Source organism: Oncorhynchus masou, chromosome 31 (assembly GCF_036934945.1).
Source record: "Oncorhynchus masou masou isolate Uvic2021 chromosome 31, UVic_Omas_1.1, whole genome shotgun sequence".
Taxonomy (NCBI): domain Eukaryota; kingdom Metazoa; phylum Chordata; class Actinopteri; order Salmoniformes; family Salmonidae; genus Oncorhynchus; species Oncorhynchus masou.
This window is the reverse complement of record NC_088242.1, coordinates 53,747,141-54,900,573: the sequence shown is the minus strand read 5'-3', so window position 1 is coordinate 54,900,573 and position 1,153,433 is coordinate 53,747,141. Positions and strand designations below refer to the sequence as shown.

The window sequence follows — 1,153,433 nt, the reverse complement described above, 5'->3', positions numbered from 1 at the left end:
TCCCCTCTCAACAACACCTGCCTCCCAATAGGGAACATAGTTCAACAGGAATGGAGACCTTCAGCTGAAAGGCCTAGACTCAATCCCTTATTTATATAATCCCTGTAGCATTACTGCGGCCAGTAAATGTACAAATAATAAGAGCATATCTTCTATGAATAGCCGTGAAAGAGACACCAATTTAAGTGGTGTGTCAGAGATTTTTTAGTTGTATCTCCACGATCTGTTAACTGCCAAAAGTCATCGTTGCCCAACCTCCTCTAATCCAAGGCGGACTACTGGTGCCATCTGCTGGAGTGCTGGCATTTGTCATTGACTCTGGGAGTCTGAGAAAGAGATAAATTGTTTGCATTATATGCCCACCCATCCACCCTGACCAACCACCTTTCGCCTTAAGTAACCTTCAATCTTATGTAACCTTACCAAAAGTAACACATTATACTAATTTCAATGTCCCGGATTTACTTTACTATGTCACGTCTAGTCTATGAGACCAGTCTGGTCAGTCAGTTGATCCCGCTGATTATGAACAGTGTATCGTTATTGCACATGATCAACAAGACACTTGAAGTTCGCAGGCGGGGTCACGAGACCATGACCGACTCACATTTTCCAGCACTCCTTCCTTCTGCCCAGTTTCTCTGTTGTTGCTATGGAAATCAAGCTTATTTTTTACCATCCCTGTATAAACCTACACCTTTCAAACCAAGACATTTTTTCACCAACTTTTGCTTCACGCCAAATTTTTGCCAACTTTACTTTATAAAAACTAAGCAAAAAAAGAAACGTCCTCTCACTGTCAACTGCGTTTATTTTCAGCAAACTTAACGTGTAAATATTTGTATGAACATAAGATTCAACAACTGAGACAAAAACAGAACAAGTTCCACAGACATGTGACTAACAGAAATGGAATAATGTGTCCCTGAACAGAAGGGAGTGGTCAAAATCAAAAGTAAGTCAGTATATGGTGTGGCCACCAGCTGCATTAAGTACTGCAGTGCATCTCCTCTCATGGACTGCACCAGATTTGCCAGTTCTTGCTGTGAGATATTACCCCACTCTTCCACCAAGGCTCCTGCAAGTAGCCCTCACGCTCCGATCCAACAGGTCCCAGACGTGCTCAATGAGATTGAGATCCGGGCTCTTCGCTGGCTATGGCAGAACACTGACATTCCTGTCTTGCAGGAAATCACATACAGAATGAGCAGTTTGGCTGGTGGCATTGTCATGCTGGAGGGTCATGTCAGGATGAGCCTGCAGGAAGGGTACCACATGAGGGAGGAGGATGTCTTCCCTGTAACGCACAGCATTGAGATTGCCTGCAATGACAACAATCTCAGTCCGATGATGCTGTGACACACCACCCCAGACCATGACGGACCCTCCACCTCCAAATCGATCCCGCTCCAGAGTACAGGCCTCTGTGTAACGCTCATTCCTTCGACGATAAAATGCGAATCCAACCATCACCCCTGGTGAGACAAAACCGCGACTCGTCAGAGCTCTTTTTGCCAGTCCTGTCTGGTCCAGCGACGGTGGTTTTGTGCCCATAGGCGATGTTGTTGCAGGTGATGTCTGGTGAGGGCCTGCCTTATAACATGCCTACAAGCCCTCAGTCCAGCCTCTCTCAGCCTATTGCGGACAGTCTGAGCACTGATGGAGAGATTGTGAATTCCTGGTGGGACTCGGGAAGTTGTTGTTGCCATCCTGTACCTGTGTGTTCGGATGTACCGATCATGTGCAGGTGTTGTTACACATGGTCTGCACTGTGAGGACGATCAGCTGTCCGTCCTGTCTCCCTGTAGAGCTGTCTTAGGCATCTCACAGTACGGACATCTCCAGTCCTCATGCCTCCTTGCAGTATGCCTAAGGCACATTCACGCAGATGAGCAGGGACCCTGGGCATCTTTCTTTTGGTCTTTTTCAGAATCAGTAGAAAGGCCTCTTTAGTGTCATAAGTTTTTCATAACTGTGACCTTAATTGCCTACCGTCTGTAAGCTGTTAGTGTCTTAACGACCGTTCCACAGACAAGTCTGGAAACTCGACTTGATATATCAATAATTATGTCCGATTTTTGTTTGCACTGAATCTCCGTTTGGATAGCCGATTGGTTAGGCTACAATTAGGCTGGGAAAAGCTAAGTTGAGCTGTGAGAGCTTCCTGTGATCATCTTGTCTCGTTTGCTCATTTATTAGAACATGCTGCCATGTTATCGTCTACAGCAGGTATTCTCAGGGGCAATGTCAGGGCTATGCCAAATAAAAATGTGATTCATATTTTTTTGAGCGGGGCTATACATTTGGGTGTTTTATTTCTTCCCCGAGTAGCCTCGTTTCAACATCCAATCACATAAACCATTACTCTCTCGCAAGAAACATGAAATGTGGATAATTGCGGGAAACTATGGACCACTCTTGGGAAAATTGTACTTCCGGTATTGATTACGGTTGTCGGATAATACTGAGTATTATTTACTGAAAACTTTAAAGAAAAACAGGAAAGCGATATTAAAGACAAACATAAGTGGTTTTGATTAAGTCTGTCATGGGTTAGGATGACACACATTGGTATGTTTGGATGTAACTTAGTGAAAGCAACTGGTCTTCTGGTAAAAACAAAGTAAATGTTTAGTTTTCACTGTGTAAGGCAACCTCTGACAACACAAATATGTTATATTACACAATACAGCTTCAAATTTGCACAACACTTAATGGTAGTAATTATTGCAAAAAAAAATATTTTCCACCATAATTTGCAAATAAATTCATTAAAAATCCTACAATGTGATTTTCTGGATTTTTTTTTCTAATTTTGTCTGTCATAGTTGAAGTGTACCTATGATGAAAATTACAGGCCTCTCTCATCTTTTTAAGTGGGAGAACTTGCACAATTGGTGGCTGACTAAATACTTTTTTGCCCCACTGTAAATGGGTCTGAAAAGTGACTGGTAACATAAATACTTATGGTAATATATGCTTTCATTTACCAAGTAAGTTGAATGATAACACATTCTCATTTACAGCAATAACCTGGGAAATAGATACAGGGAAGAGGAGGGGTTAATGAGCCAATTGCAAGCTGGGGATGATTAGATGGCCATGATAGTATGAGGGCCAGATTGGCAATTTAGACAGGACACCAGGGTTAACACCCCTACTCTTACAATAAGTGCCATGGGATCTTTAGTGACTACAGAGAGTCAGAACACATGTTTAACATCCCATCTGAAAGACAGCACCCTACACAGGACAATGTCCCCAATCACTGCCCTGTGGAATTGGGATATATATATATATCACACATATATATTTTTAGACCAGAGGAAAGTGCCTCCTACTGGCCCTCCAACACCACTTCCAGCAGTATCTGGTCTCCCATCCAGGGACTGACCCAGATCAATCCTGCTTAGCTTCATAGGCGAGCCAGCAGTGGAATGCAGGGTGGTATGCTGCTTTACATATGACTACTAGAAAGATAGACAGATATGGCAATCAATGAACAGCAGGGTAGTAGTAAATATAATCAATACTAATTTTAGCAGCAGCATAGATGTGAGGGGAGCAGTAGTTGTTTGCCATTTAAGTGTTATGGCCAGGGGATATAAGCTGTTTGGGTGTCTGTTGGTCTGAGCCTTGATGCTACTCTACCGCCTGCCAGATGGGAGCATAGAGAACAGTCCATGTCTCTGGTGGCTGGAGTTTTTGGTAAATGTTCCTGGATGGCTGGGAGTTCAGCCCGTGATGCGCTGGGCCATCCGCACCACCCTCAGTAGGGCCTGAGTCGAGGGTGCTACAGCTGCCATACTAGACGGTGATACAACCAGTCTCTCGATGGTGCACCATGCTCTCGATGACGCAGCTGTAAAAGTTCCTAAGGATCCGAGTGGCCATTCCATATTGTTTTTAGCCTCTTGAAGGAGAAGAGGAACTGTCGTGCCTTCTTCAGGACTGTGCTGGTGAGAGAGGACCATGTTAAGTCTTCAGTGATGTGGACTCCCTCCACTGCAGCCCCATCGATGTGGATGGGAGTGTGAACCCGCCTCTGTTTCCTGTCGTCTGCAATCAGCTCCTTAGTCTTGCGGACGTTCAGGGAGAGGTTTTTGTCCTGGCACCACACTGTCAGGTCTCTGACCACCTCCATGTATGCGGTCTCATCACCGTTGGTGATCAGGCCTACCACCATCATGTTGTCGGCAAACTTCATGGTAAAGTTGGAGTCGTGGGTGGTCACATATTCATGGGCAATGTCCCCTCAAATTTTTGGAGTCACTGACCAAATTGTAGGTCTTGTGAGCAAAGACTTTAACATTGTGAGAATTTTGTGCAACTTCCAGCACGCATTTACAGTGAACACTGTACCCTTACAGTTTTAGACAGTAGTCAATATGCTATTGTAGCTATTTGAGCATAATGTAGGCCTACCAACAAAACCAATGGAGCAAATCCCATAACCTTTTCACATGTAAATAGCTTTTGATTTCTATGATATAGCCTACAGTAGCCTGTATGTGGTGTTCAATGCAGGCCTACATTGCATGAGACTCTTAAAACATGTTTTTACATTATGAAGGACATGACATTTATTCATCTTTTTATTTTTTTATACATGGTCTGTAACACCATGGGCCAAATAGGTGACTGTACATTGCATTGTGTTTTCTTGCATCATACTTTTATTAAATAAATAAATAATTATTACCATACAGAGAATTAGACAATGTTGGCCACCCCCTGCCTATTGGATAATTTGCATATTCAAGCCTGTCTCAAAATACAACACTGCGCCTCAATTAAGACAAGCTTTTTACCTGCTTGGCTTTTCAAAGAGAGCTTGACATCTAGCACACATCTTGTAGGAAGCAGTAACTCCATTACTTATCTATAACTGGGCTAATAACTCGCTAACTAGCAAATAATATCAACAAATATAAAGTTCCAGTGTTCCCTATCATGGCTGTGATCATTGTATAACAGAAGAGAAATACCAGAATTCACTGTCAACGCTCTACATTCTTGAACATTGGTAGGCTGGTCGTGCCCTCCTTACTCTCCTGTTCACTAAGGTATCAATATCCTGTCCCCTTGGCTCTTTGACATGTGTACATCAAGTGTATCCTCAACTCTGAGAAGACCAAACCCTCTGTAATCCTTTTTGATTAAAGTATATTGATATTATGGACAAAATATAAAATCCAATAATCATGAAAAGAAAAAGATTAACATAGTCGTAGTTATTGCTTGTATTCCTCGTATAAGTTGATGAATATCACCCAGGGACATGGTAAAACTCCTACATACACTGAAAAAAAAGTGTTCACTTCAAAATGCATAAAATTCCCCTTTCAATATCCATATTTTCATAGGTAAAGGAATTGAATGTTCATTTCTCTAGCAATAAGCTGTCACCCACTCCAAGCTGTATATTAATGATCTGCCTTCTGTCTGTACTGGGTCTGAAGTTCAAATGTATGCAGCTTATTCAATGATATAGGTGCATGTTAAGAGCACACAACAAGCTGCACAAGAACTCACTAATTTAAAATGGTCCAGGTTACGAAGTGGCTCAATGACTCAGGTTTGCATCTCAATGTGAGAAAAAAGTCTGCATGTTCTTCACAAACAGACTAACTGATGCTATGGAGCCAGATGTCCATGTGTCAGGGGAGAAGCTCCAGGTGGTATAAGATTTTAAGTACCTTTGCGGCATACTTAATGCCAACCTCTTAAAAAGCAGATGAAAAAGCTAAAATAACAATTCAACCCAGCTAATGTCCAATTCATACCACATTGTTTGACTAGAGGTAGCAAAACTGAACTTCAATGCTGTGATACTCCCCCACTCACACTGCTTGAATAGTTGGGCCCAAACTTTCTGCACATTAAAACCAATTCAGTCGGTCTACAAACCAGCTCTCAAATTCTTGGTAGACAGCCCAATAGCCATCACTGTTACATCCTCAGAAAGAATTGCATTCCTGAGTTGGGAAAAGCTTGAGTAATACACCACACACACCTTGTATTCAAGATCCTAAATGGCCTAGATCCTCCTCCACTTAGTACTTTTGTCAAACAGAAAACCCAAATCCATGGCAGCAGATCTGAGAGGTTTCTCAATACAGACCTCTGTCTGCCATGAGAGGTGACTAATAGTTCCCTTAAGGAAAAACACCCTTTAGACAATCTACTATCTGTGAGAGCTTCCCATGTCCGGAACACTGCCACCAGACAAACTACCACCTATCACAAAAAACAAAGATGTAGCTAAAGGACAGAGTTGTGAACATAATCCCTAGCTGTGCATTACGGCTTTCCATGTTATCTGTAGTTTGTGAGGTGTGGTAACACTTGCTTTTATGCATCTTGTTTTGTTGCTTTGTGGTATTACTGTCTGAGTGCTAACGTTACATGTCATAACTCGCTCTGCATGTGCTCACTGCTTGTAGGTATTGTTATTGTAATTGTTTTTAAATAACCTGCCCAGGGACTGCGGTTGAAAATTTGCCAGCTGGCTGAAACTGGCACTTTTACTGTAACGCTGATTCATGTGTACTGTCCCCGTAAAAGCCTTTTTGTATACACATTTTAAACTAAGTGATATTTCCTGGGGAAAGAAAAGGCACCACATTGTAGTAATGACCCAGCTGTCTAGCCAACGTTAGCTGCTGAATGAAAGGAAGTGAGTATTCAGCAGTAGCTAGCTACCTACCAGAGGCTAACCCAGCTAAACATTATGCAGATTATGTTGCAAAATGAAATGGTTCACCCCAAACAGAAGAAGCAAACAAGTTTATATTGAACAAATGCAGGGAAGTCCCTTCCCGTTTGGTTCTTAAACTGTAAACCGTTTCTGTAATGAATACACCCCTGGTAATCACACACAGGCACAGATATGAAAACTTTTATTGTTTGCTTTGAATAAAAACCCCAGTCCACTGAGGCCCACAGAACAGGACGTCATGCTGGGTTTAGAGACAAAACTGTTAGAAAAATGTACCCAAATAAACAAGCTTAAAGTCTGTATATAAATTACATTTGATGCGCAAACAAACTACCCCCAGCACAGACATTTTAGTAAGTTATTGCATTGTATCCTTGCTGTGTCATGATAGTGGCTTGAGCCAGACCCTCATGCAGGCTTCTGTGCAACAATGAGAAATGGAGATACAGGACATCCCTTTGAACTAGGCACTTGATCCTATGGGTGAACCTAAACGTTGTTGCCTTGATTCCTCGTCTCCTCAAAACACATTGGTGCAGAAGAACAGAGGTTCCTCCCCTCTGATCTTCTGCTCCAATATGTTTTGAGAAGACAAGAGGAAGTAAAGAATCAAGACAATACAGTTTAGGTTCACCCCATCCCACTGTACCACCCTTCATCTTAGACAAGATCATTTTAAGGCTACGTTTATACAGTCAGCCAATTCTGTTCTTTTTCAGAGCTGCTCCAAATACCAATTAGTGAACATTATCAAAATGGGGCTGCCTGTATAAAAACACAGCCTAAGACACTTAGCCCCCCCCCAAATCTAACACTTTGACAATCAATATTCTTTCTGTATGTTGGTCTCATTTTAAATTACTGAAAGCTTTCAAAACCTTAATGGGGGCAGAATCCAACACTTTCCACTACAGTGCATCAATGCCAGAAAATAATGATCCTGCAATGGAAATTAACAAGATGCTGGAACTTGGCGTCAACTCCCGTCACTCAACAAAATGTACAGATGTAGACATATCCATACTTCTGAATAAATCTAGTACATTATCAAACAATAACCAAGTTCATCGAACAGCACTGTGCAAAAGAGCTTCAGAGCACACCAAAAGTTCTTAGAATAAATTCCAATTTAAGTAAAATTTAATTTGACTATTCACTCTTATTAGTTCAAATGTAGTATTCTAGTTATTCACTGGCATTAAGGCACAATAAATTATTCTTAACTCCCTGTTCACACGGGGGGGGGGGGCAGGTACCATAACATCGTCGGTATCATCCCAAATAGCACCCTATTCCCTGTAAAGTGAACTACTTTTGACCAGAGCCAAGCGGTGCACTATATAGGGCTGCCATTTGGGACTCACAGGTCGTCCACAGTTAGCAGAACTGGGATATAATCTCAGGATTAACACATTAACAGAGGACACCATTATATAAAACAACTTCATTAGTAAAAAGTGCAACTGTGTGTACGTTTCCTGCAAGATATAAATTCCCAAATCTAGCTAATATTCTCTCCATTTAAATCATGTCTGGCCAAGATAGCATCAGACATTCAGTCAAAGTTCATTACTTCCCATCAACCAACCTTCACCCAATTTGTGCCCAATCATTCAAACCCTCCAAAACATTAGCTTCAATATTGCCATGTAGCTAAAACCAAAGGGGCTCTACAATTAATCAAATATTTTAACCAATTTTTAACTGAGCAATTAGGTTGACATCACTTGTGTAGCTTAGCAAGCCACCAACCGCCATGCAGTGCCATGGGACAGAGTCAGAGGCATCGAATCAAGAGTTCAATCAGGGTATCGTTTCTTGCCGTCATACATCTCAAGTACAGTTGGTGGGTCAAATTCTTTCTGGCATTCTGGTTTCTTTGAGAGGAACGAGGAGGTGGAGTTCAGGATGAGGTTAACAAACTGACTGACAAAGAGGTAAAAGGGAATAACAATTTGGAAAGCTCCTTAGAAATGTTGGAAACTGAAATGTGACCTAAATGTCAGGAAGAAGCATACTTAGACGGCCTGCTTTAGCGAGCTCTTGTAGCAGTTTACATAGATCACGCTAGAGATAACCGTAGCAAACAGCAGCATTGTGCAACTCTAGTTACAAAATACCAGTAGCCTCGAGTACAGGGCAATCTACAGAATTCTTTTTAAAAGAAAGTGAAGTTCTGACCTATAATCCATCTTTCCCTATACCTAGTTATGCAACCAGAGTTAAACTATGTCACCAAACCAGAAGAGTATAGCCAAGTTCATCTAGCACCATCACTAGTGAAGACGTGGAAGTAAATAAAACAGAATATAATTTACAAAAAGTTGATATCTAGCTAAAATCACAAACGCTGCCATTTGGAGGACATGGATAGCTTGGAGAAGTGGGATAGATGGATAGCTAGCAGACTAGGTACAGGTACAGTTTGTGTGGTTGAAAAATACACAGAAAGCTGTGACAGACCCCACTGGCTATTTTGGTACATTACAGGTTACCCCCAAAAAATGAAGCTATGTCAGCGATCCTCAGTCATTCGGCCTTCTACACCTAACAGAATATAATCAAATACCTGTTACAAGGAAGAAAAAAAACTCATTGCTGAAAAGGACATCCCTCAAATATGTTCATACACAATTTAGCCACCTGGAAATTGTTTTGAAGAGAGCGATGGATTGCATCATTTCCATTATTAAAAGATATGGAAAAGTGGCATTCAAGCAGTCTACCCCAGTGATGTTGACAAATATACAATCTTTTAGTCAAAAGTATAAAACAAACTATTTCTAAAGATGAGGCGTCACCCCTCTGGATCTGTCCTCCATGCAGCCACGGGTATCCTTCAGGAAGGAAGGGGAAAAATTAGACAGCTTTTTGATGACTTCACTATGGTAAACACTGTTACGGTTAACAGAGTTATGTAAAAGTGCTTGATCTTCTTTCGCATTTGCTATATTGTGAATTTCATTTGTAAACTCCATAATTAAAAGCATTACGAGGGACAACTTAACTCTAGGATTTTGCAAATGTATTCGTTGATGATACCTTTGGCCACAATGGCATCCATCTATACAATAAGTTTAAAAAAAACATCTACATTACCCTGTACTCAAAGTTCTCTGAAAACTCCCATCCTCCCTGGCTTTTTGGATTGTATCCTCCCCTATAGCCGTGGCCTCTGCGGGGGGGACCGAAGGACCCTCTGCTGGCGGAGCGACCCCTGCGGAAGCCCATACCACCACGCCCGCGGTAGCCCCCAAGGGACTGACCCCCGCGCAGGGGGATGCCGAACGTCTCAGAGTTGATACGCCTCTCCTCAGCCCAAGTCTTCCTCCGCTGCCTGCCAATCACAATTTAGACGCTCAACCGGGGGTTGGAGGACGCCGACAGTACCTGACTGAATCCACTACGGTCTTACATACAGTATACTCCATATATCAATAATGCCACATTGTATAGTGTCAAAACATCAGCATGGGACAGAACAGATCTGAGCGAAAAGAGACTCACAGTGGGAAACCAGAGCTTCCTCCAGGTTTTTCTGCAGCTTTCCTGAAAAACAGAATGGCTCTTTATCACGTATTGCCTAAGGGAAGACAATATTGTATTGTAAATTCTCAAACTAAATCTACAAGATAGAAGGTTACCGCTATAAAAACATTGGGGAGAGAGATGATATGGGCAGTTGTCGCCTACCTGCTGTAATCACAGGAGACTTTGTCGAAGAAAGACTTGGTCTTGTCGTAGTAAACTTTAAGTGTTAGTGCCTCCAACCCTTCATCAGCATTGCCCTTGCTGTTCTGAGTCTCCACACTGGAGTTGCCCTTATCCTCCACGTTCACGGCTACCTTCATCTCATCTTGAGAAGAAATGGACATCAAACACATTCACTCCACAATGGCCAATTACTGTTCTGGACATTTATTTATTTAACTAGACAAGTCAGTTAAGAACACATTCTTATTTACAATGACTGCCTGTCCTGGCCAAACTCAGACGACGCTGGGCCAATTGTGCACAGCCCTATGGGACTCCCAATCACGGCCGGATGCGATACAGCTTGGAATCAAACCAGGTACTGCAGTGACACCTCTTGCACTGAGATGCAGTGTCCTACACCACTGCGCCACTCGAGAGCCACACATGGAGTTCTCAGCCAAATAGATCAAGTATGCATCCAGGCTGCCCTGAACAAACTACATTTGTGGAATTTAGGCATTTGAATATACCGGAGGCCATCAGAAATACACAGCGAAATAATCTCCCAGATTGGAAAGATGTGGTAGTGAGTCTACAATTTAAATGACTAACAATTCATACATTTTCAGTCTAGACTTTTATGATCAAGACTTTCACATACAGGCATTCAAAGGGTCGGGGTTAGTTAGAAATGTCCTCGTTTTTGAAAGAAAAGCTAATTGAATATCTCGTACAATGCTGTATACTACTCCCTTCACCGAACAGCACAAATTGGCTCTAACCAGTGTAGGAGTGAGAGGCCCTGGTGCACAACTGAGCAAGAGGACAAGTACCTTTGTTTCTCAAACTAGACACTAACACCTCACAAGTCCTCAACTGGCAGCTTCATTAAATAGTACCCACAAAACACCAGCTCCGGGATGCTGGCCTTCTAGGCAGAGTTTCTGTCCAGTGTGTTCTTTTTCCCATCTTGATCTTTTATTTTTATTGGCCAGTCTGAGATATGGCGTTATCTTTGGAACTCTGCCAAGGCGGCCAGCATCCCGGAGTCGCCTCTTCACTGTTGACGCTGAGACTGGTGTTTTGCAGGTACTATTGAATGAAGCTGCCAGTTGAGCACTTGTGAGGTGTCAGTTTCTCAAACTAGATACTCTAATGTACTTGTCCTCTTGCTCAGTTGTGCACCGGGGCTTCCCACTCTTTCTATTCTGGTTAGAGACAGTTTGCGCTGTTCTGTGAAGGGAGAAGTACATAGCTTTGTACAAGATCTTCAGTTTCTTAGCAATTTCTCGCATGAAATAGCCTTCATTTCTTAGAACAAGAATAGATTGACGAGTGTCAGAAGTGCTTTGTTTCTGGCCTTTTGAGCCAGTCATCGTACCCACAAATGCTGATGCGCCAGATACTCAACTAGTCTAAAGGAGGCCAGTTGTATTGCTTCTTTAAACAGAACAGTTTTCAGCTGTGCTAACATAACTGTAAAAGGGTTTTCTAATGATCAATTAGCCTTTTAAAATTATAAAACTTGGATTAGCTAACAATGTGCCATTGGAACACAGGAGTGATGGTTGCTGATAATGGGTCTCGGTACGCCCATTTAGATATTCCACAAATCTGCCATTTCCAGCTACAATAGTCATTTACAACATATCTGATAAAATACATTTAAATGGACAAAAGAATAAGGGATTTTCTTTCAAAAACAATGACATTTCTAAGTGACCAAACTCCATAATGACAAAAACAGCAAAAACAGTTTAGCAATTTCTGTAAATGTATTAAAAATAACAAATTACATTTACATAAGTTTCCAGCCACCTTTACTCAGTACTTTGCTTAAGCTCCATTGGAAGCGATTACAGACGCGAGTCTTCTTGGTATGACGCTACAAGCTTGGCACACCTATATTAGGTGAGTTTCTCACATTCTTCACAAGCTCTGTCAGGTTGGATGTGGAGCATTGCTGCACAGATATTTTCAGGTCTCTCCAGAGATGTTCGATAGGGTTCAAGTCCAGACTCTAGCTTGGCCACTCAAGGACATTCAGAGACATGTCCCGAAGCCAAGACAACACAGGCATGGCAGTGTGCTTCAGGTCATTGTCCAGTTGGAAGGTGAACCATCACTCCAGTCTGACGTTCTGGAGCAGGTTTTCAATAAAGGATCGCTCTGTACTTTGCTCCGTTCATCTTTCCCTCAATCCTGACTAGTCTCCCAGTCCCCTTTGGCTGAAAAACATCAACAGCATGATGCCATCATCAAAGGAATGTGCCAACAAGCGTCACGTCTGGAGGAAACCTGGCATGTCAGGCCAAAGAGATCAATCTTGGTTTCATCAGACCAGAGAATCTTGTTTCTCATGGTTTGAGTCTTTAGGTGCCTTTTGTCAAACTGTCATGTGCCTTTTACTGAGGAGCAGCTACTGTCTTGCCACTCTACCATATAGGCCTTATTGGTGGAGTGCTGCAGAGATGGTTGTCCTTCTGGAAGTTTCTCCAATCTCCACAGAGAAACTATAGAGCAACCATCAGGTTCTTGGTCACCGGCCTTTCTCCCCCAATTGCTCAATTTGGCTGGGCGGCCAGCTCTAGGAAGTCTTGGTGGTTCCAAACTTCTTTCATTTGAGAATGATGGAAGGGCACTGTATTCTTGGGGACCTTCAATGCTGCAGATATTTTGGTGCCTTTCCCCAGATCGGTGCCTCGACACAATCCTGTCGGAGCTCTTCGGACAATTCCTTCGACCTCATGGCTTGGTTTTTGCTCTGACATGCACTGTCAACTGTGGGACCATCATATAGACAGGTGTGCCTTTCCAAATCATGTCCAATCAATAGAATTTACCACAAGGACTCCAATCAAGTTGCAGAAACATCTCAAGGATGCTTGACGGAAACAGGATGCACTGGAGCTCAATTTCAAGTCTCATGGCAAAGGGTCTGAGTACTTGTGTAAATCTGGTATCTGATCTTTTACTTGGAATAAATGAGCAAATGTGTCAAAAAACATAAATCCACTTTAAATTCAGGCTGTAAAACAAAAACGTGGGAAAAGTGAAGGGGTTCGAATACTTTCTGAAAGCTGTAAGATCGATTATTCAGTCAGACACGTTTTATAAACTAGTCTAGTTTGCTGTTCGTCAATCAAAGCACAGTAAGTAACCTATGCGCCACCCCTCTGTGGCTGCATATGAAACAAGTGAAAGAAAATAAACGTGCCAGAAAAATAGGCCAAGTTAATTGACAGGAAATGAGCGCATCATGTGCTCTCCCGCCATGTGTAAAAAAAATAGTGACTGCAACGACAGCGCACACACACACGGCATTGTGCTCAGGCTTGCCTCGTGTTAATCTCAGTCCCCTGAACACATGCTTCGGATGCCGGCCATGTTTTGTCTGTCTGAAGAAACCAGCCTTGCATGCATGACCGTCCTCAAAAACACTAGGCTAAATCGAGCTCCTTCACCCATAAGTGTTGGATCAAATGTTATGAGGGCCTGATCTGTACAGTTCTGGTACCTTTTAGTTTGAGCTTGCTCTGGAACTCCCTGCCAATTTCTTCCTTGTCGAACTGGGCGTTGGCACTTTCAAAGTCGAAGTCCTTCTCGACCTTCTTGGGTCCATCTAGGCGCACGTTGAAGCGGCTCCTGCCGCGTTGTCTTCCCCCATGACCACGCCTCTGAGGTGGGGGGCCGCCAACTGGGAAACAGGAAGAATAGACAATATTACCACCAGAAAACGTAGTAAACACCAAACAATACCACAAAATTATTATAATAAGTTAACAAAAGCAGTGCCCCTTGTTCAAAACCGAACCATGAAGAATATGAATAAACAAAATGCAGGAAAAGGTCCACTATAGCATAGATTGGTAGTTTGCTGTGCTTTTATCTACCAATTGACAGAATAAAGCAATGGCCTGTCATCCATCACAATACTTAAAATGTCACTAACAGATTTATACAAATAGATATTCCAGCAGCATATAAAGCATGAATAGCATTACCCATCCATACAATGTTAAAATCGCCAACATATGGCGTAACAGAATTACCATAACACACGAAACAGAGCAGTGATCGCCATCTCAACTTGTCAATCTGCACAGCAATGCAGACAGTTGCAAGCACACAGGAAGGTGGAGTTGTATAAACGAACGTGGGCTTGACAGTTTAAGTAAAAGTCACTAGGGCATGCAGTCTGAAACGGCATGGAGCTGAGCACAGAGGACGGTTAGAGCAGAGGTGCTCAGTTACCCTGCAGGCCGTTGACTGGATCCCTGCCTTCACCTTGCGGCTGTTGCTCAGACACTATGAGTGCTTTCTGGGCCTGGAATGGTACAGTCCATTAGTTTAGAGAGCTCAGCTCAACTTTAATAAAGAGATATAGCCACACCCTATAGAAACAGGCAAAAGTTGTTAAAATGTTGAAACTCCGACAGACTGTTAAGAGTTACAAAAAATGGCAGGGGTCATTTTTGTTTTTAGGGGGTTACAGCACAACAAAACAGGTAAAGCCTCCGATAGGTCTCACCTACGGAGCTAAAGATAGAATTGGTAAGCCCTGCAGTGGTATAGCGTTGGTGAGAAATGGGCGTGTTGCAGGGCGCACCCCAGGCCTGGTTACTGCGGGCCCCGCTGACGGTCTCACCCTGGTGATGGTGCTGCTGCTGGGCATGGCTGGCGGCTGAGCCGAGGGGGTCGTTTGGCCTGGAGCGGGACTCCTACGGCCCAAGCTGGGAGTCAGAGCGTAGGGGGCCGACGGGGCTGCCTGTTCCGTGGGGCTCTTCCTCAGGGGGTCCAGGGAGGGGCTGGTGTGGCCTGGGTGAACAGAGGGTTAGTGTTACACTGGGCTACTCAACACTGCAGAGACACACGAATCAGACTCAACACTGGTTCGTCAAGAGTTACACTTCATGGATATAAAGCTTAAGTGATTAAACGCGTTGAAGGTTGTGTGTTGTGAAAAGCAATCTGCAATTTTATTGAGAAGAGAAAAAAAAAAACTGTGATAAGGGGGGTGAGGGTGGAAATGCCATTTTGAACCACATTCTAGTATTCCAAAGCAGTATTGGGTGATATGCTCTCACAAGACGATACATAGGCCTAACATACAGTACCAGTCAAAAGTTGAGACAGCTACTCATTCAAGGGTTTTTCTTTGACTCTTTTCTACATCAAAACACATTTGGTTACTACATGACTCCATAAGTTTACATTTTGAGATTCTTCAAAGTAGCCACCCTTTGCCTTGATGACAGCTATGCACGCTCTTGGCATTCTCTCAACCAGCTTCATGAGGTAGTCACCAGGAATGCATTTCAATTAACAGGTGTCCTTTGTTAAAAAGTTAATTTGTGTAATTTCTTTCCTTCTTAATGCGTTTGAGCCAATCAGTTGTGTTGTGACAAGGTAGAGGTGGTACACAGAAGACAGCCCTATTTGGTAAAATACCAAGTCTATATTATGGCAAGAACAGCTCAAATAAGCAAAGAGAAACGACAGTCCATTACTTTAAGACATGAAAAAAAATCAAGAACTTTTAAAGTTTCTTCAAGTGGAGTCGCAAGGACCAGAATGCGCTATGATGAAACTGGCTATCATGAGGACCGCTACAGGAAAGGAAGACTGAGTTACCTCTGCTGCAGAGGATAAGTTCATTAGAGAGTTACCAGCCTCCAATTACAGCCCCCAAAAATGCTTCACAGAATTCAAGTAACAGACAAATCTCAACATCAACTGTTCAGAGGACTGTGTGAATCAGGCCTTCATGGTCAAATTTCTGCAAAGAAACCACTAAAGTACACCTATAAAAAGGAAACACAAGCAATGGACATTAGACAGGTGGAAATCTGTCCTTTGGTCTGATGAGTCTAAATGTGAGACTTTTGGTTCCAACCACCGTGTCTTTGTGAGATGCAGAATAGGTGATCAGATGTGTGCTTCCCACCGTGAAGCATGGAGGTGGTGATGGTGTGGGGGTGCTTTCCTGGTGATACTGATTTATTTAAGACACCTCTATTTAACCAGCATGGCTACCACAGCATTCTAAAGTGATACACTATCCCGTCTGGTTTGGGATTAGTGGTACTATCATTTGTTTTTCCAACAGACCTCCAGGCTGTGTAAGGGCTATTTGACAAGGAAGGAGAGTGATGGAGTGCTGCATCAGATGACCTGGCCTCCACAATTACACAACCTCCACCCAATTGAGATGGTTTTGGATGAGTTGGACCGCAGCGTGACAGGAAAGCAGCAAACAAGTGCTCAGCATGTGGGAACTCCTTCAAGACTGTTGGAAAAGCATTCCCAATGAAGCTGGTTGAGAGAATGCCAAGAGTGTGCAAAGCTGTCATCAACTCAAAGGGTGGCTACTTTGAGGAATCCAAAATATTTGTGTTATTTCATAGTTGTGATGTTTACAATGTAGAAAATAGTAAAAATAAAGAAAATCCCTTGAATGAGTAGGTGTGTCCATGTGCCACAAGGAAATAGTCAGGTTAGCCATCCCTTGAAAGAATATGACCGTGTGCTCTACAGATGAGTTTTAGGAAGTGAATGGGTTAGATCTACAGCTAGTTTCAAATGAGTTTGTTTCCCCAAGGTGAGTACGTAGTAGAACAAATCAGTGTTTCTCTTCCTCGTGTTTCCTTTACCTTTAGATACAAGGACAGCAGCGGGACCCAGAGAGTGTGAATCAGTGGGGAGAACAGCACCAATAGCACTGCTCTGGGACTGGGTTGCAGCGGAGCTTGTGTCACTCCCAAAGGAAGAGGGCGGCACTGATCTTCCTGTATGGAGAGGAACAGAAGGTGTAGAGTATTGAGGGCAAGAACTACACAAGTGTGAGGAGTCCTCTGATTCGCTTTCAATTATTATTTTTGATATCTCACGTGCGATTCACCTGAATCTCGAAGAACCAATTACAAATGTCAGTTGGTCAAAAGGTGAATGAGGTGAGCCCCTCCTATTATCTAAGGAGCGAGTCACCTGTCCTATGGTAATTCTCACAAGAGTACTTCTCTAAGCTTTCCTCAGCATGAAAATATATGTTTAACTGTTTCGCAAGTGCCGCGAGGTTACACCACCGAGCGCAGAAATTTCAGCTCTAGTCTTTTGTGTTGAGTAACTTACCGAAAACATGTTGCTTTGTCTCCTGTGTTAGCACGCTATGCTATTAGCCCACTAGGTGAACACGAGCTAGAAAACACAAGCCTTAACGGATAAACATTGACTAGCACACACGTTATCAATACTTAGTCTCTTAGCAAAGGGTATGAATACTTATGTAAATTAGATGTCTATTTTTAATAAAACGTGTTCATTTCTAAAAACCTGTTTTCCATTTGTCATTGTGGGGTAGTGTGTCAATTGATGAGGATTTTTTCAAATGTATTTAATCCATTTTAGAAGGCGGCTGTAACGTAACAATTTGAAAAAAAGGGGTCTGAATACTTTCCAAATGCACTGTATGTTTTTTAAGTGGGGAAAAATACCTCAATATTCTTTAAAAAAACTACAACCAAATAATGTACAAATTAAAAATGGACCTTCAATCATACAGTTTCTTGATTGTGTCCAGCTTGATAATAAATCACAGAAATGACAGCTAGACAGTGAGGTAAGAGTCATTCATCATCTTGATAGCCCCTCGATGGCCAGGCAAACTCTGGTCAGCGGAGATCATTCTCGTGCTGTACGACGAGCCCTGGCAACTCCCGTTATGCGGGGGATCTTCTGACCAAAGCAAACAAAGATTTCCACCCTCACTCAAACACAATGGCCTTCTGGGCTTGGCCCATGAGAGGTCAAATCTGAACGTGACAGGCCTGCCTCAGTCATTGACTATACAGAGTGTCAGGGCCCCTTCTACACACTCACTGTATGCAAACAAATGGTGCATTTGAGAAAATGTGACCAAAAAAGAAAAATTGTGCTTTTTGCAGGTCCTTATTGCTTTCTCCTCAGTTAGTCTTTCTAGACACTATTTTGGCCTGTCATATAGGCTTTGGAAATAACAATTGGTAAAAACTTGTTTCAAGAAGGGGGTGCGTCGTTCACGTCCAGTTTTCCAAGCCCCGCCTTGGGATCCGTCTATTGCACTTGAGGCCATTTCACAGCATCTTTTTGAGCTGCTGGAAAGCATGACAATTAAGTAGCTCGCCTTCAAGATCGCTTCACTGGTCACCCTTAAGTCCACAAAGCAAGTACGTGAGCCGCACGCGCTGTCAGTTCACCATGTGCCTACAGTTTGCCCCAGGCTTTTCCCCGGTTTCAATTGTCTCACTTTGGAGCTTGTGGCTTTCCACCCACCACTTCTACAGAAGAACCTCTCCACCATTTGTGTCCAGTACGCATATTGCGCATTTACTTGGATACACCAAGAGCTTCGCACAAGGGGAGGCCACACTCAACAATTATCACATTGGATTGTGGACGCTATTTTATTGGCCTATAATAACAAGGGATTACAGCCGCCGGACAGCCAATGGGCTCTCTCCAGTAGAAGTATGGCTACCTCTTGGGCACTGTTCAAAGGGCATCTACTTACAGGAGATTTGCGACGCAGCTTGTTGGGAATCCATGCATATATGCCCAGGTTCTACCGGCTAGACATCACTGCAACTTCTTTGGTACATAGTGTCCTCAGTGTCAGGGCCTCTGAGGGTTGATATGTTAAGACTACCTGGCTTTGGAGAGCATGTTTGCAATAATGGAGTTGGCCATATCCCAAGTGCAACATGGGGACAAATAATTGAAAGAGAAATCAAGGTTACTTTCATTACCACGGTTCTCTGATATTATGAGTGAGATATTCCCCTACTTGTAAGAGCGTGACGAAGTTCGGCATGCTCGGGAATCTCCACAGGGTGAGCAAGTAGCTCTTTATTATGAACGGAGGGGTTCACCTCCCTTCGACTGGTCTGTCTAACAGATGTGTATAAATGGTTCCTCAAGATTCAGCTGAATCCCACGTGAGATCTCACTCATAATATCAGGGTTACAAAAGTAACCTGACTGGCCTCATTATTTCCTGATTTGCTTCCTGACCTGTGACCCTTGGCTGAGTACTAGCAGCATCTTCGTAATGGAGCGGAAATGGCGAGTACTAACACTGAATATGCGCCTGTGAAATGCCCTGCTTGATCCAAGAGCCATGTGGCAGCCTGCAACCCTTGGAAAGCATACCTTGGAAAGCATACCTGACAGAGCTTGACAGAGCTTAAAACATATCTACCTGCATTTGACAGGTAGATCGCTTAATGCATAGCATTAGCTTGCATTTGAAGGTATAACGTGACTGACAATATAAGCTTTAGAACACAGTTGACAATAGTAAAGTATGACTGACTAATATCAGACCTTGAACACACTAGTGATTAACCTAGCTAGCGGTCCCTTCCTCACCATATCCAGGCTTTGTGTTGCTGTGGCTCTTAGCGTCACCAACGGTGCCAAACTGCATGGACACCAGGGGGCTGGTGTTACACTGGCTGTACAGGGGCACGGGAGCTCGGTTGAACAGGCCGTTGGAGCCCACCGACTGGAATGGAGCTGAAGTGGCAGCAGGAGCAGGTGGAGGGGCTGAGCACACAGAGGACTGGAGAGGAAGAAAGCGAGATGAAGCCAAATATCACTGCACAGGTGCACTTATATTAGGGATGTGCATCTAGTTTCATGAATGAGTCGATACGCATCTAGATGCACGGGCTTTGATACTTTTTAGATTGTTTCAATCTGGTATGATTTAGTTTGATTAGTGGAACGAATTGATGCACTAACATTTTTAACATAAACACCTTAATTTTCCATTTTAAATTAATATCTGCTGCCTATGGGAGTTCAGAAGCTGGGCCTCTGTGCTGCATCTGTCTGAGATTACTTCTTTAAACTGAGTGACCGTGTGTGTGTGTGTGTGTGTGTGTGTGTGGGCACCTGAGCTGAGCCATTGGGCAGACCACCCCACTATCAGATTAGGAGTGGGAAATGTACATCCCACTCATTTTTATATCTATTCACCACCTGATTAACTTAATCATTTTTGCAGATTGAAAATGTTGAGCTAGTACCATGTCAATATTTTTTTGAAACCATCTTGGCATTTAGACAGTTAATATAATGCAGCTTTGGATTTGACCTGTCTCGAAAGCAAATAGTTTAGAAGTTTACAGAACTTCTCCCGCTCTGACTAATGAATGAGAAATGATAGCAGTTCTTTTGAAATTCTTATTCATGTAAAAAAAAAAAGACCAAATACACTGACAGTTTAAAGCAAAACGTCAAAGCTATTTCTTATGGGGAACCTGAATAATCTAAATTTAAAAAAACAAACAATCGGAACGATTGATAACCCCAATCAGCAGTTGGATGCGAGTTGCGTAGACTTTGGTAGGTCACACAACTCTGGTAAGACACGCATTTGGTAACAATGACCCAGCAAATTACATTGGTTGTCACTAATAATGCCTATGATTTGACATTGCGAAAGCAAATTTTACACGCATCTGATTGCTGAAGGTGCCAAATGTACAAATAACCTATTAGGCCAATCTCTCGTTGGCGCGGGCATCTGCATCTCCCACACCATTGCTCTGTCAGCCATATGCAGTTATATGCATAAAGTTGGATAGGCTACTGAACTGAAGGAGAGGACACATCATTTCAGTCATAACAGATTAGTTATTTCCAGAAGACCATATGGTGACCCGATTCAGGAAACTAGGCGTGTGCCGCAAGTCTGGACAGTTGTGAAGAGGCCACAACAAAACCGATTCTCCTCAGGAGACTGAAAGGATTTGGCACAAGTCCTTAGATCCTCAAAGTTTCTACAGCAGCACCATTGAGAGCATCCGGACTGTTTGCATTCTTATCCGTATTTTTTTAAACTGCATTGTTGGTTAGTAAGTAAGCATTTCACTGTTGTAGTCGGAGCATGTGGCTAATAAAATTTGATTTGAAGTCATGACTTCACAGGAGAGCCGTCTGAACCTAAAAAAAATAATTTATCAAAATGCTTTTGAAGGCAAAAATGCCTTCGAACATGTGAACTTTCATGTGCCTTTAATAACAAACTTATGGCATCTGTAAATACGAATAATGTTGAATTACTAGAGCCTAGTTGATTTAGACAGGAACCTTCCCGCTAGCCATGATTGGCTGAGATAATGAGTGGGCTGTACATGCCGAGAGATCAGTTTCAGATTGGTCTGCATCTTGTCTATAAAATGAGCTGCTCGTTATGCGTAGATAATCCTTTCTACTGCAGTTTGAAAGATGAAATTAGCAATGGAGAACTGCAAATATGTTGCTACTGCTCTCAATAGCATTGCTGCCCTGAATTTCAGGCGCTATCGACAAAGGTCAGTGGGAAAAAGTTGATGAACTTTCTGGAGGACGATCGTGCCATGTCGACTCTCTCTGAAAATGAATCAGATCGATGAGGAAATCCCTGATTTAGGTAAACACATTTACATTGAAGGAGACATTGTCAGAAGACTCCACAGTGATGGGGAAGAAACAGCGGTCAACAGTGTTGTCACGGAAGAAGTTGACACAGGCCAAACAAGTTGTGCAAACTAAACGGAAATGACCAAGGACATCTTATTTAATAAAAAGGAGTTGCAGTCTGCTGTGAAGCTTTCATCCATGTAACAGCGTAAGAATCTAGCTACAGTTTCAGATAAGTTTCTAATTTTGTCAGAAAGTTGATTCATTGCAAGTTAAAGCTTGCTGTTAGCTAGCAAGATGGAGTTTGATGGTTGGCTTGTTAACCAAATAGGTTCCATCTTCAGCTAACTATGACAAATTGGTTTGTATTACTAGTAACGCTACTCTATGGATCAGTTCATTTTTTAGCTATCTAACGTGAAATATCTAAACAAAAGACCAAGTTAAAGTTTGCTGTTAGCGAGCTAGCTAATATTAACTTGTATTAAGTGTGTGTAACATTAGGAATGTTCTCAGAATGCCATTTAACATTGCTAGTTATAGGTTCAATGTTAACTACATATGTCTTTCAGGATCAGTAGAACACACCTGACCTCTCCTCCACCAGTCATACTAGGAGAAAGTTCTAATGCTTCCCATCTACAAGAGAGCTGGCCCAAACAAGCAAAGGCAGCAGAGCAGTCAACGACATGTAGCATTTCATCACTAACTACAGAATTGGGGAAACGCGTGAGGACCTGAATTGTGATAACTGCAGAGGCCAAAACAAGAACAAGATCGTGCGATGGTATTGTGCCTGGCGGACCATGCACAAGCTCCACCATGGTCTTGGACCTTCAGTTCCTGATCACAGGCCACACCAAGTCCGACTGGTGCTTCAGCCTTAAGTAACACTTCAGAAAGACCCAAGTGAACGTCAGAGATGGCTGGTGTTGTGAAGGGCTGCACCGTGACAGGGGTCAACATCCCACAGCTAGTTGGACTGGTGGATGGTACAGTGCTGGTGGAAAGCTATGGCTGGCAACACCTGACTCCGTACTTCAGACCACTGCCACAGATCAAGCAGTACCAGCACTTCAGGGGAAAGTAATTGTCATTGAATTGTATGAGGTTATTATTCTCTAAAAACTTGGGAGGTCAATTGATATTGTGCAGGGTTGTAATGTCTTCTGATTTTTGTTGTTGTGATTGTTCCCCGTTTCACAGCTTCGATGCTCTGGAGCCTGGTGTTGTCGCCAAGGAGCGTTTGGACTGTCAGGACCAGGTTTCAGCTTCTGCGCGACGCTGACATCCTTCCTCCCATAGATAGTCTGCCAGTACAAGGACCACCTGGACTGGACGCAGCTAGACAAACGTATCTTTGAGAAGATCAGGGAGTTGTGACGAAGATGCAATCGACGTCACATGCCCAGCATCAAAGTCAAGGGCATGACAGAAAAGGCTCTCCAAATACAGATTCCCTTGTTCATGCGTGGTTCGGACAGACCAGTCATCAGCACTATCTGCAGTGCCTCTATTGAAATGCCTCTCTCCTAACACTGCTGCTCAGCCACTTTACCCCTGATTGTATGCATATCATCTATCACAGATATCGTTATTGTACATACCGGTACAGCTTTTCTGAAATTGCTACTATGCAAGTAACCATTTGGCTGTGCCGTTTACACCTTTTGTAGAGACCCATTCACTTAGCAAAATATTGATATATAAAATGAATGTGGTCATAACATGATTGTGACATACAACAATATCATGTGAACGTATCAAGTGTCATCCACATAAATATATATACACACGTTTATGTACTGTACATTTGCACCTCAAATCATGTTTCAACTCAGGTTGCATGGCCTTATCACATAGTAATGCATACATAAGTTGTGTAGCAGTATGTCAAGTATGCTAATGTACTGGTGTGAATACATTTTTGGCAGTGGTGTAAAGTACTTCAGTAAAAATACTTTCAAGTACAAAAGTATTTTTTTTTGGGGGGGGGCATCTGTACATTACCATTTATATTTTTGGCAACTTACTTTCCTACATTCCCGAAAGAAAAAAAAAAAGTTGTTTTTACTACATACAGTGGGGAGAACAAGTATTTGATACACTGCTGATTTTGCAGGTTTCACTACTTACAAAGCATGTTGAGGTCTAATTTTTATCATAGGTACACTTCAACTGTGAGACACGGAATCTAAAACAAATCCAGAAAATCACATTGTATGATTTAAGTAATTAATTTGCATTTTAATGCATGACATAAGTATTTGATACATCAGAAAAGCAGAACTTAATATTTAGTACAGAAACCTGTGTTTGCAATTACAGAGATCATACATTTCCTGTAGTTATTGACCAGGTTTGCACACTGCAGCAGGGATTTTGGCCCACTCCTCCATACAGACCTTCTCCAGATCCTTCAGGTTTCGGGGCTGTCGCTGGGCAATATGGACTTTCAGCTCCCTCCAAAGATTTTCTATTGGGTTCAGGTCTGGAGACTGGCTAGGCCACTCCAGGACCTTGAGATGCTTCTTACGGAGCCACTCCTTTGTTGCCCTGGCTGTGTGTTTTGGGTCGTTGTCATGCTGGAAGACCCAGCCACGACCCATCTTCAATGCTCTTACTGAGGGAAGGAGGTTGTTGGCCAAGATCTTGCGATACATGGCCCCATCCATCCTCCCCTCAATACGGTGCAGTCGCCCTGAACCCTTTGCAGAAAAGCATCCAAAGAATTATGCTTCACAGTTGGGATGATACTCTTGGGGTTGTACTCATCCTTCTTCCTCCAAACACGGCGAGTGGAGTTGAGACAAATAGAGCTTTTTGGTCTTATCAGACCACATGACGTTCTCCCATTCCTCCTCTGTATCATCCAGATGGTTATTGGCAAAATTCAGATGGGCCTGGACATGCGCTGGCTTGAGCAGGGGACCTTGCGTGCGCTGCAGGATTTTAATCCATGACGGCGCAGTGTTTTACTAATGGTTCTCTTTGAGACTGTGGTCCCAGCTTTCTTCAGGTCATTGACCAGGTCCTGCCGTGTAGTTCTGGGCTGATCCCTCACCTTCTTCATGATCATTGATGCTCCACGAGGTGAGATCTTGCATGGAACCCCAGACCGAGGGTGATTGACCGTCATCTTGAACTTCTATTTTCTAATAATTGCACCAGTTGTTGCCTTCTCACCAATATGCTTGCCTATTGTCCTGTAGCCCATTCCAGCCTTGTGCAGGTCTACAATTTAACCCTGATGTCCTTACACAGCTCTCTGGTCTTGGCCATTGTGGAGAGGTTGGAGTCTGATTGTGTGTGTGGACAGGTGTCTTTTATACAGGTAACGAGATCAAACAGGTGCAGTTAATACAGGTAATGAGTGGAGAACAGGAGGGCTTCTTAAAGAAAAACTAACAATTCTTACTGGTTGGTAGGTGATCAAACACTTGTCATGCAATAAAATGCAAATGAATTACTTAAAAATCATACAATGTGATTTTCTGGATTTTTGTTTTAGATGCCGTCTCTCACAGTTGAAATGTACCTATGATAAATTCTCTTAACAAGGTCTCTAATTTTATCAATGACTAATTATGTATACATTTCAATCAGGACTGACTAGTCCAAATGCTTATGTACTGTACATGAAGGAATTCTCTCTTGCTCCCAATCGTATATAATAGTCAGGAGTTTAGAACAGTGCCTTGGTACAAATGAATGAACTATCTCCACTGACTGACCTTGGCTTCAGGCGAGGAGGGAAGGCTCGAGAACTATAGGGCCTCTCTACCAGTGTCATGAAGAGAGAACATTTGGAAAACGCTGACGTCATTTTCAGTTTATAACCTGTGGAAAAATGTGTATGTACCAGTACTCTCGAATTAAACGCTGTTACCTGACTTAAGACCGGGGCTCTGTCAATTCTTATAAAATCATAGGGTCTTACAAACCCTTCGAATGCATTGACAGTATTTCATTCTGATTGGGAAATAATACAGAGGAATTTAGAATTCCTTCAACAGACCTCTACATGTTTGTAAGTAGGAAAACCTGCAACATTGGCAGTGTATCAAATACTTGTTCTCCCCACTGTACATTTTCCCTGACTCCCAAAAGTACTCGGCACATTTTGACAGGAAAATTGTCCAATTGACACACTTATCTAGAGAACATCCCTGGTCATCCCTACTGCATCTGATCTGGCAGACTCACTAAACACAAATGTTTAGTTAATTATGTCTGAGTGTTGGTGTGTGTGCCCCTGGCTAACGGTCAAAAATAATAAAACAAATGTTGGATAGGGGTTATAGCATTTCTTTCACATGACCCATCAATTTAGACAAGCGTGTCTGGGTAAGCATCTAATATTTATTTAGCTGGAATTTTTCCCTATTGTAGGCTACTATCAATTTTGGTCTTAATCTTCACTACACTACTCACTGTTTAGCACATGACCTCACATGTGAATACTTAAAGAGATAAGTAGCGCTGGCTTAAGAGGGTGGGAACAATGCTGAATGGGTGTAGACAAAGGAGAGCTCTCCAGTAGGTCCCAAAACATTCAACGGCCCTTCTCAAAAGTTTGCAAGTTTATCAACTTTCAAAGCAGAATTACTTTCCCATCGCTCTTCAAAAATGCAGTGTATTATATAAACCATTTTGTAGCTATGTAAAAAAAACTATTTCAAATTTTGCTACATAAGACAGATTTGAGCCATTCAGTCACATGCCTAAAAAAAAAAAATAAAACTATGAACCTGCACTTTGTAAAATTTGAAACCGGTTTTCTGACTGATGCATGTTTCATTTGTATCGGTTTGGGCTCCCACAGACCACTGCATTCATATCGTAAACATTTGGACCGGGGACCAAGGCAAATCGTATCAGTACATCGCCATGTGTTACGTTCCCCAGCAAGAAAACCAAAATGTAGCTCAAACAGAAAAGGGTACAAACAAAGTCACCGACCAATAACCGAAACAGGTGGGGTTTTAAGATGGGTTCTGAAAGACACTCATGGGGGTGTCCACTGAAAGTTGACGAGTAACAACTGGAACCTAAAAAAAAAATTAAAAAAACACCTACCATGATGGCCCACTAAATTTGCCCAACAAGAGGCAAACAAAAAGGCACAGGTGAAACACCTTCACACCAATGAGATAAACAGCACAGGTGTAACCATACTGACTAACGAGGTGACAATCGGTGCACCCTATGTGCTAACGAGCTAAAGTCCAACCTCAAAACATAAATGGAGAAACCAAAGCCTGTAACATGAATAATGCTTTCTATAATAGAACAATGCAAATTGACACTTAGCTGATTCTTGACTTTTACTACATATGTCTGTTTTACAAGGGTGTACTTAGGATATTGAAGTACTTTGTGGTTGGGAGAAGCTGTACCTGGACGATGGCAGGGTCCTGCGGGAAAGAGCATGTTGGTTTTGGCGGCTCACACACAGTCAGGTCCTTGATGTCACTGCCTCTGAAGATTATGTACTCAAAGATCTCATCTCGGGGCGGGATGGGCCTATCAGTGGGCCGATCCTCAGTGCCAAAAGACAGAACTAAATGGGGAAAGACAAAGCATTCAGTTAGCATAAGCAGTGACATGACATGCAATTTGTAGCCAAAATGTACTTTGAATCAGGTGCACTGTTGGACTGGGGGAAAAAAGGGTGGTCACCCGCTCACAAAATAAATGTACACAAACATGTGACTTAATCATTGCACCCACACTGTTTACGCTCCTCAGCGAGCATCTGCGTGGCCAGGCGCCAAAATAGAAATTGGTTTGATTTGTGACGTGCAACGCACTGCAAGTCTGGCCTCTCCCATCTCCTCATTGGTTTTTAGAGCATATACCCACGTGGGTGATTGAAAATTAACTTTAGGTCCACACTCTGGTCGGTTGTAGTAATGCTGTAAAGCTGGTTTCCAACCGCCATATAAAGGCCAAAGAAAAAGAAGCCTGAAGAAAGGAGGAGAGATGACATTTTTAAAATTTTATCTGTGGATTAATTGTTGGAGTAGAGGACAGGGTGCATTTCAGGTAAAATAATAACTCAATGTTTATATACCAGGACAAATTAGCTAGTTAGGGGACTAAGTAGCAACCACCTAGTAGACCGGGTATGGTAACTGCTGGTGGTGAAGGATACCAGACTACAGAGGTAAAGAGGGAGTTTACCCAAAAGGGCTTTGTAGATGAACACATACAAATATAAAGTGAGGTCCAACCTACCATTTGGTACTATGCGCAATGGCGGGTGAGTGACTTGGCATTTGTAATAAAGCACAAGAATGCATGATAAACAGAGTCCAGTCTAAGACAGAGGATAATCAAATTACAGAGAGAAAAGTAGCCTGAACAAGCTTCTTTCTAGCCATAAGCGGGAAGCAAGCCTTATTACGAAAAACTATTTCAATTTAAGCTTCATCACAAGATTATCCACATTGTCCTTTTTAAAGTTAACTTGACATTCAACTGAATACCTAGGTATTTGTAGGATAACACTTTCGAATCCCTAAGTCACCAGTTCTGACAATGCTAACGTTCTCTGGCAGAGTTCTAGCTTTGGTAAAAGGTCATGAATTTAGTTTTTGTACATTCAAGACCATAAAGGGAGGCCTGCAGTGAATGAAAAGCAGTCTGGAGCTCTTCAACAGCCTGAACCAGAGAAGGATCACATGAATATATAACTAGCATCTGCATATAGATGTAACTTTGCTGGTTGCATCCCATTTCCCAAATCATTAATAAAAATTGAAAACACATAAGCTAAAAATTTAGCAGGCCACAAATGTGCATGTGTCTGCTCAAACGGTCAGAAACAGACTCCATGAGGGTGGTATGAGGGCCCAACACAGTGCAGGACGTTTGGCATTTGCCAGAGAACACCAAGATTGACAAATTCACCACTGGCTCCCTGTGCTCTTCACAGATGAAAGCAGGTTCACACTGAGCACGTGACAGAGTCTGGAGACGCTGTGGAGAACGTTCTGCTGCCTGCAACATCCTCCAGCATGACCGGTTTGGCGGTGGGTCAGTCATGGTGTGGGGTGGCATTTCTTTTTGGGGGGCCGCACAGCCCTCCATGTGCTCGCCAGAGGTAGCCTGACATCCATTAGGTACCCAGATGAGATCCTCAGACCCCTTGAGACCATACGCTGGTGCGGTTGGCCCTGGGTTCCTCCTAATGCAAGACAATGCTAGACCTCATGTGGCTGGAGTGTCAGCAGTTCCTGCAAGAGGAAGGCATTGATGCTATGGTCTGGCCCGCCAGTTCCCCAGACCTGAATCCAATTGAGCACATCTGCAACATCATGTCTCGCTCCATCCACAAACGCCACAGACTGTCCAGGAGCTGGCGGATGCTTTAGTCCAGGTCTGGGAGGAGATCCCTCAGGAGACCATCCGCCACCTCATCAGGAGCATGCCCAGGCGTTGTAGGGAGGTCATACAGGCCACACACACACACTACTGAGCCTCATTTTGACTTGTTTTAAGGACATTACAAAGTTGAATCAGCCTGTAGTGTGGTTTTCCACTTTAAATTTTAAGTGTGACTCCAAATCCAGACCTCCATGGGTTGATAAATTTGATTTCCATTGATAATTTGCGTGATTGTTGTCAGCACAGTCAACTATGTAAAGAAAGTGTTGAAGAATATTTCATTCAGATCTAGGATGTGTTATTTTAGTGTTCCCTTTATTTTTTTGAGCAGTGTATATCACACAGATAAAAAGATTGTTAGCAAAGAAGGTAGCGGCCAAACACTTCGGAAGCAGTAAGAAGGGTAGTTTATCATGAGCGTGTTATGCAGCGATGCTGACTAGCCAGTCATTGATCATGTTATGAAGCGTGCGTACCGCTTAGAACAAACTGATAAAGAGAAAGGAAACCAATTATACATCACCTAAGCCCTTGATGAAAGTGTGCATACAATCATACTTGAAAACATCCATAATAACAACATTCCCTTAAAAGCATTAGATGTGACACTGCCTGTCCAAATCAGTGTTCCATCTTCACTAGAATTCTATACTAGCACTCAATGAGCAAAAAATTGTTTGATGTTGTTTCATTAACCTTCCGACTTGGTCAGACAGGGGGACAGATGAGAGTACCAAAATAAGTTAACTAAACCATTGCCAAAAGATATTTAATCTGGTTGACTGAATAGTTACTTGTGACTTTGTATCCAACTTTTTTGTAACAATAACAATTTGGCAAATATAAAAGATCAAATGTAGTCTACTTCAAAATACACACATTCAAGGTAAATATGAAAGTAGTTTAATTGGGATATAAGCCATATAAATTTGTTTTCATGCTCAGGTTGTTTTAGACTTGTTTTCACTCTCATGACAATTGTTCATAGAGAAACAACGAAATGTGATCCGAGTCCATTTAGGTCTGAAAGAAAATGTATATTTGAGTGTAACGCCAGCATTGTAAATACAAATGTTCTTAACTGACTTACCTAGTTAAATAAAATTTGAATTAAAAAAAATGCCCCTTTAATTGCAAGTGAGTAATGGGCCTTGGGTGTCATCTAGCTATGGTTCTGTACTGCTGCTGCTCATTTCATGGCAAAGTTAATAAATACAAATTATATACACTTCTGCCAGGTAAGCCTACTTCGCAGGTAACATTTAACTAAGAAGGTTGAGGAAAATATTTCTGTCCACCCACAAGGTGGACACAACTGGCTACACGGAGTGTTAGACAAATGCGCACACCACTGACAGCCACTATATTGCTGGAAATGAATTGGCAAATTGGGTTAGGTTTGGCATTTTAAGACAAGTGGCTAACCAGGGGTGGAATTATGTCACTATTGCATTGATTAAATAGTAGATGGGAGCTTGCAGTGTCAGATACTTGAGGTTTGTTTATGACTGCTTGAGAAAGAACACATTGAAAAAGTGCATATACTTCTGGAAATGTTTAGTGAGTTAGTCGTAGGTGGGCTGTGAAAGGGAGATAGATACCGGTTGTCCAACTGAATGTAGTCAACTGAAACGTGTCTTCCACATTTAACACCAACCCCTCTGAATCCGAGCTACCGGTAGCATGCGATTTACCTGTTGGAAACCCCTGAATAGATTCTACAAGTGTCTGGAACTATTGGAGGGATGCAACATCCTTCTTCCACAAAACATTCCATATATTGGTGGAAAACTGTCTCAGGCACCGCTCCAGAATCTGCTATAATTGGGTTGAGATCTGGTGATCTACCTTTACAAGTGACTGAGACAGACACTTTATACCCTCTATGCTCCATTGAAACACCTCTTTCAAATTCACTGACCTCTTATGTCATAGTAGCCAAAATAAATGGGAAACTGGCCATTTTTAGCCTTGACTCCATGATGAGATGTTAAGTTCCTTATAACTAAGTAAGAGAACCTCTACATTTACCAGTTGGCTCACCAATAGAATATTATTTCAGAACCAATATTCTAAAAACTACTAAGTATTTTTATACAATAGATCCCAATTATTCCATGTAATATCTCTGTGGAGAAAAATTAAGCTTATAAATTAAGGACCATGACAAGAAAACCTGGCAATGAAAAGCAGAACATTTCACTGGAACTGTGTCAATATTATAATTGCAAACCAACATGAAGTTAAGGCCACCAAAAGTAGAGAAGACATGAGGAATAAAATTCCACATAGAAGTGGGTTCTTAGGTGTAAAGTCCAGAAAAAAAATTCAGCCCGCCATTCTCATTAGTGTTCATTACAACAGTTTTCCTAATGTCATGGGTACGGTTTCTCCACAGAAAGTTAAAAAGCATCTGGTCTCTCCTTCCTCCCTCTCCCTGCAAGTGTATACTCGTCAGACGTCATCAGAAGTGTCCACTTAATTTGAGGGGATAGGGTGTCCTTAAGTTTGCAGCTTAGATACTAATTTACGGGCACCAGTTTTTCCCCCCATGCAATGTAGAGCGCAACATTTCTTTTTGCCGGCTGGCAAATTCCCGAAATTCAGCATCACTGACGTGGAGTTGCTTGTGAATGTTAGCGATGCAGTTGTCGCGCTGCGTCACCGTTTGTTAACACAATATGGCAGGTTTACATGATACTCGCAGCTTGTACTTGAAATAAACATGTTTAACTAGCTCCATCACCAGGTAACTTCTTAGGTTTAACAAGCCAACACTACTCGCTAGTTAGCAAGTTGGCTGGCTGACTAGTCAATTAGTTAGCTTGCTAACGTTAACACCTTTTTCAGAACAGCATAAAAACAATTAGTCACAGTGTGATTTAATGACGTTTGCTTACAGGCATCTCTGTAACGTTATGTAGTTAAACGTTATTTGGTTGGTGCACAACAGTGCGGACTTCTGCATGAGTTAACGTTCTTTACCTTTTGCAAGTGCGACAGTCGAATTCTCAGTGTCAATAGTGTAGAGAATCCCTTCGTATCGAATCTCGGCCTTAGAAATTAGGCTGATTTTGCTCCCGATATATGGGGTTCCTCCACTCATGATGGCTTCAAAATCCAACTAGATCCCTCACTGAGCGTTTCTTTGAAGCATGTATGTGGCTAGCCCTTTTTGTGCTTTTGCGTGCTATTCTTCGATGAGGTTTAACTGCGGTTGGTATCCAATATGTTGCATTACCGCCACCTACTAGACTGGAGTACAACTCCCTTATACTTTGCTTGAAAAAATAAACAAATAAATACCCTACCATCTAACACTGCACTCACAATTATTGTATATATATTTTAAATAACACCACCCTACTCCACTATTTACATCTATTTAGTCCTACCTCATGCCAACAACCTGAAATGATGAGACATCACAACTTAACACTCCTGAGTGGCTCAGTGATAGAAGGCTACTGTACCTCAGTGCAAGAGGTGTCACTATCTGGCTGTGTTTGGGAGTCCCATAGGGAGGTGCACAATTTGCCCAGCGTTGTCTGGGTTTGGCCGGAGTAGGCCGTCATTGTGAATAAGAATTTGTTTAACTGACACTCCTAGTTAAATAAAGGTTTTTTTTTTAAAAAGAGGAATTGTTTTCAAATTAACACACCCTGTGACTCTTCTGATGTCAAGTCTCGCTCACCCAAATGCCACCACAAACTCAATTTTCTGCGACTTACGTTCCATCCCTGCAGAACAGTTGATAACCATTGCAATAAATGCTAAAAATCCAATCTTACTGAAACATACAGTTGAAGTCAGATGTTTACATACACTTAGGTTGGAGTCATTTAAACTCATTTTCAACCCCTCCACAAATTTATTGTTAACAAACTATAGTTTTGGCAACTCGGTTAGGACATCTATTTTGTGCATGACACAAGTAATTTTTCCAACAATTTTTTACAGGCAGATTATTTCACTTATAATTCACTGTATCACAATTCCAGTGGGTCAGGAGTTTACATACACTAAGTTGACTGTGCCTTTAAACAGCTTGGAAAATTCCCGAAAATTATGGCTTGGCTATAGAAGCTTCTGATAGGCTAATTGACATCATTTCAATCAATTGGAGTACCTGTGGATGTATTTCAAGGCCTACCTTCAAACAGTGCCTCTTTGCTTGACATCATGGGAAAATCAAAAGAAATCAGTCAAGACCTCAGAAAAAAAATCATAGACCTCCACAAGTCTGGTTCTTCCTTGGGAGCAATTTCCAAATGCCGGAAGGTACCATGTTCATCTGTACAAACAATAGTACGCAAGTATAAACACCATGGGACCACACAGCCGTCATATCGCTCAGGAAGAAGACGCATTCCGTCTCCTAGAGATGTACGTACTTTGGTGGGAAAAGTGCAAATCAATCCCAGAACAACAGCAAATGACCTTGTCAACATGTGAACACAACCGGTACAAAAATCGACATAACCTGAAAGGCAGCTCAGCAAGGAAGAAGCCACTGCTCCAAAACCACCATAAAAAAGCCAGACTACGATTTGCAACTGCACATGGGGACAAAGATTGTACTTTTTGGGAGAAATGTCCTCTGGTCTGATGAAACAAAAATAGAACTGTTTGGCCATAATGACCATCGTTATGTTTGGAGGAAAAAGGGGAGGCTTGCAAGCCGAAGAACACCATCCCAACAGTGAAGCATGGGGGTGGAAGCATCATGTTGTGGGGGTGTTTTGCTGCAGGAGGGTCTGGTGCACTTCACAAAATAGATGGCATCATGAGGTAGGAAAATTATGTGGATATCTCAAGACATCAGTCAGGAAGTTAAAGCTTGGTCGCAAATGGGTGTTCCAAATGGACAATGACCCCAAGCATACTTCCAAAGTTGTTGCAAAATGGCTTAAGGACATCAAAGTCAAGGTATTGGAGTGGCCATCACAAAGCCCTGACCTCAATCCTATAGAGAATTTGTGGGCAGAACTGAAAAAGTGTGTGTGAGCAAGGAGACCTACAAACCTGACTCAGTTTCACCAGCTTTGTCAGGAGAAATGTGTCAAAATTCACCCAACTTAAGCCTGTGGAAGGCTACCCGAAACATTTGACCCAAGTTAAACAAAGGCAATGCTACCAAATACTAATTGAGTGTATGTAAACTTCTGACCAACTGGGAATGTGATTAAATTTAAAAAAGTTGAAATAAATCATTCTCTCTACTGTTATTCTGACATTTCACATTCTTAAAATAAAGTGGTGATCCTAACTGACCTAAGACAGGGGATATTTACTAGGATTATATGTCAGGAATTGTAAAAACTGAGTTTAAATGTATTTGGCTAAGGTGTATGTAAACTTCCGACTTCAACTGTACATGTAAAGTAATCAATAAGTTCTATTATAGTAACATTAACAAGTACATTTCAAGCTATAACCCAACACATCTCCGTGGACATGATTCGATGTCACAGGACAAGAATAAGATGAGGAAATCTTTTGGGTTTCAAGGTCCTTTCAAGTCACTGAGTGTAATAAACATGTGACAGGCATGTTTACCTATGAGGTCGAAGGTGATGGATCAGTCTCTTTTCACTCTATTTCTCGTGGGGGAATAGTCTGACGACTTGAATATTTAGTGACAGTTTCTGAAGCAGGGTCTGTATTCTCAACGTGGAATTTTACTGTCTGGTTTGCATGTCTTGTTTAAGAAGAGCAGTGTTCGAGTGAGAATCATCCCAGTCAACAAGCGCCAAACCTGTGTGCCGGGGACGAGAGTAGAATGATCTGTGGTGGCTGCGTTGAATGATGTGCCATCCGTGCTATTTCACTGTCAGATAATAAATCCACCAATGGTGCTACATGCTGGAGTCCTTGTCGATGATTGTTCACAACACAACGCAAAAAGAGTACTGTTGCAAAGGCAATTAGCATACATTATATTGTATTAGGAAAATATATCATATTTGGACAGTACAAATGACCTTAAACTCAAATTATTCATAAACTCCTAGTGAACTCGGGAATGCACCATCAGAAAGAAGAAAAAAAACTCAATAAAGTAAAACCGGTTGCAACCTTTAAAAACCTGTCGTACCCTTTATTACTAGTCAGAGCTCTGAAATGTAAAAAGTCTTACAACAGTGCACAGTTTTGTCCCTCAACGGCTCTAGATGAACAAGAGAAAGCACTGTCCTTGCACTTCTCCGAGTTCTGGGAGTGGAAGTTGCAGGCGAGAACGGCACGCATTCTGTGGACAGGTGGGAAACGGAGGGCTGGCTTTGCTAGTTAGCCAGATTACATTTTGTCTTGAGACTCAGAGGAAACCCTCACATTTCCTGGTATCTAGGGTCACTATATGAGCTCACCCTACACGACTCACAACACAACTGTCTCACTAACTACTCTGAACACACAGTACTTTTTACCCTTATTGTACAAGGTAAATTGACTGAGAACACTTTCTCATTTACAGCAACAACCTGTGGAATAGATACAAGGGATGAATGAGCCAATTGCAAGCTGGGGTTGATTAGGTGGCCATGATAGAATGAGGGTCCGATTGGGAATTTAGACAGGACACCAGGGTTAACACCCCTACTCTTACGATAAGTGCCATGGAATCTTTAGTGACTACAGAGAGTCAGAACACCTGTTTAACGTCCCATCTGAAAGACAGCACCCTACACAGGACAATGTCCCCAATCACTGCCCTAGGGCATTGGGATCTTTTTTTAGCCCAGAGGAAAGAGTGCCCCCTACTGGCCCTCCAACACCACTTCCAGCAGCATCTGGTCTCCCATCCAGGACCAACCCTGCTTAACTTCAGTGGCAAGTCAGCAGTGGGATGCAGGGTGGTATGCTGCTGGCATCATACCACGATACAACTGTCTCTGCTCAACTGTTTCTGCTCACACACAATACAACTGTTTTTGCCACTTACGGGGGGACTTGCTAGGGTAGCTAGCAAGCTTGAGGTGGTCACACCAAACCTTCAGTAGTGCTGAGCAATTTGTGCCTTTTTAGCTCGGTTCGGATTCGGTTCAAATATAAACAAATAATCACGGTTTTAATTATTTGGATTGAAACACAGAATAAAACAATGAATAAACATCCCATGATGATAGTGACTGCCATTACTGCTTATCACTTATTAACTATAATTTATTCCTATTACTTATAAAGTATTTCAGTTGTTGTGTATTTTACATTTTCTTTGATTTGATGACTATTATTTCTTTGATGACTTTATTATTTGTATCCTCATAGACGAGCCAGCTGCTGCCTATGCTGTCTGAAAAAAAATCACAATTGTGTTATTCAAAGTAATGAGGCATACTTTTATTACCGCTGAATACCAACTATCGATCATGAAGATCAGTATTTTCAGGTAGAGATATACCTCATGAAGCAACAGCTGCTCTCTATATCCCTTCACAAATTGTGCATTCTTCTCTCTTCAGTAGCAGGCATGAAAGAAACACAGACCGGACAAGTAGATGCGCATATACTGTATGGTCATTGAAGTTAATTACCAGGTTTTGTCCGCTAAACTATGTAGAATATTAGCCTGTTGGAAACTACAACTCCCTATTACATCGCACAGTTCAAGCTGGATCTGATGTATCTCTAGAGAAACTGCAATGTGCACATTTAGCTCACAGGGAAAAAAACGAACAAAATGGAATTAAAATAATTGAACCAACTTCAGCCAATTAGTTGTTTAAAAACTGAAAAATAACCAGAATTTCAGTTAATCGCTCAACACTAATCTTCAGACTAGACTCAGAAGAAACTCCAGAAACAGACTGAACTCTTGCTCTGCACAATCGAACTTCCCCATTTGTGCCATTTGCCTTGGCATTAACTGGTAGCAGTAAAGGGCCTTGGCTACAGCCTTAGACCCTTGCTATGTCCCCATACCAACTTCGTCAGGGTGTATCGTTGGGAGAAGGTTATGTGGACAGTCATTACTGAGTTGGGTGATGGTATGGGCACACCCATGGTGGGTGACCACAGGTCCAGGATTGTGCAGGATAGTCCCACATTTTCTCCCTTTGTCCCACGTTCCGCAACCAAACAATCATGTCCCACATTTTATCAACAAATTCAAACACCACAAATGTAGAAAAAAAAGTTGATTTGTCCCTTATTTCAGTCATACATTCCAACCTGTCTCTTGCATTCATGTTGTGCATATGAAAATATATACAGTGCCTTCGGAAAGTATTCAGATCCCGTGACTTTTCAAAAGTGGATCAAATAAATAAAAATTCTCAATAATCTACACACAATACCCCATAAAAACAAAGCGAAAACAGGTTTTTAGACATTTTTGTACATTTATTCAAAATAAAAAACAGAAATACCTTATTTACGTAAGTATTCAGACCTTTTGCTATGAGACTCTAAATTGAGCTCAGGTGCATCCTGTTTCCATTGATCATTGGAGTCCACCTGTGGTAAATTCAAGTGACTGGACATGATTTGGAAACGCACACACCTGTCTTTATAAGGTCCCACAGTTGACAGCGCATGTCAGAGCAAAAACCAAGCCATGAGGGTGAAGGAATTGTCTGTTGAGCTCTGAGACAGGATTATGTCGAGGCACAGATCTGGGGAAGGGTATCAAAAAATTGTGCAGCATTGAAGGTCCCCAAAAACAAGGGGTCTGAATACTTTCCGAAGGCACAGGATGTGGCAGTAGTGATGTTAAACACAATGTCATAGGCCTATCATCCATCAATCACATATCTGATATTATTTCAAGCTAAATTCCAGCTAAACTTGGAGATGACAGTTAGGCCTCACTACTTACAAAAGGCATGCTTCTGGTGAAGAGCTACAAAAGTAAGTAAATAGCCGTATTAACCTGAACCTAGACCGCAAAACCTGAACATATATGGGGAGGGTTAGGGTGAGCAACTAGGGGACGTAGCACCCGCTCAGACCGCGGATCTGGCCATGAAGCCGGGCTGGACGCCATGCCTGGACTGGGCACCGGCACAGAGGACTCAGGGCTGGTGACACGCTCTTCAGGGTATGTGCGGGGAGCCGGCACAGGACGTACCGGGCTGGGAAGGCCCCCTGGAGGCCTGGTGCGTGGAGCCAGCACAGGTTTCACCAGACTGATGACATGCTCTTCAGGGCGAGTGCGGGGAGGCGGCACAGGACGTACTGGGCTGAGGAGGCGCACTGGAGGCCTGGTGCGTGGAGCCACAGAATACACCTAACCAACATCTCTCTCCGATCTCCCTCCTCACACTGCTCCATCTACTCCCCGACGGTTACTGGCTCTCTCCTCGGCTCGACCGACCGCCCCTTGTGCCCCCCCCAAAAAACAAATATCTTGGGGTTTCTGTGGCCGCGGATCCCAGCGTCGTCGCTGTCCTCCTATACTCCTTTGCGACTCCCTCCAAGGAAGGGTCTCGCATCCACCCAGTATTTCCTCCCCTGTCCAACTCTCCTTTTCCTCCATGGCACGCTGCTTGGTCCTGTAGTGGTGGGATATTCTGTCACATCTGTTTAAATGAGCGGATCAAGGCGCAGCGTGAGTAGAGTTCCACATTATTTATTGAGGTGAAACTTCAAACAACAAAGAATAAACGAACGTGCAGTTCGTAGCGCACATAGCACTAAATAAAAACAATATCCCACAATGCAGGTGGGAAAAGGACCACACTAAGTATGATCCCCAATTAGAGGCAAAGATCATCAGCTGCCTCCAATTGGGATCCATACTCACACCAATATAGAAACTAAAAACTAGACAACCCCCTAGTCACGGACTGACCTAAAACACCATAGAGAACCCCGAGGGATCTCTATGGTCAGGGCGTGACAACACCAGTACTTCAAGGAGATTCATGTCACCCATGGGGTGTTCCATCAATTGTTGGAATGTGGCCGGTGCTCTAGTTATGCCCTGAGTCATTCTCCCAAATTGGTTGAACCCCAGGGGGCAGATGAAGGCAGTTTTTTTTCTGGTCTTCTGGGCTCATTGCGATCTGATAATAGCCACTTCTCAAGTCTAATACCAGTGAGGCTATTCAGAGCATCATCATTGTGAACTGATCTGGAATTGTGAGTTTGCTCAGTGTTCTATAGTCGACTGACCCATTCTTCTTTCTTGCCACTACTATAGGCTCCTGGAGTCAGGGATCATGCTGGTTGCCAGCAGTTCTTGGAGGTGTCTTCAAACATCCTCCATATCAGTTGGAGGAAGTAGTCTTGAACGCTCTCTAAATGGGCTGGGATCATTTAGACGTCTGGTGTGCTCGACACCCTTGCCCACTCATGGGTTGAGAATACAGCCGATCTCTTCATCTTCTTCCTGAGTCTTTCCTTCCATACCTAATGCCAATGACTTCCCATTATTTTTTGTCCATTTCAGGGGGGAGTTCCCTTACAGTGATTGGGCACAGGGGAGTCACCGAAGTCGAAAGACAGAGAAATGGAAGAGCATTCTGCTTTACTGGTAAGTGTAGAATCAGTGACTGCCTCAGCTCTGAAAACTTTACTGACAGTAGTACCTGAAGGGAGTGTGATATTCAAGGTGAACTCATTTCAAGCAAAGATGGTGATGTGTTCTTTCTCCACAAAGAATGCTGGAATCACTCCTCGATGAACTACATTAACAGCCCACCTTCGGTGATATCCCTATCACCAGTACATCCGTGTTTTGTAGCTTTGAGGCCTTCAAGAAGCAGTTGTGCGGGATATGATATCCTGGGGGAAACTTTGCTGAACCAGGACCTGTCCAGGTCAGATGACCAACCTGTTCGTCATTCCTCTTCACAGGGAGGGCCTGCTTCACACGGAGGGCCGTCTCATAGGCATTCTTGCACAGGGGTTGGATTCTTAGTGATTTCACAAACTCTGGCCCTGCCACTCTATGGCACATCTGGGCTAGCCGCCTAAACAAACTGCCGTTCGTTCCAATGATGATAGAAGGGTGATCTTGTCCAGGGGTTTCAGGGCACACAAGTGCTAGCGCCTTCATCTTTTCTTGAACACCGGCCACTTCTGCTGTGAAACTCCAAGTCAAGAACTACATAACCAAAGTAAGGGTATACGGTGTTGCTGACACCCCAGATAGCAAGCCCAGTCACTGGGTGTATAGGAACGTGGGCTAAGTGTTGTCAATACCAACTTTCAAACAGTGTGATTACTTGTGATCCACTGTCTAATAGAGCATTACATGAAATTCCATTGAGTTTGACAGGGACAGTGGATGATGGTTCTATTAGACCTTGAGGAATGTCTGGACATTGTATGTTCTGTGGCATAGCTTTTAGACATGAGCTAGTTTTCACTGGGGGCTGATGCACCCCCTTTCCTTGGTCCCCTTTCAACATTTTTCTTCTGCTGGAACAGTCTCTTCCCCACTAGCGTGGCATTTTCCTCATTCTTACAATGAGAAGCAATGTGTCCATCGCAGCCACACCTGTAACAGAACCTGGAATCTCGTGCTGGAGCTGATGTGGAGGCTGTAGAAACACTTTCTATTTTTGTGGGCCCTTGTTTGCTGATTCTGGACCATTATTTGACTGCACTGCTAATGAAGCTGCTGTTTGTTGAAGCTCTCTAACCTGGCCCCAGAATGCTGCATCATCACCATCTATAGAGAAGGGGACGTTTCCCATTTGGAGTGACTGCCCAGATAGCTGATTCGTTGGGACAGGCTCTGGGGGCCTGTTGTCTTGAGTCATCAACCAGAACATGCCTTCCTCAAGTGTGCACAGCCTCTATTTCCTTTGCCTGCGGTGATGCTGTTGAGGTCCTCTGCATTATACACACTAGAACTCTCAGTTGCAGTTTCTGTAGTTCTAGCTCCTCTTCCTCTTTAATCTCCAGAAACAGGTCTAGGAAAGTCACATGAGCCCATCGCACTAACTGCTCTAGCCTGACTAGATTAGTTCTGGCCTGGTCCAGGCAACCTTTTCTTACAGCTTTCCGTAAGAGGCCATCTATTTGCCTAAGAAAATCACACATTTGAGGTTCTGAAACATAAATACAGATCTTCCCCTCTCTTACTGCTTCCAAATGTACTCTCAAGGCCTTGGAGGTAGACCGTAGGAGACGCAGTGGGATATCCATCCTGGACAGTTTCTATGATCTTCAAGGCAGGTCCCTTTAAACTCTCTGCGATCCGCTTACGCTTCTCACGTTCCGAGCAGTCAAATTCATTGATCATTATTGTGGTCTGGTCCATCCACTGCTGTCCTCTTCGACTGGGGACAGGAAAACTTCCCGGAAAACACTCGGAGCCTTTTGTAAGAGCTTCCATCTTGTGGAGGTTTTACTACCTTTGATATTACATCCCCCATTGCTCTTGCAATGGCCTCTGTGGGGTAATGAATGGTTTGTACAAAATAGTTTGCTATGTCCCCCAACAACAGTCTAAGAAACCAGATCACCCAAAAAGTTGGGCCTTCTTCTGAGTACTGTTTCACCAGCAGCGCATCTCTCCAGCCCACCCCGGCTTTCGGAGAACCCCGCTTACCTCCTCCGGAGCGCTACGCTGGAGATTCAGGCACCTTTCTCACCCAGTGCTCCCTCATCTTCGAGCTGCAGCCCGCTTATTTTCCCTTGGACCGCTCGAAGATAGCGTACCTTATAACGCTAATGTCCGGTGGGGCTCTAGCCTGGGCTACAGCGGTGTGGGAGCAACAATCCACTGTGTGCTTCAGTCTGGATGAGTTCATGGCGGTTTTTGATTCTCCGTTGTCTGGGAGAGAGGCTGCTCGGAAGCTACTCCTACTACGTCAAGATTCCCGTAGTGTGGCAGACGACGCGGTCGATTTCCGCTGGCTCTTCTTGCCTGGCTCCGTATAACATACAACGGCACGAGAATGAGTTCCAAGATACCCCTAAGGTGATGACCTTCGTGAAGCTAAACCGTTCTACCGAGGTCAGACAAAGCAAATGACTGAATGTTCACCTATTTGGCGATTAGGGTAATGGATAAATGTGTCTAGCACTGCAGACTTGCCTCTCTTTTTAAGATACTGTAAAGCATTTCCAGTGGCATCAGTGGGTGTTGTTACTTTTAGGTAACGGTAGTGAACGTTGCCGGTATCATCAGTTGATGTTGTTGTTATTATGTAACGTAACTGCCTTAGTTCTGGTGAGTCAATTCTAGTTTAATTATATTACCATGAAGCTGCTCATTTCATTTCTGGATGGTACCCGTATCCAGGTTAGAATAAGCACAGTTCTATTATTATGCTATGTCATTTCTTTAAAGACACTAGTGGTACTGCTGTAAGAAATGATTTATAAAATATTTTATACTTTATTTTAAAACAGCCTCGTTTTGTGTTGCAAAAAATTATTTCTTATTTATTTCTTATTTTCAACTTGTTTTAAATCCTTCACTATTTCAGCACTACAAGCACATCTTCACTATTTCAGCACTACAAGCACAGCTTCACTATTTCAGAACTTCAAGCACATCTTCACTATTTCAGAACTTCAAGCACATCTTCACTATTTCAGAACTTCAAGCACATCTTCACTATTTCAGCACTACAAGCACATCTTCACTATTTCAGCACTACAAGCACATCTTCACTATTTCAGCACTACAAGCACATCTTCACTATTTCAGCACTATAAGCACATCTTCACTATTTCAGCACTACAAGCACATCTTCACTATTTCAGCACTACAAGCACATCTTCACTATTTCAGCACTACAAGCACATCTTCACTATTTCAGCACACATCTTCACAAGAACTTCAAGCACATCTTCACTATTTCAGCACTACAAGCACATCTTCCCTATTTCAGCACTACAAGCACATCTTCCCTATTTCAGCACTACAAGCACATCTTCACTATTTCAGCACTATAAGCACACCATCTGTGGATATCTTTGCATGGGGATTAGCAGTTACCTTGTTCAATTACGTGACCAGGGTGGGTTTTCTTTTTCATACCAGACTTCTGAGTATTGTTTGTTTGTTTTTGTTTTTTATTTTTCTTAAACTTTTGTGTTTTTTATTTGCTCTTTTTGGAAAAAAATGTAATGGGCCAGTTGTTATTGTAATCTGGCTGTCACGTTCTGACCTTAGTTCTTTTGTTATGTCTTTGTTTTAGTATGGTCAGGGCGTGAGTTGGGTGGGTTGTCTATGTTCCTTTTTCTATGATTTGGGATTTCTGTGTTTGGCCTGGTATGGTTCTCAATCAGAGGCAGCTGTCATTCGTTGTCCCTGATTGAGAACCATACTTAGGTAGCCTGGTTTCACTTTTGAGTTGTGGGTGATTGTTTCCTGTTGTAATGTTTGTTTCACATTTCAGGACTGTTTCGGTTTTCGTTTGTATCATTCACTTTGTTATTTTGTATTCTTTAGTGTTCAGTTTAATAAACTAAAATGGACACTTACCACGCTGCACATTGGTTCGATCTCTCCTACTCCTCCTCAGAGGAGGAAGAGGAAACCCGTTACAGAATCACCCATCACCAAAGGACCAAGCAGCGTGGTAACGGGCAGGTAACGATCTCCAGACTCCTAGAGATGGGAGGGGATCCTGGATGGCAAGGGACCCTGGGTACAGCTGGGAGAGTATCGCCGCTCCAAGGCAGAGCTGGAGGCAGTGAAAGCCGAGAGGCGGCGGTATGAGGAGGCAGCACGGCAGCGCGGTTGGAAGCCCGAGAGGCAGCCCCTAAAAATGTCTTGGGGAGGAGGCACACGGGGTGTGTGGCTAAGTCAAGTAGGAGACCTGAGCCAACTCCCTGTGCTTACCGTGGAGAGAGGGGGACCGGGCAGGCACCGTGTTATGCCGTAAGGCGCACGGTGTCCCCGGTGCGCAGGCATAGCCCGGTGCGGTACATAGCAGCGCCTCGTATTGGCCGGGCTAGAGTGGGCATCGAGCCAGGTGCCATGAAGCCGGCTCAGCGCACCTGGTCTCCAGTGTGTCTCCTCGGGCCGGGGTACATGGCACCAGCGCTACGCATGGTGTCCCCGGTTCGCCAGCACAGCCCAGTGGGGAGCATCCAGCCAGGTAGGGTTGGGCAGGCTTGGTGCTCGAGACCTCCAGTGCGCCTCCACGGTCCAGTCTTTCCGGTGCCTCCTCCACGCACCAGCCCTCCGGTGGCAGCCCCCGTACCAGGCTGTCTCTCCGTCTCCTCCCTACAGGTGCTCCCATCTGTCCTGCGCCGCCCGTCAGCCAGGAGCTGCCAGAGCCGCCCGTCAGCCAGGAGCTGCCGGAATCGCCTGTCACGCCGGCTCTGCCAGAATCGCCCTTCACTCCGGAGCTGCCGGAGTCTCACGCCTGTCCAGTGCTGCCAGAATCTCCCGTCCGTCCGGTACTGCCGGAATCTCCCATTCATTCGGGACCCGTGGCTAGGGTCCCCAGTCCGAGGTCGGCGGCGAGGGTCGCCGCTCTAAAGAGGCCACGGAGGCGGTTAAAGAGGCAGAGAAAGACTATGATGGAGTGGGGTCCACGTCCTGCGCCAGGGCCGCCACCGTGGACAGACGCCCACCCAGACCCTCCCCTATAGGTTCAGGTTTTGCTGTTTGGGGGGGGGGGGGGTACTGTCACGCCCTGGCCTTAGTTATGTTTGGGTTTTTGTATATTTATTGGGTTTTAGTATGTCTAGGTATATGTAGGTCTATGGTGGCCTGAATTGGTTCCCAATCAGAGGCAGCTGTTTATCGTTGTCTCTGATTGGGGATCCTATTCAAGTTGCCATTTTCCATTTTGGTTTTGTGTGTTATATATGTTTATAGTTGCCTGTTCGCACTAGTCATATTGCTTCACGGTTCGTTTTGTTATTTTGTATAGTTTTGTTCAGTGTTGCATTCGTTTAATTAAATGTACGCTTATCACGCTGCACCTTGGTCTCCTCCTTATGACGAACGTGACACTGGGCGAAAGCAGGAGGAAGCTTTTAATAGCTTTTAATAGCTTCATTTTTGTGGAACCCAGCAGGAAAGTGTCCTGGAAGCATGGAGTCAGGTGAAGACAGAGTGGGAATTGTCTTGGTCTCAGACTTTGGTTTTTATGCACATATAATTATGCATAGCTTATCACATTGTTAATACTGGTATGTTTTGTGTGTCTTTTTGTTGCTTTCCAAGTCTTATGCTATCACTCTCGCAGGAACCAGAAGGAGAGTGTGGAGAAACACAAAAGTGTTCCAGCTGAAATGGAACAAGACAGCAGATTCAGCTGGAATGGCATTTTGTTGTGTGATGAGAGATGGAAATAAAATTGTGTATGATGTGATTATAGAACAGAGGCCATAGGTTTCTGAGTTTGTAAACCTCACTGTGAATGTTTGTTATCATTGTTTTTTTCCATTTGTTAGATTTTAACATTTGTTTTATTATTGTTTGTCCATTTATTAGTATTTACTTTCTCTTCCTTTGGGCAGAATAATTAACACGGTTAAAATGAATGTATTATTAAGTTTTTATACTTATTTCAAAGTATTCCTATCTTTCTGACAAAATCGTTTTTTATTTCCATAGAGAGAAACTGATATCTGCTTTTATCTGTAACAAGAAACACCCTCATACATAAGAGAGTTGTCATGTCTTGTTATGTCTGTTCCTGTCCTTTCTCTTCATTCTCTCTCTCTGCTGGTCTTTTTAGGTTACCTTCTCTGTCTCTCATCCCTCAGCTGTTCTACATTTCCCCTAACTAGCTCATTCTCTCTTCCCCACCTGTTCTCTCTTCCCCCTCTGATTAGGTCTCTATTTCTCTCTCTGTTCCTGCTACTTTCAGTGTCTGATTCTTATTTGTGTTTTTTGATGCCAGAAGCAAGCTGTCGTCTCGTTTGCTTCCACCTTGTCCTGTCCTGTCGGAGTCTGCCTGGCTGGAGCATCCTGCACTATACTAACGTTCTTTTGTTCCGCTGACATCGTTGGAAGAGGATTTATGCCATTCCTGTATTTTCATTAAAGAACTCTGTTTTCTGTTAAAACCGCTTTTGGGTCTTCACTCAAGTTCATAACAGAAGAATCAGACCAAGAATGGACCCAGCGGCTCCGGACCCTTTTCACTCCGCCGTCGAGATCCAGGGAGCGATGCTAGGCAGACACGAGGAGGAATTGTCTGCTGCTCAACATGCCGTTGAGACCCTGGCCATCCAAGTCTCCGACCTCACAAGACGGGTTCACCAACTCCACCTCGATCCACCGCCCACTTCCAGGGTTTCCGAGTCGCCGGAGCCCAGGATCAACAACCCGCCGTGTTACTCTGGGGAGCCCACTGAGTGCCGCTCATTCCTCACTCAGTGTGATGTGGTGTTCTCTCTCCAGCCCAACACTTACTCCAGGAGCGCAGCCCGCATCGCCTACGTCATTTCTCTCCTTACCGGACGGGCGCGTGAGTGGGGCACGGCAGTCTGGGAGGCGAGGGCTGAGTGTATTAACCAGTATCAGGACTTTAAGGAGGAGATGATACGGGTTTTTGACCGTTCTGTTTTTGGCGAGGAGGCTTCCAGGGCCCTGTCTTCCCTATGTCAGGGGAATAGATCCATAACGGATTATTCTATTGAGTTTCGCACTCTCGCTGCCTCTAGTGACTGGAACGAGCCGGCTTTGCTCGCTCGTTTTCTGGAGGGTCTCCACGTCGAGGTTAAGGATGAGATCCTCTCCCGGGAGGTTCCTTCCAGTCTGGACTCCTTAATAGCTCTCGCTATTCGCATAGAGCGACGGTTTGATCTTCGTCGCCGAGCTCGTGGAAAGGAGCTCACGTTCTCCGTTGCTCCCCTCTCCACATCACTGCCACCTGCCGCATCACTGCCACCCTCCTCCGCCGGCTCGGATGCTGAGCCTATGCAGCTGGGGGTATTCGCATCTCGGCCAAGGAGAGGGATCGGAGAATCACCAATCGCCTCTGTCTCTACTGCGGCTCCGCTGGTCATTTTGTCACCTCATGTCCAGTAAAAGGCCAGAGCTCATCAGTAAGAGGAGGGCTACTGGTGAGCGCAACTACTCAGGCCTCTCCTTCTGGATCACGCACTACCTTTCCGGTCCATCTCCGCTGGCCCGGTTCATCTGCTTCCTGCAGTGCCTTGATAGACTCTGGGGCGGAGGGCTGTTTTATGGACGAGACCTGGGCTCGGGAACATGACATTCCTCTCAGACAGTTAGGGGAGCCCAGGGCCTTGTTCGCTTTAGATGGTAGTTCTCTCCCCAAGATTCAGCGTGAGACGCTGCCTTTAACCCTCACTGTCTCTGGTAATCATAGCGAAACCATTTCTTTTTTAATTTTTCGTTCACCTTTTACACCTGTTGTTTTGGGTCATCCCTGGCTAGTGCGCCATAACCCTTCTATTAATTGGTCTAGTAATACTATCCTATCCTGGAATGTTTCTTGTCATGTAACCTGTTTAATGTCTGCTATCCCTCCTGTTTCCTCTGTCTCTTCTTCACAGGAGGAGCCTGGCGATTTGACAGGGGTGCCGGAGGAGTATCACGATCTGCGCACGGTGTTCAGTCGTTCCAAGGCCACTTCTCTCCCTCCACACCGGTCGTATGACTGTAGTATTGATCTCCTTCCGGGAACTACTCCCCCGGGGTAGATTATACTCTCTGTCGGCTCCCGAACGTAAGGCTCTCGAGGATTATTTGTCGGTTTCGCTCGGCCGGTACCATAGTCTCCTCCTCCTCCCCCGCCGGCGCGGGGTTCTTTTTTGTTCAGAAGAAGGACGGGTCCCTGCGCCCATGCGTGGATTATCGAGGGCTGAATGACATAACAGTTAAGAATCGTTATCCGCTTCCTCTTATGTCTTCAGCCTTCGAGATCCTGCAGGGAGCCAGGTTTTTCACCAAATTGGACCTTCGTAACGCCTACCATCTCGTGCGCATCAGGGAGGGGGACGAGTGGAAGACGGCGTTTAACACTCCGTTAGGGCACTTTGAATACCGGGTTCTTCCTTTCGGCCTCGTTAACGCTCCAGCTGTCTTTCAGGCACTAGTTAACGACGTCCTGAGAGACATGCTGAACATTTTTGTTTTCGTTTACATGGATGATATCCTGATTTTTTCACCGTCTCTCTCGATTCATGTTCAGCACGTGCGACGCGTCCTCCAGCGCCTTTTGGAGAACTGTCTTTATGTGAAGGCTGAGAAGTGCACTTTTCATGCCGCCTCTGTCCCTTTTCTCGGTTCCGTTATTTCCGCTGAGGGCATTAAGATGGATCCCGCTAAGGTCCAGGCTGTCATTGATTGGCCCGTTCCTAAGTCACGCGTCGAGCTGCAGCGCTTTCTGGGCTTCGCTAATTTCTACCGTCGTTTCATCCGTAATTTCGGTCAGGTGGCAGCTCCTCTCACAGCCCTTACTTCTGTTAAGACGTGCTTTAAGTGGTCCGTTTCCGCCCAGGGAGCTTTTGATCTTCTTAAGAATCGTTTTACATCCGCACCTATTCTTGTCACACCTGACATCTCTAGACAGTTTGTTGTTGAGGTTGACGCGTCAGAGGTGGGCGTGGGAGCCATTCTTTCTCAGCGCTCTCTCTCTGACGGCAAGGTCCATCCTTGCGCGTTTTTTCTCATCGCTTATCGCCGTCAGAACGTAACTATGATGTTGGTAATCGCGAACTGCTCGCCATCCGCTTAGCCCTAGGCGAATGGCGACAGTGGTTGGAGGGGGCGACCGTTCCTTTTGTCGTTTGGACTGACCATAGGAACCTTGAGTACATCCGTTCAGCCAAACGACTTAATGCGCGTCAGGCTCGTTGGGCTCTGTTTTTCGCTCGTTTCGAGTTTGTTATTTCTTATCGTCCGGGCTCAAAAACACCAAACCTGATGCTTTATCTCGTCTCTTCAGTTCTTCTGAGGTCTCCACCGACCCCGATGGGATTCTCCCTGAGGGGCGTGTTGTCGGGTTGACTGTCTGGGGAATTGAGAGGCAGGTAAAGCAAGCACTCGCTCACACTCCGTCGCCGCGAGCTTGCCCTAGGAACCTTCTGTTCGTTCCCGTTCCTACTCGTCCGGCCGTTCTTCAGTGGGCCCACTCTGCCAAGTTAGCCGGCCACCCCGGCGTTCGGGGTACGCTCGCTTCCATTCGCCAGCGTTTCTGGTGGCCCACTCGGGAACGTGACGCGCGTCGATTTGTCGCCGCTTGTTCGGTCTGCGCGCAGACTAAATCTGGGAACTCTCCTCCTGCCGGCCATCTCAGACCGCTTCCCATTCCCTCTCGACCGTGGTCTCACATCGCTTTAGATTTTATCACCGGACTGCCTTCATCAGCGGGGAAGACAGTTATTCTTACGGTTGTCGATAGATTCTCTAAGGCGGCTCATTTCATTCCTCTCGATAAGCTCCCTTCTGCTAAGGAGACGGCTCAGATCATTATCGAGAATGTTTTCCGAATTCATGGCCTTCCGTCTGACGCGTTTCCGACAGAGGCCCGCAGTTCACGTCTCAATTTTGGAGGGAGTTTTGCCGTTTGATTGGGGCTTCCGTCAGTCTCTCGTCCGGCTTTCATCCCCAGTCTAACGGTCAAGCCGAACGGGCCAATCAGACTGTTGGTCGCATTTTACGCAGTCTTTCTTTTCGTAACCCTGCGTCTTGGTCAGAACAGCTCCCTGGGCAGAGTACGCCCACAACTCGCTTCCCTCGTCTGCTACCGGTCTATCCCCTTTTCAGTGTAGCCTCGGTACCAGCCTCCGCTGTTCTCATCTCAGCTCGCCGAGTCCTGCGTCCCCTCCGCTCAGGCTTTTGTCCAGCGTTGCGAGCGCACCTGGAAGGGGGTCAGGTCGGCACTTTGCCGTAATAGGGCGCAGACTGTGAGGGCCGCTAATAGCGTAGGACCAAGAGTCCTAGATATTGTTGCGGTCAGAGAGTATGGCTCTCCACTCAGAACCTTCCCCTTAAGACAGCTTCTCGCAAGTTGGCCCCGCGGTTCATTGGTCCGTTCCGTATTTCCCAGGTCATTAATCCTGTCGCAGTGCGACTTCTTCTCCAGCGCTATCTTCGTCGCGTTCACCCGGTCTTCCATGTCTCCTGTGTTAAGCCCGTTCTTCGCGCCCCGCTCGTCCCTCCCCCCATCCTTGTCGAGGCGCACCCATCTACAGGGTTCGTAAGATTTTGGACATGCGCCCTCGGGGCCGTGGTCATCAGTACCTAGTGGATTGGGAGGGGGTACGGTCCTGAGGAGAGGAGTTGGGTTCCCTCTCGGAACGTGCTGGACCGTTCGCTGATCGATGATTTCCTCCGTTGCCGCCAGGTTTCCTCCTCGAGTGCGCCAGGAGGCGCTCGGTGAGTGGGGGGGGGGGACTGTCATGTCTTGTTATGTCTGTTCCTGTCCTTTCTCTTCATTCTCTCTCTCTGCTGGTCTTTTTAGGTTACCTTCTCTGTCTCTCATCCCTCAGCTGTTCTACATTTCCCCTAACTAGCTCATTCTCTCTTCCCCACCTGTTCTCTCTTCCCCCTCTGATTAGGTCTCTATTTCTCTCTCTGTTCCTGCTACTTTCAGTGTCTGATTCTTATTTGTGTTTTTTGATGCCAGAAGCAAGCTGTCGTCTCGTTTGCTTCCACCTTGTCCTGTCCTGTCGGAGTCTGCCTGGCTGGAGCATCCTGCACTATACTAACGTTCTTTTGTTCCGCTGACATCGTTGGAAGAGGATTTATGCCATTCCTGTATTTTCATTAAAGAACTCTGTTTTCTGTTAAAACCGCTTTTGGGTCTTCACTCAAGTTCATAACAAGAGTATTGCAGAGATCTCGCCCCCAGTGTGGTCTAACACTTCCAAACTGTCAATATTATGACTGGGCAGCTAATATAATGAATCATTCGAAATTGGATGACAGAAATCCCTGACATTTCAGGCCCGAACTGATTGACCTTGGAGATTTCATGCTGTGGCACCCCCTCCTTAGCTCCTTACTATACTTAAAACGTGCATTACCTGAGACGGTTCCCAAATACACTAAAGACCGTTCACATTCACAAAATATCGGGAAACTGTTCAGGCGATCGTTTGGTCTGTGAATTTTCAATTTCAGCCCTGTTATTAAAGAACCATATATTCTCTCCATCGTTGTTAGACTGTTTCATATCTGGTCTGAAATAGGGATCTCCTCACTGAACGACTTGTGCGTTGATATGGATTTTGCATCTTTTGAACAGGTGGTAGAAAGTTCAATATCCCTAGATCCCATTTCTTTAGATACAAAACTACGCAATTGTAGGTATCTTCATACACTAGTCACTTCCCATCACGCCCACCTACTTCCCTTCTAGATTATATAATTAAAGTGAAGCCTTACATCAAAAGGGGCATAAGCCTGATCTATATGTTAAACTCGCACAATCTGGATTCCCTGAACTCTCTTAAGAACCAATAGCAAGACGATTTAGGTGAACAACTTTCAGATCAAATTTGGCAGAGTATGCTTCAGAGTTTTACATTCTTCATCGATATGTCTAAGGCATGTTGTAATTTGGCATGCTGTAATTCAGCTGCATTGGTCAAAGGCAAAATGAACAAAGATTAGACCAGAAATAGATTGTGACCGATGCAAGCAGTCTCCTGCTACTTGTGTTTTGGATATGCCCGAAATTGACAGACTTTTGGATATCAATTTTTGAGATGTTTTCTAAGATACTGGATACAACTACAGTATAAACCTTGTGTCTTTATTACATTATTTGAAGTGGCACCACAGGAGGCCCCACTAAACATGCTGGCATTTACTACTCTTGTGGCTAAACGTATTATACTATTTAAGTGGAAGGATCGGTTTACGCTTACTTTTAGCCATTGGATAAAGGAAGTTATGCAACATCTCAATCTGGAGAAAATACGCTACACCATTGGGGGATCTGCAATTACATTTCATAATATCTGGCAACCTTTCCTATGCTTTGTAGAAGACTCCATAAACCAACCCAAATTAGAATTTGTATCACTATTATTACACTATTACTATTATTATTACCACTATTATTACTATTTGTTTTATCAGTATGGTATCATGCAAGATAACTAGAATTCAGAAACTCATTGTCAGGACCCGGTTTCGAACCTGGGTCTCCGGAGTGAGAAACAGTCACTTAACCAACTGAGCCACGAATAGTCAGTAGAACCCAGAAGATGAGGCAGACACAGCAGTACTTAAGACGGTGTATTTAATAAAGAAAAATCCTTAAATACAAAAAATGGCAAATCCAAAAGGTGGTAGGAAAAGCACAAAAAGGCCTCAAAAGAAACTCACAAAAAATAAACAAAAACAAAAAACAGAATACCACAAGAGCGTCACCCGGAATCGACAAGAGTACACAGAACACTAGGGCAGGGTGCTAACATACAAACACAGAGCACAGAACTGAGGGAAACTAAGGGTTTAAATACAATTAGAGCGAACGAGGCACAGGTGCAAATAATTAATGGGGATCAAGGGAAAAACATAAGAACAAAAAGCACAATGGGGGCATCTACTGACCAAAACCCGGAACAACCCTGGCCAAATCCTGACAGAATCCCCCTAGGAACGGCTCCTGACGTTCCTACCAGCTCTCTCAGGGTGGAGGACCCTGAACTGACGAATGAGGTCAGGGTCCAGGATGTCTTTGGCAGGAACCCAGGAGCACTCCTCAGGACCGTAGCCTTCCCAGTCCACCAGATACTGCCAGGACCGCTGCACCCGGCGGGAATCCAGTATCCAGTGGACGGTATAAGCCGGCTGGCCTCCAATGACACGAGGCGGAGGGGGAGGTCTGTCTGCCGGGACAAGGGGAGAAAAAACAACAGGTTTTAACAATGAAACATGAAATGTGGGATTAATCTTAAGGGATCTGGGTAAGTGTAGGCGATAAGAAACTGGGTTAACTCTCCTGGCAACCTTGAAGGGACCGATGTATTTTTGGGACAGCTTGCGAGACTCCACCCGTAGAGGTAAGTCTCTTGTGGAGAGCCAGACTCTCTGGCCGGGCGCAGGGTAGGCCCGGGACGGCCACGTCTGTTGGCTTGTTGTTGATACCTCTGTGAGGAACGCATAAGATTAAGACGGGTCTTCCTCCACATAAGCCGACAGCGTCTGACGAACTTCAAGGCTGAAGGCACTCTGACTTCTGCCTCCTGGTCCGGGAACAATGGAGGAGCATAGCCAAACTGACACTCGTGCGGGGACATACCAGTGGAGGAGGAGCGCAAGGTGTTGTGCGCGTATTCGGCCCAAACAATAAAGGATGACCATGTGGACGGGTTGTCACGAGTCATACATCGGAGGGTGGTTTCCAGCTCTTGATTCATCCTCTCAGTTTGGCCGTTGGACTCCGGATGGTACCCTGAAGATAGACTGGCAGAAGCCCCCATGAGTTGGCAGAAGGCCTTCCAAAACCTTGAGGCGAACTGGGACCTCTGTCAGAAACCACATCTTGAGGAATGCCGAAGACTCGGAACACATGATTAATTACCAACTCAGCCGTTTCCTTGGCAGAAGGTAACTTAGTCAGAGGGACGAACCTGGCCGCCTTTGAAAACCTGTCGATTATGACTAGGATAGTAGTATTACCATGGGATGGAGGAAGTCCAGTAATAAAGTCCAATGAGATATGGGACCAGGGTCTGTGGGGAACAGGTAAAGGGTGAAGGAGTCCTTGAGGGCGGAGGTGAGAAGATTTGCCCTGGCAGCACACGGGGCAGGCATTGACGAAAGTGGCAACGTCTTCTCTTATGGTAGGCCACCAGAACTTACGCTGGATGAACTCCAAGGTGCGACCTACGCCCGGATGACAGGTGAGGCGAGAGGAGTGCCCCCACAGAAGGACCTGAGTCCTCACTGCCTTGGGGACAAACAACCGATTGGCAGGGCCTCCTTTAGGGTCCGGTTCGCTAGCTTGAGCACGTCTCACGGTATCCTCAACTTGCCACGAGATCGGAGCCACAATCTTAGCAGCAGGAAGGACAGGCATGTCCGTGTCATCTCGAATGGCAGGAGCGTAGACTCGGGACAGGGCATCCGGTTTGAGATTCTTCGACCCGGGCCGATAGGTGAGGATAAACTGGAATCGATTGAAGAAAAGAGACCATCTAGCTTGTCTAGAGTTCAATCGCTTCGCCTGCTGGATATACTCCAGATTTTTGTGGTCCGTAAGCACTTGAAACGGGTGAGAAGCCCCCTCGAGCCAGTGTCTCCATTCCTTCAATGCCATCTTAACCGCTAGGAGTTCACGATCCCCCACATCGTAGTTCCTCTCAGTCGGGGTAAGCCGGTGTGAGAAGAAAGCGCACGGATGAAGCTTCTTGTCTTCACCCTCTGAGACAGGACAGCTCCAACACCAACCTCTGATGCGTCTACCTCCACCACAAATGGTTCATCCGTAGTCGGTAGTATCAGGATGGGAGCAGAGAGGACGCGCTGCTTGAGTCCTTGGAAGGCCGTCTCAGCTTCTCTTCCCCACAAAAACCTTGCAATGCCACCTTTGGTTAAAGCTGAGAGAGGAGCTGCCACCAAACTGAAGTTCTTGATGAACTTGCGGTAAAAGTTTGTGAAGCCCAGGAAACGCTGAACATCCTTAACGGATTTGGGGTGGGCCAATCCGCTACCGCCCTACCTTCCTAGGGTCCATTTGGACTCGACCGGGTTCCACTACAAATCCCAGGAATTGTACTGGATGAATGGAATTCACATTTTTCCGGCTTAACGTACAGATGGCTGTCTAGGAGGCGTTTGAGTACTTGTCTGACATGCTTAGTGTGTTCTTGAAGGGAGCTCGAAAAGATGAGGATGTCATCCAAGTAAACGAACACAAATATGTTAAGCATATCCCTAAGCACATCGTTTATGAGCGCTTGGAACACCGCTGGGGCGTTGGTCAGGCCGAAGGGCATCACCAAGTATTCATAGTGACCAGTAGGCGTGTTGAAAGCGGTCTTCCACTCGTCACCAGGTCTGATCCGCACAAGATGGTATGCGTTCCGCAGGTCAAGCTTAGTGAAAACAACTGCTTCCTGGAGCAGCTCGAAGGCTGTGGCCATAAGGGTAGCGGGTAACGGTTACGGACGGTTATGGCATTGAGTCCCCGGTAGTCGATGCAAGGACGTAATCCACCGTCTTTCTTGGCCACAAAGAAAAACCCTGCTCCCGCCGGGGAGGTGGATGGACGCATGAGGCCTGCTTCCAGAGCGTCCTTGATGTAGGTATCCATAGCAGCTCGTTCGGGTGGAGATAGGGAAAAGATCCGACCCTGGGGGGCAAGTGCCCGGAAACAGGTCGATGGGGCAATCGTAAGATCTATGGGGTGGTAGCATGGTGGCCCTCTGTTTGCTAAACACCAGTTTGAGGTCATGGTAACACTCGGGAACTCGGGTCAGGTCGATGGATTCTAAAGACTCAGGAGTAGAACTCGGGGAATTCTGGAAAATACAAGTAGCTTGGCACGTAGGACCCCACTGCTTGATAGTGCCCACAGACCAGTCGATGTGAGGGTTATGGCTGTGAAGCCAGGGGAATCCAAGGACGAGAGGGAACTCGGAACAGGAGATCAAATGAAAGTTCATCAATTCCTGGTGTTGTGAAACTGAAAGTCGCAAGGAGGTAGTGACATGAGTGACAAGTCCAGATCCCAAAGGGCTTCCATCCAATGTAGTAACCCTCATGGGGTCACTTAGAGGTTCAGAGGGAACGCCATTCTCCTTCGCCCAGACACCATCCATGAAGTTACCTGCGGCTCCAGAGTCTACCAAGGCTTGAAGGTGAAGCTTGTGGTTGTCCCAGGAGAGGGTGACTGGAATGAGCAGACGGGAGTTGGACGGATGGGAGGAGGTTATGTTTCCCGTTACAGTTCCCCCGGTCTGTACGGGACAGAGCGTTTCCCTGGAGCCCGGACACGTGGAACGGAAATGGCCCGGTTTGCCGCAATATAGACAGCGTCGCTCCCTCATCCGGCGGTCTCTCTCAGCCTGGGAGATGCGTCCAATCTGCATGGGTTCCGGTGGAGCCAGCGATGATAAAGGTGGGGACTCGGAGCTGGGACTGATAGGGGCTAGAGGTCTACGGTTGAGTTCTCTCTCTCTCAGACGCTGGTCAATGCGTGAGGCCAACTTGATCAGGGACTCGAGATTGTCCGGTGGTTCCCGAGTGGCCAGTTCATCTTGGATAGTGTCGGAAAGGCCTTTCAGAAAGCACACCGTGAGCGCCTCGTTGTTCCAGCCACTCGCTGCTGCCACCGTGCGGAACTGGATGGCATAGTCCGTCACGCTGCGCCAACCTTGATGGAGAGTCAGGAGCTGTTTGGCTGAGTCAGAACCACTGCTTGGGCCTTGAAACACTCGTTTGAATTCCTCAGCAAAGGCAGAGTAGCTGGCACAGCAGGAACTATGGGCATCCCACACAGCAGTAGCCCAGGCCAGGGCTTTTTCCGACAGCAGGGTGATGATATATGCGATCTTAGACCGGTCGGTGGGAAACGACGAGGGTTGCAGCTCAAAGGAGAGAGAACATTGAGTGAGAAACCCTTTACAAGCACTTGGATCACCTGAGAACCGTTGGGGAGGTGGAAGACGAGGTTCAGCCAGGGGGTTAACTGCCATGGGTACGTGAACCTGAGGTACTGGGACGGGAACTGTTGCCGGGGTAAGTCGATCAGATATTTGCTTAATGGAAGTCAGCATCTCCGACAGAAGATGAGAATGTCTAGCCATTAAGGCCTCTTGCTGAACCAGGGCGGCTTCATGGCGTTGGACAGTCTCCTGGTGGTGGGACAGCGTGGCAAAAAGGTCCTGGGAACTGGCTGCCTCTGGGTTCATTTTTGGCTCTGTGTTTCTGTCAGGACCCGGTTTCGAACCTGGGTCTCCGGAGTGAGAAACAGTCACTTAACCAACTGAGCCACGAATAGTCAGTAGAACCCAGAAGATGAGGCAGACACAGCAGTACTTAAGACGGTGTATTTAATAAAGAAAAATCCTTAAATACATAAAATGGCAAATCCAAAAGGTGGTAGGAAAAGCACAAAAAGGCCTCAAAAGAAACTCACAAAAAATAAACAAAAACAAAAAACAGAATACCACAAGAGCGTCACCCGGAATCGACAAGAGTACACAGAACACTAGGGCAGGGTGCTAACATACAAACACAGAGCACAGAACTGAGGGAAACTAAGGGTTTAAATACAATTAGAGCGAACGAGGCACAGGTGCAAATAATTAATGGGGATCAAGGGAAAAACATAAGGACAAAAAGCACAATGGGGGCATCTACTGACCACATAGTAAACTCAGTAATTCACCAAAGGAAAAAACACACTTCAATAAAGTAAAACTGGTTGCAACTTTTAAAAACCTAGAGTTCCCTTTATTACTAGTCAACTCTTGCTCGACCCCAAAACACGCTGAAACGGATGCGCACATGGTACACACCACCTCATTATTGCAGAGTCCTAGGAAGACTACATTTGCGTTCTGGAGGACTGACATAAGCACGATGCTGCTCATTTGCTCATCTACTTAAGCCTATAAAATGCCCATTTTGTTTGAATATAGAAAGTAATGTGTAGGGAGTAGAATATGTCAGTGATATTTCTGCTGTGTGCAGCCTTGATGGATCCCATGGGATGATGCAGCACAGTCTATGCCGATAAGCCTATCCTTTGCCTTGTTATATCCTTATTGGACGGGTATTACTAGAGTTGGTTATGTAATTGTTACCCAATGATGTGCGTTACTCCAGACGATTCACACAGGATTAGTTCTTCTAAACTGCCCCGTTAGGGTTGAAGATATTTCAACGTCATGCCGAGATGATAATAGGCTACACTGGTAACTCATGTGTTATATCTAGCTTAGCTGTCAAAGAATGCACATCTGCACAGTTACACATTGCACTTCACTCTCTCGTTTAAAGACATGTGCCACTCATTCTGACAACCCTTTCATCCGTAAAGCAGTACACTGTCATAAACCATAACAACGTACAGTGCGACGAACAGCACGTCGTACCATACATAACATTTCAACCCCCCCCTTTCCAAAACCAGGGAATGGTACCATATATAAAAATGTCCATAGGGCAAGAACCTAGAGTGATACCTGTTAGAAAGAAACATTAACCTTAAACGGAAGAGGTAAATAACGGCCAGTTCAGTCCATTAACCTGGAGGTTGACTAAGACACCTAAGTCTAAGAGTCTAAAAATAAAAAATAAAAATAAATAAGAATGAAAGGAGGTTAAGTAGTCCCCCAGATGACCAAGGCGAGTTCGTGCCCTCATAGGCCGTTCTTCAGCCGCCCCAGCTTGTGGCTCTGACCCTTGGGGAGCCCACAGAGGCTGGGGCTCAGGTGGTAGGCGTCTCTGGCCTGTAAGTCAGTTTTGAAGGAACCTGTGTTGCCTTGAGGAGCTGGGACTTTTTTGAGGCGGCTGGAATGCCAGTGTGATCTGTTGCTCAGCATGAAGGTTGAGGGCTCCAGTTGTCGACTGCCCTGCGAGGGGTCTGACCAGAATGAGGCCATTTGTTGCACCACTGAGGTCATCGGACTCGGACCCAGTCTGACACTTGGATGATTGGCTTCTTCACCCTGTGTACCTTGTCGAAACGTTGTTTCATTGCTCTTTGGTGCCTGGTCACTGCCTGCTTTTCTTTGGTGCACCTCGTCGGCGGTTCTGCTACTCTCTGTGTTCTGAGTATGTCTAGTGGCAGTTCCATCTCACAACCTAGCATGAGAGATGTCGGGATACCTGTGTTGTGTGTTTGCTTGCTCTGTAGTGCATTAGCGTTTGGTTCAAAGCAGTTTGGAACGTGCACCCCTGGACCAGTTGTGCTCTGATGCTGTTCTTCAGCGTTTGGTTGAAGCGTTCCACCCCTCCGTTAGCTTGTGGGTTGTAGTAGGCCGGGCGGATGTGTTTGATTCCCTTGTTGCTGAGATAGGAGGAGAACTCAACAGAGGTTAGCTGGGACCCATCTTCCATGGTGAGGGTGAGGGGTAGGCCCCACCTTGTGAACATGCTGTCTAGGATGTCCACGATGGCCTGTGTTGTGACAGTTCTGACAGGAACCACTTCTGGCCACGTAGAGTGGAGGTCATATGCCACCACAAGGAAGCCCTGATGGTGAGGGACAGCGTGCCCATGGATCTCGCTACAGATGTCCAGCTGGATGTGCTCCCAGGGGTGGGACAACCACGCGAGAGGTTGCAGGGGGGTTGGGCGGATTTTCCTGTTTTCCCACTGAGGAGGCATGCAGCACAATCCCTGACCAGGGCTTCAATGTCTGCCACCACTGTCCCTCCCCGGAGTGAACTTCAGCTGATAGTCATACTGTCTGAGGCGGTCGGCCCATCTGTGCAGCCGAAGGTTCTTGTGGCCAGTTCCTGATGCTGACAGTAGCGTTGTGAGGGACTGGTGGTCGGTTCGGAGCGTGAACAGCTGGCCATATAGGTAGAGGTGTCACCTTTCGCACGCCCAGACACAGGCCAGTGATTCTCGTTTGCCCACAGAGTACTGTTGTTCAGTGGGGCTCAGGGCCCTTGAGGCGAAGGTGACAGGCCTCTCAATGCCATTCTGTGGCTGTGAGAAGACAGCTACTAGTGCTCCAGTTGAGGAGTCACAGGTGACAATGGTGAGGCAGACGGGGTCAAAGTGAGCCAAAACTGGGGCTGTGGTGAGTTGACTCTTCAGTGAGCAGACCATATCTGAGCAGGCTGCCGTCCAGGCCCATGGCTTGTCCTTCTTGAGGAGCTGGCACAGGGGCGCTGTGGTCTGAGTATTGGGGCAGAAACTGGAGGCAGTAGGCTGTCATGCCCAAGAATGAGGCCAACTGAGAGACTGAGGTTGGTTCCGGGATGTGGAGGACAGCTTAAATGTTCGACATGAGTGAGGCAATGCCTTTGGCCGACAGGCAGAAACCCACAAACTTAACGGCTGGAGCTGCAAGGGTGCACTTTCCACCGTTCAGGGTCAGGTTGTTCCGCAGTAGAGCACTGGATACTCTGTGGAGTCGATGGTCATGGATGTGGATGTCAGGGCAGTGGACCACGATGTCATCCAAAAGGCATGCGTGTATATCTGAACACACCAGCATATGTGACAAAAGCTGTGAGGTCTCTACTGGCTAGGTGGAGGGGCACCTGAAGATTACTCTGACGTAGGTCGAGCTTCGTGAAGACCGTGGAGCCATGAAATTGTGCGGTCAGCTCCCCAGCTGTAGGCAAGGAGTACTTATCCGGGACAACAGCCTTGTTCACAGCACAGAGATCCACACAGGTCCAGATTCCACCTGACTTTTTGGTCGTGATACCAAGTTTGAAATCCAGGGGGCAGTGTTGACTGGCTCAATGATGCCTGCCTCCAACTGTGACTGGAGATCTTTTGTGTCGTCATCACGCAGTGTAAAGGGAATGCGCCGCAGGGGCTGCATGATTGCGGTCACGTCCGGATTCACTAGGGGTCTGTGAGTAAAAGCTGTGAGGCAGCCCAGTCCATCAAGCAGAGTTGGCCAGTTATGTTGCCATGTGCCGGTAACTTGGTGGATAGCTGACCCACTGTCATCTCTCAGTGTGAACCCCAAGCCTGTGAAGAGGTTGAGGCCCAGGAGGTCTACCATACCCACACATGGCAGTGGAGGGCTGTTGGAGTGGTAGGTGACTGAAAAACTTGTAGTAAGTTGCAAGGTTGAGCAACGACACAGCAGCGCCAGTATCCAGTAGCAAAGGTAAACCCACCTAGCCCAGCTGCACAGTGCATGTCTTGAATGACACATGGTTACTGGAGACGGTTTGAATTTCAGTGTGTTCATGTTGAAGAGTGAGATGAAAATAAGGGCCTGTTCTGGATGGAGCTAGTAGCTGGGGCAGAATGACACACTTTAGCAAAGTGATTGTATTTTGAACCGTTCTTGCATATTTCCCCATGGGTTGGGTAATTTAAAGCCCTTGAATTGTGAGAAGTAGCCCCACAGTTGCCACAACTACTTCTGTTTGTTTGTCTGTGTGCCTGCTGTTGTGCGTCTGCTCGGGCTGAAGCCACTGTGTGAGAATGACTGAATGTCTGGGGCCAGTGTATGCTGCATAGTAGAGCATTCCAAAGCCGCTTCAACCTGGAGTGCTATTTTAATAGCTCCATCAAGTTGTAAATGATCCGATTCCAAAGTAGTTTCTCCCTTGTCTTTTCACATAATGTCCCCTCTATCAGCTGATCCCTGATGATCTCAACCTGAAGTGTCCTGTAGTTACAAGAGCTAGCCAAATCCATCAGGTTAGCCACGTAGCTTTGAATGGACTCACCCTGGCTTTGGTGTCTTTTCTGTAACCGGAGTCGGAAGGGCCCTCGCTCTTTCCCGGAGAGGCTGACTACAGTGGTGAATGTGGGAGCAGATCCAAGCGCTCTGAAAATCCTTTGTAGTGAGGCAGTGACGGAGCAGTGCTGTCCTCTGCTTGTCGGAGATTGAAAAAAAGTCCATAGCTTCAAGATAAGTGTGAAAACATTCAAGCCAGTTATTCCACGGGGGGGAATGGTGCTGGTGGTGATAAGCTGAATTCAGCCATCTTTGTCGCCAATTTTATATTTAGCTTAGCTGTCAAAGAATGCACATCTGCACAGTTTCACATCACTCTCTTGTTTAATGACATGTGCCACTCATTCTGACAACCGATTCATCCGGAAAGCAGCACACCATCGTAAATCATAACAACGTACAGTACGACGAACAGCACGTCATACCACACATAACATCATGCTTGGCTGTCAAATGTATAGGTGTCCCCATAATATTTACATTGATGAAGTCTGATCATAATCATTATTTAAGTGATCCATGGTCATTCCTAATAACTGTCAGGATGGTGTATTGGAACGGCGATGGCTAGAAAGCCAGCGACGTCGATCGCCGAACGTCGCCGAACAAGGAGAGGGGCTGACTGTGACAGTACCCCCCCCCCTTGACGCGCGGCTCCAGCGGCGCGCCAACACTGGCCTCGAGGACAACCCGGAGGACGAGGCGCAGAGCAATCCGGCCGGCGACGGTGAAACTCACGCAGCAGTTCAGGATCCAAAACAACTGCAACCGGAACCCAGCACCTCTCCACCGACCCGTACCCCTCCCACTCCACGAGGTACTGAAGGCCCTCCCACCAGCCACCACCGGCCTGAGGAGAGACACATGGAACGAGAGGTTAATACGATAATCAGAGGGAAGCTGTAATCTATAACATACCTCGTTCACCTTCCCCAGGACTTCAAATGGCCTCACAAACCGCAGACCCAGCTTCCGGCAGGGCAGGCGGAGGGGCAGGTTACGGGTTGAGAGCCAGACCCGGTCCCCCGGTGCGAACACCAGGGTCTCACTGTGGTGAAGGTCCACACTAGCTTTCTGGCAACGCGCGGCTCGCTTGAGATGGACACGAGTGGCCTCCCATGTCTACTCTGCACGCCTAAAACAGTCATCCACCGTAGGAGCCTCGGTCTGACCCTGATGCCACGGTGCCAGAACCAGCTGGTACCCCAATACGTACTGAAAGAGAGTGGGAGGAGTGGCGAAGAGAGTTTTGTGCCATCTCGGCCCAGGGCACAAACGCTGCCCACTCCCCCGGCCGGTCCTGGCCATAGGACCGCAGAAACCTGCCCACATCCTGGTTGACTCTCTCTACCTGCCCGTTACTCTCGGGGTGAAAACGTGAGGTAAGGCTATTCGAGACCCCAGACGTTCCATGAACGTCTTCCAAACTCTCAACGTAAACTGGGGACCCCGATCAGACACTATATCCTCAGGCACACCATATTTCCGAAAGACATGTGTAAACAAGGCCTCCGCAGTCTGTAGGGCTGTAGGGAGACCAGGCAGAGGGAGGAGACGACAGGACTTAGAAAAACGATCCACAACGACCAGGATTGTGGTGTTACCCTGTGAGGGGGGAAGATCCGTCAGGAAATCCACTGACAGATGTGACCAAGGTCATTGTGGAACGGGTATGGGATGTAACTTACCTCTGGGCAGGTGTCTCGGAGCCTTACATTGGGCACACACCGAGCAGGAAGAGACATAAACTCCCACGTCTTTAGCCAAAGTGGCCACCAGTACTTCCCAGTCAGACAGCGCACCGTCCGACCAATCCCCGGATGACCAGAGGAGGGAGACGTGTGGGCCCAAGAGATCAACTGGTCCCGGACAGCAGACGGAACGTACACACGCCCAACAGGACACTGGAGGGCAGCGGGCTCTGTATGTAACGCCTGCTCAATGTCCGCATCTAGATCCCACACAACCGGCACTACCAGGCAGGAGGCCGGGAGTATGGGAGTTTGATCCATGGGCCGCTCCTCTGTGTCATACAGCCGGGACAGTGTGCCTGCCTTCTTATTCTGGGAACCTGGTCTGTAGGACTGGGTAAACACAAAACGGGTAAAGAACATGACCCACCTTGCCTGACGAGGATTCAGTCTCCTCGCTGCCCGGATATACTCCAGGTTGCGGTGGTCAGTCCAGATGAGAAAAGGGTGTTTAGCCCCCTCAAGCCAATGTCTCCACGCTTTCAACGCTTTAACCACAGCCAACAACTCCCAGTACCCCACATCATAGTTACGTTCCGCTGAGCTGAGCTTCTTCGATAAGAAAGCACAGGGGCGGAGTTTCGGTGGCTTCCCCGAGCGCTGTGAGAGCACGGCTCCTATCCCAGCCTCAGACGCGTCCACCTCCATTATGAATTCCAAAGAGGGATCCGGATGGGCCAGCACTGGGGCCAAAGTAAACAGAGCTCTTAGTTGCGCAACCCTACAGGGCCCCCCGTCAGCAATGAGGTAATGGGCGCAGCAACCTGGCCGAAACCCTGGATAATTATCCGGTAGTAATTGGCAAACCCTAAAAATCACTTCACTTCCTTTACCGTGGTGGGTGTCTGCCAATTACGCAAGGCTACAATGAGGTCACTCTCCATCTCCACCCCTGATGTGGAAATGCGATACCCTAGGAAGGAGACGACCTGCTGAAAGAACAGGAATTTCTCAGCCTTGACGTACAGGTCATGCTCCAACAGTCGTCCAAGTACCTTGCGCACCAAGGACACATGCTTGGCGCGTGTAGCGGAGTAAATCAGAATGTCATCGATATACACCACTACACCCTGCCCGTGCAGGTCCTTGAAAACCTTGTCTACAAAGGATTGGAAAACTGATGGAGCATTCATTAACCCGTACGGCATGACTAGGTGCTCATAATGCCCTGTGGTGGTACTGAACGCTAAAACTCCAAACAGCCTAAAACTCCAAACAGCAAGCAATGCAGGTGTAGAAGCACGGTGGCTCGGAAAAACTCCCTAGAAAGGCCAAAACCTAGGAAGAAACCTAGAGAGGAACCATGCTATGAGGGGTGGCCAGTCCTCTTCTGGCTGTGCCGGGTGGAGATTATAACAGAACATGACCAAGATGTTCAAATGTTCATAAATGACCAGCATGGTCATATAACAATAATCACAGTGGTTGTCAAGGGTGCAGCAAGTCAGCACCTCAGGAGTAAATGTCAGTTGGCTTTTCATAGCCGATCATTAAGAGTATCTCTACCGCTCCTGCTGTCTCTAGAGAGTTGAAAACAGCAGGTCTGGGACAGGTAGCACATCCGGACAGCAAGGAGTCATCATGCCAGGTAGTCCTGAGGCATGGTCCTAGGGCTTAGGTCCTCTGAGAGAGAGAAAGAGAGAGAAAGAGAGAATTAGAGAGAGCATACTTAAATTCACACAGGACACCTGATAAGACAGGAGAAGTACTCCAGATATAACAAACTGACCCTAACCCCCTGACACATAAACTAATGTAGCATAAATACTGGAGGCTGAGACAGGAGCGGTCAGGAGACACTGTTGTCCCATCAAACGATACCCTGGGACAGGGCCAAACAGAAAGGATATAACTCCACCCACTTTGCCAAAGCACAGTAGTCAATGCACGGGCGTAAACCTCCATCCTTCTTCTTCACAAAAAATAAACTTGAGGAGGCGGGTGAAGTAGAGGGCCGAATGTACCCCTGACGCAGGGATTCAGAGACATACTGTGTGTATTCATAGCTGTCTCCGCTTGCGACAGGGGATACCCGTGATGCCTGGGAAGCGCAGCCTCTGCCAGGAGGTTTATAGCACAATCCCCCCGTCGATGAGGTGGGAACTTAGTCGCCTTCTTCTTACAGAAGGCGAGAGCCAAATCGGCATATTCTGGGGGGATGTGCACGGTGAAGCATCAATGGAAACCCTTACACACCACCCCGAGCACTCTCGCGACCACCCCGTGAGAGCCCTCTGTTGCCAGGACATAGTGGGTTTAGTAGAGCCAACCAAGGAAGGTCTAGTACCACAGGAAATGCTGGAGAGTCAATGAGAAAGAGACTGATTCTCTCCTCATGATTCCCCTGCATATCCATGGCCAAGGAGATGGTGCCCTCCTTGATTAGCCCGGACCCTAATGGTCGACTATCTAGAGCGTGTACCGGGAAGGGTCTAACTATGAGGAAAATAGGGATCCCTAACCTAATGGCTAATGCTCTGTCGATAAAATTCCCAGCTGCGCCTGAATCGACGAGCGACTTATGCTGGGAATGTGGGGAAAACTCAGGGAAACAAACAGGGAAACAAACCAGCACAAACAGTTGATCAACAGAGGACTATGGATGAGTGTATTGCAAACTCACCTGAGGTGACGCCAGACTGCCCTGCCGACTCCCAGAGGAACCAACACGGCACCGACCGGCAGTGTGTCCTCTGCGGCCACAGATGGCGCACGTGATGGCTCCTCCTCCAGTCTCCCTATGAGCGGCCCCTCCTAACTCCATGGGCACCAAAGCAAGAGTGCTGGATGATGGAACTGACAGAGCCCCCTCTGGACGTCCGTGGGTAACCAGCAGGTTATCCAACCAGATGGACAAATTCACCAATTGGTCGAAGGAAATTGTGGCATCCCTGCAGGCCAGCTCACGTCGGACGTCCTCTCGTAGGCTGCATTGATAATGGTCGATGAGGGCCCTGTCATTCCAGCCTGCTCCTCGTCCCCTGTCTCAGATGGAAGAGCCTCTCCCCCGTGTGTAATTCTGTCAGGATGGTGTTTTGGAGGCGAAGTCAAGTGCAGGAGAGCAGATACAATGAACAGGCGCACTTTTATTATAGTTCCAAAAACGAGAGCACTACATGAAACAAACGCGATCAAAAAACGGAACATAAAAGTAGAGCGCGTAAACTAACACTACCTAACATTAAAACAATTACACACAAAAACATGATGGGAAACAGAGGGTTAAATACAAGTAGGTTAATTGGGGAAATGTAAACCAGGTGTGTATGGAAACAAGACAAGACAAATGGATATACGAAAAATGGAGCAGCGATGGCTAGAAAGCCGGTGACATCGATCTCCGAACGTGCTGGAAACAAGGAGAGGGGCTGCCTTCGGCAGAAGTCGTGACAATAACAATGGCCCCCATCCTGCTGATTTGAGCTGCTGAACCGTATTAGCACTTGCGATGCATTTATGGATGAGAAAGTGAACTTGCCATTTCCAAAAAGTTCATGGGGATGCCCTGCTTTGCAATCTATTGCCTGCTGGGCTGATTGCCTAGGACAGGACTCTCCAACCCTGTTCGCCAAAAGCTACCAACCTGTAGGTTTTCACTCCAATTGTAATGGGTACTCAGGGAGAAAAAGGTGTAGATTCACGTGCAGAGCACGGCAGATGTTTATTAAGCCTTCGCAGAAGGCAGGAATCGTGGTTACAGGCAGGCAATGGTCAAACACAGGTAGACAGTCAAAAACAAACAATACCTCACAACCATACAAACAGAAGGAACTGAACTAAATAGGGAGCTGATGAGACCAGGTGAGAAACGAACACAGTTGAAATCAATGAACAAAAATGAAAGATAGGGCTACGTTCCAGAACATGAAGAAACAGGGCTACGTTCAAGAGCACAAAGACAAGGAACACAAGGTTGACTAAAAAAAGAAAAGCAGAACCTTACACCAATCATAATCTAATGCATCTGATTCAAAAACTAGCTGGTTGATAAATCAGATTAGTTACAACTGAGGTTGGAGCGAAAAATAACAGGAAAGTAGCTCTCCAGGAACAGGGTTGGAGAGACCTGACCTAGGATATCAACAGCCAGCAAGGGCTTAATTACATAAGATATGGGCACAATTATTTTTATTGCACATTTGGGCCTAATTAAACATGCATTTGGAGATGTTCAACTTCAATTCACTGGCACTATGTGGCACTATGAAGCACATAGAAGCACATTCACTATGAAGAACAGCCATATTCATTGCTAGCCTAATATACTGTATACTTTAATATACTGTTGGTGAATTTACAAGCATTGCAAAACAAGACATTGAGAGCTACAGATTACCAAAATACAGATGACCAAGATATAGCCTATGCGCACGGATCACACTGTCTGTCTGCCCCGATCCTCTTTCTCGATTATTTTGGAGATGACAACCCACCACTTGTATTCAGTGCAGTGGTGGTTCACTGTAAGACTTGTGTAATTTCAACAGTAAACCAATAGAATTCATAATAAAATAACATACAAGTGTTTTACAGCATTATTGCTGTAGATTGTCCTGTATTATGAGTAAAATGCTGAAAAATACACTTAATTGAAAGCCTCCTGTACAAATTACTCTAACATATTGTATTTATTTACAGTAATATATTGTTTACTGTAGGTTCAAATGATCCGTTTCAGATGCCAACCTCATGCTGTCGAGTTAGACACATGAAGCTCAGACTATTTTAGTAAATATCTTCTTGAAGTGGCTGTGAAGTGGAAGAATATTTTCATTAGCTGCTAGCAAGGTACAGTACCTTAACTTTGTTATAAATATCTTTAATGCTAGCCAACATTTAATTACTGCATCTTTTATTAGCTAACCTAGTTAGATAGCTGGCTAATGTTAGATATGACCCAATATATTACTGGCACAACGTTTTGTTTTCTCTCGGATTGACGGGCTGCATTGTACACATACTCTACCGGTAAACCAAGTCGTGGGCCATACTCGTGAGCCACTAAATCCGATGTGAATGGAGAGTGTCGCATCGAGCTGCCTGCTGACCTATGGTGCAGTGTGCAGCTATTGCCTATCACAGTGTCGCCGGCAGTAACTAGTAACATGGCCAATTTTTTTCCCTCCCAAGATTATATTTCAAGTATGATGGCAGCCTACACAATAAATAATTAATATTGATAGTAAACTAGATGTCACTATGATATAGTCTACTAGTCAATGTTAAACCATGAACATCAACAACACCGGGACACAGTGTGTCACGCTTGTTGAAATGAGTGGACCAAGGCGCTTGCACGCCCAGGGATCAGCACCTTGCCTCCGAGTCATCCCGGAAGCTCCCGGCGGTCACGTTGCCAAGAGAACCTGGCTTCCCGACCTGCCACGAGGGCTGCCGAAGACGGCCGAGTCACCGCTTCCTGAGCCTATGCCACTAGGTAGAGCTGGGTTGTCGCCAGCAAACGGCAATACAGGATCGACACGAAGAGTTGTCTGTACTGCGGGATTCTTGGTCATTTTGTGTCCTCTTGTCCTTTAAAAAATCAGGCTCACCGGTAAGAGCGAGTACTCTGGTGGGCCATATGGAGAATGTTCCTGCTTCCCTTGCTTGCACTCCTTTTCATGCCATTCTCTCCGGGTTCTCATTGACTGGGGCCGACAAGAGCTTTTTGGACGCTACCCTAGCGTCCGAGCTGAACATCCCCACTCAGCCCCTCTCCATTACCTTGGACGTTAGAGCGCTGGACGGGCTCTCTATAGGCCAAGTCACCCACAACATCTCTTCCATCAACCTACGTGTGTCAGGGAACCACAGCGAGGCTATCCAGTTCCTGCTCATCAAGCCCGCTCTGCCATGCCCATTGCCTGAAATCAGCACAACCTGCCCCGGGATGTCTTCCTGGGGGCCCGGAAGGTGCCCCGGACCTCTCCGCCATTCCCGCGGAGTACCATGACTTCCGGGAGGTGTTCAGCAAGGTCCGAGCCACTTCACTCCCACCGCACTGACCTTACGACTGCAGGATTGACCTTCTCCCTAGCACGACATAGCCCTGGGGATGACTGTGCTCTTTGTCGGGACCAGAGACCAAGACGACGGAGACCTATATTGGGGACTCCATTGCTGCAGAATTCATCCATCATTCTTCTTCTCCTGCCGGTGCAAGTTTCTTCTTTGTGGAGAAGAAGGACAAGACCCTGCGCTCGTGCATCGACTACCGGTGAAGAACCGCTACCCGCAACCACTCATCTCCTCGGCCTTCGAGCCGCTCCAGGGGGCCACCGTGTTTTCCAAGCTGGATCTACGGAACACCTACCACCTGGTGCGGATACTGGAAGGGGACGAGTGGAAGACCGCCTTCAACATGGCCAGCGGTCACTACGGTTACTTTGTCATGCCATTTGGCCTTACCAACACCCCTGCTGTGTTCCAGGCTCTGGTCAAGGATGTTCTCAGCTACATGTTGAACCGGTTCATCTTTGTCTACCTAGATGACATCCTCATCTTCTCCCGTTCCACCCAAGAACATGTGCTCCACGTCCGACAAGTTCTCCAATGCCTCCTGGAGAACCAGCTGTTTGTAAAAGCAGAGAAGTGTGAGTTCCATCGTTCCATTCACCTTGTCCAAGGTTCCGTTCACGTGGTTTCCAGCTGCTGACCGGGACCTCAAACATCTCTTCACCATAGCTCCGATCTTGGTTCATCCGGACCCTTCCTGTCAGTTCGTAGTAGAGGCCGATTCTTCGGATGTCAGAGTGGGGTCGGTCCTGTCCTAGCGTTCTGCCCTGGAACTCAAGCTATATCCCTGAGCCTTCTTCTCCCACCGCCTCAACACGACAGAAAATAACTACGATGTGGGGAATCGTGAGCTTCTCGCAGTGAAGATGGCATTGGAGGAATGGAGGCACTGGCCGGAGGCGTGGACAATCCATTCATCGTGTGGACCGACCACAAGCACCGCCAAGCATCTCAACTCCAGGCAAGCCAGATGGGCCCTGCTGTTCACACGGTTCAACTTCTCCCTCTCGTACCGGCCAGGACCCAAGAATGTCAAGCCGGATGCACTGTCCCGCCGCTATAGCCCCACTGGTACCACCCCGGAGCCCGAGACCATCCTTCCCACCTCATGCCTGGTGACGGCACTAATCTGGGGTATAGGGAAACAGGTCCAGGAGGCGCAGCGGTCCCAGCTTAACCCTGGGGGAGGGCCCTGATAATCTGATGTTTGTGCCTGACGCTGTTCGCTCTGCGGTCCCGGAGGTGGCCCATTCCTCCAGGCTTGCCTGCCACCTGGGCTCCCATCAGACCCTGGCCCTTGTATGACAACGCTTTTGGTGGCCTACGATTGTTCCGGATGTCGCCACGTTTGTCTCCGCCTGCACAGTCTGTGCTCAGAATAAGACTCCTTGGCAAGCTCCGGCTGGTCTTCTGAAACCACAGCCTGTCCCTCACCATCGCTGGTCCCACATATTCCTGGATTTAGTCACGGGTCTCTCCCTGTCTGAGGGCAACACTACCATCCTGACTGTGGTCGACTGGTTTTCCAAGGCTGCTCTCTTCATTCCTCTCCCGAAACAATACTCGGCCAAGGAAATGGCCCAGCTCATGGTACAGCACGCCGTGGACATGGTCTCCGACCGGGGGCCTCAGTTCTCGCCCCAGTTCTGGAAGGTGTTCTGCACCCTCATTGGGTCGCAAGCCTGTCCTCTGGGTTCCATCAACAGTCCAAGGGCCAGTCGGAGCGAGCCAACCAGGATCTTGAGACTACTCTGCACTGCCTGGTCTCCGCCAACCCCCCGCCTGGAGCCAGCAGATGGTGTGGGTCGAATATACCCGCAACACCCTTCCCTGCACTGCCACAGGCCTATCTCTGTTTGAGTGTTCCTTGCTCTTCCCTGAACAGGAGGAAGAGGTTGGCGTACCTTCTGCCTAGATGTTTGTCCGCCGCTCTCGTCGTTCCTGGAGAGCCCGGTCGGCCCTGCTCAAGACCACCTCCAGGTATCTACGACAAGCAGATCTCTGGTATCAGGAAGAAGGTGTGGCTATCCACCTGGGTTCTGCCCCTCCAGGTGGAATCCCGCAAACTCTACCCCCAGTTTATTGGCCCATTTCCCATCTCCAAGATTATTAGCCCCTCTGCTGCTCGTCTTCTGTTGCCCCGTACCCTTCGTATACATCCCACCTTTCATGTGTCCAGAGTCAAACCTACAGTTGAAGTCGGAAGTTTACATACACTTAGGTTGGAGTCATTAAAACTCGAAATTCCAGAAAATGATGTGATTGCTTTAGCTTTTTGACACATGCTGAATTTTTTATTATTGTTTTTAGAAAAGTGTGGGACTTCTTTTGCAGAAAGTACAGATTGGCTCATCAATTATCGTTTCCCAAAACCAATCTTATAGGATTTTTGAGAGGATTTAAGAGCTATGTTAAAAAGGCAACCACATGCCATTCCTGTGCTATACACCCTCAGGTTTTTGATATTGTGAGGTTGCCGATTGGGCATCTCACAGCCCTCAATGAGCCAATGTTTTGGATGCAATCATCAGCAAAACGCAGCAGCGCTGCATGGGTAAAATCAGTGGGGAAGCCAAGCCAGGGGAAAAAATCTATATTACAACCTGTGTGTTGTGATAATTTTGTTGTTCGCTCTATAACCTGCTAGTTCATATGCCTTGCCACCGTGAATTACAGTGCATTTTGAAAGTATTCAGACCCCTTGACTTTTTCCAAATTCTGTTACGTTACAGCCTTATTCTAAAATATGAATTTGGGGAGTTTCTCCCATTCTTCTCTGCAGATCCTCTCAAACTTTGTCAGGTTGGATGGGGAGCATTGCTGCTATTTCCAGGTATCTTGAGAGATGTTCAATCGTGTTTAAGTCCGGGCTCTGGCTGGGCCACTCAAGGATATTCAGAGACTTGTTCTGAAACTACTCCTGCATTGTCTTGGCTGTGTGCTTAGGGTCGTTGTCCTGTTAGAAGGTGAACCTTTGCCCCAGTCTGAGCGATCTGGAGTAGGTTTTTATCAAGGATCTCTCTGTACTTTGCTCTGTTTATCTTTGCCTCGATCCTGACTAGTCTCCCAGTCCCTGCCGCAGAAAAACATCCCCACAGCATGATGCTGCCACCACCATGCTTCACCGTAGAGGTGATACCAGGTTTCCTCCAGACGTGACGCTTGGTATTCAGGCCAAAGAGTTCAATCTTGGTTTCTTCAGACCAGAGAATCTTGTTTTTGGCAAAGTCCAAGCGGGCTGTCATGTGCCTTTTACTGTGGAGTGGCTTCCGTATGTCCATTCTACTATAAAGGCCTGATTAGTGGAATGCTGCAGAGGTGGTTGTTCTTCTGGAAGGTTCTCCCATCTCCACAGAGGAACTCTGGAGCTCTGTCAGAGTGACCATCGGGTTCTTGGTCACCTCCCTGACCAAGTCCCTTCTCTCCAATTGCTCAGTTTGACTGGGCGGCCAGCACTAGGAAGAGTCTTGGTGGTTCCAAACTTCTTCCATTTAAGAATGATGGAGGCCACTTTGGTATTGGAGACCTTCGATGCTTGAGACATTTTTTGGTACCCTTTGCCTGATCTGTGCCTCGACACAATCTTGTCTCGGCACTCCACGGACAATTCATTCAACCTCATGGCTTGGTTTTTGCTCTGACATGGCACTGTCAACTGTAGGACCTTATATAGACAGGTGTGTGCCTTTCCAAATCATGTCCAGTCAATTAAATTTACCACAGGTGTACTCCAATCAAGTAGTAGAATCATCTCTAGGACGATCAATGGAAAGACAATGCACCGGAGCTCAATTTCGAGTCTCATAGCAAAGGGTCTGAACACATATGTAAATAAGGTATTTCTAAAAACCTGTTTTCACTTTGTCCTTATTGGGTATTGTGTGTAGATTGCTGAGGATTAAACATTTTTAAATCCATTTTAGAATAAAGCTGTAACATAACAAAATGTGAAGTCAAGGTGTCTGAACAGTTTCCAAAGGCACTGTATGTATTATGATTATAAATGAAATATATTCCACATGAGAAATTTGACAGTATTCAGACCTAGCCTAAAAACGTCAATGGAAAAGGTGAACTGTCTGTTGTACCCTTAAACTGTGTTTAGGATTCGATGGCGTAAAACTAAACACTTAGCTTATCTATTTTGTTACATTCTAAAAAGAAAAGGATCCTTCAGGATATTATAAGGTAAAGAAATTAACCTTGAGGTTCATTTAAGCAATAAGACCTGATGGGCTGTGGTATATGGCCAATATACCACAGCCTAAGGCTGTTTTTTTGCGTTGTGCCTGAACACAGCCCTTTGTATATTGGCCATATATCGCAAATCCCCGAGGTGCCTTATTGCTATTATAAACTGTCTGCAAACGTAATAAGAGCAGTAAAAATAAGTGTTTTGTCATACCAATTGTAAACAAACAGACAATCAGCATTCAGGGCTCAGCAATCAGCATTCAGTGCTCAAACCACCCAGTTAATAATTAAGAACCTATACTCTGCCATCAGTTCATTTTGTAACCTTTGTAGACTAAAGGGGTGCTTTGAAGAACTCTTTTCAAAATAGGGATTCGCTTTGGAACCAACAGTGCGCTCGTGACTAAAGGGCACTCGTGCGAATAATTCAAATTGAGAAAGTTAGTCAAAAAGACAACTGGAAGCGGGAAGCACGGGGATGGTTGGATAGACTCGGCCAATAAGAGATGACGTGCAATGGATCGACGTGAAAGGTCGAATAGCTATTCGCTAGCTAAGATAATTAATCAAACTACTATCAAATATCATTGTATTGTTTTTTGTTATCTTAGTTTTCCATCAGCTAGCCAAGCTACATAGCCTGTAGTGCTGGCTGGTAATTGTTGTATAAGTGTTGTGTGGCAGACCAGGGGGTTTGGTCAAGACGTTTACACAGATCAGACGCAGACAGAGTTGGATCAGCTCGGTTTCAAGGGTGTTTATTTAAATAACAAACAAAAAGAAAGTATAGGCCTCCTCCAGGATACCTTCTCCTGGGCTCCTGAGTCTTGCTGCATCCTGGGGGAACCAAACTGAGCTCCCTCCATTATCCCTGGGACTGAGCAAGACTATACAGGAGTCATCTCTCTTCCCTCAGTCCCCTCACCTGTGTGCTTTATGGGACTCGTCCAGCTGGTGAGCAATTAGCCCCAATTAGTCCTGGCAGAAGAGCCCGTCAAGACCTGGCATGTCCAGCAGAGGGAGCCATCGCCTCGTGATGTAGACCCCATTTGGCACCAGGCCTCGACGAGTCTCCTCCTTAGCTCTGTCAGGGAGGGGGCTGTCGTCAGTGCGACGTATGTCACCCTTCTCGATAGGGCATCCCATGCTTCGCCCCTGACCTGTGCACAACAGAAAAAAAGAAGCGTTGAAGGGACAAGAACAACCTGGTGAAACAATCGTTTGTGTACCTTCCCCTGGCCATCCAGACCAGGGGAGCCTGGTCTGTGACCAGGGTGAAGTGGGTACCCAACAGGTAATACTTGAGAGTGTCTAGCGTCCACTTCACCACTAGGCACTCTTTGTTGACAATAGAGTACTTTTTCTCTCTGGGTATCAGCTTTCAACTTATTTACATGATGAGGTGCTCTTCCCCATTGAGTGCCTGGGACAGGACGGCCCCTAGTTCCGTGTTGCATGCGTCCGTCTGGACCAACATCGGCACCCAGAAATCGGGCAATACGAGAATCATATGGGAGCACAGTGCTTCCTTCAGGCGCCTGAACGCTGCTTCGGTCTCCCCCGTCCATTTCACTGTTTTCGGGAGGCGGGCCCTGGTTAGATCACTAAGGGGGGAGGCAATAGACGCAAAGTTGGGGATAAAGTAGCTGTAGTATCCTGCCAGTCCCAGGAAGGACTTGACCTGTGTCTTGATGCGTGGAACAGGCCAGTCACGTACCGCGTGTACCTTCCTCTCCTGGGGCTTGACGTTCCCCTGTCCGATCAAATACCCAAGGTACTCCACCTCCTCGAACACTCGTTTGCATTTCTTGGGGTTCGCTGTCAACCCAGCTTGCCTGAGTGCGTCCAGGTGCGTCAGGAGGCGCGTCAGGAGGTGCGTCAGGTGCTCTTCCCAACCTTGACTGTGGATGATGATATAGGCCGCTGCATTCTGTTGGTGGGGTCGAAGTACTTTGTCCATCAGGCGCTGGAACGTGAATGGGGCTCCGTGGAGACCGAAGGGGAGCACCCGGTACTGATATAATCCATCCGGTGTCGAAAATGCCATCTTCTCCCTGGAGGAGACTGCCAACGGAACCTGCCAATATCCTTTGGTCAGGTCGAGGGTGCTGATGGTACCGGGCAATTCCTGGTACCAATGCTCGTCCACCCTCGACATGGGGGAGGCGTTGAATAAGCTGATGGGGCTGCACCATGTGCTGTGGGACTTTTTGATGACCCCGATCCTCAACAGAGCCTCCACTTCCTGCTTCGCGGCCTTCCTTCGGGCTTTGGGAATCCGATATGGCCTCTTTTGTACCATTTCCCTGGGCCAGGTGAAGACGTGGTGTTCAATGAGGGTCGTGCGGCCCGGCTTCTCCGAGAACACCGCCATGTTTTTCCCGATCTACGAGCTCCCGGAGTGCTTGCTTCTGGGCCGGGTCAAGGTCCTCATTGCATTGTTGGAGTCCTGGGTCCCGACCATAAAACGCCCAAGGCTGTCCTCTCGTGCCACTTCTTCAATAGGTTCACGTGGTAAATCTGTTGGGGTTTCCGTCTCACCGGCTGCCGCACGCTGTAATTGATGGGTCCCAGCTTCTCTATCACCTCATACCATGTATCCAGGAACTTACTTTCTGCTGTGGGGATTAAGGCCAACACCTTGTCTCCCACCTGGAATTCTTTGTCTGGGTTCCCCGATTGTAGACCTGGGCTTGGGCACATTGGGCCTTCTCCATATGTTTCCTTACCACTGGCCATATGGCTATCATCCGCTCCCTCATAGTGTCCATGTGTTCTAGTACGCTGCGTAAGGTGGCCAGTTGGGCTTGCCACACCTCCTTGGCGAGGTCCAATAGGCCGCGTGGAATGGCCTAGTCAAAGCCCAGACCTCAATCCAATTGAGAATCTGTGGTATGATTTAAAGTTTTTTGTACACCAGCGGAACCCATGCAACTTGAACGGGGCAGTTTTGCCTTGAAGAATGGGCAAAAATCCCAGTGGCTAGATGTGCCAAGCGTATAGAGACATAGCCCAAGAGACTTTCAGCTGTAATTGCTCCTCAAGGTTTTTGTCTTATTTCTTGTTTGTTTCACCCAAAAATTATTTTGCATCTTCAATATGGAAGGCATGTTTGTGTAAATCAAATGGTACAAACCCCCAAAACATATATTTTAATTCCAGGTTGTAAGGCAACAAAATAGGAAAAATGCCAAGGGGGGTGAATACTTTCACAAGCCACTATATTCAGACCCGTTGCTATGAGACTCTGAATTGAGCTCAGGTGTATCCTGTATCCATTGATCATCCTTGATGTTTCTACAACTTGACTGGAGTCCACCTGTGGTCAATTCAATTGACTGGACATGATTTGGAAAGGCACACACCTGTCTATAGAAGGTCCCACAGTTGACAGTGTATGTCAGAGCAAAAACCAAGCCATGAGGTCAAATGAATTGTCCGAAGAGCTCCGAAACAAGATTGTGTCGAGGCACAGATCCAGGGAAGAGTACCAAAAAATGTCTGCAGCATTGAAGATCCCCAAGAACACAATGGCCTCCATCATTCTTAAATGGAAGAAGTTTAGAACCACCAAAACTCTTCATAGATCTGGCTGCCTGGCCAAACTGAGCTAGTTTGCCAAAAGGCACCTAAAGGACACTCAGACCATGAGCAACAAGATTCTCTGGTCTGAAACCAAGAATGAACTCTTTGGCCTGAAAGCCAGGTGTCACGTCTGGAGGAAACCTGGCACCATCCCTACGGTGAAGTATGGTGGTGGCAGCATCATGCTTTGGGGATGTTTTTTAGCAGCAAGAACTTGGACTCCAATTGTCAGGGTTGAGGGAAAGATGAACGGAGCAAAGTACAGAGAGATCCTTGATGAAAACCTGCTCCAGAGCGATCAGGACCTTAGACTTGGGTGAAGGTTTACCTTCCAACAGGACAACAACCTTAAGCACACAGCCAAAATAATGCGAGAGTGGCTTCGGGACAAGTCTCTGAATGTCAGAGCCCGGACTTGAACCCTATCAAACATCTCTGGAGATACCTGAAAATAGTTGTGCAGCGACGCTCCCCATCCAACCTGACAGAGCTTGAGAGGATCTGCAGAGAAGAATGGGAGAAACTCCCAAGCTTGTAGCGTCATAACAAAGAAAACTTTAGACTGTAATCATTGCCAAAGGTGCTTCAACAAAGTACTGAGTAAAGGGTTTGAATACTTAATACGTATTATGAATACTTAAATCCTATTTCCTTTAAAAAAAAAATATTTTTTACATTTGCAAAAATGTCTACAAACCTGTTTTTGTTTTGTCATTATGGGGTAGTGTGTAGATTGATGAGGGGGGGAACGATTTAATACATTTTAGAATAAGGCTTTAACAAAATGTAGAATAAGTCAAGGAGTCTGAATACTTTCCGAAGGCACCGTATTAACCATCTGCACAAGGCTACTACTTTTGCCCTCTCGCATTGCAACACTTCAGCCACTAGAACCTGTGCATATGCATGGTCTAAACAAGTTTGTGGGAGTATAAGCACATTCTCAAGTTCAGTTTTATGTTTGCCAACTTTTAAGTGAAATCTGGCGCATGCATGTTTTGGAGCATATTTGTTTTTGTGTGCATACGCAACATTTATAAATGAGGCGGCTGAAACCGACAATTATAGCCTGAATTAAGTGACACATTTTATGAAATTATCTGCAGTGCTTCTCAGAACATTTATTTAAACTGTTATTGTTGATTGTCTCTTGTAATGCATTTTAAACTGTACAGAAAATGCCTTTGCTGACCTTGATAGATAATCATCACAATATAACGTATAAATAATGTTGTCTCTGTTATTCTTTTTAAAAACTAGTTAATATTGGCAGGTAGCCTAGTGGTTAATACTGCTCGTAACTGAAAGGTCGCTGATTTGAATCCCCGAGCCGACTAGGTCAAAAATCTGTTTATGCCATTGAGCAAGGCACTTAACCCTAATTGTTCCTCTACAGTACGTCACTCTGGATAAGAGTGTCTGCTAAATGACTCATATGTAAAAGTACAAGTCCTATACCTTTACTGTGTACTGCTAACCTTGTTAGATTAGCAATAGATATACTGTAGGACTATAATTTGTAAATAATTCTCTCCATTTATTGCCGTTCTGAAAGTGTGAATATACTAAAATACTAAATATACTCATTTAATTTGTGAATATTATTTTATTTTTTTAAATAAAATAAAACGTGCATTTTGTTAGATTTTTGAACACTTCATGTAAATGATATTTGACATTAAGTTTCACATGTGGATATTCACATGTGATCACAACTTTTCACATGTGAAATAATGCTGTCTGGAATACTTCAAATGATGATGTTTCATTTGAAGTGTCACGTGGATATTTTTCACATGACATTTCACAGGCAATGCCCTGCAAACAAAATGTTATCATTAGGATGTCCCACACTGTTTTTAAGTTACATATTTCACTTTTCTATTTATACAGTAAGTAGCATTTGACATGTCCTCACCTGGGATTTGAACACACAACCTATTGGTGCTTGGCATTCTGGGCTTCCTACTACACCACCATGTCTATGTCAATGAATGAGTTCACCTATAGGCTTGTTCCTATGCTTTGCACTACAAAGTAGATCTCAGCTTTGTTAAATATACACAGAAGAAAATAAATGTATCATAGACTAGTGATTCAGGAGTAATATTAAAACAGAATAATATGCACCATTAACATTAGACAACTATACTGAAAAGCCACACTCAAATTGCTGAAATAAGTTAATTAAATCAATGAGAGAATAGTCATATTAATTTATAACTAAAACAGCAATGCAGATGGGGCTCTTTTACTCAGCGCAGAGACATATTTTAGGTTAGGAATGTGTAGTGGACTTTCAAGATTTAACAGATTTGGTGGTGCAACAGAGAGATCATCATATTCCAGATGCAGAGGGCATGAGTTCAAATCCTGTGGGATTTACTGAAAAGTAAGCTCCAAGTGGAGTGTAAACATTAAATAAAGATGTTTACACTCTTTTATCTGAACAGCATTACCGCTTACCTTAAAACCCCCCATACTATTCCGCTACTTCCCTTACAATAATAAAAACTTCAAATGTGTAGTTTCACATGTGGAAATTTAATTTGCACTATCACGTGAAACATTTTCAAATGTTGATACGTGTAGTTTCATGGGATCACATTTTGAAATGTTATTCCTATTTATTTACCATGAGATCATGTTTTCTTAAGTACTCAAACGTTTTCACATGTGTAGTTACTTTATCACGTTTATTTTACATGTTGTCACATGTTATCACATGATGGTGATCACATGTGGCAGTATCAGTGTCAGAGGACGGCCCTAAAATTAGTCAGACTCCAGCCAGCAAAGGCATAGACTGTTGTCTCTGCTACCGCACAGCAAGCGGTACCGATGCACCAAGTCTAGAACCAACAGGACCCTGAACGGATTCTACCCCCAAGACATAAGACTGCTAATAGTTAGTTAAATAGTTAACCAATATCTTGCTACCCGGACTATCTGCATTGACCCTTTTTGTCTCATCACATATACTGCTGCTAATGCTTATTATCTATCCTGTTGCCTCGTCACTTTATCCCTACCTATATGTACATATCTACCTCATACCCATGCACGTCAACTCTGTATTGGTAACCCCTTGTATATTGCCAAGTTATCGTTACTCATTGTGTATTTATTCCTCGTGTTATTATTTATCTCTTTTTTTCTCTGCATTGTTGGGAAGAGCCCCACGTGAGTTGTTCACTGTTAGTCTACACCTGTTTACGAAGCATGTAAAAAATAAAATTTGATTTTAATTGATTTGATCACGTGAAAGGGAACGCTGTATTATTCAGTCCCAGGTTAAATAACACCATATATAGATTCTACAGACCCTACTGAGTACTCCCAATCCGACTTTTACTTCTGCGCAAATAATCGTTATTTAACTATATATTATGCCAATATGAAATTCATATACAGGGATTTGCATTGTGGTCAATGGAATAGGTGGAGTAGGGAGTCACCAGCACTCTGTATTAAACCAGTTGCCCAGCACAAGAGACTCAAGTATTACATATTATATTGCGCAAATCCAATAACATGTATTTTATTAAAAGTGTATTCTTTCATTATAGCCTACACAACAGCTTTCAACATACAATTCCAGTATTTGTTTAAACTTTCAAACCTAATGCTAGTATAAATAATACATTATAATAAAATTACATAAAATCATCAATGTATCTTGTCCAAGGTGGTTGCAATGCTGTGAAAAACAGTTGTACGTGTATCGAGATTCCACAATTGTGCATATCTTTGCATGCGGCTCTTATTTTGAAAAAGAGAATCCGCGATCGTGACGCCAGCATCCTGCTCCATGGAAAATGGTAATATCGTTTTTCTAAATTTGTTGCTGACGGGAAATCAACATCTCGCGCGTTTTCGACATCGTCTGGAACCAATGGTGGAGTTCGTTTTGCATGGTTCGGTGCCCGTATATGAGGAGTTTGGATTTTAGACCATTCGATTGGTGTTTAAGCGAAATCTCCACTTAAACGGGGAACCGGGGCATACAAAACAAACTTCCACACTAACACGTCTGGAATGGGTCTGTTAAATAGCAGCAGTATATAGCTTATAGGTTTACTAAATATAAGCAGTATATAGCTTTGATTTATACATTAGTAGGCCTATTTGTTTCCTTCTTTATTATACTTGTATTGAAGCACTACTGTAGGGTATCTTGTGGAATGAGAAACTTTGAGGTACAACCAGCGCAAATCTGCATTATAATAGAACAGTGGTCCTTTCTTGAAATTATATTTCTACATTCGAAGCCCACGCGCATGCGTACATTCTAAAATACGATTTGCACAACGGTCTATCATCAAAGATGGCGGGAGCCTCCGACCCACTGGAGGACATGCTCTTCAATGAGGTAGACGAAAAAGCAGTAAGTGACTTAGTTGGCTCCTTGGAATCGCAACTTGTCAGCCAAAAGACTTCGCCCGCCACATTTTCCGATATCAAGCGAGAAGGATCTACGGGCACTGTCAGCCAGTTCTCAGGGAAAGTGCGTGATCAAGTGGGGTCTCTGGAGCCGCCACAACAAGGACACCCAAAAGCGGTGTTAAACGCGGAACCCTGCGCGAATCAGGCGATTTCGAATACGAGTATCACCGCTTCTACCTCTTCCATCACTACTGGGAGCATTATAAACGCTGGTACCAATTTACAAACACATGGAGCCGCATCTCGCATCATTTCTCCCGCACCACCAGGATCGGTAACTTTGCCTGCTCAGACGACTAGCTACAACAGAGGGACTGTTTTGGGTCCAGCTGAAACATCGGCGGTGACTGCTCCGAACTCAAACCTCACAACAACAACGGCGATCAGGACTCCTTCACCTGGATTACAGAGTTTTAACGGTAGCCCCGGAGCTGTGAAGTTGGTCAACTCGCCAGCTGCTGCTCCCCAAATCGGGTTAGGCGGCAACACTGTTATAAGTACTGCCAGTGCAGGCAACTCAAATATAATTGTGTCTATGGCTTCACAGCCTCCTTCTCTACCAAACTATCCTGTATCTCAATCTGCTGTGGCATTTGTTACTCCCACTGTTGCATTGCAAAGGCATCCTAACCCCATGGCCAGTGCCTCACAGAATGGAGTAATAGACCCTAAGGTTTCTGCAGTGGTCACACAGGGTGCAGGTTCTCCGGGGGCCACCACCTCTCAGGTCATGAACCGCAATAACACTCTTATTAACACTACAATGGTGGCACCCAACCAGCCAGTCTCTGCTGGCCAATCAATCATTCTTGGAGGGTCTCCCTCTCCTGTTGTTGTGAACTCACCCATAAGCCAGGCACAGAGTGTGGCGAGTCCCACTCTCGCAGCCGGGTTGAAACCAACGGTTAACGGAGTTGGTCAGCCCACGGTGACCATCGTGAGGCCCCCCGGTGCTCCTGTGATGGCTACCTCCGTGCAGCAGCAGAGACCTGGGCTGGTAGCGAGTCCCACGAGGACGGTGGCACCACAGATGGTCGTCAGACCACCACAGCAGACCACCATTCAGTTACCCCCTGGATTTACCATACCTCCCGGTAAGGAACCCTACTGACGTTATCCTGATTCTAAAACCTAGGTTCTGGCTCCCCAAGCTCCATTCTGAACAGAAATGTGCACCTTTCAATGTGTTGACCCATTAGTCAATCAATTAAACATTCATATAGTCAATAACCTAGTCTGTGCTATTCATTAATGCATTTATTAACCCAATGCCTAGGCCCCAAAAAACCCAAACAGTAAACCATTGAAAATGGCAAATAGAGAAAGGTGTGTGACCTGACTGTTTCTCCCCCAGGTATGGTGCTGGTGCGTACAGACACAGGCCAGCTGGTAATGGTTCCTCAGCAGGTTCTAGCCCAGGCTCAGGCTAAGACCCAACAAGGCCAGGCTGCTGTCTCTAACATCTGCCCCCGGCCTGCTACACCTACCGCTGGGACCACCATCAGAGTCAGTACTCCCAGCCAGGTGTGGATGGGGGAATCAGGCTGAAGTTATCTAGAGGGGGACTGAACTGTATTATGTCATATCAAACGTGTTTGTCGATCCGAACGACGTCTGTCTGCCATGTAGTCTCCAATCCTCTTTAGTGGCCCAAGTATAGACCTAGTCCTCCTGACCAAAAATATAATGGTACTGCTAGATCATGTGGATTTTGCATAAGATCGATGCTGCCCAAGTCAGGAATATTATTGGGGATGATGTAGTATATGACTGGTCATGGTCATGGTCAACATCAGTCTCACGAGAACATAGCCATGACCGGACCCGAACGAGAATCTATCTGCTGTGGCTGTAGAGTCCCATTCGTGAGCGGTATACTCTGCCACTGGGCATAACCGAAGGTCTGCCCTTACGTTGTAGGGATGTCTTGCTTTTTCTTCCTCTTCACCCTTTTAATGTCCCTCTCAAGTTGTGCCAGTGTGGGTTTCACTTTCAAGTAAGTCATAAGTTGACCATGTATACCGGTACTAATGTCCAGTGCACCTCTTACCCCTTGCTCCCCCTGTCCTCTGCAGGCCCCTTGTACAACCCAGGCTGTTCGTCTGGCCTCCCCTGTCCAGGCCAGAATGTTGCAGTCCCCCTCTCCCACCAGCTCTGCTATACAGGTGTGTACTTACTGTCTCCATGCAGCCCTCTGTCAGAAAAAACACACACCTAATTATAGTTAGCTACTAGAGCCTCTCAGTAGATTTTAAATGAATTTGTATTAAGCACATTTCACATATTCCAGCCCTGTTTTTATTTTTGTTGTGGTTTTAGTTGTTTGACTTACAGTGCCTTCGGAAAGTATTCAGACCTCTTGACATTGTTCTACATTTTGATACGTTACAGCCTCAATCTAACATTTTTCTCACCAATCTACACACAATACCCCATAATGACAAAGCAAAAATAGGTTTTTAGACATTTTTGCACATTTATTAAAATAAAAAACAGAAATACCTTATTTACGTAAATATTCAGACCTTTTGCTGTGAGACTCGAAATTGAGGTCAGGTGCATTCTTTTTCCAATGATCATCCTTGAGATGTTTCTACAACTTGATTGGAGTCCACCTGTGTTAAATTCAATTGATTGGACATGATTTGAAAAGGCACACACCTGTCTATATAAGGTCCCACATGTGACAGTGCATGTCAGAGCAAAAACCATGCCCTGAGGTCGAATGAATTGTCCGTAGAGGTCCGAGACAGGATTGTGTCGAGGCGCAGATCTGGTGAATGGTACCAAAAAATGTCTGCAGCATTGGTCCCCATGATCACAGTGGCCTCCATCATTCTTAAATGGAAGAAGTTTGGAACCACCAAGACTCTTCCAAGAGCTGGTCTACCAGACACTGATCAATCGGGGGAGAAGGGCTTTGGTCAGAGAGGTGACCAAGAACCCGATGGTCATTCTGACAGAGCTCTATAGTTCCTCTGTGGAGATGGGAGAACCTTCCAGAAGGACAATCATCTCTGCAGCACTCCACCAATCAGGCCTTTATGGGAGAGTGGCCAGACAGAAGCTACTCCTCAGTAAAAGGCACATGACAGCCCGCTTGGGAGTTTGCCAAAAGGCACCTAAAGACTATCAGACCATGAGAAACATGATTCTCTGACAAAACTAAGATTGGCACCATCCCTACAGGGAAGCATGGTGGTGGCAGCAGCATCATGCTGTGGGGGGTGTTTTTCAGCAGTTGGGACTGAGAAACTAGTCAGGATTGAAGCAAAGATGAACGAAGCAAATATGAACGGAGCAAAGTACAGAGAGATCCTTGATGAAAACCTGCTCAGGACCTCAGACTTGGGCAAAGGTTTTACCTTCCAACAGGACAACGACCCTAAGCACACAGCCAAGATAAAGCAGGAGTAGCTTCGGGACACGTCTCTGACTGTCTTTGAGTGGCCCAGCCAGAGCCCGGACTTGAACCTGATCGAACATCTCTGAAGAGACCTGGAAATAACTGTGCAGCGACACTCCCCATCCAACCTGACAGCGCTTGAGAGGGTCTGCAGTAGAGGTCGACCAATTTATGATTTTTCAACGCCGATACCGATTATTGGATGACCAAAAAAAGCCGATACCGATTAATCGGCCGATTTATAAAATATATATATATATATCATTTATTTGTAATAATGACAATTGCAACAATACTGAATGAACACTTATTTTAACTTAATATAGTACATGAATAAAATAAATTTAGCCTCAAATAAATAATGAAACACGTTCAATTTGGTTTAAATAATGCAAAAACAAAGTGTTGGAGATGAAAGTAAAAGTGTAATATGTGCCATGTAAGAAAGCTAACGTTTAAGTTCCTTGCTCAGAACATGAGAACATATGAAAGCTGGTGGTTCCTTTTAACATGAGTCTTCAATATTCCCAGGTAAGAAGTTTTAGGTTGTAGTTATTATAGGAATTAAAGGACTATTTCTCTCTATACCATTTGTATTTCAGTAGCCTTTGACTATTGGATGTTCTTATAGGCACTTTGGTATTGCCAGTATAACAGTATAGCTTCCGTCCCTCGCCTCGCTCCTTCCTGGGCTCGAACCAGGAACACAACGACAACAGCCACCCCCGAAGCAGCGTTACCCATGCAGAGCAAGGAGAACAACCACTCCAAGTCTCAGAGCGAGTGACATTTGAAATGCTATTAGCACGCATCCCGCTAACTAGCTAGCCATTTCACATCGGTTACACCAGCCTAATCTCTGGAGTTGACAGGCTTGAAGTCATAAACAGCGCAATGCTTGACGCACAATGAAGAGCTGTTGGCAAAACGCACGAAAGTGCTGTTTGAATGAATTCTTATGTGCCTGCTGGTGCCTACCACCGCTCAGTCAGACTGCTCTATCAAATCATAGACTTAATTATAACATAATAGCACACAGAAATATGAGCGTTAGGTCATTAATATGGTCCAATCCGGAAACTATAATCTCGAAAACAAGATGTTTATTCTTTCAGTGAAATACGGAACCGTTCCGTATTTCATCTAAGGGGTGGCATCCATTAGTCTAAATATTCTTGTTACATTGCACAACCTTCAATGTTATGTCATAATTACGTAAAATTCGGGCAAATTAGGCTGCCCAAACTGTTACATATACACTGACTCTGCGTGCAATGAACGCAAGAGAGGTGACACAATTTCACCTGGTTAATATTGCCTGCTAACCTGGATTTCTTTTAGCTAAATATGCAGGTTTAAAAATATATATTTCTGTGTATTGATTTTAAGAAAGGCATTGATGTTCATGGTTAGGTACACATTGGAGCAACGATAAGCACTGCATCGATTATATGCAACACAGGACACGCTAGATAAACTAGTAATATCATCAACCATGTGTAGTTAACTAGTGATTATGATCGATTGTTTTTTATAAGATAAGTTTAATGTTAGCTAGCAACTTACCTTGGCTTACTGCATTCACGTAACAGGCAGGCTCCTCGTGGAGTTCAATGAGAGGCAGGTGGTTAGAGCATTGGACGAGTTAACTGTAAGGTTGCAAGATTGAATCCCCGAGCTGACAAGGTGAAAATCTGTCGTTCTGCCCCTGAACGAGGCAGTTAACCCACCGTTTCTAGGCCGTCATTGAAAATAAGAATGTGTTCTTAACTGACTTGCCTAGTTAAATAAAGATTAAATAAAGGTGTAAAAAAACAATCGGTTTCATGAAAACTTGAAATCGGCCCTAATTAATCGACCATTCCGATTAATCGGTCGATCTCTAGTCTGCAGAGAAGAATGGGAGAAACTCCCCAAATACAGGTATGCCAAGCTTGTAGCGTCATACCCATGAAGACTCGAGGCTGTTGTCGCTGCCAAAGGTGCTTCAACAAAGTACTGAGTAAAGGGTCTGAATAATTATGTAAATGTGATATTTCAGTTTTTTATTTAATATAGATTAGTAAACATTTCTAAAAACCTGTTCTTGCTTTGTCATTATGGGGTAGATTGTGTAGACAGTGTGTAGATTTTGAAAAAAAGATCTAATCAAGTTTAGAATAAGGCTGTAACGTAACAAAATGTGGAAAAAGTCAAGGCCTCTGAATCATTTCCGTAGGCAGTGTGTTATGTTGTGGTAAATGATTTGTTTACTCTCTCAGCTGAACTATGTACGCCGTGTTAACCGTTGTTTCCACGACTGTATAAAGTTCTCCTCATATTTATGCCTGTTGCCATTCTCTCCAAAAGGCGATAACCGTGGCTCCTGCAGGTGCGTCTGTGTCGGTGAAGATGACCACCCCTCAGAAAGCCCAGACAGTGATCACAGGGGGCCAAGCCCTGGCCAAGCCTAGTGCTGTACGGCCCTCTATAACCCTTAACACTGCAGCAGCAGCCAGTGCCTCCACAACCCCTACAATGGTAACTGCACCAGTCTCCCAGGTTTGTCAATTGTGTTACTTTACTGACACTTTGCTGGACCCAAACAGTGTGTGGTTTACCATGTGGTGAGTTGATTGACATTTTTTTTTATTGGCCGCTTTCCCACTTGGTGGGGGGGGGGTGTTGTTTACTGTAAAGTGTTTTGCTATTTTAAATGCCCCTTTAAAATAATGTTTTGAGTTGATTTAATAATGTTTTCTAATACCAGAAGTGGTGGTGAAATGAGAAGCAAAGTTTGTGCAAGACTTATCAATCATTTTCATGGAAAGTCTAATCCTACTCAATGACCCATTCTCCTCTCTTGCAGGAAATGCAAGAAAATGTGAAGAAGTGCAAGAACTTCCTGTCCACCCTGATCAAGCTGGCGTCCCACAACTCCCCATCTCCAGACACATCCAAGAACGTCAAGGCCCTGGTGCAGGATCTTCTGGTGAGTCAAGACTCCTCTGGAACACTAGGTTAAGAATACGATGAGTAGATGACGTCGTTTGTCATTAACTCATGCCTTATAAATGATCTACATGTGACAGTTATAAGGAGTGATGGCTTTTCACATTTTGTTATGTGGTTCAATTGTCAGCGGAATTATGGAGCGTGGGAATTATGACATTTCCTTTTATTTTATTTCATTTTTTTGTTGTCTGATTTTCACACTTAATGTCTTCTTTCTTTGATCAGGATGCTAAAATCGAGCCTGAGGAGTTCACCACACGTCTGCAGGCTGAGCTGAAGTCCTCTCCCCAGCCGTACCTCATCCCCTTCCTCAAGGTTTGTTTGTTACCCTTAACCTTCAGCCTGACCTTTTTCTGAGCTCATTGCTATGCAATTACTAAAGTACCATTTAACATGTTACTACAATCTTACTAGTGTAATTAGTGTTACTACCCAGGTATAAGAGCAAATTCATGTAAATTGTTACCCTAACATAGTAAATTGTTACCCTAACATAGTAAATTGTTACCCTAACATAGTAAATTGTTACCCTAACATAGGAAGTTGTTACCCTAACATAGGAAGTTGTTACCCTAACATAGGAAGTTGTTACCCTAACATAGGAAGTTGTTACCCTAACATAGGAAGTTGTTACCCTAACATAGTAAAATGTTGACGACATTACCACGTAACCCGTATTTGTTTCCTTCCGTTCAGAAAAGCCTTCCTGCCCTGCGGCTGTCCCTGCTCAACAACCAGCAGACTCTGCTGGCCTCCACCAACGCTTCTGCCCTGGCCGCTGCCTCCACTACTACCACCAGCGCTATCAGAGCCCGACTCCCCACCACCGTCAGCCCCGCCACAGGCATTGTCAGGACACCCACCTCTTCTCTGGTACGACCTTCCCGAACTTAGACACTGAAGACTGGAAAGATGCGCTGCCGTTTTTAAGGGTTCTTCTTTCCATAGTAGGGCTGGCAGAATTCCTTTTGAGGCTGTTCTAGGTTGTCTCTCTATAATACACACAACCATTCAGTGTTGTGGTCTGTTCTATTCAGTTGGATGTGTTCTGTCTGTTATGCACCACTTGGCTGAAACTATTGTGAGTTCTGTTTTCTGTTCCAGGTTTTGTGTCACATGCACAAGTACAGTGAAATGCTTAACTAGCTAGCTCTACCCAACAGTGCAGTATTCAATATCAAAGTAGTATAACTTATAATAAAAATAATAAAAAATAATTTTTAAAAACACAATAAATAAGGGAGGAAGCTATATACAGGGACAGTGCCAGTACCAAATGTCCAATGTGCAGGGATACTGTTCATGTTCTAATGGGTCCTCTCTTCCAGGGTGTGAGAAGACCAGGGGTTCAGGGGGTCCAGACTCGTATGCCGATGGTCATCCCTCAGACCATACGGCCACAAGGTACTGGCACCGCACAGCGCCCTCTCACTCCATGCAGACAACGGACAACATCAATAGGCAATCCCGGTGCTCTCGACCTGTGCTATTGTTGAAGGGAAGAGGTTATCCCCAGTGGACACTTGTTTTACCCACATCGTTCAATTATTCAAGGCCTGGATGATTATTAAGTGTCTCGGGTGTTAAGTGTTGAGCTATAACAGAAATGGACCAGCAGGGGAGGCCCCAGGACCGGATTTGAAAACCCCTTGTTAAGAGCAATGCACTGAGGCCCATTTTCTCACCATGCTATTGAACAGCTTGTAATGATATGTTTTGTTTCTTTGTCAGGCACAGTTGCAAGAGGACTCACTATTATTGCAGGCAGATCTCCTGTGGGCATTGGTGCCCAGGCCTCTGCCAATCAGAAGAAGCTGAATGAGCCTGGAGGCGGGACGTTCAGGTACAGAATATCCGGGTTGGCAGGGGAAAACTATACTCTCTGTAACCAGGTTTCCATCCAACCTTTTTATGCAGGTAAAGTACATAAAAACGTTTAGTGACAAGCCTGACGGAAACGACGTTTAACAACAAATTTGACAAATGTCGACAAATACAAAATACGCTCGACAAGGTGGGATCTTTGTCTGTAAAATGTTTTATATGAGAAATGTCGGTGGAAATGCACAAATATTGATCTAATAACCGTCATATCGAAGTAAACTTGGAGTCACGCGAGATGACTTGTTGTGTGACCCTCCCACTACGACTCGTTGGGAAAGCATGAAGTTCATTAGGCTACAGATGAAATAAGTTATAATGAACTTCAAAGGGTGATGAAAGTGCAAGGTGAGCTTGATGCTCCTTTCCAATAAATATCCAGGGTCTTATACAGGTTACATTATCATCGCTGCTTGGCTTCCATTTGACAAATACAAATAATCTATCTCGTGTATGTCGGCTATACCCACACTGTATCTGGAAAGGGACAACTGAACGCATTCAACCGAAATGTCTCTTCCGCATTTAACCCTACCCCTCTGAATCGGCAGGGTAGCCTAGTGGTTAGAGCGTTGGACTAGTAACCGAAAGGTTGCAAGTTCGAATCCCCGAGCTGACAAGGTACTGACAAATCTGACAAAGGTACTGAAAAAGGTACTGACAAAACCCCGAGCTGACAAATCTGTCGTTCTGCCCCTGAACAGGCAGTTAACCCACTGTTCCTAGGCCGTCATTGAAAATAAGAATTTGTTCTTAACTAACTTGCCTAGTAAAATAAAGGTAAAAAAATTCTGAGAAGTGTGGGGGGGCTGCCTTAATTGACATCCATGTCTTTGGTGCCCTTGGGGAACAGTGGGTTAACTTGCTTGCTCGGGCAGAATGACCGATTTTTACCATGTCAGCTCGGGGATTTGAACCAACGACCTTTAGGTTTCTGGCCCAACACTCTAGCCACTAGGCCTGTTGGCAATACCAGAGTGGGCATACTCGCTATATAACGCAACATTGTTTGTGGGATTTGAAAATGTGATGGAAACACTTAACTTGTATTTGGTACATGGGGAATTAAACAACCGGGTATTTTTATGTGTAAATGTCATCACTCACAGCCTTTTTTCTGCAACAAGTCAATTTGATGGAAACATCTCTTGTGGGAAAATGTGCATATTGTTTTTATGTAGATTTTTAAATATTCACATAAATCTCTCACCGATTGGATGGAAACCTAGCTACTTTGGGGGGTCTGACCCCATGTAAACCTACAGTGTTTGAGGCTCCTGGCACTGTTTGGCTTAGTTTTACTGTGATAGTTTTCCATGACGCACAGAAACAGATCCACCACAGGATGGCAGCATTTCACACGTTTTGACACAATGGTGGGGTTGAGAAACACACTTAAGAAACACCAACTCCTGTCCTTGATCTGTGTGTAAATTACTTCATGTTCTTTTGAGAAATTGACATGAAATCCACATGGTGTAATTGTCTAGGCAACCACCAAATGTATATTCATGTGTAGCTTTCTTTAATGAACCAGAAAATCAAAACCTAACTGACTGATTAACAAAGTTAGCTGGCCAACTTAATGAACTTGCTTTCTGGAGTGCCCCACTGATCTGTGTATACTGCATCTCTTTAGGGATGATGATGACATCAACGACGTGGCGTCCATGGCGGGGGTGAACCTGAACGAGGAGAACGCCCGCATCATGGCCACCAACTCTGAGCTGGTGGGCACCAAGATCCGCTCCTGTAGGGACGAGGCCTTCCTCCCGCCAGGCCTGCTGCACAGACGCATCATGGAGACCGGTATTGTGCAATAACCTGTCCTTTCTCCTGAACCAGCTATAAAACCCCGAAGTGTGCACTTGTTCACTTACTTATATATTGGATATGAAGGGAAATGTCTAGTGTCAGAAATACGCTTCTGAAAGAAGTGGAGCTGGGCCCTGATGTCTGTCGACCGTCAATAAATGACTGACCGCACCTTGCCATCCTACCACAGATACCGGCACTGATTGGCTGCTAATGCCTTTCTCTCTCTTTCTTCTGCTAAAGCCAAGAAGTTTGGGGTGACAGAGGTCCCAGCTGAGGCAGTGAACTACATCTCCCATGCCACCCAGGCCAGGCTGAGATCCGTGCTAGAGAAAGTGTCAACTATCGCCCAGCACCGCACTGACGGGGGCAAGGTAAGAACAGGAAGAGTCGAGGTTATCATGAACAGAAGCAGGTGAACAGTAAAAGCGCAACAGTACATGAATAACACAAAAATAACACATGACCAACATCATGAACAGTACACAAACTACATCAACAACAGCATGAACAATACTCAAACTACATGAACAGTACATGAACAGTACACAAACTACATGAACAGTACATGAACAGGGGACAAACCAAATAAACAACAACATGAACAGTACACAAACTACATGAACGGTACACAAACTACATGAACAACATCAAGAACAGTACAGTCGTGGACAAAAGTTTTGAATGACACAAATATTAATTTCCACAAAGTTTGCTGTTCCAGTGTCTTTAGATATTTTTGTCAGATGTTAACTATGGAATACTGAAGTATAATTACAAGCATTTCATAAGTGTCAAAGGCTTTTATTGACACTTACATGAAGTTGATGCAGAGTCAATATATGCAGTGTTGACCCTTCTTTTTCAAGACCTCTGCAATCCGCCCTGGCATGCTGTCAATGAACTTCAGGGCCACATCCTGACTGATGGCAGCCCATTCTTGCATAATCAATGCTTGGAGTTTGTCAGAATTTGTGGGTTTTTGTTCTTCCACCCGCCTCTTGAGGATTGACCACAAATTCTGAATAGGATTAAGGACTGGGAGTTTCCTGGCCATGGACCCAAAATATCAATGTTTTGTTCCCCCGAGCCACTTAGTAATCACTTTTGCCTTATGGCAAGGTACTCCATCATGCTAGAAAAGGCATTGTTTGTCACCAAACTGTTCCTGGATGGTTGGGAGAAGTTGCTCTCGGAGGATGTATTGGTACCATTCTTTATTCATGGCTGTGTTTTTAGGCAAAATTGTGAGTGAGCCCACTCCCTTGGCTGAGAAGCAACCCCACACATGAATGGTCTCAGGATGCTTTACTGTTGGCATGACACAGGACTGACTGATGGTAGCGCTCACCTTGTCTTCTCCGGACAAGCTTTTTTCCGGATGCCCCAAACAATCGGAAAGATGATTCATTAGAGAAAATGACTTTACCACAGTCCTCAGCAGTCCAATCCCTGTACCTTTTGCAGAATATCAGTCTGTCCCTGATGTTTTTCCTGGAGAGAAGTGGCTTCTTTGCTGCCCTTCTTGACACCAGGCCATCCTCCAAAAGTCTTTGCCTCACTGTGCGTGCAGATGCACTCACACTTGCCTGTTGCCATTTCTGAGCAAGCTTTGTACTGGTGGTGCTCCGATCCCGCAGCTGAATCAACTTTAGGAGACGGTCCTGGCGTTTGCTGGACTTTCTTGGGTGCCCTGAAGCCTTCTTCACAACAATTGAACCGCTCTCCTTGAAGTTCTTGATGATCCGATAAATGATTGATTTCGGTGCAATCTTACTGACAGCAATATCCTTGCCTGTGAAGCCCTTTTTGTGCAAAGCAATGATGATGGCACATGTTTCCTTGCAGGTAACCATGGTTGACAGAGGAAGAACAATGATTCCAAGCACCACCCTCCTTTTGATGCTTCCAGTCTGTTATTCGAACTCAATCAGCATGACAGAGTGATCTCCAGCCTTGTCCTCGTCAACACTCACACCTGTGTTAACGACAGAATCACTGACATGATGTCAGCTGGTCTTTTTGTGGCAGGGCTGAAATGCAGTGGAAATGTTTTTGGGGGATTCAGTTCATTTGCATGGCAAAGAGGGACTTTGCAATTAATTGCAATTCATCTGATCATTCTTCATAACAAACTGGAGTATATGCAAATTGCCATCATACAAACTGAGGCAACAGACTGAATATGTATATTTGTCATTCTCAACATTTGGCCACGACTGTACATGAACAGTACATGAACAACATCATGAACAGTACATGAACAACATCATGAACAGTACATGAACAATAGCATCCTACGTGTCCCTTTTTTATTTTATTTTTTTCACTCTCCCTTTCTCCTGTCCCTTCCTCTCTATGCAGGATGAGGAGTGGTATGAGCCGTCGACAGACGTCAGGGCCCAGCTCCGCTTCTTTGAGCAGCTGGACAGGATGGAGAAACAGAGGAAGGACGAGCAGGAGAGGGAGGTCCTAATCAAGGCTGCCAAGGTAGAGACACGCACCACCGGACTACATGCCCACCGGGACTGTGCTACTACCACATTACCGCATCACCGGCAATAATTTGTTTAACTCCAGGAGAGGAGTGGCCTGTTAATAGTTGCAGTGTGTTTGTCGGTGCGTGTGCGCACGTGTGTCCACCCCATGGGAACGATGTGACACATGAAAACGGAGGTAATTAGTGGAGTTTGAACAGAAACCACAACTCCCTCTACAGACATCATTAGACCTCCACGGGAGTGTACACACACACACTAATTAACTTAATGTGGGATAGAGATGTCATCCAGGAGATAATTAGCTCTGTGGTGCTGTGTAGATGGGATCTCACCAACCATATTAACACTGTCATGTGGGAGTCGGCCTAGTTACTATGCATTGCCCTGCTTGTAATTTACATTAGACAACACATACACTGGACAAAAATATAAACGCAACCATTTTAAAGATTTTACTGAGTTACAGTTCATACAAGGAAATCAGCCAATTTAAATTAACGAATTAGGTCCTAATCTATGGATTTCACATGACTAGGAATACAGATACCTTAAAGAAATGTGGGGGTGTGGATCAGAAAACCAGTCAGGATCTGGTGTGATGACCATTTGCATCATGCAGCGCGACACATCTCCTATCGCATAGAGTTGACCAGGCTGTTGATTGTGGCCTGTGGACTGTTGTCCCACTCTTGTGGCTGTGGGATATTGTTCGGGAACTGGAGCATGCTGTCGTACACGTCGACCCAGAGCATCCCAAACATGCTCAATGGGTGACGTCTGGTGAGTGGCGCGAGGAGCAGAGCGTGCCCAATTTGACTGGAGTGCGGAGCGAGATTCCCGAAGGCTGGAGCATCAGCTGCCTTCTTGCCCGCTCCAGTAGCGCTCACTTCACGAGTTCAGGGCATGCCAGGCCCAGCACTCATGTGTAGGCTACTCTGTCGATTACTTGTGTGCTGCTATGGCTACTCTCATGGAGTTTGCGAAATATTTTCAAAAAGAAACCGATCAAATGCACAGGTGCCAAATCAAGGTGACTTACAAAGATGAGGACTAAGAGTAGTATAGTGAGTGCAATGATGTAAGGTCCATAACTAAAGAATCATATTGTGGAATCTGAAAAGACGAGTATGCTAGAAGAAAGGAACGAGGTGTGTAGCTAATTGTCATTGTAGCAAAGTATTTATAAACAAAAAATCTGATCACTTAAGTCTCCTTTTATTTTATAATTTCTATTATCTATACAATTGATTTTGGCCCAATAGACCTGGCATATTCCAACTTTCAACGAGCTTTATGTTTTCATTGGGTTATTTTGCTTAAAAACCTTTTATGCTTACAACTCTGCATGCCTGTCAAGAGTGGCCAAAAGGGTTGTTTAGCGTCCCCAGTGGCTCTGCAAGAGCAGAGAGGATATTCTCCGCTGCTGACCTGCTCTCTAGGAACAATCACATGAGCCTGAAGCCACAGACTCTGGCCAAACTCGTCTTTCTAGAAATGAATTCAAAGGCACTGTAGACTGAGCCTAATAAGGCTTTTTTTTGTATTTAATTCTAAGTAAATCACAGCCTATATGTGCAATTTATAGACTAATAATGATTTGATTTCAAATAGATGTTTAAATGCTGAGCGCTTAATGTCTCCGACTTAATGTCTCCTAGTGTGTTGCACTCGCAAATGCTTCACAATGTATATCTTTGTACGCTATAACCTTGAAATAATTGGCTCCCTGTCTAGCCCTTGACCCTATTTAGAGTGTTTATATGCTGTTTTAATACGACATGTAGCCTATTTGAAATGACGAGCACTTCTTACATCTTTTCATGTTTTATTCAAATACTTTTCATTCAAATCATATGGTTTGGTTTCAACGCTTCAAACCAAATGGTAGGTCCAAAAATAGATGGTTGTTGGTGAAATTGTGATTTTGATGAATGGAGTGAATTTGGAGCTGCGTTTTTTTTTTTTTTTTTTTTTTTTTCATGTGAGCAGGTAGCGGTTTTTAGCAGAGCACTTGGAAAGGACGCAGAGCTCCGGAGAGGTGCACAAGCACCACTCCATGAGCGGTGAGCGGGATTTCCGACCGCTCAACTCCACTCACATACTCTGCTGGTGAGTAACGCAGGCCATGGAAGAACTGGGACACTTTCAGCTTCCAGGAATTGTGTACAGATCCTTATGACATGTGGGTCGGGTCGTACATTATCACGCTGAAAACGTGTGATGGCGGCGGATGATTGGCACGACAACGGGCCTCAGGATCTCGCCACGGTATCTCTGCATTCAAATTGCCAGCGGTAAAATGCAATTGTGTTTGTTGTCTGTAGCTTATGCCTGCCCATATCATAACCCCACCCCCAACATGGAGCTTTTTGTTCACAACTTTGACATCAGCAGACCGCTCGCCCACACGACGCCGTACACGCTGCTTGCCATCTGACCGGTACAGTTGAAACCTGGATTCATCCGTTACGAGCACACTTCTCCAAAGTGCAAGTGGCCATCGACAGTGGGAATTTACCTATTAAAGTCAACAACGCCCATCTGCAGTAAGGTCAAGACCCTGGTGAGGACGACGAGCACGCAGATGAGCTTCCCTGGGATGGTTTGTGCAGAAACTATTCGGTTGTGCAAACCCACAGTTTCATCAGCTATCCAGGTAAATGGTCTCAGACGATCCCGCAGGGGAAAATAAAAACGTGGTCTGCGATTGTGAGGCTGTGGTTGGACGTACTGCCAAAATTAATAAAATTGTTGGAGGCGGCTTATAGTAGAGAAATGAACATTCAATTCTCTGCCAACAGCATCTGGTGGACATTCCTGTAGTCAGAATGCCAATTGCACGCTCCCTCAACTTGAGACATTGATCATGCTGTTTAATCAGGTTCTGTGCCACACCTGTAAGGTGGATGGATTATCTTGGAAATGCGCATTAATAGGGATGTAAAGAAATTTGTGCACACAAGTTCAATTTTATTTCAGCAATTGAAACATGGGACCAACGTTGTGTTTTTTATATTTTTGTTCAGTATATAATTGACTAAAAGTGAAAAACCAATACTTCTTTTCCCACACCAGATGCATAATCTTTATCAGTAGTTCAGAACAATAACTGTAAAATACTATAACAGTGTTCTACAGCCCACATTGGTGCTATGATCTGCGGCTGTGACTAATGGAATTTTGGATGACGGTAATTGGCTAGCTAAATGACGCGGTCTCATTAATAACCGTTCAAATAGCAATAGACTTTTGGTATAAAAGCAAAAAATGTGTTTTAATTTAGGAAATCTGTTCCCAAGTATTGCCACACAAAAAAAAAAAAGATGTGATCGCGTCTCAATGTAATCAAGGTATGAAATTATTATTTTCAAATACAATCTCTTTTTGGGCTTAGTTGTGTTCAATTTGCAGAGTACAATTTATTATAATTATTTTGCACCCCCCCCCCCGATTTATTTTCCTGCTGCTGAAGTTGTACATTTCCAAGTTTAGAAGAAGTGACTGCTAAATGCTAACTCCCGATCTTATCAGCCATTTCTGTATGCATAGCTAGCACACAGAAATTGGTGCTTGTAGTCAATCGTTGTTAACTGTTGATTGGCGACTATGGCATGACATCCATACAAGCTTTTTCTACTCCGAACTTTAGAACATAGTGTGAAATGCAAGTCGGAAGTTCACATACACCTTAGCCAAATACATTTAAACTCAGTTTTTCACAATTCCTGACATTTAATCCAAATAAAAATGAATTGCCTTAGGTCAGTTAGGATCACCACTTTATTTTAAGAATGTGAAATGTCAGAATAATAGTAGAGAGAATGATTTATTTCAGCTTTTATTTCTTTCATCACATTCCCAGTGGGTCAGAAGTTTACATCCACTCAATAAGTATTTGAAAGCATTGCCTTTAAATTGTTTAACTTGGGTCAAACGTTTAGGGTACCCTTCCACAAGCTTCCCACAATAAGTTGGGTGAAGTTTGGCCCATTCCTCCTGACAGAGCTGGTGCAACTGATTCAGGTTTGTAGGCCTCCTTGCTCGCACATACTTTTTCAGTTCTGCCCATGTATTTTCTATAGGATTGAGGTCAGGGCTTTGTGATGGCCACTCCAATACCTTGACTTGGTTGTCCTTAAGCCATTTTGCCACAACTTTGGAAGTATGCTTGGGATCATTGTCCATTTGCAAGACCCATTTGCGACCAGGCTTTAACTTCCTGACTGACGTCTTGAGATGTTGCTTCAATATATTCACATAATTTTCGTGCCTCCTGATGCCATCTATTTTGTGAAGTGCACCAGTCCCTCCTGCAGCATAGCACCCGCACAACATGATGCTGCCACCCCTGTGCTTCACGGTTGGGATGGTGTTCTTCGGCTTGCAAGCCTCCCCCTTTTTCCTCCCAACATAACGATGGTCATTCTGGCCAAACAGTTCTATTTTTGTTTCATCAGACCAGAGGATATTTCTCCAAAAAGTATGATCTTTGTCCCCATGTGCAGTTGCAAACTGTAGTCTGGCTTTTTCTATGGCGGTTTTGGAGCAGTGGCTTCTTCCTTGCTGAGCGGCCTTTCAGGTTATGTCGATATTGGCCTGGTTTTACTGTGGATATAGATACTTTTGTACCTGTTTCCTCCAGCATCTTCACAAGGTCCTTCGCGTTTTTATTTCCTGAGCGGTATGACGGCTGCGTGGTCCCATGGCGTTAGTACTTGCGTACTATTGTTTGTACAGATGAATGTGATACCTTCAGGTGTTTGGAAATTGCTCCCATGGATGAACCAGACTTGTGGAGGTCTACAATTTATTATCTGAGGTCTTGTCTGATTTCTTTCTATTTTCCCATTTTGTCAAGCAAAGAGGCACTGAGTTTGAAGGTATGCCTTGAAATACCTCCAATTGACTCAAATGATGTCAATTAGCCTATCAGAAGCTTCTGAAGCCATGACATCATTTTCTGGAATTTTCCAAGCTGTTTAAAGGTTCTTTAAACTTAGTTTATGTAAACTTTTGACCCACTGGAATTGTGATACAGTGAATTATAAGTGAAATAATCTGTCTGTCAACAATTGTTGGAAAAACTACTTGTGTCATGCACAAAGTAGATGTCCTAACCGCCAAAACTATAGTTTGTTAACAAGACATTTGTGGAGTGGTTGAAAACGAGTTTTAATGACTCCAACCTAAGTGTATGTAAACTTCCGACTTCAACTGTATGAACAATAGCCTAAATGTAGGAACATTTTGCTGGGGGGGCAATGATATTCGTGATCTTTCCCCCACGCATTTCCATGTCATTTCCATTGACCTCTTTACCGCATATATTACGAGTGTACCCATGTGTTTACCAGTCCAATTGCCAGGGTTAGAGGTTCCAAGCCCTTTCTATTTCTACGTGTGCTGCTTCTGCATTGTGGGGTGTTGCCTCGGCCAGTGGTTCTCGAACCTCTCCTCGTGGACCCCCCAGACGTTACACAATTGTTTGTTGTTGTTCTGAACTAGCTCACCTGATTCAACTAGTCAAGGGCTTGGTGATTTTAGTTGACAAGTTGAATCAGGTGTGCCGGCTCTGGAATAGATCAAATGTATGGAACGGCTAGGGGTCCCCGAGGAGGGGTTAGAACCACTGGCCGAGAACCGGAGACTCATTTGCTTGTTTCAGCAAGGCGCAACAACGTTTCTTCACACTGTTAATGTTACCGCAGAAACGGACTCAACCGCAAATAATGCCTGTGGCCGTCCTGTCTTAGGTCAGCTGTTGGTTTTTAAAGACAATATTTTATCTTCTTGTCGTTCTTCGTCCATAACCATTGGTTACGCAGTTATATAGTTATTGGGCCCAGCCCTACAAGCTAAAAAAAATAGATTCAAATCTAATCTTATTTGACACATGCGCCGAATACAACAGGTGTAGACTTTACAGTGCAATGCTTTGCTTACGAGCCCTAACCAAAAATGCAGGGTTAAAAAGTAAAACATTTAAAAGTGAGAAAAATGTGCTCGATGATAAAAATAGTAACACAATATAGCAATAACCAAGCTATATACAAGAAGTACTGGGACCGAGTCAATGTGCAGGGGTACGAGGTAATTGAGATATGCACATCTAGGTAGTGGTAAAAGTGACTCGGCAATCAGAATAGATAATATACAGAATAGCAGCACTCTGTGTTTGGCATCAATATGCGTGTGTGTTCTAGTATGTGTGAGTGTGCATAGAGCCGGTGCAAGAGCCAGTGCAAGTTAAAAAGGGGGGTCAATGCAAATAGTCAGAGTAGCAATTTGATTAACTCTTCAGCAGTTTTATGGCTTTGGGGTAAAAGCTGTTCGTTCAGTAGTCTTTTGGTCCCAGACTTGGTGCTCCGGTACCTCTTGCCGTGCGGTACCAGAGAGAACAGTCTCTGACTTGGGTGGCTTGAGTCTTTGACAATTTTCTGCCTTCTTCTGACACCGCCTGGTACAGAGGATTTGGATGGCCGGGAGCTCTGCCCCAGTGAGGTCCTGGGCCGCACATTTGTTTTTCAGGGGGAAGAGGGGTTGTCTTCACAACTGTCTTTGTTGTATTTGGACCATTTTATAGGTCCTTAGTAATGCGGACACCGAGGAACTTGAAGCTCTTCCTCTCATGACAAAGTATCCACCTCCCCTGTCTCTCTCTCTCTCCCTCTGTCTCTCCTTCTAACCCGTGTTTCTCTCAAATATAGAGTCGCGCCAGGCAGGAGGACCCAGAGCAAGCTCGTTTGAAGGCGAAAGCTAAAGAGGTTAGTGCTTCATTTTGTTTCCATCCACATACAAACACATCAAAGCAGTTGACACTCAGTATCATTATCGATGTACAATATCTCAAAATACTCAAATGGTGTATATATAGTCCATTGTCAGACAGCTACAGACTGGTATCCAAGAACTTTCCACCAAAATACAAACATTTTCTATGTAGTCCATATAGACCCCCTCCCACCCCAACCATGCCCATATTTGGGGCTAGCTCTCCCCATATTATGGCTCTGCCTTGGGGCACACTCTGTTTGGACAGTGTTTCGCCACTTCGACCCAGAGGGGGCTCTGTGCCTTGGGGCATTATCCATAAAGATCAGGGAAGGGGAGCCCAAGTCAGGACATGTTGCTGTAGTACTGTAGAAGTCACCTAATCAGCCTTTTGTTTAGCTTGATCATTTTTGTTAGTGATGGGCTTGAACAAAGGCATGGAAAGCCAAGTTGCACCCCAGGAGGAGGAGGGTTGGCCACACCTGGTTTGATGTTTGGTATTTTATTAGGATCCCAATTAGCTGTTGCAAAAGCAGCAGCTACTCTTCCTGGGGTCCACATGAAACATAATACAGAACATCATTAGACAAGAACAGCTCAAAGACAGAACTACCTACATTTATTTGTAAAGGCACACACAGCCTACATATCAATGCATATACACAAACTATCTAGGTCAAATAGGGGAGAGGCGTTGTGTTGCTTTATCTGTTTATTTGAGCAATATGAGATGGAAGGAAGTTCCATGCAGTTAGGAGTCTATATAATACTGTACGCTTTCTTGAATTTGTTCTGGATTTGTGGACTGTGAAAAGACTGCTGGTGGCATGTCTGGTGAGATAAGTGTGTGTGTCAGAGCTGTGTGTAAGTAGACTATGCAAACCATTTGGGATTTTCAACACATTAGTGTTTCTTATAAAAAAGAAGTGACGCCGTCAGTCTCTCCTCAACTCTTAGCCAAAAGAGACTGGCATGCGTAGTATTTACATCAGCCCTCTGATTACAATTAAGAGCAAAACGTGCCGCTCTGTTCTGTGCCAGCTGCAGCTTAACTAGGTCTTTCCTTGCCACACTGGACCACACGGCTGGACAATAATCAAGATTAGACAAAACTAGAGCCTGCAGAACTTGCTTTTTGTAGTGGTGTCAAAAAAGCAGAGCATCTCTTTATTACGGCCAGACCTCTCCCCATCTTTACAACCATTGAATCTATATGATTTGACCATGACAGTTTACAATCTAAAGTAACAGAAAGTAATTTAGTCTACTCAACTTGTTCAACAGCCACACCATTCATTACCAGATTCAGCTGAGGGCTAGCGCTTAGGGAATGATTTGTACCAAATACTATGTTCTTAATTTTAGAGATGTTCAGGACCAGTTTATTACTGGCCACCCATTCCAAAACAGACTGCAACTCTTTGTTAAGGGTTTCAGTGACTTCATTAGCTGTGGTTGCTGATGCGTATATGGTTGAATCATCAGCATACATGGACACACATGCTTTTTTATGCCAGTGGCAGGTTATTGGTAAAAAAATAGAAAAGAGGGCCTAGAGAGCTGCCCTGCGGTACACAACACTTTACATGTTTCCCCATCTTTTTCAACCATACATTTTTTCAATTCCGCATCAATCCATGGAGCCTTAACAGTTCTAACAGTCAGTTTTTTTTATAACTTCTTAGGGCTGCAATCCCATTAACGGGATCGATATGACAACAGCCAGTGAAAGTGCAGGGCGCAAAATTCAAAACAACAGAAATCTCATAATTAAAATTCCTCAAACATACATGTATCTTTTACTGTTTTAAAGGTGATCTTGTTGTTAATCCCACCACAGTGTCCAATTTCAAATAGGCTTTACATCGAAAGCACCACAAACAATTATGCTAGGTCACCACCAACTCACATAAAGATTCTGCCATTTTTCCAGCCAAAGAGAGGAGTCACAAAAAGCACAAAGAGAAAATTAATCACTAACCTTTGATGTTCTTCATCAGATGACACTCATAGGACTTGTTACACAATACATGTATGTTTTGTTTGATAAAGTTCATATTTAAATAAAAAAATCTCAGTATACATTGGCGCGTTACGTTCACTAGTTTCAAAAACATCCGGTGATATTGCAGAGAGATCCTTTTATTGCAGAGAGATCATTTTACAGAAATACTCATTATAAATGTCGATAAATACATTTGTTAGACATGGAAATATAGATATACCTCTCCTTAATGCAACCGCTGTGTCAGATTTCAAAAAGCCTTTACGGAAAAAGCAAACCATGCAATAATCTGAGACGGCGCTCAGAAAAAAATATATATTCCCTTACCTTTGATGATCTTCATCAGAATGCACTCCCAGGAATCCTAGTTCCACAATAAATGTTTGTTTTGTTCGACAATATCCATTATGTCCAAGTAGCTACTTTTGTTAGCGCATTTAGTACACAAATCCAAATGCTTGTGCAGGTCCAGCCGAACGTCGGACGAAAACTTATATTATATTAATTATTATATTAAGTTACATTACAGGTTGAAGAAACTTGTCAAACTAAGTATAGAATCAATCTTTAGGATGTTGTTATCATAAATCTTCAATAACGTTCCAACCGGAGAATTCCTATGTCTGTAGAAAAGCCATGGAACGCAGGTCGCTATCATGTGAAATGCGCGTGACCAGGACCTGGCTCTCTGCCACTTCACAGTAGAAGCCTCATTCAAGTTTCTAAAGACGGTTGACATCTAGTGGAAGCCTTAGGAAGTGCAACATAACCAATATCAATGTATTCAATAGGGGCTGGGTTGAAAATTGACCAACCTCAGATTTCCCACTTCCTGTTTGGATTTCTTCTCAGGTTTTTGCCTGCCATATAAGTTATGTTATACTCACAGACATCATTCAAACAATTTTAGAAACTGCTATCCAATACTAATAATATTATGCATATATTAGCAACTGTGACTGAGGAGCAGGCCGTTTACTCTGGGCACCTTTCATCCAAGCTACTCAATACTGCCCCTGCAGCCATAAGACGTTTAACAGGTGCTTGTTTATTAAGAATTGGAAGAAGCAATTTCATAAATTCATGAAGTGCAGCGTCTGGATGCTCCTTATTAATCACATCAGACCAATAAATATTTTTTAGGAGTCACAGCAAAATCTATTGTACACCTTTTTAGGCCCAGCTGTTGGAACTTTGGCTTTCCTGGATATAGCCACTACTGTATATTGTTTTCACTGCATCCAATGGGTACGAATACAGCTTTAGAACAAAGTTCTACAGTATTAGTAAAAATGTGATCAATACATGTGGATGATCTTGTTCCTGTAGTGTTTGTAAACACTCTGGTAGGTTGATTAATAACCTGAACCAGATAACAGGCACTGGTTACAGTGAGAAGCTTCCTTTTGAGCAGACCACTTGATGAAAACCGGTTCAAGTCCCCAAGAAAATAGACCTCTCTGTTTACATCACGTATGCTATCAAGCATTTCACACACATTATTTAGATTCTGACTGTTAGCACTTGGTGGCCTATAACAACACCCCAAAAGAAAAGGCTTTAGATGTGCAAAGTGAATCTGCAACCACAACACTTCAATAACACTTGACATGTCTTCTCTAAGCATTACAGGGATATGGCTCTGAATATATATATATATATATATATATATATATATATATATATATATATATATATATATATATATATATATATATATATATATATATATATATATATAAATAATATATATATATATATATATATATATACACAGCAACACCTCCCCATAAGCATTTCTGTCTCTTCTCTAGATGTTATATCCTTGTATTGCTACTGCTGTATCATCAAATTAATTATCTAAGTGACACCTAGTTTAACACCTATGTCAAGAATAGAAAACTGGTTTTCATTCTCTCCTAATCAGAGACTGACTCAGACCTGAGACACCAGGTGGCCTCTGTCCAATCAATCTGTGACATACAGTTGAAGTTGGAAGTTTACATACACTTAGATTGGAGTCATTAAAACTCGTTTTTCAACCACTCCACGCATTTCTTGTTAAAAACTATAGTTTTGGCAAGTCGGTTAGGACATCTACTCTATGCATGACACAAGTCATTTTTTCAACAATTGTGGACAGAGATTATTTCACTTATAATTCACTATCACAATTCCAGTGGGTCAAACGTTTACATATACTAAGTTGACTGTGGCTTAAACAGCTTGGAAAATAACAGAAAATGTCATCATGGCTTTAGAAGCTTCTGATAGGCTAATTGATATTTGAGTCAATTGGAGGTGTACCTGTGGATGTATTTCAAGGCCTACCTTCAAACTTAGTGCCTCTTTGCTTGACATAATGGGAACATCAAAAGAAATCAGCCAGGACCTCAGGAATTTTTTTTTAGACATCCACAAGTCTGGTTCATCCTTGGGAGCAATTTCCAAACTCCTGAAGGTACCATGTTCATCTGTACAAACAATAGTATGCATGTATAAACACCATGGGACCACGCAGCCGCCACACCGCTCAGGAAGGATACGCGTTCTGTCCCCTAGAGATGAACATACTTTGGTACGAAAAGTGCAAATCAGCAACAGCAAAAGACCTTGTGAAGATGCTGGAGGAAACGGGTAGAAAAGTATCTATATCCACAGTTAAACAGTCCTATATCGACATAACCTGATAGGCCACTCAGCAAGGAAGAAGCCACTGCTCCAAAACCGCCATTAAAAAAGCCAGACTACGGTTTGCAACTGCACATGGGGACAAAGATTGTACTTTTTGGAGAAATGTTCTCTGGTCTGATTAAACAAAAATAGAAGTGTTTGGCCATAATGACCATTGTTATGTTTGGAGGAAAAAGGGGAAGGCTTGCAAGCTGAAGAACACCATCCCAATCGTGATGCACGGGGGTGGCAGCATCATGTTGTGGGGGTGCTTTGCTGCAGGAGGGACTGGTGCACTTCACACAATAGATGGTATCATGAGGCACGAAAATTATGTGAATATATTGAAGAAACATCTCAAGACATCAGTCAGGAAGTTAAAGCTTGGTCGCAAATGGGTCTTCCAAATGGACAATGACCCCCAGGCATACTTCCAAAGTTGTGGCAAAATGGCTTAAGAACAACAAAGTCAATGTATTGGAGTGGCCATCACAAAGCCCTGACCTCAATCCTATAGAAGATTTGTGGGCAGAACTGAAAAAGCGTGTGCGAGCAAGGAGGCCTACAAACATGACTTAGTTACACCAGCTCTATCAGGAGGAATGGGCCAAAATTCACTCAACTCATTGTGGAAAGCTTGTGAAAGGCTACCCCAAATTTTGACCCAAGTTAAACAATTTAAAGTCAATGCTACCAAATACTAATTGAGTGTATGTACACTTCTGACCTACTGGGAATGTGATGAAAGAAATACAAATAAAGCTGAAATAAATCGTTCTCTCTCTATTCTGACATTTCACATTCTTAAAATAAAGTGGTGAGCCTAACTGACCTAAGAATTTTTTACTAGGATTAAATGTCAGGAATAGTGAAAAACTGAGTTTAGGCAATGTTAAATGTATTTAAACTTCTGACTTCAACTGTAAATAAATAATTACTACTACAAGGTAGAAAATGAAACCAGCACTACTTGGGCCCTCCAGTCCTCTGGCCTATGTGATCAAGACTAGTTTCTAGAATGTGCAGAGAGGCGTAACCTGGTTCTGCCTCTACCAATTTAATTTCTCAGACCGACAGGGACCTGACCAGAGGCAATGTTGGCTTATACAGTGCACCACTCTCTGCCTTGTGCCGTCATAATATCTGAAGATACAATGTCCCCGTCACACACGCGCTCGCCTGCTTCTGGCCGCTGTTCCATCTTAACCTCCAGGGTCAGGTCTCAGCTCACTGTACCACATCACCAGTGTGTGTGTGTGTGTGTGTGTGTGTGTGTGTGTGCAGCACTTCCCTTTCAATTAGCATTTGTAACATTGACATTAATGAGGACGTCAACGTTGCCTTGAATTATATCTTCTGTCGATTCCAGGCTCCCCCTTTGGAGCAGGCGGCTGTTTTAGTTTGTAGCACTAGCCTGCTGCAGAAGGATTTGTTTTCATGGCAGATGATAATAGCTGAATAATATGAAATGGTTGTAGTCAATGAATAGGCCCATTAGAGGCGTTTGTCCCATATGAATTTCTCGGTGCCGTTTCATAAAGCTACTGTACTCCTTCGCTCTGTATCACATCTCTCTGTTGTAGATGACAACTGTCTCCATTCCAGCTATTATGCCACCACTGATAGATCCTTTTCAGGATGTAAATCAGACAGGAGAGGTGTAAATGTCTGTGGCTCTCTCTTTTCCCCTCTTAGATGCAGCAGGCGGAGCAGGCCCAGATCCGGCAGCGTGAAGCCAACCTCACTGCCCTGGCTGCCATCGGTCCCCGCAAGAAACGCAAGATGGACTCGCCAGGGAGTTCCACATCGGGCACAGAGGTAAGGGTCCCTAAAATGTGGCAGTATGAAGGTGCTTATATCCTAAGTTTGATATCCTAATTTTCCAATGACTTTCACCCGCTGACTCTTCATCACATTATGGGGGAGAACAAATGTGAACTCGCCTTTGATGTAATGCCAAAAAAAGAAAGTGTGGATTTATTTGCTCACAGTCATACACCTGTGTCATCAATGCACATCCCCCAGCACTCTCCCTATCCAGCAGAGAGCAGAGTAAATGTGACCAGAGTTGAGTGAAGGGGGTCAGCATGGGCCTCTAGGCTTGTTGTGGGTGTCTGCACCGCTCTACCCCCACCAAGCCCCCTCTCCTCTCACCCCCTGAGAGGAGCCATAGATTTCAGCTCTGCAGAAATGAGCCTGGGGGGGGACGACAGCCTGGGGCGGCTGCAGTATGGGTGCCTCGGTCACACCCATCACCCCCTCCCACATCCAGCTCTGAGTTCTCCCCAAAGCGATCCCAGACAAAGGGCTCTGTGCGGGGTGAGAGCCCGGGATTATGAGAGGGAGGGAATGCAAGCTTTAGAGTGAACATTTTAGGGAGGGGAAGGTGTAATAATGAACTTTGCCATGGTGAAGTCATCTGAACGGCTAGCAAGCTTGTTGGTCAGTTGGTAGGTTAGCCAGTTGGTGAGCTAGCCAGGTACAGTGCCTTGCGAAAGTATTTGGCCCCCTTGAACTTTGTGACCTTTTGCCACATTTCAGGCTTCAAACATAAAGATATAAAACTGTATTTTTTGTGAAGAATCAACAATAAGTGGGACGACATTTATTGGATATTTCAAACTTTTTTAACAAATCAAAAACTAAAAAATTGGGCGTGCAAAATTATTCAGCCCCCTTTACTTTCAGTGCAGCAAACTCTCTCCAGAAGTTCAGTGAGGATCTCTGAATGATCCAATGTTGACCTAAATGACTAATGATGATAAATACAATCCACCTGTGTGTAATCAAGTCTCCGTATAAATGCACCTGCACTGTGATAGTCTCAGAGGTCCGTTAAAAGCGCAGAGAGCATCATGAAGAACAAGGAACACACCAGGCAGGTCCGAGATACTGTTGTGAAGAAGTTTAAAGCCGGATTTGGATACAAAAAGATTTCCCAAGCTTTAAACATCCCAAGCAACACTGTGCAAGCGATAATATTGAAATGGAAGGAGTATCAGACCACTGCAAATCTACCAAGACCTGGCCGTCCCTCTAAACTTTCAGCTCATACAAGGAGAAGACTGATCAGAGATGCAGCCAAGAGGCCCATGATCACTCTGGATGAACTGCAGAGATCTACAGCTGAGGTGGGAGACTCTGTCCATAGGACAACAATCAGTCGTATATTGCACAAATCTGGCCTTTATGGAAGAGTGGCAAGAAGAAAGCCATTTCTTAAAGATATCCATAAAAAGTGTCGTTTTAAGTTTGCCACAAGCCACCTGGGAGACACACCAAACATGTGGAAGAAGGTGCTCTGGTCAGATGAAACCAAAATTGAACTTTTTGGCAACAATGCAAAACATTATGTTTGGCGTAAAAGCAACACAGCTCATCACCCTGACCACACCATCCCCACTGTCAAACATGGTGGTGGCAGCATTATGGTTTGGGCCTGCTTTTCTTCAGCAGGGACAGGGAAGATGGTTAAAATTGATGGGAAGATGGATGGAGCCAAATACAGGACCATTCTGGAAGAAAACCTGATGGAGTCTGCAAAAGACCTGAGACTGGGACGGAGATTTGTCTTCCAACAAGACAATGATCCAAAACATAAAGCAAAATCTACAATGGAATGGTTCAAAAATAAACATATCCAGGTGTTAGAATGGCCAAGTCAAAGTCCAGACCTGAATCCAATCGAGAATCTGTGGAAAGAACTGAAAACTGCTGTTCACAAATGCTCTCCATCCAACCTCACTGAGCTCGAGCTGTTTTGCAAGGAGGAATGGGAAAAAATTTCAGTCTCTCGATGTGCAAAACTGATAGAGACATACCCCAAGCGAATTACTGCTGTAATCGCAGCAAAAGGTGGCGCTACAAAGTATTAACTTAAGGGGGCTGAATAATTTTCCACCACAAAACACTAATGGCCAAAAATAATACATGTCCAATTTCTTCTTTTGGGAAAACAAAATATTTAAATTAGCAAGTTTCACCATATTAAAATGAAAGTTCAGTTCACATAACAGGGTTGACCTTAAAATGAGGGACAGATGTAATTAAATAATCATCTTCATAAATGACTGTCAAAGCAACACAATAACTAGGGCTTTACAATGATGGCGAAAACAGAGGGACATGTCAAAATGGCACTTTAGCAGTTAATTATTCATGTTACATTTTTAAAAATTGAATTCTTCATGTGGTCTATATTAAAGGACACTTCTCTTAATATAACAGGTTTTTAAAATTCAATATTGGTGCACAATTTCTACTTAAAATATCAAAGGGACACAAAAGGCACTCATTTTGTGGAACTACCCAGCTAGTCCCTCATCAGCTACTTTGCTTGCTAGTTTGTAAAATGGATATAAAGTTGCTAGTGGCTGCCTTAAAATGTAGTAAAGAAATTATAGAAAATATTCCTGATTTTAAAATGTGGAGTAGGGAAAAAATACTAATGTTTGATTAAATTTTAAGGCCGCAACATAGTATAGGACTTCGGGCAGTTAGATATACAGGTAACTGCCAAAAATAAAGGAAACGCCAACACAAAGTGTCTTAATAGGGCGTTTGGCCACCACGAGCTGCCAGAACAGCTTCAATGTGCCTTGGCACAGATTATACAAGTGTCTGGAACTCTATTGGAGGGATGCAACACCATTCATCCACAAGAAATTCCCATAATTTGGTGTTTTGTTGATGGTGATGGAAAACGCTGTTTCAGGCACCGCTCCAGAATCTCCCATAAGTGTTTTAATTAGGTTGAGATCTGGTGACACACACACACACACACACACACACACAAACCCTTTTAAACATCCCATGCTCCTTTTTTAAGACATCTCCTTCAAAGTCCCTGAGATGTCTTTTTAGCCAAGGTAGCCAAAATAAGGGGCATCTGGGGATTTCTATACATGGCCCTAAGCATGATGGGATGTTAATTGCTTAATTAACTAAAGGAACCACGCCGGTGTGGAAGCACCTGCTTTCAATATACTTTGTCTCTCATTTACACAAGTGTTTACTTTATTTTGAAAGTCACCTGTATGTTAGTTAGTTAGTTAGTTAGTTAGTTAGTTAGTTAGTTAGTTAGTTAGTTAGTTAGTTGGGTAATTAGCAAGTAAACAAGGTAGTCCCCTATGGGATGTTTATTTTCTACCGTAGGTAATGAGTAGTAATGCACAAAGGTTTCCTGGCTCCTCTGTTAGCATTACCTCATACAGTGTAATTCAGACCCCTTGACTTTTCTCACATTTAAAAAAAAGTGAAAACATGTATTAACAATTAAAAATAAACTGATTTATACGCTATTTATACATAAGTATTCAGACCCTTTGCTCTGAGACTCAATTGAGGTGCACCCTGTTTCCATTGATCATACTTGAGATGCTTCTACAACTGGATTGGAGTCCACCTGTGGTAAATTCAATTGATTGGACATGATTTGGAAAGGCACACACCTGTCTATATAAGGTCCCACAGTTGACAGTGCATGTCAGAGCAAAAACCAAGCCATGAGGTCGAAGGAATTAGCGCTATGGACTAATTAGGAATTAGTCCATAGCGCTCCGAGATAGGATTGTGTTGAGGCACAGATCTGGGGAATACCGAAAAATGTCTGCAGCATTGAAGTTCCCCAATAACACCGTGGCCTCCATCATTCTTAAATGGAAGAAGTTTGGAACCACCAAGACTCTTCCTAGAGCTGGCCGTCCGGCCAAACTGAGCATTCGGGGGAGGACTTTTGTCAGGGAGGTGACCAAGAACCCGAGGGTCACTCTGACAGAGTTCCTCTGTGCAGATAAGAGAACCTTCCAGAAGGACAACGACCTAAAGCACACAGCCAAAACAGCGCAGGAGTCACTTCGGGACAAGTCTCTGAATGTCCTTGAGTAGCCCAGCCAGAGCCTGGACTTGAAGCCGATCTAACATCTCTGGAGAGACTTGAAAATACCTGTGCAGGGACGCTCCCCATCCAGCCTGACAGAGCTTGAGAGGGTCTGCAGAGATCAATGGTAGAAACTCCCTAAATACAGGTGTGCCAAGCTTTAGTGTCATACCTAAAGAAGACTTGAGGCTGTAATCGCTGCCAAGTGCTTCAACAAAGTACTGAGTAAAGGGTCTAAATACTTGTAAATGTGATTTTGTTTTTTATTTTTAATAATGTGCAAAAAAAAAAATCTGTTTTTGCTTTGTCATTGTGTGTAGATTGATGCAGGGGGAAAACGATTTAATCCATTTTAGAATAAGGCTGTAACGTAACAAATTGTGGTCAAGGGGTCTGAATACTTTCCGAACACACGGTACATACCCAAACGTTCTGAGGTGTTCGTGGCAGGCGGATGTGTCTGTCTCACCCTGACCACTCCTGCAGATGGGTGCTAAGGGGCCTGTTGGCAGCTTGGAGACGAGATTTCACGCCGGGATTCAATCCGTTCGCCCCTTGTCAACTATGCACCTTGAAGGCAATTCCTTTATTCACAAAGATTTGCATTTGTCAGCTGTCAGATTTTTTTATTGAGATTTTCAGGAGCTCAATCATGAATATTTGTGTACCTGCTATATAAGGCGGATCTGATCGGAATGAATTTGGCCTTTAAGTCAGAGAACTAAATAACATTTGTAATGCGTTCTTCTCAATAGAGAAAAGTTATTTATCCACGGCCAAATTCCATCATATCTAATGTGAAGTTTCCTGAGTGATCAGACCGGTCAGAGTTCTATCAAAAGAGGATCTTTGACTGATTTGAGTCGGAACGGTGATCTCGTGCAACACATCACGCTTGATTGGAGTGTCTCCACTGGGTGTGTGATGTTGGGCATTCATTGTGCCAGTATGGAGTACACACCCATGTGTGTGTGTGTGTGTGGCGCGTGTGTGCAGGAGGTTACCACACCTGCAGGCTGTTAAGCTGTATAATGCTCTGATTGTGTTCCTGTATGAACCTGGAGCCTTATTCCAATCCTCCAGTGTCAGCTCCCCCCTCAGGCTCTCTGCACATAGAAGTAGAATATGGTACTAAACTCATTTTACATAATAGGAACCACCATTGTTTCACAAAATGGCCATTTCATGAAAGACATTTTCTAGTTCCCAAATGTTTTTCCCCTTGAGCCCCGATAATGAAATGTACCCATTGTCAACACCAGGCCCCAGTTAAGGAACCGCTGACTGGCTTGTAGCCTATCTGTTCCAGGATACATTACTGGGCTATTCAGTTGGGCACAATGTCACGGAGTTCACTAAGACATGTACAATTTTGTCACCCCATCAAACAAGCCTCAGGATATTTCAGTAGTGTGCACCACGCAGCATCAACTCAACCCACACTGTGTGATATCACATTGGTAATTGCTGCTCTTTTGAGTTTGTTGGAGATGTCCCAAAATGGAGAGAGCATGGCATTTAGTGTGCACGGTAAGGGTGGGACCGCTTCCCTCCAGCTGTACACACACCTTGTATGAAATTGTGGCGACGTACGCACAAGCCTGGGCTGTCAAAGCTTAGTGAGTGGGACAGGATAGGTGACAGTGAATTGACATTTCTCTGGTTAGACCACATCGCTTGTTCTCCCCTGCCTGCATTACTATTGCTTGAGCCTCGATGTTGGCACACAGGCTGGATATCGCCAACACATATTTTAAGTCAATCAAAACGACCCTAAATCACTTACTAGCAGATTTAACTTTTGTAATGCCGTCCCTTTTTCTCCTCAGGTTGCTTTGGGTTCAGGGGCTGGCTCTTCCACAGCCGCCTCCTCCCGCCAACAGCTCCGTCAGCGGATCACGCGAGTCAATCTCAGGGACTTTATCTTCTGCCTGGAGCAGGAGAGAGTCACATCCCGGTCCTTACTGCTCTATAAGGCTCTCCTGAAGTAGTGGAGTCCCCCAGGGTTCTGGACTTGACCCAATACAAATTTGTGACAAGTTTCCCCTTTACCCCAACTCATATATACATACACACACACGCATGCACACGTTCCAGTACCACACTATCCTTTATCCCCCTAATCTGATACTAAGCAACCCCACGCCACCCCAACATTGCCCCCTGATCATACAGCCCCTTTGGACAGGTACACTGCTGGCTCTACTCTTTCACTTGGCCACATCATTGTTCTCACATCAAGTCTAGTCTCATTCACTAGCTGTGTGCTTTACAATGCTGAGAGCCTCAAAGCTGGCAGGCGGGAACACACTCATTTTTTACAATGACTCCTGCTATGTACCTGACGAGGTGCCTTTTGTTGCGTAATTCTCAAACAAAACCTACAGTTGTAAGATTTGTGTCAGGATCCTTGCCATTTTAGCCCAATGGCTACATCACACCACAGATAGTTTTGACTGGATTTTCAAGAGGATTGTTTGGTCACGCTGGGTAGGATCTGTGCTCTCCAGATCAAAACCTACAAACACTTGTGTTATCTACATTTTTCCAAACATTGAAAAGAAACCATTTCAAATTGAAAGATAATGTTTGCATTTTATGTACCATACAAGTAAGTACGGCGTTAGAAACTACAGGTTTTAATTCACCACACCATATAGTGAATGTTCTATTGTCAGATAAATGTACAGAGGACTGTGATGCCTCATTTTAAAACAACAAATACATACAGTACTTACTAGTTCCAGACCTGGGTCAAATACTTTCAAATGATTGAGCTGTGCTCGATTTAGTTTGCCTGGTACAGTAGAACCAATGGAATAGTCCCATTAAATGCAAACGCCAAGCTAAATCAAGCGCACCTTAATTTGACCCAGGTTTGGCTGGTATACACGGTGGTTTAGGGTTCATATTACGATATTACTGCGCAGCATGTCTGATAGGTATTATGGCAGAATAGTGAAACATAAGATTATTATATTTTTTGTGTGTGTGTGTGTGTGTGTGTGTGTAAAGAGCCAACTCTGTTTATATATGTTTCATACAAAGACCCATCTCTCCTATTGTAGACCGTGAATCTAGATAAATTACCAGTAGCCATTTTAAGATATTATTATTCAGACTCAAGCTCAGCACAGAACAGGGAGCTGGCTCTCTTATACACTCACTCAGGCTAATAAAATAAAGATGTCAACAAACATTGTTGTCATACTGAGCACCATTCCTATCATTATCTTCAAGACCTTAAAATTCCATCCAGGATTTTATTTAAAAAAATGTTTCCCCGCCTGGAAAGTCAGTCTCTTGCAGCACCGCACAAACAAGATCTATAGTGTGCTTTGCTATGTTAATGCTGATCAACATCAATGATCTGTCGAAGCGATCGAGCAAGTATTTTTCTAATGCTAATTGTATACAACTGCTCATTTTTTGGGGGGACGAAAGTGCTTTTTTCCCCCAGTTTGACTTTGGAATGACTGAAGGTTTTTAATGCTTTAAATGTATTTTTTTACCGTAACAGGCATTTGTTTATATAGTGCATAATTCTAATTGATTAATGAGATACAGCTGTGGTGTTAAGAGTGGGTCTTAGCACCTAGCTACAGTACCATCTGTTGAAGGACACATTTTTGTGACTATTTATATTTCCTACTATCTGTGTATTCAAACCTGACGCATTTCAGGCGATGCAATTTTACTATTGTTTGTACCTTTGCAAAAAAAATGAATAAAGAAAGTGACAAAGTACACAGCCGGATTTCTTTGATGGTACAGTACATTCGGAAAGTATTCAGACCCCTTGACTTTTTCCAGATTGTTACATTAGTCTTCTAAAAATATTTTTTTTTCCTCAATCTTAACAAAATACCCCATAATGACAATGCGAAAACAGGTTAAAAAAATTTTTTTTTACTGCAAATGTATTAAATAAAAACATACATATATTCAGCCCCTTTGCTATGAGACAACCTGTTTTTGTTATGTCATTGTGGGTTATTGTGTGTTGATTGAGGGGGGGTGGATGATTTTATCCATATTAGAATAAGGCTTTAACGTAACAAAGTCCAGAGGTCTGAATACTTTCGAAGGCACTTTGTGCCAGGTTGAGTTTGGCTTACTAGAGTCTTATAAATCTCTGCAACCCAGAACCAACATCTCCCAGCTACTTGGCTGTCCACAAGAGATTAGTAAAAAAAAACTGCCAAAAACAGTTATCAATACAGCTGCACAAACAAAAATGGCAAAGCAAACATACCTTAAATATTAACTGAAATTGCAGTTTAATCTGTGAAATGTGCACCATATTAACACATACAAAATCCCAGTTTTCACATCATGAACATTTGTCAGGAAAGTTTTACATTAGTACCAGTCAAAAGTTAACACCTACTCATTCGAAAGGTTTTTATTTGGACTTTTCTACATTGTACAATAGCGAAGACATCAAAACAATGGAATCATGTAACCAAAAAAGTGTTACACAAATATTTGAGATTCTTCAAAAGTAGTCACCCTTTGACAGTTTTGCATACTCTTGGCATTCTCTCAACCAGCTTCAAGGAGTTCCCACATATGCTGACCACTTGTTGGCTGCTTTTCCTTAACTTTGCGCTCTAAATCATCCCAAGCAATTGGGTTGAGGTCGGGTGATTGGAGGCCAGGTCATCTAATGCAGCACTCCATCACTCTCCTTGGTCAAATAGCCCTTACACAGCCTGAAGGTGTGTCTAATGTCCACTGCGCGTGTTTCTTGGCCCAAACAATTCTCTTCTTATTGGTGTACTTTAGTGGTTTCTTTGCAGCAATTCGACCATGAAGGCCTGATTCACGCAGTCTCTTCTGAACAGCTGATGTTGATGTGTCTGTTACTTGAACTCTGAAGCATTTATTTGGGCTGCAATTTCTGAGGTTGGTAACTAATGAACTTATCGTCTGCAGAGAGGTAACTCTGGGTCTTCCCTTTCCTGCGGTTGTCCTCATGAGAGACAGTTTCTTCAAAGCTCTTGATGGTTTTTGCGACTGCACTTCAAGAAACTTTCCAGATTAAGACATGAAGGTCAGTCAAAGTAATGAAGGATTGTTGTTTGTCTTTGCTTATTTGAGCTGTTCTTGCCATAATATGGACTTGGTCTTTTACCAAATAAGCTGTCATCAAGGCAAAGGCTGGCTACTTTGAAGAATCTCAAATAAAATATTTTGATTTAACACTTTTTTTGGTTACTACATGATTCCATACTTGTTATTTCAAAATGTTGATGTCTTCACTCTTATTCTACAATGTAAAAAAAAAAGTACAAAAAAGAAAAACCCTTGAATGAGTAGGTGTCCAAACTTTTGACTGGTACTGTATATATACAAATTGGAAACCCCATATTGTCCATTTGACATTTAATTGAACAAATACCTACACGTTACAGTCAGATCTTGGGTAGGAAGTTGTCAAGAAATGAGGCAAACACAGACATGTTCTATTCTTCCTGCGGTAGGGCATGGCCAATTTTGGTTGCATTGATACAGTTTACCAATCATTGGACAAAAGATGAGAATTGGGCTGCCTGTGTAAATGCAGCCATAATGGCTCTCAAGCGGAGGTCATCGGTCATACCAGTAGACCCATCCTGAGGCTTGAACAGGAGTCCCCAGTTAAACCTAAGCTGGAATTGAGCACCATATTACTAGAGCTATTTCCTCCTAGTTGTCAACAGCCCAGAAGTCACGGACCGTGTCACTTGGATACTGATAGATACTGTATCTCTGGAAATGGCAGCAGTAAGAGTTCCATACAAACAGAGCTAATGAGCTCACCTCAGACAAACTCATCTCAGAGGATCCCTTTAGTGTCTTTGAGTCTCCATAGAATCACAACGCTCTCATATCTTGCTAGTCCAGTCTACATTGCCACTGGCAAATGATATTCCCAAGCATGAAGAGTCCTTGTGTGTTTTTCCACTGTTAAAGTTGTGTAAATAGGACTCGAAAATCAGCACCGGACGTGTTGATCTCTCACGGGTCCCTCTGTTCCTCCCAACCTAGTCCAGAGGCTCTTGTTTGATGTAGATGGTGGTGTCGGTGGGCTGACCCCTGCGGAGCTCGCGACACAGGACGTACTCGCTGAACTGGGAGGAGTCAACTCCGCCGCCACATGACGCCGTCACGCTGAAGCCCTTCTGGAACAGCCTCTCCAGAACCTGCAGGGAGCACAGGAGAGTCCGACAGGGTTTTTAGACATTTGACATAAGGTATAGTGCCGAGTACCCTCTTCCTTGTACGCTATACAGTAAAAACACAAGAGTATGTGGACACCCCTTCAAATGAGTGAATGCTGCTATTTCAGCCACATCCGTTGCTGACGGATAAAAATTGAGTACACAGCCCTGCAATCTCCATAGACAAACGTTGGCAGTAGAATGGCCTTACTGAAGAGTTCAGTGACTTTCAACATGGCACCGTCATAGGATTCCAACTTTCTAACAAGTAATTGTCAAATTTCTGCCCTGTTAGAGCTGCCTCCATCAACTGTTAAGTGCTGTAATTGTGAAGTGGAAACGTCTAGGTACGGCTCACCCGCGAAGTGGTAGGCCACACAAGCTCAGAACGGGACCGCCGAGTGCGGACTGTCCTCGGTCGCAACACTCACTGAGTTCCAAACTGCCTCTGGAAGCAACATCAGCCCAAGAAATGTTCGTCGGGAGCTTCATGAAATGTGTTTCTATGGTCGAGCAGCCACACACAAGCCAAAGATCACCATGCGCAATGCCAAGCGTCGGCTGAGTGGTGTAACACTAGCCACCATTGGACTCTGGAGCAGTGGAAATGTGATGAATCACAGGTCACCATCTGGCGGTCCGACGGACGAATCCGGGTTTGGCCGATGCCAGGAGAACGCTACCTGACCCAATGCATAGTGCCAACTGAAAATGTGGTAGAGGAGGAATAATGATCAGGCTAGGCGCCTTAGTTCCAGTGAAGGGAAATCTTAACGCTACAGCATTAAGCATACAATGACATTCTAGACAACTCTGTGCTTCCAACTTCGTGGCAACAGTTTGGGGAAGGCCCTTTCCTGCTTCAGAATGACAACGCCCCCATGCACATAGCGAGGTCCATACAGAAATGGTTTGTCGAGATCTATGTGGAAGAACTTGACTGGTCTGCACAGAGACCTGACCTCAACCTCATTGAAAACTGACCTCAACCCCATTGAAAACTGTTTTGGAATGCCGACTGCGAGCCAGGCCTTATCGCCCAACATCCGTGCCAGACCACAGTAAGGCTCTTGTGGCTGAATGGAAGCAAGTCCCCGCAGCAATGTTCCAACATCTAGTGGAAAGCTTTCCCAGGAGTGGCTATTATAGCAGCAAAAGGGGGATGAAGTCCATATTAATGCCCATGATTTTGGAATGAGATGTTCGACGAGCAGGTGACCGAAAGTATGTATAATAGAGTTGACCAGGAGCCATATAAGAACAGAGTTGACCTATAACTACATCACTGCACCCGAACTGAGTTGACCCTATTAAGAACTTAAACATTTTAAACTGGGTTTGCAAAGTAACTGAAGTCAGTCGGCCATGTTACAGAGTTGACTTTTAGTCTTCGGCATTGCTGACCCGATCCGCGGTGTACACAAAACATTAACACTGACCAGGTGAATGCAGGGGAAAGCTATGATCCTTTATTGATGTCCCTTGTAAAATCCACTTCAAAAATCAGTGTAGATCAATTGGAGGAGACCAGTTAAAAGGACTTGTAAGCCTCGACAATTGAGCCATGGATTGTGTACGTGTGCCATTCCGAGGGTGAATAGGCAAGACAAAAAGATGTACAGTGCCTTCGGGAAGTATTCAAACCACTGGACTTTTTCCACATTTTGTTATGGTTACAGCCTTATTCTAAAATCTATTAAATAGTTGTTGTTTTTCTCTTCCATTTAAGAATGAATGGCCACTGTTCTTGGAGACCTTAATCCATTTTAGAATAAGGCTGTAATGTAACAAGATGTGGAGAAAGGTCAAAGGGGCTGAATACTTTCCGAAGGCACTAAGTGAGACGGGGTACTGTAGTAGGTGCCAGGCACACCGGTTTTGTGTCCACAACATTGCTGGGTTTTTCATGCTCAACACTTTCCCGTGTGTATCAAGAATGGTCCACCACCCAAAGGACATCCAGCCAACTTGACACAACTGTGGGAAGCGTGGGCCAGTGGACCATTCTTGGACCCTGTGGAACGCTTTCGACACCTCGTCGAGTCCATGCCCCGGAGAATTGAGGCTGTTCTTTAAGTCAAAAGGGGAGGGTGCAACTCAATATTAGGAAGTTGATCCTAATGTTTGGTACACTCAGCGGCATTTACCTGAATCCACATCAGAGCAGAATTGACCTATAGAACTACAACTATATCACCGTCCGTACCTGAACTGAGTTGAGCCTGCAGTAGCCGTTGAGAGGGAATCGGATTACATGCGTGGGGTCGTGGTTCCAGCCGGCATTCACAGAGTTACACATGACGTCTCCAGTCTCGGGGAAGATCTCTTCGATGAGCACCTTCCCTCCGCTGAGGGCAATCCTCTCCCCCAGGTCAGGGGTCACTCTGACCACCAGGCACTCGCAGGGCGGTCTCTTCTGGCCCTCCTGCTCCGTCTGCCAGCGCTCCAGCTCGCGGACCATGGGTGTCAGTTGGTAGTAGCGAGCCTCCTCGTATAGCTGGGGGAAGTCCTGTCATAGTAGAAACACATAAGCAAGGATACACACCCACAATAAAACATACACAAAACACATGAACACACCAGGGTTTCCATTAGCTGGTCATAGCTGGCTTTTGTCTGATAAATACAATTGGTGCCACCAATTGTCCAGGAGAATAAGAGATATCTATTCATGGAAATACAGTTGACTGGTCATGTTTATCGGTCCATAGGTTAATTAGCATCATTTAGTGGAATTGCGTGTGTACAATATATTAGTTATGTACAGTATCTTATCACACGCGTTCAGTGTACAGATACAGAGCCTGTGAGCGGAAAATCTGTCAGACAGCGCAAGCATTGCTGCTACAGCATCTTGTGCTGCTTTCAAGACGACTGGGAACTCATGACAGTGATCTTCACATCGGGAAGTTGTAGCTCTAGAAATAAATCCTTGTTTCAACAGGATGTTGTATCGATACCTTATGTCATGCCTTTTTGGTTTCATTGACAATATCTGTTTGTGGAAAGGTTGGATGTTGCCACATACATACTTAACAAAATTAAGGAAGTTTCTATTCAAATTATTAATAAATATTATCCTGCCAACAACGATATAAAGTAAAAAAAAAAAAAAAAAACATGCATTCAAATTGTACATTTTGTAATGACCACCCAGAAATGGTGTTGCATCTTTTTTGGCATTGTATTCATGTAAGGAATCTCTGGCAAGACATCAGCAGACTTATAATTGAACACATTTCAGATTGTAGACCATTATGGAGAGATGTACTGCTTGGATTCTTTACCTACAAGTTAAACAAATACATTTACAAACAAAACACGACATTTTCTTACCTTACAATTTTTTTAAATACAATTAAATACTCTACCAACAAAAAAAGCTGTTAGAATTCTAAAGTGTGCGTGTGTCCCTTAAGGTCCTTGTGTAATGTGATATTGTACCCCCTAGCCCAATTGTTCTTTGAACACACACACACACACACACACACACACACACACACACACACAAGTTGAAGTTTACATACACCTCAGCCAAGTACATTTAAACTCAGCTTTTCACAATTCCTGACATTTAATCCTAGTAAAATGTCTGTTTTAGGTCAGTTAGGATCACCACTTTATTTTAAGAATGTGAAATGTCAGAATAATAGTAGAGTGATTTATTTTAGCTTTTATTTCTTTCATCACATTCCCAGTGGGTCAGAATACACTCAATTAGTATTTGAAAGCATTGCCTTTAAATTGTTTAACTTGGGTCAAACGTCTCAGGTAGCCTTCCACAAGCTTCCCACAATAAGTTAGGTGAATTTTGGCCCCTTCCTCCTGACAGAGCTGGTGCAACTGAGTCAGGTTTGTAGGCCTCCTTGCTCGCACATGCTTTTTCAGTTCTGCCCACAAATCTTCTATTTGATTGAGGTCGGGGCTTTGTAATGGCCACTCCTATACCTTGACTGTGTTGTTCTTAAGCCATTTTGCCACAACTTTGGAAGTATGCTTGGGGTCATTGTCCATTTGGAAGACCCATTTGCGACCATGTCTTGAGATGTTGCTTCAATATATCCACATAATTTTTCTCCCTCGTCTATTTTGTGAAGTGCACCAGTCCCTCCGGCAGCAAAGAACCCCCACAACATGATGCTGCCACCGCCGTGATTCACAGTTGGGATGGTATTCTTCAGCTTGCAAGCCTCCCCCTTTTTCCTCCAAACATAACAATGGTCATTATGGCCAAACAGTTCTATTTTTGTTTCATCAGACCAGAGGACATTTCTCCAAAAGGTATGATCTTTGTCCCCATGTGCAGTTGCAAACCGTAGTCTGGCTTTTTTATGGCAGTTTTGGAGCAGTGGCTTCTTCCTTGCTGAGCGGCCTTTTGTACCCGTTTCCTCCAGCATCTTCACAAGGTCCTTTGCAGTTGTTCTGGGATTGATTTGAACTTTTCGCACCAAAGTACGTTCATCTCTAGGATACAGAACGCATCTCCTTCCTGAGCGGTATGACGGCTGCATGGTCCCATGGTGTTTATCCTTGCATACTATTGTTTGTACAGATGAACGTGGTACCTTCAGGCATTTGGAAATTGCTCCCAAGAATGAACCAGACTTGTGGAGGTCTACAAATGATGTCAATTAGCCTATCAAAGGCTTCTGATGCCATGACATAATTTTCTGGAATTTTCCAAGCTGTTTAAAGGTACAGTCAACTTAGTGTATGTAAACTTCTGACCCACTGGAATTGTGATACAGTGAATTATAAGTTAAATAATCTGTCTGTAAACAATTGTTAGAAAAATTACTTGTGTCATGCACAACGTAGATGTCCTAACCGACTAGCCAAAACTATAGTTTGTTAACAAGAAATTTGTGGTGGTTGACTCCAATCTAAGTATGTAAACCTCCGACTTCAACTGTAAGTATTTAATTATTTTGAATGAATGTGATGGATTTATTAATACCAAATGTTTATCAAAGATTGCGGTTTTAAAACTGCTGTAAAAGTGCAGTAACTGCAGTCGACTGGTATTTTGGACTCAGTGATAGCAGAATAACCGCAGTGTACAGCAGTTGAACTGCAGTTACACTGCAAAATTACCGCAGTAAAAATATATATTATATATATATATATATTATTTGGGGTGCAGCAGTATGTGCAACATACTGCACTTTAACTGCAATCTCCTTTTGAAAGGGAAGACATGTCTTTCCATCTCACTCTCCCCTGTATCGTCCCCTTGCATGCCCTATATTATGACAGCACTGCGGCACATAGACATGCACACAACTTCTGCTGAGAATTACTGCATGTGAAACAGAGGGAGCTGCCTCTATCTGCCTTTGCGCCATACTGCTTCTGACAACAGGCGTACACAGAGCTGCTAACCCCGCAGGCTCCTTTCTGTATCAAAGCCTGCCTCCTTAGCTCCCCCTCCCTTCATAGGCTTGAAGCGAGGGATAGATGTGTTTTATAAAAAAAAGAGGGCTCTATCTGCAGGGCACTTTAGTCATCCTGTGCAAAGGACAGAATAACACAGCCACACTAACTACAGAGAAGGACACACACACAGTCACACATGCACACACACACCCTCCTCACACATCAATTTAGCAGAACACACAATGCCCCTACTTCCAGCCATGCAGAACTGGCCCCTGTAGAAGCCCAAGGCATAATGGATAACTGATTAGTGTTCGAATACCTGCAGTTTACACACACAGAGTGCCTATAGTGGTACACTGTGAGAATTAAGCTAACGATGTGTTTCTGGGTACTGCAGGATAATTTGTATGACATTACGGTCATGTTTGCATAACCATCCTGAAATCACTGTGAGAGACACTATTATTTCATACACAGAACAAAATCCCACAAATGTTTACCAAGCCTGCATTTTCATACCAGCTTTTTTTTTGTATATCTGGAATGGGTAGAGAGAAAAAACATGGTGGAAAAAATGAAAAGCCACCTAAAGACCTAGTCATGATTCCTGCATTTTCCCAGACCCTGTAACTATAATACAGGTATTGGGTCTGTGTGATAATGACAAAGTAAAAAACAAAATATATATATATATTTTTTTTTTTTTACAAATGTTTGCTAATTTATGAAAAATATTTACATAAATATTCAGACACTTTTGCTATGAGACTCAAAATTGAGCTCAGGTGCATCCTGTATCCATTGATTGTCCTCGAGATGTCGACCTGTGGTAAATTCAATTGATTGGATATCATTTGGAAAGGCACATACCTATATAAATAAGGTCCTACAGTTGACAGTGCATGTCAGAGCAAAAACCAAAGCCATGAGGTCAAAGGAATTGACCTTCCGGAAGCACAACCATCTCTGCAGCACTCCACCAATCAGGCCTTTATGGTTGAGTGGCCAGACGGAAGCCACTCCTCAGTGAAAGGCACATGACATCCCACCTGGAGTTTACCAAAAGGCACCTAAAGGGCTCTCAGACCATGAGAAACAAGATCCTCTGGTCTGATGAAACTAAGACTGAACTGCCAAGCGTCATGTCTGGAGGAAACTTGGCACCACCCCTACGGTGAAGCATGGTGGTGACAGCATCAAACTGTGGGAATGTTTTTCAGGGGCAGGTACTGGGAGACTAGTCAGAATCGAGGGAAAGATGAATGGAGCAAAGTAGAGGGATCCTTGATGAAAACCTGCTCCAGAGCACTCAGGGTCTCAGACTGGGGTGAAGGTTCACCCTCCAACAGGACAACGACCCTAAGTACACAGCCGAGACAACATGAGAAGCTTCGGGACAAGTCTCTGAATGTCCTTCAGTGGCCCAGCCAGAGCCTGGACTTGAAGTCGATCTAACATCTCTGGAGAGACTTGAAAATAGCTGTGCAGCGAAGCTCCCCATCCAATCTGACAGAGCTTGAGAGGATCTGCATAGAAGAAATTCCTCATACATAAGCGTGCCAAGCCTGTAGCGTCATACTCAAGAAGACTCAATGCTGTAATCGCTGCCAAAGATGCTTCACCAAAATACTGAGTAAAGGGTCTGAATACTTATTTAACTGTCAGGGTTTTTTTTAATATACATTTGCAAAGATGTCAAAATGTATTTTTTTCTTCGTCATTATGGGGTATTGTGTGTAGATTAAAAAGAAAAAAATTCAATCCATTTCAAGATAAGGCTGTAACGTATCAAATTGTGGAAAAAGTCAAGGGGTCTGAATACTTTCCGAATGTACACTGTATTATTAAAAGGGGTATAGCTGCCAATAAGTGGTAAATAGCGAGCTGTTTGAAGGGGGGTCATAAATATTGCCTTGTATTTTTACAGGTAACATACCACATTTGCGGTCTGAAATGGGTATAAATTTGTATGTGTTTGTATGTGGACCAAAAAGTTGGGAAATTAAGTAATACCTGGTTAATAGACTGTGTTAGCCTAGGCATTAGCTCAGAAATGAAACAAGTATTCACGCCTCAGGCAAGTTTATGCATAAGTAACAAAGTTGGTTTGGTTTAACTATACTCGGGTGATAATAAAGTAATGTATTAGGCCCATTTTACTCTTTTGGTGAGATGTGAGCTATTTTGGACAAGTGTTGTCCCCCTGCATTGTGAACTGTACCTTGAAGTCCTCTGGGAGCAGTAGTTTGCAGGTCCTGAGGAAGCTGAGGATATATCTGAATATATCTCCATCCCTGTCGATGAAGTAGTGCTGCTTCAAGCTGTCCAGTACAATGGGCTCTGTTCCATTAAACAGACGACTGATTCTGGAGAGAAATACCATGGTTAAGAGCTCTAGATTAATACTATGAATCAAGTAGTACTTGAAGTATGTTTAGTGAAGCGTAAAACTTGTTTCTAGTGTAGTTGATCATTCCTTGAGAGTGATGTAAGTCATGTAGGCCTACATTTTAGGCAGGAAGTGGGCTACAAAGTTTATTTTAGTACAGAAAATGAATTGGGTCTACTATGACTTCGGGAATCACATACTGTGTTGAATACAACACTCTCTCTCTCTCTCTCTCCCCCCTCTAAATCGATGCCAACTGCACAGTACTCATCTTTCTTCTCCCCTATGCCTGAGGTGGTCCTCTCCTCTTCCAGCAGGAGTCTCACCTCACAGCTCCAGACAGCTCAGCCTTCTCCACTCTCTCTTTGCCTTCCAAAAAGCAATTAAAATCTACTCTTTTCCTTTCTCTCTCTGCCCCCTCTCTGTATTTGCTTACTCTCAGACCAATTATCATGAATACCAAGCTGCTTGCGTTTCAACACGATGCTATGTGGATTTCTAGAAGTAATTGAATAACGTATCAGTCATAATGCACAGTCAATAGACCTATTCATGAACTTGACATTTTATTCCATAGGGGGGGAAAAAGTTAGTATTGAATCAATAATACATTATTTTCCACGAGGAAATTATTCACATTGCCATGGTGGTGGTGCTATGCTTCATGGCCTTATACTCTTACCTAGACTCTGGGTATTTGGTGAGAGTACCCAGGCTGCTGGTGTACATGTGTCCTCCCACGTCGATGTGGACCGGGGCGTTGGCTTTAGTCAGCTGGGCCGGTGATGGGATGCCCTGGGAATTCATTGGAGAAACTGGAGAACGACTCATAGACATCCTGGACATGCTTCTTCCCTCCTACAGGAACACATGGAAATACACTGCTCAAAAAAATAAAGGGAACACTTAAACAACAGAATGTAACTCCAAGTCAATCACACTTCTGTGAAATCAAACTGTCCACTTAGGAAAAAACACTGATTGACAGTAAATTTCACATCCTGTCGTGCAAATGGAATAGACAACAGGTGGAAATTATAGGCAATTAGCAAGACACCCCCAATAAAGGAGTGGTTCTGCAGGTGGGGACCACAGACCAATTCTCAGTTCCTATGCTTCCTGGCTGATGTTTTTGGTCACTTTTGAATGCTGGCGGTGCTTTCACTCTAGTGGTAGCATGAGACGGAGTCTACAACCCACACAAGTGTCTTAGGTAGTGCAGCTCATCCAGGATGGAGCATTAATGCGAGCTGTGGCAAGAAGGTTTGCTGTGTCTGTCAGTGTAGTGTCCAGAGCATGGAGGCGCTACCAGGAGACAGGCCAGTACATCAGGATACGTGGAGGAGGCCGTAGGAGAGCAACAACCCAGCAGCAGGACCGCTACCTCCGCCTTTATGCAAGGAGGAGCACTGTCAGAGCCCTGCAAAATGACCTCCAGCAGGCCACAAATGTGCATGTGTCTGCTCAAACGGTCAGAAACAGACTCCATGAGGGTGGTATTAGGGCCCGACGTCCACAGGTGGGGGTTGTGCTTACAGCCCAACACCGTGCAGGACGTTTTTCATTTGCCAGAGAACACCAAGATTGGCAAATTAGCCACTGGCGCCCTGGGCTCTTCACAGATGAAAGCAGGTTCACACTGAGCACATGTGACAGACATGACAGTCTGGAGACACCATGGAGAACGTTCTGCTGCCTGCAACATCCTCCAGCATGACTGGTTTGGCGGTGGGTCAGTCATGGTGTGGGGTGGCATTTCTTTGGGGGGCCGCACAGCCCTCCATGTGCTCGCCAGAGGTAGCCTGACATCCATTAGGTAACGAGATAAGATCCTCAGACCCCTTGTTAGACCATATGCTGGTGCGGTTGGCCCTGGGTTCCTCCTAATGCAAGACAATGCTAGACCTCATGTGGCTGGAGTGTGTCAGCAGTTCCTGCAAGAGGAAGGCATTGATGCTATGGACTGGCCCGCCCGTTCCCCAGACCTGAATCCAATTGAGCACACCTGGGACATCATGTTTCGCTCCATCCACCAACCCCACATTGCACCACAGACTGTCCAGGAGTTGGCAGATGCTTTAGTCCAGGTCTGGGAGGAGATCCCTCTGGAGACCATCCACCACCTCATCAGAAGTATGTGTTATTTTAGTGTTCCCTTTATTTTTTGAGCAGTGTAGATAGTATTTGTTATAGAAGTGTGTATCTGCCCTGAGCTGAGTAAAAGTGAAAAGTAGAAGTCTACTTTTTATTCAAGTTAGGCTACTGATGTGTAATGACGTGAAGCAATAGCAACTGAGGTGTATGACTGTACAGTGGTTTAGACTCTGGCTCGCAGCCAATCAAATTATTTGAGAGATACATAAACCTCAGCGTTCCCCAATTAACATGAATACAATATTCATAAGCTGCAGACAGTTGTTGAAGTTGCCCACAGTGGGTGAACAGAGGGTGTTCATGACCCCAGGGCACTGGGCAAGTGCAGCTTCTGGATTAATTAAACCATCCATCCCCCACCAAGTCTCTCCATTGTATAGAGGTTCTTTGAACCATAAAAAGGTGAACAGGAGGTGAACTTCATTCAATGTTTTACCAGGGGCAAGATGCCCGGGGCTGCTGAGCAGAGCACACAGAGTTCTCACTATATTTCCTGGGCGTTGTCTCCTCGGCATAGTCAGAAACCAGTATTTTATTAAATCCAATTATTAATGTATTTTTTAAACACATTTCTGGCCATAAAACCAAGTGGGGAAAAAAATATTGCAGAGATTCTACTTAACACTTGCATACTTTCCCCCCATATTTTGAAATTGAACATTCTTTAGCATATTATTTCAGACATTAATTCAAACAAGATGCAGTATAGAGGTCAATGACCAAACAATGGAATTGCCATGAGGGGGGCGAATCTCCTCATTGCCCCCTAGCAAAACTTGCCAAATGTTCATATGTGTATTTCATAATATGTTGAAGTGAAAATCGGAGTAGAATGTTCGTAATATGGATGTCAACCCCAACACATGTTCATGCATTACAGTTAAAGGTGCTACACGTAGGATTTTATAGATTTTTTTTTTGCATTGTAATTTCAGAAAATGTCAGAACAGTTTTCCCAGTTTGACAACTAGGTGCCGCTCCAGCTGGAGAAATCAATAGGCGAATATCACAGCCAATCACAACACTGGCGGGTAAGTAATACTATAAAAGAGTATTATTCCACTATTAGAGGCAGATATATTATGGGCATTTTCTGAAATTAAAATGCACATTTTCATTATATATGTAGCACCTTTAAAAACGAGGACTACATCCACGAATGCTAGCCAGATTATACGAACGGGAGTTAGCATTTAGCTTCTAAACCTGAAAAGGGACTAAATTACATCTAAATGTTATGCAGCGAAAACAGCCAAATATATCCAAATTGGATTTAAGTAACCCCATTGTGGGTCTGTTACAATACATAAATCATGACGGATGACAATTATCCACTTTGCTAGATCCGATCTGTTGAATGTGCACCAATCTGGTCAATGGAACGTCTTGAGTTCCCATCGACCTCTTTACCGCATCTAGAATCGAATAGAAACTACCGTATCTCAATAAATTGAATCCACCGTTTCAAGCATTTTTTAGATCAGATGCGTTCCGGTGATGATTCTATCAAGTCACTGACGCTTCCGTTCCACTAGAATATTACAAATACATTTGACACAATCCAATAGTATCCGAATACTGGCGGCTAGTTTTTCTTGGCTTTGGAGTCCAAATGTTTGAAAACTTTGGGGATAGTCCCTGGAAATCTACACCAACTCAAGGATTTTAGAGCGTCTCGGTCTTTAAGATTCAATTTGTCAGACAGACTAGCCTACCCCCCAAAAACTACAAATAAAACAAGTTGCGTCCTTACCTGGGAGGACACGGATAGAGAAGACATAGTAATCTCTTCTCCCTTCCAATTGTATCGCTGTTTTATGCCAGTTTGGTCGTCGTTTGCTGTATATCTGTCTTTGTCCGGGTCTTTCCTTATCTGATATGATGAAACCGTCGAGTTTTATGAGAAGAAAGCCAGTCGGTCCCGAAATAAGAAGAGGGCTAGAAGAATTCTTGCTCTGGGCTATTCAAACGCCTGCAGGGCAAGGATTATGTTATAATAGAGCAGCCTTTTCCATCTCGCCACATCTCAGTTCAAGATGAAAATGAGATCCACTTTTCTTATTTCACACGTAAATTTGATTTGACCAAAAAACATCGCAGTTTTATTCCAACGGAGAGCAGTCTGGTCTGCTGCATGGGTAGCAGCAGTGTTCGGTTTAATCTTGCTCCCAATTGTCATAACTCACTCATCGGATTTAGGAGTGTGAAAATTGGCTACGTTCGTCCTAAAAAAAACATACATGTAACGTTTTGATAAAATGTCTAATAAAAGGGATACTGTGAATGTCCATAAAACTATTAAATGATAGGCTCTTAAATAAAACTCGCATATTCAGGGCGCCCGCAGATCCTCTCAGTTCTGTAGTGTTCTCGTCTTTCTCCCCAATAGTTTTATATTTAAACATCTCCCTGGCATTAAAGCCAAATTACGTCTATCGTCATGCATTATGCCATTGCAAAAACCGCCTTAGGCAAAATGTGCCATTTCAGTTATTGCGCTCTAGTAGATGGAGATGCTTGCCCCGAGCGCTTGCAGGCAGATACGTTTTACTCCTCAAACACTAGCTCAGTTTGGTAGTCTATTGGTATCAAAATATATGCCTGTTGCAATCCATCAAAATTGGTCACTGCAGTGCATGATCTATCCGTATGATCACCAATTTGCGTTCCATTGCTCAGAAAGATTTTAAAAACTGGTATGTCCATTTTTGCACCAGTGCTCTAGACATTAATTGCCAGGGTTGGGGAGGAACTGATTACATCCGTTACATGTAATCTGATTACAAACGGTCATCTGTTACTTTACCAGCAACACTGTTGTAATCAGATTACAGATACTGTTTGAAAAACTAGATTACTTCTTAGATTACTTTTAAATTCAGATTTTTGGGTAAAAAATACTTTGACACCTTTCTGTTTTCTCAATGACATTCAATTCAGAATTGAAAAAAGGTGCACGTTTTAGTTTTTCTCTTGAGCAAGTCTGACCACAAGTCAGAGACCACTATGATGACACACCAGATGTGTTTTAATGGATCCTTTTTGTCTTATAATACCTCTTAAGGGGAAAGTAATCCAACAGTAACATAGTAAAAAGATGACTTTACTGAGTTTTGGTAATCCAAAAGTTAAATGACTGATTACAATTTTGAATAGGTAACTAGTAACCGTAATGGATTTCATTTAGAAAGTTACCTACCCAACTCTGTCAATTGCCCATATGTTCAGATTGATTGTCAACTAGTCGTACTCAAAGGATCCAAGACAGACCATATTGAGAACACCCAGCAAAATACAGTCCGTTACAAAAATGTACCTTAAAGATATACATAGGCTAGCCTAACTATGGACCATTTCAAGCATTACCCAATGCTTTCCCTCTCGTATGAAGCTACAGTATGGGTGAGGACGATGGGATGGACATAAAAGTCGTTGCTTTGATCATTTCCTTAATTTTTACATGAAAGTCATTCTCTTCATCGGTTGTAGAGCAATACACACAATGTCTGTTTGACACGAAGACTCCAGTGTTAAATCCTCCTCTTTCATTTGTTTTTGCCCCAGGGTGATGCTGTGCATGTGGTTTCCTCTGCTGTAGTGAAAACCAACACAAGGACTTGATTCTGCCTCTGTTACAAATGGCACCCTATTCCCTAGATAGTGGACTACTTTTGACCAGTGCCTATAGGGTCTTAGTCAAAAGTGGTGCACTATAGGAATAGGGTACCATTTGGGACAAATTACTATATTTTTTTCTCATTAAAGCAACCCTGCAGTTAGTTCAATTAGATTAAGTATGGGGAAGATGTTGTGAATTTGTAGATTTAAATAGCTGGCAAAGTCACCTCAGGCAATGGCAGTTCATTTTCTTAATTTATGAATGTTATGCTGAGTGTCTGATGTGGAAAGAGAAGAAGCAGCTCAGTTGTCTTTATGTCCAAAGAGCTCATCTTCAAATAAAGAAAATTAACCGTCTCATTTTTGAAGTCATAAACGCAACATGTAAAGTGTTGGTCCCATGTCCAATTTGTAAGTCGCTCTGGATAAGAGCGTCTGTTAAATGACTTAAATGTAAATGTAATGTTTCATGAGCTGAAATAAAAGATCCCGGAAATGTTCCATTGACACAAGAAGCTTATTTCTCTCAATATTTTGGCAGAAAGTTGTTTACATCCCTGTTAGTGAGCATTTTATCCTTTGTCAAAATAACCCATACACCTGACAGGTGTGGCATATCAATTAGATAATTAAACAGCATGGTCATTACACAGATGCACCTTGTGCTTGGAACAACATTTCTGTCTGTAATAAAGTCCTTTTGTAGGGAAAAACCCATTCTGATTGGCTGGGCCTGGCCCCACAGTGGGTAGGCATGGCTTTCGGGTGGGCGGTCCTATGCACTCCCAGGACCACCCACAAATCAATCAAATTTATTTATAAAGCCCTTTTTACATCAGCCAATGTCACAAAGTGCTGTACAGAAACCCAGCCGAAAACCCCAAACAGCAAGCGATGCAGATGTAGAAGCACGGTGGCTAGGAAAAACTCCCTAGAATGGCCAGAACCTAGGAAGAAACCTAGAGAGGAACCAGGCTCTGAGCGGTGGCCAGTCATCTTCTGGCTGTGCCAGGTGGAGATTATAACAGAACATGGCCAAGATGTTCAAACGTTCATAGATGACCAGCAGAGTCAGATAATCATAATCACAATGGTTGTAGAGGGTGCAACAGGTCAGCACCTCAGGAGTAAATGTTAGTTGGGTTTTCATAGCCGATCATTCAGAGTTAGAAACAGCAGGTGCGTTAGAGAGAGAGTCCAAAACAGCAGGTCCGGGACAAGGTAGCATGCCCAGTGAACGGGTCAGGATTCAATAGCCGTAGGCAGAACAGTTGAAACTGGAGCAGCAGCATGACCAGGTGGACAGGGGACAGCAAGGAGTCATCAGGCCAGGTAGTCCTGAGGCATGGTCCTAGGGCTCAGGTACTTTGAGAGGAGAGGAGAGGAGAGGAGAGGAGAGGAGAGGAGAGGAGAGGAGAGGAGAGAGAGAGAATACTTACATTCACACAGCACACCAGATAAGACATGAGAAATACTCCACATATAACATGTAATAATGACAATTACAACAATACTGAATGAACACTTATTTTAACTTAATATAATACATCAATAAAATCAATTTAGTCTCAAATAAATAATTAAATGTTCAATTTGGTTTAAATAATGCAAAAACAACGTTTTGGAGAAGAAAGTAAAAATGCAATATGTGCCATGTAAAAAAGCTAACCTTTTAGTTCCTTGCTCAGAACATGAGAACATATGAAAGCTGGTGGTTCCTTTTAACATGAGTCTTCAATATTCCTAGGTAAGAAGTTTTAGGTTGTAGTTGTTATAGGACTATTTCTATCTATACCATTTGTATTTCATATACCTTTGACTATTGGATGTTCTAATAGGTACTTTAGTATTGCCAGCCTCATCTTGGGAGTTGATAGGCTTGAAGTCATAAACAGTGCAATGCTTGAAGCACAGCGAAGAGCTGCTGGCAAATGCACAAAAGTGTTGTTTGAGTGAATGCTTACGAGCCTGCTGCTGCCTACCACCACTTAGTCAGACTGCTCTATAAAATCATAGACTTAATTATAATATAATCAGAAATACGAGCCTTAGGTCATTAATATGGTAAAATCCGGAAACTATAATTTTGAAAACAAAACGTTTATTCTTTCAGTGAAATACGGAACCGTTCCGTATTTTACCTAACGGGTGGCATCCATAAGTCTAAATATTCCTGTTACATTGCACAACCTTCAATGACTCTGATTGTAATGAACACAAGAGAAGTGACACAATTTCCCTAGTTTAATATTGCCTGCTAACCTGGATTTGTTTTAACTAAGTATGCAGGTTTAAAAAAATATACTTCTGTGTATTGATTTTAAGAAAGGCATTGATGTTTATGGTCAGGTATATTCATGCTATGATTGTGCTTTTTTCGCAAATATGCTTTTATTAATTCATCCCCCGTTTGGCGAAGTTGGCTGTCTTTGTTAGGAAGAAATAGTCTTCACAGTTTGCAACGGGCCAGGTGGCCCAAACTGATATATATACCCTGACTCTGTTGCACAGAACGCAAGAGAAGTGACACAATTTCCCTAGTTAAAATAAATTAATGTTAGCAGGCAATATTAACTAAATATGCAGGTTTAAAAATACACTGCTCAAAAAAATAAAGGGAACACTAAAATAACACATCCTAGATCTGAATGAATTAAATATTCTTATTAAATACTCTTTTCTTTGCATAGTTGAATGTGCAGACATCAAAATCACACAAAAATTATCAATGGAAATCAAATTTATCAACCCATGGAGGTCTGGATTTGGAGTCACACTCAAAATTAAAGTGGAAAACCACACTACGGGCTGATCCAACTTTGATGTAATGTCCTTAAAACAAGTCAAAATGAGGCTCAGTTGTGTGTGTGGCCTCCACGTGCCTGTATGACCTCCCTACAACGCCTGGGCATGCTCCTGATGAGGTGGCGGATGGTCTCCTGAGGGATCTCCTCCCAGACCTGGACTAAAGCATCCGCCAACTCCTGGACAGTCTATGGTGCAACTGTTGGTGGATGGAGCGAGACATGATGTCCCAGATGTGCTCAATTGGATTCAGGTCTGGGGAACAGGCAGGCCAGTCCATAGCATCAACGCCTTCCTCTTGCAGGAACTGCTGACACACTCCAGCCACATGAGGTCTAGCATTGTCTTGCATTAGGAGGAACCCAGGGCCAACCGCACCAGCATATGGTCTCACAAGGGGTCTGAGGATCTCATCTCGGTACCTAATGGCAGTCAGGCTACCTCTGGCGAACACATGGAGGGCTGTGCAGCCCCCCAAAGAAATGCCACCCCACACCATGACTGACCCACCGCCAAACCAGTCATGATGGAGGATGTTGCAGGCGGCAGAACGTTCTCCACGGCGTCTCCAGTCTGTCACATGTGCTCAGTGTGAACCTGCTTTCTTCTGTGAAGAGCACAGGGCCCCAGTGGCGAATTTGCCAATCTTGGTGTTCTCTGGCAAATGCCAAACATCCTGCACGGTGTTGGGCTGTAAGCACAACCCCCACCTGTGGACGTCGGGCCCTCATACCAGCCTCATGGAGTCTCTTTCTAACCGTTTGAGCATACATATGCATATTTGTGGCCCGCTGGAGGTCATTTTGCAGGGCTCTGGCAGTGCTCCTCTTGCTCCTCCTTGCACAAAGGCGGAGGTAGCGGTCCTGCTGCTGGATTGTTGCCCTCCTACGGCCTCCTCCATGTCTCCTGATGTACTGGCCTGTCTCCTGGTAGCGCCTCCATGCTCTGGACACTACGCTGACAGACACAGCAAACCTTCTTGCCACAGCTCGCATTGGTGTGCTATCCTGGATGAGCTGCACTACCTGAGCCGCTTGTGTGGGTTGTAGACTCCGTCTCATGCTACCACTAGAGAGCACCGCCAGCATTCAAAAGTGACCAAAACATCAGCCAGGAAGCATAGGAACTGAGAAGTGGTCTGGTCACCACCTGCAGAACCACTCCTTTATTGGGGGTGTCTTGCTAATTGCCTATAATTTCTACCTGTTGTCTACTCCATTTGCACAACAGCATGTGACATTTATTGTCAATCAGTGTTGCTTCCTATGTGGACAGTTTGATTTCACAGAAGTGCGATTGACTTGGACTTACATTGTGTTGTTTAAGTATTCCCTTTATTTTTTTGAGCAGTGTATATACTTGTGTATTGATTTTAAGAAAGGCATTGATGTTGATGGTTAGGTGCATTAGTGCAACGACTGTGCTTTTTTTGCAAATGCACTTGTTAAATCACCTGTTTGGCGAAGTAGGCTATGAGTCTATGATAAATTAACAGGCACCGCATCGATTATATGCAACACAGGACAAGCAGAGGCAGAGAATCCCAGATAAACTAGTAATATCATCAACCATGTGTAGTTAACTAGATATTATGTTAAGATTCATTGTTTTTTATAAGATACGTTTAATTCTAGCTCGCACCTTACCTCGGCTCCTTGCTGCACTCGCATAACAGGTAGTCAGTCTGCCACGCAGTCTCCTCATGGAGTGCAATGTAATAGGCCATGATCGGTGTCCATTACTGATTGTTACCGATTGTTATGAAAACTTGAAATCTGCCCTGAATAATCTGCCATTCCGATTAATCGGTCGACCTCTAGTCGGGAGACACTGTGGCCCTGTCCGACAGATTACTACGGACAGGGCCAAATAGCAGGATATAACCCCACCCACTTTGCCAAAGCACAGCCCCCACACCACTAGAGGGAAATCTTCAACCACCAACCTACTCCCCTGAGACAAGGCTGAGTATAGCCCACAAAGATTCCCCCCCCCCCAATCCACTCAAGTGACGCACCCCTCCTAGGGACGGCATGGAAGAGCGCCAGTGACTCAGCCCCCATAATAGGGTTAGAGGCAGAGAATCCCAGTGGAGAGAGGAGAACCGGCCAGGCGGAGACAGCGAGGGCGGTTTGTTGATCCAATGCCTTCCTGTTCACCTTCACACCCCTGGGCCAGACTACACTCAATCATAGGACCTACTGAAGAGATGAGTCATCAATAAAGACTTAAAGGTCGAGACCGAGTCTGTGTCTCTCACATGGATAGGCAGACCATTCCATAAAAACAGAGTTCTATAGCAGAAAGCCTTGCCTCCAGCTGTTTGCTTAGAATTTCTAGGGACAATAAGGAGGCCTGCGTCTTGTGACGTGTAGGTATGTACGGCAGAACCAAATCGTAAAGATAAGTAGGAGCAAGCCCATATAATGCTTTGTAGGTTAGCAGTAAAACCTTGAAAGCAGCCCTTGCCTTAACAGGAAGCCAGTGTAGAGAGGCTAGCACTGAAGTAATATGATCAAATCTTTTGATTCTAGTCAAGATTCTAGCAGTCATGTTTAGCACTAGCTGAAGTTTATTTAGTGCTTTATCCGGGTAACCGGAAAGTAGAGCATTGCAGTAGTCTAACATAGAAGTGACAAAAGCATGGATTAATTTTTCTGCATAATGTTTGGACAGTTTTTGCAATGTTACGTAGATGGAAAAAAGCTGTCCTTGAAACAGTCTTGATATGTTCGTCAAAAGAGAGATCAGGGTCCAGAGTAACTTCGAGGTCCTTCACGGTATTATTTGAGACGACTATACAACCATCAAGATTAATTGTCAGATTTAACAGAAGATCTCTTTGTTTCTTGGGACCTAGAACAAGCATCTCTGTTTGTCCAAGTTTAAAAGTAGAAAATTTGCCGCCATCCACTTCCTTATGTCTGAAACACAGGCTTCCAGGGAGGGCAATTTTGGGGCTTCACCATGTTTCATTGAAATGTACAGCTGTGTGTCATCCACATAGCAATGAAAGTTAACATTATGTTTCCGAATGACATCACCAAGAGGTAAAATATATAGTGAAAACAATAGTGGTCCTAAAACAGAACCTTGAGGAACACCGAAATTGACAGTGGATTTGTCAGAGGACAAACCATCCACAGAGACAAACTGATATCTTTTGACAGATAAGACCTAAACCAGGCCAGAACTTGTTGGTTTAGACCAATTTGGGTTTCCAATCTCTCCAAAAGAATGTGGTGATCGATGGTATCAAAAGCAGCACTAAGGTCTAGGAGCACGAGGACAGATGCAGAGCCTCGGTCTGAAGTCATTAAAAGGTCATTTACCACCTTCACAAGTGCAGTCTCAGTGCTATGATGAGGTCTAAAACCAGACAGAAGCATTTTGTATCCATTGTTTGTCTTCAGGAAGGCAGTGAGTTGCTGTGCAACAGATTTTTCAAAACATTTTGAGAGGAATGGGAGATTCGATAAAGGCAGAGAGTTTTTTTAAATTTTCTTGGTCAAGGTTTGGCTTTGTCAAGAGAGGCTTTATTACTGCCACTTTTAGTGAATTTGGTACACCTCCGGTGGATAGGAAGCCATTTATTATAATCAACATAGGAGGGCCAAGCACAGAAAGCAGCTCTTTCAGTAGTTTAGTTGGAATAGGGTCCGGTATGCAGCTTGAAGGTTTAGAGACCAAGACTATTTTCACCATTGTGTCAAGAGAGTCATGTGAAATCCATAGATTATTGGGGCCTAATTCATTTATTTCAATGGTTCTGATGAGTCCTCTGAGCACCATGTATTTCCATGACGCTGCGCCTGGGGGCCCCGGCCTGATGAGAGACAAAGAAAGAGGGGGAGTGAGGCTAAGAGTGGCCCACAGGCCACGGGAATGAGACACGACACTTTAACTCAGATTAGATAAATAAAGTGTCAAATTTGTAATTTGAAGTGGGGGAAATGTTAACATTTGTCACTTTTCCTAAAACCAGATGTGGAAAAACAATTGATACAAGTTTTTTTTAATGACTTAACATTTATTCATAGTAAAGGATCTTGAAAACCCAAACAAATGAAAATTGGCAGTGTTAAGGCTAGGGGACATGTAGAACAATTGTACATTCTCTTTTACAGTGTAATCATTTGTATTGTAACATTAGGCCCATATACAGTACCAGTCAAAAATGTGGACGCACCTACTCATTCAAGGGTTTTTCTTAATTTTTGTACTATTTTCTACATTGTAGAATAATAGTGAAGACATCAAAACAATGAAATATGGAATCATGTAGTAACCAAAAAGGTGTTAAACAAATCAAAATATATTTTATATTAGAAATTCTTCAAAGTAGCCACCCTTTGCCTTGATGACAGCTATGCACAAGCTTGGCATTCTCTCAACTAGCTTCATGAGGTAGTCACCTGGAATGCATTTCAATTAACAGGTGTGCCTTGTTAAAAGTTCATTTGTGGAATTTATTTTGTTCTTAATGCATTTGAGCCATTCAGTTGTGTTGTGTCAAGGTAGGGGTGGTATACAGAATATAGCCCTATTTGGTAAAAGACCAAGTCCATATTATGGCAAGAACAGCTCAAATAGAAACGACAGTCCATCATTACTTTAAGGTCAGTCAATCCGGATAATTTCAAGAAAGTTTCTTCAAGTGCAGTCACAAAAACCATCAGCGCTATGATGAAACTGGCTCTCATGGGGACCGCCACAGGAAAGGAGGAATCTATAATATATTTGAATGAGTAGGTGTGTCCAAACGTTTGAGGGGGGGGGGGGTAGGCAGTCATTGTAAATAAGAATTGGTTCTCAACTGACTTGCCTAGTTAAATAAAAAAATTAATAAAAGCAAGTGGGGTTTTGAAATCAAATTGAATTATATTCAATTTGATTTCTCATCAGTAAGCAGTAGCTATGAAATCCGTTACAGTATCTGCAAACACTAGCCTTTTCTCTGGGAGAGTATATCTAGCCTCTCTCTTTCCCTTCTTTTCATGAACTTAGGCTGCAGAATAAGAATACACATTATTGAAGAGAACCAAAAAGTATACCTTCACGTGACAAGGCTGAAAAACAATAGCAATAACAGATCACTCATTCTTTACCCAAAGTTCACGTCACTTCATAGAAGTCACTGGTCTGCCAATCAATGCAAATGCATTTGACACACTATACAAAGCTTTATGACAAAAAAGCTGTAGGCCTACAACCTATGTCCCAAGTAATTACATTAAATCATTATTTTAGCCATTTGTAAATAAGACCTGTAAAAATAATATTTGACATGAGTGTGCCTGTAGTGCTTATTCAAGTCCCACAGGATAATAATCTCTTCCGTAGTGTTCATATTAATAACCTCAACCGGGCAATCCAGCCAGTACCTCAGTACAGGTCTTTAAAGGGCTTGGGGTAGTTAAACATCAGATAATCCATGTAATAAAAGTCATAGGCCCTCTGTCTTTCTGTGGAGTTCAATTGTTCAAAGTATCTCTGGGTGATGGAGGAGGAAGTCCTTTCTGCCTTTGGGTTCCTGTCTTTAAAGTCAGGGAAAGTCAGGTTTCTAGGTGCCCCAATGCTCCGTAGCAGGAAGTTGGCCTCCTCCTTCAGGTTCTCGAACTTCCCGATGAAGTCGTTGCGTAGCAGGCAGGGGCTGCAAAGCTGGCTGACCGGCTCCCAGTGGATGTCCATGCCTACGGGCCGCCTCACATCCAACAGGTACTGGACAAACTCTCTGAAGGTGACCCCGGCGCCGGTCCTCAGGGCGGAGCGTGAGGCATTGGCCCGGTACCGGGAGATGATGGGCCGACCGAACACCGGGTGGTAGTACGAGTTGGGGCTCTCGAACTTGTCGCGGAAGGCGGAAACCAGCCTCTCGAAGGGCTCCCGTACGAAGAGGACCTTGGTGTAGGAACGGAGGCGCTCGGCCACGCCCGCCTGGTCGAAGGCGTCCAGTCGGCGGAGCTGGTTGGCGTAGTGGGCGTCGTCGTGGGCGATGATGTGCGTGGAGGTGGCGCTGCCGCCCAGGACCATCAGCACCCGTTTCCAGTTGGAGCAGCCGGCTTTGGGCACCTCACAGTACAGCAGGCCTGACCTATTATTTATTAAACAGTACAACACAAATATATTCATAGTTATCTGGGGCTGTGTCCTGTATGTATCTAGGAATCCTGATTTCGGATCAGTTCTGCCTTTTTAGATCACAATGAATTCAATTATATGGACGGGGGGGTGGGGGGGACCTCAAGATCAGCCGGGAACATGAATTGCAATGAAATACAATTATACATATAAGTTATGTACTGTAAATAATATCTGTAAATAATTCTCAATGAAATTAACCACTAAAGTTACTACACCTATCCTCCACGTAGACGCGGGACACCTGCCGGCGGGACACAGGTCGCTCGGTGACACCCGGCTGGTATTTGGCGCAGACCTCCCTGAGCAGGCGGCGACGGGACGCCTGGGTTTGCGCCAGGCCCTGTAGCCGACTGTCCTCTTCATCAGAGCCGGCACCACTAGGGGTTACAGGCCCGCTCTTTAACAGCAGCTTCCTGTGGCGTTTGGTGACGGGTTGCCCGGTGCTCTCGGCCTGCTGGTCCCCAGAGGTTGGGGTGGCTGGGTGGGGCAGCCACTGGAAGGCTGGAGGTTGTCTGGGGCTAGGAGTAGGGAGGCTGGGGTTAGAGGACATCTCTACCCCTGGTGCTCCATGGAAACCTCCACCCAGGTTGATGTCTATAACGACTGCACTGTCAAAGGACTGCTCCTGTGGCACACAGGAGCACATGGAACAATTGTTAACAGAAGCTCATATAGTGCTTGTTTCTCAAGAATCCACAAGATGGTGCCATTACATTATTTTGAGTGAACTGAGACAACAGTGATCTGATCTAATCCAATAATCGTACCTTTGGAATTGGCCACCTTGGAGCAACCATCAACTTTGCACCTAGAGAGAGACAAGGGGGGTTGAGTTTGAGAGACATTGATAGAATCCAACATTACGTATTACAAAAAGTCCTTTGCTGGTAACAAGTTTCTCCAGCTGAGCTGAAATAGTTATCAAGAGAGAGCCTGGAGGAGAGATGGTGTCTATTACCGATGGTGCTATAGGAGGAGGGTCCATTTTATCACAAGATTAGGTTTTTGATAGAGAGGCAAGACGTGTGTGTGTCTGTGTTTGTGTGTGTGTGCCTTACCAAGTGATATTCTTTAGACTGGGAAAAGTGACTATGCATAATAGGACAGGAATTGTTATAGGACTGGTGAGTAGGGATTCCAAAAACTGCTTTGTCATCAAAATATACAGTGCCTTTCCCGAAAGTATTCAGACCCCTTGACTTTTTCCACATTTTGTTACGTTACAGCCTTATTCTAAAATTGATTAAATGAATAAAAATCTGAAATCTACACACAATAATCCATAATCACAAAGTGAAGAGGTTTTTAGACATTTTTGAAAATGTGTTAAAAATAAAAAAAGATGGCTTATTTACACAAGTATTCAGACCCTTTGCTATGAGACTAGAAATTGAGCTCAGGTGCATCCTGTTTCCATTGATCATCCATGAGATGTTTCTACGCAAAAATGCTCAAAAACCAAGCCATGAGGTTGAAGGAATTGTCCGTAGAGCTCCGAGACAGGATTGTGTCAAAGCACAGATCTTGGGAACTCCATCATTCTTAAATGGAAGAGGTTTGCAACCACCAAGACTCTTCCTAGAGCTGGCTGCCCAGCCAAACTGAGCAATCGGGGAGAAGGGCCTTGGTCAGGGAGGTGACCAAGAACCCGATGGTCACTCTGACAGAGCTCTAGAGTTCCTCTGTGGGGATGGGAGAACCTTACAGAAGGACAACCATTTCTGCAGCACACCACAAATCAGGCCTTGGTGGTAGAGTGGCCAGACAGAAGCCCTCCTCAGTAAAAGGCACATGACAGCCCGCTTGGAGTTTGCCGAAAGTCACATAAAGACACTCAGACAATAAGAAACAAGATTCTCTGGTCTGATGAGACCAAGATTGAACTCTTTGGCCTGAATGCCAAGCGTCACGTCTGGAGGAAACCTGGCACCATGAAGCATGGTGGTGGCAGCATCATGCTGTGGGGGTGTTTTTCAGTCAGGGACTGGGAGACTAGGCAGGGTCGAGGTAAAGATGAATGGAGCAAAGTACAGAGAGATCCTTGATGAAAACCTGTTCCAGAGCGCTCAGAACCTCAGACTGGGGGCGAAGGTTCACCTTCCAACAGGACAACGACCCTAAGCACATAGCCAAGACAATGCAGGAGTGGCTTCAGGACAAGTCTCTGAATGTCCTTGAGTGGCCCAGCCAGAGCCCGGACTTGAACCCTATTGAACATCCCTGGAGAGACCTGAAAATAACTGTGCAGCAAGGCTCCCCATCCAACCTGACAGAGCTTGACAGGATCTGCAGAGAAGAATGGGAGAAACTCCCCAAATACAGGTGTGCCAAGCTTGTAGCGTCACACCCAAGAAGATTCAAGGCTGTAATTGCTGCCAAAGGTGCTTAAACAAAGTACTGAGTAAAGGGTCTGAATACTTATGTGATCAGTTTTTTTAAACAGTTTTTGCTTTGTCATTATGGGGTATTGTGTGTAGATTGATGAAGAAAAACAACTATTTAATCAATTTTAGAATAAGGCTGTAATGTAACCAAATTTGGAAAAAGTCAAGGGGTCTGAATACTTTTAAGGCACTGTATGTCTTTGTTACCCTCATTCATCTGCAATGATAATGCTCAAAATATATCCCTTCATACAGTTGCTTGTTTTTTTGCTTTTCCTTTATCGTGCCAAACTCAGTCAAAACTCTTAGAAGTCAGGGTAAGACGTGGTTGACCTCTTGAGAGGAGGAGAGATTCCTCATGGCTCTTCTGACACTGCAGCCGTCAGAAAGAAGGAACCTTCAGTGTTAAGATGATCCCAGGTCAACTGCTATAAAGCCACCTGGATCCCCCATTACCCTTGGTACAAAGACATTAGCAGGCGCTCTGTGTTTGTGTGTTCTAGTAAAGAGTGGCAAGGTTGTCATTGTTATGTAAAGTATCAGTCACCCCCTTGTGGAGCAGCCCAATAGCCCTGAATTTATTTATTCAGTTTTCTTGCAGCTGCCTGGTGCTATAGAGAAGGAACACAATATTGAGTACTTGTTTTTGAAATAGTTCATGAGAAATTTAGCACAGTGTCGTTATACATTCTAGATGCAACATTATATGTATCATTATATGACTGTATTTAAAAGGTAGCCTGCGCTGTAGTTGCTGTAGTTCTCACCAGCAACATCTCTAATGTCCACGTGATGTCTTGAACATCTGCTATGGTGACTAATGATGTTTTCTGTTGTATTCCTCCATCTCTTGGGTGTCTACTTCCCTCACGAAAAAAACATTATTTTATGATGGATTATCAACACAATGTGAAAGACATTGACTGTTGTCAAAATGTCTAGTGACTCAGTCCCCAGTATTGAATCATGCTTTCTGTTTGACTGGTTTTCAGTTCTGCTCAAATACATACAGTGCCTTCGGGATGTATTCAGACCCCTTGACTTGTTCCGTATTTTGTTAGGTTACAGCCTTATCCTTAAATTGATTGACAATTTGTTTCCCTCATCAATCTACACACAATACCCCATATAGACAAGGCAAAAACTGGAGAAAAACCCCCAGAAATATAACATAAGTATTCAGACCCTTTACTCAGTACTTTGTTTAAGCACCTTTGGCAGCAATTATAGCCTTGAGTCTTCTTGGGTGTGACACTACAAGCTTGGCACACCTGATTTGGGGGGTTTCTCCCATTCTTCTCTGCAGATCCTCTCAATCTCTGTCAGGTTGGATGGGGAGCGTTGCTTCACAGCTATTTTCATGTCTCTCCAGGGATGTTCAATAGGGTTCAAGTCCGGGCTCTGTCTGGACCACTGAAGGTAATTCAGAGACCTGTCCCGAAGCCACTCCTGCATTGTCTTGGCTATGTGCTGAGGGTCATGGCCTGTTAGACTGGGGGCGAAGGTTCACCTTCCGAGGTCCTGAGAGCTCTGGAGCAGGTCAAGGATCTCTCTGTACTTTGCTCCGTTCATCTTTGCCTCGATCCTGACTAGTCTCCTAGTCTCTGCCGCTGAAAAACACCCCCACAGCATGATGCTGCCACCACCATGCTTCACCGTAGGGATGGTGCTAGGTTTCCTCCAGTAGTGACGCTTGGTATTTAGGCCAAATAGTTCAATCTAGGTTTTATCACATCAGAGAATCTTGTTTATCATGGTCTGAGAGTCTTTATGTGCCTTTTGGCAAACTCTAAGCAGGCTGTCATGTGCCTTTTACTGAGGACTGGCTTCCATCTGGCCACTCTACCATAAAAGCCTGATTGGTGGAGTGCTGTGGAGATGGTTGTCCTTTTGGAAGGTTCTCCCATCTCCACAGAGGACCTATAGAGCTCTGTCAGAGTGACCATTGGGTTCTTGATCACCTCCCTGACCAAGGCCTTTCTCCCCTGATTGCTCAGTTTGGCCAGGTGGCCAGCTCTAGGAAGATAGGATGCACCTGAGCTCAATTTCGAGGCTCATCGCAAAATAAGGTATTTCTGTTTTTAATAAATGTTTAAACATTTAAAAAAATTAAACAGATTTGCTGTGTTATTATAGGGTATTTGTTTAGACTGCTGTAGATTTGTATTTATTTAATACATTTTAGAATAAGGCTGTAACTCAACAAAATATGGATAAAGTCAAGGGGTCTGAATACTTTCCAAAGGCACTGTTCATAAATGCTAATTACTGGTTATGTCAATTGCACTTGTGTTGGTTGTCTAAGTAATAGCTCTCAACGCATGTGTTCAGTTTTCCTCTTCACATATCTGGAACACCTACTGGTAGTTAGGGCTATTACTGTAGTGTTTACATTCTGTATCTATTTAGGGAAGATTGTAAAGCATGCACCTGCTGCCTGCCTAAAAACCACCCCCTACCATCACATACCACCACACACAACCATCAGTCACCTTCCTTAATTTCAGGCATGACTCCCATGACTCTCTAGCAATCATAGACTCACAGCCGCAACTGTAAACTTAAACTTCACTTTTCCGTCTGGAGCTTAGTTCCACGTACACACGCACTCTCAAACAGCCAGACAGACAGACAGACAGACAGACACTGACCTACCGACCCTGGTCTGGCTACGATGGAGATTACGAGAGGGGAGCGACCTGACTAGGGTGGAGTATTTTACCAACGTTCCATCTAGAGAATAAATCACGTTTCTCCGGGTAACCAGGTATTTCTCACCAAAACCGTGAGTGTCATTCAAAAACATTACAAAGCATATAAATAGGCCTATGTCCGGAGTTGATTAGAGCTTTGATCGAAAATTCAAGCCTGATGCTACCTGAGCCTGATGAGTCATACATTAAATAGATTTTATGAACCCTACATTAATGACATTTAATGAGCAAAAGCCCCAAAAATACCAAATGATTGTGCCGTTATCCAATACATATATGATACTGGCTACTGCACATTACGCACAACAGATACAGATAAAAGCCCAAAGATGTAACTAGCTATATGCTCTCTTGGGTAAATAAATGAAACTAGCTCCAGTAGGCTAATCTTTTTAGTGTGAACTGTATTACTGTACTTTATTATTATATGGACTGGAATTACGCACATCGTTCAAACCATGATTAAACAGGGAGAGAACATGCGATTCTGGTGCAGCACATGCAGCCTACAAAGTTACAAGTATATGCTAGAAAATTAGATTTTCATTTTGAAATATAATAGGGCTTATTTTATAATTAGTAGGCTGACACATTGATACCTTTCATAATGTTTCCCCTAATATTAGCCAACCTCCTATTTCTATTTGTTGTTGCTTCATTCTTTCCTTGCTTTCAACAGTTAAATTAAATATGTTTTGTTTACCTTCCCTTCACCATTCTAATTACATTCTTTAATAAGATAGGACTAGAATTCAATGATGAAGACGTTCACTTCTCTTGAGGAACTTTGAACGGTTACGGGTCTGAATAAATAACTGCTTTAGCCTACCGCCATCGTGCGTTCGCTCTTCTTTCAAACGACCCGATCTATTGGCTGCTGTATTTAACGTTCAGAAAACAAGAGCTTGCATTCTTTTCGAAGTCTATTGGCATAAGAAATGCGAGGGAAAAAAACATGTCAATCAAGATATTCTAGTCTAGCGTTTCCTGCCTGTGACTCCCAATAGCTAAGGAGCGTTTTTGTTTTTGAAGGAAAGGCCAGCGGAACACAGGTGCGTGCGTATTGCGCAAGACACAGAGCCTATACATTAGAAGCTTATTATGCATAACCCATCATTAATTGGCGAAATATAAGTCTAATACTGCATTGAATTTATTTTGTTAGGTTATAGCCTTATTCTAAAAGTAATTAAATATGAGTTTCCCTCATCAATCTACACACAATACCCTATAATTACAAATCAAAAACATGTTTTTAGAAATGTTTGCTAATTTATAAAAAACAAAAGAAACCGCCATGATCACATTTACATAAGTATTCAGACCCTTTACTTAGTACTTTGTTGAAGCACCTTTGGCAGCGATTACAGCCTCGACTCTTCTTGGGTATGACACTATAAGCTTGGCACACCTGTATTTGTGGAGTTTCTCCCATTCTTCTCTGCAGATCCTCTCAAGCTTTGTCAGGTTGGATGGGGAGCGTTGTGCACAGCTATTTTCATGTCTCTCCAGAAATGCTCGATCAGGTTCAAGTCCGGGCTCTGGCTGAGCAACTCAAGGACATTCCAAGACTTGTCCCGAAGCCACTCCTACGTTGTCTTTGCTGTGTGCTTAAGGTCGTTGTCCTGTTGGAAGGTGAATCTTCGCCCCCAGTCTTGAGGTCCTGAGAGCTCTGGAACAGGTTTTCATTAAGGATCTCTCTGTACTTTGCTCCGTTCATTTTCACCTTGATCCTGACTAGTCTCACAGCCGCTGCCACTTTCTCATGGTCTGAGAGTCCATTATGTGCCTTTTACTGAGGAGTGGCTTCCGTCTGGTTACTCTACCATAAAGGCCAGATTAGTGGAATGCTGCAGAGATGGTTGTCCTTCTGGAAGGTTCTCCCATCTCCACAGAGGAACTCTTGAGCTCTGTCAGATTGACCATCGGGTTCTCGGGTCACCTCCCTGACCAAGACCCTTCCCCCCCGATTTCTCAGTTTGGCCGTGCGGCCAGCTCTAGGAAGAGTCTTGGTGGTTCCAAACTTCTTCCATTTAAGAATGATGGAGGCCACTGTGTTCTTGGGGAGCTTCAATGCTGCAGACATTTTCTGGTTCTCTTCCCCAGATCTGTGCCTCGACACAATCCTGTCTCGGAGCTATACGAACAAGTCCTTTGACCTCATGGCTTGGTTTTTGCTCTGACATGCACTGTCAACTGTAGGAACTTATATAAACAGGTTTGTGTCTTTTCAAATAATTCCAATCAATTGAATTTACCTGTCACGCCCTGACCTTAGAGAGACGTTTTATTTCTCTATTTGGTGAGGTCAGGGTGTGATGTGGGGTGGGCATTCTATGTTTTGTATTTCTTTGGTTTTGGCCGAGTGTGGTTCCCAATCAGAGGCAGCTGTCTATCGTTGTCTCTGATTGGGAATCATACTTAGGTAGCCTGTTTTCCCACCTATGTTGTGGGATGTTGTTTTTTGTGTGCTCTGTGAAGCATTTTGTTGTTTGTGTTTGGTGTTCTGAGTGTTAAAGATCATGAACACTTACCAGGCTGCACCTTGGTCGACTTCTTCAGACGATCGTCACATTACCACAGGTGGACTCAAATCAAATTGTAGAAACATTTCAAGGATGATCAATGGAAACAGGATGCACCTGAGGTCAATTTCGAGTCTCATAGCAAAGGGTCTGAAGGCATCTGTTTTTTTGTTTAATATGTTTTTCTTAAATGTCTAAGAACCTATTTTCACTTTGTCATTATGGGGTATTGTGTGTAGATTGCTGAGGATTTTGACTTATTTAATACATTTTAGAAAAAGTCAAGGGGTCTGAATACGTTTCGAAGTCACTGTATAGGGCTATATATCAATCTAGAGTAGGATGATCTATTTTGGATGCAATTTTAATGGAGTTAATGGAGAGATCGAAAGACTGCAAAAGAGTGCTCGTGCCGTGCCCTGATTTAAAGCGATGATATTCCAGTGATAAGGCTGTTTTTTTTAGAACTTTGCAGCTGGAGTATATAAATACAAATCTTTACAATTACAAAAAATAAGGTGACCCCCAAAAGCCAGATGGAGATGAGTAAATTAGATGCGCATTCAGTCTTTATATTACTGTGGCATAGACTATGCTACAGCAAATGCAGGCTTACCTGTCACAAGAAAAAAGTTACTGTCATGAGATGAAGTATTTGAACTGCGTACCATACTGAGATGAGCTGTCTGTCCCCACCATGAGTGTTGATGATTCATCATGCAGAGGCCGTAGAGAAGACAGATTTAGACATTGCATATAATTTAACAGTTCCATTTCACACCATGCTGTTCATATAAATCATTTACCAGTTTCTTGCAGTTAGTTATCCCGGGAAAAAGAAGTGGTTTTGGGCGGTAAATCCCGGTAAATCTTGGTAACCAGGCCATTCAATCCTAGAACTGACTGACAGCACGTGTCAACAGGGAGGACAGGAAGGTTGTGTCTGCCATCACACTGACCTACACAGGGTCATCACAGGATCGATTATATGCCAGACCTATGGAGGCCTGCTACTGGTGACAGACTGAAAGAGAGGTGTGTGTGTGTGTGTGTGTGTGTGTGTGTGTGTGTGTGTGTGTGTGTGTGTGTGTGTGTGTGTGTGTGTGTGTGTGTGTGTGTGTGTGTGTGTGTGTGTGTGTGTGTGTGTGTGTGTGTGTGTACTCTGGCTCAGTTTGTAGAGCATGGAGCTTGCAACGCCAGGATTGTGGGTTAGATTGGGCCATTAACCACGAAAGGTTGCTAGATCGAATCCCCGAGCTGACAAGGTAAAAAATATTTTGTTCTTCCCCAGTGTTCCTAGGCTGTCATTGTAAATAAGAATTTGTTCTTAACTGACTTACCTAGTTAAATAAACATTCCTGAGGCCACCCATATGTAAAATGTATGCACGCATGTCTGTAAGTCGCTTTGGATAAAAGCATCTGCTAAATGTCATATGTTATATTATATTTACTGTGTGTCGTGGGGAGCTGAGCTGAGCTGAAGGGCCAATTACTTACTTCCTAGGCAAGAACCAGATTTATAACACCTGTCTAAGGTCTCTCCACTGTCAGTCTACAGACAGACTCTATGAGTAACATCCATAACTCTGCACTCTGCTCTTTCTAATCCTCATCATACTAACTACTCTCTCGATTAAAATCTACTGTAAAACAGTGTCATTGTTTCAACTTGAAAAACATCAGTTACCCAGTTTTCCTAACAAATGTAATTCCATAAACTCATTTGTTGAGTTGACTAACTGCATTCACGCTGCATTCATCTTCACTCTCACCCCTGAGCAAGAAAGGACAGCACAACTCCATAGACTCAAACCCTGAGTGTATGGGGGGGGGGTGTCTTTACAAGACTAGTCACTTGTATAGACACACAAAGACACTCGTGCAGATCAGTGGCGGCTGGTGCTGTTTAAGATGAGGGAGGATAATTTTTTATATGAGCATGGCCTTAATTCTATTACAGCATATTGGATGACTCTCATTCATAGTCCATTCACCCAGTTCAATATAACAGCGATAGGTTTAGGCTACTGATACTCAAATGTCCCCTATACCCATCATGACGTTGCTACAACCTCGTCTATGAATGAAAGTTTACAACGCAGGTGCACACAGGTCGGGAGACAAATTTCAGGTGATGGACAGTGACACATTCAATAGCGCCTTGCACACCCTTTCCTGCATCTAGCTGATCTTGGGTGTACTCATTAGTCCAACAGTTGAAAACAAGTTTTTTCATTGGACAAATTCAGGTATGTTTATCCCCGTTTTGTTCTGTTTGTTTCTGTTTAAGAAATGTTTTTCAACAGAATTGGCAGAATGAATGAATACACCCCTGAACATGTGAAAACAGTTAACTTTCATAGCCATATACAAACAGCCTGTTGTAATTCCTTTTCACATCTACACGTGACATTTTGAATATATTTTGTATCATTTGATCTAAAAAGGCCGATGTTATTTTTATATTTCATTTTTTTATGAAATTCACTGAGGATGGTCCTCCTCTTCTTCCTCTGAGGAGCCTCCACTGGTGTACACACACACACACACACAGTGTATACAAACAGATTCTCACAAACATGTATAAAAACGCATGCAATATGCATAAAGGAAGGTACACACACATGCTCAGAAATGCATGCTGTACATTGTAAATGAGTCTGTATATCCTATCAATACACATTACACAGGCCTGTAGACTCTTTACATCACAATCAAACATGTCATGACTTCCACCGAAGTCGGTCCCTCTCCATGTTGGGGCGGTGTTCGGCGGTCGACGTCACCGATCTTCTAGCTAATCACCGATCCATTTGTCATTTTCCATTGGTTTTGTCTTGTCTTCCTTCACACCTGGTACCAATCCCATCAATTAAATGTTGTGTATTTAACCCTCTGTTTCCCCTCATGTCCTTGTCGAAGATTGTTTGTTTGTAGGTTTGTGTATTGGGGCGTGACGGGTTCTTGTCCCCACTTTTATTTATGTTGTATTTTGGTTTTGGAGTTTTTGTTAAGTTTACTAAACGACTCCATTTATACCAAGTTCGATTCTCCTGCGCCTGACTTCCCTGCCACCAACACACACATTATTACACATGTCATCTTCTAGAGGGATTACCAGTAGTTTATCACAGAATTTCTTCACTGGTGTGTGATGTATGACTAGGGCTGGTATTACCACCACACCTGCAGCCATGAGCGCAGTAAAATTCTACGTGACCGCTGAGTCATGGTAATCTCCTTTTATGCACTCTGGACATGCATTTGTAGTACCCAATTTACTAACGATCATCAGGTGTCTAATGGCTTGGTACTCAGGGCTCTATTGTCCCTCGAACCACTCTGTCATCAATGCAAATGCTATGGAAAATCACATCAAACACTTATCATCAAAACAGTATGAGCTTTTAAAGCTCACCTCACTGCGATTGATCAATTTGAAGAAAGAAGTTAAACAATAGGATTAAACTGAGTGAAAAAACTTGGTCATTGTGGATGTTGTTTCAATGCCTAACACAAAGAAAAGGAAAGCACTTTATAGGCCTAAATATAAGCACCCCCCTCAAAATGATTGTGCCGTTATACAAGAAATAGCCTCCGGCCTATTACACATGGCGGAAAAACATTTTAAATAATACTGATTTAAGATATCTTTGGTGTATAATTGGTCTAGCCTAAATTAAACAAATTCAGATTTAGCCTACAATTATAGTGGATTTGTTTTTGATTTTGAATAGCCTAGTAATAGGGCATTTTTAATAATAAATAAAAAATAATAGACTGACACGTTACCTTTTAACTGCAGAATATCTCACCACTGAGTTTAAATCTGCTCCCCTCTCTCGTTCATTCCTTTCGCCACCGTGCAGAGAGGGGCTGTCAACAGTTTAAGAAATATATTTCATTGTGAAAACATTTTACCATTCATATTCCCAAACAGATTTCACTTGTTTTCCCAAATGAAGCACTGGGTAGCTACAGGAACGGTGTTGGAGAGCCTATGGCATATAGAATGGCGCAGGTAAATTACCGCAGTAGCCATGAGTGAAAAACATTCAGGCGGGAAAATAGCCTCCATTCTTTATTCCAGTCCATGTCGATTACATGCATTGTTTTTGTCTTGTCCCTGTTCTTGCCTATTTGATAATGGGCCATTGTAAATCGAAAATAATTTTACATATTAATAAAGACAAGACTCAATTGAGAATAGTCTGATGGGTTAGAATATGATCACGTGATGAGAGAACAGCGGCAAGAAACAGACGCAAGCTTTTTTTGGCGACTTTTCAAATCCTCAATAGCCAATAGTCACATCATGCAGCCCATATATCTTTTGATGTCTAAGGCATTCTAAGGTTTGTATCATTTACAGCTAAAGTTTCCAAATAACTATAAATCTATCATATAGGACCTGTTTCAAAATGTAAACGCTTCTTGTTGCGGCTTTATTTGAGGAGCCTGGAGATGCTAAATGTGTTTGTTATTTGACGGTCAATTACCGTGAGACTGCCAGTTTTTTTGCATGACAATAACCCGCTGACAATTTCATGACTGCCACAGCCCTACGTATGACTCACGGATGCAAAGACAATAGATCTAGAGACAAAATGAAAACCAACAAAACATAAAAAGATGACAAAGGCAGATGATGTTTAATCTCGATGTGACAAGCACACCAACTCACTGCTGTACGAAATATGCATTTGGTGGATATTGTTTATTGTACGAAGGATGTACAGTGCCTTCGGGAAGGATTCAGACCCCTTGACTTTTTCCAATTTTATTAAGTTACAGCCTTATTCTAAAATAGCTTAAATAGTTGTCCCCCCCCCCATCAATCTACACACAATACCCCTTAATGACAAAGCAAAAACAGGTTTTTAGAAAATGTTGCAATTTATAAAAAATTCTAAACAGAAATATCACATTTACATAAGTATTCAGACCCTTTACTCAGTACTACTCAGTACTGCAGAGATGGTTGTCCTTCTGGATGGTTCTCCCATCTCCACAGAGGAACAGAGCTCTGTCAGAGTGACCATCGGGTTCTTGATCACCTCCCTGACCAAGGCCCTTCTCCCCTGATTGCGCAGTTTGGCTGGGCGGCCAGCTCTAGGAAGAGTCTTGGTGGTTCCAAACTTCTTCTATTTAAGAATGTTGGAGTTCCCCAGATTTGTGCTTTGACACAATCCTGTCTCGGAGCTCTACGGACAATTCCTTCGACCTCATGGCTTGGTTTTTGCTCTGACTTGCGCTGTCAACTGTGGGACCTTATATAGACAATTCATGTCCAATCAATTGAATTTACCACAGGTGGACTCCAATCAAGTTGTAGAAACAGCTCAAGGATGATCAATGGAAACAGGATGGACCTGAGCTCAATTTCGAGTCTCATAGCAAAGGGTCTGAATACTTATGTAAATGTGATATTTTAATTTTTAATCAGTAGCAAAAATGTATGTTTTTCCTTTGTCATTATCGGGTATTGTATGTAGATTGAGAATTGTTTTATTTATTTAATCCATTTTAGAATAAGGCTGTAATGTAACAAAATGTGGAAAAAGTTGAGCGGTCTGAATACTTTACGAATGCACTGTATATAGCTACTTTCTGCATGAAAACATGGAGTAATCAAAGAGAATCGACAATATATTAATGCATAATCTTCTATTTTATTAATGCGTCAGCCAGAGCGGAGCAGTGGTCGATTGAATTTAGTACTTTGCATAATTGCTGTCATCCCACATTGGCCCACATAACCTTGATACGACTTAAAGTAGAGCTGCAGCTCCAGCTCACCTGGTCTCAGTCAACTGTTGTGTGCACAGAAGAACAGCCATGTTAATGTCAGTCATGGGTCCATTCATCAGTTAAGAGAACAATGTGTGAACAACAATTTAGGGTACTATACACTACTGGTGTCTTTTTGCTAGTGTGACATAGTGTTCCCATTTTCTCCTCGACAATGGCAAATAACCTGAGAATGTGTATGTATGCATACTGTATCCACTGCATGGATACTGTATGTCAATGTGTTTAAGTGCACTTATACAATGAAACCATTTCCATTTGGTTTCAAAATTCTACCCAGCCAGTCACACCATGTCAGGTAGATATTCTGATCTTCCCAAGCAAAGTGTCCTGCATCACAGAGTAAAGCATGTTAACTTATGGTAACGCGTCAATGTCAAATTACCAGGAAAGCCTTGCAGAGCTGCTTACTCTAATTTCACAGGGATTTATTTACCTGACTCGCTAACGACCTAAACTGAGATCTTTAATGTTCCTAGTATTAATCCCACCAAACATAAATTCTGTACATGCTTGCCAGATCTTTTTAAGATATGAGTTATCCCCATCTCCATTAGACACTGTTACCCTGGCTAATAAGAACTGAGACTAAAATCTACACCAACAAACATTGACTCACTTTTTAATGTGCTCAACTTTGGTCCATTGGGTGCAATATTCCTGAAGTATGCCTTATTGCTCAGATAACTTTGCTTCAACAACAACAAATAGTAAAGAAAACCTAAGGGCATGAGTTGGTCTTTTATTCAGATTTCTCACACAGCACTGCTTGTATTACAGTATCTTCTGACCAGTAGACACTCCTCAGAAGAGGAAGTGGAGGACCATCCTCCTCAGTGAATTTCATAAAAATGTAAAACTTTTAAAAAGTTATCATTTTTAGATAAAACTATACTAAATATGGGCCTATCGAGTGACGCAGTGGTCTAAGGCACTGCATCGCAGTGCTTGAGCCGTCACTACAGACCCGTGATAAGGAGTCCCATAGGGCGGCGCACAATTGGCCCAGCATCATCCGGGTTAGGGGAGGGTTTGGCCGGGGGGGCTTTACTTGGCTCATCGCGCTCTAGCGACTCCTTGTGGTGGGCCAGGCGCTTGCAGGCTGACTTCAGTTGTCAGTTGAGCGGTGTTTCCGCCGACACTGGTGCAGCTGGCTTCCCGGTTCAGTGGGCGGGTGTTAAGAGGCACGGTTTGACGGGTCATATTTCGGAGGACGCATGACTCGACCTTCCACTCTCCCAAGCCTGTTGGGGAGTTGCAGTGCTAAGAAAAGATCGTAATTGGATCGCAATTGAATATCAGGAAATTGGGGAGAAAAAGGGGTTAAAATACAAAACAAAATACAATAAAAATAAAACTATACTAAATATAATCAAATGTCACCAAATAACTGATTAAAACACAATGAACAATAGACCGGAGGAAATCTGTCCTTTGGTCTGATGAGTCCAAATTTGAGATTTTTGGTTCCAACCGCCGTGTCTTTGTGAGACGCAGGTGAATGGATTATCTGCGCATGTGTGGTTCCCATCGTGAAGCATGGAGGAGAAGGTGTGATGGCGTGGGGGTGTTTTTCTGGTGAGACTGTCAGTGATTTATTTAGAATTCAAGGCACACTTAACCAGCATGGCTACCACAGCATTCTGCCGCGATACACCATCCCATCTGGTTTGCGCTTAGTGGGACAATAATATGTTTTTCACCAGGCTGTGTAAGGGCTATTTGACCAAGAAGGAGATTGATGGAGTGCTGCATCAGATGACCTGGCCTCCACAATCACCTGACAACAACCCAATTGAGATGGTTTGGGATGAGTTGGACCACAGAGTGAAGGAAAAACAGCCAACAAATGCTCAGCATATGTGGGAACTCCTTCAAGACTGTTGGAAAAGCATTCCAGGTGAAGCTGGTTGAGAGAATGCCAAGAGTGTGCAAAGCTGTCATCATGGCAAAGGGTGGCTACTTTGAATAATCTAAAATATAATATCATATATTTTGATTTGTTAAAACGTGATTTCATAGTGTTGATGTCGTCACTATTATTCTACAATGTAGAACATTTGTAAAAATAAAGAAAAACCCTTGAATAAGTAGGTATGTCTGAGCTTTTGACTGGTACTGTATACAGTTGGTTTCTGTCCCTAAAAGTGCACATGCTCATATGACTAGTCAGATCCCACTATCCTCTGTCTGTGGACATTAAAGCTTCCATAGATTTCTAGTGATTCTACTTTATGAAAGCTCCTCAGGTGCTCTATTCCAACTCAGTGCCTCAACTCATTACCTCTGCACTGAGCAGGAGATACTGTGACGGAGATGGCTCTTTCAACAAACAGCACACAGTGCTGTGGTCCGGAAGCCTTTCAAGTCACGCTGAAATGTACTCAAATATTTATAACCTTTCCATCAATAAAAGATACCCCTTCAGAGGAGAGGGAGAGAGAGAGAGACCCGAGGAGTTGGAGGTGGAAACTGAGCTGCTCTTCCTAACCTCCTGCTAAATGTATGACCATATTAGAGACACATATTTCCCTCAGATTACACAGACCCACATATCCAATTTTGATAAACTCCCATATCTATTGGGTGAAATACCACAGTGTGCAATCACAGCAGCAAGATTTGTGACCTGTTGCCACAAGAAAAGGGCAACCAGTGAAGTGCGAACACCATTGTAAATACAACTTAATATTTATGTTTATTTATTTTCCCTTTTGTACTTTAACTATTTGCACATCATTACAACACTGTATGTAGACATATGACATTTGAAATGTCTTTATTATTTTGTGAGTGTAATGTTTACTGTACATTTGATTGTTTATTATCTAAACCCCACAGCATGATGCTGCCACCACCATGCTTCACCGTAGGGTTTCCTCCAGATGTGACACTTGGCATTTAGGTCAAAGTGTTCAATCTTTGTTTCATCAGACCAGAGAATCTTGTTTCTCATGGTCTGAAAGTCTTTAGGTGCCTTTTGGCAAACTCCAAGCGGGCTGTCATGTGCCTTTTACTGAGGAGTGGCTTCCGTCTGGCCATAAAGGCCTGATTGGTGGAGTGCTGCAGAGATGGTTGTCCTTCTGGATGGTTCTCCCATCTCCACAGAGGAACTCTGGCGCTATCAGGTTCTGGGTCACTTCCCTGACCAAGGCCCTTCACCCCTGATTGCTCAGCTCTAGGAAGAGTCTTTGTGGTTTCAAACTTCATCAATTTAGCAATGTTGGAGGCTACTGTGTTCTTGGGGACCTTCAATTGTTTTTACCCTTCCCCAAATCTGTGCTTTGGCGCAATCTTGTCCCTGAGCTTTTTGGACAATTCCCTCGACCTCATGGCTTGGTTTTTGCTCTGACATGCACTGTCAACTGTGGGACCTTTTATGTAGACAGGTGTGTGCCTCTCCAAATCATGTCCAATCAATTTCATTTACCACAGGTGGACTCCAATCAAGTTGTAGATACATCTCAAGGATGATCAATGGAGGGCTTTGTGATGGCCACTCAATTTAGAGTCTCATAACAAAGGGTCTGAACACTTAAATAAGGTATTTATGTTTTTCATGTTTAATAAATGTGCAAACATTTCTAAAAACCTGTTTTCGCTTTGTCATTATGGGGTATTGAGTGTAGATTGATGAGGAATTGTTTTTATTTGATCCATTTTAGAATAAGGCTGTAACGTAACAAAATGTGGAAAAAGTCAATGGGTCTGAATACTTTCTGAATGCACTGTATAGTCTAAACTGTCCTTCCAGTGCAGCCATCTGTTCAGACAGAGTGTCTGTGTCACGACACTGTGTGGACAGGTCACAGTGCTGGAGGGTGTCCAGTCTACTGTGTCTCTGCCAGGTCTTTATAGAATTAATCAACACTTTGGACTCTCTTCCACATCGCAACACCCTGCCAAACTTACCCCCTCCATTTCTCATTCCCTCCCTCGCCCCGTCTATCCTCCCCTCTTTCCTTCCCTCCCTCCCATCCTATAAAATGGGACTGGAGTGAGTTTCTGATCGCACAGAGCTGTTGGTGTGTTTAGGACTCAGATGTGTTTTGTGTTTGTCTCACTATCGTAGCTGAAACCCCCACAGCCCTCGCAAGGAGGGAGGGCCCACGAGCTCTGGAGACCCATGCGCCCACCAACATCTCACACTTATGTCTACATTTGATTAATTTCTTTAATAAATATTTTTGATGGTGGACTGATTGGATTATTTGGCATTAAAGGGGAACTGCTTCGAACAAACTGCACTGGTTATGAAAGGCCTATGTGGCATCGATATGAGTCAGAAACATGAATTCTAGTGTCAGAATTGACTACAAAGTGTGAATAGGATAATCCAATTGCCCAGAGCTGCCATGTGTTGTGGACATGTTGTCAAGTCTGGAATGCACACACACTTGCCCAGCATAGGAGTGAACATTTGCTTAAAATAAAGTTGGTGCAAACTTCAAATGGCAAGGAATGGATTATATACATCAAACATACAACATGATGGCTGTGACTGGTGTGTCGTGAGTATAGTTAGCTAATGCAATTTTTTACATCACGCTGTAACATACAATTGACCTGATTTTAGCACCCAAAAAATGTAATACTTCCAGGTCAACTGTAATATGAATACCATTGTAAAGCACAATGTCTCCCCTTTCTAGTAAAATCAATAACGAGACCTTCATGCTGCCCATCTTTGGGGTGACAGGTAGCCTAGTTGGGCCAGTAACCGAAAGGTTGCTGGATCAAATCCCGGAGCTGACAAGGTAAAAATCTGTCGTTCTGCCCCTGAACAAGGCAGATAACCCACTTATCCCCGGTAGGCTGTCATTGTAAATAAGAATTAGTTCTTAACTGACTTGCCTAGTTAAATAAAGGTTGAAAAAATGCAATAAAAATCTCTGCATGATTGAAGAAGCTTTGTTGAGTCTTTTTAAAAATGGTGGGTGGGGAAGCAAAACCTACTGTGTGATGGGGAACTGCTTTTTTCACCGATCTGTCCAACTTATCATCTCTAAAATGTAATTAAAACACTATAAAGAGTTTATATAATGTGTCATTGCATGCTTATTTGAAGATTTGTGTCAAATTTGAATCCGGTTTTTAGGGCGGCTGTTACGTTCCCCAGTTTCTGTGTTGTGGGTTTGTGTGTGTATTTCAGGAAATGGCTTCCTGGATTCTAAGCAGCTGATTGGTCGGCCCCATCGATGATTGGAGCTCTGAACCCTCCCTCTCGTCAAGGGAAACAGCTGTTTTCAATTACCAACTCCTTCTCCAGCTGGATAAAAGCCCGTGTTCCTTTGTCAGGAAGAGAGAGCTTCTTTGATGTCCTGTGTTGGTTGTTGCCTAGTAACAGTTTTGTTGAAAGTCTTTTGTAGCCGCTACTTCTGAGGTATCTGTATGCCAAAACGACTCAGTGTTTTTGATTATTGAAATGGTTGACTTTGTTAGTAATTATTCTGTTTTTGTTCCCAGGGGGGAAAGGGAAGGCACCTTGGGAGTGCTTAGGCAAGAGGCCTGCGGGCATACATAACCCATAGTATTGACTGTCTATGCACACAAGTTAAGACCTGGGCGGACCACCCCCTGTATTTTGGTTAATGCGCTAGGAGGTGCTAAACGGTGGGTAGGCAGGTACAGTGCCTTGTGAAAGTATTCGGCCCCCTTGAACTTTGCGACCTTTTGCCACATTTCAGGCTTCAAACATAAAGATATAAAACTGTATTTTTTTGTGAAGAATCAACAACAAGTGGGACACAATCCTGAAGTGGAATGACATTTATTGGATATTTCAAACTTTTTTAACAAATCAAAAACTGAAAAATTGGGCGTGCAAAATTATTCAACCCCTTTACTTTCAGTGCAGCAAACTCTCTCCAGAAGTTCAGTGAGGATCTCTGAATGATCCAATGTTGACCTAAATGACTAATGATGATAAATACGATCCACCTGTGTGTAATCAAGTCTCCGTATAAATGCACCTGCACTGTGATAGTCTCAGAGGTCCGTTAAAAGCGCAGAGAGCATCATGAAGAACAAGGAACACACCAGGCAGGTCCGAGATACTGTTGTGAAGAAGTTTAAAGCCGGATTTGGATACAAAAAGATTTCCCAAGCTTTAAACATCCCAAGGAGCACTGTGCACGCGATAATATTGAAATGAAAGGAGTATCAGACCACTGCAAATCTACCAAGACCTGGCCGTCCCTCTAAACTTTCAGCTCATACAAGGAGAAGACTGATCAGAGATGCAGCCAAGAGGCCCATGATCACTCTGGATGAACTGCAGAGATCTACAGCTGAGGTGGGAGACTCTGTCCATAGGACAACAATCAGTCGTATATTGCACAAATCTGGCCTTTATGGAAGAGTGGCAAGAAGAAAGCCATTTCTTAAAGATATCCATAAAAAGTCTCGTTTAAAGTTTGCCACAAGCCACCTGGGAGACACACCAAACATGTGGAAGAAGGTACTCTGGTCAGATGAAACCAAAATTGAGCTTTTTGGCAACAATGCAAAACGTTATGTTTGGCGTAAAAGCACCACAGCTCATCACTCTGAACACACCATCCCCACTGTCAAACATGGTGGTGGCAGCATCATGATTTGGGCCTGCTTTTCTTCAGCAGGGACAGGGAAGATGGTTAAAATTGATGGGAAGATGGATTGAGCCAAATACAGGACCATTCTGGAAGAAAACCTGATGGAGTCAGCAAAAGACCTGAGACTGGGACGGAGATTTGTCTTCCAACAAGTCAATGATCCAAAACATAAAGCAAAACCTACAATGGAATGGTTCAAAAATAAACATATCCAGGTGTTAGAATGGCCAAGTCAAAGTCCAGACCTGAATCCAATCGAGATTCTGTGGAAAGAACTGAAAACTGCTGTTCACAAATGCTCTCCATCCAACCTCACTGAGTTCGAGCTGTTTTGCAAGGAGGAATAGGAAAAGATTTCAGTCTCTCGATGTGCAAAACTGATAGAGACATACCCCAAGCGACTTACAGCTGTAATCGCAGCAAAAGGTGGCGCTACAAAGTATTAACTTAAGGGGGCTGAATAATTTTGCACGCCCAATTTTTCAGTTTTTGATTTGTTAAAAAAGTTTGAAATATCCAATAAATGTCGTTCCACTTCATGATTGTGTCCCACTTGTTGTTGATTCTTCACAAAAAAATACAGTTTTATATCTTTATGTTTGAAGCCTGAAATGTGGCAAAAGGTCGCAAAGTTCAAGGGGGCCAAATACTTTCGCAAGGCACTGTAGGAGAGGGGACTCTTAACTTTGACTTTCTTTGGCTTGGTTCCGTCCAGCCCCTTTTCCCCACATTACCGTATTGGGGAAATTAAATTCTCTGTAAATGGTAATATTCTCTGTCATCCTTACCCACACCTACAATCACATAACTGAGGTGAGTTGTAGCAGGGTGTTACGTTCTCTCCAAGAGGCTTGTGTCACAGCTGCGCTAAAGTTGTCTTCAGAAGTAAACAGCAGCTGTCGTGGCTTTTGAGAGGCATGATGGCTTGCAGTGATGACACAAAAAATGAATGCATTCAGTTGTACAATTGACTAGGTATCCCCCCTTACCCTGTCCCTTTCTTGTTTTTAATATGCAAGAGGAGTGCTACACCTGGTGGAAAGAGGCTGTACAACACAGAATGAGTTGCGTTATGCGTGCTGTACGTTATGTCATGACATGTCACAATTTAGCATACAGCGTCAGAGGGGTCTTTTTTTTTCAACTTTCCTCCAATACTATTGGGTCATTACCATGTACAGTTGAAGTCGGAAGTTTACATTCACCTTAGCCAAATACATTTAAACTCAGTTTTTCACAATTCCTGACATTTAATCCTAGTAAAAATCTGTTTTAGGTCAGTTAGGATCTCACCACTTTATTTTAAGAATGTGAAATGTCAGAATAATAGTAGAGTATCATTTCTTTCAGCTTTTATTTCTTTCATCACATTCCCAGTGGGTCAGAAGTTTACATACACTCAATTAGTATTTGGTAGCATTGCCTTTAAATTGTTTAACTTGGTTCAAAATTTTGGGTAGCCTTCCACAAGCTTCCCACAATAAGTAGGGTGAATTTTGGCCCTTTCCTCCTGACAGAGCTGGTGCAACTGAGTCAGGTTTGTAGGCCTCCTTGCTCGCACACGCTTTTTCAGTTCTGCCCACACATTTTCTATAGGATTGAGGTCTACCTTGACTTTGTTGTCCTTAAGCCATTTTGCCACAAATTTGGGTTAACTGTGTCTGGTTTCTGTGTTTTAACCTATAGAAAAGGGTGTGTGAACCTTTATAAAGCAAGCTCATGGTGTGTGTGGCTCTTTTCCACTCAGCCACACCCACACAGTTATCTATACTGTATTAGCCATTGGGCTTTTTGTTATTCGTTTGACTGTGGTTAAGCGGATGTCTATTCAAGGCAACAACAAGCGATATGATTGGACATGCTCTGAGATAAAACACCTTCTGAATAAAACAGCAGGGAGGAGGTAAAATGTTTAGGTAAACGACTGGACGATTGCTGCGAGAAATGCATTACACCGTATTTAAAGCTGGACACTTTACAAGCCTGCAGTTTGTTCCTGAAATGCATTGGCAATAAATATGATTGAAAGGAATAAAGCTGCCATGCTGAACCTTCCTTTATGATTTTAGTACAGTGACAAATCATTGAGTTAATTTCTAAAAATAACTACACCAGAAACATTTGATCATGATCCACAAAGTGAGGAAGAGAGTCAGTATTTTCGTGCAGGCAGTCGAGTTGCTAACTTGTTGACAATGCAGTGCGGATTACTTTCAAGGGGATTCTCTATGGACTATTTGAGAACAAAGGTATTATTTATGGCAGAGGACCCAAACAGGCATTCTGTGTACAATATAAATCCAAAAGCTTGCATAGTGTAGTACTTCTCTACTGTATATCAATCAACTAGCCTGCTGCATAGATACTTTTGGTGATGTAGTGTATGTGGACACCTGCTCGTTGAACATCTCATTCCAAAATCATGGGCATTAATATGGAGTTGGTCCCACCCTTTGCTGCTATAACAGCCTCAACTCTTCTGGGAAGGGTTTCCACTAGATGTTGGAAGATTGCTGCGGGGAATTGCTTCCATTCAGCCACAAGAGCATTAGTGAGGTCGGGCACTGATGTTGTGTGATTAGGCCTGGCTTGCAGTCGGCGTTCCAATTCATCTCAAAGGTGTTCGATGGGATTGAGGTCAGGGCTCTGTGCAGTCCAGTTAAGTTCTTCCACACCAATCTCGACAAACCATTTCTGTATGGACCTCGCTTTGTGCACTGGGGCATTGTCATGCTGAAACAGGGAAAGGCCTTCCCCAAACAGTTGCCACAGAGTTGGAAGCACAGTCATCTAGAATGTCATCGTATGCTGTAGCGTTAAGATTTCCCTTCACTGGACCTATAGGGCCTCGCCCGAACCATGAAAAACAGCCCCAGATGATTATTCCTCCTCCACCAAACGTTACAGTTGGAACTATGCATTTGGGCTGGTAGCGTTCTCCTGGCCTCCGCCAAACCCAGAATTGTCTGCCAGATGGTGAAGCGTGATTCACCACTCCAGAGAACGTGTTTCTACTGCTCCAGAGTCCAATGGTGGTGAGCTTTACACAACTCCAGCTGACGCTTGGAATTGCGCATGGTGATCTTAGGCTTGTGTGCGGCTGCTCGGCCATGGAAACCCATTTCATGATGCTCCCATCAAACAGTTTTTGTGCTAACTTTGCTTCCAGAGGCAGTTTGGAACTCGGTAGTGTGTGTTGTAACCGAGGACAGAGGATTTTTACAGGCTACGTGCTTCAGCACTCGGCAGTCCTGTTAGTTGCGCTTGTGTGGCCCAGCACTTCGCAGCGGTGAGCCCTTGTTGCTCTTAGATGTTTCCACTTCACAATAACAGCACTTACAGCTGACCGGGGCAGTTCTAGCAGCACTGAAATTTGACCAACTGATTTGTTGGAAAGGTGGCATCCTATGACGGTGCCACGTTGAAAGTCACTGAGCTTTTCAGTAAGGCCATTCTACTGCAAATGTTTGTCTATGGAGATTGCGTGGCTGTCAACAACAGGTGTGGTTGAAATAGATTAATCCACTCATTTGAAGCGTGTCCATATACTTTTGTATATATTGTGTAGCACTTCACATCAACCCTGTCAGTCACATCTTCTATTCTAATCATCAGGGCCTCACAACACAAGGGAGTCTATTTATTTAGAGAAATTACACTAAAGACGATTAATATAGCTTGAGTAAACTTCACAGTCAAATACTTCAAAAGAACTGATCTACTGTATGTTGGGTCAATGTTGTAAAAATACAGCTAGATATTAAATTAGAAATACATGTCGTTGTTAGCAGTCATCTATCTACACTCTTAGAAGACAACAAAGGTAATTGTCCCCATAGAGGAACCCTTTTTGGTGCTAGGTAGAACACTAGGTAGAACCCTTGCAAAGTGATGTGTAATTCCTATTATACCATAGCATTGTTGAATACTCCTTTCTGATTTTCTTGAAGGGCATTCTAGAGCGTGCATTACTTACCTATAACGCATGGAATATTTGCAGGTTAGAATTCAATGGCTATAGTTATTTTTTACATGTTTTGTTTGAGCTGCTTTTGAAAGGAAAAGTTGAAAACAGTATTTGTATTGTTGAATTCGATTTTCATAATAGCAAACTAGGACAGATGGTTTGGTTAGCTGTTTGTTTGTTTGATTACCACGGTAACTACTGTAGCTATCTAGTAAACTTGCTAGCTACTTCAGTGGATGTTGAGCACATTTCTTGGTCAAATGTGTTAAATTATAGCCTTGGTATAAAAGGGATAATTAACTCGGACGCAATGCGTTCTCTGGAAAATAATGCAACTACGTGGAAGGTCAGTTCCACTCTGCTAGGCTTCGTGGAACACACCTTTCATGTTGTTCATTATTTTCCAAAGAACGCATAGCCCTCCTTGATTATCCCTTACTTGGAATCCAGACCAAGTGAAAATATCCAACAATTGGAACCCATAATCAACCGCATTCAGAGTGACTGCCAGAGTAGGGAAGATTCATTAATGAGACAACCTAAATAATCTAAACTGGATCAACCATCTCAGTAATGCATGCATTAAGTTTAGAAAAATGTATGTTATTGTAATGAAACGACAAGCCCCCAATGTAATGAAACAGCAGGGAGCAGGTCTCGAACCTTCGACCTTTGAGCCCGAGGTCTGGCGCGCTATCGACCGTGCCGCAAAAACATACACGTGCGGCAGAGTCGATTTGCGCGCTTATAAACACAGGCTCGTTACATTATTTATCTTTGCGTAGCATAAGATTTAATAGACCAATCTATGTGCAGTGCCTTGCGAAAGTATTCGGCCCCCTTGAACTTTGCGACCTTTTGACACATTTCAGGCTTCAAACATAAAGATATAAAACTGTATTTTTTTGTGAAGAATCAACAACAAGTGGGACACAATAATGAAGTGGAACGACATTTATTGGATATTTCAAAAAAATGTAACAAATCAAAAACTGAAAAATTGGGCGTGCAAAATTATTCAGCCCCCTTAAGTTAATACTTTGTAGCGCCACCTTTTGCTGCGACTACAGCTGTAAGTTGCTTGGGGTATGTCTCTATCAGTTTTGCACATCGAGAGACTGACATTTTTTCCCATTCCTCCTTGCAAAACAGCTCGAGCTCAGTGAGGTTGGATGGAGAGCATTTGTGAACAGCAGTTTTCAGTTCTTTCCACAGATTCTCGATTGGATTCAGGTCTGGACTTTGACTTTGCCATTCTAACACCTGGATATGTTTATTTTTTAACCATTCCATTGTAGATTTTGCTTTATGTTTTGGATCATTGTCTTGTTGGAAGACAAATCTCCGTCCCAGTCTCAGGTCTTTTGCAGACTCCATCAGGTTTTCTTCCAGAATGGTCCTGTATTTGGCTCCATCCATCTTCCCATCAATTTTAACCATCTTCCCTGTCCCTGCTGAAGAAAAGCAGGCCCAAACCATGATGCTGCCACCACCATGTTTGACAGTGGGGATGGTGTGGTCAGGGTGATGAGCTGTGTTGCTTTTACGCCAAACATAACGTTTTGCATTGTTGCCAAAAAGTTCAATTTTGTTGTCATCTGCCCAGAGCACCTTCTTCCACATGTTTGGTGTGTCTCCCAGGTGGCTTGTGGCAAACTTTAAACGAGACTTTTTATGGATATCTTTAAGAAATGGCTTTCTTCTTGCCACTCTTCCATAAAGGCCAGATTTGTGCAATATACGACTGATTGTTGTCCTATGGACAGAGTCTCCCACCTCAGCTGTAGATCTCTGCAGTTCATCCAGAGTGATCATGGGCCTCTTGGCTGCATCTCTGATCAGTCTTCTCCTTGTATGAGCTGAAAGTTTAGAGGGACGGCCAGGTCTTGGTAGATTTGCAGTGGTCTGATACTCCTTTCATTTCAATATTATCGCGTGCACAGTGCTCCTTGGGATGTTTAAAGCTTGGGAAATCTTTTTGTATCCAAATCCGGCTTTAAACTTCTTCACAACAGTATCTCAGGCCTGTTCCTTGTTCTTCATGATGCTCTCTGCGCTTTTAACGGACCTCTGAGACTATCACAGTGCATGTGCATTTATACGGAGACTTGATTACACACAGGTGGATTGTATTTATCATCATTAGTCATTTAGGTCAACATTGGATCATTCAGAGATCCTCACTGAACTTCTGGAGAGAGTTTGCTGCACTGAAAGTAAAGGGGCTGAATAATTTTGCACGCCCAATTTTTCAGTTTTTGATTTGTTAAAAAAGTTTGAAATATCCAATAAATGTCGTTCCACTTCATGATTGTGTCATACTTGTTGTTAATTCTTCACAAAAAAATACAGTTTTATATCTTTATGTTTGAAGCCTGAAATGTGGCAAAAGTTCGCAAAGTTCAAGGGGGCCTAATACTTTCGCAAGGCACTGTACATGCAAAAACACAGATATTGAAACAAACCATTCTGAAAATCAACCTACAATCTAACATACTGGGAAATATGATAATCATGGTCAAAATGAACACAATCACACTCAACTCTGGTTGTGAATCCCACTGTATCACTGGCACTTTTTGGACTTCTAACCCCTTTTAAACATTGTGTGCTTGAGATACAGACTGAAACCAACCATTAGTCTGTGATAAACGGGTGCCGAGCTATAGGGGGTTTTGTGAGACAAGGGTGGATCCCGAAGTGTTCCAGGGTCGGGTCTTCTCACAAAAACATCTGTAGAATCCGAATACAAATAATGACTAAACAAAAATATAAATGCAACTTGCAACAATTACAAATATTTTACAGTTACAGTTCATATGTGGAAATTAGTCAATAGAAATACATGAATTAGGCCCTAATCTATAGATTTCACATGACTGGGCAGGGGTGCAGCCATGGGTGGGCCTGGGAGGGCATTGGCCTCCCCACTGGGGAGCCAGGGCCCAGCCAATAAGAATAAGAGTTTTTCCTCACAAAAGGAAAAACAGATGTATACAGACAGTTATAGTCCCATCTATGAAAAGCTGAGACTCACTCAAACACGTACATTTGTAATCTTTTTTTCTCTACGACGGTTGTTTGTCGTATATTAATTTCCCACTTAGGAGGGGGGGGGGTGGCTTGTCTGGCCTTTTTTTAAATTTCATTTCTCAATAAAACTCATGAATGCAACTGTTTGTCTATTTGTTTGTGTGTTAAACTTGTAGCCTTGGTTGTCCTAAAAATAAAATGTTGAACTTCATTGTGATGCTTAATATATGGGTTGGACATATAGATTTGAACCTTTTTATTTAACTTGGCAAGTCAGTTAAGAGCAAATTCTCATTTACAATGACGGCCAAACCCGGACAACACTGGGCCAGTTGTGTGCCGCTCTATGGGACTCCCAATCCTGTCTGGTTGTGATACAGCCTGGATTCGAACCAGGGTGTCTGTAGTGATGCCTCTAGCACTGTGATGCAGGGTGCCCACTCGGGAGCCCTAAATGAAAGTAGTGAGAAAAAACACTGATTTTTGCTGTGGTCCTGGGCCTGTTAAGGTTAAAACCAACAGTGGGGTTCTTGTACACACCTGAGTGTTAAGTTAATTTAAATCCTGAATCAACACTAGAAATGTTACACTGAAAAATCAACACTAGGTAAAACTGGCCAATTTGCTGCGTACCATACAATAAACTGCGGGTTCACTCATACTCACTTCTATTCTTCTACTCTCTGCTCAATAAAATCACTGAAAATACTAATTTGAAAGACAGAATTCATGGCAAAGATATAAACTATGTCAGTATTGTATATGTAAAATGATTAAGGGAATACCAGATATACAGTTACTTCAGAAAGTATTCATAACTCTTGACTCATTACATATTTTGTTGTGTTACAGCCTGAATTCAAAATGTATTAAATCATTTTTTCTCACCCATCTACACACAATACCCCATATTGACAAATTGAAAACATGTTTTTAGAAATGTTTGCAAATGTATAGAAAATTGAAATACAGAAATATCTAATTTACATAAGTATTCACATCCCTGGGTCAATACAATCAACTTTGGCAGCGGTTACAGCTGAGAGTCTTTCTGGGGAAGTCTATAAGAGCTTTGCACACCTGGATTGAAACTTGTTTTATTTATTATTCAAGCTCTGTCAAGTAGGTGGTTTTCAAGTCTTACCATAGATTATGAAGGCGATTTAACTAGGCCATTCACTGTCATCTTGGTAAGCAACTCCAGTGTATATTTGGCCTTGTGTTTTAGGTTATTGTCCTGCTGAAAAATGAATGTCTCCCAGTGTCTGTTGGAAAGCAGTCTGAACCAGGTTTCCCTATAGGATTTTGCCTGTGCTTAGCTTTATTTGGTTTCTTTTTATTCTAATAAACTCCCTAGTCCTTGCTGATGACAAGCATACCCATAACATGATGCAGCCACCACAATGCTTGAAAATATGAAAAGTGGTACTCAGTGATGAGTTGTGTTGGATTGCCCCAAACATAATGCTTTGTGTTCAGGACACAAAGTTCATTTATTTTCCACATTCTTTGCTGTTTTACTTTAGTGTCTTATTGCAAACAGGATGCATGTTTTGGAATATTTGTATTCTGTATAGGCTTCATTTTTTTCACTACAATATTGTTGATCCATCCTATAATAGCTATTACTCTGTAACTGCTTTAAAGTCACCATTGGCCTCATGGTGAAATCCCTGAGTGGTTTCCTTCCTCTCCAACAACTGAATTAGGAAGGACGCCTATAGTGTTGTAGTGACTGGGTGTATTGATATACCATCCAAAGTGTAATTAATAACAACTTCACCATGCTCAAATACAAATTCAATGGCTGTTTTTTTAAGTACCCATCTAGCAATATGTGCACCTCTTTGTGAGGTATTTGAAAACCTCCCTAGCCTTTGTGTTGAATCTGTGTTTGAAATTCACTGCTTGACTGAGGGACCTTACAATGTACTTCCGGCGCCGACAGTGATGGCCGCCTCGCTTCGCGTTCCTAGGAAACTATGCAGTATTTTTTTTTACATGTTATTTCTTACATTGGTACCCCAGGTAATCGTAGGTTTTATTACATACAGTTGGGAGGAACTACTGGAGGAACTACTGGATATAAGAGCAACGTCAACTCACCATCATTACATCCTCCTGTTCACCTGACTTAGAATTCCTCACAATCAAATGTCGACCACATTATCCACCAGGAGAATTATCTTTGATTATAATCACAGCCGCATATACCCCCCCCCCAAGCAGACACATCGATGGCCCTGAACAAACTTTATTTGACTCTGGAAACTGGAAACCACATATCCTGAGGCTGCATTCATTGTAGCTGGGGATTTTAACAAGGCTAATCTGAAAACAAGACTCCCTAAATTCTATCAGCACATCCATGTGCTACCAGGGCTGGTAAAACCCTGTTATTCTAACTTCCGCAACGCGTATGAGGTCCTCCCCCACCCTCCTTTCAGAAAAGCTGACCACGACTCCATTTTGTTGCTCCCTGCCTGTAGACAGAGACTAAAACAGGAAGCTCCCGCGCTCAGGTCTGTTCAAAGCTGGTCCGACCAATCTGACTCCACACTTCAAGATTGCTTTGATCACGTGGACTGAGATATGTTCCACATAGCATCAAACAACAACATTGACGAATACGCTGATTCGGTGAGCGAGTTTATTAGCAAGTGCATCGGTGATGTCGTACCCACAGCAACTATTAAAACCTACCCAAACCAGAAACCGTGGATTGATGGCAGCATTTGCGAGAAACTGAAAGCGCAAACCTGAAAGCGCGAACCACTGCTTTTAATCAGGGAAAGGTGACCGGAAACATGACAGAATACAAACATTGTAGCTATTTCCTCCGCAAGGCAATCAAACAAGCTAAGCGTCAGTAAAGAGACAAAGTAGAGACGCAATTCAACGGCTCAGACACAAGAGGTATGTGGCAGGGTCTACAGTCAATCACGGATTACAAAAAGAAAACCAGCCCAGTCGCGGACCAGGATGTCTTGCTCCCAGACAGACTAAACAACTTCTGTGTTCGCTTTGAGGACAATACAGTGCCACTGACACGGTACCAAAACCTGCGGACTCTCCTTCACTGCAGCCGACGTGAGTAAAACATTTAAACTTGCTAACCCTCGCAACGCTGCAGGACCAGACCAGCCGCGTCCTCAAAGCATGCGCTAGCTGGCTGGTGTGTTTATGGACATATTCAATCAATCCTTATCCCCACTCCAACTTGCTTGCCGCCCCAACAGGTCCACAGATTACGCAATCGCAACCACACTGCACACTGCCCTAACCCATCTGGACAAGAGGAATACCTATGTGAGAATGCTGTTCATCGACGACAGCTCAGCATTTAACACCATAGTACCCTCCAAACATATCATCAAGCTTGAGACCCTGGGTCTTGACCCCGCCCTGTGCAACTGGGTACTGGACTTCCTGACGGGCCGCCCCCAGGTGGTGAGGGTAGGTAACATCTCCACCCCGCTGATCCTCAACACTGGGGCCCCACATGGGTGCGTTCTTTGCCCTCTCCTGTACTCCCTGTTCACCCAAGACTGCATGGCCATGCACGCCTCCAACTCAATCATCAAGTTTTCAGACGACACTACAGTGGTAGGCTTGATTACCAACAACTACGAGACGGCCTACAGGGAGGAGGTGAGGGCCCTCGGAGTGTGGTGTCAGGAAAATAACCTCACACTCAACGTCAACAAAACAAACAAGATGATCGTTGACTTCAGGAAACAGCAGAGGGAGCACCCCCCTATCCACATCGACGGGACAGTAGTGGAGAGGGTAGTAAATTTTAAGTTCCTCGGCGTACACATCACGGACAAACTTAATTGGTCTACCCACACAGACAGCGTGGTGAAGAAGGCGCAGCAGCGCCTCTTCCACCTCAGGAGGCTGAAGAATTTCAGCTTGTCCCCGAAAGCACTCACAAACTTTTACAGCTGCACAATTGAGAGCAACTTGTCGGGCTGTATCACCGCCTGGTACAGCAACTGCTCCGCCCACAACCATATGGCTCTCCAGAGGGTAGTGAGGTCTGCACAACGCATCACCGGTGGCAAACTACCTGCCCTCCAGGACACCTACACCACCCGATGTCACAGGAAGGCCACTTAATATAATGTTTACATACCCTACATTTCTCATCTCATATGTTTATACTGTACTCTATACCATCTGCTGCATCTTGCCATCTTTATGTAATACATGTATCACTAGCCACTTTAAACAATGCCACTTTTATATGTTTACATACCCTACATTACTCATCTCATATGTACAGTATATACTGTACTCGATACCATCTACTGCATCTTGCCTATGCCGTTCTGTACCATCACTCATTCATATATCTTTATGTACATATTCTTCATACCTTTACACTTGTGTGTATAAGGTAGTTGTTGTGAAATTGTTAGGTTAAATTACTCGTTGGTCATTACTGCATTGTCGGAACTAGAAGCACAAGCATTTCGCTACACTCACATTAACATCTGCTAACCATGTGTATGTGACAAATCAAATTTGATTTGATTATCTGTATGTGTGGGGTACAGAGATGAGGTAGTTTTTAAAAAATCATGTAAAACACTGTGATGGAAAATGTTATGTTTGTGCTTTTCTATGAACTAATTTATGTGTTCATGCAAGACTGATTTGAACGAATCCTCACTATCAGTATCTGCAATTTGGCAGTACGCCCAGACCCTTGTTTTGAGAACAAAATATATTTCAAGGTCTCCGCTTAGAGAGAAGAAGCCTCGTGAGGTATTGGTCTGTCACATGCATGACCCAGTATTGGTCGGTCACATGAGTGAAGCAAACGTTAATGATCAATTCATTATGAATAATGAATATGATAAATCATGCAAATATTACTTTCTGTGTAAGCAGTATATAAGATTACTAATGGAACTGCCCTGGTAGAGCTCCTGATTGATATGTGTATTTAGCAGTGGGATGTTGTTCCCTTAGATTATGCACCAAATTGCACACAAGGACCAATTCAAGGCCAGGTCAAGGGGGGTGTCAATAATTTGATAATAATTCAGTGTTTTTTAAATTTAATTACAGATGCATAGCTAATGTTATTTTTTGGTGTACCAACACTTTTTCATATCTATTTTGTACATACACGTGATTGTAAAAGTTTTGTATATTTTGGTTTGGCCCATCGCGGGTTATCGGTATTTCCGTACCCCCTTATTGTTCTCTTTTGCCTGACCTTCGGCTAGCGAGGTATGTTGTGTTTGGCTCCGCAATTGTTCAATATAAAACCGTGGTAATGTTACAATGTGATGTTGTGCAACCATACGTTTTGTTACAATGTGGACAATATAAAGATTTATGTTAACAGGTTTCACTGAGCTCGCTAACTAGGATACATATTGTAACTTGTGAGTACTTGGGACATTGTTTGAGGGAGTTTCCATGCGCTCGCGCAGGTGCCTGAGAGCTGTGACTGCGCCAAGGGCTAAAATATTGTGTGTTGCCTCTTCGTGTTTCGTATGTCTTTTATTTTGTCCGATATGTTATGTTGTATATCATTTGACTTGTTTTGTATGGTGTGCTGTTGTGCACTGAATGTGTGCACGCAGCACCTGTTATTTCTTTTTGGCGCTCTGTTTTGCTTGACCTTGGCTAGCGAGGTGCCTGAGAGCTGTGACTGTGCCAAGGGCTAAAATATTGTGTGTTTCCTCTTCGTGTGCAGGGCAAATAAAAATCATCCAACCAGCAGACCTCCAGTTGTGGCAGTGCCCTAATTAAAAGTACACATCGCAGAACGAACCATGATACGTGTACTTTGTGCGTTGAGTTGGTTGGAACCTCTCCAGCGTGCTTATAATAAACAATGATTAATTTAAGATTGACTTTGTGTCCCTGTTTAGAATTTCCACAACAATTTGGTATCATTGAGCAGGATGATTGATTCTGCCTGCAGAGCTTTCCAGTGGGGGTCTGAGAGGAAAACCAGTGGCGTATTTTATGAAGCGTGAGGGAAATTCCCATCTGACCAAAAGACCACGAGGCCCGCCCATACCAGGCCCTTACGATGACCTGCCTAGAAACAACTGAAGGACGCGGTGACTGAATTTCAGTAAGTCAATTTAAATGAATTTGTAGAAAAATAGAAAAATAATAATAAAACCAATATAACTAAACATAAAAATGGAGGAGGGTACCACTAGTCCTAAGTCAAGTAATAGCACAATGTGGATGGGAGTTGTGTGAGTGTAGTGAATATGGATGTGAGTTGTGTAGTGTGGAAAGTATTAAGCTGAAATAGAGATAATAACAGGATTGAAATTTGGCTATTAAGCTGATTGAAATTTGGTTAAGGCAATATTTGACATTTGGATATTAAGACATGTTAATTAAGTTATTAACATTTGGATAATAAGTACTGAGTGAATGTGTGAAAGTGTGTGTTATTCTATATGTATGCGGCAAGACTATAGAATCTATAGGGACCATAGAATTTATGACTACATAAACTTCTGAGACTATAGACACTGAGAGACTATAGATACGCGAGACTATAGATACTATAATGAGTATAGATACTGTAGAGACTATAGAGGAACCACGGCAGTGAAACATATAACAGAAGAAGGCTATAGTGAGGGCAAGTAACGGTACCATGCCCTGCTGACAGCTGTCTGTATGCATTTATAAGAGAAGTGTCTACATGGTCTGCAACTACTGATAATAGCTCAAGGTGCTATTCTATATGTATAGAAATATACATATAGTGCATAGGAATTAAAGACAGGAGAATCGTTGAAGATGCACCTGGTGTAATAATAGAGATTACCGAGTGTGTTTGGGAATAGTACTAAGTGAATGTGGATATGTGTGAAAGAGGTGTGTATCTGAATGGATACCCCAACCAGTTCTGTGAGCTGAGTTTTTTTGATCTATAGCATTATCTAGGGTTATTATATATGTATAGGAAGTAGCGGCAAGCTAGTCTTAGAGACTGATAGAGTGCGGCCAGAGAGGCACCACTGACAAATGTCTGTAAGCATTTATAAGAGAAGTGTTTACATATGAATCTTAAAAATATATACATTTAATAAGCAGAAAGTGAATATCCAACAGACTGGTAATAAAAAATATATAGTGTAACATTGTTAGGGTTGACTAAAATTAAAACAATGCCTTCCAATATGGAGAAAGGTATTTGTTTTGTTTTAAACCTTGCAATAGGGTGAAAAACAGAAAGATGTTTGAAAGTGATCCGTGTGTATTAGTCAGTGGTGGGCCGTCAGGGCAAGCAAGGCCTTCTCTGCTGGCCTAAACATCATCAGAATATATATATTTTTTAAATATATTGTCCCACAAATATGTATTACATTATTCCCCAGAGTAAGAGTTATACTCTTCATTTCATAGCTTTCCTCTTGGTTGCACTACATCCAGCCCCAGGTTGAGATTTGGAGGGCTGGTCTTTCTGTTAGACCTTTTATCCAATCATATTAGTAGTATCCAAGATGGCATAGCAGTTCAGACGTCTTTTGTTCTCGTCTTGTCGTGTCCCGTATATATATATATATTTACAACTTTTTTCACATACCTTTTTATATATATTTTTTAATTTTCCATAAACTCTTCAAAACACTCTCCTGCAACCCGCCTCGCCAATTTATATTTATAAAAAAGTATTATTTACCTCAAATCTGTAATCCTCCAAGAAGCTAGCCAGGAGCTAGCCAGGAGCTAGCCAGAAGCTAATCCAGAAGCTAATCAGAAGCTAATCAGAAGCTAGTTAGCTTCTTTACTGGCTAATCGTTAGTATTCAGATAACCACGGTTTGTGGTCATCAGCTATCCTTTAGCTCGAAAATCTATCGCCAGTTTTGTACGGCGCGGCTCGGAACGGAACATACCGGACCAATTTTTCTCTCCATGTCCCTGGATTTCAACCGCTAACTCTGGACATTCATACCTGGATCTCACAGCTAGCTAGCTGCTATCAGTGTGACTATCGGCTTTCGTCGATTCCGGAGAAAACATCAATTATTCCGGAGCTAGCCAGCTGAAGAGTTCCATCAATCACTCCTGGGCTACAATCACCTATCCGGACCCATTTTACTACCTACGCGGACCCCCACTGGGCCTTCACAACTGGACTGCCGACGTTATCTACCCAAAGGAGTTATCTGGCTGGCTCCTCCGTCGCGACGTTACCTGAACGCCCATCTGCGGCCCGCTAACCGTTAGCTGTCTTATCGGCTGCTATCTGAATAGACAATCGGGCAATTTTTTTAATTTTATTTTATTATTGTTTATTTTCTTCTTCTTCTTGGGCCTCTATAACTATATCTATTGTTTTTGTTGTTGTTATGTGATTTGGATTAATCCCCTCTACCACACGGAACCCCACTAATCTACTGACGGAACGCAAGAGGTGGCTAATAACAGACCTCCATCCTATGCTAGCTTGCTACCGATGGCCTGGCTAGCTGTCTAAATCGCCATGACCCCCAACCAACCTCTCTACTCACTGGACCCTTTTGATCACTCGACTAAGCATGCCTCTCCTTAATGTCAATATGCCTTGTACATTGCTGTTCTGGTTAGTGTTTATTGGCTTATTTCACTGTAGAGCCTCTAGTCCTGCTCACTATACCTTATCCAACATATTAGTTCCACCACCCACACATGCAATAACATCTCCTGGTTTCAATGATGTTTCTAGAGACAATATCTCTCTCTTCATCACTCAATACCTAGGTTTACCTCCACTGTATTCACATCCTACCATACCTTTGTCTGTACATTATACCGTGATGCTATTTTATCGCCCCCAGAAACCTCCTTTTACTCTCTGTTCCAGACGTTCTAGACGACCAATTCTTATTGCGTTTAGCCGTACCCTTATTTTACTCCTCCTCTGTTCCTTTGGCAATGTAGAGGTGAATCCAGGCCCTGCAGTGCCTAGCTCCACTCCTATTCCCCAGGCGCTCTCTTTTGACGACTTCTGTAACCGTAATAGCCTTTGTTTCATGCATGTTAACATTAGAAGCCTCCTCCCTAAGTTTGTTCTATTCACTGCTTTAGCACACTCTGCCAACTCGGATGTTCTAGCTGTGTCTGAATCCTGGCTTAGGAAGACCACCAAAAATTCTGACATTTTAATCCCAAACTACAACATTTTCAGACAATATAGTCTGCCAAAGGGGGCGGTGTTGCAATCTACTGCAAAGATAGCCTGCAGAGTTCTGTCCTACTATCCAGGTCTGTACCCAAACAATTTGAACTTCTACTTTTAAAAATCCACCTCTCTAAAAACAAGTCTCTCACCGTTGCCGCCTGCTATAGACCACCCTCTGCCCCCAGCTGTGCTCTGGACACCATATGTGAACTGATTGCCCCCCATCTATCTTCTTAGCTCGTGCTGCTAGGTGACCTAAACTGGAACATGCTTAACACCCCAGCCATCCTACAATCTAAACTTGATGCCCTCAATCTCACACAAATTATCAATGAACCTACCAGGTACCTCCCCAAAGCCTTAAACACGGGCACCCTCATAAATATCATCGCAACCAACTTGCCCTCTAAATACACCTCTGCTGTCTTCAACCAAGATCTCAGCGATCACTGCCTCATTGCCTGCATCCGTAATGGGTCAGCGGTCAAATGACCTCCACTCATCACTGTCAAACGCTCCCTGAAACACTTCAGCGAGCAAACCTTTCTAATCGACCTGGCCGGGGTATCCTGGAAGGATATTGATCTCATCCCGTCAGTAGAGGATGGCTGGATATTTTTTTTAAATGCCTTCCTAAACATCTTAAATAAACATGCCCCATTCAAGAAATTTAGAACCAGGATCAGATATAGCCCTTGGTTCTCCCCAGACCTGACTGCCCTTAGCCAACACAAAAACATCCTATGGCGTTCTGCATTAGCATCAAACAGCCCCCGTGATATGCAGCTGTTCAGGGAAGCTAGAAACCATTATACACAGGCAGTTAGAAAAGCTAAATTTGCTTCCTGCAACACTAACTCAAAAAAGTTCTGGGACATTGTAAAGTCCATGGAGAATAAAAACACCTCCTCCCAGCTGCCCACTGCACTGAAGATAGGAAACACTGTCACCACTGATAAATCCACCATAATTGAGAATTTCAATAAGCATTTTTCTACGGCTGGCCATGCTTTCCACCTGGCTACTCCTACCCCGGTCAATAGCACTGCACCCCCCACAGCAACTCGCCCAAGCCTTCCCCATTTCTCCTTCTCCCAAATCTGTTCAGCTGATGTTCTGAAAGAGCTGCAAAATCTGGATCCCTACAAATCAGCCGGGCTAGACAATCTGGACCCTTTCTTTCTAAAATTATCTGCCGAAATTGTTGCCACCCCTATTACTAGCCTGTTCAAACTCTCTTTCGTGTCGTCTGAGATTCCCAAAGATTGGAAAGCAGCTGCGGTCATCTTCCTCTTCAAAGGGGGGACACTCTTGACCCAAACTGCTACAGACCTATATCTATCCTACCATGCCTTTCTAAGGTCTTCGAAAGCCAAGTCAACAAACAGATTACCGACCATTTTGAATCTCACCATACCTTCTCTGCTATGCAATCTGGTTTCAGAGCTGGTCATGGGTGCACCTCAGCCACGCTCAAGGTCCTAAATGATATCTTAACCGCCATCGATAAGAAACATTACTGTGCAGCCGTATTCATTGATCTGGCCAAGGCTTTCGACTTTCGACTTTCGGCTTTTGACTGTCAATCACCACATCCTCATCGGCAGACTCGACAGCCTTGGTTTCTCAAATGATTGCCTCGCCTGGTTCACCAACTACTTCTCTGATAGAGTTCAGTGTGTCAAATCGGAGGGTCTGCTGTCCGGACCTCTGGCAGTCTCTATGGGGGTGCCACAGGGTTAAATTCTTGGACCGACTCTCTTCTCTGTATACATCAATGAGGTCGCTCTTGCTGCTGGTGAGTCTCTGATCCACCTCTACGCAGATAACACCATTCTGTATACTTCTGGCCCTTCTTTGGACACTGTGTTAACAACCCTCCAGGCAAGCTTCAATGCCATACAACTCTCCTTCCGTGGCCTCCAATTGCTCTTAAATACAAGTACAACTAAATGCATGCTCTTCAACTGATCGCTACCTGCACCTGCCCGCCTGTCCAACATCACTACTCTGGATGGCTCTGACTTAGAATACGTGGACAACTACAAATACTTAGGTGTCTGGTTAGACTGTAAACTCTCCTTCCAGACCCATATCAAACATCTCCAATCCAAAGTTAAATCTAGAATTGGCTTCCTATTTCGCAACAAAGCATCCTTCACTCATGCTGCCAAACATACCCTTGTAAAACTGACCATCCTACCAATCCTCGACTTTGGCAATGTCATTTACAAAATAGCCTCCAATACCCTACTCAATAAATTGGATGCAGTCTATCACAGTGCAATCCGTTTTGTCACCAAAGCCCCATATACTACCCACCATTGCAACCTGTACGCTCTCATTGGCTGGCCCTCGCTTCATACTCGTCGCCAAACCCACTGGCTCCATGTCATCTACAAAACCCTGCTAGGTAAAGTCCCCCCTTATCTCAGCTCGCTGGTCACCATAGCATCTCCCACCTGTAGCACACACTCCAGCAGGTATATCTCTGTAGTCACCCCAAAACCAATTCTTTCTTTGGCCGCCTCTCCTTCCAGTTCTCTGCTGCCAATGACTGGAACGAACTACAAAAATCTCTGAAACTGGAAACACTTATCTCCCTCACTAGCTTTAAGCACCAACTGTCAGTGCAGCTCACAGATTACTGCACCTGTACATAGCCCACCATGGCATTTTTTTGCCTTTACCTCCCTTATCTCACCTCATTTGTTTATACTGTATTATTGACTGTATGTTTGTTTTACTCCATGTGTAACTCTGTGTTGTTGTATGTGTCAAACTGCTTTGCTATATCTTGGCCAGGTCGCAATTGTAAATGAGAAATTGTTCTCAACTTGCCTACCTGGTTAAATGAAGGTGAAATGAAAAAAAAAATGGAAAAAAAAAAATCTGCCATCATGTGTTGCCAGGGGTCTAAAATCTGCCTTCAGGCCTTCAGAATCAATAGTGCGGGCACTTGTAGCTTAAAGTGAATGGAAATGAAAATTTAGTGTCAACCAATCAGCTTTAGAGTTGGCTATTGTACGCCTGCTGGCTGGCTCCAGTGTTACACAGGAGCCAGCTAACAGGCGTAGTGCGTGCACGTCTTTTGATTGGATTACCAATATTGAGAGGCAGGTCCTATGGGCAGGTCTATGCAGAACCTCAGAACTAGGAAACTGAATTTGATAAACAAATTAATTTGCATACTACTAAGCTGTTTTTTCAACCCACAATGGCGGAAGGAGAAGAAGATATCGATTTGGTCGAGGATATAATTATAACGCCATTCTCAAGACAAACTTTTCAAGAAAAGTTAGACATTGTAAGGAGAGGTCGCCCGACGCCGACGCTACAAAGCCTGTCACAGGCGGGAAAGGGGTTTGTTCTCCACTTTCAAAGTTCCAACTACGAGCGCTATCAATGGCTCACAGGCTCAGAAAAGCACTGCAAACTGTACTGCTGGGAATGCCTATTATTACAATTGAGCGAGAGAGGCGCCGGTTCAGTCAAATCTACGATGACACAGCGCGCATCTCAAATTCACCCAGCGCACGCAGAGGCCCAGCACAAGGAGACCCTCGCACATACTACCAACAACTTCACAGCAATATTCTGGACAACATTCTTTGCCAGATTCGAAACAGGTTTCAAGACCACAAAAAAATAATGTTTCTCTCCCTCCTGGACCCCCAGCACTTTCAGACCTACCGGAAAAAAATCCCGCAAATAGCCTTCTCCAGCTTAACAGAGAGTCACGGAACACTGTTCGACCTATCCAAGCTAAAAACAGAACTGACTGTAATGTATGCTATGACTTATTTTGAAGGGAAAAGTCCCTCTGATCTCCTTGATTTCCTTAAGCAGAAAAATCTGAATGAGGACATGGGGCAACTTTACACATTGGCATGTGTGACAGTGACCATCCCTGTGTCCACGGCTTCTGTTGAGCGGTCATTCTCGGCCTTAAAGCGAATCAAAACGTATTCCAGAAATGCTACTGGACAGACTCGGCTTTCAGCATTAGCCTCCATGTCGTTAGAAAAGGACTTATTGGTGGAACTAAAACGCACAGATAGACTGTACAACAGAGTCATTGAAGTCTTCTTGAGGAAAGAAAGGAGGATGGATTTTCTGTTCAAATAATCAGTCTTTGGTGAGTAGGCATACAATGCATTAGATTTTTTATTAAATGTGTATGTATGTTTCACATTTTATTTCGTTAATATTAAACGGCCTATATATTAACAAAATAAAATGGCAAATAGCCTTTCTTTTACTTATTTGTTTTCTTTTTGCTTTCTTTTATTTTCAGTGAATAGTTATGTGTCTTTATCATCACGGTGAAACTGAAACTGCAACGCCTGGTTATACTGCGTTTCTGTCTAAATGTATAGTGTCCAGAGCCATGGCATCATAATGATGGTAATAAGAGGTGGATTAATTTGGGTGGGACTGTGTAGGACCTCACTGAAGGCCCAGGCCCCAGAACCACGGCACGCCACTGGTATTAGTAGTAGATTGAGGTCTTCCTATTGGGAAGAAGGGAGGCCTCGTTGAAGGATATAGATATGGAGACTAGTGAAAGTAACAAAGTGAATGGTAATTGGCTTTGAGATAGCACTCTAATAATGGAATATTTTAGTAATTTGAAGAAGTAAATGTTTCAATACAAAGTCACATGACAAACAGATGTTAAAATGATGTTAAGATGTTGAAATGGCAGCAGTTTTATGGGCGCCCAACCAATTGTGTTATTATGTTTTTTTTCACGTTATTTTTAACTTATTTTGTACATAATGTTTCTGCAACCGTATCTTATGGCAAAAAAAATCTTCTGGATATCAGGACAGTGATCACTCACCACGGATTAGACAAAGATTTTTTCTTCAACAAGCAAGATGCACAGGACATTCTCCAAACACCCGACAGGGCCAACATCCCCGTTATTTGCAAGACGCAGGTACAGAGAAGGTACAGAGAACAAAGAGCCAGATGCTTGGTCAGGACCCGGTAAAGGTGAGTGGGAAAGCTGCCGTTACTGTCAATAGTACACGCCAATGTGCAATCATTGGACAATAAACTAGACGAGGTACAATCACGAATATCCTACCAACGGGACATCAAAAACTGTAATATCCTATGTTACACGGAATCGTGGAAGAATGACGACGTGGATATTCAGCTAGTGGGATATACGCTGCACCGGCAAGAGAGAACAGCACACTCCGTTAAGATGAGGGGGGGAGGGGGCAGTCTGTGCATATTTGTAAACAACAGCTGGTGCATGAAATCTAAGGAAGTCTCTAGATTTTGCTCGCCTGAAGTAGAGTATATTGTGATAAATTGCAGGCCACACTACTTGCCTAGAATGTTTTCAGCTATACTTCTCGTGGCTGTCTATTTATCACCACAGACAGATGCTGGCACTAAGACCGCACTCAGTTAGCTGTATAAGGAAATAAGCAATCAGGAAACCACTCACCCAGAGGCGGCACTGCTAGTGGTTGGAGACTTTAATGCAGGGAAACTTAAATCAGTTCTACCTCATTTCTATCAACATGTTAAATGTTTAACCAGAGGAAAAACAATTATAGATCACCTGTACTCCACACACAGAGATGCGTACAAAGCTCTCCCTCGCCCTCCATTTGGTAAAAATCCGACCACAACTCTATCCTCCTGATTCCTGCTTACAAGCAAAAATTAAAGCAGGAAGCACCAGTGCCTCGGTCTATCAAAAAGTGGTTAGATGAAGCAGATGCTAAACTACAGGGCTGTTTTCTATCACAGACTGGAACATGTTCCTGGATTCTTCCGATTGCGAGTACCCCACATCAGTCACTGGCTTTATCAATAAGTGCATAGAAGACGTCGTCCCCAGTGGCTGTACATACCCCAACCAGAAGCCATAGATTACAGGCAACATTCGCACTGAGCTAAAGGGTAGAGCTGCCGCTTTTAAGGTGCAGGACTCTAACCCGGAAGCTTACAAGAAATCCTGCTATGCCCTGCGACGAACCATCAAACAGGCAAAGCGTCAATGCAGGGCATAGATTGAATCATACTACACTGGCTCCGACGCTCGTCGTATGTGGCAGGGCTTGCAAACTATTACAGACTACAAAGGGAAGCAGAGCCGTGAGCTGCCCAGTGACATGATCCTACCAGACGAGCTAAATCACTTCTATGCTCACTTCGAGGCAAGCAACACTGAGGCATGCATGAGAGCATCAGTTGTTCCACAAGACTGTGTGATCACACTCTCCGTAGACAATGTGAGTAAGACCTTTTAAACAGGTCAACATACACAAGGCTGCGGGGCCAGACGGATCACCAGGACATGTGCTCCGGGCATTTTCAACATGTCCCTGATTGAGTCTGTAATACCAACACGTTTCAAGCAGACCACCATAGTCCCTGTGCCCAAGAACACAAAGGCAACCTGCCTGAAAGACTACAGAGCCGTAGCACTCACGTCCGTATCCATGAAGTGCTTTGAAAGGTTGGTAATGGCTCACATCAACACCATTATCCCAGAAACTCTAGACCCACTCCAATTTGCATAACACCCAAACAGATCCACAGATGATGCAATCTCTATTGCACTCCACACTGCTCTTTCCCACCTGGACAAAAATAACACTTATGTGAGAATGCTATTTATTGACTACAGCTCAGCATTCAACACCATAGTACCCTCAGAGCTCATTACTAAGCTAAGAATCCTGGGACTAAACACCTCCCTCTGCAACTAGATCCTGGACTACCTGACGGGCCGCCCCCCAGGTGGTGAGGGTAGGTAGCAACACATCTGCCACGCTGATCTTCAACACTGGAGCTCCCCAGGGGTGCGTGCTCAGTCCCCTCCTGTACTCCCTGTTCACCCATGACTGCATGGCCAGGCACGACTCCAACATCATCATTAAGTTTGCAGACGACACAGTGGTAGGCGACAATGACGAGACAGCCTATAGGGAGGGGGTCACAGACCTGGCCGGGTGGTGCCAGAATAACAACCTATCCCTCAACGTAACCAAGACTAAGGAGATGATTGTGGACTACAGGAAAAGGAGGACCGAGCATGCCCCTATTCTCATCGATGGGGCTGTGTGGAGCAGGTTGAGAGTTCCTTGATGTCCACATCAACAACAAACTAGAATGGTCTAAACACACCAAGACAGTCATGAAGAGGGCATGACAAAGCCTATTCCCCCTCAGGAAACTAAAATGATTTGGCATGGGTCCTGAGATCCTCAAAAAGTTCTACAGCTGCAACATCGAGAGCATCCTGAACTGGTTGCATCACTGCCTGGTACGGCAATTGCTCGGCCTTTGACCGCAAGGCACTACAGAGGATAGTGCGTACGGCCCTGTACATCACTGGGGCTAAGCTGCCTGCCATCCAGGGCCTCTACACCAGGCGGTGTCAGAGGAAGACCCTAAAAATGGTCAAATACCCCAGCTACTCCAGTCATACACTGTTCTCTCTACTACCGCATGGCAAGCGCTACCACTTGTCTCGGACCAAAAGGCTTCTCAACAGTTTTTACCCCCAAGCCATAAGACTCCTGAACAGGTAATCAAATGGCTACCCGGACTATTAGCATTGTGTGCCCCCCCACCCCTATTCTTATGCTGCTGCTACTCTCTGTTTATCATATATGCATAGTCACTTTAACTATACATTCATGTACATACTACCTCAATTGAGCCGACCACCCAGTGCTCCCGCACATTGGCTAACCGGGCTGTCTGCATTGTGTCCCACCACCCGCCAACCCCTGTTTTACGCTACTTCTACTCTCTGTTCATCATATATGCATAGTCACTTTAGCCATATCTACATGTACATACCACCGCAATCAGCCTGACTAACCGGTGTCTGTATGTAGCCTCACTACTTTTGTAGCCTCGCTACTGTATATAACCTGTCTTTTTACTGTTGTTTTATTTCTTTACCTACCTATTGTTCACTTAATATCTCTTTGCACTATTGGTTAGAGCCTGTAAGTAAGCATTTTACTGTAAGGTCCACCTACACCTGTTGTATTCGGCACACGTGACAAATAAACTTTGATTTGATTTATGAGGCCGCCATCTGGTGTAAGCTTCCTGTTGAACAATAGATAGCTACCAGTACATACGGAACTCAAAAATCAGGCTGTGGGAGTAAGGGACACAGTGGGGAAATTTGGGACAGAGGTATGAAAATTATATGTGTTTTTTTTAAACTATTTCTCAATTCTATAGTTTGGGTAGCACTAAAACAATAATCTGTTTCAATTATGTGGAACTGTGTCCAGAATGAAGTAGATCCATGTAAAAGTTTTTAGTCCCGAATATTGAGTTGATAAGCCAGCACCAACTTTATGAAGGTCCTAGCTGATTTGTTAAACAACATGTTTCATATTTTGAATACTTTATGTCCCAGGGACAGCTTGTACAGAACTGTATGTCAATGCAACAGGTCAAAATAAGAATGATTACAAGAGAGGGGCTCTGGGATTGTTTACTTTAGAAGGTGCCTATTCAGCTCGACAGGACACTATCATCTGATGTGTCAGAAGTATAATTTTGTATATTCATGGGTTTATCAAGGCTTCCCGCCGAAGATGCAGAAAACCTGATTAAGACAAATAATTTTTTAGGACTGATCAAGATGTTCATTTTCTTTCTTACAGACCTGATGGAATGTCTGCTCAGTTTTTTTAATATGTTTGCCAATGGTTATTTGTCTTTCCCTTTGAGGGGCTTCCTGAGGCAGGTGCAAACTGTGCAGTGTAAAGGTGCCTGGATCCAGCTGTTGAGGGAGCTCCCAAATGAAGTAAGGCCTGGCCATTTGGTTTGTTTTTACCACACAAACGCCAGCACCCACACACAACCCACCTTGATAAGAAATGTACTGAAACACCCAATGTAAACCTGATACAAAAAATGCTTGAAATATCTTTAAATAATGCCTGAGGTACATGGAAACAAACAGACTTAATGGGGTCTGACCACTGTTCTGACTTCCTGGAAAAGGCCTGATCACCCTCATTTGAAAGACTAGAAACATTGGGTGAGATTTAAATGGGCTATGTAAAAACTAGATAATTAGGAAGAAGTTTATAATTTATCAACAGTCCTATGTATGATTCAGAACAAGAGAAGGAGCAAGAGAGTGCGCTGCCCCTGAACGTTGTTCTTTTTTTGGGACCTATGACTCACGATGTGAGTCATGTGCCCAAAGGGGGAATTACTGGTCCCCTGGGGCCCTTTGGTAAATATGCAAATAGTTTTTCTTCACATTCCTGCCAGTAAAAGGAAAAAATATAAGTTGGTAATGTTTGACAGTTTGAAGTTTTCCCCACCTCTAGTTTATTATAAAAAAGTGTATTGCTGTTGTGTTGTTTGTTTTTTGTCTTTATTTTATTTATTTTTTAGGGGGTAGATCAGCTTTAATATTGCACATAGATTGTAGCTTCCATCAATGTAATTGTCTGCATCACTTCCAATCCCCCATATATTTTTTGGCAAATATATATACATATAAAGTTGAAGTTGGAAGTTTACATAAACTAGTTTTAATAACTCCAACCTAAGTGTTTCAACCACTCCACGCATTTCTTGTTAACAAACTATAGTTTTGGCAAGTCGGTTAGAACATCTACTTTGTGCATGACACAAGTCATTTTTCCAACAATTGTTTACAGACAGATTATTTCACTTAGAATTCACTGTATCACAGTTCCAGTGTGTCAGAAGTTTATATACACTAAGTTGACTGTGCCTTTAAACAGCTTGGAAAATTCCAGAAAATTATATCATGGCTTTAGAAGCTTCTGATAGGCTAATTGATATAATTTGAGTCAATTGGAGGTGTACTTATGGATGTACTTCAAGGTGTACCTTCAAACTTAGTGCCTCTTTGCGTGACATCATGGGAAAATCAAAAGAAAAAAAAAATGTAGACCTCCACAAGTCTGGTTCATACTTGGGAGCAATTTCCAAATGCCAAAAGCTACCACTTTCATCTGTACAAACAATAGTAAGCAAGTATAAACACTATGGGACCACACAGCCGTCATATCGCTCAGCAAGGAAGAAGCCACTGCTCCAAACCCGCCATAAAGCCAGACTACGGTTTGCAACTGCACATGGGGACAAAGATCGTACTTTTTGGAGTAAAAATAGAACTGTTTGGCCATAATGACCATCGTTATGTTTGGAGGAAAAAGGGGGAGGCTTGCAAGCCGAAGAACACCATCCCAACCTTGACGCACGGGGGTGGCAGCATCATGTTGTGGGGGTGCTTTGCTGCAGGAGGGACTGGTGCACTTCACAAAATAGATGGCATTATTAGGCAGGAAAATGATGTGGATATATTGAAGCAACATCTCAAGACATCAGTCAGGAAGTTAAAGCTTGGTCGCAAATGGGTCTTCCAAATGGACAATGACCCCAAGCATACTTCCAAAGTTGTGGCAAAATGGCTTAAGGACAACAAAGTCAAGGTATTGGAGTGCCATCACAAAGCCCTGACGTCAATCCCATCGAAAAGTTGTGGGCAGAACTGAAAAAGCATGTGCGAGCAAACCTGACTCAGTTACACCAGGTCTGTCAGGAGGAATGGGCCAACATTCAACCAACTTATGGTGGGAAGCTTATGGAAGGCTACCCTAAAAGTTTGACCCAAGTTAAACCATTTAAAGGCAATGCTACCAAATACTAATTGAGTGTATGTAAACTTCTGACCCACTGGGAATGTGATGAAAGAAATAAAAGCTGAAATAAATAATTATCTATACTATTATTCTGACATTTAACATTCTTAAAATAAAGTGCTGATCCTAACTGACCTAAGACAGGGAATTTTAACCAGGATTAAATGTTAGGAATTGTGAAAAACTGAGCTTCAATGTATTTGGATAAGGTGTATGTAAACTTCCGACTTCAACTGTACATACATACATACATACATACATACATGCATACATACATACATACATACAACCGTTCAAAAGTTTGGGGTCACTTAGAAATGTCCATGTTGAAAGAAAAGCAAAAAAAATGTAAATTTAAAATAACATACAATTTATCATAAATACAGTGTAGACATAGTTAATGTTGTAAATGACTATTGTAGCTGGAAACGGCAGATTTTTTATGGAATATCTACATAGGTGTACAGAGGCCCATTATCAGCAGTCATCACTCCTGTGTTCCAAATGCACGCTGTGTTAGCTAATCTAAGTTTATCATTTTAAAATCTAGGTACTTAAAACAGTATTATAATCTTCCACCATAATAATAGAGTATTGTATTGCTTGCAGTGTTGATCATGTATTATATGTATTTTCAAAGAAGCGTGGATCATCATTATTTGGTCCGTAAAGGTTCATTAATGAGCGATATCTGTTTATGGTCCAATAACATATTTAAAATGATCCATCTACTTTGTGGATATCTTTTGACAATTTGCACATTCAGATCAAAATTACTGTTAATATCATCACCCTTTTGAGTTTTATGCCCATGGGAGAAGTATATATTTCACCCCCCCCAGACCATTTTCCTCTCACCTTTTCATTCATTGTTGAATGAGTTTCCTGTAAACAATAAGGAATATAATATCTATCTTTGAACCAGGTAAATATTGTTCTTTTTTTCTTTCTTTTCTCTTTTTATGGGTTATTTCTTACATTGTTACCCCATGAAATATTAGGTTTTATTACATACAGTCGGGAGGAACTATTGGATATAAGAGGAACGTCAACTCACCAACATTACGATCAGGAATAAGACTTTCCCGAAGTGGATCCCCTGTTTGGTCCACCACCCAGGACAATGGATCAGATCCCAGCCGGCGACCCAAAACAACGGCGCCGCAGAAGGGCGAAACTGAAAGCTCGAACCACTGCTTTTAATCAGGGCAAGGTGTCCGGAAACATGACAGGATACAAACAGTGTAGCTATTCCCTCCGCAAGGCAATCAAACAAGCTAAGCGTCAGTATAGAGACAAAGTAGAATCGCAATTCACCGGCTCAGACACGAGAGGTATGTAGCAGGGTCTACAGTCAATCACGGACAACAAAAGGAAAACCAGCACCGTCGCGGTCCACAATGTCTTGCTCCCAGACAAACTAAACAACTTCTTTGCTCGCTTTGAGGACAACACAGTGCCACTGACACGGCCCGCTTCCAAAACCTGCAGGCTCTCCTTCACTGCAGCCAACGTGAGTAAAACATTTAAACATGTTAACCCTCGCAAGGCTGCCGGCCCAGACGGCATCCCTAGCCGCGTCCTCAGAGCGCAGACCAGCTGCCTGGTGTGTTTACGGACATATTCAATCAATCCTTATCCCAGTCTGCTGTTCCCACATACTTCAAGAGGGCCACCATTGTTCCTGTTCCCAAGAAAGCGAAGGTAACTGAGCTAAATGACTATCAATGTATAAATGTAGCACTCACTTCCGTCATCATGAAGTGCTTTGAGAGACTAGTCAAGGACCATATCACCTCCATCCGACCTGACACCCTAGACCCACTTCAATTTGCTTACCGCCCCAATAGGTCCACAGATGACGCAATCGCAATCACACTGCCCTAACCCATCTGGACAAGAGGAATACCTATGTAAGAATGCTGTTCATCGACTACAGCTCAGCATTTAACACCATAGTACCCTCCAAACTCATCATTAAGCTCGAGACCCTGGGTCTCGACCCCGCCCTGTGCAACTGGGTACTGGACTTACTGACGGGCCACCCCCAGGTGGTGAGGGTAGGTAACAAAATCTCCACCACGCTGATCCTCAACACTGGGGCGTTCTCAGCCCTCTTCTGTACTCCCTGTTCACCCATGACTGCATGGCCATGCATACCTCCAACTCAATCATCAAGTTTGCAGACGACACTACAGTGGTAGGCTTGATTACCAACAATGATGAGACGGCCTACATTGAGGAAGTGAGGGCCCTCGGAGTGTGGTGTCAGGAAAATAACCTCACACTCAATGTCAACTAAACAAAGAAGATGATTGTGGACTTCAGGAAACAGCAGAGGGAGCAGCCCCCTATCCACATCGACGGGACAGTAGTGGAGAAGGTGGACCGTTTTAAGTTCCTCGGCATACACATCACGGACAAACTGAAATGGTCTACCCACACAGACAGCGTAGTGAAGAAGGCGCAGCAGCGCCTCTTAAACCTCAGGAGGCTGAATAAACAGATGCACAATCGAGAGCATCCTGTCAGGCTGTATCACCACCTGGTACGGCCACAACCGTGTGGCTCTCCAGAGGGTAGTGAGGTCTGCACAACGCATCACAGGGGGCAAACTACCTGCACTCCAAGACACCTACACCACCCAATGTCACAGGAAGGCTAAAAAGATAATCAAGGACAACAACCACGCGAGTCACTGCCTGTTCACCCCGCTATCATCCAGAAGGCAAGGTCGGTACAGGTGCATCAAAGCGGGGACAGAGAGACTGAAAAACAGCTTCTATCTCAAGGCCATCAGACTGTTAAACATTGAGTGGCTGCTGCCAACATACTGACTCATCTCTAGCCACTTTAATAATGAAAAAATGAATGTAATAAATGTATCACGAGCCACTTCAAACAATGCCACTTTATATAATGTTTACATACCCTACATTACTCATCTCATATGTATATACTGTACTCTATACCATCTACTGCATCTTGATATCTTGATGTAATAAATGTATCACTAGCCACTTTAAACAATGCCACTTTATATAATATTTACATATCCTACATTACACATCTCATATGTATATACTGTACTCTATACCATCTACTGCATCTTGTCTATGCCGTTCAGCCATCGCTCATTAATATATTTTTATGTACATATTCTTATTCATTCCTTTACACTTGTGTGTATAAGGTAGTTGTTGTGAAATTGTTTGATTAATTGTTAGATATTACTGCATGGTCGGAACTAGAAGCATAAGCATTTCGCTACACTCTCATTAACATCTGCTAACCATGTTTATGTGACAAATAAAATAGGATTTGATTTGATGATTTATCTGCTAAGCTATTACCATTATAACTGGCTATACTTATCATACTATTTACCATAATGAGATACAAGTTTCAAATCTTTTCATCATAATATATGTTTGTACATTTACCATTTAAAAAGTACCATAGTGATTGAGTGTCCATATAGCTGTACCATGATATTTGCATTGCTACTAAGTAATCCTCCAATTGTTCTCCACTACTCCATCCACCAAAGCCCCTCTCAATTTGGGTTGTCATTCCAGTGACCGGCAGACCACCCCCATATCCCTAGGCCCCCCGAAAGGCCAAGACTCATCCTTCGAAAAGAGCACACAGTGCCACCCACAAAACAGAAGTAGATAAACCGCTAAAAGTTTTTCCAATGCTCTCACCTCAATTTGCTTTATAATATATTGCTATAAAAAAAAATATATATATATATATATATTCAAATATCTTGCGTATCTTAATTTCCATCATGAACAATTAATATGCGTAATAATTTTGGCAGTTTGTGCAGTGGATTGTTACCTATAACCAGGACTGCCATTGCGCTGAATTACATTTTTGTCAAGCAATTATTATTTTAACAAACCATTATTGTTATTCTTCCTTTATTGTCCCTAACATCCATACTCCCTTGCAACAGATGTGGGATGCCCACACACACACACACACACACACACACACACACACACACACACACACACACACACACACACACACACACACACACACACAATCCCTTTATCCAACACTCAACCATGAGCTCAGATGCTCAGCGGTTGTTACTTTCCACGGCCCAATGCATATACAGTTGTGTCATGCACAAAGTAGATGTCCGATCCGACTTCCCAAAACTATAGTTTAACAAGAAATGTGTGGAGTGGTTGAAAAATGAGTTTTAATGACTCCAACCTAAGTGTATGTAAACTTCCGATTTCAACTGTATATCCCTCATCTGCACACAATTGAAAGCGCTCTCTCTCTCTCAACCCCTGCTCACAGATATACATTGATTCTGGGATGTGCAACCATTTCCTTTCTCACTCACTTAACACCAGAATTTTCCAAACACCAAATACACACACCACACCTTCCATTACAATACATCCACACATACCCACATACTGTGCCTTCTATGTCTTCTGTTTGCTGTGTTTTTATCTCCACCATATTGAATTAGTACTTTTGTGTTCCAATTAGTTATATTTGAAGATACTTTTGCAAGTTATCCTTTCTTCTAATGCTATCTTGTCCATTTGTAAAATACTATAACAGGACAATTGAATACTAATTATTCTACAACATTCCCTATCTTGAAAGGTACAGTGTAGTTGTACTTTATTTATTTAAAAATTATTTTATTGCTTTTCTATCATTTTTTTGTATTATTACAAACCCTACCATGGCTAGTATTGGATGTTCCATTATTTGACTCCTCTATGAGAACTTGTAATTTTTAGAATAGCCATGGAGCAGTCTTTGTGTCTCGAAACATTTGGCTGTCAATATACAATTAATCAACTACAAGAGCTACACGCCTCCCTTTTAATCTATTCTCCTTGAAGATCGGATACAGAACTTTGTGCCGTTCTGCAATCTCCCTCGGGAACTGATCATTCATGCCTATTTTCGTGCCAGCGAGTATTTTACTCAGGCTTTTAACCATTACTTTATCTTTGACAAATCCAAATTCACAAGGCGTGAGCACTCGGTCCAGACAAAAAGTCAAAAAAGTTATATTACAGTTCGTAGAAACATGTCAAACGATGTATAGAATCAATCTTTAGGATGTTTTATCATACATCTTCAATAATATTCCAACCGGACAATTCCTTTGTCTTTAGAAATTAAAGGGAACGGAGCTCGCTCTCACAGCCGCACACATGACTTAGCTCAGGGCATTCTGCCAGACCCCTGAGTCAAACAGCTCTTATTCGCTCCCCCTTCATAGTAGAAGCCTGAAACAAGGTTCTAAAGACTGTTGACATCTAATGGAAGTGTATATTGGATAGGCAATCACTTGGAAAAACTACAAACCAAAGATTTCCCACTTCCTGGTTGGATTTTTCTCAGGTTTTCACCTGCCATATCTCAAGATATTCTGTTATACTCACAGACATCATTCAAACAGTTTTATAAACTTCAGAGTGTTTTCTATCCACATCTACTAATAATATGCATATCTTAGCTTCTGGGACTGAGTAGCAGGCAGTTTACAAGCAGCTGAAATGTCATTCCCAGAATCCATAAATGAAATTGTGTAACGAAGCATATGTGTAACTGTATGAAGCAAATGTCTTACTTAAGCCATGGTTTTACAAGAAGGATTGTACAACCCAGAATGAAGTATTTGAAATTAAGTGTCTGGTTTTATGTGTTGTTTTCTCTTACTTTTAATAGAAGTATAGAACCTTTTGATAGAAGCTATAACCTAATGTCTACCTTAAAATGTAACGATAATTATCACAGATTGGGTGATAAGATGAGGGAATGTGATGAAAATGTTATGTTTGTGCTTTTCTATTAACCAATTTCTGTGTTCTATGTCGTTGCTTTTCTAATAAGCAATTTCTGTGTTCATGCAAATAACTGATTGAACGAATCCTCACTATCAGTATCTGCAATTTGGCAGTAAGCCCAGACCCTTGTTTTGAGAACGAAATATATCTGTTTTCAGGTCTCAGCTTAGAGAGAAGAAGCCTAATAAGGTATTGGTATGTCACATGCATGAACCAGTATTGGTCTGTCACATGAATGAAGCAAATGTTAATGATGAATAAGCTAAATCATGCAAATATTACTTTCTGTCTAAGCAGTATATAAGATAACTAATGGGACAGCCCCTGCAGAGCTCCTATTTGTCATGTATACTTTGTGCATTGAGTTGGTTGGAACCTCTTCAGTGCGCTGATAATAAAAACCTTTTTTTATTGACTTCGTAGAATTTCCACCACAACACTATTATTGCACACAGAGTGAGTCCATGCAACTTATTATGTGATTTAAGCAAATGTTTGCTGTAACTAAGGGGTGAAATACTTATTGACTCAAGACATTTCAGTTTTTCATTTTTAATTAATTTGTAAAAATGTCAAAAAATATTATTCCACTTTGACATTATAAGGTATCGTGTGTTAGGCTATTGACACAAAATCTGAATTTTAATATATTTTAAATTCAGGCTATAACACAACAAAAGGTGGAAAAAGTCAAGGGGTGTGAATACTTTCTGAAGGCACTGCAGGTATAGTTTAAAACCTTCTCAAACCTATCTTTTTAAACTTATCAGATTACTCCTGATGTCAAAGTTTAAACTAATGCTCAGGGGGGTTGATGCTGACGAGTATTTTTCTCCACTCATACAGGAGTAATAAAGGCGTAGTTCACAAATTTTGTAGATTTCTTATTTTTTAATAAAAACGTTTAGAACCTTTTTTTAAATGTCGATTTATCAGGTGGTGCTGCAGCACCTCAGTATCCCTACTTCCTAAGGCTATGGCTAGCAGTCACATGAGTGAGTGTTAGCTAGGTACCGACCGGAACATTAAGCTAGCCAAGACCAACAACACAATCAAACAGACTATACAGCTACAAGTATTGAATGGAGTAACAAACAGACTATTCTAAAGAAATTAATGTCTTACCTGTGATGAAATGTTTTCCACACACATAGCTACATGTAGCGCACTTGGACACCTTGTCCCCACATTTCCCACTCTCCCACAACAAAAAGCCTGAAGCCATAGGGCTCTTCTTGCAGGCTCCATTTCCCTACGTGGTAGCATTGTGAAATGTAGGTCAGGATTTTTGACCTGGTTACATGTAAATTGAACAACCCAGTAGCTTTCCAGCATGTTTTGTTTTCTCCCATGTGTGGGCGTGGTCGAGGGGAATTCCTTCTTATGAGGTGAATATCTACTCGGAGTATGTTAAAGGGTCTAGAACCCTTTCCCTTAGAAAGAACCCTCCTCTTCCAAAAGGGTTCTTCAGATGAAAAGGGTTCATGGTAGAACCCTATCCTTCCGCAAATAACCCTTTGGAACAGTTTTTTGTAAGTATAGTCTTTTTAAGCAATGCGGCCAGAGGAGGTGTGGTATATGGCCAATATACCACGGCTAAGGGCTGTTCTTAAGCACGACGCAACGCAGAATGCCTGGACACAGACCTTAGCCGTGGTATATTAGCCATATGCCACAAACCCTGAGGTGCCTTATTGCTATTATAAACTGTCTACCAACATAATTAGGTACAGTAAAAATAAAGGTTTTGTAACGGCTTTCTTCTGTTGAAGGAGGAGCGGACCAAAATGCAGCGTGGTACTTTTGAGACATATATATTGAAGAACGAAAAAACACGAACAATACAAAAACAACAAAAACAGAAACGTGAAAACCTAAACAGTCCTATCTGGTGAAGACACAGAGACAGGAACAATCACCCACGAAAACACTCAAAGAATATGGCTACCTAAATATGGTTCCCAATCAGAGACAACGATAATCACCTGACTCTGATTGAGAACCGCCTCAGGCAGCCATAGACTATGCTATACACCCCACACAACCCCAAGACGAAACACACCACAAATAAACCCATGTCACACCCTGGCCTGACCCAATAAATGAAGATAAACATAATAAATATAGACCAGGGCGTGACAGGTTTTGTCATACCCGTGGTATACGGTCTAATATACCACGGCTGTCAGCCAATCAGCATTCAGTGCTCGAACCACCCAATTTATAATAGTCATTATAGCAGGCCTACAGTCAGCACTCTGATTTAGATCCTCAAATGTCTCAGAAATAATGACTAAATCAAATTGTACACCACTACCAAAATGCAGACGTCTTCACTTCTTCACTCATAAGGAAATGGCCATAAATTGAATTGGAGTCCAGTGTCAGAAAAGTGAAAAAGACAATTAAGACAGCATGGCAGGAAGTCGTTCTATTGAGATTCGCTAACAGCATGATATAATGTGTTGTGGTCCAGACTCAGCTAAAAGCCAGACTAATGCATTTCACCCAATCAATCACTGTGTGACTGTATGATTCTATGAAGACTTCAGACTGCACTCATCAATTTGATTACTGCCTATGCATTCCAAATGGCACCCTATTCCCAAGTTAGTGCAATACTTTTAACCAGGGTCCTAACTTGGGAATAGGGTGCCATTTGGGACGAAACCAATGATGTGTCTAGACGCTAGATTGAAACGAAAATTCCATTCACACTCTTTGTTCATGTTCGTCATTTTGTCCTCTTTGTTCGAAACCATCTTAGTGACTCGACTGCAGGTACGTGAAAAAATCATGTTAATTTGGATTTCGAGGAAACTACGGAAACCCGCAGATGACTTCAGTGATGACTAACCGAAAGATGACTACAGTGCCGAGCACAACAGATACATCTTTATGAGCTGGTGCAATGTGGTCGATTTGGAAAAGAGACGCCATGAATGAAAAAGCACTTAGGGAGGCCCCTGTCATAAAAGTCCTGCTCCAGAGGTGAACTAGATGATGGAGGAAAGGCCAGGTCACACTGGAGATTTGTCCACTTACATAGGACCTTTAGTGGGCTAATGCAGTTTATCCACAATAGTGTGTCATGACATACTTATTTTAGGGGAGGTGTCAAGTCTACACAATCTTATTGAGGAGTCCAGATGACATATAAAAAATATATATATATTTGATGACAACGAGGGAGAGAAATAGATGCTTTAGTCGATGCTAATCGTTTCCTCGCTGATTGTAGTATGGAGTGAAGAACGCCCTGCCTGGACGGGGAAGCAATTCCTTTGATTACACCGCTGCCGTGGCTCAGCAGTCAGACTATGAGGGAAGAACTCTTTATTTGAAGTTTAGTAGAAGGGCACGCTTCGGGGGAGATGAGCGCCCTGACCATCCTAACCTCCTGAATTGTGGCTGAACTTGTCATTTGGAGCTGAGGAGGGCTTGAGAAATTCTCTCTGGAGAGATGGAAATGAGGAGCCTGGCTCTGGCTGGCTTTCCTCCATGACCCTGAACCGATCTAAGCCGATCCAGGTTACCACAGTCCAGGTTACCACAGGTTCCCACAGTCCAATACCCCTCTATTCACACTCTATCCAGTCAGCATGGTCTGTACTCCATTCACTTCCATTTTAATCAAAATTTCCTTTAGTCTCCCATTGGTTATTAGGCCTGTAAGTTCCCTTCAGTTGGTATAGCCTACAATATCACTTCATTTAATTACATTGTTTCGTTTACCTTAATTTGCTTCTTCTGTAAATGCAGTCAGGGCTGTATGGTTGTCGATGAGGATCATCAGTAACAGTTGATCATATATTTTTTTTAATGACATGCAGGCTAATTAAATCGTTATGGAGCGGAGTGCAGACCAAGCCATAACAGTTTGTGGCCGATGCTTAATGCAGGCAAGTGCAGGCAATAGACAAGGGTATACTGATTCATCCTGAAATGTGCCGTATTCAGTTCTTCAACACATGGTAATGTTGGAAGATTAGCATACATACAATTATAATAGGGAGAATAAACATGTGTAAAGGCTCTCCAAACGTCATGTTGTTTCCGAAGCCTAAATCATTTACAAGATCAGAGGATTTTTAAATCTACCAATTGGTGCTGAAACGGAGACAAATATGCATGTATTTATATTGCCCACTGGGCACACACTGGTTGAATCAACATTGTTTCCACGTCATTTCAATGAAATTACACTGAACCAACATGGAATAGATGTTGAATTGATGTCTGTGCCCAGTGGGGGCTTCTTTCATTGATCCCTAATATTCTGAACCTGACTATAGTGAGTCTGTCAACAAAATTGTAACTAAAAGGTACATGTACTGAAAACCCTATTGAATGAAAACGGCACAAGAAAATCTGTTCACCAGCAAGTGGGAGGGTTTTCAGTGGTTTAAATAAATATATTCTGAGCGCGCAAGGTAGCCACATCTGCAGCGCGCAAGGTAGACGAGCAGTGTAGTATTACAATCTCACACACACCTATACAAACTGAGCTAATAATTCTGTAAGTGCAGCATAACAGTTATCGCAAACAATTATCATAGGTTGGTTGAATGGAAATTTTGACTAGGAGGCTAGGAGGCAAATCCAACTGATTTGTTTGCGCTCAGTGTAGTAGAGGTGGTGGGGGCTGCCTAATGTCAGAGCTACCTTCCAGAACTCAGCCAGTGGGCAGGAGGGGCGAGGGGAGTGGAGATGAGAGGAGAGAGAAGGGGAGAGGAGAGGGCAGGGGAGGGGAGACTCTTGTGCTCAGACTGTGTTTGCATGCTGGCATCCTGATGTTCTATTCTCTCTCTGTGGGTGGCTTGTCCCAGACATCGCCGGTAACACTATGTGGCTAATAATAAGTCAGATCAGATGTTATGATCAAACTTGTCTCAAGGAGAGGCAGCATAAAGCATGTAGCCGGTGCATCTTTCTGTAAGCTACATTAAAAATGCTACATTCCTAGTGACAGGGTGAAAGACGACATATTTAGCAATTCCTGCACAGCACTTTGGAAACAATAATTATACTAGACAGGACACTTTTCTACTAGAGCATGTCAACAGAGCCATCAAACTGGCATATTGATGTAACCATGCCAACTATTCCTGTTTGGCCTGGAGATTTTCTGACTGTCTAAATTATGAAATTAAGAACTGAGATATGAAAAATGTTGAAGGAATTTTATAATCTCCCGGAGTGAGTTGGCAACACAACCCTGACCTTGTATCTATTTGAAACTAGTGATTAAAAAAAAAATCTCAAGTTCATGATTACCCATGAGCTATTTTGATAGGACATACATATATATGAGACGTAAGGGAATCACTCTTGTCTCTTGAGGACCAATACCTTGAAGCTTTGACCTTCCTAGAAGTATGCGCTGACTCACTCAATACCCAGGGGTAGGAATATGTGTATGTCTCCTCTATCTGTCTCCTGTCAGCGTATTCAACACAAGTCTAGGTGTGTGAAGTCGTATACCAGTGTATATGTGTACGTGACCTGGGATCTAAAAATAATTGAGATCCATCCTATGGCCTTAAAAGCCCAGCGCAGTCAAAAATGTGATTTTTCTGTGTTTTATATAAATTTCCACATTATGAGGTTGGAATAATACTGTGAAATTGTGAAAATGATGACAATGCCATTTAAGAGCTGTTTGAACAGACCGCCTGAAATGAGTTTGTTTTAGTGGGATGGAGTTTTGGCCTGCCTGTTGACATCACCAGGCAGAAAATGTAACATTTTAGATATGCATTAAACCTTCCGTAGTTTGCGTTGTTTTAATAGTATGTGCCCACAGGTAAGAATGATGGTGCCTGTAAGTGTATGTAGACACAGCCTATTTAAAACTAGTTGTTACTTAGTTTTGTTTAGAATTTGATTCCAATTATTCATTCTCTTTTTAGGCCTTTTCAATAAGTTATTTCATCTTGCTTGCTTGACAACATTTGGCATGTCCATGCTCAGCCATAATGCAATTTACAGTTGGCCTAGTCCCTATATCATAGCCAATGTTATGTATATATTCAATTACATAGAATAATGTGGGCTGCAAACAGGTTCAAGTTAATTTTAGCAAAGACAGGATAGGTCTATAATTTTTGTTATTTTGTTTCTGTAAGCAATATAACTAACTATAACGGACTAACCTTGGAATTGTAGTTGATTCCAAGGCAGTACAGAAAAGCAACCAAATATTTAGAAATGGATGACGTTCTGATTGGCCGGTGGGGGGCAAAACCTCGACACTCCCACAACTTGTTTATTCATCAAAAACCCAGCTCTTTGTTGCCAACCACAGCAACTGCTCCATTAATTGTGCATGTGAAAATAGCTAAAATATTTCTGACACACCCCCCCGAACCTAGCACTACCGCCCAGCCCTTAAATTGACCGCTAGGTTTGTTAAAGTAGAGCCCTAGGGGTGAAATGAATGGTGTTGCATGGTTACTGCCAAGCAACCGTTAGCCTCAGTCTTGAACTGTGTGGATTGAAAAGACTTCCGCCTTTGTGTGGGCTCACAAATCCCTAGATTGAGGTGGGCTGCAGTTCTAAACAACACTGAGTTTATTCTCAATGTATTGTTACAGAGACATTTTCTATCATACTCACCAACACAGGTATTCCCAAACTGGGGTATGGGCAATGCCATCGTGGGTACGCCAAATAAAAATGTTATTTATTTTTAACGGGGGGTTTTTTCTTCACATTTTCAAACAGTCCATTTATATTTTCCAGCGAGGCTATGCATTTGGGTGAGGTTTTTTCTCTCGCCTGAGTAGCCTCGTTTCACTGCCAAAAATAAATGTAAACCATCTAGTGTTCAGAGAAATAACAACACAATGTCAAATACAGGTAGCCTAGAGGAATAGTTAACATCCAATCACATTAATCATTACCCTCTAATGCAAATTCCCCTAACGGTTCGTATGTAGCCAAATGTTGGTGCTGCTCCTGTTGGTATCTGTACTGATGGCGCAAAAGCCATGACAGGGAGACATAGTGGAGTGGTAACGCGTGTGCAAGCAGTTGCTCCCGACGCCATTTAGGTATACTCCAGCATCCACCAAGAGGCTCTTGCTGCCAAGGGAATGCCTGATGGCTTGAAATACGTTTTGGACACTAGAGTGAAAATGGTTAACTTTGTTAAAGCAAGGCCCCTGAACATTTGTGTATTTTCTGCACTATGCAATGATATGGGCAGCGACCATGTAACACTTTTACAACATACAGAAGTGCACTGATTATCAAGGTGGCAAAGTATTGACACATTTTTTTTTAATTGAGAGGCGAGCTTAAAGTTTTCTTTACTGACCATAATTTTCACTTGTCTGATCGCTTGCATGATGATAAGTTTCTCACACAACTGGCCTATCTGGGTGATGTTTTTTCTTGCCTGAATGATCTAAATCTAGAATTACACGGACTCTCTGCAACTATATTCAATGTGCGGGACAGAATTGAGGCTATGATTAAGAAGTTGGAGATCTTTTCTGTCTGCATTAACAAGAACAACATACAGGTCTTTCATCATTGTATGATTGTTTTGTGTGCAAATGAACTCAAGCTTACGGACAATGTCAAATGTGATATAGCGAAGCACCTGAGTGAGTTGGGTGTGCAATCACACAGGTACTTTCCTGAAACGGATGACACAAACAACTGGATTTGTTATCCCTTTCATGCCCTGCCTCCAGTCCACTTACCGATATCTGAACAAGAGAGCCACATCGAAATTGCAACAAGTGGTTCTGTGAAAATTGAATTTAATCAGAAGCCACTGACAGATTTCTGGATTGGGCTGCGCTCAGAGTATCCTGCCTTGGCAAATCGCGCTGTTACAGTTTTTGACAATTGCTTCCACATGATTTCTGAAACTATGGCTCCTTTTCTCTAGACTCTACGCACAAAACCCCAAAACACACACAACATGCAAAATTTCACACCTCTCTTGCAAAAGCAAACACTTCATTATAAACTATTTGAACTCTTCTTGAAATTGTGTTTTTGCATAAAAACTCTACACACAAACCCTCAAATGATGAACTCTTATACACACCAACTCCACACGGATGTGACAAATGTAAAACACTACTATCTTGTGTCTTTTTGCATGTTCAGTGTGCAGTGGAGTCCACGGCAGTTTGTCATAGCACTCACACGTACATGTATGTGCACAAATATATATACAGTATGTATGTATATTTAGTATATATTTACACTATAAACAGAAATTCAAGGGGGAAATAATCAAATGTATTTCTTTCTCAAAACATTGTATTTTCATCCAGATTTCGGGATGAACAGTAACAGACAAAACAAATACAGCAGAAGATAAACAAATAGGCTTGTCCTCGTCCTCCTTGTCCTCTTCCTCCTCCTCGTCGTCCTTGTCCTCATCCCCCTCTTACTCTCACTCCTCTTCCTCTAATACACTCTCCAAAATTGGCCTCCATTGTTGTCCAAACCAAGAAAGCCAACCTGATGCCTATTTCTAGTCTAGAAATGAGCTATAAGTGTTTTCACATGTGAGCACTGGGTGTAGCTAATCGGTAAATGAGTGTGGCATTTGGAATGGCAGCATTTTCCAAACGAAACACAAGACCTGTTAGTTTTGAATGATGTGTCTAATGTAGAGAACTGTGTTTTAATGTTTTGAAAAAAGTGTTTTACAATTGCAAACTGAGTGTGCCTCAAGTACCACTTTTAGTGTGTAAGAGATTGTAAGACACTGTTGCCCTTTGCAACCACGTACCTATGTGAGTGTGGATTCTTGGCCCTCACTAGCATGAAAACAACTAAATACAGGCACAGACTGTGTGTGGAAAATTATTTAAGATGGAGACTTTCTCCAATACAACCCAACATTGCAGAGTTATGTGCATCATTTCAAGCACACCCTTCTCATTAACCTGTGGTGAGTTATTCACCATTTTCGATGAACAAATAAGGTTTTATATGTAAGATGGTTAAATAAAGTGGAAAATTATTGATTATTATTATATTATTATTTGTGCCCTGGTCCTATAAGAGCTCTATGTCACTTCCCACGAGCCGGGTTGTGACAAACTCACACTCAATCTTATGTTTAATTAATGTATCGTATAGTGTGTGTGGCAGGCTTACAATGAAGGCAAAAAAACATCATTTGCAGGTGCGCTGACCCTGGTGCTATAGGGGGTATACAGCTGGAGGTTGAATGTTTGAAGGGGTATGGGACTATAAAAAGTTTGGGAACCACTGCACTAACTGAGAGACAGGCATTGAAGCGTTAACACGTCTTGTCAATGTGAGAGAACGGCATAACAATGACAAAAAATTATAATGGGAATGTCACTAGAGATATTTAAACAGGCTAGAATAAATACGCATTTCAATGTAGTTATTGTGTTGAAGAAGGGTGGCTGCATTGAAATGGCTCAGACAACCCCTGGGTAGGGGGAGGCTGCTGTTGGACCACCCCCGGTGAACATTAATTAAATCTTGCTGTTCAAATTAAGTTTTAGCTTGCTGTGACATGTTTTTGTTTAGACTCAAATAGGACACACTTCACGTCTCACACACCCATAGTCAAACTTAAGGGAGAGGATTCAATCAGTCGCAGAGAAAGAGGAAATATCTAGAGGTAGAGAGAGGTAGAGGTAGGTAGAGGTGTAGAGAGAGAGGCTGGGAAAGCTTTGATGCGATTGAATGTGCTTTACCCGCTACCAAAACCTGCGGACTCTCCTTCACTGCAGCCGACGTGAGTAAAACATTTAAACATGTTAACCCTCGCAAGGCTGCCGGCCCAGACGGCATCCCCAGCCTCGTCCTCAGAGCGCAGACCAGCTGCCTGGAGTGTTTACGGACATATTCAATCAATCCTTATCCCAGTCTGCTGTTCCCACATGCTTCAAGAGGGCCACCATTGTTCCTGTTCCCAAGAAAGCTAAGGTAACTGAGCTAAACGACTACTGCTAAGTAGCACTCACTTCCGTCATCATGAAGTGCTTTGAGAGACTGTAGTGTCGTCTGCAAACTTGATTTGTTTACATACCCTACATTACTCATCTCATATGTATATACTGTACTCGATACCATCTACTGCATCTTGCCTATGCCGTTCTGTACTATCACTCATTCATATATCTTTATGTACATATTCTTTATCCCTTTACACTTGAGTGTATAAGGTATTAGTTGTGGAATTGTTAGGTTAGATTACTCGTTATTACTGCATTGTCGGAACTGGAAGCACAAGCATTTCGCTATACTCGCATTAACATCTGCTAACCATGTGTAGGTGACAAATACAATTTGATTTGATTTGACTTTGTCAGGCTCACCTCAACTGAGTGCAGCAATGCCCCATTGTTTAGAGTCTGTTTGAAAAGCGCCAAGTTCTGAACAAAAGTCTGCCACGGTTTTTGGAGGGCTGTTGTTAGTTACCTGAGGTAGTCTTTCAGAAAGCAGGCAAACAATGAAATATAACAAAAATAAATGAATCTACCTTGAATAATTGCATAGTACAGTACATAAAATGAATTCATAGTATATGGTCTGGATGAGGGCTGTTGATTAATGTGCTGTCAGTGTAAAATGAAGTGATAATTTGGTGGATATTCACTTCAGTAGCATAGTAGATTCCTTTGCACAAGGTGTGTTCTGTGAGTTGCAAAAAATGTGAAATACTGTACTGAGAGAGTAGGCCTCAATTGGGGGGAATAGAGGGAAAAGAAAGTGTGAAAGTGAGAAAAGATAACAGAGTGGCACTTCAAATGCCAGTTAGATTATAAATACTGCACAGTGAAAAGTAGGATCTGTTCTCACAAGAAGCTCGGAAATTACGATTTGCATTGATTCAATTAAAGAGGACAGGGCCGTTTCTGGCTTTTTGGGGTGCCGAAGCCTGATTTGCAGGCAAAACATTTTAGTGGCCCTCTTGGCATCGTAGAGATAATGTCAGGACCCGGTTACGAACCTGGGTCTCCGGAGTGAGAAACAGTCACTTAACCAACTGAGCCACGAATAGTCAGCAGAACCCAGAAGATGAGGCAGACACAGCAGTACTTAAGACGGTGTAATTTAATAAAGTAAAAAGGAGAAGTCCTTCAATACAAAAATAGTAAATCCAAAAGGTGGTAGGAATAGCACAAAAAAGCCTTAAGAGATCCTCAAAAACAAAAACAGAATTCCACAAGAGCATCCACCGGAATCGACAAGAATACACAGAACACTAGGGCTGGGTGCTAACATACAAACACAGAGCACAGAACTGAGGGAAACTAAGGGTTTAAATACAATCAGGGGAAACGAGGCACAGGTGCAAATAATAATGGGGAACAAGGGAAAAACATAAGGTCAAAAAGCACAATGGGGGCATCTAGTGACCAAAACCCGGAACAACCCTGGCCAAATCCTGACAGATAATGTTTCAGATTCAATGCACATTTTCTGCAATTCTACACATTTTTCACGGGGCAGAGATACATGGGTGCAGGTTTTAAACTAATTTCATGTAATTTTACTCATTTTGCAATGGGGCCGAGAGAAAACGATGGATGTTTTAAAGCTAATATCCTGCCATACTAAACATTTTGCCATGGAGTTAAGAGAAATATTTGCAGTATTAAAGCTCATTTCCTGCAGTTAAACACATTTTGCCATGACTTCTGCCATGTTCATATGATATCTGATATGGTTGGGGGCCCCCTGGCGGCGCTTATTCCGCATATGCCTACAAACGGCAATGGAAGAGGAACAATCATTTGAAACGGCATGTGAGTTATTATTACTCTCTGTAATATCATAGTGAACTTTCTTCCCTCCCTGAGAGCAGTGGAATCAATGATCTGCTAATCAATTAGAGCTTTGGGCTAGAGGATATCCAAGCTGGTCCAAGAACTCATCCAAGTATGGTAGATATATTGGATAATTCAACGTGTAATGACACAGTAACACCGTAACAGTCATTGAGAGTAGAATACAACTTTTAGCTCCAAACCATGAAGTTGATATAGATTGAAGAAGGTTAGTGGTAGTTAGACAATTAACTGAATTATTATTGGTTTGACTATGCATTTATAGAGTGATGTTTCCCGCATGCCTGTGTAGAACCACCACACTTGCTGCGCTATTTTAAGAGGGTCAGAGGCTGAGGGAGGGTGGCCGGCTCAGGCTTGAGTCAACCTGCTGAATATTATATTGATCCCCCCTGGACCTTCTAATCACTGTCCCCTCCCCTCAGCCCCCCTCCTCTCCCTCCCTCCCCTCACCTCCCCTCTGCCCTCACCATATGGGCACGGAAGCCAAACAGATGCTCATAAATTTAGATGAGATGTTTTGGGGATGATATTTTGGACAGCCCACACTGAGACAGTTGACTCAGCTATGAGAGAGAGGCCATACTGTACTGCCACTGGACTGGTTACGCTGTCTGATTAATGAGTAGTCACTGGCCTCCTTACCTAGTGCATGAGTCAGACAGCATAGGACTATAGTGGTGAAGGTCTGGGAAGGTCATTGAGGAGTGTTCTAATAAACTCTCTGAAGACAAGTAGCATCGAATAGCAACGAATAGCCCCCACGATATGCAACTTTTAGCCCCCACGATATGCAACGAATAGCCCCCACGATATGCAACTTTTAGCCCCCACGATATGCAAGTTAGGAACCAATATACACAGTCAGTTAGGAAAGCAAAGGCTCGCTTCTTCAAAAAAAATTGCATCCTGTAGCACAAATTCCCCCCAAATTTGGGACAATGTAAAGTCCATGGAGAATAAGAGCATCTCCTCCCAGCTGCCCACTGCACTGAGGCTAGGAAACACTGTCACGACCGATAAATCCACGATAATCGAGAATTTCAATAAGCATTTTTCTACGGCTGGCCATGCATTCCACCTGGCTACTCCTACCCCGGCCAACAGCTCTGCAACCCCCGCAGCAACTTGTCCAAGCGCCCCACCCCCCGCATCTCCTTCACAAAAATCCAGATAGCTGATGTTCTGAAAGAGCTGCAAATCTGGACCCCTACAAATCAGCTGGGCTAGACAATCTTGACCCTCTCTTTCTAAAATTATCCGCCGCAATTGTTGCAACCCCTATTACTAGCCAACCTCCCTTTTGTATTGTCTGAGATCCCTAAAGATTGGAAAGCTGTCGCGGTCATCCCCCTCTCCGAAGGGGGAGACAATCTAAACCCAAACTGTTATAGACCTATATCCATCCTGCCCTGCCTTTCTAAAGTCTTCGAAAGCCAAGTTAACAAACAGATCACCAACCATTTTGAATTCCACCGCACCTTCTCCCTATGCAATCTGGTTTCCGAGCTGGTCTTGGGTGCACCTCAGCCACGCTCAAGGTCCTAAACAAATATCCTAACTGCCATCAATAAAAGGCAGTACTGTGCAGCCGTCTTCATCGACCTGGCCAAGGCTTTCGACTCTGTCAATCACACCATTCTTATCGGCAGACTCAACAGCCTTGGCTTCTCAAATGACTGCCTCGCCTGGTTTACCAACTACTTCTCAGATAGAGTTCAGCGTGTCAAATCAGAGGGCCTGTTGTTCGGACCTCTGGCAATCTCTATGGGGGTACCACAGGGTTCAATTCTCGGGCCGACTCTTTTCTCAGCAAATATCAATGATGTCGCTCTTGCTGCTGGTGATTGCTCTCTGATCCATCTCCACGCAGACTACACCATTCTGTATACTTCTTGCCCTTCTTTGGACACTGTGTTAACAAATCTCCAGACGAGCTTCAATGCCATACAACACTCCTTCCTTGGCCTCCAACTGCTCTTAAATGCTAGTAAAACTAAATGCATGCTTTTCAACCGATCGCTGCCCGCACCCACCCGCCTGTCCAACATCACTACTCTGGACGGTTCTGACTTAGAATATGTGGACAACTAAAAATAACTAGGTGTCTGGTTAGACTGTAAACTCTCCTTCCAGACTCACATTAAGCATCTCCAATTCAAAATTAAATCTAGAATCGGCTTCAGATTTCGCAACAAAGCCTCCTTCACTCCTGCTGCTAAACATACCCTCGTAAAACTGACTATTATGGTGAAAAATTGCAAGACTATGTTATAATACTTTTATTGCATCAAATGGTTGTTTTTATGCAACAGAATAGAGTATTCTTATAACTATTGTGTGTGTGTTCTACTCAGGATGGGCCTCTGGGAGATGACAGGAGATTTACGATGTCTTTTTATGATAAAACCTAAAGAGCAATCCAGAGCATGAGATAATGTTTCTGTTCTATATGGGGCCAGACACTGGTCTCTACACAATGAAAACTGTTGACACAGCAAATACTGTCTGCTATGTATTATAGGTATCTTTCATACAAATCTTAACCTTGTGACCCTTTCTATTTATCTGTTGTTCGTCATGTAGGTTGAAAAGGGTGTATCTTGGCTATAAAATACCTTTGTATTTTTGTCTCGGGGCTCTCAACAAATCATCTGAGCGTGAATCGTTGACCAGCCATCATTATCGTAGAGCACTCAATCGATTCACTTGATATGTGTGCGTGCGTTGTATTGACCTGCTCCCTTATTAATAAGTGAATAAAGATTAAGTTTAAGTATAACTCTGACTTGTGTGATAAGTTTGTCTCTCCTCATTTGATAGTACCACCACACTATCCTACCGATCCTTGACTTCGTCAATGTAATTTACAAAATAGCCTATAACACGCTACTCAGCAAATTAGGTGTAGTCTATCAGAGTGCCATCCATTTTGTCACCATACTACCCACCACTGCGACCTGTATGCTCTCGTTGGCTGGCTCTCGCTTCATATTCATCGCCCACTGGCTCCAGGGCATCTATACGTCTTTGCTAGGTAAAGCCCCGCCTTATCTCAGCTCACTGGTCACCATGGCAACACCCACCCGTAGCTCGTGCTCCAGCAAGTATACTTCACTGGTCAACTCCAAAGCCAACTCCTCCTTTGACCGCCTTTCCATCCAGTTCTCTGCTGCCAATGACTGAAACAAATTGCAAAAATCACTGAAGCTGGAGACTTATATCTCCCTCACTAACTTTAAGCATCAGCTGTCAGAGCAGCTTACCGATCACTGCACCTGTACACAGCCCATCTGTAAATAGCCCACCCAACTACCTCATCCCCATATTATTATTTATTTTTGCTCTTTTGCACCTCAGTATCTCTACTTGCACATCATAATCTATCACTCCAGTGTTAATGCTAAATTGTAATTATTTCACCACTATGGCCTATTTAATTCCTTACCTCCCTAATCTTACTACATTTGCACACACTGTTTTTTTGTTTTTTCTATTGTGTTATTGACTGTACGTTTGTTAATCCCATGTGTAACTCTGTGTTGTTGTTTTTGTTGCACTGCTTTGCTTTGCTTTATCTTGGCCAGGTTGCAGTTGTAAATGAGAACTTGTTCTCAACTGGCCTACCTGGTTAAATAAAGGTGAAATAAAACAAATTAAAAAGTAGTTGTTTAGCTAAATCAAGTAGTGGCATGCTAATCACTTAGTCACAAACAAGTATATTTAGTCTGTCTCCAAGTTTGCTAACGTCTGGGTAATGTCGTGGCAGAATCAGAATTCTTTAGGTAACATTTCTAAACATGTTTTATTCATTTTCATAAGCTTATGTGGAGAAAAGTTACTTGGGCCCAGAAAGGGGAGAGGTCGGGTTAGTCTTATCTGTGAATGTGTCTGTAACTATTCCTAAACCATGTGAAGGGATGGGGTGATTAATGGGGAACCAGTTAGGTTGGCTCCACAATGTCTGTGCGCCAGTCACGTCTCTCTGTAAGCTTGTTCAGGAGGGGGTGTATTTGATATATGCATTGGATGAAGTAATGTTTTTGGATCTAAGTGGTACCTAGAACGAGAGAAGAGCTTTGGTTTAGGAGACCAAACTGAACGATAATTTATAGCTAATGCTATAAATTATGGGATACTCCTTTTTCTGGTAAAAGGTTATTTGTATAATGTTCCTAAGATCTGTTATTCGTCATGTGAGTTTTGATGGGTGTGTCTTGGCTATAAATGATACCAATGACTGTTTTGTAAGCATTTATGACACTGAATTGATCTGAGAGTCACAGGGCTATGGTGAAGCTCATATAATTAAAGATGGACTTTATGATAACTCTGACTTGTGTGTGGTTTGCTCTCTCATGATTTGGTAATACAGGAAATTTCCACAACAGTAATTTGATTCCTTTCTTTAGTATTTCATGAGGCAACAGCAGAAGCATAACAACAATGGTACTGGAATCGCACTGTACTCTCACTTTGACAATTACACCCTCCCTCTATGTCAATTTCCTTACATAGGTTATAGAATTATTGAACGTCTGCATTTGTTTAATCTATTGCGTCCGTGAAGGATTCAAAAGGGGGAAACCATAGCAAATTTCAATAAAGACATCACAAACCAATTTCAGTGTGTTCTGTATTTCCTACTGATGGTTCTCAAATATAGGCCATTTAAACATGGATTCTGATGTGTTTCTTCTTTTATGCCATTATATTGATCTTTGATATGTAATTTACTAACTCGGCCATTTTCCAATTTATTTTTCTTTCACTGATCTGCTTTTCAGCTTTTTCTTGTCAACGAACACAGATATTATTATTCTATTCCACAAACAAGGTGTGCCATCTTAACCGCATGTATTTTGAACATATTTTCTTCATTACTGCACCGAATCCCAACAAATGAAAGGATAACTGCAAAGTCACGTAACTTAACAAGATACCAAAAGCACAACACTGAGCCAGATTCAATCCCAAAGAGAGTTACAGTTGAAGTCGGAAGTTTACATACACCTTAGCCAAATACATTTAAACTCAGTTTTCACAATTCCTAACATAAATCCTAGTAAAAATTCCCTGGCAGTTAGGATCACCACTTTATTTTATGAATGTGAAATGTCAGAATAATAGTAGAGAGAATTATTTATTTCAGCTTTTATTTCTTTCATCACATAACCAGTAGGTCAGAAGTTTAGATACACTCAATTAGTACTTGGTAGCATTGTTTTTAAATTGTTTAACTTGGGTCAAACGATTCGGGTAGCCTTCCACAAGCTTCTCACAATAAGTTGGGTGAATTTTGGCCCATTCCTCCTGACAGAGCTGGTGTAACTGAGTCAGGTTTGTAGGCCTCCTTGCTCGCACACACTTTTTTAGTTCTGCCCACAAATTTTCTATAGGATTGAGGTCACGGCCTTGTGATGGCCACTCCAATACCTTGACGTTGTTGTCCTTAAGCCATTTTGCCACAACTTTGGAAGTATGCTTGGGGTCATTGTCCATTTGGAAGACCCATTTGGGTCCATTTGGAAGACCCAATAATCTGTCTGTAAACAATTGTTGGAAAAATGCACAAAGTAGATGTCCTAACCTACGTGCCAAAACTATAGTTTGTTAACAAGAAATTTGTTGAGTGGTTGAAAAACAAGTTTTAATGACTCCAACCTAAGTGTATGTAAACTTCTGACTTCAACTGTATATCCACTCCGACTCTGTCTGGGTTCTATGTCACCCATCTGTGTCAGACAATAAGTAGAACAAATCAGCCCCAGAAATCTCAGCTGGCTCCCAGTAAGTGGCTGTTATTACTAGAGACGCTTTTGCCACAGAGATCATAGCATCCACTTGTGATTACACAGCAGGGAATAGACATAGTACAGCACAGCAATACAGTAGAGCACAAAACTGATGGAATTTGAAATAGCTTATCTATCATGATTGCTCCGACAACAGTATTCCTATTTTTATTTTACCTTTATTTAACTAGGCAAGTCAGTTAAGAACAAATTCTTATTTTCAACGACAGCGTAGGAACAGTGGGATAACTGCCTGTTCAGGGTCAGAACAACAGATTTGTACCTTGTCAGCTCAGGGGTTTGAACTTGCAACCTTCCAGTTACTAGTCCAACACTCTAACCACTAGGCTACCCTGTGGTTAGAGTGACAATGGTATTGGCCAGAAGCTATCATTTACTGGACATTTATGATACCAAACATGCTTCCCAATGTATTTTCTGTTTCAGTTTGTATGCACACCCATCTTTTTTTCCTGTGTTGATTGTTTGTGACACAAAAAAACAACTAAACTCTAATGGCATGATCTAATCTGAGATCAGTAAAGCTATGTGGAGATACACCGACACCCGCATCACGCACCCTACACCTGTCTATGTCTACTTGTATTTGTCTCTACCATGCTCTCTTTCATTACTGCCTATACCAATAAACAAACTAACAAAAACACGCGCACACACACACATACACACCTTCACCTACATACCCACTCACCCACACAGTTACCTGGGGTCTGCTGTTGGAGCATGTCTGAGAGGTCCTGGAGGTGTACGAGGAGGAGTAAAGACCCGGCCCCCAAGAGCAGGAGGAACCAGAGGGAGCAGTAGAAGGAGCAGGGAAGCTTCATGATCGACACCATCACCCTCCTCCTGCCATACAGAGCCTCCAGTAGCCTACTGGTACATCTACACTCCCCCAAGAGCATACCTGCTCAGCCTCGGCCCTGCCTCGGGAACCTGTGTCGGGGAGAGAGTAATAGTTACATTATTTGCGGCACATAGTTTTTTAAAAAGACATGGCAACAGCAGAAAAGCAAATAGGCTAGTCACAATGAATACGTAATAGGTAACAGCAAATGAATAACGCTGTGTATTCAAATTGCAAACGAGTGCAGTGAATTACACCAGATATGACCAGAGGCAACAGACTGTAAAAAGACCATTGGTTTGTGAAAATAGATCAGGAGTGTAATTTGTAAAAACAAAGCGTACAGTAAGGTTGTGGTCAAATAGACTGGAGATGCCCAATTAAAACACAATCTAGAGAGGCAATTATTTATTTGCGACAAGCAGATTGGCAGTGTGAATACTGTGAGTACTTTCACAGATTGGTGTTGGATGCAGAGAGAGTTGAGTCTGCAGGGAAAAGAGGTGGTTAGAGCCAAGAGTGAATATTGTTAGTAATACAGCACGTGTCCGTGTGGGTGGGTGTGTGTGTTTTACTATCCAGGAACCTTGAAGAACGTCCTGCTGACTGCGGGCTTCTTATTCCCAAGAGGCCAGGTAGAGCACATCTGTCTCTCTGGCGCACACTCAAAGAATACTCAGCAGGTGTGACTAGCTTTACAAATCAGGTATCCACAAACACCCACACACACACAGGCATGCATAGGCACACACATATGGACGTTCAACTAGGTGTGATTAGGATGTCTCCTGAAACGAGACAATTCTGGGTAAAAAAAAAAACATCCCTACACCTATCCCATGCTTCATCAGGTTTTTTTGTATTGGGTGTTGATTGCTTTTCCCTGGAATCCAACCACCCTCTTCTTCTAGTGGTGATTGCTTTTCCCTCTTGTGTAGCCCATAGATTAAAATGGATCAAATGGGCATTCCCATTCAAGTCAATGTTCCCTCCCGGGTGGATGGACAAGGAGACATTTGGTGTTGGATTTGGCAATTATACTAATTAGCTCCATGTGGTTGTGCTTTGTTGATTTAAGCTCTATGGTTTAAGTCACTAGGAACATTTACATTTATACTTAGATAGAATTAGTATTTTGAATATTCGTTCACATGGTTATGGCTTGGCCCACATATTTTATCATTATATTTCATAATTTCCATACAATACATCCAAGCTCTATACCAGTTATTTTGTTCATGCAAGAAATGTGCAGTGTGCACCCACCCTTCACAGTCATCGAGCAGAAGGCTTTGACAATGGAAATCAATCTCATCCTGCTAATTAAGTAGCACCTCTGAACCAACTATTTTATTCTTCTCAGCACAAGATTAAGTTCATTTTCAATAAGCAGGCAGCGCACTGAGCTCATAAAGAGCATATAATAAAATAATATAAATTGTAATTATACTGTCACGTGACTAAGTTGATACATAATACATGTTATTTTGATTGCATTATTTAATAATTATGATGTTGATAATAAACTGTGATTAGAAACATTAGGAGGGGTCAGGGGGTGGGGGGTGGGGGGGTCAGGTGATAAATGTCTAACAGGTAAGCATTACAAGACTGAAAAGACAGTCTGACAATGTAAGAGTAATAACGTTCTCCTGAAAGAGAAATCCTGACAGACAGAGAAACACAATCCAGCCTGCATCTCCACACACACACACACACACACGCACACACACACACACAGAGTATGCTTTAGTCTGCCTGCAGTACCAGATGGGCAGGGTTTGTACATTGTTTTATTGGACTGTTATATTGGTTCCGGTGCACCAGACAAGCTCAATTAAGCCCCGATAAAGTTTTTGAAATGATTTCGAATAGTTTTCGCACCAAAGTCTGGGGTTATCTGATGACATGACCTACAGACAACCACAGCTCAAGGATTACATCCAACCATCCATCACACAGCAGATCCCCGCACCATATATCCCAGAGTTGGATCATCAGCACTCTGAAATAGGAAACGATTGGTCATATTGAACCACTCAGAACACGTTTGCTGTATCAATATTGTGACTCTCACTGTTATGATTTGAAGAACAAAATGGGTGGGTCCGATGAGCGCAGCGTGTGCTGTCTGCTGCTGCAATACTACCAATGAGTTATTGGTTTGGATCCGTGTACAAAGCTCTATTGGAGGAAAAACAAGAGAAAATAAAATAGACAAACCTGTGTGATTCACAATCGTCAATTCATGACAAACTGCTCAACAGTAGTGGTTTGAAGCCTGTTTCTCTGCAAGAAGGCCTAGCCTTTATCACCCAGTGTGGTTGGAGTTCCCTTTAAGAGTTAACCGGTCGTGAAGGGCAAAAATAAAAAGTGATACAATTGCAGTTTAGATGCTTATTCACAGTTCTTACGTTCTGCTGTTCTTGGCCATAATGTAAACTTTACCTCACCTCAGTTCATTTAGAGGTCAACACACATATTGCTAGATAAACATGCACATAGAGGATACAGAGCACAATGTACTGTGCTGTACTATCACTTGCAGCTGGGCTCCACATCATGAAATGTAATATTATATGTTCAGAGAATGAAGATGGATTCATAATTTCCTTAGCTGACATTAGTGTTGTGCAGTTGGCAAACAATTTGTTATTTTTGAACGGCTCTTTTTACTGGCTTGATAGTCATGTTTCTTTTCTCCGAGTGATTTGTTCATTTTAGTAGTTTGTTTGACCTTTGCTGGCCGCAATGAAAAACATGCAACATGTCTATCATACAGTATGCGCCAACTGTCTAACATGCAGTATGCACCAACTGTCTATCATAGAGTATGCACCAACTGTCTATCATACAGTATGCACCAACTGTCTATCATACAGTATGCACCAACTGTCTATCATACAGTCTGCACAAACTGTCTAACATGCAGTATGCACCAACTGTCTATCATAGAGTATGCACCAACTGTCTATCATACAGTATGCGCCAACTGTCTAACATGCAGTATGCACCAACTGTCTAACATGCAGTATGCACCAACTGTCTATCATAGATGCACCAACTATCATAGAGTATGCACCAACTGTCTATCAGTATGCATGTCTATCATAGGGTATGCACCAACTGTCTATCATAGAGTATGCACCAACTGTCTATATGCACCAACTGTCTATCATACAGTATGCACCAACATCACTGCACCAACTCTATCATACAGTATGCACCAACTGTCTATCATACAGTATGCACCAACTGTCTATCATACAGTATGCACCAACTGTCTATCATACAGTATGCACCAACTGTCTATCATACAGTCTGCACAAACAGTCTATCATAGTCTATCATACAGTCTGCATTATCATACAGTATGCACCAACTGTCTATCATACTGTCTATCATACAGTATGCACCAACTGTCTATCATACAGTATGCACCAACTGTCTATCATACAGTATGCACCAACTGTCTATACAGTATGCAAACCAACTCTATCATACAGTATGTACCAACAGTCTATCATACAGTCTATCATATGCATCAACTGTCTATCATACAGTATGCAGTATCATACAGTATGCACCAACTGTCTAACATGCAGTATGCACCAACTATCTATCAATCATAGAGTATGCACCAACTGTCTATCATACAGTATGCACCAACTGTCTATCATACCAACTGTCTATCATAGTATGCACCAACTGTCTATCATATATGCACCAACTGTCTATGCACCAAATCTGTCTATCATAGAGTATGCAACTGTCTATCATACAGTATGCACCAACTGTCTATCATACAGTATGCAGTCTATCATACAGTATGCACCAACTGTCTATAATACAGTATGCATCAACTGTCTATCATACAGTCTGTGCCAACTGTCTATCATACAGTATGTACCAACTGGTCTAACATGCAGTCTAACATGCAGTATGCACCAACTATCTATCATAGAGTATGCACCAACTGTCTATCATAGAGTATGCACCAACTGTCTAACATGCAGTATGCACCAACTGTCTATCATAGGCACCAACTGTATGCACCAACTGTCTATCATAGAGTATGCACCAACTGTCTAACATGCAGTATGCACCAACTGTCTATCATAGAGTATGCACCAACTGTCTATCATAGAGTATGCGCCAACTGTATGCTATCATACAGTATGCACCAACTGTCTATCATAGAGTATGCAACTGTCTAATGCAGTATGTCTATCATAGAGTATGCACAAACTGTCTATCATACAGTCTGCACCAACTGTCTATCATACAGCACCAACTGTATGCATATTATACAGTATGCATCATACAGTATGCACCAACTGTCTATCATACAGTCTGCACCAACTGGTCTATCATAGAGTATGCACCAACTGTCTATCATACAGTATGCACCAACTGTCTATCATAGAGTATGCACCAACTGTCTATCATACAGTCTATCATAGAGTATGCACCAACTGTCTATCATACAGTATGCACCAACTGTCTATCATAGTAGTATGCACCAACTGTCTATCATACAGTATGCACCAACTGTCTATCATACAGTCTGCTCCAACAGTCTATCATACAGTATGCACCAACTGTCTATAATACAGTATGCATCAACTGTCTATCATACAGTCTGTGCCAACTGTCTATCATACAGTATGTACCAACTGTCTATCATAGAGTATGCATGTCAGTATGCACCAACTGTCTATCTATCATAGGGTATGCACCAACTGTCTATCATAGAGTATGCACCAACTGTCTATCATACAGTATGCACCAACTGTCTATCATAGATATGCACCAACTGTATGCACCAACTGTCTATCATAGAGTATGCACCAACTGTCTATCATAGAGTATGCACCAACTGTCTAACATGCAGTATGCACCAACTGTCTATCATAGAGTATGCACCAATACAGTATGCTGTCTATCATAGAGTATGCAGTATGCCCAACTGTCTATCATATCATACAGTATGCACAAATCATACAGTCTAACTCATACAGTCTGTCTATCATACAACAGTCTATCATACAGTATGCACCAACTGTCTATAATACAGTATGCATCAACTGTCTATCATACAGTCTGTGCCAACTGTCTATCATACAGTATGTATGCCAACTGTCTAACATGCAGTATGCACCAACTATCTATCATAGGGTATGCACCAACTGTCTATCATATGCAGTATGCACCAACTGTCTATCATACAGTATGCACCAACTGTCTAACATGCAGTATGCACCAACTGTCTATCATAGGGTATGCACCAACTGTCTATCATAGAGTATGCACCAACTGTCTAACATGCAGTATGCACCAACTGTCTATCATAGAGTATGCACCAACTGTCTATCATAGAGTATGCACCAACTGTCTATCATACAGTATCATAGCACCAACTGTCTATCATACAGTATGCATCAACTGTATGCACCAACTATCATACAGTCTGCTCCAACAGTCTATCATATAGTATGCACCAACTGTCTATAATACAGTATGCATCAACTGTCTATCATACAGTCTGTGCCAACTGTCTATCATACAGTATGTACCAACTGTCTAACATGCAGTATGCACCAACTATCTATCATAGGGTATGCACCAACTGTCTATCATAGAGTATGCACCAACTGTCTATCATACAGTATGCACCAACTGTCTAACATGCAGTATGCACCAACTGTCTATCATAGGGTATGCACCAACTGTCTATCATAGAGTATGCACCAACTGTCTAACATGCAGTATGCACCAACTGTCTATCATAGAGTATGCACCAACTGTCTATCATAGAGTATGCAACTGTCTATCATACAGTATGCACCAACTGTCTATCATAGTATGCACCAACTGTCTATCATACAGTCTGCCAACTGTCTATCATACAGTATGCACCAACTGTCTATCATACAGTATGCACCAACTGTCTATCATACAGTATGCACCAACTGTCTATCATACAGTATGCACCAACTGTCTATCATACAGTATGCACCAACTGTCTATCATAATATGCAGTATGCACCAACTGTCTATCATAGGTATGCACCAACTATCTATCATACAGTATGCACCAACTGTCTATCATACAGTATGCACCAACTGTCTATCATACAGTATGCACCAACTGTCTATCATACAGTATGCACCAACTGTCTATCATACACCAACTGTCTATCATAGAGTATGCACCAACTGTCTATCACCAACTACATCATACAGTATGCACCAACTATCATAGAGTATGCACCAACTGTCTATCATACAGTATGCACTATCACACAGTATGCTATCTATCATAGGCACCAACTGTCTATCATAGAGTATGCACCAACTGTCTATCATACAGTATGCACCAACTGTCAATACAGTATGCTGTCTATCATATGCACCAACTGTCTATCATACAGTATGCACCAACTGTCTATCATAGGGTATGCACCAACTGTCTATCATAGAGTATGCACAACTGTCTATCATACAGTACGTACCAACTGTCTATCATACAGTATGCACCAACTATCTATCATAGGGTATGCACCAACTGTCTATCATACAGTATGCATCAACTGTCTATCATACAGTCTGCGCCAACTGTCTATCATACAGTATGTACCAACTGTCTATCATACAGTATGCACCAACTATCTATCATAGGGTATGCACCAACTGTCTATCATACAGTATGCGCCAACTGTCTATCATACAGTCTGTGCCAACTGTCTAACATACAGTATACACCAACTGTCTATCATACAGTATGCACCAACTGTCTATAATACAGTATGCACCAACTGTCTAACATACAGTCTTTGCCAACTGCCTATCATACAGTATGTACCAACTGTCTATCATAGAGTATGTGCGTGCAGGAAACTAGATCATGCTGCATGCAACATAGAAAAGAAAATCGATATGTTTGGAACTGATAATTGATCACATGGTGTCAGAATGAATGCAATTAATTGATTATTGAATGTTATCGATGGACATTCAGCCTGCCTCTGCTCAACAAACTTGAGTTTGAGAACTAATCGTTGTGGGGCCTTCTTGCAGTTTGCAAACTGCATTGTGCTAATCTCCCTCGCGGCAGTCAAGCGTTCCGCCAAGAGTCGTTCACAGCACTCGCAGCCCCCTGACGGCCAACGATAAACAAACAACTTGAAAGAATCATGATTATACAAGCCTCTCGTTCAACCATAGATCTATAAATGTGTGCTTAAAACAATGTACATTTGTGATTGCTAGGCATAGAAATAAGATTACTTCTTGATCTCTTAAAACAAGGTCTAGTTACAGCCGCAAAAGGACTAGATCTAGATCAAGAATTAACTTTATTTCTATGCCTCGCAATCACAAATGTACGTTGTTTTGAAGCACACTTTTATAAATCACAGTCACAAAAGACAGCTCCAATAAACCCTCTATGGTGAACGAGAAGCTTATAGAATAATTCTTATTTTGAGTTTTTGTTTAGTGTTCGCCGGTAGGCAGGTTTGGGGAGTAACGAATATAATCCGTTACATGTAAGGGATCACACGAAAAACTGTAACTGTAATCCGTTACATTACGAGCAAAAAAAATGTTGCAATCAGATTAGATACTTTTGAAAAACTAGTTCAAGGATTACTTTTACATTCAGAAAGAATGGGAATGTAAAGAAAATAAATGTTTGACACACTGTTTTCTCAATGACATTCAAATCAGCATTGACTAAATTTGCAAGTTTAAATTTGTTCCACCTGAGCGAGTCTGACCACAAGTCATAGACCACTATCACGACACCAAATGTGTTTGATCGATCGTGGGAAAGAGCAGGAATAGGCTTTTGTAGGCTATGTCTTCCAATGGAGCAACTGCTGTCGGGGTCCAAAGATTATCCAATTTGAATAAACGCTTGGAGGTAAGGATGACCGCAGTGGCGTAGCCTATGGCGATATGGATATCACTTATTATTGATATCTACTTAGCGCATTGATGTGAATCACATGCGGATTGTGGTTGTTGTGGGTGGCTGTTCACAAATCTAAATGTGTATTTGAAACCAATAATGGTTTAATATAAGAAGATTAAACTGCCAATCAATCATTGTTTTTGAAACCAGAGGACAGCAAGTGAAAATGCGCTATTGCAACAGCTGCATTGTGCAGATCCCAGCCAATGGATTAAAAGTGGGGGGTTTATTGCTCAATCTAATTCATGCTAATAAAAAATAAAAATCCATAGGCCAAATGGACACATGCTCAAACTCACACCCTTTTGATAGACTTAAAGGGGCAGTCTGTAGTTGACATATATATATATATATATATATATATATATACACTACCGTTCAAAAGTTTGGGTTTTGTTGTCACTAATTGGGCTCATTGATTCGAGTTGAAAAATAAATGGAATGGCATGCTTTGATCACTACTGAAAACTGCTGGAGAAATGTAACCACTCAGATTAATAGACAGAGCTATGGATGCAAGGACTGTACTTCCATGATATCAAAAGTAGTGTTTTAACCATGTTATGAGGCTATACAGCGTTTGTTTACATTTACAATGTTTACTAACATTGGAGAAAAACAAGCTTATATTTTGGGTTCTCATGGAGTGTGACAGTTGAACTAAGCTCATGAGGCATTTATACATTATATTCTTCGAGAATCAATGCACTACCGACACTACCGAGTCTTTGTAAAAAAATATATATATGTGCGTCCTCAATTAAACCCTAATAACTCAAATTATATTTGCTCTAACAACTTGAAACTTGCACATTAGTGTTTTCATTTGTTAGATGTACAGTGCCTTGCGAAAGTATTCGGCCCCCTTGAACTTTGCGACCTTTTGCCACATTTCAGGCTTCAAACATAAAGATATAAAACTGTATTTTTTTGGAAGAATCAACAACAAGTGGGACACAATCATGAAGTGGAACGACATTTATTGGATATTTCAAACTTTTTTAACAAAACAAAAACTGAAAAATTGGGCGTGCAATATTATTCAGCCCCCTTAAGTTAATACTTTGTAGCGCCACCTTTTGCTGCGATTACAGCTGTAAGTCGCTTGGGGTATGTCTCTATAAGTTTTGCACATCGAGAGACTGAAATTTTTTCCTATTCCTCCTTGCAAAACAGCTCGAGCTCAGTGAGGTTGGATGGAGAGCATTTGTGAACAGCAGTTTTCAGTTCTTTCCACAGATTCTCGATTGGATTCAGGACTGGACTTTGACTTGGCCATTCTAACACCTGGATATGTTTATTTTTGAACCATTCCATTGTAGATTTTGTTTTATGTTTTGGATCATTGTCTTGTTGGAAGACAAATCTCCGTCCCAGTCTCAGGTCTTTTGCAGACTCCATCAGGTTTTCTTCCAGAATGGTCCTGTATTTGGCTCCATCCATCTTCCCATCAATTTTAACCATCTTCCCTGTCCCTGCTGAAGAAAAGCAGGCCCAAACCATGATGCTGCCACCACCATGTTTGACAGTGGGTATGGTAGGTTCAGGGTGATGAGCTGTGTTGCTTTTACGCCAAACATAACGTTTTGCATTGTTGCCAAAAAGTTCAATTTTGGTTTCATCTGACCAGAGCACCTTCTTCCACATATTTGGTGTGTCTCCCAGGTGGCTTGTGGCAAACTTTAAATGACACTTTTTATGGATATCTTTAAGAAATGGCTTTCTTCTTGCCACTCTTCCATAAAGGCCAGATTTGTGCAATATACGACTGATTGTTGTCCTATGGACAGAGTCTCCTACCTCAGCTGTAGATCTCTGCAGTTCATCCAGAGTGATCATGGGCCTCTTGGCTGCATCTCTGATCAGTCTTCTCCTTGTATGAGCTAAAAGTTTAGAGGGACGGCCAGGTCTTGGTAGATTTGCAGTGGTCTGATACTCCTTCCATTTCAATATTATTGCTTGCACAGTGTTCCTTGGGATGTTTAAAGCTTGGGAAATCTTTTTGTATCCAAATCCGGCTTTAAACTTCTTCACAACAGTATCTCGGACCTGCCTGGTGTGTTCCTTGTTCTTCATGATGCTCTCTGCGCTTTTAACGGACCTCTGAGACAATCACAGTGCAGGTGCATTTATACGGAGACTTGATTACACACAGGTGGATTGTATTTATCATCATTAGTCATTTAGGTCAACATTGGATCATTCAGAGATACTCACTGAACTTCTGGAGAGAGTTTGCTGCACTGAAAGTAAAGGGGGCTGAATAATTTTGCACGCCCAATTTTTCAGTTTTTGATTTGTTAAAAAAGTTTGAAATATCCAAAAATGTCGTTCCACTTCATGATTGTGTCCCACTTGTTGTTGATTCTTCACAAAAAATACAGTTTTATATCTTTATGTTTGAAGCCTGAAATGTGGCAAAAGGTCGCAAAGTTCAAGGGGGCCAAATACTTTTGCAAGGCACTGTATATGAGGGAGGATGTTCAATGCTTCCATGCAGCTGTCTCTTTCATCTGTAATGGGTGCGTACTGGTGGCAGGGAAGTCAGGCGCAGGAGAATCGAACTTGGTACAAACAGAGTCATTTAATAAGTGCTCACAAACTCCGAAAACCAAAATATACAAAATAATAAAAGTGGGTACAAAACCCGCCGCACTCCAGAACATAACATACAATCAAACAATCACCGACAAGGACATGAGGAGAAACAGGGTTAAATACACAACATGTAATTGATTGAATTGGAACCAGGTGTGAAGGAAGACAAGACCAATGGAAAATGAACAATGGATCAGCGATGGCTAGAAGGTTGGTGACGTCGACCGCTGAACACCGCCCGAACAACGAGAGGGACCGACTTCGTGACCGACTCCCCCCTCCAGCTGCGTGTCGACACCGACCTTAGTGACAACCCAGAGGGCGAAGGGCAGGGTTATCCGGATGGAGACGGTGGAACTGTCGCAGCATGGAAGGATCCAACACGTCCTCCCCCGGAACCCAGCATCTCTCCTCCGGACCATACTCCTCCCAGTCCATAAGGTACTGAAGGCCATCGCCGGATGTCTCGAATCCAGTATGGAACGAAGGGAGTACGCCGGGGCCCCCTCGTACGCCGGGGGCGGCGGAACCTCCCGCACCTCAGACTCCTGGAGCGGGTCAGCCACCACCGGCCTGAGGAGAGACACATGGAACGAGGGGTTAATGAGGTAATCGGGTGGAAGCTGTAACCTGTACAAACCTCGTTCACTCTCCTCGGGACTTTAAATGGCCCCACAAACTGCGGACCCAGCTTCCGGCAGGGCAGGCGGAGTGGCAGGTTTCGGGTCGAGAGCCAGACCCGGTCCCCCGGTGCAAACACAGGGGCCTCACTGCGGTGATGGTCTGCGCCAACTTTCTGGCGCAGCACGGCACGCTGAAGGTGGATATGGGCGGCGTCCCATGTTTCCTCCGTGCGCCGGAACCAGTCGTCCACCGCAGGAGCCTCGGTCTGACTCTGATGCCAAGGAGCCAGAATGGGCTGATACCCCAGTAAACACTGGAAGGGAGATAGATTAGTGGAGGAGTGGCGGAGCGGGTTCTGGGCCATCTCTGCCCAGGGCACGAACGCTGCCCACTCCCCCGGCCGGTCCTGGCAATAAGACCTCAGAAAACTACCCACATCCTGGTTAACTTCTTGGTGACAGGGGGCAGTATTTTCACATCTGGATGAAATGCATGCTCAAATTCAACTGCCTGCTTCTCATCCCCAGAAGATTGCTAAATGACTTAAATGTAAATGTAAATGTAAGATAAGATATGCATATTATTAGTAGATTTGGATAGAAACTCTGAAGTTTCTAAAACTGTTTGAATCATGTCTGTGAGTATAACAGAACTTATTTAGCAGGCGAAACCCTGAGGACAAACCATTTATATGTTTTTTTTAGGTCACTCTCTTTTCAATGTGTTTTCAATTGGGAATCCAGATTTCTAAGGGACCTTCTTGCAGTTCCTATCGTTCCACTGGATGTCAACAGTCTTTAGAAATTGATTGAGGTTTTTCCTTTGTGTAATGAAGAAGTACGGCCATCTTTAACGAGGGTAACTTGAAGTGTACTGTTAGATAGAGGCGCGTGACCAGCAAGCTAGCTACAGTTTGTTTTCCTCCTGTTCTGAACACAGATCATCCCATCTTCAATTTGATCGATTATTTACGTTAAAAAAAATACCTAAAGTGGTATTACAAAAGTAGTTTGAAATGTTTTGGCAAAGTTTACAGGTAACTTTTGAGATATTTTGTAGTCACGTTGCGCAAGTTGGAACCGGTGTTTTTCTGGATCAAACGCGCCAAATAGATGGACATTTTGGATATATATCAATGGAATTAATCAAACAAAAGAACCATTTGTGATGTTTATGGGACATATTGGAGTGCCAACAAAAGAAGCTCGTCAAAGGTAAGTCATGAATAATATTTTTATTTCTGCGTTTTGTGTCGCACCTGCAGGGTCGAAATATGCTTCTCTCTCTTTGTTTACTATGGTGCTATCCTCAGAAAATAGCATCATTTGCTTTCGCCAAAAAAGCATTTTTGAAATCTGACATGTTGGCTGGATTCACAACAAGTGTAGCTTTAATTTGCTATCTTGATGTGTGATGTGTGACACCATGGCCTTTTTTTGCCTTTACCTCCCTTATCTCACCTCATTTGCTCACATCGTATATAGACTTGTTTATACTGTATTATTGACTGTATGTTTGTTTTGCTCCATGTGTAACTCTGTGTCGTTGTATGTGTCGAACTGCTTTGCTTTATCTTGGCCAGGTCGCAATTGTAAATGAGAACTTGTTCTCAACTTGCCTACCTGGTTAAATAAAGGTGAAATAAAAATAAAATAAAATAAATAAATTTATTGAAAGTTTGATTTTTATAGTAATTTCTTTGAATTTGGCGCTCTGCATTTTCACTGGCTTTTGTGAGGTTAACTCTCTCCACCTGCCCGTTACTCTCGGGGTGAAAACCTGAGGTAAGACTGACGAGACCCCCAGACATTCCATGAACGCCATCTAGACCCTCAACGTGAACTGGGGACCCCTATCAGACACTATATACTCAGGCACCCCGTAGCGCCGGAAGACGTGTGTAAACAGGGCCTCCCCAGTCTGTAGGGCCGTAGGGAGACCGGGCAAAGGGAGGACACGACGGGACGATCCACAACGATCAGGATTGTGGTGTTACCCTGTGAAGGAGGAAGATCGGTCAGGAAATCTACCGACAGGTGCGACCACGGCCGTTGTGGAACGGGTAAGGGTTGTAACTTACCTCTGTACAGGTGCCTATGAGCCTTACACTGGGCGCACACCGAGCAGGAGGAAACATAAACCCTCACATCCTTAGCCAAAGTGGGCCACCAGTACTTCCCACTAAGACAGAGCACCGTCCGACCGATCCCAGGATGACCAGAGGAGGGTGACGTGTGGGCCCAATAGATCAGCCGGTCGCGGACAGCAGATGGATGCGTCCAGCTCCCACACTACCGGCACCACCAGGCAAGAGGCGTGGAGTACGGGAGTAGGATCCATGGGCCGCTGCTCTGTGTCATACAGCCGGGACAATGCATCTGCCTTAATGTTCTGGGAGCCTGGTCTGTAGGAAAGGGTAAACACAAAACGGGTGAAAAACATGGCCCACCTTGCCTGGCGAGGGTTCAGTCTCCTCACCGCCCGGATGTACTCCAGATTGCGGTGGTCAGTCCAGATGAGAAAAGGGTGTCTAGCCCCCTCAAGCCAATGTCTCCACGCCTTCAAGGCCTTGAAGACAGCCAACAGCTCCCGGTCCCCCACATCATAGTTTCGCTCCGCCGGGCTGAGCATCTTCGAGAAGAAGGGACAGGGGCGGAGAATCGGTGGCATACCCGAGCGCTGAGAGAGCACAGCTCCTATCCCAGCCTCAGACGCGTCCACCTCTACTCTGAACGCCAAAGCGGGATCCGGATGGGCCAACACGGGAGCCGAGGTAAACAGAGCCCTCTGGTGACTAAAAGCCCTGTCCGCCTCAAATGATCACTGCAAGCGCAGTGAGGTAATGGGAGCCGCTACCTGACCAAGACCCCAGATAAACCTCCGGTAGTAGTTGGCAAACCCTAAGAACCGATGCACCTCCTTTACCGTGGTGGGAGTCGGCCAATTACGCACGGCTGCAATGTGGTCACTCTCCATCTCCACCCCTGTAGTGGAAATGCGATACCCTAGGAAAGAGATGGACTGTTGGAAGAACAGGCATTTCTCAGACTTGACGTACAGGTCATGCTCCAACAGGTGACCAAGCACTCTGCGCACCAGGGACACATGCTCAGCGCATGTAGCGAGTATATCAAAATGTCATCAATATACACCACTACACTTGCAGGTCCCTGAAAATCTTGTCTACAAAGGCTTGGAAGACTGATGGCACATTCATCAACCCGTACGGCATGACAAGGTACTCATAGTGCCCAGAGGTGGTACTGAAAGCCATCTTCCACTCGTCTTCCTCTCGGATACGCACCAGGTTGTAAGCGCTCCTGAGATCTAATTTGGTGAAGAAGCACGCCCTGTGCATTGACTCTATCGCTGTGGCTATGAGCAGTAGCAGATAAGTATACCTCACAGTGATCTGATTCAGACCCCGATAGTCAATACACGGGCGCAAACCTCCCTCCTTCTTCTTCACAGAATGGAAACTCGAGGAAGTAATATAATAATAATAATAATATAATAATAATAATAATAATAATATAATAGGATAAATAAATAAAATAAAATAATAATAGGAAGTGGAGGACCGAATGTACCCCTGACGCAGGGGTACATAATTTGCAAATAAATTCATAAAAAATCCTACAATGTGATTTTCTGGATTTTGTTTCTCATTTTGTCTGTCATAGTTGAAGTGTACCTATGATGAAAATTACAGGCCTCTCTCATCTTTTTAAGTGGGAGAACATGCACAATTGGTGGCTGACTAAATACCTTTTTGCTCCACTGTATATATGGACGAAATTACTCGAACAAAAGGACCAATTGTGATATTTATGGGACATATTGGAGTGCCAACAAAAGAAGCTCGTCAAAGGTAGGGCATGTTTTATATTTTATTTCTGCATTTTGTGTAGCGCCTACAGGGTTGAAATATGCTACTCTCTTTGTTTACTGTTGTGCTATCATCAGATAATAGCTTATTATGCTTTCGCCGAAAAGCCTTTTTAAAATCTGACATGTTGGCTGGATTCACGAGTGTATCTTTAATTTAGTATCTTACATGTGTGATTTAATGAAAGTTTGATTTTTATATCATTTTATTTGAATTTGCCGCGCTGCATTTTCCCGGCTTTTGGCCAAGTGGGACGCAAGCGTCCCCTATACCATAAGAAGTTAATAAGTGCTCACAAAACCTTGTAAACCAAAATATACAAAATAATAAAAGTGGGTGCAAAACCCGTCGCACACCAGAACATAACTTGCACATAACATACAATCAAACAATCACCGACAAGGACATGAGGGGAAACAGATTGTTAAATACACAACATGTAATTGATGGGATTGGAACCAGGTGCGAAGGAAGACAAGACAAAACCAATGGAAAATGAAAAATGGATCAGCGATGGCTAGAAGGTCGGTGATGTTGAGCGCCGAACACCGCCCGAACAAGGGGAGGGGCCGACTTCGGCGGAAGTCGTGACATCAGCTTGCCCATCAGCCAGCACCCCGTTCAATGCTGCTTGCAGCTATATTATTCTTTCTATGAGCTCTCATATCATTTTTGCCATTACATGTGATTTTGAATAACATTTAGCCATGCTACATAAGGTTGGGGAATGAAAAAGGGAAATAAATCACTGTGAATTAGCCTTAGCGGAGTTGCCAACAACTCTAAGTTCCAGTTTTCAGGATGGAAGAGTGCCTGTTTCGAAGGCTACATTCCGTCTTAACTCCTCCTTCACATTTCATGGATTGGCTGAACAGTTCAGAAGAGAACCTCCCCTGACAGTTTTTTTCTCTCTTCTGGTCAAGACCAGAATGTCGGGGATCTAGTTTTAGGCGTTTCTTGTACGCCTGGCTACATTAGGTTAGTGTGAATTAACGTCATGTCATGCTCCCAAGGGAGCGCGGAAATTGAAAGCGGCACAGTTATCAAATTGCTTTGGAAAATACTATTTTAACATCACTTTTTCTTGCACTCAAGTTCCATACATGGTATAGCGTCCTGATCTGAAAGAAGTTGCACTTGAACCCTTGTACCCAGCTTGTACCCTTTCGTGAACTCTGAAAAATTAATCATTTCAACCAAGCTATTTTCCTTTATAAGATATATAGTGTATTCCAGTATGAGTCAATATGATACTTTTCCTGTAGTTTGGGCTTTATTGCTTTGTTGCCACCATATGAAAGCCCTTTATGGAAGAGAGGAGAAGAGAAAGACTGGATGCTGTTTCTTTTTTCACAAAGCACCACAGCTCTTCCTATTCATGGGGATATTGCTATAAATGTGTCAGGGTCAGACAAAGGTCCGTGATTAGAAAACTGCTAATGTCATTTCACAGATTCATCCTCACGTCAAACTATGAGCTACTGAATAGAGTCAAATGATTCTAGCAATGAGGCAATCTTCCATTAACAATAGAGTTGAACGACAGAGTTAGGATTCAGCCTTGAGAAAAATGTAATAATGGTCTTGTATCAACAGAAAAATGTCAGCTCATACTCAGTGGTATTTGTCAGATGGATTCTCAGATGAAAAGCAATTGACGCTGTCAATCAATAAAGTGTGTCCATGCTTGAAATGGAACCCAAGTGATTACACAACACGGCCTCACTATGATATCCCCACCTATGCATATTTACTATCAGTCACATGTATACTGTTCTTACTGAAATTACACAAAGCATAGAACTACACATACAGTGGCTTCAGAAAGTATTCACACCCCTTGACTTTTTCCACATTTTGTTGTGTCACTGGCCTACACACAATATCCCATGATGTCAAAGTGGAATTCTGTTTTAAGAATGTTTACGAATGAATTAAAAAAAAAGGTAAATCTGAAATGTCTTGAATCAATAAGTATGTAACCCCTTTCGTATGGCAAGCCAAAATAAGTTCAGGAGTAAAAATGTGTTTAACAAGTCACATAATAACTTGCATGATTTTTTAATGACTACCTAATTTCTGTACCCCACACATACAATTACACTACATTACCAAAAGTATGTGGACACCTGCTTGTCAAACGTCTCATTCCAAAACCATGGGCATTAATATGAAGTTGGTCCCCCCTTTGCTGCTATAACAGCCTCCACTGTTCTGGGAAGGATTTCTACTAGATGTTGGAACATTGCTGCAGGGACTGGTTTCCATTCAGCCACAAGAGCGTTAGTGAGTTCGGGCACTGATGTTGGGCGATAAGGCCTGGCTCGCAGTTGGTGTTCCAATTCATCCCAAACGTGTCTGAAGGGGTTGAGGTCAGGGCTAGTCAAGTTCTTACACACGGATCGTAACAAACCATTTCTGTATGGACCTTGCTTTGTGCATGGGGGCATTGTCATGCTCAAACAGGAAAGGGCCCTCCCCAAACATAAAGTTGGAAGCACAGAATCATCTTGAATGTCATTGTATGTTGTAGTGTTAAGATTTCCCTTCACTGTAACTAAGGAGCCCTAACCATGAGAAACAACCACAGACCATTATTCCTCCTTCACCAAACCTTACAGTTGGTACTATGCAGTTGGACAGGAAGCTTTCTCCTGGCATCTGCCAAACTATGACAGTGCCACGTTGAAAAGTCACTGAGATTTTCAGTAAGGCCATTCTACTTCCAATGTTTGTCTATGGAGATTGCATGACAGTGTGCTTGATTTTATACACCTGTCAGCGACAGGTGTGGCAGAAATAGCCAAATCCACTCATTTGAAGGGGTGTCCATATACTTTTGTATAAATAAATATAGTTTCTGTAAGGTCCCTCAGTCGAACAGTGAATTTGAAACAGACTCAATCACAAATACCAGGTAGGTTTTCCAAAGCCTCGCAAAGATGGGCACCTGTTGGTAGATGGGTAAAAGAAATTAAAAAGCAGACATTGAATATCCCTTTGAGCATGGTGAAGTTATTACATACACTTTGGATGGTGTATCAATACACCCGGTCACTACAACGATACAAGTGTCCTTCCTAACTTAGTTGCTGGAGAGGAAGAAAACTACTCAAGGATTCCACCATGAGGCCAATGGTGACTTTAAAACAGTCAGAGGTTAATGGCTGTGATAGGAGAAAACTGAGAATGGATAAACAACATTTTAGTTACTCCACAATACTAACCTAACTGACAGAGTGAAAAGAAGAAAGACTGAACAGAATAAAAATGTTCCAAAACATGTATCCTGTTTGAAACAAGGAACTAAAGTAATAGTGCAAAAAATATGGCAAAACAATTAACTTTTTATCTTGAATACAAAATGTTATGTTTGGGGCAAATCCAATACAACACATTACTACCACTGTATACCACTGTGTAACGTGTGCGCTGGGAGTCGGGAAGCAAGTTCAGGGAGTGCATAATTTAATAAACAAAACAAGAAACATGAACAATGCACAGACATTAAACGGAAACAGACGGAAACAGAAACAATTACGCCTGGGGAAGGAACCAAAGGGAGTGACAGATATAGGGCAGGTAATCAAGGAGGTGATGGAGTCCAAGTGAGTCTGATGACGCGCAGGTGCGCGTAACAATGGTGACAGGTGTGCACCATAACGAGCAGCCTGGTAACCTAGAGGCCGGGGAGGGAGCACATGTGACACACTGTTCATATTTTCAAGCATAGTGGTGGCTGCATCATGTTATGGGTATGCTTGTAATCATTAAGGACGTAATAAATGGAATGGAGCTAAGCACAAGCATAATCCTAGAGGAAAACCTGGTTCAATCTGCTTTCCACCAGACACTGGGAGATGAATTCACCTTTCAACAGGACAACAACCTAAAACATAAGGCCAAATATACACTGGAGTTGCTTACCAAGATGAAATGAAATGGGTGGCCTAGTTACAGTTTGTACTTCAATCTGCTTCAAAATCTATGGCAAGGCTTGAAAATGGCTGTCGAGCAATGATCAACAACCAACTTGACAGAGATAGAAGAATTTTTTTAATAATAATGTGAAAATGTTGTACAATCCAGGTGTGTAAAAGCTCTTAGAGACACAGCTGTAATCGCTGCCAAAGGTGATTCCAACATGTATTGACTCAGGGTTGTGAATACTTATGTAAATGAGATATTTCTGTATTTTCTTTTCAAAAATGTGCAAAAAATTCTAAAACCATGTTTTCACTTTGTCCTTATGGTGTCACGAGTCCGACTGAGGGTGGTTTCCCTTCCCGGTCGGGTGGCGCTCGGCGGTTGTCGTCACCGGCCTATTAGCTGCCACTGATTGTCTTTCCTCCCCCTCCTTGTATGTTTATTGGTAGCACCTGTGTGTATGATTAGTTTGTCTTTATTAGACAGCCGGCCCGCCTGGTTGTTGTGCGGGATTATTCTTTGTAACCTTCGGCTCTGTATCAGAGGAACGTGTTAGTTCCTAGTCATGCCTTTTTCAGTCGTCATTTTGTCATTCCATGTGTTTTGGGGCCGTGATTATTGTTAGCACCCTGTGGTGAGTTAGTGCAATTAAAGAGCACAGCATTGTCTCCTGCCTTTGACTCCACACCCACGACACCCGGATTGTTACAGAATCCCGCACCTAAAATTGAATGGAGTCAGCAGGAGCAGCAGCCAACCCTCTCCGATCGATGGAGGAACGGGTTCTCCACCACACCACCGTCCTCCATCGGATCGGATCTGAGATGGATCAAGTAATGGAGAGAATGGACCGATGGGAGAGGAGTGGTCTCCTCTCTCCACCTTCGGCACCCTCGGCTCCGGACTCCCCATCTCCCGACTCCAGCACCCTCCGTCTGACGCTACCAAGTGCTTATGAAGGAGCGGCGGCGGGTTGCCAAGGTTTTTTGCTTCAGCTGGAGCTATACCTGGCCACCGTCAGACCTACTCCCTCGGGAGCGGAGAGGGGAGTGTCCTCATCTCCTGCCTCACGGTCGTGCTCTGGAGTGGGCGAATGCAGTCTGGAATGGCCCAGACTCAGCACGGGAGCACTACCCAGAGTTTTCCCGCTGCTTCCGTGCCGTGTTTGATCACCCTCCAGACGGCCGAGCGGTGGGAGTTCCAGGATTACGCGCTGGAGTTCCGGACCTTGGCAGCAGGATCTGGGTGGAACGACAGGGTCCTTATTGACTACTATAGGTGTAGTCTCCGGGAGGACGTCCGCAGGGAGTTAGCGTGTCGGGACACCGCTCTGTCACTGGATGAACTGATTGACATGTCTATTCGACTGGACAATCTGCTGGCTCTGCCCGCGGGCGTTCGGAGAGGGTCCTGTGCGTTCCACCACCCAGCCCCTCCGCTCCCATTCCGATGGAGTTGGGAGGGGCTGTGCCGAGGGGTACCGGAGGAGGAGGCCTTCCTTGCACCAACTGTGGTCGGAGAGGACACACGTTTGATCGGTGCTGGGGTGGTCCGTCTGGGAGTAGAGATGGCAGGCGGAACGCTTCTCGATCACCCCAGGTGAGTCAGCATCAAACTCACCCAGAACCCCTTGTTGGCCACCTGTTTGTCTTCACTTTTTTCCTTCACATTTTTCCCTCTTCCCAGCATAGGGCGCTAGTCGGTTCAGGCGCAGCTGGGAACTTTATGGATCGCGGACTCGCCCTTAAGTTAGGGGTTCCGCTTGTGCCGATAGATTCTCCCTTTCCCGTGCACTCCCTAGATACCCGGCCATTAGGGTCAGGGGTGGTCAGGGAGACCACGGTCCCACTGGACATGGTGACGCAGGGGAATCATAGGGAGCGCATCAGTCTTTTTATTATTGATTCGCCTGCGTTTCCAGTGGTGCTGGGGATTCCCTGGCTGGCCCGGCACAATCCTAAAGTTTCGTGGAGACGGGGTTCTCCAGGGGTGGTCAGAGGAGTGTTCTGGAAGGTGTTTGGGAGTTTCCATCGGTGCCACGTCGGTGGAGAGTCCAGACCAGGGTTCCACCGTGTGCATTCCCCCCGAGTATGCCGATTTGGCAATCGCTTTCAGTAAAGTGAAAGCGACTAAATTACCACCTTATCGACCGGGAAGGGATTGTACGATAGATCTCCAGGTAAACGCTGTGCTTCCCAAGAGTCACGTGTACCCGTTGTCCCAGGAGGAGACGTTGGCGATGGAGACATATGTCACGGAGTCGCTGGGACAGGGGTACATTCGGCCCTCCATCTCACCCGTCTCCTCGAGTTTCTTTTTTGTGAGGAAAAAGGAGGGAGGCTTGCGTCCATGTATTGATTATAGAGGTCTAAACGCCATCACAGTGGGGTATAGTTACCCTCTACCTCTCATCGCTACGGCGGTGGAATCATTCCACAGAGCGCAGTTCTTCACAAAACTGGATCTCAGGAGCGCATATAGTCTGGTGCGTATTCGGAAGGGAGATGAGTGGAAAGCCGCATTTAGTACCACATCAGGCCACTATGAGTACCTCGTCATGCCGTATGGGTTAAAGAAAGCTCCAGCCGTTTTTCCATCCTTTGTAGACGAGATTCTCAGGGACCTGTGCGGGCAGGGAGTGGTTGTTTATATTGATGACATTCTGATCTACTCGGCCACTTACCCCGCGCATGTGTCTCTGGTACGCAAGGTGCTTGGGAGACTGCTGGAGCATGACCTATATGTGAAGGCTGAGAAATGCGTGTTCTCTAAACGAGCCGTCTCTTTTCTGGGTTATCGCATTTCCACCTCGGGGGTGGTGATGGAGGGCGACCGCATTAGGGCCGTGCGTAATTGGCCGACTCCGACTACGGTAAAGGAGGTGCAGCGGTTTTGGGGTTTTGCCAACTACTACCGGAGGTTTATCCGGGGTTTTGGCCAGATAGCAGCTCCCATTACCTCACTGCTGAAGGGGGGCCCGTGCGGTTGCAGTGGTCAGCAGAGGCGGACGGGGCATTCAACAAGTTGAAGGCGTTGTTCACTGATGCACCCGTGTTGGCACATCCGGACCCCTCTCTAGCATTCATAGTGGAGGTGGACGCGTCCGAGGCTGGGGTGGGTGCCGTGCTATCACAGCGCTCGGGTACGCCACCAAAACTCCGCCCCTGCGCTTTCTTCTCAAGGAAGCTCAGCCCAGCGGAGCGTAACTATGATGTGGGGGACCGGGAGTTGCTAGCGGTGGTTAGAGCTCTGAAGGTGTGGACGGCAGAAGAGGAGTGCTGACCGCCACCGCAGTGAGGCCCCCGTGTTTGTACCGGGGGACAGGGTCTGGCTCTCGACCCGAAACCTACCCCTCCGCTTGCCCTGCCGAAAGCTGGGTCCGCAGTGTGTAGGGCCCTTTAAAGTCCTGAGGAGAATAAACGAGGTGTGTTATCGATTACAACTCCCTTCCTATTATCGCATTAACCCCTCGTTTCATGTGTCTCTCATCAGGCCGGTGGTAGCTGGTCTCCTGCAGGACAGTGAGGTGCCGGAGGTCCCTCCCCCCCCCTCTGGACATCGAGGGGTCCCCGGCGTATACGATCCAGGCCATTCTGGACTCAAGACGTTGGGTGAGGGGCCTGCAGTACCTCGTGGACTGGGAGGGGTACGGTCCGGAGGAGAGGTGCTGGGTACCGGTGGGGGACATCTTGGATCCATCCATGTTGAGGGATTTCCATCGCCTCCATCCGGATCGCCCTGCACCTCGTCCTCCGGGGCGACCTCGAGGCCGGTGTCGGCGCGCTGCAGGAGCCGCGCATCGGGGGGGTATTGTCACGAGTCCGACTGAGGGTGGTTTCCCTTCCCGGTCGGGTGGCGCTCGGCGGTCGTCGTCACCGGCCTATTAGCTGCCACTGATTGTCTTTCCTCCCCCTCCTTGTATGTTTATTGGTAGCACCTGTGTGTGATGACTAGTTTGTCTTTATTAGACAGCCGGCCCGCCTGGTTGTTGTGCGGGATTATTCTTTGTAACCTTCGGCTCTGTATCAGAGGAACGTGTTAGTTCCTGGTCGTGCATTTTTCAGTCGTCATTTTGTCATTCCCTGTGTTTTGGGGCAGTGATTATTGTTAGCACCCTGTGGTGCGTTAGTGCAATTAAAGAGCACAGCATTGTACTCTCTGTCTCCTGCCTTTGACTCCACACCCACGACACCCGGATTGTTACATATGGGGTATTGTGTGTAGATGGGTGAGAATATATATATTTTTTAATCCATTTTGAATTCAGGCTGTAAGACAACAAAATGTGGAATAAGTCGATGGGCATGAATACTTTCTGGAGGCACTGTAAATCAGCTTCTTCCTTAGTCACTAAAATATAAGTCCTTTTGGTTTCCGGTGAGCTTGGAACCCTTCAAAGGAATTCATAGGAACATAGTCAACCAAAACAAACACAGACAACTTGAGAGGAGAGGAGCTGAAGTAACTCCACTTCACATTAAAGCACTAAAAATGACTTGTTCTAAAACATCACAGCTCTCCGAGGACGCTTAGCATCTATTAAGATAGTGCTAAAAAATGCATCAGGGATCCCTGGAGAGTCTTGATTCCTCCAAATGGAAGGAAGCCATTGAACACCTCACATTCCTAACCAAGATTCTGCGTCCTAAATGGCACCTTGTTCCCTATATAGTGCACAACTTTTGACTAGGGTCGATTGCACCACGTTTGACGGGGTGCAACCACAATCTAGTGACAGTAAAGGTCTTTGTGGGTTGACGCTGCTGCTACTCTCTGGGCCAGGTTGTGTTGACTTGGAGAGACAACAAAACAAGCAGGTGCGTCACCTTTCTTTCTGCGTCTGACGTAAGGGGATCTTTTACAATGTATCATTAACGGATCTCAGTTCTATGGGGGGATTATTTCACATCCCAGACGAACAATCAAGTCGTGTCGCTTTCCTCATTAGAGGAAGATGGAAGTATACATTTTCCTCTGTGAGAGGGGGCGTAATACACTAACCTTTTAAAGGTCTTTATGATAACTGAATCCTAATACAGATTTAGTGAACAGCACACTTCAAAGAAAGTGGGTTTGAAATTAAGCTTGGTATTTCCAGCTAATGATGTGGTGCTATAGTTAATGTAATGCCATTTAGGAAGCTATATGCTATCAGTAGTCTCTAAAGTACTTGCCAGTAGATGTTATTAGGATGTTAAGGTACCAGGTAACATTGGCTAATACTGTCATGATATATAACGTTTTCTGTGTAATTGTTAAGATTGGTCATCACTGTACAGACCGGCATAGTTCACTGCTCTTACAGTGTACCAACTGCAGTGTGTGTGTGTGTGTGTGTGTGTGTGTGTGTGTGTGTGTGTGTGTGTGTGTGTGTGTGTGTGTGTGTGTGTGTGTGTGTGTGTGTGTGTGTGTGTGTGTTGTGTGTTGTGTGTGTGTGTGTGTGTGTGTGTGTGTGTTTCTTTGTTTGTTTGTTTGTGTGTGTGTGTGTGTGTGTGTGTGTGTGTGTGTGTGTGTGTGTGTGTGTGTGTGTGTGTGTGTGTGTGTGTGTGTGTGTGTGTGTTTGTTTGTTTGTTTGTTTGTGTTTGTGCAGATTCCACAGATGCACAACCCTGACCGGAGTACACAGATTCCCAGGCCAGGAGCCATGAGGTGCCCACAGCACAGAGAGGATGAGACTATTTATAGCCAGGAGGAGAGAAATAATTCAGTGTGATCAGAGTGCAGGTCATTCACGTCTTCTTTTGACAGAGGAGACAGGAAGAAGTGAAAGGATGTATATCCCCTCTGCTCTCGTTCCCTCTCTACCACTACTCTCCATTCATGACAGGGATGATATCTGTTTGTATCCCCTCTGTCTCCTTTCTCTACCACTACTCTCCATTCAGGACAGGTCATTCAAGTGTACTTTTCACAGAGGAGGCGGGTGAAAGACGACTATCCCCTTTCCTCTCTCTCTCTACCACTCTCTCTCAGTCTTTATTCATGACAGTGGGGATAGGTCCTCTCTCTTTCTCTCTCTCTCTCTCCACCACTACTCTTCATTCATGACAGAGGGGATATGATATGTGTTAGATTCTTTATGGCTCAATCCCCAGTCCCTTCTGTGAGCTGTCAAAGAGAGACACTTTGGAGATATTGATGTCTTCTTCTTCTGAATAGTGCCGCACAGCCAATGCCTGGCAAACAATCATGATATGATTTCTTAATCTAAACCTATGGCAATGAATGAAACTTGACATGGCTGTATATCCTTCAGCTTGCTAGGTTCACATATGAACTGGGTGTTTGTGTGGACTGACTGACTGACTATCAGGAAGTCTTTCAAATAAATTTCAATGAAGGTATTTATTTAACATATCTCCCATATCTCCAGAGAACTTATGCACAATGCCATTCCACAGTGAAATGTCAAATGAAAAATCAGGAACAAATAAAGCAGCCTACAAGTAGTTTTATCCTATAGAAGCCGTTAGACAATGCAGTGTTTGGTATGCATGCAAAACATATAATTTCCTCTTTTGTTGAAATTATTTCGAAATCCAAAACAATACAAAATAAAAGCTCATTCTTTTCTCATTCAGATAAGGTTTTCACATACAGTAGTTACCGAAAAATATACACGGACCATTTCAGCATACATAGGTGATAGCCTATAACATTGTATATAACATAGTAATAACGTGGTAATAAGGTGTTATTTCCCAACTCACCTCGGTTGCAATCACCATCAGGCTTGGACGCTGAGAAGAGCTCGCGCGTGTCTGTAGAGTCAATTTCCTCTCGCTCGAGGTTGTTGGTTTAGCATCACGACTGAAAACTCAGATTTCGCATATGTTTGCAAATACCATTTTCACCAAATGTACCTCATTGCTTCTCGCCATACCTTCCAGTAACTCAGTCACCTTTTTGGTTGTGTCTGCTGAATTCAATTATTAGTGCTAGTGAGGGCTGCAGAGTAGCTCGAGGGTGAGAGAAGTAGACTACAAGGGCATTTTGCCAAATGTGTGAGTGGCGCGCAGCGCTCGCCGCCCGCATCTCCTTGCTGCTATTTTTTGCTCTCTACGTCCCTGGCAGTCCCGTGGGAAAGCTATGCCGCTGATACTGCCGGCACTGCCAAGCAACCGCTACAATAATAGCCCGCACACGCGGCGAATCCACATGATTCGATTTTTTTTCCATCTGATATCTACCTGCTGTCTCATGTAGCAGGCGGTCCATGACGAATGCATCAAGTGTACATTTTATAGGCGCATAATCCTTTCAAATAGGCTATATATATTTTTGAGTCTATCATACAAAATGTATTGTGGAAAGTACAGTAAAATAAGAAACTAGAACATTTCATTGTTGATCTTTCACCTTCACTTTTCTTTGGAATGGCCAAAAAAATAAAACTGTCTTGTGCAAATGAGTGCTGTGTCCTTTGCTTGAGATAAAGCTTTTTTTAAACCTGAAAACCACTGTCTGTCATCCCTTTTATTTACAAGATGAAGAGGGAGATGAACACCTTGCTTAAATAAAATAGCATTTTGTGTCGAAACAGACCACACGGACAACACCTAGTAAATGTCATAGAGCCACTGTGCATGAAGAGGGCACAACAAAACCTATTCCCCCTCAGGAGACTGAAAAGATTTGGCATGGGTCCTCAGATCCTCAAAAGATTCTACAGCTGCACCATCGAGAGCATCCTGGTTGGTTGCATCACTGCCTGGTATGGCAACTGCTCGGCCTCCAACCACAAGGCATTACAGAGGGTAATGCGAACAACCCAATACATCACTGGGGCCAAGCTTAACGCCATCCAGGACCTCTATACCAGGCGGTGTCAAAGGAAGGCCCAAATAATTGTCAAAGACTCCAGCCACCCTAGTCATAGATTGTTCTCTCTGCTACCGCATAGCAAGCAGTACCGGAGCGCCAAGTCTAGGTCCAAGAGGCTTCCGAATAGCTTTAATTTATTTCTGGTTAGTTTATTTCTTATTCTTATCCCGTTTTTTAAAACTGCTTTGTTGGTTAGGGGCTCGTAAGTAAGCATTTCACTGTAAGGTCTTACACCTGTTGTAGTCGGCGCATGTGACTAATAATATTTGATTTGATTTTATTAGTGACAAACACACCGTTACAGAGATTGACACAGACAACATACTGTATTTGATCACCCTCTGCTGGTTTAGTTGGGTACATTTTGAGCCTACAGTACACAAGCCTACACTCACTGACAGTTTTGTCGATAGCCTTTGTCCGTGGAGTTAGAGGTCTGGGCTGGACTGCATTTGATACTGCACCCACTGGCCTTCTGTCCGACCCCCACCCGCTACAGCAAGAACTGGTCCAGTCCCGAACCCAATCACAGTCCAGCAATGTTATTTTAGGCGTATGTGACGCAGCAATTTTGCGCCCTATAGGAAATATCAAAATGCAAAACATAACCTAATAAATGTGTTAAATGACCAGAGTGGCCCATTATATTAGGCTATCGGTATTACTAGTCTTAGTTTAAAGAGAGAAGAGTTAGAGACACTTGCACTTTCTCGATTTTCGGGAACAGGAAACAGAGACACATGGGTGATCAATATGTATTTGTAGGCCACGTAGTAAACTAGCCAAACCATATTTAGGGAGTAAATTTCCTTGGACAGATAAACTGCCCGTTTCTCTTTGCCCATGCAAAGGCTATAGCCTACGCTCTTTAATTGTGAACACAATCGGCACATCTGCATGTAGGTTAAGAAGCCTCTATTAGGGTAAGTAACTACAAAGGAAAATAAATGGCTACAGTTGACAGATTCTTTGTTATTTAATCTAATGTATTTTTTATGAAAGGGGCTTTTTGCACAGCTACCCGGGTAAGAGTTCAATAGTTTATTATTTGGCCTTACTGCTAGTGGCCAATACAAACACATTGAATAACAATTTACGACATGGAAAAACAGATAGTCCCTCAAAAAATCAAAAGTAAGTTTGTTCTGAAATGTCTGTCCTAGATCTGAGGGATACTATATAAGAAAGATCAGGAAACATTATATATATTTTTACATATATTTAATCACTTGTTTTTTGCACTTAACAGTCTCCATATATACACTACCAGTCAAAAGTTTAGACACACCTACTCATTGAAGGGTTTTTTCTTTAGTTTAGCTATTTTTTCTATAGAATAATTGTGGACATTAAAACTATGAAATAACATATATGGAATCATGTAGTAACCAAAATAAATGTTAAACCAATCTAAATATAGATATAGACAGCTTTGTACACTCTTGGCATTCTCTCAACCAGCTTCACCTAGAATGCTTTTCTTGAAGGAGTTCCCACATATGCTGAGCACCTGTTGTCTGTTTTTCCTTCACTGTGGTCCAACTCATCCCAAACCATCTCAATTGGGTTGAGGTCAGGTGATTGTGGTGTCCAGGTCATCTGATGCAGCACTCCATCACTTGGTCAAATAGCCCTTACTATAAGGGCACAAGGTGAGACCCATACGCAGACACAGGAGGTAGATGGTTTGAGTCTCTGATATTTATTATAATCCAAAAGGGTAGGCAAGAGAATGATCGTGGACAGGCAAAATGTCAAAACCAGTTAAGAGTCCAGGAGGTACAGTGTGGCAGGCAGGCAGAATGGTCAGGCAGGTGAGTACAGGGTCCAGAAACAGGCTAGGATAAAAACTGGGAGGACTAGCAAAAAGAGAATAGAAAAAACAGGAGCACGGGAAAACACGCTGGTTGACTTGAAAATACAAGATGAACTGGCACAGAGAGACAGGAATAACAGGGATAAATACACTGGGGAAAATAAGCGACACCTGGAGGGGGTGGAGACAATCACAAGGAACAGGTCATTGGGTCATTGTCCTGTTGGAAAACAAATGATAGTCCCACTAAGCGCAAACCAGATGGGATGGCGTATTGCTGCAGAATGCTGTGGTAGCCATGCTGGTTAAGTGTGCCTTGAATTCTAAACAAATCACAGACAGTGTCAACAGCAAAGCACTCCCACACCATCACACCTCCTCCTCCATGCTTTGCAGTAGGAACCACACATGTAGGGATCATCCGTTCACCTACTCTACGTCTCACAAAGACACGGCGGTTGGAACCACGTGTTTGGAACCCCGGCGGTTGGAACCAAAAATCTCAAATTTGGACTCATCAAAACAAAGGACGGATGTCCACTGGTTTAATGTCCATTGCTCGTGTTTCTAGGTCCAATCAAGTCTCTTCCTCTTATTGGTGTCGTTAAGTAGTAGTTTCTTTGCAGCAATTCAACGATAGCGGCAGGGTTGCCTAGTGGTTAGAGCGTTAGCCTAATAACCAAAAGGTTGCAAGTTCAATTCACTGAGCTGACAAGGTACAAATCTGTCATTCTGCCCCTGAACAGGCTTTTAACTGTTAATTCTTCTACAATGTAGAAAATAGTAAAAATAAAGAAAAACCCTTGAATGAGTAGTACTGGTACTGTATATACATTCATTTTTTCAACTGGTTGCGGAGGACCTTCAGACATGTCTTGTGAAGCCTGTGGGCTTCCTAGTGCAAAACAATGTACGTGTTCCACAGAGGGGTCATATTTGTGTGTAACCCAAACTGTTTTGACGCTACAGACAGAAGTTGGCAGAAGTATGTATTATGCTAATCCGATTTCCGTAGGTGCGTGGACATCAACTCCAGGGGTTAAAACATTTCATAACAATAACAATAACTTAACACAAAGGCATTTTCCCATAACGTTTTATTGACACAGAGGTAGCAAATGAATCCCACGCCAGTTAAACTTGAGCATAGCTCGTGGGCCCAACTCGTATACATCTCGCACAGGGGTCCAGTCCCCACCGGTAAAAGAGAAGAGCTCCTTACAGGACAAGCATTCTTCCTCCCCTCCTTTTAGGGTGTTTGTTGTGGTTTTGGAAACTGGAACAACCTTTTTCAGTGGCGCCACAGCTTTATTCAGTGCCACAGGTTTCTTTCTCCCTTTGTTTATTTCCTTGTCTCTTAGTTTCTGTTTCTTACCAACATTCAGAGCAAGGTCACTGTGGGTGCTGGGAAGGGTGTGGATTGGAGGTAGTGGCGGAGGTAGTGGCAGGCATAGAGGTCATTGTGGGCACAATCGGACGACGCTGGGCCAATTTTGCACCGCCCTATGGGACTCCCAATCACGGCTGTTGGTGATACAGCCTAGATTCAAAACTAGGGTGTCTGTAGTGACGCCTCGCACTGAGATGCAGTGCCTTAGACCAGTGTGCCATACTGATCGATAATTCTGGGTGACGCTTCATAAAGCCTTATAACCAGTCTATGCCATCCAACCACCTTTCTTTATTAAATGTGTTTTGGATTCCCATCCTCCCCGCCAGGTCAAAGGTAAGTTTTCCAACATCTCTTAATTTTTGGGATATGACTCACCAGGTCACATTCGAAAGAGCCAGTGGAAACTGTTAAGCCACCAAAATGGCTGTGGCTGTGCCCCAAACATACCAACCTAACATATTACTACTTTACTCAAAAACAATCGAAAAATGTTATCTCCAAACAAGTGGATAATATATCTTAAGATATGTATATTTTAAAAAACAATTATGGATCTAGCTGCATCGGATTATATCCACAACTTTTTCTAAATGCTAAAAAAATTAGATACATTGACCTCAAAATCATTTTGATGGAGTGACTTCAAAAATGTTGATGAAACAGAGGACATTTGTAGTTGATCAAGACTAGTGGCAGCCAGAAAAAAACTTTCAAAAAGTGACAGTGACAACTTGTGGTGTTTGTGAGAATTACAGGGGGGTGCCTTACCCCAGGGGTGTCTTGCCCCATAGTACCCTATGGCTACTGAACTTGAAGTTAGCAAGAATGATGACAGCAGACACTTGCACTTTCATTGACCTACGTTTTGCTTATAGGATCTAGTCTATCTTTTAGGAGGACGATTTTGGACCTCCCTAAGGCATCGAAATGAACACCCAGGTCTACTCGGTGTGCTCTGTCAGGTACTGAACAGATGAAGCTAAAGAGCAAATTGCAATGAACTTGTAAATGAACTCCAGCCACCCTAGTTACAGACTGTTCGCTCTGCTACCTCATGGCAAGAGGTACTGATGCACCAAGTCTGGGACCAACAGGACCCTGAATATTTTCTAGCCATAAGACTACTAAATAGTTAACCAAATTGCAAACCAAACTCTTTTGACTCATCACATAAGCTGCTGTTACTGTTTATTATCTATCTTGTTGCCTAGTCACTTTACCCCTACCTATATGTACGTAATTACCTCGTACCCCTGCACATCATCTCAGTACTGGAACCCTGTGTATATAGCCAAGTTATCGTTACTCATTGTGTATTTATTCCTCGTGTTCACATTTTTTCTCTCTGCATTGTTGTGAATGGCCCGTAAGTAAGCTTTTCAGTGTCAGTCTACACCTGTTGTTTACAAAGCATGTGACAAATGCATTTGGATTTGATTTGATAGATTGTGTGCAGCTCTGTGGTGGCACATATTGATTGAGCTGTAGGGTCATTTGGCTGTTTTTGGTTTTCATAGTCTACTCTGAGGAAATTACACAAAAGTTCTGTCTGTCTGAATTATGCACTATGGTTTTATAGACTGCTTATTCCTCATTCTTACGTGATTTTAGGATGAGACAGATGCATTTTGTTTGACATGATGCTGTTGTTGAGCTACTGCATTGCACAACACTGGAATTCCGCTATGTCACCCCCATACATTCTAGAACATGCAAGCATTTGAATGTGTTTTTGTTTGTTAATTGAGAAAAAACAAGTGACTGACAATGACACTGTCAAACAGTCGAAGCACTTTTCACAGAAACATATTTCAAATGGATGAGGTAGGAAAATAAACGGTTCTATTTTGATTGGTGTTTTGAAAGCAATTAGTCTCAAATAAGTGTAATTTGCTGCTGTGCATTTGAAACAGTTTTGATTGGTATGGTTTATATTTATATACTGTATTTAAGAAAGAAATGGGGGGGGGGGAATGCTGCAATAAAAGCCACTTACTAGCGTGTTATTGTAGTTAAATGCATTTCTCATTCCAAGTCAAATGGAAGTGATCAGATTATCTATTATCTATCTATTATCTATTGGTATTGAACAGATTTAAATAATGCTTAATTGGCCTACACTTGTAGGCCCAGGCACACAAAAAATTTAAAAAATCCATAATGGTTTATAAAGCCCTATGGATATCATAATCATACTGTATGTCTTATCACCATCTCTTAAACAGAAGCAGTCGCTGAGGTTAAGCCCGGGTTCAAACGGCACCCAGGTCAAAAAAGGCACTGTCATCCAGGCCAGGGGTGAGCAGTCGGGGCTGGGGGCCAGTGTTGGTGCCCAGTCAAGCCTGGCTCTGAATCCAAGCACCAGGAGACCAGAGGAGGCTGGAGACCAGGCTGCCACCCATCCCCAGAAACAGGTAAGCTACACTACACTGCTATAGCTTGGTCTCAGATATTTCCGAGTTGTCTTGTGAAATCCTATGGCCATTGTCATGCCGAAGTTGGCAAGAGAGCACAAAGAGATCTGAGACTAGGCTAGCACTGCTATAAACCCAATCAAAATAAAGGCATTTCATGATGCAAACTACTGTACTAGCCTGGTTCCAACTTTGCAACTGATGGAAATTCTTAGTAAATCTGTTCTAGAGGGATTGCAGTCAACCTTCTTTTGTCCTGACTGACAAACGGAATAGTAATCTGCTCTATTCCACCATCGTCTGTTCATATTCTGTTTGCTTTTCAGTTTGTACAGAAGTGTAAGAAGGAAAGATGCAAACCACGAAAGATGAAAAGAGGGGTTTATTTAATGCCATTAAAGCAGTATAAAGCATATACCCCTGGATCCCAAAGGACATGCAGACCTCTTCTGCTATTCGAAGTGCGTAAAAGGCACAACACTAAGCCAACCAAGCCAACCCTCCCAACCAAGCCAACCATCCGGCCTCTGCTCATCCATGGCCTGAGTGTCAATGAGTACCGGGCCATCTACAACACAGTGGTGGAGCCATTCGCAAGCACTGCTAGTACATTGTCATCAGATAGTCACCCCCAAGGCATAAACTTAAAGGAGAGACTGTGGCTCACACTGGACAGACCAAAGCTTGAGGAGGTGGTCCACAAAGACGGTCGTGTGGAAGTCCTAGAAACGTTTATCTCCGTTTTTTAGCCATAAACATCAAGTCTGAAACAGCAGAGAGCTCAGGTGGGGCCCATACCCAAAGTGACTGTGTGTCTGACTGTCCTCCCAATCCCTTATCCACAAAATGTGTTAAACAAAAACTCTATTTTGAAATATTAAACTGAATTCCCTTCTGTTGTGTGGGCTTTGTAATCATTACAATTCAATCGGATCAGGTAGTAACACTGATGCCCGTGGGAAGATTTGAAGAGCCAGCAACTTGTTCCCACAATAAGAAATTGATTTCCTCTGGGTTAACATCTAATGATGATTCATACAGATAGGCCTATTGTGTGAGATAAAGTTATCTTGGTACAAAATTGTACATGTGGTGTTAACTCTACGGAGGTACTATACAGATAAAAAACACTCTGCTACGGCAGTAGTTATAAGGCAGGCAAATTAGTTCTTTTTTTTCATGAGTTGAGAGTGAAATGGCAGACCCAAATATTTATCTTTCCTAGGATATTTGCATGGTTCAGTTTCACACTGAATGGAAAACGATAAGAATGAGAGCTCCTCGGTGCGTCACAAGAAAAGACTATGCAAACATTTCCATGGTCTGTTACCTCTGTTGACTCTGTGGGGTGAGAGCCAATAGGAAGTGGAGAGAGGGAGGTTGTGAGAGGCAGCAAAACCAAAAGAAAATAAGAAAAAAGAGAGGCAACAAAACCACAATATCTGTTTTCATCATCTCTTTTTAATTAATTGGATGACATCTCTAAATAGAACATTCCATACCATGCGATGTCAAACTTCATATCATTAAACTGACAAATATATTAGCCTGTTCCCAGTTCTGTTTTAGCTATCATGTCAACTCCTCGTCATGTTGGCATGATGAGGTGGGGCATGATAGCACAAACACACTGCCCATGGGCATACCACGTCATTTCAATGTGGATAAATCAGTAATATTTGGTTGGGACGTTGATCAATGAAATTACAACCTATATTCACCCAATCAAAACATTTTGAAATGGGCTATCTCTATGCTTTCAACCATCTAAAAGCACAACCAAATTCCAATGGAAAAGCAACGTCTGGTTTTTGGTTTAGTTATCAACCAAATGTCTATCACTGCGTTTTAAGGCATTTAAAATCACATAAAAGTTTTATATGGAAATACCAAATTACCTGGATTGCAGAACCAAATTACCTCAATTGCAGAACCAAATGACCTGGATTGCAGAACCAAATGACCTGGATTGCAGAACCAAATGACCTGGATTGCAGTTGAGATTCCATTAAATGTACATGATGTACAAAGTACAATGATCAATGACGTTTGAGATTCTGCGCATGTTATTACAGCAATTGTGAAGATCTCCACAGTCCTGCGAAGATGTACTGTATGCATGCTATCTTGAACATTATATGACTACATAAGAATACATTTCTATTTACAGTATCCTCAAAATGTGGCTATGGATGTGCTACTAATTTTAAGGTTAAACGTTGCATTAGTTTGTAGCCTTAACTTTGGGCTATTTACTGTATTACAAAAGTAATATTAAATTGTGTTTGATTGACAAAGTAACCAAATATCAACATTTAAAGGAGATGTATCTACTTGCTTGGATAGTTTCATCTGAGCCACTGGCTTAATCCCATTCTTTAACTTTGATTTTGGGTTGAGATGGAGACATAAATCCAACATAATGTATAATTTGTTAACAAGTTACAAGGCTATTTCTTGTATTTTAAAAGTGATATTGAATTGTGTTTGGTTGTCAATGCATGCAAATATCAACATTTGAAGGAGATGTATCTTCTGCTTGAATAGTTCCATCTGTGCCACTGACTTTAATTCCAGTTTGTCTACAAATGAATAATTGACATGTTGGATTCACGTCTCCATCTCAACCAAAAAGTTAAAGAATAGGACTAAATCAAAACAAATGTACTTTAAATAATGTTTGATTTGATTTTGTCCTATTCTTCCATTTCGATTTTTGGTTGAGATGGAGACGTGAATCCTAAATAGTAATTATCCAGACTAAGTCAGTGGCACAGATGGAGCTATACAAGCAGAAGAACCATCTCCTTCAAATGTTGATATTTGGTTGTCTATTCTGAGTTGAATTTAAACAGTAGTTGTTGATGACTTTGTAAATGTTATATAGGCCTAAATTCTGTAGCATCACTGATGATATATGACTTATGAAGTACGGTCACATTTCATTTACTCTATTAAACCTACACTTTGGAATGACTTCGATAGCAACAGTGAATCTATTTAGTAAGATCTCGCAACTATCATTCTCACAATATCACATTGGTAATAATCAGTGACAAATATCATAGCTGGGCTGTAGATATATACATTCTCCTGTAGGAGTTTTTGCCCACCTTATAGTTTGTTTTCTGATAGTGGATATAACATTGAAGATACAAGATTTTATACAAGATTTTACTTTGTTGAAATGTGGTTACCATGATGACATAACCATGTGGATAACATTTCACCCTCAAAACAACAGTTTACATTGATAATTTTTTTCAAATCCAATGTATTTTCCACGTAGACTCCACATCACAATATATTAACAAATTACGTTGAAAGAATGTTGATTCAACCCGTTTGTGCCTAGTTGGTGTTGCCCAGGCTTGAAAAATATAAATACGACTCAAACATATTTAACTTGGTAACTGTCATAAATATACATTTCATACTGGATGACAGGAAGTTTGAACTATTTCCTGTATATCTAAATACACCTGAAAGATAGCCTATTCTGCCTGCATCTTGGAGTCTGCTAGCACTTTATTATCCCCCTCCCTGCCGCAGGGGAGCAGCTGTCTGAAGCGGGACATGTAGAACAAGGGTCCAATGTACAGGCCGAAGTTGGGGACGGCCAGGAGCAACTGGAGGATGCAGCAGTGTATGCGGTTAGCCACTTGGTCCTCCTTCTCTGGGTGCCACACGGACATGAAGGGCACCAGGGCCACTAGAGGAGTGTAGGCCACCGCAGAGGGCACCAGGATGAGCAAGATGTTCTTCAGAGATCTCCTCAAAAGGTTCATGCTGCCCCCGGACCCCTCCCCAGAGCCCTCCCCAGTCCCACTCTGGCACAACGACCACATGATGCCCATCAGACACAGCAGCATGATCAGGAACAGGATTGAAATGGTGACGGCCAAGTACAGAGCTATGGAGAACACCCCCTGGAAGTAGGCCAGCAGCATCACCACTAGGGTGAGGAGCCAGGCCATGGGCGCACACCCCAGCATGATACTTCCACCTCCCCAGTCGCATGTAGGCCACGGGCCGCGCTGCCACTAGATAGTGCTCCACACACATGCAGGCCAGCAGGAGAGGACAGCCGAAGATGTTGAGGGCCGAGAGGGCTCTGGCCGCTGAGAGCATCTGTTTGGACGTGTCGTGGTGCATGGCAGTGTAGATGTCCACGGGCAGGCAGAGGCAGTACAGGATGTCCAGGATGGACAAGTTGAGGACCAGGACCTCGGAGGCTGATAGGGCCTTCTTGCTGCTCATCAACATCCACAGCAGGCCCAGGTTGGCTGGAAGACCCGTAAGCAGAATGAAGATCTTGATGCTCAACCAGACAGTGGAATTGCCAAGTATGCGACACTGGTGCATCACCTCGTCCATGTTCATGCTGAGGAATGACCAGAAAAACTCGCCAAATGGTAACATGCCCCAACTATTGGTGCCATTGGTGTTTTGGCCCCAGCAAATGGAAGAATTGTTGCATGCTGTACCCCCACCGGAGGACCAAGTGCTATTGTTGACCATGGTGTTTCTTCTGAGGAGAATGATCAGAATACCCTGTAGGGGACAAAGCAAATCCCTATTTACATATGCTGAATATGTATCAGGCAAAGTATCACCAACCATTCAAAGTGAATGGGGGATACGCCTGTACAATGGGTTATCATTGAACTTGCTTCAAAATCACTGAATCTGAAGATATGAATCTGTAAGGTCTACTCATCAATAATTTTGACAAAATAAATACAACCACATATCACAGACAAATATAGAGGATACAAATATTCAATTGCAGCTGAACAATAGATATAAAGTATAGCGTATTTCAACAAACCCATTTTAATACACATCTAAAATCTATGAATAAAAAAATCTTAGAACAGTAATATTTTACACACACAAAGAAGGTACCGTAAGCAATAATTTATTCAAAAAAATGTGAAACATTTGTGGAAATAGAATTTTGGAACTAAACTCTTAACCATCTAATTTCAAGGGCAACCTTCAAGCCATTTACCAATATAATTCCAAGGTTCTTGTCTTCTTGATGTCAAAGTAGTAATCTCTTCTTTGCATCACAATTACAAAATAAGGTCATAGAAACGAGTACTTTATCTATCCCATTTGTTTGCACCAGATAATCCATACAACTTCCTTCCCCCTTTGGGGATTAATAAAGCACGATCTTATCTTGTAATTGAAATGAACAGTATAAAATCAGTATAACTCAGTATAGACAAATGAAAGCTGAAAGTGAACCAACCTGATCAGACAGACAGAGGAAGGTGTGGAGGACGATGATGACTCTGAGATGTAGCTACAGTGTTAGTCTGTTTCTACCCCTCCTCGCCCTATACATTTGTCAGAGGGTGGGGGTGGGGGGGGGGTAGAGAGATAAAGAGCGAGAGAGAGAGAGAGATGGATGGATAATGATAACGAGAGAGAGAGAGATTCATGAGTTTGCATGTACCTGTGATGGTCCAGTGGGAAAAGGGAAGGTGCTATAGACCCAGGATGGGCCAGGGCAGCTATAGGGCTTTCCTTCCCGTCTGTTTTGTGTTCTGAGGCCGACTAAAACTACAACATGCAAATATTCCCGAAAAGCTATACAAACATGCTGTTTGTTGGTCATTTCATACCAAGAAGAGCATTTCTAAACAACTCTCGTTGTTCTTCCTTCGCCTTACTTTATCTGCCTTGTGGCTTCTATCATAATATTCTGTTGTAACTGCAAGGGGACCAGCGTAATACCACAGAATACAAAGGGATGCTGGATATTGTATTGATCAACATCCCTTATGTTTGTCTATGGAAGTGTAGACCATAGACAAACACAAGAGATGGTTTGTTAGCTGATGATGTCCCATTATTACCCATCATACTGTTGGCCTGAACCTTGGTTTTGCTGTAGGCAAGTTGTTTTTCACTATGTTGACATTCATTCACACTTACTAAATTCTGACATGCATGCAGTTTACATGTGAATAGCCCAACCCTACACTGTAACGGAAAACTGTAATTTCAATGGTCATTTTTTGTATTATCGACAGTAACATACTCTGGAACGTTTTACTGCAGCATACTGTAAATGATTGTGCATTGTGTGAAAATGTAATCATGTAGGTTTTCAAAGGTATCTGTAATATGATTTTTTAAAATGGATGCTGTTAACGTAACTGCACCCCACAGATCTACCGTATCTTTGGAGCACCAAAAGTGGTGGGTGCATAGTAAGGTTGTTTCTGGCTCATGAACATATTTTGAGGTGTGCCTTGCACCCGTGGGCGAGAATGGACTCCCTGAAGCAGTCTGAGACAGTGGTTGATGAATGTTTGTAAATTGTTTAGTATGTTAGTGGTGGTTCTCCATGTTTCAGATCCGTACAGAAGAATGGATTTCACATTTGAGTTGAAGATTTTAAGTTTTGTCTTAAGTGAGATGTTATTGATCTTATTTAGGGTGTTGAATGCTATTCTTGCTTTAACAAGTCTCGCTTTGGTATCTTCCTCAGTCCCTCAATCCACAGTTGTCACACTATCTAGTTAGGCCTTCAGAAAGTATTCATACCCCTTGACTTAAAAAAAACATTTTGTGTAGAGTGATTTGGTATTGTTCTGACGTCCCTATACCTGAAACTGGTATTCTTGCAGTGATTCAGTTTATGCTGTCATTAGGGGTGGCAGGTAGCCTAGTGGTTAGAGCTTTGGACTTGTTACCCAAAGTTTGCAAGTTCAAATCCCTGTGCTGACAAGGTGAAAAATCTGTCGTTCTGCCCCTGAGCAAGGCAGAAAACCCACTGTTACCAGGCTGTCATTGAAAATAATAATTTGTTCTTAACTGACTTACCTAGTTAAATAAAGTTTTTTTTTTTATTATTAGGTGGTGGTCTGATCCAGGGTCCTCGTCGGTCTGATCCAGGGTCCTCATCACTCTGGCAGTGAGCGTCTAAACTTTTGGTTAATGCAGATTTGTTGTGTGGTTGGGTGACACCCATGCTGCATTGTGCATGTATTTGTGTGAGAGAACCAATCCTCCTATGATCAAGTTGTAGTCTGTACAGACCACTGCAATAATGACAATCATGACGTTTTTTCTTTTTTGGACTGGAGTATACAATATGTTGTTGGTTGTTTGTAAAACTTGTCCACGGTTTCTTCAGCCCTTGGTGGTGTATAACTTTGTTTTACTTGAAGGTTTATTTCTTTATGAGTGGTATGGAACGTTACTGTTATGATTCTAGAGTTGATGGATTCCCAGCTGATGAGGGCCCTCTGTCCTTCTTTGGATAACATGAAACCTACTCCCTCTATATGTGATGATGTGTCTTCTGGGTGTCCGGAGTACAATATGGACTCTCCACTGGCCAGTTTAGTTTCCCCTGCCTGGAGCCATCTTGTTGCACACGGCCCTGGATCACTGCTGTCTTTCCTCCATGCAAACATGGCTCTGACATTGAATGTCGGTAGATTGCCTAGGGGTAAGAAGATCTGAATGCATAGTCTCCTTGCGCTTTTCCATGTGCATCGTCATTTTCTGTTACAATGATTTATTTTTGCTTTTTATCAATGTTTTTATGGGATGGGGATGCTGGCCTTCTGCCATTTCTAGTTTTTTTAGGGGGGGGGATTGATTTGTTAGTCCCCTCCCCTAGCCTTTTGTACTCCTGGTAATGGATTACAGTCTCATGTCACGTGAGATCAGACAGGCCAATCCCTTGTAATTTACAGTAAAATACTGTGAAATACAAACCCCTCCCCTCAATGAATATCACTAATTCATCCATTAATTCATAACTTTTTCACAGAATAGTATAGTTAATTTTACAATACTGTACCTTGTGTCATTGCACAGTACTTGCTTTGAAACCATATTTCTATAACAATAGGTGTACTGTAATATGAAATAGATCATTTTACTTTCCACTAAGCTGCCTGTAAGTTACTGACAAATTCACAGCAACCCTTTATACAGCATAGGCTAGTCTGTCAGTTTTGAAATGAAACAGTGGATGGAATTGCCTCTATGATGTCATTTTTGGCTATCATGGACTGAATTCTTATTTGGAACTTTGGAAACAAACTACTTGTCCTCATGGGACACCTGACTGCTGACCAAGTCCCCATTCCCATACACTCTTTTCATTTTGATTGGGTATTTATGTGCAAAGGGCGTAAAGGTCGTAGGGCATGGTCTTCAGCCACACTTACTGTAAAATTGATTATTCAATGCCCTGCACAGATAGGTGTTTGATGACATTAAGCTACACAACAATGCTTGATTCAAAAGATGGTTCTGCAGATTTGATGCAAGAGCATGTGGGGGTCTTGCTGCAGGCTGAACTATGAGCTTGATTAAAACACACTTTAGAACTGGTTCTTATCACAGTAATAGCAACCCCTTTTCCTCTCACCAGACAGAAATATCTGCCTGCAAGTCCCGCTTACACCGCTTTCTTTCAACGTCCCACACAAAACTCAACACAACACTAGAAAATGTAGGCCTGTTTCACTATGGCCATTTACTGGTGTACAACCTGCTGACAAACCAGAAGAAGACAGCGGGGTGTCCCTCGCGCCTCCAGCGCCTCCAATGGGTTGCTTTTATTTGGGAGAGGTGCAAGGCTCAGCAGGAGACTATCCACCTGCAGGGATTGTCTCCGACTCCCTCTTACCGGAGTGCGACCGTTTGTCTTCTCTGTACACTCATGATATCACACCCTGATGTGTTTCACTTGTCTTTGTGCTTGTCTCCACCGCCCTCCAGATGTCACCCATCTTCCCCATTATCCCCAGTGTAGTTATACCTGTGTTCTCTGTTTGTCTGTTGCCAGTTCGTCTTGTCAAGCCTACAAGCGTGTCTTTCCGTGCTCCTGTTTTTCCTAGTCTGTTTTCTAGCTATCCCGGTTCTGACCTGTTCTGCCTGCCCTGACCTTGAGCCCGCCTGCCTGACCATTCAGCCTGCCCTGACCTTGAGCCTGCCTGCCCCCCTGTACCTTTCAGACTCTGACCTGGTTAATGAACGTCTGCCTGTCCTCAACCTGCCTATTGCCTGCCCCTTGTATTTTAATAAATATCAGAGACTCCAACCATCTGCCTCCTGTGTCTGCATCTGGGTCTCACCATGTGTCATTATTTATACATGATTTGAGAGGCTGTGATGAGCACTGTCTGTGCAGCGGTTCAGAGGATTTTTTTAAACTTCTGAATCTGAACATCTGAATCTCTGGACTCCTTTCTGTCCCCTTGGAGTCCGAGTTGGGCGTCAGCCATCATGTCCTTGATTCGTGGGTCAGGGTCATCACCAAACCTCCCGAGCTCCACACCTACCAGCAATCATAGAGATGGTAACGAGCAGATATCTGTGGAGTTCAAAGGGAAGCGCTACGTGTGGGTTCTGTCCCGGGTCAAACCTGGGAGGGATGAAGATTTGGAGGCCAGTTGGAGGGGGACCGACTTCCCGAAGCATAGGGAGCCTGTGTTCTCTCTGCGACTTGATTTCATGCAGCACCTGCCACCTGTACCCCGGTGGATGGAGGGCATATCAGAAGAGTACTGTTGATGATGATGGGCTTGACAAGAACTGGGCAGTACATGTCCATTTTTTTCTGATCTGCCTCCAATGTTGGGGAACATCTGACCTAAGGCCTACTGTCAAGTAAACAAACTCCAATTAAACCTACAAATGGTTTTGTTATTTATCAAAGCATTTAATGCAAGTGTCAGCATATAAAAGAATATAATTTAACTTTATTATCCAGCATTAGGCCTAAGGCTGCAATCATTGAATGTCAAGTTGAATTGACAGCCTTTACCTGACTCTTTCCTGTAGGCTACTCATTCCACTTTCTCAGAATAAAACTAAAACCAAAGTTTTAAAATGGCAGTCGATATACCCTAGTTCAGTAAAAACTATCCCCAACATTTTAAAAGCGGCACTCGCCATACCCTAGTTCAAGACCAAAAATATAAAACTAGGCTCCAATCATTTTTTCAACATTCGTTTTTTCACATAGTGAATTTTACAAACAATTTGTGACTTCAGCTATTTTGTGCTTCAGATGACAGACGCCCATAAGGCGTCATTGGCAACACATGCCATATGATAGGCTGCAAAAATGGATTCAAATTGCTGATATACTGAGAGAGAGAAAGACAATCAAACAAAACATATTGGAGAACTTACAACTACACAAAAAGGAAATGCTCATTTGAGAATACAACACAGAAACACAGACCCTGAACCCCCTTCCCCTCTTTATTAAAGGATAATGACACGTAATTAATCAACACTGGCACTAGTTCACTTTGAATAATAGTTTAACAATTAAAACAAGTTTAAACACTTCAAGAATCAACACTTCACCCCTTCAAAATGTACAAATAATATAACTCGTATGTAAAGATTAGATTAGTCTAAACAACAATAGATAATTGAGAAGTGCTCCACTGATCCCTGATCTACTCCAGCCCATCAATAGCACACTCATTAGATTTGATAAATTGAGTCATGCGTGTTATTGCGGGACTGAAACAGAACCCTGCACGTAATCACTCTGTCGTCCCCCAAGGCTATCCCTTTGCTGTCAGCTGGAGCTGCAATTTCATCCTCTTCCATGGCTATTATCTGCGGATTTGGAGACTATGTTTTTCCATTTACAATGATTACGTCAAGATAGCTAGCTAATAGGAAGTTAGCTAGCTAGCTGATTACATTTAATTCGCTAGCTAAACAGTGTGTAAAGTTAGCTCGCTAACTAGCTAGCAGCTCACTTGAGTTAGCCTACAAAGTGGCCTTCTGTCTGTAGCCAGCTAGCTAATAACATATCAGGAAAAATGTATTTACTTACTTACTTGAATAGGTTCTTCCATTAACTCCGTTTTTTAGGTCCTTACAAAAACAAAATAATGGGCAAGATATTTTGTGCTGTAGCAAAGCGCAGCCAGAGGCCGAATGGAGAAAAGTAAAAAAGTGTGTTTGGCACCGGCGCGGTTTAGAACGTGTTGTGACATTTGACTTCACCATTGTAATCCACTTTCAATTTCAATAAATAAAAATCGCAGATTGTCGTTCACACTTAATAACTAGTAATTGAAACTGGCATAGGCAACAACTACCAGGAAGGAAAACAGTGACACTCATAACAGCAACCCTTTTACAGGTGTGTGGGGGGAGGGTTCTTGAAATGTAACATCCCATTAAAATCTTGCCTCTACTTCAATAAGGTTTAATGGGGGTTGTGTCACGCCCTGGTCTTAGTATTTTGTGTTTTCTTTATTATTTTGGTCAGGCCAGGGTGTGACATGGGTTATTTATGTGGTGTGTTTTGTCTAGGGTTTTTTTGTATGTTATGGGATTGTGGTGTAGTACAGTAGTCTAGGAAAGTCTATGGTTGCCTGGAGTGGTTCTCAATCAGAGGCAGGTGTTTATCGTTGTCTCTGATTGGGAACCATATTTAGGCAGCCATATTCTTTGAGTGTTTTGTGGGTGATTGTTCCTGTCTCTGTGTTTGTTGCACCAGTATAGGTTCAGTCACTTTGGTTTTTCTTTTTTCCTTGTTTTGGAAGAGAAGAGAACGAGCGCCATTCTCCTTGCGGAGATGGTGCTAAATACATCAACACGGTCGGTCCCTGGGATTGGGCTGGCCAACACAATTCGGTTTGCTTGGAAGGAAAAGGAGTTGGAGCCTTTAGGACGGGAAACTTTTGGAAGGATAATATTGATGGGGATTCTAAAGCTGACGGTGAAGGACGTGTTTTGTTTCCAAGGCAACTCATTGGAGGGAGCATACGACGTGGCACTATATACAGAGGAGAAACACGATGATATCCTGAGAAGGGCAAGAGCAGTGGGAGGTGAGAGGCTGATGAGCCACTATGAAATAACAAGCCTGGCGAAGAATAACTTTAGGGTTGTAACTGTCAACATTTACAACCCATACGTTAAAGATGAAGAGGTGAGGGCCTTTCTGGGGAGATACATGGATAACGTCTCCTCAGCTAGGCACCTCAAAGACTCCCTTGGGTTTTGGAATGGGAGGAGAGGCTTCCAGGCCCTCCTCAGGGAGGACCCAAAGGGACATGGTGGCTACCTCCATCCTCCTGCTATGTTCTCCCTAGGGGCTGATGGGGACGTTGTTTTATGCACGTCAGCCCCCATTTTGCAGGCGCTGTATGGCCTACGGACACATTTTCGCCTCGTGCAGCATGAGAAAATGCAGATTTTGTGGATCTGAGGATCACGAGGCGAGGGATTGTGACAAGCCTAAGGCGTGCCACGGGTGTGGCTCGTCAGCACACCTGTGGCGATGGTGCCCGGCTCGTCAGAGGTCATATGCGTCTGCGGCTGGGGGGGGGGGGGAGCAGGAGCGGGGGATGGGGGAAGAAGAGGAGGGGAAGGAAGCACGCCTCATGACCAGAGTACAGGTCCAGAGGGGAAGGCCGCAAGGAAGGAGGAGGAGCAAGAAGCGGCGGATGGAAGAGAGAAGGAAACGGAAGGCACGGGAGTAGAAGAAACTGCAAAAGGGGCGGAAGAAGGCAACCGAGTGGAGGAGCATGAGAGAGAAGAAAGCGAGGGAGGAGTGTTGGAGAAGGAGACGGTGGAAGAGCAAGTGGACTGGGGGGAAAGTGCCCTGGTGGAAGAGATGAGGGGTATGGTGGAGGAGCTGGTGGGGGGGGGGGGGGTATCTCTCCACTACCGCCATCACCAAAGAAGAAAATGAAGAGGAGGGTGCGATTGGCCGACAGTGAGAGGGAGGGGATGGCCAAGAGAGTGATGGGGGTGGGAGTGATGGGTTGCTGCTGGTTTCCCCAGGCCCTCAACTTCTGTTGGGTGGGGACACACTTAACAAGACTCAGGACTGGGTACATGAGGAGGTGGGGAGTTTGTTTGGGGACTCAGCCTCCCCGATTTTTTTCCATTCCAGCTGCAGCACTGGGGAGGGGGAGGATTGTGGGCGTAGACCCAGGGTTCAGGGCACCCCGGAGCCAAACAATATTCCTGCATCCTGGGTTGGTGAGATGGAGGAAGGGGGGGTGGATGTTGGGAATACGGATGGTGTTCTCACCGGTAGATATGGAGCAGGGGAGCATCGGGTGAGACTCCTGATTTTGTTTTTTTTCTGTCTGGGTTTAGAATTTGAGTGTATTACATGTTTTTATTTTTTTCATGGGGTCTAATTTTACTTTTGTTAGTTTAAATGTAAGGCGTTTAAGGGATTCTGTTAAGAGGAGGGCGGTTTTTAGTTATTTGGAGGGTGTGGGGTTTGATTTTTGTTTTTTTACAGGAGGTTCACCTGAGGGATGGAGGGGATGTTAGTAGGTTTAAGAGGGAGTGGGACAAGGGGGAGTCGGTTTGGGGTATTGGGGGGTGCACTCATCGGGGGTAGGGATTTTGTGTGGGCACAGGGAGGTAAAAGTGGAGGATTCTTTTGTGGTAATGCAGGGGAGGGTTATAGGGGTGGATGTCACGATAAGGGATTGTAAATTTAGATTAGTGGTGGTGTATGGGCCACAGGTGGTGGCAGACAGGAGGGAGATGGTGGACTGTCTGACGCCCCTGTGTGTCACAAATAGGAAATTAGTGATAGGGGGGGATTTTAATACAGATTTAGGAATAGGGGGGGATAGCAGTGCTGGCGCCATTGCCGGGCTAATGGCTTGCCATGGTCTGGTAGATGGTGGTCTGCACACTACTCCGAAAATGGCCGGTCCTACATGGCGCAACTCCAGGGGGGTTGAGCGGAGACTCGACTATATTTTTGTACCCAGGTCTTTGGGTAAGTTGTCTGGGCGGCTGTTGCCTGTTTTCTTTTCGGATCACGACGGGGTGCTCCTGCAGGTGGGGTCGCCAGTATGCCTCTTTGGTAGGGGGTACTGGAAGTTAGATCGGGATGTGCTGGAGGAGCAGGCTTTTGTTGACGGGTTTTATTTGGGTTTCTTTTGGAGGCTTAAAGGCCTCCGGTCCATGTGCGAGGGGGTGTTAGAGTGGTGGGAATTAGTTAAGGTGAGGATTAGGGCTTTTATAATAGGGTATTGCAAGAGGAAAAAAGGGAGGAGAGGAGGGAGGTGGATTGTATCCAAAGGTTAATTGAACTCGAATACGAGGCTGGCAACCTCGGCGGGTCGTTTGACTGGGAGAGATCCGCAACCCTAAAGGCGCAGCTCAGGGAGTTGCAGGAGCGGAAGGCTCGAGCTTTCCTGGAGCGTGCGCATAGTAGCTTTCTAGAACATAATGAGACTTGTTCTGCTATGTTCTTTAAGTTGGTTAGGGCCAGACAGAGTAGGAAGGTAATGCATGGCGTTAGGGAAGAAAATGGTAGTATAGTTAGAGAACCAGAGGATATGGTCAGGGTGACAACTGATCATTTCCAGGGTTTATTTAAGGAAAGGGAAATAGATGTAGAGCAGGGAAATGTGTTTTTAGAACACTTGTCCAGGCGGTTGCCGGAGGACATTAGAGAAGTGATGGAGGCCCAGATCTCACTAGAAGAGGTTGAGAGCGCTCTTAGGAGGATGGGCAAAGGGAAGGTGCCTGGGATGGATGGGCTGCCGGCTGAGTTTTATCTCAAGTTTTGGGGTATACTTGGACCAGTGGTCCTCGAAGTCTTGAAGGCCATCCTTGAGACGGGTGTCCCGGGGGGATCAATGGCTGTTGGTGTGCTGTCACTTTTATATTAGAAGGGGGAAGTAACAGACCTTGGCAACTGGCGGCCGTTGACCATGCTGTGTGTAGATTACAAGCTACTTGCAAAGGTTTTAGCAGACCGGTTGCACACAGCCCTTCCCTACGTCGTCCATGAGGATCAGACGTGCGGGGTAGAGGGCCGCTCTATTAGATGGAACCTACAGTTAATCAGGGACTCCATCGCTTGGGTTGAAGATAGAGGACTGCCTTTAATGGTAGCAGCGCTAGATCAGGCGAAAGCCTTTGATCGCGTGAATAGATCCTTTTTATTCAGAGTGTTAGGTCGATTAGGATTTGGGGAGAAGTTCATAGGATGGATTCGTACCTCATATGTCGGAGCGGGGTGCCGAGTTAGTGTAAATAGTCACTCGGGTGACGTTTTTGACCTCTCGTCTGGGGTCAGGCAGGGGTGCCCACTCTCGGCTCTCCTCTTCGTTCTGTACATGGAGCCTCTGGGGGCTGCCATTAGGGCAGACACAGGGGTGGAAGGCTTGTTGATCCCTGGAAGTGGTGGGCTGCGTGTTAAGTTGAAGCAGTACGCCGACGACACTTCCTTGCTGCTGTGCAAGGACTCGTGCCTGACAAGGTCCCTTGCCATCTTTGGGGATTTCACCCGAGCGTCGGGAGCAGTAATGAACCATGCAAAGTTTTCCGTTACGTTTTTCGGAAGATGGCGCGGTAGAACGGATGTGCCTGGGGGGTTATCTCTCTGTGAGGGGGCACTGAGGATTCTCGGGGTCCATTTTGAGACCTCCGGCTCAGCAACGCTAAACTGGAACATGCGTATCGCAGTGGTACAGAGGAAGCTAGCAATGTGGAAGGCTAGGTATTTGTCTTTTGTGGGCAAAGTCCTGGTCCTAAAGGTGGATGTGTTGCCGTCTCTTTTGTTATTGGCGTACATCTACCCATTGCCGGCTTGTCTGAGGAGGCCTCTAGTGAGGCTTGTGTTTCAGTTTATGTGGAGTGGCAGGTGCGAGTGGGTCGCCAGGGCACGCATGATCTGTCCCATCGGGGAGGGAGGTAGGGGGGTACCACATTTCCCCCTCAAGCTGGACACAATGTTTGTTTCTTTCTTGTTAACGGAGCTTGCTCATCCAGTGATACACCCGTCCGGTTACCTCCTGCGGGTGTTCTTCTCGTATCAGGCGAGAAGCGTAATGGTGTGGTCTAACACGGGTCCTCAGGCGGAACAGCTGCCGTGGCACTTTGGTCATGCGGCCAAGTGGTTGCGTGCGCACCCTGAGGTTGAAGTTGCCCGAGTAGGTTTAGATCACAGGCACCTGTACGAGGAGGTCAGAAAGGCAGGGAGTCCGGCGCCTGTAGTGGGCATCTCGGAAGTGGTCTGGGAGGGAGTGCAGGTGCGGGGTCTGGACAACAGGCTCAAGGACCTGAATTGGTTGAGCCTCCATAAGTGCTTGCCGGTACGTTACATTTTGTACCGGTATAGTTTGGTACAATCCCCCACCTGTCCAAGATCCTCTTGTGGCAGGGAGGAGACTGTGCACCATGTCTTTTGGGACTGTGCCTTTGCCGGAGTAGTATGGGCTAGGGCACGGGTGTTGTTAGGTTTGGTAAGAGGGGATTTTGTATTGACGTGGGCCAGGTTAGAGAGAGGTGTAGGGAGAGCGAGAGGGACGGATAGGGACAGGTTTCTGCTCTGGCTTCTCATGAGTCTCTTTAAACGGGGGCTGTGGGAAGCCAGGCAGAACATGGTGAAGACAGGGAGAGATTGGGGGGTGGAAGGGATAGTGAGGAGGGTGGAAGGAGATTTGAGGGGGAGGATGAAGAGGGAGGAGAGGAAGTGGGGGCAGCATGCTGCTCGGGAGAGGTGGAAGGGGGGTTTAGGGCTGGGTGTCATTTAGATTTGTAAGGGGATAGATTAGGGACGGGGAGATAGGGATGGTATTTGGTAGGGTGACTGGGAGGGAAGATGCTCCCCTGTGGTTTTGTTTGGGGTTTATGTTTAGTTAAATTATTTTAATTAAAATACCATCTTTTGAGTATGTATGAAAATTATGAGTTGTAAAGAATGAATGGTATTGAAGATAATAAATTATTTTTTATAAAAAAAAAAAAATATGGCTGTTTTTTTTCCGCCACATTACGTTTAGTGTTTTTGTATTGTTCGTTATTATCTTTATTAAAGATGTATCGAGATAACCACGCTGCATTTTGGTCCTCCTCTCCTTTGACGGAAGAAAACCTTAACAGGTTGGCATCCAGTAAATGTTGGATTACAGCCACCAACTAGACTGGAGCATAACTCCCTTATACTTTGCTTGAAAAAAACAAAAATCAACAAATACCCTACCATCTAACTCTACACTCATTAAACCCCTATCTAGTCCTACCTCAGGCCAACAGCCTGAAAAGATGGGACACCACCACTGAACACACCCTGTAACTCTTCTGATGTCAAATCTCATACACCAAAATACTTCTCTGCATCTGCCACCACAATTTTCCGAGCCTTTACATTCCATCCCTGCAGTACAGTTGATAACCATTGCTATGAACGGTAAAAAGCCAATCTTACTAAAGCATAAATGTTTGCTTATCCCTGTACTGATACAGATCAACAACTCACACAGATCCTCTCAGGATCCCTCCCCCCATCTTCCTCAACTTTCTTCACTGCCTCAGCATACAACCGCCTCTGCTCGACTCTAATCCTGGTAAGCTCAACCTGCCTCTCTCGCACCAGACACTTCTGATCCCCAGCCCTACAGGCACCCCTAAAATAAACACATACCACTTCATTCCCCAATGCTACACATTCCTTTGTCTAATGCCCTTCTGCCCACTTCTCACACCTAGGAAAACTCCCTTCTACACACTGCTGCCACATGCCCATAAACTTGACACATTTAACAACGTAATGTGTTTGGCATAGAAGCTCGTACGGGATAACTGAAATATCCTAACACCACTTTGTCGGGCAGAGACTCAACATCAAAACTCAAAAGAACAGACAAAGAATCTTTCCCTTCAGTTGGTCCACGTTCACATTTTCCGCTACCCCAGTAATCACTCCTTTCAATGGTGCCTTTTTCTTGAGCGCAAAACAAGTCACACCTCCTCTGCCAATTCATTTGGCGCGAAGCGCCTGCTCCCTCTGACCGGCAGAAACACAAACCAGTATCACAAGACCACACAAACCAGTATCACAAGACCACTTCGGGTTACCTTCACCGATTCCACAGCACCTAACTCCATTTTCACCCACCATGAAACAAATGGATCAGCCAAAAGGCAGGGGTCCACCTTCTCCAAACATTTTACTCCCACCATCACATCTTTATCCTGACCATCGGTGTAAGCCTCGTGCTCCAAGGATTTCCCCAAACCTGCCACCTCTGATAATTCACCCTCACTCACTTCCGGTTCTCCTCCAAACCTTGATACAGCATGCAATTCGCTCTCTGCTTACACTTTCTACCATTCTTCTTTGACATACCATCTCCCTTTTTTCAACCATTTTTTATTTAACCAGGTAAGTTGACTGAGAACACATTCTCATTTACAGCAACAACCTGGGGAATAGTTATAGTGGAGATGAATGAACACATAGTAAGTTGGGGATGATTAGGTGACTGTGATGGTATGAGGGACAAATTGTGAATTTAGCCAGGACACCGGGGTAAACACCCCTACTCTTACAATAAGTGCCATAGGATCTATGGTGACCACAGAGAGTCAGGACACCCGTTTAACCTCCCATCCGAAAGACGGCGCCCTACACAGGGCAATGTCCCCAATCACTACCCTGGTGCATTGGGATATTTATTTTAAACCAGAGGAAAGGGTGCCTCCTACTAGACCTCCAACACCACTTCCAGCAGCATCTGTGCTCACATCCAGGACCAACCCTGCTTAGCTTCAGAAGAAAGGCAGCAGTGGGATGCAGGGTGGTATGCTGCTTTACACCACTCAAGCTCACCCTCTTCCTCCCTCTCTCTCATTGACCTCCTCTGCCTCTTTTTCCCTCCACCCTCCTCCATATTCCAAGTATGTGTTGTGACAGGCCCTCCCTGCTCTGTCTACTGGGTTTTGCTTTGCTTACTTCCTACATGAGATTGGTGGGCGGAGCTGGGAGGGTCGTCACTGCTGATGGGGCACACCTGTGAAAGCTCAGCTGTGGCCTAAAGCCACTGTTTCCCCATTCAGCAAGATATTCCTCTCTCCATGGTTGTTTTGTTGTGGCTTTGGCAATTGTTTACTTGGCACGTTGTTTACTTTATTTCTGGAATCAATTCATTTTATTATTCCTTTACTTAGTGTGTGGTTTCCCATTGTTTGTTACAATCTTGAGCCAGGTTGTAACAATGTCTCCTTGTGATAATATTCTCCTATCATATATCTCGTTATTGCTCTCTCAAGGGATGCCATTGTACTCCGTCTTGCAAAATCTTGCCTCTGGGAGCCAAAGGACCATTCAAACGGTTTTTGCAATACAAAAATATCTAGACCTTCAAGGCATAACAACGATGTGGTTTAACTTATGGCAATGGGAGAGTACTTTCATGTTGTCGGCATAGGCAGCACATCCAATAGGCATGGGGATCTTCACAACTGGCTACATGATTATTGCAGCTGAATGGATGTAACTTTTGTTGACAATTTCAATACCTTTTTGGAAATACAACATGAGGATGGGATCCACCCAAATCATTTGGGATCCTTTCACTGCATTATAAGGCTGCATTGAAACAATGACATAAACCCAACTCAGTTAATCCCTACCATTGGATCGCTGAGTCATAATGCTTAAACAAATGTACATTATACCAAGGGCATTGGTAGACACAATGTAAGTAACCTAATGTATGTCCCTCTAACTGTCCTGAATGCCTCAGCTGATCCTAAAGCTATTGTATGCAGTCATCATGTGTCTATGAACCAGATGTATTCTGTTAGCACTGAGGTGGTGTGTCCTAGTAGGAAGTCCACTGTGTGCAGGTCACCCTGCACTAACATGAATAACATGAGAATATCTACTTTGGATAAGCTTCCCAGTAAAGCAATGAAAACAAGCAAGCATCCCAGAAAAGTGCACAAAATATCCCACATTAACATATGTAGCATAAGAAACAAAGTTCAGGAAATTAACTTGCTAGTAAGAGATTACATTCATATTCTATCTCTGAAACGCACTTAAACAATACATTTGATACAGTGGTAGCAATAGAAGGTTATAACATTTACAGAAAATACAGAAATGCAAGTGGTTGAGGTGTTGCTGTTTATATTCAGAAACGCATTCCTGTAAAAATTAGAAGATCTCATGTTAAATACTGTTGAAGTAATATCGCTACCGGTTCATCTGCCTCACCTATAGACCATTCTTGTGGGGAGCTGCTATATTGTATTTTTATTTAACCTTTAACTAGGCAAGTCCGTTAAGATCAAATTCTTATTTACAATGACGGCCTACCAAAAGGCAAAAGGCCTCCTGCGGGGATGGGGGCTGAGATTAAAAATAAATCAAATATAGGACAGGCTATAGACCAACAAGTGTTAACAGTCGGTATCTGGATAACATGTGAAATGCTTGATAATGTACAGCACCAGTCAAAAGTGTGGACACACCTACTAAATGTAAAAATTTGAATAAAAGCAAACAAAGTTCATTTGAGTTGCCTCTTCGTTAATTCTCCTGCCCCAACAAAAAATTGTCATGTGAAAAAGTAAATTTTCAGCCTTAATATTCTAAGAGCTGATTTGGGCTGGCCCTGGTTTATGGTTTGCGCAACATTGTCACCGATGTTTGAGTCCAATGTGTGGCTGTGTGCGAAGCATGCCAGTATCTCTAACATAACTAGAATGAGATTCACTTTCTATGATTCTCTTGCTCTCTCTGCTCTGATAGACATGAGCCTGAAACTCTCACCTCTCCAGTGTTGCACTTCATTTATTTCTTTATAGAATCATAGCTGCGCAAAGGGTTCTGGAAGAACTGCAGCACCCCTGATAAATTGAAATACATTTGCCGAAGTCATAGAATTACTGCTGTCTGTTCAGAGATAAATGAAATCATTCAGAATAGCCTACTACACTCATTTAGCCACAAAGGATAAATAGCTTTTTTTTTTAAATAGCCTAGCTTTGGATTGTACCCCAATAACAAGGAATAGCCTACAGTCAGGAACATGTGGTAAATCTGTCAGTGAAAAAACAGTAGGCAGACAAAACGGGCCTTTCGCAATACTTGAAATACAATCAAGAGAAAACACAGGTTGGAAAACAATGGCTCCTGCTATAAAAAGAAGGCTATGCTGTAGGCAACTTAAACATTTGATCAACTTCAAAATTTTGTTTTACAAAAGAGAGAGGCTTTCGGGCAAGAGCGCATGGACAATCACCAGCTTTCCATGCTTTTGTCACTTCTAGGTTAGACTACTGCAATGCTCTACTTTCCGGCTACCCGGATAAAGCACTAAATAAACTTCAGTTAGTGCTAAATACGGCTGCTAGAATCCTGACTAGAACCAAAAAATTTGATCATATTACTCCAGTGCTAGCCTCCATACACTGGCTTCCTGTCAAAGCAAGGGCTGATTTCAAGGTTTTACTGCTAACCTACAAAGCATTACATGGGCTTGCTCCTACCTATCTCTCTGATTTGGTCCTGCCGTACATACCTACACGTACGCTACGGTCACAAGACGCAGGCCTCCTAATTGTCCCTAGAATTTCTAAGCAAACAGCTGGAGGCAGGCCTTTCTCCTATATAGCTCCATTTTTATGGAACGGTCTGCCTACCCATGTCAGAGACGCAAACTCGGTCTCAACCTTTAAGTCTTTACTGAACTCATCTCTTCAGTGGGTCATATGATTGAGTGTAGTCTGGCCCAGGAGTGGGAAGGTGAACGGAAAGGCTCTGGAGCAACGAACCACCCTTGCTGTCTCTGCCTGGCCGGTTCCCCTCTTTCCACTGGGATTCTCTGCCTCTAACCCTATTACAGGGGCGGAGTCACTGGCTTACTGGGGCTCTCTCATGCCGTCCCTGGAAGGGGTGCGTCACCTGAGTGGTTGATTCACTGATGTGGTCATCCTGTCTGGGTTGGCACCCCCCCTTGGGTTGTGCCATGGCGGAGATCTTTGCGGGCTATACTCAGCTTTGTCTCAGGATTGTAAGTTGGTGGTTGAAGATATCCCTCTAGTGGTGTGGGGGCTGTGCTTTGGCAAAGTGGGTGGGGTTATATCCTTCCTGTTTGGCCCTGTCCGGGGGTGTCCTCGGGTGGTGCCACAGTGTCTCCTGACCCCTCCTGTCTCAGCCTCCAGTATTTATGCTGCAGTAGTTTATGTGTCGGGGCTGGGGTCAGTTTGTTATATCTGGAGTACTTCTCCTGTCCAATGTCGGTGTCCTGTGTGAATCTAAGTGTGTGTTCTCTAATTCTCTCCTTCTCTCTCGGAGGACTCCCTAGGATTTCCTTCTCTCTCTCTGGAGGACCTGTTCTGTTAGCCCTAGGACCATGCCCCAGGACTACCTGACACCTGATGACTCCTTGCTGTCCCCAGTCCACCTGGCCGTGCTGCTGCTCCAGTTTCAACTGTTCTGCCTTATTATTATTCGATCATGCTGGTCATTTATGAACATTTGAACATCTTGGCCATGTTCTGTTATAATCTCTACCCGGCACAGCCAGAAGAGGACTGGCCACCCCACATAGCCTGGTTCCTCTCTAGGTTTCGGCCTTTCTAGGGAGTTTTTCCTAACCACCGTGCTTATACACCTGCATTGCTTGCTGTTTGGGGTTTTAGGCTGGGTTTCTGTACAGCACTTTGAGATATCAGCTGATGTACGAAGGGCTATATAAATAAAATTGATTTGATTTGATTTGATCATTGAGTGAGCCAGTGAAATTGGAAAGCATTTTTAGGACTATACTTTCCTCCTCATATTGTAACCTACAATATGTCTCCCCACACACCTAGCTAGGCCTAGGATATTGATGGATTCAAGACAACGTCGTTTTTATCGATTCTAAGTGTCAAAGCAGCCTGCCATTTAAATCATTGGTACTGTATTAAAAATAATTATGCCTATGTCTCCAGTCATCTAAAATCACATAGAATTAAATTAAATGTGTTTATAAAAGGCCAAAATTCCCAGATCCTAGGCTACTAAAAATGTTACCCATGTGTGCAACTTCTGTATGTGGCTCTACTCTACTGCTCTATGCCACCGCAAATGCGATGATATGCATGCAATTTTCTATTTTAAAGGTGTTTTTTTCTCACGCATTCCGGGACCTCAGAAATCTCCAGGTCACCTCCCTCTAGCGCTCACTTTTTGTTTCGGCACCTCCCAATTTACAAATGATGCACTGGGGGGTGGGGCACAAGTTACGCATGAACCTCTCTGGTACCAGTGGGACGGTAGCGTCACACCTCGACAACAGCCAGTGAAATTGCAGGGCGCCAAATTCAAAACAACAGAAATTTCATAATTACACAATTAAAATATTATACACCATTTTAAAGAAACTTCTTGTAAATCCAACCACAGTGTCCGATTTCAAAAAGGCTTTCTACGGCGAAAGCACATCATGCGATTATATTAGGTCAGTGCCTAGTCACAGAAAACCATACAGCCATTTTCCAGCCAAGGAGAGGGCTCACAAAAGTCAGAAATAGCGATTACATTAATCACTCACCTTTGATGATCTTCATCTAGTGGCACTCTCAGGTCTCCATGTTAGAAAATAAATGTTTGTTTTGTTCGATAATGTTCCTTTTTATGTCCAAGAACCTCCGATTTGTTGGTGCGTTTAGTTCAGTAATCCAAAGGCACAAAGCGCGCTCTCAACATCCAGACGAAAAGTCAAAAAAGTACAATAAAAGTTTGTAGAAACATGTCAAACGATGTTTAAAATCAATCCTCAGGTTGTTTTTGTCATAAATAATAAATAATATTTCAACCGGACAAAAGCTTTGTCAATTGAAAATGGGAAACAAGAAATGCGCGCTCCCGATCACACGCTGGACTCATGTCTGGAAATTTCCTCTGTCCACTCATTGAAAGTGCTGTAGCTCCCTCATTTTCAGAGTTAAAGCCTGAAACAATGCCTAAAGACTGGCCACATGTAGAAGAAGCCATAGAGATCGTGAACTGGGTCCTAAGTCTTTGTATGGTGGATAGGCTTTCAATGGAAAAACAGCCTTTCAAAATAATAGTACTTCCTGGATGGATTTTCCTCAGGTTTTCGCCTGCCATATCAGTTCTGTTATACTCACAGACATTATTTTAAATGTTTTGGAAACGTTAGAGTGTTTTCTATCCAACTATATGCACATCCTAGTTTCTGGGTCTGAGTAGCAGGCAGTGTAATTTGGGAGTGATTTTCATCCAAAATTCCAAATGCTGCCCTGTACCCTAGTGAAGTTAATGGCCAATTAGCTGATATAGCTATTGAATCTGAAACAGGGGAGTTACTATCAGAACCCAAATGAATCAAAGATTCTCTCACTTCTATAAACTGCACACCTCTGATTGTAGATCGACACCAATCCAGTTTAAGTCCTTTCTGAAATAATTAAGAACTTCTCTTGTCTCAGCAGAGGAAGCCACCTTGCTGGGAGCCCAAATCTCTCTCAAAGAACTCAAAAGGGCATTGAATAGAATATAGGCAAATCACCTGGATGGGACTGTATTCCTCCTGAGGTCTATTTAAAATGTTGTAATCAATGAGGTTGACTATTGCTCAAAATGATTAATACAGCCATTCACAAAAGGTTCATTTGGGAAAGGTGAATACGGCAGTAATTTTACTTTTATAAAAAAAGGTAAGAATGCCAGCCAATGTTCTCACTATCGCCAACCTTTTTTTAACGCATATTAAACTTTTCTAAAAAACAGACCAAAGCAGATTTGTTAACGTTTATGCTCAGATAACATCCACCTATAAGATATTTTAGATGCTTCATCAGAAATAACAGGTCGTTGGGCTGTATTATCTCTCGATGCAGAAAAAGCTTTTGATAGACTAGAATAGTCATATCTCTGGTCTGTCTGGGAACATATGGGAATTGGCTCCAATTTCATTAATATGATTACAATACTATATGCCAATCCCTCAGCCATTGTCATTAACAGGCAATATCTGCTCTTCTCCATTCCGAAGCAGCAGACAAGGTAATCCATTTTCACCTTTGCTTTTATCCATGTAACCCCTAGCCAAGGGAATTCATCAATCAAATGAAATTTCTAAAAAGTATACTGATCACTTCATCTCATTATACACAGATGATATTTTACTATATCTAGACAATGTATCTCAATCACTCCCAAATACATTGACGATCATAGAAAAATTCCATTTCATCTCAAGCTATAACATTTATCTATATGTATATGGTCCTGGATAAAATTAACACATTTACAAAGAGGGAAGGATGTAGGAGGACTATCAGTACCAAATGTTTTATTGTATTTCCTGGGGTTATCTTTGTATGGATTTATTTTGTACCTGTAACACCCCCTCAAATAAAGAAGACAAAAATAAATAAAAAGTTGGTCACCCAAAAAATAGTATGAATATTTGGTATAGGTAACAGATCTTGATGAGATATACTTTTAAGTGATTGGAGCGCCCTTCGTGGTGCTGAAAGAAAAGTGACAGGATCGCACAATGATTAAGAAGTTGAACCAACCTGTGGTGCTGAAAGATAGCTCTGCAATTCAGCCAGATCAGGAACAAACAAACATTATAACCTAATAGGCCTACGACTATGTGGAATAGCTATTTGTAGGCTGTAGCCTAATGTAAATACAAAAACATTTTGCTTAGTATCATTGCACGGTTCGTGAGGAGACATAGTAGGCATTTCATTGTATTTTGTAGCCTACATCAATAAATACACTTTGATTTAATTAGCTTGAACACATGGTTACAATATACCCTATTACAGAATAAAATAAAACAGAGGTGAACTATCAATTCATATACTTTGTTTGCATAGATTAAACAGGCTATCAAGTAAATTGACCAAGTAGTGAACATAAATCATTACTACTTAGAATTGCAGGAAATTCACTTTAAAACAGCCATAAAAATCAAGCTTTTGGTATGGTGTATTCATGCATCTCAAGAAACTATGACCTAAATGCATTATCACATCCAACTTGGCCCAATTCACATTTCCAATTTCCCAATATAAAATACCAAGCTAGAACGGGCCATGCGTCTCAACCAATAGCCAGTGTAGGCTAAATATACCAAGCAGGGCAACAGCAACTTCCAGAGAGGGTCAGGCTCCTCTGGTTTGGGTTTCCTCGACAGAACTGTGTCGCCGTAACCAAGTGGTACAATATAATTCTGGGTTCCATTGCGCAAGAGGGGGTCCGTGGAGTTGTATGAACATTAAGCCAGACACATGGTAAATTAAAAAAAAAAATTCAACACTGATTGGCCAAAGTGGTCAAGCCTCCGACGGGCCTCTGCAGTGCACACACTTACTGCCTATAGTTCTTCATCATTCTTGCCAATGTCAGAAAGAAGACAGGGAAGAAACCACCATTTACCTTCCTCTAGGCTGCTATACATATTTATTTGGTTTGTCATTCTATTGTTTTTTCATGGAATTTTAGTGGTAATTAAATATAATTTATTTAGAATCTATCACAATACATTTTCCAAAAATAGTTTAACCAGCTCTGTGTTCTCAAATTGAATTAAGTGAGGGAGCGCCGCTCCTCCGCACTCTAGCAGCACAACACCCCTGCTCCTGTTATTGGTAATGGTGAGAGGTTAGCATGTCTTGGGGGTATGATCATTGTTTAGTGTTTAGAAACATGATTTTCTCATTTATAATAAAAGTGACTACAAAATTACACACTACATTATTTACCATTCATTTCTATAGGGCACAAAATAATCTGAAACACAACCAAAACAAACTGCAAATGCATCCAACAAGTTTGGAAAGTCAGAAGCTTGTTGTAGGCATTGCGTACTAGGAATATGGGACCAAATACTGGCATTGACTACTTTATATACAGTTGTAGTCGGAAGTTTACATACACTTAGGATGGAGTCATTAAAACCTGTTTTTCAACCACTCCACAAATTTCTTGTTTAAAAACTATAGTTTTGGCAAGTCGGTTAGGACATCTACTTTGTGCACGACACAAGTCATTTTTCCAACAATTGTTTACAGACAGATTATTTCACTTATAATTCACTGTACCACAATTCCAGTGGGTCAGAAGTTTACATATACTAAGTTGACTGAGCCTTTAAACAGCGTGGAAAATTCCTGAAAATTCTGTCATGGCTTTAGAAGCTTCTGATAGGCTAATTGACATCATTTGAGTCAATTGGAGGTGTACCTGTGGATGTATTTCAAGGCCTACCTTCAAACTCAGTGCCTCTTCCCTTGACATCATGGGAAAATCAAAAGAAATCAGCCAAGACCTCAGAAAAAAATGTGTAGACCTCCACAAGTCTGGTTCATCCTTGGGAGCAATTTCCAAATGCCTGAAGGTACCACGTTCATCTGTACAAACAATAGTATGCAAGTATAAACACAATGGGACCACGCAGCCATCATACCGCTCAGGAAGGAGACGCGTTCTGTCTCCTAGAGATGAACGTACTTTGGTGCGAAAAGTGCAAATCAATCCCAGAATAACAGCAAAGGACCTTGTGAAGATGCTCGAGGAAACCGGTACAAAAGTATCTATATCCAGAGTAAAACGAGTCCTATATCGACATAACCTGAAAGGCCGCTCAGCAAGGAAGAAGCCAATGCTCCGAAACCACCATAAGAAAGCCTGACTACGGTTTGCAAATGCACATGGGGACAAAGATCGTACTTTTTGGAGAAATGTCCTCTGGTCTGATGAAACAAAAATAGAACTGTTTGGCCATTGTTATGTTTGGAGGAAAAAGGGGGAGGCTTGCAAGCCGAAGAACACCATCCCAACCGTGAAGCACGGGAGTGGCTGCATCATGTTGTGCGGGTGCTTTGCTGCAGGAGGGACTGGTGCACTTCACAAAATAGATGGCATCATGAGGAAAACAACAGTCACAAATGGGTCTTCCAAATGGACAATGACCCCAAGCATACTTCCAAAGTTGTTGCAAAATGTAAGGACAACAAAGTCAAGGTATTGGAGTGGCCATCACAAAGCACTGACTTCAATCCTATAGAAAATTTGAAAAAGCATGTGCGATCAAGGAGGAAATATATAATTCTCTCTACTATTATTCTGACACTTCACATTCTTAAAATAAAGTGGTGATCCTAATTGATATAAAACAGGACATTTTAACTAGGAGTAAGTGCCCGGAATTGTGAAATTGAGTTTAAATGTATTTGGCAAAGTTTTATGTAAACTTCTGACTTCAACTGTATAATAATCTTTAGGGATGTCAATAGTTTTGACCCATACCCTTTTGAGAAAAAAATATTACTTGTTTAAAAACTTTTTTTATTTTTTAAATCGCTTCCTCTGAGCAATTGTATTAGTATAAAATAATCTAATTTTCCCATTCTTTTGAGCATACAATATTTAATTATTTATTTTATACAGTCATTATTGCTAATCTTTATGAAGGTTGGCAATAATTTTAGGACCCTACTGTATGTCTATGCAGAGGTGAATGTATAACTGAGAACAAAATAGACTGTTGCTTGTGTTCCGAAAAACTGTCAAACTGAAAGCCTACAACAGAAAGCCTGCTGGGCCGTACCTGTTTCTGCAGACCACTAGCTTTGGGGTCTGTTGAAGGAGAAGGACAGATTGCAATTTACTAGGAGGAGGGGTGGTCCAAAATAGGGGAGGGTTGTGTGGTGTTTAATTGGGCATTGGGTAGTGCGTTTTATCCCTGGTTTACATTTGCTCTTCTGCAGGTTTTACTATATAATTTCTTCCATCCTAGCCACATTTCCTCATCTGCTTGATTGCATCTCCCCAATATAAAGGTGTTTTGCTACTTCCCTTATGCTCTGCACTTTTCCTTGTGCTAACTTTTACTATACCACAAGTCAGTGTAGTCTACCAGTCTAATGGTCTATCCTGCCCTCTATCCACCATTCATAGTGACAGGTGGGTAGGTGAATAATTTGTCCAGATCAGCAGCAGGCTAACTAGCAATCATAACACACAAAAATTCAAAACTGCATACATTTTTTTTATATGAATCAACAAGAACAAATAGGATAGGCAGCGTAGAGGCCATGTGCATCATTGCACATGAAAGAACAGTGAAGACATGAGACACAGCTCAGAAATCTCCCCCATTGATTTTGTTTAAGGACAATGACATTTTCAGACCTAGAGGAGCCTACAACACTACAATGCAATGAGTACTTTCATTATTGTTTTCAAGTGAGTACAACATTCTATCCCAGGCTGCAGCGAAAATGTAATTTGAATGATGGCGCAAAAGCCCTGAGATTTGAATGTTTAACTCGATTTGAATCAGTTGTGGGTCCACTCTCAACAGTTTATAAGGTCCAGAAAGGCACAGTAGCAGGTCAGTCGGGCTGTATTTTTACTTCTGATATTGAATGCACGGTCTGTTGCAGATCATCATTCTCCCAAGTCGTCCTATTATAATGTTGCCACATATGCTCCCGGCAGGCTCAGATGTTCGATCAGGTTCAGGTCCGGGCTCTGGCTGGGCCACTCAAGGACATTGAGACTTGTCCCGAAGCCACTCTTGAGTTCTGTGCTTAGGGTCATTGTCCTGTTGGAAGGGAAACCGTGGCCCCAGTCTGAGGTTCTGAGCGCTCTAGAGCAGGTTTTCATCAATAATCTCTCTGTACTTTGCTCCGTTCATCTTTCCCTCTATCCTGACGAGTCTCCTAGTCCCTTCATCTGAAAAACCTCCACACAGCATGATGCTGCCACCACCATGCTTCACCATAGGGATGGTGCCAGGTTTCCTCCAGACGTGATGGTTGTCATTCAGGCCAAAGAGTTTGATCTTGGTTTCATCAGACCAGATAATCTTGTTTCTCATGGTCGGAGAGTCTTTATGTGCCTTTTGGCTAACTCCAACTGGCTGTCATGTGCCTTTTACTGAGGAGTGGCTTCCATCTGGCCACTCTACGATAAAGGCCTGATTGGTGGAGTGCTGCAGAGATGGTTGTCCTTCTGGAAGGTTCTCCCAGATCTCCAGTCACCTCCCTGACCAAGTTCCTTCTCCGCCGATTTCTCAGTTTGGCCGGGTGGACAGCTCTAGGAAGAGTTTTGGTGGTTCCAAACTTCTTCCATTTAAGGATGATGAGGGCCACTGTGTTCTTGGGGACCTTCAATACTGCGGACATCTATTGGTACCCTTCCCCAGATCTGTGCCTCGACACAATCCTGTCTCGGAGCTCTATGGACAATTCCTTCAACCTCATGGCTTGGTTTTTGCTCTAACATGCACTGTCAACTGTGGGACCTTATATAGACAGGTGTGTGCCTTTCCAAATCATGTCCAATCAATGCAATTGACCACAGGTGGACTCTTATGGACAAGTTGTAGAAACACCTCAAGGATGATCAATGGAAACAGGATGCACATGCGCTCAATTTCGAGTCTCATAGCAAATGGTCTGAACACTTTTGTGTTTCTGTTTTGTACTTTTCATACATTTGCAAAACCTGTTTCCCTTTGTCATTATGGGGTATTTTGTGTAGATTGATTAAAAATATTTAATCCATTTTAGAATAAGGCTGTAACTGGTTGTGGATAAAGTCAAGGGATCTGAATACTTTCCAAATGTACTGTAATTACAGCATCCTCAAAATGGCTTGGAAATAACCAGGTTTCCATCCAGCCTTGAATGTGAGTAAAGTAGCCTCCATGTCTGATGAGAAATGTCACCAAAGCATGCAGTTTATTAGTCTACATATGAAATATGAAATAAGTTATGAGGAACTTCACAGGGCGGTGAAAGTGCAAAGTGATGAGGTTGCAGTGGCGACCCGTCATTCCGGGCATTTTTTTTGTGGGGGGGGGCTTGCCTGTTTTGCATATTATTTTGGCATTAATACGTGTCACATTTGAGTTTGGAAACAATTTAAAAAATATATATATATATATATCATTGCATTAATAAAGCTGCATACAAACATGGCCTCATTATTTGTTTTCTTGAGTAAGGCAGTTTCAAAATGCAGGTGTTTGAGCCTAGCTCGGTGCTTTCTGTGGTAGTGGGGCAAGCCAGCAGAAAATATGGAGTGTTGCGCCGTGATTGGCTCAGTGTTCTGTCACTCATGGGGACACTACGTCACCGCCAATTCTAAGGGAAGACCTCAAAAGTTCTATCCCTTTGTGTGCTGCCATAGAGTTACATTAGAAGTGCCAATCTAAGAAGGCTCAAGGTCATTGGCCACACATAAAATGACGTCAAATCATATGTACAGTAGCTTTGATTGGACTGATCATGTCAACATCATACTTTCAAAATCTTAGATAGCAGTCATCATCGTGAATCAAGTCGACAATCTACTGGCAAATCCTTTTAATCTTTGTCATATGAAGAGAAATAATGAAGAGAAATTATAGATAAAACTTATTGGTGCTCATCGGCCACTGGACATTACAAAACAAGTTGGAAATTCAACAATGAGTGGTTTGGAAGGAGTCAGTGACAGTGAGTGTGTGGTTCCAAATCTGGGATTAAGGGGCTCTTTTACAAGTTTAAAATTATAAACATTCACCATTGGCCATGCTGTCAATGAAGCATGATTTGTGCTGCGTTCAAAATAACTGTACTCGGAACTGCGAAAACTTGACTTCACTGAGTTCAAGACAACTGGGAAGTTTGGAATAAACAAGTTCTGACTAGGAAAATACGTTTTGAATGTTCTTCCAACTGAAAATTGTAAATGCGGCCTCTTTCTAGAGCTACAAGCTGAAGATAAATGAGGTCATCATGATTGAACCTTGTCTTCTTACTGAGTTCCCAGTTGTTTTGAAAGCACCATAAATCAAGAGAATGCCATACTTTGATGACAAAATTTGCCCACGAAGGAACACTGTGCCACCTTCCTGTTCAAGTGAGCACAGCACAAGGTGAGTCCAAAAATGTGTGCTGCTGCATAAATGATGTAATATGCCAGGGAGATATGTATACTGTAGCTAAGAAAGTAATACTAAGTGTATGTTGTGTAGTAAGATGCTAGTAGCCCATGTGCCTCACCCTTCTAATTTAGTCTATTTACCCCTCTTATGTAGCCTATAACCTGTTTTAGAGAAATGTAATCATAAAATATTGTAAGAGCTTTCGTTGTCTGCTTATACGCCCCCTTTATTCATACTACGGTTCTGACTTGGTGTACAGGGAGAACACTAAGACTGTCCCATGTTCTGAATTCTGTCGCTGTACATTTCAAAAGTGCTAAACAAATAGTTATATTGAATACATCCGTCGTTGCTCGCTCATTAATGTCTTAATCGAAATTACGGATTGCCTCTTATCCGCTTGTTGTCCCCTTATGCCATAGTTTGTACATCTCAATTGTCATTAGAAACCACATTTGTTTAAGTAAGTCAGCCGTATCAGCTGTTTTTTTAAAGGCAATAAATAAGGCTGAATGAACTGTTTCGCTGCCAGACAAGGCTCAGCTGAAAGCCAGGTGTAGCAATGTAGCAGTGTTGGGACTGCTGTTCCTTTCAATAAATATTGAGGGTCTTATTCTGGTGACCTGCTGACCGATGTTTGGCTGCCATTTGACAAATAAAAATAATCTTCCACTTTTGTCCATATGAATCTCATCATGTAGTAGGCTATACCTACACTGTATCTGCAAGCTGTTGGCTACAGTGCACGTGCCAGTACCAGAGTAGGCACATTCACTGTAACTACGCAACATTTACTATGACTAAACCATCAGTACGAAAATGTGATGGAAACCCTTTTTAACTTGTATTTATTATTCGGTACATCAGAAGGTATTTTTATGTGCACTACATATTTATGCACAGACCTTTAACTGCAACACCTGGACAAAAGGAACACCTATATGAGAATGCTATTCATTGACTACAGCTCAGCATTCAACACCATAGTGCCCTCAAAGCTCATCAATAAGCTAAGGGCCCTGGGAGTAAACACCTCCCTCTTGTTGGTGTATAATCAGAATTAGTTGGGTAACATAGATAGGATGTTTTATTTTCATGATATGCTTATGAGTTATTTCTCATAAGAATGTATTTTGTTGTACTATAGTGGTGGCCATTGGCAGTTATCTGTTCTCTGTCAGGACTAAGTTGCTTGGGCCGCAGAGAGGGGAGAGGTCAAGGTGTCATCATGTGCAAACATATCTTTTGCTCCACTGTGTCTGTGTGCCAGTCACTCCCTACTTTTCCCATCGGGGAGAGGAGGATGGCAGTGTCTGGAATCATTCTATGCTCCCTCTCTGTTGCCCCTATCTTAACCTATAGCCTCACTCTCCTCTCCATGAGCTTGTCCAGGATTGGTTGTATTTAGAATTGGTTGTATCTAAATGACAATTTGATATACATCATAGGGTGGGGGTAATGTCTTGGTACCATTTTGTACCAAGGACGAAATAAGAGCTTTGTTTAGGAGACCAAACTGAACAATAATTTATAGCCAACTCTGTCTGGCTAGGGTATACTCCTCTCTGAAGTAAAGTCTTTCTTTGTGTAAGTTCCTAAAGACCTGTGGTTTGTCATGTCGTCTAGGGAGGTGGATTTTTACTATTAAAAGGCTCTCAGTTGCAATGTGGAAGGGACTCTCAGAGAATTCCTTGATAGACACTGAATTGATCTGAGAGTCACAGGGTTGTGATAGAGCTCATATAATTAAAGATGGACTTTGATAACTAACTCTGACTTGTGTGTGTGGTTTGCTCCCTCATCATTTGGTAAATAGAGGAAATTTCCACGACATTCTGCAACTGGATCCTGGACTCCCTGACTGTCCACCCCCAGGATGTAAGGGTAGGTAACAACACATCTGCCACGCTGATCCTCAATACAGGGGCCCCTCATGGGTTCGTGCTCAGTCCCCTCCTTTACTCCCTGTTCACTCATGACTGCACAGCCAGGCACGACTCCAATACCATCATTAAGTTTGCCGATGATAGGCCTGATCAACGACAAGCCTTTTGGGAGGTCAGAGACCTGGCCATGTGGTGCTAGGACAACAACCTCTCCCTCAACTTGATCAAGACAAAAGAGATGATTGTGGACTACAGGAAAAGGAGAACCGTGCACACCCCATTCTCTTCGACGGGGCTGTAGTGGAGTAGGTTGAGAGCTTCAAGTTCCTTGGCGTCCACATCACCAACAAACTAACATGGTCCAAGCACACATAGACACAACCTATTCCCCCTCAGGAGACTGAGAAGATTTGGTATGGGTTCCCAGATCCTCCAAAGGTTCTACAGCTGCACCATCAAGAGCATCCTGACTGATTGCATCACTGCCTGGTATGACAACTGCTCGGCCTCCGACCGCATGGCACTACAGAGGGCAGTGCGTACAGCCCAGTACATCACTGGGGCAAGGCTTCCTGCCATTCAGGACCTCGATACCAGGCGGTGTCCGAGGAAGGCCCTAAAAATTGTCAAAGACTCCAGCCACCCTAGTCATAGACTGTTCTCTCTGCTACCGCACGGCATGCGGTACAAGTCTAGGTCCAAGAGGCTTCTAAACAGGCTTCTACCCCCAAGCCACAAGACTCCTGAACATCTAGTAAAATGGCTACCCAGACTATTTGCATTGCCCCCCACCCTCTTTTACACCGCTGCTACTCTGTTATTATCTATGCAGTCACTTTAATAACTCTCCCTACATGTACATATTACATCAACTAACCAGTGCCTCCGCACATTGACTCTGTACCGATACCCCCTGTACATAGTCTCACTATTGTTATTTTACTGCTGCTCTTTAACTACTTGTTACATTTATTTCTTATTCATATTTTTTAAACTGCATTGTTGGTTCGTGGCTTGTAAGTAAGCACTACACTGTAAGGTCTACTACACCTGTTGTAATGGGCAAATGTGACTAATACAATTTTATTTGAACAAATACATTTGATGGAAACACAACTCTGATGGATAATGCCCCAGGGTTTCCCTTAGCTGGTAATTGCCTGCATGTGGCTGATAAAAAAATGAAAAGCCAATAAATAAAATTGCAGCAGCCCAAACTGTCCAGGAGAGGCTGTCTATCATAGCCTGCACCCTGAATTCACGCTTCAGCACCATTCCCTCACGCCTTGTGTGCACGTGCTCCTGCTGCTGAGAGAGCAACAGCGGAACTTTGGCCTAGGCTACTGTTGATTGCTAAGACAGAGGCATTTTTCATGGAAGTAAAACAAAAGTGAAAAGCCAACAAGGGGAATTTAATATAAAGTTTTAACATCGTTAGTGGACTAAGATGAGAAGGATGCAATTTTGGAACTTACATTTATTTATAATCTGTTTCACCATTATTATTATTATTGTACATCATTACTATTGTAAGCCTGTATCTTAATCGAAACCAGTTCTTTAAATATTTAAAACCGGTTTTGTTTCATTTTGTTTTCATTGGCTAAATTAAACTTGATCTTTTTAATTGTGTGCTCCATCTATAGTTTAAGTTAGGTTATAAGTAGATCTGTTGTAAAATGAATAACATTAGCCTTTTTCTGTAACTTATTGGATATGGTAGGCACTTGCCTTTGTTGATAACTGCTGCGATGTAGTCTGTTCAAAACATTTTTTTGAGCGTTTAAACCAGTTTTGTTTGGTCAAATTAAAACTGTAATCCCGTGTTTGCCACAATATAATAGCCTGCTTATATTTTCCCAAAAAAACAATGGTTAAACTTTTTATATTACCCTAATAAAGTTTAGAAACTTTTGTGAAGGCTTGGTGTGGCTATTGTAAAGAATTAGCTACTGAAAGCCTATGCTATGCAGTATAAACCAGCACTCCAACTGACTCCAACAGTTTGGAGTCAGTTGTTCCAGGCCTACCAGAGATTAAGATAAACATAGTAAGGTGCTTACCAGACTATTTCTATACTCGGCCTACTGCCACAATCAGTTTAATATCCTATTAAATCAAATCAAATCAAATTTATTTATATAGCCCTTCGTACATCAGCTGATATCTCAAAGTGCTGTACAGAAACCCAGCCTAAAACCCCAAACAGCAAGCAATGCAGGTGTAGAAGCACGGTGGTTAGGAAAAACTCCCTAGAAAGGCCAAAACCTAGGAAGAAACCTAGAGAGGGACCAGGCTATGTGGGGTGGCCAGTCCTCTTCTGGCTGTGCAGGGTAGAGATTATAACAACATGGGCAAGATGTTCAAATGTTCATAAATGACCAGCATGGTCGAATAATAATAAGGCAGAACAGTTGAAACTGGAGCAGCAGCACGGCCAGGTGGACTGGGGACAGCAAGGAGTCATCATGTCAGGTAGTCCTGGGGCATGGTCCTAGGGCTCAGGTCCTCCGAGAGAGAGAAAGAAAGAGAATTAGAGAGAGCATATGTGGGGTGGCCAGTCCTCTTCCGGCTGTGCCGGGTGGAGATTATAACAGAACATGGCCAAGATGTTCAAATGTTCATAAATGACCAGCATGGTCGAATAATAATAAGGCAGAACAGTTGAAACTGGAGCAGCATTATTAGTGTGCATGTAAACATACTCAGCTAGACAAGAGATGAGCCGTAGGGCTTTGCCCAGGCAGCCCATCAGAGCCGACAGAGCCGTAGGGCTTTGCGCAGGCAGCCCATCTCTTAATTCAGAGAGAAAACAACAGCAGTTGTCCCAGACTCCCTGATCACTTTTTTTTGGTCAGGTTCTCAACACAAACACACACCTTCAGTAGTATACAGATGTCTAGAGGTAAGCCAAATTGACTTTGCTCCACAAGTGATAACACAACCCTTGAGGTCTAAGAAAAGGTTACTCATTTTTCTTGATTTACCATACCATCTTCATCTTCACCTCTTTCCCAAGCCTACATATAAAAAAAAATAAAAAATCCCTACAGGTCTCATCCAATGCCTCAAACAATCAGTTCTACTTCAACTCGCCTTCTTTGCTTTCACATTACCAGAGCGATGAGATCGCTAGCCATTACACCAGATAATAAAATGAGGATTTCCTGGCCCGTTTTGAGTGATGGCTACTAAGATATGGAAGCCTAGAAAACTCTTTAAAGAGATTCTACAGTAATTTTGTATACTTTTTAGCTAGTCGTTCTGAAAGTTGCACTCACAAGCAAAAAATTATTCCTGAAAATTGCATGCTACTTGACATATATGCTGAGTGTACAAAACATTAGAAACACCTTCCTAATATCAAGTTGCACACCCTTTGCCCTCAGAACAGTCTTCATTCATCAGGACATGGACAACAAGGTGTCGAAAGCATTCTCACAGGGATGCAGGCCCATGTTGACTCCAATGCTTCCCACAGTTGTGTCAAATTGGCTGGATGTCCTTTGGATGGTGGACCATTCTTGATACACAAAGGAAACTGTTCTTAGGGATCGGTGTCCCTTCCACAGGACGGTTGAGCTAGCATAGGCTAATGCAATTTGCATGAGGTTGTAAGTGACAAGAACATTTACCAGCAAATAGACATATCTGATATTGGCAGAAAGCTTAAATTCTTGTTAATCTAACTGCACTGTCCAATTTACAGTAACTATTACAGTAAAATAATTCCATGCTATTGTTTGAGGAGAGTGCACAATATTGAACATGAAGTTATTAATACACAAATTAGGCACATTTGGGCAGTCTTGACACAAAATGTTGAACAGAAATGCAATGGGTCATTGGATCAGTCCAAAACTTTGCACATACACTGATGCCATCTAGTGGCCAAAATCTAAATTGCACCTGGGCTGGAATAATACAATATGGCCTTTCTGTTGCATTTCAAAGATGACAAAAAAAAATAACGGTTGTTTTACCAGATGTATTGTGTTATATTCTACTACGTTCCTTTCACATTTCCATGAACGTCAGTGTTTCCTTTCAAATGGGCAGCTAGATTTGGATGTGTCATTTTGTGCGAAAATTTATAAAAAGGGAATAATCCTTAATTAAGCGTGAAAAGCCCAGTAGCATTGCAGTTATTGATAGTGCGCCTGGCACCTACTACCACGGTGGTACTTACATCTATTGTCTTGCCCTTTCACCCTCTGTATTGCACACATACACAATCAATGTCTCAATCGTCTCAAGGCTTAAAAATCATTCTTTAACCTGTCTCCTCCCCATCTACACTGATTGAAGTGGATTTAACAGATGACACAAATAAGGAATTATAGCTTTAAACTAGATATACAGTACCAGTTAAAAGTTTGGACACACCTACTTATTCAAGGGTTTTTCTTTATTTTTTTAAATTGTAGAATAATAGTGAAAACATCAAAACTATGAAATAACACATGGAATCGTATAATAACCCCAAAAATGAATCTAATCAATATATACACTGCTCAAAAAATAAAGGGAACACTAAAATAACACATCCTAGATCTGAATGAATGAAATATTCTTATTAAATATTTTTTTCTTTACATAGTTGAATGTGCTGACAACAAAATCACACAAAAATGATCAATGGAAATCAAATTTATCAACTCATGGAGGTCTGGATTTGGAGTGACACTCAAAATTAAAGTGGAAAACCACACTACAGGCTGATCCAACTTTGATGTAATGTCCTCCTCCGACAAGTCAAAATGAGGCTCAGTAGTGTGTGTGGCCGCCACGTGCCTGTATGACCTCCCTACAATGCCTGGGCATGCTCCTGATGAGGTGGCGGATGGTCTCCTGAGGGATCTCCTCCCAGAACTGGACTTAAGCATCCGCCAACTCCTGGACAGTCTGTGGTGCAACGTGGCGTTGGTGGATGGAGCGAGACATGATGTCCCAGATGTGCTCAATTGGATTCAGTTCTGGGGAATGGGCGGGCCAGTCCATAGCATCAATGCCTTCCTCTTGCAGGAACTGCTGACACACTCCAGCCACATGAGGTCTAGCATTGTCTTGCATTAGGAGGAATCCAGGGCCAACCGCACCAGCATATGGTCTCACAAAGGGTCTGAGGAGCTCATCTCGGTACCTAATGGCAGTCAGGCTACCTTTGGTGAGCACATGGAGAAATGCCACCCAACACCATGACTGACCCACCGCCAAACCGGTCATGCTGGAGGATGTTGCTGGCAGCAGAACGTTCTCCACGGCGTCTCCAGACTCTGTCACGTGCACAGTGTGAACCTGCTTTCATCTGTGAAGAGCACAGGGCGCCAGTGTGCGAAATTGCCAATCTTGGTGTTCTCTGGCAAATGCCAAACGTCCTGCATGGTGTTAGGCTGTAAGCACAACCCCCACCTGTGGACGTCGGGCCCTCATGGAGTCTGTTTCTGACCGTTTGAGCAGACATGCACATTTGTGGCCTGCTGGAGGTAATTTTGCAGGGCTCTGGCAGTGCTCCTCCTGCTCCTACTTGCACAAAGGCGGAGGTAGCGATCCTGCTGCTGGGTTGTTGCCCTCCTACGGCCTCCTCCACGTCTCCTGATGTACTGGCCTGTCTCCTGGTAGTGCCTCCATGCTCTGGACACTACGCTGACAGACACAGCAAACCTTCTTGCCACAGCTCGCATTAATGTGCCATCCTGGATGAGCTGCACTACCTGAGCCACTTGTGTGGGTTGTAGACTCTGTCTCATGCTACCACTAGAGTGAAAGCACCGCCAGCATTCAAAAGTTACCAAAACATCAGCCAGGAAGCATAGGAACTGAGAAGTGGTCTGTGGTTACCACCTGCAGAACCACTCCTTTATTGGGGGTGTCTTGCTAATTGCCTCTAATTTCCACCTGTTGTCTATTCCATTTGCACAACAGCATGTGAAATGTATTGTCAATCAGTGTTGCTTCCTAAGTGGACAGTTTCATTTCACAGAAGTGTGATTGATTTGGAGTTACATTGTGTTGTTTAAGTGTTCCCTTTATTTTTTTGAGCAGTGTATTTTATATTTTTCAAAGTAGCCATCCTTTGCCTTGACAGCTTTGCACACTCTTGGCATTCTCTCTACCAGCTTCACCTGGAATGCTTTTCCAACAGTCTTGAAGGACTTATGCGTATACTGAGCACTTGTTGGCTACTTTTCCTTCACTCTGCGGTCCAACTCATCCCAAACCATCTCATTTGGGTCGAGGTCGGGTGATTGTCCGGGCTAGGTCATTTGACGCAGCACTCCATCACACTCCTTCTTGGTCAAAGAGCCCTGACACAGCCTGGAGGCGTGTTGGGTCATTGTCCTGTTGAAAAACAAATGATAGTCCCACTAAGGTACAAACCAGATGGGATGGCGTATCGCTGCAGAATGCTGTGGTACCATGCTGGTTAAGTGTGCATTGTATTCCAAATAACTCACTGAGTGTCAACAGCAAAGCACCCCCACAACTTCTCCTCCATGCTTCACAGTGGGAACCATAAATGCGGAGATCCATTCACCTAGTCTGCGTCTCTCAAAGACACGGCGGTTGGAACCAAAAATCTAACATTTGGACTCATCAGACCAGGTATTCCTAAACTGCAGTATGCACAATGCCGTCGGGGGTACACAAAAGAAAATGTGCTTCACTTATACACACACACACACACACACAATATATTTTAAACAATATTTTTTTCCTTCTTCACATTTTCAAACAGTCCACTTATTTTTTCCAACAGGGCTATACTTGAGTTCTCTCTCCCCTGATTGGCCTCGTTTCACTGGCAAATAAATTTAAAAAATCAAACATCCTAGTGTTCAGCGAAATAACAATGTCAAATACAGGTAGCCTTGTCAAATAATTAACATCCAATCACATTAATCGTTACTCTCTCGCGGGAATTCCCCTAACAGTCCATATGTAGCTGCTGCTCATGTTGGTATCACCACTGATGGTGCAAAAGCCATGACAGGGAGACATAGTGGAGTGGCAACTCACGTGCAAGCAGATACTCCAGCCACCTCTTGGGTACACTACAGCATCCACCGAGAGGCTCTTGTTGCCAAGGGAATGCCTGATGGAATGCCTGCAGTGTATGTGCAAAGTTTGACAGATAACTTGAAGAATGAGCAAGCCACATGACATTTAGTGTGAAGTCACCCAGGTTCATTTGGGCAAATCGTGAAGGAGACAATTACATGACATTTTTCTGCAAGAAAATCTGTATACTTGGACTTTCAGTCAGCTCTTCCAGTATTCGTAGCCATATTGTAAGTTCAACATTTGCAAAACATCAAGTTTTCATAACTTCATATTCTTGTAATAGCGTTTCAAACTAAGGATTTCATGGCTAATTGAGGTAAGAACAATTCTGATCATAGATTATGCATTTATGAACTACACATTGACACATCCAGCCCAAAGCTGGAGGTTCAAAAATGTGTAGTCGCCAAAGTTATGGAGCATGTCTTTAAGTGTGCATCACTCAGAAAAGACCATAGCAACATAGTCTAAATGGAACATGTAGGTCATGCGGTTATCAAGAGAGCCTCAAAGCTAAATCAACTAATCAATCAATGAACCCATCCATGGATCGCAGATGGCTTGAATTAACCAATCAATCAACCACCCAACCCATCTATTGCAGAGGACAGTAGATCCCATTCCATGCAACCCTTCACTCACCCATAGCTCCGCATTGTTACAACATTTGGGAGGTGTACGGCGATGCAGTACAGAGCTTGATTTTGCCTCCGCAATTGCTTCCAACCCTCCATACGGAGCCTCAAGATCACACTGCCAGAGCAAGCAAAATTGGCTTTAATACTTCACACAGCAGTGAAATAACAAAATGTGTGACATTTCTGGACAACTTAATGATTGGGGGGGGGGGGGGGGGGTGGAGTCATTTGAAGACCAAAGGGTGTTTACCATGTAAACATTGGAGACAAAGACCAATGCAGGTTGTTGACATTATGGAAGAGTGCTTGAAATCCAATAGGTTGAGGTATTCTGGCAACACACCAAGAACACAACAGCCATGTCCCCATGTGAATTAGGACAGGGGACTAATGTCTAAAGTTACATGAAACAGGTCTTGTAAATAGAAAGGGTATAAAAAATTATCAGTGCCTGAACACAACTGGACTTTCTTCCAATTAAACTAGTCATTTCCAGGCAACTGCAAAAGGAAAGATGGTGATGTATTCTTAATCCAAGGTTGAGTGCATTTTCAAACAATGAGATGGGAAGGTGTACCCAAATGAAAAAATTATATGTATTTCAACTGTTGTTTTACACCATAATGAAAACAACAGTATAAATACTGTTGCGAAATGACAACACATGTAACAGTGTAAACCATATACAAGACCGGATGAGTGAAAGAGTTGATTTCCAAAAGTGGCCATTTCACTAAATGGGCCGCAACTCACTGTGTAGTTTCCTTCCTGGGCCAGATAGACCGTGCACAATTCAATATGTTGGAAAGCAAGCAAAATATTGTATCAAATAAAGTCCCCCAAATTGAAATATCATTGATATTTGAGGAAAAATAACATTGACATTTTGTTTTTGCCAAAACGGTGAAAGGAAGTGTTACACGACAGTGCATGAGTATAACTTACACATTTACACTCCAGTACTGAGTACATCATTAAAGGCTTTATTATTATTTTTTTATTCAGGGAGATGTTTGAGCTTTCTTTTTCACATTTTCAATTTGAAAAGGGTATTAATTGTGACAGAGCATTAAGACAAAACATTTTACAGCACTTTTGTAATTTACTACCAAATTGATATCTGGCTTGATCTTGATAAAAGTAATTGTTTGTTTTTAAAACGTAAATCAAACAAACAATTAATACTTGTGTCCGTGATTCAGGAAAAGGTTATAGCTGAAATAAAAACAGCATATTATTACTTTACAAATTAAACTCACCTTGCCAGTCTTTACAAAAAAAACCTTAGCAAGGAGGAATGACTTATTTAAATGAAAGACAATATGGTACAAGAAATTACAAAAATAATAACTTTAAATCCTTTTTACATTATTTTCTCTTCATATAAGGGCTTTGATAAGCTTGCTTCAGTTAACAAATTATCCAATAACTGAATCCAAAATACTCATTCTGGTATGTGGACATTGCAAAGTCTCTGTGTGAATGATATTGTTCACTATGATATGAAAGTGACCTTGCAGCCGTTTTGAAGGGGTTCTCTGTAATGTCCATTGTGACCATTAGAGAAGACCTCCTGTCTCTGTGTGGGTCTGGGGGACTGAGGAGAATCAAGAGTCCCAAACTCCCGCCCTTCTAATCTGGGAAGTTCGCTTTCTGTGTTGAATCCCAGGATCTCAATTATTGAATGAGGCAAATCCTGAAAGGAAAGAAAATAAAGAAATATGTAGATTATATACAACCAAGACATAACCAATATGTAAATCTGGACCTGCATAGTTTATTTCAATTGACTCTTATGGACTTTCAATTGAATGTACAAATTACATCCTTGACCATACCTTACAACTTCTGATCTGCATACAAATAGCCTCTGATTTGTGAAGGATTTCTTCAATGTCCAGTTTCATTGAGAGTTCATTGATGTGCTGGATTAACATACAAAACAATGACATTTAAAAGTAATTCACCTGGAAAACACTACCAACAACCGTACTTGAACATTTTTCAACTGACAAATCAGTCCATCTGCAAATAGCTGCTGTTACCTTGAGTATCTCATTGAAGCCAAAGTTTTCCTCCATGATTTTCCGTTTCTCTGAGTCTAGGATGGCACAACACACCAGCAAATGGAAGTTTTGGCAGGGCAAGCCAGTCCACATGACCTAAGCAGAACCAGGAAGTCTTATTAACAAGACCTATCAGAATACGAAGACAAATCATGAACTCAAAAAGAAAAAGTGATCAAATCATCAACTTGAATCATTCATCAAATCTCATAGGCAAAAGGCTGACATTGATTCCCCCCTAAATGATGAGACACTTACGCGAACAGGTCAATGGTTTATGGAGAGAACAGAACTCACCTCCCACATACGAAGAACATCTGGATAACTGAGCTCCCTCTTGAAGCGGATCAGTAACCACCGGAAACAGAAATACATGTAACCTGAATCCTGCGACTCTGGAGGAACCAAAACACACGAGGAGAATTCAGAGGAAACCAAGGATGAAAGGAACATTGTTGAACTTGAATTTACAGTGCCTTCAGAAAGTATTCACACGCCTTGATTTTTTCACATTTTGTGTTACAGCCTGAATTTAAAATGGAATAAAATGTAGATTTTTTTTGACACAGGCCTAAACAATGTCAAAGTGGAATTATGTTCATCAACATTTTTACAAATTCATTAAAAGTGAAAAGCTGAAATGTTTTGAGTCAATAAGTATTCAACCCCTTTTTTATGGCAAGCCTAAAGTTCAGAAGTAAAAATGTGCTTAACAAGTCACATAAGTTGCATACTCACTGTACAATAATGTTTAACATAATTCTGAATGACTACCTCATCTCTGTACCCCACACAAAATTATCTGTAAGGTCCCTCAGTTGAGCAGTGGATTTCAAACACAGATGAAACCAAAGACCAGGGAGGTTTTCTAATTCCTCGCAAGGAAGGCCACCTATTGGTAGATGGGTACATTTGTAAAAGAAAAGCAGACATAGAATATCCCTTTGAACACCCAGTCACTACAAAGATACAGGTGTCCTTCCTAGCTCAGTTGCCGGTTAGGAAGGAAACATTTACATTTACATTTAAGTCATTTGGCAGACGCTCTTATCCAGAGCGACTTACAAATGATCAACTTAGCTAGCTAAATGTAAACAAAGGCGATTGTCATGGCTGACACAGCTAACCCGATACTAGCAGGCTAACTACCTTTACTTGATGCGTCAGGCTAATAACAGTATAGATGTGCTCGATACGTATGATTATCTTAATCCTCGCCTGCTTGACTTCCGAACTCAACCGCCCGACAGTGCCCGGTTATCCCACCACTCAGAGCGTCTGCCAAATGACTTAAATGTAAATGTAAATTTCACCACGAGGCCAATGGTGACTTTAAAATAGTTACAGAGTTTAATGGCTGTGATAGGAGAAAACTGAGGATGGATCAACAAGAATGTAGTTAACTCCACAATACTAACCTAATTGACAGAGTGAAAAGGAAGCCTGTACAGAATACAAATACTCCAAAACATGCATCCTGTGCAGCACCAAAAATTGACTTTTTGATCCATCAGCCACTGTGGCAGGTAGATTACAAAATCTATCATCCACACAGAATTTTACCAGCCAAAATATTTCTCACTAAAATAAAAAAACAGATCAGCATGCTTTGTATAATGTTTCTAAAACAATACATGTATTACTCGTAAGCAGTAATATATGTTATATTGTTTATTCGATTTTTTTAACCAAAATATCACAGATGACACATTTTCTCCTGCCCCTTTAAGGGTGGGATGTTCCCGTGGTAACATGACTTTAGTCATGTTTGTGCCTGTGAGATTGAGTCGGACTTCTCTTCCATAGCAGTTGAAACTCAAACATTGAAAACAACCGAGCTTGTGAACAAAACAAAATAAATAGCTGAGAAACACAAGGAAAAAGTCTAACTTCAGTAGACTTTAGTTTCAAGTTAATTAGAACCAACTTTTATGCCTGTGTGCAGCACTTCTAACAATGAATCTTTCACTCAGCTCTTCACGTGCGCACGGCCCCCAGCTAGGCAGCACGAGATGGGATAGGCTATATAGGAATTGTAGTTCTTTTGACTTTGTGCAAATATTTTTACAGCTATGAAACCAAAACAGCAGAAATACTTTGAAAACATACACAGCAACATTTATTTGACTATAAAATTTGCTCATACTTGACTATTTCTAGTCACAAATGCGAGTGAAATGCTCACACTGGAGTCCTGACCACCCACCAACATGGCTGGTGAAATAGACATCTTACCCATCAATGCCAAAATCGACCCGCATTTGGCAGGTGATAATTTTAGACCCTGATCCTGTTTGCAACAAAGCAATACTGCAAAAAAATGTGGCAAAGCAATTAATGTTTGGTCCTGAATACAGTGTTATGTTTGGGGTAAATCCAATACAACACATTACTAAGTACCACTCTCCACATTTTCAAGCATAGTGGTGGCTGCATCATGTTATGGGTATGTTTGTAATTGTCAAGTACTGGGGAGTTTTGGATAAAAAGAAAAAGGGAGCTAAGCACAAGCACAATCCTAGAGGAGAACCTGGTTCAGACTGCTATCCATCAGACACTGGGAGATGAATTCAACTTTCAGCAGGACAACCTTTCACAAGGCCAAACCTACATTGAAGTTTCTTAACAAGAAGAGTGTGAATGTTCCTGAGTGGCCGAGTTATATTTTTGACTTAAATCTACTGACTCAGGGGTGTGAATAGTTACGTAAATTAGATTTATATTTAATTAGATATATATCTATATATTTTATTTGCCCCCTTTTTTGTGATTACGATCTTGTCTCATCTCTCCCAACATGCTCGGGAGAGGCGAAGGGCGAGTCATGCATCCTCTGAAACATGACCCGCAAAAGTATGTATCTTATCACCTGCTCGCTTAACCCGGAAGCCAGCCGCACCAATGTGTCCAAGGAAACACCGTTCGTCCTCCTGCTGGTGCCCGGCCCGCCACAAGGAGTCACAAGAGCCAAGTAAAGCCTCCCCAGCCAAACCTTCCACTAACCCGCTGGGCCAATTATGTTCCGCCCTATGGGACTCCCGGACACAGCCTGGGATCGAGCCCAAGGCTGTAGCGATGCCCCAACACTGAGATGCAGTGAATCTATTTTGAATTCAGGCTGTAACAAATTGTGGAAAAAGGGGTATGAATACTTTCTGAAGGCACTGTATACGCAAGACTGCTGTACTGATTGATAATCTGTTCAACATGACATTTCATTTACTTCTCAGGACTTCCTTAATCTTTACAGCTTAGTACGCAAATGATAATGATGGGGGGGGAAAGTATGCTTTTTCGAAGCTGAACATGAAGAGGTGAATGATAGAGGGAAGGCAGGTGGTGTTGCGTACCAAGGTAGTTCCAGAAGGCCAGGTCCAGCAGCCTCAACAGAGTACTGAGCTGGATCAGTTGTGTCTTCATGCCCTGCATCTGCTCCTCAAAGTTCTGGTGCTGCTCACGCGCAAAACACCACAGACAAACGGAGACAGACGCACAAGTTGGGTCATAAAAACAGCACACTCGCACATAAAGTAAACAAGTCAAAACACAAAAACAGCACTAGACAAAACAATGCTACATTTGTTACCATATGATCCATGAAGGAGACAAAACACCAGAAGGCATCCACCTCATTCTCCATCACATAGAGGATCGGGGAGAGGAGGTCACTCATTCCCTGGACATACCCTGGAGACGAGTACAATTCCCATTACATGAATTAAAGGTGAACATTACAAATCCCACTGATATGCAGTTTTCAGCCATGATTGCTGAATTAGCTATGTTACTACGGGTGAACAGCTACAATTTATTAATTATCATCATCAATAAGAAACTTCAATAGAATCTATGCCAATCAGATATAAATGAGGATATCTCCTGTACGACTTGGCAATAATGCTATCACTTACCCAGATCAAAATCATACATGCAATATGTCATCAGGATGTCGTGGAGTAACACCAGGCCTGGGTTGTCTATGCCCTCATAGAACCTGTTGGTTCGGTCTGTTCTGTTCACATCCTTCTCTGAGAAGACAAGCACATTCATAGATGATAAATAAACAACCATTTATAGCCTAGTTCAGAAAGGATACACCATACTAACGGAGGCATTTCAGATGCTTCTTCAAAGGGGAATTCTCAAATCATACTACAGTAAATCCAATGCAGTAAGAGTTAAAACAAACACACGGCAATACATAAATCACCATTATTGTTAAAACAGGATTAACATGTAATCAGGGTTCTAAATGAACTATTTTCATTGGTAGCACATGTGCTCAGATCTTAAAGGATGACCAGAATTTTTTTCTCTCTATCTTTTACTGTAAATGACTGTCCTAGCATTAACTTCATTGGGATAGGGGGCAGCATTTTAACTTTCGGATGAAAAGCGTGCCCAGAGTAAACTGCCTGTTACTCAGTCCCAGATGCTAATATATGCATATTATTAGTACTATTGGATAGAAAACACTCTGAAGTTTCTAAAACTGTTTGAATGATGTCTGAGTATAACAGAACTCATATGGCAGTCAAAGACCTGAGAAAAAAATCCAACCAGGAAGTGGGAAAACTGAGGTTTGTTGTTTTTCAACTCAGCCCCTATTGAAGATAGTGGGACATTGGTCATGTTCCACTTCCTAAGGCTTCCACTAGATGTCAACCATCTTTAGAAACTTGTTTGAGGCTTCTACTGTAAAGGAGGGGCTCATAAGGGTGGTTTGAGTTAGTGGTCTGGCAGAGTGCCACGAGCTCGTGATGCGCGGTTCCATTGTTTTTCTATAGACAAAGGAATTCTCCGATTGGGACATTAGAAGATTTCTGATCAAAAACATCCGAAAGATTGATTCTATACTTCGTTGGTTATGTTTCTACAACCAGTAATATAACTTTTTGGAATTTTCATCCGACCTTTCCGCTGGACTTGCACGCGCATTTGGATTTATTTACCAAACGCCCTAACAAAAGGAGGTATATGGACATAAATGATAAACTTCATCGAACAACTCAAACATTTGTGGAACTGGGATTCCTGGGAGTGCATTCTGATGAAGATCAAAGGTAAGTGAATATTTATAATGCTATTTCTGACTAATGCTGACTACACAATATGGTGGATATCTTTTTGGCTGCTTTGGTCTGAGCGCCGTACTCAGATTATTGCATGATTTGCTTTTTCCTTAAAGTTTTATTGAAATCTGACATAGCGGTTGCATTAAGGAGAGGTTTATCTAAAGTTCCATGTATAATAGTTGTATCTATTATCAATGTTTATTATGTGCATTTCTGTAAATTGATGTGGCTCTCTGCATAATCACCGCATGTTTTGGAACTACTGAACATAACATGCCAATGTAAAATGCGATTTTTGGATATAAATATGCATTTTATCGAACAAAACATACATGTATTGTGTAACATGAAGTCCTATGAGTGTCAACTGATGAAGATCAAAGGTTAGTGACTAATTTTATCTCTATTTGTGCTTTTTGTGACTTTGCTCTTTGGCTGGAAAAATGGCTGAGTTTTTCTGTGACTTGATGGTGATCTAACAATCGTTTCTGGAGCTTTCGCTCTAAAGCCTTTTTGAAATCAGACACTGTGGCTGGATTAATGAGAATTTTATCTTTAAAATGGTGCCTAATACTTGTATGTTTGAGAAATTAGATTTATGAGATTTGTTTGAATTTTGCGCCCTGCAATTTCACTGGCTGTTGGCAAGGGGTTCCGCTATTGTCATCAGTTATCTTGATAATGTAGAATGCATCACTAGAGAGTGGGCAAGACATTAGAATAAAACAACTTTTAAAAATTGTATTCAAAGTGCAACTGCAAACATTTACATACAGTGCATTCGGAAAGTATTCAGACCTCTTCCCTTTTACCACATTTTGTTACGTTACAGTCTTATTCTAAAATCGATACAATTACATTTTTTCATCTCACCAATCTACACAATATCCTATAATGACAAAGCGAAAACAGGTTTAGAAATTTTTGAAAATGTATTAATAAATAAACAGAAATACCTTATTTACATAAGCATTCAGACCGTTTGCTATGAGACTCATAATTGCGCTCAGGTGCATCCCGTTTTCATTGGTCATCCTTGAGATGGTTCTACAAATTGATTGTAATCCACCTGTGGTCAATTCAATTGATTAGACATGATTGGAAAGGCACACACGTCTATATAAGGTCCCACAGTTGACAGTGTATGTCAGAGCAAAAACCAAGCAATGAGGTTCAAGGAATTGTTCTCAGAGCTCTGAGACAGGATTGTGTCAAGGCATTATGCTGTGATGTTTCTCAGCAGCAGGGACTGTGAGAACCGTCAGGATCGAGGGAATGATGAACAGAGCAAAGTACAAAGAGATCCTTTATGAAAACCTGCTCCAGAGCGCTCAGGTCCTCAGACTGGGGTGAAGGTTCACCTTCCAACAGGACAACAACCCTAAGCACACAGCCAAGACAAAGCAGGAGTGGCTTTGGCACAAGTCTCTGAATGTCCTCTGCCCAGCCAGAGCCCAGACTTGAATCCGATCCAACAGCTCTGGAGAGACTTGTAAATAGCTATGTAGCGACGCTCACCATCCAACCAGACAGAGCTTGAGATGATCTGCAGAGAAGAATGGGAGAAAATCCCCAAAACCAGGTGTGCCAAGCTTCTAGTGTCATACCCAAAAAGACTCAAAGCTGTAATTGCTGGCAAAGGTGCTTCAAAAAAGTGCTGAGTAAAGGGTCTGAATACTTGTGTAAATGTGATATTCCGGAATTTGCTAAAATGTCTAAAAACCTGTTTTTGCTTTGTTGTTATGGGGCAGTGTGTAGATTGATGAGGGGGGAAAAAGTTTAATCTATTTTAAAACAATCCTGTAATGTAACAAAATGTGGGGGAGGGTCAAGGTGTCTGAATGCTTTCTGATTGAATTGTAGGTGATTAGTTTTGGACAAACAAATGTAATATACAAAATAGAAAATGTATTGTATTCAAAAATGCAACAGCAAACAAGGGTGATCAACAACCTTCATTGTATTGAAAAGTGCAACTGCAAACTAAACTGTTATCCATTACAGTATTCAGCTAACAGATAGTTTTTTTATTATGTAGGTAATAATGTTTTAACAAGGCAACATGCTGACTATGAACTTATACTTGGATATTTAAAATGTTTAGTCTCCTCTCACAATATCTAGTCAATTTCTTTGCTCTAGAATCTAGCTAATAAAATCAACTTGCTGTTAGGGTTTAGGGTAGGAACTCCGGATAGCTTCTGCAATGGTGCCAATAATGATTGCGCAGGACACTGTTTCCATATGTCAGGTTGATTTGTAATCCATTATTTTTCTGGGTACGAAGCATGAGTCTGGATTTGGTAAAAACATGCTCGTAGACGTAGTGATGTTGCTCCTGCCATGATGCCCTTATCCCGGCATTTGATGTGCTTTTGGCTTGTTTTTTTCAGCAACAACTCGTTTTAGGCTGGTGGATCCAGGAGCAAAAGTCTTCCCAGCTGCTATTACTCCACACTTTCGACAGTACTCAGAACATTTTGCTGCTCGTTCTCCATAAAATCACTTGAAATCGTGAAGACCCCCTCAAACATGAACAAAAAATATAAATGCAACCTGTAACCTGAGTCAAGCCGAGATCCATCTCAGCATATTTTTTTTACTTAACTATACAAAATATAAGCCTACGCAACATTAACTAATTAAAAACCATTTTGTAGCAATGAGGTTTTTGCAGTAGGCTACAGGCCCAAAACATCATCACTGCATATTGGCGTTGCTTATATTGCCGTGCCAATGTAGCTCCTCAGATCATTTTGAAATTATATTTAACATTTAGGTTTCTGATCACACTGGTAACAGATAGTTTGCTGTATTACTTGAGGCACAGCTAAGTGAACATAATAGAAAGTGAGATATTATGAAAAAAAGACAAGCCGCTAATAATAGCCGCTAATAATAACTCAAACTTATCGGAACACTTTGCTATATTCATTCATTGCAGCTGCAGTGCTGGTTGCTAATATGGCTTATGAAGGTGTTGAACAAAGTGTTGACAGTTGTGAATTACCACTTAAACATGAACTTGCACTTAAAAACGGAAGCTTTTTGCTGTAGTCGTTGAGTCGAGTTATGGTTTTAAAAGTTTCACAATCTCACAGTATCAACTTTGCTGTGTGTCCGATGCTTCTTCTTACAGCCTATAGCTCAAGGAAACAGTTCTCCCTTCAGAAACATGAAATTGTTCAAAATGGGAGGGGGGGGGGGGAGAGGAAAAAAAAGCCTTCCCAGCGCTAGTTCTGCTGAAATACGTGTATATCCCACCAACAGCGAAAACATGTATAGGAACAAGGCTTTATCGTTGTGTTGGGAAAAAAATGCCTTTTTTACATACATTTTTTTAGTCAAAAGTTTGGACACTTACTCATTCAATGTTTTTTCTTTATTTTCACAATCTACATCGAATTGCTGCAAAGAAACCACTACTAAAGGACATCAATAATAAGAAGAGACTTGCTTGGGCCAAGAAACACGAGAAGTTGATATTAGACCAGAGGAAATCTGTCCTTTGGTTTGAAGAATCCAAATTTGAGATATTTGGTTCCAACCGGTGTCTTTGTGAGACGCAGATTGGGTGAACGGATGATCTCCGCATGCCTGGTTCCCACCGTGAAGCGAGGTGGTGGTGTGATGGTGCTTAGCTAATGACACTGATTTATTTCAAATTCAAGGCACATTTAACCAGCATGGCTACCACAGCATTCCGCAGCAATATGCCATACCATCTGGTTCTCTGCTTAGTGGGAGTATCATTTCTATTTCAACAGGACAATGACCCAACACACCTCCAGGCTGAGTAAGGGCTATTTGACCAAGAAGGAGTGCAAATATCAGATCTGGCCTCCACAATCATCCGACCCAAACCCAATTGAGATGGTTTGGACAGCAGAGTGAAGGAAAAGCAGCCAACAGGTGCTCAGCAAAAGTGGAAACTCCTTCAAGACGGTTGGAAAATCATTCCAGGTGAAGCTGGTTGAGAGAATGCCAAAGAGTGTGCAAAGCTGTTAAGGCAAAGGTTGACTACTTTGAAGAATATATCTTGAATTGTTTAAACACTTTTTTTGGTTACTACATGATTCCATATGTGTTATTTCAGTGTTGATGTCTACAGTATTATTCTACAATGTAGAAAATATTTAAAAAATCAATAAAAACCCCGAATGAGTTGGTGTATCGAAACCTTTGACTGGTACTGTAAATGTTTGGTGATGGACAAGATTGACCAGTGGATTGGTTGGTGACCACTTACATAAAGCGTTGGTCCAATGTTTCATGAGCTGAAATAAATATACCTAAAAACGCTCTCCCCAATTTTGTGCACAAATTTGTTTACATCACTGTTATTGAGCATTTCTCTTTTTCTAAGACAATCAATCCACCTGACAAGTGTGGCATATGAAAAAGCATGATCATTACACAAGTTCACCTTGTGCTGGGGACAATAAAAGGCCACTAAAATGCGCAGTTGTGTTAAAACACAATGCCACAGATGCACACTCCCTCAACTTGTGACAATTGGCATGCTGACTTCAGGAAAGTCCACCACAGCACAAATTTTATGTTAATTCTCTACCATAAGTCGCTTCGTGTTATTTAATAGAATTTTGCAGTAAGTCCAACCCGGGATCAACTGCAGACCATGTGCAACCACACCAGCCACAGGACCTCCACATCCGGCTTCTTCACCTGCGGGATCGTCTGAGACCAGTCACCCAGACAGCTGATGAAACAAACACACTTTTTTGCACAACCGAAAAGTTATGCACAAACTGTCAGAAATCATCTGTGTGCTCATCGTCCTCACGAGGGTCTTGACCAGACTGCAGTTTGGTGTCACAGCTGACTTCAATGGGCAAATGCTCATCTTTGATTGCCACATGCACACTCTTCACGGATAGCCACTTGTGCTCGTGCGGGCGAGCGGTTTGCTGATGTCGAACAGAGTGCCCCAAGGAGGCGGTGGGGTTTTGGTATGGGCAGGCATAAGCTACGGACAATGAACACAATTGCATTTTATCAATGGCAATTTGAATGCACAGAGATACCGTGGCGAGATCCTGAGGCCCATTATTGTACCATTAATCTGCCGACATCACCTCGTGTTTCTGCATGATAACGCAGAGCCCCGTGTCACAAGGATCTGTACACAATTCCTGGATGCTGAAAATGTCCCAGTTCTTCCATTGCCTGCATACTCATATATATCCAGCATTTTTGCACAGCCATTGAAGAGTGCGACAACATTCCACAGGCCACAATCAATATCCTGATCAACTCCATGCTCAGGAGATTTGTCGCACGGCATGAGGCAAATGGTGGTCACACTAGATAGTAACTGGTTTTCTGATCCACGCCCCTACTTTTTATTTAGTTAAGTTATGTGACCAACAGATTCATATCTGGATTCCCAGTCATGTGAATTCCATAGATTAGGGCCTAATGAATTTATTTAAATTGACTGATTTCCTTACATGAACTGTAACAACTTGAAATGGTTGCATTTAGATTTTTGTTCAGTGTAGATCTTTTTCAGAGGTCGATCGGTAACAGCATCTCCTATAGCATCATCTTTTTCCGGTTGGTAATTTTCATCATTTGTTTTTTTTGTTAGAGAAAGCTTAAAATTCCACTGCGTTTCATTGTTGCAAAGCTTGCTAGCCAATGCCATTATTTAGCTGACAAAAGGGGGCGGCACAGTTCAAGAGGGAAAGTTTGTGTAAAAAAGGATTGGTTGTGCCTGGTTTGTGATTGGTTTAATTAGCTACGTTTTAAGAATTTGTAGCATTATGATTAGTCATGATTTGTAAACAATGTATCAGCCTGTCTTGTTTGAGCGGTGAAGAGAATTGTGGCGAAATATTGTTATGAATTGAGTTTTTTTTTTAATAATTATTTTGTGGCACGGTGCTACCAAAATAAAAGTACTGGTCACACAACAAAAAATGTTTAGTCAAGTGCAACCAATTTGGTAATGTATGTACTGTTGTCTCCAGCTGGAACAGCCTGATAAGACAGCAGGGTGAATGGGATCGACATTTACCTATCAGGCTCCTGAAGTCTCTCAACCTGGAGTTCCTCCTCTCCTGCTCCTCACTCACAGACTTCCACTGGAGCTTCATCCTGAAGTACTCATCCCTTATTCACCAGGGAGAAAACAAAAAGGAAACACCTTGCCTCATATTTTCACTCACATAGCCCATACTGGTTAACAAAGGAAAATGTCAACAAAGGCTGATCATCACTGTAAGACCACATTGGCCACTTTGATTAGTGGTGATAATACATTTGTTATAATAAAACAACAGCTGTTTCAAATATGTCTGTCTGTCTTGGTAAAGCACACATACGTTTTCCTCCTCTGTAGACCTTTCCTCTCCTCGTAGGTGCTGTCCCAGGAGTAATACCCCAGCAGAAACTTCCAGGCCTCTTTCCTCACCGCATGGCACAAGCCCTGCAAGATCGAGACATAATTTAGAAGAATTACTTTTTACATTTTTTACCCAGAATTGATAGTTACCACAAACGAATATACAGAGGGCCAGTTTCCAAGACACAGATGATATGAAGCCTAGTCCAGGACTAAAAAGCATGTCAGCTCAATAGATATTGAAAGGTCATTTTAGTCCAGAACTAGGCTTAATCTCTGTCGGGGAAACCAGCCCAGAGTTTCACTGGAGGTGCTTTAAATCTCCCCATAAATTCAACATACCCCTTTGAATATTATTTTCTTGAGGTGAGGGACATTTTTCATCCTTCCTCCTTTCTCCTGGTGCTCAGCCCAGTCCTCTGCAGACAGTGGCTGCCTCCTCGTCACCTCTGGCCTTGCTCCCAGGTCGATCTGAGACAAACAAATAGCTAAACAATAAGATCATGCACTCTTCTGCACTGTAAGGATGTTCAAAGAAACTCCAGCTGAAGACAGACAGAACCGATACAACTGCCAAAGAATCCATTCATAGGCACTGGACCAGGGTTGGCCAAGCCTCCTCCTGAAGAGTTACTGGGTGTCCAGACTTGATTTAACTCTGCTCTAACTAGGCTGGACAATAGAACGAGTCAAAATTCACCCAAGGCTGAAAAAAATAACATTGGCTGGAGTGACAAACATAGGCTAGAACACTAGCGCAATGCCATAGCAAATTAATTGAAAGTAACTGTCGCCGAGACCCTTCTGACTGGAGTGACAAACATTTGAACCTTTTTATTTTACCACTACAATCTGTTTTTAGGACAAAACTGAAAAATAACAACTCATGTAGGAAGTAAACATCCACTCATCGATAGTGTCAAGTGTGCTTATGTATTTTTCCACATTTTGTTACGCTACCGCCTTATTCCAAAATTGATGATTGAACAAAACTATCTACACACAAAACCCCACAATGACAAAGAAAAAACAGGTTTAGACATTTTTGGTAATTTAATTAGAACTTAATTTAATTAAGCTAAAAATAAAAACATGTAGTCAAATTTAATCACATTTACATAAGTATTCAGACCCTATACTCAGTACTTTGATGAAGCACCTTTGGCAGCGATTACAGCATCGAGTCTCCTTGGGTATAACGCTACAACCTTGGCACATCTGGTTTTGGGGAGTTTATCCCATTCTTATCTGCAGATCCTCTCAATCTCTGTCAGGTTGGATGGGGAGCATTGCTGCACAGTTATTTTCAGGTCTCTCCAGAGATGTTCGATCGAGTTCAAGTCCGGGCCACTCAAGGACATTCAGAGACTTGTGCCAAAGCCACTCCTGCTGTGTGCTTAGGGTTGTTGTCCTGTTAGAAGGTAAACCTTCACCGCAGTCTGGGGTCCTGAGCAGGTTTTCATTAAGGATCTCTGTACTTTGCTCCGTTCAGCTTTCCCTCAATCCTGACAAGTCTCCCAGTCCCTGTCGCTGAAAAATATCCTCACAGCATGATGCTGGCACCACCATGCTTCACCGTAGGCGAGTTGGTGACACCGTGCTAAATAGAACTAATAGGAGCTGGCAGGGTGAAAAATGCCTTAAAATAAAGGACAGTTTATTCACGACAACTTAAAAACTACAGCAAGCAGCTGGGACATATGGCAATATTATAAAACTGGGCTTCATGGCAGATGCAATGAACTAGTTATCAGAAAAAGGGCATTTTGTCCCAGCCTGCTCTAACACACCTCACAACAACAGCCCTACTGTACTACATCTGGAACAAAGCCTGCACACTCAGTAGCTGTCCATGTTGGACGATTGGCCTGTTTCTTCCCTTTCAGACCCCCACAGCATCTTGGCGTGCCAGGGCTCATGGCCAGAGGTGCTGTTATGTCACACTCTCCATCTACTCACCCTGGTGATGACCTCGAAGCCCGGCTCCTCCTGCTGGTTGATCTCCAGGCCAGGGATGACCTCTCCCAGTCCCAGGATGTCCAGGTCAGCCATCTCCTCCGGGGGGCGCTGCTGCTGCTCCAGCTCTGGGCCACGGAACGCATCGAAGATGTAGTTGGTGACCTTGGAGAAGCCCCCCAGGGTCGTCACGTACGGATCATTCTTGAGCTTCTGTAAGGGAAAACATGTCTTATGACAGCAAAAATAAGCTTTTTTTTCTCCTTTGTAGATGTGCTTGTTTCACTTCATGGTAAGCACTGCAGTCTTTCTGGTTAACCAGGCTAGGTAAGTGCCGTATGTTTGACTCCGACAACTATTTGCATGACAATAGTAGCCTCTTACAGTAACAAGGCCGTAGTTGTTGTCATCCAGAAGGTTCTCGAAGGACTGAGACAGAGCTCTGTTGGGAGGGCTGACCAGCAGGCAGGTTTCATCATCCGGGGCCCTGAAAACATACAAGGAAATAATGTATATCCATTCGACATCAAGCTAAAGTTAGAGATCCGGAACCTACGAGTGAGCATGCATTTTAGACAAAGGTGTTCATATGAAGGCTGTATGAGGGGAAGAGACGCAACAAGACAATGCATGATCCTCAGAAACATTAAAGTGTGCTCTATCCTTCATGCAAAGCAGGTAAAGCACCCTGATACCTTCAATATCCAAACTCATTCATATTTTTAAAAAGGTTAACAGTTAATCACAAAAATACAATATTTATTGGAAGACATGGTACAGGGCGAGATATCATTCATTGCCAATTCTCTGTTCTAACCAGATGCCTGGCTGAAAATGGCCGGCCAGCACTTAAAGGTGGGTGTGTACTATGCAGAAATCGCTCTGCCATTTCCTGGTTGCAAAAATTTGAATAATTTGCCTGATTTCAGTTTGTGACAAAACAATGTATAGTGTAGATAATCATTTTACCATCTAAATCTCTGTTTAATATATTTTCCATAAGCAAAAATATTGTATTTTCAGCTGGTGTACAAAATTGAAAGTAAAAGACACAAAAACAGAACTTAAGAATGGAAAGCATAGAAATAGCATATACAGAGCAGATCTACCAACTTGCTTTCAGTCAGGACAGATATATAACTATCATTTCCGTGTGAATTTTATTGGGTTGCCTAAAAAGTTACATATTGCAGCTTTAATTGAAAATAGTCATTTTGAAAGGCCTTGATAAGAATTTCAACAGCTATATGCGCTGACAGAAAGAGGAGCACAGTGCCTCTATAGGGGGAATTATATGTGATATTTGGCTCAAACAGAAAGCCCGGCTCTATCATGGAGGAGAAACTGCCCACTAACCAGTCAAACAGAAGAGGGGACAGGGAGAGGAAAACCAAGCGTTTGCTATAAAATCAAATTTTATTTGTCACATGCACCGAATACAGTAGATGTACGTAGGTTACTTAAAAGCCCTTAACCAACAAAGCAGTTAAGAATATACCGATATATAAAAAAATACAATCAAAATAAAAGTAACAAATAATTAAAAAGCAGCAGTAAAATAACAATAGCGAGGCTATATACAGGGGGCACCGGTACAGAGTCAATGTGTGGTGGCACTGGTTAGTAGACTTTATGCAAATCACTAGCATATTAGATAAGAAACCCCATGAAAAAGCCAAGTGTTTCAGGTGGTGAAAACCCCCTCTATTGAGCCAAAACATAGAATTCCTTAACTACCCATCTTCTATCTACCAATTAATTCCAGAGTGGTATACAACAAAGCATACTAGATCTACTCAAGGCTTTTATAAATCTAGTCAGCTTCAGTTAGCTTCACATTCCAGGTCAGACGTTATCCGTACTATAACAGTGGATATTGCTCAGACAGTATCCGCCTGCTGCTAACTCTAGCAGGCTTGTAACGGTGGGTGCATGTCACACATGGCTAGTCAAACACCAAATTCTTCTGTGAGACCATGCTGAAACATCAAAACAAATTTTATTTGTCACATGCAGTGAATACAACTTACTTACTGTGAAATGCTTACTTACAAGCCCTTAACCAACAATGCAGTTCAAGAAATAGAGTTAAGAAACAAATATTTACTAAATAAAATAACAAGGCTATATACAGGGGAGGGGGTAAGAGTACCGAGTCAATCAGCGGGGGTAAAGGTTAGCAGAGGTCATTTGTCGATGTAGGTAGGGGCTAAAGATAAACAGTGGGTAGCAGCAGTGTAAAAACAAAGTCAGTGTAAATAGTCCGGGGGCGCCATTTGATTAACTGTTCAGCAGTCTTATGGCTTGGAGTAGAAGCTTTTAAGGAGCCTTTTGGACTTGGCACTCCAGTACTGCTTGCTGTGCGGTAGCAGAGAGAAGAGTCTATGACTGGAGTACTTGACAATTTTTTGGGCCTTCCTCTGACACCACCTGGGATAGAGTTCCAGGATGGAAGGAAGCTTAGCTCCAGTGATGCCCTCTTCACAACTGTCTTGGTGTGTTTGGACCATGATAGTTTGTTGGGGATGTGGACACCAAGGAACTTGAAACTCTCGACCCGCTCTGTCAATGTTAAGGGGGGCCTGTTTGACCCCCCTTTTCCTGTAGTCCACGATCAGCTCCTTTGAATTGCTCATATTGAGGGAGGTTGTTGTCCTGGCACCACAATGCCAGGTCCTGACCTCCTCCCTATAAGCTGTCTCATCGTTGTCAGTGATCAGGCCTACCATTTGTATCATCAGCAAACTTGATGGTGTTGGAGTCGTGCTTGGCCACGCAGTCGTGGGTGAAAAGCTAATAAAGGAGGGGACTAAGCACACACCCCTGAGGGGCCCCAGTGTTGAGGATCAGCGTAACAGATTTTTTGTTGCATACCCTTTACCACTTGGGGACAGCCTGTCAGGAAGTCTAGGATCCAGTTGCAGAAGGAGGTGTTCAGTCCCAGGGTCCTTATCTTAGTGATGAGCTTTGTGGGCTCTATGGTGTGGAACACTGAGCTGTTGTCAATGAACAGGAATCTCACATAGGTGTTCCTTTTGTCCAGCTGGGAAAGGGCAGTGTGGAGTGGGTAAGTCAGTGCCACATTTCCATTTGTGACAAAATCAAAATGAGAGAAACTTATCTTGCAAAATTCAGCAGGCTATGGTGGGCTATGGCAGGCTATGGTGGGAAATAGGCTTTTAGAAGTGCAGTCTTTATAACTTATCTTTAATGCCATCTTTGGAGTACTTATCAATGCACAATCACCTTTACGCCCCACTCCTATCGCCCCTTCTATCTGTGGAACAGCTTGTTGCATTGTGGCCATAGACATAATCCATAGAAGGTTTTTGGAACCTCTAAATCTGCCAATTTGATTGTTAAACTCATGGATACAATAGCCATCGCTGCCAGTCTTGACTTGAGTGGGAACTGCCATCTATGGATTATATATTGATGGTTGGTTGCGGCTGTCAGTTTTGTTGCAAATTACAAAATTACACAAACATTCACTAATAAATTATTTAAATCAGTCGTCTTTCTCAAATGAAGGGGATGATAACACCCTCCCTCTCACAAAGATTGTATCTGAATTCATTGGTCCTCATCTCCTGGCTCAGAGACTTCATTCAGGACAGATGGAGTTAGCCTGCCCCGGAGCAGGTTAGTTCAGAAGAATTTGTTGCCATAGAAATTTACCTACCTAAAAAAGGTGAGCCACTTGAACTCAGAGTTGACCAAAGTTGCCTCGCTCGCTCCTCAAACACGGTACGTAGTATACCCCTCTGGTCTAATGGTGGGTATAGCTACAACAGGTAATTTTGGCATTTATCCTACACAAATAGGATTGTATAGCTACTGGGTAACTGCATGTCTGTAAACAAACATATACCAGGGCTTGACATTAGATCAAATTGTCACAAGACCAGAGAGTGAAGGACAGTGCATTTTGCAACCACACATCAACCACCTTGAATCTGAGAGGTGGTGGTCAGCATTTTGAAACTATATAACCAAACTTAATAGTTTAAGACATGGACATTTTATGAAGCATGTCTTACTTTGTTTTAAAGAAGCTTAACCTAGCCAAAATACCACCATAGAAATGTTGAGGGAATTTTAAACACTTCATATTCCATTGAAACCAGCATTTGTCTTATGTTCTATTGGTTTTCAAATCAACATTTTATTGTCCAGTAGCCAAAGGCACAATCGTGGTCATATCAGTAAGCCATGCTAGTTCATGCATCTTTATATTTCCCATAACTAATATTTTAATCTCGGGCACCAATCTCGCATGCGGTGTGCTTTTGAGAATGGTGTTATGCCGTTAAATGCATTATGGAACATCGCGTGTAGCCTAAAGCCATGTGCGCATTGCTAAACTAAAAATATGAAGAAATAAAATCTTTAACATCTTAAGCTAAAAAGTCAAATCTGTTGCATCAGCCTCATTGCCTTTTAAAAATGTTTTGATGTGCAGTGATTTAATGAATTTTGGATCTGTCGTCCCAGACCTGTCTTATGCATCTTTTTTATTTATTTTTATTGTCCCAGAGAGGACAGGAGGCCTTTAATTTTGAGCCCTGGAGGGAAATATTTTATACAGACAAAGTTTTTGGTTGTAATTGTAACGTTTCAATAGATTGTACAGGTTACTAAGGGTGGCCCACCTTCCGCTACAAAAGCCTTAAAAGGAGCTGTGTCTTATTTTGAGAATGGCTTCTTTGCCTATTCAAGCCAAAGGGAAGAGTGCAGCCTACATTTGTGTCTGATTCTCTATGATAAAAAAAGATAGTAATGCATTTTATTTTGTCAGGTGGTTTCTTGCATCATACAGTGATGTAAAAATGGTGTTAAGACCTTTTTATTTTTGGACAAGTGATTTGAGCTTTCGGACAAGTAAACCGTTTTTTTAACTGTACTACTTGTCCGAAAGAATGTCAAGCTGTATACAGACTCAGTGTTTTTAATTTTGAGTCATTGTCCACTGTTGCACCATTCACTGGCCTTTGGAAGAACATACAGTAGTAATCATCAAAATAATCATCCTGTGATTCAAATGGGCTCAGAGGATCCCTCTGCTGGTGATTCACCACACTGTGCTCACTACAGTCACATTACCAGGCCTACATGACATCGTCAGAGGTCGTTTGGCGTCCACGATTGCACTTAGAAACAAAATGTAATCATGCAATAACCATGGTATCGAATGGAATCAGAAAATATTAATGCCTGATCCTGGTTCCTCTAAGTTTTTTACTAGCCACTTTTCCTGAAAACTTCTGCTGGCTCTTTGGTTTCTACTGTAAAGCACTTGACCACTGCAGATGTAAAAAGGGCTTCATAAATCAATTGGATTGATTAATCGTCAAATAACAACTTTTTCCCCAGAACCAGTTGGACAAGTTTAGCAGACCAGAATGCTGAAGCACTCACTCAGTGATCAACGCATATCTCCTCAAGCAGTCCAGGAAGTCTTCACTACCCCCTTGGTGGAAGTGGAGAACTGGCAGGGAGGTGGGGGGCTCCTTCAGTCTGAACATCAGGCGGGACGAGCCCTCCTCCTTCACTGTGATAGACCTCAGGTCCCACACACTGAAGGTGAAGGCCCACTTGCTTTTCTCATGCGTGTGGTTCAATGCACCTGGAAGAAAGCAAAGAAATTAATCCAATTTCATTCTGACCTTTACATACAATTCAAACTACAGTGGGGCAAAAAAGTATTTTGTCAGCCACCAATTGTGCAAGTTTTCCTACTTAAAAAGATGAGGCCTGTAATTGTCATCATAGGTACACTTCAACTATGACAGACAAAATGAAAAAAAAATATCCATAAAATCACATTGTAGGATTTTTATATTATGGTGGAAAATAAGTATTTGGTCAATAACAAAAGTTTCTCAATACTTTTTTATATAGCCTTTGTTGGCAATGACAGAGGTCAAACGTTTTCTCTAAGTCTTCACACACAGTTGCTGGTATTTTGGCCCATTCCTCCATGCAGATCTCCCCTAGAGCAGTGATGTTTTGGGGCTGTTGCTGGGCAACACGGACTTTCAACTCCCTCCAAAGATTTTCTATGGGATTGAGATCTGGAGACTGGCTAGGCCACTCCAGGACCTTGAAATGCTTCTTACGAAGCCACTCCGTTGCCCGGGCGGTGTGTTTGGGATCATTGTCATGCTGAAAGACCCAGCCACGTTTCATCTTCAATGCCCTTGCTGATGGAAGGAGGTTTTCACTCAAAATCTCACGATACATGGCCCCATTCATTCTTTCCTTTACACGGATCAGTCGTCCTGGTCCCTTTGCAGAAAAACAGCCCCAAAGCATGATGTTTCCACCCCCATGCTTCACAGTAGGTATGATGTTCTTTGGATGCATCTCAGTATTCTTTGTCCTCCAAACACGACGAGTTGAGTTTTTACCAAAATGTTATATTTTGGTTTCATAGTGGAGATTTACAAAAGGAAAGCCCAAACCTTGGCAAGAGATTCTCATTTCAAACCCACTTCACACAATTTAGTAAACTTCTGCTGTAAGTGAACTTGTGTGTTAAGGGAACCCATCTGAACAAAGCTCATGTTGGGGGCATTCTTTTGGTATCACCTGGCATCGGGTGAGTTACAACAAATGCACTTAATTATCTACCCACCCTCTCCGTTGGAGCAGGGTTTCCTCTTAGGAAAGGAGACTGCGTTGATCATGTCCCAATCAGTCTCGTAGCTCTGCTGCTGCTCTACCACCGCCTGCTGAGGAGTCGACCTCTCCTCCCCGGGACACTGGGCCCACTCCATCACCGAGCTGGAATCCTGGGAGAATGGAATGGATTCACCTCGTAAATAACATGATGAAATCAGGTCTTTACCCATCATCATCATCATCATTCAAATTTTAAAAGCTTAAAACAGATGTGTGAATGGTGTTGCTAAATATTGGAATTCTTGAATTAGCTGAATCATATAGAATGTTTATGGAATGTTGGTTCACGGAAGAGTTATTGGAAGGCGGCTGTTTGAAGAGACTATCCCGATCTGCCACGGTTAACAATTGACAAATACACACAAATCTTCAGTAAAGTTCTGTCTGATAATATCCTTAGTTAAATGCATTACTGTTTTTCTTTGCAATTTACATAGCGATATTACTGAACAATTGGTTGGCATTTTAGTGAATATAAACATTATAAAAGAAATGTCAAACCTTGCCAGCGCACAACATGTTGGATGGATCAACAGTGTCCTCCAAAGGTTTGTATTCCACGATAGTTTCACCATCCTGGTAATCATTAAAAACACAATAAGCATACAGACATGGTCCTGGAATTCAATAACTGAAATGCAGTCAACAACAACTCATGAACTGATATCAACCTTATCAATGAGCCGTAGGAACCCAGAAACAAGGAGATCTGGCTCTTCGCCATCTTCGTTCGAGTGTATGAAAACACCTTCATGTTCAAATAACACCTGAAGAAAAACACAATACAGCAGGAAAATCAGCTATGGTACCAATGGGTGAATTTATTTTACATTCCACCTGATAATCTCTCTCAATACACTAGCCAACAACAGTATTTAGCTGTATAGTAACGTTAAATCCATGAGTACTGGCCACAAAAAAAGAGAGACCACCAGACAGCTAGCTTGGGAATCCAGAGAATTTAACTAAATGGTCAGCTAGCGGGTGAGCAAGTAAGGTAGCAACTAGACCTGCAACGAGCTAACGTTAGATGCTAACTGAGCAGTCATTTGGCCGATATATGGTTGTTTTTTCAAACTGCCAGAGGAAACTGATAGTATCAGGTAGTTATTTACAACACACACACAGGTTCATGAAACTCAACTACCGAGATGTACTTATATGCGTTCGTGGCATTGTTGTGAGCTGGAAGATAGTTAGCTGGCTCCCTAGCTAGTTTAGCAAGGAAAAACAGCTGATGGACACCACCACAAAGTGGATCAGCTCAAGCGTTTGTATCAATAGAATCTCCTTCCCCACGGTTATATTCACATTTAGTGATAGATGCATCTAATTACAAAAAAAACGGAGAATAAAGGCGCAAAGACGATATTCCAAAAGTTGTGCATTTTCAGTACCTTGGGAGGAGTATCAGCCGCCATATCGCCTGCTTGCACTCAAGACGACGTTGCACAGTGCAGCTCACGTGCCTGACAGCTTCAACAACAGTGACAAGTCATCTTCCGCATTTCCGGGCAGCGCATGCGCAGTTAGCTCAGGCGTTACCACGCAGATGTGTAGCTGCTGATGGTTAATTGCAGCAACTGTGGTCCTGTGAAATTGGCGTTTTTTCACAAGCAGTCTTTTAATGTGCTGGGCTTTGTGGTACAAACACAACTTTTTCACCTCATAAATGTTTTATATGGAATAATGGGGCGATACCAAAACATTGTCCTAGTCAGCCAAGTAGTTTAGTGGGAATATGTTAACACAGAGAGCATTAATTGAAAGAAACAGCGATACCTAGTGGGATAAAATCTTTACTACAGAATAAAGAATTTCTGGAAAATCTCCTACTGTAAGCGATATCCCGGTGAATGGCATAGGTTTACTAGATAAGAAATTCAATAATCGGTTATTAAGGGATATTTTCTACGGGAATTATATTCCTTCTGCTATATTTTGTTGGCCTTCATCGTTTGATGGTAACATGCTTGGCTCACTCAACATAAATTTATGGTGACCATAAATGTAAGATTATCCATAGAGTCTACCTGTGTAATAGCTTGATTTCTAAATACTGTATATACTCGATGTTGCCAGTGAATGCGGTTTTTGTGAACTACAAACTGAATCTGAACACTTATTTTGCAATTGTTTACATAACGAAGTGTTCTGGACTGATGTGAAATGATATTTTGGTAGCAAAAGGAATACAAGTTTGACATATTATTTCACTACACTGATTCCACAATTGAACGTCATTATGTCATAAATCTCTTTATTTAGTAGGAAAACTGTTCATTCACGAATAAAAATGTATGAAGAAAAGGCCCTTAAAAAAAACCCACTGATTTGGACAATTATTTAGAATCATTAAAACGTATGCAAAACAAAATGTCTAAAAAATTCTATTCGCTACATTTCTGTATTTAATTTGATATAATGTGGATTTGTTTTTATTTATTTTTCCTCTTTGTTATTTCTTTTTGGAATCCCTTTGGTTGTTCTGTCTTTTTTTGTTTTGCGTATTATGTGGCGGGAACAGGACCCGGAAGTAGGACAGACGGAGGTTGAGGTGGTGGAAGCAGAAGTGTTGTTTGAACCTGAAAGTGCGTAAAGTACTGACAGGGAGAAATATGAGTGGACAACAGTGAAGTCCAAGAAAGGAACAAAAAGGGCTCAAATTGTTGTGGGAAATTAGCCTGATGAATCACTGCTTGTTGGAGTACGTTTTCTGGATCAGATATTTATTTAGGAAACCCTTTTGATATCACAAGGGTGGTGAAGAAGGCTCTGGGAAAAGCGGATGCAGTCTAAGTAACCAGGAGTGGTATGATGTTGATATCGTGTGTGTCTAAAGAGCAAAAGGAACGTGCATTGTGGCTAACAAAATTAATGATGCATGAAGTGGACAACTTCAGACATCAAATTATTCTACAATGTAGAAAATAGTAAAAATAAAAACCCTTGAATGAGTAGGTGTATCCAAACGTTTGACTGGTACTGTATATTTACGCAAAATATATATGGGGGATGCAGACAATTACATTAATGGAAGCCACAATCTATCTGCAATATTAAAGCTGATCTGCCCCCTAAAATATATATATTTTTTAAACAAATATTTGGAGCAGGGCACCGGTAAAAGGTACTGGCATCCCATTGGACATTGATAATCAATATCTTAGGCAAAAAATTCCAAGAGTAGTTAATACATGTTGCTTGACCGATATGGAGAATGGGATAAAAGGTGCAATGATTTTATTTATGTATTATATTAAGTTAAAATAAGTGTTCATTCAGTATTGTTGTAATTGTCATTATTACAAATAAATAAATAAAATCAGCCGATTAATCGGTATCGGCTTTTTATTGGTCCTCCAATAATCGGTATCGGTGTTGAAAAATCATAATCGGTCGACCTCTAGCTTCTTTGCAGCAATTCGACCATGAAGGCCTGATTCACACAGTCTCCTCTGAACAGTTGATATTGAGATGTGTCTGTTCCTTGAGCTCTATGAAGCATTTATTACAGCTGCAATTTCTGAGGCTGGTAACTCTAATGAACTTATCCCCTGCAGCAGAGGTAACGCAGGGTCCTCCTTTCCTTTGGTGGTCCTCTTGAGAGCCAGTTTCATCATAGCGCTTGATTGTTTTTCGTTTTTTTGATTGTTTTTCTACTATTAAATGGGGATGGCATGACCGTCAACAATACCGGGACACAGTGCTCTTTGCCCCGGCTTGCCAAGCACTACTGTCCCCGGCAACAGCGTGGAAAGTAGCTACCTAGCCAATATCAAGGTGACCATCACAGTAAGCACACGCATACAACGCATGAAGCAACAATACACCCATCATCAATACAAAAAATAGGCAGTTTTATAACTGAAAATGTACAACTATTTGGCTTGAAAACAGAAGTCCAAACGCTTCCGCTACTGTAGTTGTACGGGAAGGGGAAAAAACTGCTAAATTAAAACCGTCTAACCAAAAGCAGAGCGCTATCGACACAACTTTCGGTTACACTCTCACTACTTTTATTTTGACACAACCACTCGCCCATCCTCTGGTTACTATTTGGAGCGGCAGGCAGCCAAATCGTTAAGATTGTTGGCCTAGTAATCGAAAGGTTGCCAGATAGAATCCCCGAGCTGACAAGGTAAACAATCTGTCGTTCTGCCCCTGGACACTGTTCCTAGGCTGTCATTGAAAATAAGAATTTGTTCTTAACTGACTTTCCTAGAAAAATACAAATATTGGGGTGCTTCTCAATTCCTCAAGGAGGGACCATCTGCAAAGTGCATGTTTTTTTCTTGATTTAGGAAGAGAGGCAGGTGCATTCATTGCCTATAGCTAGAGACTATCCATTATATTCACCAGATACTGCTCCTAACAATGAAAATACATGTATTCAAAGATGGAAGGCAGTCGGGAGGAGGCAAGAGAGGGCAAATCAAATATGGGCATGAACAAAAGGAACAACGGTTATCACTAGTTACCACAGCCAAAAAGTCAAAATTGACTAAATCATAAAAATTCACGAAAACAAAAATTAGCTTGAGGGTTTTAATTTATGTTAAGGCATAAGATTAGCACTGTGTTTAAGGTTACGGTTAGGTTTAAAATAAAAAACATTTAAGAAGAAAAATTGTAGAAATAGGCGTGGTTTATGACTTTGTGGCAACTAGTTATGGCTAGGGACAACTCCGATATAAAGTGTTTTTTCTCAAAGTTGTCCACTTACAAAAGTTTGGGGTCATTTAGAAATGTCCATGTTTTCCATGGAAACATATATGAAATCAGTTGCAAAATGAATCGGAAATATAGTAGAGACGTTGACAAGATTATAAATAATGATTTTTAATGAAATAATAATTGTGTCCGTCAAACTTTGCTTTCGTCAAAGAATCCTCAATTTGCAGCAATTACAGCCTTGCAGACCTTTGGCATTCTAGTTGTCAATTTGCCGAGGTAATCTGAAGAGATTATCTAATGATCAATTAGCCTTTTAAAATTATAAACTTGAATTAGCTAACACAATGTGCCATTGGAACACAGGAGTGATGGTTGCTGATAATGGGCCTCTGTACTCCTATGTAGATATTCCATTTTAAAAATCATCTGTTTCCAGCTACAATAGTCATTTACAACATTAACGATGTCTACACTGTATTTCTGATCAATTTGATGTTATTTTAATTGATAAAAAAAAAAAAAGCTTTTCTTTCAAAAACAAGGACATTTCTAAGTGACCAAAACTTTTGAACGGTAATGTATATCAGTACACTCGTAACATCCTAATCATTACCAAACTTCTATTCGATCAAATAAGCCACATGTAGCAAATAAGTCATTTTATTTTTGTTAACCAAATTCAACACTGTCTCATTGACCTCCATACAAAAACTGCTCGCTGGTGAGCGAAAAAAATGAAAAAATGCCACCTGCCATGTTTTCCCTCCCACTTTGCCCCTACCTCTGAATATACCATCTCCATAGTCGTGGCAGGCTTGGATCAATAGCTATTGACAAGAGAAAACTGAATATCCACCAAATATCCAATATGAAAAAAATAAAGGGTTCTAAACTGACATATGGAATTGTTTTAAGATGGTCATACCATGGATAATTTAGCTATTTGATTTAGAATTTGTAGAACTGGTACTGAGTCTATGTGCGAGGGTACACATTCGTCAAGATAATTTGTAGAGTGACATAGATAATAGACAGCGAGTAGTAGCAGTGGAAAAACAAAGGGGGGTCGGGGGGGGGGGTTCAATGTAAATAGTCTGGGTGGCCATTTGATTAATTGTTCAGCAGTCTTATGGCTTGGGGTAGAGGTTGTTAAGGAGCCTTTTGGTCCTAGACTTGACGTTCCTGTACCGCTTGCCGTGCGGTAGCAGAGAGAGCAGTCTATGACTTGTGTGACTGAAGTCTTTGACAATTGTTTAGGCCTTCCTCTGACACGGCCTAGTGTATAGGTCCTGGAAGTCAGGAAGCTTGGCCCCAGTGATGTACTGGGCCGTACGCACTACCCGCTGTAGCGCCTTATGGTCAGATACCGAGCAGTTGCTATAGCAGGCGGTAATGCAACTGGTTAGGATTCTCTCGATGGTGCAGCTGTAGAACTTTTGAGGATATGGGGACCCATGCCAAATCTTTTCAGTCTCCTGAGGGAGTACAGGAAGGGACTAAGCACACATCCCTGAGGGGCCCCAGTGTTGAAGGTCAGCGTGGCAGATGTGCTGATGTGTTGTTGTCCACCCTTACCACCTGGGGGCGGCCCATCAGGAAGTCCAGGATCCAGTTGCAAAGGGAGGTTTTCAGTCTCAGGGTCCTTAGCTTAGTGATGAGTTTTGTGGGCACTACGGAGTTGAACGCTGAGCTGTAGTCAATGAACAGCATTCTCACATAAATGTTCCTTTTGTCCAGGTGGGAAAGGGCAGTGTGGAGTGCGATTGAGATTGTGTCATCTGTGGATCTGTTGGGGCGGTATGCAAATTGGAGTGGGGCTAGGGTTTCTGGCATGATGGTGTTGATGTGAGCCATGACCAACCTTTCAAAGCACTCCATGGCTACCAACATGAGTGCTACGGGCGGTAATAATTTTGGCACGTTACCTTTGCTTTCTTGGGCACAGGGACTATGGTGGTCTGTTTGAAACATGTAGGTATTACAAACTTGTCAAGGGACAGTTTGAAAATGTCAGTGAAGTTACTTGGCAGTTGGTCCACTCATGCTTTGAATACATGTCCTGGTAATCTGTTTGGCCCTGCGGCTTTGTGAATATGACCTGTTGAAAGGTCTTGCTCACATAGGCTACAGAGAGCGTGATCACACAGTCGTCCAGAACAGCTGGTACTCTCATGCATGCTTCAGTGTTGCTTGCCTTAATGCAAGCATATGTCTGCTAGGCTTGCATCACTGGGCAGCTCGCGGCTGAGTTTCCCTATGTAGTCTGTGATAGTTTTCGAGCCCTGCCACATCCGACAAGTGTCAGAGCCGGTGTGGTAGGATTCAATCTTAGTCCTGTATTGATGCTTTGCCTGTTTGATGGTTTGTCTGAGAGCATAGCAGGATTTCTTATTAGTCTTCGGATTAGTGCCCCACTTGAAAGCGGCAGCTCTAGCCTTTAGCTCGGTGCAGATGTTGCCTGTAATCCATGGCTTCTGGTTGGGAAATGTACAGTGGGGAGAACAAGTATTTGATACACTGCCGATTTAGCAGGTTTTCCTACTTACAAAGCATGTAGAGGTGTGTAATTTGTATTATAGGTACACTTCAACTGTGAGAGACGGAATCTAAAACAAAACTACAGAAAATCACATTGCATGACATAAGTATTTGATATATCAGAAAAGCAGAACTTAATATTTGGTACAGAAACCTTTGTTTGCAATTACAGAGATCATACGTTTCCTGTAGTTCTTGACCAGGTTTGCACACACTGCAGCAGGGATTTTGGCCCACTCCTCCATACAGACCTTCTCCAGATCCTTCAGGTTTCGGGGCTGTCGCTGGGCAATATGGACTTTCAGCTCCCTCCAAAGATTTTCTATTGGGTTCAGGTCTGGAGACTGGCTAGGCCACTCCAGGACCTTGAGATGCTTCTTACGGAGCCACTCCTTAATTGCCCTGGCTGTGTGTTTCGGGTCATTGTCATGCTGGAAGACCCAGCCATGACCCATCTTCAATGCTCTTACTGAGGGAAGGAGGTTGTTGGCCAAGATCTCACGATACATGGCCCCATCCATCCTCCCCTCAAGATGTTTCCACCTCCATGCTTCACGGTTGGGATGGTGTTCTTGGGGTTGTACTCATCCTTCTTCTTCCTCCAAACACGGCGAGATGAGTTTAAACCAAAAGGCTCCATTTTTGTCTCGTCAGACCACATGACCTTCTCCCATTCCTCCTCTGGATTATCCAGATGGTCATTTGCAAACTTCAGACGGGCCTGGACATGCGCTGGCTTGAGCAGGGGGACCTTGCGTGCGCTGCAGGATTTTAATCCATGACAGCGTAGTGTGTTACTAATGGTTTTCTTTGAGACTGTGGTCCCAGCTCTCTTCAGGTCATTGACCAGGTCCTGCCATGTAGTTCTGGGCTGATCCCTCACCTTCCTCATGATCATTGATGTCCCACAAGGTGAGATCTTGCATGGAGCCCCAGACCGAGGGTGATTGACCGTCATCTTGAACTTCTTCCATTTTCTAATAATTGCACCAACAGTTGTTGCCTTCTCACCTGTAGCCCATCCCAGCCTTGTGCAGGTCTACAATTTTATCCCTGATGTCCTTACACAGCTCTCTGGTCTTGGCCATTGTGGAGAGGTTAGAGTCTGTTTGATTGAGTGTGTGGACAGGTGTCTTTTATACAGGTAATGAGTTCAAACGGGTGCAGTTAATACAGGTAATGAGTGGAGAACAGGAGGGCTTCTTAAAGAAAAACTAACAGGTCTGTGAGAGCTGGAATTCTTACTGGTTGGTAGGTGATCAAATACTTATGTCATGCAATAAAATGCTAATTAATTACTTAAAAATCATACAATGTGATTTTCTGAATTTTTGTTTTAGATTCCGTCTCTCACAGTTGAAGTGTACCTATAATAAAAATTACAGACCTCTACATGCTCTGTAAGTAGGGAAAACCTGCAAAATCGGCAGTGTATCAAATACTTGTTCTCCCCACTGTACGTAAGGTCACTGTGGGGACGACCTCGTTGATGCACTTATTGTCAGTGACTGTGGTGGTATACTCCTCAATGCCATCGGAACATATTCCAGTCTGTGCTAGCAAAACAGTCCTGTAGCGTAGCATTTGCATCATCTGACCAGTTCTGTATTGAGCAAGTCACTGGTACTTCCTGCTTTAGTTTTTGCGAGTAAGCACAAATCAGGAGGATAGAATTGTGGTCAGATTTGCCAAATGGAGGGCGAGGGAAAGCTTTGTATGCATCTCTGTCTGTGGAGTAAATGTGGTCCAGAGTTGTTTTTCTCTGGTTGCACATTTGACATGCTGGTAGAAATTAGGTAAAATGAATTTAAGCTTGTCTGCATTAAAGTCCCCGGCCACTTGGAGCGCCACTTCTGGATGAGCATTTTCTTGTTTGCTTATGGCCTTATACATCTCGTTGAGTGTGGTCTTAGTGCCAGCATCAGTTTGTGGTGGTAAATAGACGGCTACGAATAATATAGATGTGAATTCTCTCGGTAGATGGTGTGGTATACAGCTTATCATGAGGTATTCTACCTCAGGCGAGCAATACCTCAAGACTTCTTTAATATTAGACATCGCACACCAGCAAATAGGCACACACCCCCGGCCCTCGTCTTACCAGACGTAGCTGCTCTGTCCTGCCGATGCACGGAGAAGCCAGCCAGCTCTATATTATACGTGTCGTTGTTCAGCCAAGTCTCAGTGAAACATAAGATATTGCCTTTTTTAATGTCCCATTGGTAGGATAGTCTAATCATAGACCATACAGTTTGTTTTCCAATGATTGCACTTTGGCCAATAATACCGAGGGTAGTGGTGGTTTACTCACTCGCCGACAAATTCTCACAAGGCACCCAGACCTTTGCCCCCTGTATTTCCGTCATTTCTTCACACAAATGACAAGGATTTGGGGCTGGTCTCCGGAAATGTTTTAATTGTTTTTATTTCAACTTTATTTAACCAGGTAGGCTAGTTGAGAACAACTTCTCATTTGCAACTGCGACCTGGCCAATATAAAGCATAGCAGTGTGAACAGACAACACAGAATTACACATGGAGTAAACAATTAACAAGTCAATAACACAGTAGAAAAAAAAGAGAGTCTATAAACATTGTGTGCAAAAGGCATAAGGAGGTAGGCGAATAATTACAATTTTGCAGATTAACACTGGAGTGATAAATGATCAGATGGTCATGTACAGGTAGAGATATTGGTGTGCAAAAGAGCAGAAAGGTAAATAAATATAAACAGTATGGGGATGAGGTAGGTAAAATTGGGTGGGCTATTTACCGATAGACAATGTACAGCTGCAGCTGCTCAGATAGCAGATGTTTGAAGTTGGTGAGGTAGATAAAAGTCTCCAACTTCAGCGATTTTTGCAATTCGTTCCAGTCACAGGCAGCAGAGAACTGGAACGAAAGGCGGCCAAATGAGGTGTTGGCTTTAGGGATGATCAGTGAGATACACCTGCTGGAGCGCGTGCTACGGGTGGGTGTTGCCATCGTGACCAGTGAACTGAGATAAGGAGGAGCTTTACCTAGCATGGACTTGTAGATGACCTGGAGCCAGTGGGTCTGGTGACGAATATGTAGCGAGGGCCAGTGGTGGGTGGTATAAGGTGCTTTAGTAACAAAATGGATGGCACTGTGATAAACTGCATCCATTTTTCTGAGTAGAGTGTTGGAAGCTATTTTGTAGATGACATCGCCGAAGTTGAGGATCGGTAGGATAGTCAGTTTTACTAGAGTAAGTTTGGCGGCGTGAGTGAAGGAGGCTTTGTTGCGGAATAGAAAGCCGACTCTAGATTTGATTTTAGATTGGAGATGTTTGATATGAGTCTGGAAGGAGAGTTTACAGTCTAGCCAGACACCTAGGAACTTATAGATATATTCTAGGTCGGAACCATCCAGGGTGGTGATGCTAGTCGGGTGTGCGGGTGCAGGCAGCGATCGGTTGAAAAGCATGCATTTGGTTTTACTAGCGTTTAAGAGCAGTTGGAGGCCAGGGAAGGAGTGTTGTATGGCATTGAAGCTCGTTTGGAGGTCAGATAGCACAGTATCCAAAGACGGGCCGGAAGTATACAGAATGGTGTCGTCTGCGTAGAGGTGGATCAAGGAATCGCCCGCAGCAAGAGCAACATCATTGATATATATAGAGAAAAGAGTCGGCCCGAGAATTGAACCCTGTGGCACCCCCATAGAGACTGCCAGAGGACCGGACAGCATGCCCTCCGATTTGACACACTGAACTCTGTCTGCAAAGTAGTTGGTGAACCAGGCAAGGCAGTCATCAGAAAAACCGAGGCTACTGAGTCTGCTGATAAGAATATGGTGATTGACAGAGTCGAAAGCCTTGGCAAGGTCGATGAAGACGGCTGCACAGTACTGTCTTTTATCGATGGCGGTTATGATATCGTTTAGTACCTTGAGCGTGGCTGAGGTGCACCCGTGACCGGCTCGTAAACCAGATTGCACAGCGGAGAAGGTATGGTGGGATTGGAGATGGTCAGTGACGTGTTTGTTAACTTGGCTTTCGAAGACTTTAGATAGGCAGGGCAGGATGGATATAGGTCTGTAACAGTTTGGGTCCAGGGTTTCTCCCCCTTTGAAGAGGGGGATAACTGCGGCAGCTTTCCAATCCTTGGGGATCTCAGACGAAATGAAAGAGAGATTGAACAGGCTGGTAATAGGGGTTGCGACAATGGCGGCAGATAGTTTCAGAAATAGAGGGTCCAGATTGTCAAGCCCAGTTGTGGGAAGCAGTATAACCTTTGCGTCGGACTCATTAAAGAAAAAGTATTTGTCCAGTTCGAGGTGAGTAATAGCTGTTCTGGTGTACAGATGGTCTTTTCGGTCATTAGACCAAAAAGAGACGGAAGCAGCAACATTATGTACAAAATTAGTTACAAAAGAAAATGAAATAAAAAATAGCACAGTTGGTTAGGAGCCCGTAAAACAGCAGCTATCCCCTCCGGCACCATCACCCTAAAGCATATGTACACATTTTATCAACATACTCACATACCCAAGCTGTGTTTGAATAACCATACTAACATACTGTATACTACATACCTGTAACGACCCTGGGTTTATAAGCGCGGAAATCGACTCTGCCGTTCGAGCATGCTTTTGCGGCACAGCGCGCAGGTCCTCGGGCTTGAAGGTCGAGGGTTTGAGACCTGCTCCCTGCTGTTTCATTACAATACTTAATGAGTATATACTACATACTATTAGTTAATTTTAGTATACTGTAAACGAACAGTAACCTTTCAGTTGAGCTTCACCTGTCTACTGGAAGTTGATGTTGTTGCTATGCAGCCTCTGCTAGCTTGTTAGCATAACAAATTACTAGCTAACGTAAACTCGTACATCGCTTTGGTCCGTACAGTTACCCTTATTTTAGCGCTCCAAAACGTAATACTTCCAGATCAACTGTAATGTCAATACCATTGTAAAGCACACTTTCTCCCCTTTCCAACAGAATCAATTACATGACCTAAACGCTGCCCGTTTCTGCGTAATTCAAGCAGGCAATTTGCCCCATCGGGTCTTTTTAAAAATGGCGGGTGGGGAAGCGAAACTAATGCGTGATCGTGAGAAGGAGAGATGTTGTGTGGGAAAATTTCTTTTTTTCAACTCGATCTGTCCAACTTATCACCTTATCGCCTCTAAAATGTAAATAAAACACTATAAAGAGTTTATATAATGTGTCATTACATATCTATTTGAAGGTTTATGTTGAATTTGAATCGGGTTTTTAGGGTGGTGCTAAAGTGATCTTAGAAGTAAATAGCGGCTTTGAGAATGATGATCGCATGCAATGATGACGAAAAAAATGACTAGGTATCCCCCCTTACCCCTGTCACTTTCCATTTCTTGTTTTTAAAGGATGATAGAAGTGCTACACCTGGTGGAGAGAGATTGTAAGACAGAAATAGTTGCTTTATGCGTGCTGTACGTTACGACATGACACGTCAAGATGTAACGGAGGGTCAGTTTTTTCAACTTTTCTCCAATACTATAGAGCCATTACCATGTTGATCAACGCTTGAATAGAAACCTTGTTCACACCCCCGATTTTGACGTCAACCATTAGTTTTCTTTGTAGCCTCGTTTGAATATTGTGGTTGCGCACATTTGTACGGAATGGGGTGAGTTTACAATAGACATCTTATGACTTCGGGTGTGTTCGTAAAGTCAGACTGTTCAGAGAGCACCATGCCTGCTCTGGCTTAGGAGCAGGTTTGATCCGAGTGTTCTGACCACACAACGGCAGTCAAGCACCCAGGCTAACTGGCTAAAGTTGGCTAGCTTGTTCGCTACATCCAGACATAAATGAGTGAACAAGTCACTTGGTTAGGCTTTTTTCATGTTATCCAGAGGGTTGGTGACTAACTGCGCTGCAAGCAACAATTTAATAAATAAAAAATTCTATGGTTACTTTTTACTTACGTCGGCCATATTCAACGGGTGTTGAGCGTTTGTAAATTCAACAATTATTCTGAGCCCTGGCACATACGGTTTGTTATGCTGAGTACATCTACTAATTTTGACTCATTTTGATTTGATCATTTTTGGTTTTCTGTTGATAGAATGCTAACATTGTAATTATTTTATTTTCTACCCACAGGGTAGTTCCTCCTATGCAAATGTACGTGTAGGGTTTACATTTATAGCTTGTTTCCCAATCATAATCAACTGTTTTACCAGTCCACTAATTAAAACAAAAAAGTACAATGTTTTCTAACCTGCCGGAATATTTTCTTACTTCTATCTCAGGATTGTGCCCTGGGATCACATAACTCATAACCATGTCATGTCATCCCATGGCCACTTCTCTGCTTCAACAGAGAACCACAACCACAGCCCCAGTCTCTGACCAGGATACTTCTGCTTCAACAAAAGATCCCAATCGGAGATGTCCCTGCTTCAACAGGGTCACCCTGCTCCAACAGAGTATTTGCCCTAGAATTTCCCCTTTTATTAAAGATATACAGTTAACCTCGGTCTCCCCGGGAACAATCAGTAAGCGGAGTTAGCCATCCCATCCTCATCACCAAATTGTGGTATAAATTCTATAGGAAGAGAGACTGCAGATTCTTTCAAACAACAACTTTATTATAAGATTTGCAAAAATGATGCAGACAACAGTCACTCAAATAGTTCAATGTTGAAAGGCCAACGAACAGAGCTGTCTCTCTCCTTTTATAGGAAGTACATCCTCTAATCTATATGACAGTTATCAGATGTGCAGAACAGGCCCTGTGAACAGTTGTATCGCCACCATTCTCTGTTCCTCCCTGCAATTCCCACATAGCTAAATTCCTGCCGATCGTAAACACAGGAGGTCACATACTGCAGTCGCACCCAAGCGGCTCATAAATCTTTTAACTCAGATTTGACTAAGTCACACAAGACATGTTTGTATCAGTAAAAAATACTAGCATATAACAATGGACAATTATTTAAGTAAAAAACAGTAAAGTATGTCTAATTAAACAGTATATGTAATAAATATTAATTTATTCCACATAGTTCATAAATACTTTGCTTCAATGACACACTTAGTTATCTACCCACCTCGTTTCTGTCTTTTAGCATGTACACATAGTAAGTACACCATCATGCTTTCGGGATACATGTCAGATTCCACATTGATTATTTTAGTTGTGGACAGACACTACATCACTACACTCCCTCTCTTGGTCCTCATCTTTGTAAGTCACCTTGATTTAGCACCTGTGTGTTTTATCAGTTTCTTTATGAAAATATTTAACGAACTCCATGACAGTAGCTAAAGCAAGGGGAAATAAAAGCACACTAGTTGTCACGCATGCTGCCGCTCTCCCTCTCTGGTGCTCCAGGGCGACAGACTGCCTTCATTACGCACACCTGTCACCATGTTACGCGCACCTGCGCTTCATCACCGGTCACGCAGCAGCACATCATTGGACTCACCTGGACTGCTTTAATTTGTTTATTGCCTTCCCTATTTCTGTCTGCTTCCCCGTGTGTTCGCTGTATCAGCATTGTTGTCGTTTCCCTTGTCCAGACGCTGTCCGTATTATGTTTCATGTCCGTTATTCATTAAATATTCACTCCCTGTACCTGCTTCTCATCCCCGGCATCGATCTTTACAGAATGCTGATACCATTAAGGAAGCATCAGGGAGGTTTTTTTTGTTTTTGTTTTGGCCGGTGCCTTTGGGTCCATCGCCGAGGGAACCAGGTTGCCTCAGCCAGCTCGTCAGGCTTCCACGACTTAGCTGGCTCGTGAGGTCTTCTTGCCTCGGTGTGCTCGGCAGGAGCCCACCCCACATCATGCTTCAGCCGGCCATCAGGCCCCCATGCCTCAGCTGGTTCGTCGGGCTCCCACGCCTCAGCAGTATCATCAGGCTGTCATGCCTCAGCCGACTTGCCGGTTTGTCTGGCTTCTACGCCCCAGCCGGCTTGTCCAGCGCCCATGCCTCGGCCGGCCCGTCAGGCTCGCCCAGGTGGGATGCCGGGTGACACCCCTAGAGGGGAGGGGTACTGTCATGCCTGTCTCCCCAGCCGAACAGTTCGTAAATATGTTATGGCGACATTGTGACATTTTTGTTAGTTTTTGCGGCTGTTCGGGCACACCATTTTTTCTCAAGGCCAGCTGAAGTCTATAGCTAAAAGGCGGCAATAGTACTGTTTGTCCATTTTGAGACACAGTAGACAGTATACACCTCCTCAAACTAGGCTGAATTAATCTAAGATACCTCAATAAATATTTTATTAATTTCACATCTAACTACAGTAAGATGTTTGGTTCAGTATTTCTCAATTTAAAAAATGTGCATGAAAATCAGTCGTCTCTCGTTGAATGACAACAAAGACTTTATTGAAGAATCCATACTGTTGACCAATCACAGAAGAAGGGGCGTATTTCGGCTTGCCTCCAGAAAAGATATAGCGTGCTTGAACAGCCAAAGAAACCCTAACGGAAGTCCAAAACGAACAAAAACGTCACAAAATGTTGTCATTAATATATGCACAAACTCGTCCAAACTGTTTCTTCAGGGAAGCATACATATTGCCTGCTGCAGGTCTCTCTCAACACACACACCCCCTCCCAAGGCCAACCACTCCCTCAGCAACAGCCTGCCTCACTGCCTGATAGTAAGCAGCAGCAGTTCACAGTGAAATATATATAAGAGAAATGCCATGTGGCTATGGCATGAGTGGTGGTGTCCCATCCTGAAGTAGGACTAAATAGATTTAAATACTGGAGTATTGTATATATATATTATTACTGATATTGTTATTTTTAAAAAAATGTGAGTGTTTTGCTAGATGGTAGGGTATTTGTTTTATTTATTTACTCTTTCAAGAATAGTATAAGGTAGTTATACTCCAGTCTAGTAGGTGGCGGTAATGCAACATTTATTGGATGCCAACCGCGGTTAAACTTCATCGAAGAAGAAGAAGTCCGCATACGTGCCTTTGGAGCTCCACCCAAGCGAGGCATTTGACGTGTTGCATAGCGTCACAAATTTACATCGCCCCCCCTCAACTTCTGCGGTGGAACTTCCCCAGGCTTCAAGCAGAAGAAGGGAGAGTAATAGCGTCGCTAGCGTTATATTATTTAACGTTGGCGTAACAACACAATAATACATCAAAGTTTGTAATTACAAACATATGTTGTACGTTTAAGTACTAGTCTAACTAAGGTAATACCTCATTACTCTACAAAATGGATTCAAAGTCAAGCAATCGGACGGACGAAGGGGAGCTGGAAGACGGGGAGATCTGCGATGATGACACCGACGAAAAGGTGCTTATACAGCAGGATACAATGAGGCCTAGTAGTACGAACAACAACTCATCACGAAATTCACGGAAATCGAAACCATCGGCGCGAAGTTTACCACCTCTTATGGGTAGCCAGCCTACAGATTTTCGACTCTTAATGCCATACAACCGCGGACCTCATTCGCACAGTCCCTTCCCCCTGAACCACAGACCGCAAAGCGGACCCGATCGGCCGCCGCCACTGGGGCCTCACTGTGACCAGAGCCCACGTTCCAGCTTCTGGGAACGAAGTCACACAGCTCTGGGTCGATTTAGGCACCGGTGGAAACCAGAAGATGACGGTCGCGAGGATTGGGGACGGGGAGGCTGGGGAGACGGATGTGGTGGAGGGAGAGAGACTGGTTGGGTCCCCCCCGGCCGTTATGGGCCCGGAGAGAATCACAGTAACAAGAAAGAATCTCCCTCGAGAAACAAACGTATCCTTTGGCATTCATCTCATGGCATCTGTATGATTGTAAAGTGTGTGATGCCATGTTGCTGAAGGTAAAACCCTAACAAATGTAACCACATATTGTAACATATTTCTCTGTTTATGCTGTTGTACTAGCCTTGATTGTAGTTACCATATCGCCTCAAGCTAACAATATCTGCCATTTTGTAACAGTTGATTTTACACAATATTCTCCTCCCTGCCATCAAAGCTCAATTGATTGGTAGCATTTTGAGTTAGAAACAAAACACTTTGTTGTTAACCTGGAAATGGATTTTGGATTTAAATACATGTTGCTATTAGTCAGTCTTTGTGTGTCATAATCAAACTCATGAGTTGTGCATTTCCATCACTTCATGAATTCAGAGAAGGTAACGATGGGGAGGAATCAGGTAAGAAACAAGCAGATGATGCACCACAACGCTGCCAAAACCGAGAATGGTGTCAACGAGAGCTTTGAGGATCTGCTCACCAAGTACAAACAGATTCAGCTGGAGCTGGAATGTATTAGGAAAGAAGAGAACATGGTTCTGAAGCCCGAAGAAGACCTGCCGGCTCTGAACGAGCCTGAGGTTTCTGCCAGTAATCCCCAGACCGAGCCGTTACCCGACACTAACAGTATTCCCAATGACAGCGCTGCGGAGGAGAAGAAGGTATTTCAGGCGTTCAACCTCAAACCTCTACGACAGAAACTCCTCACTCCGGCAGAAATTGATGCGCTCAAAACGAAAACGGAAAAGAAAGATCCAGAGAGAGAGGACGGTGACACGGAGAGCGAAAGAGGTCCAGTTGAACCAGTTGCTACCCCGATTGCTATTCCCAAAGGTGTGTACCAAAGCCACGCTGCAACACAAGTCTGCAGCGATGGCGACAGTGGTGGTAACAAACTAAGGAAACATTGTGAAGCAGACTTGACCATAATCAATGATGTATTGTTTTTCTCAGCCACAATGTTAAGACCCTGTTTGTCTTGTCTACTGACTATTTAGGAGAAGAGGAGAAAGATGGGTTGAAGAAAGAGGCGAACAAGGCAGGGGAGAAGGACACGACAGCTTGTGTGTGCTGCCGCAGCAAATCTGAGGACCCGGAGGAAGAGGGGGAGACGAAGTATTCGAAAGTCGGTTGTGCGTGCTGCAGCGAATCATCAGAGGACTCCACTCCATCCCCTGTCAAGGTTGGCGTCTGTTAAAATTAGGGCCGTCAAAGTTAAACGTGTCACGCATTATTAACATGCTATCGGCGCACATTTCTACACCTCACATAACCTTTTTAAGCGTGCGTGTTTCCGCACGGGCCTTCTTCTTTTTTTGGCCCGAACACGAAACACAGCTACAGGCGATGCTTGGGCCTTTACGTCGCTGAAGACCATGTGCCTCTAGCCCAAATCACGTAAAGCTATGCCCAGTTTTACCAGAGCTATGTTGTTGTTTTTTTCTGCGGCCTCTGTTTGTTTGCGAATGTCGCAGGCCGTTTTTTTAAACTGCCTGTGAACATTGTTTAGCTAGTTAGTCATGTTACCTAGCTAGCGACCTGATAACTTTGACCACTGGTTAGTCTATGCACGCATTTGGATGGCACAGGAAAAATTGAAAAGGAATAGTCTACTCAAAGAGATTCTTCAAGAGTGGGGTGTGTGGGACTATGTGAGAGAGTGTGTGGGAGGGTGGGAGAGTGTAGGCCTATGTGTGTAAAGTTATCTGAATGCTACAGATGGTTACAGTGTTTTGTTGTTGTTGTTCAAGATTTTAAGCTCTTTGCTCTTTATCTGTAGAGACTTTTTTTTTTCCTATAGTCCCACTCATTTAGTATGCCTGAAGATTTTGTACGTGGTGTTTTGTTAGGATCCCTATTCACTGTTGAAAAGCAGCAGCTGCTCTTCCTGGGGTCCAATACAACAAATTAAGCATGAAATAATACAGAACATTAATAGACAAGAACACCTCAAGGAGAGAGCTACATATCTAGGTCGAACAGGGAAGAGGGGTTTGGCCCTGAGGTGTTGCTTTATGGGGTTTTTAAAAACCCAGGTTTGCTCTTTATTTGAGCAATATGAGATGGAACGGAGTGCCATGCAATAATGTCTCTATGTAATACTGTACGCTTTCTTGAATTTGTTCTGGATTTGGGGATTGTGTGTGTTGTGAGCAAGTGTTAAACTTAAACATTGATAAGAGGGAGTAGGCCTACTTAAACGTTGTGAGCATTAACAGCTAGCTGCATATAACGGTGAGTATTTTGTGTTTATGGTGAAAGTGCTATTCAAACATTCTGATGTAGATCATTTTGTGTTTCCATTCCTTACAATCAAAACACAGTATGTCTAACTCAATATACTGATTCTTAAATGAAAAGATCTTTCTTTAGGGCAAACTTTGATCAAATTCTAAAGTTGTGATTTTTTTGTTGTCAGTAACTCAGTTCACTATTTTAATGGTTTGACAGCCCTAGTCAAAATGTTTTATGTCACGGCATTAGGCTTTATCTAGTTTAAAGTGGTTTAGTCACAAATGTTGACTTGAGATGTGGAAATGTCCATTGACACAATGCACACTTGCGAACAGTGAGTTGTATTGTTGTCTAGTTAGGATCCAGGTCATCTGGCCCTTAGGCCATTCCAATTTAAAATCCCATTATAATTACCTCCCCTGCAGCCTAAAGTGAAGGGGAGCAATGAAGACGAGGAGCTGTCTGAGCTGCAGCTGCGTCTCTTGGCCTTGCAGTCAGCCAGCAGGAAGTGGCACCAGAAAGAACAGCAGGTAATGAATGCGAGCAAGGAGAAGATCACCAACGCCAAGCCTTCCCTTGAGAAGATCCCCAACGCCAAGCCTTCCCAAGAGAAGATCCCCAACGCCAAGCCTTCCAAGGAGAAGATCCCCAACGCCAAGCCTTCCAAGGAGAAGATCCCCAACGCCAAGCCTTCCCAGGAGAAGACATCCAGCTCTACATCCAGTGCATCCAACCCAGCTGAAAGAGGCAGAGTCACCACCAGGTCTGCCTCCTCTGCTGCCTCAGAGAAGGCCAAAGCTCTGGCCAACAAGCCCCAGGAGAAGGCCAAGGCTGGGGCTAAGCCTCCAGCGGAGAAGAGCAAAGCTCCGGTCAAGGGCTATCCAGGGAGGAAGATGGTCAGCCCAGGTGAGGAGGGCCTTTCTGCTTAGTCAGATACAAACTGTCCTCAATGTTGGCACCAAAAGTTCCATGAAACTGACATTCTAGTCTTGGAACATTTGGTACCAACATGGAGTTCATTATATTTCTAAAGCTCAAACTTGAGTTTACAAAACTGCTTATGTATTGCTTAGGCTTTCCCCCCCAAAAATGTCCCCCCTTTTGATTTCTGTACCCCAGGCTCGGTGGCCAAGCAGGCGTTCCGGAAGCAGCAGTTGAGGACCTGGAAGCTCCAACAGCAGAGAGACCAGGACGAGCTGCGGAGACAGGAAGAAGAGGAACGCCGCAGGAGGGAGGAAGAAATCCGCAAGATCCGGGATCTGTCCAATCAGGACGAGCAGTACAACCGCTTCATGAAGCTGGTCGGGGGCTCCAAGCCGCCACTGGCGCGCAATCCGAGCAAGGTAAGAGGGAGAGAGCGAGAGTTCCTGTCCAGAAACCCATCCTAGACCCTATCCCAGGGGCGTCGAACTCACTTTGACCCACGGGCTGCATTCGGTCTTCAACGAGGTCCGGAGGGCCGCACTTAAAGTGTATTATATTTCCTTGCTGTCAAAATGTCAAAATATAAATCCTCTATCCATTGCTTTGAATTGTTTTATGTTTTCTGGCTATCTAGCTTTCGTTTTGATGACTGTTAACAATCAGGACAGAGTAAAGAGACTATAAATGTTGGTTCGTTATCATTTTTACCGTTTTGATTTGGTTTTTAGTCATTTTAATGTTTAAAAAAGTTTATTTTCTTTTTTACTCAAACCACTCGCAGTCCAGAATGCCCTCGCCCCTTCTCCCTAGGCACATCAAGTAGCTTCGAAAGGATTGGATATGAGTATGTAATATGGAGGTTGCTCTACCTTGCCATCTGATATACTTGGTACATTTTTCACCATATTGCTTATAGCTATCCAATCATTACAGATCTACACAAGTGGTTTTGAGGCAGGGGCCAGTGATGGGGGGGGGGGATCTGTGTCAGAAATGTTCACTTTCCCAGATAAGAGAAAGACTGAGAAAATGTTGAAGTTAAAATGTCTATTTGTCCCCCTCAGTCCAGAGACAGCGACCACACTAGGAAGTCTTCTGGTAAACAGGGATTGGACACCTCAGGGAACCTTTACCAGTATGACAACTACGACGAGGTTGCCATGGATACTGACAGTGAGACCAATTCTCCGGGTGAGCAATCAGCTCACCTGCGAATGCACTCACAACACGTTTCAACCTTTCTGAAGGTGTTATATAGAACCCATCCTACATCGTGGATAGATTGTATGTTGGGACATGGTCATCAATCCTTGCTGCTTTTGTGATGTTTGACAGTCTTATTTCTGTCAGAATCTGATTGGCTAAAATTCTGTTCTTGTCTCTTTCCAGCGTCTTCTCCAGTACATGATCCATTCGACGTCCAAGGATGTTTCACTCACATGCCCATGCCTTTCCCCATGGACTCCTCTCAATACAGAATTGTACGTTCCACTCTAAACTCTAAACCAGCTGCTCTTACAAGTGAAACTAAACAGCTTCCTCTTTCTTTCCAGGATTTGGGTCAGCCGCGTTTCCTGTCCGTCATTCCGTCCGCGCCCCCTCCACCCTTACCCCCAATGCCCCCACCCCCGGATGAGCTAGAACCGCCCCCCAAGCCGCCGTTCGCTGACGAGGAAGAGGAGGAGGAGATGCTGCTCAGAGAGACCTGCCTCATGTCCATGGCCAACAAGAAGGTGGTACTTCCTGCGGTACAACACTAGATGGCGCCACATGAGCGTAAAGTGACATGCCCGTGTTATCTGTGTTGTTTTAGTAGGTCATACTTTACAAAGTGAATTCAGCTCAACAGAAGGATGCATATTTTTCACTCTGTTAATTTACAGGTGTTGAACAATGCAAATATTTCTCGTTACCCTGCTATATGAGATGGGCAACTCAATCATTATATTTTCCAATACTACAGCAAATAATTGTCTTTGAACAGTGGGCTTGGTGAGTCTGGCTTTAACAATGTCTTCCTCCCCCTTAGGAGATTACCCTTGACAGCGGCCCCCCCTCTCCCTCCCCCCTGGTCAGTCTGGTTCAGCCGGTGCCCATGAGCAACCGGAGTGTGGTCAGCCTCAACACAGCACCCCAACCACGAAACAAGAAGTTCAGCCGAGGGCATCACCACCCCAGGCTCCCACTGGTGGTGAGGATAATAACACAATGGAGATCATATACTACAGGCTAATACATAGTTGTTAACATGTTCATCTCAACTTTATAGTCATTTTTAGTTCCTGTTGGCTTTCCAACCAAACCTAAACATTTGAAGGAAATCCAGCGTTGGGTCAGTAACCGAAAGGTCGCCGGTTCGACTCCCCGAGGTGACTAGGGGGAAATTTTGTAGATCTGCCTTTGAGCAAGGCACTTAACCCTCATCGCTCCTGTACGTCTCTCTGAATAATAGCGTCTGCTGAATGACTAAAATATACATTTCTTAAAACCCACAATGCCCCGAATAGCGTTCTTTCTTTGACACATTCAACCACAATATTCCGGATGGCATTCATCCTGTTCACCTACATTTATAAACACAGCCATGGAAGTATGTTGAAGCAACAAGTCAGTAGATACGCAAATGAGTTTCTTCTCTGATCATCTTGCACGTGCTGAAAATATTCATATTTGTGTTAATGTGCTATATTTTTGTTCAAGAACTACATATTCTGCTTCTTTTTTTTTGCAGCTAAGTTGTGAAAACAGGACTTTGGAAGCCACAGGTATCTTTGTCCTCAGTAACGCCATGTGATGTTTTCTAAGACTAATGGCTTAAGACTCGCGCTGCTGACTGCTATAGGAAACACTCGTGGGTCCCTTCAGCAGGACATGTGTTCCCAATGACGCCCTGCCTCACTTGTGTTCCCAGAGCCCGTGAACAATAAGTTCTACAATAAGCTGAACAATGAGCTCATCTTCGACTGCATCCCAGGGCTCGTATTCACTGAGCGTCAAGAGTAGGACGGCTGACATAGGATCAGTTTTGCATTTCAGATCGTAATGAATAAGACGTGGGGGATCTGATCGTAAATTGACACTCCCGCTTGGCGATGAATCGATTTGGAGCCGTGAAGTCCGCGCCCCTTCCTCACCATGACCCATTTTTTAAATTCGTACTTGTTATTGTTCCCCCCCAGCTCCCGCGGCACAAGGCGGTGGTAGTCCAGCTCAACGGTTCAGACGACAGTGACTCGGACATGGAGACCTGCGGCAGCTCTACACGGACACAGTTTGTCTTTGGAGGCCTGGAGTTCATGATTAAGGAGGCCCGCAGGTCTGCAGAGGTACGTGTGTGTGGCCCAACAGTTTAGCCTCCCTGACCTCCGCCCAATGTATATGTGAATGGCAGAATTCTAATTTGAAATGCTTGATAAGTGTGCTAATTGTATATGATCTGAGGGGGACGGGAAGTTGATGCTTTTTCTTTTTTTCCTCTCGCTCGCTCTCTGAACGTCTAGGCAGCAAAAGCCAAACCGACGTCAGGGTCTGAGGAGAACGAACCAGTCAGAACTCCGGAGGCTCTATCCGATGCCAAGAAGGCTGAGTATCGTCTGCTGAAAGGAGAAATAGCCAGGTATGGTTTTCCCAGAAGATGGCCTGACATAAGTTTTCAACCCAGGCGCAATGTCACTATCGATGGATACAACCATTCATTAACACGCCTAGCTATATTAAAGGCACCGAGGTGAGGAAGGATATACCTTTAGAATGTGAATGTTGGCACGCTATGGACTACAAATGGTCCTTTCATTGATTATACCCGTGGTCTTGGAATTCCTTCCGAGCCAACCTAAAACACGACCTGGTGTCTCTGGAGGAGTTCAAAGGACAAATAGATAAACAGGTTGTTGCGACGTGTCGTTGCCACTAGATTGCTTTGCCTTACGTAAGGAAGCATGTTTTACTTCACACACATTCCTGCACGCGCGCACAAACACACACACCCACTGTTGTATTTGTGCTGTTGCCAGCGTCTTCTGTCTGTGTTGTCTGTTTTTTTATCTTAGTATGTATTTATTTATTCATCCTGGCCCTCGTCTTCACAGGAGGCCTTTTGCCAGGCCATCATTGTGAATAAGAATTTGTTCTTAATTGACTAGCCTGGTTCAAATCAAGGTTAAAATGAAAAACACTGACAAAAATTGTCTCACTGTTTTATTTGTTTTCTGACTGCAGTAGGGAGAAACAGAAGGTTCTGATGGACCACAGTCCCCGAGCTGTGTCCTCTCCTGCAGGCTCCGATCCCGATGTGGACTTTGCTGCCAAGGCAGCGGCCAAGCTACAGCTGACCGAGGCAGAGACCAACCTGACCAAACACAGGTGAGGCCCCCCAAAACACATTGGTATTTTCAGTAGTTGCCTCACATTAGGAAATTACTCTGACTTATGGTTTCTCCCCTCTCCCTCCTCCCAGAAACCTGCTCCTGAAGGACGACGGCATCCTGAGGCAGCTCTTGCAGCAGGAGCAGAAGAAGAAGGAGGCGTTGAAGGCAGCTGAGGCCAAGGTGGCCAAGCTCAAAGAACAGCTCCTGGCCTCGGAGAAGATCGTCAGCGCCAACAAGACCCTCCTCAACAGGCTCCAGGAACAGGTGTGTCAGTTCGGGAGGAACCCAGGGGAAGTGAAACTGAAAGGGAATGAAGTTTGAAGTAAACTCCTAGCTGAGAGCAATGAGTCGGATGGCTGAAGGTTTTAGTCAGTGGAAGGTGAACAGTGGAGTAGGAATTGTTTCGGGAATGTTGGGAAGATGCCAAGCTACAAAGGAATGTCTCTGAAGGATACGGTGCATTTCATTCAATTTTCCTTTGCGTGTATATAGCAGGTGTGGTCATGCCTTCTCGTTGGCGGGCTACTGGGTGTGCTGTCTTTCACTCTCAACACACCTGATTACGGTTCTGATGCGTTATCATACTGGTTGTGTTATGTTTTAGCTCTCATCTGTCATTTACACAGAGTTGACCAAACATTGGGAACACCTTCCTAATATTGAGTTGCACCCCCCTTTTGCCCTCAGAACAGTCTTAATTCGTCGAGGCGTGGACTCTACAAGGTGCTGGAAGCGTTCCACAGGGATGCTGGCCCATGTTGACTCCAATGCTTCCTACAGTTGTGTCAAGTTTGCTGGATGTCCTTTGGGGGTGGTGGACCATTCTTGATACACTCGGGAAACTGTTGAGTGTGAAAAACCCAGCAGCGTTGCAGTTCTTGACACACTCGAACCGGTGTGTCTCACCTACCGTACCCCGTTCAAAGGCACTTAAATATCTTGCCCATTCACCCTCTGAATGGCACACACACACAATCCGTGTCTCAATTGTGTCAAGGCTTTCAAAATCCTTCTCATCTACACTGATTTGAAGTGGATTTTAACAAGTGACGTCAATAAGGGATGATAGCTTTCACCTGGATTCACCTGGCCAGTCTGTCACGGAAAGAGCAGGTGTTCTTAATGTTTTGTTTCCACCCTTTAACGTCTGTCGCGTATGTTCCCGCCCTATAGGTTCATCGTGTTCAGCTCCGCGTGTCAGTGAAGAAGAGCCACAGCTTGAAGCTGCAGAAAGAGATGGTCCAAGCCCAGGCCGCCGCAGGCAGAGAGCCAGGGGGTCAGAAACGACGCACGGACGTCAGCCACCCCTCGGTGAGCATCACAACGTACCCACCCACACTATACTATTCCGGAGCCCTTACTTGTTGTTTGATAAATCATAGAAATGTGTTCAAGGCCTTGTCCAGTGGGGCACAACATCGTGAATTGCTTTGAAGTGGAAAATGTGTGTTGTTGGACTTGTAACACCATCTTTGTTTCGAAAGTCTTCTCCCATTTTCCTTTCAACTGCACACGACCCATCCATAAGTTTAAGCCCGTGTTCTCTAAACGGTCTCTCTGCCCTGCCTCCATTCTACAGCCTGCGAAGCGTCTGCGGGTGGAAGTCTCTGTCGCCCCCCGCGGGACTGAGCGCCACTTCGCCGACCTCCTGGCCCAGAAGCAGCGTCTGCAGCTGCTCGAGTCGGAGTACGCCCTAAAGATCCAGAAGCTGAAGGAGGCCCAGGCCCTCCACAACCGAGGAGCCGTCGCCGAACCCCCGCCACCCCAGGCCACCTCCACCCCAATCCCCAGGGCTCGCCAGCCCAGTACCCCTCCCACCAGCCCCTTCCCTTTGCCCCAGCCATCCCTACATGACCTCACCCAGGATAAACTCACCCTGGTCAGCAGTGAGGATATCACTGAGACTGAAGACGGCGACATGGAACCCGCCACTGCAGCAGTGCCCTCCGCCTCCACCCAGAGTGTTCGCAGGCGCTCTTTCAGAGAGACGGGCGCCTTCACCAAGCCTAAACTGGAGCCCGGTGGGACTGGACTGGTCAAGGATTGTCCAGCCAAGTCAGCCAAGGTGAAGGCTCCTGGGCCTGGGGAGCTGTTCTTAGGGCTGGAGGTGGAGGCCCTGCAGACGATGGACAAGCAGCAGGCCAACCTAGGAGAGCTGCTGCTCGGGGAACTACGGGCGCTAGGTGGCACTGTGGAGAAACCTCCAGCTGGGAAGGTAAAGCATAATATAACTGGAACCTACTCGCACTGAATTCAAATGACCTTTTGTTGTGTTTTTTAAATGCTACTTAGTTTTTTACTGTACAGTTTCTGGACTTGCATACAACACACACGTCCTGTCTGGAACTGTGTTCCATTCATTCTCCATGGTAAGACTGACATGTTTTAATGTTCAGGTGATAGAGGTGGATGTAGACATAATGGCTGCCCCGTCAAGCCGTGCTGAGTTGAAGCCTGTCCCGTTCGGACAATATCGCAGCCCTCTCCTGGTCTTCAAGTCTTACAGGTAGGTGGCTACTTCACTTCTAGGCCGTCTCCCAATTACACATTTCTAGTGCTAAGAATGACCGCATCCTGCTTTCAATAAGAACCTCTCGCCTTTTCCTCCTCTTGTTTTTTTTTGCCTTCAGGTTCAGTCCGTATTTTCGGACCAAGGAGAAGTTATCACTCAGCTCTGTGTCTTACAGCAATGTTGTTGTGCCCAAAAAGTGTTTCTGCCGCTTCGACCTCACAGGCACATGCAATGACGATGACTGCAAGTGGTAAGTCGGTCTTCTGAGTGTGTGTGCAAACATGCATGTGAGTCTGTATTCATTTATGTTTCATTATAATCACCCCGCCTCATTTGGGTGATCTGATGTTGGGGGTTTTTCTTGGTCTGTTTCTTTCTAGGCAGCATATGAGAAATTGCACTTTCGGTGGAAACCAGCTTTTCCATGATATTCTGTCGTACAACCTGGCCTTGATTGGCTGCTCGGAGAGCAGTACTACTGATGACATCAGTGTTGCCACAGGTAACCAAACCACACTGCATCTGGCAATATTAAAATGCCATTGTGTTTAGAATTTATGGATGATGGCGATTTTTAAATAATGAAAGTTATATAAAAAAAAAAATCTTGAACCTCTTACTCCGTGATAAATACATGTTTGAGGCTTTCACTGACAATGTTAGTTGTGCCAATGTTGCTTGTGTCCCTATTTTCAGAAAAGTATTTAAAAAAGCTCTTTGGGACAAACAAGGATTGCATGGGAATGGACCAGAAGGCCGTCCTACTGTTGAGCAAAGTGAATGAAAGCAAAAGACATGGTGAGTTATCCTTCCTTTTGCTTCATCTCCTCTTCACTCAACAATATCTTGCGAGTTTAAGAAACCTACTCCACCATAGAAGCATTCTGACTCTAGTCTAACTCGTGTTGTGTCTAGTCCCTCCCTTCACCACGTGTAAGGATCTCCGGAGGTGGAGGCCTCAGCCTGCTCGCCAGGCCAGCCCAAGCGCTGGGGACGACAGCGGGGACGAGTGTGCAGACGCCAACCCTGGTCCGGTCAAATACGGTGAGTCTCGGTCTGTAGGTTCATCTCCCAACAACAAACCACCACAGACGAGCAGAATTACAACTGATCTGAAGCGCAGTGTAAATGGTGGAAGTGGCACGAACGCTTCAATTGCGCAGAACACAAACGTTTGAGTTTTTCTCCCGGAGAGTTTAACCTTTATCCTTTTGCTGTTTGTCGTTTTTATTTATTTATTTATTTATTATCCTTGTCATAGACGGTTTTTCCAAGAGGAGTTTGTCTGCTGCCATGGATGTGTGTGTGACCCCAGACGACAAGCGTTACTTCATTAGTGAGACTGACGACATATCTAACCTGGAGACCAGTGTCCTGGAGAGCCCCCGCGACGCACAGCTGTGGATCAAACTGGCCTTCAAATACCTCAGCCAGAAAGAGACGTAAGTGAACCCTCTCGTGTGTCTGTGTATGTATGACCCTCGACTCAAGTCATACTCAAATCTGGATCTGGTGTGTTAAATAGTTGTTGTTTTCTTGGGTGATGAATGTGTATCAGATTGGATATGTATTATACAGTACCAGTCCAAATGTTTGGACACACCTACTCATTCAAGTGTTTTTCTTTATTTTTTACTGTGTTCTACATTGTAGAATAATAGTGAAGATGTAAAAAAAACCGATGAAATAACACGTCATCATGTAGTAACCAAAAAGTGTTAAACTAATGAAAATATATTTTATATTTTAAGATTCTTCAAATTAGCCACCCTTTGCCTTGATGACAGCTTTGCACACGCTTGGCATTCTCTCAACCAGCTTCATGAGGTAGTCACCTGCAATGAATTTCAATTAACAGGTCTGCCTTGTTAAAAGTTCATTTGTGGAATTTCTTTACTTAATGCATTTGAGCCAATAAATTGTGTTGTGACAAGGGAGAGTTGGTATACAGAAAATAACCCTATTTGGTAAAAGATCAAGTCCATATTATGGCAAGAACAGCTCAAATAAGCAAAGAGAAATGGCAGTCCACCATTACTTTAAGACTTGATGGTCAGTCAATCCGGAACATTTCAAGTACTTTGAAAGTTTCTTCAAGTGCAGTTGCAAAAACCATCAAGCACTATGATGAAACTGGCTCATGAGGACCGCCACAGGAAAGGAAGACCCGGAGTCACTTCTGCTGCAGAGGATAAGTTCATTAGTTATCAGCCTCAAATGGCAGCCCAAATAAACAGACACATCTCAAGATCAACTGTTCAGAGGATACTGCATGAACCAGGCCTTCATGGTTAAATTGCTGCACAGAAACCACTACTAAAGGACACTAATAAGAACAGACTTGCTTGGGCCAAGAAACCGAAGCAATGGACATTAGACTGATGGAAATCTGTGCTTTGGTCGGAGTCCAAACTTGAGATTTTTGGTTCCAACCGCTGTCTTTTTGTGAGACACAGAGTAGGTGAATGGACGTTTTCAACATGTGTGGTTCCCACCGTGAAGCATGGAGGAGGTGGGGTGGAGGTGCTTTGCTGGTGACACTGTCAGTGAGTTTATTTGGAAATCAAGGCACACTTAACCAGCATGGCTACCACAACATTCTTCAGCGATACTCCATCCCATCTGGTTTGCGCTTAGTGGGACTATAATTTGTTTTTCAACAGGACAATGACCCAACACAACTTCAAGTTGTGTAAGGGCGATTTGACCAAGAAGGAGAGTGATGGAGTGCTGCATCAGATGACCTGGCCTCCACAGTCACCCGACCTCAACCCAATTGAGATGGTTTTGGATGATTTGGATCCCCCGGTGAAGGAAAAGCAGCCAACAAGTGCTCAGCATATGTGGGAACTCCTTCAAGACTGTTGGAAAAGCATTCCAGGTGAAGCTGGTTGAGAGAATGCCAAGCGTGTGAAAAGCTGTAATCGAGGCAAAGGGTGGCTACTTTTGAAGTATCTCAAATGTAAAATATATTCCATATGTGTCATTTCCTAGTTTTCAGTAAAGAAACCCTTGAAAGAGTAGGTGTGTCCGAACCTTTGGCTGGTATTGTATGTTTTGTAATGTAACGTGATATGATATAAGTATTGTATTATATTGCTTCCCTGTAGCCCCGGGGCGGAGTGCCTGGATGCTGCGTTGAACACGCTGTCTCGTGCCCTGGAGGACAACCGGGACAACCCCGAGATTTGGTGCCACTACCTGTCTCTGTTCTCCCGCCGCGGGAAGAGGGACGAGGTGCAGGAGATGTGTGAGATGGCTGTTGAGCACGCCCCCGACTACCAAGTCTGGTGGAGTGTAAGTCCTCAGTCGATCTTCAGGGCATTCCTAGTCGATCACCAAGCATTTCTGTAGAAAAGCCAACGTTAAAAGCATGAAGGCGGTAGGTGCACTTGATTCAGAAGCTCTGCGCACCGGGTAGGCAAAGTGTTGGCATTTTGAACCATCTAATTTGTCTGAAAAGTCCAACTCCGACTACCCGGCAGACCTGGAGGTCTGTGGCTCAATCGAGTGCGCCTACTGCGCTGGCCAATCAGATGGTTCAAATCGATGCATCTACCTACAGCTTCCACAACCCCGGCCACAGCAAAGTTTAACACTAGTCTACGTGAGATTTCATTACTTTTAGAACCATGACCAGAGACGGTCAAAGGATACAACAAAGGGCTGCTGTTTTAAAAACAAGATGTACCTTTTTCTTTATTTAATTAGGCAAGTCAGTTAAGAACAAGTTCTTATTTTACAATGACGACCTAACCCGGACAGTGCTGGGCCAATTCTGAGCCGCCCTGTGGGACTCCCGATCACGGCCCGGTTGTGATACAGCCTGGGATCAAACCAGGTTCTGTAATGAACCCTCTAGCACTGAGATGCAGCGCTTTAGACCGCTGCACCACTCGGGAGCAATGAGCGAGTTCATGTGTAAATTTTTTCAGTACTGTCAGCACTGTTTTTAGTCAACACTATTACATAACGTGCTTCTAACGACTTCCACTGCAGCTGCAATGAATGAGTAGCCAAGTGTATCGATAGTCCAGCATTAAAAAAAAAAAAATTCTTAGCAGCTCGTCATGTATTTTATTATTGAGGAGTAGACCTATTTCACTTTCTCTGGTCATAGGAACAACATGAATTTGTGCACGAGACAGATGCAGTCAGTGCGACTCGAGTTTCACCATCAGGTGGAAGACGGGTCCCCTCTTTGGTTGGTTTCACCGGAGGAAAGGAAGGTGTTTGCTGTTTTCCCTCCCTCCGCTGAGACTAATGCTGTGTTTAAAACAACTGGGAACTCGGAAAATAATGAGATTCTGACTGGGGAAAAATCGTTTTGAATGGTCATCCAACTCGGGCATGTTTCTAGAGCTCTGACTTTCCAACCTGAAGATCACTGATATCAGGATTTGACCTTGTTTTTTTTTTCCAGAGTTCCCAGTTGTCTTGAAAGCACCATGACCATCATATCCAGTAAAATAAAAAAAGCTAGTTATTTCAATTTACGCTCCGCTGTGCCTCGCAAGTGCTACACCAACTGATCTATTTAGTTATCAAAGCTTGAGTTCTGAAATATAAACTGGTCTGAGAAGAATAATATTGGCAGGCCAGGCATGTAGCCAATATGCTGTTACAGTGTATTAGGCCTAAACTAACCCACCCCTCCACAGTACCTAACCATGGAGAGCTCGTTTGAGGGGAAGGACTATGTGTGTGGTCGTCTGCTGCAGTACCTACTAGACTGTTCTTGGACTAGTGGCTTCTCCGAGAGGCTCTCCTTCCAGTTGCTGGAGTCTCTACTCTACAGGGTCCAACTCAGCGTGTTCACCGGCCGGCTACAGAATGCCCTGGCCATCCTACAGGTAAGCCGCTGCGAAGAAATAACCTGAGAGCGCCAACAATCTAGCTGCACACATCAATTCCAAGTCGTATGGCATCTTTTTTTCTCCACCATCAGGTAAAACCTATTTAATACCTCTTGGATTAGCTACTGCTGCACAAAATGCACAAGATGCTCAAGGGCAAACAATCACCTCTCTGGCGTCCCTGTTCATTCCAGAATGCCTTGAAGTCGGTAACTGAGCAGTGCATTGCTGACCACCTGACCGCGAGTGACCGCTGCCTAGTCTGGCTGTCCTTCATCCACCTGACAGAGTTTGACCGCCTGCCGGACAGCTTGTATGACCCGGCCAACTCCAACCCTTCCCGGGTGGTAAGCACAGAGTCCTTCGCCCTCCCCTGGAGAAAGCCGCTCGACGTCCGCACCGAGCCTGACACGCTTATCGCTGTGTTCGAAGGTGAGCCTTCACCATCGCCATGGTTCAACGACTCGCATGGAAACTGTCCATGCTTTTTACTACAGGTCTCCTACTTAGCTTTTTCACCCAGTCTATAAATGTTCACTTTGTCCACAGTTACTCATGGTAAATGTAGTTTGCTCGCAAGCACAAAAATGTTACGCTTCCAGTTCGACTATTTCCCACTCAGTTACTTATTACATTTTTCTACAATTACTGCCACATTGATGTAAATGTTGTTTACAGCTGAGAGGGGCATTGATTTCATTCTTGTTTTTTCAACGCTAGATGCAGTACGTCAGTGCACAGACCAGACTCTGCCTCCCAGTGAGAGAACTCTGGTCTGTCTGCCTCTATACACAAACCTCATCGCCTGCTACAGCCTGCTGGGAAAGTAAGCTCAACACTAACATTTTGCTAGCTGGGGGGTGGGGGTGGGGGGGGCAATAAAATCTGTCTTGTGTGTAGTGCTGGGCGGTATACCATATTTTACTATGTACAGGTATTGATGCACAGACCGGTTTGGGTTTATACATTACCTTCTATAATGGTATTTTTCAACGAGTTACAGTTCATATAAGGATGTCAGTTAAATCAGTCAATTTAAATAAAGGAACTAGCCCCTAATCTATGGATTCCACATGACTGGGCAGGGATGCAGCGATGGGTGTGTCTGGGAGGGCACAGGCCCACCCACTGGGGAGCCAGGCCCAGCCAATCAGAATGAGTTAATTACAAACAGAAATACTCCTCCGTTTTATCATCTGTTTGGCTCGGTCCTGGGCTGCCTTTATGGTAGCGAAACGAACGTTAAATTGTCTGACAACAGTTTTGGTAGACATTCCTGCCGTCAGCATGCCAATTGCACGCTCCCTCGAAACTTCAGACATCTGTGGCATTGTGACAAAACTGCACATTTTAGAGTGGCCTTTTGTCCCCAGCACAAGGTGCACCTGTGTAATGATTGTGCGGATTAATTGGCTTCTTGATATGCCACACCTGTCAGGTGGATTATCTTGGCAAAGGAGAAATGCTTACTAAAAGGGATTTATGTACATTTGTGCACAAAAGGAGAGGAATAAGCTTTTTGTGCTTATGGAACATTTCTGGGACCTTTTTATTCCAGCTCATGAAACATGGGACCAACACTTCATGTTGCGTTATATTTTTGTTCAGTGTAGTTTATGCGTTTGCTACTTGGGTCGTCTCTCTCCTTCTGCATGCCACTTCCCCGTGTCAGTCAAGAAGAGTAGAATTGCCCGAGCACTTGGTTTAAGTTGAAAAGTAGAAAACAATCAGAATGGAGAGAGCCCCATTTTGAAATCACTTATAATGTACACAAGATGATAAAGTATGTGGACACCTGCTCATCGAACGTCTTATTCCAAGTTCATGGGAATTAATATGGAGTTGCTGCTATAACAACCTCTACTCTTCTGGGAAGGCTTTCCACTAGATGTTGAAACATTGCTGTGGGGACTTAATTCCATTCAGTCACGAGAATTAGCGAGGTCGGGCACTGATGTTAGTCGATTTAAGCCTGACTTTCAGTAGGGTTTTTCTTTTAATTTTACACGCCATCACTCTCCTTGGTCAAATAGCCCTCACACCACCTGGAGGCGTGTTGGATCATTGTCCTGTTGAAACACAAATGATAGTCCCACTAAGCGCAAACCAGCTGCAGAATGCTGTGGTGTGCCTTGAATTCTAAATACATAGGCAACAGTGTCACCAGCAAAGTACCCCCATCACACCATCTCCATGCTTCACGGTGGGAACCACACATCTTTTTTTTTTTTTTTTTTTTTAACCTTTATTTTACTAGGCAAGTCAGTTAAGAACAAATTCTTATTTTCAATGACGGCCTAGGAACAGTGGGTCAACTGCCTGTTCAGGGGCAAAACGACAGATTTTGTACCTTGTCAGCTCAGGGATTTGAACTTGCAACCTTTCGGTTACTAGTCCAATGCTCTAACCACTAGGCTACACTGCCGCCCCATCCACACATGCAGAATAGGTGAACAGATTATTTCTGCGTCTCACAAAGACACGGCGGTTCAATCCAAAAATCCCAAATTTGGACTCAACAGACCAAAAGGACAGATTGCCACCGATCTAATGTCCATTGCTTGTGTTTCTTGGCCTAAGCAAGTCTTTTCTTTTTATTGGTGTCCTTTTAGTAGTGGTTTCTTTGCAGCAATTTGACCATGAAGGCCTGATTTCATGCAGTATACTATGAACAGTTGATGTGTCTAACTCTGAAGCATTTATTTGGGCTGCAATTTCTGAGCCTGGTAACTCTAATGAACTTAACCTCTGCAGCATAGGTCATTCTAGGTCTTCCTTTCCTGTGGTGGTCCTCATGAGAGCCAGTTTCATAGCGCTTGATGGTTTTTGCAACCTGCACTTGAGGAAACTTTCAAAGCTCTTAATTGTCCTGATTGACTGACCTTCATGTCTTAATGTAATGATGGACTGTTGTTTTTCTTTGCTTATTTGAGCTGTTCTTGCCATAATATGAACTTAGTCCTATTTGGTAAAATACCATCTTCTGTATACCACCCCTACCTTGTCACAACAACTGATTGGCTCAAACGCATAAGAGCAAAAAATTCCACAGATTAACTTTTACCAAGGCACACCTGTTTATTTGAAATGCATTCCAGGTGACTACCTCATAAAACTGGTTGAGAGAATGCCAAGAGCGTGCAAAGCTGTCAAGGCAAATGGGTGGCTACTTTGAAGAATCTCAAATATATAAAATATATTTTGATTTATTGAGCACTTCTTTTTGTTTGTTGGTTGCTACATGTTTCCATATGTGTTATTTCATAGTTTTAATGTCTTCACTATTATTCTACAATGTAGAAAATAGTAAAACTAAAGAAAAACACTTGAATGACTAGGTCTCCAAACTTTCAACTGGTACTGTAGATAGTGTTTGCCACCCTAGGTTCATGAACTATTCATAAATATTTAACTTTTATTAAAAAAACATAAAATATTGTCAAAAAAGTTATTAAAATATCATGACATTTTGGTCTTATTGCCCAGCCTTACTTTTGTGTTTGGACAAGAAAGGTCTTAATGTGTGTGCGTGCGTATGTGGTTTGGTGGCTGTGTGTGTGTGTCATTAAACATTCTACTAATATCTACTTGCTAGTCTTAACTTAAAACTGACTTGCACCCCGTAGGTACGATGCGGGCCTGGAGCTGTGTGAGTCGCTGTTGGCGCTGTGCCCGCAGTCCTGTGTCCTGTTAGATGCCCTGTCAGGGCTCTACGTGGGGAAGGGGGACTGTGAGCAGGGTGTCTGCGTGTGGTTACGGGCTCTGTCCCAGTGTCCACACAATGCAGAGGTCTTCTACCACACCTGCAAGTTCTTTATGGCACAGGTCAGTCTGTCTGTTTTGTGGGTTGGGTGGCACTCCTGGTCATTTCAAATGTTATATATCCCTTTAGAGTCAATTAAGAAGGGCATTATCAATTTACATGTAGTGACATCATTTCTGTGTTTTTTTGCACTAAGATTCTTCATGACCTAGCTAACCTACAGTGCCTTCAGAAAGTATTCATACCCCTTGACTTATTCCATATTTTGTTACAGCCTGAATTCAAAATGGTTTAAATATAACACATTCTTACCCATCTATACACAGTAGCCCATATTGACAAAGTGAAAACATGTTTTTAGGAAATCTTGCAAATGTATTTAAATTTCAATACAGAAATATCTCATTTACATACATACATTTTCACACCCCCGAGTCAATACATGTTAGAATCAACTTTGGCAGCAATTACAGAGTCTTTCTGGGTAAGTCTCTAAAAGCTTTTCACACCTGGATTGTACAATATTTCTACATTTTGTTCTTTTTAAAATTCTTCAAGCTCTGTCAAGTTGGTTAGACAGCCAATTTCAAGTCTTGCCATAGATTTTCCAGACAGTTTAAGTCAAAATTAACAAGGCCATTCAGGAACATTCAATTGCGTCTTGGTAAGCAACTCAGGTATATTTTCGGCCTTAGATTATTATTCTGCTGAAAGATGAATTCTTCTCCCTTTGTCTGTTGAAAAGCAGACTGAACCAGGTTTTCCACTAGGACTTGCTTGCGCTTAGCTCTATTCTGTTTCTTTTTATCTCCCCAAAACTCCCTAGTCCTTGCTGATGACTAGCATTCCCATGATGCTGCCACAACCTTGCTTGAAAAGTGGTATTCAGTGATGTTGAATTTGCCCCAAACATAATGCTTTTTATTCAGGACATAATTCAATTCTGTTACGTTTTTTTTTTGCGGTTTTACTTTAGTGCCTTACTGCAAACAGGATGCATGTTTTGACATGTTTTTTCACTTTGTCATTTTAGTGGAGTAACTACAAGGCTGTTGGTCCATCCACATCCATTATATTCTGTAACTGTTTTAAAGTCACCATTGACCTCATGGTGAAATCCCTGATTGGTTTCCTTCCTCTCCAACAACTTAGTTAAAGGATGCCTGTATCTTTGTAGTGACTGGGTGTATTGATTGATACACCATCCAAAGTGTAATTAATAACTTCACCATGCACCAAGGGATATTAGATGTCTTTAAAAATAAAAAAATAAAAACAACAATAGGTGCCCTTTGTAAGGCATTGGAAAACCTCCTTTTGTGGTTAAATCTGTGTTTGAAATTCACTGCTCTACTGAGTGACCTTAAAGATAATTGTATGTGTAGGGTTCAGAGATGAGGTCGTCCTTCAAAAATCATGTTCAACACTATTATTGCACACAGTGAGTCCATGCAACTTATTATGTGGCTGGTTCAGCATTTTTCTCTTCTCCTGAATTTGTTTAGCCTTGTCAATGAAGGGGTTGAATACTTGAATCAAGACATTTCAGCTTTTCATTTTGAATTAATTTGTAAAAATGTCTAAACATAATTCCACTTTGACATTATGGGTATTGTGTGTAGGCTAGTGGCAAAATCTCAATTGAATCCATTTTAAATCCAGGCTGTTACACAATAAAATGTGGGTGTGAAGTCAAGGGTGTGAATACTTTCTGAAGGCACTGTATGTGTCTCTGAACAGGAGAAGTCAAGTTGCATCACTCCTCTGTTCCGGGAGTTTGTCCTGTCTTTCTGTGATGGGGAGAGAAGTGAACAGAAACCTGTGGATGTGCTACGGTAGGACATTTCCTCCCAGAACTTAAGCAGGAATGAGTGTCCTAACTCTCTTAATTAACTTTTAAAAAAACTGACTTTTTGTAAACCAAGTTGCTTCCTTTTTTTGTATAGGGGTATATGGTTAAATGTTCAATGAATTAATGCTGTCTCCATTTCTTTTCAAGGTCCATCCTTGGTATTCCAACAGAGGACATCCTAAGAGGCCCAGTTATCAAAAAGCAACTTCAAGAGCAGCTTAGTCACCAAAAGCCTTACCTGAACCTCGTCCACTGGTAAGTATTGTGCTGTGATAAGCCGGGCTGACCCTGCCCTACACATAAGCCCAGTTCTTAGTCATATATGGCAGTTCAATGCACCATCGTTAACTTTTACCGGTAACAGTTTATAATAAGGTTACCTTTTCATAAAGGTTTTTAAAAATTGGGTTATTCATTCATTCATCAGTACAATAAAACATGACAGTTGGGCTTCCTGATAAGTCATTTCATACAGTCCGAGACGGTGTTTTCTGGTGTCTTGTCTTGCAGTCTGTGGCAGTGGGTGCACGGTAGTGTTGGGGAGGCGATGGATGCTTTCGAGAGAGCCCTGGGAGCCGTAATGCAGCTAAATGTCCTTCAAAAGCTATGGATGGAGTGAGTCAAGTCTTACAATGTCTTACAGCAACTCCTCCCATGGGATGAAGGGGCCACTTCTGATGAGAGTCGAGCCAGATCTAATGCTCCTTTATAGCGATGATAAACAGACCCATACAATAAAAAGGGTTCTCAATTGGGAGCACAGGCTTTCATCGGGATGACTTTGCATCCAATCAGAAGGCCTTACCAACTAACCAACCACAGCGTGGTTGGCGGCTATCCTCCACTCAGCTTCTGACAGGGGCTGCCTTAACATTGGCAAACGTCCAGGTGGGGGTGGGCCCAGAGACCTAACTAACCTTTTTACTGTTCTCTCCAGTTATCTCCTTTTTACCAGCAGTAAGCTAGCTGGGAGCCCCTCCAACGGCAGAGAGCTCCGGATGTTATCAGACCTGGTCCAGCGTTGCCTAGTAACTGTCCCTTCCAGGCTGGAGGTTCCGTTCAGCTCGGCCCAGTACTGGAGCTGCTTCAGATTTCACAACAAGGTAATGGAACCGCGACTGGACTTGTCTTCACTCTGACGAGTGATCAGATGAGCCCCAGTGACAACAAAGAAATCCAGAGCCAGTGTTGATCAGGAAGGGTCTATGAAGTTGAATCCTTTTGTTAGCGTTTGTGGTATTTGAAATGTGCAATTGCAAACTTCTCCACACTCAGGTTATGTTCCACTACCTGCGCTGTCTGCCCCAGTCCCAGCACCCCCATATCCTGGAGAGACTAACGTACACCATGCCCACCAACGCTGAACTGGCCCTGAGGTACCCAAAGCACCCGACACCACCTCACGACACTACCGGCCTAAACCTGTTGTAAAACTAGTCATTTTGACATGGACAGAGGGTGATAGAAGTTGGAATATATTCAAGTTGGAACTGTTTTAGAGCCTTATTGTTGTTTAATCTCTGTTGGTTAGTTACTGGTTGTGGAATCTATTATTATCTAGGTTAGTGTTATAACTGCGGCTCCGGTCTTATTTTGTTGTCTAGGCTGTACTCTCCAGACGATTAGGTTCGATTTTTGTTGCTGTTGTTGTTGTATAGGTTGCTGCATCAAGAGTGGCAGGATGGAAATATAGAACATCTGAAATTCCAGGCCAGAATGTTGAGCAGTAGCATTCCAAACTATCTGGCCAACTGGAAAATGTAAGTCCAAACTTTCTCCTGCACTGTGAATTATTTATTATAAGGTGACTCTCTTTCTAGATGGTTTCTCACTTCTGATGCACTTTTCAAATGCCCTTTTTCACATACAAAATTCTGTCCTGCTTCAATCGCAGCTTTGAAAGCCGCTGCACTTGAATTGCGGGAATAGCTGACAGGCTCTTGTGCTGTGTTTCTTGGCAGAGCGATCGCTGTGGAGAGGGAACTCAAGGAGCGCTCCGAGGTGAGTTAGATGGGGGGTAGGGTTGGGTGGGCGGGGTGCAATGAGCGAAGTGGGTAGGGGCAGTGAAACAAGGAAAATACTAGTTGGGCAAAAATAGAAGCGCAGGACCACAATGTAGGACCACAATGAAAAACGTTTGACGTAACAAGCTGTTTTCTTTGTAGTAATGGTGCAAGCATGATGGTCATGAATCTGCGCTCAGTGTATTCTCCGTGGGCTGCGGTACAGCGAAATAATCATTGCGACAACTGGTGCTCTTCGCACAGCAAAATATCCCAGTAAATACGCGAGCAAAATGGATTCACTGTAGAGCCCTGCTGGTAAGGGAGTGGATGGGTGAAGGTTATAGTTTAGGGAGAGGGATATGACACGGAGGGAGATGAGACAGTAAGTTAGTAGGGGGTGGTGTGGATGTACAGTATATCATGTATGTTGCTCTGTTAACATGTTGATGACTCTGCTGCTGTCCCAACCTGTCAGTGTTTCGCTTTGCATATTTACCTTGACCCAGCTGTCCCATAATCTTCCCTTCATTTTGTTGTAATCTATTTCTTCCCTACAGGCTATTGTCAGTGTTCGCCACAATGTAATGTATGACAGTTAAAAGGCTTACAACTGACGTTGGGGACAAAATGGAATGTTTGGATTTTGTTGCTCGGTAACAGTTTGGTCTATTAGAGACAAACTAAACTAGTTGCTAAAACCACTGACCTCATTCCGCGCCCCTTCTCCTGTTTTGTCCTTGTCCTCCGCTAAACTGACATGTGGATCCCGCGTTTGGTATTTTTTTTTTTTTTTGTAGGTCCGGCTTCTTTATCAGCAAGCCCTGCAAAAGCTTCCACTGTGTGCCACCCTATGGAAAGATGTAATTTCCCTCTGTTACTATCTCTCTGAAACACACACACACACTTCTCAACAAAAAAAAGTTTGTTTTTTGTTCCACCTGGGAGATAATGCACGCATGTTCACCCACCCACCCCCCTTCCCCCTCCTCTCTCCCTTTCCAGCGCCTGCTGTTTGAAGCTGCGGAGGGAGGTAAAACTGATAAACTGAGGAAACTTGTTGACAAATGTCAAGAGGTGGGAGTGAGTCTAAGTGAGCCCCTAAATTTAGGCTGGAGCAAAATGGAGGGAGAGGATCACTGAGGATAACCACCCCCACCCCCTCAAAAAAAAAAAAAAAAAAAAAAAATAATCTAAGTCCAATCAGACCAGACCACTGCCTAGGTTAGCCAGAGAGAGGGGGGCAGACTCTAGAGGCAGACACTCCCGCAGTAGGACTGTCTCCAGCCGGGAGACGTCTGTGGGCAGGACGGTTGCTCGCTCATCACCGAAGCCAATGAATGAACTCCCTCCCTGTCCAAACTCTGGGCCACGCACTCAGGGTTATATCACCTTACATCATGTACGTAAGTATAGACCTGCTAATTAAGTGACACGTCTTTGTTTTTCCCTTTTTAATTTACATGTTCCTTTTTTTTCCTCATGTCACTTAATTTTATTTTTGACCTTTTACCTTTACGTACGGGGTTGAAGACTTTTGACTGACTATGGCATCCTAACTGGGATGTTGATGTGCGTCTGTCTTGAGTGTTTTTAAAGGAGGTTTTCCCCAAATAGTGACGCTCGCTGCTGCCTTCTACAGTATGTAACTTTTTGTTCCAGTGTCTCCCAAGGGAAGAGATCAAATTACCTGTTTATTTCGCTATTTGTTTTAAGAAGTGATTAAAAAAAACATTAACAATCGCATGAAAATTAAAGGGCTGGCCATGGTGACGTCAAAATGGCTGCCTGCAAAAGTATTTATTTGGCCACTCATCATTGTCCCATGTATTTTTGAGACTGCTGAATGCTGTGATATCCTCTCTGCCAGACAGTCGATCAGCGGGGAAGACCCTTTAAACACATCACCAGGCGAGGATAGTCACAAACATCTAGTTTAAATGTTCTCATGTGCAATTTTGTTTTTGTCAGAAATATATTACAATGATTAGACTATTTGAGAGGAGCCAAGGATGAGTGTTTCAACAGTTTTTGTATGTTGAATTTGAATGTTTATATTAAATTATTATCTAATGAAATTATGTCCTGTCTTTATTTACTATGTCAACTTTTATTGGGTTTGGTCAGAGGTAGCTTGTCAGTGGGGTGAAAACATAGTTGAAGTTTACATATACACTTAGGTTGGAGGCATTAAAACTCGTTTTTCAACCACTCCACGAATTTCTTGTTAAGAAACTATAGTTTTGGCAAGTCGGTTAGGACATCTACTCTGTGCATGACACAAGTAATTTTTCCAACAATTGTTTACAGACAGATTATTTCACTTATAATTCACTGTATCACAATTCCAGTGGGTCAGAAGTTTACATGCACTAAGTTGACTGCCTTTAAACAGATTGGAAAATTCCAGAATATGTCGTCATGGCTTTAGAAGCTTCTGTTAGGCTAATTGACTTCATTTGAGTCAATTGGAGGTGTACCTGTGGATGTATTTCAAGGCCGAGAGGCGAAATAAAAGCACAGCTATTTAGGCGAGGTGCTGGCTAGCGGACTGGAACACTTAAAATAAAGGAGAGCTGCACACTCTAGGAGCTCAGATGCAAAAATATTTATGTCCAATGTTTCGACAGAAGCTGTCTTCATCAGGGTACAATGACAAGCACTGTGGGATGACTCATTTATATAGTGAAAAGACAGGTGTCTGTAATCATGTCCTGGTGTGGCCTGATATCATTGGTTAAGTCTCATTAAAATAGCATACAAAAAACAAATGGAGAATGTCGAGCAGGGGGTCATTCTGCACCACGGACAGTACATCCATCCTCTACGACAACTGCCGTCAACAGGAAGACACTGGTCTCAGAAGAAGACAGACAGGAAGTCAAAGACCCTGCAACCTGGTCCACCCTCACACCACGCACCATAATCAGAAAGGTGATCAAAGGTAATGGCGTCCAGTACAGCCTGGGCGGTGCTAGAGAGGCCAGTGAGGTCGACCCATGCCAGGACAGCCAGTAAGTGCTGGGTAGAGGAGTAGTGGGTCGCTGAGGATGGGAGGTCCAATGAGTTACAGGCAAAGGAGAGGATGACTATGATACACACACCTAGTCATACCGGGCGGCTCCAAAAAAGGCTTTGACATGGCCGGAAGGGACCTGAGGACAAACAGAAATGTTGGTCAACAACCAGAGTATTAGATTTAAACCGTGTCAAATGAGTTCTGTATGGGCAAGGCATCTACCTTGGTCCTATAGAGGTACAGAGTTTGCAGGCTTTTGTTCCAGATTATTCAACCAATCAATCTTCCCATTTAATTGTATTTATTTGTTTACCTGTAGCTGGGGAACACGGGACAGAGTGCTGGGGTCTGGCATCTGCCTCACTCTCCACAAGGAAGTTCTCCTGGTCTCTATCGTCCTCTATAAGCAAATGATAAGTAATCATTATTTTCACTTAATACACAAACTCAAACAGAATCATATTTTAGGGATGTTTTTTTCAGGTAATGTTTCCACCTTGGTTGACTACGATGTGTATTTCCTTTCCAGTGACAAGGTCTTTACTGATGTTCTCGGTCTCTCAGATGTTGATGAGTCCTGTACCCCTTAAAACATTCAACCTCCAGCTGTGTGTACCCCCTCTGTCACCAGGGTCAGCGCACAATAGAAAATAGGCCATAGAGGCGAAATAATTACAATTTAGAATTAACACTGGAGTGATAGATGTGCAGATGATGATGTGCAAGTAGAGATACTAGGGTGCAGAAGAGCAAGAGGATAAGTAACAATGTGGGGATGCGGTAGTTGGGTGTTCTGATGCTTAAAGTTAGAGAGGGAGATATAAGTCTCCAGATTCTGTGATTTTTGCAATTCGTTCCAATCATTGTCAGCAGAGAGGCTTTGGGAATGACCAGTGAAATATACCCTCTAGAGCGCGTGCTACGGGTGGGTGTTGCTATGGTGACCAGTGATCTGAGATAAGGCAGGGCTTTATCTAGCAAAGACTTATAGATGACCTGGAGCCAGTGGGTTTGGCGACGAATATGTAGTGAGGGCCAGTCAACGAGAGCAAACAGGTCGCAGTGGTGGGTAGTATATGGGGCTTTGGTGACAAAACAGATGGCACTGTGATAGATTACATCCAGTTTGCTGAGTAGAGTGTTGGAGGCTGTTTTGTAAATGACATCGCCAAAGTCAAGGATCGGTAGGATAGTCAGTTTTACGAGGGTACGTTTGGCAGCATGAGTGATGGATGTTTTGATGCGAAATAGGAAGCCGATTCTATATTTAATTTTGGATTGGAGATGCTTAATGTGAGTCTGGAAGGAGAGTTTACAGTCTAACCAGACACCTAGGTATTTGTAGTTGTTCACATATTCTAAGTCAGAACCGTTCAGAGTAGTGATACTAGTCGGGCGGGAGGGTGTGGGCAGCAATCGGTTGAAGAGCATGCACTTAATTTTACTTACATTTAAGAGCTGTTGGAGGCCACGGAAGGAGTGTTGTATGGCATTGAAGCTCGTTTGGAGGTTTGTTAGCACAGTGTCCAAAGAAGGTCCAGATGTATACAGAATGGTGTCGTCTGCATAGAGGTGGATCACAGAATCACCAGCAGCAAGAGCGGCATCATTCATATATACAGAGAAAAGAGTCGCCCCGAGTATTGAACCCTGTGGCACCCCCATAGAGATTGCCAGAGGTCCAGACAACAGGCCCTCTGATTCGACACACTGAACTCTATCTGAGAAGTACTTGGTGAACCAGGCGAGGCAATCATTTGAGAAGCCAAGGCTATTGAATCTGCCGATAAGAATGCGGTGGTTAAAAGAGTCAAAAGCCTTGGCCAGGTTGATGAAGACTGCTGCACAGTACTCTTTTATCGATGGTGGTTATGATATCGTTTAGGACCTTGAGCGTGGCTGAGGTGCACCCATGACCAGCTCGGAAACCAGATTGCATAGTGGAGAAGGTACGGTGCGATTCGAAATGGTCAGTGATCTGTTTGTTAACTTGGCTTTTGAAGATTTTAGAAAGTCAGGGCAGGATGGATATACTGTAGCTCTATAACAGTTTGGGTCTAGAGTGTCTACCCCTTTGAAGAGGGGGATGACCACGGAAGCTTTCCAAACGTTGGGGGGATCTGAGACGATACGAAAGAGAGGTTGAATAGGCTAGTAATGGGTTTGCACCAATTTCAGCGGATCATTTTAGAAAGAGAGGGTCCAGATTGCTGATTTGTAGGGGTCCAGATTTTGCAGCTCTTTCAGAACATCAGCTTCGGGTGAAGGAGAAGCTTGGGCAAGTTGCTGCAGGGGGTGCTGAGATGTTGGCCGGGGTATGGGTAGCCAGGTGGAATGCATGGCCAGCCTTAGAAAAATGCTTATAGAAGTGATTGTAGATTTATCAGTGGTGACAGTGTTTCCTTTCCTCAGTGCAGTGGGCAGCTGGGAGGAGGTGCTCTTATTCTCCATGGACTTGACAGTGTCCCAAAACTTTTTTTAATTTGTGCTACAGGATGCAAATTTCTGTTTGAAAAAGCTAGCCTTAGCTTTCTTAACTGAATGAGTAAATTGGTTCCTGACTTCCCTGAAAAGTTGCATATCGCGGGGGCTATTCGACGCTAATGCAGAATGCCACAGGATGTTTTTGTGCTGGTCAAGGGCAGTCAAGTCTGGGGTGAACCAAGGGCTATATCTGTGCTTAGTTCAACATTTTTTGAATGACGCATGCTTATTTAAGATGGTGAGGAAATCACTTTTAAAGAGCAACCAGCATCCTCTACTGATGGGATGAGGTCAATACCCTTCCAGGATACCCGGGCCAGGTCAATTAGAAAGGCCTGCTCGCTGAAGTACTTCCGGCGCTGACAGAGATGGCCGCCTCGCTTAGCGTTCCTAGGAAACTATGCAGTTTTTTGTTTTTTTTTACGTGTTATTTCTTACATTAGTACCCCAGGTCATCTTAGGTTTCATTACATACAGTCGAGAAGAACTACTGTATATAAGATCAGCGTCAACTCACCATCAGTACGACCAAGAATATGTTTTTTGCGACGCGGATCCTGTGTTCTGCCTTACAAACAGGACAACGGAATGGATCGCATGCAGCGACCTAAAAACGACTCCGAAAAAGAGGGAAACGAGGCGGTCTTCTGGTCAGACTACGGAGACGGGCACATCGTGCCCCACTTCCTAGCATTCTTCTTGCCAATGTCCAGTCTCTTGACAACAAGGTTGATGAAATCCGAGCAAGGGTAGCATTCCAGAGGGACATCAGAGACTGTAACGTTCTGTGCTTCACGGAAACATGGCTCACTGGAGAGACGCTATCCGAAGCGGTGCAGCCAACGGGTTTCTCCACGCATCGCGCCGACAGAAACAAACACCTTTCTGGTAAGAAGAGGGGTGGGGGTGTATGCCTTATGGCTAACAAGGCATGGTGCGATGAAAGAAACATACAGGAACTCAAAACCTTCTGTTCACCTGATTTAGAATTCCTCACAATCAAATGTAGACCGCATTATCTACCAAGAGAATTCTCTTCGATTATAATCACAGCCGTATATATCCCCCCCCCCAAGCAGACACATCGATGGCTCTGAACGAACTTTATTTAACTCTTTGCAAACTGGAAACCATTTATCCGGAGGCTACATTCATTGTTGCTGGGGATTTTAACAAGGCTAATCTGAAAACAAGACTCCCTAAATTTTATCAGCATATCGATTGCGCAACCAGGGGCGGAAAAACCTTGGATCACTGTTACTCTAACTTCCGCGACGCATATAAGGCCCTGCCCCGCCCCCTTTCGGAAAAGCTGACCACGACTCCATTTTGCTGATACCTGCCTACAGACAAAAACTAAAAAAGAAGCTCCCACGCTGAGGTCTGTCCAACGCTGGTCCGACCAAGCTGACTCCACACTCCAAGACTGCTTCCATCACGTGGACTGGGACATGTTTCGTATTGCGTCAGATAACAACATTGACGAATACGCTGATTCGGTGTGCGAGTTCATTAGAACGTGCGTTGAAGATGTCGTTCCCATAGCAACGATTAAAACATTCCCTAACCAGAAACCGTGGATTGATGGCAGCATTCGCATGAAACTGAAAGCGCGAACCACTGCTTTCAATCAGGGCAAGGTGTCTGGTAACATGACTGAATACAAACAGTGCAGCTATTCCCTCCGCAAGGCTATCAAACAAGCTAAGCGTCAGTACAGAGACAAAGTAGAATCTCAATTCAACGGCTCTGACACAAGAGGCATGTGGCAGGGTCTACAGTCAATCACGGACTACAGGAAGAAATCCAGCCCAGTCACGGACCAGGATGTCTTGCTCCCAGGCAGACTAAATAACTTTTTTGCCCGCTTTGAGGACAATACAGTGCCACTGACACGGCCTGCAACGGAAACATGCGGTCTCTCCTTCACTGCAGCCGAGGTGAGTAAAACATTTAAACGTGTTAACCCTCGCAAGGCTGCAGGCCCAGATGGCATCCCCTGCCGCGCCCTCAGAGCATGCGCAGACCAGCTGGCTGGTGTGTTTACGGACATATTCAATCAATCCCTATACCAGTCTGCTGTTCCCACATGCTTCAAGAGGGCCACCATTGTTCCTGTTCCCAAGAAAGCTAAGGTAACTGAGCTAAATGACTACCGCCCCGTAGCACTCACTTCCGTCATCATGAAGTGCTTTGAGAGACTAGTCAAGGACCATATCACCTCCACCCTACCTGACACCCTAGACCCACTCCAATTTGCTTACCGCCCAAATAGGTCCACAGACGATGCAATCTCAACCACACTGCACACTGCCCTAACCCATCTGGACAAGAGGAATACCTATGTGAGAATGCTGTGCATCGACTACAGCTCGGCATTCAACACCATAGTACCCTCCAAGCTCGTCATCAAGCTCGAGACCCTGGGTCTCGACCCCGCCCTGTGCAACTGGGTACTGGACTTCCTGACGGGCCGCCCCAGGTGGTGAGGGTAGGTAACAACATCTCCTCCCCGCTGATCCTCAACACTGGGGCCCCACAAGGGTGCGTTCTGAGCCCTCTCCTGTACTCCCTGTTCACCCACGACTGCGTGGCCACGCACGCCTCCAACTCAATCATCAAGTTTGCGGACGACACAACAGTGGTAGGCTTGATTACCAACAACGACGAGACGGCCTACAGGGAGGAGGTGAGGGCCCTCGGAGTGTGGTGTCAGGATAATAACCTCACACTCAACGTCAACAAAACTAAGGAGATGATTGTGGACTTCAGGAAACAGCAGAGGGAACACCCCCCTATCCACATCGATGGAACAGTAGTGGAGAGAGTAGCAAGTTTTAAGTTCCTCGGCATACACATCACAGACAAACTGAATTGGTCCACTCACACAGACAGCATCGTGAAGAAGGCGCAGCAGCGCCTTTTCAACCTCAGGAGGCTGAAGAAATTCGGCTTGTCACCAAAAGCACTCACAAACTTCTACAGATGCACAATCGAGAGCATCCTGGCGGGCTGTATCACCGCCTGGTACGGCAACTGCTCCGCCCTCAACCGTAAGGGTAGGGAGGTCTGCACAACGCATCACCGGGGGCAAACTACCTGCCCTCCAGGACACCTACACCACCCGATGTTACAGGAAGGCCATAAAGATCATCAAGGACATCAACCACCCGAGCCACTGCCTGTTCACCCCGCTATCATCCAGAAGGCGAGGTCAGTACAGGTGCATCAAAGCTGGGACCGAGAGACTGAAAAACAGCTTCTATCTCAAGGCCATCAGACTGTTAAACAGCCACCACTAACATTGAGTGGCTGCTGCCAACACACTGACACTGACTCAACTCCAGCCACTTTAATAATGGGAATTGATGGGAAATGATGTAAATACATCACTAGCCACTTTAAACAATGCTACCTTATATAATGTTACTTACCCTACATTATTCATCTCATATGCATACGTCATACGTCATCGACTGCATCCTTATGTAATACATGTATCACTAACCACTTTAACTATGCCACTTTGTTTACATACTCATCTCATATGTATATACTGTACTCGATACCATCTACTGTATCTTGCCTATGCTGCTCTGTACCATCACTCATTCATATATCCTTATGTACATATTCTTTATCCCCTTACACTGTGTATAAGACAGTAGTTTAGGAATTGTTAGTTAGATTACTTGTTGGTTATTACTGCATTGTCGGAACTAGAAGCACAGGCATTTCGCTACACTCGCATTAACATCTGCTAACCATGTGTATGTGTCAAATACATTTGATTTGAAGTGTTTTAGTGAGCGTTTGACAGTGATGAGGTCGTTTTACCGCGGACCCATAAGTATCTTTCATACAAATCTTAACCTTGTGACCCATTCTATACCATCTGTTGTTTGTCATGCAGAATGAAGGGGTTGTATCTTGGCAATAAAAGACCTTTGTACTTTTTGTCTCGGGGCTCTCAACAAATCATCTGAGAGTGAATTGTCGAACAGCCATCATTATCGTAGCGCATCAAATCGATTCACTTTATGTGTGTGTGTTGTATTGAACTGCTCCCTTATTAATAAGTGATTAAAGATTAAGTTTAAGTATAACTCTGACTTGTGTGATATGTTTGTCTCTCCTCATTTGATAGTAAAGAAATGAACCACCACACAGGTTAATGAGAATGGTGGGCTTGAAAGAATGCACATAACTTTGCAATGTTGGGTTGTATTGGAGAGAGTCTCAGTCTTAAATCATTTTCCACACACAGTCTGTGCCTGTGTTTAGTTGTCATGTTAGTAAGGTGTGAGAATCCACTCTCACATACAGTGGCAAGAGAAAGTATGTTAACCCTTTGGAATTATCTGGATTTTTGCATAAATTGCTCATAAAATTAGATTGGATCTTCATTTAAGTCATAACAACAGACAAACAGTCTGCTTAAACTAATAACACACAAACAGTGTGGTTTGATGAAGGCATTGTCTGCATCGTTTTTTTGTCCTTTTCCCCCAGCATTGTCCCAGCCATATCCGCAGTAGCAGGAATAATTAAGTCCTCCACAATAGTATGGGCCTTGCCTCTCCTAGCCACTCGGTAGTTCACCATATACGACACTTCTAGCCCCTTCTTATTAATAGTATCTGTTGCTTTTATACATGTCTCACTACTCGAAAGTTGTCTTAATTCTCGCTCAAACTCCTGTGGCTTATTTTTCAAATTGGGATGTTATGTTTTTTAAATGTCCACGCAAGAGTGGAGGTTTCATTGAGTTGTGAGATAGTACTTTTGCACATATAACACACTGTGGCACTACCGTTCAAAAGTTTGGTGTCACCTAGAAATGTCCTCGTTTTTGAAATAAAAGCACATTTTTGTCCATTTAAAATGACATCAAATTGATCAGAAGTACAGTGTAGACATTGTTAATGTTGTAAATGACTATTGTAGCTGGAAACAGCTGATTTTTAAAAACTTAGGGCTAGGCCCCTTTTTTCTCCACTTCCTGCCTGAATGACGTGCCCAAAGTAAACTGCCTGTTGCTCAGGCCCTGAAGCCAGGATATGCATATAATTGGTACCACAAGAAAACACTTTGAAGTTTGTAGAAATGTTAAAATAATGTAGGAGAATGTAACACAATAGATATGGTAGGAGAAAATCCAAGGATAAACCAACCAGATTTTTTTTAGAGAGACCATGCTCTTACAATGTCAAGTATAAGGGCATACTCATTTATAACTCTCAGAATGCAATTCTTCCACAAGTTGTCAGCAGTCTGTTCAAGCGTTTCAGGCTTGTAACTTCGAATAATAAATATCAGTTTTAGTACCTTTTTCTGCATGTTGAACGAGAGGATTACTCAAATCGATGGCGCCAACTAAACAGACTTTTTGGGATATAAAGAAGGATTAAATCTTAACAAAACGACACTACATGGTATAGCTGGGACCCTTTGGATGACAAATCAGAAATTTTAAAAAAGTGAATATTTAATCGCTATTTATGAATTTATGAAACCTGTGCCGGTGGAAAAATATTTTGATGTGGGGCGCCATCCTCAAACAATTTCATGGTATGCTTTCACTGTAATAGCTATTGTAAATCAGACAGTGCAGTTAGATTAACAAGAATTTAAGCTTTCAACCGTTATAAGACACTTGTGTGTATCTAGATGTTTAATATCCACAATTTTGATGATTATTTATTTGAATTGCGCGCCCTCCAGTTTCACCGGAAGTAGTTCCGCTAGCGGGACGTCTAGCCCCTAATGGAATATCTACATGGGCTTACAGAGGCTCATTATCAACAACCCTCACTCCTGTGTTCCAATAGCACGTTGTGTTAGCTAATCCAAGTTTATCATTTTGAAAGGCTAGTTAGAAACCCTTTTGCAATTATGTTAGCACAGCTGAAAACTGTTGTTCTGAATAAAGAAGCAATAAAACTGTCCTTCTTTAGACTAGTTGAGTATCTGGAGCATCAGCATTTTTGGGTTCAATTACAGGCTCAAAATGGCCAGGAACAAAGACCTTTCTTCTGAAACTCACCAGTCTATTGTTGTTCTGAGAAATGAAGGCTATTCCATGCAAGAAATTGCCAAGAAACTGAAGATCTCGTACAATGCTGTGTACTACTCCCTTCACAGAACAGCGCAAACTGGCCCTAACCAGAAGAGTACTGGTTGTCTTTCATGCCGTCCCTAGGAGGGCCCCTCCTCTCTCAAACTCCAGTATTTATGCTGCAGTAGTTTATGTGTCGGGGGGCTAGGGTCAGTTTGTTATATCTGGAGTACTTCTCCTGTCTTGTCCGGTGTCCTGTGTGAATTTAAGTATGCTCTCTCTAATTCTCTCTTTCTTTCTCTCTCTTGGAGGACCTGAGCCCTAGGACCATGCCTCAGGACTACCTGGCATGATGACTCCTTGCTGTCTCCAGTCCACCTGGCCGTGCTGCTGCTCCAGTTTCAACTGTTCTGCCTGCGGCTATGGAATCCTGACCTGTTCACCGGACGTGCTACCTGTCTCAGACCTATTATTTGACCATGCTGGTCTTTTATGAACATTTGATCATCTTGGCCATGTTCTGTTATAATCTCCACCCGGAACAGACAGAAGAGGACTGGCCACCCCTCATAGCCTGGTTCCTCTCTAGGTTTCTTCCTAGGTTTTGGCCTTTCTAGGGAGTTTTTCCTAGCCAACGTGCATCAACACCTGCATTGCTTGCTGTTTTGGGGTTTTAGGCTGGGTTTCTGTACAGCACTTTGAGATATCAGCTGATGTACGAAGGGGTATATAAATACATTTAATTTGATTTGATTAAGAGTGGGAGGCCTCCGTGCATAACTGAGCAAGAGGACAAGTGAATTAGTGTCTAGTTTGAGAAAGAGACGCCTCACAAGTCCTCAACTGTCAGCTTCATTAAATAGAAGAAACCTAACCGCAAAAGAGTACCCGCAAAACACCAGTCTCAACGTCAACAGTGAAGAGGCGACTCCGGGATGCTAGCCTTCTAGACAGAGTTCCTCTGTCCAGTGTCTGTGTTCTTTTGCCCGTCTTAATCTTTTCTTTTTATAGGCCAGTCTAAGATATGGCTTTTTCTTTGCAACTCTGCCTCATAAACTGAAACCTGAGCCTGTTGTTACTGAATATCAATATCCTTACTCCCTTTTAACAGCTCACACAAAAGGCTACACTGTCTGTTTCAGTGAGGGGAAAGTAAAGAGAAGGGTCTACTTTTAACATGCTTAGTGCTCCCGGCCCATTTTGTTACTTCGTCTATTAAGCCACAATGATCTTTCTGTTTTGTCTCTCCTGGCTTGGAGTTTTCCTTAATATGTATTTTAATGGCTGGCTAATAGTACATGTAGACTTGAGGGGTTTTTGAACAGTCAGCACTGATCAGACACTATCCCTGGGGTTTTTACTTGGGGCTTCATTGCAGACTGTTTATGGACCTCAGTCAAACTGATTGGTAACCACCAGGGTTGGGGTCAATTCGGTATCAAAACGAATGTAAGAGCAACCGCAGGTATAATCAGTCCGTATGACATTTGGGATAGCCCCACACCACAACTGGGCAGGGCCGGATTACCAAACATTTGATTGGATTTGATATGAACATACGGTTGGGGGCCCCCCCCCAGATGGCTTATGACATGCTCATATGGAATGTCAAAATGTGTAGAATTGCATGAAATTAGCTATAAAACTGGAAATGGCATGGCAAAATGTGTAGAATTACAGGAAATTAGCTATAAAACTGAACAGTTATCTCCCTGCGCAATCGCAAAATGTGTAGAATTGCAGGAAGTTTTCCCACACACAAAAATAAGTTTCACACAAAATAATAATAATAATATTTCAGTGTGGGGGGTCGCCCTGGAGGTAGATGACAAAGGCCCTAGATGTGGTAGTACGGCCATGCAACTGGGCTCTTTAGCAGTCCATTCCACACATTGTAAAAGTCATCATACTTCCTGATTTGATACAGTAGGGCTGAAGGGAACATTAGGTGAACATTGGGGTACCACACCATGTGCTAACAACCTAAAACCAGTCTTGATTGAGGATTTGTGATCTGAAATTCAACACTGTTCATGAAATGTGGAATTGATTTTTCTTTTTTTATCCATAGGTTATTGGATAAGCCATGCAGCATTGTGACCTTGCAAGCCCAGATGTGATCCCTGACCTGACAATGTGCACAGTGTCCTCTTTCATAACCTGGTCAATATGTGGTCAAATTCATCTTAATGGTCACTCAGTCATCAGCTAACAGAAGGTCAGGTCATTGTGGCCTACATTTGGCATATTTCAGGAACAAGCACTAAAAACTTCCCTTGGACTCTATGGACTTCACTTAGGAACACTGTCGATACTGCAGAGGAGTGTTCAAGTCAGCAATCTATCAAGAACCAAATGTTCTCCGTTCAATTCAATGGATTATAATGTGTTGTAGTAAAACACCAGTGGGCTTTGGAAGTTACTGTACAGCAGGCCTATACTATCTACAGATTTGTACATGGAGACGAGGGCTGACAGTATCTGTGTAAAAATGTAAGGGGCGATTTGTCCCCCTGTTCTAGATAAAGGATGGATGATGGTGAAAGGGGGGATGAGTTGATCAAAGGCTTTGATTCTGAGTGTAGTCCTTAACATTTCACAGCTAAAAAAAAATGTGGAAGAAGCCCCTCTGACATGAGCAAGGGTGTCATGATGCACGGCATGCTACAACAGTACAACCGTGTCAGCGTTAACTCCTTCCTCCCTGAACAGTTGTGACCTTTCACACTTCTCAAATCTTCAAAAGGGAACTTCAGAACTTCTAAAACTTCCGTTAATCTCCTTTCACGCTGTCTTTCAAATAGTCTCAGGTCTAAAACACATAAACCCAGAACATTCTTTAATTGTAATATCACGCACACAAAAAAAAAGCCAACGCAATGAGCCAGTACAGTACAGGGATACAATCTGACTTAGAGGGAAGGAGCCTGGAGTGCCTCTTGTTTGTACCTCGTTCATTTCCTTTAGATAAAGAATCACTATCTGTGACAGGCTGTCTGCTTAATGCACCGCCATACATGTAAAATTGGAATGTGCGATGTTAGGAGGCCAAACATTGTACGTCATAGGCTATACCAAGAATACAGGTCTGAACTGAAAGAACGTCATTCTTCAATCTTAAACTTCATGGCGTAATGTTTGAGTCAGGTAAACTCCTGTACATCCAAAATGATTTAACGTGAGCTGGAGGAACATCGCATTGGTGCTGCTGAGGGTGTAATGTGAGAAGCAGGCCTTAGGACTGACTGATAAAATCATTCTGCTTGCAGGGTTGTAGTGTTGACAGAGAGGCATGGGGCAGATGATGTCTTTCTTCTCTCTTTCTCCTAGTCCCTCCGGTCCCTAGCAAAGAACCCCTTTGCCTTCAACCTTCAGTTAACCATTCATTTTGCTACATTGTATGCATGTCAGGAATCCATAGCATTTCCTATGAAAATCCCTTAGTTCCTGCCTTTTTCCCCTCCTTTTTTCCCCTTCTGTCCTTTTTCATCTTAGAGATCACTTTAATATGGACAAGTACTTATGCAGCAGCACGTACAAATCAGCGTTTGTCTTTACAAGTAAATGCACACACACACCAACAACCAAAAGTATGTGGTGAATGTTATTGTATTTGGAACAATGTCAAGTATATGACCTGGCTCAGCAAGAGGTTAGTCTGTAGGTCTTTCAACTCAGAGAGCGAGAGAGATTGAAAACGCGTCTTCCACTTTCCCCAACTCACGAGTGGGTAGGGTTAGGGTCGGCTCACACTTACTGGTCTGAGGCCAAACCACACGACTAACAACATTGGACACTTTATGGAACACAGATCCTTCACCATCTCATCCTGGCATATCCAAGGCCTGAGGTAATCTGCATTTGGCCTAAAGAGCAGGAACCTGGACTTCACCAAAGAAATTAGAAATACAGACATTGTCCTCCTACAGAAACATGGTTTAGAGGAGATGGACTCAGGTGTTGCCCTCTAGGTTACAGAGAGTTGGTAGTCCCATCCAACAAACTACCGGGTGTGAAACATGGAAGGGACTCAGGGGGTATGCTAATACGGTATAGAGCAGACCTTAACTCTATTAAATGAATCCAAACAGTAACATTTTACATTGAAAGGAAATGATATCAGCAGAGAAAAATGTCCTCCTGTGTGCTACCCCCCCACTAGAATCCACATACTTTAATGAAGACCGCTTCTCCATCTTAGAGGGGGAGATCAATCATTTCCAGGGACATGTACTATTATGTGGTGACCTAAATGCCAGAACTGGACAAGAACCTGACACCCTCAGCACACAGGGGGACAAACACCTACCTGGAGTTAGCATTCCCTACTTCATATGCCCCCCTAGACACAACTACAACAACATAACCAACAAAAACTGTTCACAACTCCTGCAGCTCCTTCTCTCACTGGGTATGAAGATAGTCAATGGTAGAAATCTAGGGAACTCAATGTTAGGCTTTGGTAGGTACACCTATAGCTCATCTCTTTGCAGTAGGACTTGTAGACTACTTTATTACCAACCTCAACTTAGAGTCTCTCAGAGCATTCACAGTCAGCCCACTGACACCCCAATCAGATCACAGCTAATACACTATCTACTTGAGCAGAGAAATAATCAACAGCATAAAAGCCGAATAAACTGCACACTATTAAGAAATGCTATAGATGGAAGGAGGGTAGTGTAGAAACCTACCAAAAAAACAATTGGCCAACAACAAATCCAATCCCTCCTAGACAACTTCCTGGACAAAATGTTTTCCTGCAATAGTGACGGTGTAAACTTAGCAGTAGGAAGCCTGAACAATATATTTGATCTATCAGCTGACATATCAACCTAGGATTATTAACAAACAATGAGAAGTGGTTTGATGAAGAATGCAAAAACCTAAGAAAGAAATTGAGAATCCTATCCGACCAAAAACACAGAGAGCCAGAAAACCTTAGTTTACATCTTCACTAGCGGGAAACACTAATACAATACAGAAATACACTAAGAAAAAAAGAAGGAACAGCATGACCGAAAACAATTCATTGTGATTGAAGAATCATAGAATCAAATCCCTTCTGGGATAATTGGAACATACTAAACAAACAACAACATGAAGCGCTATCTTTCCAAAATGGAGATTTATGGATAAACCACTTCTCCAACATTTTCGGCCATATAACAAAGAACCAAGGGCAAAAACATATAGATGATAATTTACTAAACTTATAATCAGCTATTAAAGACTACCAGAACAGACTGGATTCTCAAATTACGTTGGATGAGCTACAGGACAAAATACAAATCCTGCAACCCAAAAAGTCCTCTGGTGTTGATGGTGTACAGACCACACATTCAAATAGGCTATTCTTAAACTCTTCAACATTATCATCAGCTCTGGCATTTTCCCTAATATTTGCAACTAAGGTCTAATCACCCCCAATCCACAACAGTGGAGACAAATTTTACCCCAATAATTACAGTGGAATTTGCGTCAGCAGCAATCTCTGAAAAATACTCTGCATTGTCATCAACAGCAGACTCCATAATTTCCTCAGTGAAAACAAAGTCCTGAGCAAATGTCAAACTGCACACAACAAGTGTGCAGTTAAAATTGGCAATAAACAGGGATGCAGCTTGAGCCGCACCCTCTTCAACATACACTACCGGTCAAAAGTTTTAGAATACCTACTCATTCAAGGGTTTTTCTTTATTTTTATTTTCTACATTGTAAAATAATAGTGAAGACATCAACACTTTGAAATAACACATATGGAATCATGTAGTAACCAAAAAAAGTGGTAAACAAATCAAAATATTATTTCTATTTGAGATTGTTCAAATAGCCACCCTTTGCCTTGATCACAGCTTTGCACACTCTTGCATTCTCTCAACCTGCTTCATGAGGTAGTCACCTGGAATGCATTTCTATGAACACGTGTGCCTTCTTAAAAGTTAATTTGTGGAATTTCTTTGCCTTTTAATTCGTTAGAGCCAATCAGTTATGTTGTGACAAGGTAGGGTTGGTATACAGAAGATAGTCCTATTTGGTAAAAGTCCATATTATGGCAAGAACAACTCAAATAAGCAAAGACAAATGACAGTCCATCATTACTTTAAAACATGAAGATCAGTCAATACGGAACATTTCAAGAACTTTGAAAGTTTCTTCAAGTACAGTCGCAAAAACCATCAAGCGCTATGATGAAGCTGGCTCTCATGAGAACTGCGACAGGAAAGAACCAGAGTTACCTCTGCTGCAGAGGATAAGTTCATTAGAGTTTACCAGCCTCAGAAATTGCAGTCCAAATAAATGCTTCAGAGTTCAAGTAACAGACAAATCTCAACATCAACTTTTCAGAGGAGACTGCGTAAAATCAGGCCATCATTGTTAAATTGCTTCAGAGAAACCACTACTAAAGGACACCAATAATAAGAAGAGACTTGCTTGGGCCAAGAAACACGAGTAACGGACATTTAGACCTGTGGAAATTTGTTCTTTGATCTGATGAGTCCAAATTTGCAATTTTTGGTTCCAACCACCATGTCTTTGTGAGACGCGGTGGGGGTGAATGGATGATCTCTGCATTTCCCACAGTAAAGCATGGGGGAGGAGGAGGTATTATGGTCTGGGGCTGCTTTGCTGGTGACACTGTCTGTGATATATTTAGAATTCAAGGCACACTTAACCAGCATGGCTACCACAGCATTGTGCAGCAACACGCCATCCCATCTGGCTTGGGCTTAGTGGGACTATCATTTTTTTTTCAGCAGGACAATGACCCAAAACACACCTCCAGGCTTTGTAAGGGCTATTTTACCAAGAAGGAGAGTGATGGAGTGCTGCATCAGATGACCTGGCCTCCACCATCCCCCGACTTCAACAAAATTGAGTTGGTTTGGGATTAGTTGGACCGCAGAGTGAAGGAAAGGCAACCAACAAGTGCTCAGCATATGTGGGAACTCCTTTAAGTGTTGGAAAAGCGTTCCAGGTGAAGCTGGTTGAGAGAATGCCAAGCGTGTGCAAAGCTGTCATCAAGGCAAAGGCTGGCTATTTGAGGAATCTCAAATACAAAATATATTTAGATTTGTTTAACACTATGGTTACTACATGATTCCATATGTAGTTTTGATGTCTTCACTATTATTTTACAATGTAGGAAATAGTAAAAATAAAGAAAAACTCTTGAATGAGTAGGTGTTCTAAAACTTTTGACCGGTAGTGTACACTATATATACAAAAGTATGTGGACACCCCTTCAAATTAGTGTATTCGGCTATTTCAGCCACACACGTTGCTGATAGTAATATAAAATCGAGCACACAGCCATGCAAACTCCATAGACAAACGAAGAGCTCAGTGACTTTCACCGTCATAGGATGCCACCTTTCCAACAAGTCCCAAACTCCCTCTGGAAGCAATGTCAGCACAAGAACTGTTTGTCAGGAGCTTCATGAAATGGGTTTCCATGGCTGAGCAGCCGCACACAAGCCTAAGATCACCATACGCAATGCCAAGCGTTGGCTGGAGTGGTATAAAGCTCCCTGCCATTGGACTCTAGAGCAGTGGAAATGCATTCTCTGGAGTGATGAATCACGCTTCGCCATCTGGCAGTCCAACGGACGAATATAGGTTTGGCGGATGCTAGGAGAACGCTACCTGCCTGAATGTATGGTGCCAATTGTAAAGTTTGGTGGAAGAGGAATAATGGTCTGGGGCATCAGTGCCCAACCTCACTAATGCTCTTGTGGCTGAATAGAAGCAAGTCCCCACAGCAATGTTCCAACATCTACTGGAAAGCCTTCCCAGAAGAGTGGAGGCTGTTGTGGCAGCAAAGGGGGTACCAACTCCATAATCCCCATGACGTTGGAATGAAATGTTCCACGAACACATGTCCACATACTTTTGGTCATGTAGTGTATACATCAATGAACTGGTGAGGGCCCTAGAACAGTCTGCAGCACACTGCCTCACCCTGTTGGACTCAGAAATCAAATGTCTACTGTTGGCAGATGATCTGGTGCTTCTGTCCCCAACCGGGGAGGGCCTACAGCAGCACCTAGATCTTCTGCACAGATTCTGTCAGATTTGGGCCCTGACAGTGAATCTCAGTAAGACAGAAATAATGGTGTTCCAAAAAAGGTCCAAGAAAACAAATACAAATTCTATCTAGACACTGTTTTCCTCGAGCAAACAGAGAATTATACCTACCTTGGCCTAAACATCAACACCACAGGTAACTTCGACAAGGCTGTGAACGATCAAAGAGACAAGGCAAGAAGGGCCTTCTAAAACTCAACATCCGAAATAGGATTTGGCTAAAAATACTTAAATCAGTTATCGAACCAATTGCCCTCTATGGTTGTGAGGTCTGGGATCTACTCACCAACCAAGAATTCACAACATGGGATTAACACCCAATCGAGACTCTGCATTCAGAATTCTGCAAAAATATGCTTGGTGTACAATGCAAAACCCAAACAATGCATGCAGAGCAGAATTAGGACTATACCTGCTAGTTATCAATATCCCGAAAATATCTGTTAAATTCTCCAACCACCTAAAAGGATGCGATGCCCACACATTCCACCACAAAGCCCTCACCTACAGAAAGATGAACCTAGAGAAGTGTCCCTTCAGCCAGCTGGTTCTGGGGATCTGTTCACAAGCACAAACAGACCCCACACAGCCCCAGGACAGAAACGCATTTCGACCCAACCAAATGATGATAAAGCAAAAGGATAACTATTTGACACACTGGAAAGAATCAACCCAAAAGAACAGAGCACATTGGAATGCTATTTGGCCCTCAACAGAAAGTACACATTGGCAGAATAACTGACCACTGTGACAGGCCCCAAATCCTTGACTATGTAGAGACTCTGAGCATAGCCTTGCTATTGAGAGGTAGACCTGGCTATTGAGAGGCAGGCCTGGCTCTCAAGAAAAGACAGGCAATGTACCCACTGCCCAGAAAATTAGATGGAAACTGAGCTACACTTCCTAACTTGCTGCCAAATGTATGATCACATTAGAGAAACATATTTCCCACATATCACACAGACCCAAAAAGAAATTCAACAAAAAATCTCCCATATCTGCTAGGCAAAATATTGTAGTGAGCAATCACAGTAGCAAGATGTGTGGCCTTTTGCCATGGGAAACGGGAAACCGTTGGAGCACAAACAACATTGTAAATACAACTTATTGAGAGCATCCTGTCAGGCTGTATCACCGCCTGGTACGGCAACTGCACCAGGCAGTGTTTGTGTTTCTTGCTTTGTATTTAGTTGCGCTTATTTATTAAAACACTCACTCCCTGAACTTGCTTCCCGACACTCAGCACACACATTACAGAGATGCATGCCAGCAAAGCCACTACACAACACAACACTAAACAACTCATTAATTGCACTCAAACGGTGCCCACCAACTGTTAGGACCTAGATAAAGATGTCCCAACATCTTACCACTGCTACACCTGACTATCAGCGGAGCCTTGTCTGGCAGTGAATTTACTGCCTTTAAAAAAACAGTTGATAAGGCTGACTTCCTTAATCAAATGTGGTTTCTAATGACAATTGAGATGTACAAACTATGACATAAGGAGACAAGTGGATAAGAGGCAAACTGTAATTTCAATTAAGACATTAATGAGAGAGCTAGGACAGACGCACTTTTGAAATGTACAGCGAAAGAATTCAGAACATGGGCCGTTCGTACAGTGTTCTCCCTGTACACCAAGTCAGAACTGTAGGATAAATAATGGGAGCATATAAGCAGACAACGAAAATTTGATGATTACATTTCTCTAAAACAGGTTATAGGCTATATGTGCACCAATAAGTCAGAACAGTAGGCAAAATTAAGAGGGGTAAATAGACCAAAATATTAGTGTGAGGCACATGGGAGGTTTACTACACAACATACACTTAGTATCACTTTCTTAGCTACAGTATACATATCTCCCTGGCATATTACATCATTTATGCAGCAGCATACAATACAAGCATACAATACAGCAGCATACAATACAATACATTTTTGGACTCACCTTAGTGTGCTGTGCTCACTTGAACAGAAAGGTGGCACGGCGGTCCTTCGTGGGCAAATGTTATCATCAAAGTCTTGCATTCTCTGAATTTATGGTGCTTTCAAGACAATTGGGAACTCTGAAAAAACAAAGTCGAATCATGATAACGTAATTGATCTTCATGTCATAGCTCTAGAAAGAGGCCCGGGTTCACGATTTACAATTCTGAGTCGGATGACCGTCCAAAACGTATTTCCCAGTCAGAGCAATTTTTCCGGAATTCCCAGTTGTCTTGAACTCACTGAAGTCAGGTTTTCGCAGTTCCGAATTAACAGTTGTTTTGAGCGCAGCACAAATCATGCTTCATTGACAGCATGGCCAATGATGAATATTTATCAATTTAAACTTGGAAAAGAGACCCTTCATCCCAGATTTGGGACCACACAGCCACTGCCACTGATTCCTTCCAAACCACTCATTGTTGAATTTGCGATTTCCAACTTGTTGTGAAATGTTTATGTCCAATGGCCGATGAGCACGGATATGTTTTATCTATAATTTCTCTTCATATGACAAGGATTATAAAGGATTTGCCAGTAGATGGTCTACTTGATTCATGATGATGTCTGCTTGCCACAATTTTGAAAGTATGATGTTGATATGATTAATCCAATCAATGCTACTGTACATATAACATGATTTGACGTCATTTTATCTGTGGCCAATGACCTTGAGCCTTCTTGGATGGGCACATCTAATGTAACTCTACAGCAGCACCCAAGGGGCTAGAATTTTCGATGTCTACCCTTATACTTGGCGGTGGGTGACATAGTGTCCCCATGATTGACAGAACACTGAGCCAATAACTGCCAATAACTGCACTATGTGTAATTGTGGGCTACTGTGTCATGCAGATTACTGCCATCTTGTGGTGTATTAAAACCCTCCACTCTTATTGCAGGCCTTGTTTCTCAAAGAAGTGGATGGCGAGAGACATCTCTAATGCTGATAGGGGCGGCGTTACTTGGAGGTGAGATTGCATACTCTTCAGCACCTAGGGTAGTTCTTACCAAGGTCCAGTATATCAACGGGGCAAGTAGTGCACTAGCAAAGCAACACCCTTAATGCACCATGCTCCCATGGCTATACATATCATTCATTCCAGTTGTTGATGCAGTTTCCTCCTTGACTTCACACTATAGAAGGCTGAGTGTCAGGTAAGATGTTTGACAAGAGGCTTTATGTGTGAAGCTCCCTCCAAGCAAGCTCGTGAAACAGCCCTAAGTCAAATCTAAACCTAAGAGCATGGGAAGTAGACTTTAGACGGAAAGAGGAAAAAACGCTGTCTGTGGTCAGTTTTTTGGAACATTAATGAGGACAGAGCAACAGCCTGTTGGTGGCTTCAGAAGTGAGTCTTCGTCTGTTTTATGGTCAAGTGATGTTACAGCAGCTAATGCCACCCGCCACACTTAAGCCTCACAGTTTCTCTGGATGTCCTCTCAAATTGCAATGAACAAATAACGGACACACTTTAATGTACATTGTAAAAATGGGACACCTTGTGGTAATTTCTGTCACTGCAGTTGTATTCCACGAAAGCTGTCGATGGGGTGGTATTGTGTAATACCTGAACGTTGGGAGGAAGGGTTGTTGCCCATTTACTGTAAAGGGAGTTTGCCAATTACATTCCTTCTCTACCTCAGAGGGTGATGAGTTTCCTGAATAGTTGGATGAGTGATGTCCATAAATGGTTGTATGTCCTTGTAACTCTGTGTCCAGTCAGGGATGACTTTTGAGCATCAAACTCCAAAGCTGGGCAGGCCCATTTTCCTGTACGGCCCTAAGCTGGTGTAACGCCTTATAACCTGGTGTAACGCCTTATAACAGGTTATAACATTAGAGATGTTATCAATTTGAGAGTAGAGAGAATATTTACCGAGTTACAGTATAACTATTGTCTTCCTGATTATTGTTGCATGCAAAACATTTCTTTCCAATAAATTGTCTGTGTTTCACTTCTCTGTCTTTGCATGCTAAGAGCCCCTTGAACTGAACCTCAAACTTAGATTTTTGACCCTTATCGCTGAAATGAGAGACCAGGTCCTACGGATATGATGGGCCCATCAATTATTTGAACTGAATTCCTTCCCCTCGTCCCCCTCTTTTCCTTCATCTGCACAAGGTGACGATGTGGAAGCCACTTTGGCCTGTTGGGATGGACCCAGGGATGTCCTGCAGACTAACAAAGATGTTATCAGGACCCCTAGACATGCTAGGGCAACTCTGCCTGATTATAAAAGGCTGGAGGAGAAAGGCTGTGAAAGGAGTTTGTGTCAGCTTGTTTCCTGACCAGGATACCAGGATATAAGGTGTGTTTAAGACTCAGTCAGCACTCTAGATGGTCAGAGGAGCTACGTCACCTCCTCTTTCCTAGTCCCCTCGCTCTTCCTTCTACCACCAGAGAATGCCTGGAATGTTTTATCGACAAGTAATCAAGTTGTATTCCCAGATCTCTACTAATGCTGTACACCTCAACGGCTCCCCAGCAGTGACAACATGTTAAGTACTTCACAATGTACACAAAATATCATTAGAACTAAGGCACAATTTGTTTGGCTCATCCGTCTCTCGCCAACCCTTCTAAGGGGTCGCAGGTCAGGGTGTGGGCATGTGCTCAAGGTCGCCAGGCTCTGATTGAACCAGGAAATGGCAAATTGCAGAGGAACTGGAGACTTCCCGAGCTGCTAGCGTTAGCAGCCAAACCCTGCCTGGACCGGACTGAAAGACTGAAAGTAGGAAATGCTCTATGACTCTCCCATTAAAGCAAGTGTGTGTGTGTGTGTGTGGGGGGGGGGGGGGGTCATGGTAGAAGTCAAGGTTAATGCAAGGTACATGATGAGTTGTCTTTTCCAAAAGTTCGGGAGGACTCGTTGAAATAACATGGAGTGATAAGAGACGGTTTGTCCAACCACAGGGCCCTGTTTGGCCTGAAAAATGTATGTAATTAGGCGGCTGCAGACAGTTTTCTTATTGGACTGCCATAACATTGTGTGTGGATGGTGGTTTCCATTGTTTCCCATCCCAATCCTTAGGGACATCCACTTTGTGTATATCACCAGGTATCACTGGGTGAATAGAACAAAATGATACCAGCACACCTGGTGAAACCTTGTTTAACGAGTCCACTGAGTACCTAACACGTGCAACACATGGGGCACGAGGACCTTGTTGGGAAACTGTAGACACAACTTGAACAGTGTAGTCTGGGTTCTCTGTCGGTCTGGGATCTCTTTTTATCTCTGTGCTTGGGGCTAGAGATCAGGGGGTTCATGTGTCCAGAGACCAGAGTTCTGGGGTCTATGTAGACAGACCAGGGTTACACAGCATGTCTTCCTGTAGAGGGTGGAACTTCCTCTTCACCAATTAGCAGCAGGCTTGTTTTTAGTGGGGTTAAGTATACAAGCTCACTCTCTACACGAAATGGTACTAAATCTTCCCATCCATCCATTTTGTGCAGAGAGTGTGTCGTGAAGGGCACGAGGTAAGACGAGTAGTAGTTTTACTCACGCTTCAATACTGACCAGTATAAAAGCCTAACACCATATTAATCCGAATGATTTTTTAAATATTTTACACCATTCTGGGCACTGGAACGGCATGCTATTGTCCAGCCTTATCTCTAGACCTTGGCACTAGAGGGGCAGGAACAGACTGGCAAGGCTGGGTACAAAAGATAGAGGGAAAGGGGGGTAGGAAAAAGAGAAAGTGAGAGGGAAGGAGAAAGGGGGCTGAGAGAGAGAGAGAAAGAGAGAGAGAGGAGGGGGCATCCAGGGACCTTCCTGGCTAAGCATGGGAGTGCACCAACACCCTCCACCCTCTCCCTCCATTTATCTGGCCCTGTGGGACCGGGTCTGCCACAGTCTCTCTCTGACCTCTCAGCTCCCAGATGGTACACAATGGGTCAACAGGGAGGAGACCTGGAGAGACAGCATATACCTCACCCTAGCCACTGTATCAAGACACACTTCAAAAAGTAGGTATGTTGCTTTGTCTGACTTTTGGAAATCATTTGAAAATATATTTTACAAAGGAATTGAGTCTGTAAGTCTGATTTGTTTCTGGGGGGGGGGTGCTTCTCCCTTTGCAGTATGTTGCACTGATTAAGTGGATAGAGGATCTTACAGACGCATCACCACCGTGAGTTAAGGTTTGCTATCATACAGCATTCTCTCTGTTTCTGTACTGTCATCCGTCTATTGAAACTTGTACTGTAGCCTAAATCACTGTCCATTAACAGTACGTCGTGGTCGACTAAACCTGTTCTGTTGGGGGTACTGGAGGACCAGGGTTGGGAAACACTGGACTAAACTGAGCTGAATACCTGCCAGGGTAGTGTTGTGGTGTCGGTCTGGACAAAGAGATGAGACACATGGATGAGCAAGAAACCATAAGGGGACCTTAGGGACCCAACCAGGATATACTGGAAAGGGGAGGAGAGGACACACATTTACAGTGCATTCACAAAGTATTCAGACCCCTTGATTTTTTCCACATTTTGTTACATTACAGCTTTATTCTAAAATGGATTCAATGTTTTTTTTTCTACACACAATACCAGGTAATGACAAAGCAAAAACTTTTTCTTTTTTTTTACTTTGCAAATGTATAACAAATAAAAAAACAGAAATACCTTATTTACATCGGTATTCAGTCTTGAAATTGAGCTCAGGTGCATCCTGTTTCCATTGATCATCTTTGAGATGTTTCTACACCTTGATTGGAGTCCACCTATGGTAAATTCAATTGATTGGGTATGATTTGGAAAGGCACACACCTGTCTATATAAGGTCCCACAGTTGACAGTGCATGTCAGAGCAAAAACCAAGCCATGAGGTCGAGGTAATTGTCTGTAGAGACAGGATTGTGTCGAGGCACAGGTCTGGGAAAGGGTACTAAAAAATGTCTGCAGCATTGAAGGTCCCCAAGAATACAGTGGCCTCCATCATTCTTAAATGGAAGAAGTTTGGACAATCTAAGCAATCGGTGGAGAAGGGCCTTGGTCAGGGAAGTGACCCGATGGTCACACTGACAGAGCTCCAGAGTTTCCTCCGTGGAGATGGGAGAACCTTCCAGAAGGACAACAATTGCTGCAGCACTACACCTATCAGGCCTTTTTGGTAGAGTGGTCAGACGGAAACCACTCCACAGTAAGAGGCACATGACAGCCTGCTTGGTGTTTGCCAAAAGAAGACACCTAAAGACTCAGACCATGAGAAACAAGATTCTCTGGTCTGATGAAACAAAGATTGAACTCTTTGTTCTGAATGCCAGACGTCACATCTGGAGGAAACCTGGCACCATCCTTATGCTGTGGGGATGTTTTTCAGCGGCAGGAATTGGGAAACTATTCAGGATCGAGGGAAAGATGAACGGAGCGAAGTACAAAGAGATCCTTGATGAAAACCTGCTGCAGAGGGCTCAGGACCTCAAGACAACACATGAGTGGTTTCAGAACAAATCTCTGATTGTTCTTGAGTGGCCCAGCCAGAACCCGGACTTGAACCCGATCGAACATCTCTGGAGAGACCTAAAAATAGCTGTGCAGTAACCACCCCATCCAAACTGACAAAGCTTGAGATGATCTGCAGAGAAGAATGGGAGAAACTACCAAAATACAGGTGTGCCAAGCTTGTAGCGTTATACCCAAGAAGACTCAAGGCTGTAATCGCTGCCAAAGGTGCTTCAACAAAGTACTGAGTAAAGGGTCTGAATACTTATGTAAATGTGATATTTCTATTTTTTTTTTTACATTTCTAAAAACCAGTTTTTGCTTGTCATCATGGTGTATTGTGTTATTATTTAATCCATTATAGAATGAGGCTGTAACGTAACAAAATGTGGAAACAAAATCACAGACAAACAAATAGACGGTCAAATGCAATGCAGGTCCAGAGTGTGAGTGAGATGGTAACGGTAAATATTTTCAGTTTGAAATTATGACCAACCATAGTTCTCTGAAACAATAGAAGCTGTCTTTGTGTACAACAGCCAGAGGGTCTCATTGTATGCTGTTTTTGTTGTGTGGTTGGTTTGTGGAGGTTGTTGTAGTGGAGTGACAGTCTCAGTTTCTTTAAAAGAAAAATGGTGTCAAAAGCAGATGATTTCCGTTTGTAAAGCAGAGGACAGTTAGTCTGGCTAACACCTAATTCTTGAAGTCCCCCTGACTTCAGAGTCTGAAATGGCTCTTTTGATATTGTAGGCACAACACGTTGATAACAAAGGGGGCTGTGCTTTTACTGGTTGGCTCTCCTCTGTGTCTTTCACACTCAACCCACACACAGTCCCTGAGCGCTGACCCTTTCCATTACAATGGTTGGATTTTCAAATCCAAACAATGAGAGGTCTCATTTGAGAGAACCAATCAAACCCGTCTCTCACATTTCTGAGTGAATATTGCATTAACAAACAGCCTCCTTCCCAGAATAGTGTGTCACAGCTCTCCCTGTGCTGTGAGTCACGTGGGTCACGTCAGCCAGGCTAGAAGACAACATCAATGCAGAAGTCACCACCGCGGCACTGGGTATCTGTGGATTGATGCTGCTGTTTAGTTCAGATATTTAAGAGCAGCATCAGTGTTTCCCCTATATTAATTTACTGTAGCAGTGGCAACAAACTCTCACAGACTAACTGTTCACTTATACGTTTTCTTGAAATGATAAACAAAAAACACTCAACAACTGTGGGCCAGGACAGGTCAGTCCTTCATCTGTCAATTACATGTGAAGGTTGAAGGTACGGTGGGTTGAGGCTGACGGGAGGATGTGGAAGAAGGAAGGAAGAGATGTCCTACTCAGAGAGAGAGAGAGCGAGAGCTCTCCCCCTCCTCCTCCTCCCCTCCGCTGTCTCCTAACTAGCAGTGGATCGTGGACCAAAAAGTACATTGTATGCACTGATTCACACCCCTTGACTTGTTCCACATTTTGTTGAGTTACAGATTGAATATCAAATGGATTAAATTAGGTTTTTTTGTCACTGGCCTACACACAATACCCCATAATGTCAAAGTGGAATTATGTTTTTCAACATGTTTGTCCAGGGCAACAACTAAAATGTATAATGTTGGGCGTACTTGTGGACCAGGTTGGGAACACTGGACTAAACTGAGCTGCACACATGCCAGGGGGGTGATGTGGTGTCTGGCTGGACGCAGAGATGAGACACAGGGATGAGCATGAAACCATAAGGGAACTTTAACGACCCAACCAGGACATACCAGAAACGGGAGGAGAGGACACACATTTAGATGACAAAATCAGAGACAGACAGACAGAAAATGCAATGCAGGTCCAGAATGTGAGTGAGATGGTAATGGTAAAGATTTTCAGTTTGAAATTATGGCCGACCATAGTTCTAGAAGCTGTCTTTGTGTACAATACCCAGAGGGTCTCTTTGTATGCTGTTTTTGTTGTGTGGTTGGTTTGTGGAGATTTTTGTAGTGGAGTGACAGCCTTATTTTTATTTTTAAAGAGTGTGAAAGCAGATGAGACACAGCTCACCTTGGCTGTGCTGGGTGTCTGTGGGTTGTTGTTGTTTAGTTCAGATAGAGCAGTGTCAGTGTTTCTCCTATATTCATTTAGCATTGGCAACAAACTAACTGTTCACTTATAAGTTCTCTTCAAATTAGATACAAAAAACTCAACAACTGTGGGCTTTCTAACAACATTTGTTGCTGTGTCAATGAGCGAAGGTCCAGGACAGGTTAGGGCTTTGTGTGTCAACGACATGTGAAGGTTGAAAGTACTGTGGGTGGAGGCTGACAGGAGGATGTGGAAGAAGGGTGGAGGAGATGTCCTGCTCAGAGAGTGAGAGCTCAACCCGCTCCTCATCCTTCTCCTCCTCCCCTCCACTATCCCCAGACTAGCACAGGATGTTAGGGAGGGGGTAGAGTGTTCCACAGGGGGAAGGGACGAGACAGGAGGTCAGGAGAGACAGGGTTCATTTAGGGCCCCTATCCCACGAAGGACCCACTCCTGCTGGAGATAGGGTCCTTCGTGAGATCTGTTGACCCTGGAGTGTTGTAGCCCTTATTCTGAGCTTCTCTCTCTCTCTCTTTCACTCTCTCTACCACTCGCCAATCCATTCTGTCCTCTATTACCTTTTCACCATCAATTATGTCATGACATGCATGTCAACAAAATATGGCAGCATTTGACATACTAACTTATGCCTTCCGATGGCCCTAAAATCATGGGTGCCATCATCTTTATGCAGATTGGTGTTCTCACTCATACAGATACCTTGCCAATGTTGCAACTGCCTTGTATTTTGAGGCTCAAGGCCAATGGTAATATGTGTTTGTGTGGAGGGCTGGCATGATTCAAGTCTGTGAAGCCATGACTCACTGGGCACAAACTGGTTGAATCAACATTGTTTCAATGTCATTTGTCAAATTGGATTGGAATATGTGATTGGAAAATACATTGGATTTGAAAAGGGTCATCAAGTGTTGTTTTGAGGGTGAACGTTCAACCACGGGATTATGTCATGGTAACCAATTTTCAACCTAGTCAAACCTTGTATAAAATATGTTGAATTTGCACCTTTGAAACAACGTGAGATTTTCAATGTTATATCCACTAGCAGAAAAAAACTATAGGTTGGGCAGCACCTCCTACTGGAGAGTTGATCTAGCTACAGCTATCCCTTTCATCTCCCTTCCAGGGTTTAAACCAAGCCCAGCCCTAGTTAGCTTTGACATTTGTCACTGACTACTACCAATGTGTTAACGTGAGAATGATTATTGAGAGATCTCCACTTAATAAGCAAATAGATTCATTGTTGCTATCGAAGTCATTCCAAAGGGTAGGTTTAACAGAGCAAATGAAATGTAAGTCATACAGTATATCATTAATGATACTATTTAGGCTTATATAGCATTTGTGAAGTCATTAACAGGTATTATTTCAATTCAACCCAGGATTTAACTAAAAATATACAACGGGTGGGTTGAATCCTGAATGCTGATTGGTTAACACCGCATTCCAGCCGGTGTCTATTCCACAAGTTACCATCGGTTAAATCTATGACATTAAAAAACTTATTTAATCTGTTCCATCTGACTGAGCAATCTACTGTCTCATCAGCACAGCCAGGCAATTTATAAACTTGATCTCCACTATAAAAAGCATCTAGATTCTAGACATTATCTCACATTTCTTTTAGACTAACATTTCATTTTCAACAGCTGAGATTTGTATCAACCTTATCTGTCTCTCCGACGTTTGCAACATTGTTTCAATATTGAAATTCGATCTCCGGCTGTCCCATAGTAATGAACGTGTTCGAGAGTCGGGACTAGACAGACAGACAGACAGACAGGCAGGATTTCTCAGTGAGTAAAAATCATGAATCAGCTGGCATCATTTTTATGGATACATACAAAAATATATATATTTAAAAAATGTGATGCATTGATGAAACACAGCTAATTTGCAGTCTTTCCAGCTTTAGTTTGAAGTGATTGTGTTACTGTAGCTGTGTTGTTAACTAGATCCTCTGAACAACAGGGTCCTGACGAGTGAGCACATTTTCTATGCCAGGCGAAATCGTGCCTAATTAGCTCATTGAAATGAATGTATCCAAAAAATTCAAATCAAATCAAATTTTCAAATCAAATTTATTTATATAGCCCTTCGTACATCAGCTGATATCTCAAAGTGCTGTACAGAAACCCAGCCTAAAACCCCAAACAGCAAGCAATGCTGGTGTAGAAGCACAGTGGCTAGGAAAAACTCCCTAGAAAGGCCAAAACCTAGGAAGAAACCTAGAGAGGAACCAGGCTATGTGGGGTGGCCAGTCCTCTTCTGGCTGTGCCGGGTGGAGATTATAACAGAACATGGCCAAGATGTTCAAATGTTCATAAATGACCAGCATGGTCCAATAATAATAAGGCAGAACAGTTGAAACTGGAGCAGCAGCACGGCCAGGTGGACTGGGGACAGCAAGGAGTCATCATGTCAGGTAGTCCTGAGGCATGGTCCTAGGGCTCAGGTCCTCCGAGAGAGAGAATTAGAGAGAGCACACTTAAATTCACACAGGACACCGAATAGGATAGGAGAAGTACTCCAGATATAACAAACTGACCCTAGCCCCCCCCGACACAAACTACTGCAGCATAAATACTGGAGGCTGAGACAGGAGGGGTCAGGAGACACTGTGGCCCCATCCGAGGACATCCCCGGACAGGACCAAACAGGAAGGATATAACCCCACCCACTTTGCCAAAGCACAGCCCCCACACCACTAGAGGGATATCTTCAACCACCAACTTACCATCCTGAGACAAGGCTGAGTATAGCCCACAAAGATCTCCGCCATGGCCAACCCAGACAGGATGACCACATCAGTGACTCAACCCACTCAGGTGACGCACCCCTCCCAGGGACGGTATGAGAGAGCCCCAGTAAGCCAGTGACTCAGCCCCTGTAATAGGGTTAGAGGCAGAGAATCCCAGTGGAAAGAGGGGAACCGGCCAGGCAGAGACAACAAGGGCGGTTCGTTGCTCCAGAGCCTTTCCGTTCACCTTCCCACTCCTGGGCCAGACTACACTCAATCATATGACCCACTGAAGAGATGAGTCTTCAGTAAAGACTTAAAGGATGTCACTAGAAAACAGCTTAAACAAATGCAAATGCAGCTACTTTTCTGTTATTCTGGCTGCAATTTTTGACGTGACTGTAAATTAGCCATAGTTGGCTGGCTAGCAAGGGATAAGAACGTAGTCAGCCATTATCGCGATTTAACATTTAGAGCGAACAACTGGGTCGCGTCCATAGATACAGAACAAAAGGACTGAACGACTGGGTCGCATCCATAGATACAGAACAAAAGGACTGAACGACTGGGTCGCATCCATAGATACAGAACAAAAGGACTGAACGACTGGGTCGCATCCATAGATACAGAACAAAAGGACTGAACGACTGGGTCGCATCCATAGATACAGAACAAAAGGACTGAACGACTGGGTCGCGTCCATACATACAGAACAAAAAGACAATGACTTGCGTCTCTAGCAACCTTAGATTTGTGCAAGGATGAAATAGTATGAATATATTAATCTAAATAATGTTTTTAATGAAAATATGTCAATCATTATTTGAATATGTTGGTAACCCTTTGTATAAAAGTGATAATGCCCTCAAAGCCGGTGTTTGGAGAATAAACTCAGAAAAAAAACGTCCCTTTTTCAGGACCCTGTCTTTCAGAGATAATTCATAAAAATCAAAAGAACTTCACAGATCTTCATTGTAAAGGGTTTAAACACTGTTTCTCATGCTTGTTCAATGACCTTTAACAATTAATGAACATGCACCTGTGGAGCGGTCATTAAGGCACTAACAGCTTACAGAAGGTAGGCAATTAAGGTCACAGTTATGAAAACTTAAGACACTAAAGAGGCCTTTCTATTGATTCTGAAAAACTCCAAACGAAAGATGTCCAGGGTCCCTGCTCATCTGCGTGAACGTGCCTTAGGCATGCTGCAAGGAGGCATTAGGACTGCAGATGTGGCCAGGGCAATAAATTGCAATAAATGTCCGTACTGCGAGATGCCTAAGACAGTGCTACAAGGAGACAGGACGGACAGCTGATTGTCCTCGCTGTGGCAGACTACATGTAACAACACCTGCACAGGATCGGTACATCCGAACATCACACCTGCAGGACAGGTACAGGATGGCAGCAATAGCTGCCCGAGTTACACCAGGAATGCACAATCCCTCCATCAGTGCTCAGACTGTCCGCAATAGGCTGAGAGAGGCTGGCCTGAGGGCTTGTAGGCCTGTTGTAAGGCAGGTCCTCACCAGACATCATCGTCAACAACGTTGCCTATGGGCACAAACCCACCGTCGCTGGACCAGACAGGACTGGCAAAAAGTGCTCTTCTCTGACGAGTCGCGGTTTTGTCTCTCCAGGGGTGATGGTTGGATTCGTGTTTATCGTCGAAGGAATGAGTGTTACACCGAGGCCTGATTTGGAGGTTGAGGGTCCGTCATGGTTTGGGGCAGTGTGTCACTGCATCATTGGACTGAGCTTGTTGTCATTCAGGCAATCTCAAAACTGTGCGTTACAGGGAAGACATCCTCCTCCCTCATGTGGTACCCTTCCTGCAGGCTCATCCTGACGTGACCCTCCAGCATGACAATGCCACCAGCCATATTGCTTGTTCTGTGCGTGATTTCCTGCAAGACAGGAATGTCAGTATTCTGCCATGGCCAGCGAAGAGCCCGGATCTCAATCCCATTGAGCACGTCTGGGACCTGTTGGAGTGGAGGGTGAGGGCTTGGGCCATTCCCCCCAGAAATGTCTGGGAACTTGCAGGTGCCTTGGTGGAAGAGTGGGGTAACATCTCACAGCAAGAACTGGCATATCTGGTGCATTCCATGAGGAGGAGATGCACTGCAGTACTTAATGCAGCTGATGGCCACACCAGATACTGACTGTTTCTTTTGATTTTGACACCCCCTTTGTTCAGGGACACATTATTCAATTTATGTTAGTCACGTGTCTGTGGAACTTGTTCAGTTTATGTCTCAGTTGTTGAATCTTGTTATGTTCATACAAATATTTACATACGTTACGTTTGCTGAAAATAAACACAGTTGACAGTGAGAGGACGTTTCTTTTTTTGCTGAGTTTATACACTGAGTATACCAAACCTTAGGATCACATTCCTAATATTGAGTTGCACCTCCCTTTTTTGACCTCAGAACAGCCTCAATTCGTCAGGGATGCTGGCCTACAATCCTTGGACCATACCCAGCAGCGTTACAGTTCTTGACACAAACCAGTGCGCCTGGCACTTTCTACCATACGCCGTTCAAAGGCATTTAAATGTGGAAAGAGCAGGTGAAATTCATCAGATGTCTGGGTGGCTGGTTTCAGACGATCCCGCAAGTGAAGAAGCCAGCTGTGGAGTGTCAAGTCTGCTCCCGCTCCCCTACTCCGGCGCTCGACGTCGTCGGTCTACTAACCCACATTACACTTGGCAGCCGTCATATGGGCACATCTGCTCCCCATCGTTAAGCACACCTGGACTTCATCACCACCCTGAATACTCTCCCTTCATATATCCCTCAGTAAGCCTCAGTCATCAGGCAGTATTGGTTTTGGTTACGTTAAGTACGCTTCTCCTGTCTTGTATTAACTTCATGATGATGATGATGATGATTATTAAACTCACCTACTGCACCTGTTTCCTGACCCCCTGTCATGACTTCCGCCGAAGTTGGCTCTCCTGCCCATTCGGGCGGTGCTCGGCGGTCGTCGTCACCGTCCTTAGCCACTACCGATCCCTTTTTCGTGTATCTGTTGGTTTTGTCTAATTGGTTTCACCTGTGTGTTGTTTAGTTAATTAGTGTCTGTATTTAATGTAGGTTGTCCCGCCCTTGTTTTGTGCGGGATTGTTTATTTTGTCATTTCGTTTTGTCTGTCAGTTTTTGCTGTTTGTTATTCTCCGGTTAGTCTTTATCCTGTGTTGGATATATTCACCCTGTCTGTATTTGGGTTGACTGTTGTTTGTTTTTGTTCACCGGAGAATAAACTTTATATCGCTATCTGCTCTCTGCGCCTGATTCCATCCACCTTGATTAGACGTGACAGAATCCCGCACCACCCATGGAATCAGCAGGAGCAGCAGCGTCTCCTCTCCCATCGATGGAAGAGAGGGTTCTCCATCATACCAGCGTGCTTCACCGGATTGGTTCTGCTATGGACCAAATGATGGAGAGAATGGATCAATGGGAGAGGAGTGGCCTCCCCACATCATCTCTACCAACCCCTTCTCCAGCACCTCCTGTTTCTGTGACCACATCTGGCTCTGGGGCTCTTCGGCTGACACTCCCACGGGAGTTTGACGGATCGGCGGCTGGGTGCCAGGGTTTCCTCCTTCAGCTGGAACTATACCTGGCTACCGTGCGTCCTGCTCCCTCTGGAGAGGAGAGCGTGTGCGCCCTCGTCTCCTGCTTGACTGGGCGAGCCCTCGAGTGGGCTAACGCAGTATGGAATGGTCCGGACTCGGCTAAGGATAATTACCCAGAGTTCACCCGCCGATTTCGAGCTGTTTTTGACCATCCACCCGAGGGTCGGGCGGCAGGTGAACGGCTGTTCCACCTGCGTCAGGAGACGAGGTGCGTACGGGATTTTGCCCTTGAGTTTAGGACTTTGGCAGCAGGAGCAGGATGGAACGACAGGGCCTTGATTGATCATTTTAGATGTAGTCTCAGGGAGGACGTCCGCAGGGAGCTGGCATGTCGGGACACCACATTCACACTGGATGGACTTATCGATCTGGCTATCCATCTCGACAACCTGCTGGCTGCTCACGGGCGTTCGGATCAGGTCCTGTCGTTTCCAATCCCCAGCCCCCCTGTTCCTATCCCTATGGAATTAGGAGGTACGGCTTTAAGGGGGACCGGAGGAGGAGTGTCCTCCTGCACCAGTTGTGGTCGACGAGGGCACACGTCCGACCGGTGCTGGAGGAACCCGTCGAGGAGTCGGGAGGACAGGTGGAACACTGCTCGATCACCCCAGGTGAGTAAGCACCAAACTCATTCAGAGCTTCCTGTCGGTCATGTGTTTGTATTGATTTCTTTCCCTGGTTTTTCCCCATCTCTACAGCATAAGGCGCTAGTCGATTCAGGCGCAGCTGGGAATTTTATGGATCGTGGGCTTGCGTTAAGGCTAGGGATTCCCCTGGTGTCGTTAGATCGACCTTTCCCCGTGCACTCCTTAGATAGCCGACCATTAGGGTCAGGAGTAATTAGGGAGGCTACGGTGCTGCTGGACATGGTAACGCAGGGTGATCATAAGGAGCAGATTAGCCTGTTCCTTATAGATTCACCTGCGTTTCCAGTGGTGTTGGGGTTCCCTGGTTAGCTCAACACAACCCGGTGATTTTCTGGCGACAGGGGGCTCTTAAGGGGTGGTCAGAGGAGTGTTCAGGTAGGTGCATAGGAGTTGCCGTTGGTGCGACTACGGTGGAGAGTCCAGACCAAGTTTCCACCGTGCGCATTCCCTCTGATTATGCCGATTTGGCTATCGCTTTCAGTAAAGGGAAGGCGACCCAATTACCACCTCATCGTCGAGAGGACAGTGCGATAAACCTTCTGGAAAACGCTGCACTTCCTAGGAGTCACGTGTATCCATTGTCCCAGGAGGAGACAGTTGCGATGGAAACATATGTTTCCGAATCGCTGGGACAGGGGTACATTCAGCCCTCCATATCACCCGTCTCCTCAAGCTTCTTTTTTGTGAAGAAGAAGGATGGAGGTCTGCGTCCGTGTATTGATTATAGAGGTCTAAATTCCATCACAGTGGGGTTTAGTTACCCACTACCTCTCATCGCTACGGCAATAGAATCATTTCACGGGGCGCGATTCTTCACAAAACTGGACCTGAGGAGCGCGTATAATCTGGTACGTATCCGGGAAGGAGATGAGTGGAAAACCGCATTTAGTACTACTTCTGGTCATTATGAGTACTGCGTCATGCCATTCGGGTTGAAGAATGCTCCAGCCGTTTTTCAATCTTTCGTAGATGAGATTCTCCGAGACCTGCTCGGGCAGGGAGTGGTAGTGTACATTGATGACATTTTGATCTATTCTGCCACACGCGCGGAGCATGTGTCTCTGGTGCGTAAGGTACTTGGGCGACTACTGGAGCATGACCTGTATTGCAAGGCGGAGAAATGTGAGTTTTTCAAACAGTCCGTTTCCTTCCTGGGGTATCGTATTTCCACCTCCGGGGTGGTGATGGAGGATGATCGCGTTACAGTCGTGCGTAATTGGCCGACTCCAACCACGGTGAAAGAAGTGCAGCGGTTTTTAGGGTTTGCCAATTACTACCGGAGGTTTATCCGGGGTTTTGGTCAAGTGGCTGCTCCCATCACCTCACTGCTGAAGGGAGGACCGGTGCGCTTGCGCTGGTCAGCAGAGGCGGGCAGAGCTTTCAGCCGTCTGAAGGAGCTGTACACCAATGCGCCCGTGTTGGCGCATCCGGACCCCTCTTTAGCGTTCATAGTGGAGGTGGATGCGTCCGAGGCTGGGGTTGGAGCCGTGCTGTCCCAACGCTCGGGCGTGCCATCCAAACTCCGCCCGTGTGCTTTCTTTTCGAGCAAGCTCAGCCCAGCGGAGCGAAACTATGATGTGGGGGACCGGGAGTTTTTAGCTGTAGTCAAGGCTCTGAAGGTGTGGAGACATTGGCTTGAGGGGGCTAAATACCCTTTTCTCATCTGGACTGACCATCGTAATCTCGAGTACATCCGGGCAGCTAAGAGACTAAATCCACGTCAGGCTAGATCGGCCATGTTTTTTACTAGGTTCCAGTTTACCCTCACATATCGGCCAGGCTCCCAAAACACTAAAGCTGACGCACTGTCTCGCCTCTATGATACCGAGGAACGGTCAGTAGAGCCAACTCCCATCATTCCACCGTCATGTCTCGTGGCACCGGTGATATGGGAGGTGGACGCTGAGATAGAGAGGGCCTCACGGTCAGAGCCGGCTCCTCCTAACTGTCCAGTTGGGACCAAGTACGTGCCGAGGGTGGTCCGGGACAAGCTGATTAGGTGGGCTCATACTCTTCCCTCCTCGGGTCATCCTGGTATCAAGAGGAGAGTGCAGAGTCTGAGAGGGAGATACTGGTGGCCCACACTGGCTAAAGACGTGAGATTTTATGTCTCCTCCTGCTCAGTGTGTGCTCAGAGCAAGGCTCCTTGGCACCTGCCTAGAGGGAAATTACAACCTCTCCCCGTTCCACAACGGCCGTGGACACATTTATCGGTGGATTTTCTTACCGACCTTCCCCGTCCCAGGGAAGTACTACGATCCTGGTCGTTGTGGATCGGTTTTCTAAGTCCTGTCGTCTCATTCCGTTGCCCGGTCTTCCTACGGCCCTGCAGACTGCTGAGGCTTTGTTTACCCATGTCTTCCGGCACTATGGGGTGCCTGAGGATATCGTCTCTGATCGGGGTCCCCAATTCACGTCAAGAGTGTGGAGGGCGTTTATGGAGAGACTGGGGGTCTCGGTTAGCTTAACCTCAGGTTTTCACCCCGAGAGTAATGGGCAGGTGGAGCGCGTTAACCAGGATGTGGGCAGGTTTCTGCGGTCCTATTGTCGGGACCGGCCTGGTGAGTGGGCAAGGTATGTTCCATGGGCCGAACTAGCCCAGAACTCCTTACGCCACTCCTCTACTAACTTGTCTCCTTTTGAGTGTGTGTTAGGTTACCAGCCGGTCCTGGCTCCATGGCATCAGAGTCAGACCGAGGCTCCTGCGGCGGAGGAATGGGTACAGTGCTCCAAGGACACCTGGAAAGCCGTTCAGGACTCATTGCGGTTAACGGGAGAATGGCAGAAGAGGAGCGCTGACCAGCACTGCAGTGAGACCCCCGTGTTTGCACCGGGGGACAGGGTCTGGCTCTCGGCCCGAAACCTGTCTCTCCGCCTTCCCTGTCGGAAGCTGGGGCCGCAGTGTGTAGGGCCGTTCAAAGTCCTGAGGAGAATAAACAAGGTGTGTTATAGGTTACAACTTCCTAGGTATTACCGTATTAACCCCTCGTTTCATGTGTCTCTCCTTAGGCCGGTGGTGGCTGGTCCCCTGCAAGAAGGTGAGGTGCCTGAGGTCCCTCCGCCCCCTCTGGACATCGAGGGGTCCCCGGCGTGTACAGATTCGAGACGCCGGGTGGGGGGCCTACAGTACCTCGTGGACTGGGAGGGGTACGGTCCGGAGGAGAGATGCTGGGTTCCGGTGAGGGATATTTTGGACCCTTCCCTCCTGAGAGATTTCCACCGCCTCCACCCGGATCGCCCAGCACCTCGTCCTCCGGGTCGTCCTCGAGGACGGTGGCGGCGCGCTGCGGGAGCCGCGCGTCAGGGGGGGGTACTGTCACGACTTCCGCCGAAGTTGGCTCTCCTGCCCATTCGGGCGGTGCTCGGCGGTCGTCGTCACCGTCCTATTAGCCACTACCGATCCCTTTTTCGTGTATCTGTTGGTTTTGTCTAATTGGTTTCACCTGTGTGTTGTTTAGTTAATTAGTGTCTGTATTTAATGTAGGTTGTCCCGCCCTTGTTTTGTGCGGGATTGTTTATTTTGTCATTTAGTTTTGTCTGTCGGTGTTTGCTGTTTGTTATTCTCCGGTTAGTCTTTATCCTGTGTTGGATATATTCACCCTGTCTGTATTTGGGTTGACCGTTGTTTGTTTTTGTTCACCGGAGAATAAACTTTATATCGCTATCTGCTCTCTGCGCCTGATTCCACCCACCTTGATTAGACGTGACACCCCCTGCGTATACGTTACATGGAGGTCCTGGGCTGGTGTGGTGTGGTCTGCGGTTGTGATGCCAGTTGGGTGTACTGCCAAATTCTCTAAAATATCAGTGGCGATTTATGATTCAATTCAATTCTCTGGCAGCAGCACTGGTGGACATTCCTACAGTCAGCATGTCAATTGCACACTCCCTCAAAACTTCAGACATCTGTGGCATTGTGTTGTGTGACAAAACTGCACATTTTAGAGTGTTATTTTATTGTCCCTCGCTCAAGGTGCCCCTATGTAATGATCATGCTGTTAAAACAACTTCTTAAAATGCCACACCTATCAGGTGGATGGGTTATCTTGGTAAAGGAGAAATGCTCACTAACAGTGATGTAAACAATTTTGCACACAACATTTTAGAGAAATAAGCTTTTTGTGCATATGGAAGCTTTCTGGGATCTTTAATTTCAGCTCTTGAAACATGGGACCAACACTTTACATGTTGCGTTTATTTTTTTGTTCATTATGTTTATATTCCGGACTCTGATGATTAAACCTTCTTTTTTTCAGAGTTCTCAGTTGTCTTGAAAGCTCCATAAATCCAGAGAATGAAAGATTTGATGACAAAATTTTCCCACAAAGGACTGCCGCGCACAGCACAGCACAACAAGGTGAGTCCAAACATGTCTTGTATGCTGCTGCATATATTATGTAATATGCCAGAGAGATATGTATTGTCACGTATACTCCCTCTCCGGCCTCTAGGTCATCAGGCTGCTGATTGTCCCACACACCTGTCACCATCGTCTTGCGCACCTGCGCCTCATGACACTCACCGGGACTCCATCACCTCCTTGATTATCTTCCCTATATCTGTCACTCCCTTGGTTCTTTCCTCAGGTGTTATTGACTCTGTTTTCACGTCTGTGCGTTGTTTGTGTTACGTGTTTATTGTTTAATTTATTTATTAAAACACTCACTCCCTGAACTTAATTCCTGACTCTCAGTGCACTCGTTACATGTATACTGTACCTAAGAAAGTAATACTAAGTGTATGTTGTGTAGTAAGCTATTAGTAACCCATGTGCTGAACCCTAATAATTTGGTCAATTTACCCCTCCTAATTTCGCCTACTGTTCTGACTTGGTGGTGCACATGTAGCCTATAGTCTGTTTTAGAGAAATGTAATCGTTTAATATTGTAAGAGCTTTCATTATCTGCTTATATGCCCACATTATTTATCCTACAGTTCTGACTTGGTGTACAGGGAGAATACTGTAAGAACGGCCCACGTTCTGAATTCTGTCGCTGTACATTTCAAAAGTACTGAACAAATAGTTATTGACTACATCCATTCTAGCTCGCTCATTACGGTCTTAATCGAAATTATGGTTTGCCTCTTATCCACTCGTCGTCCCCTTATGCCATAGTTTGTACATCTCAAATTGTCATTAGAAACTACATTTGTTAAGCAAGTCGGCCATATCAGCTATGCTTTTTTTAAAGGCAGTACATGAGGCTGAATGAACTGTTCTGCTGCCAGACAAGGCTCCGCTGATAGCCAGGTGTAGCATTAGTCAGGTGTTGGAACTGTTGTTGGGACTCTGCTGTTGGGACAGCGTCATGTAGGCCCGAGCAGTTTGTGGTCACCGTTTGTCACCATTATAGTGCAATTAATGGATTGTTTAGTGTAGTGTTGTGTAGTGGCTTTGCTGACATGCATCCCATTTAATTATGTTTTTAGTTTTCCCCACCAAGATTTACATGCTAAAATTGCCACTGATATTTAGGTATTAATGCACCGTTGGAGCTAAAAACATAAGCAATTTGCTGCACCTGCACACTCCTTGACGTTTTCCACATTTTGTTGTGTTAGACTGAATTTAAAATTGTTTACAGCAACATTTTTTTGTAAATGGTCTATACACAATGTCAAAGTGGAATTATGTTTTTCAAAGTGTCTTAAGTCAATAAGTATTCAACCCCTTTTATGGCAAGCCTAAATAAGTTCAGGAGTAAAAATATGTTGTAGGAACTCACTCTGTGTGCAATAGTGTTTAACATGATTATTGAATTACCACCTCATCTCTGATCTCTTTTAAACACAGACTCAACCACAAAGACCAGGGAAGTTTTCCAATGCCTCACAAGGGCACCTATTGGTAGATGGGTAAAAATAAAGTAAAAAGCAGGCACTGAATATCCCTTTGAGCATGGTGAAGTTATTACACTTTGGATTTAGTCACTACAAAGTGTCACGAATATCACCGACGGTGGCTCCCCTTCCTGTTCGGGTGGCGCTTGGCGGTCGTCGTCGCCGGTCTACTAGCTGCCACCGATCCCTTTTTCCGTTTCTTTTGTTTTGGTCTAATTGTTTTCACCTGTTCCTTATTGGGGTTTAAGTTTGTTTAGCCCGCATGTGTTTGTGCGGGCTTGTTGTCATTGTACGTTGGAGGTGTTTTGTTCATTTTGGGTTTTCGCTGTCTGGTTTATGTAACAGTGGTCTTTTGGTTGTGTTGCAGATGTGTTTTGGCTTCACCCATTTTTGTACCTGTTTCTGTTTACTGTGGACATTAAAGTGTTTTTTTCCCGTGAAACTTCTGCTCTCTGCACCTGACTCCACACCCATCACTCTCCTGACGTTACATAAAGATAGACGTATTTCTTAACTCAGTTGCCGGAGAGGAAGGAAACTGCTCAGGGACTTCACCATGAGGCCAATGGTGACTTTAAAACAGTTACATAGATTAATGGCGGTGATAGGAGAAAACTGAGGATGGATCAACAACATTGTAGTTACTCCACAAAACTAACTGACAGAGTGAAAAGAAGGAAGCCTGTACAAAATAAAAATGTTTCAAATGCAAAGAAATGTACTTTTGGTCCTGAATACAAAGTGTTATGTTGGCAAACCCAATAAAACACATTACTGTACCACTCTCCATATTTTCAAGCATAGTGGTGGTTGCATCATGTTATTATAAGGGCACAGGGCGAGACCCAGATGCAGACATGAGAGGCAGATGGTTTGAGTATCCAAGGGGCAGGCAAGAGAACGGTCGTAGACAGACAAAAGATCATAGCATGGTCAGAGTCCAGGAGGTACAGAGTGGCAGGCAGGCTTGAGGTAAGGGCAGGCAATATGGTCAGGCAGAAGGGTTCAGAGTCAGGGGAGGAAAGGGTCAAAACCGGGAGGACTAGGAAAAGAGAGATAAGAAAAAGCAGGAGCACGGGAAAAAACACACTGATTGACTTGACAAGACGAACTGGCACAGAGAGACAGGAAACACAGGGACAAATACACCAGGGAAAATAAGCGACACCTGGAGGGGGTGGAGACAATCATAAAGACAGGTGAAACAGATCAGGGCGTGACATTTATGGGTATGCTTGTAATCGTTAAAGACTGGGGAGTTTTTCAGGATAGAAATAAACGGGATGGAGCTAAGCTCAGGCAAAATCCTAGCTTTAAACCTGGTTCAGTGCTTTCCACCAAACACTGGGAGATGAATTAACCTTTCAGCAAGACAATAACCTAAAACACAAGGCCAAATCTACATTCAAGTTGCTTACCAAGATGACAGTGAATGTTCCTTAGCGGCCAAGTTACAGTTTTGACTTAAATCTGCTTGAAAGTCTATGGCAAAACCTGAAAATGGTTGTCTAGGAATGATCAACAACCAATTTGACAGAGCTTGAACAATTCTGTATAGTGGGCAAATGTTTCACAATCCAGGTTCGGAAAGCTCTTGCAGACTTGCAGCTGTAATCGCTGCCAAAAGTGATTCTAACATACAGTGGGGAGAACAAGTATTTGATACACTGCCAATTTTGCAGGTTGTCCTACTTACAAAGCATGTAGAGGTCTGTAAGTTTCATCATAGGTACACTTCAACTGTGAGAGATGGAATCTAAAACAAAAATTCAGAAAATCACATTGTATGATTTTTAAGTAATTCATTTGCATGTTATTGCATGACATAAGTATTTGATCACCTACCAACCAGTAAGAATTCCGGCTCTCACAGACCTGTTAGTTTTTCTTTAAGAATCCCTCCTATTCTCCACTCATTACCTGTATTAACTGCACCTGTTTGAACTTGTTACCTGTATAAAAGACACCTGTCCACACAATCAATCAAACAGACTCCAACCTCTCCACAATGGCCAAGACCAGAGAGCTGTGTAAGGACATCAGGGATAAAATTGTAGACCTGCACAAGGCTGGGATGGGCTTCAGGACAATAGGCAAGCAGCTTGGTGAGAAGGCAACAACTGTTGGCGCAATTATTAGAAAATGGAAGAAGTTCAAGATGATGGTCAATCATCCTCGGTCTGGGGCTCCAAGAAAGATCTCACCTTGTGGGGCATCAATGATCATGAGGAAGGTGAGGGATCAGCCCAGTACTACACGGTAGGACCTGGTCAATGACCTGAAGAGAGCTGGGACCACAGTCTCAAAGAAAACCATTAGTAACACACTACGCCGTCATGGATTAAAATCCTGCAGTGCACGCAAGGTCCCCCTGCTCAAGCCAGCGCATGTCCAGGCCCGTCTGAAGTTTGCCAATGACCATCTTGATGATCCAGAGGAGGAAAGGGAGAAGGTCATGTGGTCTGATGAGACAAAAATAGAACTTTCTGGTCTAAACTCCACTTGCCGTGTTTGGAGGAAGAAGAAGGATGAGTACAACCCCAAGAACACCATCCCAACCGGGAAGCATGGAGGTGGAAACATCATTCTCTGGGGATGCTTTCTGCAAAGGGGACAGGACGGCTGCAAAGTATTGAGGGGAGGATGGATGGGGCCATGTATTGCGAAATCTTGGCCAACAACCTCCTTCCCTCAGTAAGAGCATTGAAGATGGGTCGTGGCTATTGCCAAGCGACAGCCCCGAAACCTGAAGGATCTGGAGAAGGTCTGTATGGAGGAGTGGGCCAAAATCCCTACTGCAGTGTGTGCAAACCTGGTCAAGAACTACAGGAAATGTATGATCTCTGTAATTGCAAACAAAGGTTTCTGTAACAAATATTAAGTTCTGCTTTTCTGATTAATCAAATACTTATGTCATGCAATAAAATGCAAATTAATTACTTAAAAATCATAAAATGTGATTTTCTGGATTTTTGTTTTAGATTCCATCTCTCACAGTTGAAGTTTACCTATGATAAAAAAATTTACAGACCTCTACATGCTTTGTAAGTAGGAAAACCTGCTAAATCGGCATTGTATCAAATACTTGTTCTCCCCACTGTATATTGACTCTGGTTTGAATACTTATCTCATCAAGATATATTAGTGTTAATTTTTAATTTTTTTAAATTACAAACATTTGATTTTTTCTTCCCCTTTGACAATGTACAGTATTTTGTGTAGATTGTTGACAAAAAGTGCGAATTAAATCAATTTTAATCCTACTTTGTAACACAACAGAATATGGAAAAAACTCAAGGTGTGTAAATACTTTCTGAAAGCCCTGTATCTCTATGCAACCAATAAAATGTGAATTGATTTGATAAACCGGTGTCCCCTCATTGCGTTTGTTTGCCTTCTATCTGAACACTTGAACATCTGTGATGTTCTTTGGAATTTCCGATAAAACAGCATTTCCCTGTCAATGTCCAGTGCTGACGGTTACTTTACTATGAAACAATTGAATAGAAGGAAACGTAAGTCACTGACTTTTTCCTCCCCAGAAGGACACTTCCCTTTGACGCCTCAGCTCATCTGAATCTACCGGACGAGTCAAACCATTACGAGTTGTAGACTAAAATGGATACTTTGTTTTTCCTTATATTTATACTTTTTCGATGTACTTCGTCAAGTAAGTAGACTAACTTTTAAAGTGTGAAGATGTCGGTTAATTTACTTGCTTATTATTAGAGTAATAACAACTTTATTGTACGTAGGCCTGAAGATATTTAACAACGGAAACTTTAGTTAATCCTTATCTATACAGGGAAGCCAGGCAGTGAAAGAATGTTTGATTGAGGTTATTTCAAATATTATGATCAAAGTAGTCTCTCACTGTAACAATAAATAGTTCATTTTTTGGCAAAGAAAATTCATTCATTTTATATTGACCATCGTATACTATTTTACAGGTAGCCTAATAAAATAAATACAATTTAAATTCACCCTGTAGGTTTGAGATGTGGATAATTAATGAATAATAAATTATGTCAATCACAAATTACTTTCACCTGATTTATTTAGCAACACCTAAAGAAAATTCCGAGCGTAAACATGTAGCCTTTTTTAGGCCGTAGCTATTTAAGAAATGTTTGGATTTATGCATTTAAAAAAACGACATTACTAACCTGCTTTCAAAATAATAATAATAATGTGGTTCTTAATTCGTTTTTGGAACATTAGACCTTCAGTCTTTCAATGATTGTTAGTCTCCACACCATTAATTCACCTTCAATTTGCATCTTCCATTTAGACAGTTTCCTTATTGTGCACACCCCAAAGAAACTGTGCCTGTCTACCCACAAAACGACCGTTATCCTTGGAAAATGCAATGTCGCCAGTCCCTATCAACAATGGGAATGGACGAACGATATGAAGTTGCATCACACGCAGTCGTCGAAGTGTCTCTGGGCCAACACGAGCAGTGCGATACCTCTGCACGCTCGCCTGGCCTCAATCATCAACTGTGACAGCGCACATGCCTGGAAATGTTACGACAAACAGGGGACTTTCGGCTTAGCGGAGGAGCCCATGTACCTGAAGAAACAAGGTACACGCGTTGTGATTAGAGGAGATCCGAAGTATTCCAACTGGACAAAGCACGAAGAAGTCGACTCTGGAGGAGGACAGGTGATGACACATTTATGCTCGCGTAAAGGTGAGTGGTCTATTGAGGAATTACCGGGCTAGGCCCTCTGTGTTTAGCTTACGTTCCACTGATGAAATTAGGTTTACCAGTCATATAGGCCTACACTGTTTAAATATATTTGTGTATATGGCTTTGGGCTATCCCTTCGTTTGCATTCAGCGAATTATTTATGTATTTATTTCGGCTATTTGAAATGTTTATAGCCTCATAGTCACATTTATTTATGTGTATTCAACTACCTTACATACATTAGCAGTAATAGTAGCCTTGAACGTTATGGCTATTTAATGTTTGATAAGAAAACATAATCATGTAAAATGATAAGGCCCGACCACAGAATAGTATCCTATCTCTATGGGCCCAACAAACCCATTATTACTTTAATGACCTAGTTTTTCTTTACAGTAATGTAACCAATGGTCATTTTAAACCAGGGAAAAGAGAATTATCACACAGACCAAATCTGTAGCTAAATTACTCCAAATTACTCCACACCATGTCAATTTTGGACTCGTCTGACATTGGTCTGGTGTGAGTGCATGAGGAAAGGCAGAGGATGACACTCTTGATACTGACTTCCCCTGCACATGGTTGTCCAGTTCTCTCAGCCCACTCAGTCAGGAAGAACGTCAATGTTCTTCCTGTGACAATATGGCCATTTGGGGGAAATATGAGTGTCTCTCAATGTCACATTTGATGAAAAACACATGCCACAATGTAACTGGTATTGTTTAATGTTTATTTAGACAATGTTTATTCAGGCCACCTGTTATTACAACTATGCATGAAACCAATAGGGGAGAGTGGGGTGTAGTATTCTCTCTCACAAAGATATATATATATATATATATATATATATATATATATATATATATATATATATATATATATTATATATTTCAGGATGTTGTGTATGCCTGGAAATAAATCAGAATTTATGTAAATATTACAGTTTTGAAAACATAGCTTGTCCAAAAAAAATTGGTCTCTTGGCACAACTTAGCCTGAGTAATTTTTTTTAACACTTATTTATTAGTTCCAAGTAGGGCTTGGCTGTTTGGCTGTTTTTCAACCATTCCAGGGTTTTTCTTTATTTCAAAATGTTGGGATCACTGGTATTGGGGTAGAGGTAATCTCAGAGCTATAGCGCAGTACTGAGCTCCAAAACCAGGCAATGATACAAGGTGCATGTTACATTTAACAAACACGTCTGTGATATTTTAGGGTCGGTATCAGGTAAGTTGAGCCACGGGACAGGGTAAGTTAAGCCACCTACAAGTGTCTGTACCGAATGAAACATTTTTATTTTATTTAACCTTTATTTAAATAGGCAAGTCAGTTTAAGAACAAATTCTTATTTACAATGACGGCCTACCAAAAGGCAAAAGGCCTCCTGCGGGGACGGGGATTCAAAAATAAATAAATATAGGACATAACACACATCATGACAAGAGAGACAACACAACTCTACATAAAGAGAGACCTAAAACAACAACATAGCATGGCAGCAACACATGACAGCACAACATGGTTGCAATACAACATGACAACAACATGGTAGCAACACAACATGGCAGCAGCACAACATGGTAGCAGCATAAGACAGGGTACTGCTTAGCTGGCCCACAAGAATGGAATGGTCTACCATATCAAATGCTTTGGCCAAGTCAATAAAAATAGCAGCACAACATTGCTTAGACTCAAGGGCAATGGTGACATCATTGAGGACCTTTAAGGTTGCAGTGACACATCTATAACCTGAGCAGAAACCAGATTGCATACCAGAGAGAATACTATAGACATCAAGAAAGCCAGTCAATTGATTTACCAATACCTTTTTAAAATTATGTCTATCTTTATTTCCCAAACACAAGTCAACACAATCACAATCACTTTTTTGTATTTTAATAATTTAAGCATAATTTAACAGTCTTAAAACCTAACAAACACTTTGTACTTTTGTTTTACACTTTTAAAATAGGCCAAGCCCTGTTGTTACCTCATATCCCAGCGATAAACACCTGGGAAGAAAACACTTAAATTTGCTCAACTTTGCCGCAAGGTAAACATTTTGACTATATTAGCTAACACAGCTACAAGGATGCACTTTAATGCTCCACCTCATTTTGAAGCTTATAGAGACCCCAACTAATGTATAGAACAATCTTAAAAGTATCTACTTTGGTTTAGATACAAGCATCATGAAACCTCTAACACAATATATTAATTTGACTTGGTGAAAATCCTTTTTTTTGTTGACTAAATTACCACTTTTTCCATGTGGTTTCTACCTTCACAGACTCCATGAAATGATGACCTGATCCGAAATATTGGTCAAATTATTACTTTTGTGTATGGTTTCCTAGAAACAAGGGTGGCTCAACTTATCACACTCTCTCCTACCCATCTATTTATTTCAAGTACCTTTGTTACGTTAAAAGATGAATAACATGATAATAAACCATCTATTACCACGTTATTTAAAGAGCATTTAGCATTTCACTCAGGAAGCAACACCCACATCAAAGCAAAGAGGTGTCAGGAACTGAGGGGGAAATTCTTTATTTACCCTTTCAAGAACACCTGGGCTGGGTGAGAGTTATTACATATGCAATGCATACAGTATCTTGAATTTATTTCAATGCTATTTTCTGATATTATTACAACCATCTGTGTCTACCTCTAGTCACAATAACCCCTCTTTCTTCTAGGGTCCACCACCATCTTAACCACCAGAATGTATTCATCCACGCACAAACCGGTGGCATACACCAGCACTGTCCACGCCATCCGAACGGCCCCTGTAACAGCCATAAACACTCACTCTTCATCAAACGCTATGAACACCCATAGGAGGACCACTCGTCAGATCTCTACGTTAATAGTTCCCATCACAACGCCCAACAATGCGGTGACCTATGAGTCTATGGTGGCAACGCACACTTATGACCTCGTCAAGACTCAGACGATGGGTTTCATTCCCAGGTCCGTCTCAACGGTCATCACGGCATCTGGGACAGCTCTCAACGACAGCCATGATTTTATCTGGTCCAGTCCTGCTTTGTCCACAACTGACTCTGCCATGGACGAAACGGTGAACGCTGCCACCGAAAATACCCTCCTCGACTCGAGGAACGGAGCCAAGATTCCATCAGTAAACCAAGCAACATCCAGTTCCACACCCCCTAATGTAGATGAGCTGGTGTCAACTGCCTCTACCACTACTGTGGTTTCCTCTACAATTTCCTCAGTGCCCAACTCAAGTGCTATGACTGATTCACCATCCACTTCTGCATCCGTAGTCGTTACCTCTGATGCTAAAGTCCCAACTTCTGTTGCTTTAACTACCCCTACCCCTGATTCCATCTCTAATTCTTCTGCTACCACCACACCTACCGATACCACAACATTGTCCACAACTAGAAAAGTACCCCCCAGAAAGACTGTGGTTCCATCTACAACCAAAACCACAACAATGCAGACTACAACAACCACTGCCCCTCCTACTCCTACTACTTCTACTGTCGGCCAAACCACTATGACTACATCAAATCCCATTATAAAATTAGCCTCACCCACAACCGCCATAGCCTCACCCACAATAACTTCCACTCTGCCCACAACCTCCTCAGCTCCACCAACAACATCTTCAACTTCGCCCATAACATCTTCAACAATAAAGATTACAGCTAAAACCACAAAGAGAATAGCCCCAACCACAACCTCCACAGCCCCACCCACAATAACTTCAACTCTGCCCACAACCTCCTCAGCTCCACCAACAACATCTTCAACTTCGCCCATAATCTCTTCAACTTCACCCACAACCCCTCCAATCACATCTACAAATGCCCCACCCATGACCACTACAATGCCTCCCACAACTACAACAACCCTGCCCACAACTACCAAGACTTTGGCCACAACTACCGTAACCACAACTACTGCAACCACATCCACAACTACCGCAACCACACCCACAACTACCGCAACCACACCCACAACTCCAGCAACCACACCCACAACTACCACACCCACAACTACTACAACCACACCCACAACTACCACACCCACAACTACTACAACCACACCCACAACTACCAAAACCACAACTACCGTAACCACAACTACTGCAACCACACACACAACTACTGCAACCACACCCACAACTACCACACCCACAACTACTACAACCACACTCCCAACTACCACACCCACAACTACTACAACCACACCCCGAACTACCACACCCACAACTACTACAACCACACTCACAACTACCAAAACCACACCCACAACTACCAAAACCACACCCACTTCTACTACAACCACACCTACTTCTATTACAACCACACCTACTACTACCACCACAACCATAGCTCCACTCACAACTACTAGAACCACACCCCCAACTACCAAAACCACACCCACAACTACCACTTCTACCACAACCACACCTTCTACCACAACCACTCCCACTCCCACTACAACCATAGCTCCACTCACAACTACCACAACCACACTCCCAACTACCAAAACCACACCCACAACTACCACAACAACCACACCCACTACTACCACAACCACAACCACACCCCCAACTACCACAACCACACCCACAACTACTACAACCACACCCACAACCACCAAAACCACACCCACTTCTACCACAACCACACCCACAACAACCATAGCTCCACTCACAACTACCACAACCACACCCCCACTCACCACAACCACACCTACCACAGCCACACCCACTTCTACCACAACCACACCCACAACAACCATAGCTCCACTCACAACTACCACAACCACACCCCCACTCACCACAACCACACCTACCACAGCCACACCCACACCCACAACTACCAAAACCACACCCACTTCTACTACAACCACACCTACTACTACCACCACAACCACACCCACCACAACAATAGCACCACTCACAACTACTACAACCACACCCCCAACTACCAAAACCAAAACCACACCCACTTCTACTACAACCACACCTACTACTACCACCACAACCACACCCACCACAACCATAGCTCCACTCACAACTACTACAACCACACCCCCAACTACCAAAACCAAAACCACACCCACAACTACCAAAACCACACCCACAACTACTACCACAACCACTCCCACTACAACCATAGCTCCACTCACAACTACCACAACCACCACACCTACTTCTACCACAACAACAACCACACCCACTACTACCACAACCACACCCCCAACTACCACACCCACAACTACTACAACCACACCCACAACTACCAAAACCACACCCACTTCTACCACAACCACACCCACTACAACCATAGCTCCACTCACAACTACCACAACCACACCCCCACTCACCACAACCACACCCCCAACTACCACAGCCACACCCACAACTACTACAACCACAACTACACCCACAACTACCTCACCCACTTCTACCACAACCACACCCACTACTACCACAACTACCACACCCCCACCCACAACAGCTACAGCTCCAACAACTACTACAGTACTGACTACGACCACAGAGTTGACCACCACCCCACAGGTGAGTGATGATGACAGTCACTTGAAATGAACATTTAAATTGATTTAGCATTTGTGAAATTCCATAAAGAATGTTCAAGATCATATCTGCATACAGATTTGGACGGAGGACATTAAAAGGCTGTGAAGCTTTGCACAAACCTGAAAGAAGGGCTATGGTAATGGATAACAGTAATATAGAATATAGACATATTCAAAAAGTATTTAAAGAGAGAACATTCAACAAACACAAAAGTAGGCTATGAAATACACCCGTGCCATGCCAACTTTTAGCCTGCTGTATCCTATGGGTGTTAGTTTAGGTGGGCCATAAGGTCTTCAGAAAGAGAAAGTCCAAGGCCAGCAGGAAGGAAAGAAGGGTGTGGTGGGGCAAGAGGAGGGGAGACTGCTCAAGGTGCTGTATTCCAGACAAGTGAAAGTTGGGGCTGTGAGAAATACAGTAGGCTATTTGATTAGAACTTAGGCTACGTATGAATGTATAGACAGTTTATAGACAGAGGGCTGAAGTGGATGCTTTGATATGGAATACATTTCCTGAGCACTCTGTCTACCTGACGCCAGTGATGGTGCAACCTGAGCATTGAGGAATGGCGTAGGAAAAGTATTTAGCCTAGAGATTTATTTCATTTATTTAACCTTTATTTAACGAGGTAAGTCAACCTAGAGTCAGCCTCGAGATTGAAAGGGACGAGATGGTAGCATGGGAAGAGACTGCGTCGTCGAAAGTCACGCTTTGTTAGGCGCGTACCACTACTGTAACGCCTCCAACATGCCATTGTGAAATTCTAAATATAATTATACATTGTTATATTATGGACCGATTATGACAACCAATGTTGAAATATATTTTATATTTCTTATATTATTTATTGACCTAACATATCTAAATCAGCGTCCGCAATGTTTAGATGTTCGACTGTTATTTTGATACTTTGTTTACGGTGGAGTTGTGTCAAGGTGAGTCATGGTTAAAGTACATTTAAAATGGTTCATTCGTTTCCACCTGTAGCATACCAGTTGCCTCTTTTTGTTCCTTTCAGGTCGAGACCACTGAGGCAGTAAAGTGTTCATTTAACCTGACTGAAACCAGCGCCAATACGGATTCTATTGCACTGGAATTGATAACAACAGGAGAAGCGTGTAACTTCACCGTGTTTTATGAGACTCGTCGGTCCGAAATAACGGATTGTTATCAACATGGGAAGTACACTAATGTGTATATCTGCGATATAAGGGATTTGGAACCAGGAACATTACATCAATTCGAAGTTATATCGAAGAATGGAGAGAGAGGCAACGTATCAGTGCGTACAGGTAAGCGTTTCAAACCTAAATTAGTTTATATTCTAATCTATTTTAACCTAATCAATAATATTATATTCCAAAGGTATATTAGACTGTTATATTGACTTTAATTCATATCAAACGTGCTACCGATATCTGATGTAAAAATATTTTCCACTATCAGACAATATATGTTTTTCTGCTTATTATATTTATATTTTGAACCATGACATTCGATTGATTATTTTTCGTAAAAAATATCATAACCCCTTCAGAAGAGTAGGTGAATGACTCCTCTGATGGCAAAAACGTGTTATCATTGAATAGATCTAACACGTATGATGTCACATTATGACAGAAAGAGTTCTATCATTTATTGAATATATCTTTGAATCTCTGAGGGCTCATGAAGGCTCTCTCTCTGTTGGCGTTTTATTCCACAAAGGATAAAAACACAAAAGTTGATGCTTAATCTTGTTAAAACATTTGGAATTTTGCATATGTATCATTTTATAATTTTGCAGTAATATTTGACCTATAGGGAAAGGGCTTGAAATAGTATATGTTTATTCAGGATATCATATCCTTTTTCATTATTCGATTTATGGTTACAGTATTGGTTCATTTTTTTGTGGACAGCATGGCACTGATTGTATATAGATTCTGTGCACCACTTTGAAGAACATAGAGAATAGATCACTTTTGTGCCGACACCTCCTGAAGTCCAGTAGGTACACTTTATCCCACTGTACCTTAGTACAATCCTTTGCACATTGTCAAGGCCACAACCTTAGAATGTCCTGTCAAGAACCACTCTGGTCAGTGGTCTCAAAGCTCTAGATTAGAACCCTGTAAATTCTGGAACACAGCTCCAATCATCTAAAGTTGTTGAGGCAGAGGTCAGTAACAACGCAGAGCATCGTGTTTGTTTCTTGACATATCTCCCTCTCCCCAGAGCCACATCCCGTCAAGCATTGTTTCTTTGTACTAACGGATACTGGAGGCCTCCATGTTTTCTTTTCATGGCACAGATAGATTACACTGAGAGTACACTTCACATCTTTGCGTTGAAAGTGTGTCCAAGTTTTTTTCTTTGGTCCTTGTGAGTGGACCACAACGTTTCCATTTTTGACAGTAGCTTACGAAGGATGAAATCCTCAAGAATAACAGTTCAGGAATTGCCAAATCACTTGGACTTGACATTATCCAATATGTTTTGAATACGGTAGAAATCACAGATACAATGTAGTTATTGTGTAATACAGTAGTGGTCTTGCCAGTTTGGTTTTTAGGATTGGACGGACAATGTCCTTAGGGTTCTGCTGATTGGCCAATGTGATTCCTGGGGTTGCTATGAAGAGAGGAAGCCATTATGAAGAAAGGGTCAAAGTTCAGCGTTGAGCTACGGGAGGCACTGGCCTCTCGCCCCATTCTGCTCCTCTCTCTCTCTTTGTTGTTTCCTGTAACGTCTCGCTCTCACTCTAAGACGCATGCAGGTTTCCCAGTGAATCCAACACGACATTCTTTAAAGAACCAAAACAATATTATCTCTCCCCTCCATCGCAGGCAGTCACCACTGGCCTTCAGCTGAAGTACAAAGGCAGGATGCAGAGACTCTTCATGCACTTTTCTCCTAGTTATGTAATATCATAGATGTTTAATTGAGGTGTAGATAATATTGCCAAGGTGCTTCCCCTTGGTTACTGGTTTATGGGATATATTTGTTTTCTATAGCAAAATTGCCAACACATTATCTCCATCTTTCTCGCTCTCCTTCCTCTTTTCTCTCTGTCCTCTCTTTTATTTCACTCTCTCTCTCTCTCAGACCCAGTGGGTCCATCCAGGTTGGACGTACTACCAGACCTGATCCAAGCAACCCAGTATAAGAGTCCTATTCAGGGTCAGGGTGGCTCCCATGGCCTGCACATATCCTGGCCTCGATCTCGTGGGCAGGTTGACTGGTATGAGGTCACACTACAGGACACCAAAACAGGGACGAGCCGCAGTACCCGCATCATGGGAACTGCCGCCACTCAGTCTCGCTTCACAGCCCTCACCCCTGGAACCCTCTATGCCCTCAGCCTGGTGGCAACGGCTGGGAATAAAACAGCCCTGCCAGTGCTGGCCACTGCAGCCACAGGTGAGGGGTCATCTTGCTGCTCTAGTATGGTTTGACTGGTCCTCTGATCACACATGATTTGCCTGGTCTTCCACAACTACTGTGCTGCACACCATCTATTTATGATACTGTAGATAGCATAGAAATCCCTGATCTACCTTGTCTTGTTAGACATCATTACTCACTGACACTGACTACTCTGTCTTGGTTACCCAGCTCCCTCAGCTGTCAGCGGCCTCCAGCTCTCACCCTCCTCCAGCAGCCTGGGTGTTTCCTGGCAGCCCGGTCCAGGCAGGAGAGAGGGTTTCAGGGTGCTACTGAGGGAGCAGCAGGGCGCCCTAGTCAGGAACGTCACCCTTAAGAGTAGTGTCACCTCCCACACCCTTGACGACCTGTTGCCTGGGACCCTGTACACTGTCACCGTGGTGACTGAGGCTGAAGGCCTCCAGAACGCCATCTCCAAACAAGCAGTCACAGGTATGGCGAGTAAAACACCTACGAACCATGGCATGTAACTCTATTTGGGTGGTGACAGTCCTCATTGGTGTAGCAGTGGTGAATCTAAGTTTACATGTTAAAATAGTAAGACTGACATGCAAAACTCAAGTTCAAGTCTTTAACCCTAGCCCTATTCAATGTGTCTGATAAAAAAGTAGTTTGTTGAAGGTTATTTTTGCATTGTCTCTTATTTTTCAAGTCGTCTGCCATCAAATCACTTAGTCCCATTGTTTGCCAACAGAGCAATCTAGGGCTTCAATGTCTCAGTGGCTTCAATACAGGTGCAAGATATGGTGAAATGTCTCTCACATATTTATCTAACTTAGTTTATAGAGCTTTGTTTTACTATCCAACACTGCACCCTACCACCATCACGACCATGCTTTCTCTCTGTCGTTGTTTCCAGGATATTTTAGGCTTCTCGATCCCACCCTTCCCTTCCTCTTTCTGCAGCTGGCTGGCCCATCAAGGCCTCCCAGAGCGCTCCCTTCCCCTCCCAACCCGCCTAGACGTCAATAGAAAAATAGGAAATTACTATGAAATAATAAAATATTTCAGTTCTGTGTATTGCTTAGTTTTTATTTGATTAAATTGATCATCTCATCTCTGCTCAAACAGTAGCAGCAAGCCAGCCAGACAATGTTATCTCTGTGCTCCCCATACTGTGCTGTCTTTAGTCACCCTATTTAGCTATAGGCTAGCCTGCCTAAGTATGCTGCAGTGCTGTCTGACAAAATAATTTGATTAGTTCTTAAAAAGGTTATAGATAAGGCATACTTTCACTAACAGTCTCTATCCCGCTCTCTCATCATTGTGTGTACATTCCTCTCTCATGCATTCTATGCGGTCGGTGTGTATCTAATCTATAGTAGCAAGCATAAAAGTGTATCCATCTCTGTCCGAGCCGGAAAGAATAGGCACAATGAATGATGGTCATTGGAGTTAATTACCTCATTTCTGTGCTGAACTAGGTTGGATATTTTTTTTAAATTAAACTACAACTCCCTTCAGCCCAATGTTTTATTTGTTAGGGTCCATTTCTGGTTTGTTCAGGAATGGAGTCTCCTCTTTTACCTCATTTGCTTCCTCTCTGTCTCAAGGACACTGATGTGTCACGATTGTTGGAATAAATGGACCAAGGCGCGGCGTACATAAAGTTCCACATGTTTAGTTGAAATGAAACTCACAAAAACAATAAAGAGCTAAACGAAACGTGAAGTCATGGAGTGCTCACAGGCCACTATGCACACACAATATCCCACAAAAATCCAGTGGGAAAAGGCTGCCTAAATATGATCCCCAATCAGAGACAACAATAGATGATTGGGAACCATACCAGGCCAACATAGAAATACAAAAACTAGAGTACCCACCCTAGTCACACCCCGACCAAACCAACATAGAGAATAAAAGGCTCTCTATGGTCAGGGCGTGACATGATGATCCTTCCTTATCTTTAGTTATTGTGTTGTTTTTCTTGATCTAAATCCTTCTCCCCACATGTTTAAATCAATACTGATGTTTTCTCCTTCTCACAGTTCCTGTGGCGGTAACAGAGCTCTTCTTGGAGAACCACGGCAGTCTGGACACCCTGAGGGCCTCCTGGGTCAATGCTAGGGGCGGCGTGGATGCATACCTGGTCTCCCTGGCAACCCTAGGCTCAGCCAACCAGGATAGGAAGCTTCCCCCCAACGCCACTGAAGTGGTCTTCAGCGGCCTGACCCCTGGACGGCCCTATCAGGTGACTGTGAGGTCAAAGGTCGGAGAGCAGATAACTGAGGCAGTGGCCACAGGTAGAACAGGTAAGTCATTCTGGAGTGTCAATCAACTAGCCTTTTCACATGATTGAGCAGAGTTAAGCCAAGTTGAGCCGAGCTGTACTGCCTGGTCACGGATCCACCATAGTTGCTGGAACCGTGCTGGAAAGAACAATGTGAATCTCTCACTTTCTCTCTCTCACCATCCCGCAGTGCCAGCCAAGGTGTCTCAGCTGTCCATGGTGGGCGTCATTGATGGCAGCACTCTGAAGAGTACATGGTTGCCCCCAAGAGGGGACTGGGAGAACTATCGTGTCCTGCTACTGAACGGCACGGTGGCTCTAGTCAATGAGACAGTGAGCAGGCTGGTTAGACAGTACTCCTTCTCTGTAGCTTCCTTGGGGCTGGTGCCTGGCAGGCTCTACACAGCTCAGGTCATGGTGGAGAGCGGTCTGTTTGGCAACACCGCTCAATGTCAGGGGAGGCTAGGTACGTTACATTAAACATTTTTACTACACTGTATTTCAAATCAAATCAAAGTTTATTGCTCACATGTGCCGAAAAACAACACATGTAGACTTCACAGTGAAATGCTTACTGATCAGCCCATTAAAAAAAAGAAATAAAAATATTAGCTACATCAATTTTTTATAGTAACACAATAAAAGTAATAACGAGGTGCCAGTAACAAGTCAATGTGCAGGGGTACTGGATGGTACTCACTACCCTTTGTAACGCCTTGTGGTTGGATGTTGAGCAGTTGCCATACCAAGCAGTGATGCAGCCAGTCAAGATTCTCTCAGTGTTGGAGCTGTAGAACTTAGTGAGGATCTGAGGGCCAATCTCAAATCTTTTCAGCCTCCTGAGGGGGAAGACGCATTATTGTGCCCTCTTCCCGACTGTGTTGGTGTGTTTGGACCATGATAGGTCCTTAGTGATGTGAACACTGAGGAACTTGAATCTGTCGACCCTCGTGGCGGATGTGTTGTTGCCTACCCTCACCACCTGGGGGCGGCCTATCAGGAAGTCCAGGATCCAGTTGCAGAGGGAGGTGTTCAGTCCCAGTGTCCTTGGCTTAGTGATGAGCTTGGAGGGCCCTTTGGTGTTGAACTCTGAGCTGTAGACAATGAACAGTATTCTCACGTACGTGTTCCTTTTGTCCAGGTGGGAAAGGGCAGTGGTGCTCTCACGCATGGTTCAGTGTTGCTTCCCTCGAAGCGAGCATGTAAGGCATTTAGCTCGTCTGGTTGGCTCGCGTCACTGGGAAGCTCTTGGCCGGGTTTCCCTTTGAGAGGGAGAGGTTTGTATGCATTCCTGTGTGTGGAGTAAAGGACCGACAGTTTTTCCCCTCTAGTTGCACATTGACATGCTGGTAGAAATGAGGTAAAACAGATGTCAGTTTTCCTGCATTAAAATCACCAGCCACTAAAAGCGTCACCTCTGGATGAGCATTTTCTTGTTTATACAGCTCGTTGAATGCGGTCTTACTGCCAGCATCGGTTTGTGGTGATAAATAGACAGCTATGAAAAATACAGATTTTTGGTAACTAGTATAGTCTACAGCTTATCATGAGGTATTCTAACTCAGGCGAGCAGAACCTCAAGACTTCTTTAACATTAGGGGGCGGCAGGGTAGCCTAGTGGTTAGAGTGTTGGACTAGTAACTGAAAGATTGCAAGTTCGAATCCCCGAGCTGACAAGGTACAAATCTGTCGTTCTGCCCCTGAACAGGCAGTTAACCCACTGTTCCTAGGCCGTCATTGAAAATAAGAATTTGTTGACTTGCCTAGTAAAATAAAGGTAAAAAAAAAAATAGAGATTGAAAAAGAGACACACACACCGCCCCCCGGATCTTACAGGACTCTGCCGTTCTTTCCTGCCGATGCATATAAAAACAGCTAGATGTATGTTATCCATGTCCTTGTTCAGCCATCACCACGAGAAGCATAGATAACAGTTCTTAATGTCCCATTGATAGGATAGTCTTGAACGGAGCTCATCTAGTTTATTCTCCAGTGATTGCACATTCACCAATAGAACAGAGGGTAAAGGCAATTTATTCACTCGCTGCCGTAGTCTCATCAAGGCACCCGCTCGCCGGCCTCTATAGCGTCGTTTTCTCATGTTTCGGGAGTGTCGGGGATTTGGGCCTGTCCGGGATAATCAATGTCTTTCGCCTTTGACTCATTGAAGTAGAAATCTAGTGGATGGCCTTCCGATAAGAGTGGAGGCTGTTATAGCAGCAAAGGTTGGACCAACTCCACATTAATGCTCATGATGTTGGAATGAGTTGTTCGACGAGCAGGTGTCCACATACTTTTGATCATGTAGTGACGCTGTTCTAATGTCCAGAAGCTCTTTTTGGACATAGGAAACGATGGCGGAAAGTTAAGATTAGCACCAAAAAATACACAAAAAGCACAATAAGGAGCCCTTAAACCGTCTGCTTTCCAAAGCAGCGCCAATCTTGCTGGGTCCCCTGCTGGGTGTTTACCCAATGTTGTTATGGGTTGTATGTTGTCAAGAGCATTTAAGATGTCTATTTAAATTGCCATGGCTTCTGAAGTTTTCATTTTTGTTTTGATTACCCCTCCTCCTTTGCCCTCTCTCTCTTTACTCTTTCACATAATGTTCCTCTGCCCCCCCCCCTCTCTCTCTCTCTTTTACTCAATTACTCCTTCTCCCCCTTTCTCTCAGCCCCTCAGCCTGTCCAGCAGCTGATGGTCCGTCACGGTGATGAGACGTCTCTGAGTGTGCTGTGGTCTCGCCCCGCGGGGGTGTGGGACGGGTACACCGTGGTCTTGAGACAGGGGGACACTGTTGTGTCACAGAGAACACTGTCCCGTGACGCCAGGGAGTGCACATTCAACGTCCTCATGCCCGGACGCCAGTACGCCATCGCCGTCACGACCAACAGTGGGGGCCTAAACAGCTCGGCTTCAGTGATTGGACGAACCAGTGAGTCACGGTTCCAAAGGGCGATAGATTTCACCTTTCTTTTCCCAATGTGTTTGTTCTAGACACGACACTAGAACATTGTTCCTTACAGGTTTTGTAGTCATATAACAGAATTGTTGTTGTTGTTATATAATAATGAGCTTCTCTCCATTGGCAGAACTGCTTCTTTATGATTTCAAAGTCTCTCTATGACAGGGTTCAACACCTGGCGGCCTGGTGATTTTATTTGGGCCCCCCAAGTTTTCTGAGAAAAAAGACAAACACCAGCAAATCAGCTCCAAGTGATTTTAATTTTGAAAATCTTTTCCAAAGTATTCCCACGCATAAGAGAGAGATACTGTTAATGTGATTGTACACAAATGTCAGCAAGGTTTGAAATGATGCTGTTTTGGTCAAATATTATATCTGTTTGGGCTTCTTGCGTTCAATTTGCGGTCTACAAATTCTTTGTAATTATGTTAAGTTATTATGTTAAGTGATTGTTTGGGGCGGCAGGGTAGCCTAGTGGGAAGAGCGTTGGACTAGTAACCGAAAGGTTGCAAGTTCAAATCGCCGAGCTGACAAGGTACAAATCTGTCGTTCTGCCCCTGAACAGGCAGTTAACCCACTGTTCCTAGGCCGTCATTGAAAACAAGAATTTGTTATTAACTTACTTTCTTAGTTAAATAAAGGTAAATGTTCTGGCTCCCTGAGCACTGCTCAAGAAAAAAAATTGTCCCACTGCTGAATCAACACTGATCAAAAATATAAATGTAATGTTCCATCTCCTTTAGTGAGCATTTCTCCTTTGCCAAGATAATCCATCCACCTGACAGGTGTGGCATTTCAAGGAGCTGATTAAACGGCATGATCATTACACAGGTACACCTTGTCCTGGGGACAATAAAAGGCCACTCTAAAATCTGCAGTTTTGTCACACAATGCCACAGATGTCTCATGTTTTGAGGGAGCGTGCAAAGAGCTGTTGCCAGATAATTGCATGTTCGTTTTATGACCATAAGCCGCCAACATTGTTTTAGAGAATTAGGCAGTACGTCCAACAAGCCTTACAACTGCAGACCACATGTAGCCATGCCAGGCCAAGACATCCGGCTCCTTCACCTGTGGGATCGTCTGAGACCAGCCACCCGGACAGCTGATGAAACTCTGGGTTTGCACAAACAAAGAATTTCTCCGCAAATTGCCAGATACCGTCTCAGGGAAGCTCACCTACGTGCTTGTCGTCCTCACCAGTTTCTTGACCTGACTGCTGTTCGGTGTCGTAAACGACTTCAGTGGGCAAAGGTTCACCTTTGATGACCACTGGCACGCTGGAGAAGTGTGCTCTTATGAATCCCAGTTTCAACTGTACCGGGCAGATGGCAGACAGCGTGTATGGCATTGTGTAGGCGAGCGGTTTGCTGATGTCAACGTTGAGAACAAAGTGCCCCATGGTGGGGTTATGGTATGGGCAGGCATAAGCTATGGAAAACTAACACAATTGCATTTTATCGGTGGCAATTTGAATGCACAGAGACACCCGGACGAGATCCTCAGGGCCATTGTTGTGCCATTCATCCGCCGCCTTCACCTCATGTTTGGGATGCTCTGGATCGACGGAACAGCATGTTCCAGCTCCTTCAAATATCCAGAAACTTTGCATAGCCATTGAAGAGGAAAGGGACAACATTCGAAAGGCCACAATCAACAGCCTGATCAACTCTATGCAAAGGAGATGTTTCATGCTACATGAGGTAAATGATCACACCAGATACTGACTGGTTTTCTGATCCACGACCCTACCTATGTTTTGTTTTAAGGTATCCGTGACCAACTGATTAGGGCCTAGTGAATGTGCTTCAATTGACTGATTTCCTTATATGACCTGTAACTGTTTATATTTTTGTTCAGTGTAGTTGATGATCTCTGCTCTATGGTCTCAACTATGGTCTACATTTCTCTCTATGGTCTCTGTTAATGTCTCACATCTTTGAAGTTCCTCTCTCTCTGTGTCTCCTCTCAGCTCCGGCGCAGGTGACCAGTCTGCGTGTGACCAACGGTGGCAGCACAGACAGCCTCCAAACCCAGTGGGAGCGGGCGGTCGGCGAGCTGGACTCGTACCGTGTGCTGCTTATCCACGAGAGCAGTGTGATCAAGAACGAGAGCACCCCGGCCCACACCACGGCCTACAGCTTCCTGGCGCTGAAGCCTGGAGCCCTCTACAGGGTGGTGGTCACCACTGTCAGGGCCGGACAAGCCTCCAGACAGAGCGTGGCAGATGGAAGCACAGGTAGACAACACTATGATCACTGAATGATGTAGCCTACTTTTAATATATAATGTTAAAATAGATCAATTAGAAGATAATGTTCAGCTAGCACACATGGATATGAATTTCCGATAAAAGCGCTCACAGTTTTAACTGTCTTTGTGTGACAAACACCTGTACTAGTTTATGCAAAATAATGTCAGATAATGTCTTCTATTCGGGGATTGCCAGGATATTATTCAGAACTTTCTTAGCTCTTATCTGATGCGACAGGAATTTTCCTGGAATTTCCAGGATATCCGACTATGCAACAAACATGTCAAGGATTTCCTTTCAAAGACTTCCCTTCATGGAGGGAAAAGGATTGGGGTCTACAGTATTTTGTATGGTTGAATCCCAGCTATCTTAAATCTGAGAACGTTTTCATTAAAAGATGGCGGGGGAAACAGCCCCACTGGCCGCACCACCACCGTTGTTATTGTTGCTGAGTTGAAGAGCGTATTTATAAATGTATTTATAAAGCCCTTTTTACATCAGCCGATGTTACAAAGTGCTATACAGAAACTCAGCCTAAAACCTCAAACGGCAAGCAATGAGGATGTAGAAGCACGGTGGCTCGGAACAACTCCCTAGAAAGGCAGTAAACTAGGAAGAAACCTAGAGAGGAACCAGGCTCTAAGAGGTGGCCAGTCCTCTTCTGGCCGTGCCGGGTGGAGATTATAACAGAACATGGCCAAGATGTTCAAATGTTCATAGATGACCAGCAGGGTCAAATAATAATAATCACAGTGGTTGGGCAACAGGTCAGCACCTCAGGAGTAAATGTTACTTGCTTTTCATTGCCGATCATTCAGAGTTTGAGACAACGGGTGCGGTAGAGAGAGAGTGTCGAAAACAGCAGGTCCGGGACAAGGCAGCACGTCCGGTGAACAGGTCAGGGTTCCTTAGCCGCAGGCAGAACAGTCTCTGTAGTTCCCTGGGCTGTTGCTGTGGATACAGCTCTTTCTGAACTGCCAGCTACTTGAGATGAACATACGAGCCAGATACAAAGTTATAAAGCTTCTGCAGGAGAGCAAAATTTTTTAACTGCCTCGGGCACTGATTTTACAGCATCGACAAGAACCAAATTCAAACCATGTGCATTACAGTGCACATAAAATGCAAATCTTACACTGTTTTTAATCTGTGCAGACACACCAGAATGCTTTCCGCTCATGAAGGATGCACTGTCATAGCCTTGCCCCACACAATTATTTCTGTAGTCCAGACTATGTTTTTCAAGGCAATCAATTATCATTTTTGTGAGACCTGCTGCATCTAAGCTTTCAGTTGACTGAAAGTGTAAAAAGCTTTCGTGGATGGCCCCATTGTAATAGTACCTCACAACTAAAGACATTTGTTATTTTTTCTTTAAATCTTTGGTTTCATCTGCAATTAAACTAAAAACTTAACTTTCTTTTACTTCTCTCATTATTTCACTTTGTACCATTTCAGCTAAGCTCTCAAGAACGTCATTTTGGATTTGGTGGCTTGTGTACTTACCATTGCCACATGCATTCATCCTTTTCTCTATGAGAGGGTTAAGATTGTCATAATATTACCTTTGTGAGAGTTATCCGACTCTCGATGACCTCTCTGCGCTATATTTTGAGTGGCAGTAAATAGGAGCACATGTGCAATTGTTTTAATGTAAGTACAGTTTTCCTCCACTCTCATTTTTGACATCTAACATTGATGAGTTGCTGTCAATAGCCCTTTGATGCTGATTCCAAGCATCCTTTGAATGGAGGTTCAAACCAGAATCTTTAAACGGCACCATTTTCCAGTTACAAAACCCTGACTGTGATGTGAAGGCAGATTAAGGTGTATTGGGCAGAGAAAAATGCCTACAGGCGAAACAATAAGTCGAATTTTGATTTAGAGAATATTCAAGCCATGAATTGTCCTTATACCAGGAACTGTTCAAAGCCCTTTTCCTAGAACCATGCTGAGTTCTGGGAAATGTTTTCAAACATGGCTGTACAGGACCATCTTCTCTGGATCTTGAAATGTCTGAAATACACATAAAATAATGTGTCATATCTCTATGGAAATGTATAATTAAGTATAATTAAGCTAACTAAAATGTGTAGTAATTAAGCTAACTAAAATGTGTAGTTTAAAGTATTGGCCTGGCCTCCCATTGTGTCCTTTTTGAACAGAAGTCTGATATCTCTCCCTTTCTTTTCATGTTTAATTGACCCTATGCAAAATTAAGACCGTCTATGGTTACATACAAGCATCCAATTACCCACATTTTAGTCCAATCTCAATCTTAATTACAAATCACCATTATCATAACTGTGCCTTAAATCAACTACCAGTCTAAATTACTAGTTAGATTATGGCTACCCCTACTCTGCAGTAAGTAATTTAGCTAGCTATAATTCATTACACCTTTACGATTGCAAACAGGCTATCTGCAAATAGTGGTAATGTTGAGTAACGTTAACAGATTGATAGTAACAATTGTTCGTTTTGAGTTCAAGTACGGTAATCTAACTGAGTTAATGGATTTATTTTGCTGAATGTTAACTTGCTGAACACTGACAGCTGTAGCCTACTAGTTACCCCACATTAGCTAAACATGTGTATACTGTAATTTACGACACTGCACTGTATATGCGTGTATTACTAGCACATATGTAAACATAATGTTAGGCTGAATTGGGAACCGATCTCTCTTGTCTGATTAACTGTCTGTTAATGGAGCCAAATGTCTGACGTTAATTTACACAGTGACTCAACTTTCATAAAAGTTGTTCAGGAAACCTAAACCCGATGCTAAACCTTAAAACTTCCTTCAAATATGATGTTTTCACCAATCGCGAAAATAGCTCGTGGAGCTGCTCTTTATTGTACTATCGCAAACAGACGTGTGTTTCACCATTAAGGATTCCAGCTCTAAATGAAAATAATATACAATGGAATATAAGGCTTATATAAATTCAGCCACAACTTTGTTCCATCACAAAACCTGAGCGCAACCTGTCCGGTCAAGTTCATTAAGAATATTACATGTAACAAACAGTTACATGACCGACAGCATGGACAAGCAAGTTCATGTTTCCTGACATTTTCGGGCTACTAAACAACTATGGATTTATTTACCACAAGTCGCAAAGACAACAGAAACTCCCTCCACTATTCCAACATCATTAAATCACCTATGCTTAGTCTAATACAGTGACAACAATACCAAAAACTATTTAGTCCAATCAAAGTAAGCTAAAAATGATGCGGCTGTTCATGGTTCTGATTTGTGTGTGTGTGCAAGTAGAAAAAAACATTTTGACTCACCATACTTGTAGAGAAACACCAATGCGATCCATCTCTTTCATGTTGACAAAACGGTCTATGACAGTCATACAGTACACACTTTTATTTTAGTTGTTGTCCTAGGCTAAAATACCTGCTCGCTAGCCTAACTTCCTTTCATGGGCAACGTTTGCTAGTTAACATTAGCCTTCTACATCTAGCTACATATTTCACTTCCATCCTCTCAGTCCAGTGGCACAATGTATGAATTTATGGTTGGATCAGAATTGCCATGATAATCATTGGCCAGTACGGCAAAATTAAGTAAAACCACAAGTACAAATCCCTGTCTCCATCCAAGGCTAATTTAAGAAATGGGAAATTGTATCTAGCTAGCTAGCTAGCTAGCCACCGGATGACACAAACAACACGAGATGCAACAATTCAGGTTGTTTCTGTCATCTCTTGATGCGATGTGCCAAATCCACACTGCCTTCCCTTGACACTTTTGTTTTGGTGCGCCAGGACCATTCACAGTTGAGCTCACTCAGTTGAGCTATAATTGGCTATTATTTTATACTTTCTTTTTTATCAAGGGAGGCTAAATGCTCGCTGATTTCCCTTGCATTCAATCGTAAGAGCGGCAACAATGTCATACTCTTTATAACCAGACAGCATCAGATAAATGCCCTACACATACAGAGGTGAGATACATTCAGCCTCTTGCGATTTGAAGTACAATTATGAAAACACAGAGAGATGAAAGACTTTTTATTTTTTTCATTGTTACAATTTTTTTTAAATGGCTTCCCTTGGTAGGCTGCTAGAATATCTGTCTTCTCGATCTTGTATCCCTCGTAGATCTCTTTTAGTGGATCTTATTTGTAGATCTTGAAACTTATTTCAGCTTTACCATATTCCTTTAATTTCTTCTCTCCTTTCCTGATACTCTTGCGTGTCATCTCTAATGTGTTATGTGTTTTCCAAAATATCTGGGTAATTCAGTTCAAATCCTGTTGTGGAGAATTGTAACAAAGTTTAACACTTACAAGAACTTGTGAATTCAATAAAGGCTTTTAATACAAAATATCAGAAGCCGAGCTGGTCCGCGGAACAACTCCCCTCCCTAAGCTCTGGCTCTGTATTTATGCACATACAACATATGAGTCCATCCCACATGCAAATGAAGTTACTTCCCTCAGTCCATCTGCCACCATTATATCCCAATCTGTGCATCCTGCTTGTTTCACGCCCAATAATGCCCATATCTGCTTTCAGTTAAGTTATAATAGTGGCAGGACGTCTTCATGTCCCAAAAATAATACATGCCCATCTTATGCTATGGGCCCCATATGTTTAGCCTGGTGTGTTCTTTGGTATGTCTGTCCTTTTTAGGGCTAGTAAACTATGTGTCTAGTAAACTATGTATCTCTCTCTCTTCTCCTGTGGTCTGATGTACATCTTTGCTTGACAGTATTATGTTTGTTCCTATATGTACTGTTTGCTCCCACAATCCCTGTAACACAAACACAGCAGTTCACTTGAGTTACATTTGAGTAATTTAGCAGATGCTCTAATACAGAGCTACGTACAGTAGTGAGTGCATAAATGTTCATACTGGGCCCCCGTGGGAATCAAACCCACAACCCTGGCGTTGCAAGCGCCATGCGCTACCTACTGAGTCGCACGGGATCAGTTCTAGGACACAATCTAAGCCAATCTAATGCTATGAGCCTGGTTAGTGTGCTATATCATATCTATCAAACCTAAGAGATATTCAACAGATCAGGTTTGTGGTGAAATGACTCCATGAAGCCTGATTCAACACTCACCAATCAGAGACAGACTCATCAATACTCTCTGTATCTGCCCACTCCTCGGAGTCTGAATACTCTGATGTCTGTTGTCTCGCCCTCCTCATTGCCTCAATCTCTCTTATTCTCTTCTCTGTCCGTTTCATTTGCTCTCGCCTCTCTCTTTCTTTCTTCTCTTGCTCCTTTCTCATTTTCTCTTGTTTCTCTTTTTCTTTCCTCTCCTGCTTATTTTTTATATTCTCTTCTTTTTCCTTCAGTTTTAGTTTAAGCTCTCTATTTTTCTCCTCCTGCTTTTGTACCCTTTTCTCAACTTTTTCTTTCTTTTTCTCAGCTTCATCTAACTTTTTCTCCGCTTTTTCGTTATCCTTCTCCTCTTTTTTCAGGCGATTCTTCTCATCTTGTTTTCTTTTTTTCTCAGCTTCAGCTAACCTTTTCTCCGCTTTTTCGTTATCCTTCTCCTCCTTTTTCAGGCGCTTCTTCTCATCTTGTTCTCTTTTTTTCTCAGCTTCAGCTAACCTTTTCTCCGCTTTTTCGTTATCCTTCTCCTCTTTTTTCAGGCGCTTCTTCTCATCTTGTTCTCTTTTTTTCTCAGCTTCAGCTAACCTTTTCTCCGCTTTTTCGTTATCCTTCTCCTCGTTTTTCAGGCGCTTCTTCTCATCTTGTTCTCTTTTTTTCTCAGCTTCAGCTAACTTTTTCTCCGCTTTTTCGTTATCCTTCTCCTCTTTTTTCAGGCGCTTCTTCTCATCTTGTTCTCTTTTTTTCTCAGCTTCAGCTAACCTTTTCTCCGCTTTTTCGTTATCCTTCTCCTCTTTTCTCAGGCGCTTCTTCTCATCTTGTTCTCTTTTTTTCTCAGCTTCAGCCAACCTCTTTTCCCTCTTTTCTTCTTCCTTCTTCTCCATCTCCAGGTTATTTATCCTCTCCTGTTCTTTCTTTTTCTCTTCCTCAAGTCTAGGTTTCTCCAACTTTTCTTTTTCCTTCCTCTCCTTCTCCCAAATTCTTGCCATCTCTTTTTCTTTCTTTTTCTCTGCTTTCAATCTCAGTTTCTCCTCTGTTTCGTTTTCCTTTTTCTCCTTCTTCTGGTTCTTTATTCTCTTCTTTTCTTCCTCAAACCTAAGATTCTCTTCTAGTTCTTGTGCCTTCATCTCATTCGCAAGGATCTTCAGCCTCTCTTTTTCTTTCTGTTTCTCTTCTTCCCATTTAAATTTCTCCTCCTTTTCTTTTTCTTTCATCTCCTTCTCCAGGTTCTTAATCCTCTCTTTCTCTTTCTTTTTTTCTTCCTCCAACCAGAGTTTATCCTCCTTGTCTTTTTCTTTCATCTCCTTCTCCAGGTTCTTAATCCTCTCTTTCTCTTTCTTTTTTTCTTCCTCCAACCAGAGTTTATCCTCCTTGTCTTTTTCCTTCCTCAACTTCTCCAGGGTCTTCATCCTCTCTTTTCCTTTCTTTAGCTCTTCATCAAATGTCTCTGCCAATCTTAAGTCCCTCTTAGCCTTTTCTTTTTTAATTTCATCTAGACATGTCTGGCTCTCTTTCATCTGTCCTAACAGCTTGTTCTCCTCCTGTTCTACCCTCTTTTCCTGATCCCCAATACACTGTTCCTTCTTCGTCAATTGCTCCTCACCGTTACCTGCTTTCTCTTTCTGACCTACATTCTGCATCTTCATCCATTTTCTCTCCATCTCTTTTTCCACAGCTTCAAGTATCTCAATCCGATCCAACTCCCTCTCATTTTCTATTGCCTTCATCATCTCTATCATGTCCTGCTCCGTCTTCTGTATTATATTTGCTGGAGACTTCCTCTGCAACTTCTTCCATTTTCTCTCCATCTCTTTTTCCACCACCACAAGTATCTCCGCCCGATCCTTCTCCCTCTCCTCTTCTATTGTCTTCATCATCTCCTCAATCTCCTTCTCCTGTCTCAAAGCTGGGTCTGAGGATGCGTCTGTGTATAGCCCCTCGAGAATAGCAGGTGGCAACGGCAGAGGGCGTTTGGGAGGAGAGAGATCAGGAAACCAATTTGTTATAGGTATGGGAGGATCAACCAGTGGGGGTAGGACAGGAGAGCGTCCTTGGAGTCTCTGTCCAGCTGGGAGGACACCTGAGCTGCCTGTCAGAGACACACTCTGGTAGTACTGATGCCGTCCTGACGTAGGCTGGCCAACGGGGGGCACTGGAATGGGGAATTCCCAAGAAGGTTTCATGTAGGTTGAGAAGTCACCCACACCATTCATGTTCTGTCGCATAAGAAACAGAGCAATATTAGGTAGTTATAGCATATGCATCTTTGTTAAATGGCATAGAATTAACCGTATACTTGTTCAAGCTACATTACATACATTCAACCGATTAAACAAGACAGGATATATACTGCAGCTATAGTGTCGTGGAATTAAGACAAATATCTGCAGGGCTTTTCTTCCGGCTCCATTGAACTTTCTCAATGTCAAACTTAATTCAGACCCTCATACCAGGCCACTAGGTGCTCAAACGGGGCACTCTTATGTCTGAAGTTATGTCCTCTCACCTCCTCAAGCAGCTCTCCCAGTCTCCTCATCTCTGTCCAGAGTGCCTTGGTCTCCACGTCTACCTTCTCCTCCAGCCTTCTGACGACCACACAGAGTTCCTGGTTGTCCTTAGCCTGCTTCCATTTGCTGTACTGCAGCAGCTCCTCATGCTTCTGCTGTTTCTTCTGGCTCTTTTTCAGCTGAGCCATCATGGCTTCCCGGTCACTCTTCATGACTTTGATGGCCTCCCCAATCAGAGTCACCTTCTCTCTGAGGAGACCCACTTTCTGAGACTCGGGGGGCTGCCTCTGAACAAGATGAATATATGAAAGGAGATGACCATGTTCAAAGATAAAAGACAAAAAACATGTTTTAGTACCAAATATATTAACATAAAATTACATAGCAATGACGAAGTTTGAACTTGTAAAATTGAGAAATAGTAATTAATTGACCATCAAATAAGTTACATGAAAAAGGAAGCTCCTACTTACAGTAAGGAGTTGTACTCTCTTTGGACCAGGCAAACAGAAACAGTCCATGATGACTGTCTTGTATGTGGACAACTTGATGGAACAAAACAAAGCAATCAATGCAATATAGCCTAAATCATTCAGGATATTTTCTTAGCTTAGACTTGACAATTATTAGACATATTAAATTGGTATATATCTTATTCGAGAGATGAAATGGCCAATAATTCACACATTTCACAGTTAATTTTGGATCATCCGTATGCTTCAAGTCCTTTCTTTATGAGTAGCCTTATCGGTTTGCACTCCAACACAAAGGTTAGAACATACGACGAGAATTGGAATGCAATTATGACATCATTTTATTATGATGCTGAATACGGGGTTTGGAAAGCGATAGTTAATGAAAACTCATCCCCCTTAGAATTAGAATGTTCATTATAATTCTATGTACATACCTCATTATGGCATCACAGCAATTAATAGGCAACATCATGCCACAATCAATAAAATGGCACCCAATTTAGACCAATAGTATGTGAGTTTCACATACAATAATATTATAATGGCCAGATTATGCCCTCCTGTACTGTCGGTCCACATAGATGTAGGCTAGGCCTGAACAATGATATAGGCCTACACCTCACAATAATGTAATAATACTTTTTCTTTCCGCTTGTGTTTTGTATTTATATTGATGTGTGTATTTTCTGTAATGTACAGTGCATTCGGAAAGTATTCAGAACCCTGGACTTTTTCCACATTTTGTTACAATACAGCCTAGTTTTAAATTGATTAAATCGTTTCCCCCCTAGTCAATCTACACACAATATCCCATAATGACAAAGCAAAAACAGTTTTATCACATTTACATAAGTATTCAGACCCTTTACTCAGTACTTTGTTGAAGCACCTTTGACAGCGATTACAGCCTTGAGTCTTCTTGGGTATGACGCTACAAGTTTGGAACACCTGTATTTGGGGAGTTTCGGAGGTCCTGAGTGCTCTGGAGCAGGTTTTCATCAAGGATCTCTTTTTACTTTGCTCCGTTCGTCTTTCCCTCGATCCTGACGAGTCTCCCAGTACCTGCCACTGAAAAACATCTTCACAGCGTGATGCTCCTACCACCATGCTTCACCGTAGGGATGGTGCCAGGTTTCCTCCAGACGTGACGCTTGGCATTCAGGCCAAAGAGTTGAATCTTGTTTCTCATGGTCTGAGAGTCTTTAGGTGCCTTTTGGCAAACTCCAAGCGGGCTGTCATGTGCCTTTTACTGAGGAGTGGCTTCAGTCTGGCCATTCTACCATAAAGGCCAGATTGGTGGAGTGCTGCGGAGATGTTGTCCTTCTGGAAGGTTCTGCCATCTCCACAGAGGAACTTTGGATCTCTGTCAGAGTGAACATCGGGTTCTTGGTCACCTCACCTTCTCCCCCGATTGCTCAGTTTGGCCAGGCGGCCAACTCTAGGAAGAGTCTTGGTTCCAAACTTCTTCCATTTAAAAATGATGGAGGCCACTGTGTTCTTGGGGACCTTCAAAGCTGCAGAAATGTTTTGGTACCCTTCCCCTGGTCTATGCCTTGACACAATCCTGTCTCGACCTCATGGCCTGGTTTTTGCTCTGACATGCACTGCCTACTGTGGGACCTTATAAAGACAGGTGTCCAATCAAGTGGATTTAGTACAGGTGGACTCTAATCAAGTTGTAGAAACATCTCAAGGATGATCAATGGAAACAAGATGCACCTGAGCTCAATTTCGATTCTCATAGCAAAGTGTCTGAATACTTATTTAAATAAAGGTATTTCTGTTTAATTATTTTTTACTTGTTTTCACTTTGTCATTATGGGGTATTGTGTGTAGATTGATGAGGCAAAACAAATATTTAATCTATTTTAGAATAAGGTTTGTAACGTGACAAAATGTGTAAAAAATCAAGGGGCCTGAATACTTTCTGTAATTCAGGGATTATCTGTAAAAGAGACCTGGGTCTCAGTATGACTCCCTGATAAAATAATGGTTCAATATTAAAATATATATTTTTAAATTATCTGTAGCCTATTAGTGCAGTCACATTCCATTCAAGACACTCTCTCTTTCTTCGCCATTTATTTATTGAATAACATTTGTATGAATGGCTCATAAATGGCTCAAGCTTGTTGGGGTCAACTATGCATTAACAGTTTTATCTCAATCTCTTCATTCAACGATCAATCATGGACGCTCTTACTGACAGTCGTGGCTGCTTTGCGTGATGTATTGTTGTCTCTACCTTCTTGCCCTTTGTGCTGTTGTCTGTGCCCAATAATGTTTGTACCATGTATTGTGCTACTACCATGTATCAGGTATGAAGGTAAAACCCAGATGCAGACAACGTTGAAATAACAATGGTTTAATAGTCCAACAGGCGCAGGCAATAGACAGGTCAAGGCAGGCAGGGGTCAGTAAACCAGAGGTGGGGCAACGGTACCGGACAGCAGGCAGGCTCAGGGTCAGGGTAGGCAGGGGTCAGTAAACCAGAGGTGGGGCAACAGTACCGGACGGCAGGCAGGCTCAGGGTAGGCAGAGGTCAACAATCCAGAGGTGGGGCAAAGGTATAGGTCGGCAGGCAGGCAGGCAGAGTGGTCAGGCAGGCGGGTTCAGAGACAGGACAGGTAAGGTTCAAAATCAGGAGGGTGAGAAAAAGAGAGACTGAGAAAAGCAAGAGCTGAGACACAAACACGCTGGTTGACTTGACAAGCTGGCAACAAACAAACAGAGATCACAGGTATAAATACACGGGGGATAATGGGGAAGATGGGCGACACCTGTCGGGGGGTGGAGCCAATCACAAAGACAGGTGAAACAGATCAGGGTGTGACACCATGTTGTGTTGCTACCATGTTGTTGTCATGTGTTGCTACCATGCTGTGTTGTCATGTGTTGCTGCCTTGCTATGTTATTGTCTGGTGTCTCTCTTTATGTAGTGTTGTCTCTCTTTTTGTGATGTGTGTTTTGTCCCATATTTATATAATTTACATTTTTTAATTTTTAATCCCAGACCCCGTCCCCGCAGGAGGCCTTTTGGCTTTTGGTAGGCCTTCATTGTAAATAAGAATTTGTTCTCAACTGACTTGCCTAGTTAAATAAAGGTTAAATAAAAAATTGAACACACAACCAAGTTACTGTTTTAATGTTGCTTGTAAGAGATGTTCTTACATATCCCACATTATTATTGAGAAAAAACAAAACAAGAATTCAAATAAAAAATAGTTGTTTTTAAGTCCTTACAATACAAAAAAGTTACAAAACAAGTTTTTATTTTTATTTGTTTAACTATATATTTTGATTCATACAGCCTTCACAGCTGCAAATATGAACAGACAGTGATTCACAGAATGACTGAATCAGTCTCTCTCTCTCCCCATCCCCCCTTCCAGTCCCTGCTGCCGTAGGCGAGGTGACAGTCAGTAACAACGGTCGTATGGACTTCCTCAGTGTGTCGTGGCGACCAGCCCAAGGTGACGTGGATAGTTACCTGGTCACCCTGAAGGACCGCGAGAGGACCGTCCACACCCTGGTCGTGTCCAAGTCCAGCCCTGAGTGTGTGTTCAAGTCCCTGGTGTCTGGACGGCTCTATAACATCTCCATCGTCTCCCGCAGTGGAGTCTACGAAAACCACACCATCGTGCAGGAACGCACACGTAGGTCTACCCCGTCTACCTGTTTGTCTGTCTGAAATACGTCTTGTCTGCTTGCTTTGCTGTTCTATTCAATTCAAGGGTTCTTCAATTCTATTCTATTCTTTTCCTCTTTCCCAGAGCCCTCTAGTGTCCAGAACCCCACAGCGATCCACTCGGCCAGGGATGACTACCTGAAGGTGTACTGGCGCCATGCGGCAGGGGACTTTGACTACTACCAGGTGGTCATCAAGCACAACAACATCTTCCACCAGAACAAGACGATTATGAAGAGCCAGAACGAGTGTGTGTTCAACGGCCTGGTGCCCGGGAGACTCTACACTGTCATCGTCAGCACCTGGAGCGGGAAGTATGAGACCAGCGTGTCCACGGACGGAAGGACCTGTGAGTGATACGAATAGTACAATATGTTCTATCTCTCTTTTTATTTGGAATATATAATATGTGCATAGCATAGTGGTGTTTGTAATAATAATTAAGCTAGTTACACTCACAACTGTCTAATTTTGGTGAAACTCGCCACCCTCTGTCCCTTTGTATGTGTTGTACGTTGAGTTTGTATGCTGCAAAATGCATTGCCTCTGAGAACATCACAGTTGATCTATTTCAATCTCGAATCTGTCTGGGACAGTCCCTGCGGCGGTGAGATCACTAGCTCTGGCTGGGCGGGGCACGGAGGACCTTCATGTCACCTGGCTGGCTGCTCTGGGGGATGTGGATCACTACGAGGTGCAGCTCCTCTTCAACGACATGAAGGTTAGTCCTCCTGGTCCAGTCTACAGAAGTACCTGGTTAGTCTGTCTTCATGTTTAGAGGACTTTTATGACCTTCATTCTGTTGTTATATTTTCTCCCTGCTTTATTTCTATTTATCTTACCGATTTTAATTATGTAAAGTGACTTTGGGCGTTTCTAAAAAAAAAAGTATAGTCATTTAATATAGCAGAATGTATTAATAAGGAATGTTTTATATAATTATTATTATGAAGGTGTTCCCGCCCATCACCCTGGGCAGCAGCGCGGGGGCGTGTGTCCTGTCCTCCCTCACCCCGGGACGCCTCTATAAGATCCATGTTTCCACCTTCAGCGGACCCAACCAGAGGGCCCAGTTCATAGAGGGCAGGACAGGTGAAACCTTTGTTTGTTTTCTTTAAAAATGCTTGTGTTTGATTTGTTAGCACGTTTGGGACTACTCCATTGGTTGAGTTGAGTTAGCAAAATGGGACACAGCAAAATGTCACAGAATCGAAAACAAATCGACCACAAGCAAAAGATAAACTGACAACAGTATTAATTTCCGTTCCATTTCCACCCCCTTTCTCCCTCTCCTTGTTCTTTCTGTCTCCTCCTTTACTTTTCTCCCCCTGCTTGCAGTTCCCAGCAAGGTCAAGAACATCCATGTGAGCAACAATGGGCAGAGCAACAGCCTGCAGATCAGCTGGACCCCGGGGCAGGGTGACGTGGACAGCTACTCTGTGTCGTTGTTACTGGACGGGCCAGAGGGACGCATGCTGGAGACGCGACCCGTACCCAAACACCCAAATCAGCTGGGATTCAATTCCCTGCAGCCTGGGCAGCTGTACAGTGTGACTGTAAGGTCTATCAGTGGTATACTGGTGAACAACAACACGGCCAGCGGACGCACCGGTGAGGAGGCTGCATAAGGACTCATAACACATTATTTACTCGTACACTGCATTCATAAGCAGTGCATTAGCATTTCACACTGTATATTTGGGTGTTTTGGTGGTGGACTGGGAAGGAATAGTGATCTCTCTCACTGGTTCTTGGCTATCTACAATTTGAAATCAGTCCATTTGACTGAACTGATTGGTTCTGCTTCTTTTTTTTTACCCCCTAATCGTCTGTTGATTGGTCAACAGTGATGCCTATGTGCAATTTGTATCCCTTAGGAAATAAGTCATCTGACCTCAATGGGACTACCTGGTTAAATAAAGGTCAAAACAATCAAATCGAAACTGTCCCCTCTCTCCTCAGTCCCCTCTGCAGTGACGGGCCTGCAGGCTGACAACAGACACACAACCTGCAGTATTCAGGTGAGCTGGCAGGAGGCCCGGGGAGTGGCGGACGGCTACATTCTGCAGCTGCTGGACGACAGGGGACACCTGGTCACCAACAAGTATTATTATTTGCGTATTCTATTGTAATTCTTGTATTTATTCTATGAACCACTGTATTGAATTGAGTGGAATGGAATAGAATTGAATTGAATTAAATTGTACAGCTCCCAGGCCTCCTCTGGGTCCACTCCGCTCCAGCACCACTTCGACGGCCTCACCCCGGGGAAGAGGTACCACGTCCTGGTCCACACCACCAGCGGAGGGGTCCGCAGTGAGGGGGTCACCGCTGAAGCACGCACGCGTAAGACTGCATGGATTTATTCACCAAGTCCCTTGAAAACAATGTCCAGTGGTATTATGTGCAGTACAGAAGTGCTCAACCCTAATCCTGGAGAGCCATATGTTATTTTCTAGGAAGTTGTTCCTTCTCGCTGTGCTTCCTTCTCACTTGCTCTTCTTGGTCTAGGTCAGGTTCTGGAAAAGCACATTGTAACAACTGATGATGAGAGAGGGTTTTGATAAATGTGATTTAAATTTGATTGAATAATTCATCCCCAGGTCCGGCGGCGGTTAGCGACCTCTCCATCCAGGCCAACAGCAGCAGCAGCCTGTCCTTCCACTGGTCTCCCCCAGAGGGAGAGTTGGAAGGTTACGACCTCTACCTGTACAATGGAGACGACACCCTGTACGACCGGCGCAGTGGCCAGCCTAACACACTGCAGGTCTCCTTCCAGGGCCTGAGGCCTGGTGCCCCCTACAGGATGGTGGTGTTAACACGCAGCGGAGAGCAGACCAATGACTCAGCTATCTGGGCCAGGACTGGTGAGAGAGCTACAGATGTAGGATCTTAATTTGACCAGCATTGTCGCAGCAAAATAATCCTGCAGCAACAGTATTTGAACATTTAGTCCATTCACACTTTTCCAACAATTTTATGTTGCTTGATTGGTGGTTAGTCTTATTAGCTGGCCAAAATTAGGCTGCATGAAAAGTGGAATCCTGTTAATATAACTGTGTGTTAGTGTGGGTTTTCAGTGAATTTATCTAAATCCTGCAGCGTAGGAAAACTCTCAGCAATGACAGGGTGATCAAATTAAAATCTAACATCTGTGCTCTCTAGTGCTGAGGAGGGGTACTGTCGGTCTAGGGTATGATAAAGACAAATTCTTACTTGAGATAAGATGTGAGTTTCACATCACGTGATGGCACATACATAAGGTGTTTCTTTCACATAAACTATGTGGTAAACAAACAACTAAGTGCTAACTGTATCCGTCACGCTCACTGACATTACATCATGACTTGACATCTGATTTTTTTCCACTCCTCCTCGTCCTCCTCAGTCCCAGCTGCAGTGACGTCTCTGCAGGCCCGAAGTCATCCCCAGGCGGAGGAGCTCCGGGTGTCGTGGGAGCGTGCAGAGGGGGAGCTGAGCGGCTACCTGCTGTCTGTCTACAACCCAGATGGCTCTCAGCAGGCAGAGGAGGCTCTAGGGCCCGACGCCACGGAGTATGCCGTCCCCACGCTGATCCCCGGGCGCCTCTACTATGCTGTCATCCTCACCCGCAGTGGAGAGCTCACAAACAGGGCCACCACTCAGGGCAGGACCGGTGAGTCCTCTCTTACTAGATGATTGTCAATGAGTGTTGACGTGGTGTTGAGGGAGAATTAGTTGAGTCAGTAAAGAGAACATATGGATGTAAAGTAGAAAGAGCAGCTTTCTTGAGGGCTGTCCTGATATGTCTTTATGTTTAACAACACAATTACCACATATCCTACACTAAAATCTGTTTTTATTGTACAGTATTTGCTTGGATATTCATCAAACTGCTTATCTTTGCGTTGTTATCATCTCTTCAGCCCCCAGACCCCCTACCTCTGTGTCATTCGGCGGGGTCACCAACACTTCCCTGGAACTGACCTGGAGTGGTCCTGCAGGCAGCGACTACGATGACTTTGACCTGCAGTGGGAACCGCGGGACCATCTGTCCGTGTTCAACCCCTACCACACCCGGACCTCCGGCAGCCGCATCCTTAAGGGCCTGTACCCCGGACGCTTGTACAACTTCAGCCTGCGTACTGTCAGTGGGGCTGTTGGTGGTGTTGGTGAGGATGGGAGCCCTGCCTACAGCCTGCCCATCCACAAGAGCATCCGAACCAGTAGGTGGCGCTATACTGTACACTGTTTGGTTGCAAGTATTGCAAGACTAAGAAGATGTCGAGTCATTGCTTGGCTAGAACAAACTCCTGTGCACACTACAGACACGGATAAAAGCAGGTGCCAAATGTTTCACCGGATGTATAAGCATCATCAAATATGGGGAGGACAGGAAGCCCAGTGGCCGATAGTGGGAGAATATTGAACGAGATGGAGTTGAGCGGACATTCTGCTAATTTTCTCACAGAAGAAAAGCCCAATCTCAAAACAGTTTTCTGTTCCCAAAACTAGAATCCGTTACGGACAGAGTGCACAATGTTTTGTAGACGCGACCCTTTGTTAAAGTTTTGAACAATTGTGTTGTTTACAAGGAGTGCAAGGGCGAATTGAGTTATTGCACACGCGCACTTTACAGAGAAAGTGTTCCCTAGTGGAAATATAGGATCTCGCTAGCTCATGCTAGCTCATGCTTGGCTCTGCCCACCTCCTTGCTTTTTTTCTGCACACTACGTTTCATTTACTCCCATTGAAAACGGCACAGATTAACTATCTTCAGTTAGTTATAAATATCTTTGACCCATTTGACCTCTGTACTAGAGAGACTATAGTTTTTTGGACCCCTGTTCTTACCTCTGACGCCCTCTACAATTTATCCCCTCCATAGAGCCAGAGCGTGTTCAGTACCTACACTGCCGCCCCCAGAACTCCACCTCCATCTCCTGCTCCTGGGGCCCCCCGGAGGCCGACTGTGACTCCTACACCATTGAGTGCCTCCACCAGGACTCCCGCACCCTGGTGTACTCCCGGCGTACGGGCCGTGACAGCACCCTCTACCACATCACCCAGCTGGAGCCGCACAAACGCTACACCGTCTCCATCAAGGCTATCTCCGACAGCATGACCAGCGAGGCCGCTGAGGATAGCGTGGTCACCATGATCGACCGTGAGTGCCAAAGGGGTTGTGTTTGGCTTGTGGTCACAGTGACTGTGTGATGATGACCACAGGGAGAGATGCGATACGGTCAATTCTGTATGGCTAAATGACAGCCAAAGCCATTGACTTTGAGTATGGTCTCACTGCTGTCTCCTCTAGTTATTTTGTGGTCCTTATAGGTCACTTTAACCAGTTATAAACATGGTTCGAAGGCCACTATGATCCACTGTGGTGTGAAGCTGTTGTGAGCTGATTTTCTGTGAACTAGGATTCTGCTAGTCCATGTATGTTCCCGGCTAACAAGGTACATTCCAGTACAATCCTAGCTGTTCTATTGCTGCGTTTCTCCCTCCAGGCCCTCCCCTCCCTTCCCTCAGCACCCGGGTTAACAACAGGGCTGCTCTCATCACCAAAAACACCATCTTCTTCAAGTTTAACTGCAGCTGGTTCAGTGACATCAACGGAGCAGTAAAGTTCTTCACAGTGGTGGTGACCGAGTCTGAAAGTAAGCGGAATTAAGGTTGAACAATATAGACAAACCTATCTATCTATCTATCTATCTATCTATCTATCTATCTATCTATCTATCTATCTATCTGCCTGCCTGCCTGCCTGCCTGCCTGCCTGCCTGCCTGCCTGCCTGCCTGCCTGCCTGCCTGCCTGCCTGCCTCTGTGTCAGTATGTCTCTCTATCTCTGTGTCAGTATGTCTTTCTATCTCTCTATATCTGCGTCAGTATGTCTCTCTATCTCTCTATCTCTGTGTCAGTATGTCTCTATAATTGCTGAATGTACAGTAGGTTGATTTCTTTGAATTTCTGTAATCATGGATGGATGTGATTGTGAATCCCCCCCTCCAGACAATGAAAACATTCAACCAGAGCAGTACCACCCTCTACCCTCCTATCTGGACTACAAATTGAACAGTTCCGTCAAGGCCTACCAAACCAGCTACTTCCCCAGCCGCTGCACAGAGGGATCAGACAGCGAGACCAAGAGCTTTGCGATCAGCCTGGGTACGGGTATGGACACCCTCGGGGGGGCATGTGACCACCTACAGGCCCAGGACAGGGAGCAGGACCCAGACAAGCACAGAGACCACCCTTTCTGTGATGGCCCACTCAAACCCAAAACTGCATACAGGTATAGTACAGGGTTCTGCCTAAATCAATCCAGTTTCCTCCCGCAGTCTTGGCAGATCTGTCGTTTCTTTGTTGCTGATTTCTGCAAGCAGGAATTTGCCACGCTGTGTACGATGATGTCATATTGCCCGCAGTTTGTTTTTCTTTTATCCGTAGTTGATCAAATTGGGGCCTTAGAGTGTAATTCTGTGACACTTTATTTGGATAGTCCCAAGTAGATAGTTTGTAGATGTTCAATGACTCAACAACATTTCAGCTAGTGTCATACAGTGGGACCATACTGGGTGTCATGGTGGGCTTTCTCTTCTCTCTAGGCTCAGTGTGCGTGCGTTCACCAAGCTTTTTGACGAGGAGCAGAGCAGATACACCCCGCCCCTCTACACAGACACTTACCTGTCCCTCCCCCTGGTCACAGAAGCAGGTGGGATACTATTCACACACAACTCTGATTGGTTGATGGTGTATGATGCCAAGGTGTGATTGGTAGTTAGCGAGAAATGCTTATGAGTGATTGGTCCTCTATGAGAAAGACTGTTGATTGGTTGTATATTCCTCACATAGAGCCCCTGAGCGGTGTGATCGAGGGCATCAGTGCCGGCATGTTCCTCATTGTCATGGTGGTGGGAGTCACTGCACTGCTCATCTGCAGACAGAAGGTTCGCAAAGTGTGAGTTCCTGGCCCTCCCTGCCCCATGTAACCTACCCACACACTTTAACCTACCTATACACTGCATACCAGCTTGATATTGCACTCTACGTACACTCTACATACGACACTTGTGATTACAGTAGTGTGCAGGAGCGGCGGGTGGTCCGACTGAGCATGAGGAGGGAGAGGCCCACATCAGGAGTGCACATGGGCGTCAGGGGGTAAGAGGAGGAGCAGTCTGTGATAAGTTCTAATGCATTTCATTTGTTACATACAGTGCCTTGCGAAAGTATTCGGCCCCCTTGAACTTTGCGACTTTTTGCCACATTTCAGGCTTCAAACATAAAGATATAAAACTGTATTTTTTTGTGAAGAATCAACAACAAGTGGGACACAATCATGAAGTGGAACGACATTTATTGGATATTTCAAACTTTTTTAACAAATCAAAAACTGAAAAATTGGGCGTGCAAAATTATTCAGCCCCTTTACTTTCAGTGCAGCAAACTCTCTCCAGAAGTTCAGTGAGGATCTCTGAATGATCCAATGTTGACCTAAATGACTAATGATAATAAATACAATCCACCTGTGTGTAATCAAGTCTCCGTATAAATGCACCTGCACTGTGATAGTCTCAGAGGTCCGTTAAAAGCGCAGAGAGCATCATGAAGAACAAGGAACACACCAGGCAGGTCCGAGATACTGTTGTGAAGAAGTTTAAAGCCGGATTTGGATACAAAAAGATTTCCCAAGCTTTAAACATCCCAAGGAGCACTGTGCAAGTGATAATATTGAAATGGAAGGAGTATCAGTCCACTGCAAATCTACCAAGACCTGGCCGTCCCTCTAAACTTTCAGCTCATACAAGGAGAAGACTGATCAGAGATGCAGCCAAGAGGTCCATGATCACTCTGGATGAACTGCAGAGATCTACAGCTGAGGTGGGAGACTCTGTCCATAGGACAACAATCAGTCGTATATTGCACAAATCTGGCGTTTAAAAAGTGTTGTTTAAAGTTTGCCACAAGCCACCTGGGAGACACACCAAACATGTGGAAGAAGGTGCTCTGGTCAGATGAAACCAAAATTGAACTTTTTGGCAACAATGCAGAACGTTATGTTTGGCGTAAAAGCAACACAGCTCATCACCCTGACCACACCATCCCCACTGTCAAACATGGTGGTGGCAGCATCATGGTTTGGGCCTGCTTTTCTTCAGCAGGGACAGGGAAGATGGTTAAAATTGATGGGAAGATGGATGGAGCCAAATACAGGACCATTCTGGAATAAAACCTGATGGAGTCTGCAAAAGACCTGAGACTGGGACGGAGATTTGTCTTCCAACAAGACAATGATCCAAAACATAAAGCAAAATCTACAATGGAATGGATCAAAAATAAACATATCCAGGTGTTAGAATGGCCAAGTCAAAGTCCAGACCTGAATCCAATCGAGAATCTGTGGAAAGAACTGAAAACTGCTGTTCACAAATGCTCTCCATCCAACCTCACTGAGCTCGAGCTGTTTTGCAAGGAGGAATGACATTTTTTCCCAGTCTCTCGATGTGCAAAACTGATAGACATACCCCAAGCGACTTACAGCTGTAATCGCAGCAAAAGGTGGCGCTACGAAGTATTAACTTAAGGGGGCTGAATAATTTTGCACGCCCAATTTTTCAGTTTTTGATTTGTTAAAAAAGTTTGAAATATCCAATAAATGTCGTTCCACTTCATGATTGTGTCCCACTTGTTGTTGATTCTTCACAAAAAAATACAGTTTTATATCTTTATGTTTGAAGCCTGAAATGTGGCAAAAGGTCGCAAAGTTCAAGGGGGCCGAATACTTTCGCAAGGCACTGTATATAAAATATAATGTGTTTCCTGGCAGGATAGAAACTCACAAAGAAATGACCATTAATACATTTGAGCCAATAATACCTTTATCTCCCTTTTTTTCCAGTAACCGTCGTATTTCAAGGTATGTTTTAATGCTTTGGTTATTGTTTTCACCTAATTACTGTTAAGTCCACTCTGTTTGGCTCAAACATTTTTTTTTTTTAAATCTGTTGATCCTGCTGCAGCCCCGTCAAGATCATGCACTTTGAGTCCCACTACACCAAACTCCAGGCTGACTCCAATTATCTACTGTCTGAGGAGTACGAAGTAAGACTGGATAACATTCACTGTCAGTTGGGCATTCTCAATCACATATAATAGCATTGGAGTATATTTACAGGAAGTCGGAATAGTCCTATTTACTTTACTTTAATAAAGAAAACAATACAGACGTGTGTAGATGTATTTTCCTGCTCTGACACCTATCTTTTAATTTCAAGTGTTTTAAATAGTAGATTGATTATGACATTTTATTAAATGCATACAGTATTTACAGTGGCAAGAAAAAAATATGTGAACCCTTTGGAAGTACCTGGTGGTCTGCATAAATGTGTCATAAAATATTCCTCTAAGTCACAACAATAGACAAACACAGTCTGCTTAAACTAATAACACACAAACAATGATACGTTTCCATGTCTTTATTGAACACACAGTGTAAACATTCACAGTGCAGGGTGGGAAAAGTATGTGAACCCTTGGATTTAATAACTGGTTGACCCCCCCATTGACAGCAATAACCTCAACGTTTTCTGTAGTTGCGGATCAGACCTGCACAATGGTCAGGATCAATTTTGGGCCATTCCTCTTTACAAAACTGTTTCAGTTCAGCAATATTCTTGGGATGTCTGGTGTGAACTGCTCTCTTGAGGTCATGTCACAGCATCTCAATCGGGTTGAGGTCAGGATCAGACTGGGCCACTCCAGAAGGTCTATTTTCTTCTGTTGAAGCCATTGTTGTTGATTTACTTCTGTGTTTTGGGTTGTCGTCCTGTTGCATCACTCAACCTTTGCTGAGCTTCAATTGGCACACAGATAGCCTAATGTTAAACTTGGGAATTCATTATTCTGTCGATGATAGCAAGCTGTCCAGGCCCTGAGGCAGAAAAGCAGCCCCGAACCATGATGCTCCCTCCACCATACATTACAGTTGGGATGAGGTTTTGATGTTGGTGCGCTGTGCCTTTTTTTCTCCACACATAGTGCTGTGTGTTCCTTCCAAACAACTCAACTTTAGTTTAATCTGTCCACAGAATATTTTGCCAGTAGTGCTGTGGAACATCTAGGTGCACTTTTGCAAACTTCAGACATGCAGGAATGTTTTTGTTGGACAGCAGTGGCTTCTTCCGTGGTGTCCTCCCATGAACACCATTCTTGTTTAGTGTTTTACGAATCTTAGACTCTTCAACAGAGATGTTAGCATGTAATCTCGCAGTCATCTTTGCAGGACGGACCCTCCTAGGGAGAGTAGCAACAGTGCTGAACTTTCTCCATTTATAGGCAATTTGTCTTACCGTGGACTGATCAACATCAAGGCTTTTAGAGATACTTTTGTAACCCTTTCCAGCTTTATGCAAGTCAACAATTCTTCATCTGAAGGTCTTCTGAAATCTCTTTTGTTTGAGGCATGGTTCACATCAGGCGATACTTCTTGTGAATAGCAAACTCACATTTTGTGAGTGTTTTTTTGTAGGGCAAGGCAGCTCTAACCAACATCTCCAATATTGTCTCATTGATTGGACTCCAGGTTAACTGACTCCTGACTCCAATTAGCTTTTGGAGAAGTCATTAGCCTAGGGGTTCACATACTTTTTCCAACCTACACTGTGAATGTTTAAATGATGTATTCGATATAGACAAGAAAAATACAATCATTTGTGTGTTATTAGTTTAAGCACACTGTTTGTCTATTGTTGTGACTTAGATGAAGATCAGATCAAATTTGATGACCAATTTATGCAGAGCTCCAGGTAATTCCAAAGGGTTCACATACTTTTTCTTGCCACTGTATGTTCAGTAGGTATCTTTGGTAAACCTAATGTGTCACTTCCTGTGTAAGGACCTGAAAGATGTAGGAAGGAACCAGCCCCTGGACACAGCCCTACTGCCAGAGAACAGAGGGAAGAACCGATACAACAACATCCTTCCCTGTGAGTCAGATGCACCATGCGATTTCACAGGGTTCAAATACATAGACAAAAAACAAAGGGATTTAGAGATTTCTTTCTTTTCAATATGACAACTAAATTGCCAACTCAATGTCTTTGTGCACGGCCTGTGTTGTGTAGACGACTTGACCCGTGTGAAGCTGTCCTATGTTGATGATGATCCGTGCTCTGACTACATCAACGCCAGCTACATTCCTGTAAGTTATCCAAACAAACGGACAAATCGGAACCAACCCCTCTGTTGTGTGGGGTGGGGGGCTGGAGGTACTTGTGAGGGGTGGGGTAGGGCTGGAGGTACTTGTGAGGGATGGGGTAGGGTTGGAGGTAGTTGTGAGGGGTGGGGTAGGGCTGGAGGTAGTTGTGAGGGGTAGGGTAGGGCTGGAGGTAGTTGTGAGGGGTGGGGTAGGGCTGGAGGTAGTTGTGAGGGGTGGGGTAGGGCTGGAGGTAGTTGTGAGGGCGGTGGGGTAGAGCTGGAGGTAGTTAGGAGGGGTGGGGTAGAGCTGGAGGTAGTTGTGTGGGGTAGTGCTGGAGGTATTTGGGAGGGGTGGGGTAGGGCTGGAGGTAGTTGGAAGGGGTGGGGTAGATCTGGAGGTAGTTGTGAGGGTGGGGGAGGGCTGGAGGTAGTTGTGAGGGTTGGGATAGGGCTGGAGGTGGTTGGGAGGGGTGGGATAGGGCTGGAGGTAGTTGTGAAGGGTGGGGTAGGGCTGGAGGTAGTTGTGAGGGGTGGGGGAGGGCTGGAGGTAGTTGTGAGGGGTGGCGTAGGGCTAGAGGTAGTTGTGAGGGCTGGGGGAGGGCTGGAGGTAGTTGTGAGGGGTGGGGAGGGCTGGAGGTAGTTGTGAGGGGTGGGGTAGGGTTGGAGGTGGTTGGGTGGCCTGCGACACCATTTTTATATAACATTATTTAGTTACCCCACCATGTAAAAATAGTTATGTAATCAATGTTACTTTTTGAATTTGGGCTATGACAGTCTATTACAGTCAGACAGTACTTTTTTTTTTACAGTATTTCAATCTGAAGATGCATCAGAAAGGTATTGGGAAGTTCAATAGATCATCAGGCAATAATGTTGTATGATCTTCTGTGTAGAAAAGAACATAATCATTGAAGATGTTCTTTTTCCCCCAGTCTGATTTAGTGCCTAGGATTGTCCACTCTGTTCTAACGGCTTGAGGGCATAGTAGGCTGCCACAAGCTCATGCCATGCCGGACAATCCTTTGCAGCTCTTTTTGCTGCTTCATTAAACTTAATAATAAGGGTCAGGTGAAAAACGAAATGTCAATTAAATCTCTTCTTGTTTCAGGGAAACAACTTCCGTAGGGAGTACATCGCCACTCAGGGCCCACTTCCTGGAACCAAGGATGACTTCTGGAAGATGGTGTGGGAGCAGAATGTCAATAACATTGTCATGGTGACGCAGTGTGTGGAGAAAGGCAGGGTGGGTAGAAGGAGTTGCCTTTTTGCTTTGTCCGGACCAGTGCTGCTATCATGTTCTATTGAACAACATGTTATTACAATGTTGTTACTAGTGCAATTACAATGTTACTATCTACGCGTCTTTGTGTGGTCCTTCCAGGTGAAGTGTGATCACTACTGGCCCTTTGACCAGGAACCTTTGTATTATGGAGACCTCATAGTCCAGATGCTGTCTGAGTCTGTGCTGCCAGAGTGGACTATCCGGGAATTCAAGATTTGCAGCGTGAGTGTGCAGGACACTGATTCTGGAAACTGATTTTTTTTTAAATACCAGGTTCTTTTCTTCAAAGTGATATATTGTGTGTTGGCCTTAAATTCAGTTTCACATATAGTAGTGATTGTTTTTTTTTTATCATATTGGAATACAGTGGGAGTAGTGAACTATATATGTAGTTAAATTAGTAATTTATCTACATTTTGGAGTAGCTTGTTGGTAGTTCAACTAAATTCAAATCTAGGTAGTGTTTTCGGTAGATAATACCTTTTTTGCCATGTAGTGGCATGGCTAACTACTTTTGCAAAAATATAAGCAAATATGGGTGAATCGGGCAATAATTTCAATATTTTGCAGTGTCAGACCTGCCTAATTCTCACTTGAAATATGTTGTTTTGTGTTTAATAGGCAAAATGTCACATTCTGTTAACATATGACCCAAAAAATTATCTGTTCTTGCAATTTGTAGTCTATGACATTTCAGATTTACTGTATATATGATATATGTTTCACAAAGTAGTTTGGTAGTAGTGAGTAACTTGAGTTAGCTAAGTAAACTTTTTCTGAAGGGTAGCTTTAATGTGGCCTAACATCTTCCAGTGTGAAGTATTTGGCAGCTTGTTAAACCATATTTTCAGAGTAGCTTCTCCAACACTTGAAATATGACCATAATTGGGTGCAGCTAATGCTGTCTTGACGTATCATTATGTGACAGCACATACAGTAGGTAAGTAGCGAGCTGTGTGTAGTCAGCCTCTAGTAAGTCTCTTTCTGACTGTGGCTTAACTCCCATGCAGGAGGACCAGTTGAACTACTCCAGGGTGGTGCGTCAGTTCCACTACACGGTGTGGCCCGACCACGGCGTCCCAGAGACCACCCAGTCACTCATCCAGTTTGTCAGGACCGTCAGGGACTATGTCAACAGGACCCCTGGGTCTGGGGCCACCGTAGCTCACTGCAGGTGGGTCACTGTCCCAATTCCCTAGTCTCCCATTCAAAACAAAAACTCCATAGGACACACTGAGATATAGTGTCTCGTCTTTCCTGAAGAGACAGTATAGTTACAGCCTGCAGTAATGACCAGAGTTGAGGTTAATTCCATTTCAATTCAAAAGAAATTGACTGAAATGATGTTGACAAATTATATTTCCCCTCTCCGTTTAGGTAAGGTAACTAAACTGTATTTGCCCTCCAACCCTTTCTCTCTGTCTGTCTGTCTGTCTGTCTGTCTGTCTGTCTGTCTGTCTGTCTGTCTGTCTGTCTGTCTGTCTGTCTGTCTGTCTGTCTGTCTGTCTGTCTCTTTCTTTCTCTCTCTTGTTCTCTTTCTCTCTCTCTCTCTCTTGTTCTCTCTCCCTCCCTTTGTCTTTCTCTCACTCTCCTCTCTGACACAGTGCTGGTGTGGGCCGTACAGGGACTTTCATATCCCTGGACAGAGTCCTGCAGCAGCTGGACACAAAGGACACAGTAGACATCTACGGAGCTGTCTTCGACCTGCGTCTCCACCGCTCACACATGGTGCAGACTGAGGTGAGACGGTGTGTGTTTGTGTGAGATACAGTTTTACAGTTTTACTCTATATGTTACTCTGTGTGTATGTGCAGTTGTGTGTTAACTCCAGAACCTGTGTTATGTAATAACACATCCTGACATTGATATATCTGGGTATGTTTCTTTTCTTCTTTTCTTTAAAGTGCCAGTATGCGTATCTCCACCAGTGTATGAGAGACGTCCTCCGAGCCAGGAAGCTTCGCAGTGAGCAGGAGAACCCCCTCTACCCCATCTATGAGAATGTCAACCCTGACCCCCAAAGAGGTAAGCCCTCACATTCCTTAGAACTCTCTGTACTGCAGTTCATATCTAGAAGACATCACAAATTATCTATCCTGTCAAATATTAGCCTGGTGCCTGGTCCAGTCTGTTTGTGCTTAGCCAACTCCTGTCTGGGTTAAAGTAAGATAATACAGTATTCATATGCCATTTAGCAGACACTTTTATCCAAAGTGTCTTACAGTCATGCGTGCATGCGTTTTACATATGGGTGGTCCTGGGAATCAAACCCACTACCCTGGAATAGCAAACGCGTCTGACATGGCAACGATAGTAAAGATTACTATAACAATTACAGCTATACGACCAGGCTACTCAAGCAACCCATTTCAAACACAAAACGCAGCTACACACATTTAGGAGGTTGGAGAGCTGGATGACATCACAAATTATATTTTTTGTTTTGTTTTTGGCCTACAGATATGGTGTATGCCAGACGTTAAAGAGTGTCAGGACTACTGAAGGAGAGAACTGTTTGTACTTTCACTAGTATAGCACTGCAGGGACACATGTTCTACTATTTCTGTTGATTGTTCTTTTCTAGATATTATGGAATATAGAACACTTTATAGCTATTAAATGATATGAGAATATATATTAACAGAATTGTATATACTTGCCTTATATCTGTGTGTTTGTATATATGCTTTACATTTGCATCATTGGCTTTCGTACACAGTGTGTTCATTTTGTTTGTTAAGCTGCCATTTATACATTATTACGTGGAACAGACCAAAAACCTGTAAAAAATAATAATCTGATACTGCATAAGTAAAAATGATCTAACAGTATTCACATATCTACAGTAAATGTACAGGCTATTGCATCTTTCACAAGTCACATTTTTGTCAAATGTTAGACAAAAATGCTTTCTGTTTGAAATATCATTTTCATAAGCACTGAAATCATTCAAAAATATCTGAAATATGTATGTAGATAAACCCATTGCACATTTATTTGTAGATATTGTACAGCCCGTGCGATATATCGCTTGAATAGAAAACTAGTCATTCAAAAGGATGACCATATGAGTTATGAAAGCACACCGTTTATGTTGTGTAATCCATATGTGTAGCCTGTAAAATGATAATGATTTTTGTGTATATTTTATGTATTTTAACACATCGTTTGATGTATTTTAAATCATGTCATGGAACTACAAATCACACACATCTACAATGTGCAAATCCACAACTCACACATTGGCAAAGATGATTGTAATCATCTGAGTGATTGATGGATTCTGTGAATCGTTACACAAATTATTGTAGTTACTCTATGCAGTTTCCCATTTTGCAATCTAAGTAGGCCTAGTATCAAGACGAGGGCATTAATATATTATTTGAGTGTTTCAATAAAATACTTAGATAACTAAAAAAATAATTGACAATTAGTTATTCATATGATACATTTGTTATGGAGTCATGATTTGGGAGATGATGACCCAAGAGCCCCCCCCCCCCCCAATCTTCGCGCATGCGCAGTGGGCTGCACATTCACCACATTGAAAATGTTTGCCTGAAACTCTCGGAAGTTTAGCCAAGAAGTTGCTGTGATTTACATAGCTGCAATAAAGACGGTGCCACTAAAATAAACGAGCTTATTTTTTGGGGGGAGTATATATATATAGAAAGAGAGAGACATAAAGGATTATACATGGATTTATATCAATTTTCATTATCTTGCGGTCGAAAACATGAATGGTAGCCACCTTTGGAAGAAGTGATTTATTTATTTTTTTGGCGCTCTACTAGCTAACAACGCAGAGGAAAGATGGTGGAGTTGAGCTAGCTTCGTTTGAGATAGCAGAGCTAGCTAGCTAGGTTGCTATCGTTTGTGTCTGAAAAGTTTGGAAGAACTGCCCCCTTCCGTTTGCCATACTCGTAAGTATTCCAAAAATGTCTTAGTTAAGACAACTTGCATTCTATGTTTTTTTTTAAATTACTAATTCGCTAGCTAACTAGCGTGGCTGCTAGCAATTCACGAGAGCTAGCTACTGTAGTTAGCTAATGTTCACCTACTGGCTACAGTAATGAATGTGCTAACGGTGAAGTTTCGAAGTTAGTCAACCACGTCTGACCAAGGAGATTAAGTTACTAACGTTAACATTATCTAACCATTTGAGGAACTAGCTAGCTATAACGTTAACTATATATGTTCATATCAATAAAGCCAGTTAACCCAAAATCTTGTATTCGGAATATAATGCTTTGGCCCAAGCTACTTCTAGAGTTAGCCAGCGTAATTCGGTAACTTTAGCTAGCTTGTAACGACGTTAACTTTCCTTACTAGCTAACATTGTCTTATTTACATCCTTTGAGGCCAACGCTAACCTTTTAACTTGCCAGACACAATAGCTAGCTAACGAACTCCAGTTGTATAACAAACTAGGTCGTCCAGCTACCTAACTTGGCTGACTGTAAATGATCTGTGTGCAGGCCCACATCTTATGTTGGCATAGCAGATAAAGAAAACATGAGTGCTCGGAAGATGGAACCAGGGATACTGGAGGTTGGATCTAGGTAAAAATATCTTACTTTAGCTACAACTCTTCCTATGGTGAACATTCACTCTTCCTGTGATGTCTTTTCACTCTTTTATATGATGTCCATTCAATCTTATTTAAATGACCTTATGATCCAGACATCAGATGGTGCTCTGAAGAAGCCATGGGTAGCTGTTTAAGCTGTCCAGAGAAGGAGTCAATCCCAGATAATCATCAAACCAAATTTAAGGTGAGTCTCTTGATCCATTACAACAAACATACTTCAACGGTGAATCATTGCTGAGCCCATATTCTACTCCCTAGTTATGATAGATTTTGCGACATGTCAAAATATGGAGACCTCTCATCTGAATGAATGGGAGATATTGGTTGCATAATGAAGACCAGCTTCAATACATTGCAGAGTACACATGTTTGTGTGGACTGACACAGTGACCATTGTGTAACGTTATTGTTCTGTTGCCAGGTGATAAACGTGGATGACGATGGGAACGAGCTGGGCTCGGGCATGATGGAGCTGACAGAGGTAGAGCTCGTCCTCCACACCTATCGCCGTGACGACGTCAAGTGGCCCTACATGTGCCTGCGTCGCTATGGCTACGACTCCAACCTCTTCTCCTTCGAGAGTGGCCGCCGCTGCCAGACGGGACAAGGTAAATTAATAGAGCTTTCCATTCTGCACAATTATTGATTTGACGTATTTCATTCATTGATTTTTGTCATTTTCAAGGGCCGCTCTCAGCGTATGTCGCACCATTGACATTGAGGTAATTTATCAGACGCTCTTATCCAGAGCGATTTAAGGAGCAATTATGGTTAAGTGCCTTGCTCAATGGCACATCGACATATTTTTCACTTAGTTAGCTCTGGGATTCGGACGAGCGTTCTGTCGGTTACTAGCCCAACTTTCTTAACCGCTAGGCTACCTAACTAACTTATGTGGTGCCCCAGCTGCCTGGGCATTATTATACATTTTTACATTTTAGTTATTTGGCAGACGCACTTATCTGTAGCGTTAATCATAAGGGAGCCACATATCAGTCATAGTAAGCAAAACATTTCCTCTATAAAGCAGATATCAGCAAAGTCGGTGCTAGTAAGAAAAGACAAGTGTTAGTGCCAGAGGCAAGGGTGTTAGTATTTGTTTTTTGGGTGGGGGAGGGTTAACCGTGATAAAAACCACATCAGAATACATTGAATCACATCTGCAACTAGGTCATTAGGCCCCAACATCAGCTTTACTGTTATATCGACTTGAACCAGTGAAATATTGATTATGCTGCAATGCTAATGACACAATTGTCTGTGTGGTTATTTTTTGACTCCATCCATGCTTTCAAAGGGATGAATTCTGGGAGGGGGGGGTTGTTCAATGGGTTCTGGGGTTCTGGTAAGTCAGACTTGCTGTGATAATGATGTAATAATGTGATTAGCAGAAATGTTAGTCATAGAAATAGAATCATAATGGCTTCATTGACTTAAATACGGCAATAGAAGCCCACTCTCGTGATTCTATTTCTGTGGTGACAGTATTGATGCCTGTGTCTGACTGTGTGGTGTTGTGCTTGAGGGAGTTGGGAGTTTTCGGGTATGGTCCCGCCTAAGTTGTGTTCTGTTCTCTGTGCAGTGTGACTAGTCTCGGTGATAGGATCCTGTGTAGTTTGTCCCTGATGTGATGCCATACCTATGGTTGTTCCTATGTGTTCCTTCTTGATGTATTACTACGCTTCCTTTTTATCTCTATGGCTCTGTTGCTTTCACCTATCCAGTTCCTTTACATCATTGATTACAAGGCAGGCAAGGACAAGTTGAAAGAGCCCATAGATGTACACAACTTTGTTAAACGTGAATACGTGAGCAGTGCTGGTAATGGTTGTTTCTCAAAAGTCTATATTGCAGTTGTGCTGCCCAATGTGTGGTTCCTGAGTTGAACATCATGATGAGCTCTGCGGCGCAACCGCACTTTTGACTTTTCTTGACTGCGTTTGACTGTGTCTTCAGGGATCTTTGCCTTTAAGTGTGCTCGGGCTGAGGAGATCTTCAACATGCTGCAGGAGGTGATGCACAACCACAGCATCAGTGTGGTGGAGGAGGCCGTACTGGAGACCAACCAGCAGGCCACGCATACTCCTGCCGGTAATCCTATATTCATCCTACAACTAGGGCTTGCACAGGCCCCATAATTAATACTTCTACCAACACTTGCAATGACCTGAGAAATGCCTGTTCCTGTCCCTAGAATGTCCATTGCCTCATATGGCTGTCACACTCTCAAATACCTAACTCTTTCATTACTGAGCCTTCCTTCATTAGATAACTGCTATAAAAAGAAAAGGCTGGAGTCTTGTCTGTCAGTCAACCCTTTCATTGTCCCCACTGACCCCCAGTTCTTCGGTTATGTCTATTCAGCTCTGGGCTACTCTGTTCCCACCGTGCACAATGGTGTCACCCGGATCCCTTCGGTGGGCGATGCCCCCTCGCACCCCTCCACACGCCACCCGTCTGTGGCCAGCACCCGACTGCCCTCAGTGGGAGAGGAGTCTACACACCCCCTCCTAGTGGCTGACGAGGCGGTGAGAGAACAACTCTAACACCAAATGCCTGGCGAATTTCAGGGAATAGAATAAGGCCTGCCCTGCACACTGAAATACTCCCAAAACGTATAGCTTTATTGATAAAACTACACATCTCCATACAAATGTTTGGGTCATGTTCAGTAGAGCACATTTTGAGATATCCTAAAGAAGACACCCACTGTGCTACTTGTGACATCAATGGGAAATAATGAGTTGATGTAGAAGCTGCTGAGTTGGGGTGATAACGATGTTCTATTAACCCTGTCTCCTGATCCGTCCACAGGTCCACACTTATGTGAACACCACAGGCCTGCTGGATGACCAGCCCAGCCCTCTGACTGCTCCAGCCCCTCTGGACAGCCCTGGCTCAGCCCAGTCCCAGTGCCCCCCTACACCACCACCTCCGCGGGTAGCCAGACCAGAGCCCCAGGCCCAGCTCCAGGAAGAACCCCAGGTACTGCTGGAGTCCCAGGGGGTACGCTTCGTGCTGGGGCCCACCCCTGCACAGAAAAAGATGGCCAAGGGGAAGCATCAGACTGAGACTGAGGATGGAGATGAAGAGGAGGCAGGGGAGGACTCAGAGTCCCCGGAGCCTGGAGAGGGAGAGACCAACGGCCACACAGACACGGAGGCCCCAGCCCCACCAGAGGGCCAGCCTCAGCCGTCCTCTACACACTCCAATGGCGCCTCTGTCGGGGCTCCAGCCACAGCCCCTCGCCGCCATCTCTTGCCCCCCGTGACCCCTGACACCCTGCAGAATGTCAACAACTCAGCCCAGCGGCGCACGGCCCTCCTAGACTACGAGAACCTCCCGGCCCTGCCGCCCGTCTGGGAGACCCGCAAGCCCAGCAACGAGGAGGAGGAGAACAACGGTGGACCCCGTGGTGGAGGAGGCCAGGGTGGGCTAAAGATGTCCTCCCTCAACGGCTACAACCACCACCAACACAGCCTCCTCCACCACTCCTACTCCCATCCCCTGTCAGCCCACCCCCCTCTGTCAGCCATGGAGTCCTCCCACAACTATGTGAACACAGAGAATGTGACTGCCCCCCTCAGCGCCCGCTGTGCCCCCGACACGGCACGCCGCCGCAGCGACGGGCCCATCGTGTTCAACTTCGACTTCCGCCGGCCGTTGGGTCAGGAGCATCCCAAGACGCTCAACTACATTGAGGTGGAGATGGAAACTACCGCCTCTTCCTCCGCAGCCTCCAAGGGTGCGTCCTCAGACACCAGCAACCCCCACACGCCCCGCACCCCAACCTCGCCGCCTCTGCCTACCACCCCCACGCGCCGCACCGAGCTCTACGCCTTCATCGACATCGAGCGCACCGCCGCCATGTCCAACCTGCAGAAGGCCCGGCCGCATGACGACGGGTCACTGAGGAAAACGCGGCACAATAGCACAGAGCTTCCCACCAAAAGCACTGTCTGACTATTACCTGATCCGCCTAGCACCTTTTTCTACTATTTACCCCTTTTTAAAATATGAAACAAATGGGAAGGCAGCCTGTACAGGGGCCTTTGTTAGAGACACAGACAGAGAAACACGTGACGGAGACATTGGAAATGCAAAGAGACTCCAGAAAGCGGTCCTAAAATGAGATATAAACAGACTTGATTGGGGTTACCTGTAAGGGAATTCAGGTAGACCAAAGTAGGTACTTACTTGCCATATACCAATTTATTCCTATGGTAATATAATACCTCTTCTCTTTCACCCATTCTACAGTGCATTTGGGTTGTTTATTATGTTAATAAGACTGGACTGCATTCCTCCTCACCCACCGTACAAATCAGTATTACTGAACAAAGCATTCCATTTAGCCTTTTTATGATTCACTACATGCTGCTGTAATTTCAGTATCTGAGGATTACATGGTACACTTCATGTTTGACTATGTACAGTAGATTCTGGCACAATAAATGTCTGTTCTGTTTGTATTTAGCTGATCAATCCTCCCCCCCCCCCCTTAACTTTAATCCTAGATGATCGAGCACTAACTAGATATGAAGGTATGACATGTATTCTATCCAAATTATACAAGGTTTGATATTGTGGGTATGGGCCTCATATAAATGACCCGATGTGGTTTGATATCCCTCAATATTTTAAATCAGATGACATCTAATATACGCTACTGGTCAAAAGTTCTAGAACACCTACTCATTCAGGGGGTTTTCTTAATTTTTACTATTTTCTACTTTGTAGAATAATAGTGAAGACATCAACACTATGAAGTCATGTAGTAACCATAGTGATAAATCAAAATATATGAGAATCTTCAATGTAGCCACCCTTTGCCTTGATTACAGCTTTGCACACTATTGGCATTCTCTCAACCAGCTTCACCTGGAATGCTTTTCTGAAAGTCTTGAAGGAGTTCCCACATATGCTGAGCACTTGTTAGCTGCTTTTCCTTTACTCTGCGGTCCGACTCATCCCAAACCATCTTAATTGGGTGGAGGCCAGGTCATCTGATGCACCACTACATCACTCTCCTTCTTGGTCAAATAGCCCTTGCACAGCCTGGAGGTGTGTTGGGTCATTGTCCTGTTGAGAAACAAATGATAGTCCCACTGAGCGCAAACCGGATAGGATGGCATATCGCTGTGGTAGCTAAGTGTGCCTTGAATTCTAAATAAATTGGACTGTGTCACCAAAAAAGCACCACCTCCATGCTTTATGGTGGGGAGATCATCTGTTCAAAGACACCAAAAATCTCCAATTTGGACTCCAGACCAAAGGACACATTTCCATTGCTTGTGTTTCTTGGCCCAAGCAAGTCTCTTCGTGGTGTCCTTTAGTGGTTTCTTTGCGGCAATTTGACCATAAAGGTTTGATGAGTTACTTGAACATCCTCTGCAGCAGAGGTAACTCGGGGTCTTTTCTGTGGTAGTCATAACGCTTGGTTTTTGCGACTGCACTTGACATTTTCCATATTGACGGTTGTTTCTCTTTGCTTATTTGAATTGTACTTGGTCTTTTACCAAATAGAGCTATCTCCTGTATACACCTACCTTGGCTCAAACGTGTTAAGGCAGACCTGTTAATTGAAATGCATTCCAGGTGACTACCTCATGAATCTGGTTGAGTGCAAAGCAAAGGGTGGCTATTTGAAGAATCTCATATTTTGGTTACATGATTCCATCTGTTATTTCATTCTACAATGTAGAAAATAAAAACCCTTGGATGATGTCCTAAAACTTGAACGGTAGTGTACGTGCAGTTCTGTCTCAGCCTTTATGTTCTACTTGCTAGGAACTTTGGAATGCCTTTAAGCTAGACTCTGCAATATGACAAGTTACCTAATGTAAGCATGCATTGAAGGTTAAGAGCCAAAGGTGCTCTTGTAAGATTTGAATACTTCCCTGCATGCATTGAAGGTTAAGAGCCAGTGGTGCTCTTGTAAGATTTGAATACTTCCCTGCATACATTCAGAGAAGTTGAGACGCAGGGTTCTTGTTGATTTATGAAGGAAGTTGCCCTGCTGTGTTTCATGTCGCTGAGTCTACCTTCAGTGTGTTCAAATACTAATAAAATGGCATTTAGGACAACTTCTTAATACCAAGGAACTTTAATTGTATTACAATTTACAACAAACATGATTGTAAAAGTTCACAGGCAGCAAAGTACAAAAGGACATGTTTCAATATGATTACAATGTAAAAAATACATTGTCTCCAGAGGTGAAAACACCTTGAATTGTTAGTTGGAACTCAGACAATATATACAGTACATTTGAGCAACAAGCAGGTAAGATGCACTCTTTTCCTGAACTCAATCTGGTGAGGTTCATACAAAGTGTTTATTTGAACCTTAATACAAAAATAGGTGTATTTATCTTCTTCCAGAGTCATGACAGTAAGCGCACCATATGGAGGGGCAGTGCTATGGCTCTTTCAATTAGTCTTCCCTTGATTCATCACATTCTTTCCAATACGGGTTAAGGTGAGGAGGAAAGATTGAGATTGAGCCTGTGTTCTGACTGAGGTGTTACTGGGCCTGGAGCCTTCGCCTTGTTGTCTGGTCCACCAGTTTGTGGTAGTCATTCAGCTTGTCCTGCAGTTTGTTGTATATCTGAGAGGACAGTCATAAGAAGCATGATGATTCGTGTTAACAATTAAACTGATGACAAAGTCATTTAAAAACAGTATTTTAAATGGGCTTACACTGGCATTAGTCTGGGTCTCGTTGAGCGCCTGAAGAAGCTGGTCAATGGAAGTGTATGGGAGCCACACCAATGATGCTGTAGCAGAGAGGGGCCTCTGTAACACACACACACACACACACAGACCATTAACATCTCAGAGAAACAAGGACAAACATTTGGCTTTAATCTTACCAATCCCTATTACATTTTAGAGATGAGAATCAAGTTAACTCAAATGGGTAAAACAATTGCAAGTGATTTATGCTGTAATGTGGGGTCCCCCCCAAAAAGTGAAGGAACTCAGTTCGGCTTTCAATTTACCCTTAAATTGTATTAGTACAATGCACAATTACAGAAGTGGGTAGTGCATCAGTTTTCCTCATGTCAGTCATTTCATAAATAGCTCCTAGGTATGCAATGTCCAGGGGATTGCGGGATGTTCCCCAATGCTGGAAGTGGGCCTGAGTGAAACAGTTTGGGAACACCTGCTGTAATGTACCTCAATGCCGAAGTACTGGTGTCCCTTCCCCAGGAGAGCATCTACGTACTCCAACACCAGCTCAGCTGCTTCCTCCAGCAGGTCATAGTTCAGGTAGAGCCGTAACAACGCTGCAGCGTCCACGCCCTGAGCAAACAGGCTTATGTTACAATACAAGGGAGCAAATATATACATTTACAGGATCTAATTATTTTCAGAAAATGGTGTCTCGCATCATCTCAAACGGCACAGCGTCACATTTAGTGCAATAGTAGCACAAATACTGTGCTCTCTCACCTTGTAGGTGTTGACCATCCAGTCCGGCAGCGGTACACCGTGTGACAGCAGCTTGTTGATGACACAGCGATGGTGCTGAGCATTCTGTGTAGGGTGCTTCTCCAGGTAGGAGGCCAGCAGGCGCCAAGCCTCATCTGTCGCACTGGAGGGGAAAGTATAACTATTTATCATTTTTTCACTCGCACGATTTCGCTTAATTGGTCAATTTGATATTTTTATGATGAACTGTTATAATATTCTCAACAGCACCACAGTGGAATGACCAACCAATTTGTACTATGAAGTGGTCAAATTTAAAACAACCAACCTTGACTCTTTGGTTGTGATGATGGTAGACAGCTGATTGGCAGCCAGCCAGTTCCAGGCTTCATTCTGACTCTCCTCTCCACCGTACTGTAACTTTATACACCTTAAAAAAAAAGAAGCTAGCATCACACCAACAGGAATAAAACCCTTGTATGTGCATGTGAGTTCAGACAAGGCACAACTGCTTACTTTGTCGTGATCATTTCAGTCTAAATACAGTGCTTTGGGATAGCATTCAGACCCCTTGACTCTTTCCACATTTTATTACGTTACAGCCTTATTCTAAAATTGATTAAATTACATGTTTCCCCCATCAATCTCCACACAAATACCCCAAAATGACAAAGCAAAAAAGTTATTTTTGCAAATGTATTCATTTAAAAAAAAATATTATTTACATACAGTACACATCAAAAGTTGACACCTAGTCATTCCAAGGTTTGTTTTTATTTATACTACATTGCAGAAAAATAGTGAAGACAAACTATGAAATAACACAGAATCATGTCGTAACCAAAAAAAAAGTATTCATATATTTTATTTGATGAAAGCTTTGCACACTCTTGGCATTCTCTCAACCAGCTTCTTGAGGTAGTCACCTGTAATGCATTTAATGAATTAGGTGTGCCTTGTTAATGGGTTCAGTTGTGCTGTGACATGGTATGGGTGGTATACATAAGATTGTCTTTTACCAAATAGGGCTAAGTCCATATTATGACAAGAACAGCTCAAATAAGCAAAGAGAAACAGTCCATCATTACTTTAAGAGATGCAGGTCAGTCAATCAGGGAAATTTCAAGAACTTTGAAAGTTTAAGTGCAATTGCAAAAAAACATCCACCACCATGACTGGCGCACGTGAGGACCACCACAGGAAAGGAAGACCCAGAGTTAACTCCGCTGCAGAGGATGAATTCATTAGAGTTTACTGCACCTCCAATTGAAGCCCAAATAAATACTTCAGAGTTCAAGTAACAGACACATCGCAACATCAACTGTTCAGAGACTGTGTTGCTACAAAGAAACCACTACTAAAAGAACACCATTTGGGCCAAGAAACGAGACAACATTAGACTCTGGGAAATCTGTCCTTTGGTCTGATGAGCCCAAATGAGATTATTGGTTCTAACCGCTGTGTCTTTGTGAGACGCAGAGTAGGTGAATGGATGATCTCCGCATGTGTGGTTCCCGCTGTGAAGCATGGAGGAAGTAGTGTGATGGTGCTTTGCTGGTGACACAGATTTATTTATAATTCAAGACACACTTAACAAGCATGGCTACCACAGCATTCTGCAGCGACACGCCATTCCATCTGGTTTGCGCTTAGTGAGACTATCATTTGTTTTTCAACAGGACAATGACCCAACAGACCTCTAGGCTGTGTACGGGCTATTTGACCACCAAGAAGGAGAGTGATGAAGTGCTACATCAGATGACCTGGCCTCCACAATTGGGTTGAGGTTGGGTGATTAAGATGGTTTGGGATAAGTTTGATCGCAGAGTCAAGGAAAAGCAGCCGGCAAGTGCTCAGCATATGTGAGGATGCCAAGAGTGTGCAAAGCTGTCATCAAGGTAAAGGGTGGCTCCTTTGAAGAATTTAAAATAAAATATATTTAGATGGTTTGAACATTATTGGTTTCTACATGATTGCATGTGTTTCATAGTTGTGATGTCTTCACTATTATTCTTAAATGTAGAAAATAGTAAAAATAAAGAAAAACCAATGAATGAGTAGGTGTCCAAACTTTTGACTAGTACTGTAATTATTCAGACCCTTTGCTATGAGACTCGAAATTGAGCTCAGGTGCATCCTGTTTCCATTGATCCTCCTTGAGCTGTTTCTACAACTTGGAGTTCACCTGTGGTAAATTCAATTGATTGGACATGATTTGGAAAGGCACACACCTGTCTACATAAAGTTCCCACAGTTGACAGGGCATGTCAGACCAAAAACCAATTATCCGTAGAGCTCCGAGACAGGATTGTGTCGAGGCACATACCTGGGGAAGGGTATCAAAACATGTCTGCAGCTTTGAAGGTCCCCAAGAACATCGTGGCCTCCTTCATTCTTAAATGGAAGAAGTTTGGAACCAACAAGACTCTACCTAGAGCTGGCCACCCGGCCAAACTGAGCGATTGGGGGAGAAGGGCCTGGGTCAGGAAGGTGACCAATAACCTGATGTTCACTGACAAAGCTCCAGAGTGGAGATGGGAGAACCTTCCAGAAGGACAACCATCTCTGCAGCACTCTACCAATCAGACCTTTATGGTAGAGTGGCCAGGTGGAAGCCACTCCTCAGTAAAAAGGCACATGACAGCCAGCTTGGAGTTTGCCAAAAGGCACCTAAAGGACTCGCAGACCATGAGAAATAAGGTTCTCTGGTCTGATGAAACCAAGATTGAACTCTTTGGACTGAAAGCAAAGCGTCACGTCTGGAGGAAAACTGGCACCATCCCTACGGTGAAGCATGGTGGTAGCAGCATCATGCTGTGGGGATGTTTTTCAGTGGCAGGGACTGGGAGACTAGTCAGGATCGAGGCAAAGATGACCAGAGCAAAGTACAGAGAGAACCTTGATGAAAACCTGCTCCAGAGTGCTCAGGACCTCAGACTGGGGCAAAGGTTCACCTTCCCACAGGACAACAACCCTAAGCACACAGGCAAGACAACGCAGAAGTGGTTCCAGGACAATTCTCTGAATGTCCTTGAGAGCCCTAACGTAAACACGATCAAATATCTCTGGAGAGGCCTGAAAATAGCTGTGCAGCGACGCTCCCCATCCAACCTACGAGCTTGAGAGGATCTGCAAAGAAGAATGGGAGAAACTCCCCAAATACAGGTGTGCCATGCTTGTAGTGTCACACCCAAGAAGACACGAGGCTGTAATTTTTGCCAAAGGTGCTTCAACAAAGTACCGAGTAAAGGGTCTGAATACTTATATAAATGTAATGTATTTTTAAATCAATTTACAAAACTTTCTAGAAACCCGTTTTTGCTTTGGCATAATAGGGTATTATGTGTAAATAGTTTTTCCCCATCAATGTAATCAAAGGCAATGATGTAACAAAATGTGGTAAAAGTCAAGGGGTCTGAATACTTTCAGAATGCACTGTACATACATAACTATGGCATTTACGTAAATGATGCAATGTCAACGAGAGATATGCGTATAAATTCAAGTCACTCCGTAGAGTTCAGACTGCCCTAACGAAGCTAGCAACTTACTTGAAGGCGAGCCCCTCGAAGATGGGCGTGAGGGACAGTTTGAAGGTCTGGCATAGTGAGAGGGCACAGTCAAACAGTCCTGTTTGAACCAGCAGGGACACCATCTCTACTGCAGAGGCACTGCCTGCAACACCACACACAGTCCTCTATTAGATTTCTGGCATTAGATTGGGGGAAATTGTGAAGAGATTAGTTGCCCTACAGGAATAAGTGATCATTTAAAAGAAGCGCCAAAGGCTACAGTTAATTGACTATAGCTTACTGACTGACATTTCACCGTGGCATGGTTCCCTTCATACATTTTAAAGAATATTGCGTCAGTGTTGTACCTGCGATGGCAGCGGACGGCGGGTGGTGTTGAGCCAGGTTGAGGCGGCTACGGGCCAGGGTGTACTCCTTCTGAAGGTCCTTCAGCTCCAGGATGTCGATCTGACCACTCACTGCCGACACACAGATCAATCGACTTCAGAACCAACTTCACTGTCATACACATTTCACAACCCAACAAAGAGTAGCACAAAGACGCAAAACAGCTACGGCTGTAGTGTCTAGTCTCACCTGGACCAGTAGCAAACTCTCCGTCGTAGTTCCTCTTCGGTGACGCGCCAGGCCTCTCATACACCGCGCCAGAGGATGGCTGTACGATCCAGGCGTAGTCAGGTCTGATGAGTCGTAGACAGTTGAGGGAGGCCAGGTAACAGTTAACCTGTTTCTGGAGACCTAGCTGGGTCCTCACCTCCCTGCCCAGACGCATGCCGTACTCAAACATCACTGTACCCGCTAGAAGTGAGAACACAGTTATATAGATGCACCATACAGAGAGAGGGGCAAACACACACTGGACAGCGATTCAAAATACCGTCACCCTCCTTTTCGAACCGCTACTCGCATTAATTCCCAACTACCTTTCCTGTAGTTGTGTCTGTTGATGTGGAAGGCGTAGAGCAGCTCGTAGTAGTTGTGAGACATCAGGTCCACTGCTCTAGCCCTGGACTCAATGATGCTGACCACCTGCAGCCAGAGGAGGACACACGGGGAGGGTCAAACACAGATCTAATACAATTATCTAGTGTGTCCATAATGGGCTCTGACCAAATGTAAAGAGAAAGTGTGTGTTTGTGTGTACCTCGTCGTGCAGGTTGACGTAGGAGAACTGGACCAGATCCTGAAGTTGAGAGCGTTCACAAAGAACCACCACCAGCTGACGCAGACAGTCCAATTGCCTGCTGGAGTCAGGGTTCTGTGTGAGGGCTTCGTAGGCTTGGCTGTTGTGTCCCAGGTCCAGGTGGTGCTTGAAGATGCGGGTCCACAGGGCAGCCTGACTCCTGGGGTCGTTGACGGCCTCCGTTATGGCCAGAGTGGCTAGATGGATGACCAGCTCTGGTAGACCAACATCCTCCAGTAACCGCAACACCTAACACACACACACACACAATTAAATCTGCACACATATCCACATTGTGTTTCAAAGAAGGCTTTCCAATCCATAGTTTTCTTGTCACGATACCAGAATTTTGACTTCGATACCGAGGCAAAAAAAAGAAGCCATATCAGCTTTGAAATCAGCATATTATGTTGATTGGAGAGCTCACATGATGCAGCCCAGACTCCCAGTGCAGGCTAAGTGGAGAGCTCACATGATGCAGCCCAGACTCCCAGTGCAGGCTAAGTTGAGAGCTCACATGATGCAGCCCAGACTCCCAGTGCAGGCTAAGTTGAGAGCTCACATGATGCAGCCCAGACTCCCAGTGCAGGCTAAGTGGAGAGCTCACATGATGCAGCCCAGACTCCCAGTGCAGGCTAAGTTGAGAGCTCACATGATGCAGCCCAGACTCCCAGTGCAGGCTAAGTGAAGAGCTCACATGATGCAGCCCAGACTCCCAGTGCAGGCTAAGTGGAGAGCTCACATGATGCAGCCCAGACTCCCAGTGCAGGCTAAGTGGAGAGCTCACATGATGCAGCCCAGACTTCCAGTGCAGGCTAAGTGGGGCAGGCACAATGCGCTCAAGCCATAAGGGGGAAAATCGCTGATACAGACTTGATCCATGACACATTTGACAGAAGTACAAAAAGTACTAGTACCAAGACGTTTTTTTAATGTTCCAGTATCGAAAAAGTACCAAAGTGTCAGTATACCGTGCAACACTAATCCATAGTAACCTTGTTGTAGTACTGTAGTCTTGAGGCGGCTGTGACCTCCTCCTCCTCAGCTCCTGTCAATCTCAGCAGAAACTCCTCTTTCTCCACCTCTGTCGCTGCCTCCTGAAAACACTGCAGTGCCTGGTGAAACAAGATGACAGGACAGGGGGTAAAAAAAAAAAAAAACACAGCTACAAACATGATTGAGATTAGAACACAACAGATACAGTAAGCACTGATGCTACAGGTCGAAATGCAGAGGATAGTGACAGCCACTGCCCTTAGAACCACAGAAACATTTATTTCAGAAAGGTATTCTCAAATACACTAAAAATAAAAGAAAGAAAACACAGAAACACACACCTTCTGTCCCTCTCCATTGGCCAGGTAACACTGGCCCAGCATGAAGCGGCAGGAGCCCACGTTCACCTGACACCAGGGCCCAATGAGACGCACATACTCCTGGAGAGAGAGCGTGAGAATGGATTCTAATTTCAAATGTATTTGTAGGATTTTCATTCAAATCTGCTTTGACAAACAATCAATACACACATATTTATTGTTCCAATTGGGAAATTGGTTATGCAGTCAGGGGAGAAAAAAACGACCTAACATTACACTGAACAAAAATATAACCGCAACATGTAAACGGTTGGTTCCATGTTTCATGAGCTGAAATAAAAGATCCCAGACATTTTTCATACGCACAAAAAGCTTATTTCTCTCAAATGTTGTGCAAAATTGTTTACATCCCTGTTAGTGAGCATTTGTCCTTTGTCAAGATAATCCATCAGCCTGATCAGCAACACCTTCTGTTGGGAACACTAAAAGGCCAACTAAAATGTGCAGTTGTCACGCAACAATGCCACAGATGTCTCAAGTTGAGGGAGCGTGCAATTGGCATTCTGACTGCGGGAATGTGCACCAGAGCTGTTGCCAGATAATTGAATGGTCATTTCTCTACCACAAGCTGCCTCCAACATCGTTTTGAGAATTTGACAGTAAGTCCAACCGGCCTCACAACCACAGACCACATGTAACCACACCAGCCTAGGACCGCCACATCCGGCTTCTTCATCTGTGGGATCGTCGGAAACCAGTCACCCGGACAGCTGATGAAATGTTGGGTTTGCACAACCAAATAATTTCTGCACAAACTTCCAGAAACTGTATAATGGAAGCTCATCTGCGTGCTCGTCGTCCTCAACAGGGTCATGACCGGATTGCAGTTCGGCGTCGTAAATTACTTCAGTGGGCAAATACTCACCGTCGATGGCCACTGGCACGCTTGCTCTTCCCGGATGAATCCCGGTTTAAAATGTACCGGGCAGACGGCGTGCATGGCGTTGTGGGGGGATATTGAAAATGTCACTGTTCTTCCATGGACTGCATACTCACTAGACATGTCACCCACTGAGCATGTTTGGGATGGTGGATCAACGTGTACAACAGAGTGTTCCAGTACCTGCCAATATCTAGCAACTTCGCACAGCTATTGAAGTGGATTGGGACAACATTAGAACAGGCCACAATTAACAGCCTGATCAACTATGTGAAGAGATGTGTCGTACTGCATGAGGCAAATGGTGGTCACAACAGGCGCTCATCTGTATTGCCAGTGAGATCCATTGATTTAATTGACTAATGTCCTTAGATGAACTGTAAAATCTTTGAAATTGTTGTTGCGTTTATATTTTTGTTCAGTATATTATGTGAGGGTCGTTGAGACTGTGGGAAGTTTTTCACCTGCAGTTGTGTGTACTGGCAGTTGCCCATCAGACATTCAGGGAACTGGAAGCCTGGATTGTTAGGCCAACTAGAGTGTGTGTGTTAAGGGACCACTTCTTCATAAATATACAGTACACCTCATTGCAACTCAGAGGTTAATAATCAAAAAACTTGCCTAAAGCATATTAATCTTAGCCTAGCGTACGCTAATGCCTGTGAAATAGAAGAAACACCTAGCATAAAGCACTCCAACTCCAGTCTAGCTGCGTTTGAGGATAAGAATAGCTTTGCCTGAAGCATATATCGACGCTAGGGCTAGCCTAGCGGTGTGTGTGAGGATACAGTTGCTGAGCCAGCAAGGTGACCACGCTGGAGACCATTTGGGGCCAGTGAAGTAGAGCCGTGCTCTGCTGCTGGGAGTAGATCTGGGTGACGATGGCCTTCCGCGCTACACTTTGGTAGAACAGCTCCACCACCGTCTGAGGGCTCAACACTAAAGGGGGGTGGGAAGGGGACAGGGGGTGGAAAGGATTTAGTGCATGTTTGAGATTGACTATGTTGCGGTCAGACTTTCAATAACTACTCATTATGTGATCAAGATGAGTGATTTTGTGCCTCGCTGTGATCCCCTCAAACACACCTGATCTGTTGCTGGCCAGGGCTGGAGAATCAGACAGCTCTAAGACTGAAAGGTGCTGCAGGTTGGCATCTCTGGAGAGGAAAAATCAAGTAACATTTTAGTTTCTCTGAGGAACCCGAAAACTACAATTTGGCCCTCATATAAGCTGACGGTAGTATCTGTATAGCGTGTGTGTGCGTACAGAATGTCGAGGGGCACGGCAGTGGCCAGGCTCTGGCTGATGTGTTTGAGGAGATAGTAGGAGGAGAGCAGGTGAGAGGAGCGGGGTATTAGGTCCTGTTGTAGCTGGAGCAGCTGATCCCCTCCAGCCAGGAACACCTGGAAAACACACACACACACACGTTTTAAGTCAAAGGAGTAGCTTGAGATGTGAATGGCTGAAAGTGGGTATGGTAGGAGTCCAAACGTCAAGAAATATGCGTACATGCTGGAGTATGTACGATTGGGCACAGTGTATGTGTGTACGTACATTGTCTCCGAGGCGTAGGTAGAGCTGCTGCAGTATGAGTAGGTCCCTACAGAACAGGACTCTGGTCATGGCCATCTGGCAGACAGCCTGACAGATAACAGCCACTGCCACACTGCTGCCATACAGTTGAGACAGACTAATACGCACTGACAGGCCTGCTGGGACACACACACGCACATAAAAAACAAAACGCGCACACACACCAATTTACACTTGAACCAGACCGATTATTTTTTAGAAGTCTGACCGCAGTTTGAACACAGACTAAGCTCAAACAGGATTCAGCTTAAGTTTCTACTCAAATAACAATAGGATCAAAAACCCAAGGGCTGATAAAACAGACATCGCATAGCATTATCTAGGGCTAATCTGTGCTGAGATATTAGCGTTGGTAGGTCTAATATTATCTAGGCGTTTACCTGTGGTGAGAGGTCCCTCTCCTCCTGGCTCGGAGTCCGTCTCCAGGTCCATCTCTCTGATCAGTGCAGCCATGGCCGACACCGGGTTACGGATGTCCTGCAGCTTGTTCTGAATGTCCTCGATCACATTCTCACTACGATGGGAATGAAAGATGTGTAACGGTCAGTCACACAACACAGCAATGCCTAAATGTGTAGGACCCACAGGAGGTCAAGAAGGTTTGTTGGTTGAAATTCAATTCATGAGAATCGAAGATAGAAAAATGGCCAATGAGAATTTGTCAATTCATTGACTTTCAAATTTACCTCCATAAACAGTACATAGGCATTTTGGAAAAAAAAGGTAAACTGTTGACGTGTGTGTTTTGTACTGACTTGTCATTGGCCAGTAGGTTCTCCAGCACCATCTCTGCAGCCCTCTCAGGTGACTGTAAATGTTCCAGGGCCTTCTCCATCTCATAGGCCATGTCCCCCGGCACCGCGTCACTCACCAGCCTCAGACACTGCACCAGCTGCATCACGTCACGAGCAACTTCTGGGTCTGGCCATAGGGAAACATGGTAAAAGGGGAAACCGGGGTCAGTGGGGAGCACAGACAAGCCAAAACATAACTAAACGGAAAGGGAAAGGATGAGTCTAGGGAGGTGTTACAGAACTAAAATGTCTACCTTACAAACAAAACCAACTTGGTACTTTGAGCCAAAACGGCTACTTTAAATACAGTTGACAAATATAAACCCAGTGAGTAAAGAGCCCTCTAGATCTGAAATGGCTACTAGGTCTATACATAAAAGAACCAGTAGACAGAGGAATGAGAGAACCAGTCAGTCCCAACACGATAATGCATAATCTGTAAGGGCTTGCAAATTTGACCAATCACTGCACTATTTCTGCACATTAGAGGTCCACCGATTTTTCAACGCCGATACCGATTATTGGAAGCCCCAAAAAAGCAGATACCGATTAAATCAGCATTATATATATATATAAAATGACATTTACAACAATACTGAATGAACACTTATTTTAACTTAATATAATAAATAAATAAAAATCTATTTAGTCTCAAATAAATAATGAAACATGTTCAATTTGGTTTAAATAATGCAAAAACAGTGTTGGAGAAGAAAGTAAAAGTGCAATATGTGCTGTAAGAAAGCTAACATTTCAGTTCCTTGCTCAGAACATGAGAACATATGAAAGCTGGTGGTTCATTTTAACATGAATCTTCAATATTCCCAGGTAAGAAGTTTTAGGTTGTAGTTATAGGAATTATAGGACTCTCTCTCTATACCAGTTGTATTTCATTTACCTTTGACTGTTGGATGTTCTTATAGGCACTATAGAATTGCCAGGCTAATCTCGGGAGTTGATAGGCTTGAAGTCAAACGGCGCTGTGCTTCAAGCATTGCGAAGAGCCGCTGGCAAACGCACGAAAGTGCTGTTTGAATGAATGCTTACGAGCCTGCTGCTGCCTACCACCGCTCAGTCAGACTGCTCTATCAAATCATAGACCTAATTATAATAGAATAAACACACAGAAATACGGGCCTTTGGTCATTAATACGGTCAAATCCGGAAACTATCATTTCGAAAACAAAACGTTTATTCTTTCAGTGAAATACGGAAACCGTTCTGTATTTTATAGAACAGGTGGCATCCCTAAGTCGAAATATTGCTGTTACATTGCACAACCTTCAATGTTACGTCATAATTATGTACAATTCTAGCAAATTAATTACGGACTTTGTTAGGAAGAAATGGTCTTTACACAGTTCGCAACAAGCCAGGCGGCCCAAAATGCAGCATATAACCAGACTCTGCTTGCACTGAACGCAAGAGAAATTTATTTTAACTAAATATGCAGGTCAAAAAAATATACTTCTGTGTACTGATTTTAAGAAAGGCATTTATGGTTAGGTACATTGGTGTGCTTTTTTTGCAAATGTGCTTGTTAAATCACCCGCTTGGCAAAGTAGGCTGTGATTTGAAGATAAAGTAACAGACACCGCATTATTTATTTGCAATGTAGGACAAGCTAGTTAAACTAGTAATATCAACCATGTAGTTAACTAGTGATTATGTTAAGATATTTTTTTATAAGATAAGTTTAATGCTAGCTAGCAACTTACCTTGGCTCCTTGCTGCACTCACATAACAGGAGGTCAGCCTGCCATGCAGTCTCCTCAATTAAATCGGTCGACCTCTACTGCACATAAAACTGACCCATCGCAGTACAAAAAGAGGGTTTGCAATTTCAACCAATCACCGCACATTTGCCGCATAATATTGTTCCATCAAGGCACAGTCAAACCTTTTTACTCAGTCAGCATCATTTTTGCCACAAATTGGACAAAACCAACACAGATTGCCATGCAAAATGTCAGAATTGCCGCAGTCAAATCAAGCTTTTCACCCGCAAATACCACAAACAAATCCCGTGAAATCCTGGAGGGACTGACCAGAAGCAGACAGTAAAGAGAGTTTGGAGAAAGGTCTTTACCGTCACTGACAGGCGTATCCTCCTCTGAGAACAGGTACTCGTCAAAGGACAGGTACATGTGGTCCACAGCAAAGCAGGGCAGCAGGAATGACACAAAGCCCTTGAATAAACAAAGTCATTCACTGATTGACAAAAATTCAGGAAAGTAATCCAGAAATACTTTTAATAGAAACTAGGTCCCCTTAGTCCCTTTTGGGATAGATGGTCCTGAAGAAACTATGTAGAAAACATAAAAGAAACAGACACGTTTCAGAGAGTTGTGTGTATTTGAAGACATGGAGCTGTATGTGTGGGCGCCTCTCCTTCCCGTACCTTCTTGAGCAAACAGACCATGTGTGTGTGTGGGTTGAGCAGTAGGCCGAGCGGAGTGGCCAGAGCCTCCTGGTACTGCAGACAGCAGGCGTAGAATTTAGACCAGAACTCCACTTGCAGCTGCCTGTACTCCTCCTGGCTAAACTCAAACTCTGTCACACTGCTCTGCAGCTACATCGGGGGAGAGGGGAATACATATTGGAAACGCAGCAGAATCCAGTCGATATAAAATAAAAAAAAGTCTGCAGAAGGGAGGAAAAGGGGAGAGCGAGAGAGAATAAGCAAAGAGCTGGTCGAGCTTACCTCGTTCTCCACCGCCACTGTCACTTCTTTCTTGAGGGCCTCCCAGGGGAGGTCAGCGATTCGCTCTGTGCCTCTCCTGTAAATCTGTAAGGCTTTGACTATAGCAGAGGCAGTGAATCTCAGGGGGGAGAACAGCATGTCCAGGTAGGTCTCCTGTCATAACACAAAGACAAATTAGCTTGATTACAAAGTGTAGCGTTATTCTTGTAGCGTTATCCAATGTTGACAATATGGAAAAAGAGGATACTTGTTCGGGAGAGTTGATCAATTGTAGGGACGTGGAGCTCTCCTTTCAAGATGATTCAAATCTAGTAACATGGGCTCCGATGAGATGCGCTTTAGTTTGAAACGATTTGGTTTTTTTAGAGGATCGAATCAATGCAATTCAGTTCGCTGCGAAACAGTGGGTTAACTGCCTCGCTCAGAGGGCTCTCGCGTCGGCCATGCAGTGCGGCTCACATAAGTGATTAGAGCCGTTATGACATCATCAACTTTCCCCTGTACATCTAAAAAAATGGACATAGACTGTTTAAACCTGGAATACACGTCCGTTTGCGATATTACAACAAAGAAGTCATTGCAAACAAACTTTTTCCCCCTCGCACATCATTGCACACGTGATAGAAGAGCACAATACGTACTGTAATGATTGTTTTTTTTTACCATGTTGAGCAACGCTCCTCAACTCTAAGACAAAAACAATAACGGTGGTGTGGTGGCCAGTGGCGCCACTTTCTCCTAAAGCGAAACTATTACTGACGGCGAACCTGAACAATCATAATTAAAATCCTAAAATAAGCACGGATCAGCAGTTATAACTTCATGTGTTGTCTCCAGTAGGTTACTTTTATTCCGGTAAAACAATGCATTTCAGAACAAGAACCCAGCAAATCTGATTGGTTATCACTAAACTCATAAAAGCTAATAACGCGCAAGCCATTTTTCCAAGCAGTTGAATGCTGAAGGTGCCGCGAAGCTGTGCAAGGCGTGCAGCTTGACGTGGCTACTGATATTGCCTGGGGTTGTTCGGCACGCAAAATGACTAGTAGATCAATGACTGTCAACGCAGTTACATGCTTAGTTCCACACTGAAGGAGAGGACGCATCAGCTGTGAAAGGAATCTTCGTAAGATAGAAAGTAACATGAGAATTTTTTTTATTCAACCGGCAGTTCGTAGCGTCTTAAAATCAATTTTCTGACCAATTCATAGTACATTTGGGGTCCCGCAGACAGATGCACTCATCTTAAACATTTGAACCGGGGACCGATGCGTATTGGTGAATCGTTACACCTCTAATCAATTGCAATGATGTATGGATAGAGGGCAAAGTCATACAGCTTTTTTTGTTGTTTAAGTCAATTCTGATTAATCAGTACAAATCACAATTGAAATCAGCGGTGAATGATGTGACGTTGTCTTACCCTGGGGTCCTGGTCTGCTCCGATGTGGACCTCCTCCTCGGGGGCAGGCTGCACAAAAACCTGGTTCCACTGACCTGCCGTGGAACTGAGACATATCATAAAGGAGGTTAGATAAGAAAAAATACAAATAAAATAGGTGTGAAATGACCACACTCCAAATAATATTATTTTGGATATATTAATATACACTTTATTAGGTACACCCATCTAGTACCCAGTCAGACCCCCCTTTGCCTCCAGAACAGCCAGAATTATTTGGGGCATTCTTCAAGGTGTCGGAAACTTTCCATAGGGATGTTTGTCCACGCTGACACAATGGCATCACACAGTTGCTGCAGATTGGACGGCGGTACATTCATGCTGCGAACAGTCCGTTCCATCTCATCTTAAAGATGTTCTATTGGGTTGAGGTCTGGGGGCTGACCAGGCCACTCAAGTAAACTGAACTCGTTGTCATGTTCCAGGTCATGTTTTTCCACTCCTCAATTGTCTAGTGTTGGTGATCTCGTGCCCACTGGAGCACCTTCTTGTTTTTAGCTGATAGGAGTGTAAATCCAGCGTGGTCGTCTGCTGCAATAACCCATCTGTGACAAGGATCGACAAGTTGTGCATTCTGAGATGCCCTTCTACACACTGTTGTACTGCTCCGTCATTTGTCTGTTTGTGACCCGCCTGTTAGCTTGCACGATTCTTGCCATTCTCCTTCGACCTCTCATCAACGAGCTGTTTTCGCCCTCAGGACTGCCGGCTCGCCAGGCACTGACGATCATACCGCATCCAGTCTCTTAGGTCACTCGCTTTGCTTCGTCGAAATGCTGCGATGCCGGTCTGCCTGCATTATATAAACAAGCCACGTGACTCCCAGTCTATAGGTGCGACCCGGGGCGGCAGGTAGCCTAGTGGAAAGAGCATTGGACTAGTAGCCGAAAGGTTGCTAGATCGAATCCCCGAGCTAACAAGGTAAAAATCTGTCGTTCCGCCCCTGAACAAGGCAGTTAACCCACTGTTCCGAGGCCGTCATTGTAAATGAGAATTTGTTCTTAACCGACTTGCCTAGTTAAATAAAAATACATTTTCGTGAACTTAGAAAACTGCCCGTTGAGTGTATAAGCATAAGAGTCCATTACACTATCAAAGGATTTTATTTATTTCACCTTTATTTAACCAGGTAGGCTAGTTGAGAACAAGTTCTCATTTGCAACTGCGACCTGGCCAAGATAAAGCATAGCAATTCGACACATACAACAACACAGAGTTACACATGGAATAAACAAAACATACAGTCAATAATACAGTAGAACAAAATAAAACAAAAAGACTATATACAGTGAGTGCAAATAAGGTAAGGAAATAAATAGGACATGGTGGCGTAGTAATTACAATATAGCAATTAAACACGAATGGTAGATCGGCAGAAGATGAATGTGCAGGTAGAGATACTGGGGTGCAATGGAGCAAAATAAATAAATAAATATCCAAAGGATAATCTAAGTGTAATACTCACTGTTCAAAGTTGATGTATTTCACCACGGTCTGGTTGGTATCGTCAAGCCACAGGCCCCAGATGTCCGTTGAGGTCAGAGCAAAGTCCACCAGTGTCTCCTGAACACAATACAGGAGATCAGTCAGCAGTCAAAACAGTCCATTACGGATGAGATTTTCCTTTAAAATATTATCCTACCTACAAACACATTACAGCCGCATCAGCTAAATAAAATATGTCTCACACCAACAGAGTCAACCCGCCTCCCTCCACATACCTGTGTGGCAAAAAGTGAGGAGATGTGGTCCAGGCTGTAGCGATTGTTGTCCGTGGCCACCAGCTGCAGAACAGTGAACTGTCCCCTGGAAGGTACAGCCAGGTATACGGCCAGACACAGCCCCGTAGAGGGGGAGAAGGCTAGCCGCAGCCGATGGCCCTGCCCTGGGGAACCCTTCACGCCACGGCACGCTGGCATGTACTCCAACATGTCAGTCTCCATCAGACACACCTGGTCCTGTAGGAGGGAGGACATCATGTTTGCAAAATACCTTTTTTTAGGTATCAAAATATTAAAATGAAAAATGAAACTTAACATCCTTCCTCTAAAGGACATTTCTTGGCAAAAAACACAGGTATGCTTCTGAACTGCTGCTAATGCAGACTGACCACAGTATCTCTACGGGACTGACCCTATAGGACCACATGCGTAGTTTATGGTCCTGACACAGAGCGAATATGAAGGTGTCATCCTCCAGCTCCCTTACTGCCAGACTCAGGGCCAAGTCTCCAGGACTCTGCTCACCTCTGGATGGGACACAGGAGCACAGGGAGGGTTACACACACACACACAAACAATAGAACCAGTGTTGCTTTACACAATGGGGCTATTGCACGGACCCACACTCAACCTATTCATGGACAACAACATGATTTCTAACCTGATTGCAGTTGGCATCCAGCCAGCGAGTCTCTGCATTACAGAGCTCCTCTTCAGCTCCAGAATGGTTATGCTACCCTGTGTGTCATGTGGGGGCAGTGTGATGACCAGGATGCCCCCAGCAGGTGATGCCAGGGCATAGTGGGCCTCTCCCTGGTGGCTGAGCCAGGCTGCTGAGGCAGAGGGGCCTGCTGTCTGGCCTACGGGGCTGGGGATCGCTGCGCTGTGGGCTGGGTCCTGAAGACTCAGCTTCCCCACGTCTGTGAAGATAGACTGCATCTGGAGCTCTGTCACCAGCTCCTGTAGAAGAGAGGCGAGGAAGGAGAAAGCATATTTGTATTCAAATCTAAATTTTGTGTTTCACATGCTTCGTGAACAGGTGTAGACTAACTTGGGAAATGCTTACTTACAGGCCCTTTCCACCAATGCAGAGAGGAAAATAGAAAGATCATAACACGAGGAATATAAATACACAATGAGTAGTGACAACTTAGCTATATACACGAGGCACCAGTACCGAATCGATGTGCAGGTGTACGAGGTCATCGGAATAGATATGTAGTATATTTTTGGGCCTTCCCCTGAGACCACCTGGTATAGAGGTGGCAGAGAGCTCAGCCCCAGTGATGTACTCTGTAGCACCTTGCGGTCTGATGCCAAGGAGTTGCCATACCAGGCGGTGATGCAACCTGTCAGGATGCTCTCGATGGTTTAGCTGTAGAACATAGAGTATCCAAGGGCCCATGCCAAACCTTTTCAGCGTCCTGAGGGTGAAGAGGCGTTGTTGTGCCTTCTTTACGACTGTGTTGGTGTGTGAGGACCATGTCAATTCCTTAATGATGTGTACACAGAGGAACTTGAAGCTCTTGACCCACTCCACTACAGCCCTGTTGATGGGGGGGGGGCATGCTTGGCCCTCCATTTCCTGTAGTCCAAGATCATCTCCTTTGCCTTGTGGATGTTGAGGGATAGGTTGTTGTCCTGGGCTGGCACCACACTACAAGGTCACTAACCTCCTCCCTATAAGCCATCACATTGTCTCCGAGGGGCCCCCATGTAGAGGCACAGAGTGGCGGATGTGTTGTTGTTGCCTACACTCACCACCTGGGGGCGCATGTCAGGAAGTCCAAGATCCAGTTGCAGAGGGAGGTTCTCTGTCCCAGGGTCCCGAGCTTAGAGAGCACTGTTGTTCATTGACTACAGCTCAGTGTTCGACACCATTCTCACATAGGTGTTCCTCTTATCCAGGTGGGAAAGGGCAGTGTGGAGTGCAAGAGAGATTGCATCATCACTCCATCAGGTTTTCTTCCAGAATGGTCCTGTATTTGGCTCCATCCATCTTCCCATCAATTTTAACCATCTTCCCTGTCCCTGCTGAAGAAAAGCAGGCCCAAACCATGATGCTGCCACCACCATGTTTGACAGTGGGGATGGTGTGTTCAAGGTGATGAGTTGTGTTGCTTTTACGCCAAACATAACGTTTTGCATTGTTGCCAAATAGTTCAATTTTGGTTTCAACTGACCAGAGCACCTTCTTCCACATGTTTGGTGTGTCTCCCAGGTGGCTTGTGGCAAACTTTAAACAACACTTTTTATGGATATCTTTAAGAAATGGTTTTCTTCTTGCCACTCTTCCATAAAGGCCAGATTTGTGCAATATACGACTGATTGTTGTCCTTTGGACAGAGTCTCCCACCTCAGCTGTAGATCTCTGCAGTTCATCCAGAGTGATCATGGGCCTCTTGGCTGCATCTCTGATCAGTCTTCTCCTTGTATGAGCTGAAAGTTTAGAGGGACGGCCGGTCTTGGTAGATTTGCAGTGGTCTGATACTCCTTCCATTTCAATATTATCGCTTGCACAGTGCTCCTTGGGATGTTTAAAGCTTGGGAAATCTTTTTGTATCCAAATGCGGCTTTAAACTTCTTCACAACAGTATCTCGGACCTGCCTGGTGTGTTCCTTGTTCTTCATGATGCTCTCTGCGCTTTTAACGGACCTCTGAGACTATCACAGTGCAGGTGCATTTATACGGAGACTTGATTACACAGGTGGATTGTATTTATCATCATTAGTCATTTAGGTCAACATTGGATCATTCAGAGATCCTCACTGAACTTATGGAGAGAGTTTGCTGCACTGAAAGTAAAGGGGCTGAATAATATTGCACGCCAATTTTTCAGTTTTTGATTTGTTAAAAAAGTTTGAAATATCCAATAAATGTTGTTCCACTTCATGATTGTCTCCCACTTGTTGTTGATTCTTCACAAAAAAATACAGTTTTATATCTTTATGTTTGAAGCCTGAAATGTGGCAAAAGGTCGCAAAGTTCAAGGGGGCCGAATACTTTCGCAAGGCACTGTATGCACACCATAATGCAAAACATGCTGACTGCCACCAAAACTTTTTTCATTCACTTAAATATCAGTCTCTCTCACCTCTCCCAAAGATGATCTATTACCTCAGCGAACTGACTGAATAGGGCTCCGACGGGCTGCCCCCGTCTTGCTTCGTGATTGACGTTATTACTGGTTAAAGAGACAGCGTGCACTTTTATAAAATAAAGCTACTTCTATGCAAATGTTGTTGCTCAGTACAATGAAGTAAATCCCAAATGGAAGGGTTACAGATGTCAGCCAAAACAAGCTCAGTAACTCAATGCATGCACATGGACTCACCTGTATTGTGATTAGGCCAAGGCTACATCTTGATTTAGCCGTTTTATCAAGCGATATACCACTCAAATTACCATTATGTTATGCAGTTTGGTAAAACGAAGTCAAATGTATTGTATGATTGTACAATGAATGCATACATGGCGGTCTGAAAATGTTTTACATAAAAATATAACGTAATGATATTGAACTCAAAAGATTACCAATGATTAAACAGCGCAGTAGCTGAGTTTATCCGCCTGGACCAAGTGCAATTCTGTGACTTTGGCTAATATGACTTTTTTTTTTTTTACCATGGTATCGTTTTGGTATTGAGTAAAGTGACTGTACTAAGTATTGTGACACTAAACTCAGTATTGAAGTAAAAATGCTGGTATTGTGACAACCTTACACATTTTATTTTAGGAATACCAGACAGGCTCAGGTTGAAAATGTCATGGAAGACGATGATCAGCGTGTGATCTGAGTACATGTCAGGGTACTCAGTCTGGCCCCGAAGCCGTGTGAATGTTAATTTGTTTAAAGGTCTTACTCACAACAGTTACGGAGAGCGAGATCACAGTTGTCTGGAACAACTGGTGCTCTCATGCATGGTTCAGTGTTGCTTGCCCCAAAGCGAGCATAGAAGGCATTTAGCATGTCTGGTTGGCTTGCGTCACTGCGCAGCACGTGGCTGGGTTTTCCTTTGTAATCTATGATAGATTGAAAGCCCTGCCACAGCCAATGAGCGTCAGAGCCAGCATAGTAGGATTTGATCTTAGTCTTGTATTAACGCTTTCCTGTTTAATGGCTGGCCGGAGGTCGCAGAGGGATTTTTTTGAAGCATCTGTATTAATGCCCCTATCCTTGATGGAGGCAGCTCAAGCCATTAGCTCAGAGCGGATGTTGCCTGGAATCCATGGCTTCTGGTTGGGATATGTACATACTGTCATTATGGGAACGACGTCTTTGATGAACTTATTAATGAAGCCGGTGACCGATGTGGTAAACTCCTCAATGTTATTAGATGAATCCCTGAACATATTCCAGTCTGTGCTAACGAAACAGTCCTGTAGCTTAGCATCCGCTTCATCGGACAACTTCCGTATTGAGCACATCACTGGTACTTGGCGTTTTAGTTTTTGCTTGTAAGCAGGAGGATAGAGTTTAGAGGTTGACCGATTAATCGTAATGGCCGATTAATTAGGGCCGATTTCAAGTTTTCATAAAAATCGGATATTGGTATTTTTGGGCACCGATTTGCTGATTTAAAAAAAATCTTATAATATATATGTTTTTATATACCTTTATTTAACTAGGCAAGTCAGTTAAGAACACATTCTTATTTTCAATGACGGCCTGGGAATGGTGGGTTAACTGCCTTGTTCAGGGGCAGAACGACAGATTTTCACCGTGTCAGCTCGGGGGATTCAATCTTGCAACCTTACAGTTAACTAGTCGAATGCAATAATGACCTGCCTCTCTCTCGTTGCACTCCACAAGGAGACTGCCTGTTACGCGAATGCAGTAAGCCAAGGTAAGTTGCTAGCTAGCATTAAACTTCTTATAAAAAACAATCATAATCACTCGTTAACTACACATGGTTGATGATATTACTAGATATTATCTAGCGTGTCCTGCTTTGAATATAATCTGACTGAGCATACAAGTATCTAAGTATCTGACTGAGCGGTGGTAGGCAGAAGCAGGCTCGTAAGCATTCATTCAAACACCACTTTTGTGCGTTTTGCCAGCAGCTCTTCACAATGCTTAAAGCATTGCGCTGTTTATGACTTCAAGCCTATCAACTCCCGAGATGAGACTGGTGTAACGGAAGTGAAATATCTAGCTAGTTAGCGCTCGCTAATAGCGTTTCAAACGCTCTGAGCCTTCTGGTAGTTGCTCCCCTTGCTCTGCATGGGTAACACTGCTTCGATGGTGGCTGTTGTTGTGTTGCTGGTTCGAGCCCAGGGAGGAGCGAGGAGAGGGACGGAAGCTATACTGTTACACTGGCAATACTAAAGTGCCTATAAGAACATCCAACAGTCAAAGGTTAATGAAATACAAATGGTATAGAGGGAAATAGTTCTATAATTCCTATAATAACTACATTTACATACATTTAAGTCATTTAGCAGACGCTCTTATCCAGAGCGACTTACAAATTGGTGAATTCACCTTCTGACATCAGTGGAACAGCCACTTTACAATAGTGCATCTAAATCATTTAAGGGGGGGGGTGAGAAGGATTGCTTTATCCTATCCTAGGTATTCCTTGAAGAGGTGGGGTTTCAGGTGTCTACAACCTAAAACTTCTTACCTGGGAATATTGAAGACACATGTTAAAAGGAACCACCAGCTTTCATATGTTCTCATGTTCTGAGCAAGGAACTGAAACGTTAGCTTTCTTACATGGCACATATTGCACTTTTACTTTCTTCTCCAACACTTTGTTTTTTTTCCATTATTTACTTGAGGCTAAATTTATTTTATTGATATAAAACATTTAAAACATACATACATATACATATATATATATATATATATATAAGAATGACAATTATAACAATACTGAATGAGTACTTATTTTAACATAATATTACTAAAGTTTTTATTTTTAAATTGGCCGATTAATCGGTATCGCCTTTTTTGGTCCTCCAATAATCGGTATTGAAAAATCATAATCGGTCGACCTCTAATAGTTATGATCAGATTTGCCATAAGGCGAGGGAGACCCTTATATGCATTTCTGTGTGTGGAGTGAAGGTGATCAAGAGTTGTCACCTCTAGTTGCACAGGTGACATGCTGGTAAAGATTTGGTAAAACGGATTTCAGTTTCCCCACATTAAAATCACAGGCCACGAGAAGTGGCGCCTCTGGATGTGCATTTTCTTGTTTGCTTACAATGCAGTGGTTTGAGGGAGTGTCTAAGATCGCGCTGCGCTTTCAACCAAATAAAAACATTTCTCAAATTTTCCCAACTCCACCCCTGCTTCGGACATACTTTTCATGCATTTTGGTTTAGAAACATTATAAAAAAGGTTTTTAAGAGAGGGACTTACGCTGCGGTACATGCGTGTGGGGTGTGGCAGCACCAGCCGGTGCACGGTCTGATTGGTGACAATGAGGATGATGACATTGTTGAGGGTCTCCTGGATGTGGACACCTCCAGGCAGCAGGTGGCAGTGTGTGATCTTGAGTTTAACAGCATTGTTCAGTAGGTTGGTGTCCAGAGACTGCTCCACCAGTTGAACTGTGTCCCCAGAGGTGGACCTGGAGAGAGGACATAGATGAGTGTTGCCAATTCCAATTAAGGCCTCAAGAAGCCGTGTGTGTTTTACATGCCAAATTAAAATCGGCATTGACACATGGCTAGCCCGGGTCAGTGCCAGCTGCATCGTGTGGCTTCTCAGTCTGGAAACTGTGTGATAGAACCCGTGTCACATACAGTGGTCTCCAAGATTAGTCGAGGACAGAGTCTGGCAAGAGAACACAGTCTGGCTATAGATTTAAAATCAACGCTGGTATGTTGTCAAAGAACACACAAAAAAAAAAACAGAAGTACACGATAAGAACATTCAGACAGACAAAAAAAAAGACATAAAGTGCCTTAAGGTGTTGAGCTTCCGTGAGCCGCAAGAACAGCTTCAATGCACCGTGGCAAAGATTTTACAAGTGTATGGAATTCTATTGGAGGAATGGCTCAGGCACCGCTCCAGAATCTCCAATAGGTGTTCAATTGGGTTGAGATCTGGAGAGAGACACATGCTTCCTTTAAGCACACTTTACTGCTTTGAGACCCCCTTTTCAGAATCACAGAGATCTCTTCTTCTAGCCATGGCAGCCCAAAAAAAAAAGAGGCATTTTTATACACAACGGGATGTTTACTGCTTAATTAACTCCGGAACCACAGATGTGTGGAAACTTTCAATATACTTTGGATCCCGAATTTCCTCAAATGTTAACTTTATTTTGGCAGTTACCTACAGACATACATACATAGCACAACTCACCAGTGTATGCATCTGTTGCTAGTGATGGACAGGAGTTTTCCACTCTCCTCATAATGAAAGCCTCCTGCGCTGTCCGGGTATTTTACACCGCCAGGAAGAGCATTCAGACCTGTTGAGAAACCATACATGACATCTGGTCAGTTCCAATAGAATGTTGCATCGTGGCTTTGCTTGTTGACAGTCTCAAACTGTTTTGGTCTGACACAGACAGGTGGTTAAACAACTTGCTAGGTTTGTTGGGACTGTGCCGGAGTCCAGACTGACCAACAACTTTGTGTCCAATAACTGCAGTTGCAACGTTAGTGGTCAATGAAAGAGATACCAAAAAAGCAGAAATCTATACATATCCTATACGAATGTGTCAATATAAAACCAATAGTTAAACATTGCCTTTCAGAATCTCGAAGCCATTGCTACAGTATGCTGTAAAACGAGCAGACCGTGGTCAAAAGCGGTTAGCTAGCTTATGTTACGCGCGAGGATACTGATAATTGAAAACCATTTCGGCGTACGGTGTAGATAAGCGAGGTATCTAGCTATACATTGGGGTTGTGGTGCTCGGGTCCAACAAACTACACCTGCAGAGGACAGTTACCTTGCTTGCTAGCTTATTAGCACAGACAACACGCCAGCTCCGTGGATGTCAGTAGCTAACGTTAGCTAGCTAACCATCCCATTGAGCTAGCGCGTAAGCGGCCCTAATGGTGAGTCACTCACGACCTCACTACAGCGTGTGTCACAAAAATCTTTAATATCAGTGAATAGAAAGCGGAACAATATTTTAATATTCATAAAGTTTTACCGAGGTTTACAGTTATCTCTCGGAATCTTGGTAGGGTTTCCCTCTCAAATCCACATATCTCTATAAAACTCCTTTCCAAGACCGCCGCCATCTTCACCGCATTGAGTTCTGGGATTGAATGACCGCCTTCTGGCCTTTCAAAAATTTAAAGCTGTAGCCACAGATAGAAAAGTGAGTGGGTTCGTTAAAAACATTTTTGCTGTAGTTCTCGAAAGACAAGTGAACCTCTCTTGCTTCTCTCTCATCATCAAACATCGCTCTCGTGTTACCTCTGTCATGTTAAAACATCATAGTCACGTTTCAGCATCCCCAGAAAAAAGTTTGGGGTCACTTAGACATGTGCTAGTTGCAAAATGAATAGGAAATATAGTCAAGACGTTGATAAGGTTATAAATAATGATTTTTAATTGAAATAATAATTGTGTCCTTCAAACTTTGCCTTCGTCATAGAATCCTCCATTTACAGCAATTACCGCCTTGCAGACCTTTGACATTGTAGTTGTCAATTTGTTGAGGTAATCTGAAGAGATTTCACCCCATGCTTCCTGAAGTGTCTCCTGCAAGTTGGATTGGCTTGATGGGCACTTCTTACATACCATGTGGTCAAGCTGCTCCCACAACAGCTCAATAGGGTTGAGATCCGGTGACTGTGCTGGCCACTCCATTATAGACAGAATACCATCTGACTGCTTCTTCCCTAAATAGTTCTTGCATAGTTTGGAGCTGTGCTTTGGGTCGTTGTCCTGTTGTAGGAGGAAATTGCTTCCAATTAAGCACCGTCCACAGCGTATGGCATGGCGTTGCAAAATGGAGTGATAGCCTTCCTTCTTCAAGATCCCTTTTACCCTGTAGAAATATCCCACTTTACCAACACCAAAGCATCCCCAGACCATCACATTGCCTCCACCATGCTTGACAGATGGTGTCAAGCCCTCCTCCAGTATCTTTACATTTTTTCAGTGTCTCACAAATGTTTTTCTTTGTGATCCGAACACCTCAAACTTACAATTGAAGTCGGAAGTTTAGATACACCTTAGCCAAATACATTTAAACTCAGTTTTTCACAATCCCTGTCATTTAATCCTAGTAAAATTCAGTCTTAGGTCAGTTAGGATCACCACTTTATTTTAAGAATTTGAAATGTCAGAATAATAGTAGAGAGAATGTTTATTTCAGCTTTAATTTCTTTCATCACATTCTCAGTGGGTTAGAAGTTTACATACACTCAATTGGTATTTGGTAGCATTGCCTTTAAATTGTTTAACCTGGGTCAAACGTTTCAGGTAGCCTTCCACAAGCTTCCCACAATTAGTTGGGTGTATTTTGGCCCACTCAGCCTGACAGAGCTGGTGTAACTGAGTCAGGTTTGTTGGCCTCCTTACTCGCACACGCTTTTTCAGTTCTGCCCACAAAATTTCTATGGAATTGAGGTCAGGGCTTTGTTGTCCTTAAGCCATTTTGCCACAACTTGGGAAGTATGCTTGGGGTCATTGTCCATTTGGAAGACCCATTTGTGACCAAGCTTTAACTTCCTGACTGATGTCTTGAGATGTTGCTTCAATATATCCACATCATTTTACTTCCACATGATGCCATCTATTTTGTGAAGGCACTGTTTGAAGGTAGACCTTGGTAGATAGTTGAAGTGTACCTATGATGAAAATTACAGGCCTCTCTCATCTTTTTAAGTGGGAGAACTTGCACAATTGGTGGCTGACTAAATACTTTTTTGCCCCGCTGTAAGTGTATGTAAACTTCGACTTCAACTGTAGATTGGTCTGTCCATAACATGTTTTTCCAATCTTCCTCTGTCCAGTGTCTGTGTTATTTTGCCCATCTAAATCTTTTATTTTTATTGACCAGTCTGAGATACAGCTTTTTCTTTGCAACTCTGCCTAGAAGGCCAGCATCCCGGAGTCGCCTCTTCACTGTTGACGTTGAGATTGTTGTTTTGCGGGTACTATTTAATAAAGATGCTACTTGAGGACTTGTGAGGCATCTGTTTCTCAAACTAGACACTAATGTACTTGACCTCTTGCTCAGTTGTGCTTCCCACTCCTCTTTCTATTCTGGTTAGAGCCAGTTTACTCTGTTCTGTGAAGGGAGAAGTACACAGCATTGTACAAGATCTTCAGTTTCTTGGCAATTTCTCACATGTAATAGCCTTCATTTCTCAGAACAAGAATAGACTGACAAGTTTCAGAAGAAAGTGCTTTGTTTCTGGACATTTTAAGCCAGTAATCGAACCCACAAATGCTGATGCTCCAGATACTCAACTAGTTTAAAGAAGGCCAGTTTATTGCTTCTTTAATCATAACAACAGTTTTCAGCTGTGCTAACATAATTACAAAAGGGTTTTCTAATGATCAACTAGCCTTTTTATAAACCTAGATTAGCTAACATAACGTGCCATTGGAACACAGGAGTCATGTCATGGTTGCTGATAATGGGCCTTTGTACGCCTATGTAGATACTCCATAACAAATCTGCCATTTCCAGCTAATAGTCTTTTACAACATGAACAATGTCTACACTGTATTTCTGATCAATTTGATGTTATTTTAATGGACAAAAAATGTGTTTTTCTTTCAAAAACAAGGACATTTCTACGTGACCCTAAACCTTTGAACGGTAGTGTATATATTTACTGGCAAGTGCACTGGCAAGTTTAAAAAAATGAAATATGGTAATATCTCATTTATGTAAGTATTCACAGCCCTGAGTCAATACTTTGGAGAAGCACCTTTGGCAGTGATTACATCTGTGAGTCTTTCTGGGTAAGTCTCTAAGAGCTTTCCACACCTGGATTGTGCAACACTTGCCCATTATTCATTTCAAAATTCTTCAAGCCCTGTCAAATTGGTCGTCGATCATTGCTATAACATCCATTTTCAGGTCTTTCCATAGATTTTCAATTTGATTTAAGTCAAAACTCTACCTCGGACATTTTTGTTTGTCCCATATGTGTGCTGCCAGCCTCCGGGACCTGCTGGTCATTGAGCATGGTCTGCAATCCTTCAGCCAGCTTCTCCTGGATCAACTTTGTCAAGCGCACCAACCACAGACACTACCTGTATGTCCCTCAACAGGTACGTACACCATAGAATTAAATATAGAATCATAGGGCCTATAATTATAGGCGGACCTTTATGACGTACACAACCAGGCTGAGTTAGGACAATTCAGTGAGACATGAAACTGTGCAACATGGCATGACATATTTACATATAACAGTGTGTGTTAGTGCATGTATGTGTGTGAGTGTGGTGTGTTTTTTATTGTGTGTGTGTGTGTGTGCATGGGTGCGACAGATACATGTAAAACCAATTGCACTGTTATCACTAACTGTCCAACCAACCCACTCATGGCAGGTGCTACTCCTTGGTTGGTCGTTCTGGCAATGCCCAGACCGTGTCTCTGGCCCTGTCCGGATGTGTGTACTACGGCACCACCCAGCACGAGCTCCTCCGCGCCCTGTGCTTCAACCACAAGCAGACCCACAGCGACCGTGACAACCACGTCAACATTGTGTCCTGGTAGTTCAATTTTTTTAAAGAAATGAAATATGCTTCTCTGCTAAAATATGGGTCAAATATTGAAAGGAATGTGAGTCTTATTCAGTACATTTACTTATTGCTTGCTTTTCTAATGTCTACCAACCTTGCCAGCCAAGATAGCTAGGCACGCTAGCTACACTAACTTGATTGATAGCCTGAAATCGTTTCTTGGTAGCTAGTTATGAGGCTGGGAGATTGGGAACCTATCTGGGTTAGCTAAAGCCAACTTCATAAAATTGCTATCTGGCTAGTGGTACTACAGAGAAACAGAAAAATATATTTTTTTATATATTATTTTAATAATAATAATAATAAATAAGAATTATAAACAGGACAATTCATAGGGGGCAAGTGCCCCTGTGCCCGCTATGGGCATGACGCCTCTGCCCGTCTCAACAGGCTGCCCCAGTGTTAAACACACATCTTGTTGTTTCTGCATTCTCTCATGAGGATGCGTTGGTTCAATAAGCCGACATCTAAACATTTATTGTATGTTTGTTTAATTATTTTAAAAGTCTTAATGTTTTTTGCAGTGTGGATACCATTGGTGGGTTCAAATAGTATTTGAAATAATTTCAATGGAACCAATAATAATAATAGTTTCAAAACTGTAAAACCTGCCCACTTGGTACTGTTGGGAGATTAGAGCAACAGCTCAAAGTATTTGAAACATTTGAAATTGTATGAACCCAGGTCTGACAAATGTCTGTGCCAACCAACATTTTTAACACTGCCTTGCCGCTAGGCTACCGAGGTTCGAACTGCTGTTATTCACAACACCGACCACAAGGGGGCGAGAAATTACCACAGAGCTTTGACAGTGATTCCATTTATGAGTATACCACTCTATCGATTCAATTCAAGAGGCTTTATTGGCATGGGAAACGTATGTTAACATTGCCACAGCAAGTGAGGTAGATAATATACAAAAGTAAAATAAACAATAAAAATGAACAGTATACATTACACTCACAGAAGTTCCAAAATAATAGAGTATTTACAAATGTCATATTATGCATAAATACAGTGTTGTAACAATGTACAAATGGTTCAAGTATAAAAGTATACAATGGTGTTTTTTCTTCACTGGTTGACCTTTTCTTGTGGCAACAGGTCACAAATATTGCTGCTGTGATGGCACAATGTGGTGTTTCACCTCTTATCATCAGACTCCCGAACCCCCACATTGAAATGGGTCTGAATCCAGAATATATTTCAGTGCATCAACATTATAGACACTGTCTACCCAGATATATTTAACAGGACATCACCATACCTGATTTTAAAAGCTCAAACTGTTGAAGTGTTTCAGTTTCACCTTTTAATATATGCACAAGTACAGTGAAATGCCTTTCTTGCAAGCTCTAAGTGTTTGCATGGCACAGAATCTAACCTGCATGACTTAATGTGAGCCCTTAAGTGTTTGCACTTCAATCAGACACCAACAGTAAGTGTTTGGTTGTGATAAAGAGCTGACTAGATGGATCAGTATATCTTCATTACCTTCCAAAGCCAAACAGAGGCTATCACTTGCTGTGAAAGTGTAGGCTATTACCCTAACATAATTACAATTATAAGTTTGAAGGCTGTCTGCATTCTGGCTTGGATCCCAACAGACATTCTTCACAAACACAATTCTTCCATTGTGACCTGATCTACTTGACAACAACAAAATAAGAAGACGCATTCTAGTTCAAAAGGTTTGGTTGTAAATGCTAAATCGAGTCAAACTCAAATCTGATGAGCTTTGTGTTACACGTAATGTATTGAGACTCATTGATCCACACAATACTACTTGCGGGACAACTCCTGAACGAGTTTGTCTGTTTGTGCATGCACGTTTAGGGCCCTGAGTTCTTCCTCATGATCTGACCAGGAAAAATTCCAGGTCCTAACTATGGCTATAAATATGAAGTTGGGCCCAGAGGTGTTCCTGGTCAAGTCACACACAGGGCCTTAAATCTATGATAGTATCTGTGTCACAGTTTTTTTTGTTGTTGCTTTGAAAATAAGTGGTACATTTTCACAACTCTTAGTACAAAACCCCAAACTGGTGACACTTGTTACGCAGCCAGTCTTTCATTCGAAACCTGTCATCATGCATTCATTTGGATTGTAAACGTCTCTTGCCACACAACCATCAAAATGAAAGTTTATTGTGAAATATAATAAGAACATTGGTTTAATCACCAAATCACAACATAATTATCTATTTTCATTTTTGTTGTTTTAACTACCAGTTCCAATGCAAGCAATGCAGGATACAGGTTTCAAATCGCCCTTAGAAGTGCTGAAAGTTAAATACTACAGTCCTGTAAATTACAGTAGATTACACAGTTTTCACATTTGACAACACACCTACATTACCCAACAAAATTGACAGAAAATCTATCATTTCCATAATATCTATCCAATGTGCAATCAAAGGTGTAATCAGTGAAGACATCCTCTACAATCATTCATTTTTCCCCAGATATAATTGCAACATAGGTGTACTGTAATCAAATGTAATAAATGAAATGAAAATAAAACATAACGTTTAGCACGCACTCATTTGCGTCAAGCCTGTCTTGAGCATAATATCATTTACAGTGAAGTCTCATATTTGAATAAACTTTATTGATCCCAGGGAGGAAATTGGGTAAAATAGGCCAATTTTGACTTTACGGCAAATGTGAGGTAGGTATATGGTTCAAACCTTATGCTCTTTTCTTGTTTTACTCTAACTCCTTTAGCAGTTTCCTTGTCTTCCTCTCGGGGAGGGAAAGAGGGGAGGGGGGATGATCTCTCTCATGACTGACACCAATGCGACAATCAACTAAGCAAAGTAACCATCAGAGAGAGAGAGAGACAGAGGGAGAGAGACAGAGAGAGATAGAGGGGCCTCTGTAATGCTACGCTATGCTACATGCCCCCCCTCCCCAGCACTTTGAGGGACTTGGCTCATAGTGACTCGCTCATTGTCGGTACACACAGCGAGCACAATGGCTTCCTGTTGGTGACGAGGGTGGAGGGAGAGCAGGGCGAGCACTGGGCAGCAGAGCAGCCATCACTAGTTCCAGTGTGCTTGTGCGTTGGGTTGTTCCGCAGACAGACCAGGCGGCCCGGAAAAAAATGACTTCGTCCCGGATGAATCTCACGTCCTGGCGAGAGCTTCAAATGGGGAGACACAGAGGGTCCGGATAGTGACTCAACAGAGAGAAAGAGGGAAGGAAGAGGGGATGTGGGGAGGAGAAGAGGAGGGGATGGAGGACAGAACTGGGCCACAACTCTTCCTGATTGGCTGCCAAAGCCTGAAGCAGACCTCGCGCTCTCTGAGCACGCTGAATAAAAGTTGCTGTTGTCCTTTCTTCTCTCTCTTCCCCTTTCTTCCCAATCTCATGCCCTCTCGCTCCCTAAAACGTTGGACCAACATCCTCTGTTTGAGGAGCAGGTGCTACAACCACACAGTAAAACACTACTGCAGAGTGACTCAACACTTTACTGTCTGTCAAGTGTTGACAAACCACAGGAAGTGGAAAGCAGCTAATAGTGGTCATTGTGGTTAGGGTTGGGACTTTCAAAGGTGCTAGTGTGAAGTTTGTTTGCCACCGTATTTCCATGTTTTACTTTTTTTTAAAGTTAACAAATCATTATATCTGTCAATTCCACCTGCCTCATATGTTGCGTTATCATAGCAATTTAACTGGTATGAAATTATACAACAAACCACAAAGCAGGAAAGGAGGAGAATTTGTCAGAGAGACCGAGAGCAAACTTGTGAAGCAGGTGGAAATGATAGAAATACGCAAGGCACTAAGGCAGTCAGGGAGAGAAGACGAGGAGAGAGGAGACTAGGAGAGATATTCAGACTAAGAGGAGAGGCCCCATCTCCATATGGAAGGAGGTGTCGAAAACGCTAAGTCTGCACTATGGCAAGTAAGGACTGGCAAGAAATGAGATGGGTTACCCCACCCCCGCGCCTCCCAACCACCTACCCAGGCTTTTAGAGCGAGTCCTAGCCTAGGGTCGTGACCCTGATACTGGCACCAAGCCTCAGAGAGAAAGACATCCTTGTTCCAAACAGCCCCTGACTTCAGTTCAGATGGATGGCATAAAGATGAAGTCAGACAGAAACTTGATGAGTTCAACACCGGACATGGCTGTCAGCCCAGCCGGGAAGCACAATCTGCCAATGTTACATGTTAGTTATAGACGACACAGTAAACGCATCGTTTGACAACCTTTTTAACGTGCACTACCTGTTTGGTAATGGTAGACTTGGTTTGCATTTACAGTACATGTGATGGATCATGATAACTCTTTTATGACACTTGGCATGGGATAATGTAGCTGTAGAAAATACACCTAACTGTCAACCCCCAAGAGCACAATCTGTCACTTCTGACAAGTTGTAAGTGCTCAGTACTAGTTGTTTTGGTCTGCTTTAACTTTAAATATATGACTGGTTTTTTTTACATTCAGCATTGCGTTTCAATCCAATATCCAATTCAGAGGACCTGTCTGTCAATCCTAGACACAAAGAATGCAGGGGATCCAGTTCTGAGAGGCCCCTCTATCTCTCTCTGATGGTTACTTCCTCTGTGGGCTGTCCCGAGTGTCCTCACATCCCGCAGGGGAAGACACTCCATATACTGTGTGTTAGAAACAGATCTAGGATCAGACTTAACCTCCTTGAATACTTACCTTAGGGTCAATATACCTTGGGTCAATGTGCATGCACGCAGGAGGACTTCTTTGTATCGCTTCATTTAGATAGGATATCAGTTACACAAGGCTTAAAACCTGTGGGGCCTAAGGGCCAGTTTTGGCTTATTGCATAGCATAACTACAACACATTTCCTAAGATGCATTTATCCCCATCATAATATTGTTCTACATAATTTTTTAAAGCATGCCATAATGCCTTATTCTACATTGTTAAAAGCTCGAGTTAATTGCTAAGCCGCTGTGCTGTGGTTCACCTCAGCTTAAGGCTAATTGTTCTGCAGTACATTGCATGAGCATTGTTGTGTGAGCATAATGTGAAACGAGGTTTCATTAGATGCTTCTGCTGCAACACACAGATGTATGCTGGCCCTAATTTAATTTGATCACAGCCTGCTGTGGGCAGGTCTACTGCTCCTAAATGGCACCTTATGCCCTTAATAGTGTACTACTTTTGACTAGGGCACATAGGGTACCCATAGGGTTTTGATCAAAAGTAGTGCACTGTAAAGTGAATAGGGTGCCATTTGGGACGCAGATCAGGTCTACCGTTCCAAAACCCCCCACTATCCAGCCCCAGCCTGTCCAATATCAATAGTTTCTGCTGTGATGCCCTGGGAACGCTGGTTGGCCAATTAGCATAAACATGATTAGCCAGATTTGGCCCAGAGTCAGCGTTCAATTAGGTTGGTTGAGCAGTAACAGTAGCTCCCTTCTGCGGTTTAAAAATAGCAGTGTCTTTGTAGCTAACAGCACCGCTGGTGGTCCACAGTACACACAGTCAGTTACACACAGAGGGTAACTGTCAGTAACAAACGAGACCAAGAGTTCAAACCAAACTCCAACTTTGGTTTTCCTCTGTCTCTCAATTAAACATAAAGACAGCCTGAGGTTGAACTCATGGGAGCGAGGAGGTAAAAGGTTGTAACTGAGGGCGGTTTATTTTGGGCTAAAAGTACTCAATAACATTGCTGCATTCTAATGAGGATGTAACTTATAAAGTCATGTAATAAGTAAGTTTACAGTCATTTTTTTCCTAAAATCAATTTTGGAACTTGACAGCTAAGTCATGCGAGCGGAAGTTTTGTTGACTGCCAGTGGGGGCCCCCCTCATCCAAACAGTCCCCATAATCTCTAACTAATGACAAATTTCCCTTCAGCACCATGATGGAGAGAGGGGATGGAAGAGATTATCTCCGCATAACATCTCCAGCAACATCCAGCAATCTGCAGCAGATTCAGACATGAGTTTGGGGATTTGACAGAACACTCATAGAGTATAGGCTATGTCTGTCTGAGACCCAAGGGCCTGCAGGGCCACCTCGCAAATCAATCAATTTGGGGCGGAACTGGAAGTCCCCTTTAACAGAGCACAGAAGGACTGGCAGCTGTCCACTTTGATTGGGCCCAGGATAAATGTGGTAATTGAGACAACACAATACTTTACTATACATACTTTTATACTATGACAGATGTAGGCGAGAGAGTGTTGAACAAAGAAATGGGACACTGTGCGGTGTGATGTCACCAAGGTATTCTACTGTGCAGGTCATTTCAAAGCAGCAATGGCACCGGCTATTTAAAACAAGGGCAAACACAAGCGAATGTCAGTCATTATCATAGGCCATGAAAATGTGCTGGCAATATCCTGTATTTGACCCAAATAGCGTATCAGTGACCTGGTTCTGTAGGACAACAAGCAGGCTAGGGATCACCCTCAAATCCTTAATGGCACATCTGGACGCCCCAGTAATATTTATATTCATATCCGTGATGATAATCTGTGGACTGGAGAGCCATTGTTGACATGGTGACAGATATCTCTTTGATACATGACCTATCCATGCATGTAGTAATCCATCGGCTAGACATCTCGTTTACAATGACACGTCGATAGGCCTACCTTTAATAATTAAACACATTATAGGCTATAATGTCTGACGGGCAGGAAAATGTAACCTGTAAAATAATAGTGGGTATCCATTTGCTGGATATTTTATGATGCACTAGGGGGCCTATGCTATTGTGTGTAATCCGAATAGGCCTCTCGGCTTTGGCTGTTGGCATGCAACAACAATAAATCCTCAGGTTTATGACTATGTGATTCACAAATCCACAGTCATGGAAAGGGTAAATAGGCGATTTAGGCAGTAGACGCGGTGGGGTTCCTATTCAGAAATAGGACACAGCCTTGGCTACACTCCTACTTCGCTCCCATTTCAATCACTCTTTAACGACCGCGCAGCGCACCTCATTTCAAGTTGCGAACGCACGATTCGCATCTGGAATACGCCTCGGGTCCACGCCTACGGACCAATTCTCCCCTCCACCAACCTGCGTGCCCGAAAAACGCCACGGTCCGGTCTAGGCCAGACTGTCTCGTACGCGGAGGCACATTTCTCTCTCTCGTGTTATAGAAATTTGAGGCTAGAGTCGTGTGTGAGATTTGTATTCAGCAGCGTAATAGTTAAAGCGGTACCGAATGCGTTGTTTTATGTTCTGTGTGGTGCCCTCACTCCAGCAGACCGCTACAGTAGGAAGATGGCGTCGGAGGGAGCGAGCGGGGAGCAGCCTCCTCCGGTACAAACACTGGCAACCACAGTGCTTGGAAGTGTCGAAGCGGTAAGACCTTTTGTTTTATATTATATACAGGTCTATATGTTTACATCGTTGTTTTTCCCCCCGTTTTGGAATAAAGGAAAGGGAGTAAGGAATTAGGAAAGACGGCGCATTTCTCTACGAGCCTGAGTGTTCATCTTGAAGCAACAGCAATATGTTTGGCAATGTAGAGAACAGCAAAACAAGGGTTCTCTGATTTGTGTAGACGCCGACTATACATATGATCAAAGGCTTTTATGGGAATTAAAATCCTATAGAAAGGCAAAGGAATTGGGTTTATCTATCACAAATAGCTTAATGGCTCAAATGTTGGTACGGCCCATATGGGGAAACGTAGTTGGGCTATAAAGCACTGATTTGCGATGGTTTCAATCTGTACTTACAGTTGAAACACAATTTGGGCTATAGGTTTTCGCTCTCACAGACCGGGATGTATGTAGGCTAGTCGTCTGAATAGATAACGAGCTTGCTTTTGACATGGCTGTTCGATGCATAATCGTGCCCCTTTTTCACTCCGTCAGCGCTCCAAGTTGAAACAAAATATGTTGATTGCTGTGTGTCAGTGAGGCTTTTGACGTGAATATGTTGTTATCAGATGTAGCCTAGTTGTGTTTGAACAAACCTGCCTCTACGGTTAAAGAGAGAAAGACACTAAATATCCTATGAGGACCCCAAACCTCTTACAATCTTACATTTTAAGCAGCTCTTGTCTGACCACAAAGCATGGCCTATTTGCTGTCAAGAATAATGTTTCCTATTCTATATAGGCCTACTAATATTTAGATTTGACCTGTGAACCTTAGAACAATATTAGAAATGTTGACTCTCAGTGAAAGTGGTTTTGTTTGTCTGCAAACTCCCCACTAATCGTACTGAGCTGCAATTTTTTTTTAAGCTCATCTATCCGGGACTTCTCACATTGGTCCCTCATCTCGCAGACAGGTTGCAACATGTGTGCCAGGGCACCGGCTTGCTACCCCTCTGTGCAAATTAATCAATCTCTTTCCCCACCGGAGGGGGCCATGCAACCTTTCTCTGGTTGTGGTATGCTTGGATGGTTCCATGTGCTCTGTTCAGTCAGACCATTGCCCACTACCTATTCTGCATGAATTTACTGACTGGCCAAAAGAAAGCCATCTCCCATTTGCCACTTGACTTTATCCTCAACTACATCATATACTACACTCGTTTTTATATGTAATTGAGCATTCCTATTGGACACGGGAAATATAAAGGACTGTTCTGGGTTTGAGGTTCAAAGGCTATTGAGAATATGCACTGTTCTTCACTGGAAGATCCCAAGGGACAGCTGTTGAAATGGGAGGAAAATAAGACATGTGGGTGGGAGGAAAATAAGACATGTGGGTGGGAGAAAAAGGCAAGAATATCAAGGCAAAGTAAAATAGCAATGGAAAGGGGGCAGAGTGAGAGCAGAAAGAAAGCATGAGAGATGGACGGAAGGAAAGCAGTGAGAGAAGCGGGGTGGGGGGGGGGGGTTTATGTACACCAGAGACATGTCTAAATTGGTCTTCATTTCAGTGACTCAGCTGGTATAGCTCAGAGTACTGTATTAGCCGAGCCAGCCCTGATCTACTGAGCGCGTTCAGTGCACACTACGCTCCTTCCTTGCTTTAACGGCCCGTTCTGCTGAACTGGTACCTCGACGACGGCACCGAAGCACAGCAACCAACCCATCCCCTCTGACTCGGCCATACGTCTCTGCCTGTCTCTCTCGCGAACCGTCTTTCCAAACATGCCAGGACAAGCCAGGCCAGCTAGCCTCTCTTTGGGGGGCTTCTGCTTCTATGCCGCCAGTCAAATAAAGCTCTTTGCATACCACTGCAAGACCCTCCTTTTGTTTGCTCTCGGGGGAGGAGTTTCTCTTGTGAAGGGTCCTTGAGGACCAGCTCACTTGGTTTAGAGAGGGGTCAGAGGGTGAAAAATGGTGGTGGTGTGGGGCCACACTCGTCACCTCCCCCAATTCACCCTATAGCATTAGTTCGTACGCCCACATTTTTTTACTACTTGTTCCGTTGTAGAGGGATGTCTAATTTATTTGAATGTCGCCACTAATCCAACCTATTAGGCTATAGGACAGAGCCCATAGTAGTTGGCTCTTCCTTCCCTTCCTTCCCAGAACAGCTATTTTGAAACGCACGCCTCATGGAACACATTAGCATTAGCTTCCCTCACCTGCTCACTGTGCAGAAATGCAGGAGGGTGAAATGCCACCCGAGCACATTGACGAAGACTGGGGGGCCCACATGATAGGCTTTGGTTTGGATAGTGTCGTGCAAGCTTTCCCGAGACTCCCAAATCCGATTCTCCAAATGGCTCACTGGCAGCACAGTGAGGGAGAATGCTGTGTGGGGTTGGTTGGAAATTGATTAGCTTTTTTTTTTTTTTTTTCAAGCTTTCAAATCGATCGCTGGATTCTTTCCTTTTTAACCCCCTGCTGTCTTGATTGGTGCTGTTCAGAATGAAATAGAATGCCGTACTTTCTAAGGGCTTAAATCACACTGTATCCTGGTTCGCTTACTTGCATTACTAGCTATTTGACATATGTATTAGGCTAAAACCTGTCTCATTGTTGGCCTATGATTTACGCAAAAGTTGACGTACCGGTATCTCAAGCCCTATGAGTGTCTTGTCATCAAGACATAGTATTTGAATGCCCAGTATTTAAGGACACTTTGAACTACAACAGTCTGCTAAAAGATCAGACCTGCTGGTTCCATATTCCATATTTTGTCTGTGATTTAAGAGAGGGCTTTGAAGGAGGCTGCTGGGTCAAAGATGAAAAATGGAGAAATCTTGGCAGGGATTGAAACGCATGATAGTAAATCACGCACCTATGGCAGGGTGATCGAATGTCGTGAACGGGTACCAATGAATGTGCCTATGCGCAGATCGACTAGAACCCTTGTGACTTGAGGCAAGGAGGTCGTCTCTTCCTCCCTCCCAGATTATCTTTGGTTTATTATGTTTTATTGAACAAATATCCGTGCAAAAAGGAAAGCTCCTCTGGGATATAAATTAAATTGAAAAATGGAATTGGATGTGTTTCTAGAAGAGAGAGGTTTCTCTGCAGATGTTCTTGCCAAGTAACTTTCTCCCATCCAATCTTACCTCTGTGTATCTCTGCCTGTGAGGTTCTCTCATTTTCATTGTACACTTGTGAATGTAGTTCAGTTAAATTCCTGATATCTTCAAAAGCTGAGGAGGACTAGACAACTTCTTATTCAATCAGGACAACGGGTCTTCAGTCTGTCAGTCAGATCTGCACTGCCGTCTCTGTCGTGGAATGTAGACGAACCAGCCGCCGCTCCAATGTTCTCGCTCCTCACCCTACTAGCTACCATTCGGATAAACCCAGGAACGACGTACATTTGACATTTTTGACATTTTTCTTGTTTTAAGGATGTTTTATTTCCCTTTTCTAAGGGCAACAGTCAGAGAGGATGGGAAAAGCCTTTTAATCGATTGAAACAGCAGTAGAAAGTGGTCCCGTCACTCACAATTATCCTCATTCTTTCTCCCTGTCCGTTCGCCCTGCGGGGTCCGTCGGGCAAAATCAGCGTTTAATAATGTGGCTAAATGTAATTGGACCTTTTTAATAGCCTCAAGGTTCGGCCAGACATTTAGGTTTCGTTAAGGTTACGAAACTATCTTGAGGAATGAGTTCTGTGTGTCATTGTGCGACTTGCAAACCCAACTGTTTTGCAGTAAGTTGGTGCTCTGAAGTTCTATGCATGTCCTTTTTTGCCCCAAAATGTGGGATTTCCCAAGGATTAATAGAAACATGTTCTATAGAACATGGTGTCAAATTATTTCAGGAGACAAAAATGTGTTTTAGTTATATTAAAATGTTTCCTATGTTGCGATTAATACTTATCATTCTGTGTGTGTGCGTTTTTGCAGAAATGTGAGTTTAACATGGATAATCTGAGCAAGCCGGAGCTCCTGACCCTGCTCAGCATCATGGAGGGAGAGCTGGAGGCCCGGGACCTGGTCATAGAAGCCCTGAGGGTGAGTCTGGACCACACACACACCTAAGTTTTCAGTACCCTCGTGAGAAAATGCAATTGGGAATTGAACCGTTGTTACAGATGATGCAAGCTGTAGAAATCTATATGGACTTGCTCAATACATATGCAGACTGTGATACGTAAGTGTTTACTTGTCAGCGATATGGACGAAGGATGTTATTTGTGTAGGCTTGTTGTTGTAAGGGCCACTTTGACCGAAATCTGGAAGTTCTACAGTAGGGAAGAGGTTACTGGATTGAGAAGGTTCTACAATACAGATGTGATGGATGGTGTGGTTCAGTTGGATGCAGACAAGGTGACACGGTGTCCGTTCCTCTCGGTTGTGTGTCCTGGCATTGAGGTGACTATCCATCCTCCTCGGGGGGCTAAGTGGCAAGTTATTTCTGTGAGAAGAACCATTCAGGACACTCTCTCCCTCTCTACCCCCCCTCTCTCTCTGCTGTATTTAGGTCAGAATCACACCACTGAATTTTGCTCGCTGCTCCACTTCGAGCTGTCCTGTCCTCTTAAACTTTTTAATAGGTTTCTTAATGTTGAGTAGTTCTGGGAGCAGGGCTGGAGATGGGATTGAGGCCAATCTCTTTTCTTAGCCTCTGGAAAGTGATATTTGAAATCAGCACGTTGTTCTCTACTGGCGAGAAATGCGGTTTGTACTGTATATTGTAGTTTTTCTTTGATGTAGTGCGTTTTTTTGTTGTTGTCCTTATCAACCTGACTGGCCTTGAACAGTGTTTTCTGGCATCATTTTTTTCTTCCTTGCGCCTAGGCAGTGGCTGTGCTTGGTTTGGATCTATACCGTGCATTCGGAAAGTATCCAGACCCCTTGACCCTTTTGCACATTTTGACATGTTACAGCCTTTTTCTCAAATGGATAACAAACAAAAAAATCCTCATCAATCTACACACAATACCCCATAATGACAGAGATTTTTTTTAAAACGTTTTGCTAATTTATAAAAATGAAAAACAAATACCTTTTATTTACATAAGTATTCAGACCCTTTGCTGTGAGACTTGAAATTCAGCTCAGGTGCATCCTGTTTCCATTGATCATCCTTGAGATGTTTTTACAACTTGATTGGAGTCCACCTGTGTTAAATTCAATTGATTGGACATGATTTGGAAAGGCACACACCTGTCTGTATAAGGTCCCATAGTTGACAGCGCATGTCAGAGCAAAATCAAGCCATGATGTCAAAGGAATTGCCCGTGGAGCTCTGAGACAGGATTGTGTCGAGGCACAGATCTGTGGAAGGGTACCAAAACATTTCTGCAGCATTGAAGGTTCCCATGAACACAGTTACCTCCATCATTCTTAAATGGAAGAAGTTTGGAAGCACCAAGACTCTTCCTAGAGCTGACCGCCCGGCCAAACTGAGCAATTGGGGGAGAAGGGCCTCGGTCGGGGAGGCTCCAGAGTTCCTCTGGGGAGATGGTTGTCCTTCTGGAAGGTTCTCCCAGCTCTACAGCACTCCACCAATCAGGGCTTTATGGTAGAGTGTGTCTTTTACCACTCCACAGTAAAGGACACATGACAACCCGCTTGGAGTTTGCCAAAAGGCACCTAAATGACTATGAGAAACAAGATTCTCTGGTCTGATGAAACCAAGATTGACCTATTTGGCCTGAATGCCAACCATCATGTCTGGGGGGAAACCTGGCACCATCCCAACAGTGAAGCATGGTGGTGGCAGCATGCTTGTGGGGATGTTTTTCAGTGGCAGGCACTGGGATGCTAGTCAGGATCGAGGGAAAGATGAACAAAGCAAAGTACAGAGAGATCCTTGATGAAGACCTGCTCCAGAGCGCTCAGTACCTCGGACTGGGGCGAAGGTTCACCTTCCAACAGGACAATGACCCTATGCACCTAGCCAAGACAACTCAAGAGTGGCTTCAGGACAAGTCTCTGAATGTCCTTTAGTGGCCCGGACTCGAACATCTATGGAGAGACCTGAAAACATCTCTGCAGCGACTAGAGGTCGACCGATTAATCGGAATGGCCGATTAATTAGGGCCGATTTCAAGTTTTCATAACATACGATTTAAAAAAATAATAATAATTAAAAATATATATATTTTCAAATACCTTTTATTTAACTTGGCAAGTCAGTTAAGAACACATTCTTATTTTCAATGACGGCCTGGGAACGGTGGGTTAACTGCATTGTTCAGGGGCAGAACGACAGATTTTCACCTTGTTAGCTCGGGGGATCCAAAACTTGCAACCTTACAGTTAACTAGCCCAACGCTTTAACAACCTGCCTCTCATTGCACTCCACGAGGAGCCTGCCTGTTACTCGAATGCAGTAGAAGCCAAGGTACGTTGTTAGCTAGCATTAAACGTATCTTATAAAAAACAATCAACCAATCATAATCACTAGTTATAACTACACATGGTTGATGATATTACTCGTTTATCTAGCATGTCCTGCGTTGCATATAATTGATGCAACGCTGGGGGATGATTTAACAAAAGCGCATTTGCGAAAAAAGCACAATTGTTGGACGACTGTACCTAACCATAAACACCAATGCCTTTCTTAAAATCAATACACAGAAGTATATATTTTTAAACCTGCATATTTAGCTAAAAGAAATCCAGGTTAGCAGGCAATATTAACCAGGTGAAATTGTCACTTCTCTTGCGTTCATTGCACGCAGAGTCAGGGTATATGCAACAGTTTGGGCAGCCTGGCTCGTTGCGAACTAATTTGCCAGAATTGTACGTAATTATGACATAACATTGAAGGTTGTGCAATGTAACAAGAATATTTAGACTTAGGGATGCCCACCCGTTAGATAAAATACCGAACGGTTCCGTATTTCACTGAAATAATAAACGTTTTGTATTCGAAATGATAGTTTCCGGATTCTACCATATGAATGACCAAAGGCTCGTATTTCTGTGTGTTATGTTATAATTAAGTCTATGATTTGATAGAGCAGTCTGACTGAGCGATGGTAGGCAGCAGCAGGCTCGTAAGCATTCATTCAAACAGCACTTTCGTGCGTTTTGCCAGCAGCTCTTCGCAAGCACAGCGCTGTTTATGACTTCAAGCCTATCGGCCTAATGGCTGGTTTAACCGATGTGAAATGGCTAGCTAGTTAGCTGGGTGTGCGCTAATAATGTTTCAACTGAGACTTGGAGTAGTTATTCCACTTGCTCTGCAAGGCCCGTGGCTTTTGTGGAGCGATGGATAACGCTGCTTCGAGTGTGGCTGTTGTCAATGTGTTCCTGGTTCGAGCCCAGTTGGGCCGAGGAGAGGGACGGAAGCTATATTGTTACACTGGCAATACTATAGTGCCTATAAGAACATCCAATAGTCAAAGGTATATGAAATACAAATGGTATAGAGAGAGTCCTATAAATACTATATTAACTACAACCTAAAACCTCTTACCTTGGAATATTGAAGTCTCATGTTAAAAGGAACCACCAACTTTCACATGTTCTCATGTTCTGAGCAAGGAACTTAAACGTTAGCCTTTTTACATGGCACATATTGCACTTTTACTTCTCCAACACTTTGTTTTTGCATTATTTAAACCAAATTGAACATGTTTAATTATTTATTTGAGGCAAAATTGATTTTTAATCATGTATTATATTAAGTTAAAATAAGTGTTCATTCAGTATTGTTGTAATTGTCATTATTACAAATAAAAATGTTAAAAAATCGTCAGATTTAATTGGTATCGGCTTTTTTGGTCCTCCAATAATCGGTAACGGTATCGGCGTTGAAAAATCATCGGTCGACCTCTAGTAGCGATGCTCCCCATCCATCATGACAGAACTTGAGAGGATCTGCAGAGAAGAATGGGAGTAACTCCCCAAATACAGGTGAACACCAAGCTTGTAGCGTCATACCCAAGAAGACTCAAGGCTGTAGTCGCTGCCAAAGGTGCTTCAACAAAGTACTGTGTAAAGGCACTGAATACTATTTTTAAATGTCATATTTCAGTGTTTTATTTTTGTATGCATTTATAAAAACAGTTTGCTTTTTTTATTTTTTATGATGCATTGGTGTAGAATTTGGCTTTAAAATAACAAAATTTGGAAAAGGTCAAGGGGTCTGAATACTTTCCAAATGTACACCCATCTCTTGTTCCCTCTTTCTCATTCTTTCTGTCTGGCATTCATGCTGGCTTTTAGTGTTCTTCCCGGCTCCCTCCCTGTGGATATCGTATCTCTGCAAAAAATAAATAATGCCCTCTTGACAGTCGTGATGACTGTCCCAAACACAAAGACCCTACTTGTTCTCCCTGAGATAAGCCTGCTCAAAGAGGGAGGAGAGCGATGGATGGATAGAGAGGGGGGGGCCTATACCCTGAGAGAAAGAAAGTGTTTCCCATTTTGTTTGTCTGTTTCACTTGCTTTGGCGCTGTAAGCATGTGTTTCCTATGCCAATAAAGCCCATTGAAGTGAGAGGAAAATAAATGGGAAAGGAACTAAAAAATAGTTGAGGACAGAGATAAGGGGCCCACATCTTGTCGTCTTGAGAAGGGTGGAGAGGCTGACATCCTCTGTGAAAGTGAGATGGACGGTGTGCCAGAGAAGATTTGGCTGACAAAATCCTCTCAAATCGCCAGAACGAATGGAGCCATAAAAAAAAAAGTGTCATCTGGAGACCAGCTGGCTAGAGCTATTGATATCACACAGTTAGACAAGTCCTCTTCTTTTAAACCAACTACTAGTGCTGTGCCATTTAACCAATATTTTGTTTTGTTGTAAACAACTAATTGACCGACGTCTGTTTTAATTATTTGAATTTATTTGAGTTTTTTTTCTTCTTTTCTGTGAGCTCAATGAGCACCACACAGTTTCTCTCTCTAGAGAAACATCAGAGCCAGCCTCAACTGTGCGACGTAATAGGGAGTTGTAGTTTCCAGCAGGCCAATATTCTACATAGTTTAGCGCATACAAACGGGGTAATTAACTCAAATGACCCTTGTCCATTGCGCATCTACTTGTCCGGTCTGCGTTTCTTTTACACGAAGAATCCAGGTGCTGTAGCTCTACTTGAAAGTACATGATCTAAGTGATTTATAGTTGGTATTCAGCAGTTATAAGTGTGCCTTATTTACTTTGAAGAACTACTAAAATAGTGATTTTTGTCAGACAGCATTAGGTAGCAGCTCTGTAGAGATGATGACTTGGAATGAAATAAGTCATCAAATAAAACAAATGTATTACACAACTGAAATATTTTATTAAAGTAAAGTCATTTGAATAAGTGATTACGTGATAAGCAGTAATGAGCATCATGGGACTTGTAGTAATTGTTTTATTTTCCATTACAGCATTCAACCTACATAATGCATTGTAATAAAATCAACAACAAAACATTGACAACCATGATAATTTAGGAATTGAACCTAAACCAAACCGACCTCAAAAAGCACTAATTGCTCAGCATTACCAACCACAGTACGGTACAAAACACCAGACACCCCCCGAGCCACCCACTGTCCCTAATATCATCACATAGACAGACCTCTGAAATGTTGACCGACTAAAGTGTGGTGGGCCGTTTGGATTGGTATTGGTGTTTTTGTGTTTGCGGTGTTTGGGTGTTAAGAGGCTTTTGTGGCGACGACTAATTAGCATGTGGCTAAAACTGGCTGAGCCCCGCGAATCAGTTTCATTTTAGAGAATAGAAGGGCCGTAAACAGATTAGCCAAACGAGCGCAGTCACATGATTAGTGCAGCAGTACAGCAGAGCACTCTCATTCTTCTGGTGGCTGAGCGTGTCTGTCAATGATCAACTGTCAACAACCAGGGTTTAGTAGCAGTTGGTCCGGGCAACCACTTAACCCAAGACTGGGCAATAAAACACAGTTTGTTAAAGGTGCAGAAATCGCTCCATCATTTCCTGGTGACTAAAATTCGAATAGTTTTGTCTAATTTCAGTTTGCGACAAAACAAGAGGTAGTTGTGTGGAGAATCATTGTAACATCTAAGCCGCTGTGAAATCTATTTTTATTTTCAGCTGTTTGAAGCTGGTATACAAAACCGAATGTATAAGGCACTGGATGCATAAGAACGGTGCAATATAGATCAGCTCTACCTACCACTTATTAGACGCTTTCAATGAGAATGGCAGATCTATAACTCACATTTCTATGTTTTGGTCAGGCATCCAAAATGTGACATATTGCAGCTTTACAAGTGAAAGCTCTTTTTTTTTTGGGAGTGCCAAAATCTCCCATGGCGATGTTTGTTCATAATTCATGTAAAAAAATAATAATAAAGCTATGGTGGATCCCCTGATTTGACCTATGCAGTTGTTAGATCGGGGATTATTTTATGTAAGGAAGGAAGCATTTTATAGGCTTAAGTATTCCAAAAGGGCACAGGTCCAGCACACCAGGCGTATATTAATTCCACCCACTACTGACTTTGGTTCATTCTCTCGCATGCTCCCAACAACAGCGCTGCGTGTGATCTCTTGTATGAGTAAAATGCTATGATACCCTTATCCTTGAGGCATTATGTAGCCAACGTTTATGCATAGCAGGATGCCCCAAGCAAGTTTTATTTATTAAAAAAATAAATATATTTATTTATTTATATATTTATATATATTAAGCGTTGAGACATGGATTGTGTGGGGGTGGTGATGATGGTGGTCGCTATTCAAGCAGGGTTGTAACATGACCCAAAAATCTCAATGACTCTATCGCCATGCAGGGGGGGGGGTTTGGTTGCTATGCGGACATCAGAGCCAGGTGGTTGGTTGGATGCTAATTTGCTAGTGTGGTGGAGAGAAGAGGGTTAAACTGAGACTTAACACCAGCCAAGGTAGACCAGCCTCTGTAGCCATCCAGTTATCTATATATACATACACCCGTCACTCTGCCTCTCCAGTGGATTTATGTCTTACATTTTATCTCCATACAGGTTTCTGTTTCCAAAACTAGAATCTGTAGATTTTACCCTTTCGCCAAAGTAATTGTTTAATTTTTAAAATTTTAAATGTGGTGTTTTAAAATGTATTTTGACACTGATAGGGGTGGGGGGATTTGAAGCACTGTCATACTGACACAGGTTAGTCTCTGGAGAGAATGGAGTCTGTGTGGTTGACCAAGTGTCTGTCTTGAAGAGGGTCAGTACACGAGTCGTGTGTTGTTTTACAGGGTCAGCCATAGTAGTACCTTTCGGTTACTGGCCCAACATTAGGCCACCTGCCGCCTTATAACACAGGGGGATTGGAGAAGAGAGAGGTTTAGGAGGTAGGTCTTAGGAAGCTGCTCTCACTGTCTCTCTCTGGTGATTGGTGGGCTACAGGGTGAACTGTCTCCCGGATGATTGGATGACGCAGCACAGGCCTGTTTGATGTGCGTCAGGCTTCACTCTAATGTTGCGCGAATGTGTTTACACAGGGTCGTTCCACCTTGATTGCCAAATGAAATAGGAGAAGGACACCAAAATAGCCCCCCTCTCTTTCTCAATCTCACTTTGCTGTGTGTGTGTGTGTGTGTGTGTGTGTGTGTGTGTGTGTGTGTGTGTGTCTGTCAAGGTTACCGTTGGCCGGTAATTGCTGTTTTTTTTGTATACATTTTTTTTTAAAGCATCCCCCCCCCCCATTCCCCGTCATGCTTATCGGTCTCAAGGTTCATTTACATAATTTGGTGGAATTATATTGACTTGTGTGTTTTCATTAGTCATCATGTATCTTATCACATACGCACAGCATACAGAGCCTATTTTGAGCGGAATATCACCTCCGCTCTAGATCCTCATCTCGTTGCTGCTCGAGTGAAACCTGCTTTTAGAAGCCTAGTCATTGCGCAGCAATTCTAAATGCAGTCGCATGTTAACTGTTTTTGCTGGCCGCTAGGGTTGCAAAGGGTCGGAAATTTTCCGGTAAATTTCCATGGGAAGTTAAGCCCCGGGAATTTTTGCTTAAATTCATCAAAAAAGTTAGCTTATAACAGTGCACATTTTTGGGGGGGAGATACACAAGGCAATTCTAGGTCTTGTGGCATATTTTGGTTAAACTATCCCCAACCCTCTGCATGCACAGTGCATTCTTCCATCACATGTACAGCTGATTCTCAAGATCTTGCACACTAATGAGATGCTATTGAGCCCACACTACTACACTGTCTGAGCCAAGGACTACATGCTTTCTGGAAAGAATGCAACAAAGATGCAGAATCATCTGGCCAAGTGCATAAAGTTCCCTCAGCGCTCACAACAAGCAACCTCTGACAAAAGTCCCTCTACTTCTGTTCGAGATGAAAATGATGAATCAAGACAACCTAGCAATAGCTCATGGTCCTCCTGGAATCAGATTTTTTTTTTTTTGACAATGGAGGAACGTAGTCAGAAATGCTGATGAATGTCTTATGCAACTGGTTCACCTCTGATTCTCACAGGCAATGTGTATCGGGAGAGATTTCTGAGTGTTCTTTGCCCAGCATACACCCCTCCAACCAGACATGCTTTATCTACTAATTTGCTGGATGCAGAGTTCAAGTAAATCATAGAGAAAGCTAACTGTATTGCAATCATCTCTGATGGGTGGTCGAATGTTTGTGGGCAAGGAATAATTACCTACATCACCTCCACCCCTCAACCAGTATTCTATAAGAGCAAAGACACAAGGGACAACAGACACAACGGTCTCTACAGATGAGCTGAAGGCAGTCATCAATGACCTTGGACCACAGAAGGTATTTGCACTGGTGACAGACAATGCTGCGAACATGAAGGATGCTTGGTCTAAAGTCAAGGAGTCCTACCCTCACATCACACCCATTGGCTGTGCTGCTCATGCATTGAATCTGCTCCTCAAGGACATCATGGCACTGAAAATAATGGATACACTCTACACGAGAGTCAAGGAAATGGTTAGGTGGGTCATCAAGTTATAGCAGCAATCTACCTCACCAAGCAAAGTGAGAAGAATAAGAGCACCATATTGAAGCTGCCCAGCAACACCAGTTGGGGTGGTGTTGTCATGATTGACAGTCTGCTGAAAGTGAAGGAGTCTCTCCAAGAAATGGCCATATCACAGTCTGCCAATATGGACAGCCCCATCAAGAGGATCCTCCTGGATTATGTATTTTGGGAAAGAGTGGTAAGCAGCCTGAAACCCCTGAAACATATAGCAGTGGCCATTGCACGGATTGAGAGAGACAATGTCATCCTGTCTGATGTTCAGTCTCTGCTTGCAGATGTAAGAGAAGAAATCCGTACTGCCCTTCCCACTTCACTGTTGCTCCAAGCAGAGGAAACTGCAGTTCTGAAATGCATCAAAGAGCGTGAAGACTTTTGCCTGAAGCCCATACACGCCGCAGCGTGCATGTTGGACCCCAAGTATGCTGGCAAGAGCATCCTGTCTGGTGCAGAGATTAACGAGGCCTATGGTGTCATCACTACCGTGTCTTGCCACCTTGGCCTGGATGAGGGCAAGGTTCTTGGCAGTCTGGCAAAGTACACTTCCAAGCAAGGGCTTTGGGATGGAGATGCAATATGGCAGTCGTGCCAACATATCTCATCAGCCACCTGGTGGAAGGGACTTTGTTAATCTGAGGCTCTTTCCCCTGTTGCCTCCATCATCCTCCAAATCCTACCAACATCAGCCGCCTGAGAGTGCAACTGGTCTTTGTTTGGAAACACACACCCCAAAGCACGCAACAGGCTGACCAATACAAGGGTTGAAAAATTGGTGGCCATCCGGGCAAATTTGATGCTTTTTGAGCCTGACAAAGAGCCATCCTCAACAAGGTTGGAAAGTGACAGTGAAGATGAGGCCTCAGTCGGATGTTCAAGAGGTGGACATTGAGGAGGTCCAGGGAGAAGACATGGAAGTCTGAGAGGAAGACAACCAACGCTTTAGTTTCTAGACTATCATTTCACAGATGTATGTTGAAAACATTTTTGGGAGATGCGATGCGTCATTGGAGATCATTCAGTATTCCCTTTTGTTGTTCTGTGAAATCATCCCATGTGAAGAGTCAATGAATTTAATTAAAATTTGATTCGTAACCTAAATAGTTTTTGAAAATGTATATTGGAAGCATTTAATCATTTGCAATTCTGTCTACTTATGATAAGCGTGCCTCCTATTCGCCATTCAAGTGCGTAGGCAGTGGTAGGCAGGCTATCGGCATGGCACACAGCACGTTGCAATGTGAGCTGGAGGCAGTAGGCCACGCATTATGAAAACATACACATATTTGTTTGAAACCTGGATGTTTTACCACATATTTTAAGGCATGTCTGACCTTCCTTCAAATTATAGGAAAAATCCGTCTGTAGAAACGTGGAGGCAATTATTTTATAAAGACTTCATCATTTGCATTTCTCTCCTGTGTTATTGGTTTTCCTATAGGCATATTGTCATACCTTCATACCGACCTTGTGCCATACCGGGATATTCGGTAATGCCAGCACTGAACACAATGCTAACAAGTACATGTAATCCCATAGAGGGTGCTAATTAAATGCTAACGAACATTGCAAACGGTTTGAGGGAGCGTGCAATTGGAATGTTGACTGCAGGAATGTCCACCAGAGTTGTTGCCAGAGAATTTTCTGTACATTGTTCTACCGTAAGCCACCTCCAACATCGTTTTAGAGAATTTGGCAGTACGTCCAACCGGCCTCACAACCGCAGACAACGTGTATAGCGTTGTGTGGGTGAGCAGTTTGCTGATGTCAACTTTGTGAACAGAGTGCCGCATGGTGGGGGTATGGGCAAGCATAAGCTACAGAAAACAAACACAATTGCGTTTTATCCATGTCAATTTGAATGCACAGAGATACTGTGACCAGATCCCGAGGCCTATTGTCGTGCCATAAATCCGCCGCCATTTCATGTTTCAGCATGATGATGCACGGCCCCATGCTGCAAGGATCTGTACACAATTCCTGGAATCTGAAAATGTCCCAGCTCTACCATGGCCTGCATACTCTCCAGACATGTCCCCCATTGAGCATGTTTGGGATGCTCTGGATCGATATGTACGACAGTGTTTCTGTTCCCTCCAATATTCAGTAAATTCTCACAGCCATTGACGAGGACTGGGACCACATTCCACAGGCCACAATCAACAGCCTGATAAATTCTATGCGAACGAGAGGTAAATGTTGGTCACACCAGATACTGACTGGTTTTCTGATCCATGCCCCTACCTTTTTTTTGTAAGGCATCTGTGACCAACGGATGCATATCTGTATTCCCAGCCATGTGAAATCCATAGATAAGGCCTAATACATTGATTTAAATTGACTGATTGCCTTCTATGAACTGCAACTCAGTAAAATCATTGAAATTGTTGCATTTATATTTTTGTTCCGTATAGTTACTAATTTAGAAAACTGTTGTACATTTGGGTAACTAAATAGTTGGAAGGTATCTAGCTGGCAAACATTTAGTTGTGAATTCAATACTGCAATTAGATCACCTGGCGTGTGCTGCACAATAGGGAGTGACTCACAAGGCTCCGGTCTCACTGTTGTGTGCTTGTAAACAAGCACCATGTGACTGGGGACTACGGTAAAGCTTCGTAATAATGTGATGGGTGAAATGAATTGCACAAGTTGACTGCGGGTATTTACATAAGTAGCGACAAATATTTTAATTCATTAAAAAAACATCAGGAACAGTTTCAACGGTGTTGGAAAACCATCCCATGGCTTTTTCCAAATGCCCTGGTATGTATACTGCCCCCAAGCCTATTTTCATATCAACTTTCTTTCATTGTCCAGAAGCCAAAGGCACAATCCTAGTCATATTAGTAACCCATCCGAGTTGTTGCATCTTCAGATTCTCCCTCTTCCTTTTTTTTTAAAAGAGATCTTTTTTGTTCTCTCCGTCACATATGGGACCGCACACATCAGGTGCGCTGTTTTAGAATGGCGTTTTCCTGCAAATGGAATTTTGGCAAATGTTTGAAAAATGTCATTTTGTATTGGCAGCTTCATCACAGAAGTGATCTAAGTATTATTCCTGTCATTCTGAGCACCGTTGGTGGACCACCTAATGGGTTTACGGCTCAATGCATATGGGTCCGTTAAATTTCCCAACTGGCCGGTAATTTAAAATCTTGTCCAGCGCCACGTTTTCCTAATGGAAACCCTGGTGTGTTTGTGTGTATGCTCTTTTTTTTGGGCTGTGTGTGTTGCCTTTTGTAGGAGTGGTTTTTAGCATGTTAGACCTAATTTTCCACTTTTAGTGTTTAAGCATCATCCAGTCAATTGTTTTGGTAAGTTCCATACCTGAGATTCCTTTGGCTTGAATAGTTGCTTGCATGAGGTCATATAGTGGTAGTGGCCAGACTCTCACAAAAATAATGAAATAATCTGCAAACATCCACAATTGTGCTTTTGAAGAAAATGGAAAAGCAGCTTCAGCCGAAATATGTTGGCAGTAGAGGTCGACCGATTAATCGGAATGGCCGATTTTTAATTAGGGCCAATTTCCAGTTTTCATAACAATCGGCATTTGGACGTTTTTTTGTTTGTTTGTTTTTTGTGTGTTTTTTTACACCTTTATTTAACTAGGCAAGTCCGTTAAGAACACATTCTTATTTTCAATGACTGCCTAGGAACAGTGGGTTAACTGCCTTGTTCAGGGGCAGAATGACATTTTTACCTTGTCAGCTCGGGGATTCAATCTTGCAACCTTACAGTTAACTAGTCCAAAGCTCTAACCACCTGATTACATTGCACTCCATGAGGAGCCTGCCTGTTACGCGAATGCAGTAAGTTTCTAGCTAGCATTAAACTTTTCTTATAAAAAACAATCAATCATAATCACTAGTTAACTACACATGGTTGATGATATTACTAGTTTATCTAGCGTGTCCTGCTTTGCATATAATCGGTGCGTATTCGCGAAAAAGGACTGTCGTTGCTCCAATGTGTACCTAACCATAAACATCAATGTCTTTCTTAAAATCAATACATAGAAGTATATATTTTTAAACCTGCATAGTTAGCTAAAAGAATTCCAGGTTAGCAGGCAATATTAACCAGGTGAAATTGTCACTTGTGTTCATTGCACGCAGAGTCAGTGTATATACAACAGTTTGGGCTGCCTAATTTGCCATAATTTTACATAATTATGACATAACATTGAAGGTTGTGTTATGTGTGTTATGTTATAATTAAGTCTATGATTTGATAGAGCAGTCTGACTGAGCGGTGGTAGGCACCAGCAGGCTTGTAAGCATTCATTCAATCAGCACTTTTGTGCGTTTTGTCAGCAGCTCTTTGCTGTGCTTCAAGCATTGCGCTGTTTATGACTTCAAGCCTATCAACTCCCGAGATTAGGCTGGTGTAACTGATGTGAAATGGCTAGCTAGTTAGCGTGGTGCACGCTAATATCGTTTCAAACATCACTCGCTCTGAGGCTTGGAGTGGTTGTTCCTCTTGCTCTGCATGGGTAACGCTGCTTCGATGGTGGCTGTTGTCGTTGTGTTCCTGGTTCGAGCCCAGGTAGGAGTGTGGAGAGGGACGGAAGCTATACTGTTACACTGGCAATACTAAAGTGCCTATAAGAACATCAAAGGTTTATGAAATACAAATGGTATAGAGAGAAATAGTCCTATATTTCCTATAATAACTACAATCTAAAACTTATTACCTGGGAATATTGAAGACTCATGTTAAAAGGAACCACCAGCTTTCATGTTCTGAGCGAGGAACTTAAACGTTGACTTTCTTACAAAGCACATATTGCACTTTTACTTTCTTCTCCAACACTTTGTTTTTGCATTATTTAAACCAACTTGAACATGTTTCATTATTTATTTGAGGCTAAATTGATTTTATTGATGTATTATATTAAGTTAAAATAAGTGTTCATTCAGTATTGTTGTAATTGTCATTATTACAAATAAAAATGACAAAAGTCCGATTTAATTGGTATCGGCTTTTTTCATCCTCCAATAATCGGTATCGGCGTTGAAAAATCATAATCGGTCGACCTCTAGTTGGCAGTGTTGTTCTGCTCTCCAGAGCAATAAGTCTTGTGCTCAGGAGTAGGCATGTCATCTCTCACTTGTCAACAGAGCACATGGATACACGTACAGGAATATGGATAAGGAAAACAAGCAGCATTTCACTAGCTAGGACTAGCATACGGATAGCCTAGATGTCACTAGCTAGGACAGGGATTAGGATACGGTTAGCCTAGATGACTAGAAGAAGCTATATAGGTTGTTGGATTGCTGAAGCATGGTCTGGGACGGTGTGTCACAGCCTCATTGGACTAAGCTTGTTGTTATTGCAGGCAATCTCAACACTGCATTACAGGGAAGACATCCTCCTCCCTCATGTGGTACCCTTCCTGCAGGCTCATCCTGACATGACCCTCCAGCATGACAATGCCACCAGCCATACTGCTCGTTCTGTGCGTGATTTCCATGGCCATGGCCAGCGAAGAGCCCGGATCTCAATCCCATTGCAGCACGTCTGGGACCTGTTGGATCGGAGGGTGAGGATTGGGCCATTCCCTCCCAGGAATGTCCGGGAACTTGCAGGTGCCTTGGTGGAAGAGTGGGGTAACATCTCACAGCAATAACCTCTTGGCCGGGATTCCCTCCTCATTAGCAGGAATGTTTCTGAAAATCGGGTGTTTGCTCTCAACTTTTCTTAACAACACTGTCATCTCAGATTTTCAAAATATGCTTTTGAACCTTTGACTAATTTGTGGAAGAGTGGGTGTAACATCTAACAAATAAATAAAATCATTTACCTTTGAAGAGCAAATAACTCCCAGCCACATACCAAATGCAAATCTGGTGCAGTCCATGAGGAGGAGATGCACTGTTTGGAATCAATCCTCAAGGTGTTTTTTCACATTCTCTTCAATGCAGTTCTGATGGCCCCATGGAAAAATACTGGCAGGTGACAGATACTGACTGTTACTTTTGATTTTGACACTGCAGACTTAATGCAGCTGATGGCCACACCAGATACTGACTGTTACTTTTGATTTTGACCCCACCCCCCCTTTGTTCAGGGACACATTTTTCCTTTTCTGTTTGTCACATGTCTGTGGAACTTGTCAGTTGTTGAATCTTATGTTCATACAAATATTTACACATGTTAAGTTTGCTGAAAATAAACACAGTTGACAGTGAGGACGTTTCTTTTTGTCTTTTTCTTGCTGAGTTTATTTACATGGTTCTAGCGATAGGCGTGTTGTGCAATACGTTTTGGTGTCATTACGTGTTCAGTCTTTACACGTTCTTGAGAATCAAGTGGTTCAGAAAAGCAGGTGTGACCTTTTCCAAGCTTTCTCCCTTGAGTGCCAATTCCATCGCAATGCGAAACGCGACAAGACTGTATTGACTATGGAACATGGGAAAATATCAATAAGGGATCATTATAGGAAACAGATACACGTTCAAATTGGTATGCATACGTTATTGATCATTTCAACGGTTTACTTACTCTAATGGGCAGCTGCCTGTTTTGCCCCTCTGGCCATGGAAAAACTGTTTCAATTACTCCTGGGATGATGAGGGCTGGGAAAACCTGCATGATCTGTCACACAGACTGTTGCGCTGTTAACGGCATCATCAGTGTCTTCGGTAGTTAAGTGTTGGCATTATCAAGTCCCATCGGAACAGCAAACACACTACATGTCGGTTGGTATTGCCTTGATTTTTCACATTTGCACCACCAGTTCCCTGTCTCTGGGAACTGGTCTGCCGATCTGCCCGTCTCACCTGTTGCCATTTCCCCCTCGTCTTCCATCTGTCGAAGCTCTTCATCAGTATATTCTGGCTCATGTATAAATATGGTTCTCAATATCCTCATAATAGTGGAAATATCCAAGTGCCCACAAAGACATGAGATGGCTGTAGAGTGTCTTGTGAGGACATTTTGAAGCATTTTTTTTGTCTGCCCACTACCACTATAAGGCTCATGCAAGCAACTAAGCCAGCCAAAGAAATCTCAGGAATGGAACTCTGACTAAAACCACTGTCGAGATGATGCTTCAACACATTAAAAAAAAAGTGGAAAATGAAGTCTAACATGCAAAAAATAACTGAAATATCCCTTTAAGAATGTTTTTTTTCCATTTGTCACATCCCCCAGTGCGCAGTATTGTATGTTCCGCAGAGTTCTATGTTATGTGTGCACGTTGCCTGAGTGTTGAGTGGAATGGACCCTCGTTAGCAGTAGGAGGAAATTAACCACCCCACACACACACACACACACACACACACTGTTAATTCACCGTGGGTGTTTTGCGGCGGGGTTTGTTGCTCGTGACAGAAGGAGAGGAGCAGCTGCGAGCAGTTGTTACATCACCAAGCAAGGACTGCTGTCGCCGTCACCATGGATAAGAGGCCTGATGACCAGGGGAGAGCGAGTCCGACAGAGAGAGAAAGAGAAAGAGGAGAGTGACTAAGTGAGACCGAGAGTCAGAAAGCCCAAGAGAATGTTAGAACAGCCAGGGACCTCACGATATTATCATGACACTTAGGTGCCGATACGTAATGTATTGCTGTTCTTTACCGTGGCATTGTTGTAATTTGATGGTCCAAACCCAGGTAACATGCACACCTTTGGCCGACCTATCAAGTTGCATGGGGAATGTGTCGTTTGGAGAGAGCTTGCACACTGGGAACATGTCGGTTCGAGACATCCAGAATAGACATCAGCATGTGGATGTCTGGTCGACGTATAAACGTTGTAAAACTGCAGAGTTTAGAATGTGGGCATTCTACATACATCTGCACGACGTCTTGCCAACGAGTAAACGCTGTCTAAACTTCTTTCTTCCCAATGTATCCTGTATACATCATGCCTACGTTGGGCAGGTGTGTGTGTGTGTGTGTTATCTGGGAACATTGCTCGCTATATGTCTGTTGCAGAGAGCGCATGAGAAACTGATCAGTCATGGAAATGAAAGTGCTGAAAACACGTTGGCTCACTATTTAAAAAGAGGAACGAGCTACAGGATGGAGAATACCAGAGTTTTGGAGCAGGTACAGTCGACTAGCGCAGAAATAACGCTACCTAGCAGCAACAACAACAACAAAAAGATTCACACCCCAATACTTTTTCTTCTCTCACATTTTGTTGTGTTACTGTCTGAATTTAAAATGGATTCAATTGAGATTTTTTTTCTCTCACTGGCCTACACACAATACCCCATAATGTCACAGTTTTTCATAATTTGTTAAAATGAACTGAAAATGAAAGCTGAAATGTATTGAGTCTAACTAAGCCTAAATACCCCCAAGAGTAAAAATGTGCTTAACAAATCGCATAAGCTGCATGGACTTTTGTTTGCAATAATGGTGTTTAACATGATTTCTGAATGGATACCTCATCTCTGTACCCCACACATACAATTTATCTGTAAGGTTGAGCAGTGAATTTCAAACACAGATTCAACCTCAAAGACCAGGGAGGTTTTTCCAATGCCTCGCAAAGAAGGGCACCTATTGGTAGATGGTGTGTCAATACACCCAGTCACTGCAAAGATACAGGTGTCCTTGCTAACTCAGTTGCCGGAGAGGAAGGAAAGCGCTCAGGAATTTCACCATGAGGCCAAGTGTAACTTTAAACCGTTTTAATGGATGTTGTCGGAGAACTGTTGTTCCTCCAAAATAGTAACCTAAATGAGAGTGAAAAGGAAGCATGTATAGAATAAAACTATTTCAAAACATGCACTAAAGTAATGCTGCAAAAAAATGTGTCAAGCAATGAAATTTTGTCCTGAATACAAAAAGTTTTGTTTGGGGCAAAATGAAGATGGGATGAATTCACCATTTCAGCAGGATAATAACCTAAAACACAAGGCCAAATCTACATTGGAGTTGCTTACCAAGAAGACTGTGAATGTTCCTGAGTGGCTGAGTTACAGTTTTAACCTAAATCTGCTTAAAAAACTATTGCAAGACTTGGTTGTCTAGCAATGATCAACAACCAATTTGACAGAGCTTGAAGAATTTACAAAAGTATCTATATCCACAGTAAAATGAGTCCTATATCGATATGTAAACTTCTGTAAACTTCTGACCCACTGGGAATGTGATGAAATAAATAAAAGTTTAAATAATTCTTTCTACTATTATTCTGACATTTTTCACTAGGATTAAATGTCAGAAATTGTGAAAAACTGAGTTTAAATGCATTTGGCTAAGGTGTATGTTTTCTTCTGACTTCAACTGTGTGTGTGTGTGTGTGTGTGATATATTGTCCAAAATAATGTTGCGATATGTAACTATCAATTTATTCCCTCATCACTACTTTCATCCCCATTGTACTTTCATTCTTTCTCTGTCATCATCTCTTATTGAAGAGTGTGGAATAGCTCTGAGCACAGGGCCATGGTTCCCAATCAATGACTAGGCATCTGCGTGAGGAGAAGGGCCTGCCAGTGTGTGTGTTTGTCTGTTCTTCTTGGATATAATTGAATGTCTCCCACAGACTTTAGTAAGAGTAATTATGATGAATAATAGGGTATTAGACTAGAGGAAGGTTAATGACAATGAATAATGACAAAGAATATGATGACTTGTCATTCACCACATTTCAATTTCATCATTCCATTACATTTGAAAGAATGATTAACTAACTAAAAGGTGGTTAAATAATTAATCTTACAACAAAGCAATTCACAAACCGCAATGACAGCAGAGACACTGGCCAGCCCAGACCCCAGACCCCAATGACTACTTAGATAGAACTTCTATCGTCACCGTGTCAGCAGAAATCCGACTGAGGCTAGCCACAATGGAAATAAACCTTCAGGCTCGGTGTTAATCCTCCATAATTGTTACGTTCATGTTAATGTCGCCTCCAGCTGGAGCATCTTTATATGCATTTGAATGATCATATGAATTAAATCAATCAGTCCATGGGAGCCGTGGGGATGTGACTGGAGCTGTTGGAATGGGAAACGCCAAGTGTGTGAGAGAGAGGCTGAGGATTGAGGAAGGGCCGGATGGGAAGAGAGCGGTGTTTTAAGTGCTGCTGTGTCTGTGCTGTATAAGGCCTGGCTGGCTTTCATTTGGACTGGTGCCCTGTGCCCCCCCCCCACAGCAGACAGTAACCCCACTACAGCCCTTTCAATGAGACACTCCGTACTGGACGGTGACACCTGGCCGCTGTCTGCTTTTATTAAAGATATGTAGACATAAATCACCGCCACTACTGGCTTCCCAGGCAGTGGTCAGTAAAGCTATAGAGTTCGCTGCCACAATTCAAGGCAAGGGCTTAGCAATGTTAATGTAAGCCTTTTTAAAAAATATTTAATTGGGAGGACTTGCCCTATCCATCCTGGTAAACTGTTTCCTTGTTTAACTATGTATGTGTGTGTGTTCAGTTTCATATCCACGGAAATTCAGAAACTGTCTGTAATAAAACAACCAAATGAGGTTGTTCTCTTCTTTATCTCTGTCTCAGTACAGTCCCGCCTTGAGGCTGCGGCTAGGGGTCGTCTGGCTTGTGAGGAGAGGAGGTCTCGGTGACTGTCTTGTCGTTATACAGAAACAGCTTTGTCCTATAGGAGAGGATAGCAGAGGAGAGCTGCTCTTCTCAACACTGGCTCTTCTGTTGTCCCGCTCGTGGTTACACTATTGTTAGCACTGCCCTCCTACCTGCTGTCAGGGGACACAGGGCTACCTACCTTTTTTTAGGTCCCCACATTTTGAACCTGGTTAGGTCCCCTTAGTGTGACTGGGGGGGATAGCCGGATAGCTCCGGTCTTTGAGGGGCCATTGGTGTCGCACGTTTGCCCTCTATTCATCTACAGTAAAATGCCAACGCAAGTCAGCGTCATTCACAAGTTTCTTCAATGCCGCAAGGACTTTCCTGGCCTGTCGCAGGCCTCTTCTGTTCCATTCTACTCCCAACATTACTTAACCACCCACCTCATCTCATTCATGGCCACATAGTGTCTTTACAGCCTCCCCTCAATCCCTCCTCCATTTGGTAGGTTTGGGTTGGCGGCAATATTCCCAGGCAGGGGACTTATAATTCAATCTGAATGGAGTTGGTTGTTTTTAAAGGATGCAGAGCGCTTTGGGGTCATTACAGTGTGGGCTTATTTTATTGGAACCCGCGGTATGTACACTGAGCTTCTGGGGAAGAGGAAGGCGAAAGCTGCATGGTTTAGGGAGAGGGCAAGGGTGTATTGTAGGTTTTTGGAAGGGCGTCTCTGAAGCGGGCGGGTGGGTTATGTACCTAGGGAGGTCCGCTGTGTGTGTGCGCGCATATATTGAAGGGGGTCTCTGAAGCGGGTGGGTTATGTACCCAGGGCGGTCTGCTGTGTGTGTATTGAAGCGGGTGGGTTATGTACCCAGGGCGGTCTGCTGTGTGTGTATTGAAGCGGGTGGGTTATGGGTCTGCTGTGTGTGTATGGGTTATGTACCCAGGGCGGTCTGCTGTGTGTGTATTGAAGCGGGTGGGTTATGTACCCAGGGCGGTCTGCTGTGTGTGTATTGAAGCGGGTGGGTTATGTACCCAGGGCGGTCTGCTGTGTGTGTATTGAAACGGGTGGGTTATGTACCCAGGGCGGTCTGCTGTGTGTATTGAAGCGGGTGGGTTATGTACCCAGGGTGGTCTGCTGTGTGTGTATTGAAGCGGGTGGGTTATGTACCCAGGGTGGTCTGCTGTGTGTGTATTGAAGCGGGTGGGTTATGTACCCAGGGCGGTCTGCTGTGTGTGTTTAAAGGAAACCAGGGCTGTCAGTCTGTATTTGGCGTAAATGCATGGTGATGGGCGGAAACATAGCTTCCTTGCGGTTTTTGGGGTTAAGAGACCAGAGGCAAATCAGCCCACTCAGACACACGCACAAACACCCACACATGAAAACACACACTTTTTGAGGAGGTCCGCTTGACCTTCAGCCCTATGCGACCTTCAGTGAGTGAGTTAGTGGTTGTTTGTTTAGTAAGCCAACATGAGTTTGATTGCGTGATGAACAGTGTGTGGTTGACGTGATCTAGGATGCCCCTGTCCAGACTGACCATTAAAGAGGAACAGAACATGTTTTAATAGGTGTGTGACTGGGCAATTCCACAGTAATGGAATAATGCTTTGACTCTGTTTTTTTGTCACTTTAAAATATATGCTAAACAAAAAAAAACATAGATTTCAAAGTTGATGCGCAAGGACTACGTCTAACACTTTCCACAAAATGTACAAAAACAAATTCAGCAGATTAACTTTGCAGGTGTGAACTTTGGTAACGCCAATGCGAGCAGATACCCATAGACTTCCAGTCATTGCACTAACGCTAGTTAGCATTGGCCGGCGAAACTACCTAGAACTTCCTTCATACTGGACACAGACCTGAACATGGTTTCCACTAGTTCATCTGGCTCTGGGGAAGGGAGTATCCCTTTAAAAGATGTCTGCAGAAAGACTGGGGTGTCAGCTATGACATGGCACTGTGAGTTTTATAAAAAAATCTATTTTTGGTTATTCAAGTACAGTAAGTGAAGTGGCTTTACACCCGGTAACGGAATTACGTCATGGGTCCCTGATCTGTACTACACAGAAATGCATAATTATGGATATGAATTCTCCTCGTGTTTCACAAGTTTGGACAGTGCAGCAGATCACAGAAGAGTATAGTGCATAGAGTGTAGAGTTCTGTGCAGAAGAGTATGTTACAGTAGAATATACTGTATTCTTCTCTACTGTGCTATACTCTTTCTTTACTGTAATGTATTTCACTGTACTGTGCTATCCAGAATTGTGAAACACACGTCTGTGATGGATTCCGATTTGGTTCGGTCTGTCTGTGGGTGTTTACATCAAGGTCAAGGTGGGCTGAATAAATGTCAACTGCCCATGGGCGTCCGGTGCTCAGTGGGTGAGGGTGTCGGTTACATTAAATGGAAAGACAAAGGGGCTTATGGGTAGGTGTGCGTGAGCGAGTTTGATTGATCGCTCTTGGTTTTGACCAACAGACAAGGAAAAGCATTATGAGCTGAACATAACAGTATACCACTGTAAGGGAGGACAGTAGCGGGTGACCCAAATATATTTTGTGACTTATGATTTCCCGTGGTAGCGAATTCAGTTTGGTAACAGAATTAGGAGTTTTAATCACTTAATAATTAACAAACAAAATTCATATCAGTAAAATGACGACAACTATTTGATAGGGTCTACCTTTACTTGTTACTTCGGTGAACTTTCGTTATCCTCCCTCATGAGGGAGAGAAATTAGAAAATATCTTAAAGATATGTGGGTTTTTGGTCAGTATTTCTTAAACTTACAGAAGGTAAACCATTTCTCAAATAAAATATACAGTAAGTGTTGATATTAGTTGGCAAGGGTCTTTACGTCAACTTTTGTGTTTTGATGTATTTCTGATACCATTTTAAGACTTTTTCTGGTAGATCGTTTTCTAAGACCCATTTTCCATTTATTTATCGTGAAATCAAAGCCTCTTTATTTATGATTATGCCACATTTTTCAACCATTTTCCATGTTAAAAAAAAGGTATCTGTGCCCAAAATATAGACTCTGAGCTTTCATTTGACACCCAATTGATGTGCTCATGGGCCCTTTTTAGATGGAAATGCCCTGGTGTGGTAATGGACTTGTTGAAGGGTCAACAGCCTCCGTTTCTCTCTCACACACACACACGCGCACACACACACACACACAGACATGGACACAGAGAGAGAGAGGGAGGGAGAGAGAGTTCATTTGATTGAGTGGCCGGCCTCGCACTCAAGCGCTACACACATGTGTTTGTGCACAAGTGAATTGCGTTGTCACCTTGTGCTGTACATTGTCAGTGCCCCGCCACTCTAAAACAAGTGCTAAAAGCACAGCTGCCATTTTATCTCCTGTGTCTGGGACTGAAAGCAGCAGAGTAGTGCTGGTAGAGTGGGGTTCATTAAATGTCTGCTGTGCAAGACTCTAGGCCATGGTATTTGTCATTGGATGGTAGGCCCTGCTAAAGTTCTCACTCTAGTCATATGGTTTATTACTCTGCCAACCTCCAAACAACCCCTTCTCTTTCTCTCTCTTTCTTTCTTGCTTCCCCCCCTTCTCTCTACCTGTCCTTTCTTCCCCAACCACCCCCGTTTCTGTCCCTCTCTCCCTCGATTCCCTCCACTTCTCTCCACCTCCCTTCCCTGGCATGTTTTAAGTAGTATTTCCTCAGGTCTGTGTGTTGGTGCTGCTGCTTCTATTCAATGTGCTTTTCTAACTGCTCCCCTGTGTATTCAGGACAGTCTATTCAGGGGTCTGTCACCATCTCACTTGCTACACTCTCTCTTCCCATAGTCACCATTCCCTATTTTCATTGGCTAGCCATGGGGGAGCAATGACCTTTGCCACCCACTCTTATTGGTCGGTCCTCAGTTACGCTTGGTGTTTGGGTGTAGGGTGACCTGAGTGGCCTGGTATACTTTTTGCCAATTTGTGGTTTTGGAATGCATTCAAAATGGCACCCTATCCCCTACATAATGCACTACTTTTGTCACACTTCAGTTCAGACCCACCCACATATTGTGCTTGAACATAATGGTCCATCTTATTGGTGTTAAGGATGCGCTTCTCTCCCTTTCAAGACAATTTGATACGTATCTAGATACACGTGCTCCGATACAATACAGGAACTATACATTTCAGTTTGAAACAATTCGGTGCGATTCTATTTGATTAGAGGAATGAATCGACGCATTTAGTTCTGATGCGATACGGTTCGACACGCAAACATTTGCTGAGTGTATATATTCATTTTCTTTTCTAAAATTTCAAATCTTGTGAGCTCAGCGTCTCTGAGCTGGATCTATCTAAGCTGACTTGTCTTTGTGTGCGTACAAATGATATGTGTATGTGGGTACCTGAGCTGAGCCATAAGGGAGACTGGGCATCTACCACCCCGCTATCAGATTTGGGGGGGGCAGGCAGGTAGGTAGGCAGGCAATGCATGCTTTGTGAGTTGACATCACCATCACCCACTAATTAACTTGTCATTTTTGCAGATTAGAAGTGTTTGAGCTAGTAGTGTATCGACATTTATCTTAAAAAAATAGCATAACAAAGCAAATGTGCGCATAAACTCCTGTAGCCCAATTTTGCAAGTTCTGATATTGCTCATATTTTTTTATATAAGTAGGCAGTTCTCTGCCCTACATACACAAACATAGATAATTAAGATATCTTAATGCATATTGGAAATATAGACCTGGGAAACATATATTTAGAAAAGGAATACTTTCAGCAAATTACCAAAAAGGATTCTTTAAACTTTACATCACCAAATTATCCCATGAGGTAAACTATTTACAGTATTAAATTGCCTATTGTAGAATAAAGGTAACCTTTCACGTTGAACAGCTTCAGTGCTGTTCTTTGTTTACACCCATTTAGCATCGTTCACACCCGCTAATGCCTTACATGCTGACCAGACCGGACACGCCGCGTGTGCGAGCGTTGCAAAATAAATGTAGAAACCCATGTTATTCAATTATTGCACCCACACTGCTCGCGCACGCCAAAAAGCGTCTGCTTTGCCAAGGGCAAAAATAAAAGTAATTCCTATTTCTAACGCCGATCGCGCTGCAAGTCCTGCCTCTCCCATCTCCTCATTGGTTTATAGAAGCAGGCACCCACGTGCCATCTCCTCATTGGTTATACCCACATGGGTGATTGAAAGACAAACTGTTTTGCCGGTCGCTGTGATAATACTATGAAAGTTTAGATGCTAATCACCATATAAGTTCAAAGATGAAAAACCCTGGAAGGAGGAGAGATGACTAGAAACAATTCGGTTGACCGTTTTATGTGTGGATTAATTGTCATCCCTCTCAACCATACAATTGTTCAATTCCTGTTTGCAGATTTTCATCTCATTTTCTCTGTCATAGTTGAAGTGTACCTATGATGAAAATTATAGGCCTCATCTTTTTAAGTGGGAGAACTTGCACAATTGGTGGTTGACTAAATACTTTTTTTGCCCCTGTATGTATGTGTGTGTGTGTGTGTATATATGTATGTATGTGTGTGTCCAAAAATACAGATTTCCGATTGTTATAAAAACTTGAAATCGGCCCTAATTAATCGGCCATTCCGATTAATCGGTCGACCTCTAGACCAGACCCCAACTTTATGTAAAGAATAGATACAATTTGAGTGTGTATCACATCAATCACAGAAGGTTGGTGGCAACTTAATTGGGGAAGACGGGCTCGTGGTAATGAGTGGAACAAATACATCAAACTCGTGGTTTCCATGTGTTGGATGCCATTCCAGCCATTATTATGAGTCACGTTAGTAGAGTTTAAACACCTGCTCGGTTTAAATATCACAGTGTAATTGTCTTTAGGTCAGCTGTTTTTTGAGTTATGACATTTGTGTTTCTTTACGTAATTGTACTGTATGTGTGTATAGTTTTGTTCAATGTTGAGTTAGTGTACATAAGTTGTTTTGTCTGGAACTTTGTCCCCCCTGCTGCTGTCGGACCAGTTCTCTTGAAAATACATTTTATATCAATGAGAGAAACCTGTATAAATAAAGGTTAAATAAAATGAAAACTGTAATAAATAGAGCCCTCCTCTTCTCAGCCGCCTCCAATAATGTTGGTGCTATACCATAGCCTTATTTATGCATTGACATTTTGGGATTCCCCTTTTGGCACAAGCCTTCTTATAGCCCTAAATGAGCACATTCTATTCAATTCACCCATTAGTCACATGAGTATTCGGTTTACGATTGGTTTTGACAGAGAGAGCACTCATACCTGCTGGGTTGTTCTTGTTAGCCTAGCGCTGTTGGCACCTAGGCCTGTAAATGCCATTGTAGTGGGACCAAATTAGCCACTCGCACGTTCCCTGCCTGCCTGGCCTGCTGCTCAGCTGGTTATATAAGAGTGGCTTGGTTTGTCCCTAGCGGTGGAAGCTCAACACCAGCTAACGGCTAATGTAAATGTAATGTCACTGACTGTTCCTCTGCTGTCACGTCACCCTGAGGCAAGGCACACACATTTCAGTAGGATAGACTCTAAGCAAACATGCTGTGACAGAGAGAGAGAGAGAGAGAGAGCGTGAGCGGGAGGGAGAAACTTAGAGGCATAGAGAGAGACTGAGAAATGAAGAAGAATGGATGGGGTGACATGGATGGAAATGGAGAGAGGGAGAGCTGGAGACAGAACGAGTGAGGAGGGATGGAGAGTAGCTAAGAAACGGGCTATTCCAAAATGGCAATACCATTTAGAATGGCTCCACTGTGGTGCAGCTGTATACTGTAGTAGAATATGACACACAGATAGAAAGTGGGTAGACTGGCCAGTCACTTTGAAGCTTCAAACAGTCAATCTTTTCTCGAAGGCTATCTGTAGGTGCAGTTGGTATGCTCTACTATAGGTTTAAGTGCTGTTGTAGATCCAAGGAGGATGTGCTCAGACATGATGTATTAGTTGTTAGTTGAAAGACTTGATCCAATCCGACGCTACTGTTGCTGACACATTCCTATTGTGCAACACTTAAAACATGAACAGATTCTACTTGTCTACCCATGTGTGAAAATCTCTGTTAAATCAGCCTTCTATTCTCCGCTGTTTCCATTTACAGACCCCTGAGTCACTCCTCAAACAAATCTCCCTTTCCTGTTCTCTCGCTCTTCCTCTCTCCTGCTCTCTTTTCTCTCTCTCTCTGTCAGGCATGTGCTGGTAAATGTTCATGTGTTTATTGATCCCTCCAGCAAAGTGAAATCCCTCACGACTGCCATGTTTGGCCAGTGTTCGTTCGCTCGCTCTCTCTCTCTCTCCTCTTGCTCACTCTCTCGACTCAAAAGGCAGATCTGTTTCTATGTTGCAGTAAGCTACCCAACATACTGGAAATGAGAAGAGATAATCATTTGATTCATGCTGTATGTGTGTGTCCGTGTCTCTCTCTTATCTAGATCATTACATTATTCCCATACTGTTTTTCTAGTTGGCAAATTAGTGGATGACCTGTCTCTCTCTTGTTAGTAGAGCACAGACTGTGATGTGCACATGCAACCCCCTCCATTCACCTTCCCTCTCATTGCCCAACTAATCATCGGTCTTGCTGTACATTTGAATCCATCTCCTATGATCCTTTGGGAAGCCCAGGTCTTTTCATATGGATATTTGTCTCCCACAAGGCATTGCAGCACAGTGAAGGGTACGCTCCACCCCACCCGAGAAGAAAAGGAATAGAGAGACGATCAGGATGAGTCACTCTTCTCTTTCGTTCTCTTTCTCTCCACCCTCTCCCTTCCATGAGGGAGGGATGGTCTCACCATGAAATATAGAACATATGGTAAATGGATCTCTAGTATTGTTCGTGTTACATGGGTTAAAAAGGAAAAGACTGGTATGAGAAGTGCATGTATGGTTGAAAGACCTTTTCATTGAAGCAGGTACACTTCTTTGGTGGTACTTTTTGACAGTTCAGAGGAGTAGGTTTAGGTGTTTTTTGTTTGTTTGTTGACGCGTCATGTCTTATGGTTGTTGATGTGGGGTTCAGGGTCGGCAGGGTAGCCTAGTGGTTAGAGTGTTGGACTAGTAACCGGAAGGTTGCAAGTTCAAACCCTTGAGGTGACAAGGTACAAATCTGTCGTTCTGCTCCTGAACAGGCAGTTAACCCAGTGTTCCTAGGCCGTCATTGAAAATAAGAATTTGTTCTTAACTGACTTGCCTACTTAAATAAAGGTAAAATATATATATAATATTTTTTTTTAATTTAAAAAAATCGGAGCGCCTGGGTGGGTGTGACAGAAGGGAGAGAGAGCTGGGGGACCCCCAGGACCCATACTGCCCCAGGGGGACCCCCACCTCCTGGACACGCACATACTCTGGCCAGTATTCCAGTAAAGCCTCCAATATCCCAGAGCCCTCCGTATCTCTAGAGAACATAAATGTAGATAGCCTATCACGGCAAAGCTTTATCCTCAGCCATAATATATTACGATTTTCGTCACTAAGCTGACCTAGAAACTTAAATGAGGTGTTTTAGTGAATGAGAACAGGGGGAAGCAGTATTGCCAGTCGTGTGTGTGTGTGTGTGTGTGTGTGTGCATGTGAATATCAGAGGCGGGATCTTTAGATGGGCAGCTTTGAGGCAGAACTCTTGCATTCAGACATGATTTTTTGTTAATGACCCAAAAGTGTTTTTTCCCCCTGGTTCTTGCAGAGAACAAGCTAGTGTGTGTGTGAGAAGAGAGGCAAGGGAGAAGGCCCCGTGGAAGTCTTTAAATACCACAAAGAGCTCGCTGTGTCTGATTTAAACGGTCCTACACACACCCACACACAGTCGACAAAAGCCTCTCTCATGGCTGACCTTTCGACCTTGGCCCCTGCCGCATATGATTCCAACCGGCCATTATTCCGGAGTCCTTGATGGCAGAATTTCCCAATATATATAGTAGGCAGAAGTCGACATATTGACCAAGCTGTCATTGCACGGGTGAGGTAGCACATAGAAATGTAACATGTAGAGGTGGTGACGCGATTCTTTATTGCTACGTAACAGAGACGTCTCTGTTCTACATAATGCATTTCTATCTGCCTCTTGGAGTTTTATCTGGGAGAGCAGCAGAGCACCAGACAATAGCTGAGTGTCAATATTAGTAAGGGCCTTCCTTGCCTTTCAAAGTTAAATCATTTTTCTTTGAGTTGTAGAGGAAAATATAACATGTACATTTATTAAATCCTTCTAGATTTAGGTAGCCTTTCCCCTATGCACATATATATACATGTTTTTTTTTACCCTGTAGCTGTTAGAGATATTGATTTATGCATTAAGGCCAGATTGACACTGCCTCTAATGTAAAATTCAGATTGTCATGAATACACAATTAATGGGGCTTTAAATAAAATATGATCCTTTTTCTCCAGACGAGCTTTGAGTGCTCTCTTTTTCTCTCTTTCACTCTCACTTTATTTTATCACACCCGCTTCCTTCCGCTGCCACTCTCTTGCTCTCTCGCTGCCACTCTCTGTCTTACTCTCTCCCCTATCCCTCCCTCCCGCCCTTCCTCCCTCTCTTCCTCCCCCTCTCTCGCCCTCTCTCTCGCCCTCTCTTCCTCCCTTCCTTCCTCTCTCCCTTCCCCTCTCTCTCCCTCCCCTCTCTCTCCCTCCCTCCCTCCCTTCCCCTCTCCCCTCTTCTCCTCTCTCTCTCACCCCTCTCTCTCCTCTCCTCCTCCTGACTGTGCTGTTTCTCTGGCTGTGTTCCCTGAACCCTCTCACCCAGCTATGCATGCCTGTAAAGGTCGATGCTAATAATACTGACTGGGGCCTTAGTATACACACAGCACTGGCAGTAAATATACTCTGATGTTACTGCAGTCTTACTGGTGAATAAAACACTATGAATATTGAAATACTCTGTTAGTAGTAGGGCTACATGAATACACTCTGAAATAGACTGCCTATACTGTTAACTTTCAGTACAGTATTGTGCCACACATACATACATACATGCATGCATGCATGCATGCATACATACATACATACATACATACATACATGCATACATGCATCACATACTAGAGGTCGACCGATTAATTAGGGCCGATTTCAAGTTTTCATAACAATCGGTAATCTGCATTTTTGGACACTGATCATGGCCGATTACATTGCACTCCATGAGGAGACTGCATGGCAGGCTGACTACCTGTTATGCGAGTGCAGCAAGGAGCCAAGGTAAGGTGCTAGCTAGCATGAAACACATCTTATAAAAAACAATCAATCTTAACATAGTCACTAGTTAACTACTCATGGTTGATGATATTACTAGTTTAACTAGCTTGTCCTGCGTTGCATATAAACAATGTGGTGCCTGTTACTTTATCATCGAATCACAGCCTACTTCCCAAACGGGTGATTTAACAAGCGCATTCATAAAAAAAGCACTGTCGTTGCACCAATGTGTACCTAACCATAAACATCCACGCCTTTAAAATCAATACACTAGTATATATTTTTAAACCTGCATATTTAGTTAATATTGCCTGCTAACATTAATTCATTTTAACTAGGGAAATTTTGTCACTTCTCTTGCGTTCTGTGCAAAAGAGTCAGGGTATATGCAGCAGTTTGGGCCGCCTGGCTCGTTGAGAACTGTGTGAAGACTATTTCTTCCTAACATAGACAGCCAACTTTGCCAAACAGGGGATGTTTTAACAAAAGCGCATTTACGAAAAAAGCACATTCGTCTAAGGTGTATGTAAACTTGTACATACATACATGCATACATACATACATACATACATACATCATGGGGAGTGTTAAACACTGGCTCTGCTAGGAAATACCACAGGCATGCAGGAATATCCTCCCGCAGTCAAAACAGCTGATCTTGGACATAATAAAAAACACCTTATCCTTAAGCACACCAGGGAGCAAAACTATTGTCCCCCTGTACAACTTTCCATCAATAAATCTCCCCCGTCTGTCAATTCCACACTAATAATATTTTTTCCTACGCATATTGTTTCCCAGTGTACTATCATTTAACATTTTACATTTAAGTCATTTAGCAGACGCTCTTATCCATGTATTTACAGTATTCTGGGAGGTATTTAAGTATCCATTCTAAATGACACTACAGCCATAACATCACATTTGTTTTCAGCATTTGTCAAAGGACCTTGAGTAGAGGAGCCTCTTCCTGCTCACCCCCGACCTCTTCCTGCTCACCAGGAAATAGATAGCTTTTCCATTTCCTGCAGGACTTATTAGAGCGCAGCGCTCTTATTCCTGATTCACACTATAGGACCGACCCTATGGTGTAGTGTGACACGGTCTTGTTTTGTGCACTGTCCTCTTCCAAGTGTTCCAACCTTGCCCTGTTCCTTAAAAAGTATACTTATTAACCACAGAAAGCATTTATTAAGCGCTTATAAATCATTAATTAACCGTAGAAAGGGTCTGCCTCTGGTTATCTGCAGGTCATGTGACACTTACTAGCCTGTGCTGGTCTGGCCACCCTGAGGTAGCCATGTCCTCTCCAGTGTAAATATTATTGGATGGATACACACCCCCCCCCCTCCCCGGAAATAAACGCTTGTTAAAGATGCCATCTCTCTCACAGGGAGCCACGGGCTGTTTTTATTTGTTGAGGTAAACAGAATTTTCCGCTTGTTAGTTACTTAACGTGCCCTAGAGTTGTCCTCTAAGAGCTCTGTATTCAGTAGAGTGTACTGGCATCAAAACACGGAGTATCGTAGAGTAGAATACCCATGTATTTACCTGCCAACAACTGGCCACATCTATCCTCTTTTATACAAACCAGATGAGTAATCAGAGTAGGGCTGGACGGGATACCATATTTTACGAAATACCTGTATTGATGCACGGACCGCTGTGGTTTTTTTTTAACTCAACTTTTTTTTATACGGGTTTTTGAATGTTTTGTTATTGAATGTGATACGCCGCGTGTAAAGTCCATATTTCTAGTTTACTTTGCTACCTGAGTCATCTCTCTCCGCTCTCTCTTTCTCCATGCCGCTTTCCACACAGACCCAGCCCCGCCCCTTGTCACTCAAGGAGCGCATTTGTAGTTCCTCCACCACGAGACGCTTGCGTTGAGTCTCTGCGTTGTTAATGCAGCACATGTGGTAATGTTGACGACAACGATGGCGTTTTCACTTTGCTTCTTAATAGAAGTCCACGAGCGTTTTTATAATTACACCATTAGTTTGTTTCTTACATCTGGAAACCACTAGTTTGTCTTAGTAGGTTGGGTCTAAATGTTGTTAGACGCTAATTCTAGTCGCTAATGCTAATCGCCAGCTAGCTAATAATTGTATTGAGTCAGAGCGAATGTAACTAATCAAATGTATTTATAAAGCCCTTCTTACATCAGCTGATATCTCAAAGTGCTGTACAGAAACTCAGCCTAAAACCCCAAACAGCAAGAAATGCAGGTGTAGAAGCACGGTGGCTAGGAAAAACTCAATAGAAAGGCCAAAACCTAGAGAGGAACCAGGCTATGTGTGGTGGCCAGTCCTCTTCTGGCTGTGCCGGGTGGAGATTATAACAACATGGCCAAGATGTTCAAATGTTCATAAATGACCAGCATGGTCACATAATAATAATCACAGTGCCATATAGCCTGATAATACCAGTGATGGTGACCTACATCTGCATATTTTTTTGTTTAACAGTATCTTCTAAATCAAAGGAATACGCGAAGCAAGAATATGTTAGCTACATGAAGTAGCTAAGAGAAAACATTCAATGTATATAAAGATTATAGGGTGCCCTTAGGAACAATTGTCAACACTTTGGTTTCTACTCTGTCACAATAACTCCTCCCTGACATTTTCATTTGTAATGTCAAAACACTGCATTTAAAGTACCCAATATTACATTCTAACTATAGAATTAGAATAATCATTCTGTTTCCAACAGTTCACCCAAGCGTTATGCTCTAAATCACAAGTCAAAGTCAAATTGCAATTGCAAGGTTTGGTTCAAAATAAGGCCTAGATTGTTTTGTGCAGCCCTGCGTGGGAATTATCTCAATGAGCGCAGGGAAATGCAGACGTTTATGAAAATGCTGAAAAGTATTTTTGAGATATTTTGTCCATATTGCCCAGCCCTAAGTCAGTCTCCTAATAATCCTATGTTGAGACAGTATAAACTTCTGTCTGTGTGTGTGTGTGAGGCGGGGGTCTGTGTATGGTAGATCCCCTGTAATTAGGGATGATATTTGTTAAAGCCCAGTGGAGAAGACCAGATGTCTGTGACCTCACTGCACCCTCCACATCCATACTGATTTACACATTAGGGAAAAGATCAGATGGGTATCAGATATGCAAAAGATCTGAATCGGGATGCCTTTGTAAATGCAGCCACACACACACACACTTCAATGTCCCACACCCAACTCTCTCTCGCTTGCTCTCCCCTCTTTCTTTCTTATTCCTCTCATCCATACTCTCTCACTCTCTCACTTTCTGTGGTATGTTCACAGTTAACGGTCAGAGTAATGGGAGCTACCTTTGAATGTTTGGGGATTGCCATCAATCTCTACCCTGCTCCTACCCTCTGTGTGTGTGCTCCTGTGCGCATGTGTAGCAAGGTTATGCAGTAGTTTGTTTATGTGTGTTCAAAGTATTCCTATTTAATGCACGTGTGCATTCCGTGAATTTCATCTCCTTCTTTGGCGAAGCATCGGCCACAAGAGTACAGTAGCTAGCCACCCCCCAGGAACACATTCTGTCTGTTCTCTCACTTCTCTTTGTGTCTTTGTCTCTTTCTCTCTCTCTCGCTCTCTCTCACACTCACTCCCCTTCTGCTTGATTTCAAGACCAACTGTCATAAATTATTCCTTTTCCCTTGTGCACACAGAACTCAATGTCCTGAACATTGAACACTGTGAATGTAACACTGTAGAGGTAGCTTCATGTTCAGCCCTAGCCTAGGGGAGATCCCCTTTTCCTCTGAACAATTAAGGAATGTAGGGTTTCAGCTTCTCTCCAGGAATGTACAGTAGTGATTCATCCTTAAAATTGTCCGCGTTTTACTATTTAGTTCCTTAACCAAGGCGTTTGGTTTGAAGTGGTTTATGACCTGTGATCCTTTGGTCACTGGCTCGTGAGCTCAACGATCGTGTGGTCAATTATTACATGGTCAATGGTGTCCACAGTTGCCCGAAGGCCTAGATGATGATAATGGCTACAGTAGCTTAGCGTAGCTGCATTGGCTAACTGACACTTACTCATAGCAGTGCCTCAAATTCACCCACCGGTGCTCTTATGCCCAATAAAGACTCTTGCCTGATACCAAATCATGCCAGTGCATTAAAAGGTACTTAGGTGCCTGGGAATCTATCCCCAGTTATTGTCTTCCCATTGTCTTATCTACAGTGGGGCAAAAAAGTATTTAGTCAGCCACCATGTGCAAGTTCTCCCACTTAAAAAGATAAGAGGCCTGTAATTTTCATCATAGGTACAATTATGACAGACAAAATTATGAGAAAAAAAATCCAGAAAATCACATTGTAGGATTTGTAATGAATTTATTTGCAAATTATGGTGGAAAATAATTATTTGGTCAATAACAAAAGTTTATCCCCTTTGTTGGCAATGACAGAGGTCAAACATTTTCTGTAAGTCATAAGGTTTTCACACACTGTTGCTGGTATTTTGGCCCATTCCTCCATGCAGATCTCCTCTAGAGCAGTGATGTTTTGGGGCTGTTGCTGGGCAACACGGACTTTCAACTCCCTCCAAAGATTTTCTATGGGGTTGAGATCTGGAGACTGGCTAGGCCACTCCAGGACCTTGAAATGCTTCTTACGAAGCCACTCCTTCGTTGCCCGGGCGGTATGTTTGGGATCATTGTCATGCTGAAAGACCCAGCCACGTTTCATCTTCAATGCCTTTGCTGATGGAAGGAGGTTTTCACTCAAAATCTCACGATACATGGCCCCATTCATTCTTTCCTTTACACGGATCAGTCGTCCTGGTCCCTTTGCAGAAGAACAGCCCCAAAGCATGATGTTTCCACCCCCATGCTTCACAGTAGGTATGATGTTCTTTGGATGCATCTCAGCATTCTTTGTCCTCCAAACACGACAAGTTGAGTTTTTACCAAAAAGTTATATTTTGGTTTCATCTGACCATATGACATTCATCCAAATGCTCTCTAGCAAACTTCAGACGGGCCTGGACATGTATTGGCTTAAGCAGTGGGACACGTCTGGCACTGCAGGATTTGAGTCCCTGGCGGCGTAGTGTGTTACTGGTGGTAGGCTTTGTTACTTTGGTCGCAGCTCTCTGCAGGTCATTAACTAGGTCCCCCTGTGTGGTTCTGGGATTTTTGCTCACCGTTCTTGTGATCATTTTGACCCCACGGGGGTGAGATCTTGCGTGGCGCCCCAGATCGAGGGAGATTATCAGTGGTCTTGTATGTCTTCCATTTCCTAATAATTGCTCCCACAGTTGATTTCTTCAAACCAAGCTGCTTACCTATTGCAGATTCAGTGTTCCCAGCCTGGTGCAGGTCTAAAATGTTGTTTCTGGTGTCCTTTGACAGCTCTTTGGTCTTGGCCATAGTGGAGTTTGGAGTGTGACTGAGGTTGTAGACAGGTGTCTTTTATACTGATAACAAGTTCAAACAGGTGCCATTAATACAGGTAACAAGTGGAGGACAGAGGAGCCTCTTAAAAAAGAAGTTACAGGTCTGTGAGAGCTAGAAATCTTGCTTGTTTGTAGGTGACCAAATACTTATTTTCCACCATAATTTGCCATTAAATTAATTAAAAAAATCCTACAATGTGATTGTCTGGATTTTTTTTTCTAATTTTGTCTGTCATAGTTGAAGTGTACCTATGCTGAAACTTACAGGCCTCTCTCATCTTTGTAAGTGGGAGAGCTTGCACAATTGGTGGCTGACTAAATAATTTTTTGCCCCACTGTATCTGCCCGTCTGTGTTACAACATCCCAGAATATTACTAACAGATTAAACACACTATTTCCCCTGCCTCTCAACTCCCAATGTAATCGAACAGACACCATGGCTCCTGTAGCAGTGAGTGGTTGGACAGGAGAGTGGAGCTTAGGAATTGGCCCACACCAGAGAGGGCACAGTGGGCACAGCATGACCGTCTGGACTTGCCTTTCCCACGACCCGCAGGGCTGGGCTGAGCTAAGGCTGGCCAGAGTGCAAGTGAAGGGGCTGAGCTGAGACTGGGTCCCATCAATAACATGTATATGGATCTAGGACAGGGGTGGACAGTTAACTTGAAGAGACCCTGCGTGTGCAGGTAATTAGTAACACTTAGGACCACAGACATGCTAATCAATCCACTCGTATAGTAATCGTCAAACGTGTACCTAGCTAATGCCCTTCGGCTTTTTAAGAATCGATTGGTTGTACAAATCAAATGGTCATAGACAGAGGAATCACAGAATTCCATCAGTCTCTCTCTTTATTTATTTATTCTATCTCTCCGTAGGCGCGGCGGAAGGAGGTGTTCCTGCAGGAGCGTTACGGCCACTTCAGTCTGACCGACCCCTTCCTGGCCCTGCAGAGGGACTTTGACTGTGTCCCCGGGGGGGACAAGGAGCGCCGGCCTGTGGGCTCCAGCCCCATCGCAGTCCTGGAGGCTGTCATGGCCCACTGCAGGAAGATGCAGGAGAGGATGTCAGCTGAGCTGGAAGCTGCCGAGAGCAGACAAAAGAGGGTAGGTTATGGGAGGCTATGTGTAGACAATACTATAATATGATAACTGTGTGTGTGTGTGTGTGATGCATTTGAAGTTGCTTTGCCATATTTGGTTAATTATCAAGTGTGTGAATGTGCGTGCACATGTCGGAGAGCAAGTGTATGTATCTGCTGTACATCTTACTGTCCCTGGACTATGTAGGACTACCTGTCTGATTTAAGTCCACCATGGCCAGATGTGTTCCGTCTCCGTCCTGTTTCCCCTCTCTCTGTGTGCTATTCCAGCAGAGGTAGTGGGTGAGCGTAAGTGTGTGTGTATGGGAGGTTGGCAGGGCGAGTGTGAGGGGAATGGTGTGCGTGGCAGTTTATAATTGTCTATGGTTAGATAGAATGTTGGTGTGTGGAATGGGGCTTGCCTGGGAGGAAGGCGGGGGGTGTATGTGAGAGAACTGTTCTCCTTGCCCTGCTCCTGAACCCTTCCACCAGTCACAGATCCAGCGGAGACCCGAGATTCTCTCCAACCGGGCTTGTGTGGCTGGGGAGACACCTCTGTTAGCCAGCATTGTGCTGTGTGCTCCAGATAAGCATTGAGACGCAGCCAGCCAGCCAGGGGATGATGCGGAGAGAATGGAAGAAGGGGGGAAGGTAGAATAAGAGAGAGGTGATTGAGGAGTATTTAGAGGATCCAGTTCCGTACTAGCTAATTCCATTGCAAAACGTTTTGCTACGGTGTGCCCTACTCGACATGACCCTGCTGTTTGCGTTTAGCCACTGAGACACAATGAAACCTGCAGCCGCTCCATTTTGACTCAATGTCACTACAGCAGCACAGCATGGAGTCCAAAACACTAGAAGCTCTTGGCTCATTTTCCCAATACCCCCTCCCTCCCACTCCTGGAATAAACCATCTCCCCCAACCTTCTGCCTTTGTCACGGTGACAGGCCACACGATTGTCTGGATGAAGCTAGCCGTTTCATCTGCCACAAACCAGAACATGACAACGACGGGAACGCCAAACAAATCGTTAGCGCTGGTCTGTGAAAAATAACATACTGGAACATAAACAAATACATGAGAAACAACCTAAAAAAAAAAAAAAATCCTATCCCATGTTCACGCCGACCCCCATACAAAGTCACGTTTTTCTGAGTCAGCTTCTTGAAATATGAATGGGTTTTAAAAGCCAGCTGAAAGGCCTGGTGCCATTCATCCGTGTGTAACACTCCGCTCACCTGCCTGGCAGAGTGCAAGGCTGTGTGTGTGTGTGTACTGGCATAATGCATTATGAATGAGTCATTAGGAACAGGGCAGGGTCCTCACTGACTTGTGTTGCCAGTGAGGTGTACACGCCAAGTGGACAATACAAGTAAATCAAATGGTCCTTTAGGGAGAATATAGACTCCACCCTAACAAGACCCGCACCCTAAAGAGGAGAAATTAGTGTTTCCTCATGGCAACAGATCTCACCGTAGTACAAACGGCACAGTTGGAAGTGCTTCATTTCAGTCGGCTGTCATTCTGTTGCTATTCCAGCTTCATGCCGTAGGAGCTACTCGGCCTCATAGGAGTGACGTAACAGGGACTCAGTCGATCAGTCCGAGATGTGTGCTCGCTCCTGTGAGGATTACAAGGGGTCGTGTTTGGGGGTGGGTAGCAGGCAGGCGTAGTGGATATCAGCCTCATTGTTTGGGCTCGTTAGAGCAGCGGGGCAGGCAATCGTCCGGAAAGCCCAGTTAAGCCTGTAGCCTCGCTGCCAACGCACAGCTAACAATAGCAGCCACGCTCCAGATATAGTCGCCCGGGGTTGACAAGTCATCGAAATTCAATCAGATGTTTGAAACGTTAGATTCCATCGTCCATTTTTTTTCCCCGTGTGAGCGCCGTTCTTCCAATAACTGCTCCGTCGTGTGTGTGTGTGTGTGCTATTTTGCATATTGACTGTTTCTGTGTAAATTAGGTCTTTTTGCTTTCTGAATTATGATTAAATCAATATTCTAAAATGGAGGACTGTTATTGCTGAATTCAAACGGGTCTGTTTTGTATTCTGTGGTCTTTTAGGGAGAGACCGACAATACTGAGGTCATTTAAACATGACTATTTTCCACTGTTGTGTGAACATGGAGAGGAGGAAATGTTCCTCATTCTTGTTCAGTTAGTTGAGCGCTACTATTCACCTTGTCCTTTTCAACATACAATGTCAGCTTGCAATTATTGCCAAGTGGTGTTTCCTGAAAGGTTTGTAGCTTTTCAAGATCATCGTATTTCCAATGTAGGCGTTGTCGTGTTTTCAAGTCTTTGGTTATCAGACCAGGTAGGTTCAGGAAATAGTTTCAACAAACGCAAGGAGCCTAGAGAGCACCTCCACAGTTCATAAAGTGAGCATATTGATTTCAGTGTGTTGGCGAGCTGAGCTCTCCACTCTGGGCGTGATTTGAGGGAGGTGCTTGTGTGTGTGTGAGTAAGGAGGGAGCAAAGTGAATGTACGTGCGCCCTTGTGTATTGGGTTAAGGTGATGTGTGTGTGTGTGTGTGACGCAGGGCCTACGCGGTATATGTGACGTGCCGCAGATCTACTGTATGTCATGTGGCGGCGTGAGTGTGACATGCTGTACACCGAGCATACAAATCAACACCTACTCGTTCCGTGACACAGACTGACCAGCTTAAAGCTCTATGATCCCTTTATTGATGCCACTTGTTAAAAAGGACTTTTTAAGCCACGTGACGATTGATACATGCGTGTGTGTGCCATTCAGAGGGTGAATGGGCAAGACAAAAGGTTTAAGCGCGGTGTGTGGTAGTAGGTGCCAGGCGCACTTACTTTGTGTCAACAACTGCAACGCTGCAGGGTTTTTCACACAGTTTCCTGTTGTGTATCAAGAATGGTCCACCACCCCAAAGGACATCCAGCCAACTTGACACAACTGTAGGAAGCATTGGAGTCAACATGGGTCAGGATCCCTGTGGAACGCTTTCGACACCTTGTAGAGTCCGCGCCTCGACGAATTAAGACTGTTCTGAGGGCAAAGGGGGGGGGGGGTGCAACTCAATATTAGGAAGGTGTTCCCAATGTTTGCTATACTCCGTGTTTTTTTTGCAAAAGATATACCAGATGTGGGTAGTAGATATGTGTGCTTGATATCTGTGTAGTTTGGTGTAGGTGTGATCTGACCGTGTGTGTATGTTGTTACGCAATTGTGTGAGTGTGTGCAGATAACGTGTGTGTGATTTTGAATTTCCATGTTTGAGATCATTTGTACAGTTTGTGTTTGGGATAGCGGTGTGTTGTTCGGTCTGTGTGTCTGACAATACAGTGCGTGTGTGTGTGTGTTGTTTTTTTTTTCTTTTTCTAACCGACATCTCCCCTGACTGGCTTGTGGTCTCTGTCTCTCAGCTGCAGCTGGAGAAACTGCAACTGCAGAGTCTGGAGCAGGAGCACCGTAAACTAACCGCCCAGCTGAAGGACGAGCGGGAGAAGAACAAGCACATCGTGATGATGCTGGTGCGGGAGTGCAAGCAGCTGGCCACACGCGTGGTGGAGGAGTCGCAGCGCTTCGACGAGATCTCCGCCCGGCTGGATGACGAGGGCCGCTCGGCCGGGCGGCTGCAGGAGGAGCTGACGTCAGAGAGGCAACGCGGACAGCAGCTGGAGGCCAAGATGGAGAAGCAACTGTCAGAGTTGGACACGGAGCGTGAGCAGCTGCGTGCCAGGCTGGGCCGAGAGGAGACTGAGAGCCTGAGCCTGCGCCGGCTGGTAGAGCAGCTCAGGACTGAACGGGACGGTCAAGATGTTGAAGACGGTAAGGATGATAGAAGGGTCTCGGCCCAACTGGGTGCTGCTGCCGTGGATCCCACCGCTGCCACCAACACGCCACCGCCCAAACCTACGGTCTCTGTTGCCGTGGCCACGGACCCCGTCATATCCCGGACGGCCTCCTGCCAAACAGATCTGTCCCCTCCAGAGGCCGAGGGGCAGAAGAAGCCAAGCCCCCTCACCATCCCTGTCAAACCCACTCCCACCAACTACGCGGGCCTCAGCCTGCCCAAGACGCCCAGCGCAGGCCGGGGGCTGGTCCATAGTAGCGCAGGGGGACTTCCTCAAACGGGGGAGAACGGAGCAGAGGGCCAGACGCCCCACGGGGGACTTCACTCCCCAGCCCCCACTCCAGCGCTGCCCACGGGGGTGAGCCCTCGCGTCCAGGCTGCCCGCTACAAGTTCCAGGAGCAGGACCAAAACGGCACAGCCTCCCACAGCAGCCCGCCGTCCCGCGACCTCTCCCCCACCAACCGCGACAATTTTGCCGCCAAGCAGCAGGCACGCCACACCGTCACGCAGGTCCTCTCACGTTTCACCAGCCCCCCAGCAGGGGGCCCCAGCGCCCTCCGTCCCGGCCTGCCCCACTCCACCTCGGAGGGGGGCCCCTTCCCCGGCCGACTGGGCCACCCTATTGGCCTCAAGTCCCCCACCGTGGCCAGGATCGACCGGGGCAACCCGCCCCCCATCCCGCCCAAAAAGCCGGGCCTCTCCCAGACCCCATCCCCTCCTCACCCACCCATCAAAGTGGTGGGGGACGGCAGCCGCTCCCCCGGGGTGGGGTTAAAACCCGCCACGCCCCAGCTGCCGCCCAAACCCGCCCTGGACCTGGTCCCAGCCCTGACAGCGTCTCAGGTGGGTGCCTGCCCCCCCGCGAGGGGGCCGCACCAGGCCGCATGTGCAGAGTGCCCCCCACCAGCGCTGCCATCACTGTCAGTAGCCCCTCCATAAACCCCTCCTCCTCCGCTAGCGCTCCATCCCGTAGCCCCCGTGCCCCAGGCAGCCCCCTGGCAACAGCATCAGGTAAAGGGGCACCACGCTCCCCCTACCGCTCTCCCCCTACTGCCTCTACCTCTCCGCTCCAACTATCTTTCCAATGCTAGGTTAGCCTAGCTTAGCTTAGTGTTCAGGATATAGGGAACCTGCTTTAACCACAGGAGTCCAGAGGAGAACACAACAGAGCAGGGTCAGTCAAGTTCAGCTCTCGTCCATCCCTGGCCCTAAACCATTGCTTGAGACCTGATCTCTCTGTACGCATACTTAATTCTCTTCCCCCTCCTTCAGAAGCCTGTCGTCTCCCTGCTTCTCCATAGACCTATTCTGACACGTTATCCCCTAGCTAGCAGCTGTAAACAGACCAGTGGCAGGCTAATATCATGTGCCTGGATAAAGGGTCAGATGCTAGGCTAGCTTGCTCCGGCTGTAGGAACTAGGAGCGTTACTCCACTGTTTCTTGAGGTTTTGAGGTTAGTTTTCCCTGTTCAAATAGGGTGTGTAGGGTTCCTATGAGTAACCCTCCTCTCTGAAGCTGATGCCAGTGGCTGCTCTCTCCCCTCATCCCCTTCATCGTCCACTAGCATGATACCTGTGACCCTTGACCCTTCTTCCTCTTCATCACTACCCCCTCCCTGCACACTTCCTGTCTGCACATTTCCTGTTTTCCCTTCACTAACCCCTCCCACTGACCATTCCATTTCCCTTCCTGTGTCAACTCCTGCACTCTGTTTTGATGTACCTATTATGTATGTTGACAGTCCTATGAATGTTGCTGCTGTTGTGCTTAAACTACTACTTCTTGTTTATACTGCAACGTGTGTTTATTGTCGCAATTGGTTGAAAAAAGGTTTTCCACAACCATTTTCCAAGCAATCAAGTGGAGAAGTTGCGTGATGCAAGTCCTGTTTTTTTTTTTTTTTGTCTTTTTAGTTTTTAATGTCAATGTGAGAGAAGTGTTTCGCACTACACTGACCGAAACGAACTAGTAATGGTGCTCGTTAGTTCTTAGTACAGATTTTGCCGTTTTCTTTTGACATTTGCAGTATTCTATGCCCCACATTACTTCACGAAGTGATACATTTGCTTTTTAGGTGAATGGTCCTGTTGTCAGAATCCAGTCCCAAAGTTGTTTTGTTTACCCAAGTCAAGTTTGTCTCAATGTTTCAATATGCCGAGGAAATTGTATCATTTCCAAAACGCACTTCTATTAAGACTAGATCACTATACAACGTCTGACTCCACAGCGGTGAGACAGACTTTATTTTCGACTCAGAAGACCAAACTAACCAGCCGATGTAATATCACCAGTAGTGGTGTGGTCTCTGTTACCCGTTGACATGGAAACGGTGACTACTGATTTACTTACCCCCCCCCCCCCTCCCCTCCTCCCTCTCCTTTTCTGTCAATCAGACAGGGGTGTTCCCGGAAAGGTCTTCAGCTCGCTTTGCTCCACCCACTTTTTTGAACCTGTTTGTCCTGAGGAGTGTCCAATAACCCACAGTGTCCCTTTTTTGTAGCGTTGTAGCTAACAACGGCCTTTACCTTCCCTCCCACCCCGTCTACAGAGCAGAGTTTTTAGCATTTTTACAGCACAGTAGATTAGAGCTGAATAATATTAGGCCTATGCTGTTGAGTTGCAAATTAAAAGTAGGCTATTGGCTTTTCTTTCTTTCTTGTCCTTTACTGAATCGTGTTATGGTTTCTTCTTGACATTTTTCTTTGCTCACACACATCCTGCTGAGTAACAGTGTCGTCGACATACTCAACGGTTTGTGCATGGATGGGGTCGGTGTGTTGATTGACCATTAAATACACGCGTGAATGGGGATTGTTGTGGTTGGTTGCGCGGCTGGATGGATGGATGATGGTTGAGATGACAAAAAATGCCCTCATCCTACACCTGGGTTCCATGACTTATTCTATGTCGTTGCTTACGAGGGCATATGTAGCAAAGGGAACAAACTCTTTAAATTCACTCCGTTATCAATAGACTCATGCTTTCTCGTTTGGGCTGTAACTACACTAGTCATTGTGTCGGAACTCCCAGGTGTCGTCCCTCCCCCTCTTCTCCCAGCCCCTCTCTATCAGCTTCCCTGCCATGTTAAACCTTGTGTCCCCTTTAACTCCCATTTAGGCTGGTGTCCCTCCATAGTCCCCTCGCTAACCTGCGGTGGGCCCGTTGCCCTGGACGACGGGCGCCCCCTGCTCCTCCAAGCTGCTTCCCAGGGAAATGTCACTTTATTGTCAATGCTGCTTAACCAAGATCCAACGGATAATATTAGTCACCTTGAAGACCACCCAACCTCTGCCTTGTTTTCTGCTGCTCAGACCGGACACACAGGTACAGTCATCACATTTTGTTGGTCACAAGCGCCGAGTACCACAGGTGTAGACTTTACCGTGAAATGCTTACTTACGAGCCCGTTCCCAACAATGGAGAGTTAAAAATGTAAGACAAGTATTTGCTAAATTTAAAAAAAAAAAAAAAGTTACACTATTAAAATGACAATAACGAGGCTATATACAAGGAGTACCAGTGGCGAGCCGATGTGCAGGGTTACGAGGTAGAGGTAATTACGGTATGTACATGTAAGTGGATGCAACTAGGCAATCAGGATAGGTAATAAAACACAAAGCTGCAGCATATGTGAAAGTGGGTCTGTGTGTGTGACGTCAATATGCATGTTTGTGTGTGTGTCATTGTAGTATGTGTGAGTGTATGGGTAGTCTAGTGAGTGCATAGAGTCAGTGCAAAACATATATGATACACACCTGAAGATGTCCAACTCCGTTGATTCATTTTAGTCAATACAGTTATTATAATTGATATGAAGCACAGAATTACTGCAGATAGACAACATGGGAATTGTGGCCTCGAGGGACAGCGATCTCTGCTCACTCATGTGTGTCAGAAAAAGCTCCTGCTGTTCCACTCTTAGGCGGTAGACACACACACACACACACACACACACACACACACACACACACACACACACACACACACACACACTACCTATTGCAGCCAAGATTTGAAGCCTTTCTTTCATGTTTGATAGTGTTCTGTCATTCAATGGTTGTTGATCCGTAAACCCTGTTTCATTTAAAGGAAAGAACTGAGGAAATGAATGGCTATTTCTCTCTTCCACTCTCTCTCAGACTGTGTTAAGCTGCTGCTGACTTCAGGGGCGTCTGCGATTGTTTCTGATGAAAACGGATTTACGCCTTTACACTTTGCCGCCGCGTTCGGACACCACAGGTTGGTGCACAACGCACACAACCCCTATTCTTTACATCAACCTGTCTCTAAAAACAGTCACTGCTACATACTGCAACCCCTCAATATCTGGTTCCATATAGAGCCACTGCCAGTAACTGTCGGCTCAGTATCTGGCATGCGTACAAACTGACAGATATTGTGTCTCCATATGTATCACACACAGCAAACTGTCAAATCCTGCGCTAAGCGTGTGACATGTCATTGTGTTACTGTAGATGTTAAATATAGTATCCTCTCAAATATAGTGTTGTCCGCGTTTGGATGGACTTGGCGGCTCAGAGTAAAAGTTGCCTTTACCGCACAGATCTAGGATCAGCTTACCTGCCCCGAATCCATGAAGGGAAATGTACGTTTTAACTTCATATTCATCATCTCTAGTACCACCCCAACATCAACATATGTGACAAATGGTGCGTTTCCATGTTTTGTTGTTAAAAAAAAAAAAAAAGATAGAGGAAGATGTCATCATCAACCAATTAGTAGACAAAACCCTACACATATTTGGTAATAATTACACGATGCACACCGATGTCATTCGAAACACTTATCTTCCTTACTGCGAAACATAACGGGCAATTTTCACATATGTTGGGATGCTGCTGGTGGTGAATATGAAGTTGAACAATTTTGAAATGTGCCTTTAACCTCGACGGGATCGGTGTCCCCCCCTGCGGGATGGTTGCGCTAATGTGAATCCCAGGACATAGACATACCTATGGGCAGAAAGCTTATGTTCTTGTTAATCTAACTGCACTGTCCAATTTACAGTAGCCATTACTGTGAATGAATACCACGCTATTGTTTGAGGAGAGCGCACAATTAGGAACTTGATAATGTATTAATAAACCAATTAGGCACATTTGGGCAGTCTTGACACATTTTGAACAGATATGCAATGGTTCATTGCTGCCATCTAGTGGCCAAAATCAAGATTTTGCCTGGGCTGTAATAATACATTATGGCCTTTCGCTTGCATTTCAAAGATGGTGGTAAAAAATATATAAAATAACGTTTTTTTCTTTGTATTATCTTTTACTAGATCTAATGTTATATTCTCCTACATTCATTTCACATTTCCACAAACCTCTAAGTGTTTCCTTTCAGATGGTATCCAGAATATGCATTTCTTTTGCTTCAGGTCCTAAGCTACAGGCAGTTAGTTGGATTTTATGAAAATTGGGAAAAAAGGGTCCGATCCTTTTAACAGGTTTAAATTAGGGGTTTCCCACCCCTGGTCCAGGGGCAGTTGTAATCTTCTCTGGCGCCCCCCTGTGGACACCTGCAGAGTGACGTGAGACAGGAGCAGCTGGGGATGTCCTGTCCTTTATGTGAGCCATGCTGTGCTGGGCACACATCCAGCCCTGCCCTATACCATCCTCTGTTGAGTGTAGAGGCATCCTGAGTAAAGTAGCCCTTAGCCCTGACCTAGGAATGAACAGTGGTGGCTGGTTGGAGGCAGTATAGGAGGACGAGATAATTTTGAATGGCTGGAATGGAATAATTGGAACGATATCAAACATATGGAAGCCACGTTTGACTCCGTTCCATTTATTCCATTTCATCCATTACAATGAGCCCGTCCTCCTATAACTCCTCCTACCAGTCCCCACTGGAAAGCATGTTACCAGTGCTGCAGTAAACGTTTTGAGACAGTGAAACACCACTCTGTGTGAGTGACTGTCAGCATGCCGATCGGCTACCCCCACTATTAATACTACTTTTGTTGCCAATTACAACACTGCACATTCACCAGCTGGCCAGGGCTAATACAAACACGCACACACGTTCGTGAACACACACTGACCTATGTCTGCAATACAGGAAAAGGGTGACCGTTTAAGAGCGTAGAAATGTTACCATAACTTTTAAGTTTGGCAAGAGTTTCACTACCTCTACGGGGCTGTTTCCCGGACAGAGTTGAATATAAATCAGGATGAAGATAATTGTACTTAAATGAATCCGTATATAAAAAAAAAAAAATATGTTCTAGACTAGGGAGTCCCAGACTAAAATAAGGAGGATGCTTCAAAAACCACGAAACCGCCCCTGTGTGTGTAACCTGACCTCTTCTCGTGTGTACATCCAGGTGTGTGGAGGCCCTGGTGTCTGGTGGGGCTGATGTGGATCATGGGGCTGTGGGTGGACAGACTCCTCTGTTCGTGGCCAGCGGAGCTGGCAGGCTGGACTGTACCAGAGCCCTGCTCAACGCCGGCGCAGACCGTTCACGATCCACCACCGTAAGTCCCCAACTGGCGCCAGATGTCCTCAACCGTGCCTCGTTGTCCTCCCCTGTCCTACATTTCTCCTATTTTCAGATGGTCCTTCACTGACCCTTATTGTCACACTCAGGACTGAGATCGTTTGACTTTTTATTCCCCCCCCCAGTCAATGAAGATAACAGAAAGCTAATTGGGTTTTAATCTCTGCTAGACGAGTCGTGCAGTCAGTCCTTAGAACACATACGCTTCAAAACAGCAAGGGAATTAATTCACTTTTCACATTTGCATCACAACACGGCATAGGAGCAGAAAGCAAGAGATCAGAGCCTTTTAGTCATTTTATTTAAGAACAAATTCTTATTTACAATGACGTCCTAGGAACAGTGGGTTAACTGCCTTGTTCAGGGGCGGAAGACAGATTTGAACCTTGTCAGCTCGGGGATTCGATCCAGCAACCTTTCGTTGGCCCGACGCTCTACCTGCCGATCAGTGTTTCACTTATAGATTTCCTGTATCTCTAAAGCAGGGATATTTTTTTAAAATTCTTAAATTTTATCTTTATTTAACCAGGCAAGTCAGTTAAGAACAAATTCTTATTTTCATTGGAAACTGAACAACAGATTTGTACCTTGTCAGCTCGGGGGTTTGAACTTGCAACCTTCCGGTTACTAGTCCAACGCTCTATCCACTAGGCTACCCTGCCGCCCCAAATATCTCATATGACCAATTTACTCACGGTATTGTTGTTGCCAATTATTCATGAATGTGTTTTGCTTAGTTGTGTATTTAGACAGCTATGTCTAAATGTCTTGGTGACGCCCCTCTGCGAATAGCCACCATGTTGTCCCTGGGGCAACGGCGTACAAATGGCTATTTTGGTCAACATCACATTTTGCAGAAGTCATATCAACCAATCTATCACAAAGTATTTCCAATGTTGTGTGCATTTTTAAATTGGAACAGCTTGGAGTGTATGCAGGTGGCTTATGTCTTTGTGTGTGTGATCCACAGGACAGCTGCACGGCTCTCCACGCAGCGGTTAGCTCGGGACATGTGGACACTCTGCGGCTTCTCCTCTGCCACCCTCCCCCTGACCACACACACCATGACCCTGACCACAACCATAGCTCTGACCGTAGCCCTAGTCCTGCCACGGTCCCGATCCTATCCAGCACCTTACTGAACCAGGCAAACTGTGAGGGCTGGACCGCTGCACACATCGCTGCTGCCAGGGGCTTCAAGGTACTGGGACATGACTTGTGTACTGAAAAAGCCCACAGCAATGTAGTATGCACTGTATGTATGCACATAGACACATTGACCATATTTTTCAATTTTGTTAATTGGAGACAAACAAAAATGCACATGCATAACACACATTGTAGCTGTGCAGAATTCCTCCAATTTAAACCGTATATGGCCTATTTGTGTTTTTTAAATTATATTGTTAGAATAATAATGTTTGAAAATATCTCATTTACAAATACATTTGCATGAAATGACCCTCTATCAAACCAGCATCTTTCAAAGGCACCGCCCCCTCACAGAGCTCTGACGTCATGTATATCACAATCTGCCTCCTAAGCTCCTGTATTTTTCACCATGGATTTCATGATTGTTTTTGTAGTCCTCTTGCATATTCAACATTAGTTGGGAGACTATGTTTATAATCTAAACACGGTTCTCTAGAATTGACAAATGCACAAATCATTTACATTTTGTCCAAGATCAAAAGCCCTATTTATGAGATTGGGACGTTGCTTTTCGGGAGCGATTTCCATTGTAGTGAGTTACTTTGTGAACATTTGAATAAAATCTGAACTTTCTTAAACTGTACCAAAAAAAAGGAACACCCACCTGTGCAAAGAACGCTTCCTCCTCGGTCTTGTGGTATAAATATTGTCTTTATGCGTTTAACCCCCGTCCAAGGGTCGGTGTTGTAAACTTATGTCGATCAAAATCCACATTTGACATTTTGAAGGGGACCGACATGTTTGAGCAGTCATAATAGACGTTGGCGAGATTGTAAAATCAGTTGGGGAAATTATCTTTGTACGAGCAAGAATTGGAATATGCATTGGTTCCCTTTTGAAATGTGAATCAATCCAGCAACAATTGTGCCAAGTTAATTTACACCGCACAAAAACCAGGGATTTAACTACTGGGAAAGAAAGGAATCCTGCGGTGGGCGGGGTATGCATGTAGCTTCACACAGACACGTACTGTGCCTTCTGAAAGTATTCAGAATGCTTTTTCCACCCCCCCCCCTCCCCTCAATCTACATAATGACAAAGCAAAAAGTTTTTTTTTTAGAAATGTTTGCTAATTTATATATATTTTTACATAAGTATTCAGACTCAGTACTTTGTTGAAGCAGTTTTAGCAGCGATTACAGCATAGAGTCTTCTTGGGTATGACGCTACAAGCTTGGCACACTTGTCTTGTGCCTTTTTGCTGAGGAGTGGCTTCCGTCTAGCCACTCTCCCATAAAGGCCTGATTGGCAGAGTGCTGCAGAGATGGTTGTCCTTCGGGAAGGGTCTCCCATCTCCACAGAGGAACTCTGGAGCTCTGTCGGGTTCTTGGTCACCTCCCTGACCAAGGCCCTTCTCCACTCATTGCTCAGTTTGGCCATGCGGCCAGCTCTAGGAAGAGTCTTGGTGTTTCCAATTCAAGACCTTATGGCTTGTTTTTTTGCTCTGACATGCACTGTCAACTGTGGGACCTTATATAGACAGGTGTGTGTCTTTCCAAATCATGTCCAATCAATTGACTTGACCACAGGTGGACTCCAATCAAGTTGTAGAAACATCAAGGATGATCAATGGAAACAGGATGCACCTGAGCTCAATTTAGAGTCTCATGGCAAAGGGTCTGAATACTTATGTAAATAGGATATTTCTGATTTATTTGACTTTGTCATCATGGGGCATTGTGTGTAGACTGCTGATTTTTATTTAATCCGTTTTAGAATAAGGTTGTAACGTAACAAAATGTGGAAACATTCGAAAGACTCTAAATTGAGCTCAGCAGTCTGAATACTTTCCCAAGTGTGTGTGTGTGTGTGTGTGTGTACAGTTGAAGTCGGAAGTTTACATACGCTTAGGTCATTCAAATTCGTTTTTCAACCACTCCACAAATTTCTTGTTAAGAAACTATAGTTTTGGCAAGATGGTTAGGACATCTACTTTGTGTATGACACAAGTAATTGTTCCAACAATTGTTTACAGACAGATTATTTTACTTATAACTCACTGTATCACTATTCCAGTGGGTCAGAAGTTTACATACACTAAGTTGACTGTGCCTTTAAACAGAATGGACAATTCCAGAAAATTATGTCATGGCTTTAGAAGCTTCTGATAGGCTAATTGACTCATCCTTGGCTAATTGGTAGGCTAATAGGTTAATTGGTTCATCCTTGGGAGCAATTTCCAAACACCTGAAGGTACCACGTTCATCTGTACAAACAATAGTACGCAAGTATAAACACCATGGGACCACGCAGCCGTCATACCGCTCAGGAAGAAGATGTGTTCTGTATCCTAGAGATGAACGTACTTTGGTGCGAAAAGTGCAAATCAATCCCAGAACAACAGCAAAGGACCTTGTGAAGATGCTGGAGGAAACAGGTACAAAAGTATCTATATCCAGAGTAAAATGAGTCCTATATCAACATAACCTGAAAGGCCACTCAGCAAGGAAGAAGCCACCTCTCCAAAACCACTGTAAAAAAGCCAGACTACGGTTTGCAACTGCACATGGGAACAAAGATCATACTTTTTGGAGAAATGTCCACTGGTCTGATGAAACCAAAATAGAACTGTTTGGCCATAATGACCATAGTTATGTTTGGAGGAAAAAGGGGGAGGCTTGCAAGCCGAAGAACACCATTCCAACCTTGAAGCACGGGGGTGGCAGCATCATGTTGAGGGGGTGCTTTGCTATAGGAGGAACTGGTGCAATTCACAAAATAGATGACATCATGAGGGAGGAAAATGATGTGGATATATTGAAGTAACATCTCACGACATCAGTCAGGAAGTTAAAGATTGGTCGCAAATGGGTCTTCCAAATGGACAATGACCCCAAGCATACTTCCAAAGTCAAGTTATTGGAGTGGCCATCACAAAGCCCTGACCTCAATCCCATAGAAATTTTGTGGGCAGAACTGAAAAGGCGTGTGTGAGCAAGGAGGCCTACAAACCTGACTCAGTTACACCAGCTCTGTCAGGAGGAATGGGCCAAAATTAACCCAACTTGTGGAAGGCTACCTGAAACATTTGAACCAAGTTAAACAATTTAAAGGCAATGCTACCAAATACTAATTGAGTGTATGTAAACTTCTGACCCACTGGGAATGTGATGAAAGAAATCAAAGCTTAAATAAATCATTCTCTCTACTATTATTCTGACATTTCATATTCTTAAAATAATGTGGTGATCCTAACTGACCTAAGACAGGGCATTTTTACTCTGATTAAATGTCAGGAATTGTGAAAAACTGAGTTCAAATGTATTTGGCTAAGGTGTATGTAGACTTCCGACTTCAACTGTGTGTGTAATATATATTATACTGTTTTGTGTGCTGTCAGGACTGCCTGGAGGTGCTGTGTAGCCACAGTGACCAGGACATAGAGAGGAGGGACAAGTGGAATCGCACCATCCATGACGTTGCCACCGACGACTGCAAAGACTTACTAGAGAACCTATGTGAGTACCAGCACCAGGGTGTGTGCACGCTTGTTTTTTTGTTCCAGCCTAGCACCTGATTCAACTGTGGCTCTTCTGTGTTTGAGTGCTCCATCCCCCTTTTCAGTCATGTGGGAATATGTAATTGGCTTCCATTACATGGGATCAAACATTGCAATAATACTGCACCGAATAAAAATAGAAACGCAACATTCGCCCCCTAATCTATGGATTTTACTTGACTGAGAATACAGATATGCATCTGTTGGTCACAGATACCTTAAATAAAAGGTAGGGGCTTTGATCAGAAAACCAGTCCATATCTGTTGTGACCACCTTTTGCCTCATGCAGTGTGGCACATCTCCTTCTCTTAGAGTTGATCAGGTTGTTGTTTGTGGCCTGTGGAATTTTGTCCCACTCCTTTTCAATGGCTGTGCGAAGTTGCTGGATGTTGGCGGAAACTGTAACACACTGTCGTACACGTCGATCCAGAGCATCCCAAACATGCTCAATGGGTGACATGTCCGGTGAGTATGCAGGCCATGGAAGAGCTGGGACATTTTCAGGAATTGTCTACCGATCCTTGCGAAATGGGGCCGTGAAATATCATGCTGAAACATGAGGTGATGGCGGAGGATGAGTGGCACGACAATGGCCCTCAGGATGTCGTCCGGGTATCTCTGTGCATTCAAATTGACATTGATGAAACGCAATGCAATTGTCCATAAATTATGCCTTCCCGTGCCATAACCCCACTGTCCACAACGCTGACATTTGCAAACCACTCGCCCACACTACGCCACCTGCCCAGTACAGTTGAAATCAGGATTCATCCGTGAAGAGCACACTTCTTCAGCATTCCAGTGGCCATCGAAGGTGAGCATTTGCTCACTGAAGTCGATTATGACTGCCGAACTGCAGGTGAAGGCCCCGGTGAGGATGACAAGCACTCAGATGAGATTCCCTGAGATGGTTTCTGGCAGTTTTTAAAAATGTTTTTTTAACCCCTTTTTCTCCCCAATTTCGTAGTATCCAATTGTCTCATCACTGCAACTCTTGTACGGACTCGGGAGAGGCAAAGGTAGAAGAGCTGTGCGTCCTCCGAAACACAACCCATCCAAGCCGCACTGCTTCTTGACACTGCCCACTACTGCCAAATTCTCTAAAACTACGTTGGAGGCGGCTTATGGAGAGAAATTAACATTAGATTCACTGGCAACAGCTCTAGTGGACGTTCCTGCAGTCAGCATGCCAAATGCACGCTCCCTCAACTTAGATATCTGTTGCATTGTGTTGTGACACAACTGCACTTTTACAGTGGCCTTTTATTGTCCCCAGTACAAGGTGCACCTGTGTTAATGATCATGCCATTTAATCAGCTTCTTGATATGCCACACCTGTCAGGTGGATGGATTATCTTGGCAAAGGACAAATGCTCCCTAACAGGGATGTGAACAAATTTGTGCGTGTGGAACATTTCTGCGATCCTTGGTTTCAGCTCACGAAACATGGGACCAACACTTTACATGTTGCATTTTTCTATTTCTGTTCAGTGTAAAAACTAATTATCTCTCTCTGCCTTCCCTCTCTCTTTTTTGTTATTTTATGCACCCATCCCTCCCTCCCTCAGACTCCTACAGGGTGTTAGTGTGTGTCCAGTCCAGTGGCTCAGGAGAGCCCATGTGTCCAGTAGAGGTTTTGAAGGATGGGGTGTGTGTGAGCGTGCTGGGGGGTGTGTGTATTCACCGGGCTACGCGCTGGGCCGAGCTGAACTACGCCCTGGGCCAAGCCTTGACCTCTCACCTCCAGCTGCTCTGTGGCGACACCAACACACACACACACCAACACACAAACCAGCCCACCAGAGATGACACACACCAACACACACACCTGGGACTGACCCCCGCTAGCATGGCCTCCATCCTCATAGGTAAGGAGCTGTAATGGTTGTTGTTCAATTGATTTACTAGTTAGCTTATAATAAATACCGATATGACTTTAACACCTTGACATTGCCTTAGCTAGTGGTATGTTTACCGAAGTGTAGCCTAGCCTGCTGTCTCTAAAGGATATCCCAAACAGAGAGCATACACTTGGTGAGCAGGGCCTTGTCTGTTTTTTTTAAGCAAATCTCCCAACCTGCGCCAAGTTTACAGAGGTGTTGCGGCCTATTTTGTGCGACACTGCAACATGTTCCAAACAGCTGCTACCTCTGAACGCCTCCCGACCACCCCTGGGTTCAAGTTTGAATTTCCCTTAGTCAGCATGAGGGAATGGATGGCACCCAACAGGAGACCAACGACTCCCTGCTGAACTGAATAGCTTATCTGAATATGAATCTCTCTTATTCTCAACAATGAATCGCTATTACAGTAGGAGTTCATTCCAGGGGAATCTCTATGGAAAGTATGGTTCTTAGACAAATGGGTTTTCAAATCAAATTGTATTTGTCACATGCGCCGAATACAACTGGTGTAGGCCTTCCTGTGAAATATTTACTTAAACAACGTTTAAACAAAGTTTAAAGAAAAAAAACAAGTGTTAAAGTATTTACTAAATGACCTGAAGTGAACGCTAAAAAGAAAAATGGGAAAAAAATTACACATAAATAAAGAGCAAGAATAAAATGACAGTTACAAGGCTATATCCAGGGGGTACTGGATAGTTGCGGTAATTGAGGTAATATGTACATGAAAGTAGAGTTAAAGTGACTATGCATAGATAACAGAGAGTAGCAGCAGTGTAAACATGGGGGGGGGGTCTGTTCAGGTTAGCTGCTACCAGACCTTTGACTCAATCAGCTCTCATTTGGCCCCCCTTCACAGTGGAAGCCTGAAACAACATACCAAAGACGGTTGACATCTAGTGGAAGCCTTAGGAAGTGCAAAATTACCCATATCCCACTGTGTATTCGATAGGGGCTGAGTTCAAAAACTACAAACCTCAGATTTCCCACTTCCTGTTTGAATTTATTCTCAGGTTTTTGCCTACCATATGAGTTCTGTTATACTCACAGACATCATTCAAACAGTTTTAGAAACTTCAGTGTTTTCTATCCAATACTAATAATAATATGCATATATTAGCATCTGGGACAGAGTAGGAGGCAGTTCACTCTGGGCACGCTATTCATACAAAAGTGAAAATGCTGTCCCCTATCCCAAAAAGGTTTTAAGCAGGAATTAGGAGTTTAGATTTCTGGTCAGATTTGCCAAATGGAGGGCGAGGCAGAGCTTTTGTACCCGTCTCTGTGTGTTGAGTAAAGGTGGTCTATAATTTGTTTCCCCCTCTGGTTGCTCATGTAACATGCTGATAGAAATTAGGTCAAATGGATGTTAGTTTCCCTGCATTAAAGTCCCCGGCCACTAGGGGCGCCGCCTCTGGATGAGCATTTCATTAGCTGCAGGTGAATCCCCGGCCCTTTTTATATCTCTCAATTTCCACATAATTATATCTTAACTATTTTACCTGGACATTTAGGAGTAAATGGCAAATGAATAGCAGGCCGTAAAATAAAACGTAACAAATAATCATTTTATGAGTAACTGTCAGTAGGGTTTAGTTGTGTTTTATTCACATTCACAGCTTAAAAGCTGGATTTCAGTGAGTGTTGGATGAATCGTTTTGGAATGAATTGACTCCTTCATAGATGATTATTGAAATCGTGGCTCGTTCCAGGCACCTGGCGTTGCAGCTGGTTTAGCAAAGGTTACACTCACACAGACACACGCAAGTAGGCACGCCCACTCTCTCGCTCTCTTTTGTTTCTGTATCACACATCCACCACACATTGCAGCTCTGTTGGATGGCACGCATCCCTGGGTCCTGTCCAAAGTTGTGATCGGGCCAAGCCGGAGAGGGCTGGAACATGAGCCTAATTGAGCTTGGCCCGATCACACCACACCACATTCACACAGAGCCTGCCCAGAATGAACACACACACAAACACACTCCAAGGAGGTAATTTCCCGGTCACATTGTTAGGACAAACTCCCTAACGTGTGTCCTGTCTACTATGAATGACTAATCTCGGCACCGAGAACCAAATCAACTGTTACATTTTTAACATGCTAATGTTAAGTCTGTCACAAGAGACTAACGAATGACTGGCTTGGTACATGGTCTGAACCGACTTAGTGAAGTCTGGCCTAGCCAGGGGAAAGATAATCCAGTCTGTCTGGCTGAGCTCAGACGAAGGAAAGGCGAATGGGTCTGTCCTCTGTTCAACACGTCAAGGTGACACCAGTCAGTGGGATTTTTTATGCCGACGCGACCGCTTTTCCCCAAAAAAACCTCAAGGATGAGAGCGCAAGGGAATCCGCGGTCAAGGGAGGGATGAAAGCGAGAAAGAGAACAGTGGCGACTGGGGATGCATTATGGATGAGGTATGGAAAGATAGAGGAGGAAGGAGAGCGGGGGGAGGGGTTGACATATTCAGGGAAATGTCTGATTTCTGTGTGAAGATCAGCGCCCTCAATGGGTTTTTGGGTTCGTCTTTCTTTCCACCTCTGAGGGAGTGTGTGCGTGGGTGGGTGCAGCACCATGTGTGTGCTTACAGAACCTTTAACGTATTATCAACTGTGTAAATGTGACGTTGACGTAAAGCTGTCTAGACGTGGCTACAGTGTGTCGTATTTAGGTTACGTTTGTATGCTGTATTTGTTGTTGGTATGCAAATGTCTGTGTTTTAGTGTAGCATGTATTGTGTGTATCTTCAGTGCAGTGTGTGGTGCTGTTGTTAACATGTCACGTTGTCTTGTTGTAGGTGACACTGTGTGGTTGCCAGGTCAGGAGCTGCCTGTGTCTCCATGGGACCTGGTCAGGAAGCCACTGAGCCAGCACATCACCATCAGACTCAAAGGTACCAATCTGGCAACCCTGATCATCTTGGAATAGAGCTCTCTCCTCTTTTTATTTTTTTCTTCTCTTCTCTTTTCTCCTCTGCCGTGTGTGTGTGTGTGTCTCTATCGAGCCCCTGTCCACCCACTGCCAGTGTATTGACGCATTGCCAGGGAATCTTTAGCTAGCTTTTTCTCTTTCTGCTGTGTTTATATAGATGGGTTGGTTGTTTAGCAACAAAACGGACGCGTGCGCAACTATGGGGCGAAACAGACAGGGTTGGCTTAGACTGTTGACTGTATTTCATCTCCATCAATACATTTGCACAATGTGCACTTGTTGTCTCAAATACATCATTACGGTTGTTGGTTAGCTAGCTAGAAAATGTTTTGTCGTATTAACATTGACATGACATCAGTCAAAACAAGACAATGTGTCAAGAACAAGATACAACTAGCTGACATGAGCCACCTGCGATTCCCCACATGGCAGATTCTAGTCATTATTCCTAGCCATCTGGCAATCCAGCCTTCTGCCCCTTTGAAGTGCGCAAATCGTTTTTTCGTGACGTTGTCAGCTCTATTGGCAGGCTCATTTTCAGTCTGCTTAGAACCGTGTGTTTTGACAGCGCAGAGAAGATTCCTCCAGTTTTGACACTGAAACAGCGTACCTGAAGCTCAGAGCACAGTTAAAACTCCCAGGAGGATATTCAAGTGTGTGTATATGTGTGTCTGTCTTCCTGCATATATCTATGCGTCTGGGTGTGTGTTATGATTGCTCATTTCCATGTGGGTTTTGCGTTTCTCGACAGGTCTGTCAGAGTCGTGTCTGGATGAGCTGGCCCTGGAATCTCTTATCCCCCTTCAGCTGCTGCAGAACTACGTCCGCCTGGTACACACACACACACACACACACACACACACACACACACACACACACACACACACACACACACACACACACAGAAAAAGGAAACGAGAAGAACATTCATATCATTATATAGATTCCCAAAATAGGTCACTGATTTTGGGTATAGTATTGTTATGCATGTTAGTATGCCCTCTACTGGCCACATCTCCTTTAGCATGAGAATGTAGTGACTGAGTTCCCGTGTCCCCCATTTCTGCCTAAGTGTGTCTTAAACTGCTTGGAGCTTAGTGTGTCACTTTGTTATATTCTCTTCCACTCATCCCTGTTCAGGTGGAACAGTACCGTAACATTATCTTCCACGGGCTGGAGGGGAGCTGTCAGGAGTACCTAGCCAATCAGATCTCCCGCTGCATCAAGACCAAGCAGGAAGTGTTGGGTGTGGCCTGTGACATCATCAGGGTGGAGGTAGACAGGAGTCTGACTAAACAACAGCTGTTGGACACCTTCATAACTTGTGGTAAATGCCTATAAATCACACTCCACCCTTATTGGTTTGTTCTGTGTGTTGTTTAACTTCTTGATGCACCCATCCCGTTCATCCAAACATCAAAATACTGCCCCCTACACTCAAGGGGTTAAGCAGTAAGGCCCGATGGGGTGTGGTATATGGCCAATATACCGCAGCGAAGAGCTGTTCTTAGGCCGGACGCAACCAGCTTAATTAGAGCAGTAAAAATAAATGTTTTGTCATACCTGTGGTATACGGTCTGATATACCACGGCTGTCAGCCAATCAGCATTCAAGGCTCGAACCGGACAGTTTAGAATATAGCAATATAGATATACCTGCCTTTTTTTCTGTTCAGGGAGCTTGGATTGTGTGTTTATAGAATCTACAGCGTGTGATTTTTGCCTCTTTTTTTGTTCTCTCTCTCTCCCCCTCACTGTATTTGATCTGTGTATTTTTGGGATTTACAAGGCTCATTTGAAAAATAGACCTTTGTTTTCAACGTCCCTGTCAAAAATAAAGGTTCAATGAAATTTAAAAATCTAATTGTCTGTGGTTTCCCTGCAGGTTTCCTGGTCCCAGTAGTTGGTGTGTCTCTGTGTAGCAGTACTAGTAGGGTGGGGCAGTGTGTGGTGGTGGTGTTGGAGGGACTAGAGAAGGCCCACTCTCTGACTGAGCTGCTGGGAGACCTGTGTGAAGGCCTGGAGAACCGTGGCACAGCCTACCTACTCCATGGTGAGGCCTACTGGATATAGACTGGCTGACTGAATAAATTAACGAGAGTGTATATGTATGTGTGTGTGTGTGTGTGTGTGTGTGTGTATATATATATATATATACATATATATACATACATACATACATACATACATACATACATACATACATACATACATACATACATACATACATACATACGTATACGTGTATATATACATGTATATATATATATGTGTGTGTGTGTGTGTGTGGGGGGGGTAGCGAACCAGCGAGTGTGTGAGTGAGCGGATGAACTGTGAGGGAGTGAAAGAATGAATGGATTAATTAAGTACCGAATAGATGACAGAATGAACAGGTGTCTAACTACACCCCACTCCAAATCATCATCATCCTCCCAACAGGCCAGATGGGCCCGCACCACTTTCAGGAGGGAGGCTTTCTAATTGGCACGCTGTCCAAGTCCCGCCTCAAGGGCTCAGAGCTCCGCCTCCAACAGCACTTCCGCTGGGTAACGCTGCGCTGGGACTCGGAGCCGCTGCACGGCCTTCTGGGAAGGCACCTCCGCAGGAAGCTGCTTCACAAGGTCAGTCACAGAAACACACTGCTCCCTTAGGAACAGACCTAGATTCATTGTATCTGTACCTCGATCCGCTAGGGCACAAAACACAAAACGGACCTTAGATCATTCGTCTTACTCGCGCAAGTGGGGGCCAGCCATCTTGGTTTTCTCGGATAAGATTGGAAATATAGTGACGTTCTGGAAAGCTGCGCTTTCCCTTGACTCTCTCTCTCTCTCTCCAGACGCAGGGTGGTGGCAGTGGTCAGGCTCCCGAGGGCCTGCTGGAGAGGACGGTGTGCTGGGTGAGCTGTGTGTGGCAGCAGCTGAATGCCTGTCTGTCCCGCCTGGGGACCCACGAGGCCCTGCTAGGACCCCAGCTATTTCTCTCCTGCCCCGTGGTGCCAAACAACACACAGGCCATCGTCAAGTATGCACGTGTGTGTGTGTGGGGGGGGAGGTGCAAACTTGTGTTTCAAGCTTCATTTAAGTTCGACTATGTATGACTGTGTGTTTCTGAAGCAAACTAAGGTGATAGGGGAGCAGCAATATTCTGTGTGTTGTTTCTGTATTTCTTTCCCCGTGTGTTCCTCCAGGTGGCTGGCCCGGCTGTGGAACATGGTGGTGGTCCCTCGCGTGGAGGAATCCATCGTCTCCCGGGTGACGGTAAAGCGCTCCTCTGGCCAGCGGGTGTCGCCTAGCAACCTGCGCCTGAGCTCGGGCCAGCAGGCGGTGGTCAAGGCTGCCCTCAGCATCCTGTTAAACAAGGCCGTCCTGCAGGGATGCCCACTGCCACGTCACGGTGGGTACACACTTCACTATTGCCTGACAACTCATCTGAATTTCATTCCGCCGCACTATGGATCGCTACATGCGTTCAGTCGGAAACTGCCATCCCTGAAGTTGTTTGTGTGACTTCAAAATGAGGGCCATTGTACAAAACAAATTCATCAGTGATTGGATTGCTTCCAACAAATCTAACCAATCAGTGCCTCAAAGTTGATCATGTTGGCCCAAGCCATCGGTTTCTGGGACCAATCAGAACTGTCAGAATGTGTTTGCATTCGCGAAATCGCCAGGGAGGGAAGAAGAAGAGGAAACGTCAGTTGGCCCGAGCGACGCAAAAATGCACATTTATAGGGCCGACCTGAACTGCGCTGGCTCGCTCGCTCGCGTATGTTCTTTTCACGTTGTCATTTCCAGCACGGGCCCAGCAACTACGGTGGATGCGTTACCAGGCCAGCTCAACTTGCTTGGATGGGTTTGTCCCTTTTTTTAAATGTGAATCAGGATTGTATGTGTCTTATCTTTGTTTTGGATGGATGATAGGTAGACTGGTTGGCTCCTTGTTTGCCAGGTTGGGCGGGACGTAGATAAAGAGAATAGTGTAATGCTACCTAATGTTAATGTCTTTCCCTCATCAGAGATTGACAGGCACCTGTTGGAGTTCCAAGGCGGCACCTTCCCCCTCGCAGCCATTGGCTCCTGTAAAGGAAGTGGTGGCAGGAAGGGGCGGGACAGCGGCATGTGGAGACGAGCTAATACCAGCCCACGGAAGAAGGGGAGCCCCACCTCCAACTGGACCTGTGGAGGTTCCCTCAGAGAAGGTCAGGATGAAGCGGTATTTCCCCCCCCCCCCTGCGATTCCTGTTAGAATAGCCATAATGGGTGTTCATGTTGTCCTTCTGTTGCCCGCAGGGTCATTGTCCAACACGGATGTCCGCTTTATCACCAACGGCAACGCTCCAAGGTGAGTGACGTTAACCCAAGCCGTTTATTTGACACTTAGGAAGTGTCCATTTATTCATGGTTTGCAGTAAAATGTGTTAATGTGACACCAGCTCTAGTATGTTGTTTAGATCATGTGATACGCTGTGTTCCAGCCTCTAGGAAACGTGATAGAATAGAGTATTTCTGAGAGCATCCAGCAGGGGTCAGTGTGTAGTTTTATCTGAGTGTGTACTGTTGTACTGTACTGATGTTGTACTGTACTGATGTTGTACTGTGTGGGGTTGTACTGTACTGTGTGATGGGATTGTACTGTGTGATTGTACTGTGTGGGGTTGTACTGCACTGTGTGTGGGGATTGCACTGATGTTGTGCTCTGTGTGTGTGTGTGGGATTGTTCTGATGTTGTACTGTCTGGTGGGATTGTACTGATGTTGTACTGTGTGTGTGTGTGTGTGTGTGTGTGATGGCAGTGTTGTAGATGGGGACCCTGTGAGTCTGTCTCTCTGCTCTGACGATGAGACTGATCTGATCAGGGAGCTGCAGACCATGTGCTCCAGCAAGTCAGAGCCAGACATCAGCAAGGTAACTCTCTCACTCATTCACTCACTCACTCACTCACTCACTCACTCACTCACTCACTCACTCAATGAGGTTGACGTTTTCCGCCGGCTGTATTTTTCTGAGTTGCAGATTGCTCGGTCCAAGGGGGACTTCATTGTCTTCTCTGGCTCTCCAAGTGGACAATCGCCCCGCCGGAAGACCGACATTGAAGCAACCGCTCGCCCACAGACGGTGAGTCAAACCGCGCTGAAAGGCCTAGCACCAACACACCTATTCAGTTCAGCTCATCACGTGCAGGGCTAGAACAAAACTGAACTGTCTGGTGGTCCTCCAGTAGCGAGATGAGCAAGTGTTTCCCAACCATCTGCCTGTCTCCCCCTTTACAGACCGGCAGCCGTCACTCTACTCCCAGCGCCGCCCCAGGCAGCCCCGCCCCTAGCAACGAGAGGCGACCAGCGTCGCGGCCCAAATCTCAGCTCCCCGTCCCCAGCAGCAGGGGGCCGCAGCCACGAGCCAACAGCAGCAGTGCCGCACCACGAACACCCACTATGACCGCTAACCGCAACGCGGCCAGAACTGAACCAAGCAGCAGCAAAACAAGGCAGGCCCCAACCAGACATAACAACCACGTCAACGAGAACAGCCAACAACACGAGGACATTTGGATCCTACACCGAGACCTGCATGAAAACAACAACAATACAAAGTAGTAGATGAACTTCCTCCTCTTCCACCTCCCTTCCTTTCCTCCCACCCCTCCGCTGTTGTATCCCTCCATGTTGTAGTTAGGCTTATGACGGCCTTTTAGTATTTGTACTTGTTATCCGTACTTGTTAAACTGTATAGCAATTGTGTACTTGGGGACCATAGTTTTATGATATTATACAGTATTGAAAGAAGTTTTAAAAAATTAAACATTTCGCAGGGAATTATGTCAAAAGAAAAAAGACAGGATTTACCTTTTGCGGTGAGTGTTTCGGATCAAAGAAAAGCAGGCAGGTTGTTTTTGCAATTAGGTATTTTCTAATATTCAAGTGTTTTATGTTTAAATAGTTGCAAGGTTGGTTTAAATACTGTTGAAATTAATCAGGGTTTTACCAAATATTTGTAAATAAGAATTAGTAACTTTAATGGTATATAGATTGGTGTATGTGGTATTATGCTTGTACAGTAAGAACTCAAACAAAAGCTGAAGAAAAAAACATGTACATATGTTTGTAATGATAATAACATGCGAATTCGGTTCATAACTTTTCACTTGTTTCAAAGTGAATGTAATTGCAAACACAGGACATTTTTTTGCTTTTGACAGTAAGCCATAAATAAATACTTTAAACTACCCACAATTCTGCCCACGAGTCATGGTTCGATTAATCCATACATTAGGTGGAGCCTGATACAAATTTCAAAGCAGCATGGTTTGTTCGCTTTATTTTGTTCGACATGTTTTTTTTAATGAAAAGTGTTATTTTGAATGGCCATTGTTGATAAATGTACAGGAGATATTGTCAACCTTTGGTGTTGAACTGTATGATGTAATGTCCTGCCTCCTTTAAGAACAAAACATTAAAACCGCACTGTTAACCCCAACAGTCCTCCACCTCGTGTCTTCTTACACCAGACTACTGGTCTGGGTTGTGTAGGACCTTCGACTGAGAATCTAAAACAAACAACTTATGAACGCTCTACATAGAGGCTTCACAAATCATTTCTAAGGGAAGGCGGTAACGCGTCAAGTCTGCAGGTGTAATTCTCTACAACGCGGGTCAAGTTAGAGGCATTTTTTCAAATTGAAAACCACCTGCATTACGGGGGGGGGGGGAAGGGGGTCTTCAGGACCGGAGTTGAGAAACGCTGTCTTACCAATGACCTCGTCTTTTCTCAATCTTTTACAGGAAATACAATTGATTGAAATCAAACTATTCTAATGGAAAAACAAAACAATGTTATACATTTTTGGACATGTCTCTTTCCGATGAATACGAAAGAGCTTTTTACACAGGATAAAAATTGTCTGTAGTCAGTTACATTTCAAGGTGTCGGTACCATATTTTATCGTTATAAAAACTGTTCTCCAATATCACCTAAGGAGCAATGTGCCAAATAAAAAGTCCAGAAAGGACAGGCAAATATTTCAAGTTCCAGAAGTACAAGCATTAAAAAAATCAAATGAAATGTATGCATAATTTGATTTTTATTTTCCTTGCTATTACCCTGCCAGGCCACCATGAAAAAGTACCTCTGGTTTCTTTAAAGTGCATATAAATAGAAACACTTGTCCATAGCATCGCCCACCATTCATTCCTGTTCTGTGCCTTTATAGCTTTGAATATAAGTTTCCCTGCGGCACAGTTTTCCTTCCAAGTCCGAACAACCATTGGGAGGGAAACAAAACTGACATCAGATCAGTGTCTGGGCAATTTCATCCTACTCTGTATTTACAGGCAGCTTTTGAGTTTAGGGACTGTGCTTTTTACAATCTTGCTTAAAAAAAAGTATGGCCTTTATATATTCAAACAAAACTGGTATTCCAATGTTCTCAAAGTGAAACAAATCTCACTCTGGAAACACCAGGATGGTGCCTTTTGATTGAACCGAGCCCTGTGTGTACCAATAAGGACCGATCACCTCTCACATTCACACTCATCATCATCTATAGACTCGAGGCACTTGGATGAGTCGGCAGCTCATCTTTCCACGATTCCTTGCAACCTATCTCCTTGCCTCCTCAACCATATCGGAGGAGAAGGTTCAAGGTCCCTCCTCAGGCCTACTTTTTCCCATGTGTTTTGACAAGGAGCCGAGGAGAGAGGATGCAAGGCAATGAGGAGAGTTTTCATCGAGAAAGAGCATTCCAGAAGACAAAATGGCGTCCAGTTAATCCGGGGCTCCTTAAAGATGCGTGTTCTGGACCTCGTCCTCAGCCACCTCCTGCAGGGCGGTGATCTTGGGCTGCTGGGATTGAGGGGGTCGCTTGCTGGAGTTGAGGCGGTGCAGGGGGAAGAGTTTGAGGCGCTCAGCAGCACTCATGGCCTGCTTCAGGTGGCTGGTCTCATTCAACAGCTTCTGAATGGAGTCGTACCTCTTCATAGAACTGCCCTCGATCATCTGGAGGGAGAGAAGAGTTGGTTGGTTCCAATAGCTCAGTGGGTTTCACTCAAACCTATACAAACCACAGTAAAACTGACGATTTGGTACAACGAAGGGTTAAAATGACACCAGGTTGTGTAATGCGGATAGAATGACATGTTTGAAGATGCTCCAGTGTCAAGCACCCAGCATCATGCCACTGTGCCTGCATTGTCACGCTGTCTGCTTGTGTGAACACAAACGCAGGTCACTTATACAGGGAGCGTGTACCAACACACACAGCCGACACCATGCCCTGAGTCATGGGACACCGTAAATCAAATATGTTGTTTACGGCGAGGCTAACAAATGGTGATGCACTGATAGAAGAATTGAATCTAAAATGGAGGATATAATGTTTGTTTAAGCTGGTGGTCGGTGCTCTATTCTCACTTCTTACAGGGAAATACCAAGGGCTCTATCCAGTGTTTCCCAACCCTGGTCCTCCAGTACCCCCAACAGAACACATTTTCATTATCAACGTTTTGTACCTACAATATCAAAAGAGCCATTTCAGACTCTGAAGTCAGGGGGACTTCAAGAATTAGGTGTTAGCCAGACTAACTGTCCTCTGCTTTACAAATGGAAATCTGCTTTTGACACCATTTTTCTTTTAAACAAACAGACTGTCACTCCACTACAACAACCTCCACAAACTAACCACACAACAAAAACAGCATACAATGAGACCCTCTGGCTGTTGTACACAAAGACAGCTTCTATTGTTTCAGAGAACTATGGTTGGTCATAATTTCAAACTGAAAATCTTTACCGTTACCATCTCACTCACACTCTGGACCTGCATTGCATTTGCCCGTCTATTTGTTTGTCTGTGATTTTGTTTCCACATTTTGTTATGTTACAGCCTCATTCTATAATGGATTAAATAATAACACAATACACCATGATGACAAACAAAAACTGGTTTTTAGAAATGTAAAAAAAAATAGAAATATCACATTTACATAAGTATTCAGACCCTTTACTCAGTACTTTGTTGAAGCACCTTTGGCAGCGATTACAGCCTTGAGTCTTCTTGGGTATAACGCTACAAGCTTGGCACACCTGTATTTGGGTAGTTTCTCTCATTCTTCTTTGCAGATCCTCTCAAGCTTTGTCAGTTTGGATGGGGTGGTTACTGCACAGCTATTTTTAGGTCTCTCCAAAGATGTTTGATCGGGTTCAAGTCCGGGTTCTGGCTGGACCACTCAAGGACAATCAGAGATTTGTTCTGAAGCCACTCATGTGTTGTCTTGAGGTCCTGAGCCCTCTGCAGCAGGTTTTCATCAAGGATCTCTTTGTACTTCGCTCCGTTCATCTTTCCCTCGATCCTGAATAGTTTCCCAATTCCTGCCACTGAAAAACATCCCCACAGCATAGGGATGGTGCCAGGTTTCCTCCAGATGTGTCTGGCATTCAGACCAAAGAGTTCAATCTTTGTTTCATCAGACCAAGAGAATCTTGTTTCTCATGGTCTGAGTCTTTAGGAGTCTTCTTTTGGCAAACACCAAGCAGGCTGTCATGTGCCTTTTACTGTGGAGTGGTTTCCGTCTGACCACTCTACCAAAAAAGCCTGATAGGTGTAGTGCTGCAGAGATGGTTGTCCTTCTGGAAGGTTCTCCTATCTCCACGGAGGAACTCTGGAGCTCTGTCAGTGTGACCATCGGGTCACTTCCCTGACCAAGGCCCTTCTCCACCGATTGCTTAGATTGTCCAAACTTCTTCCATTTAAGAATGATGGAGGCCGCTGTATTCTTGGGGACCTTCAATGCTGCAGACATTTTTTAGTACCCTTCCCCAGACCTACAGACAATTACCTCGACCTCATGGCTTGGTTTTTGCTCTGACATGCACTGTCAACTGTGGGACCTTATATATACAGGTGTGTGCCTTTCCAAATCATGCCCAATCAATTGAATTTACCATAGGTGGACTCCAAGGTGTAGAAACATCTCAAAGATGATCAATGGAAACAGGATGCACCTGAGCTCAATTTCAAGACTGAATACTGATGTAAATAAGGTATTTCTGTTTTTTTTATTTGTTATACATTTGCAAAGTTAAAAAAAAAAAGTTTTTGCTTTGTCATTACCTGGTATTGTGTGTAGAAAAAAACATTGAATCTATTTTAGAATAAAGCTGAAATGTAACAAAATGTGGAAAAAGTCAAGGGGTCTGAATACTTTGCAAATGCACTGTAAATGTGTGTCCTCTCCTCCCCTTTCCAGTATGTCCCTGGTTGGGTCCCTAAAGTCCCCTTATGGTTTCTTGCTCATCCCTGTGTCTCATCTCTTTGTCCAGACCGACACCACAACACTACCCTGGCAAGTATTCAGCTCAGTTTAGTCCAGTGTTTCCCAACCCTGGTCCTCCAGTACCCCCAACAGAACACATTTTCATTGTAGCCTTGGACAAACGCACCTCATTCAACCTATTTGAGGGCTTGATGATTAGTTGACAAGTTGAATCAGGTGTGCTTGTCCAGGGATCCAATAAAAATGTGTACCGTTGGGGGTACTCGAGTACCAGGGTTGGGAAACACTGCTCTATTCAATCTGTATCGCTGAAGAATGTAGGTTAAGGTCATTTACTATTGAGCAGACGAAACCGTGAATGCAGTATTTGCTAATAGAGCCGTAAATCATTTTAATAGAAGAGATAGGCAGTTAACAAAGGGTAACCTAATGCTTAAAGGGAGATAGGTGTGTGCGCGTGCGCACTAACCAGGAAGGACTGGCACTCCAGCAGTGGTTCCACTCTGTGTTCTGACAGTATAACTGTACAGTTGGAGAACGACTGTTTCAAGGTCTTCCTCAGGACCTGCAACGTTCTGTGAACCAGAAACAAACCAAAACGCAACCATTAGACAATGTTCTTCAGTCAACCATCAACAAACCAGAGTACGCTCAATTAACCAGAGAGTTTAACAGTAGGCCTGCATACACACATATATAAACACACACACACACGCGCGCCGTCTCTCATTCTCCCTTCATTCTCCCTTTACGTACAAACTCCTTCCACTCTAGCTTCCCCAATGTGCACTTACTGCTGAGATTACTCTGAAGTAGACCAGTGTCATCAACCACCACTAATTCACTCATGACAGGCACCATTTAGCTTAAAGACCTGTGTCTTTACGTGTGGTTACACCCATTCTGTGCAAACACACACACAGTCAAAGACTTACAGTAAGTCCTGGAATTGTCACCATATGCAGCGAGACACTTAGGCTGCGTTTACACAGCCACCATAAGAACCCAATCTGATTTTCTTTCTATATCCAATCTTTTTTTCTGGACGTCCACACTGTTTTACATGTGATCCATATCGGATTTGCACATTCACACGGATGTAGCCTCAGAAGGGAGGTTGTCCTTGTAATGACTGGTCATGGGCAACAACAAAAAAACACTTCAGAGCAAACAAATCTGTTTGAGCGTCCAGACAGAGGTCGCATACGGAAGATCAGGTTTGTATCAGGATTCAGGTCCACATACTGTATGGAGGCGGTATGAATCAGAAGTCAAAGGCTGTGTTTACACAGGCAGCCCAATTATTGGCAAAAGAGCTGACCTGATCGGTCAAAAGCAATTAATGAAAAAGATCAAATTGGGCTGCCTGTGTAAATACAGCCCAAAAAAATCTGATTCCATGTGTTTTTTTGTTGTTGCTGATTACACATTAGCGAAAAGATCAGATAGGTATCAGATATGCAAATAGTTGGCAAAAGATCTGAATTGGGCTGCCTGTGTAAATGCAGCCTCATACAAACACCAGAGGAGGCTGGTGAGGGGGAGACGGCTCGTAATAATTAATGGAATGGAGTCAATGGAATGGTATCAAACACATGCAAACCATGAGTGTTTGAGTGTTGGAGACCATTCTATTCATTCCGTTCCAGCCATTACTCACTTAAAGTGCCACTCGCCACCACTGGCACATACATTTATCTTCCATGTCCAACCCCAAATCCAACACGCACTCTCTCGCTTTCTCTCGCTCACTCTCTCGCTTTCTCTCGCTCACTCTCTCCTCTTACATGGGGTCGAGGAAGGCGCTGGGTTCGTCCAGCAGCAGTATGCGGGCCTTGCTGAGGATGGAGCGGGCCAGACACATGAGCTGCTTGTGTCCGTTACTCAGGACGTAACCCCCGTCCTCCAGCTGGAAGTCCAGCTTGTCTGGGAACTGCTCTATCACGGACTTCAGACCCACCTGGACGACACATAGGACCGGAAACACCGGAGGATCTCAATCAATCAATCAACCAATCAAATGAAATGCACTGACTCAGTGGACTCCAACGGACCTCCGTAGGCAGGGCAAAACAGGTGACATGGAGTCTGATGTGGATTTCAGGTTAGTTCTACACACCGTCATTGTAAGCATGTACCGTGCTTGCGTTAGGTGATCCATTTATAGGAGAGCAACTTCACATGCGCTATGGTCACAGGGTCAAGCCGAAGCAGACTTGCATGTGACTCCTGTTTCCCGCCTGGCTGTGCTTACTATGCAACTACCAGTATGGTGTGGCTATGGTGGCACCGTCACTGCCCTACTGACACACACGAACACAGCAGCGCCTTACCATCAGCATAGCATGTCAGAACGAGGTTACTACGGCATGGCAGGAAAGGGGTCAGCGGGACTCTAGTGTACAGACAGAAGGATGCTCAGACAGACAGGAGAAAGGTGAAGAGAGAGAGGGAGGACAGTGATAGAGGGGACCTGTTGTGATTGAGGCTAGGGTTAGGGTGGAACTGGAATGTAGACATGAAGCTAGGCTTAGGGCTGTGGTTGAGGATTAGGGAAGGGTTAGAGTTGAGGGAAGGGTTAGGGTTGAGGGAAGGGTTAGGGTTGAACAGGGATGTGGACGTGAAGCTAGGGTTAGGGCTGTGGTTGAGGGTTAGGGAAGGGTTAGGGTTGAGGGAAGGATTAGGGTTGAGGGAAGGGTTAGGGTTGAACAGGGATCTGGACGTGAAGCTAGGGTTAGGGCTGTGGTTGAGGGTTAGGGCTGTGGTTGAGGGTTAGGGCTGTGGTTGAGGGTTAGGGCTGTGGTTGAGGGTTAGGGCTGTGGTTGAGGGTTAGGGCTGTGGTAGAGGGTTAGGGTGGAACAGGTATGTGGACTTGAAGCTAGGGTTAGGGTTAGACCGGAGACCAGTGTGACTGATGTGAATGTCGTGTCTCACCTCCTCAGCCACCCGCCACAGTTCCTCGTCACTGTAGCGAGCGTGTGGATCCAGGTTCATACGGAATGTACCAGTCAGGATGAAGATTTTCTGTCCAGAAAATCAGATTAGGGCATATATTCACCATAGCCAAATACCATTGAACATCTGAGCACTAAGTCTAGTTGTGGGGTGGTATTTACCTGTGGCACCACGCCGAAGGCTTTCCTCCAGGTCTGTAGGGTGACCGAGTTCCAGGAGACCCCATCGATGGAGATCTCTCCGTCTGTAGAGGCCAGTCGCAGGAGGGCCGATAGCAGAGTGCTCTTTCCTGAGCCTGTCCTCCCCAACACACCCACCTACACACAAAGCAATGAACATCCACCCGGTTAAAATACAGTTAAAATACAGTGCCGACACAAAGCAACACCGTATTCCGATTATGTCCCTAAAATGTAGAATACAGATCTTGAGCCAGCATTTCTACCATGATAAACCAACACTATGTGGAACGGGAGACTACTGTAGAATTAGTATTGGGGAGTAGTGAACTACATGTAGTTCAACCAGTAATTGAACTTGCAGTAGCGTGGTGGTAGTTCAACTAAACTTAAATCTAGGTAGTGTTTTCAGTAGTTAATTGCTTTTTTTTTGAGGAGCTAACTACTGGAAATACAAAAATAAGAGAAGATATGGGTGAAATAGGCCAGAATTTCCTTTATTTTTCAGCATCAGACCTGCCTAATTCTCACTTGAAACATAGTTGTGTTTAAAAGGATAGACGACACATTCTGTTTACATCTGACTCCAAATCTGTTCTTCTGATTGTTAGCCGATGACGTTTCAGATTTAGATATGCACATTTTCCAGTAAGTAGTTTTGATGGAGTGAACTACTTTTTCAAAGTAACTTTTGTTAAGTCAACTATATTTTTCTTAAGGGTAGATTTAGCGTAGCTTAACTTCTTTCAGTGAGAAGTAATTGGTAACTTGGTAAACTATATTTCCAGAGTAGCTTCCAAAACACTGTGTAGAACCACTCTCCCACAGGCCAGTGTCAGTGAGTTAGACCATTAACGGGAAGCTTGAGCTAATGGCTAGGGCGGTAGGCTAAAGTGCTGACACAAAGATAGTCTCCCTTAGGCCTCGTTACTAGGAACTGTATCCATCCTAATTACCTCTCAAGACATACCACAGGGAGTCTGAGTCTCTCTTGCCTCCTAACAGCCCGAGAGAGATTCATATACTGAATTCCCCGCCTGAGAGCAGGACCATCAGCCCCTCATCAGTCGCACGCAGGCACGCACACACACACACAGAGAGTGACCTACACTCTGTCCTCCTTCCACAGTGAAGGAGAGGTCCTGCAGGACGGAGCGTCCAGCCTCTGTGTATTTGACGGTCAGTCCTTGGACATCCATGTGGCCCTGGTTGGGCCAGCAGTCCTGGGCGTGGGGGTTGTCGATCACCAGGTCTGTTCCTTTACCACCTCCACCGCTGGGTCTGGGCTCCTCTTGAGGCAGGTCGATGAACTTGAAGACCCGGTCTACCGATCGCATCTGGGGGAATAGGGGATGGAGAGATAAGAGCGATTGGAGGGAGTTGTGTGTACGTGCTGTGCACTTGTCATGAGAGAATAACAAACAATCTGTAAATAAGTACATGTGTGTTACCTACTACCCTGCAATGTGTGACGGTATGTTTGAGTAGTGAGCTCCCCTCACCGGTTAACGAGTTCTATTCCCACACAGTAGTGTCAGTCAGTCTGGCAATAACAGTGAGTGTTTCCTCTCACTCTGTGAGCACGAGGAGAACTACATGTCCTGCACTGTGATTAGAAGAAACACGGAGCCTGAACGCAGCTCATTTCAACAGCAACAATACACACACACACACACACACACACACACACTGAATATATTCTTACCGAACAATAAAACAAGTAGAGTATCCTGCACAAGCAAAGCCAAGGAGATTCATATTTCATGGAGCGTGTGATTGTGCTACTGATGACTGACCATGGGTAATGTGGTATGTGAATGCAAATACACCTCTATCTGCCGTGATGCTAGTGATGATTGATCCAAACTGTGTGTGTGTACATACCAGTCCGTCCACAGTGATGCTGGTAATGACAGCCCATTGGAACGTCCCAAGGATGAGCATGGCTAAGGCCACGATGATGCCAATCTCCCCAGGCTTGTCCTCTGTGGAATACACACACACATTATCAATGGGCAGTCAGCAGTCACACACACACACACACAGGTAATAGCACACTTCATTTGCATCCTGACGTTATACACACACAAACGCACAGGTATTAATGAAAGCGAACGCTGTCAAATTACCTCTAAATTCACTCCCAACATAAACACTGTGGTCCATTGAGACATTCTACAGGTGCATGCAAACGTACTGGCATTTATGCAGGTCGAAAGTAAATATGTGTACATGCAATGCAATCAGCATCTCCTGACTATGTTCCAAACGTATTTCTAAGCTGTCAAAATGGTGTGTGTGTGTGTGTGTCTGTCTGTCTGTCTGTGCCACTCACGGTTGGTTCCCACGGCGATGAAGACTGCGGCAGAGAAGAAGAAGACGAAGATGATGTCACAGCGGAAGAGGAACCATCGCAGCGTTGCGAGGTAGTGGAACCAGGTGGCCGTGTGGGTGTTCAGGGCCTTGTGGAACAATGTCTCAAAGTAGGACTGACGACCAAATGCACGTATAGTCCACAGACCCTTCAGAGAGATGATGAGGTGGGAGAATATAGGGCTACGGGCTGAGAGGAGGAGGAATGAGAGAGACAGAGTGAGGAAGAGAGAGATAAAAAAAGAGTTTGTAGAAGAGGAAGAAAAATGTATCAAAGGGGGAGAGAGAGAGAGAGAAAGAGAGGAGGCAAGTAGAGAGATAACGAATGGAGAGATGCAGGAAGGGGGAGAGAAGAGAAACACAGAAGCATTAGTCAATCACTCACAGGAGGTTCGACACAATATCTATGTTCTTCTTCACCAAAACGCATGGTTGATGTGGACTTGTTGACAGAATTTCAATTCACTTCCTGGCCCCAACCCTGACTTACAGTACGCCACATAAGCTACAAAACATCAGTTTGCTTTTCCACAGGGGGCATGTTTATGTAAAGGAGTCCCCAAGAGTCAAGTGTACCAAGCTTCACAGTCTATGTGCCGGGGGTCCTGTGTGAACTTAAGTATGCTCCCTCTAATTCTCTCTCCCTCTCTCCTTTCCCTCCAGGAGGACCTGAGCCCTTGGACCCTCAGGATTACCTGGCCCGATGACTCCTGGCTGTCCCCAGTCCACCTTGACTTGCTGCTGCTCAGTTTCAACTGTTCTACCTGAGGCTATGGAAACTTGACCTGTTCACCAGACATCGTCCCGGACATGCGGTTTTCAACTCGCCCCCTCTACCTGCTGTCTCGACCACGGAATGATCGGCTATGAAAAGCCAACTGACATTTACTCCCGTGGTAGTGACCTGTTGCACCCTCTACAACCACTTGTGATCATTAGTCGACCCTGCTGGTCATCTGTGAACGTTTGAGCATCTTGAGGAACAATATGGTCTTAATGGCCACGTTCTCTTATAGTCTCCATCCAGCACAAGCCAGAAGAGGACTGGCCACCCCTCAGAGCCTGGTTCCTCTCTAGGTTCCCTGCCTTTCTAGGGAGTTTGTCCTAGCCACTGTGCTTCTACATCTGCATTGCTTGCTGTTTTGGAGTTTTAGGCTGGGTTTCTGTATAAGCACTAGGTGACATCTGCTGAAGTAAAAAGGGCTTTATAAATAAATGTGATTGATACGAGACAGTGTCCCAACAATAAAGAGCGTACAGTATTTTCTCATGCCACATTGCATAAAACCAAGGCTCTTGTTACGAGATGAAACCCTGACGTTTCTCCTGTACAGACGTAGGAAACACAGATGAGCTTGGTGATAAATTCACTGAAAACCCCACGGTTACATTGACAGGATTCCACTTTTCACGTTGCCTCATTTTGACCAGCTAACAGCCTAAACGCCAATCAGGCAACATTTTGGACTAAACGTTCAAATTCTGTTGCAGCTGGATAACTTGCTGCGGCAATACAAATTAAGATCCTACACCTGTATCTCTTACAACAGTCCGGCATGGACAGACAGGCAGGAAATGGACTGAAATGGATGGAAGAAATGTGACAGCCTCTCTGCTCTCCAGTAGCTTTGATCACAAACAGGTGAGTGAAAGCCTCTTTTTTGTAGGGGTATTATATGAATCAACGTCGATTCATATGGATCTTTAAGGGCCTCTTTCCGCCAATAAAGGACAAGTGTAGAACAAGGCAATCATACAAGAGAATCTGCGCGTGTGTGTGCTTGTGTGTTTTGTCCAGGAAGGAACAGTTACAGAGAATGTGGGTATCTTGTCCAGTCGTGCATGTTTTGGGAAAGGTTGCCGTTGGGGGTTAACTGTGTGTTTCGTCTAGTTGTGCATTGGGAGACAGGGGGAGAGTTTTGTCCTTTTGGGGACAGTAAGTCTGTGTGTGTGTTCAGTGAGGGACCGTGAGAGAGCGATGCCAGGATGGAGCCAGAGGAAATCCCTGATCACGTTTTCACCCTCCATGGCTGCGGGAAGGCCTTGTTGCCATCGGCGACACACTCGGAATGACAGGATCAGGAGGAGTAATGTCAGAATGTCCCAAGACCCGGCACGAACACACACACACACACACACACACACACTTCTTTCTCACTAAGTAAGTTAGGGGGGAATGTATGAAATGTTTTCAGAGTGTTGGGAATTGTTGTGGTGAGGGAGAATGTAGAACTGTTACTTTGTTCGCCTCCTTGCACAGTACAATGTAACTTCTGTATCTGCCCATCTTTCTCGCCAATCAAGATGAATCACGCACACCTCCAGTACTTGAGAGTTCTCCATCCCCAGCCCCAGGTTAATCTGTCAAGAGCCCCATCCAATCCCCCTCCCTGTCTCACCCTCAGCCTCCAGTTGTTTGAGCTGCTGTCCCGTATGCAGAAAGTACTTCCTCAGAATCACGAATATGACGGCCAATGGGATCGCGGCAATGAAGATGTACGGCCTCATGATGGACACAGTGAATATGGCGCCCAGCACGATCAGAGTTAACTGGAGGGAGACAATAGGAAAGAGTCAGATAGATAGATAGATAGATAGATAGATAGATAGATAGATAGATAGATAGACACTGAGACGGGCAGAGCAGACAGCCACCTACCTGGATGAGGTCAAACAGTGCAAGGGGAAGCATGTCGTCGATGGTGGCCATGTCTTTGGTGAACCTGTTCATGATCCGACCTAAGTGCAGGGCAGAAAAACACATGGAATTGACTGCAGCTGGTGGTCGTACTGACTAACTGAAAGGCTGACAGACTGACTGATTGATGTATAGGCTGTGAGGTTGTAAGGACAACTGACTGATAAGTTAGCCATTAAAGTGTTCAGACACCGGTAGATGCATGTACACTATGTGTCTACAGCTGATGCATAACCCTTGGTTAAGCCAGGGGTTTCAGCAGCTGCGCTCACCAGTCTTCATAGTGTTGAGTACAGCCATGGGGGCCCTGAGCACAGCGGTCAGCATCTGTTCATGCAGCCTCTTGGACACGGTCAGTAAAGTGTGGACCAATGGCAGGCCTCTGAAGAACCCCAGCGCCAGAACGCTCTCCGACGTCGCCACGTAGATGTAGATGATGTAATAGGCGCTGGTCGGCGTGACGATGACTGGCTTTTGGACAGCGGGGGACGAGGCGTTGGCGTGTTGCTGGTCTACGAAATTAGGCGCCGACGGGTTGGCCTCCTCTGTCCAGATCTTACTGGGAGGGAGAGAAGCAGGCACAATGTTTGCAATGGTATCTGAATGGTGGTCTTTTGTCTGAGTACTGTACTTTGTATTGGGCTGTTTATATGTTATCGGGCTGATCTTGGGGTCTTGTGGTGAATACTACTTGTTCACAATTGATCGTAGGCTGATGTTAAACATGTATTGTAAATGTTTATCAGCACAGCATTACGACAGCATCTAAACTGCAGAGGGGGTTCTTGCTGTTCTTTTGTAGGTTTCCTATACTATCCATTATCTTCTGTAGAAAGAATATTACACATAAAATAAACTTACTCTGTGATAAGAAATATCCCCAGGACAGAGCCAGCAACCTACAATAACACGACAAACACAGTTAGACTGAGGGTGGCACCTTGCATTGTAATTCAATTGTCAACAGGCAATATAATTAGGCAATATAATTAGGCAATTATGTTCCAACAGAGACCCTGTAGTAGAAAGAGGAGGAAGGGAAGTGCTACTAAGGTTCACAATAGTACATTTTGGGACACAGAAGGTGCTCTTTGGTAAAAGGGGTGAATTGGCATCAAAAAGAAAGGAGGACCAAGGCACTCTTCATATAATTGATTGAAATGCCTTTATTTGTATGGCATGTTCAATAGAAACAACGTTTTAAAAATCCGCCGCGTTTCGGCTGCATGGCCTGAAACGCGTTGGATTATTTCTTCTTGAGAGACCCTGTAGTCTCGCACTACGTCACTCCGTATTCTCGTTCAAGAATTCCAGAAAGGCTGGAGTTGAGGTTAGGGTTCTCTAATACAGAATTGTTATTAGTTAATATAGAGTATTTTCTCTAATACAGTATTGTTATGGGTTAATATAGAATCTTCCCTCTAATACAGTATTGTTATGGGTTAATATAGAATCTTCCCTCTAATACAGTATTGTTATGGGTTAATATTGAATATTTCCTCTAATACAGTATTGTTATGGGTTAATATGAATATTTCCTCTAATACAGTTAATATTGAATATTTCCTCTAATACAGTATTGTTATGGGTTAATATAGAATATTTCCTCTAATACAGTATTGTTATGGGTTAATATAGAATCTTCCTTCTAATACAGTATTGTTATGGGTTAATATAGAATCTTCCCTTCAAACAGTATTGTTATGGGTTAATATAGAATCTTCCCTCTAATACAGTATTGTTATGGGTTAATATAGAATCTTCCCTCTAATACAGTATTGTTATGGGTTAATATAGAATCTTCCTCTCATACAGTATTGTTATGGGTTAATATAGAATCTTCCTTCTAATATAGTATTGTTATGGGTTAATATAGAATCTTCCCTCTAATGCAGTACTGTTATGGGTTAATATAGAATCTTCCTCTCATACAGTATTGTTATGGGTTAATATAGAATCTTCCTTCTAATACAGTATTGTTATGGGTTAATATAGAATCTTCCCTACAGTATTGTTATGGGTTAATATAGAATAATACACAGTATTGTTATGGGTTAATATAGAATCTTCCTTCTAATACAGTATTGTTATGGGTTAATATAGAATCTTCCCTCTAATACAGTATTGTTATGGGTTAATATAGAATCTTCCCTCTCATACAGTATTGTTATGGGTTAATATAGAATCTTCCCTCTAATACAGTATTGTTATGGGTTAATATAGAATCTTCCTTCTAATACAGTATTGTTATGGGTTAATATAGAATCTTCCCTCTAATACAGTATTGTTATGGGTTAATATAGAATCTTCCTTCTAATACAGTATTGTTATGGGTTAATATAGAATCTTCCCTCTCATACAGTATTGTTATTGTTTAAGGCCAGACACAACTCTTTAATAGGGCAATTTTCTTCCCCTTAATCATATTACAACTTTTACCAGTTGAATGAGGTCACAGAGAATACTTTTTTGCATTAAATTTTTTCAGAAATATTTGATGAAAATAATCAAATTATGTGATTTCTCATTAAATATGCACCTATCTGCATTTCATGCATATCCACATTTTCCAGACACTGGATGAAGTCAGCCTGGTTTAATTTTGTTAAGACATTCCATGACCGAACTTATACATAGAAAGATGAAAAAAGTATTTGTCCACAATCTGCTATCTGTAAAATACTAAAGAAAGGTACGTAAAATATTGGCCATATATCACAAACCCCCGAGGTGCTTTATTGCTATTATAAACTGGTTACCAACGTAATTAGAGCAGTAAAAATACATGTTTTGTCATACCAGTGGTGTACGGTCTGAAACACCACGGCTGTCAGCCAATCAATAATAAAGGGAAATAATGCCCGATCGAGAATGCCCTTCAAGCAAATCAGAAACGAGTATTCAACAATGGCGTAGCATATATATATATATAAGTATATAGTTCCGCTCCATTGCACATCATCCATTGTTTATACATCCGTATCATGCATGTCACGTTCTGACCATCGTTCGTGTGTGTTTTCCTTGTTTTAGTGTTGGTCAGGACGTGAGCTGGGTGTGCATTCTATGTTGTGTGTCTGGTTTGTCCATTTCTATGTTAGGCCTGATATGGTTCTCAATCAGAGGCAGGTGTTAGTCATTGTCTCTGATTGGGAACCATATTTAGGTAGCCTGTTTTGTGTTGGGTTTTGTGGGTGATTGTTCCTGTCTTTGTGTTTGTGGCACCAGATAGGACTGTTTTGGTTTTTTCACGTTTCTTGTTTTTGTAGTACTTTCATCTTTATTAAAGATGCACAAAACTAACCACGCTGCATTTTGGTCCGCCTCTCTTTCCCCACAAGAAAAGGTGATTCTGATTCTAAATTCCTCTAATATAGAACTTTTATTGTTTAGTATAGCATCTCCAAGACAGTGATGATCTAATGCTATCATTTAATACAGTTTCTTTACCTCCACGGCGAAGACGAGGAAGATGAAGATGAGGACGTAGACGAGGTTCCTGTTGGTGAAGATGTAACGCAGGTAGGTGTTCCACGACGTTGTGTCGAACACGTTCCTGCGCTCGTCTGCAAAGCATTGCTGCAAACATACAAAAGATGTGTGTCGAATGAAACACTCGACCCTAGCTGTTCTTAGTGTTTTGTCTTCAAATGTCTCCATTCAAACTTTGTTTTGAAAAAGGTGGTTCAAACACTGGTGCACTTTCGGTGACATCTCCTGGGCTATTCCTTGACCCTAACCCTAAACTTAACCTTTACCCTAACCTCCATGTGCTCATGAAGACCAGCAGTTACAGAGGAAAACATCCAACCTGCCTTGAACCCAACCAGCTCCCTTCACTGAACCTACCTCCATATCCTGCTCGTCCACATCCTCGCTGATGTCATAGACACTATCTTTGGACAGGCGTCGTGCGTAGATGTCCAGCTCAGAGGCCAGCTCGCACTGCGGCGTGATGGACAGCTTCTTCCTGAAGGACGTCTGGAGCTGTTCCCTCCTGCCCTCCCCCCGGGCGTTAGTGATGAACTGCAGCACAGACTGGCGGCGCTGCCCGCTCAGGTGCTGCAGGCCATGATGGTACTGGTTCCCCCGCGGCAGCGACTCTTCAACCTACAATAAATAATAATATAACATATGCCATTTAGCGGATGCTTATTGGCAGACGCACCTCATTTAGCAGATGTACCTGCAATCAAATCAATGGATCAGTCAGATGCACCGGACACAGCATCGTAGTGTACACACAATGAAATGCTTAGTGGAAATGCGAGCTCTCCTCTCAAACAGTAGAAAAACAGCACAAAAAATAATACTTTGAGCAGGCTTCCCAGACTAAGATTAAGCTTAGTCCTGGACTAAAAAGTATTTTTAACAGACATTCTCCATTGAAAGCATTGCTTTGTCCAGGACTAAGCTTAGTCTGTGTGCAAGAAACACCCCCTCAGTCAAAGAAGATAAGTAGAGAAGCAGCCTCACCTGATCGTCCTCGGGCACCACTGAGAACTTCCTCTCTGACAGCTCTCGCACGGCATCCTCAATAGTGGTGGACCCGGGTGGAGGAGCCTGGGCTTTCTGGGACCCCGCACCGATGAAGGAGAATTTACGGGCCGGCGCTAATGGATTAAGGATAATTGACTGTTTACGTTTTTCTGCTGCTGTGAGACCGTCGCCCCCGGCAATGGTGATGGCTTGAGGACAATTGTTTGTACAGATGATCGGTGGCGGGGGCTGACGGAAGGACTGGTGGATGGGTTCGGGGCCACGGAAGACGGCGGATTCATCGATAGAGACGCGTCGGAGGGTCTCCGTGAGGATGGAGCTGCGGCGTTCGGCGTTGATGTTGTCGTAGGCCTCCAGGCCCAGGAGCAGGGAGCTGAAGTCTGGTCTCTTGGCCTGCAGCTCGGAGAAGGAGCCGTAGAAGTAACACACTCCGTTGTGAAGCAGAAGGATCTTGTCCGCTCTCTTCAAGTGCTCCAGCTTACTAGTGACCACGATGCGAGTCTTGGAAGACATCAGTTTACACAGACACCTGGCAGGAGGAAATACATGTATCCTTTGTTTAGTTTATCAAACTTTACTTTAGGCATTTCTGTTCAATCATGTGCTTGCCCTCATTTCTGGGTGGGAAGATGCTGATAACACAAACATCAGAAATTAGACCAAAGGTCATGAATGTCAGACAGGAAGTTACATATCCATGAAAAGCCCTTTGATCGACCAAAATAACATCTCACCAACTAACCCAAGTTGTCACTAGGTCAAACACAACAAGAAAGACACAACCTTGACCTTAACCTTCTCTCCTCTCCTTAACCATTCACCCTGCTCATTCCACCCAGCCCAGACCAACCCTCCCCCATCCTCCAGGCCCCGGCCAATATGAAAGCCTCAGTGTTGAGCCACAGACAGACCTCTCAAAGATCTCTTTCTCAGTCACAATGTCCAGGTGGGTAAAAGGTGAATCCAGTAGGTAGAGGTCGGCGTCTTTATACACAGCTCTGTAATAGCACACACACACAGAGAAACAAACACACGGAAACGTGAATGGAAAAAAGTCATACATAAAATAGGCCTTTAAATGAGGAAGTTAAGTCCCTGTGGGATTCAACTCAGTTTAAATGATACATTTACTATGACAATATAGCCAATCTGACAAATGTGTATTTTGTTAAGTGGGAGCAAATGGGCACCCAATACAATAAAACCAATTAATAATGAATATGTCAGAACATTGGAATATACAGTACCAGTGAAAAGTTTGGACACACCTAATTCAAGGGTTTTTCTTTATTTTCACTATTTTCTACATTCTAGAATAATAGTGAAGATTTCAAAACTATGAAATAACACATATAGTAACTAAAAAAAAAAGTGTTAAACAAATCAAAATATATTTGATATTTGAGATTCCTCAAAGTAGCAAACCTTTGCCTTGACAGCTTTGCACACTCTTGGCATTCTCTCAACCAGTTTGATGGGGTACTCACCTGGAATGCATTTCAATTAAAAGGTGTGCTTTCTTAAAAGTTAACTTGTGGAAGTGGCATCAAGGCAATGGGTGGCTACTTTTCAGAATCTCAAATATAAAATATATTTTGATATTTCACACTTTTTTGGTTACTACATGATTCCATAGGTGTTATTTCATAGTTTTGATGTAATCATCATTATTATTCTACAACATAGAAAATTGCAAAAATAAAGAAAACAGAAATAAAACAAATTAGATCATCAGAACACCACAGTGACAGGAGCTGAACTAACAGTCAAATGAAGAAAAAAATAATAATATTGATTTGGTAGTAATCATCTTTTTCAAGGGCATTATGACCATTAGGATGCACTATCCATGCATACATTGTCCCATAACAGCAGTCTCGTGGGCAAAACACCACAAGATGCATTCTGGCATTCAAGAGTATCAAATTCAAATCCATTTTTTTTAGTCACATGCACCGAATACAACAAGTGTAGACCTTACAGTGAAATGCTTACTTACAAGCCCTTAATCAGCAATGCAGTTAAGAAAAATAAGTGTCAAGTAAAAAATATTGAACAAATAATTAAAGAGTAGCAGTAAAATAACAGTTGTGAGGCTATATACAGGGGTACCGGTACAGAGTCAATCAATATGCGGGGGCACCGGTTAAGGTAATTGAGGTAATATGTACATGTACTGTAGGGGGGTCAATGCAAATAGTCTTGTTAGCTATTTGTTTAGCTGTTCAGGAGTCTTATGGCTTGGGGGTAGAAGCTGTTTAGAAGCCTCTTGGACCTAGACTTGGTGCTCCCACACCGCTTGCCATGCGGTAGCAGAGAGAACAGTCTATGACTAGGGTGGCTGGAGTCTTTGACTATTTTTAGGGCCTTCCTCTGACACCGCCTGGTATAGAGGTCCTGGATGGCAGGAAGCTTGGCCCCAGTTATGAACTACCCTCTGTAGTGCCTTGCGGTCAGAGGCCGAGCAGTTGCCATACCAGGCAGGGATGCAACCGAGGATAGGCCTGGCCAGTACCTGGCCAGGCCTATACTCGCCCTCTGACCTCCACTTAGGGTCACCCCTCCCTCCATAAGGGGTGTCTACACCATGCTCTTGATGGTGTAGAAGTTTTTGAGGATCTGAGGACCCATGTCGAATCTTTTCAGTCTCCTGGGGGGGAATAGGCTTTGTCGTGCCCTCTTCACAACTATCTATGTGTGTTTGGACCATGATAGTTTGTTGGTGATGTGGACACCAAGGATCTAGAAGCTCTCAACCTGCTCCACTACAGCCCTGTCGATGAGAATTGGGTTGTGCTCGGTTCTCCTTTTCCTGTAGTCATGTCACATTCTATTGACATTTCCATTTTAGAAAGTACTGTAAGTATCGGAATATACACGATCCATGTATACACATAGCAGCAGTCTCATGGGCAAAACAACACAAGATGCATTCTTCCTTCAAGAGTATTATGTCACATTCCACTGACATTTCTGTGCTATAGCATTTCAAAGCCATAACACGAGTAATGACTTTAATAAAATCAACCACAGCGGTCTGCCAAGTACCGTATGTTATATATCTTCAGTGTTGAATGAGTGTTTCCACAGGTCGTACATGCTGAGAGACAGGTGTGTGTGTGTGTGTGCACCAGTACGTACCTGGCCAGGCCTATCCTCGCCCTCTGACCTCCACTTAGGGTCACCCCTCCCTCCATAAGGGGCGTCTTGTCTTTCTCCGGCAGCAGGGCCAAATCCTGAGGGGAGAGCAGGGGAGAGTTAGATAAATGTTTGAGACATAGACACACACACACACACACACAAAAAAACAGAAACATGAAAGGTAGGGGAATTGGAATGTCAAAGCAGTAGTAAATGTATCGGGGAAAACAAAGAGAAAAGTTCTGTGTTAGTAGACATAACAGACTGAAATGTCAGCTACAAAAATATAAACAAACAGTTTGTTTATGTCATTTACTCCTAAAAAAGGTGGTTAACAAACTGGGCACTGACTCAGTTCAACATCCCCTAGTTTTTCAGTCAAGTGTTTAAATGTGAAATAAAATAACCTGGGGCCTGGTTAAAAGATGATCTAAAGTACCGTGTGACAGTTATACAAATTAGTTTTGCAAATCCAATTACTTTTTCATATTGGTATACAGCTGCAAAGCAATCAAATCACATGTACTTAAAGCTGCAGTTACGGCTTTTAAGTACAGTAGCTGAAAGACAGAAAGGTGGAATTTCAAAAGTCTAATTTCACCACATCAAACATACCAAACAAGATACACTGAAACATCGAAAGAGTATGAAAAACTTCACAAATGCCCACTAAAAAACAACTTGTCATTTAGAAAACATCGATATGAGTCAGAAACAGGTACCTTTGACTACAAAGGTTAAATAGGAGTTTTTGATAAAATATCGTTTTGTGAGACTTGCGGTCGTGACTGCATCGCAACGTAAGGTTGGGTTTGTTTCAAATCTGCCCACATGCCCACAGCAGGCAACGCACAAGTAATCATCAATTTGGAGTGCAGCTGCAAGCAACCCGATCATAATGCCTGTGGTAAATTTGGATCGACTAAGGGACTAGTTAGGGATGGTCGGTTAATAACACAATGTACATGGGACAATATGTTATAATTTGTTAAAACATGTTAGACATTGTTAAAACAAAATATAAATTCATATACAAATATTGAAAACATTTAAGGAGAAAACTCAAAGGTGTGAACAAAATATTGTCTCATTTATATTGTGTAATAATTTATTGATGGCTCCAAACTAGCCCCGGAGCGAGTCAAACCAACTTTGCCACACCCGCCAGCTGAAGCTAATGGGAAAATCACAACCCGAAACCAACTCAGGTTTGAATTCAGTCATGGCCGCTAGCATTAATTTTCGTAATGAACCAAATCTAAAAACGAGGCCAAATCAGGAAGTGCAGTCGCCCTTTAATAGCTAGATGATTTCAAACACAAATGTCTGAAACATGTAAACCAACATGTGAAAGAATGAATTTAGTCATACATAAAACCTCCTACCTTTATAAACGCTACTTCTGCTATCCAAACGGAAGGCATTGGGAATTAAGTTCAGAGGTTGTTTAACAGGTCGTAAAACACAGCAAGTGGAGAAAAGGCACCATGTCTCACACTGACAAAAAAAGCGTGACTAGCGCTACAAGCTAACTATTCTCTCACCATAAACCTTGGATCTGGGTGCTGAGATTACAAGCTAGCTAACTGTTAACGTGCAAAATGATTGGGGTTTACAAGAAACAGCCCACCCATGATCATTTTCTGGTCCTAGGAGAGGTCGTAAAATAGACTGGAGCATGATCACACAGTCTGATACGTCTGGGAACACAGATGTCTTTCACAGGTGTCTCTTTATCCTCTCTGTCTCAGACCACGTATACCAGATTGCTTTTGTCATATTCTCTTTTGAGAAATGGAATATTCATGACTCCTCTGAAGTCACTCAGTTGTTGAGAGTTTGGATGCAGGTGAACATTACACAGTTACATAAGAGTTGAAAGGTCAGGTCAATAGGTGCTCATTGGGAGCTGTCAAAGGGTTAAAAATAGGTGCATACAGTAGTGTTTGCTTCGAAACAGGCAACGACACACTTAGGCCTAGCACGTGGCACATCATCAGAGCTGTTCCGTAACGTCTTTTGTAACAGCCTTTTTCTACGCAGCGGTTTACTTCGCACTTATTGGGGGGCGGGCTGGCGCAGATTTCAAACAGTGCCTCAAGATGCCTCAGGTAACACACCATCCAATTGATCTGCGCCAAATCATCAATACCCCCAGGGCATGAGCGGTGCCAGTGTGCCACTAATCATTTTCACGCCTTCTCAGTGGTCTAAATGTAAAAAACAATAAATGCTGCTGCATAGTAGCCCTGTTGCACAGAGTTTTCTGGTCAGGTCACGTACACAGAGATAGACAGAAACACAGATTGACAATGAATGCTCTAGTCTAGTCTACATCCATGCTTGTGACTGAGCATGCTGATATTCCGTTCCAATGACATAATGTGGGGTGTCCACGGCAGCGGGAGTGTCAGGGACAGTAATCCAGTGACACACTATGACATCTCAACTCCTCACAAAGGCTCCTGGGTAGACAGCCAGGTGGAACATATGAGTCAAGGGAGGAGGAAAAGAGAACAGGGCTAGGAATGAGAGATGAGCAAGAGAACATGGGGAGGTAGAGAGAGTAGAAGAAAAAAAAAATATCTGTTAAAAAGAGGGGAGAAAAATATTTATTTAAATGAACGTGGACGGAAATAAAGCAAAGACAGAGGAAAGCAGAAGTAGAGAAACATCCACCACGACAACGTCAAAGACCATACCTGAGACCAAAACAATTCTAACCAAGCTAACAGCCGACCCACAATATGACAGAGCGACAGCATATTTCCCTCCATCCGTACCTCCTCCAGCTGACAGGCCTTGATGACAGAGGTGTAGCGGAACTCGTCGTAGGTCAGGCCAAACAGGATGTTGTCACGGATGGTTCCGGGCATGATCCAGGAGGTCTGGGGGGAGAAGGAGATCCGCCCACTGTGTCTGATCTTCCCCTCCGACGGGACCAGCTCCCCCAGGATCATCATCAGCAGGGAACTCTGGGGTGGGGGGGGGGAACAATATCCGAAGTGTCGAGCACAATACATGTGATGGGGTAAAATTGTGTGTTGATTTTTTGGGGAAGTAATTCCCAGTACCATAAAGGAGATAAGCTTGGCGGGGTGTGTTAATCCTGTTGTGAAGGGAAGAAATGTCAGAACACCTCTGAACACTATGGAGTATAAATATGCAGAGAGGGGGGGGGATACTGTATATGTGCATCCCTAATCTATGTACAACATTACGCCCTGGAGAGAGTGGAATAATAATGTATTCTATGATATGCTATCCACTTCAGCTCACCGGGGGAAGGGATGGCGTGTAACTGTAGGTAGGGGGGCAGACACTCATCTCCAAACCTCGGATTGACTGCACTTTAGAGCACCAGTAGAGGTGGAATGGAGGCATAGACACAAAGTGAGATATTTATAATATTAAGTCTTTCACTTTGTCTCAACATGTAATATATCTCAATCACATGAGGCTGGTGGCACCTTAATCGGGGAGGAGAGGCTCCTGGTAATGGCTGGAGCGGAATAGGTGGAATTGTATCCGATACATCAAACACATGGTTTCCATGTGTTGGATGCCTCTCTATTTGCTTGGTTCCAGACATTGGCACCGTCATAGCGTGCCACCTTTCCAACAACTCAGTTCATCGTATTTCTGCCCTGGCTGAGCTGCCCCGGTCAACTATAAGTGCTGTTATTGTGAAGTGGAAATGTCTAAGAGCAACAACGGCTCAGCTACGAAGTGGTAGGCCACAAAAGCTCACAGAATGGGACCTCTGAGTGCTGAAGCGCACAGCGCGTAAATATTGTCTGTCCTGGTTACAACACCCACTACAGAGTCCAAAACTGCCTCTGGAAGCAACTTTAGCACAAGAACTGTTCGTTGGGAGCTTCATGAAATGGGTTTCCATGGTCGAGCAGCCACACACAAGCCTAAGATCACCATGCACACTGCTAATTGCCCGAATGCATAGCGCCAACTGTAAGCTTGGTGGAGGAGGAATAATGGTCTGTGGCTGATTATCATGGTTCGGACTATGCCCCATAGTTCCAGTGAAGAGAAATCTTAACGCTACAGTGTGCTTCAACTTTGAGACAAGACTTTGGGGAAGGCCCTTTCCTGTTTCAGTATGACAATGCCCCCATGCACAAACCAAGGACCATACATAAATGGTTTGTCGAGATCGGTGTGGAAGAACTTGACTGGCCTGCACAGAGCCCTGACCTCAACCCCATGTAACACTTTTGGGATGAATTGGAACGCCGACTGCGAGCCAGGCCTAATCGCCCAACATCCGTGCCCGACCTTACTAAGGCTCTTGTGGCTGAATGGAAGGAAGTTTACACAGCAATGATCCAGGATTTGCTGGAAAGCCTTCCCAGAAGAGTGGAGGCTGTTATTGCAGCAAAGAGGGGACCAACTCTATATTTATGCCCATGTCCTCCTGTGTCTCAATAATATTATTAAGAGACAGTATGACCCATTGAGAAATGAGGAGCCCACACTCCATCCACCCCTGTCATTGTTCCCAGACAGCGAGTGGTCCAATACCTTTCCTGAGCCTGTGGATCCTTAGTAAAGGGAAACATATTGAAACACACTATGACATAGCGAGATATGAGAATCACACTTCAGCTACATTACATCTAAAGTGCACACTCTGTTGTGATGTTCCACCTGCTACACGGAATCCAAAGCATTTTAATTCACAAGATAGAATGGACGTGCGTGCATCAGCACTCAGGAATTGAACCTCTGCGAATCTTGAGCTTGGACGCTGCCATTGGAGGCGACCAACTCAAGCAGTAGCTTTCGCCGACTTAAAAGTAAGCATTCCCTCAATGGCTGATGGCCGATGGCAAAGCCGGACGCCCGATGGCTGTAGCGTAGCAGGGATGTTACAGGGACTGCAGTTGGCACATTTACAGAAATGTTGATTCATGTACATTGTTCCTGCCAATTCAAATAAACAAAGGCCCAGACCTTGTCCGTCCAGCCCAGTGTTCCCAGACAGTGAGTGGTAGTGGTACCTTCCCAGAGCCGGTGGATCCAGCCACGGCCAGCATCTGTCCCTTCTCCAGGTACAGGCTGATGTTCTTGAGGACGGGTGTGACATACAGGTTTGTGAAGAACAACCCTGCGTCACCGTTAGGGTGGCCATTAGCCTTGTTCTCCTGCTTAATTTTCTCAAAGAGTTCCCCGATACCCTGGAGAGGGGGAAGAGAGTAGGGTGTGAAAGAGAGACGGGGGTAGAGTGAGTGAGTGAGTTAGTGAGTGAGTGAGTCAGTGAGTGAGTGAGTGAGATATTACATTGAATTTTCTCTCATACAATATGACTAGACCAACTTGTTTGAAAAAGTGAGCTCACATGCATACATTTCTGGCTGTAATAGGAATACTAATTGGGCATAAAATGGAAAACAGACTGGTGAGAAAATGCTATGATGAAGGCTTTACGCTGAAATGCGTCAGCCATCCAGCCGAGAACATTTTCAATATTCTGGGAATCACTGAGAAATAGGAGACTCTTGCCAGTATATTACTCAAATGTCATTATTGCCCCCTAATCCATCAACAATTCCATTGAAATCAAATCACTGGTGAGAGTGAGACTTCTGTAGGACAGTGGTTCGCAAACTGTGGGGCATGCCCCCCCCCCCTTAGTGCGAAAGTTGCAATAGTAGAATGCACAAGGTGCAATTTCTAAATTGGGTAGTGCATCATCAGTGTTCCTCTTGTCATGTCAGTCATTGCATACCATAGAGAACTTGTCAGAAATGTCCAGATCAACTAGCCCATGTCAGCTAACAACATTAGCTAGGTTTCTTAGAGCGTAGATTTCAGTCACTCAAATATCACATGCATCCACTTTAGACATGGCAAAATTGCAATACAATTAGCTTTAAACCTGCAAAATGTTCTCTCCGCCGAAAAGAGGGGTGTGAATAGTTTGTATCATGAACGGTGCTTGTGCCCATAGAAATAGACTTTCCGCGCGAGGAGGTGAGGCTGAGTGGTTGGTTTGTTTAACCATTAACCTGGGGGACATTTTATGGGGTAGTGATTTTCCCAGCATATAAATGGGTTGGGTTTAGAATAGTTTACCACCGTCTAGCATAGCATTGATGTTGCTTATCTAAATTAGTGCACAGTGTCTGAACACAAATGATTTTCTGCCTACTTGGGATGGTCATAAAATGTATCCATAAAATGAAATACACTGCCTGTGACATTTCAAACTGATAATGTTACTCTGTGGTAATGAATTGCCTTTTTCCTAGATAGTAGTAGGATCATTCTCAGGAAGAATAGAATGCATACATACACCTGCACGCACTCACGCTCGCACGCACACACACGTACTTCATCCCAGGAGGCAGTGACATTCACCAACTCTATCTCAGTGGTGGTCAGGTTGTACTCCAATACTTTGTACTCCTCTTTGCAGAGGTACTCCTACAGGATAGACAATGGATAACAAAACAAGAATGTTATCTTGGCAACAACAAGTCAGGTCAATACACACTCACACACATGCGCACACACACGTGCACACACACACGTACACACACACACACACACACACACACACACACACACACACACACACACACACACACACTTATTATGGGTATAAATATAAACAGTAGTGTAAGACGAACGCAAAGCATGTGTTGTCCGACTGTATTGTCCTGTTCAGTATAAAGACAGAATAAACAGCATGTTCAGGAGACCGAGAGGAATTACTGATAAGATTGATACAACAACTGTACTGTGATGGCCTTTTTGGCTGAGGATGACATGTGTGTCTGTCTCTCTGTCTATTTCTTGATGTGCATGTGTGTGTCTTGGGGTGCAGTCGGAGTGGTCGAGGGGTGGGGGGGGGGGGGGGTGGGGGTTGGATTCCAGATGTTGGACTGAGAAGATGAGTCCAAATAATCATGTACTCAAATACTCATGTATGTGAACCCAGGTCTGGTGTGGGTATGCGGGTGTGTTTGTGTAAGCCAATTCCCGTGTCTTCTTTAGACATGATGTCAACAACATTACAAATATAACGTAACTTACATAACCACCAAATGTAAATAAAAATAGCTCATTAACAAAACCAGAGTTATCATCAACCTATGTTAACAAGCACTCCTCTCCCCTCCACTTCCTCTTGTCAAGTCTGTACATTCCACAGGCAAATGTACACTATATACAGTATCAATAACTATAACAGGTGCTCCTCCAACCCAACTCCATCTAACGTCTTCATTTAGTTTCCCCCCAATCCCAACCATTACAGCCCTCGACCAGACTTCACCCAAGCAAAATGCCCAATTTGACAATGACTCAAAGTTCCAGTGTACTGTACCACATCTAGATGAACCTTCAAATCCCATCCATCCTTCTCACCTCCCCCTGTCCATCCCCCATTTCCCACTCCCTAATTTACTCCCATACCCATGTACACAATTGCGCCTCACCTCTATCTTTGTGACCAGCGCAAGCGTGTCGTACCACATCTGTATGGAGCCGGGCAGCTGTCTGGTGAGGGTCATACGGAGCACCATGCAGTAGGAGGCAGTGGTGAAGATCCGCCTCAGGATAATGCCCTGTAGAGATCATATTGAGATTGGATTTTATTAATCCCCATTGGGAGAATGTCCAGCACAATGTCAGAGTTTAACCTCAATGTCCACCACAATGTCAGAGATTAACCTCAATGTTAAACTCTATTTCTATGTGTTTGGCCGAGTGTGGTTCCCAATCAGAGGCAGCTGTCTTTCATAGTCTCTGATTGGGGAACATACTTAGGCAGCCCTTTTTCCCTCCTTCAGTGTGGGATCTTGTCTTTGTTTGAGTGCATGTAGTTTGCACGACAAAGCTTTTCGTTCGTGGTATTGTTTATTGTTTTTTTTTCTTGGTGGAATATTTAAATAAAATAATGTACGACTACCACGCTGCACCTTGGTCTCATTCCGACGACAAACATTACACCTGTGGTAAATTCAATTGATTGGACATGATTTGGAAAGGCACACCTGTCTATATAAGGTCCCAAAGTTGACAGTGAATGTCAGAGCAAAACCCAAGCCATGAGGTAGAAGGAATTGTCCATAGAGCTCAGAGACAAGACTGTGTCGAGGCACAGATCTGGGGAAGGGTACAAAAAAAATACCTGCAGCATTGAATGTCCCCAAGAACACAGTGGCCTCCATCATTCTTCAATGGAAGAAGTTTGGAACCACCAAGACTCTTCCTAGAGCTGGCCGTCTGGCCAAACTGAGCAATTAGGGGTGAAGGGCCTTGGTCAGGGAGGTGACCAATAACCCAATGGTCACTCTGATAGAGCTCCAGAGTACCTCTGTGGAGATGAGAGAACCTTCGAGAATGAAAACCATCTCTGCAGCAGTCCACCAATCAGGCCTTTATGACAGAGTGGTCAGATGGATGCCACTCCACAGTAGAAGGCACATGACAGCCCGCTTAGAGTTTGCCAAAAGGCACCTAAAGGATTCAGACCATGAGAAACAAGATTCTCTGGTCTGATGAAAACAAAATTGAACTCTTTGGCCTGAATGCCAAGTGTCACGTCTGGAGGAAACCTGGCACCATCCCTTCAGTGAAGCATGGTGGTGGCCGCATTATGCTGTGGGGATGTTTGTTAGCGGCAGGGTCTGGGAGACTAGTCAGGATCGAGGCAAAGAGGAACGGAGCAAAGTACAGAGAGATACTTTTTTAAAATTATTATTTACACCCATTATTATTTTACCCTTTTTCTCCCCAATTGGTAGTTACAACCTTGCCCCATCGCTGCATCTCCCGTACGGACTCAGGAGAGGCGAGAGCCATGCGTCCTGCGAAACACAACCCTGCCAAGCCACTCTGTTTCTTGACATACTGCTCACTTAACCGGAAGCCAGCTGCACCAATGTGTTGGAGGAAACACCATACAACTGGCGACTGTGTCAGCGTGCATGCACCCAGCCCGCCACAGGAGTTGCTAGAGTGTGATGAGACAAGGACATCCCGGGCCGGCCAAACCCTCCCCTAACTCGGATGGCGCTGGGCCAATTGTGCATCGCCTCTTGGGTCTCCCGGTCGCGGCCAGCTATGTGACAGCTCGGGATTGAACCCGGATCTGTCGTGATGCCTCTAGCACTGTGATGCAGTGCTTTAGACCGCTGCGCCACTTGGGAAGCCCTACAGAGGGATCCTTGATGAATACCTGCTCCAGAGCACTCAGGTTAACCTTCCAACAGGACAACGATCCTAAGCACATAGCCAAGACAACGCAGGAGTGGCTTCGGGACAAGTCTCTGAATGTCCTTGAGTGGACGCTCCCCATCCAACCTGACTGAGCTTGAGAGGATCTGCAGAGATGAATGGGAGAAAATCCCCAAATGCAGGTGTGCCAAGCTTGTAGAGTCATACCCAAGAAGACTCAAGGCTGTAATCGATTACAGCTGTAATCGCTGCCAAAGGCGCTTCAACAAAGTACTGAGTTAAAGGGTTTTTTGATTTATATATATTTTTTGCAAAATAAATGTAAAACCAGTTTTTGCTTTGTCGTTATAGGCTATTGTGTGTCGGTTGATAAAACATTTTAATCAATTTTAGAACAAGGCTTTAATCTAACACAATGTGGGAATACTTTCCGAATGCAGTGTATGTGAAAATGGTGCACTTCCTTTATTAATCACCAAGTGGAAATTCATTGGTCATACTTTGTCATAGTAAAAAACAAACAATACAAATACTCACCACATAAAAAACATCCTGAGTAAATTAAAAATGGATATAAATATACAAAGGCCAGTGGAAAAAGTACCTTGCTGAGGGCGTGTGGCACAATGGCTGACACGATGACCAGGATGGCAGAGAAGAAGTAGGAGGCGCTGTAGAAGTAACGCAGAGAACCAATCTTCCGCGTCAATGACATCTCATCCCTGTAAGAGGTTGGTGGGGGATTTATTTTATATAATACTTCCTATTAAGTAACCTCTCTTACATTTGTATTTTAAATCATTTACTAATTCATTGGAATTATTCGGTTTTCTCATTGAAAAAACATAGTTTACGCCAAATTTGGACTAGACAAGGAAGCCAAGGCCACAAGACGCCTTGTCAAAGGTCTTGATGCAGAGGCGTGAATAGGTGGACAGACATCAACAGGGGAATCCAATTATGTATTTAGGCCCAATTCACCCAAATCAGACAGGGATTAAACATTGGCAATTGACTCAAGGATTGACTAGACTACACAATGCAGGAGTGTTTCGGCTGATTGGCTTTGTTTGTGAATGTCGTGTGTCATGATCATAGACGGAAATTAATCCTCCCTTTGAGCTTCGGCTCATATTTAATGGAATTGAAGTGAAAATATCTTGATGGGAATCTTATTTATTAATGAGAGTCACAGGTCATCTATCCCAGCTAACAGTTTTTGATTCCCAGAAGATCTCTGGTGGATGGGATAGTGTTCCTACCATGACCTTTCACCTCAGAGTATTAGAGTTAGAGAAGGGATGGGCAACTCCAGTCCTCAGGTGCCTGACTGGTGTCACACTTTTGCCCCAGCCCCAGTTAACACACATGACTCCAATAATCAATTAAACATGATCTTCAGTTTAGAATGAAATGAGTTTAATCAGCTGTGTTTGCTAGGGATGGTGAAAAGATGTGACACCACTCTGGCACCCGAGGACTGGAGTTGCCCATCCCTGTGTTAGAGTCAAAGCATGACCACTTTCCCCATAGTTCTCGGAATGTTACCAGCAAACAAAATGTGGGCTCAATGCATGCTAAAATATGGGTCCCGAGCCTAGGAACAGTGGGTTAACTGCCTGTTCAAGGGCAGAACGACAGATTTGTACCTTGTCTGCTTGGGGGTTTGAACTTACAACCTTCCGGTTACTAGTCCAACGCTCTAACCACTAGGCTACCCTGCCACCCCATTTTGAATGGACATCCAACTCGGATTTCAAAATCGTAGCCTCTTTCTAGAGCTCTGAAATGAAGATCACTGACATCATAATTCAACCTTGTTTTTTAGTAGTTCCCAGTTGTCTTGAAAACACAATAAATCCAGAGAATGACAGATTTTTAGGACAACGTTTGATGACACAATTTGCCAACGAAGGGCCGCTGCACCACCTTCCTGTTCAAGTGAGCACCACAAAAGGGTGAGTTCAAAAATGTATTGTATGCTGTTGCATAAATTAAGAAATATGCCAGGGAGATATGTATACTGTAGCTAAGAAAGTAATACTAAGTATATGTTGTGTAGTAAGCTGTTAGTAGCCCATTTGCATCACCCTAATCATTTGGTCCCTTTCACCCTCACACCTACTGTTCTGACTTGGTGGTGCACAGGAAGTCTATAGACTGTTTTAGTGAAATGTAATCATAAAATATTGTAAGAGCTTTCATTGTCTGCTTATATGCACCCTTTATTCATCCTATGGTTCTGACTTGGTGTACAGGGAGAATACTGTAAGAACGGCCCATGTTCTGAATTCTGTTAATTTAAAAAGTGCTGAACAAATAGTTACAGTTGAAGTCGGAAGTTTACATACACTTAGGTTGGAGTCATTAAAACTTGTTTTTCAACCACTCCACAAATTTCTTGTCAACAAACTATAGTTTTGGCAAGTCGGTTAGGACATCTACTTTGTGCATGACACAAGTCATTTTTCCAACAATTGTTTGCAGACAGATTATTTCACTTAAAATTCATTGTATCACAATGCAGTGGGTCAGAAGTTTACATACACTAAGTTGACTGTGCCTTTAATGGAAAATTCCAGAAAATGATGTCATGGCTTTAGAAGCTTCTGATAGTCTAATTGAGATCATTTGAGTCATTTGGAGGTGTTCCTGTGGATGTATTTCAAGGCCTACCTTCAAACTCAGTGCCTCTTTGCTTGACATCATGGGAAAATCAAAAGAAATCAGCCAAGACCTCATAAAAAGAATTGTAGACCTCCACAAGTCTGGTTAATCCTTAGGAGCAATTTACAAATACCTTAAGGTACCACGTTCATCTGTACAAACAATAGTACGCAAGTATAAACACCATGGGACCACGCAGCCGTCATACCGCTCAGGAAGGAGACGCATTCTGTCTCCTTGAGATGAACGTACTTTGGTGCAAAAAGTGCAAATCAATCCCAGAACAACAGCAAAGGACCTTGTGAAGCTGCTGGAGGAAACCGGTACAAAAGTATCTATATCCACAGTAAAACGAGGCCTATATTGACATAACCTGAAAGGCCTCTCAGCAATGAAGAAGCCACTGCTCAAAAACCGCCATAAAAAAAGCCAGTCTACGGTTAGCAACTCCACATGGGGACAAAGATTGTACTTTTTGGAGAAATGTCCTCTGGTCTGATGAAACAGAAATATAACCGTTTGGCCATAATGACCATTGTTATGTTTTGAGGAGAAAGGAGGAGACTTGCAAGCTGAAGAACACGATCCCAACCATGAAGCACAGGGGTAGCAGCATCATATTGTGGGGTGCTTTGCTGTAGGAGGGACTGGTGCACTTCACAAAATAGATGGCATCATGAGGATGTGTGGATATATTGAAGCAACATCTCAAGACATCAGTCAGCAAGTTAAAGCTTGGTCGCAAATGGGTCTTCCAAATGGACAATGACCCCAAGCATACTTCCAAAGTTGTGGCAAAATGGCTTAAGGACAACAAAGTCAAGGTATTGGAGTGACAATCACAAAGCCCTGGCCTCAATCCTATAGATAATTTGTGGGCAGAACTGAAAAAGCATGTGCGAGCAAGGAGGCCTAGAAACCTGACTCAGTTACACCACCATAATCAATGCTTGGAGTTTGTCAGAATTTGTGGGTTTTTGTTTGTCCACCCGCCTCTTGAGGATTGACCACAAATTCTGAATGGGATTAAGGTTTGGGGAGTTTCCTGGCCATGGACCCAAAATATCGATGTTTTGTTCCCCGAGCCACATAGTTATCACTTTGCCTTATGGCAAGGTGCTCCATCATGCTGGAAAAGGCATTGTTTGTCACCAAACTGTTCCTGGATGGTTGGGAGAAGTTGCTCTCGGAGGATGTGTTGGTACCATTCTTTATTCATGGCTGTGTTCTAGGCATAATTGTGAGTAGGCCCACTCCCTTGGCTGAGAAGCAACCCCACACATGAATGGTCTCAGGATGCTTTACTGTTGGCATGACACAGGACTGATGGTAGCGCTCACTTGGTCTTCTCTGGACAAGCTTTTTTCCGGATGCCCCAAACAATCGGAAAGGGGATTCATCAGAGATAATGATTTTACCCCAGTCCTCAGCCATCCAATCCATGTACCTTTTGCAAAATAGTAGTCTGTCCCTGATGTTTTTCCTGGAGAGAAATGGCTTATTTGCGGCACTTTTTGACACCAGGCCATCCTCCAAAATTCTTCGCCTGTCACGACTTCCGCTGAAGTCGGTCCCTCTCCTTTTTCGGGAAGCGTTCGGTGGTCGACATCACTGGCCTTCTAACCATCGCCGATCCACTTTTAATTTTCCATTTGTTTTGTCTGTGTCTTACACACCTGGTTTCAATTCCCCAATAACTTGTTCATTATTTGACCCTCTGTTCCCCCATGTGTGTTTGTGAGTAATTGTTTGTTGTATTTACCTTCCGTATTTGTGGGCTAGGTATTATCGACTTGTATTTGTAAGTCGAGTAAAATTACGTGTATTACTCATCTCTGCTATCCTGCGCCTGACTCCTCTGCACCAGCTACACCCAGACCTATTACATCGCCTCACTGTGCGTGCAGATGCACTCACACCTGCCTGCTGCCATTCCTGAGCAAGCTCTGTACTGGTGGTGCCCCGATCCCGCAGCTGAATCAACTTTAGGAGACGGTCCTGGCGCTTGCTGGACTTTCTTGGGCACCCTGAAGCCTTCTTCACAACAATTGAACCGCTCTCCTTGAAGTTCTTGATGATCCGATAAATGGTTGATTTAGGGCAATCTTACTGGCAGCAATATCCTTGCCTGCGAAGCCCTTTTTGTGCAAAGCAATGATGACGTGTTTCCTTGCAGGTAACCATGGTTGACAGAGGAAGAACAATTATTCCAAGCACCACCCTCCTTTTGAAGCTTCCAGTCTGTTATTCGAACTCAACTAGCATGACAGAGTGATCTCCAGCCTTGTCCTCGTCAACACTCACACCTGTGTTAACGAGAGAATCACTGACATGATGTCAGTTGGTCCTTTTATGGCAGGGCTGAAATGCAGTTTAAATGGTTTTCTGGGATTCAGTTAATTTGCATGGCAAATAGGAACTTTGCAATTAATTGCAATTTCTCTGATCACTCTTCATTCTAGAGTATATGCACATTGCTATCATACAAACTGAGGCAGTAGACTGTGAAAATTAATATTTGTGTCATTCTCAAAGGTTTTGGCCATGATTATATGTAAACTTTTGACCCACTGGGAATGTGATGAAAGAAATAAAAGCTGAAATAAATAATTATAGTGGTAGTTTAATAGTTTAATAGTTTGAATGTACTTGGCTAAGGTGTATGTAAACTTCCGACTTCAACTGAATATTGACAAAGTCTGTCTTAGCTTGCTCATTAATGTCTTAATCGAAAGGACGGATCGCCTCTTATTCCGCCCATCGCTCCCTTATGCCATAGTTTGTACATCTCATTAGTAAGTAGAAACCACATTTGTCAAAGCAAGTCAGCCAAATCAGCTATGTTTTTTAACAAGCCAGTAAATGAGGTTGAATGAACTGTTTAACTGCCAGATGAATTATTTCGCTATGCTGATAGCCAGGTTTAATGGTGGTAAGGATTCACTCCATGTTGCTGAAAAGAAAGCTCTGCTGTTGGGACAGCTTTATGTAGGCCCTAACAGTTTCTGGGCACTGTTTTGTCACCGTTATAGTGCAATTCATGTACTGTTTAATATTGTGTTGCGTTTTGTTTTTTAGTGGTTTTACTGGCATGTATTGCACATTTGTTTTACCGTTTGCCCCCCGAGATTTACATTCTAAAATCAACACGGGTTATATAGCGAGTGTGCCCACTTCGGTATTGGCACATGCCCTTTAGTCAACATCTTGCAGATACCGTGCGGGTAGAGCCTGTTTAATGAGATTATTATGGACAAAAGAGCTAGATTATTTTTATTTGTCAAACGGCAGTCAAGCTTCGACCATCCTGTCACCTGGATAAGACCCTCGACATTTATTGTAAAGTGACACAAATGTGAGCCCAATGCACGCTAATACTGTGGCCCCATCTAGGATGCGCAATAGGAATTCATTTAATTACTATTTAGAACACCAAAACTGGAATGACACACTCAGTAATGATTGCGCCTTTAGCTGGGCTTGGTGTGGGCTAGCCCGTGCTCGGCTTGGTGTGGGCTAGCCCATGCTGGGCTTGGTGTGGGCTAGCCTGTGCTCGGCTTGGTGTGGGCTGGCCCATGTTGGGCTGGTGTGGGATTGGTGTGGGCTAGCCTGTGTTGGGCTTGTTGTTGGGTAGCCTGTGTCGGGGTGGTGTAGGCTAGCCAGAGCCCACATTGCCCACTGAATACCAACATGGGGCCAATGGAGTCATGTTTGCTGAATTGCCTTAAAAATTGCTCGTTAGGTCACTTGGCTCTGTTGATGTACAGCACTTGTCAAACTCATTCCACAGAGGGCCACATGTCTGCAAGTTTTCATCAACCCTTGTATTCGATTGATGAATTAACATCACCAACTGGTAAGGAACTCTCCTCACCTGGATGTCTAGGTCTTAATTGAATGGAAAAAACAAAAACCTGCAGACACTCGGCCCGCCGTGGAGTATGACACCCCCAATGTACAGTATTAGGTTGTAGTTAGGTTATGGAGGGTTTTGTGTGTGTGTCTTACTGTCTGATGTTCTTGATGATGGTCTCCATCACCTCCTCCCAGCCGTAGGCCTTCACTGAGTGGATGTTCTCTACTATCTCTGAGGTCAGAGCCAGGCGACGACTGATCATCCCTGCTCTTTTCTGCCTGATTATAGGACCCCCCCCCCACACACACACACAAACACACACACACACACACACACAAACACACACACACACACACACACACACACACACACACACACACACACACACACACACACACACACACACACACACACACACACACACACACACACACACACACACACATACACACACCAGATGATACAATTAATTTCCAAGTTCAGAGAGATGGCTGAGGATAAACATCCAAACTTGATGGGTCTGCATGTTAATTAACCAGATTTATTCCTGGGTAAAAAGGTTTTTGTCCCGAATACACTGTGGTATTATAGGTGTCACGTTTATGGGCATGTCACAGCAGTGTGTAGGAGGGAGATTCCAAGATGTGGGAAGTGTGCAGGAGTACATGGGACAGAGGAAGGTGTAGTTTTGGTGGGAACAGTTGTCAACTGTAGGGGTGCCCATGTTGCTGGGGATCAGAGGTGTCCGGTTCGAGAGAGGCAAGTTGAGGTGGCCAGGGTCAGAGTAGTGCAGAAGATATTGTATGCTGAGGCAGTGAAGAAAGCAGAGGAAGGTGGATCAAGGGTGAGGGATTCTGAGAGGATCCCTGTGAGTAGTAGATCTGTGCCAGAACAGAGGGACAGGCCAATGAGTGATATATGTTTCAGTAAGGTTGGCTTCTTAGCATTCAATAGCCATGGATATCAATTGTACCGCAGAGGTGGAACGCAAGTCACAGGAAATAGATGTTGTGGCGGCAGCTGCAGGGAAGTACTTGGGGGTACGAGATTTGACTTGAGAAGAGTTACAGGGCGTGTTGAGTGGTAGTGTCCGGTCCACACTGGTCTTGGCCTGGGGTAGGGTCAGATCGGGTTAAAGTAGTGGAATAAGGTCGTTTGCCCTTTTCCCATTTTGTATCACAAAGTTGAATGGATGTGTATTGTAGTTCAGTTGGGTGGCGCTAAATGCAATATATTGGATGCCAACCGCCATTAAACTCCACAGAAGAAGAAGACTTTCCAGGCAGTGAGGAAAAAACCTTGTCAGCATTTATCAGTTTCTTTCTGTTATTTGCGTGTCCAATATCAAACGTGAGTAACCCGCCATATTGATTACACGTTTCTTAACTATTTTGTGTCAATTGATGCACATTTAACGATGCAATGTTGCTTACTAGTGGTAGAATGTTAGTCCAGTACCTACCTGTGAGGCCCCATCTTCTGTGAGAGGCAGGCCTGTACGATGCCCAGCAGGGTGAGGGCAGCCAGGGCACAGAAACCATTCACCTCAATCAGTTCCCAGATCAAACCCACACACAGGATACACTGCAGAGGGGTGATCCACACAAAGTGGGCCAGGCCAAGGCTCTGCAACACACATGAATGTATGAAGAGAGATGCAGCAACACAATACTGTTTGTAAAAGCTTTTAAGTGATATCAAACTCAACGGTGACGAAGACATGGATGTCTCACGGTATGGTGGGTTATGCACCATGGGTAAACTTTGGTTAACACCTTAGTCTCCTGAATGTGTTTGGCATTCAGGTCCAAAGAGTCCCTTTCTGAGCATTTCTTCCATGGGTGAACATGTATGGAGAGTTTTGTTTCAATCAAAAGGAATGCTGTCAAAATGGGATTGAATTCAAATGTATTTACCCTGCCATGCCTGTCAGGTGGATGGATTGTCTTGGCAAAGGAGAGATGCTCACTGACAGGGATGTAAACATATTTGTGAGCAACATTTTTTGAGAAATAAGCTTTTTAGTGTGTATAGAACATTTCTGGGACCTTTTATTTCAGCTCATGAAACCTGAGACCAACACTTTACATGTTATGTTTATATTTTTGTTCAGTGTATAAACGCAACATGCAAAGTGTTGGTCCCATGTTTCATGAGCTGAAATAAAAAGATCCCAGAAATGTTCCATACGCACAAAAGGTTTACATCCCTGTTAGTGAACATTTCTCCTTTTCCAAGATAATACGTCCAACTGACAGTTGTGGCATATCAAGAAACTGATTAAACAGCATGATCATTAAACAGGTGCACCTTGTGCTGGGGACAATAATGGCCACTCTAAAATGTGCAGTTTTGGCACATTGCCACAGATGTCTCAAGTTTTGAGGAAGCGTTCAATTGGCATGCTGACTGCAGGAATGTCCACCAGAGCTGTTGCCAGTGAATTTAATGTTAAATTCTCTACCATAAGCCACTTCCAACGTCATTTTAGAGAATTTGGCAATATGTCCAACCAGCGTCACAACCGCAGACCTCTTGTAACCACGCCAGCCCAGGACCTCCACATCTGGCTTCTTCACCTGTGGGATCATCTGAGACCAGCTACACGGACAGCTGATGTCACTTGGCTTTGCACAACCGAAGAATTTCTGCACAAACTGCCAGATACCGTCTCAGGGAAGCTTATCTGCGTGCTCGTCGTATTCACCAGGGTCTTGACCTGACTGAAGTTCAGCGTTGTAATCGACTTCAGTGGGCAAATGCTCACCTTCGATGGCCACTGGCACACTTGAGAAGTGTGCTCTTCACAGATGAATCACAGATTCAACTGTACAGGACAGATGTACAGGGGTGAGCGGTTTGCTGATGTCAACATTGTGAACAGAGTGCCCAATGGTGGTAGTGGGGTTATGGTATGGGCAGGCATAAGCTTTGGACAACAAACTCAATTGCATTTTATCAATGGCAATTTGAATGCACAGACATACCTTGACAAGATCCTGAGGGCCATTGTCGTGTCATTCTTCCGCCGCCATCACCTCATGTTTCAGAATGATAATGCACGGTGTCACGCCCTGGTCAAGTTTATTGTGTTTGTCTTTATTTATTTGGTCAGGCCAGGGTGTGACATGGGTTTATTGTGGTGTGTTTTGTCTTGGGGTTTTGTTAGGTATTGGGTATGTGGCTTAGTGGGGGTTATCTAGCATAGTCTATGGCTGTCTGGAGTGGTTCTCAATCAGAGGCAGGTGTTTATCGTTGTCTCTGATTGGGAACCATATTGAGGCAGCCATATTCTTTGAGTATTTCGTGGGTGATTGTTCCTGTCTCTGTGTTTGTGTTCACCAGATAGGCTGTATAGGTTTTCACGGTCGTTCTTTGTTTTGTTCGTTATTTCATGTCTAGTTCATTTTTATTAAAGAACATGAATAACCACCACGCTGCATTTTGGTCCGCTTCTCCTTCGACAGACGAGAACCGTTACACACGGCCCCATTTCGCAAGGATCTGTACACAATTCCCGGAAGGTAAACATTTCCCAGTTCTACCATGGCCTACCACCAGACATGTCACTCATTGAGCATGTTTGGGATGCTCTGAATCGACGTGTACGACAGCGTGTTCCGGTTCCACCCAATATCCAGTAACTTCGCACATCCATTGAAGAGGAGTGGGTCAACATTCCACAGGATAAAATTAACAGCCTGATCAAATTTACAGAATGAGAAGGAGATGTGTCGTGCTGCATGAGGCAAATGTTGGTCACACCAGATACTGACCAGTTTTCTGATCCCCACCCCTACCTTTATTTTTAAAAGGTATCTGTGACCATCTGTATTCCCAGACATGTGAAATCCATAGATTAGGAATTTATGAATTGATTTAAATGGACTGATTTCCTTTTATGAACTGTAACTCAGTAAAGCCTTTGAAATTGTCACGTTGCGTTTTTATTCTTTTGTTCAGTGTAAGTAAATTATTTGGGTCCTTAATTTTCATCCATATTGTTGAGGTTAGGGTTAGTACAGCAGATGAGTTGGGTGGTTCTTACCTCATCCAGCTTGTTGAGGTGGGCTGACATCAGGCTGACCAGCTGACCTGTGCTGATCTTGTCCAGGACCCGGCTGGACAGCTTCAGAGTCTTGGGGGTTGAAGGTCAGGGGTTAGGACAGACACAAAGGGTTAAAAACGTGACACGAGAGGCTGCTGTGTGACACTAAGAGGATGTAGCAGCAACATAGCTGACCCTCACACCAGAGAGTGGCTACACTGAAGAGGGTGATGTGGATCTGCATGCATGCCTAGGTGGTGGCATGTCAGATGCACACAAACACACACCACTTCCTCCTCACACACACCACTCTCCCCTCCCACACACACCACTTCCTCCCCACACACACCACTTCCTCTCTCCCCCCCCACACACACACACACACACACCACTTCCCCCTCCCACACACATCACTTCCTCCCCACACACACCACTTTCCCCTCCCACACACACCACTTCCCCCTCCCACACACACCACTTACTCCCCACACACACATGACTTCCCCCTCCCACACACATCACTTCCTCCCCACACATACCTTCTTATAGATGAGGCTGAAGAGAGCGATGCGTATCTGCATGCCCAGGTGGTGCAGCCCGAAGATGGCTGGCTGCAGGAGCAGGAAGCGAGTGATGAAGAGAAGACTGAGACCCAGGGCCAGGTAGTAGCCCTGCTCCCTCTCCGGGGCATGAAAGGGGTCGAACGAGGCAATGATACGACCCAGGAGTTGGGGCTGCACTGCCTTCGACGCCTCCTGGAAGAAAAGAGAGAAAAATATATATATCTGTCATGCGATAATGATCCGTGTGTTCCTGAAAATCTGAAGTAGCCTGTATAATGAAAAACGTATCCAGTATGGGGGAGGGGTGCGGGGAAAAAGGTTGCCCTACAAAACTGAATTTGGGGGCACTTTGATATCATGATCTTAATAATATACCTTGATACATCTGCTCTTAATCTCCCATAAACCCTGAACTGATGGGCATTCCTAGCAGGTTCCATGGGGATCACCTCACACCACCAGGTTACGCAAGACCTGCTGCTGACGTCAAACTTCCTCACCGAGCGGAGGAAACTGGGATACTTACACGGCAGTGAAACATGCTTCTTCTCCATACTATGGTCATGCCGCTAATTCACTAGTAAGTACCACATAGGTACAGGACAGAACAGGCTAACAACCAGCCTGGGTTGGGTTGAGGTCAGTTCCATTCCAGTTCAAATTCCCTCCAATTCACAAAGTGAATTTGAACTCAGTTCATGTGTTGAATAAGAAACTAAAACTCCCCATTGACAAATGATCCTTTTTTTAAATTCTAGAATTGGAATGTCCATTCACTTCCTGAATTGAAATGGAATTGACTGCACACACAACCCTATCAATGGTATAACACCTCTGCCTTCACAATATATGATCTGTTCTCATATGAGAGATCCTGTATGAGAGACAGATGCACTCCAAAGGGGCAAAATAACACTAGAATAAGACCCAAATGGCAACCCACATTTTAAATACAAGGTTGTTCATCACCTGGTATCGTAGTAATAAAGTATGCAGGCCTTTATACCAATCGTGGCCGACTCCAGGTTGTGGCAAGCCCACAATGTGTGCAGGCTTTCGCTCTAGCCAAGCTTTACGACACCCGATCAAATAGATCGTTATTCGGTTTTATATAGAGTTTGACTAATGTGGGTTAGTTAAACTAGAGCAACACATTTGGACACCTAGAGCAACCGTTGGACACCTGTGCTTCATGTGGAGAGATAGACTCACCCCAAAGTACAGCAGGATTCCGTAGAACACAAAAGGCCAGAGGAAACAACGGGAGAGAGCCCGCAGAAGCCGAGGCTTCTTCTTGGCCGATGCCACTTCTCGGTCCCATTCTCTACACCAGGAAAACAGAGCGGAGAAGTTAGAATCTATATTTATTTTTAAACACACACACACACACACATTGGCTGACAGTAAAAGTAAAGTAGGGGCACATTGTTCAGGGCCCTGGTGTATAACCTGGGCACTTTGGCTGACTTGATAAACGGAGTGCAGAGACCTTGACGAACGAGGGAGAAAAAGAGGTAAGAGAGAAATGTGAGAATTTGTGAGAAAAAGAGAGCGGAGGGAGGGAAAAAGGGGAGGGGAGAAAAAAGGTGATGAGAGAGAGAGAGACAAGGACAGAGAGAGAGAGAGAGGGACAGAGAGAGAGAGAGAGACAGGGACAGGGACAGAGAGAGGGTAAGAGAATGTGTGATTGCACATGATAGATGGAGGGACCTTACCAACATGTTAATTCATGGTAAAGTTCAAATTCCCATGCAGCTACCAGCAGAATTTTGCAGATATTTTTTTTACACATTTACACACATCACAGAACGGGGACAGAGCAGAAAGGACATACAGTGAAGGGAAAGGGGAGAGACAGAGAAGGTGTGACATTTACACACATCACAGAACGGGGACAGAGCAGAAAGGACGTACAGTGAAGGGAAAGGGGAGAGACAGAGAAGGTGTGACATTTACACACATCACAGAACGGGGACAGAGCAGAAAGGACGTACAGTGAAGGGAAAGGGGAGAGACAGAGAAGGTGTGACATTTACACACATCACAGAACGGGGACAGAGCAGAAAGGACATACAGTGAGGGGAAAGGGGAGAGACAGAGAAGGTGTGACATTTACACACATCACAGAACGGGGACAGAGCAGAAAGTACATACAGTGAAGGAAAAGGGGAGAGACAGAGAAGGTGTGACATTTACACACAGAACGGGGACAGAGCAGAAAGGACATACAGTGAAGGAAAAGGGGAGAGACAGAGAAGGTGTGACATTTACACACATCACAGAACGGGGACAGAGCAGAAAGGACATACAGTGAAGGTAAAGGGGAGAGACAGAGAAGGTGTGACATTTACACACATCACAGAACGGGGACAGAGCAGAAAGGACATACAGTGAGGGGAAAGGGGAGAGACAGAGAAGGTGTGACATTTACACACAGAACGGGGACAGAGCAGAAAGGACATACAGTGAAGGGAAAGGGGAGAGACAGAGAAGGTGTGACATTTACACACAGAACGGGGACAGAGCAGAAAGGACATACAGTGAAGGAAAAGGGGAGAGACAGAGAAGGTGTGACATTTACACACATCACAGAACGGGGACAGAGCAGAAAGGACATACAGTGAAGGTAAAGGGGAGAGACAGAGAAGGTGTGACATTTACACACATCACAGAACGGGGACAGAGCAGAAAGGACATACAGTGAGGGGAAAGGGGAGAGACAGAGAAGGTGTGACATTTACACACATCACAGAACGGGGACAGAGCAGAAAGGACGTACAGTGAGGGGAAAGGGGAGAGACAGAGAAAGTGTGACATTTACACACATCACAGAACGGGGACAGAGCAGAAAGGACGTACAGGGAAGGGAAAGGGGAGAGACAGAGAAGGTGTGACATTTACACACATCACAGAACGGAGACAGAGCAGAAAGGACATACAGTGAGGGGAAAGGGGAGAGACAGAGAAGGTGTGACATTTACACACATCACAGAACGGGGACAGAGCAGAAAGGACATACAGTGAAGGGAAAGGGGAGAGACAGAGAAGGTGTGACATTTACACACATCACAGAACGGGGACAGAGCAGAAAGTACATACAGTGAAGGGAAAGGGGAGAGACAGAGAAGGTGTGACATTTACACACATCACAGAACGGGGACAGAGCAGAAAGGACATACAGTGAGGGGAAAGGGGAGAGACAGAGAAGGTGTGACATTTACACACAGAACGGGGACAGAGCAGAAAGGACATACAGTGAGGGGAAAGGGGAGAGACAGAGAAGGTGTGACATTTACACACATCACAGAACGGGGACAGAGCAGAAAGGACGTACAGTGAGGGGAAAGGGGAGAGACAGAGAAAGGGCCAGAGAGATTGAGAGGAGAAATCAACCGAATTAATTAGAGAGAGAAAGAGAGTGGTGAGAGGAATGAGAGAAAGAGAATGAGATTGAAAAATAGGAAAAGTGCATAGAGATTGAGAGAAGAGAGAGTGAAAGCAGAGAGAGAGAGAGAGGACAGTACAGAGAGGGCCCAACCTGCCCCACCCCGCCTCCGATGTGTTATTTTGGGACATGCCAAAGTTTATGTTTGTCTGCCCCTCTCCAACCAAAGGCCATCCCATATTTTAGGTTAGCATGGGTCATCTAGAATTTCCAGTTCTTTAGCAAATCATTGCGATCATTAGCAGTAAGAAAGGGCAGTAAGATACATCCATTCTCAACTCGCTCAACTCAACAAGACAACAACAAAGAAGGGACCAACAACCCCAACAGGAGTACGGTGATCTATTGTTATGGCCTGGGGCTGATCCTTTGTGACATGTGTTTGTGTTCCATATCATTGAAATGGCTAGAATCAAATTTGGACAGGAGTTAAAATAGTTCATCAAAGCACAGCACGGTGTGTGCAAACGTGTGTGCGTAATGAAGAAAAAAAAGAAAGTCATTTAGAATTGAGTAACTTCCAAGGATGCACAGGTGTGTTCAACATGCCTTGAATGTTCATAAAGGGAGACACTTTGGCTGATTTACAAACCTTTCTAGTCGTTCAGAAAGATTGTCCGCCAGATCAAAGGACGGTGCTTTGTAAACATCGGTCAAATCCAACTTCTTCCTGAAGCCCTTCCTCAACAGTGGAGATGTCCACCTGCAAAACAACAGAATGGATGGGTATGGGAGGTTTGGTTGGTGAAAAAGTATAGAATATAATAGCCTACTTCTGAGGTAAATACCTGTAGACCAATCTCCCCTGAAGTTGAGCACAGATCAGCCTACTCAAGAACTTAATACATTGTATTAACCAAACGCCCACGCAGTCATATAGGGTGGCAAAATCATACAGCATTATCTCAGCAGCATGCATGTAGCATGATAATTAGGCCGAGGTCTACAATTTAGATAGCTGCATAATTTGTAAAAAAAAAAAAAAAATAAAAAATAAATAAAAAAAGCAATCCTAAATCTATTACATAATGAGTTTTGGGATGGCATGGGCTTTTCCCATGACAGGACGCGTGTGGTGAGTGTTGTAGCCTACATGACATTATACATATACACTATACATGCATTTCAAACGACGAGAGATGTTCAATATCATTGACTCATTTCATACAAAGATATCACAATTGAAAGATGGAGCGCAAAGAGCTGCTGGAATTTCATCTCGGAGCAAAACACACAGAAACGGTCCTTGGAGCATATTTGCACTTTCGTTTTTAGCATTTACAAGAATCTACTAAAAGTGAATATTGAAAAATAATACGATTCCTGTGACCCGACTTGCCGGAAAACTGACTCTGTCCCCTTTCACCAATGCGCTCTCCATATCTGGCAACAGCCTCTGGCAAACCATGCAAGTGTTTATTTACGACATATATGAAGAAAACATATCATTCCTTACCAGAATACATATTTGGAGAGGAAGTTTGCATCTTCCACGGGTGACTTCTGCATCCTAAGAGCACCGCCAGTTTTATTTCACTGCACCTGTGTCCTATCGCTTCAGCCTTTCTCGTGGATGACCGCTAGTTCTTTTCTGACTGTCCCGACTGTATAAATGCGCCGAGCAGAGGTGATGTCACTGGTGTGAAATTGTCTCCAAGCCGGAGCTGCGACCACTATCCAAACAACTAACACAAAATGCAGAGCACACAACACACAGACCGCAGCAAATGGGCTGTCTTGTCCTTGCCTCGATCCCGACAATGAGAACACGTTGGTTAGCGAGAGAGAATCCTTTATGGACTCTCCAAACATCCCGGAGTGCGTCATTTCCATACTGACAAGCCTCTTCAAAAACGTACACGGGTTGCATATTGTAGCAACCCAATTTGCGGAGACATAAACTACTACATCTATAATGGCGCACCACTTTTTAGCAGGCAGGTTTCAAAGAAATCACCTCTTCTGCAATTATGTCAATTTATTTGAATCAAAAGGGTATGTGATCTCATTCATTTGTTAGAATGAATATGTCCTTCAGAAAACCCAGTGACATCACCTGGGCTCCAAGCAACGTATCAGAATAAGAATAGATGATGGAGTTAGTCTGGAGAATATTAAAGACTAAGTAAGCTACTGTCCTGACATCTTCTGGTCTGTTCCATGAAATGAGTCCATTTGCGTCCTTTTTTATTTTATGTAGAAATTGTGCATCAATATTGCATTTTAAAAGGCTGTTATATTAAATTATGTGCACTTTAATATAGACCACTTGGAAAATGAAATGAATCAGATTTTTTTTATATGAATAAAGACATTTGTGAATTTCCGCGTTTTGACATGTCCCTCTGGGCACTCCTCTCCAGGCGTTCTCCTCCAAGTTATCACTATCATTGCAAAGCTCTAATTATTTCGTTGCTTTGACAAAGTAATTTCTGACAATTATTATTTATTTCATGCGATTAGTGATTAATAAAAAGGTTAAAAAAACGTTCCCTCATTTTAATGTCAACCCTGTTATGTGACCTGAACTCTCGTTTTAATATGGTGAAACTGTTAATTAAAACAAAGAAAATTCAAAAGAAAAATTGAACCTCTAATAGTCAACTCAGTATGTAAAATAATAACATTGTTGCTTTATTTAGCACTTAATTGGCACTGACTATAGTTTAATTTAATTTTATTTTAATTAACCTATTGAGATGGGAAAACATGTTTTTTATTAAGTTGAACATGTGCTGTTCATGGCAGAATATATACTGAACAAAAATATAAACGCAACATGTAACTATTTCAAAGATTTCATGAGTTACAGTTCATTTGAGTAAATCAGTAAATTGAAATAAATTCAATAGGCCCTAATCTATGGATTTTACATGACTTGGAATACAGATATGCATCTGTTGGTCACAGATACCTTACAAAAAAAGGTTGGGGCTTTGATCAGAAAACCAGACAGTATCTCGTGTGACCAACATTTGCCTCATGCTGTGCAACACATCTCCTCCGCATAGAGTTGACCAGGCTGTTGATTGTGGCCTGTGGAATGTTGTCCCAGTCCTCTTCAATGGCTGTGCGAAGTTTCTGGATATTGGCGGGAGGTGGAACACGCTGTCGTACACATCGATTCAGAGCACCTAAAAAAAATGCTCAATGGGTGACATGTCTGGTCAGTATGTAGGCAATCTAAGAACTGGGACATTTTCAGCTTCCAGGAATTATGTACAGATCCTTGTGACATGGGGTCGTGCTGAAACATGAGGTGATGGGGCGGATGAATGATAGGATCAGGATCTCATCACGGTATCTCTGTGCATTCAAATTACCACCGATAAAATGTAATTGTGTTCATTGTCCGTAGTTTATGCCCGCCCATACCATAACCCCACTGCCACCACGGGGCACTCTGTTCACAACGTTGACATCAGCAAACCGCTCGCCCTCACAACTCCATTCTTACATATACTCCCTCTCCGGCTCTCTAGGTCACCAGGCTGCGCATTATTATGCACACCTGTCACCATCGTTACGCGTACAAGCGCCTCACCAGACTCACCTTCCCTATATCTGTCAGTCGCTTTGGTTCCTTCCCCAGGCGTTATTGTTTCATGTCCTTATGCTGCTCGTGATTCTTGTTTTGTCCATGTTCTTTTATTTATTCATTAAATTATTCACTCCCTGTACTTGCTTCCGGACTCTACAGAATAACTTCTCACCAAATGGATGCATTAGGGAGTGTTTTTTGTTTTGGTACGTGCCATCAGAGTGTCGCTCAGGGCAAGTGAGGATGCCTCAGCCTGCTCTTCAGGTTCACAAGACTCAGTTGTGTTGTGTGACAAAACTGCACATTTTAGAGTGGCCTTTTATTGTCCCCCGCACAAGGTGCATCTGTGTAATGATCATGCTGTTTAATCAGCTTCTTGATGTGCCACTCCTGTGAGGTGGATGAATTATCTTAGCATAGGATAAATGCTCACTAACAGGTATGTAAACATATGTGTGTACAACATTTGAGAGAAATAAGCTTTTTGTGTGTATGGAAAGTGTCCGGGATCTTTTATTTCAGCTCATGAAACCTGGGACCAACACTTTACTTGTTGCGTTTGCATTTTTGTTTAGTTTAAAAATAAGATGATTTAAAAAAAAATTCAACAAGTTACAAAGGGGACTCGTTTTGTGGAATGACCCTTTTAGACTTTGAAATAGCAAGAGAAGCGTCATAGTGTGAGATACATTCAATGGCTTTACAATCAAATAGAGTAAATAGTACACAACCAGTCCTGGCATTCATCATTGCGTGCAACTGGCATTCATCATCCTGCACACCTGGACTCCATCACTTCACTGATTACCACCCCTATATCTGTCACCTCCTCAGGTCCATTCCCCAGGCAGAATTGATGATGTGCTGCATGTCTATACGCTACTTGTGTTTGTTATATTGTTCTGTGGACCATGTTCCGTTTACTATTAAACTCACCACCTGCACTTGCTTTCCGACTTCCAGCATATACGTTGCAGCACCACCAAGGCGAGGCAGAAGCGCGTATAGACTGGAGCAACCCACTGAATGATTTCCATATGTTCAAAGAAAATGTAGCTGACATTTTACTTGATTGAGCCAAAGCTTTCATTGGACTCTTAGGGGGAAGGCCCATCTCTCCTTCCCAACAAGTATTGATCCCCTTGAGGTTTTTGGCATCTGGACCCTTCAGTCGAGAAGCAGGAGATATGTGTGCTGTAAGTGACTGTATGCGGAATAGTCCACCAAGTCTGAAATGCTATATGTGAAGTGAAAGACAAATACATCAAGTTCCCCTGATGCTGCTGCCCAAGTCAACAACAAAGTAGAGTTTTATGAATGTGGGAACTTCCCTAGAGTCATTGGGCTATATAGATATACAGTGGGGCAAAAAAGTATTTAGTCAGCCACCAATTGTGCAAGTTCTCCCACTTCTGGAAGAACTTGCACAAGAGAGAGGCCTGTCATTTTCATCATAGGTACCCTTCAACTATGACAGACAAAATGAGAAAAAAGAATCCAGAAAATCACATTGTAGGATTTTTAATGAATTTATTTGCAAATTATGGTGGAAAATAAGTCACCTACAAACAAGCAAGATTTCTGGCTCTCACAGACCTGTACCTTCTTTTTTAAGAGGCTCCTCTGTCCTCCACTCGTTACCTGTATTAATGGCACCGGTTTGAACTTGTTATCAGTATAAAATACACCTGTCCACAATGTCATATGGTCAGATGAAACCAAAATATAACTTTTTGGTAAAAACTCAACTCGTCGTGTTTGGAGGACGAAGAATGCTGAGTTGCATCTAAAGAACACCATACCTACTGTGAAGCATGGGGGTGGAAACATCATGCTTTGGGGCTGTTTTTCTGCAAAGGGACCAGGACGACTGATCCGTGTAAAGGAAAGAATGAATGGGGCCATGTATCGTGAGATTTTGAGTGAAAACCTCCTTCCATCAGCAAGGGCATTGAAGATGAAACGTGGCTGGGTCTTTCAGCATGACAATGATCCCAAACACAACGCCCGGGCAATGAAGGAGTGGCTTCATAAGAAGCATTTCAAGGTCCTGGAGTTGCCTAGCCAGTCTCCAGATCTCAACCCCATAGAAAATCTTTGGAGGGAGTTGAAAGTCTGTGTTGCCCAGCAACAGCCCCAAAACATCACTGCTCTAGAGGAGATCTGCATGGAGGAATGGGCCAAAATACTAGCAACAGTGTTTTAAAACCTTGTGAAGACTTACAGAAAACGTTTGACCTCAAAGGGGATAAACATTTGTTATTGACCAAATACTTATTTTCCACCATAATTTGCAAATAAATTCATTAAAAATCCTACAATGTGATTTTCTGGATTTTTTCTCTCATTTTGTCTGTCATAGTTGAAGTGTACCTATGATGAAAATTACAGGCCTCTCTCATCTTTTTAAGTGGGAGAACTTGCACAATTGGTGGCTGACTAAATACTTTTTTTGCCCCACTGTAATCCCATCAAGTGTCCCTCTACAGGAATCTCTACAGGAGTACAGGAATCTTAAACTGGTTCTCAAAAAACGTACAAAGTGTAACGTATACTCCCAATTTGCAGTTCTCCAACATTGTTGCACGTTGGAAAGGTGCAACTCATGACTCAAGGATTTTCCAAAACCCCTCTTTGTATGCTCAGGTTAAAGGAGGACAAGATAGTGAAGCCATGCTTGGCGACAGTAGGAATATGCACAGACCAACTTCTCGTTCACCCCCCCATCTTCATGTAATAGGACCTGAGCAACAACAGTACAGCCAAGCTCATATCCACGCCAGAGGTGTATTGGAGCGCATGTTTGGTGTATGGAAGAGTCTTTTCCAGTGTGCTTTCAACCAAGAAGATGCATTGTCATAATTGCAACCCCAGTGCTTCACAATTACCTCAAATAGCATGGCTGCCCAGGTCCTTGCATCGGAGGTGAGGATGACCCAGATGTTCCCATGGTTGAGGCAGACAATGACAGAAATGGACAAGCCTGCAGAGGTGCTTTTACTGTGCAGCACTTCTCACAACAGATAGCTCAAGTGATTGAAGCAAAATAAATAGCCATGGATATTCACAGATGGTAATATCTGGATCCTGAACTGCTGATGGAGAAGAACATTGCTACTGCTGCTACTTCACGTTTCCCTCCTATTTCATAGCCAACTCAGCATGAAGGATGTGCATCTTCATATCATGCTCTTCTTTTAAATACATTCGTTTGGGCTCATTAAATTCCATGGCCAGTTTCACATGCACGCTCAGCCTCTGTCTTTATCCTCCGGCCCGGGCCAGTGACACAATCTTCCTTCCTGGCTGCTGCAGATGAAGCAGGCTGACTTTCATCCTGTTAAGATAAGTTCCCTCCAAGCTATGGTGATTATCTGCCTCTAGAAAATGGTTACGTTGCTGCATTAGAGGACATTATTTCTTCAAGAGTTGAGTTCATTACATGATTTTTATTGCAAGAGATGACTGACAACTTTACATATTCCCTGCAGTCCGGGGATGGCACAGGTTTTTATGAATGTGTCCTACCAAATGAGGATTGGAACGGTCCCCCATCTGAATTGTCTAAATGGGCATCATAGGGGATATCTTCCAGGGGTTACTGTCTATCAATAATTCTGGTCAACAAGTCCCCGAGATCATCTGTCTTTGGTATTACCAGTCTTGAAATGCTCTCTACAAGCAACAGCATCTGTCTTCTTTAAGTAGATTTTAGTTTTTCCACAAGACCTTAGAAAGACAAGACAATATAGAAATTATATTAGTAATTATGCATGATATTGTTTGTTACATTTATTTCACACAAATACATTTCTTCCCCACTGTTGTGTTACACAACAAAACTAACATTTCAAAGTGACTAGAGAAATGGATACTGTAGCTAAGAAAGTCATAATACACATATGTTGTGTAGTAAGCTGTCCGTAGCCCATGTGCCTCACCCTAATAATTTGGTATTTTCCCCCTCATAACTTAGCCTACAGTTCTGACTTGGTGGTGCACATGTAGCCTATAGCCAGTTTTAGAGAAAGGTAATCATAGAATATTGTTAGAGCTTTCATTATCAGCTTATATGCCCTATTTGTTTATCCTATGGTTGTGATCTTGGTGTACAGGGAGAATACTGTAATAATAGTTATATGGACTACATCCGTCCTAGCTCACTCATTAATGTCTTCATCGAAATTACAGATGGCCTCTTATACTCTCGTCGTTCGCTTATGCCATAGATTGTACATCTCAATTGTCAGTAGAAACCACATTTGTTGAAGCAAGTCAGCCAGCCATAGCAGCTATGTTTTTTACCAGGCAGTGAATTAGGCAAAATTAACTGTTTTGCTGCCAAACAAGGCCCCGGCTGATAGCCAGGTGTAGCAGTGGTAAGGATTCACCCCATGGTGAAAGAAGAAAGCTCTGCTGTTGGGACAGTTTTATGTAGGCCATAACAGTTAGGGCCTGCTTGTCACCGTTATAGTTCAATTAATGTATTGTTTAGTGTTGTGTTGTGTAGTGGCTTTGCTGGAATGCATCCCCCAAAAAATATTAGAGTTTGTACCACCAAGATTTACATGCTAAAATCACCACGGGCTAGGATGGAGGGATTATTAGTGCTGAATCTGTCTAAATCCAATTGAATTATCTAGATTCCCTTTACCAAGGGAACCTGTTCAAAAATATCTGATATTTAAATTGAATTACTCACAGTTTAACTAAAACTTTACACTCAAATAGGACTATCTATTTGAGATACAATCACATCCATTCTGTAACGATGTACACTGAGAGTCGGGAAAAAGGTTCAGGGAGTGAATACATGTAATTAATAAATGAACAAAACAAGAAACACAAACAGTACACCGACATGAAACACCAACAATGACGTCTGGGGAAGAAACCAAAGGGAGTGACATTTAAAGGGCAGGTAAATCAAGGAGGTGATGGAGTCCAGGTGAGTGTCATAATGCGGGTAATGCTGGTGAAAGGTGTGCGCCCTGACGAACAGCCTGGTGACCTTTTATTGTTTTTTAAATTTGACCTTTATTTAGCTAGGCAGGCTAGTTGAGAACAAGTTCTCATTTGCAACTGCGACCTGGCCAAGATAAAGCATAGCAATTCAACACATACAACAACACAGAGTTACACATGGAATAAACAAAACATACAGTCAATAATACAGTAGAAAAAAGAAAAAAAACTATATATACAGTGAGTGCAAATGAGGTAAGATAAGGGAGATAAGGCAATAAATAGGCCATGGTGGCAAAGTAATTACAATATAGCAATTAAACACTGGAATGGTAGATGTGCAGAAGATGAATGTGCAAGTAGATATACTGGGGTGCAAAGAAGCAAGATAAATAAATAAATACAGTATGGGGATGAGGTAGATAGATGGGCTGTTTAAAGATGGGCTATGTACAGGTGCAGTGATCTGTGAGCTGCTCTGACAGCTGGTGCTTAAAGCTAGTGAGGGAGATGTGGGTCTCTAACTTCAGTGATTTTTGCAGTTCGTTCCAGTCATTGGCAGCAGAGAACTGGAAGGAAAGGCTACCAAAGGAGGAATTGGTTTTGGGGGGTGAGATATACCTGCTGGAGCACGGGCTACGAGTGGGTGCTGCTATGGTGACCAGTGAGCTGAGATAAGGCGGGGCTTTACCTAGCAGAGACTTATAGATAACCTGTAGCCAGTGGGTTTGGCAACAAGTATGAAGCGAGGGCCAACCCAGGTTGCAGGTCGCAGTGGTGGGTAGTGTATGGGGCTTTGGTGACAAAACGGATGGCACTGTGATAGACTGCATCCAATTTGTTGAGTAGAGTGTTGGAGGCTATTTTATAGATGACATGGTCAGTTTAGGATGGTCAGTTTTACGAGGGTATGTTTGGCAGCTTAAGTGAAGGATACTTTGTTGCTATATAGGAAGCCGATTCTAGATTTAATTTTGGATTGGAGATGCTTAATGTGAGTCTGAAAGGAGAGTTTACAGTCTAACCAGACACCTAGGTATTTTTAGTTGTCCATGTATTCTAAGTCAGAGTAGTGATGCTGGACGGGCGGGCAGGTGCGGGCAGTGATTGATTGAATAGCATGCATTTAGTTTCGCTTGAATTTAAGAGCAGTTGGAGGCCACGGAAGGAGAGTTGGATGGCATTGAAGCTCGTCTGGAGGTTAGTTAACACAGTGTCCAAAGAGGGGCCAGAAGTATACAGAATGGTGTCATCTGCGTAGAGGTGGATCAGAGAATCACCAGCAGCAAGAGCGACATCATTGATGTATACAGAGAAGTGAGTCGGCCTCGAGAATTGAACCCTGTGGCACCCTCTGTCATGACTTCCGCTGAAGTCGGTCCCTCTTCTTGTTCGGGCGGCGTTCGGAGGTCGAAGTCACCGGCCTTCTAGCCATCGCCGATCCACTTTTCATTTTCCATTTGTTTTGTCTTAGTCTTACACACCTGGTTTCAATTCCCCAGTTACTTGTTCATTATTTAACCCTCTGTTCCCCCATGTGTGTTTGTGAGTAATTGTTTGTATGTATACGGCCCGTTATTGTGGGCTAGTGTTATTATATTTAGTCTATTTTGAGTAAATTACGTTTATTTCTCATATCTGCTGTCCTGTGCCTGACTCCTCTACACCATCTACACACAGGCCTGAAAACAGAATTTACTGACCTAGAATGGAGTCAGCAGAAGCAGACATCCTCCCTGTGGCGGTAGAAGAGCGCACAGGATTTCGCTTTGGACTTCCGGACCCTGGCTGCCAGCGCTGGATGGAACAACAGGGCCCTGGTCGATCAATAGTGGTGCAGCCACCATCTGTGGCCGCAGAGGCCACACTGCTGGTCGGTGCTGGGGGGGTTACTCAGGGAGTTGAGGCAGCAGGCAGGGCACTATCGTGTCACCCCAGGTGAGTCGGCACCAGGCTCACCCAGAGATCCCCTGTTGCTCACATGTATGTGTTTATCAAATTTCCTGAGTGTTCCCCGCATTCCCGGCATAAGGCTCTCGTAGATTCATGCGCAGCTAGGAATTTTATTGACCATTCATTTGCCCATAGTTTAGGTCCCCCTTGTTCCTGTGGATATGCACTTCCCTGTGCACGCCCTAGATAGTCGACCATTAGGGTCAGGGCTGAATGGAGAGGCCACCGCTCCACTAAGCATGATTACGCAGGAGGGTCACAAGGAGAGAATCTTCCTTATTGATTCTCCTGCGTTTCCGTGGTGCTGGGCCTACCCTGGTTGGCCTGTCATGACCCCACTATTTCGTGGAAACAGAGGGCTCTCAAGGGGTGGTCACGAGGGTGCTCGGGGAGGTGTGTAGGGGTTTCCATCGTTGCGACTACGGTGGAAAGTCCAGACCAGGTCTCCACCGTGCGCATCCCCTCAGAATATGCCGATTTGTCTCTCGCCTTTTGTAAGAAGAAGGCGACTCAATTACCACCCCATCGACGGGGGATTGTGTGGTAAATCTCCTGGTAGACGCAGCACTTCCCAGGAGTCACGTGTATCCTCTGTCACAGGAGGAGACTGCGGCTATGGAAACATATGTCTCCGAATCCCTGGGGCAGGGATACATTCGGCCCTCCACTTCACCTGCCTCCTCGAGTTTCTTTTTTGTGAAGAAGAAGGATGGAGATCTGCACCCGTGTATTGACTATCGGGGTATCAATCAGATCACAGTGAGGTACAGTTACCCGCTGCCTCTCATCGCATTCTCATGAATGCTCCATCAGTCTTCCAGGCCTTTGTTGACAAGATTTTCTGGGACCTGCACGGGCAGGGTGTAGTGATGTATATCGACGACATTCTGATATACACCGCCACACGCGCGGAGCATGTATCCCTTGTGCGCAGGGTGCTGGGTGGACTGTTGGAGCATGACCTGTACGTCAAGGCTGAGAAATGTCTGTTCTTCCAACAGTCAGTCAATCTCCTTCCTAGGGTACCGCATTTCCACTTCAGGGGTAAAGATGGAGAGTGACCGCATTTCAGCCGTGCATAATTGGCCGACTCCCACCACGGTAAAGGAAGTGCAGCGGTTCCTAGGCTTTGCCAACTACTACCGGAGGTTTATCCTGAGTTTTGGTCAGGTAGCGGCTCCCATTACCTCACTGCTGAAGGGGTGACCGGTGCGACTGCAGTGGTCGGCTGAGGCGGGCAGAGCTTTTGATCACCTGAAGGCTCTGTATACCTCGGCTCCCGTGCTGGCTCATCTGGATCCCTCTTTGGCGTTCATAGTGGAGGTGGACGTGTCCGAGGCTGGGATATGAGCTGTGCTCTCTCAGCGCTTGGGCACGCCACCAAAGCTCAGTCCCTCTGCTTTCTTTTCCGAAGAAGCTCAGCCCGGCGGAGTGAAACTATGATGTTGGGACAGGGAGCTGTTGGCTGTTGTCAAGGCTCTGAAGGCTTGGAGACATTGGCTTGAGGGAGCTAAACACCCTTTTCTCATCTGGACTGACCACCGCAATCTGGAGTACATCCAGGCGGCAAGAAGCCTGAACCCTTGCCAGGCAAGGTGGGCCATGTTCTTTACCCATTGTGTTTTCACTCTGTCCTACAGACCAGGTTCCCAGAACGCTAAGGCAGACATACTGTCCCGGATGTATGACACAGAGGAGCGGTCCATGGGTCACACTCCCATACTTCCGGCCTCTTGCCTGGTGGCAACAGTGGTGTGGGAGCTGGACACGGACATCGAGCGGGCCTTACGCACAGAGCCCACTCCTCCCCAGTGTCCAGCTGGGCGTCTGTACGTTCCGTCTGCTGTTCGTGACCATTTGATCTATTGGGCCCACACGTCACCCTCCTCTGGTCATCCTGGCATCGGTCGAACGGTGCGTTGCCTTAGTGGGAAGTACTGGTGGTCCACCTTGGCCAAGGACGTGAGGGTGTATGTGTCCTCCTTCTCGGTGTGCGGACAGTGCAAGGCTCCCAGGCACCTGCCCAGAGGGGAGTTACAACCCCTACCCGTTTCACAACGGCCGTGGTCGCACCGGTCGGTGGACTTCCTGACGGATCTTCCTCCTTCTCAGGGCAACACCACGATCCTGGTCATTGTGGATCGTTTTCTAAGTCCTGCCGTCTCCTCCCTTTGCCCGGTGTCCTTACGGCCCTACAGACTGCGGAGGCCCTGTTCACTCACGTCTTCCGGCACTACGGGGTCTCTGATCGGGGTCCCCAGTTCACGTCCAGGGTTTGGAGGGCGTTCATGGAACGTCTGGGGGTCTCAGTCAGCCTCACCTCAGGTTTTCACTCCGAGAGTAACAGGCATGTGGTGAGAGTAAACCAGGATGTGGGTGGGTTTCTTGTTTTGCAATCTCCATCTCATGTGCGCTACAGAAACACTGCTGACCATACAACAGTGCTAGGTGCCTGCAAAGTTGATTTAAAGGCTAACCACACACAAAATAAATCTAAATGTATTAGATTTTTCCCAGACCTCAAAAGTGGTTATCTGATGTGGTTTAAGCATTGTTGTAGACTTTGAGAGCGACATTTTTGAGTCAGTTGACGATTTCATTCATCTATTTCAATAGTAGGCCTACTATTAGCCTACTTGCACATTACAGCTTGCAGTACAACTTGGGCTGGCCTGACTGAAATAGCAATATGGGATTTATAATTTTAGGTAATTCAGAGTGCGTTACTGTTTAGGCCATTTGGGAAGATTTTGGCAAAATATGAGTATACCCACTTCTCCAGGCACCACTGCAACACTTTACTACTGTATGTGATCGTAACCCACTGTAATCAAGGTTTGAAATTATTCAATTTTTGTCAAATACTATATCTGTTTGGGAATCTTGTGGTCAATTTGCAGTGTACAAAAGATTTATAACTATGTTCCAACCCCCGACCATCGTTCATGGGAAAGAAAGAAAAATGGCTCCACGGCTGAACTTAATTGGGGAACCCTGAAATTTCCATATGACTTTGTAAGATCTGTTGGAAATTTTGAATTTAAGTTAAACTGAATCTTAGGGATGGTGGAACAAATCGATACAGTTACATATTGCAATATTATTATGGACGAGATTATACTGAACAAAAATATAAATCGCAACTTTCAACAATATCAAAGATTTGACTGAGTGACAGTTCATATAAGGAAATCGGTCAATTGAAATAAATTCAATAGGCCCTAATCTATGGATTTCACATGACTGGGAATACCAATATGCATCTGTTAGTCACAGATACCATAAAAAAAGGTAGGATCGTGGATCAGAAAACCAGTCAGTATCTGGTGTGACCACCATTTTCCTCATGCAGCGCGACACATCTCCTTCGCATGCAGTTAATCAGGCTGTTGATTGTAACCTGTGGAATGTTGTCCCACTGCTCTTCAATGGCTGTACAAATTTGCTGGATATTGGTGGGAACTGGTGTCAGGATTTGGCCAGGGTTGTTCCGGTTTTTGGTCACTAGATGCCCCCATTGTGCTTTTTGACCTTTTGCTTTCCCTTGATCCCCATTATTATTTGCACCTGTGCCTCGTTTCTCCTGATTGTATTTAAACCCTTAGTTTCCCTCAGTTCTTTGCTCTGTGTTTGTATGTTAGCACCCAGCCCTAGTATTCTGTGTACTCTTGTTGATCCCGGTGGACGCTCTTGTGGAATTCTGTTTTTTGTTCTTGTTTATTTATTTTTGAGTATCTTTTGAGGCTTTTTATGCTATACCTACCACCTTGTGGATTTACCTTTTTGTCTTGGAGGATTACCTTGTGGATTACCTTGTTCTTGTGGAATTCCTTTTGAGGTTGTGGAGTTACATGTTTTCCTGAAGGACTTCACTTTTTACTTTATTAAATACACCGTCTCAAGTACTGCTGTGTCTGCCTCATCTTCTGGGTTCTGCTGACTATTCGTGGCTCAGTTGGTTAAGTGACTGTTTCTCACTCCGGAGACCCAGGTTCGTAACCGGGTCCTGACAGAAACACAGAGCCAAAAATGAACCCAGAGGCAGCCAGTTCCCAGGACCTTGTTGCCATGCTGTCCCACCACCAGGAGACTGTCCAACGCCACGAAGCCGCCCTGGTTCAGCAAGAGGCCTTAATGGCTAGACATTCTCATCTTCTGTCGGAGATGCTGACTTCCATAAAGCAGATATCTGATCGACTTACCCCGGCATCAGTTCCCGTCCCAGTACCTCAGATTCACGTACCCATGGCAGTTAACCCCCTGGCTGAACCTCGTCTTCCACCTCCCCAACGGTTCTCAGGTGATCCAAGTGCTTGTAAAGGGTTTCTCACCCAATGTTCTCTCTCCTTCGAGCTGCAACCCTCGTCGTTTCCCACCGACCGGTCTAAGATCGCATATATCATCACCCTGCTATTGGAAAAAGCCCTGGCCTGGGCTACTGCTGTGTGGGATGCCCATAGTTCCTGCTGTGCCAGCTACTCTGCCTTTGCTGAGGAATTCAAACGAGTGTTTCAAGGCCCAAGCAGTGGTCCTGACTCAGCCAAACAGCTCCTGACTCTCCACCAAGGTTGGCGCAGCGTGACGGACTATGCCATCCAGTTCCACATGGTGGCAGCAGCGAGTGGCTGGAACAACGAGGCGCTCACAGTGTGCTTTCTGAAAGGCCTTTCCGACACTATCCAAGATGAACTGGCCACTCGGGAACCACCGGACAATCTCGAGTCCCTGATCAAGTTGGCCTCACGCATTGACCAGCGTCTGAGAGAGAGAGAACTCAACCGTAGACCTCTAGCCCCTATCAGTCCCAGCTCCGAGTCCCCACCTTTATCCTCGCTGGCTCCACCGGAACCCATGCAGATTGGACGCATCTCCCAGGCTGAGAGAGACCGCCGGATGAGGGAGCGAAGCTGTCTATATTGCGGCAAACCGGGCCATTTCCGTTCCACGTGTCCCGGGCTCCAGGGAAACGCTCTGTCCCGTACAGATCGGGGGGAACTGTAACGGGAAACATAACCTCCTCCCATCCGTCCAACTCCCGTCTGCTCATTCCAGTCACCCTTTGCTGGGACAACCACAAGCTTCACCTTCAAGCCTTGGTAGACTCTGGAGCCGTAGGTAACTTCATGGATGGTGTCTGGGCGAAGGAGAATGGCGTTCCCTCTGAACCTCTAAGTGACCCCATGAGGGTTACTACATTGGATGGAAGCCCTTTGGGATCTGGACTTGTCACTACCTCCTTGCGACTTTCAGTTTCACAACACCAGGAATTGATGAACTTTCATTTGATCTCCTGTTCTGAGTTCCCTCTCGTCCTTGGATACCCCTGGCTTCACAGCCATAACCCTCACATCGACTGGTCTGTGGGCACTATCAAGCAGTGGGGTCCTACGTGCCAAGCTACTTGTATTTTCCCGAATTCCCCGAGTTCTACTCCCGAGTCTTTAGAATCCATCGACCTGACCCGAGTTCCCGAGTGTTACCATGACCTCAAACTGGTGTTTAGCAAACAGAGGGCCACCATGCTACCACCCCATAGACCTTATGATTGCCCCATTGACCTGTTTCCGGGCACTTGCCCCCCCAGGGGTCGTATCTTTTCCCTATCTCCACCCGAACGAGCTGCTATGGATACCTACATCAAGGACGCTCTGGAAGCAGGCCTCATGCGTCCATCCACCTCCCCGGCGGGAGCAGGGTTTTTCTTTGTGGCCAAGAAAGACGGTGGATTACGTCCTTGCATCGACTACCGGGGACTCAATGCCATAACCGTCCGTAACCGTTACCCGCTACCCCTTATGGCCACAGCCTTCGAGCTGCTCCAGGAAGCAGTTGTTTTCACTAAGCTTGACCTGCGGAACGCATACCATCTTGTACGGATCAGACCTGGTGACGAGTGGAAGACCGCTTTCAACACGCCTACTGGTCACTATGAATACTTGGTGATGATCTTCGACCTGACCAACGCCCCAGCGGTGTTCCAAGCGCTCATAAACAATGTGCTTAGGGATATGCTTAACATATTTGTTTTCGTTTACTTGGATGACATCCTCATCTTTTCGAGCTCCCTTCAAGAACACACAAAGCATGTCAGACAAGTACTCAAACGCCTCCGAGACAGCCATCTGTACGTCAAGCCGGAAAAATGTGAATTCCATTCATCCCGAGTACAATTCCTGGGATTTGTAGTGGAACCCGGTCGAGTCCAAATGGACCCCAGGAAGGTAGGGGCGGTAGCGGATTGGCCCACTCCCAAATCCGTTAAGGAAGTTCAGCGTTTCCTGGGCTTCACAAACTTTTACCGCAAGTTCATCAAGAACTTCAGCTTGGTGGCAGCCCCTCTCTCAGCTTTAACCAAGGGTGGCAATGCAAGGTTTTTGTGGGGAAGAGAAGCTGAGACGGCCTTCCAAGGACTCAAGCAGCGCGTCCTCTCTGCTCCCATCCTGATACTACCGACTACGGATGAACCGTTTGTGGTGGAGGTAGACGCATCAGAGGTTGGTGTTGGAGCTGTCCTGTCTCAGAGGGGTGAAGACAAGAAGCTTCATCCGTGCGCTTTCTTCTCACACCGGCTTACCCCGGCTGAGAGGAACTACGATGTGGGGGATCGTGAACTCCTAGCGGTTAAGATGGCATTGAAGGAATGGAGACACTGGCTCGAGGGGGCTTCTCACCCTTTTCAAGTGCTTACGGACCACAAAAATCTGGAGTATATCCAGCAGGCGAAGCGGTTGAACTCTAGACAAGCTAGATGGTCTCTTTTCTTCAATTGATTCCAGTTTATCCTCACCTATCGGCCCAGGTCGAAGAATCTCAAACCGGATGCCCTGTCCCGAGTCTACGCTCCTGCCATTCGAGATGACACTGACATGCCTGTCCTTCCTGCTGCTAAGATCGTGGCTCCAATCTCGTGGCAAGTTGAGGATACCGTGAGACGAGCTCAAGCTATCGAACCGGACCCGAAAGGAGGTCCTGCCAATCGGTTGTTTGTCCCCAAGGCAGTGAGGACTCAGGTCCTTCTGTGGGGGCACTCCTCTCGCCTCACCTGTCACCCGGGCGTAGGTCGCACCTTGGAGTTCATCCAGCGTAAGTTCTGGTGGCCTACCATAAGAGAAGACGTTGCCACTTTCGTCAATGCCTGCCCCGTGTGCTGCCAGGGCAAATCTTCTCACCTCCGCCCTCAAGGACTCCTTCACCCTTTACCTGTTCCCCACAGACCCTGGTCCCATATCTCATTGGACTTTATTACTGGCCTTCCTCCATCCCATGGCAATACTACTATCCTAGTCATAATCGACAGGTTTTCAAAGGCGGCCAGGTTCGCCCCTCTGACTAAGTTACCTTCTGCCAAGGAAACGGCTGAGTTGGTAATTAATCATGTGTTTCGAGTCTTCGGCATTCCTCAAGATATGGTTTCTGACAGAGGTCCCCAGTTCGCCTCAAGGTTTTGGAAGGCCTTCTGCCAACTCATGGGAGCTTCTGCCAGTCTATCTTCAGGGTACCATCCGGAGTCCAACGGCCAAACAGAGAGGATGAATCAAGAGCTGGAAACCACCCTCCGATGTATGACTTGTAACAACCCGTCCACATGGTCGTCCTTTATTGTTTGGGCCGAATACGCGCACAACATCTTGCGCTCCTCCTCCACTGGTATGTCCCCGCACGAGTGTCAGTTTGGCTATGCCCCTCCATTGTTCCTAGACCAGGAGGCAGAAGTCAGAGTGCCTTCAGCCTTGAAGTTCGTCAGACGCTGTCGGCTTATGTGGAGGAAGACCCATCTTAATCTTATGCGTTCCTCACAGAGGTACCAACAACAAGCCAACAGACGTTGCCGTCCCGGGCCTACCCTGCGCCCCGGCCAGAGAGTCTGGCTCTCCACAAGAGACTTACCACTACGGGTGGAGTCTCGCAAGCTGTCCCAAAGATACATCGGTCCCTTTAAGGTTGCCAGGAGAGTTAACCCAGTTTCTTATCGCCTACACTTACCCAGATCCCTTAAGATTAATCCTACGTTTCACATTTCCTTATTAAAACCTGTTGTTTTTTCTCCCCTTGTCCCGGCAGACAGACCTCCCCCTCCGCCTCGTGTCATTGGAGGCCAGCCGGCTTATACCGTCCATCGGATACTGGATTCCCGCCGGGTGCAGCGGTCCTGGCAGTATCTGGTGGACTGGGAAGGCTACGGTCCCGAGGAGCGCTCCTGGGTTCCTGCCAAAGACATACTGGACCCTGACCTCATTCGTCAGTTCAGGGCCCTCCACCCCGAGAGAGCTGGTAGGAACGTCAGGAGCCGTTCCTAGGGGGGGGGGGGGGGATTCTGTCAGGATTTGGCCAGGGTTGTTCCGGTTTTTGGTCACTAGATGCCCCCATTGTGCTTTTTGACATTTTGCTTTCCCTTGATCCCCATTATTATTTGCACCTGTGCCTTGTTTTCCCTGATTGTATTTAAACCCTTAGTTTCCCTCAGTTCTTTGCTCTGTGTTTGTATGTTAGCACCCAGCCCTAGTATTCTGTGTACTCTTGTTGATCCCGGTGGACGCTCTTGTAGAATTCTGTTTTTTGTTCTTGTTTATTTATTTTTGAGTATCTTTTGAGGCTTTTTATGCTATACCTACCACCTTGTGGATTTACCTTTTTGTCTTGGAGGATTACCTTGTGGATTACCTTGTTCTTGTGGAATTCCTTTTGAGGTTGTGGAGTTACATGTTTTCCTGAAGGACTTCACTTTTTACTTTATTAAATACACCGTCTCAAGTACTGCTGTGTCTGCCTCATCTTCTGGGTTCTGCTGACTATTCGTGGCTCAGTTGGTTAAGTGACTGTTTCTCACTCCGGAGACCCAGGTTCGTAACTGGGTCCTGACAACTGGAACACGCTGTCGTACACGTCGATCCAGAGCATCCCAAACATGCACAATGGGTGACATATACCGCCCATGGTAGAACTGGGACATTTTCAGCTTACAGGAAATGTGTACAGATCCTTGTGACGTTGGGCTGTGCATTATCATGCTGTAACATCAGGTGATGGCGGCAGATGGTAAGACAATGGGCCTCAGAATCTCATCACGGTATCTCTTTGCATTCAAATGGCTATCGATAAAATGCAATTGTGTTCATTGTCCGTAGGTTACGCCTGCCCATACCATAACCCAACTGCCACCATGGCCACTCTGTTCACAATGTTGACATCAGCATACACATGGCCTGTGGTTGTGAGGCCAGTTAGACGTACTGCCAGATTGTTTAATATGACATTGGAGATGGCTTATGTAGAAAAATGAACATAAAATTTGGCAACAGCTCTGGTGGACATTCCAGCAGTCAGCATGCCAATTGCACGCTCCCTCAAAGGTTGAGACATCTGTGGCATTGTGTTGTGTGACAAAACTGCACATTTTAGAGTGACCTTTTATTGTCCCCAGCACAAGGTGCACCTGTATAATGATCATGCTGTTTCATCAATTTCATGATATACTAAACCTGTCAGGTGGATTGATTATCTTGACAAATGAGAAATGCTCAATAACAGGGACGTAAACAAAGTTGTGCACAAATTGAGAGGAATAAGATCTTTCTGCGTATGGAATACTTCTTAGCTCTTTTATTTCAGCTCATGAAACATGGGACCAACCACTTTACATGTTGCATTTATATTTTTGTTCAGTGTATATCGATACTTTGAGTCCAAGTATCGAATTGTAAAAATGTTTCTCTAGGTAGAGCTAGTTGGCGCATCTCGGCTGTATCTGAGCCAAAACGACAGTATTTTTCATCCTATAGCTTGCTCTTCATTTTCTTTTATAATAGTGAGACAACATGTTTTCAGCACTTTTTTCCCATGACTGATCAAAACAAATGTTCTAATGCTCTGTCTTGTCTCTCTGCAGCATACATATATTGAGCAATATGTTCGGAGCATGAAATTGCAATTATATTGCAGTATTGAATCTTAAAACACATCAAATCGTGACAATCACAATACATATTGTATCAGCACCTCAGTATCGTGATAATATCGTATCGCGAGGTCCCTGGCAAATCCCAGCCCTATTGAGTCTGCCTTGACTGAAAATTGTAACCTTTTGTTTCCGCCCTCTTGTTCAGGCAATGTTCGGTACATGATAGTGTTGTCAACCTTGCTGTTTGGGGTCTTCTTTGAACCCAGTTAAATAATTAAGTGCTGTAACTCTGTATGGCCTGGTTTCACCTTTCTAATTCCTGTGTCAGGCCTGGATGTCGAGGCCTGGATGTCGAGGCCAAGCTGGGCTTTGAGTGGGCACCGCTGATGTGTGCCGTGCACGTGGCTCACTATGATATCGCCAAGTTGCTGCTGGACATAGGAGCCAGCGCTAACTTCAGCAGAGACAAGACCAACTCTTCATATTATCCAGCGCTAACTCCAGCAGAGACAAGACCAACTCTTCATATTATCCAGCGCTAACTTCAGCAGAGACAAGACCAACTCTTCATATTATCCAGCGCTAACTCCAGCAGAGACAAGACCAACACGTCATATTAGCCAGCGCTAACTTCTGCAGAGACAAGACCAACGTATCATATTATGTAGGCTACAGCTTGTATTCAATACCATGCTCCCATCAGCACTCTGTTGACTACATCCTGGTGTTTATTAGGTGTGAAATAATTTTGCATTGTAGTTGAATAAAAGTAGTGCAAGTTATTAGGCGTAAACGTTAAATCATTCCACCAGGCCAATATGTTTTTCAGATGTCATGGTTTTTCAGCGTTTCACAGGGTTTCACAGACAGTGGTGTGACAGAATTTGACCAATTTCTGGTAGAAACTTTCATATCTTCCAGCTTCTGCAAGACTGCTTGTAGAAGTGACTATCTGCTCCATAGAGACACCAATTAAAAGAGAGAACACTGCTGTTGACACAGGCTCAAATGACCTTCCTGTCAGAAGTAGGAAAGATAGCGGGATATTGCAACAACACAGCAATGATGGACAAGGAAAGGAAGGAAGGAATCCTGTGATATAAAATGACCCAAGCTGTGCATGTCCAGACTTAATCCTCCTGTCTCCCAACAGGCCACTTCTGCTTTCCATGAAAAAACTGTATCGCACTTGAATCACACACATGCACACACAGTTAATTACCCCACCTCTCGCACCTTCTCTCAATTTCCACGTGCCCCGGCCAAAGACTGGGGAGCCAATTAGAAGCCTTGGCTCTAGCTTCATCTGCCTTTACTTAAAGTCTATGACGTTAAAGAGGAACCTTCGAAAAACATGCTGCTAATCCGCCGGTGTGTTTTCAGTTTACAGCTCCGACCATATCATTCCTGCCTCTCTCACTCTGGTGGAGAAATTGAATGCATCTTCCGGGATATCGTTGTATCAGGGATCTAGGAAAGGGAGACAAGAGAGTCAAAGTCATGGATAGACAGATGAGTGTTACCCCGATTGGGTGATATGGGAGGGGTGTCAGAGTCTGTGCTTGCGTTTGTGCATTACTCCAGTCAGCACATATGGGATGGATGGTTGTGTGTACATTAGTGATTGGCGGGTCAGCCGTTTGTTCACCCGCACCCAATTGCTAATAACTAGGGGTGTAAAGGTTCACCAAATCCATGGTTCAGTGCGTATTGCAGTATTGGGTTCACGGTTCAGTGGAAAAATGAAATGTACTTCAATGTTCAGCATTCAATGTTCCTTGCATTGTCCGTTGTGACCGGATTGTTGTGTTGGATTTCCACTCTGATGCTGCGTTTGTAACAATATGGAATGTGCGAGTTTACCAGTTGTGAAGTCCTAAATACCAGTTGGTATGCATTCATGTGATTTAAACTCATTGAGAAACGCTGATTGACTAATGGCCAACAAGCTGTGTCAACAATAAACTAAAAGTACAGCTATCATGCTTGTAAACTAATTACGGAGTTTTAAAAAACACTTTAATAGATTGCTTTTTATATTGTTTTGTTGTTGCATTTAACTGCTGAAAATGCTGTTATAGGGGCCATTTCCTTAGTAAGTGACGTCAGAGGTCACCATGTCGGAGTGGTGGGTGCTCAGGATGATAGATGAGTTTCCAACTAGTAAAAACAGTTTGAGGGCCGTTCAAGTGTACTTTTCTCAGTCGTTGGTTTGCTTATAAACAGTGGAGCGGGTAATAACTGTTTGCTGAATGTGTGCAAAAGTGAAGTTCGTAACGCGGCTCAAGCACTTTCACGAGGTGCTGAAACCTAAATAATTTTCCAATCGTTTTGTTCTGAACAGAACAATTATTTTTTAAAGTTGCGTTCCACTGACCTGCAAAATAAAGTACTGGTTTATTTATATCCTTATTTTCTGTTCCTTTTGAAAGCTCTGAAATATATATTTTTTTACATTACCTCGACATTAAACTATTTCACCAGTACGGATAGAGCAGCTCGCTATGGCGCGGGTAAGCTTTATAGTTGGTTACATATGCGATGGACAGACAAGTACAGGCCGCAACTAACATTTTGCTGGTGGGGAGAGTGCGAGAGGGGGTGGAGGAAGGTTGTGCTTGAAGTGCTGGGCATCTTGTTATGACTAGCTTCGACACAACCAAGAGAGTTTTGCTATGTATTATCTGAATTGGGCCCCAGAGTTATACTTACTGAGGAGCAGCTTCATGTTTTAATGTCTTGAGCTTCTGAGACATTGCTTAACGTTGGACTAGAGCTAGCTAACAAGTTTTGTATGTGCAGAGCAGGACCAGGATTAAAAACACATCTTACCTTTTTGTAGTTAATAAATTCAATATTAAATGTAATAACTATAATATCCGGAACTAGCATTGAAAAAAATATAAACATAGCCTACCTATTGCTCTTGTAATTTCTTTGGCCTGGTCAGAATTAGCTACCAAGTGCTGCTTGACTGCAGAGTGCAGACATTGTGTTGTTGTTTCTTTGCATTTCTGTCTCGCTCCGGTATACTGGGCTGATGTCTGTGTAAATGTGTCAATATGTTTGAGGTGTTGGCAGCTGCATAGGCTGTTCTCGTTGAGCGTGGCGACATTAGGGCTGTCCCCGATCCCAAAAAATCTTGGTTGACCGAAAGTCGTCTGTTCTTTCAACCAATCGATTGGTCTACATAGAAAACGTATATTTTTCCATATACACTACCGTTCAAAAGTTTGGGTTCACTTAGAAATGTTCTGTGAATGGAGTAGTACACAGCGTTGTACGAGATTTTCCGTTTCTTGACAATTTCTCGCATGGAATAGTCTTAATTTCTCAGAACAAGAATAGACTGACGAGTCTCAAAAGAAAGTTATTTGTTTCTAGCAATATTGAGCCTTGTAATCGAACCCACACATGCTGACGCTCCAGATACTCAACTAGTCTTAAGAAGGCCAGTTGTATTGCTTCTTTAATCAGGACAACAGTTTTCAGCTGTGCTAAATAATTGCAAAAGGGTTTTCTAATGATCAATTAACCTTTCAAAATTATAAACTTGGTTTAGCTAAGACAATGTGCCATTGGAACATAGGAGTGATAGTTGCTGATAAGGGGCCTCTGTATGCCCATGTAGATATTCCAACATTAACAATGTCTACACTGTATTTTTGATAAATGTCATGTTATTTTAATGGACAATCTTTTTCGCTTTTCTTTCAAAAACAAGGACATTTCTAAGTGTCCTCAAACTTTTGAACTGTAGTATATTTGACTTGTTTCAGGAAGCTAGCCATATGTGCCACTTCATTACTTCACAGGAGAGGCATTTTATATATTTTTTTATCAACATTTGTTATTTTGGTAGAAATGCCTTCTAGAACGTGAACTTTCATGTGCCTTAATAACAAACTTGTATTCCATCTGTAAATACAAATATTTGTTTTTGATTACAAGTTTAGTTGGTTTAGCCACGGAAAAAGATAGGCACCTTCCTACTAGCAATGATTGGCTGAGAATGGTTGGGCTGGACATGCTAGGAGATGAGTTTTGCATGGTCTGCCATGTAGCGTGCTCCTGTATTACATGAGTTGCTCAGTATGAGTTGAATCTTTTCTACTGTGGCGTTTTTGAAAGATATAACGTTTTCCATCGAGAACTACAAAAGTTTTGCTACTTTTCTCAACAACATTGATGCCCTGAATTTAGCAGGCGCTATCGACAGATCAGTTGAAAATGTTGTGATGGGCTACTTTCTCCACACGCCATGGTCAGTGTGAATGAGAGTGACTTGACTCAAAGCTGGCCAAACAAGATGTAGCTACAAACAAAACAGAGTTAAATGGTTCAAGTCTGCTGGTCTAGCAATATTTTCAGATATATGTTTGATATATGATATTATATGTTCACTTTGTCAGAAAGTCATTTTCATTGCAAGTTAAAGTGTACTGTTAGCTAGTGAGCTTTAGCTTACTGGCTTGCTAGCTAATGTTACGTGTATGACCTGTGTAGTTTTATTTTATTTTTATTTCAAGTTCAAGACAACTGTGAACTTGGTACTGGGAAATCTCAGACTTCAGTAAGTTCAAGACAACTGTGAACTTGGTACTGGGAAATCTCACACTTCAGTAAGTTCAAGACAACTGTGAACTTGGTACTGGGAAATCTCAGACTTCAGTAAGTTCAAGACAACTGGGAACTCGTAAAACAACCAGCTCTGACTGGGAAAATGCTTTTTTTTACCTTTATTTAACCAGGCAAGTCAGTTAAGAACAAATTGTTATTTTCAATGACGGCCTAGGAACAGTGGGTTAACTGCCTGTTCAGGGGCAGAACGACAGATTTGTTCCTTGTCAGCTCGGGGGTTTGAACTCACAACTTTCCGGTTACTAGTCCAACGCTCTAACCACTAGGCTACCCTGTAATATTATTCTAATCAGAACTCATTTGCATTGCTAGTTATAGCCTGATTTTGGCTAGCTAACATTGAACCTCGTTGGTGAACTTTAGCTACCTGCAGATTCATACTACAGGTATGACAATGCTTGTATTGGTGGTAGTAGTATGAGTTGCGATTATGCCGGTTTATTGTTTAGCTGGTTAGCTAGATACCCAGCTACATTTCTAATCAAGACTCCACTTGGCCAGATGATTGCACAACCCATCAAGTTAGCCAGGTGTGTCTGGGGGTTGATTACGGCCATCTAATGTATTTCATGAACATGTATACCAGGACATGTCTAGAGAATAGTGACCCATCCACATAGCTAGATGTGAAAGAAATGCTGTAACCACCCCCCTTGCCACATGACCCATCAATTTAGACAAGTGTGTCTGGTTAAGCATCATCTAATAATGATATCTGCACATTTTCTGTTTTTGATATTGTTTATGTAAGTACCCATTTCACAGTGCCATTTACACCTTCTGTATCCTGTGCATGTGACAAATAAACTTAGATTTGATTTTATATAGTGTGTGTTTACCAGAGACGGTAATGAACAGCATGACCTGCACCAAAGTCAGATTAAGATAAGCTAAGGACTAGATAAAGTGTATTTTTACTTTGATGATGCTGAATGGCTGTAGACAGAAGAGCTCTCCAGTGGCTGTACCAAAACATCCAAGGGCCTTTTTTCTCAAAAGTGGCATTACAAGTTTATAATCTTTCAAAGCAGAATTACTTTCCCATCGTCTCTCAACTGCAGTGAATGATATACTATCTTCTAGTTCTGAGTCTATACCATTATTTAATGTAAAAAAAAATTAGTTTTTTAACGTAGGACCGAATCCAGGTGGTGGGTCACATATACACTGGGTAGAACAAGTATTTGATACACTGCCGATTTTGCAGGTTTTCCTACTTACAAAGCATGTAGAGGTCTGTCATTTTTATCATAGGTACACTTCAACTGTGAGAGACTGAATCTAAAACAAAAATCCAGAAAATCACATTATATGATTTTTAAGTAATTAATTAGCATTTTTTTGCATGACATAAGTATTTGATAACCTACCAACAAGTAAGAATTCTGGCTCTCAGAGACCTGTTAGTTTTTCTTTAAGAAGCCCCCCTGTTCTCCACTCATTACCTGTATTAACTGCACCTGTTTGAACTCGTTACCTGTATAAAAGACACCTATCCACACACTCAAACAGACTCCAACCTCTCCACAAAGCCCAAGACCAGAAGGCTGTGTAAGGACATCAGGGATAAAATTGTAGACCTGCACAAGGCTGGAATGGGCTACAGGACAATAGGCAAGCAGCTTGGTGAGAAGGCAACAACTGTTGGCACAATTATTAGAAAATGGTAGAAGTTCAAGATGACGGTCAATCACCCTCGGTCTGGGGCTCCATGCAAGATTTCACCTCGTGAGGCATCAACGATCATGAGGAAGGTGAGGGATCAGCCCAGAACTACACGGCAGGACCTGGTCAATGACCTGAAGAGAGCTGGGACCACAGTCTCAAAGAAAACCATTAGTAACACACTACACCGTCATGGATTAAAATCCTGCAGCGCACGCAAGGTCCCCCTGCTCAAGCCAGCGCATGTCCAGGCCCATCTGAAGTTTGCCAATGACCATCTGGATGATCCAGAGGAGGAATGGGAGAATGTCATGTGGTCTGATGAGACAAACATATAGCCTTTTGGTCTAAACTCCACTCGCCGTGTTTGGAGGAAGAAGAAGGATGAGTACAACCAAGAACACCATCCCAACCGTGAATTATAGAGGTGGAAACATCATTCTTTGGGGATGCTTTTCTGCAAAGGGGACAGGACGACTGCACCGTATTGAGGGGAGGATGGATGGGGCCATGTATCGCAAGATCTTGGCCAACAACCTCCTTCCCTCAGTAAGAGCATTGGAGATGGGTCATGGCTGGGTCTTCCAGCGTGACAACGACCCGAAACACCCAGCCAGGACAACTAAGGAGTGGCTCCGTAAGAAGCATCTCAAGGTCCTGGAGTGGCCTAGCCAGTCTCCAGACCTGAACCCTAAACCCAACCCATCGTTGAAGGGAATGGGCCAAAATCCCTGCTGCAGTGTGTGCAAACCTGGTCAAGAACTACAGGAAACATATGATCTCTGTAATTGCAAACAAAGGTTTCTGTACCAAATATTAAGTTCTGCTTTTCTGATGTATCAAATACTTATGTCATGCAATACAATGCTAATTAATTACTTAAAAATCATACAATGTGATTTTCTGGATTTTTGTTGTAGATTCTGTCTCTCACAGTTGAAGTGTACCTATGATAAAAAATTACAGACCTCTACATACTTTGTAAATAGGAAAACCTGCAAAATCGGCAGTGCATCAAATACTTGTTCTCCCCACTGTAGACACACCCTATGTGTTTTAATAAAAATCAACTATATGTATTGAGCTTGTCTGATGCTTCAAGCACACTGTTTGATTAAATAAAGACACAGATTACTCAAGAGGGAGCCAGAGATCAAGATAACAGGAAGAAAAACCTTAACCTGACCATCCTCCTCTCATTCTGGCTGGCTTTTGCTGATTTTGCCATTACTCTCCTGAAGTTGCCTGTAACAGGCTCCACGAGGACTCGGCAACCTTTCTCATGTGGAATGCCAATTTATGTTACCATTTCCACCCATCAGCGTGCTAGTTATGGTTTTCATATGCACAGTTTCATTTCAATTTATAATAACATCCTTGAATCTCAAAATCAGTGTCATGTGGTTAATCAAAATGCTATCCAAATCTAAATTAAAATGATACAAACGAGAAAGACATAACGAACTTGAAACATTGTATCAACAATCAACTTGGGTCTGGCCATTGTATAAAATATTCTGGGCCCTCAGAGTTGTCAATGTCAGTGAGATCGGGACAAAGCTGTAGGCTATTTGAGCAAGAGATAAAAGGTCATCGGATAGGTCTATTTTATTTAGCTGATTTTGCCATTACTCTCCTGAAGTTGCCTGTAACAGGCTCCACAAGGACTCGGCAACCTTTCTCATGTGGAATGCCAATTTATGTTACCATTTCCACCCATCAGCGTGCTAGTTATGGTTTTCATATGCACAGTTTCATTTCAATTTATAATAACATCCTTGAATCTCAAAATCAGTGTCATGTGGTTAATCAAAATGCTATCCAAATCTAAATTAAAATGATACAAACGAGAAAGACACAACGAACTTGAAACATTGTATCAACAATCAACTTGGGTCTGGCCATTGTATAAAATATTCTGGGCCCTCAGAGTTGTCAATGTCAGTGAGATCGGGACAAAGCTGTAGGCTATTTGAACAAGAGATAAAAGGTCATCGGATAGGTCTATTTTATGACGTTTCCACTGGATCAGAGCATTATATTTATAGAAAGGGAGAGAGCTGGAAAGATTTAATTAACTATTGTCATTCTCAATGGATGCAAAAACAGACTTTGTTTGCTTGCTGTCTGAGATTTAAGAAAGCATCACTTCGAGAAGCCCCACAGCTCATGAGTGGTGGTATTTTAAGCCAATCAGAAATACTATCAGATCCCCAAATGGGCACATTTATATGCCTACATTTGTGCGCAGGCCAGGTAGCCTATAGGCCTACTTCTATGCATAATCAGATGCTTGTCCTTGCTCAACATTGACAAGAGCACTCCAAACAAAAGACACTTACTAAATTGATAAACTCGTAAATGGAAGGAAATAAAGCAAAACCTGTTTCTCACAAGCATAGGTTGTTCACTCTGCAAACAACGTGTCCACTCCGACAATGAGAACGGTAAAAGAATAGAATAATATATCAAATGCATTAACAGAAAAGACCGTAATCAAACAAAGATTGTAGATTAGAAATGAAACGGTAAATGTACAACTGGTGATACACCATACAGTACCAGTCAAAAGTTTGGACACACCTACTCATTGAAAGGTTTTTCTTTATTTTTACTATTTTCTACATTGCAAAATAATAGGGAAGACATCAAAACTATGAAATAACCTATATGGAATCATGTAGTAACAAAAATTGTGTTAAACAATTCAAAATATATTTTAGATTTTTCAAAGTTTGCCTTGATGACAGCTTTGCTCACTCTTGGCATTCTCTCAACCAGCTTCACCTGGAATGCTTTTCCAACAGTCTTGAAGGACTTCCCACATGCTGAGCACTTGTTGGCGGCTTTTCCTTCACTCTGCGGTCCACCTCATCCCAAACCATCTCAATTGGTTTGAGTCGGGTGATTGTGGAGGTCAGGTCATCTGATACAGCACTCCATCACTCTCCTTCTTGGTCAAATAGCCCTTACAAAGCGTGGAGATGTGTTGAGTCATTGTCCTGTTGAAAAACAAATTATAGTCCCACCAGATGGAATGGTGTATTGCTGCAGAATGCTGTGGTAGCCATGCTGGTTAAGTGTGCCTTGAATTCTAAATAAATCACTGACTGTGTCACCACCAAAGCACCCCCACACCATCCCACCTCCTCCTCCATGCTTCACGGTGGGAACCACACATGCAGAGATCATCCGTTCACCTACATTGCGTCTCACAATGTTACGGCGGTTGGAACCAATAATCTCAAATTTGGACTCATCAGAGCAAAGGACAGATTCCACTGGTCTAATGTCCATTGCTCGTGTTTCGTGGCTCAAGCATGTCTCTTCTTATTATTGGTGTTCTTTAGTAGTAGTAGTTTCTTTGTAGCAATTCGACCATGAAGGCATGATTCACTCAGTCTCCTCTGAACAGTTGATGTTGAGATGTGTCTGTTAATTGAACTATGTGAAGCATTTATTTGGGCAGCAATTTCTGAGGCTGGTAACTGTAATGAACTTATCCTCTGCAGCAGAGGAAACTCTGGGTCTTCCTTTCCTGTGGCGATCCTCATGAGAGCCAGTTTCATCATAGCGCTTGATGGTTCTTGTGACTGCACTTGAAGAAACTTTCAAAGGTCTTGAAATTTTCATGGTCGAATTGCTCATGTCTTAAAGTAATGATGGACTGTCATTTCTCTTTGCTTATTAGCGCTGTTCTTGCCACAAGATAGCCCTATTTGGTAAAAGACCAAGTCTATCTTCTGTATGCCACCCTTACCTTGTCACAACACAACTGATTGGCTCAAACGCATTAAGAAGGAAATAAATTCCACAAATTAACTTAAGGCACACCTGTTAATTGAAATGCATTCCAGTTGACTACCTGGTGAAGCTAGTTGAGAGAATGCCAAGAGAGTGCTGTCATCAAGGCAAATGGTTGCTACTTTTTATCATCTCAAATATAAAATGTATTTTGATTTGGTTAACAATGTTTTGGTTACTACATGATTCCATATGTGTTATTTTATAGGTCTGATGTCTTCACTATTATTATACAATGTAGAAAATAGTAAAAAATAAAGAAAAACCCTTGAATGAGTAGGTGTCCAAACTTTTGACAGGTACTGTATATATGAAAGTATGGGAACACCACTTCAAATGTGGATTTGGCTATTGCAGCCAAACCCGATAAATGTACCGTTACACCCCTACTAATAACCTATCCGCAACCGCCCGACAATATGTGATAAACTAAAAATCTGAGGTCCGCACCCAACCCTAATCTGCAAATATTGAAAATGCGCTTTAGGCCTACAGTCAGAGATAACGGAATAATTCTCTCAGCACAGTGGATGTTTCGGGACCGGGGAGAAAATGCAATTTAAAAATATTCCATGAAAAATTTTTCAAATGAGTTTCAGCAGTTTTAAGGAAATTAAAAGCTGTTAAAACAACCCAACATGTTTCTAATAAGATTTCAGTTTGGCTTGGATGTCTATTGTATGTGGTTGAAATACTAAATCAGCTTTCATGATGCTGTTAAAGACGGCACATTTACAGACATTCCCTAACCACTCATTCACTCTCTCAAGATGCTGAAAGAAAGAAATATTTCTCCACTCGTGTTCCTGAATCAAAATGTACATTTGGTGTATAATTTTACTGCAAGTAATGCTTAATTCTGTAGGAGTTAATATTGTATTAAGCTATGTCTGAGGTTTTAGACCTACAGTCAGTGTCCAGATTTCAGTTAGGCTACTATTCCATTTACCCAACTGAACACTACAGTTCCCTTGAGGTGCCATTTTGAATTCCCCTTCTCATGACTGTCGAATTTGTATAGCACCTCACAATCATCACACATACAGTGGCTTGCGAAAATATTCACCACCCTTGGCATTTTTTCCTATTTTGTTGCCTTATAACCTGGAATTAAAATATATTTTGGGGTTTCTATCATTTGATTTACACAACATGCGTACCACTTTTGAAGATTTCTGTGTGTGTGTGAAGCACACAAGAAATAAGACAAAAAAACAGAACTTGAGCATGCAAAACCCCCCCCCACCACCACCACCAAGTCAATATTTTGTAGAGCCACCTTTTGCAGCAATTACAGCTGCAAGTCTCTTGAGGTTTGTCTCTATAAGCTTGCCACATCTCGCCACTGGGATTTTTGCCCATTCTTGAAGGCAAAACTGCTCCAGCTCATTCAATTTGGATAGGTTCCGCTGGTGTATAGCAATCTTTAAGGTCTGGGCTTTGACTAGGCCATTGCAAACCATTTAAAATTTCCCCCTAAACCACTCAAGCGTTGCTTTAGCAGTATGCTTCAGGTCATTGTCCTGCTAGAAGGTGAACCTCCGTCCCAGTCTCAAATCTCTGGAAGACTGAAACAGGTTTCCCTCAAGAATTTCCCTGTATTTATCGCCATCCATCATTCCTTCAATTCTGACCAGTTTCTCAGTCCCTGCCGATGAAAAACATCCCCACAGCATGATGCTGCCGCCACCATGCTTCACCGTGGGGATGGTGTTCTCAGGGTGATGAGAGGTGTTGGGGTTTGTGCCAGACATGGCGTTTTCCTTGATGGCCAACAAGCTCAATGTTTTGTCTCATCTGACCAGAGTACCTTCTTCCATATGTTTCGGGAGTCTCCCACATGCCTTTTGGTGAACACCAAACATGTTTGCTTATTTCTTTCTTGAAGCAATGGCTTTTTTCCTGGCCACTCTTCCATAAAGCCCAGCTCTGTGGAGTGTACGGTTTAAAGTGGTCCTATGGACAGATTCTCCAATATCCGCTGTGGAGCTTTGCAGCTCCTTCAGGGTTATCTTTGGTCTCTTTGTTGCCTCTGGTTAATGCCCTCTTTGCCTGGTCCATGAGTTTGTGGGCAGCTCTCTCTTGGCAGGTTTGTTGTGGTCGCATATTCTTTCCATTTTTTAATAATGGATTTAATGGAGCTCCGTGAGATGTTCAAATTTTCAGATATTTTTTTGTAACCCAAACCTGATCTGTACTTCTCCACAACTTTGTCCCTGACCTGTTTGGAGAGCTCCTTGGTCTTCATGGTGCCGCTTGCTTGGTGGTGCCGCTTGCTTGGTGGTGCCCCTTGCTTAGTGGTCTTGCAGACTCATCGGCCTTTCAGAACAGGTGTGTATATATACTGAGATCATGTGACAAATCATGTGAGACACTTAGGTTGCACACAGGTGGACTTTATTTAACTAATAATGTGACTTCTGAAGGCAATTGGTTGCACCAGATCTTATTTAGGGGCTTCATAGCAAAGGGGGTGAATACATATGCACGTGTCACTTTTTCATTTTATTATTATTATTTTTATTTTTTATTTTTTGAAACAAGCTATTTTTTCATTTCACTTCAACAATTGACTATTTTGTGTATGTCCATTTAAATTAAATTCAAATAAAAATCCATTTAAATTACAGGCTGTAATGCAACAAAATAGGAAAAACTCCAAGGGGGGGTGATTACTTTTGCAAGGCACTGTAACATATCCAGCAATGCTATGATCCTTATTTATCACTTCAACACTTTAATGCATCGTTTTCTCTTTCCACACAATATTTAATTCTCTTTAACCCGCCCCGAGGATATACAGTGCATTCAGAAAGTCTTCAGATCCCTTTCAGATCCACTTTTTCCACATTGTTAGATTACAGCCTTACTCCAAAATGTATTAAATAGTTTTTTCCTCAACACACACACACACACACACACACACACACACACACACACACACACACACACACACACACACACACACACACACACACACACACACACACACACACACACACACACACACACACACACACACACACACACACACACACACACACACACACACAGGTTTTTAGAAACATTTGCAAATGTATTAAAAATACAAAACTGAAATATCAAATGACATTAGTATTCAGACTCTTCACTCAGTACTTTGTTGAAACACATTTAGCAGCGATTACAGCCTCAAGTCTTCGTGGGTATGATGCTACAAGCTTGACATACCTGTATTTGGGGAGTTTCTTGCATTCTTCTCTGCAGATCCTGTCAAGTTCTGTCAGGTTGGATGAGGGGTATTGCTGCACAGCTATTTTCAGGTCTCTCCAGAGATGTTCAATCGGGTTCAAGTCCGGGATCTGGCTGGGTCACTCAAGAACATTCAGAGACTTGTCCCGAAGCCACTCCCATGTTGTCATGGCTGTATGCTTAGGGTTGTTGTCCTGTTGGAAGGTGAACCTTCGCCCCAGTCTGAGGTCCTGAGTGTTCTTGAGCAGGTTTTAAATCAAGGATCTCCCTGTATTTTGCTCTTTTAATCTTTCCCCCAATCCTGACTAGTCTCCCTGTCCCTGCCGCTGAAAAACATCCCCACAGCATGATGCTGCAACCACCAGTCTTCATTGTACGGATGGTATTGGCCAGGTGCTGAGCGGTGCCTAGTTTCCTCCAGACGTGACATTTGGCATTTAGGCCAAAGAGTTCAATCTTGGTTTTATCAGAACAGAGAATCTCGTTTCTAAATGGTCTGCGAGTCATTTATGTGCCTTTTGGCAAATTCCGTCTGGCCACTCTACCATAAAAGACCTGATTGGTGGAGTGCTGCAGAGATGGTTGTCCTTCTGGAAGGTCCTCCCATCGCCACAGAGGAACTCTGGAGCTCTCTCCCTAATTAAGGCCCTTGTCCCAAGAAAGAGTCTTAATGGTTCCAAACTTCTTCCATTTAAGAATGCTGCAGATTTTTTTTGGTACCCTTCCCCAGATCTGTGCCTCAACACAATCCTGTCTCTGAGCTCTACGAACAGTTCCTTCGACCTCATGGCTTGGTTTTTTGAAGTTGTAGAAACATGTCAAGGATGATCAATGGAAACAGGATGCACCTGAGCTCAATTTCTAGTCTCATAGCAAAGGATCTGAATACTTACATAAAGAAGGTATTTGTTAATAAAAATATATAAATTAGCAACATTTTCTGGAAACATGTTTTTGCTTTTTTATTATGGGTTATTGTGTGTAGATTGATTAGGGACATTTAAAAAATATATATTTTAGAATATGGCTGTTATGTAACAACATTTGGAAAAGGTGAAGGGGTCTGAATACTTTCCGAATGCACTATAACCAAGGGTTATGAGTCAACCCACGCATCACTAGTGTTGGTGTGTGTTTCTGTGTGTGTGTGTGTGTGTGTGTGTGTGTGTGTGTGTGTGTGTGTGTGTGTGTGTGTGTGTGTGTGTGTGTGTGTGTGTGTGTGTGTGTGTACACACTGCGGCGGCGAATGATGCTGGAGGCTTTGAAAGGAAACAATTAAATGGGAGAGTGGTGGTCACTTCCTAATTTGTGTTCCGCTAAGAGAGAGAAAAACAAATAGGGTAAGGAATGCAGGAATGATTGATAAAGCTGGTACACAGAGTGTAGCGCTGTCGTCATAGCACCGGGCCAACCCCAGACTTTTATTTATTTCCCCCTGTCAACCGCAGACACAAACCGGTAGTCTGGTTGGTTTCTACACCTGAACAGACCAGCAGCTGCCCTCCCTTGTTTTTCCCCTCTAACACACAAACATACACTTCCCATACAGACACGTACACACACAGTAGGTTTTAATGCAGGAACCATGATACCAAGATTTACTGCCCAAACCCAAATGTAAAAAAAAATCTAGTTTGATTTGTCGCATACACATATTTAGCAGATGTTATTGCGGATGTAGTGAAATGCTTGTGTTCTTAGCTCCAATAGTGCAGTAATATCTAACAAAACACAACAATACATGCTTGTCTATGCTGCAATAGTCGTGTGTTTTAGTCAGGCTGGTCTGACTAAAATACACTCGTCATCTGAGCACAACGTTTGTTGTTGAAAACTGAATGAAAGGTTTATTGTTTTTGTCAAGTTGACAGTGTTTCTTTGGACATTTTGTTTTTTTATTACTTTATTTTATTTTGCGGCTCTGTTGGGCATAGTTGCTGTGAGCGCTGCTGTCTGTCCCGGGATGCTGCCAGATTCCGCATAGGGGAGAGACACGGATGCCCAGCTAGCCGTGCTGGCTCGGCTCTCAAATGGAGATCGCTATTGAAAGTTTCCAGCACTGCAGGAGCGGTATTTACTTTGCTTTGTGTGGAACGTGCTGACTTTCAATGAAGCAACTGCTTGCTTGCGGAGGACAATGGGGCGAAGTGGCTATTCTTAGCAAGCAGGTAGTAAACCTACAAAAGCTACTGGGGAATCCATGCCCGCCTACTTTTAATTTGTCTTCCACCCCAGTAGCAGCACGCCACTTTGGTCTGGTGGAAGTGTCGCCGCCGTGTCGGCTCTCCACAGCCAACTGGTTGGTGCTCAGAAGGGATCCATCCCCGAAGGCGTCACCCCCTTTCCTGGAGAACGGAGCTGTTCTCGACCCAACCAACCAGCCATGGAGATGCGTCAGTCGACGTGGAAGTTGAAGAAAGCATCCTCTGGCGGCGGGGTCTCCTTGGAGATGTTAAGTCCGGACCTGACACAGACCAGAAACGACTTTGCCGCCCTGGATCCAGAGGTTCTGGCGCCTTCTTCCTTAGGGGCTTTCCATTTGAGATCGGATCCAGAGGTACCTGCATCTTCATCCTCTATTCTGTCTCGCTCTCCGGTGGCTTCTACCTCGGGTTCAGATCTTCAGTGCTCCCACCCTCATCAGAACGTAAGGCTGCCTGAGAGACCTGCCCATTCAACATCACCCGCTGTCATCATCGGCAGCTTTATGGTGAGAATCATCTCGGTCACCAATGCAAAAACCCGGTGCTACCCAGGAGCACAAGTACAGGACATCACAAGGCTGCTTCCGATTGTTCTACGGCAGATGCCGGGAGCTGATGCTGTCGTAGTCCATGTGGGGTCAAACAACATCAAGAGGGTTAGCTCTGAACATCTGACAATTGATTTTAAAGAACTGATTTTAGCATTAAAAGACCCCCAAAAAACAGGCAGTCATTTCAGGTCCAGTACCATCTTTGGGCCACAGGTGTGAAAAGATTACTGAGGATAATAGCGGAGGATAATGCCACTCATATTTGCCACATCTTCAATTTAAGCCTACTAGAAAGTGTGTGCTCTCAGGCTTGGAGGGAAGCTAAAGTCATTCCTCTACCCAAGAATAATAAAGCACCCTTTACTGGCTCAAATAGCTGACCAATCAGCCTGTTACCAACCCTTAATATAGTTCTGGAAAAAAATAGTGATTGACCAGAGACAATGCTATTTCACAGTAAACAAATTGACAACTGACTTTCAGCACGCTTATAGGGAAGGACACTCAACAAGCACAACACACAAATGACTGATTATTAGCTGAGAGAAATTGATGATATAATGATTGTGGAGGCTGTCTTGTTAGACTTCAGTGCAGCTTTTGACATTATTGATCATAGTCTGCTGCTGGAAAAAGATACAGTAGATGTTATGGCTTTATACCCCCTGCTATAATGTGGATAAAGAGTTACTTGTCTAACAGAACACAGGTGTTCTTTAATGGAAGCTTCTCAAACATATCCCAGGTAGAATCGGGAATTATCCAGGGTAGCTGTTTAGGCCCCTTACTTTTTTCAATCTTTACTAAAGACATACCACTGGCTTTGTAGGTGACCAAATACTTATTTTCCACCATCATTTGCAAATAATTTCATCAAAAATCCTACAATGTGATTTTCTGATTTTTTTTCTGATTTTGTCTGTCATAGTTGAAGTGTACCTATGATGAAAATTACAGGCCTCTCTCATCTTTTTAAGTGGGAGAACTTGCACAATTGGTGGCTGACTAAATACTTTTTTTGCCCCACTGTATCTCATATGGAGCACAGTTCACAGTGCATGTATTCTCTCATCAGTTTTTTATTTTTTTTTATTGTCAGGTACATTTGCTGCAGCATAGCCTACATTAATATTAGGACTAATATTTCTGAATGCGCTTGTAATTTTCACATTTCCTTTTTGCTTTCGGGGGTCACCTTATTTTTTAATAGTAACGATTATTTTAATTTTAATTGCAGCTGCAAGGTTTTAATAGACTATCACTTGAATATCGTTGCTTTAAATTATTGTGCACACGACACTCTCTTTCTCTCCATCAATTGCATTCAAACTGCATCTAAAATAGATAATCCTTTTCAAGATTGATACAGTGCATTCGGAAAGTATTGACTTTTTCCACATTTTGTGTTACAGCCTTATTCTAAAATGGATGTAATCGTTTCCCCCCCTTATCTACACACAATACCCCATAATGACAAAGCAAAAACAGGTTGTTAGAAATGTTTACAAATGTATAAAAAATGTAAGACATGTACCTTTTACTGAGGAGGGGCTTCCGTCTGGCCACTTTACCACAAATAGCTGATTGGTGGAGTGCTGCAGATATGGTTGTCCTTCTGGAAGGTTCCCCATCTCCACAGAGGAACTTATGTAAATAAGGTATTTCTGTTTTATAGAATGAGAAATCCCCAAATCCAGATGTTAAAAGCTGATACAGAGGCTTGCAAAAGTATTCAACCCCCCCTTGGCATTTTTCCTATTTTGTTGCCTAACAACCTGGAATTAAAATTGATTTTGGGGGGGGGGGTGTATCATTTGATTTACACAACATGCCTACCACTTTGAAGATGCAAAATCATTTTTATTGTGAAACGAACAAGAAATAAGATAAAAAAACAGAACTTGAGCGTGCATAAATATTCACTACCCCCCCCCCCCCAAAAAAATGTTTTTATAATAATTTGTGGAGCCACCTTTTGCAGCAATTACAACTGCAGGTCTCTTGGAGTATGTATCTACAAACTTGACACATCTTCTGCCCATTCTTGAAGGCAAAACTGCTCCAGCTCCTTCAAGTTGGATGGGTTCCGCTGGTGGACAGCAATCTTTAAGTCATACCACAGATTCTCAATTGGATTGAGGTCTGGGCTTTGACTAGACCATTCCAAACCATTTAAATGATGTTTGCCCTTAAACCACTCGAGTATTGCTTTAGCAGTATCCTTAGGGTGATTGTCCTGCTGGAAGGTGAACCTCCGTCCCAGTCTCAAATCTCTGGAAGACTGAAACAGGTTTCACTCAAGAATTTCCCTGCATTTATCACCATCCATCATTCCTTCAATTCTGACCAGTTTCCCAGTCCCTGCCGATGAAAAACATCCCCACAGTGAAGCATGGTGGTGGCAGCATCATGCTGTGGGGATGTTTTTCATCGGCAGGGACTGGGAAACTGGTCAGAGTGGATGGTGTTCTCGGGGTGATGAGAGGTGTTGGGTCTGCGCCAGACATAGCGTTTTCCTTGATGGCCAAAAATCTCAATTTTATTCTCATCTGATCAGAGTACATTCTTCCATATGTTTGGGGAGTCTCTCACATGCCTTTTGGTGAACACCAAATGTGTTTGCTTATTTTTTCCTTAAGTAATTACTTTTTTTCTGGCCACTCCTCCATAAAACCCAGCTCTGCGGAGTGTATGGCTTAAAGTGGTCCTATGGACAGATACTCTAATCTCCGCTGTGGAGCTTTGCAGCTCCTTCAGGGTTATCTTTGGTCTCTTTGTTGGTTAATGCCCTCCTTGCCTGGTCCATGAGTTATGGTGGTCAGCTCTCTCTTGGCAGGTTTGTTGTGGTGCTATATTCTTTCCATTTTTTAAATAATGGATTTAATGGATATTTTTTTGTAACCCAACCCTGATCTGTACTTCTCCACAACTTTGTCCCTGACCTGTTTGGAGAGCTCCTTGGTGTTCATTGTGCCACTTGCTTGGTAGTGCCCCTTGCTTAGTGGTGTTGCAGACTCCTCTGCCTATCAGAACAGGTGTTTAAATACTGAGATTATGTGACAGATCATGTGGCACTTAGATTGCACACAGGTGGACTTTATATAACTAATTATGGTACTTCTGAAGGTAATTGGTTGCACCAGATATTATTTAGGGGCTTCATAGCAAAGGGGGTGAGAACAGTCCACTTTTTATTTTTTTAAACAAGTATTTTTTTTTTCATTTCACTTCAACAATTTGGACTATTTTGTGTATGTCCATTTACATGAAATCCAAATAAAAATAATTTTAAAAATACAGGTTGAAATGCAACAAAATAGGAAAAACGCCAAGGGGGGTGAATACTTTTGCAAGGCACTGTATAACCAAGACGACTCAAAGCTGTCATCGCCGGCAAAGGTGCTGCTACAAATGATTGATTCAGGTGTGTGAATACTTATGTAAATGAGATATTTTTGTATTTCATTTTCAATACAATTTGTTAAAATGTCTAAAAACATTTTTTCACTTTGTCATTATGAGGTATTGTGTGTAAATGGGTGTGATTTAAAAATTGTTATTATTTTTTTTAATTTGACCTTTATTTTACTAGGCAAGTCAGTTAAGAACAAATTCTTATTTTCAATGACGGCCTAGGAACAGTGGGTTAACTGCCTGTTCAGGGGCAGAAGGACAGATTCAAACTTGCAACCTTTCGGTTACTGATCCAACGCTCTAACCACTAGGCTACCCTGTTTGAATTCAGGATGGAACACAAAATGTGGAATATATCAAGGGGTGGAAATGCTTTCTGAAGGAATAGTATATAGATGTCCTAGCCTACCTCTTTCATGTAATAACCTCAATGCAATATTAACCTTATGTTGCTTATGAATACTGGGTTAATCTGCATATGCTTCTAACTTGTAACCTATGTCTCCACTCTTGTGCAGTAAGCACCTGATCTCCTCTGGCCTCTCTCCTTAGCTCTTGTGGAGTCCCAGGAAAAGCTAGACTAGAATAGCTTGTTGATTTTTTTTGGGATCATTTCTTATACTAATAGACAATTTTAAGAGAGATGAAAGCTTGCTCTCGTTTGCTGAATGTTAAATACAGCGGCCAAAATAACTCACAGGGAAAGAAGAGAGAACGTGTGATGGCGATAGGCTACAGCAGTTATTTATTCAGACCCATTACCATTAAAATATTTGTTGCTCTGTGGTGTGTAATGAGGAGCAACCAGACACTGCACTTCATACATTTTTGAAATGACTTATTCCAGTTACTAATAAGCATGGACCCATTACGAAAAGGACTGTAAAAACGGTTAAATCCCTGTGGATTGATGAGGAATTTCAAAATGTAATGGCGGAGAGGGACGATGCAATAGGAATGGCAAATAAGTCTGGCTGCACAATCGATTCACAAACATATTCTAAATTGAGAAATCACAAAATAAAGAATAAACCATACTACAGTATGAAACAAAGATACATGACAAAGAATGATAGTTAAAAGCTTTGGAGCACCTAAAATTCAATTTTGGGCAAAAAGGCAAACTCAGCTCCATCATTCCCCAGGGCAGCTGTCTAGGCCCCTTACTTTTTTCAATCTTTACTAACAACATGCCACTGGCTTTGAGTAAAGCCAGTTTGTCTATGTGTGCAGATGATACCATACACATCAGCTACTACAGCGACTGAAATTACTGCAACACTTAACAAAGAGCTGCAGTTATTTTCAGAATGGGTGGCAAGGAATAAGTTAGTCCTAAATATTTAAAAAACTAAAAGCATTGTATTCGGTACAAATCATTCACTGAACCCTAAACCTCAACTGAATTGTGTAATGAATAATGTCGAAATTGAGCAAATTGAGGTGACTAAACTGCTTGGAGTAACCCTGGATTGTAAAACTGTCATGGTCAAAACATAATGATACAACAGTAGTTAAGATGGGGAGAAGTATGTCCATAATAAACACTATCAACAAGGCAGGTCCTACAGGCTCTAATTTTGTCGCACATGGACTACTGTTCAGTTGTGTGGTCAGGTGCCACAAAGAAGGACCTCGGAATATAACATTTTGGCTCAGAACAGGGCAGCACGACTGGCCCTTAAAAGTACACAGACCGCTGACAACGTTATGCAAGTAAATCACTCATGGCTCAAAGTGGAGGAGAGATTGACTTCACCACTACTAGTTTTTGTAAGAAGTATTGGCTAGTTGAATGCACCGAGGTGTCTGTTGAAACTACTAGCACACAGCTCGGACACCCATGCATACCCCACAAGACATGCCACCAGAGGTCTCTTCACAATCCCCAAGTCAAGAACAGACTATGGGAGGCACACAGTACGACACGGAACTCTATTCCACATCAGGTAACTGATGCAAGCAGTAGAATCGGATTTAAAAAACAGATACAAATACACATTATGGAACAGCGGGGACTGTGAAGAGACACACACACACATGATAAGACACATGTACACATGGATGTTGTATTGTAAAATGTGATAGTGGAGTAGTGGCAACACACTAAATGTATTGGGTAAAATGTTCCCGAAATGTAATGTCATGTTATAACTGCCTTAATGTTGCAGGACCCCAGGAATGGGGATCCTTAATAAATACAAATTCAATCTTCGTGAAGAGAAGTGAAAGCCATCTGTGTCTTAGTCTTATAGTATTCAACCACGTCATTACAATGATGAAGATAAGGCCAAGGAAACGTAGTTCACTTAACTGTTGAGTAAGAAAGGAATGAAGCAACAATAGAGCAAGCAAGAGGAGGTAATACGCATGTCAAATAGGCTCTATTATATTTCAAAATGAAGAATAAATTCGGGATCCTATAATTGTAACTTTGTAGGCCGCATGTCCTGCACCAGCATCTCTTCTTCTCTCCCAGCTTCATAATTTAAAAGAGGTGAGTAATTTTGGTTCATATAACAATATAGTACAGGAATAGAGTCCACACTCAAAAAGATTACTGGAGCTGGTTTCATTTATTTACCCAAGAGTACATACATCTATGGACTTTTCTGTCAGGCGCAATGTGCAGTAGCCTGTAGCCTGTCATATGTCATATGTATTGGATAATCATTTGGTTTTTTGGGCCTGGGCTCATACAATGTATTTAATGTAGGGCTTATACAATGTATTTAATGTAGGGCTTATACAATGTATTTAATGTAGGTAGCAGGTAGCATTTGGCTTGAATTTTCATCCCGATCAACGCTCTAATCAAATCCAGACATACTTACAGTATATGTTTCCGAATTACACTTTTGGCAGGAAATACCGGGTTACCCGGGAGAAAAGTGATTTAATCTCGGGATGGAACATTTGGAAAATACCTGGAACATTTTAAACCCTAACACACAGTCAGTCAGTCAGTGCCAAAGTAGAATGCAGATTTTATATTCCCTGTATTTTACAAATGTTCCATACCAAGAATAAGAGTCCTTATCGTGTTCCGAGTCAGAGGCAAGACAATTCCACTGAAGTCAACCCCATAGAGAACACCACAGTTCCCAGATTAAGATAAAATAATATTGACCACATCAATGTGAATGCTACCAACTTCACAATTCTAACATCCCGTCTCATCCTGCTCTGTTTGGTGTGATGCCTGGCTCTTTATTATTGTCATGACTCATGATTTAATGTGTCATGACTCATGATTTTATTATTGTCATGACTCATGATTTTATTATTGTCATGACTCATGATTTTATCCGTTGACATGTTCTGTTGTTTAGTTGTCATCATTGAATGGAATCACCGGCAATATTTAAATAAGAATATGCAAAATGGGGATAATTGGTTACTGAATATATGTCCCAGTACTAATGCTGTTATGTTTTGTGTGTGTGTGTGTCTGTGTCCTCACACAAGCATAGACCCAGTACACGGTACTGATGGCTGCATGCATGGCTTCTGCCAGCGAGGACAAGATGGTCAAGTGTGTGGAGCTGCTCTTGTCCAGAAACGCTGACCCCAACACATTCAACAAGTGAGGGACTCTGTGTCTGTGTGCGCATGAGAATGAGTGGGTCTGTGCATTTCATAGAGTGAAATTCCATTCAATATCATCACAAGATACACACAGTACATTTTAGACTCCGCAGCACAGGGAATGATATGTGAACATGCAAGCCTCCTATCCCTGGGTGACTATGAATGTGAAACACTAATTTCATTTCAGTTCACTAGACAATAAGGACCACACTGTCATTTTTGAAGTGCAGATTACAAAAGGTCACATGCAGTACAGTTTGAAGTTCCTGTTCATATACATTGTATGGGTGAAGATAATATACAATAGATTACAGAATATGTCATGCTAATTCTTTAATAGTATGTTCTGATTACACTTTATATTCTGATAGCTCTTTAATACATTGTTCAATGTGATGGAACGTACTATGATAGAGGCAGTGTTTCCCATTGCCTCGCAACCATGTCTGGGTTTGATCCTGGCCTTGACTACCTTAAGACTTCTTCCTTTGCTGTCAACACTGTCCCCGTACACCACTGCAACACATGGAGTACGGCATGTGTGTGTGTGTGTGTCAGTGTTGGTTGGTGTGTCTACATTGGTCTTCTGTGTGGAATGTCCTGTTATGGCATCTGCATGCACATGTACCCAGGCCCTCTTCAGACAGACAAAAAACAAACACTCATGGAGCGGGGGGAAAGAGCCCCCCCACACCACCTAAACTCACTGTACTGTACACTGCCTGATGCTGCCCAGACACAAAGAGTGAGGGAGGGAGGGATGGAAAGTGAGGGAGAGAGAGGAGGGAGGGGGATTCTGGAACCACTTACCCGTTGTCATCATCTGTGGACATTTCTCATGGCAAGCGAAGGATGAAGCCCTGAACTTCGCCCTCTCCCTTTCACCTCCACCGCCCTCACAAACTCTCCACCACCCTTGTCTCATGCCCACCGCCCAGAGCCCTCCAACACACACCACCCAGAGCCCTACAACACACACCAGCCAGAGAGTGAACAAGAGCAGGCAGGGTAGGAAATTGATTGTTTCCTCTCCAGCCAAAATATTTGAAGAACGGTAACAAAAGACAGAGAGGATGTGGACAAGTGGAAAGGGGGGGAAAAACTGTGTTTCAGCAAAGGGAGGAGAAGAAAGAAGACCAGGGGTTCTTGTGGGCAGAGAAATATTCCCCGCCCCCCCCATTGGCTTTTACATTCTGAGATTTTGACCAGCAATTCATACCAGCTGCATTTCCTTCCCTCAGTCTCATAAACAAATTAACCCCTAAAGATGCTGTGATTGTTCAGGAGCAAGATGTTGGGTTTTTGCATAGACAATAGGCTACATGATCACATCTCTAGTTTGTCCTCTGCTACCTCCACTGTACCTGTCCTCTGGCTTGTAAACACTTTTGGATACCAGCTGAATGTCAAGCTTTTTCCTGTCGCCTAATGACCCGTCAGCTGGATAAGAGTTGGAAATCAGTTTCAGCTGAAACCTGAGTTTCAGCTGAGTTTTTTGCAAAAAAAAACGTCTTGTATCGATTCTCTGCTCTTGTGTGGGAACTGGTGATCAAAAACACTTAAAGTACAAACACACACACACACACACACACACGACACACCACCCCTTCACTCTTTGGCTGCACCCCCGCGGCGAGCGAACAACCTTGTCACCTGTTTGCCACTGAGACCAACATCTTGGGAAAACAGGTTCTCAGGAAACTAAAACCCTCAGTGACCCTCGGGAGCCTGTCATGTCTCATGTGGTCAAAGAGGAAGTAAAAAGTGAATGCCTGGAATATGTCAAGATGAGGATTAATATGCCCCTGACTCTGGGGCTAGATGTCACCAATACACACACACACACACCCCTCTGGCCCTGGGAAACGTCACATTGTGATGAATGACCATAGGGCGTTCCCACACCTCTGGACTGATGTAGTTTCTTACCCTCTGTTCTGACTGAGTCACGGGTGATAAAGTTGAGTTTTATCAATGGTTATTTACACTTGTCGATTTGTTGCTCAACATACTGAACTTTGGCACAATGGGACGGGTGATCAGTGGCATGGGCTGCCTCACTCTTGCCCAATAACATTGTGTTTTGGGTGCCAAGTCTCATTAACCTAGACCTAGAGCATAGCTTGTTTGGGACAAACAGTGTGGTGAATCACTAAGTAATACTGAACTTACAATAGTTGTTTTACTTATTGTAACTTAAAGTAGTATATGTTTTTATGTTACCCTAAAGCTGTCAAAGCCATGTGCCGCAGTGTATGTTTGAAAACAATTGCTCCCTTACAGTATGTTTCCACAGAGAATGTAAGATGTCCAGGTCTGTTGGAGTTCAGGGTTTCCAAAACTCAGCCCTGCCCCCCCCCCCAGATTCTACCCAAGCACTACAGAGCTGACCCAAATAACCAGCTTGATGGGGAGTTATTTGAATCATCTGTGTAGTGCTAGGGTGGAAACTGAACCGTGCATCCAGGGGGAGGGGGGGGGGGCGATGAGTTTGGAGAACCCTGCTGTAGTTGGTCACTCAAGTTGAGGGCTTGGTGTCTGTTGCCCTCCAGTGGTTTCAAGTGTTCAAAACCAGTCCTACCACTCGTTATTTCTTACCCAGATAGGCAGGAGACAAGTTTAGCTTGGGAAAAGACAAATGTCTGCTTCTCTCAAAAATGTACAGTAAACAATATATTATATTTTATTCTATTCCCAGGTCTCGTATGACCTCCCTGATGCTGGTGTCCCGAGACAACTACAGTCAGGTAATCAACTTGCTGGTGTCTCACGGGGCAGAGGTCAACTCCCAGGATGAAAATTGGTACACAGTAAGGATGGTGCCCACCTCACCTGGCGTGATGCCTGTTGCATAAGAGAACGCTTTGGTTTCATAGCTCAGTGCTCCCTGCATCCCAATAATCCCTTCTTTCTCCCCAAGTGTGGAATTTTTTGTTTCCCTTTGGAGACAGATTTGAAAAAATGACTGTTTTAACATATATGGTGGAAACTCTGTCCAGCCCATGCTTACACCAATCAAATGCTTTTACATTCTTTTCCTTAATTTTGACTGTGATTGATATGAGTAGTGACATGGTGATGATTAACCCATAGCAGTCTAAGTCAGGGATCGTCAACTAGATTCAACCTGCGGGACGATTTTTTGTTTGAGTGGATGGTTCGTAGAATGTGAATTGACCGCACGAAGCCAAAACAGATATCTTTGACTATAACAATCATTTCAAACTTGGCTTGCATTTGTACACGATCACGTGTCTCTCTATTATGCATCGGAATACATGGGAACAGATTCCTTAAATTAAAATCACTTGGAGCTGATTTCCTGCTGTTTTTACAGTCTTTTGTGTCCAACAATGAACATAAAAAAAAGTAAGTTATTTTTGTTTATTTTTTTGTTGCTCGGAAAACCTGGAGGGGGCAAATGGAACCACCTGCGGGCCAAATTCGGCCCGACGGCCGCCAGTTGGGGCACCCTGGTGTAAGCCCCGTGTGACAAAACTGTACTTTTCAGAGTGGCCTTTTATTGTCGCCGGCACAAAGTGCACCTGTATAATGATCATGCTGTTTAATCAGCTTCCTGTCAGGTGGCTGGATTGTCTTGGCATTGGAGAAATTATCACTAAAAGGGATGTAAACAAATTTGTGCACAAAATTTGAGAGAAATGAGCTTTTTGTGTCAATGGAACATTTCCAATGGAACATTTCTATGATATTTTATTTCAGCTCATGAAACATTGAACCAACACTTTACATGTTGCATTTATATTTTTGTTCAGTATATATGGAATTGTTTTAAGAATGTCATATCAAGGACCATTTAGTTATTTGATTTGAAGACCCCTTGAAGTATAAACATTTTCTATAAAACACTTTTTTAAATGTAACACTATTATTTTACTAGGCAAGTCAGTTAAGAACAAACTCTTATTTAAATTGACAACCTAGAAACAGTGGGTTAACTGCCTTGTTCAGAGGCAGAATGACAGACTTTGACCTTGTCAGCTCAGGGATTTGATCTTGCAACCTTTCGGTTACTAATTCAACGTTCTAACCACTTGCCTACCTGCCGCCCCCTTACTGCTATTAGCTCATACAAACACCTTAAATAACAGATTCACTACATGGAACAACAGACAAATCTAAAGGAAGTTTGTTCTGAAGTGTCTGTCCTATATTTAAGAGATAAGAAAGATGAGGAATTATTTGTATTTAACCCCTTATTTTTGGCACTAAAGTCTCCATATATACTCTACATTACTAAAAGTGTGTAGACACCTGCTCGTCAAACATCTCATTCCAAAATCATGGGCATTAATATGGAGTTAGTCCCCCTTTGCTGCTATAAAAGCCTCCACTCTTCTGGGAAGGATTTCCACTAGATGTTGCTGTCGGGACTTGCTTCCATTCAGCCAAAAGAGCATTAGTGAGGTCGGTCATGGATGTTGGGTGATTAAATCGCCCAACTTGACTGCCAGTTCCATTTCATCCTAAAGGTGTTTGATGGGGTTGACATCAGGGCTTTGTGCAGGCCAGTCAAGTTCTTCCTCACCGATCTCAACAAATCTTTTCTGTATGGACCTTTCTTTGTGCACAGGGGCATTGTTATGGTGAAACAGAAAAGGTCCTTCCCCAAACTGTTGCCACAAAATCGACTAGAATGTCATTGTATGCTGTAGCATTAAGATTTCCCTTCACTGGAACTAAGGGGCCTAACCCCGAACCATGAAAAACAGCCCCAGACCATTATTTCTCCTCCACCATATTTTGCATTTGCACTATGCATTTGGGCAGGTAGGGTTCCCCTGGCATCCGCCAAACCCAGATTAGTCCGTTGGACTGCCAGATGTTGAATTGGATTCATCGCTCTAGAGAATGGATTTCCACTGCTCAGGAGTCCAATGGCGGCGAGCTTTACACCACTCCGGTCGACGCTTGTCATTGCTCATGGTGATCTTAGGCTCGTGTGCGGCTGCTCGACCATGGAAACCCATTTCATGAAGCTCCTGACGAACAGTTATTGTGTTGACGTTGCTTCCAGAGGCAGTTTGGAACTCGGTAGTGAGTGTCGCTGAGCTCTTCATTAAGTCTGTTCTACTGCCAATGTTTGTCTATAGAGATTGTATGGCTGTGTGCTCAATGTTATACACCTGTCAGCAATAGGTGTGTGTGTGGCTGAAATAGCAGAATCCACTCATTTGAAAGTGTGTCCACATACTTCTGTATATATAGTGTACTTCCATTCATTTTTTAACCTGGAACTGTGGGACCTTCAGATGAGTCTTGTGAGGCATGTGGGCATCCTAGAGCAAAACAACATGTACGTGTTTGTGAGAATCTCATCTTTCCACAAAGGGGTCATATTAGTGTGTGCCCCAAAATGCTCGGACGCTACAGCCAGAAGTTGGCAGATCGGCTGTACCAACTTCAGACGAGTCCCAAGACTCTTGTAGGGGTCATAGATCAATACTGAGAACACTCATCTTTCCATGGAGGTGTGATAATAGTGTGTAGGCCAAACTGTTCGGATGCTTCAGGCGATTTTGTGAGAAGACCCATTTTTAGGATGTCTCATGGTCTGACAAATCACCGCTCTAGGTTGGTCACCTTTCAGGAAGATGCGGAAGTGTGACATTGACGGATGTGGTGGATTGAGACGCATCCAATGGAAGAAAAAACATCTCTCTACCTTAAAGTGACAGATTTCTATGGGGATTTAAAATTTTTTGTCTAATTAAATTTCTGCAGGTCCAATGCAGTGAGTGGTTTGGAACGCTCTTTCCTATTGGTCTATTAAATACTTTACCACCTGGTGATGTCACCAGGCAGGCCAAAACGCCATCCCACCAATTTCAGGCGGTCTTTTCAAACAGCTCGTAAACTAAGTGGACATTATCATACTTTTCAGAATTTCACAGTACTAGTCCAACCTCAGTGTGGAGGTCAATATAAAACAGAAAATCTATTTTTTGACTGCACTGGGCCTTCAATGATAAGTATATAGGATGGTCCTAGAAGTTGATTGTAGTTGATAACCTGTGAGCTTTGACCCCCAGGTCCCGACTGTGGCGGTGCAGTATGGCAGAGAGGAGCCGGTCCTCAAGCTTCTCTAGCTGGGGACAGACAAGACCAAAGCAGGAAAGATTGGCTGTGTCAGTAGCAAAGTCTTCAAACGACCACAGGTAGAAACAAATCAAACCACTTAGTTTGACCACAACTATGTACACAACTAAATACATAACTCTGGCATTGAAAACGACCACAGGTAAACATCAACCACCACTTTGACCACAGCAAAACTAGGTTTACCACGCAGTTTGAAATGGCAGTCCATTTTCCCTGTCTCTTGTAAAACCCATTTTAAACCAAATGGGGAAGAGTTACAGGACACAAAGGTCATATCTCAACATTATATCATATATATCTGCTCTTCTTCCCCCTCAGATTGCCAAGATCCTGGCGTCCCCAGGCCATGCCCTGGTGACCATCTCCGAGGAGACCTAAGTTCTTCAAGAGGGACCCCGATCCCCCTGCTGCCTCCAAGAAGAGGGGAGAACATGGTTTAACCTCAGTTCGTCTTACTATTCCTCGCATCCCATCTCCTCTTCTCAACCATATTGGAGGAGGCGAGGAATCGAGGAAAGATGAATTGAGAAAAGGCCCCATCACATCTGTCAGTGGAGGCCAGGAGCCATGATTGTGTATTTGTGGCCTTCTAGTGGACATTAAGGGAAATGCCCTATCCCATTAAAACCTTCATACTTGTTTAGTCCTATCTTGGGACTAGCTGCTAAATCTGCAAAATATCCCTTTATCTCATGCCATATGTCTCACTGTTGAAGATTCAGTGTTCTAATCTGGCCTGTTTAAACTGTCAATGTTTATCTTTTCTGAAATATTTTAGGCAGAATTTTTAATGTATTATATATTTATATATATTATATACACACACACACACACACACACACACACACACACACACACACACACACACACACACACACACACACACACACACACACATACATACATACATACATACATATATATACATATATATATATATATATACATACATATATATATACATATATATATATACATACATATATATATATACATACATATATATATATACATATATATATACATACATACATACATACATACATATATATATACATACATATACATATATATATATATATAAATATATATATATACATACATACATACATATATTATATATATACATATACACATTTGAAGTGCTCCAGTCCCTCCTGTAGCAAAGCAGCCCCACAGCATGATGCTGTCACCCCTGTGCTTCACGGTTGGGATGGTGTTCTTCAGCTTGCAATCCTCCCCCAGAGGACATTTCTCCAAAAAGTACTCTTTGTCCCCATTTGCAGTTGCAAACTGTAGTCTGGCTTTTTTAAATGGCAGTTTTGGAGCAGTGGCTTTTTCCTTGCCAAGCAGCCTTTCAGGTTGTGTCGATATAGGACTCGTTTTACTGTGGATATAGATACTTTGTACCCTTTTCCTCCAGCATCGTCACAAGGTCCTTTGCTGTTGTTCTGGGATTGATTTGCATTTTTTGCACCAAAGTACATTCATTTCTAGGAGACAGAACACGTCTGCTTCCTGAATGGTATGACGGCGGCATGGTCCCATGGTGTTTATACCTACGTACTATTGTTTGTACAGATGAATGTGGTAGCTTCAGGAGTTTGGAAATTGCTCGCAAGGATGAACCAGACTTGTGGAGGTCTACAATATTTTTCCTGAGGTATCGCTGATTTCTTTTGATTTTCCCATGATGTCAAGTAAAGAGGCACTGAGTTTGAAGGTAGGCCTTGAAATGCATCCACAGGTACACCTCCAACTGACTCAAATGGTGTCAATTAGCCTACCAGAAGCTTATGACATCATTTTCTGGAAATTTCAAGGCTATTTAAAGGCATAGTCAACTTGGTGTGTATGTAAACTTCTGACCCACTGGAATTGTGATACATTTAATTCTAAGTGATATAATCTGTCTGTAAACAACTGTTGGAAAAATTACTTGTGTCATGCACCGACTTGCCAAAACTATAGTTTGTTAACAAGACATTTGCAGAGTGGTTGAAAAACAAGTTAATGACTCCAACCTAAGTGTATGTAAACTTCCTACTTCAACTGTAAATCTTGGTGGGGCAAACTAAAAAAATATGTTTTAGATTCATGCCAGCAAAGCCACTACACTGCGAAACACTAAACAATACATGAATTGCACTATAACGGTGACAAACTCTGCCCACAAACTACATAAACCTGTCAACAGCAGAGCTTTCTTTTCAGAACCATGGAGTGACTCCTTACCACTGCAACACCTGGCTATCAGCGGAGCCTTGTCTTGCAGCTGTGGTATCCCAGAAGGTCTACCCCGGGGGATGGTAATAGAGGGGAGGTACGTGAGGCGACGTTGGCTCACTCTGCTGGGAATACGGGAGCTGGGCACCCAGACACAGACAGCTCCAAGTGAAGGTAATTAGGGAAAGTGCCAACCAGCCGTGGAGGCCAAATAAAAGGATCACTGTGGCACACCGTGAGGGAGAACGGGGAGAGACTGACACCGAGCAAAAGTAGAGAAGGGCCGAGCCAAACTTAAGTGATTTTCTTTATGTTTATTTTCTGTCATAGTAAAGTTGTTTTTGCGGACTAAAAATCTCAGTCTCTATCTTTGCACGCTCAACCCAACACCCCACGGTTTACCATACAGCGTAACAATTAATTCAGCCTCATTTACTGCCTTTAAAATTTAAAGAAACAAACATAGCTGTTATGGTGGACTTGCCATATGTGGTTTCTACTGACAATTGACATGTACAAACTATGGCATAAGGGACGACGAGCAGATAAGATGCAATCCATAATTTCGATTAAGACATGAGTGAGCTAGGACAGACGTAGTAAATATAACTATTTGTTCAGCACTTTTGAAATGTACAGGGACAGAATTCAGAACATGGGCCATTCTTATAGTATTCTCCCTGTACACCAAGTCAGAACCGTAGGTTAAATAAAGGGGGCGTATAAAGCAGACAATGAAAGCTTTTACAATAGTTGATGATTACATTTCTCTAAAACAGGCTACATGTGCACCACCAAGTCAGAACAGTAAGCTCAGTTGAGGGGGAAAGGGACCAAATTATTAGGCTGAGGCACATGGCACTGGCATTCTCTGGATTTATGGTGCTTTCAAGACACCTGGGAACTCGGATAAAAACAATGTTGAATCATGATGTCAGTGATCTTCAATTCGGAGCTCTAGAAAGAAGACAGTTTTCCCTGCTTGGAATTCCGAGTTGGATGACTGTTCAAAACTTATTTTTCCGGTAGGAGCTCGTTGTTTTTCCAGAGTTCCCAGTTTTCTTGAACTCACTGAAGTCTGAGATGTCCTAGTTCTGAGTTTCCAGTTGTTTTGAACACGTCAGCAATCATGCTGGATTGACAGCATGACATGTATTCAAAGTTCTCTAGCTCATAATGTTGAATGTTCTCTTTTAAGCTTGGAAAAGAGACCCTTACATCCAGACTTGGACCACACACTCACTCCACTGAATAGCAGGCTAGTGATTGCTTTGAAACGCTTGCAGTTAGCCACTGATTCCTTCCTTGAGCCTTCTTGTATCGGCACTTTTAATGTAACTCTATGGCAGCACCCAAGTTGCTTGAATTTTTGCGTTCTCCCTGTAGATTTTGCAGTGACGTAGTGTCCCCATGAGTGACAGAACACCGAGCCAAGATCAGAAAACTAGAGAACATTTTTTTTACCTTTATTTTACTAGGCAAGTCAGTTAAGAACAAATTCTTATTTTCAATGACGGCCTAGGAACAGTGGGTTAACTGCCTGTTCAGGAGCAGAACGACAGATTTGTACCTTGTCACCTCAAGGGTTTGAACTTGCAACCTTTCAGTTACTAGTCCAATGCTCTAACCACTAGGCTACACTGCCGCCATTACCATCCCCTACGCTCCGTATTTTCTGCTGGCTCACCGCACCACCACAGAAAGCATTGAGCTAGGCTGAAACACCTGCATTTTGGAGCTGCCTTACTCAAGAAAGCAAAAAAAAGAGACCATATTCAAATGCAGCTTTATTAACACAATGATTTTTTTAAATCGATAAAAAGAAAATGTTTTATAAGTTTGCAAACAATGTATAACATAATAAAATAACATGCAAAACAGGCGGCCTCTGAATGGCGGGGCGCAACTACATACTGATAGCAGGTAGCTACACAAACACATACTGTAACTGTAATGTACATCTCAGGGTGCAGGCCAGGGTTTGAAGCTGTCATATTATATAGATATTTTTTTATGCAGAGTATTATTTGTTTTCTGGGAATGAAAATGACATCACTTGGAGTTACTTGTTGACCATGGAGAAGGATGACCAGGGAAAAGGATGACCAGGGAGAAGGATGACCAGGGAGAAGGTAAGAAAGGCCTCCATGTCTGTCTGTCTGGTTTGCACCTGTGCCACATTTACACTAGACATTTTCAGAAGAGACACAATTCAAGTATGAGTGCATTGGCTGTAATGTACATCCATAATATTGTAATGACACAATGTAAACCCTGGCTAACTTAGGGTTGATGGTGAGTTTCCCAGGTGTTACTACTGCATTCTTCCTCAGATTGGTATCTCCAACCCAGAGGACCAGCAGAAGGTTCTGAGTGTGGTGAAGGAGATGCATCTGGACCGGGTCGACCTGGACACACTCAGCCAGCTTGAGAATATAAACAGCGGGTACAGTACAAATCTTTTTTTCTTTCTATTAGAGTAATCCCTTCCAAGTTTACACATGCATTATACTTTTAAACACATAAGCCTAAAGACCAGGGTTTCGCAACCCTCTCTTCCCCTCCCAGACACATCACATTTTTGTTTTAACCCTAAACTGCCACACCTGATTCAATTAGTCAAGGGCTTGATGATTACTTGACTAATTGAATCAGGTGTGGCTGTTTAGGGTTAAAACTAAAATGTGAAATGTCTGGGGGGGGTTATGAAACCCTGCTGTGGACATCCTCTCCCCAGGATTCAGACATTACATTCAGGACCCCCTCCCCACCGGCGAGGTCTCAGCATCATCCCCGCATACTGTACACAGTCCATTCTCCAGTGCTGGAAGTCATCCGTCAGACAGACGGATCCCACTGTTATTCTCCCACTGCCTCTTCAAGTCTCTGAGAGCAGAGTCCTAATGGTTTAAGCGGGCCATAATGATTTGTAAGGTGAGAGGAGATGGAATGAAATCACCCCCCCCCTCTCTCTCTCTCTTTCCACCCTCTCTGTGACTGATGACAGGCCAGCTCTCAGGCCAAGCGACCATGTCTGCCTGCAGCCCCTCACGTCATGAATCCTGAGGCCTTATGGCCATGTTCTCCTCTCTACTCTACTTTTCATGTCAGGCATACCGGGCTACTTTTACAGAGACTGTACATCCCCTGGGATAAATCCTCTGATGATGGCCACACTGTAAACATTACACCACTAGATACAGCATAAGGGATGTGGCTATGCTCATCCCAGGAGGTAGTGGCTACACTTGTTCAGAGTTCACCCGGGTTATATTGACGTGGCCCATTTCATGTTCTAGTTGGGCTGGTACATGGCCAAAAGTATGTGGAAACCTGCTCGTCGAACATTTCATTCCAAAATCATGGGCATTGACATGGAGTTGGTCCCTGCTTTGCTGCTAAAACATCCTCCACTCTTCTGGAAGGGCTTTCCACTAGATGTTGGAACATAGCTGCGGGGACTTGCTTCCATTCAGCGCAATGAGTGAGGTTGGGCTCTGATGTTGGGGTATTAGGCCTGGCTCGCAGTTGGCGTTCCAAATCACCCTAAAGGTGCTCCATGGGGTTGAGGTCAGGGTTCTGTGCAGGCCAGTCAAGTTCTTGCACACCGATCGACACACCATTTCTGTATGGACCTCGCTTTGCGCACAGGGTCATTGTCATGCTGAAACAGGAAAGGGTCTTCCCCAAACTGTTGCCACAAAGTTGGAAGCACAGTTTAGAATGTCATTGAATGCTGTAGAGTTAAGACTTCCCTTCGCTGGAACTAAGGGGCCTAGTCAGAACCATGAAAAACAGTCCCAGACCATTAATCCTCCTCCACCAAACTTTACAGTTGGCACTATGCATTTGGGCAGGTTGCATTCTCCTGGCATCCGCCGATCCCAGATTTGTCCGTCACACTGCCAGATGGTGAAGCGTGATTCATCACTCCAGAGAACGTGTTTCCATTGCTCCAGAGTCCAATGGCAGTGAGCTTTACACCACTCTTGGCATTGCGCATGGTGATCTTAGGCTTGGGTGCGGCTGCTCATTCATGGAAATCCATTTTATGAAGCTCCCGACAAAAAGTTATTGTGCTGACGTTGCTTCCAGAGGCAGTTTGGAACTCTGTAGTGAGTGTTGCAATAGAGGACAGATGATTTTTACACGCTACACGCTTCAGCAGTCCCCTTCTGTGAGCTTGTGTGACCTACCACTTTGCAGCGGAGCAGGTATTGATCCTAGATGTTTCCGCTTCACAATAACAGCACTTACAGTTGACTGGGGCAGCTCTAGCAGGGCAGAAATTCGACAAACTGATTTGTTAGAAAGGTGATATCCTATGACGGTTGAAAGTCACTGAGCTCCTCCGTACGGGCCATTCTACTTCCAATATTATCCTATGGGATTGTCACGTTGAAAGTCACTGTGTTGTTGTTGTTGGTCCTGTGTTCGTTGGTTATTTGATTTGAAATGGTACCTTTCCCTGCATGTGTAGCAGCCGTTTTGTGATGCCCACACTCTGTCAGCTTGCCGTGTAAACAGTGTCAGTCAGATTGGAGTTACTATCTCCTCCACGGTGACCTGGGACTTTAGCGCTGTTAGTTTATCTATCACACCAAAGACTGATAGGCTCTCGTTGCTACACTTAGTACAGGGATAGGAGAGCAGAGGGGAAGATGTCTGTCTGCTGCAGGCAGCCTCTCTTTCCCTCCCTCCTGGTTTAGGTGCACTGTACCGTATTGTATAGGGCAGGGTTTCCCAAACTCGGTCCTGGGGCCTCCCCCCATGTGCACATTTTGGTTTTTGCCCGAGCACTACACAGCTGATTCAAATAACCAACTCATCATCAAGCTTTGATCATTTGAAGCAGCTGAGTAGTTCTTGGGCAAAAACAAAAATGTGCACTGCGGAGCTGCCCCAGGACTGAGTTTGGGAGGGACACGGGGGGGACCCCAGGACCGAGGTTGGGAGGGACACGGGTTGTGCTGCTCACCCACACAATTAAGCTCAGACCGTCATACTTAAAACACACTTGGGGTCGAAGTGTGAAGAGACTCATCATCACCGAGTTGGCTGGAAGTGTACCACAACCATGTCCTGTTTGAGGTTTTGGCTCATTGTTGTCTACCGTAAGTGAGAAGCTGTCTAATAATGGTGTCTGCGTCCTTCCCTGTAGGAGTGAGGAGCTGTAGAACTTCCTGATTAGCCTGCGGCAGCAGCGCTGCTGCCTGACCGAGACCGTGCAGGACGTCATCAGCCGATCCCCCTCCCCCCGTCGAGCCTCTGAGGTACGCGTGTTTGTGTGCACCAGGCTAATCAATAAGTGCTATAGTGTCTAACTGAAAGCTCACTATTGAAATCTAGCCATACTGCATACACTTATCCAATTACTTTCAGATCAAAAGAAGTGCCAAGGTATAGTGTAGGGGCTTGTGGTTGTTCTTTGGACTGGACTCTCTCCCTCTCTCCACTCCCCAGCTGGTGTTATCCCTGGATCCTAAGGAGGAAGCCCAGACCATCTGTAATGAGCTGGTGGCCCAGACTGGAGACCTGCAGAAAGAAGTCACCTGTCACAGGAACCTGCTTCACAAGGTAGGTCTTTTTTTCCTCTGACTGCTGTGTGTCTGTGTGTCACCTCAGCCCTGCCACTCAAGAGCCCCCGCTACAATATTTCCGCTCTCCTTACTGGGCCACTCTGACTGAATGAATGAGAGTCCTGTCTCAGTTTCCTCTATCTGTCCCTGCACACCTTTTCACTGCTCTCTCTTCCCATCAGGTCCAATTCCAAACTTCTCACAACCTCGGGTCAATTCCCATTTCGCACCCTCTCTATGTGTAGGGTCCTGTGTGTAAGGGTTCTGACAGGGTGAGTCCTCACAGCCCATAACTCAGACACAGTGTGACAGTGTCCTGTCAATGTGGAGGTTAGGGTTGGGAAGAAGGGGGGGTTGGGAGCCACGGACGCTGGCGGTGTCAGACAGGAATCTGACAACCAACGGAGGCCATTTGGAGAGACTGGCTCAGGGCCCAGGGGGGCAGGCCCTCGCACCAGTTTATCTTATCTGTTGGGGCTCGTCTTGACACCCACCCCCCTAAACACACATACACAGAGTGCCTGGCCAGATGGAAGGATTGTGCTTCTGCCCATCTCCAATCTATGGGGTTGGTAAAATCATAGATCTGTTCCATAAATCTACAGGGCATTCAGATGTGGAAAAAGTATTCAGACCGCTTCCTTATTTTATTACGCTACAACCTTATTCTAAACGTTTTTGAAAAAATCTGTCATTCTGCCCCTGAACAAGGCAGTTGGCCTACTGGGGAACAGTGGGTTGTCATTGTAAATAAGAATTTGTTCTTAACTGACTTGCCTAAAGTCTCGATGGGGGAAAAAAAAAAATCTACAAACAATACCCCATAATGATAAAGCAAAAACAGGTTTAGAATGTTTTGCAAATGTATTAAAAATAAAAAACATACCTTATACATATAAGTATTCAGACCCTTTGCTATGAGACTCGAAATTGAACTCAGTGCATCCTGTTTCCATTGATCATTCTTGAGATTTTTCTACAACTCTAACGGAGTCCACCTGTGATAAATTAAATTGATTGGACATGTGGAAAGAAACACCTGTCTATATAAGGTCCCACAGTTGACAGTGCATGTCAGAGCAAAAACCAAGCCATGAAGTCGAAGGAATTGTCCGTAGAGCTCCGAAACAGCATTGTGTCTAGGCACAGGTCTGGGGAAGGGTACCGAAAAATGTCTGTAATTGAAGGTCTCAGAACACAGTGGCCTCCATCATTCTTAAATGGAAGAAGTTTGGAACCACCAAGACTCTTCCTAGAGCTAGCCTCTCGGCCAAACTGAGCAATCGGGGGAGAAGGGCCTTGGTCAGGGAGGTGACCAAGAACCCGATGGTTCAGAGTGACAGAGCTCCTGAGTTCCTCTATGGAGATGGGAGAATCTTCCAGAAGGACAACCATCTCTGCAGCATTCCACCAATCAGGCCTTAATAGTAGAGTGGCCAGACAGAATCCACCACTCAATAAAAGGCACATGGCAGCCCACTTGGAGTTTGCCAAAAAGGGCTCTCAAGACCATGAGAAACAAGATTCTCTGGTATGATGAAACCAAGATCGATGAACTCTTTGTCTTGAATGCCAAGATTCACATCTGGAGGAAGCCTGGCACCATCCCTATGGGGAAGCATGGTAGTGGTAGCATCATGCTGTGGGGATGTTTCTTTTAGCGGCGGGGACTGGGAGACTAGTCAGGATTGAGGGAAAGATGAATGGAGCAAAGTACAGAGAGATCCTTAATGAAATCCTGCTCCAGAGCGCTCAGGACCTCAGACTACATTTAACATTTACATTACATTACATTTAAGTCATTTAGCAGACGCTCTTATCCAGAGCGACTTACAAATTGGTGAATTCACCTTCTGACATCAGTGGAACAGCCACTTTACAATAGTGCATCTAAATAATTTAAGGGGGGGGGGGGGTGAGAAGGATTGGTTTATCCTATCCTAGGTATTCCTTGAAGAGGTGGGGTTTCAGGTGTCTCCGGAAGGTGGTGATTGACTCCGCTGTCCTGGCGTCATGAGGGAGTTTGTTCCACCATTGGGGGGCCAGAGCAGCGAACAGTTTTGACTGGGCTGAGCGGGAACTGTACTTCCTCAGTGGTAGGGAGGCGAGCAGGCCAGAGGTGGATGAACGCAGTGCCCTTGTTTGGGTGTAGGGCCTGATCAGAGCCTGGAGGTACTGCGGTGCCGTTCCCCACACAGCTCCGTAGGCAAGCACCATGGTCTTGTAGCGGATGCGAGCTTCAACTGGAAGCCAGTGGAGAGAGCGGAGGAGCGGGGTGACGTGAGAGAACTTGGGAAGGTTGAACACCAGACGGGCTGCGGCGTTCTGGATGAGTTGTAGGGGTTTAATGGCACAGGCAGGGAGCCCAGCCAACAGCGAGTTGCAGTAATCCAGACGGGAGATGACAAGTGCCTGGATTAGGACCTGCGCCGCTTCCTGTGTGAGGCAGGGGCGTACTCTGCGGATGTTGTAGAGCATGAACCTACAGGAACGGGCCACCGCCTTGATGTTAGTTGAGAACGACAGGGTGTTGTCCAGGATCACGCCAAGGTTCTTAGCGCTCTGGGAGGAGGAAACAATGGAGTTGTCAACCGTGATGGCGAGATCATGGAACGGGCAGTCCTTCCCCGGGAGGAAGAGCAGCTCCGTCTTGCCGAGGTTCAGCTTGAGGTGGTGATCCGTCATCCACACTGATATGTCTGCCAGACATGCAGAGATGCGATTCGCCACCTGGTCATCAGAAGGGGGAAAGGAGAAGATTAATTGTGTGTCGTCTGCATAGCAATGATAGGAGAGACCATGTGAGGTTATGACAGAGCCAAGTGACTTGGTGTATAGCGAGAATAGGAGAGGGCCTAGAACAGAGCCCTGGGGGACACCAGTGGTGAGAGCGCGTGGCGAGGAGACAGATTCTCGCCACGCCACCTGGTAGGAGCGACCTGTCAGGTAGGACGCAATCCAAGCGTGGGCCGCACCGGAGATGCCCAACTCGGAGAGGGTGGAGAGGAGGATCTGATGGTTCACAGTGTCAAAGGCAGCCGATAGGTCTAGAAGGATGAGAGCAGAGGAGAGAGAGTTAGCTTTAGCAGTGCGGAGCGCCTCCGTGATACAGAGAAGAGCAGTCTCAGTTGAATGACTAGTCTTGAAACCTGACTGATTTGGATCAAGAAGGTCATTCTGAGAGAGATAGCGGGAGAGCTGGCCAAGGACGGCACGTTCAAGAGTTTTGGAGAGAAAAGAAAGAAGGGATACTGGTCTGTAGTTGTTGACATCGGAGGGATCGAGTGTAGGTTTTTTCAGAAGGGGTGCAACTCTCGCTCTCTTGAAGACGGAAGGGACGTAGCCAGCGGTCAGGGATGAGTTGATGATCGAGGTGAGGTAAGGGAGAAGGTCTCCGGAGATGGTCTGGAGAAGAGAGGAGGGGCTAGGGTCAAGCGGGCAGGTTGTTGGGCGGCCGGCCGTCACAAGAAGCGAGATTTCATCTGGAGAGAGAGGGAGAAAGAGGTCAGAGCACAGGGTAGGGCAGTGTGAGCAGAACCAGCGGTGTCGTTTGACTTAGCAAACGAGGATCGGATGTCGTCGACCTTCTTTTCAAAATGGTTGACGAAGTCATCTGCAGAGAGGGAGGAGGGGGGGGGGGAGGATTCAGGAGGGAGGAAAAGGTGGCAAAGAGCTTCCTAGGGTTAGAGGCAGATGCTTGGAATTTAGAGTGGAAGAAAGTGGCTTTAGCAGCAGAGACAGAGGAGGAAAATGTAGAGAGGAGGGAGTGAAAGGATGCCAGGTCCGCAGGGAGGCGAGTTTTCCTCCATTTCCGCTCGGCTGCCCGGAGCACTGTTCGGTGAGCTCGCAATGAGTCGTCGAGCCACGAAGGTTCACCTTCCAACAGGACAACGACCCTAAGCACACAGCCAAGACAATACAGGAGTGGCGTCGGGACAAGTCTCTGAATGTCGTTGAGTGGCCCAGCCAGAGCTCAGACTTAAACCCGATCAAACATCTCTGGAGAGACCTGAAAATAGCTGTGCAGCGAAGCTCTCCATCCAACTGACAGAGCTTGGGTCTGAATACTTATGTAAATGTGATTTCAGTTTTCAATTTTTAATACATTTTCAAACATTTCTAAAAAATGGGTTTCGCTTTGTCATTGTGTGTAGATTGATGAGGGGAAAAAACAATTATCAATTTTAGAGTAATGCCGTAAAAGTCAAGGGGTCTGAATCGTTTCCGAATGCACTGTATATAAATTGGAAGTATCTTTAAACATTACTAATCATTGAAAATGAAAAATGAACCAATGGATCATAATACCTTTCTGGGGAAAAGTGGGGGGGCAAAAACATACATTTGCACCACCATTTTGTAAGTGGGAGTGCAGCTGCGCCGTTTGCTCCATTGCTCAGGCGCCTATGGGAACAGTGTTATACATCTGTACTATAATACAATACAGCATTATGAGTGCTCTTAGAGTCCATTTCGAAGGCATTTATAGAAAGCACAATAACATAGGCTACACCCTCCAACTACTATACATGCCACATATGTATTCAATTTCTTTTTAAACATTTGAATAATTTAGCCGGCACTCTTATCCAGAGGGACTTACAATTTGTGCATTCATTTTAAGATAGCTAGGCGAGACAACCACATAAATCAGTCGTAGTAAGTACATTTTCCTTCAAAGCAGTAGCTTCTAGGAATATTAGACATTCAACAAGTACGGCTACTACATTGTTTTACAATATATTGCAACGACCCTGGGTTTATACGCACCTAAATTGACTGTGCCGCTCGAGCATGCTTTTGCGGCACAGTCGATAGAGTGTCGGACCTCGGGCTCGAAGGTCGAGGGTTCGAGACCTGCTCCCTGCTGTTTCATTACAATATGTAGGCCGTGGTTGGCCATGAGAGAGTGAGCGAGATGGGGCAGTCTTTGGGCCTGGGTGACTCGGGTGGCTGAGCAGTGAGCGGCAGGCCTGTTAGCTCTTGAGCGCTGATCCCTGATACAATCAGACATGCCATCTCCACAGGTAGTAACTAGCTTTCTTTCCACTTTATTCAGCCAATCACCCAGCAGTCATTGAGCCAATGCCCACCCACTCAGGCTGAAATGTCTTAGGCCTGTGAACTGGCGGAAAACTAAGGGCTTGCGTCCTAAATGGCACCCTATTCCCTAGACCGTGCCTTCAGAAAGTATTCACACCCCTTGACTTTTTCACATTTTGCTGTGTTACAGCCTGAATTTAAAATGGATTAAATTAAGATTTTTGTTAATTAATTCAAATGTAAAAGCTGAAATGTCTTGAGTCAATAGGTATTCAACCCCTTTGTTGTCACATAATAAGATGCATTGACTCACTCTGCGTGCAATAATAGTGTGCAGCATCATTTTTGAATGACTACCTCATCTCTGTACCCCACACATACAATTATCTGTAAGGTTCCTCAGTCAAGCAGTGAATTTCAAACACAGATTCAACCACAAGACCAGGGAAGTTTTCCAATATTTCGCAAAGAAGGGCAACTATTGGTAGATGGGTAAAAAAAGCATACATTGAATATCCCTTTGAGCATGGTGAAGTTATTAGTGGTTAGCCTAGTGGTTAGAGCATTGGACTAGTAACCGAAAGGTTGCAAGTTCAAATCCCCGAGCTGACAAGGAACAAAATCTGTCGTTCTGCCCCTGAACAGGCAGTTAACCCACTGTTCCTAGGCAGTCATTGAAAATAAGAATTTGTTCTTAATTAACTGACTAGCCTGGTTAAATAAAAGTAAAAAAAAAAAAAAAAAATTACACTGGATTGTGTATCACTCAGTCACTACAAAGGTACAGGCGTCCTTCCTAACTCAGTTGCCGGAGAGGAGGGAAACCACTCAGGGGTTTCTAAAATAGTTAAGAGTTTAATGACTGTGATAGGAGAAAACTGAGGATGGCTCAACAACATTCTATTTACTACACAATACTAACCTAATTTACAGTGAAAAGGAAGCAAGCCTATACAGAATAAAATATTCCAAAACATGCATCCTGTTTGCAACAAAGCACTAAAGTAATACTGCAAAAAATGTGGCAAAACAATTCATTTTTTGTCCTGAATACAAATGTTTGTTTGGGGCAAATCTAATACAACCCATTACTAAGTACGACTCTTCACATATTCAAGAATACTGTAGTGGTTGCTGCATCATGTTTTGGGTATGTTTGTAATTGTTAAGGACTGGGGAGTTTTCAGGATAAAAAAAGGCAACAGATTAGAGCTAAGCATAGACAAAATCCCAGAGGAAAACCTGTCTCAGTCTGCTTTCCACCGGAGACTGGGCGATGAATTCACCTTTTAGCAGGACAATAACCTAAAACACAAGGCCAAATCTACACAGGAGTTGCTTACCAAGAAGACAGTGAATGTTCCTGAATGGCCAAGTTACATTTTTGAATTAAATATAATCTATGGCAAGACTTGAAAATGGTTGTCTAGCCATGATCACCAACACCTTGACAGAGCTTGAATAATTTTGAAAAGAATAAATGGGCAGATCTTGCACAATCCAGGTGTGGAAAGCTCTTAGTCTTGTGAATTTAAGTATGCTCTCTCTTTCTCGGAGGACCTGAGCCCTAGGACCATGCCTCAGGACTACCTGGCATGATGACTCCTTGCTGTCCCCAGTCCACCTGGCCGTGCTGCTGCTCCAGTTTAAACTGTTCTACCTGCGGCTATGGAACCCTGACTGGACGTGCTACCTGTCCAAGACCTGCTGTTTTCAACTCCCTAGAGACAGCAGGAGCGGTAGAGACACTCAATGATCGGCTATGAAAAGCAAACTGACATTTACTCCTGAGGTGCTAACCTGTTGCACCCTCGACAACTACTGTGATTATTATTATTTGACCATGCTGGTCATTTATGAACATTTGAACATCTTGGCCATGTTCTGTTATGATCTCCACCCAGCACAGTCAGAAGAGGACTGGCAACCCCTTATAGCCTGGTTCCTCTCTAGGTTTCTTCCTAGGTTTTGGCCTTTCTAGGGAGTTTTTCCTAGCCACCGTGCTTCTACACCTGCATTGCTTGCTGTTTGGGGTTTTAGGCTGGGTTTCTGTACAGCACTTTGAGATATCAGCTGATCTAAGAAGGTCTAAATAAATACATTTTATTTAAAAAGACTCACAGATGTAGTGTACTCAAAGCAAAGGCCAAGTAGGGAATAGGGTGCAATTTGGGATGCAACCCTAAAAGGGTCTGGTCAGGATTAGGTGTGTGTGTGTGTCAGAGTACGTGAGCGGAGTTGAGCTGTTGGAAATCCCACTCACCGGTCACGGAGTGGTCTTTGTGCACTGCACTGCTCTGGCGCTCAATGGCCCTTCCCCTGCTCCGCTACAAATTGCTTAGCACTCACAGGAAAATAAACTGTTGCTCCAAATTAGCTCCATTCATTGTTAAAAAAAAAGATTATTTAACACACACACCATCTACTTTTGTGACTATGTACCATTTGGTTTTGAAGTAGACTATCATAAGAAGCTTCAACATTTCAACAACATGTTGTAGGCTATGAACAAGGACCTACATAGGCGACAGGCTACATGGGCACTGTGTTAAAAAAACAAATAGCTTTTTCTCTACTCTATTTATGATCAGATACTTCAGTTGTAACGGGCTCTGTTGTACTCACATTTTACAGTTGATTGACAACTTTAGCACTGTTACAAACTTACTCCTCTTGTTCAACAGTAGCCTATATAGAAACCAAAACGTCTCCGGTGTTGCTGCATGGGCTCTTTGGTTGTCTTGCCATCAATTACACAGGCTGTATGACCTATTTCTTGGTCGACTCATATCAACATCCCTGCGCATTAGTGGTGGGCTATACAAAAGTATAGGCCTAATTAAAAGAATACTGCTGGGCTGAGCATGGCTTTAGCTTGTGGCTTAGCGATACCGGAGCGAAATTGGAGCGGTAGAGAAAGCCCACGCTCCAGCCAAATTACTCAAGCTCAACTCGACTCTAGCTCAATGCACTCCGCTCACATCCTCTGGTGTGTGTGTGTGTGTGTGTATGAGAGAGAGAGAGAGAGAGAGAAACGTTTGTGTCCACCCTACTCTTTCTCACCTATTCCCTTGTGATGATCCTCCTCCTCCTCCTCCTCCTAAAATGGACCCGACCGGAGGTTCCTGCCCGCTTCCTCGACCTGGTTCCCACGGCGACTGGAGGAAACGGGTTCTGAAGATGCTCGCACTGAGCATGCTCGGAGCAGGCCTGCTCTTTTACTAATAGACATCGACTCTGCCCGTAATATCCAATCACTATTCATTTGGATAAATGATGTCATAGGTCAAAGGTTATCAATCAATTTGCTTAATTGTTTTATCTAATTGACATTTCTGTTTGAGGAATTATGCCAACTGAGAATATCTCAAATGCAGACCTTTCAAGAAAAGTTGTAGTATTTTTGATTGACGTTCCTTATTATTTGTATACTTGGATCTTAATAGTTTTTTAAATTTATTTTGTTCTTAATCCTTTGTGGGCTTTTGAAAAGAAAACAACTTTCTTTATCCAGCATTTTACTGCATTAAATTGCTGCACATGTTAGAACACTGTCGGTGAAATACACTTCCCACATATTGTTCAAGATTAAAATCTTTTAGTTGGCTATATGACTAAAACTATTTGAATATGTTCTGATATAAAGGAAATATTGTTTGTTTTATGGAAATATCGTATTTCTTCTTGGAGATACATTTAATATACATTTTCAATTTAAATTTTGTTTACAATTTCTAACAGTTTTTGTTTTGTTTTTTCAAGGGTTGATACATGTAATTGAAAACATACTATGTTAATCTTTTGTCTCTGCTAATGGAGTTTATACTAAGCATTATAACGTTTCTCTAATGGAGGCATGTTGATTTTTATGAATTATCCTGCGTCTTGTTCGTTTCTTCCTCGAAGATCATAAGAGAATCCAATTTCAGCTTTAACCTCATCCCAACAGGAGACCGAGCACCAGACCTCCCAATTACAAAGAAGAGACGGGATTGGGAACATTAAATCGCTTGCATGAAGCGGAGATCAAAGATAAAGGAAATACAATGTGAAAATCGAGCAGATCGCGAAACGAGTTCAAAATAATTTGATAATCTAATTGTAAATGCACCCAAACTTTTGGGCGGCCTTTGATTAATCTGCATTTAACTTCTGCAAATAATATTAGTCATCATGGCCGCATCTCGTCTAATTCTTAACCTGTGTGCATAATATGGCGTCATGGTTGTACGTTTCTGGAATTTTTGGCGACTGTGTGTTATAGGCATAAGCATAACTAAGTACGTTTGCAGCGCACCAGTTCCTTATAAACACGTCAATGTGATTGTTTTTGTTAAAACGCTCAGGGTTTAACACATTACCTCGTACCACATTCTACACCTTGCCGCTTGGAAATCGGCCAAACTTGTGTCTGGTATCAAGCTAGCCTGAACAGATACTTTCAGACATCTAATTTCTTCACCTCATTCCTGAGACAGGACTGCGCCCACCCCTTGTGTAAGCAATTTAAACCTGATAGCAAACGATCATCTGCCTATCTTTACACTGCAAATATCTGTTAACTTTAGATCGACTCAATATCTCATGCGCTTCCAATATATAATGAGCTTCTTTTTACCATTCTCTTTGTCATATAAGCGTTATGGTTTATATGTACAAAGATCCATCCGGGCGGTAAACCTCTTCTGATCGATTTATTTTTTAATGCAAGACAAATTAGAACTTTGATTTGTGCAATCGAGAAGCTGTCGAGACTCCTGTCTGACGCGCGCCTGTGTTGGTTTCTACTCATGGAAATGCTCAGTACAAGTGCCTGAATGTGCACACCGACAAAAACTTTAGTAATATGAATTTATTGCCAAGTGGAAAATGTTTTTATTTATCTGTAGTAATCTGCTGGCTAACGTCAAGGGTCGGCGGATCTTTATGGTGAGTAGACAACAACAAAAAATGGAACATAGCACCAACCATTTAATGCAAGTGTAAAGTTAATTGAACATATATTAAATATTATGCATATATCAAAAATAAGTATAGCCTACACAATGAAGTCTGTACTTTATAATCGTCAAGGACACGTATACTGTAGGCTATGATCTGTCTTTAAATTATTGTTTTAATTAAACTAGTTGAATCAGTCAAATTGATAATATTTGTGTGTAAAATAATATAATGTATCCCTAAATAACGTTAGACATGCATGCATTTCTTTAATTTGGACACATTTTATAGGGCAGTTTATTTGAGTGTTATAGAAGCCTAGTTTTTCCATTCTTTTTTAAATAACCAATCATTGCCACAAGGATATTAAAACATATTCAATTTGCATGGTCCAAGCCAAAACCTCAACTTTCTATGCAGTCAGTGGTGTAAAGTACTTAAGTAAAAATACTTTAAAGTACTACTTAAGTAGCTTTTTTGGGGTATCTGTACTTTACTATTTATATTTTTTACTTTTACTTCACTACATTCCTTAAGAACATAGTGTAATTTTTACTCCATTTTCCTTGACACCCAAAAGTACTTGTTACATTTTGAATGCTTAGCAGGACAGAAAAATAGTGAAATGCACGTACTTATCACCCGAACATCCCTGGTCATCTCTATTGCCTCTGATCTGGCGGACTCGCTAAACACAGATGCTTTGTTTCTAAATTATGTCTGAGTGTGCCCATGGCTTTCCGTAAATTCAAAACATATATAAAAACTGGTGCCTGGTTTGCTTAATATAAGGATTTTGAAATGATTTACACTTTTACTTTTGGTACTTAAGTATATTTTAAACCAAATGCATTGACTTTTACTCAAGTAGAATTGTACTGGGTGACTTTTACTTTTATCTTATCAGAAAATGACTCAAGTATCTCTACTTTTACTCAAGTATGACAGTTGGGTACTTTTTCCACCACTGTATGCAGGTACATGGGAACCCTTGGGTCGCAAGTGATGTGCGACAACATCCCAGGGTTAGTCAACAAACAGCGGCAGCTGTGCCGCCAGCATCCCAACATTATGCAGGCGATTGGAGCCGGGATTAAAGACTGGATCGGGGAGTGCCAACATCAGTTTCAGAACCACCGCTGGAACTGCAATACCATAGAGCGAGACCACAATGTGTTCGGACGACTACTGCTGCGTAGTAAGTATTGAGCGCGAGAGAGAGAGAGGGAGAAAAAACCTCACGTATAAGCCCTACTTTAAAAATATGTATTTAAGCTATTACATGTATCGAGCGCAGACGTAGGTTTATATTTTCTGACTGAAATACAGGTATGAACTGCCCACAAAATCGATTAATTTTTACAATAAATTACTTCTACTTGCCGTTATCATTCACCTGATAAGACATTACTTTTTGACATGGCATATGACGGGTGTCCCTGGGTCGCCGGTTTGCCTAGGCGTGGGTCCCTTTGCAAGAAAAATGTGAAAACCCCTGAAATAGCTGATATGCTGGGTTGTTTCTATTATGTCCTGGGAAAGTGATATAGGCTACTCATCTTTGTCCTCATTTACAAGACACGCACGTCTGCACAATAGGCTTGTAAATGGTGATCTTATCATTCACATCTGCTATAGACTATAGGCTCCTAGATCAATGGCAAAATGGTATGCGCTTTTTCTCCCACCAATTCTTCACAGTGGTGAACCTATAAAGTTCTTCTAGCGTTTATCAAAGTGAAAGAATTCGTGTGAAATACATGTTCTTCCTTAACAGATGTTTTCCCCCGTGCTTGCATTGCATTCCATGCATTGTCTCACTTTACTGTCATACATTTATCAAGTTGACGCGCGTGCTTGCTGCTGCTCTGATCGGTTTCTGATCCAATGCGCGGCGTGTTTATAAAACTGCCAGGCCTGACGAATGTGGGGAGTCTAGAATAAGAAAGTGTCACCTCCCATCTCATCACCTGACCAACTATGGACTAATCAGTCCGCTCAATTTTCGAATCTCTTTTTAATTGGTATAAATCTCAGGATCCACTCGAGACCTTGGGGGGGTCATAGAACTTGAATTGGTAATTGTTTTGAGCATCATGTTCCAGTCCTGCTCTAAATTAATTTGAGGTCGGAACTTTAAGGGCCAGTTTCCTGGACAAAGATTAAGACTCATCCTGGACTAAGAAGCATGTTCAATGGAGATTCATCATTCAAAGTATTTTTTTAGTCCAGGACTAGGTTTAATATGTGTCCGGGAAACTGGCCCTGAGAATTCAGTGTAATCTGGTTATTTAATTGGGCCTGTGGAGTTCAGACATTAGGAAGCTGCTCTGATTGGCAGCATTATCGCTGTGATACAGTGAGAGCTACTTTTTTTGTCAATGTCAGGACGCTAATTTAAAACAATTACTGGGATTTCTTTTTAATTTTATGTTCTCACTGTTTTATTCTCGCTATTAACCGTTTTAAAGACACTCACCCACAGAAGTTGGATGTTTCCTGACTGGACACCAACTCACTCACTCACTCACTCACTCACTCACTCACTCACTCACTCACTCACTCACTCACTCACTCACTCACTCACTCACTCACTCACTCACACACACACCTCTTGTCATCTATAGCCTTTGATCCCACATATCTCTCATCAGTTACAAGAGCAGTCAGGTCATACGGGTCCTTTATCAGACCACTGCTGGTAAATGTTACCCATTTATCCATCTCAGAGTTAGATGAAGCAAAACACTGCCATGCATGAAATAAAAGACTTGAAAGAAAGCAGCAACAGACCGTATTCATGCAGGTACACCAACAGCACCAGCTTCCTCTTTCTGTTTTGTGTTGAAGCTCCAATGAAAATGCTATTTGAACTGTGACACTCCCAAGTGAGATTATGGAAATAACATTTACGTAATGCACGATTTCTGTACACTTTCTATGCATCTTTATGGGATTACTAGATGTTATACAATTTATATCTGCGTATTTGTGTAACTTCTAAGTGTGTACAATGAGCAAATGTATGCTTTTGCATTTGAGCCTTGGCCCGGCCGGTATGCCTAATACACGTGTCCACGTAATTTATCCCATCTGGTGTGCATGCTGTCCCAAGCGTGTGTGTAGTGTGTGTGTTCAACCAGTGTGCTTAGCCGCCCCCTATTCCCCCAGGCAGTAAAAAAACACAACTCTTGTGTGTACGATGTTACCTGTGTTTGTTTGTCCTTCCTGTCACACCACTAATGCTCATCCAGTATCCTTCTCTCCCTTTCTTCCAGGCAGTCGTGAAGCAGCCTTTGTGTACGCCATCTCCTCGGCCGGGGTGGTCCACACCCTGACCCGAGCCTGCAGCCAGGGAGAGCTGCAGTCGTGCTCCTGCGACCCCACCAAGAAGGGCTCGTCCCGGGACGCCAAGGGGGCGTTCGACTGGGGCGGCTGCAGCGACCACGTGGAGCACGCCATGAGGTTCAGCCAGGCCTTTGTAGATGCCAAAGAGCGGAAGGAGCGAGATGCCAGGGCTCTGATGAACCTTCACAACAACCGCGCCGGGAGGAAGGTGGGGTTCAAAGTTCATACACACTAAAGGGGATGGACCAGAACCAACTGGATCTAGATCAGTGTTGAGAGGAATCACCAGCCATTTTTTAATTTTTTATTGTTCCCGAACTATTCACACCTGAATCAAGTAGTCAAACACTGATCTAGAGGAAGTATATTGACTGTTACCCAGTCCTTAACACACACACACACACATACACCCTAACGTCCTACCACCAACTCGACACACACCTAGCTCCCTGACTTGCATCTTCTCCCTCCTCATCTCCCAGGCAGTGAAGCGATTAATGTCTCTGGAGTGTAAGTGTCACGGCGTGAGCGGCTCCTGCAGTGTACGGACCTGCTGGCTGGCACTGGCCGACTTCCGCCGCACGGGCGACCATCTGCGGCGGCGCTACAACGGGGCAGTGCAGGTGGTCATGAACCAGTATGGCACGGGCTTCACCACCGCACAGCGGCATCTCAAACGGCCCAGCAAAAACGACCTGGTCTACTTCGAGGACTCGCCAGACTACTGCATACGAGACCAAGAGTCCGGTGAGTCTGGCGTTTTCAGATTTACTCCACAGCTCTCGCTGTTCAAAGCAGTTATATACACGGACATTGGACAGACAGACAAGCAAGCAATGAGACTGACTAGACTGTGAGTGCTGTCTGTCTATTTGACATCTGACATGACTGTCTGTCTGTAGAGTAGACCACCATACTACTTGTCCATAATATCTTCAGTATGTGGTAATATCTTCAGAAGGTAAGCGCTCAGTCTCTTGTACCCTAGGGTTATTCTTTTTGCTGCACTGGATAACACCAGATGTAGAGTGTGTGAGTAAGTGCAAAAAAAAGGGAATTCGTTTGTGTACGTGCGCGAGAGAAGAAAAGTGTGTGTGTGTGAGATGGTAAGAAAAGAAAGTGGGTGTGACAGAGAGAAAAGGGGAGAAGTGTGTGTGTGTGTGAGATGGTAAGAAAAGAAAGTGGGTGTGACAGAGAGAGAAGGGGAGAAAAGTGTGTGTGATCCGGAGAACCTGGGTGCCTGTCAGGCAGCAGGTGATCCGAGGCGATCGGGTGTCGGACAGTTTAAGGGCCATTACACAGTTCTTTGGGATGAAACCCGACCTGCTGCACACTGCTATAAATTACCCCCTCTGGAGCAAGGCACACACACACACACACACACACACACCTCTGCACGCTTGCCCATCAAAGCCAACCACCCCTAATGTAGACCTGGGGGGCCTTTCTGATGTTGCTTCCTCTCTTTGTCTCCTCTCCTTTATTACACTGACCTAAAGTCACAGGATTTGTGAAGGTAATCTGGAGATCAGGTCTTTCATGTCAGTGCAAGTGAAGGAAAGGATACAAGGAAACAAAGCTGGTTTAGACTATTGAGATACACTCAATCTTACAGTAGGCTACCTTTGCTGTTTTGATGACTGATGTACAGTCGTGGCCAAAAGTTTTGAAAATTAATATTTGTGTCATTCTCAAAGTTTGCTGCCCCAGTTTGTATGATGGCAATTTGCATATACTCCAGAACGTTATGAAGAGTGATCAGATGAATTGCAATTAATTGCCAAGTCCCTCTTTGCAAAGCAAACAAACTGAATCCACTAAAAACAATGTCCACTGCATTTCAGCCCTGCCACAAAAGGACCAGCTGACATCATGTCAGTGATTCTCGTTAACACGGGTGTGAGTGTTGACGAGAACAAGGCTGGAGATCACTCTGTCATGCTGATTGAGTTCGAATAACAGACTGTAAGCTTCAAAAGTAGGGTGGTGCTTGGAATCATTGTTCTTTCTCTGTCAACCATGGTTACCTGCATGGAAACACATGCCGTCATCATTGCTTTGCACAAAAAGGGCTTCACAGGCAAGGATATTGCTGGCAGTAAGATTGCACCATTTATCGGATCATCAAGACCTTCAAGGAGAGCGGTTCAATTGTTGTGAAGAAGGCTTCAGGGTGCCCAAGAAAGTCCAGCAAGTGCCAGGACCGTTCTCCTAAAGTTGATTCAGCTGCGGGATCGGGGCACCACCAGTACAGAGCTTGCTCAGGAATGGCAGCAGGCAAGTGCGAGTGCATCTGCATGCACAGTGAGACGAAGACTTTGAGGATGGCCTGGTGTCAAGAAGGGCAGCAAAGAAGCCACTTCTCTCCAGGAAAAACATCAGGGACAGACTGATATTCTGCAAAAGGTACAGGGATTGGACTGCTGAGTACTGGGGTAAAGTCATTTTCTCTGATGAATCCCCTGTCCGATTGTTTGGGGCATCCGGAAAAAAAGCTTGTCTGGAAAAGTCAAGGTGAGCGCTACCATCAGTCCTGTGTCAGGCCAACAGTAAAGCATCCTGAGACCATTAATGTGTGGGGTTCCTTCTCAGCCAAGGGTGTGGGCTCACTCACAATTTTACCTAAGAACACGGTCATGAATAAAGAATGGTACCAACACATCCTCTGAGAGCGACTTCTCCCAACCATCCAGGAACAGTTTGGTGATGAACATTGCCTTTTCCAGCATGATGGAGCACCTTGCCATAAGGCTCGGGGAACAAAAAAACAGATATTTTGGGTCTATGGCCAGGAAACTCCCCAGAACTTAATCCCATTGAGAACTTGTGGTCAACCCTCAAGAGGCGGGTGGACAAACAAAAACCCACAAACTCCAAGCATTGATTATGCAAGAATGGCCTGCAATCAGTCAGGATGTGGCCCAGAAGTAAATGGACAGCATGCCAGGGCGGATTGCAGAGGTCTTGAAAAAGAAGGGTCAACACTGCAAATAATGAGTCTTTGCATCAATTTTATGTAATTGTCAATAAAAGCCTTTGACACATGAAATGCTTGTAATTTTACTTCAGTATTCCATAGTAACATCTGACAAAAATATCTAAAGACACTGGAACAGCAAACTTTGTGGAAATTAACATTTGTGTCATTCTCAACTTTTGGCCACGACTGTACAGTTCTGTTTTGAAGTGTGTTTTGAAGAGGGCGTGCGTTTGGAAGTGTGTGTTTTGGAAGAGGGTCCTGTTTTGAACACTGATTTGTACAGTACAGTTCCAGTGCACAAAGGCCCTTTTATGGACTGTGTACATGTGAGCATGGGGAGTTCACTGATCAGCGCCCATCTTGTGAGAACCTCTCTCCAGACATTAGCTCCAGTCATCTGGGACTACACACACACACACACACACACACACACACACACACACACAGTGGAGACTGCACCCCCTTGTGCCTCTCCGAAGTGTGAAATCAATTTCCCTCAGCCGCATGGAGGCTCAGGTGCTAAACTCATCTCTCGGCGCCCCCTCATCATAATTCAATAAGCAGACGCCAGGAGAGAAGAGAGGGAGCAAGAGCGAGAGAGAAAGGAGAGGGGAAGAGTGTTTGTGACGTCACCCCTAGCAGAACAGCATACCGGGAACTGAAGGAGGGGTGGACACGTTGTCGGGAGTGGGTGGAGTCTCGCCGTGCCCAGACATGACCTGGCTGCTCTCACTCTCTCTACCTACCTCGCTCCTCCTTCTCAGCAGAGGAACAGGTGGAGTCAAATGGAGAGGGAGAAAGAGCAGCGGGGCATAGAAATAGGCTGCCTAGAACAGACATGGTCTGTTCCCAATCCCAAAACGACCCCTAGCTAGCCCCTTTTAAGACAGGACATTTACCTTCACCTGTCCAGGGGTTTCACCATAATGCAAAGGAAGGAGCTAAGGAAGCTACTTTAGACTATTGAGGTTTGAGTAGAGGCCTCGAGGTGAATATTCACAATTTATTGATCAGTTCATCATGTTATTGTATTATGGGCTGATTTCTGGGAGTGAGTCCATTAAGCCTGTCAGACGCCCTTGCAGCGTCCTCATTCTGAGATGATAGGAGGTGCAAGAGTGTGTGACAGCCAACAGGGTGTGTGTTTGCGCCAGTGAGACTGTGTGCCAGCCAGGGTACACGCAGAATGAAGGCGCCTGGAAAATGAACACCTGATGAAGACCCTGAGCCCCAGCTGATGGCTTCTATCATCAATCTCTCATCTCTCCTCCGCCATCCTGCCTCTTTTCATCCTCTTATCCCTCCCATCCCTTGCTTTCTCCCTCAGTCCGTGTCTACCCAGTTTAGATTGAGTATGCTGTGTTCTATTGGAATGATGTCAATACCTGTAGGGTAGTGGGGCTTAGACCGCTGTTTGCCAAATATCACTCTATTGCAGCTAATCTCTGGATTGCAGCTAGGCTGCAAGGATTTTTGATTAAGTATATTTGGCGAGATATAAGCACATTTGAAAAGGCTTGTATGTGGGTCACAAGGTTAAACAAGCTTTAGGAATGACTGACTCGCATATATTCCGTCTGTACATTGTCTCATTTCTTTCACCCTCTTCAGGTTCGGTGGGGACGGGTGGGCGGGTATGCAACCGGACATCTCGCAGCGTGGACAGCTGCGAGGTGATGTGCTGTGGCCGGGGCTACGACACATCGCACATCAGCCGCAACACCAAGTGTGAGTGCAAGTTCCACTGGTGCTGCGCTGTACACTGCCGGGACTGCAAGCTAGATGTGGATGTGCACACCTGCAAGGCCCAGACGTGACCATTGCGAACCACCAACCAACCGCTTGCACAACGTCTGTCTGAAATGGCAGCCTATTCCCTATTTAGTGCACTACTTTTGACCATGGGCCCCTATGCCACATGTCGGCTACTCCGCCAATAATGCCTTTTCACAGTCCAAAGACACCCAATCTAATTTCGTCCTTCCCTTCCCTTACATTCCATTATATTTATTTACTCCCCCCCCCCCCCCAGTACAAAATAACCTTTATGTAAATAAACTTTATGTAATTTAAAAGAAAGTTCAGTATAAATGGGTTAGCTGACCACGTCAAACTGTGTGTGCACTTCCATGGGGCAGAAGTCAGCGTGGTGTGATTCTGCATGGCCAGATTGCTAGCAAGAATGACAAGAAACTGCCATGTGGGGAATCATAAGTGGCTCGTTTCATGTTATTCTTGATACCAGGTCTTGTTTTGAGGTGTTTTGGCTGTCAATGCTAATATGGCTAAAATTAGCTAGCTAGCTAACCAACAACTGGAACGATGTATTTGAGAGACAAGTGCTCATTGTGCAAATGTATTTCTTTACAATAAACATTGGGGACGTTGTGAACTATCTATGCCAATCCCCGTCTGTTTTGCCACTAAACAACCCAATGTCTATATAGTTTATGGAATCTGTTTGAAATTGATAGCAGACCTGACCACACCCCCCTTTCCTCAACCGGCCAGTTACAAAACACGGTTTAGTCACCTAACCTGCAGCTATGATCCAATATTTATTAAAATGTTGATATGCTTCACAATCAAAATGGCAGGTTAGACATTGCTATACACAAAAAGTCCTTTTATTTTATGTATTTTTCCACTTTTTTAATGATGACAATTGATCACCTTTTTTTGTACAACAAAAAAACGGTTTTACATGAGATTTGAAGACAAAATGAAAACATATCAAATAAAGTCAAAAGCAATTCAGAACTCCATGTTTCCCTTTTCTTCCAATCCATCCTCACTGTCCGTCTAATCCATGATATTGGCACAAAGAGTGTGTCAGTCAAGTCCGGGCGGGGCTGGTCACTGTCAGATGCGTGTGAGCTGATGCCACAGACTGGATGGCAGGATGCTCTCCACTTTCTCCATGATGAAGTTCAGAGGAGCAAACAGGGTGCTAAGAAACTAGAGACAGACAGCGAGAGAGAAGATGTTAGAACACATGACCTCTCACACACACACTACGCCAATTCCTACTGGAACCAACGTGAACCAGATCTTTTTCGGAACATTTCAAGGTACTGTATGTAGACGGCCTCCCAAATGCTAGTTAGAGGCCCATAACATGCCAGTTTAGAATGTAGCCATCTCAACTGAATCTCTGCACATTTCAAGGTAGGTAGTGTGTGTTGTCGATGACCTCAAATGCTACAGGAACATGATAGGAGCACCGTAGCATGCCAGTTGAGGTACTGTGCTCTATGGGGCAGAACCATAACTTTTCTCCCGGGTATGTTGACTACTGGCTGTGTTCTAACACCTGAGAGTGGTGGTTGACTCTCTCGGTCAGCCCCCCGTTCAACTCCCTTCTCTCTGAGGTGTTCTTTCCCTTGCTCCTCTGTGTTTTGGCAACATGCAGTGTGGGGGATAGGGGCTCCCTCAGAGGGATTGCGGGTCATGGAGGCTTGGCTTAGTCAGATGGCAGATAAAAAGGCCATCAGGGAGAGAGAGAGAGGTGAAACGAGCACCTCGTTTACACGCTAAGAGGGAAAGAGGCCCTGTTCCAACCCTTTGAAGATGCACCCTTCCTTGGGAGAAGCCACTGATCTGATAGGTGAAAGCCAAGTCGTGTTTTCATCAATTCAATCATATTCGATCAGTGATTACTTTAAAGTAACTGTCTGGTGAAAATCTCACTTCAAAGTTCATATTGTGTTGACTCATCACATACTCGTATTTGTGGCCAAAGTATAAATTGGAGGGTAAACCACCTTAAACTTGTATTTCAAAACAGACAGTTTCAAAAAACGCTTGCTACCGGTATTTCCTCAGATGGATGAGCTGGCCTGAGGAGGATGAGCTGGCCAATCACCATTCTAATCACAGTTTTTTGTATGACCTGTATCCGCCCACACAAGTCTGTTGTTGGGGTACACCAACACCATTCCAACACAGAAAAACATACTTAAACATTTTTGGAAGGAAAACTATTTCACTCATATTGTAAATAATTAAATGTCATATTTCATAGAAATCTGGAAACACTGGATAATTACTTTAAGGAAGCGAGTAAGGAAGAAGGCACATCTGTTTGAACCCTAGTGTGTAAACCAGGTGCTGATTAGTTTGTCTTAGAGTGCACTTTGAAAGTATTGGAAGTGGGTCAGTGAGCTTGTGTGTATGTGTATACATGTGTCTGACCATTCTTTCTCTCATTCCATATACCAGAATGCTGCTATTGGTGAGGACATTCTCACCTTTATCGCTCAGGCGAGACTGCAGGTTCTACCAACAAAACACAACCTAGCACTCTGGTACCCTGCAAACCATGATCCACTTACATCTCACATGAGTCAAATGTAATGGAGTCTGTCGCACAAGTGAATGGTTGCCGTTCATACAAGGACCTACCTGTACATAGCTAGACATGACCACCTTGTTGATCTAGCTTGTGATGTGAGACAGGTAGTACCACCATCAGTGCATATGCACAAACATTCTCTTGTCAGAGGAGGCTGGTTTGATGTTGACGATGATGTGCTTTCTTGTATACCAAATATAGCCGATATTGTTGTTGTGGGGGGAGGCCGGAGGGAGGTGCTCAGTTTGGAAGAGGGTTGCTCTTTTGTACTCCTACATGGAGCAGAACTTTGCTGCCAAGTAGCTGAAATACCAGCCCTTTGTGTCACGACTGAACAGCCTTGGTTATCATTTGTGGTGCTGATATTTGGGAGTTCTATTTTGGAGTCTCGGCCAAGTACATAGGCTGACAGTACGTGGCCTTCAGGTTGCAGGCCTGCGTAGGGCAAAGGAAAAGCAGATAGCAAGGTACTGCTCTGTTGTCAGCGATCATGGGCAGCATAGCTGTATGGAGAAGGTACTTTCTATATCCATAACTGTCCAGATATCCATGACCTTTGAAATGTTTGAATCCTTTGACTGTAATGTGATTTGTGAATTCAAATAAAGTATTTAAAATGTGTGTGTGTGTCATCAGCTCTTCGCAGGCAGCACCCAACCAGTGTGGGGTCAGAGCAAGCCCCTGCAAAAGAGATAGTAGCTGCTGATTGTGTCACACCAGGAGCAGAGACATGAGCTCACACACATTCCAGGGGAGTGGCATCAGACAGTACAAGCCTACTGAGGAAGAACATTAGGTAGAGGAGAGGACAGAGCCCCCCACTGGCAGATGGGAGAGAGAGTTGTGTTGGTTCTACATGGGTGGATTCAATAGTCTGAGGCTGCGTCCTTTACTCATTTCCTTCCCCGCTTCACCACTGATCTACAAGAACTTACATTGATAGAGGATGTTGCAACTTGTATAGAGCTTGGCTAGTCTCCTGTCATCCAGACTTGACGAAGGCAGATCTATGATTGACAGGACATGAACGCAACCAAATGAATGGCCACCTTACGAAGAATCTGAATGCAAAGAACCTTATTGGGGATTTGACTTACAAAGGCAACTGGATAGTGTGCGAGAGCGGTGCAGGAGACTCACGGCTTTAGCGAAGACTCCCATGAGCTCGGGGAACTGGTGTGTGAGGAGGGCCAGCATGGCGGTGAAGGAGCAGAGACCAGCCGTGAACAAGATGAAGAATGGCAGTTCCTTCTTAGGGTACACCGACACCTCATGAAACACTGCTTCCACATGAGAGAGATACAAAGAGAGCATCAACACACTGTACATACTTTATACATAACGTACAGTACCAGTCAAAAGTTTAGACACCTACTCATTCATGGGTTTCTTTATTTTTTACATTGTAGAATACTGGTGAGGACATTAACTATGACGTAACCAAAAAAGTGTAAAACAAAACATAATTTACATTCTTCAAAGTAGCCACCATTTGCCTTCATGACAGCTTTGCACAGTCTTGGCATTCTCTCAACCGGCTTCACATGGAATGCTTTTCCAACAGTCTTGAAGGAGTTCCCACATATGCTGAGCACGTGTTGGCTGCTTTTCCTTCACTCTGCAGTCCAACTCATCCCAAACCATCTCAATTGGGTTGAGGTCGGGTGATTGTGGAGGCCAGGTCATCTGATGCAGAACTCAATCACTCTCCTTCTTGGTCAAATAGCCCTTACACAGCCTGGAGGTGTAAGGGCTACCGAATAGAACGTCAACAACCCGGTCAACATTCCCCTTCGCTCCACAGGTAGTATCACATTTTCATTTCACTTCATTACAGTACAACGGTTTGATTTGTTTGATCGTAGCTAGCTAGCTACATAGCCGTCTTTGTATCAAAGACAATTGTGTAGTCTAGAACGATTTTCTAGGTTAGCTAGCCAGCTATTGTCGTTCTTTTAATGTAACGTAATCAACACTGCTAGCTAGCCAGCTAGCCCCCGAATAGCAGCACTGTAGAAACTATTACACTCAATGGAACGACTTGATTAGTGTAGTGTCAACAACGCAGCCACTGCCAGCTAGCCTACAAAGTCAACAACGCAGCCACTGCCAGCTAGCCTACTCCAGCAGTACTGTATCATTTCAATCATTTTAGTCAATAAGATTCTTGCTACGTAAGCTTAACTTTCTGAACATTCGAGACGTGTAGTCCACTTGTCATTCCAATCTCCTTTGCATTAGCGTAGCCTCTTCTGTAGCCTGTCAACTATGTGTCTATCTATCCCTGTTCTCTCCTCTCTGCACAGACCATACAAACGCTCCACACCGCGTGGCCGCGGCCACCCTAATCTGGTGGTCCCAGCGCGCACGACCCACGTGGAGTTCCAGGTCTCCGGTAGCCTCTGGAACTGCCGATCTGCGGCCAACAAGGCAGAGTTCATCTCAGCCTATGCCTCCCTCCAGTCCCTCGACTTCTTGGCACTGACGGAAACATGGATCACCACAAATAACACTGCTACTCCTACTGCTCTCTCTTCGTCCGCCCACGTGTTCTCGCACACCCCGAGAGCTTCTGGTCAGCGGGGTGGTGGCACCGGGATCCTCATCTCTCCCAAGTGGTCATTCTCTCTTTCTCCCCTTACCCATCTGTCTATCGCCTCCTTTGAATTCCATGCTGTCACAGTTACCAGCCCTTTCAAGCTTAACATCCTTATCATTTATCGCCCTCCAGGTTCCCTCGGAGAGTTCATCAATGAGCTTGATGCCTTGATAAGCTCCTTTCCTGAGGACGGCTCACCTCTCACAGTCCTGGGCGACTTTAACCTCCCCACGTCTACCTTTGACTCATTCCTCTCTGCCTCCTTCTTTCCACTCCTCTCCTCTTTTGACCTCACCCTCTCACCTTCCCCCCTACTCACAAGGCAGGCAATACGCTCGACCTCATCTTTACTAGATGCTGTTCTTCCACTAACCTCATTGCAACTCCCCTCCAAGTCTCCGACCACTACCTTGTATCCTTTTCCCTCTCGCTCTCATCCAACACTTCCCACACTGCCCCTACTCGGATGGTATCGCGCCGTCCCAACCTTCGCTCTCTCTCCCCCGCTACTCTCTCCTCTTCCATCCTATCATCTCTTCCCTCTGCTCAAACCTTCTCCAACCTATCTCCTGATTCTGCCTCCTCAACCCTCCTCTCTTCCCTTTCTGCATCCTTTGACTCTCTATGTCCCCTATCCTCCAGGCCGGCTCGGTCCTCCCCTCCCGCTCCGTGGCTCGACGACTCATTGCGAGCTCACAGAACAGGGCTTCGGGCAGCCGAGCGGAAATGGAGGAAAACTCGCCTCCCTGCGGACCTGGCATCCTTTCACTCCCTCCTCTCTACATTTTCCTCCTCTGTCTCTGCTGCTAAAGCCACTTTCCACCACTCCAAATTCCAAGCATCTGCCTCTAACCCTAGGAAGCTCTTTGCCACCTTCTCCTCCCTCCTGAATCCTCCTCCCCCTCCCCCCCCTCCTCCCTCTCTGCAGATGACTTCATCAACCATTTTGAAAAGAAGGTCGACGACATCCGATCCTCGTTTGCTAAGTCAAACGACACCGCTGGTTCTGCTCACACTGCCCTACCCTGTGCTCTGACCTCTTTCTCCCCTCTCTCTCCAGATGAAATCTCGCTTCTTGTGACGGCCGGCCGCCCAACAACCTGCCCGCTTGACCCTATCCCCTCCTCTCTTCTCCAGACCATTTCCGGAGACCTTCTCCATTACCTCACCTCGCTCATCAACTCATCCCTGACCGCTGGCTACGTCCCTTCCGTCTTCAAGAGAGCGAGAGTTGCACCCCTTCTGAAAAAACCTACACTCGATCCCTCCGATGTCAACAACTACAGACCAGTATCCCTTCTTTCTTTTCTCTCCAAAACTCTTGAACGTGCCGTCCTTGGCCAGCTCTCCCGCTATCTCTCTCAGAATGACCTTCTTGATCCAAATCAGTCAGGTTTCAAGACTAGTCATTCAACTGAGACTGCTCTTCTCTGTATCACGGAGGCGCTCCGCACTGCTAAAGCTAACTCTCTCTCCTCTGCTCTCATCCTTCTAGACCTATCGGCTGCCTTCGATACTGTGAACCATCAGATCCTCCTCTCCACCCTCTCCGAGTTGGGCATCTCCGGCGCGGCCCACGCTTGGATTGCGTCCTACCTGACAGGTCGCTCCTACCAGGTGGCGTGGCGAGAATCTGTCTCCTCACCACGCGTTCTCACCACTGGTGTCCCCCAGGGCTCTGTTCTAGGCCCTCTCCTATTCTCGCTATAGTCTCTCCTATCATTGCTATGCAGACGACACACAATTAATCTTCTCCTTTCCCCCTTCTGATGACCAGGTGGCGAATCGCATCTCTGCATGTCTGGCAGACATATCAGTGTGGATGACGGATCACCACCTCAAGCTGAACCTCGGCAAGACGGAGCTGCTCTTCCTCCCGGGGAAGGACTGCCCGTTCCATGATCTCGCCATCACGGTTGACAACTCCATTGTGTCCTCCTCCCAGAGCGCTAAGAACCTTGGCGTGATCCTGGACAACACCCTGTCGTTCTCAACTAACATCAAGGCGGTGGCCCGTTCCTGTAGGTTCATGCTCTACAACATCCGCAGAGTACGACCCTGCCTCACACAGGAAGCGGCGCAGGTCCTAATCCAGGCACTTGTCATCTCCCGTCTGGATTACTGCAACTCGCTGTTGGCTGGGCTCCCTGCCTGTGCCATTAAACCCCTACAACTCATCCAGAACGCCGCAGCCCGTCTGGTGTTCAACCTTCCCAAGTTCTCTCACGTCACCCCGCTCCTCCGCTCTCTCCACTGGCTTCCAGTTGAAGCTCGCATCCGCTACAAGACCATGGTGCTTGCCTACGGAGCTGTGAGGGGAACGGCACCGCAGTACCTCCAGGCTCTGATCAGGCCCTACACCCAAACAAGGGCACTGCGTTCATCCACCTCTGGCCTGCTCGCCTCCCTACCACTGAGGAAGTACAGTTCCCGCTCAGCCCAGTCAAAACTGTTCGCTGCTCTGGCCCCCCAATGGTGGAACAAACTCCCTCACGACGCCAGGACAGCGGAGTCAATCACCACCTTCCGGAGACACCTGAAACCCCACCTCTTTAAGGAATACCTAGGATAGGACAAAGTAATCCTTCTCACCCCCCCCCCTTAAATGATTTAGATGCACTATTGTAAAGTGGCTGTTCCACTGGATGTCATAAGGTGAATTCACCAATTTGTAAGTCGCTCTGGATAAGAGCGTCTGCCAAATGACTTAAATGTAAATGTAAATGTGTTTTGGGTCATTGTCCTGTAGAAAAACAAATGATAGTGGAACTAAATGCGAACCAGATGGGATGGTGTATCGCTGCAGAATGCTGTGGTAGCCATGCTGGTTGTGTGCCTTGAATTCTAAATAAATCACCAACAGTGTCACCAGCCAAGCATCACCACACCTCCTCCTCCATGCTTCACGGAGGGAACCACATGCAGAGATCATCCGTTCACCTACTCTGCGTCTCACAAAGACACGGCGGTTGGAACAAAAAATCTCAAATTTGGACTCATCAGACCAAAAGACAGATTTCCACCGATCTAATGTCCCTGCTTGAGTCTCTTGGCCCAAGCAAGTCTCTTCTTATTGGTGTCCTTTAGTAGTGGTTTCTTTGCAGCAATTTGACCATGAAGGCCTGATTCATGCAGAATCCTTTAAACAGTTGATGTTGAGATGTGTGTTACTTGAACTCTGTGAAGCATTTATTTGGGTTGCAATTTCTGAGGCTGGTAACTCCTCATGAGAGCAAGTTTCATCATAGCGCTTGATGGTTCTTGCGACTGTACTTGATGAAACTTTCAAAGTTCTTTACATTTTTCGCATTGCCTGACCTTCATGTCTTAAAGTAATGATGGACTGTTGTTTCTCTTTGCTTATTTGAGCTGTTCTTGCCATAATATGGACTTGGTCTTTTACCAAATCTTCTGTATACCTCCACTACCTTGTCAGAACAGATTGGCTCAAATGCATTAAAAAGGAAAGACATTCCACAAATTAACTTTAAACAAGGCACACCTGTTAATTGAAATGCATTCCAGGTGAAAACCTCATGAAGCTCGTTGAGAGAATGACAAGAGTGTACAAAGCTGTCATCAAGGCAAAGGGAAGCTACTTTGAAGAACCTGTCTGTGATTTATTTGTAATTCAAGGCACACTTAACCAGCATGGCTACCACAGCATTCTGAGATGGTATGGGATGAGTTGGACCGCGGAGTGAAGGAAAAGCAGCAACAAGTGCTCAGCTTATGTGGGAACTCCTTCAAGACTGTTGGAAAAGCATTCCAGGTGACTACCTCCTGAAGCTGGTTGAGAGAATACCAAGAGTGTGCAAAGCTGTCATCAAGGCAAAGGGTGGAAACTTTGAAGAATAAATAATCCATTTTAATTTGTTTTAACACTTTTCTGGTTACTACATGATTCCATCATACGTCTTATTTCATTCATAGTTTTAATGTCTTCAATATTATTATACAATTTACAAAATCGGAAAAATAAAGATAAACCCTGGAATGAGTAGGTGTGTCCAAACTTTTGACTGGTACTGTATACACACACAATGTACACCAACACCTTATGACACACTGCTTCCACAGAGAGATACATTGTCAGGGTCAACACTGTATACACACAAACACACACACACACACACACAGTTCAGAGGGGTTGAAGCTAAAAGAAATCCCATTACTTAAACTTAAGTCAACCTCAGATCGGTGGGAAAACTCTGACTCGAGGGCCACACAGACCTTTTTATGACCGATTTGTTTGTCTACATTTATTTGCGGGCCAGAAAAAGGGCAATTATTTGAAAATATATAGGAATTGACTACACTGGGCCTTTAACCCAAAATAATAATCCCCCCCCAAACCTCATGCGTCATCCATATGACTGAAATCAGTTGCAGTGACAGAGAATTTTAACCCAAGAGTACACCTCACACACAACAACTCAGTCAACACACTGTACACACACATACACTGAGTGTATAAAACATTAGAAACACCTGCTCTTTCCATGACATAGAATGACCAGGTGAAAGCTATGATCCCTTTTTGATGTCACTTGTTAAATCCACTTCAATTCAGTGTCGATGAGGAGACAGGGAAAATAAGAATTTTTAACCCTTGAGACAATTGAGACCTGGATTGCATATGTATGCCATTCAGAAGGGGAATTGGAAAGAAAATATTTATGTGCATTTGAACAGGGTATGGTAATAAGTGCCAGGCGCACCGGTTTGTGTGTGTCAAGAACTGCAACGATGTTGAGCGTGAAAAACCCAGCAGGTTCCTATGTGAATCAAGAATGGTCCACCACCTAAAGGACATCCAGCCAACCTGACAAAACTGCGGGAAGCATTGGAGTCAACATGGGCCAGCATTTTTACACCTTGTAGAGTCCATGCCCCAACGAATTGAGGCTGTTCTGAGGGCAAAAGGGGAGGGGTGCAACTTAATATTCATGTTTTGTACACTCAGTCCATACATACCTACATACATACATACATACCTACATACATACCTACATACACACACAAACTAGAATCCAGAGCGTCTCTTACTTGGTAGCAGCTCTCTGTCTGCGGTCTCGGTGCAGATGGGGTATGGGTAGAAGAGGTGGCCTTTCTCCAGAGGGTAGGGGATCATTCTAAAAGCTGGGGAGGACAGAAGACACAGCATTCAGAATAGGTACAGTCATGTACAAATGTTTGTGTTGAGCCAAGAAGTGGGTGGGGGTGGGGGGGTCTGGTTATGCATCAAAATGGAGTACCATGAGAAAAAACTTTAAAAATGTTTTATTATAATCGCTGCCCTCGAAATGTGTACGTTTGTGTGTGTGTGTATATGTGCATATTACAGAGTAAAGGCAAAATGTGAAACACAACAAGCTGTTATGCCATATAATGTAAAGCTGATGGTGTGTGTGTGTGTTACTCACTGCCCTCCCAGGTACAGTGGAGCAGGTTAAGGGCCCCCTCCACCCTCTTCCAGTGCTGCAGGTGAAAGAAGGCGTAGGCTATGGCCTCACTGTCCCCTCGCTTCAGAATGTGCTCTGGGGGCAGTATTAAACTTTTCATTTCTAACAGGTACTGTGGAGAGAAGGTGAGGGGGGGGCAGAGCGAGAGTCAGCAGGTGCAATAGAAAATGAACAACAACATAAACATACACACTTTTTAATGCAAAGTTATACCAGTTATCTTACAACTGGGAGAACATCAATCAGCATTTCATTTAAGTAGCACCATTAGAAGCACAGTAGTTGTAATAGTAGTAGTACACCAAACAAAAATATAAATGCAAGGAAAAATGGAAATGAATTAATTAGGCCCTAATCTATGGATTTCAAATGGCTGGGTGGGCCTGGGAGGGCATAGGCCCACCCACTTGGGAGCCAGGTCCAGCCAATCAGAATCAGTTTCTCCCAACAAAAAGCCTTTTTCCCCCTTTTTTTTACAGACAGAAATACTCTTCATTTTCATCAGCTGTCCCGGTGGCTGGTCTCAGATGATCCTGCAGGTGAAGAAGCTGGATGTGGAGGTCCTGGGCTGGTGTGGTTACACGTGATCTGCGGCTGGACGTACTACCAAATTCTCTAAAACAACTTTGGAGGTGGCTTATGGTAGAGAAATTAACATTACATTCCCTGGCAACAGCTCTGGTGGACATTCCTGCAGTCAGCATGCCAATTGCGCACTCCCTCAAAACTTGCGACATCTGTGGCATTGTATCTTGTGACAAAACTGCACATTTTAGAGTGGCCTTTTATTGTCCCCAGTCCGACGTGCACCTGTGTAATGATCACGCTGTTTAATCAGCTTCTTGATATGCCACACCTGTCAGGTGGATGGATTATCTTGGCAAAGGAGAAACACTCACTAACAGGGATGCAAACACATTTATGCACAGAATTTGAGAGAAATAAGCTGTGTGAGAGAATGGAACATTTCTGGGATCTTTTATTTCAGCTCATGACACACGGGACCAACACTTTACACGTTGCGTTTATATTTTTGTGTTCAGTGTGTGGAGGTACAGTAGCAATAATGCTACTAGCAGTGTTAAGTGCGTAGCTCCATTGTTGCGCCTTACTTTGGGGACGTGTGGGTTGAACTCCACAGCTCTGTGTATGGCTTCTACAGCATTCATCTCTGCTGTACTCAACCCTCGCCTCGATGCTGCCTCTGGAGAAAACCTGCATGGGGAAGAAAGGACACTCTCAAAGATGGGTGTGTGTGTGTGGGTGGGGGATCAGTGTGTGTGTGTGTGTGTGTGAGAATGTGGATTATTGAGTGTATGAAAGTGTCAACGTGTGCGTGAAGGCAGGCATAAAGGGCTAAGAAAAAAAAGGTGTTTTCACAATACACAACTATTTTAAAATAAAATGACCCCGAACCAATTTCAAAATGCAAATCGCTCATTACCATTCTCTCTGTGTCGCACAAATAGCCCCAGGCTAACTTTTAAATATTAATCCAGGTACTCCGCTTGGTGCCAATTTAAACATTAGTAAAAGGATACTCACTTGTCCGATACCGCCCTGGCTTTGAGCAAAGCTGCTGTGTAGCATATTGTTGCAGATTTGGGTAAACTAATATCTGCGAGGAGACAAAGCAGACATGAACAGTGTTAAGTGGAGGAAAAATAACAATTACACACAATGAAATGACAGTAGACAGGGGAGAATAGGACAGTTGGGATAAGACACAGAAGGGTTTACAAGGTGTCAGGATTTTACTACAATACAGTCTCACTTTACTTCAAGTCATAATGGTTAGAAGTATTCATCTATTATCTAATTATTTGCATTTTATGACTTTCGTTATCTAATGTCTGTCATACAAACTTCCCCTTGCGGCTGGTCGTCTAATCCACAGAAATACAACCACAAGTGACATTGTTAGCGCTGCATAGATGTCTGTAATAGAAGCATTCGAGCGTCACCAATAAGCAACGATTAACGTGGACTCTTTTCACTCACTGTGTGTATGTGTGTGCGCGCGCCAGTGTGTGTGTGTGTGTCCTACCGTCGTACTTGGCTAGTACGGCCTGTACGTCTGCGTAGTTCTGTAGCTCTAGCAGCGACTCCAGCAGGTTCTCATGGATATTGAACATACTGAGGAGAGGGAACTCCTTCATTAACTGGAAAACATACAACTGTTGTTACATGTAATACCGGACAGGCAGTGAAACACAACACAGTCAGCAACATGAGTTTTAGTTCACCCCCGCCCAGTCCCACACAGCCTCAGACCGAGCCTGGTCCCAGATCTGTTTGTGCTGCCTTGTCGTCATCCCCTTTTTACTGTCATGGCAGAATTGGCATGACAATGACAATAGGGGATGGCATGTGACAGCACAAACAGATCTGGGATCAGGCTACCTCAAACCCCCCCATCCACAGGCCCCATCAGGCCTACATGGTCTATCTGAGATGGTAGAATTTATTAGAATTTTTCTTTTTTTACATTTACTGATACATGTCCTTATCAAATACCCCCCAATTGAATAAATGTCAGAGAATATCACCACTGAAAATGTATCGTGACTGAAAACGTGGGCATATAAAAACGGGGCAAATCCTAACTGTCACTCAAGTACAATTTTCACTTAGTTCCCCCCCTTGGACTAACTGAACATTCAAACTAAAGTGGAAACTAGGATTCACCTGTAACACCCTGGCAGCTTGGCGTATACTGTACTTACGTCTCTCATCATTTTGACAGCTTCTCTGGTCCGTCCCAGCTTTCTAGAGCACATGGCCAGTCTCCTCTTAATGTATACCAGAACATTGGTGTCCCTTCCTGAGAGACACAGCAAGGTTATTTTAGCTGGTGTAACAGACACACGGACACATGCTTACAGACACATGCACATTCAGACGAATCAGTCAGTGCGCACCCACGAATGCATTTATTTGCGTATATGTAAGCGTTTGAGTGCGGGTGCGTATGTCCGACTGCGTGTGTGTGTGTACTCTACTCACTGTGCTGTGCCTCATACTGCGCTCCGTGGTGTTGAAGGTGTTGGCTGCGTCTGTAGCAACCTTCTCCTGCCTTCACAGCCTGTTTGAAGAGCTTCTCTGCCTCCACGATGGTGGTAGCCTCCTCCTCTGCCAGCAGGATGTACGCTGTCGCACAGCTGAGAGGAACAGAGAGAGAATTTGGGGGGGGGGGGGAAATGACACAGCAGAAGATGGCATAGCTGGAGGATACAACAGGGGGAGACCAAGTACCTGCACTAAGCAAAAATATAATAAAAGAAGATAGTAATGTGCAAATCTGCTGTTTGCACAAGTCAGAGGTAGGCCAATAACCTACTATATTAGCTACAAACAGTATTTTATGTGTGCATCTTACACTTTTCATTTGGGTTGTATACAGCAGAGATGTGGTTGATTCCACTTCGCTTCAGTCAATTGAGGTGAAATTATATTTACGAATGATTTATTAATGAAGAGTCCTCGTGGAGAACTAATGGGATTATTTACACGCATGAGTGAACTGAGGCCAACCACGTTACACGGCATGATAGCGCTGTAGGTGAAATAAGCACTACTCACTCCTCTAGTTCAAGGGCTTCGTGTGCAGCAGAGATGCGTGCCTGTGGGTTCCTCTCTCTCCACGCTTTCTGCATTACTGAAGACACAAACACGTTAGTTTGTGTTATTGAGGTCAGAGAGGTCATGATGACAACACTTGTGAACATGAATCAAACCTTCCTGGAGATGGGGTGAGATTGACTGTGTGTGTGCGCGCGCGTGTGAATGTGTTTGTGTGAAAGTGTGTGTGTGTGAGTGAATGTGTGTGCGCGCGCGTGTGTGAATGTGTGTGCGTGCGCGAATGTGTGTGTGTGTGTGTGTGTGTGTGTGCGTGTGAGTGAATGTGTGTGCGTGTGAGTGAATGTGTGTGTGTGAATGTGTGTGCGTGTGAGTGAATGTGTGTGCGTGTGAGTGAATGTGTGTGTGTGAGTGAATGTGTGTGTGTGAATGAATGTGTGTGTGTGTGAATGAATGTGTGTGTGTGTGAATGAATGTGTGTGAGTGTGAATGAATGTGTGTGAGTGTGAATGAATGTGTGTGAGTGTGAATGTGTGTGAGTGTGAATGTGTGTTCCTGTGGGTTCCTCTCTCTCCACGCTTTCTGCATTACTGAAGACACAAACACGTTAGTTTGTGTTATTGAGGTCAGAGAGGTCACGATGACAACACTTGTGAACATGAATCAAACCTTCCTGGAGATGGGGTGAGATTGACTGTGTGTGTGCGCGCGCGTGTGAATGTGTTTGTGTGAAAGTGTGTGTGTGTGAGTGTGTGTGTGTGTGTGTGTGTTCCTTACTGGCGTCAGCTGGCCGGAGGTGGTCTGAGTCACATGTGAAGAAGGTCTGGTGGTCTTGTGCCGAGAGATTCATGTCGTAGTACGTGAGTGGCTCTCGGCCCGTCACCCACGTATACCTGGAGGGCGCGCACACACACACACAGTTAAGTTTGTTTTTTTTAAGTCTAGGGGGCATGAGAGAGAAAGAGAGAGGTAAGTTGAAGAGAAGACAGATGAGAAGAGCGAAAGAGAAAAGAGAGGTGGAAAAAGCTGATGAGGAGTCACGAGGCAGCACTGATCTAATTTATGAGTGTGGGCTCCTGGTGAGGCAGGGATTCTCTCAACCTGTTGGCATTAAAGCTGACACCATGGGACAGCATATCAGCCCCAGCCATTGCTACCAATTCTCCAGGGAGAGAGAGCGGGAACACATAGCAGGACAGAGAAACAGAGAGAGAGAGAAACAGAGACAGAGAGACAGAGAGAGAGACAGACAGAGAGACAGAGACAGACAGAGACAGACAGAGACAGACAGAGAGAGACAGAGACAGACAGAGAGAGACAGACAGACAGACAGACAGACAGACAGACAGACAGACAGACAGACAGACAGACAGACAGACAGACAGACAGAGAGACAGAGACAGAGACAGAGAGAGAGAGAGAAAATCAGGAGTTATTGAGGGAGTGAGGAGGATGAGAAGAAAACAAAATGGAGAGTGAGGGAGGAGAGAGCCAGAAAGGGTGAGGGATCATGTGACTCACCGGTTATACTCCGCCCCTCGAAATAAATTCAGTGGATTTCGCCATACTTTACATTCTGGGGGAACAAAAGGAGAAAGACATTGTTTGGGTGTGTCAGACAAAGTAGAGTCCTAAGTATCCCAAATCCACAAATAAAACACCACTAGCCAGTTGTCATCTTAAAATCACTCTCCTTTACCAGACAGGGGGATTACAACAGCAAATAATTAAAAAAGCCATTTCTCCAATCATGCCGTGTTGATTCAACACGGCCCAGATAATCCATTGAACCCAACAAAAAACACACACGCATTGGATTTCCTATTGGTGTCGTAGGCCTACATGCCTCTAATCAAGTGTGTGGGCAAAACAAAGAAGACTTCTATGGTAAATGCTCTATCTGGCACCTCTACTAAGTGAGCTGGGTTGCGTCTCTATACTTCTGGCTGTAGTAAACGCTCGAGCACAGTGGTTCCCAACCCTTTTGTCAGTTACTGTACCACCAACTGAATTCTGCTCTGCCCAGAGTACCCCTGAAGTACCCCCTCGTGTGCATTTTACCAGTAGGCCTATGATCTCATGAGTCTTCCAAGTACCCCTGTGGATGGGCCAGGTACCCTTCAGGGGGTTTAGTAATCCGGGCTGGAAACCACTGCTCTAGCATAAGGGCGAACACTAGATGGAGCATTTACATATATACCTCTTCAGTAAATAATTGTTTATATCTATCGAATGCTCTACCTATCTAGTAAATCTCTGAGTCTTACCGGACACACTCTGTCGGTTGGAGTCTGCGTCGCCGTTACTGCTGTTGGAGTTGGTTGGGGAGCTGTTGTCCACGCCGCCCAGCAGAGGGCGCAGGTGGCTCACTGACACCTGCTCGATGAAGGAAGTACCGTACTTCCTGAAGTACCACCACTCAAATATCTGATGGGACAGACAGGAGGCAGTTCATTCAGGGATGATTCAGCAGGGTTCGAGCCATAAAGAAACAATATGATACTTATATGTATGTGTTCTATTCAGTTTTTATCTCCATCTACATTCAAAAACTCAATCATGGACACACTTACTGACACTTGTGTCTGCGTCGCCTGATCTTTTGTTGTCTCTTCCTTTTTGCCCTTCGTGCTGTTGTCTGTCCCTAACATTGTTTGTACCATGCTTGTGCTGCTACCATGTTGTGCTGCTACAATGTGTTGTCGTCGTGTTGTGTTAGGTCTCTCTTGACGTAGTGTCTCTTGTCCTACATTTTTAATCCCAGCCCCCGTCCCAACGGGATTGCCTTTTGACTCTTGGTAGGCCGCCATTGTAAATGAGAAAGTGTTCTTAATTGACTTGCCTAGTTTATTTATTTATTTAAGGTTAAAAAAATATTTCAATCCGTCTTTAGGGCCGTGTCGATTCAGTCCAATACCATTTGGGCTACTTCATACGACTGAGACGTTGTAATAGTGTCTTATTTTGGTATGCCGCTTTAAGTACAACATAACCCAAACTAACATAGCATAATGTTTGGAAGTTAGAGGTCTAAATACTGAAGTTGAGACAAATTGCACGTCCGATACACATTTATACAGAGGTTGCACACAGGCAATCTACACATCAGATACTTCTGTTTTAGCATGGCCTGATCAAGACAAGATGCCCCCGAAATGCAACTCAGACTCCGTGTCCGCAAACACGCACACACTCCTCGACCTTAATGGTCTTAGTCCATACACACCAACGGTATCGCTTTCGTATCAAGGCTACATCTAGAGCTGGCGATGGAGTAACGTACTGTCCTAAAGTGACCACTCAATTATCTAAACCTCTCCAGTCTCCACTGACTGTAATTCATATAACTGATATGCATCTGTATTGCAACACATCACAGCCGAGCCCAGTACACAGAATTTCTTCTCCGCTGTAATTATTCATAGGACACATTAAGAGGCCTGTGAGACTCGTCGTCGTTGCCAGGCGGCTAAACAAACTGGCCAGTCTACGGAGAGAGGTAGGGGGTTCGCTAGCTTGTAGCTCTTCTCTTTTTCTTCTCCTTGTAAGGAAGACCACTGCAGCACAGTTCAATCACTGTACTAGACAAATGAGGGCTCAACTTGGTGATCCTGTGTGGCTCAGGTGGCAGGAGCACGGCGATAGCAACACCAGTGTTGTGGGATCAATTCCCACTGGCTTCACATAATATTTAAGTGTAGTGTAGGCTACGCACTCCCTGTGCTGTAAGTCAGTTGCTTTGGATAAAATGGTCTGCTAAATAGCATAGATTATCATATAATAAAATGTACGTACGTACGTACATACATAAGTCGCTTTGGATAAACGTGCTAAATGGCATAATATTATCAACTTACCAGTATGAGTCCAGATATCAAGGAGGAGGTCCCCGTCAAAGCCACGTAGAACTTGGGGGTTAGGGTGTTCAGAAACATGCTTACTATAGAGGAGATACAGAAAAATAAAAACACTGTTAGCATTTCTGTAAAAAAAAGAGAGGCAAAAACACATTTCCGATAAGAATTTTAAAAAGCTGTATTGTAGCATAAATCCCTTTTATTACCATTATATTAGGCTATATTCCAGCTAGCTATGATACGGTAGGATCGTTCCATCTGATTTCAATCATTTTCGGACTGTACACCTTTTGATTTGAAAGAAACCTTTCACACATTTGCCCATGGTGGAAGTGGTCAGAAAGCGACCTCTCGGACCTGAATGTCAAAACATTTAGGAAATGTTGGTGCTCAAAGTTGACCCATCTCGCATACCCTGCCCTACAACGAAATGTCCACATCTTAATCCCTGAAAAAGAGAAACAGTTGAGTTTGATTTAATTTGAAAGCTTACAAAACAGGGTTGTCTTGCTATTCAAGGATTTATTGAAAAAATGTTTAAAATATATATTTATTTGTTGTTTAACCGTCAATTATCTAAACGTATGAATTCCGATTTTTCTCATTTTCACAAATGTTGTAGCTTAGACCCTATTTGACATCTGATATATTTGTGTTATTCCCATCATCAGTTGAGACACCGCATAACTCTTGAATACAGGGTGTTTCATTTCAATCATAGAAAGAGAATTCATAGAATGGACCTATCCCTTCAGACCCCTGCAATTTAGCTGGTATACCATTAACATTTAATGAAACTAACTTCCAATTACTACCAGTAAGATGTCCATCGACCCCCCGCCGTCTATTCTATTATCTATATTTCTATGATTTCATTTGATTTCCTATGGAAGATTGACATTTTAACTTATAACAATGGATATTCTCACTCAAGTCACTATTCTCACTCATGTGTGGACCTCCAACCATCTTTGTGGTAACATTTTAAAGTTGATATTGTAGCTTTATTCACATTTTAGTACATTTATCAGTCAAAACACGACACCCACCTTGTATTCAACGGTTTGCTGTGTCTCAACCGATGATGAGCATAAAAACACCTCAGAGGAGGTAAAATAGGGTTTAAGCTTACATACAGTACCAGTCAAAAGTTTAGACACACCTACTCATTCAAGCGTTTTCTTTATTTTGAATATTTTCCACATTGTAGAATAATAGTGAAGACATTAAAACTATGATATAATGTAGTAATCATGGAATCATGTAGTAACCAAAATATTTGAGATTCTTCAAAGTAGCCACCCTTTGCTCACTCTTGGCATTCTCTCAACCAGCTTCATGAGGTAGTCAACTGGAATGCATTTCAATTAACAGGTGTGCTTTCGTAAGTTCATTTGTGGAATTTCTTTCCTTCTTAATGCATTTGAGCCAATCAGTTGATGTGACAAGGTATTGGTGGTATACAGAAGAAGCCTTATTTGGTAAAAGACCAAGTCCATATTATGACAAGAACAGCTCAAATAAGCAAAGAGAAAGACAGTCCATCATTACTTTAAGGTGAGTCAATCCGGAAAATGTCAAGAACTTTGAAAGTTTCTTCAAGTGCAGTCCAAAAACCATAAAGCGCAATGATGAAACTGGTTATCATGAAAGGAAGACTCAGAGTTACCTCTGCCACAGAGGATAGATAAGTTCATTAGAGTTATCAGCCTCAGAAATCGGCAAATAACTGCACCTCAGATGGCAGCCCAAATAAATGATTCAGAGTTCAAGTAACAGACACATCTCAATATCAACTGTTCAGAGGAGTGTGTGAGTCAGGCCTTCATGGTCAAATTGCTGTAAAGAAACCACTACTGAAGGACACCAATAAGAAGATGACATGCTTGGGCCAAGAAACATGAGCAATGGACATTAGACTGGTGGAAATCTGTCCTTTGGTCTGATGAGTCCAAATGTGAGAATTTTGGTTCCAACCGTCTTCGTGAGACGCAGGGTAGGTGATCCGATGATCTTTGCATGTGTGGTTCCCACCGTGAAGCATGGAAGAGTGATGGTGTGGGGGTGCTTTGCTGGTGACGCTGTCTGTAATTTATTTATAATTCAAGGCACACCTAACCACCATGGCAACCACAGCATTCTTCAGCGATACGCCATTCCATCTGGTTTTCCCTTATTGGGACTATCATTTGTTTTTCAACAGGACTAAGACCCAAAACACACCTCCAGGCTGTGTAAAGGCTTTTTGACCAAGAAGGAGAGTGATGGAGTGCTGCATCAGATGACTTGGCCTCCACAATCACCCGATCTCAACCCAATTGAGATTGTATGGGAGGAGTTGGACCGCAGAGTGAAGGAAAAGCAGCCAACAAGTGCTCAGCATATGTGGGAACTCCTTCAAGACGGTTGGAAAAGCATTCCAAGTGACTACCCCATGAAGCTGGCTGAGAGAATACCAAGAGTGTGCAAAGCAGTCATCAAGGCAAAGGGTGGCTACTTTGAAGAAGCTAAAATATATTTTGTTTGTTTCACACTTTTTTGGTTACTACATGATTCCATATGTGTTATTTCATAGTTTTGATGTCTTCACTATTATTCTACAATGTAGAAAATAGTAAAATAAATAAAAACCCTTGAATAAGTAGATGTGTCAAACCTTTTGACTGGTACTGTAAATGAACATTAAGATTATTTTTTATTTTTTTTGGGGGGGACATTTATGTATTTATAGAAAATGTACATTTAATCTTAAAATCATTTTTTATTTATCAATCATAAAACAGTTTGACAACTGTGTTTTTCAGCTTTCAAATTATATCAAACTCAACCATTCATCTTTTTCAGTGATGAAGACATAGAAGGCTCGTGGTAGGGTGGCGCATTCAAAATGCACTCTCTCCTGAATGTTTTGGGATTCTAAAAATGAACTTTCTGACCACTTGTACCCAATGTTCCCTCTAAGATTTTTCGTCACTGAGCAAATTTCAGGTCTGTTGAGCGCAAACTTGAAACTTGTGAAATTTCTGGTTTGCGTTTACTGTGAACACTGAGGCTGTACCCACTTTAATTTACTGTTTTAACAGTGGCCAAGTAGGCTACTGTGGCTAAAAACAATGGAGAAAATGCATCAGATAACATTTTAACATGGAAATAGATGTTCTATCATTCAGCTCACAGTAGCAGCCAATGCAGGCCTACATTCCATGAGACTTTGAAAAAAAACATGCACGGCTTGACATCAACCGATTTATCCATTTGTCTTTCAGACAAGGAGGTGACTGAACATTTTGCTGTGTTGTTTGATGCAAGAAACCACTTGACAAAATAAAATTCATTATTATTCCCACACCATTATTACAGAGAATCAGACAAATGATACTACCCTCTGCCGATTGGCTACTTAGCTTATTCAAGCCGGTCTCAAAATATAACACCGCCCCTTTAAGACAAAAAAAAGCTCTTCACCTGACTCGCTTTTTAAAGATGGCTAGAAATGCACACATTTTGTGCTCTTGTAGGGAGCAATCACTCCCACATTGCTGAATACAAATTAGCTATAACTGGGCTAATAACTCATTAACTAGCAAAGAATATGAACAAATGTGCACACGTGGCTACATGCAGCTCTCGCATTGATCTCAAAACAAAAGCAGAATAATTGCGACCACTCATGCTGTAAAACAGTCTAGTTCGAAGTGAATGGTACAAATCCATATATAGCAATAGCCTATTTGCATATAAGCCTACTGCAGCTCTGATCGGTTATTGCGAACTGGTCTGTGTAGAGTAGGGGCCTGAGTTGTGCCCGTCAATGCAATAGAATCCTACTACGATGCGCGCTGCCTACAACAAAATCTCTTGCCTAGTTCATTGTGTTTCGGTATGTCGCATTTAAAGTGGCTAATATTGCATTGATTCGATCACAATTCCCACAGTAAAGGGAAACGTTGATCGCGTTAACTAACAGGGGAAAACTCTAGAAAGTTGAGTGAAGTTCAATCTCCTGCTTCTTTGCCGGCAGTCCCTGGGGGGCTGCCCGGAGCTTAGAGGGAACATTGCTTCTACCATGGGCAAATACGTATAGAAGGTTTCGTTCAAATCAAAAGGGGTGCAGTCAGAAAGGTATTGAAATCATATGGAATGACCCCGTAATGAGGATCTCATGATAAAGGGTTTTTACACACACTCTTTCATGCAACACGACAGGAGAGATCAGCACAGTGGTGTCAGTGTTACGGCAATGTCACAATGTTCACTGCTAGGTGGGCTAGCCATCATACACATGACTAACATGGGATTCACCACACATGGGATCAGCCTAGGCTAAAGCCCCGCTACGCAGACTGAAGAGGCAAATCCTTAAAACCAGATCATCCCATAATGAGGTGGCCAGTGATGAGTTTTTGGCCTGGATGGTGGAATGTGTATACTGTAGTAGTACGCCAGAATGTACCGTACATCATGTACTGGCAAGAAAAAAAGATGTGGAAACACAATGCTGGTAAGGTGAATGATGTAAACACTGGTTTCAAATTGGTTTTAGGCAGATGGGCAACAGAACTAGGCCAGGCATCTTTATCCATGTCATTTATGGTAGGGGAAACACTGGTGTAGTTGTCAGTGGCGGTAGATAACAGGGTGGTTGGATGCCCGTCTAGACCAGAGGGTAGCTGGGTGTCCCTTCTCAAGGAGCCAGTTGTAGAGAGAGAGGCTGGGACAAAGACACCACTCAGACATGCCTCGCGCTCTTCTATTAACCACACACACACACACACGGCCAGTCCATCCAACTACTACACTGCAGCACCAGCTGTAGCTATTCCACCCTCTGGAGTGGCTTCCTTCTCCTCCTGAGAGGGTAGCATTATGGAGCAGTCAAAGCCTCACCGACCTAAAACAGGCTACACTCTATGGGAGAGGAAGTTACCGGATGGAGAGAGAGTGGCAAACAGTAGGCCTATGTACATGTGTGTGTGGGGGGGTTGCCTTACACTTTGTGTACCGGTGAAGATACAGCTGTCCTCCAGTGTGTACAGCCCCGTGAAAGATTGAATCTGTAGGATGATGTTGTTGCAGAAGCGGATGCAGGTTCAAGTCTGTCTGACCTCATAACACAGAGGAAATGAAACGTCCACGTGTGATGAATAGGACTAGATGCAATGATTCGTTTTGGGTCTTGGCTCAGTTGAGTTGCATTATAATTGACACTGCAACATATTACCAGCTCTTCACTCAAAGTTTCATTATTTCATCAGTAAAAGGGCAATTAAGACCTAGCTGGCCCACCACCGGTTGCACCATGTCTACAGAAAATGTCAACTGGCTTAATAATCAAGACAACAAAATGTCATTGCAGACCAGTAGATGCGACCTCTAGTAATGCTGGGACACCCGGGTGGCCGCTGTTCTGATCAGGATGATCATGGAAGCAGGACACGCTCGCAGAAACGTTGTGTAAATACAAAATATACCACAGAACATGCATGCGCCAGTTCACGCGCAACAGTTGGCCTTTAGGAAAAAGGCAGCAGCTGCAGATCCGACTTTTTCTGAATCTTTAATCGGCCTGACTAAAGAACCTACAGGATCCCTAAACGCATCTGCAGATGACGTTCTGCGCATGTTTATATTCTCTACCTTACGCGTAGAGAAAAGGCTACTCAGGCGAATGGTGATCGCGTAATACATTCAGGTCAAAGCTGAATCAATGTCTGCAAGATCACATAATGATAGTATTCTACATTACAGAACCAAAATATAATAGCATAGTATATTGTTACCGTAAGACAAAAACATCACCGCATTCAATAGTGAATAATATAATTTGAAGTTTTACCAATGAAAACATCCATGCAGCATCTGCATACCAACCATTTCATCACATCATTTAGATCTTGGAGTTATACATTGTTGTTTTGAAGTATCCTACAGTGTGTCGTTTTGAATTATGTACTGAGAGAAAATTCTGAAGTAGACTGTGTTAAAGCATGAAACAACGAGAATCTCACTGCTGATAATCTGAGGTACTCACAGTGGGAGACCATTCCCTCTCGTTCGAACAAAAGCAGTACCTGCTGCGAGCCGAACTGGTAGGAACGAATTTAGCAATTCACCTTGTATAATTGCAATGCTCATCAGTGGCCAACAACTTGACTTTGAAACAATTAGAGCGCACAAACAAACTCCCATGCACTGGTGGACTTACCATTAGACAGAAGAGGCCATTTCCTCAGGCCTCACATCATCAAGGTGCCTCACGAGCTGGCCATTAATATTTACTTTATTTCATTAAATTACAAAAATGATATAGTACCAACTCATTCAAGGACATACAGTATATATACAGTACCTACTCATTCAATTATTATTATTTTTTTATACCTTTAACTACATGGTAGAATAATACTGAAGACATCAAAACTATGAAATACCACATATGGAATCATGTAGTAACCAGAAAAGTATGAAACAAATCAAAATATATTTTATATTTGCGATTCTTCAAAGTAGCCTCGATTTTCCTTGATGACAGCTTTGCACACTATTGGCATTCTCTCAACCAGCTTCACCTGGAATGGTTGAAGGATTTCCCACATATGCTGACCACTTGTTGGCTGCTTTTCCTTCACTCTGTGGTCCAACCCATCCCAAACCAAATCAATTGGGTTGAGGTTGGGTGATTGTGGAGCCCAGGTTATCTGATGCAGCACTCCATCATTCTCTTTCTTGGTCAAATAGCCCTTACACAGCCTGTAGGTTTGTTGGGTCATAGTCCTTTGAAAAATAAATGATAGTGGGACTAAGTGCAAACAAGATGGGAGGGCGTATAGCTGCAGAATGCTGTGGTAACCATGCTGGTTAAGTGTGCCTTGAATTCTAAATAAATCACAGACAGTGTCACCATTAAAGCACCCTCACACCACCTCCTCCATGCTTCACGGTGGGAACCACACATGTGGAGATGATCCGTTCACGAACTGTGTCTCACAAAGACACAGCAGTTGGAACCAAAAATCTCAAAATTTGGGCTCATCAGACCAAAAGGACAGATTTCCACCGGTCTAATATCCATTGCTAATGTTTCTTGGCCCAAGCAAGTCTTCTTCTTATTGCTGTTGTTTAGTAATGGTTTCTTTGCAGCAAATCGACTATAAAAGTTGTTTTTAAGCTGGCGCCGAAGAGGATGGCTGACAATTTACATGCCCGTAACGAATTGTGCTATTTAGTTCATTTTCTTGCGTTGTTTGTAACTTGTCTTTAACTTATTTGGTACATAATGTTGCTGCTACCGTCTGATATGACCAGAAATAACTTCTGGACATCAGAACTGGGATTACTCACCATGGACTGGAAGAGATATACTGCTCCCGGGGAACAGGCCCAGATCACCGTAATTTGCGTTAAGAAAAGACAGAGGAAAAGGGGACGCGGATCGGACTGCCTTTTGAGAATCCGTAGCCGAGCGAGTAAACTCCCACTGCCAACAATTGTACTTGCTAACATGCAAGCATTGGAAAATACTGATGACCTATGATTACAATTATCCTACTTATAGGGAGGAGGTTAGAGAACTGGCAGTGTGGTGCGAGGACAACAACCTCTCCCTCAATGCGAGCAAGACAATGGAGCTGATCGTGGATTACAGGAAAAGGCGGGCCGAACAGGCCCCCATTAACCTCTTGAAACTCTAGGGGCGCAATATAATTTTTGGATAAAAAGACGTGCCCGTTTTAAGCGCAATATTTTGTCACAAAAAGATGCTCGACTATGCATATAATTGGTAGCTTTGGAAAGAAAATACTCTGTCCAGAACTGCAAAGATATTCTCTGTGCGTGCCCTAGAACGTGAGCTACAGGCAAAACCAAGATGAGACGGCATCCAGGAAATGAGCAGGATTTTTGAGGCTCCGTTTTCCATTGTCTCCTTATATGGCTGTGAATGCGAGAGGAATGAGTCTGCCCTTTCTGTCGTTTCCCCAAGGTGTCTGCAGCATTGTGACGTATTTGTAGGCATATCATTGGAAGATTGACCATAAGAGACCACATTTACCAGGTGTCCGCCCGGTGTCCTGCGCCGAAATTGGTGCGCAAAACTCAGCTGCAAGTATTTTTCCATGGAATTCAGAGAAGAAAGCATGCTTCCACGAACGATATACCAATGAAGAGATATGTGAAAAAACACCTTGAGGATTGATTCCAAACAACGTTTGCCATGTTTCGGTCGATATTATGGAGTTAATTCGGAAAAAGTTTGACGTTGTTGGTGACTGCATTTTCGGTTCGTTTCGGTAGCCAAATGTGATGTACAAAACGGAGCGATTTCTCCTACACAAAGATGCTTTCAGGAAAAACTGGACATTTGCTATGTAACTGAGAGTCTCCTCATTGAAAACATCCGAAGCTCTTCAAATGTAAATGATTTTATTTATTTGGTTATCTGGTTTTTGTGAAAATGTTGCGTGCTAAATGCTACTCAAAATGCTAAGCTAGCTTAGCATACTCTTACACAAATTAGTGAATTGCTATGGTTCAAAAGCATATTTTGAAAATCTGAGATGACAGTGTTGTTAAGAAAAGGCTAAGCTTGAGAGTAGGCGCATTATTTTCATTTTATTTGCGATTTTCAGAAATCGTTAATGTTGCGTTATGCTAATGAGCCTGAGGCTTTATTCACGATCCCGGATCCGGGATGGGGAGTTTCAAGAGCATCAACGGGGCTGTAGTGGAGCGGGTCAAGAGTCCCTTGCTGTCCACATCACCAACTATCTTTCATGGTCTAAAAACACCAAGAAAGTCGTGAAGCGGGCACAGCAAAACCTTTTCCCCCTCAGGATACTGAAAAGATTTGGCATGGGTCCCCAGATCTATATATTGTTATATTATTGTGGTACTTTTTAAAAAATTTGGTAAATATTTTCTTAACTCTTCCTTTAACTGCACTGTTTGTTGGTTATGAGCTTGTAAGTAAGCATTTTACAGTAAGGTCTACACTTATGTGACAAGTAAAGTTTGATTTGATAAGATTTGGATTCACACAGTCTCCCCTGGGCAGTTGGTGTTGAGATGTGTCTGTTACTTGAACTCTGTGAAGCATTTATTTGGGCTGCAATTTCTGAGGCTGGTAACTCTGATGAACTTAGCCTCTGCAGCAGAGGTAACTCTTCCTTTCCTGTGGCGGTCCTCAGGAGAGCCAGTTTCATCATAGTGATTGATGGTTTTTGAGACTGCACTTGAAGAAACTTCAAGAAAGTTCTTGAGATTTTCCGCATTGACTGACCTTCATGTCTTAAAGTAATGATGGACTGTCGTTTCTCTTTGCTTATTTGCGCTGTTCTTGCCATTATACGGACTTGGCTTTTACCAAATACGGCTATCTTCTGTGTACCACTCCTACCTTGTCACAACACAACTGATTGGCTCAAATGCATTAAGAAGTAAAGAAATTTCACAAGTTAACTTTTATCAAGGCACACCTGTTAATTGAAATGCATTCCAGGTGACTAACTCATGAAGCTGGATGAGAGAATGCAAAGCTGTGTGCAAAGCTGTCATCAAGGCAAAGGTTGGCTACTTCAAAGAATCTCAAATACAAAAATACATTGATTTGTTTAACACTTTTTGGGTTACTACATGATGACATATGTGTTATTTCATAGTTTGATGTCTTTGCTATTATTCTACAATGTAGAAAAAAGTCAAATAAAAGAAAAACCCTGGACTGAGTAGGTGTGTCCAAACTTTTGACTGGCACTAATTCCATGGTAAAAATGATTAGCTTCCTTATCTCTCTCAAATATAGGACAGTCACTTCAAAACATTCTTCCTTTTGATAAAATGTTTGACTGTTTTTCCATGTATAAATCTGTTATTTCTATGGGACAAATGAAATGTTTCATCCCCAAAAATGTTTTAGAAAATGTTGATACCTACAAGAGCAAAATTATCCTTGAAAACACTTCAAAGTTTCTAAAACTGTTAAAATAATGTCTGTGAGTATAACAGAACTGAAATGGCAGGCGAAAACATGAGAAAAATCCATCCAGGAGTTGGGATTATTTTTCTGTGTTTGTAGTTTTCCATTGACTGCCTTTTCAGATTCCATTGATTTAGGACTCAAATTGCACTTCCTATGTCAGTCTTTAGAAATTGTTTCAGGCTTGTATTCTGAAAAATGAGGGAGTAAGACCACTCTGAATGAGTGGACCAGAGGTTTTTCATGCGCGCGACCGAGAGCGCGCTTTCTTGTTTTCATTTATATTAATGAAGCTTTGTCCAGTTGAAATATTATTGATTATTATAACTAAAAACAACCTGAGGATTGGAGCGAGCGGTCGCATCTACACTTCGGTCCGCAGGTAGTATAACTTTTCATTACATTTCATTACATTTCGTTATAGTACAACGGTTTGATTTGTCTTATCTTAGCAATTTCTTCTTAGCTAGCTACATAGCCGTCTTTGTATCAACGACAATTGCATATTATCGTATTTCGTCGTCCTAACGTATCTGCCCAGCAGCTAGCTAAGCAGCTAGCTAACATCCACTGTCCACTAGCACTGTAGAAACTATTACACTCAACTGAACGACTCGATTAGCGTAGTGTCAGCTAGCTACATAGTTGTCTTCGCTGTCTTCGTATCCAAGATAATTGTGCAGTTTAGAGTGTGTAGACTTAGAGTGATTATCTTAATTTACCGAGGTTAGCTAGCCAGCTATTTGTCGTCCTTAACGTAGGAAATGCTGCTAGCTAGCTAGCCAACAGCTAGCCAACCTCTACCGAATTGAACTCCAACTACCCGGTCAACATTCCGCGTCGCTCCACAGGTAGTATCACATTTTTCATTTCACTTCATTACAGTACAACGGTTTGATTTGTTTGATCGTAGCTAGCCAGCCACATAGCCGTCTTTGTATCTAAGACAATTGTGTAGTCTAGAGCGATTTTCTAGGTTAGCTGGCCAGCTATTGTCGGTCTTTCAACGTAGCTAGCCAGCTAGCCCCGAATAGCAGCACTGTAGTAACTATTACAGTACAACGGTTTGTTTTGTTTGATCGTAGCTAGCTAGCTACATAGCCGTCTTTGTATCTAAGACAATTGTGTAGCCTAGAGCGATTTTCTAGGTTAGCTGGCCAGCTATTGTCGTTCTCTTAACGTAGCTAGCCAGCTAGCCCCGAATAGCAGCACTGTAGTAACTATTACAGTACAACGGTTTGTTTTGTTTGATCGTAGCTAGCTAGCTACATAGCCGTCTTTGTATCTAAGTCAATTGTTTAGCCTAGAGCGATTTTCTAGGTTAGCTACATCGCAGCCACTACCAGCTAGCCTACTCCAGCAGTACTGTATCATTTCAATCATTTTAGTCTATAAGATTCTTGCTACGTAAGCTTAACTTTCTGAACATTCGAGACGTGTAGTCCACTTGTCATTCCAATCTCCTTTGCATTAGCGTAGCCTCTTCTGTACCCTGTCAACTATGTGTCTATCTATCCCTGTTCTCTCCTCTCTGCACAGACCATACAAACGCTCCACACCGCGTGGCCGCGGCCACCCTAATCTGGTGGTCCCAGCGCGCACGACCCACGTGGAGTTCCTGGTCTCCGGTAGCCTCTGGAACTGCCGATCTGCGGCCAACAAGGCAGAGTTCATCTCAGCCTATGCCTCCCTCCAGTCCCTCGACTTCCTGGCACTGACGGAAACATGGATCACCACAGATAACACTGCTACTCCTACTGCTCTCTTCGTCCGCCCACGTGTTCTCGCACACCCCGAGAGCTTCTGGTCAGCGGGTGGTGGCACCGGGATCCTCATCTCTCCCAAGTGGTCATTCTCTCTCTCTCCCCTTACCCATCTATCTATCGCCTCCTTTGAATTCCATGCTGTCACAGTTACCAGCCCTTTCAAGCTTAACATCCTTATCATTTATCGCCCTCCAGGTTCCCTCGGAGAGTTCATCAATGAGCTTGATGCCTTGATAAGCTCCTTTCCTGAGGACGGCTCACCTCTCACAGTCCTGGGCGACTTTAACCTCCCCACGTCTACCTTTGACTCATTCCTCTCTGCCTCCTTCTTTCCACTCCTCTCCTCTTTTGACCTCACCCTCTCACCTTCCCCCTACTCACAAGGCAGGCAATACGCTCGACCTCATCTTTACTAGATGCTGTTCTTCCACTAACCTCATTGCAACTCCCTCCAAGTCTCCGACCACTACCTTGTATCCTTTTCCCTCTCGCTCTCATCCAACACTTCCCACACTGCCCCTACTCGGATGGTATCGCGCCGTCCCAACCTTCGCTCTCTCTCCCCCGCTACTCTCTCCTCTTCCATCCTATCATCTCTTCCCTCTGCTCATACCTTCTCCAACCTTTCTCCTGAGTCTGCCTCCTCAACCCTCCTCTCTTCCCTTTCTGCATCCTTTGACTCTCTATGTCCCCTATCCTCCAGGCCGGCTCGGTCCTCCCCTCCCGCTCCGTGGCTCGATGACTCATTGCGAGCTCACAGAACAGAGCTCCGGGCAGCCGAGCGGAAATGGAGGAAAACTCGCCTCCCTGCGGACCTGGCATCCTTTCACTCCCTCCTCTCTACATTTTCCTCCTCTGTCTCTGCTGCTAAAGCCACTTTCTACCACTCTAAATTCCAAGCATCTGCCTCTAACCCTAGGAAGCTCTTGCCACCTTCTCCTCCCTCCTGAATCCTCCTCCCCCTCCCCCCCCTCCTCCCTCTCTGCAGATGACTTCGTCAACCATTTTGAAAAGAAGGTCGACGACATCCGATCCTCGTTTGCTAAGTCAAACGACACCGCTGGTTCTGCTCACACTGCCCTACCCTGTGCTCTGACCTCTTTCTCCCCTCTCTCTCCAGATGAAATCTCGCTTCTTGTGACGGCCGGCCGCCCAACAACCTGCCCGCTTGACCCTATCCCCTCCTCTCTTCTCCAGACCATTTCCGGGGACCTTCTCCCTTACCTCACCTCGCTCATCAACTCATCCCTGACCGCTGGCTACGTCCCTTCCGTCTTCAAGAGAGCGAGAGTTGCACCCCTTCTGAAAAACCTACACTCGATCCCTCCGATGTCAACAACTACAGACCAGTATCCCTTCTTTCTTTTCTCTCCAAAACTCTTGAACGTGCCGTCCTTGGCCAGCTCTCCCACTATCTCTCTCAGAATGACCTTCTTGATCCAAATCAGTCAGGTTTCAAGACTAGTCATTCAACTGAGACTGCTCTTCTCTGTATCACGGAGGCGCTCCGCACTGCTAAAGCTAACTCTCTCTCCTCTGCTCTCATCCTTCTAGACCTATCGGCTGCCTTCGATACTGTGAACCATCAGATCCTCCTCTCCACCCTCTCCGAGTTGGGCATCTCCGGCGCGGCCCACGCTTGGATTGCGTCCTACCTGACAGGTCACTCCTACCAGGTGGCGTGGCGAGAATCTGTCTCCTCGCCACGCGCTCTCACCACTGGTGTCCCCCAGGGCTCTGTTCTAGGCCCTCTCCTATTCTCGCTATACACCAAGTCACTTGGCTCTGTCATAACCTCACATGGTCTCTCCTATCATTGCTATGCAGACGACACACAATTAATCTTCTCCTTTCCCCTTCTGATGACCAGGTGGCGAAAATCTCTGCATGTCTGGCAGACATATCAGTGTGGATGACGGATCACCACCTCAAGCTGAACCTCGGCAAGACGGAGCTGCTCTTCCTCCCGGGGAAGGACTGCCCGTTCCATGATCTCGCCATCACGGTTGACAACTCCATTGTGTCCTCCTCCCAGAGCGCTAAGAACCTTGGCGTGATCCTGGACAACACCCTGTCGTTCTCAACCAACATCATGGCGGTGGCCCGTTCCTGTAGGTTCATGCTCTACAACATCCGCAGAGTACGACCCTGCCTCACACAGGAAGCGGCGCAGGTCCTAATCCAGGCACTTGTCATCTCCCGTCTGGATTACTGCAACTCGCTGTTGGCTGGGCTCCCTGCCTGTGCCATTAAACCCCTACAACTCATCCAGAACGCCGCAGCCCGTCTGGTGTTCAACCTTCCCAAGTTCTCTCACGTCACCCCGCTCCTCCGCTCTCTCCACTGGCTTCCAGTTGAAGCTCGCATCCGCTACAAGACCATGGTGCTTGCCTACGGAGCTGTGAGGGGAACGGCACCGCAGTACCTCCAGGCTCTGATCAGGCCCTACACCCAAGCAAGGGCACTGCGTTCATCCACCTCTGGCCTGCTCGCCTCCCTACCATTGAGGAAGTACAGTTCCCGCTCAGCCCAGTCAAAACGGTTCGCTGCTCTGGCCCCCCAATGGTGGAACAAACTCCCTCACGACGCCAGGACAGCGGAGTCAATCACCACCTTCCGGAGACACCTGAAACCCCACCTCTTCAAGGAATACCTAGGATAGGATAAGTAATCCTTCTCACCACCCCCCCTTAATGATTTAGATGCACTATTGTAAAGTGGCTGTTCCACTGGATGTCAGAAGGTGAATTCACCAATTTGTAAGTCGCTCTGGATAAGAGCGTCTGCTAAATGACTTAAATGTAAATGTTAAATGATTGATTATAAACATCGTTTGACATGTTTCTACGAGCTTTACTGATACTTTTCGGATTTTTCATCTGCCTGTTGTGACTGCCTTTGAGCCCGTGGATTACTGAACAAAATGCGCAAACAAAAAAGAGGTTTTTGGATATAAACAGGGACTTTATCGAACAAAACGAACATTTATTGAGTAAATGGGAGTGATTAATTTTATCGCTATTTCCGACTTGTGTAACTCCTGACACCGTGGTTGGATAAACAATAAATATATATTTAAACCGATGTATAACACTTGTATGTTTTATACATTTTTGTAATGAGTATTCCTGTTTTTGAATTTGGCGCTCTGCAATTTCACTGGATGTTGGCCAGGCGTTACCGTCCCACACCCCTAGAGATGTTAAACAGCATCATCATTACACAGGTGCAAGTTGTGCTGGGGACAATAAAAGGCGCCACTAAAATGTGCCGTCTTGTCACACAACACAATGCCACCTCCAAAGTCGTTTTAGAGAATTTGTCACTATGTCCAACCGGCCTCACAATCGCAGACTGACTACGTGTAATCACGCCAGCCCAGGACCGCCACATCAGGCTTCTTCTCCTGCAGGATTGTCTGACCAGCCACTCAGACAGCTGATGAAACTGAGGAGTACTTCTGCCTGTAATAAAGCCTTTTTGTGGGGAAAAACAAATCTGGGTGGGCCTATGCTCTCCCAGGCCCAGCCACTGACTACGCCCCTGCCCAGTCATGTGATATCCATAGATTACAGCCTAATGAATATTTAAAGTGACTAATTTCCTTATATGAACTTAATAAAATCGATGGAATTGTTGGATGTTGCGTTTATATCTTTGTTCAGTATAATTCAAATCACATTTATGTGCTAGCTAGCGAATATGCTAACTATAGTTAGTTAGCTAAACATTTTGGCTATGAACTGGCAGTATGGGATTGGAGAGTGAATTAAATTGTTTCTTTGTCATCTTGCTAGGTAGTTATCTAGTGGTGGCTATCTGGCTAGTATCAACAAGGGCTTTCTACACAATAGCAACACTAGCGCAGTTAGATTAAAATCTAGATCATAAGCAAAATGCACAGATATGCTTGGCCAAACAATGCTACTGCCACCTTCTGGTTTGGAGTATTTTAACAAGGCTGATGACTTCCAAGATTTTTGCTGTGTGAACACAAAAGAGATTGAACAGAGTACCGGCAGTCAGAGGTCCTGTCGGCAGGCAAATATTTGAGTACTGTCGGCAGGCAAACATTTGACAATCCTACCGGTGTGTCAGAGCTTTAACAAACCAGCGTAGCCTACATGTGTATTGTGCCTAGTGGCACACTCTGTTGAGTTTTGGCCACATGAGAGAAAAATACGGTGGCGCTGGTGTTTTTCGTCTTACAATAACGTTATACTATGCTATTATATTCGGTTCTGTTATGTAGAATATTGTCATTATGTGATCTTGCAGAAATTGATTCAGCTTTGACATAATTTTATTAAACAAGCACCATTCGCCTGTTCTCTATGTGTGGAGAATATACACATGTGCAGAATGGATTAGCCTTGTGCTTCCCAACAACAATAACCAAGAACAGAATTAGGTCTGCATCACCAATGTCACCCTACTCCCTACAGAACCCCATGGGCCTTGCTTCAAAACAGTGCACTATATGGAGAATAGAGTGCCATTTGGGACACAGACCATGTCTATCTGTCAGGAACACTGATATCCTCATCTAGCTCTATGGCCCCTATGTATACACAGCTATCAGTTAACTCCAATGTTTGAAGAAGGACACATACGCATGCATGCCCAAGAGCAAACAATCACACAAGTACAAATACACTCACAGTACAAGTTCATATGAACAGGCACCGAGGCTCGCCAATATACTGAGCAAATTGTTGAGTTCATGAATAAAAAATTAACAGTACGACTCTGTGTATGTACCAACTGTACAGTACACTATCAAAAAGGCCATTGACCTAGAAGTCTAGCCCAAAAGAGACATCACAGAAAAGATCACCATTTCACCCTACTCAAGCTGTGTAAAGAGAAGCTGACGCACATTATGTAGGCTACAATTCACCTTCCATTTTTCAGTGACATCTGTCTTGATGTCAGTCAGAGAAACACACCACATGCAAACCGTACTCAGTGAGAGTCAAGGCAATAAAACCTTGCCTAAGAGCACACAGCACACAATTTGCTTGAGGGCCCCCTAGCCCTCCTTAGTCCAGTTTCTTTGTACGTGATAGGCATCTGTATTTGAGTGACAGCTGGTCAGGCCAATCTTAATGCAGGACTGCCCTCTCTCCAGGCGCCGAAGACGTGGATGTTGATTAAGGCAGCTCTGATTCAGAGAGGTTGGGTTAAATGCGGAAGACACATTGTACAACTGACTAGGTATCCCCTTTCCCTGTAGTAACATTGTAGAATCAGCAGGGGGTTCTGTAACCAGCCACTCAGTCAATCAGTAGCTCTCATTTAAATGTGGGGGTGGGCTTTTCTTTCACCTCAGCATGAAACAGGTAACCATGACAACCACTCAACAACCTACACGAGAGTGCATGACTAGAAGACGCTAGAAAGACAGTCAAGCTAGTCCATTAATGCCATGTGTCCCAACCGTCTTGGAGATATTAAAGAGTAAAACCATATGCATTCTAATTTATTATTTTTTTAAATATTTTTTAAAGAATACAATTGTTTGTTGCCTTTCCCCAAAAAGAGCCCAAGAAGAAGTGGACAACTGCCAGACAGAGAGCCCAATGAGAACCGGACAACTGCCAGACAGAGAGGACAATGAGAACCGGACAACTGCCAGACAGAGAGGACAATGAGAACCGGACAACTGCCAGACAGAGAGCCCAATAAGAACCAGACAGCTGCCAGACAGAGAGCCCAATGAGAACCGGACAACTGCCAGACAGAGAGCCCAATAAGAACTGGACTACTGCCAGATATTGAGCCCAATAAGAACTGGACAACTGCCAGATAGAGAGCCCAATGAAATTAAATGTATGATGCGGTTACACTAAATCATACAGTGGTACAGTAGCTGCTGGGAACGAACAGAAATATGATGAATGATAATTTTCTAAACAAGATCCCCCTGAACCAATTACCTAAGGGCCCTCTGCTGTGAGCTCGCCTGGACTTCCTTTGAAGATGCCTCTATGGGAGATGCTTGAACAACGCCGATGAATTCTATGCATTTGCATTTCAAACCATAACAGGACATCTAATCCATCTGTGTCCTTAACCCAAACTCCCTCATCATCACCAACCTAGCAGTCAACATGAAGAGGGTTAAGGGTGTTAAGCCAAAAGGCTAAATATCGAGGGTAGGCTATTATTTGAAAGCTGATGTCATGATTGGTGCTTGGCTGTCAATTATCAAATAAAATGATAATCTTGCTCTTCTCCAGATCTCATAACCCCCTGTCCACTTTATCAGCGAACTCGTCTAGGGAGCATGCGCCAAAACCAGATTGGGCATGTTTGCTATTTAAATCGCAACAATGATTTTGATGGCAAAATCATTGGTAGAGTTGAAAATGCGATGCAAACCCAAACATCCACAAACACAAAGATCCACATTTTTCAGCTGAAAGATTCCCAGAGCTTACCCAAGACGTTGCACAACAATTTAAGTCAATATTTTTAGTCACATTACACTATATATACAAAAGTATGTGGACACCCCTTCAAATTAACGGATTCGGCTATTCCAGCCACACACATTGCTGACGTGTGTATAAAATGGCACACAGCCAAGCAATCTCCATAGACAAACATTGGCTTTTAACATGGCACTGGCACAGAATGCCACCTTTCCAACATGTCAGATCAAGAAACTTCTGCCATGCTAGAGCTGCCCCGTCTAGAAGCAAGTGGAAATGGAGCAAAAACATCTCAGCCACGAAGTGGTAGGCCACACAAGCTTATAGAATGGGACCGCTGAGTGCTGAAGAGCCTAGCACATAAAAATTGCATGTTCTATTGCAACACTCACTACAGAATTCCAAACTGCCTGTGGAAGCAATGTCAACACAATAACTGTTTGTCGGGAGCTTCATGAAATGTGTTTCCATGGTCGAGCAGGCGCACACAAGCCAAAGATCACCATGCGCAATGCCAAGCATCGGCTGGAGTGGTGTAAAACTCACTACCATTGGATTCTGGAGCAGTGGAAACACGTTCTTTGGCGTGATGAATCACGCTTCACCATCGGGCAGTCTGACGGTCAAATCTGGATTTGTCGGAGGCCAGGAGAACGCTCCCTGCCCCAATGCATAGTGCCAACTGTAACGTTTGGTGGAGGAGGAATAATAATCTGGGGCTGATTTTCATGGTTCAGGCCCCTTAGTTCCAGTGAAAGGAAATCTTAACACTACAGCATACGATGACATTCTAGACGATGCTGTGCTTCCAACTTTGTGGCAACAGTTTTGGGGATGGCACTTTCCTATTTCAGCATGACAATGCCCCCGTGCACAAAGTGAGGTCCATACAGAAAAGCTACGTTGAGATCGGTGTTGAACTTGACCAGCCTGGGGCCTCCCGGGTGGCAAAGTGGTTAAGGGCGCTGTACTGTAGCGCCAGCTGTGCCACCAGAGACTCTGGGTTCGCGCCCAGGCTCTGTCGTAACCGGCCACGACCGGGAGGTCCGTGGGGCGAAGCACAATTAGCATAGCGTCGTCCAGGTTAGGGAGGGTTTGGCCGGTAGGGATATCCTTGTCTCATCGCACACCAGCGACTCCTGTGGCGGGCCGGGCGCAGTGCGCGCTAACCAAGGTTGCCAGGTGCAAGGTGTTTCCTCCGACACATTGGTGCGGCTGGCTTCCGTGTTGGATGCGCGCTGTGTTAAGAAGCAGTGCGGCTTGGTTGGGTTGTGTATTGGAGGATGCATGACCTTCAACCTTCGTCTCTCCCGAGCCCGTACGGGAGTTGTAGCGATGAGATAAGATAGTAGCTACTAACAATTGGATACCACGAAATTGGGGAGAATAAACATTTTTTTTAAGAACTTGACTGGCCTGAACAGAGCTCTGACCTCAACCCCATCGAGCACCTTTGGGATGAATTGGAACACCGACTGCGAGTCAGGCCTAATCACCCAACATCAGTGCCTGACCTCACGAATGCTCTTGTGGCTGAATGGAAGTAAGTCCTAGCAGAAATGTTCCAACATTTAGTGGAAAGCCTTCCCAGAAGAGTGGAGGCTGTTATAGCAGCAAAGGGGGGACCAACTCCATATTAATGCCTATGATTTTGGAATGAGATGATCGACGAGCAGGTGTCCACATACTTTTCAGTCAAGTAGTGTATGATAAAAGCACCTGCGATAGAAAATTAAAAAAACATATATATTTTGTTGTGCTGTTGTTACATTTGTATCCGTGTTTTTTGTGGTATGCATCATGAGCAAAGTCATTGTAGCCTATCATTTAACTTAGCCTGTGAGAACCCTGAGCATAGGCTGAATTGGCTTTGAATTGAATTGGCACCGCAGCCAAAAAGCCTGCAAGTAGCCTATCAAAGGTTGCACAGTGTCCATTACAATGTAGGAATATGCGTCTCTGTCCCAAACCGTTCAATAGTTCTCTTTCAAATACTTGTGTTGATGTATCACTCGGGGGATTTGCCAGGATCACCAATACTCTCGGATGGAACTATCAAAAGCATCTGTCGGGGGCAGGTAAATAAAGTTGAGAATGAGGTGAGCCCTTCACCTCCTTATAAACAGGAGCCACCCACCCTGCGCCTGGTCATTCTCGCTTTTCCCCCTCTCGAAGAGCATTACTCTTCAACTATCCTCAGCACGACTGGATCCCTGACTTCCTGCTTAACTGCTCAAAAGCGAACCCTGAAGGATATCCCTGCCAAGCGTATGTTTTCAGACCCTGTGGAAAGGTTCAGTATTGACCAAAAGGTTAACAACTGCGTAGAAATTCCTTTCCTACCTCAGTCTCCTTTGGTAGCTAGCTTCACGGCTATCTATTGAGACTCGGTTAGCCAACCTAGTCTCAGAGCATTTCGTATTATTCTTTACATAAATCCGAGACACTCCATTTAGTTTGACATGTTACATTCCGTATGGTATGTATTCATTTGTGTATGCCCATCACCCATTTCGTATATGTTACGAATTAATGTTCAGAATTCGTAAAAAAACTTTCAATATGTTATGAATTTGCTAAACTTATATATTTTACGACTTCTAGGTAGGTGGCTAGCGTTATCTAGCTGGCTAAAATTAGCTAGGCTAAGTTTAGGTTAAGTTTAGGAGTTAGGTTAAAGGGTAAGCTAAAAGGATTAAGGTTAGGGTTAGCTAAGATGCTAAGTAGAGCTGTGCGATATGGCCAAATGATTATATTATGGTGTAAACATTTGACAGTATTTTATGTTTTTGAATGATGAAATTTGTACATTTGCTTTATGAGTAGTGCGTGACACATACATTCTAAGTGATTTCAATTCGTTTTTCTCCATTCTGTTTGTTTTATACTGTTCAATGCCACTTCAAACCAAAATACATTTTCAGAATTTTCATCCATTTCCACACTGCCACGTAGGGCTACACAATATGTTAACATTGCGGTTTGACTTGTGATTTAGAGCATAACACTTGGGTGAACTGTTGGAATCATGGAAATAGAATGATTATTTTAATTCTATAGTTAGAATATAATATAGGGTACTTTAAATGCAGTGTTTTGACATTACAAAAGACAAAGCCAGGGAGGAGTTATTGTGACCGAGTAGAAACCAAAGTGTTGATAAGTGTTCCTAGGGGACCCTATAATCTTCATATACATTGAATGTCCTCTCTTAGCTACTTCATGTAGCTAACATATTCTTGCTTTGTGTATTCCTTTGATTTAGAAGATACTGTTACACATGCAGATTTAGGTCTACACCATCACTGTTATCAGGCTATATGGCTAGTTATGTTTGCTCTGCACATGTTTGCTCAGTACATGTATTAGTTAGCTAGTGATTAGCATTACCGTTTAGCATTAGGAGCTAACAAGATTTAGGCCCAACTTACTAAGACAAACTAGCTGTTTGCAGATGTAAGAAACACAAACTTAGTGTAATTATAGAACGCTAGTGGATTTAAAACAGCATCGTTGTTATCAATATTGTTGCAAAGTAGCTAAAAAGTAGTAAATAGTTGAAAAGTTGATAGTTGATAGTAAATTGTCCATGATGAGATTCGACATTCGTGTATACGCCCACTCATCCACCACTACAAATCACCCTGCTTTCATTTTTGCCTTAATTAACTATCTTTCTTTCTTATGTAACCATACCAAATGTAACAATACTAATTTGAGTGGACAAATGTACCTTTACCATGTTATGTCTAGCCTATGAGACCAGGCTGGGTTAGACCACCTTTATTTAACTAGGCAAGTCAGTTAAGAACAAATTCTTATTTTTAATAACCACAGGATGGTTTTTCAATAGTCAATACTGTTGAAACTATTTCTTTGAAATGTTTAAATATTTGTAACTACTTTTTAAATAAATATATGCAGTCAACCTATGCAATACAATAGGAGACACAGCAGATCACATTCTTAATTTCACCAGTCACATTTTTCGTTATGAATCTTAATGGCAGTCTCCAGTCACATGGTGTTTCTTCACAAGCGAGCTACTAACTGTTGTGCAGCACGCGCCAGCTAATCTAGTTACAGAATGGAATTCGCAACTAAATGTTTGCCAGCTAGATATCTTATAACCATTATGGAAACTGTCTAAAAGTTCTAAAGGCTATAGCATTCTACTGTGCTTATAATTGTTATCTATTGGCCACAAGGCTTCTAACTAGCCATCTTATAAGACGGTTTACACAAGCTACCATTTGCTAGCCATCACAAGACGAGCCAAGCCTAGCACACGCCTCCGAGCCAACAGCGAAGGCGGAGGCTCAGCTCCCCGCAACAGAACCCAGTTGGGGAGAGGTCATGGATAGTCTCCATTCTCTCCCCTCACAGTCTGACGATGTAGTGTCAGGCGGAGGCGAGTTATGGGATGACAAGGATGATGATCGGATATCCTCGAGATAGTTTAGGAGATGGGGGGCAGACAACCACGTTCTCCCGCCTTCAGGTCTGACGGCCCCGAGAGCAGTGAAGGCACGTTGCTTAGACCCAGTCTCTAAGCCTTTAGTTTGTTCTAAAGCAAGTCGTCTATTGTGCTAAAGATCCTTTCAGAGCAGCTACTAGCCGCTGAGAAGCATATTATTCCATCTTTCACTTTACTACTGCCCTTGGCATCCCTAAGTGAGTGTGTGGATTGTGTTCTACCAGCCACTGTCCACGGCCGCAGTCTGCTCATAGGCTTTTCAGGTTCAAGTACCGATCCCCATTCTTTGACCTAGGTCAACATTTTGTCATTGTCGCACCTTGGAGCCTATGGATTTTCACCTGTGTCCATCTCCAGAAGGGCGTCTCCGTCAATGTTCAGTAAGTGCATCTACACTACCGTTCAAAAGTTTGGGGAGACTTCGAAATGTACTTGTTTTCCATGAAAAAACTACATGAAATGAGTTGCAAAATTAATAGGAAATACAGTCAGGACGTTGACAAGGTTATAAATAATGATTTTTAATTGAAATAATAACTGTGTCCATCAAACGTTGCTTTTGTCAAAGAATCCTCCATTTGCAGCAATTACAGCCTTGCAGACCTTTGGCATTCTAGTTGTCAATTTGTTGAGGTAATCTGAAGAGATTTAACCCCATGCTTCCTGAAGCACCTCCCACAAGTTGGATTGGCTTGATGGGCATTTCTTTACATACCATGTGGTCAAGCTGCTCCCACAACAGCTCAATAGGGTTGAGATCCGGTGACTGGGCTGGCCACTCCATTATAGACAGAATACTAGCTGACTGATACTTCCCTAAATAGTTCTTGCATAGTTTGGAGCTGTGCTTTGGGTCATTGTCCTGTTGTAGGAGGAAATTGGCTTCAATTAAGCTTCATCCACAGGGCATGGTGTTGCAAAACGGAGTGCACAAATCTCCCACATTACCACCACCAAAGCACCCCCAGACCATCACATTGCCTCCACCATGCTAGACAGATGGCATCACTCCTCCAGCATCTTTTCATTTTCTCTGCGTCTCACGAATGTTCTTCTTTATGATCCGAACACCTCAAACTTAGATTCATCTGTCCATGACACTTTTATCCAATCTTCTTCTGTCCAGTGTGTGTTCTTTTTCCCCATCTTAATCTTTTATTTTTATTGGCCAATCTGAGATATGGCTTTTTATTTGCAACTCTGCCTAGAAGGCCAGCATCCCTGAGTCGCCTCTTCACTGTTGACATTGAGACTGGTGTTTTGTGGGTACTATTTAATGAAGCTGCCAGTTGAGGACTTGTGAGGTGTCTGTTTCTCAAACTAGACACTGATATACTTGTCCTCTTGCTCAGTTGTGCACAGGGGCCTCCCACTCCTCTATCTATTCTGGTTTGAGCCAGTTTGCGCTGTTCTGTGAAGGGAGTAGTACTAGCATTGTATGAGATCTTCAGTTTTTTGCCAATTTCCCGCATGGAATAGCCTTCATTTCTTAGAATAAGAAGAGACTGACGAGTTTCAGAAGAAAGTTCTTTGTATCTGGCCATTTTGAGCCTGTACTCAAACCCACAAATGCTGATGCTCCATATACTCAACTAGTCTGAAGGCCAGTTGTATTGCTTCTTCAAATCAGAACAACAGTTTTCAGCTGTGCTAACGTAATTGCAAAAGGGTTTTCTAATGATCAATTAGCCTTTTAAAATGATACACTTGGATTGGCTAACACAACGTGACATTGGAACATAGGAATGATGGTTGCTGATAATGGGTCTCTGTATGCCTTTTAGATATTCCATAAAAATCTGCAGTGTATTTCTGATCAATATGATATTTTAAAACAGACATTTTTTTTTTCAAAAACAAGGACATTTCTAAGTGACCCAAAACTTTTGAACTGTAGTGTATATTGTAATGGCCTTCATATGAGCATCATCACACTATGTGAGTATATTGTAGTGGTGTCCATCTTAACTGCTAACCATATGATATCAGCAGTCTTTCATGCCAAAGCTGCATACTGAGGCAGAGATCGATCAATCAATACCACTCGGTCTTTAACTACAGGTCACCTTCACCACAAAAAAATGCAGTGCCTCGCACAATACATACACAAGGACGCCATTATAAGATGAGTTTCATGGTCTATATCTCAGCTGGGCAAGTGATTCAGTCTAATATGATGGCCAAAAGGTAAAATAGACTTATCACAGCAAAAGTAAGGTGGCTTGGACCATTTGGTCAGACTTGTGTGGCTGTAGTCAGCTCATTCTTTACCAAAAAGCCTCCTTTTGGTGCTGTTCTGTATCCAGAACTCTGTACATCCACCATTTCTAGGTGCATTTCCCATAGAAACCGCTACACTCTACAGTGTAGTGTAAAAGGCCATTGAAATTAAACCAGGAAAGAGGAGTAGCAGTCAATACCCAAACCTAACAACGAACCTGTGTATACTGTACGTGTGCCACAAAGGGCCTTATTACAGACAGAAATACACCTCAGCTCCCCCTAACACGATCCTGCAGGTGAAGAAGCCAGATGTGGAGGTTCTGGGCTGGTGTGGTTACACGTGGTATGAGGTTGAGGCCAGTTGGACGTACTGCCAAATTCTCTAAAACTATGTTGGAATTGCACGCTCCCTCAAAATGTGCGACATCTGTGTCATTGTGTTGTGTGACAAAACTGCACATTTTAGAGTGGCCTTTTATTGTCGCCAGCACAAGGTGCACTTGTGTAATGATCATGCGGTAATTTTTTAGAACAATTGTTTTACAGACAGATTATTTCACTTAGAATTCATTGTATCACAATTCCAGTGGGTCAGAAGTTTACATACACTAAATTGACTGCCTTTAAACAGCTTGAAAAATCCAGAAAATTATGTCATGGCGTTAGAAGCTTCTGATAGCAAAGCCTTGACCTCAATCCTATAGAACATGTGTGGGCAGAACTGAAAAAGCGTGTGCGAGCGAGGAGGCCTACAAACCTGACTCAGTTACACCAGCTCTATCTGGAGGAATGGGCCAAAATTCACCCAACTTATTGTGGGAAGCTTGTGGAAGGCTACCAAAAACATTTGACCTAAGTTAAACAATTTAAAGGCAATGCTGCCAAATACTAATTGAGTGTATGTAAACTTCTGACCCACTCGGAATGTGATGAAAGAAATAAAAGCTGAAATAAATCACTCTCTCTACTATTCTGACATTTCACATTCTTAAAATAAAGTGGTGATCCTAACTGACCTAAGACAGGAAATGTTTACTAGAATTAAATGTCAGGAATTGTGAAAAACTGAGTTTAAATGTATTTGGCTAAGGTGTATGCAAACATCCGACATCAACTGTACATTAAAACTCAGTTTTCACAATTTCTGACATTTAATCCTAGTAAAAGTTCCCTGTCTTCCAACTTCAACTGTATTTGCCATTAACGTAACAGATTACAGTTTGTTTTTTTGTAATCCGTTACTCCCCAACCCTGCCTGTTTACAGGCCAAGCACTGTAGTTTGTTGTGACAGTGTGTGGTAAATTGTGTCCGCTATGTAGTTATTTGTGACTGTTCGAGCTAGTATTTGAAGACTGTATGCAATTTAGGTAGTCTGTAGTTCATGTGAGTCTGAGTTTGTAGTAAAAAACATAAAAGTGTCTGATGTGTGTTGCTTCTGATTCAGGTTTAGTAAGATTGAAACTAAAATGACCAACCACTTTGTCAGCCACCACAGACACTGAAAAGTCCAAGCAAAAACCTAGCCATGCGACAATGGAAGAAACCATGCTCAACACCACAAAGCAAATCGCCATAGGAACGTAAATAAGAGAACATGACCGAGTATACCAGCAACAGGTGGATGAATCTGAGCCCCGAAACAAATCAGCAGACAGTGGGCCTCTACTGGAATAATATCTTACCAGCAGTAACATTCACCCATAACACACATTTAAACTGGACATAGTGCTGGCTATTTTAGAGTATGTTGGTTAGCTGACCAACTCACTGACTCTGCTTTGTATCACACCAGGTAGACAAAGCATTGTAGTAATTCATTAATGGAGGGCAGGTAATGACCCTCCACTGATGCACCTTTTGGCTACAGACTTACACTCAGTTCTTCAGGACAACAACAGGTCCGGATGACCTTTAGCGAGACTCCTGCGGAACAGCACTCAACTGTTTGATCAAATCAAATCTTCAGATAGATAACAGATCATCCTTATCCACTTAACCACCATACAATTTCTCAAATGAAAATAGTCAATTCAGATGATATGATAGGAGGAAGCAGCATTTTGATGCATGATGGTAACAGAAAGGGTTGCTTGCTGCTAGACTGTTGCACGCAATCTCTAATCTGACTTTCTGGAGAGAGAAAGAAGTAGTCTAACTTTGGTACTGTGACTGTGTGTGACCACAACAGTTTATATTAGATCACAGCTGTGGATATGACTTGTGGCATTGTGCTGGTAGATTCAGGGGCATCATAGGACTGATCAAAGGGGGGAGGGGGTCACAAATAGATTAGCTGGAACAGCAAACCACCTGCAGATCAGTGTGACAGCTCCTCAAAAGGACTGTGTGTGTGTGTGTGTGTGTGTGTGTGTGTGTGTGTGTGGGGGGGGGGGGACTAGATTCAGGCGAGGGCTGATATTTGTACGAGTGGGTGGTCAGGGGGCCAGAACATAATTACAAGAATTTATACACTGAAAATTCACCACAACTATGCCCAGACAGAGAATATATTTGAAAATAAATAGATATATTTTATTTGTGGTAATACTTTAACGGATTTGCTAAATAATTTTTAACATTTTTTAATCTATAAACACGCATCCAAACACTGGTGATATATCAAACCTAAGACAGCATGTATGCTAGCCAAGGCTCTAAATGCGTCCATATTGGTCGCATTTACAACGCATTCGGAAAGTTTTTGAAAATGTTGTTACCTTACTGCCTTATTCTAAAATGTATAAAATATTTTTTTTTCCCCTCAATCAATCTACGCACAATATCCTACAATGACAATGCAAAAACAGTTTTTTAAAATGTTTGCAAATGTATTTAAAAAACTATTCCACCTCACGCTGCAACACTGCAAGGCTGGGGGCTGTGCGCACATGAAGCGCTGAGTGAAAGGTTCATTTTTAGAATTGCTGCGCAGAGACAAAAAATTGGTCAAGTTTACTTGAAAAGAAAGTTTACCGAAGTTAGCCAAGAAACACAAGTTCAAAGTCTATTTACATTGTTTCGTTCACAAGCTAGGTCTTTTTTCTATGTTTGAGTTTCAACTGCTAGGGAAGAGAAGACAACACTTCTACTAGTCAGACTATATCTCACAGCCACAAACAGGACTCGAGCCGCATTACCACGGTAACCTCCGCCCTTAAAGAGGCAGTTGAACATTTTTGTCTCATCTGTGATATTTTGGTTAAAAGACTGAGGTCACAAAATGTTTAATTTGACAATATACCACATTACTTCTTTCTAGAAATTCATTTATTGTTTTAGAAACATTACAAAGCATGCTTATTGTCGGAGGCTACCCGGAACATGTCCCAGTCCACGTGATTGAAGCAATCTTGAAGAGTGGAATCCGATTGGTCAGACCAGTGTTGGATAGACATGAGCACGGGCGTTTCCTGTTTTACTTTTGGTCTATAGGCTGGACGCAACAAAATGGAGTCTTGGTCAGATTTGCCGAAGGGAGGGCATTGTAGGCATCGCAGAAGTTAGAGTAGCAATGGTCAAGTACGCTACCAGCCTGTGTTGAGCATTCGATATGCTGATAGAATTTAGGAAGTCTTGTTCTCAAATTAGCTTTGTTAAAATCCTCAACTACAATAAATGCAGTTTCAGGATGTATGGTTTCTAGTTTACATAGAGTCCAGAGAAGTTATTTCAGGGCCGTCGAGGTATCTGCTTGGCGGGGATATACACGGCTGTGACTATAATCAAAGAGAATTCTCTTGGTAGATAATGAGGTCAGCATTTGATGTCAGGTGAACAAATGGACTTAAGTTCCTGTATGTTGTTAAGATCACACCATGAGTCGTTAATCACAAGGCATACACCCGCACCCTTTGGATCGGCCTCTGAGATAAGATCCCACGTCCAGGGTGGAGGTCCGAACAAAGCATCCACTTTGGGAAAGTCGTATTCTAGGTCGTGATGTTGGTAAGTTGACGTAGCTTTTATATCCAATTGTTCTTCCCGTCTGTATGTAATAACACTTGAGATTTTCTGGCTAACAATGTAAGTGATAATACATTAAAAAAACTAAATTACTGCATAGTTTCCTAAGGACCTGAAGAGAGGCGACCATCTCTGTCGGGGCCATTATTGGGGACAACATTGATGTATGGGCTGACTCGGTGAGCGAGTTCATTAGCAAGTGCATCGGTGATGTTGTACCCACTGTGACTATTAAAACTTCCCTAACCAGAAACTGTGGATTGATGGCAGCATTCGAGCAAAACTGAAAGTGCGAACCACCGCTTTTAATCATGGCAAGGCGACTGGAAACCTGACCGAATACAAACAGTGTAGCTATTCCCGCCGCATGGCAATCAAACAAGCAATGTATCAGTAGAGAGATAAAGTAGAGTCGCAATTCAAAGGCTCAAACACGAGACGTATGTGGCAGGGTCTACAGTCAATCACGGATTACAAAAAGAAAACAAGCCTCGTTGCGGACATTGACATCTTGCTACCAGACAAATTAAAACAACTTATTTGCTCGCTTTGAGGACAATACAGTGCCACAGCCCACTAACAAAGCATGTGGGCTCTCCTTCACCATGGCTAACGTGAGCAAAACATTTAAACGTGTTAACCCTTGCAAGGCTGCCGGCCCAGACGGCATCCCTAGCCGCGTCCTTAGAGCATGCGCAGACCAGCTGGCTGGTGTGTTAACTTCTTGGTGACAGGGGGCAGTATTTTCACATCCGGATGAAATGCCCAAATTAAACTGCCTGCCACTCATCCCCAGAAGATAAGATATGCATATTATTAGTAGATTTGGATAGAAAACACTGATGTTTCTAAAACTGTTTGAATCATGTCTGTGAGTATAACAGGACTTATTTAGCAGGCGAAACCCCGAGGACAAACCATCCAGATTTGTTTTTATTTTGCGGTCACACTCTTTTCATTGGGTTTTCATTGGGAATCCAGATTTCTAAGAGACCTGCAGTTCCTATCACTTCCACTGATGTCAACAGTCTTTAGAAATTGGTTGAGGTTATTCCTTTGTGTAATGAAGAAGTATGGCCATCTTGAACGAGGGTCACTTGAAGTGTACTGTTAGATAGAGGCGCGTGACCAGAAAGCATGATACAGTTTGTTTTCTTACTGTATTGAACACAGATCATCCCGTCTTCAATTTTATCAATTATTTACATAAATAAATACCTAAAGTTGTATTACAAAAGTAGTTTGAAATGTTTTGGCAAAGTTTACAGGTAACTGATATTTTGTAGTCACGTTGCGCAAGTTGGAACCGGTTTCGCCGAAAAGCCTTTCTGAAATCTGACATGTTGTCTGGATTCACAACAAGTGTAGCTTTAATTTGCTATCTTGCATGTGTGATTTCATGAACGTCTGATTTTTATAGTAATTTATTTGAATTTGGCGCTCTGCATTTTTCCTGGCTTTTGGCCAGGTCCCACATATCCCAGAGAGGTTTAACGGACATATTTTAATCAATCCCTATCCCAGTCTGCTGTGCCCACATGCTTCAAGATGGCCACAATTGTTCCAATTCCCAAGAAAGCGAAGTTAACTGAACTAAATGATTATTTCAGTTTATGCACTTACTTCTGTCATGAAGTGCTTTGAGAATATCACCTCCACCCTACCGGGTACCCTAGACCCACTCCAATTTGCTTACCACCCCAATAGGTCCACAGATGACGCAATCGCCATTGCACTGCACAATCCCACCTGGACAAGAGGAATACCTATGCAAAAATGCTGTTCATTGACTACAGCTCAGCATTTAACACCATAGAACCCTCCAAACTCGTCATTAAGCTCGAGACCCTGGGTTTCGACCTCGCCCTGTGCAACTGGGTCCTGGATTTTCTGACGGGCCACCCCGCTGATCTTCAACACCGGGGCCCCACAAAGGTGCATTCTCAGCCCTCTCCTGTACTCCCTGTTCACCCATGACATGCACACCTCCAACTCAAATCATCAAGTTTGCAGACGACACTACAGTGGTAGGCTTGATTACCAACAACGATGAGATGGCCTACAGGGAGGAGGTGAGGGCCCTTGGAAAATAACCTCTCACTCAACATCAACAAAACAAAGGAGATGATCGTGGACTTCAGGAAACAGCAGAGGGAGCATCCCCCCCATCCACATCGACGGGACAGTAGTGGAGAAGGTAGAAAGTTAAGTTCCTTGGTGTACACATTACAGACAAACTGAAAATGATCCACCCACACAGATAGCGTGATGAAGAAGGCGCAACAGCGCCTCTTCAACCTCAGGAGGTTGAAGAAATTTGGCTTGACACCCAAAACTGAAACTTTTACAGATGCACAATCGAGAGCATCTTGTCGGGCTGTATCACTGCCTGGTACAGCAACTGCTCCGCCCATAACCGCAAGGCTCTCCAGAGGATAGTGCGGTCTACACAACGTATCACCAGGGGCAAACTACCTGCCCTCCAGGACACCTACAGCACCCAATGTCACAGAAAGGATAAAAAGATCAAAGACAACAACCACCCGAGCCACTGCCTGTTCACCCCACTATCATCCAGAAGGCGAGGTCAGTACAGGTGCATCAAAACTGGGACCGAGAGACTGAAAAACAGCTTCTATCTCAAGGCCATCACTAACAGAGTGGCTGCTGCCAACACACAGACTCAAATCTCTTGCCACTTTAATAAATGTAATAAATGGATTTAATAAAAGGTATCACTAGTCACTTGAAATAACGCCACTTTAATAATGTCTACATATCCTACCTTATCCTACTCATCTCAAATGGATATACTGGATTCTCTACCATCTACTGCATCTTGCCTATGCCGCACGGCCATCACTCATCACTATATTTACATGTACATATTCATCCCTTCACATTTGTGTGTACAAGGTAGTCTTTGTGAATCTGTTAGATTACTTGTTAGATATTACTCGGAACTAGAAGCACAAGCATTTCGCTACACTCGCATTAACATTTGCTAACCATGTGTATATGAAAAATACAATTTGATTTGTCCGTTTGTGTTTTGCTGGTGTCATTTTTGCAGGAAAAATATATTTTGTCTGGTAATCTGAGTGGCTGGTAGATTTTTAAATCTACCTCCCACAGTAACTGATGGACCAAAAAGTAAATTTTAGGCCCTGTGACTATCACTCTGATATTAGCTACTAGGTAGCTACTTTCCACGCCGTTGCGGGAAGCGGGAACTAAGGATATTATGTTTCGGTGTTGAAGCCGTTCATCCCCTTGATACATACTTAAACTGTATGTATGTATCAAGGTGACATCTAGATGGTTATTAATATGAGTTATTTCTTGTGTGGCTATCCTGCTTTAATTAAAATCATGGGAAGGAAAAAAAATTGCCATGTTAGCTACCGCCGGCGACACCCTGCTACAGCTGCCCCGACCTCAGGTCGGCAGGCACCTTGATACTGGTGCACTGGTCATCAGCCACGCAAAACATGCACCCCAAATCAGCCACGCAAAACGGTCTTGAGTGACAACAAATCTTCCCAAATTACCCGATTTGCTTTCCACACACCCACTCCTTTTGACATACCTACTCGCCCATACTCAGTCGCCATATTGGGCTGCAGTTACCCCATACTTACTGTGACCTGGATTTTTTTTATTTGGGAGCATCTTGTAATTATTGAAATATAAAGTGAACACATGTTCATTGGCATCACAGCTGTACCATTACTACAGGGAAAATGGCTTGTTTTTAGCCCTAACAGATAAAAAGATATTACCAGCCCAATGTTTATTTCTTCTTATTGCAGGGGGATTGGTGAGCTGCATTTTACATACATAAACCATGTTGCAGGCCGTTCTAAAACTGCTTGTGGGACATTTGTTTACACCTTGTGCAGTCATGTTACCTCCTTAGCTAGCCACCTGGTAACTTTACAAGTAAGCTATATCCGAACATTTGAGGCCACAGAAAGACGGATAATATTCCACAAATGACTTGGTATTTGTGTCAACATTTTGGCTTTTTATAATAAACAAATGTATTTCCATTGTTACATAGTCTCTAGGGCACAACATGTGCTTCAGAAGTAGCTTGAATACATAAAAGGCCCAATACAGGATATATCTCAAAATATTTTCTGGTGCGCCTAACTTTTAAAAGTTGGGAGCACCAGAGCTACAATGAAAGATGTTAATTTAGAGCCCCCGATGCTAGAATCTCCGTTCCTTAGCGTGTGGAAATGCTACTTCACCCCTCTCAATGTCACCTGACCGAGCAGGAGAGAGATGGAGACTGAGAGAACTACCTGCAATGGCAGGAGGGTTCTTAAAGCTCACTGTAGAAAAACATGATCCATTCATCTATCTATCTATCATGTCACGTGGAATGCACGCACACATAACATGCACACAGAGAGTCAGTAATTGTGTCTATTTCAGGATAGCTAGCCAAGCCATTACATTTAGAGAGGTGAGAAGAGAATAAAATGCATCACAGAATAAATCGGATAAATCTGGGATAAACATGGAGGCGTGCAGGAAGACTATTGTGGATTTTAAAAAACGGGAAAAAAGGAGGGGAGGGAAGGAAGGTGTTGGAAGGGATTAAGAGGGAGAGAGATGGATTTTTTTTCCCATCACAACCAGCTATCATAGACCCTTTATGCAAAATGGTAGATCCCAGCTTTCTTGCCGAGCAATCTGTCAACAGGAAACAAGGAAAACAACACGAACGACAGAGAAAGGGGAAAAAGAGAGGGATGGAAAGAGAATGAAGCGAGCAGCCCAGAATGAAGCGAGCAGACACCGTAACACCAGACAACACACAACACACAGAGAGAAAGACAGATGAGGCTGGAGGATGGCGATACGGTACTTACATGAGGACTCTGTGCCAAACATGGCTGGGCCGGGCGCTGCGATGGAGATAGAGGGAGAGAGGGAAGAGGGAGGGAGAGAGAGAGAGAGGGAGGGGGGGGTTGATGAGCAGGCAGCTACACAGCGGGGGTCATCAAAGCACACAATGCAGCCAGCCGGCCTGCCCTGGCTTTCAGATGCTCGGCTCGCTCACAAGCTTCGCACTCCGCTCCTGTAGCCGTTAAACGGCCTTCCTCCACACACACAGCTCCCAAAACACACACGGTCCAGCCGCTGAACAGGGGCCTCAAGAGAGGGAAAAAACCATCCAACAATAGATTTCCTTCTCCACAGAAAACATGCGTGTTTAAATCCAGACAGAGAAGGAGCTGCCTGCCTGCTGCAGCTAGCTCTCCTCCTCTTGCCGTCTCCTACTATCCTCCGTTTCTCTATCTCTCGTTGTATATGTCCATGTAGCCGAGAACGAGAGGCGGGCCGTCCCGGTAAAAAAACTGAAAGCAAATACTGCAATCCTGTAGGCAGCCTGGTGGGTAATTCTATATCGATGCAAACAGTGAGTGATGTCAGGAACCCTGACCGACACTGGTCGCGTTCCCCTGCTCAGACGCTGCATGCATCAACCAATAGTGGCGTGCCACGTCATCAACTGCGTTGTCAGGTACCAGATTGCTATAACCTAACGTAGAAGGCGAAAAAAGACGCCTGAGCAGAGGAATCGGAAGTTAAAAATACGGTATTCCTGAAAACCAACAACATCTGCTTTCTTCCAACGCTGCCAAGGGTGAGATTGCTATGACATATGTTGTAAGCCGATACTTAAAAATACCTATCCAGGCGTTATAAGACCTGGCATGGGTAAGCAATGCCTGGGCAGAGAAATGCGCCCACTGACTGACTGCTGCTGGAGAGAGGGCAAAGGGGGGAGGGAGGGAGGGGGGCATGCAAGTGGTACTGGGAAAAGACCAATCATATGGGGTTGTCTAGTATGGTCCCCCCCCCAAAACAACTGCTGTCAAACACACACATACCCCTCACCGGATGAGCGGTAGGATAAGGGGAATAGAGGCAGGTCCAATGTGGCAGCTGAATGAATAGGAACCACTACTCTGGAGACAGCTGTGTGTATACCTGCCTGTGCAGCGGCTACACTAATGAACACGTACACCAGGTGAATTCACCTACCTACAGTACAGGGAATTATCCAACCACATTCAACCATATAAGGTACCAAAAATATTAGGTCTATATATGCGTGGGTGTGTTGTAATTACATTAACATTCAGCAAAATGCAACGGTCAGCAAACAAAATCAGTCACGCGCCGAACTGCAACATTTTTTAACATTTGAATGATGACACTGATTGAGCATGATACCCACAGTCTGTTAAGAGAGCCCATGATTATTCACTCAGTATTATCTCTAACCTATTGCATGAATCTGCATGTTGTACACATGAATGCATAGTAGTAGATTAGAAGCTAGGAATATCATTATCAGAGTGCATACGTAGGTGATTATGTGAATAGGAGACTACGAGTATGTGTGTATTCTGGGTGGTTATGCTGAGTGTTTATGTAATAACCAAGAGTGTTCATGATGAGTGCGTGTGTCAGGGTTTCCGTTAGCCAGCAATTGCCGGCTTTGGGCGATTAAAAAAAAAACAACCTAAAAGCCGATAAATAAAACAGTTGCCAAAATGACCTGGAGAAAAAAAAAAAAAATCCCATTGCAAAATAATGCTTTTTATTCATTGATTGAAATACCAGTGGATGTAAATTCATTTGACCATCATGGTTATCGGTCTATAGGTTAATGTGCATAATTTAGTGGAATTAAATTGGCCTGTGTGTATTTTCGTTAGTCATCATGATTTTCATTGCGCAACAATTCTAAATGCCATTGCGTGTTAAAAACTGTACACTATTAAAAAGAGCTAATATTTTGTGTGTGCGTGCGTGTGTGTTAGCACTGGGCCTATATGTAAGACTTGCTGTCATGTCAGACAGCCCAAACTGTCATTAGAATAAAGGACTGGAGTGTGATAGTAGCATTAGGATTAAGCCTAGTTCTGTGACTGAGAAAGAAAGGGAGAAGGAGAGAGCGAGAGGGAGAAAGAGGGAGTCTTGACTAAGGCCTCTTCTCCTTTGTCCCTCACACATGGTGGCTCCCGCTCTTCCTTCGCCAAAACCCAACGTCTTTGTCCTTCAAGCGGAGACAGGACCGGCCCACCTTCACCCATGCCTCCCTCCCTCATCCTTCTTCGTCTTCTATCCCGCCATCCCTCCCCCTCTACTAAAGACATCTCCATGTTAATTTACACAAGGGTCTCTGAAACACCGCACCGGGGGAGAGGAGGAGGGGAAGATAAGAGGGGGAAGGGAGGAGGGATGTTCTGTACAAGGATTAGCTTTAATAAAAACAATCCCCATCTGTAATCATGGGCATCCTAATCTGCTCAAATGTCAGCTTTCCCTAATATTTCATCTGACTGGAGCTCCCATAATCTGATCTAGAATCAGTATTTATGAGTGTGTTCATAATTAGGGCTAGGGTAAGCAAGGCATGAACACCACATTACTATCTATAACGTCAGATGTACTATCATCCTCTAAAACACTCAACTGATGTAAGACTACGGCTGTGACGATACTATAGCAATATTTGTTCCATGCCAAAAATGAAAACACGAAGCAGATTAAACTCTTTGGTCTTTTAAAAAACCCGCTGTATGTCAACTATTGCTCTATAACTTATAAAATAAATATATAATGTGACTATGATGACAACACTATGATGTTTGTTTCTAACGATAGGACTGTTTAAAAAAATAAAATAATAATTAGCTTTGTTTCCTTGCCACGATACTAAGGGGTATCGGGATACTGGTATTGTCCCAGCCCTATTTAGGACATGTGCTTAGAGGCAATGCTGTCAATATTCAACAAGGTGAACCAAGAGGAAGAAAAAAAGGCCTTGGGCACTGCTGGCCTAGAACGAGTCCAGGACCTGATTCAATATGAAATCATTAGTTTATACACAAAAGCATTCAACAGAATGGAAACAAGTGCTAAGGGGCATTGTCCTTTTCTATGGCGAGCGTAAGACCTGTGAGAGAATAGCTGCCGCCTTCAGTAAAGCAGAGAGCCCATAAAGTCCTCAATCATCATCGGTTCAGATTCCGAACAGGATAGTTATTTGAGTTGAGCATTGCCAATTGGCACACTCTCTGGCCTCTCGTTGCCTTGACGACCTTCAGGACGCAGGGCCATTGTCATGGCGACCACAAGGGCCAGGTGAGGTGGATGGGGGATGAGGGACTAGTTATAATCGCAGCAAGACAGCCATCAATAAGTGGCCAATAAGTCTGGCTGCACATCTGACTGGCTGACTTACTGTTATTGATGGCTGGCTTACTTACCAAATACTTACTTACTAAATTGAGAAGTGATGTGACTAAACTGAACAAAAATAAAAACTATATTATGAAGATCAATGATATAAAGAATGATGGAAAAAAAACTTGAGTACTTTAAATGAAATGGGCAGAAAGACAAATTCAACTCCATCATTCATTGAATCAGATGGTTTATTTATCACAAAACAATTTGATGTTAATTATTTTAATGATTACTTCATTGGCAAAGTGGGCAAACAGACAGGAAATGCCAACAATGAACAGTGAGCCATCGTATTCATGCATTAAAAAACAAAATGAAAGAAAAGCAAGTTTGAATTTTGTAAAGTTAGTGTGGGAGAGGTGGGAAAACTAGTGTTATCGATCAATAAATGACAAAACTCCTGGCATGGACAACAGACGGAAAGTTACTGAGGATGGTAGCGCACTCCTATCTGTCATATCTTTAATATGAGCCTAGAGGAAAGTCTTTGTCCTCAGGCCTGGAGGGAAGCCAAAGTCATTCCGCTACCCAAGAGTGGCAAAGCGATCTTTACTGGTTCTAACAGCAGACCTATCAGCTTGTTGCCAGCTCTGAGCAAACTATTCTGTTTGCCCAAATTCAACACTATTTCTCTTTAAACAAATTCACAGACTTTCAGCATGCTTATAGTGAAGGGCACTCAACATGTACTGCACTGACACAAATGACTGATGATTGGTTGAAATAAATAGATAATAAGGTGATTGTGGGAGCTGTAGTGTTAGATTTCAGTGCAGGCTTTGATATCGACCATAACCTGTTTTTGAGAAAACATGTTTTGTGGATTTTCAACCTCTGCCATATCTTGGATTCAGAGCAATCTAATTGAACTCCAAATTTCCTTTAATGGAAGCCTCTAATGTTAAACATCTAGGGTGTGCTGTACCGCATGGCAACTCTCTAGGCCCTCTACTCTTTCCTATTTTTACCAATGACCTGCCACTGGCATGAAACAAAGCATGTGTGTCCATGTATGCTGCTGATTCAACCATATATATGTGTCAGCAACCACAGCTAATGAAGTCACTGAAACCCTTAACAAAGAGTTACAGTCTGTTTTGGAATGGGTGGCCAGTAATAAACTGGTTCTGAACATCTCTAAAACTAAGAACATTGTATTTGGTACAAATCATTCCCTAAGCTCTAGCCCTCAGCTGAATCTGGTAATGAATGGTGTGGCTGTTGAACAAGTTGAGGAAACTCAATTACTTGGCGTTACCTTAGATTGTAAACTGTCATGGTCAAAACATCTAGATTCAATGGTTGTCAAGATGGGGAGAGGTCTGTCCATAATAAAGAAAAGCTCAGCTTTTTTGACACCACACTCCAAAAAGCAAGTCCCGAAGGCTCTAGTTTTGTCTTATCTTGATTATTGTAGTCATGTGGTCAAGTGCTGCAAAGAAATACCTAGTTAACCAATAACAATCTAAGCCGAGATATAGGAAACATCAGGAAATATATATTTTGACATGTATTTAAACTTTATTTTGTTACTAAACAGTCTAAGCCGTGGAAGGGGTTTCTACTAAGCTGTATGGAATTGTTTTAAGAAGGTCAAACCAACGACCACTTTGCTATTTGATTGAAGTATATCTTTTGTTGTTGATGAAAATATTTATTTGGCCTTACTCCTATTAGCCCATACAAACGCATAGAATAACATATTCTCTAAATGGAACAACAGTTAGTGTGTCCCCCCCCAAACATTTTTGAAAGAAATTTAGTTTGGAAGTATACAACGGGTGGTTCTAATCCTGAATGCTGATTGGTTAAAACCGCGTTTCAGCCGGTGTCTATTCCACATGTTACCACTGGCTAAATCTAGCGTTAAAATGCCTGTTTAACTCTGTACCATCTGACTGCGCAATCCACTGTCTCATCTGCCCAGCCTGGCACTTTATAAACTTGATCTCCACTATAAAAAGCATCTAGATTCTAGACATTATCTCACATTTCTTTTAGACTAACATTTCATTTTCAACAGCTGAGATTTGTATCAACCTTGCGGTCTGTCTCTGCAACATTGTTTCAATATTCAATTCGATCTCCAGCTGTCCTGTAGTAATGAACGTGTCAGGAGTCGGGATGAGACAGGCAGGTTGCGTTTCTCAGCCAATCGAAATCTTGAATCAGCTGGCATCGTTTTTCTGGACAAAGAAATGTAAATTGACAGAAGGTCAAACGAAACAAAGTGCAGCTAGTTTGCAGTCTTTCCATCTTCAGTGAACAACAGTGTCCTGACGAGTGAGCACATTTTCTATGCCAGGTGAAATTGCACCTCATTGTTATGTATGTAACCAAATAAATGTCACTAGAAAACAGCTTAAACAAATGCAAATATGGCTACTTTGCTGTTATTCTGGTTGCACTTTTTGACATGACTAAGTTAGCCGTAGTTGGCTAGCAAGCAAGGGAAAAGAACGTTGCCAGCCAGTATGGCAATGGAACATTTAGAACGAAAGACTGGGTCGCGTCTCTAGCAACCGAACCGATAGAACGAACAACCAGCCGGCTTGAGTAGCAACCCTAGATTTGTATTGGGACTATATCTTGTGAAAGGATGAAAAAGTATGAACAAATTCACCACAATAATGTTTTTAATGAAAATATGTCAAATCATTATTTGAATATATTTGTAAACCGTTGTATATAAGTGATAATGCCTTCAAAGCCAGTGTTTGGAGGAAATATTGAAACGGGTATTAACAACACCTGCGCCAATATATCCTCCAAACACCGGCTTCGTGGGCATTCTCACTTAAGTGTCTGCCCTATATCTGACAGATAAGAAATATCTGGAAATATTAGTTATTTATTTTGACATGTATTTAACCCCTTTGTTTAGTGACAAAAATGTCTCCATATATACTTCCATAAATATTTTCAACAGGTACTGGGGGACTTCAGATGAGTCTTGTGAGGCCTGTGGGCATCCTAGAGCAAAATAAATGACAAAACAACCAACATTTACACAGGGTCATATTAGCGTGTAGCCCAAACTGTTCGGACGCTATAGACAAACGTTGGCAGATCGGCTGTCCCGACTTCAGACGAGTCGCAAGACGCTTGTGTTGGTCGTAGTGCAAAACGGAGAACACCATCGTGTTAGTGAGAGTCTTATCTTTCTATAATAGTTTGAAGGCAAAACCGTTTGGAGGCGAGATATGATTTTGTGAGAAAACTGTGTCTCATGGTCTGACAAATACCGCTCTAGCTCGGTCACCTTTCTGCGCAGATGCAGAAGTATTACATATGCGGATGTGGTGGATTGAGAAGCATCCAAAACAACATATCTCTAGTTTAAAATGATGGATCTTGATGGGGATTTGTGTATTATGCTAATTGGATTTGTGGGGGCGCGGACATTGACCTTAGAGGATTAAGCTGCGGCTGGCCCAGAACAGAGTAGCACATCTTGCTATTCATTGTAAACAGAGGGCTAATATAAATACTATGCATGCCAGTCTCTCTTGGCTAAGAGTTAATGAGAGTCTGACTGAAAATTCTAAATTGTTTGCATAATAGTCATCTCACACACAGCTTTGACAGACACACTAAACCCAACCAGACATGCCACCAGGGATCTTTTCACAGTCCCCCGGTCCAGAACAAATTCAAGAAAGCGTACAGCATTATTTAGATCCATTATTGCATGGAACTCCCTTCGGTTTATTTGAGCAATATGAGATTGAAAACCTGGTTTCAGAAAACAGACAAAGCAAATCCTCACCACGGCACAATGCCTCTCCCCTATTTTACTTACTTGATATTTTGTGTAAGTATTGATATATAGGCTGTGTGTGCAGTTTTTTAAATGTATGTTGTTCTGTTCTTGAGCTGTTCTTCTCTATTAAAGTTCTGTATTATGTCATGTTTCATGTGGACCCCAGGAAGAGTAGCTGCTGCTTTCGCAACAACTAAAATGGGGATCCTAATAAAATACCAATTGTATTTGAAATCCCATATACCAACTTCGGAAATAGCTATCCCTCTCCGCCTGAATCTCTCTCGCGACCAATCATATTCATGATCAGAACAATGCTGCTATTTTCAGGTCTCTCCAGAGCTGTACAGTCAGGTTCAAGTCCGGGCTTTGGCTGGGCCACGGAAGTTGAACCTTCGCCCCAGTCTGAGGTCCTGAGCAGGTTTTCATCAAGGATCTCTATCATCACTTTGGCCAGTTTTAGTTGTGTAGGCTTGTAATTGTTTGTCCAAACAGCGGTTGGGAATGGGAGCCATCTTGTTGCCCTCCGGTCCTGGGTAAGACCAACACTGACTCTTGACAATTGTAACTTAGCGTCCTTGTTTGGCAGCTTGCGTTTCAACAGTTTGAGTCTGAGGCCACTCTTGCACTACCAGTTGTATAATAGTTCTTAATTCTGTGAATACTTGCATAAAAAGGTTATTTTGAAGTTTGAGCGATGCAAAAACGGACAGCAGCTCCTTTCGGAATCTTAAATGGACTCTAGCACGGTATAATTTTTTGGGATAACCAAGGGGTTGTAGACGGGAAGAAAACAGTGCTTTGAATACCTGTCCCGACTCGTGAGCGTGTAAAGCAGCACAAGCCTCATTGCCCTGTTGACTGAATCTAGTCTACCCTGCACTGTCTGGTGTCGAGCACACAATGCCCCATCAAAAGATGCAAAGACTGTGTCCCAACCTTCTTTTGTGTAACACGAAATCCCTAACAGACAAGGTAGATGAGCTTTACCCTGACTCAGGCTAACGAGACTGAATGGTGGGCGAGTGACCGAGTCCTGGTTAAAGGCAGATGTTCCAGACTCGATAGTCAGGCTTCAAGGCTATAGTTTGCATAGAAAGGCCAGAGTAACCACATGTGGTGGGGGTGTAGCCATGTACATAATGCACAGCATCCATCACAAGCGTTTACTGGACCATGAGGATGACAGCTTTGCGTGTTTGTGGACTTGTCTAAGACCATCTCTACTACCACACGGCTTTAACGGCATTGTGTCTGCTGTCCTCTATCACGTCCTCAAATCTTCTAAAAAAGACCCCATCTGACTCTCAGGCCCTGGAATATCTCAGTACTATTCAAAACAGATATTGTCTTCCAGGTATTGTGATGCCAGCACACTGAAACATGGTCCATTGATTTAATTGGAGAACGGCGCCAGAAGGGATGGCCGACGTTTTACGGGCTCCTAACCAATTGTGCTATTTTGGGTGTTTTTCAAATTGTTTAACTAATTTTGTACATAATGTTGATGCTACCGTCTCTTATGACAGAAAAGAGCTTCCGGATATTAGAAGAGCGATTACTCGCCTCGAACTGGGTGAAGAATTTTTCTTTAAATGAGTCTGACACGAAGGATATAATGTTGCTCACAGACAAGGCTCAAATCTCCGTCATTCACATGAAGAAAATCAGGAAATACAGGGGGCGGAGATCAGGATGCTTTGTGAGAATTCGTCAGCAAACCTGCCTCTGCCATCTGTTCTATTAGCCAACGTGTAATCACTAGAGAATAAACTGGATGAGGTCCGTTCGAGACCATCCTACCAAAGGGACATTAAAAACGGTAATATCTTATGTTTCACCGAGTCATTGCTGAATAACGACATGTATAATATACAGCTGTCTGGGTTCTCTGTGCATCGGCAGGGCAGAACAGCTACGTCCGGTAAGATGAGGGGTGTGTGTCTATTTGTCAATAACAGCTGGTGCGCAATGTCTAATATCAGTCACGAGGTATTGCTCGCCTGAGGTAGAGTAACTCACAATAAGCTGTAGACCACACAATCTATATTTTTCGTAGCCATCTATTTACCACCACAAACCGACACTGGCACTAAGACCACACTTAAAGAGCTGTATAAGGCCAAGAAAGACAAACAAGAAAATACTCATCCAGAAGTGGCGCTCCTAGTGGCCAAGGTCTTTAATGCAGGCAAACTTAAATCCATTTGACCTAATTTCTACCAGCATGTCACATGTGCAACCAGAGAAGAAACTCCACCCCCCCCCCCAAAAAAAATAGCACTAGACTACTTTACTCCACACACAGAGAAGCGTACAAAGCTTCCTCCCCCCCATTTGGCAAATCAGACCATAATTATATGCTCCTGATTCCTGCTTACAAGCAAAAACTAAAACAGGAAGTATCAGTGTCTCGCTCAAAACGGAAGTGGTCAGATGATGTGGGTGCTACACTAGAGGAGGGTTTTGCTAGAACAGACTGGAACATGTTCTGGGATTGATCCAATGGCATTGAGGAGCATACCACTTCAGTCACTGGCCACATCAATAAGTGCTTCGACAACGTAGTTGCCACAGTGACATTACGTACATATCCTAACCCGAAGCCATGGATTACAGGCAACATCCGCACAGAGCTGAAGGCTAGAGCTGCCGCTTTCAAGGAGCGGGACACTAATCTGGACACTTACACAAAATCCCGCTATGCCCTCAGACGAACCATCAAACATACAAAACATAAATACGGGACTAAGATTGAATCCTACTACACTAGCTCTGACACTCGTCAGATGTGGCAGGGCTTGCAAACTATTATGGACTACAAAGGGAAACTCAGCCGTGAGCTACCTAGTGACGCGAGCCTACCAGAAAGGCTTTAAAGATTTTTATGCTCACTTCGAGGCAAGCAACACTGAAGCATGCATGAGAACACCAGCAACTCCGGATGACTGTGTGATCACGCTCCCCGTAGCCGATGTGAGCAACACCTTTAAAATAGGTCAACTTTCACAAGGCCGCAGGGCCAGACGGATTACCAGGACGAGTACTCAGACCATGCGCGGACCAACTGGAAAGTGTCTTCACTGACAATTTCAACCTCTCAACATGTTTCAAGCATACCACCATAGTCCCTGTGCCCAAGAAAGCAAAGGTAAACTGCCTAAATGACTACCGTTCTGTAGCACTCACATCGGTAGCCATGAAGTGCATTGAAAGGCTGGTCATGGCTCACATCAACACAATCATCCCGGAAATCCTAGCCCTACGCCAATTTGCATACCACCCCAACAGATCCACAGATGACACAATCTCAAATCGCACTCCACTCTGCCCTTTCCCACCTGGACAAAAGGAAAACCTGTGAGAAGGCTGTTCATTGATTACAGCTTTGCGTTCAACACCATAGCTTATTGATGAGCTTTGCGGTACTAAGGACCCAGGGACTAAACACCTCCCTCTGCAACTGGATCCTGGACTTCCTGACACCACCTGGGGGCAGCCTAAGGGTAGGCAACAACACATCTGCCACTCTGATCCTCAACACGGGGTCCCCTCAGGGGTGCGTGCTTAGTCCCCTCCTGTATTCCGTTCACCCACGACTGCATAGCCAAGAGTGACTACACCATCATTAAGTTTGATGACAACAACGGTGGTAGGCCTGAACACAGTCAACGATGAAAAAGCCTATAGGGAGGAAGTTAGAGACCTGGCCATGTGGTGCCAGGACAACAACCTCTCCCTTAATGTGAGAAAAAAAAAGAGATGGACTCCAGGAAAAGGAGGGCCAAACACACCTCCATTCACATTGGCGGGGCTGTAGTGGAGCGGGTCGATAGATTCAAGTTCTTTGGTGTCAACATCACTAAACTATCATGGTCAAAACACACCAAGAAAGTCGTAAAGAGGGCACAACAACACCTGTTCCCCTTCAGGAGACTGAAAAGATTTGGCATGGGTCCTCAGATCCTCAAAAAGTTTTCCAGTTGCACCGAGAGCACCCTGACCGGTTGCATCACAGCCTGGCATGGCAACTGCTTGGCATCTGACCGTAAGGTCACTACAGAGGGTAGTGCATATAGTCCAGTACATCACTGGGGCCAAGCTTCCTGCCATCCAGGACCTATATACTAGGCGGTGTCAGAGGAAGGCCCACACCAATCACCCAAGTCATAGACTGTTCTCTCGGGTAAAACGCACAGCAAGAGGTACCGGAGCACCAAGTCTAGGTCCAAAAGGCTCCTGAACAGCTTCTACTCCAAAGCCATAATAAGACTGCTGAACAATTAATCAAATCATAGGCCATCCGGACTATATGCATGAACCCCTTCCCCACCCTTTGGTTTTACACTGCTGCTACTTGCAGTTTATTATCCATGCATAGTCACTTTACCCATACCAACATGTACAAATTACCTCAACTAACTTGTACCCTCGCACATTGACTCGGTATCGGTACCCACTGTATATAGCATCATTATTACGTTATTGTGTTACTTATTTTTTTGTTTCAAATAGTTTTAAGATTTAATAAAAATATTTTTGTAACTATTTCATTAACTGCATTGTTGTTTAAGGGCTTGTAGGTAAGCATTTCAAGGTAAGGTCTACACCTGTTGTATTCGGCACATGTGACAAATAAAATTTGATTTAATTTGTGCACTCAGTTTGGACTAAAACAAGTGGTGTCAAAACCAACTAGAGACTCCAATCAACTTGACTTCATCACTAACATCACAGGCCTGTAGTAATGCTTTGGTTCGGCTGACACCTAGATTAACTCCGCTATGCTATTCGAACAAATGTGCTCACATACTCCCTTAAAAAGACCTAAGCATGCAAAATGAGAAAATGCGGCAATTGTAATGTTTGTCAATCTTGAGATCCCATAGTCAGTATACACTTCCTCAAAAGTCAGAATTAATGTAACTCAAGAAATCTGTCATTACATTTACTTTTTTGAAGAGATCTTAATTGTGCAATTTTACGTTAAAATATATGTTGTTGTTAAGTGAAGAAAAAATTTGCATGAAAACAAGTCGTCTATTATTGAACGACAACACTTAATTAAAGAATCCCTACTGTTGACCATTGGAGAAATGCTGTGTGTTTCAATTTAAGAGTCAATGCCATGCTATGTTGTTGTCTTGGGGCTCTCTTTATGTAGTGTTGTCTCTCTTGTCGTTATGTGTTTTTTGTCCTATATTTTTATTTAATTTATTTTTAATCCCAGCCCCCGTCCTTACAGGAGGCCTTTTGGTAGGCCATCGTTGTAAATAAGAATTTGTTCATAACTAGAGGTCGACCGAGTATGATTTTCAACGCCGATGCCGATTATTGGAGGACCAAAAAAGCCGATACCGATTAAATCGGACGATTTATATATATTTATATATAAATTTGTAATAATGACAATTACAACAATACTGAATGAACACTCATTTTAACTTAATATAATACATCAATAAAATCAATTTAGTCTCAAATAAATAATGAAACATGTTCAATTTGGTTTAAATAATGCAAAATCAAAGTGTTGGTGAAGAAAGTAAAAGTGCAATATGTGCCATGTAAAAAAGCTAACCTTTCAAGTTCCTTGCTCAGAACATGAGAACATATGAAAGCTGGTGGTTCCTTTTAACATGAGTCTTCAATATTCCCAGGTAAGAAGTTTTATGTTGTAGTTATTATAGGACTATTTCTCTCTATACCATTTGTATTTCATATACCATTGACTATTGGATGTTATAATAGGCACTTTAGTATTGCCAGCCTAATCTCGGGTGTTGATAGGCTTGAATTCATAAACAGCGCAATGCATGAAGCACAGCAAAGAGCTGCTGGCAAACGCAGTAAAGTGCTGTTTGAATGAATGCTTACGAGCCTGCTGCTGCCTACCACCGCTCAGTCAGACTGCTCTATAAAATCATAGACTTAATTATAATAACACACAGAAATACGAGCCTTAGTTCATTAATATGGTAAAATCCGGAAACTACCGTTCCGTATTTTATCTAACGGGTGGCATCCAGAAGTCTAAATATTGCTGTTACATTGCACAACCTTCAATGTTATGTCATAATTACGTAAAATTCTGGCAAATTAGTTCGCAACGAGCCAGACGGCCTGAACTGTTGCATATACCCTGACTGTGTGCAGTGAAAGTCTATGAAAGAATGATGAAGGACCTAATACTATAGGAAACGGAGTCTGCAGCATTGTTTCATGAAGAGCAGATCCACTGACAGTCTTGCTGCACATAGTACAAAGCTGACAAAAACGCTGTCGATGCTCACTCCAAATTTAATGTCAACGCCACCTTCATTACCTCCCAGGTAATCAGGGTGCAGCTCTCTTCGGACCTCTCATGGGATGCCCACTTCTGATACATGCTGAAGAGAGCCCAACCAACAATCCATTACCTGAGCGTAGCTGGACAGTTTACTAGATACATCACCCAGTTCACAAAAACTGATTGCTCCTACAGTCAGCGAGTCAGGCATTGGGGCATTCACTTACTGTTCGATTGACTGTTAGAGTGGGCAAAATAAGTGACCTAAGCGACTGAGCGTCATATGATCGTCGGTGCCAGGCGCGCAGATCCAGAATCTCAGAAACAGCCACCTTCCTGGGCTTTTCACACACGACAGTGTCTATAGTTTACAGAGAATGGAAGTGAAACAAAAAACGTCAAGAATCCCACAAGCCGGGCAACAAACAGACAAATAACACCGCAATACAACACTGGTGTGCAGACCGGCATCTTGGAACGCACATCTTGTCAATCCTTGTCAGAGATGTGCTATTGCAGCAGACGACCACACCGGGTTCCACTCCTATGAGCTAAAAACAAGAAGTGGCTCCAGTAGGCATGAGCTCACCAGCACTGGACAATTGAGGTCTGGAAAAACATTACCTGGTCCATTTAATCCCAGGTTCTGTTGAGTCATACTAATGGCAGAGTCAGGATTTGTAGTTCACAACATGAGTCCATGGACCCATCCTGCCTGGTACAGGCTGATGGTGTATGTTTCCCTGGCACACATTAGCTCCCTTGATACCAATTGAGCAGGCTGTTCTGGAGGCAAAGGGGGGTCCGACCGGTACTAGATGGGTGTACCTAATAAACTGAGTCTATATGTGACATTCATCAGGCCTGTCCTGGAATATGCTTCACCTGTTTCCCAGTGGCCGGTCTGGAGCATGAAGTCACACTGGCTGTGAGGCTACTGCGTAGCAACCTAGCGGTGCCAAAAGCCCTGGTCTGCCCTAGAAAGTCTATGTATAGTACAATCGGCAGAAGAACTAGCGGCCGTTTTGGCACTAACATTTGTTCGATCCCCACAGTGAATTATTTAAAAGTTTGCTACAAATCAATATATTTGATTAAATACTGATACAATCTGACTACTACATTTGTCGTCACACATGATCACATTGCCGACAGACCAATCACGGGCCGGCAGGCTATGAGGCAGCTCCGGTTGACGCTCAGGCAGGATGAAAACGACTACATCAACCATGATCCTTTGCTAGTTACAGTCACTTTCCCCATGATCCTTAGCAAATTTGGTGCTATTCAGCATTATGGCAATCTTCAAATTCAAAATACTTGTGGATGACGTCATCACTATCACCATCTACTGGCTTTATTGGCTATGGTTTGGGCAGTTGTCCCAGAAAAACCTGATCAAAGACATGGTAGGACTTCAGAGAAGATGCGGAGATGAGGCGACAACTAATAAGTGACTTCACTCGGCTACTAAAGGAATGGACCCACCCACTTTTCCAGGCTCTGATCACAAAACCAAACCACCATAACCTGTGAAATTGGAAACAATACACATAGCCAATGAGTCACACATAAATAACAAACTGTCCTTTCTACCTAGAGCGTACAGACTGACCCTGTAGTGTACCTGTGGTCATTTCTTAAATTCTTAACTAATGTGCCCAGTGGTCAAATCTGAACATTTATTAATCTTTCTTTTTTTTCCATTCAGGCATGAGCAGAAGAATGAGGCGCCCACAAAGGAAGTTCAGCGACGCTTTGATTACCTACATTGGATCACCATTCAAATGCAGCAAGAGCATTCACATAACTGGGTCAGTACTGCTTAGGCTCTGACACTAGTGACACCTACTGGCCACAGAGAGAATGGCAGCTTAATTTCCTCTGAAGGGAGTCTTATCTGACTTGTTGCAGGTATTTAGTGGAGCTTTTCCACTCTGAGGCTGTGTCTCAACCTTGGTTGTCTCCTCTCCTTCAAGAACCTTGGTAGGTAAGAGGACTTGATAGTTTCCACTAGATTGCATTGTTTTGTTCATCAAGTCCTCGGAGGTTGTGGTCATGAGGGAGAAGTTGATGAGGAAAGGAAGCATAACTATTGAGATAAGGCTTACAAGTTAGAACATCTGAAATGTTTGAGGAACTATCCTCTGAATAAGAAGCCTACATGAAAGCTGGAGACTGGGGCATAAAGTAAATTAATTAATGAGTGAGTCATTTTGAAAGCTGTGCCTTACTAGCTTTATGAGGGAATGAACTTGGGCTCCCGAGTGGCGCAGCGCTCTCAAGCACTGCATCTCAGTGCAAGAGGCATCACTTGCAGTCCCTGGTTTGAATCCAGGTTGCATCACGTCCGGCTGTGATTGGGAGTCCCATAGGGCCGTGCACAACTGGCCAGGGTTTGGCCGGAGTAGGCCGTCATTGTAAAGAAGAATTTGTTCTTAACCGACTTGCCTAGTTAAATAAAAGGTTACAATGAAGTGTGGGACTCAATTCTAGTACAAACAAAATGTTGAGTGACTCGATTTCACCTGTCTGTCAGAACCATTAGTAAGGTAGATACAGACACTCTGCCTGGCACCAAACACTGATTCCATTCCAGACACAGCGAGTGCAAGGGAGACTGCATATAGCCCTGAGGAATGCCAAGCACTCCAACCAGATGGGGGATATAATTATATAAACATGGCTGCATGGAATGCCAAATAGACTCAATGGAACATTGCCTATCACATGTAGGCTTTTGCCTATACAAGGAGAATGAATGCTCAAATATCTCCTGAACAAAACCTATGGATGGGAAAAAATAGCCTACATGTGATAGGCAATGTTCCCTCAAATACATTTTTTGGGGGCACTGGGCAAATATCAGGTCTGCTGGGCCCAGCATAAACATTGTGACATTTCTGTGCAAATTTCAGCGAGAGTTAACTGTGAACACTGAGGCTGTGCATGCTTCAAGTAACAGTGGCCAAATAGGTTATTGTGGCTATTTCATCATAATGTAGGCCTGCGAGGCCTACCATAACAAACAAGGGAGAAAAATGCATCCCGTAACATTTTAACATGGAAATAAAGGTTATATCATTCAGCCTACAGTAGCAGCAAATGTGTGGTGTTAAATGCAGGCCTACATTCCATGAGACTTTTGAAAACAACATGCAGGGCTTGACATTAACCGATTGATCCATTTGTACTTCAGACAAGGAGGTGACTGAAAATGTGTTTGATGCAAGAAATGACTTTATGACATTATTACAGAGAACCAGACAAATTATGCTACCTTCTGCCTATTGGCTACTTAACTTATTCAAGCCAGTCTCAAAATACAACACCGCCCCTTTAAGACAAAGAAAAGCTCTTCACCCGGCTCACTTTTCAAAGATGGCTAGAAATGCACACAGTTTGTGCTCTTGTAGGAAGCAACCACTCCCCCATTGAAGACTAGAAATCAGCTATAAAAGGGCTAATAAACTCATTAACTAGCAAATAATATAAACAAATGTGCAGAGGTGGCTACATGCAGCTCTCGCTTTGATTTCAAAACAAGCGCATCTACTTGTGACGGCTCATGCTGTAAACACAGTCTAGTTCAAAGTGAATGGCACGTCCATATACAGTGCATTCAGAAAGTATTCAGACCCCTAGACTTTTTCCATAATTTGTTACATTACAGCCTTATTCTAAAATGGATTAAATAAATTTAAAAAACGTTAAATATTTTCATCAATCTAAACACAATACCCCATCATGACAAAGTGAAAATATATTTTTAGAAACGTTTGCAAATGTATTAAAAATAAAACACTGAAATATCTTATTTACATAAGTATTTAGATCCTTTTATATGAGACTTGAGGTTGAAGGAATTGTTCGTAGAGCTCCGAGACAGGATTGTGTTGAGGCACAGATCTGGGGAAAGGCACCAAAAAAGGTGTGCACCAAGAACACAGTGGCCTGCATCATTATTAAATGGAAGACATTTGGAACCACCAAGACTCTCCTTAGAGCTGGCCACCCAGACAAACTGAGAAATCAAAGGAGAAGGGCCTTGGTCAGGGAGGTGACCATGAGCCCAACGGTCACTCTTAAAGAGGTTCAGAGTTCCTCTGTGGAGATGGGAGAAACCTTCCAGAAGGACAGCCATATCAGCAGCACTCCAGCACTCCAACCTTCCAGAAGGAAGCCACGCCTCAGTAAAACAGACAGCCCGCTTGGAGCTTGCAAAAACGCACCTTAAAGACTCTCAGACCATGAGAAATAAGATTCTCTGGTCTGAAGAAACCAAGATTGAACTACTTGGCCTGAATGCCAAGCTTCACATCTGGAGGAAACCTGGCACCATCCCTACACTGAAGCATGGTGGTGGCAGCATCATGATGTTGGGATGTTTTTCAGCGGCAGGGACTGGGAGAATAGTCAGGATCGAGGAAAGATGAACAGAGCAAAGTACAGAGATCCTTGATGAAAACCTGCTCCAGAGCGATCAGGACGTCAGACTGGGACAAAGGTTCACCTTCCAACAGGACAATGACCTTAAGCACACAGCCAAGACATTTGCAAAAATGTCTGAAAACCTGTGTTTGCTTTGTCATTATGGGGTATTTTGTGCAGAATTTAGGTAACCAAATGTGGAAAAAGGTCAAGGGGTCTGAATACTTTCGACTGCACTGAATGGCAATGTCTATTTGCATATAGGCCTAGTAGTTCTGATTGGTTATGGCACGGGCCTGAGTCTTGCCTGTCAATGCAATAGAACCTACTCCAATGCACTCTGCCTACAAGAAAATATATTGATCAATTAGTTGTGCATACTAAGTCCTTGCATAGTTTGTTACATTGAAAGAGGCTAATATTGAGTTGATTCGAGCACAGTTCCCACAGTAGAGCGAAACATTGATGATAGTGGTAAACTCTAGAACGTTGAGTGAAGTTCAATCTTGTGCTTCTCTGAGCAGGCTGATATAGAGGGAACAATGGTGATAGGCCTACTTACATAATCACTAGAGGAAGCTTGGTAGCTAGGCTAGGCCTTATTCACCAGCTGTGAATCTGAGTCTACAGGCCTGAAACCCAATGTTTTTCACTCCAGCTTCAGTATGGTTGTAGTATCATATGCGCCAACATCAACATCGTTCATAACTCCCTTTGTACCATTTGCATGAATTCAAACATCAAATACTGAAAATCTAAAACACTATTCAAATCTCCGTCATGGCCAAATACCAAACGGTCCTGCTATGGAAAGTGGGAAACCCGATAATTGAGTGCACCTGGAGTGACAGGGATGTTTAGCAGGCTAGGATCAGATTGCTCATTGAATGAGCAAAGTGGTCATTCCTCCCAAAAGGCTTCTTCTAATCTAACACACTTGATCATGTTATAGTCCTACACTAACCTAATTGTCTTAGTCTTACTTCCTTGGGATTCACAATGCCCTCCCCTAGTACCCTCGGGGATATTTCTGCCATTGAAATTCTTGGGTGGGTCAAACAGTGTAAAAAAATAAAAATAAAAGATTAAATACATTTTCGAGATGGAAAAACGCTTTCAGTGTAAACTTAAACGACTAAAACCAGATTAAGTATGTAGAAAAGATAAATGGGCATATATAATTTTTAAATAATATAATCTTTGAGAACTAACAATGACCAAAATAAAAGCTAAACCGTCAGGGAGAATAGAAAATTCCAAAAACAATGAAATTAGCAGTATTGATTTTGTTATTATGTTTGAGCAAAATAACACAGTTTTAGCCATGGCAAAATGCATAGAATTGCAGGGAATTAGGTTTAAAAATGACAAAATAACTTCCCAGCTTCATGGCAAAATATGTACAATTGCAGGAAATAAGCTTTAAATGGTCAAAATAAATATTAGCTCCATGGATAAATGTGCAGAATTGCAGGAAATTGGCTTTAAAATGCAAAAGTTTCTCTACATCGCCATGATGGGGTGCAGCTGAACTCTCCACCACCTAAGCCCCTTTTGGATCAGGAAAAAACACTGACCCTGACATATTGGCTAGCAGCACCTGTAGAGTGCACTTGTGCTGATTTCTAGCCCGCTCTTGACACTTAGCGTACTTGGCCAGACCCCTCCTTTCCAGGCAGCTCTGGTGACTAGAGGACAGCTCAGTGTTAGGAGTATTGAGGGACAGCTGCCTGGTGAGGTTCTGTAGTGTTTCCCTGGCTTAGACTTTCTCCCAAGACAGGGGGGGCAAGAGTCTCCAAAACAACATCCAAGGTTGACATTTTCAGATTGGTGGCTATTGAAAGCAGAAATGTTGAAGCGAACTAGAGCGATTGGTAGGGCAGCCTGTCAAAGGAATGGCAAACATTTTCTGTGCTCATGTTACTGACTGCACACAAGTTCTAAATTAAGGCCCCCATTCCAGTTAGATCTTGCTACGCTGTGTGTGTGTGTGTATATATGACATCTGAAGGTCAGTTTAGCACAGGTCCCTCTCACAAACACAAGGGACATTGGTATTTCCACCAAGCTGACACTGCAACTGAAGTCGCCAGGCTAGGCGAGCTCATGGAATCTTAGGGTAGGCCTACATAGAGCCAATGCTCTGGGCTATAAGATGCTCGAGAAAAAAAACATGTGTAGGCCTATGAGCAGATTTGAGCATGGACTCTACACCAGTTGTTAGGGTCCATGGCAAGCGGAGTGCTACAATGTTGGCACAAAATTGCCGAAGCAGGGTGCCATTTGGGACACATACTAGAGGCATGACCATTCCATGACCCCCATTACCAACCCATAGGGCTGTTCTCTCACCTCTGTGCAATTCCATGATAAAGGAATTTTCACTGTTACCAAACAAATACCATTGATTTTAAAAGGTTGACAAACCTTACAACCCTATGCACAAGGATTCTTTTTTTTTTTTAAATGTACACTGAACATTTCACAAAAACACATTTACTGGAAGAACTGTGCCAATGCAAAGTTCGCTAATTGAATTTTGGTAAAAATCTCCCTCCGTTTTTTTATGTGACCACGTTTTCCCGAAAACTCTTTAAAGATTCAAATATGTCTGCAGAAAGAAAGGGTGTCAGCTATGACATGAGTTTAAATATATATATATATATATATGTTAATGAACTACATACAGTAAGTGAAGTGGATTTACAGTGCCTTTGGAAAGTATTCAGACCCCTTGACTTTTTACACATTGTTACATTACAGACTTATTCTAAAAATACATTACAATTTATTTATTTTATCATTAATCTACACACAATACCCCATAATGACAAAGCAAAAACTGGTTTGAAGACATGTTTTCTAATTCATTAAAAATAAGAAACTGAAATATTAAATTTACATAAGTATTCAGACCCTTTACTCAGTACTTTGTTGAAGCACCTTTGGCCGCGATTACAGCCTCGAGTCTTCTTGGGTATGACGCTTCAAGCTTGGCACACCTGTATTTGGGGAGTTTCACCCATTCTTCTCTGCAAATCCTCTCAAGCGCTGTCAGGTTGGATGGGGAGCATTGCTGCACAGCTAATTTCAGGTCTCTCCAGAGATGTTCGAACAGGTTCAAGTCCAGGCACTGGTTGGGCCACACAAGGACATTCAGAGACTTGTCCCGATGCCACTCCTGCATTGTCTTGGCTGTGTGCTTAGGGTCGTTGTCCTGTTGGAAGGTGAACCTTTGCCTCAGTCAGGTCCTGAGTGATCTGCAGCAGGTTTTCATTAAGGAGCTCTCTGTACGGGCCTCCCGAGTGGTGCTGTGCCACTAGAGATTCTGGGTTCGAGTCTCGGCTCCCGAGTGACGCAGACAGCCGCGACTGTGAGACCCATGGGGCAGCGCACAATTGGCCCAGCATCATCCGGGTTAGGGGAGGAGTTGGCCGCCAGGGATGTCCTTGCCCCATCGAGCACTAGCAACTCATGCAGTGGACCGGGCGCAGTGCACGCTGACACGGTCGCGAGGTGCACAGTGTTTCCTCCGACACATTGGTGAGGCTGGCTTCCGGGTTAAGTGGGCATTGTGTCAAGAAGCAGTGTGGCTTCGTTGGGTTGTGTTTCGGGGGACGCACGGCTCTCGAACTTCGCCCCTCCCGTACAGGAGTTGCAGCGATGAGACAATTGGATACCACAAAATTGGGGAGAAAACGGGGTAAAAATCACACAAAAAAAATCTCTGTACTTTGCTCCGTTCATCTTTTCCTCGATCCTGACTCGTCTCCCAGTCCGAGCCGCGGTCATGTGTCTTTTACTGAGGAGTGGAATCTTTCTGCTTGGCCCTCCTATGTAAAACATTATAAATGGCTCCCCATCCTCCGGATGTGTACCAAACTCATTAAAAGTGGGAGTAATAAAGGCCTATTTCGAATTTCCCATTCCTCTCAAAAACATTTTAAAAAGTTGTTGCGCAGCAACTCACTGCCTTCCTGAAGACAAACAATGTATACGAAATGCTTCAGTCTGGTTTTAGACCCCATCATAGCACTGAGACTGCACTCGTGAAGGTGATAAATTACCTTTTCATGTCATCAGACCATGGCTCTGCATCTGTCCTAGTGCTCCTAGACCTTAGTGCTGCTTTTGACACCATCAATCACCACATTCTTTTGGAGAGATTAGAAACCCTACTTGGTCTACACTGACAAGTTCTTGCCTGGTTTAGATCTTATCTGTCAGAAAGAAGTCAGTTCGTCTCTGTGGAAGGTTTGTCCTCTGACAAATCAATTGTAAGTTTGTATTCCTCAAGATTCTGTTTTAGGACCCCTATTGTTTTCACGATATATTCTACATCTTGGTGATGTCATTTGGAAACACAATGTACACTTTCACTGCTATGCGGACAACACATTTCCATATAACATTGTGAAGCCCAAAAATTGCCTACTCTGGAAGCTTGTGTTTCAGAAATAAGAAAGTGGATGGCGGCAAATGTTCTTCTTTTAAACTCGGACAAAACAGAGATGCTAGTTCTAGATCCCAAGAAACAAAGATCTGCTGTTGGATCTAACAATTAATCTTGATGGTTGTACAGTCGTCTCAAATAAAACTGATGGACCTCGGTGTTACTCTGGACCCTGATCTCTCTTTTGACGAACATATCAAGAATATTTAAAGGACAGCTTTTTTCCCCATCTTTGTAGCATCGCAAAAATCTGAAAAGTTTTGTCCAAAAACGCAGAGAAGCTAATCCATGCTTTCGACACTTCTAGAGTAGACAACTGCAATAACCTACTCCCCGGCTACCCGGATAAAAAACTAAATAAACTTCAGTTAGTGCTAAACACGGCTGCCAGAATCCTCATTAAAACCAAATATTTGTATCATATTACTCCAGTAATAGCCTCTCTACATTGGCTTCCTGTTAAGGCTAGGGCTGATTTCAAGGTTTTACTGCTAACCTACAAAGACTTACATGGGCTTGCTCCTAACCATCTTTCTGATTTGGTCCTGCCATATATATCTACACGTACTACAGTCTACGGTCATAAGATGCAGGCCCCCTTATTGTCCCTAGAACAGCTAGAGGCAGGGCTTTCTCCTTTTTATGGAATGATCTGCCTAGCCATGTGAGAGACGCGGACTCGGTCTCGACCTTGAGTAGGTCCTTTGACTGAGTGTAGTCTGGCCCAGGGGTGCGAAGGTGAACGGCAACGAACTGGAGCGACGAACTGCCCTTGCTGTCTCTGCCCGGCCAGCTCCCCTCTCTCCTGGGATGCTGGGATTCTCTGCCTCTAACCCTATTACGGGGGCTGAGTCACTGGGATTCTAGTGCTCTTCCATGCGGTCCCTAGAAGGGGTGCGTCACTTGAGTGGGTTGAGTCACAGACGTCATCTTCCTGTCCGGTTTTGCACCCCCTCGGGTGGAGGAGATCTTTATGGGCTATAACTCAGCCTTGTCTCAGGGTAGTAGGTTGGTGGTCTGTAGATATCCCTCTAGTGTGTGGGGGCTGTGCTTTGACAAAGTGGTTGGGGTCATATCCTGTCTGTTTGGCCATGTCCGTAGGTATCGTCGGACGGTGCCACAGTGTCCCCAGAGCCCACCCGTCTCAGCCTCCAGTATCTATGCTGCAATAGTCTATGTGCCGGGGGGCTAGAGTCAGTCTGTTATATATGGTGTAATTCTCCGATCTTATTTGGTGTCCTGTGTGAATTTAAGTATGCTCACTAATTCTCCCTCTCTCTCTCCCCTACCAGAGGACCGGAGCCCTAGGATCATGCCACAGGACTACCTGGCCTGATGACTTCTGGCTGTCCCCAGTCCATCTGGTCGTGCTGCTGCTCCAGTTTCAACTGTTCTGCCTGTGGCTAGGTAACCCTGACCTTGTTACCGGACGTGCTACCTTGTCCCGGACCTGCTGTTTGACTCGCTCTCTCTCTCTTTCTACTGCACCTGCTGTCTCGACGTTTGCACCCTCTACCACCACTGTGATTATTATTTGCCCATGCTGGTCATCTATGAACGTTTGTTCTTCAAGATGTTCAATCTCGCCTTAATGGCCATGTACTCTTATAATCTCCACCTGGCACAGCCAAAAGGACCCCTCAGAGCCTGGTACCGCTCTAGGTTTCTTCCCAGGTTCCTGCCTTTCTAGGGAGCTTTTCGTAGCCACCGTACTTCTACATCTGCATTGCTTGCCGTTTGGTGTTTTAGGCTGGGTTTCTGTATAGCACTTAGTGACATCTGCTGATGTAAAAAGGGCTTCATAAATACATTTGATTGATTGATTGATTAATGTCTGGCCACAATGTCTGGGAACTCTAGAGCTCTGTCAGAGTGATCATCGTGTTCTTGGGCAGCTGTCTGATCAAGGTCCTTCTCCCCCGATTGCTCAGTTTGGCCGGGCAGCCAGCTCTAGGAAAAGTCTTGGTGGTTCCAAACTTCTTCCATTTAAGAATGATGGAGGCCACTGTTCTTGGGGACCTTCAATGCTGCAGACATTTTTTGGTACCCTTCCCCAGATCTGTGCCTCGACACAATCCGGTCTTGGAGCTCCTTTGACCTCATGGCTTGTTTTTTTCTCTGACATGCACGGTCAACTGTGGGAATGTATATATGCCTTTCCAACCAAGATCAATGGAAACAGGATGCAAATGAGTTTTGGATGCAATTGAGTCTCATAGCAAAGGGTCTGAATACAGTTTTATTTTATTTAATACATTTGCAAAAATGTCAAAATAATCTGTTTTTGCTTTGCCATTATGGGGTATTGTGTGTAGATTGATGAGGATTGTTTTTATTTATTTAATCCATTTTAGAAGAAGGCTATAACGACTCAAAATTTGGAAAAAGTCAGGTGGTCTGAATCCTTTCCGAATTCACTGTATACTATATAAAAAAATATTGACTCTTTGACATGTTCATATGAACTTTACACGTTGGTGCTCATGTGTCCTCTCCACAAAGAGGTTCTTTCTTTCTCGCCCATGAGTCACAGTAAGGGAGGGAGGAGGAACTGGTAAAAAAGGGAATCTGGCACTTCTATTACTTTCTTCACAGCCAGTCAGACACAGCACATCATGCATACTCGAGTCAAGTATATTTTCTCATCCACTTTTATGGCTAGAACTGAACTCCCTTTCTACTTTATTGGGCTAATCTTCTGCTATAGTCCACTGCTGCACACCACTGACTTCTAGCTTCCAAGGAAATACCCAGAGCTGTTTTTGCATGAGGGGGAGGGAGGGGGAACTCAGAAATAGAAAACTGTAATGTTATAGTAATACCATAGATCAGGGATTGGCAACAGGCGGCCCCAAAGTTTAGGCAAATCTTTTTTTTTAATAATGTTATCTAGTTGCCTAGATAACATGATTTGAGGAACATACCCACAGCTGAATCTAGTTGCCTACCCCTGCCATAAATGATGTCGAGGAACATACCATAGAAATCCTATTAAATTACTAGAGGGGCTATGTCACAAACCCTTTAAAGTTCCAGAATGCGGTGAAAATGGCAGCCATCTTGGTCAGGGAGAAATCCAAAATCTATCTAATTGGAAGTATAGGCATAGGTGATTCATTTCCTGCTTTTAATTATGCAGGAAAATAAGTAAGGCATGTGATGTATCCGAAATTGTGTAATTGAATTAGTCAACCTAAAATATTGTCACATAATTCTAGTTTATACAGTTTATGGATTTATACAAATGTTCGATATAAATAGCCTCTATAATATATGTAAACAGCCCATAAAATGTCTCATATTTTGGTTGCTATGATATGATTTAATTTTAGAAAATTACAGAATCATTCCTCTAAAACTGGCTGACTAGCTAACGCACAGTGTCGATAAATTCTTCACATTTATTGTTTGATAATATCTTATCACATAACTGGCAAACCATGGTTGTTTTTTAGATGGCGTTGCAGTGGATAGCAGCCACTTTACGGGCTCCTGACCAATTCTGCGATTTTGTGTGTTAAACCACGGTGATCTTAACTTTTTTTGTACATGTCGTAGCCATAAAACAGCATCTGGACATCAGAATAGCGATTACCAAACTTGATTTGCATGATAATTTCTACTTCAACGAGTCGGCAGCTCTGGACAAGACCATAATCCCTGCGACTCGAAAGAGGAAGTGATGGCGCAAGAGATAAATGAGACGGCATGCTGACGAGACTACGTTGGCAAACAAATAAACCACCTCTACCCTCCGTTCTATTGGTGAATGTACAATCACTAGAGAGATAACAAACTGGACGAGCTCACACTATCATATCAACTGGACCTGAAGAACTGCAATATTCTAGGTTTATCAGTGTCGTGGTTGAACAAGGACAATTATACATCAAGCTTGTTTATCCATGCATCGTCGAGATCGAACGGCAGCCTCTGGTAAGACAAAAATAGGAGGAGTGTCTCTCTTTGTAAAAACAGCTGATGCAACCTCTAATGTTAAGGAAGTCTCAAGATTTGGCTCGTCTGAATTAGAACGCCTCAGAATACCTACAGATAATTCTATTTACCAAGATGTATATTTTTCATAACAGTCTATATACTACCACAAGCACTAAACTAGCAATATAGGGTCATAAACAAATAAGAAAAAGCACATTGAGATGGCGCATCTCATGACCAGCGATTTTAATGCCGAAATCCATTTTACCTCATTTTCACCAGCATGTTAACTGTACAAATAGAGGTGACAAAAATCGATGACATTTACTCCACACACAGAAATGCACACAAGCATATCCCTTGCCCTCCCTTTTGCAAATCTGACCATAACACTATCTTCCTGATTCCTGCTTATAAGCAACACCTCAAACAGGAAGTACCACAGACACGCTCAATACGGAAGTGGACGCTAAATTACAGAACTGTTTCGCTAGCACAGACTGGAATGTGTTTCGGGATTCATCTTATAACATTGAGGAGTTTACTACATCAGTCAACGGCATGACCAGGAAAACCGTCAATACAGAACTAAAGATTTAATCCAACAACGCCAGTGCTGACGATTATCGGATGTGGCAGAGCTAGCAAACTATCACGGATTACAGATTACAAAGGGAAACCCAGCAGTGACGCAAGCCTACCAGATGAGCAAAAACACCTAAGCTCGCTTCGAGACAAGCAACACTGAACCATGCATGAGAGCACCAACTGTTCCAGGCGACTGATCTCACTCTTCGATGTAAGAGACTCAGTAAGAGACTTTTAAACAGATTAACATGCACAAAGCCGCAGGGCCAGAAGGATTACCAGGATGCGTGCTCAGAGCACGCACTGACCTGCTGACTAGTGTCTTCACTGACATTTTCAACCTCTCCCTGACCCAGTCTGTAATACCTACATGGTTCAAGCAGACCCCCATAGTTCCTGTGCCCAACAACACCAAGGTAACCTGTCTAAATGAATAACGCCCCGTAGCACCTCCATCTGTAGCCATGAAATGCTTTGAAAGACTGGTCATGGCTCACAACAATATCATCCCAGACACCATGGACCAACTCCAATTGCAATACTGCCCCAATAATCCACAGATGAAGCAATCTCAAATGGACTCCACAATGCCCTCTCCCACCTGGACAAAAGGAAAACCTATGTGAGAATGCTTTTAATTGATTAAAGCTCAGCTTTCAACCCCATAGTGCCCTCAAAGCTCATCACTAAACTCAGGACCCGGGGACTGAACACCTCCCTCTGCAACTGGATCCTGGACCTCGACGGGCCGCCCCTAGGTGGTGAGGGTAGGCAACACCACATCCGCCATGCAGACCATCAACACGCAGGCCCCTCAGGGGTGCGTGCTGAGTTCCCTCCTGCATTTCCTCTCCACCCACGACTGCGTGGCCACGAACGACTCCAACACCATCATTAAGTTTCCTGATGACGTGGTAAGCCTGACCATCACCGACAACATTTAGACCTCTCCCTCAACGTCAGCAAGACAAAGGAGCTGATCGTGGACTTCAGGAAATGGAGGGCTGAGCATGCCTCCATCCACATCAACAGGGCTGTAGTGGAGTGGGTCAAGAGCTTCAAGTTCCTCGGTGTCCACATCAATAAGGAATTAACATGGTCCACACACACCAACAGTCGTGAAGACGGCACGACAATGCCTCTTCCCCCTCAGGAGGCTGAAAAGATTTGGCATGGGCCCTCAGATCCTCAAAAGGTTCTAGATCTGCACCATTGTGACTATCTTGACTAGAGGTTGACCGATGTATGATTTTTCAACGCCGATACCGATTATTGGAGGACCAAAAAAAAACGCTGATACCGATTAAATTGGCCACATTTTTTATGTAATTTAATTTTTTAATAGTGAAAACAGGTTTATACATTTTAACAAATTGATTTAAAAAAAATGTAAATACCTTCTTTAGATAATTTGCTATGAGACTTGAAATTGAGCTCAGGTGCATCCTGTTTCCATTGATCACCCTTGAGATGTTTCGACAACTTCATTGGCATCCACCTGTGGTATATATTCAATTGATTGTACATGATTTATAAAAGGTCCCACACTTGACAGTGTAAGTCAGAGCATAAACCAAGCCATGAGTTTGAAGGAATTGTCCGTAGAGCTCAGAGACAGGATTGTGTCGAGGCACAGATCTGGGGAAGGGTACCAAAACATGTGTGCAGCATTTAAGGTCCCCAAGAACACAGTGGCCTCCATCATTCTTGAATGGAAGAAGTTTGGAACCACCAAGACTCTTCCTAGACCTGGCCGCCCAGCCAAACTGAGCAACTGGGGGAGGTGAGGTGACCAAGGACCTGATGGTCACAGACAGAGCTCTAAAGTTCCTCTATGGAGATGGGAGAACTTTCCAGAAGGACAACCATCTCTGCAGCACTCCATCAATCAGGCCTTTATGGTAGTGGCCAGAAGGAAGCCACTCCTTAGTAAAAGGTACATGAAAGCCCACTTGGAGTTTGCCAAAAGGCACCTAAAGAATCTCAGACCATGAGAAACAAGATTCTCTGGTCTGATGAAACCACGATTGAACTCTTTGGCCTGAATGCCAAGCGTCATGTCTGGAAGAAACCTGGCACCAGCCATACGGTGAAGCATGGTAAGGGAACCATTATGCTGTGGGGGTGTTTTTCAGTGACAGGGACTGAGACAGTAGTCAGGATCGAGGAAAGATGAACGGAGCAAAGTACAGAGAGATCCTTGATGAAAACCTGCTCCAGAGTGCTCCGGAACTCAGACTGGGGGTGAAGTTTCACCTTCCAACCGGACAACAACCCAAAGCACACAGCCAAGACAACGCAGGAGTGTTGCCCTTGAGTGACCCAGCAAGAGCCCCGACTTAAACCCGATCAAACATCTGACCTGATAACCTGAACCTGAGACCTGAAAATAGCTATGCAGCGACGCTCCACGACCAACCTGACTAAGTTTGAGAGGATCTGCAGAGAAGAATGGGAGGAACTCCCAAATACAGGTGAGCCAAGCTTGTGGCGTCATTCCCAAGACTCAAAGCTGTAATCGCTGCCAAAGGTGCTCCAACAAAGTACCGAGTAAAGGGTCTGAATACTTATGTAAATATGATACGTTTATTTTTAATAAATGAGCAGAAAATCCAAAAACCTGTTTTTGCTTTGTCATTATGGGGTATTGTGTATATTTAATACATTTTAGAATAAGGCTGTAACCGAACAAAATGCAAAAAAATTAAATGGTTCTGAATACTTTCCGAAGGCACTGTATATCACCAGAAGTACATTCCCCATGTATTCCTAATCTACATGTTTCTTTGGTTACGGTAGTTTATGTTAATACTTTCAATATTATTATTCCAGTCTTCCCGTTATCATTGTCATAGTGGACACATTGTTTGCAGAGTGAACAACCTATGCTACACTTGTGAGAAACAGTTTTGGTTTATTTTATTCCATTTACTTGTTGTCAAATTTAGTCAGTCTTGTGTTTGGAGCGCTCGTGTCAATGTTGAGTTAGGCCTATAGGATATCTGGCCTGCACGTAAATGTAGGAATATATGTTTTTACATCCACTGAGAATTACAATAGTTCCTCAATGTATTTGAAAAAGCTTTCCAGCTCTCTCCCTTTCTGAAACCACTCAGCGTGAAAGGGAAAAATGTCATGCTCAGATCCAGTGGAAACGTTATAAAATAGGCCTACCTGATTAATTCTTATCAGTGCTTGACTTGGACTGAAATAAGTTCTGGTACTCAATTTTGTGTGCTGATACTGTTCAAATGTAGGTGCAGGAGCTACACAATATTTTTGAGCTAATATTCTATAAGAGGAACAGGAGCTCAAGCAGTAGAAAATGTGAGGTGCCAGTACTCAGCTCCTGCCGAAGTCAAGCACTGCTTCTTATCCCTTGCGCAAATAGCCTACAGCATGTGTCTGTCCAGCACTCACTGGCACGGAAGCTCAGAGCCCAGAATAAGTTTGCTAGTGCAAGCTTTGGGCTTGACCGAAGTTAATAGTAGTACAGTAGCACAACGTTTCAAGTTCATTGCTGACAGGACATGTTTAGCCAATGTGATTTATAGGATATTTAAAATAAGGACATTTTCTACTTGCAGGCTGCAATGTTTTTATTTGTTGGCTTTATGTAGGCTATTTTTTTTATAGTAGGCAATGGCAATAAAAAAAGTAACTTCTAGGGTTTGTATCCTGTTCATTCAGATGTGGACAGAATTGTGATGAACCAAATGACAATGTTTTTGAGATAGGAAGACGTTATTATAAATTAAACACTTTCACTCAAATGTGCACATGAAAACCATAACTGGCACGCAGATCAGTAGAAACATCTGATTTGTTTTCATGTACAGTGCCTTCAGAGAGATTAATTCCACATTCTGTTATGTTACAGCTTGATATAAAAATTAATTAAATATACATGACCGTTCAAAAGTTTAGGGTCACTTAGAAATATCCTTGTTCGTGAAAGAAAATCACTTTTTTTTGTCCATTAAAATAACATTAAATTGATCAGCAATACAGTGTAGACATTGTTAATGTTGTAAATTACTATGGTAGCTAGAAACGGTAGATATTTAATGGAATATCTACGTAGGCGTACAGAGGCCCATTATCAGCAACCATCATTCCTGTGGTTCAATGGTGCGTTGTGTTACCTAATCCAAGTTTATCATTTTAAAAGGCTAATTGATCATTAGAAACCCATTTGCAATTATGTTAGCACAGCTGAAAACTGCAAAAAAAACTGGCCTTCTTCAGACTAGTTAAGTATCTGGGGCATCTGCATTTGTGAGTTTGATTACAAGCTCAAAATGGCCAGAAACAAATAACTTTCTTCTGAAACTCGTCATTCTATTCTGAGAAATGAAGGCTATTCCATGTAAGAATTTGGCAAGAAACTGAAGATCTCGTACAACGATGTGTACTACTCCTGTCACAGAACAGCGCAAACCCCAGAGCACAAATGAGAAAGAGGACAAGAACATTAGATTGTCTTGTTTGAAAAACAGATGCCTCACAAGTCCTCAACTGGCAGCCTCATTAAATAGTACACGCAAAAGACCAGTCTCATCGCCAACAGAGGCAACTGACTCCAGGAGTTGCAAAGTAAAAGCCATATTTCAGACTGGCCAATAATAAAAACAAGATTAAGATGGGCAAAAGAACACAGACACTGGACAGAGGAAGATTGGAAAAAGTGTTATAGACAGACAAATCTAAATTTGAGGTGTTCGGATCACAAAGAAGAACAATAGTGAAACGCAGAAAAAATATGAAGCTGCTGGAGGTGTGCTTGACACCATCTGTCAATCATGGTGGAGGCAATGTGATGGTCTGGGGGTGCTTTGGTGGTGGTAAAGTGGGAGATTTGTACAGGGTAAAAGGGATCTTGAAGGAGGAAGGCTATCACTCCATTTTGCAACGCCATGCCATACCCTGTGGACAGTGCTTAATTGGAGCCAATTTTCTCCTACATCAGGACAATGACCCAAAGCACAGCTCCAAACTATGCAAGAACTATTTAGGGAAGAAGCAGTCAGCTGGTATTCTGTCTATAATGGAGTGGCCAGCACAGTCACCGGATCTAAACACTATTGAGCTGTTGTGGGAGCAGCTTGACCACATGGTATGTAAGAAGTGCCAATCAAGCCAATCCAACTTGTAGGAGTGCTTCAGGAAGCATGGGGTGAAATCTCTTCAGATTACCTCAACAAATTGACAACGAGAATGGGAAGGTCTGCAAGGCTATAATTGCTGCAAATGGAGGAAATTCAAATGTATAACCTTGTCAACATCTTGACTATATTTCCTATTCATTTTGCAACTCATTTCATTTGAGTTTATTAGTATAGTTTTCATGGAAAACAAGGAAATTTCTAAGTGATCCCAAAAATGTTGAACACATAATACCCCATAATGATCAAGTGCAAACATGTTTTTTGACATTTTCTTTTTTTTTACTGAAAATGAAATATAATTTAAATAAGTATTCACACCTAAGTGGATACTTTGTAGAATCACCTTTGAGAAAGGATTGCGTGACGACTAACTTAGCAACCAAGAGACGCAGCGTGACAACGTGAACGCAATGGTCGACAGTCTGCTGGGTGGGGCATTTTACGTTCCTTTATTCATCGGATTCCTATCTCCTTTCTATAATATCTCTGGCAACAGCACCATGTAATGCACCCTGGTCGAAATAGGCAGAAAAATATGAAAAGACATTGCTAGAACCTCCGTTAAATTGCACATTTCTAGAGATAGGAATATCGCAAAAATACACTCAATGGCTCATTCAAGAGAAGACATCTTCCCGAGTTATGACATTGGCCAGTATTGAAATCTGACTTGTATGATCAAATCTAATTTTATTAGTCACATGCGCCGAATACAACAGGTATTCAGGTAGACCTTGAATGCTTACTTACGTGAAATGCTTACTTACGAGCCTCTAACCAACAATGCAGTTAAAAAAATAAAACAATAATAATGAATTAATAGGAATACAAAGTAGATTGCAAAAAATATCTATTAACTTCCAGTGTAGTATGAGCGACTTTATCACAGTGCTACATCATACCGGACAGATTTATGCCTGCTTGAATGCCAACAACTCAGAAACACGTGAAAACATGAAATGCATAAAAAAACAATATAAAACATTCAAAATGGGTGAACCTTTCCTTTAACAGAGTATGAACTTTTAAAAGTAAGGTTTTCACTGTGCAGTTACTTTAAAAGGTGCAATACTTTATGCAGAAATCGCATTTCCTGGTTGCTAAATTTAAAATATATCACCTAATTTCAATTTTATGGGATAAAACAAGAAGTCATTGTGTAGAGAATCATTGTACCATCTAAACCTCTGTGAAATATTTTCCATAACCATATATATAGTTTAAGCGGTTTGAAGCTGGTGTACAAAATCGAAAGTAAAAGATGCAAAAATGAAAAATAACAGAACGTATAGAAATAGCACACACAGAACAGATCTACTGCTTCTTGGACTTGCTTTCAATGAAAGATCTATAACTCATATTTCTATGTTAATTTGGTCAGGTCGCCCAAAAAGTTACATATTGCAGCTTTAAGACATTGTGATGTCATCAGCAAAAATGGGGTTGTGGGTGAGGCTGAGCATTCATGCCTCAGTGAACCCGGCACCTAAGTCAAGTACAGTGACTTTGCATTTCAACATGCATGCCTGGTTTGCTTCTACAGGCCCACTCCACTTCTTACCACCCTGCCCCTACCTCAACCCCCCACGACACACACGTTTGCTCGCCGGCAAACATACACAAACACCAATGACAGTAAAAAATAAAAAACAGAGACAAGAAAACACACTATAGTGCACACTGAACTGGTGATTTTATACCAAATATGTCCCTCAGCTAGTCTGTGTATCTAAACGTTGCCTGGCCCTCCACTCCTCAGCCAGCAAGCTGGCCCACTGAAAGAGCACATTCTTCCATCTGCTCCTCACCACTACTCTGTCACAGAGGACAGAGAGACTAGATGCTGTTCACAAGGAACCACCTAATCAAATGCCAACTTTGACATAACATTTTTTATGAAAATCATATATGACTGACTGACAAGCCAACAATGACTTATTCTGATCCCCCAAGTGCTTGTTGAGCCTCTCCTGAAATCATAAATGGCAAATTGAAAACACATACCATGTGTTTGATAAAATGGTTACAGAAGTAAACACTAAGTATTTCATAATCATATAGCTATTTTACATACTGAACAAAAATATAAAAACCCAACATGTAAAGTGTTGGTCCCATTTTGCATGAGCTGAAATTAAAGATCCCATAAATTTTCCATACGCACAAAAAGCTTATTTCTCTCAAATGTTGTGCACAAATTTGCTTACATCACTATTAGTGAGAATTTCTCCTTTGCCACAATAATCCATCCACCTGACAGGTGTGGCATATCAAGAAGCTGATAAAACAGCATGATGATTACACACGTGCACCTTGTACTGGGGACAATAAAAGGCCACTCTAAAATGTGTGTCACACAACACAATGACACCGACATCTCAAATTGAGGGAGCGCGTAATTGGCATGCTGACTGCAGGAATGTTCAACAGAGGTGTTGCCAGATAAATGAATGTAATTTTTTGACATTCAACATAATTTTAGAGAATTTGGCAGTACATCCAACCAAACTTGCAACCACAGACCACAGACCACGTGTAACCACGCCAGCACAGGACCTCCACATACAGGACCTCCACATACAGGACCTCCACATACAGGACCTCCACATACAGGACCTCCACATACAGGACCTCCACATACAGGACCTCCACATACAGGACCTCCACATACAGGACCTCCACATACAGGACCTCCACATACAGGACCTCCACATACAGGACCTCCACATAGAGCTTCTTCACCTGCAGGATTGTATGGCGGGAGGTGGGTGCCGAGGAGTATTTCTGTCTTTAATAAAGCCTTGTTGTGGGGGGAAACAAATTCTGATTGGCTGGGCATAGATCCCCAGTGGGTGGACCGGACTCAAGTGGGTGGGCCTATGCCCTTCCAGGCCCACCCATGGCTGCGCCGCTGCCCAGTTGTGAAATCCATAAATATGGGCCTAATTTATTTCAATTGACTGATTTCCTTTATGGAACTAACTCAGTAAAATCGTTTATATTTTTGTTCGGTATAGTTAGCTACCCACATCAGACATCTCACATATCTATTTTATACCCCTATCCGAGACCGACTTTAAAAAACATACACACATATATATATATATATATATTAAAATTGATTATTACTACAAACACAGTCACGGTTTCATAGATGAGACATTCCTTACTGTCTAGTCATGTACGTTAGCTAACTAGTAGATTTGCTAGTTGGGTAAAGAAAGATAAAGCAAAAGTGAATTGTACTGCGACGTTAGCGCACAATCTGGCGGCATGCTTGTAATCAGTACGGTTAGCTAAAGTAATCTAAGTGCACTTGGAACATGACTTGGCTAGATAGCTAAGGGGTTGCGGACCAGCTACTGCAGCTAGCAAAGTTAGCAAATAGGGAAACTTTGGAAAAAGTGTGGTTACAGTGTCCACAAACACTCTACACAAAATGCGAACGTGTTGAATTGTCTTACCGAGAAATGAGTTCGGTGAAAGCATGCAATAACAGGCAACGGTTTCATTTTCGTACTAGCTAAAACTAGCTAGGCTATGCTAGCAAAACAAGCGAGGGAAGAACAAGAATTATGTCTGGCTAGAGCGCAAGACTGTATACGTGTCTGTTAGCAAACACGCATTAGCTCGAGCTAGTCCCGATGAACTTTATAGCAAGCAAGTTGCCCACCTCCAACTTTGAAGTCGTTAAAAAAAAAGGATGTTGACATAAGAGACTCACCGGTGGTCAGGTTGTCGCTGTATCTGAATGGCACTCGTAAAATGTAAACCAAAAATAACCATAACAGAGAACCAGGTTGTCAGAAGTATGTCCAAGACCAGGCAATGGAGGACTTGAGTTGCTCTATTAATATGCCTGTCCCATTTTCAGCCATGATACTCTGGGCTCTCAGTGTATTCTGGGACGATGTATGATACTTCAATGACTTTCAAGGATGGAAACATATGGCTTCTTTGATGAAACCTGTCATTTGAGAGTTTATTAGTATAGTGCAACAAAACATATACAAAAACATATTCAAATTATTTATGAAAGATGACTATCTTCCACCTTTCTAAAAATGAGAACAAGGCAACAGTTGTCCCCCAGAGGGCCAATTAGTGACAACAATTCAATCTCAAACAGGACAGGGGATATACTGTACTTGTTCAATTTTTGGAATTTCAGTTGATCACTATAGACTCCCCTTGGGCCTATCAGTGTAATTTTGTAAATGCCAGATCTTTATGGCATCATTCACCCAAAATCAGGCCAGTGTTGGCTGAGATATATTGTGTGTGACTATCATACGAATGGACCGAGACAGATCCATAGTCCCCCTCCGATTTCATTGTGGGGGACAATAACAATGTTTTAGCCCTCCACCGTGAAAATAGAAACAAGAAATAAGCTGAAGATAAAGGACAGAGCCCTCCACACAACCTCTCCAATCAGTCTTGCGAGAAAGAGTGACAGCTTAGTAAATTCTGTCTCGTATGACTGCTCAGTGTATCATTGACCATGATACAAAAAAAAAGCCAACAGTAAACATGTTGTCCCCCACGAATGATGCAGCGCCCCCCTTGGGCCAATCAGTGTCATTTATTAAATGACATCTCTATGGCAAGTCGCATCACATCATTCACCCAAGTTTCATCAACATTGTGCGATTGGTGTCTTAGATATCACGTGTGACTAACGTACATACAGTTAATTACTATAGCGCCCCCCTTGGGCCAATCAGTGTCATTTTGTAAATGCTGGATCTCTATGGCAAGATGCTTCATTCATCCAAGTTTAATCAAAATTGGGCCAGTGGTGTCTGAGAAATCACATGGGTTATCCCTGACAATGTGTGCCAAAATTCAGCATTCTCAGTCAGATCAAGAGATATAAACGTGTGCCCATTATAGCACCACTGTGTGGTTGATATGAATGTTCTTGCATATGTTGATTCTTGACGGTGTTTGCAACATGTACCAAATTGTGCTACGAATATCCTTGACTGATTTATATGCATTTATGTGCAAGGCCACACCCATGTGAATGTTTATGGTTTTAGGTACTATTCTGGAAAATATTGCCCATATTGTCCATAGACACCACATATCAAGTTTCGTTCTAATCGGTCATTCGGTGCCAGAAGAGCAGCGTTTTATGTTTATTTATGTTATTTAAAAATATATATATATTTAACCCCTCCCCCCCACCCCCCTTCATAGGACAAACATCTTATTTTTTACAGCTTTTTTGATGCATATACAGTGGGAAGACCAAGTATTGTCCCCTTTGCAGAAAAGCATCCCCAAAGAATGATGTTTCCACCTCCATGCTTCACGGTTGTGATGGTGCACTTGGGGTTGTACTCATCCTTCTTCTTCCAGCGAGTGGAGTTTCTAATCATATAGTATCCACAGATGGTGAGCTAAAGATGAAAACCTTTCCTATGAGTATTATTATTTTATTTATTGACTGACTATGGCTTTCCAAATTGCCCAACACTGCTTGTTGTAAGGTTAATTTTAATTGCATGTTGTGATTTTTAAAGCATTCCTGACCCTGCGACCAGAAACAAGCTACAAAGGGGCAATATCAGAATAAATGATCTATTGATTCTGTCTCATCGCAACAAAATCTGCAGAGCTGAGGTTGTTGTATGCCCCATATATATAGCATTCTGTTGGTGGCAAGAATGTTATATAATCATTTAAATCAAAAAAGTGTTGAATCAAGTGTAGTTTTTTGTACCAGTTCATAAACCATGTGTTGGTATTGGAATTGTGTTGGAATTGGTACATTGAAAAGCTCCTCCCATTTATTTTACAACATGCATTGCTCAGCTGTCAACATATTTGTCCTCAGATGAAACTGCTATATTTTCCTATTTATGCCAGTTCCTTTCAGCCAATTTGTATCTTTAATATATGGCAGGAGAACAAGTTCACTACCTTCTCCATTTTCCACTTTCCTCTTCCATTTTTTTGGTAGTGCTGCAATCAGTTGGTTGTAAATTTGGATTAAGTAGTTATTCCCATTTTCAATAACTGCATATGTGACATACAGCTGAAGTTGGAAGTTTACATACACAGGTTGGAGTCATTAAAACTAGTTTTTCAACCACTCCACAAATTTCTTGTTAACAAACTACAGTTTTGGCAAGTAGGTTAGGACATCTGCTTTGTGCATGAAACAAGTAATCTTTCCAACAATTGTTTACAGACCGATTATTTCACTTACAACTCACAGTATCACAATTCCAGTGGGTCAGAAGTTTACATACAGTAAGTTGACTGTGCCTTTAAACAGCTTGGAAAATCCCAGAAAATTATGTCATGGCTTTAGAAGCTTCTGATAGGCTAATTGACATCATTTGAGTCAATTGGAGGTGTACCTGTGGATGTATTTCAAGGACTACCTTCAAACTCAGTGCCTCTTTGCTTGACATCTTGGGAAAATCTAAAGAAATCAGCCAAGACCTCAGAAAAATATTTGTAGAACTTCACAAGTCTAATTCATCCTTGGAAGCAATATCCAAATGCCTGAAGGTACCACGTTCATCTGTACCAACAATAGTACGCAAGTATAAACACCATGGGACCACGTAGCCGTCATACTGCTCAGGAAGGAGACGCGTTCTGTCTCCTAGAGATGAATGTACTTTGGTCGAAAACTGCAAATCAATCCCAGAACAACAACAAAGGACCTTGTGAAGATGCTGGAAGAAACGGGTACAAAGTATCTATATCCACAGTAAAACGAGTCCTATATCGACATAACCTGAAAGGCCGCTCTACAAGGAAGAAGCCACTGCTCCAAAACCGACATTAAAACAGCCAGGCTGCGGTTTGCAACTGCACATGGGGACAAAGATTGTACTTTTTGTAGAAATGTCTTATGGTCTGATGAAACAAAAATAGGACCGTTTGGCCATAGTGACCATCGTTATGTTTGGAGGAAAAAGGGGGAGGCTTGCCAGCCGAAGAACACCGTCCCAACTGTGAAGCACAGGGGTGGCAGCATCATGTTTTGGGGGTGCTTTGCTGCAGGAGGGACTGGTGCACTTCACAAAATAGATGGCATCATGAGGCACGAGAATTACATGGATATATTGAAGCAACATCTCAAGACATCAGTCTGGAAGTTAAAGCTTGGTCACAAATGGGTCTTCCAAATGGACAATGACCCCAAGCATACTTCCAAAGTTGTGGAAAAAAATACAACAATGTCCAGGTATTGGAGTGGCCATCACAAAGTCTTGACCTCAATCCCATAGAAAATTTGTTGGCAGAACTGAAAAAGCATGTGCAAGCAAGGAGGCCTACAAAGCTGACTCAGTTACACCAGCTCTGTCAGGAGGAATGGGCCAAAATTCACCCAACTTATTGTGGGAAGCTTGTGGAAGTCTACCCAAAACGTTTGACCCAAGTTAAACAATTTAAAGGTAATGCTACCAAATACTAATTGAGTGTATGTAAACTTCTGACCCACTAGGAATGTGATGAAATAAATACAAGCTGAAATAAATAGTTCTCTCTACTATTCTGACATTTCACATTTCTTAAAATAAAGTGGTGATCCTAACTGACCTAAAACAGGGAATTTTTACTAGGATTAAATGTCAGGAATTGTGAAAAACTGAGTTTAAATGTATTTGGCTAAGGTGTATGTAAACTTCCGACTTCAACTGTAACTCTTCCATTTCTATTCATAATATCTTTATCAAATATAAAACCAATTATTTTTAAATCCATAAAGAATGTTTTTTATTTATCAGTATATATTTAAATATAACCATAACATTTGTTGTAATATTTGTTATCTTTTCTGGCGTATAACAAATTCTAACCAGCTTTGTATGGCTTGTTCAAGAAAGGGCGATACTTTAAACAAAAATTAATTTTCAATTAGTTGGAAATGCGATGTTGTAATCTTTTTTCAAGGCAAAACGGCAATTTTTGAACAAAGGATGAGCCTTAATAATCTACTGGAGAACCATTTCACAAGTATAATTTATGTATGAGTGAAGCTTTTAGTGAGAGGTTTAAAGCTTTAATATTTAATAATTCTAGCCCCCCAAACTCACATTCATTATATAAATAGGCATGTTTAATTTTGTCTGGCTTCGCATTCCAAATAAAATGAAATATTTTGTTGCTCATATGATTTAAGAAATGCGTCATTTGGAGTAGGCAGTGCCATTAGTAAGTAAGTAAACTGTGATAGGACCAAAGAGTTAATCAATGTGATTTTACCATAAATAGACAAGTATGTACCCCTCCATGGTGCAGAATATTATCTTTTTTTTTTTCTATTGAAATTAATTGTGGTAAGTTCATTTATATTTTTTGAGATTTGAATACCAAGTATGTCTACTTCACTATCTGCCCATGTTACTGGTAAACTATAAGGTAGTGTAAACACTGTTTTTTAACAATACGTAATATGGTACATAATTCGATTTTAATCCAAAAAGGCTAGAAAGGTGATCAAGCTCTTCAATGAGACTGCAGTGATCCAGATTGCAGACTTAAGAAAAAACTAGAGTCATCGGCAAACATTGACACTTTTTGTTTTTATCCACAGGATTTCTAACCCCTTAATGTTCTTGTCGGATCAAATTTTTAAAGCTAACATTTCAATGGCCATAATAAATAGATATGGAGAGAACGGACAGCCTTGTTTTACTCCTCTTAAAAGCTCAATACATTCTGAGAAGTAACCATTATTTAGTATTTAACATCTGGGGTTGACTTTAACCCATTGTATAATAGATTCACCAAAATTATAGTAATCCAGGTGGCAGGTAGCCTAGTGGTTAGAGCGTTGGGCCAGTAACCGAAAGGCTACTAAATCGAATCCCCGAGCTGACAAGGTAAAAATCTGTCGTTCTGCCCCTGAACAAGGCAGTTAACCCACTGTTCCTAGGCCGTCATTGTAAATAAGAATTTGTTCTTAACTGACTTGCCTAATTAAATACAAATTCTAGTCGTACTTTATCAACCGCCTTTTCAAAATCTGCTATGAAGACCTGGTATCTTCGATGTTTCATAATGTTAAATTGTTTCAAATAATTGTCGTATATTATCTCCAATATATCGTCCATGTAAAAAATCAGTCTGATCAGGATGAACAATATCTGGTAAAACCTTTTTTATTCCCATGCATTTCACCAGGATTTTCACATTGCAACATTGAAGTGTTAGAGGCCTCCAGTTTTTTAAATGGACTGGATCTTTATACAACCACCTGTTTTAGTAGTAGTGAAATCAGACCTTATTCAGTACCTGAAAGTCTACCATTTGTATGAGAGTAATTAAAACATGCTAATAATGGATATTTGAGTGCATCAAAAAAGGTTGGATATACCTGCCCTGGTATACCGTGTTTTTCGAGACTGAAAATATTTTATTTCCTCAAAGTTCATCTTCTGTAAATTGGCCTTCACACAGGGCTTTCTGTCAATTTGTTCATTTTGGATTATTATTAGGAAAGAAATCCTTACAGTTAACATCATTCAGTGGAAATGGAGGAGACTGAAAAGAAAACATGTGCTTAATATTTTGTTTCCTCTTTCAAAATATAATTTGGTGAATCATGGATAACATATTTACATTTACATTTAAGTCATTTAGCAGACGCTCTTATCCAGAGCGACTTACAAATTGGTGAATTCACCTTCTGACATCCAGTGGAACAGCCACTTTACAATAGTGCATCTAAATCATTTAAGGGGAGGGGGGTGAGAAGGATTACTTTATCCTATCCTAGGTATTCCTTGAAGAGGTGGGGTTTCAGGTGTCTCCGGAAGGTGGTGATTGACTCCGCTGTCCTGGCGTCGTGAGGGAGTTTGTTCCACCATTGGGGGGCCAGAGCAGCGAACAGTTTTGACTGGGCTGAGCGGGAACTGTACTTCCTCAGTGGTAGGGAGGCGAGCAGGCCAGAGGTGGATGAACGCAGTGCCCTTGTTTGGGTGTAGGGCCTGATCAGAGCCTGGAGGTACTGCGGTGCCGTTCCCCTCACAGCTCCGTAGGCAAGCACCATGGTCTTGTAGCGGATGCGAGCTTCAACTGGAAGCCAGTGGAGAGAGCGGAGGAGCGGGGTGACGTGAGAGAACTTGGGAAGGTTGAACACCAGACGGACTGCGGCGTTCTGGATGAGTTGTAGGGGTTTAATGGCACAGGCAGGGAGCCCAGCCAACAGCGAGTTGCAGTAATCCAGACGGGAGATGACAAGTGCCTGGATTAGGACCTGCGCCGCTTCCTGTGTGAGGCAGGGTCGTACTCTGCGGATGTTGTAGAGCATGAACCTACAGGAACGGGCCACCGCCTTGATGTTAGTTGAGAACGACAGGGTGTTGTCCAGGATCACGCCAAGGTTCTTAGCGCTCTGGGAGGAGGACACAATGGAGTTGTCAACCGTGATGGCGAGATCATGGAATGGGCAGTCCTTCCCCTGGAGGAAGAGCAGCTCCGTCTTGCCGAGGTTCAGCTTGAGGTGGTGATCCGTCATCCACACTGATATGTCTGCCAGACATGCAGAGATGCGATTCGCCACCTGGTCATCAGAAGGGGGAAAGGAGGAGATTAATTGTGTGTCGTCTGCATAGCAATGATAGGAGAGACCATGTGAGGTTATGACAGAGCCAAGTGACTTGGTGTATAGCGAGAATAGGAGAGGGCCTAGAACAGAGCCCTGGGGGACACCTGTGGTGAGAGCGCGTGGCGAGGAGACAGATTCTCGCCACGCCACCTGGTAGGAGCGACCTGTCAGGTAGGACGCAATCCAAGCGTGGGCCGCGCCGGAGATGCCCAACTCGGAGAGGGTGGAGAGGAGGATCTGATGGTTCACAGTATCGAAGGCAGCCGATAGGTCTAGAAGGATGAGAGCAGAGGAGAGAGAGTTAGCTTTAGCAGTGCGGAGCGCCTCCGTGATACAGAGAAGAGCAGTCTCAGTTGAATGACTAGTCTTGAAACCTGACTGATTTGGATCAAGAAGGTCATTCTGAGAGAGATAGCGGGAGAGCTGGCCAAGGACGGCACGTTCAAGAGTTTTGGAGAGAAAAGAAAGAAGGGATACTGGTCTGTAGTTGTTGACATCGGAGGGATCGAGTGTAGGTTTTTTCAGAAGGGGTGCAACTCTCGCTCTCTTGAAGACGGAAAGGACGTAGCCAGCGGTCAGGGATGAGTTGATGAGCGAGGTGAGGTAAGGGAGAAGGTCTCCGGAAATGGTCTGGAGAAGAGAGGAGGGGATATGGTCAAGCGGGCAGGTTGTTGGGCGGCCGGCCGTCACAAGAAGCGAGATTTCATCTGGAGAGAGAGGGGAGAAAGAGGTCAGAGCACAGGGTAGGGCAGTGTGAGCAGAACCAGCGGTGTCGTTTGACTTAGCAAACGAGGATCGGATGTCGTCGACCTTCTTTTCAAAATGGTTGACGAAGTCATCTGCAGAGAAGGTGGAGGGGGGAGGGGGAGGAGGATTCAGGAGGGAGGAGAAGGTGGCAAAGAGCTTCCTAGGGTTAGAGGCAGATGCTTGGAATTTAGAGTGGAAGAAAGTGGCTTTAGCAGCAGAGACAGAGGAGGAAAATGTAGAGAGGAGGGAGTGAAAGGATGCCAGGTCCGCAGGGAGGCGAGTTTTCCTCCATTTCCGCTCGGCTGCCCGGAGCACTGTTCTGTGAGCTCGCAATGAGTCGTCGAGCCACGGAGCGGGAGGGGAGGACCGAGCCGGCCTGGAGGATAGGGGACATAGAGAGTCAAAGGATGCAGAAAGGGAAGAGAGGAGGGTTGAGGAGGCAGAATCAGGAGATAGGTTGGAGAAGGTATGAGCAGAGGGAAGAGATGATAGGATGGAAGAGGAGAGAGTAGTGGGGGAGAGAGAGCGAAGGTTGGGACGGCGCGATACCATCCGAGTAGGGGCAGTGTGGGAAGTGTTGGATGAGAGCGAGAGGGAAAAGGATACAAGGTAGTGGTCGGAGACTTGGAGGGGAGTTGCAATGAGGTTAGTGGAAGAACAGCATCTAGTAAAGATGAGGTCGACTCCTGCCTTGTGAGGGGGGAACAAAAGAGGAGAGGAGTGGAAAGAAGGAGGCAGAGAGGAATGAGTCAAAGGTAGACGAGGTTAAATGAGGACTGTGAAGGATGTTAAAAGCTTATCAAGGCATCAAGCTCATTGATGAACTCTCCGAGGGAACCTGGAGGGCGATAAATGATAAGGATGTTAAGCTTGAAAGGGCTGGTAACTGTGACAGCATGGAATTCAAAGGAGGCGATAACTATTTGTTACGAGCTTCTGTGAATTCTTTTTGGTAGAATTTCTATGTTGAAGATAAAAAAAGGTTGTGCATTTTTCACAATTTTCCACCCAATTCGCTTTATTTTTGTAATGCATTACAATTCTTGAATAAGTACCTCCAATTCTTTTTGTTTTTCCTCTAAACTATTTTGTGTTTCTATAGTACAGTTCCCATGACCATCGACCTGCGCTGTTAGTTCTTCTTTTTCCTTTATTAGTCTAATCTCTTTTGACCTAAACAGTTTTTGTTTTAATGATGAGTATTGTATTGAATGGCCTCAAAGTACATTTGAAAGTGTCCCATACAATAAGGGGATCTGCTGTACCTATGTTGTATAAAAAAAGTAAATTCATTATTTTGTCATAGTTCAGAACAAATTGTCATCCAATGGGCTTTGATAAAATGTTCAATATCCCCGTCCACTTGGAAATTCTGTAAGAGTTATATGGAGGCCAAATAGGTCCAATCACATAGATGGTGGTCCGATCGCATTTGATGCCAGCAAGAATGAGACTAGGAAGTATTCAAGACGGCTAGCTTGTTAAGCCTCCTCCATGTATATCTCACTAGTTCAGGGTTTTTCAACCTCCATATATCCACTAGTTCTAATGTATCCATAATCTTTGTGATCTCCTGAAGTGTTTGAGGGTGATAGTTTGTAGTGATTTCCTTTACGGTCCATTGAGATACTTAAAACCGTATTATAATCTCCCACCATAATAATAGATTATTTCATTGCTTGTGATCTCAATTGATTATATATATATTTCCAAAAAAGTGTGGATCATCATTATTTGGCCCATATAGATTAATTAGCCAGAACTGTTTTTGGTCCAATAACATATTTAAAATAATTTCCTTGCAGATCTGTTTGCACAATTGGATCAACATTTGTATTAATTAGTATAATCAGCCCTTTGAGTTTCTTTGCCCATGACACAAAAATATTTCTCCCACCCAGTCCTTTTTCCACCCAACCTCATCTATATTTGTAGAATGAGTTTCCTGTAAACAATAGATATTATATTCTCTCTTTTACCCATATACATTTGATCATTTTTTATGATATGCTAAGCCATTACAATTATAATTTGCTATACTTATTTCCCCACTTATCATAATGATTCTCAAGTTTAAATTCTACTTATCACAACCAATGTTTGTAAACTTACCATTAAAAGGCATCATGATGATTAAGTGTCTATATAAACTCAGCAAAAAAAAGAAAACGTCTCTTTTTGAGGATCCTGTCTTTCAAAGATAATTTGTAAAAATCCAAATAGATGTTCATTGTAAAGGGTTTAAACACTGTTTCTCATGCTTGTTCAATGAACCATAAACAATTAATGAACATACACCTGTGGAACGGTCGTTAACACACTAACAGCTTACAGATGGTAGGCAATTAAGGTCACAGTTATGAAAACTTAGGACACTAAAGAGGCCTTTCTACTGACTCTGAAAAACACCAAAAGAGATATACCCAGGGTCTCTGCTCATCTTCATGAACGTGCCTTAGGCATACTGCAAGGAGGCATGAGGACTGCAGATGTGGCCAGGGCAATAAATTGCAATGTCCGTACTGTGAGAAGCCTAAGACAGCGCTACAGGGAGACATGACGGACAGCTTATCATCCTCGCAGTGGCAGATCAGGCAGGATCAGTACATCGGAACATCACACCAGCGGGACAGGTACTGGATGGCAACAACAACTGCCCAAGTTACACCAGGAATGCACAAGGCCTGTACTCTGGAGTGGGATCGATTTGGACGTGGAGGGTCCGTCATGGTCTGGGGCTGTGTGTCACATCATCATCGGACTGAGCTTGTTGTCATTGCAGGCAATCTCAATGCTGTGCGTTACAGGGAAGACATCCTCCTCCCTTATGTGGTACCCTTCATGCAGGCTCATCCTGATATGACCCTCCAGCATGACAATGCCACCAGCCATATTGCTCGTTCTGTGCGTGATTTCCTGCAAGACAGGAATGTCAGTGTTCTGCCATGGCCAGTGAAGAGCCCGGATCTCAAGCCCATTGAGCACGTCTGGGACCTGTTGGATCGGAGGGTGAGGGCTAGGGCTATTCCCCCCAGAAATGCCCGGGAACTTGCAGGTGCCTTGGTGGAAGAGTGGGGTAACATCTCACAGCAAGAACTGGCAAATCTGGTGCAGTCCATGAGGAGGAGATGCACTGCAGTACTTAACGCTGCTGGGGGCCACACCAGATACTGACTGTTACTTTTGATTTTGGCGCCCCCTTTGTTCAGGGACACATTATTCCATTTCTGTTAGTCACATGTGGAACTTGTTCAGTTTATGTCTCAGTTGTTGATTCTTATATTCATTCAAATATTTACAAGTAAAGTTTGCTGAATATAATCGCAGGTGACAGTGAGAGGGCTTTTTTTTTTGCTGAGTTTAGTTGTACCATAATTTGCACTGTTAAGTATACTGTAGCTGCAACTCTGTAAACCTCCAATTGTCCTAATATTCCACCCACTAAAACCTCTCCCCATATCTAGGTCTGCTGTCACGAAGACCATCTCCCTGATTCATGACGCACCTTTGCGTCCTAAGGCAAACCCTTGGCCCGACAATTGGCATTGGCCAGAGGGAAATATGGGCAGTCCCATGATAACATAAATATCTGAGGATGCTTGAGAATTTGCCAAATAACATGTAAGTCAGAAAAAAAATTGTAATAGGAATATTAATAGAAGTAATAACAGCACAATCTTATAAATGCATACTGATATTAGAAAGTCCTAGCAAGGTTATAAACTTGTCAGCCCAGCCTGCTCGGTTTATTGGATTCAATTGCTCAATTATTTTGTTGAAAAAATATAACCTAAATATATCGCAAGACCAGTATTTCTTTTTTTAAATGTCCATTACATGCAAGACATTTGATTTAGTCCTCATTATATCCTGTTGTATTCTGACAAAAAAAAAGGACCATAGAATCGAACGGCCGCTAATGACTGCAAGTAAAATTAGTCTTAGGCATCACATTATATCCTGATGTATTCCTGTTGCGCAGCGTTTTAAGTGTTTCTCAAAAAATTCTAAATGTTTCATGCCTTTAGGTCAACTGGGGTGATCAGATTGGTAATTCATATCGATAGGTTTCTAACACCATTTCCACATTTGTAGCAATTTGAGACTAATCCGACCTGGATCAGGTTTCTGCAAATGTAGAAGTAGTGTTTAACATTAAACCTATCAAAGGTCAAAATTGAGTGAGACACTAAATAGAAAAATGTGTAATGTAATGCAACAATGTTGTGATTGAATTACAATTAATCTCAAGGAAATAAATCACCAAACCGAAGGACAAGGATGTTTAATACAGGTATATATTACAATGTGCCATGTTATAATACAGTCAGGTCTGTCCAAATTCAAAATAAGATGTTTAATAATTGAGCTTGTTAGGGTATTATAGGAACCATACTTTCACGGTGTCATGAAAGTTCAATTTAGAAATCGATGAGTTAAGCTGCAGTTTAGCTTGGACGGTCACACAAACTAGAGATTTTAACGTACGGTCCGGGGTAAACGGTGTGGGGAGAACCAATAAGGGGACCAAGAAGAACATCGAGTGGTCGAAAATGACAAAGGTGACAAACCGCTCGTATAAAAACTTCATTCTGATGTCATAAAAGTACAAGCCATTGAAAACAATGGAAGGACTCTTACAGTACAGGATTATTTTCCTGCATTAGCCAATAAAGTCATAATCTAAATGTATACACAGACAGATTCTTCAATAATAATTTCATCATTGCAATTGGTATAGTTTTTCTAGGGTCAAAGGTGTGGTCTAACTACCATAATCATAAATATTGACACATCATTGTCACAAAATGTAAATCAGGTTGTCAGGTTTGCATATGAAGGAAGCTCCACCACCCCTCTTCTAGGAAACACATCCTATTTGGCCAATAATATGATTATTTATTTACTTTATCATCTATGTATTATACAGATTATCTTTTTAACTGTGTCTGTATAAAAGCATTAATAAAAGTAGACATCTTAATAAGTGTAATAATGTTTGACATTTTGTCCGTGAGACCAAGCATTTTTCCGTTCCCATTTATCTAATTTGTACAAAGACGATACAATAATCCAGCCATGCAATGCTGGGCTTTTCTGTTTTGTTTGTTTTAAGCGTTCTGCATCTCCTTGCCGATCTTGTAGCTCAGGATCTTGTTCCAGTCGATCTTGGTGCGCGTCACAGGAAGCTGGCGGCGTAAGGCTTTGAAGGTAGTGTCCGACATGGTCTGGTAATTCTCGTTGATGGCGGTCTGACGGGGAAAGAGGAGGGCGGAATTAGGGAGGGCTTTGGGGTGTCACAATAGAGATAGAAATTATTGTACTGAAATGCCTATTAGAATAATATAAAAAAATTAAAAAATGATATCCGGATAAGGAATTGCTCGACCAACCAAAATGATGCAAATGGACATTAAAATAAACATTCTACCACAGCAACCATGTTATTTCTGATAACCTATTTGATTCTGAGTTCGGACAATTATTTCTAAGATGCATACTTTCAGTTTTTCATGCACTCACTTCACTACCAGTGCTAGCACATTTTTATTTACTTGATTTAACCTTTATTTAACCAGGAAGGGCTCATTGAGATTAAAATCTGTTTTTTAAGAGCTACCCTGGCCAAATTACAGACAGACATGAAAACTACAAGTAATCTAGTAAAAACCATTGAATTCACAGGAGTATAAAACAGCCAATTAAAAACATTGACAGGTCAGGGAATCAGACTCAAAATCCTTTCATCAGTGATTTAAAAACACCAAATCGGGACAAGTTCTTCCAGTTTAAAAGTATTTTGTAAGGTGTTCCAAGGCGATGGCGCAGAGTACATAAAAGCCCTTTTACCAAATTCAGTTCGGACACTTGGAACAGTTAGCAGGATAAAGTCCAGCGAACAAAGAGAGTACACACCACATTTCTGAACAATAAAAATACACAACTAAAAAGGTAGTAAACCCAAAATGGCTTTGTAAATAAAAGTATACTGAGCCTATGAGTGACTAGAGAAGGACAGCCAACCCTGGTATACAAAGTGCAGTGGTGCGTAAGGGTTTTGCAGTTTAAAATAAACCTCAAAGTGCCATGGTAAAGAGTTTAAATTGATCTCAAACACTGAGCGGAAGCATTGATATATAAAATATCCCCATATTCTAGTAAAGGCATAAATGTAGCTGATACTAGCCTCCTTCTGGCTTCAAAAGAAAAACGTGCCTTATTCTTAAAATTAAAATTAAATTTCAGCTTCAATTTTTTTGCAAGTTGTTGAATATGCAATTTAAAAGAGGCAGTCATCAATTAAAATTCCAAGATATTTATGAGGTTACAACCTCAATCTCCTTGCCCTGACAGATAGTAATAGGTGAAAGGTTCAGAGGTCTATTTCTTGCATTAGAAAACACCATTAGTTTAGTCAGTATTGAGGATAAGCATCAATTGACACAAGGTATGTTGAACAGTATAAAAAGCAGTTTGCATGTTCTGGGAAGCTTTTGTAAGAGGCGAGGCACAACAGTAAATAACAGTATCATCAGCATAAAAATGAAGTTGTGCATTTTGGACATTTTTGTCTAAATAAGTTATATAAATAGTGAATAAGAGAGGAAAGTACAGAGCCTTGGGGCACACCATTCAAGACAGACAATTTAACAGACCTAAGCCCATCAAATTGAGTGCACTGAGTTCTATCAGACAGATAGTTAGCAAACCATGCAACTGCATATGCTCTGAAAGACCTACACTCGAAAATCTCTGCCTTCGTATAGCATGAACAACTGTATCAAAAGCCTTTAGAGATCAATAAAAAGAGAGACACAGTGCTGTTTTTTGTCAATGGCTTCAGTGATATCATTTAAACCCTTCATGGCTGCTGTAATTGTGCTATGCTTCTTACTGAAGCCCGATTGGTACATTGATAAAATAGAGTTAGTAAATAAAAACTCTTTTAGCTGTTCACTTACAAGGGTTTGAAGTATTTTCAATCAGGGGTGACAGCTTTGAGATTGGCCTATAATTATTTAAAAGAGTTGGATCTCCCCCTTTTAAAAGTGGTAGGACAAATGCCGATTTCCAGATCTTTGGAATTTCATTACAATCCAGGGTTAGATTGAAATGAGATGTAAGTGGTTCAGCTATGAAATCAGCTGCCAGATTTAAAAAGCAGGGATCCAAAAGATCAGGACCTGCAGGCTTTCTCTGATCTAAGGATTTCAGGGCTTTATGTACCACCTGCACTGAGAATGGCAAAAAGCTAAAAGTTAGACCAGCTCTCACTGGTTCATCCACACAGGGTTGTACAGAGACAGAGGACACTGAATCAAACAGCCTACCAGATGATACAAAGTGCTCATTGAAACAATTCAGCATTTCAGTTGTCATATATAGCAACAGAGTCCTTCAAAACACATGACGTTAATTCATTAACATTACTGTTACCAGACATAGACTTAATAGCCTTCCAAAACTTTCTAGGGTCATTCAGGTTATCAGTGGTAACAGACATAAAATATTCAGACTTGGCCTTCCTGAGAAGAAAATAACACTTGTTTCTTAACTGCCTAAAAATAAGCCAATCAGCATCAGAACATGATTTCCTTGCTTTAGCCCAGGCTAGATTACGGTCGTGAATAATACAAGGCAGCTCAGAAGAAAACAATGGATTATCCCGCCCTTTAACCCTGAACATGTGGAATGGGGCATGTTTGTTTACCATTTGGGAAAAACCATCATGAAAGAATTTCCAGGCAGTTTCACATGCGCAGATAACACACACAGCTGGAACTCCGATTAAACTGTTTACATGTCCTAATTATTTAAAAAATTGCTCAGAAAAGCAGGTGTTTTAAATCGGCCTATGCTTACTATGATAACTTATGCCCAATTAAGATAAGCCGAGTGAGGTGTTTACATGACTAATGCGATACTCTGCCTAATGCCATAATCAGTTTGATATCGAATTATTAGTGTGCACGTAAACTTACACAGTGAAAGAGAAGCCTGATTTTCAACACGATAGAACTGATACAAAAAAAGTTATTATTGTGGAGTGTTTTGTATTGACGTGTCCGGTGTTGTGGAAACATTTAGGTGCGCATTCCTGTAACTGCTATTTGAAGTGGGGACAATAGCACACCAACGTCAGGGCAGACTGGAGGGTTAAACGTGCACCGTTATAAAAACTAGACTCAAAAGTTGGTTGTTTTATTAAATGAAAAATGCCAAAATGTCATTGTATATTCTTGCAGTTTACAAAGTCATAAGGATAATTTGTAGACTTTTTTTCATTGTTAAAATAGGCCTAAAAGAAAATTCTCAAAATGAACACTCACTTAAAGTAATCTATTCTGATATTCAATTAATCCCTTAACCAAGCCATCTCTAATAAGAACCACAATTGACAGGAAGTGTCATGTGGCAATGGTTCCCAGATGTTTTGACGTTACACAAGAATATGAACAACACCATGACAGACATGTCATGTGACACTAATGGCAAAATATGACGCTTCATTATTGCATGTACTTGAAGTTACAGCAATTTGTATATGTACAGGTAACAGCCAGATGAATGGAAACACAAGTAAATGAGGGATACAAAGTATATTAAAAGCAATTAACATCCCATAATGCTTAGGGTCACATAAAAGTGCTGGGCAAGCCATTATTTTGGCTACCATGGCTATGTCCCCATAGGATGACAATGCCCTCATCTACAGGAGACGAGTGGTCACTGAATGGTTTGATGAGCATGAAAACAAATGTAAACCATATGCCATGGCCGTCTCAGACACCAGATCTCAACCCGATTGAAAACTTAGGGGAGATTCTGGAGTGGCGCTTGAGACAGCGTTTTCTACCACCATTAACAAAACACCACATTTCTCATGGAAGAATGATGTTGCATCCCTCCAAGAGTTCTAGGCACTTGTAGCTTGTGGTGGTCCAATGCCCTATTAAGACACTTTATGTCAGCTTTTCCTTTATTTTGGCAGTTGTGCTAATATCAAACAATTCCCATTCCTAATCCCACACACACCTGGTAGTCGTTCTCTGCAGCCTCCATGATCTTGATGAACTCCTTTGCAGTTGCAGCTTCGCTCTGGGGGAGGGGAACGGAGTGGAAATCGGGAGGTGAAACAAGAGATGTCCAAGTTATGAGAATAAAAATGACATACCTGATCCAAATACTTTACAGCAGAGGAGTTGAAAACATTCACAGAAATTAATGGGGGTTGTTCCACATGTATTCTATTTAATAAAGCACTCACAGATATGGACATGGATTCCTGGACCTCTTTGTGGCTGACCAGCTGAACGTTGCCGTCTTCATAGTAATGAACCTACAACCAGACAGAGTTAAAAAATAAATATTTAACCTGTATTTAACTAGGCAAGTCAGTTAAGAACAAATTCTTATTTACAATGACGGCCTACCCCGGCCAAACCCTAACGACGCTGGGCCAATTGTGCGCCGATCTATGGGACTCCCAATCACAGCCAGTAATGACACAGGCTGGAATCGAACCAAGGTCTGTAGTGACACCTCTAGCACTGAGATGCAGTGCCTTAGACCGCTGAGCCTCTAGCACAGTGTGATGATCCTAAATGTAACCTTGCCCAAATGTATACACACATACCGTACCTTCAGAAAGTATTCATACCTCTCGACTTAGTCCACATTTTGTGGACTTACAACCAAAAGGGATCAAATAGATTTTCCCCCCTCACCCATCCACACACAATTCCCCATAATGAAAAAGTGAAAACATGTTTAGATTTTTTTGGGCTAATTTATAGAAAATGAAATACATAAATATCGCACTTACATAAATATTCAAACCCCATGTTAGAATCACCCTTGACAGTGATTACAGTCTTTCTGGGTAAGTCTCTAAGAGCTTTGCGCACCTGGACTGTACAATATTTGCACATTCTTAAAAACCAATACTCAAGCTCTGTCAAGTTCATTGTTGATCATTGCTAGACAGACATTTAAGTCTTGCCATAGGTTTCAGGCCAATTTAAGTCAAAACTGTAACTAGGCCAACCAGGAATATTCAATGTCATCTTGGTAAGCAACTTCAGTGTATATTTGGCCTTGTGTTTTAGGCTATTCACCTGTTGAAAGGTGAATGTGTCTCCCTGTCTCTATTGGAAAGCAGACTGACCTAGGTTTTCCTTGGATTTCGGTGTATGATTGTACATCTCCACATTTCTGAAGTCAAAATGCAAATTGTTCGCCTCGCAGCGGAATCGGGGGCTCTGATCTATGCGGAGAAGAGGATCAATATCTACCCAGATCGGAGTGCCGAACTGCTAAAGCAGAGGGCGACCTACAACAAAGTGAAATCCCAGCCAAGCAAGCTCAACCTGAGACGCGGCTTCAACCACCCGGCAAAACTCAACTTTACCTTCCAGAAACACAACACACACGTTTTCCACTGCCAAGGAGGCTCAAGACTTCTTTGATAAACACTTCAAGTACAACACACAAAAAGGACGAGGTGACAGATCTAGTCTAACCACAATTTTGCTGCCTCAATATTCAGGTATGCTATCCACGCAGCCTAGCATATGGCTGTGACGATGCCCGCAGCATAAGACAATGATGAGGAAACCAAATTGGGTAAAAGGAACACCATTATTATTATTGCTGAACATTGGACTTCAGTTTTATCATATTGCCAATGTTCAAGGACATTTAAACATCGATGACTTAGCTATTAAATGGACAATATATTAAAGGTGCCATACAGACTGGGGTTACATCCTTGTGGGCTAAACTGTTTAGGATCTATGTCCAGTCCCCTATGGGCTTCCACTAGGGCTGCCACCAATTAGTCGAATGGTAGATTGATTGGTAGTTAGGCTGTTGGTCGACTGTGATTGTGTGTGGTACTGCTCGAACAACACACACATACACTACCAGTCAAAAGTTTGGACACACCTACTCATTCAAGGGGATTTTCTTTATTTTTAACCAAAATGCGTTTGAGCCAGTCAGTTGTGTTGTGACAAGGTAGGGGTGGTATACAGAAGGCCCTATTTTGTAAAACACCAAGTCCATATTATAGCAAGAACAGCTGAAATAAGCAAAGAAACGACAGCCCATCTTTACTTTGAGACATGAAAGTCAGTTAATGCAGAATATTTCAAGAACTTCGGAAGTTTCTTCAAGTGCAGTCCCAAAAACCATCAAGCGCTATGATGAAACTGGCTGTCATGAGGACCGCCACAGGAAAGGAAGACCCAGAGTTACCTCTGCTGCCGAGGATAAGTTCATTAGTTACCAGCCTCAGAAACTGCAGCCCAACTATATGCTTCAGAGTTCAAGTAACAGACATCTCAATATCAACTGTTCAGAGGAGACTGCAGCAATTTGACTAAAGGCCTGACTCACACAAAGAAACCACTACTAAAGGACATCAATAATAAGAAGAGACTTGCTTGGGCCAAGACACATGAGCAATGGACATTAGACAGGTGGAAATCTGTCCTTTGGTCTGATGAGTCCAAAGTTTTGACTATTCGCTCCAACCGCCATGTCTATGTGAGCCGCAGAGTAGGTGAACGGATGATCTCTGCATGTGTGGTTCCCAAGCATGGAGGAGGTGGTGTGATGGTGTTTTGCTGGTGACACTGTTGGTGATTTATTTAGAATTCAAGGCACACTTAACCAGCATGGTTACCACAGAATTCTGCAGTGATATGCCATCCCACCTGGTTTGGGCTTAGTGGGACTATCATTTAACAACAGAACATTGATTCAAAACAAAACCTTGACGCTGTGCAAGGGCTATTTGACCAAGGAGAGGGATGAGTGCTGCATCAGATGACATGGCCTCCACAATCACCCGACCTCAACCCGATTGGGTGGTTTGGGATGAATTGGACTGCAGAGTGAAGGAAAAGCAGCCAATAAGTGCTCATCATATGTGGGAACTCCCTCAAGACTGTTGGAAAAGCATTCCTCATGAAGCTGGTTGAGTGTGCAAAGGGTGGCTACTTTCATGAATAGTGGCAGAGACTCGGATGACCCCGGAGTCAACTCCAAAGAGACCACATTCAAGTCCTCCATCTCCCACTCATTCAAATTTAGGAACTGGTTCCTCCAGTCTGACACCTGCTGTTGTCTCTGGCTCTGGCTCCACACCCACACCAGGCCAAAATACATAACTGCAGACCTGAATGTGCCTCAGGACCAAAACAGCACAGCAGGGAGGTGTTGTACTCTGTGCCACAATAAATCTCCCATCACCTGCACTACTTGTGCTGTTACCCTCTGCTTCACAGCAGAAAGAGACTGCTATTGGACTTGGCATCAGCAGCACAATCTGGTGTAGAGGACTGTGGGTGTACGGAATACTCTAATTGTAAATAGTTAGTTTTTTTCACTTCGTGCCTGGTTTGTGGAGTGTGCACTTATGTCATTAGATCAGTGTTGGCTGCTAACTTGGCCCTTATCTTAAATAGTTCACTTCTGTGTCAGGAGGCGTTGGATCAGCTTTCTCGTCGCATCTCGTTAGTACCTTTTATGTAGGGAAGCTAATGAGCCATCATGTATTCCTGGGAGTGTGTAATTTTTGTATTATTTTTTATTACCATAGCATTTTTGTATGTTCTCTATAGTTATGTACTTGAAAATGTATCAATTGACTAATTCGGCCACTTGGGTACATTTGGGCAAAGTAGTGAGGGACACTTGGGAGACTCATACTAAATATTATGTAGCTCTCTCATTCTTGAAATGTATCACTCTAAAACTTTGCACACACACTGTTACTCTCTTGTGGACAACACCTAAATTTTCCTCAGCTTCCTCTCTCAATGTATGTCCTTTCTTTTGCATTTCAAAGATGCAACAAAAATACAAAAAAAAATACAATTGTTTTTTTTTTTGTATTATCTTTTACCATATCTATTGTGTTATATTCTCCTACATTAATTTCACATTTCCACAAACTTCAAAGTGTTTCCTTTCGAATAGTATCAAGAATATGCATATCCTTGCTTCAGGTCCTGAGCTACAGGCAGCTAGATTTGAGTGTCATTTTAGGCGGAAATTGAAATGAAGGGTCCTATCCAGAAAAGGTTGAACGGAAGCAAACGGAATGAAAACGGGGATAAAATGACTAGAATGATAGAAACTGTTGAACTAATGATTACACCCTAGATCAGCTAGATGCAGACAACTGTGCAAAGCAGTATTGAACGTGTCACTGTCTGTCATCTTGATTACTCACATTTTTCTCTCAACCTGTGCACCTGCATTGTAAACTTTCATTCGTAGGCTAGGTTGTAGAAACCCTCATGATGGTTATAGGGAAAATGTGTGTATCATGTACTAGCCTAAACCTATCGATTTTACATTGAGATGGGTGGATTTAAATAAGAATGACAGTCATCTAATAAGCTGTAATAGAAAACAAGGCCATGCGCACAAGAAATGGTCTTCCCTCATCTTAAAATGGCACGACCGCCACCGGTGTACGCCAGTGACACAAAATCTCAATTGAATCCATTTTAAAATTCAGGCTGTAACACAACATGTGGAAAAAGTAAAGGGGTGTGAATACTTTGAAGGCTCTGTATAAAATACGCAGACACACACACCTGGATTTTCATTATTCCGGCCACTTGAGTAGTGGAGGATCCGATGGTGAATTTCCACTCTGACCTCCAACGTCCATTCCTTTACAAAGAGAGAGAAAAGACGCAACATTTTTTACATCCACAAGCTCATACAAAGTGAGTCTGTGAATTTAGTGTCGTCTCCCTCTACCTCCACGACACAGCCAAGTCTTTCCTCAGCGGAAATCAGATCTTTACACTCAAGGAGCCTTAAGCCCAGTAAAAGCCCACCCACAAAGAGGATTGCCACAGCCCTTATCCAATTAAATTAACCGGATCAGCGCTGGCTCAACAAGGTAATGGGGGGCCACTGATCTCTAAACCAACAGGCAGCGGTTAGCTATGTACCAAACAAAGCAAGCTTAGTGTTGAAACAGTGTTTAGAGTGTCAATTGATGGTCCACAGGCTAAACATACCTTGATTCTGCCTGGAGAGATTTAGAAACCATTTACAGTACATTTGGGACTTTATCCACATTTTGTTACGTTACAGCCTTACTCTAAAATGTATTAAGCGATTACAGCCTTGAGTCTTCTTGGGTATGACGCTACAAGCTTGGCACACCTGTATTTGGTGAGTTTCTCCCATTCTTCTCTGCAGATCCTCTCAAGCTATGTCAGATTGGATGCGGAGCGTCACAGTTATTTTCAGGTCTCTCAAGAGATGTTTAGAGACTTGTCCCGAAGCCACTCCTGCATCGTCTTGGCTGTGTGCTTAGAGTCATCGTCCTGTTGGAAGGTGAACCTTCGTAGTCGGAGGTCCTGAGCACTCCGCAGCAGGTTTTACTTAAGGATCTCTCTGTACTTTGCTCCGTTCATCTTACCCTCGATCCTGACTAGTCTCCCAGTCCCTGCCACTAAAAAATATCCCCACAGCATGATGCTGCCACCGCCATGCCTCACCATAGGGATGGTGCCAGGTTGCCTCCAAATGTGACACTTGGCTTTCTGGCCAAAGAGTTCAATCTTGGTTTCATCAGACCAGAGAATCTTATTTCTCATGGCCTGAGAGTCCTTTTGGCTAACTCCAAGCAGGCAATCGTGACTTTTACTGAGGAGTGGCTTCCATCTACCATAAATGCCTGATTGGTTGGAGTACTGCAGAGATGGTTGCCCTTCTGAAAGGTTCTCCCATCTCCACAGAGGAACTCTGGAGCTCTGTCAGAGTGACCATCAGGTTCCTGGTCAACTCTCTGACCAAGGCCCTTCTCCCCTGATTGCACAGTTTGGCCAGGCGGCCAGCTCTAGGAAGAGTCTTGGTGGTTCCAAACTTCTTCCATTTAAGAATGGAGGTCACTGTGTTCTTGGGGACCTTCAATACTGCAGACATTTTTTGGTACATTTCCCCAGATCTGTGCCTCAACACAATCCTGTCTCAGAGCTCTACTGACAATTCCTTCAACCTCATGGCTTGGTTTTTGCTCTGACATGCACTGTCAACCATGGGACCTGATATAGACAGGTGTGTACCTTTCCAAATCATGTCCAATCAATTGAATTTACCACAGGTGGACACCAATCAAGTTATAGAAACATCTCAAGGATGATCAATGGAAACAGGATGCACCTGAGCTCAATTTCGAGTCTGTTTTTATTTGTAATAAATGTGTAACAATTCTAAACTTGTTTTCACTTTGCCATTATGGGCTATTGTGTTTGGATTGCTGATTATAACATTTTTCAAAATGCAATCCATTTTAGAATAAGGCTGTAATGTAACAAAATGTAGAAAAAGTCAAAAAGGTCTGAATATTTTCCCAAGGCATTGTAAACGATTAGAAACCTAAACTACAAATGTACTTCATCCCCCCGCATGTTTGATTCCAAAAATCCATACATACCAAAAGTTTTTGGGTTGAAACTGATGACACTCGATACACACAATGATGGTTTGATGTCCATCAATGGTTTTGCCGTAAATCTAAGGGGAGAAGCGACACATATTTTCAGTGAACTCCGTTATCACAGAATATTAGCTACATGATCGAATGTCAAATTCAGCAGTGCAGGACCAGCCAAGAAAAAGGCGTTATGCAGCCCAAACGTACAGTGCAGACTCCGTTGGGGTAGTGCTCCTTGACGTAGGCCCGGACAGCACCGTCCACGGCACTCCTCCAGCCCTCCATTGCTCCGTCCAAATCGTGTGGCTGTGGGTCGCTGGCCTCCTTCCTCAGATGGTCAAACTTAAAGGAGATCTTGTTTTTAGGGTCCAGGACCCTGCCGTTGCCCAGGTCTCCATGCTCTGTGATTAAAACCTGGAGAGGAGGAGGGAGGGAAGTAGGCGGAGGGGTCAAATGATTAGAGAAAATGGTTGTGTGGTTAAGTATAGGAATTACACTGGTACAAAAATATAAAATCGCAACATGTAAAGTCCCAGGTTTCATGAGTTGAAATGAAAGATCCCCAAAATTTTACATGCGCAGAAAATAAATTCTCTCATTTTGTGCACAAATTTGTTTACATCCCTATTAGTGAGCATTTCTCCTTTGCCAAGATAATCCATCCACCTGATGACAGATGTGGCTTATCAAGAAGTCGATTAAACAGCATTATCATTACACAGGCGCACCTTTTTAAAATGTATTTTGACCTTTATTTAACTAGGCAAGTCAGTTAAGAACAAATCCTTATTTTCAATGACGGCCTAGAAACAGTAGGTTAACTGCCTTGTTCAGGGGCAGAACGACAGATTTGTACCTTGTCGGCTCGGGGATTCGATCTTGCAATCGTTCGGTTACTAGTCCAACGCTCTAACCACGAGGCTACGCTGCCACCCTTGTGCTGGGGACACTAACAGGCCACCTAAAATGTGCAGTTCTGTTACACAACAGGGATCAGCCCGGTTAACCGGGATCATTTCACATTTCCCGAAAAAATAAAATGACAAGACCTGGGAAATTACAACATTTTCTAACGCAATTCTACAAAATACAAAACATGCGCAGCAGTAGATTGGCCAAAAATAAAATTGCACATTATCCAAACAGGTTGTCACATGGAAGCCTTTAGCCTAGCATATTTACTTCATACAAAGCACACGCATAATTGACACCGCCAGTCCGAATGCAGATTAAATTTCACATCAGAACTAAAGCCTGAGCCCAGGCCTGGTCCGCCATCACAGAAATTAAAATGAGCCCCAACCCGAAAAAATACAATTTTCAGAAAGACAGCTGAACAATAAATCAAATGGCCACCTGGACCATTTACATTGACCCCCCTTTTGCTACTCGGTGTTTATTATCTATACATAGTCACTTTACAAATTACCTCGACTAACATATACCCGCACACATTGACTCGGTACTGGTACCCCCTGTATATCGTCTCGTTATTGTTGTGTCATTTTCTTTTTTTATTTATTTAGTCAATATTTTCTTAACTCTATTCCTTGAACTGCATTGTTGGTTAAGGGCTTGTAAATAAGCATTTCATGGTAATGTCTACACCTGTTGTATTCAGCGCATGTGACAAATAACATTTGATTTGAAAACAGTTGGTTATATAGATTTTAACTCGTTGAGGACAATGCGGTGGAGTCGGTCGGCAGTGGATTGAGGAGACGAGGAAACAGCTATTGGGCCAAGAAAAAGCACAGAAGAGAGGAAAACTCACCTTAGTTATGATCAACTGAATGATGAAAATATTGGAATAAAGCTAGCTAATGCAATTAAAGGCATGTATCATATTCTTGCTTATACTGATACTCCCAGTCATATGCAACCGTTATACTAATGTAAAGCAATAGTCGCATGTGGTCTCCTGGCAGTTTGTGCCGCCTGGCTAGTTGCGAACTGTGTGAAGACCATTTCTTCCTAACAAAAGACCGTAACTAATTTGCCAGAATTTTACATAATTATGACATAACATTGAAGGCTGTGCAATGTAACAGCAATATTTAGACTTAGGGATGCCACCCGTTCGATAAAATATGTAACGGTTCCATATTTCACTGAAAGAATAAATGTTTTGTTTTCGAAATGATACTTTCCAGATTTGACCATATTAATGAACAAAGGCTCGTATTTCTGTGTGTTATTATGATATAATTAAGTCTATGATTTGATATTTGATAGAACAGTCTGACTGAGCGGTGGTAGGCAGCAGCAGGCTCATAAGCATTCATTCAAACAGCACTTTCCTGCGTTTGCCAGCAGCTCTTCGCAATGCTTCAAGCACAGTGCTGTTTATGACTTCAAGCCTATCAACTCCAGAGATTACGCTGGCAATTCTATAGTGCCTGTAAGAACATCCAATTGTCAAAGGTATATGGAATACATATGGTATAGAGAGAAATAGTCCTATAAATACTATATTAACTACAACCTAAAACCTCTTACCTTGGAATATTTCAGTCTCATGTTAAAAGGAACCACCAGCTTTCATATGTTCTCATGTTCTGAGCAAGGAACTTGAAAGGTTAGCTTTTTTACATGGCACAGATTGCACTTTTACATAATGCAAAAACTGTGTTGCAATAGAAAGTAAACCAAATTGAACAGGTTTAATTTATTTGAGACCAAATTGATTTGATTTACGTATTATATTAAGTGAAAATAAGTGTTCATTCAGTATTATTGTAATTGTCATTTTATATATATATATATATATATATAAATAGGCCAAGTAATCGGTATCGGCTTTTTTTTGGTCCTCCAATAATCTGTATTGGTGTTGGTACGAAAAATCATAAAATCGGTCGACCTCTAGTTAAGATACCTTGATATTTAAACAATTTCCTCTTATCTAACCGCTGTTCTTCAGCTGGATGCGCTGTCATCATTATCTCAATTTTGCCAAATAGAATATATTCAGTCATTCATTGGAGGTTATCTAGCAAGCTAACTGTGGTCATTTGACTTTGGTTTGACTGCCGTTACAAGGTTTGTATGATTCGATAAAGCTAATGGCCTAATAGGGATGCGCACTGTGCTTCCTGAGAGCGCTCTGTGTAGAGATAGCCTAGGCTTACTGGTGAAATGCGCCATATTAATTGAGGAACATGATAAAGCTCTGAATTTTGAACGGCCTGTTTTGCAATTCACAACAATATAATTGGTGCTAAACGTCACTCTCGTTACTAAATATCAGTTTCACTTACTGTGAAATCTTTACATAGTGGCACAGCCAAGATGGCAATATGGCTCACCCACAATCTTATTTTGGGAGAACCCGAGTGACCATATCTTGGTTTTAAATGGTCACTTGCAATTTTTGCGGTATTTCCCAGGACTGTCGTGATAAATAAGAATTATTCCCAGTATTGAAACTTGGTAGATTTTCTGGAAAATATTCATCCCCACCACAAACGTCTCAACTTGAGGGAGCGGGCAATTGGCATGCTGACTGCAGGAAAGTCCACCAGAGCTGTTGCCAGAGAATTTACTGTTCATTTCTCTACCATAAGCCGCCTCCAACCTTGTTTTTGAGAATTTGGCAGTACGTCCAACCGGCTTTACAACCGCAGGCCACGTGTTGGAAAGTGTGCTCGTCACGTATGAATCTCGGTTTCAACAGTACCGGTGTCGTGTGGGCGAGCGGTTTGCTCATGTCAACATTGTGAACAGAGTGCCCCATGGTGGCGGTGGGGTTATGGTATGGGCAAGCATAAGCTAAGGACAATGAACACAGTTGCATTTCATTAATGGCAATTTGAATTCACAGAGACACCGTGATGAGATCCTGAGGCCCATTGTAGTGCCATTCATCCACCGCCATCCACCTTATGTTTCAGCATGATAATGCACGACAGCCCCATTTTGCAAGGATCTGTAAACAATTTCTGGAAGCTGAAAATGTCCCAGTTTTTCCATGGTCTGCATACTCACCAGACATATCACCCATTGAGCCTGTTTTGGGATGCTCTGGATTGACGTGTACAACGGCGTGTTCCAGTTCCTGACAATATCAGCAACTTTGCACAGCCTTTGAGCAGGACTGGGACAACATTCCACAGGCCACAATCAACATCCTGAACAACTCTGAAGAAGAAGTGTTGCGCATGAGGTAAAATGATAGTCACACCAGATACTGACTGGTTTTCTGATCCACAAACCTAGCTTTTTAAAAATAAATTAAAGTTATATCAGTGACCAACAGACGCAGCAGTATTCCCAGTCATGTGAAATCCATAGATTAGGGCCTAATGAATTGATTTCAAATCGACTGATTTCCTTATATGTACTATACCTCAGTAAAATCTTTGAAATGGTTGCGTTTATATTTTTGTTCAGTGTATATGAGTTGTGTGACCCATTCCTTATATTCATGACATTCAGTCTAGTGTGCCAACTAAAACATTTATCAGTGAATCATAGTGTTACCTAGGCAACAGCACAATCATGCTGAACTGGAATAGTACCAACAGAGGAATTCATTGTTTGTATAGCAAACACAGAAACAACACAATCAATTTCAATGTGACAAGGCTAATATTCTTCAGTTCATCCACTTAGACATCCGTAAGGCTGGTCTCATTCATTCATCTAGTCCAAATGACCAGAGCTGTTTATCCCTATAGCGATTTCTGTTTCCAATGACACCAGGTCAATAGTCACTAGCATCATAGGGGATGGTTCTAGAGGGGCTGACTACAGTGTCTTGTTTCTCTGCATTTCCAGAGGACATGGTGAAGACCATTGTATTCTGACAGATGGCTTGACTCCTACGGGACGCTCGTCTCTCAACTGACAGTCGAAAAATTGCAATCTGACTAAAGGACAATGGGTGTAGCCTACCTGGTCTTCATATTGCTCTACTTTCACCGGAGTAAACTGGTCCACGTTGTACTGTGCAAAAGCACTACAGAATCAAAACAGAAACAAGCTTAAATCAGTGCTAGCAGTCAAATATTTCCTGGAGAAACAAATGACTATTTCAGTTGTCAATAGTACATTCACTCCATGTAGTAGATTGTTTGACGTCAACTGACCACAAGTCAAGAGTCACTTTGACAGTAAAGAGTGTCGACTTACTGCGCTGCGCCTTCCCTGAGAAGATTGTCATTGTTGAGCAGCAATCGTACATCTGTGGGGAAGAACAGAACCACATGTCAGAGCACAGAAACCTACAGCAAACACACAGAAGGATTGACACACAAAAAAGTGCACACACCTAGCATGGGGCTAAAAATTACAAATCAGGCGAGAGAGAGAGAGACAGACAGCGCGAGAGAGAGAGACAGACAGCGCGAGAGAGAGAGAGAGACAGACAGCGCGAGAGAGAGAGAGAGACAGACAGCGCGAGAGAGAGAGAGAGACAGACAGCGAGAGAGAGAGAGACACAGCGCGAGAGAGAGAGAGAGACACAGCGCGAGAGAGAGAGAGACACAGCGCGAGAGAGAGAGAGAGACACAGCGCGAGAGAGAGAGAGAGACACAGCGCGAGAGAGAGAGAGAGAGACACAGCGCGAGAGAGAGAGAGAGACACAGCGCGAGAGAGAGAGAGAGACACAGCGAGAGAGAGAGACACAGCGAGAGAGAGACACAGCGCGAGAGAGAGACACAGCGCGAGAGAGAGACACAGCGCGAGAGAGACAGCGCGCGAGAGAGAGAGAGAGAGACAGCGCGAGAGAGAGAGAGAGACAGCGCGAGAGAGAGAGAGAGAGACAGCGCGAGAGAGAGAGAGAGAGACAGCGCGAGAGAGAGAGAGAGAGAGACAGCGCGAGAGAGAGAGAGAGACAGCGCGAGAGAGAGAGAGAGAGACAGACAGACAGCGCGAGAGAGAGAGACAGACAGCGCGAGAGAGAGAGACAGACAGCGAGAGAGAGAGACAGACAGCGCGAGAGAGAGAGACAGACAGCGCGAGAGAGAGAGACAGCGCGAGAGACAGACAGCAGCGCGAGAGAGAGAGAGACAGCGAGAGAGAGAGACAGCGCGAGAGAGACAGCGAGAGAGACGCGAGAGAGACAGCGAGAGAGACAGCGCGAGAGAGACAGCGCGAGAGAGACAGCGCGAGAGAGACAGCGCGAGAGAGACAGCGCGAGAGAGACAGCGCGAGAGAGACAGCGCGAGAGAGACAGCGCGAGAGAGAGAGAGACAGCGCGAGAGAGAGAGACAGCGCGAGAGAGAGAGAGACAGCGCGAGAGAGAGAGAGACAGCGCGAGAGAGAGAGAGACAGCGAGAGAGAGAGAGACAGCGCGAGAGAGAGAGACAGCGCGAGAGAGAGACAGCGCGAGAGAGAGAGACAGCGCGAGAGAGAGAGAGACAGCGCGAGAGAGAGAGACAGCGCGAGAGAGAGAGACAGACAGCGAGAGAGAGAGAGACAGCGCGAGAGAGAGAGAGACAGCGCGAGAGAGAGAGACAGCAGCGAGAGAGAGAGAGAGACAGCGCGAGAGAGAGAGACAGCGCGAGAGAGAGAGACAGCGCGAGAGAGAGAGACAGCGCGAGAGAGAGAGAGACAGCGCGAGAGAGAGAGACAGACAGCGCGAGAGAGAGAGACAGACAGCGCGAGAGAGAGACAGACAGCGCGAGAGAGAGAGACAGACAGCGCGAGAGAGACAGACAGCGAGAGAGAGACAGACAGAGAGAGAGACAGACAGCGCGAGAGAGACAGACAGCGCGAGAGAGACAGACAGCGCGAGAGAGACAGACAGACAGCGCGAGAGAGACAGACAGACAGCGCGAGAGAGACAGACAGACAGCGAGAGAGAGAGACAGACAGCGCGAGAGAGAGAGACACAGACAGCGCGAGAGAGAGAGACAGACAGCGCGAGAGAGAGAGACAGACAGCGCGAGACCATTAGAAACAGAGAGAGAAAGATGAACTTAGAATGATGTTAAAGAAGACATGACAAGCTGACACAAAGAAAAGGGCTGTGAAATCAAAAGAGATGAAAGGAGAAGCGATGGCACATTGGTAGCGGGGAGTATGTGTGTTTGGCTGCGATAAGGAGGCGCAGACAGGCCCCCAGCGCTCCTCAGTGACAAAACTAATCATGATGGGGGCAGGATTATACACACGCACAGCCCTCAGAATCCATCCAATAAATAGATTATCTTTAAACCCTCTCCCCAACGCACACTTATCCTCTCAATTCCTCCCCTCTTTTCACAACCTCATCTCACTGTCAGCTGCTTAAAGGAGGCTCCCCTGTCCTGTGACAGTGTGTCACATTTGTAACTGAGAGGCAGTGTGTTAAAGTTCAGACACATCGGTAGGGATTGTCTAACGTTTGCCGCACACAGTACTTAGTACCTCTGAACACTGTGGGCAGTCGGTCTCGTTTGTGTTCACACAGCAAAGACCTTGAAGTCCTAATGTTCGTGTTGCTTATGGTGTAGATTCCAATGTTAGCTAGGTAGTGTTGGTGTAGGCTCCTTATTGGTGAAATCAGCAATCAGACAATATCTCCAAGTAAATCAAAAACTTTTATTAATGCAATTGCAGACAGAAGTTGACAATGAGAACATAGCATGCATGGTTTAAGTATGCTCTCTCTAATTCTCTCGGAGGACCTGAGCCCTAGGACCATGCCTCAGGACTACCTGGCATGATAACCCCTTGCTGTCCCCAGTCCACCTGGCCGCGCTGCTGCTCCAGTTTCAACTGTTCTGCCTTCGGCTATGGAACCCTGAACTGTTCACCAGATGTGCTACCTGTCCCAGACTTGCTCTTTTCAACTCCCTAGAGACAGCAGGAGCGGTAGAGACACTCAATGATCGGCTATGAAAAGTCAACTGACATTTACTCCCGAGGTGTTGACTTGCTGCACCCTCGACAACTACTGTGATTATTATTATTTGACCATGCCGGTCATTTATGAACATTTGAACATCTTGGCCATGTTCTGTTATAATCTCCACCCGGCACAGCCAGAAGAGGACTAGCCACCCCTCATAGCCTGGTTCCTCTCTAGGTTTCTTCCTAGGTTTTGGCCTTTCCAGGGAATTTTTCCTAGCCACCGTGCTTCTACATCTGCATTGCTTGCTGTTTGGGGTTTTAGGCTGGGTTTCTGTACAGCACTTTGAGAGATCAGCTGATGTACAAAGGGCTATATAAATACATTTGATTTGATGTTTCCGAGTAAGTTCTGCAAAATAGGAAAGGGTCCAAGTTGATTTAATATGCTTGCAGTGATGTAAATGCCTACGTCAACACCTTCTACTCATGAGACCAAGCCCATGCATATACAGTTATACAAACTTGCAGGAGAGACAATAGTTCCAGTGTTTTCTAAGGGCTCAGCAGTAATTGTATGTCTGACTAGTCTCATCTCTTTCACTCCCCTGCAGGATTCTGTGTATGAATCTCTTTTAGTCTTGAGGTGCTTTCTTACAGACACCCTGTTTTGACTGCAATAACTCACATCTCTCAGACCGTTTCGATATAAGAGGCAGAGACGAGAAAAGAACTGTGGAACAATATTAAACCTTATATTTATAGCTAATCTAGTCCAGGACCCTATAAATGTAGTGGGTCTTATAGCCCTTCCCCTTCTATTAACAATATAAGCATAATCAATTATTATAATACATTAATCATTTGGTGCAGCCCCTATCATGACCCCCATCAGTAGCTAGCTGCGCTAAATGTTGCTATTTTGTAGACAAACCCTACCTGCCCTAAGCTCTCTCCTGGCCCCTTACACTTAGTCTGAATTTGTCCTGCTAGGTGACCTAAACTGGGACATGCTTAAACCACCTGACCAAGTCCTAAAGCAATGGGACTCCCTAAATCTTTCTCAGATGAAATCACCAATCCCACAACATATGACTCCAAACACCTAGAAAAGGCTCCTCTCCTCGACGTTATCCTCACAAATAATCCTGATAGGTATCAGTCTGGTGTTTTCTGTAATGACCTTAGTGATCACTGTTTTACAGCCTGTGTTCATAATGGATGCTCAGTGAAACGACTTGTCCTGATTTGTCATAGACGCTTGCTAAAAAACTTACTTCATGAACTGGCCTCTGTAAAATGGTATAGAGTTAGCTTGATCTCCTCTGTTGAATACGCTTGGGCCTTCTTTTTTGATATTTTCAGTGGTATTGTTAACAAACACGTCCCCATAAAGAAAATTTGAATTAAAAAACAGGTTCAGCCCCTGGTTCGACCGTGATCTTGCAGAGTTACTCCTCCTCGATAATTGCATTTGGCGAAAGGCTCGGCACACGCAGGCTGACTGGCTATTGTTCAGGCAAATGAGAAATAAGTGCACTCAGGCTATCCGGAAGTCCAAAGTTAGTTACTTTAAGGAGCAGTTCTCTCTCGGTGGGTCTAACCCCAGGAAGTTCTGGAAAACGGTTAAAGACCTGGAGAATAAACCCTCATCCTCACAGCTACCCATGTCCCTTAATGTTGATGATGTGGTTGTTAATGACAGGAAACACATGGCTAAGCTCCTTAAATCACCACTTCATTAAATCAGGATTCCTATTTGACTCAGCCATGCCTCTTTGCCCATCCAACATTTCCTCATCCCCCACCCCTTCTAATGCGACTATCCCTGATGCTTCACCCTTTTTCCCCCTGCCCCGCTACAAAGTTTCTCTCTGCAGGCAGTCACTGAGTCAGAGGTGCTAAAGGAGCTCCTTAAACTTCACCCCCCAAAAAACATCTGGGTCAGATGGTTTAGACCCTTTCTTCTTTAAGGTTGCTGCCCCTATCATCGCCAAGCCTATCTCAAACCTTTTTAACCAGTCGCTCCTTTCTGGGGAGTTTCCCATTGCTTGGTAGGCAGCCACAGTTCATCCTTTATTTAAAAGGGGGAGATCAAGCTGATCCTAATTGTTACAGGCCTATTTCTATTTTGCCCTGTTAATCAAAAGTGTTGTAAAAACTTGTCAATAATCAACTGACTGGCTTTCTTGATGTCTATAGTATTCTCTCAGGTATGCAATCTGGTTTCCGCTCAGGTTATGAATGTGTCACTGCAACTTTAAAAAGTTCCTCAATGTCACCATTGCCCTTGATTCTAAGCAATATTGTGCTGCTATTTTTATTGACCTGGCCAAAGCTTTTGATATGGTAGACCATTCCAGACCCACTGGTTGATGCTTATTTATAAAACCCTCTTAGGCCTCACTCCCCCCTATCTGCGATATCTACTGCAGCCCTCATTCTCCACATACAACACCCATTCTGCCAGTCACATTCTGTTAAAGGTCCCCAAAGCGCACACATCCCTGGGTCGCTCCACTTTTCAGTTTGCTGCAGCTAGCGACTGGAACAAGCTGCAACAATCACTCAAACTGGACAGTTTCATCTCAATCTCTTCATTCAAAGATTCAATCATGGACACTCTTACTGACAGTTATGGCTGCTTTGTATGATGTATTGTAGAGGTCGACCGATTATGATTTTTCAACGCCGATACCGATAATTGGAGGACCAAAAAAGCCGATACAGATTAAATTGGTCGATTTGTATTTATTTATATGTAAATGACAATTAAAACAATAGTGAATGAACCCGTATTTTAACTTAATAGAATACATAAATAAAAATAAATTTAGACTCAAATAAATAATGAAACCTGTTCAATTTGGTTTAAATAATGCAAAAACAAAGTGTTGGAGAAGTAAAAGTGCAATATGTGCCATGTAAAAAAAGCTAACGTTTGAGGTCCTTGTTCAGAACATATGAAAGTTGGTGGATCCTTTTAACATGAGACTTCAATATTCCAAGGTAAGAGGTTTTCGGTTGTAGTTAATATAGTATTTATAGGACTATTTCTCTCTATACCATCTGTATTTCATATATCTTTGACTATTGGATGTTCTTATAGGCACTATAGTATTGCCAGTGTAGGTAAGAGGTTTTCGGTTGTAGTTAATATAGTATTTATAGGACTATTTCTCTCTATACCATCTGTATTTCATATATCTTTGACTATTGGATGTTCTTATAGGCACTATAGTATTGCCAGTGTAACAGTATAGCTTCCGTCCCTCTTCTTGTCCCTACCTGGGCTCGAACCAGGAACATATCGATAACAGCCACACTCGAAGCAGTGTTACCCATGCAGAGCAAGGGGAACAACTACTCCAAGTCTCAGGGCAAGTGACGTTTGAAACGCTATTAGCGCACACCCAGCTAACTAGCTAGCCATTTCACATCGGTTACACTAGCCATGAGGCTGATAGGATTGAAGTCAAACAGCACTGTGCTTGCGAAGAGCTGCTGGCAAAACGCATGAAAGTGCTGTTTGAATGAATGCTTACGAGCCTGCTGCTGCCTACCATCGCTCAGTCAAACTGCTCTATCAAATCATAGACTTAATTATAACATAATAATAACAGAAATACGAGCCTTTGGTCGTTAATATGGTCGAATTCGGAAACTATCATTTAGAAAACAAAACGTTTATTATTTCAGTGAAATACGGAATCGTTCGGTATTTTCTCTAACGGGTGGCATCCCTAAGTCTAAATATTCTTGTTACATTGCACAACCTTCAATGTTATGTCATAATTACATACAATTCTGGCAAATTAGTTCGCAATGAGCCAGGCTGCCCAAACTGTTGCATATACCCTGACTCTGCATGCAAGAGAAGTGACACAATTTCACCTGGTTAATATTGCCTGCGAACCTGGATTTATTTTAGCTAAATATGCAGGTTTAAAAAATATACACTTCTGTGTATTGATTTTAAGAAAGGCATGGGTGTTTATGGTTAGGTAGTCGTCCAACGATTGTGCATTTTTCGCAAATTCGCTTTCGTTAAATCTTCCCCCAGCGTTGCATCGATTATATGCAACGCAGGACACGCTAGATGAACTAGTAATGTCATCAACCATGTGTAGTTATGACTAGTGATTATGATTGATTGTTTTTTTATAAGATAAGTTTAATGCTAGCTAGCAAATTACATTACCTTGGCTTACTGCATTCGCGTAACAGGCAGGCTCCTCGTGGAGTGCAACAAGAGGCAGGTGGTTATAGCGTTGGATTAGTTAACTGTAAAGGTTGCAAGATTGGATCCCCCGAGCCGACAAGGTGAAAATCTGTCGCTCTGCCCATGAACAAGGCAGTTAAACCCACCGTTCCTAGGCCGTCATTGAAAATAAGAATGTGTTCTTAACCCCTCTGCGCACGGAACCCGCTCGCGGGCTGAAATTCCACAACATACGGTGATCGCTACATAAATAGTCATATTAAACATTCATGAAAAGTGTCTCACATGTATCGAAAGCCTAGAATCTTGCTAATCCAACTGCGTTGTCAGATTTAAAAAAGGATTTACTGCGAAAGAATACGATGTGATTATCTGAGCATAGAGCCCCATAAAAATAAAAATAAATTAACCAGCACAGGCGTAACATAATCACAAACTGCATAAAAGTAAATAGTTTACCTTTGACGATATTCGTCTGTTTGCAATTCCAATCTGATCTTTTGTTTGATAAAATCCGTTTTTAAAGCCTAACACAAAACATTTTGTGAACCGCCTTTGTCGTGAATTCCGTCTCATTCCATTTTCGACGATACATTCCAGGTAAATAACCCACACAGAACGTGACTTTTTCAGTCATGTTTGGTTTCACTGCAATGAACTTGTTTGTTTGTAACACAATCAAACCTGATGGGCCATTTCGCAGGACATATTGACTTAAAGAAACCGATTTGAAGACAAGTCATGACATTATTGTGCACCAATGATTTGCCCGCTGTTTCGTTGATTGACTGTCTTTTAACCCAATGACCACTGATCGTCTTGAAATCTAGCTGGGTAGATAGCCAATGAGCTGAGCTAAACGGAAATGCGCCATGTTTATGTGTTGCAAGACCAACCAATGTAGTAAGCTTCAGCGTAAAGTGAGTCATTCGCTATTGAAGTTTCATACCGGAAGAAGCTACGCATATTTCGCACTGCAGTGTTTGGTGAACGCGCAGATTCAGCTGTTTATATATCAATCATTATGACGACTAAGTCAGGGAAAGCTAAATCTAGATATACAGATGTACACACAATTTTAGAATACATTGATTTGGAAGGTGAGACAGAGATTGTTGTAGGACGCTTCATTTAGTGATTGTGGAGGAATATTTTTTTAACGGGAGAGGACATCGTTTTGGACTGGTAAGTTCTTATCATGCTAATGCCCTTGTTTGAAATTAATAATATAAAATATTATTTGTGTTTTTTTTTAAATTTAGAAGCAATATATAATCATGTAATGTCATGAAATGTGAGATGCGTGTGTCTGCCGCCCCACACCAGCCCACATGAAATAGCCTATTTGAGGAGAGGGCAGGACCACATCAATGGCCAAAGTGAAATGGAGACAGTAGATCTAGCTGAAATGTCATAATATAATAGAGAGTAGATTTAGCAGGTAATAATAATAAATTAAACCTAATATATTCAACCTTCAACTCTCATATATATATATATATATATATATATATATCTGTTTATTATACCTGTTGATACGGGGCTCATATGTGAATCTATTCTAACTGAACATTTTCTTTCACAGTGACACTGACTCCGAATGGGAGTCTTATCCGGTGTCCTGCGTGGATATAAGTATGCTCTCCAATTCTCTCTTTCGGAGGACCTGAGCCCTAGGACCATGCATCAGGACTACCTGGCATGATGACTCCTTGCTGTCCCCAGTCCACCTGGCCTTGCCGCTGTTCCAGTTTCAACTGTTCTGCCTTCGGCTATTGAACCCTAAACTGTTAATTTTTACTCGAGGTGCTGTCCTGTTGCACCCTCTACAACCACTGTAATCTCCACCCGGCACAGCCAGAAGAGGACTGGCCACCCCTCATAGCCTGGTTCCTCTCTAGGTTTTTGCCATTCTAGGGAGTTTTTCCTAGCCACCGTGCTTCTACACCTGCATTGCTTGCCGTTTGGGGTTTTAGGCTGGGGCTATATAAATAGATTTGATTTGATAGAGGACTGAGGGTCTTCCAAATATTGAAAGTGTGTAAATAGTTACCCATGTTATTTTGTAAATGTATATATATTTTTTCCCCCATATATTTTTTAATCAAAAAAAAAAAAAAGAATACCATTTTGAATACCATTTTGGTATTTTGTATATAGTTATTTGTTTCAAAATGTATACCGTCACCAATTTGGCCACTTGGGTACATTTGGGCTACTTGTGTGGGACAGGGACACCTGGGTGACTTCATGATAATTGTCATGTAGCACACTCATTTTGGAAGTTATCATTCTGAAACTTTGCACAAGTACTGTTGCCCTCGACTATTTTTCACTGAAATTGTCCCCATCATCCTATCTGAATGTTTGTTTTATCTTGTTCATTTTAAAGATGACAACATTTTTAATAAAAAAAACGTATGTTTTTTTTCATTGTTTTATCTAAACCAGTGTTATATTCTTCTACATTCAATTCACATTTACACAAACTTCAGAGTGTTCTTTCAAATGGTACCAAGAATATGCATATCCTTGGTTCTGTGCCTGAGCTACAGGTTGTTAGATTTGGGTATGTCTTCAGGCAGAAATTGCACAAAGTAGGGGGGAGCTGTAAGAGGTTACGGACTTGCCTAGTTAAATAAAAAGGTATAAAATAAATATAAAAATCCGCACACCAAAATACCGATTGTTATGAAAACTTGAAATCGGCCCTAATTAAAAATCGGCCATTCCGATTAAATCGGTCGACCTCTAATGTATTGTTGTCTATCTTCTTGACTTTTCCCAATAATGTTTGTACCATGTTTTGTGCTGCTACCATGTTGTGTTGCTACCATGCTTTGTTGTCATGCGTTGCTGCCTTGTTATGTTGTTGTTAGGTCTCTCTTTATGTAGTGTTGTGCCTCTCTTGCCTCCATCCCCGCAGCAGGCCTTTTGCCTTTTGGTAGGCCGTCATTGTAAATAACAATTTGTTCTCAACTGACTTGCCTAGTTAAATAAAAAAATTTAAAACAAGACTCACCTCTCTTTCAGAGCTGATAGTTAAGCTTACATGTGTGGGTGTTAGTTAGATACTAAGAGCGAAGGCTCTGTATGCGTGGGTGTTAGCTAGATGGTAAGAGAGAAGGCTCTGTATGCGTGGGTGTTAGCTAGATGCTAAGAGAGAAGGCTCTGTATGCGTGGGAGTTAGCTAGATGCTAAGAGAGAAGGCTCTGTATGCGTGGGTGTTAGCTAGATGCTAAGAGAGAAGGCTCTGTATGCGTGGGTGTTAGCTAGATGCTAAGAGAGAAGGCTCTGTATGCGTGGGTGTTAGCTAGATGCTAAGAGAGAAGGCTCTGTATGCGTGGGTGTTAGCTAGATGCTAAGAGAGAAGGCTCTGTATGCGTGGGTGTTAGCTAGATGCTAAGAGAGAAGGCTCTGTATGCGTGGGTGTTAGCTAGATGCTAAGAGAGAAGGCTCTGTATGCGTGGGTGTTAGCTAGATGCTAAGAGAGAAGGCTCTGTATGCGTGGGTGTTAGCTAGATGCTAAGAGAGAAGGCTCTGTATGCGTGGGTGTTAGCTAGATGCTAAGAGAGAAGGCTCTGTATGCGTGGGTGTTAGCTAGATGCTAAGAGCGAAGGCTCTGTATGCGTGGGTGTTAGCTAGATGCTAAGAGCGAAGGCTCTGTATGCGTGGGTGTTAGCTAGATGCTAAGAGCGAAGGCTCTGTATGCGTGGGTGTTAGCTAGATGCTAAGAGCGAAGGCTCTGTATGTGTGGGTGTTAGCTAGATGCTAAGAGAGAAGGCTCTATGTGTGAGTGCTCTGCTCTGTAGTATGTGGTTTCAAGGTGCTGAGGAATTGTGTCATAACATCTCTAGTGAGAAATACTCGCTACAGCTTACTACCTAAAGTGCGAGTTGTGATCCCCTGCTCCTGGCTTTGGTCAATACACGCACCCCCCCCCAAAAAAAGAGGCTACACACAAAAGCTCACCGTTGAAAACTTCATTGAACTCTCCTGGTGGGGCGTGGATGACAAAGTTCGCTGCTATGCGTACCTGCAAAAACAAAGAAACACATGTCAGAAATGCAAGGGTAAGCTTAGTACCAACACACATCTCTGAGATCAGTGAGTTACACAGGCAACATTTTCCTGAACGTTTTCCTAAACTTTTAGATCTCAGGTCTGGAGACTGGTGAGGTCAGCAACACAAACATCAGGACCAGCACAGGGAATATCATAGGGAAAACATTGGGTAGATGTGTTTTCATCCATTTATGGTCAACTTTCCTCTCCCTCTGTCTTTTCTGTTATTGAGGCTAAATCATGATGGACAAATACAGTGAGTTTACTACCACAATTATCACTTCTCAGCCACTGTACACGCAGAGAGTTGCCCTCTCTTCATAACGTTGGCGCCTCTAACATCTGTCTGCCCGCCGCTACTCAGTTGCACCACAACACTTCCTGTTTGGAGGCGATATGTGAAACTAACAGCCAGGGGCGGGCAACCCCTCCCTGGAGTGGCTCGTGAACATATAAGGGCATGAAAATGTGCTGAGAAGCCTAGTAGTGAAGTACACCCCTCCTGCTCTCTCTGCCAGTGTAGGGATGTGGCTTCACTGGTTTGGCTAGTCCATCATCCCCACCCCCCTGGACTGACAAGCTGGGAAAGGGAGGTGTGTGCACGCGCTCTCACCCTTGGGCCCTCATCAGTGGTGTGCTGAGCACCAAAACTTCTCATGCACGAGCTGCAGACCGATTCTCATAATGAGTGATGATACGGTGTGAACCAGAGAGGCACTCAGGGACTTGTGTGTGTGTGTGTGTTGCTCTGGAAAGAGAGTATGTGCATTGCTGAAATCCCTATGGAGGAACCATTTGGATCAGGACTCCCTTATTATGCTTCAGAGAGATGTAAACAAACTTTACTTGAAAAACACTGCAGGGCCACTACGGGGCTATCGGTTCTGCTCCACTTACACTCAACTCTGCATTATAGCCTAGCATTGTGAGATGCTGTGCGATTCTATTTAATTTGCTCCCTCTTGGGTCGGGTCGCTTTCGTAAAAGAGAATGTGTCCTCTTAAAAATAAGCGTTATCCTTAAAACAACCCTATCATATCGTTACCCTACCACCTCACTGGGTTTACTTCTATATCGTGACAACAACACGTCTGTTGGGCGTGAATAAAAAGCATGATGCACTTCATTGCGGCTATTGGGGTGATTCTCATGAAACCAATTTGAACCAGTAGTTAGTTACTAAAGCATGGTCCGTGACGCATCCATTTCACCAGCAGACTTCCTAGGTAAAAAAAGGCTCAATATGAATTCAGTGCAATTCACTTGCCCTGTTCCAACCCCATAATAATATCAGTGTTTCCCCTACACTCATCTAAATTATTGCTGGTGCAAAAACAATTATGTAATTCAAAAATATATAGTGCATTCGGAAAGTATTCAGACCTCATGACTTCTTCCACATTCGTTACGTTACAGCGTTCTACTAAAATGGATTCAATTAATTGTTTTCCTCAATCTACACACAATGCCCCATAATGACAGTGAAAATAGGTTTAGAATTTTCTGCAAAAGTATATTTAAAAAAAACTAAAATACATTTACATAACTATTCAGACCCTTTACTTGGTACATTGGTGAAGCACCTTTGGCAGCGATTACAGCCTTGAGATAGGAGAACCTTCCAGAAGGACAACCATCTCTGCAGCAATCCACCAATCAGGCCTTTATGACAGAGTGGCCAGACTGAAGCCACTCCACAGTAAAAGGCACATGACAGCCGGCTTGGAGTTTTCCCAAAAGGCACCTAAAGACTCTCAGACCATGAGAAACAAGATTCTCTGGCCTGAATGCCAAGCGCCATGTCTGGAGGAAACCTGACACCATCCCTACAGTGAAGCATGGTAGGGGCAGCATTATGCTGTGGGAATGTTTTTTTAGCTGTAGGTACTGGGAGACTAGTCAGGATCAAGGGAAAGATGAATGGAGCAAATACAGAGAGAGATCCTTGATGAAAACCTGCTCCAGAGCAGTGGTGTAAAGTGCTTAAGTAAAAATACTTTAAAAGTACTACTTAAGCGTATCTGTACTATTCATATTTTTGCCAAATTTTACTCCACTACATTCCTAAAAGAAAATAATTTACTTTTTATTCTATACATTTTCCCTGACACCCAAAAGTGCTTGTTACATTTTGACAGGAAAATGGTCCAATTCACAAATTATAAGAGAACATCCCTGGTCATCCCTACTGCTTCTGATCTGGCGGACTGGACTCACTTAACAGAAATGCTTCATTTGTAAATTATGTCCGAGTGTTGGAGTGTGCCACCTGGCTATCCGCCTGGTTTGCTTAAAATAAGGAATTCAAAATGATTTATACTTTTGATACTTTAGTATATTTAAAAAACAAATTCTTTGATAGACTTTTACCAAAGTAGTATTTTACTGGGCGACTTCCACTTGAGTAAATGTTCTATGAAGGCATCTTTACGTTTACTCACGTATTACAATAGAGGACTTTTTCCACCACTGCTCCAGAACGCTCAGGACCTCAGACTGGGGTCAAGGTTCATCTTCCAACAGGACAACGACCCTAACCACACAGCCAAGACAACGCAAGAGTGGCTTCGGGACAAGTCTCTAAATGTCCTTGAATGGCCCAGCCAGTGCCCGGACTTGAACCCGATCGAACATCTCTGGGAGACTTGAAAATAGCTGTGCAGCAACGCTCCCCATCCAACCTGACAGAGCTTGAGAGGATGTGCAGAGAAGAAGGGGTGAAACTCCCCAAATACAGGTGTGCCAAGCTTGTAGCGTCATACCCAAGAAGACTCGAGGCTGTAATCGCTGCCAAAGGTGCTTCAACAAAGTACTGAGTAAAGGGTCTGAATACTTATGTAAATGTGATGTTTACCTGTTTTTGCTTTGTCATTATGAGGTATTTTGTGCAGATTGAGGGGAGAAAAATGCAATACATTTTAGAATAAGGCTGTATCATAACAAAATGTGAAAACTTTCAAGGGGTCTGATTACTTTCCGAATGCACTCAAATATGTCTGACAAGACGCGCTTTTAAATGGATAGTTGTTGGAGCAATGACTGGAAGAATATGGGAACACCTAGTATGTCATTGCATCTCACTTGCCACCACAAAACACAATCCCTTGGCTCTCTTTATTCTTTAAACAGTGACACCTCTGTGCAGAGCGTAAATAAAAGACCGAATGGCACTTCATTAACTCTATTGGCCACAGCTGTGAATATTTTATGACGCGAGACAATGCAGCGATTCTTCATCACGTGGAGAGCTTTGGTCTGACAGACGACACACGGACAATTATTGTTCTGCAACTTTATCTGTGCCTCTGACTAACTGGTTGTTTGGCGTGAGAGAGCTTGAGCTGTCGTGTCCGCAGAAGAAACAACTTTTATGGCGCTAGGTCTGAATCACACCCGGGTGGGCGGGCGCACACACACACACACACACACACACACACTTAGGTCATTTCACAGGAACACTGAGAACAGGGATGCTGACAGCGGATCGTGGGACAGACTCAAGAGGAAAATTGTTTTTGACACTTTCCTCAACTCCCAACAAAGGGCGTAATCTTTTTGTTTACATTTTGGGCACAATTTAGACAGCCACTCTACTCAATATAATCTTATAAAGAGCAATTATACCATAACAGAGTGTTTTTCACTTAAAAAATGTATGGCAAACAAAAGGAATGATTGCAAAGTTAAACTATACAACTATGCACAAGGGCAACTTTTACCAATTTCCACAGAATACATTACAAAAACACATTTACTTAAAAAGCAGTGCAGAAGTTTGGTAACTTTGCAATCCAAAGTTTAACATTTTAAAGTGAAAAATCTCAGCATCGCTGTTACTGTGGAATTGACCTAAAACATACTTAGGCCTAGACAATAACACAAAACACATACACTGTACGAACAAAGTCATGCGCACACATACACAACGAACACACAAAGACCCCCTGCGGGAGCCTAGTCTTTGTAAGATCCTGGGCAGACAGTCACCAGCTGGGCTTTCTGTTCTCTCTTGTGTTCTCTGTCCTCCAGTGATAATGTGTTGTTTGTTTCCCCACATTCACACACCCAGTAGCATCTATTATCCCAAGACACACACACACACACACACACACACTCCAGTGGAACTAACCCTTATCCCAGAATCACACCTCTTATCGGGACACTCCAGAACCCTAAACCATGAGAGGGAGGAATGGGAGTATAATCTGACCTGCAGGAATCCTATAGAGGTAGAAGACAGCACCAACTCTACACCAACTCTTTATGAATAGGCACCTTGAGAACAGAACTGGAATAAATAGAAAAACAGTACACATGTAGAGCCTGCATAGGGTCTTCTGTCCCGTCACATCCATTGAGGCGATGGCAAGAATATATTCCCCACCCACTGCCAACCAAGTTTATCTCCACAATGTACCTGCAAGTAACTGGACCAGAACCACTCAAATAAATTGGGCAAAAAGGACAACACCAAAATGTCTAGTACCTTCTGAGCTGTTTATCAGCCACTCAGCTGTCATTCTTACACCGTATCCAAACCGGCCGCACGCGTGCGCCATCGTGCGCAAGTTGACTTTGTCCCCCGTACCAAACGCGATCACGACACACAAGTTAAAATATCAAAAACAAACTCTGAACCAATTATATTAATTTGGGGACAGGTCGAAAAGTATTAAACATTTATAGCAATTTAGCTAGCTGGCTTGCTGTTGCTAGATAATTTGTCCAAGGATATAAAACGCAGCTTTGTTATTTTTACCTGAAATACACAAGGTCCTCTACTCCAACAATTAATTCACACATAAAACGGTCAACCGAATAGTTTAGTCATCTCTCCTCCTTCCAGGCTTTTTCTTCTTTGGCATCGAACTAAGTTTCATTTAACTTTCATAGTTACCATGACGACCGACCGAACTCAGTTCATCTTTCAATCACCGACGTGGGTATAACCAATGAGGAGATGGCACGTGGGTATCTGCTTAAATAAACCAATGAGGAGATAGGAGAGGCAGTACTTGCACCGCACCGCGTTCAGCATCACAAATAGAACTTCTATTTTAGTGCTTGGCAACGCTCGTCGGCGTGCGCGAGCAGGGTAGGTGCAATAATTGTTTAATTGTTTAATGTTTAATTTTGCAACAAGAGTGGTCAGCATGCTACCCAATTTCTCAGCTTTTGGCACAAAATTTGCCCATCTAAACAAATTCAAACTTATGCTAGCTTATTCTTGTTTCAACTGAATGTTATTGGTGTTTGCAGCCTTGAATGTTGCTTTGGACCAGGGGGCTAAAGCACCTTGCTGCCAAGAAAAGACATGCAGAGGAAACACAGCAAACAGATTATTAAAACACTGGATGTATTTTATTCTTCCACCCCAGAGTCCTAATGTAGCAGGCCCAGACTATATGGGTCTTCTGTAAAGAAGGGGTACCAGTGAGGACTTCCTACACTCGGCAGCTTGTTACAGTTAAGTCATTGAAAATAAAATTGGCAAAAAGAATGTAATGCATTACATTAAGAAGGGGGGTCATTGCTATACTTAAAAGTCACATGTTCATTTAAAACCTGTTTAACCCTTTATCATGGTTGGTAAAGGGTTAAGGAAGTAGGAAGTAGGAACTCAAAACACTTAGTTAAATTGCTAACTAATTATGTGTGCTGGCCTACAACATCCTACAAAAACTTTCCAGCTGAATGCTACTTGATGTAGGCCTATTCAATGCAAATAGCAGTCTGCTCTGTGGGCACATCAAAACCATACAACAGACTAATGTAAACTTGTGCTATGAACTTCATATTAACCCATAAGCGTCTACGGCCTGTTTAAGCCAGGAAAGGGTTCCAAGGATTCTTCAGCCATTTGATTTTGAATTTTAAAAGATCCCTTAGAGTATAATTTTTCTTTGAAAAATGATTTGATACAATTATTTATTTTGGGCCTTTCTGCTATTAGCCCACACAAACACATCGAATAACAGATTCACTACATGGAACGGAATGTCCCCCCCCCCCCCTAAAAAAATCTAAAGGAAGTTTGTCCTGAAGTGTCTGTCCTATATCTGAGAGATACAAAAGATCAGGAAACATTTGATTATTACAACAACAAAAAACAGGTTAACAGCTTATTTTTGGCACTAAACAGTGTCCATTTTCAGAAAGTATTCAGACCCCTTGACTGTTACATTTTGTTGCGTTAGTCTTATTCTAAAATGGAAAGAAATACAACCTCAAACTACATACAACACCCCATAATAAAGAAAAAAACTTTTTTTTAGAACATTTTGCAAATGTATGTATTAAAATGAAACAAAAAATATATATTACATTCACATAAGTATTCAGATCCTTTACTCAGTACTTTGTTGAAGCACCTTTGGCAGCGATTACAGCTTCAAGTCTTATTGGGTATGACACTACAAGCTTGGCACACCTGTATGTGAAGGGTTTCTCCCATTCTTCTCTGCAGATCATCTCAAGCTCTGTCAGGTTGGATGGAGAGCATCACTGCACAGCTATTTTCAAGTCTCTCCAGATATGTTCGATTGGCATCAGGTCCGGGCTTTGGCTGGGCCACTCAAGGACATTCAGAGACCTGCGTTGTCTTGGCTGTGTGCTTAGGGTCGTAGTCCTGTTGGAAGGTGAACCTTCGCACCAGTCTGAGGTCCTGAGTGCTCCAGAACATTTTTTTTTTGGTGCCTTTTGGCAAACTCCAAGCGGGCTGTTATGTGCCTTTTACTGAGGAGTGGCTTCCGTATGGTAGAGTGGCCAGAAAGGCCTGATTTATGGAGTGCTGCAGAGATGGTTGTCATTATGAAAGGTGCTCCCATCTCCACAGAGGAACTCTGGAGCTCTGTCAGAGTGACCATTGGGTTCTTGGTCACCTCCTCCCTGACCAAGGCCCTTCTCCCCCGATTGTGCAATTTGACTGGGTGTCCAACTCTAGGAAGAGTTTTGGTGGTTCCAAACTTTTTCCATTTAAGAATGATGGAGGCCACTGTTCTTGGGGACCTTCAATGCTGCAGAAATGTTTTGGTACCCTTCCCCAGATCTGTGATTTGACACGATCCTGTCTCGGATCTCTATGGACAATTCCTTCGACCTCATGGCTTGGTTTTTGCTCAGACATGCACTGTCAACTATTGGACCCTTATATAGACAAGTGTGGACCTTTCCAAATCATGTCCAATCAATTGAATTTTCTACAGGTGTACTCACATCAAGTTGTTGAAACATCAAGGCTGATCAATGGAAAAACAGGATGTGCCTGAGCTCAATTTCAAATCTCATAGCAAAGGGCCTGAATACTTATGTAAAACAAAATATATAATAAATACCACTTTGTCATTATGGGGTATTGTGCGAAGATTTAGTTGTGTGTGTATTTAATCCATTTTAGAATAAGACTGTAATGTAACAAAATGTGGAAAAAGTCAAGGGGTCTGAATACTTTCTGAATGCACTGTACTTTATACTTCACTGTAAATGATGTACAATAATTTTTTTACTGGTACCAGGGGAGTCTCCCCCCCCCCAATATCGTGGTATCCAAATTGGTAGGTACAGTCTTGTCTCATCGCTGCAACTCCTGTATGGATTCGGGAGAGACGAAGGTCGAGAGCCACGCTTCTTTTCCGAAACACAACACAACCCAGCCAAGCTGCACTGCTTCTTGACACAATGCCCGCTTAACCCGGAAGCCAGGCGCACCAATGTGTCGGAGGAAACACCGTACACCTGGTGACCAAGTCAGCGTGCATTAGGCCCCGCCCACCACAGGAGTCGCTAGAGCGCGATGGGACAAGAATATTCCTGCCGGCAAAACCCTGCCGACGCTTGGCCAATTGTGTGCCGCCCCAATAGTCTCCCAATCACGGACGGCTGTGACAGGGACTGGACTCGAACCAGAATCTTAGACCACTGCTCCACTCGGGAGGCTTTCAGACAAGTATTGTGAAACCTGTGGGCGTCCTAGAGAAAGACAACCAACATGTTGGGACACACCTACTCATTCCAGGGTTTCTCTTTATTTATTTATTTTACAAATGTTCTACATAGTAGAATAATAGTGAAGACATCAAAACTATGAAATAACACATATGGAATTATGTAGTAACCAAAACAAAGTGTTAAGACAAATCTAAATATATTTTATATTTGAGAAACTTAAAGTAGCCACCCTTTCGGGGTGGCAGGGTAGCCTAGTGGTTAGAGCGTTTGACTAGTAACCGAAAGGTTGCAAGTTCAAATCCCCGAGCTGACAAGGTAAAAATCTGTCATTCTGCCCTTGAACAGGCAGTTAACCCACTGTTCCTAGGCCATCATTGAAAATAAGAATTTGTTCTTAACTGACTTGCCTAGTAAAATAAAGGTAAAATTAAAAAAAATTAAATTAAATTTCCATTGAAAGCTTTGCCCTCGTGGCATTCTCTCAACCAGCATCACGAGGTAGTCACCTGGAATGCAATTCAAATCAAATTTTATTGGTCACATACAGATGGACAATGCAGTAATATCTAATAAGTAATTAACAAATGCACAACAACTACCTTATACACACAAATGTATGAATAAGAGGTGTGCCTTGCGAAAAGGTGCATTTATGGAATTTCTTTCCTTCCTAATCCATTTGAGCCAATCAGTTGTGTTGTGACATGGTAGGGGTGGTATACAGAAGACAACCCTATTTGGTAAAATACCAAGTCCATGATGGCATAAACAGCTCAAATAAGCAAAGAGAAATTGGTGACGACATGGTAAGTCAAAGCAGTTTCTCCAAGTGCAGTCGGAAAAACCACCAAGCCCAATGTTAAAGCTGGCTCTCATGATGACCGCCACAGAAAACAGAGAGTTACCTCTGCTGCAGAGGATAAGTTCATTTAGAGAGTTACCAGCCTAAGAAATTGCAGCCCAAATAAATGCTTCAGAGTTCAAGTAACAGACACATCAACTGTTCAGAGGAGACTGGGTTAATCAGGCCTTCATGGTCGAATTGCTGCAAAGAAACCACCAGTAACAGACACAAGAAGAACAGACTTGCTTGGGCCAAGGAAAATGAGCAATGGACATTATACCGGTGAAAATCTGTCCTTTTGGTCTGATGAATACAAATGAGATTTTTGGATCCAACTGCCATGTCTTTGTGAGCCGCAGAGTAGGTGAACGGATGATCTCGGCATGTGTGGTTCCCACCATGAAGCATGGAGGATGTTGCCTGATGGTGCTTTGCTGGTGACACCATCGTTGATTAATTTAGAATTCAAAGCACACATTACCAGCAAAGCTACCACAGCATTCTGCAGCATTACGTCATCCAATCTGGATTGTGCTTAATGGGACTATCATTTGGTTTTCAACAGCACAATGATCCAACACACCGCTAGGCTGTGTAAGGGCTATTTGACCATATAGGAGTGTGACGGAGTGCCGCATCAGATGACCTGGCCTCCACAATCACCGACCTCAAACCAACTCGGGATGAGTTGGACCGCAGAGTGAAGGAAAAGCAGCCAACAAGTGCTCATCATATGTGGGAACTTCTTCAAGAATGTTGGAAAAGCATTCCAGGTGACGCTGGTTGAGAGAATGCCAAGAGAGTGCAAAACTGTCATCGAGGGTTGCTACTTTGAAGAATCTAAAATACAGTTGAAGTCGGAAGTTTACATACACTTAGCATGGGGACATTAAAACTCGTTTTTCAACCACTCCACACATTTCTCGTTAACAGAATATAGTTTTTTTTACAGAGATTAATTCCAGTGGGTCAGAAGTCTACATACACCAAGTTGACTGTGCCTTTAAACAGCATGGAGGCCTCCCGGGTGGTGCAGTTGTTAAGGGTGCTGTACTGCAGCGCCAGCTGTGCCATCAGAGACTCTGGGTTCGCGCCCAGGCTCTGTCGTAACCGTCCGCGGGGAGGTCCGTGGCGCGACGCACAATTGGCCTAGCGTCATCCGGGTTAGAGGGCTTGGCCGGTAGGGATGTCCTTGTCTCATCGCACACCAGCGACTCCTGTGGCGGGCCGGGAGCAGTACGCGCTAACCAAGGTTGCACAGTGTTTCCTCCAACACATTGGTGTGGCTGGCTTCCGGGTTAGATGCGCGCTGTGTTAAGAAGCAGTGCGGCTGGTTGGGTTGTGTATTGGAGGACGCATGACTTTCAACCTTCGTCTCTCCCGAGCCCATACGGGACTTGTAGCGATGAGACAAGATAGTAGCTACTACAACAATTGGATACTACGAAATTGGGGAGAAAAAGGGGTAAAATTCACACACACACAAAAAAAAAAAATCCTTGCTCAGAACATATGAAAGCTGGTGGTTCCTTTTAACATGAATCTTCAATATTCCCAGTTAAGAAGTTTTAGGTTGTACAGTGCCTTGCGAAAGTATTCGGCCCCCTTGAACTTTGCGACCTTTTGCCACATTTCAGGCTTCAAACATAAAGATATAAAACTGTATTTTTTTGTGAAGAATCAACAACAAGTGGGACACAATCATGAAGTGGAACGACATTTATTGGATATTTCAAACTTTTTTAACAAATCAAAAACTGAAAAATTGGGCGTGCAAAATTATTCAGCCCCCTTAAGTTAATACTTTGTAGCGCCACCTTTTGCTGCGAGTACAGCTGTAAGTCGCTTGGGGTATGTCTCTATCAGTTTTGCACATCGAGAGACTGAAATTTTTTCCCATTCCTCCTTGCAAAACAGCTCGAGCTCAGTGAGGTTGGATGGAGAGCATTTGTGAACAGCAGTTTTCAGTTCTTTCCACAGATTCTCGATTGGATTCAGGTCTGGACTTTGACTTGGCCATTCTAACACCTGGATATGTTTATTTTTAAACCATTCCATTGTAGATTTTGCTTTATGTTTTGGATCATTGTCTTGTTGGAAGACAAATCTCCGTCCCAGTCTCAGGTCTTTTGCAGACTCCATCAGGTTTTCTTCCAGAATGGTCCTGTATTTGGCTCCATCCATCTTCCAATCAATTTTAACCATCTTCCCTGTCCCTGCTGAAGAAAAGCAGGCCCAAACCATGATGCTGCCACCACCATGTTCGACAGTGGGTATGGTGTGTTCATTGTGATGAGCTGTGTTGCTTTTACACCAAACATAATGTTTTGCATTGTTGCCAAAAAGTTCAATTTTGGTTTCATCTGACCAGAGCACTTTCTTCCACATGTTTGGTGTGTCTCCCAGGTGGCTTGTGGCAAACTTTAAACAACACTTTTTATGGATATCTTTAAGAAATGGCTTTCTTCTTGCCACTCTTCCATAAAGGCCAGATTTGTGCAATATACAACTGATTGTTGTCCTATGGACAGAGTCTCCCACCTCAGCTGTAGATCTCTGCAGTTCATTCAGAGTGATCATGAGTCTCTTGGCTGCATCTCTGATCAGTCTTCTCCTTGTATGAGCTGAAAGTTTAGAGGGACGGCCAGGTCTTGGTAGATTTGCAGTGGTCTGATACTCCTTCCATTTCAATATTAATCGCTTGCACAGTGCTCCTTTGGATGGTTAAAGCTTGGGAAATCTTTTTGTATCCAAATTGGTCTTTAAACTTCTTCACAACAGTATCTCTGACCTGCCTGGTGTGTTCCTTGTTCTTCATGATGCTCTCTGCACTTTTAACGGACCTCTTAGACTATCACAGTGCAGGTGCATTTATACGGAGACTTGATTACACACAGATGGATTGTATTTATCATCCTTAGTCATTTAGGTCAACATTGGATCATTCAGAGATCCTCACTGAACTTCTGGAGAGAGTTTGCTGCACTGAAAGTAAAGGGGCTGAATAATTGTGCACACCCAATTTTTCAGTTTTTGATTTGTTAAAAAAGTTTGAAATATCCAATAAATGCCGTTCCACTTCATGATTATGTCCCACTTGTTGATTCTTCACAAAAAAAATAGAGTTTTATATCTTTATGTTTGAAGCCTAAAATGTGGCAAAAGGTCGCAAAGTTCAAGGGGGCCGAATACTTTCGCAAGGCACTGTAGTTATTATAGGACTATTTCTCTCTATACCATTTGTATTTCTATACCATTTGTATTTCATATAGTATTGCCAGCCTAGAGAGTTGATAGGCTTGAAGTCATAAACAGCGCTGTCCTTCAAGCATTGCGAAGAGCTGCCGATAAAACGCAGGAAAGTGCTGTTTGAATGAATGCTTACGAGCCTGCTGCTGCCCACCACCGCGCAGTCAGACTGTTCTATCAAATCAGACTTAATTATAATAAACACACAGAAATACGAGCCTTAGGTCATTAATATGGTCAAATCCGGAACATATAATTTCGAAAACAAAACATTTATTCTTTCAGTGAAATACGGAACCGTTCCGTATTTTATCGAATGGGTGGCATCCATAAGTGTAAATATTGCAGTTACATTGTACAACATTCAATGTTATGTCATAATCATGTAAAATTCAGGCAAATTAATTATGGTCTTTGTTTGGAAGAAATGGTCTTCACACAGTTCGCAACGAGCCAGGCAGCCCAAACTGCTGCATACATCCCGACTCTGCTTGCACAGAACGCAAGACAAGTGACACAATTTCCCTAGTTAATATTGCCTGGTAGCATGCATTTCTTTTAACTAAATGTGCAAGTTTTAAATAATATACTTGTGTATTGATTTTAAGCTTGGCATTGATGTTTATGGTTAGGTACATTGGTGCAACGACAGTGCTTTTATCGCAAACGCGCTTGTTAAATCACCCGTTTGGTGAAGTAGGCTGTGATTTGATGATACAGGCACAGCATTGATTATTTGCAAAGCAGGACAAGCAAGTTAAATTATTAATATCGTCGACCATGTGTAGTTAACTAGTGATTATGTTAGATTCATTGTTTTTTTATGAGATAGGTTTAATGCTAGCTAGCAACTTACCTTGGATCCTTGCTGCACTCGCGTAACAGGTGGTCAGCCTGCCACGCAGTCTCCTTGTGGAGTGCAATGTAATCGGCGTCCAAAAATGCCAATTAACAATTTTTATGAAAACGTCCCTAATCAAAATCGGCCATGCCGTTCGACCTCTACTACTTGATTCCATGTGTTATTTCATAGTTCTGACCTCTTTACTATTTTTTTTACAATGTAGAAAAAAGTTAAAATAAAGAAAAACCTTGAATGAATAGTTCTCCAAACTTTTGACTGGTACTGTATGCGTTTGTTCGAGTCTCACCTTTTCACTGAGGGTTCATTTGTGACAAATGTTTTTTTTGTTGTTTTTTTTACATTGGGTAAAAATAGAGACTGAGCTAGAAAATGGTATATCATACACTACAGTTGAGGAACAATGGGAAAGTAATTCTGCTTTGAAAGTTGATAAACTTGTAACCCAACTTTGAGAAAATGGCCCTTGAATATTTTTGGTTCACCTACTGGAGAGCTCTTCTTTGTCTATACCCATTCAGCATAGTTCATACCTTCTTAAGCCCCACCCATCTTTTTAAGAATTCACATGTGAGGCCATGTGCTAAACAGACTGAGTAGTGTACTAAACAACCAAACATTTCAAGACTAAAGGTTTATACTATGTCTATCGACATGTCTGTAGACAGTTGTCACAGTGACATCATGAACATTCTATTGTCGTCCGACATTAAACTTCTAGTTATGAAAAAGTAAACACAAAACCGACAGGCTGCATGACATCAACAGCCTGGTGGTCCAAAATAGTATAACTGGTGTATTTAACAAAAATAAACCCATCTGTTTAAAAATGAATTTAGTATATTTAAATTTAGCAAACCAAGCAACGTTTTGGTTCATTTCTAGCTTGTTAGTTCTAACAATGACTATATCATAGCTGACAATGTCTTAACTTCAGCTAATTCGTTTTCATTATTACAGGAAAATAATTAACGGTGAGCTAATTACAGAAAATAGCTGACGATTGTGAGTGTTACGAAATGAAAGCAGGGCGTTCTACTGGAGAATTTTAGAACTTGGACACAGTCTCATTGGCCTAACGTTATATCCTAATTTGACTTTGGTGCAGGTCATGCTGTTCTTCACATTACCTTCTCTGGTAAACACACACTATATAAAATATTATCTAAATGCATTTGTCACATGCACAGGAGACAGAAGGTGTAAACGGTACAGTGAAATGGTTACTTGCATAGTGGAGTCTTTTGTTTACAATGAACCAAAATCACAACTCATAACGTTACTACAATGCATGAACCTGCAGGTAGCTAAAGCTAACCAACTAGGTTCAATGTTAGCTAGCTAACATTAGGCTATAACTAGCAATGCAAACAGCATTTTTTTTGCAGTTTGTGATATTTTTCAAAAAAAGCTGCATTAGAAAGGATTACCTACACATACTGAGCAGCTAATGTCATAGACAGAAGCATGATACATGGCAAACCAATCTGAACTCATCTCTCAGCATGTCCAGCCCATCCATTATCTCAGCCAATCATAGCTAGCAGGAAGGTTCCTGACTTTTTCCATTGCTATTTACAGATGGCATGCAAGTTTGTTATTAACTTCTTGGTGACAGGGGGCAGTATTTTCACATCCGGATGAAATGCATGCCCAAATTCAACTGCCTGCTACTCATCCCCAGAAGATAAGATATGCATATTATTAGTAGATTTGGATAGAAAACACTCTTACGTTCCTAAAACTGTTTGAATCATATCTGAGTATAAGAACTTGTTTAGCACGCGAAACCCTGAGGACAAACCATCAGATGTTTTGTTTTTTTGAGGTCATTCTTTTCAATGAGTTTTCATTGGGAATCCAGATTTCTAAGGGACCTTCTTGCAGTTCTTATCGTTTCCACTGGATGTCAACAGTCTCGAAATTGGTTGAGGTTTTTCCTTTGTGTAATGAAGTACGGCCATCTTGAACGAGGGTAACTTGAAGTGTACTGTTAGATAGAGGTGCGTGACCAGAAAGCTAGCCACAGTTTCTTTTCCTCCTGTATTGAACACAGATCATCCCGTCTTCAATTTTATCGATAATTTATGTAAAAGAAATACCTAAAGTTGTATTACAAAAGTAGTTTATAATGTTTTGGCAAAGTTTACACATAACTTTTGAGATAGTTTGTAGTAACGTTGCGCAAGTTTTTCTGGATCAAACGCGCAAAATAAATGTACATTTTGGATACACACACACTGGGGCAAAAAAGTATTTAGTCAGCCACCAATTGTGCAAGTTCTCCCACTTAAAAAGATGAGGCCTGTAATTTTCATCATAGGCACAATTCAACTATGACAAACAAAATGAGAAAAGAATTCCAGAAAATCACATTGTAGGATTTTTTATTATTTGCAAATTATGGTGTAAAATAAGTATTTGGTCAATAACAAAAGTTTCTCAATACTTTGTTATATACCCTTTGTTGGCAATGACAGAGGTCAAACGTTTTCTGTAAGTCTTCACAAGGTTCACACACTGTTGCTGGTATTTTGGCCCATTCCTCCATGCAGATCTCCTCTAGAGCAGTGATATTTTGGGGCTGTTGCTGGGCAACACAAACTTTCAACTCCCTCCAAGGATTTTCTATGGGGTTGAGATCTGGAGACTGGCTAGGCCACTCCAGGACCATGAAATGCTTCTTATGAAGCCACTCCTTCGTTGCCCGGGTGGTGTGTTTGGGATCATTGTCATGCTGAAAGACCCAGCCATGGTTCATCTTCAATGCCCTTGCTGATGGAAGGAGGTTTTCACTCAAAATCTCACGATACATGGCCCCATTCATTCTTTCCTTTACACGGATCAATCGTCCTGGTCCCTTTGCAGAAAAACAGCCCCAAAGCATGATGTTTACACCCCCATGCTTCACAGTAGGTATGGTGTTCTTTGAATGCAACTCAGCATTCTTTGTCCTCCAAACATGACGAGTTGAGTTTTTACCAAAAAGTTATATTTTGGTTTCATCTAACATTCTCCCAATCTTCTTCTGGATCATCCAAATGCTCTCTAGCAAACTTCAGACAGGCCTGGACATGTACTGGCTTAAGCAGGGGGACACGTCTGGCACTGCAGGATTTGGGTCCCTGGCGGCGTAGTGTGTTACTGATGGTAGGCTTTGTTACTTTGGTCCCAGCTCTCTGCAGGTCATTCACTAGGTCCCCCCGTGTGGTTCTGGGATTTTTGCTCACCGTTCTTGTGATCATTTTGACCCCACGGGGTGAGATCTTGCGTGGAGCCCCAGATCGAGGGAGATTATCTGTGGTCTTGAATGTCTTCCATTTCATAATAATTGCTCCCACAGTTGATTTCTTCAAACCAAGCTGCTTACGTATTGCAGATTTAGTCTTCCCAGCCTGGTGCAGGTCTACAATTTTGTTTCTGGTGTCCTTTGACAGCCTTTGGTCTTGGCCATAGTGGAGTTTGGAGTGTGACTGTTTGAGGTTGTGGACAGGTGTCTTTTATACTGATAACAAGTTCAAACAGGTGCCATTAATACAGGTAACGAGTGGAGGCTCTTCAAGAAGTTACAGGTCTGTGAGAGCCAGAAATCTTGATTGTTTGTAGGTGACCAAATACTTATTTTCCACCATAATTTGCAAATAAATTCATTATAAATCCTACAATGTGATTTTCTGGATTTTTCTTCTCATTTTGTCTGTCATAGTTGAAGTGTACCTATGATGAAAATTACAGGCCTCTCGTCTTTTTAAGGCACATGAAAGTTCACATGTTCCAGAAGGCATTTGACAAAAAAAAAAAACACATTTTGAATATAAAAAATCTAATGTTTATGTTCAAATGCCTCTCCTGTGAAATGACGTGCGACATATGCCTAGTTTCTTGAAACGAGTCACATATTAGTGTGTTGACCAAGCAGTTCGGACCCTACAGACGAAAAAAAACATCATATGGCCTTGCTCCTACCCATTTTTCCAATTTGGTCTTGCCGTACATACCTACACGTAGGCTACGGTCACAAGACACAAGCCTCATTGTCCCTAGAATTTCTAAACAAACAGCCGGTGGCAGGGCTTTCTCCTATAAAGCTCCATTTTTATGGAATAGTCTGCCGATCCATGTGAGAGACGCAGACTCAGTCTCAACCTTTGAGTCTTTACTGAAGACTCACCTCTTCAGAAGGTCCTATGATTGAGTGTAGTCTGGCCCAGGGGTGTGAAGGTGAACGGAAAGGCACTGAAGTGACGAACCGTCCTTGCTGCCTCAGCCTGGCCGGTTCCCCTCTCTCCACTGGGATTCTCTACCTCTAACCCTATTACGGGGGCGGAGTCACTGGCTTACTGGTGCTCTTCCATGCCACCCCTACGAGGGGTGCGTCACTAAACTGGGTTGAGTCACAGACGCAATCTTCCTGTCTGGGTTGGCACGCCCCTCGGGTTTGTGCCGTGTGGGAGATGTCAGTGAGCTATACTCGGCCTCGTCTCAGGGTAATAAGTTGGTGGTTTGAAGATATTCCTCTAGTGGTGTGGGGGCTGTGCTTTGGCAAAGTGGGTGGGGTTATATCCTGCCTGGTTGGCCTTGTCTGGGGGTGTCGCCAGACGGGGCCACAGTGTCTCCCGACCCCTCCTGTCTCAGCCTCCAGCATTTATGCTGTAATAGTTTGTGCCGGGGGGCTAGGGTCAGTCTGTTATATCTGAAGAATTTCTCCTGTCTTATCCGGTGACCTGAGCCCTAGGACCATGCCTGGCCTGATGACTTCTTGTTGTCCCCAGTCCACCTGGTCGTGCTGCTGCTCCAGTTTCAACTGTTCTGCCTGTGGAACCCTGACCTGTTCACCGAACGTGCTACCTTGTCCAGGACGTGCTGTTTCTAACTCTGAATGATCGGCTATGAAAAGCATCGGCTATGAAAAACATTTGAACATCTTGGCCATGTACTGTTATAATCTCCACCCGGCACAGCCAGAAGAGCACTGGCCACCCCTCAGCCTGGTTCCTCTAGATTCTTACTAGGTTCCTGCCTTTCTAGGGAGTTTTTCCTAGCCACCGTCCTTCTACATCCGCATTGCTTTCTGTTTGGGGTTTTAGGCTGGGTTTCTGTCTAGCACTTTGTGACATTGGCTGATGTAAAACGGGCTTAATAGATACACACATTTGATTGATTGAGATGCGAAAGTGCAACATAAGTGGACTGCAGAGCATGTAAGCGGAGCAAGGAGCTGAGCGTGCCCAATTTGACTGGAACGCAGTGTGAGATTCCCAAAGGCTGGAGCGTCAACCTTCTCGCCCGCTCCAATTTCGCTCCAGTAGCGCTCACTTCATGAGCTCAGGGCATGCCCGGCCCAGCATGCACTTGTAGTCTACTTGTGTGCTGCTATCGACACTTGCTTTAGCTACTGTCATGGAGTTTGCTAAATATTTTCATAAAGAAACTGATAAAACACAGGTGCTAAATCAAGGTGACTTAGAGGGAGTGCAGTGATGTCGTGTCCACAACTAAATAGTCATTGTGGAATCTGCAAAGACATATCCCGAAAGCACGATGGTGTACACACTACAAGCACATGCGAAAAGGGATGAGGTGGGTAGATAACTAAGTGTGTCATTTTAGCAAAGTATTTGCAAACAGAAAAATCTGATCTCTTAAACATTGTTCATTTTGGTTTTTATTATGCATTTTATTTTTTATTTTACCTTTATTTAACTAGGCAAGTCAGTTAAGAACAAATTCTTATTTACAATGACGGCCTAGGAACAGTGGGTTAACTGCCTGTTCAGGGGCAGAATGACAGATTTGTACCTTGTCAGCTCGGGAATTTGAACTTGCAACCTTCCGGTTACTAGTCCAACACTCTAACCACTAGGCTACCCTGCCGCCCCAGTGTATACAAATAGGCCATCATTAATTTGGGCCCAATAGGCCTGGAACATTCCCACATTCAAGAAGTTTTACGTTTTGATCGGGGTATTTTTTTAGGCTTATATATATATAATTTTTTTATTATAAAAAAAATAAACTCTGCCCAGCCTGGCAAGAATGGCCAAAAGGGTGTTTAGCCTCCCCAGTGACTCTGCATGTGTGGGGAGCGTATTCTCCGCTGTTGACCTGCTCTCCAGGCACCACTGCATGAACCTGAAGCCACAGAGTGGCTAAAAATAAAAAATAAAGAATACAAAAAGGCACTAAGCCATTTTTTGTTGAATTTTTATTTATTTTAAAATAAGTCACAGCCTATATGCGCAATTTATAGACTATAATGATTTAGTTCAACTAAATGTTGTTTAAATGCTGAGCGCTTTATGTCCCTACCAGCCTATTGTGTCACACACGCAAATGCTTCAATATATTTCTTTGTAGGCTACAGCCTTAAAGGAATATAGCCTAAATAATTCATGTTTATTCCTTCTTCGGCTCCCTGTCTGGCTCATGACCTATTTAGAGTGTTTATATGCTATTTAATATGACATGTAGCCTATTTGAAATATGCGCTTTTTACATTCACCTTTTCATGTTAATTCAAATACTTTTATTCAAATTCACATGTTTTGATTTCAATACTATAAAACCTAAATGGTCGGTCCAGGTAGTCAAACAAAATAGGTGGGTGTTGGTTAAACTGTGATTTTAATGAATGGGGCAGATTTGGAGCAGCAGTTTTTTTCCTGTGAGCACAGAGCGATTTTTAGCGGAGCAGTAGGAAGCGCCACTCCATGAGCAGGATTTTCCAAATGCTCAACTCCGCTCACATGCTCTGGTGGACAGATGAATCCAACGCAAAAAAACAACATCTCTCCAGCTTAAACTGACATTTTTATGCAGACTTTTGTATGATGCTAATTTAATTGGCGTGGATATCGACCTTAAGGGGTTTAAGAAGTGAGAAATACATACAGAAAGCTGTGACTCTTCTCTCTGTAACTAGAACAGCAGTTATCTGCATGTTCTTCCACAATTACAATTGAGCAAGGGTCATATGCTTGTGATTCTCAGAATGCATCTCTCCCTCCTTGTGCACAATGGGAGTGAGAGTGTCTCGGTCACACATCAGCTGACAGTGAAACAGGAACAGACCGATACTTTCATAGCAGGAATCAACATAATGCATAGGCTATCACTGTTGACCATATAATGGTTTTAGAACAATAAACAAGAACGCTGTGTAGCAAAAATCAGTGATTCGCAACACGTGACCACCCTCCTTGACAATGTTCCAATCGGTAGCTTTTTGTATCACTCAATCGATTTGATGGCTCCATGGGCATCATTTCAAGCTAGCTGTGGAGTGAATTTACAGCAACGTTATCAACTCCGTTACATAGGACTCAACCTAACCTAGAGAGATCATGATGAGACTTCAAAATGGGGAAGGCCAATAAAATATTAAGTGTTTTCTGTGTGGCTATTTGTCCAGCCAGTAACTATGGTGCGAATTAGAGAACTTGACAACATTTTTCCAGTAAAGTCTCCGATTACACAGACCACACGACTAACACCCAAACACCGGTTGTTCATAGTTTCAACGTAAGCCATGTTAAATGGCTGAGGCTTAAAACGGCCATTAAAAGTCAGGGTGGAGCAGACAGTGATACAGGAGTAGTCAAGTATGTGTGGGAGGGTAACACCAGACAGACAGCAGTGAGGCTGGGCTGTGGTATTTCAGAGGTTTGTAAATTGATCGCTATGCTGGCTCTGTGAGGCTGCACTTTACTTCCCCTATCAAACCGTCGACAGCCAATCTGCTCTAGCCAATTCAATGAACAAGGCATGCATTGGCCTAGTATATTCAGTAGGCTACACCTGAAAGCCTTCTATGCCATTAGGCTACGCCATATTCTTGCCATCTCTGGGCTCTGAAGGAGGAACCAATGCACCACTCTCTCTTAGGCTTTTCCATGGTACACTTTGGTCAAGTTCAGCCCTCACTTGAGTACATCGGCACAAACTGGCATTTCAAAAGTCGACATGTACGCAACTATGTATCTGGCTGTGTTAAGCTACTGACCTATTTGACCTAGATAGTTCGTATGCATTGATAAGTAGGCTACATGTGCCTTTAAAAAAATGTATGTAGCTCTGTCCTTGAGCTGTTCTTGTCTATGAATGTTCTGTATTATGTCATGTTTTGTGTGGACCCCAGGAAGAGTGGGGATGTGGATCCCAATCAAATACAAAAAAAAGCAGTTAGGGTTCTGTACATTCAGCATCTCTCAAGTGGAGAGTAAACAGCTAGCTAGCAGTATTTCAAGCTTCTCAGTGGAGCAGTGTGGTTAAAGGTAACATTTGGAGTACAGTGGAATACCCCACCCCTGTATTGAGGTATGTTTCCCAACCTATATCTCGTGCCGGCTCCAAGGTGTCTTAATGTAACGCAGGAGATGAACATAGTATGTTGAGGGCGATGAAACAAAGGAAGCCAATTCATTTTCAATGAAGGGAGCAAAGTAGGCATTGGGCAATGCGAGCATGGGTGAGACCAAAGTTGGAATAAACCAAACTTTATTCAAATACTCTATGACGTCTCGTGGTGATTGACCAATTGAAGCTACACCAACATGGGGGCGAAGCAAGCCTAGCTATCAGAACTTATGGGTTAATGGAATCTCTGCCATTACCATGATTGCGTTCCGACCCCAGTGCAGCTCAGTGTAAACAAGCGTAGTGGTAGTGTCGCTATCATCAAGCTAGACAGTTGGACCTATATTTACATCAGAGATTCAACACTAATCATATCGGTCACACACAAATGGCAGTAAATAGCACATTATCAGCAATGATTGTGCTAAGAGCGTTGACAGGAGGTGTAGGTTGCTAGCTTAGCTAACGTTAGCTGCTCATTCGTGAGAAGTTCCAGACATGATCACAAAGCGATAGAGACAAATGAAAGCACAACGTTTGTTACAATGTTTTCGATTAGGAGGGTGCGAGGTTAACTTTGATTAATGTGTTATATGCTGCACGGTTCCTATTTTAGAGCTAGGACCGTACAAGGAGTCTGCATTTGAGATTCGCAAAGGAGCGGATGTTGGGCAAAGCGGCTGCCGAGCTAAAAATAACAGCCAGACTAACGTTAGCCGAGCAATAATCGCGGTTTGTTTATCCAGCTCTTATACACAGTAGCTTAAATCAAAGCATGCACATACAAACCCTAAAGATATCATATATCCTCCAATGTGGATAAAAACGACATCTTACCTTAGCCTCATCAGATAACTGCTCCTCATGATCCGCCATCTTTTCTTCCGGCACCAGCAGCTTGTCGAAGCCGAATCACAACTTCGGCAGCATCATACAGTTGATTTTGATTTGTGTGCACGTATATATGAAATATATCATCACTTCACCAACCAGGGACTAATTATTATCCATAATCACGTCAGTCCTACTTCGTGTGTTTGGTCATACGAAATAACATTGAAATAATATAGTTGTAAATTGTGTTATATGTCATAAGTATAGCGTGCGTGTTAAAAGTACCCAGTTATAATTAATTGCCAGTTGCATCTTGTTTCTGATTTGGGTCGTGGGGGGTGAAATGTATTTACACCATTTGACCACATTTGCAGTAATGTATCAATGCAACAGGGATATGCATGTGGTATACAGTATGTCATTCAGTACCGTGGATGCGCTATTTATTTCCACTAGGTGGTACTGTAATCCTGCATGGTGAACTACTCTGATTAATAACTGTGGTAAAATGTATAAACCCTGAATCGCCATCAGACATGCTTGATTACCAGTGAAGGTGAATACGACAAGTGCACACATTGGAAAGAAGTAAAATCCCAGATAGACAAACTATTACCCTACTCTGTGACAATACACGCTAAAATGTATTATTAAGTGTTTTGTCCAAATAGTGGTCCAGGCTTTATCAGTCTCCATCAGCCTACGCCAATGACGTACACTAGGTAAACGTGGACACAGAAATATTGGATTGCTTGAAATGAGAAAAAGTCATTATCAAGGGATTATTTGAAGGGGAAGAAAAATATGCTACATTTGATTTACTGTATTAACTCCAAATATGAGGTTGAGCTTTGTAGGCCTAGGGTCATCTTATCTTTCTCACTGGTTGGTTGTTTCCAGCAGATTATACTAGGCCATGTATCTCTAGTTAATATAATATCTTTATGGCTGGGACACTTTTTGTTGTTGTCTTTGAACCAAGCGTGAACTCAATATGACCTCAGCATGACCCTAGCTCATGCTTTCCAAGCTGGTAGGAACCTGACCACAACCTGCAGAATCCTGATGTGCAGCACATATGAGTTGGGCTAGTTAACAAATAAGTCTCAAAGAGTAACTCTCATGAAGACCATATGTTTTAGGCTTAGTTGGGATAGCATGTAGCCTAGTGGTTAGAGCATTGAGCCAGTAACCATAAAGGTTGCTGGATCAAATCCCCAAGGTAAAAATCTGTCATTCTGCACTGGGTACTAAAGACATGGACGTCAATTAAAGCAGCTCCCTGCACTTCTCTGATATGGAGAAGTTGGGTTAAATGTGGAAGCCACATTTCAGTTGAAGGAATTCAGTAGTATAACTGACTAGGTCTTTCCCGAGTTAAGCCTGACTCCTACATGTATTTTGACCATGACTCCATTCTGCTTCTCCCCACCTCAAAAAACCAAAGACTCAAGAGGGAAGTTCCGGTGGTCAGGTCTGACCAATCAGAATCCATGCTCCAAGACTGTTTTGATCACATGGACTGGAATAAGTTCTGGGGAACCTCTGGGGATAACATCAATGAATACGCAGTCACCGAATTCATAAAAACATGTGATTCCGATGGTGTTCTTCAAAACTTACCTGAATCAGAAACCGTGGATTGATGGCAGCCTAGTCAGGAAACTGAGAGATGCTGCTTATAAACATGCAAGGTGACAGGGACAATTGTTGGGTATACAGTACAAATACGACCTGTGCAGATCGATCAAGATGGCGATACACAAATATAAGGACAAAGTGGAGGAGCACTTCAAATGGAATGCATACGTGAGAAGGCTGCTCATTGACTCCAGCTCTGACTTTAATAACATAGTGCTTTCTAAGCTCACCACAAAGCTCAAAGCCCTGGGACTGAACTCCTCCCTATGCAACTGGGTCCGTAATAGTTTGCAAGTCCTGCCACATCCGACAGAGGCGGTGTAGTACGATTCAATCTTAGTCCTGAATTGACACTTAGCCTGTTTGATGGTTCGTTGGAGGGCATAGCGTGATTTCTTAAGAGATTCCCGCTCCTTGAAATCGGCAGCTCTACCCTTTAGCTCAGTGCGGATGTTGCTTGTAAACCATGGCTTCTGGTTGGGGTATGTACATCCGGTCACTTTGGGGACGACGTCATCAATGCATTTATTGATGAAGTCAGTGACTGATGTGGTGTACTCCTCAGTGCCATGTGAAGAACCCCAGAACGTATTCCAGTCTGTGCTAGAAAAACTGTCCTGTAGCTTAGCATCTGCGTCATCTGACCACTTCCGTTTTGAGCGAGTCACGGGTACATCTTGCTTTAGTTTTTGCTTGTAAGCTGGAATCAGGAGGTTAGAGTTATGGTCAGATTTGCCAAATGGGAGAGGGAGAGCTTTGTACGCATCTCTGTGTGTGGAGTTTATTTCCTCTGGTTGCACATTTAACATGCTGGTAGAAATGAGGTAAAACGGATTTAAGTTTCCTTGCATTAAAGTCCCCGGCCACTAGGAGCGCTGCCTCTGGATGAGCATTTTCAAATCAAATCAAATCAAATTTTATTTGTCACATACACATGGTTAGCAGATGTTAATGCGAGTGTAGCGAAATGCTTGTGCTTCTAGTTCCGACAATGCAGTAATAACCAACAAGTAAGTCGATGATATAGAGTACAGTATATACATATGCATATGCATATGAGAAGAATAATGTAGGGTAAGTAACATTATATAAGGTAGCATTGTTTAAAGTGGCTAGTGATATATTTACATCATTTCCCATCAATTCCCATTATTAAAGTGGCTGGAGTTGAGACAGTGTCAGTGTGTTGGCAGCAGCCACTCAATGTTAGTGGTGGCTGTTTAACAGTCTGATGGCCTTGAGATAGAAGCTGTTTTTCAGTCTCTCGGTCCCAGCTTTGATGCACCTGTACTGACCTCGCCTTCTGGATGATAGCGGGGTGAACAGGCAGTGGCTCGGGTGGTTGATGTCCTTGATGATCTTTATGGCCTTCCTGTAACATCGGGTGGTGTAGGTGTCCTGGAGGGCAGGTAGTTTGCCCCCGGTGATGCGTTGTGCAGACCTCACTACCCTCTGGAGAGCCTTACGGTTGAGGGCGGAGCAGTTGCCGTACCAGGTGGTGATACAGCCCGCCAGGATGCTCTCGACAAGCCGAATTTCTTCAGCCTCCTGAGGTTGAAGAGGCGCTGCTGCGCCTTCTTCATGATGCTGTCTGTGTGAGTGGACCAATTCAGTTTGTCTGTGATGTGTATGCCGAGGAACTTAAAACTTGCTACTCTCTCCACTACTGTTCCCTCGATGTGGATAGGAGGGTGTTCCCTCTGCTGTTTCCTGAAGTCCACAATCATCTCCTTAGTTTTGTTGACGTTGAGTGTGAGGTTATTTTCCTGACACCACACTCCGAGGGCCCTCACCTCCTCCCTGTAGGCCGTGTCGTCATTGTTGGTAATCAAGCCTACCACTGTTGTGTCGTCCGCAAACTTGATGATTGAGTTGGAGGCGTGCGTGGCCACGCAGTCGTGGGTGAACAGGGAGTACAGGAGAGGGCTCAGACGCACCCTTGTGGGGCCCCAGTGTTGAGGATCAGCGGGGAGGAGATGTTGTTTCCTACCCTCACCACCTGGGGGCGGCCCGTCAGGAAGTCCAGTACCCAGTTGCACAGGGCGGGGTCGAGACCCAGGGTCTCGAGCTTGATGACGAGCTTGGAGGGTACTATGGTGTTGAATGCTGAGCTGTAGTCGATGAACAGCATTCTCTCTTTCTTGTTTGATATGGCCTTATACAGCTCGGTGAGTGCCGTCTTAGTGCCAGCATCGGTTTGTGGTGGTAAATAGACAGCTACGAAAAATATAGATGAAAACTATCTTGGTAAATAGTTTGGTCTACAGCTTATCATGAGATACTTTACCTCAGGTGAGCAAAACCTTGAGGCTTTCTTAAAGTTAGATTCTTGGCACCAGATGTAATTTACAAATAGACACATACCACCACACCTTGTCTTACCCAGTGCTGCGGTTCTATCTTGCCGATGGACCGAAAACCCAGCCAGCTGTATGCTATCCATGTCGTTGGTAGAATAGTCTTAATCGGAGCTCATCCGTTTTGTTATCCAATGATTGCATGTTGGCTAATAGGACTGCATACACTTTTTTTTCATCCTAACCAACGTGCCCTCCAAAATCACCTCTGCTGTTTTCAAACAAGATCTCAGTGATCATTGTCTGCACCCGTAATAGGTCTGCGGTCAAACGACCACCCGTAATCACTGTCAAACGCTCCCTAAAACACTTCAGCAAGCAGGCCATTCTAATCTACCTGGCCCGTGTAACCTGGAAGGATATTGACCTCATCCCGTCAGTAGAGGATGCCTAGTTATTCTTTAAAAGTGCCTTCCTCACCATCTTAAATAAGCATGCCCATTTTAAAAAATGTAGATCAAGGAACAGATATAGCCCTTGGTTCTCTCCAGACCTGACTGCCCTCGACCAGCACAAAAACATCCTGTGGCGTTCTGCATTAGCATCGAATAGCCCCCCGTGATATGCAACTTTTCAGGGAAGTTAGGAACCAATATACACAGGCAGTTAGGAAAGCTAAGGCTATATTTTTCAAGCAGACATTTTCATCCTGTAGCACAAACTCAAAAGAGTTCTGGGACACTGTAATTTCCATGGGGAATAAGAGCACCTCCTCCCAGCTGCCCACTGCACTGAGGCTAGGAAACACTGTCACCACTGATAAATCCACTATAATTGAGAATTTCAATAAGCATTTTTCTACGGCTGGCCATGCTGTCCACCTGGCTTCCCTTACCCCGATCAACAGCCTTGCACCCCCCAGCAACTCGCCCAAGCCTCCCCATTTCTCCTTCACCCAAATCCAGATAGCTGATGTTCTGAAAGAGCTGCAAAATCTTAACCCCTACAAATCAGCCGGACTAGACACTCTGGACCCTCTTTTTCTAAAATGATCTGCCAAAATTGTTTCAACCCCTATTATTAGCCTGTTTCACCTCTCTTTCGTATCGACTGAGATTCCCAAAGATTGGAAAGCTGCCGCGGCCATCCCCCTCTTCAAAGTGGGAGACACTCTCGACCCAAACTGCAACAGACCTATATCTATCCTACCCTGCCTTTCTGAGGTCTTCGAAAACCAAATTAACAAACAGATTACCGACCATTTCGAATCCCACCGTACCTTCTTCACTATGCAATCTGGTTTCAGAGCTGGTCATGGGTGCACCTCAGCTACGCTCAAGGTCCTAAACGATATCATGACCGCCATCGATAAGAGACATTACTGTGCAGCCGTCATCAACAACCTGGCCAAGGCTTTGGACTCTGTCAATCACCGCATTCTTATCGGCAGACTCAATAGCCTTGTTTTCTCAAATGACTGTCTCGCCTGGTTCACCAACTACTTCTCTGACAGAGTTCAGTGTGTCAAATCGGAGGGCCTGTTGTCCTGACCTCTAGCCGTCTCTATGGGGATGCCAAAGGGTTCAATTCTCGGGCCGACTCTCTTCTCTGTATACATCAATGATGTTGCTGTTGCTGCTAGTGATTCTCTGATCCACCTCTATGCAGACGACACCATTTTATATACCTCTGGCCCTTCTTTGGACACTGTGTTAACTAACCTCCAGATGAGATTCAATGCCATACAACTCTCCTTCTGTTGCCTCCAACTGCTCTTAAATGCTAGTAAAACTAAATGCATGCTCTTCAACTGATCGCTGCCCACACCTGCACGTCCAGCATCACTACTCAGGACGGTTCGACTGTAAACTGTCCTTCCAGACTCACATTAAGTAAAACAAATTAAATCTAGAATCAGCTTCCTATTTCGCAAAAAAGCATCCTTCACTCATGCTTCCAAACATACCCTCGTAAAACTGACCATCCTACTGATCCTCGACTTTGCGATGTCATTTACAAAATAGCCTCGAACACTCTACTCAACAAATTGGATGCAGTCTATCACAGTGCCATCTGTTTTGTCACCAAAGCCCCATATACTACCCATCACTGCGACCTGTACGCTCTTGTTGGTTGGCCCTTGCTTCATACTCGCCGACAAAACACTGGCTCCAGATCATCTACAAGTCTCTGTTGGGTAAAGCCCCGCCTTATCTCAGCTCACTGGTCACCATAGCAGTTCTCTGCTGCCAATGACTGGAACGAACTGCAAAAATCGCTGAAGCTGGAGACTCATATCTCCCTCACTAGCTTTAAGCAGCAGCTGTCAGAGCAGCTCACAGATCAATGCACCTGTACATAGCCCATCTGTAAATAGCCCACCCAACTACTTCATCCCCATACTGTATTTATGTATCTTGCTCCTTTGCACCCCAGTATCTCTACTTGCATATTCACCTTCTGCCTATTCTTCCATTCCAGTGTTTAATTGGTATATTGTAATTACTTCGCCACCGTGGCCTATTTACTGCCTTACCTCCCTTATCCTACTTCATTTGCACACCTACTGTATTATTGACTGTATGTTTGTTTATTCCATGTGTAACTCTGTGTTGTTGTATGTGTCAAACTGCTTTGCTTTATCTTGGCCAGGTCACAATTGTAAATGAGAACTTGTTCTCAACTAGCCTACCTGGTTAAATAAAGGTGAAAATAAATAAATGTTTCACAGAATTTGTTTTTGTTGATCATGGATTTTAGAACACTTGATGATCTCTTATGACATAAAAGAGGATGCTGTGCTTCACAATACCAACCAGAATTCTGAATTCCAGAGAATGGTTCAATTCTAAAATCCGAGTGATTACTTTGCTACACTACGACAACCAGGACGCTACAGTCTAGTAGCATTATCATGGCAATGTGATGTAATCATACTGTAATGTTTCCATCATATGAGTTAGGCCTTAAAATAACTGTATCCTTTATTAAACTTGTTTAGGCTACAGAACAAGTGATCAAATGAGATTTTAAAGTACATTTTTCAAAGGACAGCTCCCTAGCAAAAACAACAGTTTGCTCAGTTTGAGAAACCTTGGAATATGGATGTATCAGATGGTCTAAAACACACGCACACACACACACACACACACACACACACACACACACACACACACACACACACACACACACACACACACACACACACACACACACACACACACACACACACACACACACACACACACACACACACTCTCTAGAGGCTTTAGAATGAATACCATGCAAGGAGTACATTACTTCTGACTTGAGTTGTTTTTGTTAACATGTTTTCCCTCATGTAATGTTGTGTCGGTAGAAGCCTTTGAGGTGAATGTTGTCTTCTTCAGTACCATGTTGTCTTCTTCAGTTCCGTGTTGTCTTCTACAGTACCGTGTTGTCTTCTTCAGTACCGCGTTGTTTTCTACAGTACCTTGCTGTCTTCTACATTACCGTGTTGTCTTCTATAGTACCTTGTTGTCTTCTACAGTACCGTGTTGTCTTCTACAGTACCGTGTTGTCTTCTACAGTACCGTGTTGTCTTCTACAGTACCGTGTTGTCTTCTACAGTACCACGTCTTCTATGTATTTCTTCCATTCTTGGTGGGCAACTAGAGGTGATTTTAATAATCCACTCTGTCATTAACTATCAAAGTGGATGGGCTGGGCACACCTTTAGACATTACATTACATTTAGACCTCCTAGCATATCCCCCATTCTCAGTCGCTTATGGCAATCTAAGAGATCCCTCTTTGTGTGAATAATACCCCTAATCACACACCAGTCTACTTTGTATGCTCAGTTGACTGTTACGCCATTTATTTTAAACCAAACAATAATGCCTAAGATTAGTCAGTTACTTCAAACATGCCTTTTTACATCTATGTTGATATGCTGCAAGGACCATATGGTCTACTCTACTGTATACAATAAAACAACATCACTACCTTGAATATGTATAGCCAGAGAGACAAGAGGACAAGTGATCCCAGAGGTTCAAGTCCCAGATGAGGAACACATACTTGAGGATCAAAAGGGCATTTGAGGCCCCTATAATCTCTCCAGATGTTGAGTGCCCTCTGGGCCCTGGTCAAGACTAGTTCACTATATAGGGAATAGGGTGCCATTTAGGACACAAGCCATAGTCTGCTGCCTGTGCCATTGTGTTGACATGCATGGGAGCTATCTGTGAGCTACTCATTACCTCTGTGACCAGAACTCAAAAGGCCTCTCTCTGACTCACCCTCAGTTACCCGCTAGTCACTCCAGATACCCATTACAAACACCTCGCTCAGATAATCCTCAGTAGAAACGCTCAATAAACGTTTAAACAGGGAAGAAATCAAAGAAGTGCAAAGTATCAGGATAGAATTACAAGGAGTGGTTGAACTTTTGGATACAGTATCATTATAATATGCCAATTCTTCACAATTGTGTCCTTTTCTTTTCTCTTTACTCCTCCCTTCTTAGTATCACTGTGAGAAAAGTATTTTTGGCCCGGCATCAAAGTGTACGTAGAGGCAGTGCCATCAGGGTAACTGAGATTATGTCCACACCTCTAGACTTCAGTTCCTGTCAGCCCACTAGATAGCTGTTGTGTTAAAAGCTGTTTGAGGGAGGAGAGCAGTGGCCAGTCTGAATGTGCCTTGTGCTAATATTACAATGGTGGAATAAGTACCCAATTGTCATACTTGAGTAAAAGTAAAGATACCTTAATTAATAGAAAATGACTCAAGTAAAAGTGAAAGTCACCCAGTAAAATAAAATAAAAAGTCTAAATGTATTTGTTTTTAAATATACTTAAGTACCAAAATTAAATGTAATCGCTAAAATATACTTAAGTATCAAAAGTCAAAGTGTAAATCATTTCAAATTCCTTATGTTAAGCAAACCAGATGGCAGCATTTTCTGTTTTTTTTTAATTTATTTATGGATAGCCAGGGGCACGCTCCAACACCCAGACATCATTTACAAACAAAGCATATGTTTAGTCCGCCAGATCAGATGCAGTAGGGATTACCAGGGATGTTCTCCCCTCAGGGGTGTGTATTAAGTCCCCTCCTGTACTCCCTGTTCACCCACAACTGCGTGGCCAAACACAACTCCAACACCATCATTATGTTTGCTGAGCACACAACAGTGTGATCACCTACAATGACAAGACAGCCTATAGGGAGGAGGTCAGAGACCTGGCAGTGTGGTGCCAGGACAACAACCTCTCCCTCAATGTGAGCAAGACAAAGGAGCTGATTGTGGACTCTAGGAAAAGGCGGGTCAAACAGGCCATGTTCTCTTATAATCTCCACCCGGCACAGCTAGACGAGGACTGGCCACCCCTCATAGCCTGGTTCCTCTCTAGGTTTCTTCCTAGGTTTTGGCCTTTCTTTCTTCTTTTTTTCCTAGCCAACGTGCTTCAACACCTGCATTGCTTGCTGTTTGGGGTTTTAGGCTGGGTTTCTGTACAGCACTTTGAGATATCAGCTGATGTACGAAGGGCTATATAAATACATTTGATTTTATTTGATCCTCAAAAAGTTCTTCAGCTGCACCATTGAGAGCATCCTGACCGGTTGCATCACCACCTGGTATGGTAACTGCTCGGCATCTGACCGTAAGGTACTACAGAGGGTAGTACATCACTACATTACGGCTTAGTACATCACTGGGGCCAAGCTTCCTGCCACCAAGGACCTAAATAATAGCCGTTGTCAGAGGAAAGCCCAAAAAATTGTCAGAGACTCCAGTCACCCTAGTCATAGACTGTTTTCTCTGCTACCGCACGGCAAGCGGGACCGGAGCGCCAAGGACCAAAAGGTTCCTTAATTGTTTCTACCCCCAAGCCAATAGACTGCTGAACAATTAAACAAATGGCCACCGGACTATTTACATTGACCCCTACATTGACTGCTGCAACTCGCTGTTTATTATCTATGCATAGTTACTTCATCCCTACCTACATGTACAAATTACCTCGACTAACCTCAAGCATTCCTCATAAAGCTGGTTGAGAGAATGCCAAGAGTGTACAAAGCTGTCATCAAGGCAAAGGGTGGCTACTTTGAAGAATCTCAAATATAAAATATATTTGTATATATTTATATTTATATCATAGTTTTGGTGTCTTCACTATTATTCTACAATGTAGAAAATTATACAAATAAAGAAATATCCTTGAATTAGCAGGTGTGTCCAAACTTTTGACTGGTACTGTATGTCTGGCAGATCGAAGCCTGGGTTATTCCATAAAAAACGGGTGCAAAGAGTGATACATCCACATGTGTACGTACCACTGCAAACCTAAACTCTGGAATATAGTTATACCCAAACCATCTTCTAATTAGTCTTGTTTACTTTATGCCAGGGGCAGTCTGAGTCTGCGCCAAATGGCACCATATTCCCTGTACAGTGCACTGCTTTTGACCAGAGCTCAATGGGGCCCGATCAAGCGTAGTGCACTATATAGGAAATAGGGTGCCATTTGGGACACAGATGCTATTTGGCTCATATCTGGGGTTGAGTTGGATGACCTTGATGCAGAATGGGGCCACCCATATGTAAAAAAGTAGTGGCCCCAGCCGACTTGTAAGTCGCTTTGGACAAAAGCGTCTGCTAAATGGGATATATATATATATATATAGAATGTGTGTGGAGGGAGGAATGTTTGATGCAGGCCAAGATCCAACAGCCTGTAGGTATCATCTGAGATGTGTTCATCTACAGAGTGACAACCAAGTTCTTGAATTATAGATAAAGGTGTTGAAGTTCACCTAATCTCATCCAAATGTAGAACCTAGGAATTGGGAAATATATTGGGAAAATTGCCGGTGCTATAGAAGAGGCGGCAAATGCTTTCTTCTCTTATGAAAATAGTCTTAGACAAAACATGTGTGTGTTAATTAATTTAAACATTGGTTGGGAAATCAGCAGAAAATAATAATGGTTCTTTAGCTGCAAGAGTGGCAGAGTACCAATAGGGGGCATCTATACCCCAAAAACTCACATCTCAAGCGAGTTGTTCTGTACTGATGTATCCAAAAGAAAAACAGCGTAAAGTATTAGAACCATGAGTGATTGGTTGATAATGAATATAAGGAGTTGTTGTGTACCTTTAAATATATCTCCTAAATCGCTCTCTTGCCAATGCTCTTCACATTAGTGGCTTAATGAGTGTGTGTTGACTCAGTAGGTCAGAATGGGTGCTGAGGAGAGGTTGGGATAGGTTCATTATCATTATCAGACGGCATGGGGTTGGGGGGGGGTACTGGTGCAGTGTGTCCAGCATTGCATTCCAAAGGTCCTGAATCATCCTATGACATAACATACTTGAACTGGGCCCATCTAACATACACCTGTTCTTTCTTTGTGTATGTGTATTGAAAAGAGAAAGATAAAGAAATACAAAGGGAGAGAGAGAGAGAGAGAGAGAGAGAGAGAGACAAAGACAGAGAGACAAACGGAGAGAGAGAGAGAGAGAGAGAGACAAAGACAGAGAGACAAACGGAGAGAGAGAGAGAGAGAAAGAGACAAAGACAGAGAGACAAACGGAGAGAGAGAGAGAGAGAGAGAAAGAGAATGAGAGAAACAGGGTGCAGGCTCCAGCCATTACAGAGCAACTGATTAGTACATAACTGAAGAGCACTGGCACTCAGAGGTCCTCTCCTCTATCTATCTCCATATGATGGCCTTTTAACTAAGACCAGGGTGGCATGATTAGGCTATAGGCAAAGACAGATCGTTCTCAAACAAGGTCTTGTTCAGTAAGCACAAATAGGAAGAAAGCATCTTTAAACTGAGTGAAACGAGGAGGCTATATCTGAACTTGACCAATTAGAAACATTAGTTTTTTGTTTTCCGTTGCTACGGTGTGCCGTCGTGAAAACAACCCAGATCCAGGGTCACCAAGCAACTCTGAGAGGATGACCTGTAATGAAAGCTTCGGTCACGGCCAGGCTACACAGAGGGAAACTCCAGGCTCGTCTAGACAGCAATACAAAAGAGGAGAGGGTAAAGAAAGGTGAGGGGTCAGAGGTCACCACTAGCCAATGAGAGCAGAGAAGGCTGAAGGAGTGAGAACAAAGCTAACAGGATAGAGACAAAAGGTACGGGTCGTAAATGTATACTCCTACATGTTATCCAAACAGGAGTTCCAATCAGTCAAACTCAATGTCCACTACCATTCAAATGTTACTTTTTTGAAACACTTTGTTAACACAGGGTCATAAAACCCAGTATTCTGGGCACCTATAATTGCCCCCCCCCCAACTCTCAGCAAGAACCTCCAGGTTTTTCTATATTCCGGTTCTCTCCCTCAGGAGATGTCCTGTTGAAATAAATGAATTTGAAACTGAGGCCACTGGTTAAATAAATGTTAAACTAATTAATTTGAAACTGAAGCCACTTGACTCCTTAGTGGACAGATATTAAGTAATCCACCCATCCACCCTGTGGATACTCTGAAGCTATCGGTAGGTAGATGAGGCAATGAGTAGAACGACTGAAGCAGCATATGTAACATACAGTGCCTTCAGAAAGTATTTACAGCATCGATTGTTCTTGGGTATGACGCTACAAGCTTGGCACACCTGTATTTGGGGAGTTTCTCCCATTCTTCTCTGCAGATCCTCTCAAGCTCTGTCAGGTTGGATGGGGAGAGTTGCCTGTTGGAAGGTGTTGTCTTGTCCTGTTGGAAGGTGAACCTTCACCCCAGTCTGAGGTCCTGAGTAGGTTTTCATCAAGGATCATCACCTTCTAGGATTCATCTTTGCTTCGATCCTGACTAGTCTCCCAGTCCCTGCCGCTGAAGAGCATCCCCACAGCATGATGCTGCCACCACCATGCTTCACCGTAGGGGTGGTGCCAGGTTTCTTCCAGACATAAGGCTTGGCATTCGGACCAATGAGTTCAATCTTGGCTTCATCAGACCAGAGAATCTTGTTTCTCCTGATCTGAGAGTCTTTAGGTTCCTTTTGGCAAACTCCAAGCGGGCTGTCATGTGCCTTTGACTGAGGAGTGGCTTCCATCTGGCCACTCTACCATAAAGGCCTGATTGGTGGTGTGCTGCAGAGATGGTTGTCCTTCTGGAATGTTCTCCCATCCCCACAGAGGAAATCTAGAGCTCTGTCAGAGTGACCATCAGGTTCTTGGTCACCTTCAACTGTGGAACCTTATATAGACAGGTGTGTGCCTTTCCAAATCATGTCCAATCAATTGAATTTACCACAGGTGGACTCCAATCAAGTTGTAAAAACATCTCAAATTCGATCTGAATACTTATATAAATAAGGTATTTCAGTATATTTATAATATATTTGCAAAAATACAAAAAAAATGTTTTTACTTTGTTATTATGGGATATTGTGTGTAGACTGCTGAGGATGTTTTTTAAATGTAATCAAGTTTAGAATAAGTCTGTAATGTGACAAAATGTGAACAAGGTCAAGGGGTCGGTCTGAATATTTTCCGAAGGCACTGTGTGACATCATAAAAATGATCTTTGCCTGGTCAAATAAAGAATGTTGTCACACCCTGACCATAGTTTATTTGTATGTTTCTATGTTTTGGTTGGTCAGGGTGTGATCTGAGTGGGCATTCTATGTTGGATGTCTTGTTTGTCTATTTCTATGTCTGGCCTGATATGGTTCTCAATCAGAGGCAGGTGTTAGTCATTGTCTCTGATTGGGAACCATATTTAGGTAGCCTGGGTTTCACCGTGTGTTTGTGGGTGATTGTTCCTGTCTCTGTGTTTGTTGCACCAGATAGGGCTGTTTCGGTTTTCCACGTTTGTTGTTTTGTGTTGTTCGTGTTTCATCTTCATTAAAGATGTATCTAACTAACCACGCTGCATTTTGGTCCGATCCTTGTTCCACCTCTTCGTCAGAGGAGGAGTTAGAAGAAACTCGTTACAAATGTACAGACAATGATAATAAGATACAGTATTTGACATGTCCACACTGATAATATAGTTTTATTACACTGAGTCAGTCAGATGACATAACATAGTAACAACATATGTACCATCACTATTTTCATAGACGATCCCTAAACAGTGCTTCATATATATGCTCACACTTCACTGACAGTGGGCTCAATGGCATATTAATGGACAAAAGTCATGGATTTACAAGCCATTTAGTTACCAATAGGAACATCTAGAACAGTCTAATAGTTAAGGACGTGAACTTGCTAGCTCCAGTTGTTCAATGACTGTACAGTATCGGTTGTTTGTACTGTGCTGTACCCACAACAATCACCTATCATACAGTATACATACACACACATTTACCACAGTTAAATCCTACATATAGAAGACACATCCACAGAGGTGTTAACCTTTATCATTTTTGTACAGAAGGCAGTGGTTCATTCACTGAAGTTGATTGGTCGTTGTTGTGGCACCACTGCTCAGTTCGGGCGTTATTCTATTGGGCCGACCATTTATTTAGGCTCATTTTCATAATAAAGGGCATTATAAAAAATATAGTACAGTTCTTTAAACATTTATTTGAGCAAACATTCATATCTGTCCATTGCTGGCCTGATCATTTAAAACAGAACAGCAGCCATAGTAACAAAAAGACAAACAATTCACACAGGAGAGGCAAAATGGTCACGTTTTAACTTGAAGTGGTCTTTCAAAATGTCGACATAGCAGTGTGTAACAACGCCGCGATGAAGTCATGATTGACAGTAAAAACACTTGTTCCAACTGACGCAGTACTATGATGCCAAAAAACCATCAAATGTTCCAACGTGTCTCCAGTTTCCCCCCACTTGACTCTCTGAAGTCTAAAACATGATTATGTCAGTTGTTTTCAGGCTGAGCTTGCATGAACTGCTATGACACATGCTATGTAGACATTATGACGGGCCGGTTCAAGTCAAAGTGTTACCAACCGAAAGGCAAAAAACCAAAACACCTTTCAACTGGGAAACATCTGCAGATTCCTAAAAGTCACTCACAGCAATGAAGCAGCAAGATGTTTTGAAAGAAGCACATCAAAAGAGAATCGTCAAAGATAATTACACACATAAAGAAGTATCCAGTGTAGCATACTGCACATGGGCAGCAAAATTGTTCCTCCTGCCAGCCAATCTGCACCGCCACCTCGGTTAGTGAGAACATCCCCTGGAGGCTGGAGCTGGGACTTTCTTCATTCAGTCCTAGTGCTTAGGGATGTATGCGAGGAGGCATGTGAGGAGAGGTGGGAAGAGAGGGGAATTCAGTGGCAGTGCGGATGATGGTGTAAAGAATTTTATGGCGAGGGAAAAAAAAACCTGGAGCCCGGCCCTTCGCCATATCGCCATACACATGCCACCCACAAGCGGAAATGTCTCCAAAAATCATCCGGTCCCTCTTTGGCACGGGAGTTGTTGAAATGTTGGGTGAGTCACTTGTACTTGATACACACAATGTGCTTCTATAGAATTCTATAGGCTTTGTTCATTGAAAAGGTTCTCCCATGTCTCCAAATTGTATGTGGTAGAGAGAGACGAGAAGCCTGACCTCCTGAAGTCAGGCTCCAAGGGCATACCGGGGTAAAAGGTCATGGGAGGGTCTAGAGCAAGTTCTAGGTTAAAGAGCAGAGGGTAGCCAAGATCGACCTAACAGTTCATATAGGCCTCAGGCGTACAGTGATGTTTGTTTGGTTGGTCATTGGTCAGTATACATACATTACACACACGTGAAGTAGGCACGGCACGTGTCAGTGTCCTTAACCTGTCTTTTCTCAGCCAGCGTACACAGAGTTTGTCCAGTGTCTGTCTGTCAGTCACATACAGTTCCCAAGCGACCCAACGGCTTCGCCGCCTCAAGCCCACTCTTTTCTCTCTCTCTTTCTTACTCTGTCAAGCTCATTCTTTTCCTACCCTCCTTTTACCCCCTTGTCTTCAATCTCTCCCCATGCGCTCTCCTTTTCTCCTCAACAATTTTTCTTTCATCTCTCCCTCTCTCTCTCTCTCTCTCTTTCTTTCTCTCCATCACTCCCTCTCTCTCAGGTGCAGCAGTCTCGCTCCAGGGGGTGGCCCTGAGGAGTGGAGGAGGAAGAGGAGGATGAGGAGATGAGAGGGGGGTAGGGGCTCATCTTGTCTATGTTGACATAGGTGGTGTTGAGAAGGATGTAGTGCTCTCCGCTGAAGCTGGAGAAGATGGCGTTGATAAGGGATACCAGCTCTGAGAAGGTGGGCCTCCTCTCCGACTTGGGGTGCCAGCACTCGACCATCACGTTATACCTGGGGTGGGAGATAAGGGAGGGGAGGTGGTTAGGATAACATTTTGATGCATGGATAAGCCGATATGCAGGTGAAATACAATTATGTACATATGTTTTGCTCACTTAGATATTTAGTAGCCACCTTTATACTGAACAGAAGTATAACACAATTTCAACAATTTTACTAGGTTACAGTTCATATAACATTTTGTTACACCTGCAATTACATCTTCTAAATATGTGTATGTGACCAATCAAATTTGATTTGATATAAGGAAATCATTCAATTGAAATAAATAAACGAGGCCCTAATCTTTGGGTTTCAAATGACTGAGCAGGGGCACAGCCATGGGTGGGCCTGGGAGGGCATAAGCCCACCCACTTGAGAGCCAGGCCCGCCGCCCACTAGGGAGCCAAGCCAAGCTGAAACTTGAGACATCTGTGGCATTGTGTTGTGTGACAAAACTGCACATGTTAGAGTGGTCTTTTAATTTCCCTCAGCACAAGGTGCACCTGTGTTATGATCATGCAGTTTCGTCAGCTTCTTGATAAGCCACATCTGTCAGGTGGATGGATTATCTTGGCAAAGGAGAAATGCTCACTAACAGGGAGGTAAACACATTTGTGCACAAAATTTGAGAGAAATACATTTTTTGTGCATGTAGAACATTTCTGGAATTTTTTTATTTCAGCTCATGAAACATGGGACCAACACTTCACATGTTGCGTTTATATTTTTGTTCAGTGTAGTTTTGCCAGTTTTGCCACAGGGCCCCATTCATTCTGGAAATACTGCATGTCAGTGAATGTTCATGAAAAAAGACTCATATGAATGGTTATGGATCATTCCGTTTTGCTCTCCGCTTGGCTGAATCTAGACTAGGATTTACACCTCACCTGAAAACTCCCTCTGACTTACGGAGATGAATAGGGAGATAGTATTTTATTTTCACGAAATAATCATAGTTCGTACTTGGAAACATGTTGTTTTTACAGATTGGGGGAGATTAAGGAGATTATCTCATGTCTGTAGTGACCTGATTGATTCAGTAGTTATATATGCGTTACAGTTTACACAATTCTCTCTCCCCTCCCTCCCTCCCTCCCTCCCTCCCTCCCTCCCTCCCTCCCTCCCTCCCTCCCTCCCTCCCTCCCTCCCTCCCTCCCTCCCTCCCTCCCTCCCTCCCTCCCTCCCTCCCTCTATCTGGCTGTCTGCATCCCTCCCTCCCTCCCTCCGTCCGTCCGTCCCATTCCCTGTCTACATATCTGTCCGTCTCAGTCTTTTTCTTCAAGCAGACCATGCAGTACGTCAGGGTGGTGTTAACAATGGGCCTCTGTTCATCTCAATGTCTCTGTCAAGGACAAGCACTACTGAGACATCCCTATGTGCATTGGTCAAGGTGAAAGACAGGAGTGTGTGTGGGCAAATGTGTGCGTAGGAATATACTTTTATTAATACTGAAAGCATCTGTCTGCACATTATATTTGGGAGTGGTTGGGTATAAGCTTGATGGGTGTAAGTATACATGTCTGTTTGTTTATGAGTGTGGACACACACACACTTTCCACTCACAGTGCCTGTGTGTGTGTGCACTGCCCGTGTGTGTGTGTGCGTGTGTGTGTGTGTGTACAAGCGTGCACGCGTGATGTGTGTGCGTACTGTATATGAATGTGTGTTTGTGTGTGTGTGTGTTCACTCACAGTGGATCAGGGCAGAACTCTGGCTGCAGCAGCCGTCTCCCTTGCAGCAGGAACACAGTGATGTCAAAAGAGTTGACGTCCGAATACGGCGGGGCTCCCCGGGTCATCAGTTCCCATAGCAACACGCCAAACGACCACTGAAACATTGAACACCAGATGGACCAATTACACATCAGATCACATCACAGTACATCACAGGCTGCATCTGAAATGGCACTCTATTCCCTATGGGTCCTGGTCAAAAGAAGTGCACCATATAGGGAATAGGGTGTCATTTCGAACACAGGCCAAGTCAGTCCTAATTAGATCATTTCCCTTCTGGCCTTCAGTGATGAGAGCAGCCAGCCGGGAAGAGTGTTAAAATCCGCTAACCTTAGTGAGATCACAGACAGATACTGTAGCAGAGAGTGACAAGCTAAACCTATATACCTCAACCAGAGATGGAACGGTACAGTGGTGGTTTGTTAAGGCAGAGTGGAGTTCGAGGGGTTGAGAGGATGGAGCTCTGATTAAGTTCCAAAGAATTAAGCTTGCTACTTATTTATCACAGGTTATCATCGTGTGTGTGTGTTAGAATAGACGGGAGAATGATTACGTAATACTGTAAGTGAATGAAGGAGTGAGTAGTAGTGTATATACAGTACCAGTCAAAAGTTTGGACACACCTACTCATTCAAGCATTTTGTTCTTTATTTTTTAATATTTTCTATAAGTGAAGACATCCAAACTATGAAATAACACATATGGAATCATGTACTAACCAAAAAAGTGTTAAACAAATCAAAATATCTTTAAGATTTTAGATTTTTTTATTTTTATGACAGCTTTGCATACTCTTGGCATTCTCTCAACCAGCTTCACCTGGAATGCTTTTCCAACAGTCTTGAAGAAGTTCCCACATATGATGAGCATGTGTTGGCTGCTTTTCCTTCATTCTGCGGTCCAACTCATCCCAAACTGTCTCAATTGGTTTGAGGTCGGGTGATTGTGGAGGCCAGGTCATCTGATGCAGCACTCCATCACTCTCCTTCTTGGTAAAATAGCCCTTATACAGCCTGGAGGTGTGTTGCGTCATTGTCCCATTGAAAAACAAAGTCCCAGACAGTGTCACCAGCAAAGCACCCCCACACCATCACACCTCCTCCTCCATGCTTCACGGTGGGAAACACACATAGGAGATAATCCGTTCACCTACTCTGCGTCTCACAAAGAGGTTGGAACCAAAAATCTCAAATTTGGACTCAAAAGACAGATTTCCACAAGTCTAATGTACATTGCTCATGTTTCTTGGCCCAAGCAAGTCTTTTCTTATTGGTGCCCTTTAGTAATGGTTTCTTTGCAGCAGTTCGACCATGAAGGCCTGATCCATACAGTCTCCTCTGAACAGTTGATGTTGAGATGTGTCTGTTACTTGAACTCTGTGAAGCATTTATTTGGGCTGCAATCTGAGGTGCAGTTAACTCTCATGTATTTATCCTCTGCAGCAGAGGTAATTCTGGGTCTTCCTTTCCTGTGGTGGTCCTCATGAACACCAGTTTCATCATTGCGCTTGATGGTTTTTGCAACTGTTCTTGATGGTTTTTGCAAAAGTTCTTGAAATGTTCTTGATTGACCGACATTCATGTCTTAAATTAATGATGAACTCTCGTTTCTCTTTGCTTATTTGAGCTGTTCTTGCCATAATACGGACATGGCCTTTTACCAAATAGGGCTATATTCTGTATACCACTCCTACCTTGTCACAACACAACTGACTGGCTCAAATACAAAAAGAAGGAAAGAAATTCCACAAATGTACAGAAATGCATTCCAGGTAACTACCTCATTAAGATGGTTGAGAAAATCCAAAGTCTGCAAAGCTGTCATCAAGGCAAAGGGTGACTACTTTGAAGAATCTCAAATATAAAATATATTTAGATTTGTTTTAAAAAAGTGCGTTACTACATGATTTATTGTATGTTATTTCATCATTTTGATGTCTTCACTATTATTCTACAATGAAGAAAATAGTAAAAATAAAGAAAACCCTTGAATGAGTAGGTGTGTCCAAACTTTTGACTGGCACGGTACATTCGTGTGTGCCTGAGTGTGTGTGCATGACTATCGCCTCGTAGCACTCACCTCTGTCATCATGAATTACTTTGAGAGGCTATTTAAGGATCATTTCACCTCTACCTTACCTGACACCCTAGACCCACTTCAATCTGCTTACCGCCCCAATAGCCCCACAGACGATGCAATCGCCATCACACTGCACACTGCCCTATCCCATCTGTACAAGAGGAATACCTATGTAAGAATGCTGTTCATTGACTATAGATCAACCTTCAACACCATAGTACCCTCCAAGCTAATCATCAAGCTCAGGGCCCTGGGTCTGAACCTCATCCTTTGCATATGGGTCTTGGACTTCTTGACGGGCTACCCCCAGGTGGTGAAGGTCGGCAACAACACCTCCACTCCGCTGATCCTCAACACTGGGCCCCACAAGGTTGCGTACTCAGCCCCTTGTTCACCCATGACTGCGTGGCCACACACACACCTCCAACTAAATTGTCAAGTTTGCAGACGACACAACTATAGTAGGCCTGATTACCAACAATGACGAGACAGCCTACAGGTAGGAGGTGAGGGCCCTGGCGGAGTGGTGCCAGGAAAATAACCTCTCCCTCAACGTCAACAAAACGAAGGCGCTGATCGTGGACATTAAAAAGCAGAGGGAGCAACCCCATACCCACATTGACGGGCCGCAGTGGAGAAGATGGAAAGCTTCAAGTTCCTCTGCATACACATCACTGATGATCTGAAATGGTCCACCCACACAGACAGTGGGGTGAAGAAGGTGCAACAGCGCCTTTTCAACCTCAGGAGGCTGAAGAAATTTGGCTTGGCCCCTAAGACCCTCACAAACAGATGCACATTTTTTTACAGATGCACAATTGAGAGCATCCTGTTGGGCTGCATCACCGCCTGGTACGGCAACTGCACCACCCACAACTGCAGGGCTCTCCAGAGGGTGGTGCGACCTGCCCAACGAATCACCAGGGGAAAAACTACCTGCCCTCCAGTACACCTGCAGCACCCGATGCCACAGGAAGGCCAAAAAGATCATCAAGGACATCAACCACCCGAGTCATGGCCTGTTCCTCCCTCTATCATCCAGAAGGCAAGGTCAGTACAGCTGCATCAAAGCTGGGACCGAGAGACTAAAAAACAGCTTCTAGCTCAAGGCCATCAGACTGTTAAATAGCCTTCACTAGCCAGCTACCACCCGGTTACTCAACCCTGCACCTTAGAGGCTGCTGCCCTATATACATAGACATGGAATCATTGGTCACTTTAATAATGGAACACTAGTCACTTTAATAATGTTTACATACTGCTTAACTCATTTCCTATGTATATACTGCAATATATTCTACTGTAATTTAGTCATTGCACGTCTTAATATTTATATATTTCTTAATTCCATTATTTTACTTTTGGATTTGTGTGTATTTCGCCGCACCCGCAATAACATCTGCTAAATATGTGTATGTGACCAATAACATTTGATTTGATGTGTGTGCTTGGGTAGTCTCTCACCACATCTGACTTTGGGGTGAACTTGTGTGTCTGCAGGCTCTCCAGGGCCATCCACTTGACAGGCAGTTTGACTCCACTCTTGTTGTGGATGCTGTAGTACTCCTTATCATACACATCCCTGGCCAGGCCAAAGTCTGCCACCTTCACTGTGTAGCTTTCATCCAGCCTAGGAGAGAGCGAGATGGATTGGGTCAACAACAGCTTTACAGCATACAAACAGCGCTAGGGAAACTGACAGCCATGTTGGATCCAAACATTCTTATATTATCTTGTAATGGTTGGAGCCCAAATGGCGTCTTTTCCAATGCCGGAATCTCAAAGTATGCATGACTGTATGCCTCTCTCACTACAAAGATGGGTACCCGTTCACGCACTGACTGTTTGAGATTGCATTTGACAGTTGGTTCCAGATCTTACATGCAGTTCCTTGCGGCTAGGTCTCTGTGGACAAACTTCTTGCTGGCCAGATACTCCATGCCCCGGGCCACCTGCAGACCAAAGCCCATCAGGTCCTTCACTGTGGGGTTCTAAAGAAACAAGGAAGAGGGTGGAGGTGAGATACACGTCACACATGTATCCACTGGTGCTGGGGGGGGGAATACTTCATATAGGAAGTAAAGCACACAAATACAGAAAGAAAAGCTCACACATGGAAAATGCTGTACTCCTGTACCTACATATACAAATGTTTCAGCTGCATTGGACTTTGTCTGACATTACTTCATGTATGACCAGAGTGTGTGTGTGTGTGTGTGTGTCGTACATGTGTCTCTTCCCGTATGAAGTTCCTGAGGTCTCCGTGCTTCATGTACGGCAGCACCACCAGAGGAGAGCCCTCAGTGGGCAGACAGATCCCTAGTAGAGAGAGCACGTTGGGGTGGCTGAAGTCCTTCATGATGATCCCCTCCTTCAGGAACTGAGACACCTCCTCCAGGTCAGTGATCCCTGACAACCCGGCAAGATATTACAGAATGACTTGTTTACTTATTTCGCCAAGTTACTGAAAAGAGAACACATTCTCTTTTATACAACATCCTGACATTAAAGTCTGTATTATAATCATGCATTGCCACCACCAAAAACGCAAACAAAACAGGCCCTGGAGCCATAAGCCTAAATCTCTTTACCGTGCCATCTAAACCTTAGTAAGCAGCCCATGAGGAGCCAGTCTTCAGGCTGTCTGAGCATTGGGACTGTGACCCTAAACCAAACCTATAGGCAACCGCTACGCAACACTCCCATTACCCAATCGAATCAGTGCTCCTGGTGTCACGCTCTTTCCCCCTCCCCTCTCTTCTAATCTCGTTTAAAACGGAATCTCATTTAGCTAAGATAAAACAGCTGATTGCCCTTTCACTGGAACTACCAGATGACGACACACTCAAACGGAAAAAAGAAGACTTGGCATTTAATGCTGAGTTTTAAAAAAAGAAGACAATATGGCTGTTCAGCTGCAAGAGTTCAAACTACACTTTTCTGTATTGCAGAAACAACATGGTGACATCACCTACAATATTCACCGAAAACACTGTGTCTTTGCCAAGACAGTGACACAGTTCCCCAGAGAACTTCGTTTTCTTTAAAGTTCCCCAGGGAACTTCAGGTCACTGTAAACTCAATGAGAAGGCCAAGGCTCAGAGAACAATGTCTGAACGAAAGGCAGAGGTAACTCTATCGCTATGGGTTACCAGCCGAGTGCCCTCAATCGCTATGGGTTACCACCAGTCCAGCAGGCAGATCTCACCAAAGCCTTATCTAGGACATTAATCTCCCAGGGTAAAGTGACAGGTTACACGATTAGAGACAGGGGGACCCTAATGTCATCCTCGTCGCCAGGAGCCCATTCATCTCAATCATCCTTCCACAGGCCACACCGCTGCGGCTGTGTGTGTCATTGTGTGTGTGTGTGTGTGTTGTGTGTCAAGAGCCCAGCTGGAATGAGATAAGGCCCTCTAATGTTATTGTGGCATTGCATTGTTGCTATGATATCATATCACATCATAGCTATGAGATTTGAATGAATGAATAGGGGGTGACTGAGGTTGGATTCTGCTTATATGGTTGAATTTTGGACATGGTTAGTCAGGTGTGTTTCCAATGGAATCCACGGTCTAGGTACGGTAGCTCCTCTTAGCATTATTATTGTATCTTCGGCCATGTTCCAGACGAAGATCTGGCCTTTCCTGTTTCTGATCATCCCAACCACGTCCAAGTCGGAACCCCTTAGCTTCAAAAGGTTTTCTCTCGTTTTGTGTCTGAACACAACCCTGGTCAAGTGACTTTGTGATGTGGCTCTTTTGGTCATGCTGTGGTCTGTACTCACGGTTGAGGGACTTGATGGCACAGTGCTGTTTCTGACCGTCAGCCTCTAACAAGGTCCCATGGAACACACAGCCAAAGTGACCTGTGAAGAAAAAAAGAGAGAGAAACATAAGAGATGAAGCTCAAATGGGTGTCAAAATAAGCTAGAAACAGAGTACTTGCTGTAAGAGGAATGCTTGATGCTGGAAACCCTTGTTTTTTTTTATAGACATACTTCTTTAGACCAGTAAGTCAATGGAGCAATTAAAAAAATATATGTACTTATTTATTTAATTTTATTTAACTAGGAAAGTCAGTTAAGAACAAATTCTTGTTTACGATGACGGCCTAGGAACAGTGGGTTAACTTCCTTGTTCAGGGGAGTCAGGCAGGCTGAAAAGCGAGATTCCCCTTTGTTGAAGTCTCGATTACTTCTATGAAGCTCTACTTGAGGCGCCCATTCATTCCCTTCAGTTGAGTTCAATAGGGTTCATTAGAGGCTATATCGCCCCATATCTGAGTTACTGTGGCCTTTATTACATGTGGTCTGGGGGGCTCAGTGCAGCTTTGCAAGGGTGTTGGGCTACTCTGAGGTGTTCTCCCATCACGATCCTTGCAGATGCACTGAGGGCTCGGGTTACACCACACGGATAAACAATGGTGCTCGGAATTCTACCCGGGAATAAATCATCCCACGCCACCCCATAATCCTGCTTCAGAATCTCCAGGCTTCCCTGAGGGCCGAGTCAAGGGGGAGGGGGGATTTTTGGGGGGAGCATTGTCCCTGAAAATTGTGCAGATGTTAATAACAGAGAAAGGCCTTTCTCCTTTTTCTGTTTTCATATCTGAATGTCAAACCTGGTGGTTTGATTATGTTGGTCACTAAGCTCTAACATGGTGAATACTGCATTTAGGTGTATCCCCTATGGGGATGGATTCTGATATTACCATGGTTGAGACCTACAGATTCCCTAAAGTCCGAGTCTGAGTATACACTACTTGTATGTGGACACCGGCTTGTCGAACATCTCATTCCAGAATCATGGGCATTCATTTGGAGTTGGTCCACCCTTTGCTGCTATAACAGCCTCCACTCCTCGTCTGGGAAGGCTTTCCATTAGACGTGGGAACATTGCTGCGGGGACTTGCTTCCATTCGGCCACAAGAGCATTAGTGAGATCCGGCACTGATGTTGAGCGATTTTTACACGCTATGATCTTCAGCGTTCGGTAGTCCCGTTCTGTGAGCTTGTGTGGCCTACCACTTCGAGGCTGAGCCGTTATTGTTCCTAGACATTTCCACTTCACAATAACAGCACTTACAGTTGACCTGGGCAGCTTCAGCAAAACAGAAATTTGACAAACTGACTAGTTGGAAAGGTAGCATCCTATGCCGGTGCCACGTTGAAAGTCACTGAGCTCTCCAGTAAGGCCACTCTGCTGCCAATGTTTGTCTATGGAGGTTGCATGGCTCTGTGCTCTATTTTATACACGTGTCAGCAACAGGTGTGGCTAAAATAGCCAAATCCACTCATTTGAAGGGTTGTCCACATACTTTTGTATATCTAGTGTACTTTGACTAAAACTATGACTTATTGAGTTAAATCGTTGGACAACATCATGGGTAAGCTCGGGGGGTCTTTCAGCTGAAAACATTTGAAGTGGTGACCACATACTTTTGGCCATTTGGTGTACGTTAAGGTAATGTGTGTGTAGGTGTGTGTGTTCATGGATGTGGGTGTCTTTTCATGTATCAGAAGTATGTATAGTAGATACAGTTCCGACCCCATCATCAAGTTCGCTGACGACATGACAGTAGTAGGCCTGATTACCAAAAATGATGACACACCTACAGGGAAGAGGTAGGACCCCAGCCATCTGAGCCATGGCCTGTTCTCCCCATTTCCATCACTCAGACGTGGGCAGTATAGGAGAATCATGACAAAAACTGTCAGAATGGCCAATAGCTTCTACCCCCAGACCATCAGGCTGCTGAATAGCCACCACTCGTCAGCTACCTGCTCTCCTTGTCCCCCTCCTGCCTCCTGGACTATCCATCCATCCCTGTACATGTCTATCCTATATATGTCTATCCCACACACATGTATGATCATCCCACTCACCTCTGCCTATGACCTGGTTTAGGTGTAACAGCAGGTGTTCCCTGGCGATGACCACATGTTGAACCTCCTTCAGCAGGTCAGGGTGCAGCTGGGACGTGTCGATGTGGACCGAGGCCGACAGGAGAGGGGACACCAGCTCCCCCTCCACCCCCAGACCTATCCCCATCCCCATGCCACCCAGCCCCAGCCTGGGGGACAGGAGTTCCCCATGGCCCCCGTAGATGGGGGGAGCCCCCCTGCACGACTCTGGCCTCTCCACGCCCTGGTCTGAAACAATATAGCCAAAGGTCAATTACTACAGGGTGTCAGGGTTAGAGGTCAGCGTTAGGTCAGATGATCACAGAGTGATGCCAGAGAGAGTCATGGTTACAGAACGGAAGAGGGAGAACCTGAGCCCTGCCCAGTACATGCAGAGGAAAGTGAGAAAGGTAGTTATGTTGCTTTCTTCCCTTTATGTCAGTGTTGCTCGAATGAGTGGAAACAGTTGGGGTTATATTGAAAGAGGTTCATGCAGGGATGGACCACTCTAGTCCTTAGAAGTTGCAGCACATCTCTGGGTTATGAACTTACGAGTTAGAAGTTTGAAGGGGCCAATCATTGCGACATCCATTTTTTTTTTTTAATGAATCATATGTACCCATTGATTCTTGAAGAATATAATGTGTAAATAGTTCATAAGCTTAGCTCAACTGTCATAACCCACAATATAAACTTGTTTTACTCCAAAGTTTAAAAGCAAAGTAAATGTAAACAAACACTGTACAGCCTCAAAACATGGTTGCATCTGTAGTGTTGATATCATGGATGGTCTGTCAGTGCATCTATAGCTCTGACTATGAATTTGAGAGTCGTTACATTCCTCCAGCCCCATTCCTCAGCTTTTTACCGAAACAATGGCAGTCGAGTACAGTTTGTAAGTGTTTCAAAATAGCCACTTTAAGTTTAGGAAAGGAAAGCAAGCATCGTTAGTACAGGGTTATAAGGTCAGCGTTAGTGTTAGGACAGGGTTAGTGTTAGGATTAGGGCCATGGTGTTGTGTCAGGAAACGTACCCTCCAGCAGGGTGGTTCTATAGTCCACCGACTCGTGGGACACCATTTCGTTAGTAGGGCTGACGCTTCGGGCGTTTGCCAACATGTCCAAGTGCTGAATGTGAGCCCGGCCATCATACCAAACCTTACCCTCAGCCAGATCTAGAGACCAGAGAGATGGAGAGGGGGAGAAGAGGGGGAGTGGGTGGTGGTGGGTGGGTGGGTGTTTTGGCAAGAGAGAGAGAAAGAGGGAGGGAGGTAGGTAGGTAGAGGATTGGATGTAGGGAATGTGATGAGATGTAGGGAAGAGAGGGGTGGCAGAGAGAGGTGAGCGATAGGGAAAGATGGGGTAAAGGTGGAGGGAGATGGTAGGACCAGAGAAAGGGAGAGAGAGAGAGAGAAACACAGTCATTGAAGGAGAAGGACAGAGCGCTCCACCATTTCTCCCATCGTGACCAGCCAGTCAGCACAACATCTCCAGCAACCCCACAGCCATCCCAACACGGCTAGTAGGAGTTGGACATACGTGCAAGCGTACACACGCACACAAAACCCACACAAACAAAAACATAGCAAATCCTGTATATCACATTTCTATAATAACACACGTACCGTCAATGTGCTTGTTCCTCCTTTTCCAGATGAATAGAGCGAGCAGCAGAAGTAGTAACAGGCTGACACACACACAGCCAGCTATCAGCCCTCTGTAGTCCTGTTCATGAGCCAACATCACTCTTCCCAGACTCACTGAAGACGATGCCTGACGCCACTACGCACACACAATACACACGCACAGAAAGGAGAGGAGAACAGTGAGTGAGATGTACAACTAATACTGAAATACTGTAAATCAATTCTAGTTGTTTCAACTGATTATTATTAAGTAACTGGTTCCCCAGCCTTTTTAAGTTGACTCAACTTTTTGATCAAAGTGTTACCTGAACTTAAACGTTTTTAGTTGGCCCAAACTTAGCTCCGACTTGAAACTTTAAATGATGTGTTTGCTCAACTTGTGTCACGGATCCCTCCGGGAACTTTCATCACGCACACCTTTCTCCTATTCCCACTGATTAGTATTTGTATGTATGTGCCCTTTGGTGTCCATGGTCTTGTTGATTACTTGTTGTTACAATGTCCATTGGTGCGTGTGAGTACCTGTGCTGTGTGTTTTGGGCTTTCGTGCCTTTGTGGATTGCGCAGATGATTATGGGTCTCGTCCCGTGTGTTAATCATTGTGGCGTGTGTACAGTAATTAAAACTCATTTTTCAACCACTCCACAAATTTCTTGTTAACAAACTATAGTTTTGGCAAGTCGGTTAGGACATCTACTTTGTGCATGACACAAGTAAGGTGTACTTCTGGATGTCATTTCAAGGCCTACCTTCAAACTCAGTGCCTCTTTGCTTGACATCATGGGAAAATCAAGAAATCAACCAAGACCTCAGGAAATTTTTTTAGACCTCCACAAGTTTGGTTCATCCTTGGGAGCAATTTCCAAACACCTGAAGGTACCATGTTCATCTATACAAACAATAGTACTCAAGTATAAACACCATGGGACCATGCAGCCGTGATACCGCTCAGGAAGGAGATGCGTTCTGTCTCCTAGAGATGAACGTACATTGGTGCGAAAAGTGCAAATAAACCCCAGAACAACAGCAAAGGACCTTGTGAAGATGCTGGAGGAAACAGGTACAAAGTATCTATATCCACAGTAAAACGAGTCCTATATTGACATAACCTGAACGGCCACTCAGCAAGGAAGAAGCAACTTCTTCAAAACCGCCATAAAAACTCAAGACTATGGTTTGCAACTGCACATGGGGACATATATGGTACTTTTTGGAGAAATGTCCTCTGGTCTGATGAAACAAAAACAGAACTGTTTGGCCATAATGACCATCGTTATGTTTGGAGGAAAAAGGGGGAAGCTTGCAAGCCGAAGAACACCATCCCAACCATGAAGCACGGGGGTGGCAGCATCATGTTGTGGGGGTGCTTTGCTGCAGGAGGGTCTGGTGCACTTCAGAAAATAGCTGGCATCATGAGTAAGACATCAGTCAGGAAGCTTGGTTGCGAATGGGTCTTCCAAATGGACAATGACCCCAAGCATACTTCCAAAGTTGTGGCAAAATGGCTTAAGGACAACAAAGTCAAGGTATTGGAGTGGCCATCCCAAAACCCTGACCTCAAACCTATAGAACATTTGTGGGCAGAACTGAAAAGCATGTGCAAGCAAGGAGGCCTACAAACCTGACTCAGTTACACCAGCTCTGTCAGGAGGAACGGGCCAAAATTCACCCAACTTATTGTGGGAAGCTTATGAAAGAATACCCAAAACATTTGACTCAAGTTAAACCATTTAAAGGCAATGTTACCAAATACTAATTGAGTGTATGTAAACTTATGACCCATTGGGAATGTGATGAAAAAAAAAAAAAGCTGAAATAAATAATTCTCTCTACTATTATTCTGACATTTCACATTCTTACAATAAAGTGGTGATCCTAACTGACCTAAGACAGGGAATTATTAGTAGGATTAAATGTCAGGAATTGTGAAAAACAGAGTTTAAATATATTTGGCTAAGATGTATTTAAATGTCCGACTTCAACTGTATTTATTCAAGGTACTCCTCGCTCTTTTGTTTGGGTTTCTACCCCGTGTTTTGTATACGTGTTTGTTTGGTCTTCGTTCCTGTGCCTTTACACGGCACGCCGTAATTTGGGCTGAATAAAACCCCATTACGCATTGCTGCACCTGTCTCCCGAATCATTTATACCAGCGTGACAACTTGTTTTAGACAGTAAGTTCATTCAGCTAGAAATTATTATTTCAGCATCTTACCTAAATAGGGCTCTGCAGCTGGTTACATACAAACAGTGATTTTAACATACAATGTTTCCAAATTATGTATTTAACCTATATGATGTTGACCTATATGACCTATATGATTACATTGTGCATGCTAATTCATATAGTAATTAATATTCATGTCCTCACATGGGATTTTAACATACAACTTTTTGGTTCATGGCATGGTAATAATAGATAAACAATGAGTAACGATAACTTGGCTATATACAAGGGGTACCAGTACCGGGTGGATGTGCAGGGGTACGAGGTAATTAGGTAGATATAACTACAAATATATGTAAATATAACTATGAATAAAGTGACAGATAGTAAACAGTAACAGCAGCGTATGTGATGAGGCAAAAAAGTTAGTGCAAAAAGGGTCAATCCAGGTCGTCCAGGTAGCTATTTGGTTAACTATTTAACTGACTATTTAGCAGTGTTATGGCTTGGGGGTAGAAGCTGTTCAGGGTCCTGGTGGTTCCAGACTTGGTGCATCGGTACCGCTTGAGAACCGTCTATGACTTGGGTGGCTGGAGTATTTAACACCGCCTGGTATAGAGGTCCTGGATGGCAGGGAGTTCGGCCCCAGTGATGAACTGGGCCGTATACACTACCCTCTGTAGCACCTTGCGGTCGGATGACAAGCAGTTGCCAAGTATGTAATACGCTAGTATGGGTTATCGGACACGGCCACCGTCTCCTCTCCAGGGGCCTCATTTATAAGTGTTGCGTAATTTTAACATGAAAGATCTGCACAAAAATATTTAGATGTATAAACTTGGTGAATGCCATACAAGTTTCCCATTATGAAATCAGACCTGTCGTAAAACTGTGAACACGTGAACAACCATTATAACTCGTCCTGAAAAACACCCATTCACCTTTTATGGCGATAATAACACCCTTAAGACAGTATCTAAAGGAAATAGGATTGCCAACTTGATCAAACGTCTTTGGAGGAGTTGGCAGAACGTTTTATTTTGCAGTGACATTAGCGGTATCTGACCGTTTCTGAAAGGCAACAACAATCCTACACACTTCAATGCAAAAGATGAACTGTATGTTATAAACCGCACACCCTGTCCGATGCGTCAAGCAAAAAACGAGAAATGATTAACAGTCCCAATTAAATGAGCGATGCGCACGGTAATTTGGTGCATGGCTTCTACGGGAATATAAACTCATCATGGCCGGAAAAGGTGGAGGAATTGTATTCTGCAATGGTTATTATATACGTATTCTGTTTCTCAATGAAATATTGTCTACGTGAGAAATCGGGCATTATAGTACTCAGATGTGGCCTAAAAACGTCAATGGAAAAGGTGAGCATAGAGCAAAATAGGCTACTTGAAATAGCTCATCTATTTACTAATGTGAAGTGGGTCCAATTCAATGAGAGATGGGACGAATGGTCGATAGTCCAAACTTGTTGTAGGCCTATAGGCTACTTCACGAGTAGCCTATGAAACCATCGCAGTCATAGGTGAGGAATCTATTCTGCAATGATCATGGAAATGGAATACTGTAAATAATAGGAAATAAATGTCTATTTCGAATTATTTTCGAATGCAAAGATAAGAAACCCCCCAACATTTGCTCTTATCACTAACGGCAAATGTTTGCATCTTGTTATTATATTTAACTAGGCTACCTGTTCTCTTTATGAATGATACATGAGTCATATATTACCCATTTGCACAAAGCTACTTCAACCACGAGAAACTGTTAGTGTGTACACAATGTTTACAAATGAGGGCCCAGCTCAGTGTTCCTGTAACGTTTTAAGGGTTAAATCATGTGGAAAGTCAAAAGTTTATGGTTGAACAATCTATTGTTATTACATTCATAAGCATTTTATGTGTCAGATAAATACTATTTGAGTGAGACGACTTTTTGAGAGATATTGGAAGTCTGAGTTGAACAGTCCAGTAAAAGTTGAGAGGTGTTGATGGAATGCCAGGAGGAATGCAGAGATATCCGTGGATTTACCCGCCTAGTGCTAATAAAATGCCAGGCAGCAGAACGATAAAAATGACTGTATGATCTATCAAAGCAGGCATCTATCAAAGCAGGGGCTGTCAATACAAACACTCAGGAAGCACACACGACACACACACATGCTTCAAGCACACACGCTTGCTCGCAAGCACGTGCGCGCGCACACACACACACACACACACACACACACACACACACACACACACACACACACACACACACACACACACACACACACACACACACACACACACACACACACACACACACACACAAATGCACGCACGCACGGACACACCACACACAGAGCCCTCTGTATGGATGCAGAGGCTGCCCAACAAGGCCTTTATGGAGCTGTGGAGTGGGTGCTGCTAGATTGTGGGGAAGGGGGGAGGGGGGGGTCTGAAGAGGTCTCTGTAGACAAGGGGCTGTTTCAAGGGAAGGGCTGAAGTGGAGGGCTCAGAGATCCTAGGGAAGGTAGGGTGGTCTCATTAATGTTTAACTAGGGGTGATGAGGGGACTCAGTAGAAACCAAATGGAGGTAGTTTGGAAATGTTCACTGAGAGTTTAGCTGGAAGGGAGTGTGTTTTTGTCCATGTGTCTGTACTAGGTCTCTCTCTCGCTCTCTCTCTCTGTCTCTCTCTGTCTATGTGTGTGCGTGTGTGTCTGTCCTCACCTCCACCTCCAGTTCATTGGTGGCATCCCGTAACTCCATGGGGACAGTACACTCCAGGGTGTTACCCACCACAGTCACACTCTCACAGGTCCTGTTAGACACCTTCAGCACCTCCCCCTTCATCGCCTCCACATCCACACGACCTGGCACCTGGAGATGGGGGATATGGAGATTTAGAAAGAAGGGGAAAGGGATAAATGGAGTCAGTATAAAAATCCTACGTACTACATCATCCTCAGTGAGTCCTACCATATCCACACAGAGACATGCATGCAGGCTTGCTCGAAAACTGCTTCCAGTGGAAGTGACTGAGGCACTGGTTGTGGTGCCACTACTGTCTCCAGGACAGAGACAACAGCCTCTCTGCGTCTGCATACAAACTAACTAACCCTTTTGTCGATGAGAGCTCTTCAGACGGGAAGAGAGGATTTTTGAAGGAAGGAATCTCACCCTCACTGCCTTGGCTACAGGCTCTGATGCTCCTTCACACACATTTCACTGGGCTCTTGGACTGTAAAATGGTCTGGTTCCTTCAGTCTCTAATGTTACTGTCTCAACCTCAACACTGTCGCCTGACGGTTTATTCTCAAACTGCTTGGTTGACACACACACACACACACACACACACACACACACACACACACACACACACACACACACACACACACACACACACACACACACACACACACACACACACACACACACACACACACACACACACACACACACGTCACTTCTCACTCTGCCTGGTTGTGCTGTATGTGTATAGCAGAAGGCAATAAAAAGAATGATCACATTCCTCGCGTGACAGCCTGGGATTTTCAGATTTGACACAGAGTTGAGGACCGCACCTGTTCCCAAACCTCACGGTGTAACTGTATGCGTCAACTAGTGCAGTACATGTGAACACACACACACACCACACACACACACACACACACACACACACACACACACACACACACACACACACACACACACACACACACACACACACACACACACACACACACACACACACACACACACACACACACACACACACACACGTTCTTTTATCCTCGTGGGCACATTACATTTATTTCCATTCAAAATCCTATTTTCTCTAACTCTTAACCCTAAACTTAACCCTTACTAATACCTTAACCCGTAACCCATAACCAAAACCCTAAACCTAACCCTAACCCCAACCACTAACCCTTACCCTAATCCTAAACTTAAAATAGCCTTTGTCCTCATGGGGATGTGGGAAATGTCCCCACGAGGGAGAAGGTCCTTGTTTCACAATCCCCCCACATACGCACACATGGACACTGAGACAATAACAAACTCTAATATCAACAGTATTTTAACTTATACAAAGAATATTGCATAATATGTACAATCTCTCATCTCAACACGTGTCATCTCATGTCTGTACTCTGAGGTTGTGTGTAACATTTAATGTGTGTTTACGAGTCATTGAAAGCAACATATCCCATAGAGAGAATAACTATACAATTTCTGCCAGGCATTAAACAGTCTATCCAAACAAACAGAGTGTGTGGCGCTAATCTGGGCTAAGATGCTTGTTACCCTCCCATGGAACGATCTGTAGAGATAAGAGCTCTACACCAGCCAAGACTAATAACATTATCAGTAGCCTTTACTGATTGGCGGACATTTTGGGGCAAAGATATCAGATGGCCCCAAATGTACTCTATAACAGTGCAACCCAGGGCCTTGGGTGTCCCTGGGGTAATGGGGGCTCATGGGAGCTCATCTGGGACCAAGATGGGGGTTGGGAGGTTACTGAGAGGGAAAGGAGGGGCAGGGGCTGGATTAAGCCATGGGGCCAAGGTCATGCCTGGGAAAAAAGCCGACCCAGGATCCTGTGAGACCTGTTCCACACAGCTGTCACTAACCATCGGGCTGCCTCAGTAAAAAAAAAGAAAGAAAGCTATAATTGTTTTCATTGTAAAAAAAACCCAACAACAACGTTTTCTACCCAGAAAAATTAGGTTGCACATATGAAACACGCCATTAATATGTCAAGGGCTTTGACCTCAGGAACCTGAGACAATGCAGTGAGATGGAGAGAATACACAGAGGAGAGGGATCGGAGGAGTGAGTGAGGGAAATGTAGGGGGTGAGCGATGGGAAACGGGACTCTTTTTCCTGTTTTCTTTCAGTATACAAACCCCTCGCCCCCAGTATTGTTTCCTTCCCACCTCAGACGGGCGAGGGTGAGTCAGTGGAAGGGTGTCGAGGAGGGCAAAGTACAACAAGCTACAATCAGGGCTCAATTCCATTTCAATTCAGGAGATCAACTGAAACTCTCGTCCAGAAGAGAAACTGTAAGCGCCATTTGTTTTAAAAATTCTCCAATTTTAATTCATTTCCTGAATGGATGCATTGGTAGTTGCACTGACCCCAGCTTTCATCATTATCTTCATGGCAGGGCTTTACAGTGCGACCCTTTCGCTTGCATATCCGCCTTCATATTCTTCTCTGCTTTATTCTCTCAAATAATTCTTCATTTTGTGCTCTCACATGTCTTTGTGTGCTACTACTGTACATTTGTCAACTTAGGCAAACACGTGTTCCTTGTCAAAAAGGTAAGCATAGAGCCCTGCATGGAGAGGTGGTGGTGGGGTAAGGGACGAGGGGGGAATGGGGATGTGGGAGAAAGGACCTCACCTTAATATTGTCAATTCCCCTTAAACTCAGATGATTCAGGAGATCAATAGAAACCCAGCGAGGAAACAAGAAGGTGCCGGTCTGACACGTCTCACCTTAATCTCCAGGATGCTCTTGTTGCCTTTGGATGTGACGGTGGGTCTCTGGAAGTCCTCGAAGCGAGGGTCCTCTACATACAGCAGGTCAAACTGGGGCGCGGTGAAACCATCCAGGACGAACGCCACCTTGGTGACCACAGGAGGCTGCAGGCCCAGGTCCTTCAGGGAGGGAGTGGTACACAGGATGGTCAGCCTGTCCTCACCCTGCGTACAGCTCTGGAGAGAGAGCGCACACGTGGCGTAAGTAGCACACACACACACACAACACGTTGTCCTTTACTGCATTAACAATGGTAGTTACAACGTGCACACACATGTACGTACAGTATGTACACATGCACGCACACACCGCAATTGTTCTTTAAGGAGAAACACTCCTTACAAATTCCTCCAACATTTCCCTTGTTCCCCTGTCCCATAACAAGGACACATATTAATCTGTCAGATGACAGATGTTTTCATCCCAGGGCTAATTACACACTTTCTAATTGTACACCCTATCTATTTATTTCTCCATACAGCTTCAGTGGGGTTTAAGTGCCTTGCTCCGGGCACAACAGCAGTGTGTGTATACCACCCTGGATTCAAACTTAAAAGCCTCCCATCACTAGCGCTTTACCATAAGTGCTATTGAGCTAGACACCGACTTGAGAAACACATAAGAGAAAGCATTATATGAGTCTCTTTTTATTTATTTCAAAAAAATATATATATACATCCAGCACCCGCTCAGAGACAATGAATGTGCACATGCAATCGTTTCCTGAAACATTCCCTTCCATGCAGATGATTAGTTCCAGATTCCAGCAGGTCATAATAAAGCCAAAGTAATGACAGAACATCAAATACTGTATAGAATCCAAACCAGCATCTGCTGCTATACCAGTGCCTGATACTATTATTTAGACTGTTTCAAATGTAAGAGTCTATCCAGTAAGATATACCGGCATGCTGAGTGGAACAAACTATACTTTGATTTTTAAAAGAAAGTCAAAAGCTGGCTGATGACTGAACCATATAACCATTTTCCAAGTCTGAATCTCCACTGAACAAAAATATAAAACGCAACATGAGACAATTTCAATGATTTTACCGAGTTACAATTCATATAAGGAAATTAGTCAATTGAAATAAATAAATTAGGCCCTAATCTAAGGAATTCACATGACTGGTTAGGGGTGCACTCATGGGTGGGCCTGAGAGGGCATAGGTCCACCCACTTGGGAGCCAGGTCCAGCCACTGGGGAGCTAGGCCCAGCCATTCAGAATGAGTTTTCCCCCCACAAAAGAGCTTTAAGGTACACAGAAATAATCCTCAATTTCATCAGCTGTCCGGGTGGCTGGTCTTAGATTATCCCACAAATGAAGAAGCCGGATGTGGAGGACCTGGGCTGGCGTGGTTACATGTGGTCTGCGGTTGTGAGGCCAGTTGGACATACTGACAAATTCTCTAAAACAAATTTGGAGGTGGCATATGGTAGAGAAATTAACATGACATTTTCTGCCAACAGCTCTGGTGGACATTCCTGCAGTCAGCATGCCAATAGCACACTCCATCAAATCTTGAGCATTGTGTTGTGTGACAAAACTGCACATTTTAGAGTGGCCTTTTATTGTCCCCAGCACAAGGTGCACCTGTGTAATGATCATGCTGTTTAATCAGCTTCTTGATATGCCATACCCGTCAGGTGGATGGATTAACTTGGCAAAGGAGAAATATTCACTAATTGGGATGTAAACAAATTTGTGCACAACATTTGAGAGAAATAAGCTTTTTGTGAATATGGAACGTTTCTGGGATCTTTTATTTCAGCTCATAAAACATGGGACCAACACTTTACATTGTTATTGTTCAGTATATAGGTCCCTGGGACTGAACACTTGCCTCTGCAACTGGATCCTGGACTTCTTGACGGGATGCCACCAGGTGGTGAGGGTAGGCAACAACATATCCTCCACGTTGACCTTCAACCCAGGGGCCCCTCAGGGGTGTGTGCTTAGTCCCCTCCTGTACTCCCTGTTCACCCACGACTGCATGGCTGCGCATGTCTCCAACACCATCATTAAGTTTGCAGACGACACAACGGTGGTAGGCCTGATCACCTACGACGATGAGACAGCCTATAGGGAGGAGGTCAGTGACCTGGCAGTGTGGTGGCAGGACAACAACCTCTCCCTCAACGTCAGTAAGACAAAGGAGCTGATCGTTGACTACGGGAAACGGAGGGCCGAGCAGGCCCCCATTCACATCAACAGGGCTGTAGAAGAGTGGGTTGAGAGCTACAAGTTCCTCAGGTGTCCACATTACCAAGGAACAATCATGGTCCAAACACACCAACACAGTTTGTGAAGGGGGCTTGACAACGACACTTCCCCCTCAGGTGGCTGAAAAGATTTGGTACGAGCCCTCAGATCCTCAAAACGTTTTACGGCTGCACCATCAGGAGCATCTTGACTGGCTTGGTACCACTTGGTACTGCTTGGCATCCGACCACAAGGCGCTACAGAGGGTAGTGCGTACGGCATAGCACATCACTGGAGCCAAGCTCCCTGCCATCCAGGACCTCTATTACAGGTGGTGTCAGAGGAAGGCAAAACAATTGTCAAATACTCCAACCCCCCAAGCCAAAGACGATTCTTTTTGCTACTGCATGGCAAGTGGTATCGATGCACTAAATCTGGAACCAACAGGACCCTGAACAGCTTCTACCCCCGAGTCACAAGACCTCTAAACAAGACTGCTAAATATATAATCAAATGGCTCCCTGGCCTACCTGCATTGACCCTTTTTTACACTAACTCTCTTGCATTGACTCTATGCAAACACACAGGACTCTAAACACACACACACACAACCACACAAACACACACACACACACACACACACACAGCCACACACACACACACTGCTGCTACTGTCTATTATCTATCCTGTTGCCTAGTCACTTTACCTATACCTATATGTATAGTACATAGCTACCTCAATGACCTCGTACCCCAGCATATCGACTCGGTACTGGTACTCCCTGTATATAGCCATGTTATTTTCTACTCCCTATATACTGTATATGGCCATGTTCTTTTCTACTACCTAAATACTGTATATAGCCATGTCATTTTCTACTCCCTATATACTGTACAAAGCCTATAGTACATAGCCATTTTATTTGTTATTCACTGTGTATGTATTCCTTGTGTCACTATTTAGATAAGATAAATATATATATAATAATTATGTTTAACTCTTCATTGTTGGAAATTGTAAGCATTTCACTGTTAGTCTACAACTGTTGTCTACGAATCATGTGACAAATAAAATTTGATTTGAAGTCCTTGACTTTATTGTGTTATCCCTGACAAGTGTTTAAAATGTTACAACCTGGAAATAAAATGTATTTTGGGGGGAGGTTGTATCATTTGATTTACACAACATGCCTACCACAATATTTTGTATTGTGAAACAAGAAATAAGACCAAAAAAATGTAAACTTAAGCGTGCATATCTATTCATCTCCCCAAAGTCAATACTTTGTACAGCCACCTTTTGCAGCAATTACAGCTGCAAGTCTCTTGGGGTATTTCTCTATAAACTTGGCACATATAGCTACTGGATTTTTGGGCAAAACTGCTCCAGCTCCTTCAGTTGGATGGGTTCTGCTGGTGTACAGCAATCTTTAAGTCACACCAGAGATTCTCAAGTGGATTGAGGTCTGGGCTTTGACTAGGCCAAACCACTCAAGTGTTGCTTTAGCAGTATGCTTAGTGCCATTGTCCTGCTGGAAGGTGAACCTCCGTCCCAGTCTCAAATCTCTTGAAGACTGAAAAAGGTTTCCCTCAAGAATTTCAGTGTATTAAGCTCCATCCATCATTCCTTCAATTCTGATCAGTTTCCCAGTCCCTGCCAATGAAAAACATCCCCACAGCATGATGCTGCTACCACCATGCTTCACTGGATGATGTTCTCGGGGTGATGAGAGTTGTTGGGTTTGCGCCAGACATAGTGTTTTCCTTGATGGCCAAAAATCTAAATTATAGTCTCATCTGACCAGAGTACCTACTTCCATATGTTTGCGGAGTCTCGCACATGCCTTTTGGTGAACACCAAACATGTTTGCTTATTTTTTTCTTCAAGCAATGGCTTTTTTCCTGGCCACTCTTCCATAAAGCCCAGCTCTGTGGAGTGTACGGCTTAAAGTGGTCCTATGGACAGATACTCCAATCTCCGCTGTGGAGCTTTGCAGCTCCTTCAGGGTTATCTTTGGTCTCTTTGTTGACTCTCTTATTAACGCCCTCCTTGCCTGGTCTGTGAGTTTTGGTGGGTGGCCCTCTCTTGGCAGGTTTGTTGTGGTGCCATATTCGTTCCATTTTTAATAATGGATGTAATGGTGTTCCGAGGATGTTCAAAGTTTCGTATATTTTTTTATAACCCAACCCTGATCTGTACTTCTCCACAACTTTGTCCCTGACCTGTTTGGAGAGCTCCTTGGTCTTCATGGCGCTGCTTGCTTGGTGGTGCCCCTTCGCCTAGTGGTGTTGCAGACTCTGGGGCCTTTCAGAACACGTGTATATATACTGAGATCATGTGACAGTTTATGTGACACTTCGATGGCACACAGGTGGACTTCATTCAACTAATTATGTGACTTTTGAAGGTAATTAGTTGCACCAGATCTTATTTAGGGGCTTCATAGAAAAGGGGGTGAATACATATGCATGCGCCACTTTTCTTTTTTTATATTTGTTAGAATTTTTTGAAACAAGATATTTTTTGCATTTCACTATTATTTTGTGTATGTCCATTACGTGAAATCCTAATAAAAATCTATTTAAATTACAGGTTGTAATGCAACAAAATAGGAAAAATGCCAAGGGGGATGAATACTTTCGCAAGGCACTGTATCCAACCCATTGGGGTACAAAGGGTGGTAGAGTAACAGTTTTACACTATTACATACTGAGAGATTACATTTTTGTCCAGCCTACTAATGATAGTTCAACCAGTCTGTGAAGGCAGGGTCAAATGCAACACCTGTAACTTTTCCCTCTATAATTTCTCCATTTGTTTGTTATACAATATTGTATTTACATTTAAGAAAACTCCACATGTGAAAATCTCATTTAAACATGTCGAATTGCAAGTTTAACATGTGAAAAACAATCACGTGAAAATGAAATTAGCAGTTTAACTGTAAAACATTTTACTTTCACATGTGGAATTTCAGATTCAAATGTGGGGTTGAAATAATGTTAATGGATTATGTTCAAAGGGCGACATACTGTAGTTCTGCTGTATGAAGGCCACTGCCTGTTAAAAAGGTGCAATCCTTAGTTGCTACATCCATTTTTGGACTTGTAAATGAATGATATGTGTTTATTATTGAAGAATGTAATGTATAAATGTCTCATGAACTTAATTCAACTGTCGTACCCCATCAGAACCCCAAATATAATATTGTTTTACCCCAATGTTTGTAAAGAAAGTAAATAGGAACAACCACTAAACACATGGTTAAAACTATCATTTTAATATCATGGATGGTCAGTCCTTGCATCCAGCGTTGTCTATAGATTTGAGAGGGGTTGCATTTCTCCAGCCCCATCCCCATCCCTCAGCTCTTTACTGAAACTGTGGCAGGGAATAATGGTGTAAGAGGGTAATAGTGTTTTATTATGTGTTGTAATCCTCTAATGAGGGAGGTACTTTTGTGCCATAATTATCAAGAAAAACATCTGACGTCGAGAACAAAATTGTTAGTATGGCAAACAAAAAGACTAATAATGATATTGAAAGCCAAACATAACCCCAAAAGTATTGATTGCAAAACCAAATATTGCAAGGAAATAATTTCAAAATGTTTTTTTTTTTGTGAAACATTTCTGATAAATAAAACGCCTCCCTCTTTCCTGCAGTTTTTCCTATCTTCGGTTATGTTCGCCTGGCCTTTGCTTTCGCTGCCTTTTTGGAACATTTATTCAAGCAACATACTGTAGCACCCGGCATCCCACTGCTAGTTTGCCTCTGAAGCCTCTGAAGCTAAGCAGGGATGGGATGGGAGACCAGACGAAGATGAAAAATAAACATGTTAAAAATAAACAGGTCCGAAAACCAGATGTGTTTCTTCTCACATGTTATTTTGTAAGGGTACCACTACCCTAGATACATTCACTTCTTTGCTAATGCATCCTCCATCTTTTCTAGTCTGACATAATGGTAAACAGTGAGAAAAGAAGGGCCTGCGTTCTAGTAGGAGTGAAACAAGGGCCCTAATCCAGAACAGAAGAACAAGGGCCCTAATCCAGAACAGAAGAATAAAGGCAAAGTCCCAAATTACACCCTATTCCCTATCTACTGTAGTGCACTACATTTGACCACGGGCCGTAGTGCACTATATAGGTGTAACAGTTCTGCCTTCCCTCCCTCTCCTCGCCCCTACCTTGGCTCGAACCAGGGACCCTCTGCACACATTGACAACAGTCACGCTCGAAGCACCGTTACCCATTGCTCCACAAAAGCCACGGCCCTTGCAGAGCAACAGAAACAACTACTTCAAGGTCTCAAAGCAAGTGATGTCACCAAACATTATTAGCACACACCCCGCTAAGTAGCTAGCCATTTCACACCGGTTACACTCACCCCCCCCTTTTGACCTAACTGCCTTGTTCAGGGTCAGAACGACAGATTTTTACCTTGTCAGCTCGGTGATTCAATCCAGCAACCTTTTGATTACTGGCCCAACACTCTTAGCCACTTGCCTACCTGCCATCCCTGTATCCTCCGGCATCTCTTCTTTCCTCTCCTCTTTCCCCTCTCGGCATCGACATGGCACTTCGATCCTCCAGCACAACTAGCGTGGAGAAAAACTGGCCCAGATGTCTGGTATGGTTGTCATTTCCGGCTCTTCACGTCTAACTGGAGATTTGGGAAGTGGTGCGGACGAGTTCTAGAAGTGTTTCTTGATGTGATAATGGAGTCACAGGGAGTTTTTGTCAGTCAGTCCCCATGCTTCCTATACATATAGCAATCTGGTGTTCCTTATGGAACTTTTTGTGTGTTTTCAACAAAGGCCTCCTGAAAGTGCACCGGCAGCAGACACTTTGAAGCCTCCTGGTGCACACAGCTGTGGCATGGACAAAAAACAGTTTAACTCTGCCCAGAGTTGACTACCAAGTGTAAATGTCTGTTGCGTGGTTAGGGGCCATTGATATTGTATATGTATCTAGTTGGCCACTAAAGCAAACACGTCCTTGAGTAAAGACATCCTACACAGACAGACATCCCAAAGTACCCATGGCCCCAAAAATGACCCCAAACACATGTTTCTAGTGGCCTTTCTGCACCACAATCACATGTCCTTTCTGCTAAAACATTTCATTAGGTGACATGTTTTTACATATCACGGCAGGAGTGGAATACATATCAATCAATCAATCAATCAAATGTATTCATAAAGCCCATTTTACATCGGCAGTTTCAAGTGGTATTAGTTGTATGTACCAGGGTACACATGGAATACATCGTACAGTTGTCACAACGTGCATTTACAGTAACCTGGTCTTGACCCCGAAGGGCAAGCAGGAGCAGAGGCAGACGCACAGTGGCCAGACTATTTTGCTCCACGCTCAACTTTTCCGGAACATGGAAGTGTTTTAATAAACCTTTCAATGACTCGTTAGTGATTGAACTCCAATTCCCATGAGCATCATTGTTGCTAATCACAGTAGCCATGGGTGAAATAGCAGGGCTGGTTTTAAGTGTTACAGAAGCTTCCTGTTAGCAGTTCAGTTCCCCTGGACAGACTTCCAAACTCTAGTCAGTGTTGAGCAATAACGCAGATGGAGTGCAAACACACACACCCTCTGGCCCTGCAGGCCCTCGTTTACACACACACACACACACACACACACACACACACACACACACACACACACACACACACACACACACACACACACACACACACACACACACACACACACACACACACACACACACACGGCCTTGTTTACACACACACACACTAGCATGCATGTATGCATGCAGTCACGCACACACAGGCACACACATACACACACGGGCCCTGTTCACTCACACACAACCTGCACTTGATGATCGAACAAAAGCAAGCAATCACAATCGAGTCTGGCGAGTGTGTGTGTGTGTGTGTGTGTGTGTGCTCCTCGACAGGGAGCAACTAAAGGGGTCTAGAAGGTAAAATGGTCCCCTGGAGAGTTTAGACAAATATCCTGTGAATTAGGGGAAACCTCAGTCAACCACTACTCATTATATGGCAAAGATTCATTGTTTCATAAATGTCTCCTCTCGCTTGTGTTGGTAGACTGATCTGAATAACTGTGGGTTGGGGGGAGCAACTTGTGAATACAATTACTTGTTAGTTGATATTGTAGCAGCAGACGTGGGGAGTTAGCGCTGATTATCACTGAACTGGCAACCCTATACTCCTAAGATGGAGACAGCAACCATAGTGCAATTGTACAATTGTAAACTCTCTGGAATGTGTTCAGTATCCTGACCAAGGGCTAACAATGCCAAACAAAGCGATCTTATAAGATACTAAGTGTTACCCAGAAGCTAAGGACTCAAGCTGTACATACATAGTTAGTTAAGATCGAAAGATAACCCAATTTGTAAGTCGCTCTGGATAAGAGCGTCTGCTAAATGACTTAAATGTAAATGTAAATAACACCGACAAGTGTAGCCGTATTGGGTCACAAAAATATCTTTAAGCCAGGTGGAAACGGAAGGCCTCATACAAGCCCCTCTCAGGCATCCCCTCAAGCTGGGCTTTGGCCATTCTGCTGAAAGGGTAAGAGATGGGAAAGGCAGACCAGTTCAGTTGACGTGGAGCACCCCCATGAATGAATTCCTCCAACATGTGTCTGGCCGGTTAATGGAACGGTAACACTTTCTAAGAAGCGCACACACACAATGCCGTAGTGTATTTGCAATGATATGATACACGTATAGTGCATTATAACACAGGGGATGGGAAAGGCAGACCTGGGCTGTGTTGACATGGAACGTTATGATTCCTTACCAACCAACCGGTGTCTGGCTAGTCTAGTGGATCCTCTAGTAAAGCGAACCCTGTCCAACCGCAAACGCCACTTCCCCATCAACCTCTCCACACCAACCCTTGGCAATCTCACTCTGCTCCCTGGCCCCCTTTTTCTGGATGTGAATGAGTCCTGGACGTAGTAATGTGAAAATCCACACTAACTCAGATCTATTGCTCCATCCCTCTTTTTTTTTCTCGGCTCCTTTGGCTTTCTGACCATGCCAGCTTTCCCCTGCAGATCGTAAAAGAAGGAAGAAAAAAACATTCCTTTCATGTTTGTGGGAAAGCTGAGATTACTTGAGCCTCGGCTTTACTCCAGATCTGAGAAACAGATATCAAGTCGATGCTTGGACATTTTTTTTTTTTCTTCTCTGTCTCCTTTCTCTCATGCTGTTGTCAGAGGCCCCAAATCTCATTGTTGGTCTATGAAAGAGTTGTTTTTCTTCCCTTCTTGACCTTGTTGGTATGAAATCTATGGAAGGAGGATCACGAGTGTGTGTGTTTGTACTCTACGTGCCTGCAAGTGTGTGGCTGTGCATGTGTGCATGTCAGCATGCGTACTGTATGTGTAGAGTATGCTGCATATGCGGAGTGTATTATGGACTCCTATTTCAACCACAGTCCTACTATATTTCTACGGGCTGACAGTCAGCTAGGGGTCTGTGCAGTCAGGCTACCCAAAGTCAGGAGATGAAATTGTACACGGATCAAAGTTTCGTTTCCCTCTTTCCCTTTTCTCTACTGAACAAACACAGAGCTGCTGTGGCGGTGGATGATGACAGGCCCGCTCAAATTACTGCTCAGGCATTCATATATCCAGGGGTGTTCTCTTTGGAAACAGTGATCCCTCTCTCTCTCTCTCTCTATCTCCCTCTCTTCTCCGGCGACCCCGTGTTGTGGGTCAAAATAATACTGTGTCTCATACCGTCTCTTCCTAGAGAAGGCCTCATCTCATCCTGGTTACTGTAAAGAATTTAAGAGGCAACAGCTGGAGCATTAGGGGACTAGAGCATTATCCCCTATACTAAATCATTAGAAATTATACCCCATGTTGTTAAACACAGTACACGTCCCTGTCTTGTCTTGCCTGGTGCACTGTCATCCAGTCAGTCTTCTCTGGGGGTTTAGGTATTAGATTAGTGGTTGGGAATGGAAAGGAAATAAGATTGTTGGAAAAGGTACAAACTCAGTGCAGGCGTTGAGCCACGCTTATTTGATCCATAGTTGTACCAAGATTGATCCCATTTTTATTCAAGTCTATTGAAAAAATGCGCTGAAATTCTAAGCACAATAAATTCCACTGAACATTTTCAAAGTCTCCCAATCGAAACTTTCAAATCATAAATGTACAACAACAATGTTATTGGTAGTTTAATTGATACTGAAGCATATTATGAGGACACCTTCTACCTGTGTCCTTTTCCTTCCTCATCCCTCCCTCCCTCCTCTCCTGTTGTCTCTTCTGACCCTAGCCCTCCCTGAGGCTCTGTAGAGCACCAACCTCATCACAGGTCACACCAGGAGGGGGTCAGTGAAAGGGAAACTGAAAGGCGAGCTGGTGTGTGTGTGTGTGTGTGCGCGTGCGTGGGCTTGATGTCAGGGGATGGGGGTTGGTTGTAGCTTAGCTGATACAGATACAGTGGTCTGGTATAGAGGGGGTTGAGAGGGATAGAGAGGGATTTTGTTTGGTTGAGATTTGAGATAAAGTGTTAGAGCAGTGTATGTGTGTGTTTTGCTTGAGTGTGCGTTTCTCCTAAGGGAGTCATGACTAAACCTGTGTGCCTTGCTATCAAGGTTGAAAGATAACACCATAACAAAGCACTACCTGTCCACATAACATCAGAGGCCACTTGTGTGTAAAACGTATTTGTTGTGGTTCATAGAGATGGCAAGATGGCGCCGATAAAGATGGAAGCTTCACTTCAAGTCCTTAGGAAACTGTGCAGTATTTTGTTTTTTTTAATGTATTATTTATTACATTGTTAGCCCAGAAAACCTTAAGTGTTCTTACATACAGCCGGGAAGAACTATTGGATATCAGAGAGACATCAACTTACCAGCACAACTTGCCCTACGACCAGGAATACAACTTTCCCAAAGCGGATCCTTTGTCTGCACCTCCCAGGGCATTTGAACTGATTCCAGACGCCGACTCAAAACAACGCCGTTGGAGGAGAGGGTGCCGGAGCGATCTTCTAGGCTTCGGATGCTCGCACACCAACCACCGCTTCTGAGTATATTACTTGTTCATGTCCAGTCCCTAGCTAACAAAGTCAACAAAATTAGGGCCAGAGTTGCTTTCCAAAGAGATATCCGGGAGAGTGTAACATACTCTGTTTCACAGAGACATGACTAGCTGGGAACATGCTGTCGGAATCTGTACAACCAACGGGATTTTCAGTGCATCGCGCAGACAGGAACAAACATGTCTCTGTTAAGAAGATGGGAGGGTGTGTATGTTTCATGATTAACGATTCATGGTGTAATTGTAACAACATACAAGAACTCAAGTCCTTTTGTTCACCTGACCTAGAATTCCTCACAATCAAATGCCGACCGTATTATCTCCCAAGGTGAACTCTCCTCGGTTATTGTCACAGCCGTGTGTATCCCCCCGCAAGCGGATACCAAGACGGCCATCAAGGCTGTCTTGGTATCTTTATGCACACTGGAAACCATATATCCTGAGGCTGTATTTATTGTAGCTAGGGATTTTAACTAAGCTAATCTGAGAACGAGGCTACCTCAATTCTATCAGCATATCGATTTCAGTACACGAGCGAGTAACACACTTGACCACTGCTACTCTAACTTCCACAATGCATACAAGGCCCTCCCCCCACCCTCCTTTTGGCAAATCTGACCATGACTCCATCTTGTTGCTCCCCTCCTATAGGCAGAAACTAAAACAGGAAGCGACGGTGCTTAGGTCTATCCAACGCTGGTCTGACCAATCGGATTCCACGCTTTAAGATTGCTTCGATCAAGTGGACTGGGTTATGTTCCGGGTAGCCTCAGACAATAATATTGACATATACGTGGTGAGCAAGTATATAAGGAAGTGTATAGGAGATGTTGTACCTACTGTGACTATTAAAACCTTCCCTAAACAGAAACCGTGGATTGATGGCAGCATTCACGCAAAACTGAAAGAACGTACCACCGCATTTAATCATGGCAAGGCAACTGGAAACATGACCAAATACAAACAGTGTAGTTATTTCCTCCATAAGGCAATCAAACAAGCAAAGTATCAGTGCAGAGACAAAGTGGAATCGCAAATCAACGGCACAAACACGAGACGTATGTGGCAGGGTCTACAGACAATCACAGATTACAAAAAGAAAACCAGCCCCATCGTGAACATTGACGCCTTGCTCCCAGACAAATTAAACAACTTCTTTGCATGCTTTGGGGACAATAAAGTGCCACCGACACAGCCCGCTACCAAAGACTGTGCGCTCTCCTTCTCCATGGCTGACGTGAGTAAAACATTTAAACGTGTTAACCCTCGCAAGGCTGCCAGCCCAGACGGCATCCCTAGCAGCGTCCTCAGATCATGCGCAGACCAGCTGGCTGGTGTGTTTACAGACATATTCAATCAATTCCTATTCCAGTCTGCTGTCCCCACATGCTTCAAGATGGCCACCATTGTTCCTGTTCCCAGGAAAGCTAAGGTAACTGAACAAAATGACTATCGCCCTGTAGCACTCACTTCTGTCATCATGAAGTGCTTTGAGAGACTAGTCCAGGATCATATCACCTCCACCCTACCTGTTATCCTAGACCCACTTAAATTTGCTTACAGCCCCAATAGGTCCACAGATGATGCAATCGCCATCACACTGCCCTATTCCACCTGGACAAGAGGAATACCTATGTAAGAATGTTGTTCATTGACTACAGCTCAGTATTCAACACAATAGTACCCTCCAAACTCATCATTAAGCTTGAGACCCTGGGTCTTGACCCCACCCTGTGCAACTGGGTCCTGGACTTCCTGACTTGTCACCAAAACCCTCACTAATTTTTACAGGTGCACAATTGAGAGCATCCTGTCGGGTTGTATCACCGCCTGGTACGGCAACTGCACCATCCACAACCGCAGGGCTCTCCAGAGGGTGGTACGGTCTGCACAACGCATCATCGGGGGCAAACTACCTGCCCTCTATATATTTTATACTAATATATTCTCATCCCATTCCTTTACTAGAATGTGTCTGTTTTAGGTTTTGTTGTGGAATTGTTAGATACTGTATTACCTGTTACATTCTGCTGTGCTGTCGGACCTAGAAGCATAAGAATATCTCTACACTTGCAATAACATCTGCTAACCATGTGTATGTGACCAATGAATCTGCTAACCATGTGTATGTGACCAATGACATCTGCTAACCATGTGTATGTGACCAATAACATCTGCTAACCATGTGTATGTGACCAATAACATCTGCTAACCATGTGTATGTGACCAATGAATCTGCTAACCATGTGTATGTGACCAATGACATCTGCTAACCATGTGTATGTGACCAATAACATCTGCTAACCATGTGTATGTGACCAATGAATCTGCTAACCATGTGTATGTGACCAATAACATCTGCTAACCATGTGTATGTGACCAATGACATCTGCTAACCATGTGTATGTGACCAATGACATCTGCTAACCATGTGTATGTGACCAATAACATCTGCTAACCATGTGTATGTGACCAATAACATCTGCTAACCATGTGTACTGGCCCAATAACATCTGCTAGCCATGTGTACTGGCCCAATAACATCTGCTAACCATGTGTACTGGCCCAATAACATCTGCTAACCATGTGTACTGGCCCAATAACATCTGCTAGCCATGTGTATTGGACCAATAACATCTGCTAACCATGTGTATTAGACCAATAACATCTGCTAACCATGTGTATGTGACCAATAACGTTTGATTTGATTTGGGAACAACATGTCACAATGTGGGCCAACTCCAAGTAAGCCAACCACCAACCCCCAACACTAAGGTGTACCAGTTTGTTTCAAGACAGAGGGTAACGTTAAAAAAACAACTGCAATGAAACCTACATTTCTATCTAGTTATCAGGGTTCCTTATGAAAGTGAAACACACAGAGAGTCAGGTCAGGGCTTCTCTCGTGCTGTGGTAACTGAGGTAACCTTGATAGTGGCTGAATACATGTGTATCCGCACCGCAGCGTTCTTAGAATAAGGAGAATCAACACAGATTGAAGAGCTCGAGGCCCACAGCTGTGTCCCAAAGGGCACCCTATTCCCTTTGTAGTGCATAATAAACCATGGTTGTGTCCCGTAGGGTTTTTGTCAAAAGTAGTGCACTATGTAGGGATGATGGTGCTATTTGGGATGCGGCGGGGGGGGGATGGATGATAATCAACCCAGATTGAGCAGATTGAAGCCAGATAATAAACCAAGTCAGCTACTGTAACATTACTGTGTGACTCAGAGGTGATGACGCTATCTCATATGGAGCGTAGATTTTCCATTTCCCCTCCATCCATTCGTACAAATCTATCTAGCACGGTTCCCCTAATATTTCACCTCTTTTCTCCTCTTTTCAGAGGGCTTAATGACAATAACAGCCACGCGGTTTGTTTGAAGGGGGGGGGGCTGGAGGTATTTTGTTTTTTGCACAGGCTGGAAGACGTCCGGTCGGTCGCCTCAACAGACGGACAGACACTCAACGGGAAAGAGGTCTTGCTAAACCTCAATCCTAGTTCAATAGAGGTTAAGACACTCACCACAGTGAAGACCTTGCCGTCCTGGGCTGTGGGGATGAGCACCATCTGAGGCGGGGAAGCCGAGTGAAGGTAGAAGCCCTGGGCCACCACAGTGCTGCCTCCGCTATTGGGGACGCAGAGAGAGTAGCCAGGAATAAAGACACAGTGTGATCTCCATGGAGAAAATGGCTGTTAGTGATTAGTCACTAGCGTGCCCATAAGCCGTTATCAATAAACCGTCAGAATAAGGCGCAGAGTGTTAGATTTGCCTGCTGAAAACATCTAAAACCATTTACGTGCCGTTTTCAAGGGATCGTTCAATAAATGTTAACTGTCCTGCAAAAATCATCACCTCTTGAAGAACATAGTCATAATTACAAATGCATTGTTATTCCATGCAGAACAATTGCGCACATTTAGCTCTATCATCATACAGCAAGTAACAGCATGCTTTCAATGATCATTAAAAATCAATTCATCCTGTAATATTGCCCTCCATGAATTGGATATTTGAGTGATATACAGTCAAATGAAAGTGAACTACTGTATGAGTGATAAGTAGGCAATGAGTGGTTTACGTTCATTTCCCATCCTTTGTGAGATCTGCCTGTCGAGCAGCAGAAGGGCGTATTTGACGATATAAACTGTAAAGGTTGGCTAAACATATACGTAAATAGACCTAATGTACTTTTCTCCCCCAAACAACGTATGCCTTCCTAGCGAAGTTAGCTAACATGATTCCCTTTTCAACGTTGTTTTCAAGAGGGTTTTAATCCACGCTTGCTGCTGACAGACATGATAGGCTCCATTTATTGACGGACCACATCAAATTGGCTAGCTTGCTAATAACAGCTAACAAAGCTAGAAGGCTGTATCCAAATATTGTTTGATTTGCTTGCCATCTATAGAGGTGAAGACAGTAATCCGACTGGCAATGTAACTAAGTCAAAGAAATGCCGATGTCTTGCTCTTTCCAAAAGTCGAATCTCAGAGGAAGCAAGCTAAATGACACGTGTTGTTTGCTTAGCTAGCTACACGGCAAATCGATAGGCTACCCTCACCTATCTGAAAATACATGCTCAATCAATGTTCTCTGATCATAAAAAGCATACAGTTACTTGCTGTACATCTCTGATGATTGATGTGGAATAATCGGAAAAGTGTAGTTCCGACTCCGCTCTTCAAGAGGAGGTGATGATATTCCAATCAAATAGTTGGAACCTTTATTTAACAATCCCTGGAAAACGGCACATAGTTGTCAATGGTTTTAGCGGAGCTGGGGGTCTCCTTGCCACCAGCAGCCAAATAGATTTTTATTTAATGTGTCCCTCTTCACCCACTTATCCTTTATGACCGTCTCTCTCACTTTCTCTTCTCCTCTATATACCACACACTGCTACTCGTTCCCTCTCTCTGTGACTTCTCTGTTTTCATAAACTCCCCCCATACGATCTCTCATTCCGTCTCTGACACATGTATCCTATGGAAGCTCTTCCTATGGATAATAATAGCTATATCTCTTTCCCTGGCTGCCTCTGCCGACACCGGCGTATTACTCCTGTTGTTGCTCTACGGCCTGCCTCCCCTCCTTACCAACGGACGAACTAGCAAACTAATATCAAGTACCTGATGAAGGATCGTGTGGGCTGGATGCTGGAGATGAGAGGGTCTTCGTTGTAGGCGAAGAGTACAGGGGCCTCTCGGACCACAGAGTCCACCCTCACATACACCGCCTGGAGGGATGGGGCCGACTGGGGAGGGGTCTTGCACATCAGCATGGTAACTGACACACTGGAGAAAGAGACAAAATACACGTCGGCATATTAGTGAGAGTACACACACACACACACACAACACAGTTCCTCACATTTGGAGAATAACCCAAACCGGTTGAATACAGTGTATATCGTCCGCATGTACAGACGCAAGCATTTTTACTCGAAGCAGAAACATTATGCACTCACCTCAGGATCTCACAGGTTGCGTTCCCCACAGTGACCTGTCTGGTGTTGCCACTGTCTAAGAAAGAGCCTCTGATGGTGAGCACGGTGCCTCCTGACTTAGGACCGAATGCAGGGAAGATCTCCCTGATTACTGGGTTCTGTATGAGCGAGACAGGAGGGGAGTAGAAGCCACTTCAAACCCAACAACAACCACAATTACAGTTCATATGCAAATCAGTCAGTTACTGTAAGTAATCAATCTGTCCATCCATCTGACATACTGTACCTACAGTGTCTATGACAGTGGGCACCAACTGTAGTCGTGGAGAGCTAGAGAGAGAACCAACGCCTGCATTTTTAGCTCTCCAGGACCAGGGTTAATGACTACTGTCTACTGTGTTCATATTGTGATTGTGAGTGGAGACATCATTCAGTTCTTACCACAAAGGTGAATCCCTGTGTTTGGGACATCTCCTTGCCACTGTGGACCTTCACCACACTACTAGCCAGAGACGAGTTCACAGGAGATGCCGGAACACACACCAGCCTACACACACAGAGACGTGTACACACACACACAATTCAATAAAACATGATTTATCCCGCAAGAGAGGCACAAGAACACCAACAACAAACATTGTGTGCTCACTCTTGTTGGGGTAAGCAAGCAGTTAACCTAATTTGATGATGACTTTACTACGCTGCAGAAAAGCACAAAGAGGACATCTTTTGGGGGGTTCAATCTTCTACACAATGAGTTGACTATAAGAGGGGGGGATGTTTGGTAACTTGGGCTTTTGAGTTAAACGCTGCTGTCTGGCATGGCCTCTTGGATTGGAAAGAGTGAAATTCTGTACGCAGCCATTCTCCCACCAATTTAACACTTAGTGAAGTCATGAGCAGAATGCAATGCAATGTGGGAATGCGCCCCGGCACTTGGAGTCCTCATTCTATGGCGCCGTTTCCTTAACATTCTTCATTCAACTGTTTACCCTCACCCTTATCCCAACGCATGATTAAACAGTACACACACAAACACAACCCCCCCCCCCCCCCCCCACTGACTCATCCACAAGGATGCATGCACTACACCCCCCCCCCACCGCCTACACACACACCAAAATCCCAGTCCGTCCTCCCTCACCTGTTGCTGTTGCTCTCTCGTTTCAGTAGTTTGCAGGGTGCTCCAGCCACGTCCAGGCTGATGAGTGTGTGGTCAAACCTATCCGTCTTGTTGAAGCCAAAGTTCCTCCCACACACCGTCACCTTGGTGCTTCCTCCCAGGGGGCCGTTGGCTGGGGAGATCTACACAAACACACAATAACAACCCAAAGACAACCTTCAAACATCCTTCAAACAACCTCCAAACAATCAGATAACAAAGGAAGCAAAAACCCTGTACTTCTAGTTCCAGGTGCTGGTTTTAGCAGAGACAACTAAGTATCCAAAAACAAGTGTAGAAACCACACACTGGAAATGACAAGCGACCAGACAGACAACCTTTAAACTATCCTTAGACAACCTTTAGACAACAATGGAGGAGTCGCTTCCAAGCTCTCCAGTAAAAACATGACTAGCTTGTTCACAGCTAAATCCCACTGTGTCACTGTGTAGTGTATCCAGGTTACTGGTGGGAGCTTTGTTTCCATACTTGCCAAAGGGATATATGGCATATAGCATACTGAACAATTAGCTACAGTTAACTGCCAAAATAATTTTTACAAATGGAGTAAATGAGGGATACAAAGTATATTGAAAGTAGGTGCTTCCACACAGGTGTGGTTCCTGAGTTAGTTAAGCAAGTAACATCCCATAATGCTTAGGGTCATGTCTAAAAACGCTGCGTAGGCCATTATTTTGGCTACCATGGCTATGCCCCCATAGGATGACAATGCACAGGGTCACTGAATGGTTTGATGAGCATGAAAACGATGTAAACCATATGCCAAGGCTGTCTCAGTCACCAGATCTCAACCAAATTGAACACTTAGAGATTCTGAAGCGGCGCCTCAGACAGCGTTTTCTACTACCATCAACAAAACACCAAATGATGAGTTCCAGACACTTGTAGAGTCTCTGCCAATGTGCATTGAAGCTGTTCTGGCTCGTGGTGGCCCAACGTCCTATTAAGACACTTTATGTTGGTATTTCCTTTATTTTGGCAGTTACCTGTATGGCCTCAGATGACACTAGTCACTAGCAGCTTGTCTTTGTTTATGTAGACACTCTCAGTATGGAGTATTGCAATAAAGATCGAAACAACAACAATAGTCCCAGTGTTTTGGTCAGAGGGAGTGACATAGGGGGTGTTGTGAAATGTTGTGCTTGTGGACAACAAAGCTTTTTTTAAACTTGAACTGGCTAGTTACCGTGGTGATGACGGGAGGGCAGGAGTCCTGGGTCCAGAGGGACGCTGGGCGACACTGGGCTGCCCTGGTGCAGCGGCCGTCACACCAGCCACATCTCATAAAACCTGGCGCCAGCAGGCAGGAACTACACATCCACTGTTGCTCACAGCCAGGACCAATCAGAGGGACCTTGGTGATCTGGGCGTACAAACGACAGCCAATCAGAATACAGACTAAACAAAAACAAGTTTGTTTTGTACATAAGAATGCTGTGGGTTTAATTCCTGCATTGATCACATAACTATATGACACTTTGGATAAAAGCATCTGCTAAGCTAAAATACCATATTTCATTACTATTATAATATTATATAGTTATGCATTACTTCATTGTAAAAACATCATACTGTACAGGAAGTATTCATACCCTTGACTTATTCCACATTTTGTTGTGTTACAGCCTGAATTCAACATTGATTAAGTATTTTTGTTCTCACCTATCTACACACTATACCACAATGACAAAGTGAAAACATGTTTTTTGACAAATGTTGCAAATCAATACATGTTAGAATCACCTTTGTTAGCGATTACAGCTGTGAGTCTTTCTGGATGTCTCTAAGAGCAGTGCATACCTGGATTGTACATTATTTATATCTACTAGGCTAACATATGGAATTGTTTTAAGATGGTCTTACCATGGATCATTTAGCTATTTGATTTTGAATTTTAGGACTCCTTTAGGTATCAATTAATATTATTTTTTATTTGGCCTTTACAACTATAGCCCATAGAAACACATTGAATAACACATTCATAAAATAGTTTAAAAAAGAAACAATAGAGAATAAGGTTATGAAGTGTCTGTCTTATATCTACGAGTTAGAAGAAAGTTCAGGAAATATACATTTTATTTGACAAATATTTAACCTCTTATTTTTGGTGGCACAAAACTACATCCAAAACAGAGAACATCGTGTTTGTGAGAGTCTACCCTTTCCACAGTAGGGTCATACTCGTTTCTAGGCTAAACCATTCGGAAGCTACAGACATTTTCATAAGAATAACTATTTTTGGAATTTCAAGGACTAACAAAAACCGCAGATGTGGAAGGCCCGACATAGGCGGATGTCCATGCTACTTATTATGTGACTTGTTAAGCAATGTTTTAATCCTGAACATATTTAGGCTTGTCATAACAAAGCGGTTGATACGTACTAATTCAAGACATTTCAGCTTTTCATTTTTTTAATTAATTTGTAAAAAAAAGAAGAAAAAAAAAAGAGAGAATTCCACTTTTATATTATGATGTATTGTACTCAGGCCAGTGACAAAAATAATCTAAATTAAATCAATTTTTTAATTTCTCTGATCAATGTGGGCATACGGGGAAAACATTTATTTTCAACTGTTGGCTGAACTTGTCACGTCCTGACCATAAAGACTACTTATTTTCTATGGTAGAGTGGGTCAGGGCGTGACAGGGGGGGTTTATTATTTCTATGTGGGGTTCTAGGTTCATTTTTCTTTGTTGGTGTTTGTGTATGATTCCCAATTAGAGGCTGCTGGTAATCGTTGTCTCTAATTGGGGATCATATTTAAGTAGCTGTTTTTCTCACCTGTGTTTACGGGATATTGTTTTTGAGTTATTGCACGTTAGCATTCTCTGTAGTCGCGGTTCGTTGTTAGTTTATTGTTTATTTGTTTTTGTCTTTGCTAAGTTTCACTTCTTTAATAAATATGTGGAACTCAACGTACGCTGTGCCTTGGTCCGTTTCTACGAACGAACGTGACAGAACTGTTGTAGGACATTGATTCCAACAATCTGTTGGCTCTGGTCAATGTTGAACACTGTGGCTTAGTGCCAGGGGGCTGTTGTTTCCATCAAACCAGCAATGTAAAGAATGTCTGTTATGAATATAAAGTGTGTGTGTGTCGATACAGTGTGCGTGTGTGTGTGTGTGTGTCTTTGAGTGTGTGTGTGTGTTGTCTTTTGATACTCCCTCTCCTGTGTCTACTGACTACCCACCTTATTTCCTGTCACCAACAAGAGTGAGCCGTCCTGGCTGCGCTGGGGGGAGCCGTCGTGGCGCTGGGGGGACAGGAGAGCCACCTCGGGGGACACGGGGCGCGAGTCATCCAGGCGGAAGTCCACGTGTGGCGTGCTGCGTTTGGAACGGGAGACCACCACCTGTGGAAGACAGAGGCCAGGCCAGCTCAGTAAAACACAGAGTTCAACCATTTAATAATCATTTAAAAAACACCCCTGTCTACCGGAGATGCCACACATACCTCAGTTATTAATAAAGCAATGTAATAATGTAGAAAGGCACTCTGGGGTGTTGTACTTTGGCAGGCTGCCTAAGCGTTTCTTCAGGTTGCGTAAGTCCATACAGTGTAGAAATACGGGAGAAGTCCATACAGTGTAGGAATACGGGAGAAGTCCATACAGTGTAGAAATACGGGAGAAGTCCATACAGTGTAGGAATACGGGAGAAGTCCATACAGTGTAGGAATACGGGAGAAGTCCATACAGTGTAGAAATACGGGAGAAGTCCATACAGTGTAGAAATACGGGAGAAGTCCATACAGTGTAGAAATACGGGAGAAGTCCATACAGTGTAAAACTCCATCCTATCAAAACAGGCAGACATTTCAGGTGGTCTTTCACAGTATTATTCCAACCTCATAGTGTGGAAATATATATATTTTTAATCACTGCAAAGTCTAGTTTTTGACTGCACTGGGCCTTTAAATAATATAATCTTTGATAACTAACAGGCACCAAAATAAAAGCTAGACAGTCAGGGAACATTGACAATTACCAAAACAATGAATTTAGCAGTATAGGCTTTGTTAATATGTTTGAGCAAAATAACACAGAATTAGCCATGGCAAAATACTGTAAAGTGGAAAAAATTGATCTCAGCTCCATGGGAGATTAAATAGAATGTGTAGAATTGCAGGAAATTAGCTTTCAAACTGCAAACATTTCTCTCAGCTCCATGGAGAAATGAGTAAAAATGCAGGAAATTGGCTTAAAAATTAAAAAATGTCTACACCACCAAGATAACGGCCTCTAAAATGTCATCTAAAATTCAGCCAGGCCGCAAGGCCGACCGCGCCCTACCACAGACCCTACCACGGCCCCTTCCAAGCCTTTTTGATACAGATTTTTTTTTTGACATGAACTTGGGCATGGTGATTTCGTAGGACCTTTTAGTGCTGAGTCAATCTTCTGCTGTTTCTACTAATCGGGTGCCGTACAAGACTGAAGGTTGCAATAGAATGGAATATGGTAACAAAGAGATAACGCCATGGAATCTGGTGGTGCAGACCAGGTCATCTAGTTGTGAGGGACTATTAACACAGTAACACTGAACGATGTTTCACGTCACATGCAAACTGTGTTTTTTCCCCCATTGGCATTGTAGGGGTCCGGCGAGCCACTCCCACTACTGTGTGGAGGGTAATAATGCTGCTATATTGAGAGTGAGATGACAGATTGGCAGATTAGAGTTTAACCACCATGGAGGTGGAGGGAACTACAGTGAGACTGAGGGACAAAAGACATTGCCCGAAGGCAGAAAGAGCAGCAAGAGAGCATCTTGTACGAGGTCTTTCAGAAGCCTTATTCACACACACACACACACACACACACACACACACACACACACACACACACACACACACACACACACACACACACACACACACACACACACACACACACACACACACACACACACACACACACACACGTCGACGTAGGCACGCATTCATACACATACACACACGCCTGTACACGTACACACACACACACACACACACACACACACACACACACACACACACACACACACATAAACGCATGCACGGACATACACACAGATGCAGTGCAGCGCACACCTGGAGTAACTTGGCATGGAGCTCAGAACCGATTGGGTTGGGGTGAAACATAACAATGGGCTGTAATAGAGTGTGGTTATGTCCTGGTTGACTTTAAATCATCCACTGTATCACCCACCCACCCCTCCTCTCCTTCTATCCCCCTTATCTCTTCATTGACTATGGCCCTCCGCCAGGTCTCTGCAAGGTGTGTACGTGCGTGTCAGCTGTGCTCACTTTAAATTACCATTGCATTTCAGTAAAGAGTATGAGGTGGGCTGCTACCCTCTTAGTCTTAAGTCATGTCAGGTAGTCAGACGTGGACACTAACGCCTGTTTTCAAGGTCCTTTGTTGACAAGGCACCTTGGAGCATTGATACACTGAAGCTGAAAACCAATGTCTTCTTAGTGAGAGACTTCAGCCAGTCAATGAATGTCTCCTTTCTCATAGGGAACACTATTATTTCCTGCTCCACTCTTCAGCTACAACCAAAGACTGAATGGCCTAGTCTCTTTCTCCAGTGGTAATAGTGGTCGGAATTACAGCTTATTGTATTAGACTGGGTTAGCCTATAAACACAGCCACTGTGCTATTTTCACAGTGATATTGAACCATAGGGAGAGATTTCCTGAGCCAGAATGGAGAGACCACGGGGACACAGCACAGCACAACACAGCATATCATTCTCTTTATTTCTCCTACCCTCTCTCTTTTGTTCTCTTCATTGGTGCTAAGAGGATTTTCCCCTGGGAACAAAGGCTAAACAGAAAGAAAGGCAGTTGACAGAGGCCTTTCCTAGGATTCTCATAAGCTAGAAGCAATCGTTCAACCTTACAAGCTCTCTCTTTTTTCTACAATCGGTCCCATATTTCTCTCTCATGCCACAACTCTTCTATTCTACCAATCTCTCCATACCTTCACCTCGTCTCTTAAAGCCCCCCCCACCCACCCACCCCATGAGGTCCACTGTATCCCTCTCTCAGGACAGCTGGTCTCCTGCTCTCTCCTTCCCAAACCCCCATCCCGAGACAATGAGGTTAGAAATTTCACCAACAACAAAAAAAAAGAGTGAGAAAAAAAACCATGCCAACAGCTGCGGGACTCGGTGGAGAGAGAGAGAGAGAGAGAGAGAGAGAGAGAGAGAGAGACAGCGAGAGAGAGAGAGAGAGAGAGAGAGAGAGAGGGAGAGAGAGAGAAATGCTGTGCGAGGGAACGTGTCATCGAAGCTCAGGGCGCTTGCCATTAACGGGCAGTTCGGCTCATGACCCTGCTTCCGCGCAGCTGTCGACGACTTTTTCGCCCCTTTCCCATCGTTCCTCCGTGACTTTTTTTTCAACACAGTATTTCCTGAAAGTACTCATAAAACATCAGAGTTTGAGGCCAAACAGAGCTTCCTTTTACAGGGACATGCAAGACAGAGCAACCACTCCAAAGCTCTTATCCGTCAGCGTTCCCATTTCCACCTGACCTCACTCAACCTAGCCTGGTCCAAGATCGGTTATGCATTATGCATGTAAATGGGCAGGATGTTGGCTGATCTGGGACCAGGCTAGACTGATCTGCTGAGTAAATCCTGCCTCTCTAGGAGACAGTGAGACCGCCGCCGAGGGCCTAGACACACAAATGGGAAGCGGGAAAGTGAAATCCACCATTGGCTGTACTTGTCATTAATAGGCAAAACCAGACGTGGTTTGTTCGCTCAGATGGTACACACGGCGGAACGCCGCAGGAGGGTTTGTGGAAGCATGGTGAGGCAAGGTCAGGGGTCATGTGTTGAGCAAATAGGAAGGAAGCCACCCTCCTCCCAGCTGTGGTGTTTCCTAACCTGGCCCTGTACTGGCTGCCACCTGTGTCTCGGCTCCTTGTGTTCCCAAAATGTCAGGTTTCACTGGTCACGTACCACCGTCCTGCACCATTTACATGCACAATAAGAAAGGGAGACCTTGCTGCCTGGCCACGGCGCCAACAGACAGTTTTGCAGGTTTGAGCCTTCTGTATACACTCAGGAGCTCAATTGACTTTTTGTTTATGAATAATTCAAAGTTAGGTTTGGTTTCTTCCTCATCCTTTTTCTTGGGTAAGCAGGTGACAGCACCAACCCTTTGCTGTTCAAGGAACTTTTTGGACGAAAAGGACTCCTTCATGCTGCCTCCTTTGCATTGAGTGAGTGTGTGATTTTCACACTCTCACTGCTCCCACTCTCGTAAGGCTGTTTAAGTCAAGTGTTACACTTCCCCTCTCGTTGCCAGTGCTCCCTCTTGCCCCCTGTCCCCCTACCTGTATGAGGCGTCCGTCTGCGGTGCCCAGGCTGGCCACGGTCTGCTCCTGTGCAGTTGCCACGGCAATGGAGGTGAGCAGGACGTTACTGAACTGCCCGCTGAAGTAGTCTAGTCTGGCCATGGTACTGGTCACCTCCAGACGGTAGCCCTCCTCATGCTTCCCACAGCCAAACGAGTCGTCTGACGAACTCTACACGGGGAGGAAAACACATGCTACATAAGATATGTGGATCACATACGGTTGCATGAAATACGTCATGTACAGCCAGTGGTTTTTAACTAATTACATTCCGAGTGTCTCAACTGATGAGCCACGGTACTTCCCAAGACCCTCAACCTCCCCCCACGCCCCTGTCAGATGAGGGTAAAAGGGAGGGATGGAGAGCAGGGCTCCCTAAGCCTCCTCATCTGCTCTTTCGTCGGACCCTGCTCGTAATGGAGAGCTGAGTTGTGGCTGGCACGGTGTGCGTGCGCGCGTGTGTGTGTGTATGTGTGTGGCAGGAATTCATGGGAAACACATTGGGAATGCGTGCCGGTGCGGCTGCCATGACATTACACACGCTCACTGCTCTCTCTCTCTCTCTCTCTCTCTCTCTCTCCCCTTTTGCTTTTCTCCCTCCCTATTTGTCTCCCTCTCTCGAGCTCGCCCAACAGGCATGCAAGAGTCTTCTCCATTAGTAATAGAGTAAAAGTCCACCCTGAAAGTGTGTTTGCGCCTGGCCTGTTTTCACTCGGCCCCTCTCCAGAGCCACTGTCTGGCAATTGCAACCCTGTGCAGGTTTTCACTTGGCCACCCTACTCTCTGCTTTGAAAGTAACCTAAGTCGTCATCATTAAACCATTAGAAGAGGTCACCAGTCATTAAAGTGGAAAAAGCTCGGGGGAAGGGTGAGGGGGGCTGGTGTGGTCAAGTTAGACAAGCTCTCAGGTCAAGGACCCCCCCCCCCCAGTCGGTCATCAATAGTTAATGAAATCCGAGGCTGGCAGGCGGGGGCCGTGACTAAACAGGCGGGGCCAGCTACAGAGTTTAGGGTGCTAGCTACAGACTACAGAGGCAGAGGGTTACTGATTAAGAGATCCAGGCTGAGGCCCCTACCACTAACTCCACTTGGCCCGGCCTGGCAGCATCTACTGTTTCACTGTACGCTCCAAAGGGCCCAGACACAACACTCAGTAAGGAACACAACACTGGCCCAAAACCCATATGGGAGGGGGATGGGAGAGAGAGAGAGGGAGAGAGAGAGAGAGAGAGAGAGAGAGAGAGAGAGAGAGAGAGAGAGAGAGAGAGAGAGAGAGAGAGAGAGAGAGAGAGAGAGAGAGAGAGAGGGAGGGAGGGAGGGAGGGAGGGAGGGAGGGAGGGAGGGAGGGAGAGAGAGAGAGAGAGAGAGAGAGTAGTGTATACAATGATGCAGGTCAAGTGGGTCATTTATTTTCAAATGACCTTAAAATCACTCACCACACTGACTGATGGTGCCTGTGAATCAGGGAGGGATAGCCAACTAATGAAGCACCCAAAGAGAGACACTCTGTAAACGAAGTACTACGTGTGAGGACTATGTCAGGGTGACTTGCTTGCAATGTGTAGTAACACTGAAATGTCTCGGGGTAAACCCCAAAGGCGTGCTTTGAAGCTGAGGAGAACAATGGGAGAGTAGTAAATCACGCAAGCAGCTTTTCTCTAGCAGCCATTAACAGAGTAGACCATTACAGGCGAGTTTAGCTCCAAGGTGAAAAGACAGTCCTGGCTGGTAGACAAACAAACAATAAAACAGCCTCAAAGCTACGATATACCTGTATCTATCATAAGCCAAACCAGGTTGGACTGGCTACAACTAGCTCCAAGGCTATAGCAAGGGTAGGATAGATAGAGAGACAACTACAGAGGGAAATCCTCAAGGCTCAGGCTGGCCAACATCTCTGGCTGTACGTAATGCCAAAAGCCACAGCTGTACAGCAGAGGGCCAGCGGTGCTGAACTGTCAGGCCGGAGTTGATTCACTCTACAAGAACCTCATCTTTCTTTCAGAAGAGGAGAATAATATCTGACGTCTGAGAAGGAGAGAGGACTGACTACCTAGAGTGAAAATAGATCAGGTGGATAAGATAGAGTGTGTGTGTGTGTGTGTGTGGGGGGGACAGATGACGGATGGACCGTATTTCATGAGTCTACAGTGTGTGTGTTTACTTTTGCCCGGAATCTCCAGGCCAACAACTTTGATCCATCATAACTCCCGCTGTCCACACCCTCTCACGCAAGTAAACCACATGAGATGCAGTCCATGGGAAGTGGTCCAAAGTCTGGGACCTCTCTCTCTTACTACTCCCCGAGATTGAGATGTCATCAATTCAGGATACCATGGAGATTACCACAGAACCGCTCCAAAAACAGGTCCAGGGGAGATTATTTTGATAGCAAACAAACAGGGTCCTATGGAGTGTTTGTAAAAGCAACGCTGAGCGGTAGGAGGGAGAGACGAAGAAAGAGAAAGGGTTCTGGAGAATTCCATGGAACTCTGTGAAGGTAACGCTGAGGATCAAGGGGACGTAACTGGACAGTGGACGGGTGTTTTGACAAGTCGTGTTTGAAGCCCCATTGCTATTATCCTAGAGACCTAGGGATTTTCTTTGGCACACAGTAAGACAGTCTTGAAGAATGGTCACGCTGTTGTCATGGCAAACGATTTCCTTAGCGAGGTTAACTACGTTCTCTACTCTCTCTCTCTCTCTCTCTCTCAATTTTTTTGGGGCTCCGATTTGAAATTGAAAGTTGAAAGGTTTCGGGTCTCCAAACTTTCCCCAAGTTTTAGGAAGATGTTTTTGTCCAGTAAAACAGAAGCCGAGGGGATACGTGAGACACTGTACACCTTATTCCCCCACACTTAACCACCGGCCATTGTCTGCAACACAAAGCCAGGCGATAGAGTTACTATGGCAGCAGCGGCTCAGTGTTTAGCTGCTCCGCGGGGCCCGCTAGCGACCCATGTGAGTGTGTGTGTGTCTACATGAGTGTGTATGTGTGTGTGAGGCCTGCCAGAGTCAAGAGAGGTGTGTAATCCGCATGCTGGGTACAGACAAGGTGCAGAGCGAGGTCTATTGTCCTTTTCATACTCCTACTCTGACCCTCGGGCCAGGCTCCCTTAGAGTAGACACACCAGTGGCTCTAGCGACACACAAAACCACTGGGCTGGGGCTGTGTTACTATTTATTATTTTATTTATTATTATTTTTTATCCCCTTTTTCGTCATATCCAATTGTTAGTTACAGTCTTGTCCCATCGCTGCAACTCCCGTAGGTACTCTTGGAGAGGCAAAGGTCGAGAGCCGATCGTCTTCTGAAACACAACCCCGCCAAGCCGCACTGCTTCTTGACACAATTGCACACTTAACCCGGAAGCCAGCCACACCAATGTGTCTGTGGAAACACTGTACACCTGTTGACCGTGTCAGCGTGCATGCGCCCGGACGCGATGGGACAAGGACATCCCGGCCGGCCAAACCCTCCCCTAACCCAGAAGACGCTGGGTCAATTGTGCGTCGCCTCATGGGTCTCCCTAACGTGGCCGGCTGCGACATAGCCCGGTATCGAACCAGGATCTGTAGTAATGCAGCAAGTACAGAGACGCAGTGCCTCAGACCGCTGCACCACTCGGGAGGCCCGGGGCTGTGTTACTATTAATAGTAGACATACACCTACACACTCACTTCACTCAGTCATAAAAATACACTGGGGGCTACTGCTTAGAGTAGGTACACACACACACACACACACACACACACACACACACACACACACACACACACACACACACACACACACACACACACACACACACACACACACACACACACACACACACACACACACACACACACACACACACACTTTGTTATTGCTGATTTCTTGAGTGGGCAGCAAAGCTCTCCACAAAGTCAGCTGGCCTTTTACTAGAATAACACAACTCTGCCCCTGACAGCTTGTACTGACTGTTGTTTGTGTGTACTTATTAGGGAGCAAGTGTGGTTGGGGTGAAATGGGGTGTATAATGGGGTGTGTGTACATGTATGTTTTGTAGAGTCTGGAAGGGGTGTGGATGGGTTGTGTGTGAGTAATTACACATGTACGTATATGTGTGTTTGTGTGTGTGTGGAGGCCCCCCACACAATATACATAGCATGTGTGTATGGGTACGTGTGTGTGTGTGTGTTTGAGTCAGGGGAATTAGAGAAGCTGACAATAAGGTTGGATTAGACCCTGGCGCGCCGAGGGCAGCTGGTCTGGGGGCGATGCGTGCCCTCCGGATGCCAGGCAGAGTTAGGGGTTAGTGTGTGAGTGTGTGTGTATGGGTTAGGTATGGTGACCCAGGGTGGCATTGAGCCCGGACAGAGAACAGCTTCGCACATGATATAAACAGACGCCAGAGGAACTCAGTCAGGCTAAATAATATTCATTTTTGTTTTGGAAGTTAAACCCAACCCTCGTTGGGAACGAGCATTTCAGTTCATTGAGGGAGAAAAGTACAGGGTCTAAAAGCCTCTGTTGGTGAGAGGGCCCACTCTAAACTTCTCTCTAACCCTCTCTCCCTTTACCCCGCATTCCCATTGTTTCTTCCTCCCCTCTCGCTCCCTGTTCACTCTCTTCTCCACCTGTCACCCTTCCCTTCTCTCTCTCCTATCATTCCACTCACTCACTCACCATTCTCTCTTTCTTTCTCTCTCTTTCTCTTCCTCAATCTCTCTGTCACTGAGGCACAACTTGGTGTCCGTGGATCATTTGAATAGTCAAATTATCTGTCAACGCAGACCGGGGGGCTGTGGGGGACTTTGTGAATCCTGCTGGGGAACAATGCAGCTACCCTTGGGTACCACACTCTATATAGTCACACACACACACACTGGCTGAATGAATGATGAGTGAATGATGACCCAGCACCTCCCTCTCTCTCTCCCTAAGCTGAAGAATGCAGTTACTAATAATTTGCTCCTTAAGCTTGGTCTCGTATAGCAAGAGGAGTGCAGTGTGGAGCTGTAGAGAGTTTGGGCCAAAGATATTATTTGTGGTCGTACTGTAATGAACTTCTATCCTCAGAGCTCTTCTTCCAGCACGTAGCTACACTCCGTCATCGAAACAATGACTGATATCTGACGATGGGAGGGAAACAGGGAACATCATGGACCTATAGAACATTCTTCACTAGCCCAAGACTTTCTCTTTTCTGTGACCGATAGTCCAGCCAGTCCATACAACATATTTACTGTTGCACGGCAGGCAGCCGCCAGCCTAGCATGTTAATTCAATTAGACCAAACAGACCAACGCAAATTGAGGATAATTTAGTGTTGGGGCAGCGGGACGTGCGGAGTTAGCGCCCATCATTTACCCGCTGTGCATGATTAGCATTAGCGCTTCTCCACTCGTATTCATGACCAACCACCGACAGACAGAAGGGGCTTCGAGTGGGAATACTTTCCACCATGAACCCACCCCACTGTCTCCTACTACATTTCAGTAATGGACTCTGGTGTAATGAAAAGGAACTGCCCAGAGCAGAGTGCACCGGAGAGGAGTTGTCTATGGCCAATGCTCCCTGATGAGTAATAAGGAAACATATCCAACTTGGAATGGGGAACATGCACGATTCCAAAAGAGCGTAACTGCTTTTCAAAGATCCAAGATCCAACCTGACATGCTTTAAAGCCCTTTCCTGCCAAACGAATTGAAACGGAATTCCTGGTTCTCAGTCAGTAGTAGTCTGGACTAATCAATTCCACCCGGGCCAGTGAGCAGCAAAACATTTGGCAAGAGCCTACTTAGTGATGACTTCACGGTGAGTGAAGTTAAACGTCTGAAAACCTGCCCCTTCCTTCAGGCCATCCCGCTACCACTTGCATGGTGTGTTTAGGGCTCTCAGTGTGTGTGTGTGTGTGTGTGTGTGTGTGTGTGTGTGTGTGTGTGTGTGTGTGTGTGTGTCTGTCTGTCTGTCTGGTCTCTCTCGCTCTCTCTTTGTATTTTTTGGAGGGCCAACGCAGAGAAAAGGGAGAAGGATTTTCCACTGAACCATTAAGACCTTAGTTATTGGTATATGGGACATGGGGGAAAGACAGCAGGACCCCAGCACCAGTAGCAGTTCCAACAGTAGGGACTTTAAGATGAACCAGATAACCAAGGGTTGTAAACAGGGTCAGGAAACTATACACTGTATCTTGGCTCTAGGTCTGACAGCGTTGCTTAGCAGTGTACATTGATGCAGGGCCTGGGGAGCACTGTGTGCATGCCTCATTTATTTATCTTAAAGGCCCAGTGGACTCAAAAACATGTTTTCCCACACTATGAGGTTGGAATAATACGTTGAAATTATAAAAAAGTATGATAATGCCCTTTTAGTGTAGGAGCTGTTTGAAAAGAACGCCTGAAATTTCAGGCTGTTTTGGTGGGATGGGGTTTTGGCCTTCCATGGTGACATCACCATGCAATACATTAGCTAATTGACCAATAAGAATGGGTTTGAAACCTCTCTGCTAATAACAGCTAATAAATGTGTTTTTTTCTGCTCCCCACTCAGACCACTCCCAGACAGTCCCAACAAAATTCTTGCTTGAGAAATTGCTCTTAGGTAAGAAGCTATTTTTGTTTCTAATTTTACCATTTGAATTGAAAACAATCACAGTAAGCTACTTAATTGTTACACAGAAATGATTTGATATTGAGATAAAAAACAACAACATCTGCATTGAACATCTGCATTAAGTATGGGATGTGCATAACACCTTTGTTTTCTTAATTGACACAGGATATGAACATAGCTAGTTCTTCCTTTCTTTTGTCCGTCGTACTGCCAGATGGTAAAGCGTGATTCATCACTCCATAGAACACGTTTCCACTGCTCCAGCGTCCAGTTGTGGCGAGATTTGCATCACTCCAGCATACGCTTGGCATTGTGCATGGTGATCTTAGCCTTGTGTGTGGCTGCTTGACCATGGAAACCCATTTCATGAAACTCCAGATGAACAGTTCTTGTGCTGACGTTGCTTCCTGAGGCCGTTTGGAACTCGGCAGTGAGTGTTGCAACCGAGGACAGACGATTTTTACGCGCTACGTGCTTCAGCACTCGGTGGTCCCCTTCTGTTAGCTTGTGTGGCTTATCACTTTGCGGCTGAGCCATTATTGCTCCTAGATGTTTCCACTTCACAATAACACCACTTACAGTTGACTAGGGCAGCTCTAGCAGGGCAGAAATTTGACAAACTGACTTGTTGGAAAGGTGACATCCAATGACAGTGACACTTTGAAAGTCACTGAGCTCTTCAGTAAGACTGGCAATGTTTGTCTATGGAGATTGCATGGTTGTGTGCTCAATTTTATACACCTGTCAGCAACGGGTGTGGCTGAAATAGCCTGAATCCACTCATTTGAAGGGGTGTCCACATACCTTTGTACATATAGCGTACTTGTGTTTTAACGAGAACGCAGGTTTAAAAATCAACACAAACTTGGAGAGAACAAACACAACCTTATCATACGTATGATATTCAGATTTATTTCATGACAACTTGCAGGTGGTGGTGGCTTTTAGTATTTTTTTTGTAACTATTTCTGCACCAGCTGAATACTATAATGTCTGTAAAACAAAAAACACACAACAAAAGGCAAACTAACAATGGGCATTGCCCCAGTCCAGAGAAATGGGCGGCAGTGCAACAATGCATCATTGTACTGCCTTTTCACACTCATAAACTCCTGGAAGTTGGCATCTCCACACACACACACACACACACACACACACACACACACACACACACACACACACACACACACACACACACACACACACACACACACACACACACACACACACACACACACACACACACACACACACACACACACACACACACACACACACACACACACACACACACACACAGAGAGAGATTAGGTGAGAATAATTCATGATGATCTAAATACTGTACATCTGGTTTGTTTCTCCAGGGCACAGATCCAGGAACACGGTTAATGCTGATCTAGGATCAGTTTTGCCTTGAATCATAATGAATAAGGGGGGACGTGATCCTAAATCAGCACTCCTCTGGGACACTTTGTGAATACCGGCCCAGTACTGTTAATGCCAGAGGAGAAATATTCAAACAGGATAGGTTTTTGTATTAGACTGTAAATGTATTATAGCAGCATATAAACAGGAAGTTGTGTGTAATGCATCACCTACCATCTTACTCTTCTTCTGAAACATGACTGAACATTGTCACAGTCTCGGTATGACGACTGCCAAAAAAACCCTCAAGGGTTCATTGTCAGAGACTATTGTAGGATACATCAAACCAGTAAATGTTGGTTGTTTTTATTTTTTATTTAACCTTTATTTAACTAGGCAAGTCTGTTAAGAACAAATTCTTATTTATAACGACGGCCTACCCCGGCCAAACCCTAACCCGGGAGCCCAACTTTAAAAACAAAATCTTTCTCTTTTGACACAATCCCTGATGCACAAAGACTATGTTTTCTTGGCAGTGAATTGGGATAGTCCATTAGATGCATGGCCAAATACTGGGCTTTCTGACTGTAAAATACACCATTCAATTCCAAGAAAAACAGCTCATGCTCACTCAGGTGTGAGCTTGCCCTCCCTTCCTTTTCCTCCTTCAACAGCAATATGATTCAGCCAGAGATCACCAATCCCCAGTGGGGTGGATAACATCAAAGCCTTCTGCCCCAATCTGAATGGTGTCCTGGGGATTTGGCTAGATAGTCTAGGTCTCTGTTTGTTGGTGCATTGTATGGGAGCGCGACAGGGTGATAAAAACCACACAAGCGTTGAGAGGATAGGGATTGAGAGGTTGGAGTAGGAGGGTGGGGGGTGTCTTTCTATTCGATCCCCTCCATACTTGAGTACACATTCAGACACAATCTCTTGGCTCCATTGTGTGTGGCTTTTAGTGTAGCTGAATGGAATGGCTAGGGGTTTAGCATCAGCTGATGCCAGAGTCAGACCATGCCTTGGCCCGGAAGGACTTTAAATCACCTTCCATTTCATCAAGTTATCTTAACCAAGGTTTAGATGTATTCAAGATTTATCTAAACCTAACCCTGAAACATAAAGTCTCTCACATTCTATCAATGTATCATCAGTTCACTGTTGTCCGGACTGGATGTGCATGGAGTCAACCACAAAGACCAGGGAGGTTTTCCAATGCCTAGCAAAGAAGGGCACCTATAGGTAGATGGGTAAAAATGTAAAAAGCAGACATTGAATATCCCTTTGAGTCTAGTTAAGTTATTAATTACCCTTTGGATGGTGTATCAATACACCCAGTTGCCACAAAGATAGAGGTGTCCTTTCTAACTCAGTTGCTGGAGAGGAAGGAAACCATTCAAGGATTTCATCATGAGGCCACTGGTGACTTTAAAATAGTTACAGATCTTCTTTAATGTCTATGATAGGAGAAAACTGAGGATGGATCAACAATATTGTAGTTACTCCACAATACTAACTTGAATGACAGAGTGAAAATAAGGAAGCCTGTACAGAATTTAAAAAAATCCAAAACATGCATCTTGTTTGCAATAAGGCACTAAAGTAAAACTTCAAAGAATGTGGCAAATAAATTAACTTTATGTCCTGAATACAAAGAGTTATAATTGGGGAAAATCCAACACAATACATTACTGAGTACCACTCTTCATATTTTCAAGCATGGTGGTGGCTGCATCATGTTATGGGTATGTTTGCCATCGGCAAGGACTAGGGAGTTTTTTAGGATAAAAATAAACTGAATAGAGCTAAGTACAGGAAAAATCCTAGAAGAAAACCTGGTTCAGTCTACTTTCCAACAGACACTGGGTGTCACGCCCTGGTCGTAATATATTGTGTTTGTCTTCATTTATTTGATCAGGCCAGGGTGTGACATGGGTTTATTGTGGTGTGTTTTGTCTTGGGGTTTTGTGGGGTGTTGGGTGTGTGGCTTAGTGGAGTTCTCTAGCAAAGTCTATGGCTGTCTGGAGTGGTTCTCAATCAGAGGCAGGTGTTTATCGTTGTCTCTGATTGGGAACCATATTTAGGCAGCCATATTCTTTGAGTATTTTGTGGGTGATTGTTCCTGTCTCTGTGTTTATATTCATCAGATAGGCTGTATAGGTTCACGTTCCGTTTGTTGTTTTTGTATTGTTCGTGTTTTTTCATTCGTCATTAAACATGTCTCAAAAATACCACGCTGCATTTTGGTCCGCTTCTCCTTCACCAGACGAGAACCGTTACACTGGGAGACAAATTCAACTTTCAGCAGGACAATAACCTAAAACACAAGTGTCAGCCCTGATTTGTTTCACCTGTCCTTGTGCTTGTCTCCACCCCCTCCAGGTGTCGCCCATCTTCCCCACTTATCCTCTGGGTATTTATATCTGGGTTTTCTGTCTGTCTGTGCCAGTTCGTCTTGTTTGTCAAGCTTACCAGCGTTTGTCCTGTCAGCTCCTGTCTTTTCCCAGCCTCTCTTTTTCTCGTCCTCGTCTTTGACTCTTGCCTGTCCTGACCCTGTACCCGCCCATCTGACCACTCTGCCTGACCACTCTTCCTGACCCTGAGGCTGCCTGCCGTCTTGTACCTTTGCTCCTACTCTGGATTATCAACCTCTGCCTGCCTTGACCTGCCGTTTGCCTGCCCCTGTTGTTACATTAAAACATTGTTACTTCACACAGTCTGCACTTCAGTCTTACCTTGATTCCCGATAAAGGCTAGATCTACACTGGAGTTGCTTACCACAACGACATTGAATGTTCTTTGTGGTAAATGTCTGTCTAGCAATGATCAACAACCAACTTGACAGGGCATGGAGAACAAAACAATTCAAAAAGAGCAAACACTGTGTAAAAGCTTTTAGAGACACCCAGAAAGACACACAGCTGCAATCGCTGCCAAAAGTGATTCTAACACGTATTGACTCAGGGTTGTGAATACTTATGTAAATAAGATATTTAATTTTAAAAAATATTACAAAAATATATATATATATATATATATATTCACTGTCAATATAGGATATTGTGTGTAGATGGATGACACATCTATTTAATTCCATTTTGAATTCAGGCAGTAACACAACAAGTCAAAATTATGAGTACTCTCTTAAGTCACTGTGTACTGATACCTTAACTCTAAGTATAGATTTGGTAGCGCTTTCCTGCAGTCAAATGTTACGTTTTGTATGGTTCCATAAGACAGATGGTTACTTTTTAAGAGCAAAAAAAAGCGAAAGTAGGGTGGTTGGTCGGGGTGGATGGTGGATGGATCGTCTTGGATTTAGGTACAGAATAATACGAAATGTTCTGAGACCAGGTTGCATAACTATGTGTGTGAGGTATATACTTTTGTTTCTAAGTAAATGTATTTAAGACCACCAAGAAACATTCTGTGTGACCCTGATTTAGCCCACTGCAGTAAAAGGTAAAAAAAATATATAGAGAGAGATTTTTTTTGTTGCTAGGCAGCGTTAGCTAGCACTAGTTCGCTGTAACTGCGCCAAAACTCTGGTATTGTTCATCCTATAGCTTGTTCTCCATCTTCTTTTTAAATAGTGAGCCAACATGTCTCTCTGGAGCAGACATATAGTAAGAAGTATTTTTGGAACATGAAATCGCAATAAAAACTGAGTATCGATTCACAATACGTGTATAATCGTGGGAATCGCAATACATATTGTATTGGCTCCTAAGTATTGTGATAATATTGTATCAGGAGGTCCCTGGCAATTCCCAGAACCTAATATATATATATGTCTACCAATGGCATGCCCATCTTTTATCTGTTCACTCAAAACATTTATAAAGTATAAACAGTGCTCACTTTAGACTAGAGACTGCAAAAAGACTTAGTGAATGTTTTTTTTTAAACGTGGGAGTAATTATTAATAAACGGTGAACAAACAATTTAAAAACGCCTTTATAAATGGTTTATCACGGACCCCTAAAATAAAGTGCTAGAGACATATGCAACTGCATGGCAAAGTCCAGAGTTCCATAGGGCTGTAGAGTCCACCATGTTAGTCTGTCTGAGGTCCATGCTGGGATGCTGGCCTGGGCTTCCGGGCCCACAGGGTGGAGTAGACCGGCTGGCCTAACACAGAGGGTTGTTTCTGCTCCACTGCTCCACCCCCTACACTGACCTTGGTGATTAAAACATCCATGAAGCCAGCTCAGACTGGTAGTGAGACAACAAGGGCGGGGGGGGGGGTTGAGGTAAGGACGGGGGTGTTGAGGTAAGGGCACTGGTCAGGAGGGTGCCTCGTGTATGTGCGTGCATGCTGAAATACGAGTGTGTCCACATAGCACCTATTACACCAGGAAGCAGGATATCACTGTGTGGAGGTAGAGGCAGAGAAGTAAACGAGTAGGGGGAAAGGCAAGTGACTGATTAGAAAACAGCTCTGGGCCCTTGACTCATATCTAAGCTCAACTGAGCAAAGCTCCTTTACTCCACATCACACACTAAACAAGTGTATGATGTGGAGCCTTAGGGACTATTGGCAAAGACCTCTGAGAAGCAATAAAGTAGCCAAATGTTTTGCAAAATCCCTGCTTAGATGTGTGGAGGACAAAATGGAAGATATATGTGATTTGAAGAGAATGTATATAATTTGTAACGGCATGTCGAAAAAGAGAAATTGACGAGGACAGGAGCGGTGGACAGCAGAGATCAGTGTCAGGGCTATGGCAATTCCAGTATGTGCTTTCCCTCAGACAGACAGGTTGCAAGCGGAGGGAGACATTTCCACTAGTTACTGCTCTTAGATAAGGTAAGGTGTGCACACAATTCCAACCTCACGAACAGACAAGAAGCACACACCTATACTACGCAATGTTGTTTTTCCCAAACAAGTCACAGAGAACTGGGACTGGAGACCCCTCACTAATGATTAACTTAATGCAAAATATAAACTAACATTTACCACAGAAAACAACCCGATTATTACCAGGAAATACCTGCATATGTGAACTGAGAAAACACACCAGCCCTGGAGAATTTCTAACAAACAGCAATCACAACATCCCTGGCGAATTTTGAACAAACAGCCAGAGGCGCTCGCCCATTAGGGAGTTAAGGGCAGCGCCACACTTATGATTGGCCAAAAAAATACCTTGTAGGGATTATGTTTTAAATGCTCATAAAAGTGCGGTAAATGTGTAATTTGCCTGTTTCAAAAATATATTGTTAAAAACAAGATGTTCAGTTACTTGCCCCACAGTGACTGCCAACATTGTGCGTACATTGCTTGGATTGTGTTGCCAGCTATTTTCTATTAGGGGGAAGAGTCCCAATAAAATAGGAGGATTTCATAGCTCAAATGTGCGTCCGTTCAGTCAGATCTTCTGGGTCTGCTCTAGTCTCCTTCCTCACAAAAGTTATCCTGCGCCAGATAGCTTACTTCCACAAGTGAGACTACAGTAGAACTTCTCTATCAGGTACAGATGGCTCTAAAGCAAAAAGCTAACTGTAATTAACTTGCAAATAAATAATCATAACAGTCACAGAAGCCTGGGACTTGATAAACCGGTCAACTACATCAAACAAGAGTTGAAGGACGGGGGGATTAACTAGCTAGAACCTTCTTATCGCAGATCTGGTAGAACAAAAAAGCGTGGGCAATTTGATTGTTTGCCCCTAATGTTGTTGATCAGATTCTATTGTAGGTGACAGGGCGACATGTTTGTGTGGACTAAAACAGTATAACACCGGGTGTATCACAAAGCATGATCAAATGATAGTAATTTTGAGAAACATTGAGAAATAGATTGGTACATTTTTAGCTAAAACTAACCTGTTATCGACCTTTTGATATAGCTAGCTGGTAGCTTGCTAGCTAGTTATCTCCCACGCCAATTTCAAGTCTTTCTAAGTTCATATCTGACTTACTCGGAAATATGAAGTTAGTTCAGAATGAACGTTTACTAGCTAGCGCATCATACCTTGTCACATTATGTTAGCCAGCTATCCTCAGTTAGATAACGTGTTTTCACTTATTACATGTGTACAATTGTTGCATTCTTCCTGGTCCACTTGTTCGTTCATGAGCTGGCTGCTTATTCTAAATAGTATAATCTGATCCGTTCATAACAGCGGCAGCATGTGCAGCAGTGGTCATGCGGTTTTTGACAGGCAAAAGTGAAAAAGGTGTATTTATGCTGTTGTTGAAATGCACAGATTGCTTTATATATATATTCTCAAAGAAACTACCGGTAGCTTCTGTCATGCTGCTTTGTTGACAACACCAACCATCTTCACCCCCAGGTATTCACCAATCAACAGCCACTGCTGCAAACAGCAAACACACCAGCCTTGGAGAATTTCTAACTCGCAGAAAACATACCCGCCTTGAAGAATGTCTTAAATAAACAGCTTTTTAAACATATCTATTTTCATTAATTGAGAATCAAAGTCCAATTTGATAATGTCATCATCGATTGACCAAAAGGACAATCTTATGTAATCACGACTCGGTCGCAGAATATTGACCCACTGCTCTTCTCTGTATATTGCACAGTTAGTGTTGGTCAATGCAAGTTTATAAACCTACAGCCTGGTAAAGTAAGTATGGTTTTCCATTACTTTCTATGGGCAAGGACTTAATACATCATGTGAAATAGGGAACTGTGCCATTATGACATAGTGTTTATATGACATAGTGTTTATATGATGTAGTGTTTCTATATTGTTTCTATTATTTCCTTCTCTATTTCTATAATATTTATTCCACCCCACAGACAGGTGCTGAAGGCAATCAGTCAGCAGCTGGATGCCAGGTGGCCAGCGTGCCAGTCAGTCAGTCTCTGGTGCCTGGTGGTATCTAGCTGCTGTTGCTCAGCCTTTCCTCAAGCATGGAGCCTGTCTGGGCACGGACAATTCATGACACACTGTACTGGTCTGAGCTCATACTGGGATGGACTCACTGAGCTGAGGGGGTGGAGGTGGAGGTGCCTGAGAGAGTACACAGCTGCAGGGTCTCTCACCCAACTCTTACCACATATTCATTAGGGGATAGGCTGGTGAGTGTGTGCGGTTTTGTGAAACAGATGCAGGTTGAGGAAAACAACCACAAAATCTCAAGCTAAACCTCACACAGTTCTTGACTTATCTGACTTACCTTCCTCAGTTCCTCTTACTATCACGTTTACGTGCACACTCACACATACACCAGGCATACACACCTATCCTACCTTATCAAAGCCCAATATTGTGAGATTATTATGGATCTGAACAGGACAGGGCAGGAACAATCCTGTATTTTCATTATTTTGTTCATTTCACCAGTGAAGTGATGTCTCCCCCCCCCACCAGGTGAACTGTGACCTAAACCACCGGGGCATATTCAGTAGTTCAAATAGAAAACATTTTGCAACAAAAATGTGAGATTTGCAACAAAAATTTGAAATTCTTATTGGACAAATTCAGTTAGTCCCTCAATGTTTTGGTGCGTTTTCTTGTGTTTGGTGTCTGGTGAATACAACCCCTACCACAACATCCTAGTGACAGCAGGCAGGCAGGTCACCAGCATGCTCAGGCATTTGGGACCATTGAGATCCTATTAAATTAAATACAGTTTATACAGGTGTTATATACATTAACTGTATAAATAGCCTATAAAATATATATAAACAGACCATAAATGTCCAAATGTTGGTTTTCTTGGAAAGCTGTGAGTGCTATTATAACCAGGTAAAAAAATTGTGACCTACGAAGAGCCCTAGCTTAATGGCTATTTGGCGTGGGAGAGTGAGAAATTGTGGGGAGCCGGTGTCCAAGTAGGGTACACGTAGCTAGCTACAGTTGAAGTCGGAAGTTTACATACTTATGTTGGAGTCATTAGAACTCGTTTTTCAACCACTCCACAAATGTCTTGTTAACAAACTATAGTTTTGGCAAGTCGGTTAGGACATCTACTTTGTGCATGACACAAGTCATTTTTCCAACAATTGTTTACAGACAGATTATTTCACTTAAAATCCACGATTATCCTTATTAAGCACGTTAATGATAGAATGTTCATGTTTGGATTAGCTGAAGAGACATACAAATTCTTCAAATTCATTATTTTACACAATATCTTATCACAGCACTGGCAAACACAGGTTGACCAACTCCCTGACCAAAATGGCTGACCTTTACGCAATCATAAGAAGGTTAATGTCCATTCTAGCATTCTAATTCCAAATTCTATGTGTGGAAACACAGTGTGTGTATCTCAAACAACAGCAAGCCCCTTACTGGAGATCTTACTCAACTGTTGAATGGACACTTTTTAAAAGTATATAGTGATGTGTTCAATGCTGGATATATAAGGACATATATCCTTGTTGCATTTCATAACCAGAAACTATTATGTATTTTTTGTTCTTAAGGCCACCCTTTATAACCTGTTCATTGAAACAGTACTGCTAATTACAATGACTGTCAATCAAAAGCCTCTTCCATTGGAATTATATTACATACGTACAATCAATCAGGCTTCAGATTCAATTTAAAAGCAATCAGCGTCGGGTGGGTTTTCACAGATCAATGGTAATCTAATAATAATTTTGACTTTAAATGTGGCTGTTTGTTATTTTTAGAGCCCAATTGTCCCCCTTGCCTCTCCCTCTCTCTCCCTCTTTCTCTCCCTCTCTCCCTCTCTCTCTCCCTCTCTCTCCCTCTCTCTCCCTCTCTCTTTCTCCCTCTCCCTCTCTCCCTCTCTCTTTCTCTCCCCCTCTCCCTCTCTCCCTCTCTCCCTCTCTCTTTTTCTCGACTCAACTTATGATAATGGCCACAAAGCCTGTTGGTGACATTCCAAGTCTGAACCATCTCTCTCTCTTCCATTACATAGCAAAATGTGTAGTGTTTCTTTTTGTTGCCAATAACATTGTCAAGCCAAAATCTCCTGTCTAATCCAATCAAGAGGCTCTTTGAACTTTGTGTGTATACAGTAAGTCTATTGACGGGACAAGTTATTAGTCTCTCATAAGTATTCGAGATGATTTGTGTTTCTGGTAACAAACAAACGGCCCCCATGAGACCCACAATAAGCCTGCAGTGAGAGAGGCAATGAGCAGCTACTGAAAAGAGACTGGCTCTAGCCTATAGCACATGAAAAAGACGACAGAGACACCATTGTATCATTTATCATATCTGGCTCCCTACACTACTTGGGCACATCCTAAATGGCACCCTATGCCCTACATAGTCCACTACCTTTGACCAGAGCCCTATGGGCCCATAGCCAGGAGTTAAGAGGCTGGGTGGAATTGACAACCACCATTTACATCATCAAACATGCTCTTGCATCGGCTCACTTCTCCAACCCTCCTTTAAATTCCTATTCCAGGTCAGTTTAGTTGACCAGATGATAAAGCAAATGATGTAAAGTGAGCTAAAGCATGCCTCATACGTTGACAACGTTTTACTGTTTTATGGCCTAGATTATCTGGTTCTCTTACTATGCAATAAGAGAGAGAGCCTACTTGCCATATGCCACCGAATACGACCCATACATTCATTAGACAACAACTGGGAGGTGATCCTTCTTCAGGCTTCAAAACAAAAACAGGGTAAAACATTGTGGACGGTTGGTCAGTTATTGTACGTTCATACTCATTAGTTCTTTACTGCCTTTCCCCTGGATTAAAAAAAATGTGGTGCTTTAAAGTTTAAATTACTTGTTGTTTAGACTTGAAACGGCACAACGGAATATGTTTGAATGACTGTTGAAGTCATACGTAAAAAGAGAAACCCTGTTAGCGTTTACCTGTCGCGTATCGTTAAAAGCTCTTTTGGCTGCAGCAAATCAACACAACATTTGATAATCGACTAGATGGATTTAACTGTATGACATTGTCTGAAGCAGAGAATCACACAAAACCAAAATATTTGAAATAGCAGATTTGAGTGATGAATGTTTGAGAGTGTTCAGAGTCGGTGAAAGAGAGACTGAGAACAAGAGCAGGAGAGACTGTACACCACTAAACCCAAAACAATAATAATGGGGATACTGACACGCAACAGCTGCCAAGAAAGATGATGTAGGCTATAAAAACGTAGCCTACTTAGTTCTGACTGTGGAATTATTAAAAGGTGTTACACATGATTACACTTTCTAAGTGTAGAGAACGCTGCACCTCAAGGCATCTGACGTGGCTCTCTTGTCTGTCAAGTAGTGTAATTAGTCAAGGAAAAATAATCTCTGATAAGATTGTGCACCGCAGTGCGCTTGCTGCGTTACTACAGATCCTGGTTCGATACCGGGCTGTATAGCTGCCGGCTGAGACCGGGAGACCCACAATTGGCTGGGTGAGGGAGGGAGGGGGGGTTTGGCCGGCAAGGTATTCCTTGTCTCATCGCGCTCTAGCGACTCCCGTGGCGGGCCGGACGCATTCGCGCTGACACCGTCTCCAGGTGTACTGTGCTTCCACAGACACATTGGTGTGGCTGGCTTCCGGGTTAAGCGTGCATTGTGTCAAGAAGCAGTGCGGCTTGGCGGGGTTGTGTTTCAGTGTAGAATAGAATAGATCTATAACTTTAGAAGTAGCTTGATGGTCACTATTATTGATTGGCTTAATGCTATATCTAGACTAACCCCGTGTTCTCTTTCCCACAGATGGAATCAGATGTAGGTGGGCATGTAGAGGGAAAGCAGAGAGATAACATTGACCATCAGTAGTCCAGAGTTCTGATTCCCTATTTCAAGACACTTGGGGGTATCACAGAAAAATAGATACAATCCTTGTGATGGAGAGGAAATTTACCCTCGTGCAAAACAATTTTCAGGAGGGAGTGAGAGAGAAAGAGAGAGAGAGAGAGAGATTCTCATTAGATGCCTCTGCTCTGACGGGCATAGGGATGGGATCATCTTCCTCCCAGCAGCTGCCGAGTCCCTGTTATTCTACCACAGATTCATCGGGGCTCCCTACTAAGAGTCAGAAATGCATTCCGTGATTCCATTTGTCCCCTCTGCATTCTTCTCTGCAGCCCCCTCCCCTGCTCTCCTCCCTCTGTATCTCTACTGTAAGTCTACATAATCGTTCAAACCTATTAACATCCTTATTCTGTGGGAGTGCACCCGAGTTATACACTGGCTTAACATTACATGGTGACCAGGCCTATAGGTTATATGGCTGCAGGTTAGGTAATGATTCAATCAGGCCTACCTGGAATCAAATACTACTTGAAATCTTTCAAATATACTGCACATTGAGCGTTTGCTTAAGCAATTGTTTTAAATTGTATTTGAACCCAGGTATCGATGAAGTCAAGGGAGGATTTTTAGTGCTGCTACAGATATTGACAAGACTATTGACAGGACCTCCGGAGAGGTCGTCAGCAGTTAAACTCGTGTCACTATTGATCAGATGATTTAACCGATTGATCCCATCAATGATGAAGTATGGATGGAGAAAGCAGAGAAGAGGAGAGGCATGAGGCCAGTGAGGCCAGACAGTTGACTCCCTCCCATAAGGACTTATCACTGAATTCTTGTGCCTCGCTAGATCTCCTTAATCCATGTTTTATTCAAGTCAACTACATACCGTATGTACTGCAGTGGCTAATTCTCTAACTCTAAAATCCCGAAAATAACCTAATAACCGTAATACACTCGAAGAGTACTCTCACTACATCTACAGTGCAGTCTATTCTATAACAAATAACTGTTATAGTGCATTGCTGTTCAGTTCTTACCCCGTTGTAGCATCGCTTCTCCTCGGAGCCGGTGAAATGGTACGGCTGCTTGGTGTGACACTTCTGGATGAAGTCCTTGAAGAAGTTGTTGACGTCTGCCAGTGAGATGACGCAGACGGCCGAGTTTGCGCTGGGTTCCGGGGAGTCTGGCTTGGACCGGGCAAAGGCAGCGAACAGCACGTCCTCCCCTTCCTTCAGCCCCATCTCCTGCCTCAGCTCGCGGCCCGCCTTGGCCACGTGGGCTGCCTGGAGGACATTAAACACCTCGATGCTGGCTGAGCGCCGCCGCCTCCTCCTCTCCGTCAGGATGCACTCGAATGGCATCTCTACGTAGCGCCGCAGCTCCGGGTCCGTGCCGCACATGCGGACGATGCGGGTGTGGTAAACCTGCGAGCTGTGGCCCTCCCGCTGCACGGTGAGGAAGTAGGCGTGGTAGCCGCTCTGGAAGGAATAGACATACTGGAGGTGGTGGTCGCCGCGGAGGCCCGGGGCCAAATTCATGTAGGACTGGTCGGAGAAGAAGCGGAAACCATCTTGGGTTTCTTTCATCTGACGCACTGAGATGGTGTGGTGTTGTGGCTGCTGGGCCTGGGGGCTGGAGATCATCCGGGATGGGCTTCTGGGGATCTCCGAATTTCCTACGAAGAATCTCACCACGCCTCCGCTCTCCACGTTGAGCACACGGGACCCCAGGGGGCTAGTCACGCAGTCGGGGCAGCCGTGCCGTCCTCCTTGATCTGTCTTGGGTGAATACATGCACTGTACCTCCCTGTCCACCTTCTTTCTCTCCAGCAGGTGGCGACGGCAGACACCGGCATCCGCTGAGCCGCAGCTGAACAGCTCATCGTCATAATAACGCTCCACCAGCAGGGCCATGTTATAATTGTCCACCACAGCGTTGGTCTTACCGCAGGCTCCATCCTGACAACTAGGACCACACCGCCTTCTGACAGCGCCTTCAGACACGGGCCCGGTCTGGTACTCCGACAGCTTGGTCAGGTTCTCTGACAGTGCATAGATTCGGTTCATGGCACCAATGTAGATGGTCCCCTCGAAGGTTACCAGGTTCTGAATGGCGGAGATGGCCTCAAAGGTGGGCAGGTCGTAGGTCACAGACAGGTTGAGCTTGGAGTTCTCAGCTGCCTCATTACACTGACCCATCACCACGGACCCGGAGAAACAAAGAGCCCAGCGGATGATCACAATGTGAGCGATGTCCAACAAGCAGATATTCTTCATCCTGTTCCAAAAAAAAGTTTTAAAATGAGTTAAAAATGAGGAATTACTTATTCAGAACACTTGTGTGTATAAGGTAGTAGTTGTGGAATTGTTAGGTTAGATTACTCGTTGGTTATTACTGCATTGTCGGAACTAGAAGCACAAGCATTTCGATACACTCGCATTAACATCTGCTAACCATGTGTATGTGACAAATACAATTTGATTTGATTTGATTTTGAGAACAGTCACTAACACAAAGAAAACACCATCCATTTTTTAAATGTCTTCCTCGATTGCCCTCACTTGATCAGACAGAGTTACAGTTGAAGTTGGAAGTTTACATACACTTAGGTTTGAGTCATTCAAACTCATATTCACTTATAATTCACTGTATCACAATTCCAGTGGGTCAGAAGTTTACATACACTTAAGTTGACTGTGCCTTTAAACAGCTTGGAAAATTCCAGAAAATGATGTCATGGCTTTACAAGCATCCGATAGGCTAATTTACATAATTTGAGTCAATTGGAGGGGTACCTGTGGATGTATTTCAAGGCCTACCTTCAAACGCAGTACCTCTTTGCTTGACATCATGGGAAAATCAAAAGAAATCAGCCAAGACCTCAGAAAAAATATTGTAGACCTCCACAAGTCTGGTTCATCCTCGGGAGCAATTTCCAAACACCTGAAGGTACCACGTTCATCTGTACAAACAATAGTACGCAAGTATAAACACCATGGGACCATGCAGCCGTCATACCACTCAGGAAGGAGACACGTTCTGTCTCCTAGAGATGATGTGAAAAGTGTGGTGTGAAAAGTGCAAATCAATCCCAGAACAACAGCAAAGGACCTTGTGAAGATGCTGGAGTAAACAGGTAGAAAAGTATCTATATACACAATAAAACGAGTCCTATATCAACATAACCTGAAAGGACGCTCAACAAGGAAGAAGCCACTGCTCCAAAACCGCCATAGAAAAGCCAGACTACGGTTTGCAACTGCACATGGGGACAAAGATCATATTTTTTGGAGAAATGTCCTCTGATCTGATGAAACAAGAATAGAACTGTGGAGGCATGCAAGTCGAAGAACATCATCCCAAACTTGAAGCACGGGGGTGGCAGCATCATGTTGTGGGGGTGCTTTGCTGCAGGAGGGACTGGTGCACTTCACCAAATAGATGGCATCATGAGGATGGAAAAATATGTGGATATATTGAAGCAACATCTCAAGACATCAGTCAGGAAGTTAAAGCTTGGTCGCAAATGGGTCTTCCAAATGGACAATGACCATAAGCATACTTCCAAAGTTGTGGCAAAATGGTTTAAGGACAACAAAGTCCAGGTATTGGAGTGGCTATCACAAAGCCCTGACCTCAATCCTATAGAAGATAGGAAGAACAGAACTGAAAAAGAGTGTGCGAGCAAGGAGGCCTACAAACCTGACTCAGTTACACCAGCTCTGTCTGGAGGGATGGGTCAAAATTCACCCAACTTATTGTGGGAAGTTTGTGGAAGGCTACCCGAAAAGTTTGACCCAAGTTAAACAATTTAGAGACAATGCTACCAAATAATAATTGAGTGTATGTAAACTTCTGACCCACTGGGAATGTGATGAAAGAAATACAAGCTGTGTCAGCGATTGGGTGCAGAGATGTAGCGGAGTCAGGCGCAGGACACAGCTTAGAGCAAAACAACTGAGTTTACTCAATAAAACAAACAGGCAATATTCCAACAAGGCACAGTCAAACTAACACCTACAACAACCACTAAGACACCAACAATCACGGACAGAACAGAAAGATATGCCAGAGGGTTAAATAAGGAACATAATAAGGGAATTGAAACCGGGTGTGTGTAATACAGACAAAACAAAACGAAAATGACACATGGATCGGTGGTGACTAGAAAGCCGGCGACGTCGACCGCCGAACACCACCCGAACAAGGAGAGGGGCCGACTTCGGCGGAAGTCGAGACAAGCTGAAATAAATCATTCTCAGTACTATTATTCTGACATTTCATATTATTAAAATAAAGTGGTCATCCTAACTGACCCAAGACAGGGATGTATGGTGTATGTCAACTTCAGACTTCAACTGTATATGGAGAAAAAGGAGCATTCTCTTGCTACAAATAGAGACCATTAGAAACACAAGAGATAGGGACAATTTGCTTGTCAGCTCGGCACACATATGGATCTGTGTTTTGGGGTTAAAAGCCATGGTTTACTCACTCCACCACAGCATCACCTCAGTAATATCACTGTTGCTGAAAGCCGATATGGGAGCATTAATAGAGCCCTACTTCAATACCAAACACATCAGCACTTCTACTATGACTCGTTATTATTGTGAACAAGCCAATCGCTGACACTCATGAGGGACTGGAGTACTGTTGCTGATGTGCTGACTGAGGGACAATAAAGTCGTAGGCTATTGAAGTAGCGTGCCGCTGTGTTGACCGAGCACCACCAAACACCATTGAGCACCACTTCTGTGGTTCCAAATTCCATCCACAGTGCGACCCAACATGGTGAATCATGGTGGAGTCGTGGACACAGCAGGCCTCCCTCTCTGCAGGGCGATGCAACCAACCACGGCGCTAAGTTTAGAAAATGTCTCCAAGGTAGCGGGAGATGGAACTCAATTAAAACAATGCAGGGGGACTTTGAGTGGTGCTCTGTACAAAATGATATATAGTTGGCGCAGGCCACTTAAATGGCAATCCACTGGGGAATGCTTTTAGGGTCTGTCAGAGTGTCAGAGAAAGAGGGAGTGTGGGAGAGAGAGAGAGAGAGAGAGAGAGAGAGAGAGAGAGAGACAGAGATAAATAGAGAGAGATTTTCGACCCCATGCATGATAGTCATCAGATAATTTGCAAGTATGATCCATATCAGGACGATCTGAGTTGGTGGTTCAGCACATTTTTAACAAGACAACAAAAACTGCAGGAGAGAAAGCCCAACAGAACCCCTCAGAGTTCTTTTTTTAGCTTATATTGTCGATTTTCAGAAAAACCAATAAATGGAACTGGTATAGGAAGTTATGTTATTGATTTTTTCAGACAATTGATCCAACTCATTATCATATAAAATGGTTGCTCCCCAGCCATCATGTAATGGACTATGGAAATGATGATTTCCATTATATAATGAATGATACAGTAGGGACTTAATTACTGCAAACAAGTTATTGATTAACCCTCTGGGATTTCTTTAGGATATTAACTGCCCTAAAACATAGAACCATTACAAGATTGTAAAAAACGAAACAATAAGAATGTTTTATTGTCACATACACCAGATAGGTGCAGTGAAATATGTTGTTTTACAGGGTCCGCCAAAAGTCGTGCAAGTTAACATCGACCAATTAACATGGACCATCACCAGTCCAGAGTCCTGACTACTATACTATTTTCAAGGATGGATGGGAGCCTAAGTGGCAGGTGTGCACACTGGTCAAGTGACTCGTTTGTTTTTTTAAACTTAAAATTATGAGTAAGAGTGAGGAACAAAAACACATTTTCTCGACTCCACATTCTACCACGCACCTGCTCCACTCCCGAAACAATTAATTCCCTATAAGAGGTGTTATTGCAAGGAACAATGACTCTTCCTAAGTAAATACAGCTTTGAGAAACAGAATATTTGAGGATATATTGTGATTTAAAGAGAGGGAAATGACTCATGAGAGAAATTGCTCTGTGAGGGAACACGCGGACATTTCTGTGAGACTATTTCTGGAGATTTTGGTTAGTGTAGGCTATAAATTCGGAGCATATTATAATGCATGTATTGCAAAACTTAGGCTATTTGGACAATCTTATTTTCTTTAATCATTGAAAGAATTCAATAATGGCCATTGTGCGCAATTGTTTTGTTTTTGCATGGAATAATCTGACATTTGTAGGTCTGCCTGTGCTCTTCAAGAGGTGAGGATATTTTAACCAAATAGTATAACATTTATTTATCAATCCTTTGTAAACGGCAATGGTATTAGCGGAGCTGTGGGTCTTGCCCCAAAAAGGTAAATCTAACGCTCTACACCTTATTGGGACGTTGTATTGAAAACGACCTATAAAGCAATGACGAGTGTTTCGTGGATGAGTCACAGGCTACAAAGTCATTCAAAGTAAAGCAAACATGAACAATAGAAAGGCAAAAATAGAACTTACCTGTCAGTTAGGCAACTATCTCAGTTATGTTTTGGTTTCTTCTTTCAAATCATAGTAGCCCACAAAACTCAGGATTCCTCACGCATGCATCAACGTTTTGACCGCTAAAGAACAAATTGATGCGCAGGAGATGTTTGACTTTGTATACTCTATCAGACGTTTTCCCTTTCTTTTCAAAACGATCACAACCGTTTCCCCGTTTCGACTCTTTCTGACTCCGATTCACAAGCTGCGGACCTGTGTGACTCGGGATATAATGTAGATGTGTAGGTCACACACACACACAGGCATTCTAACCCCCTGCGTATTTTTGTCCGCTTTAGCGCGCAGCGCTCCTCCTCTCGACTACTGTACTGCGGGTGGTTGGAAGGCGCGCGATTACACTCAGGTGAGTTTACAGGTTTCATCGATAGCAACGCTAACTTTTCTCAGTATTGTTCAGTCTGTAGCTTAGTTCCCACATTGTATGTTAATTAATAATTCTATGTGCCATAACAAGTAAATAAAATAGCCTATAACTCGTTATAGAAGCACCTTTCCTTCTCACTAGAAAATCTATCCAACATTCCACCTGACTTCCCCAAGAAAGACCACCGACTCAGTCTATTCTTAATTATTGGTTGTCAAGTTAAAAATGCTCCCTTAGCTATCAATAAAGAGGCAAGTTCTGGCAACAGCTCTGGTGGACATTCCTGCAGTCAGCATGCCAATTGCACACTCCTTCAAAACTTGAGACATCTGTAGCATTGTGTTGTGTGACAAAACTGCACATTTTAGAGTGGACTTTTATTGTCCTCAGCACAAGGTGCACCTGTGTAATGATCATGCTGTTTAATCGGCTCCTTGATATGCTACACCTGTCAGGTGGATTAATTATTTTGGCAAAGGAGAAATGCTCACGAACAGCGATGTAAAGAAATTTGTGCACACAATTTGAGAGAAATAAGCTTCTGTGTGTATGGAACATTTCTTGGGATCTTAAATCTCGGCTCATTAAACATGGGACCAACACTTTACATGTTGTGTTTATATTTTTGTTCAGTATATATACACACAGTACAAAGATGTTTGGAAGTGACTGGGATGGCACAATAAAATTGGGGACTTATTACCATTGTGGTCTACATTTCTTTTTTTTACAGACACATTACATAGATAGAGACACATTGCATAGATACAGACACATTACAGAGATGCAGACACATTACAGAGATACAGACACATTACATAGATAGAGACACATTACATAGATAGAGACACATTACATAGATAGAGACACATTACATAGATAGAGACACATTGCATAGATACAGACACATTACAGAGATACAGACAAATTACAGAGATACAGACAAATTACAGAGATACAGACACATTACAGAGATACAGACAAATTACAGAGATACAGACACATTACATAGATAGAGACACATTACATAGATAGAGACACATTGCATAGATACGGACACATTACATAGATAGAGACACATTACATAGATACAGACACATTACATAGATAGAGACACATTACAGAGACACAGACACATTACAGAGATACAGACACATTACAGAGACACAGACACATTACAGAGACACAGACACATTACATAGATACAGACACATTACAGAGCCACAGACACATTACATACATACAGACACATTACAGAGACACAGACACATTACAGAGATACAGACACATTACAGAGACACAGACAAAAAAAGGTTATACTATTCACACATTAGCCAGCTTTTGCCATTCTTTTCTAAAGTGGTTACGGCTGGTATGGCTTTGAATTGCTGTGGTTGTTCGTTCCACTCAACAGCTCTGGGATACACAGTACCAGTCAAAAGGTTGGACACACCTACTCATTCAACGGTTTTTCTTTATTTGTACTATTTTCTACATTGTAGAATAATAGTGAAGACATCAAAACTATGAAATAACAGAAATGGAATCATGTAGTAACCAAAAAAGTTTTAAACAAATATATTTTATATTTGAGATTCTTCAAATAGCCACCCTTTGCCTTGACAACAGTTTTGCACATTCTTGGCATTCTCTCAACCAGCTTCATGAGGAATGCTTTTCCAACTGTCTTGAAGGAGTTCCCACGTATGCTGAGCACTTGTTGGCTGTTTTTTCTTCACTCTGTGGCCCAACTCATCTCAAACCATCTCAACTGGGTTGAGGTTGGGTGATTGTGGAGGCCAGGTCATCTGATGCAGCACTCCATCACTCTCCTTGGTCAAATAGCCCTTCAACAGCCTGGAGGTGGGTTTTGGGTCATTGTCCTGTTGAAAAACAAATGATAGTCCCACTGAGCGCAAACCAGATGGGATGGCATATCACTTTAAAATGCTGTGGTAGCCATGCTGGTTAAGTGTGCCTTTAATTCTAAGCACCCCCACACCTTCACACCTCCTCCTCCATGCTTCACGGTGGGAACCACACGTGCAGAGATCATCCGTTCAACTACTCTGCCTCGCACTAAGACAAGGTGGTTGGAACTTAAAATCTCAAATTTGTCCATTGCTCGTGTTTCTTGTCCCAAGCAAGTCTCCCCTTCTTATTTGTGTCCTTCAGTAGTGGTTTCTTTGCAGCAATTCAACCATGAACGGCTGATTCACACAGTCTCCTCTGAACGTTGATGTTGAGATGTGTCTGTTTCTTGAACTCTGTGAAATATTTGACTTGCAGTTAAATCTAATGAACTTATCCTCTGCAGCAGAGGTAACTCTGGGTCTTTCTTTCCTGTGGCGGTCCAAATGAGAGTCAGTTTCATCATAGCGCTTGATGGTTTTTGCGACTGCACTTGAAGAAAAAAGTTATTGATATGTTCCGTATTGACTGACCTTCATTTCTTCAAGTAATGATGGACAGTTGTTTCTCTTTGCTTGTTTGAGCTGTTCTTGCCATAATATGGACTTTTACCAAATAGGGCTATCTGCTGTATTCCACCACTACCTTGTCACAACACAACTGACTGCCTCAAACGCATTAAGAAGGAAAGAAATTCCACAAATGAACTTTTAACAAGGCACACCTGTTAATTGAAATGCATTCCAGGTGACTACCTCATGAAGCTGGTTGAGAGAATGCCAAGAGTGTGCAATGCTGTCGTCAATGCAAAGGGTGGCTACTTTGAGGAATCTCAAATATAAAATATGTTTAAGTTTGTTCAACACTTTTTTTTACTTACTACATGATTCCATATGTGTTGTTTCATAGTGTTGATGTCTTCACTATTATTCTACAATGTAGAAAAGATTAAAAATAAAGAAAAACCCTGCAATGACTAGGTGTGTCCAAGCTTTTGACAGGTACTGTACAGGTACTGTACAGGTACAGGTACTGTACTTACCAGATAGACTCATATTTAAAACAGTGAATGTTAAGAGTCTCTGGCTGTGGTATTACGCTGGTGGATATCTTAAACAAATGAAAAATGGTTGGATCGGTACCTGGGGGCTGAGTCCGTGCTAATTCTATGGACCAGACTAAGTTGAATTAATATGACTATATTATCCACGGATAGCCAGGCTAGCTGCTTAAAATGCTCGACCTCTAGACGAGTATGCGCGGGGTACAATTGTACAATTCTCATAAGCTGGTCTGAAGCTTATTCTTTTGATGCTTTGGGCTGCTGGTGAACCATGATGTGCAGGCATAATCAAAGTGACACTTGCCAGAGTCCTTAGGGTATCTATAGCTAGGTTTCCATCCAATTGCCAGATTTTCAGGCAAATATAAAAAACTGCATAAAAACAAAATGCTAATTTTCCCGTCAGAGTTGTGATTCCATCAAATGGACTTGTTGCAGATAAAATTCTGTGGGTAAAATACGTAAATACATAGTTAAATGGGTCTCCATTAATTTTCAACTCTTGGCCTACTACTGATAGTTTTGTCACAAGAAACATTTGCTAGGCATAGCGAATTAGTGCACTCTGGTATCGGTACTTGCGCTCTAAGCGGAAAGCTTGCAGGTGCAGTAAAGATATAGCCTACATGATGAGATTATTATGGACAAAAGTGAGAGATTATTTTGATTTGTCAAACGGCAGTCGAAGCATCGATCATCACGCCACCAGAATAAGACCCTCAGAATGTATTGAAAGGAGCATCAAGATCATCACCGTGCACTTTCCCCACCCTGTGAAGTTCATCACAACATATTTCATCTGGCCCAATAAAGTACATGCTTTGCCATGATGTCATGTCATTTTTTCCCCCCCGACATGTACTTTACTCGCTTAAAAAGGTCGGATGGAAACCTGGTTAATGTCAAGCCATTTTGAGGATGCTGGAATGATATTTTCGACAAAACGTGTGAATGCCTACAGGAGACTTTTGAAGTAGCCTAAATCAGATTAAAACCATTGTGACTGGTTGTGGTTATGCCACATACAAAAGGTCATTTTAACGTGAAATTACAAATATTTAGGCTATATCGAAGCTTTCCTTCTCGCTCGGATTGGAGAGGAGGCAGAGCATGTTAAGCTTTCCTGAATAACTGGGCCTGCCGAGAGCGTATGTGGCTACATTATTATAGGACGATTTGGGAGAAGGATAAAATGTAACAGAAAGCGCATCTCAGTATCAGATTTAAAAATACAGCCAGACTGGCCTGCTACTGTGCCTTTCGTGACCTTATAAACTGTTGAGAGTGGACCCACAACTGATCCAAATCGAATGAAACATTCAAATCACAGGGCTTTTGCGCCACTATTCAAATTACACTTTCACTGCAGCCTAGGATAGAATGGTGTACCCACTTGAAAACAATAATGCAATGATTCATTGCATTGTGGTGTTGTAGGCTAGTCTAGGTAGGACACTTGTATTGTCCCTAAACAAGATCAATAGGGGTGCTTTTTAAGCTGAGTGTCTCATGTTTTCACTGTTCTTTCATGAGCAATGATGCACCTGGCTTCTCTGATGCCTATCAGCCCGTCCCATTGGTTCTTGTGGATTCATATCCAAAGTTAATGCTCATTTGAATGGTTTTTATGTGTGGTACGATTCTTAGTTAGCCTATTGCAGATCTGTACAAACGATCCACCTACCGCTATTGTGACTATGAATGGTGGATAGAGGACAGGATAGTCATTTAGACTGGTAGACTGTACTAAATACCTGTGGTATAGTTAGCACATGGAAAAGTGTAGTGCGTAAGGGAAGTAACAAAACACATTTATAATGGGGAGGCACATTCAAGCAGATGAGGAAATGTGGCTCGGATGAAAGAAATTATATAGTAAAACCTGCAAAAGAGCAAATGTAAACCAGGGATAAAACACACTACCCTCCCCCTGTGCCCAATAAAACACCACACAACTCTCCCCTATTTTGGACTCCCTCCCCACCACAGTAAATTTCAAACGGGTCCTAACCCAGCTGAGTGTGTCACCTATGAATCACAGTGGACAGCACAATGATCACTTTGTCCCACTTTCCTGAAACCAGGCTATTGAAGTGAAAGGGAGTTGGGAAATCAAGATAACAGTGTAATGTTGGAGAACATAAAATGAGCAGGCACGCTGGTCAGTAGGAGACTATTCACATTCTACAGTGACTGCAGAAGTGACGGTAACCTTTGACTTCTGAGGGAGGTCCACTTCTTTGAGACTGTTGAGTGTGATGGAACAAGTGACAACAGTAAGCGAGAACAAGTAGCATAAGTGCCCTTCGTATGACTTCATTCTAGTGACTGGTGAACTGGTGAATGTAACATGTGAATCAGGCGCCATGTGTTTGGGCGATGTGCACCCTTACCATAGTCACCCACTGTCACACGAGACATTATCTGGCCTATTTGAGTGTTCTGTTCAAGTGCACATACTTCCTGCTAATGTTTCTGTGAGTCAACGCTCTACCCTTATTCTGTCAACAACAGTTACGTAGTGTGGAGTATCCTCGCCTGCTACTCCTCCTTTGTTGGTTTTATAGTGTGTGTCTCATGTCTGTTTGCTGTGTTTTTGCAGTACCTCAGGGCATGTACAGTATGTCTGAGGCAGTAACCAAGGGGTGTGTCTGCTCTGACAGAACGGTGTGTGTGTGTGTGTGTGTGTGTGTGTGTGTGTGTGTGTGTGTGTGTGTGTGTGTGTGTGTGTGTGTGTGTGTGTGTGTGTGTGTGTGTGTGTGTGTGTGTGTGTGTGTGTGTGTGTGTGCGTGTGCCTGAAGGGCTCCTGTGGTCTCCATTCCAACTGGGGCATTTTTCCTCAACAGCAGCTGAGGAGGAAAGGTTCAGTTGGGTGGATGGTCGGGGTGGTTAACCTTACGTCTTCACGCTGTAGTCACTGCTGTTGTTGGTCTGTGAAAGACTCACCGCACGATCCACCACCACACCACAGTTCTGATAAACAGAGATATTTGTAGTGCCATCCTGTATGTATAGCAAGGATCCGATTTCCACAGATTTCATGGGTACGGCATAAACATATTTACGTTCATTGAACATAACGTGTCCCAAAAGTAACCCGGACCAGCGTAGGCTTGACTGTTCAATGAACGTTCTATAACTGTTGCTGCCATCTAGTGGAGAAGAGTTTGAACAACTAGGCACTGTTTCCTCTTGGAATTTGAAGAGAGATTGTGGCAGTCAGAATAAACAGAGGCTAACGAATGACAGGCAGAAAAGAGAAAGGCAAAACTAAAAAAAATGGGGAGAAATAAACAGAGAGAGGGACTTACTTGACTTAATCCTATGAGCCACCATGACTCTTTTTATTTTTTTATTTTATTTTTTACCTCACAGAGAACCCCACTGTCAAGAGGAAGAGAGTGGAACAGTAATAATCCTCATCTCCTCAATCTTCATTCAGCAGTCCCCAAGTCATCCAGCAGTGGTAAGTCTAGTAGAGATACTGTATTTATCACCTGGCAGGTCAATAGAAACCTGAAGTAACTGCTGACCATAGAGATCTATCCTCCATTCTGTCACTGTAAACTCTGATTGATGCTTGACCCATTAGTGGCCCTGACCCTGCTGTGGCCTGGGCTGGGGGAGGGGAGGGGGATCGCTCCAGAAGTTGATCACTGTAACAGACAGACGGATAGACAGGGATTTAGTGATCCCCTCTCCTCTCAATCAATCAGTCACTAACCACATATCTTGGAGATGGAGATGGAGGCCCGGAGGCCAGTGACCGAGAGTAATGTCCAATAATAAAGCATCTTGGCGATAAAAACACGATGTTTGGTTGGTAAACAACAAGAGAGACATACATGTGTCAATATCACAAGATGGAGGTCAGAGGAAGAGGACATTGTGTCAAGATGAGTGAGGGTCAGGTGGACGTACTCGTCTCAGAGACAGTCTGTTTGTAGCGTCACAAGCGTGGTGGTAATAAAATAGGAAATCAAAAGATCCCAATCTGGGAGTTGTACAATAAGATAACTACATCTGAGAGTGAAAAAGTGTCAATCAATAAGACTCTGGCATCCTCTAATCTCTCCTTGTGTGGCCATTATCGGACAAAATCTCATTGTCATTGTTCATATTTGCGGCACAGCGTATGTAATAAAAGTGATATGAGACAAACTGATGTCATCTGTGGAATATTGGAAACATGAACTGAATCCAAATTCAGAAAGGCATACTATAACATTTAGCTGTGGTAGATAAATCCTCACTTAGTGTTACAATAAAACCTTCTCTTAAACTTTTCTTGAATTTGTTTCAGGGGGAGCAATAGATCCGGATTCCCATTCTCAAAACAACCGTCCCAAAATAAAACATTTACTACAATATGTTGAATTATTTGTATTTTTTAATCTCTCTCAGTCTCTAGTAGAATGCTCTCGGGTCTAGTTAAAATGTTTACGCGGTTTCTTGAAAGAGCTATTAAAAATCCACTCGGCTTGTTTACCCGAGGAAACGGACCCAAAACAAATCACGCTCAAGTGGAGCCAGGTTCTTAAGACTCAGAGCAGCTCTAGTACTATTCTACCGGCTCACTCGCCCATCTGGGAGAAGCCAGGTCATGGGTTCGGATTACAGGGTGGCTAGAGGGGACTGGGCACGACTGTAACAATGCCTGCCATGAGAATTTCATATTTGTAAGGTATGGGACGTCTTCCTCCTTCCTGTCTGGCTTCTCTCCCCAAGCTGTGGATTAACAACATGTATGTTATAGAGAGGCGGACTGTTCTGTTTAATGGATGACAAATCCAGACATACAGTGTGTGCAATTGAACCTGTGGACATCAGTACTTCTCTGAAAAATATATCTTTCCTGACTCATTTTCCACCATGCAGTAAAATTGTGTTGTCAAAAAGACAACAGCAAAGCAGTCAAAACTGGAACGCTTAAAGACAAATAGCTATGTGAGAGGATGACTGGTGGTGTGGAGAAGAGAAACCTGGTGTGCTACAGGAAACATCTGTAAGGGGAGTAGATCTTAGACACTGGGGCTGGAGGAGATGGCTCACCGCCAGTCTTCCTGTGTGATGTCAGTGTCATCCCCATCATCACTATTCATGGTGGGCCAAGATATCTAGACTGGACCATGCCCCCAAAAAGCATGGGTCCAAGACCTGTTCTCATTGCCCCGTTGTAAAGGTGGAGAAGAGAGGAAGAGAAGAGAGAGAGAGAAAGAGAGAGAGAGAGAGAGAGAGAGAGAATAAAATGGAAACAGGTCTGTCACCTTACCTTTTCTTTCCATTGTGTATGATGACGGATCCATCATTGGATGAATCATCCCAGCGAGAGGGAAGGACACCTCCAAGGCACCAAATTATTGTCTTGTTCAATGAAATGAGGATGTAACAAGTCATTTTTTTTCTCCCAGAAGTGGAATATGTCATTGAGTCGAGTGGATTTACTCAGAAACCATTCGTAACCAAGGAGAGATGTGTGTACTCTATGCAGGTTTAATCTGTTATCACCTGATGGCGCCACTGTGCTGTTTCATTGGTAGGCTACATGACCAATCACCTAACAGTCACTCCAACAGAAAAATGTGTTTAATGTCACATTTTCTTAACTTTATCCAAACTCTAGTACGAGATGTCTGATTCTCTATGTATGCCAGAGGGCTATGGCGTGAGGACTGTTGGTCATTGTGGCAAGGTAACACTGATGTCTTTGTGTTCTGTCATCCTCCTGTTATGTCTGCTTTGGGCTCGCTGTGTGAAGCTCTGGATGGAAATTTCCCTCCTGGAGGAGTCTGAGAGGTTTTCTCCCTCACTACTGTAACCTACCTGCGGCTGGGAGTCTGGGACTGACGGAAGCCTTCTCCACCTCTCCACCTCTCTAGTAGTAGTTTTCTGGGTCATGTATTCATTAGGTCACACCGTAGCAAGACGTAATAAAACGTTTTGCAATGGAAATGGAAAATGTGTTATTGGACATGTTCAAGTAGTTCCTCCCTGTTTCATTCAGTTGTCTTCTGTGAAAATGACAGTTGTGCTTAATGGACCATGGTCCAGTAAGGCCTGGCCTGCTGTGTTTATGCTGTGTGTGCTTCAGGGGTTCCACACCCTCTCTGGAAGGTCCAGGGAGGTCCGTTGGTCTGTCCCGGCCATAGAATTAGAATCGCTAGAAGGGACAGACAGAACAGACAATAAGCCTGATGGACAATGTGAAAGATGAAGGTAGCCTTAGTGCAACTTTAAATTCCTTTAAACTGTAATTAGGCTACTGATATTGAGGCAGTGAATCAAGATACTGTTTAAGCAGATACACAACATGACCAAACGTATGTGGACACCTGCTCGTCAAACATCTAATTCCAAAATCATGGGCATTCATATGTAGCTGGTCCCCTCCCACTATGCTACTATAACAGCCTCCACTCTTCTAGGAAGGCTTTCCATTAGATGTTGGAACATTGCTGCGGGGACTTACTTCCATTCAGCCACAAGAGCATTCGTGAGGTCAGACACTGATGTTGGAGAATTAGGCCTGGCTCGCTGTTCCAATTCATCCCAATGGTGTTCGATGGGGTTGAGGTCAGGGCTCTGTGCAGACCAGTCAAGTTCTTCCACACCGATCTCGACAAACCATTTCTGTATGGACCTCTTTTTGTGCACAGGGGAATTGTCATGTTGAAACAGGAAAGGGCCTTCCCTAAACTGTTGCCACGAAGTTGGAAGCACAGAATTGTCTAGAAGGTCATTGTATACTGTAGCATTAAGATTTCCCTTCACTGGAACTAAGGGGCCCGAACCATGAAAAACAACCCCTGACCATTATTCCTCCTCCACAAATGGGTGTCCACATACTTCTGTAAATATAGTGCATATGGAGTTGCTTGTCTCAACCTGTACTTACTGCAAGTTACGTGTTTTTTGTATAAATCAAGACTGAGATAGGTCCTGTTTTCTCAATCATTGTAGTGTATTACTCAACTGTTTGTTTCAATGTTTCTGGTTACCATGGTGATGTTGTGCAACCTACAGGGGGAAAATTAGCAACACTGAAGAGATGGGCATAAGGCCTCATTGATAAATAACCCCTGTTATATAGTATGACTCTGCTTACCACATTCAAGTCAGGGTGGAGACAGATGGCACAGTGGCTAAAATGTTTACTCTCCTCTCTACTCTCGTTAAATTGTAGAATTGTGGAATTTCCTTAGCTTTTCATATTATTTAACCTTTTACTGCAGTGGGCTAAATCAGGGTCACACAGAGTGTTTCTTGGTAGTCTTAAACAAATCTACTTTGTAACAAAAGTATACACCTCACAGTTTCAGCTTGGACACCTTGAATAGGAAGGATTCTAATAATGGCGCCGGAGGAGATGGCTTCCGTTTCACGGTCCCCTAACCAATTGTGCTATTGTGTGTTTTTTTTTCATTATAGATATTAGGACAGAGATTACTCTACAACAGAAGATTTTTTCTTTAACAAGTTGGACGCGAAGGACTTACCCCAGACACCCGACAAGGCCCTCATCCCCGTCATTCGTAGGAGAAATAGACAGAGATATCGGGGATGTAGGTCTGGGTGCCTTGTAAGGATCCTACGGCGAGTGGGTAATCTGCCTTTACCGTCGGTCCTATTAGCCAACGTGCAATCGTTGGATAATAAAATAGACGAACGATGAGCACGTATATCCTACCAACGAACATTCAAAACGGTAATATCTTATGTTTCACCGAGTTGTGGCTGAACGACAACATGAATAACATACTGTACAGCTGGCGGGATTTACACTTTTTCGTAGGATAGAACAGCCGCCACTGGAAAGACAAGGGGTGACGGTCTATGTATATTCGTAAACAATAGCTGGTGCACGAAATCTAACGAAGTCTCAAGGTTATGCTCGCCTGATTCCTAAAGGAATACCTAGGATAGGATACCTAGGATAGGATAAAGTAATCCTTCTCACCCCCCCCCCCCTTAAATGATTTAGATGCACTATTGTAAAGTGGCTGTTCCACTGGATGTCATAAGGTGAATTCACCAATTTGTAAGTCGCTCTGGATAAGAGCGTCTGCCATATGACTTACATGTAAATGTAAAAATGTAGAGTATCTCATGATAAGCTGTAGACCACACTATTTACCAAGAGAGTTTACATCTATATTCTTCATAGATGTCTATTTACCACCACAAACCAATGCTGGCACTAAGACCACACTCAATAAGCTGCATACAACCATAAGCAAACAGGGAGAGGTTCATCCAGAGGCACCGCTCCTAGTGGCCGGAAACGTTAATGCAGGGAAACTAAAATCCTTTTAACATAATTTCTACCAGCGTGTTAAATGTGGAACCAGAGGGAATAAAACTCTCAACAAACTAACTATCATGGTCTAAAAACAGCAAGAGAGTCGTGAAAGGGGCACGACACAGCCTATTCCCCCCCAGGAGACTGAAATGATTTGGCATGAGTTCTCAGATCCTCAAAAAGTTCTACAGCTGCACCATCAAGAGCATCCTGACTGGTTGCATCACTGCCTGGTATGACAACTGATCGGCCTCTGACCGCAAGGCACCACAGAGGGTATTGCGTATGGCTCAGCCCAGTACATCACCAGGGCCAAGCTTCCTGCCACCCAGGACCACTATAACAGGCGGTGTCAGCGGAAGGCCCTAAAAATTCTCAAAGACTCCAGCGACCCTAGTCATAGACTGTTCTCTCTGTTCTCTCCGGGAAGTGGTACCGCCAAGTCTAGGTCCAAAAGACTTCTTAACAGCTTCTACCCCCAAGCCATAAGACTCCTGAACAGCTAATCAAATGGCTACCCAGACTATTTGCATTGTTCCCCTCCCCTCTTTACGCTGCTGCTACTCTCTGTTATTATCTTTGCATAGCCACTTTAACTCTACCTACATCTACATATTACCTCAATGTCCTTGACTAACCGGTGCCCCCACACATTGACTCTGTGTATATAGACCCCATATATATAGCCTCACTATTGTTCTTTTACTGCTGCTCTTTAATTATTTGTTACTTGAATTTTAAATTTTTTACTTATCTATTTTTTCCTTAATACTTATTTTTTCTTAAAACTGCAATGTTGGTTAAGGGTTTGTATGTCAGGTCTGTTGTGTTCAGCGCAGGTGACAAATACAATTCGATTTGATTTGATTGTGTAGAAACTTAGACTAGCTGCGCTACTGTTTTTTTAAACTATTTCTATATTGTAGAATAATAGTGAAGACATCAAAACTATTAAATAACACATATGGAATCATGTACTAACCAAAAAAGTGTTGAACAAAATATATTTTATATTTGAGATTCTTCAAATTGCCACCCTTTGCTTTGATGACAGCTTTGCACACTCTTGGCATTCTCCAGCTTCACCTGGAATGCTTTTCCAACAGTTTTGAAGGAGTTCCCACATATGCTGAGCACTTGTTGGCTGCTTTTCCTTCACTCTGCAGTCCAACTCATCCCAAACCAACTGGTTCTAACCAGAATATAAAGAGCATTGGGAGGCTCTGGTGCAAAACTGAGCAAGAGGACAAGTACATTAGAGTGTCTAGTTTGAGAAACAGTTACCTCGCAAGTCCTCAACTGGCAACTTCATTAAATAGTACCCGCAAAACACCTGCCTCAATGTCAACAGTGATGAGGCAACTCCGGGATGGAGGCCTTCTAGGCAGAGTTGCAAAGAAAAAGCCAAATCTCAGACTGGCCAATAAAAATAAAATATTAAGATGGGCAAAAGAACACAGACACTGGACAGAGGTACTCTGCCTAGAAGGCCAGCATCCCGTAGTCGCCACTTCACTGTTGACGTTGAGACTGGTGTTTTGCGGGTACTATTTAATGAAGCCAGTTGAGGACTTGTGAGGAGTCTGTTTCTCAAACTAGACACTCTAATGTACTTGTCCTCTGCCTCAGTTTTGCACCACACAGAGTTGTACGAGATCTTCAGTTTCTTGGAAATGTATCACATGGAATAGCCTTCATTTCTCAGAACAAGAATAGACTGACGAGTTTCAGAAGAAAGGTTTGTTTCTTGCCATTTTGAGCCTGTTGAACAGACAATTTCTGATGCTCCAGATTCTCAACTAGTCTAAAGAAGGCCAGTTTTATTGCTTCCTTAGTCAGCACAACAGTTTTCAGCTGTGCTAACATAATTACATTAGGGTTTTCTAATGATCAATTAGCCTTATAAAATGATAAACTTGGATTAGCTAACACAACGTGCCATTATAACACAGGAGTGATGGTTGCTGATAACAGGCCTCTGTACGCCTATGTAGATATTCCATAAAAAAATCTGCCGTTTCCAACTACAATAGTCATTTACAACATTAACAATGTCTACACTGTATTTATGATACATTTGATGTTATTTTAATGGACAAAACAATTGCTTTTCTTTCAAAAACAAGGACATTTCTGAGTGACCCCAAACTTTTGAACGGTAGTGTACATCACAGAAGACTGAAATATAGCAAAACCATTTGACAGAAGCACCAGATTTTCTGCAGGTTTTTGGTCATTTCACTGCAGAAAAGGGCAACTGCTTTATTGTAAAGGATTGAAAGGTGGAAATAGATCAGAGAGAAAGAGAGAGATGAGAGAGAGAGAGAGAGAGAGAGAGAGAGAAAGAGAGAGAGAGAGGAAGAATTCTTTGAGTGCATAATGACCCCAGCACATAGCTACTATACTTAAACATCTCTAGGCTCCATACTTTCCTGTCCAATATGGCTGAGTTATATCAGAGAGAAGGTTAGGAACAGTTCAGCATGTATATGTATCTTGTTCAATTAGTCTCTGGCATCCAGTCATTTGAAGTGAACCTCTGTATACATTGTTGTTGACCATTTCTGATTCCTAGTAATGTCTGTGTAGTTCCTGGAACTGTCAGGGTTTACATAGGATGTGAGCACTGAGGCCAGCCCCAATATGAATTGCTTTGCCGTGATTATTATGAATAGATATCTGAAATCATAGTTCTGAAAAGCATGGTATGTCTTTGATTGGAAACTAACTGAAGGAGGACGGTTCATGTTTGGTAAAAAAAATGTATTACAATGATGATGAAAACTAAATATTAGGATTATTTGTGAGTAAAATCTTGTCATGGGGAATGATTTGATGAATTCCTCCCCTGTAATTTCTGCCCGTGTTGAATGTTATGGTTAAAGTTTGACGCCACACTGAGCCGAGGGCACGCTGATAATGTATCTGTGACACCGTGTGATTATGTGACCGACCGAGGATGTTATGTCTTCCTCCCAGCCCCTCGGGCTGGTATTTACTGCTCTGCTCTTTTGTTCACCTGAAAATCCCCTTCACAGTTTGGCAACGAGGATGGGATGCTAAGGTATTCAGCCATGTTCGTTGAGCGAAGCTTCAGAATCATCTCTCTGGACGTGAGGCAAACAAACATGTGTACTCCTCTGTTGTGGAGCCTTCTGTGGTTTCTCTCACTGAGAGGTTGCCTTCCCGTGGTATCTAAAGATTACCACGTATTTTGGTGAAAGGAGCCTCGCTGTATTGTCAATAGATCCATATTGGTTGCATTGTGGTCAACATATTAAAATGGGATACTAGTATATGCCACTCCTGAGGCCGCCCAACAGCCTGGCCTGTGAACACGGTACCTGCGGGGTGGGAAAGGCATGTCTCTCAGGGAGAGTCACGTCAGCTGTGTGTGTGGTCCATATTTTGAGAGGCGCTAACTGTGCATTCGGGTGAGCCTGTCTGTAAGGGATCTGCAGTGTCAGCCACTTGTAAAGCTGTACAGCAGTGTAGTCTGTCGATACGGGGTCTGCAGCGTATCAGGTGCTTGTAAAGCTGCATGACAGCATAGTTGAGGCACGTGTGTACTCCCAGTTAAGACCATATAAAATCAAATAAAAAGCCACACTGAGCCGAGGGCATGCTGATAATGTATCTGTGACACTGTGTTATTCTGTAACCGGACGCTGATGTTGTGTCTTCCTCCCAGCCTCTCGGACTAGTCTTTACAGAACATTAGGTAGTGTCGGATCAGAATATAAAGGGCCCGTCTCCAAGAGGCCTGTTAGACATGTTTCTGTGTGAGAGGTGTCTCCCTGTTTGCAAACTTGTTTTAAACCGAATTGATGTATGACTGACGAACATCCGCTTTGCAGAACATATCTGTCAATGCAAAGGTCAGTAAATGGCCAAATAGAGCAGCTTTTTCAAAGGTATTGTCAACACAAGTGGGGTGATAAGAGTCTAAGTCTGTGTGTATATCTTATTCATAAACACTGCTCAATCTTACAGCACAGGTGAAGAATGATGTTGTAGCCACCAGCACATAGTGATTTGGAGGCCCCAGGCAGAGGCCAGTCTGTGTACTTAGTGTGCAGCCCAGGTCTGAGCTTATTCCCAATTTCACTGGGTTATGGTTTTGGGTCATCATGGCAATGCGGGTGAACGCCTCCCCATCTAGCTGGAAGTACTCCATCCCTCCATCCCTTGTATTATGTACAAAATCATGCCCAGTTCATGAGGCCCCTGATGATGTGAGACCTGAGATGGTAAGTCTGCCACTGGTAGCCTCAACATTACATTATTTTTACCTTAGGGATAGTCTTCTGACCCAGACAAAGCTCTTCTTTGGAACAGTCTGCAAGTTTGAACAGCAAGGAGGCCTACATAAAATGGTTGTCTTTTTAAAAGTACCCGCAAAACACCAGTCTTAACGTCAACAGTGAAGAGGCGACTATGGGATGCTGCAAAGAAAAAGCCATATCTCAGACTGGCCAATAAAAATATAATATTAAGATGGGCAAAAGAACACAGACACTGTACAGAGGAACTCTGCCTCTAGCATCCCAGAGTTGCCTCTTCACTGTTGACATTGAGACTGGTGTTTTCCGGGTACTATTTAATGAAGCTGCCAGTTGAGGACTTGTGAGGCGTCGGTTTCTTAAACTAGACACTAATGTACTTGTCATCTTGCTCAGTTGTGCACCGGGGCCTCCCACTCCTCTTTCTATTCTGGTTCGAGACAGTTTGCACTGTTCTGTGAAGGAAGTAGTACACAGCGTTGTATGAGATCTTCAGTTTCTTGGCAATATCTCACATGGAATAGCCTTCAATACTCTGACGAGTTTCAGAAGAAATGTTTGTTTCTGGCCATTTTGAGCCTGTTATCGAACCCACATGATGCTCCAGATTCTCAACTAGTCTAAAGAAGGACAGTTTTATTGCTTCTTTAATCAGAACAACAGTTTTCATCTTTGCTAACATAATTGCAAAAGGGTTTTCTAGTGATCAATTAGCCTTTTAAAATGATAAACTTGGATTAGCTAACACAACGTGCCATTGGAACAACGGAGTGATGGTTGCTGATAATGGGCCTCTGTACGCCTATGTAGATATTCCATAAAAAATGATCCCTTTCCAGCTACAATAGTCATTTACAACATTAACAAATGTCTACACTGAATTCCTGAGAAATGTTATGTTATTTTAATGGACAAAAGAATGTGCTTTTCTTTCAAAAACAAGAACATTTCTACGTGACACAACTTTTGAACGGTAGTGTAGGTGTATTTGCACAATGTAGTCTAAATATCACATTCTATCTATGGACAAACGAAGGTCAGAGTCATATGACAAAAATTCACCTCTCCTCAATGAGAGACAGATTTACAAACCAAAACAAAACAAAACAAAACAAACCTAACAAGCAAGCATCACTAGCAGATGGGATTATATTACATTTTAATGTGCACAGTGACGTGAGATTGTACAGTAAAAGCAAGGGAAGGAAAATGTCATTTTAATATAAAAATACATATGACCTTTTTCATTCAATCAAGCAACGTGCTAATATTTACCATCCTCACAGAGAGCAGGTATTCCTTATATAATGCACTATATAGGGGGCATTTGGGACGCAGACAAAGTGTGCTTCATGTCAGTATATTAAAAAACATGCCCCCATTCGCTATCAAACAGCAGTGATTTCAGGGTTGGGAGACCTACAGTGCATTCGGAAAGTATTCAGACCACTTGACTTTTTCCACATTTTGTTATTGTTACAGCTTATTATAAGATTTATTAAATAGTTTTTCCCCTCAAAAACATTTTTTTTCTTTAAATGTTTGCTAATTAAAAAAAAAAATGAATTTTCACATTCACATAAGTATTCAGACACCTTACTCAGATCTTTGTTGAAGCACCTTTGGCAGTGATTACAGTGTCGAATTTTCTTGGGTATGCCGCTACAAGCTCGGCACACCTGTATTTGGGGAGATCCTCCCATTCTTCTCTGCAGATCCTCAAGATCTGTCAGGTTGGATGGGGAGCGTCTCTCCAGGGATGTTCGTTTGGGTACTAGAAGCAGCTCTGGCTGGGCCACTCAAGGACATTCAGAGACTTGTCCCAAAGTCACTTCTGCATTGTCTTGAATGTGTGCTTAGGGTCATTCTCCAGTTGGAAGATGAACCTTCGCCCCAGTCTGCGGTCCTGAGCGCTCTGGATCAGGATTTCATCAAGGATCTCTCTGTACGTGGCTCCGTTCATCTTTTCATCAATCCTGACTAGTCTCCCAGTCTCTGTTGCTGAAAAACAGCCCCATAGCATGATGCTACCACAACCATGCTTCACCGTAGGGATGGCGCCAGGTTTCCTCCAGAAATGACGCTTGAGAATCTTGTTTCTCGTGGTCTGAGAGTATTTAGGTGCCTTTTGGCAAACTCCTAGAGGGCAGTCATGTGCCTTTTACTGAGTGGCTTCTGTCTGGCCACTCTACCATAAAGGCATGATAGGTGGAGTGCTGCAAAGTTGTCCTTCTGGAAGGTTCTCCCATCTCCACAGTGGAATTCTGGAGCTCTGTCAGAGTGACGATTGGGTTCTTGCTCACCTTGCTTACCAAGACCCTTCTCCCCCGATTGCTCAGTTTGGTTGGGCGGCCAGCTCTAGGAAGAGTCTTGGTGGTTCCAAACTTCTTCCATTTAAGAATGATGGAGGTCACTGTGTTCTTGGTGACCTTCAATACTGTAGAAATGTTTTGGTACCCTTCCCCAGATCTGTGCCTCGACACAATCCTGTGTCGGAGCTCTAAGGACAATTCCTTCAACCTCGTGGCTTGGTTTTGCTCTGACATGCACTGTCAACTGTGGGACCTTTATATAGACAGGTGTGTGCCTTTCCAAATCATGTCCAATCAATTGAATTTACCACAGATGGACTCCAATTTGTAGAAACATCTCAAGGATGATCAATGGAAACAGGATGCACCTGATCTCAATTTAGAGTCTCATAGCAAAGGGTCTGAATACTTATATAAATAAGGTATTTCAGTTTTTTATTTTTAATACATTTGCAAAAAAATTCAAACAACCTGTTTTCGCTTTGTCCTTATGGGGTATTGTGTGTAGATTGATGAGGACATTCTGATGATTGATGAGTTTAAAAAAATAATTTAATCAATTTTAGAATAATGCTGTAATGTAACAAAATGTGGAAAAAGTGAAGAGGTCTGACCACTTTCTGAGAGCACTGTATTAGCTGATAGTCCTTGGTTGGAGCTGTGGCACAGGTGGCTGGTGGCACTTTAGTTAGGGAGGACGGGCTCATAGTAATGGCTGGAACGGATGAAATGGTATCGAACACATACAGCCATTATGAGCTGTCCTCGCCTCAGCAGCCTCCTGTGGACGACAGTCAATAAGCAGAAGTCTACACCAGACCATACTATTCAATCAGGGAATAAACTCAAAACTCACAGTGGAGTAAAAAAAAAATATATATATTTAAAAGACAATTGGGCAAACAAAGCTCAAAACAAAAAGTTCTTCATAAAGTGTAGATAAAGCATGGTTATTTAGCTACGGCTACAGCAAATGCACATCAACATTGAAAGTTCAACCCTCCCTCTACAGAGAAGAGACCTCACATGATTTTAAAAGAAGATCCCACAGGTGTGAATGTAATGAAACAAACTTCAAGTTATATTTTTTTGAGATTCAAAGGCAAACATGAAAAAACATCCTCGGTCACATAGAAAAATGGTATATACCATGAAGGCTGTTCCGTTCGTAGACTTGGTTGTTGTCATAAAATTTCATCTCTCTTGCTTGGATTGGAGCTGGAACAAAACAAGTGTTGATGGAGAGAGTGATTATGATGTCATCAGGTGGTTGTCTTATACCCGGGTGTCTGCCTGCCTGTCTGTCTGTCAGGACATGCAGACTGACAGCGGCGTGTTGGTTGGCTCGGTGGCTTTGCAGAGGTGGTGGTGCATGCAGAAACAAGGGCAGGTTCAGTGTTTCAGACTCGGAGTCATGGCAGGCATAGCGGGGTGGAGGGTGTGTGAGGGGGTCAGGTGGGGGGGTAGTGGGACTGAGAGAGGGGTGTTGAGAGGGTTTTGGCTCTAGGATTTTGTGCTGTGTCAGGTGGGATTTGTCAACTCTCTCCAAACAACGCAATGGGACAGGCACAGGGATATCCCTTCCCCCGCACTCAAAGCATTACCCTCCCAAAAATAGGAACACAAACCCAGCAGAGAGGACACTAAAATCCATCATATAGGCCTATCAATCAATTAACTAACTAATCAATCAATCAATAATTCAACCAATCATCCCCTTCATTCAACAAGCTGTAATCAGAGAGAGGATCACACAACATTTCGGAATAATGTTAGGAATAATGGAGTGGGGGTGGCTAGCGTGGTGGTGCTCCTGCAATGATAAACAACACTAACAAAAAACAAAATTAAAAATATAAACAAATACCCCAAGGAATGACTTGACATAATCATGTGCCCCTGTTGGTTAAACCAGCACTGGAGAGAGAAACGATAGTCGTCGAGGGAGACCGAGAAAGAGAGGCGGGGCAAGGAACTCTCTGTGTCTCCGCCCCCTCACCGCCAACATCCCGCCCACAGCTCTAGAAATGTCTCACCCTCTTCTTTGATCAAAAAAGGTTGCTCCCTCTCTTTTCTTTCAGTTTCTTCAGGTGTCTTCTCTCCCTTTAAAATCTGTTATGGTTTCCAGCCCTCACCTCATTCCCACCATCCTCCCCACATCCTCCATTAATTCTCCTCTTCTTCCTCCTCTTCTTCTACACCCCCTTGGTGGTGCTGATGCGGACGCTGCTGAAGCACTTGCCCATGGCTTCAAACAGAGGATCGCAGAAGGTGTGGATGCAGATGGAGTAAACACGGCTGACACAGTGGATCTCGATCAGATAGCTCTTGATGCACGGCACCACCGCCCAGATGTGGATGAAGGACAGGATGGCGAAGAAGATGCCCCAGACCAGCGCCAGCGGGATTCCCACCAGGGCGGTAAGGAGACGGTAGCACCAGTACTTGGTCACCGTGAAGGTGGTGAAGCTGGCCTTCCACACGCCGTCGAAGCTGTATGTCCCTGGAGGCTCCGCGATCACATCCTCGAACTCCACCTGATGGGAGAAGAGAATCACTGAATCAATAACGGTTCATTAGACAGCCACTGTCAAAGCAACTAACATAGATAAAGAATATAACCTATTTCTAAAAATGTGCTAAAAAGTATTACAAGAGATTTATGCCTCCTCATAGTGACTGGTACAGAAGGTCAACCAGGTCAACCTCCCCCACACCAACATTTTTGTGATTCCCTCCTTACCCTCTGTAATCTCTCTACCATCCTAAACCATCTTTTCACAATTCCTGACAGACAGAGCTGATACAAAAGACAGAGCCACAGTGCCAGAATTGTCTGAGTCAGAGGGCAAATAAGCTGCACTATACTCCCAAGATGGTGCAACACTAACCAGTTTCTCAAAGCAGGATAATAATAACAGGAAATGTGAATTCTTGTGTGGATTATTTATACATCATGGACATTTTTTTATAGGGGTTGATCATTTTTTTGTTAGGTCAAATCAAATCAAGAAATTTCCTGCAACAAAAGGGTGATCAACTGAAGATCCTACATCTTTACATGAAGACTAGTCAAGAGTAGCCGGATGGGTCCCAGGTAAACAATGAAATGTATTTATTTTCAGTGTAAAAACACTTCTCAGGTGGTCGACGGGTTTGCTACGTGCCTCCCAAGTACCCATGACCACATAGACATTTTAGTGCAGACTGTGAAGTGGAAAAACACACGCATGCTAGCACACTTGCTCTCTCTCGCTACCTCACTACCCCTCTCTCGCTACCTCTCTTTCCCTTTCACTCTCCCATTCGCTACCAGGCCCATGATAGAGCAAATATTTATTTTACAGTTACTTAATTGCGCGTGTGTTTTGTCTGCGAGAGACGTGCTGCTGTCAGAGGGTTTAACAACACCTGTATCTAGTGCAGAGTAAAAGTGCATTTTTGATATGAGATTGAACATTATATTCAGAACACATTACAGCTCTTTCTGTGTACACAAAGGGGTTCCTAAAATGAACATGCTAAACTTATGGCATAAAATAAAAGTTGGTGATACAGCCCTGTAATAATATATCATATTATTATTTTAAGCCACAAGACCCAGCAACGTCCATTTAATTTACCAGAGGCCTTACATCTTGAGTACTGTACTGTATGTACCCTTACAATTGTTTTTTGAAATGTGCAGTTTCACATGTGAAATGGTTGTTTTCAAAAAGGTTACTTAGACTACCCGAGTATAATAATTCAAGTGTGTTTAAAAATAATGATTTATTTATTTACGAGCCATCCACTCCATTATTATGGTGTTGCATTGATATATATGCATACTTAGCGCTACTACTCTGCATTCAGAGTGTTACTGCTGCAGATGCGTGCCTCTCTTCTTTGTATGTAGCTCCGTGACTGTTGAAAGCAGCCCATTGAAAAGAACAGAGACGCGAGCTCTCTGTCTCCTTCATTTTATATATTTTTTTTCCCCAGGTTGTACTCATGGTTACGTTTTAGAGATATCTAGAGATAACAGTTTAACTAAACTGCTTTGTTTTGGGGTTATTTTGATGTATAATTGAATTGTTAACACAAAAAAACAAGTGAGATTTTCCCATGTACATGACTGTATCCAAGCTAAGTATACAAGTCAATGAGAACAAGATGCCGTTTTGGAAGATTGTTTTTATTTCCGTTATAAAGGTTTTGGGTTTTATTTTTGAGTGTATTTACATGTAGATATGAAGCCACTCCTCAGTAAAAGGCACATGGCCGCCCGCTTGGAGTTTTCCAAAAGGCACCAAAAGACAAGATTCTCTGGTCTGATGAAAGAAAGATTGAACTCTTTGGCCTTGAGCGTCACGTCTGGAGGAAACCTGGCACCATCCCTACGGTGAAGCGTGGTGGTGGCAGCATCATGCTGCGGGGATGTTTTTCAGCGGCAGGGACTGGGAGCCTCGTCATGTGACTAGTCTTGTTGGCGTCAATCTGGAGTGGCAACTGTAATGTATTTTTTTGATTTCGTCCCTAGATTGCAGAATGCCTCAGTCCAGTGTTTCCGTTACTATTGTATAGGTGTGGCGGACAACCCCTGCCTCGCTCTGTTTCCTCCCACCTAAAGGGGTTTGATGTGACTTTCATTTATTTAATTGAATTTGTTGCTTAATAAATCATGTTGATTTGGGGCCTTTGTTTGCACCCCGCCTGGACAATCTGAGGGAATCCCTGCCTCAGCTACTCCATTGAGCCTGAACATAATCATTTCCCACTATAATGTGCCTCCCAGGATAGTGGAGCATTTGGCAGGGAGATGTTAGCTAGCGGCTAGTTAGCGAACCGATCACTGCTGTGGTTCCCGTGCGGCGTGGCTGTGGGTGTGTCTACTCTGCCCAGATTAGCCCCATTATGGTTTAACAGAAGGCTGCGTGGCTTTGGGGCCACTGCTAGAGCCACTCCACTCCACTGACTGCACTATATAAAGAACTCAGCTTTACGAGAGGAAAATATATTCCCAAGGCAAACTCTGCATGGATGTTGATTCTTTGATGTGACCAATTGAGTGCAGCTGTTGAAATTCTAACTATAAGATCACTGCTAAAGAAAGTCAACAGTCTACTGGTTCTGCAGAAGGAGAGAGAGTAGTGTACACTGTTTGTGTGTGTTGTGTGTGTTTGTGACTGTATGTCGGTCTGTATTCGGGACTTGTGTGTGTGTGTGTGTGTCCCTTGCAACAACAAAAAAACGTGAAATAGCAGTTTTCACATGTTGAGCTTAACCTTCACACACAAAACCATATTTTCGCATGTATTTAATTTAGAATTAACATGTTAACATCACCTTTTCACGTGAGCAGAATAACATGTTTTCAGTTTCACAAATTTGCGCTTCCACGTGAAAACTTTGAAAATCAATCATGTGACAAATCTAATTTGCAGGTTCACATGTAAGAAACCTCCACGGTTGGAATAATGTTATTCTCCTCACATGATTTGGGTTCCCTGGTAGAATATTTTCCTATGACTGAACCCATTGTAATACAATTCCTCTTCATAAAGGTCTGGCATGACCTTCATACTGAAGTGGGTGCGCGAGGGAATTTCGTAGCATGAGTCCATACTTTACAACAGAGTATGGCCTCATGTCTGCAGCGATAAACATCCCAATACATTTGGTGATGGCTTTAGCCCGGTCTGATTCTGCTGCAAAAGGCTGCTTAAATGCCGCTGTGAGAAGTTGTTGTCTCTTGGCTGAGTTGGCTCCCGTCACTGACACTCCAGGGTGATAACGCTTTAAATGTGTGGCCATGCTCAATGTATTTTCATGATGATACGGATTTCTTGTGGCACAATGTCTACACACGGAAATAGTGTTGTCCACCAGGTTCCAGGATTGATTCAACATGCCACGTTCACGTGAACCTTCAGGCTTCAGAGTAAAACACAGCAAGTATCTGTCTTGTCTTTATCTTTTCACTGCAACAATGCGTAGAAATTTAGGGAATTATTACTTTAGAAGTAACAGTAGCAGTAAAACTGTATTTCACTCTGATGGTTAAACTTTACAAATGATACGCATGTTCACATGCGTGCCAAATGATGGGGGGTGATCTGTACGGATCACGGATCAACTACGGTCCATTACACAACTATTAGCTGTGGTTGCTGATGCATATATAGTTGAATCATGCTTTGTTTAATGCCAGCGGCAGGTCATTGGTAAAAATAGAAAAGAGTAGAGGGCCTAGAGATCTGCCCTACGGTACACCACACTTTACATGTTTGACATTAGAGAAGCTTCCTTTAAATGAAAACCCTCTGAGTTCTATTAGATAGATTGCCATATCATGGATTCAGAGCTGAGGTTGAAAAGCCATAACGCATAAGATCTCAATAACAGGATAGGGTCAATAATATCAAAGGCTGCACTGAAATCCAACAGTACAGTTCCCACCTTCTTATTATCAATTTCTTTCAACCAATCATTAGTCATTTCTGTCAGTGCAGTACAGTACATGTTGAGTTCCCTTCTCTATAAGCATGCTGAAGAGCCCTCAGATCTATAAGATTCCTCACCTATGTGGGTGTTTTCATGTTTTATGAATCAAAGTTCAATACTTCAAATGCCTGACCTCTCCCAGTGGATGGTGACCCTTGAATATGAATAAATAACCCAGCTGGACATCGCGATGGACATAGGCTGTGATTGCATCCAAAATGGCACCTTATTCTCTATTTAGTGCACTACTTTTGACCAGGGCCATTGGGAATAGGGTGCCATTTGGGAAGCAGACTCTGACTTTGTGGCAGCTGCTGTTCTCTTCCCACCACACACGACAGGTGGTTTTCACTAGAGCCGACATCAGCGCTCTTTCAGTCAAGCTTTCTCTCAACAAACTAATCTTTTACATACAGTGCCTTCACAAAGTAGTCATAGCCCTTGACTTACTGCTTGAATTCATAATGGATTAAATAGATTTTTTCTCTCATCCATCTACATATAATACCCCAAAATTACAAAGTGAAAAAAATGTTTTTAGAAATGTTTGGATATTTATTGAAAATTAAATACAGAAATATGTCACTTACATAAGTATTCACACCCCTGAGTCAATACTTGGTAGGAGCACATTTGGCAGCGATTACATCTTCTGGATAAGTCTCTAAGAGCTTTCCACACATGGATCGTAGAACATTTGCCCATTATTCTATAAAAAAATGTTCAAGCACTGTCAAATTGGTTGTGGATCATTGCTAGACAACCATTTTCAGGTCTTGCCATAGATTTTCAAGTAAATTTAAATCAAAACTGTAACTCGGCCACTCAGGAACATTCACGGTCTTCTTGGTAAGCAACTCCAGTGTAGATTTGGCCTTGTGTTATAGGTTATTGTCCTGCTGAAAGGGGAATTAATCTGAGTGTCTGTTGGAAAGCAGACTTAACCAGGTTTTCCTCTAGGATTTTGCCTGTGCTTAGCTCTACTCTGTTTTGTTTTGTTTTTAATCCAGAAAAACACCCCAGCCCTTAACGATTACAATCATACCCATAACATGATGCAGCCACCACTGTGCTTGAAAATATGGAGAGTGGTACTCAGTAATGTGACGTATTGGATTTGCCCAAACGTAACACGTTGTATTCAGGACAAAAATTCCAGTGCTTGGCCAATTTTTTTGCTGTAGTACTTTAGTGCCTTGTTGCAAACAGGATGCATATTTTAGAATATTTTAATCTGTACAGGCTTCCTTCTTTTAACTCTGTCTATTAGGTTAGTATTGTGGAGTAACTACAATGTTGTTTATCCATCCTCAGTTCTCCTATCACAGCCCATAAACTCTGTAACTGTTTTAAAGTCACCATTGGCCTTATGGTGAAATCACTGAGGGGTTTCCTTCCTCTCCGGCAACTGAGTTAGGAAGGACGCCTGTGTCTTTGTAGTGACTGGGTGCTTTGATAAACCATCCAAAGTGCAATTAACAACTTACACATGCTCAAAGGTACATTCAATGTGTGTTTATGTCATTTGTTTTACCCATCTACCAATAGGTTCCCTTTGCGAATCATTTGAAAACCTCCCTGGTCTTTGTGGTTGAATCTGTGTTTGAAATTCACTTGCCTACTGAAGGACCTTACAGATAATTGTGTGTGTGGATACAGAGATTAGATAGTCATTAAAAAATACTGTTAAACACTGTAATTGCAAACATAGTGAGTCCATGCAACGTATTATGTAGCTTGTCAAGCAAATTTGTACTCCTGAACTTATTTAGGCTTGCAAAAACAAATGGGTTGGATACTTATTGACTCAATTACATTTCAGCATTTCATTTTTTATTCATTTGTAAACGTTTTGAAAAATATAATTCCACTTTGATATTGTGGGGTAGTGTATGTAGGCCAGTGACACAAAATCTCAACGTAATATATTAAAAATCATACCGTAACACCAGAAAATGTGGAAAAAGTCCACGGGTGTGAATACTTTCTGAACGCACTGTAAGCACACAAAATGGGCACAGTGTGGTTTGTGTCTACTTTGAAAATAATGATTCTCTTTTAATAACTCACTAATTTAATGACAGATGCTGTATAACTATAAAAACAAGGACTGTGAGAAATGTTTTGTTCCAACAACAGGATATGAGTAATATTTCCTCTGTACCAACACCGGAGCAAGGATGTTCCACTCTGTTCTAATGACAGCAGCCGCAGCAACATGGGCCCTCAGATCCTCAAAAACGTATACAGCTGCACCATTGGGAGCAAGCCACTATAGAGGATGGTGAGTACAGCCCAGTACATCACTGGGGCCGAGCTCCCTGCCACCCAGGACCTCTATACCAAGCAGTGTCAAAAGAATTAAAAAAACCTGTCAAAGACTTCTGCCACCCAATCCATAGAATTTTCTCTCGTAACAGCAAGGTAAGCAGTGCCAGTGCACCATGTCTGGAAACAACAGCACCCTGAACATAATCAACGCCCAAGCCATAAGACTGCTAAGACTGCTAAATAGCTAATCAAAATTTTCCCTGCAAATATTACTTTTTGCACTAACCCTCTTGCATGAACTCGATGAGCACACACTGGACTCTACCCACACCCCAACACACACATACACACCTCCAAACTCACACTTTCTTGCATTGTATTTCTGTCTGCAATAAAGCCCTTTTGTGGGGAAAAACTCATTCTGATTGACTGGGCCTGGCTCCCCAGTGGGTCGGCCTGGCTCCCATGTGGGTGGGCCTTAGCCCTCCCAGGCCCACCAAAGGCGGTGCCCCTGCCCAGTCATGTGAAAGGCCTAATTTATTTACTTCAATTGACTGATTTCCTTATAATGAACTGTAAAACTCAAAGTTGTATATTTTTGTTCAGTAAGCATAGCTACCTCAACTCCCTCATTCCCATGCACATCTACTACACACTGGTGCTCCCTGTATATAGTCATGTTACTTTTACTCTTTATTGTTATTCCATATTCACTGTGTATTTATTCCTCATGTTATATATATATATATATATATATATATATATATATATATATATTAAAAAATTAAGCTTTATCTTTCACTCTGCATTGTTGGTAAATGACCCTTAAGTAAGCATTTCACAGTTGTTTATGAAACATGTGACAAATACATTTGATTTAGAATATGCACTGCTGCTACTTACAACTTTTACGCACGTGTTGAGCCCCTTCACAAACCTATTGTAAAACATAGTCAACTGGGGTCATGAACCCGAAAAAGCTCAAACTGACATATAGTATAGGTTACACGTGAGAATGCTATGCGACTCACCACCCACATCACATATTTTGTTGATAAATGTTTATCCTATTTTTCAATCATTGAGTTTTTTATTTATTATTATTTTATTCAATTAATAAGGCTACGTTTCTATTGTTGTTGCATTTTGTCGAGAAGTGAACCTGCAAGTAAGCATTTTGTTGCATTGTGTCCTCCACGTATATCATCTGCATCTGACTAATATCTGACTAACTTGAACTTGAACACATGCAGTAGGCTACTTTGGGTCACCCTTGACAGTTTACTCTGTACATTTGACTGCTCCTACTCAATCATCGTGCAAGTGACAATTTCCAGTCCTCATGGGTATATTACAATGGTAGCATGCATAATAATACCAAATCCAGTATACGGACTGGTTCGGATTTGGACTCACCTTGACAACGTCGTCGTTTAAGTATTTGGGGTCTCGGTTCACCAGGTCGATCTCTTTCGTGTGGACGTCCTGCATCGTCTTCATCCCGCTCATACTGTCGTTATCCATCTCTCTGTTATTTGGTTTGTATATGTTCCCTTGTTTCCTGATGAACTGAGAGTGCAGAAATCCCTTGTAGTCCGGAGGGAAAGAAGAGAAGCGGGGGATAAATTAGTGGAGAGACGGGTAGAGAGCAGAGGATAGACGGACTGAGCGCACCAGAGTTAGCAGCCTACCCCAGCCTGAGATGGTTTTAAGGGAGAGTACCACACCCCTCTTTAGCAGATATCCGTCTCTCACCGCAAGGGGTCGTCACCAAGAACTCACACAATGCGTGTTAACGATGGTTATTAGGATGGCTGTATGCTCTGTACACTGAGAACCTGTTTCACATAAGGTATCGCAAGCATATTTTCTAATCATATGACTGTCGTCAAGTTTTACTGGAATGTGCATTTTTTGATTTGCTTAGCTAGTCTAATAGAATTAACATTCTAAAAAAAAAACACAACTTTGACTGACTTTGTGCGCATATTTATCTATGTGGATTGAAACATAAATAATGCTCCGAATGTAAGAAATGTAGTTTGTTTATTTATAGGGGACAATGCACATTAATCAACATCAATATTACAATAATGCAACATCCATGTAAATGTGCCTGGGTTACCCAAAAGCTAATTTTCACACAAAGTCGCGGGGTAGCTAAGGTCAATTACACAGCCACCGTACAAATACTCAGTAAAACAATAGAGAATACAAGTGAATAAATAATTGTAAATGTCTCATGTCAGTGCTAATGGATAGAGGGGGCTTGCACATTCGCCCAGTAGGAGTGGGAGTAACGTGCACAACTAGGTGCCAAAAAAGATAACTATTGGCAAATAGGCTTTGGAGTTTAAAAGTTTCCCAATTTTCCAATGGCATTTTCGATAAATGTCAGAATGTGAATGAGACAGATAAACTTTATTGCTCTCAGATGATGAAATATCTTCTAAAAACGTACAAATGTTTACAAATATGGACAGCAGAGTCCAGAAGAGAACCGAGAACCATACCTCGTCAGTTTCACCGTCCTTGAGTCCACCAGTCATGCTGTCCCGCGCCTGAAGTGCGAACAGTCCAGTGTGTCGTTGAAGCGAGACAATACCAGTTTAACAGAGGAAGTAAAGCAATAACAGGAGGCGTGTGGAATATGGTGACGACTTGGAGGGCTCCTCCGGGGATATTACCAAATCCTGTCGCCTTATCTTTACGTTGCGCACATTGGAAGCACAGTTAGTTAAGTAGCTGGAGAGACCAAAGAGTAAATCTCGGCGCGCATCTGCATGGACTGAATGAATGCATTTCACATTCGCAGAGCAGTCACCTGTGTACACTGTAAAACATGTCCTGTTTTTAACTTACCATAAAAAAGGTACAGTATGTTACTGTACCATGTTTTACAGTATCCAATAATGTTACTGTGATCTTTTTTGCTGTTGTTTTTTTATGGTAACTTACATTCAACTGTCTGCCTGTACCTTACACAAAACAACAGTATTGTTGTAAAAACATTAGTAGCATTACTGTACTAATGTTATGGTAATTGTAAAGAATTAACGAATTAATTACATATATTGAGGAAATGGGGTTTGCATTTTACATTATTTTAGCATAATTGCATGGGATTGGTGCAAGCAGGTTGGCCGCTAGGTATTGTGTTTACATATTACAGCAAATCAATGAATACCAGTTTGGAAGCCTTTGTTAAGGCCTCTAGAAGTCCAAGTGATATAAAACACCACACTTAAGTATTTTACAATTGAACTTCTAGAGGCCTTAAAGGTCCCACACATTCATCCTATTTCCCAAGTAAAAATAGCATTTGAATGACCAACACATCACACATTATATCTTTATGCTATTACAATGCTCAGAATTGAATACATTTGACATTTTCTCTCATCTCTAACTACCAGGAAGCTTGAAAGAACCGGCTGAGTGGGCGGGGAGCTTATATTCATCAGCTCACCTTGACTGACAGCTCTTTAAAACACCCTTGTAGTCGTTGCCAGGTAACAAGCTAAACAGTGGGCCACATGTCATTGATGGCATGGTAAACAATAGACTACACATTCTGAGCTTAAATAGTATGCCTCAACCCATTTTCTCTGCAAAAGGCTTTAATGATCAACAGCTGTAAATGGACTGTTGGATGTCAGACAAACAGCATTACAGAATACAGTTACTTCAATAATATACTTCACAAGAACGAGTCAAGTTTGAGTCAATTTAGAAGCTTAGACACAAGGGAATGTATATGAAAACAGCATGCAATAAGTATACTGGACAAGTTATTGGTGTCTCTGCATTAGTATTATAAATTACAGTATGTTCAGATGTGTATTTATTGATCAGACATTTATTTGATCATTTACGATATGCCAGCATAGCCAAAATGTGTATCAACATGAACACTCATAAGAAATAAAAGGTTAGAAATAATGGAGACATCATTTGACATAAACATCAAATAAAATAGAGCCATAAGCCTAATATAGGCACCCGGCCGCCCTACTTTGTGTAGGACCCATTGATTTGTACAATTTGTAACATTAATCTCCTGTCCGAATGCTTGAAAAAAAACAACTATACAATGAAACAAAGTGTGAGATCGTATCACGTAAAAGCGAATGACTTAGGCTTCAGGAAATGCAACCAACTGCAGATATTGATGGGGAGTGGAGCATGAGAGGAGGGGGACCCACGTGTCCCATTTCAATCAAGCAGACCTCAGTCACCCACTTGGCTTCAAGAACCCCCAAGATTGAAGCCGGAAACAAATCCAGCTATGGCCTCCTCCTCGTCAGGCCTGTCACACTGGGCAGACTCCTACAGTGACCTCGTTGAAGAGGAGATCCAGGACCGTGTCTACGTAGCCTGTAGTGTTTTTGAAAAGGTCAATGATTCTTAAATGGGCAGTTCATTTAGTTTCCTTTTATTTACTGTTCTGAGTTATTATGCTATCAATTCATTTACCTAGTGATCTACTCATACAACAATTTGTTTTCCGGTGTTGTTGAAGTACTCAATTTGAAATATGCAGTATTTGGTTGTGCACTCTTTTGTGAAACATTTGAATGTTTGTATTTGGAAATGTTGGTGTGCCTGAAATGCTCAATTGGTGCAGATTTGAAATGAATACCTAAAAACCTTTCTCTTTTGGGGTGTTTCGATAGGCCACCAAGAGCTAACAGTCAGTATCTAAATAATATGTGTGAAATGCTTGATACTGTAAGTGATGTAAACAGAGAGGTCTACTTTCTCGGGGACCTGAATATTGACTGGTTTTCATCAAGCTGTCTGCTCAAGAGGAAGCTTCTCACTGTAACCAGTGCCTGTAATCTGGTTCAGGTTATTAATCAACCTACCAGGGTGTTTACAAACACTAGAGGAACAAGATCATCCACATTTTTACTAATACTGTATAATGTTGTTTTAAATCTGTATCCGTACCCATTGGATGCAGTGATCACAATATAGTGGCTATATCCAGGAAAGCCAAAGTTCCAAAAGCTGGACCTAAAATAGTGTATAAGAGATCATACAAAAAATTTCTCATGTGGATGATGTTAAAACTATTTGTTGGTCTGATGTGATTAATAAGGATCATCTTTCAGACACTGCACTTGATAAACATGCACCTGTTATGAAACTGACTGTTATAACTGTTAAGGCTCCATGGATTGATGAAGAATTGACCATAACCTGTTGTTTAGAATACTTATGTAATGGCTGTGCAACCTTATTGTGGATTCAGAGATATATATCCTATAGAACTCAGAGGCTTCTCTAATGTCAGAAATGTAGTGTGGTGTACTGTACAAAGCATGTGTGTACATCTATAATATTCCACCATATAGGCATCAGCAACCATAGCTATTTAAGTCACTAAAACCCTTAATAAATAGTTGCAGTCTTTTTTGGAATGGGTGGCCAGTATTAAACAACTAAACTAAACTGAACTAAACTCTTGAACACTCTAAAACAAAGAGCATTGTATTTGCTTCAAATCATTCCCTAAATTCTAGACCTCAGCTGAATCTGGTAATGAATGGTGTGGCTGAAAGTTGTGGAGACTAAATTATTTGGTGTTACCTTAGATTGTAAACGGTCATGGTCAAAACATATACATTAAATAATTGTAAAAATGGGGAGAGGTCTGTCCATAATGTTTGTTTGTTTTACTCCATGTGTAACTGTGTTGTTGTATGTGTCGAACTGCTTTGCTTTATCTTGGCCAGGTCGCAGTTGTAAATGAGAACTTGTTCTCAACTTGCCTACCTGGTTAAATAAAGGTGAAATAAAAATAAATACAAATCAAACTCTGATACTTACATTATCGTCAGCGCTTGCAAGATCCACTGTTCAAGACGGTACATCATATGTCTTCAAGATTAGCTTCCTGGCAAGACCCATCGAACGTTCTCCCCGATTGATAAAACAACTTTCCTCAAATGTGCACTGCACATGTGTGACCTGATGGTAATTTTCGGTGCAGCCTGTCCACCCGAAATGAAACGCAGCCACTGCTTTTGGATGTCATCATTCTTTGGAAAGAACTGTAACATAAAATGTACACTGTGCCATCCAGTCACAACACCGTGTGCTTATTCCGGCATGCTGGTAAGTAGCTTCCTAACTAACAGTTGAAGTCCCACCACAGGTGAAAGGTTACCAGTATCTTTGGTCATAATTTCTGCTTGAGCTAGCTTGCGGTTTGTAAACAAAGCCAAAGCAAGGCATAGGCGCACATGTGACAGCAGTTTAAAGGCGGCACATATTTATATTAGTAAAGATGATAAAACGCTACCGTTGGTGTACTACATTTCCGGCTTTATATGATGTTGCATAAAGACTTCATCAAAGTACCAGCTACAGTAATTGTTCATATTTGGGGTCACCTTACTTGGAATTGGTTTCATGTAAATACCATCGAAGTTGATGAAAAATGTGACGTTGACTGTTTGGAACCATTAACAAAGGCTTCCAAACTGGCAGTGACTATAGGGTAGAACAGACCTAAGGACGTACCATGCAACCACTAGTGGTCAAAAGGTTTTTGGCGCTCCAGAAATACAGTACGGTAGTGTATTCTGTGGGGTGGAATTACAGTACCATTCGAAATACAACAATTATTTCCCTGCCCACAACATTTTCCAATAATGCACCACAATTTACAGGATGCTGCAGTATAATGCTTCACAGTATTTTACTGTTGATACATGTACACATTTACAAATCAATCATTGTTTTTCATTACAGTGTAATATTTGTAAATCAAATACAGTGGGGAGAACAAGATGTTGATACACTGCTGATTTTGCAGGTTTTCTTACTTACAAAGCATGTAGAGGTCTGTAATTTTTTTTTATCATAGGTACACTTCAACTGTGAGAGACGGAATCTAAAACAAAAATCCAGAAAATCACATTGTATGATTTTTAAGTCATTAATTTGTATTTTATTGCATGACATAAGTATTTGATCACCTACCAACCAGTAAGAATTCCGCCTCTCACAGACCTGTTAGTTTTTCTTTAAGAAGCCCTCCTGTTTTACACTCATTACCTGTATTAACTGCACCTGTTTGAACTCATTACCTGTATAAAAGACACCTGTCCACACACTCAATCAAACAGACGCCAACCTCTCCACAATGGCCAAGACCAGAGAGCTGTGTAAGGACATCAGGGATAAAATTGTAGACCTGCACAAGGCTGGGATAGGCTACAGGACAATAGGCAAGCAGCTTTGTGAGAAGGCAACAACTGTTGGCACAATTATTAGAAAATGGAAGAAGTTCAAGATAGAGGTCAATCACCCTCGGTCTGGGGCTCCATGCAAGATCTCAACTCGTGGGGCATCAATGATCATAAGGAAGGTGAGGGATCAGCCCAGAACTACACGGCAGGACCTGGTCAATGACCTGAGGAGAGCTGGGACCACAGTCTCAAAGAAAACATTTAGTAACACAATACAGCATCATGTATTAAAATCTTGCAGCACCTTGACTTTTTCCTCCGTTGACTGATAGTTTTTGTTTTCATTCCCCTTTATTCCCATGATAACAATATTATTTTTCATACATCTGCACTTTAGATCAAGTAATTTGGCTTTCATTGTTTTATTATCATACCATAGCCTCTGTGTAGTGTCTTCTAGGGAGTCCACGGTAGTTTTCAATATCTTATTTTCCGCTCGTATTTCTTCCATTTTATTACTGTAATCAATTCCTGTTTTTATGGCCTTAACCTCCCCCAGGAGCCCAGGCAATAGATCCAGCTTTTTTAACAGCTCGCTCATGCTTGTAAGCAATTCTCTATCTTCTGGAGACATAGTTATATAAAAAGTCCCCCTCCAATGTTAGACGGCTCGCGGAGCTCGAGGAAAGGTCTTCTCTTGTTCGCTTCAATGTACCTGCTTCTTTTTAGAAAAATTCTGATCAATAAATAGTTCAAGGCTCTTTATACTATCCAGAATGTTTGTTTCGCAGTTATCAGCTGATCCTCAGTTTTTAGGATTAATTCATGGGACAAACTGTGCCTACCAAGCTGCCACCTGCCACGTCATAACTAGCCTTTGGCGCAAAGCTCTGCAGCATTAGTGAAAATACAATCAATACAAGTGGATGTTTCAGATCCAACACTATTGGTATGACCTCTAGTTGGTTGAGTGATAACCTGGATCATATTACCGGCATTAGTCACAGTTAGAAGTGTAGCTACCCAAGAGTTAGCCTGCCCAGGAGCAGGTTAGTTCTGACGGATTCGTTGCAATAGAAATGCACCTGGCTAAAAGGTCAGCCACTTTCGTATGACTGGTAATCTCAAGTTGAACTCAAGAGTTGCCCAAAGTTGCCTTGCTTACTCCTCAAACTACATTCGCAGTATAGGGCTCTGATCATTCTCGTCTGTCTACATTCCTTTGTCTGATTCTCTGCCCAACAACTCACCTTGGTTAAAAAATGACACCAGCCCCAGAGACACAACAGTCCTGTCCGGGTTGTTTTCAACCTGTTGTATGGGTGTTCATGCATTGCATTCTTTGTTTGATGGGTGGGTCACGACAAATGAATGAAACCAAATGAATTGCATTTTGACGTCTTGATTTTAGTTAGTGAGTGAGTGTGTGTGGTGAGAGAGAAATAATGTATGAATGAGATTGTGTGTGTGTGTGGAGGGGTGGGTGGGGGGTAATTGGTAACCTAGGCTACACATAGCACCATCCAGGTGCCTAGAAGTTGACTGTCGCCATTCTCTAGGGAAGAGAACTGGATGAGTTGGAATCTACTGCAGAGTCAGGTGAGGTGTGTGAGACAATGCAAAATACATGCAAATGAGTCACAATCACAACACTGTCTTTAGTATAGGATATATTTTAATGTCCCTAAGGAAACAGTACTGATGCATACAAAAGAGGGAGACAGGTTGCTTTTTCTTGTCAGTGTTTATATCAGTGACGTTTGTGTGAGATAGATGGTTCTGAAAAATGCATTCTGGCTCCAGATCACACACTGAATACCCAGATGTAGAAGAACCAACCATTCCTCTTGTGCTTGGCATAGAGGAACAGAGTGAAATAAGGGCTTGTAAGGGCATTGTTGGTTAAGAGCTTGTAAGGGCATTGTTGGTTAAGGGCTTGTAAGTAAGCATTTCTTTTTGTATTCGGCGCATGAGACAAATAAAGTTTGATTTGATTTGAAGTAGATAAATAGACTTCACGTTAAACTGAAGACCTGTGACCAGAGGGGTAATTGGTTGATAATCGCAAATCAGACAAAAGAAGCACTGTAAGAATTTGTTAATTGTTTCAACTAATTATTATTAAGTAACTTATTCCACAGACGTTTTTTACTTACTGAACTTTTTGATCAATGTGTTACCGGAACATAAAATGTTAAGTTTGTGTGTGTGTCTCCCCATGGCACCCCCATGTCTCTATGGGGGTGCCACAGGGTTCAATCCTCAGGCCGACTCTCTTCTCTATATACATCAATGATGTTGCTCTTGCTGCTGGTGATTCTCTGGTATACCTCTATGCTGACAACACCATTCTTAAATCAAGAAGTTACAGATCTGTGAGAGCCAGAAATCTTGCTTGTTTGTATGTGACCAAATGCTTATTTTCCACCATAATTTGCAAATAAATTCATTAAAAATCCTACAATGTGATTTTCTGGATTTTTTTTCTAATTTTGTCTGACGTAGTTGAAGTGTACCTATGATGAAAATTAGAGGCCTCTCATCTTTTTAAGTGGGATAACTTGCACAATTGGTGGCTGACTAAATACTTATTTGCCGCAGTGTATATTGTAATTACTTCGCCACCATGGCCTATTTATGGCCTTAACTCCCTTATCTTACCTCATTTGCACTCACTGTATATATACTTTTTGTTTTCTTTTGTTCTACTGTATTTTTGACTATGTTTTGTTTATTCCATGTTGAACTCTGTGTTGTTGTATGTGTCGAATTGCTATGCTTTATCTTGGCCAGGTCGCAGTTGCAAATGGGAACTTGTTTTCAACTGGCCTACCTGGTTAAATAAAGGTGAAATAAAATATTAAAAATTAAAAGTTGGCTCAACTTGTATCATATTTTCGTTCAACTAGAAATTATTATTTGGGCATCTTCAATAAAAAAAAACTTTGGAACTACAGTATACTGAACAAAAATATAAACTTCCACACAGCTTCTTCACCTGCGGGATAATTTGAGACCAGCCACCCGGACAGCGGATGAAACTGTGGGTTTGCACAACCAAAGAATATCGGCACAAACAGTCAGAAACCGTCTCAGGAAAGCTCACCTATATGCTCGTCGTCCTCAACAGGGTCTTGACCTGAGTGCAGTTCGGCAGCGTAACCAACTTCAGTGGGAAAATGCTCACATTCAATGGCCACTGGCATGCTAGAGAAGTGTGCTCTTCATGGATGAATCCCGGTTTCAACTGTACCGGGCAGATGGCGTCAGGTGGGGCGAGCGGTTTGATGATTGCAATGTTGTGAACAGTGCTCCATGGTGGCAGTGGTGTCATGGTATGGACAGGCATAAGCTATGGACAGTGAACACAACTGCAAGGTCCATTCATCCACCGCCATCACCTCATTTTTCAACATGATAATGCACAGCCCCATGTCGCAAGGATCTGTACACAATTGTTTGAAGCTGAACATCTCACAGCTCTTCCATGGCCTGCACACTCACCAGACATGTCAAATCAAATCAAATCACATTCTATTGGTCACATACACCTATTTAGCAGATGTTATTGCAGGTGTAGCGAAGTGCTTGTGTTCCTAGCTCAAACAGTGCAGTAGTATCTAACAATTCACAACAATACACACACGTTTAAAAGTAAAATAATGGAATTAAGAAATACATAAATATTAGTATGAGCAATGACGGAGTGGCATTTACTGAAATACAGTAAAATACAGTATATACAGTGCATTCAGTTTTTTAGACCCCTTGACTTTTTCAAAATGTTGATACGTTACAGCCTTACTCTAAAATTGATTAAATTGTAAAACATACTCATCAATATACACCCCTTACCCCATAATGACAAAGTGAAAACAGGTTTTCAGAAATTTTTAAAAATGTTGAAAAAAATAATAATTCAGAAATACCTTATTTACATAAGTATTCAGACCCTTTGATACGAGACTCAAAATTGAGCTCAGGTACATCCTGTTTCTAGTGATTGTCCTTGAGATGTTTATACAACTTGATTGGAATTAATCTGTGTTAAATTAAATTCATTGGACATGATTTAGAAAGGCACACACCTGTATATATAAAGTGGCACAGTTGAAAGTGCATATCAGAGCAAAAACGTAGAGCTCAGAGATAGGATTGTGTCGAGGCACAGATCTGGAGAAGGGTACCAAAAAATCTCTGCAATATTGAAGGTCCCCAAGAACTCAGTGGCCGCCATCAATCTTAAATAGAAGTTCGGATCCACCAAGACTCTACCTAGAGCTGGCCCCACGCCAAACTGAGCAATCAGGGGAGAAGGGCCTTGGTCAGCGAGGTGACAAAGTACCTGATGGTCACTCTGACAGAGCTCCAGAGTTCCACTGTGGAGATGGGAGAACCTTCCAGAAGTATGACCATCTCTGCAGCACTCCACCTGCAGGCCTTTATGGTAGAGTGACCAGACAGAAGCCACTCCACAGTAAAAGGCGCATAACAGCCCATTTGGAGTTTGCGAAAAGGCACCTAAAGGACTCTCAGACCACAATAAACAACATTCTCTGGTCTGATGAAACCAACTCTTTGGCCTGAAACCAAGTTTCTGGAGGAAACCTGGCAACATTCCTACGGTGAAGCGTGGTGGTGGCAGCATCATGCTGTGGGGATGTTTTTCAGCAGCAGAGAAGGGGAGACTAGTCAAGATCGAGGGAAAGATGAACGGAGCAAAGTACTTAGAGATCCTTGATGAAAACCTGCTCCAGAGCACTCAGAACCTCAGAGTGGGGCGAAGGTTCCCCTTCTAACAGGACAACGACTGTAAGCACACAGCCAAGACAACGCGGGAGTGGCTTCGGAACACGTATCTGAATGTCCTTGACTGGCCCAGCCAGAGCCCAGACTTGAACCCGATCTAACATCTCTGGAGAGACCTGAAAATTGCTGTGCAGTGACTCTCCCCATCCAACCTGACAGAGCTTGAGAGGATCTGCAGAGAAGATTGGGAGAAACTCTGCAGATACAGGTGTGCCAAGCTTGTAGCATCACACCCAAGAAGACTCAAGGCTGTAATCGCTGCCAAAGGTGCTTCAATAAAGTCCTGAGTAAAAGGTCTGAATACTTATGTAAATGTCTTATTTCAGTTTTTTTAATGTTTTAATTAAATTAAATGCTTTTAAATACGTTTTTGCTTTGTCATTATGGGGTATTCTGTGTAGATTGATGAGGGAAAACATTATTTTATCAATTTTAGAACAAGGCTGTAACCTAACAAAATGTGGAAAAAGTCAAGGGGTCTGAATACTTTCTAAATGCACCGTACATGTGAAATGAGTAAAGCCTCCTGAGGTTGGACAAACGTGCGCAGGTAGCCTAGAGGAAACTTTCGAAGTAGCCTAATCAGATTAAAACATTGTAACTGGTTGTGTTTATGCCACACATAAACGGCAGTGCATTTTAAAAGTTAAATAATACATATTTAGGCTATATTGAAGCATTAGGTTCTAGGTGCACAAGGAATAGATCGGAAAGGAGGCAGTGTCCCTAAGCTTTCCTGAATAACGGGGCCTGCTGGGAGCATACAGTGCTTTCAGAAAGTGAAATGGATTAAATAGAGAAAAAATCTCACCCATCTACACTCAATTCCCCATAATGACATAGTGAAAACAGGTTTTTACAAATGTTTGCTGATTTAACGACAATGAAATACAGAAACATTTACATAGGTATTCAAACCCCTGAATCAATGCATGTTATTATCACCTTTGACAGTGATTACAGTTGTGAGTTGTTCTGGATTCTACAACATTTGCCCATTATTATTTTCAGAATTCTTCAAGCTCTGTCAAATTGGTTGTTGACCATTGCTAGATTTTGATGCAGATTCAAGTTAAAACTGTAGCTCAGCCACTCAGGAACATTCACTGACCTCTTGGTAGGCAACTTCAGTACAGATTTGGCCTTGTGTTTTATTGTCCTGCTGAAAGGTGGATTCATCTTCCAGTGCCTGGTGTAAAGCAGATTGAACCAGAGTTTCCGCTAGGATTTTGCCTGTGCTTAGCTCCATTCCATACCCCCCCCCCCCCATAAAACTCCCCAGTCCTTAACAATTACAGTCATACCCATAACATGATGCAGCCACCACTATCCTTGAAAATATGGAGAGTGGTACTCAGTAATGTGACGTATTGGATTTGCTCCAAATATAACACTGTTTTCAGGACAAGGAGTTAATTGCTTTCTCACATTTTTTTGCAGTATTACTTTAGTGCCTTGTTTCAAACAGGATACATGTTTTGGAATATTTGTATTCTGTACAGCCTTCCTTCTTTTCACTCTGTCAATTAGGTTAGTATTGTGGAGTAACTATAATATTGTTGATCCATCCTCAGTTTTCTCTTATCACCACCATTAAACTCTTTAACTGTGTTAAAGTCATTATTGGCCTCATGGTGAAATCCCTGAGCTGTTTACATTCTCTCTGGCAACTGAGTTAGGATGGACGCCTGTGTCTTTGTAGTGACTGGGTGTATTGATACCATCCAAAGTGTGATGAATACTTTCACCATGCTCAAAGGGATATTCATTGTCTGCTTTTCTTATTTTTTACCCATCTACGAATAGGTGCCCTTCTTTGTGAGGCATCCCTGGTCTTTGTGGTTGAATCTGTGTTTGAAATTCTTTGCTCGACTGAGGGACCTTTCATGTAATTGGATGTGTGGGGTACAGAGCTGAGGTAGTCATTCAAAAAAGAATGTTAATAAACACTATTATTGCACACAGAGTCCATGCAACTTATTCTGTGACTTGTAAAGCCATTTTTAACTCCTGAACTTATTTAGGCTTGCCATAACAAAGGGTTTACATACTTACTGACTATAGACATTTCCTCATTTATTATTTATATATTTTTTTAAATGTAGATTAAAAAATATATAGAAAAATCCACTTGGACATTATGTGTGTAGACCAGGCCAGTGACCAAAAATGTAAATTGTATCAATTTTAAACTGTTACACAACAAAATGTGGAAAGAGTCAAGGGGTGTAAATACTTTCTGAAAGCTCTGTATGTGGCCACATTATTATAGGACGACTTGGGAGAACGATGATCCCCAAAAGACATCAGTATCAGAAGTCAAATTACAGCCAGACTGGCCCGCTACTGTGCTTTTCTGGACCTTATAAACTGTCTAGAGTAGACCCACAACTGATCCAAATGGAATCAGACATTCACATCACAGGGATTTTGCACCGTTACTCAAATTACATTTTCACTGCAGTTTACAGCCTAGAGTAGAATTTTGTACTCACTTGAAAACAATAATGCTATTATTCATTGCATTGTGGTGTTGTAGGCTAGTTTATAGGTTGGACATTTTTATTGTCCCTAACCAAGATCAATGGGGGAGCTATTTGAGCTGTGTGTCTCATGTATTCAATGTTCTTTCATGGACAATGATACATGTAACCTCTATGCTGCCTAACAGCTATTCCTCTATGTTCTTGTGGATCTATGTTGAAAATAGTTGCAACCTTTAATTCTTTTATGTGTGGTATGATTGCTAGTCAGCCTATTGCAGATATGGACAAACGATCCACCCACCACTATTTTCACAATGAATTGTAGATAGAGGGCAGATGGATTGTTAGACTGGTAGACTACATTGACCTGTGGTATAGTAAGCGAGCAGAAAAGCGTCATGCATAAGGGAAGTACCAAATCACCTTGATAGAGGAGGCGTGGGCAAGCAGAAGAGTAAATTTGGCTTGAATGGAAGAAATGATCATCATAAAACCTGCAAAAGGGAAAATGTAAACCTGGGGAAATGTGCACTACCTCCACTGTACCCAATAAAAAAAACACACAACCCTCCAAAAGAAAAAAAAGAAAAAAAAGTATGACTCCCCTATTTTGGACCAACCCCCCACCCTGGTAAATTTCAAACTGTAAATATCAGTATGGAATATTCCTTACATTCCACCAGTCAGTAAAATGCTGTATTTATGTAACCCTGTAGGTTATTATCAGTATGGAATATTCTGGTATGGAACATTCTTCCATATTCTACCAAATCAGTATTGTGCTGTGTAAACCTGTAGATTATCAGCAGAGCCCCAGGTCGTGTTGCAATAGACCCACCGGGTCAGGCAGAGGCAGTTCTTCTTCTTTCTGTATAGGAAAGTGTCTTATGCAATCAGACCAGCTCAGTGATTTACAACTTTTCTCTCTCACTTTTCTCTCTGAGACTGAGAAACATATCCCCGCCCTCCTATCACAGTTCTCTTAATTCTCTATGACAGAGAGACACGCAGCAATACTCAGAACATTTTTACAAATAATTATCTTTATTTGATGCAGAATAGGAACACTTTAGGTTCTTTTTTACAAATCAAAGAATAAGTCTCGTTTGTTGAGCTCAATTAGAATCACATCATGCCATTTACCATTTTTGCTCCATAAAAAATAATAATTCCACACCTGTGTGCTCTATTGCACAACCACACCTCCAATTTCCTCTCAGCACTGAAGAGATAACTCAGCCAAGTACAGACATGGTCTATTGGCTGGCAGGCTGTCAACTGCCTAGCTTAGCCAAACGATTAGAAGTTACTGACAGAGTCGCTGCGTTTGGTTGTCCATTAAAACAAAGCACAAGGGTGCCTCTGAAATGACACCCCATACCCTATACAGCCCACTACTTTTTAGGGAAGAGGGTGCCGTTTTGGATAAAGCCAAGGTTTTGTGTGATTATTATACGATAAGTTGTGAAGAACTGCTAGATTCTCTCCACATTTGGGTTCTGACATCAAAGTATAAAGCAAGCTAGTTGCTCTACGGCTTATAGAAAGCTCAGCAGCACCTAGGCCTACGACCAAGTACCTGACTGTATAGAATAAGCCAGAGTAGTAAAACTCATCTTAGATACTTAACATAAAAGTTCTGTCCAGTTTTTTCACGACTCACAGAAACATGGACCGTCAAGAACACATGGATAAATAATTAGTTCGAAAGCCAATACTCCGACAACCCACCCTTTTTGTTTATTATATTAGACACGTAAAAGTCCAGCTTCTGTTCAAAATATATACAACTGTCTTAGGTCTTTACTAGGTAGGTTGTCTTTGTGTAAAAGCAAATGCACAAAATGTATCCAAAGCATTGTGAGATTAACACAGCAGCAGCAAAATAAGGCTGCAGAAGTATAAGCTGCATCTCAGCATCTAGGATCAGTGTACACTCTCTTACAGAAAACAAATTCATTCATTCAAATCCCATCTGAATCCTCTGCTGTATATCCACAACACATAAAAAGCAGAAACTACACAAACGTTACATGTCTGATGCCAGGAATGTTATGATGCCTAACGGGCCAATATACTGTTTGGCCCTAATCTGATCCTTTATTATTAAAACAGTTATTCTTAGCATCACAATAATGGAATGATAATCATTGATTTTGGTCACAACTGAACAATTGTCCTTTTGGCAGAATACATCAAAACTGCTTAGAAATGCAAGGGAAGTTGACCCTAATCACCCTTTATGAGCGCTCGTAACTTATCAGTTGCACTTATATGCTCTACCATAATTCCACCACACGGTGTGTCAATGTTGACTTTATAAACAGCTTATATATTTCAATGCAAACATAGGTCAATGACATCTTCACTTTTTTAAGAGTTACCTCAAATTATTTACTTGTTTTTCCACTTAGACATAGGTAAAAGAAAAAAGTGAAGATGTCCTTTAACTTCTTAACCCCCATAACAGGGAAGGAAAGACTCTATCAGATGTCCATGGCCTTGACGTGGACAGAGGACAGGCACCTGCCCATACTGTGGAAGAGGGGGGTGACAAAAATGTCTGTAAGGCTGCTCCAGACCACCTGGACAGAGGGCAGAGCCATCAGACAGCTCCGCACCACCGGCATCAACACCCTGGAAGGAGGAGGACCACAAAAACAGGTTTCACTTTGCATCGCACACACACGCAGCATTCTTCAAATGCACAGAATGTGTAGGCATAAGTATTACCTGCATACATATTACATTACGGGGAACATTTAGCCTTGCGTTGGGGTGTAATATCAGTTGCATGAGGTGTTCCTAACAAGTTCCGTTTGCTGCAGAGTCCAAAGTACCTTGCAACATGAATTCTAACACAGCCTTCTTGATCATCTTACTTTGTCCATTTTGGATATGCATAAACAGTTAATGCAGACTTTATGAATGCTTGGAGCCTGCAGTATGTATTACGGGCAGAAGGAAGCCTCGTGGTTGGAGCTGTTGGACCAGCAACCGTAAGGTCACGGTTTGAATACCCTTCGCCGGCAAGGTGAAAAATGGGTCCGTGTGTGCTTGTGCAAGGCACTTAACCCTAATTTACTCCAGGGGTGCCATACTACTATTGCTGACCAATGTAAAACAACACATTTCACTGCACCCATCTAGTGATTGTTGTATTTCTATTTGACTATATAAGTCTATGGAATGTGTTTTTATTATAGTGCCTTCTTTAGTGCCACTACATCTTGTGACACTATGTATCAGACACATCCCAGCCACAGGGTCAACTGTTTCTCATAGTTCCCATTCCATCCTCTACTGATCTCTGCTATGTCACCAAAGCCATATTTCAATTGCTTATCCTCCATAAAAGCTGTGACAGACAGTGCAGACAGACTCTTCCTCATCACAAATGGCACCCTATTCCCGATATAAAGCCCTACTTTTCAAATGAAATCCCATTTTATTGGTCGCATACACATATTTAGCAGATGTTATTGTGGGTGTAGCAAAATGCTTGTATTCCTAGCTCCAACAGTGCAGTAGTATCTAACAATACACAACAATACACACAAATCTAAAAAGTAAAAGAATGGAAGAAATCAAAAAACTTTAGAACAAACAAAGTTCAGAGTATAAGAGTGTATTTGGAAAGTATTCAGACCCCTTGACTTTTTCCACATTTTGTTATGTTGTAGCCTTATTCTAAAATGGATTAAATAATATTTCCTTGATGGATTAAATAAAAACATTTCCTCATCAATCTACACACAATACCGTATAATGACAAAGTGAAAACAGGTTTTTAGAATTTTTAGCAAATGTAATTAAAATGTCACGACTTCCGCCAAAGTCGGCTCCCCTCCTTGTTCGGGCGGAGTTCGGCGGTCGACGTCACCGGCCTTCTAGCCATCGCCGCTCCATTTTTCATTGTTCCATTTGTTTTGTCTTGTTCCCTGCACACCTGGTTTACATTCCCTAATCACACCGCATATATATATTCCTCTGTTCCCCCCATGTCTTTGTGTGGAATTGTTTTGTTTTGTGTTTGCTGCATCGCACCAGTCTGGTTTTTCACCCTGGGCATTGCATGTACTCTCTTTGGGGAATTATTGGTGAACCTTATTGTTATTATTGACGGTATTTTGCGCTTGTCACGTTTGCCGCTTGGCTTGAGTTGTAGCTGTTTGCGCCCGTCTGTTTGTTGCTCTTGGCTAATAAAGTCGCCTGATCAATTATTCTCTGCTCTCCTGCACTTGACTCGAATGACCAGCAGTGAAAACCCTGACATAAAAAAACAGACCTTTTTTACATAAGTAGAACTCTGAAACAGGATTGTGTTGAGTCACAGATCTTGGGAAGGGTACCAAAAACATTTCTGCAGCATTGAAGGTCCCCAAGAACACAGTGGCCTCCACCATTCTTAAATGGAAGGAGTTTGGAACCACCAAGACGCTTCCTAGAAGTGTCCTTGCCAGCCAAAATGAGCAATGGGGGAAAAGGGCCTTGGCCAGAGAGGTGCCCAACAACCCGATGGTCACTCTGACAGAGCTCCAGACTTCCTCTGTGGTGATGGTTGTCCTTCTGGGAGGTTCTCCCATCTCTGCAGAACTCCACCTATCAGGCCTTTATGGTAGAGTGGCCAGAAAGAAGCCACTCTTCAGTAAAAGTCACATGACTGCCCGCTTTTTATTTTTTTTATTACCTTTATTTTACTAGGCAAGTCAGTTAAGAACAAATTCTTATTTTCAATGACGGCCTAGGAACAGTGGGTTAACTGCCTGTTCAGGGGCAGAACGACAGATTTGTACCTTGTCAGCTCGGAGATTCAAACTTGCAACCTTTCGGTTACTAGTCCAACACTCTAACCACTAGGCTACCCTGCTTTGAGTTAGCTAAAATGCACCTAAAGGACTCTCAGACCATGAGAAACAACATTCTCTGGTTTGATGATACCAAGATTGAATGCTAAGCATCACATCTGGAGGAAACCTGGCACCATCCGGCGGTGGCAGCATCATGCCGTGGGGATGATTTTCAGAGGCAGGAACTGGGAGACTAGTCAGGATAGAGGGAAAGATTAACGGAGCAACGTACAGAGAAAACCTTGATGAAAACCTGCTCCAGAGTGCTCAGGACCTCAGACGGGGGCAAAGGTTCACCTTCCAATAGGACAACGACCCCAAGCATACAGCCAAGACAATGCAGGAGTGGCTTCTGGACAAGTCTCTGAATGTCCTTGTTCTGGCCCAGCCAGAGCCCGGACTTGAACCTGATCGAACATCTCTGGAAAGACCCGAAAATAGCTGTGCAGACCTGACAGAGCTTGAGAGGATCTGCAGAGAAGAATCGGAAAAACTCCCCAAATACAGGTGTGCCAAGCTTGTAGCGTCATACCCAAGACAACACGAGGCTGTAATCGCTGCCAAATATGCTTCAACAAAGTACTGAGTAAAGGGTCTGAATACAAATGTAAATGTGATATTTCAGTTTTTATTTTTTATCAATTTGTTAACATTTCTAAAAAACTGTCTTTGCTTTGTCATTATGGGGTATTGTGTGAAGATTGATAAGGACATTTTAGAATAAGGCTGTAACCTATCAAATATATATATATGTGTGTGTGTGTGTGTGTGTGTGTGTGTGTGTGTGTGTGTGTGTGTGTGTGTGTGTGTGTGTGTGTGTGTGTGTGTGTGTGTGTGTGTGTGTGTGTGTGATGTATAGAAAATATTGACAGTTTATGGATAGAATAGGTATTATATCTGAAGAATTGTATGGCCTTGACCAGAATACAGTATATACAGTATATACATATGAAATGGGTAAAACAGTATGTCAACATTATTAAAGCCCTATGGGCAGTGGTAAAAAGTAGTGCACTCTGTAGGGAACAGGGTGCCATTTGAGATCCAACCATTGACTTTTGGCAAAATCTATTCTTCGGAGAGACTGAGACATTGAGACATGGGGAAACTAGACCATAATCTGTACTAAAGGTCATATTAGAGTTACTTTGTGACATGCCCACAAAACATGCCCACAAGCAATCTGTAGCCTATCTATTCTAGTGGAATGTCCCACTCTTCTCTAAAAAACAGGCCTACAGTGCTGCAAGGCAGAATAGAATGCCAACTATCTGGCAGGGGTTATGGGTGCTTTTTTCCATTACCAGCTAAACACTGCATTCCTCCCAACTTTCCATAAAGTGCCTCACTTGGGCACAGATCTGGTGTTGTTTTGGCAAGCAGCCCCTTATCTAATTGACTCTTAGGCGGAATTTGTGAATGTCAGGAGTTGCATGGTTTTCCTTCAACCTAACCACTGTGTCCACTGGCATGCATACAGCACATAATGGAACATAGGCCTATGTATGGAAAAGCTATGACTTAATTGCCCAAATAAAGTAAAAACAATGACGACACATTCATAGTTGTACCCTACATATGACATTAATTGTATGAATATATACGTCAGTATGCCTAATGGCCTTTCTGTGCAAACTGTCTACTATGGGTCAAAACAAATAGGCAGCAGAGCAGTTAATGGAAAATGTGGCCCTTGGCCAAGCTCTGAAACAACAAGATAGCATGTGTTGTGTTCCTACCAAATATGAATACAGCTGAGGACCCCGAAGACTATCCCGATGATAAATGCCATGGGAACGGCGAGGATGGTGGTCAGTATTCGGTAGAAAACATATTTGAACAGTTCGAAGACGGCGTGACTTCCTATCCATACTCTGTCGAAGCTGTGGCTGGAACTGGGCTCTGCGATCACATCGTCAAAACCAACCTGAGGAAGGAAACAAGCGCTTGTCAGGAATCAGTCATGGACTCACTCACATAATCATTTGTCCTATTCTGTCCAAACAAACATATTAGCAGGAGTTTACAGCCAATATGGAAACTAAACACACAGGCAATGGCGCATGACATTTGCATTTATTGTGCATTAATTATTTTTTTTTGCTTATGATTAGTTTATTTCATATGGTAAAACGACAATAACCAAAGTATTGATCTACAGTTTATCCGTCCACTGGAGTTAACTTTGTGAAAACCGGAGCGCACGGTGCGCTGATACACTGATACAGTAGTTTACCTTTAAGTGCGCATTTATGTCATTGGGATCTCTGTCTGGGATCGCCGCGTAAACTTTGTCTTTTTTCGACAAAATCGGTTCTATTGATCTGTTGAACTCGTCCTCGTCCATGATAATACTCGTCTCGTAATTCTCCTTTTCGATACCCATTTTCACTTCACAGACGGCGCGGTGGGCAGCGGAGAGCTCTCGTTGGTGGCGCTCTCTGCATGTGTGTCTGTGCCTGCGCGCATTAAACGGACCCACGCCCGGTGCGGAAAGCGGCGCAACGTAGTGTAGACACAACAAGCAAAGTCACGTCCCCATGCTACTTGCACTGTTTGAACAAATATATTTGTTAGATTGATCAAATAATCTGAACGCGGCTATATATGACAAACTAGTAATTGACGTTAGTTAACCATTATGGACATTATGCATTTATATCTTAACATTTGTATAGGCTATACACACTAGTCATCTTTTTATACATTTGAGACATCTAGCAGATGCTCTTATCCAGAGCATTTACAGGTGTAATTTGGGTTAACTTCTTTGCTCAAGGACATGACAGATTTTTAGCTTGGGGATTTGAATCAGGGACTTTTCAGTTACTGGCCCAACACTTTTAACCACTAGGCTACCTGCCACCACAAGACCTGTTCATGCACCACTCACCATTCAGATAATCGTGAGGTGTCTGAGTGCCAAGTCCCAAAAGGCCTTAAATCATCACAATCATGACAGTAGCCTGTTTGATAACATTAGTCCTCTTCCTTCACTTCCTTTCTTTTTCCTCCTCCTCCACTATCACAATCTCAAATTAAAAGGGATGTGGAGGAGAGCCAGGAGGATGAAATTAGAGGGATGTGTATGTGAGTTTGGGAAACGTGTGTGTGCATGTATGTGCGTAAAGGAACATTGAGTGCATTTTGTGCATGTCTTCACGAGGTTCTTGCAGATTTATTGCACGTATTTACTGAATTCAGTGACCTATCCTTCTGCCGATAGCGAACATACTTGGGAGCAATTTTAGAATCGCTCTCAGTCTTCATATTTTTAAAGCCAGGCACAGGAGGCTTCTGAGGGAGAACGGCTCATAATGATGTCAGGAACACACCAAATGGAATGGCATTGAAAACCTCAACTATGTGTTTATTACAAATCCATTCCAGTTATTACCACGAACCGTTCCCCGCAATTAAGGTGCCACCAGCCTTCTTTGAAGCCAGGATATACAGTTGAAGTTGGAAGATTACATACACCTTAGCCACATATATTTAAACTCAGTTTCTCACAATTCCTGACATTTAATCCTAGTAAACATTCCCTGTCTTAGGTCAGTTAGGATCACCACTTTATTTTAAGAATGTGAAATGTCAGAATAATAGTAGAGAGAATGATTTATTTCAGCTATTATTTCTTTCATCGCATTCACCAGTGGGTCAGAAGTTTACATATACTCAATTAGTATTTTGGTAGCAATGCCTTTAAATTGTTTAACTTGGGTCAAATGTCTTGGCTAGCCTTCTACAAGCTTCCCATAATAAGTTTGGTGAATTTTGGCCCATTCCTCCTGACAGAGTTGGTGTAACTTAGTGAGGTTTGTAGGCCTCCTTGCTCGCACACACTTTTTCAGTTCTGCCCACAAATGTTCTATAGGTTTGAGGTCAGGGCTTTGTGATGGACACTCCAATACCTTGACTTTGTTGTCCTTAAGCCATTTTGCCACAACTTTGGAAGTGTGCTTGGGGTCATTGTCCATTTGGAAGACCCATTGCCATCTATTTTGTGAAGTGCACCAGTCCCTCCTGCAGCAAAGCACCCCCACAACATGATGCTGCCACCCCCGTGCTTCACGGTTGGGATGGTGTTCTTCGGCTTGCAAGCCTCCCCCTTTTTCCTCCAAACATAACAATGGTCATTATGGCCAAACAGTTCTATTTTTGTTTCATCAGACCAGAGGAACTTTCTCCGAAAAGTACAATCTTTGTCCCCATGTGCAGTTGCAAACCATAGTCTGTCTTTTTTATGGTGGTTTTGGAGCAGTGGCTTCTTCCTTGCTGAGCGGCCTTTCAGGTTATGTTGATATAGGACTCATTTTACTGTGGATACTTTTGTACCTATTTCCTCCAGCAGCTTCACAAGGTCCTTTGCTTTTGTTCAGGGTTTGATTTGCACTTTTCGCACCAAAGTACTTTCATCTCTAGGAGACAGAATGCATCTCCTTCCTGAGTGGTATGATGGATGCGTGGTCCCATGGTGTTTATACTTGCATACTATTGTTTGTACAGATGAACATGGTACCTTCAGGCGTTTGGAAATTGCTCCAAAGGATAAACCAGACTTGTGGAGGTCTGCAATTTTTTTTCTGAGGTCTTGACTGATTTATTTTGATTTTCTCATGATGTCAAGCAAAGAGGCACTGAGTTTGAAGGTAGTCCTTGAAATACATCCACAGGTACACCTCTAACTTACTAAAAGTATGTCAATTAGCCTATAACAAGCTTCTAAAACAATTACATAATTTTCTGGAATTTTCCAAGCTGTTTAAAGACACAGTCCACTTAGTGTATGTAAACTTCTGACCCACTGGAATTGTGATACAGTGAAATAATGTCTGTAAACAACTGCTGGAAACCTACTTGTGTCATGCACAAAGTAGATGTACTAACCAACTTGCCAAAAGTATAGTTTGTTAACAATAATTTGTGGAAATGTATAAAAATGAGTTTTAATGACTCCAACCTAAGTGTATGTAAACTTCCGACTTCAACTGTACATGCACAGAATATAGATATATTTTTCAATTGTTGGGAGTATTCTCACACTAACCCCCCTTCGGAAAGTTTTCCGATCTCTTGACATTTCCACATTTGTTAGGTTACAGCAATTTTCTAAAATTGATTAAATTGTTTTTTCCCCTCATCAATACCCCATAATGACAAAGCAAAAGCAGGTTATTAGAAAATTGTGCAAGTTCATAAAACACCCCAGCCCCTGGAAATATCACATTTACACAAGCATTCAGACCCTTTACTCAGTACTTTGTTGAAGCACATTTGTCTGTGATTACAGCCTCAAGTATTCTTGGTTATGACACTACAAGCTTGTGTCACACCTGTATTTGGGGAGTTCCTCCCATCTGCAGATCCTCTAAAGTTCTGTCTTGTTGGATGGGGAGAGTCACTGCACAGCTATTTTCAGGTCTCTCCAGAGATGTTTGATTGGGTTCAAGTCCGGGCTCTGGCTGGGCCACTCAAGGATATTCAGAGAAAAGCCACACCCAAAGCCACACCTGTATTGTCTTGGCTGTGTGCTTAGAGTCATTGTCCTGTTGGAAGGTGAACCTTCGCCTCAGTCTGAGGTCCTGAGCACTCTGGAACAGATTTTCATTAAGGATCTCTGTGCACTTTGCTCCGTACATCTTTCCATCGATCCTGACTATTCTCCCAGTCCCTGCTTCTGAAAAACATCCCCACAGCATGATGCTGCCACCGCCAAGCTTCACCGTAGGGATGGTGCCAGGTTTCTTCTAGAAGTGATGCTTGGCATTCAGGCCAAAGAGTTAAATATTGGTTTCATCAGACCAGAGAATCTTGTTTCTCATGGTCTGAGAGTGTTTATGTGCCTTTTGGCAAACTCTAACTGTCTGTTCTGTGTCTTTTACTGAGGAGTGGCTTCTGTCTGGCCACTCTACCATAAATGCCTGATTGGTGCAGTGCTTCTGGAAGGTTCTCCCATCTCCGCAAAGGAACTCTAGAGCTCTGTCAGACTGACCATCGGGTTCTTGGTCACGTCCCCACCAAGGCTTTTCTCCCCCGATTGCTCAGTGGCTGGGCGGCCAGCTCTAGGAAGTGCCTTGGTGGTTCCCAACTTCTTCCATTTAAGAACAATGGAGGCCGCTGTGTTCTTGGGGACCTTTAATTCTGCAGACATTTTTTGGTACCCTTCCCCAGATCTGTGCCTCGACACAATCCTGTCTCGGAGCACTACAGACAATCCCTTCCGTGTAATGGCTTGATTTTTGCTCTGACATACACTGTCAATTGTGAGACCTTACAAAGACAGGTGTGTGCCTTTCCAAATCATGTCCAATTAATTGAATTTACCACAGGTGGACTCCAATCAAGATGTATAAACGTCTCAAGGATGATCAATGGAAACAGGATGCACCTGAGCTCAATTTCGAGTCTCATTGCGTAAATAAGGTATTTTTAAATGTATTTTTATACATTTGCAAACATTTCTAAAAACCTGTTTTCGATTTGTCATTTTGGGTTTTGTGTGTAGATTGCTAATTTTGAACAGTTATTTGATCCATTTTAGAATTAGGCTGTAACGTAACAAAATGTGAAAGAAGTAGGCACTGTATATATACCACACGCACGTGTGTTTGCTTGCCTGCGTGCATGTATGCATATGTGTGTATGTGTTTGTGTGACCATCAACTCTTTTGTCCACCGCTTTGAATCTCATTTGTTGATGAAGTCCAGTTTCTTGTCCATGTCTGTCGAGTGGAAGTAATTTAAACAACAGGAGCATTTCTATCAGGGTTGTGCTCAATTCAGAATTTTGGAATTGACTCCCATTTAACTCATGAGTTCAAATTCAAATTGAATAGGCCAAACTCCACAGGAAACTAGAATTTGAATTTGAGTTTGAGTGACAGGAAGTAGAATTTAATTCAGTGCACTTCAAAGAAATTAGTCATAGAACATGAGAATTATATTGAATCTGACATGTCACACTTCCAGACACTCAAGCAATAAGGCACGTGTGGTATATGGCCAATATACCACGGCTTAGGGCTGTGCTTAGGCACGACGCAATGACACCAGGATACAGCGCTGAGCTGTGGTATATTGGCCATACAAAGAATATATAACTTTTCTCTTTAAACAATGTTCATATACTCTTTTAACCTTAGTGCTTAGAATAGCCAATTATATTCCCACCAACAATTTCATTTGTTTTGGCTTCTTATTGAAGGCTTTAGGGTCAACTTGAGGGTTAAACTAATGCATTCTGGAAACGTTTGACATTTTATGTAGTCTAAAAGATGCATATTTGTCACGAGTCCGACTGAGGGTGGTTTCCCTTCCTGGTAGGGTGGCGCTTGGTGGTCATCGTCACCGGCCTATTAGCTGCCACTGATTGTCTTTTCTCCCCCTCCTTGTATGTTTATTGGTAGCACCTGTGTGTACGATTAGTGTGTCTTTATTAGACAGCCGGCCCGCCTGGTTGTTGTGCGGGATTATTCTTTGTAACGTTCTGCTCTGTATCAGAGGAACGTGTTAGTTCCTAGTCGTGCATTTTTGAATCGTTATTTTGACATTCCCTGTGTTTTGGGGCCGTGATCATTGTTAGCACCCTGTGGTGCATTTAGTGCATTAAAGAGCACAGCATTGTACTCTCTGTCTCCTGCCTTTGACTCCACACCCACGACACCCGGATTGTTACAATATTTATATAGAACATACCTAATATAGAAAAGAAGAGGCATTTTAATTTCAAATTAAAGTATATTTCCTTTAATAAAAAACAATCTAAATTCAATTATGTATCCTGTTTACTATTTCATTTCAAGAATTTAATTGAATTTACAATGCATTCTCAATTCATTTCTGAATTGAGCACAACTCTGCTTTATAGGGCAGTGTGTGTGTTTGTTTTGAGTGTGTTTGTGACAGCAAGGCAGGAATCCAGTCAGCAGGGAGAACAGAGAGGGGTCCTGCCCCCAGAGTGGTGGAACCATACAAACCCACAATCCCCAGGCTTAAACACACAGGGCTTTTCTGACAGCCAAGCATTCAACAAGGGAGGCCGGGCTGGCTGGTTGACTAGGAAATGGTAATGTAGAGTTGGCTGGGGTAGAATGGGGGGTGGCCAGCCAGTGATAATGTGGTGAGGGCTGGTTGCATAACATTGTGTATACTTGTATTAGTCTCGCATTGCCCTACCTCCTGAAAGTGGATTACGCTTGTAAAGTCAAACGTCACAACACGCTCTAAACTGCTCTGGTGACAAACACACTCTGGGCATTGTCTCCATTCATCACAAGGCTATTGGCTGCACTTTGCTAACACTGGAAAAGTCTTGAAGATGGCATAGTATTTTTGTAAGGACCCCAAAAAAGGAGCCAGTGGGAAAACCTATTGAACTAAGTGAATACATTTAGGAAGTGTTTAAAATTATGTAATACAGTACTGGTGAGCCATTTTGTAGGCTAACTCAACTGAGCTGCTAGCGGGTATGGGCGAGGGGATGGTTTAAAAATTATACTGTTACACTAGCTAGCTAAATGTACACACTGTTAAGCTAAGTGAATTACATGTCAACGGCTAGCTAACTTTCTATTAGCTAGCTATCTTGAAATAATAATTGTAAATTAAAAACACTGTCTGCAAATGCATTTGTAGATAACAGCCATGGAAGAGGGTGAAATTGCAGCTCCATCTGCCAGTAAAGGGAGAGTGTAGGCTACTGGATAGCCTAGACAGACATTGTTGCATGGGTGCTAGATCTGCACAATCGGCTGCCTTGGCTAGCTACTGGATAGGACAGGCAATTTTGTTGGAGGACATTATGAAAAGATTCTCCAGTTCCAGTCCCTAGAGGGGAAAACTTTGAGGACAGAGAGATAACAGCAACATAATATTCAGTGCTGCCTAATTTTTGTATAATGAAGCCTGTTTCTTTTTATGTTTTCTGTCCTCAGATATGATAAGCTGTGAAAGACTGTTTGCATCTGAAGAGACAGGTCACAAGAAACTAATAGAGCATTTTCATATAGGATATACCCCAGTGTTTAACCTAAAAGGCTCAGACTCTTCTCTTTCCAACTACGCGGGCCGGCACCTGTGTCTCACTGGGCCATGGCTCCGGTGGACGGGCTCTCATTTGGGATCAAAGCCAGGCCACTGGTACAACTTGAATTTACATAACACTGGCTAAGTGTGAACTTTAACACCTTCTCACAAAGCAACTGTGTATACCAGCGGTATTTTTTGTATACAATGCTAACTGGAACAGCTCAGCCAGTAGATCAGGGGATCAGTGGAGCAAGTTTGGCCACTGCTGATATGGAGTTTTTTTTGTTCACCTGAAATGATGCCTACTAATAGCCTACTTTTACTACTCAATTACCTAATGTTGTTTAGACTAAGATGTCTATTGCTCTTTTACATACGAGTTAGCTTATTTTAACATTTTGTAGAGATGACGTTTTGATTCTTTGAAGTGGTGTTTGAACTTGATTTAATTGATAAACTCTTATTCAAAATTAACTCGTGTCAATGTTGATTAATCACATATAACAATCCTGCAATTAAGAGGGATGGGGTTTTGCTCTGCCTCTAATATTTCTGTGTGTCTGTGTTGTATTCTCAAATTAACATTTCCTTTTTGTCTAGTTATACAATCTCCAATCTGTTTTATTTGATTGTCACTCTGTCTCATTATATCAGCTATCTGAATCAATTTAGCAACTTATCATATGGTATGCATCACCAATGCAGCCATAGGCCTACACTATGATTGTATTACTGGCCTTACGGGGATCTGTCATCTCAAGCAGAGAATAGCTAAGCTCACACATTATTTACAGGTTGATTTATATGTTCTCAAATCAAATTGATACTATTAAACAATGTATCAATGCATATGAAGCGAACCATATACCAGATTTTGTACATGCTTTTTTAAGTGCTGACAAATGCTGCAAATCCAACCCTTGTAATTTAGGTAGAGTATGAAAATGAGGAGATGACAATTAGACCACAGGAGATGAGCGTTACAGAGTGACATATCATGAGGTTCCTTTTATTTGATTCATTTGAGCAATGTTGCTTGCAAAAAGGTTGCAGTTGTTATAGTAGATAGAGGGGTATTCAACTCTTACCCTACAAGGTCCGGAGCCTGCTGGTGTTCTGTTTTCCCCTGATAATTAATTGCATCCACCTGATTTCCAAGGTCTAAATCAGTACCTGGTTAGAGGGGAACAGGGGAACTGGCTTCGAGGTCCAGAGTTGAGATTGATTTTATTTATTTACTTTTATTTATTCAGGGAACCCTTTGAGACAAGGGTTTCATTAACAATGGTGCCCCGGTGACAACAATTCAACAAATGCAAAATGATAAATAAAATAAAATAAATTGGTAAATGACAGAACCAACACTACAGCTTCAAACACCACAAATACAATTTTTTACATTCAATCCAAAACAGTTGCAATTCTCATTAAATTGATTTAACATGAAAGTTTTAAACTGCCCGAGAGGCACCAGAGAGTCAGGATGTAGAGAGTTTTCTGGTCTATTCCAATAATGTTGGGCACTAAAATTGAAGACCTAGATCAGCATGTACGTACTAGTGCAACTTTTCCCAAAATCGGTCCTTGGTACCCCAAAGGGTACACATTCAATCCAAAACAGTTGCAATTCTCATTAAATTGATTTAACATGAAAGTTTTAAACTGCCCTAGAGGCACCAGAGAGTCAGGATGTAGAGAGTTTTCTAGTCTATTCCAATAATGTTGGGCACTAAAATTGAAGACCTATATCAGCATGTACGTACTAGTGCAACGTTTCCCAAAATCGGTCCTTGGTACCCCAAAGGGTACACATTTTGGTTGTCTCTAACACTACACAGCTGATTCAAATGATAAAAGCTTGATAATTAGTTGATTATTTGAATCAGCTGTGTAGTGCTAGGGCAAAAAAACTAAACGTGCACCCCTTGAGGACTGAGTTTGGGAAATCCTCTACTAGTGGAACCTCGAGTTATCCATCATTGTGAACAGATTTGGTGTCTCATCTTTTTGATTTCAACAGTAAAGTCAGGTAGGTTGGAAGTTTGAGTAGTAGAGTTTTGTAAACAAAAATGAAGTGATCTACAGGACTTTAATGAGGACCAGCCAACTTTTTGATACAGGATGCATCAATGCGTATTAACACTGTCACCTGTGATAAAGCGAAGGAAGGGCACTATGGTAGACTGCATCCAAAGGTTTAAAAGTAGCGGCTGCTGCATTCTGATAAATGGTATCCCCCACAGCCAAGAACTGGCAGAAAAGTTGGCTGTACAATCTGCTTCTTGCTGTTTAGGGAAAGGCATGATCTATTTCTATAAAATAAGCCTACTTTAAATCTCAGCTTCTTAACTAGTCACCCGTAAGTTTTTTAAACATCAAATTATTGTCAATCCAAAAGCCCAGATATTTATAGGCGGGAAACTGCTCGATGAATGAACCATCGAATGCATACATGTGTAAGCCATCTGGAATATTTCTACGAGAATTAGAAAACAGTATACATTTAGTTTTTCCCGCATTATGTACCATTTCCAAATCAACAAGGACTTTCTGCAAGGTGACCATATCAGATTGCAGTTCCAACATAGCGTGGGCAGCCGTATGGGGCAATAGCGTACATAACAGAATGTTTCAGGTTTTTGCTTGTAGACCAATATTATTTATATACTGTAAATGGTAAATAGGACACGTCCCATCCCTGCGGGACACCTTTAGTAATGTCAATGTAACTTAAACTTGACACCATCAGAAAGCACACAGTGTCCTGTCTGATAGATAGTTACCAAACCACTTGCAAGACGCCTGGTCGAGGCCCATTTCAGACAACCTTTGAATGAGTAGGGGATGGTCGACAGTGTCAAAGGCCTTGGATCTATAAATATGGTGGCACAGTGATTCCTATAATATAGGCAATTTAATATATAATTTAAGACAAGAGTAGCTGCTGGAAACAGTGCTATGTCCAGGTTTAAAAACAGATTGGTACACATTAAGAATATCATTTGAAGTTAGAAAAGTTTGCAAGTAGTTCTAATATTTTTGCAAGGCAAAATAGTTTAGAATTGTAGTTATCTAGATCAGAAGGATCTCCCCCTTTTTAAAGGAGCAGGACATGCACCGCCTTCCAAATCTTAAGGACGGCACCAGAAGCAATTGCTAAATTAAAAAAATGTGTGTCAAATTTTCTACAATGAGGGGGCATAAAGCTGCACAAAGGGATCAAGCGAATCAGCTCCTTTTTTTGCAAGGCACTTAACACATCACTGACATAAAATGAATGCTTTTCCTTAGGTGCTTTTTAGTTGTTCAGTTTGTGTAATTCCTTTGTTTTTCTTTCATCTGCAATGTGCTGTATAAATAAAGCTTGATTTGATTTGAGTAAGTGCATAATTCCCTGCTGTCTGTTTAGAGGTGAATAAAGGACTCCCTCTAGTGGAACTTCAAGTATTTTCAGAAACCATTCTTTAAAATAGATGGCCAGCTGAGGCAAAATTGTTATTAAAAGCACCACAAATGTTTTTTTTGTCTGTTATGGGACCAGAGGCGATCATAACCTGCTAGGGTAATTGGGGCATTTTTTTTCCAAAGATTTGACCACTTTCCAAGATTTAGCTGGATTTCCACCACTCTCAGATACACAATTCGAGAAATGTGTTGACTTTGCTTTTCTAACCAAAGTCTGAAGGACTGCCAGTCAGAGGTAGAATCAGTCACTCTAGTCTTAGCCCAAGCTAAGTTTTTTTTCATGAAATCTTTCAGACAATTAATGCATGAAACATGGGTTAGATCTGTCCTTTACCCTTAATATCTTATATGGAGCAAACTTATCTGCAACAAAGTTAAACAGAGAGGTAAAACATTAGAGGCCTGATCCGAGATAGTGATAGAGGACACAGCCTCCCAATCATAACCCCAGGTCACACAGGACATGTTGTTCATTGAAAGTTCTAAAATGTTTCTTTGTAATAAGGTGTGGACATAATTTTGGTAGCTTAGTATCGCTAATGCAGGCAATGGAACAATGGTCACTGAGCAAAGCTGTACGCTTATGAGGGGCGTTTGTCAGAATGATATCCGAAGAGTTTTCAGGGTGTTTTAAGTTATTACGGGCTGGTTTAGTTATCAGTTGGGTAAAATTTTGCTTAGCACAAATATCAATCATTCTATCTGATACTGGCAACTAAATCCAGGTTAAGACCACATAGTATTAATAATTCATATTTAGCATAGTTAGCAAGTCAGACAATTTCCCAAGAAGAAAGGAGATAAACTCCCACTAACATTCATTGGGCATTATTACCAAGGCCCAGATTTAGGACAAGACATTCAAATTGCTTGGGGACAGAGCTGGTAATATGCAGAGCAACATTCAAGTTGTTCTTTATGAATATGGCGACACCCTCACCTCTTCCAGCTCTGTCAGATCTATAAAAAATATATCCATTCAGAGACACATCAGTCTGGCACAGTCTGGCACAGACTTTTTCAACCAAGTCTCAGTAATTATCAAAATGTCTGCATTAGTTTGAGAAGCCAGAATTACAATGAGATCCATTTTCGAAATCAAACTTCTGAGATTTACATGAATCATTCCAAGGCCACAGCTGTGGGATTTCAGGTCAGACGGAGTCTCTAACACACACATGCTATGATCAGCAGGTAACCTTGTATATGAAATAGCCATGGGGATGGCTTGAAATGGTATAGATACAAGATTGTTTAGAACAGTGCCAGTTGGTCTATGCCTCGAACGAGGACCTGGATTAATACAAGACTCAATGAGGGTTACCTGTTTCAGGCAAGGACTGATATCCCATCACTTTTTTAGTACCTTTTCAATATTAACACTCAGCATCCCTCCCTGTTCCATATGCACTCAGTCTAGCACTCTGTCCCTCTGCTTGGTGAACATTTCACAGTGGTAGCATTGGACAGTCAATGGTTGGCCATTGATATCCATTGGATAGCCATTGATAGCCATGATATAAAAATCAAAGCAGGCTAGCTACAGCTAGCAGCGCTAGCATGAAGTTTAAAAGTCAAGTAAGGAGGTGTATTCCGTGAAGAGCTAAAATAGTCAAAAAAGGACGTGTGCATGTAAAGGCCGTCGGCCGATACATTCAAGAAAATTAACTATAAAATAGCATACAAATGAGGATAAAATAGCTCACAGACAAGTTTAACTACTTGCTTCATTGACAGTACATGATTGCTCAATGTAGGCCTATCACTGACCCTGGATAAACTAGATACTGGGCTCACGGCTAACCTTATAAGTCAATAATATGATATTTTTATAATCATACTAGACATTGAATTAGCTAGTAGCTAACGGTAGCTAGTTATACCTACAGTTGGTAGTTTACAAGGTTAGCTGAATTTTATGAAAATTAACCTCATTGTTGCTAGCTACTTCTTGTCCCTCATGCTAGCCTGCACAGCAAAATATCACTCTAAAAACGTCACCATTTTAAATATTCATATGGCCAGTATTGTAGACTACTTCCCTCTTGGTGCAGCTTTAGTTAATCTTGAAAACAACAGAGAAATGCTGTGAGAACCAGCACGCTGCAAACTTTCTAAAATGTTTTTAGTCCTCGCTTACTGTTGCTCCTACAGCCCTAATGTGGTTAGCACATTCAGAGTTCTGCCCAAGCCAGGCATTTGATTTGAGCCTGGTCCGGGAAGAGCAGTATATCCTTCGAATCTGACCCATTAAAGAAAAAAATGATTGAAACATCACGTACAAAAAAAAAGTACAAAAACGGCGCAAAAACACCCCTCAAAATATAGCACAATTGGTCAGGAGCCAGTAAAAGCGGCAGCCGTTTTGGCCAATCCCCTGTAACGGCCAATGCAATTTCAGTAAAGCAGCGTGAACACAGTGTCATTATGTAGTTCTCTAAATCTGTAGTAGACAAACCAGTTAACATGTCAAATCTATAGGTTTACCAAACATTTAAGTGATAATCAATTAAGAGCAATCGGATTAAGTAATAGTAAAATATGTTTGAACAAAAGAGAAGGGAATCATATCAAAAGTAATGTGAGCATTGCATTGTGTAAGGAAAGTGCTTTTTATGAAAATGTATTGCAATGTGAAACATGTATTTCAAAATGTATTTTTGATCTGTTTAGAGTTTTGTACTAAGTTGTGAAAATGTACAACATACTTGTAAAAATTGCACCAAAGCGATTAAAACAAACTGTAATTCATTAATTGATTCATTTATTAATTCAGTCATTACAATTTTGTAAAAATATTACAGTAAGAGTGCCAAAAACAGTATTACGGTAACATGCTGTACTTTAAATGTACATAATTATACTGGCAGCCAACTTGCCAGCAAATGACTCTCTTACCGCAAAACTTTGCAGTTTAGCCAATTAGCCACATTGCTCCCCATCTAGGCATAACCCCTGAGATAAACACCTCATCAATACCTGACAGCGCTACTGTAGCATACCTCTCAAGGCCATGGGCCCTTACTATACAGTGTGACATCTACTCCTGGGAGAAATACATGTGTTGGTTCCCTTTGGTGACATACAGTAAGACACCGTATCTTTCAGAGAACAACTGAAACCTGTAAGACTGCATGTTCACATATTTGCATTTTCAAATATGCTCCCTGCATTCTCCATGCACTAGTGTCATCATGATAAAAGTGTTTCGACAAGGTAATCAATATCTCTTGAAGTGAAAAAGCGATTTTGTGCCCAAACTTATATTTGTACGTTTTGGCATGTCCTGTGACCAACCAAATAAACAAACAGGGTCTAACAACAAACCCTGTCCCTGAAGCTATCGTCCTGAGTGACAAGATATGTGGTCATTGTTTTTCATACACCTAAGTGGACATACACAACATCACAACTATTGTTTTCCCATGCATATTATTCCATAGACATATTAGTGACCAACAGATGAATGCCTGGGATGACGATCTCCGTAAGGCTCCACAACAAGCATCATCGCTGACCTTCCTGTGGCTTGCATTATATTTTGGTGCTCCTTTCCGTGAATGCTCAATGAATTTACAAAACCACCACATTCCAGGACTTACAGTGGTCCCTAGAGGACCAGTGTCCTTATGTGGAACGTTTGGAACGGTGTTGAGGGCTTCCTCTGGCTTAATGAGGAACAAATGTGTGTTTGCTTGTTAGGGGACAAGGGGGAATGGGGAACAATGATATCAGAGCACTCACTCTGGATGGGGGACATCCTGTTGGATTGAGACGGAGCCCAGACGAGAGGACCGTATCTCCCATGGTGTGTCTCAAATGGCACCCTATTCCCAGTATAGTGTACAATTTATAGGGCTCTGGTCAAAAATAGTGCACTAAATAGGGAATAGGGTGCCATTTGTGATGCAAACCACATCGTTCCACTCTGTGATGACCTTCACCTGAGTATAGAGCAGAGGGATCCCTAGCGTGATTATGGGAAACGCCTAGGGCTTTTGTCACATACCGCTACTCGTTTCCATTCCATCTATGGAGGAGAGAGTGCATACTAGCATCACTGCACTTGAACTTTGAGTTACAGTTTTTATCTGTCTGAGATGTGTGTGTCTCTCTCGTTCTGTGTGTGCTTGAGCGTGTGTGTGCTCGAGTGTGTGTGTGCTTGATTGTATGTTTGCTTATGTTCATGTACTATTTATGAGTGTGTGTGTATTTAAGGGTATGTTTATTTGTGTTCATTCTGTGTGCAGTACATGTTCATGTACATGTATGTATGCATGTTTACGGATGGTCGTTTACATAGTGGGGTACAGCTACCAGGGTGGCCTCGCTTGTGTATTTTCATGACATGTTGGTGCGGTTGTTTGAGTGTGTGCGTGTGTGTGTGTGTGTTTACATACAGTATGTTAACAGTCTCTGCAGTATTCCAGTAGTTCTCTGCATGGTTGGCAGCAGAGCTGGCCTGGCGAGGTGGGACAGCTCCTAGTTCCTAGTCTGGCACCGTGGCACGCCAAACGACCATTTTATGTTCGCTCTCTAACTTCCTGGGACTGACTCATTAAACATTCTTTCCAGTAATAATGAGCATGGCTTTCTGGCACAGATCGGCTCCCGTTAAAATAAGGCCTTTCGATAGAGAGAAGGAGCTCAACTAAAGCATAACAGGGCCTATGAGTCAGTGTGTTGCCACATTGAAGTGTAGAACAGACATATTCTGTGTAATTATTGGATTGACAAAGATTCTGCTTCAATTCCACTCCATCATTATTATTTTTTTTAAAGATGCATACTGAATTACAATCAACTCTGAGTGAGGCAACAAGCTAACTTGCCTATTGCCTCAACGGGGATATCTCTGGCAGGAGAGAACGTAGTCTGTTTCTCCTGGTCACAGAAAGATGTAAACCTGTCGAGTGGAATCTCTTCATTGAGGCCGTAGATATTACCCTTATAACGCCACTGTTCAAAGCGTTGAAACACACCTGGGCCACTCCTGCCAAGCCATCTCCCACGGATACACACACAGCATCTACAGAGAGATAAATAATTGTGGCCACCCTTACAAACAAACACGTCATATTTGCATTTTCACATGTAAAACAGCTGTTTTTACATGTTAAGCTTACATTTCACATGTAAAATCATATTTTCTCATGTATTAAATGAACAGTTCACATGTTAACACCAACTTTTCACAGGTGAGGAGAATAACATATTTTCAGCTCACAAGTGAATCTCACTTTCACACGTGGAATTGAAAAATCACATATGTGAAAAACTCCCACAAGTGATTGTTTTTCACACTTGAACTTGCAATTCCACATGTGGATGTTTTTCACGTATAAAACTGCAAATGATATGTTTTACATGTGATTGTTTTTCACTTGTGAACTTGCAATTCCACATGTGAACGAGAAAATAATATTATATCACATGCAAGAACACTCCACATGTGAGAATCCAACCTTCACATACAGAAGTTCACAAGTTGGGGTGAAATAATGTTACTCTCCAAACATATGAAAATATGGTGTTAACATGCTGCAGTAGCAATGTTTCCACCGGTGGAATTAGGATGACCACATCCAACAAGTACAAATGTGGGACATTCGTAGGAAACTGTCTAGAATAAACATTTTACGGGCAGGTTAATGGATCACATTGAAATTACTTATACATTAATCATATTTACCCTTTGATTCTTGAACAATATAACACATTTTTCCTCATGAGCGTAGTTCAATTGTTGTACCTTGTTAAAACTATAATTTTGCTATCATGGATATTCAGTCCTTGCATCCATAGCGTAGTCCATGGAAATCAAATTGGCATAATAAAAAAATCCCCATAAAAATCTGTCAGTTTAAGCTAGAGATACACTATATATTCAAAAGTATGTGTACACACCTTCAAATTAGTGGACTCCGCTATTTCAGTCACACCCGTTGCTGACAGGTGTATAAAATTGAGCATACTTAAAATATGCTCAATATATAATTCCACATAGCTTAGATGTACCTCCCTCCCCTGGCTCAAGTATTGTCGCTTTAAACACCTTTAAAGAAGCAGTGTTATTTTATTGTATGGCGCAATCCTCTAGTGAGTGAAATACTTTTGTTCCAGTAGTATCAAGCAACACTTTTGAAGTCGAGAATAAAATTCTTAGTATTGCAAACAAAAAGAATAATATTGAAAACAAAACATAAACAAAAAAAGTAATGATAGAAAAACAAAATATTGTATGGTAATAACTTTGAATTGTGACAAACAATTTAATTGTAAATGGATGCAAAAAAAAAGTTTTCAAATGATTTTTTTTATGATAACAAACATTTATTATGATTAAATAAAATTCATGCCTCTTTCCCCATTTTTGGTTGTTATTTTGTACTTTTATTTTAACTAGGCAAGTCAGTTAAGAACAAATTCTTATTTACAATGATGGCCTTCCCCAGCCAAACCCAGACGACACTGGGCCAATTGCGTGCTGCCCAATGGGACTCCCAATCACAGCCAGAAGTGATTCAGCCTGGATTTGAACCAGTGACTGTAGTGACGCCTCTTGCACTTTGATGCAGAGCGTTCGTCCACTGCGCCACTCTCTGTCTTTTTTCCAGTTGCAAGTTTTGACACATTCATTCCAGCAACAGTGCACCCTGCATCCCACTGCGGGTTTTCCTCTGAAGCTAAGCAGGGTCTGTCCCTGGATGGCAGACCAGATGTAACCGGAAATGGTGAAAATAAATAAAGATGTAGGGAATATATTTTCTCACAGAAGGGAATAACGTGAAAATGTACATGTGAAACCTCACACATCTGAAAGACACATGTCTGACTTTTTCACATGATTTGTTCACACATGTCCAAAAACCATGTGTTTTTTTCAGGTGTATGTTCAACCTGGACTCAGGGGTAGATGTAACATAGTTTATGTAAATTGGGGACACTCCAATTTATATGATATGTTAAGTTCCGTATGGTATGTATTCATTTGTGGCTGTCCATCATCCATTTCGTATAATATGTTACGAATTACAATTCGTATAATATGTTACGAATTGCAATTTGTTGTGGCTAATATTAGCTAATTGGCTAACGCTAACATTAGGAGTTAAGGTTAGGAATTAGGTTAAATGGTTTAGGTTAGGATTAGAGGAAGGGTTAAATAATATGCTAAGTAGTTGCAAAGTAGCTTAAAAGTGGTAAGGAGTTGCAAAATTGTTAATTAGCTAAAGTTATCCATGATTAGATTAGAATGCGCAACTTTTCAGTTGCCTTCCCCGCCTACCCATCCACCCCAATTTCGTTTTTGCCTCAAAAAACCTTCTGTCTTATGTAACCATACCAAATGTAAAATGTAACTAATTTAAGTGTCCCGGATTTAACTTTACTATGTTAAGTCTAATCTATGAGACCAGGCTGTTATTTTTTGATTTTTGTTGTTCTAGTGGTTTTTGTTGTAATGGTGGTAAACACACCTTCTTCCTCTTGATGCCCCCCCCCCCCTTTGCCCTCTGCCCTCTCTCTCTTTCTCTCTCTCCCTGTCAAGTCTTTGGTCTCAAGTGGACGTGACGAAGGGAGGAAGGGATGATGAGAGGGGGGGGGGGCAGGTTAGGAAGAAAGGGGTGTTCAGATAGGCATAGCACACTGCCTGAGCCTTTGATGCGGTCACTTTGTAACACAGGTGGAAAATTCATAAGGAGACTCCTAGTGGTTAGAGCGTTGGACTTGTAACCGAAAGGTTGTAAGATTGAATCCCCGAGCTGACAAGGTCAAAAAATAAATAAAAATCTGTCGTTCTGCCCCTGAACAAGGCAGTTAACCCACTGTTCCTAGGCCGTCATTGAAAATACGAATTTGTTCTTAACTGACTTGCATAGTTAAATAAAGGTAAAATAAAAAACTCAACTCAACAGCCCCTCCAACCATTTTCCAAAATAGCCCCGATCAAGATTGCAACGTAGGGCAACAAGGCTTCAGATCTTTATTTTTTCTTGACTCCGACTCTATATGACCTCCTCTGTTCTCACACATCTCCTTCTGATGTTAAATCAGGGTCAAAGACAGGTTGCCTGTGTGTTGTGTTGGCGTATTGGTGAATGGTTCATGTTATTGCTTTCGAAAACAGACAGATTCAGCAAATTAGGACAGTAAGTTAAAAAAATTATATCCTAGTCTTTCATCTCAGTTCATCTGAGTGCATTGTGAGTATCGTAGAGAGTTTAGCCAATGTAACTAATTTGATGATGTCAATTAATTCCTGTTTACCTGTGTGAACTGTGCAAGTGAGCAACCAATGTCAAAGGACAGCAGCTGTGTTCAGTTCTCTCTCCCATCTGGGAATGTAGGGGACGAGCAGTACATATTCTCTCTTTACCATTCACAGATGATAAGAATGTAAGTAGGGCATATTGAGATTGGTGACATATTTTCCTGGGGTTGTAAGTGGTTACAAAATGGATGCAGGTAGACTCATGCTGCAGACCAAACACAACTCTTTTTCACATAAAATACACGGTGCACCACACTTTGAGAAGTGGTCAACCTCAGACTCTGCATTGTCTGTTTTGTAGGACTTGCATCCTGATATTGTGTATCTGTAGGGTTCTGTATTTCTTTTCTTAAGTCAACCTTGTGTTCTGTTTCGTTGTGTTCTTTAACGTAGCCCTGTTTCTTTGTGTTCTTGAACGTAGCCATGTCTTTCATTTTTGTTCATTGATTTCACCTGTGTTAGTTGCTCACCTGATCTCATTAGCTCCTTATTCAGTTCAGTTCATTCTGTTTGTGCCTTTGTGAGGTATTGTTAGTATTGACTCTACTAAGCCTTTTCCCAGCTCGTTTGTGAGAACCAGTTATGTTCTTCAGTCCTAGTTTTGATTCACCTGCCTGCGACCACGATTCCTGCCTTCTGCAAAGGCGAAATAAACACCTGCCGCACTCTGCGTGTGAATCTACACCTTTTTTCTCCCTGAGTATTCATTACAGTATCATCACACCTCAGCTATATCAGTCCGATAATACACCACTAGTAAAGGCCCAGTGCCCTACTTTTGTGAAGTATACTTTTGTTTTTAATTCATATTTTTTGAAGGGGTTGCTGCAGCCCTCTCAGCAGCACTACTGACATGTACACGTTCATGTTCTTACCTGGAAAATATTACCTCATGGTGGAATAGAATATAATATGTACACTTGCTATGGCTTCTTTTCGTTGCGAAAAAGTAAATACACGTAATGCTACCTGTCTTTGGTTGAGAAGGTTACAGTAGCCTACAGGCCTTTTTTTAACCCTGAAAAAGTCTGGAAAGCCACCAGTGCAGCACGTTTCTCATTGAGAGCTGAAGAGCTGTAGAAGCAAAATAGCGTTAACAATGTTTACATTCCATTCATTTCTTTTGGTAAGTCCTTGTCATGTGAAGAGTAATGGAGATGTCATGCCTGGTAGGAGGAGGGCTGTACTTTCCCCTCACGGATGGAGGAAAAGGAAATAAAGAATACACTCTCTAAGTGATATGTTTGAGTTCAAATCAGGTGGAAGACACAATGGTGTGGTTTTCTTTTTTTGGCTGAGTAAAGTATCAGTGTCTATGTGAAGGAAGGACAGATGGAGGGAGGAATGACAGCATGGGAAGGTATGCACAACAGCAGTCCGGTTGTGCAAAACACACACGAGCTGGTGCTATTTTTTCCTACCATAGTCACTCTCTGGATTGACAGATTGATTGAAGAGTTGGCATCCAGAAATAGTTTCCATTTGAAAGTGAGAATATATTCCAGTGAGAATTTGGAACGGTACCGAGCTTCAGTAAGTCTTCACTGATATGGGTTTACATGAATGTCCTCTATTGTAGCCTCCTTAATGTCATTCAGCAGTTGACTAAAAGGCTATCACTCATCATAACTTGCTATATCTATATGTTTAGCATGACATGTTTGCAGGTTTTATCTTATTTGTAAAGACCTCATATTCCTCGGTCATGCTACTGAGAGATTTGTATCCTACTACCTTGTACCCACACAACCTCCTAACCATATAGTTGATGCATGGTTGTTGGCCTATGCTAAGGGGTAACCCAACCCAACAAACAATGTACCCCTAACATGAGCTTCTGCTCTGGGTGGGCATTATTACCTCAGGGAAATTCTTCCAGAACAGTCACACATACAGGCACGCACACGCAGTGGTGGAAAAAGGTACCCAAATGCAATACTTGAGTAAAAGTAAAGATACCTTAATAGAAAATGACACAAGTAAAAGTGAAAGTCAACCAGTAAAATACTACTTGAGTAAAACTCTAAAAGTATTTGGTTTTAAATATACTTAAGCATCAAAAGTAAATGTAATTACAAAAATGTACTTAAGTATCAAAAGGTAAAGTAAAAGTACGAATTATTTCTAATTACTTATATTAAGCAAACCAGTAGGCACATTAATGGATATCCAGGGACATAATCCAACACTCAGACATCATATACAAACAAAGCATCTCTCTTATTTTGACTATTTTCTACATTGTAGAATAATAGTGAAGACATCAAAACTATGAATTCACACAGTAACCAAAAAAGTGTTTTATAATAAAAATACATTTTACATTACCACTCTGTTCAACCTCTTTTCGTATTGTCCGAGATCCCTAAAGATTGGAAAGCTGCAGCAGTCACCCCCCTTTTTCCAATAGGGGGACACTCTAAACCCAAACTGTTATAGACCTATATCCATCCTGCCCTGCCTTTCTACAGTCTTTGAAAGCTAAGTTAATAAACAGATCACTGACCATTTTGAAACCCACCGTACCTTCTCCGCTGTGCAATCCGGTTTCCAAGCTGGTCCCGGGTGCACCTCAGCCACGCTCTAGGTACTAAACGATATCATAACCGCCATCGATAAAAGACAGTACTGTGCAGCCGTCTTCATCGACCTGGCCAAGGCTTTCGACTCTGTCAATCATCGCATTCTTATCGGTAGACTCAACAGCCTTGGTTTCTCAAATGACTGCCTCGCCTGGTGCGTCAAATCAGAGGGCCTATTGTCCGGACCTCTGGCAGTCTCTATGGGGGTACCACAAGGTTCAATTCTTGGGCTGACTCTTTTCTTTGTATATATCAATGATGTCGCTCTTGCTGTGGGTGATTCCCTGATCCACCTCTATGCAGAATTCACCATTATGTATACATCTGACCCTTTGGACACTGTTTTAACTAATCTCCAAACGAGATTGTCACGGCTGTCGTAAGAACGGGACCAAGGCGCAGTGGATGTTGAGTTCCACATATTTAATTAAAAGAGAAACGTAAACAAAACTAAATATATCAAATAAACAAACAACTAAACGTGACTACGTGGTGCACATGCACAAACACAAAACAATATCCCACAAACACATGTGGGAAAAACAGATAATTAAATATGATGCCCAATTAGAGACAACAATTTCCAGCTGCCTCTAATTGGAAATCATACAAAACACCAACATAGAAAATATAAACTAGAACACAACATATAAATTATAAACTAGAATACCCCCAAGTCATGCCCTGACCTACTACACCATAGAGAAACAAGTGCTCTCTATGGTCAGGGTGTGACAGAGATTCAATGCCATACAACACTCCTTCCGTGGCCTCCAACTGCTCTTAAATGCTAGTAAAACCAAATGCATACTTTTCAACCGTTTGCTGCCCACACTCGCCCGCCCGACCAGCATCACTACTCTGGACGGTTCTGACTTAGAATATGTGGACAACTACAAGGTGTCTGGCTAGACTGTAAACTCTCCTTCCAGACTCATTTTAAACATTTCTAATCCAAAGTTAAATCTAGAATCCACTTCCTATTTCGCTGCAAAGCCTCCTTCACTCATGCCGCCAAACATACCCTCGTAAAACTGACTATCCTACCGATCCTCGACTTCGGCGATGTCATTTACAAAATAGCTTCCAATACTCTACTCAGCAAACTGGATGTAGTCTATCACAGTGCCATCCGTTTTGCCAACAAAGCTCCATATACCACCTACCACTGTGATCTGTATGCTCTAGTCGGCTGGCCCTCGCTACATATTAGTCGCCAGTCGTCTATAAGTCGCTCCATGTCGTCTATAAGTCTATGCTAGGTTAAGCTCTGCCTTATCTACAGCTCACTAGTCATGATAACAACACCCAGCCGTAGCACGCGCTCCAGCAGGTATATCTCACTGGTCATCCCCAAAGCCAACACCCCCTTTGGCCGCCTTTCCTTCCAGTTCTCTGCTGCCAATGACTGGAACGAATGGTGATGCTGATGCTGGCAACTTATATTTCCCTCACTAAATGTAAGCATCAACTATCAGAGCAGCTAACGAATCGCTGCAGCTGTTCATAGCCCATCTGTAAATAGCCCATCCAATCTACCTACCTCATCACCATATTGTTTTTATTTACTTTTCTGCTCTTTTGCACACCGGTATTCCTACTTGCACATCATCATCTGCTCATCTATCACTCCAGTGTTAATTTGCTAAATTGTAATTACTTTGCTATTATGGCCTATTTATTGCTTTACCTCCTCCCGCCATTTGCACACACTGTATTTAGACTTTTTTTTCTTCTATTGTGTTATTGTCTGTACGCTTGTTTATTTAATGTGTAACTCTGTGTTGTTGTTTGTGTCGCACTGCTTTGCTTTAGCTTGGGCAGGTCGCAGTTGTATATGAGAACTTGTTCTCAACTATTTGGTAAAAGACCATGGCAGCTCAAATAAGCAAAGAGAAATGACAGTCCATCATTACTTTGAGACATGAAGGTCAGTCAATCCGGAAAATTTCCCGAACTTCGAAAGATCCTTCAAGTGCAGTCTGGTTCCTACCGAATGTCTGGTTCCCACCGTGAAGCATGGAGGAGGAGGTGTGATGGTGTGGGGGTGCTTTGCTGGTGACACTGTCAGTGATTTATTTAGAATTCAAGGCACACAACCAGCATGGCTACCACAGCATTCTGCAGTGATACGCCATCCCATCTGGTTTGCGCTTAGTGGAACGATCAGTTGTTTTTTCAACAGGACAATGACCCAACACACCTCCAGGCTGTGTAAGGGCTATTTGACCAAGGAATGTGATGGAGTGCTGCATCAGATGACCTAGCCTCCACAGTCACCCAACCTCAACCCAATTGAGATGGTTTGAGATGGAAAAGCATTCCAGGTGAAGCTGGTTGAGAGAATACCAAGAGTGTGCAAAGCTGTCAACTAGGCAAGGGGGGCTACTTTGAAGAATCTAAAATCTAAAATATTTGTAACACTTTTTTGGTTACTACATGATTTAATGTGTGTTATTTCATAGTTTTGATGTCTTCACTATTATTCTACCACATTGAAAATAGTCCAAATAAAGACAATCCCATGAATGAGTGGCTGTGCCCAAACTTTTGACTGGAACTGTATATAAACAAGAACAAACAGGCAGTGTCAAGGGCATACCTGAGTTTTTTGTTACAGTACACAGTACAGTGCGTTCTGATATGCCTAAGGGCTACAGTACACCTGAATTGTAAATCTATAACTCTAACCTAAACAGACGTCCATTGAAAGCAGATTGTGCTCCCAAATATAGCATGCCCCGGATATAGCATAATTACTTGTTCCCCATGACATGAGCATATAATATGTACATACGTAAGCCCAGTAAAGTTAAATCCTAGGCGTTACCTTGGGGAGCTAACACAAGTATTCAGGTTTCAGGCAAGATTATTCTTCACACAAGTTTTGTTCACTATCCGAACCACCTTAGTGATACTTGCATGGTTTCAAGGAGGACAACATCACAGAGGTGATGTTGGTGTTATTCGAGGCCCAGTGTTGCTCCAGTGCAAGGTCAAGTGTCAAAGGTCAGGCAATTGGTGGGGTTTTCACTGTGGGTCAGGTGCTATGAAGGTCACCAAAAACCCTGCAGACATCCAGGCTTTTGTGTTGGAGTTGGGCATTGTTCAGCTAGAGGTCTTATTGTTACACTAATAAGGTCGAGGAACATGGAACACTCCTGGAAAAAGGGAGCGCATAGCTGAAAGCCATAGAGCTGCCAATATCAGACCACACACTTCCTCTGTTTGTAAATGTAACCTGCCATTCTGATTGGTAGGAGGATGGGCTCAGGGAGTTCAAAGGGGACTACTCAGGGAAACCTAGGGACGTGGATAGCTGCTGAAGCAGTGTTGCTGTGATCTGATGGTTTGTCAAAGAGGTGTAATAGGAATCTGAAGACAGATGTGTTTGTGTTTTAAGTAGTGCAATATATAGGGGTGTGGTGTCATTTTCTGACAGAGTCGAGGAGAAAGGTGGATTCTGTCTATAAAGATAACTCTGTGTGTGCATGTTGCATGCGTGTATAAAAGGGAGTAACTGTTGAGGTGAACACTATGCCAAGGAGCCAAGTGTTCCTTTTTAGACTCCGCTGGTCATTACTGAGTAGAACTCTGATATTAAACTTGACAGCTGGTGGAAAAGTTGTGTGTGAGCAAGCATGCCTCAGGTTACATTCCTGTAACAGCTCAAATACACACAATTTACATAGGTATTCAGAGCCTTTGCTATGAGACTTGAAGGACAACCATCTCTGCAGCACCCTACCAATCAGGAGAGAGAGAGAGAGAGAGATGAGCTCCTGCATTTTTCTGCATATTCTTAAGAAAACTGTAGATTTAGAGTTAGATGAACTTAGATTTTTTTTGTCAGGAACACATTCAGGATGCTACCCTCTACAACATATCCTTCACTCCAAATCAAAACTCAAAACCTACAACCTGAATTTGGACGGAATTACGGAATCACCTAGAAGGTTTACAACTACCAAAGATTATCATTCCAACGCTATACAGCAAATGCTCTGGGAAAACAACAGAAACCTGAAAACACCATCCAACCTGGAACCGAGTGAGAAATGTTTAGTTTGAAGCAATATTTTATTTCCAAAATGCCAAGAAGAAAAATACATGACATTATTTTATAAGGACTGAACGCTAAATTAAGACTGACAAGCTTGATACAACATCAATTAGCACTGGCGTGTCAAGTGAAATGTGTCAAAGCCCTTTAGCCCAAAAATGGCAGGAGAGTCGAACAGTCTACTCCAACCAAATGGAGAGGCCTTAGAAGCTGCCTCCCGCTGTTCAGAGGTAATTAAAAATACAGTACCCTGTGTATGTAAAGAATGATAAGGTAAGAAAAGATCACAAAATTAAGCTCCTTATGGAAAATCGAGAAACTTTTTGCTGACTATTATAAAATGGGAACATCAGCAAACTCATCTTCCACACAAACCATCCCCTGGCATGGCACAGTGCTATATTAGCACACTACCCCTTCGTTAAGAGAGGGGGTGTTAACGATGGGTGGAAACTCAGGATACTAGACAACGAGGACTCTGAGTCAGCTAATATAAATCTCTATAAGTCTGGAATAGTAATGGTACAGGGCAATGCCAAACAGTTTCAGCTGGACTTTCACCTAATCAAAGAATTAGTGCAGCAGGAGAAGCAACCCCAAGCGGAAAGTCAACCTCCCAACACAGAGTACTACCTTCTCATTGAAATGAAGGATACATTTACCCAGCTGGAGGTAAGGCAGGTGGAGCTGGAACAGCAGGTTATTACACTCCAGTCAGCACAGACCCAGGCAACAGTCCAGCACAACAACACCCCTTAACCAGACCCGGAGAGCTGGAGGTGGAAAGAGACATATCTGCACTCTGGACTGTGGTGAGATAACTTCAACAATATAAAAAGCAAGAGCAGGAGAAGAACAGAGCACTAGAGGAGAGGATAAGACTGCTGGAGGAGAGGTTGAGGGGAATGGCGTGTGACAGAGAACAACCCACTAGAGAGGTGGCCACCCCCGCAGAGAAGCCAGCAGAACAGTCCACCTCAGCTCCCGACAAAAGTCTCGACACCACAGCAGAACAGTCCACACCAGACCCTGACCATAGCGTCGACATCACTGCAGGACAGACAAATGAAGAACCCCAAGCCCAGGGGCTCTCACCCCCTCTGAGCCACCCTGATAGCCCTCCTGACAACCCCCCACACCCACTGAGGACATACACAAGACACAGATTGTACTTCTTATGGACTCAAATGGGAAATATATACAAGAAAAAAAACTTTTCCCCAAACACAGTGTGTCTAAACTCTGGTGTCCAAACACCCAGCGCGCCCTCGACCTGAGGGCCAACTAGGTTCACCCAGCCACATAATAATCGACACAGGCACAAATGACCTGAGAACACAGCAGGAAAGGGTGGCCACAGCACTGTAGGGAGTGATTGAAAAAGCTTCTTCTACTTTCCCCAATGCACAAGTGGATTTATCTCCACCCTGTTTACCATGAAAAGACTTCCACCCTGCTAGAGCAGGTAAACGCAAGTATTTCCCGTGACTGTGCCTCAAAACCAAATGTTTTCCTGGCCCACCACTCCACCCTGGACTTGAACAGCCTGTATGACCAGGTCCACCTAACAAAGGTAGCAGTGCCCACCTTCGCCCGGACCCTAAAGGACATCGCTCTCAAACGTAGCCACAACACTTCACACAGGAGCAACAGATCAATAGACACCCTGCCCAGACCAGCGAGACACTCTCCCAGACCTGCGGACCTACACATAGAGGACCCACGCCGAGAGGACCTTACTCTGTACAGATTCAGTGAGCATAGCCATGCTATTGCGAAAGGAGGCCGTAGGCAGACATTTATTTATTTATTTATTTAAAATTTCACCTTTATTTAACCAGGTAGGCTAGTTGAGAACAAGTTCTCATTTACAACTGTGATCTGGCCAAGATAAAGCATAGCAGTGTGAACAGACAACAACACAGAGTTACACATGGAGCAAACAATAAACAAGTCAATAACACAGTAGAAAAAAATAAAAAAAGAGTCTCGATACATTGTGTGCAAAAGGCATGAGGAGGTAGGCGAATAATTACAATTTTGCAAATTAACACTGGAGTGATAAATGATCAGATGGTCATGTGCAGGAAGAGATACTGGTGTGCAAATGAGCAGAAAAGTAAATAATTAAAAACAGTATGGGGATGAGGCAGGTAAATTGGGTGGGCTATTTACCAATGGACTATGTACAGCTGCAGCGATCGGTTAGCTGCTCAGATAGCAGATGTTTGAAGTTGGTGAGGGAGATAAAAGTCTCCAACTTCAGCGATTTTTGCAATTTGTTCCAGTCACAGGCAGCAGAGAAATGGAAGGAAGTCGACCAAATGAGGTGTTGGCTTTAGGGATGATCGGTGAGATACACCTGCTGGAGCGTGTGCTACGGGTGGGTGTTGCCATCGTGGCCAGTGAACTGAGATAAGGCGGAGCTTTACCTAGCATGGACTTGTAGATGACCTGGAGCCAGTGGCGGCGAATATGTAGGCAAGGGCCAGCCAACTAGAGCATACAGGTCGCAGTGGTGGGTGGTATAAGTTGCTTTAGTAACAAAATGGATGGCACTGTGATAAACTGCATCCAGTTTGCTGAGCAGAGTATTGGAAGCTATTTTGTAGATGACATCGCCGAAGCCGAGGATCGGTAGGATAGTCAGTTTTACTAGGGTAAGTTTGGCGGCGTGAGTGAAGGAGACTTTGTTGCCGAACAGAAAGTTGACACTAGATTGGAGATGTTTGATATGAGTCTGGATGGAGGGTTTACAATCTAGCAAGACACCTAGGTACTTATAGATGTCCACATATTCTAGGTCGGAACCATCCAGGGTGGTGATGCTAGTCGGGCGTGTGGGTGCAGGATGCGAACGGTTGAAAGCATGCATTTGGTTTTACTAGCGTTTAAGAGCAGTTGGAGGCCACGGAAGGAGTGTTGTATGGCATTGAAGCTCGTTTGGAGGTTAGATAGCACAGTGTCCAAGGAAGGGCCAGAAGTATACAGAATGGTGTCGTCTGCGTAGAAGTGGATCAGGGAATCACCCGCAGCAAGAGCAACATCATTAATATATACAGAGAAAAGAGTCGGACCGAGAATTGAACCCTGCGGCACCCGCATAGAGACTGGAAGAGGACCAGACAACATGCCCTCCGATTTGACACACTGGACTCTATCTGCAAAGTAGTTGGTGAACCAGGCAAGGCAGTCTTTAGAAAAATCGAGGCTACTGAGTCTGCCGATAAGATTATGGTGATTGACAGAGTCGAAAGCCTTGGCCAGGTCGATGAAGACGGCTGCACAGTACTGTCTTGGAGGTTATGATATCGTTTAGTACCAGATTGCACAGCGGAGAAGGGACAGTGGGATTTGAGATGGTCAGTGATCTGTTTGTTGACTTGGCTTTCGAAGACCTTAGAAATAGGTCTGTAACAGTTTGGGTCCAGGGTGTCTCCCCCTTTGAAGAGGGGGATGACTGCGGCAGCTTTCCAATCCTTGGGGATCCTTGGGGATCTCAGACGATATGAAAGAGAGGTTGAACAGGCTGGTAATAGGGGTTGTCACAATGGCGGCGGATAGTTTCAGAAATAGAGTGTCCAGATTGTCAAGCCCAGCTGATTTGTAAGGGTCCAGGTTTTGCAGCTCTTTCAGAACATCTGCTATCTGGATTTGGGTAAGGGAGAAGCTGGGGAGGCTTGGGCGAGTAGCTGCAGGTGTGGGGCGGAGCTGTTGGCCGAGGTTGGAGTAGCCAGGAGGAAGGCATGGCCAGCCGTTGAGAAATGCTTGTTGAAGTTCTCGATTATCATGGATTTATCGGTGGTGACTGTGTTACCTAGCCTCAGTGCAGTGGGCAGCTGGGAGGAGGTGCTCTTGTTCTCCATAGACTTTACAGTGTCCCATAACTTTTTGGAGTTAGAGCTACAGGATGCAAATTTCTGCTTGAAGAAGTTGGCCTTTGCTTTCCTGACTGCGTGTATTGGTTCCTGACTTCCCTGAAGAGTTGCATATCGCGGGGACTATTCGATGCTATTGCAGTCCACCACAGGATGTTTTTCTGCTGGTCGAGGGCCGTCAGGTCTGGAGTGAACCAAGGGCTATATCTGTTCTTAGTTCTGCATTTTTTGAACAGAGCATGCTTATCTAAGATGGTGAGTTACTCACTTCCGTCATCATGACACTCACTTCCGTCATCATGAAGTGCTTAGAGAGACTAGTCAAGGACCATATCGCCTCCACCCTACCTGACACCCTAGACCCACTCCAATTTGCTTACCGCCCAAATAGGTCCACAGACGATGCAATCTCAACCACACTGCACACTGCCCTAACCCATCTGGACAAGAGGAATACCTATGTGAGAATGCTGTTCATCGACTACAGCTCGGCATTTAACACCATAGTACCCTCCAAGCTCGTCATCAAGCTCGAGACCCTGGATCTCGACCCCGCCCTGTGCAACTGGGTACTGGACTTCCTGACGGGCCGCCCCCAGGTGGTGAGGGTAGGCAACAACATCTCCACCCCGATGATCCTCAACATTGAGGCCCCACAAGGGTGCGTTCTGAGCCCTCTCCTGTACTCCCTGTTCACCCATGACTGCGTGGCAACGCACGCCTCCAACTCAATCATCAAGTTTGCGGACGAGACAACAGTGGTAGGCTTGATTACCAACAACGACGAGACGGCCTACAGGGAGGAGGTGAGGGCCCTCAGAGTGTGGTGTCAGGAAAATAACCTCACACTCAACGTCAACAAAACTAAGAAGATGATTGTGGACTTCAGGAAACAGCAGAGGGAACACCCCCCTATCCACATTGATGGAACAGTAGTGGAGAGGGTAGTAAGTTTTAAGATCCTCGGCATACACATCACAGACAAACTGAATTGGTCCACCCACACAGACAGCATCGTGAAGAAGGCGCAGCAGCGCCTCTTCAACCTCAGGAGGCTGAAGAAATTTGGCTTGTCACCAAAAGCACTCACAAACTTCTACAGATGCACAATCGAGAGCATCCTGGCGGGCTGTATCACCGCCTGGTACGGCAACTGCTCCGCCCACAACCGTAAGGCTCTCCAGAGGGTAGTGAGGTCTGCACAACGCATCACCCTGGGCGAACTACCTGCCCTCCAGGACACCTACACCACTCGATGTTACAGGAAGACCATAAAGATCATCAAGGACAACAACCACCCGAGCCACTGCCTGTTCACACCGCTATCATCCAGAAGGCGAGGTCAGTACAGGTGCATCAAAGCTGGGACCGAGAGACTGAAAAACAGCTTCTATCTCAAGGCCATCAGACTGTTAAACAGCAACCACTAACATTGAGTGGCTGCTGCCAACACACTGACTCAACTCCAGCCACTTTAATAATGGGAATTGATGGGAAATTATGTAAAATATATCACTATCCACTTTAAACAATGCTACCTAATATAATGTTTACATACCCTACATTATTAATCTCATATGTATACGTATATACTGTACTCTATATCATCTACTGCATCTTTATGTAATACATGTATCACTAGCCACTTTAACTATGCCACTTTGTTTACATACTCATCTCATATGTATATACTGTACTCGATACCATCTACTGTATCTTGCCTATGCTGCTCTGTACCATCACTCATTCATATATCTTTATGTACATATTCTTTATCCCCTTACACTTGTGTGTATAAGACAGTAGTTTTGGAATTGTTAGTTAGATTACTTGTTGGTTATTACTGCATTGTCGGAACTAGAAGCACAAGCATTTCGCTACACTCGCATTAACATCTGCATGTGACAAATAAAATTTGATTTGAGGAAGCTACTTTTAAAGAATGACCAGGCATCCTCAACTGACGGGATGAGGTCAATATCCTTCCAGGATACCCGGGCCAGGTCGATTAGAAAGGCCTGCTCGCAGAAGTCTTTTAGGGAGCGTTTGACAGTGATGAGGGATGGTCGTTTGACTGTGGACCCGTAGCGGATACAGGCAATGAGGCAGTGATCGCTGAGATCCTGGTTGAAGACAGCGGAGGTGTATTTGGAGGGCCAGTTGGTCAGGATAACATCTATGAGTGTGCCCTTGTTTACAGATTTAGGGTTGTACCTGGTGGGTTCCTTGATGATTTGTGTGAGATTGAAGGCATCTAGCTTAGATTGTAGGACTGTCGGGGTGTTAAGCATATCCCAGTTTAGGTCACCTAACAGAACAAACTCTGAAGCTAGATGGGGGCGATCAATTCACAAATTGTGTCCAGGGCACAGCTGGGAGCTGAGGGGGGTTGGTAGCAGGTGGCAACAGTGAGAGACTTATTTCTGGAGAGAGTAATTTTTAAAATTAGTAGTTCGAACTGTTTGGGTATGGACCTGGAAAGTATGACATTACTTTGCAGGCTATCACTACAGTAGAATGCAACTCTTCCCCCTTTGGCAGTTCTATCTTGACGGAAAATGTTATAGTTGGGTATGGAAATCTCAGAATTTTTGGTGGCCTTCCTAAGCCAGGAATCAGACACGACATGGCTCTCAAGAGAAGGCAGGCTATGTGCACACTGCCCACAAAATGAGGTGGAAACTGAGCTGTACTTCCTAACCTCCTGACAAATGTACCACCACATTAAAGACACACATTTCCCTGAGATTACACAGATCAACAAGGAATTTGAAACGAAACCCAATTGTGATAAACTCCTATATCTACTTGGTGAAATACCACAGTGTCCCATCACAGCAGCAAGATTTGTGACCCTTTGCCACAAGAAAAGGTCAAACAGTGAAGAACAAACACCATTGTAAATACAACCCATATGTATGCTTATTTATTTTCCCTTTTGTACTTCAACTATTTTCACATCATTACAACACTGTATATATACATAATATGACATTTGTAATGTCTTTATTCTTTTGGAACTTCTGCGAGTGTAATGTTTATAGCTATTTTCTATTGTTTATTTCACTTTTGTATATTATCTAACTCACTTGCTTTGGCAATGTTAACATATGTTTCCCATGCCAATAAAGCCCCTTGAATTGAATTGAGGGAGAGAATTAGGGAATAGGAGAATAGGGAATAGGGTGCCATTCGGGATGGCACTCTCTTAGCTGTTTTTCACTGACATTCTTCCAGGCTCTCGTCATACACATGTCAGCTACAGCGGACACATTGCACATTGAGCTTGACATTCTCTTTCAATTTGTGAGAGAGTTTACTTCCAACTCAGGTCTATATTTAGTCAAACGCCTTCTTCTCTTCGCATGGCTTAAATTAAGTTGTATTTCTGTACTCGAAGGGCAAAGGTAAAGACTGTGAACCTCTTTGGAGGAAAACCACAGAACATAATTTTCATGGTCGGCACAGCGTGTCGGTTCACATCAACCTAAATATTGCTTTTTAATGCAAACATACTGCCCTCTGAAACCATTTCATATGTTTCTACGAAGTCCCACCGTGCATCGACATAAGAAGACGACATTCACTAGGGAGTAGACGAGAGGCTTCAGGGCTGGATTCAGATACACTGATTTCTCACTTATTGGAAATATTAATAACTTCTCCCCCTCTTATAACTTGGCAACCAAATATATAAACCTCTGAACCAGCAATTTTTCCCCCGAGGATTGGAGTTGTGTGCCCCGGTTATATAGCTACCAGTTATTCAGATACTTTTAAGAAGCTGTACTGTAGCAACACCAAACGGCACACACTATACACTATACGTGGTGCTGAACATGAAATTAGGGCTTTATCGCAGCCTGGCAGGCTACGTTAGGTGTCTCAGGCCAGGGATGGACCCTGGAGCAGCGTGGCTATATAAAGCTTCAGAGCTAAGCTCTGTTCAGCCCTCCTTGCCTTGGCCACAGTCTTCCCACAGTCCTCGCTGCCAAGGCAACACACAGTTTCCTGGCTTGGTTTCAGGAAAGTGCTGCTCCAAGCCTGAGGATGGAAACTTAGAGCACTGTTTTGCCTGGATACAATAGAACACAAACAAACACAGGGTCTGGTGATTCAGAGAAGGGGGCTAGACACTACCTCCTTTATCATCAGGCTCACCCTTTGGACACCTCTCTTATCAGGCAGGAACCCATATGCCAATTACTGTACATTACTGCCAGACACAAACAGGTCCTTAAAGAACACTGATGAAACAATGATGCGCTGAAGAGGGGAATCTCTCTCTCTCTCTCTCTGAAATTATCTGGGATTTTTTTTTTAAAGCCAGTGAGTCACTCTTTCCTTGGAAAACAGAGTTCCCTTCTCCTGTTCTCCTCCCCCTGTTCTCCTCTCCCTCCCTCTCTTAAAAGGAGGTCTCCAGGCAGTCACGTGGTCTGTGTGTGCCCTGGTGAATATGTTCTAGTGCTGGGTTTCCCAATCCTGCCCCCCCCCTCCCCCCCGGTGCTCTACACAGATTATTAAAATAACCAACTATTCATTTATCTTTGATTATTTGAATCAGCTGTGTAGTGCTAGGGCAAAAAAACTAAAATGTTTACACAGGAGACTGGGAAACCCTGTTCTGGTGTATGCATGCCATAGCACAGAGACAGAACAGAGGGAGAGGCCCACTCATCTAACAGCCAACACCACATACTCAGAGAGAGAGAGAGAGAGAGAGAGAGAGAGAGAGAGAGAGAGAGAGAGAGAGAGAGAGAGAGAGAGAGAGAGAGAGAGAGAGAGAGAGAGAGAGAGAGAGAGAGAGAGAGAGAGAGAGAGAGAGAGAGAGAGAGAGAGAGAGAGAGAGAGAGAGAGAGAGAGAGAGAGAGAGAGAGAGAGAGAGAGAGAGAGAGATAAAATGACAAGGATAACTCATACAGTAGTATTTAGACAGAAAGTAGTAGGCTGCGCACACACACACGCGCACACACACACACGCTGACAGGCCACATAGCTCAATGTACGACGTGTTATCCTGACCCCTCTGTCTCTCTCGGTCTCTCTCCCCTGTCTCCTTCAACATTGGTGTCTTCCTTTTCCCCTTTCCTGCCTTTCATAGACAAATGGAACCTGTTCACACTGGGTTGCCATAACAGTGACAAGGCTGTTATGTAACCAGGGGTGACCGGCTCTTTCCTTCCCGCAATGTGGGCTGCAGGCAGGATGTGTATATTCTGATTGAGCTTTCCTACAGAACCACCATACTCACTATATGACTACAGTGGATACACTCATTTCTGTGCTATGTTTCCACTGGGGCATTGCTCAGGCCAAGGAGTATGACAGTGAATTAAAATATGCAGATAGTGAAATACATCCTCTATACTCTATTGCACAGCACAGAGATCGAACGTTTTACACGGTGGGCTGAGTGTTTGCTGGATTTCAGTCCTCAGTTGTACTTGATGGATCAATTAAGGTCATTAATCAATTAGGTCTTAATTGGCCGCAAACTGAAAGGAAATAACAAAAAACAGAGGACATTCCGCCCTCCGTGGAATGATTTTGACACCCCTGCACCATGATCAATGTTTGGGTCACTGATACACATTTCCCTCATATACACACGGTTCATTATATTTCTTCTTGTTTTGACCAGTTGAGACATTTTGCATGGATATGACTGGGAAGGCATATAAGGTCGAATATGTTATTTTTTTCTTAGAGGGGCGTTCCCTTGCAAGACAAAATGTACTGAGAAATAGGTATGAAAAAGGAAAGTAGAGCCACATTAATGCTGCAATATGTAACTTTTTGGACGACCCGACCAATTTCACAGATAAATGTTGAGTTATAGATCTGTCATTTTCATTGAAAGCAACACTGAAAAGAGGTCGATATGCTCCATGTGCGCTATTTCTATGCTTCCCGTTCTTAAGTTTAGTTTTTGCCTCTTTTACTTTCTGTTTTGTACACCAGCTTTAAACAGAAAACTGAAAATACTATATTTTTTGGTTATGGAAAATATATTTCACAGGGGTTTAGATGGTTCAATGATTCACTACACAATACTTGCTTGTTTTGTCACATAAACTGTAATTAGGCAAACTATTAGAATTTTAGCAACCAAGAAATGGCGTAGCGATTTCTGCATAGTACATCTTTAAGGGAAACACATTGGAACGCAGACGTTATCTGCTGCTAGCGAGGGAATTCTATTGGAAGCCAGAGTGTTTATGGAGGGAAACCCTATCATTCCCTAAACCTCACTCCTCACCAGGCCTCACATACACACTCATGTGCACGTGGAAGCACACGCGCACGCAAACACACACATTTCCATCTGTCTGTCCTAGGATTATCCTTCAAGGAACACATGCGAGATCTGCAAGACAAGAGAGAAGAAGAAAGAAATTCCAAAGCAAAGGCGGAGAGGGACGTCAGCTGCCAAAAACATCCAAGGACACTCCCTTGACCACGTGGGCCGTTCCAGATGAGCTTATGAGGCACATGATGGAATTTACCATCTGAGTCAGGCTACGGATCGGGAGATAGGATTTCCTCTGCTCTGTTGGTGGAAGACGGCCCAGGCTAATGGGGATCTCTAAATGTGTAAATCTCTCTTTGGAGACAGGGAGCATGCAGGCACACACCCAGTGGGTGAGTGTGTTTGTGTGCGTGTGCGTGTTTGTTGCTGTGTGTGTTTGAGACACACACCTTCATCTTCTGGCTCGCATGCATTGTCCTGCTGCTGCAGCCATTGTGTGTTCTCCTCAGTAGCGGGGGGATATGACATCATGTTTCGGAGCTCTGCATGTGAAAATGACACCCCAGAGAGCCTTCTCTTGTTAAGGCTGGTTTACACTTCATCTATTGACGTCAGTGGAGGCTGGTGAGAGGAGCTATAGCAGGACTGTTGGCTGGAATTGTAATAAATGGAATGGTAGCAAACACATCAAACATATGGAAACCATGTACTTGACTCCATTCCATCAATTCCATTACAGCCATTGCAATGAGCATCCTCCTATAGCTCCTCTCACCAGCCTCCACTTATCAACATGTCTATGGACAATTAGAATGCGACAAGAGTTGCTGGTCAAAACCATGTATCATTTATACTCCGGTGGAATGTTTTTAGACCGTCGCTGCGACTGTCGGTTTCTTTGTAGCAGACAATATGAAAAAGGTTAAACTTTGACCCTGTTGCTGCGTCAGCAGTCATGGTTACCTGACTGAGCTAGCAATGAGACATTGCACAAGTTCAACAATTATCCGGTAGAATGCCCTGGCTTTTACTTCGTCACGCTCACAACTGAAAGCTATTTTCTGTAATTAGCTCGCCATGAACATGTAAATAGTTATCTGCTAAGAGTTTATTTTCCTGTAATAATTAATACAATTGTGCTAAAGTTAAGATGTTGTCAGCTATGCTCCAGTCATCATTTGAACTGGCTAGCCTGCTAGCTAAGAAGCTAGAAACTACCCAAAACATTGTTTAGAAAGTTGATTAGCTTGCTAGATTGACATACTAAATATGTTTTTAAACGGATGGGTTTATTGGTGTATCAGTTATGCTTCTTGGACCACCAGGTTGCTGATGTCATTCAACCTGTTGTTTTTGTGTTTATACTTTTCATAACGACAACTACAAGTTTGATGTCGGACGACTATAGAATGTTCATGATGTCAATGCGACAACAGTCGACAGACATGTCGATAGACCAACTATAAACCAGCCTTTGCCCACAAGGTCTGGGCTCACAACGTTGACCATTGTAACAGCAGTGTGGCTTTAAGAGGCTAGAGGCTAGTCTACGCCATGAGGATGTTGTGAACTTTATCAGGAGCCAGGACAGAGAAAAAGATCACGCCAGGGAAAAATCTCCCTGAGGACTGAAGGTTTACGTTTTCCATCTCTTTGAAGTGGAGGAGGAGAGCATGATAGCTTGCCATGATAGAAGGTTGATTGACATACGATCACTCAGGCCTCCCAGGTGGTGCAGTGGTCTAAAGCACTGCATCGCAATGCTAGCTGTGCCACCAGAGATTCTGGGTTCGAGCCCAGGCTCTGTCGCAGCCAGCCGTGACTGGGAGGTCCATGGGGCGACACACAATTGTCCCAGCGTCGTCCGGTTTAGGGAGGGTTTGGCCAGCAGGGATATCATTGTCTCATCGCACACTAGTGACTCCTGTGTCAGGCCGGGAGCAGTGCACGCTGACCAAGTCGCCAGGTGTACGGTGTTTCCTTTGACACATTGTTGCGGCTGGCTTCCAGGTTGGATGTGCGTTGTGTCAAGAAGCAGTGCGGTTGGGTTGTGTTTCGGAGGACACATGGCTCTCGACCTTCGCCTCTCCCAGTCTGTGCGAGAGATGAGACAAGTCTGTAACTACTACCAATTGGATACCACAAAATTGGGGTAAAATAAATGTTTTAAAAAAAGACATACCTAAGTGTTGATGAAAATACTATTTTCTCTTATTATGTTGTGTGTTTTCCTCATTGTCACAATGATGAGATATTTAAAACATCAGACCCTGTTAAAATCATCCCACCATCCCATTCAAATCACAGCTAATGCACTGCATATTATAAATATTATAAATTAAACTACAGGTTTACGTACATTTAAGGGTGTGTAGCCTAGTTGCACAGTATTCAGTATCATTTTGGGGTAGAGTATAGGTCTTAAAGTGTGAAAACCCCGCCCACCCAGGGCATCAGGCGAGGTAAAACGTGTACCCAGTTGTAGGGCAGTCATAGAGAAGTGGCTGCTACTCATTGTGGTCAGCGATGGGTTGGACCAGGGCCCAGATCTCTCTGTTAGGCTCCAGTCAGACTCTAATGAACTCTACTGAATGAATCCAGCTGAACTCTAGTTATGCTCAAAGTGGGGCTGCCTGGCTATCCAGGCAGGCAGCTGAAAATGCTACATTTTTGGTTATGGAAAATATATTTCACAGTGGTTTAGATGGTTCAATGATTCACAACACTATGCTTGCTTGTCTTGTCACATAAACTGAAGTTAGGCAAACTATTAGAATTTTAGCAACCAGGAAATGGTGTAGCAATTTCTGCATAGTACATATTTAAGGGAAACACATTGAACTCTAGTTATGATCAACGTGGGCTGCTTGGCTATCCAACATGGCCTCAGAGCATTTCATATTATTCTGTTAAGTTTAGGAGTTAGTTTAAGGTTAGGGTTAGCTAACATGCTAAGTAGCAAGTAGTTGAAAAGTTGCTAATTAGCAACCTTTGGGTTGCTAGACATTAACTTTATACACCTACCCATCCACCCTGACCAAGCAACCTACTTACATTTTTTTTGCCTTAAATAAACTTCTGTCTTATGTAACCATACCAAACATAACAAATCATACTAATTTGAGTCCATGGGACCAGGCTGGGCTATCCCTGCACACTGTGAGTGCGTGGTGTGTGTGTGTGTGTGTGTGTGTGTGTGTGTGTGTGTGTGTGTGTGTGTGTGTGTGTGTGTGTGTGTGTGTGTGTGTGTGTGTGTGTGTGTGTGTGTGTGTGTGTGTGTGTGTGTGTGTGTGTGTGAGAGAGTGTGCTCCTATGTAACCATAGATGCACTTTATGGGGTCTATTTTAGGGGGTTTCTTGTTAGGGTAATAGGGTAGCTTCCTGCTTCATTGCGCTCCTATAGGCCAGACATGAGATTGGCAGTACCACTAAGCCTCTTTAGCACCACCAATGAACTCTCCTAGACTACTCTGTTGTGGAGTCCTCTCTGTGGAGACTATTCTGTTGTGGAGACCACTTTGATCCTTCTATCTTTATCTTGGCCAGGTCTGCTTTATCTTGGCCAGGTCGCAGTTGTAAATGAGAACTTGTTCTCAGCTTGCCGACCTGGTTAAATAATGATGAAATATTCATGTTGTTGAACTTTCCACATCTCTCTGGTATGTTACTGTATTTAGTTAGGCATTATCTTTTGTGGCTCCTATACATTAATGACTGGGTACTGCAGAGGTTCTGTCAGACAATGTAAACGTTGGATGTTAGACGGGCAAACATGACTCCCAATGTGTAACGTTTTTCGTCCTCTTCTGAGGAGGAGTAGGACGGATCGGACCAATACGCAGCGTGTTAAGTGTTCGTCTTATTTTTAATCAAAACTGAACACTACACAAACTGAAAACGAAACAGTTCTGTGTGGAAAACACAGACACAGAAAACAATCACCCACAACCAAAATGGGGAAAACAGGCTACTTAAGTATGATTCTCAATCAGAGACAACGATCGACAGCTGCCTCTGATTGAGAACCATACCAGGCCAAACACAAAAATACAACATAGAAAAAAGAACATAGACTACCCACCCCAACTCACGCCCTGACCAAACTAACACTAAGACATAATAAAGGAACTAAGGTCAGAACGTGACACACTGGAACGTTTCCTCTGGTGGAATTTGGGGAATGCCCTCAGCCGAGCCAAGATAAATATCTGAATCAATAGAGTAAGAGTGGGGATAATGATTTCCACCAGGAGGCAGATTAGAAGAGTAGGAGTATATTTTACAACTTAGCTCAATCATATTACTTTCATCTGGATGCTGTGGAAATGGTTTTGAGTATTTCTAGCCTATGTGGCTTGGATGGCAGGACACATACTGACTGCACACACACACACACACACACACACACACACACACACACACACACACACACACACACACACACACACACACACACACACACACACACACACACACACACACACACACACACACACACACTTAGTAGCAAAGAGCCCATCTTCTCGCATGGCGACCATGAAGATATACAAGCAGGGAATAGTAATTCCTTCCAAATCTCCATGGTCAACTACATTGTGAAGGCTTACAATTTATTGCAGAGAGAGGGGCCAAATGTATTCTCTCCAAACCCAAACTCTCATACAGAGGAAAGGAACTCTACTATTGACATGTCTCTGTCGAAGAGGGGAAAAAGCCCACAAACAACAACCTCAAAGGCATCGTGAGGGAAAAAAAGTCAAAGAAAAGGGAGAAAACACCTTTTTTTGTGTGTTACAGTAATTAGTGTAAGTTGATTAGATGTTCACTTTTTGGTGTTACCTGAACAAAACAAAAACAATTTACCCAAACTTGGCTCCAGCATGAGAAAACGTAGGCAAAAATTCGGTCAACTTAAAATTATGTGTTTCCTCAAATTGTCTCATATGTTCATTCAAGTACAAATTAGTATTTGGGCATCTTATCAAAAAACTTTTTTTTATTTTTTATTGTGTAACTAATTACACACACAGTGCTTTTAACAAAATGTTTCCAACTTACGTATTTGACATATATGATTACATTGTGCATGTTCATTTGTACAGTAATTAAAACTCACCTGGGATTTGCACTCACAACCTCTTGGTTCACAGCACTCCAGTCTTCCTGCTACACCCCCAGTTCCGTGTCAATGACTGATTTCACCTGGATTGCTACAATTTGCACTAAATCTCAGCTATGTTAAAAGTACAATCAAGAAATATGATTTTATTTATCATAGTGATTAAGGAGTAAAATTAAAATAGAGTAATATGCAACACCAACTTAAGACTACTATACAGAAATCCCTCAAATTGCTGAAATTAGCTAATTAAATCAATGATGAGAGGATAGTCCAATTAACTGATAACTGACACAGGCATGATAGCATAGCAGGAAAATCAGAATGCCATGAATCCAATAGGTTGTGAGTTCAAATCCCAGGCAAGGACATGTTGAATAAAAATTACTATACAAATAAACATGCACAATGTATGTCAAAGAGTGTTAAATATGGAAGTTGAAAATATTGTATGTTAAAAGCGCTGTGTGTGTGTAACTGATTCCAAAGCCTATTTTAGGTAAGATGCCTAAGTAATCATTTCTCATGGAATTGAACATATTAGACAAGTTGAGCAAACACATCATTTTTAATTGACAGAATTTTTTCCTTCGTTGTCTCAAGTTGGAGTAAGTTTAGAGACAGAAGAAGGGATAGGGTGCTTATATTTGAGTTACATTCTTCACACCTAAAGGTAACTCCCTCCATCGCCTCAACCCTAACAAAAGGGGTGTGTGGTGTGTTGGTACCTGTGTTTCTGCATGCGTGTCTGTGTGTGTGTGTGGTAAACTTGGGGGAATGCCTTTCCCTAAAATCAAAGCCGTCATCAAGATGAATTTTTCAGCTGTCCAGTGAACGTGCGTGTGGGCGCGTGTGTGCCTGTGTGTGCATCTGCATCTAAGTGGCTGTGCTTTCATGCCCCATGTGTTTTAGTGCAGGGCTGTGAGCTGTGGGGGAGGGAGACCATAGCTTGCCAGACTTTGACATGGATTAGCAAATTACACTGTGGAAAGCTTGGGGCTGGGGTTGCTCAATGGGGGCCTGTTCACTTTGCAGGGCCTGGCTGTTACTGCCAGGGCTACCCTGAAACTAGGGGGGGGGGGGTGGATTACAGTGGTATACAGGGTCTAGGCTAAGAGCGCAGTCTGTCTAAGAGCAGGAGTCACGTTGGGAAACACCATGAAACACATGACCCAGTCAGCATGCAGAGGTTGCTGTGCAGTGGGAAACATTGCTCAAACGCAGCCAGCCGGTAGGACTGGGCTACAGATCAGATCAGCCTGAAGCCTGGGAAACAAGTTAGCTCATCAGACAGTTAGCTCATCAGTCAGTCAGTTAGCCAGTCAATCAGTCAGTTAGTCAAACACTCATTTAGCTAGTCAGTCAATCAGTCAGTGAGTCAGTCAGTCAGTCAGTTAGCCATATTATAATTCAGCCAGTGGGTCAGGGATGAAGATGAGAAGGACAGTTTGCCAGTCAAACAGGTAGCCAGCTGAACTGTGAATGGACATGGAGCACCAAAAAAAGGGTCAAGGGAAGCCAACTAGGATTTGGCATCACTCCTATTAAATCCCATTGAGAGCATACGTCATTGACAGAAAAACTTGAATTGTTGCATCTTGTTGCGTTGTTGTCCTCCGGTGGCTAGCTAGCTAGCTAAAGCTGTCCCTTTTCTACAGTCGCCATGGATGGAGATAAGGATTTGGACTTGTGTGTTTACTTAATTCTCCGCACTGGCCAATGACTATAACGGCGATTCTGATCCAACCATAAATTCATACATTGTGCCTCCTGGACTGAGAGGATGGAATGAAATATGCACCTAGATGTAGAAGGCTAATGTTAACTAGCTAAAGTTGACAATGAACGTAAGGCTAGCGAGCAACAGTAAATAACATAAAATACAATATATTAAAACTTTCGTCACCATGAAACAGAGGAGGATGGCATTGGCGTTTCACTACAAGTAGTGTTAGTCAACATGTTTTCCTACTTGCACGAATGCGGTTTTATATACGATTTTGTGATAAACAAAGGTGTGGTTGAATTTATTCTGCCACTGTGGCTTCTTACTGTCTCGGCCTTTAGGTACATCTGGTCTAATGGGACTTCTGAAATCTTGTGCATGCTTGATAAGGAGTACATGCATCATGTGTCTTAGTATTCTACAGGACTATTGACGTCATGGAATGTAAAGGCAGACTTAGAGAGAATAGGAATGCTGTTGCTGTTTCTCCCAGAAGCAACTAATAGGAATCTATTTAACTTCCAGACCAGTCACAGTGTTGGTGTTTTAACAAGAAGGCTTTGTGCATTCTGGGATGTGTGTGGGTCCTAACTGATCCAACAAACCAACGCGGTGTGGAGTCACATCCATGGCAGAGCCCTTTGAGGTTGGAGTGGGGGCGTTCGGACACTGCCTGGGCAATGGCAACCTAATGTAGCAAGTGTAAAAGAAACGCATGAAACTAGTTCCCCCGATTCCTATTGGTCTTGACGAAAAGAAAAAAAAACTGTCAGGGGAGGTTCTCTTCTGCACTGTTCAACCAATCCAGTACATTTGGAGGAGGAGTTAAGATGGAGCGTTGCCTTGTTACCATCCAAGAGCAGACGTCGCCTCTTTCCATTTTCCTCATGAGAAGACCATATTGTTCTTGTGAGTCATAAACTCAACTCAAGCAGTCTAAAACATCTTCAATGTCTTTGCAGGTCTTCTTCCTTTCATGACACGACTCTTATGACACTTTGCGGAGAGAATAGGTCAAGTGCAGAGGCCCTGATCACTTAACAGAGTCAATAAATGTATACCAATGGAGGCTGCTGATGGGAGGACGGCTCATGGCTGGAATGGAGTCAATGGAATGGAATCAAACACATCAAAAACATGGTTTCCATGTGGTGGTTACCACTCCATCGACTCCATTCCAGCCGTCATTATGAGCCATTCTCCCCCCAGCAGTCTCCACTAACATACTTGACAATCGGAGTCAAAGTGGAAACAATACGTGTTGCAATAATAACATTCCCAGCTCCACATTCCTTCTGCAAGCATGGACCAGCGCTCCAGGAAACATGGTGTCAGTGAGTCAGTGGTTTGGCGAGAAGATGAAGTGAACGTCGGAAACATGGGAAAGTTGAACTGTGTTGGAACGGGTCTGTTATGTTATTTGTTGAAAAGCATTTCTAAAAGACGATCTTTATTATTGATGTTAATGATCAACTTGTATGTCAGACAGAAATAAGTACAGGGCCTATAGGGACATATAATAATCGCCGGACGATTTTGCATCGAAGGGTTCGATTGTTCATTTATTATCTGTGTCTTATAAGTCGCTAGGCCTTAAACTGACAGTTACTGTAGCAGTGCATTGGTGTAGGAAGAATGATCATACTTTCTGTTTACCTTGCTGACTCTAAGTGTATTATTTCTCATGCTTATCTCCCGAAACAAAAGACATCATTCATAAGACCTCCCTCTCTGACCTGTAGACAAGAGAGTGGATTTTGGCATACGTCAACGATGGAAAGACAAGTGTAAAGGTTGTGAGGTGAGCTGTGGGCCAGTGCTGACACTCACTTCATCATTCCAGATCAGAATTTGTCAGAACATCTGTAACGGAAAGACGTGCCCCTTTCTTTCACTCTCGTTTTCTGTCTTCCTCTCACCACAGTGCAAAAAGTCAAACATCTGATCTGAAGGCGGGAAAACGAAGAGTGTAAAACAAAATGTCCAGAAGGGGTTGGTGGGACTATCAGTGATCAAGAAGGGTGGAATTGTTAAGATTTGTTTTGGAGTGGAGGAACTTGACCCCGTTCCTCCCTTCCCTGTTTCCATAGCCACTGGGAGATGATATTTCACTAGGAGATGTCAGAGCGGGGCTAGGGAGTACCAGTCCGAGAGAGGGGGTCTTTCCACAGAGTCATGGAATCCCCAGACCACATTCCGGTCAGCAACCTGGCCCGTGTACACTAGGCACCTCTGTGTCCTCTGTCTGGACTGTGCTGCTGGAGGGAGGGTTAGGACTGTGGGAGGGTAAGGAGAGGGTTATCCTGTTATGATTAATCCAGGACATTCCTCCAAAATATCACACCTTCCACTCCCTTGCACTGTATACACACAGAGAGGGTGTGGACCGGGACCAAATCCATCGACTCACAGACGTGTGAGTGGGGAGATGGGGCATGAACTGTGTGTGTGTGTGTGTGTTTGTGTTTCATTTCATATTATACCTCCCTCTCCCATACACTGTAATGGAAAACTAATTCATACCGCAATTTTGGGTATTATTAATACTTTGAATCGTTTCACTGCAGCATGCAGGCAGATGGCAGACCGCGTATATGGCGTAGTGTGGGCCAGCAGTTAACATTTGTTTTACATTTAACTAGGCGAGTCAGTTAAGAACAAATTCTTATTTACAGCCTACCAGGGATGAGTGGGTTAACTGCCTTGTTCAGAACAACAGATTTTTACCTTGTCAACTCAGGGATTCAATCCAGCAACCTTTTGGGTACCGGCCCAACACTCTAACCACTAGGCTACCTGCCGCCCCAGGTAACCTAGTTTGCTGATGTCAATGTTGTGAACATGGTGCCCCATGGTGGCAGGCATATGTTACAGACAATGAACACAATTGAATTTTATCAATGGCAATTTGAAAGCACAGAGATACCGCCATAACCTCATGTTTCAGCATGGTAATGCACGGCTCCATGTCGCAAGGATCTGTACACAATTCCTGGAAGCTGAAAATGTGGCCTGCATACACACCAGACATGTCACCCATTGAGTATGTGTGGGTCATCCTGTATGTGGCAAATGGTGGACACACCAGATACTGACTGGTTTTCTGATCCACGCCCCTAGCCTTTTTTGAAAAGTATCTGTGACCAACAGATTCTTTTCTGTATTCCCAGTCATGTGAAATCCATAGATTTGGGCCTAATGAATTTCTTTCAATTGACTGATTTCCTTATATGAACTATAACTCAGTAAAATCTTTGAAATTGTTGCATGTCGTGTATATATTTTTGTTTAGTGTTTAAAAACCAGCCCTCAATTTTTATTACCATACAAGGCAGCCACACATTCCTGCCGAGGACATTTATTGGCTCTTAAATTCTGTTCCTTCGGCTTGCCAAACTCTGGGGAGGAATTCTTGGTTGCGTCCCAAATGGCACCCTATTCCCTACCCAAATGACACCTTATTCCCTATGTAGCCCCGGTAAAAAGTAGTGCACTATATAGGGAATAGGGTGCTATTTGGGATACAACCCTTATCTGCTACATGAGCAGTGTGGAATGGAGACTTGGAAAGAGGGATGAAGGAGGGTGGGGGTTTACGGAATGAAAATGTTAATAGGAACCATTTTGTTTGAACAACATGAGGTGTAATACATGTTATAAAGTGCATTCGGAAAGTATTCAGACCCCTTGACTTTTTCCACATTCTGTTACGTTACAGCCTTATTCGAAACAAAAATATGCAAAAACTATTTTCCTTTTCAGTCTACACACAATAGACCATAATGACAAAGCAAAAGCAGGCTTTAAGAATTTTTGCACATTTATTAGAAATAAAAAACTGTGAGTATTCAGACCCTTTGCTATGAGACTCAGAATTGAGCTCAGGGGCATCCTGTTTCCATTGATCATCCTTGAGATGTTTATGCAACTTGATTGGAGTCCACCTGTAGTAAATGCAATTGATTGGAAAGGCAGACACCTGTCTATATAAGGTTCCACAGTTGAAAGTGCATGTCAGAGCAAAAACCAAGCTATGAGGTCGAAGGGATTTTCCGTAGAGCTCCGAGACAGGATTGTGTCAAGGCACAGATCTGGGGAAGGACACCAAAACATTTTTTGCAGCATTGAAGGTCCTCAAGAACACTGTGGCCTCCATCATTCTTAAATGGAAGAAGTTTAGAACCAAAGATTCTTCCTAGAGCTGACCGCCCAGGCCAAACTGAGCATTCGGGGGAGAAGGGCCTTGGTCAGGGAGGTGACCAAGAACCTGATGGTCACTCTGACAGAGCTTTAGAGGTCCTCTGTGGAAAATGGGAGAACCTTCCAGAAGGACAACCATCTCTGCAGCACTCTATCAATCAGGCCTATATGGTAGAGTGGCCAGACGGAAGCCACTCCTCAGTTAAAGGCACATGACAGCCCACTTGGAAATTACCAAAGGGACCTAAATGACTCAGACTATGAGAAACAAGATTGTCAGGCCTGATGAAAACAATACTGAACTCTTTAGCCTGAATGCCATGTGTCACGTCTGGATGAAACCTGGCACAACCCCTACGGTGAAACATGGTGGTGGCAGCATCATGCTGTGGGGATGTTATTCAGGGGCAAGGACTGGGAGACTAGTCAGGATCGAGGGAAAGATGAATGGAGTGAAATCCTTGATGAAAACCTGCTCCAGAGCGCCCAGGACCTCTGACTGGGGCTCTGAACATCCTTGAGTGGCCTTGCCAGAGCCTGGACTTTAACCAAATTGAACATCTCTGGAGTGACCTGAAAATAGCTGTGCTGCGACTCTCCCCATCCAACCTGACAGAGCTTGAGAGGATCTGCAGAGAAGAATGGGAGAAACACCCAAATACAGGTGTGCTAAGTTAATAGTGTCATGCCCAAGAAGATCAAGGCTCTACTCATTGCCAAAGGTGCTTCAACAAAGTACTGAGTAAAGGGTCTGAGTACTTATGTAAATGTGATAGTTTTTTTTTTCTTTTTCTAATCAATTTGCAAAGATTTCTAAAAACCTGCTTTTCCTTTGTCATTATGGGGTATTGTGTGTAGATTGATGAGTGAAAAACCCCCAATTAAATCCATTTTAAAACAAAGCGAAAAGTAACAAAATGTGTTAAGTCAAGGGTCTGAATAGTTTCCGAATTTACTGAGAAGTGTTCTCAATTCCCGCTGAGATTGGGAAGATCGCTTTAAGTTACTTACCCAATGATGGCTGGGCTGTATATAACAGACAATGTCGTCCTGCAGTTTTATGGATCGGCTAATGCATTGGAGAGGGGCTCTCTCCAGAACATTTACAGAATAATATATACAGCGAGAAAACACACACCAATCAAAACTTCAGAGACTCTTGATCCAATATGACTCACTTGTATTTTTCAGCTGGTGGCATGAATGTGTTTATGTAAAAAGTACAGTACACTCACTGGCCTCAGCATGCCCATGACTCAATTGTTGTGAGTGTGTGGACGAGCAACTCATTGGTTTCTCTTAAATCCATACTGTGTGAGTGTGTGGAGGAGCAGCTCATTGGTTTCTCTTAAATCCATACCGGTGAGTGTGTTGGAGGAGCAGCTCATTGGTTTCTCTTAAATCCATACTGTGTGTGTTGGAGGAGCAGCTCATTGGTTTCTCTTAAATCCATACTGTGTGAGTGTGTTGGAGGAGCAACTTCTTGTTTACATGCGTCTTTAACGAGAGGATTATAGTCTTCCGCCAGGCAGAACGCAACAGTGGAAAAGTTATCCGGTCATTACAGAAGAGGAGGGAGACTGTTGAACAGAAACAATTTATTAGTGGAACGGAACAGTGCTCCAAACCGACCAGTACTGGGGGATCACACTGTCCCTGTGTGTATCTAGCCTCAGTCTTTGAAAAGGCAGGAAAAGAGAGAAAGCGAGAGAGTGTACATGTGTGTTGTATTATACTGTATCTGTATGGTCTCACATGCAATTGAGCCTTGGAAATCTGAATAAACACAACTGCACAATATTAATAGCATTGCCCAAATGCACAATGTACGATGGCAATTTAATGTGCAGAGTTAACTACACTACAACTCCTCATGCCATGGCTAATATGGTGTCATTTGGAATGAGTGAAGCAGCAACGTTGGAGAGGACAGGTGTGTTTTAGAAAAGTGAGGAAGAAGGGGGAACACTTTGTTGATTGTAAGGCTAATAATGGCAGTGATGTAAAGTCCTTAAGTAAAAATACTTTAAAGTACTACTTAAGTATTTTTTGGGGGGTATCTGCACTTTACTATTTACATTTTTTGCAACTTTTACTTGATTACATTCCTAAAGAAAATAATGTACTTTTTACTTCACTGACACCTAAAAGTACTTGTTACATTTTGAACACTTAGCAGGACAGGAAAATGGACCAACTCAAACACTTGTCAAGACAACATGACTGGTCATCCCTACTGCTTCTGATCTGGCGGATTCACTAAACACAAATGCTTCATTTGTAAATGATGTTTGAATGTTGTAGTGTGCCCCGAGCTATCCGTAAATAAATTAAAAAACAAGAAAATTGTGCCACCTGTTTTGCTTAATGTAAGCAATTTTAAAGAATGTATATTTACTTTTGTAGTATATTTTAGCAATTACATTTACTTTTGATACTAAAGTGTATTTAAAACCAAATACTTTGACTTTTACTGAAGTAGTATTTTACTGGGAGACACTTTTACTTGAGTCATTTTCTATTAAGGTATCTTTACTTTTTCTCAAGTATGAAAATCAGGTACTTTTTCCACCACTGGCTAAAGGCCTAACACCTGGCTTTACAGCTAACATACAGACAGAGCTTCTAACACACTCCGTTGTTGTGATGCCACTAGAGCGAGAGATTTACATTAGGATTGACTGACTGCCAGGGGGTTATACTGTACTGGCTCTCATCAACCATTCTCTATAGTGAAGCGTTTTCCCCAATCCTAGTTGTGCTGGGGAGAGGAGACCCACAGCAATCAAAATGGGGGGAAACTTTATTTATCTGTAAACACTTTTCAAGGGTATTTACCTAATAGTCATTTGGAAATAGTTTGCCATTAACAATGGATACTTTCTGAAATGCATGAGTCCATATTCAATGAGCCCATCCTCCACATTTCTACCTCCATCAGCTGCCACTTGTTAGAGAGTTATAGGGTAGTGTTGTCCGTAGAAAGCACTTCTGACACAGTGTTTATTGTGACTGGGGGACATTTCTAAGGCCTATGCTCTTTTAGGTTGAGAGAAGGAGTAATTGGTTGTGTGAATGTGAATGTAGGCTTTTTCCAGCTCTGGAAAGAGGAAGTGCTGCGGTGCACAATGACAGGAAAGGGAAACTTGTATTGAGAATCAGGGTACCGCTGCTAATGTTGCTGGACAGAAGTCCGTGCTACTAACAGGAAAGGATAGAAGTCTGCTCTTATAAACACCTTGGGTTTATTCATTTTTGGGGTGCATAGTCGCAAGTAAAATTAACTGCATTGCAGCTGAGCTAGGTTTAATATGTATCTAAACATTGGGCCTATCACTGGCTCATTATTGAAAGAGCCAGTGATCGAACAAGCCATTGATTGACCAATGCTATTGCCACTGAATCTCTCCCTCTACATCGGTCATAAACAAATGTTGAAATTATAATTCATGATTATCAGATCCCAGTCAAAATTGTGCTACATCCAATTACAGGATAAGTGTTTCTCAGAGCCTTGTCTCTTGGCTGACAACAACAAAAACAACACATGGTGGAACAAACTCCACTGTACTTTGACCACCATAACTAATCAGGACAGTCAGTATTTGAGTCAATCACCACCTTCCGGAGACACCTGAAACCCCACCTTTCTTCAAGGAATACCTAGGATTCATGCCTATACTTAGGATGTTTGCAACAACTTCAAAATGCTATGTTTGAATCCATGGCGGACTTCTCACCACCCCTGTAAATTTGACTAAATATTAGCCTTAATGATTTAGATGCACTAAAGTGGCTGTTCCACTGGATGTCAGAAGGTGAATTCACTTTTCAATTTTAAGTATCTGTACCACTCCTGCTGTCTCTAGCTCTGGATAAGAACAGGTCAGGATTCCATGCTAAATGACTTAAATGTAAATGTAAAATGTAAGTACTCCAGATATAACAAACTGACCCTAGCCCCCCAACACAAACTACTGCAGCATAAATACTGGAGGCTGAGACAGGAGGGGTCAGGAGTCACTGTGGCCCCATCCAATGATACCCACAGACAGGGCCAAACAGGAAGGATATACAACACAAAATAAATCAATGCAATTTAAAAGGACGTGGACGTTGAAGAATTGAAAAAGGAGAACATGTTTCTGAGAGAAGCCTTACTTGAAATACAGTCGAGAACAATGAGAGAAAATATGGTACTTACTGGTATTAAAGAAAATAGGGAATATCCTGAAAGTGTGCTGAAAGAATTCTGCAGTGCCTTGCGAAAGTATTCGGCCCCCTTGAACTTTGCGACCTTTTGCCACATTTCAGGCTCCAAACATAAAGATATAAAACTGTATTTTTTTGTGAAGAATCAACAACAAGTGGGACACAATCATGAAGCGGAACAACATTTATTGGATATTTCAAACTTTTTTAACAAATCAAAAACTGAAAAATTATTGTATGGGACACTTTTAAATGTGCCTTTAGACGTCATGCAATTCAATACTCATCTTTAAAACATAAGCAATTTAGGTCAAATGAGTCCATATTAACAATGGAAAGAGAAGGACTAACAGTACAGATAGATATCAATAGAAAAAAATGTACCATAGAGGCACAGAATAAGTTAAGGGAAAAACTAAAAGAAACGGAGGAACTTATTCAAGAAACATCAAGTGTAATAATGTACATTATAAAAGTAGAGAGGAAAGCAGTAGCAAAGTACTTTAAGCACTTTAAGTTTTCATTTCAGTCTCCTCCATTTCCACAAACCAAAGTTAATTGTATGGATTTATTTCTATTAATAATGTATAAGTAACAGCTGGACAGAAAGACTCATGTGTAGACCAAATTACAGAGAAGGAACATCTTGATACAATTAAAGCCTTTAAGTCTGAGAAAACTCCAGGGCTGGATGGCATACCAGTTGAGGTATACCAAACCATTTTTGATGTACTCAGAGGACCATTAGGGGAAAGGGGGATATCTAATCAGTTGTACAATCGAATGCCTTCAACTGAAGTTTTGGCAAGTCGGTTATGTAACAGTATGATTTGAAACCGTCCCCTCGCCCATACCCGGGCGCGAACCAAGCAAGCAAGCGACGTCACCAATTGAAACGCTATTTAGCGCGCACCGCTAACTAAGCTAGCCGTTTCACATCCGTTACAGTTAGACATCTACTTTGTGCATGACACGAGGAATTTTTCCAATAATTGTTTACAGACAGATTATTTCACTTATAATTCACTGTATCACAATTCCAGTGGGTCAAACGTTTACATACACTAAGTTGACTGTGTCTTTAAACAGCTCGGAAAATTCCAGAAAATTATGTCATGGCTTTAGAAGCTTCCGATAGGCTAATTGACATCATTTGAGTCAATTGGAGGTGTACCTGTGGATGTATTTCAATGAGTACTTACAAACTCAGTGCCTATTTGCTTGACATCAAAATAAAAAATAAAAATAAATCAGCCAAGACCTCCACCAGTCTGGTTGATCCTTGGGAGCAATTTCCAAAAGCCTGAAGGTACCACATTCATCTGTGCAAACAATAGTATGGAAGTATAAACACCATAGGACCACGCAGCCAGCATACTTCTCAGGAAGGACATGCGTTCTGTCTCCTATATATGAACGTACTCTGGTGCAAATCAATCCCAGAACAACAGCAAAGGACCTTGTGAAGATGCTGGCGAAAACAGGTACAAAAGTATCTATATCGACATAACCTGAACGGCCACTCAGCAAGAAAGCCACTGCTCCAAAACCGCCATAAAAAAGCCAGACTACAGTTTGCAACTGCACATGGGGACAAAGATTGTACGTTTTGGAGAAATGTCCTCTGGTCTGAAAGAAAAAAAGAAAGAACTGTTTGGCCATAATGACCATTGTTATGTTTGGAGGAAAAAGGGGAATGCTTGCAAGCCGAAGAACACCATCCCAACCGTGAAGCACGGAGGTGGCAGCATCATGTTGTGGGGATGCTTTGCCGCAGGAGGGACTGGTGCACTTCACAAAATAGATGGCATCATGGAGGAGGAAAATTAATCTGGATATATTGAAGACATCAGTTAGGAAGTTAAAGCTTGGTCTCAAATGGGTTTTCCAAATGGACAATGACCCCAAGCATACTTCCAAAATTGTGGCAAAATGGCTTAAGGACAACAAATCAAGGTATTGGAGTGGCCACCACAAAGCCCTGACCTCAACCCCATAGAAGATTTGTTGGCAGAACTGAAAAGCGTTTGCGAGCAAGGAGGCCTACAAACCTGACTCGGTTACACCAGCTCTGTCAGGAGGAAGGGGCCAAATTTCACTCAACTTATTATGGGAAGCTTGTGGAAGGCTACCTGAAACGTTTGACCCAAGTTAAACAATTTAAAGACAATGCAACCAAATACTAATTGAGTGTATGTAAACTTCTGACCCACTGGGAATGTGATGAAAGATATCACTCTACTATTATTCTGACATTTCACACTCTTAAAATAAAGTGGTGATCCTAACTGACCTAAGACAGGGACCTTTTGCTAGGATTAAATGTCAGGAATTGTGAAAAAGTTTAAATGTTTGGATTTGAACCAGTATCTGTGCGTTAGTGCCTAGAAAGCTCAGATTGAAACTCCCATTCACCAGCTCTGCAATTCTTAGAATGTCAAAATACGAGCAACTATCTTCATTTTCTTCCTTTACGGCAGGTATGTACTTCCCAAAAAGGTCTACATAAAAATGTACAAAGAAAATGCCACTTCGGCACCTTATAAATGCTTGAAGAGCTGATGAATGGGAGTTTGAATCAGTGCTTTCTGGGCGTTAGAGAGATCTCTAATGCACATGTACTGGTTCAGATTGGATTATGGGTTTACTAACGAGTTAGTTCTAGTGGCTATGTTGACTATGACGTTAGCTAATATGGTGACATTGATGTAGGCTGTATGTAATGGTTAACCGTTTTGGTACGAAGGTTTGGCTTGGAGAGTTTTTCACCTGGTCACACAGACAGCTGTTATGTTGTGCACTGAAGTCCACAAGCAAAGGGGTTATGTGAGATGAGGAGAGCAAGTAGATGTGATGATTCTGTTTGTATGGCTGCTATGAAGGGGAACAGTGTGTGCGGGGGATTGGGGGTGTATTCATTCCGCCGATTCTGTTGCAAGACGTTTCTTAAATGGAAGCAAACGAAACGGAACAAAACCGGGATGGACCTACCTAAATTAGTCGAATAGTAACTCTTGTTGTGCAACTCTTTGGACAAGCCTAATGATTACACCCTAGACCAGCTTGATGCAGGCAAGAGTGTGCAAGGCGGTATTGAACGTGTCTGAACGTCTGTCACCTTGATTATTCCGATTTGTCTCTCGACCTGTATGTTATAAACTTTAATGAGTAGGCTAGGTTTTAGCAACCTGATGATGGGTTGCTACAGCCTAAACCTATCAATGTTATATTGAGCTGGGTTAATGGAATATTAATGACAGTCATCCAATATGCTGTAATAAAAAACGTCCATCCTCACGAAACAAAAAGCATCCTCCCTAATCTTAAACGGCACTGACTGCCGCTGACATCATAAACCATAGAGATAGAACCCACAGTTTTATATCTCTATGATATATTAACTGACCCTCCACTGTACCTCAGACAGTTTAACATAAGCAGAGCATGTTGTGTGGAATCCACTGAGGTGATGTGATGTATGGTAGACAGGCAGCTTTTTTACACTTTTACACTGACAGGTGCTGCTGTCAGCAGGGGTAGGATTAGTTAGAGAAGGGATGTTTTCAACGGAGACGCCCCACAGACATGAAGTGCGTGCTTTGTCAGTGTTGTAAAGTACTTAAATAAAAATACTTTAAAAGTACTGCACAAGTAGTTTTTAGGGGTATCTGTACTTCACAAATCATATATTTGACAGCTTTTACATTTACTTCTCCACATTCCTAAATAAAATAATGTACTTTTTAATCCATAATGGTCCAATTCACAAGCTTAAGAGAACATCCCTAGTCATCCCTACAGCCAATGATATGGCAGACTCACTAAACACAAATGCTTCCTTTGTAAATAATTTGAGTGTGACCCTGGACCCCCCCTTCCTTCTCATTTGCAATTTTACAGGATTTATAAAAGTTTACTTTTGCAGTATATTATTTCAATTACATTTACTTTGATACTCAAGTATATTTAAAACCAAATACTTTTAGACTATTTACTCAAGTAGTATTTTACTGAATAACTTTCACTTTTACTTGAGTCATTTTCTATCAAGGTATCTTTACTTTTACTCAAGTATGACAATTGGGTACTTTTTCCACCTCTGTGTTTTGTTACAAAGCCAGCCAGGTCTCAAAAACACAGTGGGAACTGGTATAAGTGAATTTGTCCACAGGATACAGGGCCCCCTACTGGCCTACGATAGAGAATGAGAGAGAGAGTGAGACACTCCCAGATGCAATGGTAAGGTGTGGTCAGCATATCCTAGCCTAGGACTCCTAGGCTTTCTATCTTCTCTATCCTGGATTCTATATAAACCATGTGAGGAATCTGGATGCCATATAATGTGAGAGCCCAGGTCACATACTGAAACTAACTGGCTCCATCTGGACATTGGCCTGAGCCAAACTTCTAAAGATAGGGTGTGAGAAAGAGAGGAAAGAGGGAGGGTAGAAAAAGAGGGAGAGAAAATGAGAAAATAATTGGGAGTAAATATATTAAGTTACTAACGGTCTCAAGTCATAATACTGATGTACACTAACCATCTTGTTATTGTGATGTAAAGTGGGGCGAAATGGGTATTCTTTGGGTGGGGGAACTACTTAAAAACAGTTTATTATGATTATCTTTAAAGACAACCTATTCATCTATCAGTTTTTAAGGGGCTGCCTCACTTCCATACCCCACCTAAGTCCCCCACCCTTAGGTGTACAGGTTGCATTACATAGGATGGTCTGTCACACTATTCCCTATGATTTTGTTTCATTTTTCGTACCCTGATGTTTTTTTACTACCTGCGGCACCCATTTTAGGGGAACACTTTGCCCACATCATGATGACTTGCATTTGAGCACAAAGCCAAAGAGGTCAAAGGCTAGCTTTAAACAGAGTACAGTACAGTAACGTTAAATCATACACTGACAGAGAGTTCACAGATATCCCGACCTCAGCATATGACAACCATTGAAGATATTCACGTACCGTAGATAATCATTCCATGCCTCTTCCTTCCATAAAAACATTCCTAAAAAGTCTCTTCTATCCATCCCTCTCCCCTCCCATCCACTGTCCATCTCGCTCTTTCTCCATCTTTCTCTCGTTCCAGGGTGAAGGAATGCGTGTGGGGAGTGTTATGTGTTCCAGAGATGACTGCTGCTGCTTCTCCTCACGTAGTATCAGTGTTTAGACCTTCACATACCTCTGGCTTTGACTTGGCACAGCTGGACCAGACCCCAATCTACCCTGCATGTTATAGTGCCTACATTGCATCCCTCTCACACAACGGAAGCTGACAAGACAACAAGTGTGGAATAAAATCACAGACCTTGTGTCCCTTAGAATTTAGTGTCATAGCCAAAGCTTGCTAAATATACTTAAAAAGTGAGTGATAATGTACTGTGGCCATACTGGTTAGTTCGAGCTAATGGACCAACACCATAGAATGTGAAAGTGTGCCCTCTGCAGGAACCGAGCCAAACTGTCCTAAAGAACTTCACATGGGATTCACTGGATTGTTTTTATATCGATGACATTGATGCGCCACCAACTGCCAACTTTCCGTCAATAAGTCCTTTTCATACCCAGAAACTACATGTTGACGGTAGTGTGGGGACATGTCACAGCAATGGTATAGCAAAGAATGTGCCTCACTTTCCTATTACAGAGCACATTGAGGTATATCCCATGGTATTTCCAGTTGGTCCTCGGCTGTGGTTTATGCATCCCATAGGCGTATGCTGATGAATAACATAGTGAATAATATCAAAGCTAGTAGAATCGAGATACAATCTCAAAAGAGACTATTATCTGGGTCTGAGCCTCTGATTGGAGCAATGCAAGACGCAGAAACGAAGGCTAGCTTAAGAGGGACATTTTTTTAATTTAATCTCCTTGGTTCTTCATGTGACGTCGACTCATAGCTAGTTTACGCAAGTCATATAGTTTATCCAGTGTGCATGGCTGGCTGTCACATACAGTCATGTACGAGACTATGATCTATGGTGACGAGCCTGCATTCTCAGCACAATCCAGAGACGTCAAAATGGAAATATAAAGTAAATCCAACTAATGATTACATACATGTGAAGGAGGGATCATCCATCTCTCACAAGAGAGCAGTGCAGGCACTGTGCCATGCACCTGGCTCTCATTGTAGAGAGAACCAAAGGCAAATCAACAGATCTCCTCTACATGTCAGAATGCAGGGAAATTAAAAACCTCTCCTCAACCTAGGTCCTAGGAAAATACAGTACAACTGGGGAGGGGTGGGGACATAGGCATGAAAAGCAGTACAGGTAAAAGTGCAATAGGAGCATGACATCAAAGGAAAGGGTATGATTGAAGTATAAGCCTAGTAGAGGTGAGGCTACAGTATGGGGAGGGAAGCCGCTGCGTTGCTTTGGGCCAGCTGCCACTATAGACAATGGGGCCTGAGAGAAAATGGGGCTTCCTTGAATTGTGCACCACTTCCACTGAGTGGGTTAAACACAACAAGGCTACTCTGAGCCCTTTTTTCCCCCAGGAGAGGAGGGTCCGGTTCTGTGGTGGAGCTGCTGTTCCACCCGTGTGAAATAGAGTTTTTCGTCAAATTAGCCTGCTAGCGACACTGGGTGTGCTAGCTATGTTGGCAACTGAATCAAACACACGTGCGCTCACAAGTACACCGGTTACGTTCTAAATGGTATGTCGTTAACACCTGTGGGAGTGTTGACTGGTATGTCCTGTATGCCAGTATGAACCAAACAGGACTAATCATGGCAAAAATCTTTATTAGGTTGTAAGAGCGTGAGGAGAAAATATCATTAAAGTGCTTTTCACTGAGCAAGAAACAAAGGAAAGCAAATGGCAAATTATTGAGAAGACAATATCATAATACAAAAAAAAGACAGCAGGTCACTAGACACCACAGTAGAAAGAAAAGTACTTTCTCATTTCGTTGGTCCTCAAGAGTCGTCGTAATTTGAAGACGTTCTGTCGATCGCATAGATATGACATCACCTGCCTTCACATTTCAGTGATGTTTTCCATAAAAGTGTCACTTGTGAAAACCTGCATTCCCCATGGGTTCTCCAGGACTGTGTTGGAGAGAATCAGTCAGCCACTTGGCATAGTCAGTTACTTATCCGCCTGTAAAACAATGAAGAGCTGCTTGTAGCAGAAAAGAAACACTGCACACAAAGCATCATTTCTTGTAAGGTTATTGCTACTATACTGCTGCTTCGAGTTGTATGTCTATAAATCAGTCGTACATTCTAGAGAGAAAGCAACAGGCCGAATGATATGAGAACAACCCAAGGTAGTTATTTTGGTAGTACAGTCGTGAATCCAAAACTGATTTACACTCGGATGAATAAGTGACTGTAAAAATAAAAATAAAAAAGTGTGCTGAAACAAGACTTCAAAAAAAATGTATCTCAATAAAACTAGAGTAGTTTCATTGAGATACAGTAGAACAAAACAGTTGCATGTCAAGTGAGAAACAGACAATATTGAGGTTATTCCCAACTGTTATTCAGATGATCGGTTGCAGTCTTGAGTGGAAATAAGCAGAGTGAAAACTAAAATTAGCTGAGTTCAGGACTGGGGTTTGGTTATCATCAGGAGTTGATCTGAGCAAGAATCAGTTGCAGACTGAACCACGTTGTTTGAGGTCAAGGGAAATGACCATTGTTCGCATTCTAGACCAGACTTGAATAATTTTGTCATCAGGTTGAGCTGCTCTGGGCCATAGTTTTCTCTAGGTCATGGTCTTCTTCTTGCACTCGACAGAGCAGAAGAGCATGCCCTGTATGGCCATGAAGCGCTCTCCAATGAGACACTTAGCACAGCAGGAGCACTGGAAGCACTGGGGCTCAGCGTGCCAGTAGAACTCCCCGTAGGAGACGCGCTGGGCCTCAGGCTCCACTGGGTTCTGACAGGCTGTACATACCTGTAGAGTGAGGAGATGATGTGTTTAAATCACACACGCATATTCAACGTAGACAAGAGTATGTAGCAGAGAGTTGCATCTCATGTATACAATATACATTGTACACATTTAATACAGGGTATCATATCACACACACACACAATAGCCACAGCACTGCACAACGCCCTATCCCACCTGGAGAAGAGGAATACCTATTTGAGAATCCTGTTCATCGACAACAGCTCGACTTTCAACACCATGGTGAGCCCAAGCTTATTACTAAGTTCAAGGCCCTAGGACTGAACCCCTCCCTGTGCAACTTGGTCCTAGACCCAGAGGGTAGGTGACAACACCTTCACCATGCTGATCCTCAACACAGGGGCCCACAGAGGTGTGCACTTAGCCCCTTCCTGTACTCTGTTTACCCATGACTGTGTGGCTACGCACCAACTCCATCATCAAGTTTGCCTGATCACCAACAACGGTGAGACAGCCTACAGATAGGAGTGGTGCCGGGGAAATAACCGCTCTCAAAGTCAACAAAACAAAGGAGCTGAAATGGGACAACAGGAGACAGCAGAGAGCACAAGCCCATCCACATCGATGGTGCTGCAGTGGAGGGGGTCAAACGCTTCAAGTTCCTTGGTGTTCACATCACCAAGGACCTGAAATAGTCCCACCACACCGACTCCCAAGGTGAAGAAGGGACAGCAGCGCCTCTTCAACATCAGGAGGCTGAAGAAATTCAGCATATCCCCCCAAGACCTTCAAACTTTTACAGATGCACCATTGATAGCATTCTGCTCGGACTGCATCCCCGCCCGGTAAGGCAACTGTACCACCCGCAACTGCATGGCTCTCCAGAGTGTGGCGCGGTCAGCCCAACGCATCACCGGGGGCACACTTCATAGGAAGGCCAAGAAGATGATCAAGGACCACCGAGCCATGGCCTGTTCCCCCTGCTACCATCTAGCAGACAGATATAGTACAGGAGTAACAAAGCTGAGACAGAGACTGAAAAACAGCTTCTATTTCCAGGCTTTCAGACTGTTGGTCAGCCATCACGAGCTGGCCAACGGCTGGTACTCTGCCCAGCACCTTAGACACTGTCCCTAGCCAGCTACCGCCAGGCAGCTTAGAGACGGCTGCCGCATGTATATAGAGACATTGTAAACTGTTAAAGTGACCAGTATTCTGACTATTTACCCTCTTTATATGCACATACTGTATTCTAGGCATGGCTCATCCTATGCAGTATAACTACTGCTGTACACCTTATCTATTCATATACTGTCAATACATATACAGTTGAATTTGGAAGTTTACATACACCTTAGCCAAATACATTTAAACTCAGTTTTTTACAATTCCTGACATTTAATCCAAGTAAACATTCCCTGTCATAGGTCAGTTAGGATCACCACTTTGTTTAAAGACTGTGAAATGTCAGAATAATAGAGAATGATCTATTTCAGCTTTTATTTCTTTCATCACATTCCCAGTGGGTCAAGTAGTATTTGGTAGCACTGCCTTTAAATCGTTTAACTTAACTTACCCAAAATGTTTGACCCATTCCTTTTGACAGAGCTGGTGTAAATAAGTCAGGTTTGCAGGCCTCCTTGCTGGCACACACATTTTCATTGCTGCCCACACATTTTCTATAGGATTGAGGTCAGGGCTTTGTGATGGCCACTCCAATACCCTGACTTTGTTGTCCTTAATCAATTTTGCCACAACTTTGGAAGTATGCTTGGGGTCATTGTCCATTTGGAAGACCCATTTGCGACCAAGCTTTAACTTCCTGACTGATGTCTTGAGATGTTTCAATATATCCAGATAATTTTCCTCCCTCATGATGCCATCCATTTTGTGAAGTGCACCAGGCCCTCTTGCAGCAAAGAACCCCCACAACATTATGCTGCCACCCCCATCCATCACGGTTGGGATGGTGTTCTTTGGCTTGCATGCATCCCCCTGTTTCCTCCAAACACATCGATGGTCTTTATGGCCATTTTTGTTTCATCAGACCAGAGAACATTTCTCCAAAAAGTACAATCTTTGTCCCAATTTGCAGTTGCAAACCATAGTCTGGCTTTTTTATGGTGGTTTTGGAGCAGTGGCTTCTTCCTTGCTGTCGATATAGGACTTGTTTTACTGTGAATAGAGATACCTTTGCACACGTTTCCTCCAGCATCTTCACATAGTCCTTTGCTGTTGTTCTGGGATTGACTTGCTCGTCTCCTTCATGAGCGGTATGACAGCTGCATGGTCCCATGGTGTTGATACTTGCGTACTATTGTTTGTACAAGTGAACATGGTACCTTCAAGCATTTGGAACTTGCTGCCAAGGATCAACCAGACTTGTGGAGGTCTACAATATTGGCTGATTTCTTTTGATTTTCCCATGATATCAAACAAAAAGGTACTGAGTTTGAAGGTAGGCCTTGAAATATATCCACAGGTACATCTCCAATTGACTCAACTGATGTAAATTAGCTTATCAGAAGCTTCTACAGCCATTACATCATTTTCTGGAATTTTCTGAGCTGTTTAAGGGCACAATCAACTTAGTGTATGTAAACTTCTGACCCACTGAAATTGTGATACAGTGAATTATAGGTGAAATAATCTGTCTGTAAACAATTGTTGGAAAAATGAATTGTGTCATGCACAAAGGAGATGTCCTAACCAACTTGCAAAAACTATAGATTGTTAACAAGATTACAACAATTTTTGGAGTGGTTGAAAAACGAGTTTTAATGACTCCAGCCTAAGTGCACTCCTTCCATCGCCTCCAACTGCTCTTAAACGCTAGTAAAACCTAATGCATGCTTTTCAACAATTCGCTGCCTGCACCCGCACGTCCGACTAGCATCACCACTCTGTTCCGACCTAGAATATGTGGACATCTATAAGTACCTAGTTGTCTGGCTAAACTCTCCTTCCAGACTCATATCAAACATCTCCAATCTAGAGTCAGCTTTCTATTCCTCAACAAAGCCTCCTTCACTCACGCCGCCAAACTTACCCTAGTAAAACGGACTATCCTACCGATCCTCGACTTCAGCGATGTCATCTACAAAATAGCTTCCAACACTCTACTCAACAAACTGGATGCAGTTTATCACAGTGCCATCCATTTTGTTACTAAAGCACCTTATACCACCCACCACTGCGACCTGTATGCTCTAGTCGGCTGGCCCTCGCTACATATTCGTTGCCAGACCCACTGGCTCCAGGTCATCTACAAGTCCATGCTAGGTAAAGCTCCGCCTTGTCTCAGTTCACTGGTCACGATGGCAACACCCACCCGTAGCACACGCTCCAGCAGGTGTATCTCACTGATCATCCCTAAAGCCAACACCTCATTTGGCCGCCTTTCCTTCCAGTTCTCTGCTGCCTGTGACTGGAACGAATTGCAAAAATCGCTGAAGTTGGAGACTTTTATCTCCCTCACCAACTTCAAACATCTGCTATCTGAGCAGCTAACCGATCACTGCAGCTGTACATAGTCCATTGGTAAATAGCCCACCCAATTTTACCTACCTCATCCCCATACTGTTTATATTTATTTACTTTTCTGCTCTTTTGCACACCAATATCTCTAACTGTACATGACCATCTGATCATTTATCACTCGTGTTAATCTGCTAAATTGTAATTATTTGCCTACCTCCTCATGCTTTTTGCACACAATGTATATAGACTCTTTTTTCTACTGTGTTATTGACTTGTTAATTGTTTACTCCATGTGTAACTGTGCTGTCTGTTCACACTGCTATGCTTTATCTTGGCCAGGTCGCAGTTGCAAATGAGAACTTGTTCTCAACTAGCCTACCTGGTTAAATAAAGCTGAAATAAAAAAATAAAAATGTAAACATCCAATTTCAACTGTATATCCGCCTGTAACACACACACACACAGCAAAAAAAGAAAAGGTCCCTTTTTCAGGACCCTGTCTTCCAAAGATAAATCATAAAAATCCAAATAACTTCACAGATCTTCATTGTAAAGGGTTTAAACACTGTTTCCCATGCTTGTCATGAACAAACAACTGTGGAACGGTTGTTAAGACACTAACAGCTTTGGTCTGGGATGGTGTGTCACAGCATCTTCGGACTGAGCTTGTTGTCATTGCAGGCAATCTCAACACTGTGCGTTACAGGGGAGACATCCTCCTCCCTCATGTGGTACCCTTCCTGCAGGCTCATCCTGACATAACCCTCCAGCATGATAATGCCACGAGCCATACTGCTCGTTCTGTGCATGATTTCCTGCAAGACAGGCATGTAAGTGTTCTGCCATGGCCAGCGAAGAGCCCGGATCTCAATCCCATTAAGCACGTCTGGGACCTGCTGGATCGGAAGGTGAGGGCAGGGGCCATTCCCCCCAGAAATGTCCGGGAACTTGCAGGTGCCTTGGTGGAAGAGTGTGGTAACATCTCACAGCAAGAACTGACAAATCTGGTGCAGTCCATGAGGAAGAGATACACTGCAGTACTTAATGCAGCTGGTGGCCACACCAGATACTGACTGTTACTTTTGATTTTGACCCCCCTTTGTTCAGGGGCACATTATTCCATTATTCCATTTCTGTTGGTCACATGCCTGTGGAAGTTGTTCAGTTTATGTCTCAGTTGTTGAATCTTGTTATGTTCATACAAATATTTACACATGTTAAGTTTGCTGAAAATAAATGCAGTTGACTGTGAGGACGTTTCTTTTTTTGCTCAGACAGACAGACAACCAGTCAACATTTTCCTTTTGGACACACCTACTCATTCAAAGGTTTTTCTTTATTCTTACTATTTTCCACATTGTAGAATAATAGTGAAGACATCAAAACTATGAAATTACACATATTTTTGTTAGACGCAGAGTAGGTGAATGGATGATCTGCATGTGTGGTTCTCACCATGAAGCATGGAGGATAAGGTGTGATGGTTTGGGGGTGCTTTGCTGGTGATACTGTCAGTTATTTATTTAGAATTCAAGACACACTTAACCAGCATGGCTACCACAGCATTCTGCAGCGATACGCCATCCCATCTGGTTTGCAGTTAGTGGGACTATCATTTGTTTTTCAACAGGACAATGACCCAAAACACACCTCCAGGCTGTGTAAGGGCTATTTGACCAAGAAAAAGAGTGATGGATTGCTACATCAGATGACCTGGCCTCCACAATCACCCGACCTCAACCCAATTGAGATGGTTTGGGACGAGTTGGACCGCACAGTGAAGGACAAGCAGCCAACAAGTGCTCAGCATTTGTTGGAACTCCTTCAAGACTGTTGGAAAAGCATTCCTCATGAAGCTGGTTGAGGGAATGCCAAGAGTGTGCAAAGCTGTCATCAAGGCAAAGGGTGGCTACTTTGAAGAATCTCAAATATAAAATATATTTTGATTTGGTTAACACTTGGTTATGACATGATTCCATATGTGCTATATCATAGTTTTGATGTCTTCTACAATGCAGAAAATAGTAAAAATAAAGAAAAACCCAGGAATAAGTAGGTGTGTCCAAACTTTTGACTGGTACTGTATATATTTCACATATCCTGAGTATAGCAACCATTAGGAACACCTTCCAGGCTTATCTCAAGGATTAAAAATCCTTCTTTAACCTTATCCCCTCCCATTCATCTGCACTGATTGAAGTGTATTTAACAATTTACACCAATAAGGGATCATAACCCTCACCCTGATTCACCTGGTTAGTCTATGTCATGGAAAGAGCATGTCTTCTTAATGTTTTGTATACTCTGTGTATATATTTATACTCTGGATTCTGACATTGCTCGTTCTGATATTTTTCTCCTCTTTGGATTATGTGTGTATTGCTAGATATTACTACACTGTTGGGGCTAGAAACATAAGGTCTTCGCTGCATCTGCGATATTGTCTGCAAATCTGTGTGCATGATCAATAAACTTTCATTTGATTTGACTTGACACACTCTCCCTCTCTGTCCTTACTACTGCGTGGCTCTTCATGTAGCAGGGCTTGCAGACCGGCTTGTTGTTCTCCATAACATAGGTCTCTCCAGCCAGAACACAGTCACAGTCGAAGCAGCAGAAGTGTTTCAGGTGCCAGTTCTGGTCCTCGGCCTGTGTGTACTCATTACTGAAGATCAGCTGTAGAGACACACACATCATGATACAGTTAATTCAACACATCGAAGAGCAATAAAGAAAACCAGAGTAATAGATTAGGGGAGAGCAAAGCAGATTGAGACATTTCTTTACATTCAGCATCACTCCGTGAATGGAAATATAGTATTCTTTCAAACAAATATATCTACATATATTTCAGGATGTTGTGTATCCCTGGAAATAAATCAGAATTCATGTAAACATTAAAAGTTTTGAAAACATAGCTTTTCCAAAAAATTGGGTATGGGTTAGCTTAAGCCGCCTGCACATCTGTACGGAATTAAATATTACCACTGCCTTTTTAAAACCATGTCAATCTTTATTTCCCAAACACAATTCAACAGAATTAAAACGGTTTGTCTTTTAATCATTTGAAGTATCTTTTATCACAGGCTTAACCCCTAACAAATACTTTTCACTTTAAAAAAAAAACCCACTTAAAATAGACCAGGCCCTGTTTTTACATCATATCCCAGCGATAATGCCTTGCATTACACCTGTGAAGAAAACACTTCAATTTGCTCAACATGGTATTGGCTCAACATACCCCATGGCCATTGGCCCAACTTACCCAAAGGTAAACGTTTTGACTATATTAGCCCATACAGCTACAAGGATGCACATTCACACTAGGTTTAGAACCACATACTGAAGTTTATAGAGACGCTAATTGATGTATAATACAATCTTAAAATGATCTACATTGGTTTAGATACAAGGATCATGCAACCTCAAACAATACATTCATTTGACTTGGTGAAAATTTGTTTTCATGTTTTTTTTTTACCTAACTTGCTTACCATTTGTCCATGTGGTTTCTAACTTCACAGACTCCATCAAACGATGACCTCTTCCTAAATATGTGGTCAAATTATGCATTTTGTGTATGGTTTCCTAGAAACAAGGGTGGCTCAACTTACCACTTTGGTTCAATTACCCCACTCTTCCCTACAGTACATCTATTTTTGTTAGCGTTGCAATTTTTTCCTCTACACACCTGAATCTACATAAAGTGTGTGAATAACAATCTCACTCTCCTGTTGACCCCTCTTCCTTTAACACCCCCATCTTCCCCATCCCTCCTCGCCTTGTCACACCTTCCCCCTTCTCACCGTCTCCGCAGTGACATCCGAGTGCAGCTGTCCCTTCGTCCCTCACCCCTCTTCTCCCTGCGCCCCCCCCACCTCTCTCCTCCCTGCCTCCCCATCAAATCCCTCACCTCGTCACAGCCTCCACAGCGGGGCTTCTCGCTGTCCCCGTAGTGGCGTCCGCAGTAGAGCTGTCCCTTCTTCCAGAAGTAGATCATGTCCACCAGGAGCTCTGAGCAGGTGCAGCACACGAAGCAGGCCGGGTGCCACAGCTTGTCGTAGCCAGCACGCTCTGCGTACACCGCAGGCTCGCCCTGACGCATGGGCAGTTGGCACTGGTGGCACGACTGGAGGACGGGCAGGCGGGGGGGTAAGAGGAACAGAGGGGAGGAAGGAGAGAAGGAAGGAGGAAGGAAGGAGGAGATAAAAAAGGAGGAAGGAGGGGAGGTGACTTTCATTAGCAATGCCCTCACAAAAACAATGGCTCTGTAGCATAGACCCATCCTATTATTTCATGCCATTATACACTTAAATCATAGTCATTGGTATCATTATGCCGTTTAAGACACTGCCTGACAACGCCCATAAATCAAAATGTTCATTCAGTTTGAATAACTAATTGCATATGGGGAGAGACGGGTAAAGACAAAAACAGGGGTTTGCATGAGCCAAATCTCTGGTAGATGGAAAAATGGTACATTTAAACCACGATAAACAAATCACCATGCAAAAGTGTACAAAACTTTCCGGTACAAAGTGATTGATATTTTTACTCCTGGCTCCATCTTGTGGCCTGTTGAATTTACATTCTATATCTAAAATACCAGATACGATTCTCTGCTGGGAATTAAGCCTGTCGCCTTCTTCCCAGTAGAAACGGTTAGCGTATATATATTATGACGGGATTCTTCCATGAAGTGTTTATTGTGATTCAATGGGAGACGACTATTTTTCATGCACATTTTTTCACTTGAGAAATACTTCACCAAACATAGATATAAAATTGCGTAACTAAGACCTCCTTGGCAGAAATGTAAAAAATAATGACAGATTTCTTGATTGATCTTAGATTCATTTGGACTATTTTGTGGAAGTGCATACCGGCTCTTTGATTTAGTCCACTCTATGTACACTCCCTCATTCCACCATCATAGATTTAAAAGCATTGGATGGGGGGAAAACAATCGTAGAAATTACCCCTCATTTATCAAATGGCTCGGGGGAGGGCTGGGAGGTCTGGCCAAAATATCATATGACCATAGTGTTTACATTTTTGACGGTATGACAGTATTTGACTTTTTGAATTATAAAAGTTCTAAAAGCTTTATGTAGTTCATTTCCCTAAGGTGACTACACAGAGTACCAGTCAAAAGTTGACACACCTACTCATTCAAGAGGTCCTCTTTATTTTTTTTACATTGTAGAATAAGTGTAGACATCAAAACTATGAAATAACACATATGGAATCACGTCATAACCAAAAAAAGTGTTTGACAAATAAAAACAAACATGTAACATTTTAGATTATTTAAATAAGCCACCCTTTGCCTTGATGACAACTTTGCACACTCTTGGCATTCTCTCAACCAGCTTCACCTGGAATCCGCATTGACTGACCTTCATGTCTTAAAGTAAGGATGGACTGTCATTTCTCTTTGCTTATTTGAGCTGTTCTTGCCATAATATGGACTTGGTCTTTTAGCAAATAGGGTTATCTTCTGTATACCACCCTTACCTTGTCACAACACATCTCAAACACATGAAGAAAGAAATTCCACAAATTAACTTTTAAGAAGAGAAGGCATACCTGTTAAGTGAAATGCATTTCAGGTGACTACCTCATGAAGCTGGTTGAGAGAATGCCAAGAGTGTGCAAAGCTGTCATTAAGGCAAAGGGTGGCTACTTTGAAGAATTTGATTTGTTTAACACTTTTCTGGTTACAACATTTTAGATTTATTTATCCGTTATTTTACCAGGTAAGTTGACTGAGAACACGTCCTCATTTGCAGCAACAACCTGGGGAATAGTTACAGGGGAGAGGAGGGGGATTAATGAGCCAATTGTAAAATGTGTTATTTCATAGTTTTGATGACTTGAAAAAAAATACAAAAAAAACATACAAGTTTAGAGACACCTACTCATTCGTCTGGTACTGTACATTAATAATGATTTACTAACAACATGCTGATTTAGGACTACCCATATGGAAATGTTATATATTGCAATATATACTACAAAAGTATGCGGAGACCTGCTTGTCGGACGTCTCATTCCCAAAAATGGAGTTGGTCCCTTTTGTTGATCTAACAGCCTACAGTCTTCTGGGAAGGCTTTCCACTAAATGTTGGAACACTGCTGCGAGGACTTGCTACCAATCAGCCACAAGAGTATTAGAGAGGTCAGGCAAGGATGTTGGACGATTAGGCCTGGCTCGCAGTCAGCGTTCCAATTCATCCCAAAGGAGTTTGATGGGGTTGAGGTCAGTGCTCTGTGCAGGCCAGTCAAGTTCTTCCACACTGATTTCGACAACAAATGTTGTATGGACCTCGCTTTGTGCACAGGGCCATTGTTATGCTGAAACATGAAAGGGCCTTCCCAAATCTAGAATGCCATTGTATGCTGCAGCGTTAAGATTTCCCTCCACTGGAACTAAGGGGCATAGCCCGAACCATGAAAAACAACCCCAGACAATTATTCCTCCTCCACCAAACTTTACAGTTGGCAATATGCATTCGTGCAGGTAGCGTTCTCTTGGCATCTGTCAAACCCAGAATTGACTGCCCCATCGTGAAGCGTGATTCATCGCTCCAGAGAACGCGTTTCCGCTGCTCCAAAGTCCAATGGCGGCAGGCTTTACACCACTCCAGCTGAAGCTTGGCATTGTGATCTTAGACTTGCGTACGGTTGCTTGGCCACGGAAACCCATTTCATGAAGCTCCCGACGAGCAGTTCTTGTGCTGACATTGCTTCCAGAGGCAGTTAGGAACTCAGTAGTGAGTGGTGCATCCAAGGTCAGACCATTTTTACTCACTTCAGCACTCGGCGATCCCATTCTGTGAGCTTGTGGCCTACTACTTTGCAGCTGAGCCGTTGTTGCTCTTAGATGTTTCCACTTCTTTTTGGTTCTTGCCCTAGCACTACACAGCTGATTCAAATAATCAAAGCTCAATGATGAGTTAGTTATTTGAATCAGCTGTGTAGTGCTAACTCATCATCAAGCTTTGACTATTTGAATCAGCTGTGTAGTGCTTTGACAAAAAGTTTGGGGAAACCCGGATCTAAACCACACAAAATTGCCATTGTAGTGGAACTGTTGGCCTAGTTGCATGGCTGCCCTCCAGACGTTTTTAGGACTGTAACGTTTGAGCCAAAACATGAATCTGCAAAACATGAATAATTCAGTCAAATGTTGTAAAAGACTAAGACGTATTGTAACATAATATATCCTCTGTATTTAAAAGTCATACTAGCTAATGCATTGACTTGTATTTAAAAATATACCTTCTTAGTATTTATCTTAATCTCATGTACTATGTTTCAATAAAAATGCCTTTAAATAGCTACATGAACCTTAAACCAGTAGTCATCTCAATACTGAGCCAGCTAACAGTAGCCGCTAAGCTAATGTCGTATAGGCTTGACAGGATAGCGTTAGTGTATAGAGTTAAAACAAAAAAAATACAACTCTGTAATATATAACACTTGGATGGGGAAATGTCAGGGCCTAGACCATACAAACGAGTAGAAATCAAACTACAGTATTACCTCAGAGGAGCTAAAGCTAAAATCAATAAATTCAAAACAGAATATTATCTGCTGCTATTCTATGGGCTCGCAACCACAAACAGTCATCTCTATGTCAAGATCGCTAACAGTTTTCCCTCAATCAATTTACAGATTTAAACTTTACAATTTCAACATAAAGGTAACTCTCACTCAGATAACCATTTTGACTAACATTTTCAGTAGACAATGTGCTTGTGTACACTACATACCTGTTTAAGAGAACAAATTTAAAAAAAAAAGAGTAGGAGAAACAGTAAAAGTTGTCACAGGCGTCTTCTTCAAGTGTTGTCGAGGGGAGCGGAGACGCAAACTGCTATGCTCCCTCACCCCCTGCTGGTGGCAACAGGCAAAACAATTCCCAATGGAAATCCTTGGGAGGACTCAGCCCCAAAAAATAGTGGATTACAACAATATACAGTCATTGATTACAACAATACCTAAACCACGTGTTATGAACACAATGTCATTCCATAACCTTATGGGCAGCCACAACTATAGTGAATGAAAATAAACATTCATTCTTATAGGTTTGTGCGTTTTCAAAACTTGTACATCAGAAACTATAAACCTACAATAGCCTACACCGTCTCAAACTAATCTCAAAATGAGATGGCAACATTTACAGTAGATACAAAGATACGACATATTAGTCACAAGGTTGCATAACACTACAGTCATTCACAATTCTCTCTCACACTTACGTATTGTCCACAGGGCCCAGCCAGGTGAGATCCAGCTGCTCCCGGAGTGCCCATTGACCCAGCGGTAGTGGTGGCAGCAGTGCCCATGTCTTCTGGTGCACCCTTTCCAGCCCCAGGGTAACCCCCAGCCCCCATCCCAGGCTGAACTGGTCCTGCTGGCCCAAGTGCACCCCCAGCCCCGGGTCTAGTCCGGAGACCAGGACCTGCAGGCCCAAAGGCTCCCCCAGCTGTTGCCATCCCTGGGTGTTCTGCCATGCCTGGTGCTCCCATGCCTGGTGCTCCCATGCCTGGTGCTCCCATGCCTGGTGCTCCCATGCCTGGTGCTCCCATGCCTGGTGCTCTCTCCTGACCCAGACCCATCATCTCCTCGGGCAGCTTAATGTCTCCCACTCCCAGGGCCTCGTCCTTGTACTTGCGGACAAACTGCTGCATCTGTTTCACCTCTGCGGGGGTAAGCTCGTGGCACTTGGCCGGGTCCTGGTCATGCTCCGGTAGCTGCACTGCCATCTGTTGCCGGCGGTAGGCTGCACCCTCCGTGCCCGCTATGGGACGCCTCTCTGGGGGCAGGAGCTCAATGTAGCGGACAGCCTGATGAGGGCAAAGTGGAGAGGAGAGAGAGGATATCAGGACTTTGTAAAGGAGAAGGGAGGAGAAGAGAGAGGGAGGGGAAGACAGGAGAAGAGAGGGAGAGAGACAGGAGAAGAGACAATGAGAGGAGTGGCAGAAAGGACATAAAGGAGGAAGGAAGAGTCATAGGCACAAATAGAGAGAGAGTGAAAACAAAAATGATAGAGATACAGAGAAAGAGGCAGAAAGGAACAGACTAAAATTAAACCGTGTTAATGAGCTGATGTAGTTAAGGGAGAATTGGGGAGAGGCAGCAAGCTATTAGAGGACAACTTACAACCTCTCCCTAAAGAACACTTATTTGCTTGTTGAGGGATACAAAGAGATCATGAGCACTGGTGGCACAGAACTTCAAGTCAGTGACCTCTAGTGGACAATATCTTCCATTACAACACACCAATGCCTTGTTTAGTGAACTGAACCAGACCAACTACAGACCCATAAGTCTATTGCGACCTCAAGATTTTAATCATATTTCATTGTACAGCACATTATGATGACTTTTCTTCTGGAATGAATAGCATCATGCCAAGGGAACAGCACCAGATTCTTTTAGATTCAGACCTGTGTTCAATACTCTTGGGATTCCTAGGTATTTTAAATCCTATGATACAGTAGTTATACCCTTACCATATACTGTTTGACCCCTGGTGGTGCCCACTCGTAGGTGACAGACTTCACAGCATCCTTCCTGACTGGCACGACATTGACTGACACAGCATTAGGTCTGATTGCCCCTGGTTTGGACATGGTAGCGGGCCCAGCACTGGCCCCATAACCGGCACCATTCCTAGCACCAGACCCAGGTACGGCCCCCGCCCCAACCCCACCCTCAGCACCATAGCCAGCATTGGCTGGCACAGTGTGGGGACTGTATGGTACAGAGGTGGTTGACATGGGGCTGGGGGAGATGGAGAAGGTGACCTGGTTGCCCTTGTATGTGGGGGCGCCGTCTGTCTTGAGCTTGGCGACGAGACCCGTGTACTTGGTGTCCTCAAACAGCTTGCCAACCTTCCTGTCATCCTCAGAGTTCATCTGAACATCGTGGTCCATCAGGCCACACTTACAGTTCCGGCAGATTTTTCTGTGGAGGGGAAAGTCAATAAGGAAAGGGAATGGGTTAGGTTAGAATAGATTCTTGGTTGTGCCTAAGCACTCTCAAATGTATAGGTTTCCTTTATGATCATCAGACCAGGAAAAACAGTAGGCCCTTTAGGAGCGTTTTCCAAACTCGGTCCTCGGGACAATGACAATCCCTCCCAAAAGCTTTGAAGATCATAGACAAATTCAGCTCCATCTCAAGTTATAAAATAAATCTGACCAAATCTGCCCTACTGCTTCTCAAGACCCTGATAGAGGACTCCATCTCTAATTATGGAATCCCAATCGTTTCCCATTTTATAAATATTGGAATAGATATCCTTCCTGAGACAAAACTATTGCCAGAAACTTTAACAGAATGCTCAAATCAATTCAACACAACCTCAGTAGATGGGACTAATATCCCAGTTGCTTTATCTGACAGAATATTTGTCGTCAAAAGGAATATTGCCACGGCTGAATTTCTGCTTCCTTTGTCTCCCCCTTCTGGCTACAGGGAAATAATCCATAGTGCGGTTTCAAAAAGTATATGGCAAGGTAACGTGAGACCGGATAAAATTAACAAACTTGCAAAGGGAAAGACATAGGACTCTCCGTACCAAACTTTAAATTATATGACCAGGCACTAGCATTTCATCCCATCGTTTAGACATGATACCATTAAACAATACTCAGCCCCCTGGCTGAGTAGAGAGAGAAATATGGTGTCTCCCATTTCCCTGGAAGAGGTGGTCTTCACTGATGTATCCCTTAAACAACGAAAATTAAACTTTGGTCCTATTATTGCTCACACTATTTCTATTTGGCATAAAATTGAAAAACAATGTAAATGGGAATAAAAATGGCATGCCCATATTCCATAATAACACATTTCGATCTGGAGGGCTGGCTGCCTTTTAGATAGAGACATGTTGGCAGGGTGGGAGGCCCACTTCTTTTTTTTCTAACTTAGATTTTTGGTTGAGTTGGAGACGTTAATAATTAGTATGTTTGATTCACTTGAAGATTATATTTGAAATCAACCAAAGTTTGTATTCTCAATTTTTTGTTGAACCCTGGGTGGATTTGAAACAATAGCTGTTGATGACATCGCAAATGCTATGTAGACCTAAATATCATCATTGATGATATATGACTTATAAAGTATGGTCACATTTCATTTGCTGTGTTAAACATATAATTTGGAATGACTTCAATAGCAACTGTAAATCTATTTACTTATTAAGAAATATCTCAATCATTCTCATGATAGCACATTGGTAGGTAGTCAGTGACAAATATCAAAGCTAAGCTGGGCTTGGTTAAAACCCTGGATGGGAGACCAAATGAATAGCTGTAGATAGTTGAACTTTCCAGTAGGAGGTGCTAGCCAGCCTATGCATTTTTTATGATAGTAGATATAATGTTGAAGATCTGACTTTGTTTCAAACGGGTTATAATGATGACATAATCCTGTGTTGAAATCTAACCCTCAAAACAACTGTTTTTGCAAATTCTATGTATTTTTCACGTAGATTTCACGTCACAATACGTTGATAAATTAAATTGAAACAATGTTGATTCAACCAGTTTGTGCCCAGTGGTCTGTGTGGCGGTTAGGTATTGCCATAGCGACCAGCCACTGCAGTAGGCATGAGGGCACCTGTTGTGATGTCTTCAGGAAAGCTAGCCGGGTGTGGATAATTGTCTGGGTAAACGGGAAACAAGAATGCTGGCTTAATTGGCGAGAGGGGACAGTGGGGGACACAACTATTTTAATGAGTCATTGGTCCAGATAATGACTGCATCGTGAGGTTGGAATCAGACAGGAAGTCAAAGGAATGTAGGCCACTTCAGTTCTACAGTAATCCAGACATAAAAGAGAACGGGAAGCTGTACTAAACAACAAGGATCGGTGTTACATGCTTTGGGGGGCCTGTGGCTTTCCCTGTTGTGTAACAAAGAGAAAGTAAGCGTTGTTTTTTGACAAATTGGGTCTGGATCATATTGAATTTAATATATTGAAAAGTTTAAAAAATAATTTTTGCATGTGCACCGAATAGATATTTTTTTTGCATGTGCACCAAAAAACATGCAAAAAATTTTTTTTTTACTTACTTTCCTCCTGTGTTGACCATGCTGGGTCAACAGAATAGAGAGCAGTACAAACCTCCAGAAGTGTAGCTCGAACCCCTCGCATTTGTCCTTGCATTTCAGGCACGCGGCTCCGGCACCAATCTCGTGGCCCAGGGTCATCTGCCAACAGACATAGCACATCAATGAGATTAACATACTTATACTGTATTGGGAAATGATTTCATACAGTAGAACGTTTCAGGCCAGGGTTTGATACACAAAAGTATGTGGACACCCCTTCAAATTAGTGGATTCCGATATTTCAGCCACACCCGTTGTGGACAGATGTATAAAATCGAGCACGCAGCCATGAAATCCCCATAGACAAACATTGGCAGCAGAATGTACATACTGAAGAGTTCAGTGACTTTCAACGTGGCACCGTCATAGGATGCCATCTTCCCAACAAGTAAGTTTACAAAAGTTGCCCTGCTAGAGCTGCCCCAGTCAACTGTAAGTGCTGTTATTGTGGAGTGGAAATGTCTAGGAGCAACAACGGCTCAGCTGCGAAGTGGTAGGCCACACAAGCTCACAGAACGGGACGTTCGAGTGCTAAGATCGTATATCCTCGGTTGCAACACTCACTACAGAGTTCCAAATAACGGTTTATCAGGAGCTTCATGAAATGGGTTCCCATGGCCGATCTGCCTCAAAACAGCCTAAGTTCATCATGCGCAATGCCAAGCGTTGGCTGGAGTGGTGTAAAGTTTGGCACCATTGGACTCTGGAAAAGGGTTCTCTGGAGTGATGAATCACACCATCTTTACAATCTGGCAGTCCGATGGACTAATCTGGGTTGGCGGATGCCAGGACAACGCTACCTGCCCCAATGCATAGTGCCAACTGTAAAGTTTGGTAGAGGAGGAGGAATAATGTGCTGTTTTTCATGGTTCGGTCTAGGCCCCTTTGTTCCAGTGAAGGGAAATCTTAACACTACATCATACAATGACATTCTAGACTATTCTGTGCTTATAATTTTGCGGCAACAGTTTGGGAAGGCACTTCCCTGTTTCAGCATGACAATGCCACTGTGCACAAAGCGAGGTCCATACAGAAATGATTTGTCGAGATCGGTGTGGAAGAACCTTAATGGCCTGCACAGAGCCCTGACCTTAACCCCATTGAACACCTTTGGGATGAAATGGAATGCCGACCGTGAGCCAGACCTACAGTGGTTGCTCCACTAAAAGTTTTGCGATTATGCTGTGGGACGGTAATTTGTGGTTTAGTACAGTACCCTGCGTCACTACTTCATTGCTCCAGCACAGAGCAACACTAAGGGGCATTGCACTAATACTGGCGCTGACTAGGGAAAGGTTCCCGCTGTTCTTAGTGCCAGTCTGCACGTTCAAACTCAAACATTGTAACTAATAATGGCGTGAAAAATGCCCCTTAGGTGTAGTGCTTTAATATTTAATCTCTCACTAAAGGCGTCAAAAGTTATTCTTTAACAAAAATGACATGAAAAGCACACATTTGTAAATCCCAAACTCTAAAAGTAATTGGAAAGGTAGATACACTTTGTGACATTGTGTTTACAATAAAAGAATGTAAACAAGATGTAAATAAGATGCTGTTTTATTTACAGTAGTGATGGACAGCTGGTGGCATTTTGAAAACAGGTTTTCAAACAATTGTAGGACAATCGGCAATATACTTATGGCCTATTGTAAGTTGAAAGTCACTCCTTTCCAGTACTCCCCACCCCGCCCCAAACTTTACCCTTAACACAGTTACCATTCAAAAACGAGCTATTTATCTAAAAAAAAAATATGATATGGCTTCTTTCTATAGTGCTACCATTCCAGAGTTAGGACCATAACCACGAGAGGACTTGAAAATGAGCCAGAGCGGAATGAGCCGAAACTAAAAAGGCATTTTGGTTTCAGTGCATTTTCTTTAAAAAAAAATGTATATAGCCTATCAATGTGTAAGCATACTGTTTAATAAAATCCATACTTAAAAGGTTAAATAAAACAAATACAAATAATTGTGTACTAAAAACACAAATGTATATTTGCAGAGCATACAACCATGCCAACAACCATATGTGGAGATCGGTGGACAAAGGGCTGGACAACAGTCCGCACAGAAAAAAGCATGGTTGGGGGCTCAGGTACCATTCTGATCATCTGATGAATGTGCACATGGATCAGATTCAAACGTTGAAGACCGACATAGAGTCACTGAAGGCAGATCAGCAGAAAGAGAAACATCATCTGAGGGCAGAGATACGGGTGACAGCTGATGCATTGGTCCAGAGCCAGGCGGCATTGGCAGAGAATGACACGTTGAAGAGGGCCAGGCACACCTGTGAGCTCTGGAACGCCACCTCTGACAGGCAGAGTCAACATACCTGGCGGGTTCATCAGGTCGGCGGTTCACCCTGACATTTCCATTCCTCTTCTGACAACAGAACTTGACCAACTGCTCAACAGGCACAGCTAGGGCCATCCGGACCGTTATGTTCTTCTGCTATTCCAAGGATGTGTAACCGAAGCGAGATACCACGAGTGGGCACAGAATACCAACTGAGATGGGTTACCATTAATATTGTGTCTCAGAAGTGTCTGTCCATGACTGATACAACCCGGAAAAAGCCTTAAAAAGACAGAGTTAATGAATACTTGAGGTCACAGAGAAAGTCTGGACATGGCCTGCTCTCCCTTACGTAAGGAATTAGGCACTTTCCCATGTTTACCTGTCAGACTGCACAGTAGCCTAACAAACAAATGCAAATGGCTTATATCTTCAAAATGCTTTGAATGCTTTATTATCCAAATGTAAAAGCATATACTGTACAGTACTGTATTTCTTCATCAGCATCTTTATGCCTTTGTTAATAAAATACTGTTAAAATACTCTTTCAAAATGCAGATGTTTATTTAGTTATGGATCCATAATGAATTACTATGGGAATAAATATCACTGAATTACAGAAATATTGGAACAAAGTTGTCTAATGAAGGTAAACAAATTGTTGCTTACTGGAAAATACTCTTTCAAACACACACGATCACATTGTACAGCGCCATAATGGCTATTAGCTGGACAATATAATTGCCTAAGAGGGTAGGGGGAGAATTCTACCCTCAAATGTATTTCTTAGTTAGTTTGGCTGTATCACAACCGGCCGTGATTGGTTGTAATTTCAGTTTAATCCACCAGAAAAGACTAAACAAATAATAGGACAAAAATTGATATTTTTATAATTATTATGTATCACACCCGACCGTGATTGGGATTCCCATAGGGTGGCTCACAACTGGCCCAGCGTTTCTCTCCCTCTAACAACAGAAATAAATGTTTTGGCCTTTACAATATCTATATTGACCTTTATTCATATTACAAATCGCTCACTTTTGTTTTTTTGAAAACGAAATAACCTCCAAAATATCGTTATATATTATCAAGTTGATGGCACGGTCATATAGCCCGGCACCTACATAAAGCTGAGTGATTCATTTATTCATGGATTTAGATCAAAACAAATAAGTACCAACATTCTTTCTGATAGTATTTAATAAAAAAAATGTTTTTGATATCCTGACCTTGACACCATGTACAGTATTATAATAGCCCATTATGGGCTGTTAGCAGGACAATATACCTTTACCAACACCTCACTGTATTTTGATACTTTGTGGATGGGGCCTCCCGATTGGCAAAACAGTCTAAGACACTGCATCACAGTGCAAAATGCATTGCTACAGATTTAGGTTCGATACCAATGCCAGCCGCCACCAGGAGACCCATATGTAATCATTGGGGAAAAATTAGCTGATATACTGTAGGCCTACCGTAGGTGACATGAGTCTCACTAATGTTGAGTAATGTTCAGTTAAAAGTGGTGTAGATCTTATTTATTTAAAGAGCATTTTAGCAACTTTTCGCGCTGCTCTGAGACAAGCATGGGGACTGGTCTTGATAAATCAATGAGATTTTTATTTTCACAGAATCGTCATTTGGGTATTGTCTAGACTACAATTATACAATTAGGGTGTGGAAATGTTATGCTATTAGTACTGTAGACTACTCCCGACCGTCACGTTGTACCACTCCATATTTCCATTCCATCCTAACGGAAACCCTGAGGGTTTTTCATTTTTCTTGGAATAGAAACATAATATTAATCAAATTAATTAAGCCACTATTGAAGGTTATCAAATGCTTCTCAAAGATTCCCTCTGGTGGTCAAACTAGCACTAACTGGCTTTAATGGTTACAATGGCTGACACTTAAATAACGTGCCATAGAATTCTGCGGCACCATGCAAGCTGTACTGCAGTACGCTGCAACTTTTGAAGGACGAACCACTGTAATCGCCCAACATCAGTGTCTGACCTCACTAATGCTCTTGTGGCTGAAACTAAGAAAGTCCCTGCAGCAATGTTTGAACATCTAGTGGAAAGCCTTCCCAGAAGAGTGGAGGCTGTTATAGCATTAAAGGAGGGACCAACTCCATATTAATGCCCATGAGTTTGGAATGAGATGTTCAACGAGGTGTCCACATACTTTTGGTCATGTAGTGTATTTACTGTAGTTCATATGGTGGAGTCAGTACTTACTTAGGTCTAGTTGTTTTGGAGTGGCCTCTTCAAATACCCTAGTTAGCCAAATCTATAATGTTTTGTTAAGCCGGGTGTACACTACACAATTTTGGCCCCAATTTAGCTGTTCCAGACAGTTTTTGTTTCAGATCAGAGACAAAATCCCCATGTCATTTCCTCAGGGCGTGTGGCCGTCACCAACATTTGTTAAATGTGAGCGGGTCAGAGATGCAATCTACCGATCCCGTCTTTGAGCAGTCCCAGATGTCCCAATATTTTCAAACATGTTTTATTTTATTGGCACAAAATCTGCAATGATCTTGTAGTTTGAGATGTGCAATGAAACTTTGAGAAAGGTGATCAACAGAAGCCAATGAGAGCTCACCAGAGAAGAAGCCTGTGAGATGATGACGTGGTTTCGCATCACCTGGAATGTGTAGACGATCGAGCAGGAGCAATGACTACTACTAGTATGCGTTTGTACTTGCCAAAGTGTCAAATCATTACAACTTTGAATTTCACAAGCAATGTTATTCAACACAAAATGTTGGCTAGATATTTCAACTCTTTATGGCAGGTGTGAATGTCTTCATGAAAACGTCTATGAGGCTGCTTTTTTCTAGCTACGTTAATCTAATCCCATCATTGTTTTCGCGAGACAGCGTGGTGGTATGGAGAATCCTAGTAGCGGGTGACACACCGTCTCTGCCACATTATTTAGTGTGCATACCACTATGTTGGCAAGACAAACAACTACAGGAAAGATGGTTGTTTAATGCGAGAGGCTCAGAGATGTTAGGATTTTGAAAGTCATGTCGTGTACAACCGGCATTACAGTACAGCTTGACATTTGCGTATAAACATGCCTAACAGAGACGTGAGGGAAAACAACATCTTACTAAATTCAAATACAGATTCTGATGTCCCATTAATCCCTAATGATATATTCCAGATTGTATGATTCAAGCCACATATATAGCCTACTTTTCTCAACCATCTGCATGCATTCTCTTCTTCGGATTCCTTTACTTCAGTGCCTATTTTGGTCAAATATAAAAGCAGCTCTAAAAGTTCTGTCTTGCCACCTTTTCGAATCAAACCAGACTCACTATACTAGGTCTAGATCTCAAATGGCACCATACTCCCTATATAGTGTACAACTTTTGACCAGGGCCCACAGGGAATAGAGTGCCATTTGGGATGCACACTGAGGCTAATTCCAGAGTTTGTAGTCACAGCCCATACTGTGGCACTCTTTCCTCCCTCCCATTCGCATCATTCAGTCCTGCCTCACGTCTCAGACGTACTTCAAACACCAGTGTTGTCCGTCTTGCCCTGTCAAGGCTGTCCGCGCCCTTATATGGTCAAGTATTCCACGATGCTGAGAGCCCCTCAGGACTCCAGCACACACTGCTGTTTGGAGAAGCTGTTTTTTTGGCTTAGGAGGAGCACTCAGGGAATGTGCAGCCGGCCTGTACACGGAGGAACGCAAAACTAAAGCCAGACTAGAGCATGACTCAGTAAATAATATTTACGTTAACTATCAACTCATTCTTCTCCACTTACCAACATTAGACGTGTTTCCAACTATATCTGTCTAGGTTTATAACAAATGGGGAGAATAGCCAGAGATGGTTTACAATGTAACGGCTTTGGTCTAGATATTGGTCTGAGCCAGCCATGAGTCTCTCCAAAGTGTCCAGCTCATGGTTTCTTTATTCCACAGAAAATCCAGCTGACGGTTCATCACTTCTGAAAATATAAATATTTGTGAATTGTTTCCTTAAAACACTTGGGAACACCATAGAATCCTTGCCATTTTGGGGTGGGTTGAGTCAGTGGCCATTTGTTTTGCAAACTCCATCTCATGAGCACTTCAGAAATACTGCTGACCAAACAACAGTGCTAAGTGCATGCTCAGTTGAATTAAAGGGTAACTAAATTTTTTCACTGGTGTGGTTTAACACATTTGGTTATTTTTCTATTTGAGACTTTGAGAGCGAAAACCTGTGAATTTATTACTCAGCTGTCAATCTCATTTATCAATTTCAATAGTAGGCCTACTATTAGTCTACTTGCACAGTACAACTTGCAGTACAGCTTGGGCTGATCTGCAGGTGAAAGACCAATTTGAGATGGATCATTTTAGGTCATTCAAAGTGTATGTCACTCTTCTTCCATATACTTTTTCACACAGGGCAACTCTCCTTCGCCGGGGGGGCCATTTGGGAAATGTTGGGCAAGATTTGAGTATGCCCACTTCTCCAGGCACCCAATTGAAGTTAAGGTTATGTTTAAGATTAGGTTTAAAGGTTAAGGTTAGGGACATGCCAAGGAACCTGGATTGCACTAACTGAGGCGCAATCCCTTTGTGCAAGAGCTTGAACCTTGATGACAGCTGACAGACAGGGACTGTCTGGAATCATAAAGCCCCTCTACACTCTCCCCCCCACCAGACTTGACAGCAGAAATGAATCCCCTTGAGTGGAGAAGAGCTCTATGTCTTAAGGACAGTTATCATAGTCGTGTTATTTAAATGATGATGCATGTGAGTGACTCAGTGTGTGGATGATGGTTTCTTTCGTGTAAAAAATATGCTGCATTGTTCTCTGCTGCAGCAGGCAGCTAATGGAGATTGTGGTATCGCTGCTGAGTGAAAGCGAGTGGAAGACAGTAATTGGCATTCCGAGTATTTTCGGTGAACCGGTTTATTTGGCTCCGTTAACTTAAGAGTCGGCTCATTTGGTTCCCAAACTGCTCTTCGTTCAAAATGTTTAAAAATCGACCTATAACCATGATTTTCTTTTATAACAACCTAGAACCAATTTCCAATGTAAAGACAAAAAGTAAGCTACCATTATGTCAGATCATGAAACACGTGTTCAAATAAATGTTTACCTGGTCAAATTATTGGCTCACCTGCAAAAAAATGTATTTTATTTTTAAGCATAGAATGTACGGGCTCTCCCCACTAAGTATTGTTTCAAAAAGCAGTAGTAGCAGTATGCAAATCAGGCAGCCAAATGAACGGCTCTTTCACCGATACAAAAGATCCGTTCAAAAAGAGCCGTTCGTCCGCGAACGACCCATCACTAGTGTGAGACAGGCCGGAGGTGAGTCTGTCCTCCTTCAAACATGAAAATATTGTGAAAAAGGTACTCTACCAACGAAGCGAATAATGTCAATGCATATTAAGACAACCCAGGGTTTGATATTTTTGTATTTCATAACTAAAACAAAAGAAAGATGTGAAAGGTTATATAGCTCATACTAATCTATTTTTTAAAGTATCAAAAGCAGTCTGTTGCTGGCTACACATTGACAGGACTAGACAGGCACCTTCCTTGCTGACTTTACTACCTGGTAGGATACACCTTTTAGGGCGTTGCCATGTCTTATCTGGAACTATACAAGCATGAAGACTTACCTTCTTTATTTCCTTTTCTACCTCCATTTTCAATTCCCCTCCGTATGTTGTTTGAGTCCCGCCGTAACTTGCAAATAAACACCAAAAACTTGGATTGACTTTACGTTGACACAAATCTTTAGAAATAAAACCGAGAGTTGATCGATTTTACTCGCTCATCACTTCTTCAAGCACCGCTGTCCCGTTCATTGCATTGGGAAAGATTCGTATAATCTGGCCCGGGTAGGCGTTTTTGCACCGGGTGAAAATTGATCACGTTCCTTTTGGAACAGGGCTGCAGTTGCAACCTGGTCTCATATCATTTCGTATTATTCTGTACATACCTCCGAATCACCCCATTTAGTATGATATGTTACGTTTGGTATGGTTAAATAAGGCTCATTAGGAAGGTATTCAGACCACTTCTCTTTCCCACATTTTGTTACGTTACAGCCTTATTCAAAAATGTATTAAATAACAATACTCATCAATCTACACACAATACCCTATACTGAGTTACATAAGTATTCAAACCCTTATCTATGAGACTCAGAATTGAGCTCAGGTTCATCCTGTTTCCGTTGATCATGCTTGAGAAGTTTCTACAACTTGATTGGAGTCCAGCTGTGGTAAATTCAATTGATTGGACATGATTCAGGACACACCTGTCAATATAAAGGTCCCACAGTTGACAGTGCATGTCAGAGAAAAAAAAACAAGCCATGAGGTTGAAGGAAGGATTATGTCGATGCACAGATATGGGGAAGGGTACCAAAAAAAATGTCTGCAGAATTGAAGGTCACCAAGAACACAGTGGCCTCCATCATTCTTAAGTGGAATAAGTTTGGAACCACCAAGACTCTTCCTAGAGCTGGCCGCCTGGCCAAACTGAGCAATCGGGGGAGAAGGGCCTTGGTCAGGGAGATGACCAAGAACCCGATGGTCACTCTGACAGCACTTCCTCTGGAGATGGGAGAACATTCCAGAAGGACAACCATCTCTGCAGCACTCCACCTATCAGTCCTTTGTTGTAGAATGGCCAGATGGAAGCCACTCGCCTGCTTGGAGTATGCGAAAAGGCACCTAAAGGACTCTCAGACCATGAGAAACAAGATTCTCTGGTCTGATAAACAAGATTTAACTCTTTGGCCTGAATGCCAAGCGTCACATCTGGAGGAAACCTGGCACCATGTTTTTCAGTGGCATGGATTGAGAGTCAGGATCGAGGGAAAGAAGAACTGCGCAAAGTACCGAGAGATCCTTGATGAAAACCTGTTCCAGAGCGCTTAGGACCCCAGACTGGGGTGAAGGTTCACCTTCCGGCAGAATAATGACCCGACGCACACAGCCAATGCAAGAATTGAATGTCCTTGATTGGCGACGGCAGAGCCCATTCTTGAACTCTATCAAACATCTCTGGAGAGACCTGAAAATAGCTATGCAGTGACGCTCCATATCCAACCTGACAGCGTTTGAGGATCTGCAGAGAAGAATAGAAGAAACTCCCCAAATACAGGTGTGCCAAGCTTTTTGTGTACGACCCAAGAACAATCGAGGCTGTAAATGCTGCCAAAGGTGCTATAACAAAGTACTGAGTAAAGGGTCTGAATACTTATGTAACTGTGATATTTCCATTTGAAGTTTAATACATTTGCAAACATTTCTGAACTTGTTTTTTGCTTTGTCATTATGGGGTATTGTGTGTAGATTGAGGGGGGGGGGGATGATTTAATACATTTTAGAATAAGACTAATGTAACTAAATGTGGAAATTCAATGGGTTTGAGTACTTCCCGACTGCACTGTAAGACCGATGGTTACTTGGCAAAAAAAAGATGGTGGTTTGTCAGGGTGGGTAGCTGGATGGGCATAACGCAAACATCTAAAAACCCAAAGGTTGTGAGTTTGAATGTCGTCATGGGCAGCTATCATTTTACCTAATTAGCAACAATGTGCTACTTTGCAACTATTTAGCATGTTAGCTAACCCTTCCTCTAACTTTAACCTAACTCTTTACCCTAGCCTAGCTAACGTTAGAGAGCTAGATAACATTAGTCACCGAGCTAGAATGTGGCACATCATAAACATTTAGCAAATTCTTAACTTATTGTACGTTTTGAAAAATCTTAAAATATAATACAATTTGTAACATATCATATGAAAAGAGTGGACATCCACAAATTAATACATACCATATGAAATGTAACATAATACTATTTGGAGTGTCTTGGATTTCAGTACAAAATAATACTAAATGCTCTGAGACCAGGTTGGCCTCCCAGGTGTGAGCCAGGTTCCCAGTTCAAATCCCACTGCAAAATCGGTTTAAAACAAGTGACACAATTACAGTGGTGGAAAAAGTACCTAATTGTGATACTTGAGTAAAAGTTAAGATTATTTTAATAGAAAATGACTCAAGTGAAAGTCGCCCAGTAAAATACTTGAGTAAAAGTCTAAAACTATTTGGTTTGAAATATACTTGTGACATTCGTTGTCTAAATAATTTGACCAAGGCGCAGCGTGAGTAGAGTTCCACATTTTAATGATATTAGAACTTCCAAAAACAAGGATATAACGGTCATGACACACGTTAGCACTCAAACGAAGCAATATCCCACATCGCAGGTGGGAAAAAGGACAAACTTAGTATGATTCCCAATTAGAGGCAATGATTATCAGCTGCCTCCAATTGGGAACCATACCCAGACACCAACATAGAAACACAATATCTAGAACCCCCCCCCCCCTAGTCAAGCCCTGACCAAAAACACCATAGAGAACTCCGAGGGCTCTCTATGGTCAGGTCGTGACAGGACTTAAGTATCAAAAGTAAATGGAATTGATCAAATGTACTTAACTAACAAAAGTATAAATAATTTCTAATTCCTTATATTAAGCAAACCAGACATCACCATTTTCTTGTTTTTTAAATTTACGGATAGGCAGGGGCACACTCCAACACTCAGACATAATTTACAAATGAAGCATTTGTGTTTAGTAATTCTGCCAGATCAAAGGCAGTAGGATGACCAGGGATGTTGTCTTGATAAGTACATGAATTGGGCCATTTTTCTGTCCTGCGAAGCATTCAAAATGTAACAAGTACTTTTAGGTGTCAGGGAAAATATATGGAGTATATAGCACATTATTTTCTTTAGGAATGTAGTGAAGTAAAAGTAGTCAAAAATAAAAATAGTAAAGTACAGATGCCAAACAAAACTACTTAAGTAGTACTTGAAAGTATTTTTACTTAAGTCCTTTACACAACTGGACAATTAAGCATGTGGAGTAATGAGTAGGATTCTGTTTTCACATGCAAAAGTGATTACTTTTGATAAAAATGCTTAATCTGCCTTCCCAATGAAAACTAGTTTGAAAATTAAAATGGTTTTTTTTTTATGGAAACAAAATGTATGTTTCTGGACGATGCACCATGCTGCCTTGTTGACAAAATGACTGAGCGGTTCAGATTAGCCAACTATTCGATTTGAGAAGTGCATTTCTCCATCACCACTCATAGACCAGTGCAACACGGTTCAGCGTAATAAAATCTGGCCACTATTACTATGAAATTCTTATTTACTACGACAGCCTACCCCATCTAAACCCTAACCCGGATGACGCTTGGCCAATTGTGCCACCCTATGGGACTCCCAATCATGGCTGGTTGTGATATAGCCTTGAATCAAACTAGGGTATGTAGTGATGCCTCTAGCACGGAGGTGCCACTCAGGAGTCTACAGTTCCCCAACTCTGGATCAATAGAAATTGAGTGAGCAACCAATAAAGTACCGTACAGCCAATCACCATTTAGCGAAGGGGGCCTCCTCAACAATGAAAATAAAATGAATGAACCTGTAAATTACTGTACACCGTTTAACATTGAGAACATGTAAATCTTTTTTGTTGGCTGTGGCTGCATTATATATGAGTTTCTGGTGTGGTGAATCAAATATTATAGGCAGTTTGTTTGTGTTTACAGTCAATTTACATATGTTGAATCAAATGTCCTTTTATAGGTTTATATAAAAAGACAAAGATTAGACAATAAATATTGACGATAATATTTATATTTTGTATGGGATATCATCATATGCCAGACAGAGGAGCAGCAACTTCTTGGTATATCAAATTGATTAAATGTATCTGTCATGTGCAGCACATTTCACGTTTGTTATGGAGATGAACTATATGTCTGCCACACAGCTGATTCATAGAGCCTCTTGGTCTGATTGGGTGAGTCTTGATGCAGTCATGTACAGCTGTATTTACTATATGTCCTCCGTTCCCTATCTAAAGCCCACACATACTGCAACTTGTTTTCATAATCATGCAGATGCAGGAAGCGTGTCGTAATAATGTGGTTCAAGACTTCCTGCCTGTGCTTCGCTGTCCTTTTCAAGGGAAGCATTGGGTGTTTCACAAAACTTGTGACCTTGTGTGACTGTGTTACAGACAAACAGCAAGCGGGTAACTGTATCAAAAAACAGTTAACAGTAATCACCATTTGAGGATTTTTAAGCTTATGACTTTGGTGACCTGAGTGAATTCAGTGATACATGTAGAATGTTGCAAATAGAGCAAACACAACATAGTAAAGTTTTGTGTTCTGTGCTCTGTGCTGTAGATATGTGGTAGTAGAGTAGGGGCCTGAGGGCACCTTTTGCTGGACTCCAGGAAGAGTAGCTGCTTGGGGAGCCATACTAAATACAAATACAACATAGAGTTGCAAATTCACTTTTCTATTCTTCAAGACAGACTGTATATACTTTTATATCTGGAAAAAAAACATTTTTCTTTACTCTGTCATTGCTGTTATCAGCTTGATTGCATAAGACAAACTGCAGTCACCCTTTTTTATAACATGCACCATGTAGACTGGAAGTACATACCAATTTAATTTCAAGTTACCTGGGGCCTCATTTATAACTGTTGCGTAAATGTTCTCATTGCTCTCTCTCTCTGTGTGTGCATGTGATTGTGTGAGTGGAGACAGGTGTGCTGGAGGCAGAGCAGATCCCCACCAGCTGCAACCTGTTCCACAATCAAGCCCTCTACAAATATTCAGCACTGCCACTTCCACGCTGCCAGTTCGTAGCCTCTGCTCATTCCGTCCGCACTGATTCTGGTCCCTGTCTCCAGTCCCTTGTCTCGTCAGTCCTGCTTCCCTGCCCTGGACCCCGCTCTACTGCTTCCTTGGATTCTGCTCCAGGCCTGCTTACCCTGCCGCTACACTTTTGTTTCAGTTCCTGGTTCCCTGCTACACGCCCAAGCTTCCTCTGGCCTGCACCACATTCCCCTCCCACACACTTTTCAATAAATACCCTAGTTTCCTCGTCTGGGTCTGCACTTGGGGTCACCTGCTCAGCCCAGCGTAACAGTATGAACTGGCCATAGATATGAACACAGCAGACTTAGATCCTCTCCACCAAACCCTCGTAGGCCAAGGCGCCCTGCTCGAGCAACATGACCAAGCCCTGAAAATCCTTCTGGAGCACGTCAAGGAGTTTCATGGAGACTTTCTAACCTGCAGGGCCGAACCTTCGCCCAGAGCTTTCAACCAGCCCCTAGTGCTTGTCCTCAGCCCCGTGAGCCGTTTGTTCCGGCTCCCGACCGTTATGATAGTAACCTCGGAGCTTGCAGAGCTTTTATAGTACAATGTTCACTAGTATTCAAGTAACAGCCCTACTCTTATGCTAGCGAACGAGCCAAGATTTCCTTCCTGATTGCAGCGCTTTCCTGGGGCAGTATTATGGGAGAAACAGTCCCCCATCTGCTTCTCCTACTCCATCTTCACAGAGGAGATGAAGAGAGTCTTCGACCACCCTGTCCGTGGTAAGTATGCCCAAAATGACTCCTGTCCCTCCATCATGACTTCCATAGTGTCGCTGAAATTGCGATCGAGTTTCGCAACCTCGTCGCTGAGAGCGACTGGAATGAGGAGGCTCTTCAGGGAGCATTCCAAAACGCTTTCACTGAGACCATCTAAGATTAGTTGATGTGCAGGGATGAGCCTGATGGACTCGATGAGTTCATCTCTCTCGCCATCCTCATCGACAACCGTCTCCGTGAGCGTTGGAGGGAGAGGGCAGGTAAGGTTGCATGCCCCATAACATCTGCTTCCTTGCCTTGTTTTCCTTCCCCAACTGCCTCCCTTCTCAAGTCTCTTCCTGAACCTGAACCCATACAGCTCGACCGGGCCCATCTCTCTCCAGAGGAAAGTCAACGGTGAATCAGCACTAGGAGCTGTGGCCATGTTGGTCATTTTGTCTCCACTTGTTCCCTGCGTCCAGCAAAAGAGGTGGCTCAGCAGCAGTGGTGGATATACTGTGGATCCAAATCGCCTGCCCATCTCCCTCCAGACTCCTGCTTGATGGCAACCTCGTGTGGCAGAGCTAGGCTTTTCCTCTGCCTGCTCTCATCAAGCTCCACCCATGTGCATTATTTTCTCGTAAGCTCTCACCTGCAGAGAAAAATGTTGACATCGGAAACCGGAAACTCCTGGCAGTTAAGTTGGCTCTTGAGGAATGGTTTAACTGGCTGGGAGGTTTTGCAGAAATTTAGCTCAAACACAGGCCAAATCAAAACTGTGCCTACTATGTAAGATGTTTGTTATTTAGTGAAAACAATGTATAAAATTAACTTCTCCCTTTCCCCTGGTTCTTGGCCATCCATAGTTAATAGCTGCAACAACCCACACATCCTTGTCACTGGACTGCAGTCATAGAACAAATAACACATCCTTGTCATCTGTGGAGTTTTCCCTTTCACAACATATCAACGTTGTTCAAGATTCATATAGTTCCTCACTTCTCCACACTAACGGACAATGAGTTGCAGCCATCTTGAAATGGGCTTGTGGGAGTTACCTGCCCCTTTTATGGCCGCATGCCCAGCTCATTTAATCCCTACCATTGTGTCGCTGAGTTGTCATAATGCTTTAGCAAATGTACACTTCTGGGATCTTTTATATCAGCTCATGAAACATCAGACCAACATTTTTTAGCCCTGCATATCTCCTTTAAAGACAATGTCAGATTATTTGCAATTTCTCTAACAATGCTAACTAATTCAAAAAACATGATGGGTACATTAAACCAGGTGAAATGATCCAATGGTTTTATCACACCCATTATCACAGTAAACCACATGTCCCAGGGTAACCATTCAACCTCGTTCTGACATTTTGCCCAAACCTATGGTGACAGAGTTCACCAAAACTGACCTCCGGAAGCCTACATCACCCCTGACATATTTGAGAGGGGACCATGCTTTAGAAGTCCATGGATTTCCCACACCCACAGGGGACTTCTTTTCATTTGAATGACATTTGGTCAACATGTTTTTTGGTTTTCTGTTACTAAAGTCCTTTATTTTTGACACCTAGTTCAAATATGTTTTTTCATATGCAATTTGTACGCTCTCCACGTTTTTACTGTTTGGATGACATTACAACCTTTTTCTCTGCTTCATTTTGACATCACCTAAAGAGCTTGGCAAAGCTTTAAAAATGAAACAGACAACATCAGGTATAAAGCTGACATTTATTGATCTTTTCTGGCCTGTCTTTCCATGGTAGACTTAATGGTACCTATTTCCTATATATGTACAACAGTACAATGACACAGTGTCCTGTAGGTTGTCGTGGTGACCCATCTAGTTGGTGTTGTCCTTGATATGCTCCATGTTTTTTTCAGAGCAGATGTTTCATTGGCAGTAGGAAGGATCTGATTACCTCTCAAACCTCCACTCTGTGTCCACTGGACCCCGAAGGTGAGGAGTATTCCTGGAACTCAAGTGCCGCTTCACTTCCGGTCCACACTCAGCCTGATCTGGAACTGACCAGTTCTCCGGAAAATTGCCTGGTCAAGGCTCTCCAGTGGTGATTATCATGTCTCACACCTGGAGATTTCCCCTCTCCAACAGATCCTTCAGAAGCATTATTTTCTGGACCTCTCACCTGCAGTGAAAAAGTTGACCTGGTCCCTACAAAGACAGGAGAACCACTCTTGAGCTTTTAACAACTATGCTTGGAGTTGAGATAGAGAGAGAAAAAGTGACCCAACAAAGACTGTGGCTAAATGCCTGCTTTTGTTACTTGAAGTTTTTGCCAACATTAACCATAAGGTTTGCTTTCTTTAAAGTTGCTTCCTCTTTAAATCATTGAAGATATTATCTGTCCTTTCATCCATGAGTAGTCATTTCAATGATTCAGTTGAAGTGAGGATTCATAAGTTCCTCACTTCTCCAGTCTAAAGAAGCAACTCATGTCTCCAGAATCAAATCAAATCAAAAGTATTATATAGTTACCTTCCATCCTTATCTCAAAGTGCTGTACAGAAACCCAGCTCAAAACCCCAAACAGCAAGCAATGCAGGTGTAGAAGCACGGTGGCTAGGAAAACTCCTAGAAAGGCCAAACCTAGGAAGAAACCTAGAGAGGAACCAGCCTATGAGATGTGGCCAGGTTCTCTTCTTCTGTATGCCAGGTGGAGATTATAACAGAACATGGCCAAGATGTTCAAATGTTCATAAATGACCAGCATGGTCAAATAATAATAATCACAGACAGTGTGCTCTAGGTGCAGCAAGTCAGCGCAGGGTAAATGTCAGTTGGCCCTTCATACCAATCATTAAGAGTATGTCTACCACTCCTGCTGTCTCTAGAAAGCAATAAAAACAATCAGGTCATGGGACAGAAAAGTGCTAAAAAAACAGGTCATGTTCCACATATGTAGCTTAAGAAACAATCATGAAATCAATAATGAAGTATGGCATTACATACCTATTCCTATGGTTCTGAAACTCACTTAGATTATACCTTTGATGATACAATGGTAACAATACATTGGTTACAGTTTTACAAACAATTTGTGGAGGCATTGGTGTGTCCAGAACCACATTCCCCTAAAAATCTCCTTTACGAAAATCTCATGTTAATACTGCTGAAGTAAAATGAGCAGCCCCTTCATCGTGTAGACCACCAACTGGGGCCAAAGTCAGTAAATGGATAACGTGTGAAATGCTTGATAATGTATGCGATATCAACAGAGAGGTATATTTTCTGGGTGATTTAAATATTGACTGGCTTTCATCATGCTGCCACTCAAGATGAAGCTTCAAACTGTAACTCGTGCCTGCAACCTGGTTCAGGTTATCAATCAATCTACCAGGATAGTCCAAGAGGTAAAGAGTTGCAGACAGGCTCGATGTCATGGCAGGCAGAAGGGTCAGGCAGGTGGGTACGGAGTCAAAAACAGGAAGAATAAAAACCAGGAGCACAGTAAAAACCACGCTGGTTGACTTGAAAACATACAAGATGAACTGGCACAGGGATAAATACACTGGGGAAAATAAGCGACACCTGGAGGTGGTGGAGACCATCACAAGAACACGTGAAACAGATCAGAGTGTGACGCCTGTCTGGTGGATGGGTTATCTTGGCAAAAGAGAAATGCTCACTAACAGGGATATAAACTAATTTGTGCACAACATCTGAGAGAAATATGTTTTTTTTGTGCATATAGAACACTTCTGGGATCTTTTATATCAGCTCATGAAACATCAGACCAACATTTTTTAGCCCTGCCTATCTCCTTTAAAGACAATGTCAGATTATTTGCAGTTTCTCTAACAATCTAACTAATTCAAACCAACATACGTGTACATTAAACCAGGTGAAATGATCCAATTGGTTTATCACACCCATTACCCTTCTAAACCACATGCCCAGGATAACCTTGCTGAACCTCTTTCGACATGTGTTAGGCCACAAACCTTGAAGACAGAGAAACACCAAAACTGCTTTAGAAGCCACATCACTCCCTAGACATATTTGTCAGGTCCATATTTCCCACACCCACAGGGGACTTCTTTTCATTTTAATGACATTTTAAAACAACATGTTTTTGCGTTTTCTTATGTTACTAAAGTCCTTTATTTTTGACACACAAGTTCAAATATGTTTTTTCAATGCAGTTTGTATCTCCACGAGTTTTTTACATTTCTCTCTGCTTCATTTTGACAATTTGGCAAAGTGTTAAAAATGAAATAGACAACATCAGGTATAACAGGTATAAAGAACGAGATTCCCACTCTCAACCCCGCTCCTCCGCTCTCTCCACTGGCTTCCAGTTGAAGCTCGCATCCGCTACAAGACCATGGTGCTCCTCGGAGCTGTGAGGGCTTCATTTTGACATCCACCTAACTGAGGAGCTTCCCGCTCAGCCCAGTCAAAACTGTGTTAAAACAAACTCCCTCACGAAGGACAGACAATCATTCCGGAGACACCTGGGAATACCTAGGATATAACCTTCTCAGATTTAGATGCACTATTGTAAAGTGGCTGACTGGATGTCTCTTTCTGGATAAGAGCCTGGAAATGAAATGTAATGTAACCATTTATTGATCTCTTTCTGGCCTGGAAAGAACCATGTAGACTTAATGGTACCTATTTTTCCTATATATGTACAACAGTACAATGACACAGTGTCCTGTAGGTTGTCGTGGTGACCCATCTAGTTGGTGTTGTCCTTGATATGCTCCATGTTGGCCATCAGAGCCAGCCAAGTCTCCTTGGCAGTAGGAAGGATCTGATTAGCTGGCGGGATGAAACCATAGCGACCGGTGTCTCTTAGCTCAAAGGTGTAGGAGTACTTGACGCCCTGGTTGTAGGTCCAATCAATGGTACCACCACTAGCCTGATCTGGAATTGACCAGAAAAAAGGAAAATGGCCTGGTCAAGGCTCTCCAGTGGTGATTATCATGTCACACACCTGGAGATATTCCATCTCCAACAGATCCTTCAGAAGAGTGAGCTGGACCTCATCCCTCGCAGTGATACGAAGTACCTGGTCCCTACAAAGACAGGAGAACCACTCAGCTTTCAACAACTATGCTTGGAGTTGAGAAAGAGAGAGAAAAAAGTGACCCAACAAAGACTGTGGCTAAATGCCTGCTTACAGCATCACTTGAAGTTTTTGCCAACATTAACCATAAGCTTTGCTTCCTCTTTAAAGTTGCTTCCTCTTTAAATCATTGAAGATATTATCTGTCCTTTCGCCCCATGAGTAGTCATTTCTAATGATTCAGTTGAAGTGAGGATTGAGAAGTAATAAACCCTGACTGTCGTTCAGTCTAAAGAAGCAACTCATGTGTCCAGAATCAAATCAAATCAAATGTATTTATATAGCCCTTCGTACATCGGCTGATATCTCAAAGTGCTGTACAGAAACCCAGCCTAAAACCCCAAACAGCAAGCAATGCAGGTGTAGAAGCACGGTGGCTAGGAAAAACTCCCGAGAAAGGGCCAAAACCTAGGAAGAAACCTAGAGAGGAACCAGCCTATGAGAGGTGGCCAGGTTCTCTTCTGGCTGTACCAGGTGGAGATTATAACAGAACATGGCCAAGATGTTCAAATGTTCATAAATGACCAGCATGGTCAAATAATAATAATCACAGTAGTTGTCGAGGGTGCAGCAAGTCAGCGCCTCAGGAGTAAATGTCAGTTGGCTTTTCATAGCCAATCATTAAGAGTATCTCTACCACTCCTGCTGTCTCTAGAGAGTTGAAAACAGCAGGTCTGGGACAGGTAGCACGTCAGGTGAACAGATCAAGATTCCATAGCCGCTGGCAGAACAATCACGGGGGCAAGCATGACCTATGGCATTATTACCCTTCCTATGGTTCCTCAATCTTTACATAGCAACTACTGGTGATATATCAAACATGACACCAAATAGAATTGGGCAGTTTTACAAACAATTTGTGCCATTGGTGTGTCCACTCACCCCTCAAAAGTCTCCTTGACGAAAACGGCCACAAACAGCGCAGTCAAAATGAGCAGCCCCTTCATCGTGTAGGCCACCAACTGCTAACAGTCAGTATCTGGATAACGTGTGAAATGCTTGATAATGTATGCGATATCAACAATTAATTTATCTTCTGGGTGATTTAAATATTGACTGACTTTCATCATGCTGCCCACTCAAGAGGAAGCTTCAAACTGTAACTAGTGCCTGCAACCTGGTTCAGGTTATCAATCAACCTACCAGGGTAGCTACAAACAGCACAGAAATGAAATCATCAACATGTATTGATCACATCTTTAGTAATATTGATCACATCTTTACTAATGCTGCAGACAGGAGCTTGAAAGCAGTATCCAAATCCAGTAGATGTGATGACAATATAGTAGTCATATCTAGGAAAACCAAAGATCCAAAGGCTGGGCCTAATTAAACAACAGGTGCAGACTAACAGTGAAATGCTTACTTCTGGGTCAAAGCATCAAAGCAGAGTTAAAGATGAGGTAAAAACAAAAAGAAATAGTAACTCTAGGAATAAATACACAGTGAATAACTAATAAAAATACACATTTAAAATAATATGGCTATATACAGGGAGTACCAGTAACGAGTCGATGTGCAGGGGTACGAAGTACAGTTGAAGTCGGAAGTTTACATACACCTTAGTCAAATACATATTATCTCAGTTTTTCACAATTCCTGACATTTATTCCTAGTACACATTCCCTGTTTTAAGTCAGTTAGGATCACCACTTTATTGTAAGAATGTGAAATGTCAGAATAATAGTAGAGAGAATGATTTATTTCAGCTTTTATTTATTTCATCACATTTCCAGTGGGTCAGAAGTTTACATTCACTCAATTAGTATTTGGTAGCATTGCCTTTAAATTGTTTAACTTGGGTCAAAAGTTTTGGGTAGCCTTCCACAAGCTTCCCACAATAAGTTGGGTGAATTTTGGCCTACTCCTCCTGACAGAGCTGGTGTAACCGAGTTAGGTTTGTAGGCCTCCTTGCTCGCACACGCTGTTTCAGTTCTGCCCACATATTTTCTATAGGATTGAGGTCAGGGTTTTGTGATGGCCACTCCAATACCTTGACTTTGTTGTCCTTAACCATTTTGCCACAACATTGGAAGTATGTTTGGGGTCAATGTCCATTTGGAAGACCCATTTGCTACCAAGCTTTAACTTCCTGACTGATGTCTTGAAATGTTACTTCAAAATATCCACATATTTTTTCTGACCTAATGATGCCATCTATTTTGTGATGTGCACCAGTCCCTCCTGCAGCAAAGCACACCCACAACATGATGCTGCCACCCCCGTGCTTCACGGTTGCGATGGTGTTCTTCGGCTTGCAAGCCTCCTCCTTTTTCCTCTGAACATAAAGATGGTCATTATGTCCCCATGTGCAGTTGCAAACCGTAGTCTCGCTTTTTTATGGCCTTTTAGTAGCAGTGGGTTCTTCCTTGCTGAGCGGCCTTTCCGCTTATGTCGATATAGGACACGTTTTACTGTGGATATAAATACTTTTGTACCTGTTTCCTTCATCATCTTCACAAGGTCCTTTGCTGTTGTTCTGGGATTGATTTGTACTTTTCGCACCAAAGTACGTTCATCTCTAGGAGACCGAACGCGTCTCCTTCCTGAGCGGTATGAGGACTGCGTGGTCGCATGGTGTTTATACTTGCGTTTGTACAGATGAACGTGGTACCTTCAGGCCTTTGGAAATTACTCCCAAGGATAAACCAGACTTGTGGAGGTCTACAATTGTTTTTCTGAGGTCTTGGCTGATTTCTTTTGATTTTCCCATGATTTCAAACGAGACACTGAGTTTGAAGGTGGGTCTTGAAATACATCCACAGGTACACCTCCAATTGACTCAAATTATGTCAATTAGCCTATCAGAAGCTTCTAAAGCCATGACATCATTTTCTGGAATTTTCCAAGCTGTTTAAAGGCACAGTCAATTTAGTGTATGTAAACTTCTGACCCACTGGAATTGTGATACAGTGAATTTTAAGTGAAATGATCTGTCTGTAAACAATAGTTGGAAAAATTCATTGTGTCATGCACAAAGTAGATGTCCTAACCTTCTTGCCAAAACTATTGTTAGTTTAAAAAGACATTTGTGGAGTGGTTGAAAAATGTGTTTTAATGACTCCAACCTAAGTGTATGTAAACTTCCGACTTCAACTGTAGGTATGTACAACACATATAGGTAAGGGTAAAGTGACTAGGCAACAGGCTAGATAATAGTTGCAACTGTGTGTGTGTGTGTGTGTGTGTGTGTATATCCAGCTGGCATAGAAGAGAGGACCATGCAGATCAACTCAAAGAAAAACAAGGGAAAAAGAAAACGGAGAGAACATTTATTATGAGACGAGGAATAAGTGAACTCAATGACTTACATCGAATTGCATTTACATATTCTTTATCCCTTTACACTTGTGTGTATAAGGTCGTAGTTGTGGAATTGTTAAGTTAGATTACTCATTGGTTATTACTGCATTGTCGGAACTAGAAGCACAAGCATTTCGCTACACTCACATTAACATCTGCTAACCATGTGTATGTGACAAATAAAATTTGATTTGATTTGTTTTGTTTTAGTTGATTGTGTTTATATACTGAACAAAAATATAAATGCAACATGCAACAATTTTCAAGATTTTACTGAGTTACAGTTCATATAAGTTAATCAGTCAATTTAAATAAATTAGGCCCAAATCTATGGATTTCACATGACTGGAAAGGCACAGCCTTGGAGGGCATAGGCCCACCCACTTGGGATCCAGCCAATCAGAATGAGTTTTTCCCAATAAAAGGGCTTTATTCCAGACAGAAATACTCTTGTTTCATCAGCTGTCCGGGTGGCTGGTGTCAGATGATCCTGCAGATGAAGAAGCCGGAAGAGGAAGTCCTTGGCTGTTGTGGTTACATTGTGGTCTGTGGTTGTGAGGGCAGTTGGACATACTGCAAAATTCTCTAAAACGACATTGGAGGTGGCTTATGGTAGAGAAATTAACATTAAATTATCTGCCAACAGCTTTGGTGGTTATTAGTCTAGTCAGCATATACATTTGAAACTCCCTCAAAACTTGAGATATCAGTGGCATTGTGCTGTGTTACCTTTTATTGTCCCCGGCACAAGGTGCACCTGATCTGGCTGTTTAATCATCTTCTTGATATGCCACCCCTATAAGGGCACAAGGTTAGACTCAGATGCAGACACAGGAGGCAGTTGGTTAGAGTCTTTGTTTATTAATATCCAAAAGGAGTATGAAAGAGAAAGGTCGTGGACAGGCAAAAGGTCAAGACCAGATTCTTGGTCCAAGAGGTAAAGAGTGGCAGACAGGCTCGATGTCATGGTAGGCAGAAGGGTCAGGCAGGCGGGTACGGAGCCCAGAAAAACGGGCAAGGGTCAAAACCAGGAAGACTAGAAAACAGGAGCATGGTAAAAACCACGCTGGTTGACTTGGGGAAAATAAGTGACACCTGGAGGGGGTGGAGACAATCAAAATAACAGGTGAAACAGATCAGAGCGTGACACCTGTAACGACGTTCTTCGTTTGTCGAAAGAGAGTTGGACCGAAATGCAGCGTGTTTGTTACTCATGTTTATTAGTGAAAACAAATAATGAAACTATACATGAAATAATGAATAAATACAAAACAACAAAACGGAACGTGAAACCTATTACAGCCTGACCGGTGAAACTAACACAGAGACAGGAACAATCACCCACGAAATACAAAGTGAAAACCAGGCTACCTAAATACGGTTCCCAATCAGAGACAACGAGAATCACCTGACTCTGATTGAGAACCGCCTCAGGCAGCCAAACCTATACAACACCCCTACTCAGCCGCAATCCCAAATACTACAAACCCCAATACGAAAATACAATACATAAACCCATGTCACACCCTGGCCTAACCAAATATATAACGAAAACACAAAATACAATGACCAAGGCATGACAGAACCCCCCCCCCCCTAAGGTGCGGACTCCCGAACGCACCTCAAAACCATAGGGAGGGTCCGGGTGGGCGTCTGTCCATGGTGGCGGTTCCGGCTCGGGACGTGGACCCCACTTCATAAATGTCATTGTTCCTCCCCTTCGCGTCCTGAGATGATTCACCCTCGCCGCCGACCATGGCCGAATAGTCCTCACCCAGAACCCCACTAAACTGAGGAGCAGCTCGTGACTGAGGGGCAGCTCGGGACTGAGGCAGCTCGGGACTAAGGGGCAGCTCGGGACTGAAAGGCAGCTCGGGACTGAGGGGCAGCTCGGGACTGAGGGGCAGCTTGGGACTGAGGGGCAGCTCGGGACTGAGAGGCAGCCCAGTACTGAGAAGAAGCCCAGTACTGAGAAAAAGCCCAGTACCGAGATGAAGCCCAGCCAGACAGTTGAATCCGGCAGATCCTGGTTGACTGGCGGATCCTGGCTGACTATCAGATCTGGCAGATCCTGGCTGACTGGCGGATCCTGGCTGACCGGCGGATCCTGGCTGACTGGCTGATCCTGGCTGACTGGCGGATCCTGGCTGACTGGCAGATCCTGGCCGACTGGCGGATCCTGGCTGACTAGCAGATCTGGCAGATCCTGGCTGACTGGCGGATCCTGGCTGACTGGCAGATCCTGGCCGACTGGCGGATCTGGCAGATCCTGGCTGACTGGCGGATCCTGGCTGACTGGCAGATCCTGGCCGACTGGCGGATCCTGGCTGACTAGCAGATCTGGCAGATCCTGGCTGACTGGCGGATCTGGAAGAGTCTGGTTGACTGGCAGATCTGGAAGAGTCTGGTTGACTGGCAGATCTGGAAGAGTCTGGTTGACTGGCAGATCTGGAAGAGTCTGGTTGACTGGCAGATCTGGAAGAGTCTGGCTGACTGGCAGATCTGGAAGAGTCTGGTTGACTGGCAGATCTGGAAGAGTCTGGTTGACTGGCAGATCTGGAAGAGTCTGGCTGACTGGCAGATCTGGAAGAGTCTGGTTGACTGGCAGATCTGGAAGAGTCTGGCTGACTGGCAGATCTGGAAGAGTCTGGCTGACTGGCAGATCTGGAAGAGTCTGGCTGACTGGTAGATCTGGAAGAGTCTGGCTGACTGGCAGATCTGGAAGAGTCTGGCTGACTGGCAGATCTGGAAGAGTCTGGCTGACTGGCAGATCTGGAAGAGTCTGGCTGACTGGCAGATCTGGAAGAGTCTGGCTGTCTGGCAGATCTGGAAGGTATCTGGCTGTCTGGCAGATCTGGAAGAGTCTGGCTGACTGGCAGATCTGGAAAGATCTGGCTCTGGCAGATCTGGAAGAGTCTGGCTGACTGATCTGGAAGAGTCTGGCTGTCTGGCGGATCTGGAAGAGTCTGGCTGACTGGCAGATCTGGAAGAGTCTGGCTGACTGGCAGATCCTGGCAGACTGACGGCTCTGGCTGCTTCATGCTGACTGACGGCTCTGGCTGCTCCATGCTGACTGGCGTCTCTGGCTGCTCCATGCAGACTGGCAGCTCTGGCTGCTCCATGCAGACTGGCAGCTCCTTGCAGACTGGCAGCTCTAGCTGCTCCATGTAGACTGGCAGCTCCTTGCAGACTGGCAGCTCTAGCTACTCCAGGCAGACTGGCAGCTCTGGCTGCTCCATGCAGACTGGTAGCTCCTTGCAGACTGGCAGCTCTAGCTGCTCCATGCAGACTGGCAGCTCTGGCTGCTTCATGCAGACTGGCAGCTCCTTGCAGACTGGCAGCTCTAGCTGCTCCATGCAGACTGGCAGCTCCTTGCAGATTGGCAGCTCCTTGCAGACTGGCAGCTCTAGCTGCTCCATGCAGACTGGCAGCTCCTTGCAGACTGGCAACTCCATGCAGACTGGCAACTCCATGCAGACTGGCAACTCTGGCTGCTCCAAGCAGACTGACAGCTCTGGCTGCCCCATGCAGACTGGCAGCTCTAGCTGCTCCATGCAGGCTGGCAACACTGGATGCTCCATGTAGACTGGCAGCTCTAGCTGCTCCATGCAGACTGACATCTCTGGCTGCTCTAAGCAGACTGACAGCTCTGGCTGCCCCATGCAGACTGCCAGCTCTGGCTGCTCTATGCAGACTGACAGCTCTGGCTGCTCCATGCAAACTGGCATCTCTAGCTGCTCCATGTAGACTGACAGCTCTGGCTGCTCTAAGCAGACTGACAGCTCTGGCTGCCCCATGCAGACTGGCAGCTCTGGCTGCTCTATGCAGACTGACAGCTCTGGCTGCTCCATGCAAACTGGCAGCTCTAGCTGCTCCATACTGGCAGCGCTGTAGAGGAGGAAGGCTCTAGAACCGCTGAACAGGCGGGAGACTCCGACAGCGCAGGAGAGGGAGAAAGCGCTGGCTGCGCTGATCAGACGAGGCGCACTGAAGGCCTGATGCGTGGTGCTGGCACTGGTGGTATTTGGCCGAGGACACGCACAGGAAGCCTAGTGCGGGGAACTGCTACCGGAGGGCTGGGGTGTGGAGGTGGTACTGGATAGAGGACAGGCACAGGAAGCCTGGTGCGGGGAGCTACCATCGGAGGACTAGTGTGTGAAGGTGGCACAGGATGGACTGGACCGTGAAGGTGTACTGGAGAGCCTGAGAGCAGGACTGGCACAGGACGTGCAAGGCTAGGTAGGTACACAGGAGGCTTAGTGCGTGAGGCTGGCACATTTTTCACCAGCCGACTAACACGCACCTCAGGACTAGTATGGAGCGCTGACCCAGGTGCCATTAAATCCCCGACACGCTCCGTCGGACGAATATTGTACCTAAAGCACCAAACTAGCAACTCCCTCATTAATTTCTCCTCCAATTTCCCCATTAACTCCTTCACAGTCTCTGCTTCGCTCACCTCCAACACCGATTCTGGTCTCCTCCTTGGCTCTTCACGATAAACAGGGAGAGTTGGCTCAGGTCTGTCTCCTGACTCAGCCACTCCCCCTCTGAGCCCCCCCCCCCCAAGAAATTTTTGGGGCTTCGCTCTGCGCCGCCGTGTCTTTCTTTTCGACTCCATTCTCCTATAGCCCTCTTCGCACTGCTCCAGCGAATCCCAGGCGGGCTCCGGCACTCTCTCTGGGTCGGCCGCCCACCTGTCTATTTCTTCCCACGTCTTAATATCCATACTGTACTCCATTCTGGGCTGCTCCTGTTTCCATCCACGTCGCCGTGCTGCCTCCTCATACCAGCGCCTCTCCGCTTCAGCCGCTTCTAGTTCCTCCTTAGGGCGGCGATATTCACCAGGCTGAGCCCAGGGTCCTTTTCCTTCCAGCTCCTGTTTCCTCTTCGCCTGCTGCACCTTTGGGCGGCTACACTCCCCTGGTTTAGCCCAGGGTCCTCTCCCGTCAAGGATTTCCTCCCATGTCCAGAAATCCATAATACGCGGCTCCTCTTTGGGCTGCTCCTCTTTGGGCTGCTCCTGCCTGTTGACACGCTGCTCGGTCCGTGTGTGGTTGGGTGATTCTGTAACGACGTTCTTCGTTTGTCGAAAGAGAGTCGGACCGAAATGCAGCGTGTTTGTTACTCATGTTTATTAGTGAAAACAAATAACGAAACTATACATGAAATAACAAATAAATACAAAACAACAAAACGGAACGTGAAACCTATTACAGCCTGACCGGTGAAACTAACACAGAGACAGGAACAATCACCCACGAAATACAAAGTGAAAACCAGGCTACCTAAATACGGTTCCCAATCAGAGACAACGAGAATCACCTGACTCTGATTGAGAACCGCCTCAGGCAGCCAGACCTATACAACACCCCTACTCAGCCGCAATCCCAAATACTACAAACCCCAATACGAAAATACAATACATGTCACACCCTGGCCTAACCAAATATATAACGAAAACACAAAATACAATGACCAAGGCGTGACAACACCTGTTTGGTTGATGTGTTATCTTGGCAAAAGAGAAATGCTCACTAACAGGGATGTAAACTAATTTGTGCACAACATTTGAGAGAAATATTTTTTATTTTTTGTGCATATAGAACACTTCTGGGATCTTTTATATCAGCTCATGAAACATCGGACAAACACTTTAGATGCCTTGCATATCTCCTTTAAAGACATTCATGTCAGAGATTATTTGCAGTTTCTCTAACAATCTAACTAATTCAAACCAACATACGTGTACATTAAACCAAGTGAAATGATCCAATGGGTTTATCACACCCATTACCCTTCTAAACCACATGCCCAGGGTAACCTTGCTGAACCTCTTTCGACATGTGTTAGGCCACAAACCTTGAAGACAGAGAAACACCAAAACTGCTTTAGAAGCCACATCACTCCCTAGACATATTTGTCAGGTCCATATTTCCCACACCCACAGGGGACTTCTTTTCATTTGAATGACATTTTAAAACAACATGTTTTTGCGTTTTCTTATGTTACTAAAGTCCTTTATTTTTGACACACAAGTTCAAATATGTTTTTTCATATGCAGTTTGTACCTCTCCACGAGAGATTACTTCAACCATTACAACCTTTCTCTCTGCTTCATTTTGACATCACCTAAAGAGCTTGGCAAAGTGTTAAAAATGAAATAGACAACATCAGGTATAACAGTTGACATTTATTGATCTCTGTCTGGCCTGGAAAGAACCATGGTAGACTTAATGGTACCTATAGGCTTTTCCTATATATGTACAACAGTACAATGACACAGTGTCCTGTAGGTTGTCGTGGTGACCCATCTAGTTGGTGTTGTCCTTGATATGCTCCATGTTGGCCATCAGAGCCAGCCAAGTCTCCTTGGCAGTAGGAAGGATCTGATTAGCTGGCGGGATGAAACCATAGCGACCGGTGTCTCTTAGCTCAAAGGTGTAGGAGTACTTGACGCCCTGGTTGTAGGTCGAATCAATGGTACCACCACTAGCCTGATCTGGAATTGACCAGAAAAAAGGAAAATTGCCTGGTCAAGGCTCTCCAGTGGTGATTATCATGTCACACACCTGGAGATATTCCATCTCCAACAGATCCTTCAGAAGAGTGAGCTGGACCTCATCCCTCGCAGTGATACGAAGTACCTGGTCCCTACAAAGACAGGAGAACCACTCAGCTTTCAACAACTATGCTTGGAGTTGAGATAGAGAGAGAAAAAAGTGACCCAACAAAGACTGTGGCTAAATGCCTGCTTACAGCATCACTTGAAGTTTTTGCCAACATTAACCATAAGGTTTGCTTCCTCTTTAAAGTTGCTTCCTCTTTAAATCATTGAAGATATTATCTGTCCTTTCGCCCCATGAGTAGTCATTTCTAATGATTCAGTTGAAGTGAGGATTGAGAAGTAATAAACCCTGACTGTCGTTCAGTCTAAAGAAGCAACTCATGTCTCCAGAATCAAATCAAATCAAATGTATTTATATAGCCCTTCGTACATCGGCTGATATCTCAAAGTGCTGTACAGAAACCCAGCCTAAAACCCCAAACAGCAAGCAATGCAGGTGTAGAAGCACGGTGGCTAGGAAAAACTCCCGAGAAAGGCCAAAACCTAGGAAGAAACCTAGAGAGGAACCAGCCTATGAGAGGTGGCCAGGTTCTCTTCTGGCTGTACCAGGTGGAGATTATAACAGAACATGGCCAAGATGTTCAAATGTTCATAAATGACCAGCATGGTCAAATAATAATAATCACAGTAGTTGTCGAGGGTGCAGCAAGTCAGCGCCTCAGGAGTAAATGTCAGTTGGCTTTTCATAGCCAATCATTAAGAGTATCTCTACCACTCCTGCTGTCTCTAGAGAGTTGAAAACAGCAGGTCTGGGACAGGTAGCACGTCAGGTGAACAGGTCAAGATTCCATAGCCGCTGGCAGAACAATCACGGGGGCAAGCATGACCTATGGCATTATTACCCTTCCTATGGTTCCTCAATCTTTACATAGCAACTACTGGTGATATATCAAACATGACACCAAATAGAATTGGGCAGTTTTACAAACAATTTGTGCCATTGGTGTGTCCACTCACCCCTCAAAAATCTCCTTTACGAAAACGGCCACAAACAGCGCAGTCAAAATGAGCAGCCCCTTCATCGTGTAGGCCACCAACTGCCAACAGTCAGTATCTGGATAACATGTGAAATGCTTGATAATGTATGTGATATCAACAATATATTTATCTTCTGGGTGATTTAAATATTGACTGACTTTCATCATGCTGCCCACTCAAGAGGAAGCTTCAAACTGTAACTAGTGCCTGCAACCTGGTTCAGGTTATCAATCAACCTACCAGGGTAGCTACAAACAGCACAGAAATGAAATCATCAACATGTATTGATCACATCTTTAGTAATATTGATCACATCTTTACTAATGCTGCAGACAGGAGCTTGAAAGCAGTATCCAAATCCAGTAGATGTGATGACAATATAGTAGTCATATCTAGGAAAACCAAAGATCCAAAGGCTGGGCCTAATTAAACAACAGGTGCAGACTAACAGTGAAATGCTTACTTCTGGGTCAAAGCATCAAAGCAGAGTTAAAGATGAGGTAAAAACAAAAAGAAATAGTAACTCTAGGAATAAATACACAGTGAATAACTAATAAAAATACACATTTAAAATAATATGGCTATATACAGGGAGTACCAGTAACGAGTCGATGTGCAGGGGTACGAAGTACAGTTGAAGTCGGAAGTTTACATACACCTTAGTCAAATACATATTATCTCAGTTTTTCACAATTCCTGACATTTATTCCTAGTACACATTCCCTGTTTTAAGTCAGTTAGGATCACCACTTTATTGTAAGAATGTGAAATGTCAGAATAATAGTAGAGAGAATGATTTATTTCAGCTTTTATTTATTTCATCACATTTCCAGTGGGTCAGAAGTTTACATTCACTCAATTAGTATTTGGTAGCATTGCCTTTAAATTGTTTAACTTGGGTCAAAAGTTTTGGGTAGCCTTCCACAAGCTTCCCACAATAAGTTGGGTGAATTTTGGCCTACTCCTCCTGACAGAGCTGGTGTAACCGAGTTAGGTTTGTAGGCCTCCTTGCTCGCACACGCTGTTTCAGTTCTGCCCACATATTTTCTATAGGATTGAGGTCAGGGTTTTGTGATGGCCACTCCAATACCTTGACTTTGTTGTCCTTAACCATTTTGCCACAACATTGGAAGTATGTTTGGGGTCAATGTCCATTTGGAAGACCCATTTGCTACCAAGCTTTAACTTCCTGACTGATGTCTTGAAATGTTACTTCAAAATATCCACATATTTTTTCTGACCTAATGATGCCATCTATTTTGTGATGTGCACCAGTCCCTCCTGCAGCAAAGCACACCCACAACATGATGCTGCCACCCCCGTGCTTCACGGTTGCGATGGTGTTCTTCGGCTTGCAAGCCTCCTCCTTTTTCCTCTGAACATAAAGATGGTCATTATGTCCCCATGTGCAGTTGCAAACCGTAGTCTCGCTTTTTTATGGCCTTTTAGTAGCAGTGGGTTCTTCCTTGCTGAGCGGCCTTTCCGCTTATGTCGATATAGGACACGTTTTACTGTGGATATAAATACTTTTGTACCTGTTTCCTTCATCATCTTCACAAGGTCCTTTGCTGTTGTTCTGGGATTGATTTGTACTTTTCGCACCAAAGTACGTTCATCTCTAGGAGACCGAACGCGTCTCCTTCCTGAGCGGTATGAGGACTGCGTGGTCGCATGGTGTTTATACTTGCGTTTGTACAGATGAACGTGGTACCTTCAGGGCTTTGGAAATTACTCCCAAGGATGAACCAGACTTGTGGAGGTCTACAATTGTTTTTCTGAGGTCTTGGCTGATTTCTTTTGATTTTCCCATGATGTCAAGCAACGATACACTGAGTTTGAAGGTTGGTCTTGAAATACATCCTCAGGTACACCTCCAATTGACTCGAATGATGTCAATTAGCCTATCATAAGCTTCTAAAGCCATGACATAATTTTCTGGAATTTTCCAAGCTGTTTAAAGGCACAGTCAATTTAGTGTATGTAAACTTCTGACCCACTGGAATTGTGATACAGTGAATTTTAAGTGAAATGATCTGTCTGTAAACAATATTTGGAAAAATTCATTGTGTCATGCACAAAGTAGATGTCCTAACCTTCTTGCCAAAACTATTGTTAGTTTAAAAAGACATTTGTGGAGTGGTTGAAAAATGTGTTTTAATGACTCCAACCTAAGTGTATGTAAACTTCCGACTTCAACTGTAGGTATGTACAACACATATAGGTAAGGGTAAAGTGACTAGGCAACAGGCTAGATAATAGTTTCAGCTGTGTGTGTGTGTGTGTGTGTGTGTGTGTGTGTGTGTGTGTGTGTGTGTGTGTGTGTGTGTGTGTGTGTGTGTGTGTGTGTGTGTGTGTGTGTGTGTGTGTGTGTGTGTGAGAGTGTGTGTGTGTGTGTGTGTGTGTGTGTGTGTGTGTGTGTGTGTGTGTGTGTGTGTGTGTGTGTGTGTGTGTGTGTGTGTGTGTGTGTGTGTGTATATCCAGCTGGCATAGAAGAGAGGGCCATGCAGATCAACTCAAAGAAAAACAAGGGAAAAAGAATACGGAGAGAACATTTATTATGAGACGAGGAATAAGTGAACTCAATGACTTACATCGAATTGCATTTACATATTCTTTATCCCTTTACACTTGTGTGTATAAGGTCGTAGTTGTGGAATTGTTAAGTTAGATTACTCATTGGTTATTACTGCATTGTCGGAACTAGAAGCACAAGCATTTCGCTACACTCACATTAACATCTGCTAACCATGTGTATGTGACAAATAAAATTTGATTTGATTTGTTTTGTTTTAGTTGATTGTGTTTATATACTGAACAAAAATATAAATGCAACATGCAACAATTTTCAAGATTTTACTGAGTTACAGTTCATATAAGTTAATCAGTCAATTTAAATAAATTAGGCCCAAATCTATGGATTTCACATGACTGGAAAGGCACAGCCTTGGAGGGCATAGGCCCACCCACTTGGGATCCAGCCAATCAGAATGAGTTTTTCCCAATAAAAGGGCTTTATTACAGACATATATACTCTTGTTTCATCAGCTGTCCGGGTGGCTGGTGTCAGATGATCCTGCAAATGAAGAAGCCGGAAGAGGAAGTCCTTGGCTGTTGTGGTTACATTGTGGTCTGTGGTTGTGAGGGCAGTTGGACATACTGCAAAATTCTCTAAAACGACATTGGAGGTGGCTTATGGTAGAGAAATTAACATTAAATTATCTGCCAACAGCTTTGGTGGTCATTAGTCTAGTCAGCATATTCATTTGAAACTCCCTCAAAACTTGAGATATCAGTGGCATTGTGCTGTGTTACCTTTTATTGTCCCCGGCACAAGGTGCACCTGATCTGGCTGTTTAATCATCTTCTTGATATGCCACCCCTATAAGGGCACAAGGTTAGACTCAGATGCAGACACAGGAGGCAGATGGTTAGAGTCTTTGTTTATTAATATCCAAAAGGAGTATGAAAGAGAAAGGTCGTGGACAGGCAAAAGGTCAAGACCAGATTCTTGGTCCAAGAGGTAAAGAGTGGCAGACAGGCTCGATGTCATGGTAGGCAGAAGGGTCAGGCAGGCGGGTACGGAGCCCAGAAAAACGGGCAAGGGTCAAAACCAGGAAGACTAGAAAAAGAGAATAGAAAACAGGAGCATGGTAAAAACCACGCTGGTTGACTTGAAAACATACAAGATGAACTGGCACAGAGAGACCGGAAACACTGGGATAAATACACTGGGGAAAATAAGCGACACCTGGAGGGGGTGGAGACAATGAAAATAACAGGTGAAACAGATCAGAGCGTGACACCTGTCTGGTTGATGTGTTATCGTGGCAAAAGAGAAATGCTCACTAACAGGGATGTAAACTAATTTGTGCACAACATTTGAGAGAAATATATATATTTTTTGTGCATATAGAACACTTCTGGGATCTTTTATATCAGCTCATGAAACATCGGACCAACACTTTAGATGCCTTGCATATCTCATTTAAAGACATTCATGTCAGAGATTATTTGCAGTTTCTCTAACAATCTAACTAATTCAAACCAACATACGTGTACATTAAACCAGGTGAAATGATCCAATGGGTTTATCACACCCATTACCCTTCTAAACCACATGCCCAGGGTAACCTTGCTGAACCTCTTTCGACATGTGTTAGGCCACAAACCTTGAAGACAGAGAAACACCAAAACTGCTTTAGAAGCCACATCACTCCCTAGACATATTTGTCAGGTCCATATTTCCCACACCCACAGGGGACTTCTTTTCATTTTGAAGACATTTTAAAACAACATGTTTTTGCGTTTTCTTATGTTACTAAAGTCCTTTATTTTTGACACACAAGTTCAAATATGTTTTTTCATATGCAGTTTGTACCTCTCCACGAGAGATTACTTCAACCATTACAACCTTTCTCTCTGCTTCATTTTGACATCACCTAAAGAGCTTGGCAAAGTGTTAAAAATGAAATAGACAAAATCAGGTATAACAGTTGACATTTATTGATCTCTTTCTGGCCTGGAAAGAACCATGGTAGACTTAATGGTACATCTAGGCTTTTCCTATATATGTACAACAGTATAATGACACAGTGTCCTGTAGGTTGTCGTGGTGACCCATCTAGTTGGTGTTGTCCTTGGTATGCTCCATGATGGCCATCAGAGCCAGCCAAGTCTCCTTGGCAGTAGGAAGGATCTGATTAGCTGGCAGGATGAAACCATAGCGACCGGTGTCTCTCAGCTCAAAGGTGTAGGAGTACTTGATGCCCTGGTTGTAGGTCCAATCAATGGTACCACCACTAGCCTGATCTGGAATTGACAAGAAAAAAGGGAATTGACAATAGTTTCTGTCTTAATGTCACAGGGTATATAACAGCATTGTTTATATTACTCAGATGGAGTGTGCTCATGTTGATAGACCGTAGTGGACTAGAGTGGACTGGAATGGCATGCGATGGGATCCATTTAAAGCAATGAATAGGTTAAGCCGGTGTTTGACACTTACAAATGGTGTTGATTATGCTGCCGTATCTGTAGGAGGTTCCGTACAGGGAAGCCAGATCAGTGATAGCCTTCCTGGCCAGGCTGTGCTGTGGGCAGATAATAAAAGTAACCTAATGTTAAAGTACCCTGTTGGAGCCTCCCTTCCCCTGGTGAGGCCACATGTAGTGAAGAGAATGCAGGCAGCTGATGCCACAAGTTGTTACCAAACATGTCAAAGACAACTAGTTGATGAATGCTGAACTCACCAGTTCGCTCTCGTCCTTGCAGGGGGTCCTGGTGTAACCATAGGGGTAGAGGAGCATCTGGGAATAGGAATGGATGGACACGAAAGCCTGCAGGTTGCCATGAGACTTGACAAAGTCCACGATGGACTTGACCTCAGACTCAGAGTGAGCCTTGGGTCCACGGTAAGTCTCAGAGCAGGGGCTGTCACTGGCACCGGGACCTACCAAAGATAACAGAGGAGATAGACAAAATGATAAAAGAGATTAGTGCAACACTAAAAAATAACAATGCACATTTTCCACAGTAAAATACTGTCTCGCCAGGTGCAAGGAGATACCACATTTGGTCTCTTATTGAGTTTGTGACATCTGAATCTTTCGTATTTGAGTGAACATTTAAGTGAACTGGAAAATATACCTCCAAAACCAGCATCCCAGTTTCTGTTGGGGTCAGTTCCAATGCAGGAAGAGCCAGGGTTGGGCTTCCTGGTCTTACGCCACATACGGTTCTGTGGAACATGAAAGTTTGATGAAGTCAGAGAGAAGTCAAATGACAAAACAGGATACAACACTGAGATTTGTGAAAGTTAGATTCGATAGTTGATATTCGGTACAGATGTTAATTTGATCACCCTGTAGCAGGAGAACTTTCCTGCAACCCAGGAAATTTAAAATGTGCAGAGTATTTGAGGTTTGAAAAGACTTCTTAAGTTTCTAATTTCCACTTTGACATTTTAGATTTGATTTCCGATTGCAAAAAATGTATCAACCCTTACAAAATTGTCCATTAATTATAATCCACATAATAATTCAAATGTCCTGTTGCTGCAGGATTATTTTCATGCTGTACCAAACTGACTCAAATTAAGATCTCACATATGTACAAGAGATTCAGATCACGCCCACGTGTAACGTGGAGTTAATAATCAAAGAGGTGGAGCGATATAACGTGATGTAAATGCAATGTAACATTTAGTAATCATAGCGATCAAGTACGGAACATTAACCTAAAATGTACCGTAAATGACACATTTTCTGTTGTGAGCGACTCACGCTAGTGTGGGTGTAGTAGTAGCCGTCAGGGTTGGTCACAATCTCCAGGAAGATGTCCATCTTGTCCAGGATGGCTGTGAGGGCGGCGTCACGTCCGTAGTCGGTCACAATCTGGACATGGAAACAGAAAGATGATATCATAAAACTTACATGATGACTACCCATACATACATAGTGAGTAATAGTGGGAGTGATACAGTGGTTTGGTGAACAGACGCATAGATGAAGAGAGGGGAAAGGTTTAAAGACTGTCAGGGAGTTAGCGCTGATGCACCTTCTTGGCGAACCAGGTGCCGCTAGCCTGTGTCACCCATTCCCTGGAGTGGATTCCAGTGTCGAGCCAGATACCAGGTTTGTTGGTTCCACCAGTGCTAAACTAGAAAATAGAGAGGGGCGGGGGGGGGGGGGGTGTAATGAACATCTACCGTAATCCTCAAATACTGTAAACTTGAGACATTTAACATACAACCAAGCACTTAATTAACATGTACCAAAAAATGGTGTATCATCCAGGATCAGGCAAAAACTAGGCTTGTATGTCTCTATTAGATGTATATTTCACGTGTAAAGAGTACTCGTTAGTTATATGACAAGGCCCACTGTGGTCAGGAACTTACCTTGAGCACATTCAGGGGGCGTCCCTGGTAGCTCTGGCCAATCACGATCTTGCTAACCAGGTTGGGATTCTCAGCCACCAGCATGTCCTGGAAAGCGTAGATCTGGAGAGAGAGAAAGAGAGATGTTACTCAACTCAAACAATACTCTAGGTGTCATGTCAGACCATGTCACTGTCATGTCACTCTTATGTGGATCTTATGATAACAGTCTTAATAGTGTCTGCCTGAATGTGTGCTGCTCTGAGTGGTCATGTGAAATGGGCTGTCCCATTTCTCCTTGCCGCTTGCGTTTCGGGATACAGAACTTACGTCGGCTATGGTGTGGTAGTTGGAGTAGTCGTAGTCATCACTGGTTCTGGGGGCAGTGGCGCGGGCAGAACTCAACATCTGCTCCTTCTCCTCATCCAGCATAACCTGTGGGCAAAAGGGAGGTCAAAAGTCACGACAAGGCTTATTCAACCATCGTATTTATTTACTGTAAGTCATGACATGGATTTACACATTTCAAGATCAGCCAAGACAAAGTAAGACGGAAATAATCATCCTGACCTCAGTCACTTTCTCCCTGACACAGAAAGCAGTCCTACCTGCAGGTCCTTGATCATGATGAAATACTCAATGTCCTCGGTCTCCAGGAAGGCCTTGACGGTCTGCAGGCTGGTGAAGGGAACTCTGATGTCAACAGAAGTGGGGAGGTCAGTGGTCTCCATCCACACATCCAACTGGGACAGAGGAGAGGAATGGCGCGTTAGGTCAACAAACCAACACAATGGGCCGGTCTCCCAGACACAGATTAAGCCTAGTCCTGGACTAAAATGTTTGCCGATATAAGTGTTTTGAGCAGCTATAGTGAAAGGGAAATGGCCTGGTCAAGGCTCTACAGTGGTGATTATCATGTCACATACCTGCAGATATTCCATCTCAGACAGATCCTTCAGAAGAGTGAGCTGGACCTCATCCCTCGCAGTGATACGAAGTACCTGATCCCTACAAAGACAGGAGAACCATTCAGCTTTCAACAACTATGCTTGGAGTTGAGAAAGGGAGAGAAAAAAGTTACCCAACAAAGACTGTGGCTAAATGCCTGCTTACAGCATCACTTACAGTTTTTGTCACAATTAACCATAAGCTTTGCTTCCTCTATACATTTATCATTGAAGATATTATCTTTCAGTTCCCTCCCATGAGTTGTCATTTCTAACGATTCAGTCGAAGTGAAGATTGAACAGTAATAAAGCCTGACTGTCATTCAGTCTAAAGAAGCAACTCATGTCTCCAGAATCACAGGGGCAAGCATGACATATGGCATTATTACCCTTCCTATGGTTCCTCAATCTTTACATAGCAACTACTGGTGATTTATCAAACATGACATCAAATAGAATTGGACAGTTTTGCAAAAATTTGTACCATTGGTGTGTCCACTCACCCCTCAAAAGTCTCCTTGCCGAAAACGGCCACAAACAGCGCAGTCAAAACGAGCAGCCCCTTCATCGTTACCTATGGAGTAGAGCCACAGACAGTAGCCTCCACCTTTTATGCTACGCGCCAGATCACATGACCAAACCACGACCTTGCTTAAGGGTACTTACGTGTTATGCCTGCTGCTTTGCTTCCCACGCTACCTCAGAGATATTTGGAAGTACCAGACGGCTGGTTTCTGCACCTTTTGCATCAGTTCTGCCAGCAGTTTTATGCATTTATACATGTCTTTATGAATAAATCTAAAACAAACATACATAATGTAGTTTCAGGGCCGGTTCCAGACATAAGCAACATAAGCGATCACTTAGGGCCCCTGACCCCCCCCCCCCAAATGTATATATACAGTGAGCTCCAAAAGTACTGGGAGAGTGACTGTTTTATTTATTTTGGCTCTGTACTCCAGATACAATGACAATGTGGTTTAAAGTGCACTGTCAGCTTTCATTTTAAGGTATTTTCATCCATATCATGTGAACAGTTTAGATATTGCAGCACTTTTTATACATAGTCTCCACATTTTAGGGGAGCAAAAGTGTTGGGACAAATTTCCTTCTACTTAAGTTTTTTACTAGACAAGTCAGTCACAAATTCTTATTTACATTGACGGCCTACCCCAGCGACACTGAGCCAATTGCGTGCCACCCTATAGGACTCCCAATCACAGCCAGTTGTAATGCAGCCTGGATTTGAACCAGGGACTGATGTGACCTCTCTTACACTGAGATGCAGTGCCTTAGGTCGCTGCTCCACTCGGGGGCCAAACTGTGTACCGTATGTGTATTTATGTGTAGTAAAAAGTAAAGTATGTGGGCCCATATTCATAGCACACAATGACCACAACAAGCTTGTGACTCGACAAACTTGTTGGATGCATTTTCTGTTTGTTTTGGTTGTGTTTCAGATTATGTTGTGCCCAATACAAATGTATGATAAATAATGTATTGTGTCATTTTGAAGTCACTTTTATTGTAAATAAGAATAGAATATGTTTCTGAACACTTCTTCATTAATGTGGATGCTAACATGATTCCGGATAATCCTGAATGAATTGTGAATAATGAGTGAGAAAGTTAGACACAGAAATATCATAACCCCCCAGGACAATGCTAACCTTCCCTTTTATTTTTTTGTAATGGTGAACTTTAGCAAGTCTTCGATGCATGATATTTGTGTGTCTGTAATGAGAAGGGCAGGCTATAAATTGATACTGCTGCTCTGATTGACACTGTTTCCGTCCACTAGCTTCATATTTCACCCGATCACTTCTGAGCTCATGTTTCGGTCTGATCATATAAAATAACTCACCAACAGTAACTTTTGAACCCTTCAAGCTAGAGACACCAAACCAACTTTAACATGTTAAGGCTATACTAACTATACTATTTTTTAGCAATTGTAAGTATACAAATACATTTGCAAACATTTGCATAAAATAACTCAACAACAATTACTCTTGAACCGTTCAAGCTCGATACATCAAGCCAACTTAGGTTGGCTCCAATGCTTCCCATAGTTGTGTCATGTTGGCTGGATGTCCTTTGGGTGGTGAACCATTCTTGATACACACGGGAAACTGTTGAGTGTGAAAACCCTAGCAGCTTTGCAGTTCTTAACACACTCAACCAGGTATGCTTGGGACCTACCACCATACCCCATTCAAAGGCACTTAAATATTTTGTCTTGCCCATTCACCCACTGAATGGCACATATAAACAATCCATGTCTTAATTGTCTTAATTGAGGTTTGTTAAATCCACTTCAAAAGTTACAGCTGTTTAAGTAACAAAACGTTCTCTAACTTTATAAACAACTGACATTTGGACCACTTCCCAACAAGTCAGACAAAAAGTGAGATTGTATGACATCTTCATCTACTTCTCTATTATTCAAATCTGAAGTTGGAAAAAAAAACATGTCCTACCGATCAAACGTTACAGCTGTTTTATTAACTTCTTATGGCTGCAGGGGCAGTATTGAGTAGCTTGGATGAAAGGTGCCCAGAGTAAACAGCCTGCTCCTCAGTCCCAGTTGCTAATATATGCATATTATTATTAGTATTGGATAGAAAACACACTGACGTTTCTAAAACTGTTTGAATGAGGTCTGTGAGTATAACAGAACTCATATGGCAGGCAAAAACTTGAGAAGAAATCCAAACAGGAAGTGGGAAATCTGAAGTTGGTCGATTTTCAACCCAGCCGCTATTGAATACACAGTGGGATATTGGTTATGTTGCACTTCCTAAGGCTTCCACTAGATGTCAACCGTCTTTAGAAACTTGTTTGAGGATTCTACTATGAAGTGGGAGCTCATAAGGGCTGTTTGAGCCAGGTGTCTAGCAGATTGCCACAGGCTCTGAGGTGCGGTCACTAGAGAGTTAGCTCTCGTTCCATTACTTTTCTACAGACATAGGAATTCTCTGGTTGGAACATTATTGACATTTTATGTTAATAACATCCTAAAGATTGATTCCATACATCGTTTGACATGTTTCTACGGACAGTAACGGAACCTTTTGACATTTTGTCTGCAACTAGGGAACGCACTTCATGACTTTGGATTTGTTTACCAAACGTAGCTCTTTGGACATAAATGATGGACATTATCGAACTAAATCAAACATTTAATGTGGAACTGGGATTCCTGGGAGTGCATTCTGATGAAGATCATCAAATGTAAGTGAATATTTATAATGATAGTTTCTGACTTCTGTTGACTCCACAACATGGCGGGTATCTGTATGGCTTGTTTTGGCGCTGTACTCAGTTTATTGCATGGTGTGCTTTTTACGTAAAGCTTTTTTGATATCTGATACAGCAATTGCATTAAGGAGAAGTATATCTTTAATTCCATGTATAACACGTGTATTTTCATCAACATTTATAATGAGTATTTCTGTAAATTGATGTGGCTCTCTGCAAAATCACCCAATGTTTTGGAAGCAAAACATTACTGAACATAATGCGCCAATGTAAACTGAGATTTTTGGATATAAGTATGAACTTTATCGAACAAAACATACATTTATTGTGTAACATGAAGTCCTATGAGTGTCATCTGATGAAGATCATCAAAGGTTAGTGATTCATTTTATCTCTATTTCTGCTTTTTGTGGCTCCTCTCTTTGGCTGAAAAAATGGCTGTTTTTCTGTGATTAGGTGCTGACCTAACATAATCGCATGGTATGCTTACGTTGTAAAGCCTTTTCGAAATCGGACACTGTGGTGGGATTAACAACACGTTTATCTTTAAAATGATGTATAATACTTGTATGTTTGAGGAATTTTAATTATGAGATATCTGTTGTTTGAATTTGGCGCCCTGCACTTTCACTGGCTGTTGTCAAATCGATCCCGTTAATGGGATTTCAGCCGTAAGTAGTTTTAAGATATTAATACATTAACATGTGTGACATGATGTAAAGGCGTTCTTCGTTTGTCGAAAGAGAGTCGGACCGAAATGCAGCGTGTTGGTTACTCATCTTTTTGATTGAAACCGTAGAACAAATGAACACCCCTACTCAGAAAATCCCAAATACTTAAAAACCCACAAAATACAACAACATTAACCCATGTCACACCCTGGCCTGACCAACTAATTAAAAAACACAAAATACTAAGACCAAGGCGTGACAGAACCTATCTGGTGAACACTAAACAGGGACAGGAACAATCATGGTGGCGGTTCCAGCTCGAACCCCACTACATAAATGTCAAGTTCCTCCCCTTCGCGTCCTGGGATGATCCACCCTACCGGACCATGGCCAATCACCCAGAACCCCACTGAACTGAGGAGCAGCTCGTGACTGACAGCTCGGGACTGAGGAAGCTTGAGGGGAAGCCGAGACTGAGGGGCAGCTCGGGACTGAGGGGCAGCTCGGGACTGAGGGGCAGCTCGGGACTGAGGGGCAGCCCAGTACTGAAGGAAGCCCAGTACTGAGAGGAAGCCCAGTACTGAGATGAAGCCCAGCCAGGCAAATCCGGCAGATCCTGGCTGACTGGCAATCTGGAAGAGTCTGGTTGACTGGCAGATCTGAAATCTGGCTGACTGGCAGATCTGGAACATCTGGCTGACTGGCAGATCTGGAAGAGTCTGGCTGACTGGCAGATCTGGAAGAGTCTGGCTGACTGGCAGATCTGGAAGAGTCTGGTTGACTGGCAGATCTGGAAGAGTCTGGCTGACTGGCAGATCTGGAAGAGTCTGGCTGACTGGCAGATCTGGAAGAGTCTGGCTGACTGGCAGATCTGGAAGAGTCTGGCTGACTGGCAGATCTGGAAGAGTCTGGCTGACTGGCAGATCCTGGCAGACTGACAGGCTGGTTCATGCTGACTGACGGCTCTGGCTGCTCCATGCTGACTGGCGGCTCTGGCTACTCCAAGACTGGCAGCTCTGGCTGCTCCATAACATATTTCAGACTGGCAGCTCTAGCTGCTAATGCAGACTGGCAGCTCTGGCTGCTCCATGCAACTGGCAGCTTAGACTGGCTTTAGACTGGCAGCTCCTTGCAGACTGGCAGCTCCATGCAGACTGGCAGCTCCTTTACTGGCAGCTCCTTGCAGACTGGCAGCTCTGGATCCAAGCAGACTGACAGCTCTGGCTGGTCCATGCAGACTGGCAGCTCTAGCTGCTCCATGCTGACTGGCAGCTCTGGCTGCTCCATGCAGACTGGCAGCTCTAGCTGCTCCATGCAGACTGGCATCACTAGCTGCTCCATGCAGACTGGCAGCTCTAGCTGCTCCATGCAGACTGGCAGCTCTGGCTGCTCCATGCAGACTGGAGGCCCGGCAGCTGAGAGGTAACCTGGCTGCGCTGAACCAAGGCGCACTGAAGGCCTGGTGCGTGGTACTGGAACTGTGGTACTGGATCTGGTGCGGGGACTGAGGACCGTTCAAGTGTGATTCAAGACTGGCAGCTCCATGCAGACTGGCAGCTCCTTGCTGGTCGTGGCAGCTCTGGCTGGAACTGGTGGTATTCAATTCGATTTTAATTAGAGAAGAATGGATTAACCTATTCAATGCTCGTTAAGGATACTATAGTTATCACGCTTCACGTTACATTTATTAACCCCATTAACAAGTCTCTGCTTCGCTCACCTCCAACACCGGTTCTGGTCTCCTCCTTGGCTCCTCGATAAACAGGGAGAGTTGGCTCAGGTTTCTCCTAACTTCTTCTGAGCCCCCCCCCCAAGACATTTTTGGGGCTGATTTTCGTTTCGCCTGCGCCTCCGTGTCTTTCTTTTCGACATTCTCCTATCACCCTCTTCGCACTGCTCCAGCGAATCCCAGGGGGCTCCGGCATTAGGGTACCTGTCTATTTCTTCCCACGTATACTCCAAATAACGTGCTGCTGCTCCAGCTGCCTGTTACACCTGCTCGGTCCGTGTGTCAAATTTCTTCGTTTGTCGAAAGTCGGACCGAAATTGTTGGTTACTCATGTTTTTTAATAGAACAAATGACAACCGTTAACTTATAAATACAAAAACAACAAACGGAACGTAAAACCTATTACAGCCTATCTGGTGAACACTACACAGAGACAGGAACAATTTTAATTCTGGTGCCGCACAGCATACACAAGCTGATTAGCTATATATATATACAAAAGTATGTGGACACCCCTTCAAATTAGTGGATTGGATAGTTTAGCTGCAACCGTTGCATAAAATCGAGCACACAGCCATGCAATCTCCATAGACAAAAACATTGGTAGTAGAATGGCCACCTAGGATTCCACCTTTGCAACAAGTCAGTTTGTCAAATTTCTTCCCTGCTAGAGCTGCCCCGGTCAAATGTAAGCGCAGTTATTGTGAAGTGGAAATGTCTAGGAGCAACAATGGCTCAGCCACAAAGTGGTAAGCCACACAAGATCACTGAAGTCCGATGGACAAATCTAGGTTAGTCAAATGCCAGGAGAACGCCATCTGCCCAAATGCATAGTGCCAACTGTAAAGTTTGGTGGAAATTGACTAATGGTCTGAGGCTGTTTTTCATGGTTCGGGCCCTTAGTTACAGTGAAGGGAAATCTTAACACTACAGCACACAATGACATTCTAGACGATTCTTGCTTCCAACTTTGTGGCAATAGTTTGGTGAAGGCCTTTTCCTGTTTCAGCATGAAAATGGCCCCGTGCACAGCGAGGTCCATACAGAAAGGGTTTGTCGAGATCCGTGTGGAAGAATTTGACTGGTCTGCACAGAGTTCTGACCTCAACCCCATTGAAAATCTCTGGGATGAATTGGAACGCCAACTGCGAGCCAGGCCTAATTGCCCAACATTAGTGCTTGACCTCACTAATGCTCTTGTGGCTGAATGGAAGCAAGTCCCTGCAGAAATGTTCCAACATCTAGTGGAAAGCCTTCCTAGAAGAGTGCAGGCTGTTATAGCTGCAAAGGGGGGACCAACTCTATATTAATGCCCATGATTTTGGAATGAGATATTTGACGAACAGGTGTCCATATACTTTTGGTCATGTAGTGAATTTTAAATTGTATGTCAAAGCTAAAGGACTTTAGTAACATCACAAAATGCAAAAACATGTTGTTTTAAAATGTCTTCCAAATGAAAAGAAGTGCCCTGTGGTTGTGGGAAATATTAACATGGCAAATATTTCTAGGGAGTGATATGGCTTCTAAAGCAATTTTGGTGTCTCTCTGTCTCCAAGGCTTTTCGCTTGACCTGGTTGAATGCACAGGTATGGTGATTTGAATGAGTGAGATTGTTAGATAAACTGCAAATAATCTCTGACAGATGAACGTCTTTAATGGAGACATATAGGACATGTTGGGCATGTAAAAATATAAACACAATAAAACACAACCATTCTTAAACAATACATAACAAAATTATGTTTGATGTAAGTCATTGATTTCACTTATTCCTTGTGTCTAATTTTTCAAATGTGAGTACCGTAATAGTCAAAAGGACTCTGAGGCAGTCCTCAAAAAGGGTTGCGACAACCCTTGGGGGCATATCTTTTACAGTACAGAATACAAACACAGGCAAACTAAGCAAATGGAACAGTAAGGGAAAAAACAGAAAATCTGGTCCATTCTCATTGTCCTTCTCGGTATCTGCTCCAGAAATACTCACCATTAGAGTTACATCAGAGTTGGTGTGGGAAACAGAACAGCAGGAGAAAACACCTGAAGAAGAAAACATCAACTTACTTTAACTAACCAAGGTCAAAGGTGCTGGACAAGGAGTGTTGCTACACTCTTATTAATTACGATGAAAGGGAGTGTTCATCTTGACTATGCTGTTTGTGGCCGTTATCGGCAAGGAGACATTTGAGGGGTGAGTGATCATCATCAAGTATGGAAAATAAAGCACTTTGTGACAACTGAGGATGTAAGAAGGGCTTTACAAATACATTTTGATTGATTGATTGAAATTATTATCACTTGTTTGCTACAGCAGTGGTAGCTGAGAAAGGGGTAATGACATATGGTGTTGATTGTCACCCTTTCTCTTTTTAGGTTTCCCCCATCTCTTTATTACAATTATTAGGGATGATGACATCATTGTTGTAATATCTGTACAGGCACCAGGTGCTTCAGATCAATTTGAAGGATGAGCTCCAGCACTCTCTCCTGATGGACCTGGCTGAGATTAAAGATCTCCAGGTGGGGCATAATAACAGCGATCATAATGTGATTATTATTCTTCTTCTACAGATGTCGGATCTTAATTTGACCTGTATTGTCGCAGCAAAATAATCCTGCAGCAACAGAATTTCAATGTTTAGTCCATTTGTCACGCCTTGGTCTTAGTATTTTGTGTTTTAGTTAATTAGTTGGTCAGGCCAGGGTGTGACATGGGTTTATTGTTTGTTGTATTCTTAGTGGGGTTTTTTAGTTATTGGGATTGTAGCTGATTAGGGGTGTGTGTTACATAGGTTTGGCTGCCTGAGGCGGTTCTCAATCAGAGTCAGGTGATTCTCTGTCTCTGATTGGGAACCGTATTTAGGTAGCCTGGGTTTCGCTTTGTATTTCGTGGGTGATTGTTCCTGTCTCTGTGTTAGTGTTCACCAGTCAGGCTGTAATAGGTTTCACGTTCCGTTTTGTTGTTTTGTATTTATTAGTTATTTCATGTATAGTTTCTTTATTTGTTTCACTAATAAACATGAGTAACCAACACGCTGCATTTCGGTCCGACTTTCTTGCGACAAACGAAGAACTTCGTTACACCATTATGTTGCTTGATCGGTGGCTAGGTTGTTAGCTGGTCAAAACGAAGCTGCATGAAAAGTGGAATGCTGTTAATATATATCTGTATGTTCGTGCATGATTTCAGTGAATTTCTGTAAATCACTTAGCTCATCTGCGGCACATGAAAATGATCAGCAACAAAAAAGTGATCAAATGAAGATCTGTAAATAGGAATTTTAGAGAAAAACAATCAGAACAGAAGTATCAGAGCAGATCCCTTCTCATACTGTATCATGTATGATCAGTCCATTTGATCTTTTCCCATCTGTTGATTTGTGAGTTCATCTACATGTTCCTCTCCTCTCTTCTTTCCCAGCCGGATGTGTTTGGATGGATCCCACTGACCTCTCTACTCCTGTGTACATCAGAGTTTCCCGTCACCCGCCTGCAGACCTACAAGACCTTCCTGAAGACCAACGACATTTCTTACTCTGTCACAGTAAAGATGGACAACTTTCTGAGCTGGGGAGGAAAGAGAGCTCATCTGCCTTTCTTAAGCCATTCTTAAGTCATTGTTATTCTTCAAAAAGTAATAACTGAACAGACTATGACGCCACCAAAGTTATCCCCCTGACAATCTAATTATTCTTCAAAGAACCAAGGAGAGCGATCAGAGATATGAAACCTTTTGCCCCTTTTATCTTAGGTTATGTTGGATGAGGAGTGGAGCAGATGCTGAGTGCTCATGCCGCTGAGCCTCAGCATCTATTATAACATCAATCATAACATTGTCATAAGATTGCAAAATAAAACTGTCATAGGACTGCATAATAACTTTGCAGAAACTATCTCTCTTGCACTGACTCTATGCACACACACTGGACTCTACCCACACACACATACTTACATTGACACCCCAACATACACACACACACACACACACTTTCACACTCACCACTTACGCTGCTGCAACTATTATCTATCCTGTTGCCTAGTCACTTTACCCGTACTTATATGTACAGTACATAGCTACCTCAATGACCTCGTACCCCTGCACATTGACTCGATACTGGTACTCCCTGTATATAGCCATCTTATTTTCTATTCCCTGTATACAGCCATGTTATTTTTAATTGCTATTTTTATTTGTTATTCACTGTGTATTTACTCCTAGTGCCACTATTTCTATTTTTTATGATTTATATTATTTTATCTTTAACTCTGCATTGTTGGAAAATGACCAGTAAATAAGCATTTCACTGTTAGTCTACACATGTTGTCTACGAAGCATGTGACAAACAGCATTTAATTTGATTTGATAACTCTGTCATAAGACTGCATAATAACACTGTCATAAGATGGAATACCAACACTGTCATAACAATGTTATTAGGCTCTTTGATTCTAATTTGAGATTATCTTACTAGCTCTATCGCAATAGATCTACAGTTTCCAGGACATGATGGCTAAGAACCCCAACCTGGTGAGCAAGATCATGATTGGCCAGAGCTTTGAGGGCCGCCCTCTGAATGTACTCATGTTCTAAAATACTTTTTTTGGGTGTTTGAAGATTACCAGGATTTTATTTGCACCTTTATTAATGTAAATACTCCACTTCTGTCTCGCATAGCACTGAAGGTACCAACTTTCCAGGCATATTGATCATAACAGGAATCCACTCCAAAGAATGGGTCACTCAGGTTAGCAGCACCTGGTTCGCCAAGAGGTGATTAACTTCTAGTCTCTTTCCTACCAGTCAGAGCCCCTGTTTTGAATTTCTCCACATGCTCATGAGTCACAATGCAAACTCCAGTTTGCTGCTAGGAATATAAAAAATGGTATAATGAAGGCAGTAAGGTCATTACAGTCTATTTGCTATGATAACATAGTATTAATGTTATTGTTATTAAGGGAGTTAAGTCTCTTTGTAGTAAGGCAATTCCAGTTCTGAATACCCACAGGGACTTCCGACACCCACAGATTGCCGCATTGATGTAAAAAGTGAGATGGCGCCCTCGTGAGGCCAGGTTCTCTCTATTCAGTATGATAATGTGCATACATCTTTCTGTTCAATGACCACCAGATTGTGACAGACTTCATGCGTTTATTAGCCTACAAAATTACGTTTGTGATAGGCCTTCAATTGAAAGGTTTCACTTGTTGTAGCTTACAGTTCACAATAAAAGGAAAAAATACATTTAATCACTGAAATAAAATTGGAAGATAGTGAACTTTCAGGATGACACTTCGTTTAATCTTCGAAGTGTTGGCTAATGGTTTACTGAAACATAAGGAAGCGATCCAATTTTCACGACCAATTCTTTTGATAAGGCAAAGCAAAACATATTGATTTAAAAGCATCCTGGAGAAGGAGCGCTTGAGAGGGAGAACCATGCGTAATGGATGGATTTGGCGGATGGGTAGCAAAATAAATAATCGCATTGTGGTGATCAACTTGCTGTGGCAGTGTTCTAGCCTCATGCAGTAGGATCCGTAACAATAATAAACTACCTTAATATTCTGCGCAGGTTGATGCAGACCGATTAGGCTACTTCAAACACTTCAAGCTACCAGGAGTCAAAAGCCACCTGGGCAAACAATGGCTGAGGTGCACACAGATTATTTGGACAATAATATTGTGTGAAATCATTTTTATTAGGTTGGATGAAGTTTAACTAATGTCTAATTGTGTGATCTTTGGTAGACAAAAGTGTCACAATACACAGCTGCATATTATTCAATTAGGGCATTTGAAGCCGAGCAGAGATCTTCACGCCTTGTTCAAACCTGGCCTGATATTGCAAAGAAGATTTGTCTGGCCCCTTTGGAGATTTAGATAATTAAACAGTATTTTAGGGACTGCAGATTACCGGCGTGTAGCTGTTTTTACACATCAGTAATCTGTGTTCTCTTTTGGTGAATTCACCATTGTGCATGCCCTCCTCACAAATTACAGCCAAAAGCTGTTTTATTAAGGGGTTTGTAGTGGGTCTCAGCCTCCTGGCAGAGGCAACAAGGTCTTTGGCTAAAATGTCCTGGTACATGGTTAAGTTCATGATTAGGGCTGTGGCACATTAAATGGTTTTTCAAACGGTGATTTTCAAGCAAATAACTGCAGGTCTCACAGTAATTGACGGTTAATTAACATAAACACGTAGCAACTCCCGGCTTCCAGCCATAGCCTACCAGCCACTGATGTAGACCTTGGAACATCTACATTTTAAGTCTAAAAATCCATGCAAAATAGCCGACACCATCACAATAAATCCATTATTTATTTTAGACAGGTCTAAAGAAACATGATACGAAGAAAATATAATCTATTTCAGAAGAACAGAATAGCATACTCTGAGTTTTCATTATGTTAGGCTCTGATCTGGCTATGCCGTATGGCTGTAGGCTACACTAGTTCATTTAGCAGACAAGATTTGCTTATATTTATGTGGGTCTAATCCTGAATGATGATTGGTTAAAACCGCATTCCAGCTGGTGTCTAACTCTGGGACGTTAAAATGCCTATTTACTGTGTTCCATCTGACTGTGCAATCCACTGTCTCATCAGCCCAGCCAGGCAATTTATAAATTCCACTATAAAAAGCATGTAGACATTCTCACATTTATTTTAGACTAACATTTTGTTTTCAACAGCAGAGATTTGTATAAACCTCTCTGCTGTTTCTGCGACATTTGTAACATTGTTTCAATATTCAAATTCAATCTCCAGCTGTCCCATAGTAATGACTGTGTCGGGAGTTGGGACGAGACAGACAGGCAGCGTTTCTCAGCCAGTCTAAATCATGAATCAGCTGGCATAATTTTTATGCTTCAGTCTTTTTGTTCTGTATCTATGGACACAACGCAGTCGTTTGTTCTAAATGTTCCATTGCCATACTGGCTGGCAACGTTCTTATCCCTTGCTTGCTAGGTAGCCAACTACCGCTAATTTACAGTCACGTCAAACAGTGCAGCCAGAATAACAACAAAGTTGCTGCATTTGCATTTGTTTAAGCAGTTTTCTTATTTGGATACATCCATAACAATGAGCTAATGATGCATGAAAAAACTGAGCTCTCTCTCGATAGCTAGCCAACAACACAGCTAACACAATCACTTCAAACTGAAGCTGCAAAAAATACTTCAAACGAGCTGCACTTTGTTTAATTTGACCTGTTTTCTATTGATAGTTCTTTGTATATACCCATAAAAATAAAGCTGAATCATGATTTCGACTGGCTGTCTCGTCCCGACTCCCGACACGTTCATTACTATGGGACAGCTGGAGATCGAATTTGAATATTGAAACAATGTCAGAGGGACAGGCCGCAAGGTTTATCCAAATCTCCACTGTTGAAAAATACATTTTAGTCTAAAAGAAATGTGAAACAATGTCTAGTGGATACCAAGTTAATAAATTGCCTGGCTGGGCTGATGAGACAGTGGATTGCTCAGTCAAATGGAACAGAGTAAATAGGCCTTTTAAAGTCATAGATTTAGCCAGTGGCAACTTGTGGAATAGACACCGGCTGGAATGTGGTTTTAACCAATCAGCATTCAGGATTTGACCCACCTATTGTATAATAGCAGGAAAACAACATTCTCAAAAGTGACCACAAATGTGAATATGCATGTAATGCTTTTATTATAAAAGGTGAATTTTTATGATGAAAATGATCTTCCCTAAACTTGAAACTCACGTGCTGTGTATGTATGTCAGTTAGGCTCTACACCCATTGTAAAGCGAATTTAAACTTCTTCGGGATGGGTGTCACTTCCATGGGACCGTTGAGCTAACGTAGGCTAATGCGATTAGCATGAGGTTGTAAGTAACAAGATCATTTCCCAGGACATAGACGTATCTGAAATTGGCAGAAAGATTAAATTCTTGTTCATCTAACTGCACTGTCCAATTTACAGTAGCTGTTACAGTGAAATAATACCATGCTATTGTTTGAGGATTAGTGCACAATTCTGAACGTGACTGTGATTGGAAAAAGTTTTTAAAAAAGGCATGCACTGTTTTTTGCCTTAAACTGGGCATTATTCACAAGTGATGATATATAATTCAAAAGTGATAGATTAATATTGTCACCCATCAATCAAATTGAATCAAATTGATTTATAAGTCCCTTCTTCCGTCAGCTGATGTCGCAAAGTGCTGTACAGAAACCCAGCCTAAAGCCACAAACAGCAAGCAATGCAGATGTAGAAGCACGGTGGCTAGGAAAAACTCCCTAGAAAGGCCAGAACCTAGGAAGAAACCTAGAGAGGAACCAGGCTATGAGGAGTGGCCAGTCCTCTTCTGGCTGTACCGGGTGGAGATTATACCAGAACATGGCCAAGATGTTCAAATGTTCATAGATGATCAGCAGGGTCAAATAATAATAATCAGACTATTCTTGAATTGAATCGTGTCTTTACATATACTAAATAATATATGTGTGAAACGTATTTTGATTCAGAATGGACCATTATCATATACCTGTCTTCAAACAGGGGCAGGGGAAACAATTGCATGTCATCTATGCACTTATAAGGCTAGGCGTCCCACTTCCCACTCGTTCAACATGCAGACAAAGGAGTCCAAAAAGCTATCGCTAAACATTGTTTAAACAAGACAAGCTACGTTTCTATTTCATCAGGTATCCTAAAATGTAAATAAACTATAATATTTAATACGGAAAGAAGTATGTTCAATAGAAATGTGAAATTAGCAGGCGCCCCTCCTCTTCGTTGCACGCCAACAGACTGATTTTGAACTGGGACTCTGTACAAAAACTCAAAATTCTTTGTCGTTTTTGAAGAAACAAGCCTGGAACAATGAACAAAGACTGTTGAGATCTGGTGGAAGCCATAGGAATTGCAATCTTGGAGCTGGAATTACATGGAACCTTGGAGCTAACATTCCGGTTGGTTTTTCTTTGAATTGTTGCCTGCCATATCAATTGTGTTATAGTCTCATACATTATTTTAACATTTCTACAAACCTCAAAGTATTTTCTATCCAATGCTACCAATTATATGCATATCCTGGCTTCTGGGCCTGTGTAACAGGCAATTTACTTTGGGCACGTCAGTCAGGCAGTAATTCAGGAAAATAGACCCTAGCCCTAAGAATTAAACACTTTTCCCGAGGTAATTATCATGCCAGCCAGGTAGGCTATACTCATGTTGTTAAGAAAAGCAATGTGCTTAATTGTAGGAAAGTTAATTAAGAAAAAAATATATTAGGCCTAGAAAACGGATGGGATCCTTCTCTTTTTAATAGTGGCCATCACTCTGTTTTCTCACGCAATTGCATAGCCTTTTGAAATGTTGCGCAACATGAGCTCATGGGCTCTCATTAAGTGTTTGATTCGATTTTGGATGACATTTGCATTGATGTCAGAGTGTTTAGAGAGACAATAGAGTGCTGAGTACCAGGCAATTAGCAAGTTTGGTAGGCTACTAATGACCATCAGAGGCATCAGAGCTTGGAGAAGCCTAGTTACCGTGACCCTTGGAACTTGACTGCTGATGTGGTGGTAATATGGTCACCATAACAGCCCTGTTCATGATGCCTTTGTCCTTAACAAGAGCCCCAGGACCAGTGGAAGCAAAATAGGCCCACAACATCAAAGATCCACCACCATTTTTTACCGTAGGTATGAGTTACTTTTTTGTATATGCTTCTGTTTTTCAACACCAAACCCACCACTGGTGTACGTGGCCAAAGAGCTCTATTTTCATGTAATTTGACCATAGCACTCGTTCCAATCCAAGTGCAAATGCCGTTTATCATACTCCAGGAGGTCCTATGGTCAGATGACATGAAAATACAGCTCTTTGGCCGTAAGATGCCGTATGGAGGAATGGTCTAAGATCCCTCCCAATGTGTTCTCCAATCTCATACAACATTTTAGAAAAAGGCTGCGTCGTTATCCTTGCAAAGGGTAGGGTGCTGGAGTACTGAAAATAGGGGTATCAATAATTTTTAACCTTATCTTTTTACTTTTTTTGATTTCTTGTTAACCAAATCTCTTTCTATGAAAAACCATTTTTGAGCATGCAATATAGCTCAGTATTTGTATTATTGAATTTATATGTTTGTTTTTTTTGCTCAACTTTTATCAAGGGTGCCAATACTTATGGACCTGACTGTACCTCTATGATACTGTCATGTGAATGTCTGCTAAACAAAGTTGTACTGTATGTCTGTCTGTCAAAGATATGCAGTATCTAGCTCAAACAAGTGATGATACCTACGTACAAGTCGACAAGAGTTCACTAAACATCACCTCTGTGAAAATGACCAATAGAAATGAGACCTAATTCGGTCATTTGTTGTGTAGTTCAATTAACTTTTTCAAGCACTGACATTAAAAAGGCTCAACAAAATCACCAGTTCGCATCAGAATATACATTGTGCGTTTTTTTTTACATTCAATTTCCACAAACTAATTGAGATCAGCCAGTTTAATCGATGTAGAATACTGACAAAGTTAATCTATTCATGGTCAGGAGCTTTGAGTTGAAATTACAGAATTCTTGTTTATGGTTCCAGCACTTCACACACATGCCAGACGTCAGCCTCAGAAAGGTTTTGCACCCATCAAAAGCCCACATTTTACGTTAAATTAACTTTTTAAATATATTATCTTCATCTCAAGAACAGCCACCAATGATACCTTTAGACAACATTCTTCAAACGTGTAGGTCACACACTTCGTCATAAAGCACAAATATTACTTCACATTTTCACATGTATCGGACATACCAAGGTGCTCCTTTCTGAGTACCATGACTACCATTTCAGAATGCCCTCCTAAACCCCCATGATGATGCTTCATATTTCACCACTTGTACAGACCATCACAGTCGTGATAGCCAACACACCCAAACATGCAATGCATTTGAGACACCTCATATAACACTACAATATCCTAAACAAGAAAAGGCAGTTCCCTTAGACAGAGAACCATATACATCTGTAGTTATATCATATAAAAATGTGCATATTATTTTACAAGTTAAAATGATGTGCTTCGTGCCAATCTATTTAGATAATTTCAATATATATATATGTGTGTACAATTATTCAATGTGTATAATACATTTTCCCATATTGTCACGCCTGCTCCCGCTCTTCCCCCCTTGCGCTCGAGGGCGCCGGGCTCCCCAGCATTATGCACACCTGCTTCCTTCGTTATGCGTATCAGCGATCATTTGGACTTACCTGGATTCAATCACCTGTGTTATTTCCATCCCTCTATCTGTCTGTCCCATAGCTCTGTTCCCTGCTTCCGCATTAATGCTCGTATGATGTTTTGTTACCCATGTGATGATGCTGTTCCTGCCTTGTTCCTTGTCTGTTCCTCATTAAAAGTTTCACTCCCCATACCTGCTTATCGACTCCAGCGTCGGTCCTTACACAAATAGTATTCAAATAATATTTTCAAATAATATTTAAGTCATCATTTCTGGTTATTTTGAAGAGCATATCAGACTAACCGTAGGACCCTGGTATCAAGTGAGGAAGCTACATAAAAGTAAATAATGGCTAGAATGGCTGATCTCTAAAAACAAATGACAGGCATCACATGCAGAGAGTGAACTAGCCACAAGTCATTTTAAGAAAGCAGCAAATACGAGTTAATACTAATTCAGTGCAAACTGCAAAGCAAATCAATCAATTCCTACTTCACGTTCCCACATGACATCTTCATCTGGTTAATTATCAGGTATCCTATTGAAATATTGAGTGCTATAGTCTAAGCCTAGGGTCTACACCAGAAGTTAATGGCTACCTGTAGGAGGAATGTATGGTGGAGACAATTAAGCTCGGAATGTAATGAGTAAAGTAAGGGTAATCACATGTGGCAGGCCCTGATAAGGATGGAGAGATGTGGTTTAGTAAGGAAGGGGGTCGAGGTCAGGTCATATTAAGGGAGAAGGAACATTTTATCGCCAGTGCCACTTAACTTCCTGCCTAGCAATAAAGATGTAATGTTTAGAGAGAAAGAGACTCCACCCAAATTGAGATATGTATACAGTTGAAGTCGGAAGTTTACATACACTTAGGTTGGAGTCATTAAAACTCGATTTTCAACCACTAAGTCGGTTAGGACATCTACTTTGTGCATGACACAAGTAATTTTTCCCACAATTGTTTACAGACAGATTATTTCATTTATAATTCACTGTATCACAATGCCAGTGGGTCAGACGTTTACATACACTGAGTTGACTGTGACTTTAAACAGCTTGGAAAATTCCAGAAAATGATGTCATGGCTTTAGAAGCTTCTGTTAGGCTAATTGACATAGTTTGAGTCAATTGGAGGTGTACCTGTGGATGTATTTCAAGGCCTACCTTCAAACTCAATGCCTTTTTGCATGACATCATGGGAAAATCAAAAGAAATCAGGCAAGACCTCAGAAAATAAATTGTAGACTTTGTAGACCACCAGTCTGGTTGATCCTTGTGAGCAATTTCCAAATACTTGATGGTACCACGTTCATCTGTACAAACAATAGTACGCAAGTATAAACATCATGGGACGCATCCATCATACCGCTCAGGAAGCAGACACATTCTGTCTCCTAGAGATGAACGTACTTTGGTTGGAAAAGTGCAAATCAATCCCAAAATAACAGCAAAGGACCATGTGAAGATGCTGGAGGAAACAGGTACAGGTATCTATATCCACAGTAAAATGAGTCCTATATCGACATAACCTGAAAGGCCGCTAAGCAAGGAAGAAGCCACTGCTCCAAAACAGCCATAAAATAGCCAGACTGCAGTTTGCAACTGCACATGGGGGACAAGATCGTACTTTTAGGAGAAATGTCCTCTGGTCTGATGAAACAAAAATAGAACTGTTTGGCCCTAATGATCATCGTTATGTTTGGAGGAAAAAGGGGGGGCTTGCAAGCCAAAGAACACCATCGGAACCGTGAAGCACGGGGTGGCAGCATTATGTTGTGGGGGTGCTTTGCTGAAGGAGGGACTGGTGCACTTCACAAAATAGATGGCATCATGAGGTAGGACAATTATGTGGATATATTGAAGCAACATCTCAAGACATCAGTCAAGAAGATTAAGCTTGGTCGCAAATGGGTCTTCCAAATGTACAATGACCCCAAGCATGCTTCCAAAGTTGTGTCAAAATGGCTTAAGGACAACAAAGTCAAGTTATTGGAGTGGCCATCACAAAGCCCTGGCCTCAATTATATAGAACATTTGTGGGCAGAACTGAAAAAGCATGTGCCAGCAAGGAGGCCTACAAACCTGACTCAGTTACACCAGCTCTGTCAGGAGGAATGGGCCAAAATTCACCCAACTTATTGTGGGAAGCTTGTGGAAGGCTACCTGAAACATTTGACCCAAGTTAAACAATTTAAAGGCAATGCTACCAAATACTAATTGAGTGTATGTAAACTTCTGACCTGCTGGGAATGTGATGAAAGATATAAAAGCTGAAATAAATCATTCTCTCTACTATTATTCTGACATTTCACGTTCTTATAATAAAGTGGTAATCCTAACTGACCTAAAACAGGGAATTCTTACTTGGATTAAATGTCAGGAATTGTGGAAAAACTGAGTTTAAATGTATTTGGCTAAGGTGTATGTAAACTTCTGACTTCAACTGTATACTACCACTTGTGAAAATGTGTTTGTCTGTTCAACTCTTCGATCCTTTGGGTGAATAAGCTTGGTTGGAGCTTTCATAGTGTCAGCGACAAAGTCAAATCAACTAAAAAAACAACTCCGTCCCTGGGGGGACGAACTAGACCTGGGAGACTAGGTATGTGCACTGGGTTACTAAGGGCATTGTGTTGACGATCAATCAATCAATCAATGAGCAGGATTTGGGCCCTTGAAGACAGGAGTTGAGTATCCCTGGCATTAAGGGGTAGGTGGTTCCCCCTTTCACAAAGCGGTACAGGGGCCGTGGTAATGAAATAGGTCGACTTTAATGGAGTTGGTGGGTGAATAAGACTGAGGGTTATCTCCATGGTTGGCTGCTCTGGGATTTGTCACTTTTAGAGCTGGCCAGGGATGATTCCTGTCGACTCGTCCGAGCTCTGGATGCTTTGGAGTGGGCACTGCTGGTGGACATGCGGCTGCTGAATCGGCCTGGGAAAGAAAGAAACACAATCTCACATCAATGATAAGTAACATGCAGGATCCCTGCTCTGTTTGTTCTACATGTTATTGCCATCTACTGGTAAGATGTTAGTTACTACACAATGCAACAGAAGGGCTAATTCTCCCCAGTTTGATCAACTTTTCTATATCCATCTACTCTCATCCTCATCATACACAATGATGTTCTTACCCGAGCCATTTTTCTGCACACGATTAGGGTTAAGGGATCCCATTAATTACATTACAGTGAGGCAAAAAAAATGATGATCAAACATGTCTGTGGATATTTTACTAGGGTATAGAATTCAGAGTTGATGTGAGTCAGGAAATAATACTAGGATGTTAGTTGTTTCAGTGGAAGGATACAAAATCCACGTTGCCAGTGAAAAATACTGTCCGCTGCAACTGTGATAAAGCCGGTGTGTGTACAAGTGTATATTTTGCAGTTGTGAAGTTATTTTGATGCGATATGAAAGTAAATTGCTTTATGTTTATTCAATCGCATCACAATTGAGAATCTATGGAGTATTTGGATGTTTTGCCTGCCAGAGCCAGTTTACCTCTAAAAAATAACATAAGGCCCTTGGACATAGCCAGCTATAGCTAACTGGTGCAACATCAACAGCCAGCAAGAACGAAATCCCTGGCATAGTTAACGTTACACACTCAGCAGAGGGTTTTTTACTAACGTTAGTGCTCAACAGAAACACGACTGACTTGGCAATGTGACATCCAGCCTTGCCACCTGGGCTGTTAGGTAATTATATGTTATACCTGAGCTGTTTAGATAGCTACATTTAAAACTCGATACTTTGAAGTAGCTAATCATGTTATATTTGCCTCCATGTTGCCGATACTCTTGGTCGACATGTTTTCAAGCAGAAGTTTAACCAACTTGGCGATATTGATCCAAGGGCAACCATTGCCCAATCAATGAAGCTGTTTAACGATGTCGGTTTGAAAGTTTGATGAAGTTGCTTAGCAGCAGACAACGATTCACGCTAGATATCCCTCGAGTGGCGTGGGGGCTGTGCTTTGGCAAAGTGGGTGGGGTTATATCCTTCCTGTTTGGCCCTGTCCGTTGGTATCATCGGATGGGGCCACAGTGTCTCCACATTCAAAATTAAAGTGGAAAACCACACTACAGGCTGATCCAACTTTGATGTAATGTCCTTAAAACAAGTGAGGCTCAGTAGTGTGTGTGGCCTCCACGTGCCTGTATGACCTCCCTACAACACCTGGGCATGCTCCTGTGGTGGATGGAGCGAGACATGATGTCCCAGATGTGCTCAATTGGATTCAGGTCTGGGGAATGGGCGGGTCAGTCCATAGCATCAATGCCTTCCTCTTGCAGGAACTGCTGACACACTCCAGCCACATGAGGTCTAGCATTGTCTTGCATTAGGAGGAACCCACGGCCAACCGCACCAGCATATGGTCTCACAAGTGGTCTGAGGATCCCATCTCGGTACCTAATGGCAGTCAGGCTACCTCTGGCGAGGGCTGTGCGGCCCCCGCAAAGAAATGCCACCCCACACCATGACTGACCCACCGCCAAACCGGTCATGCTTGAGGATGTTGCAGGCAGCAGAACGTTCTCCACGGCGTCTCCAGACTCTGTCACGTCTGTCACATGTGCTCAGTGTGAACCTGATTTAATCTGTGAAGAGCACAAGGAGCCAGTGGCGAATTTGCCAATCTTGGTGTTCTCTGGCAAATGCCAAACGTCCTGCACGGTGTTGGGCTTTAAGCACAACCCCCACCTGTGGACATCGGGCCCTCATACCACCCTCATGGAGTCTGTTTCTGACCATTTGAGCAGACACATGCACATTTGTGGCCTGCTGGAGGTCATTTTGCAGGGCTCTGGCAGTGCTCCTCCTGCTCCTCCTTGAACAAAAGCGGAGGTAGCGATCCTGCTGCTGGGTTTTTGCCCTCCTACGGCCTTAATTCTGCAGGGTCAAGCCACAGATACCACAGGAGCCAACCCCTCTCCAGAGACTGCAGACGACAGGGGTTCTCCTCCAGAAAATAAGTCTGTCATGGCTGAACGTTTTGGGGAGTTGTTCACGACCCAGGAAAAGGGAACCAAGTCAAAGGTCAAGGTCATAGAGGAGTAGGTGACCTCATACAGGGAAGTGGACCGTATTCCCCTGGATGCTGATCCACTTACATGGTGGAAGACCAAAGCGTTAATAAACCTTCATGTTGCCATGTTAGCAAAGCGATACCTGGCTGTGCCTGGGACCTCTGTCCCTAGCGAGAGGGTATTCTCCACAGAGACTGACATTGTCACAGCAAGCCGATCTGTGCTCACTGCAGATAATGTGGATAGACTAATCTTCTTAAAGAAAACCTTGAAAATCTGATAGAAATGTTTAGTGGTCCTATTTTGCTTAAGGCATTGCTATGCGACTTAATTTTGATATATGCTTCAGGACTCTGCGCTCTTGTTTTAGTTCTGTTTTAAATTACTATTTTATTTAATGTTGTAAGGATGGCACTGCTAGTTTTTGATGCCCCTTTGTTTCCATATGCTCCTGGGAATTCAAGCTACCCATGTTTACTATTATAATAAATGGAAAATCTAAATACAAATTACATATTTCTCAGGCATTTATTTTGTTGATGTATCGAAACCGTACCGAACCGTGATACCACTGTACCGTATCATACCGAACCATGAGTTTTGTGAACCGCTTCACCCCTATGCGTTGGTAATAAGGCATTATTTGATTGACCGAATGGGGAAACGTCTGTGTGAGCATTTGAAATAAGATCAAGATGAAACAAGCAGGATCAAAAATGTTTGCAAATATCAATGACCAGTAGAAACTGCAGTCAATTTCAATATTCTTAGCAATGATTTAGGAATCCATGTGTGTAAATATTAGCTAGGTAGCCACTTGTTCTCCAATTCATATCGAACTTCAGTTCATGAAAATAACGAGCGAGCCAAGTGCTTAACCCTTTGCCCAAAGCTAAAGTTATAAGCAGCCAGCTAGTTTCATCTGACTTGTGAGGCTTGACCAGACTGAGTTATGTGTTGTGAAGCTAACCACATTACAGATTAGCCACGGTAGTGGAATTTGTGGTTTGCATTCAAAATAAAAGTCCCTCTTTGAAAGTGAAGCATAAGGCCATATTTAGAGTATATAATTCATGTCAGACAAGGTTGGAGTGTTGGAATGTGGAGCAACGAAATGGGGTATCAGTCTACTCGGTGACACCCACAGAATACAACTGTGAAGTGTTGTGTTCTAACACATCCACATTGTGATTTCAACAGATTTTTGTTAAATGAACAAATTATTGTATGTGGTTTATTTTATATAACAACATTCCAACCTCGTTTAGAATAATCTATTCCATTATGGCATGATTCCACTATTTGTATTAATTTGTATCACTTTCATTGAGATACTTTTATTTTGAAAGCAAACAGCAAATTCCACTATTGGGGCTAATCCTTATTGTGGCAGGCTTCACATAGGTTGGTCCGACCATCAATAATCAAATAAAAACCGTCATATAAATAAGGGGTATTTTAGATGATGACACCTAGCTAGATAACTATAACTGCTAAAACATACTGTATGTTGTTTTGCAAGCTTCTTTTTTTACTAGCACTGTCCCAGAGTTTGGGGAAGTGTGTCTGTGCTCATCTGGCAGCGGCAGGTACGAGAGACAAAACTGTACCAGCATCATAGCATACATATCGGTGAATCACTGCAACGTGAAATACAAGTGATAGTCTAATGAATCGATGTGTAATAACTATGTAAACATTTTATGAACGCGTTTCATTATTATGTGGCGTGAATTCATATTCAGGTCCTGATTGGTCAACAAACTTATTTGATGTGTCAAATAGTGTTATTTGACGTATCTTCTTTGACACCTAAAGAACCAAAAGGCCTTCTAAAGACGTGTTTTCTATTTTGGGACACCACAGCGTTGCCAACTTAGCGAATTTGTCACTATATTTAGCGAGTATTAAGACCCTAGCGACACATTTTTAAAATATTGACTAGCGACAAATCTAGCGACTTTCTCTAGTGTTATTGGAGACTCTGAGGTGAAAGCACATCTAGCTCTTACTCTTCTCAACGAGCAGCGGGTGTTGCCGTGGGCCCCACCCCTGTTCCAAAGCACTCACAGTGGGCCCAGTCCTCGTGCAGAAGTCCCTCCCAGCTGCAGTCAGAGCAGTAGATGCTCACCCCTCCCTGTCCAGACTGCAAAGGAATCGCGCATGCGGGAGTCCGCCGCTGGCTGATCCCACCTTGGTTTACAATCAGGGCGGGATGTAAATGTAAAATATTCTTTGTCTAAAATAAATCACTGCACAAAAATAAATCACTGCATTTGACTCACACAGCCTCAGTAACTTACTCACGTTGTCCACTATGTGTGTTCCTATCTGTGACATAAGCTAAACATCTAGCTGGCGAGCTCATCATGTCTCAGTCTAAACTGTACACACAAAAATACAGAAAGGAATGGGAATCAAACCCTGAATTCAAAGGCTGGTTGAAGCAGTTTATTGGAGATGATACACGGGCAAACGGCTTGTATTGTAAGGCTGATTTCTACGCCAAACTTAGTGATGTAAAAAAATACATGACAACTCAAAAACATACTCAAAGGGCAAAAGCCTTATAACAGTTCCACCCAAAACAAGCTGCCATTTATGGTTAAAAAAATGTTCTCTGCAAAAAAAGGCTGAGGCCACCATGGCATTAGCTATCTCTGAACACTGTGTTCCATGCTGGCATGTGATCACATTGGAGAAGCATGTAGAGCTGCTTTCTCAGACTCCACTGCTGCTACCCACTTCAAAATGCACAGGACAAAGTGCACATGAATGATTAATGGTGTTCTAGCCCCATACTTTCTAGAAAAGTTGGTTGCAGATGTGGGTGACCAGCGTCTCAGCCTCCTCCTTGATGAGTCCACAGATGTAAGTGTTTCTAAGTACCTGGGGCTTGTGATAAGGTACTTTAGGTACTTTACACCAAACGGACAATTGTATCAACATTTCTGGGGCTTGTTGAGTTGGAGGGAGGAGATGTCAAATCTATAGCCCCGTGCTGTTGTGGCTTTCCCCGAGAAGTGTTGTCTTAAAAAAGAGAAACTCCTGGGGATAGGGACTGACAATGCCTCTGTTATGCCGGGGATTAACAATGGGTCCATAAAGTGCTGAAGGAGGAGTATGGCCTCAAATATCTGGTTATTATTCGCTGTGTAAGTCATGCTTCCAATGACACCATCCCCCGTAGTGTGGAGTACTTGGTACTAGACACTTATAACTGGTTTTCAGTGTCTCCAAAGCGCAGGGAGACCTACAAGGCCATATATGAGACCATCAACTGGGGGGAGAAACCTTTACAGATAACCAAGGTGTGTGAAACACGTGGTTTCACACATTTTGGACCAGTGGAGGAGCTTAGGCTGCATTTCTCAGTCACCAAGTCCAGTGAACACTGCTACATGGCTGAGGTTTTATACTCCATGTACAGTGATCCTCAAAACATATTGTATCTGACTTTTTTGAAGTCAGTGCTGGGTGAGGTACAGTTGGCCATCAAGGCTTTTGAGGGAGAGCAAGTAGATCCTCTTAAAACTTCTTATGGCTGCAGGGGCAGTATTGAGTAGCTTGGATGAAAGGTGCACAGAGTAAACGACCTGCTCCTCAGTCTCAGTTGCTAATATATGCATATTATTATTAGTATTGGATAGAAAACACTCTGAAGTTTCTAAAACTGTTTGAATGATGTCTGTGAGTATAACAGAACTCATATGGCAGGCAAAAACCTGAGAAGAAATCCAAACAGGAAGTGAGAAATCTGAGGTTGGTCGATTTTCAACTCAGGCCCTATTGAATTCACATTGGGATATGAATGAAGTTGCCCTTCCTAGGGCTTCCACTATATGTCAACTGTCTTTTGAAACTTGAATGAGGCTTCTACTGTGTTGTGGGACTGAATAAGAGCTGAATGAGTCAGGTTACTGGCAGAGAGCCATTTCCTGGTCACGCGCATTCCACATCATATCGACTTGCGTTCCGTTGCTCCTGTAGACACAAAGGAATTCTCCGGTTGTAACTTTATTGAAGATTTAGGATAAAAACATCCTAATGATTGATTCTATACTTAGTTTGAAATGTTTCTTCGACCTGTAATATAACTTTTTGAATTTTCTGTCCGAAGTAAATCATGTGCGTTTGGATATGTGTACCTAACACTAACAAAATACCATGTGTATAACTTGTATTATCATTTACATTTATGGTGGAAAATTTCTGTTGAATCGATGTGGCTCTGCAAAACTACTATATGTTTTTGGAACTTGTAAATGTGACCTGCCAATGTAAACTCAGATTTTTTTATATAAATATGAACTTTATCAAACAAGACATGCATGGATTGTGTAACATGAAGTCCTATGAGTGTCATCTGATGAAGATCATCAAAGGTTAGTGATTAATTTTATCTCTATTTGTGCTTTTTGTGACTCCTCTCTTTGGCTGGAAAAATGGCAGTGTTTTTCTGTGGCTTGGTGGTGACCTAACGTAATCGTTTGTGGTGCTTTCCCTGTAAAGCATATTTGAAATCGGACACTGTGCTGGGATTAACAACAAGATTACCTTTAAAATGGTATAATATACATGTATGTTTGAGGAATTTTAATTATGAGATTTCTGTTGTTTTGTATTTGGCGCCCTGCACTTTCACTGGCTGTTGTCATATCATTCCGTTAACGGGATTGCAGCCCTAAAGAAGTTTTAAGCTACTTGACAGCTTGGTTAGCCTGATCAAGTCTGTGAGCAGCAGGGTGCTGAATCCACTGGCAAATGTTGATGTACTCAAAGGGCCAATAGATGGATACATCAGTCCCAAACCGTACCTTGGTTACCTTTTTGAGTCAAATGCAGCTGAGCTCCACCTTGCGCCTGAGGATGAAAACAATGTCCGAAAGCAGTGTGTAGCCTTCACCATCTCCCTCACTGATGAGTTGAGGGTGAGACTGCCTGACAACATCAAAGCATTGCAGTACATGTCAGTTTTCAATGTGGAGGAAACTCTAAAGCACAATAAGCCCTGGAGAAATAGAAAAAATGCAGAGATAGACAAGATTGTCCAGCAATTGCGTGCCATCCATCTTAGTAAATGGAATGAGACAAAAAACACACTGGGCTTCTGGAGTGAGATTTTGAAATTCAGGGATGCAGCTGATTCAAGAACTTGCCATGGCTGCTGTTTCCTTGCCACACTCGAATGCTGAAGTCGTGAGAGTATTCAGCAAGATGTGTGTGGTAAAAAGCAAACTCCATCCTGTACATTCGATATGGACTGAAGATGTCTGGTGAGGCTTGCTATGAGCACCAGCTGCTTGATAATGTGTTGCAGCTTTTTGGCACATCAGCTACCTACTCATTTAAGTCAGCTCCCTCAGTTGCTGAAGCTGCCATAGAGAGCCTTGACCAACATGACGATGACTCTTTCTGTGAGCCTCTTTCTGTGTGTGTGTGGAGGGGGTTATGGAAAAAACTAACAATTAACTTGCGGGCCAGACTAGTTACCATAATTTTCTCACATTGCCATTGACAGTTTTTTCTATTCTCTCTTTTTTGGTCCATTTAGATTGTTAATGTAGATTGTATATGTCACGTTCTGACCTTAGTTCTTTTGTTATGTCTTTGTTTTAGTATGGTCAGGGCGTGAGTTGGGTGGGTTGTCTATGTTAGTTTTTCTATGATTTGGTATTTCTGTGTTTAGCCTCGTATGGTTCTCAATCAGAGGCAGCTGTCAATCGTTGTCCCTGATTGAGAACCATACTTAGGTAGCCTGTTTTTCACCCTTGAGTTGTGGGTGATTGTTTTCTGTTTTTTGTCTACACCAGACAGGACTGTTTCATTTAGTTCATTCTCCTTTGTTATTTTGTTTAGTGTTCTCGTGATAATAAATTATCAATATGGACACTTAACACGCTTTGCATTGGTCCTCACCTTCTTCCACCAACAACGGCCGTTACAGAATCAACCACCACCAAAGGACCAAGCAGCGCAGTAACGGGCAGCAGCAGCAGCTATCTTCAGACTGCTGGACATGGGAGGAGATCTTGGATGGCAAGGGACCCTGGGCACAGCCGAGAGATTATCGCCGCCCCAAGGCAGAGCTGGAGGAAGCGAAAGCCGAGAGACGGTGGTATAGGGAGGCAGCACGGCAGCGTGGTTGGAAGCCCAAGAGGGGGAGGGGAGACATGGAGAGTGTGGCTAAGTCAGGTAGGAGACCTGAGCCAACTCTCTGTGCTTACCGTGGAGAGGGGGGGGGGGGCACTGTGTTATGCCGTGAGGTGCACAGTGTCACCGGTGCGCAGGCATAGCCCGGTGCGGTACATAGCAGCGCCTCGTATCGGCCGGGCTAGAGTGGGCATTGAGCCAGGTGCCATGAAGCCAGCTCAGTGCATCTGGTCTCCAGTGCGTCTCCTCGTGCCGGGGTACATGGCACCAGCCCTACGCATGGTGTCCCCGGTTCACCAGCACAGCCCAGTGCGGCCTATTCCACCTCGCCGCACTGGCCTGGCTATGGGGAGCATTCAGCCAGGTAGGGTTGGGCAGGCTCGGTGCTCGAGACCTCCAGTGCGCCTTCATGGTGGCAGCCCTCCGCACCAGGCTATCTCTCCGTCTCCTCCCTACAGGTGCTCCCGCCTGCTCAGCGCTGCCAGAGTCTCCCGTCTGTCCTGAGCTACCAGAGTCTCCCGTCTGTCCTGAGCTGCCAGAGTCTCCTGTCTGTCCTGAGCTGCCAGAGTCTCCCGTCTGTCCTGAGCTGCCTTGAGTCTCCCGTCTGTCCTGAGCCGCCTTGAGTCTCCCGTCTGTCCTGAGCCGCCTTGAGTCTCCCGTCTGTCCTGAGCCGCCTTGAGTCTCCCATCTGTCCTGAGCCGCCTTGAGTCTCCCGTCTGTCCTGAGCCGCCTTGAGTCTCCCGTCTGTCCTGAGCCGCCTTGAGTCTCCCGTCTGTCCTGAGCCGCCTTGAGTCTCCCGTCTGTCCTGAGCCGCCTTGAGTCTCCCGTCTGTCCTGAGCTGCCGGAGTCTCCCGTCTGTCCTGAGCTGCCGGAATCACCCTTCACTCCGGAGCTGCCGGAGTCTTCCGCCTGTCCGGTGCTGCCGGAATCTCCCGTCCGTCCGGTGCTACCAGAATCTCCCGTCCATTCGGGACCCATTGCTAGGGTCCCCAGTCAGAGGTCGGAGGCGACGGTCACCTCTCTAAAGGGGCCATGGAGGCGGGTTAAAAGGTGGACAAAGACCATGGTGAAGTGGGGTCCACGTCCCGCGCCAGGGTTTGAATTTCCCTCAAACGGATGGCATTATTGGCAATCCCCATATTCACCAGGGCAGTCTCATGCTCAGCTGTGAGAAGTCTCCGCCTACCTCCAATAGATGGCCGCCTCTCAGTTCTGCAAAAATGAAATTTGACCATTACTGACCTATGGTCATTCATTACTGTGGTAAAACTACACTGAGAACAAAGTGAAGAATCAGTCTATAAGCACTACAACTTACATGTATCACAGTAACAACAAGGCAAATTACCTGTTTTCCCTTCTGAAAGTACAGACAATGGATGCAACCATGTAATGGCTTAGGTTGGGTTGCACTAGCTGTCCAGCTTCTCTCATAGTCCTCCCATGTATGAGCACATGATGAACTAGGGTGGCACGGATTTCATCTGAGATTACTTTACTTGTCTTTGTTGTTGTTGTCGTCCTCGTCCTTGTCCTCATCCTCATCCTCTCTGTTGTCTTGCAACTTCGGCATTGTTAGAATCCATTGTTCCAAAGCACATGGACATGCCTCCAAGCCCTATTTATTGATCCTGTGCTCTTTGAGGTTAGGTTGTGATGACTTGAATTAATTATATTGAGAGCATGTGTTTGCTGAATTCATATATCGTGCAATTAATTGTTTATTTGGCCACTTTTGTGTAAGCTTTTGCAGAAAGACTTTTGAATATTGAAACATGTGTGGAAATGGGAAATGGTTATGGTTATGGAAAATGTGTGTGTGTTTTTGGGAATGGCGTAAGGGTATGGATTTTTGTGCTACAGGAACCAGTTTTTGTGTTTAAGCAAATGAGAAAAACTGTAATATGTTCATGTCGGTAGAGATAAAGTGACTATGCATAGATAATAAACAGAGAGTTGCCGCATTGTAAAAATGCGTGAGGGGGGTAAATTCAAATTGTCCGGATAGCCATATGAGTAGCTGTTCAGGAGTCTCATGGCTTTGGGGTAGAAGCTCTTAAGAAGCCTTTTGGACCTAGACGTGGCGCTACTATACCGCTTGCCGTGCTGTATCAGAGAGAACAGTCTATGACTAGGGTGGCTGGAGTCTTTGGCCATTTTTATGTCTTTCCCTGGCCTATTGCGGTCCTGGATGGCAGGAAGCTTGGCCCTAGTTATGTATTGGGCTATACGCACTACCCTCTGTGGTGCCTTGCGGTCGGAGGCAGAGCAGTTGCCATTCCAGGAGTTGATGCGACCAGTGCATGCTCTCGATGGTGGAGCTGTAGAACTTTGAGGATCTGAGGAACCATGCCAAATCTTTTCAGTCTCTGGAGGGGGAATAGGCGTTGTCGTGCCCTCTTCACGACTGCCTTGGTGTGCTTGGACCATGACAGTTAGTTGGTGATGTGGACACCAAGGAACTTGAAGCTCTCATCCTGCTCCACTACAGCCCCATCGATGAGAATGGGGGCTTGCTCGACCATTCTTTTCATGTAGTCCACGATCATCTCCTTTGTCTTGATCACGTTGAGGGAGCACTTGTTATCCTGACATTACACGACTAGGACTCTGACCTCCTCCCTATGGCTGTCTCATCATTATCGGTGATCAGGCCTACCACTTTTGTGTCGTCTGTAAACTTAATGATGGTGATGGAGTCGTGCTTGGCCATGCAGCCATGGGTGAACAGGGAGTACAGGAGGGGACTGAGTACGCACCCTTGACGGGCCCCCGTGTTGAGGTTCAACGTCTCAGATGTGTTGTACCTACCCTTACCACCTGGGGGCGGCCCGTCAGGAAATCCAGGATCCAGTTCCAGAGGGATGTGTTTGGTCCCAGTGTCCTTAGCTTAGTGCTGAGCTTTGAGGGCACTATGGTGTTGAATGCTGAGCTGTAGTCTTCTTTCGTCTAGGTGGGAAAGGGCAGTGGAGTGCAATAGAGATCACGTCATTTGTGGATCTAGTGGACCTAGGGTTTCTGGGATAATGGTGATAATGTGAGCCATAACCAGCCTTTCAAAGCACTTCATGACTACAGACGTGAGTGCTACGGGTCGGTAGTCATTTAGGCAGGTTATCTTGGTGTTCTTGGTTACAGGGACTATGGTGGTCTGCTTGAAACATGTTGGTATTACAGACTCGGTCAGGGACAGGTTGAAAATATCAGTGAAGACACTTGCCAGTTGGTCATCGTATGCTCAGAGTACACATCTTGGTAATCTGTCTGGCCCTGCGGCCTTGTGAATGTTGACCTGTTTAAAGGTCTTACTCACATCGGCTACGGATAGCGTGATGACACAGTCGTCCAGAACAGCTGGTGCTCTCATGCATGCTTCAGTGTTGCTTGCTTTAAAGCATGCATAGAAGTAATTTAGCTCATCTGGTAGGCTTGTGTCACTGGGCAGCTCACAGCTGTGCTTCCCTTTGTAGTCTGTAATTGTTTGAAAGCCCTGCCACATCCAAGAAGCGTCGTAGCCGATGTAGTAGGATTCAATCTTAGTCCTGTATTAACGCTTTGCCTGTTTGATGGTTCGTCGGAGGGCATAGCAGGATTTCTTGTAAGTCTCCGGGTTAGAGTCCCGCTCCCTGAAAGCGGCAGCTCTACCCTTTAGATTAGTGCGGCTGTTGTCTGTAATCCATGGCTTCTGGTTGGGGTATGTACGTACGGTCACTGTGGTGATGACATCATCGATGCACATAATGATGAAGCCAGTGACTGATGTGGTGTACTCCTCAATGCCATTGGAAGAATCCCGGAACATATCCCAATCTTTGCCAGCAAAACAGTCCTGTAGCTTAGCATCTGCGTCATCTGACCACTTCCGTATTGAGCGGGTCACTGGTACTTCCTGCTTTAGTTGTTGCTTGTAAGCAGGAATCAGGAGTATAGCATTATGATTTGTCAAATGGAGGGCGAGGGAGAGCTTTGTACGCATCTCTGTGTGTGGAGTTATGGTGGTCACCTCTGGATTATCATTTTATTTTTTGCTGATGGCCTTATACAGTTCGTTGAGTACTGTCGGTAACAGCATCGATTTGTGGTGGTAAATAGACAGCTTCAAAAAATATAGATGAAAAATGTATTGGTAAATAGTGTAGTATACACCTTATCATGAGATACTCTACCTCAGGTGAGCAAAACCTCAAGTCTTCATTAATATTAGATTTCGTGCACCAGCTGTTATTGACAGGCCACCACTCATTGTCTTACCGGAGGCAGCTGTTCTTGCCGTTTCACGGAAAATCCAGCCAGCTCTATGTTATTCATGTTGTTGTTCAGCCACGACTTGGTGAAACATAAGATATTACAGTCCCGTTGGTAGGATAGTCTTGATCGGAGCTCATCCAGTTTATTATCCAATGATTGAACATTGGCAAATAGGACTGATGGTAGAGGCGGGTTACCAACTCGCCGTCGGATTCCTACGACCCCTATAACTCCATCTCTTCTTCATGCGAATGACAGGGATTTGGGCCTTGTCCGTTGTCTGAAGTAAATCCTTCGCGTCCAACTCTTTAAATAAAAAATCTTTGTCCAGTACGAGGGGAGTAATTGCTGTTCTGATATCCAAAAGCTATTTTCGGTCATAAGAGACGGTGGCAGAAACATAATGTACAAAATAAGTTACAAAAAATGTGAAAAAACACACACAATAGCAAAATTGGTTTGGAGCCTGTTAAACGGCAGCTATCTCCTCCGACGCCATTATAGGATGTCATGTGCCTTTTACTGAAGAGTGGCTTCCATCTGGCCACACTACCATAAAGGCCTGCTTGGTGGAGTGCTGCAGAGATGGTTGTCCTTCTGGAAGGTTCTCCCATCTCCACAGAGGAACTCTCCCTGACAAAGGCGCTTCTCTCCCGATTGCACAGTTTGGCCACGCGGCCAGCTCTCAGAAGAGTCTTGATGGTTCCAAACTTCTTTCTTTAAAGAATGATGGAGCCCACTGTTCTACAATGCTGCAGGAATGTTTTGGTACCCTTCCCTAAACAAAATCCTGTCTCAGAGCTCTACGGACAATTCCTCTGACCTAATTGTTTGGTTTTTGCTCTGACATGCACTGTCAACTGTGGGACCTTATATAGACAGGTGTGCTTTCCAAATCATGTCCAATCTGCCGTTTCCAGCTATAATAGTAATTTACAACATTAACAATGTCTACACTGTATTTCTGATCAATTTGATGTTATTTTAATGAGCAAAAAAAGTCATTTTCTTTCAAAAACAAGGATATTTCTAAGTGACCCCACACTTTTGAACTATAGTGTATGTAAGACTTGTAATAAGCAAACAACATCATGGCTCCTATTGTCAAGGTAAAAAGCCTTTGCCTGTAAATGCATACACAATGCATTACACTCAGTTGGCTATTGTATTCATAATGCTTTATACCTTTGTGTGACCCTTGCTCTTCTCCCTCCCCACAGAGCCAGACCTTCTACACAGCCAGGGTATGACCATCTCTACCCATCAGCACTCACAGCCAATTAACATATTAATTTATCTGCTACATCAGAGCTTGGTCGTGTTAGGTAGGCATAAAATTATAGAAAGCGGTCCGAAACTTGGATGTGCTACATTTTGCTACTTTGTGCCCTAATGAATATGTCCCTGGATTTACCCCTGAGCCCATTGACCACAGTATAGTCCATGTAATGATGTGCTGTTTGAGATTCACTGGAAGATTTCCAAGTGGCGCAGCGGTCTAAGGCACTTCATCTCAGTGCTGGAGGTGTCCCTACAGACCCTTGTTTGATTCCAGGCTGTATCACAACCGGCCGTGATTGGGAGTCCCATATGGCGGCACACAATTGGCCCAGCGCCGTCCGGGTTAGGGTTTGGCCGGGGTAGGCCATCATTGTAAATAAGAATTTGTTTTTAACTGACTTGTCAAGTTAAATAAAGGTTAAATAAATGATGGGCAACAGGGCAAACATTCATATGTAACATGTAAAGTCCACCAGGTGGCGACACAGGCCTGTGTTTAAATGTATTATTGTGGCTTCAGCGTTGTAAAGACACTGGGAAAATCTCAATTGCACACTCCTAGTGTCCTCTCTCCTCATCTCCTTCTCAAAACCCATTGGAGGAGAAGGTCAGAGGGGAGGGACCTCTGGCTTTCTCATCCATTCGGTTTTGAGAAGGAGATGAGGAGAGAGGACACTAGGAGTGTGCAATTGAGATCTTCCCTGTGTGTTTTTTTCATGTCGGTGCAAAGACCCACATGCACTCAATGGAGGTCACAATGACAGGGAGGTATTCTCCACTGACAAACAGCAACACTGTACTGTTTACAGTTTTGCCCCCATCCCCCTTGAGATTGATGGCTCAGCTGAATCATTCAAATTCCTGGGGACCATCTTCTCCCTCAAACTCAAGTGGGAAGAAGACAATGCAACACACACACACACACACACACACACACACACACACACACACACACACACACACACACACACACACACACACACACACACACACACACACACACACACACACACACACACACACACACACATTCTGTTAGCTAAATGAGGCTTGCATTGAATGAGTCTACTAGGGTGGTTCAGCCCAGTCCAGGATGCCCCTGGTCCTGCCCTGTCAGATCCCATTACCGGGGAGGCCAACAAGAACAAGATATCCCGGAGGTTTGCTCATCCCTTTATCACCAACTCCACACAGTACTTCCCTTCCTGCCTTGGGTTAGTGCTTCCTCATAGTGCTTCGTTACCAAACGTAGGAAGGAGGGATAGAGGGAGAGAGAGACAGGAGGGGGCTGCATTTTGACTGAAGGGGGTCTTTTTCCACTGACAGTTGCTGACATTATCCCCTCTGATTGTGTCATTATTTCAGGGCAATTCTCTCTGTGTCTGTGTGGTTGTGTGAGTGTATTATTTCATATGTTATAGGCTGTTCGTGCATATGCATGTGTTAGTGTATGTTGGAGACTTTTATGTAGGAGTGTGTGTGCATGCATGTGTGCATATGTATGTGTTAGTGTATGTTGGAGACTTTTATGTAGGAGTGTGTGTGCATGCATGTGTGCATATGTATGTGTTAGTGTATGTTGGGGACTTTTATGTAGGAGTGTGTGTGCATGCATGTGTGCATATGTATGCTTTTATAAATGTGTGACGGGGTATAGTAAAACAATGAGGCTACATGCCGATATCATATGTTTGCGTGTGTCAATTGGTGCGTTAATGGATTGTGTGCAAGCATGTATGTCATTTTCCTGTTTACATTAACCGTAACACATGCAAGCCTTTTGACGTGTTGCCATTGAGTGAGAATACAGTGATGCACTTTGTCAGTATTTTCCACAAGTACGTAGAGTAGCCAGCCAAATAGAAAAAGTAGCTGCACACACAGACAAGGGGCATTCTTGTTGCCTCTTCAGAAAGTTGCAGGGAATACAAATCACTGATGCATTCTGTAAATGTCTTATGATAAACCAGGGCAAATGAATACATTTAGTTGTTTCCCTACTAAGGCGAATACATTTTTTATATTTTTGAATTCCGTTTTAATGTTTCCATGAGGGCCCTAAATATCATATTTGGACCAGAATGAGACTCTCCGCTACCTATTATTCATGCAGTGATTGCTCACCATTTTCTATCACATGATTTCATAATTTACCTGCAGGTAACCGCCAAAAAGCCTAGGCCTACCAGTAGCTTATGCAAATTAGGGAGCCAAATGAACAGCACTCGCAAAAATACAATTCAGTTGACTACCCTCACTAGGCAAAAAATTGTTGTGACATGTGTAATGGAAATGGTAGATATAGGAGATATTTCTTAAGATCAACAACATTTTTGTCTGTTCGACAGATGGAATTTTCTTTTGTTGAATTTTCATTATTGTGACAAATGATGGTGTTGGTGTTTTTCAAATAAATTATGGTGTTTTTCAAATAAATTATGATTGCTAAGTACTTTTAAAGGAATGCGGGGCTCGTGATTTAGCCTAATCACGTAATTATAAGTGCAACTTCACATTTAATTCTAAATGCTAAAGAAGTAGTTCTTGCAAAATCTTTTTTTTTGAACAACAAGTTCTGTTTCTTTACAGGGCTATAATTGTCCTGACTTTTAAGAATAGGCAGGCGACAAGCTTAGGTCCAAAGTAAGCCCATAGAAATGCATTGGGCATATTTTTAAACAATTTTGGAGAGAGGGAAACCTCTTGCTTTACCTCTTCCTCTCTGCTGTCATCTGCTGTCATCCTGTCATCGCTCGCTTTGTGACTGACAGGTACCTATCCTATCAATAGATTTCTAGAAGATAAATTGTTAATTCTAGCAGAAGAGGGCTTGACAGACTAACGAATTGAAACGTTTAAATGAAAAGTAACCTAGTTAATATGTAGTGGAAAATGGAGCCGGCTGAAAATGTGTGTCTTGCGCTCCCTCGCTCTCACATTATCCATTGTGCACAGCGGTGTGCTAGCAGCATTAGCAGGGCTCAGTGGTTCTGAATAGGGAGTTAGCAGCAGAGGCTATGTCATCACTCCACTGGAGCCTGCCTGCCTGCCTGCCTGCCTGAGCTAGATGGAGGGGGGATGCCCACAGCCTTCATACATTTTGTCTTACCCATTCACCCTCTGAATGGCACACACACAATCCATGCCTCAATTATCTCAAGGCCTAAAAATGATTTAACCTGTCTCCTCCCCTTCATCTACACTGATTGACAAGTGACATCAATAAGAGATCCTACCTTTCACCTGGATAGTCTGTCATGTTCCTAATGTTTTGTACACTGTTTCTGCATACAGTTGAACAGAAACACACAATGGTTTAAACACTTGTCCAAAGTGTACACTAGATAAGGAGGAGAACTGTAGCCTAAATACTAACAAGGGTAGGAGTGTATTATACTCCCACTATTCACCTCTGTAGATTTGTGCTGACAGGGAAAGGGGATACCGAGTCAGTTGCACAACTGACTGCATTCAACTGAAATGTGTCTTCCACAGTTAATCAGAGGGGTGCAGGGGCCTTAATCGACTGGGCCCAGTTGTTGTTGGGGGTAACTGCCTTGCTCAAGGGTAGAGCGACATGTTTTCCCACCTCGCCGGCTCGGGGATTCAAACCAGTGACATTTCAGTTATTGGCCCAATGCTCTTAACAGCTAGGCTACCTGCCACTAGGCTACTTGCAGAGACAGGATAGACGGCGACGGCGACAGAAGCGACGGGAGACAGCACGCAGGCAGGGTTAGAATGTCAAGGCTGCGTGTCTATGTATAGCTGCTGTGACGGGTCTATTACAGGTATTGGGGACAGCTCAAAGGCAAACGGGGCATTCATGTTTTCCCACTGCTCTGCTGTATCCCTGCCTGACTGTCTGTCATCTCACTCTGCCTGCCCCTCCTCTCTCGAGTGGAGTGGCTGAGAGACATGAAAGGGAATGTACATCCGTGAGTGTCAAACCAAGTACACTGAATTGAAATCACATCACATGAAAACTACATGAAGTAGGCTGAAATTAGTCCAGATCAAATAGCAATGTGGTGTGTTGACCAGACTAGACCAGTTCAAACCTATCCACATGCATTCGTCTCATCCTACACTGTGTGTGTGTGTGTGTGTGTGTGTAGAAGAACCTGCCAGTGCCAGAGCTTCCTTCCTTTGCTGTAGGAAAAAGGAAAGTACAGGATATTGGATGGCCCGGAGGTGTGGATACCAGATTTAAGTGCTGGGGAAAGAAGGACACGAGTTACAAAAAAATGACGGAAGTGGCTAAAGATAGACACACACATACACAGCCCCCAGGGGATCAAGGTTCACTTACCACCAGGAGAGAGGAGAGTTCTTAGACATGTCCTCCTAACTGTGTAAGAGTGAACACTACACACAAAGAAATGGCACCCTATTCCCTATATAGTGCACTACTATAGACCCTGGTCAAAAGAATTGTGCATTAAATAGTGAATAGGGTGACACACTAGAGCTGTCAGAGATTTCCTCCTAACCGCCTGGGAGTGAACACAACGCTTAAAAAAAAGACAATGTATTTCCCATGCAATTTGAAAGCTATTACGCCATGACTGCCTTGAAAATGTATTTATCTCAGTTGATTATCTACCTAGATATTCATTCATTGATCATACCTCCTTTTGAGTACATAAAGGCCTGCAAAGGGTCCTTTATGCTTTTATGTGATGGACTGTTTGTGGAGGTGGTGTTCCTGTAACGGAGATGCTTACGCAACATTTCCGTCTGGCGACAGAGGAGACGAAATGTAAAACGTCGCAAGACACTGTATACGTCCCCTGATCCTCTCTTTATCGTCCCTCGTTCTCCCAGCAGCAGCCCTCGCTGCAGTCGCCACAGCGTTGGCATCATGTGGGTGGCCAAACATGATCTCACTCATCAAAGATATACGAGGGGGCAAGCCTTATCACTAATTTGGTAGGGTTCTCTCAGTCTCTCCTCCCCTCCCTCCGCCTCTTCCTCTCTCAGTTCAACTCAATTCATGGGGCTTTATTGGCATGGGAAACATATGCTTACATTGCCAAAGCAAGTGAGATGGGATAAACAAAAGTGAAATAAACAATAAGGAGTGAACAGTAAATATTACACTCACACAAGTTCCAAAAGAATTGAAACATTTCAAATGTCATTATGTCTATATACGGGTGTTGTAATGATGTGCAAATAGTTAAAGTACAAAAGAGAAAATAAATAAATGTAAATATGGGTTGTATTTACAATGGTGTTTGATCTTTACTGGTTGACCTTTTCTTGTGGCAACAGGTCACAAATCTTACTGCTGTGATTGTACAGTGTGGTATTTCATCCAATAGAAAATGAAAATGGAGTTAATCAAAATGATCAAAATTTGATTTGTTTTTCAGATTCTTTGTGGGTCTGTGTAATCTGAGGGAAATGTGTGTCTCTATGGTCATACATTTGGCAGGAGGTTAGGAAGTGCAACTGTTTCCACCTCATTTTGTGGGCAGTGTTTTGTGGGCAGTGTGCCTAAGGCAACCTTTCTCAATAGCAAGGCTATGCTCACTGAGTGTACATAGCTTTCCTTAATTTTGGGTCAGTCACAGTGGTCAGGTATTTTGTCACTGTGTACACTTTGTCACTCTGTTTAGGGCCAAATAGCATTCTAGTTTGTTGTTTTTTTGTTAATTATTTCTGATGTGACAAGTAATTATCTTTTTGTTTTCTCCTGATTTGGTTTAGTCTAATTGTGTTGCTGTCCAGAGGCTCTGTGGGGTGTGTTTGTGAACATAGGCCCCAGATCAACTTGCTTAGTGCACTCTTTTCCAGCTTCATCCCTCTGTAGGTAATGGCTTTGTTATGGAAGGTTTGGGAATCGCTTCCTTTTAGGTGGTTGTAGAATTTAATGTCTCTTTTCTGGATTTTGATCAGCCTCATTCTGCTCGACATGCATTATTTGGTGTTTTACGTTGTTCACAGGATATTTTTGCAGAATTCTGCATGCAGAGTCTCAATTTTGTGTTTGTCCCATTTTGTGAATTCTTAGTTTGTGAGCGGACCCCAAACCTCACAACCATAAAGGGCAATGGGTTCTATAACTGTATTTTTCAACAGATCCTAATGGATATGTCAAATTTTACATTCCCTTTGATGCCATAGAATACCCTTCTTGCCTTGTCTCTCAGATCATTCACAGCTTTGTTAAAGTTACCTGTGGCGCTGATTTTAGGCTGAGGTACACTACCGTTCAAAAGTTTGGGGTCATTTACAAATGTCCTTGTTTTTGAAAGAAACTATTTTTGGTCCATTAAAATAACATCAAATTGATCGGAAATACAGTGTAGACATTGTTAATGTTGTAAATGACTATTGTAGCTGGAAATGGCAGATTTGTTTATGGAATATCTACATAGGCGTACAGAGGCCCATTATCAGCAACCATCACTCCTGTGCTCCAATGGCATGCTGTGTTAGCTAACCCAAGTGTATAATTTTAAAAGGCAAATTTTTCATTAGAAAACCCTTTTACAATTATGTTAGCACAGCTGAAAACCGTTGTTCTGATTAAAGAAGCAATAAAACTGGCCTTCTTTAGACTAGTTGAGTATCTCGAGCATCATCATTTGTGGTTTGATTACAGGCTCAAAATGGCCAGAAACAAATACCTTTCTTCTGAAACGTATCAGTCTATTCTTGTTCTGAGAAATGAAGGCTATTCCATGTTAGAAATTGCCAATAAACTGAAGATCTGGTACAATGCTGTGTCCTACTCCCTTCACAGAACAGCGCAAACTGGCTCTAACCAGAAAAGAAAGAGGAGTGGGAGAAACAATTGAGCAAGAGGACAAGTACATTAGAGTGTCTAGTTTGAGAAACAGATGCATCAAGTCCTCAACTGGCAGCCTCAGGTGGATCAGGACAATATTCAGCCCCCTGAACAGCTTTCACAAGCGCTGCAGAGCCTGCTGTGCAGGGGAGGTGCTCCCTTCTTTGAATGTGTGGGGTTACAAGTGCCTGTCCCAGCTGTTTCAGGAACAACCTCCTCTTGTTCCACTTATCAGGCATCCAGGTAAGGTTGATCTTGTTTCATATCACTAAGGCATTGTATGAGGACACATCAACGATGTTATGGAAGATGACCAGGGGCCAGGATGCAGTCATCCTCCTGGAACTGTAAGTTCCAATCACCTTGTCCAGGTTGTCCTCACCTCCTTTGTTGAGGTTGTAGTCCAGGATGATGGCTGGCTTCCTGTCCTCTCGAGCACTGATCGCAGCGTTTTTGTGCAGTGTGCTCAGGAGGACCACATTCTTGTTCCTCTTTGGGAGATAAGAAACTAGAGTGGTGGTGGCGATGTACTCTCTCTTATGTACTCTTGTTGCGATGAGTGCATGGAGGAGCTCAGGCTTGTTATTTCTAACTGTGCCAACCATGGAGATCTTCCTCTTCAGGAGCTGCTGGCTGAGTTCAATCAGTTGCACACATAATCTCAATGTGTGTGTGTTGTGTGTGTGTGTGTGTGTGTGTGTGTGTGTGTGTGTCTTTGTGATTTTTGTGGTGTGTGAATGATTTTATAACTGCCCGGTCAAAAATGATCCTACAATCTTTGTACCCTGGTGGTGTACAGCTTTCATGGAAATATGAACAAAGGCAATGTTTCACTTTTTCTAATGTTGGGGTCACTCTAGGAAAAGTAATTGAATTTCAAGTTGAGAAAATATAATTTCGGAGGATTTCTCTGCTCTTAAACATAGTAGCAGGTCATTTTTTACCCTTAAGACAACACAAGGGTTAATCAGCTTCTTGATATGCTACCTGTCATGTGGATGGATTATCTTGGCAAAGAAGAAATGCTCACTAACAGGGAGGTTGTCACGTTGGTATGAAGAGATTCGGGAGACAGGCGGAGGAATGCGTAATAGGGCTTTATATTAAGCCCAAATTATGGCGTGACGTGTAAAGGCAAGGGGATGAAGACCAAACAAACACGTAACCAAACACAGGGTAGAAATCCAAAACAAAAGAGCGAGGAGTACCTCGAATAAATAACACAAGTGCACAATGATTAACACACGGGACAAGACCCTTAATGATCTGCGCAATCCACAATGACACGAAAGCCAAAACACACAGCACAGGTACTCACACGCACCAGCGGACATAGTAACAATATATTACCTTTCCAATAATCGACAGCACCATGATGAACATAGGGTACATATATACAAATACAATCAGTGGGATTAGGGGCCAGGTGTGTGCAATGAAAGTTCCAGAGGGATCTGTGACAGAGGTAAACACATTTCTGCTCACATTTTGAGAGAAGTAAGCTTTTTGTGCATATGGAACATTTCTAGGATCTCTTATTTCAACTCATGAAACATGGGACCAACACTTTACATGTTGCATTCGTATTTCTGTTCCGTGTACATATAAAGTGGGTGAAACAATATGCAAACATTATTAAAGTGACCAGTGTTCAATGACTCTATGTACATAGGGCAGCAGTGTCTAAGGTGCAAGGTAGAGTACCGGTTGGTAACCTGCTAGAACAGTAACTAAGGTCCAGGGCAGGGTACTGGGCGTGGGCCGGATAATGGTGACTGTTTAACAGTCTGTTGCCGGGATATAGTAGCTGTTTCCTCCTCGCTCTCTCTCTCTGCTGCTCTCTCAAGGATACAGGCTGTATCCGGGGGGGGGGCTCTGCTGAAATGTGCTGACAGTAAGTCGACACAGGAGGGCTAAATATAGCCCCAAAGGGCTATTACAGGTATGCTATCGGCTGGGGACACCTCAAAGGCAATTGATCCCCCTCTTTGTTTTTACACACCCTCTCTCGGGTTGATTTTTATCTCTCAATACTCGGGTTAGACGATTTGAAAATAACTGGCGTCAGGACAGGAGTTGTAATAATTGCTACATTTGAATGATGATACAGATTATATTGATTGTGATGCTTTCCATGTAATGGAACCTGCTCACTGGCGTAGTGTTGCCATTCCCTATCGTTACTCTCTGAAGCACTGGCTGAAACCTCTTCTTTTCATTCCTTTTCCATCTCTTCTTTTTGTAATAATGTCCATAGCAGGATGAGAGAGCCAGCGTGACTCGCTGCTTTATAGACGGCTACAGCAGTCGTTCGTTGACTTCATGACCTTCTGTGAATAAAGTGCATCGTAAAGCAACACTGCCACAATGTATAGTCTGTGTGCTATTTGATTGTGTGTTTCTGACACCTTGTCAGTCTATTTGTGCGTCACGTCTATGGACAGTAGCTCTGTGATTGTCCATGGTATTCATCCAGCCACCTCTTAGCTGGCATCCGTAAATAATAATCCGTAAATGGCATCCGTATAGCTGGCATCCGTAAATAACACCAGGGCAAGGTCATATCACCGTGACCCCTCTACTCAAAAGAGAAGCACACCAAAAACTCAGGTTAGATTACTCAATTATTCCAACACTACAGTTGGTTGGGATTTTCTTTTGCAAAGTATTTGTCTATTTCATTTGGTCAATGTTTTAATGCTGTTCTACAGTGCGGAACAGCATAGGATAAAAGCCACCAATGCGCTGATTTCACATCCATCCAGTTTATTCCTCCATGAAAGCAGACTAGCTACTGTGCTATTTGTGAACAGCCAGTGTGGAGGTAGAGAAGCAGGGAGAGGATGTGGCAGGGTGAACTGCGTGGGTAGATCAAACATAGCATCACTCTGCCATCGGCTCAAAGTGGGCTTATTCCTGCATGGGGGGAAAACAGGCCACGGTCAATGGGAATTGGGTTGCAGTGGTGGGTTTAATCTTTTGGATAGAGGGAAATTGTTTTTGATTTCATTTTGTGGGTTTTGGGGTTGAAATTGGTTGTCTGTATTGTTGTTTTGAAACGTGTATGTACAGTGGGAAGAACAAGTATTTGATACACTCCCGATTTTGCAGATTTTCCAACTTATAAAGCATGTAGAGGTCTGTTATTTTTATCATAGGTACACTTCAACTGTGAGAGACGGAATCTAAAACAAAAATCCAGAAAATCACATGGTATGATTTTGAAGTAATTAATTTGCATTTTATTGCATGACATAAGTATTTGATACATCAGAAAAGCATAACTTAATATTTGGTACAGAAACCATTGTTTGCAATTACAAAGATCATACGTTTCCTGTAGTTCTCGACCAGATTTGTACACACTGCAGCAGGGATTTTGGCCCACTCCTCCATACAGACCTTCTCCGGATCCTTCAGGTTTCGGGGCTGTCGCTGGGCAATACAGACATTCAGCTCCCTCCAAAGATTTTCTATTGGGTTCAGGTCTGGAAACTGGCTAGGCTCCACCTCAGTCTTGGCCCACTTAGTTGGCGCCTCTGGAGCGGAGACCCTCACAGCGGGCCCCGGACTGAAGACCCTCGTCGAGGGCGCCACTGGACTGAGGGGGACCTCTGGACTGAGGGGCTGCGGCTCTGGCAGCGCCGGACAGGAGGGCGGCCCTGGCAGCTCCGGACAGGCGGGAGGCCCTGGCAGCGCCGGACAGGTGGGAGGCCCTGGCAGCTCCGGACAGGTGGGAGGCCCTGGCAGCTCCGGACAGGCGGGAGCACCTGGAGGGAGGAGACGGAGAGACAGCCTGGTGCGTGGGGCTGCCACCGGAAGCCTGGTGCGTGGGGCTGCTACCAGAGGTCTGGTGCGTAGTTGAAGCACCGGATACACAGGGCCATGGAGGCGCACTGGCGGTCTCGAGCGCAGAGCTGGCCCCACCCGTTCTGGCTGGATGCCAGCTTCTCCCCGGCAAATGCGGGACGCTGGCACCGAGTATACCGGCCTGTGAATACTCCGCCTCGGTACCGTGCGCATCACCCCATAGCACGAGCCTGACCAGTCCCATGCTCGCCACGGTAAGCACGGGGAGTTGGCTCAGGTCTGCTTCCTGACACTGCCACACTCCCCGTGTTCCTCCCCCCAAAACAATTTGGGGCTGCCTCTCGGGCTTCCTTGCCAGCCTTGTTCCCACATACCGCTGGTTCCTCTCTCCGGTTGCCTCTGCTCTCCTAGCTGCCTCTACCTGTTCCCATGGAAGGCAATCCCTTCCCGCCAGGATCTCCTCCCATGTGTAGACTCCCTTGCCGTCCAGAACGTCCTCCCATGTCCAGGAGTCCACCTTACCATGCTGCTTGGTCCGTTGGTGGTGGGACGTTCTGTCACGGCTGGCTGAAGGACTGGGCCAAGGTGCAGCATGGTAAGCATACATTTTTACTTTATTTAAAAATGATGCCGACAAAACGAAGAACACAAAACCAACCATGAAGCTTTGGGCTATGTGCCCTGAACAACTACAAAGTTAACTTCCCACCAAACAGGTGGGGGAAAAGGGTACCTAAGTATGGTTCTCAATCAGACAACGATAGACCGCTGTCCCTGATTGAGAGAACCATACCAGGCCAAGACATAGAAATACAAAACATAGAAAAAAGGACATAGAATGCCCACCCTAGTCACACCCTGGCCTAACCAAAATAGAGAATAAAAAGCCTCTCTATGGCCAGGGCGTGACAGCGTGACTGTGCGTGTTGTGTTTGTGCGCCTGAGGTGATTTTATCTAAATCCATTTCATGCAGAAACAGGAAGAGAGTGGAATATCAAATATTTAAATCTACACCAAGTGTACAAAACTTCAAGAACAACTTCCTAAAAATGTATTTCTAATATTGAGTTTATGAGAAGGCCTTGTTCAACATGGATGCTGGGCCATGTTGACTCCAATGCTTCCCACAGTTGTGTCTAGTTGTCTGGATGTCCTTTGGGTGGTGGACCATTCTTGATACACACAGGAAACTGTTGAGTGTGAAAAACCCAGCAGTGTTGCAGTTCTTGACACAAACCGATGCGCCTGGCACCTACTACCATACCCTGTTCAAAGGCACTTAAATATTTTGTCTGGCCTCATTCACTCTCATAATATCACACACACAATCCATGTCTCAAACCTTGTGACAACGCTTAAAAATGATTCTTTAACTTGTCTCCTCCCCTTCATCTACACTTACTGGAGTGGAGTTCACAAGTGACATCAATAAGCTTTCACCTGGATTCACCTGATCGGTCTATTTCATGTTTTTGTTATGTTTTGTGCACTCAATGTATATCCACATCTACTTTCCTCACTAGTTTGTGTGTCTGTCATGTAGACCTACAGGTAACCGCCATAATAAAGGAAACACTTGAGTAAAAAAGGGATACAAAGTACATGTATCTGTGCAACTGTGTGTGTGTGTGTGTGTGTGTGCTTGAGAAAGAGAAGAGGATTACTGGTAAAGTGATAGGAAAACAAATTAGATTCCTATGAGGTGAGAAGGCCATGGAGTCACAGGCTCCATCCGTTCCATCCGGAGGTATGGCCGAAACCTGACACTGATGCAGGTCCCAAGTTAAGCTCCCATCAGAGGGTTGAGGGGCAGCCAGCCCATGGCCCACCTGTTAGGAAGTCATTAATCTCTCTGTTCCACATTCACCCACCCACTTACTCAGCCAAGAGACAACCACCCTCCCCTCCTCCACCTGGCCCGCTCAACAGTGTTGGCGTGTTTCATTGTTTGATGTGCTACCTCTGTCTCCATTTACTCTTGTTGCTTTTCTGCTTTTCACAATCTTGTTGGCCTCAATTCCTCTCGCTTCTTTACCCACTGCTCCCTGCTTTGTCCTGTGTTGTCCCCGTCTTCCCACACCATAAGGTCTGAAAAGATCTACTGTTTCTATGGTGACTGCTGCCTTGATTCTACTACTGTATGCCAGGTTGCTGTATGATGCTCAGAAGCTCAGACTAGGTCCTATCCAGACTAAATAAGCAGTGTCTGACAGAGGATCCTCTAAGCTGAACTAGGCCTTATACATTACACAACATTCACTGTCTATATAAACCTGACCTCAGACCCTACAGGCTGTGTGCTTACTTATCACCTTCTTATGATATGAACTTTAACCCTATTCCAATTAACTAGCCTATCACCTCATTCATAGGATACCTTACCTAGCCTCATGCTAAAGTTCATCCCATTTTTATAAGGGTATAATCTTTAACCTCTAACCTGACTGATTGAAGTCTGAACTCTTACCTCAGTCATAGGATATGAATATAATGGAAAGATCACTTCACCATCAAAGGCATGATAAAATCTCCATTGTTTTCCAATGGTGTTCTTATTGTTCTTTCTGACCTATTGGAGTGGTCTGAGGTGAGCCTTCGAGACAAGTAGTCTGAGTCTGCATGGTGAGACGACAGGAGAGGAAGCTAGGGGCCATGCAATGAGCGATTGAGTGAAAGAGCACTTCACCATTCAGGCTCCACATTCCTCATTCCTCCCAGTCCCCACCTGTTGGATTCTGTTTGATCCTGATCTCCTGGTGGCTAACACTAACATGCTACACCTGTGACGTCCCTCTCAGAGACCCTCCAAAGCCCTCAGCACTCAGAAGATCTAGGTCAGATCATCCATCATCATACTATTTCCAGTAAGACTTGGAGGATTTGGTTCTGGGTGTGAGATCGTGACGAAGAGTGGTTGTTATAGTGGTATTTCTACTGGACTATTGACTCTTTTTCTTTTCTTTATCTTCTAAAGTCATGTCTGAGACTTTTTGGCTGAAAGTATGATGTTTCTGCCCCCAACGTTTTTATTTTTCTCAGAGAAGAAAGGTATTTTTCATACTAATGGCTTGTCCCCTTTGTTTTTGCATTTTTATTCGTCCTTTCTTCTGCTCAAGAATCGGCATCAAAGACACTTAGGCCCCTAAGTAATCGTTGCTGCGGGGTGGCTTTGAGCCCAGAATGTGTGGGAATCTAGGAAAGGTTGGCTTGCTTGGACTACTGGAGCATGGTCTGAGAGGGTTATTAGCTGGACTAGCCTAGCTTAGCGCTCCCATTGTTTTTCGTTGGGGGCAATTAGCAATTAGTGCTAGGCTTACAAAATGAGTAGTGGGTTCCCACATGTGCTTTACAGTCTGTTTGGTATTAGCTCAAGTGCTAAAGCAGATTATGAGGCATTTGTTAGGTAATTTAACTTGGCTCAATTCAAATCCTGCATAGCGACTGCTTGGCAACTTCCGGTGTATTGATGCTTTTCTAAATATTTAGTCAATGTTCTTAGCAGAATTACTATACATATTTTTTTATTTTGTATATTATTATTATTTTATTTAACCATCAAAATACTTTTGGCCCCAAAAGTTTTTGTTTTGCCTAGCAAAGAAAGCCATTTTTCATACTAATGGCTTGTCCTTTTGTTTTTTGTCTTTTCATTCAATCTTTGTTGCAGTGAATGTGTGAATTGTTTTTTTAAATAGTTTTTCTTTACTCGTGTTCCTATCAAAGGCAAAATGAATGAATGAGGACTAGTCTAGACCAGATTCTGAGTGTTTCCTCTGTTTTGTTTGAAAGCTTTCAGCATGGTTTCTCGCAGAGCTTTCTAAAATGTTTATATGTGATACTGCATTTAAGAGCAAACATGATATGTTGGGTCACCTGTGACGATTAACCTCTCTCTGTCCTACACATACACGCTACACACACACACACACACACATGCACACATGCACACACACACTTAAACCTCCATATGGCCACCTACCCTATTTTCCGTTCCTGTTCTTCCTCTCCTTCCGTCTATCCTTGTAACTTTCTAGTTGTGTCTCCATCTTGACAGTTGAGTGTGAGAGGGTATTAACCTACTGTACTGCTGTCTAATTGTTATACACTCCCCTACGCATTTGGACAGTAATGAAACATTTTGAAATTTGGCTCGATACTCCAGTATTTATGGTCTGTCACGTTCTGACCTTTATTTCCTTCGTTTTGTCTGGTCAGTGAGTTGGTCTGGTCAGTGAGTCTATTTTTGTTTTTTAATGATTTGGGTTTTTCTATGTTTCGGCCTAGTATGGTTCTCAATCAGAGGCAGGTGTCATTAGTTGTCTCTGATTGAGAATCATACTTAGGTAGCCTGGGTTTCACTGTGTGTTTGTGGGTGATTGTTCCTGTCTCTGTGTTTGCACCAGATAGGGCTGTTTTAGGTTTTCACATTTCTTGTTTTGTTAGTTTATTCATGTATAGTGTCTTTATAAATTAAAACATGAATAACCACCACGCTGCATTTTGGTCCGCCTCTCCTTCACCACAAGAAAACCGTTACATGGTCATATGACACAAAAATAGAGGTCTTTGGCCACACACACCAGCGGTGGGTTTGGCCTTCGAAAGTACAATGTGTATGCAGAAAATTATGCATACTGTAAAATATGGTGGTGAATCTTTGATGTTATGGGGCTACTTTGCTTCCATTGGTCCTGGGGCCCTTGTTTAGATCAATGGCATCATGAACTTTACCAAGTACAAGGACATTTTTGCTAGAAGTTGGTTGCCTCTGCCAGAAAGGAGGATGTGACTTGGCCATGAGGGGATCTTCCAACAAGAGTGTAACTCCAAGCACATACCAAAGAAATGGTTAAAGGACAAATGCAGATGTTTTTATCTCAATATCAAATCATCTCTGGGTAACAATTAAGTACCTTACTATGATTGTTTTCAATAAAATGGTCAAAAAGAAACAAAAATAGCTTCTTAGCAAATAGCAAGAATTTTGCTAGGACTGTCTGGGTGGTCTGGCTTGGGAGAGGAAATCTGAAAACGACCTGTTATTGGCAGGGAGATTTGGAACTCTATTTCTTATTGGTCTATTAATGAATTTACCGCCAGGTGAGGTCACCCAGCACACCAAAACACCATTCCACAAAAAACAGGTTGACATTTCCGGCATTCTTTTCAAACAGCTCTTACACTAAAAGTGCATTACCATCATTTTCACAGTATTATTCCTATCAAATTTTATTGGTCACATAGACATGGTTAGCAGATGTTAATAATGCGAGTGTAGTGAAATGGCTTGTGATTCTAGTTCTGACAGTGCAGTAATATCTAACAAGCAATCTAACAATTCCCCAACAACTACCTAATACACACAAATCTAAATGGGTGAATGAGAATATGTACATATAAATATATGGATGAGCGATGGCCGAGCGGCATAGTCAAGGTGCAATAGATGGTATTAAATACAGTATATACATTTGATATGAGAAATGTAAGACATGTAAACATGATTAAATTGGCATTATTTAATGTGGCATTGTTTAAAGTGACTAGTGATCCATTTATTAAAGTGGCCAGTGATTGGTTCTCAATGTTGCTGTTTAGCAGTCTGATGGCCTTGAGATAGAAGCTGTTTTTCAGTCTCTCGGTCCCAGCTTTGATTCACCTGTATTGACTTTGCCTTCTAGATATTAGCGGTGTGAACAGGCAGTGGCTCGGGTGGTTGTTGTCCTTGATTATCTTTTTGGCCTTCCTGTGACATCGGGTGCTGTAGGTGTCATAGAGGGCAGGTAGTTTTCCCCCGGTGATGCGTTGTGCAGACCGCACCACCCTCTGGAGAGCCTTGCGGTTGAGGGCAGTGCAGTGTGATACAGCCTGACAGGATGCTATCGATTGTGCATCTGTAAAAGTTTGTCAGGGTTTTGGCTGACAAGCCACATTTCTTCAGCCTCCTGAGGTTGAAGAGGTGCAATACTTCACCACACTGTCTGTGTGGGTGGACCATTTCAGTTTGTCTGTGATGTCTACACTGCTGTCCCTTCAATGTGGATAGGGGGATGCTCCCTCTGCTGTTTCCTGAAGTCCACGATCATCTCCTTTGTTTTGTTGACATTGAGAGAGAAATTGTTTTTCTGACACCACACTCCGAGTGCCCTCACCTATACAGGTAACTGACAAAATAAAATAAACACTTGAGTAAATGAGTTATATAAAGTATATTGAAAGAAGGTGCTTCCACACAGGTGTGGTTCATTAGCTCTTTCTAAGCAAATAACATTGCATCATGCTTAGGGTTATGTATAAAAATGCTGGGCAGGCCCATTTGCCCATTATTTAAGCTACCATGGCTGCCCCCATTGACAATGCCCTCCTCCACAGGGCACGAGTGTCACTGAATGGTTTGATGAGCATGAAGACGATGGTAACAGTATGCCATGGCCATCCCAGTCACTAGATCTCAACCCTATTGAACACTTATGGGGCGGGGCCTAAGACACCGTTTTCCACCACCATCAACAAAACAACAATGATGGAATTTCTCGTGGAAGTATTGTGTCGTGTCCCTCCATGGAGTTCCAGACACATTTAGAATTTATCAAGGGAACCAATAATTCTGGACCCTGCTGTATCTATTCCCCCCATTTGAAGATATACACTGCCATTCAAAAGTTTGGGGTCACTTAGAAATGTCCTTGTTTTTGAAAGAAAAGCAAATTTTTTGTATATTAAAATAACATCAAGTGGCCTCCCGGGTGGCGAAGTGGTGCAGCCGACCGGGAAGTCCATGGGGCGACGCACAATTGGCCTAGCGTCGTCTGGGTTAGGGAGGGTTTGGCCGTTAGGGATATCCTTGTCTCATCGCGCACTAGCGACTCCTGTGGCGGGCCGGGCGCAGTGCACACTGACCAGGTCACTAGGTGCACGGTGTTTCCTCCAACACACTGGTGCGGCTGGCTTCCGGGTTGGATGTGCGCTGTGTTAAGAAGCAGTGCGGCTTGGTTGGGTTGTGTTTCAGAGGACGCATTGCTCTCGACCTTCTTCTCGCCCAAGCCCGTACGGGAATTGTAGCGATGAGACAAGATAGTAACTACTAACAATTGGATACCACAAAATTGGGGAGAAAAAGGGGGTAAAATAAAAAAAATAAAAGAATAACATCAAATTGATCAGAAATACAGTGTAGACATTGCTTATGTTGTGAATGACAATTGTAGCTGGTAACGGCAGATTTTTTAATGGAATATCTACATAAGTGTACCAGTTTTATTGCTTGACAACAGTTTTCAGCTGTGCTAACATATTCATTTTTTTATGGAATATTTACATAGGCGTACAGAGGTATTTGTGAGTTCGATTACAGGCTCAAAATGGCCAGAAACAAAGAATTTTCTTCTGAAACTCGCCAGTCTCTTCTTGTTCTGAGAAATGAAGGCTATTCCATGCCAGAAATTGCCAAGAAACTGAAGATCTGGTACAACGCTGTGTACTACACCCTTCACAGAACAGTGCAAACTTGCTCTAACCAGAATAGAAAGAGGAGTGGGAGGCCCCGGTGCACAAATGAGCAAGAGGACAAGTATATTAGTTTGAGAAACAGACGCCTGACAAGTCCTCAACTGGCAGCATTACATAATACCTGCAAAACACCAGTCTCAATGTCAATAGTCAAGAGGCGATTCCGGGATGCTGGCCTTCTAGGCACACTTCCTCTGTCCAGGGTCTGTTCTTTTGCCCATCTTAATATTTTATTTTTTATTGTCAGGTCTGAGATATTGCTTTTTCTTTGCAACTCTGTCTAGAAGGCCAGCATCCCGGAGTCGCCTCTTCACTGTTGACATTGAGACTGGTATTTTGTGGTAATGGTGAGAGGTTAGCATGCTTTGTAGCCTCTGTAACTTTCACACTCGTAATTATTTATGATTCATTCATCATTTTTCTTAATCACTGCACTATCAGGATTGATTTAGAAGTCTTCATTAAACCAAACGACAACCAAAACAAACTGAAAATGCTTCCAACAAGTTGGTATAGCCACACGATTGATTTAGTCATTGCGTGCTAGGAATATGGGACCAAATACTAAACTTGTGACTACTTTCGTAGGGGGCGACTAGATCTATAAAGTACTTTAATTTCTAAACGGCAAATCAGATAGGTATGAAAATACCCTCAAATAAAAGGTGACATTCTATACTCCCTCATGCAAAACATCTCAAATCCAAAATGCTGGAGTATACAGTAGAGCCACATAAAAATGTTTGCATCACTGTCCAAACACATACTCTACGTATGGGGAGTGTATTGGTGGTGCAAGGGTCAGCTGTTTGTTCACCCGCACATGCCCTCAATTGATAATAATCCATCTGCAACAACCTAACTATGTGATAAAGTGAAAATCTGAAGCCCGCACCCGAACCTAACCCACTAATATAAGAAATGCGCTGTAGACTGTAGAATTATTTCTTTTTTGTATCTTTTTGACTGATTTTAGATATGTTTTTATGTATAATTTCTGATGTTTTGGTAGGCGATTTGTCTGTCAACTTGTCTATAATTAGATACATGCAACTTCTCCATTGTCATTATGTTGCCCTCGGAGACTAAATAAACCCTTGCTCAGCAGAATTTCAAAAGTCGCTAGAATGAATACAATCTCATTGACATCTGTAACATTTTTTCTGTTGTCTCTGCTTCCTTCACAGCGGTAAGATGATTAGGGACTGGGGTGAAAATGCAATAACTCCCAAAAACAAGAACATTTCCAAATTAAATCAGTTTGACCAGAGGTAAGGAAATAGATATATGTGAAAACAACCCAAAATGTTTCTGATAAGATTTCAGTTCGGCTTGGGTGCATATTGTATGTGGTTCAAATACGTTTATGATGCTGATAATGATAGCACCTCGACAGATGGTATCTAACTGCGCATTCAAGATTCAAGATTCTGAAAGTTGTTCCAGAGTCAAAATTTTCCCTATATTCTGTGTACCATTTTATTGCAAGAAATGCTTAATTCGGCAGGAGTTAATATGAATGATATATGAGAGTTTATAGACCTACAGTCAGTGTCCAGAATTCAGTTTTCATTTAACCCATCTGAACAGTAGGCTACAGTTCCCTTGACGTACCATAGGCCTATTTAAATTTGTAGAGCGCCTCACAGTTATCATACATAATATAGCCGGCACTGCTATCATCCCCTTTTGCCACTTCACCAAATCTTTCCCAAACATTCATTTTCTGGCCCTCCCTTCTCTTTATTTTGAACTCTCCATTTCAAAACTTTTCTCTTGTTGAATTAAACTCAGACATTGTCCTCAACCCATAACCATTCAGTCACTGTTACATCAGGTTAGTGTTATAGGACATCCTGACAAAATTACTATTAAGGACGATTCAACTCACTAAAATCCTCTTAATGAATGATGATAGTAGTCAGAGCATTTTATTTTGCCTGAGGCACTATTACACTACAGAATATGGCCATATAGTTTGTGCGATTTCAACTGGATTTTACCAAAAAGGTTCAACCTTTGTTTACCGGTTCGGTCGAGTATGTTTTTGGGTATAGCCTAGCAAAAGCCTGAGTCTGACCGACTACATCTCTCTTTCCTCTCTCTGGCTTTGTCCCCCTACTACCTCAGTGACCCGGGCCTCTTGTGACAGCCCGGCCCTATTTAAACACTTTAAGTTACACTAGCTTAAATGAAAGGAAGTTACCCATTTAGGTCTATTTCTACCCTTTTATAATTTAAAACTCCACTTTGCCTCTGTGGAGAATTGGTGGTAAAGGCCTACTTCAAAGGCCTGAATTCTGAGTAGACAGCGTGATACTTGTTAGAGTTCCTCACTCTGGTCCTTGTGACGCTTTTCCAGGGTTATTTAGGAAATGGTGTGTGTGAGGTCAATCAGTTAGAAAGGCCCGGACGACAAAACACTGTGATGTGATGTCCCCGACTCTGCCATAGATCAATTGGATTAAAGCTCCCCAAATCAAATTACCTTCAGTTTTTCCTTCTTTTTTTGTTGTTGACTGGGGCAAAATAAATTACAGGATCAAAATCCTGGACACAGGCCTACACTGTGGAAGACAATACTACAGGGTTTAACAGGCCCAAAGAACCAAACAAGCCTTTCTTTAATGTTGGAAAGTATGCAATTCCTCCTTCTCCCCCCACTGTACAATGCAATGAGACATGTATGCATGCACATGTTGTTCCACCTGGTTAGGGTCAGAATGGAGGGACTGAAGGTGGCGGGAGGTGAGCTCTGGTGGCTGAATGGCTGGGTGGACAGGAGTCAGGACACTGAAAGCTCTGTTTGTTTCTGTTTTATGAGCCTCTCTTTAACTGGGCCTCCTCCAACTCTCTGGATCATTCCTCTCGCTCTGCTGCTTTTGTTCAGTGCTTCTTCACTTCTTTAATTTCCCCCTGCTCCTTTCATCTTTCATCTTTCATCCTTCGTCTCCCAGTCCTCTTCTCTTTATAATTTCCTATCTTCTCTCTCTTAGCTCTCTCTGTCTCCTTGACTATCCCATTCTCACTCATCACTTCCCTCTTCCGTCTTTCAATCCTCTCCTATGTCCCCTTTCCTCTCAACATCCTCTCCTCTCTTTTTTCCTTTCAACCTTCTCTTGTCTCCTCTTCCTTGTTGACCTTACTTGACCCTATGTCGGTGACTGGGTGTACACAGCACGTGAGGGCTCGTGCATATATGTACGTACTTATGTGTGTTGTGTGTGTCTGCATGCTCATGTCGGTGTGTGGGTGTGCTGGCTTGTGGTCTCCTGAGGTTTTCCCCACATTCCTCGGATGTCTCGCCATTTCAGCACCGCCTCCTCTCTTCCTGTTTCTTTCTGGTGGGCCGCTAACACTCACAGATATTTACGAGGGTCTCGGGATAACCCCCCCCAGCTTCTCATCTGTAGTTATTAATGCCTCCTCTCCGGAGAGGGGTTTCAAAGAGGGGAGATACAGCATATCCCCCCTAAATGTGCTGCCCTGTTCAGCTTGTGGAACTCGATGTGAGAGTTGTGAATGGAGAAATGGGCTGATTATGGATTTGGTGTATTTGGATTAATCCACTTTGGTCACAATGAGGAATAACTGTAGTTTCCTTTGTTTAATGAAACACCTGTGTTGAACCACAGTATGTGAGCTTATTAATACACAGAAGGGCCTTGATTAAGACAGATTGAGAATTAAACAGAATAATTCAACATTACCACACGTTATTTACTGGATTTTTACAATGCATTACTTACTGGAATTTAGAAAGGTATTTAAAAGATTTTATTAATAAAAGGTAAACAAATACGTTTTCTTTAGAGTAATTTTTTGTTGTTGGGGGGGCAGGTTTACAGCTAATTTCCTAAAATTCTACACATTTAGCCTTGGGGTGGGGAGAAAGTTTGGCCATTTTAAAAGCTAATCTCTTGCAATTCTACCCATTTTGCCATGACTTATGCCATGTTATTTTAATATCTGAGTGAGAGAGACTAACAAAACCAACGGGGCCCCCTGGAGGTCAGGGCCCCTGAGCACATACCCTGCGTGCCCGGTCGGTAATTCAGCCACGTTCACTACAAGTTTAGAGAGATGGCTAGACACATTATTTCATTCGACATTTGTTTTAGTTGTATAATTATTATTCGGCCCTTGTGTCCTCATATGTAGCTACGGCTCTGCACAGTGCCTTTTGAACCCCACTCCCATACACCCACTCACACTCCCCACTCTTCTGACTCACTCACACTTTTCTTCCCATGTTCCACTGACACAGCCTTTTCTCACTATTTATCCTGCACCCATGCAGTACACACTGTTCACAGGCATGTGCACATGCACACACAAAACCCCAAACATAGAATTATATATAAAACACTTATAATAGAACTATAGTATCTCTATGACCCCAAAACCTTCCCACCAGAATACAGACTGTTTGTCTCCTGTATGGGGCACTGTGGGGTCTCTAATTTGCAGAGGACAAAGGCCACCTGTGGCTGCCGGGGCCTCCTCTCTCCTCGGTCCCCCACCCCCCAGCCGACTCTCTAAAGACCATGACCTACTCACCCCCAACTGTTCCACCTGTCAATCACATCACTGGAGCCCGAACTGGAGCAACCTCCAATGTTGCAGCTGCCTGTTGTACACATGCACACACTTACATGCGTACACACACACACACACACACACACACACATGTCCATGACACTTCTATCAGTAAGTCAGTCACTTGCATAATTTTGCAGCATTGTCGGATTGTCAAGGCTGTCCATTTCCAGCAACCATAAAAGTTATCCTCACCCCATGTATGCTCTGCCTCCTGCTCCTAACCCTACATTATACAGGCCTATTGTGTACCTATTGCGTAAGTGCAACGTCACATCAACACATGACCCATGACCAAAGTGTTATGACTGATAACAGTCTAGATCTGACTCAGAGCTTAGAACAAACTTGTGGACTGACTGGTTGAACTCAAGTGCTCAATGCTTTTTCTGGCCACTCTGATGGCAATATTCATTGACATTTATAGTCAAGTTCAATGATGTTCCTAGTACAGTATTTAGATCAAATGACTAATTGTGTTCATTAAAAGGAGTTAAATTAACCTTGTGTCGCAAATTATAATTGTAGTTAATTGGCAGCAGATTGTGATTTAAATGTGCATCAAAATGTGAATTATGCATGTATATCTTTGTAATGGGCTTTAAAATGGGCTAATCTAATGCAAAGCCACAATGATGCTCATTCACTTCTTAACCGTGAGAGGATTGCATGGCAATGGCACCCACTTCACTTCAGCCTTAGGTAGAAAAGTTGCTGGAAATCCTTTGGAGCTAATATGAGAGCGATTAGCTAGACCTCTCATTGCAAGGTAGCCTTTCTCTTACTGGAAAGGAGGACAACTCAAAGGACTGTGTAGTAATCAATTGGGGCACTCTGTTCACAACGTTGACATCAACAAACTGCTCGCCCACACGGCGTCATACACATGGTCTGCGGTTGTGAGGCCGGTTGGACGTACTGCTAAATGCTCTAAAACGACGTTAGAGGCGGCTTATGTGAGAGAAATTAACAATACATTCTCTGGCAGCAGCTCTGTTGGACATTCCTGCAGTCAGCCTGCCAAATGCACGCTCCCTCAAAACTTGAGACATCTGTGGCATTGTGTTGCGTGACAAAATGTTAGAGTGGCATTTTATTGCCCCTAGTACAAGGTGGACCTGTGTAATGATCATGCCATTTAATCAGCTTCTTGATATGCCAGAACTGTCAGGTGGATGGATTATCTTGGCAAAGGAGAAATGCTCACTAACAGGGAGGTAAACACATTTGTATGAAGCATTTGAGAGAAATACACTTTTTATGCGTATGGGACATTTCTGGGATCTTTTATTTCAGCTTATGAAACAGGGGACAAACACTTTACATGTTGCGTTTATATGTTAGATACATGCCAATTTGTCTTTGAACGCTTATTTTTTTAATCCACAGTTATCACATTGGGATGAAAACACGGCAGTCTGTTTGCGTCCCTGGTTTCTATTAGAAAAGAGTGGGCCGTAAATTGTGCCGCACCATGCTAATCTTTGGCTTCGTTTTATGAAAACAACACAAGCTAAGTTAATAACTTCCCTATTTTCCCCTCAGTGACATTTAGTCACAGTTGACCTTCTATGTGGTTCAACATTCTCTGACTATCTGGATCTGCCAAGACAGGCAGTGAGAAGTTGATATACAGTAGGTTACTAAGAGACAAACTGATAACAGCAATCTGAACATCCTCTGCACGCACAAGGTTAAGGTGGAAAAATAGAAGTAGAAAAGGGAAGGAAAGTAGCAGAGGGAGACAGAGAGCGTGTGTGCGCAAACAGAGGAAGCATAAGTGCTGAAGGCAGCACAATATGTGGAAGAGCTGAAGAAAGAGAACGGGGAACAGAAAGTTACAGAAATAAACAACAAAAAAAGAGAAGAATGACTCTCAGCCCATTACTGAAAGCATCCAAAGAGAGCAGTGTGATGAGTATCTTGCCAAGTATAGAAAAGACCAAAGTGCGTGTGTGTATAGGGAAGGGCGGAAGCACAAAATACATTGTGCAGCCCAAGGGCAACAGGTGTGGGGGTTAAACAGAGATGAATTGATAAACAATGGGGACTTACTGTCCTGCAAAACATGGGTTAGGCCTGCATTAACGGTGTCGTCGAAAATAAATATACTTGTGTGTGCATCCCAGCTAGCACAGTGGATCTGGGCCGATTCTGGCTGAGAGTCAGGGCACTCGGCTGATAGTCAGACTCGGCTGACGTCATGTGGCCAGAATCTGGGCCGCCTTTCGGCAGTATTACTTATGGCTGGGATGAGGGGACTGAGCTCGGGGCGATTCCGGTGTGAGTTATCTGGCCCAAATGTATTACTTGGGGCTCGGGCCGATTGTGGCTACTCTGGCAGACGATTACACAGGCTGCTTTATGTAATTAACATTTTACTATTTATTTATTTTTCCATAGTTTCTCATTGCTTCTGTGATCAAAAAATGAAATTAACATTTGAATTTAAGAGTCTTGTTTAAGTAGTATTTTAGTATATTGATACTGTGCAAATTGATAAGCATTAAAAACTTTGTGGATGGGGCCTCCCGAGTGGCGCAGCGGTCTAAGACACTGCATTGCAGTGCAAACTGTGTTGCTACAGATGCTGGTTCGATACCCGTGCCGGCCGCAACCGGGTGACACACAAATGGCCCAGCATTGTCCCGGTTAGGGGAGGGCTTGGCCGGCCGGGATGACCTTGTCCCATTGCGCTGTAGCAACTCCTGTGGCGGGCCAGGCGCATAAACGCTGACACGGTCGTCAGGTGTACAGTGTTTCCTCTGACACAATGGTGCGTCTGGCTTCTGGGTTAATCGTGCATTGTGTCAAGAAGCAGTGTGGCTTGGCGGGTTGTGTTTAGAAGGATGCATGGCTCTCCCGCAGACGTACGGGAGTTCCAGCGAAGGGACAAGGACAATTGGATATGACCAAAAGGTGGTAAAAGAAAAATACGTTTTATTTTAACTAGGCAAGTCAATTCTTATTTTCAATGACGGCCTACCCCGGCCAAACCCGGACGACGCTGGGCCAATTGTGCCCTGCCCAATGGGACACCCAATCACAGCCAGATGTGATGCAGGCTGGATTCAAACCAGGTACTGCAATGATGCCTCCTGCAGTGAGATGCAGTGCCTTCGACCACTGCTCCACTCGGGAGCCCCATAAATGTATAAAGTTATAAAAACAATTGTGGATGGGTATAATTCGTATGTATACAATGTATAATAGTAACATTTAAAATGACTAAATTGGGGATATTTGTATACATTTATTTAAAATTGCATCGGGCCGCTTCTGGGGGGATTCTGGTAAGATGCCGGCAAAGTCGGCTGAATTCTGGAAGACGGAAATGCCATGATGCAGATTCTGGGCAGTCATTCATTTTGAATCTGGGCCGAGTCCGACACCCGCATCCGAGCCGATTTAATCAGTTCTGGCCCCCCTGAAGAGGGCCGCTTCTGGGCCGATTCCTCATCGCTAGCTGGGATGTGTGTCCTGTGCGTATTTGCAGTACATTGGTGCGTCTGTGTGCTTATCAGCATCTGTTAGATGGAGTTGTGCATGTGCGTGCCTGAGTGTGTATGTGTGTCTGTGTTTGTTTGTGTGCGCGTGCGTGCATGCGTGACTGTGTGTGCCTGTGTGTAGACAGTGGAACCGTTACAACACTTGCTGGGTGTAGGATCCAGGGTGTTTGTTCTCTAGGTGTTTGCAGAGTGGAATATCGCTCTGTACAGGACACAATGTTCTCCTACTCCATCAGCCCTTAACCTCTTGAAATGTCAGGCTTCTCTCTGTCTTTCTTTCTCTCTCTATCTATATATATACACACATATATACAGTACAAGTCAAAAGTTTGAGCACATCTACTCATTCAAGGGTTTTTCTTTATTTGTACTATTTTCTACATTGTAGAATAATAGTGAAGACATCAAAACTATGAAATAACACATGAAATCACGTAGTAACCAAAAAAGTGTTACGCAAAACAAAATACATTTGATCTTTTATCATCTTCAAAGTAGCCACCCTTTGCCTTGATGACAGCTTTGCACACTCTTGGCATTCTCTCAACCAATGCTTTTGGTTGAGAGAATGAAGGAGTTATCACATATGCCGAGCACTTGTTAGTTGCTTTTCCTTCACTCTAGATTCCAACTTATCCCAAAACATCTCAATTGGGGTGAGGTCGGGTGATTGTGGAGGCCAGGTCATCTGATGCAACACTCCATCACTCTCCTTCTTGGTCAATAGCCCTTACACTGCCTTGAGGTGTGTTGGGTCATTGTCTTGTTGAAAAACAAATGATAGTCTCACTAAGCTCAAACCAGATGGGATGGCGTGTCGCTGCAGAATGCTGTGGTAGCCATGCTGGTTAAGTGTGCCTCGAATTCTAAATGAATCACCAACAGCGTCACCAGCAAAGCACCCTCATACCATCACACCTCCACTTCCATGCTTCACAGTGGGAACCATACATGCAGAGATCATACATTCTTACTTCTTACTTCTTACTACACCTACTCTGTGCCTCACAAAGACACAGCGGTTGGAACTTGCTTGGCCCAAGCAAGTCTATTCTTCTTATTGCTGTCCTTTACTAGTGGTTTCTTTGCAGCAACTCAAATATGAATTCCTGATTCACTCAGTCTCCTCTGAACAGTTGATGTTGAGATGTGTCTGTTACTAGAACTCTGAAGCTTTTATTTGGGCTGCAATTTCTGAGGCTGGTAAATCTAATGAACGTATCCTCTGCAGCAAAGGTAACTCTGGGTTTTCCTTTCATGTGGCAGTCCTCATGAGAGCCATTTTCATCATAGCGCTAGATGGTTTTTGCGACTGCACTTGAAGAAATGTTCAAAGTTCTTTGCATTGTTTTAGCTGTTCTTGCCATAATAAGTGACCCGTTTCAGGAAACTAGGCGTATGTCGCAAGTCACAACTTCACAGGAGAGCATTTGAAACTTATTTTAATTTTTTATCAAAATGCAGAAATGCCTACTGGAACATGTGAACTTTCATGTGCCTTAATGACAAACTTGTATGCCATCTGTAAATACTAATACAATTGTTATACTATGAGCCTTGTTGGTTAAGCCACAGAAAAATACAGTAACCTTCCTACTAGCCATGATTGGCTGAGATAATTATTCGGCTGGACATGCCGAGAGTGGAGGTCAAATTGGTCTGCCATGTAGAAGGCTTCTGTCTATTTGAGCTGGTCAGTCTTTGTTGATAATCCTGTCAAACGCTGCTGTATCGTGTAGTGGAGCTGCATAAGCGTTGCTCTCCACTTTCTTGAGGCTTGAGTTTTGAAATCAGTGGAATTAGAGTATGATAGCTAAAGAGATGGAGACAACACCTGTCTCTGGATTACATCTTCAAACTAAGGGTAACCGTGGCATGGTATCCGTGACAGGGGAGCAAGAGACATGCATGATGATGTATGGTATATTGGTAAGATAGTCTAGCTAGCTACATTTTCAGACATTACAAGTTTCTAATTTTGACAGAAAGTGGTTTAATTTGAAGATAAAGTGTACTGTTAGCTAGCTAGCTAACATTAGCTGGCTGGCTCCCTAGCTAACATTACGTGTATGACGTTCTTGTTCGTATCCCAGAACCGTTTGCTTTGCTAGTTAGAGCCTAATGTTAGCTAGCTAACATTGAACCTGGTTGGTTAGCTCCCAGCAGATTCATGCAGGTTAGTAACGACATGATTTGGCACTATGTTCATTGTTGTTTAACGTTCATTGATGTTTAATGGCTGGCTCGCTAGCTAAAGTTGCGTGACGTGTGTGATCTTACACGTTGTTTACCTAGCTAGGTTCATTGTTTACCTAGCCAGCTAGCTACATGTCTTATGCTAAAGTGTACCCATTGAATATGGCCGGTGTCAGTAAACGTTGACAAAAAAGCATAATGAAATTCAAAATGCATTCCAGGTGACTACCTCATGAAGTTGGTTGAGAGAATGCCAAAAGTGTGAGAAGCTGTAATCGAGGCAAACTGTGGCTAAAATATATTTTGATTTGTCTGACACATTTTTGTTAATACTTTATTCCATGTGTTTTTTCATAGTTTTGATGTCTTCACTATAATTCCACAATGTAGAAAATAGCAAAAATAAAGAAAAACCCTTGAATGAGTAGGTGTGTCCAAACTTTTATATAATTTCATTATGTACTGTGTATAGATCCTCTCTTTCTGTCTCTCACTTTCTCCCTCTCTCTTTCTGTACCCTGCTCTCTCTATCTCTCACCACACAACCCCTGGTTGTTGAGATGGAACGGGTTGAACCATCACGCACTCTAAATGTCAGGCAAATGATGGCACTGTAAAGAAGTTTGAATTGCATGTTGTAAGAAAGTATTGTATGGTTTGACATTGACTTAATGGCACAATTGGGTCATGTTACTTATCACACACATTTGATAGCGCTTCATGTATTATCTTTCTTATATGTGTATCAAAATACAGTACCACGTGATACATTGTAATGTCTGCCATCATTATCATGCTAGGTTATAATAATGCATGGCAGACTGTTATCTCACCTCCTGGCCCTCTTATCTGTGTGGAAGGAAGGCTGGAACGATGAAGTGCCTGTAGTGTTATTAGTGTTAATGATTGACCACTGGCCAAGCAAAATGTAGTTTACAAAAGTTAAATCAGGAAGGCTGGTCTGAATGCTTGCTTTAACTTTATCCAGTAAGCATAATATAATTTACATTGTGTCCTATTCTACAGGCATATTTTGAATGTAATACAAATGTATCATCATCAACATAGCATCTTATTTCTTCTCGTCTTTCCTGATAGCCATGTTTGGAATGTCATTCACCTATTTACAGTATAGTCTATAAGCACGGCACAATAATGCACATTCCTCACACTTGCGTTTAACCTATGGTCTCACTTTTGCAATTATAACCTTCCTATCTCTCTACCAATGGGCATACATCTTGGGATGCATTTATATGTCAACTTACCCTCGTTCTCTCACTTGCTGTATTTCAGCAACAGTTTTTCGACAAACATCCAGCACCAGTGGGTTTTGATGAATGCATCCCGCATAGGGCTACCTGCCATCACATCATCTGGCCATTCCCCAACACTTTTAACTAAATGTAATATTGCATTCTGTCTTTGTTGTTCATTCAGTTTAGCCTGTACTCGATTGAGCAACAGATAACAGGAAGGAAGTACTGTATTGGGCTGTAGGAACTGTGTTACTGTGTTCATCACTAGTAGCCTAAACCAACACCATCTCACCAAAAACACTGACATTTTTTGAGAATTAAAACCACAACAAAAAAAATGGCAAGAGGTCAGGTTGCAAACCTGAGTTCAGATTTAGGCTGTCTTCATGTATTTCCTGTTTATTATACTAAAATCTAGCAGCAAGATGCACGAGTTATAGCATGCTTCTAAGTGGCTATTATCGCTTATGTAGAGGGTCATAGCAAGTGTTGTGGGATTAACATGGAAGCTCCTTGATATTGAATGCAGCATTATGTGAACTAACAGCAGATGGCTCATATTTTTGACTACAGTATTTCTATTTTTTTTTATGTCAGAGTGTATCCTCAAATGTGGGTTTAGTCATGTGTGTGTGTGTATTTGTATTTGCTGCCAAGACAGCAGCTACTCTTTCTGGGGTCCAGCAAAATTAAGGCAGTTTATGCAATTTTAAAAATATTACAATACATTCACAAATTGCATAACACACTGTGTGCCCTCAGGCCCCTATTCCACCACTACCACATATCTACAGTACAAAATCCATGTGTATGTTTGTGTATAGTGCAGGTTGTGTCTGTGCCTATGTTTGTCCCCACTGTTCCATTAGGTGTATTGTTATCTGTTTTTCTAATCAAATTTTACTGCTTGCATCAGTTACTTGATGTGGAATAGAGTTCCATGTAGTCATGGCTCTATGTAGTGCTGTGCGCCTCCCCATAGTCTGTTCTGGAATTGCGGAACGTGAAAAGACCTCTTCTGGTACATGTTGTGGGGTATCCATGTGTGTTCAAGCTGTGCACCAGTAGTTCAAACAGACAGCTCGGTGCATTCAACATGTCAATACCTCTCATAAATTCAAGTATAGATGAAGTCAAACTCTCCTCCACTTTAAGCCAGGAGAGATTTCCATGCATATTACTAATATTAGCTCTCTGTGTACCTTCAAGGTTTTTGTGGCACCTTACCACACAACTGAACAGTAATCCAGGTGCGACAAACTAGGGCATGTAAGACCTGTCTTGGTGACAGTGCTGTTAAGAAGGTAGATCAGCGCTTTATTATGGACAGACTTAGCTAAAGTTGTATCAATATGTTTTTACCATGACAGTTTACAATCCAGGGTTACTCCAAGCAGTTTAGACACCTCAACTTGCTCAATTTCCACATGATGTATAACACGATTTAGATGAGTTTTAGGGTTTAGTGAATGATTTGCCCCAAATACAATGCTTTTAGTTTTAGAAATACTTAGGACTAACTTATTCCTTGCCACCCACTCTGAAACTAACTGGAGCTCTTTGTTAAGTGTTTCAGTCATTTCAGTTGCTGTAGTTAGCTGACGTGTATAGGGTTGAGTCATCCGCAGACATAGACACACTGGCTTTACTCAAAGCCAGTGGCATGTCATTAGTATAGATTTTAAAAAGTAAGGGGCCTAGTTAGCTGCCCTGGGGAATTCCTGATTCTACCTGGATTATGTTGGAGAAGCTTCCATTAAAGAACACCCTCTGTGTTCTGTTAGACAGGTAACTCTTTATCCACAAATATAACAGGGGTGTAAAGCCATAACACATGCAGTTGAAGTCGGAAGTTTACATACACCTTAGCCAAATACATTTAAACTTTGCTGACATTTAATCCTAGTAAAGATTCCCTGTTTTATGTCAATTAGGATTACCACTTTACTTAAAAATGTGAAATGTCAGAATAATAGTAGAGAGAATTATTTATTTCAGATTTTAGTTCTTTCATCACATTCCCAGTGGGTCAGAAGTTAACCTTCCACAAGCTTCCCACAATAAGTTGGGTGAATTTTGGCCCATTCCCCCTGACAGAGCTGGTGGAACTGAGTCAGGTTTGGAGGCCTCCTTACTCGCACACGCTTTTTCAGTTCTGCCCACAAATTTTCTATAGAATTGAGGTCAGGGCTTTGTGAAAGCCACTCCAATACTTTGACTTTGTTGTCCTTAAGCCATTTTGCCACAATTTTGAAAGTATGGTTGGGGTCATTGTCTATTTCGAAGACCCATTTGTGACCAAGCTTAAACTTCCTGACTGATGTCTTGAGATATTGCTTCAATATATCCACATAATTTTTCTCCCTCATGATGCCATCTATTTTGTGAAGTGCACTAGCCCCTCCTGCAGCAAAGCACCCCCACAACATGATGCTGCCACCCCCGTGCTTCACGGTTGGAATGGTGTTCTTCAGCTTGCAAGCCTCCCCCTTTTTCCTCCAAACATAACGATGGTCATTATGGCCAAACAGTTCTATTTTTGTTTCATCAGACCAGAGGACATTTCTCCAAAAAGTACGATCTTTGTCCCCATGTGCAATTGCAAACCGTAGTTTGGTTTTATAATGGTGGTTTGGAGCAATGGCTTCTTCCTTGTTGAGTGGCCTTTCAGGTTATGTCGATATAGGACTCCTTTTACTGTGGATATAGATAATTTTGTACCTGTTTCCTCCAGCATCTTCACAAGTTACTTTGCTGTTGTTCTGGGATTGATATGCACTTTTTGCACCAAAGTACGTTCATCTCTCGGAGCCAGAACGTGTCTCCTTCCTGAGCGGTATGACGGCTGCATGGTCCCATGGTGTTTATACTTGGACACTATTGTTTGCACAGATGAACATAGTACCTTCAGGCATTTGGAAATTGCTCCTAAGGATGAACCAGACTTGTGGAGGTCTACAATTGTTTTCTGGGGTTTTGGTAAAAAAAATATTGTTTGTTAATGTCTGAACGTACCACGTTCATCTGTACAAACACTAGCACAAAAGTTTAAACACCATGGGACCCTGCAGACGTCATACAGCTCAGGAAGGACATACTGCTGAGGACTGTATTTCTGATAAATTTTATGCAATTTAAATGGACAAGAAATGTGCTTTTCTTAAAAAAACAAGGACATTTCTAAGCGACTCCAAACTTTTGAATAGTAGTGTATATGTAGCAGAAAAGCTGTAAAAGAAAACTAAAAGATATTTGTCCTCTGAAGAGGGGCGGGGGGGTGGTGGAGGGGTAAAAATAAATAAAAACAATCATAACAATTAAAATTAAAAAAAGAGAGCAGCCACTGACAAGGAGTATGAGTCATATCTTTCTCTCTCTCCGCCTCCCTCCCTCTGTCACTTTCTGTCTCTCTCTCTCTAGTCTCACACTCACAGAGCGAGACACGTCTTTGTTAATGTGTGTGTGTGAGAGCGTTTGTGTAAGCATGTGTGTGCATTGTAGTGTGTGTGTGAAAAAGAGAAACACCTCAGCCTTGACAATAATCCTGGCGTGCTTGGATGCGAGCGGTGTTGGCAGCCTACAGGAGGCTTAACCTCCACTTCCGTTTATGATGACTCATCATTGGTGTGAAGCGGTTATGTAAGAAAGACAAGGAGGCTGGGATTGTATCCTCTGGGTCCCACCTACACACGCAGTCACACCAAAACACCTAGGATGCACTTTAAATGGCACCCTGGTCAAAAGTAGTGCACTCGTGCCCCCGGTCAAAAGCACAGCACTAGGGAATAGGGTGCCATTTGAGACACAAGCCCATTTAACCTCAGTCGACTCACCAGGATAGCAATAACAATATCAACAACCACATGACCACAATAACAACAACGATTCCAATTGAACCCATCCAAAAAAAGTGGCTACTGAATGAATGAATTGTCAATAGAGTTGAAACAAGCTGATATATTGTCCCGACTGCTGCTGTTTTATGTGGCAGAGGCCTTTCTCTTTTACCCCCCTTTACCTCTGTTGTCAACAGCACGTCAACAAAAACAACAACAATAACAGAAACAAATCAATCAGCTACCCATCTGTTGAGGGCTGTTTGTCATATGGCACTCCATGTCCTGCCTTTTTTAATATATTTAACCTGGGCCTTTGTCACCAACAATGTAAACAACAACATACAGTGCCTTCGGAAAGTATTCAGACCCCTTGACTTTTTGACAGGTTACAGCCTTAATCTAAAATTGATTCAATTGTTTCTCTTCCTCGTCAATCTACATACAATAATGACAAAGCAAAAACAGGTTTTTATCAATTTTTGCTAGTTTATGAGAAATATGACATTGACATAAGTATTTGGACACTTCAACAGTACTTTGTTGAAGCACCTTTGGCAGCAATTACAGCCTTGAATCTTCTTGGGTATGACGCAACATGCTTGGCACACCTATATTTGGGGAGTTTCTCCTGTTCTTCTCTGCAGATCCTCTCAAGGTCTGTCAGGTTGGATGGGGAGCGTTGCTGCACAGCTATTTTCAGGTCTCTCCAGAGATGTTCAATCGGGTTCAAGACAGGGGTCTGGCTGGGCCACTGGACATCCAGAGACTTGTCCCGATGCAGGCGCTGCATTTTCTTGGCTTTGTGCTTAGGGTTCTTTTCCTGTTGGAAGGTGAATCTTTGCCCCAGTCTGAGGTCCTGAGCACTCTAGAGCAGGTTTTCATTAAGGATCTTTGCACGCTTTGCTCCGTTCATCTTTGCCTCGATCCTGACTAGTCTCCCAGTACCTGCCCCTGAAAAACATCCCCACGGCATGATGCTGCCACCACACTTCACCGTAGGGATGATGTCAGGTTTCCTCCAGACGTGACATTTGGCATTCAGTCCAAATAGTTCATTCTTCATTTCATCCGACCAGATAATCTTGTTTCTTATGGTCTGAGAGTTTTTAGGTGCCTTTTGGCAAACTCCAAGAGGGCTGTCATGTACCTTTTACTGAGGAGTGGCTTCCGTCTGGCCACTCTACCATAAAGGCCTGATTGGTGGAGTGTTGCAGAGATGATTGTCCTATTGGAAGGTTCTCCCATCTTCACAGAGGAACTCAAGAGGTCTGTCAGAGTGATCATCGGGTTCTTGGTTACCTCCCTGTCCAAGGCCCTTCTCACCCGATTGCTCAGTTTGGCCGGGCTGCCAGCTCGAGAAAGAGTCTTGGTGTCACATCTGCTCCTGCCACACCCTCTAGTGCTCATCCGGTGTCTCCTTGACCTGCTGCCACTCCTCCAGTGCTCTCTTCCTCTCCCTCTCTCTGTGTGTGTGTGTGTGTGTGTGTGTGTGTGTGTGTGTGTGTGTGTGTGTGTGTGTGTGTGTGTGTGTGTGTGTGTGTGTGTGTGTGTGTGTGTGTGTGTGTGTGTGTGTGTGTGTGTGTGTGTGATTGTGTGTGTGTGTGTGATTGTGTGTGTGTGATTGTGTGGGCGGAGACAGGTGTGCTGGAGTCAGAGCAGATCCCCACCAGTTGCAACCTGTTCTCTAATCAAGACCTCTACAAATACTCAGTCCTGCCACTTCCACACTGCCAGATCGTAATCTCTGCCCAGTCAGCCAATGTTTCTAGCCGTCTGTTCCTGTTGTCGTGTTGCGCCCCACCCCCGCTACAGTTCTGCCCACTCTGACTCTGGTCTGTCTCCAGTCCGACTTCTTGTCAACCTGCTACTCTATCCTGGATTCCCCACTCTACGCTCCCTTGGATTCCCCTCCAGACCTGTTTACCCTGTCCCCACACCTCTCGCTCCAGCCTCAGCCTTCGCACCTGATTTCCAGCAACCCGCCCGAGCTTCCCCTGACCTGCACTCAATCTTGTTTCAATAAATACCTTGGTTACCTCATCCCAGTCTCCTCGTTTGAGTCTGCTCTTGGGTTCATCTGTTCCGCTCCACGTGACACTTGGTCGTTTCAAACTTCTTCCATTGAAGAATGATGGAGGCCACTGTGTTCTTGGGGACCTTCAATGATGCAGATATTTTTCAGTACACTTCCCCAGATCTGTGCCTCGACACAATCATGTCTCTGAGCTCTACGGACAGTTTCTTCGACCTCATGGCTTGGTTTTTCCTCTGACATGCACTGTCAACTGTGGGACCTTATATAGACAGATGTGTGCCTTTCCAAATCATGTCCAATCAATTGAATTTACCACAGGTGGACGCCAATCAAGTTGTAGAAACATCTGAAGGATGATCAATGGAAACAGGATGCACCTGAGCTCAATTTTGAGTCTCATAGCAAAGGGTCTGAATAAATAAGGTATTTCTGTTTTTTATTCTTTATAAATTGTCATTATGGGCTATTGTGTGTAGATTGCTGATAATTTTAATTTATTTAATCTATTTTAGATTAAAGCTGTAACGTAACAAAATGTGGAAATAGTCAAGGGGTCTGACTACTTTCCGAAGGCACTGTACATGTCAACAATAGATAGCAGCATCAATAACAACAATAGTTACAAATTAACCTAAACAAGTAGCATAGCTATTAAGTAATACCTCATACAGAATTATTAGTCCCAGTTGCAGCAAGCCCTTTCCTCTTGAACCCTGCCCAGACCAATGGTTGCCAACTAAATATAAACATCAACAATAACAACGGTTACAATTCAATGCAAATGACTTGTGAAGAGCACTGGGTTGCCACAGCTATTAAGCAGCGATCAAGTACACGTCAGAACTTGTCCGCTAGAGTGATTCATGCATACCTATTAGAGCTCTTAAAGAGAGAATTAATGGAGGGGTTGGTTATGACGTTGGAAAGCGTAGAGCAGCGGAATAATAGTCACTATATTCCCCTGTTAGCACTAACTATTAAGGTTCTATTGTCAAACCAATGATGCTTCAAATGCTTAACAACATAACGGTCTGTATTGGTTGATCTCAGGACAGATAAATATTATGCTATTACACACTATAAATGACAACAGCTGAACAATTAGCATATATCACATTATAGCAATCTCCATTTTGTCTGTGCAATCATGCTACATGAATGTTGTATTAAAACCTCTTGCAGCTAGGGGGCACTATTTTTATGTTTGGAAAAATAACGTTCCCAAAGTAAATGGCCTATTTCTCAGGACCAGATGCTAGAATATGCATATAAATGACAGATTAGGATAGAAAACTCTAAATTTTCCAAAACTGTCAAAAAAATGTGTGAGTCAAACAGAACTGATATTGCAGGTGAAACCCTGAGAAAAATCAAACCAGGAAGTGGCTTCTATTTTGAAAACTCCATGTTCCATAGCCTCCCATTGCTCCATTTAAAGGGATATCTACAAGATTCCTTTTCCTATCGCTTCCTGGTGTCAACAGTCTTCAGACATAGTTTCAGGTTTTTATTTTGAAGAATGAGCGTGAACGACCACATTGCGTAAGTGGATAGGTGGGGGCTCTCAGAGTGAGTTGTGCACAAAAGAGAAAGGCGGCCATGACAGGTGGATTAACAAAAGGCTAAACTGTGTTTTGCAATATTGCACTTGAGATTTCATGAATATTAATATTTTCTAGTAATATTATTTGACTGTGGCGCTAAACTATTCAGCGTTGCTGAAGAAAAATTATACCGGATCCGGGATGGGTGGTTCAGAGAGGTTAACATTGATATTTGTTTGTATTAATGTTGCATGTGACTCTCTGTAGTACTGTTTATTGCTTCAGTAAAACATACAGTTGAAGTCGGAAGTTTACATACACTCAGGTTAGAATCATTAACACTAGTTTTTCAACCACTTCACACATTTTTTGTTAACAAACTATTCAAATCAAATCAAATTTATTTGTATAGCCCTTCGTACATCAGCTGATATCTCAAAGTGCTGTACAGAAAACCAGCCTAAAACCCCAAACAGCAAGCAATGCAGGTGTAGAAGCACGGTGGCTAGGAAAAACTCCCTAGAAAGGCCAAAATCTAGGAAGAAACCTAGAGAGGAACCAGGCTGTGGGGTGGCCAGTCCTCTTCTGGCTGTGCCGGGTGGAGATTATAACAGAACATGGCCAAAATGTTCAAATGTTCATAAATGACCAGCATGAATTTGTTACTTCCGGCGCCGACAGAGATGGCCGCCTCGCTTCGCGTTCCTAGGAAACTATGCAGTTTTTTGTTTTTTTTACGTGTTATTTCTTACATTAGTACCCCAGGTCATCTTAGGTTTCATTACATACAGCCGAGAAGAACTACTGTATATAAGATCAGCGTCAACTCAACATCAGTACGACCAAGAATATGTTTTTCGCGACGCGGATCCTGTGTTCTGCCTTACAAACAGGACAACGGAATGGATCGCATGCAGCGACCCCAAAACACGACTCCGAAAAAGAGGGAAACGTAGCGGTCTTCTGGTCAGACTACGGAGACGGGCACATCGTGCCCCACTTCCTAGCATTCTTCTTGCCAATGTCCAGTCTCTTGACAACAAGGTTGATGAAATCCGAGCAAGGGTAGCATTCCAGAGGGACATCAGAGACTGTAACGTTCTGTGCTTCACGGAAACATGGCTCACTGGAGAGACGCTATCCGAAGCGGTGCAGCCAACGGGTTTCTCCACGCATCGCACCGACAGAAACAAACACCTTTCTGGTAAGAAGAGGGGTGGGGGTGTATGCCTTATGGCTAACGAGGCATGGTGCGATGAAAGAAACATACAGGAACTCAAATCCTTCTGTTCACCTGATTTAGAATTCCTCACAATCAAATGTAGACCGCATTACCTACCAAGAGAATTCTCTTCGATTATAATCACAGCCGTATATATCCCCCCAAGCAGACACATCGATGGCTCTGAACGAACTTTATTTAACTCTTTGCAAACTGGAAACCATTTATCCGGAGGCTGCATTCATCGTTGTTGGGGATTTTAACAAGGCTAATCTGAAAACAAGACTCCCTAAATTTTATCAGCATATCGATTACGCAACCAGGGGCGGAAAAACCTTGGATCACTGTTACTCTAACTTCCGCGACGCATATAAGGACCTGCCCCACCCCCCTTTCGGAAAAGCTGACCACGACTCCATTTTGCTGATACCTGCCTACAGACAAAAGCTAAAAAAAGAAGCTCCCACGCTGAGGTCTGTCCAACGCTGGTCTGACCAAGCTGACTCCACACTCCAAGACTGCTTCCATCACGTGGACTGGGACATGTTTCGTATTGCGTCAAATAACAACATTGACGAATACGCTGATTCGGTGTGCGAGTTCATTAAAACGTGCGTTGAAGATGTCGTTCCCATAGCAACGATTAAAACATTCCCTAACCAGAAACCTTGGATTGATGGCAGCATTCGTGTGAAACTGAAAGCGCGAACCACTGCTTTCAATCAGGGCAAGGTGTCTGGTAACATGACTGAATACAAACAATGCAGCTATTCCCTCCGTAAGGCTATCAAACAAGCTAAGCGTCAGTACAGAGACAAAGTAGAATCCCAATTCAACGGCTCAGACACAAGAGGCATGTGGCAGGGTCTACAGTCAATCACGGACTACAGGAAGAAATCCAGCCCAGTCACGGACCAGGATGTCTTGCTCCCAGGCAGACTAAATAACTTTTTTGCCCGCTTTGAGGACAATACAGTGCCACAGACACTGCCTGCAACGGAAAAATGCGGTCTCTCCTTCACTGCAGCCGAGGTGAGTAAAACATTTAAACGTGTTAACCCTCGCAAGGCTGCAGGCCCAGACGGCATCCCCAGCCGCGCCCTCAGAGCATGCGCAGACCAGCTGGCTGGTGTGTTTACGGACATATTCAATCAATCCCTATACCAGTCTGCTGTTCCCACATGCTTCAAGAGGGCCACCATCGTTCCTGTTCCCAAGAAAGCTAAGGTAACTGAGCTAAATGACTACCGCCCCGTAGCACTCACTTCCGTCATCATGAAGTGCTTTGAGAGACTAGTCAAGGACCATATCACCTCCACCCTACCTGACACCCTAGACCCACTCCAATTTGCTTACCGCTCAAATAGGTCCACAGACGATGCAATCTCAACCATACTGCACACTGCCCTAACCCATCTGGACAAGAGGAATACCTATGTGAGAATGCTGTTCATCGACTACAGCTCGGCATTCAACACCATAGTACCCTCCAAGCTCGCATCAAGCTCGAGACCCTGGGTCTCGACCCCGCCCTGTGCAACTGGGTACTGGACTTTCTGACGGGCCGCCCCAGGTGGTGAGGGTAGGTAACAATATCTCCTCCCCGCTGATCCTCAATACTGGGGCCCCACAAGGGTGCGTTCTGAGCCCTCTCCTGTACTCCCTGTTCACCCACGACTGCGTGGCCACGCACGCCTCCAACTCAATCGACCCCGCCCTGTGCAACTGGGTACTGGACTTTCTGACGGGCCGCCCCCAGGTGGTGAGGGTAGGAAATGATGCGTGGCCACGCAGTCGTGGGTGAACAGGGAGTACAGGAGAGGGCTCAGAACGCACCCTTGTGGGGCCCCAGTGTTGAGGATCAGCGGGGAGGAGATGTTGTTACCTACCCTCACCACCTGGGGGCAGCCCGTCAGAAAGTCCAGTACCCAGTTGCACAGGGCGGGGTCGAGACCCAGGGTCTCGAGCTTGATGACGAGCTTGGAGGGTACTATGGTGTTGAATGCCGAGCTGTAGTCGATGAACAGCATTCTCACATAGGTATTCCTCTTGTTTGCGGACGACACAACAGTGGTAGGCTTGATTACAAACAACGACGAGACGGCCTACAGGGAGGAGGTGAGGGCCCTCGGAGTATGGTGTCAGGAAAATAACCTCACACTCAACGTCAACAAAACTAAGGAGATGATTGTGGACTTCAGGAAACAGCAGAGGGAACACCCCCCTATCCACATCGATGGAACAGTAGTGGAGAGAGTAACAAGTTTTAAGTTCCTCGGCATACACATCACAGACAAACTGAATTGGTCCACTCACACAGACAGCATCGTGAAGAAGGCGCAGCAGCGCCTCTTCAACCTCAGGAGGCTGAAGAAATTCGGCTTGTCACCAAAAGCACTCAAACTTCTACAGATGCACAATCGAGAGCATCCTGGCGGGCTGTATCACCGCCTGGTACGGCAACTGCTCCGCCCTCAACCGTAAGGCTCTCCAGAGGGTAGTGAGGTCTGCACAACGCATCATTGGGGGCAAACTACCTGCCCTCCAGGACACCTACACCACCCGATGTTACAGGAAGGCCATAAAGACCATCAAGGACATCTACCACCCGAGCCACTGCCTGTTCACCCCGCTATCATCCAGAAGGCGAGGTCAGTACAGGTGCATCAAAGCTGGGACCGAGAGACTGAAAAACAGCTTCTATCTCAAGGCCATCAGACTGTTAAACAGCCACCACTAACATTGAGTGGCTGCTGCCAACACACTGACACTGTCTCAACTCCAGCCACTTTAATAATGGGAATTGATGGGAAATGATGTAAATATATCACTAGCCACTTTAAACAATGCTACCTTATATAATGTTACTTACCCTACATTATTCATCTCATATGCATACGTATATACTGTACTCTATATCATCGACTGCATCCTTATGTAATACATGTATCACTAGCCACTTTAACTATGCCACTTTGTTTACATACTCATCTCATATGTATATACTGTACTAGATACCATCTACTGTATCTTGCCTATGCTGCTCTGTACCATCACTCATTCATATATCCTTATGTACATATTCTTTATCCCCTTACACTGTGTATAAGACAGTAGATTAGGAATTGTTAGTTAGATTACTTGTTGGTTATTACTGCATTGTCGGAACTAGAAGCACAAGCATTTCGCTACGCTCGCATTAACATCTGCTAACCATGTGTATGTGACAAATAAAATTTGATTTGATTTGATTTGGTCGAATAATAATAAGGCAGAACAGTTGAAACTGGAGCAGCAGCACAGTCAGGTGGACTGGGGACAGCAAGGAGTCATCATGTCAGGTAGTCCTGAGGCACGCTCCTAGGGCTCAGGTCCTCCGAGAGAGAGAAAGAGAGAAAGAGAGAAATAGAGAGAGCACGCTTAAATTCACACAGGACACAGAATAGGACAGGAGAAGTACTCCAGATATAACCAACTGACCCTAGCCCCCTGACAGATAAACTACTGCAGCATAAATACTGGAGGCTGAGACAGGAGGGGTCAGGAGACACTGTGGCCCCATCCGAGGACACCCCCGGACAGGGCCAAACAGGAAGGATATAACCCCACCCACTTTGCCAAAGCACAGCCCCCACACCACTAGAGGGATATCTTCAACCACCAACTTACCATCCTGAGACAAGGCTGAGTATATCCGACAAAGATCTCCGCCACGGCACAACTCAAGGGGGGGCACCAACCCAGACAGGATGACCACATCAGTGAATCAACCCACTCAGGTGACGCACCCCCTCCAGGGACGGTATGAGAGAGCCCCAGTAAGCCAGTGACTCAGCCCCTGTAATAGGGTTAGAGGCAGAGAATCCCAGTGGAAAGAGGGGATCCTGCCAGGCAGAGACAGCAAGGGCGGTTCGTTGCTCCAGAGCCTTTCCGTTCACCTTCCCACTCCTGGGCCAGACTACACTCAATCATATGACCCACTAAAGAGATGAGTCTTCAGTAAGGACTTAAAGGTTGAGACCGAGTATGCGTCTCTGACATGGGAAGAAAGACCGTTCCATAAAAATGGAGCTCTATAGGAGAAAGCCCTGCCTCCAGCTGTTTGCTTAGAAATTCTAGGGACAATTAGGAGGCCTGCGTCTTGTGACCGTAGCGTACGTGTAGATATGTACGGTATGACCAAATCAGAGAGATAGGCAGGAGCAAGCCCATGTAATGCTTTGTAGGTTAGCAGAAAAACCTTGAAATCAGCCCTTGCTTTGACAGGAAGCCTGTGTAGGGAGGCTTGCACTGGAGTAATATGATCAAATATGATCAAATTTTGGTTCTAGTCAGGATTCTAGCAGCCGTATTTAGCACTAACTGAAGTTCATTCAGTGCTTTATCCAAGTAGCCGGAAAGTAGAGCATTGCAGTAGTCTAACCTAGAAGTGACAAAAGCATGGATACATTTTTCTGCATCATTTTTGGACAGAAAGTTTCTGATTTTTGCAATGTTACGTAGATGGAAAAAAGCAGTCCTTGAAATGGTCTTGATATGTTCTTCAAAAGAGAGATCAGGGTCCAGAGTAAAGCCGAGGTCCTTCACAGTTTTATTTGAGACAACTGTAGAACCATTAAGATTAATTGTCAGATTCAACAGAAGGTCTCTTTGTTTCTTGGGACCTAGAACAAGCATCTCTGTTTTGTCCGAGTTTAAAAGTAGAAAGTTTGCAGCCATCCACTTCCTTATGTCTGAAACACATGTTCTAGCGAGGGCAATTTTGGGGCTTCACCATGTTTCATTGAAATGTACAGCTGTGTGTCATCCGCATAGCAGTGAAAGTTAACATTACGTTTTCGAATGACATCCCCAAGAGGTAAAATATATAGTGAAAACAATAGTGGTCCTAAAACGGAACCTTGAGGAACACCGACATTTACAGTTGATTTGTCAGAGGACAAACCATTCACAGAGACAAACTGATATCTTTCCGACAGATAAGATCTAAACTAGGCCAGAACTTGTCCGTGTAGACCAATTTAGGTTTCCAATCTCTCCAAAAGAATGTGGTGATCGATGGTATCAAAAGAAGCACTAAGGTCTAGGAGCACGAGGACAGATGCAGAGCCTCGGTCTGATGCCATTAAAAGGTAATTGACCACCTTCACAAGTGCAGTCTCAGTGCTATGATGGGGTCTAAAACCAGACTGAAGCATTTCGTATACATTGTTTGTCTTCAGGAAGGCAGTGAGTTGCTGCGCAACAGCCTTTTCTAACATTTTTGAGAGGAATGGAAGATTCGATATAGGCCGATAGTTTTTTAAATTTTCTGGGTCAAGGTTTGGCTTTTTCAAGAGAGGCTTTATTACTGCCACTTTTAGTGAGTTTGGTACACATCCGGTGGATAGGGAGCCGTTTATTATGTTCAACATAGGAGGGCCAAGCACAGGAAGCAGCTCTTTCAGTAGTTTAGTAGGAATGGGGTCCAGTATGCAGCTTGAAGGTTTAGAGGCCATGATTATTTTCATCATTGTGTCAAGAGATATAGTACTAAAACACTTGAGCGTCTCTCTTGATCCTAGGTCCTGGCAGAGTTGTGCAGACTCAGGACAACTGAGCTTTGAAGGAATACGCAGATTTAAAGAGGAGTCCGTAATTTGCTTTCTAATAATCATGATCTTTTCCTCAAAGAAGTTCATGAATTTATCACTGCTAAAGTGAAAGCCATCCTCTCTTGGGGAATGCTTCTTTTAGTTAGCTTTGCGACAGTATAAAAAAGGAATTTCGGATTGCTCTTATTTTCCTCAAGTAAGTTAGAAAAATAGGATGATCGAGCAGCAGTAAGGGCTCTTCGGTACTGCACGGTACTGTCTTTCCAAGCTAGTCGGAAGACTTCCAGTTTGGTGTGGCGCCATTTCCGTTCCAATTTTCTGGAAGCTTGCTTCAGAGCTCGGGTATTTTCTGTGTACCAGGGAGCTAGTTTCTTATGAGAAATGTTTTTAGTTTTTAGGGGTGCAACTGCATCTAGGGTATTGCGCAAGGTTAAATTAAGTTCCTCAGTTAGGTGGTTAACTATTGTTTTGGCAAGTTGGTTAGGACATATACTTTGTGCATGAAACATGTAATTTTTCCAACAATTGTTTACATATAAATTATTTAACTTCTTGCGTCGAGCAATCCCGAATCCGGGATTCTATTTATAGCCTCAAGCTCATTAGCATAACGCAACGTTAACTATTCATGAAAATCGCAAATGAAATGAAATAAATATATTTGCTCTCAAGCTTAGACTTTTGTTAACAACACTGTCATCTCAGATTTTCAAAATATGCTTTTGGACCATAGCAAAACAAGCATTTGTGTAAGAGTATTGATAGCTAGCGTAGCAATTAGCATAGCATTTAGTGGGCAACATTTGCACAAAAACCAGAAAAGGATTCAAATAAAATCATTTACCTTTGAAGAACTTTGGATGTTTTCAATGAGGAGACTCTCAGTTACATAGCAAATGTTTCGTTTTTCCTGAAAGATTCTTTGTGTAGGAGAAATCGCTCCGTTTTGTACATCACGTTTGGGTACCACAAAAAACGAAAATTTAGTCATCAAAACGGCGAACTGTTTTCCAAATTAACTCCATAATATCGACTGAAACACGGTAAACGCTGTTTAGAATCAATCCTCAATGTGTTTTTCACATATCTCTTCATTGATATATGTTCGTGGTAGTCTCCTTTCTCCGGTGAATCGCTTAGAAAAAGACGTGCAGTTGAAGATGACGCACCAATTTCGACGGAGGACAACGGGCGGACACCTGGCAAATGTAGTCTCTTATGGTCAATCTTCCAATGATATGCCTACAAATAGGTCACAATGCTGCAGACACCTTGGGGAAACGATAGATCGGGCAGGCTCATTCCTTGCGCATTCACAGCCATATAAGGAGACAATGAAGAACAGAGCCTCAAAAATCCTACTCATTTCCGGGTTGAAGTTTCATCTTGGTTTTGACTGTAGCATCTGTTCTGGGGCACTCACAGACAATATCTTTGCAGTTCTGGAAACGTCAGAGTGTTTTCCTTCCAAAGCTATCAATTATATGCATAGTCAAGCATCTTTTTGTGTCAAAATATTGCGCTTAAAACGGGCACGTCTTTTTATCCAAAAATGAAATAGCGCCCCCATAGATGTAACAGGTTAACTTATAATTCACTGTATCACAGAAGTTTACATATACTAAGTTGACTGTGCCTTTAAACAGATAGAACAATTCCAGAAAATGATGTCATGGCTTTAGATGCTTCTTATAGTATAATTGACAGAATTGGAGGTGTACCTGTGGATGTATTTCAAGGTCTACCTTCAAACTCAGTGCCTCGTTGCTTGACATCATGGGGAAAAAATTAGACATGACCTCAGAAAAAATAGACCTCCACAAATCTCGTTCATCCTTGGGAGCAATTTCCAAATGCCTGCAGGAATCAGGTACAAAGGTATCTATTTCCACAGTAAAACGAGTCCTATATCAACATAACCTGAAAGGCCACTCAGCAAGGAAGACGCCACTGCTCCAAAACCACCATATAAAAGCAAGACTATGGTTTGCAACTGCACATGGGGACAAATATCATACTTTTTGGAGAAATGTCCTCTGGTCTGATGAAACAAAAATAGAATTGTTTGGCAATAATGACCATCGTTATGTTTGGAGGAAAAAGGAGGAGGCTTGCAAGCCGCATAACACCATCCCAACCGTGAAGCACGTGGGTGGCATCATCATATTGTGTGGGTGGCATCATCATATTGTGGGGGTGCTTTGCTTCAGGAGGGACTGGTGCACTTCACAAAATAGATGGCATCATGAGGTAGGAAAATTATGTGGATATATTGAAGCAACATCTCAAGACATCAGTCAGGAAGTTTAAGCTTGGTCGCAAATGTGTTTTCCAAATGGACAATGACCAAAGTTGTGGCAAAATGGCTTAAGGACAACAAAGCCGAGGGATTGGAGTGGCCATCACAAAGCCCTGACCTCAACCACATAGAAAATTTGTGGGCAGAACTGAAAAAGCGAGTGCGAGCAAGGAGGCCTACAAACCTGACTCAGTTACATCAAAAGATATTTAACTTATTGTGAGAAGCTTGTGTAAGGCTATTCGAAAAGTTTGACCTATGTTAAACAATTTAAAGGCAATGCTACCAAGCCAAACATAATGATTCACATTTTGAGTAGGCTGTACCAGCCTCTCTTTTCAATCAGTTAACATGTTACTGGACTGGTCCATAGTTTTGGCATCTTCTCCTGGTTCCACACCTCCACGGTGTTTCTCAGTTCTTAGTTTGGGCTGTAGTGTCTGTTCTCTGCTGGTGATGAGCCATCAATGTTCTCTCAGTAGGACTGGTTGACAGACACTGTCTCATTCCACATTCCAACGTCCTCCAGAACTGGGTCAGAATGCCTAGGTTTTCACTTCTCCTCGCCTCTCCCCTCTCTGTGTTTGTCTTAATCTCTTCTGTCATGATTCCCCATGTCTCTCTCCTTCTTTCCTTCTCTCATTCCTTACCTATTCATGTTGCCGCTCCTTTTCATGAATACTGTATCTCTCTTTCTTCACTGTTGGCCACTTTTCCTTGGGCTCAGAGTTCCCTTCACATACAATCGCATTAGTGGCATTTTGTTTTTTGGTAGCCTATAGGGCAGTTTCTATTTCTATATATTCTGTATATATATATATATTTTTTTTTTTTACATTATTTGCATTGTGAAATAATAATAATTGAAATTATTAGAGCTTTTTAATGGAAATTCCAAATCCCAAAATATTGCCAAATCATTGAAAATATTCCACTGTCTCTGTCAATTCCACATAGAAAAATAGCTAATTACTATTAAATAACACAATATTTTAGTTGTACATATTACTTAGTTTTATTTTATTACTTAATTATTTTTCATTCCTTAAAGTCATCTCATCTCTGCTCAGGCAGTTTCAGCCAGCCAGCCATCCAACCATCTAACATTATATCTGTTCTCCCCATACAGTACTGTCTTTAGTCATCCTATTTAGCTAGACTAGCCTGCCTACAGTAAATATGCTGCAGAGCTGTATGACTAAATCATTTTACTAGTTCTTCAAAGTAGATAAGGCATACTTTTACAAACTCTCTATCCCTTTCTCTCGTAATTGTGTTGTGTAGGTTACATTCCTCTCTCATGCAGCATTGTACACAGTCTGTGTGTGTATCGTCTGTGTGTATCTAACCTAATGTGGCAGGCGTAAAAGTATATCCATCTGTGTCCGAGCCGGGAAAGAACAGGAATAAGGGATTATGGTCATTGTAGTTTCTTTGCTGAACAAGGTTGAATATTTGCTTAATGAAAACTGCAACTCCCTTCAGCCCAGCGTCCCATAGACCAGCATTTCACTACACTCCCATTAACATCTGCTAACCATGTGTATGTGACCAATAAAATTTGATTTTTGATTTGAGTTCATTACTAAATTTCTCTCATGAGTGATTTGATTTCTCGAGAGAGAAAACAGTGCATTGGGCTCACAAATAAAAACTAACTAAATGGAATTCAAGTAATTGAAATAACATCAGACAAATTGTTTAATAACCAGATTTTTAAAACTTTGGTTAATCGCTCAGCATTAATAGGAGAGAGTCTGTGTTTGTGTATGTGTGTGTGTGTGTGTGTGTGCTTGCATGTGTCTGTGAGATGGAGTTAGCAGTCCACCTGTCATTGAACCTTGACGGCTCAGAGTCAGAGCTGTTCCCATTCTCCCTCCGTGCTGCCTCCTTCAACCCGGTCACAATCACAACACGACATATCCACTTAGTCACGCAGCACAGAACAGTAGAGCTGCTTATAAAATATAGTACTGTTCTTTTTATTTTATGGCATCTGTGGAACAGGATATTTAAGCCCATGTGTGGGTGGAGATGTTGCAGAGGTATGAGACGAGAGGGAGGAAATGAGGGAGGGAGTGAGAGACAGAGAGAGAGAAAATAGGAATAAAGAGGAAGGGGCCACTTCCCCACCTCCTCTTTCAAAACAAGCTTTTTAACAGAATAATGAACTCCATAGAGCACAAAGGTACTATCCAGTTGGATCAGATCTGCTAGAGATGTTTTATGTTGGGTGGTGGTGGTGGTGGTGGGGTGGTAGGGGGGTGGGGGGGGTATGTGTCTCTGTGTGTGGTTTTACGTGAGCGAGGGGGATTGGGATAGGAAGAGAGAGATACATATACAGTATAAAGTGTACGTGAGAAATGAAAGCATTTGCACACGCACGAGCGGCTCAGTTTGTGTGTGCACACTTGAATATGTGTGGCAGAGGATGAGGGCAATGGGTAGCCTAGCTGTACTGTAAAACAATCCCTTTATACACTCTGCTGCCCAGTCTATTAATAGGTAGAGCCCAACAATAAATAGAGCTCTAGAGCTTGCAATGCCTCACCTGTCACCTAACATCCAGTAAAAGGTCAAAGGTGACGGGACAGCTGTGGTTTGTCCCACACAGGAAATGGCCTACTTTATCAGGACACTGTATTTTGATGTCACCCCAGCAGCCGGCCAGCCAGAACTCTTGACTGTAACGGAAAATGGCACCCTATTCCCTAAATGACTTAAATGTAAATGTAAATATACAGTGCCTTGCAAAAGTATTCGGCCCCCTTGAACTTTGCGACCTTTTGCCACATTTCAGGCTTCAAACATAAAGATATAAAACTGTATTTTTTTGTGAAGAATCAACAACAAGTGGGACACAATCATGAAGTGGAACGACATTTATTGGAAATTTCAAACTTTTTAACAAATCAAAAACTAAAAAATTGGACGTGCAAAATTATTCAGCCCCTTTACTTTCAGTGCAGCAAACTCTCTCCAGAAGTTCAGTGAGGATCTCTGAATGATCCAATGTTGACCTAAATGACTAATGATGATAAATACAATCCACCTGTGTGTAATCAAGTCTCTGTATAAATGCACCTGCACTGTGATAGTCTCAGAGGTCCGTTAAAAGCGCAGAGAGCATCATGAAGAACAAGGAACACACCAGGCAGGTCCGAGATACTGTTGCGAAGAAGTTTAAAGCCGGATTTGGATACAAAAAGATTTCCCAAGCTTTAAACATCCCAAGGAGCACTGTGCAAGCGATAATATTGAAATGGGAGGAGTATCAGACCACTGCAAATCTACCAAGACCTGGCCGTCCCTCTAAACTTTCAGCTCATACAAGGAGAAGACTGATCAGAGATGCAGCCAAGAGGCCCATGATCACTCTGGATGAACTGCAGAGATCTACAGCTGAGGTGGGAGACTCTGTCCATAGGACAACAATCAGTCGTATATTGCACAAATCTGGCCTTTATGGAAGTGGCAAGAAGAAAGCCATTTCTTAAAGATATCCATAAAAAGTGTTGTTTAAAGTTTGCCACAAGCCACCTGGGAGACACACCAAACATGTGGAAGAAGGTGCTCTGGTCAGATGAAACCAAAATTGAACTTTTTGGCAACAATGCAAAACGTTATGTTTGGCGTAAAAGCAACACAGCTCATCTCAATGAACACACCATCCCCACTGTCAAACATGGTGGTGGCAGCATCATGGTTTGGGCCTGGTTTTCTTCAGCAGGGACAGGGAAGATGGTTAAAATTGATGGGAAGATGGATGGAGCCAAATACAGGACCATTCTGGAAGAAAACCTGATGGAGTCTGCAAAAGACCTGAGACTGGGACGGAGATTTGTCTTCCAACAAGACAATGATCCAAAACATAAAGCAAAATCTACAATGGAATGGTTCAAAAATAAACATATTCAGGTGTTAGAATGGCCAAGTCAAAGTCCAGACCTGAATCCAATCGAGAATCTGTGGCAAGAACTGAAAACTGCTGTTCAACAATGCTCTCCATCCAACCTCACTGAGCTCAAGCTGTTTTGCAAGGAGGAATGGGAAAAGATTTCAGTCTCTCGATGTGCAAAACTGATAGAGACATACCCCAAGCGACTTACAGCTGTAATCGCAGCAAAAGGTGGCGCTACAAAGTATTAACTTAAGGGGGCTGAAAAATTTTGCACGCCCAATTGTTCAGTTTTTGATTTGTTAAAAAAGTTTGAAATATCCAATAAATGACGTTCCACTTCATGATCGTGTCCCACTTGTTGTTGATTCTTCACAAAAAAATACAGTTTTATATCTTTATGTTTGAAGCCTGAAATGTGGCAAAAGGTCGCAAAGTTCAAGGGGGCCGAATACTTTCGCAAGGCACTGTAGTTAATTACTTTTGATCAGAGCCCTATGTGCACTGGTCAAAAGTAGTGTACTACATAGGGAATAGTGGGTCATTTGGGATGTAGACAATTAGGCTATTCCCCTTTGGGTGACCACATCCTTGTTATGCTGTTTAAATAACAATCCACTAACAGTAGGACAAGAGAAACTGAGGGGGATTTCTGCATTACAAGTCTGTTGTGGTGTTAGCTAACATTTGACATTTGTACTGGATCACATATATTATATGTGTTCCTGTATGGCTCAGTTGGTAGAGCATGGGGCTTTCAGTGCCAGGGTCGTGGATTTGATTCCTGGGTCCACCCACACATACAATGTATGCACACATGACTGTATATCACTTTGGATAAATGTGTCTGCTAAATGGCATATGTTAGGCCTATTAGTATATTATATAGCAAGTTCTGTTAGTTAATGAAGGTTATGTTAAGCACTAATGTCAACAACGCAAGCTGAGCAACCTAGTTGTACTGTGAAGTAGAGAGCTGCATTTCTGCATTTTATTATGCTGCGGGGGAGGAGCAGGCAGTCAGACAGACAATTTTGGGATGATAATATTTGTAATACTCCAGATTATTTTGAACAGTTGTCTTTCTGTTTTGTATGTGTCACGTTCTGACCTTAGTTCCGTCATTTGTTTTAGTATGGTCAGGGCGTGAGTTGGGTGGGTTGTCTATGTTAGTTGTTCTATGATTTTCTATTCCTGGTATGGTTCTCAATCAGAGGTAGCTGTCGATCATTGTCCCTGATTGAGAACCATATTTAGGTAGCCTGTTTTCAATGGTGTTTTGTGGGTGGTTATTTTCAGTCTTTGTGTGTCTGCACCAGACAGAACTGTTTCGGTTGTTGCTTTGTTGTTTGTTATTCAGTGTTCAGTTTTTTTCATTAAATAAGATGAACACTTACAACACTGTGCTTTGGTCCTCACCTTCTTCCCAAGACAGCCATTACAATTGTATTATATTAAAAACAAATCTTTGTTACAATATTAACAAACTCTAATAGGATAATTCTACTTCAGTTTCAGTAGTCTAGCTCTCTTCTCTTGTGTTGGGCATTGCGAGATCAAATGTGCTTATGTGTGGTCTCGATTAAATTGCCTGTAGGCAATATGCATGGGCTTAGAAGCATGCGCAGTTGTCTTTCCATGGAAATTAACTTCCTGTATATGTATGATAGGCTGTAGGTTAGGATCCGACAGTGACTGGACATAATATTTATGTATGCCTGTATATTGTCCCGCTACATTATTATTTCGAATGGTTGTCTTTCAGTTTTGTCGGCAACTCGTTTGTATTTAAAGCACCTCTGTCGCAATATTCACAATCCCTAATAGCCTAGTTTGTGATGATTTACTTTCAGTAGCCTACCTTTCTGCTATTTTGTTGGGTGTGTATTCAGGATGTCTTTAACATCCTGAATATGAAAGGAAATTTGTTCAGAACTCTACAGAGGAATTTGACTCTACTTCCCTGGACATACTCTCCTGTTAGTAGTTGAAAACACCATAAAGTTAAGGCCTTTGCAGACTGTACATAAGGGTATTCTACGATTATCATGTAACACCATGCGATGTTACCAAATTAAAATCATGATCAACCTCGCCAAATTGTACGATTTTCTTCACTTCTGTCGTCACATTCATTATGCGATTGGCTTGCGAGGCTATGTTAGCCAATTTAGGTTACAACTACTGTAGCGGTGTGATGTGCCAGCACCTTCAGCGAAAGCCTCACTATTTGCTTATGCATAAGTGAAGTAAGTTCTGAAAAACTGAAAGTATGCATCTTAGAAATGGTATACTTTCACATACAAACATTATATGGCCAAACTCAGAGCAAATTTATTTTACCTTTATTTAGCTAGGCAAGTCAGTTAAGAACAAATTCTTATTTTCAATGACGGCCTAGGAACAGTGGGTTAAGTGCCTGTTCAGGGGCAGAACGACAGATTTGTACCTAGTCAGCTTGGGGATTTGAACTTGCAACCTTCTGGTTGCTAGTCCACCGCTCCAACCACTAGGCTACCCTGCCTCACCGAATAGGATTTCCCAAAATATAATGGTCGCTGTGGTAGAACATTTAGTTTGATTGGCGATTTTGTGCATTTATCAAAATCCTATCAGGGAGCCTGATTTCATATGTGTCCTGTAAACAAGTTTATTAGGTAAATATTTATTCTTGTAAACGTTTAAATCAAACTATTACATTAATTTGACTATTCACAATAATCGTATTATTGTGTGCATGTTGTGCTGGCCATGTTGCCAACCACACTACATGATAAAGGCAAACAAATTCTGAACTCTGACATACGTTTGTGACCCCTAACAGGCTGACTACACCACTCGCGTCCTGTGCGCGAGCAGTGCAAAATAAATGTAGAAATCTATATTATTCAACTATTTCACCCACACTGCATGGACGTGCCAACTAGCATCTGCGTTGCCAAGGGCTAAAATAAAAGTCAGTTCTATATATCTGACGCAGATCGCACTGCAAGTCCTGCCTCTCCCATCTCCCCATTGGTTTATAGAAGCAGGTACCCACGTACCATCTCCTTATTGGTTATACCCACGTGGGTGACTGAAAGACGAACGAGGTCAGTGGTGGTAATGCACCTCATTTATGAAAGTTGCCAATCTCAATATGAAGTCAAGAGAAGAAAAGCCTAGAAGGAGGAGATATGACTAGAAACAATTTAGTTGACAGTTTTATGTGTAGATGAGTTGTCGGAGTAGAGGACCTTGTGCATTTCTGGTAAAATAACAACTCAATGTTTCTATCCCAGGACAAATTAGCTAGCAACAGCAAGCTAGCTAAATAGGACAAATTGGCTAGCAAGTGCAAGCTAGCTAGCTAAATTGCCATAAGTGTTTAATGCTTTTTGACCTGTCCCCAAATTAATGTAATTGGTTCAGAGTTTGTTTTGATATTTTAACCTGTGTGCAGTGATTGCGTTTGGTGTGGGGGGGGAAATACATTTATACACGATGGGGCACACGTGCGCAGCCGGTTTGAGTTCCGTGTAAGAATTGGTCCATGACCTGGACATTTTTTCGGGGACTGCAAAATTGTGACATAAGACAGCTAACCCACTGTTCCTAGGCCGTCAATGAAAATAAGAATTTGCTTTTAAATGACTTGCCTAGATAAATAAAGATAAAATAAAGTGTGTGGGAGAGATGGGTGCAGTTTGGTTTGGTTCCCTTTCTTTCTCCCCCCTGCAGCCTGTTGGAAGGAATGATCCCTCTTTAATGTGCAGAAAGCCAGAGAGCACGTGCTGGTAATATGAACCATTATCTTGGGCTGACACACACACTCTGACTTAACTTTATCTTAACTCTATGAGCCTGGCACTGCAGCATCCCTCCAGTTGGTAGCTACCAGAACTGTTTTCAAATAGTATTTGATATAATTTAACATACTTTATCTGGGCTTGATTGAGCTTTTCTGTTGCAATGGATCCAATAGAAAAGTCCCAAAATTGCTAACCCTGCCCTGGCACTACATGTACAAGTATGTTAAAGAAAACGCTAAAGTATTTTAAATACATCAAATAGTATTTGAACCCAGGTGCTCAGCGCTACGAACACCCCCCACCCCCCTCTGCTTTGATCTCCATAAGACTAGTAAAAGGAAGATGCTCCAAATTATTTGTAGTTTGTGTGTGCGTCTGTGTGTTCAGAAACTGGGTGGGGGTCAGGGGAGCTTATGCCTCCTTTGATTCCAATAAGGATTTCCTTGTACTCTTAGACTGACTAATGCAATTACATTACATGGCATCTTGTGACAAGGAAATGTTCTCGTATAGAGGTTTTAACTCTCTGGGGTTTAGTGAAAACATCTACCCCTATGATGGCTACATTGAAGTCACCATTGAGTTTGCAGCTGAAGTGGTGAGTGTCCAGAAGCCTTTAAACACACTTGCCATAGTGTGCCCGGAGCCCCCATCACACGATGACTCTTGCATACTCTTGGGAACATACTCCAACATTTTCTCTGTGCTGGGGAAGCTGTGTGAGAAGTTAGACTGTGCAACACAAGAGAGTGTGCCTCATCACAGCTCCAACCACCTAAAGGCCTCACCTCTGTGAGGCCTTTGACTTTGCCTCCTCTGGATGAAGCAGAGATCGAAGTTTGTAAAGAATTTACCCAGGCAGCAAGACCTCACACTCTCCTGGTCGAGCCCTTTGAGAAGAGTGCAATGGCTAGTCAAGTAATAGTGACCAGTGGCATCCATAATGTGCCTTCCCATGGATGCAGCTGCGTCACTTTAAAAAAAAGAGGTTATGCAGCCTGTAAATTTTGGGAACTGCATTCTGTTGAAAGCGTGCCCCACATTTACAAAGTCACAGACCCTCCTAATCCCTTCATCATGGCCTGTTTGACTTTGGTGACTCTCCTATACCCTCTACATTTATACATTTTAGTTGTTTAGCCTCTTAGTGCGGCGATCCCACTAGCGGGATCAAATTCGACAACATCCGGTGAAATCGGAGTGCACCAAATTCAAAATACAAAATCGGAATATTAAACATTCATGAAAATACAAGTGTCATACAGGATTCTTTAGCTTAGAATCTTGGAAATCGAACTGCGTTGTCAGATTTCAAAAAGGCTTCGATTCGATTGTCTGAGGATAGTGCATCACATTAGCATATTTTACAAACCAGTACAGAATTCCCAAAATAACAAATTGCGATGAAATAAATCACTTACTTTTGAAGATCTTCCTCTGATTGCAATCCCAAGGGTCCCAGCTACACAATGAATGGTCATTTTGTTGGATAAAGTCCTTCTTTATATCCCCAAAACACAGTTTAGTTGGCGCCATTGAATTCAATAATCCAGTCTTTCAACATGTAATTCAAAGGATTCCAAAAAGTTACCAGCAAAGTTCGTCCAAACAAGTCAAACAATGTTTTTTATTAATCCTCAGGTTGTCTAATATCTAAATGATAATATTTCAGACAGAGATTACTATGTTCAATAGCAAAGGACATGAACGAAGAGCGCGCCCACGTTCACGCGAGCAAAAATACTACTTTTGACCTAGAGCTCAACTTGGAAAGACTACAAATACAAAAACCTTGTATAAAGGCTGTTGACATCTACTGGAAGCCTTAAGAACTGCAATCCGGGAGGAGGAAATTAGATCTTTCAATAGCATTGCATTGGAAGTCATTCGGAGCTCCAAATGTTTTACTCACAGACATTATTTTAACAGTTTTAGAGTGTTTTCTATGCAATTCTACCAATTATATGCAAATCCTAGCTTCTGGGCCTGAGTAACAGGCAGATTACTTTGGGCAGGTCAGACAGGTGTACATTCAGGAAACTAGCCTTACTCGCAGAGGTTAACAGACACTCTTATCCAGAGCTTACATGAGCAATTAGGTTAAATGCCTTGCTCAAGGGCACATCAACATATTTCCACCTAGTCATCTTAGGGATTCAAACCAGTGACATTTCAGTTTCTGGTCCAACACCCTTAACCTCTAGGGTACTTGCCACTTTATCTGATTGTAAAGAGCACCTGAGAAGATGACACAGTCTTGCAGAATCGCTCCTGCAGATGTTGAGGATGTCCAAAAACACCTTTGATATCTGCTGGTGGCAGGAATCATCTATGACTCTAATAGCCCCTATGAATCCCCCATAGCCGTGGTGTGGAAGAAGAGTGGCCAAATCAGGTTATGCCATGGACTATTGCACCCTGAACAGACAGATCATCCCCGACCAGTACACTGTCCCCAGAATAGATTATGTGTTGGACTGCTTATCTGGAAGTAAATAGTTTTCAGTGTTGGACCTCCGAAGTGGCTACTATCAAATCCCCATGAGCAAGGCGGACAAAGAAAAAACAGCATTCATCAGTTTAATAGGATGCCACAAGGAGTTCCTGGAGCCCCGGCAACATTCCAGCGCTGCATGGAAAAGGCAGTGGGCGACATGAATCTTTAGGAGGTGCTTGTATACCTCGATGACCTGCGGGAAGACCCGTGAAGAGCACGAGGAGAGGCTGGAGTCCTGTAGGTTGAAGCTCTCGGTGGACGAGTGCAAGTTCTGCAAGACATCTGTGAAATATCTTGGCACATCATGTCTGACAAAGGCATTGCAACTGACCCCTCCACATGGTCTTGTTTAACTTCACTAGGGTCGGGTGCAGGTAGGGGGCAGCATTTGGAATTTTGGATGAAAAGCATGTTTTTCCTTCGAAAGCCTATCCACCATACACAGATTTAGCACCCAGTTCATGATCTCTGTGACTTCCTCTACATGTGGCCAGTCTTTGGGCATTGTTTCAGGCTTTTACTCTGAAAAATGGGGGAGGTACAGCACTTTCAAATCAGTGACCAGCGCCTTTCTTGTTTCTCTTTTCCTATTGAAGAAGCTTTCGTCCAGTTGAAATATTATTGATTATTTATGACAAAAATAACTGGAGGATTGATTTTAAATATCGTTTGGCATGTTTCTACTAGCTTTTATTGTACTTTTTAAAAACTCTTTGTCCTGGAATTAATGCACGCACGTTCTGCATTCGGATTACTGGACAATACATACCAGCAAACGGGTATGACCATTCTACAGTGGTCCCTGCAGCGTATGCTCAAACCGGTGTGATTAGAACTCTTATTTAAAACATCCAGTTTAAATTGACACAACAATCAGCATTTGAGCTGCCAAAACTGTTTTTTTTTACAGAAACATTTTGCACAAAGTAATGTTCAGAATGTGACCAGTTTATTTTTGGATGCAATGTTCAGACATTCACAGAAGTAGCGACAGCATAACACAATCATCCAAACTGGAAAATGTAGGCTACATTTGTCCTAGCGCTAACTGAGGAAAGATTGACATAACACAAGCTGTCATATTTTTATAATTCTCAGTTGACAGAAACTAAAATATGAATAAGCAATTACTATTTATAATTAATCACATCATGGGTGAGCTCACCATTTATGTAAATAATTGAGTAAAACACCTTCTAGAAATCGAAAGTAACCCGACCATGGGTAATTTGTGCGCGCCGGCATATTTTTTCCCCCGCATCAACCAAAGATAATAAGAGGAGACTAGATGAGTTTGGTCTGTTTATAGTATGTATGTCGAAGGGGGTGTGTCCTCTATGATAATTCACTTCCCTTCATTCACTTTCCGAAGTTTACCCGAACATTTTTGGTCTGACAGACACCCAGAATGCATTGTACAATGTTAACAACATGGCACCACACATAGCTGTCAAATAGCTTAGCATCAGCTCATTATAATCAGTACAAACTAAAAAAGTATTTTACCCACCATTACAATCTATGCAATCCTCGGAATGTATTATTTGTCACCAGAACTTGAAAATATGTGAATAAAAGTGTAAATACATTGTGCTCCATACATACATACAGTTGAAGTCGGAAGTTTACATGCACCTTAGCCAAATACGTTAAACTCAGTTTTTCACAATTCCTGACAGTTAACCCCAGTAAGGATTCCCTGTCTTAGGTCAGTTAGGATCACCACTTTATTTTAAGAATGTGAAATGTCAGAACAATAGTAGAGAGTGATTTTATTTAAGCTTTTATTTCTTTAATCACATTTCCAGTGGGTCAGAAGTTTACATACAATCAATTAATATTTGGTATCAGAGCCTTTAAATTGTTTAACTTGGGTCAAACGTTTTGGGTGGCCTTCCACAAGCTTCCCACAATAAGTTGGGTGAATTTTGGCTGATTCCTTTTGACAGAGCAGGTATAACTGAATGAGGTTGCAGGCCTACATGCCCGCACATGCTTTTTCCAATCTGCCCACAAATCTTCTATGGGATTGAGGTCGGGGCTTTGTGATGGCCACTCCAATTCCTTGACTTTGTTGTCCTTAAGCCATTTCTCCACAACTGTGGAAGTATGCTTGGGGTCATTGTCCATTTGGAAGACCCATTTGTGACCAAGCTTTAACTTCCTGACTGATGTCTTGAGATGTTGCTTCAATGTATCCACATACTTTTCCTACCTCATGATGCCATCTATTTTGTAAAGTGCACTAGTCCATCCTGCAGCAAAGCACCCCCAACAAAATGATGCTGCCACTCCCTTGCTTCAAGGTTGGGATGGTGATATTCGGCTTGCAAGCCTCCCACTTTTTCCTCCACACATAACAATGGTCATTATGGCCAAACAGTTCCATTTTTCTTTTATCAGACCAGAGGACCTTTCTCCAAAAAGTACGATCTTTGTCCCCATGTGCAGTTGCAAACCGTAGTCTAGCTTTTTTGGGGCGGTTTTGGAGCAGTGGCTTCTTCCTTGCTGAGCGGCCTTTCAGGTTATGTAGATATAGGACTCGGTTTACTGTGGATGTAGATACTTTTGTACCTGTTCCCTCCAGTATCTTCACAAGGTCATTTGCTGTTGTTCTGGGATTGATATGCACTTTTCGCACCAAAGCACGTTCATCTCTAGGAGACAGAATGCGTCTCCTTCCTGAGCGGTATGATGGCTGCGTGGTCCCATGGTGTTTTTACTTGTATACTATAGTTTGTACAAATGAACGTGGTACCTTCAGGCATTCGGAAATTGCTCCCAAGGATGAACCAGACTTGTGGAGGTCTACAATATTTTTCTGAGATCTTGGCTGATTTGGTTTGATTTTCCCATGATGTCAAGCAAAGAGGGACTGAGATTGAAGGTAGGCCTTGAAATACATCCACAGATACAACTCCAATTGATTCAAATGATGTCAATTAGCCTAAGCTTCTAAAGCCATGACCTTGAAATACATCCACAGGTACACCTCCAATTCTGT

The 1,153,433-nt window shown here is 43.3% G+C and overlaps 19 protein-coding genes and 2 pseudogenes across 28 annotated transcripts; 7 read left to right on the top strand and 14 right to left on the bottom strand.

Annotated features, from left to right (window-relative positions):
• Positions 1–6,885: 6,885 nt before the first annotated feature.
• Positions 6,886–32,440, bottom strand: LOC135524134 (protein LSM14 homolog A-like; annotated as a pseudogene).
• Positions 32,441–81,286: 48,846 nt separating this feature from the next.
• On the top strand, positions 81,287–115,111 carry LOC135524133 (transcription initiation factor TFIID subunit 4-like). Its single transcript, XM_064951347.1, has 15 exons — positions 81,287–82,534; positions 82,795–82,964; positions 83,516–83,605; positions 87,196–87,387; positions 87,695–87,817; positions 88,066–88,155; positions 88,537–88,713; positions 89,169–89,244; positions 89,572–89,683; positions 91,361–91,530; positions 91,780–91,910; positions 93,901–94,026; positions 100,745–100,801; positions 107,182–107,304; positions 113,194–115,111. The coding sequence occupies exons 1-15, from the start codon at positions 81,322–81,324 to the stop codon at positions 113,353–113,355; spliced, it is 3,012 nt and encodes a 1,003-aa protein (XP_064807419.1). The 5' UTR covers positions 81,287–81,321; the 3' UTR covers positions 113,356–115,111.
• Positions 115,112–117,393: 2,282 nt separating this feature from the next.
• LOC135525235 (BTB/POZ domain-containing protein kctd15-like) lies at positions 117,394–129,272 on the bottom strand. The gene is made up of 5 exons (XM_064952959.1): positions 129,246–129,272; positions 126,021–126,196; positions 125,171–125,315; positions 119,777–120,079; positions 117,394–117,552 (listed from the first exon to the last, which is right to left on the bottom strand). The coding sequence occupies exons 1-5, from the start codon at positions 129,270–129,272 to the stop codon at positions 117,394–117,396; spliced, it is 810 nt and encodes a 269-aa protein (XP_064809031.1).
• Positions 129,273–137,924: 8,652 nt separating this feature from the next.
• LOC135524968 (carbohydrate sulfotransferase 8-like) lies at positions 137,925–199,439 on the bottom strand. Its single transcript, XM_064952782.1, has 4 exons — positions 199,400–199,439; positions 140,827–140,867; positions 140,275–140,684; positions 137,925–140,009 (listed from the first exon to the last, which is right to left on the bottom strand). The coding sequence occupies exons 1-4, from the start codon at positions 199,437–199,439 to the stop codon at positions 139,301–139,303; spliced, it is 1,200 nt and encodes a 399-aa protein (XP_064808854.1). The 3' UTR covers positions 137,925–139,300.
• Positions 199,440–285,983: 86,544 nt separating this feature from the next.
• LOC135524132 (TBC1 domain family member 15-like) lies at positions 285,984–308,639 on the bottom strand. Its single transcript, XM_064951345.1, has 17 exons — positions 308,555–308,639; positions 307,829–307,924; positions 307,659–307,733; positions 307,111–307,267; positions 305,892–306,099; positions 300,858–300,960; positions 300,477–300,686; positions 298,860–298,988; positions 298,498–298,601; positions 298,191–298,285; positions 290,987–291,103; positions 290,662–290,762; positions 290,426–290,525; positions 287,373–287,470; positions 287,055–287,171; positions 286,848–286,934; positions 285,984–286,705 (listed from the first exon to the last, which is right to left on the bottom strand). Exons 1-17 carry the CDS (start codon positions 308,576–308,578, stop codon positions 286,505–286,507), a joined length of 2,022 nt encoding a protein of 673 aa, XP_064807417.1. The 5' UTR covers positions 308,579–308,639; the 3' UTR covers positions 285,984–286,504.
• A 14,753-nt stretch (positions 308,640–323,392) lies between these two features.
• On the top strand, positions 323,393–347,817 carry LOC135524131 (zinc finger C3H1 domain-containing protein-like). Of its 3 annotated transcripts, none has more exons than XM_064951343.1 (35): positions 323,393–324,108; positions 324,489–324,947; positions 325,112–325,296; positions 326,774–327,254; positions 327,468–327,691; positions 328,337–328,445; positions 328,662–328,753; positions 328,826–329,005; positions 329,302–329,463; positions 330,452–330,598; positions 330,773–330,888; positions 331,491–331,634; positions 331,729–331,903; positions 332,813–332,950; positions 333,219–333,854; positions 334,036–334,145; positions 334,270–334,401; positions 334,532–334,653; positions 334,848–334,949; positions 335,067–335,195; positions 335,413–335,593; positions 337,262–337,448; positions 338,813–339,004; positions 339,202–339,439; positions 339,728–339,833; positions 342,634–342,832; positions 344,511–344,605; positions 344,770–344,877; positions 345,133–345,237; positions 345,560–345,725; positions 345,898–345,998; positions 346,281–346,382; positions 346,584–346,623; positions 347,426–347,488; positions 347,631–347,817. In XM_064951343.1, exons 1-35 carry the CDS (start codon positions 323,574–323,576, stop codon positions 347,766–347,768), a joined length of 6,399 nt encoding a protein of 2,132 aa, XP_064807415.1. In that variant the 5' UTR covers positions 323,393–323,573; the 3' UTR covers positions 347,769–347,817. The 3 variants fall into 3 exon arrangements, with proteins under 3 accessions (XP_064807415.1, XP_064807414.1, XP_064807416.1); XM_064951342.1 differs by having other exon boundaries at positions 328,337–328,463; XM_064951344.1 differs by having other exon boundaries at positions 324,087–324,175; positions 328,337–328,463.
• Positions 347,818–392,221: 44,404 nt separating this feature from the next.
• Positions 392,222–436,893, top strand: LOC135524127 (receptor-type tyrosine-protein phosphatase beta-like). 3 transcript variants are annotated; one of them, XM_064951336.1, is made up of 36 exons: positions 392,222–392,346; positions 392,968–393,372; positions 396,075–398,938; positions 399,978–400,251; positions 402,047–402,361; positions 402,557–402,817; positions 404,377–404,640; positions 404,809–405,084; positions 407,293–407,553; positions 409,556–409,822; positions 421,303–421,566; positions 421,684–421,947; positions 422,195–422,319; positions 422,552–422,690; positions 422,937–423,209; positions 423,561–423,702; positions 423,808–423,944; positions 424,202–424,465; positions 424,987–425,253; positions 425,504–425,803; positions 426,466–426,744; positions 427,091–427,240; positions 427,594–427,876; positions 428,190–428,296; positions 428,437–428,542; positions 428,668–428,745; positions 430,484–430,501; positions 430,605–430,686; positions 432,479–432,569; positions 432,708–432,784; positions 433,889–434,023; positions 434,162–434,284; positions 435,073–435,236; positions 435,667–435,802; positions 435,967–436,087; positions 436,523–436,893. In XM_064951336.1, the coding sequence occupies exons 1-36, from the start codon at positions 392,295–392,297 to the stop codon at positions 436,543–436,545; spliced, it is 9,387 nt and encodes a 3,128-aa protein (XP_064807408.1). In that variant the 5' UTR covers positions 392,222–392,294; the 3' UTR covers positions 436,546–436,893. The 3 variants fall into 3 exon arrangements, with proteins under 3 accessions (XP_064807408.1, XP_064807407.1, XP_064807409.1); XM_064951335.1 differs by having other exon boundaries at positions 428,665–428,745; XM_064951337.1 differs by lacking the exons at positions 392,222–392,346; positions 392,968–393,372; positions 396,075–398,938 and adding an exon at positions 399,356–399,894 and having other exon boundaries at positions 428,665–428,745.
• On the bottom strand, positions 414,927–417,140 carry LOC135524857 (golgin subfamily A member 6-like protein 25). The gene has a single exon (XM_064952716.1). It carries the CDS (start codon positions 417,138–417,140, stop codon positions 414,927–414,929), a length of 2,214 nt encoding a protein of 737 aa, XP_064808788.1.
• A 109-nt stretch (positions 436,894–437,002) lies between the features above and the next one.
• LOC135524129 (fibroblast growth factor receptor substrate 2-like) lies at positions 437,003–443,121 on the top strand. The gene is made up of 7 exons (XM_064951340.1): positions 437,003–437,985; positions 438,541–438,624; positions 438,746–438,837; positions 439,075–439,261; positions 440,610–440,744; positions 441,018–441,181; positions 441,468–443,121. The coding sequence occupies exons 3-7, from the start codon at positions 438,772–438,774 to the stop codon at positions 442,614–442,616; spliced, it is 1,701 nt and encodes a 566-aa protein (XP_064807412.1). The 5' UTR covers positions 437,003–437,985; positions 438,541–438,624; positions 438,746–438,771; the 3' UTR covers positions 442,617–443,121.
• Positions 443,122–444,746: 1,625 nt separating this feature from the next.
• On the bottom strand, positions 444,747–469,568 carry nup160 (nucleoporin 160). 2 transcript variants are annotated; one of them, XM_064951338.1, is made up of 30 exons: positions 469,464–469,568; positions 468,662–468,770; positions 467,711–467,921; positions 461,998–462,296; positions 461,749–461,863; positions 461,337–461,573; positions 461,081–461,178; positions 459,577–459,661; positions 458,154–458,306; positions 457,851–458,021; positions 457,539–457,638; positions 455,411–455,576; positions 455,036–455,169; positions 454,617–454,774; positions 454,329–454,465; positions 454,148–454,218; positions 453,850–454,000; positions 453,526–453,595; positions 452,143–452,241; positions 451,801–451,920; positions 450,767–451,054; positions 450,546–450,651; positions 450,199–450,420; positions 449,970–450,080; positions 449,641–449,764; positions 446,418–446,519; positions 446,111–446,252; positions 445,835–445,960; positions 445,355–445,450; positions 444,747–445,262 (listed from the first exon to the last, which is right to left on the bottom strand). In XM_064951338.1, exons 1-30 carry the CDS (start codon positions 469,552–469,554, stop codon positions 445,179–445,181), a joined length of 4,176 nt encoding a protein of 1,391 aa, XP_064807410.1. In that variant the 5' UTR covers positions 469,555–469,568; the 3' UTR covers positions 444,747–445,178. The 2 variants fall into 2 exon arrangements, with proteins under 2 accessions (XP_064807410.1, XP_064807411.1); XM_064951339.1 differs by having other exon boundaries at positions 454,617–454,771.
• Positions 469,569–479,833: 10,265 nt separating this feature from the next.
• LOC135524124 (cortactin-binding protein 2-like) lies at positions 479,834–546,866 on the top strand. The gene is given in 23 exon segments (XM_064951333.1): positions 479,834–480,349; positions 484,268–484,375; positions 520,287–520,514; positions 523,890–525,219; positions 525,222–525,332; positions 527,440–527,646; positions 528,462–528,561; positions 530,669–530,819; positions 531,813–532,043; positions 535,395–535,512; positions 537,123–537,422; positions 540,258–540,353; positions 541,143–541,222; positions 541,532–541,718; positions 542,276–542,443; positions 542,830–543,011; positions 543,230–543,414; positions 543,581–543,786; positions 544,409–544,591; positions 544,683–544,734; positions 545,186–545,297; positions 545,406–545,507; positions 545,663–546,866. Coding segments are annotated over 23 exon segments (4,842 nt in total). The 5' UTR covers positions 479,834–480,268; the 3' UTR covers positions 545,987–546,866.
• Positions 546,867–547,107: 241 nt separating this feature from the next.
• LOC135524125 (cystic fibrosis transmembrane conductance regulator-like) lies at positions 547,108–592,032 on the bottom strand. The gene is made up of 29 exons (XM_064951334.1): positions 591,746–592,032; positions 590,882–590,992; positions 588,057–588,168; positions 586,821–587,036; positions 586,282–586,371; positions 583,696–583,859; positions 582,386–582,511; positions 576,315–576,432; positions 573,967–574,095; positions 572,858–572,950; positions 571,525–571,701; positions 569,290–569,481; positions 566,507–566,601; positions 564,277–564,363; positions 563,342–563,894; positions 562,715–562,975; positions 562,316–562,444; positions 559,727–559,764; positions 559,138–559,424; positions 558,827–558,906; positions 558,567–558,717; positions 556,130–556,357; positions 555,679–555,779; positions 554,904–555,131; positions 553,777–553,932; positions 553,595–553,684; positions 552,448–552,620; positions 551,130–551,235; positions 547,108–548,384 (listed from the first exon to the last, which is right to left on the bottom strand). The coding sequence occupies exons 1-29, from the start codon at positions 591,796–591,798 to the stop codon at positions 548,169–548,171; spliced, it is 4,560 nt and encodes a 1,519-aa protein (XP_064807406.1). The 5' UTR covers positions 591,799–592,032; the 3' UTR covers positions 547,108–548,168.
• An 8,471-nt stretch (positions 592,033–600,503) lies between these two features.
• Positions 600,504–655,943, top strand: LOC135524966 (uncharacterized; annotated as a pseudogene).
• Positions 655,944–657,073: 1,130 nt separating this feature from the next.
• LOC135524123 (protein Wnt-2-like) lies at positions 657,074–666,747 on the top strand. The gene is made up of 5 exons (XM_064951332.1): positions 657,074–657,647; positions 658,637–658,857; positions 660,938–661,215; positions 661,490–661,754; positions 665,599–666,747. Exons 1-5 carry the CDS (start codon positions 657,565–657,567, stop codon positions 665,802–665,804), a joined length of 1,053 nt encoding a protein of 350 aa, XP_064807404.1. The 5' UTR covers positions 657,074–657,564; the 3' UTR covers positions 665,805–666,747.
• LOC135524122 (suppressor of tumorigenicity 7 protein homolog) lies at positions 666,597–753,504 on the bottom strand. 4 transcript variants are annotated; one of them, XM_064951330.1, is made up of 16 exons: positions 753,317–753,504; positions 717,565–717,600; positions 683,842–683,924; positions 682,252–682,411; positions 681,506–681,560; positions 680,762–680,877; positions 679,988–680,063; positions 679,412–679,566; positions 679,132–679,229; positions 678,453–678,567; positions 677,951–678,023; positions 677,518–677,620; positions 676,367–676,517; positions 675,990–676,082; positions 669,482–669,624; positions 666,597–666,945 (listed from the first exon to the last, which is right to left on the bottom strand). In XM_064951330.1, exons 2-16 carry the CDS (start codon positions 717,584–717,586, stop codon positions 666,850–666,852), a joined length of 1,539 nt encoding a protein of 512 aa, XP_064807402.1. In that variant the 5' UTR covers positions 717,587–717,600; positions 753,317–753,504; the 3' UTR covers positions 666,597–666,849. The 4 variants fall into 4 exon arrangements, with proteins under 4 accessions (XP_064807402.1, XP_064807400.1, XP_064807403.1 ...); XM_064951328.1 differs by lacking the exon at positions 753,317–753,504 and adding an exon at positions 753,057–753,216; XM_064951331.1 differs by lacking the exon at positions 717,565–717,600.
• An 11,687-nt stretch (positions 753,505–765,191) lies between these two features.
• Positions 765,192–814,656, bottom strand: LOC135524120 (F-actin-capping protein subunit alpha-2-like). Its single transcript, XM_064951327.1, has 10 exons — positions 814,551–814,656; positions 792,364–792,427; positions 781,527–781,578; positions 781,290–781,353; positions 776,601–776,807; positions 776,394–776,473; positions 774,535–774,613; positions 770,190–770,261; positions 769,958–770,020; positions 765,192–766,173 (listed from the first exon to the last, which is right to left on the bottom strand). The coding sequence occupies exons 1-10, from the start codon at positions 814,587–814,589 to the stop codon at positions 766,033–766,035; spliced, it is 861 nt and encodes a 286-aa protein (XP_064807399.1). The 5' UTR covers positions 814,590–814,656; the 3' UTR covers positions 765,192–766,032.
• Positions 814,657–828,471: 13,815 nt separating this feature from the next.
• On the bottom strand, positions 828,472–900,656 carry LOC135524119 (hepatocyte growth factor receptor-like). Of its 2 annotated transcripts, XM_064951325.1 has the most exons (21): positions 900,175–900,655; positions 894,777–896,016; positions 875,072–875,263; positions 870,935–871,096; positions 868,927–869,103; positions 867,702–867,862; positions 866,999–867,104; positions 866,579–866,715; positions 866,241–866,405; positions 864,636–864,738; positions 849,785–850,003; positions 847,008–847,157; positions 842,086–842,242; positions 841,495–841,635; positions 840,444–840,710; positions 838,344–838,424; positions 836,784–836,965; positions 836,438–836,547; positions 836,021–836,186; positions 832,436–832,572; positions 828,472–830,753 (listed from the first exon to the last, which is right to left on the bottom strand). In XM_064951325.1, the coding sequence occupies exons 2-21, from the start codon at positions 896,013–896,015 to the stop codon at positions 830,516–830,518; spliced, it is 4,290 nt and encodes a 1,429-aa protein (XP_064807397.1). In that variant the 5' UTR covers position 896,016; positions 900,175–900,655; the 3' UTR covers positions 828,472–830,515. The 2 variants fall into 2 exon arrangements, with proteins under 2 accessions (XP_064807397.1, XP_064807398.1); XM_064951326.1 differs by lacking the exon at positions 875,072–875,263 and having other exon boundaries at positions 900,175–900,656.
• Positions 900,657–917,028: 16,372 nt separating this feature from the next.
• LOC135524118 (caveolin-1-like) lies at positions 917,029–929,919 on the bottom strand. The gene is made up of 3 exons (XM_064951324.1): positions 929,722–929,919; positions 928,625–928,795; positions 917,029–920,988 (listed from the first exon to the last, which is right to left on the bottom strand). The coding sequence occupies exons 1-3, from the start codon at positions 929,755–929,757 to the stop codon at positions 920,647–920,649; spliced, it is 549 nt and encodes a 182-aa protein (XP_064807396.1). The 5' UTR covers positions 929,758–929,919; the 3' UTR covers positions 917,029–920,646.
• A 12,807-nt stretch (positions 929,920–942,726) lies between these two features.
• On the bottom strand, positions 942,727–949,046 carry LOC135524117 (caveolin-2-like). Its single transcript, XM_064951323.1, has 3 exons — positions 948,792–949,046; positions 948,295–948,482; positions 942,727–944,342 (listed from the first exon to the last, which is right to left on the bottom strand). Exons 1-3 carry the CDS (start codon positions 948,939–948,941, stop codon positions 944,192–944,194), a joined length of 489 nt encoding a protein of 162 aa, XP_064807395.1. The 5' UTR covers positions 948,942–949,046; the 3' UTR covers positions 942,727–944,191.
• A 57,053-nt stretch (positions 949,047–1,006,099) lies between these two features.
• LOC135524116 (testin-like) lies at positions 1,006,100–1,031,033 on the bottom strand. Its single transcript, XM_064951322.1, has 7 exons — positions 1,030,805–1,031,033; positions 1,022,862–1,022,947; positions 1,020,242–1,020,695; positions 1,018,985–1,019,572; positions 1,014,628–1,014,843; positions 1,013,232–1,013,390; positions 1,006,100–1,007,276 (listed from the first exon to the last, which is right to left on the bottom strand). Exons 1-7 carry the CDS (start codon positions 1,030,829–1,030,831, stop codon positions 1,007,085–1,007,087), a joined length of 1,722 nt encoding a protein of 573 aa, XP_064807394.1. The 5' UTR covers positions 1,030,832–1,031,033; the 3' UTR covers positions 1,006,100–1,007,084.
• A 26,044-nt stretch (positions 1,031,034–1,057,077) lies between these two features.
• LOC135524115 (carboxypeptidase A1-like) lies at positions 1,057,078–1,061,015 on the bottom strand. The gene is made up of 11 exons (XM_064951321.1): positions 1,060,925–1,061,015; positions 1,060,401–1,060,482; positions 1,060,083–1,060,217; positions 1,059,805–1,059,909; positions 1,059,496–1,059,597; positions 1,059,153–1,059,254; positions 1,058,879–1,058,989; positions 1,058,244–1,058,334; positions 1,057,847–1,058,046; positions 1,057,603–1,057,687; positions 1,057,078–1,057,406 (listed from the first exon to the last, which is right to left on the bottom strand). The coding sequence occupies exons 1-11, from the start codon at positions 1,060,987–1,060,989 to the stop codon at positions 1,057,219–1,057,221; spliced, it is 1,266 nt and encodes a 421-aa protein (XP_064807393.1). The 5' UTR covers positions 1,060,990–1,061,015; the 3' UTR covers positions 1,057,078–1,057,218.
• Positions 1,061,016–1,153,433: the final 92,418 nt, after the last annotated feature.

Coding starts and splice junctions, on each gene's coding strand:
- LOC135524133 (XM_064951347.1), top strand. CDS start 81,322: ATGGCGGGAGCCTCCGACCCACTGGAGGACATGCTCTTCAATGAGGTA. Junction 91,531..91,779: donor CAGACGCATCATGGAGACCG/GTATTGTGCAAT, acceptor CTTCTGCTAAAG/CCAAGAAGTTTGGGGTGACA. Junction 100,802..107,181: donor TGAAGGCGAAAGCTAAAGAG/GTTAGTGCTTCA, acceptor TTCCCCTCTTAG/ATGCAGCAGGCGGAGCAGGC.
- LOC135525235 (XM_064952959.1), bottom strand. CDS start 129,272: ATGTCTTCTCTATCCGTGTCCTCCCAG. Junction 126,197..129,245: donor CTCTATCCGTGTCCTCCCAG/GTAAGGACGCAA, acceptor GTGTTCCTGTAG/GAGGGAAGAAGCATGTCCAG. Junction 117,553..119,776: donor GCAGGCTCAACTCAGTTCAG/GTACGGACGGTG, acceptor TGCTCCCTGCAG/GTTCTGGAGAGGCTGTTCCA.
- LOC135524968 (XM_064952782.1), bottom strand. CDS start 199,439: ATGGCATTGCCCATACCCCAGTTTGGGAATACCTGTGTTG. Junction 140,685..140,826: donor CAAGGTGGCCAATTCCAAAG/GTACGATTATTG, acceptor TGTGTGCCACAG/GAGCAGTCCTTTGACAGTGC. Junction 140,010..140,274: donor CGCGTCTACGTGGAGGATAG/GTGTAGTAACTT, acceptor AATAAATAATAG/GTCAGGCCTGCTGTACTGTG.
- LOC135524132 (XM_064951345.1), bottom strand. CDS start 308,578: ATGGCGGCTGATACTCCTCCCAAG. Junction 291,104..298,190: donor AGACTTCAGGAGCCTGATAG/GTAAATGTCGAT, acceptor TTGTCTTCTCAG/AGAAGGATGTGAACAGAACA. Junction 286,706..286,847: donor TGCAGATCAGAAGTTGTAAG/GTATGGTCAAGG, acceptor CTTTCCTTTCAG/GATTTGCCTCATTCAATAAT.
- LOC135524131 (XM_064951342.1), top strand. CDS start 323,574: ATGGATTCAAAGTCAAGCAATCGGACGGACGAAGGGGAGCTGGAAGAC. Junction 334,654..334,847: donor TGACATCAGTGTTGCCACAG/GTAACCAAACCA, acceptor CCCTATTTTCAG/AAAAGTATTTAAAAAAGCTC. Junction 346,383..346,583: donor TATCTGGCCAACTGGAAAAT/GTAAGTCCAAAC, acceptor GTTTCTTGGCAG/AGCGATCGCTGTGGAGAGGG.
- LOC135524127 (XM_064951335.1), top strand. CDS start 392,295: ATGGATACTTTGTTTTTCCTTATATTTATACTTTTTCGATGTACTTCG. Junction 428,297..428,436: donor CCCCCTGGTCACAGAAGCAG/GTGGGATACTAT, acceptor TTCCTCACATAG/AGCCCCTGAGCGGTGTGATC. Junction 435,237..435,666: donor GCCACCGTAGCTCACTGCAG/GTGGGTCACTGT, acceptor TCTCTGACACAG/TGCTGGTGTGGGCCGTACAG.
- LOC135524857 (XM_064952716.1), bottom strand. CDS start 417,140: ATGAATGGTGTGGGTGACTTCTCAACCTACATGAAACCTTCTTGGGAA.
- LOC135524129 (XM_064951340.1), top strand. CDS start 438,772: ATGGGTAGCTGTTTAAGCTGTCCAGAGAAGGAGTCAATCCCAGATAAT. Junction 440,745..441,017: donor GGCCACGCATACTCCTGCCG/GTAATCCTATAT, acceptor ATGTCTATTCAG/CTCTGGGCTACTCTGTTCCC. Junction 441,182..441,467: donor TCCTAGTGGCTGACGAGGCG/GTGAGAGAACAA, acceptor ATCCGTCCACAG/GTCCACACTTATGTGAACAC.
- nup160 (XM_064951338.1), bottom strand. CDS start 469,554: ATGGCGGCGGTCTTGGAAAGGAGTTTTATAGAGATATGTGGATTTGAG. Junction 458,022..458,153: donor CAGTGGCGGTGGAGAACGAG/GTAAGCTCGACC, acceptor CCCCCGATGTAG/CTGCAGAGCAGTGTGACAGA. Junction 455,170..455,410: donor AACCTACTGGCCAATGACAA/GTCAGTACAAAA, acceptor TTCCCATCGTAG/TGAGAATGTGATCGAGGACA.
- LOC135524125 (XM_064951334.1), bottom strand. CDS start 591,798: ATGCAGAAGTCACCCGTGGAAGATGCAAACTTCCTCTCCAAATATGTA. Junction 582,512..583,695: donor CAGAAGATGGGGCCTCACAG/GTAGGTACTGGA, acceptor TCCTATAATCAG/GCAGAAAAGAGCAGGGATGA. Junction 559,765..562,315: donor TCCTCGTCTTCGCCGTGGAG/GTAAAGAAACTG, acceptor GTGTTATTGTAG/GTTGCTGGCTCTGTCCTGGG.
- LOC135524123 (XM_064951332.1), top strand. CDS start 657,565: ATGAATTTATTGCCAAGTGGAAAATGTTTTTATTTATCTGTAGTAATC. Junction 657,648..658,636: donor AGGGTCGGCGGATCTTTATG/GTGAGTAGACAA, acceptor CACTGTATGCAG/GTACATGGGAACCCTTGGGT. Junction 658,858..660,937: donor CGGACGACTACTGCTGCGTA/GTAAGTATTGAG, acceptor CCTTTCTTCCAG/GCAGTCGTGAAGCAGCCTTT.
- LOC135524122 (XM_064951328.1), bottom strand. CDS start 753,081: ATGCTTTCACCGAACTCATTTCTCG. Junction 717,601..753,056: donor TTCACCGAACTCATTTCTCG/GTAAGACAATTC, acceptor TCTCCATCGCAG/CGCCCGGCCCAGCCATGTTT. Junction 680,064..680,761: donor CCTCCGGCCAGCTGACGCCA/GTAAGGAACACA, acceptor TTGTGTCTTCAG/TAATGCAGAAAGCGTGGAGA.
- LOC135524120 (XM_064951327.1), bottom strand. CDS start 814,589: ATGGCGGATCATGAGGAGCAGTTATCTGATGAGGCTAAG. Junction 776,474..776,600: donor ACCCCAACGGAGTCTGCACT/GTACGTTTGGGC, acceptor TTCTCCCCTTAG/ATTTACGGCAAAACCATTGA. Junction 774,614..776,393: donor TTTCAACCCAAAAACTTTTG/GTATGTATGGAT, acceptor CTCTTTGTAAAG/GAATGGACGTTGGAGGTCAG.
- LOC135524119 (XM_064951325.1), bottom strand. CDS start 896,015: ATGAAGAATATCTGCTTGTTGGACATCGCTCACATTGTGATCATCCGC. Junction 867,105..867,701: donor CGAGAGAGCAACAGCAACAG/GTGAGGGAGGAC, acceptor CTGTGTGTGTAG/GCTGGTGTGTGTTCCGGCAT. Junction 842,243..847,007: donor CCAATGAACTGGAGGTGGAG/GTGAGGACAGAC, acceptor GTGTGTGCGTAG/TGGCGTCAGGCATCGTCTTC.
- LOC135524118 (XM_064951324.1), bottom strand. CDS start 929,757: ATGACTGGTGGACTCAAGGACGGTGAAACTGACGAG. Junction 928,796..929,721: donor AGGACGGTGAAACTGACGAG/GTATGGTTCTCG, acceptor CCGGACTACAAG/GGATTTCTGCACTCTCAGTT. Junction 920,989..928,624: donor TAAACGACGACGTTGTCAAG/GTGAGTCCAAAT, acceptor TTCTCCCATCAG/GTGGAGTTCGAGGATGTGAT.
- LOC135524117 (XM_064951323.1), bottom strand. CDS start 948,941: ATGGGTATCGAAAAGGAGAATTACGAGACGAGTATTATCATGGACGAG. Junction 948,483..948,791: donor ACATAAATGCGCACTTAAAG/GTAAACTACTGT, acceptor TTCCTTCCTCAG/GTTGGTTTTGACGATGTGAT. Junction 944,343..948,294: donor CTCAGCTGTATTCATATTTG/GTAGGAACACAA, acceptor TCCTCCTTCCAG/GGTGTTGATGCCGGTGGTGC.
- LOC135524116 (XM_064951322.1), bottom strand. CDS start 1,030,831: ATGGAGGTAGAAAAGGAAATAAAGAAG. Junction 1,014,844..1,018,984: donor CTGGGCCCTGTGGACAATAC/GTAAGTGTGAGA, acceptor CCCGTCCTCCAG/TCGTGCCACCAGTGCCAACT. Junction 1,013,391..1,014,627: donor GCTGTGGAGGCTGTGACGAG/GTGAGGGATTTG, acceptor GTGTCTCTACAG/CTGATCTTCAGTAATGAGTA.
- LOC135524115 (XM_064951321.1), bottom strand. CDS start 1,060,989: ATGAAGGGGCTGCTCGTTTTGACTGCGCTGTTTGTGGCCGTTTTCGGC. Junction 1,059,255..1,059,495: donor GCCCCCTGAATGTGCTCAAG/GTAAGTTCCTGA, acceptor TCTATTTTCTAG/TTTAGCACTGGTGGAACCAA. Junction 1,058,990..1,059,152: donor GCACCTGGTTCGCCAAGAAG/GTGCATCAGCGC, acceptor TTCCATGTCCAG/ATTGTGACCGACTACGGACG.